General features: G+C 41.1%; 3 protein-coding genes and 1 pseudogene across 3 annotated transcripts; 2 read left to right on the forward strand and 2 right to left on the reverse strand.

The window, feature by feature from the left end:
* Positions 1-70850: 70850 nt before the first annotated feature.
* DPYD (dihydropyrimidine dehydrogenase) lies at positions 70851-635448 on the reverse strand. The gene is made up of 23 exons (XM_065409369.1): positions 635347-635448; positions 634898-635008; positions 590318-590400; positions 472265-472352; positions 455625-455786; positions 432042-432238; positions 427260-427341; positions 421426-421513; positions 352034-352141; positions 346825-346994; positions 342739-342949; positions 318449-318633; positions 306713-306928; positions 255890-256054; positions 215459-215527; positions 209089-209172; positions 186639-186759; positions 182056-182175; positions 145158-145300; positions 129594-129773; positions 86200-86343; positions 75505-75645; positions 70851-71021 (listed from the first exon to the last, which is right to left on the reverse strand). Exons 1-23 carry the CDS (start codon positions 635446-635448, stop codon positions 70851-70853), a joined length of 3141 nt encoding a protein of 1046 aa, XP_065265441.1.
* LOC135882355 (rabankyrin-5-like) lies at positions 583944-586308 on the forward strand (annotated as a pseudogene).
* A 301306-nt stretch (positions 635449-936754) lies between the features above and the next one.
* Positions 936755-1001607, forward strand: SNX7 (sorting nexin 7). Its single transcript, XM_065409825.1, has 9 exons — positions 936755-936940; positions 953432-953614; positions 957827-957937; positions 958347-958511; positions 960368-960572; positions 963311-963510; positions 967440-967526; positions 994025-994177; positions 1001527-1001607. Exons 1-9 carry the CDS (start codon positions 936755-936757, stop codon positions 1001605-1001607), a joined length of 1371 nt encoding a protein of 456 aa, XP_065265897.1.
* A 67455-nt stretch (positions 1001608-1069062) lies between these two features.
* On the reverse strand, positions 1069063-1120180 carry PLPPR5 (phospholipid phosphatase related 5). Its single transcript, XM_065409788.1, is given in 7 exon segments — positions 1069063-1069197; positions 1073631-1073750; positions 1076419-1076595; positions 1088955-1089205; positions 1092245-1092377; positions 1119975-1120139; positions 1120142-1120180. Coding segments are annotated over 7 exon segments (1020 nt in total).
* Between the last annotated feature and the right edge of the window lie 33253 nt (positions 1120181-1153433).

The raw sequence follows: 1153433 nt of genomic DNA on the forward strand, positions 1-1153433 counted from the left end.
AGCCTTATAGAAGTCTAGGACTGGAAGGGATGTCAATAGGCGATCTAGTCCAGTCCCCTGCACTCAAGGCTGAACTATGTAATAACTAATCTGTTCTTAAAAACCTCTAGTGACAGAGATTCCACAGGCTTCATAAGCTATTTGTTTCAGTGCTTATCCACCCTGACAGTTAGGGAGTTTTTCCTAAGGCCTAACCTAAACCTCCCTGCTCACATTGCTTCTTGTCCTATCCTCAGAGGTAAAGTAGATCAATTTTTCACCTTCTTTCTTGTAACCGGGGAGGGATAGCTCAGTGGTTTGAGCATTGGCCTGCTAAACTCAGGGTTATGAGTTCAATCCTTGAGGGGGCCACTTAGGGATCTGGGGCAAAATCAGTACTTGATCCTGCTAGTGAAGGCAGGGGGGTGGACTTGATTACCTTTCAGGGTCCCTTCCAGTTCTATGAGATAGGTATATCTCCATATATTTATTTAACAACCGTTTGTGTACTTGAAAACTGTTATGTCCCCTCTGTCTCCTCTTCTCCATACTTAACCCAATTTTTTAATCTTCCCTCATAGGTCATGTTTTCTAGACCTTTAATCATTTTTGTTGCTCTCCTCTGGACTTTCTGCAGTTTGTCCACATCTTTCTTGAAATGTGGCACCTAGAACTGGAAACAATGCGTCAGCTGAGGCCTTATTAGTGCAGAGTAGAGTGGAAAAATTACTTCTCCCCTGTCTTGCTCACAACACTCCTGCTGATGTTTGCTTTTTCTTACAACAGTGTTTCACAGTTCACTTATATTTAGCTTGTGATCCACTATGACCCCAGATACTATTTCACAGTACTCCTTCCTAGGCAGTCATTTCCCATTCTGTATGTGCCCCAATGATCCTTTCTAAGTGGAGTACTTTGCATTTGTCCTTATTGAATTTCATCCTGTTTACATCAGACCATCTCTCCAGTTTGTCCAGATCATTTTGAATATTAATCCTATCCTCCAAAGTACTTGCAACCCCTCCCAGCTTGGTATCATCTGCAAACTTTATAAATGTACTTTCTAGGACATTATCTAAATCATTTATGAAGATATTGAACAGAACAGAACCCAGAAATGATCCCTGTGGGACCCCACTTGATATTCCCTTCCAGCTTGACTGTGAACCACTGATGATTACTCTCTGGGAATGGTTTTCCAACTGGTTGTGCACCCACCTTATAGTAGCACCATCTCGGTTATATTTCCTTAGTTTGTTGGAGAAGATCATGAGAGATGGTATCAAAAGTCTTACTAAAGTCAAGATATACCACATCTACTGCTTCCCCCTATCCGCAAGGCTTGTTACTCTGTTAAAGAAAGCTATTAGGTTGGTTTGACATGATTTGTGCTTGACAAATCCATTTAACTTATTTTATCTACTAGGTGTTTGAAAATTGATTGCTTGATTATTTACTCCATTATCTTTCTGGATACTGAAGTTAAGATGACTAGTCTGTAATTCCCTGGGTTCTCCTTATTCCCCCTTTTATAGATTGGCACTACATTTGCCCTCTTCCAGTCCTCTGGAATCTCACCATCTTCCATGAGTTTTTGATGGTCCTCGCCAAAAGATTTCCTCAGTCAGTTCCTTGAGTATCAGAGAATGTATTTCATCAGGCCCTTTTGACTTGAAGACCTCTAACTTGTCTAAGTAATTTTAAACTTGTTCTTTCCCTATTTTAGGCTCAGATGCTACTTCATGAACTGGTGTTCATTGTGTTAGATGTCTAATTGCTATCGACCTTTTGGTGAAAACTGAACCAAAGAAGTCATTTAGCACTTCTGCCATTTCCACGTTTTCTGTTAGTCTCTCCCCACTCCCCCCACTTCGTTGAGTAATGGTCCTACCCTGTCCTTGGTTTTCCTCTTGCTTCTAATGTATTTGTAGTATGTTTTCTTGTTACCTTCTGTCTCTAGCTAGTTCAATCTCATTTTGTGCCTTTGCCTTTCAAATTTTGTCCCTACATGCTTGAGTTGTTTGTTTATATTCATTCTTCGTAATTTGTCCTAGTTTCTGCTTTTTGTAGGATTCTCTTTTGAGTTTCAAATAATTGAATATCTTCTGGTTAAGACAGGGTTATCTATAATTCCCGCAGTCCTTTTTTTGGTCCTCTTTTTAAAGATAGGTACAACGTTTGCCCTTCTCCAGTCCTCTAGAACCTCACCTGTCCTCTGAAGATACTTAAAGAACTATTGAAGCTATCTTAGGATGAATTTCATCAGGCCCTACCAACTTGAATAATCTAACTTATCTACATATTCTTTAACCTCTTCTTTCCCTCTAGTTGTTAACCTTTTTAGTTCAGACTGAACCAAAATAGGCATGAAACATATCAGCCTTTTTGATGTCATCAGTTATTTGCTCTCCTGTCCCACTAAGTAGAAGACCTACACTTTCCTTTGTCTTTCTCTTGCTCCTGATGTACTTAAAGAACCTCTTCTTATTGCCTTATGTCCCTTACTAGGTGTAATTCATTTTGTGCCTTAGCCTTTCTGATTTTCCCTACTTGTTGATCAATTTGTCCATATTTTCACTTCTTGTAGGATTCATTTTTTATTTTCAGGTTGTTAAAGAGCTCCTGATGGAGCCATATTGGCCTCTTACTATTCTTCCTGTCTTTCCTTCACATTGGAATAGTTTGCAGTTGTCTTTTAATATTGTCTCCTGGAGAAACTGCCAGCTCTCTTGAAATCCTTTTATCCCTTACATTTTCTTCCCATGGATCCATACCTATCAGCTCTCTGAGTTTGTTAAAGTCTGTTTCTTTGAAGTCCATTGTTCTTATTCTTCGTTTGCTTAGAATCATGAAATCAATCAGTTCATGATCATTTTCACCTAAATTGCCTTCCACCTGGAGATTTGCAACCAATTCCTCTCTGTTGGTCAGAATTGAATTTAAAATGGCTGTCTCCCTGGTTACTGTCTCCCTGGTTACTTTCTCCACCTTCTGAAACAAAAAGTTGCCCCAATACATTACAAGAAATTTTGTGTTTTTCCTTATTTTCCAAGAGATATCTGAGTAGTTAAAGTCCCCCATTACTACCAGGTCTTGTGTCTTTGGATATTTCTGTTGTTTGTTGTAGAAGTACCTCACCCATCTCCTTTTCCTTATTTAGTGGTCTATAGTAGACCCCTATCATGACATCATTCCTATTTTCCCTCTTATCTCTGCCCAGAGATTTTCAACTGATCTGTCTCTCACCTCCTCCTGGACCTCCAAACAAGTGATTAAATTCTTGATTGTATAATGCAACACCTCCTGTTTTGCAACTTATTTCTTCCAGTCTTTAAAAAGCACTTCATTGAGCTAAACAGTGTACAGCTCAAAAAGATCCACTAGGACTAATATTTAAAATCAATGTCAACTACTTGTCAAACTTCTTAAAGTTTCCATTTTCTTCTTACCCCTTCATGCTCTCGATAATAACACTATATTCTGCAGTAAGTAAAATGGACTACTTCACTATCCCATCATATACTGTACTTGTGCTAAGCTTTCATATATACTTTTCATAACTTGCTGCTTAAAAATCTCTCAAACTCTTTACCTTAGTGCAAATTATATGAAAGGTTTTTATTGTCTCAAGTTTTTATTGCATCTTGGATTGAATGCAAAGGATACTTCTGCTTGTTGACAGTATAGCTAGATCTAGTGTAAAAGTCACAGATTCAAAGGTAGCTTTCTGAATTTTTTGGCATGTGAAATTTTGATGATGTTCATCACTGCTGCCACCCACCTGTAATATTGCACATCACTTTCTTTGTGTTCTCACAATTATTTCACAAGGCAATACTAAAACCACTTCCCTACTCTTTGAAATGTCATAGAAATATAGCCAGTAAAACAGAAAGAAGCTTTGTTTAAAATAACCTGAGCAATCTTGAGACAACTAATGTTGTATTATTTTTTAATGAACTAACCCTAAAGCAAATCATACAGGAAGAGAGTAAGTTTTGAAGGCCCTTGAGCACAGTGACTACTTTTCAAATGTATCCCACCTACAGAAACATGTCTCTGAAAAATAAATGTCTGATCTTCACAGTGAAAATGTATATGTTCATTATCTGTCAAAAAGTCTCATTACTTGCTTCACCTGTGAGTCTACAAACTCCACTGTGTTTGAACCTGAGTGAATGTTGCATAGACGGTCTTCTGCTGTTTTGACTTCCAATCTCAGTTGACATTTAGGCCACATTTTCAAAAATGCTTTTCAAAAACATGTGTGTGTTTGCATGGCATGACAGCCACCCCCAACTGTACATGTTCAACCTGCATGTGCATATGCAAAATGAGACATTTTAGCATGTGCATGCATCCTAGATGCAAGTTTATAGGCCAAACTGAGGACCAATTGACAAACTCCATAGCTCAAATCCAATAATTTAAAGCAATCTGTTTCTTTAATTATTAATAGAGCTAGGGGTAACTTTTGGGCTGAGATTTTTTTGGCAAAAAGTTCAGACTAGGCAGTACTGAAACATTTTCATGAATTTGTTGGTTTTGCCAAATTTTCAGTTAAAACAAACAAAAACCCTTCCATAAAAATCAATGTTTTGTTTCAACATTTTTGAAACAAAACATTTTTGGTTCAAAATTACTTTGATTAAAATGTCCATTTTAATAACCTATATCAAATGTTTTAAAATGATCAGGATCAAAACAAAACATTTCAGCTTGTAAAAATGAAGCACTTTGACCCAAAACAATTTTTTAACTTCCTGATTTGCTGAAAATGTTGTTTATGCTTTGACCAAAACCAACTTTCCCTCCGTATTTTTGTTAATTGCCAGCAAAATGAAAAATCCACTATTTGCCCAGTTCTAATACTATTAACTGGCTGGTCTGTTCATAGTCCACTCCACTCTTTCTCCAAAAGTAAAAAACCAATATAAGAGAGAATAAAATACTCTGACAGGTAAAATGAAAACCAAGGTTACCAAAATATATTTTAGATTTAATTTAAAGCCATGGGTGGACATGTCTGCATATGTGTATACTGTATATGAATTGTTATATATGTGTGTGTGTGTGTGTATATATATATATAGTGCTACTATTAGAGTTTTCATTCTGTGTTTTTTGTAGTTATTTTTTCCATGGCTGTATCTTTACATGGTGATGAGTTCTCCTCTCGGGAAGTTAGCAGGGTTGACAAAATAGCTAATAAATCTGAGGTCAACAGGGCTGTAGACAGCAAAGTACATAAGCACTGGAAGGATCACCAGTCACAGAATGTTGCAGATCTAGGAACTGTCAATACAGAGTGTGAAAAATGCAAACAAAATAAAACTAGGAGAAGTTCCAGATCATTTTTCAACTTGTTGAAGCAATTTTTCAAATCAACATATTTCTGGCCTAGTGTGGAAGACATGTTATATTTAGGGCTTGATCCTGCTACCATTCATCTCAATGAGAGATAATCTCTTATCGACCTGAATGGTGCAGGATTCAAGTCCTCAATGAATATATTACCAAATATAAAACAAACTGCATGGCTGTGTGCACAGTACATATCTGTATTTCTTGTGTCAAAAATTCACGTGTAAGCCTTACCACATATTAGAGTTAGGTACAGATGGTTAGTGGCTGACTATATATGAGTTGTCTAAAGCCTGCTTAGTTCCTAATCCTCCTAGTCCTTTTAATTAGTAAAGTTCAGTTTGTTCACCATCCACTCAGGACCTAGTTACAAGAAAAAATATCCTTCCAAAGAATTTTTTCTGGCACTAAACTGAGTTATGTGAAGAAATTTGGGGGCAGATCTTCAATCTATATAAATTACTATGATTCAACGTCAATGGAACCATACTGATTTATATGAGGTGGAGGATCTTGCTGCATTATATAATATGGTTCTTTTAATACTGGGGAAAGAGTTGAAGGAGAAAAGGTACTTAGAAGGTCAAGTATGGTAGAAAGCTGACTTGCTGAAGGTATAAATCTCCCATAGGACATAGTCTTCACTTGTCTGATGCTGTTGGAAACACACAACTCCTCAAATTATAATGAGGGAGAGCTATAGAGCTAAAAGCTGGGACTGCTGCACTAGGTGGGGAGGGGGTAAAATGAGCTGGGACCACCTTTTCCCCTTTGCATCCAGATCTGGGCAGGGGAGCCCTCCCACGCTCTGCAGATACTGGGATTCAGGTGGTGTCTCCCTCCCTCCCATACACGTGGCCTTTGGGGGAAACTAGAGAGGAGCCAGCCAGAGACTCCAGCAAATGGGAACAGAAACAGCCAAAGCAGGGACGTCTAGACATTCCAGTAAAAACTGTAGAAAGTTCTGACTTCCTTTGTCCTGGGCTGATTGGCTGTTTGGTCCAACCCTCCCCCTTCTCCCTCAGTCGCTTCACTCTACATCAACTCCTGTCCTGTCTCCTCTTATCTCCTTTCCCCTTTCTGTCCATTTAGCTGATGCCACTTCAAATCATGGAACTTGACATTTGCAGCCATCACACTATTCCCTCTGCTTCGTTATTCTACCCCCACCCTGTGCCTTGTCTATGTAGATAGTCACTGCCCCAGAGAGCTTACAATCTGTCTCTATACAGTGCTTAGCTCAGTGGGGCCCCACCCTTGACTGGTCCTTAGGCACTACCATGTAAATGTGATTAATAATAATGGATACATCAAGAAGACTACTAAAGAAACGATCCCTTTTTGGAAAAGGCCTATGCTACAAGGCTACTGTGAAGAATCTGTGTTCTGTAGGCACTGCACACACAAGGTCCTACCTCTCCCTTAAGGATGTTTTGAAGACCCTTTCTGAGCATTAGCAGCCCAAGTTGGGAGTTAAGAGGATGGTTGGTGTGATGGGAGTTATGTACACTACCCAGGGAATGAAAGGGTTAACGTGGGCCTGAGAGGCCAGTCAACCCCCCTGGTTGCTCCTGGCGAGTTGGCCACGTCCAATTAAAGAATAATCCTAGAGGGGAGGGAGTGTGTGGCTTATATAAAGAAAGGAACCCTGAAGCAGAAAGAAGGTGCCGAAAGTGAGTAAGTGAAGAATTCTGCAGTCACTCTCTGGGTACTAGGGAATAAATACACTGGAGGAAGTTGGCCCTGGAATCCTTTTCTTGTGAGAAGAGAAGGCTGGTAAGAAGCTGAGAGATATGGAGCAGGGTCTGCTGGTCAGCTCTGGTACAAGAGCAGGATCTTAACTTCCTGAGAGACCCTTGGGCAGTGTTCAGCTGAGGAACTATGTAAGGGAGACTTAGAGGGATGAACTGTTAAGTCTGAGGGTTATGCAGTATGGTTGTAGCCATGCTGGTCCCAGAATACTAGAGAGACAAGGTGGGTGAGATAATATCTTTTATTTGGCCAGCTTCTGTTGGTGTAAGAGACAAGCTTTCACAGCGCTCTTCTTCAGGCCTGAGGAGGGTAGAATCAGGGTTACTTTGTACTCTCGTTTTGGAATTTTTTGTTGTGGGAATTCCAAGAGAAAGCCTTGCAAGTCCTGATACTGAAAGAAGGGAGAATTTAGAGGCTGCTGACAGGTTTGATAGGAAGTCCAGGGAAGGGGAAGCAAGCGGTTGGTGAAATAAAACTTGCATGTCCTAGGGCCCCTGGACTAGAATCTAGTATAGACAGTGGCTCTGGGTTCTCTTACCAGCATGAAGCTCCCACAGAGGGGGATATGGATTTCTGGAATCACTGAGAAAATGGTGTAGGGCCACTGGACACAGAATCTTAATCAGCAACCTGGACCGAAGGCTAAGACACTTCTTTTTGTTGGATTTTAGTCCCACCTCTTCCGAGGCACCAAAGTGTGACCTGGCTGAGTTGTGACAAGAGACCACTGTGGGATCAGAGTAGCTGTTGGCAGGGGCTGCTAGAGCGGAAGGAGCTGCTCCATCACACCAGTCATGAGGGGCATGCCAATGACGAATCCACTTTCTACAGTTGGATCGTAGTTCAGAGATTTTCAGTTCCTCATTACGGGATCCGTTTCTAGGTGGTTTGCCTGGGTAGATATAGGTCTTAACCCAGCAAAGCAAGTGATAGTGATAGTCCCACTGACTACAAATAAATTATGAATGTAGTTAAGTGCTTTGCCGGATTAGGGCCTTCTTTTGAAACCCAGGATGTGACTGCTTCTTTTAAATTGAACTGCCTTTTCTACAACAGTGTCAGGTTAATTCCTTCTTGCCTTAAACTGAGGTACGCTGTCAGATGAATGTTACATTATGTGCTTAACAGGTTTCTATTACAAAGTCTGTAACGCAGGTGAACACAGAAAACCAGTACCCTGCTTACAGTGATGCATTCATATCCTTAAAGCTGGAAAGGATCAGAAGGAATGAGGGGTGAGGAGGAATTAGGATAATGGAGATGAGTAAACTTGAGGAGAAAAGATAGTCTTTAACTTAACCTTTTCATACCCCTGAAGGCTTGAGTTTAGTGAAAGGTTCCAAATGGTTCTCATTTTAACCAGTCTGATGTGTACCTTGAATTTAGAGTATCAGTACATTTTCAGCACCTCAGATAATGATCCCTTTCCCAGAATCATTCTCCTAACTCAGTTGCCTGGGTGTGTCTGGACCTCCCCTTTTCCCAGCAATTCAAAGCCTCCTTAATGGTGCCTATGCCATCTCATGCTCAGACTTCGGAATTTCAAACAGATTCATATCTGTTCAGGAGCTATTCACACAACAGAATTCAAACAAGCTTTTGTATACAGTCAATACGAAATAGACACACACACACTAATGTTCCTTCAAAAGAATTTATTCTGCTTGAAAATAAATTGTATCAGTTTTAAGAGAATCAGAGACTGATTACTATGACTGATAATACTAATGACTGGTGGTCATGATTAGACAAGACCATTTCCTGTTGTGATTATTTGGGCACTGAATATGCAAATATTACTACTATTCTAAAATGAAGTTAACGTCAGAAAAAAAAATCTTGAGGGGCTTCTCCCAGGAGCAAAACATATACACTTTGAGAGATTCCTATTAATTTCAATGGGTTTTGGATCAGGTGGGAGGATAGGTGGTATTTAAATCTTCATGTCTATTCATAATATGCGTTTCTCTTCATATCATGCTCTTAAAGGCTCAATCCACAATCTGGGCTTTAGGTGCCTAAATCCCTTTTAGGCACTACTGTGACCCACTAAACCTGTGTGTGATGCTTTTTCGGGTCATCCAGAACTGTAAGTCATCTTGTTACTCCTCTGCCTCAGTGCGTGAGAAATTTGCTGCTACTAAACTGTGTCGCAGCTTCCTGATGCTCCAATTTGTTAGCCAGGCCAACCAACTCCTCAGGCGTCTACCAGTCTTTTCCTTGCTTTGCAGGTCATTCTTGGTGCCCCTGGTTCCCAAACTCTCCAGAGTATCTGCTTGCAGCATCCAGCCCTTGTCACTGGATGCCCACAGAAATACCAAGCCTGCTGTCTCCAAAGAGACTGAGTGTGCACCAGCTTACTGAGCTGAGGATGCCCAGCTAAGTTTAGTATAACAGCACTGAGCAGAATCGTTAGTAAAACAAGAACAGATATTGAAGTGATACTAAGCAGAGATAATAGAAACAGAAAATGGTTACAAACAAACAAGTATAACATGCCTCCAAGCTTTGCCTAAAGTAGTTTTCTCTCCTTAGTGTTGCCAACCCACATGGTTGGGGATCCACCATTCAAAGAGTACTGACCTTTTCTTCCTCAGTGATGGATAAGAAACCCTTTTGCTTCTCCTTATATTTCCCAAAGTTAATTGTCTTTATCTCAAGAGTCAGGATGGCCCTTGGCGTTCAGACTGTGTGGTGTCCATCAGTGTATTGACACCAAGCTGTTTCCTCATCCTCAATACTAGTGTTTACATCAGATGCAAATAAATTGCCCATTGTTTCTGGCATCACCATGCTCAATTTACCCTACAGACACTGGCAAACAGGCAAATCAACATTCCTTTGTCTAGGACAAAATGTTTTATCAACTTTTCCCCCAAAACATATTTTAGGAACATATTTCCAGCACATGTCATTACTGTGTGATGAATGTACTGGTGTCACCAGCTTTCATTTGATACTTCACATGATACTATTTACAATTAAGTACTATGAGAGCAATGAGTTGGGTGTAGTAAGTGCATCAGGCCTGATGAGTTGCTGACTGAGCAGTGAACCACCAAAGGACCTCTGTGTCTCACTCTGCTCAGCTTCTGTCTAGCTGTGTAAATACATACATCCGTGCTGTAAAATTTCACTACATGCCTAATTTTCTGTCTCTGGGCGTGCTCGCTGTTGCCTCAGGAAGGTGTCCAGACACTTATTTGATGCTTAAGCCCCAGTGTCATCTTCGAACCAGGTCAAGATAGGCATTGCCTCACCTATCTTGCTTGAAGGGCCCAATCTGGAAGGTGTCTCCACACAAAACAGCCAGGTGGGAGGAGCTATCCCCTATAATCTTTGGCCCAGGGGTTAGCACACTCACCTGCATTGTGGGAGACCCCAGTTCAGTTCCTGCCTTTGCCTAATGAGAAGAAATTTGAATGTGGATTTCCCGCCTCTTTCGTGAGTGCCCTAACGGTTAGACTATGTGATATTCTGATGCGAGGGTCTCAGTCTCTCCAATTAAAGTTGTTTCACTTTGTATTAAATATTAATTGGGCCAGAGAATGACTGAGAATTGCTCCCTAGCTCACTGGTTAGGGCACTCACTCACCTAAGAAATGGGGAACACTGTTCAAATCTCTCCTCTTAATCAGAAATGGGAATTGACCTGGGGTCTCCCACATCCTGGGTGAGTATGTAACCCCTGGGGTGAAGGTGATAAGGGAGGCTCCTTCCCCCTCAACAACGTGTTGTGTGGAGTTAGGTGTGCACTGAGGTCATTCTTGCAAAAAACAGCTTGGGTGCCTGACTCCAGGAGAGGCGTCCCAGCTGTCGATTGCGAGCAGAGATAGGTGCTTTCTTCTAGTTGGGATTAAGGTGTGCCTAACTCCCTGAGAGGTGTGGGGTTTAGGACACATGCCTCTCACCAGTATCTCCTGTTGGCTAACATAGGCAGCTCCCTGCCTACCATGCTAGTTCTTGTGAATCCTATTCTTAGGTGTCTCTGGCCCCGTGCATTGTATAGGGAGCCTAGGAACCTAACTCAGGGTTCGTGGATTCTACTGGGTGGTTAGGCACCTAACAGTTAGGCAGTGCAATACTCTGAATTGCAATGCCTATGTCACTTTGTGCATCAGGGCCAAAGAACGATGCCTGACTAACCTAATTGCCTTCTATGAGGAGATAACTGGCTCTGTGGATGAGGGGAAAGCAGTGGATGTGTTATTCCTTGACTTTAGCAAAGCTTTTGATACGGTCTCCCACAGTATTCTTGCCAGCAAGTTAAAGAAGTATGGGCTTGATGAATGGACTATAAGGTGGATAGAAAGCTGGCTAGATCGTCGGGCTCAACGGGTAGTGATCAATGACTCCATGTCTAGTTGGCAGCCGGTTTCAAGCAGAGTGCCCAAGGGTCGGTCCTGGGGCTGGTTTTGTTCAATATTTTCATTAATGATCTGGAGGATGGCGTGGACTGCACTCTCAGCAAGTTTGCAGATGACACTAAACTGGGAGGAGTGGTAGATACACTGGAGGGTAGGGATAAGATACAGAGGACCTAGACAAATTAGAGGATTGGGCCAAAAGAAACCTGATGAGGTTCAACAAGGACAAGTGCAGAGTCCTGCACTTAGGACGGAAGAATCCCATTCATTGTTACAGACTATGGACCGAATGGCTAGGAAGCAGTTCTGCAGAAAAGGACGTAGGGGTTACAGTGGACGAGAAGCTGGATATGAGTCAACAGTGTGCCCTTGTTGCCAAGAAGGCTAACGGCATTTTGGGCTGTATAAGTAGGGGCATTACCAGCAGATCGAGGGACGTGATCGTTCCCCTCTATTCAACATTGATGAGGCCTCATCTGGAGTACTGTGTCCAGTTTTGGGCCCCACACTACAAGAAGGATGTGGAAAAATTGGAAAGAGTCCAGCGGAAGGCAACAAAAATGATTAGGGGGCTGGAGCACATGACTTATGAGGAGAGGCTGAGGGAACTGGGATTGTTTAGTCTGCAGAAGAGAAGAATGAAGGGGGATTTGATAGCTGCTTTCAACTCCCTGAAAGGGGGTTCCAAAGAGGATGGATCCTAGACTGTTCTCAGTGGTACCAGATGACAGAACAAGGAGTAATGGTCTCAAGTTGCAGTGGGGGAGGTTTAGGTTGGATATTAGGAAAAACTTTTTCACTAGGAGGGTGGTGAAGCACTGGAATGGGTTACCTAGGGAGGTGGTGGAATCTCCTTCCTTAGAGGTTTTTAAGGTCAGGCTTGACAAAGCCCTGGCTGGGATGATTTAGTTGGGAATTGGTCCTGCTTTGAGCAGGGGGGTTGACTAGATGACCTCCTGATGTCCCTTCCAACCCTGATATTCTATGATTCTAACCCAATATTGTAGGGTCCTGACTGCTTGCTTCGAAGTAACCTCAACTTCAAATAAAATCAATGGGAGTATAAGGCACTTCTCAGAAGCATGCAGGGCTGGATTTGCAAAGGTAGTTAGGTACCTACAGATGCATTCAGGCATCTAATGAGATTTCTCAAAGGCACAAGGGAGATGGGACTCAGCAACATGCAGAATCTGACACAAACTAGCATTTAAGTTTGAAAATGAAAAATATGTTCTGGTTCCAAAATATCAATTAAAGGTTGACGATAATTTTAAGCTTAGCTTCATTTTCAGAATGAATGAGATTGAGGAAGATGCTCACCTATTTTCAAGTTAACATTTAGTGGTTCTGATCTTCTAAATTAGGGCATAAAAGACTTCATAAGAAGCCTTTCTATCTGACCTACTGAGAAAAGTGTTAATAAGCAGCAATCAATCCATCAGCCAACAAATGGTTTTATTTTCACTGAGTGCAGATCTGATGCTTAAAGGGGAAATGGATAATTAAGACTTCATGTTTCAAAATATTAAATATTGATTTGTAGACATTTAGCAGCAGGCATACAGCTCTCTTGAGGGATGGCAGCAACTATCTAAAAGATTATAAAAGGTTTTAGCTCTCCTTGTAGAATTTAGCATTTATTTTTTATTTAAAATTTATGAAATGAGAGTAAAATAGCTCAGGAAGTAACATCTATCTCCGAGCGGGTGTCGTCATTGCCCTGTGCAGCTATTCAGAGTCAAAATGGATGTGTCTTTTTAGGTTTGTATTGGCTTCTAGTTTATTGAAGTGTCAGAAGGTTTATAAGCTCTTCAACTCCAGTTTTGATTGTTTTATCCAACTACTGTCACTCCTTATCAGTATTAAAGGCAGAAATCAAATAGAGGGACCCACGGGAGGTGGAGTTTGAAACATAACTCTCTTCTGTCACTGTTATAAGCCATGCCACCTCTGTTCATGGCAAAATATCCACAACAAGGTAATGAAGTGAGTTTTATATTGGCCCAATTTGTTTGTGTTAAACAAAGGCATTTTCTCATTTTAGTAGTATGTGATTTTTACCTGCCCCGTCCTTTCTTCATGGCTAAGAAAATTGCTGAAAGTTGTGCTTGACAGCCTCAGTTAATTCAGAAGATTTTCAGCTTCCAAAGAATTTCCAATATTAAAACACGCTTTGTGTATTTCTGTAGTACTGCGATAGAGCCCAATAAGGGAGTCATTTGGAAGTACTGTCGATGTTGACATTAAAGGAAAAAGAATCGACGTCCAGGAAAAAAGATGAACTTTAAAAATGGCTCAGCATTTAGTGGAAGAGCTAGGATAGGTACCGTGAATCCATTCATCTGGATCCTCTTTCAGGGTTGACTTGTCTGCCAAAATGGCAACACAATACTGAGTAAAATTGGGAGATTTGCTAACTGTACATTGATGGCTCCATTGACAAATCTTTGGAAGAATGAACAGCTGATGCATTTTTGTTCAAGGTAAAACTTAGTTCTTTAGCGAGTATTTTTTGGAAGGTTTGTTTGCTAGAAACTGACACATTTTCAGTCCATTTTGTTTTAACAGGTATATTCAATTTACAGCCTAAATGACACATCTTCTGTCCTTCACAAATAGCTGTTTTTAAGTTTACCAGAATGCAGAATCACTAAGTGTAAGCAAAATGTGTTTTACCATTGGATCAGTTTATTAGCATTTTAAAAATGCATTTTACTGTACCAACAACAGCAGTACGTCGGGGAGAGGAAACAACAGGAAAAAAATTGACTGTGTGTGTGTGTATAGTTGTGTAGAGCTTATTCTAGGTTCTGCATCATTTTCATGTCAAAGTTTCTCATCATAAGTTTTTTGTGTACTGTGGTGTACAGCTTTTTGTAAAGCTGTGGTGTTTTGTATTTTTTTTTATTTGTGCTTATTTGACCTTTAGCTAACAGCTTGTTGGATGGGCACATTTTATAAACAAAAATAAAAGGGCTTGGTCCTGCTGAGGAGGTTGCAAGCTACTCGGTGTTGATGGTGCTTAGTGCCTCTCAGAGGTTACACCTACAACTCATACAACCAGCCCTTATGAATTTATCTGTTTCTCTTGTACACAGAATCTAAGAAAACCTCCAAAATATGTGACCGAGTTTATATTCCTTTCAGCTCTCTAAAGGAAATGTTAGTTTCCCTCTAAGACCTGCCAGATGATCATGTGATTAAATATGAATCTGCATTCCTTTCTGACACTTCTGAAATGCTAAGTGTTGTATTCAGAAGATAATGCCCCCTAAAGAGGGGAAATATGGCACATTGAATAATGTATACTTCATTTACAGTTTGGAGTCTTATCCAACTACTGAGGATGATACTTCTTCCAGTCATAATACTGATTATATACAGAGTTTTAACTACATTTTAAAATAGAACAACTAAATGATACATTCAAAATAATTCATGGAGAGGAAATAGATGTATTTCAGCATGGGAGAATATTTATGCATTATTTAATAGCAATAAAGTTTGAATTTATACATTATGCAAATGTCATAATCAGGAAAATGAAAACTTGGACTGCTGCAACATCTTTAAATTTACCATTAGGTACTTATTTGTGCATAACATTTAATACTGAACAATGTTTCAGTATGTCTCTTGAAAAGTTATTTGAGATTAATAGGGTATTAAAAAAAAAAAAAAAGTGGCAAATTCCTGATTGCTGCCTTGATGCTGTTTGATAAATGTATAGACAAGTGTAAGGACTCCAATGATGACTTAAATAAAATCCACTTTTGAAGATGAGTCATGACGTCTTTACAAATTGTTCACACTTCACATTCTGATTTCTGCTCCCTCCCTTCCCCCCCCCCCAGGCCCCACACACAGGCAAAAGAAAAAGACCTAAACTATAGCTTTCCACAGCCGTAGTTTGTTAAAATGTCAACAAACATGTGCCAAAGCCATCAAAACTAGCAGGCCCTACCATATAAAACTAAAGCAGGTTCTCCCCTCTTATCTGTAAGAATATTGGGCTCCTGCTTGTGTGGTTTTTGTTCTGTTTCAGGAGAGGAAGGATAGTCCAGGGGTTAAGACAGTGGTGGGCAAGCTGCTGGCAGGCCGCCAGACCGTTTGTTTACATTTGCACAGCGGCCCGCAGCTTCCAGTGGCTGCAGTTCCTGCAGCTCCCATTGGCCGGGAATGGCGAACCGTGGCCACTGGGAGACCGGGCCGGCTCCAGCCTTTTTGCCACCCCAAGCGGTGAAGCGGAAAAAAAAAAAGATAAAGCCGCGATCGGCAGCAGCTCTGTCCGCCACTTCATTCTTCGGCGGCAATTCGGCGGCAGGTCCTTCACTCTGAGAGGGACTGAGGGACCCGCCGTCGAAGACCTGGATGTGCCGTCCCTTTCCATTGGCCGCCCCAAGCACCTGCTTCCTTGGCTGGTGCCTGCAGCCGGCCCTGCTGGGAGCTGCAGGCGGCCATGCAAATGTAAACAAATGGTCTGGCGGCCCGCCAGTGGCTTGGTCTGGTGTCCCGCGGGCCACAGTTTGCCCACAACTGGGTTAAGGCACTAGCCTAGGGCTTTCTAGACATTCCTTTCTCCACCATAGGCTTCCCATGTAAACTTTGGCAACTCACCTAGCCTCTATGCCTCAGTTTCCCCGTCTGTGTAATAGCCCTGCTCTACAGAATAGGGGAGTTGTGAGGATAAATACATTAAAGATTGTGATGCACTCAGATACTACAGTGATACCAGGGCTAGATAAGTACCTTAGGGTACAGCTCCCACCTCAAGCCATCCTGCTTTGGAATCCTATCTGCTCAGATCTATATTTAAATTTAATTGCATTTCACTGGAATATTTTGGCACCACATTTTCTATGTAACAACTTAGTGTGTGGTTTTTTTAGAGCTAGTGTAATGCAGTTACTGTGCTGGTTGGGTCTGAGTTTCTGTCATCCACAGACAGCCCCAGAGGGGGAAGACCCCTGACCCAGAAGGTAACACTTGTCATTATTCCAGGGACTCTTCTTGTAGGCTAGCACAGCAGGAAAGACTGCAGGGTCATGCAACAGTACTGTTTCTTGTTCTGGCTCTTCCATTCCTTCTCACTTTCACTTTCTGTGTTCCTCTATGACTGACTTTGTTTTAACGACTCCTGCACCCTATCTATTCTAGCTGTGCACTGACTTGTAAGTCCCTTATAACCACAGTGTCTGAGTGTCTCGCAGACAATGAATTCCTCCTCACATCACCACCTCTGAAGTAGAGCATTGTTGTTCTCAGCTTATAGATGGGGAACTGAATCACAGAGATTCAGCGACTTGCCCAAGGTAATGTAGTAAAACTGTGGTACAGTTGGGTATTGAACACACATCTCTAAAGCCTCAGTCCAATCCCTTAACCACACAAGCATCCTTCTCCAGTCACCCTGATGTGGCACCACCTTTGACCTTTTTACCTCTTAATTCCCATCCCGCTAAGGAGTGCCAGGAGAGGAGGGGGAATTGACAGAGCTTGTGAAGTGAAAGGAAAAGCTGGAGTGTATAGGGTGCCCCCTCTATTCTCCCATTTGCCTCTTAGACAAAGTTCTCTTACCCCACACCCAGCCACCCAGGAGCATACCTGTCTAACCTCAGGGTGTAGGCCAAGAACCAGGTATTTGTGGGATATCTTGGACCTTTGAGCCATCCTCTAAGATCTGTGTTCTGCAGCTGCAAAAGTGATATTGCATAGAATACAGGAAGAATGTATAGTAGGACCCACCTCTCTAAACAGTTCTCAAGCTTTCAAGTCTGGAGGGGATTGTGTTTTTTCCTGATTAAAAAACCCTTCATTTGTCTTTGGTCCATTTCTTCTTTGTCCATATTGCAACTATAAATTTTGGGGATAGGAGTGTGGGAAGGAGACAAGTTTAAAATCTCAGGCTTTCCAATTTCCTATTGCAGGCAAATATACTCTGGAGGGAATGGAAGTTGGTGAGGGGATGATCTTGTTGTAATAGAGGCAGATAGGCCACACCTCATCATCTCCTCTCCCCAGGTATAGCTCCTGCTTCACCTACTAGCAGGAAGGCTGAGAGCCCAAGAAACTCCCTCACTGAGAAATCATCTCTGTCTGCTTCTCCCATTTCAAATTGCCTTGTCTAAGGCCTGGTCTACACTAACCCCCAAATTCGAACTAAGGTACGCAACTTCAGCTACGTGAATAACGTAGCTGAAGTCGACATACCTTAGTTCGAACTTACCGCGGTTCAGACGCGGTCCACACGCAGCAGGCAGGCTCCCCGTCGACTCCGCGGTACTCCTCTCGCCGAGCTGGAGTACCGCAGTCGACGGCGAGCGCTTCCGGGATCGATTTATCGCGTCCAGACCAGACGCGATAAATTGAACACGGAAGTTCGATTGCCAGCTGTCGAACTACCGCGGTAGTGTAGACCTGGCCTGAGTCCTCAATTCACCAATTGAGAAACAGAGATAACAGAGAGTTGTATGTGTGTTCTTTGCAGGAGAGGAGGAGTTAGACTTCCCTCTTACTGTAATCCCTGCAATCAGCACAGCTCTCTTCAGTCTGCTTTCAGTGTGCATATCTATGGCATAAAACCCATAAGTGGCACTAATTAAAATCCCTGTTGGGCATCTCAGCGAGAACAAGAAGTGAATAAGCAGAGACCGAGCTACCTTCTTACTTTCTAGAGGTGGCCCATTAATGTCAGAATGGAGGCACATAAATGGGGCAGTGTAGGAAAACCTGCACTCTGATTCCCTGTTGTACCAGTTGTGTGACTAAAAGAATAATCATAGTCAGGTGTCATCAATCCAGCACTTCTCATAATCACATAATTCACATAACTGCTGAGAAACTCAGGATAGCTCTTACTGTGATGCTGGCACTTGAACAAATTTTGGGCACACACCAATTTGAAATCAGTCCCCAGCCTGGAATTTCCACTCTGCAAGAGTGTTCCAGAAATGATTACCTTTTATGGTAGAGTGGATGTAACACTGCTTTTTTTCTTCTGTCAGGAAGACACTGCCAGTTCTTCCTCTATAACAAGAAGGTGTAATTCAACCACTACAATATGTGCCAGGCTAAAAACTGGAATGCAAGAGCTCATCCTAAAACACATCTGCAAAGAATACTGCTAATTTTCAGAGTACAAAATAATGCTTAAACTCATGTTTGAATATTAACTATTCTTTACAGCATTTTAAGCCCTGGTTGTGGCATAGCTGTGGTAAGGCAGATGTGGAGGGGAGAGACAGCAGAATGCCTCCGGGGTTACTGAGTGTACAATAGCATCTGCATCATGTGCCAGCCATGGCCCATCTGATGTAAATGTGGGCAGCAGGACTGTAAAGACAGGTGTCATGTTACTGGAATGGAAGCTTTATGCAAATGAGATGTAGTGTTCTTATGGCAGTGGTATTACTAATGCCTGTTGATGCAAAAGCCATTCTGTTACATGCCTATGAGAGTCCTATGTTAATGCCTGTGTATGCACTGCTACAGACTAGGGACCAAATGGCTAGGCAGCAGTTCTGCAGAAAAGGACATAGGGGTTACAGTGGATGAGAAGCTGGATATGAGTCAACAGTGTGCCCTTGTTGCCAAGAAGGCAAACGGCATTTTGGGCTGTATAAGTAGCAGCATTGCCAGCAGGGACGTGATCATTCCCCTCTATTCGACATTGGTGAGGCCTCATCTGGAGTACTGTGTCCAGTTTTGGGCCCCACACTACAAGAAGGATGTGGAAAAATTGGAGAGAGTCCAGTGAAGGGCAACAAAAATGCTTAGGGGGCTGGAGCACATGATTTATGAGGAGAGGCTGAGGGAACTGGGATTGTTTAGTCTGCAGAAGAGAAGAATGAAGGGGGATTTGATAGCTGCTTTCAACTCCCTGAAAGGGGGTTCCAAAGAGGATGGATCTAGACTGTTCTCAGTGGTACCAGATGACAGAACAAGGAGTAATGGTCTCAAGTTGCAGCAGGGGAGGTTTAGGTTGGATATTAGGAAAAACTTTTTCACTAGGAGGGTGGTGAAGCAATGGAATGGGTTACCTAGGGAGGTGGTGGAATCTCCTTCCTTAGAGGTTTTTAAGGTCAGGCTTGACAAAGCCCTGGCTGGGATGATTTAGTTGGGGATTGGTCCTGCTTTGAGCAGGGGTCTGGACTAGATGACCTCCTGAGGTCCCTTCCAACCCTGATATTCTATGATTCCATGAAGAATGTGGAAGATATCTAATATTTTTTTTACTTATATGACCCTCTCTGATGGTTATTGTGTTGCTTGCTAAAGGATAACTAAGGTAAGTTGATCTTTAGGTGGGTTTGCGTGTCTGCAGAAACCAGTTAGTAGCTTTAAATAGCTCAGTCACTGGTGCCTAACTGACAAGACTGGCTTCAATTCTTGGAGGTTTTGTCTCTCTCCAAGTTGGGCACAACCCCCTTGTTGGGACAGGACCAGGGCCCTTCAGACAGGAACCTTAAACAAAACTTGGAAACTGTTAAAAGGACAGCCCTGATGGGGAGATGCAGGGTCTGCAGGAGCAGAGATGTGAGTCTACAGGAGCAGGAGAATCTGGGATAAGTTGAACTTGCCTAAGTCTTCAAGGAAATGCTAAGCTTTAATACAATATGAATGTAGGCCTATGTGATGTTTTTAACTTGCTCTCTGACTGCTATGTTCCTATGGATAAACAAATAACACTTCCTTTTGAAGAAGCTATCACTGAATTTTCCCACTGACTGCTGTTCCCTAAGGGAAGTCTCTGGCAGATGCCAAACCCAGTTGACTGCTAAGAAAATACAGTTCATAAACAAGGGTGCTGTAGCCTGGAGACTCAGTCTAAATATGGGGTGAATAGTGGGATTCCACTTTGAGAAGTGCAGGCACTGGGCACCTATGAAGGGGTGCCCACAAAGATAGATGTCAGAAGTAGAGCTAACCCTGAACTGTGACACCATGTTAAACCATTGATCATGCCCAGTGTTAACCAGATGTTTTTGAAGCCTGGGCAAACTCGGAATTAGTTTGTGTGCTTGTGCAGATAATAAAGTAATGTCCCTTTCTGAGAAGTCATATTGCACAGGGATGAAAGCAATAGCTTTCTATAGAAACAGGGTTCAATAGAAATTGCCCCCAACAACCTCCAGGATTTAAGACAATTATATCATTTCTATTGGATTTTTTTTTTTGCACAACCATATAGAATTCCTCAATGTTTAAACAAATGCCATATCACCATCTTGAGGTTTTTCAGTGCCCCTGGCAAGCCCAATACTTTCCAGTGTCACTCAGGGCTTATTCCAAAACCCACTGAATTCCATGGAAAGGCTCCCAACAGAGAGGTGCCCAGAAAGCACAAGCACAAGAAATAAGGTTCTGGCTGTCCTTTCACTGGTGGCAAAGCTCCCACCTTTGCAAAAGCAGCCAGTGTCTGTCCCCAGGAGGGCATTAACAATCTATAATACTTGCATTTTGGAAAATATGACCTCTAATATGAAAACTTGTATTGACTTCAGAAGGCAACCTCCTTCTGTCAACCATGTCAACCATGTTATGGACATTATAACTACGCTTGCTTACAGCACATGGTTCCAGCATATACTAGTTTTATTCTGACACTTTTGCATACTATTATAATGCATTTTTTAAACAAATTTTATTATACGGTGATGAAATGATATCTTGCAGTCTCTTAGAAACATGACAATGTTTCTACTGGGAATGTATAATGTGTAAGTTCTCCTGATTGTGATGAAAGTGATATTTCAATTATTTTAATGTATCAACTTCAACTAGGCAAGTTGGTGTATCTGTAACAAGTTTTCTTATTAACTGTTTTGTTATATGGTTACTGTAAACTTGCTGCCAATTCCATTGGGTTTTAATTAGAAACACTTCCCTATAACATGCAAATGCCTGGGCTCCCAAGAACTGCATTATAGAGTTGGTTTGTTAATTGATCATTTCTTAAGAACAATCTGTTTCTCTTCCAGTCGTGGAAAGCACTGGCATTTGCCATTCCCTCCCTCCCACCCCACCCCCCGCCACTAGCTGGCGTTTGCTGCTTTAATAAATGCACATATTAGATAGGTGTATGGTGTTAGGCAGAAGGTCACAATGATGTTAAATTTGCTGCTGAGCAAAGGATCAGAGTGTAATGAAATCTCAAAAGCTGGGAAATGGGAATGTGCAAGTGTAAATAATGTATTAATTATTGAAAGCTGAGGGAATGAAAATTCCTATTTAGTCCTGACATCTTCATTTTCATGCTGACTGACAGTATTTCAGGTATTTTTATTTTAATGAAAGGTTCCCCCCAAGATAGTACTTCAATTTTCAGTAAAACTGTCAATAGTTATTTTTCATCTTCATTCTTTCTTTTTTTCCCTGCATATATTGTAGGTGTTCAGTTTGGGAAGGGAACTTGGAGGAAAGAATCCACTTATTTTGTAAAAATAGAGTAGTAGAGGCAGATTATGCTAGAAAAAGGGTTGTTTTTTTCTCCTTCTCCAACAAACAGATACAATACAGAAGTGCACACAAAAAAATTTGCTTCCTTAAATAACCAGTGAGCCTAAGATATAATCCAATGAGACTCTTATTAGCCCAGAGTCCACTTCTGCCATCCTTAGGGTATGTCTACACATTCAGCTGGAGGCATAATTTCCATCTTGAGGAGGTATTCCTAGCAACTCAGATGGTATGTACTTGGGGCAGTTAACTTTCCAGCCCCTCATGCCACTGTGGTAACACTTCTATTTTAAGCATGCTAGCTCCAGCAGAGTTAGTGTGAGTATGTCTCCTCCAGCTGGAAATTACACCTTCCCGCTCCAGTGTAGACTTACCCTTAGTCCTGTTGAGTAGTACTTAATATATGCAAGTAGCCAATTCATTTCAAGGTGGCTACTTTTGAGTGAAATGCTACTCAAAGTGAGTAAGGGTGACCAGAATTTGGCCCCCAGTCAACAGACTCAATTGTCCATGCTTTGCAAACATTGTGCAAAATCTAAGAATAGCAAGCAGGTCCTTAATATTTATAAACTAGGGCAGGGAAAATGTTGTAGTATAAAACTATGTTGCTGAATCTTCCCTGAAGATTAGACCTAATCAATAGCAATGAACAAAAGTTTATTGAGGGTAAATGGGGCTTGGACTCACCAAAACTTCAGGAGCTTCCCAAAAAACTCCCACACCCCTCATTCCCAGGCAGCCACTCCCTTCCAGTATTTTTTACCCTTAGAGGGACACAGTTCTTTCCTTCCTGGGTCCTTGAACCTCCTTCATAATGAGGTAGCACAGTGGACACCAGCCAGTGGTCAGCAGCAGTCAAGACCGCTCATGTATGTACTTATATGGCCCTCATCACTGTGGTATCAGTCTCTTCCTATATAAATCAACAAAAATTCTGTCCCACTTCTCTGCCTAAAAACAACTTTTTTCCTTCTCTTTGCTCCTCTATTCTTTCTCCCCACCCCACTCCCCCAAAAGTGTGTAGAAACATGAAGAGCTTATTGAGAGAAAGCCAAGTCAAAGGGGTGAACTAGTGCTGGGTATGCTTAGTGTATGAGACACATGAGAGGGCAGCCTGATAGCTGCCCTGGGAGACCAGTGGGTTGTGGGGGAAGCACTGAGGGAAGAGAGCTAAAGACGGACGGTAAAGAGAGAATTTCAGCTATCACAACATAGCCCAATGACATAACCCAGTTCAGAAGTTGCCTTTTGAAGATGCCAAAATTTGATCTCGGGTTACTATAAATCCATTGTGTACAGAACATGTACCTGAAACATTAAAAATGCCATATGTGCTGCTTCATGGCTATGTCCCATTATTCTTCCCAAGAATAAAACTTTATCAGAATACTTCCTGCTCACTCAAGCCAGTCTCCGTAGCAACAGGACTGTATACCTGTAATCTACAGACACAAGCTGCTGGAACCTCATCCTCTCATGTAACGGACAGTTATTTCGTATATATCAATAGCAAGTCATATTTTTATGTATGTTTGCCTGTAGCTTAGAGACATTTTCTTATTAGTTCATATATACATTTAATATCAAGTTCAAAATGTAAACAAAATGCCACTTTATAGCTTTAAGATATTTATATAAATAACATTTTTTTCTCCACAGGGAAGAATGTGCAATGCAAACTCGAATGTTCAAGAAAATATTCTTAATGAAACAAATGTACACTTTAAATCTTTATTTTAACCCCCTCGCCCTCCCACTACTTTACCCAAAAGAAAAGATTCCTGTTGAACTGGCAGCCTGCAAATGGTGCATCATTAAAAAAAAAAGAATATTACAACTGCATATTGAATCACTTAAATATTATTTTTAATGGTAAACTAGAAGTAATGATACACCCTTTGGCCACACAATACTGCAAATGGCACTGCTGCTCACACCATAACTTTTAATGAAATTGAACTCGCCAATAAGAAACAAATGGATACGTTTTGAAGAAACCTGAAATTATTTCCTCAGGTCATTCATAAGACAGATTGTTACAGGGAAACATCTCCCTGTGCTAGGGAAGAGAAAACATAATAGCTCACTAATGCATGGGATATTATATTGTAAGCTTTCTACATTTATTAGCTTGTTTAAAAGAAAGCAAACTTCAACATAGAACTTTACTTGAAATAGATGTAGTATACAACCTACATAGTTAAGGCTACTTAGCTATATCACACAGCAGCAAAGCATATAAATGAATCAGTTGTTCCCATGCTGTAGTACTTGTAAGTTCTCGTCTCTGCTTTTATAAGTGTCCTATCGCACCCTCTTACCCTGATATTTCCAATTACTGAATGCAGGGCAAGGTAAAGGCAGAAAGTCAAATATGATAGAAAGACTTATGCTTATTTTTCAAAGCTGATGGCTGCAGATTGTCAGAATCTTTAATACCTTGACACAGTGTGCTTGGGGTTTTGGGGGGTTTGTTTCTTTTTATTCTAATCTTCATTTCTGGTGTGTCTGCTTTCAAAGCAAAATTTCCCATCCACGTTCAGCAAGTGGACAAAGTGGTTTAAAAAAAGCAGCCAGGGTCTGGTGACTCATCCTAATGCTAACTGCAGTCATCAAGGTACTTCAACAGCAACTGATAACTGGCTGAAAAGAGAAGGGAAATATCAACTTATTGGTGATTTAAGAGCAAGAGACAAGCATTAGTCATGTTTTTTCTTTTCTTCAAATCAAGCTGTTTCCAGGTTTTTGTCTAACAAAAATCTGCCCTATAGCAGAATGTAGTACTGGGAGCTTATGCAATATTATTGGTTGTCATTGCACTTATTAGAATCACTGTAACATGCACTTTTTCTATGCTAGATTGCATTTGGTTTTCATTATGATTTCTCATTACACTACAGAGAAATGGAAACAAGTTATGTTAGTAAAAGATTTGGCAGAATACTTTAGAGAAGTTGCTGTACATCTGTAAAAATACACTTTGGATACATCATTCAAAGACTGAATACTGTTGTGAAATTCTGCTCTCATGCTAGTGAAAATCCAGAGTAATTTCACTGGAGTCAGTGGAGTTATTCCAGTTGTACACTACTGTAATTGAGAGCAGAATTTGGTCTTGTCTTTTTACTTATAGTCACACTTTCAGCATAAGAACTGATTCTTTACCAGGAATTAAAAGTATCAGTCGTTGGTCTATTAGCAGCCCTGATGGAACATGGTATAACACAAAGTGTGTGAGAGATAATGTATTGATTCCAGATGCGCTTAAGGAAATAATACACTATATTGATCAAGACATGCAGGAATGAAAAAACAGATACAGGGATAGATTGAAGCAGCAGACCCCAACTTTATTATTGTTGGGGATGGGGATTGATATATGCCCACCTCCTCTCACATACCAAGCATTTAAATGGGACCAATGCAGTGTTACAGGGTGCTCACTGTTTAACCAATAACTTGGGTAGACCCTCTTCAGCTGACCCCAAGGCCTCAGCTCAATTCTGAATGCTTTCCGTGAGAGAGTAAAGAGTACTACGTGGGATAATGGTCTGTGAAGGTTTTGGGTCTCCCCTTCTCTGTACAGGCACAAGGTCCACCAGCAAAATCCTGGGTCTCCTGTACCTGTGGGAGCTCTCACTTTTTAGCTTTTTATCTGCATTGGGTACTTGTCACTGGGGACACCAGCACTTAGCTTGGTTGCACCTCCAAACCCAAACTACATGGTTGCTATTTCCTGCCAAATCTAACCTCTGTGGTCCCTTAGCCATGGTCAGCTCCTGTATCTGAAAAGTGCTATCTCCCAAAGTTCCCTAAGGAGGAACCTACTGGTTACCCCTACGTGTCATTGACTTCAGCCCTGGGAAAAGTCCCTAAAACTCCCCCACTTCTCCTTCTGTGCTGTTTTCAGCTCTGAAGGAAGAGCAGGGAAGGGGACTTGGCAGGTTATCCAACTACCATTCCCCTTCAGGGCCCATTCTAACATATTGAAGGGGGATCCTATGGATATCCCAGTTCAGAGCATCCTCACAAGGTCCCAGTGTATAGACTTTTCTGGCTCTCCCAGGTCAAAGTTTTGAGTCCTTAGGAAAGTCCCTATCTCTTCCCCACTTTTCTTTTCTGCCCCTTGCAGTTCTCGGGTGAAGTAGGAAGGAGAACTTGACCAGAGTATCAACCGCCCTGTGGAACCCCTCTCCCCCCCCCCCCCCGCCCCACAAACACACACACTTCACCCCGGGCCCAGTCACCCATGCCTGGCCAAGGAGAGACCTCGGCCAAAGGGAACGCTATTTCTGCCTGGGCTGCTAGCCATCAGCTGTCTGTGCCATTACTCCGCCTCTGGGGGTGACTTCCAGCCAGTTCTTAAGTGGAGCCTTTGCTAATCAGCCAGATATCCCTGGGCATCCCCAACACCACGTACAGGTGTCAGCCATAGCCATGTGTAACCTCATTGCAATCATAAAGCTTCTGAATGCCTGGGCAGGTTTAAATGGGGGAGAGGGGAGCATGATAACCAACTGATTCCTTGATTTCCCCTCTCCCCTGCCTGCTAGCTGGTCAATGGGAGGTGGAGAAAACCCCCTCCTCCATGCGCAGATATAGGGGAAGGGGCCCTGCTCATGTTTTCCTCAACCTCCCCCCGCCCCCCCCCCCCCCGCCACACAGCAGTTTGGGTGTCATTCCTTTAGTCTGACTAAACATCTCCCTTGCTGATGTTGGGGGAGCTCATTTTTTATGGACAAGAAACACTAAAACTAATGAGTAACTGCTAATTGTGAAAAACATAGCAAATGCCACTGTTACCAATATTTGTAGTGGTTGGTTGGTTTTGTTTTTGTGTGTTTTCTAATTACAAGTCAGAAGATATTTAGTGAGGGTTTTTTCCCCCCTTAAAGTCCCAGTTGTTAAAATCAAATTATATGAAAATCTCCGGTCTCATTCTAGCCCTTTTTCTTGTACAGAAGCTTCAAAACATGAACCCTCTCAAATGTCTCAAAAACCAGAAGGCAATGAACCTCAAATGTACTATATTTAAATCTCATGATTTTAAAGCCAAATTCATGATTTTTTGGTGGACCTGTCTCCCGATTTTTGAATGTTGCCAATCTCGTGAGCTGCTTTATCTATACTTACTATATAGGAACCTCGATCTTTCCTAAGCTATTTGAATTTCTTTGACACATTTCTTTTATGGTATGGTGTAGCATTATGCTTTTTTTTTTAATGGAGAAGGCAATTTATAGTGTATCCTGGATGTTCTGTATTTGCTCTACGCAACAAGCTTCTGGACTAAAGAACTAAGAAAAGTGCATTGAGAAGTCTGAACAATTTTAGGGATTTCCTGTTGTCCTAGCCTATAAACTTAATATATCTAAAACTTTGAATCATCTATGTTGTACAAAAATTAGCAGAAGGCACTCAATTAAGAAAAAAGTTCAATTACCTTGTTCTGTTACCTTCTGGAACAGCCTTCCAAGGGAGTAGTGGGGGCAAAAGACATATCTGGCTTCAAGACTAAGCTTGATAAGTTTATGGAGGGGATGGTACCTTGTATTGAGACAATTACAGTATAAATATAAGGTACAATTCCTGATCATGAAATTTAACCTCTGTATCATTTTCAAATGACTTAATTAATATCCATGGTCATTGGTAGTGCTGTGCAACATGTAGTTTTTCAGGAGCGCTGCTTCATACAAACACCGCTAGTTCCTACACTCCCTGCTTTGTGATCGATCATATGTACTATATGAAACAATAGGCAATGTAGCTAACTCTCATAATTTAATCCATAAATCTTTCCAGTATTTGGTTTTCTTAAAGGCCCAGTTCTTGGAGTGGTGTGATATCAGGAGTACCTCGACTTTTCATTTTAAAAAAAGGAAGCACTTGTCTAAACATGAAAGTTACTCTGGAATAAGATGGTGTGATTTTAAAGCGGATTAACTATTCCTGATTAACTCCTTGTGTGGATACTCTTATTAGGGCTGGTCTACACTAGGGTGGGGGATCGATCTAAGATACACAACTTCAGCTACATGAATAGCGTAGCTGAAGTCGAAGTACCTTAGATCGATTTACCTTGGGTCCTCACGGCGCGGGATCGACGGCCGCGGCTCCCCCGTCGACTCCGCTACCGCCGCTCGCTCTGGTGGAGTTCCGGAGTCGACGGGGAGCGTGTTCGGGGATCGATATATCGCATCTTAACAAGACGCGATATATCAATCCCGATAAATCAACCGCTACCCGCCGATACAGCGGGTAGTCTGGACGTACCCTTATTCTGGAATGAGTGCCTTTCTCTGAATATTAGTTTAATCTACTTCCAAAGTCTGTTTAAACTAATCAGAAACAAGGCCCCCTTATTCTAGAATAAGAGCATCCACACAGGGAGTTAGCTCTGATTTACTATTCCTGATTATTTCAAAATAAACTGACCTCAGTTTCTTGCCTTCAAAGTTGTGGAGAAAAGCTTGAAAACATGACCGCTAAATCACGCAGAAACCTGAAGGCAAATAAAGACCCAAAATGTATTTAGTTTAAAAATCGTGGTTTTTTTTTTAAATCTCCTAATATTTGGGGGCCTGAGTCATATTTTGAATGCTTTAGAGTTGCAATATTGTCATATATAAAATTACATACATGCATATAGACACAACGGGACTCTTTTTTCTGTTGTGCTTGCTACAGGCTAACCCTTGCTGATGTCTCCCTGGGATCTCCATTTATGCAGACTGCAGGACTGGATGAACCAGGTGGCAAACAATAGAGGAGTCAGATGGCTTTCCCGTTCCTAATAATGTACAAGGTCAGTGTAACTTACTTTTACAGATGGTTTTGGATTCCTTTTTCTTTGTTCAACTATGCTGAATTTGATTCCAAAGTGCCCTATTTTTGATTTATGTGTAAATTTAGCTACTTTGCAAGGTGCTGGATTGACAGTGTTGGATACAGAAGAACCCTTCCAGCACAGGCAGAGGCGGGGGGATCTTTCCCCCTGCCATCCCAATGATGGTCCTGAGCCCTGACTTGCAGGGATCATTCTTGAGTGAAATGATAGTCTAGTCTCCTCCCTCATTCAATCCTTGGTATTCCTGCTGTGAGGCTGACAGGGTGCCCAATATGGTGCTGTGTTTTATGATGTGGATGTTTTCTCACTATGAACTGGACCGAGCCCACTAACTTATTTCACAGATCCATGTTTGAAAAAGCATTTCTGAGGGACACGCCCCAGAAACCTTTTACACTAATATTAAAATTGCGTCTCAAAGCTTTCAAATCCCAGAATGTTTTAGGGTTCTATATTGTTTCCTTACAGCTCATTTCAAGAGTGGGTGTATAATGTGGGGAGGAGGGAGAGAACTCTTTTCTGGCTACACTGCTGTTCTAGAAGGAACAAATTGGTGCCTCCTAGGAAAATCTTTCACGTCTCCAAAAAACTAGTAAGACCAACTGGGTAATGTTTAGATTCTTTGTTATAATTCTTGTTTATTTCTGTAAATGGCACTTCAACACAATCCTATTCCTAGAAGCACATTTAAAAAAAAAACCCTATAAAGTAGTAGTATAAAGAAGTGACACTCTTCACTTTGTTTTACAATGGGTCTGACTTTTAACAGTGTGGTAGATTAATCAAAAGCACCTAGTCAAAGTGATAACAATTTCCTGTCAGGCTTTGCTGACCAAGTGAACACAATTAGCAAGACAAATCAAGTAGAGAATTTACTGCAAATGCTGATATTCATTGACTTTCAATTAAAAATATAAGAACTACACATCAAATGAAAGGAGGGCTGTGCCCTGGTGATCCTCAGCCAGATTTGTGACTAATGTACTGCAGGAGAGATTTTTCTCTAAGTGCAGGTGAGTTTTTCATTCAGAATGCAGCTTTAGAATTAAGTTAATTGAGTGATGAAGGAATCTTCTTTCTGACCTCTTGCCAAACAAAACAAACACAAAAAGCTCCCTTAAATGGGCTTAGCTAATCAAGGCAGTATTAACAGGTGCTGTGGGTTGTTGGGTTTTTGTTTAATAACAGTCTGAAATAATTTAAATGGCAACATAATAACCTTATTCTGTCTTATTTTGATTTTAAAATCAGAACATTTCCCCCTTAGTACAGTTAATAGGGTCAAGTCTATGAGTCTGTGCTGGTTACCATGCCTTCAGTCATGTGGAATCCAAACAGCCATTATAATTTGTTTCTAAACAGATCAAGAGCTATTTACCATCTCAATGTTTTGTGCACAGCTGGGTGTCTGGCAAATGTCCAATATCCATTAACATTTAAAAATTAGTCCCATAATGCATCTTTTCCATGGCTTGAGGAGTATACACACTGACACATGTTGGGAACCAATTATACTTGCACCACCATTAGTCTAGCTGCATTCAACTTCCTAGTAAATGAGGGCTAATTTAGTTTCCAGAATGGTGTATCTTAAATTCTTACAATGACCTTAGAGGCAGCCTAAGATTTAAAGTGAAAGGAAATGCTCAGAAAGAATAATGCTGTTTTCCCCCTGAAACATAACAGGACGTTATTATGACTGTTCCCAGCCCCTGTGCCTGTCTCTCAAAAACAGATTCCTCTAATTCAGTACTTCTAAAATTCATGAGCAGAGTTTGTTTGGGAACAAATCAGATTAATAGAGTAAACTAACCACCCCACTTCCTTTGATCAGGGCAGCTAATGGAAATTTTTACATTAGCAAAAAAATTAAGGCTTGTCTCTAGCTATTCTAACTCCTTGGGTTACCATGTTCTATTTGTCCTATAAGCTGAAAAGGAATAAATACTGACTTTTCCAATAAGTGTTAGTACTCTTCCTAGGCAACATAACACTCTACAAGTAAAAACCAAGTTGCCAATTATAGCTCTTAAGTGGTTGAATGAAAATGGAGAAATACAAAAGTACTTCCTGAGAAGTGTTATCCTGAAACCTCTGCTGCCTTGAAAAATTCCTTTGATAATATCATAGGTGCAACGGGCAGTCTAGCTTAGCTGCTAAGATAGTGAGGACAGAAGGGTGGCTCTCTTTTGTTTTTGTTTTTCTTCTTTCCCTTGCTACCTGTCAGCTCAGCTTTCAGCAATCAGGATCTAGACTGACTGCCAGCTGCTGCTGTTGCCTCTGCTGCAACGTACTGTACAAAGCTTATCTTAGCTCACTTAGTCTATGTCATGCTGTTTAATAAAGCTAAATTACTCATGCAGAATGCTACTATGCCACATGCTTTTAGAATTCAGAGATGGTTTTAACATTTTGCATTAATATTCAACAAAAAATGTTTAGAAAGAGCTTACGCAAACTTCAGGAAAGAAGTAATTTTCAAAATATCCACAAAGCAATACAGCAAAGCGTGCATTAGGCACTAGAGTGCTAGATTCTGCTCCTGGAACACCAGTGAATGTCTAGAATTAATTATCCACCTTGTTTAGTCATTTAAACTGAGTTGTCAGAGGTGCTCTGTTTTATGCCAAGTTGAAGGTTTCATATGTGGTATTTACAGGTATTGGACAAGTCACCCTGCTATACACATACAAGTCAGAACTTCCCTTTGTGAAGTGTTCCTTTAAAGCATCATAGCTCCTTTCTTTTATGCATATTTTGTGCAAAATAGGTTTTAATTGAACTGTCTTATTCTTTGAAGGCTGCCCTTTTGGAAGAGTTCGTTGTATAGTCTGATATTTACAGATATATTTTGAGAGAAATACAGTAGAAAAAATATGGCTTTGTTCAGATCACAGCATGTAGAAAAAACCCTTCTTGTAGTCTGTCCAACAATAATACATTTTCATGCATCGTTGGCACTACAATGCTTCATTGAGTGTATTGATTAACATTCCTGTTGTATTAGGACTCGTTGGTTTCTCATACCTTTTTATTGTTTGGGGAGTTCAAACATTGTCCTCTAAGTTTACAGTAAATAGGAGATTAGACAGTAATAGACTAAATTAATAAAGATGATGCCAAGCAGTTTTGTGGGCGTCATAAACCTATCACTTTCTGACAATGACCATTTTTGTATTTATGTAGTATACAGCCACTACTACAGTCTGTGGGCCACACCCTACCATCAATCCCATTGGAGTCCGAATAACATTTGTGAGACAGATACCACCTCGCTTGTTTGTTTGGGTTTTTTTTTAACAGTGTAAATGGGAGGAGGGAGAAGATACATTCCTTCCCTCTTCTATGTCTTGACAGTCTGTCTTGATTTTCATCTAGTGGATTTAACAAAATAAAATTGGAGCCAATTTTAATTTTTTAATTAAAGTCCATAGTTTATGTTCAGACTAATATATGGTGTTAATTAAAGAAAATATAGTGACAATCTTGAAAGATAAATGCATTTCTTCAGTTTAATTAGTTAGTTTCCTACTAAGGAACAGCTCTACAGAGGTCAATGATCTTTCAGGATATCCTGGAAGAAGTGAACAATTAGCTTGATTTTTTTTTCTACTGAATATGGAACTTGTGACACAATATGCAATCTATTAAAAAAACCCTCTTAAAGCATATCCTGATCTGCATGAAAGTCTCTTATTTAGGCAAAAGTCAGTGGAGTAATCCAATCCACCTCATGGAACCCAGATAGTCAGTCTGTCTCTTGATACACAACAATCATGACTTCAAAACATGAAAAGAAAAGTCTCTCGTGGTAAGAAATGCAGAATAACTGAACTCGGTTTGAACCTTAAGAAAAACTCCATTCGATTTTTTTTTTTTTTTTAAGAAACTAAACCAAATTACTCAGATTTGACTACAGTAGACTGGTGACAAACATGGTAATTGTAGCTAATTGAGGAAGAGTATATAGTATTACTGCTAGCTGAAAAAGCAAGTGTAACATTCAAACTATAAATTAAGTTAACCTAGGGATTCTGGCATACACCTACAGCTCGGGGGAGAATCTGTCTCCTAGATGTTGAACCTAAAGTAGGGACAAAATTGAGTTAAAATGCATACTACTCAGAGATTTGTTACAAAAACCTGGGTATAGTTAAAGAGGGAAAAGACCAGAAAACAACCTTCCATTTCTATATAAAAGCAGTAAATGTATTATCTCCAGTTGCCCAATTCTTCACAAAAGATGGTGATGGGAAAGGTAGTGGTGCTAGAAACCACACAGAAACAGGGAGTTACATGTCTGAAAGACGCCCTGTGCTGAGGCAGGAATAGGCGTGATTTGCTTGGTTTATCACCTACATAAGGCCTGGCAATAGCTTTCTCAAAACCATTGCCATCTTGAACCATCACTATGATAGTCTGTGACCAATCCAGAAAGTGAACCCTCGGACCACACTGGGAGGCAGTAGTAGGAACCAACGATGGATCTCAAAGGGAAGTGCAGGAGGCATACTGAAAACAGCTGTTAGCCACATCTTCATATCACTACTGGTTTAGCAGCACTATTTTGTTCAAAAACTGACCAAAACCAGATTGCATATCCTTCAGCAAATTCTTGTTCATTGTTAATGAATTGCAAATATTCAAAATTTGTTCCAGATGGGTTACTTTCATAAGTCAGGTGGCAGTGCTGCTGGTCCCTGGTTGAAATATTTATGTAACTTGCCAACAGAGTGAATTTCAAATGGCATATTAGAATGTAACATTTTAAATTTACACTTTGTTCTCTTATTATAGAATTCAAAATTTAGCATTAGAGCTAAAAATGTGGTTTTCATAAGAAACTTGCTCTCCTATGGGATGAGTGCTCAAATGTGTGAAGGCAAACGGAAAAACACTCAATCAAATTGAAATTTGCTTTCAAATTGGAACAAATTTTCAATAACATTTGTTTTGCACTGTTCTCCCAACTATAAAATGAATTGATTTATCTTCTATTTTTGAAGGATGAGAGTAGGAAAGTAGGTGTAGCTGAGTAGAAGGGTAAGTGTAGGCAGCTTTAAGGGCTGTAGAAAGACAAAGTAAGAAGGAAAGAAATCCTATGGAATAAAAAAGGCAGAGCAGAGAAGCAGATGGTCCCATAAGAATCAGAAAAACATTTGCAAGGACAATAAAATACAGCAGAAGCCATTTTAATATTCTTTATTCATAAGAGGCCAAACAAACTCCTATTGACTTCAATGGAAGGTGGATTGGGCTCTTCAATGCAAAAGTGCTTGCAGCATGCTTTTAGCACATTTTGTGAATATAATTGTAGCGTTTGGGGAGAGAACTGAATATTACTTTCTTGGGGCTTGTCTCCCCTGAGAAAGTAATAAACGTATTGCATGTGTTGTGTGTGGAATAATTGCCACCTTGCATTGTTTTAACAAATTCTCAGCCTTTATGTCAAGGAAGAAGATTCTCTGGAGTTTAGCACTCAACAGAACAGTCTAACCAGTCTAGAAGATAGCAGGCTTTTCAACACAGCTCCCTCTTCTGCCTTAGACACAGGTGCAAGCTGGAACATTAGTTTAATAACCCAGGCACTTGGTATTCTAATTATCCACATGGAATAGAAACAAATAACTAATCCTTTAGATGCTGGATTACAATATAAATCTGCAAATTACATGTGCCAATAGTCTGCCTTCAAGAATGGACAATTCACATTTATTACTGGGGTAATGCTTAGAGGCTGCTGCCCCATTGTACTAGGCACAGTGCACACGCATAACAAAGACAGTCCCTCCACCAAAACCCTACAAGCTGAGTGAATAAACAATTTTTTTGTATTTGAGGTCCATACATTCTTTACCAAATATAATGGTAGGGGGAAACATTGCATGCACACAGCATGCTGCCAGTTCTGACTCGAGATTTGAATCAGAAACAGGATACTGGATTCCATACTCTGAGCTCAGAACAAGATCCAAATTTTGTAGTTTTAGTGCAAGCAATGAGGGCCTGAACCAAACTTCTAAGCTGAACGTGGTTAAATGCACTCCCTACTATGATATCACAATCATTTTGTGAGCTCATCAGGCAATGGCAACTGTCTACTTGGACTGGTGAATGCAAATTACATTAATTTCAACCAAGTTCTGACTCTTCTGTACTATGAGGATCAATACAGGGGAAAGTTTGATATGAACTTTGGGGTTTCCACATCTCTTCTTTTTACATTCCCTTACACCAGTCATACCTTGTGAAAACTGCAGATGCAAAACAACCTGCCTCTTTCTCAAACAGTAGGTACAGTATTAGCCAGGTAGAATGTTGTTCCTCTAGTCATCTCTGATTCTGGATACAAAGATGTGATTAAGTGACACTGCAGGACTATAGGTGCTTACCTGGTTCAGCAGAGACTTGGGGAAGTCTGTGTGCGATCATGAAACTCCTTTTTAAAGTTGTCTATAGAAGTGGTGTGCAAAGTGAATGAGATCATCCCTTGCCTTTGCTTCATGCAGGGATACTTTAAAGTAGCTGATGTAGCTACAAGGCCTTTAGTGGACATCGTGTTGGTCACAATGAAAGATGACCCCTGCATAAAGTACAAAAAAGAATCAGAGTACAACGCTATTTTTTTTTTTTTAGATCCCACATTCAAAGACACCGTATCTGCTCTTCTCACAGGGTGAGGCTGACCTAGAATGCTACAGACAGATTCTCAAGGGTAAGGCTGTTAACTGCATGTTAGATGATTAGCAACAAAGAGAAAGAACCTCTTCCTTTGGCGCGAAAGGTCCAGTAGTGAGGAATGTGGCCACAGCTGAAAAACGGTCCTGAAAATAAGAGAAGTTGATCCCCCATCAGGGTAATTAACTCCCTTCTTTTTAGCACAATGTTTTTCCACAAGCTTCATGGTCTCCCTTCGGTCAAGTGACTCACCGTGGGATTGGTTCCCAGATTCTGGCCTGGGGAAGAACACACTACAGGCCCAAAGGGGCTTGACCTGCATCTCATTTGTAATTGTTTTCTTTTACAAAGTGAACTTAGTGCCCGTGGGAGGTACTGGTTGGTTATGCTGGGGGCTGAAGCCTTTTATTTATTAATAGCACAAGTACACAAAGGCAGCAGTGGCCCAAGCTTCTTCACACTATACTGCCAGTAGGCCTAAAATCTGATGAAGAGGAACCACCCTTCAAACCGTTCCCTCTCTGCTTAGCTTGCTAAAAGGAATGCCAGTGGCCCGGGTGGATTTTTGTAATGTGGTCTCCTCACTTCAAATGGCGAAGGACACCTTGCACAGTGATGAATGCTACAATGCCTGGGTCAGAGAAGGGCATGTCCACCACTGAGCTCTGATTGTTTTAGCTGCCCACACCAAAATATTATTTATTCTGATCAGTTTTCCACTGAGGCTGAAGCCACTGTCAGAGACCCAAATGAGTTATCTCCACACCTCTAATTCCAAGAGACTACTATTTCAAAAAATGGACACCTTTGCCCTGAGCCTGATTTTACTCACTGTGGCTACTCACTTCAGTGACTCAATTAACTGTAATAGTTCATTTGTGACTATTGTAGAAGTTATGTGGTGTTTTAGTCTACCAGATAACATCACAGCTTGGTGCACTCAAAGCTGAAGTTTGATTTAGTGTTGGGTGCTGTCTATAGCTGACATTACACATCACCTATGCTGCCAGTTTGCTTAGCCATTTGTTTTACAGCTAAAGCTAATGTGCGGGAAAGGCCCAGACTTGATTTCTTTTGTTTGTTACTGAATAGCTTTGCTTATGAGAAAATATGTCTTGGTGGTGGCTGCAACATCATTCCTCCCTAGGGGTCCATGTGCTCGAGTGTTATCCATAGCAGTTTGTTTCTAGCAATGATTGGTCTCTTATTAAATCTTAGCAGTATAGTAGCATGTAGAGGCCTCAGCCAGGTTGGGGGCTGTGGTAGGGTTCCTGCCCCACACTGGGCTCTAAGGGGTTAATACAGCCCTAGGGTAGCTGTGTGGGAGGCAGCCAATTAGAGAAGGGCTTCAAGGAGCAGCCAGTCAGGGCTGGGCAGGCCCGTATAAAAAGGGCTGCAGAGCAGAGCAGCTTCAGTCACTCCCTGGAGCTTGAGGAGGGAGGAGGACTGGCTACCTTGCAGGCTGAAGGCAACGAGCACCCTAGACAGAGCACTGCTGCAGGCAGAGACCTGGGGAGCTAAAGGCTGCTCCTGGCAGGCCACAGGTTGAGACCCTGAGGCAAGGGCAAAGAGAGTGCTAGGGCCATGGGGAAGTGGCCTGGGGAAATCTACTGAGAAGTTGGAGGGAGCACTGCAGAGGTAAAAGTAAGCCGGTATGGTCCGGTACGGCGTACAGGCAAGAGCCAGTACGCCGTGCCGGACCTCACCGGCTTCCGCGGTGGGGATTTAAAGGGTTCTGGGCTCCCTGCCGGGGAGCCCCAGCCCTTTAAATCCCGCCCGCAGCTCGGCGCCCGGGCTGGGGCCGGGATTTAAAGGGCTCGGAGCTCCCGCAGCTGCGGGGAGCCCAGAGCCCTTTAAATCCCCCCTGCAGCTCCGGCAGCCGGGCTGGGGCCAGGATTTAAAAGGCTCAGAGCTCCCCGCCGCAGCGGGGAGCCCACAGCCCTTTGAATCCCGCCTGCAGCTCCAGCGGCTGGGCTGGGGCCGGGATTTAAAGGGCCTGAAGCTCCCCGCAGTGGCGGGAGCTCCGGGCCCTTTAGATCCCGGCCCCAGCCTGGCAAGGCTCGGGGCTCCCCGCAGCCGCGGGAGCTCCAGGCCCTTTAAATCAACGCCCGAGCCCGGCTGCCGGGCTGGGGCTGGGATTTAAAGGGCCTGGAGCTCCACGGCGGCCGGAGCCCTGGGCCCTTTAATTTGCCCCTGTGCCCCGGGGCCTCCCAGCCACCTCTGCAGCTGGGAGCCCCGGGTTGATTTAAAGGCCCTGGGGCTCCCAGCCACAGCCGGTGCCCCATGGCCTTTAAATCTTGAGAGGCCCCGCCTGTTCCGGTTGAGGCCACGCCCCCTCAGGACTCCGACAGTACCGGTAAGTCCTGTAAGTTACTTTCACCCCTGGAGCACTGCAAGAAGTGATCTTCTACAGAGTCCCTGGGCTGGGACCTGGAGTAGTGGGTGGGCCCAGGTCCCCCCCAACTTGCCACTGGGGAAGTGGCTAGACAGTAGACTGTGGTTTCCACTGAGAGAAGTCGCTGGATGGGGACTGTGGAGACGTCCCCTGGAAGGGGGAGCACAGAGCGTGGCACAGCCAGAGGGCACCGCAGTCCTTGGAGGGACATGAGTCCAGGAGAAGAAGAGGTGGTGCATAGAGCACATCCAGAGCAAGGCACACTGGCTACCAGAGCTAGTTCCTGTATCGGCCATGAGGAGGCATCGCAGTGCTGTGTTGCACCCCCTCACAGGGTCCCATGGTGGTAGGCACAACGGACAGACCTGTATATAGACAGTGCCTGTCCCAAAGAGCTTACAGTATAAAAAGACCAGCTATAACAGGTGGGTGAAACAAACAAGTGGGTGGGGGAGGGAAAGGAAGCGGAGGCAACAAGGCTAACACCATGTTTCAGGTCTCCCTTTTTACTCTCCCTACTACTTCTGTATTTAGTAGGGGGAGATTTCAAAGGCATAAAGGGCAGTGAGGCCCCTGATGCTCACTGAAGGTCCGTGAGAGAGAGCTGGGGCCCTAAATGTCCTTTGTGCCTTTGAACATCTAACGTTGGGATTAAATCAAGCAAGTAGCTGGTGGTGCTCAGGTTCCTGGGAGGAAGTAGTTATTTTTGGTGGTGTTAGCATTCCTCTTGTTTCTTTCATTTATTTTCCTCACTGCATGCTACAGAGTGTTTTCTGATTTTTCCCATTACCCACCCTACTACTTTCTTTCCCATGAATTTACGTAAGTACAATTCATTGGCGTTTTAGTAAATGTCCCCAAATGTAACAAATCATATGATTTTTTCCCCCATATCTTGATTTTGGTCTGACTCTCCCTTCCCTCCCCCCCACCCCCCCGTGAAAATTATCCATTTCACAACAAACATCATGACAAGCAAAACTCGGTGTTTTATACCACCGATAATGACAAAAGTGTTTTGAAGCCATGAAAAAGATGGGAGAAAATACATGTTGAGATGAAAGAACAAAGATGTAGGGCTAGTTATGTACCTGGGAATCTCTCACACTACACTGGGTTACCAGCAAGCCAAAGCTAAATATCCTGTGACCTGCTGACAATATACTGGGGAGAGTGGGTGATGGCTTTGTTCATAAATCATTCATCTCAGTTGGGGAAGGTATCTACAGTCTATCTAAGAAAGCATGAAAGGGAAACATTAACAAGAACCCTGAAGTGGCAAGTAGATGCAGTGAGATGAGCTTCACCATATGAGAGAAGGAGGAGGAGCCTGCTAAAAGGTTAACTCTCACTCTTAGGTCGTAAATGAATGTGTGAATCATAGATTAAAATGTGAGCCACTTACAAGCATTTGCTCTGTTATTTGGAGACACAGAGCTGAAACTTTTCTTCACTAGAACACTCTTTATTGTCTTTAACAAGGGACTGTTCACAAGGAAAACACATCTGCTGCCTGTTTCCTGTCATATTTGAGCGGCAACTCGTATAGTACCTTACAAGTCCAAGAGGAGAATCATTAGTAAGCAACAGGAGCCATGTCAAGTTCAATGTGAGTCAAGTTTACCAAAGGAAAGACAGCTGAATTTTCACTACAAGTGACTTTATTATCAGCCACTGCTATTTATGACATGTCAGAATGGCAGAAATTATTAAAAAAAAAAATTCAGTGCATCAGAAAATATTGTTGCAATTTATTATTTGGTCATTGGAAGACTTTTGCAAGGGAATTACTTTATCCCCATAGTGGGCAAAATTCTCTAGGAAATAATATGAAGAGCTACATTGTTGTCAACTGTACAAATGCATTAAGGAATGAAAATAATACAAGATTGATTTTTATACTGACACATCCCCTTTTATTTGAATGAAAGTTCACGGGGCCTAAAGTTGTATCCAAACAGAAAAATAACCCGGGAGTTTTAATTTAGCATTGACTGAACCTGTCAGGTTTTACCTTAATGAGGCTCAGATCTGAGGACAGGGAAGGGAAAAAAATGGGCAGTGTGATAATGTACACAGTACAATAATTGGATCAAGCTGAGGCAGCGTTGGTACTTAATGTCAGCAGAAGGTACAGATGAAAGAGCTGTCACTTGCAAATTGTTTGCAGTATTTCAGTTTTCTTTATATAACTTTTATCTTTGTATATTTTTTAATAAAAGAAAATATGCATATTTCTTCAGAAATTATAACAGTACAAAGGTGCTATAGTATTCAGTAAATATTACTACCACTAAATTAGACAATAATATAAAGAGGAAAGAGAACAAGGAAGAGCAAGCCAAAACGAAATTAATTAATACAAGAACAGGAGCGGCAAGAATAACAGTAACATTTTATATATAGATTTCAGTCCTATAGTCTGTACTCAGTCCTTACTCACTTATTTCAATGGGAGTTTTTCTCTGATCAAGCCCAGTATTTATTTCCAAAAGAAATCCTTATACACATAATAATTTATATATTGCTCTCTTGTACCAAGACATTTCAGTTAATGTGATCCTTCTTTCATGTTAGGTTTTTTGATTTTGTATGAGTGGTAGTCAGTTTTCACTGCTGTAAATTCCATATATACGTTACAGTGATGCCTCCACAAGCAAAACATTATGTATTAGTCTCTCCACTCGGGTATGAGCATGACCCACACAATCCTGAATCTCAGACAAGTGTACAAATTGTAGAGGGCACCTACTGTAGTGTATGTAATGGTCATGACTGTGGCAGTTTGTATCAAATTGGAATCATGACAAAAATAGGATCCACGTATGTTTTTTAGGAATCCCCGACCCTCCCAACTCACCTATGCAGAGGGATCAGAGTCCTTATGCATCCCTACAAGTGGACGAGCGGCCCCTGCATCTCCCCTTCCCCACCCAAAGAGATTAGAAACCTTTAACCCTCCATGCAAATGGCTGGAGAGACCCTGCATCGTCATGCAAAGGGGATGGGAAGCCCCCATTCTCTACCATCCTCAGGCTCAGGCAGTGAGAGCCCCCATTACCACCCTTCTGAGCTGCTGCTGGTGGCGGTAGTGTTGCCTTCAGAGCTGGGTGGCCACAGAGCAGCAGCTGGTGGCTGGACGGTTCATATTGTTGTCTGTGATGCAGGAGGACTAGATTTTTTTTTAATCCTGCCCTGCAATTCCCAGTCCCACCCGCTCCTGCATTGTTTCTTGAATTTTTATCCCGCTCCTGCTATTATGGCAGCAGGTCCTGCAGGATCCCAGTCCCCACGGCAGGGCTCTATTGTCAGTTTCCATTGGGATGAGCTAGCATGGTCCTTTGCACATTTACAGAGTTTTGTTGACCTTAATGGGCCTCTGTGGGTGCCTCAGATTCCATGTTAATAGATTCTGGTGCAAGATCTGTGGCCCAAGTTTGTACTACAGTACAGCTGGCCCTGTTTTGGAGGAAAGCCCAGCAGGCAACTGCTGGGAATCATCTGACCGAGCTGAAAAGCATATAGCAGTTGGGTCTGATTTCCAGCCAGAGGATGTAAATAAAGGCCCTGGAGTCACAAGGCTGGTGGAGAGCAGGAGAGGGCTAGGAATGCTCACTCTTGCGGGTGATGCAGAAGGTTGTGAGAGGACAGGAAAGCCCTGAAAACGTTGCCTAGGCTGGAGGAAAGTCCAGTACATTAAGCTACTGGAATCTAGAGGGCTCCACAAACTTAGCTGAAAAACAAGATAGTTGCTATTGTTGTCCCAGTCCCCTTCCCCGCCCCCAATATACATTCAGACTTTTTGTATGTTTGTGTGTTAAAGAACAAACCAAGCTTTGAGGAGAGGGCTACAGACTGAATTGGGCATGGTCAACTGTTTGTCCCAGCAGGCTGGCAATCAGATCCACCAGGCTACATCTGGATTCTGTATTGTCTATAGTGGTCATCTACTTTTGTAAGGCCTGGTCTACACAGCGTTTTTGTACCACTATAACTATTTCAGTTAGGGGTGTGACTTTTGTAATGATATACTGGCACAGCCCCTAGTGTGGATGCAGTTATGTCGATATAAAGGCAATTTATACTGGTATAGCTTATTCTTCTTCCTATATGGGAATAGCTTAACTGCTATAAAGCACTTTTATACTGATATAACTGTGTCCAAACTGGGGGGAGAGAGAGCGGGGGTGTTCTACTACTCTAGATATACTGGTATAGTTAAAGTAGTACAACTTTTTAGTATAGACAAAGCCTAGGAGCATTTGCTTTGCTTTTCTTGCATGTGAAACTTTCCAAACAGTATCTTGCATGTTTTGCACTCTTCAGAATTTCTTGGTTAAAGAACAATCCAGTTGAGGTTTGTCCATAAATTACATAACACATTTGCTGGGTGATTTTTTCCCCAAGAGCCCCTTACTCCTTGTAAGAAACACCCCGAATTAAGGACACATGCACCCCCTTATGCATTACATAATTTATTGACAGCCCTGTGCATACCTTCAAGATCCATTACATCACATTGTTTCAGAGATATCCACTATTCTACTGATAAGTCTTTCATTCATACTTGGAAACAAGGAAGATCTCTCTATTTAAAAGAAAAATACAAAGCAGGTGGCCATTTTTAAAGTACACAATGTTCTCCTGGCCTCTAGCCTCACTGACACACAAACACTCTATTTCTCATACCCATTAATATCAATGGAAGGAGGAATGATAACATTTTGACCCTCTAGTGCTCTTCATGTTGCTCCTGCTTCTCTTTCATCTAGAAAAATGTCTCTGAAATGTGGGTAAGACTATCATGCCATCTGTTGGAAACATTAGCATCCCTGAGCCATTTCCATGCTTTATTACTAGAAAACATATGAAATGTATAACCAGAATGCTGCTATTTCTGTTTGCACTTCATGCATTACCCTTGCTTCACATATTTATCTTCCAGACATGCCAAAGGAAGTAAATGCTCTATTTCATGTCAGTGTGGAGGGATGTCATCCCTAGAAGTATATGCATTTGAAGCAATATGTTCTGCATCACTGACAACAGATAAGACTTTGTTAAGGCACAGGCTGGTGTGTTGTCATACTCAGTGCTTAAAGGGAAGAGGGGAACCCAGAAACAACCATAACTTCCTTGAAATTAAAAGAAAAACTTTTCTCATGTTTGAACAAGAAAGAAATGGTGCGGGGAAGGATAAGGATAGAAAGATAGCTGGTCTGACTAAGCCTGTTCTGCATTTGTCAATCTAACCCTAATCATTCTTAATTTATCATATTTGTGCCCTCAGCTCCTCAGCTTAGACTTGCTGCTCAACTTTACGCAAATCCCCTTACATTTTTCTTCTAGTTTACAGCTTTGATTGTACATGCTGAGCATAAGTGAGCAACCCATGCCCAGAAGTTTACAAACTGGGGGTGGGGGCTGCACTATAATAAAATGTAGGACGCTATTCAAGATAATATCTTGTTCTTTATTTTTTCTTTTTAGTTCTGACCCCAATCGACATTGTATTCTCTTGATATATACCAGATATTCCACAGATACACCAAGAGGCAGAGTGCTAGTACTCCAAGAATGTTGCAAGCGTCTGTCATAACAAAACCTTGTAGTTTCTGTGTCACCATTAAAAAAAGTTTATATTCCCCTCTGGTTTCTCTTCCTACTTGGGGATGCAAACTAATGTGTACTTGTGTTTCATGCACATTCACTCACTTAGCTACAACAGCTAATACGTAGAGACTGAGTAAAGTTGCCAGCATTTACACAGAAAGTCATAGCAAACCATCCTGCACCTTCATTAAATTATCATATATTACAGTTTGATTTTTCTTTAAATCTGTCTAGTGTACTAACATGAAAACAAAACTGTAGCTGAAGGCCAGATAGGGAAAACAAAAATGTTTTCTCCCAGCTATAACTCTATCTTCCTTAATTCAATGGAAATCCCTTACTTCCCCTGCTCAATTTGCGGAGAAGAGATGGCCAAAACCAAACAACTGCATTTTAGAGTAGAAATTAAATTTCTTAGCAAAGTAAATATTTATCCACAGTGATTGCTAAATCGCTTGCTTCTACTAATTTTTTTTTTTTTTTTTTAGAACTGCAGATTCTAGCTAGATTCGCAGATGCTAAGAGATACCTCAGATTTTTTTGAATCTGGTCTTGCATACACTGAACAGATCATTTAGAACAGTAAATGATGGTGGCTTACATATGTCCTTATTTGTATAAAAACAACCTTTTAAGTCAATTATCTAATGCTTTTACATTGATACTCATTAGCTCTAGCATCTCCCCTAAATACATCACCGACATGATGGGCTCTTTACAAATGCACAAAATAGGATCCTTAGTATATTCACACTCACTCACATTCACAGGGCCCAGAACAAAACACCTGATATACACATGATATGACTACCCAACTCTGAACAATAAAACCTTAGGTGACTTGAGAACAATGACCAAGTCCATGATAACATAGGATGGCAAGAACTTGTCATCTACCTTGCATGCTGGAAAAGTACAATTTAAAGCCATGTGGGGAAGAGTATATTCCCATGTGTGGGAGAGGAATCAATGAACTTCTGGTTCTGATTCATCAGACGCCACACCCAAGATGTCAGAGCAAAGTGGGAAGACACTTTTTTTGGGAGGGGAGGGGAAGAGGCACTGAGGTTTCAGGGCTTCCAGACACATGGAATGTGGAAGTATTTCCAAATAGGAATATAGGTGAAGTCATTTCCAGGTGAGGGACAATCTATAAACTATGTAACACATTTTTGATGGTTTTCAAGACCTACCCCCTAATGTTACATAATTTATGGAAAGCTCCCGACAAAGCCAACCATCTATGTCCAGGACCTGCCTGAGGAGTGTTGGGCAGGCTGAGGTCCATGTTGGAATTGAGGCCATGTATGGAGTAATCATTTTCTAATGTATGCAAAAGACATCGGGGACTTGATGGTGAGATTCAAGAGTCCAAGGTCTTAAAGTGTAGTTCTATCATAAAAAAGTGTCATATTCAGTGATATTACTGATTTGCATTCCAGAGTTCATCATTTTACAACAGAAATATATATCTGCCCCCCTTATACTCAGTATACATCTGACTAGCAAACTGATTTATTTCCGTCTTTCACAGCATCACCAGTAATAAAGGCTCTGCTAGTCATATGAGGTCCTCAGTGACAGCTGTGCCTCCACATCAATTGTCTTCAGATTATCAACTACAAGTGTGCACAGCCACTTACAGTGCATAACACTGTCATGGGATTACACTGGGGAGCAGTCATAAGGGTGAAGTTTTCCCTTCTAAAAAGAGAACAAAGCAGTAACTTGCCCCAGAATAGAGCATAGAAGGAATGTTGTCTCCCTTCTGCAGCTGTTCTTCCTGTAGCTAGGATCCTGGATAGCGCAGGCATGGAAAGAATGGGGACCCACTTAATGCTGCTTGGGTCTCCTTTGTTTTTCTTCTCTCAGCTTTCACTCTGGTTTTCTATAAGGGAAAAGAAAGAGGAAGATAGGATTAGCAGGGAGCGAGGTGGCTGCTGCTTTGTGATTCAAGCATGGAGAAGGCAAAGAACTAAGATGAAGTTCTATGTCCTATGTACCATCTCTGCTTCACAAATCTTTGCTTCCTGCTTCCTGACTGGTAGAACCATAATTCTATCTGTAACGGCTGTTGCCAGGTAGGATGGGAGACGAGGGCCATATGGCAAAATGAAAATGTTCTATGCTGTAAAAAGAGATATGTGACAAAGGAGTTTGTCTGGAATTATTATTATTATTTGAGGAGACAACTGAAAAGTACAATTTTCCCACAGGGCCTGCAGTGAGGAATTTTTCAGGCTGCATAATCCTGCAGAGAACCAAGGAGCCCTCTATTACAAAGCATTCCCTCCTGCTGAGCATGTCCTATATCCTGTAGGAATGCTTTGCCCTTTCCAGCTGTCTTCAGCTGTGAGCGTATTTTCTAAATTACTGCTGTCTGATTCATCTGAAGTTTAGTTCAGTCAAACTATGTTTGTGATGAAATCCTCTGAACTGGATTTCTGTTTTAACCAGATTCAACTTAATTGTGTTAGGGAGCATGTAGTTTCAAGAGTAAACCAACAAAGGTATTTTAAGAGGGCCCTATAGGTAGTAAAGGACAATACGCCGCATAATCCTGTTTTTCCGTATGCTAGACCCTAGCACAGTTCTACCTTTTAGAACATGGGTGCAACTCCAAATTGAAGTTGGTACTCCTATTGGAGCTGCCTCTATATGCCTGAGAGCAGAATTGAGCCCACCAAGTATAATATCCTATCTCCTTTTTTCATCACAGGGGGGAGTGGCTTATGAAAAACATTATTCACTTCTCAATTACAGGCACACCAATTTAGAAGGAGGGGGTTGTTAAATCTATGTTGGGAAATCTGTAGCAATGAGTTTGTTACTGGTTTCATAGACCCTTTGTGATAATCTGAACATGAATGTTCAACTGTGCTTGACTTTACACTATAGCTGAGCTGTTCATTTCACAGCACAATCTGAAAGGAACAAAGAAGGAATAAGAGATAAGAATGAAAATTCCAACAGGTTGTAGATTGCTGGCAGAATTTGGTGTGAAAGGGTTGTACAGTTAATTTTGTTTTTGATGGGCGATATGAGGAAAACTATCATTAGAAAGTACTGCAAGAGATTTGTAATAATGATGGATAATGTGTACTAATATTTAATCTAATGTGCTATTAACATGAATTGTCACACAGATTTAAAAAATTGAGAACTAACACAAGCACTTCTTATTTCTCAGTGACAAAAAAGGAGGTGGTGGTCACTATTGTGTGGGTTTATTCTATTATTTATTTGCATTGTAGGAGTGACAAGAGGCTCCAATGCAGTTGGAAACCCATAGTATTAGGTGCTGTAGAAACACATCAAAAGATGGTCCCTGCTCCAAAGGTTTAAAGTCTCAGGCCCTGACTCTGCACTGAGCTTTGTAATGCGAGATTCCTGAGCCCATACAGAATCCCATTTCACTCTTTAGTGCTCCACACAGGTAGAGGGTCTGTTCACATGAAGCTTATTGCAGGATTGGGGCCATAGTTTTAAAACAAGATGTCATAGGTGGAAGAAATTAGCAAACAGGGATTATGTGATAGTAGGGAAAATCATAACTAACTTTAAATAACTGTTCATGGATGACGCTGTATGTTATAAATTAGTATTTATTAATATGATTTACTTTAGGCTTTCTGAAAATCTTTTCCTAATAAATCATGCTCAGTAAGTCTTAGCACAGTTACTGCTTTCAAGAGATTACCCTCATAGCAAGGGAGCTTTAGAGTTAATATTTACAATTTAAGTCATGAAACTTATTCCTTTAAAAATCTATGTAGGAGCCAGGTGCTTGGGGTTGTAGGTAGTGTAGCCAAGTGGAAAAGCCTTGGGGTTCCAGGCCGGGGAGGCAAGAGTTAAAGGACACAGTTCATAAACTGCCGGGGCTTGTTAATCCCCCTGAAACCCAGCCTGTAATATTTACAAGGACAAAGTTGTAACAGTCCCCACTGTTAGGGGAGTGGGAAGCAGTCCAGGGTGGCCAGATTGGGGAAAGCTTTAGTTCTCAGGGCAAATACTATTAACAGACTTTGTATGCAGTTTGTTGTAGCCGTGTTGGTCCCAGGTTATCAGAGAGATGAGGTGAGTGAAGTAATATTTTTTATCGGACCAACTTCTGTTGGTGGGACAGATAAGTTGATCCAATAAAAGATATTACCTCATCCACCTTGTTTGTTTTTCCTGTGTTTGATTATAGCTTGTCTAGAAAGGCTTTATCCTAAGCAAGTAAAGGAAACCTGAAGAGTCTGAGGAGGAAGTGAGCAGGTCAGGAATCCTGGGGGCTGATGGCCAGAGTGAATGTGTGTAAAAGATCAGTAGTTAAGGCACTCACCTGAGATGTGGGAGGTCTGGGTTCAAGTTGCTGCTGAAAATCAGGCAGAGCAGGGATTTGAACTCGATGTTTCGCATCCTGGGTGAGGGGCCTAACCACTGGGCTGTAACAGGGGGAGGTGTGTCTGTCTCTTTGCAAAAAAAGTTGGCCTGGTGTAGAGGCTTAACTCCAGGCATGGGTTCATAGCTGAGAATCCCCACCTTAGATAAGTACCTCAGACTCCCTGTGGATCTGGGCCCTGAGCTCCACTCCTTTCCTCTGCATATCACTCCTGGTTAGTTGAGGCAGCTCCTGGGTCAAATTGCCGGCTTCTGTGAATCCCTTTCTTAGGTGACCAACTCTCCCCATGCAATGCTTGGGGATTCCGGGCTCCTAACTAGGGGCTGTGACTTCCACAAGGCAGCAGGGCACCTAGGAGTTAGGCATTGAAATTCCCTTTGTGAAACTAGCACATGGTATGTAACAGGAATTCAGTTATATGATGGGTCCTAGGTGGCAAACCTTCAAAGGGTTGGAATGTGTGGGGAGGAGGGAAGAGTGAGTTAATAGCATTGTCCTATGAACAGTATGTCTGGTAAACAAGATTATCTATAATGAGATTATCTTTGGACAGGATAAACAATTGATGAACTCATGAGAGTCTGAGGCAATCGTGAAACAATTGTCTTAACAGGTGGGAAACTGAAGTAATGTGAAGCAGTTTTGGCATCAGCTGAAGAGGACTGCCAGTAAACAAGGGCCTCTTCTTACATTAAAGGACAGCTACTGTAGACAAAAGGGAGAACGTTAGTAATGCATTTGGTTAGAGGCACTTGATGTGAATAGACATAACATGCATCAAAGAATTGTCTCTGCTGAGAGTTAAGTATTACATTACAGATGGACGTATTTGTGAGAAATGTCTGTGATATTCCTAACAGTGGTAGATTATTTTCTGGCCTCTACCATAGCTGCTCACTGGTGTTTATTAATGGAAAACACAAGAGTAGGTTGGGTTTTGCCAACATAGTTATCCAGCTGTGAACAGTGTGAATGCAGGGCAGTGTGGTGCCCCCTCCTGTGAGTAATTTAAAATCATATACTGACCAGCTACTGTGGACTGATGACAGCTGCTATGCCTGGCAGCCAGTGTCTCATAAAACATCTCTCTGATTAACAGCAGGTCTAGGAACGTGCAAAATAGATGGAAAAAAATACATAATGTGGCATTAAACAACCACAGACAGAATACAATGGGCCATAGTCTGGGTTTGTGCTGTTCCGAGGATAGCTGAGATTCTTGTCCAATATAGATTAAGGGGAAACATACTGATGTAATTAATCGGTCTTAAAAACAGACGAGTAAGGCCAGTCAGTAAATGGGTGCAAGGAGGAATGATAGTTTTGTGTTTAAAACATGGGAATGGTTTCTACCCTTGGCTCTGCTACAGACTTCCTTAGACAAGTCACTTGGCCTTAATTTCTCTACCCTGCAAAATGAAAATGAAATGCTTCTACTCTACCTTTTGGGGTTGTGTGATGCCTAATTCATTAATGTTTGGAGAAAGCATTCCGACGTCATTGGGGCAGAGATATGGAAATGAAAATTATGGTTACCTCACTATGTTGTGTTCAGGCACAACTGAAATTCTTGCAATTCTTAGGCCAAACCATAGCAGTTAAAGACACGGGCCTGATCTTCCACATATAAGATATGAGTAACTCCCATTGAAGTCAGTAGATATCCATTGTGCATGGGAGAACTGGACAATCAGTTTGCAGTCTTAGCTCTTATATTTGTAGATTTAAGTCATGACACATGGGTTAATTCTGCATCTCCCATGAGCCTGTTGTCCCTGCTACAGAATGCGGGCCACTCCTAGAAGCCAGAATCACTTACTTTTTAGCAAACAGCATTTACATTCCTGCCAGTGCAGCTCTGATTTTTTTTTCTCTTAATTTTCTGGGACAAATATCAGTATAGTTCATGGTCTTTCAGATATTCAAAATCAAAAGCCACATTAGTGTGTTTTTAAATTAAATATTAAGATTATTCTACTTTCAGTAAACTTTTAGTCTTCTTCACACGATGAACCCATTTAAATTCTGGTTTTAACACAAGGAAAAGTGTAACCTGAAAATGGTTTCACCCAACCTATATCCTTTTTTCTATTGCTTTTTACTAGTCACAAGTGCTAGAATTTAGCATCAGACTGGAACTATGTTGCCTGATTAAATTTGATAAAGCTCTGCATTAAGAGGAAAACGCCTGTACTATGCTAGAAATACTTTTCTTTTCTATTCCATTTCATAGTTTGTGATGCATTTTAATATATATATATTGTAATATATATATATACATATATATATATTACAAACTGACTCAGCATGAAAGACTTTAAGGCAGATGTAAAGAGATATATTAGAGGGTTCACATTATTAAGAGCCTCATGCCACATAAAAATTTACAGTATATTGCAGACTTCAGAATTAAGCAAAACACATCAAACTCCATGTGTGCAAAGAATGAAGAAATTCATTTAGAGTTTAAGGCCAGATGGGACCAGTATGATCACTTAGTCTGACTTTATGAATAACATAGGCTACACAATTGTATCCAGTAAATCCTGCATCAAGCCCAATAACTTGTGGAAATTGTTTGCTTGAATTGCATCTAAAATACAAAGTTAGGTAAAGACCAGGTGGAATAGTTCTTGAATTAACCTGTTACAGTGTAAATTGAGAGTTGGAGTAAGACCAGGAATATTAGTATTTGCTGTATTTCTCTTTCTCAGAAATCCCTATCACTGGTCTCTCAGTTCAGCACTTCACTTGTTGGTTAGTTCTCATTCTCCAAATGCTATTATGTCACATAGGGAACATTAGCCCAGAAATAATTAGTGTGGCAATTTGGCACTCACTCTGCACATTACATCTAGCAATTGCACACACCGTTGTCCATAGAAATCAGCTGGCTCATACTAAGAATTACTTTAATAATGGAACCTGATTTCTTGCTGAGTCTATTAGCCTAGACTCCATAGTTGAGATTCCTTTCTTTTGGTGATGGAAACACCTACTAGAAAAGGAAAGGTAAATGAAGCCTTTTCCTAGCAACAAAAGGCTGTGGACTTTCCCAAGGATTATGGATTTAACATCTATTCAGAGTCTATATAGTACACGTGCTGGTTGATATTTACAGTTCAAGAAGAATGATAGCATCAAATTGATATATTTCACAAAAATACAAAAGTGTCAGACAATAGTGAAGCCACAGTACAGTACATCATACTCAATGAGTATCTAAATATTAGATTTAAATCAATGGACATATTATTTTAGTTTAAAATACAGTAATGAGGTAGAGTCATGCAGGTTCATTAACCAGTTAGTAAATACCCATTGTGCTATAAGGAGCTGTGTGGCATCACAATTGGAAGCACTCTGACTCAAGGATGCCCCCCGGTGCATAGAGTGCCTGCTACTACACCCCTTTAGAGTAGACAAATTTTAAAGTAATGGGGGGGGGGGGGGGGAAGAGATAGGAGCATAGTTTGACTTCCTTTCCCTGGCTTGGGTAAGCAGCATGCCCACACACTTTCCACTCCTCCTTGCCTGATGTGGTGAGAGGTCTACCTCCTGTTTCATGCTGCTTTAACCAGTGCCTTTATGGGGTATGCCCTCTTCCCTCTGTTTGCCAGTCTCATTCTATGGGCCTATGCATGGAAAAGCCTTCACTGCTTAGGAAACTCCAACTAGTATAGATTGCTGTAGCAAGTTTCCTCAACAACACAGACTATTGTGAGCTCATTAAACCTGTTCTCTGCTCTCTGCACTGGCTTCCTATAGAATTTCAAATCAATTTCAAGGTCTCGGTCCTTATCTTCAAAGCACTCAATGGTCTGGGCCAAGGGTATCTAAAAGACCACCTAAAGCTCAGGGATAAAGATTTGAGTCAATAACGCCACTGCTCTGGCACAAGAGCACTTGCTATAATAAGGGTAAAGCTTGTCTGTATGGGAGACAGAGCTTTCTCAGGGGTCAGTCTGAGACTATGGAGTGAACTTCCTCAGGACCGAAGTACGATCACAAATCTCACCACCTTCTACTCTAAGGGTAGGTCTACACTTACAGATGTGTGTAGAGTACAGACAGTGCACACCAGCTAGCATGGGTATAAATAACAGTGTAGACAGTGAGGCACTGCTTAGGTGAGTAGAGTACACATGCACCAGAATGCTAGAGTTTATACCCTACACGGATAGCTCATGCCCAAGCACTGCATCCCACATCTATTTTTAGCAGTGTAGTGTCCTGCTACTTCCCCCCCCCCCCCGCCAAAGCCTTTCACTGCCACATGTAGCTACACACTGCAGCGTGGATGCAGCCTGCCTTTCACTGCCACATGTAGCTTAAAACGTGCTCTACACACAGCCACCAGTGTAGACAAGGTCTACGTGCAAGGTGCATTGCTTTGACTTTGTTAGAAAGGCAAACACATAGCAGCATGTATATGTACAAAAAAACAACAACAAACCAACCAAAACAAGACAGTCCACTGCACACACCTCTCTCCTAGGGAGAGAATTGGAGAATAAACAACAACGAGAGAGGTGCTAGTCATGTTGCTTGATGCACTATGGAAGGTACTCACATATTATACAGTGATGAGTGTGGTATAAGAACCTGGAAAGAATAGAATAGGTAGGGCTCTACTGCCTCACTGCCCACTCCAGCATCCAGTGGGCTGCTGCACATGAGGATTAGACAGGATCTGTCCCTAACTGAATTTATTGGAGCAGATTCCAAGTTTCACTCTAGCCCCTTTTGAGCAACTTCAGTGTCACAAAGGGGCCAGAAAACAGCCAGGTATCCCTCTGCATTGGGTAGTGCCCAGCTAGTGCACTCCCACTCCCCTGCAACTTCTGGTGTAGGAGCTGTGACCATGCTCCTCCAAGCTCTAGCTGGTGACCAACCTGTTACCAGCCAGTATATTTTAGAGCACCATCGAGACTGCTCTAAAGTGGACTGGGGCTGAGGCCAGTAGAGACCTCACTCCAGAATCAGAGCTGCAAATGGTCCCCTTCTGTCCCACCCCCAGCTCCTTTAGCCACAGCTAGTAGAAGCTCAGAATCTAGCTGATTTACCAGCATTATTCCAATGAATTAATAACAGGTCACATAAAATTTTTGCCAGTTACGAAGTTTATGCATAATGCATAAGCTAGTTTTTTAAATAATTGTTAGAATTTGTTTTGAAAAAATGGGATAAACAAATATTTCTAGAGTGTGTCATTTAGCTGGGGCCATCTATGATGTAGATCCTTGGATTTTGAAAGCATAATTTAAGTCCTGGTAATGCTAGAATGTCATTGCCACGGTAGCCTTTGTCATTAGCAATAACTTGTAGATCTTAAGATGTGACAGCCCCATCTTTTGCTTTCAGTATGATGTTATCCCATACCTAGCTGTTGTAAGGTGTAGCACTAGGCCACTTTTTTGTGGGTTTAACTCATAATGTGCTATCATCACTAGGACTAGGCCTTACTTGCAATGCTTGCTATATCATTTGGATGTTTTATAGGTTCATGGTCAAGTTTCCTTTACATTAATTTTTTAACTGATCATTTAAAAAAAAGTCTTTCATTGGGTTAAAGAAGAAAAGCCACCGAGCTGGATAAACCATCACCATGCCATCAGTTTTTGATGATGTAAAGATGGGAAGAATGCATTAGTTTGTCATAGTTACCCCTTTTTCCCCAGAAATAGTTCCCGTAAATATAATTAGCAAGTAATTTACAAGTGTGAAGGTTCTCCCATTGGTAGAAATGGAAACTGTGTGCGTTATCTACAGTAGATGCTCCTGCACAGTGGAACTTAAATGTACCTGTTTCCCCTAAAAAATCAAGCTACTATCTTTGTTATTTCAGCAGGTGGAACTCTGATTGGTGGTCCAGGTAGTTTGCAAAACTGTTCAACACATCCTTCATGGAGATTTTCACAACACTATCAAATCATTTGTGGGTCTGAGAAAATAAATGTTAAATGTAATGGGGCATGTAACAGTGGCATAATTCTGCCCATCATGGAGGTGTAGCTGCTGTCTCAGTTTCCATTCACTGGAGAGCAAATATTCCTCTGACTAGACAGGAGATTTGAAGAGGCTTTTTTCTTTGGCCCCTCCAGAGAGTCCTCTTCTTTCCAGGGGAAATTAGAAAATCCAAACCCACAGAAATCTTCAGCCCTTCCTCCAGCGGTCCTTTAATCAGCTCTTCCTTAGTGGAAGAGGATTCTGCCCAACTCCCTCTCCCCCACCAGGAGGCACCGTAGGAAAGTAGGCGAGGCCTGGTATTTCTACCTTAGCTCCTGCCCTAAGGGTCTCATAAGTAAGGCAGCTGCCTGTTTGCCTCACTTGTCCTTGTAAATGCTCCCTACAGTGGCTGATTTGCCTTTTACCCCTCTTTCTGACCCCCTCAGCAGCAGACTTCTAGTATACCTTTCTAGGCTTGTTCAGGCTCGGTGGCACCTGATCTTAAAGGGGGCCAGCACATTTTGTCAAGTGGCATGTTTGAACAGGCAGGGCTTTTTGCTGCTGTTTCTACACTGCTTCTTCCCGTCACACTATCTGAATTTACCATAAAAGCATCAAGAGCAGAGAAGCTGATATTATCTGTGTCACACAAATGGGGGTTTCTGCAGATAACAGTGATTAAAGGAGACTTGCAATGGAAGATCCAATGTATTTGTGCTATCTGGGGCTCTTTCGTGATGTATGAGTATTTATAAAGACGGCCTGAAAGGGTTTGGTTTGGAGAACTAGTGAGTTTGGTGTAATCACAGAAGACAAGAGTCCAAAACCAGAGCAACTGAAACGGAAGGAAGCTTTAGTCAGATTATTGAAAGCTTAGTGGGCCAGAATCTCCTTAGTGCTGTGATTACTTTACAGCACACACTGGAGCAAACTGGTCCTAAAGCTAGGCTAGCCAGGAGGTCCCCCCAGTGTAGTTGGATTCTCTGGTAGTAATGTGGACCAGTGTAGTGGTTCCCCCTACACCTTCTGGTTGCTGAGCCAAGTGTGTCCCTGCCTCTTGAGCCCATAGGTACCTGGTACATGAACAGTAACCAGCAATGGTACATAGGTAGCTGGTACTACGAATGGTAACCAGCAAAAGAATATGTATAGCTGGAGGTCACAACTGAAAGAGATCAAACATCTGTCACACTTAACACAGCTGTCGTGCTTTTGAATATATTCAACAAGTGAGGAACTTCGTAATCTACAGACCGGACTATATCCTAATGTATCTGTTCTTTTCCTTGCTCACTGTTTAGTCACTGCTGATCTGTTTACGTGCCACTCTCCTCAGGCTTTAGGCCCACAAATAAATTGTATTACACATACAGTAATTCCAACTCTCTGCATGGGGGAAGGGAGGAAGTCTAGCTGTCAATCTTCAATGATGATGCTTGCTTGAACTGCAGTGTGATTAACATACACCTGATGCTGGTGCAGGAGGGCACCGTATGGAGTTTGTAGTGGTACTAAGTGATAAACATTCATTGAGTGGTAGTTTATCCTAATTGTAATACTTCAGTATTGGCAGCCTTTAACTCCCACCAGTTTTCTAAATCCCTTAATGTTTATGGCTGCCAAATTAGGCCATCTGTAAACACTAACACTTGAGACTCTCACCAATTCATAGTGCTAATATTTTTAAAAATAAGTTTGATCATCTGCAGCTATATGAGGAAGGAAATCATCACATAATCATCATACGCCTCTTCCTTGTACATGCCCTCTTCCATTCCGCCATACTTGCCCATGGCTTAATAACCCTCAACTACCTTGCCACATCAAGTTAAACTTGTGCCTGTGTCTTTTTGAAAGCATGTTTTGGCAAATGGTGTAAAGAAGTCCAACACAGCCTTTTGTATTCCAAAAGGATAAAGGGGAATTGGCAGAGTAGCATCAGCTCACTAGTACTTCTGAATTATTCTGTTTATTCCATATAGTTCTACGGAACTAACATGATATTTAAATGAATAATAAAAGTCAGGGAGGAAACACACATGGATTGTTGCAGTGAACTCTTACAAAAGTCAACGCAATTAAAAAAGGAAATGATACAGCATTCGAATGTGTAGAATTGCAAGATGAGGTTTGCAAAAGACCTCGGTACTGTTTTGCATTTCAACATTCTGGCTGTGCCTAGCTTCATCACACACAAAAACACAGATTAAAAAAAAAAGTCTGCTGTGTGGGCTCCACATTTTACTTTAAAGAGCTACGGTGACTCGCACTGCATTATTCACGACTTGCGACTGAGTCATCAGTAAGTTACAGCAGTGACTGTAATGAGTGCAAATAAATTGTAGACACCACCCTTGCGGCACATGGATGTTACTGATTCCAAAGAAAAGAAGAGTCTTGTACTTTGAAAGCAGCCCTTATTTTGTAATGAAAACTAAAACTTGTACTGATGCTCTAGGTGTCATTCATCGTTTGTGTTGATCCTTTCACTTCCAGTGCAACAGTTCTAGAGGATATGGGATGTAAATTTTGGGTGCCTCAAAGCAGCATTTCCAGACAAATACTACTGTTGTAACTGCAGCGTCAAAAGATGCCCTATGTATAACACAAAACTAATATTCCACAAACACCATACTAAAAACTAAATAAAATATCATCTCTTGTGGGTGAAGTATGTTTACTTTCACTTGGCTTTGTCTTCCACTTACAAATAATGCAGCCACTGACTCATAGTGCTGGCTCTAGATTGCAGCCTGAAAAGTCCCACCCCTGTTCTGGTCTAGAGATGCTAGTGGATCTGAGTGGAACTGACTGGAAAAATGAGGGGGGAAATTCCCATTAATGTTTTTGTGGGAAAATTTCCTCCGTTTTTCCTAGAAAAAATTCAGAAATTGAAAACGTTCAATTAGCTTTAATTATGGACTGCTCTATGGGGAAGCAAGGGCATAGAGGGAATATGCATTTGAACCTGGAAATTGTGCGGTTTATGGTCATTGTTAATTCTTATGGAAATGAAATCCAAGGTCTTAGGCCTGCAGCTGAGAAAGCTCTGTAGCCCGTGTCCATGAGGCTGACCGTTGAGGTGGATAGTTCCATTGTTCCTTAGCAGTGGAGCACTCAAAGATGGTTAAGGTATCATCAGAGAAGAATCAGTGGCACTGATGGATGCTCGCCTGTGATCAACAGAGAAAGGACAAACACCTGTAGCCAAAATATTTTCCCGCCGTCCACATGGATGTGCTCGCTGAGACCCATGTTTCTGAATAGGTGTGCTGCTGATTGCAATATATTCAGGGTGGCTGTTTTCAAGCCAAAGTATTTTGCACTGCAATAATCTAGCCTGGAGGTAATGAAAGTACATATGACAAGGCCACCCAGACAGGCTAGGGTGTAGTTTACTAGTTGGTCACAGGAGGCAGAATGCGTATGTTATGACCAATGCTATGTGAGAATCTAATGCCAGTGAGAAGTTTAGAGAACCACTAGGCTGCAGACTTTGAGGACTTCAAAAGATGCCCCATGAGGACATTCTTTCCTGATGAAGATATCATAATGTCAGTAAGCTCTTGAAAGCATTCCCTTTTGCTGTGAGCAATAACCCTGTTTCATTTGGAGTTAATTTCAGGCTACACATCCTCGTGTATTTGCTGCTCTAGGCCACACAGTGGGATAGATGGATAATGGCAGTGTTCCCATATGCATAAAGAATTAACAATGTTGAGTATCTTTTCCATGTTGGTGCTATTTGAACCCACAGAGAGAGAGAATTTCACTCAGTGGCAGCATGTAAATATTGACTAGGACTTGAGAGAGCACTGGGCTTTGTGATACTCCACAAATGAAGGCTCTTCTGCCAAGAAGGCAGGTGCTCAGCCTCATCCAGTGGGTGTGGTCCAGTAGAAAGTATTCAGCCCACCCCCCAAAACCACACTGCTGCAGGAGGACAGCAATATCCAGTGAGTTTCCATAGTGAACTGCAATGGCCCATTTTAAGGGTATGGGTACAGATGTGTCCTTTTTATCCAGGGATCACAGGAGAAGGTACATTAGTACTACTGACACTGTTTCTCCTTCACAACCTGGCTCGAAGCCTAATAGGGAAATCTCTATGATATTTGCTGTGGACAAATGTACTTGGTGATGGCTCTTCACGAGTTGCTCAATGAACTTGCTTAGAAATAGGGGCTTGAAATGTGTAACTCTATAAGGAATGTATAACAGATGAATACATGTAAGCCTGTTTGTTTGCTGAAGATTCCTTTCAGAAATGTTTCACCACTGTTTAAATGATAAGGCCCTGATTCTTTTCCTATTGAAATTCTATAATATAATCACTTTATTTCTGTTTGTACTCAAATCTGGCTAATTGAGTGCATATATAAAAACAATAACAGTTTTCCCCCTCCTTTATGAAGATGTCACCAATTTTATTTTGTTAACTGAATAATTGAAATTTTAATTGTCTCTCTAGAAATTATTTTTTTTCCACATACAGTGATGGCCTCTAGAAAGTTGAAATAGGAAATAATAACTGCTATAGCTCTGATACAAGCGTGTGCTAATGGCTGGTAAATTTTGAGTACTAAATAGAGAAATGCTATAGTATCACTGATATTGTAATGTGGTAAGTATTGGTAAATGCTGACATTTTAATGCCACCCACTTTCCTTGTATGGCCTCAAATCCGTATTATAGAATGATAATCAGGATAAAGCCAGACATCTGAGCATAGAAACACATCTCTTCAAGTTTAGTGATTCAGCAGCATGTACGCTATCATAACCTGAAGGTTACACTTTTCATTCATTATAAAAAGACAGCTGTAACCCACAATGGAATAAGGTATTCAAATATTTATGTAACATTGGCGATAAAATGGCAGTAGTACTATAAACATTTGGATTGCAGTGTACCACTCAAATCTTAGGGCTGACAGGAAAATAGTTAACAAGCTTTGGAATTCCTGACACATTAGGGATACATACTTTCTTTAGATAGCTAGTTAATAGCTGTAAACTAGGCAATAGCTTACATCATGCATTAAATTACTTGTGACTGAAACAATTAGAAAATCCAAACAATTAGTGAGATATTGCATGTGGTAGCCTTACTGCAAACTGACAAAAGCTCTTCCTGAGCTCCTTGTTCCTTGGATTTAGTGAAACGCTGCCCTCTTGTGCAGAAAAGGGAAGCAACTCCAAGAATATCATATCCCGGCAGAATGATACAATTTGTCAGCTACTGCAATTTTGGGGCCTGATCCTGCACAGTCCCATGGACTTTGATGAGGCTACTTTACCTCTAATGTCCCTGTTTACTATTTTTAATGGGAAATATTATTTACTTAGCTATATTATAAACAGCCTCACACACAAGGATCAAACCCAATACCTCAGTGGCTGGCTTTGCATTATGTGTGTAAAGTGCCTAGCACAAGGCATGCTCAATCCTTGACTGGGATATATAGTTACTGTCTCAGTGCAAATAAGTACATAAATAATTAATAGCTGTAAAGGCATTTGGAAGCAACATGCCAGAATGAATAGGCAAATCCTTTCTTTCTGCATATAGTTAAAAGTACATTAAAATACAACTATGACATCATTCTTACATATCCATTTTGTTAAATGAATTAGGTTTAGAAACCATTGATATCAAGCAAGAAATAAGTACAAAAGATTTGCAACAAACGGTGAAAAGAAATCATACAATTTCCTGGTGCAAGTGCTGGAGGAACCAACTAGGGGCAGAGCTTTTCTTGACCTGCTGCTCACAAACAGGGAAGAATTAGTAGGGGAAGCAAAAGTGGATGGGAACCTGGGAGGCAGTGACCATGAGATGGTCGAGTTCAGGATCCTGACACAAGGAAGAAAGGAGAGCAGCAGAATACGGACCCTGGACTTCAGAAAAGCAGACTTTGACTCCCTCAGGGAACAGATGGGCAGGATCCCCTGGGAGAATAACATGAAGGGCAAAGGGGTCCAGGAGAGCTGGCTGTATTTTAAAGAATCCTTATTGCAGTTGCAGGAACAAACCATCCCGATGTGTAGAAAGAATAGTAAATATGGCAGGCGACCAGCTTGGCTAAACAGTGAAATCCTTGCTGATCTTAAACGCAAAAAAGAAGCTTACAAGAAGTGGAAGATTGGACAAATGACCAGGGAGGAGGTGACCGAGGATGTGGAAAAAGCTAATGTACTCAATGATTTTTTTGCCTCTGTCTTCACAAACAAGGTCAGCTCCCAGACTGCTGCACTGGGCAGCACAATATGGGGAGAAGGTGACCAGCCCTCTGTGGAGAAAGAAGTGGTTCGGGACTATTTAGAAAAACTGGACGTGCACAAGTCCATGGGGCCGGATGCGCTGCATCCGAGGGTGCTAAAGGAGTTGGCGGATGAGATTGCAGAGCCATTAGCCATTATTTTTGAAAACTCATGGCGATCGGGGGCGGTCCCGGATGACTGGAAAAAGGCTAATGTAGTGCCCATCTTTAAAAAAGGGAAGAAGGAGGATCCGGGGAACTACAGGCCAGTCAGCCTCACCTCAGTCCCTGGAAAAATCATGGAGCAGGTCCTCAAGGAATCAATTATGAAACACTTAGAGGAGAGGAAAGTGATCAGGAACAGTCAGCATGGATTCACCAAGGGGAAGTCGTGCCTGACTAACCTAATTGCCTTCTATGATGAGATAACTGGCTCTGTGGATGAGGGGAAAGCAGTGGATGTGTTATTCCTTGACTTTAGCAAAGCTTTTGATACGGTCTCCCACAGTATTCTTGCTGCCAAGTTAAAGAAGTATGGGCTGGATGAATGGACTGTAAGGTGGATAGAAAGCTGGCTAGATCGTCGGGCTCAATGGGTAGTGATCAATGGCTCCATGTCTAGTTGGCAGCCAGTTTCAAGCGGAGTGCCCCAAGGGTCGGTCCTGGGGCCGGTTTTGTTTAATATCTTTATTAATGATCTGGAGGATGGTGTGGACTGCACTCTCAGCAAGTTTGCCGATGACACTAAACTAGGAGGCGTGGTAGAGGGTAGGGATCGGATACAGAGGGACCAAGACAAATTAGAGGATTGGGCCAAAAGAAACCTGATGAGGTTCAACAAGGACAAGTGCAGAGTCCTGCACTTAGGACGGAAGAATCCCATGCACAGCTACAGACTAGGGACCGAATGGCTAGGTAGCAGTTCTGCAGAAAAGAACCTAGGGGTCACAGTGGACGAGAAGCTGGATATGAGTCAACAGTGTGCTCTTGTTGCCAAGAAGGCTAACGGCATTTTGGGCTGTATAAGTAGGGGCATTGCCAGCAGATCGAGGGACGTGATCGTTCCCCTTTATTCGACATTGGTGAGGCCTCATCTGGAGTACTGTGTCCAGTTTTGGGCCCCACACTACAAGAAGGATGTGGAAAAATTGGAAAGAGTCCAGCGGAGGGCAACAAAAATGATTAGGGGTCTGGAGCGCATGACTTATGAGGAGAGGCTGAGGGAACTGGGATTGTTTAGTCTCCAGAAGAGAAGAATGAGGGGGGATTTGATAGCAGCCTTCAACTACCTGAAGGGGGGTTCCAAAGAGGATGGAACTCGGCTGTTCTCAATGGTGGCAGATGACAGAACAAGGAGCAATGGTCTCAAGTTGCAGTGGGGGAGGTCTAGGTTGGATATTAGGAAACACTATTTCACTAGGAGGGTGGTGAAGCACTGGAATGCGTTACCTAGGGAGGTGGTGGAGTCTCCTTCCTTGGAGGTTTTTAAGGCCCGGCTTGACAAAGCCCTGGCTGGGATGATTTAGTTGGGAATTGGTCCTGCTTTGAGCAGGGGGTTGGACTAGATGAACTCCTGAGGTCCCTTCCAACCCTGATATTCTATGATTCTATACCTCATACATATTCAAAGTGCTGGATGCAGTATTCTACCTCCATTTTACAGACTGGCAAAAGGAGACATTGAAATTAAGAGTCTGATTTTTAGAACTTCAACAAATTTGTTTAATTCCCCCTTCCGCCAATGAAAATGACTTGCTCTTATTTGTTGAATGTATCTAAAGTGAATGATTACTATTTAATTATTATTTTTTACAATGCTGAGTAGTTCGATAGCTAGGACAAAAGATAGAACAGACTAGGTATGTCACCCAGTATAGTGATTACAACTCTGGGAGGAAAAAGTAACATTTAGGTTTAGATCACATTTGGGGATTTATGAGTTCTTTATTAATCACTACAGAACAGATTCTCAGCTGGTGTTAATTGTCATAGTTCCAATGGATCTGTCCCTGAATTCACAAGCCTACCATTGCCCGACTAGAAAGTACAGTTTACTGTTTCAAAAGGTCAGAAAATAGCATTTTGCAATATTAAAAGTAAATTAGTCCTGTTTTACTAAGTGGCTGGCAGGATGCCTTCACTATATATTGAACAACACAAGGCAGTGAGAGCATTCAGCACTGGTGCTTTTCCTATACATGACGAGCGTTTGTGTTGAGGTTCTTGTACCACTGGTTGAAATGCGATCCTTCACCCTTCCAGCTTCATTATTATGAACATTCACCCGCTGAGTCTCTGGACATTTCTTACACAATGCAGTGCCTGGGAGGAATCTGTTAAAATGTAATTCAAGTAGAGACCCCAGCATAAGTGAATGATATAGATTTGACCAGTGCTTGTAGATTATATAATTTATACAGTCACTCAAACAGAAATGAACAAACAGTCCTATAGCAGCCAATACCCTAGTGTGCTGTTACTTATAAGATTTGCCATTTTAATGAAAAGACCTATACCTTTGAAGTTAATTAACTCATTTTGCAAATATACATCTGCCCTGTTTCCAGTAAAACTTCAGTTTCATATTACTAACTTTAGTGCTAGATTAGCAAAAATAAATTCTAATGCATTTATAATGGCCATGGGCATGACATTGGCAATAAAGAGAAATTTCAGATAAAATTCTTCCTATGTATCTTGCACTGAAAGATGTTTTGGAAGAACAACAAAACAATGGCTCAGCTCCTGCACTGCACCAGGTGTCTGCTACCTGCAAAGCAGCCGGAAAGTCAGCATATCCAGTTTCAGAAGGATCCCCCCCTCTGTTCTGGGAGGGATCTGCTGGTGGCATAGAGCTTGCAGGTTCATGTGCCACCACTTTGTTGTTGTTGTGTTGTGTATTTGGGGAGGACTGGGATGTGATTAGAAGGGTCTCTTATTTCTGGCTGATCCTTAGCTCCCATAGCAATCCCTTGGGCCCATTCAGAGCTGGTGTAACTTAGAACAGTCTTTAAGTTGCTCAGACTTACACTGAAGGTACTGCAAAGGAGAGACTGAAGTCACGTTTGCATTTCTCTTCTGAGGTGTGCTGTGCGCACGCCCATCAGAACTAAGGATCAATTTCCCCCCACCCCCAAGTGTACCAGTATAAATGGAACTTTGTGAGGAGAGAGGATAAATGTGCAATGAACGCCCACCATAGTGCTGCAGTGGTGGTTCCTTTCTGCTGACCAGTGGACTTTTTGAAATTAACATTTCCTTGCAATGGGACATTTTCTCTCATTCACCATCACAAACTGTGGGCACAACTGGGAGCACATTAATATAGTGTGTATCACTGCACCTGCTTTTAAAACTATGGCTTAGCAACATTTTGGGTAACATACATTGATGAGGGAACCATTAACATTTACAATAGAACACATCTTGTCAATCTTAGCACAAAGGGCTGATCAGAAACAAGTGCTTTTCATTATTATATGAGGTTAAATGACTGTTTTCCTGCTTTCAGAGGTTGCTGGTTCTGAAGTCTGTTTCTCTACTCAGGGGACACTTAACAGAAGCCAGCCAATGAAACCAAGGTAAATTTAATTATAAAATATATAGCTTTTTTTTTTTTAAACCCCACAACCTTTTGAAGCACTGAGATATTTGGGGCTAGGGAGAGAAAGGACACAAACGTGTTGACGCCTGAATGTGGATTATCCAGGAGTGTAGAAATGAATAAATATGTTTTATTCTATTATATTAATGAAATGGTTAATTCGGTTGCCATAGCAACAAAGAACAGCCATGATAAAAAGCTAAAGGTCTATACATAATGCCTGATACAAGGTCTCTCTAATTCTAAAGCTGATTTTCTTAGCTACAATAGAAGTGATATGTGTTTTCAATATCATCTTAAGCTTGCACATCAAATCCTCTAGCTAATCCAATAAATAGACCAGTAGTATAAAATGGCATATATGTTTGTACATAGTAAACCTTATGAAAGAGGTTTACCTGTGCACAATCTTAAGAAAGGATCTGGAGAGTAGAAAGAGGGGCTCTTTAAAAAGGGGGAAAATAAAAGAAAGGAAAAAAGAGACTTTTGAATGTGAAGGTAAATCAGGAAATATACAACAATAGGAATGTGCTGCAATTATCAAATGCACTATTGCATATCAAATCACTGGAAAGATAGTTGAGATATTTACTAAGAAATAATTGAACTTAAAACCTTATAAGGTGGCTCACATTGACAAAGGTAAGACTTTATTTTCTTTTCACTTATATTTTGCAAACACCAGGTCGTAGACACAATTATTAAGAAAACTGCCACATGCTAAAAAATGGGAGTACCATATTTTATGATAAAAACTGGAAGAAAATGTTTTCAGAAAATCATTTTTGTTTTCATTTGTCTCTAGACACAAAAAGAAACCCCCCTGTTCAGCAATATTTATGTGTGGTGGTGGAAGGGAGTTGCTACTAATTCTTGTTTGAGATCCATTAAGGGAAAATAGTGATTTCTAGTTCTCTCTATTTATTTGGACTGCCTAGGCTAGGTTCCGTGGGGTGCTTAGGAAGGAAGTAAATGGGATTTGAGGGTGGTCAGCACTGAGCCCTCTGCTCACAATGCAACTGTAGATCAAAATGGAATACCAGTTATATTCTTGGCACTTATCCCTTCTTCAGCTATAATAAGATTTGTCAAACTTGGAATCAGCCTAAATTTTCATAAAACAAAAGAGAATATTACTCTCCTTTGAAAGAAGCTGCAGCTGTTGACTCCAATCACAGAAATCAGACATATAAAATTGTGTACCTAGCACCCTCATAATCAAAGTGGATGATTTTATCTTCAGGCCATCTAATTTGCATGATAATGTCAGCTCATTTCCTGTGAAACATTAACTTTCAGCGATTGGATATTATGTCTTCAGTTACCGGGCCTAAACCTGTCTCCAATAAGTGCAAGTAAAAGCTGTGATTACAAGTAGTCTCAAGAATAGAAGGGTGAGGAAAATGTTCTTTAGGCTGATGATGAGTTCTAGTTGTTCATGTGTAAATCTGATAGGCAATTACAGGTGTGGGTCATCCAAAGGAGAAATTTGTCATTGCCTGCTTATTTCTAGAGTGAAATGTAACAATAGATCTCTCAGGTTTTAAGGAGGAATTCTGAGGACTAGTTTTAACAATATCAACTTTAATGTCATTGAAAACAAAAATACTTCGTTTAAACATATTACAAAACAATGGCTGCTGCTGTCTGTTATAAACATGCATTTGAAACGCATGAAATTACATTGCTTATGGCCCCAATCCCAGGCTGTGATTGAGGATTACATGGTACCTCACAAGTAGGGTATGGCACACTGGTGGATATTTGCTTCCCTCATACTGGTGTTGCTGTGTGCCAGTCTAATCCCCTGGCACAAGTAAAGCAGCCGAAGGGGAGTTCTAACATATCTCAGCTTCCTGTGGCCCCAAGGGACCATTATAGCAGCCACAATACATGGGAACCCCATCCATGGTCCTTTGCCTCCAGCCATGGGGTTGAGCTAGAAGAAGCTGTTATGCTGAATCTACCCTATGTTGTGAATCTACCCTATGTTGGAGCTCGCAGTGCTGTGCTGACTAGAGCTATTTTTTCAGTTCCGCAATGACACACACAACCCCAGTGAAGCCAAAGGTTTGTTAGTGTTTTTGAGAGATCCATCTTACAGAAATTAGGTTTTCCAACTGCAATGCTAGAGGATCTCCTCTTCACATCCAGGGGTAAGTCTAAATTGTTTGATTCCTATTTACCAGCTAGGGTATATAGAATCCTTTTGCAAATAATTAGTAACTTTACAATGAAAAGAAGACAGTATTTTGACGCAATACCTTTATTTTGCTTAACTAGATTTAACTAGAATCCTCTGTATTCATAATTTTTATTTTCTTTAGGGACCATATCCCTAAGGAAGTAATCTGCTTTCACTTGCTGAGGAAAAACTGCAACTTCATTGCACTGCAAAAACTGTAAATTTTACTCCAGTGTCACAAAAAAAAAAAAAAGTTAACCCAGCAGAATTAGGACTCCAAATGATGTTTCTATGATCAAGCAAAGATAGCATGGAAATTTGAGAGAACTTGCATACAAACCAGGGGATAGATTTATTAATAACTTTTCTCAAAGGTCTAATGTACAGTACACAAATTCTTCAGAAAAAAGAGAAAATGGTAACAGTGAAGACAAAGCAACCCAGATGGCCCATAAGCTGACTAATTATATGAAAGACCCAGAAGCAACTCTAAAGTTACCAATCCAGCTGCCTAGAGAGTGTGCCAGGTTGCCAGATGTGAAAATCTTCCACAGTTCATCAATGAAACAGAGCAGCATGGTGAAGAAAACTGTTGTCAATAAAATAAATATTTTATCTAAAAAGACTATTTTATATGTGGAAAAATATAAAATATTAACAAATTATCCAGCCCCCATGTTACAGTACATAAAAATGAAGCAGAAAGATTTAACATATAGAATAGTTTGTCATTCTAATTAGCTATGTTTGTCACTATATTTATATATCCTGCTACACACTGTAGGCGTAATCTTGGGCTGCATTAGGCCAGATCTTTTTTGCTGCAACCACAGGGATGTACAGATGGGAAAAGTGGTGTGTGGCTGGATTGACCATGAATCTGGCAAGCCCTAGCTGCCACAGAAACGCATAGACAGGCACCACAAGTAAGACAGGCATCTTTAGGCTGCTCTGGCACCAGCTTCCCAGGATCAGGAAAGCGCAGACATGATTTAGTTCTAGCAGATCCTTGGATGATCTGAGAAGTGGTGTCAAGCCTACTACCTGGTTACAGCGTGTAACCAGTCCTATTCTCTGGAATAAATGATGTAGTGCAGCAGTAATTCCAAAAAGGTCACGCTGTTTGTTCCCCTTCCACACAGCTTTATGGAGGAAAGGGAACATAAACAAGACTTCATCTGATAAGTCTTTACAGCTACACAGTACATAGCAATATACATGTACATTAATCTCATCAATATAGTCCAAACATGATCTCCATGCTCAAAAGTCTGTTTTTAATTTTGTTGACAGATCAAACAAACAATTTTTTCTCTAAATGCCATTTAATTCTTCAGAAATATGTTTTGTCAAGCCTATACCTTGAAAATATTGTACTTGCTCATCTTAGTGAGTCCAAAACCAAACTGCCCATATAGTTTGTTAGCAGGGCAAAGCTTTTTCCGATGAACATGCATGAGTGAATTGGGATTCACACAGGCAGATTTGGCAGCTATTCTACGCAGTTCTTGGACTGCAATGCATACATTAAACTTGGAGCTCTCTCTCTATTCAGGAATATGATGTGACTAAGAATGTGTTAGTAGAGCAAACTGGGATGAACTATGGTATTTCTAGTATAATTTACTTTGTCACATATGGGTTACACTATTTTATAAGGATTACTTGTCTTGGTGTTAGTCAAGAATCTGACTCATCCATATTTCCTTAAACATGCAAATAAATCATTGAACTATAAGAGCTCACTTTGCACCCTAACACTGTTGAAAATTCACATGCCTGACTAGAGTATTTGCAATGTAAGTCAGAGCCTTTGTTTTGTTTCTCTGGCTCATTAAACAAGGCCAAATGTCTCTAAGACAGATGCAAAGGCCCGTAAGGTGAAGGACTTTGTCCTTTGGCATGACTTTGTTAAACAGGTTGCCAAATCTCACCTCATCCTGATGACTCAAAGGACAGTCAGCAAGAAACTTAGGAGCTCCATGTGGAGCCCTCTCTGTGGAGTCCTACAATGTGATTTACCATTGTTTGTCAAAGTTAGAAAGTATTAGTTAATAAATGCAGTTGGAAACAAAAATATTACCTCAGATTGTGGATATAACAAGAGGGGGAAAAAACCCTCTGAACTGCATGACTGTTCTTACCCTCCCCAGTAAATGAATTCTATTTTTGACTGTTAGATGCATCATTTCTTCATGAGGTATGGGTTTTACCCCTCCAAAGTTTACTTGATAGCTCCTCAGGCACACAGGTATATCAATTAGCCTACACTGCCTAATGATGTATTGTAGCAAAAGTCTGGATTTTGGCTGCTACATAAAATAATGTTTTTGCTAGTATGCCATCTACTGCTGTATATGCTTATTATACTTTTGGCAGGTCTCTTGTGGTGCTATATATTGAGGACAAGCCATATTTACCAAGTGTGACAGTCTCCAGTAGAGTAGTGAAGTCAGGAATGGCAAAGAAATGGATGTATAGTATGTGGCATGGTACAGTGAGCAAGTGTAGCACCCCAGAACAGAATTACATAACATGACAAAGATGGCTGTGTGCTTTCTGACATCCCATAGAAAAGTTAAAGCGCATCAATATGGCCTGGAATAACATGTCCACCATTTCATACATCTACTAACCATGGTCATAAGATGATAGCTGCAGAGGTTCTGAATACAGCCAGTCCTCGGATTTATGGCACAATTGGTTCCTGAATATTGCGTTGTAAGTCGAAACGTCATAACTCGGAACCACGATACACTCCATTGCAGGACTGAGTGTCGTAAAGTCGAAACCAATTGTCATAAGTCAAATCAGGAGGGCAACTCAGAAACGTCATAAGTGCCATTCGTCATTACGTGGAACGCCGTAAAGTCGAGGACTGCTTGTACCATTTTTATGCAACTCTCACTCAAGCACACACTGCTTCTCAACCAGCTTCTTGATTGTATACATACAGCCTCTGAATCTCTTTCAATCTCAAGACCTAGCTCCTCCTATAATGTTCCTAACACATGGAGTTAGCTGAAGGGCTTTCGCCATGAGAACAGAGGTATGGATAAGATATTATTATAGGATATAGAGGCCCAAGGCCTCCAACAAAATCCCATGGAAATATTTGCTAAGCAACACAAACATTTGTTACCATCTCAGTATGCAAACAGTGAAAGGAGAGAGCAAAAGAAAGCTTTTAGTTGAGTCACTAAAGTCCATAACTGCCAAAGGGTCACATCAAGTAAGAGTGAGCTGTCAAATAGACCATGCTAGAGTAGAGGAGATACTTTCTACAGGGTAAATGACCCATTAAAAAAAGCTAGACAGGCAAAATGTGTGTGTGGAGAAGGCGGAGTCAGAGGGTGGAAAAGAAAGATGAGAATAAAGGAGGACAGAGATTTTTGAGAGGGATGAGGATCATGTAACATGGCACCCTAAACAATTAATGACCATGCATATGTAACTTAACTCATTAATCATCTTGGAGTGAATTTTAGGATCATGAAAGACCATCTGACAGCAAACTTAAAATGCCACATACAAGAAAACCTATTTAGTAAATGAATATACACAAAAAACCCAAGTTGATTAATGCTATTTATTTATAATTAGGCATACATATGTAAACAGAAGAACAGAAAATTCTGAAATGTGTATAATCAAAGGTTATGAATTTTCCTGATCACATAATTAACTGAACAGACACATTATTATTATGAAACAAATGGCTTTATATTCAGATATGGGTAAAGAAAATAGCAATACATTTGTATGAGACAGCTCCTAGTAAGAATGAAAAATAGCTAAGGCTCTTTAGCAATCCTGGCAAATCTATATTTTGTTTGGGCTGTAACATGACTGTAGCCAAACATAACCACTTGGGATGAATGGGGGGAGGAGGGGGAAGGAGAGAGACTAACCCAGTACATGTACCATAGAAGCTACGTCTACACTATGAGCTAGGGGTGCGATTCCCAGCTCGCATACACATACTCGCGCTAGCGTGAGTATAAATAGCCGTGTAGCCACCGTAGCACAGACAGTGGAGGCACAGCTCATGCTAGCTTGATGGGAACTAGCACAAATGTGTTTACTTGAGCTGGAAATCACACCCCTAGCTCATAGTGTAGACGTAGCCATAGAGAGACACAGAGAGGTAACATATTCCATTCTCACGTAATGAAACTATAGTTGCTGAAGCATTAATTGGCATAATTAAAAAGTTACTTATTTAGAATATGTCTATGCAGAAAGAAAAGGTGCTAATAATCAAAACCTGACGTAACACCTGGATTTTGTAATAACACAGTTTAAAGCACTTTAAGAAGTGTGCTGTGATTGTTCAATAGAGGAAATCTAAATCTAGACACCAATTCAAGTCACAAATGTGAAGAGTGCAATATAGGTCAATGGTTAGCAAATGTATTTTTAAAAGAGTCTAATGTAAGGTTGAATTGAGGAAGCATTAAGAAAATACTATATTGTACACTGTAGCAGTTGAAAGAGATTAATACAGATTGGAAATGCTATTTTAAAGCTCCTTTCACTTCTTTTCATAGACAAATAGCACCCCGCATTGCTTTGTTTGCATAGTATGTAGCTAATTACAATTTCAAAGAAACTTTTTAGAAATTAAATGTAATGTTTAATTACAAAATGTCTCCTTGGAAACAGTTTCCTTGTATGTTGAATTGTAGTCAGTTAAAAAATGCTCACTTAATTATGTTTAAAATTAGAAACTCTATAAAGATTAAACATCAAATACAGAAATTTGCAAAAGAAAAAGTTGTGCTTTACATAATGGACAACTGACAGCTAATAACTGACTAACTGTTGCTGCTCTGAAATCTAAGAAAATAGTTTGCCTTAAAATAATCACTGGAGAAAATAGCCATAATTATGAGGGCTATCAACATTACATATTTTAATACAGTTAAAATTTCAAGTACTAATTGGAAAGCAAATTTACCACATCATGGAAATGTAAAGTTCACATTAACTGCTGGACTGATCACCTCAACACATTGGGTTCACAGCTAAGGGCAGGCCTCTCTTTGGTTCATAAGGTGTTGTCCTGGAAACCATTCTGATGCAGTCAATAATAGGGCAGACACTGAGACAGAGATTGCATCCTGTACAACTGTCAGTAACAGTGGGCAGGTGGGTTTCTGGATCAAACTGTATAGCCTGCAACGAGAAATAAATAGTATTGATGTCACTTATGGAAAAGGTCAAAAATAGCCCCATTTTAGTATCTGCATTTTATGTCTTACAGTACTCTGTACTTCACGGCGTGTGTGTGTGATACTGCACTGCAGCTATAGCAACAGTTTAAATTCTAGGGGGGAAAAAACATTTTAAAATTAGAACTATAGGGCCAATTTACTCCCTGCTGAAAGCCCTGCATCGTAAATTGAGTTACCCAAAGGATGAATATGGCCCACAAAGTTTAAAGTTCCATTAAGATATTTTTCCTTCACGGGAGGAAAATCTTTCATGACACAGCAATTCACCAGGTTTACTGGTACAGAAGAGATATCCAAACCAGTCCTGTATGGATTCTACGTGAGACACTGCAAATACCATCATGTTTTTTTTTTTTTACTTTTATTCTCTGCAAGATGCAAACAAGCTAATTTAAGAAAATCTAGCGAGGAATGGCACATACTTTGCCACTTATGATTCATTTTATTTGCAAGCCTTAGAAAGCTAAAAGGGACATCTGGGGTGAGAGCGGATAGGACTGCTTAATTTCTGACATTTCCAAGGACTGTGCCCTCATTAATGATTAGCATGAAAAAGATTTTTAATATGTTGTCATAATTGTAGCTTCAATAAGCCACCTATAAAATACCAGTTTAAAAAACAAAATCAGACTAACTTCAAACTCTTCATTGATTAAGGAAAAAACAGAGTAAAAAAGAAACAAACAAAATGTTGGCTATGTAAATTAGAGCAGGAAGCTTTGTACAGGCAGAGAGCTAAAGTGGAAAATTCAAGGAATTCTGTGTTAAGTTTCCCCTACAACTTTCATTCTTCCCTTGCAATGTATTAATAGTAAGATCTTCCGATGTATGATCATTGTGGCTTTTGATGTGGCCTTTTCCTACCCTACTGTAACAGTATTACTCATAGGAGACTTATGGGGCATAAGACTTATACAGGCACCCATCTTCACGCCCTGGGAGTAGGTACATTGACTTCAATGAAATTATTGACACTGTGTAAAGTGAAATGGATGCAGGTATTTCCAATATTGGGAACTTGGTGAGATTCTTCTCAACTACTTTCAAGCAGGCTTTGGGGGAAAGGGAGTATTTGTTTCCTTCTGGAATCACACACAGTGTTTTTAGGAGAGGTTCTACAGTCTGCTCCAGCAGCAGCACTGACTGCTTTAAATATGGCCTTCTCTGGGCTTCCCATGCTCTGAAACTCAAGAACATAAGAGATCTGAGGTTTCCCAATGTGTATTTTTGTGTTCCACTAGTAAAGAGGCTCATGAATAGTAGTAGCAGTAGGCTGACATCTCACTCTCCAAAGTATTAACTGAACCAGTCTGAACCTCCAAGTTCTGGTCTGGTTTGAGAGACAAATAAAGGTTTTGTATGTTAGCAGGACTGGTTCATCTATCTCTAAAGACAATGCATTTCTTGAAGGGGATAGTACATGGTGATGTGGCAATGATTAACTCAGAAGTTCTGATTCATTTGTGCTCAACTTCACATTAATTACACTTTTTTTGCTGTAGTCATACAAAGTGAGGTCTCTGCAGAGACTAAAGAATGGGTGTGTCCAGCAAGCTGAATATGTTGGAAACACAAAAATCTGCATTCAGCAGAAGACAAATTGTGTTTTTTTTTAATGTTTGATCCCTTTGCAAGTAAGAGATGGAAAAAAACATTCTTCACATCATGAAAAGCTTCAGGGGTCTGTCTTTTTTTTTATTGCTGATTTTTTTAAAGTTATATCAAAGCAAGTTGCATTAAATGTGAAATCAACTCTTACCTCCCTAAGGGCTACATCCTCCCCTAAGGTGGGAAATCTTATCGAAGGGAAAACACTACTGCAAAACTTTTATGCACGTCAGAGTAGAAAGGACAGTTTCTTGTGGATGCTAGAGACAGTGCTGCTTTCTCCTTTTTGTGGGCCACCTCTTTAACCACAAAGAGAGGAAGGAGCCACAAGTAGATATAGGGCCAGATCTCCTGCTGACATAAATCAGTTTAACTTCACTAATGTGAAGATTCATATCAGCTGATGATCTGAGCCATGTCTCTATCTTAAATCAGAGTGTCTTCTCCTATGCATGGCTCACTGTGTAGAAAGGTCTTTATATTATATATTTTGGATTAGTTTGGCACATGGAACCTGTAATTTAGACAGGTGTTTTAAGTAAATTTTTTCAGTTTAGTCCATGGAAGATTGTTTGGCGTATCTTAGCCTTCCTATAAATATGGTACTATTCTACAGTAAAATCCCCCAACCCTGCAGTATTGCCATTGTAAGGGCCAGTATATTAGACTGTTACTGTAGAATATTGTAGAACTTAATTATGGTGATGCCCTTAAAAAAAATCTTTTGTAACAGAGATACAGTTATTGTGCGTCTGTCTTGTCTTCTGTGTCCCACAGAATCCTATCATATTGTGCACTGCTTGTTTTTTTGCTTTCTGTGCATTAGCGCTCCCTCTCCTTCCCCCCCCCTTTTTTTTTTTGGAAATGCCTCTATGGAATCAGATGCACTGTTTCCTCTGAGTGCTTCATTTTCTGGGAACCTGTGGTATCTAAATGAACTTTACAAACTGCTTGCTTGGTGCCTGCAGGCACTTACAATATCCTGCATATTGCCAGCTAACCTTTACCAGACTTGCAGTCCGATCTGCCTGCCCCACCTCAGCGAAAACTCACACCCCTCCAGCCTGCAAACTGCCAGTGGACATGCTGACAATGATGGCTGTGTAAGAGGAAAACAAGCGCTGCCCTTGTGTGTGTTTAGTAATCTGGAACTTGTTGTCCAGTGTGTATCCATGTTTCTCTGTTTGTGTAAGGACCCAGAGGACTTCTAATGTCCTTACACAGAGTGCTTAAAAGACTTATCATGGTTTAACTGCTTTATTTACCAAACAAATTTTGATTTAAAATGACAAAAATGGCTTTTTGAATTTGAATTTTGAAACTGCATTTGCATTTACAACATTAAAACCATTTCCTATTGGGATAATTTTTGCTAATAAAATAGCTTAGGGTAGTTGGGTGAAAGATTAGGTCTCATGACATTACAGTGACTCTCCCATTACTATGACATGGTTTGGTGGACTGAGTGGAGATTTGAATCAAGGAACTCTGCTCTATAGGGCTTGACCCTGCAGTGGAAGCATGGGGAGCTTTGCTGCTTATGATCCAGCGAAGGGGAGAGGGCCCTGCAGGCTGCTAGGCCAGGAGGGACACTCAGCATTATTGCTAGAAAAATTAGGCTACTGTCAGATCACAGTCTGGGTTTAGATTAAACATTTATTTTCTCTTATCAGTTTTTGTAAGTGCTTGGCTTTTCTCTAGATTAATTGTTGTGGTAAGTGATTTTTACAAAGAAAGGTTATTTCTCTCACTATATTTAGTTAAAAATCAGTTTAACTACCAAACACACTGAATTCAAAATAAAGTAAAAGTCTCTGAAAAATATAACATTGTTGCCTAGTTAAAATACAGCCTTCTATACTGGGTGTGTAGGAGTCATGAAAATTAATGCTGCCAGGAGTATTGACTTCCATAGGGATTCTAGTGGATCCTACTTTGGTTTGAGAAGAGAACAGGTCACCTAAAATGGCTAATCCTGTCTCTACTATCTTCTTATTGGATGGGGTAAGTCCCTCAAAATCCTGCAGATGTGCAATAGTAGGGCAAGGAATAGTTCACAGAATTAACAGTGAATTTCACAGAACTATATGTTACTGTACATGGTAGAATTCAAGGAATAAATAGCTTGCTTTCAACAGTTCTCCCAACTCAAAACAATGACATATGCCAGGTGCAGTGATTTCTGGACCTATCAACCTACCAGGCCCTCTCTTCTTCCCTGTGGAAGTTAATTCATCATATTGGAGGGTTGATTCACACAGAAATGGAAATCTCTCCCAAATCAGGGCTGATTCCAGCTTAGTTAGTTTGACAAACCTCAGGCAAGGTTTCAATTTTTGAACAGGTATCTGGCAGGTGGGCGTATTTTCTTTCTTCCCACTGCCCTGTGGGCTTGACAGGGGCGAATCCTACCCCCTCTCCCTTAGTTACTTAAGGACCTTTGAAGAATTGAATTTGCAGCAGTCCATACTGGGTCTTCCTTTATTTACTTCCCATCAAAACCAAAAAAACAAAACAAAAAACTCCTGATGATGTAGATGTCATAGAGATAACTTCTGAGGGACTAAAAGAGGTTGTGAAGAGGAGTTTCTGTTCTATTCAACACAAATCTCCAACAAAGTCCATAATGGACAACCCCTACAACCGGATCGGTTAGGGTTCTCTCAGTATAGCTTAGGAGCATGCTGGTGTTAAAAGTCGATATTTTATACAGCTATTTTTGTCACATGCTCGTTAACAGAAGGTGGATTGTTTCTGTCTCAGCAACAGAAAGATAACTCACTGTGCCTTTTTGCTAATTACAGCCATGTTCTTACCTGGTAGCCAGAATCATTACAGGTCATGTAGCATTTGCCACAGTTGATGCACATTTCCTTGTCAATCAGAGCCACAACTTGCTCTGTGTTGCTAAGATCACCATATGTTCCAATGTACTGCAGTGCTTTTCCAATTACATCCTAGGGAGAAAAAAACGGAATCACTTAGAAGGTACCCAACTTTTGTATTTTTATGTTTTTGTTGTTTTTTTTATAGCCATATAAGAGCACTCTACAGTATTTTAACATGGGAGTTTCTTGCAGACACTACGGCAATGTTTACAGTTTTTGAAATAAATGTTAAAATTTGTCAAATTTCACACTTCCTATATCGTAAAATGTAGATAAAGGGTATTGAATGTCTATAAAATTAAACTGCAGGCAGATCTACAAGTGTCTGTCTGTCCACATTTAGCATTTAGCACTTGATTTTAAATGCGCTATTTAATTAACTTATGCTTAGCCACCATTATGTAGCACTACAGGGAACAAAATGGGGCACAAAAGAGAAGTGACATGGCACATGCAATCTGGTTGTCCTTGGTCACTTTTCATTAGCACAGATTTAAGAACTCACTGCAGGAAAAGAAAGGGGCATCATTAAAGAACAAGGGACAAAGAGAACAACAATTGCTTTTCTCTCCTTAGAAAGACAAGCAAATGGCTTGAGAATCAGCTCTTTATTGCAAACTTACAATACCGGGGCCTCATTCCACAAATCCTTATTCAAGGGAACAACACTTTTGCTTTCAAGGGGACTACCTGTGTGAATGGAAGTTTGCAGATCCCTAAACACTTGCTGAATAAAATGCATGCAATTATACTTAGAGAAGGCTAAATGTGACACATCAGATGCAAACAAGTTCATCTCTCTTAATAAACAAAAAGTAGAAAACAACAATGTAAACCACTTTGTGCTTCCTGTGTGTTGTCCTTGTTAGCTGTCGATCTCTTAGCACTTTAGTAGGGTGGGTAAGCATTATGTTCCCATTTTACATGTGGAATAACAGATGCACATAGAAGTTCAATGACATGTCCAAGATTACAGAGTGAGTTGATAGCAGAGAGGGGAATAGGACCCAAGTTTCTAGGGATTAATTTAACTGTCCACAGCTATCCCCCAAAGAAAACACTCTAATAGTTTGTTACAGTGATTGTCTTTGGTTTTTCTCACATGATGAAGAACATTCCCATGCCATTGTTCTTTTTGTTTGTTTGTTTGTTCATCAGATTAAGTGGACCATTGCTTGACACATGAAGTACGTAAGACATTTCAGCAACAGTGAAAAACAGTTGTCATTGTTTTATAAAGCATAGCAGAACTCAGTGTTTAGTGGTACTCAGGCTTGCTACCTCAGTGTCCCTTCCTTGCAGTAACCATACAGGTAACCCACACAGTGAGGGGCAGGGAGACTCCTTACTCTGTCTTTGATTTGGGGACATGGTCACTGGGTCAATAACTACGACATTTCACTGCCCAAAACCCTCTCCTGCGGGAGTTGTAGCAGCTGCAGGCTGCACCATCAGTAGCTGATGGGCTGCAGTAGCATCCGAGGAGCTGCTGCAAAGGTTGCTCCATAACATTCCTGGTGGAAACATTCTAGCACAAAGCTCATTGCAGAGGGTGACCTGATTTCACCCTTTACAAGCAAATGGGGTGATTCACTATCTTGCCCTGAATCAATATACACAATCAATTGTGCCCAAAGCAAATGGAAAGTATTCTCTTTCTCAAATCCTGTCTGGACAAAAAGAAGAATGTGTACTTATATATATATTAATAGTAGTATTCTACAGTGCTTGTATTAAAAAGCTGCCATAGTTACTCAATATTCCAAGCACAGGGAAACCGGGTATCTCAGATACTGCTGTGTGCTAACTGTTAGCATATGCTGAATTTTTAATGCCCTATATTTTTAATGTGTGTATTGGCATTGGCAGTAAAAGAATGTTACTGTGATACTAGCCTCATGGACAGTGATCTTGGGGGAAAATATAACTGAATTCAATCAAATCATGAAAGCAACAAAACTCTCAATTTTCCCCATCAGACGAGGCAACCTCCTGTACATATCTCTGACTTAATATGCCTTGCTGCATTGTCTGATTTGCTAAAAACCATTGACAGAAAGTTGTTAATTATGGCAATTCACTTTGTGTGGAACACAGTGAATTTCAGGATTGGGATTTATGCTGTTGTAGCCTATTTAACTTCCTGCTTTCTAAATGTGGTGGGATTGAACACCAACACATTTTCAAAGATTCATAGTGCTGTAAGTTGCCTAGATATTATGCAAAGGTGCTATCTAAATTGACTTTTAACAAAGGACCAGAGGTTGCAAAATCTGTTAAAATAATTTTAAAGATTCTACATAATTAAGATAAATTTGGACTAAACAATGAAAGCAGTGACACGAAGGTAAATTTTATCTTTTGCTTCAAAAATATGCATAACTCAAAGTACTAGCTAGATCTCTGTACGTTATAGGAGCTGCAGTACTGAATTTCTACTAATTTTCCATACTAGATGAGGTAATAATTGTGATTATCATTATGGATTTGATCCAAGTCAATTGAAATCCCCGCAGGTCAAGCTCCATATGAGAAACAGACAACCTCTGTCTAGAACTGCATGCTTCAAACAGTTTAGGTATCATCTGCATGATCAAAATATCTGATGCAAAATTCCTCACTTTTTCCTCTTGTACTCTTCAGTGGAACATACAAAAATATTTATTCTCCAGGAATACAAGGTATTTGATCAATGTACCTTGCATCAAGTTTTTGAATAACCAATTTCCTGTTCCATCCTATTGTAATCTCTCAAAAATGGGATCCATTGTGAAATATGTACATGTATATTATTTATATTTGTATTACTTATTAAATTAACCATATCCAAAGCCTTATTTTCTAAAATTTCAGACACCACAAATTGCTGCAGGATGGGATTCAGAAACTAAGGGGTTTTATTATTATTTGGAATGACCTCATTTTCAGAGATGCTAAGCACTCCCAGATCATCCTGATGCTACCTTTCAAAACAAGATAAATATAATCTTAGCTGTTATGACTGCAAAGGAAAGCTTCAAAATGTGAATTAAATGTAAACTGATGCTGCCTGGTCTTCCTGAGCCTGCATAGAGCTTGAGGGGTGTGAATGGCTCCCATTCATCTCCAGAAGCTTGCCTGAACTCTGAGACTTAACAATGATAATTTAAATGACAGTATTATTATATAGTATGAGGTGACATTTTCAGCTAATGCACCTAGCCATCACTATGTAATGCAGTAGCAGAATTTGTGTGAAGGCATGGGGGAGGGAAGTTTCTGTCAATGGTTGCTAAGTCAACCACCATATCTGCACACAGAAGGAAAAGGAAAGTGCAGATGCATCTCTTTCCCAGTGCCAAATTACTCAACTGCCTTGTCTGTAACAACACCTCAACGCCTGCTTAAGTGCTTCAACTGTTCTTTGCCAACAGTTGAGACCTTCAGCTCCCACTTGACAACAATTACAGGGTATTAGTGCCTTTTCAGCATAAAAATATGGCACACTGAATATTTGAAGATAGCATAAATATGAATATAAATTAATTTTCATATGTATTTTCATATTTAACATAGAAAAAAGAATGTGGGTGTGCATTTATCAGGTTGCTACTGAATTCAGTTTTGGAATCTTGCAGAGACCAAGGAATCTGATTGCAAAATTCAGATCCATGCTTGCTAAAGAGTACATATGCACTTGTTTGTATTATACCTGTCACAGTTTAAAATATGTGTCTTAGTGTCATCAATTGGTCTATCGCAATATTAGATACTATGTGATCTCTTCATTGACTAATAGATGCAAAATCCTCCATTGTGTGTCATGAATCCACATGGTGTCTCTGTATACTAAAGTTTACATCTTCATTTTAGAGTTTGCTGAAATTGTATAAAACCAGTGTATCATATAAGTGATGCAGCTTTCCATTGACTGCTCATGGTCTTTAAGTATCTGCATAGGGAGATTTCTGCTAGGAGAAGGCTCTAGCAGACAAAGGTATAGCAAGATTCAGTGGCTGGAAGCTGAAGCTAGACAAATTCAAACTAGAAATAGGGTGCACATTTTTTACAGTGTGCATAATTAACCTGGACCAATTTACCTAGGGATGTGGTGGATTCTTCTAACACGGGAAGTCTTTAAATCAAGATTGGATATCTATCTGAAAGCTATGCTCTAGTTCAAGAATCATTTATGGACTTGATGCAAGAACTACTTTGTGTAATTTTATGGGCTGTGTTATGCAGCAGGTCAGATTAGATGATCATAATGGTCCCTTCTGGCCTTAAACTCTATGAATGGAGAGTCTTAGGAACACTAGGCATTCCCATAAGTATATGGAATAAATTAAGCTTAAGGAATCTTCCCCAGAGATGACAATTAAAAAATGGGGTGTGTTGTGCAAAGTTTTTGAACTTTTAGCAAACTCCCATGCTGCTTCTTACAGCACACATGAATACACCTGTGTGGGAATTTAGCATCTCAAATATGGAAGGGGGAAATGTTTACCACAATACGCTGTGTCAAACATATACACATTACAAACTGTAAAGAGTCATTGCTGTGGCTCCAAAATATTGTGAAAATGATTTTTTATACTGTTGAACGGTTCTTTTTTTATTAGTGCCATCTTTAAAGCAAGATCTTTGTCTCTATTTAATGGTAAAGTGTCATGTATATTTAGATGAGTAAAGAAACACTGATAGTACTTACATGATGTTTTACAGGTGCAATGTCTCAAAATACCTCAGAGCTTCTTGCTTGGATCAAAAAGTAAATGTTTGGAAAAAAACAGTACAGCAAAAAATAGCTGGCTTTTTTGTTTAAAGTGCAGTTACACACCAAAAAAATTATTCTCTAAAATGGCATCAAGGGGTTCCATGTTTATTGTCTCTCAATGGCCTCCAGATTAAATTTTCACAGTTTACAGTATGATGATGTTTTTGCTAATTACCAGCCCTGAAAACACAAGGCAGGTTCTGAAAGTCAAGCTGTGTTCTTTCTTGCTTGTGCATTACCACCAGCAATAAAATCCTGCAAACTAAATTCTGTCCTTAATTATACCTATATGCAATCCCATTGGTTTTGAATTCTTTCCTCAGTTTTACCTGTGCAGCTCTGCTCTCATCAATAGGGATGCACAGGTATAACTGAGAGCAGAATTTGGTCCGGCAACTGCAATTAATTAGCAATTCTGTTGCTTAGAAGTGAATCAGAGTAGAATCCATTAACTATTGACTTACTGGTGCTAACAAGAGTAAAAAAAAGTTAAAACTCATTTTGTCATGAAAGTAAATAGATATGATTTTGAATACACACAAGGAGCAGTTCTGTTGAGTAAGATGGCGTTGGTTTTACACAGTGACTTTTATTACTATAACTGCATTTTCAATGGTAACTTGTAAAGTATTTTATGGTATTAGCTTTTCATTAACCATATTAGCAAAGCTGTATTTTAAAATAAAATTCACAGTTCATGCTTGGTTTACTGTTAGGTTTGCTGTCTCTTTTTGTAGCTTGTTTCACACTGATAACATTGTAAAACACAATGTGTCCAAGAGATGAGGGACATACATTAAAAGGAATCCTTTTATTACAGGACAGTGCACAATACTAGTATTATGTCTCCTAGATGAAATCCAAAGAGAGCACGTACGTCTGTGGTCTTATTGTTTATTTTCAGATCTAAATAGCCATTTTGGCATATTACACAATGAATGAAAGGTTCATCAGCTAGATTCTTTGAGCACTCACAAGTCAACAGCAACAGAGAGTAGGGGGACACAGAGTAAAAGTCTGGAGTATATAATGTGGAAGACTGGTGGGCGCTAAATTAGTATCAGCGAAAAATAAAGCCTATTCTATGAAAAGGCTGAACAGGTTCTCAAATCTGTGAGAGCATGATGGTGATGATAAAGTAAACACTGAAGAAAATGATTCAACATCAAGCAATAACTATATTCATAATGCATTCTTATGTTTATATAGCAATGTTTATCCTGAGGGATCCCAAATAAGTTATTTATTTCTGTATAGACATTTGTATAGTTCTCATGATCATAGCATTTGAGTGCTTTACAACCTATACAACCATAGATTGTAAAAAGAATCAGTGACTCCAGGGGAGTCCCGCTATTAGGGAGTAATTAAAGAGAATAAGTACATTGCTGAGAAGCTAAATGATTTGCATTGGTCTTCTCCACAGAAGATGCTGGGGAGATACCTACTCTTTCTGATAATGAAAGTGAATTGTCGTCAGAGACAGAGGTATAAAAAGAGAAGCTGGAACAAACTGATAAATGAAAGAGGAACTGGACACCAGGACCTCAAGGCTATACCTGAGAGTTCTGATGGGTGAGCTTGAGAAGTGGCTGAGCTGCTAACAAAAATATGCAATCTCATGAAAATCAGCCAATAGACTGAAAGATAGCAAATGTTGCACCTGTCTTTTCAAAAAGGACTGCTCTGTGATTTACAAACCTGTAAGTTTTACTTTGGTAAAGCAAGTCAACTGATTGATATGTTAACTAGATATAGAATTAAAACAAACAAACAAAAAAGCCAACAACTTAGAATGATATGATGGACACAAGACAATATGGTTTGCTAAAGGAAAATTGTGCTTCTTGAATCTATTAGAATTCCTTGAGCATGTCAACAAAAGTAGTGAATAAAGGAGAAGCAGTCGGCAACTTTTATTTGGACTTTCAGAAAGTCTGTTTTAGATACTATTATGGAAAATACAGAGTCCTGGCTTAGAATCTTGCTAAAAGGCAGAAAATAAAGAGTGGGAATAAAATGATCAATTTTCAAAATGATAAAAGGACTGGTGGTGTTTAATATGTTTAGCAGTGCTCTGGAAAAGAGGATGAACACTGAGTTGGCAAAATTTGCATTGCTTTTAGATTAGACAATATTACAGAAGCCCTGAAAGACTTCAGATTTACTTTACAAAACTAGGTGAATGGGCATCATGATGGCAGGTGACATTCAATGTTGGCAAAAGCTAATAATGCACATCAGAATGAATACTCTGAACTTCTTATGCCATTTGAGATGATATAACTTAACTAAAGCCACTCAGGAAAATGAGTTGGGCATCAATGTAGACAGCTTAATGAAAACCTCTGTTCAGTATGTCATGGTGCTCAAAAAAAGAGCAAAATGTTAGGATACATAGAGAATAGAAAAGAAGAAAACATAACCAATATTACAATTATACCACTGTAGAAATCAATAGTATACAAAGCCCTAGAACAACCTGTTTAGTTCCAGTAATCCTATCTTTAAAAAGTTATGTTAAAAACAGAGTAGATTCAGAAACAGAAAATGAAAGGCATTATGGCCATGGAAAAAGGAGGAGCAGTGAAAGAGATGTACAAAATAATGAAATGTATAAATCAGCCAAACTGTGTACATGGACGATCAATGACATTGAAAGAGAACAAAATAGAAAATCGATCAAATACGTTTTAAATACACAATTTACCTCTGGAACTCATTGCAACAAGATATTATTGAAATCAGTGCCTTTGTAGGATTCAGAAAAGGATTAGACATAAGATGGATAATGAGAACATCCAGAGTTACATTTGTTTAAGAAGGGAGATAAATCATCATGCTTTAGGGCATAGATCTGATAAGGAAAGGTTAGAAAGAAACTTCACTTGGCAGTTTGTTCCATAATAGTCCATTATGTTTTTTCTTGCATCTTCCTTTGAAGCATCTGGACCAGTCACTGTTGAAGACAGGATACTGGACTAGATGAACCACTGGTCTGATCCAGTATGCCTATTTTTTTGGCCCTCATTTTCTCTCTCTGTGTAGGTATGTAGGAATCACTTCATCCACTAATATAACACAGCCATCTCTGGGTGCTGTTAAGCACACAACCACACTGCACAATGTTTTGAGTCAGGAGATGAATATCACATCAAATTTAAACTAGGGGGATAGCTCAGTGGTTTGAGCATTGGCTTGCTAAACACAGGATTGTGAATTCAATCCTTGAGGGGGGCCATTTAGGGATCTGGGGCAAAAATCTGTCTGGGGATTGGTCCTGCTTTGAGCAGGGGGTTGGACTAGATGACTTCCTGAGGTCCCTTCCAACCCTGATATTCTATGTGGGTGCAAAAAGGGGAATTTGGCAAATTGTAAATATTCCATATTAGAATTTTGGCCAAGAAATGAGAAAATAACACCAGTACTTTTACACGGGATCTTTTAATGACCACATTCGTTTTTTAGTCACAGCAGCACAGTGTCTGAACACCATTCTGGAGCACTGGTTCAATACCAGAAGAAAGGAAAGAATATCATTACTGAATCATATATGGCTGCCTGCAGCACCCTGGGTGCAGATAGTGGGCCTCCTATCCACTTATTGATCTAACTCAAACTTGCTTAGATTGTGAGATGAACGGAGATGCCTTTTTCAGGTGTTATAGTAGGGATGGGGGTCATCATGGACAACAGCATGAGAGGAGATGCAGAGAAGTCACTGCTTTGATCTTTGTTGGAACAAATATGTGGAGATATAGACTCAAAGTCCTGTAAACCATGTTTGAAGAATCAGAAATCACTATGAAGCAAAAATCATAACATCATGTATAGTTTCCCCTGAAATACTAATAGTTGTGTGCTCATGATGAGGTAGAGATGGCAGATGAAGAAATTGAACGTATGGTTGAAAACTAGTTCAAACAAGAATGATGTAGGTTTGTGGGGCATAATGGTCTGTGCTAGTTGAGAGAATAAATAAATCTGTGTCAGAGAATTTAAATTAGTGGACAGGGTAATCTATATGGAGAGGCTAGTAGCAGAAAGAAGGGACATGCTAAATAAACAGATAGGTGGCTGGAGAGGAAACATGTATGTGAGCACGTAGAAACAATTAATCTTGTTAGGGCTGGCCAGTATAAACATAGTTTTTAAAGGAGGACAGACTCTAAGTCTTAGCTTCAGTGGGAGTTTTACCTAACTAAGAACAGTAGCTCTGGACCTTTTCTGCAGTACAATCCTTTCAACCTACTTCCTGGTCCTACAGTTATCTTCCATTTTTTATTGCTAATTACTGAGTTTGTCTTTCTATTTCTTCCTCAGATTTTTGTTCACACATCCAAACGTATCCCTCTTTGTTCTTTTCCCTGTCTCTTTTTATGTCTGTCCTTTCTCTCCTACTAAACTTCCTTTTATCCCATGTGGTTTATTTACTTCTGGTGAGTTTTAGGTTTATCTGTAGTAGAAGTTGTCTCATTGAAAATGCAGGGTTTTTTTCTTTTCTTCATTGCATCAGTACTTTCCCTACAAACAGAATTAAACTGTAAAACCTCTGAGGGTCAAACAGGCTTTAACCTTTTTTTTTTTTTTTTTTTTAAAGTTCTCTCTATTCTTTGGGACTTTTCATATACATAAGGGAAAGAAGATCAGCCCCTTAGAATAAAAATTGATTGCACTATCAGCATGATGTACACCAAAAAAATGAAACCAAAAAAGAAGTGGAGGTCAATAGAGCAGTGCAACCTGTTTGACACAAGCTGCAGAAATGCTCAAAATTATCCTAGTTTTGACTTCTATCTGTGTTGGCAAACTCTGAACATTATGTGTATTTGTAAACTTTCTGCAAAAGCTTTTCCCTCTCTCTGCATAGCTATAAATTTTATTAAATCACCGTTTGTGTTGTATTTCAAGTTCAAGCGTCATTTGTTGGGTTAGTTCACAGAGACGAGGTCACATGATGAAAGTCACATGGTATTTCGCCTTTGTCCTTGATTGACTGACATTCTTCTATGTGATCAGGAGGGTTAGCAGAAGTCATTTTCATTTTGTATCATAGAAGGAGGATGCACTTATTTGAACTGATCGAGATAGATATTTTTTTCTTTTTAGCCCTTGGGTCTGTCTGAGTGTAATATGAAGTGGCCTTAGAACACTTATCTTCTATAATTTCCCTACTGGAATTATTGGCTACTGTGTCATTATTATGGTGGGGAAGGAGCAGGGAGAGCTTGGGTATATAGGAATGAACATTAGGTTGTGATATATGAGACCTGAGAGTTGAGGCTTTATTTTGACTCTATCACTGAGTCACTCTGTGACTTAGGAGAAATCAGAGAAATCACTTGGGCCAAAATTTTCAAGTTTTAGGTATCCAACTTGAAAACCTAGGTCCTGATTTTCACACATGCTGAGCACCTGCTATTTCTATTGAAATCAGTGAGAGATGTGAGCACTTAGCACCTCTAAATATCAAGATCTAGGTGCCTCAAATTGAGCAGCCAAAAATGGATGCATCGAGAATTAATGGAGACTTTTGAACATTTTTACCTTACATTTATTATTCAAAATTCCATCTTCTCCCCACATGCACCTTTATTGTTTTGCCCAGATGCCTGTTGAATTTGACAAGTGTCATTAGGGAGAAGAACACACACTTCTACAGGTAAAACACAAATCTTTTCCCACCCACTTTGTTTAAAAGCTCTGAGAGCCTGCATAGAAAATTGGTTGCCTTTTTCTTGACACTCTATTTAACGTTGTATAACAAGCTTACAAACACAATAACCAACTCAACAGCCAATAATAATTGTTTGCATCAGCAGTGTGGTGGCTGTTCACTATTAAATATGTTTATTTAATTCTTTTACCTTGACTGCTGGAATGGGCTTCTTGGGAATAAAATGCTTTTTCTCAGGCAGTACAACAGTTGTGGTATGCTGCTTCAGTTTAATCTTGTTCTCGGCTATTATCTTTTTGCGCTGCTCAAGGTAAGGTCCAAAACTAGGCAGTTTCTAAATTGAAAACCAGAAAATATACTATTTAGCAAGTATATAAAACACATAAATGAATATTAACAAAGGGCCAAGGCCTTGCTGAGCATTGATTCATTTCTTATTCAGGAAGGCTCCCATTGAAGTTGATGGGATTCTTACTAAGAAACGAATAAAACTGAGACATAACTTCAAGATCTGACCTCAAAACAATAACAGAGTTTGAATATTAAAATCATAATACACGGTAACAAAAATGGCTGCATTGCAGACAGCATTCAACAAACTCCTATCCTCCCATGGTGTATTTGTATTGTACATAATAAATATTGATCACCTTGTATAAATAATTCAAACTCAACTTTATTCTTACAGTACATGGAAAGATATGTATTATATATTATGTAATCATAAAAGTAAATAAAGATCAGCTTAAGAAACTCCACCATTGTTCAATAATACACCCACTATGATATCTATTATACCAACTGTAGTTTTAAAGCTACATGGATGTGCCCATTGACTTTATAAAGCACGCACATCCTTGTGATATGATGCCTCAAAGTTATCTGGGCCTGTTGAAGTACTGCTAACAAGTGCCACGTGAACACTAAGATGATTTAATTTTATTCATTTCATAATTCTACCTCTATTCAAAGTCCTCACTCTCTTTTAGATCTTTTAATGTCTGGGCTTGCTTAGACAAATATTGCTGCTTGGAAGACATCTTTAAATGCCAAAATGTTCTGTCTCAGCTAACAACATAGAACTGCTGGTTCAAGTTTCAAAAGATTACTAGAGACTCTCTCACCCACAGCCATTTGTCTAGATGGTGGAGATTTGGAAAACTACTGCTTACTAAATCCTCATGACCTAGTAAGTTGCTGTGAATTAAAAGTGACTGAAAAACCTGGTTCCTACTTATGAAATAGAATGAGCCCTGGGAAAACTAGTTTTTTTTTTTATTATCTGAGAGCATTTAAATGGAGTGAATAAACTAAGCTCAGAGTCTAGTCTAAGTGCAATTATATTACTGTAATTAGTAGCAGGAGATAAATATCCTAGATTGTTATCGTGAGCATTAATTCATTGTAATAATTTTAGCACGTCAAGCATGTCCAACTGGAAACAATGTCATCACAATAAATTTAAAGGGACAATGTCAACATGACTTTTTAAAATAAATTCTTAAAAAACATTCCAGGCTCTGATGCAGTACCTTTCTGGAAGTATCCGCTGAATAGTTTTAAAATACTTTAATTAAAAATAATATTAATAGTTATTCTATTCCTCTGCTGATATTTACATGGAAAAGTTCCTCACCAGTAATTATTTCCACACAGGAGTCCCACTTTTGGGGTGTCAGCTTCCTCGCGTGACAAAGGGTGGATCTCCCTCAGTTGTTTGTTTTTTGGCACTCTGAGTCTACTAACTGGCAGTCTGGCATAAGTGTATTTTCTGTTCTCCTGGAACCTTCTCATTTCTCAAGTGTGCTGGAAGCAACAGTCCTCTTAAAGATCCCAGTTATGTAAATGACATGTATGCAATCTCCAGAATTCAGGAGATGGAGATCATCTCAAGAATGGAAATAAACTTAGGCTTGACAGCCCCCACAAAACAGAAACTCTAACTTTGAGGGGAGATGGGTGAAGGAGTGGAAAACATGTGTGGTAGCTTCAAAGAAGCAGAATTATAGTTAAGTAATTTCCCTTTCTTTACAGATGCCAAAAACACAGGAGTCCCATTTATGGAGAGTAAAAAGATTGAGGAATGTCTCACAATTAACTTGTAAAAACTTCTGCAAGCAGAAGTAAGAACAGAACTAGTATTTACTCCTGGGGGAATTCTGCGCCAAAAATTAAAAATTCTGAAAATTCTATTAGTCAAAATAACACTATATAATCACCCCAGTTTCAATTATTTTGGTAATTTATTTCAAAATACCCGTCAGCAAGTATGATAACAATACAGACACACACAAAAATCCCCCCAGGAGTTGAGGGTTAAAGAAACAACAACCCAGTTCCTGTTTCTCTGCCCCCTCCACCACAGGGCCCAGTCATGCCTCTCTCCCCCACCCCCACCCCAGACACTCACACCCCTGCCTCCGCCACAATCCAGCCGCTGCTCCCCCCAAGCCCAGACACTCACACTTCCTACCCGCCTAAGCCCAGTGTGGGGCCCTCCCTGGCCCAGACACTCACACCCCCCTACTCCCCAGAGCCCAGGGATCCAGAGGGAGAAACAGCCTGATGCTGGGTCCTGGGCTTGCACGGAATTTTCTGCATGCCGCCCTCTCCTTCCTTCAGGGAATGCTGGGAACTGCAGCTGCCAGGAACCTTCCAGCTCCTCCTCCCCGTTCCCCCCAGTAGTGTGTCCTACTTGTGAGCTGGGCTCTGCCGGGTCCAGTGGGCCCTAGTAGCAGCCAGCAGCTCTGCAGCCCATTTCTGTGGGGAAAAAAGGGAAATTCTGCATGCACAACATTAATTACTGCAAAATTCTAAATACCAAAGTAAAATAAGGCCTGTTCAGAAAAGAGACAATAGATAATGTTGGGGAAGGGAGAGTTTACATCCTTCCCATCTAAACAATTGACTCCAAAGCTCACGGAAAGATCCCCTATTCTTAGCAATGAACATGTGGCTGTTTTTAAATTGAAAAGACCCAAGGCTGATACCATAGCCTCAGTACTGCAAATGATGACAGAATTTTTTCTTGCAGGATTGTCAAGGTGTATCAGCTAGAAAAGTACATCTCTGGCCTTCAAATATTTTTGAAACAGTCTTGTGCTGGCTTCTGATTAGTTTCCAGAAGGAATTTAAGGCATTGGTTTTGACCTCTATAAATGATGTAATACCTGTGTAACTGAGAACCTGCCTCTCCCCTGTATACTACTGATGCAATGGTGGTGCTGAAGCTAAAACCTCATGAATTAAAAGGGAAGGGGACTAATGAGACGGCATTTTTGGGAAGAGCTCTTGATTCTTCCTTTGTATAGTTAGGGAATGAATTTGCCGACTTTTAGGGCATGTTGTAAGTCTAATTTATTTTGTCAGGTTTTTAGTGAAGTGGCAGGCTTGGGGATGGATATTTTTGTTCTGATGATGGAGGGCTGCTAAAATCGGATAATCTTTGGGGAATTGGGGGCGGGGGAGATGATGAGCAAATCTTTGTGTTGTGGAGCCTGAACTTTTACTTTTGCATATTTTTTAGAGTGGAAAAGCTCCAAAGGCTTACAGACAGGACCTGTGAGAATAAATTTTAAAATATGAAGTATAAATATATAAAATATAAATTTTGTTAAAAAGTGGAAAGTCCATAGTTTGTGTGATGAATTAAGGGTGCAAATTAGAGAAGTGTGAATTATTGAGGCAAAAGCCTTTCTTGATCAAAGAAACGCACAAATCAGTTTTGCCATGGAAAGTTTCAAACATTTCAATTTACATAGTTGCTGGGTAGAATGGATAGAGGCCATTTTGAAATGGGTCTAATTTCACTCGTGCCATGAGGATGTATCTGCTGGTGTGTTAAATATTAAAAGGAAAAACTGATCATTTCAGTTTAGGGCCTATGGTAACTCACAACAGACAAACCAAATTTTATCAAACTTGATTTTTTTTTCCAGTCAGCCAGAGACAATTTCCATCTGAAAAGATTACTTTTGCTAATATTCTGAGAGAGTAAAATTAGTATTTCTTTAACTATACATAACACCTGACTGCGTAGCTCAGGAAGGGGTTTATAGAGGGCTTCTCTTGCAAATAGTGTACAGACAGTCAGAAAGGTGATAAGACTGCTGATCTTTCAGTGCTTTCATTTCAGACAGCTTGGCTTGGAATGCTATGTGAGGCAGTATGCAATTTTTTACTGAACTGAAGTATCAGATATGCTAAAAATGGAGCTGTTGAATTAGCTACTGGAAAGCTGGATATTTAAGATGGTGGTTTCATTAAATGCTGTCACTTCACTTAGAGGGGAGATTTTGAAAAGCACACAAGGTGTTTAGGAACACAAGTCTCATTGAAAGCACATTTACTTGGTCTTGTGCTCCTAAATCCCTTGGGTGCTTTTGAAATCTCTCCCAAGATTTCTTGAATATATGTTTTGAGATATTTTTTAAATTTCCAAAGTTAAAATGTAACTAAACTCCCTACAGATCAGGATATTTTTTACATTAATACCTGCACAGAAAAAAAGATTCAGTGTGAATATTTGAATTGTTTCATGGATGTGCAATCACTAGACTTAACAGATCAGTTAGAACATATTGCTGCCTCTGTAGATAGTTTACTTCTGCTGTAGCAGGTATCAGCAGTGGGGGAAAGGGGGTGACAAAAAAGGACAGTAGAAGGTATTCAAAATCTCAGTTCATTATTTTCATACCGTAAGACTGCAACTGCCATACAAAATAAGGCGCTGGAAGTATCATGCTGTATATTTTTAAAGAAAGGAAAAACTTCTGGCTAAAAACTTCCAAAAGCTGCATTGTAACTGATGAACTGTACAAGTCTCTAGCAGCATTGTGATTTTTGTTTCAGTAGTTTCTGTAGGGATTCATCATTGAGGAATTTGTTCTCACCAGAGAAGCGAAATCCTGCTCATTTAAAGATAACCGTATCTCCCACTAAAACTGTCTCTATCCAGATATAAAAAGCATTACACTGCCAATAGAGAACTGACAACATAATGAATCAAAATGAAACCTTAAGCCAGCAAAGCTTTAAGGCGAATAAGTTTGTTTTGATTATAATGTATTCATGGCTCAATCTAAAGGTAATCGAGCATATTATGAACTAGAAAAAGTGCCAGTTCCCTAATAATAAAAGGCAGTGAGTAGCTTACATTTTAAATGGCCATAATGTTGACAGGAGAAGTAGCAAGTAGCCTAAATGGAGAGGAGGCACCATGATCTAGTGGACAGCGCACTGGACCGAGAGTCAGAAGATCCATTTTTTATTCCCAACTCTGCCAGTGACCCACTGCGTAACCTTGGGCCAGAGCCGGCTCCAGGCACCAGCGAAGGAAGCAGGTGCCTGGGGCGGCCAATAGAAAGGGGCGGCATGTCCGGGTCTTTGGCAGCAGCTCAAGTGCTCTGTTTTAGTCTTCGGCGGCAATTTGGCGGTGGGTCCCTTCACTCCGTCTCTTCCTTTTCGGTGGCAGCTCAATCGGGTTTTTCTTTTTTTTTGTTTTTTTTCTTTGCCGCTTGGGGCGGCAAAAAAGCTGTAGCCGGCCCTGCCTTGGGCAAATCATTTCACCTCTCTGTGCTTCTATCTCATGTCTTGTCTGTTTAGATTATAAACTCATGAAGGCTGGAACTGTCTCTTGCTATGTGCATGTACAATACCTAGTACAAGTGTGCCTTGAGTTCAGCTGGGACCTCTAGGTGCCATTATGATACAAATAAAAATAACCACATTTTAAAGAACTGTGCAGTATCTGGTATATTTGTATCTTACTCATATTTTCTTAATATAAAAAGAACACTGAAAAATAATTATTTTCATAAATAGGATTCTAATAGGGAACAATAGAGGAAAGACCTCAAATTTATATAAGCAGTCTGTAAACATCTGGTGATTTAGGGGGAGGAGGGGTCAGTAACAGCTCTTTACAAAACCTTTTTCCATCATGACTGAAGACATTTTCCATGTCAGACATAACTTCATTTATCCAATTTCCATTACATGTGGGTCTTGCTCTTAGATATGCAGGCACATAGCCATTCATTTTGTAAATTCACCCTGTGCACTCATAAGTTCTAAATGATTTTACATGATACCTGGTAATGCATCTCCATGTATCTGGAAGCAGAATTGAACTCAAATTGTCTTATTTAGTATATTTTATATTTTTTTCAAGTGTACACATTACTGCTGCATATAGAAAAACTGGTGAGAGAGAGAGCATGACAACCAAAGAAATAAAAGCATGACATCTGCTGAAATGCTAGAATAGCAGAAACAGTCCACATGGTTTTAAAGAGAAAAATGTATGGGAGTGGTAGTGACAAGTACAGGAACACGGTCGCCCATACTTTGCAATTACATTGCTATGCAAATGGCTATATAAATCTTCTCTCTGTAAAGTCACCACATAAATCACTGGCAGCGCTCTATAAATCAACCAAAATGCTGCCTTCTCTGGTTCTTGAGTTTCTCTCCCTGCCAATTTGCTTTTCTGCCTGCCTGTTGCTTTGTTGAGTGCTTTCCCTCCCTCTGCAACTGCTCCCACAATGCAGTCCTTGAAAGGACAGAATGGGAAGCAGAGAAGGGAAATTCTGCTTCCTCCATGAGAGCTGCAAGGAAAACACAGATGGCCAGCACACCTGGCCACCTTCTTACAGGTAGGGGTTCAACTGATCTTGACTGCACTGGCTCCACAAACACCTATCTTACCTGTGGACCTGTAAAAGAGCAGGGTTTCCCCCCTGTGATTTTTAGCAGGTCTGCAACTGTGAAGCTTCCGCCTGGCTTTGGGAGCTTAGCGAGATAGGCAGCTGGGGGAGAGAAAGTTAAGCAAGTTGGTAGGGTGACCAGATGTCCCGATTTTATAGGGACAGTCCCGATTTTTGGGTCTTTTTCTTATATAGGCTCTTATTACCCCCCACCCCCGTCCCAATTTTTCACATTTGCTGTCTGGTCACCCTACAAGTTGGAGATATGGAGATTCTTGACCAGATAGGGCAGCTTTGGAGAGAGGGTTACTGGAGGCCCAGGAGTTAGGAAAGGCTGTGGGCAAATAAACTTGGAGCAGAAGGGCAGGCAGCCATGGGAGCCATTAAAATTTTAACTAGATAGGCAGCTGCCCCCTCCCGGGGATTCATTAAAATGTAAATCAGGTTTGCGTGGATCACAGCACAAAGATTTTAAGATTGTCTGTCTCCCACTTGATCGTGTGGAAAACTTTGTATGCTAGAGGCACAAATTGTTCCCAGTGAACCTGGTTTCGGTTTTATTGTTTCCTCCAGCTGCTTTTGAAAACCTCCTAGGCTGTTTTCTTCAAGGCAATGCACATTTAAGATGGCTGCATAAATCTAGAGTCCTTACCACATGATTTAAGTCTAACGTGTTGTATAGTACTCTGGACCTTGACGATAATTAAGGCTGCATAATATTTTCCAGTCTAACCCCATTTCCAGACTCTCCTAACTTTCAAAAACATTTGCCCTTCATGGTAAAATTTTTCCTGGCTTGATGTCTGCCTTAAGATGATTTCCCTCCCTCCTCCCCGGAAAATGTGAGAAAAGTGGTTGCATTATTTCCAAGAAGGAAGAACATGAAAACAGACACGTTTCCCAGTATAAAAACAGCTTTATGATGTTTTTGGAAAAAGCTGTTAAGCCAAAAGAGCTATGGGTAGAAAGTTGTAATTTGTCACAGGAAAAGTCGTCATTGAGGCAAAGTGTCTTTGAGAGTTCTAGTGAAAAGTGGTTTTGTTGGGTCTGAGTTCTGAGCCTTTGAAAATGACATATTGTGCACACACAGAACATTTTGCAGGGACTTTTCTTGCTAAGCTCATAAATTGCACAACTAATGAACACCAAATATCAATGACAATGGAAGAAATGAAACTGATTAATACTAATTCTTATTCTTTTGGATTAGATTCTCTTAAAAGCCGTGGCCCTTTTGTCTGGCAGTGGAGAAGGACCATCAACTGGCTGAATTACCCCAGCTGGGGACTCCCACAGAATAGAGGTGTCATCCACCTGGTATAAGAGTTTGTGTAGGGTCAGCAGAGCCAGCTCACACAAGCCATCCCTGGCCTCAAATAAGCATAGGAAATGTGCAGCAGGCAAGTCAAGGAGGCATGGCAGGAGCATCTTCAGCAATCTCCAACTGATAGACAGCTCCTTGGAGCAACCGTCAGGTGCTTTAGACTAGATCCCCAAAGCTGCTCTAAGCAATGTCCAGACCAGGACCAGCATAGTGCTGCAAACAGCTCCTTTGTAAGCTCCTTACCCCTATGTTGCCAAGCAGTATTGGGCAGAGCAGAAAATGTGTCCCTTTGAATTCAGCAATTCACACACTCTCATTGTTCTATTTCTCTCCGCTGAATCTTCATTTAGAGTACTCTCCTCATGGAGGAAGAAATTACTTTCAAAATAAAAGACAGAAGAAAAGGCATTCTGAAATTCTGTACAGAGTATTTTGCCTTTTAGTTATTTTGTTATTCTTTGAGTTTTCTCTTTGTATTTTGTTTTATCTGCTTTGTCATCATTCCTTTCCAAATACTATACAACTGCTCCTCAAATGCTTGTTTCTTGTAACTCTATTCTCTAAACTTTGTGTGGATACCATTTTGTCTGTTCTCTAAGCCATGTTTATCACAAGCAGGTGAGCTCACCCCCTATCCGCTACAATTCTGAAACCTGGATACAAGACTAAATGCCACTTTAGTATTTATTTTAGGAAAGCACATTACCATGGTCTCATGATGATGTATATAGCACCACTTTTGTGCATGGATGCTAAAACTGCTATTTTAAATAACTGCATACGATTCTTCTCTTTTATTCCATTTTTCAATCACTGCCAGCATTTTCTCCATGAGTTAGGCTTGGTCTACACTAACCCCCCAAATCGAACTAAGGTACGCAACTTCAGCTACGTGAATAACGTAGCTGAAGTTCGAAGTACCTTAGTTCGAACATACCTCGGTCCAGACGCGGCAGGCAGGCTCCCCCGTTGACTCCGCGGTACTCCTCTCGCCGAGCAGGAGTACCGCAGTCGACGGCGAGCACTTCCGGGTTCGACTTATCGCGTCCAGACAAGACGCGATAAGTCGAACTCAGAAGTTCGATTGCCAGCCGCCGAACTAGCGGCTGGGTATAGACGTACCCTTAGACATCACTAGCAAGTTATTCTCACTGTTGTGACTCAGCTATTTTGTTTTTACACCACTTTATATTGAGAAAAGTGAAAGATTTTAGGATTCCTGGTTGCTGTAGTGCAGCAAAATCTTTATGTTCCACAGCATAAAGTTTCTCTAGCATGAAATATTCATTAGACAAAAAAAGGAGTTAACATAGCAAACTTCTGTGCTTACAATCAAAAGCTTTAATAACATGGATGCAAAAGTATTACCTTCAAGGGGGGTGGGGGGTAGGAGGAGGAGAAGATAAAGATTTGAGCACATTACTGTGCTACTTCATGAACATCTGGCAGTCTGTCATTTAATAGACAACAACATCTTCTCTAAACAGAAGAGACTTGAATTCATCAGGGATTCCTGTAGTACAGTATGTGCTTAACTTAAGTACCTGCTTTCTGTGATTTCCATAGATTATCATATTCATGACGCTGTGGAGTGAAAGCATTCTTCTCACTCTCTAACCAGAACATGAAAAAGAAATTAAAATATTGGCAGGCACTTTGTCTCTAGTTTGTTGGACATGTAAGAAAAGGACTCTCCACCCATTTATGCTAATGAAATTCTGTCAGTTAAGCAGCATTGTAACAAAGATGACAGCAGAATGTCTATTAATAAATACCTGACAGGCTAGCAAACACAACTGTATTCAAGTGGTTTCTTTCAATAAACACAGATCAATTGTGCTTTAGAATTGGGAAAGCTTTGTGTAAATACCAGTTTATCATTTATTTGTACCTAAAAAAAAAAAAACCATTAACCCAGTGTTCAAATTTTTTTTCGATGGGATACATACTACACCTATGCAAACATGGCTTGTGTGCTGGCGATATTGATGTGATAAACTGCACTGCCAAATGAAAAACAATAATTACTATACACTTTTGACTGCCCTACCTGCCACCCTGGCCATTAATCCTGATGTTCAGATACCACAGTGATGGACGCCCTTATAAAACCAACCACTGCCATGGCTTTAACCTTCCCTTTCTGAGGCAAATTTACTGAGAAGATGGTAGTTTACTAACTCCAGCAGCACCTAATATCTGAGAGTATTCTGGGCCCTTTCCAAACAGGCTTCAGACCAATTACAGTATGGAAGTGGTAAATCAGAGTAAAAGTATCTTTATGTCTATTGGCAAGACACACATCCATGCTGATACTGCCAGATCTATTTGGAGCACTGTCAATCATGAAATTTCCTTGTCTGGGCCCACAATAACTGGGATCCAGTAGATTTGGTTAGCTGGTAGGAGTTTTAGTTTCCCCTGAAGGGTGAGCGCGAGAACATATTACTATAGAGATTCCAGAAGAATGGACTCCTGTAAGGCTCAATGCTGGCACTAACTTTATTTAATGTGTTCACCAATGACCTACTGAACATTATCTCTTTGGCAGTTCATGTACGCCAATGATAGTTAATATAGAGCTCTGTAATCTGACCCAAATCCAGCGGGACATGATTATGTGTCACAATTGGATCGGATCGGAAAATAACCCTACCCTCTTGGGCTCAGGTTGGGCCGCCTCTGGTGACCTTTTCCTGCCCTTGAGTTGATGCGGCAGCAGCCTAGCCCCAAATCTTTCCCAAGATCTGCATATGGGGAGGGGTTAGGAAGTCATCCATATGTGCAATCTCACTGTGGCTGCACAAAGTGGGGGCGAGTTGACTTTGATACATCATAATGCCCTGTCCCTGGATCCATGAAGCGCACACTGTACAATCATGAAGCTCTGTGAAAGCAGGACTGGGGGGGACCAGTCTCTTCCCCCAGAAATCTAAGAATCCATACAAAAGTTAATGCAATTTCAAAATGTATTAACTTTTGCATGGAGCTCCTCCTACAGCAGAAACCTTGTCAGTACAGATCCACCAGAACCATTCTGTCAAGGGAGCAAGAGGACTGAGGCAGTGGAGAGCATCTATATAGATGTCCCTGGGCCTCTGGCAGCCCCCGTGAAATCCCCAGGTTCTGAGGGCCATTCCATATGGCTTTGACTACACTAGGCAAAGAATCCATGGCTGGCTGGGGTGTCAGGAACAGTTGGACTATTGCTGAACATAGTATAGCTACAAATATAGCTAGTGACAATCTATGTTCAGTGACAGATATGTTCCCTGGTGTAGATAAGACTTGTATGTGGTTGAGGGGGAGTGTACCATTTCAATTTAAAGAACAATCGGGGGGAAACTCCACAAGGGGACCATGGCATCGTTTCCTCCTCCCTGAATGTGTATGGCTTTTTTTATTTTTATTTATTTATTTTTTTGCATAGGGGAATGATTTGGCCCAGATTATTATGGATCTGGAGACATTGTAATCACCAAACCACCACAGCACATCTAGAATTAAACTCCATTTTTTCCTGGTAGATTATATAACTCTCTCTAAATATATATATAATATAATACTAATAGACTATTTAAATGCAAACCATTGCTAATAATTCCTAAGTAAACCTTCTTCCACTTCAGAATCATTGTAATCCATCTCTTATGCTAGATAAACTGCCGTACTTATCCTGCTTACTGCACAGGCTATAATGCTTCTCCTTATTCATCTCTCATACACAGTAATCCTTCTACCTCTACTTTACAGATTTCTAATTTAAATGTAAAATATTCACTGCAGACAAAAGAGTCCTAGTGTAAACAACAACTCTTATGGTTAAGGCTGAGGCACTTACCATTGTCTTTTAAAGTCTTTAAAGTACAAACTAGACAATATGGTGATTTTAATAATCAGTTGATTATCTGACCTCATCTACATTTTATGCTAACAGTCGTGCAGAAATAAACCCTGAGAATGACATTTAGCGGCGAGTCCAATAGTCTGTATTCAGTCAGAAATCCCACTGAAGTCAGTGGGAGCAGAATTGAGAGAAGACAGTGAACATTTTCCCATGATTTTTGTTGTTGTTGTTTCACGTGGGCAATTTTATGCCCCTCAAAAATTGGTTTCCTGGGAAAATTGACATAATTGGCTATTTTGATAGTTTATATAAAATATGAACTGTTGAAGCAATCATTTGCTTGATTTCTGCAATTTTTTTGCTAGGAAATATCTTTATTTGAACTAAAATGACCAATTTTTTAGCAAAACAAAAAAAAATAAGAAGAATAAACCGTTTAGTGAAATAAGCACATTTTCAAGTTCATTACAAATTTTGAAAAAAACCCTCAGATTTTGAAGTTTTGCCTTTCATTGAACATTTATTTCATACATCTCCAAATGGGAGTTTACGTGAAGAGAGTACTGGGTCGGGACAGCAGGATTTGGCCTTCTGTTTTTTATTATTTATATTGCATTAGCACCTAGGACCCCCAGTCATGGACCTTGACCCCACTCTAACAGACACTCTACACACACAGAACAAAAAGGCTGACTATTCCTTCATTCTATTGCACAGATTAAAGCTGTGACTTTCTTCCCAGCTGACGTGTGAATCATTGGATACCAACAGTAATGCTTCCAACATCTTCAATTTTGTCTAAATAAAAGTTATTGGGCTAAAGGCTGCACTGACTGATACCCTATACAAGCATAATAAAGTCACTGAGCCTGATTCTGATCACAATTATATCCCATTTATCCTGGTCTAAAATAGTTGAGTTCAGTAAAACATCCTTGATTTACACCAAGAGGAGAATCAGGCCCCTTTACTTCACTGGGGTTGCACACAATGTCTGTTATTGCAAAGTCTGGCAATTATCTTCAGACCATCTGACCGTATTCTGGAATACAATAAAATACCCTGATATAAGACAATTGTGTGTCAGTTTAGGTCTTGTATGTCATTCTACACTTTTTCTAAAAAAAAGTACATGGTGGTACTAATCACAGTTCAGAATGGCCTGCCCCCTCCAGCAATTTATGGGGAAAGAAGCAGCTTAACCCAACCCTGGGTTCAAAGAACAAATGGATAGTGTTTTTATAATAAAGCTGACTTATTGTGGAATTCAAACTTCCAAATGTGGTTGAACATGAATAAATACAGTGGTCAGTCAGGACAAATTATTCAGTTTAATTATTTTGCATTATTAATTACGAATACCAGAAAAAATATTCTTTTCAGTATTTTGTAATTGTCGAAGGTGCTTAGATCCATTTTAAAATAGTATATATTATAAACAAACCTAGTTAATGCATGATTTTACTTTCTTTTTTTAAGTACTTTAGAATATCGTATGTGCAATTTCAGCTAAATGTTGAGGAGATTTATTCATTGTTAAACATTCATTTTTGTTTGGTGTATAAGGGGAAAGGGTCATTCATTTAACAGATTTATTCATATAAGGATTCCCTAATAAATCCTGCATGAGAGTCAAATGCATTGGTGCAACAGCACATTAATTTTGTTAACAGATAAATTATTGCTTATTCATTTTAAAACTGAGTGTGGTTTATTTGTACATTAGTAGCTATTGCAACACCAAATACATGCTTTTTAGGCTTATTCTAAATAAACCAGATAGTCATTTTTATTGACAATCCAATTTAGGTTATGTATCAGTCTTTTATTATAAATCCCTAGTTTTTGAGGGATTATACATTTGCGGGGGGGGGGGGGGGGAGAAGCCAATTCCAGGATAAAGTTTAAAGAACTGCTTTGCCTCATATGGAACTTTCACTACTCGCACACTGTGGGATGAATGTGGGTCATGAAAGACAATGAAGAGATTTAATTTGTTTTCACTGTATTCTGCCATGGGGGGCATATTCCATACCTCCTTAATGGATTTAGAGGGGAAATGAAGGCTAGGAAGGGATCTCGAGAAGTTAATCAAATTCAGCTCCCTGCTGTGGCAGGACCAAGTAAACCTAGACCATCTGACAGCTGTTTGTCCAACCTAATCTTAAAAACCTCCAGTGATGGGAATTCCACAACTTCCCTTGGAAGCCTTTTCCAGAGTTTAACTACCCTTATAGTTAGAAAGTTTTTTCCTAATATCTAACCTGAATTTCCCTTGCTGCAGATGAAGCCCATTAAATCTTGTCCTACCTTCAGTGGCCATGGAGAATAATAGATCACAATTCTCTTTATAACAGCTCTTAAAATGTGTGAAGACTGTTAGCAGATGCCTCCTCAGTCTTCTTTTCTCAGTCGTTTTAACATTTCCTCATAGGTCAGGTTTTCTAAAACTTTTATTATTTTTGTTGCTCTCTCCAATTTGTCCACACAGTACTCCAGCTGAGGCCTCGTTTGTCCTTCTCTGGACAAGAGAGTCTTAGTCTGGATAAAAGAAGACTAAGGGGGGACATGCGAACAGTTTTCAAGTACATAAAAGGTCATTACAAGGAGGAAGGAGAAAAATTGTTCTCTTTAACCTCTGAGGATAGGACAAGCAATGGGCTTAAATTGCAGCAAGGGCAGTTTAGGTTGGCCATTAGGAAAAACTTCCTAACTGACAGGGTGGTTAAGCACTGGAATAAATTGCCTAGGAAGTTTGTAGAATCTCCATCAATGGAGATTTTTAAGAGTAAGTTACACTAACACTTGTCAGGGATGATCTAGATAATACCTAGTCCTGCCTTGAGTGCCAGAGACTGGACTACAAGACTTCTCAAGGTCCCTTCCAGTCCTACGATTCTATTATTCTCTGCTTGTAGGAGAAACCATTTGATTAGCTTGGTGTGCATCTGCAGAACGTAATGAGGGAATAGCTGAGGAAAGTAGTTTTGCATTTAGTTCTGACAGTAGGGTATGTATAACCATTTTTATCTCTTGTGGGCATGAATTCTATAATCTGGGTCCAACTCCTGAGAACCTTGTATACCCTCTGAATGCAAATATAAAGGGATAACCAGCTGGTGCTTGTGACTCGCTGCAAACAGTTCTCTTTTAGGTCATACTGCATTTTGTTTGCTATAAAACTGCACACAAAATGCCATCTTGATTCATTTACATTTCTTAAAACTTCTAAACAGATCTGAAGAGAAATAATCTACAAACCATTTAAAATAATTATATAAAACTTCTCCTGACTAAAATAACCATAACTCATTACAAAAGTTATAGATTCACTAAACCAATGCAAACTTTTTCTGCATCACCATCTAGTAACATTGAGATGCCAATGCTTAGATACCAAAGTGATAGATACTATATAAAATCCAAAAGTAGATGGAGAAGTGTATATTAGAATCAAGTTTTCAGATCTTCCACAAAACCTCTCCTGAATATCCGGCTATCTCTATAGTAATCAAAGAGTTATCTTCTAGAAGTGACATTACAACACCCGTATTTCTAAAATCCTTATTTGATTAGATTTTCACTGAAAACAGTCAGCCGAAGAACTAGATTTTAAAAAATTTAACAAGCAAATCATCTGAGTCAGAAAATATGTATAACATGCATACATTTGTGCGCATTCCAAAAAAGTTACATTTTCAATTACTATAAGAGCTGTGAGATGAGCTTTGAATATTTCATTAGTTGACTTCGCAGATTTGTGTACACAGTTATGCAGGCATGTAAACAGGCTCAGTTTCTTCATTTTTAGAATGCTATGATATTTGGCCATTCTCTTAGCTATTGGACATGCACTCCTTAAGTATAAATAATTAACATATTATGATACAGCAGGGCCAGGGAGCAGTGGGAGGGGGGTAAACCCTGGGTTGATCATCGCCTGGTTCCCTGTAGACTAGGGAAAGGTTACTACAGGTCAATTGGAGCACCTGTAGCCAATTAAGGCCCTGTCAGAGAGCTAATAAAAATCCCCTGCTTCAGTCAGACAGGGGCAGAAAGAGAGATGACTAGAGTTTGGAGGAGTATTGCTGTGAACTGGAAAACCAGAGGACTAGAGAAAAGGAGACCCTGCCCAAGCAGAACAGGGAGACTCCCCCAGCATCAAGGTCCGAGGGTAACCCTACCCAAAGGGGAAGAGGGGAAGAAGCCTGTGGAGCTGAAGAGGCTGGGACTCAGAGTAGGGAGCGGACCCTGACCCCTTCCCTGCTTCCCTCCTCTCCCGCCTTCCTGGGGCACTAGCGGAGCCCTTGGCACCCAAGAACAGGGACATGGGGTGCTGCTCCTACCCACCCCACCAAGGAAAAGCATGGGACCCACCCAGTAGCATCAGTTGTTTGCCACAATAGATAAACATTTGCTTTCTACTTTGCTTTGTGATGTGTGCTCATTGAAGTATTTCATGCAATAAATAGCCATATGCATGAAGCAGAAAACAATATATATGTATAAGAAAAATAATTTCTGCACTGATCCTGCAAACACTGACACACAGGCTGAAATTTAAATGAATAATCCCATTGATTTCAACGGGACTACTCATGTGCTTAAGGTCCAGCACCTGTGTAAGAGTCTAGCGGATCAGGGCCATAGGTCTCGATGGTAGAATACTAAGTTTAGCCCTAAGGTGTGCATGCATGGCTCCAGCAGACTGCATTACAGGAGTTATAGTTACACACTGAAAAGCAGAATTTAGCCCAGAGTGTACATTTTTTTGTTTAAAAGAACAAGACATGTCTTCAGCTTGTCAGCATTCAAATAGCGCCTAAATAATACACTTTATTTTGGATGAGTGATCATAGGAGTCCTGTAGTGCTTGTATATTCAAAAACATAGTATTTTAAAACACATCTTCATTTAAATTGTAAAAATGAAATGGATTTTTATTTCTTTAGGTAATTTGTGTTTTTGAGGTTGTGCCAGATATTTATAGTGATTCAATCTACAGCTTCTGTAAAAATCATCTATGGCTACTGCAGCTGTAAGACGAACAGGAAAACAAATTTGCTACTTCTCCCTGAGAACAGCATCTCTAAGTTAATGCTATGTACAATAAAACTACTTCTACAAAGATCACAGCTGATGTAATTTATCTCTCTACAGGTGATACATGTCTTCTGTGTGTCTGACTTTTTTTTTTTTTTTTTTTAACGTCTTACAGAGATCCTACAGAGTCTGGTACATTTACCTATAGCCACTATGGGTATCAGGACTTGCTTGAATTTGTGCCCAGCCGCAAATGGTTCCAAAGGGCAATTTCAGGAGCTAGGGGTAGGGAGGGCCCAAACGTCAAAGCTGGATTAAGCCAATCCATGGCTCTAACCCCCACATCATGATCTCCTCCCCACCCCTCTTGAGGAGGTAGTGGCAGGAGCCATTCGCACAAGAGCTGTCTGGTGGAGGCCATGCCACCACTCCCGTCTGAGCAGGCTGGGGCCTTCTACCTTTCTCAATCACCATCTTTTGTCTTCAGGTGAGCAGAGGTGCATCCTGGAGGAAGGATAAGTCCGCTACCACCCACCCAAGCAGAGACTATGTATGTGTATGTGCGGGAGCCCTGCTGACACCATTCCATCAGAGCCACAATGAGGTGGCAGCAGAAAGTCACACACTAAATAATCACCTCTGAGTTGAGGGCCTCCAGAGTAGTAGGTTTCAGCATTAACAACCCACTAAATTAAGTGGGACGGTTGGCAACTCTGCTTTATCATTTCAGGTTGTCTGTAGACTCAGGCAGACATTGTTCAGTGTTCAAGTGTAAAAAGAGAGACAGCCAACACAGTGCAACATTAAGGCTTTATTCTTTCCTCCACAGATGCTGTTCTCTCACATAAAATACTTCCTGAAACAGAATTCTTTAAGTTCTTATACTATAGAACTCCTATTGGGAAACTTTATCATCACATCACTTTAGTCACATTTAGCTGAGATAGCAAAATTTAACACAAATCCCATAACGTTCTTTACTACTTAACATTCTATTAGACCCCCTGCCAAGTCTGTGTGTGTGTGTGTGTGTGTGTGTGTGTATAAACAAACTTAATATTAACTCTTTTTTAATTGATTAACTCAGAAGTTGCTTGGCAACTAAGGATTTTCCCTGGGGTTTGGGTGGGTTCTTCTTTCACACCTTATTATTGGGCAAAGGCTTATGGATACCTTGGAAGCACTTTGATGTTGGAGTGAGTGAGAAACTTTCTTGTGACAACAAGAGACTGCCTGGTTCTTGGCTTTTCTGGTGGTGTGGTGTTTTGAGAGTCTGTTTAGATATCAATTGGTTTGCTCATTGGCCTGTGTTCCTTTCATGTCCTGCTGCTCAAGTCTCAGAGGAGCGCATATTTCACCATCCTCCATGTCCATGTTTATGTCTTAGAGAGCACATGTATTGGCAAAATATATGCCCACTCACTGCTACAGTATATGAATGAGGATTTATCTGTTCAATACATGTAGTCTGCTTCCAGGTGCATGATTATCCTGAAGAAATAGTTTGCTTCTGACAGGGTCTCCAGGTTGTAGTTCTGGCAGGTCTTTAGCCTGTTGGTCATAGTAAAGTTTGGCCTTTGCATATCTCTCTTTCTTTTTGTGTGCTATTCCTTCTACCACTGCTGGTTGTAATGATGCTGGAACTATAGGGTTGGGTATCTTGACATCAAGTGTTGTACTGAGCTACTATTAATGACTTCTGTGGAGCATCTCTCCATGCAAGGATGGCTTACTTTATATTTTCTTTGCTTTTTGCACCTCTCTTTAATAGGGGTCTCAGTAATTTTAACTGCTGATTCAGCTTTGCCATTTAATTAGTTGTTGATGATGCGATATGACTGAATTCCCATTCCCAGGAAAATTGCACAAACTCACTGCAAGTAAACAGGGGTCTGTTGTCTGAAACTACAGACTTTGGGATACCATGCCTGCTGAAATGTTTCATTGCTTTGTCTACAATGGTCACTGCAGTACGGTTCTGACAGTTCATCTAGTTCCTAGAAGTCTGAATAGAAGTTTACGATAATGAGGTAGTTTATGTGGTTTGCAGTGAAAAGGTCCATGGCCACTCTGCTCCAAGATCTGTTGGGGATTCTGTGTATTCTCATTATTTCTTTTTGCTACTTGGCCTGCATTTCCCCATGTATATTACAACTGCTCATCAGGTCTCAAATATCCTTGATCACGTTTGGTCAGCATACAGTGTCTCTGGCTTTCAGATATATGCTTCTAATGCCAGAATGGCTGCAACGTATCCTTGAGAAAATTTCCGTCTCAATGATCTGGGTATTATGATTCAACTGTCTTCATATATGATATAATCTTGGATGCTCAACTCATCTTGATAATTCCAGTATTCTTGGGAAGCAAGATAGGACTTCTTCTCTAATGTCTGGCCATCTAGACAGAATGATGGATGGGAACGCTTGTAGATCTTTGTTTTGTATTGTAATCTCAGATTATTTCTAGTACTTGGCTTGAAAATGGCACATACGCAACTTGTTGATGCTTTTATGTCTTTCTGTGTTTTCTGTATTTCTGCCAAGTTCAGGATCTCATATTCTTGTTCAGTTACTGTATTTTCATGCTGCAAGGCTAATCTGGATAAGAAATCAATATGTACATCTCAGTAGTGAGCATCTTTCTTGTAGTGAGCATCTAAATTGCAGTTTCAGTAGCATGCACGGAATGCATTTTGGGATCACTAGCTGTGGCTCCCTTAGCCCATGCCGCTTCCAGCAGCTCCCATTGGCCTGGAGCCGAACCTGCGGATGTGGCAGGTAAACAAACCGGCCCGGCCCGCCAGGGGACTTACCCTGGCAGGCCGCGGGCCAAAGGTTGCCAATCTCTGTTCTATTCTCTGCAAGTAAGTGCTAGGGTTGTACAAGGACTTTGACTACAAAATCAGTTGCATTTCCTCAGATGAATCTCAGTGAGGTCAAACAAATGTTACCCAGGATTTATAAGAAGGTGGGTCCTTTTGAAGGTTGCAGTATATGACGTTCAGGTAGACCAGATAACTGCAGGGTCAAGCGCAATGTGCAAATAAACCTTGGGAGCTGAAGTAGAACACTCACATCAATGAGCTTAGATCATCATAAAGAGGCTTGGCAGAATTAGATTTTTATTGTTTTCTGTTTTTGTCGGATAATATTGATGCTTATTTTTAATCTTTTTGTTTTTATCAGTTTAAAATGTCACAGTTGTGGGGAATTATGGGGGGTCAGAAAATTAATGACAGTTGACATTGAGATTCAAAAAATTAAGGCTTTATGATAACTGTTAAAACACAAAGTGTCAACATCACATGAAAGTACATATCCTAAAATCAAACTGTAATAAGTTCTCAAGCAGCATTTTTCTTACTTTGTCTATCTGTAAACTTAGATTATCAATTAAAATATTTTTAATTGGTTTGTGTGTGTCTGGTGAAATGGACATTTAATGATATTGACCAATACACACCTAATTCTTCTGAATCTACTCCATAAATATGGGCAGTGGGCATCCCCAACAGCAGCACTCTCATAGCCATCATCTTGGGATGGAGGTGAATGTGCATGTTTGCCAAACGAAACGCAAAACAGCTGCAGAGGGAAGCTCCTTTGCTTTTTACTAATATGATTATTTGTTTTCCTAAAGAATCCCTTATAAAGGTCCTTCTGAAAACATAAACTGTATCACTAGGGTTGATGAATTTACCTATTTTATTAACTGCACTAATATATTAGAGAGGAATTGTTTTCCAAATGACAACTGTGGGGACAGTTTATCCACAGAATAATACCCACTTTTGGTCACTACATCTTTGTCCTAATCTGAACTGATGACTCACGTCACATCCAGTCCTGCTAGTCTGGTTGTATCTCCGGTATTTTAAATTGAGTTAGTTATTTTTATACTATTTTTGATGAGGAAAACATGGTTATATGAACTATGTTTCCTAGAATAAGTAAAACATTGCAAAAAGCTAAATATCAGAAAGCAGTTTCATATTTATTTTCACATAGATAAAACTAGGTAATTTCTTCAATACACACCAACAAATATGTAAGCTTCCTTTAAACAACTATTTACTGGGATAGTTAAAAACTAAACTCAAATATTTTCATTTTCTTTATACTAAACAAGATTTCTAGCTCTTCATGACTACATTCAAAAAGAAACCAAATGCAAAAAAAGTAGTTGTGCCTAACATTTTAATTCATTGTTCAATAATTCCCATTTCTTTGCATTATTTTTGCTTTATTATACTTATAGTACTCTGAAATATATCTATAAAACTTTACAACCCTTTTCCAATGGCATATGGTGTGTGTTGTGAAGGGAAACATGTTTATGAGCTGAAAGATGTTAAGAAAATTTAAAGGAGGATAGGGACAGTTGACTGTGGTTATGTGCTGAGGAGATAGTGCATCAGTTACTACCTACCTAAATACTGTCTCTTCCATTTCATTATGAAATGGGAATGTAGAAATATGCCATATCATACCAGATAATATCACTTTTTGGTGTTTCAGGTGTCTTGATAAGTCACCCTGTATATTTAATCATGTATTTAAAAAAAATAATGAACTGAGTGAATACTCCTTTCACCGGAGATATGGAGGTAAATATTCAACCTGCCTAGCTATAAAGGTCTTCTTTGTCACAACGCAGTCCAGCCCCACTGTCTGGATGGATATCAGTCTGTTGTGAGAAGAATCAACTGCTGAATCCCATGTACATTTAAGCTTCCTGTGTTTGGGTAGTTACTGGTGACTGCTCCTGGCTCTGGGTCTCTCAAGTATACTTGCAGTTGCAGAACCCCTGTCTGACACCCTTTTTGCCAGTGAGACCCCCACAATCTGGTCACTGAAACCCTGGAACAAGTGTCTTAGACTCCTGAATTCCTTACTTGCTTCGGCATGTTCCCCCAACTCCCCTGAGTTCACCTGGCTGTGGGAGCTCTGGTTCCAGTTACATCCTTCAGGGACAACGTAACAGTAAAACAAGAAAACACAGGCGTTGCAAAGGAATTTCTTACACACACACACACACACACACGTGTTACAAATCTATGGAAAACAAAAAACTCCTGAACACAAGCCCCCCTCAGTCTGACTCAACTCCCCTGGCCCCCCGTGAGTCCTCAATTTGCTCTGATTTTTTTTAAGACCAGGCAGCCCTTCTGCTCTTCTTTGCCTTCCTGTCTTCTATCATCAGTGAAATGGCCTGCTTTGCATAGAGAGCATTCCTCTTTTTAAAAGAGCCTCTGCCACCTTTCTAGTCCCTGTGCTTTCACCAGTGAATTTCCAGATTCCAACAGCCACGCCTGGTGGGCTTCTGTCCTGAAAGGCATTCAAGTCAGATTCTATGCTACGAGCACAGTGATAAGTGCCATATATTAGACAGTAACCAGAGTCCAGATATTGTACATTGAAATCAAAGGCCTCAATTCTAAGGATCTGAAAAAAATGTATAGTTGATTGCAGTGGCGCACTTCTGGGTTTCTCATGAATCCAGGTGTCATGTGTGTTGATTTTTAAGAAAAAAAAATTATTGATTTTGTGTATAATAAATCAGCAACTTGGAAAAAACAGATTAACACAGTAATAGAAAAATGCATTAATTATTCAAAGCAGTCAAAAAGGCATGAAACAAAATGATAAATGGGAGAATGAAGACACATGGTATGACATACCCTGGCCAATTATGTATGGGTTATACAATGAATTACATGAAGATCTCCAACATGAAGATTGAAATAAAAGATGATATATACAAAAAAAATAAAGGGAGCTACTTCATTAAAACTTGTCTGCAGAGCTGAATTGAAGGGCAAACAAGGTCTCAGCTATGTGTAGTATTACAGCCACCATCTTAATAATAGCTAAATTAGTGTCTTTAAACATCAACCCTCTGACTATCCAAGTGCAATCAGCGTGAATGAGATTCCAGGAAATCAATAAAGTCTTGCCAGACCCTTTCAAACTGTTACAGAGCCCTGATGGGTCCCCGAGTAGCAGATTATAGGTTGATGGTAATTACTCCCTGGAACAGCCTAAACTAGGTTCCACAGCCTTAATGAATTCTGTATGGTATGAATAGGTCAGTAGGGTGCAGAAACCTTTTCTCTCAACTCCCTCATATAGAAATGGAATCCCAACATTTTATGTTATTAACTTTCAGAGATTCGGGGCATTGGCCCTTGGGTAATATTTGAATAATATGTGGTGGGAGGGATAGAACATTTTTAGTAAATTTGTCCATCACAACTCAAAGTATTGCTCAAGAACTGAAACTAGTGGCTGGCTCAGCAATAGAGGAAAATATACAAAACTTTAAATTTGTTTGTTATGGAAGAGAAAGTAAGTGGTCAATGGGGGTGCTGGAACAATTTTATAGCTGAGAGCATTGAACCAACTATAATCCCTATATATGATGGAAACTATTTCAATCCAGGGGGTGTAGCAGCACTCCCAACATCCCTAGTTCCAGCACCTGGTGGTTGGGGGAAGAGAAGCTTAAAGATCCTGCATTATTATAGACTACTATTACAAAGTGTGGCAGAATAAAGCAGATTTAAAAGGATGGGAAAGGCCAACAGTAGTAGAAGTCATAGAAGCAACCATTTTTATGAGGCAGTGGCACTGCATGTTGGCAGGCTTGAATTCAGCTATCAACCCTTCTGATCATATCATAATACAGTATATGGTCTTCAAAATATTTCAGTGGTACATGATAACTATATAATGTTAGCACAGTATAGGAAGTACAACTTATAGTGAGTATTTTTTTATATATATAGGGAATACTATAAATACTGAGGTGGTAATATCTAGGGCAAAATTGTAAGTTCTGGAAGGGTAGCCACTGTAGGCCATGAAAATCAGGAAAAAAAAAATCTTGCTAACAGACTAATACATCTTCCTGCCAATGTAGGATTGGCCCCTGCAGTACATTTGCCAGTGTTTATCCAATTTAGTTTTAAAGGAATCCATAAATGAGACTTCCATCACTCTCATGAAGAGGACAGTACATAATTTAATCCATTTTCCCATCAGGAAGCTTTTCCACATATTCACCTTAATTTTATTCTTTCTTAATTTTAACTCATTACTGCTAATTATATCCCATAACCCTACACCAAATGACTCCTCTTTCCCTTGGGTGTTTAGTACCTTCAAAAACGTGTGGACTGTTGTGCTCCCCATCCCTCAAACACACACACGTACATAGTTATCTTTTATACAACATGTATATCATGTTTTACACACATTTATAGTTATCCTATATATACAGTATAAAGGATAACCCTGTGTGTGTATGAATGAGTATGTGTGTGTGTGTATATATCTATATATGAAATGTATTTTAGCTCTTTTAACCTTTCCCCATAAATCAATCCCTCCAGCCCCCTGGTGCAGCTTCCACCACCCACATTTGGGACTGTGCCTACAGGCTCAAACTACTCCTAAAAGAGCAAAATATACGTTATAGTCAAGATAATTAATTTTAAAAACACATTTATAATTGTTTCTATGACAGTCAAAGCATAATGGACTATTAAGAGAACACTAAACAGAAATTAACAAAAAAAAAAGATAAGTAATACCTAGAACAACACATTTTTAGGTTTAAAATTCATCTCTCTTCTGGTGTCTATGATCAATAGCACAAGAATAGTTATACAGTTATCTTATACTGAACACAGTTGTCTGAAATGTTTCACCACACCAAAAGTTTAGTGTGATAATGCTCTTTCCAGTTCTGCAAATACACACGAGTAATTATATGCCTGTGCCTAGTCCCATTCAACTCAGTGGGAACACTCTCATGTCTGAAGACAGCTTTACCAACAGTACCTACCTGTAAACAAAGAGGATGAACCATTTCTTATTATTTATTTTTTATTATTATTATTATAATAAATATTTCTATGCCGTCTAGATATTTTTAAGACATAGAATTTATTCATATAAGGCTATGTCTTATATAATATCAGGCATCATATAAGCGCATAACAAATACTAAGATGGTGATGGGCATCTTAGAAATACAAATCATTAAAAATTTAGTCTTATCACTAAGGGGTAGCTACTGTAGGTAGACTTCTATATACAACATCAGTTTCTCATGCTAGTCATTATAGTTTAAATATTTAAAAGCACTATCTCCCTTTTGGGGGTTCAATTTGCATTATCAAAATCTGCACTTACAAAGGAATAGTTTTCCATTAGTTGCTGGCACAAATTCTAGCACTTGAACTTGAGACAATTAGTTATCAATCATTACAGATCTGGGTTCTATTCAAATGTGTTACCCAAAGGAGAAAGGTTCTATAGCTATTAAAAAATCCCTTGCGTGATTCAGTCTTCTAAAAACTACTTTTTGGTGTAAATCAAATTCCCAACATGGCACTAGCCAAAATATATAATTTTTACCCCTGAACTTTTTGCAAAACAGATGAAGATCTAAAAATTTTGTGAGTTTCACCTGGCAAGGAAAATATTTGTGCATAGCTGTTGTAGCACTAAAGGTCACTAGAGAACAGAAGATTTGAAAGGGGAGAGAGAGACTTGCTCTCAATGAATATGAAAAATGTGCCCTCCTCTGCCATTGAGGAAAATTCTTCCACCAGTAACTGCTGACTGATTGCTATGAAGAATGCTTTATCACCAAGATCCAGACACCCTTTAATAAGGTGATTATTATTCCTGTCATGACCCTCTGGTCATCAAACCACAGTGTCTTTTGTCACGAAACAACTATCCAATAAGGAATAATCTAGGAATAAGCCTGTAGCATAATATCTTCTACCTGCTTGTGCTCACAGTAGGAGTAGGAAAATCTTACCCTTTCTATGAGGCATTAGCTGTTCTAACCCACTTTGGAAAATAGTAACATTTCTTTAATTTTGCAACACAACAACCTGTTTTTTCACCTTGCGCCACAACTTGAAAAGAGCAGCACTTATTTCAAAAGAAATTAAAAGCACTAACAGGTAGTAACAATCATTAAGTGACATAACAGAACCCATAACTGTATAGTAACTATCCATTGATTCTCCTGCATATTTCCAGAGTAAATTTGATAGGAACACACAGTATAAGAGGTGAAACAATTTTACTTCCATTTGAGTTTTGTATTGTCTTCAGTACAACCAAGGACAGGCCCTAAATTCTGGTGTTATTCTTGTTTTAGCAACCATGGCAAACAAGCCTCAATTGTACAAAGCCCCACAAATGGCATATGCTTAAATAATGCTGAATTCCTCATGATCCAACCATTTTGTAATTTAAAATGTCCTAATTCTATCAGTGTCCATATAAACATTATTCAACTATGAAATTACATAGAACAAATTAAAGGTTAAGCGTACTGTTTACTTTTTACTTTTCAAAATCATATTTCTGGTTTAGAAAGGAACAAGATTATGCACTCACATATGGGAAATGTTGCACCAAAAGTACCCAGGAAAAATAAAGTCATTGGAAATATTTTGCAGATTTGAAAATATATGTCTGAAATACTAGCGATGCAGTCCATTTTTTTCTTGTCATTTTCATATCTATATCTATATCTATATCATTTAGGTTGCCTTCTTTATGTAGACAGCCTAAACTAAAGGTTATTTTGAATTGTTTTATCCCAACTAACCCTAAGTAACTAAGAATTTAATAGTGTTAAGGAATGATGATACATACAAAGATGTTATGTGTGGCACTGGGGAGGTAAAGGGGTAAGTGTGCATGGTTAATAGGAAAAGATGTCAAAAAAATGAAGCATAATAATAGTGCAATTTATCCTTGCTAAACGTACTGCAGTGTGCTATAATTAAATATGAAAACCTAAATTTATCTCTATGTTCGGCTGTCATTAATTTAACAGGGAGTGCACATGTTCTAATCTAATGGCTGATTTTTTTTCTCCATGTGCAGCATATTAAAATGTATATTAGCCTCAAGGTGCATAAACACAAAATAATAGACCAAAGGTTTTGGCCTGTGGAGAAAAAAATCCATGCTCAAATGCCGTCAAGTAGCTGGTGATGCAGGGGAGACACTCACTTAGCCTCATTAAGCCAAAGCTCTCTTTTGCTTGTCTTTTGTTCTGCATGACAGCAGCCTCTTTGTTGTATAATAATTCATTCCAAGTTCGTTCCAAGCTACTGAAACTGGTGAACTGTGGCCATTTTAATGAGAAGTATTGGTGGTATGCATAATCTGGAAGCCACGTGGACCAGGCAATCACAGAGCACTACAGCCAGCAAAATGAGATACTGTCGAAATCACAAATTTGTCAAGTTGTTTTTGGACAGGGTATTATAATAAGCATTAAAATATGCATCCTATTACTCCACATCTGCCAGTCAAAGATCACTGTAATGAATGCATGCTGCAGGGTATGACCAGGCCGTTTTCCTAAGTAAAACAAACTGTAGAATACAAAAAAAATTATGTATTTTTGGCAGTGTCTGACTTCTTTTTAAAAATCTTTTGCATCAGGAGTTGGATTATCCTAGCATGATGTCCATTGCCAGCAGTGAATGCTGTAAAACCACCATAGTCAAAAAGCTAACATGGATACATTGGTTTTTAGTGGCCACATTTAGTGACTGAGAATACAAACCCCTACACTCAGTGCTTATAGCAAATTTAGCATAAAATATATATAAAACCCACAAAGATTAAACCATTTTAAATCCACTTTAGTAATCCTAGCTTTTGTTTTATGCATTTCTCCTGCAAATGGCTTAGCTGTTAGGGATGCTATATTTTTATATAACAACCTGCGGTTTCATAGAATCATAGAATATCAGGATTGGAAGGGACCTCAGGAGGTCATCTAGTCCAACCCCCTGCTCAAAGCAGGACCAATCCCCAGACAGATTTTTACCCCAGTTCCCTAAGTGGCCCCCTCAAGGATTGAACTCACAATGCTGGGTTTAGCAGGCCAATGCTCAAACCACTGAGCTATCCCTCCCCCCCAGTAAGAAGTGACACTGTAGAGAATCACAACATGAACTTCCATAATAGTCTAGATAGGGAAAAAAAGTTAATGTTACAGAAGTAACAGTTACAGAAGTAATGTTACAGAAGTAAACTGTTCTTACTAATTTTTTGAGCCTGGGATTGCTCAAAATTGTTTTTGGTTTGGCAAATGCTGGGAAAGAACACCCAGGGCAATAAACCTGCTAAGCTCTACTTGCTGAAAGGTGTCCATCAGCAACTTTAGGTCCTGATTGCCAGGGGGAGTGCCTTACAGCAGTTCCATCAGATTGTTAAGCTACATGACTGTGGAAGTTTCTCCCTATTTCAAGGAAGGAGTGTGAAGAGGAGGAGTAGGGGGAAGCAGTATCTTTCGCTATTGATCATGAATATCCCATTAAACATTTCTGTAGCACCTCTTTGGCTCTCTCCAGCCCAATAACCATATTTGAAAATAACCATTAGAAATTACAATGGGAAGTTGCCATAATACCTTAACACAAGAGTCAGTTTTTCCTTGATTAGTGATGAGCCTGCATTTATGCAGATCTAGCGGGCTGACAGAGCCCTATTTCAGAGGTAAAGGCTTGGTAATATAAAGAAAGGAGTTATGCAGCTCGAACTTCGATCTTTCTTTTCTCACCTCCCAGAAGCAGTGATAGGGTACAGGGAGACATTTCTCCACCAACACTCACAGATACATAGAATCATAGAATATCAGGGTTGGAGGGGACCTCTGGGGTGAAAGTAAGTTAAAGGACTTACTGGTACGCCGGAGTCCTGAGCAGGATCGTGGCCTCAACCGGAAGAGGCGTGGCCTCAACCGGAAGAGGAGGGACCTTTAAATCAAGATTTAAAGGCCCCGGGGCTCCGGCTGCAACTGGGAGCCCCAGGGCCTTTAAATCACCACCCGAACCCGGCTGCCGGAGCCCCAGGGTAGTGGCGGCAGGGCTCCCATGGGAATTTAAAGGGCCAGGGGCTCCAGCCGCTGCAGGGATCCCAGGGCCCTTTAAAGTGCCGCCCGAGCCCCACTGCCAGAGCCACGGGGTAGCGGCGGCAGGGCTCCCATAGGGATTTAAAGGGCCAGGGGCTCCAGCCGCTGCAGGGATCCCCAGGCCCCTTAAACTGCTGCCCGAGACCCCCTGCCAGAGCCCCAGGGTAGCGGCGGCAGGGCTCAGGCAGCGCTTTAAAGGGCTGGGGCTCCCCGCAGCGGCAGGAGCCTTGGTCCTTTAAAGCGCCGCAGCCCTGTCGCCGCTACTCCGGGGCTCCGGCAGCAGGGCTTGGGCAGCGCTTTAAAGGGCCTGGGGCTCCAGCTGCTGTGGGAAGCCCCGGGCCCTTTAAATCGCCAGCCTGGGGAAGCTGGTCTGGCCCTGCACAGCGTACTGTACCGGCTTACTTTCACCTCTGGGGGACCTCAAGAGGTCATCTAGTCTGACAGCAGGATCAATCCCCAACTAAATCATCTCAGCCAGGGCTTTGTCAAGCCTGACCTTAAAAACCTCTAAGGAAGGAGATTCCACCACCTCCCTAGGTAACCCATTCCAGTGCTTCACCATCCCCCTAGTGAAAAAGTTTTTCCTAATATCCAACCTAAACCTCCCCCACTGCAACTTGAGACCATTACTCCTTGTTCTATCATCTTGTTTAGTTTTGCCTTTGATCAGCCAGGCCATGAGCCAGCTTGTCTTCTCATTCCTGGCTAGGAATGTTAGTCCTGCCTTCATTGGGCTGCATGTTCCTTGTGAAGTACAGAAAACAAGGAGCTAATGCGCATGGGTTCTTTTCTCCATGGGGAGTTCAGAAATTTATCACTGCACTTTGGTGTTGTTTGATCTGAGGCTTCCATATCAGGCTGACCTTTCCTTCTCTTATAAAACAAATAGTGCAGTATTTTATAGTAATGTTCCCAAACATTAGGGTGAAATCCTAGCCTAGTGAACTCAGTGGAAATTTTGCTCCCATTAAGACTTAAATGGGACAAAGATTTTGCCTATATCATATAATACTGCAGGCTGGGGAGTGATTGTTGTATTTCATGTACTTTTTTTAAATAAGGGAACATTTTGTGTTTTGGATCTTTTCTATACAATGCTGTAGTATTTTAATATAAGGGCTTTTTAGATGATCCTGCCATGAGGCTAGAATTCACCAGGCTTCTGCAGATCAGAAGACAGACCCTTTAGGTTCTATGCTGTATTTGGAAGGCACAGAGATGTTAACTTTAATGGGAGGTCCATGTATGCAAAGAACAGACTAGACACTTAATATTTTTACTTTAGGGCGCTAAGAATTTTCTCTGATTACACACCAGATGGAGTCTTCAATATCCTGGAACATTATTATCTCTCATGTACTTGCAGATGGAGACCACCTACTATTGACATGCTTTTATAATAAACTTTTTTCAAATCTCCTTTTTAGCACTGTCCTAATTAATGATGAGACTTTAAAATAAAAATCAATCTGTTCTGCCTTTCAAATACTTATTAAATCAGATGTATTTATCATTCTCATTTCTTTACAGAGTCTTCTAGAACTCTCACCTTTGGATGATATTTACTTAAACAAACTTCGATTTTTGCAAAGTTTCGAAATGCTGGGTCAAAGCTAGTGTCATTTCCTTTTGCGTTTAATATCTTTTACAAAGTCCCTACTAGCCAATTTAATATGCAGGCTTATTTTTACTATTTAACTTATTAGCATATATGCAGGTCACTAAGTGAAGTATGATTTTTGCATTTTATGTTGATGTTAGTGAAACCACTCTAAAGACACATGCTATAACACTTTTCATGCCACCAGCTGACACCAATGTATTTCTTGGACATAATTACTTCAGGTCTCTGGAGTAAGATCAGTATGCAACTAATGACAGTTTTCTGGGAGCAGCAGACAGGATGAGACAGTGACTACACATATGAGATCAAATTACGCCCATGGGGAATACGGTACCCTGCCTAGATACCCCATGACAACACACTTATCTTAATCACTCTTATTCCTACACCTTCTGGAAAAACGCAGGAACATGTATTTTAAAACACAATTCTGTTAATTTTGGATGATAGAGACATATAATTATATATAGACATATATGTTATAGATCTGTTTTACAGCCATAGTAATATCTTTGGCTCATGAAAGAACATTGTTCATCTTGTTCATCAATCTGAATGGGTTGTATACCTGATAAAAATGCCTAAAGACATCTGCAAGTGTAGCCAAGCCCTGAGATAAGTATGCTTTTACAAAGGTTTATTTTTTTTCCTAGAGGGAGTCAGTAGGAAAGATCTGATGTCATCACCACCACCCCTTCCTCTCACTTTAGTGTCTGTTATTTGCACGATGAGATTATATCTGAGACAAACCCAAATCAATTTATCTCTTGCATTTAAACAATAGATTGGTAGTAATGAAAAGCTGACTCCTGGGTGATCTTAACAACAGTTGTTTGTGCCAAGGCCTCAAGTATCTGCATCTTAAACAACCCATCAGAAAAAGAAAAAGTGGTTCTGAAAAGCACAGAGGTAAAAGATAAGCTTTGTCTTCCTCTTCTAGTCTGACAGAAGGTCTAAGCTGTCACTTCCTCTGCAGTGGTCATGGTTAAAAGTATATCTACCATAAAGATGAAGGGTTTAAATTATTGGGGCTATATTTAATGGTATCAGAAACCTATAGAACACTGAATGAAAAATACCATTAAAAGTTAAAATTTACCAAAGATTACTATTTTGTGATATCCTAAATAGTGATGTTATTCCTGATATTTAGAACAGGAACTAACTACAGTATCTCATATACAGCACTATGGATACTATTGTTACATGGTGACTTCTTAATGATGAATGTAAAGGGATAAGGGATACCATTCCTCCAGGGTCAGAGGCCTGCAGTTAGCTGGCTGGCTGATTAGATCCACCCTCTGCACCTGGAAAAAGAGCTGGAACTTAACTGGCTGATGCTCATAGAAGAGGGCAGCAGGAGATGGAGGGGAAGATCGCAAAACCCTCCAGAAAGCTGAGGGGCAGGGGCTGTGTGCCAATAGACTGCTACTGGAGTTACTGCTGAGAGAGGAATTGCTCCAGAAACCAAATGGACAGAAGGGAAACTGTGTGAAATCCTTTTATTACTGAGGCTCTGAGGTAAGAGACAAATTTTGGACTGCTGAACTTACTGGTGTGAAGGAGTGACTTGGTGAAGGAACTACTCAGCCTGTACAGACTTTGAGGGAAGAATTTGTGAGGTTTTGATTATTTTTTTTGTTAAGAAGGTTTGGAATAAAAACAACTATCCCAGTTGGAAACTGCTTCCCTGGCTTCTGTGAGAAAGCTTCAGATAGAATTACCTCAGGGAACAAGCTGGCTCAGCAAGATTAAAACCTGGTAAAAGGAGGGCGCTATAAGATAGATCCAGTCCTTCCAGTGACCACACCAGCCCCAACCATACCCCAGCCAGGGGACCTCTACAGGCCTCAAACCTAAACCTAGCCTGGGGAGACCCTACTGGCCCCAGCTTTGGGAGACTTACCGGGTACAACAAAAACACTACCCCAGGGACCTCTACAGGGCACAACCCTAACCCTTGCCATAGAGCATTGCAGAGTCCACCCTAACTCTAGCTCAGGGAGCCTTACTATCCTGAATCCTAATCCTAGGACCTCTACAAACCTTGACACAAACTTTAAACCTTGGAAGACTTACCAGCCCCATTCCTAACTCTAGACCAGGGGTGGGCAAACTTTTTGGGCCGAGGGCCACATCTGGGTAGGGAAATTGTATGCAGGGCTGGGGCAGGGGGTTGGGGTGCGGGAGGGAGTGCGGGATGTGGGAGGGGGTGCGGTGTGCAGGAAGGGGCTCAGGGCAAAGGATTGGGGCAGAGGAGGGGTGCGGGGTATATGAGGGGGCTCAGGGCAAGGGATTGGGGCAGAGGAGGGGTGCGGGGTATATGAGGGGGCTCAGGGAAGGGGGTTGGGGTGCACAAGGGGTGCAGGCTGCAGGAGGGGGCTTAGGGCAGGGGGTGGGGTGCAGGAGGGGTGCGGGGTGTGGCAGGGGGCTCAGGGGGTTGGGGTGCACAGAGGTGCAGGAAGCTCAGGGCAGGGGGATGGGATGCAGGGTGTACGAGGGGGCTCAGGGCAGGGAGTTGGGGTGCAGGAGGGGTACGCGGTGCAGGCAGGGGGCTTAGGGCAGGGAGTTGGGGGGCGGGGGGCAGGAGGGGTTCGGGCTCCGGCCTGGCGCTGCTTACCTAAAGTGGCTCCAGGGTGGCAGCAGCGCGCACTAGGCTAGGGCAGGCTCCCTGCATGCCTGCCCTGTCCCCGGCTCCCCGCCGCTCCAGGAAGCGCTGCGGCCCCTGGGGGGAGGGGGGGTGGAGGGCTCTGCGTGCTCTGCCCTTGCCGTGCCTCCAGGTACCTCCCCCGAAGCTCCCATTGGCCGCGGTTCCCTGTTCCTGGCCAATGGGAGCTGCGGAGGGCGGTGCCTGGAGGCATGGGCAATACATGCAGCCCTCTGCCCCCGCCGCACCCCCCCCCCCCCGCCTGGGGGCCGCAGAGACATGGTGCCAGCCACTTCTGAGAGCGGCGCGGGGCCCACGGTGTCACGGGGGGCAATCCCGCAGGCTGGTTCCAAAGCCCTGAGGGGCCGGATCCGGCCCGCAGGCCGTAGTTTGCCCACCCCTGCTCTAGACTGTGGAGCCTTACCAGCCCAAACTGTAATCCTAGCTCAGGGAGCCTTACTGGTTCCAAGTCTTAACACTGCTCGGGGGCCTCTACAGCCCCATTAAAATATATTTACATTTCAAATATAAGAACGGCCATACTGGGTTAGACCAGTGGTCCATCTAGCCCAGTGTCCTGTCTTCAGACAGTGGCCAATGCCAGGTGCTTCAGAGGGAATGAACAGAACAGGTAATCATCAACTAATCCATCCCCTGTCGCCCATTCACAGCTTCTAGCAAACAGAGGGTGGGGACATTTCACCGCATGGTTTTGCATCCCTGCCCATCCTGGATAATAGCTATTGATGAACCTATTCTCCATGAATGTATCTAGTTCCTTTTCGAACCCTGTTATAGTCTTGGCCTTCACAACATCCTCTAGTAAAAAGTTCCACAAGTTGACTGTGTGTTGTGTGAAGAAATGCTTCCTTTTGTTTGTTTTAAACCTGCTGCCTATTAATTTCATTTGGTGACCCTTAGTTCTTGTGTTATGGGAAGAAGTAAATAACACTTCCTTATTTACTTTCTCCACACCAGTCATGATTTTGTAGATCTCTATCATAATACATTCCACCCCCCATTAGTCATCTATTTTACAAGCTGAAAAGTCCCCATCTTATTAATCTCTCCTCATATAGAAGACATTCCATACCCCAATTATTTTTATTGCCCTTTCCTGAACCTTTTCCAATTTCAATATATCTTTTTTTGAGATGGGGCAACCAGATCTGCACGCAGCATTCAAGATGTGGGCGTACCATGGATTTATATAGAGGCAATATGATATTTTCTGTCTTATTTACTATCCCTTTCCTAATGACTCCCAACATTCTGTTTGCTTTTTTGACTGCCGCTGCACATTGAGAGGATATTTTCAGAAAACTATCCACAATGATGTCAAAATCTTTTTCTTGATTGATACCAGCTAATTTAGACCCGTCATTTTATATGTATAGTTGGGATTGTTTTCCAATGTGCGTTACTTTGCATTTATTAACATTGAATTTCATCTGCCATTGTGTTGCCCAGTCACCCAGTTTTGTGAGATTCCTTTGTAACTCTTCAGTCTGCTTTAAATTTAAATATCTTGAGTATTTTTGTATTATCTGCAAATTTTGCCACCTCACTGTTTACCCCTTTTTCCAGATCATTTATGAATATGTTGAACAGCACTGGTCCCAGTACAGACTCCTGGGGGCCATCACTATTTACCTCTCTCCATTCTGAAAATTGACCATTTAGTCCTACCCTTTGTTTCCTGTCTTTTAACCAGTTACTGATCCATTAGAGGACCTTCCCTCATATCCCATGACAGCTTACTTTGCTTAAGAGCCTTTAACAAAGTATTTGTGGTTTTCTCTATATTTGGAAACGACAGTTACCTGTTCCGTAACTGGCGTTCTTCGAGATGTGTTGCTCATGTCTATTCCACAGTAGGTGTGCGTGCTCGCCATGTGCACCGGTGCCGGAAGTTTTCCCTTAGCAGTATCCGTACTGGGGGAGCACTGCGGCAACCCCTGGAGTGGCGCCTGTACATCACGCTATAAGGGGAGCCACAGGCTCCCCCCACCCTTGGTTCTTTCTTGCCAGACAACTCTGACAGAGGGGAAGGAGGGCGGGGTGTGGAATAGACATGAGCAACACATCTCGAAGAACACCAGTTACGGAACAGGTAACTGTCCTTTCTTCTTCAAGTGATTGCTCATGTGTATTCCACAGTAGGTGATTCCAAGTAATATCTGTTGGAGGTGGGTAGGAGTTCACGATAGTTTGGGACGAAGTACTGCCCTGCCGAACCCGGCGTCATCCCTAGACTGGGAGACAATCACGTAATGCGAAGTAAATGTGTGAACTGAGGCCCAAGTGGCCTCCCTACAAATGTTCTGGATAGGGAAATGGGCTACGTAGGCAGCTGATGAGGCCTGAGCCCTCGTTGAATGCGCCCTAATGATTGGTGGCAGGGGGACCCCTGCCAGATCATAGCACATGCGTATGCACGAAATGATCCTGCGGGAAAGCCATTGGGTGGAGATAGGCTGCCCCTTTGCCCGCTTGGCCGAGGCAATAAAGAGTTGCGAGGATTTCCGGAATGGCTTGGTCCCATCCAGATAAAAAGCCAGAGCCCTACACACATCGAGCGTGTGGAGGCGGCGTTTCTCGTTAGAAGAATGGGGCTTAGGACAGAGCACGGGAAGAAAGATGCTCTGTTCCATATGGAAGGCGGAGACGACCTTCAGGAGGAACGCCGGGAGTGGGTGCAGGTGGACTTTATCCCTGTGGAAGACCGTATAGGGGGGTTCCGAGGTTAAGGCCCTAAGTTCCGAGACACATCGGGCTGACGTGATCGCTACAAGGAAGGCCACCTTCTATGAGAGGTGAGACCAGGAACATGTGGCCAGGGGTTCAAAAGGGGGCCCCGTGAGTTGGGACAAGACCAGGTTGAGGTCCCATTGCGGCACGGGGGCGGGGGGGGGGAGGGGGCCTAGCGTATGGGAATGAACGGTTGAGGCCCTTTAGGAAACGGGAGGTCATCGAGTGGGAGAAGACCGAGTACCGTTGCACCGGTGGGTGGAAGGCCGATATGGCCGCCAGGTGCACCCTGACTGAGGCAGGTGCCAGTCCTTGGGCCCTAAGGGATAAAAGGTAGTCCAGGATAAGCTTTAGAGGTGCAGTGGAGGGGGAGACTCCCTGCTCACTCGCCCACCTGGCGAACCTGGACCACTTTGCCACGTATGTCCGACGCGTGGACGGCTTCCTGCTTTCCAGGTGGTCTCGCCTTACCTGCTCCGAACACCTGTTCTCCTCCTCGTTTAGCCACGGAACAGCCACGCTGTGAGGTGGAGTGCGGCCAGATTGGGATGGAGGAGGCACCCCCTGTCCTGGGAGAGGAGGTCCGGGCAGAGCGGCAGCGCCCTCGGGGGGCCCACCAAGAGGCGTAGGAGGGGCCCGTACCAGTGTTGACGGGCCCACGCCAGGGCTATGAGAATGACTCTCGCCTTGTCCACTTTCACCTTCTGAAGGACCTTGGTGATGAGGGGGAGCGGGGGAAAGGCATAGAGGAGCTGGCCCAACCACCGTAGGAGGAACGCATCGGAGATTGCGCCCATCCGCACCCCTCCCCTGGAGCAGAACCGGGGACAATGCTGGTTCTGGTGGGTTGCAAACAGGTCGATCTGGGGAACTCCCCACTCTTGGAAGAGCCGGTGAGCAACCTCTGAATGGAGCGACCACTCATACTGAGGGGAGAAGACCCTGCTGAGGCAGTCCGCTTGCGTATTGTGGACGCCCGGGAAGTGGGACGCCCTCAGGGAGATATTGTGGGCTATACAGAACTCCCATAGGTTCAGGGCTTACTGGCAGAGGGCTAGAGAGCGAGTCCTGCCTTGCCTGTTGATGTACTACATGGCAGCGGTGTTGTCCGTGAGGACCCTGACCACCCTGCCACGGAGGTGCGTGAGGAAAGCCACGCACGCCAACTGCACCGTCTTGAGCTCTTTGACATTTATGTGAAGGGACAAGTCCGGGGTCGACCACGTTCCCTGGGTCTGCACATTCCCTGTGTAGGCTCCCCAGCCGAGGTCCGAAGCATCGGACACCAGGTCTATGGACGGGCTGGCATCCCAGAAGGGAACTCCTTGCAGCATATTGCTCGGGCAAGACCACCATTGAAGGGAACCCAGTATCGGGGATGGAACCATGAGCACCCTGTCTAGGCCGTCCCGAGCTTGGGAGAATTGGGAGGATAGCCAGATCTGAGGCTATCCTCATTCGGAGTCTGGCATGGCAGACCACGTATGTACACGCCGCCATGTGCCCCAGAATTCGAAGGCACGCCCTCGCCGTGGTCACCGGGAAAGCCGTGACTGAGGCGATCAGATCCCTTAGGGTCTCGAACCTGTCCAGGGGGAGAGAGGCTGTGGCCCTCGAGGAGTCCAGCAGGGCCCCAATGAACTCTATGCGCTGAACGGGAACTAATGTTGATTTGGTCTCGTTCACCACTAGACCGAGACCAGCACATGTCGATAGGAACAGCTCCACGTGGGTCTTTACCTCGGAGCGGGACTCCCCCTTGAGGAGCCAGTCGTCCACGTAAGGAAAGATCTGTACCCCCTCCTGCCTAAGGTAGGCCACTACCACAGCCATACATTTCGTAAAAACCCTGGGTGCCGTGGATAGGCCAAATGGGAGGACCGCAAACTGGTAGTGGTCCATCCCCACCAGAAAGCGGTGGAAGCGCCTGTGCCTCTCGAAAATATGGATATAAAAATACGCGTCCTGAAGGTCCAGGGCCGCGTACCAGTCCCCCGGGTCCAGGGAGGGGATAATAGAGGCCAGGGACACCAAGAGGAACTTGGAACAGACTAGAAACTGGTTTAGGTCCCACAGGTCGAGGATGGGCCTGAGGCCCCCTTTGGCCTTCGGGATCAGGAAGTATCGGGAGTAGAACCCTTTGCCCTGGAATTCCACGGGTACCCTTTCCACTGCCCCCAGGTGCAGTAGCCGGTCCACCTCCTGCCCCAGGAGGCGGACATGCTCCAGGTCCCCCGGGGCCATCAAGGAGGGCGGGTGATTTGGTGGGGGTGAGGTGAACTGCAACATGTAGCCCTTGGAAATGGTACTGAGGACCCACTGATCTGATGTTATGTGGGACCACGCCCTGTGGAAGGCAGACAATCGGTTGCAGAACACAAACTTTATTAAACGTGGGGTCTCCCTGGCAACAGGCCCGGTGCCTCCCCTGCAAATAGTCAAAACCACCTCTTTCCCTGCCTCTTGCCCTTGGAGGGCCCAGGCTGCGGGGCAGAGCGGGACTGCCGCTGAATCCGGCGTTTCTGGTCTCTGGGTCTTTTATACGGGGGCTCGTATCCGCTCCTCGCAGGTTGAGCCGCCGGAAGCGATTTGGCCTCGTCCTTAGCCGTAGGGATGTAGAGGCCCAAGGTCTGCAAGGTAGTGCGGGAATCTTTCATCCCATGAAGCCTGACGTCCATCTGGTCCACAAAGAGTGCCTTCCCATCGAACGGGAGGTCCTGCATCAGGGATTGGGCCTTCGTCGACCATCCCGACAACAGGAGCCACGACGCCCTGCGCATGGAAATCGCGGAAGCCATTGAGCGGGCTGCAGTGTCAGCTGCATCTGATGCCACTTGCAGGGCCGCTTTAGCAGCCGCCACTCTGTCTTCCACCAGCGCCTTGAAGTCCTTCCTATCCCGATCCGGGAGGAGGGGCTCGAACTTAGGCAGAGACTCCCAAAGGTTAAAGTCATACCTGCTCAGTAGGGCCTGGTGGTTGGCTACCCTAAGCTGGAAACTCGCAGAGGAATAAAGCTTTCTCCCAAAGGAGTCCAGCATCTGGCGTCCTTATTTTTGGGGGTGGGCATGGGCTAGCCCTGTCGCTCCCTGTGGTTTACCGATTCCACCATGGGCGAGTTGGGTGCCGGGTGGGAATAGAGGTATTCGTGGTCCTTGGCCAGCACGAAGTATTTCCTCTCCGCCTTCTTGGAGATAGGGGCCAAGGAGGCAGGGGTTTGCCAGAGGGTGTTGGAGATGTTGGCAATACCCTGGTGCAGGGACAGGGCCACGCGGCCCAGTGCCGAGGGAGACAGGACGTTGAAGAGGGAATCGGACGGACCCTCCATCTCCTTGGCCTGCAGCTGGAGGCTGGATGCCACCCGCTTTAGCAGGTCCTGGTGCGCCTTGAAGTCCTCCAGTGGGACTGAGGGCGGAGGCGCCGTTATGGTGTCGTCTGGTGCCGGGGAGAGGGCCCGCACGGAGCCGAGAGCCTCGGTTGGTGCCGGGGCGTCGAGCCCCAGATCAGAGTCTGGGCGCGGATCCGCCGACTCGTGATCCGCCGACTTGTCCCGTATCTGGCTGGATGAGGCCGATAGAGTCTGAGATGCTCCGGCGACCGAACGAGCCCCCGTCTGGGCTGGCATCGGTGGCCACGGTGCCCACTGGCACCACTGTCCTTGCCACGGGGCCCCTTGCCATTGACCTGGCTGAGAGCCCGATGGCACTATCTGTTCCGGCTGAACAGCGCGGACCGAGGGTGGCTGTCTGGGTGCCGAAGCCGAGGTCACCGACGAACGCTCAGTGCCCCGGGATCGGTGCCTGTGACGTCATCTCCCTCGGGACCTGGACCTCGACGTCGAGGAACGGTACCTGCCCGAAGAACTACTTCGGTACCCGTGATGGCGACGTGAGGTCCGGTGCCCCGGTGCCGAGGCACCCCATGGGCTGTCCCGAGTGCGACTGCCCAACGCGGGACCAGCCTCCCCCTTTTCCTTGTTGCGGCACCGCTGTGAGGCCGGGTCCTTCCCTTGCTTTTTGGAGGGAGAGCGGTGCCGACTGGTCGAAGGGGCCTCGCTACGCACCGACGATGCGGTGGCCGGCGCCGAGTCCGATCGGCGTGCTGGCGTTGGGGCCAGTGCCAACTCCATCAGGAGAGCTCGAAGTCTAATGTCTCTCTCCTTCTTGGTCCTTGGCTTGAACGACCTGCAGATCTTGCAACGGTCGCTAATGTGAGTCTCACCCAGGCAGCGGAGACACTCAGCGTGCGAGTCACTCCTAGGCATAGAACGGCGACAGGAGTCGCACGACTTGAAGCCTGGGGCACGGAGCATGCCCCGAGCCCACTCTAACAACTGAAGAAACAATCTACGAATGGTACCACTAAGGTCGAGAAGAAAAGGCTGCAGCAGAGCTGGAGCACAAGGTTCCGACTACCTTCACTGGCGGCAAGAAGGAACTGAGGGTGGGGGGAGCCCGTGGCTCCCCTTATAGCGCGATATACAGGCGCCACTCCAGGGGTCGCCATGGTGCTCCCCCAGTACGGATACTGCTAAGGGAAAAACTTCCGGCACCGGTGCACATGGTGAGCACGCACACCTACTGTGGAATACACATGAGCAATCACTCGAAGAAAAACAGGAAAATCAGTTAACTAATATGGTGACCATTGTGGACACTATTACAACATGGACATTGCAAAGCAGCTCAAGTGCAGTGTCACGAGTATCTCTTACAAGGAGCTTTGCATCCATCATTTTACTCATGTCAGCTAGCACTGGAAGATCCTAGAGCAATAATCTGCTAGTAGACCATCTGCTTTTACCTGAACCTGATGGAAGCAATGGATTACCAATAGCATAGGGAATTACTGTGGATGGCAACATTCAAAATCAGACTGTTTACTGAAATAGATACCACCACAAACAGATCTAGCTATGGTCAGGGCTGATGTCTATACAAGCATAAATGTACTTCTGTCAGATGTAGACATGTCCTAACTCTAAAAGGTCTACCCCCTCTGTGATCTTGTTGAAAACTATACCTATTTCTAGCTGTTTCTCACCGGTCTCCACTTCTGTCCAGGGGACAGATCCCCTGTTCCCACTGAAGGCAATAGGAATTCTGTCACTGACTAAATGGTGGAGTATCTGCCCCTTACATTTTTACATTGACTGTTCAATAAATCTAACAGTTTTTATTACTAGTAGCATATATTAGCCACATAGCTTTAGTATGCAAAATACTGTCACTGTTTCTTGTTTATCTTTCTTATAGGTCCTACTGAATGAATTAGCTTTCAAGTCACATTAAAACCAAGACACATTTGAAAAACTCTTTATAAAATATTTGTAAACCAGAATGTAGGATTTTGGCTGTCAAATTTTTATTACATGATATCCTTACATAGCTTTTGTACTAGTAAGAATTTTTACAGTACCTCGGTTTGTCACCTTCTCCTTGGTTCTGGATTTGATTTAGAGAAGGAATCAGATGAACATGTTATATCAGCTACTTAACATTCTAAGTATGGAGCTATTTGGATTTGAATATATATGAACCTATAGTGCTTAGCTGAATTTGTAGGTACAGTACATGGAATCCAATACTGATGATAATTTATGAAGGTAAGAACACTGATTCCTATAATATTGCAAACTTAGTTTATGATAACGTAATTAGTTACACTAATAACACTGCTTAGGCACGGTCTTGCTAATTATGATTTTATAAATATTAATGATATCTAGGCTGTGTGTTTGATTCCCTCTAGCAGAGTCATTCATCATGGTATTTCCCTTATATCCAGGCTGCATTATTTTTCTTCCTTTTCCTCTTATTTGTTCGTTACTGGACATGCAGTTACCCTGAATTTGGGACTGAAATATAATATACTATTATCTCTTCAATGGTTCAGCCTGGATAAACTTTACATTTTGTCATCTGGTAGCAATGGTCCAATGATATAATTTTGTATTAAAGGCAATCAAATACAAAGTCAGTTATAATCTGTATCTCTTGCTCTTTTTAAATGTCTAACATAGCCAGAAAACTAGATTACATAGGACTTCGTTTTTATTCTTTTTCATGTGACCTGTTTCAAGTTAAAATTCCTTTGAATTATTAAATGCTTCCTTAAAGCATCTTTTCATACTACCTTTTTAAAGTTAATTATTGATGTAGTGACAAGCTGAAAAGACTAAAAATTGTAATTTTTTTCCTTTTCATTCAGAAGGACGTGAAAAATATCTTCTGACAATGGCTGTCTATTTAGTATAATAAAAAGGTAATACTAAGATAGAATACTGAATGTTGTTTTAAGGGAAGAATTGTTAACATCACTGTATTATACAAAGTGTAAATGCAGTGTGTATTTCTCTGACGATATCTGTTAAAGAGAAAGTTGGGACATAACCTTTTGAGCTGGGGTTTAACCACATAAACTTAAGCAGCTGAAAGGAAACAGATTAGATTTTTTTTAAACACTAGTATTCAGAGCTTTAGGAATAAGATTGTCTTTTCCACAGAAAGATAACATTATAATTTTCAGACCACCACAGAGAACCAAAAAAAAAAAAAAATCACTAACCTCCTACTGAAAAGAACTCCAGTCAACAGCAACGATAAGCAGAGATTTGGAAGCATTTGACACTGCAAATCCTATTCTTTTGTAATTCTTTACTTTTTACAACATTTTCAACAGGGTTATATTAGACTTTTAGAAGGATAATCAATAGCCATGATGCCATAACTGAAACCACTCTTCAAAGTGATCCCCTCTAGTAACTTGAAACAAAGACACAGACTCACTGCTGTAGTGAGATTTTGATTGGTGCAGGGGGCAGGAGCGTGCCATTAGGGAGCCAGTTATATCTCCCTGATTCTGAACATGAATCTGCAGGATGCCTAGTGTAAGGAAGAACAGTATTGGGTCTGCTGCAATCCACACCAACTGGCCAGAGTCCCCAACAGGACTGCTGGAGCAAAGAAGAAGAATGATCTAGTGGTTAGGATGCTAGTCTAGAAGATCAGGGACCTGAGTTCAAGTTCCTGCTTTACCACAGACTTCTTGTGGTAGATCCTCAGGCAAGTTACTTAGTCTCTCTATGCTTCAGTTTCTGCCCTGTAAAATGGGGATAATAGCACTTTCCCACCTCAGATGTTCTAAGAATAAATCTGTTAGAGATTGTGAAGTGCTCAGATACTATAGTAATGGGGCTGATGGAACACAGCAGGTAAACTGGCTCTGTGCCAACTAAGAGCTCTCTCATGCTTGGAGATCTCTCAGATGGCCGAGCTATTTGCATTTGGCATCCTTTGTGCGACCAGAGTGTTGCAAAAGGGTCGAAACATACTATGGATTCTGACCCAAAATCAGCCATGCAAATCTGAATTAAAAAGTACAATGAAGAGAGAATTTCTAATACTTTTTGTCTTTACATTCTATATTTAAAAAATAAGCCATGCTACTGTCAATGAAGTGGTGACATCATGTCAATGGTAACAGTAGTAATATGACATCACAAATTGCCTGGTGACTATTCAGAAGGGGACAAAAGACCTCATACCAACTAATTTTGATGGCAATGGTGACAAAATATGGCCACTGGGATAAAAAGCATAACCCAACATATGAAACTATGTTTGAAGCCAAAAGCTGATATCATTAGCCAGGAATCTCAGTGTAACAGCATACCTTTCCAATCAGATCAGCAATTTTGGGTACTGGTTTTCCTTTCTGATGGCACATGGTTGCAGGACTCTGTCCATCCCAGTCTTGAAGCTCCTCAATGCTTTTCAGATAAAGTAGGGCTCTCAGTCCTGTGCAGTAGTCCTCAATCACAGTGAAATCTTGATTCTGTACTGCACTGCACACCTATAAAACACACACCCAGCAATCAACAACAAATTTCCAATGGCATATGAGATTACTTGTGCTGTTTGAACTTACTGATGTTCAGGGGCCTTAAATGCAACTGTATTATGAACATCAGAATAAATGGAACTCAGGAATTTAAGCTGATAACCACCAAAGAGCCTAGTGGATATAGCCTGGGCAGCTAAAAGCCCAAATTCAGCTATGAAAAATCTCCCAAAGACATCAAATATGGCAGTAAGTATCATCTGATACCAATTTCAGAAATCCCAACCAGAGCACTAAAATGAACTGGAGACACCACCAACAGGCTCCATGAACCAAATTAAATACACACACACAATTCCTGCCCAAAGTGTTGGTCCCTAGTATTGCCAAGCACAAGTGGCCAAAGCATGAGTCAGGATCCCACCCCAAGACCATGAATTTTTTTTTTAATGGGATTGTTTTCATTTATCTTCTCATTTTTAGCCTTTAGGATTCACATTTAAAGGTCTTTTCTGTGACCATGAGAGCTAGAAATGTACTTGAACCCATCCCCCCCCCCAAAAAAAACCCCCCAAAAACCAAAACCTGAGATCCTCACATAGTCACCGGATTTCAGGAACTTGGGCTTCAAAAACAAACAAGCAAAAAAACAAAAACAAAACAAACCAAACATTGTGAGGCTGACAATACAATTGAAAAGATTTACAATTCTGGGGTCTACACTGCAAAAAAATAAATGTCTCAGAACCCAGGTCTACAGACTCAGGCTCGTGCTACGGTGCTATAAATAACCATGTGGACATTCCAGATTGGGCTATAGCTCAGGCTCTGAAGCCCAGAGAGGGGATAGGCTTCAGAGCCTGAACTCCAGCCTGAGTCAGACCATCCAAATGGCTATTTTTAGTGCTGTAGTGTGAGCCCAAGTCTGTTTTGTGTAGATATAGCTAAGTCTCCGTCTCCAAAGATCTGCAACCACTTGGTATGAGTACTCTATATTGCTAGGCCTTACTGGTTGGCTCCCTTCCAATTCATATGAGGAGTATGAGGGGGAGGGGTCAGCTGAAGTATCCAATGAAGGTGAAAGAAGCACCCTGAAGGGGGAAGAAGCCCAATTAATACTGTATCCTCTTAAAGAGGAACCACCAATTTTCCTGCCGTACAAACTGCAGACATATTAGACTATCAGGCACCAGGCCAAGTCAGTGTTTTCAGTGACTGATATAAGCTTTTATTCATATGAGAACATCAGAAAAGCATGTAATGAATAAAACAATGAAATGGTCTCCTACTTCAAGACAATATAAACAAACACACACACACACACACCCCCCCTCTAAAACTAAATCATAAGATTCACTAGATACTTGATTTCACCACTTAAGGGGAAAAAAGACCTAGGTAACATATCAACATTTTACACATGGTTTCACAAACTAATACAAGCTGCAGTTCAGAAGAAGAAAGGTACATTTTAAAATATTGTAAACCACTGCTTTGCAGGAAAAAAGGGGAATAACTATAAAATATGCACAAGAACATTTCCTATGCAGCCCATTTACATTACACAAAATCTGTTTCTCTGGAGAAACAGGGTGAGCATTAATTAGATCTGTTATGCCTTCCATAGACTTAGAGATTTTCTTTTCAGAGCAATTATAGAGAACATCATAATAATTTCCTCCACAGGTTATTTAACTGAAAACCCAACTGATGCTTTATTTAAACCTCTTTGTTCGCTAAAGGATTCCATTTTTTTTAGCATATGGGTAACACTTTTATTAGCTATTTTAAAAAAAATATTTAAAATGTAAGAAAATACAGTTAAAAGCCATGCTATGTCATGTCACTTAAAACAAGTTCAGATTCTGTTGTCAAATTTCTGAAATATTTTGACAGGATGCATACACATGAGATACAGTAGAGGATACCTGTTATAACCTTATAAATAGAGAGGCTTTTACTTTTTTTCCATATTATAATGCAACATTATGAATTGAAATAACCTAAGAATGTGCAGAAGACGATAGCAAACTAAAAATCAGAAGGGTTGTTGTGATAATTTAAATTTACTCTAATTGTGAGCTCAAATGTAAAAATATATGAAAGTTCATAAGATATCACAATAAGTTATAATAAAAATGTTGATGGGAAAAGCTGAATTAGTCTAAACAAAAAGACTACATATACAACTCAAGGACTGTGTTGCGATCATGTCTGGCAAACAACAGAATGTGGTCTGGAAACTAATGAACCAAAACCGGTGTGTTGGAAACGAGGCCTCACTGGTAGACAAACTAATGAAGGGAGGGGCTATTCCACTCATCATTCCTTTTATGGATCCTTCAAGAGATTTTTGGGGGAAAAGAACAGCCAGAGGCCACTGAAGCAAGCTTCACCATCATGGCTGCCACCCCCACTATCTCGTGGGATCCTGGACCTTCGTCATCCTAATCCTGAAAGAGGTCCTGACCAGCCTGTGCGAGACATAGGGACCTAGATAACATTGCCACTGCTACTGGCTAGAGCTGAATCCCAAACACGAACTGAGATGAAATGGGATCCGACTTTAACAAAAACAGCAGCAGCAACAAGAAGCTACAGCTCATTTCAACCAACTTCTTCTCTTTTACACACAAGAATAATTATTACCATCGTTGATATCATTTAAAAGACTGTGAAACAAGGGGTTTTTCCCCTTCTCAAACTCTCTCCAGTTAAAGGAAAAGGGAACAAGGTATATTGTTAAAATGAAAGCCTTACTTAACACTTAACATTTCAAATGCTTTAACTGTTTTTCTTTCTTTTCTGTATCTTTAATAAAAAGTTAAAAGGATCTTTAAAGATGTATTTGTCATGGTACTAAGCAGGCTGAATTCTCTGTATACCGAACCTTGTTTAATACTATTTAATGTTGGATAGTGACAGGCACAACACCACTGGGAGGATGGAGGATGGGGAATGGAGGAACAGTGCTTCCAATCCTTTACACACACAAATAAATATATTGAGCAATTTTATCTCATATAACCTAAGAATAAATTCTAAGGGCTTGGTCCTCCTGAGCTGCATAATTCAAGGGTAACTCATTAAGTGAAATCCACTTTATAGGATTTCACTGGGGAATGCACCTCTGGAATGCATCACAGGATCAAGCTCTGTGAAACTGCAAGCGTGAGAGACACACATACATTGCAGGATCCCTACTTATGTACAGTATAAGAGAATACCGCCCTAATATATTGATAAATAACCATGGATACATCTATATAACTTTGTCAATGGGATCTTGAAAAAGCTCAGCAGCGAGCTAGAGTGAATGTGTCAGCAGAGTTCTTTTTACTACTTGTTATATATTTGTTTTTAATAATTTGCTTCTATTTGAAACATTTTTATTCACATTCCATATTTTTAAAAAATGATATTATCAATAATGTGCATCAGTGATAATGACACTTTACAAATGGCCTGCTGGGTTTTTATAATCATCATTACAAAACACAGTAGGGCCAAATCCTGAAGACTTTACCGAGGCACATTTCCCACTGGGTGCACTGGATTTTGCCAAGAGCGACTGCTTTTGAGGGAAATACCCACACATCAGCGTGTCATGTTTTGTTTTGTTCTCTGCAGAAAAAGCTTTAGGGCTGCCCCAAACTCAGCAGATTCCACAGGATCTTGGGAGTCTAGGGTCATCCATACAAAGCCAGGACCCTGGAATAGCCCCTACCAACTCACTAGCTGTGCAGTTCCATTTAAAGGCTTCCCCAGATGATGAACACCTTCTTGGGAGAAGTGGCAGGGGAGGAGAGGATTATTTGGAAAATATATTTCAGGTAGGAGGTGTATTATCTTTTTCATATAATTTCTGTGGGGTTGGATGGGGGAAGATGTGTACCTCTCTCTAGTCCCAATCCTGTTCCCCTCTCTCCTCACCCTGGAGCTTCAGTCTTCATCTTCCCCACCAGGATGGACTCTGGAGTTGATGGAGAAGCTTCTGCAGAATCCAGGGTGGTTGTGGAAGAGATGGTGCCACAGAGGCAGCAGTGAACGTTAGCCCCACACTCCTTCAGTTCCATCCCTGCCCTGTATCTCCTCACACAATTCCCAGCTAAGGAGATGCAGAAAGTTTACTGTCCCTTTACAGCACGCATGGAGCAAAGAACTGGAGAAAGCCAGATAATCTGGCCCTATATGTTTTATTACACTGTTAATTTTCAAGTGGTGTAAATATTCGTGCAATAATTAGATTGTGATAACAAAAATGCCTCAGTGCTGAGTATTATCAAGGCAATGTTTCTAATTCTCCATCACCATCATCAGTCCTGGTTAGCAGTAGCACTCCTACTCTAACCTGTCTCAAATCACTATTGTAGCTCTCTATCATTACTGAATTCACATCATTCATAGCTTAGAAGTAGTGGGGAGACAATTTTATTTTTCCTTCCATCAAAAATATATGTTTTGCTCTCTGTTGGAAAATGGGCACAAAATAATAGTAATTGTAAAGAAAAGAGGTACACTAGGTAGGCAGACTGGTAGTGGAGATACACAGTCAGATAAGGAGATTGATGGGTATATATTTGTATATACACATGCAAATCACAAAGGTTGACTGTTCTACCATATTAGTTTCCATTTGTTGTAGCTGTACAACATCAAAGCACTGATGTCCCTATCTATTGCATTTAGCGGTAATGTAAAGGACTACCAAAAGAAATCAAAGTGAGAGTTTCTAAGTAGTTTCCTGGCAATTGAGACAGCAGGCTCTTTCATCTGCACTGTAACTGTGGCAGTGCATTGATTTAAACTCCTTCTGAGATCTCAAATGCTTTTATATTCTTAGGCCTCTCTGGCAGCTTTCCCCCCCCCCCCCCAAGTGATAAAATTTTAGCATTTAGCAGAATGCCATCTTACTTCCCCCAAAAGGAAGAGACTTATTTCAGCGTTGCTACTAAACTGCACAAGATCTCTAAATAAAATAGCTCTCGAAATGCCATCCTATTAGAAAATCTGCCTTTGACTTCACACATTTCTAATATTCGGACTCTAGCAATGGGATAAACAACAAAATTTCCTCTCAGGTACCTTCGAAAGGTTCTGCAATGGATAAGCAGTTTTGCTTTTATATTAATTTGGATGAGTTTGCTTTGAAATGTTCCTCACTGATATGCCCAGAAGGTAAGGAAAAGAGTTACTCAGCCTCTTGTATTATACTATGTATCTAATTTTAAACGTATTTGTCATCGTTTAATGCAATTTTTTTCATTATAAATTCTTCCTGAGAACTGTTAAATACATAAATCTACCTTTTTGTCTGAGAAGTATTTATGAATCTGTTTAGGCTATTTTTTTCAATGTACAGTTAAGAACACTGTCTTTTTGTTTAGTTTCTATTGGCTTAGGTTATATTGAAGACAGATTGTACTACATAAAAGCAATACAAGGTGCTTCATGAAGGGACCTACCCGAGCCTTGCCAGCTAATGGGTGTAATCTAATATTCCTAAAAAAACTAGGACATTCATGATGGGTAAATGTGCGATTTAAATCTCGGTAATGCTTACATATGATTTTTAAAACTGTATCTTCTGTAGCTAGTAGTAGACTACTCAAGTCTGTGAAGAACGTTCTCTGCCACATAGTGAAAAATGCTGCATAACTATTGCACATGAAGATAATAAATCTATTTTGCAGTTTCTAAGCAATGATTTAGATTAACACAGAGTATTCAAAGAATCAGGAAATCAAAAAGAGCACATTCAGCATCCCCAGACTATTTCAGCACCTACTTATAATGCGGGAGGGGTGTAATAAGAATGTAAGCATCCAAATATAATGTTCTAGGGCAAAGGTTCTCCAACTGTCATCTTTAGACCGCTAGTAGTCTGCAGACAGTGGTCCATGGAGAGCTGTCTGGTCACATAATTCTGGCTCCCCCTTTATAGCTGTAAATTACATTACAACAGCTAAAAATACATTGTATACTTTCCTAAAATTACTTCTCTAAATAAGCAATTGCTGTAATTGCCTGGAAGATATTACATGATTGTGAAAATGAGGGGATTGTGAAAATGAGGAGACAATGTGGTTCACACTCTAAAAAAGTTTGAGAACCTCTCTTCTAAAAGGACAAGTTCATGACTAAGAAAAATCTTCTTAAGTATTGATAAAATATAGATGAAATTATTTGATTTATTCACATTAGCTTCTAAATGACTCTAGAGTTATAGGATAGCAGATGGGATGCTATTTAACAAGGCTTGGGAATGCAGTATCAAGATGCAAGGCTGAGTTGGATGAGAGTTTTTTATCCTTCTTTTGAACATTACAACTGAACAAAGGTACATACATGTTTGTTCATTTAGATTCTGAGTAAGCAGCTTGGAGGGATCAAATTCTGTGAGAGTTGTGCTGATCTGCAGATTAAAAAGGCATGCTCTGCATTACTTTCATATGAGACTATAGTATTCTGTTAGTTCTAGGAGCTACAGAGCTAACCCCTATACAGTACATGGGCACATGCAGGATTTTACAATCACGACCATCTATTTAGGAAAACAAATATGATTTCACATGCCTTGAACATTACAGCTATGAGCAATAATCTCATGATCAGTCACCCATAATGAACTGTACCATTGTATTGTAGGTGCTATGCAACGTGAAGGAGATACTTGTAGGCAGACACGCTAAAAAGCAGTATGTAAACAGGCCAGGCACATGTTTAGATTCTACACCTGTCTTTAACTTCATCATGTACTTGTGGAATATCAAAGGCACAAAGCTCTATCCTGTGCCAAGGAGTAGGAAAATATTGTGGAGGGAAATGCATTTCAGCAGCTAGTGCAGCATCAGATTAGTTGCTATGTCATGCAGTTACAGGGCCATTGGCACTATTCTCCTGCCCTGCCTTCTCAAGTCCTCCAAATATAGATCTCCTCTTCATCAAGCTCCCTAAACCTGGCAGCTTAATCTTGAAAGGCAGAGGCAGGTTATTCTGAAAGAGTCAGTAACCCTTCTAAAATCCAGTTCACTTTCTACCTCAAAAATCATATTCACACATAGGGAGAAATTATTATTATTGGTGCAATGAAACAAAAAATAATGCTAGAAAGTCAGGAATTCCATCACTTCTTGACTTCTCTCTGGATGGACTTTCCTTGGCCCTAAGAGTCAGCACCATAAAAGGACACATGTCGGTAATGAACAGCATCATTAACTCATGGACAGACAGGTTCAAGTAGCTCCTCTGCCTGACTCAGAAAAAAGGTTTTCATCCCAGACCATTCTGAACAGTCAATGAAAGAATCAGAACCTACATCCCAGGCCAGTGCTCTAACCACAGGGCTACAGAGAAAATCTCTCTCACACACACACACACACAAACAACCCGAGAACCTGATGAAATATTCATTGACATCGATAAGTTTCCGTGAAACGTTTTGGTTTCAACAAACTGGCATTTTTCTATGGAAAAAAGTTTCATCTAAACATTTCCAACCAGCTCTAATGAGCATCTTCTTTTGATGCACATCCTGATTTTTGAAAGCTGCACGTCTATCAAAACCAACCAGCAAACCAATTTTCCCATCTTCGGACCTCAATTTAGTCTGGCAATGATTAACCTCTCATTCCTGTGAGTCTCTCCCTTCAGTACTGTTTTATTTTATTTCAGCTACAATTGCTTTCATCCTTTATCAGCTTGGCTGTAGGAATTTGTGAACTAGCTACTATTCCCGTTGAAGAATGACATTCATGTGAATAAAACAGTTCTGACCCTCTGAGGCCTATGATAAAAACTCACTTTCACACTTCCCAAGAGATTTTTCTTTCCCCTTTCGCTGCTCAAATAGTGAATATCAGAAGGAAAAGAAATGGCATAACCTGGATGTTGAGAGAAGTTAAAACCTTTCCTAAATGTACTGTGAGTTTCAGATAATCTGTTTCTCTGTTTCCTTCTCATTCCAATTCCTTCATTCTAATTGCATGGATAAAAGAACCTCTCTCAACATGGATCAAGTGCTGTATTAGGGAGGACTATGATGTTACAAGAAAATTAAGGCATCAAGGATCGTTCTTCCAGATTATTTACTTCTTTGTGAGAAGAAGATTTTACTAAAACTGAGAAAATTTGCAGACCAGCCACTTGATCATGTAGTCAAACTGATCAACACTATACAGAGTTATCACTCAACTAGAAGGTGCTCTTCAGAGTGGTCCCCAATGTAAGTCTATGTATGGCACAGGTGCTATGCTTCATGATTATACACACGCTTCTGTGCCTTACTCTCCTTTTCTTCTTTTCATTGCTTGCTACTTCCCAGCAGCAAAGGATCAGTGGAGCTGCCATGATGCAGAATGGAAAGTTTTTTTACATGCACATTTCCTTTCCATGATTGGCATCTCCATGAATCTTCCATTCCCTGGTCTCTCTAGAGTCTCTCAGAGAGGTGCAGATTTCTGCATTCTCACGTCTCTGGGTAGTTATTTGTTTTATGACTTACTGTTGTGAATACAAGTCCAAAAATTGCAAACAGTTGAAACCCCTCTATTTTGCAGTGCAAAAGCTTGTTTATTCACACATAAAGAACTGTCCTGCTGTTATAAAAATCCCTCAGTTAAATGCCTCAGTAATACACTTCCTGGGGAAAAAAATCCTGTCAATCTGAGTCCTAGAGCCGAACAGCCTCTGGTTACCAGTTACCAGAGGAAGTAAGTGCGCAGGAACAGGCCCTTACCGGAAAGCCAACTGTTCCTTATTTGAGAGAGTTTATCTCAGGAACCAACAGCAGAAGTGTCCTTGATGGTCTTCAGTGTCAAGACAGAATATACGGGAGGAGGCAGCTTTTTTCACTAATCAAGTCCCTGACCATTTGGGGCTTTATACATTGAATCAGCACCTTGAATTTGACATAAGTAGGCAGTGCAGAATGTGGGGAAGTTAGATGGTCACTGTGGCCAGCCTCACTTACCAGCAGATTGCTTTTTTCATTGTATATTTCTGCATATAGCAGGAAGGGAGTTCAAGGGTATTGTTTTCCCATGTGTGGGCTAACCATATCATGGGTCACAGTGTGAGGACAGAAGCCTCTCAGGGAGGGGATAACCCCCCCTCTGGGACAGATGGGTGAGGAGTTGACAAGCAAGGTAGGGGAGCGAGTAGAATCTTGAGTCAGTCCCAACAGTGTGCTGATGAGTGCATCTGAGCTGGTACAGAAGGGAAAGCAACAAGTCAGGTATGGGTCTGACACAGTTTACTTCCTTCCTGGAGCAAGAGAGGAGCCAGGGACTAGATTGTGACTTTCTGAGTCACAATCTAGCCTATGGTCTGTTTCAAGAGCAGAACAGTTATGTGGTGCCTCTTAGCCAGGGCTTTGTGGCAAAGCCACAATCTAATTCTTAGGAGGTAGGCAACAGAAGCAGTAGCATTCCAGGTGGCTTACACCCCTAGAGTATATTTCAGAAATCCAGCCTGGAGGTGATGGAGACATGCATGACCATGACCTACACATTTTATAACAGTCTAAAAAGTTGTTTGAAAAGACCTATTGTTCTTTTCAAGTTTAGCAACTAAATAGTAAAGATTTACTAAAAATATGCCATGCCAGGGTATAAATTCAGGAGCCTTTACCATGAAAAATGCATACTGCAGAAAGCAACCTCTTTGTTCTATCCCTTTTTGTTACATCCGCTAGAAATAATGACTGCAGAATCTCTTTCAATAAAAGGTCATTTATGTCAATGGACGAAACACAGAGGATCAGATCGCCTGCGGTAATTGCAAATTAATGCTCTACTGCTAATGCATTAACTACATAATATTGATCTACAATTGAATCATACAGGCTACTGTGAAGTGAGTTTTACTTTAGTATTTTTGTGCTTTTATTACTTTTCCAACAATACATTTACTCTTTCCACTGGAATTTTCTATAACTGTCTCCATTTTTAGTTTCCTACAGTGTAATGACTTCTGCAAATTCATGTCTGTTCCTCAAAGGCCTTTCAAACAATCTACCAAACCATCGATGTGACATGGTAAAGTACACGTGATGCAAGTGACACATAAAAACAGATGGAAAATCTTATTTTTATAAATCAAAACTCCAGGAAAAAGCTCACTTAAAAAGAAAAAGAAGTTACTTCAATGACACTGCACTCTCTAACAAACCTACAGTAAGAGACCAAACCTCAAAATGATGCAGTCAAAAATCAGTGAGAGCTTTGGGTATGCATGAAATGCAGGATTGGGCACATGTGGATAACATGGTTACTTACGTTTATTTCATTTTATGTTGAAAAGAAATACGTAGACTGAGATATGCTATGACAAAGCACAGTACTAAGAGGTCAGTGGTGGAAGCATTTAAATGCATCCAAGATCTGATTGAAAAGATAAAAAATGAATGCTCTTTCATACCATTCCTGAAACTACACAAATTGGAAGAGCTATCTGTTTGTTTTAAATATTTTCACTTCCAGATAATGTGTAACCCCCTTGGGGTTTAGAGATCATGGCCCCTTTGAAACCTTTTCCTGAGGAGGAGGAAATGTTGGTTGTTCCAGGGGCGTGGAGAGAGGGAGAGTGGAAGGGGGTGTGTGTCTGTAGCTTGAGACGAAAGGGCTACAGCAAGTATAACCCACACACCTCCTGGGTGTGGTGTTTGGTCCCATCTAGTGGCACTGAGACCACTTAGAGAGAGAGAGACAGAGAGATAAAATGAGTCTGCTCTTCAGCCCTAGCTAACAGCCAGTTGGCTTTTAGCTCATGCTATAGAGGCTCATGCACTAAGCTCCAGAGGTCCCCGGTTCAATCCCGTCCACCGGGGTCTGTCCGCGTTACACAAGCAGGCCCTCACCCAGTGAAGTAGCCGAGAATCTGCCGGAAGCCTGGGAGGGACAGAGCGGCCGACCGGGGACACCCCAGGACAGGAACCAGGAGGAGCATTGTGCTAGGGAGGAATCACCCGAGAAGGAGAAACCGGAGCTGGACACAGTGTCACTGTTGCCCAGAGATGTATGGGGCCGTGAGTACTGGAGCTTGTGATCTTGAATTGGGAATAAGGAGGGAGGCTGTAGCTAGGTAAGTGGGGAGGTTGTCGCTCTGTGTGGGTTTGCAGAGAGTGACAGAATCGGGCACCGGAGGGGTTTGTTGTTGAAAGTTTACTGGGGTGCTGAAGATGACCAGGAGCACCCAAGTCTCACTGCCAGACTGGAACTCTGCCCGGGACTCCTGAATACTGAAGTTATGTCTACACTACCGCAGTAAGTCGACCTACGCTACGCAACTCCAGCTATGTGAATAACGTAGCTGGAGTCGACGTATCTTAGGTCAAGTTACCGTGGGGGGTTGATGGGAGAAACTCTTCTCGTCAGGGTTAGAGTACAGGGGTTGACTGGAGAGCGATCTGCTGTCGATTTGGTGGGTCTTCACTAGACATACTAAATCAACCGCCAGTGGATCGATCTCAGAGCGTCGATCCCAGTGTAGACATAGCCTGAGTGGAGATGCACTGCTCAGAGTCTGCCCTTTCATACGCTGGTACCACTGGGCCTGGGGGCCTCATGTTGAGTGTGATCCCGTTTTACCATTCCCCCACTCTGCCACCTTGTTGTTTTTTCTCCATTCATCTTCTGTAAATAAATATTTCCCTTCCCTGTATTCATTGTACTGTCCTGGTGTGCATGTGTGATCACTCCAGGGGGCTTGGAACAGGTTTTTCCCTGCTGCATTACTGAGCACCCCTTTTCTTGGCCAGAGCTGCCTGAAGAGTAAACTCCATCTTGGCCACATGGGTGCTAAAGTTACAAATAGTTAAATTGATCTGCATCTATTATAAACTTCCTTTATTGTATAAGCAATCTTGAAATTATACATTTGAAAATGTTGTGGTCCTCCTCCCAAAAGAGAGGCTAGATCAAATGCACTTCTAAACACTGAAAGGGCATCCATGATGAAGAGATGACTGGGCCAAATTTCAATGAGTGCCATTGGAACTGGCCACGCAGGGGTGCCATTTTCAGCTAGGCTGTTCTCCATGTTGGTGGGGAGCAGAGGCACATAGGTCTGACTGCAGAGAGGCTGGTCCCTGCTGCAGGTGCCAGCATCCAAGGGCTGACCATGCTGAGATGAGCTCCTGACAGCCCACCTTACAGGGAGTTGCGGCGCAGGGGAAGCTTATGCCACTGCCATTGGAGCAGAGGTGCCTGGTCCGCGTGTTCCTGCCAATTCTGGACTGTGCTGGCAATTCCCTTCTGGGGACCTTGGGTGTGGGGGAAGCAGGGCTGGATGCGGGGTGGAGTTGCAGTTTTGGTTATATCTCATTCCATCTAGATATCAAATATGAGCGTCACTGTTGTTCTGATCAGATATTTTCTGCACCATCCTCTGCTGAAGATTTTACGTTTTTCCCACCCTCTTCTACTTCTTCCCTTAGACAAGGGAAATATCTACGGTCAATATCATTTTGGTTTAAGAACAGATTATATCCATTTATCTTATTCCTCACTGACTTCAGCTGGGCTGAAATAAGCCACTCTTAAACCAAAATAAGTGTCTACACAGGGTTTTGCACCCATTTATCTAAATCAGTTTTAAAAATGATTTAAGTTAAACCAACACAACTTGCTGGTATAAAGAAACCCTAAGAGGGGAAAACAGGGCTTGTCATTGTCTCTGTTGAGGAAATGATGCTGGAAATAGATGAGCCTTGCAATGTTCTCTAAAGGAGGTGTCCAGCCCAGTGTTCCATGCACAGAGCTCCACACTGAACATGAATCACTTTAATCAGCCAATACTTAATTAGTATTCAAAAATTATTCTGAGTTTTCTAGGTTCAGCAAGTGATTCTTCAATTAGCCACTCCAGAAACAATACCCATTCCACTCTCTCTGTATTTAGTTACATTTTAGAATTCACCATTATCTTCAGGGACATGTCTACACACAAGAACCCCCCCCCCCCCACACACACACACATACACAATCTGTATTAAGGAAAAGAAGTGCATAGCTCTACATTTTGGTTTAGGTTCAGTTCTAATTAGCGGCCATATATTAAATGAATGTGTTGTTCTGAAAACACTCCCTTGTTGATCATACTTTTGTTGTAGACAAATATTGTACTAGAAGTAGCATCATACGATTGGTGTGTGTGTGTGTAAGTGTAAGAGATACAGAACTGAAGTAGCACTGAGACTGTTACCCAGACAAAGTAGCTCCATGATCCCTTTACCATAAAAGGAGAGTTTGAAATAACCTAATAGAAGTTTTAAAAATTAATAAGCACTATTAGTAAAGCAGATAAACAAAACAACTTACAGGATAACCTCATGTACTCTTCTGCCTGTTTGATGCTAATACAGAGAGTTCAGGACTGGCTGTCAGGGCATGTGAACCTCCTATTGCTGCTTCTTCTTCCCCCAAAAGGTTACAGGTTTCACCACTATCTCCCCTTAAATCCAGAACGTTTCACTGCACTTACTTGCTTCTGGGGTTAGCAGACAAACAGTAGTTTGGGATCCCAGGGGTATTCAATTTGCCAACTACCCTGATAGCTTTCAATAGTAACTGTAGTGTCAGACCTGCTATTAGAGATCCCACAAACTCCTAGTACTGCGTGACTCTTCAGGGCTTATGCAAATAACCTCACCAATAAATTTGCCCAGGATTTTTTCTTCACCACAGCAAACCTGGGACTGGCCTTTGCCATCATTGCAGCTATCCAGTAAGGCCAGCCACACACTGGATCTAATTTTCAGTGCCAAAGGAGATATTGGGAATGAAGGCACCATTGTCATGTTGTAGACCGGGGTGGGCAAACTACGGCCTGCAAGCTGCACCATGCGGCTCGGCCCTGCTGCAGTGCTCCGGCCAGGGTGCTGGGTTGCGGGGCAGACCATGCGGCTCGGCCACGCTCTAGGGCACTGGGTCGGGGACTGCACCACGCGGCTCGGCCCTGCTCCGGTGCTCCAGCACTCCGTCCGAGGCTCTGGGTCAGGGGCTGCACCAAGTGGCTCCCAGAAGCTGCGGCATGGCCCCGCTCCGGCTCCTCCCTGCTCTAATGGGAGCTGCAGGGGCGGTGCCTGCGGATGGGACAGTGTGCAGAGCCGCCTGGCTGCGCCTCCACATAGGAGCCGGAGAAGGGACTTGCCCCTGCTTCTGGGAGCCGCTTGAGGTAAGCACTGCTCAGAGCCTGCATCCCCTGAGCCTCTCCCCACACCCCTGCCCCATCCCTGATCCCCCTCCCGCTCTCCAAACCCCTCGATCCCAGCCCGGAGCACCCTCCTGCACCCCAAACCTCTTATCCACAGTCCCACCCCAGAGCCCAAACCCCATCCTGCACCCCAACCTCAATTTTGTGAGCATTCATGGCCCGCCATACAATTTCTATTCCCCGATGTGGCCCTCGGGCCAAAAGGTGGCCCACCCCTGCTCTAGACTGACTATCACCTCCTCCAAACATAAGTTTCCCCCTTCATTTAGATGCAACGTACATTATGTGTTCCTTCCCTGATTACTTATCGATCCTGCAGGCTTCCAAAGATACACAGCATAGAAGATTAGTCTCCACCCTAACACCATGGGGTTTATGTCCTGGTGAAAGAAACGCTATGATCACCTACTATCCACAGACAGCTGCTCAGTGCAGGCAAAAGGCTGAAGTGTCAATGGACCTTCTAGGACCCATACTACCAACACCTCCTGTTAATGAAAAAATCTATCACTCATACTAAAGTCTGCCTAGTGCTTAAGAAAACATCAGCCAATGCAACCAACTACTGCAAACTATCTAACATCCCATTCCTTAGCCATGACTGTGATGCCAACAACATGTAAAGGATGCACAGCTCTGCATTTTTCATCACTCAAAACAAGTGCTTGAGGGAGATTGGTGCCTGGATGAAGAACAGCTATTTCAAACTGAATGCAGGTGGGACCAAAAATAAAGCCATTTGGAATTCCCTTCAGTGCTCAATAAGACACAGGATGAAAACTCCCTGTTCCAAAGAGCTTACGCTGCGCAAGACAGAAACTGAAAACACAGGATGTATTGGGAGGCACAAATGTATTAACTTCATTTGCTTAACAAGGGAAAGTGATTTAATTTGGAAACTTTCTAGGTTAGAGGAAAAGGTACTACTTCACTCTTAAAAAGCTAGCCTTTTCCCGGGTCAGCACAATAGGTTATGGGGCATCCACTACATCACTGAACATCTTAAGTGAATGGCTCCTAGCAACGAGCATGGAGATAACAATATAAACATTTGTCCCAATGGATCAATTATGTTAATGTGTCCTTTTTCCTACTTTGAGGTGAAATCTTTAGTTTTAAGATAAATTACAGTTCTGTGATAAATTACTAATTATAATTTTTAAAGGAAAAAAAAACAAATACCTGTAGAACAGAAGCACCACTGTGGAGAAATTGCAACCCACTCTCAGCTGAATCAATTCCTCCAGTTGCTAAGATGGGAAATCCTGGAAGAGCATGAGCTATAGCAGATACTGCTCGCAGGGCTATGGGCCTAATAGCACTTCCTAAAGAAAATCAAAATACAGTGTTAGCATGTTGGAATACTCAGCACTTAGATATGATGTGTGCATGCCCATCATGGGATGGCAGTGTTGTACTAGACAAACCATTAATATCAAGAACTAATATCTAATTATAATATCTAAAAATATATTAATTTGTAAATCGACATGTATCAGGTTTTGAATAGTATTATTACATGTAAAAGTGTTAGGAACGTGGGTGTAATAACCCTAAAATTGCAGACAGAAACACTTGCATATTTAACTGGATAAAACATAAAACTTGGCTCAAACATTTAAGCATCTGTTTTAAAAGAACAAGGAACAATATAATTAGAAACAGAAAACAATTCCATACAGTAAATTATAGATACAGCTCTAAATTTCCACATAAGAGATAAGGCTGCTGGTGTGAACACAGATATTGTGCAAATAAAGGGAAGATTTTGAATTTGTTTTACGTAATCTGAATCAAACATTTTGTTTAAAACTACCATTCCAAATGCACTTTGACATTCCGGATATTATTTAATACATGTACCCTGTGGATACATTCAAGGATGTTGGTACCTCTTTAAGAAGCCCAGCTTTGATCAGATTAGCCCCTAAAATTGCATGGTACTATTCACATGAGCAAAGTTACTCACATGCATACATGTTTGTAGGATTGGGGCCTAAATTTTCAAAGTGGTACATGGGGATTTGGCCTCTCAATTTCTTGAGCCATTTATGGGAATCATGATAAAACCCTAGTGCACTGCTTAGAGAATTTACTCCATTTTGTTTAAAGTATATTAATGTTACATGAGTATTAGCAAAAACATAAGAATACAGCATATACTAGACAGTAAATGATCCTGGTTGCTGGCATATATTCAGCTATCTATATTTTTAGACTATTTGGGATGTATTTAAACTACTAAAAGCTTTTTATATTAAAATATCCAGTTAATTTAGAATAAAAATACAGTGTGTTACAGTGGTGTCTTGCAGTAGTGCAGGGACTGTATATTGCACTGGCAAGCAGTATAGGGAAGAGTACTTCACTAATAAGGAGCAGGGCCGGCTCTAGCGTTTTTGCCGCCCCAAGCAGAGAGAAAAAAAAAAAAAAAGCCGCAATCGCAAGCGGCGGCAGCTCTACCGCCGCTTCATTCGCAGGTCCTTCGCTCCGAGACGGAGTGACAGCCCCGCCGCCGAACGGCCGGACGTGCCGCCCCCGTCTTCATTGGCCGCCCCAGGCACCTGCTTGCTAAGCTGGTGCCAGGAGCCGGCCCTGACAAGGAGATTGACTAGGGGTCTGTCTAGATTAGAGGAAAAAAGGTGGTTTTTATATTGAGTAGGTAACTTGAGGTAAGTAACATGATATGAAACACCCCAAACACTTTGTGCAGACACAATGTAACACTTTTACCACTGTATTAGCTGGTCACGGTGAACCCCAGAGTCTCCATTTGATCTGCTCTTGGGGCAAAGGACCAATGGAGGCAGTCAGTAATAAAGACCAGTGAGGAAAGAAGGGGGAGGAAGGACCAAGGAATTGTATGAGGATGAAGAAAAACAAGGAGGGAAAGAGGCATGAGAAGAGCAGGATGTTTCCAATTCCTCCTTATGCCCTCCTCTGTTTACAACATTGTCCTCATTTCAGAAAGGAACTGCTTTCTCTTTCACCAGAGAGGTTTGATTATTGTTGTCTTTTACCCTTCTGTGTGATTATGTTTCTAAAAGAGAAACTTTGTAGTCTGCTAGCTGGATTTTTAATCTGCTAAAGGAACAGTCTTTGACAACTTTTAATTTTCAACAGATAACATATTTATTTGTGTTACCAGGGGAAAAGCAGAGGCCCTATAACACTGAACGCAATATACACACTCTCCTCTCCCTCTACTATCCCATCTGAAAGTAAAAATCATAACACATGCATACTACAGCCATTGGTAGCTGCCCTGCTGGGGATCTCCAAAGGACCTAAAGTCAATCTAGCAGTCTGCTATCTAGAGAGTTGTCCACCCTTTTTCATGCATCACACTTTTTTATTTTTTTAAACAATTGTCAGCTCTAGTGTGGGAACTACCACCCAGTGTGTTGGTATCTGTTCACTGCTATCACAGCACACCGGCTATGGAAGACAGAGTGAATGAGCAGTACAGCTCTGCATATCAGCACAGGGTCTAGGGCCTGTCAGCTTGTTTTAAACAGGGAAGCTGTAGTTTTCCAGCAGAATTTTTCATTTTCAAAAGGACATTGTTTGCCAATGTAATTTTTCCAACAGAAAACTGAAAATTTGGTTTGCTTTAACCATTTCAAAACCCCTCTTTCTTCAGCTCAGGTTGCCTCCAGCGAAATGTCACCTCTTCCTAACAAACCACTGATACAGGCAACACTGGGCTTCACAAACAGGCTGTCTGACAAGTCTGTTCCGTCAACACACGTTACAAAATCAGCATCCAAATGCCTAGATACGTTGTCTCTACTGACATCTGCTCCTGACTCAGCACATGAATTATCTTCTTGAGTTATGCCATCTCCAGCTGCTTCAGCACTGATCCCACCTCATTATTTACCAACCTGACATCTCCCCCCCCTTCCAACAACTGAACTCTGTTTTTTACATCACATCCACACCTGGGTGAAAGAAGCCTTCACACTGCCTGATAAGTCTGCCTCATTAATGTGTGTCTTCAAGGTATGCTGGATGTTCTTGAATATCTGGATTACTGATCGAGAATATGAGGTGTTCTGCTCCATGCATAGGTACCATTTTTTGCACTGAAGTTATGCCTTGCTCGATCAACAACGTTAGAGAGGTTACAAATGATATCTTCACCATGAACATTTTTAGAAATATGAATGGACAACTTAGCTCAATGTGCAGAAGAGATTTTTCTGCCAGTACTGATGTGCTTTGGGGGCAGCTGAATGATTGTTCACAAAAGTTGGGAATTTTAATGAAAATCCATAATAGAACCTAAGTAAAGATCACAGAAAAACAGAATCACAAAGAGAGCAGACAGCTGGCACCGAACTTTCTAGTGGGCACTAATGGTGTGCTATTGGCAGTCCATTTAGCCAATCATAATGAGATTGAAAGATTATCTGTAAAAGATACAATGGGTACTTGCTCTTAGGCATTGCACAGCACCATTGCAGAGATGATGGTCAAGTCTTACAGAATGACTAAGCTCAGAATGATGGCATCACGCAAGAAATTTTTCATGCATTTGTTTATTAAGTCATCTAAAAAGTGGACCAAAAATATACATTACACAAGCAAAACCATTCAGAAGTGAGCTGATCAAGAAATAAGCACACAAAATGCTTCAACATCTTTGTGAGCAAGACTGAAAATGAACATAAGAAATGCCATACCAGTTTTAAATATTGATCCATATAGTCCTAAATCCAGTCTCTGACAGTTTCCAGAAACAGATGCTTCGGAGTGGGGTACAAATAACCCAGAAATAAGCTATTATATATATATATATTTGACCATGGGGGAAATTTTTTCTAATCCACATCAGTTAAAGGCTGGTGTATGCCTCAAGGCATGAAGGTTTATTCCCCTTCCATTTTTTAAAATATTGATGCGACTCTGAATGTTCTCATTTTTCATATAAATATCCCATCCCTTTTAAAATCATGTCAAACACTTGACATCAATGATATCCTGTGGCAATGAGTTCCACAGAAGAATTCTACTTTATGTGAAGAAATGTCCTTTTCATGTGTTTTAATTTGCTGCCTATTTAAATGACTGTCCCCTTGAACAATGGATACCGGGGAGAAAGGAACAAGTGACCATTTGTTAAGTGCTTGCACAATAAAGTAATCGGAAAGGACTTCCTTCAGCTTAACAAAATCAGTGGTGTGACTGCAGCAGCACAGCAGAGAAGATAGTGACTGAGTTGCAAGCTGTGTGGATTTATAGGCTGAGGCTTTGATGGAGCTAGTGTAATGAATGGATATTTTTCTGGAGCTCAGACACTCATTTCCAGTGAGTTACCAGTTGTCTCTATATCCACTGTGCAAGTCGTTGTTTAAATTTGGCAATCAGTAAATCTAGTGATAAATGTTTGGGTACAATTTCAAAGGAACAATATTAATCAATAACTCAGCTAAAAGAATAACAAAATCATCTCAACACTGCTTCTAATGACAGTAAATAAATGGCTCTTATGACATTCAAAGGGTTGATTGACATGTGTGTCATTGTTATTTCAACAATTTTTTCTTAGTATTCTGGAGGGCACAAAAGGAACATACAAGGAGCTGTAAACATTTTCCTTCACACTTTATCATCTTACTCAAAACACATGGAAGCCTTCTTGTGTTGCAGAAAAAGTGTCTGGTCTAGAACACAGTGCACCATAATTGACAAAGTGATTTGATGTATTGGGATTTATAATTCCAGTAGGTCAGTGTCAGTAGCTAAGAGAGCTGCTAGCACAATACTCCTTTGATAGCAACATGGCAGTGGTTATCAAGGGCTGGATGGGGTATGCCATATAGCTTACTGTAAAATAAAGAACTACTAGGTCTGATATGCAAAGCCCATTTATCCAGGCCTCAAGCACAGGACCAGGATTTGAATGTAAGAAACAGAAATAGATGTATGTAGTGGAGATGACATTCTACTTCATGTTGAAAACCCCTCTTTTTTAGTATCTAATTAAAATGCAATACACCTGCTATTATTTAAAGCTAAACAATGAAAAAAAATCCTAAAATTAAAAAAACTATTAATTTTTCTGCTGTATAATTAGGGCTTATGCTTTGTTTTTTATTTTAAAGAACAGTCAGTGTTCATGATTAAAATGGAGAGAAGTCACAGAAATGCAGCATAATAAAATATATCAAGTGTCACAGGTGTTATTTTGTACATCAAATAATCTCCTCGGCCTATTTAGTGCAAATAACTAGAACTGTGCTTCTGCTGTGATAACAGTGAACAGATACTAACATAGTAGTAGTAGTTGCTACACCAGAGATTATATTTGTTTAAAAAAAAATGCTGTTCTCTCCTGGGAGGAGGGAGACTTCACCTCTATTGGAGGAATTAAGGTGCTTGCCAAGAATTTACTGGTTTTGTTCTTGGTGTCAATGGGGCTCCTTTTCACTGTTAGTGTTCAGTCTTGCAAAGTGTTGAGCTCCTTCAGCTCTGAAGTTATGGGGAGCTGAAGGCACTTGGAACAGCCAAAAATTGCTATGCACCTTGCAGAATCAAGCGTGCAAGGCCAGACCCAATGCACTTTGAGTTCAATAAAAAGACTCCCATTGATGTCAAAGACTTCCCAAGCGATCTAGTTTCACCTGGAAGCTCTGATAGCTCTCGGTCAAATTGGTCCAGCTGTTCACCATCACATCTACCCACCAATGTGAAAACATATCCCTCTATCTCAGAAGTAATGGAAATTAGGCTTGATACACATTTACACTAAGGCCACTTTTCACAACTCTGGCGGCCTAAAAGGGCCTTAAACTACATCCACATTAAGGGCACTTTACACTGCCAGAGCAGATGTAAAGGGGCCTTAGGATAAACAAGAATCAAGCCCTCCCTCCTTTAAAAAAAACAGGTCAATGTGGAAATTCCTAACTCATGTGACAATAATGGCAAAGTTATACACAAATACTATATAATTATTTGTATTTTTCCATACATTTATTTTTTCTACCACATTGTTTGAATCTTGAATTTGTATATTTGGCCTTTTAAATTCAGCTATATGCACTAACCAAAGAAACAGACAAACAAGAAAACTCCTAATATCTATCAAACAGTAGCTGGCATAATACTGAAATTAGGTCATAATTCTTAGTAGTGTTCTTTCTATAGCAATGTAAAATTTAGTTTTAATTTATTTATGTTACAGTAATTACACTGTGGATCTTCTTTACAAATGTAAATTCAGATTTGTACTACAGTAGACTAAACTTTACAAAGAAAAAAGAAGCTGATACTAAGTATTCAAATTATTTGTAATGAATAACAAATATTTTTGACGATTGTACTGCTATGAAAAGAAAAACAAAAATCTACCCACCACCTTCCTCTCTCTGCATAGATACATATATATTCTAGCAAGGTAGTTGACACTATCTTCCCAGAAGCTAAGTTCATAAAACCAGGGAAGGGAAAAAAAAGAATGAGATAGAGAACGCATGCGAGAGAGCAAATATCAGAGTTAGGGAAAAAAGGTAGAATGGGAATAGATCTGGGAAAGTTCACCATTCAGTTACTGTAAATAATCAGTTCCTGTAAATAGTAACAGAATGAGAAAGTTTGAAGATTAGACAAAAACAAATAAAGGCAATCTAATCTGATCTAAAAGGAACATTCTGCACATGCTTGTATTGTATAATCCTGATATTTAAAAGAAACTTCATATAGATAATCCATATTTTAAATAACTCAGACAAATGTACAAGACAAGACATTTGCATCTAATTCATTATTTGTCATAATTATTCTATATATTCTTTCTCTCTCCCTCCTGTAGGTGGCCACCATAAACTACACTTATCAAATAACTCATTAGCAGGGTTTTCAATACTGTCATATCCAGATAATTAGCAATTTATTTGAATAACCAATTTTTGTGGAAATAATTGCCATGGAATGCCCTGAACCTACTTTTTATGAACTATAATAAAAGTGTTAAAATAATCCCTGACATTTGCAAATGCCATTAGTTCACCTTTCCTTTTGATAGTGCTATGGCATTATGTTTAAACAATTACCCGATAATGCAGCAGTTTAATGAAATAGTGCAGCAAGCACATCCTTCAAAATGGCCAGTGAATGCATTTATATGCAGAAGAAAATTCAGTGAACAGACATGTCTGGAGAGAAATATGATATACAGCTAGTATAAAACCCCAGAATGAAAGCTATTAGTACCACATAATGCTCAAAGTACTAGTAAACAGATGATGCACCAAAATGTCATGTTCAAGATGGATGCGGCCTATAGTTTAGGCGTACAATTCAGAATCTGATTTATCAAGGAACCTTTATAACTCTTCTATTAGTGGAACCTATCTCTTCCAGAATCAGTTTGGTTCATCACTAATTTATATAATAATAGCTATTGCCAAATTTATTAATAAATTAGTTACTGATTCTAGATCTTGATAACAAATAACAAAGTTTTTGATTTTTCAGTATAGTCCAGCATATGGCATTTTAGTAAACCCCGGGGTTCTCCAAAATAAAGAAGGGCTCTGGAGTATTTGCATTCAAAACTTTTAATTACATGTTTATTTCTCAAAAAGAATCTTTAAGGGAATATTTGCTTTATAGGCCACATCAGATTGGCGCCTACAATATCTTAGATAATTAGCCATCATCTTTAAAGCAAGGACTGACTCTGACTGGTATTTGGTTTTAATTATATTTCAATGGTGAAATCCCAGCTCCATGAAGTTAATGGCAAAATTCCCATTGACTTCAATGGGGGCAGGATTTTACCCCAAGACTTCAGAACTAGGTCTACAACCCTGCCACATTTAGGACAGTGTCTGGGTCACTGCAGTCTGCCACTCATTTTTATTCTCAGCTAATGATATTCTCAGCCAGTTATGTCCTCCAGAGGAGATGGAAATGAAGGAGAGTCTACATTTTCTTTGCTAATGGTTTGTCTTTTCCTTTGCCTTGTGTCAAAAGGCTGTCCTTCAGGATTTTAATGTTTTTGAGTCCATTCTGTGTATATCTGTGAACACCAATAATTATTTTGCCCCACTTTCTCCCTCAAAACAAAAAAATGAAAATGTGGGAAATGATGGCATCAATTATAATCAAAAACAGAAAGAAAAAGTGGCCTTTTCAGTTTCCCCCCCCCTTCTTGAATTACTAGTGATGATTATTTATGAACCTTCCATTGTAAAGTTCATAAAATCACCAGAGTTCTTATTCAATAAATGTTTAGTTGTCATAGGAGATTTCTTTAAATTAATAAATGTTAGATTTGGGGCGCAGAGAGAAAAGGAAAATTTTTCTTACCTGTAATTGTTATTTCCCCAGTGGACAAGATCAGTTTCTAACTTGATAGATTTTCACTTACATCACACTTGAAAAGAGAGGAGGAAACAACAGGGCTGCAGGATTTTGGGGTGCTCATACAAGGACTTTGGAGGGTGCTCGTAATGTACCCAGCCAAGAAAGTTACAGTATTTACTATCACGCATACTTACAATCTGGGAAATGTGATGATCCAGTGAGAATAAAACTGATTAGAGCAGGGCCGGCTCTAGCGTTTTTGCCGCCGCAAGCAGGGAGGAAAAAAAAAAAAGCCGCATTCGGCGGCAATTCAGCGGCAGCTCTAGCGCCGCTTCATTCTATGGCGGCAATTCAGCGGGAGGTCCTTTGCTCCCAGAGGGAGTGATGGCCCCGCTGCCGAATTGCCACCGAACTGCTGGACGTGCTGCCCCCCTCTTCATTGGCCGCCCCAGGCACCTGCTTGCTATGCTGGTGCCTGGAGCCGGCCCTGGATTAGAGAAGTCAAGCTCAGGTAAAGGGAAAAATTTTTATCCAGAAAGGCAGGCAAGTCTTTGGGGGTAGGGACCTTCTTTTACTCTGTCTTTTGCAGCACCTACCAGAATGAGGCCCTGATCCTGATTGTAAAATAATACAAATAAAAATGGCAGTCATCACTGAGATAAACTACCAAAATAGCACTAAGGGAGGGAACATCTGAGGAATACTTTGTTCATTAGAGAAACATCATTCACAGCTGCCTTACAAGATAGTCTCCCAGTGGATAGGTCGGTTTCTAATTAGATAGGTTCTGTGCCTCATTCACTCAACCAAAGCGTGCAATTACTTCTTTAGAACACAAAGTACACAGACACTACTCATTCTGAAGCCTGAAGCTGCATCTGCAGATAGGTACCGACGCCCAGCGCGCACCGGTGACTTCATCAGGGGCCTCGGCGGAGCGACCCCGGAGGGCACAACGGTGCAACGCGCTCGGATAGTGGAGAAGCAGTTGCGGGCGACGGTGAGGAACCGGTCCCTTGGATAAGGTAGGAACAGTCCAGTGTTGTGGACTTTTGCCTGTTAGGTCCTGGGGGCGCCCAGTGTCACCCTAGGCCATGGGGCAGGGACAGAGTACGACAGGCAGGGCACGGTGTACGCCCTTAGAATGCATTCTAGCAAATTGGAAAGTGTTTGACGCAAATCCAATAACTAAAAGTAGATTAAAAAGGTTCTGTACAGTAGACTGGCCTCAATATCAGCTAGAGGACCAGGAAAGGTGGCCACCGGAAGGATCACTTAATTATAACACGATCCTTCAATTACTCCTGTTTTGTCAGCAAACGGGTAAATGGAACGAACATATGCATGCACAATTGTTTATGGCTTTATGAAATAGAACAGATATTTTGCAAAAGTGTAATTTGACTCTGACAGGTTCGGTAGTAGCTACAGTTAGTCCCCAGAACCCCCCCACAGCTGTAATGACAGGTCCGGTGTCCCCTTTGGCTATCACACCCCCACCATATAAAGAAAGGGTGTCTCGGGTTCCAGAAATCATCCCCTCAGTGGGATTTTATCCATTGATCACCGAGACCGTGGTGTCCAGACATGGCTCGGATAGGAATCAAGCCACTACTATGGAGGTTTACACCCATGTGCCTTTTAACCCAGTCGACCTAGCAGCCTTTAAGGCACAGGCAGGGGAATTCTCCACGAAACCAAGCAAGTTTATCTCAGTTTTTGAAGGGTGTCTGGCCAGCCACAAGCCTGACTGGGATGACTATAATATCCTCATGAGGACCATGTTGCTGAGGAGGAGGAAGAGGAGAAAAAGCCAAAAACTAAAAAGGTTAAAAAAACTGTCTGGGATTGGGAGCTTATGAACGATATCAAGCCAATTTGGCAGAGACCATCTAAGGAGGTCAAAGAAGATGAAGTAACCCTTACTTTACCCCCCGAGAATGCCTGGATAATGACCCTTGCAATTGAGCCCTCAGCCATGCAAGCCCCAGAGTGGAGCCAGTGGAAGGACAAAAGGAGGGTTAAAAAGCAGCTTTGCTGGACAGTGTTGGCCCAGGGATTTAAAAATTCCCCCACCCTTTTTGGCCAGGCCCTGGCCAGAGATTTGGAGGAGTGGAACAATGAGGACAAGGTCCTCCTCCTGCAATATGTAGATGACTTGTTAATTGCCGCTGTGGGTCTAACCCCTTGCCTTAAAGCCACTGTGAGCCTCCTGAACTTTGTTGGACTCCGAGGATATTGAGTAGCACGGAGTAAGGCTCAAATTGCCCTCCCAGAAGTACAATACTTAGGGTTTCACATAAGGCAGGGGGAGCGTCAGCTTTCAAACGAAAGGAAGGAAGCTATCTGCCAAGTTCCTATCCCAAGCAATCGTAAACGGCTTAGGGCGTTTCTGGGTATGGCAGGCTTCTGCAAAATATGGATCCCAGAGTTTGGACTGTGGGCTAAACCCTTGTACGAATGCGTTAAGGGAGCGGATCACGACCCCTTTCACTGGTCCTCAGAAGCCGACAAGGCATTTAAGGTTTTAAAAAGGAAAGCTATTGGACACCAGAGGTTGTACCGTGTGGAATCCTCAAAAGTGGGTGTGCTCATCCTGGTTGGTTGCTCCAAAGCTCTGTATAGAAGTTATTTTACTGGAAGGGTGTATAATGGCAATGTGTATGTGTTCATTGTTGGGAAAAGGTGTATGAGTGAAGAGTGGAAGTTTCCTTTGTAGGTTAAAAGAAGCCAAGAAGGGGAGAAGGAAAAAGAACAGAACGAGTTAACTGGAAAATATAGCTAGCAAGCTCAGTCCAAAGATAAGATGCTGGCCCCATCCAAGGACATTGTTCACAGCTAAGACTTGGCTGACAACCAAGAAAAGGGGGGCCTGAATGTGCCCAAGCAACTATGAGATCTGCAAAGCACTGCCAGGCATTAATGAAATGTGTTAGGTTTCTTTTCTCACAGATAAAAGAAGTGCTAACCAAAGACCCTAGCAGCCCTGCCATTCATTGAAACAAGGAGACTAAGGCCAGGTCTACACTACCGCGGTAGTTCGACGGCTGGCAATCGAATTCCGGGTTTGATTTATCGCGTCTGGTCTGGACGCGATAAATCGATCCCGGAAGCGCTCGCCGTCGACTGCGGTACTCCAGCTCGGCGAGAGGAGTACCGCGGAGTCGACGGGGAGCCTGCCTGCCGCGTGTGGACCGCGTCTGAACCGCGGTAAGTTCGAACTAAGGTATGTCGACTTCAGCTACGTTATTCACGTAGCTGAAGTTGCGTACCTTAGTTCGAATTTGGGGGGTAGTGTAGACCAGGCCTGAGTCTACGTAAAGTCCATCAACGAAAGACTGCTTTGGCTCCACACTGGAAAGGCCCTTTCTAAGTCCTGTTAACCACCATCACCGCTGTGAAGTGCCAAGGACTGCCTACCTGGACCCATGCTTCTCACTGTAAAAAGACCCCTCCACCTCGGGAGAACTGTCCGACTGATGATAAGCCTATTTCTCCTTCTAGCTCTGCTGTGCCTTCTGGACAGCAGGGGGAAAAAAAAAAAAGGACAAGGTGAAGTGCTAGTAACCTCTCCCTTGTCGACTGACAGACCTACTGTGCTTTGGATTTTTCTAAAAGAAGCAAAACTATTACAGGGTGATGTGCTAGTAACCTCTCCCTTGTATGATGCTGAACCACACTGTTTCAGGAAAAGAAAAGAAGGAACACTTGCTTCATTGAAACCACAAAGTCCAGGAATTCCTGACTACAAAAGACATTAAGAACTGACCCTGGTGAAGAAACAAAGAATTATACGCTGGCAGGGAGGCTCTTACCCAGCTTATGAGTAAATATTTTCTAACCTCTGGACTTAGACTCATAGCATCCCAGGTACAGGCTGAATGTCTGCTCTGCCCAAAGAATAACCCTCGACTGGGAGTGTCAGTGCCACCAGCCACTCTGAAACCTACCCCAGGCCCAGAATTGGTTTGGCAAATAGATTTTACTGAGTTCCCCCGAACCCAAGGGTTCAGATACCTCCTCGTCTTGGTGGATCGATTCAGCGGATGGCCCGAAGCCTTCCCATGCCGTAACAACACTGCCAAAACGGTGGCCCTCAAATTTGTCAAGGAGATCATTCCCCGCTTCAGGCTCCTCCAGTGGATGAAATCTGACAACGGAACACATTTCACGTCACAAGTCATTCAAAAGATATCGGATGCCCTACAGATCCCCTGGAAGCTCCACACGCCATGGCAACCGCAGGCCAGTGGGGTAGTGGAGTGTACAAATCAGACTCTTAAGCGATACCTCTCAAAGGTCTGTCAGGAGGCTTCTCTTCGATGGCCTGATGCTTTGCCCCTCGTTTTGCTCCGCGTCCGCGCTCTCCCTAAGGGCAGGTTAGGGCTCAGTCCCTTCGAGATTATGTTTGGAAGGACATGGCCTCTGAACGGTACACCAGTTCTGGCAGGGGAGTGGGAAATGGGGTACGGTTTCTTATCTCAGTACATGTGCTCTCTGTCTGCTGTTCTTTCTTCTCTCCACAGGTACACCAAAAATTCACAGCCTCTTCCGCTGGATGCCCCAATCCACTCCTTGCAGCCAGGCGATTCCGTACTCGTTCGGACCTGGAAGGACGAGCCTCTCCAAGAGCGGTGGAAGGGATCCCACACCATCCTGTTGGTTTCCCATACAGCAGCAAAGGTCGAAGGACACAAAAACTGGATCCATCACTCCCGTCTGAAAGCAGTGCCCGCTCCTGAACAGTGGACCGTCCAGCCTGCTGAAAAAACTTCCAGCGACGATCTGGGACTTAAACTGTTATTTAAGCGACAATAAGGTTTAATGGGAATGCCTTGTGCTCCCTTTGGACAGTCGCAGCGCACTCTCCGCGAGAACTCTGAGCATTGGTTGTGTTTATTTTTACAGGGCCGGCCTAACCTGGTGGCCTGGTCCCTTTTGTTTTAATCTGCCTGCTATTGGTAATTGTTATTTTGTGGGTATTTGGGGAATTGTAATTGTTAGACCCCAGGGTCACCTGCCCAAAATGGAATCAGGTCCAGCGTCTGCCACTGTGTTACTCTTTGCCATAGGGACACTCCTCTCATTGACTCCCGTTTCCCCCCAGGCACATGCGGGATGGAGAGGAATCCCTATCAACTTAGAAACAAATACGTATGAGGCCCTGAAGGTTTGCTTTGCCCAAGAGTTTAACCTCTCTAACTACTGGGTTTGTGCCCAGATCCCACATCACACCGCTGGGTTGCCCTGGAGAGTTGTTCCCCAAAATTGGTCAGACTTCTGTCAAAGGTGGATGGTAACCAAATACAGCACCTCTGACAATAAAAGTTTACGATCTAATTGCACCACGGAGGCCCCTTATGGCCTGCACAATGGCTCTTGGAATCCCCACTATAATAGCACTCTTAAGCCCCGGCCTATTAGTTTACACTCTCCACCCGCTGGCCTCATATGCTTCTAGCAAACCAGTACAAGTAACCATACCTGGTTTGCAGGCAATAGTACATGTAGATTTTACGTTGGTCCTGGTATAAATTTCACCGTCCCTGTACTAAATGCCACCGGTTGGCAGACCGGCAATGCGTCTTTTACTCTTTCCACACATGCTACCCTACGGGACCGAAGAGGTGACAATGGAAAGGTTAGTTATGGCGAATCATTCTGGGTCTGTGGTAATAGTGCCTACAAATGGCTTCCTCATGGCTGGCATGGAAGCTGTTATTTAGGCTATCTTGCTCCTCCCCTCCGCGTCCTAGCTCAAGCCCCCTCAGGTCGCCCCAGATACCATCGGTCCTTGTATGCCACCCCAGAGCCCATTAAAGAAGGAGACAGGTTTGGTATGACCCTCCTTCCATCCTATGGGGTGGGACGGCTGACTCAATTTTATCGTAGGCTCTCTGTGTTTCTCACCAAGTTTGCCAATGAGACCCTGGCCATAGAAAAAAGCCTTAACTCAGAGCTTTACCAGCTCCGGTTGCTGTCCCTGCAAAACAGACAGGCCCTAGATTATGTTTTAGCCTCTCAGGGCGGGGTGTGTGCCCTTATTGGGAGTGAATGTTGTACTTATGTCCCGGAAAACTCACAGGACATTAACAAGCACGTCCTGTCGGCCGAACAGGCTTTCGAGCAGTGGAAGGCCCAGGAAAGGGAACCCACGGTTTTCGATTCCCTTTGGAATTGGTTGCCCAACCTGGGAGGACTGGGGGGTGGCCTTGTGCGTCTCCTCCTCACAGGTGTGGTACTGTGCCTGGTCACTCTCCTCCTGATTGCTTGTTTTAAAATGCTCCTCCGTAAGCTTTGTGCCCCCCGTTCCCCAAAAATCCCGACATACCCTCTCATTGATAACCCCAGCTCCATGGCACTCAATCGTATCTTGTCCACAGAATATGAGAAAACTCAGCCAAAGGCTTGTTGAGTATTCTCAAAGGAGGGAGTTGTTGGTGTCACTAGGCATCACCCTAGGTAACTCGGGGGGTTGGAAGACCACGAGAGTCGATGAAGCCCCCCCGCACTAGGCCAAAGTGAACCAAAGCCCCTCCATGTTAAACTTTACTAACCTCACAGGCCAGCAGCTGGGAAGTGGTAGTAATAAGGCCTGCATGCTTCTGGCTGAAAGGCAAGATAACAGATCAAAGGGAAAAGGACAAGATAACGGTTCAAAGAAGAGTTACTAACGAGCTAGACTTATAGCCGCCAAGATGACTTAACTGCTTAAATGTAACTGCTGTAGGAGGAGGGAAGGGGAAAGGGGGAAGGGGGGGGAAAGGGAAGAGCTTAGCTAAAGTAAAGTATAAAAAGAGAAAAACTGCTTATGTTGGCGTGCTTGATTTGAGACATGCTGGTCTCCTAGTGCCTATTCAGAGCTCTTGAATAAACTTTGCTTCTCCACCCTGGTGTGTTTATTGGCGCGAAGCACACTGGGCAACGAACCCCGTTGTTGCCCCCTCGGGCCCTCTGTGCCGGCAACAACCTTGTCTCAGGTTCTGAGACAAACCTGAAATTCAGACCAGATTAACAAACCTTTCAATGATAAATCAAGTGTTGCAGGAATCTGGGCTCATTTATGGTTTAGGATGTGGAAAGATGATGGCTTCTGCCATGGCATGGATTCAAAATCAGGAAAAACATGGCAGCTTTTGACTTTCACTTTGAGATTTCTGAGTAGAAACACAAAATGAAAAAGCAGGTGTTGATTCACATGAACCAGAACCAAAACAAATCTTGTGGGGACCCTGGAGACAAAAATTGGCAGTTTACTGAAGTTATAATCCAGGATTTGAATTGTGCAATGGTGGGGAAACAGCTGGATTTTTTGGTGTTCTGGCCTAGCCCCAGCTTCCAAGACTGGTCTCTTTTTTACTTTTTAATCCAGGGCCCAAAACTGTCTCTGGTTTGGAGGTAGCAGCTCTCAAACCACAGGCCTATTCAGAACTTAGAGTGCTGATTTGGCTTCTCTCTCTCTCTGTCTGCTTTCAGGAGGGGAGAGCAAAATGCTGAAAGAACCAGTGCTCTTTTCTTTGGCCTTGTGGCTGCTCAGCATTATTGGACCATCTTTGTTCCAAATGGAGAGAGAAGAGAAGCCACTGACTTGTTTCTGACCTCATGGCACAAGTCTTTCTCCTTTACATGTGCTAAAGAACCATCACAGTGTATTACTCGTCTCCTTTACAGAGGAGTCACTACAGATGCTGTCTGGACTAGAAATGCTGTCCCATAGCTCTCACTTTCTAGCAATACAAATAACAAGCAATACAAATAGTGATTTGCACTCTCAAGATCTACAGAGATGGTTTCCAGAATACCTGGGGACACCATTATCACAGGCTTTCAGGAGAAATAAACCACCAGTGATATGATCAAATGGATTTTTTCTTCTAGATTCCCTCACTGTTCCTCCAAGCCAGCAAGAGAGTCTGGAAGTCCCCTCCACTCTCAGATCTACATCAGGTTTCCAAAAGAAAAATACAAGGATTTTTTAAATCACAGCATGTACTAAAAGCTGTGCATTTTAATTAGAAATGCACACACATGCACACAAACTGAAATAAGAGGGCCCAAAATGCCCTCCTTATGTGTGTGTCTCTCTCTGTCACATGCACACACCCTGCATGAACACAAACAAACAAACATGCCTTCCAAGCACACTCCCTAACCTCTCCTTCTGGGGAAAGCCTCTCCCCTGAGATGCAGAAAACAGTTCCTGGTAGTTTCAATCCAAACAGCCTGAAACAAAGACTTCTCCGCACATTAAGTGGTGAGGGCCGTGGTCTGGATTGTAGGAAAAGGCATATGGCCCCTTTAAGGGTTAGAACGCCAGAGTGGCTGGCTGCAGCAGCTTCACCCTGGGTCAGCATGGGGACACTGGCCTATTTCCCCCCACCTCACCCCAAGCGACCGGAGGAGATGTGAGACTAGTTGCGTCCAAGCTGGCGCAGGAAAAGCACTCTTTTACCCGGACCAGTTGGAGCAGTACCCACCCTTCCATCCATGGAAGTGGTAAATACCAGGTTTTCTCTTTACCTGCTGTGGGCACTACTCTAGCCACTCCTTTCTTGGGGAGATGGGAAGGAATTTTTTCCTGCAGCACCAGATTAGCCAAGGTGAGGTGGGTTTTTAGCTGTCCTCACAGCAGGTTGGGAGCTTAGTTGGGGTAAACATGAAGTGGGAATTAGGCTATGATGTCACAACTCATTATGTAAGCGAGAGGCAGATGTCCAGTGCAGGTACGCTGCAGGGAAGGGATACGGTGATCAGATAAAATGGACTGCTAAAGGAATTAAGGGAGGTATTCTTTAAAGGAGTGGAAATGGGGGAGGGGATGCTTTGGGGTTCCTATGACTAGTATGGCAGTGGGGTTGGCTCTGTATCCCTTCCCTTTACAGCCCCCCTTAACCCTCATTTGGAGGGTGGGGATGGCAGAGTCCCAGGAGTGGATTGGCTGGTGACCAGGATAGGTAAAGGGGGAAGGCTGACAGCAGCCCCTCCTACCGCTGGTATATGTAAATGATTATGGAATTACCTGCACCATATGCTTTTATCTGCAGGGTACTCCCAAGCATTTAGGAACCTGTTGTGGCCTAATTAAACCACATCCCTTGTCTCCTGTTCTTCTTCTACCACAGCCGGACAATGGGAGTGCAGCAAGCCCCCACTTTTGCGTAGTGTCTTTTGAGAACAATCTGTGTCAACAGCACAGGCAAGATACAGCAACTAGATAGCAAGAAAATATTCAAAAACCTCAGGGCCATCCCAGGATAATATTTATTGATAGCTTGTAAACCTGTACAACTGGCAAAAGGACAGGCCTTTGGAAACCTCTAACAATCAAGGGGAGAAGGCTGCACAGATTCTAGCAAGAGGGATGTGGCCCTAGGAGGGCAAATAACTCATTTTGAGGACTGTTTATTTTGTTGGACTTTTGTTTACCTGGGAGGGAAGAGCTGTTTATTGGTGTGGCTGGAGGGCTAACCTAAATTAAGCTACAGAAAGCAAGGAGAGACTCTGGCAGCAACAATGAGGAGGAGGACTGGTGTTGATCAGTGGCTGCCCCTGAGGAATGACAGATGAGACCCTGCCTCAGCAACCTACAAACAAATTCACTATCTCAAACCAAGCCACTGTACAGTTACAGACTCTATACATACATCTCTCTCTCAGTACATATAGTATAAAGTTATCTTCCACCAGTGTCACCTTTGGCAGATAAAATACTATAATCATTTTATAGCTGAATGGTGTACAATGCAATGAAAGTTCTTCAGTGGAAAAAATACTATGTTTTCACCCTTTTACTTTCTTCAGCAGTGATTAGTTCCAGAAAGATGAGGTATCATCATTCCTCTGAAGGCATTGTAGGATATAAGATTGGTCCTCAGAAGTTGGCAACATATAATAAATGTGCTTTATTCCTAAACATCAATCAGTTTCAAGAATGGCAGTTGCTTGCAGAATAGTAATAATAGAAATATTCAGCTAATAACTACCACAGGCATTAAAACACTGGATGACAGATGTGAAGTGTTCTTGTATAATTATGGTTTTATAACTAGATACATCAGTTCCTAAATATTTAGTTCCTTACATTTCTGTATTTTTGTAATGAAATTTACATGACAGCATTAAGGTTGTTGTTTTTTTTAAACTAAACCAAGAGACAGCAGGTACCTCTGCCTTTAATTAAACTTGGGTATTATATGTAAGGATGGCAATTTCCCAGAATGACTTGTTTCTCTAAAGTGATAAGAGTACAACATATAGCCTAAATCAATAAAAAAAGAAACATGTTGAAAGACTTGTGCCATTATTTTAGCTGAGAGTGTTTAGTTAGCAGAAGGGTATTGGGTAATACCCTAATGGAAAATGGAATAGTAGCATGTCTGAGCTACATAATCTATTAGAGAGTCAAGGTGGGTGAGGTAATATCTTTTATTGGTCAGTAGTGTAAAAGAACCTTAGTCTTCATTTTTTCTGAACTATAAAATCTCTGGATATGTAATAGACGATAATAAATAATGTAAGTTTATATCAGTCCCACTTATGACCAGCCTTCATAACAATGGTGAACATGACACTACTGACTTCAAGATGGAACCTTATACTGTATTTTGATTCTGGCTTTTGCATTAATGACAGTTATAACAGGATTAATAGACCTAAGGACTCAATTGTTCAATTTATTAAGAAGCAACACTAAGGGATACAGGGAAATACCAGTGCACTGCTCCAGCTGATTTTAATCGTTATCCAATGAAGACATCTCAAAGGATGAGCAAGGAACTTAATTTTCGTATATATTCAGTCTCCCGGCCTCCATTAAAAAAATACCTGACAAAATACAAAACAGCCCCTAAGAGTGCTGAGTGGATGTTTTCTTTGAAACACTGTTCACTGATGAAAACTGAGCTGAATTAACTTAAATCCATGGGTCCACCAAGAAAACAGCCATTTGATCTGAAAATAGACTTTAGAACATTTCTCACTGCTACTGTAATAAGACCAGCAATATTTGCTGTTTACATAACACCTTTTGATATCAGACAATATCAAAACATTTTACAAAGGTACTAGAATCTCATATTACAGAAGAGGAGACTGAGGTGCAGAGGGGAAGAGTCGGGTGCATAGAGCCCAGATCTCCCTTGCTCTTGCCAAGAAATCACACTGCCATCTCCCCCCAAAGGGGCCAGTATTTAATTAATAGTGAAATAAATAATGCTTGTTACTGTGGAAAGCAGTAAATCCATGCAAGATGGTAAACTGCTGCCAAAGCAGTGCAGTTAACACCCACCAGATACCAGCCATATAATTTTTATTTCCATTTCTTTAGGTGACTTCATTTATCTCCTTAATATTCCCAGCACTAGAGATGGACTGAGCTATAAAAGCTGGGTGTAGATTTTGAGCCCCCAAAAGCTCAGTTATGCTTGGATCTAGGATTTTGATTCAGCCCATTATAAAGATACATAGAAAAACCAGATCCTGATCTGAACCTGGATTTGGATTGCAACCTTTCTGCTCCCAAATTTGTGAGTGTTCTCTGATCTGATGGTTCAGTTCAGGAGTCAAGTCCAACTCTACTTTGTGGCACTTACAGCTATTTTGTATTCAATGTGCTTTAAGAGCACAACGATCCGCTTCACATGCCAGCAGGACACTCCTGGTGAGCTAGCTCAGGTGGCTACTGCTACCAAGTAAATTACACACTAAGGGGCCGATCCTGTAAACTGATCCTCATGAAGGGATGCTTATGTCCACTCGCAGCCCACTGAAGTCAGTAGGCTCCACACAAATATAGGAGTCTTCCTGGGCACAACAAATTGAAGAATCGGAGCAGTACTGTGCTCACTCATGGACACTTTCCGTTTCTTTCTGTCTGTCAGTCTAAGAGGAAAGACCTTCATACTGAAAGCACTTCTTTGTTTTAGCCTAAGGAAAATATCTTTGGACAAAAGCAAAAGTTGCTTCCTTTTTCTGGTTGGACATACAGTATTGAGAAGGAATTTTGATTATTATTACTAAAGAAACTTTTATAACAGGCAACATTTGTATGAACTATCATTGACATATTTTGTATGGAATGTTCAATGAGGAAAACTCACAAAAATATAAATCTTTAATGCAAAATTCTAACACATCTGTCCAGCATAGTAAAGTCAGCATTTAAATCCAATACACCACAGAGCCTAGACAAATGCATTTTTGGAATCAAAACAAATACTGGTAATTTAAGAAAATACTATGAAACACGCACAAAGGCTGTACAATACCATATGTTGCACAATACATCTGGTAATCAATTAAGTTTATCCGCCAAATTTCTTAGGAGCCCAAAGAGGCTTAAATTCTTTACTCAGAAATGTAACAAGTAAACAGTAAGCTTTATAAACAGGATGCATTTACAATTAGAAAAAAATAACCATTTGTGGTATTTTTAGCTACATAATACAAATTAATCTTCTTAATTATATCCTGTAATGAATTTATGTCTAAGCTTAGCTTTTGACCCCTGCCTTTCAGGGATTGATAGTTTGGGATGTGGTTGTTATAATTGTACAAAAGATGAATAATATCTATAAGCCCTTTTACTTTTAATAGTTACTTTTTATGTTGGGAAGTTTGAAATCATGCGTGTTTTATGGCACCATTTGCAATTTCACATACTGTATGGATACTAAAGATGTTATCTACCCTCAGTATACAAGCAGCCTTGAAAGTATTTTATTCTCAAATCAAATTAATTCATGGTTACAGCATTTAAGATACATTGGAAATCCCTAATTCAAGTGGCAGTATCACCTATAAAACCAAAATAAATGGAGTAGGATAATAGTTTTCAGACTTGGGTTACAGTGTCAACGTAGAGACTTGAGCTCTGTTAATTCAGCAAGCTTGATCTTGCTTGCCAGAGCATGCCTGTCAATATTTAGCTCCCAGGGAGCATGTCACGAGTCTTTACGAAAACTAGCTTAAATACAAAATACTACAGCAGCTGCTGTGATCCTTTTTCTAACACTGAGATTAAACTGCTGAAATTTGTTTTGAGCTTTTAAAACCAGGAAACGTGTTTTCCATACACCTACTGTAACAAGAATATGAGAAATAGCATTAAGGGATTGCAAATGCTCATATTAGAGTTTACTAAAATATAGAAAAATATCAGCTATTTTACATGAACCTATTGCAAGATATTTTTACATCAGGCATGTAAATTCCACTTTGACTTTTTTCTCTCTGACATGAGATTAGAAAACAGGTAAAGTTAGAATCGGCTGCTTTGATGCCTTCAGAAAAAGTTTGTAATGCAGATGAGTCAAATAAGCCCCCCAAATTTTCTAAAATGATCAAGTTTCATGCCTATCAGCCTATGAGGAGACCTGCATGCCAAAGCTCTGTTTGCCAATACATCAGATTTTCAGCATGTCACTTTTTCCTTTAGGACTCCTGCATGTAAGGCTCCCCAAACACCAAGAAAATGTCACCAATCTCTGTTGGGGCAGCTGGGAGCAGACTTGGAGGATCTGCCAAGAGCAAAGGTGTCCTGGTGGGGAGGGTGGCACCCAGGAGCAGCTCAGCAATGCAGAAGGTGAAAGCTATGGGAAAGCACTACTGCTTCCATGCCTTCCCCACCTGACAGACCTCTTGTGATTTGTCAGAGAGGAGTCACACTGATGTGACCCACTGAGGACTTCCAGAGGTTTTCACAAGCTTCTCAGGGAGATGGGGGAGAAGAAAAGGGGGAAGACACCCTCCCTGATGACTTTCTTAGACACATAAAACTACTAGGCAAATCAATAAGCATGCTGCTGCACAGCATACTCTCAGAAGTGCAAAGCAGCAGCCTAGAATAACCACCAGTGAACATGGTCTCTTCGTATTCCCACTTTCAAAATCACCTCTTTGGTAGGATTTGAGGAAGCCATTTAGTTTAATAGAGAAAGCAACTATGCAGATTCCACAATATCTTTCCCCAAGAATGTACACTCCTGACACACAAAGTTTCTCAAAGGCTGCAAAAGGAGTACCCCTTGTTAAAATACAGGCAGCATAGCACTGGGCAACTGTCCACAAATCAGTGGACATATTGCCAGGGCTGGCAGAATCAACAGTCATGAATCTGATGTGGCAGCTATAGCTAAGGGTGGCAGTCAATATTTAGGCATGAGAGTTGCTGGGATGAGCTCACCTAGGGTGATCAGACAGCAAGTGTGAAAAATCGGGATGGGGTAATAGGCACCTATAAAAGACAAAGCCCCAAATATCAGGACTGTCCCTATAAAATCGGTCACCCTAAGCTCACCACAAACAGATCATGGACTGATAATCAGCCATTTTTTCCCCAGTCCAGTCAGTGATGTCTACAGGACCTTGAAGCACGTAGGCATGGCTGTTCACAACTGAACATCATGTTGTGTTTTCACCAATGCATATGATTGTCAAATGTAAGTTAAGGCTGCCTCTCCTTTTGGTAATCTCCCTTTTGGGTTTGTTAGGTGGCAAAAAGCTCCACTGCATCCGTAGAATGTCTTAACTTTGCTGAGATTGGTATGGTACTGTAGAAACCAAGTAATTGTATTTCCTGGTCTCTTGACACTAAACACACCTTTTTCAGACACCTTTCCACATTTGCCTTCTGTACATACCACAGTCACTTAGGAGCATGACTCAAACTCTGAAGTATCTAGTTACAACAGGGCACCAACCTTAATGTTGTTCATCAGCTCCCTCTGTGACTCAATAATGGTGGTTTAATCCTTAACTGTCAGCTCCCTTGTGGATTTAAAGCCAGGTCTTTTAACAATGAGCTTTATACAGTGTATGTTAATCGGAAAGACTCCGGCAATTATCTGGGAATATAGATATTGCAAATGGGTGATTAACTGGCAAACAGAATTACTACAGTAGTTTTCCTGTAGGATTTTTGGATGTATTTATTGCTTTTAAGAGGATGCTTATGCAGCTCATTTTGTACAATACTGTTTCTTGCAAGAATATACACATATTAAAATGCAGATGCCTTGGTTGACTATTATATATTGGTTGCATTTATTTGAAAACTTGCAAGGCCAAAAAAAAAGTCCCTGTGGTTGTGAAATACTGTAGTAAACACATTTGGTGATAACTCATCGGAGATGAGGTAACGTGCAATGAAATACAAATCCAAGATCTAACTCTCATAGAACAAATCTGCCTATCTTTCCCCTTCTCTATTTTATGCTTGCAGTGTTAGGATTTGCTCACTATTCAAGTAGGATATTAAAAAACACAGAATGCTCACAGGATTTAGCCAAATAAAAATGTGATCACTAGGGTAAAATCACAACAAATCAGAGCTAACTAAGGCTCGGGAAATTACAAAGGTAATTCACAAGAGTGCTGGGATGGAGGGTGATAACAGAAACACTTCCCCCCGAGTAGTTAACTTTATAACCCTCCAAAAATCTCAACACACTCTTTCTTTTTTTACTAAGCCTCTGTAGAACTCGCTCACATGCTGGTGCACCCTCATGTTGGTGGGTGTTGGGTAGCAGGCTCCTTTTCTTTGACGCCCCTTGCTGACAGCTGTTCTGGCCCTGGCTCCTTCTTCGAACTCAGCTCTCCAGCCAGGGCACATTCAGTCTCACCCTTTCCAAAGTCCCATACAACTCTAGTCATCAACACAATGTCTTCTACCCATCCTAGGCTCTTCTGCAGTCCCACTCTCCTCTCAGTTTCCCAGGCTTCGCCTCCAGAATCTCCCAATAGAATGTAGAAAACCCCAAACAAACCAAACCTAGCTCCAACAACCATTGCCCATACGAGGCTGAGTTTTCAATCCTGCTTGGTTTCCCCAGCTCCCTATTCCTGTTGGAGACACAAACACACAGGGGTATTTCCTTGGAGTCTTGCCCCTTGCTCAGGGCCTACCATCGCGGCTAGCTCCTCTCCTACCGCCTCCCTACAGTTTCTGTCTGGGAGTGAGGGAACTCTCACTCTTTTTTTCCTGGGTGTCTCTATTCTGGGGCCCTGTCCTAGACCTTCCCCTGTACCTTTCCCTTCCTTCCTTAATGAAGAAGACCCAACTGTTCCCCAGCTGTGTCTTATAACAAATTAAGTCTGACACAAGGTGGACTAACTGAGCTCTCAGATTCCTGTGAATCTTTTGTTCACCTGTATGGAGTTTACACATCCCATTAGAGCCTCTCACCCTTTTCAGTGAAAAGATGTAAAATGAAGCCTCACTTTGAAAGTAGAGTTTAGCAAAAAATTTTCACAAAAACATTTACTGAAGTGAAAAATGCAGATTTAGCAACACTGGTGTTGGTGTTGATTTAATCAAATGTTTTCAGGTGACAACAAAACAACTTTTAAAAAAAAAGAAATATTTCAATTTATATTTCATTTTGACTTTTTGAAATGAGACTTCAGTCTTTTGATTCAAAATTACTTTTTGTCTCAAAATTTCCTGTAATACTGGTTAAAAGTTACAAAATTCTTAAAATAAAAAAGAACATTTTATTCTGGGTCAAACAAAACGTTTTATTCAACCCAAAAATGACCTTTTTAAAAAAACTTTTCACTTAGCCAACCTTTTTTACATTTGTTTTCAGTTGTTTTTTCAACCCGAAGAGAGATTTTTCTCTCAATTTTTTAGAATTGCCAGTGAACTGAAAAATCCATAATCTGCCAAGCTACAGTCAAAAGTTTGTCCAGATGGTTTTTCCTAGAATACATACATGATTCACAATCCCCATCATAAATCCCCAATGCTGGGTTTGTTGGAGGATTTTTTTTTTAACTGTGAAATTCCTGGGCCCTGGTTTGCATGCAGGAACCCAAGGAAGGGAGCACAAGCTGACTCAGTGCCTAAACTGCTAGAGCTAGCACAGCTGTCTAGCTGCCTGCAGATGAGCCGGTTTCACCACTGTGTTGTTAATTCATCCTCAGTCAGTGAAGAGGCTAGCTCAGTGGAGGAGTCAGCTGAGCAGCTGACATTGGTTACAGAAGACGATGGGATACATTCTCAACAGTGACAATGGAGAGAAAAGACAGTATTTGGTGGCCCAGCTTCCCACATCTCTCAGAAGTGCAGCTGCTGTCTGTGAGTCAGTGTGGATGGGAAAGAAGGAGAAGAGGCACCTCTGAATTATAAAATGCCTAATTCTTTATCCTTAACTCTGACTTTCCTGGATCTTCTTCATTTTTCAGTTCTTCACTTACTGAACGTATGTGGTGCATGTGTTGTTCTTCTTTTTTCGCCAAAGTAACAGATACAACTTTACAGTCTTAACTCTATCCTAAAGTATCTCTATCAGAGAATGTCCTTTAAATGGTTTTCTTTGAAGAAATGTAAGCACTTGCTGTAGATCTTTCTGATGAAAAGAGATTATTACTCTGAATACAAAGGTGATCAAAACAAACATATGATATTCAATGAAATACTAAAAATCAGTATTAAAAATTAAGTAATTCCCTGGAAAAGACTGGGACCTAATTGACCCGCAGCAGGTCAGCACTCAGAGTTTTTAAATCTGCTAGCACAGCTGTACACCAGAGTTGTTTACAAACTCTGCCACATCCTTGACCTTGTTGGAGCTAAAGTTAGAAAACATTTGTGCTGTGAACAACAAGTAAAGTGTATAAGCTCTATGGGAGACAATAAACCATTCTCATTAATTCTACCACAAGGTTTCATGTGGAACTCAAAGTCAGCAGCAAGGTCACCTGCAGGTCTGATAAAGTCAGCAGCAAAGGATCTTGTAATATCTACATCTGAATTCAACCACACCTAGACCTATCTCCTGGGTCAGCTCCTCCCTCTCCTTCTTACATCAAGGCTCAGTGAATTCTCAAACCCTGTCTCCTAGCATGGTTTCATCATCACCTGACAAAGGCTTGCAACAGTGCATGGACAGCGAATACTTGCTGGCCACCTGATTAAGCTGAAACGACCACCCAAAATGCTCATCTGGGTCACCACATCATAGCACTGACACACCAGTCCCAGCCACTTACACATACTGATTCATAAGCAGTCCCTGCTCTTGTACCAAAAGCTTGGATCCTCCTGCATTGAAATATCTGCATGGCTGGGGTTTGCTGTTTTTTTTGAATCTGCAAGAGTGACTCCTCCTTACTTCCAAATGCAATGTACCTCACTTCCAACTGCCTACACATACTGTGCATCTGTTTAACTGCTCCCTGTCCCCAAAGCTTAGGCCCACTTCCCAGTAGTGAAAATCCACCCCATAGAGGCTAACCCCCCGATTCTCCAATCGTACAGCAGTCCTTCACGCCTTCTCCTTTATTTTTCTCCCTCACTGTTGCCCCAGGCAATCTGACCAGTCTGTATTCAATCTAAATCCTCCAGTCCTCACTCTGTATTTCGACACAATTCCCATTGACTTAAGTGGGATACCAGGGGGAGTAAGGTGTGAAAGATTTGGCCTGAAGACTGGCATATACATACTATGTATCTTATGAGGTGCTGAGACTTGGTGCAAAACAAAAACTTTGCAACAGGCTTTACCAAAGCTTTTTACTATTTGAAATTTTTTATATTTTACGTTCACTGCCATATTAGAGTGAATGGAAAAATACTTACTGGTAAATATCAAGTGATTTTCCAAAAATAATAATTGTGCATAAGACACTTAAAACAGCTATGACATGTGAACTGCAATAGAAGTTTTATTTGATTTGTAACCTTCCTGCCAGGTGGAGTCGGCAGCAACAAGGGCTGGGTTCAATAACTAGGGGTTCCTTTTGACAGTGCAACACTGAACTGGCTTGAGCTCCCAACCAGTAATCTGGAAAAATTACACATGACCCTTGGGTGCCACTAAGAGGCAATACTTCCCTTCTCACAAGCACAGAGTCTGTGTATGGAAAAGCAAACTTTTAATAAAAGAGGAAAGGAACCTGGCATTAAATGGGGAAAACACCACAAGCATGGCTTGAAAACACATGACCATTAGCAACCCCCGCCCCCGAGTATATTGGGCAGTGTTCTTTTGCTCAGTCTCTCACCTTGTGGTGTGAAAGTCCAACAACAAATGACCTTTTAACATGCTAGTCCCACTCCCTTCACTGCACGTGACTCACAGTTGTCCTTCGTCAGCATCGACCCAGAGTTCAGAGGTGCGTTTGCATGAGTTCACCTCCCACCATGGGCAGGCGGCATCAAGCAACCCTTCAGCTGCTGCTGCTGTGTCGTTTACTCTGCATCACTACCCACTGCCACCACTCCATGGTCACTCATTCTCACTCTGGCCACTTCGCCAGAAGCTCAGTGGTCGTTCACTTCATCACCGGCTGCTCCACCATCATTCACTACACCACCGGCCATTCCGCCACTGGCCACTCAACCATCATTCACTCTGCCATTGGCTGCTCTGTCGTTAGCCGCTCCGCCTTCATTCATTCCACTGCCGGCTGCTCCATCATCATTCACTCCGCCATTGCCATCTCTACAGGGATGTCTTGAGGTCCCATCGCTTAACACAGCTCTCAGTGATTTCAGCTGTTAGTGGGGGAGCCTCACTGCTAATGCAGGTTGGGCAGTCTCTTTTACCAGAGACACTATTCCATAGAAGGCCTAATGCTTAGACCTGGTTATTAATGATTTCAGCTCTAGTGAGCCACAACAAAAGACTCTCAATTAAGTCTTAATCAGCTCTGTCATTACACAGTGGAGAAGGGGAGAGTCAAATGGTTTAGGGCTCTGAGGCAGAGCCCACACCACCAGATAGAAACACCTGTCCCCACCCTCCCTCATCTCCACTGGGCTTTGGCACCCATACACCCTGCTTTGCAAGCACAGTTCAGTTGAGGGTGAACCCCTCAATCAGGGCATGCCAAGCATAGTTCTGCTCCCCTTGATTTACACAACACTTTATTACCCCTGCACCCAATAACAAAGTGATTTGCAATCCAACACCAACCAAAAGCGATCATTTGGGCAAAGCAGCTCCATCATGCTGCACACCTAGGCAGAGTGGGTGTGTCTATGCAAACAAGGTCAGTTCCTGAAGTCTTCTCCCCCAGCTCATCAATAGAGAGCTCATTCAGACCCTACTTACAGATAGCTTTCAGCATTTTTACTAGTAAAATAATTGATCCAAAATATTTTGAAGGATTTTTTGCATGTGCTTGTTTAAAATTAAAAGTGCCTCATAATCAAAAATGTAAGAGAGAGGTTAATTCTCCACTGGATCTGTCGTGCTTTCTCAGAATGTTAACCCTGCTGCCATAACCAATAGCAATAGTCCCAATCCTGTTCCTGGTACTGGGAGTAGAATTAGTTTCATACATAGCTGACAACAAAGTTCACATATCTTGTACGTTCATGTCTATTAACCACTATAAGCAGTTTTGAAAAAATAATAATAAACCCAATCATATTTTCTTTATCCATTCATTTTCCCCTCCCTTTACTTCAACAGACGAAACGGGCAAATATTTGGAAAGATAAGGAGATTCACGCAAGAACCAGGATAAAGTTATACAATGTCATTGGGATGCCCACATTGTTCTCTGCTTCTGAAACTTGGCAAATGCTATTACAAAAGACTGGCCAACAGACTATAGAAAAAGAAAGCTGATGTGCTTTGGGCATGTGGTATAGATGTAAAAAAATTATATTTTCCTAGACAAGCCCTCTATATTGGATACTACTTTGTGGAAGACTGAAAAGAGGAGGACAACAGATGATATATCAGAAAACCATTAAGAAAGATGTCGCTCTCATGGAAGCAGACTTCAATGGAGCAAGAAATGTGGCACTAGACAGATGGAGGTGGAAACACTGGGTTGCCTCATGGTTCACAAGGCATGAAAACATCTAATAATAATAAAATGATAATAATTTTCTTCAATAGACTAGTTATATCCATAAATTGTTCTTGCTAACTGCAGAGTGTAAAATGTTATAACTGTCTATGCTAATCACATCAAATGCTACGTTCTGTTTTATGAGGAAACCTGGTGCAACGTATTCCACTATTTTAACTGCATGCATTAACTCCCATTTCATTGATGCCATTTTGACCCAGATTAAAACTAAATGCATTATTGCACTGCATTGCTGGATAGAGTAGTTCATAGTCATTCTCGTTTCATACCATATATGAAAGTGTCTGAATAAAATGTATCATTTCAGCCAAATGACTCTTTAACGCTAGTCTTCACCTCTAGTAGGGGATACTACCATAATCAGTATAACGTGGTACCTCAATGGATAACCGTTCATTTAAAAAAATCATTTGAAAATGAAATATTTTCACTGGAGACATAAATTTTGATGTAAACAATGAAAACTACATGGTGTTCAACAACAGTAACATACTGTTAATCTAATCATGTGTTATTAAAACAGCAGTGTATGACCAACTACTGTTGTTTGCTGCAACTTTAAAAAACTATCCTGAAAAGAATAGCAATAGTTAATGCTGATTGGATAGTTTTCTAGGGGTTTGGAACAAATACATTGCTTTTAATCTGAAAACAACACTGGACGTTTCTGTGTGATAGTTGGGGGATTCAAACCAACTAACAGATAAATTTGGTGAAGAATCTCATTCTAGTCATGCCCTCCTCTCCTAATTTCCCTTTTCACTGTTTTGTCTTCTTTGCCTGTTCCTCAGGGAACTGAGTGATTGATAGCCTAATCCAATGACTGTATTACAGCTGCCTCAACTTGGACTCTTTTCCTTATCATTAGCAGTTAGCCTATGGTTAAATTCACAGCTCACTGCTTGGTACAGCCCCTGAGATTTAAGGGTATGGCCTTTAGAAAATATTTAACATAAAACTGAAATCTTGACATACTGAGAAATCAGTTCTCTGTAAGGCTTCTTTAATTAATCCAGTGTACTGTACCATTGTTCTATATGAGACTGTGACATGGTGAACTGCTGCTGAAACTCACTGCATTTTTTCCAATGATATAAGCCAAACTAACTTTGCTTTTAGAGTAAAGATTTTTTTATTAATTTCAAGTTTGGCATGAACTCTTTGAAACCAACAGAAGGAAGAAATATTGCCATATTTAAATGCTTTATCCAAAGACCTGTGCTTCACTCTTAATAGATGATTAGTTTAGTTCTTCAATGGATAAATTTAATTAGTTTAAAAAAAACGTGTTATATTTATTAAATGTTTCAGTTTCTGTAAGTATACTAGAAAATATTAAAAGTAGAAAGAAAAAGATGCTCAGTTATGTGACCTTATCTGCAGAATAATACTTATTTTTAAAATGGCTATGGAAAGGATGTAGACCTTGATCTACGTTGTAAACCTTTGCCCTAGTTCCAGTCAGTCGATGAGCTGCAAGCTTCTATGAAAATGGCAGCTGAGTCCCAGATGAAAAATTATGCATCTCATAAACTGCTATTCTGCTGAAATGTCAAGCTACGGCAGGTCTGTACCTCAAACTCAGCACTTGGCATTTTCCTTCTGTCTGCTTTGTTGCCATGAAGCAAACATGAACAGTGAGGATTTGTGTAGGGCAGGTAGCAGGCGAGCTCACTGTCAAAAATCTATTATTAGGGCTCTGATCTCTTTTGCAACAGACCAGTGACGGCAGTACACTGAGAGAAATCAGGCTGCAGCAAAGACATAACAGAAAAAGAGCATTCTTTGTGAATCTGTACATAATATATGTAAATGAGTCTTTAATGGCTGAGCTACACTTAACAGAAATAATAACCCCAAATTAAAGCTCTAATATATATTTATTCTGTACTCCTGTTCTACACTGTTCTCTAAATACATTTTAATATATACTCTTTAACATGTTTCTCAATGTATATTTATGCTAACATAAGTGTATATACATATATTATTTATTTCCAATGATAGAGAGATTTCCATTAATGTCTATTGATCAAAATCAGCACCATGCAGTCACTGAGAAAGATGTGATTATGAAAGTGAAAGCTCTTATTTTTTTCAGATTTTCTTTTAATGGTGTGTCATTGACTTAAAATAAAAAACAGCACTTATTATACATATAACTTTCTCCCCTTCAATTGAAGTTATACATTTAAATAGATTAAAATATATGTTCCTATTAATAATGCCAATTATTTCATAGAATATGTAACACCCTGTTAAAAGACACAATTGGTGTATCACAGTGATTTTCATAAAAAGAGACAGCTCCACTAAATTACTTGAAAGGTAACTAAAATTAAGTATCAATACTGAATTGTAACAATTATATGTTCTCATATCTGCTAACTGAACCTACTATAGATATGTTCCTTCCAAGATTTCCTGATGGTCAGCCACAGTTCTTATGAGAAAAAATGTACTGTAAAGGTTCAACAAAGCTATAACTTTGTCATTCTCCCTTATACTGACACACACACACAAACATACATTTTAGTACATTATATTATAGTTACATAAAACAACATTACAGTAACCTTATAAAAATACTATAGTGTTCTATAGTAATGGCAATATCACTATTGTAAAATGGGTTCACGGCATTACTGTAGAACACTGCCAGAATGTTTATCACAGTAACATTAAGGGGAACATATTTAGCACATTGTGTAGGGATTTAGCTTTTTAACTACTTTTAACAGAAGTATTTTGCTGAAGTCCAGCACATGGTGTTACAAATTTATTGTTAAGGGATCTGGGTTGGGGGTTGGGGGAGGGGAAGAGACAGGAAGCCGGAGAACTCAAAAGTTAATTCTTAACCCACTCCATTTTGCCTATAACAAGTACTCTGTATTTTTATAAAAATAAAACACATCTGGAATATGTAAATACCATGTGAAAACTTATGGCAAAATTTCAGATTTTTTTTCTGTTTAAAGTTAAGTTTAAAAGGAAAAACACCTAACACCTCTAGTACCTATAAAACACACAATTTTCAAATTATTTACTATTTACATAGTAGACTGTAACATCTCTCTCAGAGCCAGCCATAACTATTTCTTGTGCAAATACATGTAATGAGAATTAACTTTAAAAAAATATTTAATATTGCACATATACAGGAAGTACTAATAGTAAAATGCTTATGGAATGTCTTATAAAAGCAAACTATAGTCCTGCAAGCACACATGATCAGCTTAATGCATGTGAGTAGTTCCAGATCTCAGTATTGTTCCCTTAACAGTTAGGAGAAACTAAATGGGAGGCTCTGACCCATACAGTTGCACTGTGTGAGGGAGTGGACAGCTACTGGGATCTCATTTAAGGAAGTGTATGAATTAGGGTTGCCAACTTTCCAATTGCAGAAAACCGAACATCCCTGCCCCGCCCCTACGCTGCCTTTTCCCAAGTCCCCACCCCAAGTCCCCGCTGAACATCCATGCCCCACCCCTACTCCGAGGCACACACCTCCGCTCACTCCATCCCCCGTCCCTCAGTCGCTCACTCTCCCCCATCCTTGCTCATTTCCCCCAGGCTAGGCAGTGGGTTGGGGTACAGGAGGGGGTGAGGGCTCTGGGGTGGGGCCAGAAATGAGGGATTCATTTCTGCAGGGGGCTCTGGTCTGGGAAAGGGAGTTAGAGTGCGGGTTCTGGCTGGGGGTGCAGGCTCTGGTGTGGGGATGGGGCTGAGGAGTTCGGAGTGTGTGGGGTTGCAGGTTCTGGGAGGGAGTTTGGGTGCGGGAGGGGGCTCAAGGCTGGGGCAGGGGGTTGGGGTGTGGGAAGGGGTGAGGGGTGCAGGCCTTGGGAGGGAGTTTGGGTGCAAGAGGGAGTTCCAACCTGGGGCAGGGAGTTAGGGTGCAGGGTCCGGGTGGCGCTTACCTTAGGCAGCTCCCAGAAGCGGCCGGAAGGTCCAGCTCCTAGGTGGAGGCGCAGCCAAGTGGCTCTGCGCACTGCCCTCACCCACAGGTGCTGCCCCCACAGCTCTCATTGGCCGCGGCTCCCAGCCAATGGGAGCTGCGCAGCTGGCGCTTGGGGCGGGGGCTGCGCACGGAGCCCCTGTGGCCGCGCCTCTGCCTAGGAGCCAGAGAGAAATGCCGGCTGCTTCCAGGAGCCCCGTGAAGCCAGAGTAGGCAGGGAGCCTGCCTTAGCCCCACTGCGCCACCAACTGGACTTTTAACGACCTGGTCAGTGGTGCTGACCGGAGTCGCCCGGATCCCTTTTCAACCGGGCGCTTCCAGTCGAAAACCAGATGCCTGGCAACCCTAGGATGAATATAATATTATTCCCTCCCTAAAGAGGTGGCACAGGAGACTATGGGTATACTGTGGCCTTAGAGCTGTGTTGTGGGTGCATAGCAGCAATGGTGCTTCACTGCAACCTGTGGGGGAAGGATTCTTTCCTCTTGAACTCCACAGACCTCTCCAGCATACAGCCCAGTTACTCTATTTCATCTGTGAGCTGGGTTTAGGATTTGACCGCCAAGGAGTAGTTTCCAGTGTCAAAGTAATCACATCAACAATACAGTACAATGAGAGAAACAACAATGCTTATTGATGTTCAGCAATTTAAAACAGGTTAAATAACACTTAAAACAGGAATCTATTTTCCCATTCAGCACCTGGGAAGTTAACACTGAATATAACAACTCCAATTTGAATTGTACTTTCAGAAGAACATTAATAAACTGCGGACTCTGGAAAGAGATTTAAAAAGATGACAGAAGCACATCTCTGAGACTACCCTGTAATTCCAGGCAGTGAATTCTCTAAACAGCTGTTTTGATTGGCCTTTTTATTCCTTTTAAATAAATCAAAGGAAAATATTTTCCACACCCTAATTCTTTAATAGGAATTTAAAAATATAACTTCTTTCAAATGAGATCTTTCCCATGAAAGGGTGGGTAATTACAGCCCTTCCAGATGCAGTCACTTCTGTACAAAGCAGAGAAAGGGAGAGATAGCCAAATGGGAACAGTTCATAAAAGAAGTTTCTGTAGTTTATACCATGGTGAGGGCACATCCATAATCCTCTATATAGGAAGTCCATTTCTTGGGAAAGGCGTGAAGTGGAAAAGTCAGGCCACATCTGGATAAGGGCATTGACAGACTTTACCATTCACTCTGTAATGTAGGTTTTTATTAAACTTGTAAATGTATAATTTGGAGCTAATTCTATTAGAATAATGTATTTCATTCAGTAATACAAGAATAGTAAAATAGCAGAGAATGGCATGCTGCCCACCCTTAGGACAACTTCAGTGCTAGCATAGAAAACACAGCAACTGGACATATTACCTTACACTGTACATCCCTCCTGAGGGGAAACCCCTGATAAGAAGTACCACAAGTCCATTTCAAACTAGATGAAACAAAGCACCACATAATCTATTGCAGGGAACAAGCATGTATTGGCAGGGAGATGATCTAGATGACCACAAGGTAGGACCTTTCCATCTCTAATATCTATGATCCAGACAGCTTCTCCACAACTAGTGTGTACATTCCAGTACAATGGGGATCTTTTAAAAAGACAGTAGCCACTCAAGTATTTTGCTTTTGTAAATCTTGTAAAGAAAATGGGCCATATTCACCACTACCTTTGACTTACATCAAAGATAAATTTTAGCCCAAAAAGATGATCTGATGTTTTTTTCTACTTTTGAAAGCAACAAAAATCTATACGGCTGCACAGAATGTAAAAGAAAATAATATAAAGCAAGCCTATAGGCATGTAAATGGTCTTATCTCCATTTAACAGACAGGGAAACTAAAGCATGGAAAGGTCAAGTGTCTGGTTTAGGGACACACACAACAGGGCCTTGGTGAAGCTGCTAGGAATAGAATCCAAGACTTCTGCCTCCTAGTTTCTTGATCTAACAACTAGACATACTCCCTCTGTTCTTTATGTTCCGATTAAGACAGTTGGCTAGCTCTCTTCTGAATTATTTTGGCATTTTTATACATTTGTACATTATTAGGCCATGGTCCTGCAATTCACAGATGTATCACTATGTCTGTACATAGCACGCTTGACTTTATTGGAGCTCTATGGCATTCCTGCATACAGTGAGTTGGAGGATTGGGACCTTAGTGATGTTATTTATAGTCCAATTTATTTAATTGTCTACAGAAATGCACTCTCAAAATATACCCAAACTCAATGGGCTGAGGGCTCTTTTCCCCTTTCCTTTTTTTAAATTTTTTTTTAAAGACACTCAGGTTGGTGTTATGAGTGTAAGATTGCATCCCAAACCACCATCTTCTATTTCTTTTGATATATGTATAGCTTGAGAAATGAAAAAAACCCTTTTTATATGTATGTTTTTAAACTAAAAACCCAAACCTCTCCCAGGCTGGGATCTGTTATGATACCAAAAGTGAATTTTTATAGCAGAATTATAAATCAAGAAAATATAGAAATGCTGAGAAACTCTTAGGTACAGCTGAGCATTCAGCTGCTGCTACAATTTACACAATATACATGTTTTAAATTTGTGACACAAAGGACACACTTTTCATAATGCTGTAATTTTATGGTTTTATTAGATTGACTTATGGTAGGAAGGAATATTCAGAAATTGCAGCTTAAATGAGAAAATGGGAATAGGGTTAGTTATATAAAATACTACTGTAATAGTTATTTTATTAATTTTTAATGCACAGCACCCACTGTGACCTCCTTTTTTCTTTTGCTGTCAACATGGCAGTCTGGAAAAATTGAAATGGGCTGACAGAAAGCCTAGTGAGTACTACAACCCTAACACTGTGTAACTGCTCTCTCTCTCTCTGCATCCTCCATTCTGCATATCAATAATATTTTAATGCCTTGTTTGACAGTCACTATGAAATAATCATTATACAATAAGCAGATTTTTTTTATCCTTGCACTGTAGTATAGAGGTGCCCTTAAAAACTTCTGGATGTTATTTAGTTATCCAAGGCAACAGGCAATTTACCACTGTATATGATTTGTACACATTAAAGTCAATTAAAAAACCCCAACCCATTGTATTTGCCCCTCTATGTTCTCGAAGTATAACATAACTACATTAAATAAAGCATTTTTTGTCTGTCCAATTTCCTCCAAATAATTTTTTTGGACCAATTCAGCAGTGCTTTACTTGAACAGTGGGATGCTATTATGTTATGTATATTTACCACTTTCTCTATCACCATGGAGACTAATCTTCATACCAGTACAGTCAAGAAGCTCACAGCATTGTCTTTGCAGGACTTTGTCACAGTGACAGCGTGCACAGGGTCAACAGATTAATACATTAGTGAGGATAGGCAATGAATTAGAGTATAAAACTTTTTGTTGCTGGTTTTAAAATCATATCCTGAATCATCACACTGAAATACCATATATACAAGTATAAATATTACAAAGGAAAAGAATATATAATATGCATATATTTACTAAAGGTGATACATTGTTTTTATCATGGTGGAAAGAAAATAAAAGGATTTATCGTACGTGGATTTCAGTGTGGTAGGAGAAAGGTTCAGCCTACAATACACATACTGCACTTGGAATGTTTATATTTTCCCCTTACAATGCCCTTTCATTAGCCTCTGTCTAACATGTGGCCTGACAATTGTGACAGAATGAAAAATTCTAGGAAAACTGTGGGTCACAAGAGAAGAGATTTTCCTCCTTCTCTAGTGACCCTATCACAGTGTTCTGTTGTAGTGTTTTACCATTAAGGAAAGGGCAACACAAGAGTCTTCACACTCAATCTGTTCCATCTGTCATGACTATTAGAAACACTGACCATCAGTGAGCTTTAAGAACTCAGCACTACTGCAGACATGATATTCTAGCCCACTACAAGGACCTCCCGATGTTTTGTCAGCCTCCAAGGAAGCATTATGGATCAAAAAGACATCACTTACCAGACACGCCACCATACGTGGTCTTCTTTTCTCCACCAACTGCAGGCCAAGGTGTGCAGTCTGCGTTTAGTCCCATCAGTCCTGACACAGTGTTCATGGCTGTAACACCATCTGCACCACCTGTGAAAGAAATAACATTCACTTTTTGTTAAACATCCTGTACAAGTACAACAGAGGAAAATAAATATAGAAACAGTAAAGTTGTTAGATATTTAGACCCAGAGACTCTGAGGCCAAAGAGCACAGTGCAAATCAGGAGGAGGTGTGAAAGGGGGCTTTAAAAAACCAATCCTGGATTGGCTAGCTAGTCCCCTAGAAAAAGTAAGACCAGCCTGAAGGAAACTTGCATCAGTTGCAAGGGCCCTAAGGGGCTGATATGGCAGCTGAGCATAGGGGCTCCTAAGACAGATGTCTCTTGTCCTTGGCCATGCTCTTTTCGCTGGGTGAGACATAGGATTTGCCACACTAGCTCTACAGCTTTGGAGATCCCCCTGCATTCTCATGATTGGTTATACTGGCTAATGGACCATATTGTGCTAGTGGATCTGGACCTTACTCTTATTACACATTGTGAATATGGAGGTTACTCATCTGTAACTGGATTTTCTTAGAGATATGTGGTCCATGTGCCCGAGTCTGGAACTTCTAACAAGCAGTGTCTGTTGGCCCAGACATGCGTAGTAATTCATCTCATGCTCTAGATTAAGGGCATAAGAAGAAACATGGGCCAGTGCCCCTATAGTTTCTCCTCTTACCGCAAATCCAGAAGGATTTGAAGCAGAGGGGATGGAGGGCAGGTAGTGGAATACAGATATGGACCACACAACTTGAAGAACTTCTAGTTACAGGTAAGTAAGCTCCATTTCTTCTTTGGGTGCTGGTCCCTATCTGTATTCCACATATGAGCGATAGACAAGCAGTATTCAGATTTGAGGGGGGTGCGAGGATGCTGGCGAGAAAGATGCTTGAAATACTGCAGTTCCCACAGCTGCATCCATGGTGGAAGCTTGAACTAGCACCTAATGTTTAGTGAAAGTCTGAATGAAACTCCAGGTAGCCGCCCTGCATATGTCCAGCAATGGTAATTCCTGCAGTGATGCTATAGAGGCAGATTATGCTCTGGTGGAATGTGCCTTTACTCTGCCAGGTGGAGGGATCTGAGCTAATTGTAGCACATGATGATGCACCCAGAAATCCATTTGGAGATCCTCTGTGAGGATACAGCTTGTCCTCACAAGAACATAAGAAAGGCCGTACCGGGTCAGACCAAAGGTCCATCTAGCCCAGTATCCTGTCTACCGACAGTGGCCAATGCCAGGTGCCCCAGAGGGAGTGAACCTAACAGGCAATGATCAAGTGATCTCTCTCCTGCCATCCATCTCCACCCTCTGACAGACAGAGGCTAAGGACACCATTCCTTACCCGTCCTGGCTAATAGCCATTAATGGACTTAACCACCATGAATTTATCCAGTTCTCTTTTAAACTCTGTTATAGTCCTAGCCTTCACAACCTCCTCAGGTAAGGAGTTCCACAAGTTGACTGTGCGCTGCATTTAGAAGAACTTCCTTTTATTTGTTTTAAACCTGCTGCCTATTAATTTCATTTGATGACCCCTAGTTCTTGTATTATGGGAATAAGTAAATAACTTTTCCTTATCCACTTTCTCCACATCACTCATGATTTTATATACCTCTATCATATCCCCCCTTAGTCTCCTCTTTTCCAAGCTGAAGAGTCCTAGCCTCTTTAATCTCTCCTCATATGGGACCCGTTCCAAACCCTTAATAATTTTAGTTGCCCTTTTCTGAACCTTTTCTAGTGCCAGTATATCTTTTTTGAGATGAGGAGACCACATCTGTACGCAGTATTCGAGATGAGGGCGTACCATCGATTTATATAAGGGCAATAATATATTCTCAGTCTTATTCTCTATCCCCTTTTTAATGATTCCTAACATCCTGTTTGCTTTTTTGACCGTCTCTGCACACTGCATGGACATTTTCAGAGAACTATCCACGATGACTCCAAGATCTTTTTCCTGACTTGTTGTAGCTAAATTAGCTCCCATCATATTGTATGTATAGTTGGGGTTATTTTTTCCAATGTGCATTACTTTACATTTATCCACATTAAATTTCATTTGCCATTTTGTTGCCCAATCACTTAGTTTTGTGAGATCTTTTTGAAGTTCTTCACAGTCTGCTTTGGACTTAACTATCTTTAGCAGTTTAGTATCATCTGCAAACTTTGCCACCTCACTGTTTACCCCTTTCTCCAGATCATTTATGAATAAGTTGAATAGGATCGGTCCGAGGACTGACCCTTGGGGAACACTACTAGTTACCCCTCTCCATTCTGAGAATTTACCATTAATTCCTACCCTTTGTTCCCTGTCTTTTAACCAGTTCTCAATCTATGAAAGGACCTTCCCTTTTATCCCATGGCAGCTTAATTTACATAAGAGCCTTTGGTGAGGGACCTTGTCAAAGGCTTTCTGGAAATCTAAGTACACTATGTCCACTGGATCCCCCTTGTCCACATGTTTGTTGACCCCTTCAAAGAATTCTAATAGATTAGTAAGACACGATTTCCCTTTACAGAAACCACGTTGACTATTGCTCAACAGTTTATGTTTTTCTATGTGTCGGACAATTTTATTCTTAACTATTGTTTCGACTAATTTGCCCGGTACAGACGTTAGACTTACCAGTCTGTAACTGCTGTATTTACAACCTCTCTGCTATGGCGAGAAATAGACTAGAAAACTTTCTGAGAGATTTGGTCTTCTGCAGATAAATTAATAAGGTGTGTCTGATGCGGAGAGAATGGAGCTTCTTCCCCTTAACAACGGCATGGGGTTTCAGAAGAAAATGGGTAAGTGAACAGCTTAGTTGACATGAAATCCTGAAATAACATTGAGTAGGAATTTAGGATGCAATCGAAGAAAGACTTTTTTCTTGTGAAAAACAGTATATGGGTTTACCATGAGATGGCCCTACAGTGAGCTAATGGAAAGACCTGAGATCTTTGAAAACTGAAGGTTATTCTAAATGAGTGGGATACCTGAAGACTTTTGAGACGGCTGCCTGGCTGCCTACTATGAGTCCATGTTTCCTTGTAGTTAGGTAGCAGGTTCTAGTTGAGATGTTCCTACAAGACTTGATAGTCAGTGATATGGAACTGTAAGCTCATAAAAGAAAAGATCTTTCTCCCTAAAAGGCCCCACCTCTTTAAGGCCTTATCAGCTGGAGTTGTCTTTGGATCCTGTAACTTTGCTCTCCGCTGGCTGCATGTACCACCAGGGAGTTGGGTGCTAGGTGGGAGAAGAGAAATTCAGCATCTTTGATGGAGATGAAATAGTGCCTGTTGGCCCTCTTAGGCATATTGGCACATGAGGCTGAGGTGTGCCAGACCTTACAATAGCCTTGTTAAACAGGAGCACCACCTTGCTCTTACTTATAGACTGCAGAATATCTAAGAGCCAATGCTGGACGTCCTGAACCTCCTCCAATGGTATCTGGAGGTATCTGGAAATGTGGATGTACAGGGGGATCTCCCTGGCTCGAAACACAGTGAGGCCTCAGAGCCTTCTCCATAAGGTATTTTCTTAATCTACGCTCATGAGTTTACAATGGAAAAGAGTGACATATGCTGCACTTTGCAGCAATATTCATCTCCCCAGACAGTAGAGACAATGTTGGTGCTTGTCGTTCACAGAAAAGGAGCAGAGGGAGGAGACACAGTTCTTGAACCTTGGGACTCCAGGCACATCCCAGACTCTTAGAACAAACACTATCTATACTAATTATACTAAGAACTCTAACTAAGCTAATATGAACTATAAGCTACTTACAAATTTAATTGCAGAGTAATAATAGTAAAAGCTGGAGAAACCCATGGACGCAGGGATTCTGACTCAGACCACGTGGCAGTAAGAAGGAACTAGAGAGGTATTGGTTTGCACTGCCTGTTATGACGTCGATTTGAAGCATGAGGTGAACTACAGCGTAAATGCAGGCCAAAGGACACCACTTGCTAGAAATTCTGGACTTGGGTGCATGGCATGCATGCACACACCCATGTGTGGAATACACATAGGGACCAGCACTCAATGAAGAAATTACGGTTACATAAAGAGAAATGCAGTGAAACTATTAAGTGAGCCTAACTGACTGAGTCTGTTATCTGTTTGGACAAATAGTATTTACCAGGATGTAGCATTCTGAAAACTGAAAAAATGGATATAAAACCCCCATAAAATTTGGTCTTACTCCAAAATGCTACATCATGGTAAATAAATTTTGGCCATATTATACATATAAAATCAAGATTTTATATCTCTATATCTATATCACCCACTGCTCTTTCTAGATAGATAGATGTTTGCAGTATTCACTTTATATGTTAATAAACATAATAGAGCAAAATTGTATAGACAACCTTTAATAGCAAGCACTATGCTTACTCTAAATATTTTAAACAATCTGTTTCATACTAGCTTTTATTAATATTTGTTACTGCTTTGAGCAATAAAGCTGCAAATCAATATAATTGTATAGTACATGCATTTGAGTTTGTTACCTTCCTGGGCAGCCACTGCAATATTCACAATATCAGTGACATTTGGGGTCAGCTTTGCAAAGAAAGGAATCTGAACAGCTTGTCTAACCCAGCGACAGATGTTTCGGACTAGCTCTGGATTCTGTTCAAATAGGGAAGATAAATATAGGACATATTTAATAAAAGTAGTATGATTTAAATGTATAGATATGCAATAGCAAAACTTTCTGACAATCTGCTGTACTGTGGTTTTCTGAAATTACACTTCACAATTGCATCTTGTCTCATTAGTTAACTTAGGTTAACACAGTAGAAGTGAACTGAAAATCCATTACAAAGGAGTTAGATCACATAAAACAAAGAAAAAGAAATCTTTACCAAGAGACAAAGATACCATAGAATGTTCACTTGCCAATGGGATAAAATAAAACTTCAGGCAACAAGGAATTTATTTAACCCATTATTATAAAAATTATCTTTTTGCTATATTGTGTCTCATTCCATGTAAATAATCACTGTTCTATGAAATAACACCATCCTGAACCTTCCTGCCCTTATGCATTTCAGATTTCTACACACTCCATTAACTCAGAATATAGATCAGGATGGCAAAAATTTTAATGAAAAATCAGAATCTTTTCTTTTAAAGCTAGAAATAGAAATCTTCATGCTTTGGCTTCTTATGCTTGCCAGGCTCACTTCAGTGGCACTAGTGTTCTTTGATTCTGGCCTATGCAATAAGTGCAGGTGGGTGTTTCATTTTTAAAGATAACATTTAGTACAAGCTTTTCCCCCTGACACTTACTGATAATGCTTTTTAATAAGTTACCCTAAAATTTGGAACTCATTATTGACTTTGCTAATCTGATTCAGGTGTGTTAAAATGTTTTCAGAAAAACTAAAAGGTGCTATTACAAGATGCAGTATAAACTTGTTACCTGTGGATAGTTTAATTGCAACCCTGGCTATTGTTTACATATACTAATTCTTTATCTTCGGCACAGATCCTGAAATCTGCCATATATAAAAAGATGCTTCTCATTTGGATATTAATTGCAACAGATATCCAACATTGTCATTGCTATGAAAATATGATGTGCTTAAGACGAGGCTACATTATAAAGTTCAGTTGATTTTGAAGATGCCAGTTTAACAAATCTTGGCCTCCTGCATAGGAAAAATTTGCCATTGCTTTTTTCATTTGACCTTGAACAATTAAATATATACATTAAAACAATATATACAGCGCATCTACACAGCATACAATGACTTTTCATGAACAGAAAAATCATGAGACTTAGCTCTGCAAATTCCAACTAATAAAAATGGTGATTTACCCTGCACATGCAACTTTCATGCAATATTTATAACAGCTGCATTGGATTATGAAAGCAGTTGCATCTTTGTGAGTTTCATTTCTCAGTTATAAATTTCCTTGGGCCCAGTGAAGAAAGAGAAGGATGATGTTAATTCTTTCCCATGGACATTCTGACAATAATGTAAAAGATGTTTGCACTATATAACTCATAATCATGGCCTATTAGCGCTTGCCATGCTACCATAAAAGTACTGTCTCACTCCAACACACTTAAGCTTTTAAATGTATATCAGTCCTTTTAATTCACCTTGAACAGATCGTTACATCCATGTTTACCTCATCCTCATCCTAGCCATTAAAATTTGCTAGTGTGTTTTTTGTAATAAATATTCATGTCACCTTCTTTTAGTTAACCCGGGCTTTTCATAAGGTGCAAAATAAGAATAGTTACATGCTACCCCAATGTCTAGATTTAGAGGTTGGAATTTGAATTATTACTATTAGACCTGCAGCATCAAACATCCACCTTACATGGCCTGATTAATAAATGCCACTAAAATGCATCAAATACTCAGATTCCAGAATCTAAATTTTCATTAAAAAAAAAACCAACACAGATTTTTGCCTGTTGTTGTAGCCTTCCAAATGAACTGTGCGTAAATTGATACCCTCTTGTCTTTCTGAGTCTGCTGATAGCTTGAAACATTAGTTCTGTATACTCCCCATCCCTTGGTATGGCGTGAGGATGTTGAACCTAAATTCCAGTAATGACACTTTGGTGTTAGCATTAATAATTTTATTAATGGAAAATGGAAGGGGGTAGCAGCAAAGCCCATGAAGACCAGGAACTGGGAGTTACTTCAGGGAAGGAAATACAGATGGGAGAAAAGAGGAGTCATAAAAAACAGAGAAGAGGAAGAAATAAGAGAAAAAAGATGGGCAAATAAGAGGAACAAAGTGGAGATATAGTGGTAGTTCTCACAGTAAGGATGTTTAATCAAGGGAGTGGAGGAGATGTGGCTTGAGTAACAGGAATAGGATCAAAAGAAAAAATATTTTATGACCACAGGTTCTTCTTACAGCCAGACAAATGCATTTTGGGAACATCTGGAAGACAATTCATATACATTTGCCATTTTAAAATGAGACGATATTTGTCAGAAAACTAGAAGCCACAACAGAAAATTTCCCAGGAATTTCAGAAAGAAACTGTACTGTTCAATACAGTACATTAGCTAATCTTGCCTAATTACAATTACATAAAATGGACCAAACTACAGTCTTCACTCAGTCCTTAATTACTTTAATGGAAGCAGTTTTGCCTGTATAAAGACAGGGTAAGGACTGAAGGATTTGGGCCACTGCAGTTACAGAAAGTGCAGAGTATGACTCTTCTGCCAGCCAAAATCCTGAATGTGGTTACTCAGAAATGCATACTTATTTAGAAATACAGAAACTGCCACACTGGATCATGCCAGTGATTCATCTAAATGCATAATCCTGCCTTTGATAACGGGCAATTGCAGATGCTTCAGAGAAAGATTCAAGACACCATGTAGGAGATCTGCTTCCGAGGACCTTTCTTCCCAACTCTTATCAATTACAAGCTGTCTTATGCCCTGTAGTGCAAGGTGTTAGTTACATTAGGTAAGATAAAAACATTTTAAAGTCTGTCAATATCATCTATATTAATCTCTAATTCTTTTTTGAATACCACAAAGCTCTTCCATTAAGGATATATTATGGCAATGAGTTTTACAGGTTAATCCTGCAGTTTGAAAAAAAAAATAAAAGTCCTTTTAACAGTTTTACATTTTGTCTTTCAAATTCATTGTGTCCCTTCTCCTTATATTATTCTTATTACGGACAAGTTAAGCTGGTTTTGGAATTAGCATTTATCATGGTTACAGGGCGAGCTGCGTATTACACAGGTTTTGCTATCTTCAACCTTCTCAGTTTGAACCACACAGTCCTACCACTCCAGGACTGGGTCTCTGGGCCGCAGCCCCCACTTACCAACCCTGATGCACAAGAGGACCAACTGTGCTTGGCACCTGTTAACACTTCTCCTCCAGGAAGACTTGGTGACAGAGGCTGATTAAAGTGACTGAAAACCAGCTCCTTCAAAAACCACAGCATTATCTATTCACCCCAAAAGTCAATAGCACTCAGAGCATAGGGTAAAAACAATAAAGGTTTGTATGCATATTTCCCTTCATCTAAATCTTAATCTTTCCTTGCGGGCTTTGTAAATTCCATTCAGCCCCGTTATCTCCATCTCTAGGTTGAGAGAAACAGACTTGCACTCTGAATTCTTTCCCTCCTCATTGTTTCCCTTCAGGGAAGCTGCTGACAGCCCACCCAACCCTCTCTTCTTCCCTAGGCTTAGCATATTTAAGATTTGGCATCTCCTATATTCCTTCGTTTGGCCAAGGAAGAGTAAACTTTGCCAGCCTAGTTGTTGAAAATAACAGAACACCACTAGCTGTCACCTTCAGCCCCCAACTAAAACCTCTCCAGCGCATCATCAGAGATCTACAACCTATCCTGAAAGATGATCCTTTACTCTCACAGATCTTGGGAGACAGACCTGTCCTCGCTTACAGACAACCCCCCAACCTAAAGCAAATACTCACCAGCAACCACACATCACTGAACAAAAACACTGACCCAGGAACCTATCCTTGTAACAAAGCCCGATGCCAACTCTGTCCACATATCTATTCAAGTGACACAATCATAGGGCCTAATCACATCAGCCATACCATCAGGGGCTCGTTCACCTGCACATCTACCAATGTGATATATGCCATCATGTGCCAGCAATGCCCCTCTGCCATGTACATTGGCCAAACCGGACAGTCTCTACGCAAAAGAATTAATGGACACAAATCTGACATCAGGAATCATAATACTCAAAAACCAGTGGGAGAACACTTTAACCTGTCTGGCCATTCAATGACAGACCTGCGGGTGGCTATCTTACAACAGAAAAACTTCAAAAACAGACTCCTACGAGAGACTGCTGAGCTGGAATTGATATGCATACTAGACACAATCAACTCAGGATTGAATAAGGACTGGGAATGGCTGAGCCATTACAAACATTGAATCTATTTCCCCTTGTAAGTATTCTCACACTTCTTATCAAACTGTCTGTACTGAGCTATCTTGATTATTACTTCAAAAGTTTTTTTCTCTTACTTAATTGGCCTCTCAGAGTTGGTAAGACAACTCCCACCTGTTCATGCTCTCTGTATGTGTGTATATATATCTCCTCAATATATGTTTCACTCTATATGCATCCGAAGAAGTGGGTTGTAGCCCACGAAAGCTTATGCTCTAATAAATTTGTTAGTCTCTAAGGTGCCACAAGTACTCCTGTTCGTTTCTATAATAGTACTTATCTTTGCCATTTCTTCATTTCTATCACTTGCTGCCTCCTTTGATTTAACTTTATGCAGCAAGGCGGGATAATATCACACAGGTAAACTAAGGCGCATGTGATATTTATAAAAAATAATGCATATAACTCCCTCAATCTGGATAGTAAATAAGTTTCACTAAGTAGTGTGGGTACCTTTAGGACAAGGAAGAATGGCTTGTATAGTGCAACATAGGGAAACAGCAAGATGGAGCTAGCGAAAGTGAGACTTAATATAACCAGGACCCCTCTCCCCCCTCCAGAGCTCCACAGATGGAGTGCTTGCAAGACTGGGCCATTACATTTTAATTTTAGAAATTTATTCACCTAACTCTACAAAACTCAACAATCTACCATGGAGAGTGTCAGCAAGGAAGCTCAGAGTGGGCCCATCACATCTAAGACACTCCCTCTCTTCTAGTGACTTCCACTAAGCACCACACAATAAAGAGGCTCTGTTTTTGGCCTTGCTTTGTTGTGCCTGTTAGAGGTGAATAGGGGGTACTGCAGTAACTCCCATACCTTTGTTGGGTGGGGGGAGACAGGATTAGGATCCATATAGGGAAGCTTGGGAGATGGAGGCATACTCATTTCCCTAGACTCCCCCCCTTCATTCAAGCAGCTCCAAGACAGCTGCTCACGGAGAAGATCTGGGTTTTCTTTGATCCCTCTTCCACTGTGCACCAAGCCGACAGGATTTGTTGGTCCAGTGTGTAGCCAGTTCACATAATGTATGTGGCTACCACACTTCTTCCCTTCAAATAAACCAGGGTTAGGATCTAGCCTTTAGAAGACTGGGATTTTAAGAATTACCATTTTAAAGTTTCATGGTATCTGTGCTTGATCATTCACTCTCTTGCCCTTGCTTCCAACATTTCATAAGAAAAGCAAAGGGGTTCACTTTAAAGCTTTGCAAATTGATGTCTTCAGGGTCTCTTTCCAGTATCCAAGTTCTGCTTTTCAGATTACTATTCCTCTGTTCCATGTGATATACAAAAAAGTAATCTCTTCTCCTCCCACCTCTGGGATGTCCAAAATTACCTTCATAAAACTGAATCTGCCTAAATTTCATAGTACCTAATTACAGAGTTGCAATTAATCACTACAGAAAAAGAGACATCATTTGTGAATTTCACAGCTAATCTTATTGTATCCTCTTATCCTAGCAAGGGGCTTTTTAGTTTATGCACTTGTCCCATTTCAAACTTAATTAAAACAAACAATTTATTTAAAGCCTGTCAAATTAGGGGGAAAATTTCCCAGGGTGGGAGACAAATAACCCTCTCCTTATAGTCTGAGTAAAATATTTCCTCATTTCTCAGGAAATTTGACAGAGAGAATTCAGTCAACATCTCCACCAGCCACAGCTGTCAAAAGAGACAGCAAAGGGGGAGCTTAACCGAATGCAGGAGTGATGGTACTCACAGTTATACATGTAGTTATTTATGAATGTTGGGTAAAATTTTCTGAAGTGCCTAAGGCCTAGCTCCTAAAAAGGCAGTTAGGTGCCTAAAACCCAGGGAAATCAATAGGAGTTAGGTGACAAAATACCTTTCTGCATGCAGAAAATTACAGCCTCAAATTTAGAAGGAGATTTTGAAAATGTGCACTTTATATTTGAAGACTTATATCCCCTCTCAGCCTTCTCTTCTTTAGACTAAACAGGCCTTATTCTTTCAATCTTTCCTCACAGGTCATGTTTCCTAGAATTCTTATCATATTTGCTGCTCTCCTCTGAACTCTCTCCAATTTGTTCACATCTTTCTTAAAGTATGGTGCCCAAAACTGGATACAATACTCCAACTGGGGCCTCACCAGCACAGGGGAGAGCAGAACAATTACCTCAGGTGTCTTACATGTGACACTCCTGTTAATACAACCTCCTGTATAACATGGCTATTCTCAATTTAAAAAAAAATCACCTTTCTTACTCACACAAAGACAATACCATTTAAAGATCATGCTCATATAAACTCACATTAAAACAACAGAGGCTTGCCTGAGTAAGGAAAGAGTAAAAACTGAAGAAGAGCATCAGGATTTAGCCCTATAATTCTTATTCTCTTAATTACCCTATAAAAACCAAGGAAAAGACCAGATTCTAGCTTTGTTCTCAGTCTTAAAAGAAATAAAGCCCCAACATATAGGTAAACTGTAAGCAAGGTGTCATGACTTGAGCAGGTGTTGTTCAGATCAGTCACTTTAAAGTTCCACTCTGTGGAGCCTAATGGAGATAGATTCTCTCCTTTTCCCAATCATACCAACTGTCGTTGGACAGAATCAAGTCACTTTGGATTAGGGCCATGCTTTTTGTCATGGCTGAGTTGAGACATAAAAGCTCTGAGTCCCATTCTATCATTAGAAGTAACAACAGCAGCTTCTAAGACGTTGCCAGAACTGGACAGGGACCCTACTGGTGTTCAGAAACAAATCCTGCATACATGTAGCTAATTTAGAGACTTTATAACAATACTCAGCTCCAGTACAAAGCCTCGGCTCAAAATCCAGTGGAGCATTAAAAAATACAGTTCTCTAAATTCATAAAAGATTATGACTGAAAACAGGATTTCTGAATAAGCTTCAGTTCAAAAACAACCCCATCTTCTATCCTCTTAATTTTATTCAATCTTGTAACTCCGTCTAGTTTGCCCTCTCTCCTGAACAACTAATTTAATTTTGGGGAGGTGCCAGAAATAAAGACTGTTTCACTACAATGTTTCATCTTACAATTAACAATTTTGATATAGGTCATCTTGAAAAACATTATTTTGATCTCCTCCCTTCTCTAGGTTTTCAAACAGCTTTTTTGTAGGGTTTCATAAATATGTGATAAATACTTTGTTTACCATCTTTCCCCATTACAATTTGAACAATTTAAACTAGAGAAAAAATACTACAGCATTTTTTACTTGCGCACAATATTGCAGCTGCACAATAGAACACTGTTAGCAGTTAAAAAAAAACACATCAGACTATGCTTCACATTTTAACGTATCTCATCTAATAGCTGCCAATATTAACACAGGTCAGTATCCAAACTCAAGAATAGATTTATCAAAGTGATGCATGGGAGCTCCACTTTGAATTCCTTGTTAGCAGGATTTGTGCACAAAACTCCTACACATTGCTTTGAAAATGTATGATATACAGACTGGAAATTAACGAACTTGAAGACAAGGTCAAAAATCAGCACAAAAGTTTTGACTGACCAAATACACAAAAGTCTAAAATATAGATTAGTGTTGAGAGTTGAAGCAATGATAAGAGGATTGTCAGTAGCAAAAACAGGGGTAGCTCAAAATGTTTTAAGTTGTCTTTATTTAGTAGCCTTTGCAATTATTCCCCTTTTCAGCACACGTAAAGGCTTTCTTGTTTTGGTTTTTTTTTCTTCCCCACCATGAAGAAAAAGACAATTCCATTTATTTTGATGACAGAGCCTTGCTTCTACATAGATAGTGGAACCATGCTGCATTTCATTAGCCCAGATTTGGCTAATTAAATTTAAAAATGTGAAAAACCCCAAACATACCAATGTTTATAAAACAAACTAATTTAAAATGCACTGCATTCCCTTAATCTTAAATAGAGTTTTTTAATTTCCACAGCCATCTTCCATGCATTCAGAAAGGCTTCCTTTTGTTTGACTGTGATAGATCAGGTAAGACTGGTAACTACCATTTACAGCTATTGATTTCACTCAACATTAAAGGACCAAAATTCAACCATTATTCCCGTCAGTTGTCACAACAAAGGTTAATAATAGTTGAATTTTGGACTGTAAGAGTGAAGCAAGGATTGACAGCTGAAATTAGCAAACTGTTTCATTCAGAGATTAAGTCAATACTCAGATCTAAATATTCCAAGTTCAAAAATTGAAATAGTGCATTAAAATGTTTATAAACTATGAGATGTAAGTGGAAAGAATTATTCATCGACAATATCAGAACATTTAAGGTGATGGCTAATAAAAAAGGCATTTCTCCCCTTACAGAACAACATATTTTATCTTGGTTGTTTCTATATGACCAAAATAATGCTTCTCATATCACTGTAAAAAAAGTGGTATACAGCATGATTAAACAATATTTCAACTCTTTAGTTCATGCAGAGGTTACCTGCTAGAGGGCATAAAGGTTTGATTAGGTTTATGTCGTACATGAGAAATCTTAAAGGAAAGAATACAACACTCCTTTAAATATATGAGCACTGTAGCTACAAATAGCTTTTTCTTGTAGTCAGGTAGGCAATCTCTTAGTCCCTTTACTATAAATAAATAGGTAGAATATAACAGGTACTTCAGGAAATCATAAATCTTTCATGCTCCAGTGGCAAATTAAAGAATTTAAAGTCTATGTATTGGCTAGAATTTCCCACCACTTTTAAAAATAGTCGCCATTTGCATCTTTATTCAGTTTGGATACACTATAAATGGTCTGTTTTCAAATTAATTTCACTAACCATAGCATGAGTTAAGGCAAAATGCAAAGATAAAGCTGGAGCCTATTCTAGAAAATTCAGACATGGGCAGTGAAGAGACTAGTGAGTACACTGTTAATTCATACTTACAGTACCTAGTGTTGGCATACGAATAAAATCTGTAGTAAGTAACTGATATTAAGATGATGTGTACTGAGTGTAACCTTTGTTAGATAACTTCTACCATGAGTCAGGATGAAAGATTTTAAATTGTTGAACTTTTCATACCCTCCTGCTTGTTGTTGATCACATACTTTCTAAGAAATCTTGTCTATAGGATACCATAGGTATTAACAACTCCAATGTTTTGCACAAAGCTAGGAGCAAGGCATGTGTAATTAGTATGTTGTGATCATTAAAAACCATTGTAATTATGTAGTCTACTTAAATGTCTCCTGAATTTTCTACATTTCATTATTATTATGACTTTCAGAGTATTAGAGGGTGACTACAAGAGTAAGAGCAAATTGTCAGAAGCTTTTAAGAAAACTGTGCTTTCCCTTCTACTTTGTGAAGCACTCACTTCCTGTACCCTCTGTGATGGTTCCTAAGACAACAACATTCTCATTAAAAAAAACGCCCAAACTCTTCTCATGTCCTTTCCAAGTGGGCTAGTATGACTGATGTTTTGGCCAGACTGACCTTCACTATACCTTTTATGATTCATATGCGCAATTCCTGCTGAAATGTCTGTAATCATGATACAAATAAAAAGGAAAATAAAGGGCTCTCTATCACCAGCGTTCTTTCACATATGCATGAACTTGAAGACAGGGTCACAATTAAGGTTTCTAAGAAAATCCATTCATAGGGAATGTTTTCCATAGACAAACAAAATGTTACTACACAGACAACCGGTAAATGCCTTATTACCAAATATAACATAATTTTAAAATTTTCAACATACTGGTAATACTGTTAATGTTAGTATGCTATCTATACTCCACTTCTATGTTCTGTTTTGTGTTTTGAATAATTCAATTAAAAATCCTACAAACCAATAACAATGACAATGTTGTCAAACTTCAATTTAAAATTACACAATAATGCTTTGATAATGAATTTATTAAGCTTCACATTTCTTCTAGTGTGTGTGAAATTCTTAAGACAAATTAACAACTAACTGCCTTAACTCGTTATTAAGTATTGTCTCCTCCTACATGATATGAAATGTATACTTTATGATCACTCTGTTTCATACAAATGACATTTCTATTCAGGGGAGGGGGGGAAATGATACACTTTTAAAAACAACATCTCACTACTCCCAAATCCTACAAGAATAATTGTAGCACTATAATAATCCAAGCATTACAGTTGGTGGTCAAGGTCTGTCTAGTAGTGAAAATACAGTGAGTTTGCTTGATCTCATGGGATTTTCAGTGAAATATATCAGGAATCAGTTGTTATGGGTATTATTTTAAAAGCAGCTTAAAAACGGGATTCAAAAGAGGAGGGAAGGGAATCATAATGAGAACAGACATTAAAGGAACACAAGGAGGAGGAGAAACTAGCAAAGAGAAAACAAACAGGTGAAGAGAAAAGACATAGTAATAGCGGAAAATGGAATATATCTGGTAAGAATCCACAACCAGATCAAGACATTGGATTAAATGGACCACTGGTATATTGTAGCTACTGTAGTAATTCTTGTGTTCCTAGAAAGAAAGAGAGATCAGAGAAAGCAACAGAAAAAAAATCAGAGTAAATGGAAATTGAGGCATAGCAGGCAAAAAAGACCAAGATGACATAGATGCACAAAAGCATGGAAAGTAGAGAAGGCAAAGTAGTAAAAATAGAAACTGAGAAAACAGAGTAAGAGAAGTAGATAAGGAAATAATGGAATAGGAGAAAAAGTAAGATACATACAGAATATAAGAAGAAAATTAAGATCAAGAATGAGGTTTTTGAAGGTGCACAGGAGATTTTTTGCATGCCCAATTACATTGATACACATAAAATTTATGGGAATTGGGTGTCCAAATCCCCTAGACAGCTCTGAAAATCTCAGCCCACATTGTGCCCCCACAAGGGGGTGGACAGGAATGCAACTTGCTCTAAAGTACACAGTTTCAGAGCACATACACTTCTAAACACTATGCCAAAGCAGAAAAGCAGCCCAGGGCTGGCTGGGCTCACCCAGATATGATACTAAAATGCTTCATAGGTTTTACAGGGAAGAGGTGAATGATGAGGGTATGAGGGTGGAGTGGTATTCTATTAGAGAAAAGTGGGAAAAGGAGCGCGGAAGTTGTTGGGAACTGTCAGAGAAGGAGGAATGTTGGGAGAGGTCAGATAAGAGAGAGTGGAATCATTTGTTTAGCAAAACAAACTGAATTTTTGGCTTTAGTGAAAATACTTGCACTGCAAAAACCCTGTTATTTCAGAAATTGGATTTTGTACCAGTTGCCCTATTGTTTGGACAGCCTTTGGCATTAGTCTATACGGAGTCTAAAACTGTTGTCTTGATGAAGATGAATGTCTTCTGAATGGCTGTGCTGGCTTACCAGGAGATTTTTTTGCTTTATTTGACCAAGTAAACTGAGTAGCAATACAACAGCTGCTTTACAGGGGGAAGTAAATCCATGAGTCAGCATTCAGCAGCTGCAATCTAGATGATTGTGCCAAAAGCAAATTGCACATCCATGGTTGCTGCTCCTCTCATGCAGTAGAACTGACATGATCAATCTAGAGTACCTACTTGTTGGCTAGTCATTTTAGGTGCCAATCTAACTTTTGCCTACACTTTGGAGCAGTCACATAGAAAGGCATGTGGCACAAATACAGCACTAAGATCATCACTGGTGGACGCAGTGATGAACGCAGATTCCTATTGCACATAGTAACAAAATGTAACGGAGATTCTCAGACAGTACCTGAAATGGGGGAACTTGCAGAATAAACATTCACTTTTCATTGCTAAGACACTTCAGTTGAGAATACTAGTGTTTTAACAAGGAACCATCAGTTCTAATCCTTTATACAGTGCCTAATATTTAAGAAATTACTTCTCTCTAAGTACTTATACAATCTCCATTGCTGGAGTGCTTGGGTACCTCCCAAGACCATACAGTTGAAAACAACAATAATCTCTCTCTCTCTCTCTCTCTCTTGTCCTTCCTTCTGTAAGAGAAATGACTTTGATGAGTTTACTTTTTAGATTCGTTTGTGTGAGAGAGGTGTTTTGAACATGATATGGTTAGCAGCCATTCTCCTCATGTATTCTAAATACTGACCACAAAACACTGCTACATTGAGTATACAAATTCTCTGCTGGTGTAAACTGGCACTGCTCCACTGACTTGGGTGGAGGTGCACTGATTTTCCTCAGGAGAATATTTGGCCTGGTGCGTTTCTTCCTTTAATTCACTGATTAAAGAAAATCAAATGGGGTAAGGGAGAAAGAGAGCACACAAAACCCTGCCTGCCTCCTCCCCTACACTAAACAAAGATAAAATGGGTAATACAAGCGAAAAATGAGACACAGAACTTCTGAAACAATAAGAGAAAATATTCCCACTACTGCTGTGGTGCACTCCTATTGTTCTTTGAGTAATTTGTTGCAGTAACTGATACAAAAGTGAAGAGAGAGAACTAATGCTGCATGGAGGACTGAATGAACTATGCTAAACCAACATATCATTGTAGGGTGAAAGAGTGCTACATAAGCAGACATATAATCACATTTTGTTTGGGGGATCAACTATTTAAAATAGTCACAACTCCTTGCTGGCATAGCAGCAGTAAATTATGTTGTGATGCTGTGCACCTCAATTAAGAAGCAGACTCATCATTTCTATTTCCAAGGGAGGGTGGTGTAAATCTAAGGGTGTCACATGGCTAGTTTTCATCTCTGTAGAGTAACCAGTGGCTTTCTTGTTGAAGATTTCTGCACTTTTGCATAAGGCAATGCAGGCTTTAAGCTGCTAACTGCCCTCCTAATTGTAGGCAATATACCATAAACACAGCCAAATGGAGTTTACATAAAATGAAAATAAATATAAGAAAAGTTTTACAAAAACAAGCTTCTTTTAGATATGAACTGAATAGTTAAATTACCATTTAAATTGTTGTGATCTGGATTTTGGTGCTCACAATACAAATGTACGTTTATGCCAATGGAAATTAACTCCCTTCCCCCCAAAATAAAACCCTATAGCTGAATTTGCAAGATATGCATGTCATATATTGGCAGATAGTAAGGATTAGTTGCTAGGAAATATTCATAAACAAGAGTGTCATTAACTTTAAAATGTCTGTTTATAGCACACTAGTTTTGCTCCTGCATACAATAAATGAATCTTCTCTTTAAAAAGAAAATTTAGAGGCATAATGAATACTCACAGAGCTTGACCAAATGTATCTGTTTTCTCTGAACTCTTGAAAAAGCGCACTTAGATCTCCTCACCATAATGACTACCTCTTCCCGAGTTACAAGGAAAATATTTGTGCTTCTTTTTGTCTCCTAGTCCTTCCATATCTCTAGTATGAACATTGCAAAAAATCTTGGCTAGAAATTTAGTAAAGCAAACTCTTCTGCTCTTTCCCCCCTCCTCATTAGGCTAGTGAGAAACATCAAAACTTTTGAAGACTTTGGATGTGAATTGTCACAGACCATCTTGTTGTTAAGTTTCTTAGTAGATGTGACATTAAACATGTTGGATCTGAGGTTCCATCTGAACAACAAAACCTTCTAAGGGAGAGAACATCAAACCTAGCTTATCAGATCAATCACCTAATGTAACGGTTTGCTTCTCCATCTGAGAATAACTGAAGATAATGCAAGACTTTTCTGGAATAAACATGTAGAGCTCAAAGCCGTGAAATATATGTTTTTTCAATCACAATAATGGTAGCACACCTGTAATGTTCTTTTTGGGAAGATGATTTAACAAAGAATCTGAAAGAATTTTGGCATAGCTCCCAATATAAAGACTTTTTTTTATGAAGAGAAAAAATCTGTAGTGAAATCTTATCAGCAATCAGTGATAATATGGGGAAAACAATAACTTTAACAAGGTCTTCTGGATTGAAATGTGAGCACTATCACTTTCAGTGCTGAGGTGGGTTTATCATTGGTATTAACTGTTGTCAAACTATAATTACTACAGGACTAAGCTAAGATGAATGATGAACATGGGAAAAATACTGTAGTTTTAAAAATGACACACTGTACCTGGTGGTCTATATATTTACTATTATATAAACATTGAAGGGCTACATTCCTACTGTTCTGAGGAAGTCAGCACAGTAGCACTACATAATGAATGATGAAGTTTCTGTTGACATTCTTAACAGTATCAATAGGCCTTACCAAATTCACAGCCATGAAAAATACATCATGGACTGTGAAATCTGGTCTTTTCTGTGCTTTTATCCTATGCTATACAGATTTCATGGGGGAGACCAGAGTTTCTCAAATTAGGGGTCCTGACGCAAAAGAGAGTTGCAGGGGGTTGCATGGTTATTTTAGGGGGGTCGCAGTATTACCATTCTTACTTCTGCACTGACTTCGGAGCTGTGGGTGGCCAGAGAGCGGCAGCTGTTGGCCGGATGCCCAGCTCTGAAGACGGTGCCCTGACAGAAGCAGAGCAGAAGTAAATGTGGCAATACCATGCCATGCCACCCTTACTTCTGTGCTGCTGCCTTCAGAGCTGGGTGGCTGGAGAGTCGTGGCAGCTGACTGAGGGCCCAGCTCTTCAGGCAGCAGTGCAGAATTAAGGGTGGCAATACCATACCATGCCATCCTTACTTCTGCACTGCTGCTGGTGGCGGCACTGCCTTCAGAGCTGGGCTCCTGGCCAGCAGCCACCACTCTGCAGCTGCCCAATTCTGAAGGCAGTGCTGCTGCCAGCAGCAGTGCAAAAGTAAGGGTAGCAGTACTGCAACCCTCCCTACAATAGCTTTGTGACCACCCCACAATTCCATTTGGGGTCTGAACCCCTACAATTACAACACGGTGACATTTCAGATTTAAATAGCTGAAATCATGAAATTTACGATTTTTAAAATCCTATAACCATAAAATTGACCAAAATGGACTGTGAATTTGGTAGGGCCTTAAGTATAAACAGACTCCGATATATTTGTAAATTGTTATAAAAGAAATACAAACTAAAACTTTATTACCATTAACCAGTGTTAATAAATGAAATTGAAATTTAATACATGCTTTAAGTAACATATTGGCAGCAATACAGATGCCTCTTAAAATTACTCTCTGGCAAAGTAAACTATTAAGGTGTCAGAATGTCTTCATTAATGGCTTGGAATTAACATCACATAAAAAGCTGAGTGTCATAATGCAGTATAAACAAATGGCCATTTTTAGGCCAAACTCGCCTCCTTGTTCTCTAAATAAACCTGGAAATATTTCTTAAAATTTACTGAGGTGTAAAACAATAGAGGTGGCAGAGGGTGGGCAATAAATAGGGCAGAGAAAAATGGAACCAGTTTCCAGATTTCTAGACTTGGCCCAATTCCCACAAATTGTACAGACTGAAACGAGGAGCAAATGTAGACAGTGTGATTAACATTTAAGAAGAAAAACACACCAACTATATCACATTTAAGACAGATAAAATACATATATACTTTCCTAGCATTATCTTTCCATGTAAGCAAGCAACTGCTGTAGTTATCCCAAGGATATTATGCAATCATGAATGAGAAGGGAGGAAGCCCATAGGACAATCTCTCTGTTAAGATGTGGCCTGTGCTATGAAGAAAGTTTAAGAACTTCTGATTGACGGAATGAATAGGATAGCTCTACGGTCTCAAGCTCCACCTCGTTGTTTTCCCTGAGAGCATCCCAGCTCCTTTTTAAGATTCATAGTCTCACTTGGCTCAACTGCATCTACTTACTTCCCACCTGGGAGTGCCTCTGAAAACACCTATTGGGATTTAACTCAGAATACTCCATGGCACTGTCTGGCTTAATAAGGTGTCCCCCATGGAGTACCACATGGGAATGTTACATTTTGGATAAGGGGCCCCTTTGGTGTACCACTGAAAGACCTGTGAGTCTTATCACAATAGTACCCCGTTAGTCAGTCCTTACTTCAGCAAACCTCATCGGAAGTCAATACAAATTTGCCTGAACTAGGTCCAAAACACTGAGGAAGAACTTCAAAATTTTGCTTTGTGTATATATATATTTTGTCTAAAGAACTTAAATTGTGTTCTGGTCTCTCACAGCTGCTACTCTGAGGCAGTTAAATAAAGCCAAATATCTATTTAAATGAAAGTAGTAAGATTAAACATTTTAAAAAATCCATATTGTATGGAGAACAGAGAAATGCTATTAATATGCAAACATATATGTATATGTAATGTAATCTTATTGGTTTACAGAGCCAAACTCCTCTGAGGAGTGTCACAAATCCACATGATAGCCATGTGTGCTCAAATTTTGCATTTGGTTCTCTGATTTTACACTAGTTGAAAGATATGTAAAAACTCATGTAGGCAGACAGCTCCCTACTGACTACACTTCTAAGCAGCTTCACATGCATACATTATTCCAGCCAGCTAAGGTTGGAAGTAATTTATGCTCAAAAATGAGCTTGAAATCTGTCTATTTCTGTTTCCATGGGAAGCCCTTCAGGGTTCTCTCTGACCAAATGACACCCCTTATGAGACTGTGGAATGACACATTAAGATAATCCACAAATATATAACTTGTTCCCATAATGAGATATGCAGTGCAGATTTTCAGACAGAATTTGGCTAATCAACAAGTCAGATATGGTTATTGCAGATGTTTGTTGTTGCTTTTGACCAAATACACATTGTAAAAAAACCTATAACAGCTGTTACTGTTTTGCTGTGATAGACTTGGAACCTTTTATAAATTTAAATCTCTCTTTTTTTAATCATAACTTTGAGAACTGACCACTGTACATACTTTTAATAACAAGTATGGTGTGTAATATAGGCAATGAAGGATATTGATACCATGTTCCAAGAAATAATATTTTGTATATACTATATCTGGTGGAACTGTAATCCTGAGAATCAACTGAAGTGTGTAAATAGTCCCATTGAAATTGTTATGACTCCTTTTGTATACCAGGTCAAGGGTTTAAAAATAAAACTTTATAGTTAACTTGCCTCATTGTACTTAGATTCTGGATTATTTTAGGTTCATCTGAAGATGCAGGAGTAATCTATTGGGCATCTATTGGATTTGCACCCCCCCCCCCGAAAATAGATAGATAGATAGATAGATAGATAGATAGATAGATAGATAGATAGATAGATAGATAGATAGATAGATAAAAACTACATTGAAGTGGCAAAGTCAAGCACTCACAAAAGTTAGGAAATGCTAGAGTTAAAGGTGGCAGTGCCAAGCTTTGTTCAGACCCCTTGTGCATATACACTGTGATAGTCTTTAACGACATGATCCTATACTGTTTTTCTCACAGGATTCCTGCCTGCATTCAAGTCAGGCAGCTTCCTTCTCCACACTGCCTGAGAATCACCACCCTGCACTTTAAGCAAGGGTGGGGTTTGTCTGGCTGGCCGAGAGAAGAGGGCAATGCTTTCTGGCTTGGGGGGAGGAGGGGAGACGTAAAACTGCTGGAAAAGCAGTCAGCGTGGTAGATGACTCACCACCTAGGACTGAGGGGTTTAAAAAGGTCAGCCTGGGCCTGGACCCGCCCCTCATCACTCGAAGCAGGCCAGGCAGCACCCACCCTCCCTCCCTCTTTAGGTCAGAAATATGCCTGCTGTTTAGCTATATCTGCTGTGGGCATTACGCTAGCCACCCCGCTAAGGGGAGCTGGGAAGGAATTTTTCTGTTATCACCATATTGGCCAGCTGCAGTTGGGGTTTTTTCACCTTCCTCGCAGCAGGTTCAGGTGGGCTCTGTTCATGCATAGACTGACGGGTGGTATAGTGGATGTTCGGTGCAGGTACTCCATAAATTAAGGCACAAAAGAACGGATACATGGCTTGGAAAGGAAATTAAGGAGAGGTGTTTGGTAATTGCGCGAGCTGGGGCAGTTGGGGACTCCTCTGATTGCTACAGCAGGGAGCCAACCCCGCATCATTATAGTCCACGTTAACCCCTCCTACAAGTGGGGGTGGTTGGTAAGGTCCTGGCAAGGGAATTGCTGGAGGGACCTGGTGGAAGCCCCGCCCTGGAATTGGCGGATCCCGGCAGTGGATCTACTGGAAGGACAGAAAGGTGTGTATAGGAGGCGGGGGGGCTGGAAAAAGCACTCCCCCCCCCGGTGAATTGTGGGGGTTTTCACCTGCACTGCACATTTTATCCGCCGGGTTAGTCCCAGACATCTAATAATAAAGTACAGTTCTGCGGTGACCTAGAATCCTACTTTCGACGTCTCCGACTCAAAGAATATTTCCAACATACCTCTGAACAGCATACTAACCCACAGAATCCCCCCTACCAGCACTACAAACAAAAGGATTCTGCGTGGACTCCTCCGGACGGTCGAAACAACAGACTGGATTTCTACATAGATTGCTTCTGTCAACGTGCAAAGGCTGAAATTGTGGATAAGCAACATCACTTGCCCCATAACCTCAGCCATGCTGAACACAACGCCATCTACAGCCTCAGAAACAACCCTGACATCATTATCAAAAAGGCTGACAAAGGAGGTGCTGTCGTCATCATGAATAAATTGGAATATGACCAAGAGGCTGCTAGACAGCTCTCTAACACCACATTCTACAGGCCATTATCCTCTGATCCCACTGAGGATTACCTAAAGAAACTACACCATCTGCTAAAAAAACTCCCTGACAAAGCACAGGAACAAATCTGTACAGACACATGCCTAGAACCCCAACCAGGGACATTCTATTTGCTACCCAAGATCCATAAACCTGGAAATCCTGGACGCCCCATCATCTCAGGCATTGGCACCCTAACATCAGGCTTGTCTGGTTATGTGGACTCTCTCCTCAGACCCTACGCTACCAGCACTCCTAGCTATCTTCGAGATACTACTGACTTCCTGAGGAAACTAGAATCCATCGGTGATCTTCCAGAAAACACCATCCTGGCCACTATGGACGTAGAAGCCCTCTACACCAATATTCCACACACAGATGGACTACAAGCTATCAGGAACAGTATCCCCGATAATGTCACAGCTAACCTGGTGGCTGAACTCTGTGACTTTGTCCTCACCCACAACTATTTCACATTTGGGGACAATATATACCTTCAAGTCAGCGGCACTGCTATGGGTACCCGCATGGCCCCACAGTATGCCAACATTTTTATGGCTGACTTAGAACAACGCTTCCTTAGCTCTCGTCCCCTAACGCCCCTACTCTACTTGCGCTACATTGATGACATCTTCATCATCTGGACCCATGGAAAAGAAGCCCTTGAGGAATTCCACCATGATTTCAATAATTTCCATCCCACCATCAACCTCAGCCTAGATCAATCCACACAAGCGGTCCATTTCCTGGACACTACTGTGCTAATAAGCGATGGTCACATAAATACCACCCTGTACCGGAAACCTACTGACCGCTACACTTACCTACATGCCTCCAGCTTCCATCCAGGACACACCACACGATCCATTGTCTACAGCCAAGCTCTAAGATATAACCGCATTTGCTCCAATCCCTCAGATAGAGACAAGCACCTACAAGATCTCTATCAAGCATTCTTAAAACTACAATACCCACCTGCTGAAGTGAAAAAACAGATTGACAGAGCCAGACGAGTACCCAGAAGTCACCTCCTACAAGACAGGGCCAACAAAGAAAATAGCAGAACACCACTAGCTGTCACCTTCAGCCCCCAACTAAAACCTCTCCAGCGCATCATCAGAGATCTACAACCTATCCTGAAAGATGATCCTTTACTCTCACAGATCTTGGGAGACAGACCTGTCCTCGCTTACAGACAACCCCCCAACCTAAAGCAAATACTCACCAGCAACCACGCATCACTGAACAAAAACACTGACCCAGGAACCTATCCTTGTAACAAAGCCCGATGCCAACTCTGTCCACATATCTATTCAAGTGACACCATCATAGGGCCTAATCACATCAGCCATACCATCTGTGGCTCGTTCACCTGCACATCTACCAATGTGATATATGCCATCATGTGCCAGCAATGCCCCTCTGCCATGTACATAGGCCAAACCGGACAGTCTCTACGCAAAAGAATTAATGGACACAAATCTGACATCAGGAATCATAATACTCAAAAACCAGTGGGAGAACACTTTAACCTGTCTGGCCATTCTTTGACAGACCTGCGGGTGGCTATCTTAAAACAGAAAAACTTCAAAAACAGACTCCAACGAGAGACTGCTGAGCTGGAATTGATATGCAAACTAGACACAATCAACTCAGGGCTAAATAGGGATTGGGAATGGCTGAGCCATTACAAACATTGAATCTATCTCCCCTTGTAAGTATTTTCACACTTGCTTCTTATCAAACTGTCTGTACTGAGCCATCTTGATTATCACTTCAAAAGTTTTTTTCCTCTTACTTAATTGGCCTCTCAGAGTTGGTAAGACAACTCCCACCTGTTCATGCTCTCTGTATGTGTGTGTATATATATCTCCTCAATATATGGTTCACTCTATATGCATCCGAAGAAGTGGGTTGTAGCCCACGAAAGCTTATGCTCTAATAAATTTGTTAGTCTCTAAGGTGCCACAAGTACTCCTGTTATTTTTGCGGATACAGACTAACACGGCTGCTACTCTGAAAATAATAAAGTTGCGGCCTGATTAAACCCATATCTAATGTCTCCTGTCAGCATATCCAGACAACCAGCAGGGGAAGAACTGAGAGCATAGAAGAGACTGTTTCTCTGCTCTTAGTTCTGGTGGCCAGTGCCACAGCAGCCTGCACCAATGATTGCAGGTAAAGTCTGGCTCAGCATCTGTAGTCCTTGGCTGGAGCGCACTCTGTTCAGAGGGAATCTTTGGAGAATTTATGTGCGAAACTCTAAAAAGTCCCTACTGCGCATGTGCAAACTGAGATTTTTCAAAGGCTTATAACTTGGCCAAATTTGAGCAGTTTCCCCAGAAAACAGCATAGGCACATTTCTAACACAAAACAATCCTTCTTCCCCCACCTCCACTACATTTCAGGCCCTTACTCCAATGCATGGAGGTGGTAGAGCTTCTCAATGAAATGGATATAAGAATTTTTTTAAACAAGGGCAAAACAACATTGTCCCTTAATCTCACTTTCAACAACTACTGAATCATTTTTGCTGAACATTTCTAAAATAATTCAGCCTGACACAAACTCCTGACAAGGAAAATTTCAGCCCAAATGGTTAAATTTTTGCAAAGTTATAAGTAGCCCTGGCAGATTTTTTTAAAATAATTTTGATGGATAATATCAATGTTTTTTTGTATTATTTTTATCCATTTAAATGTTCAGTTGCAATAAATTATGCAGAAATCAGACAATAGTTATTTAATAACAGATGTTGAGATTCAAAAAGTTAAAGCTTTATAACTATTAAGACACAAATTGTTAACATCACGTGTCAAAATATACCAAGTAAATATCCTTAAATCAAACTCTAATAAGTTCTCAAGCAGCATTTTTCTTATTTTGCCTATCTGTACATTTCAATTATTGATGGAAACATTTTTTTATGTGTATGGTGACACTTACCAACATTTTGACATTTACCAACATTTACTGATAAAAATGTAATCCTTCCAAACCTAATTAAGTTCTGAAAGAGGGTTTTATAATGAAAAGTGTTGGACAACCTTAGCTCTAGGTGGTACCACCAACCCCACCAATAATAAATATAGTTCAAATTCTTTTGCAATTTCCAAAACACAATTAAGGAATTAGGATCATATGCTAAAAATTGTATAATACTATTTGGGTTATGTTCCCTGTACCATAAAACCACTATGAATTTAAACCGTTTGCACTAAGTAGTTCCAGAAGATATGGATCAACATTAATTAATAAGTAAAGACATTGCACTGAAAAATCAGCAAATTCTCTGACTTCTACAAACTATTTGTTTTAATATTGTTTTCTTTCAAACACAAACATATTTTTGTCCTCAATAAAACTAAACACTCTGTGTAATCTCAGCTTCTGTCACTTTCTCCTTTTTAAGCACTCTAAATATTTAAACAAGGTAGACCTGAAAATCTCAAGTCAGTAATCTTCTCCGTATGTCTTTGCCCCTGAGGTATAACTATTAATGCACTAGCACAGCATTGACATGAAAGAGATAGCTATTAAAGTCCTACCTGCCCACAGGCCAGGCCCATGCCTCTCTCCCCCATGCCATGAGGACATGATAAATTTAACTCCAGGGCATCTGCACCGGAAGCCTGTAAGACATGCACATACACATACACAAGTTAATCATAAATATTATACTCTTACATTCAGGTACTTTTGGAACTTGACACAGATCACTCATGTTAAATGTAAGATTTTTTTTTCTGTCAACCTTTTTTCTTTTGGTGTTTAATAATAAATAAATATAAGCTAGAGTTGAGCTAGAGTTGTTTGGAAATATCTATCAGTCACTTAAGGGGAGAGACCATTATGAGAGGGTACTGTCGTTTTCTGAGGAAAAATCAGAAATTCAAAGTAAAGACTAAATTTATAAAGGAAAAATAAAGCAAATATTTTACTTAAATATAAATATTTAAGGACACTTCAAAACCCATTTTTTTAGATTGTTTACTCATGTTGAAATGTGATTTTTATATTTTAAATTTTCAGGTTGCTGGGCTTAGAAAAATGGGTGGGATATTAGAATTTTTCTTTATGAGGGTGGGACAAAAATCAGGAGTAGCTCTGGTATTATGAAAACCACAACAGCTGTAAGAAATAAGACTCAATAAACCAGATTTTTACATTTGAATTGGACTGAAGATGCATATATACAAAGATGATAGCTAATAGAGTACTTTATAGGGTGGCCTTTTAAATCAAGTTCAAAGAAATTTTTACTTCTACAAGTGTATCAGCATAGAAAGCTTACACCTCAAAGGGTTTGGCTTGGCTCAGATAACAAACACTCTAACATTTGGATGCTTGTCTGAATTCTACTGAAGCCTCTTGGGTCTGCAAAATTAGTTGGGAAACTGTATGATAACAGGTTTCCTTGTGGCATTTCAATACTTCTGCTGCTGTTCCCAGCTGGAACCTGGACATGAAGTGGAATGAGAGGATGCATAATAATGAAAGTAAAGTTAACCAAACTTCAAATGTTAAAAAACACTGTGTTTAAGTTTGAGATATGCTGAAATTCAGGACGGAGCTCTTATTTTATCGTAACCAGTTTGCCCATCTGTATAACTTACTAAAACTGAAGAGGGACTAAAGGATCCATCATGATTAAATGAGCCATGCCCAGAAGAACTTTATTCAAAATTCAGCAAGAGTGTAGGGAAGTCACAATTCTGAAAAATGAAATCCATTATTTTCAGCTGAAGAAACTATTTATGCAGTTCTCAGTCTCAGCAACTCAGAACCTCTGCTCAGGTGCTGATAACTGCAGGAAAACCATCAGGAAAACTTCATTTTCTCTTGTTCAATTCCACTACCGTACAGCCTCTTTGCAGAAGAGTTTTGAACTTTTGTCCACAGGCAGAACATCATTGCTAAATTGGTTCTTCGTATTTGCCACCATGTGTCTGTTTGAGATTAACAGGGAGATTAATAGCTTTTAACTCTGATTTTATGTCACAGGGATACTTTAGCCCTGGAGCAGCATCTGGCAAATCAAAACAAAAACATACCATTAAATTACTGTGCTTCACTTCCTACTGTGTGGTTGTTAGGGAATCCCCCACAACAACCATACTGAGCCCTATTGTGCACTACTTATACATTGCTATTGTGAGAGATGCAGTGTATCTTTTCCACTGTCATGTATGCGCCTGTATATGTGACATACATTCAGCTTCCTGGCTTGCATCTCCGACACAGAAGCCCCTTAAATTTTGGGAGGAGCAGTTCTGAATACCTGTTTCCTCCTCAAGGTAAAAGTATATGGTGAGAGGCCATGCAGAACCAACCAAAATCCCAAGGGAATGAACCTATTCAGATAGCAGTATAAGATTTAAAGTGGTCATCCCAACCCTTTAAAAATAAAAATTTAGGTGTTGGGGCCTTGTGACAGCTGAAGAATAGGTAGGGACTCTGGGAGGGATAGGAGATGGAGGATAGTCCCTTGGTCTTTTGGATTTGTTGAAAGAGAACCTACAATTAGTGTAGAAAAACCTTAAATAAGCCTCTTAGCCTGAGCTATTTGAAGTTATATGTGCAACAAACAAATTGTGAATAACATCACTATGACCTTAGGCAACCCGGTGTTCACACGCTACACACAACTGCAATGAGTTTTGCACAAAATATGTGTTGTGAGGTATCACTTGAAAATTAACACTACACTGGTCAATAATATCATTGTAAAGTATGTGTAACAATGTTGCATATGAAATTATGTATACTCACTAATATTATGGTTTAAAGTCTATGACTAAAAGGTGTTTAAACCAGGCACATCATGGGGAGTTGATAAACAGGGTTTCTGCAGACAAAGGAAAGAGGCCAATTTGTATTGGAGGAAGAGAGAGTTTTCATAGTAGCATCTACCAATGGGGGAGGAACCAGCATGGAGCTCATGGCTCCTTTACTTAGCATGAGCTAATGAACTTTATCTGTGGCTACCCTTCAGAAGAATACATTTCAAAGGTTCACTGAACTATAAACAGAGGGGAGTGAACCCCTAGGTTATCCATCACTTTAAGGAGACAAAGAAACAAAGACATTTGATCTCTGTGATGGGTCCTGGCCAGACCAGCCAGTAAAAAGCTGGAAAGAAACTTTGATTGAGAGAAAAACCATCTTGATCTTGCTAGATTACATTTTATACTTCTAGATGCTTTTTTCACTTTTATTTGCTCTTCCTTTATTTCTTTTACTTGGTATCTCTTAATCCATGATCTGTTGTTAACAAACTTGTTTTGCTTCCATTGTAAGTCATCAGTGCTGGCTAAACTCAGTAAAGTGTGTGATTTTAGTAAGCTGATAGGTTGGAATATTATACAGCAGGGATAGGCAAACAACAGCCCACGGGCTGGATCCGGCCCATCAGCCATTTTAATCCGGCCCTTGAGCTCCTGCTGGGGAGTGGGGTCTGGGGCTTGCCCCGCTCTGGCGCTCCAGCCGGGGAGCAGGGTCGGGGTCTGCTCCATGCAGCTCCCGGAAGCAGCGGCATGGCCCCCCTCTGGCTTTTACACGCTCCAATGGCCCCGCTCCAATGGTCTCCTCTGGTGCTCCAATGGGAGCTGCAGGGCTGGCATCTGTGGATGGGGCAGAGTGCAGAGCCGCCTGGCCACACCTCTGCGTAGGAGCCGGAGAAGGGACATTCCGATGCTTCCGGGAGCCGCTTGAGGTAAGCGCTGCCTGTACCCCTAAGCCTCTCCCCATTCCCCAACCTCCTGCCCCAGCCCTGATCCCCCTCCCACCCTCTGAACTCCTCAATCCCAGCCCAGAGCACCCTCCTGTACCCTGAACTCCTCATTTCTGGCCCCAGCCTGGAGCCCGCACCCCCAACTAGAGCCCTCACCCCCACCGCAATTTTGTGAGCTTCATGTCCCGCCATACAATTTCTTTTCCCAGATGTGGTCCTCGGGCCAAAAAGTTTGCCCACCCCTGTTATACAGTCTCTGTAGAGGTAGTGAACCTATACTTTTTCTGTAAGAGTCCAGTGAGAGGGTCTGGACCCTGCAGGAAGATGATGTGGGGCAAGTTTGGGGCTCGAAAGGTACTAAGGTCAGCCTGCAAGAAGTATCCAAGTGGACAAAGCCAGGGTGAAACTTGTGGGCTGCTGGCTGGCTGTTTGGGTCACATTTCTGAACCAAAGTTGTACAGTCACAAGACACCCAGGATTACAAAGCAGACATTGACCGAACCCCTTAGTAGCCTGGATCAACCCCAAAATGTCTCAATCACTAAAATGATCTATTTATAAAGATTATACCCGGCTCATGTTTTGTGTTGGCATGGAGAGGTGTTTAGTAGTTCAGTTTGCAACCTCTTCTCTATGCCTCAGACCTGGTAATTTTGAAAACTTTGTTGGAATCAACCCTCTATAAACATTGAAATGGCGGTTAAACTAACTTTATGCATAATCTGTTCATCAGAAAAAGCAGATGTCTGCTTCCATTGATTAGTAGGAAGAAGGGAAGATACTTAAAGATTTTTAGAAGAAATATATAATAGAAAGATGAAAACGTGAAAAATCACGAAGTGATATTTATACTAAGCTACAAGGAAATTAAAAGGTCAGACACTATTTAAAAAATGTTCTTCTTCAAAATAAATCAACCAAATTCCCTCTTTGAGTTGATACTCTGAAATGCTCCAAAAGGAGACACTAGCCACTGCACATTTAGACAAGAAGTCAGAAAGAAGTTCAGTAGTTGCTGGTACACACAGATAACTCCTGTGCTTCGAAGACTAATCACGAAAGTTAGTGGTAAACATTTCCCAACTGCAGAAGTGGATTCCATAACTGTATACTCTGTACAATTGCTTGCATCAGGGCATAGCGTTTGTTGTTGACCTCAGAAATAAAAATAATTAAAGAGTAGAGAACAAGAAAAAGCCTATGGAAGACCCAATTAAGAATAAATAATATTTCCCAAAATACCTTATCTCTAAGGTAATTAGCAGAAATTAAAAATAAAAAAAATACTGACAGATCCAATGACAGCAAATGAAAAGATTTCATCTTCTCCTCACCAAGTTACTCTGGCAGAGAGCTCAAGACACAGTATCCATTCCCTTTGTCTTGTACTTGCCCCAAAACTAGAATTCTGTTCTGTATTTACATTTTTTCTTATTGAACTGGAGTAACTTTTGCCTGCTGTGCGACAAGTTTCAGCAGCTTTGAATGAATGTGATCATGAGAAAAGCTATCCATCATTTTCATGAGCCTTCCACTTCCTAGTCAGCTCTGCAACTTGTGACTATGAAGCTGTTGTTACTTTTGTTATTGGCTTCCATGACAAGCTGACCTTTAACATGAATAGGTCGGTCTCCTGTGGAGACAGAATTCACAACCTTCTGGGGTTTATGCACTCTGGAAGGCCACATTTATTATCTTCTGGATAGGGCCTTAAATATGGTACAGAAATATTACTGCATTTTATTATTAATTATGCTAGGTGCTTTCCAAGCTGCGGACATTAAGAATTACTTTGAGTATGTAAGTTACATCACACTTTACAAAATATATTTATCCAACAACTCCATCGTTTCCAAAGTGCTACTGCTAATACAACTGCAGATTCAAAATGTGTCTTTTTTTTTCAAATTGATAGCAATTACAGATAAAAGAACACTAAGCATTTTTGCCTTATAGAAAAGAAAGAAGAGGAGTAAGCGGCATGATAAAGCCATTCATCATAGTCAGTTTAAAAGTGGTAAAGCTCATGTCAAGCATGGATTCCGCAAAAGATTTCATGGTCAATTAAGTAAATACAGGTATAAAATGGACCTAGTGTTGAAGATCACAAAGCCAATTACTGATAATGTTTAATTTCACTTCCCTAAATCCCCAAAGTGATTTTTTTTTCCTCATAGGTTTAAAATGACCAAAGGAAATAGAGAAGCATCATTCCAGATCACTCTAAGAGGCTTTAGAAGGCTTTGTGAAGAAAAATCAATTATATACATAGATATATACATATATGCACACACACACATATATATACACTCATAAATATATGCACTCCCCCAATTATTTATGTGTGTGGTATTTATAATGTAATGAATTCTGAACTAAAGCTAAGAATAAGGACTAGCTAATTGTTTTTTCTTCACAAAGGGCATTAAAGCTTCTAACATTGATTTGGAAATACACCTCTCTATTTCCTGTGGACATTGTAAACCTTTGAGGAACAAAATATGTTTCATATTTAAAAAATATGCTGTCTTAATCAAGTATTTCTTATGATATTCACCATGGACATAAATATTTTTAATAGCTTTTTTTCCTTCAAATTGAAATACAAATTTCAGGCGTATGGTTGGTTGTTTGCATTTATGCAAGATTGGATTTATATTACAGAAAACCTGCTGACTGCTATTATATAAAATGGCTTTCTTTGCTATCATTTTTGCAAGTCTGTATTAAAACTAGAATAGCATTAAATGAGCCTTTTATACTTTAAATATTCAAGAGTTTTATATTCAAAATTTCTTCTGGTGCTGTCAAACTAGTGTGCCTGTAGGCAAGGTAAGATCAAGTTAGGCTCTCAAAGGTAGAATTAAATTTTATCAGGGCATTCATCATAATATACAGTTTGCTTAAAATGCAAATAAAAAGTATGTGGATTCAGAGACTAAAGGCTTTTCAGGTAGTGTGTAAAAATCCAAGGGACAGGCTTTTATGGAATAGATGTTCTTTACATTTACATTTCCTTCATTTTAATGAAAACACAGAATAAACAAATTATGATGGACATGCTTTAAATGTTCATTTTTTACTTTGAATTTATTTCTTCTGTAGAGTTTCTTATTGCAGCTCTTTATTTAAGAAAAATAAAAACAAGACATAAGAGATGAGGAAACATATTAAGGAACAATTACCTCAGCCATTTTTGAAAGTTCAGTCCAGTCATCCTTGTTGTAGCTGCACATGATACTGGCAATTACAATCTGAAAAGAAAAAAACATCCAATAATTTGTAAGCTGCTGTACACGTGAATTATACCTACTATGTATAGTGACACAGAATCCTGTTGTACTTCCAACCAGTAACTATTATAGCACCGTATCTGCACATTGAAGGCAAAAAAGATCCACAGATTATCAATGTTTTCAGTATTAAAAAACAATTATTCAGCAAAGCTGGCAATACTACACAACCTTAATTTTACAGTAGTTTACATTGTCATCAATATATAGAGCCCAATTCTGCTCCCAAACAGTCGATGAGAACAGAAGCAAGCCTAGGCACTGTATCTAACAGGTGCATTACTGAACCTAGCTGTTTACTGGGGACAAAACTGTAATTTTAATAGTTTATTACTACTTACTATATCAACAGTATTCTAGGCACTTTACAGATAGGTAAGAAGACATGTCTCTGCTCCAAAGAGTTAACAATCTAGATTGGCAGCACAGAAAAACAAAACTCCCATTGATGTTAATGACGCTAGGATTTGACCTGGGGGGGTGGGAGGGATGTAACACTGACATTCACTATATGTCTGAGTAGCTCCACCAAATATCTAATGTCTTCTAATCTCTAGTTTAATGCCCCCATTAGGGGAAGAGATGGGATAGCAGGCCATTCGGAGTAAGTTTGTTTTAATGAGGGAATGGCAGTAGGGAAGAGTGTTACTCATGCATAAAGTTACAAAAAGGGTTAAATCTTTGCAAGATTGGGGTCTAATTTATTGTTCACGTGCACCTCCTGGCAATTTTCAGTGCTATTGTTTCCAGGTTTCTCCCGCTAAGATTATTCACATTCTTTTCCCTGAAGATGATTTAGCTTTCATTTTTCCAAGGTGAATTTCATTTATTATTTTCTGGCCATTGTTGCAGTCTCTCAAGGTCTTTGTCTGTTATTTCTCTTACCTGCCTGTTGTTCTCTACACCTCTCAGTTTTTGTATCTGTGAATGTAATTAAGTGCTGATTATCTCAGCTTCCAGATCATTAAAGGTTTTAAATAAAACTGGATCTAATATGTCATCTCTGATACTCCGTCTAGATACCTCTCTCCAACTCAATACATTGTTGATATGGGCCTTCGGCCAATTTCCAATTTATGTGACAGTACCCAGTGAACTGAGACTAGAAGACAGCATCTGCCCTGGACTGCCAGACCTTAGGAGACTCCATCATATACTTTGAGGGACATCAGAAGAATGAGGGTGTCATATTTTCTGCTGGCATAAATCACTGAAGTCAATGGACATTCTGTCTCTCTCCAGTAGCCTCTCTTATAGCCCTTACACCAGCAGAGAATTTAGCCCAAGAGATCCTACAGAGGGCAGAAATAAAGGAAGAGGTTAGAAGGAAAAAAAAACAGAATTGAAGGGATGTCCCTAGCCTTCTGGCAAACAGAGGCTAGGGACACCATCCCTGCCCATCCTGGCTAATAGTCATTGATGGATCTATCCTCCATGAATTTATCTAGTTCCCTCTGTGCAAATTTTATGGTTGGAAAATATGTGGAAGATGAGATATTTAAACTCTCCAGGGAAGTGGGTGAAAGGGGCAGGAGAAATGATGAGCATGGTTCCAGGGAAAATAAAAGGAGTTGCCCAAAGAACAATTTAACTGCCAAAAGCAGTTTCATGCTTTTATAAAAAGAAATGTGAAATATAAATCTCTCTTTTTCTTCAATAAAAATGAAAAATTGCATTGTTCTAAAGAGTTGTTTTTGTTTTTTTCTTGGCAAAATAAAAGATTTTGAAGTACTATATTTCTCCTATTAATATATTAAATGTATATATCTTTAGTTGTATACCTACTAGCATAAATATAAAAACAAACAAATTATTGATTAAACATGTGCAGTCACTGTTGGTGTGTTTTATTGCACCCCTTAAAGTATATGAGAGGAATAATATGTCAATTCTGTTAATGACATTCCTTTATAACACATTTAAAAAAAATAATCTTTTTTTAGTTACAGGACAGGAAGTTCTATGGCCTGTATTATTCCGGAGATTAGACTAGATGATCACAATTGTCCTTTCTGGTACTGAAATCTATGAACTCTATTTCATAAGCATTTAAGTTATCTTGGAATACTCAAGATGACTTAAGTGCTTATAAAACAAACATCAACAATAATAAATACTTTTTAACAAGGCAGTTTTTTGTATTAAATATCCAAGAGCATCAAAAGTTGAAGCTCATTGTGTTTCATACTTCATTATCAAAACTAAGTTTAGGAAAGTATGTATATATTCAGAAATTGAAGGGTAAAGAACTATATAAAATGCTGCACTGGCTGGATGCTGCCCAAGAACCCATGACTAAGACAGAAAGATACCCTGACAACATTCTGGAGTCACAATCTGAAGTACATTGGAAATCTAGGAAACAATTCAAGTTCAACTTAAACCATTATTTTTTTTAAGCAGGAAAAAGCTATAGAGCAACAAAGGTGAATAAGTATAATTATAAGTAGATGAGTTAGATTTCCTCAAGTGTTATTAATGAAGTTTGAAAATTCTACTGGGAGTATACGAAGGAGGAGGAACAAGATATGTGGTGTTTCAAGGAGCTGTTAATTAAGAAAACATAGAATCATAGAAGACTAGGGTTGAAAGAGACCTCTGGAGGTCACCTAGTCCAACCCCCTGCTCAAAGCAGGACCAACCCCAACTAAATCATCCCAGCCAGGGCTTTGTCAAGCTGGGCCTTAAAAACCTCTAAGGATGGAGATTCCACCACCTCCCTAGGTAACCCATTTCAGTGCTTCACCACCCTCCTAGTGAAATAGTTTTTCTTAATATCCAAGCTAGACCTCCCCCACTTCAACTTGAGACCATTGCTCCTTGTTCTGTCATCTGACACCACTGAGAACAGCCTAGCTCCATCCTCTTTGGAACCCCCCTTCAGGTAGTTGAAGGCTGCTATCAAATACCCCCTCACTCTTCTCTTCTGCAGACTAAATAAACCCAGTTCCCTCAGCCTCTCCTCGTAAGTCATGTGCCCCAGCCCCCTAATCATTTTCGTTGCCCTCCGCTGGACTCTCTCCAATTTGTCCACATCCTTTCTTTAGTGGGGGAGGGCTCAAAACTGGACGCAGTATTCCAGATGTGGCCTCACCAGTGCCGAATAGAGGGAACATGTTTATTAAATATTGATTAATGTTAGTATTCACATTTAAAATTATGTATGTACCTGTGTCTAACGTAGTGGATCATGGTAACAATAATATAGTTGAAAGCAGAAATTGCATTTCCACTGTAAATGTTCATGTGAAAAATATGATGAGAAAGTTTGAAAAATAATATTTTTGTTTTATTCTCTCTCTTTCCTAATGTTCTCTTACAACTTGAAATTAAAACTGATTTTCCTATTTCAAACCCAATCCTCCACTTTTGTAAACAGTCCTTACTCAAGGGACTACTCCCTCAGATGAGACTGGGACAAATAATATGAGAGCTACTCTTGTAGGTAATGATTTATCCTTTTTCATTTGATAAATATTGCTTTTTCTGCATTTCTAATAGAGCTCAGTTTTGTTTACATCTTTCTTTCATTCAACAGCATCAATTATACTAGTGCAGCTCTGGGAACAGGGTTCATTACTTAATTTGTGTTCCTTCTACTAGCTTTTTCACAAAAAAGCCTGTGTAGTTAGGCTAATTTCACTTGATATCAATAACAAAATCATGTTTTAATAGCCAGGTAGGGCACTTTGGTGATGTCAGAGGCATGTATTAATGCCTAACAACACAGGGCTGAGAATTTATCAAGAAAATGCAGAGTAAAACCCATACACTTATTATATACAATGGATGGAAAATAAGGGAAGCAAAAAGGACAAAGGGTAAAAATCATTCCCTTCATTTTTTAGCGTAAAATAATATACCCATTAATTGCAAATTTCTGGATCCTCTCCCCCGTTATAGCACTCTATAGACTACTGGCCTCTAAAATGCCAGTTTGAAAAAGTATATGAACCTACAGAGCAATTTCCCACAAACATATCCTTAGAATTTAAGCATCCAATGACAATTTTCAAAAAATTTGTAAAGGTAGAGTGATGTGCAGCCTAGACCTTGTCTCCCAAGGACCAATTCAGAATGAATTTTTATATTTGACTCCTGTCAGGAGTCCAGAAAAGATAATTTATAATAGAAATACAGAGAAAACTTTAATTCTGATTATTTGAACAATGGTTTTGAGATAAATCTTAGGCCAAATCTTGCTCACTTTACTTACATAAGTAGTCTATTGACTGACCAATAGAGCATGCAATAAAGCTACTGCTAAAATGTAACATCTTGTAAATGAATGTGGGCTAAATTGTGGCTTTACCATAAACCCTGAATAAGGAGCAGCATGTGGTTGTGCTGACTTAGAAGCAGTCTAGAGAACCAGTCATGACTGTATCACAATCTGATGCCCAGTTCACCCCTTGGTCCAGAACAGAAGTGCCAGCCCTGTATTGGGCACAGATTACTTTCCTCTTTGCACCAGCTAACTACATTGGCCAGCATGTTTATGTGCGTGTGTGGGAGGTGAGGTGTAGCATAGCCTACTCCCCTCCCACCCATGCTGGAGGCGGGAGGAGTGGCCCCATAGAAACTGCTTTCCCCCACACTACTCCCCGTGATATGAGTAGTCCAGGCAGAGGAGTAAATGTATTCCTTACTCCCTGAGCGGGCACACGGGCGAGTGACAATCTCTCCCTGTGCTTACAAGGATGAACAATTTTACTAAGAAAAAGTTTGTGAACTTAAGTCAGACTGCACGTTTAGAACAGGCTGCATTAGGGACGGGATTTTCTTGATTATTCATGCAGCAAAAGGCCCGGAAAGAAAACTTTTTTTTTTTGCACTATAATCTGCCATTCGGATCAGGAATTGTAAGATGAATACTAGGTTCTTTAACTACAGTACAAAAACCTCCATTTTGCACAGTTCTGTAACTAATGCATTAGTAGTTGTTTTACTTAAAAGGATACTGTCAAGGTACTTCTCCTAACCTTTAACATATTTTTCCTTACTGTTTATAATAACCCTCTAAAAGCTTGATACAGAAACCTCTTTCCTTCATAAATATTTCTTCCCTTCCCTATGCGTATGTGATTGCATCATGAATTTTGTGATTTTGGTTTTTAATTTTTAAGTAAAAGGAACATGGAAATATTTGTGGCCTTTTACCCCCTAACACACAGAATTCATTATAAAGACTTTCTAAACAAAAAGAAAAAAGATTGGACCTATTTTGGGTCTACCCATCTTGACCATTTCTAATTAAAAATAGGCCATTTTAAAGCTTTATCTGGAGTATTCAAGAGGTATAGATTAGTTCACACAATTTCTCCAGTTACTGCTCTGGAAGGAAGAGGGGAAGCCTCAGTAGATTCAAAGGTTCTGACAGGTCTCTAGATAGTTGGATTTTAAGATGAACATTCCTATATTCAATACAGTAGCTATCTCAGACAGATCCCAGTCCTATCTATCTTCAATAATCATACTTATGATTCTCCCTCCGCTAGCCCTATCCCTTTTCTCTTCTTAGAATATTCTCCCAATCCTATAGACATTCTCCCCATACTCAAGAAACAACAGCCACCCTACCCATAATTGATTTTTCTTCATTCCCATCCCTCTTTATCCCTAGGATTATCCTCGATTAACCCGAGTGTTATGAAAGTTCTGCACCAAGTTCCATTTAAAAACTGCTGCTGGCTTTAACCTGTGCTATTACTCCATACTCTGCACCAAACAATGCATTCTGAAGTACTTTTGAAAATCTCCATGAACAGAAAGAAACTGTGGGTATTTTCACTTTGAGAAATTTCTACTGAAGGCTGTAAAACTAGGAAGAAGCTGCAGGGAGGTAGAAGAATTAGGTTTGTAATAGTTGCCTATTTGAAAAGGAGAGTTCACTAACTTGACTAAGATATGGAAGAGGAAGAATGGCTCGATGGGCAGGGAGAACAGAGATTGGTAGATAGAAAAAGTATGTAATGTATATATGAGGTTATTCTGAGTTTATCTAAACTTCAGAAATGAATTGCATTTGGTTTGGATAAACAGGAAGAGCACAATCCTGGAAAGTCGCGATTAGTTCCAAACCATTTTGCCCATCCTAAACCAATAAAACATAGCTTAGGCCCTAGACTGATTTGGTCTGGAGAAATTGAGCCCAACTGCTCCCAAAGAGAACTCCTTCATTTCAAAGAATTTACCCTGTAAGAAGAGGAACAGACAAACTGCAGGAATAGGCTTTGTAAATTATTAACAAAAATCACAGGTTGGGGTGATCTTTCAGAAAGCAGTGAGAAAATGGGGTGGTGTTCATCACCCATGAAGGCTTGGTAAGACAGGGCAAACTGTTATCAACTGGATCTTAATCTCAGAGCGAAATTCACCACTATACAGAGGCCAGAACAAGGGCTACGTGGCACTCAAATCTAACCTTCGTCCTGTTTCACCCAGACACAGTAAGCATTCCCATTCCCATCTAGCACATTTCATGAAAGCACTTACAAATGCAGCAGGATGATGGCTGTTCAACGAAAATAGTTTACCACATGCTATATTTTTCAGTTATTATAAGCAAATGCCTCAGTCCTTACTTAAAAACAAAAAAGGCCAACCAAAGTTTATTGTAACTTTGTATCAGATAAAAGAATGAATGCACACTGCAGGCCGTAGGCCATATTCCGCCCTATTTTGTGGCACTCCAGTGGCATAAAGTGGTAGCAAAGGGGGCAGGTTCCTTTGGTTGTATAGAACTGATGTAATGACTTTATGCTAGCCTACCTCTGTACCCTCAAGTCTAGGAAGCATGTCAGGAGCCATTCTTTGCCAGAGTAATGACTCATGGAGGGCCACTGCAAGCTAGTGCAACTCAGAACATTCCGTAGTTGCTCTAAGTTTCACCAAGTACCAGTGTCAGAATTGTGGCAGTGAAAAGGTGCTGTAGAGATGTGGCTAGAGCAGCGCCCCCTTGTGGACCTTCCAGATGCCCTGATGAGATCATGGGGGGAAGAGGGGAGAGAAGAAGTCTCTATCTCCAGTGTCCATTGCGGTGGGCCCTGGTCCACCAGCTAATTGTCCCTTCAGTCCTATTCTCTTCTGCAGGGCTGGAGGGGCTTAGCCCTGAAATGCTCTAAAACAAAAAGCAAACCCAACTCAATACTGGGCCTCCCACCAGTCTTCCTGTGAGGCATCCCTGCCCTTTCCTTTGGGCTCAGGTCCCAAACAGTCTCTTACTTGTGTGTCACTTGCTCCTTGGGGTCTAACTGCTCCTCCCCAGTGGATGCTCCAGCTAGCAGGCCCATATCTCCACAATTTGGCGAGCAAAGCTCCCTTTAGGCAAAGATGCAGAGCTCTAGCTTCCTTCCTGGATAGTCAGCCCTGAACTTAGCCAGGCTCTCTCCTTTTATTCCCCACTCCAGGCTTGGCACTGGCTGCAGGTATACCAGTGGTGGGGCTAGCTGGGCCAATAGGCCCTCCTTAACACCTTCTCTGCTGGTGTGGGGCCTCTCTGCCCCATTATAGGTGCCTTAAAACCATTTTTCCCTTATGAATTTGGCCCATTAAACTCAAGGTTTTTTCCCCCAAGCTGCTGTGAACTCTTCAGGTATAGCTCATCACTATCAGATGTTAGCAATTTGGCAAAGATTTGTCAGACTATTATGCTGCTTCCTATTATGATGTCTTATTTGCTCTGCGGAAGCATCTAAGAACACCACTCATAGACCAGAATCCCATTGTGCTACGTGCTGTACAAACATAGAAGAAAAAGACAGTCCCTGCCCTAAGGTGCTTACTATCAAAGCATATGGCAAGAGACAACAAGTAAATACAGACAGACAAGTGGGAGCACAAAATGAAACAATGAGACAGTAAATAAATAATTGCAGTTTCCTACTCCCAAATCATTGATTTGGATAATTTTTTTTACTCTCCACCTTGCCTCTTCATCAGGCTCTTGGAATCCCACCTGTTTCCATCTGGTGTACACAATTCTTTTGTGCACAGCTGCATGGAATCTTACACTCTGAATTGCTAGTTTATACAATGAAAAAGTTTCTAAAATACATCTCACCAGAAAGAATATTCTGTTTATAATAAATATTACACACACACACACACACTTAAATGTACAGTAGTGAAAAATAATCAGCACACAAAAGATGTGTTCTTGTTAAAAACTTTTAGGAGCCAGTTAAAATGTGTTGCCTTGTAGACCTGCCCAGGTTTTTATTTTACTTTGCTTTTTCATTGCAGTTTTTGATTGGTTGCAGAACTGAAATAAAAATAAGCTTCTTATTAAAAACTACCTAGAATAGCAAATCCCATGCAATAAGAGAGTTAACAATTGTAAACCCTGTCATGTCTCTGAGAAGCAGAGGAATTATCTTGTTATCAATTTAATAATGGAACATTGAAGTAAATGATGCCATCCACTGACACCAGTAACACTCTCTCTCCTGGGAAATTCATGTCTGTAGGAACTGTCAATCTAGATGGATATGGACATATTAAACATTGTACCTTCAGTCCATAAATCTATTCTTTCTATGCTGCCTTAATAAAAAGATTCTGCATGGTGATAAAGACAAGCAATGCAGAATGTCTTGACATTACTGACCTACACTCCTCCTATTTAAAAAAAATCTTCCAGAGAGTGGATATTAAATAATTTAACAATCTCTAACTTTCCCTTGTTTTTCCTCATATCTTGTATTTAAAATATCTTCAAGAGATTTTATGTCAATAAAGACTGAATAATTACATGAAGATGCAAATAGCGACTAATGCTGTATTTATTATCCAGCTTTCTTTGTTTAGAAAGCTAGCTGCCTACATTCCTATCTTTGCTTTATATCTTCTCCACTGGTTTTTCAAACTAAAGTGGAAATAATATACAGTATATCTAAAAAAACAAAAACAAAAACTCACACACGGAGCGGGGAGGGGGATATTTCAAAGAACAAAAAGGGCCACATCTGAGGCTAAACTGAAATGTTTATTTTCAAAGCAGGAAAAAATTGATCCTGTGACAATGTTCAGTTATGATGACTCCAGTTCTATTACATCAAATGACAGATGTAGATTTAATCAGATTACTGATGGATGTCGGTGAGGTAGACTGGGATATAACTCCAAATTAAGGCACATAGTCGCTAAGATCCAATGTAAGTCCTCAGGCAAATGAAAACCAGGAGTTGGAGACAAGCCAATTTCTCAAGAAAATAATAAAATGTTGTTGCTTTCGCTGCAACAGGAAGCTAAACAGACCACATCTGATGAGCTGTCACCTGATATAATAGACCAGTAGCTTGATTTCTAGAGATGTTCTCCACCCACAATTCCCCTTGAAATCAGTCAGAGTTGTGGGAGCACTACACAAATGAGGAAGGCCCAAAACACAGGTTCCATGTAGTGCTTATTGTAGACACGATAGTGATAGGTGCAAGTGACAAAACAATATCAGTGAATAAATCTGGCAGCCACAGCAACACAGGAATCCAGTGAATTTACATGGAGAGCTGGCTGGAAAATTATACTTTTTTCCTGTGGCAAATGTTGTTGGCCGAAACACTGGAAAAAATAGTTTAAAACCCATAACATTTTCAATGAAAAAATGAAAAAAAAATTGACCATAGACTGAAAAATTGTAAGTGTTGAGCCAAAAAATTTCAGGTTTTTGATTAAAAATATCAAATATTTTAGAGGAAAGAAGACACTGTCCGTGAAAGATGTCCAACGAAGGCAAAATCAGTACCTGGAGAGCACACTTTAGGGAGACAGGAAAGCTGTAGGTGATCAGAAAACCCAGGGTCATTATATGGGGGAGGATCAAGAGGTTCATCAGTTCAGATAAACTCCTCAAAGTCTAGAAGCTCATATAAATCTTCTCAAAAATTATCTGATGGCTGCAAACTGGCCTGGAAATTCATAAAGATCTTTGGTATTTTATATTTAGGGTAAGGATGAAAATGACAAAGGAATAACTTTTCCCTCAGTCTATCAGCCTTTTTGGTACGCAACAAAAACAAAATACATATGTGTAATTACATGAATATTAATGAAGGGGAAAATACACAATCTAAACAAGATTGAATCTGGGAGAGGCGTGAAGGTTTGGGTCCGACTCCATTCTTAGATAACTAGTGAATCACTGCTTGGAATTTACAGTTCCTGCAGGATGCCGCAAAGTTTGTAACACCCATGCAGGAGTACCTTTTGGGCAGCGACACTATCAAGAGGAAGCAAGGGAGGCCAGTGTATGATCAAAAGAGCTAATGGAAAGAGATTATATCTGGTTTTACAATATTTCAGACACAAACTATAACCTGCAGCTAAAAGTTACCAACAGGATGCTGACACTTCATTGATTCTTAAGACACATATGGAAAGACAAAGCAGGGAAGAGGCAGCACAAATTAGTTGAGTTTTTCCCCAGTACGGATTTTTTAACATCTATCAATCAATTGATCTATGGTACTTATACAGCTCCCATTAGTATCTGAGTGCCTCACCGCCTTAACTCTCTCCATTTTAAGCTAATCTTCATTTTACAGATGGGGAACTGCGGTGCAGAAAGCCACAATGACATGCCAAGGTTGCACAGGAAATTTACACAAGTCATTTTGAAATGAGAGAGGTGTTTTCAGTGGTAGGACCCAGAGGCATGGGCACTTGGAGACAGAATTAATTAATTCACTTATTTTGCCATTTAAATATAGTGCGTAGCTAATGGTGCAACAGTGATTTACCCCACAAAGGATCTGGCACTATGCTGCCTGCTAGCCATAGCCATGGAAGGAGCAACACAGTGGCCAAACTCTTTTACATGGAGTGCACTAAATATATTTCTTTATACCACTGTATCTCTTACTCATTCTGTCCCCCTTGCCACAGGACCTGAGCACTGATCTCTCCATTGCTCTCTCTCCCTCTTCATATGTTCTTTTTTCCTTCTTTTCTCTCTACCATTTCTCTCTCTTTCCCTCATCCCCTTCCCAGGTTCCCATCTCTCTCTCTCATTCTTTGTCTGTGTTTATCTTGCCCCAGTGTTCCTTTTGCTGCCTCCTCCACACACAAAGGTCTCATCTACTTTCCCCACTGCCCTTGAGCACAGCTGGTCAAATCTCTTTTTGGCAATCAAATTTTGCAAATGAATAATCCTTTTTTCACTGAATAATCCTTTGGGGATTCTCCTCCTAACCCGGTTATTGAGTCAGCTCTACACATGCTGTTCCCCAGTGTATTCCCTCTCTTCTTCCTCTTTCCATCCCAAAGAAGTCTATCCTACTCTACCCTTCTCTCTTTTATCCTCTGCTTGTCTTCACCGCCCCTTAAGCCACATAGCAGACAGAGGTTAAAGAGGTATTTTAGAGGAAAGGGAGAAAGGAGAAACATGTCTTTATGCCCTACTTATCTTTTATTCTTCATCTTCTCCCATTACACATCACTGGAATGTTACAGCAGGGATTGGGAGGGATGCGTGAGTTAGTGAATGCAGGGTTGCTTCCTCCTCTACCCAGCCACTCTCTCTGTCTCCATGCCCTGCTCCCTGCACCGCTCTCCTCCCTGTGATGCAATGAAGGGAAGGGAAGCACCATTGGGTGAGGAATGAAGTCAGAGACAGGAGGAAAGGCTGTTCTGCCTGCCTGAAGAAAATACACCTTAACACACTTAAAACCGCCTTCACCAAATAAGGACACTCCACCAGAGAAGTAGATCACATCATGTAATCAGCCACCCAAATACCCCAAGAGAACCTGCTTCAATATAGAAATAAATCCCCTCTTATTGCACACCTCTAGTTATCACCTACTATCCCACACTGGAACCCATAGGGGGTATCAAACAACTACAACATATACTAAATGGGGAACCCATCCTGAAAGAAATCTTTCCTGAAACCCCACTTCTGGCTTTCAAACAGTCCCCCAACCTCATCAGGCAGTGTGGGGACCCCTAGATCACAATTTTGTCACAGATATTTTTAGTAAAAGTCACAGACAGGTCACGGCTTCCATGAATTTTTCTTTATTGCCCGTGACCTGTCTGTGACTTTTACTAAAAATATCTGAGACAAAATCTTAGCCTTACTTAAAATGTGTGCTAATTACTTATGCTGAACGCCTTGCACCTTATGTTCCACCCTGCATTTTGCTGTGATGCTGGGAGCACCTTTCCCGGTCCTGAAGAAGAGCTCTGTGTGGCTTGAAAGCTTGTCTCTCTCACCAGCTAAAGTTGGTCCAATAAATATATTACCTCTTCCACCTTGTCTGCCTGACGATAAGGCGGAACAGCTGGTTCTACTGATCTGTGGCCCAAACTGCAGAGGGTGAAGAGAACTTTTAGTCTTTAACCTAGCACACAAGACAGACTTCTGCAAACAGTCCCGAGAACCTTAAATGACCATCTGATAGGCATGTTCGTTTTAAAGCTCTGTGTGGCTCGAAAGCTTGTCTCTTTCACAACAGAAGCTGGTCCAATAAAAGTACTACCTCACCCACCTTGTCTCTTTAAAGAAACTATTATTCAATGAAATCCATCCTGCAAAATAGGAAATCCACTGCAGGTCACATGGAATTTTAAGGCTCTGGGATGGCTTTATTCAATTTAAAAACTACAATTCTTTACCTCCCAATGCCACACATTTCCCTACCTTCAACATCTGTGCTTTTAAGTCACAATTCAGGAAAGCATGCACTGTGATGGGAGTAATCATGTACTTAAAGCTAAGCACGGGCTAAATTGCTTTGCTGAATTGAGATATAAAAGCACAAGTGAAAGTAAGCAATATGAGTCAAGACAGAACATACATAGAGCAGGTATGGCCATAGCTAATTGAATGCTAACTGTATGTACAGAAATAATAGCAGCTAAAATGGACACACTTACTTTTGATATGATCATCATTCTGTGAAGTCAGTATGTTCTTATCCTTTCACAAAAGGGTCTGATATTACAAACTCTACCGCTTTGACTTCACTGAATGACAGTCCAGTGATAATATGGGAGAGTGGTCACTTTAGCTATACTAATACCATGCCATAAGCTATACTGCAATCTCCCACTGCCCTACCTCACAAACAAAATGATTCATACTATGATTCCCCACAACTTTTAAGTAATGAGAATTACAGGGAATTACAGATCCAATCATTTGTGGACAGGAGAATTAATACCCAGCCCTAAAAAAGAAGTTCAAATTCAAATTTTCTCTGTTGTTGCAACTACTAGCTATGTCCCACTGCCTCAAGGTATCTAATGTGCCATTACCAGAAGGACATCGCTGTACGAAGATGATGATGAATTTTCTCAAGTCTGAAGCAGGCAGGCCTGCTTTAGATCCTGGCATACACTGGTATTTGTGACTTTTTTAGTGTCTAGTAATTGACTGCCTGCCTGTATCAGGCATCAGTTTTTTGCTCTCAAGAAATCATTTTTGTAATGTTCTTTTTAAATAATTTTAGCACTTAATACTTAATGGTTTCCTCTAAGTCTTGATCAAATGGCCACACAGCAATATCAGACCCATTTTATTAGGTTTCAAAAGTGGAGACAATACTGAAGAAAATTAAACATGAAAGAGGATATAAACTATTGATGGGTCAATGTGGTGGTGTCTAAGGTTCTGTAAACCTTGCAAGCTTTTTTGGATTCATAGCGTTCAAAAACAAAACCAAACCAAACCCAAGCTCAAGTTTTGCAAAAGCTTTTCTTCCTGTAACTCAGGATTTTCTTCAAGAGCCATTAAATTAAAAATAGTTTCCAAATTAAAGAGAACCCTGTGCTTTCTACTAGGGAGAGAAGAACTACATCCTCAAAAAGATAGGCTGGCTCAAATGGGTGAACTGCATAAGATACACACTGGTTCTCTATTTCATCATTGAACTTTTTCTCTCTGAATTTCCTCTTCCACAGTCTCTCCTAAGTGGGACGAAAACCCAGTGAGTCATGTAGCATCATGTTCAAATCCCAAGATGGTAGGACTTCAACAGTCCCTTCTGAGACATACGATCTGAAAATCTCGTGAGTGGGTAGTTTTATCTTTGCAAACAGACATTTTAATTTACTTAAGTAGCTAGCTGTTATGTTTGATGACCCAAGCAGTCTTTTGGCTGCACTCCAGAAGCAAATAAGACACAAAATTAAGGGCAAGGAGCTGGCAATTCTCTTCAGACAAATCTCTTCTCCTTGACTGCCAGTTCTACCCACTTCTTGTTAAACTTTTAAGGAAGCAAACCAGTGAATGCTGAGAAACTGATAACAATTTTCACTAAATAGAGATCCATTTAACTGTAATCTAACTTGTTCAGAACTACTGATGTGTTATCAGACATTTTCCTAAGTGAAAATTTAATAGTTTATGGGGCTATATTTTAGTTATAATGAAAAAATGTGAGCCTAATCACCATCCAGTATAGGAGAGGTTTTAGCACGAACCTAGTTATTGACAGACATTCAGCCAAAAAGGTAAGTAAGCTGAGAATATACACAAGATCAGATCCTGGGCTACTTTAGAGCAACTTTGAGCCCTTCCTTCCAAGACCAAAGCTGTCCAAAAGATGGTGTAACCAGGCACAGAAGGATTCCATCAGAGCATATGGGGAACATCCAGTGCTCCACTGTCTGCTTCTCCCATACCACTCCCTTCCATGAGGCTAACACAGAGGCTGCGGCTGGGATGTCCCTATGGTCCAGTGATCTCCAGCAACAATAGTAGCCCTGTGAACTTGTTGGCAACTGACAAAACTTATAATAGTCATTAGGCTGCTCTAAATTCTGCCAGGGGACCAGAACAGTGAAAATCACCCTAGCACTGGTGGTGGCTTTAAGCCACCTTTGCAATCTCCTTCTGCGCTGCACCATCTGCTACTTGGCCACAGATTGGGATCTGGGCCATTCTGGTAGACCAGGACTTCCCACATATTGTTCAACTGTCTCATGCACTTTCTAGGAGTCCAGGACTTGCAGGTGTATTCAGCCTTTAATATGGTGCTGTGACCCATGGAGAAGACAAGATTTGGCTCAGAGTAAAGCTCTTATACCCTTGCGCACCTAGAAAAAAGTGGTCTGATTTTCAGAGGTGTTGAGCAATCCAGCTCTCACTGAAATCAACTGTAGATACTCACCCCCTTGCAAATGAGTCTACTCCTATTTAGGTGCTTAAATATGGATTTAGGAACTGAACTTTAGGCACCCAGATTTCAAAACTGTGACCCTACTTAACCGCTATTGTACAAATTAACACAAATCAATGTAAAGTGCTAGTTTTACCACAATCACTAAGAATACAGAGAATACTTTAAAATGAGACATAGGGATAAAAATGTGAAATAGTTGGGTGTAAAACACAAATCTCTGAAGCAATTTCCCTGTAGGGAACAATGTAAGTGGCAGAGGACAAGGCAAAAGAGAACTTGCTAATGTTATCAACAACACAGTTTTAAATTAAACAAAGAATGAATAAATGTCTACTTGCAGCTGATGTGAAAAGGAGCCTTTCAAGTAATCTCTTGAATGTAAGCCTCCAGGAAATAAAAGTGAGATTTTTCTTTTAAACATTAAAACAGACACTCCTCCTTCCCTCTGGATATACCTACTGTACCAGAATAGCAGACACCAAGACCCTGTGTAGAAATGAGGGGCTCCTCTATTGGGTCAAGCTGATATTGGGCACTTGAATCCGGCATGAGGGTGCTTGGTAATTAATGCTGAAAAGGTATATATTTTTAACTCCAGTCTGAATATACAAAGACTTAGAGTAACTATGTAAAATGCTAACTAAAATCTGGGAACACCTTAGGTACAGCCAAAGTTGGAGAAAAAGGCTAGGCAGAGTTTTATGGTGGCAATTGTTAAATCTGATTTACTAATAAAGCCAAATTATGGTGTATTAGTAATATATACAGTAGGGGTATGATCTATTCAGAGCACAGTGGGAATTGTACCTGTTTATACATACTCTGCTCAGTGGAAAAGGTAGAAATATATTTTAAAAAGTAATTGTCTCAGAACCTCCCACTCCTGGATCACAGACTGAAGTGCTTTTCAAAATGATGGATTAAAATATGAGTTTAAGGCCTTGTCTACACTAGAAAGGGTTTTCCAGCAAACACTCCTAATGTAAACACATCTAATAGAGTTCTTTTGCCAGTACATCTTATACTCGTTCCCTGAATGAAATAAACTATGCCAGTAAAAGGATACTTTTGCTGGAATAAATAACTATGTCTACACTAGGGCTTTTGCTGGCACAGCTATGTCAAACTGAGTGTGATTTTTTTCACATTCCTAACCAACATAGCTATGACAGCAAAATGTAAGTCTAGATTAGGCCTAAGTATTTTTCTTAATGAGGGGCACATAATATCACTACTGAAATTAAGTACAGAATATGGACTATGGGAGTAACATATACTTTTTGCCATTTGAGTGTAAATTTGCTTTTTTATTATGATAATATGAATTCTGCTTAGAGAAAAAATGAATTATGTAAATCTCATGCACTCAGTGTCTTCTAAAAGATTAGCAGTCAGTTCTGATACACTATTTTAAAGCTATTGTACATTTTAAAAGGTCTAATTTTGAAATTTACTTAATTGACTGTAACAAACACAGAATGGAAATGGGGAAGAAATATTTGGTGGATAAATGCTTTGCACAGGTAATAAGGCTGGCAGAATGTCATCATTTTTAAGAACGGTTCAATGGGTTGTTTTAAGACTTTAGTTTTTGATGGATCGTTGGCTATTAATGGTTTTAAAAACCATAAAATTTAACCACTTTGTTTTTTTACTTCTTAACATTGCCACAAGGTCATTTTTACCTCATATGGCAATATCCACAACCTAACATTAAAACAATAATGATCCAGGAGCAGGGCATTTCTTAGAGATTAATGACTGACTGGGAGGAGGTGATGGCCTGAGGCATTGCTGAGAGCCGTTGACCCCAGCCGGTTTATACAGGGCATTTCTAGAAAGAATGAATGCTCTGTTTGTTAGCCAATCAGATTGCTGGAATTATTTCTCAACATTCCATTGGACATATAACAACTTACAAAATTCAGAAGATGGCTATATTTTAAAAAGTGCCTATGTGTTCTTGCTAAGACATACAGCCTCTAAAGAAAAATGACCTTAAAAGGAGAGCTCTACCTTAATAACATGAATAAAAATATGCAATTCATCATGTGATCATCAATAATTGATCATCAGATTCAGGAACAATATTTTTAGTACATTAGTGTGTATATTTTTAGAGCATTTCCCTTATCAGCACTCATTCTAAAAGGCTGTTCATTTGTTTCTTCAAAAAGGAATTTTTAGCACTGGCACTAGCTAAAAGTAATGCGAGCATTAAACCAGCTTCAGCTGACTCTGGCCATTAAGGGGTTTGTCTTTTCCAATAATCAAGTACAGCTCTCTGCACATTTTCCAGGAGGTGTCTGGTGGAGTATTCCAGAAACTGCTTAAATTTTTTCCTAGCTCTCACCCTGAGGCAAAAGTTTTAAAGACCCTCTTGTAGTCTTCATAAAACTGTGAAAATTGTCCTTTTCTAACAGGATCAATAACTTACACTCTAAACCAAAAGAATTCTTCTTTGTGTAAGTACAAATTTCCCATCTGCCTTACTGCACCATGTCAAACATGGCTGTAAAAGTAAAACAAACAAAATAAGCCATGCCTGAAAATGCATGAAAATAATATAAAATGCATGAAAATAATCTAACTTGGCACTAACACAGTTTGACTGGTTGTTCAACAAAGCAATAGTTTTCAAACCCAAATCATGAAACATCTCATCACATTTCTCCTCAAGGTCCTTATTTGTCACCAGAAACACTGTACACTTGATGCACAGATTTACTCCTAGAACCTTCATTGTATTTACTGTTGGGATAACAGTCTCAGTTACAAATTGCAACTTCAGTTAGAAGACGTGTGTTCTCTTGAAATTCAATTTCCTCCCACAACCATTTGAACTTAGTAGCATTAGAGTCTCTGCTGTTCTATCAGATTAGTTACAAAATACTTTAAAAAAATAAAAAAAAATATCATGACAATGACCAGCTGCAAAGCATGTTCTTTTGGGGCCAAATTTTCAGCAGGGTTCCTTAACTTTGCAAATATTGTAGAAATGCTTACAGAGACCTATTGAAAATGTGGTCTTTCAGATATTAGCAGACTTGAAGAGAACATTTTCATTAACAATATGAAACCTCACTTGCATATATCACTTTCCAGACTCATAGACTTTAACATCAGAAGGGACCATCGTGATCATCTAGTCTGACCTCCTGCACATAGCAGGCCACAGAACCTCACCCACCCAGGGGCGGCTCTAGCTTTTTTGCCACCCCAAGCACAGCAGGCAGGCTGCCTTCAGCGGCATGCCTGTGGGAGGTCCCCAGTCCTGCAGATTCGGCGGCATGCCTGTGGGAGGTCCGCCGGTCCCGCAGCTTTGGCGTACCCACTGCCGAATTGCCGCCAAATCCACGGGACCGGCGGACCTCCCGCAGGCATGCCGCCGAAGGCAGCCTGACTGCCGCCCTTGCAGGGACCGGCAAGGCGCCCCCCGCGGCTTGCCGCCCCAGGCATGCGCTTGGAGCGCTGGTGCCTGGAGCCGCCGCTGCACCCACCCACTCCTAAAATAGACCCCTAATCTCTGGCTGAGTTACTGAAATCCTCAAATCATGGTTTAAAGACTTCAAGTTACAGGGAATTCACCATTTACATTAGTTTAAACTTGCAAGAGATCCGTGCCCCATGCTGCAAAGGAAGGCAAAAAAAACCCAGGGTCTCAGCCCATCTGACCCAGGGGAAAATTCCTTCCTGACCCCAAATAGGGTGATCAGTTAGATCCTGAGCATATGGGCAAACTGCTGGCAAGGATCCCATGACTGATTCAATTTTAATTTAATGCTGATGTCCTAATACAGTAAAGGCAGTGTGGTCCAATGGCTAAGGCACCTGACCAGGAGTTAGGAAAATTGGGTTCTATTGCTGTGTCTAACACTAAGGGCTTGTCTACACAGAGAAATTTACCCGCAAAATTATACCGGTATAGTTCTGCTATGTGATCTGAGGTAAATCACTTCATCTTGCTGTACCACTTTTCCCCTCCAACCATTTGACTGTCGCACATATTTAGACAGTAAGCTCTTTGGAGCAGAGATTGTATCTTATGATATGTTTGTACTGTGCCTAAAACAATGGGTCCTTGATCTCAGTTGGGGCCCACTTAAGTGCAACTGTAATGCAAAAACTAACAGCAGCAACAACTGTGAGGCTGAAGGGGAGGGGAGGAAGGATGATTTTCTTGCTTGGCTAAATGTTTTCATTTACAAAACAGCTACAACAAAAGTGAATTGTGTGTACTGGCTATTCTAAAAATAGTTCTGTGTTTGCTGGATGCTTAAAATGAAAATGTCAGTTCAACAACAAAATCGACAGACCACTCCCTGTTCAAAGTAATACTATCAACATGAAATGTTAAAATAAAATACATTCAAAGACATTTCCGTGGGTCCCAACTGAAGCTTCAACTCTAAATATCTAAACTTCAACTAGTTTAAAATCTAAACCCAAATTTTGTATCTCCCAATCCCATCTCTATTAATATTTAGATCACAAGAGGCCTGAATACTTATTTTTTTGTGCCTCAAGGACAGGGGCGGCTCTAGGCACCAGCAAAGCAAGCAGTGTATGGGGCAGCCCATTTGCAGGGGCGGCAGGGATCCAGCATGGGAGCTGAGAACCAACAGGGGGCCCTGGGAGCTGTAGTTCCTTGGTTAGCTCCCTGCCTATAGAGCCAGGCCTGGAGCAGGGAAAGAACTACATTTCCCAGCATTCCCTTGGCCACTACCAACAGGAAAGAGGGGGAGGGACGGAGGTAGCTGAGGCCTCAGGCTGCAGCTTGCTATGAATGGAGAGCTGTACTCTGAAGGGTAGGGATACCATATGTTAACATTCAAAAAACAGGACACTCCACAGGGAGGGAGGGTAGCCCCACCCTGCCACCATCCACCCCCTCCGATTGCCCCCCACAGAAACCCCAACCCATCCAACCCCCCCTGCACCCTGTCCCCTGATCACTCCCTCCCGGGACCCCTGCCCCTAACTGCCTCCCAGGACCCCACCCCCTATCTAAGCCTCCCTTCTCCTTGTCCCCAACTGCCCCCTCCTGAGACTGCCCCAACTTCCCCCCTAGGACCGCACCCCCTACCTGTCCCCTGACAAATCCCCGGGACTCCCATGCCTATCCAACTGCTGCCTGTCCCCTGACTGCCCCCCCGAACCTCCGCCCCATCCAACCCCCCAGCCCCCTTACCGTGCCACTCAGACCAGCATGTCTGGCTCCACGCAGCGCCAGACACACTGCTGCATACATGCTGCCGTGCTCCCCCGCGGAGCCACAGCCCCCTCCCCCCCCCCCCAGCACCTGCCTTCTAGATTTGAACACCTCAAAATTCAGGAGTGCTCAAGCTCAGTTTGGGCAGCTGTTACTTCATTTCTCCCAAATCAAATATACTGATCCACCGCCGTAACTTGCTGTAGAAAAAGTAGGATAAAATTGAGCAAGAAATGCTTCCCAGTGGTTATTAGGACTGGAATTGCTATTTTCAACAGCCATTGCCTTTTTGTTTGTTTGTTTGTTTGTTTAAAAGGAAGACAGTGATATTGCATTGGCAAATTCCCCATAGAAAGAAAGAGTGGAAGAAAAGAATAATAAAGGCACCTCAACTTTTCCTCATTTATGTAGGACAGTCTTCTAATATGCATCCAGATATCCTCCAATCACACAACCTGAAAATGGTTCCACTTTACTGCAGTTCTGTAACCATATGGGAACCAATCCTGTCTGTGTTCTGTGCACATCTAAAATTCATGCTGAATGACCTGCCGTGGGAGCGAGTTACCAGTGACCCAGGGCTGCGGCGGAAGGAGGGTGCAGGTGGGGGAGGGGAGGAGAGAGCTCAGGGCTGGGGCGGCAGAAGGTGTGTGTGGGGTGCAATGGTGGGGGGGAATGAGGGAGCCCAGAGCTGGGGCGGCAGGGTGTGTGTGTGGGGGTGGGGGTGGGGGGTGGGGAGAGCCCAGGGCTGGGGTAGCGGGGGGTGCGGCGAGGAGCCCAGGGCTGGGACGGGGGGCAGCCAAAATTTTTTTTGCTTGGGGCGGCAAAAAACCTAGAGCCGGCCCTGCTCAAGGAAGAAAAGATGAGACACAGAGCTTCTCTCCTTAGGCAGAAGAATGATAACTCAAATGCATAATATGGTACCTTTCTGCCAATCTTAAACCAGCCTCTGTTGTTATGCATCCATTTTTGAACATACTAGTTATGCCTGCAAAAGTGTACAGGCACCACCTGCAGATGTTTGTGTAAATCAGATTTCTAGTTGTACAGCTCCTTAGGGTATGTCTACACTACGAGAGTACTTCGATTTAAGTTAATTCGAATATGTGGAATCGATATTACAAAGTCGAACGTGTGTGTCCACACTAAGGACAGTAATTCGACTTTGTGAGACTTTGTGAGTCCACACTAACGGGGCAAGCGTCGACATTGGAAGCGGTGCACTGTGGGCAGCTATCCCACAGTTCCCGCAGTCCCCGCTGCCCATTGGAATTCTGGGTCGAGCCGCCAATGCCTTCTGGGTAAAAAAAAAGGGTAGAGGGTGCTTTTGGGTAATTGTCGTCATCCGTCCGTCACTACCGCCCTCCCTCCCTCCCTGAAAGCGCCGGCGGGAAATCAGTTCGCGCACTTTTCTGATTACTGACAGCGCGGACGCCACAGCAGTGCGAGCATGGATCCCGCTGCGACCATCGCTGCAGTTGTGGCAGTTCTCAACGCCTCGCAGCTTCTCATCCACCTTTACCAGAGGCAGCTGCAGAGAAATCAGGAGAGGAGGCTACGGCACCACCGTGAGGGCATGAAGTCGGAGAGCAGCTCCGACCTCTCAGAAAACAGGAGACCCAGCGCCCAGGACATCTCGGTGTCACTGGGTCTTGTGGATACTGTGGAACGGCGATTCTGGGCCCTGGAAACAAGCACGGACTGGTGGGACCGCATAGTGCTGCAGGTCTGGGATGAATCCCAGTGGCTGCGAAACTTTCGCATGCGGAAGGGGACTTTCCTAGAACTGTGTGAGTTGCTGTCCCCTGCCCTGAAGCGAAAGGACACCCGGATGCGAGCAGCCCTGACTGTCCAGAAGCGAGTGGCCATAGCCCTCTGGAAGCTTGCAACGCCAGACAGCTACCGGTCAGTCGCGAACCACTTTGGTGTGGGCAAGTCTACCGTGGGGGTTGCTGTCATGCAAGTAGCCAAGGCAATCGTCAAGGTACTGCTATCAAAGGTAGTGACCCTGGGAAACGTGGAGCTCATCATAGATGGCTTTGCCGAGATGGGATTCCCAAACTGCGGTGGGGCTATAGATGGGACTCACATCCCTATCCTGGGACCGGACCACCAGGCCAGCCAGTACATAAACAGAAAGGGATTCTTTTCTATGGTGCTGCAAGCACTGGTGGACCACAGGGGACGTTTTACAAATATCAATGTTGGATGGCCTGGCAAGGTTCATGACGCTCGTGTTTTCAGGAACTCTGGTCTGTTTAGACGGCTGCAGGAAGGTCTTTACTTCCCGGACCACAAAATAAGTCTTGGGGATGTGGAGATGCCTACTGTGATCCTCGGGGACCCTGCATACCCGCTAATGCCCTGGCTCATGAAGCCCTACACTGGCGCACTGGACTCAGGGAAAGAACTCTTCAACTACCGGGTGAGCAAGTGCAGAATGGTGGTGGAGTGTGCTTTTGGCCGTCTCAAGGGGAGATGGAGAAGCTTACTCACTCGCTGTGATCTCAGCGAAACCAATATCCCCATTGTGATAGCTGCTTGCTGTGTGCTCCACAATCTGTGTGAGAGCAAGGGGGAGACCTTTATGGCGGGGTGGGAGGTTGAGGCAAATAGCCTGGCTTCTGATTACGCCCTGCCAGACAGCCGGGCGATTAGAAGATCCCAGCGGGATGCGCTGTGCATCAGGGAGGCTTTGAAAGCCAGCTTCCTGACTGAGCAGGGTCTCCAGTGACTGTTTAGTTTGTGGACACAGATGCTGAACCTGCCCCCGTTTCTTTACCCAGTTACTGTTGACTATCCTTCCAAGTTACATACCCCCTTCACCACCTTCCCAACAAATAAAATCTGTTCCGTTTTGTTAATGAACAAGGTTCTCTTTCTTACTGTTTTCGCGGGAATGTTTTAAACCGGGGACGCAGACTGTGGCGGGGGGCGGGTTTAGTGTTTTGATGCAAATGATGCTTCTAAACTCCGGGAATGACAGGCTCCGCAGTGCTGGATTGGTTGTTTCAACGGAGCCTGCCAGCAGTCCTGGGCGGGACTGCGTGTATGTGTCGGCCAAGTGACTTTCTGGCAGGGGGCGGAGGGTTACAGACCCCCTGCTGCGTGGCTCTGTGATCCAGGATAAGGACCGCGGCATAAGATCTCTAACTGCCCTCCCCCGCCACAAAGTCACAGATCAACCCCCCCGCCCCCCAGAACATGAAAACCACCTCCCAGACTGACCAGGGTAACTGGTGACTGCACTGTGTATGTGTCCTGATGCTGGACCTGCCCCCGCCTCTGTAGCCTGCTAAAGGTGACTGTCCTGTCTAAGTAACAAACCCCTTCCCCCCCTTCAGACAGAATCCCCTCTAAAAGACACTCTCGGAAACAGTACTTAACAGAAACAGATGTTTTATTATGAACCGCACATGAAAAGGGGGGGGAGGAAACTTGGACGGGGGCTTGTGTGAGATGGGTAGGAAAGGACTTTTCAAACTTTGTGGAACGAGAGCCTTCTATTGCTGCAGCAGTCTGCAGGGGCTGACTGAAAGTTTTAACGGCCCTTGCTGCCCCTCCTTCTTTGGACTTTTGGTGAGGGGGGTGTGGGACTTGGTGGCGGGGGAGGGCGGTTAGAGATAGACAGCAGCAGGGCTCTATCCTCCTGCCTCCGGTCTTGCAGAACATCCACTAGGCGCCGGAGCGTCTCCGTTTGCTCCCTCATTAGTCCAAGCAGGGTTTGAGTAGCCTGCTGGTCTTCCTGGCGCCACCTCTCCTCCCGTTCCATGACTGCTCGGTGCATTTGTGACAAGTTCTCCCTCCACTGTGTCGTCTGGGCTGCCTGCTCTCGTGAGCAGTCCATAAGTTCATAGAACATGTCCTCACGCGTCTTCTTCTTCCTCCTCCTAATCTGCGCTAGCCTCTGGGAGTGTGATGCCAGGCTGGGTTGGGAGACAGTCGCAGATGTGTCTGTGGGAATGGGAAAAAGGGAGTGAATTCCTGAGACAGATAAATGAAGTTGCTAACAAAGAACATAGTCTTTCTCTGTGAACAACACCATGCACTGCACCTTTCACATGCGCACTCAGGACAAGGTCGAATTTTCGGCCCTCGCCTTCAGTGCCTGGGGTCTTGCAGTTGCGATCAGAGAAGCGTGGCAGGACACCTCTACTTTTGTTGCAGGAAAACATGGTAAGCCGTAGACTTGTGGCAGCTTAAAAATTTAATAGTAGCACTGGGCTCCTTTCGCACTGAAAGCAAGGCCACTCTCTGCTGGCAGCAATCAGGGAAGCATGAGCTCTGCCCCTGTCCCACCACCTCGCGGCTGTCCCAGGGAAAGATCCCTGTATGCTGCCCCTCTGCCGCCTCCACCGCGTGGCTGTAAAGCAGTCCCAATACTAACATTCCCCTCCCTAATTTAAAGCAGGGCGTCATGTGCGACATAACGCTGATGAGGATCTCGGAGAGCGAGAGGGGACGGATGCTTCGGGAGAGCATGCAGAAGCCAGGGCCGTATGCCGCCATGCTCTGCCGTGCTATGATACCGGACTACTTAATAGAGTCATGGCGTGGGAACGTGTCTTACCACGGTGGACCGAACCTGATGCGCATGCTTGAGCGGTACCTCCAGGAGAGCTATGCTGAGCTCTCCCAGGAGGACTCTCTGTCAATTCCCGGACATATTGACCATCTTTTCGTGTAACTGTACTGGAAGGGACTACAGAGTGGAGCGTCCTGTGGTTGCCTAATCATGAAAATCCGGACATTATTTGATTTTTTATACATAGTTGGGACTAAATAGTTGCCCAAGGCAAAGAAATCATGAACACCCAATTGCTGATATAGTTAATATTCCTGTTGTGTTATAAATAAAAGTTTCTATGTTTAAATGAGTGAATGAAAACCCCATTTTTAACAATATAAATATTCCAGTTATGTTAAACTTAAATGTTTAGATGTTTAAAGCACTCACTGCTTGATCCTTCCCCTGATTCGGTGTCCGGGGTAACGGATGGGGACGTTTGGTAGGGGATCTCGGTAAGGGTGATGAAGAGCTCCTGGCTGTCGGGGAAATCAGCGGTGCAAGCGCTGTCGACTGCCTCGTCCTCCTCATCTCCTTCCTCATCTTCCCCGTCCGCTAACATTTCCGACAAGGAACCGGCCGTGGACAATATCCCATCCTCAGAGTCCACGGTCAATGGTGGGGTAGTGGTGGCGGCCGCACCTAGGATGGAATGCAGTGCCTCGTAGAAACGGGATGTGTGGGGCTGGGATCCGGAGCGTCCGTTTGCCTCTTTGGTTTTTTGGTAGCCTTGTCTCAGCTCCTTGATTTTCACGCGGCACTGCGTTGCATCCCGGCTGTATCCTCTCTCTGCCATGGCTTTAGAGATCTTCTCGTAGATCTTTGCATTCCTTCTTTTGGAGCGCAGCTCTGAAAGCACGGACTCATCGCCCCACACAGCGATGAGATCCAAGACTTCCCGATCAGTCCATGCTGGGGCCCTCTTTCTATTAGATTGCACGGCCATCTCTGCTGGAGAGCTCTGCATCGTTGCCAGTGCTGCTGAGCTCGCCACGCTGTCCAAACAGAAAATGAGATTCAAACTGCCCAGACAGGAAAAGGAATTCAAATTTTCCCGGGGCTTTTCCTGTGTGGCTGGTCAGAGCATCCGAGCTCGAACTGCTGTCCAGAGCGTCAACAGAGTGGTGCACTGTGGGATAGCTCCCGGAGCTATTACCGTCGATTTCCATCCACACCTAGCCTAATTCGATATTGCCATTTCGAATTTAGCGCTACTCCTCTCGTTTTCGAGGAGTACAGAAGTCGAATTTAAGAGAGCTCTATGTCGAACTAAATAGCTTCGTGGTGTGGACGGGTGCAGGGTTAATTCGATGTAACGGCGCTAAATTCGACATAAACTCCTAGTGTAGACCAGGCCTTAGTCACCCCACTAGTTTGGCTAGGGCTTTGGTGTGTCCAGGAGTAATTGAGTGGGAGGAGGGTGAAATCTCAGCTCCCATTTGGTGGGTAATAAAGTTTTCTGCCCCTAAGGGGTAGCCATTCTTGTTTCAGTCCTACCCTTCCCACTCTTAAACTAATATATGCTGGATCTCATATGATACTAGGGGCTAGGCCTGGAAGGGATTGCTCCCGTATGACGAAACTGAAAAACTACTGGGGTCATCTACCATCAACTACCATCCTGGGGTCTGGTTTTGGAGAGTTTATATTAAAATTGTCACAATATTGGTACTGTTTCTGGGCAGGTGTGTTATTTGCTATGGGGCAGTTGCATCCCGAGCTTGGTTCCCCACACACAACTTTTAGACAACTGCAAAGTAGCAGATTTGTTCTGGCCGCTCTCCATCATTACAGAGGGGCAGCCAGGTCAAATTTAAGTGGTGTTGTGACCCCAGGCACCAGGTCACAATGCCACTTACTCAAATTTGGCCCAGGGCCCCTCTATCATGATGGCAGGGCAGCTGGGCCAAATCTGCCACCTTAGGCCTATAAGGAGGAGGCAACAGACAATCATGAGTGGCTTCTGGCACTGACCCTTCCTCTTCCTGCCGGCTGGACACAAAGCAGCAGCAATAGCCTGGACCAGTCATCAGTGAGACACCAGCCTCCCCTGCCGCTCCCCCAACTTCTCTGGATAGGACTGGCCCGCCATCTCCCTGTCCCTCTCCAGGATGGGACTGGCCCATTAACCTCCCACAAGCAGCCATGGCCTCAGTGGGGATGGTGATACAATTTTCCCCCATCCCTGAATTTTTCTAAAATGACTCCTGTTCGTTGGTCTGGAAGGATACAACTGAGAACCCTAAAATCCACTGTGCTGCTTGGTCTTGGGCACTCACAAGACATGAATAGGTGTGCCTCTGACTGGTGCAGGTTGTGGCTCCCCTCATCTAATCTCTCCTAGTTGAGTTAGGAAGGGGGGGTGCGGGTCAGGATTCTTGGTTGCTGTCAGGATCCGTTGGAAGGCCTGAGTGTCGAGGGAGCCTGACCTCACTCAAGCTCAGAGACATTGGTGCTGCTACAGATCTGAACTGGAAAAACCATCTCATGTAGTTTGAGGTGATAACGTCAGTTTGGTATAAGTTTGTGGTCTCTTCATTTAACCATATTATGGTTTCTGTGTCTCTTTGTTTCTGTGTCCATATCAACAGGTGTTTTGGAGTACAAAACACAAGTGCCCACTCCTGAAAGTGCAATCCGTTGCATATGCAAACAGAGAGCCGACATAAATAGAGGGAAGCTGGGGCTGAGCTGATAGTTTGGCTTTCATTTTCTATGCATGTGCACCCAGCAAAAAGGAAGGTGCTGTAAATTTGGCCGTTGAGCTAAATGTGTTCCAAATAGTTTCAAATCAACCCAACAAGGGAAAATGAACTTCTTATCTCTCCAGTACCACCTGACCAACCGTGGTGATCACCTGGCTACTATATTTATTGGTATCAGGATATAATATATAAGCAACCCGTAAACTGCGTGGCTCCCATCAAGGGCAAAAGCCTTTGTGATGCCTTCAAAATACAACCTACTTCTGTCTTTATGGCTCCTAAAAGGCTAGATTGAACCATGGCTGCCACAAATGTTCCCTCATCTTCTGTAATCATAGAGGCAGTATCTACATATTTTAAAGTCTCTTAATAAAAAAGCAAAGTCTTACCTCACAGAATAAAACTCAAACATAGCTAACACTTTTTGTGGCTATCTCAATGTTTACAACCCTAAACCACAACAATCTGTATATCATACAAGGCTAATGTCACTATTCCAAAATACCTAGACCAATCCACACAAGCTGTCCATTTCCTGGACACTACTGTGCTAATAAGTGATGGTCACATAAATATCACCCTATACTGGAAACCTACTGACCACTATACTTACCTACATGCCTCCAGCTTCCATCCAGGACACACCACACGATCCATTGTCTACAGCCAAGCTCTAAGAGACAACTGCATTTGCTCTAATCCCTCAGACAGAGACAAGCACCTACAGGATCTCTATCAAGCATTCTTAAAACTACAATACCCACCTGCTGAAGTGAAAAAACAGATTGACAAACCAGAAGAGTACCCAGAAGTCACCTACTATAGGACAGGCCCAACAAAGAAAATAACAGAACGCCACTAGCCATCACCTACAACCTATCCTGAAAGATGATCCCTCACTCTCACAGATCTTGGGAGACAGACCTGTCCTCTCTTACAGACAGCCCCCCAACCTGAAGCAAATACTCACCAGCAACCACACACCAAAGAACAAAAACACTAACCCAGGAACCTATCCTTGCAACAAAGCCAGATGCCAACTCTGTCCACATATCTATACAAGTGACATCATCATAGGACCTAATCACATCAGCCATGCCATCAGGGGCTCGTTCACCTGCACATCTACCAATGTGATATATGCCATCATGTGCCAGCAATGCCCCTCTGCCATGTACATTGGCCAAACCGAACAGTCGCTACGCAAAAGAATAAATGGACACAAATCTGACATCAGGAATCATAACATTAAAAAACCAGTAGGAGAACACTTCAACCTCTCTGGTCACTCAGTAATAGACTTAAAGGTGGCAATCTTGCAACAGAAAAGCTTCAAAAACAGACTCCAAGGAGAAACTGCCGAACTTGAATTAATATGCAAACTAGATATCATCAATTTAGGCTTGAATAGAGACTGGGAATGGCCGAGCCATTACACACATTGAATCTATTTCCCCATGTTAAGTATCCTCACACCTTCTTGTCAAACTGTCTGAAATGGGCCATCTTGATTATCACTACAAAAGTTTTTTTTCCCTCCTGCTGATAATTGCTCATCTTAATTAATTAGCCTCTTAGAGTTGGTAGGGCAACTCCCACCTTTTCATGTTCTCTGTATGTGTATATATACACGTTACTATATGTTCCTTTCGATGCATCCGATGAAGTGGACTGTAGCCCACGAAAGCTTATGCTTGTCGTGGAAAGAATCACCCACGCAGTGATTTTAGTTCACAGACTCAGAGCCTGAGGCCTTTATTGCAATACATACCAACGCGTTGGGGTGCAGTTTTTCAAACTGGCACCCCTAGCAACAGCTCACAGGCTTCTTTTATTCCATTTAACCACAAGCAGGGTACAAACAATACGTCATGAATTAAATCATTGGGGGCAAATCACAAGCTGAGCAGGGGTTGCACATGAGCTGATCACGAGCTAGGAAGCAGGGGTTGGGGTCAATCTTTTCACCCCCCTCCCTACCCTCTGACTTAATTTCCGAGGAGTGGGTGTTTGTTTGGGTAGAAGGGCGCTTGGTGGTTTCCGCAGGGGTGGTGCTCGGCCCTAGCTTGGGTACATTTCTCAAGACTCGGACTATGTCATTTTCCGGGGGATTTCAGTAAAGGCTTAAGGGGGGGGGCTAGTTTGCAGATAGCTGGACTATGGAAAATATTGCAAATAGTTATAGCAGCAAGGATGATTAACTCTCTGCAAAACAATTTCTTAATATCGAGCACCTTACGTTATTTCCGTAGCTTCTTACGTTATTTCCGTAGCTTGCGGTTATCATATTTCTTCAGTTATGAACATATTTTATTAGTACTGCTGCAGGGGGGGGGGTTATTCTCCCATTCCCTCCTCTGGACATGACCCTTGACCGAGTTTGGCAGAAAACTGTGCAGTTTAGTCTAGTTTAAGCTTTAGGCCTGCCCTACTCTGTGCAAAGGCCATCAGCATAACAGATCTCTGTTGGAGGGTTTATTTTGGGGCCTTCAGATTCAAAGCTCTGGCTATCAAAAAGAAGGCCCCCCTCCTCTATTTCCCCACAATTTCCCTCCTCTGATGCCCTATAGGCATCACTACTATTATTAAACAAAGGGGCCATAGGACAGTATTTGGATTTAGAAATGACACTAAGGTGGTCGATTTCCGGATTTGAGGGACAATACAGTGTGGGGTGGAAAATAAAGGGCTTTCGGTGGTGGTCGGGGCTGAACCGGGAGCTGGGGCAAATGACAAAATTTACATAGACAACAAGCAACAGCCAACATTAATTCGCAACAAATTGCTAGAACAATCCAAAATAGAATGTGAAGAGTAGAAAAGGTTAGCCAACTGGGTGTAACTTGGGCGATTTCCTTAGAGGCAAAGCATGCAATATCGTAGGAGGAGCATAAGGTGTATATACTTGATAAGCAGTTTGGAAGGCTTTGGCCTCTTTGTTGTTTTCTATTTCTATTACATGCATTTGGGTTTTGCAGGTGAGATAAGTTGGAGAGCAGAGGGAGTAGAGAAGTGAGGTTTAGGAAGCGGTTAGGGATAGGGGAAGTCCAATCAAATGTAAAAGGAACACTTGGATGGAGGGTTACATAAACCTGAGGATTAGCAGGCCATACAATAAAGCGGCTTCCTTGTGCAGCAGTTAAGTTAAGGTGAAAGGGGATAGGGATGTGGGGGTCCGATGGCAGGGCACATTTTTGGCTCTTACTAAATAGTAATTTTCCTTTTGGATTTTTACCTATCGCTTCCCCTTCCCAACATGCCAAATCAAAACGTTAACCACTTCTCCAGGATGCAATTTGCGGGGGCAAAATAGCTGTGGGGGTTCCAAGGGCCATAATGACCACAAGGTTCCGATACCCACCCAGATATGTTGAGCAGCGAAATCATAGGGAGTGGTGATGAAATGGCTAGGTTCATGGGGTGGTTTAACTTCCCATACCTGCCGGTGGATAACCCAGTCCCATAGACAATTCGCCCAGGGTTTTGGCACAAGTAAGTGCACTGGAGCCCAGGTGCCATTTACTGGTTCCGAAGCTTGGAAGGTACATGCAACAGAGTCACAGCTTTATTTTGACAATGTTCATGTATTTCTCCACTTCCACAGCTTGGGTGGCACTCCCACAGTAGTGGTAAGGGTTTCAGGCCACCGCTGATTTAAAACATTGGTTTGCATTTTTTCTAAGGGACCGTTAAAGAAATCCTCCATTTGACTACAAGCTGAATCCCAGACAGTGTCCTTTCCTGCTAAGGCAAGGGTGTTTATTAATTTTGATAGAAGGGTTTGGGTTGTGGTTCGCAGTCCTGACAAGGCATGGAGGGCTTTTATATTGGTATAGGTGTTAGTTAACCCTGCCTCAGTAAGGAGGCCTGATGCCCTTTCCAAATTTCCCAGACGTTCTTTGTGATCCCGGGTTTTATCTATTGTCCAAATAGCGGCAGCCCCAGTTAGGCCATGCAAAGCTCCTTCCACCAAACCTCTCCTTCCTTGATAAAAACTTTCCCACTGCACAAGCTGGGCCAGTTGAATGGCCGCTCTCTGAAAACAATCAGGGTACTAGGTAGTTATTTGGAAAGCAGAGAGGGAAATGAGAAAGTGGTGGTTCTCATAGTAGCATTTAGCACAATTCACCACTGTAAACAACAATTCCATCGGTAGGATGTGCTATACCACATTTGTTGTTCCGAGACTTGAATTTCCCTGAGGCTACGGCCAGATAGATTTGTATGGGAATTGGAGAAGATACGAGGGGGAGTAGCTGGGGAGCGGGGACTACAACAATGGGCAACCATATAGAGCCGGAATACACTGCAATACGACACAGGCCAAACCGGAGGCTACTGATTGGCCAAGATTACTTTTTCCCTCCCCACCCCAAGTTCGTTAAGGAGGAGAGGCTGAGAAATATTAAAAGTTTCATCTTCAGGTAGTTTTGGCTAGCTTCCGCAAGCTATTCCTCAAGATTTCGTAGTCTTAGTTCACTTAGCTGTCCGGCAATGAGGCTGCAAGGGAGGGGTTACCAGCACAATCACCTTGCTTGGTTGGAGGCTTTATTATGGCCTCAGGTGGAGAAGCTGTTTTCTTAGCAAGGTCCGAAGGCTTAATGGATTTGTCAGCGGACAAGAGTCCCTTAGCATGGGACCAGGGCAGTTCTTTGCTGATGGACCCTTATGCAGACCCAGTCTCTGGTTTCAGCGAGTGGCAGGACTGCTGTATATAAAAAGACCTAACACATTCCGTTAGTGCCTGACTAGACTATTGTGTAATTTATTAAATGACTGTTTATTTGAGCTAGGCCAGCAGGGCACTGTTGGTAGTTGCATTGGGTGCCCTGGTAAAAATTTTTATGAGGGCTGAATTTGGTCCTTTGATTGGGAGTGGCCTTTAAAGGGCATTTGGCCATACTGGATCTGTGAAGCTGCACACGTACTGGATCTGTGAAGCTGCACATAGCTTTTTTATAATTAGCTCAGATATGCCAGGTTGTGATACAAAATTCTTAAGCAAAAGCCCCACAACAGCCCTCGCATGACATATTTTACCAATGCAAAACTGTTGTAAAACCTTCATCCAAGATCCTGCATTTGCCCTTCTTGCAAACTTACAATTATATTATCCAAACATTTGATATTAAATTAATTCAAATATTTAGAAAGAGTTTCCAAAGAGGGAAAAGTGCTGCCTGCCCAATCGTCACGTTGCTGGCAGTAGTGCTGGGCCACAGAGGAAAAGTTTTACTTAACTGCAGCAATCAACGGTGCACAGTCATCCGGTGATGCACGTGAGCAAATAGGGCCAGAGCACCTGAGGCGCAACCATCCAGAGAGTGCCAAAGGTGTACAGGGTACAAGGTGTACCCAGCAACACTTCCAGATTTCTATTTGTGGCTTTTTAGTTGATATTAGCCTTTACTTGCTATTTGTTACCAAAACAGATTTAAAATTTTTCCAAATAAAGTTTATTTATTTAACTAAATAAATTTGTTAGTCTCTAAGGTGCCACAAGTACTCCTGTTCTTTTTGCGGATACAGACTAACACGGCTGCTACTCTGAAACCAAAATACAATGCGATTTTTAAAAAATCCATGCTACAAAGAAGTCAATCATCTGTCTGAAATCCAGTGATTTGCTGACCTCTCTTTCTATTGATAGCATGTCTAGTTCTGACAAGTGTTCCTGGGACATACTATAGTTGAACAAAAATATTTCTTTATATGCTTCAGTTTTGAAAAGCTGCTTTTTGATGAGGCAACTGTCACAGGGACTGTCAGCAATATTCTGAGGGCAGTACACACATTAGAAGCAGCATTGGGAAGACCAGATTATTAAATTTACTTCTGGGGTCCAAGAGCATGATATGAGCAAGGAAGAGTTTTCTCAACTCACTAACATCCTTGACATCTATATCAGAGTTACTTAATCCATGCCTCAGCTGACCATCTGGTACTTTTGTACTTAGACCAATACAAGAACCTAAAATGTATTTGTATTCTCCTAGGACCCCAAAAAGTTCCCCATAAACTTTCAATACTCAACCTGCTGTAATATTGCAAATATTTAATCCTGAATTCTCCTTCTGCAACTATTCTAGGCTTACGCTCACATCCATAATTTTCCAGACATTTTGCTCATTTCACATGGATTTCTGTCAGTGCTGCAGTGACTGACAAATTTTTCTGCAAGCTCTTTTCCATCATTTAGGGCCCTTTCAAAGTCCTCTTCTGCACTGCAGTAGCCTCTATTGTGTATTCTGGACCAAACTGTTTGCTACATCAGTTCACACATTGAGATTTTGCATAACTTTGCTTACTGTTCTTTGATCTCCAGGAGATGCCATTTAGAGCTGTAAAAGAGTGGAGGAAATTATTTCATCCACTAGACAAAAGTGTGTCTTGTACTTTCTAATAGAGCCAGCAATGCGTGTTGTACATCATTGTAACACCACCCCAAAGCATTTACGCTTTCAATCTTACACTCCCACACTGTGTCAGAGAGGTTGATTTTAATGAGAGACTCTAAAAACTCCCATCAGCTACGGGATGATGTAAACACATACACATGCTGGAAGAGTCCAAAAAATAATTTAATGTAAGCTGATGATTTAGCAACATAAATCAGAAGGTTTAAGCTATGGCAACTAAGAGCTACATTAAATGTTTTGATGATGAGAATAAGCTGTCCATACACCTTCACTGATGTCCATTCATGTTAACACCATCAGATCCTGGCTCTCTGCAGTCACTGAAGGCAATCTCACAATTGCATTCTTGCAGAAGGACTGTGAAGAGATTTACCTGTTTTACTGGCACATGAGCAGCACACCAAAGATGCACTGCTGCCATAAAAGTTCAGCAATCTCAAGCAAAACTGATGGGCCCATGCAGCTAACCTCCGGAATGTGAGCATAACATTTTTGCACAAAACTCTCTTGCATGGTTTATAATCTTTTTCGACATTCCTCAACAAGTCAGTCATTCTACTGATATATTAAATTCTGAATACTTGTGCTGAGGCAATGGAGCCATAATTCTCAGTACGGATGGGACTCATTTTAATCCTCAAAATCCCAATATTGTCCATCAAATGCCTCATGTTTTATCAGATAAGTGATTTATTCAACTTTCAGGGGGTCGGTTCTTTCAGTTCTTCATTACAATGCTGGGATTCCATGTAGTGTTGGAACAGAGACTTTATTTGGCCTCTGTCCTAATGGTCACTTCACATGGAGCCTCTTTTTCTTCACTTTCATTTATTTACATTATTAATACTCTCATTTCCTCTCAAACGTATTTATTTGAAGCTCCCCTCTGATAATTTTGGTTTTCATTTCTCTCTTCCTTCACTTTTCTCTGACCAATGCCATGATTTATACAGTCTCTGTCTGGTCATCATTTTGTCCCTGAGACCCATGCATTGATAAGGTTTCCGAATTGTATTAATTCAGACTCACTCCTTTGGTACTCAATACTGTTTGAAAAACAAAAACAAATTGTTCCATCTTTGCCAACTGTTAAGTGGTCTCTCCTTAGTACTAAGGAATAGCGTTTATCTGTTTAGAGTGTACTCTCCCCATTAATAAGTGTGCATTGTGATAAATCCTTAAGTGCTAGATGCCACATATGGACAAAAATGAAAAACAATATTAAAAACCTGAACAGGTTCATGACCAAAATCCGTAGCCAACACTGCAGTGAAGACATTTTGATGTCAGAAAGCCTCTTAATCTTTCAATTCAAGTAATGTGACAAGACAGGCAGGTGGCCCATTCAAACCAGTGAAAAAAGTGACATCTTATGAAATGAGAGGGAGGCCATAAATACAGATAGGCCTAATGCACTGTCACACATAGAACCCCAGTGATTGAAGTGACACTGTCTTGGGTGTCTTGGGCCCTGTGTTTTTAAAAGCTACCTCAGATGAGGTTCTAATGCTACATAATATTTTCTTAGAATGGCCACAACTAAGTTTTCAATTAACACCTCACTGATACGAATGAGGTGCCAGTGGGACAGCATTTACAGAATTGTTCCTGTTGACTGACTGGCAACAGTATTCTGCAATGCTTCAGGCTTCAGTTAATTTTATCCTAAGTAACCTTTCACAATGTAAATCAGTGCTTTGGTCCTCTGTTAACATAGGGTACGTCTACAGAACAGTTAAACACTCATGGCTGGCCCATGTCAGCTGACTCGGGCTCGTGACACTCATGCTGCCAGGCTGTAAAATTTCAGTGTAGATGTTTGGGCTCAGGCTAGAGACCGGGGTCTGGGACCCTCCCCCCTCACAGGATCCCAGACCGCGGCTCAAGACTGAGCCCGAATGTCTACACTGTAGTTTTGCAGCCCCACAGCCAGAGTCCCACGAGCCCAAGTCAAATAACACAGGCCAGCCACAGGTGTTTAACTGTTCTGTGGACATACCCTATGTTAACAGAGGACCAAAGCACTGATTTACATTTTGAAAGGTTACTTAGGATAAAATTAACTGAAGCCTGAAGTTCGTATGAAATCAAATGTCTTGGTAAATGTGCCCATTCTTTCATTTCTGCCTTTCAAAGAACAAACAGTATGGATATTGAACAAATTCAGGAGAAAACAAACCCCACATAGCCACAGTTTTGCTGGTGCTGCATTGAGAACCTCTGCGTTATGACACAAACCCCTTCTGCTAAATCAAAACAATCCATTCTTGTGTTATCCCACCATGCGACTGACTCTGAATGTTTGATAACAATCTTCTCAGATATTAAAACCCACTGGATGTAGTTCAGAGAGAGGAAGCCCCTCAGAGTGTTCCTCCTCCATTATTCCAGCAGAGTGATTGGGTTTGCCTCCCCCAGAAATAAGCTGTGGGGCCTTCCCCAAATGCCTGCAGATCAGCCAAAGACCAGTGTTATCTACCATAACAATTGATGCATTTGCAGCAGCACCTTAAAGGAGGCTCCCAATAGTGCAGCGGGCTCTGCTGAATTCAGGGGCAAGAGAAGCAGCCACCTGGAATGGGGGACAGAGGAAGTGCCTAGAGATCACGTATCTAAGACAGTGGGAAGCAAGTGTGAGAGAGCCAAGGGCAATGGCACTCCTTCCTTCCCTTCAAATGGCCCTTCCCCTCCTGGAGTGAGAGAGAAGTGCCTGTACAAGGGATCTGCAAACTCCGCCTAGAGTCAAATATATTATTAGCTGTGACTTCATCGCTAAGCTGTGCCCAGAGGTCTTATTTTGTACAAGGCCCTGGGAAATCTAGTACTAGCCCGAGCCAAAGCTGGGATAATTTTCAGAATTTCCTTTGCACTATAGATGACTATCACCCTAATGGCAACTGAAAGGATGCTAATGAGGGTTTACTTTCTAGAGAGTTAATGCTTAACCCTGTGTGCAAGCAGTTTAGTTCATATTCTCTTTGTCTAAAAAGAGGTTTTGCCTAAAACTATCTGTATTACAAAGCAAAAGTAATTAAATATCAATTCTGGTTTGATTTTACTATTTACTATAGCAAGATAATTTTCTTTATTGTAAACCACTTTTGTGTCCTCATCTCTGCTTTGCTTTCATTTGAGCGGATAATGTCATTTTTTGCTTGTTAATTAAGTTCACTCACGCAATGCTCAAAAAGTGTTTTTTTCCCCTTTTTAAAAACCTAACAAAACAATAAATGTCTGGTTTAAAACGCTTTTCTAGAGGAATGAACAGGATTGTAGAAAAACAATTTCTGCAAGTTGTAATTATACAGAGCATTTCATAATAAGCATCAAGAGATTTCTACTCAGTGAACAAAAATCTGTTCTCAGTTAGCAATGAATTTACCATTATAATGATTATGGTTCTTAGTTTAATTCATGGACAAATTTGAAAAAAATGCCTGTGAGCAAAGCAGAATTATGCTGCTAGAAGCTACTTTTTGCATATCCATATGTAATGTAAACAACCTCTAAGATTCTATAAAAGTCAGGCAGGGTTAGAATGCTAAAGCAAAATTCATATTCTAAAAGTAATAACTCATACAGTAGGGATTGGATCAGGAAAAGTTAATCCTCAGAACGGTGACTACTTGGACTCATTTTAATATAGCTCCTGGCTCTCAGAAACTCTACAATTTTCTTAAACTAAACAGTTGCATTTACTACTAATTCTGAATTGGTCTCATCCACAAAATGCTGTAATATATATTCCGTGAAAGCTGCAGAACAATGTCTTTCCCAGAGGTAGAGTCATAAATTCTGCTTGGACAAACCATTGTGTACAGTACTCAGAATGGTCAAGTACTCAAATTAAGGATGTTCATTAAAATCAAAATGATAAAATTAAGAAAATTATTTTCATATTCACACTCCCACCTTTTATTCACCCCACTGGGCCTTGGTAATGCAAGAATTACAACACAGTAGCAAATCTTCCACATGCAGCAATATCTAGGTCAAATGGGACATTTGCTCTGCATTTAACTACAACTACTTGATTCATGACATTCCCACACTTTTTTCCTGACAGTTACCTGTATTCACACTTCAGGAATGAGAACTGAAAATGGGAAGAAAGCATAATAAAAGCAAGGAATGGGGGCCAGATGACAGGAAAACTATATATTGTTTGCTTTGAAGAAACAGAAGAAACATAAAAATACAGTAAACGGGAGGTAGTACAAACAAGAAAAAAGTGTTAGCCTGTTTAAAAAGTATATTTAAATATGTAAAAACATGTTATTATAGTTCTGGTTTCATGGAAGATTAAATATATTTGTAGACAAATATTTCTTCTCTCTCTGTTCTTGTACACTCTAGATAGAGGAAATCGAGTATATTATACTTTATTCTCCCACTTGCTGGTGTTCTCTCTCTTGCAATTCCTTAATTCCACACATAACAATGAAGTTTCATCTGAGGCAAACAACTAGTACTCAATGGACAAGGCATTTGTTTCTGCCAGCACATGGATTGATTAATCCTGGCTTCAATGACTCCTTTCCTGGTAGCAGCTGGCAGAGGAGATGGATAAACAAGAGAAAAGAGAGTGCATCCTAAAAATGGTTCCAATGCATTGAATGCCATTACCTGAAATTCTGAAGTTCTTCTCATAAGTTAAATGTGTTCCTGCTCTGAACCAGGCAGAGCAGGGCCTTGACCCTGAGTCTCTGACATCCCAGGGGAGTGCCCTACACACTACAGAGTCAATCTTTCACTGGTGGTTTCTCCCTGCCCCTGGTTGGAACTGTTCCAGTATCTATAAATAATAAAATATTCACTAGGCCAGAGGAAGCCTGACTGACTCTATAGCCCTGTGGTTGGGTGCTCACCTAGGATATGGGAGACCCAGTTTGAAGTCCCTGCTCTGCCGGAATCTGAGCAAGGACTGGAACCTAAGTCTCACACATCCCAAGTGAGTGCCTTAGCTCCCAGACTATTGGCTATTCTGAGGTCTCTCTCTCTTTAACGAAAAATTCTGAAAGGTCTCTGAAGTCCTAGCAAAATGGAAATTTTGTTTACTTGGGAAGCCCTAGCGGTATAGCTTATTTGGAGTATAACTGTGTACCCACTAGGGGTTAATAATAATAATAATAATAATAATTGTACTGATATAACTATTTTGCTAAAAATTTGCTAAAAAAAAATCTCACCCCTAACAGAAAATGTTATTCTGGTACATTATCTGTGCGTAGACCAGGCCTACATTTATGGGACCTAAATCACCTGCTCAGTCTTGATTAAAGGGTCTAGGCATTTCACAGGTCATTCTGATTATGTATCTGGCCTATCATGATGATTGGTTATTCTCAGGGATGAGTAGTTCTGTCTGGTTGAACGGAGTTTTCTTAACCCAAACTCAACTCCCTTACCTCTGTTGGTCACGTAATATTGATTTATTGACAATCCATAGTCAGTATGTCACAGATTACGTACTCTCTGCTGATACTTAAAACTCATTCTTGACTGGACTGAATACTTGTAAGGATTTGTACCAAGTGATGAGTGAATGACAATGAAAATAAGATGAAGTACTGTTAGTATGGGAGTCACTGTGTTGTTAATTGTTTTAAGCCTCTAATCACGCTTAATTGGAATTAGAAGTACCCAGAAGACTGAGCAGAATAAGACTAAGCTAAATGCTTGTGAAGGGAGAAATCCATTCCAGCCATGTAAATCTTGAGTTTTCAAGCTCTGTAAAGTTTGGGGGCAGATTGCTCGGGGAAGTGATTTCCACTCTGAACCTAGCACAAGGGTGCTTGGCTGATGCACAGCCATCTCAAAAATACTATTCTAATGGGCTAGAATAGTGGCTGTACCCCATCTATGCCAGCTGCATGGGGTATTGGGGCCACTGGATCTGTCCTTGTCTGCCCCCAAAATGGCATTCTGGGCAGGGTTGGTGTTGGAGACACTTTAGTGCACAGACACCCAACACCATCACCCAGTTGGGAGACTTTCCACATGAGTGCAAAATCAGCCCAACAAAACAAGTATTAATGCATCTCTTTTTTCATCTGTTTGTGTGGTGTCAGTGTAGCATCCTTTTACCCAAGCTTGCGATCATGGAGATTGTTCTGATGAGTTCTTAAGTGGGTGTTTTTTATTTTTTTTGTTTTTTGTAGTCTGTTTTTACAACAGCAAAGCGATTGGCAGATTCTTTAATAAAATATATTACATACATCAATATTTATGAATCTATAAACTGAATGCTTTCAATATACATACAGCATTCTTATGTTTGAGTTGTACTTACTCGGTTGGGAAAGTCAGCCTTCAGTTCAGTGACACTTTTACACCAATATTCTGCAGTTTTCTCGCTGATAAGCTCAATATTTAGGAAAGAGCCTTGACCTGGGCCATATATGGGGCCTGATGTAACTCCACGTATAATTCTTGGAGAAACATTGGTTACAATGTCCTGTTAAAACACAGTAAAAAACTTTCAGATTGATTTACAAAGTAAAAAAACAAAAATCACATTCCTATAGAGTCTATAAATGGTATATATACTACAATGTATTAATGAAAGGGAAACACCATCCATTTAAAACACACTTCCATCCAAAATTCTATATGCACTTTTGTTGCAAGTAACATCTAAGATTAGAGACTGAAGTCAAAAAATGTTGTTTCCCCCCCCCCCCCCCGTTTGATTGCTTTATGCATTCCAGAGCACTGTGTGCCAATGTAATCCACTGGTGAGTTGCAGGTCCCCTCCTGCCCATGTTGATCACAGAAGATATGAGTTGTTACAGATCCCAGCTACCAAGCTTTGGCTCCTTAGCTCAAGCTGTAGCAGCTCATGCTTTTAGCTTTGGAAGTCCCTGATTCAATCCCTGGTGTGTCAGTCAAGATGGTGGCTGTCACATAAATCCTAGATAAGCCCACACTTACACGCAGGACCGGCTCTGGCTTTTTTGCCGCCCCAGGCAAAAAAGCCTCCGGCCGCCCCCCCCCAGCGCGGGGGGGAGGGTGGCCGGAGTCCCGGGGGGGGCCGGGGGGGAGGGCGCCGGGGGGGAGGGCGGCTGGAGCCCTGGGAGGAGGGCGGAGTGCCCGGCCGGGGCTCTGCTCTCCCCGGCGGCCAGAGCGCCGGGGGGAGGGCGGCGAGCCCCGGCGCTCGGGGCTCCACTTTCCCCGGCGGCCGGAGCCGGAGCCGGAGCGCTGCGCCGCCCCCCTCCAGGTGCCGCCCCAAGCACAAGCTTGGTGGGCTGGTGCCTGGAGCCGGCCCTGCTTACACGATGGCTCTTATCTTGCCTAACACACTGGGGACTAAACAGGGGATTTCCAGAGCTAAAAGCATGAGTTGCCTGAGCTAACGGCCAAGGTTCTGTAGCTAGGGGCTGTCAACTCACCCTCTCCAAACTGGCAGAGACGGGGACCAGTAACACACATTCATTAGTGGGTTTCACTGTTTCCTCTGTATTAGCTGGTTGCCCCTGTTATCTGGGAGTTACTTACATGCACAAAATTGCAGAATCTGGTCCTAAGGATGAAACTGACTAAACTATTATTGAGAGTGCCAGTTGTGGGAGTGGGAATGGAATCCATTCCCCAAACACAGGTGCAGTGTAAACACTATTCTAGCGCAGTGCTTCTCAAAGCCGGTCCGCCGCTTGTTCAGGGAAAGCCCCTGGCGGTCTGGGCCGGTTTGTTTACCTGCCACGTCCGCAAGTTCGGCTGATCGCGGCTCCCACTGGCCGCGGTTCGCCGCTCCAGGCCAATGGGGGCTGCGGGAAGTGGCACGGGCCAAGGGATGTGCTGGCTGCGGCTTCCCGCTGCCCCCATTGGCCTGGAGCGGCGAACCACAGCCAGTGGGAGCCACGATCGGCCGAACCTGTGGATGCAGCAGGTAAACAAACAGGCCCGGACCGCCAGGGGCTTTCTCTGAACAAGCGGCGGACCGGCTTTGAGAAGCACTGTCTAGTGAACAGACTGCTATAGTGATTGGTTACTTTCTAACCCCCTTATCTAGGTGTAGTGGGTTATTGCATCTCTTATGGATCAAGGGCCTTACCACTTTACTGCTCACAAGAGCCCTTCTGTATCCCAGCTATGTCCCCTCTGCAGCATGCAGGGGGTGCAGCCACCCTGGTATGCAGAGGGGCCTACATAGGTTTTTGTGAGCCAATGAATTTTGTAGAAAATGTACGTTCATTATATTTATGCCAGTTCATTGTGGTATATGCAGATATGAGACTGTAATGCCTTTTGTTTTCTATGTCTTATATCTTTAAATTTCTGTGTCGCAAGTTCAGCAGCCATTTTGTTCTCAGAGTTACTACAGCCTGTGAAAGAGGATAGGCACACACAAACACAGAGCTCTCTCGCTCTCTCTCTCATGACAACTTTATTTATGTTCTCTATTGTTGTTTTTCCTTAGTTTAGACTGGAAGTACATATTTTGCTCTTTAAATGTAAACATACCACTACAAGCTATTTAAGGTATATAAGAAAATCCACATACAAAGTATAATTTAAACAATTTGTTTTTGTTTTAAAGTAGATTCTATGTATGATTGTACAAAAAAACTTTCATGTAGGTCCCAATTCTTCAACTGCATATACCCAGGCACAGCCCTGCATCCCAGTAAAGGCAAACCCTGAGTTTTATACTACACTAAAGTCAAAGGGGGGGTCTATATGAGAAAAAGTGGTCCAGGCATGTAATAGCAGTATTGGAGCTTCAGCTGTCAAAAGAAAAGGCCCTGGGTATTAGCAGTACCAGTACATCAGACTTCAACATCATAATGATGGAGTAAGAAAGATAGATACATAAATAAATACATACATAAATAAATAAATAGTAGCTACAAATTCAAATCCAGTGTTGTAAAACATAATTTCCCCCCTCAGATTAATCTAAGATCATCACATCATTTCATAACAAACAGTAAACAAATACAAAATTAACTTGTTTGTTAGGAATAATTAAGCTACAATTCACAAATGCCTTATATCTATATTAAAGATCTGTAATATTCTGACATTATTTAAATTTAAAGAGAAACATAGATGGAAAAATGCTTCTTTTGCCAATTTCTAATTAAAAATAATTTTGAATAAAGGTCAGTTAGTTAAGGATTTATCAGAATTATTTGTTTAAGTACCCCTCCTCACCATCTTGTCACTTTTAGTGAGATAACATGAACCCCCATTAGTATATAGCAATTAAGGTCAATTTACATATTTTAATTAAGAACCATCCCCTATAAAACAATTAGGGTAATAGGCATACTAACTGGATTTCATAACATTTGGACATTTTTCCAACTAGATAGACAGGAAACCTTAATTAGCATTAATTAGCACTTATCTGCATATGTTTGATAAGGTATACCCTTGCCACAAAAGATTATTTATTCCTGAATCTGCCAAATGCTAGAGTTGCAGAGGATAAAAGGACTTTTCCTCACATTGTATGTAAATTTCTGGTAATTTTCATTTGTTTTCACATTTGAATCGTTTTCTCTTTTTCTTTCTCTCTCTCTGTGTACATTGAAATATTTTGGGTAAATATGTACATTCACATACACAGAAATCATACCAAGTAATTTGCATGAGTTAATCTATTACCATTCCCATAATCATTCTGTAATCTCAGAAGAAAACCCATTCGGTCTTCCTACTATTATAATATTCTCTTTTATATTGCAAACATATATTTCACTCAACACCTCAGCTTCACTTTCACTAAAATTGTCCAGTCAATCCTCTGAACACGACTGAGAGAAAAACAGGATTGCAAATATTGTGGTTAATGCAGATATCATGATAGTTTAGAGCGGGCATGCATTATATTTTCCTCTCCCTTCCACCATCCCTTGAGCATTAGTAAATAATTTCCATCGTCTTCCTATTAAATTACTTCACAAATGCCTGTGCTTTGATCTCAGCCCAGATGCTACTCATAACAGAAATGCCACCCACCTGCTTCAGTGGCTGGGGAAACTTGATGGGACCAGCGATGAAAAGGGGACAGCCCCAGTGGCAAGGGTATGAGACACTTGCTGAGGGACATACAATAGCTCCTCCTTCCCCTTTGGAGTCTGTGGCAGCCATTGGCCAGTTGGGGGTGGGGGAGGAGTGTGGATGACTGGGGAGTTTTTTGCCTGCCTTGCAGCACCTTGAAGTCACAGCAGGTTAGGCAGGAATGTGCTTGGTACTCAACTGAGATATCTGGTTGAGTTGTTAATTTGTTGCAACTGGTGGACAGTTTCCAGTGCAATGAAAAGGATAAAATGAATGGTTCCAAGAGATAAAAGACCTGGAATGTTGGTGATGGGTTTTGGGCTCATGAGATAGGGAGAGACCTTGTAGCCCTTGCAGGCCGAGGTCATGACCCTTCTGCAACCTCTGTCCCCCTTGAGGAAGATGGGGGAGGGGGGAGTAGGTTGAGCTGAGTCTGGGGTAGGCTGAGGAGAATCTACCCCAAGTTATGGATTATATGATAGGAGCCCTGTAACTCCTGCACTGGAACCAATTAAATACCTGGTATAGGAGGGTATGGGTGCTGGTCAGGTGACACCCCTCCCCTGTGTTTACATTTAATAAAAGTTGTGGCTTGCTGATTAAAATCCATTCATGTGTCTGTCCTCTTTTCACCGCTGTGCCCACATCAAGCCTGTGTTTCACATCATCCAGATGGAAAAAGGTGCCAGCCCAGCAAGCCAAAGGTGTTAGTCAGTAACCTCAGGGTATTTCTACACTGCAATAAAAGACCCACGGCCTGACCGTGGCTAGCCCGGGTCAGATGGCTTGACCTTGTGGGGCTCAAGCTGCGGGACTATAAAATTGCAGTGTAGCCATTGAGGCTCAGGCTGGAGCCCGGGCTCTGAGACTCAGTGCTGCGGGGTTTTTACTGCAGTACAGACATACCCACACAGGCTTAGGCCATGATAACAGCTCCTGCAGTCTACCACCTTATATGAATATTTTTGTTCTCTCTTTCTTCCAGGATCCTTTTCATTTTCACCAATAGACAGAGTTGCAAGAATGGCATGTAAAATAAAATCAAACAACCAAAAGAAAACAAAATCTTCCCAGTAGAATTAGCATGGAGTATCTATCCAGAACCTCCTTTGCCATCACCTTCCTCCTCCCAATCTCTCATCACAACTAAAAAAGCACAGTAGGGAATCCATTAGACAGATGATCTAGAGATCACTGGTTCAGAGCTGGGTTTCAGTCAACCTCTTCTCTTTTTCAATGACAGAAATGTGTTTCTAACAACAGCACAGCTTCTCACCAACACTTGCTAAGGCCCTAATTACATGGAAAATTATGTTATCAGAGCTTTTTAAATAGTCTCTTCCAAAACTAGAAGTTCAGATCAGGATAGCTCAGGTATCCTCACTGCTACATCCCCAAGAAAGTGTTAAAGGAGGTTTTTTTGCCACTTTGTTTCAACCTGTGGTTTTCTTCTTATGACTATGGTGTGGACAAATAACACTACCTGTGATTACTGCTCATCTCTTAATCTTCAAGGAGAGAATTTATCATCATATAAATCTCTGTTTGCTGCTACTGTATTTAAAGAAGTACACGAAAATGGAATCTAAACAGAGAAGCTTGAAAGGTGGCACGTCGTGCCCTGATCCTGATTCTAAAAAGGCTTGTTATGATAAATGGGTAACCTAGATGAATGGAGTTTCCCTGGTCCTTGGATGCAGCTGTAATTTTAGATGACTATGGGGAAGTGAGGAGTTGGAAGGGTGCTGAATACTCATCCCAAAAACCACAGAAACATTACCCAAGGTGACACCAGTTCCTCTTATCTCCACATGCTATGGAAATAATAACCAGCCAAACTACAGTTAAACAGCATGAAACCTTCATAGCCCTTAAAAAGCAAAGACAGAAGACTCTTAATTAAGAGCCACCCAGACAGTTCAATGCTTGTTTTTGCCCCAAGCTTAATTAAAGACAAAGCCATGGAAAAAAACATGGCTGGGAAATCAGAGCGACAAAGGCAAATAAATACAATGGCCCACAGGACATTTGTTTGTTTCCAGTGGAAGTCTTTCAAACGACTACAGATTTCAGGCTTAGAAAAAACTATCTTCCTCAGTGGACTCCAACCAGACACACATTATGCAGGGGAGCTAAAACAAGCCAAGAGAAAGACAGACAAGGGACTGGCTGCAAATGGGATCAGCCTGTGTGGCAGCAATTTCTCAGCCACTGAACCACCAGGGCTACACAAAGGGGGGGGGGGCTCTTTACCTCTCAGAAAGGACACCAAACAGACCCCACATCTCCTCAAATGAAGTTCATCATATTGCCAAAGAAAGCAGCATTTCATAGATGAAAACACCATCATTGCTTAACATCTTTCCTCACCCTCTAGCTGCTTGTGAGCACAGGGTGCATGCTGGGAATGTGACACCATGCTACATTTGGGGATTCCTATTTGTACCTATTCATTTTCATTTTTTAATGAGAACAGTAAATGGAGCTGATTCCAGAGCCTTGACCGAGCTCCATGTGCTCCAGGCCACACTGGAGGAAACATTTTCCACCTAGGTTCCTGAATTCTGAAGTACTATGATGTAGCTGTCCATGAGTTCTGAGACAAATTCATGAAACTAAAAAACCTGGAAGTTTTCAACAAATTAAATAACAAAGCATACAACCAGTATATCAGCACATGTCTTATTTTATTATATGAATAACTTATTCTACACTGTTCCACATTTTCAGTTAATGATTGTGCTAGATTTTTGTATTATAATCAAATCATAACTGCATTATGTAGTAGTTGTTTTAGGCTTTCTGTGGACTCAGGAAGACAACACTTCATCTACAGAGTTCACAGTTTTATCTTCACAACGATGTGTCCTAAAAACTTTTTTTAAATAAAAGCTGGAGCAAAATTTTGTGGCAAGAGGCTAGTTGGAGTGAATTATGTAGCTGCAGAATACATGGGTACATAGCCAAATGTCATGCCTCTTCAGTGCATGTAATTATATTGTGCAAACATATTAGAAAAGAAACCTATATGAATTTTGCTTATTTGGCAAGTTTAAATCAGACCTCTGATACCTTTGTATTAATTTGCTGAAGGTACTGACCGTGACACACTTTGCTTTTAGGCACTATTTTGTAAACGGATATCTTAGCTAAAGAGTTTTAATAAACAGCTAAAAGAATTTTTAAAAACGCTTAAGGGAACCAATAATAAACAAATATATTCAGGATCTGGAAGTAAAAAGGTAAGAATTCACTGTACCCTTTTACAAATAAATTAACTTCAGCTTGTTATGCATGTATTTGTCACTGAAAAACAGATGTTTTGCTTTACAAATGTTCAGAGGTCTTAGATAAGAATCTTGGTTTTGCTAAAGAAATTGAATCAGTGCTATAATATATTCTTTTCTCACTCTGGGTTGCTTTTGAAAGGTGCTGAGAACTCAAAGCTCTCACTGGTTACAAGGGATGTTGAAGGAATTCAGTACATTGCAGCATTGGGCCCCCAAGCCAAGGGAAGTATTTAAGTGCTCAGAACTAAGCTTTTCTCAAGTTTAGAACATGAAACAAACAAAATTGTGTTCAGTGAACTATGTGACCTTTGCCAGTTTCTTTTCATTGGTAAGAGAAAAAGATTTAACCAAATGATCATATTACTACCTTTTAAAAAGTTAATTTATTTGACCTTTCTTTCATCCAGGGAGCTATGATTTTATGTTCACTAAGTGGATAGGTTTCAGAACGTTACTGTGGTTCCTACTTACTAAATGTCAATGCAGGAACTAAGATAGCCACAATGGCGTCATTGTGAACAGGAGGATAAATCTACATGAATATCTTGTTAAGCTACCGTATGTAAAACTATTGAAGTACAATGTACTTGTAGGCAAAGTTAGTACAGAAAATCAATTGTGGTATAAAAGAACAGACTTCCTATTCCCAGAATATTACATTGACTACAGTGCCATCCTTATTATTTAAATATCAGGAGTAGGGTCTCAGAACATCGACATGAATTTAGGCAAATTATGCTGAATTCCCCTTCCCCGGGTTTTATAAAGTCTATAGGAAAACAAATTCTATGAGGAAAGCATTTCATTTGCTTAAAGCAGGAGGGTCTTGATCTTTCCAATAGCATTGGGCAGTTTTTTTAAAGTTATAAAACCAGCCTTAGTTGCAATGACCCTATACTTTTTCCATTATTATAACTATGCACTTTTGCCATTATTAAAAAAAATAGTATTTTTCAGACTTTCAGTTACAGGGCAAGGAAGTTTGGAACACAGATATTTTTGTCAAATATTTGGAAAACTTGAAACTTATTCACTTCTAAAAGTGGATGATTATATAAATAGTGAACTCTCGACCATTTCATATGGATTGGGAGTGCCAAAGTGATCCCTGTTATAGCTGAATGATAAAAAGCTCGAAACAACTCTAACATTCACGCTTCACTTGAAGCGGAATCAAGTATGTGCATAATGAAACAATATTTTGATGTCTTTTGATGCCAGCCTCCATCGCCCACTTGTTAGATTTTCAAACAAGCATCTTTGTGCTTTCTCCCATGCTGCCCCTCACGCTAGAAGATGCTCCCAAAAAAACCAAGGTGCTCCCATCTGCAAGGCTACCTCATGATCCACCTTCAAAATCTTTCTAAAAAAACTATCCTTTGCTTACACAAAACTTAACAATTAAGCTGCCAGAGTGCTGAGTCCACAGACCATCATGCCAAGCAATATTGACTCATTCTTTCCTTGTACTCCCCCATCTGTGTATATCTGTTGTCTCTTGCCTTAGACTACAACTATTTTGGAGTAGGGAAGGTCTTTTTTTGGTTGTTGTTCTGTGTTTGCACAATGCCTAGCACCATGGGGTCCTGGTCCATGACCAGTGATCCTTGGTGCTACGATAATACATACATACAAACACACAAAAATAAAAAATAAAGTGTCTCTAGGCATCTGCTTGATACATGCATTTTTCACATTTTCTAACTTGACAGAATATAGTAAATTTGAGCATCTCTAAATAATCAGAATGTCTGAATTCAGTATGAGCAGTGCTTGTGTCAGGGTTCCCTCCCCACTCTGAACTCTGGGGTACAGATTGACCCGCATGAAAGACCTCCTAAGCTTATATTCTACCAGCTTAGGTTAAAACTTTCCCAAGGTACAATTCCTTTCCTTGTCCTTGGATGGTATTGCTGCCACCACCAAGTGATTTACACAAAAATTCAGGAAAAGGGTCACTTGGAGTCCCTGTTCCCCCAAAATATCCCCCCAAACCCCTTCACCCCCTTTCCTGGGGAGGCTTGAGAATAATGTGAGTACCGACCAGACCCTTTGTCTCTAGGACACTGAAAATCAAACAGGTTTTTAAAGGAAGAACTTTATTTAAAGGAAAAGTAAAAGAATCACACGTACAAAATCAGGATGGAAGGTAACTTTACAGGGTAATAAAAAGATTTAAACACAGAGGATTCCCCTCTAGGCTCAATTTCAAAGTTACAAAAAACAGGAATAAAACTCCCTCTTAGCATAGGGAAAATTCACCACCCAAAACAAAAGATAATCTAACGCATTTCTTTGCCCTTACTTACAATTTCTGTTATCTTAGATGTATCATTTCAGGTATGTATTCAGGAGATGTTTTACCTGTCTGGTCTCTCTTTCTGTCCAGAGAGGGAACAAACAAAGAGAGCACAAACAAAACCTGCCCCCCGACCAGATTTGAAAGTATCTTCTTTCCTTATTGGTCCTTTTGGTCAGGTGCCAACCAGGTTATTTGAGCTTCTTAACCCCCTCAGTACTTCTGGCCAGGAGGGATTTTATGCTACTGTATACATAAAGGTTGTTACCCTTCCCTTTATATTTATGACAGCTTGCATGTCTTGCAGAGCAACCCCCCAAGCTGTTCCTAGCAGCACTCAGTAACTATTACAATTTAAAAAATCCAAAACATTATTTTTTCAATATATGTAGAGGATTAGTCTATCTTGTTCGTTATCATTTAACCAAGATATATCTCCGATAAGAAAGATCAAGCTTTCCAAATCAATAGGTAGTGTGGGAGGCTGAAGCTCAGGGTATGTGTGTGTGTGGGAGGGGGTGGGTGTAAGCGGGGATGTATCTGGATCTTGGAGAAAAAGTGCTGAAGCATTCATATTGTTGGAAACAGGATTGATTATGATAAAGGTGAGAGGTCTCAGCCTATATTTGGAAAATTTTCTTCAAAGTGTCATTATTCTTTGAAGATTTAACCAGGACAAGAGAGAGAAAAAATGCAATATTTATTCTGCGGACATCTAGCTTAATTCCCAGGAAAGCACCTATCATTGTTACTTGCTTAGAATACCACTTCAATGTCTACTGTAATTTTTAGATAACAGGAAATCACAACTGGCAACTTATGATTAAGATAGCACAAGGTCAAAATCATTAGAGAATCATGTGAGATTAGAGTATGGGAAAAGTGTTTTGAACTGTACTCATATTAGACATGCTCCTGGGACAATTGCATCCCCATTCAAATGCCACTGACTTGGGATGAAGTCAATGCAGTTTGGCCCATAGGACAGCAACAAAATGATAAAAGGTTTAGAAAACCTGATCTATGAGGAAAGGTTAAAAAATGTGATTGTTAGGTTTTCAGAAAAGAAGACTGAGGGGAACCTCATAATTTTCAAATATATTAAAGGCTTTTATAAAGAGGATGGTGATCAATTGTTTTCCATGCCAATGGAAGGTAGGGCAAAAAGCAATGGGTTTAATCTGCAGCAAGGAGATTTAGGTTAGATATTAGGAAAAAATTTCTAACTGCAAGTATAGTTTAGTACTGAAACAGGTTACCAAGGGAGGTTGTGGAATCCCAGTCATTACTGGCTTTTAAGAAAAGATTAGACAAACTCCTATCAGGGATGGTCTAGGTACAATTGGTCCTGCCTCAGCATGCAGGGATGAAATAGATAATTTATCAAGGTCCCTTCCAGACCTAGATTTCTAGGATTCATAATAGATTTCAACTTCCCTTTCCAGGGGTTCCTTCTCTAGTCATCTAGCTCCCTCCAGACTCCTTCCAAGGCCCCAAATGGACAGAATGCCAACAACTCTTGCTCCTTCCTAATATCTTACTGTTATGAGAGAAGAAAGCTATTTATATACCTTGGCTCCCTCTCCCAGCATGCCTTGCTATGGTAGCCTACAATTCTTAGCAGCTCTGGGACTACAGTTCCAAACACATGCCTTGGCACTGGGCAGAGAGTTTGAACAGGGCAGTGCTGGATCCGGAGGCTATCTACAATTTGTATCTCCTGGTGAGGATACAAGACAATCACCTAATTCCACTGACTTCTGTTTGGTTTGTATTATTTTGTATGTTAAAAAAAGATTCCCCATGGGGAGGTCACCAAGTTGATTTAAAAAAAATCTATTAAATGGACTTATATGCTACTAAATAGTATGTGACATGACCATAAGTGAAATTGTAGTTGTTTTTTAAAAAAATTTCAGCTGCTCCCAGGCATCGAAGTGGTAGGTGCCATTAATGTGTCTTTAAATAAATTAATAAAATAATGTTTAACTAAGGAGGTATTTAAATTGTATTTCGTAACCCAAACAAATTTGTAGGGAAATGTAACAATTACTCGCCACAGGCTATTACAGATGCTTGAATTCAGAACTTCTACTGAAAGAGTAACCCTTCAGCAGGTTGCAGCACTAGGCTCTTATCCAGGCCAGCCACTACAGGGGGACATGTAATACAAGCTGGTAGAGTGGACTACCGAACATTAAATATTTTGTTGTGTTTTGTATTTTTTCTTGGTTCTTCATAACCTCATGTTCTTCAGGGCAGAACCTTTGTGTTATTACACCACCTAGCACAATGCAGAGGTGTGCCAATGTAGAAAAAAAAATCAAAGCCAGTAAAGAAAAGAGATTAAAAAAACTGAATCACTGCTGGCCATTAGGGACTTGGTAAACAAGAAAACAAACTTCTTTAAAATGTGCGGTGAAGAATGTGTGTTCTGTAGAAAGAAAGTTCAAAATAAAATAAAATCATACAAAAACCAGAAAAATCCATATCCTTGGCTTCCTTGATTTGTAAAAGAAAATACTCTAGTGCCTGTGCTAAAAAATAAACAATAAAACCAAAACTGAACAAAACCCTTGCGAAACTTAAACCCATTAAGTAGAGGAGGAACTGTACAATCTGATTACCTAAAAGTCTTTAATGGCCCTAAATTGGGAGATTTTTTTTTTAAATCAACAATAAAAGTAAGATAAATCAAGAAGGAGAAAAATGTGTGTGCATTTTAATTTTTTTTTAGTTTCTAGCTAAGTGGTATACTTAAAAGAAAAAGTTACATTGAATCTGGAGGATTCTTTTTTCATTGTCATACAAAATTACATTCCCTTGAGCAGATGTAGGGAAAAAACTAAAGAAAAACTAAAAAATGAAAGTTAAATAGTAGCAAAATTTAAAAACTAAAACACAAATTTATAATATTTTCTCTATGTCTGATATGCTTATTCAGTTATATTCTTCTAGACATTAGGATGTAAAGATGCTTGTACTGTAATTACTAAACATCATTTTTAAAATGTATTATGTCCTATAGCACTTAACCTTGACAAACAATTACTAGATATCACATTCAACAGAATACAAAAAGCAATCCATCACAAGGTTAAAATTAGTCTTAGAAAAATAGATGCTTTCAAAGCAATTCCGAGCTCTAAACTGCTTTATATCAGTTTCTTCTGTTGGGGCGGGGGGGAGAAGAAAGAGATAAAAGGAAAAAAACAACAACGGATATTTGAAAAACTTATTGTCTATTTTCTATATAGTCATATATTTTATAAAATCTGTGACAGAACTTTACTTTTGCTATTAAACTGCAGTTTAGTCCAAAATTTCACGCATGGAAGAAAAGAGGAACAGACCTATAATTCTTAAACTTAAAAGGTAATAAGTTTATTATGGCACTCACTTTTGTGTCTGGTCCTGCATTGCATTATAGACAGAATTCCTATAGCTTAAAGTTCTGAGTTGATAAACCACATGACCATCAATCAGTTGGTTAAACCACCGATGAGATATAATGGTCAGTAATTGTTTCAAATAATCATTTTTTGAGTAAAAAGACAGAAGAACAAAAAAAAACCAAGAAAAAAAAAACACAATAAAACATCCCAAAATCTACAAGGAAAGTGTGTGGTTAATTGACAATCTATTGTTATGCATTTTATAAACAAAGCTTACAGATTGATTCTTTACTCCAAATGTAAGTCCTGTTATGATGGATTCCCATACTTGGGGACTAGTATCTTTGAAATGGTTTCCAAAAATGTCCCAGTGAGATCTCCAATGATCAATGAAATAAAAAAAATAGTACTGTATTATCATTCAAGAGCAACTGGCATATAATATGACACACAAGACAAACATTCACTATAGAGCTGGTTGGGAATTGTCTGTCAAAATGTTTTTAATGGAAAATGCAATTTTTGCAAAATTTAAATTTTCCATGAGAAATGTTTTTGATTTTTCACTTTGTTTCAGGTTGGTTGAATGATAATTTCACCAAGCTGCTGTAATGCCCCATTCTCCCCTTTAGGCTGGGTTCTTCATCTCCCAGGATATACCACAGTAATAGGACTCATGAGGGCACTGTGGCACATCATGGAAAATACAGTTTGGCCAGGAAGCCTGGCCCACAGGAGAGAATGTAGTGCAAGCGTATCATGTCCCCAACTCCCATGAGGCACTGTGGTGGTTCAGGTGGACGTAGATGAACACTGACCTAACCCAAAACATTTTGTTTACCTTTGGGTCAACAAACTGAAATGAAACATTTAGATTCTGAAATGAAGAAACATTTCATTTCAACATTTCCTAATTGCATTTTTTGGAAATTTTATTTCCTCAAAATATTTCAATATCTTGCCTTTTTGGGGTCCTGATTCATGCCAAAAACAAACGTTAGAATATAGGTATTTCCTACAAGATGGAAATGCCGTTGTTTGATCAGGTCTAATTTAATGCAAAGTGGAATAAGATCTCTCTCAACAACTTATCAGAAAAAAACTAGAGAGATTTAAATCTCCTAAATGGCTCCTTAATCACGAGGATAAAACAATGCATCTATGCAGCCAAAATGACAAGATAGCCAGTGCTGAGAAAGATGACTAAGGATATGATCAGCAGTGCCATACCTATTTATGCCATGCCACAAAGTCAATTGGCTCCAACATGTACAATAAATCCAAGGTACATGGGACTTCAAGTGATCTCAGTAGCATGCTCTAACCTATTGATACACATGGCACACATCATGTCAACATGGACACAGCTTTACAATTGAATGAACTGATTGGATTCAATAATTTTTCAACATTTGCTCTGAACCTAGACATCTAATATAGGGACACACCTGAGAAGCATGGGTGAGCAAATAATTTCAGGATTCTATTTCAAGTATCAATGTGATCAGAGATTAGAGCCTATTTGAGCACTTCTGCTTGCCTTCATCAGTTGTTTGTAAAGGGACAGATTCCACCTCAGCCTCTGATTTAGAGTTTAGCCTGAGAGAGATTTCTGTTGACACCTTAACAGTACAGCAGCTTTGGCTTGGTTCTTGAGCTCTGAAAAATGAGCTAGCAGATTGCTTCAAAAATATCAAAGTGCTGCTTAGGTCTTCTAAGTGAGATTTGTGCTAAAGTGGATAATGAACAATGCAGTTTTGACTGGGTAAGGGGAACATCACTCATTTCTGAAACTTTTGAAGACTTCAACCTCCAGATTTCCCATGCTGACTCTGAACAGGACTTCTGAGCTGTTTTAGTATAGACTAGCCTGGTGTATTTTCACTTTGAGCTGATTGCTTGAGGCATTTTCTGGCAGATCTTGCTTCCAGAGAAGTCTCGGTACCCCTGAGACTCCACAAATATTGAATGTAACTATCAGTGGGAGATGTCATCTGATCATGCTCTGGGCAGTGCTTGCATCTCCCCAGTTACTTCCCCTATAGTCTGTAAAAAGATGACCCAGAAACAATACCAGAAAAGAAAAATCAGATACATAAAAAGAAATGGAGACTAAGAAAAAAACCCCAAGCCTGTGAGATATATAGCCTTGATGTGCATCAAACAAAGTGGGATATAAGTGTAGGGATTTATTTCACTTTTACCTTTGGGAAATTTATTGAAATATAAATTGTTCTGACTTCTTAAGATGACTTCTTAACTTATTATCATAACCATTATTAACAATTATCCAAAAATCATGACATAACAAAAAGCTGAAAAGTTAATTGTTTTAATATTTTTGGCAGCTACTGAAATTCAGTATTCAATTTCACTGAAAATCAAAGATAGCCAGCTAATTGTTCTTACTGACACTGTCAGCCACAGAAAATACAGAACTCTGAAAATCAGTCATCAGCAAGCTTGTGTCTACAATAAATCTAAATCCTATACTACAATAAAACAAACAGTGACTGTTGTAGTATTTTCTGATGTCTTGAAACTAAGTAACAACTCAGACTTAATCAATTACAAGTTGTGGCTTTGGTATTACCCCTAAAAATATATTTGTATAGCTTGTATTAAAGTACTTGATTAGCTTTCTAAAAAAAACCCATACCTGTAACTCATTACCTAAAATATGGATAAGCAATAGAAGAAAAGTGAATATTTCATGATAATAACAATGAGCAGATGCTCAAACGGGGACATCAATATGAGATTGGATTCTACTATCTTGATGCACGGAAAGAGGTTGCAGTGTTAGTATTTAGTGTATTGGAGAAACGTGATGAAAGAGGACCATAAATATTGATATTAATTGCATATTTTGATCTATATCCCAAAATATGATTTCTGCGCTTGAATTCTAAAATATCTTCTGTTATACCCTTGGGGGCAACAGTTTTAGGAAGAAATCACTGGAGACACAGAGAGCTGTAAACCTTAAAAGCAGCCATTTATTGCCACACACTGAACTAACCAAAACCCAGCCAAAACTGGCTGGGCTATCCCCTAAGAATCTAACTCAGTTGCCATAGCAACAACAAGATTCTATTACTACGACAACCAAATACACAACATATTCCTCCCCCCTTAATAAGAACATCCCCTAAATAAAACAAACACTAAACTAGAGAAGGATAGACTGCCTCCGTTCCCGGCTAAACCCCAGGGATTATTTTTCCCCATAACCGTGGGTTTGCCTTAGCTAAAGATCCAGCCATTGAGGAGGCCTTCCATCTCTAGGTGGATTACGGCGGACTTCTGGTGTTGTTGCACCTGAAAGTGTCTTGGGAGAGGGCCTGACAATGGGCTCAGGGTTCGTAGGGCGAATGGGTGAGGATGTGGTATCAGCTTGTTCCGGGCAGAGGGGTATCTCTGCCGCCGGCAGTAATGGAGGGGAAAAGTCAGGAACAGGTGACTCTTGATTCGGTGTCTTGCCGGAAGTGGTGAAGTCAGGCAACTCAACTGAAGATGTGTCCTGAGGACTTGTATGACCTGTCAGCAGCTGATCTACATGTCGCTGCCAGGTGAGATCCTCTGCAGTCTGGACTATGTAGGAAACAGGCCCTGTTTGAGCGATGACAGTGGCAGGGACCCATTTAGCTCCAGAAGTATAATTCTGAGCCAAAACCAGCTGTCCCGGTCTTTTGCTCTGGGTGCACGCCTGATGACTTGATCTTGCTGCTGACGTTGCACAATTTGTCAGGGTTCAGAAGATTTCAGCAGATCAAAGCAAGTGCGCAGCTGTCGTCCCATCATTAGAAAGGCCGGGGATGCCTTGGTCGTAGCATGAGGTGTGTTTCTGTAGGATAGTAAGAAGGTGTCCAGACGCTTTTGAATGGATAATTGTCCCCTTGCTGATTTCAAAGCTTGTTTCATTATCTGCACAAATCTTTCAGTTAATCCATTGGTGGATGGATGATATGGTGCTGAAGTGATGTGGTGTATCCCATTTGCCTTCATAAAATTTTGAAACTCCTGAGAGACGAACTGCGGTCTATTGTCGCTCACAAGTTGTTCTGGCAGACTAAAACGACTAAAGAGTCCTCGTAGTTTTTGGATAGTACTCTCTGCAGCAGTGGACTGCATTATAGAGACTTATGGCCATTTAAAATGGGCATCTACCACAACCAAGAACATGCTTCCTTCAAGGGGGCTAGCGAAGTCAACGTGAATACATTGCCATGGGTTTTCAGGCCAGTCCCATGGGTGTAGGGGTACCCACTGGAGTGCATTCCTCACACCCTGACATGACATACCAGCTCTTGCCTTCTCTTCAATAGCACTACCCAATCCAGGCCACCAAAAATAGCTTTGTGCATCTCAGTGGTGGTGGGATATTGGCATGTCTCCCCCACAACAAACAACTAGATTGGATCGATAACTCTGTCCTCCTGGACATGTAGGTAAGGTTGGGTGAGACCAGAGAGATTCGTCGAGATGTTCCATGCATCACCAGGTCCATAACTTGGGACAATACTGGGTCAACTCGAGTTGCCTTCTTTACCTGAGTAGCGGTGATGGGTGTATTCTCTACCTGTTCAAAGTAAAAGATTTCCTTCTGGGCAATATTTTGACGTTTGACTGGCAAAGGCAGCCTTGAGAGACCATCCGCACTGCCATGCAGAGTGGATTTCCGATATTTGATTTCATATGTGTGCGCAGAAAGCAACAATTCCCAACGTTGCATACGACTAGCAGCTAATGGGGGAATGCCTGTGTGGGGTCCAAAAATTGAAGTCAGGGGTCGATGGTCTGTGAGAAGAGTAAACTTCCGTCCAAACAGGTACTGATGAAACTTCCAAATTCCGAAAACGATTCCCAATGCCTCATGTTCGATTTGGGCATAGTTAGTTTCTGCTTTGCTTAGAGTGCGTGACGCAAAAGCAATAGGTCTCTCTTCTCCCAAAGGCATAATGTGTGACACGACTGTTCCCACTCCATAAGGGGATGCATCGCAGGCCAACTGTAGGGGTAAGGATGGATCAAAGTGCGTCAGAACTTCAGAATTTAGCAATGCATCCTTAGCTTTGTTAAATGCAACATCACAGGCTTCAGTCCACTTCCAGATCTTGTTCTGCCCAAGGAGTTTGTGAAGTGGTTTTAGCAGTGTGGCTAACTGTGAGATGAACTTTCCATAATAGTTCAATAATCCTAGAAACGAGTGAAGCTGGCTAACATTTTGAGGAGGGGGAGCCTCCACAATAGCCTTAACTTTTGCAGGGGTCTTACGAAGACCTGTAGCATCAATGATGTGTCCCAAATATTCAACAGAGGGCTGGAAGAATTCACACTTGTCTTTGCGGACACATAGGCCATACTCTTCCAGTCTTTGTAGGGTAGCCTCTAAATTCTTTAGGTGATCCTCCACATTCCTTCCAGTGACCAGGATGTCGTCCAGATAGCACTGGACTCCTGGAAAGCCACACAAGATCTGGTCCATAGCCCTCTGGAACAGGGCGGGAGCAGACATTATTCCGAAGGGTAGGAGACAGTATCGATAAAGCCTCTTATGCGTCACAATAGTCAACAGCTCTTGGGACTTTTCATCAACGTGCATCTGTAAATACTCTTGACTCAGATCAATCTTACTGAACTTTTGTCACCCAGCCAGGCCTGCGAAGAGGTCATCGATGTGGGGAAGTGGGTATTGCTCTGCACACAACACTGGGTTGACAGTGACTTTAAAATCACCGCAGATCCAGAGGGAGCCATCTTTCTTCACTATTGGAACAATAGGAGGTGCCCACGGGCTATGGGTAACTGGTATTAGGACTCCATTTGTGACCAGGCGCTCCAAGTCCGCTTCAACCTTCGGCCTGATGGCATATGGCACAGTTCTGGCTTTCAGATATTTTGGTTGACTGTCAGGTTTAATGTTCAATGTCACAGTGATTCCCTTCATACTTCCCAGATCCTCTCCAAAAACAGCAGCATGTTTTCTTAGTATAGCGGGCAGACTGGTTTCTTCTTTAGTCATTCGGTGCACTTCTGCCCAGTTCAGCTGGATCTTCCTAAGCCAAGACCTACCCATTAAGGCTGGGTAATTACCTTACACCACAAACAGTGGCAATTTAGCAGCCTGTCCATTGAGCTCCACCTTAACATCAGTAATGCCCAACATGGGCACAGCTTCTCCCGTATATGTCTTCAGCACTGTTTTTGTTGCTTTAAGCGGAAGATGCTGTAGCTTTTCTTTATACACCGTCTCAGAGGCCAGCGAGACGGCTGCACCGGTGTCCAGTTTCATGCGTATATGTTTGCTGTCCAACAACGGGGTTACCCAGTATTCATGTGAGCCCACTGCCAAAGACAAAACGTGGAGTGGCACTTCTTCTTGTGATGAGGTGTCTCCTTGGTCATCCTGGGTCTGCTCTAGGGTACGCAGATTTCCCTTTTTGGTCGGCCAGACCACAAGCCTCTTTTTGTTTTGTTTACAGGCACACTCAATGTTTCCCTTTTGGCCACAGTGTTGACACACTAGGTCCTTACACCAGCATTCTGATGCATGGTGACCCGGCTTACCACAGTGGTAACATTCCTGACTCCCCACAGTTTTGTGGGTAGGTTCTTATGACACCTTATGCACCCTAGGGGATGCACCGATGAATTGCGCCTCCTTTGTTGCCAGTTCCATAGAGACCGCAATGTCAACAGCCTTCTGTAAGGTAAGCTGAGACTCTGTCAACAGGCGCTTCCATATAGCTTCACTGTGCAGGCCACATTTAGTATCTCCTTAAATTCACAGTGTTCTGCAAGCTTTCTCAAAGTTGTTACAAATTGTACAACTGTTTCATCTTCTTTCTGGTCTCTTTTGTGGAACCTATGTCTTTCAGCAATTACCAATGGTTTTGGAGAAAAATGGGACCCCAGGATTTCCACAATATCACTGTAAGATTTGGTCTCTGGCTTAACAGGGTGTAGTAAGCTTCATAGCAGGGAGTAGGTCTTAGCCCCTACAACACTTAAGAATATTGGCACCTTCTCTTCTGTAATGTCATTTGCAATAAAAAAAAGCTCAAAACGCTCAGTATATACATGCCATTGCACTATAGTCTCCTCAAAAGGTTTCAGTGGCCCTGTAAGTGTAGTCATGGTTTTAGTTTCAGTTTACACAGTCAGTGCAAACAAGCCAGTTCTCACCCTCTTCCAGCAGCAAAAACTTAGGTTTTTTTGTACCTGAACTTCTACTTCCTTCTGTTGCTGGGGCAGCACAGACATCCCATCCTCGTCACCATGTTGTTATATCCTTGGGGGCAACAGTTTTAGGAAGAAATCACTGGAGACACAGAGAACTGTAAACCTTAAAAGCAGCCATTTATTGCCACACACTGAACTAACCAAAAACCAGCCAAAATTGGTTGGGCTATCCCCTAATAATCTAACTCAGTTGCCATAGCAACAACAATATTCTATTACCACGACAACCAAATACACAACACCTTCTTATTGCCTTTAGCGGGGAAGACTTTCGACTGGACAGCAAGGAATGAGAGAAGCCCAAAAGCATATGTGGCAGGATGGGAGGCTAGCTCCCAGCCCCCTTCAGTCCTCTGCTTAGCCATTGGCTGGCTAAAGGGGGATGGGGCCAGCTGACTGGCTATTGTGTGCCCCCCTTGCCTATCTGAGCTAAGCCTGGGCTTTTTGTAAATGCTGCCTTCCCTCCCCTTATAGCTGTAGATTAGGAGCCGTGCCACTTGAGATGATGCAGGTCTGACTGATGGCCTGTTTTTAGGGGTCAGGAAGGAATTTTTCCTATTGGGCCATACCGGCATGTAGCCTGGTGGGTTTTTTCACCCTTCCCACAGCCTTTCAATAGCAGAAGTGGGTTAGAAGCAATAGAATTTGAGGTTTATATCATGCTGTTACAATTTCTGATTTGTCGAAACTTGTGGCTGGGGTCCAATTTAATGCCCCTCCCCAAAGTAAGAACATAAGAATGGCCCTATTGGGTCAGACCAAAGGTCCATCTAGCCCAGTGTCCTGTCTTCCAACAGTGGCCAGAGGGAATGAACAGAACAGGTAATCATCAAGTGATCCATCCCCTGTGGCTCATTCCCAGCTTCTGGCAAACAGAGGCTAGTATCTTGAATAAACTTGCGGCCTGCATTCAAACCCATGCACATCTGTCAATTGTTCACCTGCTTGTCCTGGTCAATGGGGTCTGTCAGTTTCAACCTCTGCCCCTACAGTGGGGAGACTCATCAGACCAGTGATCACAACTCATTGAGACTGAATGGGTCTAACCACCCAACAATAAAACAGCCATCATGGGAGCATTCTCCTAGATAGATCCTGATGGATACTCCTGCTGACTGGAAAAATACAGTGTGAATAATGTGGGTTGAAGAGAACCAGACTTTGGGCATCCTAAAGTTCTGGTGCCACTGCGGGTCATCTCAGGTCTCCAGCACTCTCCTGTCCCACAAGTCACTGCTAGTTGTCAGAAACCAAAAGCGCTGAATGGGGCTGTTCTAGGAAAAGATCTATGCAGTGGGCCTGCTCAATGTCAGCCACCTCTTTATATGGTGCGCTTATAGCCCTTGTTCTGTACCCCCCTTTACACAGACACAGTTGCAACATCCTGTTTATATTCATCACCATGGGGATCGCAGCATTAGCCAAACTACTTCATGCTGCCTGCCTGACAGCACTTGCTTTGAAAACAGCGCTGGCTTGCAGACATGAGAAGGCTGATAGGATGAAGAGGAATCATGGGAATTATTAGTTTGTCCCCAAATCCCACAATCCCATCACATTCCCATCAAACTCCCACAATGCACAGCATGCAAAATCCCAGAATTCATTCAGAAAACACACCATGGGATATCTGACCAGAATGCTAAGCATTAATTGCAAAACAGTGCTGTGGTGTGTGGCAGCTAAAATATGAGGCAACATTTACTTGATCACAGAATAACAAAGAGGTGTGTACACTGGTTTGTGCAACAGTTGTTGCGAATCACTTAATACGGATAAACAAAACTCACACAGGCAAGCAGGGTTGTGGAAAATGGCACCCTGGACGAACTTGCATTTTGGTGCCCCTGACCCCTGTGAGCGTGGCACTCCCCCATTGCCCCTGGCTCCATGGGCTCCCCACCCTCCCTTCCCCACTAACTCCTGCACTGTGCCCCCTTCATCCCGCCTGCTCCCGCTCCTGCACCCCTAATCCCTACACTGCTACCTTCACCCTTAATCCCTGCACCTCCCTCCTGTGCCCCTAACTCCTGCACTGTGTATGCCCCCCACCTCAACCCCTGCCCTCCTCCTGCACCCCAACACCTGGCCCCTCCTCTGCTCCTAACTCCTGCACTGTGCCCTTCACCCCAACCCCTGCACTCTCCTCCTGTGCCCCAATCCCTGCACCCCTTCACTCCTGCCCCCTGCACCTCCCTCCTGAGCCCCTAACCCCTGCAGTGCCCCCTTCATCCCAACCCTTCCCCCTCCTGCCCCATAATCCTGCACTGTGAATACCCCTTTCACCCCAACCCCTGCTCCCCACATCCTAACCCCTGCACTGTGCCCCCTTTGCCCCAATCTTTGCATCCCCCTGCTGCACCCACATGGGGAACTTGACCTGAATGCACAAAGCAGCTGGCATTGCTGCTGTGACAAATGAAGGGGAGGGGGTAGCTCCCTTTTATGGACACCTAGCCAGTCACTTAGCTATAAAGTCCCTCTTGGTGGATGTTCCAGGGCCCCCCAGAGGATTCAGGGGGCCTGGGGCAAACCAATTTCGGGGGCCCCTTCCATAAAAAAAAGTTGCAATACTATAGAATACTATATTCTCATGGGGGCAAATTGTCCCACTTGCCCCCCCCCCCCCCGGCGGCCCTGGGATGTTCTCTGCTTGCTTTACCTGTAAAGGGTTAACAAAGTTCCCCAAATAAAGGAAAAGGAGTGGGCACTTGACCAAAAAAGCCAATGGGAGAGCTAGAACTTTTTAAAATGGGAAAGAAACTTCTCTTTGTCTGTGTGTTGTGGTTCTCTGGGAAAGAGCAGACACACAGAGCAGCAATGCTGTAAACAGCTTTAAAACCAAGCATGAAAAAACATCAAATCATACCTTAACCCTATTTATCTGAAACTCCAAATGTGTAAGTAGATCAGAAATGTTTAGAAAGACGCGATTAGAGTTATTTCTTTTATTTATTATTGGCTTGTGGGCTCCTCCGTGCTAACCCCAGATACTTTTGTTCGCTTGTAACCTTTAAACTGAACCCCCAAAAAAGCTATTTTGGGTGCTTAATTTTTGGAGTTGCTCTTTTAAAATCTAGCAAAAGCCTTAAGTTCCAGATGTATTTTCTTTCTTTTTGTTTTTAATAAAATTTACCTTTTTGAAGAACAGCATTGGATTTTTGGTGTCCTAAGCGCTTTGTGCATGTTGTTTAATTAGCTGGTAGCAACAGCTGATTTCCTTTGTTTTCTTTCTCAGCGCTTCCCCGGAGGGGGGTGGAAGGGCTTGAGGGTACCCCACAGGGAGGAATTCCCAAGTGCTCCTTCCTGGGTTCAATGGGTTTTTTGCATTTGGGTGGTGGCAATGTTTACCAAGCCAAGGTCAGAGAAAAGCTGAAACCTTGGGAGTGTAATACAAGCCTGGAGTGGCAAGTATTAATTTTTAAAATCCTTGCTGGCCCCCACTTTTTGCACTTGAAGTGCCAGAGTGGGGAATCAGCCTTGAAAGCTGCTCACTCCCTCACTGGACTGCTGCTCCTCCGCCCTACAGGGGGCTGTAAGGTGGGAGCAAAGAGCGATGTCAGGGCTTCCTGCATTCCCTGCTGGCCGTGTAAGGGGAGGGCAGAAGAGCAGCAGCTCCTGATGCCTCAACACAGCCCTGGTGGGGAAGTGACCTGGATGCAGGGAGCCCTGGTGTGTGTGTTGGGGGGATTGTGTGAAGGAGTGTGTGTGTGTGTGTTTGTGTGTGTTGAGGGGAGTGTGTGTGCCTGAGAGAGTGTATGAGTGCGCTGTCTCTTTAAGAAAGAACTCAGGGCCAGAAGCCTGAACTAGGCTTGTCCAGACACAAGCAGCTGCCAGCAGCTTAGGACCCAGAGAGGCAGCAGCACCAGGGGTGAAAGTGAGCCGGTAAGAACTCGCACTGGCCCATACCCAGCCCACATTAAAGCGCTGCTGTGACAGTGCTTTAATGTCCCTGCCAGTAGGGTCCGTACCGGCTAGGGTTACCATATTTTAATTTAAAAAAAGGAGGACACTCCACGCCCCTTCCCCTTCCCCGCCCCTTCCCCAAAGTCCCCGCCCCAACTCTGCCCCCTCCCCTGAACACTCCGCCCCCTGCTCCTCCCCCTCCCCTGCTTCCCGCGAATCAAATGTTCGCGGGAAGCCTGAAACAAGGAGGCAGCAGGTAAGCTGGGGCGGGGTGCGGCGTGGCCCAGTCCGGTCCCCCCGTCCGAGCGGGCTCCCTCTGGTGGCCGGCCGGCCCAGGCCAAGAGGCTCTGGTCCCGGCGTCTCCCGCCCTGTTCGGGCCCTGGGGCGCCGGCCCTGGTTCCGGCCAAGCGGCTCCGGCCCGCCCTGGCCCCGGCGGCCCCGGCCGAGCACTGCCGGCCCCTTCGGCTCCGGCCCCTGGCCGAGCACTGCCGGCCCCAGCGGCTCCGACCCCCGGCCGAGCACCGCTGGCCCCAGTGGCTCCGGCCCGGACCCAAGCCCCATGACCCCTCCCTCCCTATTTTCCTGGACATGTCCGGCTTTTTGGGATTTCCTCCCAGACAGGGATTTGAGGCCCAAAAAGCCGGACATGTCCGGGAAAATCCGGACGTATGGTAACCCTAGTACCGGCAGGGCCGCCGACGGGGGAGGGCGGGGGCGGGATGGGCAGCGCTTTAAGGATGATCCTTTGCCACGGCAGTGCTTTAACGTTCCTGCCCCCCCCCCGGTTGGCGGGGGGAGCAGCAACGTTTAAGCGCTGCCGCGACAAAGGGCCCTGCAGCGTTTAATGTCCCTTCCCCATTGTCCTCCCTCCCCCGCAGCCTCCGACAGGCGGGGAGGGGGGGCAAAGGTAGCAATTGCCCTTGGGCCGGCGATTTAAAAGGGCCTGGGACTTTGGACGCTGCTGACGCTAGCCCTGGGCCCCTTAAATCAACACGGGAGCCCCGGACAGCGTGGGCCAGGTGGCTTGAAAGGGCTGGTTGGGGGATGCTGACCCCCAGCCATGCCCCTTCCGCCCGAGGCCCCGCCCCTTCCGGGGGCCAGAGCCCACCTCCCCCGGCTTAACTTACTTTCACCCCTGAGCAGCACACACAGATTCCCCCTGTCCCGTCACCCCAACTTAGTGGAAATCGGGTACACGGGGAGGGGGACACCCCGCCATCCTTCCCCCTCCCACTTCCCGCAGAGCAGACAGGACGACGCTCCCAGTCCGAGTGACCAGGGGCGACTCCAGGGACGAACAGGTGGTGGGGGGGAGGGGCACGTCAGGAACAGAGGCGGCTGCACACATGGAGCAGGGTGGAGGGGGGCACCCCTGCTCCGGAGGAATCACCTGGCTCGGACGGCTGGTCATCCAACTGCCCCCTGCAGCTCGGGTCTCTCCCCCTCCCTCACGCTGCTGCTCACCTGCCTGCCTGCCGTACCGCCTCTGTCAGCCCAGCTGGCTCTCGGCAGCAGGTCAGGTGGGAATCCAAACCCTGAGCATGGCACCCCCTTGGCCGGTTCTCCCTGGGCTGGGGTCCGTACGCCCCCCCCCAAAGGCTGGCCCTGCAGGCAAGTGGGGAAGAACAATAGAACATGCTGTGATGACCAAGGGGTTGGGGAGGGAGTCAGAGGAGGATATGGGCTTGCTAGGCAGAATGTAATGCAGTATAGTTGTAGCCATGTCGATCCTGAAGAAGAGCTCTATGTGACTCAAAAGCTTCTCTCTCTCTCACCAACAGAAGTTGGTCCAATAAAAAATATTACCTCACCCATCTTGTCTCAATCAGAATGTAAGTTGGTTCTGTTCCTTTCCTATAATTTAAAAGGAAACCCTATCTAATGTAGCTTATAGTTAAGAGTAAGATTAGATGAGACTCACTGTGAGTGGAGGATGTTTGTTATTTTAAAAACTTTTTTCTCTAATATTCTATTCCAATTGCTTTGTTTTAATAAGGCTGCTGGTGAATAGCACTGGCCATAGGTTGTTGGAGGGATGAAACACAGGTGTCCGAAACCCAGCTGGATCTGAGGGAGATAAACAATTGCTACACACAGGGCAGAGTAGGACTCTGGTCTAAGTTAGGATAGTCATGAGATTCCACCTGGAGACAGTTAAAGATAAGACTAACTCTTGATAGACCAGAAAGAGGACAGAGAAGCAGCTAGCTCTCTAACCGTGACAAGCAGATAATTGGAATGGTAACTGATTAGCAATGAGAAATGGCGTTCTTTAAAGGATAAGTTCCGAGCATCCAAAATTTAATGGTTAACATATAGATGTGGAAATTAGGGGGAACAAACAAACCAAAGAGCTATAATATCAGAAAATTAAACATCAAAATTCATACTTAAAAAAAAAAAATACAGAGGCAACTATTTATTTAAGAAAATACTTCAGGTATTAGCAAAGCTCCTGTCATCAACTCTGGACACCTGTACCAGGCTCATTTATTGCCTAATTAAATATTAACACATCTTGATCCAATCTGTGGCATAATTTTAATTACTGTTTTCTCTTAGGAAAGCCATATAATCAATGTTTTTATAGCTGTTCCTAGAGGCTGTTTTGTAAAACCCCATTAGTAAATTGTGATCCATCACTAAAATATTTTCCTCCAGATTGCTATTAGTAAATCAAGTCCATTCCATTACTCTGGGAGTGGGGGAGGGGAGAAAGAGAGACTTTCTATTTTAAGAGAAGGAAAACTTTGTTTCTTTAATAATCTAAATTAGAAATCTTGAAAAAAAAGCACAACTCTTGTTAAAATCATAGCACATAAAGAATCAATGTTGGGGATTTACAGACACTAAAACATGACCAATTATTTTTTTTAAATATGTGAATAATCCAAAATATTTTTATTGCTGGATGAAGCAATTAAACAGAGAATCAGCATTACCTTCTGAGCATATATTTATTTACATTTTCTGCAGGGGATGACTTGCAAATATCAAAGCATATTTCATAGGTACCTGCAGCATTTTCTCTTTCCACCAAGGATTAAGAATGTTTACATTCTATAAACATAGATTAGCATCATTACATATTTAGGGTGAGAAACCTGAGTAAAATATATAAATTCAGTTGGGAATGACTTAAATTGGCATGTGTTTAATTTCAGTACTTAACCAGATCCAGTTACAGAGAACAAGGCCTTGATTTGACTTTTGGAAAGGTAGGAGGGCCTGGTGTAGTAGAAGAAATATATTTCCATGTTCCCATGATAAGTTTGTATAAGTGCTATTCACTAAACTTCCAATTTGATATCACAACATTTTCAATTATCTTTATTTGTTTTAAACACATTTCTTCTCTCCTTAGGCAAAATTCCTATTGAAGCCAAAGGGAGTTTTGCCTGGGAAAGGACTGCAAGACTGGGCCATTTACCAGTACTGTTCTTTGAATCTGATTACCTACAGTGCTGCATATTTAACATAATTGTGGAAAATATAAACCATGAAAATGTCAATCCCAGCTAATTTGATTCTTGATCCTAATCCAGCACCTTCTACATTCTGTAAGAGATTCAAACCATTTTAATTCAATACTTGCTGTTACAGAGGATCTTTATTACAGATTTTGATCTTGGCTAGAGGCCTCATCTACTTAAAAGTCCATTAAATAAAGCAATGTTTTCCCTTATGTATTGGCTATTGCAATATGCACAGTCAAAAACCAGTACTGCCCACAAAATGGCCTGTTTTTATTTTGTTTTAATAATGATGTAAAGATGAAAACAGTTGACATAACAATCACAGTAGATCTAATCTAACATAATAAATCAATAATTAGTTACCAGAAGAGATAAAATTAAGACACAGTTTATATGAGTGAAAGATAAAGACTCTTTTGTAGTTATTTTTCTATGAAGCAATTTGTAAAAGCTTTTAAATCATATTTCACACACTTTGAAATAAATGAATGTTCTAACTGTAATCATTGTTAATAACCATAACATGGACTCTTAATCACTCATCGGCTTGAAAACAGGATTATGGGGGCAAAAATCAGCCCTCACCTTTATGGCTAGAGGGACACAAGGCAGTGGAACCAGTGCAGCGCTGCTGCACAAAGCAGGGGCAGGGTGTGTGGTGGCTGCACAGGATGTGTGTACCACCGGCAGTGCTTAGAGTCCAGCTCTGTGGAAGATGGCTAGGGGTGGATGGGTTCACCAGGGAAGGGCGGCGCCTGGCTAGCCGGCTCCCCTCCCCTCCTCTCTTCCGGTGCCTAAGGAACGTTAGGACTCAGGAAGGCTCTGCAGTCTGGGGTGCAGGATTCCTTTTCTCAGTCTCAGTGCAGATATATCCTGCATGCTGGGCTGAAACTGGATCCCCAGATTTGGCTATTAATACATAAATCAATCTTGTTTGCACATTTTTAATGCAAGTATAAGATGGGGATCTATATACATAGGTGTTGAAAGATACTGGAATATATACACACAGGAATTTCCATGCTAAATGTGAGCCCAGATTCTCAGCTTCATCTAACATCCACTGGTCACAAAGGAGGTGCTAGGGTTCCCTGATCCTAATCCCAGACGGTTTTCTTCTAACTCAGCCCACAGGGTATTTTAGGGTATTCTTAAGACTTTTGTAGACTATGCCAACTGGCTGTTGCCCTGAGCTGCTGGTAACCCATCAAGGGCCACTCAGGTCACACCCTCAATTCACTCCCCTATACCAATGGTACAGGAAACAGCTACATCAGCAGAGAATTCCTCAGATGAAATCTTACCTCTATTGTAGTCAATGGTAAAACTCCTATTGATTTTAATGAGGCCAAGATTTCACTAACCTCATTCCTGCAGAATCTCCAGATCAGCCAGGTTTACAGCTCTTTTGTTTCAGTCCAGCACAAAGGGCTTTAAATGTGCAGGGAATCTGGACCATTACGTATTTGGTGAAAAAAGATGATGCCCAGCTCAATATTTAGTTCTTTATAAAGAAACATTTGCAATGTGCTCTTGCTAAGGTTTTCCACATATCATTATCATTTTAGTGAACATTTCTTTAGTTGCTTTACTGCATATATGGCTTATATTCCATGAGACTGATTTTAAAAGCTTAGATGAGAGTTATACAAACAAAACATGTCTTTTACTCCTATTTACTCTTTTAAAATATCTACCTATATAAATTTACTGAAAATTGAATTATTCTAAGACTATGATGTCACCACGATTTCGAAAACAATGAGGCCAATTTTGATCCTCATGCATGCATATTAGAACAGGATATAAGCAAGAGAGCGGGATTCCAAGCATAGGTCTCCATACAGCACTGGTCAAGGAAGTGGATACCTACCTTGGTCTGCTACCTTGGGAGCAAGGTCTGGCTCCTGTCCCATCTACATTTATTGTGGTCAAGAGCACACAAGAGAAGTTGCATTCTTCTCCTTTTTTGAAGGAGCAATAAACTTAGCTGCCAGAGGCAGCCAATCTCTACCTGCCTAAGCCGTATTTCCCTGAGCCACACGAGGGCTTATGCTGCCATTTGAGTCATAGTTTACTTTAAACTAAAAATGATTTTTGTAGACTGTTGTGCAAAGTAGTGAAGTATATTTTCCCCAAGAACAACACTTGGCAAATTCTTTAGCCAGCAATCTGGAGTTATCACTGGGTCTGTAAGCCAGTCAGGTGTTCAATGGGCAGCTTTAGGTCACATCCTTCTGTGAATCATCTTTGTGTATTCAAAGTACATATATGCTGAAAATGAGATTCCTAATTTCAGAACTTGTTTGGAAATTCCTTTACTATAATAACCACTTTTTGTACTGCACTTATACAACCCACTACCACCTTTGAGAAGGAAAAGAACCCATACTTTTTATTTTAAATGTGTGTCGTCCTGTTACTTTGTGATAATTTGTATCACAAAGATGGTGCCACATGTACCTAATTGGGCCCAATCCTGCAATCAATCCATATTGAAAACTCCCCTTAACTTCCATATGCATTTCATACATGGAATGATTGCAAGATCAGACCCCTTGTGAAGTAATATACTTTTTTTAAAGTAGCTTTTTTCCCCAGAAGTAGAAGCATGCTGAGAATAGCAAACTACCTTCACAGTACACACACTGCTATCAGTAATCTTACTCCTTGTCAAAATATTTCCTATACAAATGCATGTGCTGACTGTCTGAGACACTTAAAAAAAGGACTTTTATATCTCTCTGCTGCCATTCTACTCCATGTTAATATAACATAAATTGTTTGAGAGTACACATGCACATCTGCATTAAAAAAAAACAAAAAAAACCACCACCACCAGAATCTATTCCATAAACTCATCTTCTCCTTGTTAGATATCACTTTGAATATTTAACCAACTATATGGATAACAGAGCATTTTTCTGTTCTAAATCATCAATCCTAGCATATCAAGACTTGCTTTCTTTTTTAAGCGAAGATAAGTTACCACATTAAAAATAAATGAGCTATTTTTTGTCAGTTGATTGGACATTGAGTACACATAATAAATCACCAGGAGTTTTATATGCGAGTCAATGTGCTAACCTCAAGCAGCACTTGTATCTATTGCTTGTGTGATTCAGAAGACAATAAAATATTTTATCATCTGATCATCTGAAGAAACTCAAAAGACTGAAATGTCTTTGAAATACACAGGCATTTGTATATCAAATTACCTCTGAAACCCCCCAACCAGAGTAACTCTTGCACAATCCATTTGAAATACAGCTTCAATATTCAAAAAAATCAATAATTTAAACCACAGGTTGAACATTTTTACTGCTTCCACTGCAGACTGTCATTTTTCGAAATGAAAATGCTAATGGCACCAAAGGGGAAAGCTCCAGTCAGAAGAGATGCATGAATGCAAGCATGGATTGGCTAAAAATGCTGGTTTGGTCTCTTCCCATCCCCCCAATCACCCATCTAGGACAAAACATCTTAAAATCAACAACTTTCATTTTAGCACTTCTAAGAAATGTGCTTCTTTGTTGTACTTGATATTTTTGTCTATGACCAGTTAAATATATAAAGACATTTCACAGTAAACATGAATACTGAATGTGAGTAATACATTTGAAGTCATATTATTAAGTTGCATTATCTATGCATGATCTCTAATGTTAACATCTGAAAACACTGGCTAGACCACTTGTGAACACTTTTCCCATGTATAGTAAAGTCTCCATATGTTATGCACATGAAGCAGTTGAAAGTATGCATTATAAATATACAGCAATCCAATATATGCTGCATAAATACACATGACCTATGATGGTTGCTTTGCAAAGTGTGTGTGACCCAATACACATTATATGAAATCTGCATGACCAAGATGAGTATGGCCACTATGGAAGAAATTACAAGCAAAAATCAGATTGAGTGGGTAAATTAATCAGGTATGTTCAGACCAGGAAGAACTGAAAGAGAGAGCCATATTGGGGATAAGGGGTCTAGAATAGGAGGGAGCAAAGCCACTTGTAGAGATTGTCTGATAATAAAGGAGGTCCATCCCATGTATGGATTCCAAGGGCAGATATAGTCTGCACATAGCCTGAAAAGTGACTGCTGCTATCGGGCAATTCTTCAACATTATTAGACACCTAAGGAAATTCCAAGGGACGAACTTTGTTTGTTGGATTAGAGAAATAATCTATTACTTTCTCAACCAAAAACATCTCCAAGAGAAAGCTATGTTATTAATATATTCAAAGGTTAGTCTGGAAATTCCAAAGTTCATTTTGGAGAACTCATGACACATTTAACAGCATACAGATAACCAGCTACAGTCAGGTAAACAACGTAACTTTTTCCTTTAGCGCTGCCATCTTGAACGTTCATAAACTCCATTCATAACCTTACACACAAATTAATCTACCCTGTGACCATAACCAATAATTAATTTAAATCTCAGAACGATAAACTGCTTCAAACTAGAAAAAAACCCAGAACTTTTCATTTAGAAAATTTCAGAACAACTATTTTGAAATTTTCTTTGAAAAAATACTGAAATGGGAAATTGATCAAAACTACTCCTTTCCCACCAACACTTTTGGTTTTGACAAATCAGCATTTCCAAGTGAAAAAAATGTTCTGCCAAAAGATTCCTAACCAGCTCTATTGAATATCGTATTCTTAAATCAGAGTGGTTGCGTAGACTCCAGCCTTCATCATAGCCAGACATAGCCCAAGAAAAAGATGTATTTTTACAAACAAAAAACATATTGAGGGCAGTCATTACCTCTGGTCCCAAAGTCTCCATGTACAAGTCATAAGACTCAGAGCTGGAGTATATACACAAATCTCCTTGGCAGAGATCACGACACCTCTATAGAAAGAACAAATTTTACCATGATGACAGAGCATCACTTTGAGTATTGAAAACTTGTGACTAGGAAAACAGTTATAAAATTGAATGAAAAGTTATTGATGTTACAAGGGCAGAGTTAAGGGTGCTTGTGTAAACATATCTTTGTATTTGCATGACTGTAATTGTTTAGGGATTTTTAAAGTTAAGCTTTACTTGGAATTTGCAGGTTATAGTTGCTTTATAGTTTCATAGAATTTATGGCCAGAAGGGACCAGGAGACAATCTAGATCACCTAGTGTGACCTCCATTAAATTCCACTCAGTTACCTCTATGTTCAGACCGATAACTTGGGTTAGACTAAATTATTTCAGTCCTTGTTTTTCCTGAGAAATCAATAAAATTCTAAAAGATATTTTGGTTGAAATAATTGATAGATTTGTTTAATCTTAGCTCCGGGTACATGCATTTCCCCCCTGGGAATAAGTAATGTAATATTTATATCCTTTATGAAATATGAAATGCATGTAGAAAATTCAGATGTGGACTCCAATATTCTGCTCTCCCTGATGTCCAGAACTCCTGTGGACATCAGTGAGAGATCTATGAATGTAGAACAGTTCATCACAGTTAAAATATGCCATGAGAATCAGAGAAAAGAATTTTTTTTATTGAGATTTGTATTAACTGCATACAAGAATGCCCATTTCAGATTCTGGGCACCAATGACACTCTTAAAAGTACAATTCATACATAATAGAGTCATCAATTGACTACCAAAAGCACTACCCCTTGCAGCAACTAAATATAATAATAAATCCTATCAGCAAAACCCCCACCAGAATCCCAACTTCACCTTTTTCCAAACCCCATGAGAAATAAGGACAAAAGATGAACCTTGCAGCATGTTCTGAAGGTTAACATACTCAGGTCGTTATGGACCAAAGTGAAGGTATAAGAGCTCTAAAGATCTGGGGCCATCTGGTAAATTCCCCCCAGCATCTCCCTTCTCTTTTGCACCAGTGGAACTTTAGCACTGTGCATCCACTGACCACAACTGTGGTAGAAAGGAGAAAGATGATCTCTTAGATAAGCAGGCTATTTAGGGCTTTCTAGGTACAACTAGAATAAAACCACAAAATCAACCTGGAAACCAGTAGGAGGCCAATGCAGATCAGAGAACACTGCTTCAATATGCTCACAAACTGACACACTACTTAATAAGTAGGCCACCAGATTCTGCACCAGCTGCAGTTCCTGGATAGATTTAAGAAGTCACCCCCATTAGTAGTCTAATCTTGAAATAACAAATGTATAGAGGACTGTTGTCAGGTCTGCATCCAAACGAAATAGATGCAGTCTTCTGGCTGTGAGAAGCTGAAAAATCCATCCTAGCTGAGGCTGCTGCCTGATCTTCTAACAGCAGCGGGGAGTCTAATCACATCCCTAGATTGTGAACCTCATTCACAACTGGTTGACACACACCCTCAGTCAAAGGGGCTGATATTTCTCCTGATATATCCTCTAGATGTTTCTCTCAACTAACCAGCATCACCTCTGTCATGTTGGGATTGGCATTTCACCCAGCTTGCTGTCTTCTATGCCTGTGTCTTCCCCAAACACTGAATAATGCAAGGACTGTTCCAGCTGAATCAGCTGAGAGGTATGAAGATGAGTTTTGGCACACTGAACACATTTCAACCCATGTCTCTTTACTTATTCCTTCTAATACCCACATACATTCCTTAAGAGGGGTGACAAGATGGAACCCTACAGAACCCCACAACAGGGCACACCCAAAGAGAAGAAGCAGTTACCCAATACACATCTGAGAACGCCAGTTTGCTGACATGAATTTCTCTATGATATTTTAAGATGAGGTATAGTTAAGAAAGGGGACAGGTGAAGCGCTTTGCACTGAGGGAAAATTTGTTAATTGGTACTTGGGAAATGTTTTTGCTTTCAATCTAAACAACTTAAGTGCATAGACAATATAATTATGAGCACTTTATAACTGCTTGTAAAAATATGAATAATTTTAGCAATGGTTTCTAGAGAAATTAGGAGTTACTTCTCACTTTGTAGGAGCAGCAATTCAGCTACAAAATAACTTTTTGTTGTTATTCCAAGACACTGATGTTGCAGTTGGGTTTTGTATTTTAGAATGAAAAATAATACATTAACTATATTACATGAATTACCAGCTTCATCTTTCTCAGTCTTCCCATGAATTATTAAACCATGGTTCATTTTAGAATATGCCAAAAGTTCCTTTTGAAAGATGCAAAAAAGGAACAATTATCCTCTGAACACTTATTCTGGCTTCAGAAAGTGAAATGCATGAGCAACACCTCCATTTGGTGCCACACTAGAGAAAAAGAAAGTAAATATGATGATTGCAATGTGTGCTTTCAGTTTCTGTAGTCTGATGGCAAACTGGCAGAGTGAGCTCCGGCATTCTACTATCAAAGATTTAAAAACCAGTTTCTTATACACATGAAGGAACACTTCCCGTGACAAAATAAGGAAAAATGCATTTGAAACTGGGGATGGGATAAAATTTGACTTACCACTATTAACAGACCTTCCAAGGTGAAGGGCTTCTCAAACAGTAAAGAAACCAGTAGAAATGAGTGAAGATTTTGGGCAGAGAGGGGATTCATATTCAAATACACTGAAAAATGTTATGAATTCATGTTGATTTTGCTTAATTGTTTTGGTTGTGGGGGAAAAAAAAACTTACAAAAAATCCCCCCAAAATGAAAGTGTTTGTTTTGACATTTTCAAAACAAAACATTTTGATTTTTCAATTTGAAACAACTTTTTGTTTGGAAATTTCCTTTTATTTTTTAAAAAAATATAAAAATAATTGCTCAAAGTTTAAATGAAACATTTTGTTTGTTTGGCTCAAATGAAATGTTTCGTTCAATCCAAAATAATAATTTGACAAACATTCAAAAATATAATTTTCAGTTCAACCCAGAATTAAATTTATATTTTGGATTTGCCAATGAACCATGTCTTGAAACCAGTCCTCAACATGCACTACACTAAGTATTGTTTAAAATATACAGTTCACAATTTTGAGAAGAAATAAAATATATAATATTTTAAAGGCTTTTTGTTTTAAAGGAGTCATCAACTTTTATTGCCTACTGGTGTGCCCTTATCAGGACCCTTCGGATTTATCAAAGAATTGATCCTCTCTTTGATTTTATGCAAAGAATCAGAATCTAATTCAACTGTCATCCTCTATTGTGCAAATATTGACAAAAGAGGAAAACTACATGTGTCATCTCCTCAAAGGAAATGAGTTGCTGACCTCATGAAATAGCTGTGTAGAGCCCTGAGGATGGATGGATGGCTTTATGGGAATTCTGCCATTATTCTATGAGTTTGCTCAAATATTTTTCCAAGGAAAAAAGTATACAGTATTCCACAGTTTTGCAAGGGAAGCTTGCAATACAGAGCCACAGCACTAGCTGTGCATATTCAGGGAGAGAGAAGTAACAGTCACAGAATGGAAGGAGTTCCAGTGACACAATCCCTTACAATAAAAATGTTAGGGTCTTCTCCAGCCTGATTATTACACTTTATTACCTGGTTACCACCTGTTTTGCCAGGTGATAGGTAACATATAACTCATAGTTTTGACTGAAGAAAATTCAATAGTCTCACCAGCCATGTTAATTTCTGAATTTATTCTATTACTCTATGATACGTAGTGAAGATAAACTACTCCACTCCTCCAGAAAGGGGAATTATTCGTATGAATTATTATATACTGTGTATATGCAAAAATGAATAGATGAGGACCCTCAAGATCATATTGCATAGCTGTGACTATGAAGCAATTACCAGGCATGCTAAATTTTACTAAATACAAATAATTATTCTGAAGAAATTATATATCTTTTTTAAATTTAATTTAGAATGTTTGGGTTTTCTGCATTCAGTCCCATGATGCTTTTGAAGGGTTTTGTTTGTTTATTTTTTGCTAATACATAAGACTAAATTAAATCGGTGCACTGCATTAGGGCTCAATCTTGCATGATGCCAAAGCCCTGATTTAGCAAAGCACTTAAGCATGTGCTTAACTTTAAGTATGTCAGTACGCCCATTTATTTTATTGGGACTCACAGGCTTAAAATAAAACATGGGCTTAAATGATTTTCTGAATTGGGGGCCTCAACTCAGCATGTATGTTTCAGCCCTGAAGAAGTTTCCTATTAATTTCCATGGGCTTTGGATCAGCCCTAATAAAGCACTGTATAAGCAAAATCAGGCAGGTTTGCCATAGCACTTTAACTAGAATTTTGAAAACGAGTTTTTTCTAAAATAAAGAATATTGTGTATCCATAATACTAAAATCTCAACAGAAGGCTGTTAGGATGGAATCTGGACTGTTTCAGTAACCATACTATATTTATGCATAGCTCATACACATGAACGATAAGCTTGAGAATCACATCATTTTGTAAAAAACAGTAGTAAGACATATTCATATTATAACAGTGCAATAACAATGTTCAAATGTCTATTTAAATTATTTAGCTTTACTCTAGTGGTTGACCCCCCACAACATTTTATTATAATACATTTCACACAATGTGAATACACTTGTGTAACAGTGTAATTGCGGTATATTTTTGCATCTATTTTGATTCTTAAACATTGTTTTAAGGAAAGTCCAATAAAAGTGCACACTGGACATTTTTATATATAAACTCGTATGCCGGATAAAACATGAAAACAGCAAAACACTAACATTTCTTAAAATTAAAAACTTAAGCCTTATTTTATTCAGAGCTTCCAGAGCTTTTAGATACATTTCTTAATTTGTCCACTGCCATAAAGCTGTAGAAGGCTAACAAAATCCTCAGTGTTCACATGACAACTCTTGTTGACAACCCTTGTTCAAATGCATCCTTATTCTGTCATCTACTGGCAGTGTGCTTTCTAGTCATGTTCTCTGCCAGTCCTTACCAGTTTGCCAATTACACAAGCTGCTTCCCAGACATCAGACAAAAATTCCACAAGACTGCTGTGCAAGCGTACCCTAATTAACCATCAGCTTAATTAGACAATTTACTGTGTAATTAGCAGGCAATTAGTCAACACCTCTCAGATCTTATTGACTGCTGTGACAGCCTTCCCTACTCTGCACATTCCAATACACAACCACCACCATGTTTCTAGCACTCTCAAACCCCTGTACAACAGAGTTCTGGACAAAAAGAAGTGAATAATATTACATAACTAGAGAAAAAATCAATATGTAGCTTGTCCATTTATTGAACTGTTTACCAGCTTGAATTTTTTAGTACTAGAAGGCTACCTGCTGAAATAAGAAACTAGGGAAACATTATTATGTCTTTTTTACTTATAGCATGTTTTAGTGTGACAATTTCATGTAAAACCCTTTATAGTGCATTAAATTATAACAGACGCCAGACAAACAGAGGCATTGGCAGTAATTTATAGAAAAAATACAGAGTAAAATGTATTTACTACATATTAAGTATACAATATAGAGTTACAGTGAAAATTTCCTGGTAGATGGTATCTAAATATATAGCTAAGTTAGTTTTGTGGCTACTGTTTTATGTTTATGTTTACTTATGTTTATATTTATACTCTGAATTTCAAGTCTGTACTTTGTAGTTAGATTACCTTTGTGATATAAAAAGTGAGACAATAGATATATACTGGGGCATAACACAATGATATCAGTATAAGTAAAATGGATGTAAATGGAACAAAAATGACAAGGTGTGTCTAAGGTTGTATGTCCTTATATTGTATCATTTGAGAAATTTTACGTGATAGTGTAATTAAACACAATTAAAATGCACATGCTAAGGCAACATTAAGATTGTTTTTTTCCTTCTTCTATGGATTATAAATTGTATTTTGCTATGACTGTAGTATTTTGGATGAGTGCTCTGAACCTGGTGTAAGGGATGTACATATTTATCTCCTGTTACCATTAACAGTGGGATTTACACACGCAAATCCCACACACATTGACTGTGTGACAGACTCCAGAATCCATGACCACATTATATTAATATTTTGATAAAAAATAATGAAAGTTGCAAATCAGAAGTGAAAATTGGTGGGAAGTGTTGTTTAGAATGAACTAACACAATACATTACTTTAGCTATAGTTATTTTAACATATGCAGTGCTTCAGGTCTTTAAAAAAATATGGGACTTCATTTTGCTCTCCCACTAATGACAACCTCCGGAGTAAAACCACCAATGTCAGTATCAGGTGTGCCAGCAAAGAATGTAGAAGAGCAAGGGCTTAATTTTCCTATGTCTTACACTGCTTTTACACTGATATGATTTCACTGACTTGAACTAAATCAGTTTTCACACTGATGTTATTGAAGTCAGTGCAAGCTTGTCTCCATGAGGACATTCAGGAAAATTAATCCAAATTAGCTAAAGATATGAATTAAAAGTGAATTAGTTAAACAGCATTAAACCCCTACATGGACACACTCATTCAGAATTAAAGTGGCCTTAATTTGGTTTAGCCTAATTTATTTGGGAAATTACTCAAGAGTTAAGAGGATGACATAAATTTGCAGAAAAGCATCTAGTCTACACACAGAAACTGCACTGACTTCAATAAAATCGGTGTGAAAACTGATTTAGTTAAATCACTGCAAACCACTGTGTGGATACACATATCATTTTAAAACTAGTTACATCAGTTTAGCTTATGCCTGTAAATTTACCAGTGCAAACTGAATCAATTTACACCAGGTTTACTTTGAGTTAAGTGTACCTACACAGGGTTTTGAACCACTGTGAATAAATCAGTTTAAAATCACAGTTTAAACTGGCACAATATTTCAACAGACATGATCTGCTCCATTGTGTGGAATGTATTGTGCATTCAATTAGGGGGCACATGTTTTCTCTCCATAACACACCTGATGGGATGGGCAAGGAAGTTCTCAGACTGCCCATGGGTATGGTAGTCTGAAAGTGGCTGGATGAAACAAGGAAAACTTGGGTAGTTGAGTTTGCAGAAGAGACTATGGCTAACAGCAACATCTAGGCCATCTCCTTTGTCACATGAGTCACTTAATTATTTTTCCTTCTTTTCTGTGGTCAGCAGAGAGAGTAAAGATGTAGGGGGTTAAACATTGTTAACAAACAGAAGCAACAGACAAGACCAGAAGAGAAGGGAAGCAACAGACCAGAAAAGAGGGAAGAAAAAAATATGGCTGGAAAGAAAAATAATTCAACCAAAAGGATACCAATACTTTTTACATTACAAATCATTTTAAAATTAAGTTTAGTGCTAAAATGATACAAAGTAAAAATAAAATGTTAGTCCCTAGCCATGCAAACACTTATACAATTGCTTAACTTTAAGTCAATGGAACTACTCATTTGTCTAAAAATTTCTAATTTCTAATTTCTTGTCTAAAGTTAAGCAAGTGCATAAGCATTTGCAGGATAGATGACTTGATATGGACATGAAAATGTGGATGTGTAAAAATGATGGAAAAAGTACCCTAAACTGGTGAAAAAGTTTGTTTAGGGTACTTGATTTAAAAAAAGTTTGGGGAAAACTTCCATATCTTGTAATCGGCCATATAAATCCTGGCTAAAACTACAGACCTCAAGGGTTCTGATAAAAGGCAGAATGGTTACTCCAAAAGCAAAAGCTTAAATGAGTTGTGATATGAAAAACTCTACATGTCAATATAGACAAACAAAAAATAGTTCAACAAAATGTTGAACTAAGAAAATTTAAATAAAAAAAAATCTAAATTTCAGAAATAAGCCCTGTTAATTTCTACCATATGTAGATCCCGTATTTTTAACTGAAATCCCTTGTTATAGAATATTATTTCAGGTTTTGTCAAGATTGCTGTAAGTCTCCCTATAGGATATGAATTTACTGTAGCTGATCAACTGTGATCTGCAAAATTTAATAAGTTAGACATTTGTGTTTTTCAAGATACTGGGCTTAGGGTGACCAGACATCCTGATATTAGGGGCTTTGTCTTATATAGGCAACTATACCTGCCGCTCCTCCCCCCACCCCATTCCCCCTTCCCCTGAAAAAAAAGTGTCCTTATTTTTCCCACTTGCTATCTGATCACCTTAACTGGTCCTAATATTCAGAAGCACTGAGCACTCCAAATTAAGTCAACAGGAGCTGCAGGTGCTCAGGACTTCAGTAAATCAGACCCACTGTAACCATTTTAGAAAAAAAAACTTGGCATACACTTTAGGAAGAATCAGTTATTTTCTACATAGGTAATCCAAGAATATCCAGCTTGTTTAGTTTGAGATGATTTGTAAAAAAGGAAGTTGTGGGGAAATGCTTGGGACTTTTAACCAAGATTTAGCTAATTGTAAAGATTTACTTGTGTTGCTAATGCTACTAACTTATTAAATTGCATCTTTATTGAACATTTTCCATTTCGGGCATGTCATATATTATGTAGGACAGATTGCAGCATTGTTACTCACATGAAACTCCTACTGAAGTCATTGGGAGTATTTAGTGTAGGTATCTGGCAGGATTGGACCCTATGCATTGATGATGTGTTTAGCAGAACATTCAATACTAGATTCTCATAACAATGGTTTTACAGAGATGTACTTCCATGGACTTCACTAGAATAGCTCTTGATTTACACCAGTGTAAGTGAGAGCAGAATCAGTCTCATTCAAATGTATGAACTCTTCTATTAGAATGTAGTATGATTTATAAGCTGCCAAAGGCTTTCAAGATTAAAGTTTAAGGGCCAAATTTAGACTTTGTGTGAGTGAATAAAAGTCTGTCTGTTGAATTTGGCCCATTGGCCTTAACCACTGATTAAATGAAAGAAAATACATAACCTAAAAAGCATTATTCAAAACTAAATAATCCAGGAAACTGTTCACTACTTTTAAAAATATACACAACTTGCCACTGATAGTCAGTTTTGCTTGCAGCCTTGAGGAGGTCCTCTTCATGCCAGGCATTTGGGCTTTTTGAGTCAAAACTTGGGAAAAAGAAAAATGTGCTCAAAATGCACAGGGCTGAGGGACTGAATCTTCAGTCCCAATTTACAGTAACCAGCATACTGGCTTAGGCTGCTACTTCAGGTTCAGTGGGTTGGGGGGGGGAGAGAGAAGGTAAATAGGGTACGCAGCCTGGCATCCCACTCCTTGTAGGAATCTGACCTTGTGGAGCTATGATGTGTGCAGATTCACTGACCTCAACCCTGACATGCCACATCCCACTTTGTGTTTCATTGCAGAGTTGTCATGGAGTTGTGCATCTTCCTATGGGAATAGCAGAGTTCCTCTCTGTGGGTTTTGTGCTGTGTGCATCCCATTGTCCAGCAGTTGCAAAATATTTCAAAATCACCAGGATGTGGCTATTTGGGTTCATAAAACTGTAAATGCCACCATGAGAAATCCATTCTACAAATGGGGATTTTTCTTTTCTTTAAAGGACTTCTGAATTCTGATTTTTTACAAACATATTCTACTATCTTCATCGCTTCAAAATGGTAGACAATATAATCTGACTCATTAATGGTAAAAATTATCCTTAAAAACATGGGGCTCTAGTCACCCCCCTTCCATTGACTTCAAGGAGTAGGATCAATACTTACACCTCAGTAGGAGGAAGACTTCAGTGGAGTTACACCAGGGATGAATTTAGGTCCTCCTCCTTTTTAAATACCCAATACACTAAATATTCACAGATAGATTCCCTGGTCCCTCTACTTCCATTGTGCTGCTACAGGTATGCAAGAGATAGGCTACATCCTCTTACATCCCAATGGGCCTAGAAGTGACATAGCTGGCCTTTATGCCATGCCCCAGCAACCCCTGGTGTAAGAGGGGTAGGGGGGAGAGGGTGTGGCACTAGCCAGAATGCAGAGCACTCTGGCATTCCTCAGCTGGCACTATGATCTTTGGGGCAGTTAAAGTTGTCAGAGTTGAGAACAGCATCTAACATGCCTTAAAAAGCAAGCCTCTATGTTACTGTAAACTCTGCCAGGCACAGCAGCGAATTTGGCCCTTAAACTGATCCTACCAGGGAAATGAGCTACTGAAAGATTATGCGAAAGACATTTTTTCCTGCCTTTTGCTCAGATTTTCAGCATGAACGTCTTCTCTTTGTAACTGAGTAACATTTCTCTATTTAAATATACAAGTTAAATAGAATCTTTTAGACACAGTGAGTTGTTTAATAATAATTGCATATTATTTTATGTCCCCAGGATAATTTTTACTTCATTTGTTAATCTTTGCTATACTTTAAAAATCTAAATCTAAAAATCAGTCAGTCGGCCATAGAATGCAATATTCCTCATTGCAACTCTTCTCAAATTCACAGTTTATATTTTCAGAATCATTTGAGCATTTGTAAAACAATAAATAATTCAAGTCAGAGGCAAGCTATGTGTGCTAAGAAATCCAGTAAAATGCTGGGGGTTTTTTGTTCAAGAATGTAGTTAATAAAAGTTGTCCTTGATGTTATTTAGTAGAAAGCCAAACCATCTTTTTTATATTTGACATTAACAATCTGATCATTTGTCTCCCCAAAGAAAGCCCATACAGGCCACACAATAAAGAATAGTAATATTTCTGTTTACTGAGATATCAACTGGCATTTCGCAGCAAGTCAATGGTCTATCTTCGCTACAGCATACTAGACCTCAATCTGGCATCTACAAATGTCAAGAGCATATAAAAAAATTATAGGATGAAAATCAAAAGCATGTTCTAAATTCCTAAAAAAGGAAACATAGTTCACCTAAACATATTTGCTGTAGAAATCAATGCAATATTCAGCTGTCAATCTAGAAAAACAATGAGGGAGGGATGCTGTCAGTAGGACAGGATAATAAAATTTCAAGCAGATGTTCAGGCAGGGCTCTAATTCTCGCTGAACTCCCTTGGTAAGCATTTAATTTCTTTATCATATGCAAGCTAGGTAAATTGTACTTCATCAAAACTGTATTGTGAAATATTAATATTTCATATTATAGCAAAACTCCACAGAATAACCTTTGTCATATTAAGAACATCAGAATTTCAAATGTCAAGGTTCTGCATTTTAATACATCTTAAATAGTTTTTTGGCTTGGCACCATACATATAACTACTTTAATCTAAATTACTGTGTTGTAATATCATTCAAAAATATATATATGTTTTTAACACAGGTTCACTTCAGTGAAATACTAATGTTATGGAAAACAATATGTCACTCTAATACAATTTTACCACCTATAATTATAAAGAGAGGTACATGGAGTACAAATGTACACATACTCAGCTAGCTGAAGCATGAATCAGTGTGTGTAATAACAGCATGCAGAAATATAGTACTTTTGGGTCAAATTAATGCACAATATACAACATCCTTAATTTAGATATGGTTTGTGAAAATATATTGTAGAATCTATTACTATGTATTCTACAGATATAAATTGATGAGTAAAAATTTTCTTGCAATATAATGTTTTAGTTGAAATTTAATTCACTTTTAATCATTAGTCTGTTTTTAAAACTGGCAATGCAACCTGCAGCATACAAAGTGAAAAAATATTGGAGGTTTAGAATGAAGTTAGTCTACACATTTATTTCTGCTGGTACTCCTAATAAAGGCAACTGCTTCTAGGTTATTGAAAGTGACAGCATCACAAATCAATGCATGTCACAACAGAGTAAAGACAGATGTCTCTGATTAATCAGAATTAAATTTTTACAAGTGAAGGAAGCATCTAAAAATCAAAGCGAACATTCTGCCATTCCACTTCTGTTTTTTAATCTTGCTCCTTTAGTTATACAGTGAAGTGAGGAAACCACCCCAACAATTGAATCCATAGTTTAAAAAAATTACAAATTTTGATACAAACTCTTCAATAGAATATATTAAAAATGAACTCTAATTTAGATAGAACAGTAGATGTCTCAACTTTTCATTTTTAAAAAAAAATTAAAGAATAGTCTTCTATAAATTTTCTGACTATAGATTTTGATTTAAGAGAAATTCCATTTCTATGTATGGTGCAATATCCAGATAGAAAAAAAAGCCCTCCAATATATCAAGACTTATTAAGAATTATCACCAGATGATACTCTTTTTAATTAAGCTAAGAGATTTCTCCCATTGCAGGTAGCTATCTGCTTTTCAGAAATGGTTCTGAAAGTAGTAATGATTGGTATATGAATATAGGTAAATGTATTTTAAATAGGTTTATTAGTAACTGAATTCTTTATGTGGACTTTATTTTATCTTCTTCCCTCCACCTTTTTCCTCTAACTTTTTACCAACAGAATTTATACATAGTAACTTTGAAGCACTGAAGCTCTGAATAAGACAAAAATAGTATTTCAGCCAGACCTTAGGGAGGGAAGGAAATTTGGAGGAAGAGAAGAGAATGACCACCCTATACTGAAAGCAGGAGGGGGCGTTGTGCAGGCTTCCCGGAGGAAGACAGTAGTGCAGTCAAGGCAGCACTCACCCTCCCTCCCCTTGAGGTGTGATTATCAGGTGAGTTTGAACCAGCAGTACAAATAGGCCAGAAAGAAACAGCAACAGCCCGGCCAGAGGAGAGGGCTGGGGGTTCTGCTCCTTTCCCCATTGGGAGGGGCAGCAGGGAAAGGAGCAGAATGCTGGCAGATCCTCTGGCAGCTGTACTGCCCCTTCCCCCACTGTCTCACCCCCCCCAGCCCTGTCTTCAGTGCAGCAGGAGGAGGACAGAGTCCCTCACCCCCGCCCTGGGTAACATGGGATGGATGCAGAGAGGGGACGGGAAGAGCGTGGGGGCCCCCGGCTGGGGGCGGGGCGGTGAAGAGTCACATGGAGGGTCATGTACACCCCTTAGTTGGTGCCCTCCTTCTCCCCCTGTGCCGGTAAGACATGGGTTTTACTTGCACTACTGGTTTGAACCTGCTGTGGGCACTGTGCTAGTCGCTCCTTTTTAGGGGGGCTGGGAAGGAATTTTTCCCTCACCACCATATTGGCTTTGGTGGAGTGGGGGTTTTTCGCCTTCCCCACAGGGGGTGTTAGGGAACACCTATTATGGTGAGCACAAAAGGTGGTAGGCTATATGTCGCAACTTATTTGGTAAGTGTGGGGCGGATGTCCAGTGCAGGTACTCCATAGGGAAGGCATCCAGTGACCAGATAAATAGCCAGGTAAAGGACTTAAAAAGGAGGTGCTAGTTAAAGGAACGGAATGGTGTGGGGTTTGGAGCTCCTATGGTTGAACTCCCCCGTTTCTTATAGCCCACCTTACCCCTCCTATGAGGGGGGATGGATGGTAAGGTCCCGGCAATGGATTAGCTGGAGGGACCTGGATGGAAAAAAGAGGGGGAGCTGGTGGAAGCCCCCCCCCCAGGGTAATTACAAGATAAACAGGGTTTACCTGCACTGTACACTTTTATCTGCTAAGCAGTCCCAGACATGTAATAATAAAGTTGAGGCCTGATTAAATCCATATCAAGTGTCTCCTGTCCTTCTTTCAGTATAGCTGGACAAGGAAGAGTGTGATTGATGGGGCATATTTGTTCTCTGTTGTTTTCCTTGCCCAGTGAGAATCTGCTTTAGAATTAGTGATCCCTGTTTCTTTAAAAGATCAGAGATACTTGATATTAATTAGTACAGATATTCACAGATATACTGTACTTTGATTTTGTAAACATCAATGAATTTCACATTTATATACATATATGTATATATCACAATCCAATAGTTTATAATTAACACCTGTTTTACACTGTAATAACATGTACCTTCTAAAATATTTACCGTAGCATCTATTTAAGCACATAAATGTTTTGAGAGAATTTCAGATATGACTTACATTAGATCGTCTGTATGTTACAATTATAATGCAATACTGCACAAGAACACATGTCATGATGCACATAGGACTGAATCCTATACACCACAAACAGAAGGCCCTAGGCACAGTGGAACTACTATGGCTCTGCTGTACGGGGGGTGGGGCAATGTTTGGGGAGAGACCTAATACTACATGACACGGAGTAGTGCTGCTGCTTTCTGTGGCACATGGGGTACTGCAGGGGAGAGGCAAGAGCAGCTCTGGGTTTGGAGGAACAGACGCATCATGTGGAGAAAGTAGATAAGGAAAAGTTATTTACTTATTCCCATAATACAAGAACTAGGGGGTCACCAAATGAAATTCATAGGCAGCAGGTTTAAAACAAATAAAAGGAAGTTCTTCTTCACACAGCACACAGTCAACTTGTGGAACTCTTTACCTGAGGAGGTTGTGAAGGCTAGGACTATAACAGCGTTTAAAAGAGAACTGGATAAATTCATGGAGGTTAAGTCCATTAATGGCTATTAGCCACGATGGGTAAGGAATGGTGTCCCTAGACTCTATTTGTCAGAGGGTGGAGATGGATGGCAGGAGAGAGATCACTTGATCATTACCTGTTAGGTTCACTCCCTCTGGGGCACCTGGCATTGGCCACTGTTGGTAGACAGGATACTGGGCTAGATGGACCTTTGGTCTGACCCAGTACGGCCGTTCTTATGTTCTTATGTTATCTGTGGCACCATGTCTGCAGATCTGCTGTCCAAAAATCCTTGGGTAAGAGGGGATACAGAAACCTTGGATGGCTCCCACTGGTTGTAGGAGTGGCTGCCCTGGTGTTCTAGAATGGAATTCTGGCCAAAAAAAATTTACACCCATTCTTCTGGGCTGCCCAAGGCTTGGAGGGCCACATTTATTGGTGAACCTGTCTAGAGACATACTGGCCTTCTGCACAACGTCAAACCAAAAGGAAAAAAGGAAGCAGCACTCCATGCTGGTGAGTTGATGAGCTGCTTGCAGAGGAAGTAAAGCTTACGTAAATTGAGGCCCTTGCCTTCCAAGTGCCACAAATCTTCATCTTGGCTCCTGCCTTTTCCCTCCTTCTGGGGCTAAGGCTTCAGATGCAACTGTACTCTTTTTCCATCTCTCTCACTGTCACCCTGCTCTTCTCTCTGATTGCACTCCATGACAGTTGTCAACTTGGGAATCTGCCTCACCTCACCCATTTTTAATAAAGTACCAAAGGACACCATTGTCATTCCCAGGTGCTGGCACACAGACTATATCTCTGATACAGGGGAAGTCACTGGCAGCCACATGATGCTGGAATTGCATTATATAGTCACTACTAAGAGGTACATAGATTTTGCAAGAGGGAACCATTTCTGCTGCTGCAGAACTCTCCATAGCCCCAGAAGCTATTTTATGCTTGGCTCTTGAACACCCATGGCTGGCCTGGGTCAGCTGACTCAGGCTCATGAGGCTCCAGCTGTGGGGCTGTAAAATTGCGGCGTAATTTTACAGGCTGGAGCCCAAGCCGTGGAACTGTGCAAGACGGGAGGGTCCCAGAGTCTGTGCTCCAGCCTGAACCTGAATGTCTAAATGTGATGCCTTGCAGCCTGAGCCCCTCAAGCCTGAGTCAATTGAGCAGGGCCGGCTGTGGCTGTGCCACGGATTTTTTATTCCAGTGTTGACTTACCTTTACTGTATATAAAAATGAACATTAGAGGGTTGAGCTTGCATAGGGCAGGTGCAGAGCATTGTATGTAAATGCCAGGTAAAGCTGATTTCATTTGCTTTCTGAAGATAATGCTTAAGCTCATGTCTTCTTGGACATGCCAACACTCTCCCACCAGCAAACCCCCTATTACCCAACATGTATGAGCGTAAGTAAATTGGTGCACAAAGCCAAGTCTGAATCTTCTACTCCATGCAGAGTAGAAGACTGACACACAGTTTTACTTGTGCCCACACATAACCTCCACTTACACTTGTTCTACAGGCCAAGAGTCTCCAGCTCCCTTCTGAACATTGCACAGGATTTATATCAGTGTAATCAGAAGCTAACTAAACAAACAGATCAAAGACAATTGTACATTATACTGACCTATATTAGACCAGACTAAACTCTGATTATTTGTTCAAGTGTTAAACAGACTGAGTCTCTGTGTACTACTCATTGTTGAAATAAGAACTGTTGAACTTGTCTTCCTATTTGAAATATTTTAGTAGTTTAACAGCATTAACATTTTGTTGTTTACATAAATAGAAACAATTGCATTTCTTTTTGCACCTAACATCTCTGTATCTCAAAGCACATCACAAACATTAAGGCTCAACACCTCTGGGAGGTATTGTAAAAAATATAATGGTATAAAAATCACTTCAGCCAGCTCTTGGGTGGGACATGACAATTGTTCTATAGCACACAGCAATGCTACTCCAGAGCTTAGGGCCAGAAATGAATAATACTATATCAAACTAAGACTTCCAGGGAAATTTACCTAGGCAGATTCTAATAATCCAAGTTTGAATGAGTCAAGGGCACTTTGCTCAACCTCCTTTTCTCTTATATTAAAATAATATCATGGGATCTTCAATGACTACTTCAGAACCTTGGTTTTACTGAACATCTGATCTGAAAGACATCAAGCAAAAGCCTCACCTCTAGCAGCACAACGACTACAGGAGCCCCATGATAAGTCACTGGTTCAGTACTGAATCTGACAAAAGTGCCAGTGAAAGGCCAACACTACTTCCTGTAACGTGTGTTCCTCCAAAGAAGCCTACCCAAATACTAACCTAGCTCACACCTGCTTAACTTATGAGATCTGATATAGTCTCAGTGCAAGGTAACATGGCTGTAGGCGTATCTGATTAATAAACAATTCTCAGTATTGGCTGGATCCTGCCATCAACTTAGGCACTGAATTAACTGAAATTAACAGGGAGTTCTGTGCAAACACTGATGACAGGGTATGCTTCAATTAAACCTCTTCCCTTAAAATGTTTCAATAAGAAAAAATTCTACATGTGCTGTACTCTATGGGCCAGTTCTGGATTTCCATTACTTAGGTATAAATCCAAAGTAGCAATGACTTCTATGGAGTTACTTCATACTGGTTGTATGACTGAGATCAAATTTTGGCCACACATATTTTGTACTGAAGCATGGTAGGACACTCTCACTGCTCCCTTTCTCTTCTCCCTTTACACTCTCTCTGGATAAACTCATTCACTCATATGACTTCAACTACCATCTCTACAGAGATGCCTCACAAATTTGACTCTTTCCTCTTGATATGTCCCCATCCATCCAATTCTGCATCTCAGCTGCCTCACTGACATCTTCTCACTGCCACAGGAAACTTAACATGGCCAAAGCTGAGCTCCTTATCTTTCCTCCAAGCTCTTTTCAAGTCCATCCTATTCTCTGTTGCTTTTCAACACCACAACCATGCTCCATACTATTCAGACCTGCAACTTGGGGTTCATATTTGACTCCTCCCTCTTCCTTTCCCCACACAGTCAAGCCATGTCCAAAATGTGTTGCCTCTTCCTCCAAAACATTTGTAAGATTTGTATTTTTCTTTCAGTGTTTACAGTTAAAATTCTTGCTCAGTCCCTCAGTTTCCCATCTTGATTGCTACGACCTCCTCCTTCTCTTGGCCTAACACACATGGTAACCACTCCTAATATGTACAAAATACTGCCATTAAGATCATTTCCTTGGCCATTACTCTGACCTTGTCTTACACTAGCTTCTGCTCTCCTACTGCTTCGTATTCAAGCTTCTTGTCCTTGCATTCCAGGCCTTCAGTAAAGCCCTGCTTGTCCCTATATTTCTGTCTTATCTTATATTGCTACCATTCCTAAACTCCCCTAGTGATTCCAACAGCTACATAGATACATAAATCCATTGCTCACACAATCATTTCTTTGACTTCATCCTGATAGCCCTTACATGTGGAAAGGTCTTTGTGAGCTGTTCAATTCAAATCCTGCCTGAAGACCCATTTCCATTATGATTCCTAAAAGAAACTAGCTGATTAGTAATAGTAAGTAATGGTAGTAATGGTAAGGGTTAAATGGGGATAGTCTATGTATTATCAGCAAAATGGAAACAAATCGTTATCAAACATTGTTTTATCAAAAGGAGGCCAACCTCCCCCTTTATTAAGCAATCAGAACCCTCTCTTGCTATACTTGGTCTATCTGTTCATTTTGTCTCTTATAGACTGGGAATGCTTTGGAATGAAGGCTGTACCTTGTTTGGATTCTACAGCAGTGCTTCTCAAAGCCGGTCCACCGCTTGTTCAGGGAAAGCCCCTGCCGGTCCGGGCCGGTTTGTTTACCTGCCCCGTCCACAGGTTCGGCCGATCGCAGCTCCCACTGGCCGTGGTTCGCTGCTCCAGGCCAATGGGAGCTGCGGGAAGCGGCGCGGGCCAAGGGATGTGCTGGCCGGCCTTCCTGCAGCCCTCATTGGCCTGGAGCGGCGAACCACGGCCAGTGGGAGCCACGATCAGCCGAACCTGCGGACAGGGCAGGTAAACAAACCGGCCCGGACCGCCAGGGGCTTTCCCTGAACAAGCGGCGAACCGGTTTTGAGAAGCACTGCTCTACAGCACCTAGCTCTCAATGGGTACTACCAGAAGCAAATAACTGAGTAGTAATAGTGGAAAAGTAGGTAGAATATTAATAGAACCCTAAAAGCTTTTTAGCTGACTGGATCTAATACTTATTTATATTCTCAAAACATTTAGATCATGACTAGAACATACCATGAAATTACATACGCCTTAAAATATTTCCTTACCTTATCGAGGGAGAATGTTTTGGTCAGAGCAAATCCCCATCCTGCTTCAAATGCTCTTCGAATCATTGGGGAACTAGTAGTTGGAGTTGCACTGGCAAGACCAAAGGGATTTGGAAACTTCAGTCCAGCCACTTCTACACTGATGTCTACCAAATCAATAGGAGTATAGAAGAGAGGTAATTCTGGAGTAGTAGAAACTGCAGCACCGTATAAAGACTGTAAAAACAAATATACAAATATTTTTGTCATCTGAATTTTATATAATTTCTTGTTAGCATGAGGGAAAAAATCACTCATACACTTAAAATATTCTAATATTTTATGCTTGCAGTGATGAAAACTGACTAAAACATTTAGCTGGCCATGGACAAAATGTCATACATCAAACATCTTCATTTTAAAAGGGAACATGGTGTTGATGCTGAAATATTATTTCTGTGTATTACTCTGAAATACAACCAATTAAATAAAATAACTTTGTTAAAACAACAGTTACAATGAAACAAGCATACGTACAGTTTTATCAAAGACACTCTGAGTTAATGTTCCAAGGCCATGGTTAACTAAGCCTTGTGAAGCCTAGACATTGTAGTATTGACTAAAGGAACTCCAAAGGTACGCAATGGGACTGAGCAAGTGAGTATTCTACTATAGATCACAATGCTGCAAAGATTTATGCCCCTTAAAGTTTAATTGAAGTCAGTGTAACAATTCACAGTCTGTGAATTACATGTGAGCAAGTCTTTGCAGAATTGAGGCCTCAGTCTTACACCTACATTTATTTTCTTTCATAAGTAAAATCTTTGCTTCCCAGCAATTTTAAAATATCATATACTCAATCATAAGCTGGTTCGTTTATAAGCCGACCCCCCCAAGATGGATAAGTAAAAATGGAAAATTTTTATAACCCATTCATAAGCTGACCCTATAATTCAGGGGTCAGCAAACTTCAGCACCCGGGCCATCAGGATAAGCTGCTGGCGGGCCGAGATGGTTTGTTTACCTCGAGCGTCCGCAGGCACGGAGGTAAACCTAAGTAAACAAAGTGTCCCGGCGCGCCAGCTGCTTACCCTGATGGGCCGGGACAGCAACTGGTGGGGAAATTTTTTTTGGTGGGGGAGAAGCTGGGAGTCAGGGGAGTAACCACTGTGACCACCCCCCACATGACCCCATCCCAGCCCAGGACCCCCACACTCTCCCCATCCCATCCCTTTCCACCTTAGCTGGGGAGGGCCAGGGGAGGATGTCTCTGACCTGGCTGGAGCTGCTCTGGCAGGCTGGGCAGGATGGCCGCAGCCTGCTCCGGGGGCCAGACCGGGTGGCGCGGCCGCAGCATGTTCCAGCGGGTTGGGCTGGGTGGCACGGCCGCAGCATGCTCCGGTGGCGTGGCCACAGCCTGCTCTGGGGGGCTGGGCCGAGTGGCGTGGCTGCAGCCTGCCAGCCCCAGAGCTGCAGCTGCTTCGGAGGCTGGGGGAGAGCAGCGTGGCCAGAAGCGGAGAGACTCTGGCCCCGCCTCTTCCCTTCTGGCTGTGCTGCCTCTCCTTGCTCTCTCTGTTGGGGGGAGGGGCTGTGTCCCACCTCTCCCTCTCTATATCCATTCATAAGCCGACCCCCTTCTCTGGTGCTTCCCTTTTTTACTAAAACAATTCGGCTTATGAACAAGTATATACGGTAGATCTCTATTTAAAAAAAACTGGTGTAAATCTTGTTTCTAGCAGCTACACATTATTTGCATTTTAATTATTAATGTTCTCATATTTTTAAACACCCTGGGGTAGAAGAGTTAATATACCATTTCCAAAATGACAACCAACATCAGTTGATACCCCATCAACCTCTGGGGTGGTTAGGGTACCTGGGACTCAATGCTGCAACCTATACTCATTGAAAGAGGTCTTCTTTAGAACCACTAGGACTATTCACATGAACAAGCGCTTCAATATTGGGATTAACTGTATCATAAGATACAACGGTTGCTTAGATACACTAAAGAGGGAAGACTCCAGTAATCATAGAGTGAAAGTGTTCCACGTGCAGTATCACTTAGCAACCTGCCATCACTGGCTCAGTGTTCATCCAAGCTCCTACACATTCTTTTTAATGGTGTGTATCAGGCATATCTGACAGGAGTACTGTAGTAAAGTACTACTCAATGTGAGTATTGTAAGGGTGTCAGAATAAGGCCCTAATTCTGGATTGGTAGCTAGGAACTGGACCAAAGAAGAGCAAACAATATAAATGTTGTAGTTATGTTTCCTAACAGTTTTAAAGATATCTCAGCCACTTGATTTTTTTTTTAAAAAGAGGAAATATACATATGAATGCATGCGTCAATAAAAAATTATAAGGCATTTTTGCACATGGATTCATTGCACATTTGATTCCCCAGAACTGATTCAATCAACCCTAACATAGCTGGCTTTTGACTATCAAGTAAATAATGTTCATTTACAAATAATGGAAATATTTGATTATCCATAATCACTTTGAAGGTGTTGTTACAGTACAGCAATCATTAAGAACTGACCAGATCAGTGGCTTTGCTTCACAATGCCTAGATCATTACAGGTGTGTTCTCTTGCTCTTAAGCATGGCAAATGTACTGAGCAGGCAGTGGCCTCTGCCTTTGGAGAAGAAACACCCTAAATAACTGGCAAGTGAAGGAGTTGCATGAATGGACACTGAGCAGAATCCTATCTAGTTCATGATGGATGGAATTAAGATCTGTGTCACTGAGGGTATATCTACACTGCAATGAAAAACCGGTGACTGGCTTATGTCAGCTAACTTGGGCTCATGAGGCTGAGGCTAAGGGGTTGTTTAATTGTGGTGTAGATGTTTGGGCTCAGGCTGCAGCCCAGGCTCTAGGATCTGAGGTGGGAGGGTCCCAGAACTCAGGCTGCAGCCTGAGACTGAATGTCTACACTGCAATTAAACAGCCCCTTATCCTGAGTCCTGAAAGCCTGAGTCAGCTGGCATGGGGCAGCTGCAGGTGTCTAATTGCAGTGCAGACATACCCTAAAAACCTTGAACTTGAGTCAGTAAAGCCGGGGGGGGGGGGGGAATGTGGAGGGGTTTTCAACTCCTGAGAAGCACACAAAAAACCAACCAAACAAAAAAACAACAACACCTCTCTTATGTAAGGATGGAGATGATACTCTAAATACTCTTTAAAATCTTCCAACCCTTGTGTTGCTGCCCTTTGTTTTGTTTTTAAAGAGCTTATTTGCTCCATTTTTCTCTTATGCATGTTATTAAAGGGCTGGGGAGGGCATGAGAACTACTATAGGTTTTTCAGGGGCTTTAATTAAAGAAAGTCTTGATGCAGAATCTCAAAATCTACTCCCTTCCTCCCAAATTTAAGAAGCTGGAATCAAATCACCTGACTCTTTGTATTTTCATCCGAGGTAGGGTCCAAATCCAGAAATGGCATGTTGGGCCAGACTCCTGGCTGGTGTAACACAACGGAAGTTAATGGAGCTATGCCAACAGAAAATTTGGAGCTGTGGATATTATCCAAAATGGCAAAATTCGCTTGAGAAAAGCTGATTTCATCAGATTCCAGCCATTTGGGACCAAATTTCCCTGATGCAATGACCGTTTTCTGGGTAGTGACCTTTACATTGCTAGCCATACCAAAGACAGCAAGACTATGGAGGAAAATGTAATTATTGAACCATTCCCTTCCATACAAGCCACTTAGTGCATTCTAGATATAATGCTCCCCAGAGCTCTGGGATATGTCTACACCGCAATAAGAAGCCTGTGGCTGGCCTGTCCCAGCTGACTTGGTCTTGCAGGGCTCAGGATAAGGGGCTGTTTAATTGCAGTGAAGGCTTTCAAGCTTGGGCTGCAGCTCAATCTCTGGGACCCTCCCACCCTACATAAGAACATAAGAACGGCCGAACTGGGTCAGGCCAAAGGTCTATCTAGCCCAGTATCCTGTCTTCTGACAATGGCCAATGCCAGGTGCCTCAGAGGGAATGAACAGAACAGGTAATCATCAAGTGATCCATCCCTGTCCATTTCCAGCTTCTAGCGAACAGAGGCTAGGGACACCATTCCCTATAGAGTCCTAGAGCCCGGGTGCCGAACAGAGCCCAAACATCTATACTGCAATTAAACATCCCCATAGCCCGAGCCGCACACAGCTGATTCAGCTGGCATGGGCTAGCCATGGGTTTTTAATTGCAGTGTAGACATACCCTGAGAGGCAACATGCCTACCTGAGTCACAGTGCTTAGCAGAGCACCTGCTGGGAAACTCCAGAGTTCCACTGCCCCAAACTCAGGGCCATGACTTCAAGGTACTATTGTGACCTAATATTTCAATATCTGAGTAACCAGCTGCTATTTTTCCTTTCTGTTATTAATTTAAAAAAATAATGGACAGCTCAGAAATTTGGTATTAGGATACAAAACCTTTCACCCCAAAGTCACAGGCTGAAATCTGGTGTAGGTCAGGAGTGACAGAAATTTATTACCGTTGTCTAGATGTTAGGTGGCCTGTGTTCTCAGTGTAGTTTTTACTGGACAAGATGTTCATTCTCAACTGGCACCATTTCTGGTGCAAAGTGAAGGACAGGAGCTTAGAATATAAACCATACATAGTACAGTGTGGAAAGAAAACAAAGGAGTTAATGGGAAGTGGTGGTATTGGAAGAGTCGGGCAAACAGTTGAAAACAAGCAATGTATTCAAGCCTAGACTATGATGTAACTATCTGCTCTGAGTAAAGGGTGGTGCATAGTAAACTTATGCCTCTTTTCCTTTCTGCAAGCAGACTGCAGTTATTTATTAATTTTTTGATTATTCAAAATTGTTCAAATGTGGTATGTAAATACATTTCAGCCTGTGGACTGCTCACAAACTGCTCAATCCTGGTATGCCTGAAAATATTCGGTATTCAAAATTCAGTATTTGATTAGTTGCTTAAGCCATGTCATCCTGTTTCTGTTTCCTGGCTCGATGACCTAATCTTCAAAAGCTACTTCCACTGCCACATGAAATGAATTTTGTTTCAAATGAATCTTAGCTAAAGGCGGCAAATGTGCTTTCTGTGATTTTGTATAAATAAAACTTGGCTTGTGCAAGATAAAAAAACCTCCTCTAATGAAAGGAATTTGGGACACGCAGATTGAATGTGCCCATGTAAGAACATGAAAGCTTTGCTGCATGCTGGCCTGCAAACTAGTTGATCACCAGGGTTTCCAGACATCCACTGAAACACCTCCAGGCATAGACCTTTTCCCCTGACATTAGGAGTCTGCACTCTCTCTACACCCTTGGTAAACTGCCTTGAGAGAGAAAAAAGATGTGACTCCACCTAGATGCAAAAATGCATTGACTCCACCAGAAGCTGCCTACTCCTGGTGCCCCACTCCCTGTTAATGGGGGTCACTGCTGCCTATTTTGTCATAGTGGTTTGGAAACCACTTTTATAGCCTGAATATCTCCAACAGCCTGATACTACACTTCCACATCTCTGATGATCGCTGGCCCAACGAGGTGTCCAAAATGGGTCTTTCATCCCAAGAGGCTGGCATAGGTGGTGACAAGAATTAGGGAATCCAGGGGAGTAAATCAAAATGACAAAATATGCACTGCTGTAAGATGAGGCCGAGGGTTCAACAGTCAGTAGCAATGCTTCCTTGCAGATTTATCTTCCCCTCCTGTTGTCACACTTCCTTTTGCTCTTTTTTTATGTTTGTTTTGGTTTTCACAACCTCTCTGTTCAGCACAATGCTCATAAAGGAACTAAATTTACTAAATCAAATTAAAATGCTATATAGGTTCCTAATAGGAAAAAATAAGCTTTATAATGAAGATTGACCTGACACTGCACACACAGTAAAAGAAAACCTGTAGGCACAAGTTTATTTATAATCATTCTTTCCCTGATTTTAGAAAAAGATGATAAAAAATTCTTGCCAGATTCTTCTCTAATTTGTTGTCAACCAGTTGAGTCTACAATTGTGGGAATTCAGATGCCTGGTTACCATGTCTCCATAGTTCTTTGAAAAGCATGCCAAAATCCACAAACATTTTGCATGCAGTGGTCTTCTTTCTTCTGATCTGGATACTCCTGCAGAGACAGTGTGCTCTGTAGTGAAGAGCACAGGACTGGGAGACAGGGAGATCCTGCATTTTAAAACTTGCACACTGATTCGCTGTGTGGCCTTGAGCAAGTAATTTCACCTGTCTCTGTCTGTTTCCCTAACTGTGGATAACTACTTGACCACCTACCTCATGGCATTATTGTATATAGTCAATGTCTACGCAGTGCCTTCAACACACAGAGCACTAAAAAAATGCTAAGTTTCATCAACATCATTCTTTTACTGAGAGCCTTCTCCTCTGCAGCCTCGAATGATTTTCCTGCATCTTTCCACTTCATTGACTCGCTCATTTAAAATCTCATCTGAAAACCTGTCTATTCTTCCTTGTCCGTACTCACTCTCTTTTCTATTATTTAGCTGTGTAATTCTATTATTTACAATCAGTCACCAAAGCATTTTGTATGAAAGGCACTATTCAAATTAAAAAATTGTACTGAATTGCAGTGTATTATCCCCTGCCTGTGGATCCTTTAAGGAACTTGAATAGGCTTTGTAAATATGCACTTATTCATTCTAAAATTACATATTTGTCGAAGCACAATAGGAGAAGTTCTATATCTCAGAGATATGAATTAACACCATACTGTTACCCCTTTTGACTCAACCGGTTACCCAATATTTGAGGTCTTGGGGATTGTTTCCTTTAGAACAGGGGTTCTCAAACTTTTGTACTGGTGACCCCTTTCACATAGGAAGCCTCTGAGTGTGACCCCCCTTATAAATTAAAAACACATTTTTATATATTTAACACCATTATAAATGCTGGAGGAAAAGTGTGGTTTGAGGGTGGAAGCTGACAGCTCGCGACCCCCCATGTAATAACTTTGCAACCCTCTGATGGGTCGCGACCCTCAGTTTGAGAACCCCTGGTTTAGAAGGAGAAATTGATGATGGAGTCAGGTATTTCTTCATTGCAATCTTATTTATTTACAAAGTATGTACAAAGTCTTATTTTCCTAAACACCCCAGGAATTAATAACAGGAAGTTTTTCGCTCACAGTGCAAGCCTCTTTTGAGCCAGCAGCACTGAAAAAGCTCTCTCTCAGGGCCACACTTCCAGTGCTTTTCTAATTTCTCCTTGCCTTTCTGCTTTTTTCTACCTGCTTCCTGGTTGTTTCTGACTCTCACATACATGCAGCTAAAATCAAATAACTCACCGGCTACCTTCTGTTTGCATACCGTCTAGTCTTTGGGAGGTGACATTTTAGTCCCTAGGGCAGTGTTTTCCAATGTTTCGGCTAACATTAAACAAAGGGGGCATTTAATTGTTCCCTCATTTAGCCTGAATAGAAGGCAGCCAGCATGGCCAACAGCTTCAAAGACAAGCCTGAGGAAATGGCCAGTCTTCATAAAAGAAATACAGTCCAGGCTCACTAGATATAAAATTCACATTATTTATTTATCGCATGGGAAAGTGTGTGTGTGTGTGGGGGGGGCATCTGCTTTAAGTAATACAATATCAGTGCCCTTAAAATGATATTGGGCCAGATCCTCAAGGAACTGCAATTTACATCAGCTGAAGATCTGGCCCACTATTATTTATTAAGTGCACAAAATAGCTTACAGTCTGCTCTAACAGGTAGACACAGGACACACTGAGTGGCTCAGAGGAAGGAAAACAGAATTTAAAAATACTTATTAGTAACTACAGACTCATTGTAAACAACGCCAGAAGAGTGAATCTTTAGGGGGAATTTGAATAAGGAGAGGATGGTGACTTGGCAAACAGATGTAGGAAAGGCATTCCACGTGTAAGGGGTGGCGTGGAAAGAGACAGAGAAATGGGAGTGTGAGCAGATGACAAATGCAGCTTCAAGGCTGGTGCAATTGGGCAAGCAAAGGGGGAGGGGAGAACACCGTAAGAATTGAGACCTGCACAGGGCACTGAGGGCAAGACTGAGACATTAAAATACTGAGGCACTAGGTAATGCAAAACAACAAACCACTCCTACTCCATATGCCTTGCAGAGAGACCACTTCTTCTGCCTCAAGGATAGGAACAGAGGTTATATAGGGAATAGCACCCAATGCTGCTAGGCTTTAAGTTGGGCAAAGGGCTGAACTATTACATTACCCTGGTCTACACTACAAACTACAGACTAAGCCCTGGTCTACACTACAAACTTATATCAGTATAACGACATCACTCAGGGATGTGGAAAATCCACCCCCCTGAACAACGCAGTCATACCAACCTAGTTCCTAGACAGCGCTATGTTGACGTGAGGGCTTCTTCCATTGACAGAGCTACCGCCTCCTGGGAGGTGGAGTACCTATGCTGACAGGAGCCGCTCTCCTGTCGGTAGAGGTAGCGTCTTCAGTAACCCGCTGCAGTGCTTTAAGTATAGACAAGCCTAAATAAATTAGCAAAATTAAGCACGGAAACCATTACATGTTCACGGCATAACAAACAAAATGTAGACCTCAGAAAATAGTCTGAGTAGTGGGTAGCCTGGTGAATTGGGTTGCTTCTACATGGATCTTTATCTTCCTCTATCTTTGAATTACATTGATTCTATTTAGAATGTATAGGAAAGTTCTAATGGAACAGTCAGACCAGAAAGGGACAAAAGTACTTCCATCTTCAGTTGGGTTTTGGCTGGTCTTGTTTACAGAGGCCATAAAGATACAGAATTCAGCCAAGCCTGTGCTTTTCAAGCTGGTGGAAGAATGCTGAGAAGCAAGGAATGTTTGGTCTGTTACTGATGGAGAACGTCCAGTGTGAGATCAGCCAAAATGCTTCTGTAAATAATTCCTAGTTTTGAACATAAGGCATTCCTTTTGGAAAGCCCTTGACTCTGGAACTCACACTTCTCTTGAATGCATGCCAGAGTTTGAATGATTTGAGCTTCAGGGCACATGTAAAGCCCATCTGTTTGCTCAGCCTTTTGCCTGAACTAGGCTGAGATGTGAGGAGTGTGCTGTTTAAAGGAAACGACAAGCAATTAACTAGGATGCTGTTTTTTAATTTCACTTTTTATTGTGGTCTAGAATTGTTTGGATTGGTCTTTTGATGCTGCCAAGAGTGGACTGCATGCTAGTTATATTTTTACTGGTGATAGTACAGTCAGTGGCTTGGGAAACGGGCAATTATTTTTTATAAATACAAATAGATACACAGAACAGCTGAAACCTAAAATGAGCCTTTTTATTAAATCAAACACTAAGACTGTGAAGAAATTGTCAGCTTTACAATCCTGTAGGTGAGAGAAAGTCAATCTATTTCATGAGGGTATTTTTATCTAAAGCAGGGGAGGATTCAACAGTTAGTTAAAAATTGAGGAACACTTTACATATGTATGTATGTGTACCCACACACAGAGCCATGTATTAGGCGTATAAATGCTAGAGCATTGTGATCTGGCTCTAAATCACAACTCCCCTAAAAATGAAGTCCCTCATCCTGTTACTAAGATTGCAACTGATGCAAATATTGGTAAAGTAACTGCCAAATTATAGTCTTTCCCACCACAGCAGCCAGATTTTACAGGGACCGTACATCCAAATAAATGCCTCTTGGCTACCCATTCATCTAGCAGCTGGAAAGATGACACTTGACATTTGGAAACTTTCCTGTGAAGATTGCTGCAAGGCTTTCCCATTAGCTTCCTGGTGAGACTGTAAGGTCGAATAAGCTGCCTCAAAACCTGCAAAGGGTAACCGAAGCCCTCTAATATCAAGTCTGTTTGATTTAAAATTCTAAATTCTCAGACCACAACTTTTCAGACTCCCTTTAAAATGCTCAGTATATTCCAATATACTGAATGTTTTAGAGGAAGAAAAAATGTCCTTTGACGGGAATGCAATTATAAGAGATGCTTTGAGTGATGCATGTTTTCATGAGAAGTTGGAGAGGGAATTTGGAGAGAGAGAGAGAGAGAGAGAGAGAGAGAGAGAGAGAGAGAGAGAGAGGAGATACCCCCACTAGGGTCACAGAGATGCCAAAACAAATGTACTCACACATCAAAGCTTAGAATGTTTAACACTAAGTATTTGGATGGGGTCTAAAAATACAGATTACAAACACTGCTTCAGAATAAGTGAGAAAAATATGTACTGATAGTGAAAACAAGTTTTGAGCCACACAGTATTTTTATGAAGCCACATCAGACTGAAACAATATGATGCTGCGCGCACACAGTGTCTCATAAGGGGTGGGGGACAAAGGAATTGCACTGCTACTACCTCAGTTGTTCAAATCCATTTTTCTTGGGAAACATTTTCTTCTCTGTTTGTTCCAAAGAATTCTTCATACTACAAACATGTTTTTATCAGCTGCCTTTCCACACAAGGGCCAAGGACTCTGGTCTGCTATGGTCCCTCTGCACCTGATCTAAGATGATAGCTTGCTCACTATGCCTGTTTTTACATTAAACCAGGGGGAGAGAAGAGCAGATCACAGCTCTCACTCTGTATCATCTCTACAGCACGCAAAGGGGAAATGCTTAGTCACCTGGTTGCTCAAGTTTAAACCCATTAAACCCCACTTCTTTGCACTGTTTTTCTCTGTGAATTAGGTTTTGTATTTGCCTTGCTCGTGTGGCCCCATTATCAGATTTGTCGGAGCTGGACTGCAATCCCTTGTTTGTGTGTGTGCGTGTGCGCATGTTTTGTCAAACATTAGTACACTTGCACTCTATAAATAATAGTATCTTCCCCAGGTAACAACAGAGACCATATTTAATTTATATTTTCTATGCTGTTCAGAGGTTCTATTTAATATTGATGGGCTTCCCGCCCCCCATTACCTAAATGATATTTCTGCATATACTGAATATTGTGGAAGAAGCCATAGCAGACCAGAGACCTTGGTGGAACTCTGAGTTGGAGAGAAGAATGTTGTTAAGATTTACACATTTAAAAAAAAAATCTAGTTTCAATCTACCAAAGCCATTTTTGTTATTATACATCTATAGTTTTAATTATCTAATCCAGAGGCTCTCAAACTGGGAAGCAGGCCCCCCTGGGGGGGCGCACAATGCATTCTGGGGGGGGGGAGGGGAAGGATGAGATGCTTTAGGGGGGGGAAATTACTGCGTACATTTTACCCACAGCAATGAATTATTATCAAACCTGACTCCTCCAGACATGTCAGGTCCTCAGATGGCGCTGTGGATTTTGACAGATTTCTGTTAAGCTTGCATAGCATTATACAAAGTCGTTGCCATCTGTACATTAATCCATTTGCTACGACATGGTGTGCACATTTAATTGTAAGAATTGACCATGATCGCAGTTTTGCATTTGCTCTTATTACAATGGATCACTGGCTCTGTTTGAATCAATGCTTTACTGTTTTTAATATTTAGTGAGTGTTGAATATTGATTCTTTTTTTTGTCAGTATATTTACTTGTGTGGCGGGAAGGGAAGGTGTAAACTAGTACAGCCACAAAGAAGGGGGGCACGATCAAATAAGTTTGAGAATCACTGATCTAACAGATTTGTAATGCACCAATCCCCAGAGTATCTAGATGCCCGTTACTCAAAACCTACATATTTAATTCTAGAAATCCATGGCAATTATTTCAATAACCATAAAAAAAGCAAGCCAATAAATGTGTGTGTGAAAACTGATATCAAGTTGCAGCTGGAAAGGAAAACTACTTTTAAAGACCCACCTGTATGTATCTGTGCATATACCAGGAAGCTTGTTTTCCATCGTTCACTGATTCCACTGTAGTGTTAGCTAAACCTCCAATGTCACCACCGGCAAAAACCCACGGTTCACTGGTTTGCATGGTCTCTGGATCCACTTCAGGAAGACCCCATCTATTAAACTGGATAGGATTCATGGCTTCTTTTACTGTATTTAAGTGAAAGATAAAAAGATACTAAGTAGATGATCTGGAGATAGTTTAACAGATTTACTAAGCAATTGTTGCTACAATCCACTTTATATAGACAATGATAAAAGTAAGAAATAAAACATTGTTTTAAAATGTTGGCCACTTATGCCAGAAATGGGAACCATTGTTACAGTCTGCATCACTGTGTTTCTACTTTGACTTCCAGTAAAGTTAATCCAGAAGTGTATTTACTATGGGGATTCACATGCAAAGGTCCAATGTCTAGCATATGGAATGAATATGCAACAAGTGTCACAATAGAAACCATTTCTCATGTGTCTGCTAAGCTAGGTATATGCAAGAGGTAATTATACAGGAGTATCATGAAGTGAAGAAAGAGGTGGTGTCGACTGTGCCCAAACCAGAAGGAACAAACTGACTCTGATACGCTATTGATCACTTCCTGAGCACGAATTACAAATCCTGCACAGACTTTATATTGAGATTTACAAGAATACTCAGCACTGGCTTTCCTCACCTACCACTGACATCATTGGGAGTTTTACCATTAATATCAATGGGTGCAAAGTTAGGCTAATGTTCTGCACTTTTGAAAATCCTGCCCTAGTCACCATTGGTGAACAAGGGGCATTCTTACCTTCTTTTATCCTAGCATCATCCATTCATCCCATTCTCATTTGTCTACCCCTCATCCACATCATATCCAAAATACTTTTCTACTTCCCAGGACAACAAACATATACACTTGGTAGTTTTCAAAGTTGTTGCCCTCCCAGCCTCTGAGTCATGTCTCCTTGATCCAGACACGCAATGAAATGATGACAGACATATGGATGAATTTTAAGTGGCAGGCTGCAACTTTTATTAAGCTTAAACACAGGGGAGGGGCACTACTCGCCCATTACCCAGAGCTTCCTATATCAGGCATTTAATTGGTTCCAGTGTGGGGGTTACAGGGCTCTTACCATATAACCCATAACTTGGGGTAGACTCTCCTCAGCCTACCCTCCAGGACTCAGCTTGCTCTGAGTCCTACCATCCTCTCCCCCCCTCTCGCCTCCCATGAGAGACAGAGGGTGCAGAAGGGTGGGGACTTCAGCCCATGAGGGCCAAAAGGTCTGACCTGACCTTGGCCCACAAGCTCTCATGAGCCCAAAGCCCATCACCAATATCCCAGTATTTTACTTCTGGGAACCATTCATTTTATCCTTTTAACCGGCCTCAAGTTGCAAAACATTAACAACTCAACCAAGTACCTCAGTTAGGTACTAAGTGCATTCCTGCTTAACCCACCATGTCTTGAAGGTGCTTCAAGGAAGGTGAAAAAACACCCTGGTTCTCTGCCAATTGGCCCGTAGGGAAAAAAAATAGTTCCTGACCCCCAAACGGGTGATCACGGCATTTGTCAGGATGTGAGTAGTGTGGGGCTGCAGAAATGAAGCTGAAAGAGGATCCACAGGGCTCTCACCCCAGGTTAAATTCTGGGAGCTAGGGAATGCTGGAGAATCAGCACCCCTCTCCCCTACTGTCGGATGAATGCCAGAGACTCCAAGGGGTGGGGAGGAGCTACCTGGTATCTTTCAGCAAGTGTCTCCCTTCCTTGCTGCTGAGGCTGTCCCCTTTCACCATCAGGCCCCTCATGTTCCCCCACCTGTTGAGGCAGATGGGTGGCATTTTTGAAGTTTAGAACTGAAAAAGAATGATTTTCCACATCTGTCCTTGTAACAGTTTCTTCAGATCTTCAATATTTATACACACCAAAGATCAAGAGAGTCTTCCCTCACAACAGAAATGACCCTCTGCCTCTTTTAGAAAGTTAATTATTAGGCAACTATTGTAGAAAATTTTGAGACAAAATGTTTTTCCATCTGAAAAAGCTGTTTCATTTAAACTGAAACTTCCCTAGGGAATATGATGATTTTGACAAAATTTTGCTTCTGTATTTTTTTTTAAATAAAAAAAGCAATTCAATATGATTAAGAAACCCTCACTCAACATTTTCAGAATAAAATGTTTCAATTTTTCATTTCAGAATGAGTTTTTGGATTGGATTTTTTTATTTTTATAAATATAAAAAATTTTAAAATAGCAAGTCAAAATCAAAATGAAATGTTTCATTGACTCCAAACAATTTTTTTCAGGAATTTTGTTGTGTGGGAACTTTTGAAATTCTTTGTTTTCATTTCTGTTCCAAGCAAACTAGATTTCAAAACTGCAGAATTTCCCACATTACTCTAGGAATTTTTAGCATGCTGTTCTGTTTAATCTGTCTATTTTAGACACCTACATGGCCCCCATTATCAAAGTGTCACCTGAAACCTCCCAATCTTTTTTCCATAATCTTTAATGTATTTATTCTCACAATACCCTTTGAGGTACAATTATACCCATTTTACAAATGGGGAATGAGGAACAAAGAGAGTTGGCCTAGGTCACACTGGAAGTTCGTGGTGGAGGAGCAAATTGAACCCTGGTCTCCAAGATCCTGGCTAGAACTCTCGCCACTGCACTATCCTTCCTTCTCAGACTATAAATCTCCATCCGCTCCTCTTTTTAGTTTAGAAAAAGCAGGAATACTATCACAAAAAACTCCATAAAACACCCACAAAATGGTATCAATGACTGACCACCTGCTTTGGGAGAAGAGGTCAGGAAATATTGTGTGTGTGTGTGTGTGGAATTATATGCCTGGAGATGACTGAAAAATAAAAATTTAAAATAGGAGTGTTACAATGTTAACTACAGAATGGGAAGCCCAAGTGCCTGATTCACCACTATGTTAGTCCAGTTTTATGCCATAGCAATTTCAGTGGAGTTACACTGATGGATATCTGGAGTAATGCAAGGGTGAATCAGACACCCCCCCCCCCTCCTGAAATGTAAATTACATGGGAAAAATATATGCTGTTAAAACACAAAGCAACTATTTTCTCCTCTTATCTTATGGAACATTATTGCAGAAAAGAGATCGTCAGTTCTCTTATTTGTTACAAAATAGAATATAAACATACACACACACACACACACACACAGCAGATGGACAGATTGTACATAAAACAGGAGCTGAAATGCACAGAACAACACACTACTTTTTGTACTGCATGGAACAGTACAAATGGGATATGAATACAAATAACAAAACCTAAGATCATCTCACCGCCATCTATTAAAAGTCATCTTTCTCAATACAAAACATTTTAAACTGTGTATTATTTTCCTACTTTAACTTTTGAATTAGCTTCTTTATAAATACAAAGACATTTTAATGTAGATTTATAATGAAGAAATATTTTCAGATAAATACTTGTAGCAAATCTTGAAGCCATGTATCAAAATGAGTTATTTTTATATAGCTTTAACTATATTGTGACACCCAAGTTTCTGCAATAAAATGCAGTTTAAAACTGCAGTGTTCCTCAGGGACATATCACTGGCAGATGCAGATTGCCAAGGTCAATTAAACTGATGTAGCTGTGCTGTCATATATGTAAAAGAGAAACCTGCTAGCATATGACAAGAATATTTCTCAGTATTTATAGAAAAATGTCAAATATGTGTTGTGTTTTTACTTGAGATGGGCCTAAGTGGGTGTATTTTGGGTTGGCAAAACCTCAGTCAGGTTTTATCTTTCCAAAGTCAAAAACAAAACCACCTGTAGTTTTAGGTTTGGATTTAGAGATTTAGCAATATGTTGGATTCTACATTTTGCTCTGCTCAATTGCAATATTGCCAATTTACATAATCCCCTTCCTCACTTAAAAAATTCTTACCCTCCACCTAGAACTATAATGGGGTAAAATAAAAAAGCATGCAACCTCACAGGCTGAACATTATGAATCTACCTAGTATAGAGGAGCAGTTGGACCACATACTGTATGCTGTTAATTGCCTGCATTGCCAAAACATGCATAGGTCCATGCAGTAAACCAAACCCAGACATTACCAAAGTACATGTAGAAGCATGCTGTTAGCCATCTTCTAACACTGCTAAGACATAGACATATGGGAGTCTGCCACCAGCACTCTCTTAGTATTGCCCAAATATATGTTCAAGCACACAGCAAGCCTACAGCCCTTCTTGCATAACCCCTCCCAACTTCCTTTCCAGGTCCCATACCATGCCCTCCCCTTCAGAATCAAACACTCTCTGGGGATGTGGAGGTAATTGGGAGCAGGTGGGATTTCTGATGGATGGGAAAACAGGTGGAGAGTATCTCTTTGTGTGAGAGTTGAGTACATTCAGAGGCAAAATACTATACTGGGAAAGAAAGATATAAGCACAATATACTCTGTCACATATTTCTTTTCACGCTTCACACACCTAGGACTCAGATCCAAAGTGCTTTATGCAACAAAGTTAGATCCAAAATCACAGGCAGCAGTTTGGATTCGGAATCCCACACTGTAACACACTCTCAAAACTAAATGAAAATGGTACAGGTTTGGGCCTCTATCTAGGTAAAAAACATTAAAATAGAATAACTGCTTCTGGTGCTGAAACTTGAAACAGTATTTCACTTTGAAAAATAGCTGTTAAACATGCAAAATAATTGCTTTTCATAGTATTCTTTGTAAACATCAATGTCCTAGCTTATCATTCAAAGTTTAAAGACTTACTGATTGCAAAAAATACATCTGAGGTTGAATTTGGCAAAAAAACAAAACAAAAACTAAACTAAAGCCTGGACACTCCTACTAGCTGAATACAAAAATATCTGAGAAGGTTTTATTTAAAAATATTTAAACAATCACAATATCACACCAAACATAACCTTCAGACTGAGGCATTTTCTTCAACTCTGAAAAGGAAATAGATCCTTAACTATAGTGGTGTTACTGGGATTACTTCAGTAATATTTATACAGCAATACATTAGCTTTAATTTAATATCTCAAACTGACTGTAGTTCAGGGAAGCATTTGATCATTAGGCCTGTGACCAGAGCTGTTCTGGAGAACAGAAGGGTGTATTGTGTACCGGGAGCTAAGATATGGGATGTGGCCCTGGGACTGAAGATCCTAATGGGAGCAGGAAAGAATCCACTAATTGTCCTTTATGTGGGAACAAATAATACTATTAGAGTCTCACTGGGACACACTAAGAAAGACTACATCAGGCTGGGGAATATACTTAAAGAAATGGAGGCTCAGGTGATCTTCAGTGGGATTCTACACGTCTCTAGAAGAGGAGATTGAAGGCAAGACAAGATTATGATGATCAACAGATGGCTGAGGCAATGGTGCTATAAGGAGGCTTTGGGATGTTCAACCACTGGGAGGCATTCACAGACAAAGGACTGTTTTTATGGGATGGGCTCCATCTGAGTAGGGAGGGTAATAGGCTTCTGGGATGGAGGTTGGCACAACTACTTAAAAGAATTTTAAACTTGGAATTTGGGGGAGACAGTTGGGAGATGCTCATGCAATCTCCATGCCTGATTCCGATATTGAGTGGGAGGAAAGTCAAGTAGAAGAGAATACAGGAAAGGCAAAAAGAACAACAGAGGGTAGGAGAATGGACAACAGGAGGAAATATAGTGCCAAAACTAATTACAGTAACAGTCAAGTAGGCAATACTGGCAGTAAAATTACTAATCTGGTGAGGAATTAAAGTCATTGGTAAATGGTAATTGGGATAAAATACAAGAGACAATGGGTCATACTGAAAGATGAACTGTTAGGCTAGAGAGAAGTTACTAGTGGAGCTCCTCAGGGATCAGTCTTGAGTCCAGTCTTATTTAACATTTTCATTAATGATATTGGCACAAAAAGTGGGAGTGTGCTGATTAAATTTGTGGATGACACAAAGTTGGGAGGTATTGCCTATATGGTGGAGCACTGGAATATCATACGAGAATATTTGGATGATCTTGAAAACTGGAATAGTGGAAATGGGATGAAGTTTACAACAAGAATTTTTGCTATAGGCTAGGGATTTATCAGTTGGAAACAACAGAGGAGGAGAAAGACCTGGGTGCATTGGTTGATCACAGTATGATCTGAGCTGCCAACATGATGCGGCCATGAAAAAGGCTAACACAATCAGAGGATGCATCAGGCAAAGTATTTCCAGTACAGACAGAGAAGTATTATTACCATTGTACAAGGTACTGGTGAGACCCCCCATCTAGAATACTGTGTGCAGTTCTGGTCTCTTGTAACAGGGTCGGCACACACCTCTCACAAGCGCCCTCCCTTGGCTAATTGCATCTTTGCAATCTCTCAGTTTGGAATAGGGTCGCACCCGCTTCTCACAAGCACCCCCTTCTGTTCAGGTGTGAGCCTGCTGTTTCTTAGTTCTTGGTTGGAACGGGGTGGCACTCACCTCTCACAAGTGCCCTCCACCCCCACCCCCAGCCGATGATTTCTTCAGCAGGTCTTCAGTGACTCAGTCCTCTGGCTGAGTCACACTGTCTGTGGGCGGAACAAATAAACAAAACCCTTCTGGGGTATACAGTCTTTACTTTCAGCAAAGGTTTTCTCCCTGGAGACACTGCCCTCCTGTAACAATCCATCGCAGTTCCCTCAGTTGGTATGTCCTTTTCGGCAGCTCTCCCTGGGCTCAGTCTTTAACTGGACCAGCGGGGCCCATCACAGAACCCTCGCCTGGTCTGGCTAGGTTCTGGGCTCTTACGTTGCTCAGTTCCTTCAGCCAGCCAGGAGCTCCTTTTTAACTCCCCCCATCTTCGGCAGCCCTCCCTGGGCTCAGTCTTGCCCACACTGAGCTGTCAGTGGTCCTGCTGCTCTTACAGCCAGCCAGGCACCCAATCCTCCCTCTTCCAGCTCCTGGCAACAACTGACTGACTGTCTCTGATTCTCCTTTTTTATATGGCCCAATTGGCTGTTCCAGCAGCTCCTCTGATTAGCTGCTTCCCCTGCAGCCACTCTAGGCCACGTGGAGGACTTCTCCTCTGCTCTTTTCTGGGGCAGGGTGAGGCAGGGCCATGAGGCATCCATCAGGGGCCTCTGGACCTAGTCCACCCCATAACAACTCTCATGTTTAAGAAAGATGAATTCAAACTGGAACAGGTGCAGAGAAGGGCTAGTAGAATGATAAGAGGAATGGAGAACCTACCTCATGAGGGGAAACTTTAGGAGCTTGGCTTGTTTAGCTTAACAAAACAAAGGCTGAGGGGAGATATTATTGCTCTCTATAAATACATCAGAGGGATAACCACCAGGGATGGAGAAGAATTACTTAAATTAAAGGTCATTGCTGGCCCAAGAACAAAATAACATAAACTGGTCATCAACAAGTTTAGGCTTGAAATTAGACATTTCTAACTATCAGAGGAATGAAGTTCTGGAACAGCTTTCCAAGGGGAGTAGTGAGGGGAAAATTCTAACTTGTTTCAAGACTGACCTTGATAAATGTATGGGCATGAGGATATGATGCGGTTGCCTATAATGGCATATGTCCTGGCTGTGACTCTTATTCACAACTATCTCCAACACCCAGAGATGTGACACTAGATGGGAAGGGCTCTGAGTCACTACAGAGAATTCTTTCCCAGGGGTTTGGCTGATAGGTCTCACCCACATGCTCAGGGTCTAACTGCTTGTCATAGTTAGGGTTGGGAAGGAATTCCCCCCTGCCCCCGGTCAGATTGGCAGAGATCCTTGGGGGTTTCACCCTCCTCTGCTGTGTGAGGCACAGGTCAACTGCCAGTTTAAGCTAGAGTATATGGTGGATTTTCTGCAACTTGAAGTCTTAAATCAAGATTTGAGGACTTCAGTAATTCAGCAAAAGCTTATAGGCCTAGTACAGGAGTGAGTGGGTGAGGTTCAGAGGCCTGCAGACTAAATGATCATAATGTTCCCTTCTGGCCTTACAGTCAGGGCCGGCTCCAGGGTTTTGGCCGCCCCAAGCAGCCAAAAAAAAAAAAAAAAAAAAAGCCGCGATCGCAATCTGCGGCGTCAATTCGGCAGAAGGTCCTTCGCTTCGAGCGGGAGTGAGGGACCATCTGCCGAATTGCCACCGAATAGCTGGACGTGCCGCCCCTCTCTGGAGCGGCCGCCCCAAGCACCTGCTTGCCAGGCTGGTGCCTGGAGACGGCCCTGCTTACAGTACATAAGGTATTGCCCGAAGCCAGACCATCTCAGCATATAAGGGCCTGTGTGCTTATTTTAAGTAATTCTATCCTGCCTATCTAAATTCTGCTCCCTGGGTTCATCTGGATGTTATCAATGTTCTTTCCCTGTCCTACATCTTTGCATATTTTGACATGTGATATTGACAATTTGTGTTTTAATGGTTAAAAAGCTGTAATCTTTTGAATCCCAACATCTAATTATCATCTGTCCCTCTTTTTACTGAAGAAAAAAACCTGCTAACCCTTTCAAAATGGATGAGATTTGAAGTGGAATCCATTCAGAAACTGAGGACCAGCAGCCCAGTGGGAATCTGGCTATGAAATGTTGGATCCCACCTATAGTTAGTGGGTACACTTAGAATTTGTTCAGACAACAGGTGACCTGTTATTGGACAAGGAGTTTTATCTAATATAGAAGTGTAAAGCCCGAGGTTGCATCTTTATGTTTGTTTTCTGTGTAACTTGTATCTGTTGGCTCTCTCTTACTTTTTCATCTTTGAATCTGTGGTTTTTCTATTAAATAAACCTTTTTTTCATTTTTATCCCAAGCAGGTCTCCAGTGTGCAAACTGTGTGGAGTGTGTGCACCAAAGTAAGCTGGTGTCTAGGGGAATGGTTTCACCTTTTGGAGGGTGATGAACCAGAGGTCTAGTACTTGAGAATTCAGGGAGGACATTTTTGGGGAAACTTGGGACTGGAAAGGCTGGTGGTGTCATTCTGAAAGGAGTAATTAGGCTGGTGGAAGCCAGTAAGTCTTTGTGCTTGTGGACAGGCTACTGTGTGTCAGGGATCTGAGCCATAGCAACACAATATTAAGGCATCCCAAGGTTACAGGGCAGGGGGTGACAGAACACCCTGATCTGTGTGATCCCCAAAACATCACAAAGAACTCAAGTCTTCACAGACTGAGGCATCCTTCATGAGGACCCTCATTCCCCCTCAGAGAGTGAGGGTGAGCGGATTCAGAGGCAGGCTGAATACTTGGAGGCAGGCTGAATTACCCAATCCAGGCTATTTGCCATAGAGGCCACTTAACACTGAACTGGACCCAAATTAAATGCTTCGGTTTTTGTTTGTGGTTTACGCTCTCCCATTAAAGTTTAAGAAGTTTGGCCTTTTACTTTAAAATCCATCCTTGTGTCTGTGTTTCATTCTTCTGCATATTCTGATCAAATATATGTATATAATTTAAAGGGATCCTTCTGGATGAAAGACAGCATACAACTGAATTATTCTATTGTCATCAAGTGACACTATCACAAATACCACAAAGGGAAAGCATCTAATGTGTATTCCACATTTGCTGTATACATAAATGGAAAGGCAGCAGCAAACTATATCACTTGCAAAACAATATTATTAAAAAAAGAATACTGAAAAAATATTTTAATTAACAAAACAAATCGAATGGAAAAGATTCCTCAAATAAAGCTTTAAAAGTGAGTCTGTGTGTGTTTGACTGCCATGACTAATTATGTTGCCATGTAATGTGTGTTCAATTTGAGCTTATTTAAATAGCAGAAATGCTCATTAGCTGCAGTATATCTGTGAAGCTTCAGTAAACAGTTTAATGGTTTTTATGTTTAACCATTTTCATAAGTTCCTGTAATTTTGGCTTTAGAAGCTCATTAATGTTATTTTTGATATCCATCTTACAGACTTCTTTACTGTGAAAGGGCATCAAGTACTTCAGTACAATCTGAAAATACAGTAACTCACTTAATCATGTGTGTAAAAATATAGCTACCTTACATGTAAAAAGTCTGATTCACTGCCAATACAATCCACACATTGTAGGCTGCAGAAGCAATAAATCTGCCAGAAGCAATGGTACAAGCACATTCCACCTACCATCCCTAGCCAATTGTGGGCTGCACTGACCTGCATCAGCTTCCCAAAGCAGGCAAGGCCGGTGAGGATAGGTCCACACATGCTGGGAAATGTGCCTATTTGTTCTCTAAGCAGCCCCCACCAGCAAAGCTCCTATGGAAGCCTGGCTGCAAAATTAATGACAGCAATTCTGCTATTATCCCTCCACCAGTGCAGATGTTCTGCAGGTGAAAGGGTGTACAACTTGCCATTACACAAACAATATCAATAGCCGAACTCTTACTGATTTAAATGGAACTAGGATTTGAACCCTTTGTAAATTGTGATTTTACTCTGCCCACGGTGTACTTTTCTATAGACAGAGGACTTCACTCTCCAAGACTGCAACTCTGACATCTTTCCTGAGCCCTGAATTATTTAAAAAAAATACACTCCAAAAACGGGCAACTTTTCTGCCTCTGAAATATAAAACATCAGTTAGGAACCAGGACAAAGGCCTCGCAATACCAATCATTTAGAAATTGTAAAACTATAAATATGGGGATATCACAAATCAATATGTGAACTGTATTTTGCAAATGTTCTATCCCATGCTATTATATCACATGCTGTTCTGTCTGTCACCCTCATTGCTTAATGCACCCTTTTAAAATGGCATGGAATTGAAGATAAACCATTTCTTTTCCCTTTTAAAAATAATTTGTATGCTACATCCCCACCCATACAAGTTATCACTTTATAAAAACAAAAAAACCCCAAAACAACCAAAATCAGGTGCAGACCCTATATCCTGCCAATAAAGTTTATGGAATTTATGTTTGTTTAGGAAAAAATGAAAAACAAAATTGGATACTTTTGCATTTCTAAAATAAAAAACAAAAACAAGAGGGAAATATCATTTCCCACATGTCGTCCTATATTCTATATAAATGAAGAACATAATATGTGCAATCTTAGGGACTGATGTCAAACTTAAGGTTTATAACATTATCCCAGAGTAAGAACATATGTGATACCAACTACTAGTGAAAGCTGGCATATACAGCTGGACACAGTAGAACAGTCCCACCCCCGGTCTGACAGCCTCTGTGCTGTTGAGGAGGATAGAAGTCCCAGGGAAGGAGAGCATCAAACTGGAGCAGGGGGAAACAATCCCATAGTTGGGACCCGCCTTCCAGATGATGTTGTGGTATCCTCTCGCACAGAGGATACCTCTCCGGGGGAGGGAATTCCAGCTATTAGGAAGAGACAGGTAATGGGCGATTCGATCATTAGAAACATAGATAGCTGGGTTTGCGATGACTGGGAAAACCGCATGGTGATTTGCCTGCCTGGTGCGAAGGTTGGGGATCCCTTGAGACATCTAGATAGACTTGTGTGTATTGCTGGGGAGGATCCAGTGGTCATGGTACATGTAGGTAACAATAACATAAGGAAGGATACGAGAGAGGTCCTGGAGGCCAAATGTAGGCTGCTAGGTAAGAGATTGAAGTCCAGGACCTCCATGGTAGCATTCTCTGAGATGCTCCCAGTTCCACGCGCAGGGCCAGTTAGACAGGCAGAACTGCAGAGTCTCAATGCGTGGATGAGACGATGATGTAGGGAGGAGGGGTTTAGATTTATTAGGAACTGGGGAAACTTTTGGGAAAGGGGGAGCCTATACAGGAAGGATGGGCTCCACCCAAACCAAAATGGAAACAGATTGTTGGTACTTAACATTAAAAGGTCGTAGAACAGTTTTAAAATTAAGGGCTGGGGGAAAGCCGACAGGTGCGGAGGAGCACATGGTTCAGACATCCCTTAGGGGAGTATCTATTAATAGAGCATCTCTATGTCCTAGTGAGGACGAGAGGATGGAAAATGATAAAATAAACGCAGGGTCTGATCAAGACAGTCAAATAAAAAAGAGTCCCATTCAATTAAAATGTGTAATGGTAGACAGCTAAAAGGAGACAAGTTTTTAAAGTGTTTATATACCAATGTTAGAAGTCTAAATAATAAAATGTGTGAACTAGAGTGCCTCATATTAAATTAGGATATTGATATAATAGGCATCACAGAAACTTGGTGGAATGAGGATAATCAATGGGATACAGTAATACCAGGGTACAAAATATATCGGAAGGATAGAACAGGTCATGCTGGTGGGGGAGTGGCATTATATGTGAAAGAAAGTGTAGAAACAAAAGAAGTAAAACTCGTAAATGAATCAAACAGTGCCATAGAATCTCTATGGATAGAAATTCCATGCTCTAATAAGAAGAATTTAGTGGTAGGGATATATTACCGACCACCCGACCAGGATGGTGATAGTGACTGTGAAATGCTCAGGGAGATTAGAGAGGCTAGTAAAATAAAAAAAAACTCAATAATAATAATGGGGAATTTCAACTATCCCCATATTGACTGGGTACATGTCACCTCAGGAAGGGATGCTGAGATAAAGTTTCTTGACACCTTAAATGACTGCTTCTTGGAGCAGCTGGTCTTGGAACCCACCAGAGGAGAGACAATTCTTGATTTAGTCCTAGGTGGAACAGGATCTGGTCCAAGAAGTGAATATAGCTGGACCGCTTGGTAATAGTGACCATAATATAATTAAATTTAATATCCCTGTGGCAGGAAAAACACCACAGTGGCCCAACACTGTAGCATTTAATTTCAGAAAGGGAAACTACACAAAAATTAGGAGGTTAGTTAAACAGAAATTAAAGGGCACAGTGCCAAATGTGAAATCTCTGCAAGCTGCGTGGAAACTTTTTAAAGACACCATAATAGAGGCTCAACTTAAATGTAAACCCCAAATTAAAAAACATAGTAAGAGAACCAAGAAAGAGCCACTGTGGCTAAACAACAAAGTAAAAGAAGCAGTGAGAACAAAAAGGCATCCTTTAAAAAGTGGAAGTTAAATCCTAGTGAGGAAAATAGAAAGGAGCATAAACACTGGCAAATGAAGTGTAAAAATATAATTAGAAAGTCCAAAAAAGAATTTGAGGAACAGTTAGCCAAAGATTAAAAGTAACAGCAAAAAATGTTTTAAGTGCATCAGAAGCAGGAAGCCTGCTAAACAACCAGTGGGGCCACTGGACGATCGAGGTGCTAAAGGAGCACTCAAGGACGATAAGGCCATTGCAGAGAAACTAAATGGATTCTTTGCATCGGTCTTCACGGCTGAGGAAGTGAGGAAGATTCCCAAACCTGAGCCATTCTTTTTAGATGACAGATCTGAGTAACTGTCCCAGATCGAGGTATCATTAGAGGAGGTTTTGGAACAAATTGATAAATTAAACAGCAATAAGTCACCAGGACCAGATGGTATTCACCCAAGAGTTGTGAAGGAACTCAAATGTGAAATTGCAGAACAACTAACTGTAGTCTGTAACCTATCATTTAAATCACCTTCCATACCAGATGAATGGAGGATAGCTAATGTGACGGCAATTTTTAAAAAGGGCTCCAGAGGTGATCCTGGCAACTACAGGCCAGTAAGCCTGACTTCAGTACCAGGCAAACTGGTTGAAACTATAATAAAAACAATATTGTCTGACATGTGGATGAACATAATTTGTTGGGAAATAGTCAACATGGTTTTTGTAAAGGGAAATCTACTAGAATTCTTTGAGGGGGTCAACAAGCATGCGGACAAAGTATAAATGGTCAGTTTTCAGAATGGAGAGAGGTAAATAGTGGTGTCCCCCAGGGGTCTGTTCTGGGACCAGTCCTATTCAACATGTTCATAAATGATCTGGAAAAAGGGGTAAACAGTTAGGTGGCAAAATTTGCAGATGATACAAAATTACTAAAGATAGTTAAAACCCAGGCAGACTGCAAAGAGCTACAAAAGGATCTCTCAAAACTGGGTAATTGGGCAACAAAATGGCAGATGAAGTTTAATGTTGATAAATGCTAAATGCAAAGTAATGCACATTGGAAAGCATAATCCCAACTATACATATAAAATGATGGGGTGTAAATTAGCTGTTAGCACTCAAGAAAGAGACCTTGGAGTCATTGTAGATAGTTCTCTGAAAATGTCCACTCAATGTGCAGCGGCAGTCAAAAAAGTGAACAAAATGCTGGGAATAATTAAGAAAGGGATAGATAATAGGACAGAAAATATCATGTTGCCTCTATATAAATCCATGGTACACCCACATCTTGAATACTATGTGCAGAAGTGTTATTTACTCCTCATAATACAAAAACAAAGGGCCACCAAATGAAATTAATAGGTAGCAGGTTTAAAACAAACACAAGAAAGTATTTTTTCACGCAAGTACCGTCAACCTCTGGAACTCATTTCCAGAGGATGTTGTGAAGACCAAGACCATAACAGGGTTCAAAAAAGAACTAGATAAATTCATGGAGGATAGGTCCATCAATGACTATTAGCCAGGATGGGCAGGGATGGTGTCCCTAGCCTCTGGTTGCCAGAAGCTGGGAATGAGTGACAGGGGATGGATCACTTGCTGATTACCTGTTTTGTTCATTCCCTCTGGGGCACCTGGCATTGGCCACTGTTGGAAGACAGGATACTGGGATAGATGGACCTTTGGTCTGACCCAGTAGGGCCATTCTTATGTTCTTATAATAATAAGTAAAAGCTCAGAACAGTTACTCATAAGGGAGAAAAACTTGTTCTTGGGTCAGTTTTTGGGGAAAAGAAAAAACAATTATAGAACAAACATGTTGCGCTTTATAGACATTGTCTGTAGCAACCTTTAGTAATGCTATGCTGGACTCAAAATAGTTTAGTAACTGCTATTTGTCCTACCCTCTTTTAAACAATCCCGAAGAAACAGGAGGCAAAATCTGTATGAAAATTCTCCATGTCCCTCATCATTGTTTCACTGGAAAGAAAAGCAATGTGCCTGTAGGGGAAATACAAATCCACTGCATAAAATTGAGGCAAATGTATACCGTTGAAGTCAGTGGAGTGATGCCGGGGTTATTTTGGCTCACTGTACTTAGGTAAACACACTTTGTCTACTGAAGTTCTGAAACACGATGCTTACACAAAAATAAATAGTAAAAGCAAGACAACTGAAAGTTATGATTATCTCCTAATTTGCATCATTGTACCAAGGTATACAATTCCAGGAAATATGCAACACAAGATTTTGATAGCTAATAACTAATTATAACAAAGGATTTTTTTTGGTGTGTGCTATTGTCAAGGCTGATTCCCCACTCTGGCACTCCGAGTGCAGAAGGTGGGGGCCCACAAGGATTCTAAAAATTAATACTGGCCACTCCAGGCTTGTATTAAACTCCCAAGGTTACAGTTTCTCTCTGACCTGGGATGGGTAGATGCTGCCACCACCCAAGTGCAACCCTTTTGACCCAGGAAGGAGCACTTGGGAATTCCTCCCTGTGGGGTACCCTCAAGCCCTTTCACCCCCACCTCTGGGGAAGAGCTGAGAAAGAAAACAAAGGAAATCAGCTGTTGCCACCAGATAATTAAACAACATGCACAAACCTTTTAGAACACAAAAATCCAATCCTGTTCTTAAAAAAGGAAATTTTTATTAAAAAGAAAAAGAAAGGAAATACATCTGGAATTTAGGCTGTTTGCTAGATTAAAAAAAAATACAAAATTAAGCATCAAGATAGCTTTCTTGAGGTCCAGCTTAAAGGTTACAAGCAAAACAAAAGTACCTGGGGTTAGCCCAGAGGAGTCCACAAGCCATAAAGAAATAAAAGAGATAAACCTAATCACGTCTTCCTAGATATTTCCTGATCTACTTACATATCTGGGGGGTTTCAAATAAGTAGTTTCTAGGTATGATCTGATGGTTTTTCATACCTGGCTTAAAGCTTCTTACAGCACAGTCCCAGCCCTGTCCCTGCTCTCCAGAAGAACCACAGACAGACAAAAGGGGAGTCTTGTTTCAATTTTAAAAAGTTCTAGCCTTTCCATTGGCTCTTTTGGCCAGGTGCCCACTCAATTTCTTTTACCTGTGCATAGCAGTCAGACTTTTTAACCTTTTACAGGTAAAGCAAGTAGAGAACAGCTACCAAGAGGGATTTTATAGCTAACTGGCTGTCCCCTCCCCCCCCCTTCATTTATCACAGCTGTATATACTAGAATACTTGCTTTTCTGCATTTATGTTTGGACCTTTGTAGTATTTCTTTTATTTTGTTAAAGAAGATAAAGAACATACATTTCTTACCGAGAAATTGTGGGAGTGGCTCCTTTCTACTCCGGCCTGCTAAACAGAATTTTGAATGAAACTAGCATTGTCGATGGCATCTCCTGCATTAGCTCTGGACTACTACTTTGTGGCAAAAGTACTATTTTTCTCTTCACAATTTTTTCATGGAAAAAACATCCTGTTTCCCCCCCTAACCTCCCCGAAATGAGGGGGAAATTTGTAGCCCCAAACTGGTGCTGTCCCTTCTCTTTCAAGAAAAAAAATGGTTGTGTAAGGCCTGGGCCTTAAAATCAACTGGTCTTCTGTTTAGTAGCATAGGGAGAATTATATGCAGCACCAGAAACTGTTAAGAGATACAGTTTAATACAAGGGATTATGTTCTTATTTATTGGGTAAACTGCAATTTGGAATGGTTCCAGGGGATACTCCTGTAACTCACTCGCACATTTTAGGCTCCAAAATGGCAAAACAGGAAAGCAGGAAGAGTCAGTGAAAGTGCAAAGCTCCCTGAGGCTGTTTATTTTATTCAGGCCCAATCATAAAATTGTTTCCTGGCCCCAATGTGCTGCTAAGTGGAAATGCAGGCTGTGCCTGCAAAAAACTTCCTTTCACCAAAACAAACAAGCAAGAAAACATCACATGCCAATATTTCTCCTCTTCAAGAATCTAGTATAAATAACAACCTGATTTTTAACTGTTTTCACCAGTGGTGCTTAGTTTTTTTAATACAGATCTATATGGCAACTGACCAGCTATCTCAGTTCCCAAGCATATAATGGACTTTGCAGTTCTCCTAAGGTTTTGTGAAAAAAATTAAAAATATATTTCTCTGAGCCCAAAGGGCAAATAAAGTACATACCAGAATGCTTGAAAATGTAATAGCATTGTATTTTAACAAAACTTCAAACAGCAAATACCTCCCTATGAGCATGAGGAAACTGAGCTGTAAAATTACTAGTTCCTCTGCAAGAGCAAGAAACATCATGACGACAATAATAGACTGACAGAGCCTTTCCATCCTAAGTTCCATTCCTATTCACGGGAGCAGATAACCATATGCTTAAGTCCCAGTGAGCTAAACTTTAAGCATGTGCTTCAGTCCTGTCTTGAGAGAATGACTTTCCGAATCAGGGCTTAAATCCTGTTTTCATTTATTTTTAAACTTCTGATGTGCCAAACATTTAAGTCCTCAATGATTGGGAGAACCGCATGGTGATTTGCCTGCCTGGTGCGAAGGTTGCAGATCTCTCGAGGCATCTAGATAGGCTTATGTGTAGTGCTGGGGAGGAGCCGGTGGTCGTGGTACATGTAGGTACCAACGATATGGGGAAGGATAGGAGAGAGGTCCTGGAGGCCAAATGTAGCTGCTAGGTAGGAGATTGAAGTCCAGGACCTCCATGGTAGCATTCTCTGAAATGCTTCCAGTTCCACGCGCAGGGCCAGTTAGGCAGAACTGCAGGGTCTCAATGCGTGGATGAGATGATGGTGCAGGGAGGAGGGGTTTAGATTTATTAGGAACTGGGGAAGCTTTTGGGAAAGCTTCCTGTAAAGGCCCTTCCTTCCTGTAAAGGCTCCCCCCAAATCAAAATGGAACCAGATTGTTGGTGCTTAAAATTAAAAAGGTCGTAGAACAGTTTTTAAACTAAGGGCTGCGGGAAATCCGACAGGTGTGAAGGAGCACGTGGTTCGGACATCCCTTAGGGGAGGATCTATAAATGGAGATTCCCTATGTCCCAATCAGGAGGAGAGGATGGAAAATGATAAAATACAGGGAGGATCTGATGAGAAACAGTCAAATGAAAAAAGTCCCATTCAATTACATCATGCAATAGGGGACAGCAAAAAATGACAAGTTTTTAAAATGCTTATATACCAATGCTAGAAGTCTAAATAATAAGAAGGGTGAACTAGAGTGCCTAGTATTAAATGATTATGTTGATATAATAGGCATCACAGAAACCTGGTGGAATGAGGATAGTCAATGGGACACATTAATACCAGGGTACAAAATATATTGGAAGGACAGAACAGGTCGTGCTGGTGGGGGAGTGGCACTATATGTGAAAGAAAGCATAGAATCAAATGAAGTAAAAATCTTAAATAAACTAAATTGTACTATAGAATCTCTAGGGATAGTAATTCCATGCTTGAAAAATAAGAATATAGCAGTAGGGCTATATTACAGACCACCTGACTAGGATGGTGTTAGTTGCTCAGAAATGCTCAGGGAGATTAGAGAGGCTATTAAAATAAAAAAAAAACCTCAATAATAATAATGGGGGATTTCACCTATCCCCATATAACCTCAGGAAGGGATGATGAGATAAAGTTTCTTGACACCTTAAATGACTGCTTCTTGGAGCAGCTAGTCCTGGAACCCACCAGAGGAGAGGCAATTCTTGATTTAGTCCTAAGTGGAGCACAGGATCTGGTCCAAGAGGTGAATATAGCTGGACCGCTTGGTAATAGTGACCATAATATAATTAAATTTAACATCCCTGTGGTGGGAAAAACTCCACAGTGGCCCAATACTGTAGCATTTAATTTCAGAAAGGGGAACTACACAAAAATGAGGAAGTTAGTGAAACAGAAATTAAAAGGTACAGTACCAAAAGGAAAATCCCTACAAGCTGTGTGGAAACTTTTTAAAGACACCATAATACAGGCTCAATTTAAATGTATATCCAATTTAAAAAACATAGTAAGAGAACCAAGAAGGAGCCACCGTCATTAAACAACAAAGTAAAAGAAACAGTGAGAGGCAAAAAGGCATCCTTTAGAAAGTGGAAGATAAATCCAAATGAGGAAAATATAAAAGAGCATAAACTCTGGTAAATGAAGTGTAAAAATATGATTAGAAAGACCAAAAAAGAATTTGAAGAACAGCTAGCCAAAGACTCCAAAAGTAATAGCAAAAAAATATTTTTTTTAAATACATCAGAAGCAGAAAGCCTGTTAAACAACCAGTGGGGCCACTGGACAATCGAGATGCTAATGGAGCACTCAAAGACGATAAGGCCATTGTGGAGAAACTAAAGGAATTCTTTGCATCAGTCTTCACTGTTGAGGATGTGAGGGAGATTCCCAAACCTGAGCCATTATTTTTGGGTGAAAGATCTGAGGAACTGCCCCAAATCGAGGTGTCATTAGAGGAGGTTTTGGAACAAATTGATAAACTAAACAGTAATAAGTCTCCAGGACTGATGGTATTCACCCAAGAGTTCTGAAGGAACTCAAAGGTGAAATTGCAGGACTACTAACTGTCATCTGTAACCTATCATTTAAATCAGCTTCTGTACCAAATGACTGGAGGATAGCTAACGTGATGCCAATTTTTAAAAAGGTCTCCAGAGGTGACCCTGGCAACTACAGACCAGTAAGCCTCACTTCAGTATCGGGCAAATTGGTTGAACATAATTTGTTGGGAAATAGTCAACATGGTTTTTGTAAAGGGAAATCATGCCTCACCAATCTACTAGAATTCTTTGAGGGGGTCAACAAGCATGCGGACAAAGGAGATCCAGTGGATATAGTGTATTTAGATTTTCAGAAAGCCTTTGGCAAGGTCCCTCACCAAAGGCTCGTAAGCAAAATAGGCAGTCATGGGATAAGAGGGAAGGTTCTCTCATGGATTGGTAACTGGTTAAAAGATAGGAAACAAAGGATAGGAATAAATGGTCAGTTTTCAGAATGGAGAGAGGTAAATAGTGGTGTCCCCCAGGGATCTGTACTGGGCCCAGTCCTATTTAACATATTCATAAACGATCTGGAAAGAGGGGTAAACAGTGAGGTGGCAAAATTTGCAGCTGATACAAAACTACTCAAGATAGTTAAGTCCCAGGCAGACTGCGAAGAGCTACAAAACGATCTCACAAAACTGGGTGCCTGGGCAACAAAATGGCAGATGAAATTTAATGTTGATAAATGCAAAGTAATGCACATTGGAAAACATAATCGTAACTGTACATATAAAATGATGGGGTCTAAATTAGCTGTTACCACTCAAGAAAGAGATCTTGGAGTCATTGTGGATAGTTCTCTGAAATCATCCATTAAATGTGCAGCGGCAGTCAAAAAAACGAACAGAATGTTGGGATCATCAAGAAAGGGATAGATAATAAGACAGAAAATATCATATTGCCTCTATACTGATCCAATGTAAGCCCACATCTGCATGCAGATGTGGTCGCCCCATCTCAAAAAAGATATATTGGAATTGGAAAAGGTTCAGAAAAGAGCAACCAGAATGATTAGGGGTATAGAACGGCTTCCTTGTGAGGAGAGATTAATAAGACTGGGACTTTTCAGCTTGGAAAAGAGGTGACTAAGGGGGATATGACAGAGGTCTATAAAATCATAAGTGGTATAGAGAAAGTAAATAATATCCCTTCTCATAATACAAGAAGAAGGGGTCACCAAATGAAATTAATAGGCAGCAGGTTTAAAACAAACACAAGAAAGTATTTTTTCATGCAACACACTGTCAACCTCTGGAACTCATTGCCAGAGGGTTTTGTGAAGGCCAATACCATAACGGGGTTCAAAAGGGAGCTAGATAGATTCATGGAAGATAGGTCCATCAATGGTTATTAGCCAGGATGGGCAGGAATGGTTGTCCCTAGCCTCTGTTTGCCAGAAACTGGGATTGGGTGACAGGGCATGAATTACTTGATGATAACCTGTCTGTTCATTCCCTTTGGGGCACCTGCCATTGGCCACTGTCAGAGGACAGGATAATGGACTTGATGGACCTTTGGTCTGACCCAGAATGGACGTTCTTATGTTATGAGTGTATTTGATTTGCTTCAAGACTGCTGGTTAATGAAGAGGTGTAAAGAACTGAAAATGACATAGCCACAAAAAACAGTAATTTATTTTCATAGTTTTTTTTTATTTATTTTTAACTTTTCTGGTATGTGAGAGAAATTTCTGCACTCAGCTTGCTATACCAGTAGCAGTATCCACAGACACAACATGTGAAAGTGAGGTATGTTGCCCATCCCAAGGAAAAGGACTCACTCCATGATCTGCCTGAATTATGACTTTGTTCCTCTCAGACTACAGCATGTTGCTACACAGAACTCATACATGGATAATTTAACAGGCAAATGGGCATTAGGTTCCCCATCTTTAGAAAGGGTTATAGTTAGTGGTAGTTTATTTCACTGATAAGCATGTGTTATTGGTCCCCCTCTGTGCAAATCCACAAAGGATATGATTTGTTATAGCCATCAGGTATAGAATTTTGGTTCAAGCTGTAGCAGCTTCTTCTTTTAGTTTTGGATGTCCCGTGTTCAAAATGTCAACTGTCACATTAGGCTCCATCAGCCCATCAAGTTAAAGCTGAAGCAAGATTGAGTGTGGGAATACCTATACACAAGGTAGAGTAACCTTTTAGCCTGGAACCCAAGAACCAACACAATTTGCCACTGATACAGGCAATATGTTTTATTAACCCAAGAGCTTTGAGAAAACCTTCCCAAAGACCTTCTAAATGGCAAGAATTGATGAGGGATTTGAAATGGCTTTTTGAAAATATTCTCTAATTAAAGTTAACTCCATGAAGACACTGGCTCATGACTCCATTAAAAATTCGAACCCTAGCTTTCCTTTGTACTTCCTTGGTGAGATTGATCACTAGACCATAAGCAACACAGATATTAAATTCTTTATATGACAACATATCACCAAGTGGAAGGGTTGTCCCCACTCACAAAGAGTCATCAGAGTCCCACCTGCTTCTTATTTACTCCATTAGATAACTGCACAACAGGAGGTTGCACAGAATGAGTATCACTGTGAGTACTATGGATGCAATTTCCTTGTAGAGAACAGCACAGCTTGAATTAAATTATCAAAAATCATTTGTTACTACCCAATAAGCGAATACCTGTAAATTAAATTTACAGATACCTCAAAGGAATGGCTTTGCCCCCTTGCTTTTATTGTAGTAGAGAATCTAAAATCTCCCTGTGATAATATGCTGGATTAAAAATTGTAAACATTGTTCCTTAGTATCACTCTTATTGAATGGGAAGGACTGGATATCTGATTTGTGTTACAGACAGCTCTATTGACATCTGTCAGCAACATTCTGGAATTCTTAAAATGTTCATATAGCTCCTCTCCCTTACTTAATGTTTTGTCTTCCTTGTGAAGGTCAGTAAAATCTTCTTCTTCCATCAATTGTTCCAGAAAACTCAAAAGCATGTCTTTATTTGTCTTCCAAAGAATGTCCATGTAGAATATTTACAGAAAAAGCAGAGGTAAAAATGTCCTTGTATGAAGCTGCAAGACAACCACATATATTGCTAGACTTGGATGGTTTTGGATTTACTACTTGTCTGTGATTAAGAAGGTACAGAAGTCTTTGCCCTGTTATGAGGTTTTGAGCTGTATTTTGCACTAAGAGAACCAAAGTGTCTGTGGCCAGTGTAATGCTACTAGGATTTCCAAAACTTTTTGTGGCCTTATCCTCTGAAGCACTTTAAAATAGCAAATGGGAAGGAGTACATAGTATGAGTCTGGTCCATTTCTGAATCAGAGCATCCATGCCCAAAATTTCAGGATGACATGTCATAGAGTAATTTCCTGGTACTACTATACATGGAGGAGGTGTACTGGTCCATCTCTGGGACTCCCAACATCTCAATCACCTTTATGAATACCTCCCAGTTCAGGCTCAATTAACTGTGGTCCATCTCTCTTCTACTCAGTCAGCTGGCTTTGTTATTTAATATGCCTTTGATGTACGATGCTTTTAAGGAGCTTAGAATCCAATCTGTTCAAAGAGAAGCCAAGCTTCTCCATCAGTTTTTAGCTCCTGATTTTTCAGCCTCCAGTCCATGAGGCGTGCATGTGTGAGACAGCCTGGATCCCTGCCCAGTCCTGAGCAATACAGAGGGCATCCACCCATCCATCCCATCACAGCAGCCCCTAGTTCTTCTTATGATTACGGTCAGAAAAAGAGAAAATGGCACCATACTACTGCAAATGTCTTCCAATTATAGATGGGTATGCACTGCAACGTTTACATCTACATCTCATTTGTGAGGGGTGTTTGGATCTTGAGTTTTGGGTCAGACCCATCTTTAGAGTTATATCTGCTTAGTTTGCTAATGTCAAGATGAAGACTATAGAGCCTATACAGTTGTGGATAGGCAAGCTGTATTAATTTATTCTTGCATTAAGAACAGAATTGCCCATTTACGTTCTGCATCCACATTCCTTCTTTTTCAGTGATATATGAAGCAGTCAGAACGCAGCTTGATTTTCAGACAACCCCTTGAATTTGCAATTATGGCAACTAGTGTACTTTAAATATTCTCTTGCAGACTGAATTAATTTGACAAAGAAGTTACTTATATGGAATAAGTACCTAAATCTGTAAAATGTTGGGGGGGGGGGGAGGAAAGGCGGAGTTGCAATGGCTAAGAACCATTTAAGATTAAGCCTTAAAATGGAATGCTGTAATGTCATTCACTAAAGGATCACTTTTCCAAAATTTGCATTTGGAAAGGTTGATGATCTGCAAATATCTCATGGTTAGATACCACACTGAGTGGTGCCTTAGAAATACCAAAGACTGGATTTGGGATCAATCTCTTTTACTCTGTTATAATTTAGGGACTAAGTTGCACAGTAATATTCTCACACATTCTAACACACCACTCCATAACTTACACACAAAGGTGCCTTCGAGTGATTAGTTATTTTGAGTATTCAACTTGAGATATCATAAAAAGGGGCAGATCACAAGGCAGGTGCTCAACACTTTCTAAAAACTGGGTCTCTTTAAAATGTCGCAAGTTGCACAAACAAAAGCAGGGGCATCCAGCCCAAATTACTTCTCAGTTTTGAACATTTAGACTTAAGAGCCCAATTCCCCCCTCCAACAACCCGTTTATCCAGTTGTAATTGAGGACAAAATTTAGGAGAAGAAAGCCAAAGTTCCCAAACTGTAAATAGTAATAATATTAAAATAATAACAGGCTTTAATATAGCATATTACAGCTGAGCATTACCTTTAGAGTCACCTAAAACTGAACCAAAGGCACTGATCACCACATCTGTCTTCAAACGGACAATCTGATCCTCATCTTCAATCCAGTGTCCAGCTTCAGCTTGCTCAGTTCGAACAAATTCCATAGCAACAATTCGTCCACCTTTCACTACAACCTTCCGAGGTGAGAGGAAAGGCAGAAATTCACACTTTTCTTCTTTTGCAAGTTCCATCTGTGGAAAAAGGAAAGTCATACAAAGATTATGATGTCTTCATAGAAAGATTTTGATTCATGAAGTTTGCATATATTCCATATCTAGCAAAAAATATTGCTGTGTAGGGCTACAGTCTACTTACTCCAAAGTCTCCAATGATATTGAGTGGATCAGCACATCCACTTATGGAGAAGAGTATTAATTTTTCATATTTTCTCCTCTGTTACTCTGGATTTAGACTGGCATGGTCCCTTTGATGTCAGTGGAATTACCCTATGTAACAAGGTATGTTGGTCTTTTAAGGACAGGTCTAGGTGAGCACAGACTCAGTACTGACTGCAGCCTAGATGGGGGGTAGGCCTGCACTGAATGCTAGGTAGAAGTGGTAGTAAATTGGGGGCGGGAGTACGGTTTTATCAAAAATAAACTAAATTTTCCTCTGAAAAAATAATTTGACAAAATTTGCCAATGTTCCAACATATTTTTGAAACAAAGAATTATGGGGAAACACCTCCATTTCTTATAAACAAAAGATTTTGGTTAAAGAAAAATCATTCTGAAATTTTCCCCACTTTCTTACTTTTTCCAAAAATTTTTGGATTATTATCAGAAGGTGCTCAACACTTTCTAAAAATCTGGCCCCTTCAAAGTGTCTCAAAGTGCACAACCAAGTAATGTCAGATGCTGAAACATTGTTTTCCTTCTGAAAGTAGGAAAAGTTGAGAAAGAGTAAGAAAATGTGGGAAAACCTACTTTTTATACCACCTTTATACTGTTTAAAATAGTAAACACCTATTTTAAACAGTAAAAGGCATGAAAAATAAGGTCTCTTCCAACTTCCTTAGTTTCTCCTCCCTGAAATTTTTAAAAAATAATTTGTTGTTTTAAAATACCACAGGAATGAAGACTCATAGATCCATATACTTTAAGACCAGAAGGGACCATCCTGATACGACCTCCTGCACATTGCAGGCCTCAGAACCTCACCTACCCACTCCTGCAATAGGCTCATCCTCTGTCTGAATTACTGAAGTCCTCAAATCTTGATTTAAAGATTTCAAGTTACAGAGAATCCACCATTTACTCTAGCTCAAGCCAGAAATGACCTACGCCCCACTATACTGCAGAGAAAGGGTGAAAAAAATCCCAAAACAGGGTCTTTGCCAATTTGACTTGGGGAATGTTCCTTCCCAACCACAAATATGACAAGCAGTTAGACCCTGAGCATGTGGGCAAGACCCATCAACCAGATCCTGGCAAAGAATTCTCTGTAGTAACTCAGAGCCCTCCCTATCTAGTGCCCCATCTATCTGGCTGCTGAAGATATTTGCTAATAGCAGTTGCAGATGGGCCATATGCCTTTATAGACAATCTCATAATACCATGTCCCTCCTAAATTTATCAATCTCAGTCTTGAAACAAGTTAGATTGTGTGCCCCCACTACTCCCCTTGAAAGACTGTTCCAAAACTATACTCCTCTGATGGTTAGACACCTTTCTCTAATTTCAAGCCTAAGCTTTTTGATGGCCAGTTTATATCCATTTGTTCTTGTGCCAACACTGACCCTTAGGTAATTCATTTCCCTCCCTGGTATTTATCCCTCTGATGTATTAATGGACAGCAATTTTATCTCCCCTTAGCCTTCCTTTTGTAAGGCTAAACAAGCCAAGCTCCATAAATCTCCATTAGGTAGTTTTTCCATTCCTCTGATCATCCTAGTATCCCTTTTCTGTACCTGTTCCAGTTTGAATGAATCTTTCTTAAACATGGGAGACCAGAACTGCACACAGTACTCCAGATGAGGTCTCACCAGTGCCTTGTACAATGGTAATAACACTTCTCTATCTCTACTGAAAATACCTTGCTAGATGCATCCTTGGATTGTATTAGCCTTTTTTATGGCTGCATCACATTGGCATCTTACAGTCATCCTGTGATCCACCAATATACCCAGGTCTTTCTCCTCCTCTATCACTTCCACATGATAAGTCCCCAGCTTATAGATATCATCAACAGGAATTTTTGCTAAGTGTATGACGCTGCACTTTGCACAATTAACTTCATCCCCTTTCTATTATTCCAGTTTTCAAGGTCATCCAAATCTTCTTGTATGCTATTCCAGTGCTTTGTATCATCAGCGAATTGTATTAGCACACTCCCACTTTTTGTGCCAAGATCATAAACAAAAATATTAAATAAGATTGGTCCCAAGACTGATCCCTACGGAACTCTGCTGGAACCTCCCTCCAGTCTGATAATCCTTTCAGGTTTACCAGCAGTAGTCTCCCCTTTAACCAGTTCCTTACCCATCATCTTTGGATTCTCATATTAATCACCAACTTCTCTAATTTAACTAATAATTTCCCATGAGGAACTGTAGCAAATGCTTTCCTGAAATCCAGGTAGTTTAGAACTACTGCATTTGCTATGTCTAGAAAATTGATTAGGTTGGTCTGGCACAATCTACCTTTTGTAAAACCTTGTTGTATGTTATACCAATTACCATTTACCTTTGTCTTTAATTACTCTCTCTTTCAAAATTTGTTCTAAGAACTTGCATACAATTGAGGTCAATTAATGAGCCTGTAGTTTCCCGCATCACTTCCTCCCCCCCACCCCCTTCTTAAATATAGGTACTATATTTGAAATTCTCCAGCCAGGATTTGGCCCTACATGATTATATGACAAATAATCTCTTCCATACCTGTGATATTCTACAGCATTTCAGCATCTGGCAGTGTTTGAAACGTCAATAATGGCTATGCTTGATTAGGGGCAATTTTTACTTTATTAATTTCTAATCTGTAGTATGATTTAGTTAATAGGTATAATTACAGACTTTATGAATGACAACTTTAAAAAATACAAAGATTTGCACATACACTCACAAAGAGATCATGGGAGTCTGAATACTGATGAATTGAAAAACAGATCAGTACATGAATTACATTTTATCTCAATAAGCTTTCCTTTTTCTTTTCTTTTTTTTAAAGAATGCCCCACCCCAATTTGAGTGTTTGCTTTATGGCAAGGAAAACAGAAGTAAATTATGCACATTGAGAAATTACATTGCTTATTGTGTACCGTCATCCCATTTGTGTAACGATTAGGTCTCCAAAGATGTACACTTTCTCTTGAAAAGACAGGACCATTTTCACATAAATTCCATGACTGAGGTACATTACATGTCTCATTAGTATAAATTATGCAGCAATCCAAAGTATGTGCCACATAAATTATAACCAAATAAGACCACCAAAATCTAATAATTAAAGACAAATAAAAAAGGTTTCATAATAAAAAATGTTTATCAAAATCTAGTTAAGCATAGAAATATATGCTGGATGCCATCACTCACCAGCCTTTGATAGGCATAAAAAACACAAAGAATTTTACATGTCTTTATACCTTCCTTTGATTGGATCACTGAGATACATTAAGTATGTCCCAGAATTGCACCTTTTTTGGGAAATCAGATTCCTGAAAAGTCACCAGTAATACTAGAATGGCCCATAATGATTCAGGTATGCCTCATCATTTGATATCTGGTGTGCATATGTGTGTTTAAACATTTCTAAATATTTTAGAGTTTATAAACAAAGGACCAAAATTTGCCCTCAGATACGCAAGCGCAACTTTTATTGACTTCACGGAGAATTGCACAAGCATAACTGAGGGCATAATTTGACACAGGCACAACATAAAATGAGCCTCAGACTTTGAATAAACATTTACAAATTTCAATTTCATTTTGATGAATTAAACCTTATGTAACAGTGTTTTAAGTGCTTTACACAAGTTGGGCCTGTATAAATAAAATGATAATCAGTGTTCCATCTCATAAAATCAGTCTTGTTACTACTACAAAAACATTCTGATTGTTCAGTTTTACCTCCTCAGGGACAGCCCTGATATTAGTGAATCCCTTTCTGAAGACCACAAATACACGGCGAGCTCCACAGCGTAAAGCAGATGTTGCACAATCAAAAGCAGTGTCTCCTGCTCCAAGTACAATTACAGTTCCCTGTATCAATGGCAATGGAGAGTGACAGGCACACATTCCTGAATGATGAAAAGAAAACCCCATTTTCAAGTAGAGAACCATTTCTGCATGACATCTCAAAAGATACTTGTACTCAAAGCAGTGTAAAATTGCATCTTGCAGTTTCCAAGCATGGAGTGTCACTATCAAATTATTCTGCTTCTTTGAAAGACAGTTTTATTCCCACTTTTAAGATATGCTCATATACGTAATTTCATAGCCAGTACCCTTAGCAGCAGTGCCTGCCCATCATGGAGGGTTATAAACTACAATACATTTTTAAGAATGTAGGCTCTGTCATACTGGATTCAATCAATTTGAGGTAATCATCAAAAATTAAATTTTGACTACTTTCATCAGATTCATTATTCTCCTAAGTAAAAACCATTTTTATAGTTTATAAAGAGTGGCACTCTGTATTTTTCTAACAGCTTTTTATTTGTTTATTGCCCCATCTGATAATTTAATAATATTGGTCTCAGCCATATAAATTAAGTAACTTTTATAAAAGACTCTGAATATATCATGATTATGGCATGGTTTTCATAAGCCATTCCCTATGGCAGCTGAACATGATGCAGTAAGATTATTATTCTTACAATAATTTCTAGGGGACCTTGTTCTGAACTAAGTGCTTAATCTATATTGGTTTTCTACAGACTTTATTTGCAAAAAGAAACAGAGAGAATTAGGACTTTCTAAGTGTTCATTATCCAGGGCGCTCTATTTGATAATTCGCTTATAAGAGATTCTTAAGTAAAACTAAAATGCATGTACTCCATATATTGGATTGCACTTTAGCATCAATTTAAATGTAACTAACTGCTGATTAGACAAATTACAGTAATTTTAAAAATTACAGCATAAATAATATAAAGCTATAATCTCAATGAGTTGGTGATAGTTTCATTCAGAAGAGTTTGTGTTGACCATATAATCAGTGTTCTGTAAGTCTTAACTTTGTGCTATAACAGTTGTGAATTTTCACAGCAAGGGTTCAGAAGCACAAATATCAATTTCTTTCAAGAAAATAATACTTTAAATTTAAATTCACAAAAGAAGAACAAAGATATCCTGATCCCCAAAACCCTCTCCACTTGGAAAAGGTACCATAGACTGCACGACTCGGTCATTTTTCCATGTGCCTATGGCATGGGGCTTTGATTACTTTACTATATCTATTTCTGTCTAGAATAATTTATCTCCAAAGTGAATTCAATCCAATGAAAGGTGGTAGATTGACAGCAATGGAAAATGAACTCCTTTATTTTATCAAAGAACAAGCACAATATGGGAGATGACAGTGCAAGGCATGCCTATGACACCATTCCAACATGCCTAGAAATACCACTTCAGATGAGCAAGAAGTTTAGTCACAATGCCATTCAGATCTTGGTTTCTCTCCCAGATAAGGCCCCAATCCTGCAAATGACTCCACATGGGTGCAGAGATCTGCCCACACATAATGACTTGTAGGATTGGGGCCTAAAAGTTAATGGGGATACTCACATGTATAAATCTTTGCAGGATTGGAGGCTTAAATGGGGGGCATGTATAGATATTTGTATTTCACACACATTTATTTTAATGTGGAGGCCTATTTCTTGGAACCAATTTGAGGGAATATAAATTCATAAGCAATGGAGCTGAAAATTGAAAGAGTTTAGGTGGAGTGTTGCAAATAGGGAGAAAATATATATATCGTGGGGGAGTCTAATCACTGGAGAATTGTCATCTTGGAAATAAGAAGAAAAATATTGTGTTAGGTGACTAAATATTATTTTCAAATTCTGTGTTTTAAATAGCATGAAGTGCTTAGAGCCTTGGACAGGCACCAGAAAAAGCAATGTATGTAAAACAGATACATTTATTAATGTGGGATTCCAAATACCTACAGAGTATTGATGAAATTATTTTATAGTGATTTAAGAAATTGGTCTGTTTCCTCAAAATTTATACTTAGTCTTTTTAGAATAAATCAAATAAAATTCATTTTATCTTCTAGCAAATACAATATGCTCCCTCAGTGAGAGATAGCATTTTTAATGAACATGATCCCGATCTTGCAAACACGTATGTATGTGAGTAACTAAGTATACATGTCATCCCACTGAGTTCTGTATTGTATTTTAGAATATAAATCTGAGTATTTTATAACTGTTTCAAGGTAGTGGTTTTTATTTTATATGGTTTTATTTTTATTAAATCAACAAATGTTTTATAGCTTTATAGTTCTTCATCACATCTATTTTAACCAAGTCTTTCTCAACTATTTCCTTCCTCCCCCCCCCATTTTTGTTTCTACATTTATTTTCAGCTTATGAAAATGGACAAAAGTAACCTATTTAACATAGAAGATGAGGGATGGAATAGAGAAGGGATAAATCTTTCTTTCTGCAACACTTCCACTTTGTACTAAAAAGGGTTAACATAAAATTTCACTTTTATAAGCAGAAAATAAAGTTCCTGCAACAGACCATTTGTGCAAGCTGTTGTTTGTGGGAAACTGTGTTAAGAACATAAGAACAGCCATACTGGGTCCGACCAAAGGTCCATCTAGCCCAGTATCCTGTCCTCTGACAGTGGCCAATGGCAGGTGCCCCAAAGGGAATGAACAGACAGGTTATCATCAAGTGATCCATGCCCTGTCACCCAATCCCAGTTTCTGGCAAACAGAGGCTAGGGACACCATTCCTGCCCATCCTGGCTAATAACCATTGATGAACCTATCTTCCATGAATCTATCTAGCTCCCTTTTGAACCCCATTATTGTACTGGCCTTCACAACCCCTCTGGCAAGGAGTTCCAGCGGTTGACTGTGCGTTGTGTGAGAAAAATACTTTTTTGTGTTTGTTTTAAACCTGCTACCAATTAATTTCATTTGTTCTTGTATTATGAGGAGGAGTAAATAACACTTCCTTATTTACTTTCTCTGTACACCACATGATTTTATAGACCTCTATCATATTCCCCCTTGGTCACCTCTTTTCCAAGCTGAAAAGTCCCAGTCTTATTAATCTCTCCTCATATGGAAGCCGTTCTATACCCCTACTCATTTTTGTTGCCCTTTTCTGAACCTTTTCCAATTCCAATCTATGTTTTTTGAGATGGGGTGACCACATCTGCATGCAGTATTCAAGGTGTGGGCGAACCATGGATTTATATACAGGCAATATGATATTTTCTGTCTTATTATCTATCCCTTTCTTGATGAGTTAAGGGAAAGTGGGTGGGTCAGCTTTTGTGGCCTGCATCATGCGGGAGGTCAGACTAGATGACCATAATTGTCCCTTCTGACCTTAAAGTCTATGAGTCTATGAGTCCCAACATTCTGTTTGCTTTTTTGACTGCAGCTGCACATTGAGTGAATGATTTCAGAGAACTATCCACAATGACTCCAAGATCTCTTTCTTGAGTGGTAACAGCTAATTTAGACCCCATCATTTTATATGTACAGTTACGATTACGTTTTCCAATGTGCATTACTTTGCATTTATCAACATTAAATTTCATGTGCCATTTTGTTGCCCAGGCACCCAGTTTTGTGAGATTCTTTTGTAGCTCTTCGCAGTCTGCCTGGGACTTAACTATCTTGAGTAGTTTTGTATCAGCTGCAAATTTTGCCACCTCAGTGTTTACCCCTTTTTCCAGATCGTTTATGAATATGTTAAATAGGACTGGGCCCAGTACAGATCCCTGGGGGACACCACTACACCACTATTTACCTCTCTCCATTCTGAAAACTGACCATTTATTCCTACCCTTTGTTTTCTATCTTTTAACCAGTTACCAATCCATAAGAGAATCTTCCCTCTTATCCCATGACTGCCTATTTTGCTTACGAGCCTTTGGTGAGGGACCTTGCCAAAGGCTTTCTGAAAATCTAAATACACTATATCCACTTGATCTCCTTTGTCCGCATGCTTGTTGATCCCCTCAAAGAATTCTAGTAGAGTGGTGAGGCATGATTTCCCTTTACAACACCATGTTGACTATTTCCCAACGAATTATGTTCATCTATGTGTCTGACAATTTTGTTCTTTATGATAGTTTCAACCAATCTGCCCGGTACTGAAGTGAGGCTTACTGGCCCGTAGTTGCCAGGGTCACCCCTGGAGCCCTTTTTAAAAATTGCCGTCACATTAGCTATCCTCCAGTCATTTGGTACAGAAGCTGATTTAAATGATAGGTGACAGTTAGTAGTCCTGCAATTTCACCTTTGAGTTCCTTCAAAACTCTTGGGTGAAATACCATCAGGTCCTGGAGACTTATTACTGTTTAATTTATCAATTTGTTAAGTAAACAGGCAGCCACATTCAACACCATGTGAACTTTCTGAATGGTCTTCAGGTGCAGTTCCATGGAGAGCACATTGAACTGATCCGTTCTGTAGGTGATAATGGCATAACTATTGTATACAGATTGTACTGTATATAAGCCTGGATAACTGAATATAGAAATAATCATTTGACTAACACATGGTCATATCCTGTAATGCCCAGTCAGGCAGTGTGTGATTTTATTTTTTAAGAGGACAATTTTTAATGTTTAAAAAGGCATAATACAACCCATAACCTATATAGACTACTGTTCTCAAGTTTTCAAGCTGGCAACCCCTTTTTTAACCCCAAAAGTTTTCATGACCACCTTACATTTACTAGAAAAGTGCATAAAATGTATCAGTGATAACCATGATAAGCCTATGTAATTTATCCAAATATAATTTGATGTTAATATTTATAATTTAGTATATAATTATTTATAGTAATTTATAATATCTCTCTCTCTCGCTCGCTCTCTAAATTTATTTCATTTTCTTTGTTGTAGAATTGTAATCAAATTTTCAATGACTTGCAGCCTCCCTGATTGTCTTTTATCATCCCTAAGAGGGCTGCGACACAACGATCTGAACCATACATACTTCTGCATCTACACATGCGCCTTTATTGGATGTACCACTGTACAAGTTTCTGTGTACTGTGGAACTCCACTAAGTACTAATATAATTGCTAACCCTCTATTGAACATGTTTTAAACGATCTATTATATATACACACACCTGGTTTACTTGCCATTGCTACCAGTGGTAGAAAATCTTTAGATGTGTAGAAACCTTGGTCCATTCTCAGTCCTTGGAATATACCATCTTTGTTTGGTTCTGGTAAACCTAATACATATAATTTTAAGCAGATCATTTAGAAAACTTCAAAGATTAAAAAACAAGAGGTAAGCAGGACAAACAGTCTTAAAAACCTCCAACATACCAACAGTTTTACCAAACCAGGGGCCTTACCAAACCACCTTGCATCCGAAAATAACACCACGATGCTAACAAGTCAGTTTAATCAATTAGGAAGGGGCATAAGTACCAGAGCACATTTGTATGTCATCATCAGTGGCTGTTCTTGATTTATTTTCAGGAACCTGCAAGTTCTTATTGGTCTTTATATATTTATGGTTATTAATAACATAGTTGTACAGCAACAGTATGCGATAAGGTAGAGAGACTTCACAATTAAACCAAAACATTGCAAAGGATGTCTTTCCATTTCTGTGCAGCTGGGTAGCAGAGAAAATGGATTAGATGGCATGGGAGTTAGGAAGTTATTTTTCATCTTTTTCATAATTGAATGAAATAACATGACATTTTCAACAAAAGTCTGGACTTTTATATCTAAACAGGAAACAAGTTAACAAAATACTCCCTAATACGTTAACTTTTAAAATCATTAGATAACTGAGGTATGTAATTGTAAAATAATTAGTAATTATATAGTATAAAAAAACTGAACAAAACATTTTTTCATTGGAAAGTACTGACTCATAAAAACTGAAACTTCATGGGAAAAAGTTGATTTTGATCAATTTCCCAATTTGAAAAAAGAACTGGGGGGTGAGCGGGGGTGGGGGGGGGGGAAGAACGGGAGTTGCCTCTTCACTGTTCATGCCTTTTTCCAAATCATTTATGAATATGATGAATAGCACTGGTCCCAGTACAGATTCTTGGGGGACCCTGCTATTTACCTCTCTCCACTAAGAAAACTGACCATTTAGTCGTATCCTTTGTTTCCTATCTTTTAACCAGTTACTGATCCATGAGAGGACCTCCCAGGACTGCTTATTATCCCATGACTGCTTACTTTGCTTAAGAGCCTTTGGTGAGGGGCCTTGTCAAATGTTTACTCAAAGTCCAAGTTGCAACATTACCCAGGGTACAATCTGGACTGGTGAACAGCTGTTAGTACCTTGTATAATGGTACTAACACTTCCTCGTCTCTACTGGGAATACCTTGTCTGATGCATCCTAGGACTGCATTAGCCCTTTTCATGGCCACATCACATTGATGGCTCATAGTCATTCTGTGATCAAACAATACATCCAGGTCTTTCTCCTCCTCTGTCGCTTCCAACTGACAAGTCCCCAGCTTATAGCTTGTTGTTAGTCCCAAAATGCATGACTTTGCACTTTGCACTATTACATTTCATCCCATTTCTATTACTCCAGTTTACAATGTCAGCCAGATCTTCTTGTATGATATTCCAGTCCTCCTCTGTATTGGTTATACCTCCCTTCTTTGTGTCATCCGCAAATTTTATTAGCACACACTCACTTTTTGTGAGAAGGTCAATAATAAAAATGTTAAATAAGATTGGTCCCAAGACATCGATTCCTCATTTTTTTTTATTACTTTTCCTCCTCTTTGAGGATCCTCTCCACCTGGGGTTCAGGTGACAGCCAGTCTGTTCCTTTGCCAAGATGTAAATTATTCACTCACACCCTTCTTTCTGCCAAAGAATGGCCACTTAATCAAGTGATAGTCCATTTGATTTTGTTGACACTTGGCTGAGTCATCAGTTTGCCTTTTGTCTCTGAGGAACTGATTTGTGCTGCTTCCCCAGATTTGGAATATGCCTTAATAATATCATACAATAGAATCTTATAACTTTACAAACAAGGTTGCCACACATATTTTACCAGGACAATAATCATCAGCAAACTATGAATTTTCAAACAATACCTCACAAGGCATACTTTGTACATACTTTATCATAGTCTTGTAAAAGTGGTCAACATAGGAGTACAGTCTGTCACACAAGTACATTATATCCACTATATCACCCTTGTCCACATGTTTCTTGACACCCTCAGAGAACTCTAACAGATTGGTGAGGCATGATTTCCCTTTACAAAAGCAGTGTTGACTCTTCCCCAAGATATCGTGATCATTTGTGTTTCTATTCATTCTGTTCTTAACTATAGTTTCAACCAATTTGCCTGGTACTGGAGTTAGGGTTTAATGGCCTGTAATTACCAGGATCACCTCTGAATCCTTTTTTAAAAATAGGCGTTAAAATAGCTATCCTCCAGTCATCTGGTACAGAGGATGATTTAAGTGATAGGTAACACACCATAGTTTGTAGTTCTGTAATTTCGTATCTGAGTTCCTTCAGATTTAGTCCTGGTGACTTATTACTGTTTAATTCATCAATTTGTTCCAAAACCTCCTTTACTCACACCTCAATCTGGGACAGTTCATCAGATGTCACCTAAAAAGAATGGCTGATGTGTGGAAACCTCCCTCACATCCTCTGCAGTGAAGACCGATGCAAAGAATTAATTTAGTTTCTCTGCAACAGCCTTGTCTTTCTTTAGTGCTCCTTTAGCACCTCAATCATCCAGCGGGCCCCACTGATTGTTTGGCAGGCTTCTTGCTTCCAATGTACTTACTCTTCAATTTCTTTTTTGGCATGATTCATGATTTTTGAACACTTGTGGCTGGAAATACTACATGTCTATAGCTAGATGTTGAGAAAAATCAGGTAAGGAAATACTTTTGCAAATTCAGTGTATAGCAGATTAGAACCCCTGAACATCATACTTCCTCTGAAAGTAAGAACATTCGCTAATGAACAATGAATAAGGGATAGGCGGAGGTGCTGCCAGTTAATTGGTGTGTATTTATTAAGAGTACGTAAAATATGTTTATGAAATGGTCCAAAAATTGTACAGATCATGATTGCTCTTTCTCCCCTGCTATTCATATGTTGTTTTATCATTCTAAAATGGGTACCACAATAAGCAGCCCTACAGCACTGTGCTTTCCTCTCTCTAACTCTCAGTGCTTAAGCCTCTGCCCAAAAGACTGAGGATAGAGTTGAGAGAGAGAGTTGACCCACTGCTGCTACTGGGTTTTACACTACCAGAGGTGACATTCCATCCTCAATCTGTGTGCAAAACTCATTGACATTAGCATGCGTTCCAGTGTGAATTAAATTAATATGTGGCCCTAATCTCCCCCTCACCCAGCACCTTCAAAAATGAAAACAATACTCACCCCAAACCAAAAGTACTCTCATCCCTTTTTACCAGTGCAGTCTCTCTCTCTAACTGAGCTTGATTCTACTCCTATTAAAGTCAGTGACATAACTCCCACTAATCTTAAGAGGATCAGAATCAGGCCAAGAGTCTAATGCTAATGGGCCAGATTCACTGCTGGTCCAATACCACTGAAACCAATGGAACTGAATCAAGGATGAATTTGGTCCAAGATCTTTTATGCTGACTACTGTGATAACAAAATAGAATACTAGGGATCTACTGCTTAGTATCAATTTTATTGTTATTTGCATGAGATGCATTTTCTTTTCACAGAAAAATCTAAGAAAACCACATTTATAATATTTACATTTGAAGGAAATGCTAAGGGATTTCCCCTCACATGCTCATATATGTCTGGCACAGTTACAAGCCCTTTCCTATGCTTTCACACGGGCTGTACTGGATTCTAATATATAAACTTTCTCATTGGTGTTTGCCATGGTAACGATTGCAGATACTTCAATTAAACAAGGAGATCAAGTACCATCAAGTACTTCACACAGCCAGTAGCCACCCATGAGAGAGACTTTATATGGAGACAGAGAGAGAAATACAAGAACCAATACCCACCCTGCAGAGATACCCTTCAGTAATAAACTGCCACCTAACAGAAATACACTTTAGAGAGAGATCAAATATTGATAAATAGCCAGTAGCCACTCAGGAGAGACAATTTGGAGAAACACAGTTACATGGAAGAAATATAGTTTAGAGCAAAAGAGTCACATAGGAAAGATACAATTTGGGGGAAAAACAGTCACCAATGATAGATACAATTCAGGGTAAAGAACTATCCAGGAGAGAGAGGATTTGGAGACACTATCCACCCAAGAGAAATACCCTTTGAAGATGCATTAAGAGATCCTTTAGAGCAGTGCTTCTCAAAGCCGGTCCGCCGCTTGTTCAGGGAAAGCCCCAGGCAGTCCAGGCCGGTTTGTTTACCTGCCGCGTCCGCAGGTTTGGCTGATCGCAGCTCCCCCTGGCCGCGGTTCGCCGCTCCAGGCTAATGAGGGCTGCAGGAAGAGCGGCCAGCACCTCCCTTGGCCCGCACCGCTTCCTGCAGCCAGGGCCGTAGTAACAGAACGTGGCCCCCTCCGAACGGTGGCCCCCTCCGAACGTATGTCCGGGCAGGGCCCCTTACAATGCAGAAACTGGAACGCGGTATTTATTTTGCCACTATTAGGGGCCCCCTTCCTTGCGGGGGCCCCTCCGGTCGGAGGGTACGGAGGGCACTCGCTACGCCTCTGCCTGCAGCCCCCATTGGCCTGGAGCGGCGAACCGCGGCCAGTGGGAGCTGCAATCGGCCAAACCTGCGGACGCGGCAGGTAAACAAACCGGCCTGGACTGCCTGGGGCTTTCCCTGAACAAGCGGCGGACCAGCTTTGAGAACCACTGCTTTAGAGCAATGATACTCAGACCTTAATGGTTCAGAAGCCAAATTAACAATCAACATTAACCAAAAGAGCCAGAGTAGTGTGAATTCATTGGCTATATATTATTCTCACAGCAAAATGACTGATGAAGTATTATTTTATCAACTACAATTGGTTAATAACATAGTAAAATCATCCTGATTGGTTAATAATTTAGACTGACATACTTAAATCACACAGTGTTTTAATATCATGTGCTGCAGGAGACACATTAAAGAGACACTTGTGGCTCCCAAGCCTCAGTCTGACTATCACTCATATTTTACTGATACTGATGCACAATAGCCAGCAGCCACCCAAGAAGTATACACTACAGAACTACATAAACAACAGAGGCTCTAGTGAGTATATTCTCGCCTCTCAAAATCCACCGAGTAAGCCATCAAAGAGACCCTTTTGTTCAGTATTTGATATTCCCTGATCATAAACAATCATTCATCTCCAAATCTCCTGCCTGTAACATACACCAAAGCTAACAATAACTTAGCCATTTCCCATTGCTGTACTGAGGAACACTCCTTCAAGGGGAGTTTCTGGAGGGAACTGCTGTGTACTCTCATGGTTGCCAGTGGTAAAGTTGGGTGGAGATGGGAGATTAGGGGGCACAAAAGCACTGTTCAGTGTCAGATATCTTGAATATTATTTTACTTTTATTTCCTTTGAATTGTCACATAAATTGTTAAAGACATTTCAGTTAAATTCTTCTCTGTTTTTCATTGTGGAGCTTTGGACAGCAACAGTTTACTTAATTGTCAAGAACCTTTTTAAATTAAAAATTAGCAAATTCATGGAGGGGAGGCTTTTGGTAGGAATGAAATGGTTTGCATTTTGGATTAACGCTGCAAGCCAGTTGCCTCTCCATGGCTAAGGGACAAGGCATTGTGTTTGCAGAACTGGCGGAGTGGATGCTTCACCCATCCCCGCTTCTCCTGGCTTCTGCAGAGTGGCTCAGCACAGGGAAGAGGACAGCCACCAAGGACTGGGAATGATACGAAACATTTGAAATGGTCACAGGGTGAATGGACCACTCTGACTTTTCATGGACAAACGGTTCCCTTTCCCTTACTAGAAGTAGGTGAGCCTGCACACCAACCACACCCACTGCCTTTCCATGTAGTTCCCATTCATAAGGGGAAGGGTTGGGGCTTTGCACAACCATAAATGTCATTAAACAGTTCTTCCTCTACCTGGGCCCTTTAAAAGCCTACCCCCCAGTCTCTCCCTCCCTCTCGCCCATTTTGTGTGGCCCAGGGACTGCCACAGTTAGAATGGGCTGAGAAAAGCACAGATACAGGGGCACAGTGACTAATCGTTAATACTCTGTTATAGCTTCCACTAAATGTTTTATAATGGTTCATGGGATTTCAACAAAATCATTGATTTGCAGCCATATCTTGCTCAGGGACCAAGTTGAGGTGGAGTGTGGGTGGATGTGGTGAGGGGGCCGGCTTCAGGCATGTATTACTAGAGCCAGACGGGAGTGTGGGGGTGCACTGTAACTTACCAACCTCGGATTCCGGTTCCTGCCACGGCTTAGGGTCCTTCTAAAATGACTCCTCGGGGGGGATTCCTGAACCGGGTCTGCCAGGTAGAGCTATTGAGTAACATGCTCCTCTTCCTCCGGGTCTCCCTGGCTTCCTCTAAAGTCCCTGTTGCCTCCCTGCCCCTCAGCTGTGTCCTGTCATATGATGAGGCTGGTGGGGTGGAGGAGGGGGTTGTGTCTGAATTCAGGTTCAGTACTCGTGGCCATCGAGAGCACCCAGTCCAGGTCATTGGAGTAAGGGCATATGCTAGATCCCCACCGGGAGTGACTGAGTCCTTCACTCTCTGGTACAGGTGCCTGGGGTGCTTCATGTGCTCCCAGCACTAGGATGGAGTCTGGTGAATGTCTGTCTCCTACAGCCCTCTGTGAAATCTCCGGGTACAGGAGACTGTTTCTGCTGGTACAGACAAAGTCGGAAGAACAGCGTATTCTGACCATGCACTGATTAGCACCCAGATGTGCTCCGGAGACCAGGCAGCAGTTCTTTAAGCATAGTCCATGATTGCTGGGGTTGATCAATACAGTTCAAGGGAGAACTGAAAGTGCTCAGCACTGGTTGCCAGTACTGCTGGGAATGGAGGATCAGAGATCTTTGGGTAAAGGACAGGCAACAAAGGGATCAATGCATTGTGGAACTGATGCCGGAAGACTATTGATACGCGTGACCTGGTACATGCCCCTTGCTGCCATCCACACTGCACTGGGTTCAGGGCAGAGGCATGTACGTACCCACGCCCCTCATGCATGCTAGCTTTCACACACTAGGCTGTCCTTCTGGAACTTGCTCTAGGAATTTAGATGCGGAAAATAGGGGGATTATGGCACAACAACGCACATGTAACCTTGTACACTCACAAGTATAGACACACCCTCAGCCAGGTCTTTAAAAAAAGAAAGTGCTGCTGTTACTGCTGCAATTACTGCCCAGGCCTGTGAGGAAAACTAAAAGGGAGAGGAGGCTGGGGCGAAGAGGTACAGCATACATCTCTCTCCCACTCGGATTAAATTCCCTCTCCCCTTCTAAGCCTGCATTCATTGTTTGGGTTACTTAAATCTGCCCCCTCTCTCCTTCTAAGCCTGCATTCGTTGTTTGGGTTACTTAAATCTGCCCCCTCTCTCCTTCTAAGCCTGCATTCGTTGTTTGGGTTACTTAAATCTGGTACGTTCGGCCAGATTTACATGTGTGAATGAACTTCTCAACCAGTTCTAATAACTGACACACAAAATAAGCCTTATCCCATGGTAAGGGTCAAATATAAAAAAAAACTGGAGTTAAAGTTTTAAATATATATCAGTAGCCTAAGGGGAGGTGTTTTTTTTAAATCCAAACATGGAAAAGTCAGAAAATTCAGAGTTAAGGTTATATGTTAAAAAAATTTAAACACTGGTAAGTAAGTAAATGTAGAGTTAAAAAGCCTCAGACAAGCTGAACTATGCCCTTGCATTTCTGCTTCCTCACTTCAGATAGAGTTGTTGCTGTCAAAAGGTAGGGATAAAGAGCTATTATCACATAGAAGCCTCAAACTAAAGGCTACTTTTTTTAATTAAAAAGTTGAATCAATTATTTAAGAACAAAATGGAACTCAGCTATGGACCAGCACCGCCATAATTATAGACAGGGTTGGTAATACTGCTATTAGTGAGGTTGCCCAATACCTTCTATTATAAGTCCGTTTTCCGTTGCTTATAACTCTGTCAAACATTGACCTTTTGGGCTAAAATTTTCCATGGTGGGTGTTTGCCTCAGAATGAATTACTTTTGGAAAATGTCAGTCAAAATTTAGCCATTTCTGAGAATGAGGCTAGGAAAAAACACATTGTTTTGCCCATGTTAAAAAATTCTGACCACCTTTTTGTTGAAATGTGTTAGCACCTCATTCCCTGGAGCAAGACTTGAAATCTGGCAGGGTGCGGCCTTTGTGTCAGGAAAATCAACCCAGATTTGGCCACATTATAAACCTCTGAAAAATTGCAGCTTGTATATAGTCAGTAGAGAAATCTTTGATTTTAGCAGTTAAGTCTCCAAAGATTCCATCCTCACTATCACTGTTCTTCCCTTCTTAAAATGATTTATTAGGCTAGATGAATAAATGACATACCTCCCATAGGAAGCATCCATATACCTATTTTTTCTGCTGCAAAGAGCCTTTTTGAATTAATCGAAGACACCTATGTTTCCACTCTGTCCCTAACTTTTTATGCACTCAGCTTTCTCATTGGCCTTTCATACTTCTATATCAAATATTTCAGATATACACCTCTGCTTAGGGTGACCAGATGTCCCAATTTTATATGGACAGTCCTGATATTTGGGGCTTTTTCTTATATAGGCTCCTATTACCCCCCACCCCCGTCCCGATTTTTCACACTTGCGGTCTGGTCTGGTCACCCTACCTCTGCTTGATAAAGTTCTCAGTTTGCCAGGAAATTAACAGACACTGGTACTGTATGATCACTAAACAGCAAAGATGCATGACAGAGAAGAATACATGTATTTAAAAATTTGTTCCTATAAGTATCCTTTATTATTTTTGAATGCTCTATTCCTCTTCAACATGTCTGGGTTCTGATCAGGGGGAAAGGAGATCAAAAATCTATGCACAAAAATCTGTTTTATTCTATGTCGCTGTGCAAACTGTATTACACGTTTTAAGTACATTAAAGTACTACCTTAAAAGATAATATTAAAACAGTAGCTTTTCATAACTGTCCAAAACTTAGTTTTCCCTAGACATAAGATCCATATCTGTATTCAGTTTTACGTGCTCAACGTATTTGTTTACATCAGTTTATGATGAACAGGATTAAGTACTGATAATTTTGCTGTCAATCCATCAATGTTAAACAATGATTTAGGTTTGAACTGTTCTAAAATGCAACATTATGCTACTGCTTACTCCAACTGTAGAACACTACTTATTATACTAATGCTCTATTAAAATTCATTCTAACACAACCACTGGAATAATATTAAACAGAAAGTCATTGGTATCTAAAGAGTTACTCACTATATTTTTAAAGGCTTAATCCTAAGAGATGCAATTCCCAATAAAGTTGCGGGTGCTCTGCAGGTGCTCCACATCTCTCAAGGTCAGGCCATTAGTGATTAGCACATTAGTAAATACTTTTGAGGCTTATATTTTTAAAGGATCTTTCTCTTTTCTCCTGGAGAAGGCTTTTTTATGGTGGCAGCTTTGTTACTTCCTGTTGTGCAGTTCAATAGAGTATGTTTTTAGGTGCCTGATTTTGTTTGTTTGTTATGTATGTTGATGGAGATAAGTGTTTTAATTACTTTTTTAATGTCTATGCTTTTGTATTTTTCTCCTCTCCCACTTCTATTTCCTGCTGTTGAGATTACTGCCTCATCTCCACAGCAGGTGGCTCTTTCAAATTTGTTTTCTTTGTAAGCCTGGTAGATTTATTTTGTAATATAACTGCTTCTTTTTACTGTTTTTTATTAATGATTTCTTTACTCTGGGATAGGGTATACTTGCCCAGTCCTAAAGAGTAATTCCCTAATGATAGCTGAGGGCTTTGTTAATTTAAAAAAAAAATAGAAAAGTGGGGGGAGGGGAAGGAAATCACTACAAGGCACCTGGGTTACAGAGGAACTACTTAGATAGGGTTGCGGTGGGGAGTTCTTCCCTCCCCTCTCCCCCGCTTCATTCCAGGTGGGAGAGCAGTGCAGGAGGAGCCTGAGAGAAGTCCCTCATGCCAAGTGAAGCTGAGCACCTCACAGTGTGTGGGGGAATGGGACCCTACCTCATAATCTGCCTCCCGGGCTCGTCACATTAATGCACAAGCGCTGAACTGTAGCACTGAAGCCTGCTGTGTGGCAGCTGCTGCCTGAGCCCAACAAACTCAGGGGGGAATGCGCAGATAGATGGAGGCCCAGTGGAGGAGGTCGATGCAAATGTAGAGAGCAATGGGGCCTCTTAGGAGTGTGTACACAGGCAGAGGGAGATGCCCTGAGATGTGTGTATGCACCGACACATGCGTACAGATGTGTGTGCACAAGGATGGTGCTATGTGTGCACAGGGACGGTGCCCCCCAGGCTGTGGGGTGTATAGAGAGAATTTGTTTTTTGATTCCTAATTAGTTTTGGCCATCACATTGCTATCATCAACCATGGACCTCACTTCCAAACAGATGACGATGCACTCTGTCAACTTATTGTTCTCCCTTTACCTGCCTGTCTTGACTAAACAAACTGGCTGGTGAAAAAAGAGCTTCCTGCTATTTAGTGCATCAGAGTCAAGTCCTTCTGGGAAAAATAGTCTTTGTTTTATATCCTTGATTATCATTCTCCTTAACCTCACAGCAAAAGGCAGATAGCTTAGAGGCATCTTGACCCCCAAACTTTCTTTTCCCACTCTGCTGCCATTCACAAACAGCAGTCCTAAATTTTCCCCTGACCTGTTTAAAAAAAAAAAAAAAAAGCAGAGACAGTATTTGTGCAGGTGAATGTCATTTAAAATTTTGATTGTGAAGCATCCCCCTCCTTCTTAAGCACTGGAGAGCAGAGGAAAAGTCACTGACCTCTGCTTTGTCCCTCTTCCGATTGTGGATGCTCTCCATCCCTATTTAGGAAGGGTGCTTAGGCACATGCTCAAACCCCAGTCAATTCAACAGGACCCAAGCACATGTGTAAAGTCAAGCATATTCTTAGGTGCTTTCTTAAATCAGTTCCCTTCTCAGCATGGTCATGAGGGATTGGCATATATAAACTATAATTGTGAGGATGACTATATCAGGCAACTATGCAGGATGGGAGTGTTCTGTACCTTGGTCAATTTTCATCAGAAAGGTTGCGGAAGTACAGAACTAGAACTTTAAATATTTTTTCTAAATGGAAATTAAGTTGTTACAGGTTTCCCTGAATAACCAAGCGCGTTCCTCCATCAACAGTTGCCTGTTTGGCAATTTTGTTGTAGTAAACCCATATGAATTGTTATTAAAATATACAAGATAATCACAAAAAATGCTCCTGAAATAGACTAATTTTTACATTTTATCCTTCAAAAATTGAAGAGCATCCAGAGTCTACATGGCCCCTTCTGAAAGTGCTCCCCTCCCAAACGCCCATTGAAATCTGAAACAGCACCACTGTTGGGTTAGCATTTTCTTACACTCAAATCAGAATGCATGTGAAGTAGAGTATGTGAAGGAAGATGTCATATGTTTATTAATCAGAATTAGTGTAGACTTAGTGTTAAAGCAAACACTAAGTAGCAAGTTGAACAACAATATATGGGTTGAGGGCTCTCTCAAAGTCTGCATAAGTACTGTAATCTAATTTTAAAATTGTCCAATTTACAGGCCTCATACAGAAACTATTATTCACCTTGAACCAGAAACTTGCATCTGGACCCCTTTGAATTTCACTGCAAGAGCAGGACAGAAGTGGCAACAGATCTGAATCCCCAAACCATGGACTGGATCAAAATCCCAAAGGAGCTTCTTGTTCAGTTTCAGTTCAGATGTGGCCAAAAGTTCACAGGAGCAGACTCATCAGAAACTAGAGATGAGTAGAGCAGGCAACGTTTAGATGTAAACTAGGTTTCTGTTACAGTTTGGAGTTAAAACAAATCAGGGCACAAGTTTAGGTTTGGATTAAACAACACTGAATTCTCATAAGCTGTCATGGAAATGTGGCACACAATGTTGGAAATCTTCTAAGAAAACCTTGCTGTCACAAGACTTCCTCAGTTGTGGGCTGAAATGTCACAAGGACAGCTCAAAACATTTCAGCAACATGAAATCTAAAACTACCCCCACCCCAGTCCTAATTTGTCTTCAAATATATCCTTACATAAATCTAACATGGCCTCCACAGCCCATCTCTAGTTTTGGAAAATTCTTTTTTTTTTGGGGGGGGGGGGGGGGGCTGTTAATGCCACTGCTGTCAACATATTGGACTTGGTCCTGCAGTCGAAACTTCACCTGAATAACAACAGTGTGTGAATTAAGGAAACTTTATGGAACCTTTTAAAATAACATTGTAGGGCAACAGGATCAGCCAAAATTTTCAAAAGTGACTAGATGATTTTGAATACTTTCATTTTTGGGTGCTGGCACTTTAAAAAGGCCCTGATTTTCAGGAAGTGCTGAGCATATGCCCTCTAAAAATCAGGTCCCTTTCAAGGTGTCTTAAACTTGACCTTCCAAAAAAATGAAGCACTCAAAATCACTAGACATTTTGAAAATATTGTTCTTCAATCTTTAAAAGAACCATCTGAAGAAAGGATATCAAGCCTGAGATAGTCACAGACGCAGTCTCCCTAAAATAAGTGCTTCTTCTTAAGTGAAATGCTGATGTTTAATATTACATGTGTCACAGGGTCCACTCACTGCAAGTAGTGCCTCCTTCTGGCCATCCTGGGGATTAGGTCTGCCAGCATGTGCTCTCCCTCTGGTGTGTCTTCTCTTGCTCTGCTGCCCCACTCACTCCTGAGTCTGCAGCTTCCTCTCTGTGGCTTGACCCTCTGGCCAGGTCACTAAAGTCCTCCCCTTCTGGGTAATTCACAGTCTTTCCAGACCTACTGTCTGGTTAGTGCCTCCAATGCTCTTGCCACTTCCCCAGTTGTGAGTAGGGGAAGCTAGGCCCCCCTCTACTCCGGATTCCAGCCCAGGGACCCTTAGCTAAGCAATTCTGGGCTTTCCTCTCTTAGCCTTCACTGCGCCTTCCCTGGACTGGGGGGGTTCATACCACACCTGGTTCCCCTTCTTGCTCTGGATGTATCAGCTCCAATCCCTCCTCCCAGCAAGTGACTGCTACCTGCTTTCCTGCAGCCTTCCGCAGGAGCCCCCAAATACTCCTCCCTTTTCCCGGAGAGTAACTACCCTTTTTCAGTAGGGACATCCAGCTACTTGGCTTTATATAGGCCCTGCCTGTACCTGCACAGGGGAGCCTGTCCTTAATTAGTTGACCCCTTCTTGCAGCCTAATTAGCTGATTGGGCCCACCTGACCTAATTCAGCTCTTGCAGGGCTAGTGTGGGGAGTACACCCCATCACACATGTATTTGAAGTAAGGATCAAGCCAAGGATGCTAGTAAATTAAACAGTAGGCTCTGAAAATGGGCTTGCTGGAACAGAAAGGCTTCTATGAAATAAGCCTCATTCACACTGAATGATGTATGTGGGAATTCTGCCTAGTATTGTTTATGGCAGGACTAAAAGAGCTGAAACAATTTGCTCTGTTTCTTGATTTGCTGAATCTGAGACTTCTACAAGTTGTAATACAGAGTAACTGAAGAAACATCTGCTCTAAAAAATAAAGTGGAAGATTGCTGCAAACCTTTCTTATGTCATCTTAACAAAGTTTGTTATACTGCAGGGTTACTCAAACTGGGGGTCGGGACCCCTCTGGGGTTATTATATGGGGGGTCCCGAGCTGTCAGCCTCCACCCCAAACTCCGCTTTGCCTCCAGCATTTATAATGATGTTAAATATATTAAAAAGTATTTTTAATTTATTCGGGGGGGTCGCACTCAGAGGCTTGCTGTGTGAAAGGGGTCACCAATACAAAAGTTTGAGAACCACTGTTATACTGGGTACAAATCTGAAAAGGTCACAAAGGAAAATGAGTTCAGTGATCTCAGCTTGGGGCCAAGGTCAGCCCTAGTGTAAGCACATGCATCTCGACTGAAGGAAACAGCGCTAGCTCCACACTGATTATTCTAGGGTTTAATTTGACTTTTAGTCCCTATTGGATAGTTGGTCACTTCACACAAGCAGTCACCACTGATGAGCGTGTTGGCATAGCATGAGTGCTTCAATTAAAGATCTGAGACACCAAAGCTGTCAGGTCCCTTTCTCTCTCCCCACTAAGTACACCAAAGGAAAGACATTGGGGCGGGGGGCCTGCATTTCCTAGAGACACCTGCCAGATGTTATTTATCTGTGGGATGTGCTACACCACACTGGAGGAGCCTCTACTGGCCACAGTTCCTCCTGTTATTTAGTAAATTGTGCATAGGTGAAGTAAGCACAAAGGCAGTAAAATCAGTCCCCTGGCGACTGTCTTTCAGCAGTCTAGAGAGACACCCCAAGACCATGCACCAAATGCTCTGGAGAAATCACATCCAGGTCCCTTTGGCAGGAAGGACATTTGATGTGATATGGCAAGTCTGAACATGTATGGGTGAAATTAAAGTACACCGCTACCTCGATATAATGCGACCCGATATAACACGAATTCGGATATAACGCGGTAAAGCAGTGCTCCGGGGGTGCGGGGCTGCACACTCCGTCGGATCAAAGCAAGTTCAATATAACGCGGTTTCACCTATAACGCGGTAAGATTTTTTGGCTCCCGAGGACAGCGTTATATCGAGGTAGAGGTGTATATAAAATGAGGGTGGGGACGGGGATTCAGGAGTAGCATTCCATCCAAAAGCAGTGGAGTGGAAATCAGGAAGGGGAAATACTGGAAAAAAATCCAACTTCTTTTTATTGCTGGCTGATCTACTTCAAAAACAGCATATCAATGCACCTTTCCCAATTTATAGGGATCCATACTGGCACATGGAAGTGATCTAAGTGAATGGGAATCTGCATTGGGAACAATCAAATGTGGGAATAGAAATATACCCTTCATGTGAAGTATTGATATGGCAACATTTGAACAAAATCTTTAAAAGCTGGATCAATATAATCCACATACAGTAAATGTACTAGGAAGTGAGTAAAATCAATGCAAGCCTCTGGAAAACACATTCACACGGAAAGAAGTTTTAAACAAAAAGTCACATGTATTCAGTTGGCATCAGAAAGAAAAGCTATTAACATCAATGTTCTTCATTGTACTGAGAAGCAAAGGTTGAAAGTCAATAGTGGCAACTCTATATTGGTGACATTTATTATGAATGGTAGTATTTTGGAATAATATTATGGGTCAGGTCCTCAGCAGGTGTAAATTGACAAAGCTCCCCTGAAGTAAATGGAACGACACCAATTTATACAGCTGAAGGTCTGACCTTATACATGTAATACAGTATTGATATACCACCTGATTAATATTTAAAGCATACCAAGTATAAAATCTATTGATATTTAGAATGTTCTTTAATTCTATATTTCTTTTCTTAAAGTCACTGAGTAGAATAACTGAGAATTGCAAAAAAAATCTAAATGTTTTAATATTCAATTTAGCTCCACTTGGATTATGATTTGTTATTCGGTATAATTTACGTAGTGTCCTAAAAACTATATACATAGGAAGACCATATAAGCAGTGGGCCAGATTATCTATGGCTTTGCACCTTGTACGGTCAATTACATTTGTGTAAAATATTTGTAAAATGCTAACAACCTGATAAGAGAATCAGGCCTTCTAAATATTAATTGTAGATGGTATGGCCTCTTGCTTCACTCCCAGCTTATTCCTATTTTTACGTTTGAATAGGCATTCATCTTACTGAAATATGGGGCATGTTCTGGGCCTAATTTCTCAAATGGGACAGCAATATCCAAATGTATGTTGACCTTGAGCTATAAAAGTGCAATTTTTTTAAAGTGCTACCACATAGCACTAGAATCTTATATCTGAAATTTAAATACAGGAAGCAAATAGTTTTTTTCCCCTAATTCTTTGGAAACTTAGTAAAACATACAATACTGCTGTTTAACTTAAATCTTGAGTATATTAATATAGCCATTTTGTCCACATGAAAGAACAAAAAGCATACTCTAAAGACTGGAAGGTAATATTCACATATTGTTCCACCTATGCTGTATTTCCAAATTTAGGTAAACCATCTCTACATATACTAAAAATGATGCCTTGTAAAAAGATTTCTAAGCACTATTAATTTGTCTACAGCTCAGATCTAGGACTGAAAACCTATCATCAGTGCATTCTGATGAAAGGATAATAATTAAAGTTTCCCCCTCCCCCGCTTCTTCTACAGCACAGCATTTGACCTATGATAAAACAACCTATCAATTTTCGATTCATTATTTCTACCTGAAGGGCTTTGCCAGCTCACACAAAAATATATCTCCTTTTGTCAGGTTTAAACTATACCTGTCCCAACTGCTATGAGGGCTCATAGCTCTCATCCCTCAAAAATTGCCAAATAGCATCAAGCAACATAACCTCTCCAGCCTCCAATGACCTCTGCAATCAATAATATTTGTAACCTGTAAGAGCAGTTAAGTAGAACAGAAGCCAAGCACTATGCTCGTTAACCACATTGAGCTGTGATACTACAGCCTGCTCCCTTGTGTCTCTTGTGATCAATTTTAATCTTTGGACCAAGAATAAAAGAATGCAGACCCCTGTTTCTAAATTCATCTCAAAAGGATGTTATAGATTGTATGTCTACAGAGAGAACGAAAGATTTAATTCAACCTGCAGTTCAAGGAAAGAATATATCTAAACTATCATTCCTTCTCATTACCCTTAGTGCTGTTTGAGTCTTCAGTTGACAATACTAAACACAGAAAAATACACTCGCAATGGGTTAAAAAAAAAGCTCTTTGTTAAAATACGATCAGGGAGCAGTTATTCATGAGAGTGGTATCCATCGATGCCACTATAGGTAAGTTTGTGTCAGTATTTCTATTATAGTCACTTTGTTTACAGGTTTATAAATTGACTGCTAGCATTCATTTCGTGTGGAAAATTGGAATATACAGTAAATAAATAAACCAACCCCACAAATTATAAAAGTTAGTATGTCATTTTTAAATTAAACAATTATTGTGAAAAAATCTGGTTTCAGATGTTGTTGGCACTCATAACCCTAAAATGGTTTTGTTTAAAAGAAAATAAATTTGTCAACCAATTAGTCCAAAACATGGACAACTGTGTCTGAATGCAGGACATCAGACAAGTGACTTTGGAAAATGACTATTACACTGAAGGCCCCGTTTGGATCTGTCAAGGAAATACTTTACACATTATCAGTATATATAGAACTATATATTTATAGGATGTGCTCTAATGGCTCCTTAACAGTTACAAACCCTTGCATCACCAATCAAAACTTTGCATGTGAATTTACTTTGTTGTTCACCTTTTTAAAGTAACATTACAAGGACACTTTCATCATGTTTAGTCTCTAACATCTTCTACCAATTTAGAGAAATTGCATACAGAATCTATATATATGGCTGTGGAGTAATAAGCCTGCATTAGCACAGGTTTTATTTTCCCACATGCCATGTATCAGTATGGGTAACACTATCACAAAAATGAAATTCTTGTAACAATCTGGTGGGGGTCAGTGAGGCCCCAGTTCAAGAAAGCATCCTTACTCAGAAAAGCATCCTTAGAACATGTTTACATGCTTTTTTTGAATTGGGGCCTGAGGAAGGAGTATTATGTCAGTATTCTCTCTACACGACATACTACACAGAGTGAGAAGTTGTCAAACACAGAACAGATATCTAACAGAGGTAGCATATATATCTATGTACTTTCATATATATGACATGAGAGTGCATCATCATACCTTGTAGCTAATCCTCTTCTGACTGAAGTCAATCACAAAACCCCCAGTTATGGAGTTTTTCTTAAGTCTTTCCTTTTTCCATTGTTTGAAGGTGAACACTAAGTCCTTATTCCCTGTCTCAACTAGGGTTGTCAACTTTCTAATTGCACAAAACCAAACACCCTATCCCTGCCCCGTCCTCGAGGTCCCGTCCCTTGCCCCGAGGCCCTGCCCTTCGTTCACTGCATTCCCCCTCCCTTGGTGGCTCGCTCTCCCACACCCTCACTCACTTTCACTGGGCTGGGGCAGGGGGTTGGGAGGGGGTGAGGGCTCTAACTTGGGGTGTGGGCTCCAGGGTGGGGCCAGAAATGAGGGGCTCAAGGTATGGGACGGGGCTCCAGGCTAGGGCAGGGAATTGGGGTGCAGGAGGGGGTGAGGGCTCTGGCGTGCGGCTGGGGATGAGGGGTTTGGGGTGCAGGAGGGGGCTCCAGGATGAGGGGTGGGGCCAAAGGATTTGGAACGTGGTAGGGGGCTGCGAGTTGAGGCAGGGGGTTGGGTGCAGGATGGGGTACAGGCTCTGAACTGGGGATGAGAGGTTCAGGGTGTGGGAAGGGGCTCTGGCTGGGGGTGCAAGCTCTGGGGTGGGGCCTCAGGGCTGGGGCAGGGGGTTGGGGTGCGGGCTTACCTCAGGCAGCTCCCGGTTGGCAGTGCTGTGGGTCTAAGGCAGACTCCCTGCCTGTCCTGGCTCCGCGCTGCGTCCCGGAAGCAGCCAGTAGGAGGTCCAGCTCCTAGGCAGGGGGCCAGGAGGCTCCGCACACTGCTCTCGCCCACAGGCACCGCTCCCCCAGCTCCCACTGGCCACGGTTCCCGGACACCGGCAACCCTAGTCTTAACACTAGTGTGCCTTGTGTTTATTGCAACATATTGTGCATAATGAAGAAAATGTTATTTTCTCTTAAAGAATAAATGTTCTAGGATTGTTTGTTGATTACAATATTGTTGTATGGCATCTGTCTCCTGTATTATCCCTCTGGTGCTTCATACAATGTTGGCCTCAGACAGGGATCTAGAACACCGCACTCCAAACCAAATGAATCTCCAACATGGGCATAACTACTGGTTGAACACTAACCAGGTGTAAGAGGATGCAGATCTTCCAAATTCCCCCTCAGCCAAATATTCAGCACCCATAATTTAGGGGAACATTGAACATTTAAAACTGGCACTTGCAGGTATGTAGAAATCTTCTGGGAGATCCACAGACCGATCTCCTTAAGAGTCCATTCTTTTTGTTGGCTAAGTCAAATATCAGAGTATTTATTCTTCCCTTGATGCACATGTGTAACCCACATTAATGTTAATGGAAGTTACATGCAACCATCCAGGGGAGAACAGACCCCTTGATGTTATCTTAATGCATATTTTTGTATTCAGTATTGTACAGCAATAAGATTCACATAACAAAAACAAGAAGCATCTAATCAATAAATAGAAAATCAAGTTACAAGGTCCCAATAGGTCCCTCTAACAAGGATTTCTCTCTGAAATGTTCACGCTTGTCTAATGCTGATGCTTTTAATCCTTTCACACCAGTGGGTCTAACGTCCTTGCCATTAGCACTAATGTAAAACAAATGAACGTTTTACACCAGGATATCCACTCCCCCCAAAGTAAGCTTTAGGAATATAAATTATTTTCCCCAGGTGGCTGAAAAACTACACCAGTTATTCATTTAAAAATTATTAGCATATAAAATCATTATTATTGCTGCAGTTAATGTACAGTTCTCTGACAACCTTTTGGACCATTACAATTAAGAAAGGCAGCATCCTTAATGAAGTTACAAAACGTATTGTTTATTAAATAGCAAATTATATCTTTAATTAACTTTAAATGTTATATCCAATGAAAAATGTCATAAATCTCAGGACAAATATGTCAGATATAGAGTATACATTTTGCTCCTCTATGGATCCTATACAGCACTTTTAATTTGCTTACAGGTTTCTATTGTATGTAAATGTGCTCCTCAAATTACTTTCTAGTATTCAAGTCAAAAGCCTTTAGAATAAATTTAAAAAACAGCTTCTCGTTTTTCTTCTTTTCTTTTCTTTGTTTCTTTTTTAAACAAATTTAGCTTTCATGAAATGCAAGTAATTGGTAGTTCTAGCAAATGCAGCCTTTTTATTAATCCACGGGGGGTAAGAATTCAGTTTTCCATTGGTGTCTAAAAATCAGTTTTATTAGAATGAAGAAGAGATTTTGGGTTAACTGTAATTTTTTATAGCCTTGTCTTCTTTTCAGCTGAAGGATAAAATTGCTCAGAATTATCAAGGGCTTTTATGATATAGTTTAAAGTCTATAAAAATGTATTGAGCTAATCCTAAAGATTCTGTGGTGGATAAACAAGGTACACCAAAAACAAAAATCTCTGTGTACTGTTAATATACTCTGTGATAATCCAAATTGCTCAATATTGGGACTCAAACCTTTGAGGTGCTGAAAGAGTTTAACGCACAGTGAACTTAGTGCAGTGGTAAGCATGCTGAGCAATTCACAGGATCAGGTCCTGCACGAAAGAATGCATATTCAGGGTCAAATCCAGGTGCTACTGAAGTCAATGGTAAAACTCTCATTGACTTCAGCAAGACAAGGATTTAGTCATAAGGGTTTTATTTATACATTATTATTATTATTATTATTATTATTTATTTTTTGCATTACCACAGCACCTAGGAGCCCCAGTCATAGACCAAGACTGCCCCCCTTGTGGTAGGCATTAAACAAACACAAATACAGTCAAATTTGCTAATGCCAACATCAATTTGCCACTGCATATTTTGACATTATCTGCAATCTTCAATTAGCTATCAGACCTTCCTGCTAACCAAAAACTCAGTAAAGCAGAGGAATTATTTCCGATTTGTTTTAGCTTTGTTAAAGTCTATCAGTACTCTTGTTTAACATAACTATCATCCATACAAGCCATAAAACGAGGCTGAGCAGAGACAATTATTCAATGTAGATATTGTAATTGAAAAAGTAAAAAATTGCTTGCGCCACCTCAGCAGTGTTCAATAATTGATAAAATGGTGTTTATAGCAGGAAATCAGTGATTTTCACCTGACATAAAACAGGAAATCATTTCATGTCGATAGAGCTTACACAGCCATTGTTATTCCGAATTTGTACAAAATGTTTTAATGCATGGAAAAATCTTTCCATGGAGAGCCATATCCTGCTCCCTATTCTCCCTTCATTGGGAATACTTGTGCATAAGTCAAGTAGAACTTGGCTCTAACTGAGATGGTATCATTAGGGAAGTTGATACATCTAGTGGGGATCAGGTACATCTGCAAAAGCAATTCCAAACCAACCAAATAAAAAAGCTTTCTTGTAGAAATCAAGAGTAAGGGTAACATTTTCAAAACTATCTAAGTGAATTAGGAGACTAAGTCCCATTTTAAAGGGCCGAAATGACTTCTTGAGTTTAAGCTCCATTGACTTTCAAGTGTCTAAGTGCTATGCCACGTTTGAAAAGGGGACTTAGGTTCCTAATTCACCTAGATACTTTTGAAAAAAAATTCCCTAGGGCTTGAAAAACAAACAAACCACTGACCACTTACCAGTAGTAAATGGAAAGGTTTTCTTTAATCTCTCATTTTTTTAAAAATCTAGCCCTTACAAACAGCTTATAGTCTGCAAGAAAGACCAGCGAATGCACATCCCCCCACAAACACACGCACACACACACACACTTGCAATTCCAGCACAGTCCTCAATACACCACACATAGCAGCCAGAAGGTTTTGGACAGTTTACCCTAATTAAGACTTCCCTACGTAGCAGCCATAAGGCTATATACGGGGAGAAGAGAGAGCCAGAAGATGGTAAAGATTCAAATGCATCAGACACCTATTGACCAGAAGTTCATATAAAAGCTCCCTCCAGTCAGAATCTAGAGGCAGCAACCTAGCAGAAGCCAAATCATCAGCCCTCTTTCCAGTAGCTAGAGGTACAAGGGAGTTCAGATTTTCTCTCACCAGGGCACTGCACCTGGCCCTGACACCATAGTCTTTGATTAACATGTCTGCCTGATAGGTTTTCCAGCTAATGGGTATTTGGTAATTTTTTTAAACTCTCATAAGATAACATTCCTGGAAAGTCCTGGAAGTGAGGCTTAACTTTAAACCAATGAATAGTTCCTCATATGTATGATCTTGCAAGATGCAGAATGCGCTCAAGTCCCAGTGAAGCCAATGACAGCTGAGGACACTAAGCACCTTACAAGTATTCTATGCCGCCAATTAACAATGCCCACATTCACTTGCCACCTCACGGCCCCTTTGTATATGACAGGCTGAGTTCTATTTGCCTTATTCATTCACATAACTCTTGCTGAGTTACCAGCCACATAAGGAGACAGAATTGAGCTAAAGACTTTGAAGATGCAAAATGAAATCTTCATACATTTGTCTTTCCTTCTCAGATGATTTAAACTATTAGACAATATTTCAAAAGTGTCTTTCCCAAATATTATCATTTATAGTCATGGGTGTTGTAATATAATTACCATTGCTATGAAAAAAATTCTTTTCATCAGCATATTAAGTACCATTCCTCATATCTGATTGTGGATAGTTCTCCCCTATTTTTCTACTATGAAACTCTGACGTGCTTTATGCCTATGTTCTATGCAAATATCCCATGATGCAGATGGGAAAGCACACTTTGCATACCCACTGCCACATTTATAAAACTGTCCTTCAGGAATTTAGCATCACTGAACAACTTATAGTGACCCTCCACAACAGTAATTCTAAGCAGGAAAAAGCAAACGGATTTGACTTTGCATGTGAAGTTCCAGACTGTGCCCACTTTGAATGTCTGCTTTGCAGGGAAAAGAGGCATCAACAATCAAAAAATTGACACAAGAGGCCTTTAGTTAACAGTCATCAGTAGTTCGAGAATGACTAGATTGGGATAAAGTGGTTCTCCTGTTCTGTACTAAGAAAACGTATTCCTGCCTACTGCATTCTGGAGACTGTTTCTTTATTAGTAATTATAGTACATATGTACATAGAGTTGTGTTATTCATTTATATATTCAAATGCAAAAATCACACCAGGCCCAAACATTGATAGAATGTGTGTGACAAGTATAATACAAAGAAATACACCAATCAGATAGTACCATATAGAAAATGAACATCAAGAGCCATATGCCAACATACAGTAGCTACCTTTAAATATCATGATACCAAGATACCACAGTTTCCCCCCTCATATTTATTTTATGGAAAAAACATGCAGCACCCTCACAAAGCTGTAGGCAAATGGTGGAATTAGTAGTGACCTGTATAATGTGCAAATTAAAATATCAAATGTTGACTTGTGTTAATGGTAACCAATGTGATAAATTCAAAAACAAAAATAAAGTCATTTGCAGAGGTTGACAGCTGAGAGCAATGTCATGAAATAAGTCAAATTGTAGTATATTGGAATGCACAACTGTTCAAAGGCATGAAATGAATGAATGCATTTCTAAATGCAATCCTTCCAAGATAAAACAAGATTAGTATTGAGGCACATAGGGATAGTTTTGGGACCCTGCCTATTTATTATTTATTCATTCAATCATTTGCACAAACAGCCGAGATTATTGTGCTGAAACCCAGATTCCCCAGTATGCAGATGTTACAAAATCGAGAGGCACATTAACTAATAATGAAACATGCAATCATACATCAAACTCAGATTACCTAAATACCTGGATTAACAGATCACGGAGGCAGATAAATAGAGAATGAGGTCTGCAGCAAACAAGGGCATTGCGACAGGGTAATCTGCCTGCTTTCAGATTTTGAAAAGATCCTATGTATATATACACACAAGGACTTGGAGACACTGACAGAGAGGAAGTGATCATGGAAATAAGTGGTTCTTGGTAGGCTATCCTGTCACTCAGAGTGGTAGCTGTGTTAGTCTGTGCCACAAGTACTCCTCATTCTTTATCCTGTCACTGTGTCTTTAAAGACCTGGGGGCAAGAGACTTGCACAGAGAGCAGGGTGAGGCTCCTTGCTCACCCAAACAATTGGGGATGAGCTGCAGGAAGGGAGCCAGCATAAAGGCTGCGTCCTCCCTCAGGACAGGGCAGAAACAGCTGGAGGAGGCTGGCCTGCTGAGTGCTCCGGGCCTGAGGATTAATTGGAGAAAAGGCTTCAGTGAGAGAGAAGCTGGCTACAGGCCTACATCTGGACAATTTATAGCCCAGCTCCAAGAGTTGAGGACACCCATGGAAGGAGGGGCAGAGGGACTGGTTAAAATACAGACCAGCTCCATGGAGGAAAGCTGGGGACTCTGCTTTTCAGAGAGCAGACCAAGACTCTTATTTTGACCTGGAGTGGGGTGATCTGGGGCAACTAACCAAAGTGGGCTACACTTGGCAGAAAGATTTAATAAATCAGACCCCATGAAGGGGTACATAGAATCATAGGACTGGAAGGGACCTCGAGAGGTCATCTAGTCCAGTCCCCTGCACTCATGGCAGGACTAAGTATTATCTCAATCATTCCTGACCCGTATTTGTCTAACCTGCTCTGAAAAATCTACAATGATGGAGATTCCACAACTTCCCTAGGCAATTTATTCCAGTGCTTAACCACCCTGACAGTTAGGAAGTTTTTTTTCCCCAACCTAACCTCCCTTGCTGCAATTTAAGCCCATTGCTTCTTGTCCTATCTGCAGAGGTTAAAAAGAACAATTCTTCTCCCTCTTCCTTGTAACAACCTTTTATGTACTTGAAAACTGTTATCATGTGTCCTCTCAGTCTTCTCTTTTCCCAAACAAACCCAATTTTTTCAATCTTCCCTCATAGTTCATGTTTTCTAGACCTTTAATCATTTTTGTTGCTCTTCTCTGGACTTTCTCCAGTTTGTCCACATCTTTCCTGAAATGTGGCACCCAGAATTGGACACAATACTCCAGTTGAGGCCTAATCAGCGCAAAGTAGAGCCGAAGAATTACTTCTCGTGTCTTGCTTACAACACTCCTGCTAATACATCCCAGAATGATGTTTGCTTTTTTTGCAACAGTGTTACACTGTTGACTCATATTTAGCTTGTGGTCCACTATGACCCCCAGATCCCTTTCCACAGTACTCCTTCCTAGGCAGTCATTTCCCATTTTGTATGTGTGCAACTGATTGGTCCTTTCTAAGTGGAATACTTTGCATTTGTCCTTATTGACTTTCATCCTATTTACGTCAGACCATTTCTCCAGTTTGTCCAGATGATTTTGAATTTTAATCTTATCCTCCAAAGCACTTGCAACCCCTCCCAGCTTGGTATCATCCGCAAACTTTATAAATGTACTCTCTAGGCCATTATCTAAATAATTGATGAAGATATTGAACAGAACTGGACCCAGAACTGATCCCTGTGGGACCCCACTCATTATGCCCTTCCAGCATGACTGTGAACCCCTGATAACTACTCTCTGGGAATGGTTTTCCAACCAGTTTTGCACCCACCTTACAGTAGCTCCATCTAGGTTGCATTTCCCTAGTTTGTTTATGAGACAGTCATGTGAGACACTATCAAAAGCTTTACTAAAGTCAAGATATACCACATCTACTGCTTCCCTCCATCCACAAGGCTTGTTACCCTGTCAAAGAAAGCTATCAGGCTGGTTTGACATGATTTGTTCTTGACAAATCCATGCTGTTACTTATCACCTTATTATCTTCTAGATGTTTGCAAATTGCTTAATTATTTGCTCTATTATCTTTCTGGGTACAGAAGTTAAGCTGACTGGTCTGTAATTCCCCAGGTTGTCCTTATTTCCCTTTTTATAGATTGGCACTATAAGAGGTAAGAAATGGAGGACACTATCTCTGACAAAGATAAGCAAGATTGGAGGAAAAATGCAAATGAATAGTACCTTTCTGAATATACTAGGTCTATGAACTCTGAAAGAAGCTTTCATAAAAAATCAGATTATTTCACCAGTACCAGAAAACAAACAAACAAACAAACAAACAAAAACAGTGCAATAGTTTTCCACAGTAGTTCTTCATGCCAAGTAATCTATAACCTTGATCTTGCAAAAGGATCCACTCATGCAAACACTCTCTTACAGAGTTCTATTGATTTCATTAGGGACATCACAGGGGTTTAGGGCTCCATGTGCTCGAACTTTTTAAAAGTGTAGGGAACTATGAATTCAATCTAGAATAAGTACCTCACTGATATCTGAAATATTCATTTCTGATGATATAAAAATATATCAACATACAATTGTACTGACTTTAATATGAAAACTCATTCCAAATTAATCCTCACTAATTAATATGGAAACAAATACCTACTGGATATAGAGAGGGATGATTTCATTTTTTAAGGACAAAAAATAAACAAATCATAGCAAGTAAACCACAGTAAGTACTATATTGACTGGTAAATGGCACCAGCAGCTCAATGAAAATAAATATTCAATACTACACTTAGGAGAAAAGAATCAAAACAATGACTCTATGCAAGTAGAGCTGGTAGGAATTTTTACAAAAAAATAAAAATTGACCAATTTTGCACAGATTTTTGTTTCCATTTTTCAACCAGCTGTAATAATAGCATATTGGCCAGGAGAGAGATTCAGGAGATACTTAAACTTTATTAAAACAATTATTTTACCTATGTTATAAATATTATACACCTATTTTATACACCAAATTAAGTAGATAGGTTTACTTTCAGTATTAAAAGATCTGCACACATTTTATTCATATAACATGTTTTACTCACTTTCCAGGGAAGAAAATCTTGAAAAATGTAGCCAAAATAGTTATATGAGCTTTCTGCATTACATTTTCATTACTTCCATTTTTGTTTGTTTCTAAGTATTACTTATGTTTTTCAGTGTTAATTTTCTGCATGCACATAATTCTGTTTTTTCTCTTGCTGCATTCTGCTGTATCCAACTTTTCTTTCTTTTTACTTCGATTTCTTGAGCTTCATTTCCTTGTGGTCCTGATTTTTTTCATCTACCTCCTTTGTGTATCCCGCTTATTTATCTCTTTTCTCGCTTTCCAATTCTCTCTCTCTCTCCACGTCTTCCCTTTCTGTCTCTCTTCTCTTTCTGTGCACATACTACCAACATTGTTTCAGCAGCAGCTTGAAACTAACAAGACTCTCAACGGCTGCTTGTCTTGGGGCTTAGAGCTCAGAGTTTTGTCTGCTTCAAGCTGCTTTGGAGAAAGTACAAAATTTATCGGAAGGACAGAACAGGTCGTGCGGGGGGGGGGGGCGGGGGAGTGGCACTATATGTGAAAGAAAATGTACAATCAAATGAAGTAAAAATCTTAAGCAAATTCGCATGTTCCATAGAATCTCTATGGATAGAAATTTCATGCTCTAATAAGAATATAACATTAGGGATCTATTATCGACCACCTGACCAGGACGGTGATAGTGATGATGAAATGCTAAGGGAAATTAGAGAGGCTATCAAAATTAAGAACTCAATAATAGTGGGGGATTTCAATTATCCCCATATTGACTGGGAACATTTCACTTCAGGACGAAATGCAGAGATAAAATTTCTTGATACTTTAAATGACTGCTTCATGGAGCAGCTGGTACGGGAACCCACAAGGGGAGTGGCAACTCTAGATTTAGTCCTGAGTGGAGCGCAAGAGCTGGTCCAAGAGGTAACTATAGCAGGACCTCTTGGAAATAGTGACCATAATACAATAGCATTCAACGTCCCTGTGGTGGGAAGAACATCTCAACAGCCCAACACTGTGGCATTTAATTTCAAAAGGGGGAACTATGCAAAAATGGGGGGGTTAGTTAAACAGAAGTTAAAAAGTACAGTGACTAGAGTGAAATCCCTGCAAGCTGCGTGGGCACTTTTTAAAGACACCATAATAGAGGCCCAACTTCAATGTATACCCCAAATTAAGAAACAAAGTAAAAGAACTAAAAAAGAGCCACCGTGGCTTAACAACCATGTAAAAGAAGCAGTGAGAGATAAAAAGACTTCCTTTAAAAAGTGGAAGTCAAATCCTAGTGAGGCAAATAGAAAGGAGCATAAACACTGCCAAATTAAGTGCAAGAATGTAATAAGAAAAGCCAAAGAGGAGTTTGAAGAACGGCTAGCCAAAAACTCCAAAGGTAATAACAAGTTTTTTAAGTACATCAGAAGCAGGAAGCCTGCTAAACAACCAGCGGGGCCCCTTGATGATCGAGATACAAAAGGAGCGCTTAAAGACGATAAAGTCACTGCGGAGAAACTAAATGGATTCTTTGCTTCAGTCTTCACGGCTGAGGATGTTAGGGAGATTCCCAAACCTGAGCTGGCTTTTGTAGGTGACAAATCTGAGGAACTGTCACGGATTGAAGTGTCACGAGAGGAGGTTTTGGAATTAATTGATAAACTTAACATTAACAAGTCACCGGGACCAGATGGCATTCACCCAAGAGTTCTGAAAGAACTCAAATGTGAAGTTGCGGAACTGTTAATTAAGGTTTGTAACCTGTCCTTTAAATCAGCTTCTGTACCCAATGACTGGAAGTTAGCTAATGTAACGCCAATATTTAAAAAGGGCTCTAGAGGTGATCCCGGCAATTACAGACCAGTAAGTCTAACGTCTGTACCAGGCAAATTAGTCGAAACAATAGTTAAGAATAAAATTGTCCGACACATAGAAAAACATAAACTGTTGAGCAATAGTCAACATGGTTTCTGTAAAGGGAAATCGTGTCTTACTAATCTATTAGAATTCTTTGAAGGGGTCAACAAACATGTGGACAAGGGGGATCCAGTGGACATAGTGTACTTAGATTTCCAGAAAGCCTTTGACAAGGTCCCTCACCAAAGGCTCTTATGTAAATTAAGCTGCCATGGGATAAAAGGGAAGGTCCTTTCATGGATTGAGAACTGGTTAAAAGATAGGGAACAAAGGGTAGGAATTAATGGTAAATTCTCAGAATGGAGAGGGGTAACTAGTGGTGTTCCCCAAGGGTCAGTCCTCGGACCGATCCTATTCAACTTATTCATAAATGATCTGGAGAAAGGGGTAAACAGTGAGGTGGCAAAGTTTGCAGATGATACTAAACTGCTAAAGATAGTTAAGACCAAAGCAGACTGTGAAGAGCTTCAAAAAGATCTCACAAAACTAAGTGATTGGGCAACAAAATGGCAAATGAAATTTAATGTGGAAAAATGTAAAGTAATGCACATTGGAAAAAATAACCCCAACTATACATACAATATGATGGGGGCTAATTTAGCTACAAGTAGTCAGGAAAAAGATCTTGGAGTCGTCGTGGATAGTTCTCTGAAAATGTCCACGCAGTGTGCAGAGGCGGTCAAAAAAGCAAACAGGATGTTAGGAATCATTAAAAAGGGGATAGAGAATAAGACTGAGAATATATTATTGCCCTTATATAAATCGATGGTACGCCCTCATCTCGAATACCGCGTACAGATGTGGTCTCCTCATCTCAAAAAAGATATACTGGCACTAGAAAAGGTTCAGAAAAGGGCAACTAAAATGATTAAGGGTTTGGAACGGGTCCCATATGAGGAGAGATTAAAGAGGCTAGGACTCTTCAGCTTGGAAAAGGGGAGACTAAGAGGGGATATGATAGAGGTATATAAAATCATGAGTGATGTGGAGAAAGTGGATAAGGAAAAGTTATTTACTTATTCCCATAATACAAGAACTAGGGGTCATCAAATGAAATTAATAGGCAGCAGGTTTAAAACAAATAAAAGGAAGTTCTTCTTCACACAGCACACAGTCAACTTGTGGAACTCCTTACCTGAGGAGGTTGTGAAGGCTAGGACTATAACAGAGTTTAAAAGAGAACTGGATAAATTCATGGTGGTTAAGTCCATTAATGGCTATTAGCCAGGACGGGTAAGGAATGGTGTCCCTAGCCTCTGTCTGTCAGAGGGTGGAGATGGATGGCAGGAGAGAGATCACTTGATCATTGCCTGTTAGGTTCACTCCCTCTGGGGCACCTGGCATTGGCCACTGTCGGTAGACAGGATACTGGGCTAGATGGACCTTTGGTCTGACCCGGTACGGCCTTTCTTATGTTCTTATGTATTTTCTTATTTCTCAGCTTTATCATTGCCCTAGTAAAACTTAAATAAAGCACTACAGGTTAAGTCTGTTTTCAGACTTATCAAAACTTTGCTAGCGAAGTAAACTGTAAGTTTATTCTCCAGTAAGAAAACAAAGCATGCTGGCAAAATTGGTAGACAATTTATTAATAAAAGTTAAGCTTCAGATTGGATGGGAATAAGCTTTGTATTTTGATATAGGTCTAATTTTTGAAACTAGCCACAATATATTAGAAAACACCACAACCTCATGACCTTCTCAAGGCCTGGAAACTAGCTGCAGTACTAAAAGCCAGAGTGGATGAGGCAAACTTCAGTGGGAAAGAGCAGTGTTGATATTATAGTTTGGTTCAACCTTCATGCACCAAGTCTCAAAGATGTAACATTATAGGATGGATGTTGATATATTCTCACTGGGGATCAAAGATTCTCATTTTCTGGGAACAGTCATAGTACCCCCACATGTTAGAGAGCAGCCACTAATTACCACTGGAGTTGGAAAGTGCTTTGTTTATTCCCTTGTGTTGTAACACCACTGTAGGAAGTTGACATCACACTCGCACAAACGGAAGAAAAACAGACTTTTCATTTGTTGGCCACCAAAAGTCCAACCACTCACACTGTATTAAAGATGGGACTAATGCTTACCAGCTTCCCTTTGTAGTAAAAATGTGTGAAATGGGCAAAGATCTCCAAAAAAGTTTATTATAAAGATAAAAATGAGCTACAGAATTTTGTATCATGCCATCCATTCATGAAAAAAAAATCTCTGTAGTAAATGGCTATGGAAATGGCTAAATGTAAAAATGCTCTACACCACCACATGGCAATGTCTGCAATGGGTTGCCAAATAGTAGGGAAGTGTGCAGTGAGCTTTTTCAAGCCTGATGCCATCAGAGAAGATCTCACGCATTGTTTGCAGTTGCCTCTGCTTGCCACATAGGGGTCCTCTGGGCATAGGAAGTGAAGATTCTAAGCAGTGTTAACTATCGATCACTTTTCTATAATAAAATAGGAACTGACCCCACAAAAATTTATGCTCATGTTTAACTTTATGCACTATAAGTCCCATTAAAATCAATGGCACTACTCACAGTGTATAAAGTTAAGCATGTGCATAAAAGTTTTTGTGTGATTGGGGCCTAAGGTGGTGGGGGTTGGTTTGGGTTGGCTTGTTTTTACATGCATAGGTCTCAGTTCCTACAACTCCTCACACATTTCTTAAGTCTTCATCCCTAATTATGGAGTGTGGAGATCTACTATGAGAAGCTGATTTTGTCCTGTATGTTGGTATGGCAGCAAACCAAGGAGGAGGCTTTGCCTTTCACACAGAATTTTGAGGCAGATTTTGAAGGAAATAGGTATGCTTTTCAGTGTACAAGCTAAGCTAGAACAGCACATGGTCATTAGCACCTTCCCCACACCATATCCCTCAATGTCATTGGTTTTTCAGGGGTAGAGTAAACAAAAAAATCAAAAAGACATAGTGCACTCCTGTCACTGGTCAGTGGGCAACAAAAGAAAGCCATCTCAATTAGTAGCATTTTAGAACCATAAACATCTGATTAACTGAATCAACAAAGTGTTCATAAGCAAATAAGTGTTTGATTTAAATATGAGGGGACAAATCCTGCAGTTCTCACTCAGACAACACGTCTGGCCTGAGGACGCTACAAGCACAAAATGAGAGTTTGTGAACAATTATTTCACATGAGCTGCAGGAGGTATTTAGCTATAAAGATTTATTAATTTACTGGCACTTAATGTGTGCTACATGGGCACTTTACAGACAAACAGGAGGACAACATTCCTGGAGGAGCTTACCATGTAGGCACATATATATTCAAAGAGGCTGAGTATGAGATGAAGAATGAAAGATGATTATCACAGACATGCAGAAAGAGAGAAAAAGATACAAGGGATGTAGCTTAATTAGGTTGCAACTTCATTGGTAGATCTCATCTGGGACCTACACAATAGTGGCAGCCCTCCACTGTAAGAGCTATCAGTTCCCCACTCCCAGTCCATTGCTGGGATCCCACTGCCCTCCCCCCGTACGAGGGTAAATGGGCTGGGGAGAAGAGGTTGTCTCCTCACTGTACCTGACATTAGCAACTAACCCTATTCCTCAGCTTCTTTAGAGGATGCCTTCCACTAAGTCAACTTCCAATTTTAGTTTATCAGGGATCCAGACCCCCTATGGATCAAGTACCTGCACTGGACACCTGCCACCTAGAGATGCCAGCAATTAGCTTGTCTGCCTCCACCAATTTATTTAGATAGGGCTTTGGAATTTATATATCTGCACTGGGGTGAAGTGAAGATCTGACACCCTCTCAGTGTCCAAAATTTTAAAAAAACCACAACTAAGGGCTGGAAAGGCGAGTCATAGTACTACAAGAGTGGGGGAAGGCTGGAATTTGGTCCAATCAAAGAACTACAGACAATGTGGGGACTGCTGGTGCCAGGCCACTGTATCCTCACTGGGAGGGAAATTACCTCAGAATAGGAAATTTCAGTTCATGGCACTGTCAAAGAGCACGTATTGCTGAGGTTCCTTTGATGAAGTGGGATCCAATTTGCTGAGAATTTGATTGTTTGCATATACAGCACAGCTTGGAAGAAAAACCCAACAAGTTATGCCTATCAATTCCAGCATCCAAAGGGTATGGAGGTCTCTGTCAGGAAGTATATATGTGCTAACTTTTCCTGTTTATCCCCTCCTTAGGACACAGGAGCTAGTGACTGGATGTGCTGTGTAACAGGAAGCCTTGGGCCAGCCAGGCCTGGTTAAATAGCCCTGCCTGTTCCATAATTAGGTGCCTCCCAGATTGAGGTGGCGAGACTAATGGGGTCAGGAATTAGACTGATTAAAGGCCCTCATGGAAAGGGCTGAGAGGACTCAGTGAGACGAACTAGAGGGAGTAGGTTGGGCTCCTTTGGAAGGCTTTGGGGGTAAGGTCTGCAGGAAGAGGGAACACCAATGAGTGGTAGACTGTGAAAAGGACTCCAGGGAAAGCAGCCTGGGGGGGGTCTACATTCTATAACAGAGCAGGAAAAGCCTTAAATGTAGTCTAGAACAGTGTTTCTCAAAGCCGGTCCTCCGCTTGTTCAGGGAAAGCCCCTGGCGGACCGGGCCGGTTTGTTTACCTGCCTCGTCCGCAGGTTCGGCCGATCGCGGCTCCCACTGGCCGTGGTTCGCCGCTCCAGGACAATGGGGGCTGCGGGAAGGGCGGCCAGCACATCCCTCGGCCCGCACCGCTTCCCGCAGCCCCCATTGGCCTGGAGTGGCGAACCGCGGCCAGTGAGAGCCGCGATCGGCCGAACCTGCAAACGGGGCAGGTAAACAAACCGGCCCGGACCGCCAGGGGCTTTCCCTGAACAAGCAGCGGACTGGCTTTGAGAAGCACTGGTCTAGAATGGGCTGAGTACTGAGTCTAGCAGGTGGGCTGAAGGGTAGCCCAAGAGGAACAGAGGAATCATATGTCTGGACATTTATTTGGACTTTTGTTACCCCAAAAGAGGTTAAATTTGTTTAGTGACTTAGCTTTGTTTATCCTGATCAAGACCACCTCTCCAGCAGCCTTACTAAAACCTGATACCAAGGTTCTGTTAATCCAGTATCCTCCTGTAAAGTGTACAGCTCAGTAAACAACCCAAATTAACCTATATCAATGTACCCATGACACCAAGGACCATAGTGTCAAATTCAGAGAAGGCTCACTCATGTCCTCAAGTGGAGTTGAAGTGAATTCCTTTCAAAGTGCTTTTAGCATTGCATTAAGACAGAACTTGTCAAGAAGTGAGGTTCCAGAGGTCTAAGCCACACCTAAAAAGTCTCCTTGCTGGTTTCCTGCACCAACTCTCAAATTCTTCCCACTTCACACTCTGAGTGACTTGAAAAACAGACAATTACCAACATGGACCATTTCAGCTTTCAGGCCCAACTCTCATCCAATCCTCCTTTAAAGAAAAGCTATTGCACTGCTTCAGATATGGTCCAAAACTCAATAAATCCTCCATCTCTTAGTATGTCCTTAATAATACATTTGCTCTGGCCATGACTGAGGAGACAGTCAATTGCCAAGAGTAAGGATACCACCCAGGGTGTGAAAATTAAGATGGTCATGCTTGTATTCATGCAAATTAATCTTTTTGGATGTCTCAGCCCTCCTAGCCAAATTCCACAAGCCTGCCAGTTTACAAACAGTGAGTAGAGATACCAAATTCACACCCATGTAACTGCAGCAGGCTGCTCTGTTGCCTTCTCACAGCTTTTTTTTTTTCCCTCCTGCTACTCCAGGCATGGGGGGGTGGGGAGGCTCCAGCCAGAAGGACAGGGTTTATATAACCTCCTCCAGGTGTACAGATGCCAATGGCCTACCTGAGCCCCACCCGCTGAATAAGTACCATGAAAAGCTATTAAAAAGAAACATCAAGAGGACTAAAGGAAAATAAAGAACAGACTTTCTTTCAGGTTTGTTTGTTTGTGAGCTGTTTTACAACGTTTGGACCGAATTTCTCACGTTATATTAAAAAGAAAAGCAATGTTTTGAAATGGCACAGATGGAGAATCATAGAACTTGTAAAATTCAGAAGGGAGGTAATAAGAATATTATAATGTATTTTATAGGTAACATAATTGCTGATATTTTGGATAATAAAAACCCTTGAAATTAAGATCTGAATTACACATAAATATAGTCATAGGGCTGTGCTTCAAAAATCTCACACTCATGCTCAATTTTCATCCAACAGTGAAGCCAAGAGTGAATAACCACAAGCCCATGTAACTCTTCTACAGTAAGAATAACTAATATATGAGGGAGTGAAATGAAAAGAGCTGGCAATGCATTTCCCCCCCAGCATATCAAGCAGGTTTTCATAAGGAAGCAATGGTCATCAATCACTACCTCATTACCAACCTGTCATCTGGGCTTAGGCTAAATGTATTCTGGCTTGCTGCCATACTAAATGTTCAATGAAACATCCTTAAGGCTCTCTACAAGTTCAGCTGAAGTCGCACATGCTATACATCAAAGAGGAACATTAGTGTTATCATAGCTTAATAAATAGTGCCATTCTGGCAATGTAATCCTGTGTTCTAGAGGTATCTACCATTCCCAATATTATACTGCTTAAGTAAACAATCTTGCTGTCTTGTGTTAAGTTTATTTAGTGAAAATGCATGTATAGATAATTACTCATACTGTTATAGATATGCTTTCATCCCTGCTGAAGAAAAAAATGTGAACAAAACTAGCACAGTATTTTAAAGCACACAACATAATAAAGTTTATCCTGAAATGTTTGTTCGTAATGCATGCATATTATAATTTATTACCCAGGATTTATGTTTTTGCTTTGCCAGAAAATTGTGATGATAGTAAAGTAGCACCAAATATCATCAGTCTTTCAAAAATATTGGCCTATTGTACAGTTGTGGGAATGTAACACAGTAACTGAGGCTGTGTCAGCATTTCTGATACAAGGTGAAAAGACTTGCAATTACTTACTGCTGGCATAGTCCTTACTTTTGTGAGTAATTCCATTGACTTCAATGAGAATACTCACAGAAGTGAGGTTACTTAAGTGCATATATGCTTGTAGGATTAAGTCCTACATCTGTTTTATTGTCAGGTTAAAAATGCATCCAGATTGAAACATGACAAAAGTTTCAGAAAAAAATGTGTTCACCCCCGTCCTACCCCAATGTAGAAAGAGTAAATCATTTTGGCTATTGTAAAAATATTCTAAAGTGAAAAGCAGTTCAGGAAGCTTTTTTGCACTCTTATAATTTAAAACAGCCACAACTTTGATTTAAAATGTTCTATTTGGCATGTGATTAGGCCATAATGTTGTATAATTAAAATGTGAAAAGTGGCTCCAACACGTGTTCAGTCAGAGTTTTTCCAAATTATTTTAAACATACAGCAGACAGACTGAGTTGAATGCTGATCAGTAGGCTCAGCTTTTTCTGCTAAAGACACATTGGCTTGAGCTACTGCTCAGAATCCTATCCACCCCTGCCATCAGCTCCCTTCCTTTGCCTGTGGGGATGAATACTGCACCAGCTGCAGTCTCCCCTGAAGGGGGTGGGGTGGAGGAAGAAATCTGATCCTGTCAGACTCCTCCCCTGATTTATGGGGAAGGAGGAGGAAAACACACACACACCAGAGAAGATCTCCCTGGCTTATGGGGAGGGAGAGAGAAGAATCTGCACAATATTTGCAAGGATCACAGGATAAGAATCTGATGGCATCAGAACTGTCTCATTCTATAGAAATGAAAATGAAAGGGATTCCTGCTGGGGCATATCTTCCACATTCCCAGGATGAATTTTGCTGCTGGCTGGCTGGATCTCTCCCACACCTAGAGCAAGGTATGGGTGAAGAGAGGAAATAAAGAAGCATAACTGTAATTATGATAAACTAAAGGGAAAAAATGGTGAAGAGTTTTGTGGTTTTACAGAGGTTATGGTCCATGCTGTTTGCATCCTCCAGTCCACCCCTGCCGACTATTCTGCCTTTTATCCACTACAACTCGAGTTGAGCCTTGGGCTAAATTTGGATGCAGGTGCAACATTCAAGGCTCGGAGCTCTGCACACACATGTGAAGGCTGAATTTGGCCTTTTAACTTTGAATTACCTGTTTTCTGCTAGACTGTATCACAATCTTCAGGCTTCACAATGCCTTTAAGGCACAGTCTACATGGGGGTGATGAGGTAGCACATGGATCCATCAAGAGTTCCATGAGACACTGAGCTCAAAGCAGCCACAAACCCTTGGAGGTCTGGGAAGCACAGCTGCTACCCCACTCTTCAGGAATGTACAGGACCCATTCCCCTCTGCACCCAGTCAACACCTCTGGTGCTGTGTCAGCTTGACCCCTGTATATGAGTGCAAGTATGAGAGAGACTCCTTGTTCCCTCCTATTTCTGCTTACATACGATAGGCACAATCTTGCTCCTAACAGTGTTATAATAATATAGATTTTAAACTCTGTATAGCTTTAATTTAGATTCTTTATAGTGATTTGAAATGTGATGGCACTGCATAGATTTCTTTCAAAAAGGTGCTCAAAGACAAGCCTGTTAAAAAAATCAATGCCATATTTGCAAGTCTCATTAGATCCTCACAAAACCAAGATCTTCTTTTCATAGGGCCACAGCATTCAACATTTCTATGCCTAACCTGATCCTAGCATAAGTAGTTGTTGCAAAAAGTTAACAAGCCTGAGTTCAGTGGGAAGGTATAATAATTAAGACCAATAAAAACAGACATTTAAGGCCCTGCCAATTGAATAAAATAGGTCTAGAGTTTTTTCTTAAGTGTTTGAAATTGAAACATTATTGAATTGATGGTAGAAAGACTGTCAGTGTTTTATTAAGCCCCCAAGATTATTTACTATAAAGATGTTTTTGCTCCATTGAATGAATAAACGTCATAATTGTCTCATGAAAGGTGATTTCTTTCAGCTATCCAGTGCAACAAGGTGGTTTTCTTTTTTGTTAAAGAAAAACAAAATTGCTACCTCATGTGTACCATGTGCATGCAGGTTGTGCTGAGCTGTGCCTATCACAGAGATAAAGCAGAGATTACTTTGCCTCACAAGAGGCCCACTTAAAATAATCGTAACATCTCCTCTTCTCCATTTAGGCCCTAAACCTGTCACTAAACCACATGAGGTGACCCTTAAATTCCATGGAGCCCCACTGACTTTAATGGGGCCCACCCATGCACTTCTCTTCTTCTCCTGCACATTGACTCCCAGTCTGAAGGTGAAGGATTTGGACTCTGGAGATCTAGCAGTAGAAGCAAGATTGAAAGTCAAGGACCCCTTACTGAAGAACCATGCCTTCAGACCCTTTATATTTAAACCAAGGCCCTATTAGCACAAGCACATCTGCTAATGACAGCTGATGCAGAATCACAAAAGTCAAGAGGTGGTCTTGCAGGTATAGAAACCCCAGTCTGTTAGGCCTTTATAGGTTACATCTAGAATTTTAAATTGCATTGGGAAAACAAACTGGAAGCCAGTCAGTTCTTGAATGCAAGGAACGCAAAGTATTTTAAACACATTACTTATAAAGAGGACTGTGATCAATTGTTCTTCATGTCCACTGGAGGTAGGAAAAGAAGTAACAGGCTCAATCTGCAGCAAGGAAGATTTAGGCTAGATATTAGAAAAAAAAATACTTTGCTAACTATAAGGATAGTTAAGCACTGGAATAGGCTTCCAAGGTCCTTCTGTGCTGAACCATGACCTCCCCTGCCCTTTTCCTAGTCTTTGCTTCTGATGTCTTCAACTTGGTTCTTAAATTAAATTATAGGAACAACTGCACGGCACTGCTGTAAACTATGACTACCTAATTCATCTCTTTCCAAAATTTACAAGGGTTAGGACACTGCTAGAATTCAGAAGACATTAGTGTAAAGCAGTTATTCCATATGTTCTGTGGGCGAACACCTGCTGCAGAAATACTCCCAAAACCTCATAGTTGGCATAATACTATAATTGCACTCAACTTGTAGGTTGAATGGTCACTACTTCAGCATACTCAGGTTGCGGCTTCCATTTTAAATGAAAGGTATTGTTATCACTGATGGAGTGCTACTTTATCAAAACCTGGGACAGTAAAACCAGATGTCCACTGCTCTCATAATTGCTTAAACTACAGAGAACATCTTAGAAAAATGACTTCTAATGCCCAGGGAGAAGAGAAACCAACTTTGATATGAACTTATGTTTATACCTCAAAGCTGAGAGGTATAACTCATGAATCCAAAGAACTGGCTGAAGGCATGGACTGAGGAAAGATGAAGTTCCTCTTTTATTTTTATATCTATAAATATGCAGTATACTACAGATGTCACAGCAGGAGAATCGAAGATGAAAAGGCCTTTTTTTCCCTACCCTATTTGGCTCCCACTGTAGAGGAACCTGTAAGATTAGAACAACGTGAAGAGAAAAGCAGCTACAAGTCTGTTTGGAGAAAATAAGGACTTGGAATTATAAATCTAACAGGATCACAAACAAAATTTTCCTAAACAGAATTCTCCCTAAATACCCAAACATACTGCAATCAATATTCACTGGTAGGTCATTCTGCTAACAAAACTCTAAATCCTATGGCCCTTCAACAGGTCAATATAGAGAGGGTATGTGTGACATTACAATCCATATTCTTTATGGAAATATGGTTATACTATGGATATGACATAACTGAGATATACTTTATGCAAGATGAGTCTTGTAAGGTATCATTGGAAAGGTTATGATTTACTGAATGTGATTATCTAATTTGTAAGCATGTATCATTTCTGTATCTAAAGTTAGGAATATGGACTATGTCACAAATACAACTGGGTGTGTATTGGGAAGACACCCACCGGACGACAGGCCATTAGATTTGATGGGCCATCAGGAAGGAACAACAAGACCATGAAGGTACTACTGTCTCTCCCTCCTGGGAGGAGTCCGGGGATGTAACTGTGACACTACTAGGTCAGGTGGTCTTGTCACCTGATACTAAACATTATCTGGGAATTCTTGTAACTTTCCACTGAAAGGGAAGGGAGTCAAGTTTGGGAAACAAAGGATTCCTGCCTTATGTAAATCTTATTTAAGGGTGGCGAGGAAGGCAAACAGGACTCCTCCTCTCCATGGCTTTCTGCCCAAGAAGAAAAACTGCTAAAGACACCTGAAGGGAAGGCAAGGGGGGAGTCCAGACTGAAACAGGGGTCCAGTCTGAAAAGAAATATAACTGGAACCCTAAATCACAGAAACTTTGCAATCTGCCTAAAATAACTTTTAGGGTAAGAAACTATATTTTGTCACCTGTTTCTTAAGTATATTGAGTTTAGCTTGTATATTTCATTTTATTTGCTCAGTAATCTGCTTTGTTCTGTTATCGCTTATATTCACTTAATATTCACCTTTTGAAGTCGTTAAACTTATTTCTTGTTTATAATACAACCCTGTGAGTACAATTCATAATTGGGTGGGGGGGGAGGGGGCAAGAGTCTGTGAATATCTTCCTTCACATTGAGGGAGGAGGTGGATTTCATAATGTATCTTTGGATCTGCACTCCAAGGGAGGTGGACACCTGAGTGCTGCGGCAAGTCCCTTAAGCTAAGCCTTCCCAGAGCTGATCTCAGTGTCTCTATCGTTCTGCAGTTGGGAGTGGCCCTGCCTGTGTGTGTGCTGGAGGAGGTTTAATAGCCTGGTTCAGCAAGACAGGTGCCCAGGCTGGCATAACAGGCAGGCTCAGCGGTATCTCAGCACACCAGGTGGTGTCCTCTGGGGGGCAACCCATTACAGTATGTAATATTAATAAACGGACACATTCTTTGTAAACGTAATCAGATTTTTCACCCAACCATTTTGTCCTTTTTCCAGGAAGATCTGTCTCTGCAACTGGTCAGCCCACTGTCCAGCTACCAATTCATCCCAATGTAAGAGGTCAGCACCCTGCCCTCAGAAAAAATATTTAAAACACTCACTTTTGACATAGAGTTAGATGACGCCCTTGTTTTATTTGTCTGAGCAGAAGAGCAAGGGGGATTAAAGTCCACTGCTCAACTGAGTGAGACCTATCCAAATACTGGGTCTGGGTTTGCTGTGGAGTGCAGACCATGGTCTCTGAATACTTCCTGTTCTGAGCAAGAAGGCAGAGCCTTGGTCTACTCCCAGTCACTAGCCAGGCACGAGGAGCAGAAGTACACTCCTCAAGGACTGGAGTAACTTTCCTCCCAGGGGAAAGGAAGAAGTATTTGTGCCTTGGCAGGAGCATCTCTGAAGCATATTGCCTTCCAAACAACTTGTGAGATGGTATGGTTTATCCACCATCCCTTGCCCAGTGCTCAGTCTAGGCATGGTCTACCCCTTAAGGGCTGACTGAACTAGATAATAAAAACATAGCTTTGGACACCTCCGCCCCCAAGAGAAACATATTAAAAGTTACTGTATGGGCAAAATAAACTCGTATATAGCAATGAGACACATCAGGGTTTGCATTAGTGGGTAAAAATGCACACATTGGCTGAATGATGAAGCACAAGGCTGAGAAAGCCTACCCCACTGTTGAACCTAAATGTTTGTTCTAAATCTGGCCTCTTTGGTCACGAAACTGAATGAGGAGCATTAATATAGTTCCTGCTTCACCTTACAAAAAAAACTTTGGGTGTAATTTAAAGTGGTTCACTCAGTTCTATAGCGCTGCTGAGCACTGTGGTTGGGCTACAGGAAGATGTTTCTTTTCATCACTGCCAAAATCTCTCCCCCAAACAAAGGCTGAATGACTAAAATAACTAAACCCAAAGGATGAAGTTCATCCCCGTGCAGCTGCCCAGTGCATTGCCATTTTTGGAGGTGCAGACCAGCCTCGTGGAGGTGGCAGATCTGAACCATCCTGTGCTTTATGGAAGAAGGCTCCATGACAGCTCTTAATAGGCCAATGTGGAAGAAGCCCAGTAGGGACAGGGCAAGGAAGGGACACTGCATCTGTGCTTGCACAACAGGGAGAGTGTGGAAAGGATCAGGCCACTATTCCAGCCCATAGCCTGAAACAGCATCAGTGGAAGAGACTAGTTCTAGTGTTAAGGGAAGTGAAACCCACATCTCCCAGCCCCTGCTCAATTCCACACATGCAGTCCATTTAGTATAGCTTTGTGCAGGGAGAGCAGAATTTCACCCTTATTGAAACACACAGTATTTTTTCCAATTTTTAATTACTTGTTTTCTTAAAATAAATTGAGAATAAGCAACTACATTAATGAAACAGTAGGAGTTAAATTACACAAAAGTCAGGACAACTGGAGTTAAGGTTCCTTTAATCTCTTCTCTTGTATGCATACACTGCAGTAGGAAATCTCATTAGTTGATCTCCCAACTTATCCACAGGAAAGCACTGTAGACATTTAAAGTTAAAGCAAAAGGTGCCACATAAATATAAATCAGTACAAAATTAAACCTATTAGCATAGTCTTCCTGGAGGAACAGGTGTATCACTTGAATTATACCATAGTACAGTATATTATTTTGTCATGAAATAAGGTAGCATGCACAACGCAATAATGGGTCTGATTCTCCCTTCGGACTTGCACCAATTTAACATCAGTGTAACTTTATTGCCTTCAGTGAACCTTTGATTTATCTGAGTCTTAGAGGACACTCAGGCCCCATCATGTGGCAAGCATAGTGTGCTGTAACACATAGCCACAAAAGCATAGAACAAAGGTTCTGTGGAACCCTAAGTCTGAGTTTTCCTGACTTCAACCTTAACATTACATCAGTGCAGTTTCTCACTTCTAATATATTTTTAAAAGAGAAGCTTTTTTGACCATATGTGTAATTTCAATAGTTGTATATAATGCAAAATCTGAACATTTAAGGGAAGTTACACCACATTAAGTTTAACCCTCATTTCTGTCTTGGATGATAGATGCAAGAATTCCAACTGAGTTGATTTTATGAACCAGTTAAATGATTTGTATTCAGAACAACATTAAAAATCCCCATGACAAAGTGTACTTGAACAAAAATATTCTGCTTGTGACACATCCTTTACAAGTAATGTGTTTTCATTTTTCACATGTTGCATCTCATTTATTTTATTCAGGCACACATAGTTAAATCTGCAAGATATGGCAAGCTTCCAATACCTGTGAAATAATAAATCATTTCTTACAGATGTTTTCACCCGCTGCAAGGCTGCCGCTCATTAATCAAACATTATCAGTTTCTATAAGTGGCCAGTGCTAAACAGGAAAGGCACTTCGGTTTAAGTTTTGACTTTTATTCACTGGTTAGTCCCTGACCCTTACTACTACTGGATGCTTGTTAGAAATATGGAAACCCCTACTGTGCAGCAGATTTTACTACAAGGAATTCTGAAGTGTGTTATAAAAGGAGAAAAATATTTTTTCTCCTAGAATTAAAGGGAAGAAAATCAGACTTGTCTTCTAAAATACAGTAAGATCCATTTCAAAACTCTCTTCTCCATCCCATAAGTAATATATAAACATGTAAGCAAAGATATATTCTGTCATATTTGAAATGCTGTAATAATTTTATATTAGCCACTATGGAAGATATATCTTTTTCCATTTTAAATTATTAAAACTTCATTTCTGAAAACAGAAACCCTATACCCTTATGAACATAACTCTTTGACAATACAAAGAAAATGGAACAATGGAAGCAACAAGATATCAGATTTATTATCATCATTATGATTGCTAACAGTTAGAAATTATTAGATTACTGGCAATTGTTCCCCTTTATAAAATCCCATTTTGCATGATTTTCCTGTCAATTTGTTATTTTGACCTTAGCACATAATTTTGCAAATTTGGGGTTAAAAGTTAAGTTTGGGTGGACACCATAATTTGGTTGAAGTGAAGGATGAAGGATTATACACAATCAAGAAACAGGCTGATCCCTAATAATAATACCACTTAGCGCTTCCATAGTGCTTTATCAATATATGGTAAGTACTACTGTTCCTGTTTTACACATGGGGAAACTGGGGCACAGAAAAGTGAAATGACTTTCTCAAAGTCACACAGCAGGCCAGTGGCAGAACTGGGACTAGAATCCACATCTCCAAAGTCCCAGTCTACTGCTCTGTCCACTAGAACAATGGCTCTCAACATTTTCAGACTACTGTACTCCCTTCAGGAGTCTTATGTCTCTTGCATACCCGAAGTTTCACTTCACTTAAAAACTACTTGCTTACAAAATCAGACAAAGATACAAAAGTGTCACAGCACACTATTGCTGAAAAATTGCTTACTTTCTCATTTTTACCATATTATTACAAAAAATATGAATTGGAATATAAATATTATAGTTACATTTCAGTGTATAGTATATAGAGCAGTATAAACAAGTCATGGTCTGTATGAAATTTTAGCTTGCACTGACTTCAATAGTGCTTTTTATGTAGTGCTTTATGCCTGTTGTAAAACTAGGCAAATATCTAGATGAGTTGATGTACCCCCTGGAAGACCTCTGCATATCCCCAGGGGTATACATACCCTTTGTTGAGAACCACTGCATTAGGACACACAGCTTCACCTTAATGGCAATTTTCAGATATACTAATATTTTATATTTCTTTAAACAAATGAATTTTTTTAAACTAAGTAATATGATTTCTGAACTACAAAGCAGCAAACTTCTTTCCTTACTTCTTTTTAAACTAAGAGTTCCGTTTGCATATTTCCCAGTTTTTGGAATGAGCACCAAAAGTTTTAAATGTGGTTAGAGACCTCTGTCCATACAGATCTTACAAGGCCCATCAAACGGGGCCTCATTCCTGCAGACTGTAGAAAGTATCCAGAAGTGGCTGGGGTGAGGAGTGTCTCTGTACTTTAGTAGGATTAGGGACAACGTCAATGCATGGAAAGACTTTTATTTACATTGAAAACTAAGGGTCCAATCCTTCAATGCATTGGATATGGGCAGACTCTTGCACCTGTGTGGAGCCCTTTTAGGTAAATTTTCAGAACACTGTGGGTGAAATCCTGGCTCTACTGAATCTTGTGACTTCACTGGAGTCATGATTTCATCTGATAATTATAAAAAAAAAATGTGTTAAAGTTTTTATCAGACCTCCCAGAAAAAAATCTATTTTAAGAATATTTGGCATATGGAATTTTGGGATGATTTTTCTGGAGTTTTTAGAAGTAGAGGCTTAAAAAAATCAGATTTGTTCTGTGAGGCCAACTTCAACCTTAACTGTAGAGCAGTGGTTCTCAGACTTATTTGATCATGCCCCTCTTCTTTGTGTCTGTAGTCACTTGCGCCATCCTCAACATAAGTAAATATACTGCTGCCCTGCTCTGAAGGCAGAGCGGATAGCAGCGGCTGCTGGCCAGGTGCCCAGCTCTGAGGGCAGTGCCGCGCAAGCTGCAGTTCAGAAGTCAGGGTGGTAATGTGAAAAGTGATATTTGTCAATATCACTTTTCACTGCAGACTTAGTGCCCCATTGCCACCCTGACTTCTGTGATGCTGCTGCCACCCCGGGGCTGACAGGTGGAGCCCTGCTGCCACTTCCCGGTGAGGGATTTGGGGGATGGAAGGGGGGGGGGGAAGAAGGGAGCCTGGGCAGTGGGGCTCTGGCTGACAGCCCCGGGGCAGTGGCGCTCCAGCTGTCCCCTTTATCCCATCCCCCCACCTCCTGGGTGTGCACAGCCCTTATGCATGAACCCCAGCCACCCAGGGCTGACAGCAGGAGCTCTTTTAAGAAAAAATGCACACAGCTCATCCCTCCCTTGGGAGGCCCACCCCATAGTTTCAGAACTGCTTCTATAGAGCAACCCCTACTTTAGAACAATGCACCCAACAGGAGCTTTTCTGAACACCCGCAGAATGTATACATTAAATTCTACATTTGACTGTCTCATACTCCCTGGCACATAAAAGTTGCCAGTTAAGGTCCCAATCTTCCATACTTACACAAAACTCCCACTGCCATAAATAAGTGAGAACTCACAGACTAGGGGAATAAGGCTAAGGTGGCTTTAAAATACCTTTGAGCCCTCATGATTTTTGGCTACTCCAGGGGTTGGAGTAGCCCTGTGTTTAATTTAGACAGCACTACCTCTCTCCTATCTAGGGTGACCAGATGTGCCGATTTTATATGGACAGTCCCAATATTTGGGGCTTTTTCTTATATAGGTGCCAATTACCCCCCACCCCCTGTCCCGATTTGTCACACTTGCTATCGGGTCACCCTACTCCTATCCCAGCACACCTCTCCCACACCCTATAAGGCTGTAGAAGGGGTCCTCAGAAATCAGCATGTGGCTGTCTTCCTCAGTTTCTGCACCAGGGGAATTCTATGCCCCCTTTTATAGCCCCTCTGCTCAGCATAAAGGGCCTGGTATGTGGAGAATCTCACCCAATGGGGGCATAACATGATTACTGGATTCAGTCCTAATTTAGTATGTTGAAACACTTAGAAAGAAAACTAATCCAGATCATGCTCTCACAATGCACTTTTGCCTTAAATATGTTTTGCCAGCTCATCCAGTACAAAATTTATCTATTTTCCCTTAGAAAAACCGAGTTAATGCATATCACACCGATAAGCCTCAAACAACATGAAACATGTATACAATAGCTGTTTTGGGTCTAGTAGACAACCGAATGTGGAAACCTTTTGCAAGAAACTCTGTTTTGCTTTCTCAAACCTCCTTTCCTTGTTTTTTTGGAGATTCAGATAATCTCCTCTCAGAGGTCTACTTTTATTTTTCCTCACCAAAAATGATATTTGCTCTCAGCCATGATCACAATATAAATCCTCTGCTTCTTAATAAAGGTACAAAATAGTCATGCTTGAGTCAATTGTACATTCAAATAATGGATGGGATTGTGGCACATTTTTCAATACACAAGTGCTAAATGCTATACTAATTATGATTTTTATGTATTTATTTATTTTACACAGTATATGTTCTTCACCCACAAAACCCCCAAGTTACTGGAGAAAAAAGCTATACATTTTGAATTACTGAGACATGATCTGTGACAAAGGCTAAAGATGTCCTTTCCAAAATAATGACAAGGTACTTCAATTCCAGTACTCACTAAACTGTTAGAATCTATTTAAAAATAGACACCATATGTAAATAAACAACCATCTGTCTTCATTATATTCACAGATACAACAATAAATTATTTCTTTCTAAGAAACCACAAATGTACATTAATAATCACTTATACTGGTTTTTCTTACATGATTGAGACATGAGTGAACAAAAAAGCAACTTTTTTACTACATTTGAAAAAAATCAAACATTTATTATCTAAGTTACTTAGAAAGTAGGAGGCTTTTTGTAACTAATAAGCTTCAGCACAATTATAAAAGCAGCATTAAAGACTAATCTACTGAATCTTGTTGACCCTTACATACTTATCACTGAATTTTGTTCTTTGAAACTCTAATCACCAAAGACCATTAATTAGAGGGAATTTTGAACAACTGTCATACTGAACTGCTGATACCTATTTGCGCTTTCCATAATGGTACATGTTTAAGAGGCCACATTTGTAGCACAAATCTATTGCATAAAAATCATTGTACATAAAGAAATAAGCAGTATGTGTAAAAATTTGAACAGTGAAAATGGACTTATTTATCAACTAGACTTTGTTCATTTCTATTCTGCATAATAAATAAACAATAGCCAAAGGATTTCCTGTAAAAGAAAACATTGCCAAAGACAAAAGGTTTGGGAAATATTTGTTAGATAACCATGTAATTTGTTCATGATTATTTGAACACTTTGATTATTTAGTATTCTTATTTTTGTCTAACAATCTTTTTCAATAAAAAGAACAGGAGTACTTGTGGCACCTTAGAGACTAACAAATTTGTAGGTTGTAGCCCACGAAAGCTTATGCTCTAATAAATTTGTTAGTCTCTAAGGTGCCACAAGTACTCCTGTTCTTTTTGCGGATACAGACTAACACGGCTGCTACTCTGAAATCTTTTTCAGTGTTTTTAAAAATAAAATTTAAAATAATATTTTTTAATTTTAGATCTAACACCATGAAAACACTTACATCACTTCGTAGATTCAGAAAAATGTAGACAACACTGTGTACACTGGTCTATAGTTACTATACACACATCAGCCAAGACACCCCAACTCTCACTTGCAACATCCCTGCTATTCCAGGAATGGGCCACTGATCAGCAAAAGTAAATTGTGCTAAATTATGAGATGGGTTTGTAATTTGGTAAGATGTGCATGGAGGATAACCAAAATGACTTTATTTATGAGGAATGCCAAACTTGGTCCAAAGCCAATAGGTTAATACAGCAAATTGCTGTGCCACCCATGACCATAGAAATATTTGTGTGCGCATGTAAAATTTTCTCCTGAAGAATTTACCATGCAGTATTTTTCCCTTTATACATATTTTTAAAAATTGATATATAGCAGTTTGATTAATATGTGTATTTACCAGATGCCCATTACCTTCACAGTGTTTTAGAAAAACACACACACCAAAAAACCCAACCATGGTAGAAAGAGACAGTCAATCATGCTAACATGTAAAGAAAGACATTAAAGTAAGATCTAATGTGACAAAGTGACAACTGACTCAGAGGCTTGAATAGTCTCTATTAAACTAAAGTGCCAGCTATAGCAGCCAACATATTTACATAGCTTAATAAGAACATTTACCATATTGTTTTAGTACATGAATGTTTCTTCGCACGTATTCGTTGCCAATCTCATTAAAACTACAATAGATTGTTGACGCACTGTGCCCTGGCTACACTGGCATGTGTTTCCCATAGTGTTTTGTTGATTAAAAAAAAAAACCTGTTGCACTGTATCAACACTGAAAAAGTATCTGATATGAAAATTAGAAATACTAATGGACTTGAAAAGCTTTGTAATTGACTTGTGCCTGAACCATGCAGCAGGGATTTCCTCTGGTGTAGGAAACATGCTGTAGGTAGGAGAAGGTGTAAGTCAGTGCATGTTGTGCTCAGGCCATCCCAGAGGCTGCTCCAAGTTACATAAAGGGCCAAAGCTACTCCCCTCCCCAGCATTTCCAGGGATCAGGAGATTCCCCTTCTCCTGCAAAATAACTTGTCAGAAGGAGCAGAAAACTTAGTAAGAAAACTCATCAAAGTTCACCTGAGAAGCTTCTCTTCGAGAGAGGAGCTTGGGGGCCCATGGAGTCTGAAGACTCTCAACCTCACAGACCTTAGAGTTTGCAGGGAAGCAGCCATCTTGCAGGGACAGCTAGTGCTGCACATCGTTCTGCTGATGCCCCTGTGACGGGTTGGATCACAGAACCCCCCTCCCCCCCCCCCCCCCGAGAGCTGCCAACTGATGTGCCAAGACTATTTCTATCCCTGTTTTCCCTACCAGCTCAGGACTCCAGCACCCTGTCTTGCTGAGCCAGACACTCCCGTCTGCTCTAACACAGACCCAGGGTCTGAATTACCTGCCCCAAAGCTGCAGGTTTACCTGAAAACAGCTCACAGAAGTGTGCTTGTCTTTAGCACTCAAATGCCCAACTCCCAATGGGGTCTAAACCCAAATAAATCCGTTTTACCCTGTATAAAGCTTATGCAGGGTAAACTCATAAATTGTTCGCCCTCTATAACACTGATAGAGAGACATGCACAGTTGTTTGCTCCCCCAGGTATTACTACAAACTCTGAGTTAATTACTAAGTAAAAAGTGATTTTATTAAATACAGAAAGTAGGATTTAAGTGGTTCCAAGTAGTAACAGACAGAACAAAGTAAGTCACCAAGCAAAATAAAATAAAATGCCCAAATCTATGTTTAATCAAACTAAATACAGATAAGATTCTCACCAGTTCCAGAATGCTGCCCTTTACAGACTAATCTCCTTCTAGCCTAAGTCCAGCAATCACTCACACCCCCTGTAGTTACTGTCCTTTGTTCCACTTTCCTTCAAGTATCCTGGGGGGATGGAGAAGCTCCTTCTTTAGTCAGCTGAAGACAAAATGGAGGGGTCTCCCAGGGGGGTTAAATAGACTTTCTCCTGTGGGTGGAGACCCCCTCCTCACCCTGTGTAGAATCCAGTCACAAAATGGAGATTTGGAATCACATGGGCAGGTCACATGCCCATGCATGACTCAGGACTTGCAGGTAGCAGCCATTACCCACATGCTACCTTGAACCTCCTGAGGTAGACTTCTTATGTGGATTGGAGTCTTCCAAGCTCTTTTGTCTGTTAAGTGCTTCCCGAGTGAGCACTTAATTTGCACATTCCTTTCCCAAGAAGTGACCAAATGTTCTAACTAAGGCTACTTAGAAATCAAGCAATTATACAGCCAATGATTGTAACTTTGAACACACAAATGGTGCCTGCATACAACTAGGATGAACCACTGATCATAACCTTTACATAGATATGTTACATGGCATATGTAGCAAAACCCTATTCCAGTTATATCATACATACATTTATAAGCACCCTCTCATAAAGCCTTATGGGGTACACTGTCACAGCCCCTTACCCTAGCCCTGGCTACACTGGCCACAGGAGCCTTGCTGCTTCAAATGATATAACAAAGCAAGGGGAAAAGACAGCCAAAATAGGTTTCCTACAGCAATTCCTAAAAGTCCTTGGAGATCTGCGAAACATCCATCTCACAAATCTGAGTTTTGTCTAACCTGTCAATTCAGCCCAAGAAGTGGCTACTCCCTTATTGAGTGGGCAGTGAAAGGAATCTGAAGTCTGAATGATTACATTTATAAGACACAAATTTATACAGGAAGACTTCTTGGAACTTTATTCATTAACATGAAAAAGACCTGCCATTTTCTCACCAATAATTGGCACTAAATGTCAAGTGAGATTTTGGTACATTTTCCATTTCTGTACAGTCTCAAAAAATCCAACAAACCTAGTTTTCTAACTAGCCTCAGGGTTAAAGTAAAATGAAGGGGAGAAAAGAATAGGCATTTCTGGATCCATTGTTTAAACTTTGTATTGTGTCAGTCCTCATATGGTATAAGGTGGCACAACATTTCAAAAAGTATGTGGATGCATTAAACCTATACTGGTCCAAATGCAGCACTGCTTTAAGAAAGTAAAACTCAGTGAAAGTCAATGGAGTTGCACCAACTTGTATCAGCGTTGACTTTTGTCCACTTTATGGATGTTTATTAATTCTGTATCTGATTCTTAACAGGGAAGTTAAAAAATGACATTATAACTAATGCCCAATTTATTTAAAAAAACTGGTATGTAGCTTTATGACCCATGGGGAAGAAACATTTGAAAGCATCACGCAAGCACACAGAGCCATGTTTTCTCTGTATGACAATCAGATGGTCACAGCTAAACTTAGTTAAATAATGGACACAAAGCACGCTTCTCCACATGCACAGTAGAGCTTTAAAAAAAAGTGTCACAGACACACAATTACCTTACATCTAACACTTCTACCTTACTCAATATTTATCTTTTCTTTACATAATTTTTCAAATGTAAAAATATTGTAATAAATTTCTTGATTAAATTCTAAACAATATGGTTAAAATGTATTAAACAAAATGAATTTTCTAATGTTGTAACCATTTTGCTCCCAAGATATGAGAGAGTCATGGTGGGTGAGGTAATATCTTAGATTGGACCAACTTCTGTCACCCATCTTGCCACTATGAATTTTCTAAGGTATTCATACATTTAACTGCTTCAAACAATATGAACCAAATGTAAACACAAAATTGATTTTCACATTTCATTTAGATGGGCATGTTCTTTCAGAAAGCAGTCCAGCATCTTAGAAACAGATAGGAGAGAGTTTTGTGAAACATCTGCAATAGAGATTGTTATGCTAAGTAGTTTCTTGGTAGGAAAGATAAGTAAATAAGAGAATGAAAATCTGTGTAATTTGCAAGTGAATAGGTTAAGGATGCCCAAGGGCAGATTTTTAGTATTTTCTGAAAGTGTCTTAAGATTATTAATAATAAATAAGCTGTTTTGTGCATCTGAGCCCAAAAAGCTTCCACTGTCTAGCATTGCTGATATGTATTAAGGAGGTTCCACTAATATCTAGAGGAGCAGTGTAGAATCAGAAGAGCAGATTACAATGAATGCCATTAACAGAAAGATTCCTTGAAAATAAGAAAATCCTTTTTTCTGTGAAAGGGGACAAAAATTGCTGTTCTCTACAAATAAACTCACGTTGCATAGATAAAGAAGTGAAAGCACCCAATATAAACAGGTTTTTGTACAGAGCTCTTCTTCTAATGCAATTTTGTTTCCTTTGTTTTGAGGAGACTTTAAAAATGTTTTGATTCAAGTAATGTACAAGGACAGAATATCAAGTATGTCGAAGTTGTACAGTTTATTGTATTAGAACTGATTTATGGTCAGTTTTGTTTACAGATGCACAACCATAATATTGCAATGCCCTTCACATCATAGTAGTGAAAATAAACATTAACTCAATATGGAAGGAATTTGATAATAGACTATGACTTAGATCACACTAAGGTGAAATTCTACTCACTTCCACAGGTGATCTGTGCATTCCTTGAGCTGTTAGTATGGGGCTGAGTGGTGCACAAAGGATTGTTTGAACTTCTGCATTGGTCCTTCTAGATTTAAGTACACAATCTACTGCAGGGGAATTCCTCCATTAATGCGTAGATGCAACTGCAGCTCTTTTTTGACACAGCCCACGATGGAGAGATTACTTTAAATTTAAATAGTATTTAATACATAGATCACTCTGCTTCCATGTGTACTGATGGGAATGTTAATGGTCAGTGTGTTTCTAGCTGCTCTCTGATAACAATCTAGTAGTATATTCTCCATTCACATCCAGGCTATGTCTAAATTCTGCCATTGTTTCCTTCACAACATCCGTCTTTATTCAGACAGCTAAAACTCATCTATACCTTCAGGTTCAGTCTTGATTATTTCAGCAGCAGCATCTTTGGCCTCCCGAAGCCTCCTAAATCCTCCACAACTAAAATGATCTTCCTGGATTTTAAACTCTCATTGGCTCCTCATTCTGCATCCCATAACATTGAAACTCCAAGCTTGATTCTCCATGGCTCTGCAACTTGTGTTGTCATTTACACCACTGCATAGTGGGGAAAACGGCCTTTCCTGTCCTTTCTTTCCATGCACTGCACATTTCAGGCCTCTTTACTTGTCTGGTCTTGTCTCCCAGTCGATTGCCCCATGCCCCTTCTGCTGCACCAGCGATGCCACCCTTAATACCCAATTGATCTGCTTCTGCCACAGATATCTCTTTTTTCATGTTGCCTCCTATATGCAGATCTGAGCTGGCCCATGAGCTGGCCCATTTCTCTGTCACTCACTGTGTCATATCTGAAATGTAGACTGTAAGTTCTTTGGGGGGCAGTCCGTCTTCTGTGAATACTGTTGGGTGCTATAAGATAACACTGCACAACACCAAAATAAAGACATAGAAACAAGAACATTTCTTTAGCCAGCAGAGTCTAATGGCTTAATCCTGCAAGGTACCCAGTATTTTTGTCCTTGAATCCAGCAAAGCACCTAAGTGTGTGTTTAACTTCAAGCACATCTATTATGCACTTTACTGGATCAGCACCAGAGTGCTCAGAGAGCAGAACCCTAAGTGATGATACACTGAGGCTCCAAATAGCAGCATCTATCACTTTTGAAATACAGCAACCAATGGGAAAAGTCTGGAAGCAATTTCAAATGAAACTGGCTTCCCCACTCTTCTCTTTGGAGGTGACAAGTTTAGTAGCAAGTGAAGGGAAAAGGAAAAATTGCAAATAGCAAAGGAAAAGGAAAAAAACTGAATTAAGTGAGACAGAAAAACTGTCTGCAGTTAAATCTGTGCGCTGGCCATGGGCCTATGCACTTCATATGCAGATATCATGTCCTCCAAATTTAGTTTATGGATCAGGAGTAAGACGCACAATTTCTTTCTGTAGCACCAGCAAAATGAACATCTGTTCACTTTTTGCCACGTAGGTTTGTAGCTGTGTGGGTGTGTGTGAACAGAGCTCTTGATGTGTAATATTCTTCCCATCTGCACACCAGGTGGCACTGCATAGTTAATCAGAAGATAATAACAGGCATGAGGAGATTACTTACTTTTTGGGGATAAGATAGTAAATCAATCTCACAACTTTTAAAAAATGAGGTGCATCAGTGCTTGGATTTTTAATTTATTTTTGGTGTGTAATTTTGTTACAATCAATGAGATTATTTGAAGACAACATTGTTTTAATGCTATGTTAATTAACAATGAATGACTGCAATTATTGAAGAGGTTCTGTACATGAGGTCTTTGATTTATTCCCTTTGATATATTGATTTAGCCCTTGCAAGTAGGACAAACTATACAGTATACAGGACTCTCTCTTGGATTTATTTTGTGCTCATGTAAAACTAACTAAATTTGCATTAAATGATATAGCCTCTGGGGAATCTAGAATGGTATAACAGGTGCTATAGCAATCCAATATCACACTATAGATGAAGAAATAGTGCTTTTTTACAAACCAAATGTTAAGTGTTTCCAAGTGAAACACAATATCATACAGTATGTAAAACTAACAAAACTAATATGAAATTAGAGAGGGAAAATACCCCGTTAGATAATGAATTACCCTGCAACTACAGGAGTGATTGTTTGCTACTGCATATTTTATAATGTTTTCTCCAGTCAAATTGTAAAAGACTCAAGCAATGGAACTTACACCACTTCCTTTGGCAGATTTAATTCCTGAAATTTGAGCAACATTTTCATCTGCTCATTTTGATCTCACTGTTTTTGCTTTATACCCCATCTCCTTGGACCACCATAAACAATGATGTTCCTCCTTAGTGTTCACATTCTTCTGAAATTTTTGCTAAGTTTTTTTGGCCCAAGCTATAAATATTTAGTGCCAACTGCGTAACCCACACTCATATGGGTGCATCCTTAATCAATGAAGTAGTCCAACTGAAGTCAATGTGACTGTTCATCTGAGCAAAGGTTCACTCATGTTAGTAAGGATTGCACAAATGAGGTCTATATACGAATGAATGCCCTATTGAAATTCATGCGGTGGCTTTTTTATATACTAATGTTTCAAACATGCAACATTTTTATAGAAATGTTTTCCTATCAGACTAGATGTTCTAAGGAAACCAAGTCACCCATTAGTTGACAAATAAATGCTATTAGCTAAAAGGATTCACCAACCAAATTTTTGCTGTTTGCTGATAGAGCCAACATGTTTGCATATGGACTGAAAGACATATGAATGTTCATTCTAGTTCTGCTTTGTCAGTTGAAGAAGCATGTTACCTTTTAGGTAATGATATAGAATAAGGGTAAAATTTTCAAAAGCACCTAACAAGCTTAAATGCCATTATCAAAAGTTACTTAGGGATTTAGGACTCTAAAGGTACGTCTACACTGAATGCTCCTTTCGTCAGCGTGTAAAAGTCTGCATAGGAAGGATATGCTCGTATCTTTACTGTTTGCATGTTTTAAAAGTTATTTAACAGTATTTTAACTGCTGTTAAAATATTTATGCCCTTTTTCATTTTTATTCAAATAAACATTTGTATACGAAGTAACTGTGTTGTATTCTCTCTTCAAAAGTGACTGTTTAATGCTTTCTGAGGTCTTGAAAGCAGGGCTTTGGAGCGGAGCCCGGAGCTGGAGCGCAGAGCAGTTCCGGAGCAGTGGAGCTGCAGGTTTTTGCCTGGAGCTGGAGCGGAGCTGGAGCGCAGCTCCAAAGCCCTGCTTGAAAGAGTCCTGGCCTGCAAATAATTTAGCTGACCTTCAAGAGAAAACGTAATTAAAAAAGAAGTATTCAGTCCTAAAATTCAACCAAAAGATACAGTAACACCGAGTACTCAAGCTGTTCTGTCTCCTTAGGACCTACTGTGATATTTCCCAAGAGTACCCAGGGTTGTGAAGCACCTTGCTACCATCTGCCCTTAGCAGGAAGCCTTGTCTGTGCTTGCCAGGGGTCAGCTCCCTGAGAACCCCAGCCACAGGCAACACAAGCACTTCCCTCTCTGCCCAGAAAGACCCTGCTGTCCCTCATGCAGGTTAGCTATAGGCACACTCCAACCTCCGAGTCCTCCAACCATTCCCCTGGAATGTCCAGCCCCTGATCCTCTGAACACTCATGGAATCCACAGGTTCACTACTCACAAAGGAATAGTACATACCAGCTTATCAATTTCACCTCAGGATCACTGCTGTGCTTAAACTCACAGCACTTAGATATGTTTATAGTGAAAACAAGAATAAGTTTATTTAGCAAAGAATAGTGAGTCAATAAGAAGCGAGTAGGATTAAGGAAACAAAGGGTTACATATAAAATAAAATCATAAACACACATTCTAGAGCTTAAACTTAAGTACCAAGATGCTCTCTTATTTAATAATCTACTGCTTATCCAAAGTCCTTTTCACAGCATTTTGCAACGAGGATGGCTGAGACCCTCCTTTCATAAAATCAAGCTGCTGGCAGTTTGTCTCTCTAGATGAAGGATGTCAGGGTGTATCTCTGCGTCCCTAGATATATCAGACCAGTCCTTTGTTCCTAACTTGTAAATAGGGTCCCCTCCACCCATTCACTTTTTCCTGTTAATTTCTTTTTCTGAAGTGCCCACAATCTCTTCATTAGCACTTGACTCAGTATGTAAATAGACTTTCATTATAAAAGATCCACAATATACAATAGTCAACCTGGGACATAAGTGTCTTTCACAAAGCTTATGATGACCAGTATGACACAGGCTTTCAGTAGAAATCTTATGTGACACACTTTGGTGAACTAGAATGTAAATACCAGGTCCAAGGATCCCTGTAAACCTTATGCACCCTGTGACCTCTGCCAGTTAGTGCTGAGAGGTCCCTGGGTCACACCTACCTCTTGCTGCCCTATACTGCAGCCTTCAAGGGCTACATACTCTGTCTAATTAATCACCCCATGATCTCTCTCACACAAATGCCAATTCTCTGCTGACCATGGGTCTACACAATACTTACACCTGGCAGCTACTGATTTGAAATTTTTCTTGTAAAGGCCAAGTTTTCAAATTGATTTGTAAACTTGGTCACACAAATTCCACTTGTGCATCTCTCTGCATAAGCAGAGCCTGCACTATGCAGGTAACTGAGTCTTACTATCACATTCTGATGGGTAAAATAAGAGTTTTCGGTCCATAAATTCAGAGGCCCACTTGCAAACTTAGCCGTAAAAGTTTAACTGAAAGATTTAATTCATCTTGGTTAGGTTTTAAAAACAGTAGAGGAACAGTGACAAGTTAAAACCCATGGCTAGCAGACAGTTTGAGTCTCAAAATGACATTTTAAAGCATTCACTACCACCCATGTGTTTCTATGCTTAATTGCCATTTTTTAAAAACACTTATTAAACTACAATGCCAAAAGCTTTAGAAATTGAGCATTTAGCTAAATGGAAGTGAAAAGCAACAACCATTGAGGGTGAGTAAGCGCGATGGAAACCTGCCATATTGATTTAAATTGCTCCTCCTCTCCTCCCCCTTCTGCAGCATTCCAGTCCTGTGTAGAAATTGTCAATTGTACTAATTTCTATGATCATTTTTTTGTTCTACACAAACGGGAAATCTGATGTGACCCCAAAATTAACTTTTATTATTGACTTGAGGAGTGATGTGAATTCAGGTGTCCAAGGGTAAAACGCTGTAATTCACTATCACTTTGCCCTTCTGAATTATAACTTTCAGTAAAACACATGAGGTGATGTGTGCCACAAGACTCTGCTAAGCAGAGATCTCTGTGGAAAGAAAACTGAAAGTGGGCTTACAGGACCACATAAGGGGCAGGGACGAAGCAAGCAACTCACTGAATCCTACAGAAACAACAGGAACATGGTGTTAACTCAGTCCACATAATGTGATAATGGTAGGTTGAAGGAAGCAACTGGAATACACAGGAAGGCTAATATCATCCCCTTTGATTGATAGTGCGTGCTTGCCATGTGTTACTTGGGTATGCAGTCTGGAGGTTGTGTTGGATCCCCATCTGCTGTTGGACGATCACATTGCTGCAATGTCCAGGCATGCTTTTGGCTAATTTGCTTTCTCTTGGATACAGACCATGCTATGGTAATGCATGCATTTGTCGCCTCACGCTCCCTATGAATTATTACACTGCACTCTATGTGGGCTACATCTTATCTGGAAAATTAAGCAGGTGCAGAATGCAGCAGCTCGTACATTAAGTGATAACTCTTGGAGACAGCATATATTATCAGTGCTCCATGACATATATTGGCTGTCAATTTGTTTCTAGGTAGAGTTTATGGTGTTTGTTTTACCCTATAAACATCTAAATGCTATAGGATCTGCCTACTTGAGAGACTACCTCTTCTTATGGCAGTATGTCACAGCTGCGATCCACAGAGGACTTCAAGCTTGATTTGTTTCATTATAAAAAGAAAGGGAGCTGCTGATAAAACATTCTCTGCAAGGGTTCCTTTCCCAAGATCTGAAATCGCTCAAATTTCTTGCCAGGGCACACTGCAAAGCGTGTCTGTTTGAGTGTCAATTGGTGAAGGGCTGACACAGATGAGGACAAGATTTGTTTGATTGAAAAACATGGTGCAGGTTTTAATGTGTACTGGCCACATAGTTAATGATCAGATGATGCGTGACAGGATTCAGAGGAAGAAGTGCTTCCTGATCTGGTCGAATTCTACTTTGTGGCTCCAATGTTCTTTTGCTTTTAAATCTATGCAAAGGGTTCCCAGAGCTTTTGGTTGGGTTCCCTTTTGCATGGAGTTAGCACAAGACCCAATTCTAAAGTTATTAAAGAAATAAATGGAGAGGTGTGATCTCTGCCCCCATACAGAAGCCTCACCACATGCTTTTCTTCCATATGCTTGCTAATATTAGGGAGAGAACCTTAAATATGCCTCCTATGATGCCTACTTTCCACATGTGCTCTCTCCTCCTCACTTAGACCCATTTCACCCCCTATTCCATGACACATTCCTCTTCCTGATGCAAAATTCCAGCCATGTGATGTTCAGGGTTCTCCAGGCAATTTCAGCCTCCACCTGCTTCCAAGACATTTGTCTCCACGTGGATGCTCACACACCCCATAAAACTTCTGGACACTTGTTCACCCCCATATCTCCAAGTACTTCCTCACTTCCAAGAGGCATCCCTTCAAAGGTCCCACTACTCTGTGAAAAACTTAGTCTCATGAACTCCTCTTCCTACCTAGACACCCATCTTCTTTCAATCATCCATGCCCTTTTACTTCCACTTCCTTTGGTAGAGAAAATTGAGAACAGCCTGGTCTTATTCTACTAAGTAATTGATCTTTTGAATTGAATTACTACAAGCTTACAAAACTATATTTGATGCAAGCAACGTTTTTTAAAATTTTTGCTTCCAACATTCAAGTTAATAGAATTATAGAATCATAGAATATCAGGGTTGGAAGGGACCTCAGGAGGTCATTTAGTCCAACCCCCTGCTCAAAGCAGAACCAATCCCCAACTAAATCATCCCAGCCAGTACTTTGTCAAGCCTGACCTTAAAAACCTCTAAGGAAGGAGATCCCACCACCTCCCTAGGTAACCCATTCCAGTGCTTCACCTAGTGAAAAAGTTTTTCCTAATATCCAAACTAAACCTCCCTCACTGCAACTTGAGACCATTACTCCTTGTTCTGTCATCTGCTACCACTGAGAACAGTCTAGATCCATCCTCTTTGGAACCCCCTTTTAGGTAGTTGAAATCAGCTATCAAATCCCCCTCATTCTTCTCTTCTGCAGACTAAACAATCCCAGTTCCCTCAGCCTCTCCTGATAAGTCATGTGCTCCAGCCCCCTAATCATTTTTGTTGCCCTCCTCTCTTTCCAATTTTTCCACATCCTTCTTGTAGTGTGGGGCCCAAAACTGGACACAGTACTCCAGATGAGGCCTCACCAATGTCGAATAGAGGGGAATGATCACATCCCTCAATCTGCTGGCAATGCCCCTACTTATGCAGCCCAAAATGCCATTAGCCTTCTTGGCAACAAGGGCACACTGTTGACTCATATCCAGCTTCTCGTCCACTGTAACCCCTACGTCCTTCTCTGCAGAACTGCTGCCTAGCCATTCGGTCCCTAGTCTGTAACAGTGAATGGGATTCTTCTGTCCTAAGTGCAGGACTCTGCACTTGTCTGTGTTGAACCTCATCAGGTTTCTTTTGGTCCAATCCTCTAATCTGTCTAGGTCCCTCTGTATCCTATCCCTACCCTCCAGCGTATCTACCACTCCTCCCAGTTTAGTGTCACCTGAAAACTTACTGAGAGTGCAGTCCATGCTATCCTCCAGATCATTAATGAAGATATTAAACAAAACCGGCTCCAGGACTGACCCTTGGGGCACTCCGCTTGAAACCGGCTGCCAACTAGACATTGATCACTACCCGTTGAGCCCGACGATCTAGCCAGCTTTCTATCCACCTTATAGTCCATTCATCCAGCCCATACTTCTTTAACTTACTGGCAAGAATACTGTGGGAGACAATTAGGTTAGTCAGGCATGACTTGCCCTTGGTGAATCCATGCTGACTGTTCCTGATCACTTTCCTCTCCTCTAAGTGATTCAGAATTGATTCCTTGAGGACCTGCTCCATGATTTTTCCAGGGACTGAGGTGATGCTGACTGGCCTGTAGTTCACCAGATCCTCCTTCTTCCCTTTTTTAAAGATGGGCACTACCTTAGCCTTTTTCCAGTCATCCAGGACCTCCCCCCGATTGCCATGAGTTTTCAAAGATAATGGCCAATGGCTCTGCAATCACATCCGCTAACTCCTTTAGCAGCCATGGACTTGTGGTCATCCATCTTTTCTAAATAGTCCTGAACCACTTCTTTCTCCACAGAGGGCTGGTCACCTCCTCCCCATGCTGTGCTGCCCAGGGCAGTAGTCTGGGAGCTGACCTTGTTCGTGAAGACAGGCAAAAAAAGCATTGAGTACATTAGCTTTTTCCACATCCTCTGTCACTAGGTTGCCTCCCTCATTCAGTAAGGGGCCCACACTTTCCTTGTTGCTAACATACCTGAAGAAACACTTCTTGTTACTCTTAACATCTCTTGCTAACTGCAACTCCAAGTGTGATTTGGCCTTCCTGATTTCACTCCTGCATGCCTGAGCAATATTTTTATACTCCTTCCTGGTCATTTGTCCAATCTTCCACTTCTTGTAAGCTTCTTTTTTGTGTTTAAGGTCAGCAAGGATTTCACTGTTAAGACAAGCTGGTCGCCTGCCATATTTACTGTTCTTTCTACACATCGGGATGGTTTGTTTCTGCAACATCAATAAGGATTCTTTAAAATACAGCCAGCTCTCCTGGATTCCTTTCCCCCTCATGTTATTCTCCCAGGGGATCCTGCCCATCAGTTCCCTGAGGGAGTCAAAGTCTGCTTTTCTGAAGTCCAGGGTCCGTATTCTGCTGCTCTCCTTTCTTCCTTGTGTCAGGATCCTGAACTCGACCATCTCATGGTCACTGCCTCCCAGGTTCCCAGCCACTTTTGCTTCCCCTACTAATTCTTCCCTGTTTGTGAGCAGCAGGTCAAGAAGAGCTCTACCCCTAGTTGGTTCCTCCAGCACTTGCACCAGGAAATTGTCCCCTACACTTTCCAAAAACTTCCTGGATTGTCTGTGCACCGCTGTATTGCTCTCCCAGCAGATATCGGGGTGATTGAAGTCCCCCATGAGAACCAGGGCCTGCAATCTAGTAACTTCTGTTAGTTGCCGGAAGAAAGCCTCATCCACCTCATCCCCCTGGTCTGGTGGTCTATAGCAGACTCCCACCACGACATCACCCTCATTGCTCACACTTCTAAACTTAATCCAGAGACTCTCCGGTTTTTCTGCAGTTTCATACTGGAGCTCTGAGCAGTCATACTGCTCTCTTACATACAATGCAACTTCTCCACCTTTTCTGCCCTGCCTATCCTTCCTGAACAGTTTATATCCATCCATGACAGTACTCCAGTCAGGTGATTTATCCCACCAGGTCTCTGTTATTCCAATCACATCATGATTCCTTGACTGTGCCAGGACTTCCAGTTCCCGCTGCTTGTTTCCCAGGCTTCTTGCATTTGTGTATAGGCACTTAAGATAATTCGCTGATCATCCTGCTTTCTCAGTATGAGGCAGGAGTCCTCCCCTCTTGCGCTATCCTGCTTGTGCTTCCCCACTTACCTCAGGGCTTTGGTCTCCTTCCCCTGGTGAACCTAGTTTAAAGCCCTCCTCATTAGGTTATGTCCAACCTGTGCCCCCCCGCCCAACAAAAGTTTAGTAGACTAAGAACACAAACAGAGAAACCAGTGCTCAGAATCAACATATATAAAGGTCTTTAGTAGAGCGCATAATAAATATTCTGTTGTGCTATACAGACAGCAGATCCAGACACACTGTGGGCTCAGTTTGCACTTGCCCCTCCATCTTCCTCCACCCATGCTCAGGATCTAAGTGAAATGAAGACACTAGTGATCACTGTCCACAAAAAGAAAGTGCTGGCTAGAGCTCCAGGCAGCACTCCACAAGGGAGCATAACAAGTTGGCTTGGGGGCATAGTCAAGGGCTCAATCTTTCTTGCACATCTGCCAGCCTCTGGCAGCAAGGGTTGTTGCGAGTTCACAGTACCTTTCACCAGCCCACGTATGGAGTGTTATACACTCTGTTCCCCTTCTGTTTCCTAATACATTCTGTTTACATGTGGTCAAAGCAAGTGGTGCACAGCACCTCTGCTTGTCTACTAGAACTCTGCGCCTGCTCACTTACCCAGCACTTCTCACAAAATTAAAACCACTATTTGGCTCCATATATTTATTTGTGAGACACAATAATGTCTATATTTACATAAAATTAAATGCCTTTATTTAAAACATGTTGTATGCCAGGTTAACCTTATTGAGTGTAAGCAAGGAAACAGACAGTCTCTCTCTATATAAGATCCAACCATTCTACAGGTACACCTCTACCTCGATATAACGCTGTCCTTGGGAGCCAAAAAATCTTAACGCGTTATAGGTGAAACCGCGTTATATTGAACTTGCTTTGATCCACCGGAGTGCGCAGCCCTGCCCCCCCGGAGCGCTGCTTTACCGCGTTATATCCGAATTCGTGTTATATCAGGTCGCGTTATATCGAGGTAGAGGTGTAAAATACACAGTGGTAAATTGACAATTAATCAGTAATAACAAAGAAGTTTTCAAATGTTTGAATAAATCTATGTTGTAATAGCTAACAATGCTGATGCTGTAAGGATGACTGTTCTAGCTATTAGATGTTGAGAAAACAAATGCTCATTTATGCATTTCCCTCCTAACTTCCACGATTTTATAAAGCAAAAGAGTTAGAAGAGGGATAGTCAGGTTGATTAAAACAGGAAAGAAGATAACCTGGCATATTGTCCTGTGTACAATTATACAGAAATATGACCTCATGGAAATTCCTACCCGTGAATGTCTCTAACAATGAGAGGATTTAGGATTATATAAATCACAATGGTTGGTAGTATAATCACATGAGAGAATGAACCTGCAAAGCTTATTATACTGAATACCCAGATGGTAAACAACAGTTGTCGCTGTACTAAGAATTACATCTCTCTAATCAATAATAGGAAGGAACAGTTGGACAACTTATTTCCTATTATGTTCACTTAGGCAATGTCTAGATCAATAAAGAGCATTAAGCCTCATGCCAACTGTAGACAGTATATGTTCAACATGGCTATCATATGTTAGGGATGGGTACTGCTGTACTCCAAAATACTTTTAACACATAACCTAATCTAATTAAGCTAGCAGTAATGCTTTAAATATCAGATGGGTATTTTTATAATGGGAGTGGAGATTACATTATTATTTTAGTTTAAGTAGAATTCAAAGCCAACTTATTTTGTTAAAGCCAACCCCCACCATAAGTCAATTTAGCTCTGGAATCTACCTCTGAAGGATGGTCGATTCTTCTTATAGGGGAAAGAAAAAGCAATAAAGCACAGTGTCACTGGCTTACATATTCACTAGTTAATTATGTGGGTATAGTAAGCTGTTCACAAAAATTGAAAATTGTGCTTGCATATCCCTCAGGCCAGAATGGCAATTATTGCTAGTAACTTTCAGTACATCCACTTTTGAAACTTTTCACTAAACAATAAGTAAAGCCAATCAAACTACGTTTCTGAAGGGCTTGCTGAACTATTATATGATTCATTTAAGTTTATGTTTGAACAAATTTCAGTTAAAACAAATAACCCCTCCCCACCCAAAAAAATTAAACAAAAAAAAACACTGCAATGGTACGCTGACTCTCTTTCCAACTTTCAGAGTGAAAGAATAAAGGTAAATGCAAAGTTCCTCCTCCCTTAGTAAGGAAAATGGAAGTGACAGTGGAAAGCATTGCTTCTGGTTATTTAACTTTGTGGTTTGAAAGCCATCTCATGGGAAGCAACTGAATTCTCTTAGTAACCTCTCATAAAGTATATCTATTTTTCAAAAGAGTACATGACATCAAACTGAGAAAACCTGTAAGCTGTTTTGTTCCTAGTTTTATAATTTATTACACACATATATACAGTAAGCTGCATAGAGTGTTCAGATAAGTAATTGGAAAAGAATTTCAGTACTTTCAAAGTTCATGAAAAGTGTTGGAAATTGGATCTGTTAGCCACAGATATAGTACGAGCTGCAGCAGTGCAAGCTTCTTGATTCTATCATGCCTATGTCTTTCAACCCTGATCTACAGGGAGCCCAAGGTGCAATAGGTTAGGTCTGTGCATAACACAATTTAATCTTTGGTCTCTGTTGAGACTTCCAGACACAGTGCCATTTAGTGCCAATTGTTATGGAGTTTTTTTATTATATGCTCACCTGTCCACTAAGAACTGTCCAAATTATTTCACATTAACCACTGAATTGCCATCAGGCAGGAACAGCTTGCAGTAACTGCCAGGGAAAGCCAGATTCAAACCAGTCAAACAGACAAGAGAATTTTTTTCTTACCACATCATTTGGTTTACACTGAAGATGTTTAAACTTGTCTTACTAAGGCCTGGTCTACACTAGGAGTTTATGTCGAATTTAGCACCGTTACATAGAATTAACTCTGCACCCGTCCACACCACGAAGCTATTTAGTTCGACATAGAGGTCTCTTAAATTCGACTTCTGTACTCCTCCCCAACGAGGGGAGTAGCGCTAAATTCGACATGGCCATGTCGAATTAGGCTAGGTGTGGATGGAAATCGACGGTAATAGCTCCGGGAGCTATCCCACAGTGCACCACTCTGATGACGCTCTGGACAGCAGTCCGAGCTCGGATGCTCTGACCAGCCACACAGGAAAAGCCCCGGGAAAATTTGAATTCCTTTTCCTGTCTGGGCAGTTTGAATCTCATTTCCTGTTTGGACATCGTGGCGAGCTCAGCAGCACTGGCAACGATGCAGAGCTCTCCAGCAGAGATGGCCGTGCAATCTCAGAATAGAAAGAGGGCCCCAGCATGGACTGATCGGGAAGTCTTGGATCTGATCGCTGTGTGGGGCGATGAGTCCGTGCTTTCCGAGCTGCGATCGAAAAGACGGAATGCAAAGATCTAATAGAAGATCTCTAAAGCCATGGCAGATAGAGGATACAGCCGGGATGCAACGCAGTGCCGTGTGAAAATCAAGGAGCTGAGACAAGGCTACCAGAAGACCAAAGAGGCAAACGGACGCTCCGGATCCCAGCCCCAGACATCCCGTTTCTACGAGGCACTGCATTCCATCCTAGGTGCGGCCGCCACCACTACCCCACCACTGACCGTGGACTCTGAGGATGGGATATTGTCGACGGCCGCTTCCTCGGACATGTTAGCGGACAGGGAAGATGAGGAAGGAGATGAGGAGGACGAGGCAGTCGACAGCGCTTACAACGCTGATTTCCCCGACAGCCAGGATCTCTTCATCACCCTTACAGAGATCCCCTACCAACCGTCCCCAGGCGTTAACCCGGACACAGAATCAGGGGAAGGATCAGTCAGTAAGTGTTTTAAACATGTAAACACTTATTTTTAACAGAACAGGAATATTAACAATATTAACAATGGGTTTTTCATGATTAGTTTGCCCTAGACGCTTCACGTTTCAGTCCTTGGCAGTGCAACTACTGAAAAAAAATCTAACAATGTCCAGTTTAGCATGATTGTTTTGCCCTAGGCGCTCTACTGTTTAGTCCCTGCCAGTGCAGCTACAGTAAAATCCGGTCTATATGTCCGGGGATAGAGCAGAAATCCTCCTGGGACATCTCCACGAAGCTCTCCTGGAGGTAATTGGAAAGCCTTTGCATCAGGTTCCTGGGGAGAGCGGCCTTATTGGGTCCTCCGTGGTATGAAACGTTTCCGCGCCAGGAGACAAGCAAGTACTCCGGGATCATTGCCTTGCAGAGCATGGCGGCATACGGCCCTGGTCTTTGCATGCTTTCCCGAAGCATCCTTTCTTTCTCCGTCTCTGAAATCCTCATCAGAGTGATGTCGCTCATGGTGACCTGCTTTGAATTAGGTAGGGGAATGTTAGTATTGGGACTGCTTGCCTGTTCCTTTACAGAACTGTAACCGGCGGTTTACAGCCACGCGGTGGAGGTGAGAGAGGGGCAGCATACAGGGATCTTTCCCTGGGACAGCCGCGAGGGGGTGGGACAGGGGCAGAGTTCATGCTTGCCGGATTGCTGGCAGCAGGGACTGGCATTGCTTTGAACATGAAAGGAGGCCAGTGCTATTATTAAAGTTTTAAGCAGCCACAAGTCTACGGCTTACCATGTCGGCCTGCTACACAAATTCCGCTGTCCTGCCCCGCTTCTCTGATCTGCACTGCAAGACCCCAGGCACTGAATGCGAAGGCCGAAAATTCGACCTTGTCCTGAGTGCGCATGTGATAGGTGCTGTGCATGGTCTTGTTCACAGAGAAAGACAATGTTCTTTGTTCACAACTAAATTTATCTTTCTGAGGAATTCACTCCCTTTTTCCCACCCCACAGCTGCGACTGTCTCCCGACCTAGCCTGGCATCACACTCCCAGAGGCTAGCGCAGATTAGGCGTAGGAAGAAGAGGACACGGGAGGACATGTTCTCGGAACTTATGGGCTGCTCCCAAGCCCAGGCAGCACAGCAGACCCAGTGGAGGGAGAACTTGTCCCAAATGCACCGATCACACATAGATCGGGAGGAGAGGTGGCGGCAGGAAGACCAGCAGGCGACTCAAACGCTGCTTGGACTAATGAGGGAGCAAACGGACACGCTCCGGCGCCTTGTGGATGTTCTGCAGGACCGGAGGCAGGAGGACAGAGCCCCGCTGCAGTCTATCTCTAACCGCCCTCCCCCACCACAAAGTCCCATACCCCCCTCACCCAAAGTCCCAAGAAGGAGGGGCGGCAGAGTCCGTGAAAACTCTCACTCCACCCCTGCAGACTGCTCAAGTACCAGAAGGCTCTCATTCCCCAAAATTTGATAAGTCCTTTCCTTCCCGCCTCACCCAAGCCCCCGTCCCAGTTTCATCCCCCAGTTTCATGTGTAGTTGCTAATAAAAAATATGTTTCTGTTAATTACTGTTTCCATCATGTTCTTTTAGAGGAGAGTCTGTCTGAAGGGGGGCAAGGGGGTTGGTAATTGGACAGGACAGTCACCTTTACCAGGGTACCAGAGGCGGGGGCAGGTTCAGCAGCAGGGCACACACACATTGCAGTCACTAGTTACCCTGGTCAGTCTGGGAGGTGGTTTTCATGTTCTGTGTGTGTGTGGGGGGGGCTATGTGACTTTGTGGCGTGGGAGGGCGGTTAGAGATCTTATGCAGCGGTCCTTATCCTGGATCACAGAACCACGCAGCAGGGGATCTGTAACCGTCCTCCCCCTGCCACAAAGTCACATAGCCCCCACACACAGAGTCCCGAACAGGAGGGGTGGCAGGCTCCGTTGAAACAACCAGTCCACCACTGCGGAGCCTGTCATTCCTGGAGTTTAGAAGCGTCCTTTGCATCACAACACTACACCCGCTCCCCACCACAGTCTGCGTCCCAGGTTCAACACTTTACCGAGAAAACAGTAATAAAGAAAACGGTGTTCATTAACAAAATTCAAGTGATTTTATTTTTAAACGTGTGTTGGAAGGGGGAGAACGGGGTGAACAGGGTATGTAACTGGAGAGGATAGTGAACATTTACTGGGTAAAGAAACGGGGGCAGGTTCAGCTTCTCTGTAAACAAACTTAATAGTCACAGGTTACCCTGCTCACTCAGGAACCTAGCTTTCAAAGCCTCCCGGATGCACAGCGCGTCCCGCTGGGCTCTTCTAATCGCACGGCTGTCTGGCTGGGCGTAATCAGCAGCCAGGCTATTTGCCTCAACCTCCCACCCCGCCATAAAGGTCTCCCCCTTGCTCTCACACAGATTGTGGAGCACACAGCAAGCTGCAATAACAATGGGGATATTGGTTTCGCTGAGATCAGAGCGAGTCAGTAAGCTTCTCCATCTCCCCTTGAGACGTCCAAAAGCACACTCCACCACCATTCTGCACTTGCTCAGCCGGTAGTTGAAGAGTTCTTTTTCAGTGTCCAGGGCGCCAGTATAGGGCTTCATGAGCCAGGTCATTAGCGGGTAGGCTGGGTCCCCGAGGATCACTATAGGCATCTCCACATCCCCAAGAGTTATTTTGTGGTCCGGGAAGTAAATACCTTCCTGCAGCCGTCTAAACAGACCAGAGTTCCTGAAAACACGAGCGTCATGAACCTTGCCCGGCCATCCGACGTTGATGTTTGTAAAACGTCCCCTATGGTCCACCAGTGCTTGCAGCACCATTGAAAAGTAGCCCTTTCGGTTAATGTACTGGCTGGCCTGGTGGTCCGGTCCCAGGATAGGAATGTGAGTTCCATCTATAGCCCCACCGCAGTTTGGGAATCCCATCGCGGCAAAGCCATCTATGATGACATCCACGTTTCCCAGGGTCACTACCTTTGAGAGCAGTAGCTCAACGATTGCGTTGGCTACTTGCATGACAACAACCCCCACGGTAGATTTGCCCACGCCAAAGTGGTTCGCGACTGACCGGTAGCTGTCCGGCGTTGCAAGCTTCCAGAGGGCTATGGCCACTCGCTTCTGGACACTCAAGGCTGCTCGCATCCGGGTGTCATTGCGCTTCAGGGCAGGGGACAGCAACTCACAAAGTTCCAGGAAAGTCCCCTTCCGCATGCGAAAGTTTCGCAGCCACTGTGATTCATCCCAGACCTGCAGCACTATGCGGTCCCACCAGTCCGTGCTTGTTTCCCGGGCCCAGAATCGCCATTCCACAACATCAACATGACCCATTGCCACCATGATGTCCTCGGCGCGGGGTCCCGTGCTTTGTGACAGGTCTGTGCCACTCTCAGACTTCAGGTCCTCACCGCGCTGCCGTAGCCTCCTCGCCCGATTTCTCAGCATCTGCCTCTGGGAAAGGTGGATGATAAGGTGCGAGGTGTTGACAACGGCCATAACTGCAGCGATGGTCGCAGCGGGCTCCATGCTTGCAGTGCTGTGGCGTCCGCGCTGTCACTGACCAGAAAAGTGCGCGAACTGATTTCCTGCCGGCGCTTTCAGGGAGGGAGGGCGGGAGTGACGGTTGGATGACGACAGTTACCAAAAGCACCCTCGACACATTTTTTTCCCCAGAAGGCATTGGGGGCTCGACCCAGAATTCCAATGGGCAGCGGGAACTGTGGGATAGCTGCCCACAGTGCACCACTTCCAATGTCGACGCTTGCCCCGTTAGTGTGGACTCACAAAGTCGAATTACTGTCCTTAGTGTGGACACACACGTTCGACTTTGTAATATCGATTCCACATATTCGATTTAAGTAAAATTGAACTACTCTCGTAGTGTAGACATACCCTAAGATACTGAAATACAGCCCATTTATTGGCAGAAAATCATTCTCATTTTCAACAAAACAAAATAAAATGAAATAAAGGAGAATAAGACATTCCTACCTATTCCAATAAAGACTGCTTTGTAGCCATCTTCCTTCAAGGTGTTGATTGTCATTCCTTCTATTCCAAGGCCTTTACTACAAACTATCTAAAATAAAACATTATAAAGATGTATTAAGTAATTTGAAATTGATAATTAAAAATTGGGTTAATTTCTGTCATGTTCCTCTTACTGGCATCTCAAAAAGTTTCATAATGATCAATTAATCAAATAAATACAATATTTTTTCGAGCTAGACTTACAGGGCCAGATCTTCAGGTCTGATCAAAGTCGGGTAGGGGGCATAAAATGGCTTAAAGCCACCTTTGTATTCCCCTGATAGTGGGGGACAGCCGAGGTTCTATTTTGTTCCTGGCATAACAGCAGCCAGCAACAAGCAAACAAACAGAAAAAGATAGAAAAAACCTGTGCATGGAACACAACAGCACAGCAAAACAGCAGTTTTAAATGGTTGTATTTGATACTGGTTTGGTAATGAAATATCCCCACATGAAACTCAGGATTTAAGAAACCTAATTTGGGAGCAAGGCACCAGTCTAGGGAATGTGTGGTAAATGGAACAATCATCTAGCACATTAATCAGGAAAAAGTCTTGGGGGTTACTATGAAAAAAATCATTGATGCCACCAGTCTATTGCATAGAAGTAAAGAAAGAAGAGGCAAACAAGATACTAGATACGATTAACAGCATGTCAGAGCAACAAACAAATAAGGTGATCCTACGTGCAATACTAGTCACTGCACCAAAGGAAGGGTAATATAGCCTCACTGAGGATGCAGCAAAAATTAAACTAATTTAAGATTCTGCAACTGGACCTCTTACACCAAGGAGCCCCACTCAAATCAATGGTGCTCTTTGTGGGCATAAGGGCCCACCTATGCAGATTCAACCACAGGATCGGGGCTTAAAACAAAATTAGGTTTGACGAATCTTTATTCTGTGGAAAGATTAAGGGGACTGGTACTTACTCTCAAGGAAAAAGATAACAATTCAAGGGAACCTAATACAGATTTTCAAAATTATTTAACATAAGAATGGCCATACTGAGTCAGACCAAAGGTCCAGCTAGCCCAGTATCCTGTCTTCCAACAGTGGCCAATGCCAAGTGCTTCAGAGGGAATGAACATAACAGTCAATCATCATGTGATTCATCCCCTGTTGCCTATTCCCAGCTTCTGGCAAACAGAGGCTGGGGTCACCATTCCTGCTCATCCTGGCTAATAGCCATTGATGGACCTATCCTCCATGAATTTATCTAGCTCTTTTTTTGAACGCTGTTATAGTCTTGGGGTATGTCTACACTACCCACCGGATTGGCGGGTAGCGATCAATCTATCGGGGATCAATTTATTGCGTGTAGTGTAGATGCGATAAATCGATCCCCGATCGCTCTCCCGTTGACTGCTGAACTCCAGCTCGGCAAGAGGCGGAAGCAAAGTCAACGGGAGAGCCGTGGCCATCGATCCTGCGCTGCGAGGACGCGAAGTAAATAATTCTAAGTCGATCTAAGATACGTCGACTTCAGCTACGCTATTCTCGTAGCTGAATTTGCTTATCTTAGATTGATCTCCCCCCCCTAGTGTTGACCAGGCTTTGGCCTTCACAACATCCTCTGGCAAAGAGTTCCACAGGTTGACTGTGTGTTGTGTGAAAAAATACTTCCTTTTGTTTTAAACCTGCTGCCTGTTAATTTCATTTGGTGACCCCTAGTTCTTGTGTTATGAGAAGGAGTAAATAACACTTCCTTATTTATTTTCTTTACACCAGTCATGATTTTATAGGCCTCTATCATATCCCCCCTTAGTCATCTCTTTTCCAAGTTGGAAAGTCCCAGTCTTATTAATATCTTCTCATACGGAAGCTGTTCCATACCCCTAGTCATTTTTGTTGCCCTTTTCTGAACCTTTTCCAAGTCCAGTATATCTTTTTTGAGATGGGGTGACCATATCTGCACGCAGTATTCAAGATGTGGGCGTACCATGGATTTATATAGAGGCAATATGATATTTTCTGTCTTATTATCTATCCCTTTCTTAATGGTTCCCAACATTCTGTTCGTTTTTTTGACTGCCGCTGCACATTGAGAGGATGTTTTCAGAGAACTAACCACAATGACTCCAAGATCTCTCTCGAGTGGTAACGGCTAATTTAGACCCCATCATTTTATATGTATAGTTGGGATTATGTTTTCCAATGTGCATTACTTTGCATTTATCAACACTGAACTTCATCTGCCATTTTGTTCCCCAGTCACCCAGTTTTGTGAGATCCCTTTGTAGCTCTTCGCAGTCTGCTTTGTACTTAACTATCTTGAATAGTTTTGTATGATCTGCAAATTCTGAATAGGACTGGTCCCAGTACAGACCTCTGGGGGACACCACTATTTACTTCTCTCCATTCCTACCCTTTGTTTCGTATCTTTTAACCAGTTAAGAATGGAATTAATAATTTGGGTTTGTAATTGCATTTATTTAATTGTATTTCTTCTACATGATCAATGGTGCTCAGAGCCACTCATTTCATTGGCTGGAATTAATCAAAATATGTAAAAAATAGGAATAAATGCAGATGAATTTATTTCACTGGTAAATTCACAAAGAGTAATAAATAAAAACAACAAGCACTTACAAAGCACTGCTCATTGTTAGATCTCAAAGAACTTTACAAAAGGATAAGAATCATGTTTCCCATTTTCCAGCTGAGGAAACTGAGGCTCAAAATGGGGAAGTCATTTGTTCAAGGTCACACACCACGTCTTTAGCAAAACCATGATTAGCAACCAAGCCTCCTTATTCCTGTTCCTGTGCTCTGTACAATCGACCATGCTGCCTGAGGAGCATGATCTAAAACTTACCTTAAAACAAAACAAAAGGGTTTTGAAGCAAAGAGAATAAATGAGCTCAAGAGAATCCTAGGCTTGTTTCTGGAGAAGACAGTGGACTGAGGGATTGATTTGTCAGTTATACTGGTATAAATCCATTGAAATCAGCAGAATTACTTTGGCTTTATACCAGCAGAAATAAGGGCAAAATGTGGCCCTTTTGTTATTAAAAAAATGCTAGAGTGTTTAGGTCTCCATCTTAAATGGCATAATAGGGCTCGTGCGGCCTTCATTGTGCTGTGCTAGTGAGCACTTCAGTAGAGAACCTCTGAGGGGGACTGCATCTCCATGTATGCTGTGGAAGATAACTGTGTGTCAGAGCTCACAAGGAAATGCATACAACACAGGTCAAAAATGGGCATATCAGGGCAGCAGCCAGAGGATCTGCACAGAGCATGAACACGCAAAGGAAAATCAGATCTAAGAGGAGAGCAGCAGGCTCAAATGAGCGGCTGCCCTAGACCTTACTTCCTTTTGGTAGTTAGTATTTTTTATTCTAGCTCGCTCAAATTTTCACAGTCCTTCATTCAGGACAATCCATAATTTTAGTTTGTTGTGTGTCAAACTGTATTTCCCTATTCTCATGTTTTTGCCCACTTTTCATGGCCTTCATCAGTGCAACAAAACTTACATTGAATCTAATGGCTAGAGTCTCTAGTGTCTGTCTATTATATTGTCTTCATTTAAGATTTAAATATTTCCATGTGACCTTTCAGGTTAAAACAGTAAGCTTGGCCCTCCAAGGTGAATTTAGCTTAAAAAGGAAAGGAACAATTGTAAATACATGCATGATTGTTTCTGGTTTTTGTTTGTTCATTTTCATTGTTAATCCTATACTTGTGATGCTCCACTGTATAAATGCTTCTTATAATGCTGCCTCTCTCACTCTTATTGAATTTATCTGTATTCCCTTTTAGAAATGTATGAAGATGTGTTTTCCCCATCCCTGAAAAAATGGAGGATGGAAAATGTAATATATTTTATTTAAGGACTGGCCCTTTCTTATTTTCTCCTTTTATAGATTATATTATCAAATGCTAAAGCTGTGTGTAGTTGTGATCCTTTTGACTATAGACTGCACATTCAATGGGTACAAAATACCACCTATGAATTATTATACATTTTTATTCTAATATGTACATATATTATGAAAACTTAATAATGCAATTTAAACGTCACTACTAATTTTATGTGAGGATTTACCATCCCTTAAGGCCCAGTCCTGTAACCTTTATCTATCTGAGTAATTCCTACTGAAGTCAACAGAATTACTAACATAAATCAATAATACTTAGCATTTATACATTATAGCACTTTTCATCAAAGATCTCAAAATAGCTTACACAAAGGTAGGTAAGATACTCCCATTTTACAGAGGCACAAAGCTGAGGTACTTAGTTAAGTGGTTTGCCAAATGTCACATAGCTAATCAATGGCCTAGTTGAGAATAGACTCTAGGGTAAAATTCTGTGCTGCAAATCTAAGTGGCACAGCACAGAACTCACACCTCAGGAGAAGGGAGTGGCCATGTTAGTTTTAAGCTCTCAATTTTGTACTGCTCCAAAACTTCTGGAGTAGCAGACAGCCTTGGGGGCTGGTCTAAATTTTGCAGCCTGTCGTCAGCTGCTTATGAGCCACAGAACTGTCTGAAATCTCTGTAATGCTACATTCCGTGACCCCTCCCTCACATGCCTGATGCCTTCAGATTTGCCTGTAGCATGCCCTCTACGTCACAGCTTGTGAGGGAATGCTCAGAAGGCAGCCTTATGGCTATCTTCCACAGTCCTGAACCAGGGTAATCTTCGCTTGACAAGATCTGGGGCTTTTATGCTATGTCTACACTGCAGCTGGAGGCATGCCTCATAACCCAGATAGACAGATGTGCTAGCTCTCCTTGACCTAACACACTAAAAATAGCAGCATGAACATTGCTGCAAGGATAACAGCATGGACTAGCCACCTGAGTATAATCCATCTGACCCCCACTGTGCTACTCTAAATGGAGCTAGCATGGGTCTGTCTACACAAGCTGGGAGGCATGCTCCCAGCCATAGTGTAGATTAACCTTACAGTCCCTTTATACTGCTCCAGGCCTTTTACTGAGCATAGAGTGTTGAAGGGGGGTGAGGATCTCACCCTAGGTCTCATGATTCCCAGTCTGCTGCTCTATCCACTGGACCAAGATAAAAGACTGTGAGTAAGGATTACTTATATGATTCTTATATGACCTTAATCATTTAAAAAGTTATTATCTAGTCTTCTGTGTAAGGGTTTGATCCTGAGATATGTTCCACACACATAACTTCTATTAAAATGAGCGGGAGTTATACACACTAAATACATCTCTTCAGCAAGCACTGAATGAACAATAAAACAACATTCCCATTATCTAAAAATAATCAAGAAGTGTTTGTTTAATAAAATACAGCCAATGCAAAACTATTGCTTTCCAAGAAGTTGAATTACTGTTATTGTTTATAACAGATCATGTCACTACTTTGTTAATTTAATGCATGTAATAAGTAAAATAAACATCAATGTGGGATTGCATTACAAGCTATTAAAAGAAAACTGGGGTGGAGGGAGAAGTGTCAAATACGAATGTATTAAGTAGTACCAAACATGCATGAAAACAACTTGATTAAAGAAATCAAATCATTCCAATAGCTACATTGAACCCCTAAAGCAATTTAGGAATTTGTTTCTTACAGACAATTAATCACATGCAGGCATGCCAGATGAGAACTATTGATTGCCCTTTTCCAAACTAGTGGCATTCAGACAGCAGACAGACAAATGCCCTAAGCAAGAGGAAGCATCTTCCTGCCTCTGCCTAGTATAAGTTTTAATTGTTCTCCACTAATGTGCATGACATTTTGCTGTTAATCTTTGACAGAGCTCCTGCTCCTTTTTCTTTGAGCTATACATAGGCAGATTATAGTTTTCATTACCTTCACTCCAAGGTTCTTCATAAGCTCAGCTTCAAAATTCACAACATCATATGGCAACCGGAATTGAGGGATTTCAGACGTACTAGAAAAAACAAAAGAGACTGTGAAACAATTGACAGCTATTAAAGCGCCAGCACTTTTCAGTTACTAAACATTAAACACATATAGTGCAAATCTTGTGAATTTTGTGTCTGTACAAAGATGATTTTCAAGTATTTAACTTGAAGGAACATGACTCATTTAATTAAAGAGATTTAGTATTGACAAACCAAAATCATCCACCTCAAAATAGGAAACAAAAAAATATTTTATTTTGTATCCTTTTTTACATAAGCCCTTTTACTTGTTACAAGGATTCTAAATACTGTTTAACTTTGTCCAGTGCAGTTTATTGCATATCTCTGTTAACCAGGAACTACAACCAGTTTGATAAAGAAACTAAGAGGTTGATCAGTTTCTCAGAGAATCACAACTACATTCCTACATCTTCTACAGTAACAATATCTAAAAAGAACTACTTTTGCTTTTTATAAAGGTAAAAACATCAATGTCACAACAGGTTGTAACCATCAATGTCTAATCCTTCTCTATATTTATAAACACGTTCTATACTGAATGTGCCCACCTAACAGAGAGAGATTCTAGCCACAAATGATGAAGTTACCCAATAATTAATAGTCAAACGTCCATTTTTTTTAAGTTGGATGTCTAAATTATTTTCTAGTCAATGCTGGGCACATTTCACCCTCCAGTTATATTCTAGAAGTTCCCTTACATTCTACTACAATATACGAAGTCAGTAATTTGAAATATGGTCTTATTCCGGACTCACGATTACTGTTTAAATTAATGTATGTTCTTACTTTGTTCTTTTTTTTCTTGGGGGTGGGGGGCAATGAGGGTGTTGAAGTCTTCTTCAATGTCCCAATACCACAGATTTACTGCTCCAGGGGTATTAATATATAGGGCCAGATCCTCAGCTAGTATAAATCAGCGCTGACTTTGATGGGACTATCCCAATTTATAATCAGAACAGTGTGGCCCATTAAGTCTAGTGAAGGCCATTTTAAATGTCCTCATTCAATAAAGATAAAATGATACAACATCCAGAAGGTGAAAGACACTCCTAAAGCTTCTGGAAACCTAATCTCTTGCCAAAATTAATATAGTTATAATTTCTGTAACAAAGCCCTGGGACAGAGAGATTTGTAGTAGCTCCATGTTACATGTTATTATTGACCACTCCAACCCCTTTACATCTAACTCTGACACATTGGCAGGTTTCATTTATTTTAAGGCTTGTCAACCATAAATACATAGCAAAAAAATTGACTTTACTACTTTCTTTTATACGTAGTTTCAAATACTGACCATCTTGGTGCTCTTCTGCTCAGCATGTAACTAAAAGCATTCTATATTTCAAACATAATGTATGTGTCATGACAATGCAACTTTCATGTCACAATAAGAAAAGAGTGAGCCAAGACAAAGGATAATGAAATAGAGATTCAATAAAGAAATCCATTATTTCTCAACCCATAAATATATTTGTTGAAGGCCTTTCATTTTCTCAAATATGAGATGGGCCCAGTAAACCACTGGTAGTATTCAGTAGCTGTCCCTATTCCCAAGAATATTTTCCTTAATTTTTTAATTCCTTTAAAAAGGAGCATGCGTGTGTGTGAGAGCGTGTGTGAGAAAGAGAGAGAGATCAATACTGATGCACTTTGATGTTACAGAAATTGGAATAATCTGCTGTCTTTCTCCATGGTAAATATACTTCAAACTAGGTATAATCCTGATATACATGGGAAGAACAACATGCTCAGAAAAAAAGAGCCTAAAAAAGCACCAACACTGCATCTATAAGGCAATTGATTCCAAATACAAAACTAATTTGGCCTTTTTAGCCATTTTGAATTATTTACAAAGTCACTTAAAAAAGAATCAGGGGCAGCTGAACTTGTTAAAAAAATATTAGCAAAGTACTAGCAAAAACAACGAGGAGTCCTTGTGGCACATTAGAGACTAACAAATGTATTTGGACATAAGCTTTCGTGGGATAAAAATCACTTCATCAGATGCATGGAGTGAAAAATACAGTAAGCAGTATATATATATATATATATATTACAGCACATGAAAAGATGGGAGTTGCCTTACCAAGTGGGGGGTTAGTACTAATGAGGCCAATTCAATTAAGATGGAAGTGGCCTATTCTCAACAGTTGACAAGAAGGGGTGAATGTTAACAGAGGGGAAATTACCTTTGTAGTGCTAACGAGGCCAATGCAATCAAGGTGGACATCGCCCATTCCCAACAGTTGACAAGAAGGTGTGAGTATCAGCAGAGGGAAAATTACTTTTTGACCCATCAACTCCTAATCTTTATTCAGGCCTAATTTGAGCAAGTTACTGTGGCCGCAGTTACGGATGACAGCTCTCAGATTAACTTCCCTTCTAAACCAATGTCAAAGTGAGAGCAAAAGTAGTTAAGGCCATGTTCTGTCTTTATTCCAGATGTTGAACTCCCATTAAATGTCAATGGGTGTTTTGCACAAAGAATGAGAGTAAAGCATTGCCATTATTTAGGGCTGCTACTAACCTTGTGATCTTCTAGAATGGAAAATAGGAAAGAAGATCACAGACCGCATGGGAATGGGTGACTCCTGAAGTAAGGCCTTTTGGAAGGGGGCAAGGTTACTGAATGAAATTTAAATTTAATTCAGTTAGAAATTTAATGAACGGGCACAGAGTAAAGTTCACACTGCTCAGATTACATATGCATTGATATATATTTCATGTAACTGAAGAAAGTGTTCCTTTAAATTAATAACAAAGTTGCAACATTGAGCACAAAGTAGGTAGAATTGTCAACAGGATAAAATGATAGTGTAAGAAACAGCATTTTTTTAAAAGTGACTAAATTGACTTTCAATAAAATATTTTTAAAAACCAATACATGCTTCTTCATTAAGTGGGCAGATACGTCTTGCACAAAATCTGCAATCCCCTATGGCAGTCGATGTTAGTAAAATGGGTCTGTGTGGTGAAGTGTCTATAACACAATCAGCTAAATTAACACTTTTGATAATTAGGCAGAACAGTTTTGAACCTAAATGGAAGGCATCAGCTCTACTTTTCTAGCATTACTTAACTCTCTGTCACCTCCAGGGATTAAGTATTTGACATTGAGGATCAAATTCATTACTGGTGTCAACTCCATTAACTTCAGTGGTGTTGCACCAGGGACAGACTTGGCCCTCCTTTTTTACACTTCACTGTGATTTTTTTAAATGTGTGATATTTTATTTGTGTGTTGACATTACATTTACCCAGTATTCAAATTCTAAAATATATTAACACACATTTAGAGGTGCCACCAGTCTTGGAAGACATAATCACAATTACAGTCATAGTGGGAGAAATTCATCCCTCAATGCAGAGGACCTGTTACCATACTTTCTGTGTGGTGATGGTGTAAGTGATGTTCTAGTGGTTCAGAAAGATTGCAGTGCTGCCCTGCACCCTGACTGAAAAAATGGATTCTATTCTTCTATTGTATAGTTACCTGCAAAAATCCCATTTACTCAGGCTTTGTAAATGGCTGTGGAAATCAGGTGTGAATTTCACCCTTACAGAATGATTTATCGAAGTTGTAAACACAGGTTTCACTCCAACTGTATGTGATGATTGCTTTGTGTTTATTTTCAGATATACTTGCATAGGGAACTTCATAAAACCATTCTAAATTTAGACATTTCCACCACATTAAAAATGCTTTTAAATTATGTTAAACGAATCTATTCATTATTGCACATGGTAGAGCTAGAATCACAGCAATTCATGATCCTTTAAATATAACTTTTGGATTTAGGGGAAGGTATTCATTACTAAATTTTCTAAAGGATTCATCTGGTAATACCTGTGAGTACTGCAGCTTTGTATTTTATAGAGCAAACTAAAAGTGGGTAGAGAACACCCATTCCGTATTTCTCAGAATCACCACACAGAAGGGGCTACTCATGGCTGTCAGAAGTAAACAAAAGATAATTTGTGTCCTGGATTACCACTTAAATGAAAAGAGATGTGACATTAGTCTTTTTAAAATATGTAGACATAGTGGGTCTGATTCTTTGCTCTTTCAACTGGTGTAATGGAGTGAAGAATCAGCCCATTTAGCATGTGACATTCCAATGTATGAAAAGTCTGAAACACTGTACATTGTTGTTTATTAATGCAATAAATGAGCCATTAAAATAGTTAACGTTCGGTCATTTAGAACCAAAATTCAAAAAAAATGTATAGACACTTTTGGGGAAAGGTTCTCTAGAACCTGAGCAAAGCCTCATATAAATGTACAGCTCAAGGACTTGCATACACAGATACTGATGTGATTGTTCAACCTGAACTGGCAAAAGCGTGTATGCCCTTTTGAGAAGGCAGATCTCAGTTCCAATTCTTTTCATATCTCCATGGCTAAATGAAAAAGCTGCAGATGTGAAAACTATGTTTCCCTTCATAGCAGTCATATATTAGTCTACTTTTTAACATAATTTGGTTCTTTACAGTCACTGAACTTGAATGGGAATTTTCAAACATATGTGCAACTAAGGACAATATTTAACATGGATGAGGAACGTTGGTTGTTGTTGTTTTTTTTAAGTGAATCTTTAAAATTAGTCATTATCTCCCCTGAGTTTCTGGTTTGACCAGAGTTGAACAAACTGTATTTCATATGCGTCCCACAACCACAGGAAACACCCATTTTCCCAATTTTTACCTTAAGCCGCCAATGTATTCCTGTTTTTCAAATATGGTGATGTCTGAGTAACCTAATCGAGCCAAAAAAGAAGCACAACTTATACTTGCAGGCCCAGCACCAAAGAGAGCTATCTTTGCATGGTAGGCTTCAGGTATCTCTGCTGGGGGAGGTAAGGAAGGGCTTCTAATCTGAGGAATATTCATAGCTTTGAACACCTGAAAAGAAATACATTTAAGAAGTTAAATACTGTACAATGACAATCCCAGTATTCAAACTTTACTACAAATGGCTTTAAAATACTGATCACAATGTAATTTTCTGCTAGTATTATTACAATTTTTTTTATTTCAGTCCATTAAAATAGACTACCATTATATAAATGCATACAAATATTCATTTGGGTCCAGGGAAAGGGATTTCTTATGGAAAATCTTCGCTTGCACAGCAAATAGACTCCTCCTCCCATTCCCAATTTGCCAGTCAATCCTGCCTGGCTGAAAAGTTACTCCCCTAGCTCCCTTCACCCTTTGTGCACTAGTACAGCTCAGAGCAGGATTTAGTTATCAAAGACTATATCAATATGGCAAACACAATTGCAGAATGTTTTATAATAATCTCCCATGACTCCCCATCCCATGTATCCTTTCATGTTACAGCAGCATTGTGTTCTCAGTTTTAGTTTCTTTACGGGTTCTTTTTGGTCTTTACAAAGCTACTAATCTGGGGTGAGATTCTCAGATGGTAATAGCTCCATTGGCACCTTAAAAGGACCAAAGCACATGACCATAAAAGGAGACATTATTGGAGAAATTAGCAATATGTCAAACATGCTCAAGTATCACCACTTATTTTTCCCTTCATAATATCAAACTTATAATAGTAATAAGTAGTGATCCTAGAAACCATTTGCCATGGAAGAAATGCGGAATTTGCAATTTTACAGAAAATCTTTTTTTATTTTTTCACAAAATGTAAAAATGAAACATACAGTAGAACCCCATGCCACTGGTGCACACACAGGAATATGGGGATGCTTCAGCCCTGGGCAGAGGGGCTCTCACGATCAGATTTCATTTTATAGCAGAAAAACATGGATTTTTATGGTTTTTAGTGGAGAATTTTGTTTTTTTGATCATGGAAAACTAGGATTCCTGGTAATAAGATACCATGCATGGAATATTTCTTTATTTCATTTCTCAGGGGATCAAATCACTTGACCTTCAACTTGATGCTTTATACTTCCACCAAAGTCATACAACAATAGAAACTAAAACACTTGGAATTACTCTGCTTGCACAAGTAAATAGAAAGTGGGGGAACCCAAAGTAGTAATATAATGTGCACAATTAAATACAGCCTGCATTACTTTAGGATTGAGATTTATGGGAAACAAAGTTCAGGGATGGAGAAAACCCCCATCTGAGAAGGAGAACACTGCAAAAAAAAAAAAAAAAAAAGATGTGGAGCCCCTTACTGGGTGCCTCCATCAAAATAGGGTCCAGATTAGCCTTATTGTTAAAGAAAAATGTTTTTGTGATAATGCAATAGTCTCTTGGGCAAGTCACATAGGCCCACATTTCAAAGGTATTTAGATATCTAAAGAAGTAGACAGGCATCTAGTGGTGTTTTCAAAAGCTCCTAAGCACTTGACTTCTATTGATTTTAATGGGAATAAGGTGCTTTTGAAAATCCCATATGGTTCTTATCTGCTTCTTTAGGTACCTAAAGAATTCTGAAAATGTAGCCTTCAGAGCCAGATTTTCAAAGATGTTTAGTGATTTTGGGTGCCCCAATTTGGGGTCTCTAATTTGGGACAATTTAAATGGGCCTGATTTTCAGAGGTCAGGTGAGAATTTTCTCTAATATTTGTATTAATCCTATGTCTACTTCAGTTTCCCTCCGTACTTTGTATTGCTACCCAGGGGGGGGGGGGGGGGGGGGGACATTAAGTCTGCTGTTGGGGCAGCACAGGAGACAAGAGGGTGTATGTTGCCTTGCTGTCTGGGGAGCAACAAATGGTTGTTAAGGAACTGTCTGGAACTTGCTGAAAGAGACCCATATCAATGCAGAATCCGAAAGAGACAATGGGAAGCACCAATGACTAGATCATTCACACCTAGCAATCAATGACCAAGAGGAAGGAGGTTATTCGCCCCCCCCCCCCACACACACACACACCTCTCAACAGGGAAGCAGAGCAGAAATCAGGTTGAGAACAAAGGGTGGAGAGATGATTGGCAATGGGAAAGGAGTGGACTTCTGGAAGAGGCTCGCTGCTTTCACCTGGGACTGACAAAAGAGTCAGAGAGAGACTGAAGTGGTAATGGAGCCCATTACAAGTCGAGAGAGACAGAAACGATATTAGAACAGGAGTACTTGTGGCACCTTAGAGACTAACAAATTTATTTGAGCATAAGCTTTTGTGGGCTACAGCCCACTTCATCAGATGCATAGAATGGAACGTATAGTAAGAAGATGTATATACATACAGAGAACATGTTTCATAGAATGCATAGAATGCATAGAATGGAACATATGGTAAGAAGATATATATGTTCTCTGTATGTATATATAACTTCTTACTATATGTTCCATTCTATGCATCTGATGAAGTGGGCTGTAGCCCACGAAAGCTTATGCTCAAATAAATGTGTTAGTCTCTACGGTGCCACAAGTACTCCTGTTCTTTTTGCGGATACAGACTAATACGGCTGCTACTCAGAAAGGATATTGGAGTCCATTACAGCTCAGTTGGTGGATGGCTCTGGCTTGGCCAGACGGACTATGCCTTAACCTTCATTTCCGTATGCTAATCTAAGGACTTTCCAATGCTGTGTTCCATTTGACTAATAAACCCTATTGTTTTGAAAACACTGCCTGGTGTCACTGCAAATATGCTAAGGTGCATTAGTCCCTGAAGAGTGTACAAGCCTCTGAGGAGGAGCCTATCTCACTTGGACTCACTGGGCAGAGCTCAGTGTGAAGCAGGAGTGCTTGAGCCCAGAGCCTCTGTCTCTGAGGTCAGGAGGCAGTGTGGCCTATCCTGAAGGAAGATTGGAGTCCCTTGGGGGTCTGGCAGACTGATGGGGTTCCTGTTTAAAAGCTGGGGCATAGCTCTGATTCTGGGGTCTATGACAAAGCCACTAGCTGTTATAACTGAAAATATAACTTAGGCAGTTATTTCTTTACAATGAAAAACATCACAAAGTTTGTTCACGCTTTGCATTTTTAAACAACAGTTTAAATCAGATACAATGACAGATTCCAGATTCATTGGACCAGATTCTGCCTGGCCCTTGCATGACCACAAAGTGTAACAGCAGGAAGAAGGACCCTCTCTGCCTTCTATGGACTGTGAAAGGACAGGACAGAACTGCAGCCTCTAAGGCTATGTCTACACTACAAAATTAGGTCGAATTTATAGAAGCCGGTTTTATAGAAACCGGTTGTATGCAGCCGATTGTGTGTGTCCCCACATAAAATGCTCTAAATGCATGAAGTCAGCGGACCGCGTCCACAGTACCGAGGCTAGCGTCGACTTCCGGCGCATTGCACTATGGGTACCTATCCCACAGTTCCCGCAGTCTCCGGCGCCCATTGGAATTATGGGTTGAGATCGCAATGCCCGAATGATGCAAAACAGTGCCGCGGGGGGTTCTGGGTACATTGCGTCAGGCCCCTCCCCCTCCGTCACAGCAACGGCAGACAATAGATTCGCGCCTTTTTACCTGGGTTACCTGTGCAGACAACATACCACGCCAAGCATGGAGCCCGCTCAGCTCAGCTCACCGTCACCATATGTCTTCCGGGTGCCGGCAGACGTGGGACTGCATTGCTACACAGCAGCAGCAGCAGCTAACTGCCTTTTGGCGGTAGACGGTGCAGCATGAGTGGTAGCCTTCATCGGCGATCGGGATGCTGGTAGCTGTGGGGCTGGCAGCCGTAGGGCTGCATTGCACCAGCCCCTTGCCTTTTGGCAGTAGATGGTTTATTACGACTGGTAACCGTCCTTGTCGGACAATCATGGATATCAGTCATAGTATATTATTTTCTGCCAAGTATTGTCTGCTGAGCACCCAGAAAAGGCCGAGGGTGATCTGGGTGCTGGCAGACATGTGGCTGGCACACGTAGGGCTACATTGCTACACAGCAGCAACCCCTTGCCTTTTGGCAATAAATAGTATATTATGATTGGTATCCATCATCGTCATACTGGTAAGCACCCAGTATTTGCTGCCAAGCACCCTGAAAATGCCGAGGGCTATCAGTCATGCTGCACTGTCGTCTTAAGATGTAAAAAATAGATTTGTTCTGTATTCATTTCCTTCCCCCCTCCCTCCGTCAAATCAACGGCCCGCTAAACCCAGGCTTATGAGTTCAATCTCTGGGGGAGGGGTGGGTTCTGTGTGACAGTTGTTTGTATTTCTCCCTGATGCACAGCCATCTTTCTTGATTTTAATTCCCTGTACCTGTGCGCCATGTCGTCACTCGCCCCACCCTCCGTCCCTCCCTCCCTCCTTCCCCTGGTCTTTAGATACTAGTTTCGCGCCTTTTTTCAGACCAGACGCCATAGCTATCACTGGGATCATGGATCCAGCTCAGATCACCGCGGCAATTATGAGCACTATGAACACCACGCGCATTGTCCTGGAGCATATGCAGAGCCTGGACATGCCAAAGCAAAACCGGGACCAGCCGAGGAGGAGGCGATTGCAGCGCGGCGACGACAGTGATGAGGAAATTGACATGGACATAGACCTCTCACAAGGCACAGGCCCCAGCAATGTGGAAATCATGGTGTTACTGGGGCAGGTTCATGCCGTGGAACGCCGATTCTGGGCCCGGGAAACAAGCACAGACTGGTGGGACCGCATCGTGTTGCAGGTCTGGGATGATGCCCAGTGGCTGCGAAACTTTCGCATGCGTAAGGGCACTTTCATGGAACTTTGTGACTTGCTTTCCCCTGCCCTGCAGCGCCAGAATACCAGGATGAGAGCAGCCCTCACAGTTGAGAAGCGAGTGGCGATAGCCCTGTGGAAGCTTGCAACGCCAGACAGCTACCGGTCAGTCGGGAATCAATTTGGAGTGGGCAAATCTACTGTGGGGGCTGCTGTGATCCAAGTTGCCAGGGCAATGAGAGACCTGGTGATATCAAGGGTAGTGACTCTGGGAAACGTGCAGGACATAGTGGATGGCTTTGCTGCAATGGGATTCCCAAACTGTGGTGGGGCGATAGACGGAACCCATATCCCTATCTTGGCACCGGCGCACCAAGCCACCGAGTACATAAACCGCAAGGGGTATTTTTCAATGCTGCTGCAAGCCCTGGTGGATCACAAGGGACGTTTCACCGACATCAACGTGGGCTGGCCGGGAAGGGTACATGATGCTCGCGTCTTCAGGCACTCTGTTCTGTTTCGAAAGCTGGAGGAAGGGACTTTCTTCCCGGACCAGAAAATAACCGTTGGGGATGTTGAAATGCCTATCGTGATCCTTGGGGACCCAGCCTACCCCTTAATGCCATGGCTCATGAAGCCGTACACAGGCAGCCTGGACAGGAGTCAGGACCTGTTCAACTACAGGCTGAGCAAGTGCCGAATGGTGGTGGAATGTGCATTTGGGTGTTTAAAAGCGCGCTGGCGCAGCTTACTGACTCGCTCAGACCTTAGCGAAAAGAATATCCCCATTGTTATTGCTGCTTGCTGTGCGCTCCATAATATCTGTGAGAGTAAGGGGGAGACATTTATGGCGGGGTGGGAGGTAGAGGCAAATCGCCTGGCCGCTGATTACGCGCAGCCAGACACCAGGTCGGTTAGAGCAGCACAGCAGGGCGCGGTGCGCATCAGAGAAGCTTTGAAAACGAGTTTTGTGACTGGCCAGGCTACGGTGTGAAACTTCTGTTTGTTTCTCCTTGATGAAATCGCCAACCCCCCACCCACCCGGTTAACTCTACTTCCCTGTAAACCAAGCACCCCACCCTCCCCTACCCTCCCCTCTTCAAGCACCACTTGCAGAGGCAATAAAGTCATTGTTACTTCACATTCATGCATTCTTTATTAATTCAGCACACAACTAGGGGGATAATTGCTAAGGTAGCCCGGGATGGGTGGGGGAGGAGGGAAGGAAAAGGACACACTGCACTTTAAAACTTATTGCTCTGGAAATCATCTAGGCTGGAGTGACTGGGTGGCCGGAGGCCCCCCCCACCGTGTTCTTGGGCGTCTGGGTGAGGAGGCAATGGGACTTGGGGAGGAGGGCTGTTGGTTACAGAGGGGCTGTAGCGGCGGTCTCTGCTCCTGCTGCCTTTCCTGCAGCTCAACCATACGCAGGAGCATATCAGTTTGATGCTCCAGCAGCCGGAGCATCGACTCTTGCTTTCTGTTTACAAGCTGACGCCACTTCTCCTCTTCAGCCCGCGTTTCAGCACGCAACCTCTGCTCTTCAGCCCGCCACCTCTCCTCTCGCTCATATTGGGCTTTTCTAAAATCAGTCATTGACTGCCTCCACGCATTCTGCTGTGCTCTGTCAGCGTGGGAGGCAGTCTGTAGTTCAGTGAACATTTCGTCACACGTCCTTCGCTTCCGTTTTCGAATATTCACTAGCCTCTGTGAAGGTGAAACATTTGCAGCTGGTGGAGGAGAAGGGAGAGGTGGTTAAAAAAGATACATTTTAGAGAACAATGGGTACAGTCTTTCACGTTAGATTTTGCTGTTCACATCACAGAGCACATGTGCTTTCGTTACAAGGTCGCATTTTTCCTCTTATATTGAGAGCCTGCAGGTTTGGTGTGAGAGATCACTCACGCAGTGCCAGGCCACAGATTTCAGCTTGCAGGCAGCCATGGTAAGACACAGTCTTTTGGCTTTTTTAACCTTGTTAACAAGTGGGGATGGTTTAAAACAGTACTGCTCTCATTAACCATACCAAGCACCCGTTGGGTTGGCCATTTAAAATGGGTTTGCAATGTAAAAGGAGGGGCTGCGGTTTCAGGTTTAACATGCAGCACAAACCCAACTAACTCCCCTCCCCCACACACCCAATTCTCTGGGGTGGTCACTTCACCCCTCCCCCCCACCGCGTGGTTAACAGCGGGGAATATTTCTGTTCAGCAGAGCAGGAAGGGGCACCTCTGAATGTCCCCTTAATAAAATCGCCCCATTTCAACCAGGTGACCGTGAATGATATCACTCTCCTGAGGATAACAAAGAGCGATAAGGAATGGATGTTGTCTGCATGCCAGCAAACACCGGGACCATACGCTGCCATGCTTTGTTATGCAATGATTCCAGACTACGTGCTACTGGCCTGGCGTGGTAAAGTGTCCTACCATGGCGGACGGGATAAGGCAGCCCTCCCCAGAAACCTTTTGCAAAGGCTTTGGGAGTACATGAAGGAGAGCTTTCTGGAGATGTCCCTGGAGGATTTCAGCTCCATCCCCATACACGTTAACAGACTTTTCCAGTAGCTGTACTGGCCGCGATTGCCAGGGCAAATTAATCATTAATCATTAAACACGCTTGCTTTTAAACCATGTGTAATATTTACAAAGGTACACTCACCAGAGGTTCCCTGTGTGCCCACAGGGTCTTGGGTGAGTTCGGGAGTTACTGGTTCCAGGTCCAGGGTGATAAACATATCCTGGCTGTTGGGGAAACCGGTTTCTCCGCTTCCTTGCTGCTGTGAGCTATCTATGTTCTCTCCATCCTCATCTTCCTCGTCCGCCGAACCCGCTTCCCTGTGTCTTTCTCCAGTGAGGGACTCATAGCACACGGTTGGGGTAGTGGTGGCTGCACCCCCTAGAATGGCATGCAGCTCCGTGTAGAAGCGGCATGTTTGCGGCTCAGCCCCGGACCTTCCGTTTGCTTCTCTGGATTTGTGGTAGGCTTGCCTTAGCTCCTTAATTTTCACGCGGCACTGCTGTGCGTCCCTGTTATGGCCTCTGTCCTTCATGGCCTTGGAGACCTTTTCTAATATTTTGCCATTTCTTTTACTGCTTCGGAGTTCGGCCAGCACTGATTCATCTCCCCAGATGGCGAGCAGATCCCGTACCTCCCGTTCGGTCCAGGCTGGAGCTCTTTTGCGATCCTGGGACTGGGACTCCATCCCGGTTACCTGTGCTGATGAGCTCTGCATGGTCACCTGTGCTCTCCACGCTGAGCAAACAGGAAATGAAATTCAAACGTTCGCGGGGCTTTTCCTGTCTACCTGGCCAGTGCATCTGAGTTGAGAGTGCTGTCCAGAGCGGTCACAATGAAGCACTGTGGGATAGCTCCCGGAGGCCAATAACGTCGAATTCCGTCCACACTAACCCAATTCCGACCCCCTAAGGCAGATTTTATCGCTAATCCCCTCGTCGGAGGTGGTGTAAAGAAACCGGTTTAAAGGGCCCTTTAAGTCGAAAGAAAGGGCTTCGTCGTGTAAACGTGTCCAGGCTTAATTCGATTTAACGCGGCTAAAGTCGACCTAAACTCGTAGTGTAGACCAGGCCTAAGCATTTTCCATGTAGAATCCTGCCCTTGCTAGCTAGTGCATATGGGGAAGGGAGTTATGGCTCCATTTAATCTCTGGCACTTTTGGGACATTGTAGATCCCAGTAGTGTATCTTGGTAACAGCACTGCAGTCTCGTACATTTAAAAGGGGTGCAACAGTTTGTGCTGCCAATGAAAAATCTCAGTGAGAGAGAGAGCCCTGGGAATCACTCTGCCTCTCTAAGGGAGAGCACCTTTCAGTATTTCCCAGGGGCAGTACAGCGCTATGTAACTCCCAATGCAAGGCTGCGCCCTACAGGCACCATCTAGCCCTTTATAAATGTATACTGTTAATAAACACATTACCATAATTGTGGGTGACATCTAGCACACTCTCCTCAGAAATGGGAAGTGCATATTCTTTTCAAGTTAAACTTTGGCACAACAAACTTATGAACTGAAATTTTCATTTATGGCTTGAACAAATGTTCATTTTCTTCACACTGACTTGAAAACTCTCAGCTAGGTAAACCAATGATTAAAAAAAATAAATATTTACCAGCCTTTGTAAATTGGCATTGCATTTTAACTAACTGCACGAAGCAAAAGATAGATAATTGTTTTTAAAAGAATCATTTATATCTGACAACTCATACAATATGGGAGGGTTTAATGTGGTTATTAATGGATTTCACAGGCTGAAAAGCTTACATTGTACTGTGAAACTAGACTGTGATAACTAAAATGGAATAGGATTTTTTTTAAAATGTGTCCTTTGTTAAATTCATATAGAAGGAGGTAGCAGCTTTTCCATTTTTTACATTTCCATTAGTTTTTATATATTAAAGGCATGTGCACATGTATTAGAATGCTAGTCATTAATATAAATTATGTACCTAGCATATTTTAATGCATAAATTATGCAGTACGTATATACAAATATTATTCAAGTACATTTTCTTTATTTTTAAATGCATTGTTCAGCAAATAGGAGCCCTAACTGAAATGGTATAGACCTACGTCAGACTCATAATCTAACCAATTGTTATAATAAATGGTGTGTGTGGGGGGGGGAAATCAGGTATTACTGCAATGTTAAGGTTGAGAAATCAAGCAATCGTGCAGGAAATTCTAAAAGTTAAGTCTGAATGCTCAACCTTAATTCTGTCTTCTTGTGCATAGGCTAAAACTGTCTTGATACAGTGGAGCCTGCTATATCTTGCCATCTGGAGTTCAATGGGAGTTTTGCATTTTAAGGCTGTCAAGGCCCATAGTGTGAAAATTGCAAATTGCTTCAGTGCATTTCAAAAGACTTTCACTCATTTTACAGTGAAGTTTCACTACATTATAATTCAAGAGATTAAATTTCACTGGGTTCCACTGTACAAATCCTATTGGAAGGTAATTATTTCCGCATACCAAGTAAGTGTAAAATACCACCTTACATGTGAATACCATCTCCCCTTCTTCCTCCGCCCTGACTGTGGGCAAGTTATACAGAAATTTTATGACTACCTTGGTGAAGAGAGGTAAAGTGCAATCCTTAGTAGGACTTTTACCAGTCAGGGATTTTCTCTTTCCCTTGTAACCTCTAACAAATGCCATCCTGCTCTCCACACTCCTTATGCATGTTTGTATTTGCATGAAGAATTAAAACACTTCCCCCACCCCCTTCTTTAATGCATTTCAGCCACAGGTCTTGGTCTTCTGTTCCTACAGCAAACTCTGATCCTCCACTGCCCCAAATGAGAAAAACCACCTACCCAAGGTTACACAGTAGGTCTGTTGCAAGGCCAGGGTAAGAATTCTGGTCTTGATTCCCAGTCCAACATCCTAACCACTAGACCATATTGCCTCCTTATCCATATATTTTAAAAGGGACACACTTCTGTCCCTGCCAGCAGGTATAGCAGGTATATGGGATCTTGGGGAGCAATTACCACACAGGTGGGGTGCCAATTAATTTCTTTATTAAGAAAATGCAAAAACAGGGAAAATTCAATAGTGAGGGGTATGGGGTTTGTTAAAGTAGACAATTGGGGAGGGGTTTCTTTTAGTAAATGGGATAGGGGGTTTCAATAGTGGGGTACAATACAGTGGGGTACAATACAGTTGGTAACCAATTAACACTGAAGTATAAATGTAACAGGTAGCTAACAATTTCTATGTAAAGAGTGTGTCACAGCAGCATATAACCAACTAACAGTATGGGTAAAATGGGTTAAATAACCAACAACTTTAGGTAAAAATGTGTCACAGTGGTGTAAATGTAAAATGTGAGGTGTGTTAGAGAGAAAAGGGGTGACCAATGGGGTTTTATGCTAGAAAGAGAGAGAGCAGACAGGCTGCAAGTTTAAACAGCAGAGAGAAAGAGAGAGAGAGAGAAAGAAAGTGGTAGAGAAGTGAGGTTGGGGGATGGGGGAAGAGGAGCACGTGGTGGAGCAGAGGCCAAAGGCAGAGGGAGATTTAAACTCAGGGAGACACAGAGAGCAGACAGGCTGCAAGTTTAAACAGCAGAGAGACAATTATACAAAACACAGCAAAATCTTATCTATGATTTAACTTAACCAAAACTACACAAATTAGCAAGTAACAAAACACAATGCAACAGTTCTTTAAGCCTAACTTACAGGGTACAATGCAAGCAATTTTCTAAACCTAACTTAACTACAGCTATGCAAAATGAAATTACAACTTATCTAGACTAAAGGACAAAATCTAACCTAATGGGTGCACCTTATACTAGGGGTAGTTCCAGAGGGCAGAGTGGTGTGTGCCCAGGATACAGCTCCAAGGGGGGAGGGGGATTTAACTAGTGGTGGCTGCAAGCTGGCAGCCCAGGATACAGTCCAGGAAGGCACAGGCTTATTTCTAGCAGCAAAGGCGCTGCAAAGCAAGAAACAGATTACAGATACAGACCAAGGAGTTTAAGAGAGGTTTTAAGACACAGACCAAGGTTTAGCTTGAGTCTGTGTGCTGGGGAAACAGAGCCAGCAGCTAAAGTAATAAAAGTATAGAAAGTTTCACAGAGGGATTCTTACCAGTCCCCAAGGCAGCAGCAAAGGCAGAAGCAGCAACAACATCAGAAGAAGCAAGGAGGGCTCGGTACGGTCTTGATAATCAGGAGGTCTCTCAGGCAGCAATTCGTTCTTCGTGGGGGGGGGGGTTTAAAAACAGGGGTACGCTCAAAAATAAAACGAGAGCGGAGAAAGGACCCCCCAGAACCCCTGGCTGATCAGACCAGGTAGCAATGCAGGAACCTTTCTGATGTTTGTTTCAAAAATGCCTGCTCTTAAAGGCAATCTCAGGCAGTTTCCCCACCAGTAATCCTGATAGGCTCCTTCTGTCACAGGGGAGGAGATACAGGGAAAAACTGCAGGTGAGCATAGAGACATGCCTGGGCAGAGTCCTGGACCATAGGCGTGAGTTCCCACCTCAGGACTCAAAAGCACATGAGGCCTATGACTCATGCCCAGGATCTTAAAAACACATTAGGTCTTGCAGCTCTGGACATTGCCTACCCTACACCGAGCCCAGGTTTAACAAGGTGATAACAGGACCAACCCTTTGAACAGGGCAGTAGTCCCACTTAGCACGTAGCACAAGTGGCCATCCCTTTGAGAAGGGCAATGGCTCTTGGTAAACAACTTAAGGGGCCCTCCCTTTGAGAAGGGCAGTGGCCCTGGTAAACAACTTAACAGCCAGGGAGGGGCGGCCACAGGAGGAGAACAAAAACAAAATGGAGTAAGGGGACAGCTGTAAGAAACAAAATGGAATAGGGGGAAAGCTGTAACAGACAACTTCAACACCAGGTTCTCTTCATGCATTACTTTTGTGTATATACAAAAGGTTGTGAACCAATTCTCCAATGTGCTTTTCAGTTTGAGTTTTCTGAGTCCAACTGTCCTGTTCTTTTTTCTCCTTTTCACCATTTTCTCCCCCGCCCTCGAGAAAGGGTGAAATCATCCACATATTTTCCCTTTCAAAATCTCCATTACAGCCTCACCTCAAGGGCTCTATCCATTCCTGCCCATGATCTTGTCATATCTAGTGCCACCATGCTTTGGAGGTGGGACTTTAAATTTGCCAGAGAGGTGGCCTTGGTGTAAGGGATGTAGCTTTTGCTATCCATTTGCACATGCTCAGTAGCGATTTACTAGACTTTCCACAAAGTTTCCATCTTCACTGGGCATTTTCCAGCCCAAGGCTGCAGGAGGGCTGAGCAGGATTTTCCCTGCAATCGCAATTTCTGACTTCTCCATGCCATGCCGGGTCTGGGCCTAGGCCCTGAATTGAGAACAAGAAGCCTTTTCCTGTGCTCTCACTGTACTGTTTTACCCTGTTCCATCTTGAGAGCAGAGTTTGAATAGTGTGCAGCGTGGGGCCACAGACTGAACACTGAGGATAAAACAAAACACTGAATAAAACTCACTAAGTGAGCACTGTCATACTGGTCTCTGAATGAGGCACAGTTTCTGGGGGGAAAATAGTGTGTAATCATGTAAGTAAAGATTATATTATAACGCGTACATACAAGGGGGCTGAATTAAGGTTGCATAGCCAACTTAAATTTTGGCATTTCTTAACTTTTGAGTACTTGACTTTGCAACCTTAATAAAAATTTTAATGTAGGTTTGTGTGTGTGCTATAATATAAACTGAATATTCTTCATATACAGCAGTCCTAATAGCGCACATACATTATACAACTGTAGACTCTAATGTACAATTCAGTGTTAATTTATACCTCAAACTGTTTATTTTATGCAAACTATGATAATTTTCTAGTTGTCTATTACATTTTATCAGTTTAAAAATTTAATTAATTTCTAATTGTATTTTAGTACCAATTTTTCCTTTGGTCACTATTTTCAATTCACAGAATGCTCTTTGTATTAACAACAGCAATGTTGCAAATTGCAAATCTGGATTCGGCAGCTCATTTCATCTCTAGATTTACTATTTAGCTTCTTAGCAGCACATCTGAGACATAAACCAACATAAAATTTTGGGGAAAATCACACCAACAATGCTTCCCATAAACTATTATAATTCCAGAATAGCTAAAATTAATTTATTTAAAAAATGAACAAAACTGAATTAAAGTGAAAAATTGTTTTGGGTAGTTTTATTGTTTGTAGTTAAAAATCTAAAATGAGAAAACATATTCCAAACTGTAGTTAATTCGTAAGAATCATAAGAACATGAGAATGGCCACACTGGGCCAGACCAATGGTACATCTAGCCCAATATCCTGTCTTCCAACAGGGGCGGGTGCCAGATGATTCAGAGGGAATGAACACAACAGGGCAATTTATCACATCCCATGTCGTCCAGTCCCAGATTCTGGCAGTCAGAAGTTTAGGGACACACAGATCATGGGGTTACATCCCTGACCATCTTGGCTAATAGTCATTGATGGACCTATCCCCCATGAATGTATCTAATTCTTTTTTTGAACCCAGTTATACTTTTGGCCTTCACAACATCCCCTGGCAATGCACTGTGTAAAGAAGTACTTCCTTGTGATTGTTTTATACCTACTGCCTATCAATGTCATTGAGTGACCCTTGGTTCTTGTGTTATGTGAAGGGGTAAATAACACTTCTATATTCACTTTTTGCCACACCATTCATGATTTTACAGACCTCTATCATACCCCCCCCCCCTTAGTTGCCTCTTTTCTAGGCTGAACACTTCCAGTCTTTTTAATCTCTCCTCATATGGAAGCTGTTACATACACAATCATTTTTGTTGCCCTTCTCTGTACTTTTTCCAATTCTAATATATCTTTTTTTGGAATGGGGTGACCAGAATGACACACAGCATGCAAGATGTGGGTGTACCATGGATTTATTTAGTGGCATTATGATATTTTCTGTCTTATTACCTATCCCTTTCCTAATGGCTCCTAACATTCAGTTAGCTTTTTTGACTGCCACTGCACACTGAACAAATGTTTCCAGAGAACAATCCACAATGACTCCAATATCTTTTTCTTGAGTGGTAACAGCCCATTTAGACCCTTTCATTTTGTCTGTATATGTGGAATTATGTTTTCCATGTGCGTTAGTTTGCATTTATCAACACTGAATTTCTTCCCCAGTGACTCAGTTTTGTGAGATTTATTTATAACTCTTTGCAGTCAGCTTTGGACTTAACTATCTTGAGTAATTTTGTATCATTTGCAAATTTTGCCACCTCACTGTTCACCCCTTTTTCCAGATCATTTAGGAATATGTTGAACAGCACTAGTTTCAGTATAGATCTTTGGGGAACCCTGCTATTTACCTCACTCCACTGGGAAACCTGACCATTTAGTCCTATGCTTTGTTTCTTATCTTTTAACCAGTTACTGATCCATGAGAGGACCTTCCTTTTCATCCCATGACCGCCTACTTTGCTTAAAAGTCATTGGTGAGGAACCTTGTCAAAGGCTTTCTGAAAGTCCAAGTACACTATATCCACTGGATCCCCATGTCCAAGTTTGCTGATGACCACAAAGAATTCTAATAGATTGGTGAGGCATGATTCCCCTTTAAAAAAAGCTGTGTTGACTCTTCCCCAAGGTATCCTGTTTGTGTGTGTGTGTGTGTGTGTGTGACAATTCTGTTCTTTACTATAGCTTCATCTAATTTGCCTGGTACTGAAGTTAAATGGTCTGTCATTACTAGTATCACATTTGAAGTCTTTTTTTTTTTTAAATTGTCATCACTTTAGCTAATTTCTAGTCATCTGGTACAGAAGCTGATTTAAGCAACAGGTCACATACCACAGTTAGCAGTTCTGCAGTTTCATATTTGTGCTCCTTCAGAACTCTTGGGTGAATACCATCTGGCCCTAGTGACTTACTACTGTTTAATTCATCATTTTGTTCCAAAGTCTCCTCTACAGACATTTCAATCTGTGAGAGTTCCTCAAATTTGTCACCTGAAAGGAATGGCTGAGATGTGAGAATCTTCCTCACATCCTCTCCAGTGAAGATTGATGCAAAGAATTAATTTAGCTTCTCCAATTAATTAATTTAGCTTCTCTAATTTAGCTTTTTGAATGCTCCTTTAGCACTTTGATTGTCCAGTGGCCCCTCAACTTGTTAGGCAGACTTCCTACTTCTGATGTACTTAAGAAAATTGTTGCTGTTAGTTTTTGTGCCTTCTGCTAGTTGCTCTTCAAATTTCTTTTTTGCCTGCCTAATTATACTTTTACACTTGACATGCCAGAGTTTATGTTCCTTTCTGTTTTCCTCAGCAGAATTTGACTTCCAATTTTTAAAAGATGTCTTGTTGTCTTTAACCGCCTCTTTTACTTTACTTAGCCATGGTATTTCTTTTTCTGGTCCTCGTCCTGTTTTTGCTGATGTTTTTTAATTTGGGGTATAACATATAGTTTAAGCCTCCATGATGGTGTTTTTTTTTAAAGTTTCCATGTTGCTTGCAGGCATGTCACTCACTACTGTTCCTTTTAATTTCCATTTAAATAGCTTCCACATTTTTGTAGTTACCCTTTTTGAAATTAAATGCCCCCAAGGATGTTAAATTTAATTACATTATGGTCACTATTACCAGGCAGTTCAGCTACATCTATCTCTTGGACAAGATCCTGTGTGGCACTTAATACTAAATCAAGAATTGCCTCCCCCCTTGTGGGTTCCAGGACTAGCTGCTCTTAGAAGCAATCATTAATGGTGTCTAGACATTTTATCTCTGCATCCCATCATGAGGTGACATGTTCCCAGTCAATAGGGGATAATTGAAATCCCCCATTATTTTTGTTTTTTTCTGTTTTTGTAGCCTCTCTAATCTCCCTGAGCATTTCACAGTTACCATCACCATCTTGGTCAAATGGTTGGTAGTATACTCCTACTGCTATACTCTTATTATTCAAGAATGGAATTTCTAACCATAAAGATTCTATGGTACTGTTTGATTCATTTAATGTTTTAACTTTATTTGACTCTATGTTTTCTTTCACATATAGTGCCACTCCACCACCAGAACAACCTACTCTGTCATCCTATATATTTTGTATGCAGGTGTTACCGTGGCCCATTGATTATCATCATTCCACCAGGCACTCAAATTCACCCATCTTAATATTCAGACTTCTTGCAAGTACTTATAAAATTCATCAATATTTAGTTGGCTGCCTTCATGTGACTATTCATCTTTCATTTGGCTGTTCCTCTTCAGCTTCTACCTGTACTTTACCAACTTCTATCCTTTCTTCTTTACTAGGATATATGGCATCCCCTTTAATAAATCCTCCCGAGGGATGTCTCTGTCCAAATCATGTGCTCATTTCCACCTGTCAGTTTTCCCCAACCCTTACTTTAAAAACTCCTCTACAATTTTTTTAGTTTTATATGCCAGCAATCTGGTTCCCTTTTGGTTTAGGTGGAGCTAGGGTGCCCAGATGTCCTGATTTTATAGGGACAGTCCCGATATTTGGGGCTTTTTTATATATGGACTCCTATTACCCCTCACCCCCATCTCGATTTTTCACATTTGCTATCTGGTCACCCTAGGTGGAGCCCACCCGTCCTGTACAGGCTATTCCTTTTCTAAAAAGTTCCCCAGTTCCTAATAAAGCTAAATTCCTCCTCTGAACACCATCATATTATCCACACATTGAGACCCTGCAGTTCTGCCTAACTGGCCCTGCATGTGGAACTGGAAGCATCTGAGAGAATGTTACCATAAAGGCCCTGGACTTTAATCTTTTACCTAGCAGCCTAAATTTGGCTTCCAGGACCTCTATCCTATCTTTCCCTATGTCACTGGTACCATCATGTACCACAACCACTGGCTCCTCCCCAGCATTGCACATAAATAAAATACCCAGCTAGCTTTTTTAAAAAAATGGAACCCATACATTCTAACAAAGATTTTACACTCTATTGTATTACAAAAGAAAACAAGATATGTACAATTCATTTTCTTGAATTTGAAAGCTGGTAAACTTTCTTAAGGCACCTTAAGAATGACAATATCCTTCAACAACAAAATCTATACAAGTGTGGAATGGGGAAATTAAAGTCAGACCATTCAGTTTTCAGAGTTTATAAATTCTATTGGCTTTACCAAGCCAAGCTTGTAAGTCTCTTGTTCTGGAGTTAATTAGCTTGATACCTCCTGAAACCAGCTGTTTTCCTTATGTGAGGCCTCCTGAATGACGTGTTGTCCTTAACTGAATCTCTAGGAGCTGAATAAACTGTTTATATCACACTAAGTTCTCAGTGTGATTTAAAAAGCTAAAGCTACTATAAGCCCTTAGAGCAGTTTAGGGGACCCTATGGTTCAAGTCTTAATGAAATCTACAGAATAAGTCAAATTTACCAATTCTCATTTCAACCACTTCTGAGTTGTCTGAACAACATATTCCTTAGTGGAAAGTATAGAAGATTTTCTTTCTCCCCGTGTGTGCATAATTCAAAGATGGCTAGACAATTTTGCTCTAATTTATCTTTGGACTGAGACCAATAATTTGTTTGGGAAAGTTATGGAAAAGTGGGAATAGAATGGAAGATGGATCTCAACATTAAACTACAACTGCGGCTCTGATAACCCCTGATATAAACTGAAGTATATAATAGATTGGATTCAGAATTGGGAGTCCCAGTACACCTACACAGCAATACACCTCTGGGATGTTTAGCAGTCCTATTTAATGACCCACCCTCAATGTCATGACCACCTCTTTAGAAACAAAATAACTGATTCCAAAAATCTGTGAAAAGTAAGGAGGCACTTGAAAGGATTCAGTTGTCTAAGCTTCAACTTCACCATTGTGTAGTGCACATTTCTGGAGCCCCATACTTAACAAGAGGTGAAGATACCTTGATTAAAAAGTTTTTAAAACTGTGCTTTTTTAACACTTCATTAAGAATAATGTGATGCCAAGCAGCTATTAGAGCAGACTTCAACTAATTTAGCTTGAAACATTTTTGCACATTTCATATTATTGAATTATTCTAATATTGTTTTGTTAGTAGCTCACCAACTGAAAATAAATATATTTTCCAGGTAATAAAGCCAGTAAATTTTAAGAGCTGATTGTACTATCCTCATACATTCCAATAAATTCCCAATGGAGCTTGTCTGAATGAATGCTGTAGGCAGGAATGCATTATTAAGGTACATTTGAACATATTATTAAAGTATAAATAAGCATGTGGATTAATTTTAATTAAATAAAATATTAAGCAAAGTACAGGTATCTGTAGCCTTCCTGAAGTTGTAAAATTTTATTTTCACTCAAGTAGTTTTATTTACTAGCAATGTATGGTCCAGGAAATAAAGGCTTTTCCATAGACCATATCTATGAGCAGGTACTTAAAACTGACCATTTCTTTTCACCAGCAGAAATTAAATCACTAATTCTGCACACATTTGTGAGCATCAGTAAGTGCCGACAAAATTGAGGCCCAAGTCCTCACACAAAGACTACTCAAATTCTGTAAGCCTAAATAATATTTAGAAAATATATACTGCTTATCTTCAAAGAACAATCCTTAGCTCTGTCAAGCAGTTAAGTGAATATTGTTATACTCTCTTTTACAAGCTGGTTAACTGAGACAGAAGGTGAAATCCTGGCCCTGTCAATATCACAACTCCCATTGACTTCAATAGAGCCAGAATTTCATCCAGATAGTTCAAGTGACTTGTCCAAGAACTCAGAGAGAGTCTGTGTCAATACCAGATTGAGAAATCTGAAGTCCCTGGATCCACATCCTGTGCCGGGGCACTAATTCCTGCCTATCACCTCAAACAAGCTGCACAATTTTATATTTTACTCAGTCTTTTTAGACTTCAACTTGATTTCAAATTAAGAATGAAAGCAATCCTTAAGACAAATGGTTTCATCAAGACAAATACAAAAAATTAACAGAGAGTAATGCTCAGTTCTCATTTTGATGGGTAACCTCAGGAGGTGACGTAAGTATCAGAATAGCAATCCAGTTTCCCTGTGAACACTTAAAGTCAGAGAAGCCACTATCAAATTTATCTAATAGCAACTACCCGCAAATAACTTGCCTCTAGGAAAATGTTCTATTAAATCTCCTTTCCCAATTGCTTCCTGCTGTAACAACAACCAGAAGATATCCTTAAAGAGAGACAAAGCCTCCATGGGGTAAGGAGAGGAGAGTCAGGGAAGAACATGGTCCAGACCATATTTAAGTATTGAAATAATCCAGTTTTTATTTAGCTTCTGCTGTTCCACTCAGAATAATTCATTGGAAACAGTGAAAAATTAATGTTAAACTCAATAATATTAATCAGAAATATATTATTTGTTAGACTTCTTACTAATACATCAATAAATAACAGTCAAATAAATTGCACTTCACTTTTGCTCCAAGCCTACAAAATGTAACTAAACATTGAGAAAGAAGTAAATGTTAGTACATTCTGTGGATTTCATATTCATACAGCTCTACCTATATTTATTGTCACTATACTCTACAGCAGTGCTTCTCAAAGCCGGTCCACCGCTTGTTCAGGGAAAGCCCCTAGCGGTCCGGGCCGGTTTGTTTACCTGACCTGTCCGCAGGTTCGGCCGATCGCAGCTCCTACTGGCCGCGGTTCGCCGCTCCAGGCCAATGGGGGCTGCGGGAAGTGACGCGGGCCAAGGGATGTGCTGGCAGCCCTTCCCGCAGCCCCCATTGGCCTAGAGCGGCGAACCGCGGCCAGTGGGAGCCGCGATCGGCCGAACCTGCGGACGGGGCAGGTAAACAAACCGGCCCGGACCGCCAGGGGCTTTCCCTGAACAAGCGGCGGACCGGCTTTGAGAAGCACTGCTCTACAGTGCAGAGTTCCACATAACTTGCATTCCAAGAAATAGAAATATTTCATGATTTTAAAAGCAACTAGGTAATGGGGAGGAGGAGGGGGGGAATGAAGGGAAAGAAAGATATTAATATAATTTTGACCTGTGCAGCAGAAGGTCTACCCTGAGCTCTTGACACTCCCTTAATTTATCACAGTGAGTTTTTACTCCACAATATTCTCTAGCTGCAACTGTTACCTTGGTAACGGCACACAATATACACATTCTATATCACAAACATAGAGTGTATAACATAAAATGTTGTCCAGTTTCACATTTAACTGTCAGGATCTAGATTCCTTTTATTTAAATGCATTTCTCTTTTTTTATTTGATTACAATATCTTTTTTAAGATGAGGCAAATAGTTACAAAAATTGGGAGGGGAATAAGAAAAGTGTAATAGGTGGAAGGTTCCATATTTTGTGTTTTAAAATATGCAAGACAAATATTTTACAGTTAGTGAGTTTTATCTGCCATATGAACAGATTAGGCACTGTACAGAAAAGGGACATACAAAAGGGACATACGTCATACCCATGTATTTTCCCATTTTAATTTGCATTCCTGCTATACTACAAATTTGTCTTCATCTCAGCAAACTGAATAGTGTGCCTTTTATTATTACTTTATCTTGCAATGAATCACATATATTATCCTCAGATTAATTCTATGCAAAAAATTGTTAAATTTGGTTTTAAGCACAATGTAGTTTTTAGTAAATAAGACACTAGGGAGAAAGATAACTTTTACACAGTGCATGAGAAGCACCATTGATGTGCAGCTCATATTAATATCCTCACATGTTGCTTGTCTAAAATACACAATTTGTAAGTATTCATGGAAATAAATCTATGCACACACTTAAATGTTTGCAGAATCAGGGCCCATTTGTGTTACTGGTAATGACTTACGATTCCTTCAGTACTTGTGCTGTTGCATGTACTGATTTTTTTTTTAATTTCAGTTACACAGAATTGTTAGTACTGATATTTCTTTCTGTTGAATAAGCTGAATATCTTCCAAGATTTCTACAACTCAAATACTAAAGAGATCTTCTGTCTTACCTGGTAGAAATTAAACTGTCAGTGCTAAAGTCAATATTTATTACAAATATGACTGCATACTATTGCTAGTTATGATTACTATAGCGTATACAAAGTCATCAAAAACAACAAACTGCGATAAATCTAAAATCTTATTAAGTTGTAAAATATCAACAATATATATAGTTTCAGATTACTAAAAATAAAGAAATTGTATGTAGAAAAGACAATACAAAAAAGTGCATTTCAGTAAATTTTAAAATTACTATGCAGAATTGCACAGCATCACTTTATTGTGTTAGGACTTTAGATACTAATACATCACTTTAAACAAAACTTAAAACACTGTGGTGAAAGCCATTCTGAGCTATTCATTCTGTCCTGCAGTTTTAGCATCAATCATTGTGCCAGCACTGAGCTTTTTTTAATAGATTTCTAAAGATTTTTGAAGAAGAATGGCAGATATTTAGCAAAATCTATCAAGCCATAATTCCCTCCTATTAATCATGGCATTAAGACTAAAGGGAAAGACAAATCAATTTTTAACAGATATACTTGCATTTGGTTTCTAAACAGTAATATTTCACTATTATATCTATCATATACCTGACAACTGTTTAATCTATTTCTTTTATGTAAGCCTTATGTCTTGCAGCAAATGTTATAGTTTTATGCATCTGGGCCAGGGTCATTAAAGAGCTGATTATATTGTCCCTTGACTGTGATGATCCAGTCATTCAATATAAAGGTAAGACAAAAAGTTACAGACTGTCACTGGCTGTCATTCCTCTAGTCCCCTGGCCTAGATTAGCATTCTGATCCAAGTGCTCCTGATACCACTCTAGCAGGCCCAAACTTTGACTGGATCAAAGTGTGTCTGTTGCTTTGGGAGCAGAGGAGAAAAGACAGAACACAGAGGGGTCACAGAGGGATTCCAGAAACTCCATGACATATCTTAGCAGGAGCATGAAAGGAGATGTGCAGATAGATCCTTTGGCCATAAACAGTGCAAAGGGGACATGAAGCCTATGAGCTGTACTAAAGGCAAAGCCTGTCCATGCAGATACACAATCAGATGCTCCCAGGGAGGGGGAATAAAGATTCTATCCTTTGACCTGTGGGTCAGCCTTTTTCCCAGGCTTTGTGGAGGGAACCAAAATTTCACCCTCTATTTATAAATATGGTCCATTAAATGGGTAATCGCATATAAAAGATCGACTGATTCTGTAATCATGGGGTTAATTATAAAATATACAGGGTGTAAACATTATATAAGCACACATTTTATTCACATAGAGCCACACTCTTCTTTTTGCAGAGCCCAGGTATGCAGGTCTTGTACAAATGATCAGAAGAGATGGAATCCTCCATATCACCTGAGACCATGAATTTGACACAGCTTCTCCATGGCCGCTACAGCAGCTCATAAGTTAGAGTAGCATCTGCCACCCTTTTCCTCCCTTTCAAGGGAAAATTTGGATAGTGGATCCATGCAATCACAAATCCACTAGCTGTGCCCCTCCCCTGGGTCCCTTATGGAGGCTCTCTGAAACTAAACACCTCTCCCCACTGCAAAGTAGAAGTGCACTACTTTTGCTGCCTTTTGGGCTCTATATGCCCCATGTGAAAGAGTTAGGGAGTGGCATAAGGAAATAGGATTTGGCCCTTAATAAGTTCATGTATATGCAATGTAAAGTCATTCCAATACATAAATAAAACAAATAAACAAATGTACATACATACATATAGGATACTGAACTTAAAAACATATATAAATAAAAAATGTCTTTACCTAGCTTCTAACAGCACTTTAAATAATTTAAAAATGAAAATTTTGTTAAATCCAATTTCCTCTCTCTATTAAAAATCTAAGAGTGTGGTGGTGTAATGAGTCAAACCACACTCCAGGACCTTCACTGTGCTATAGCAGTGTCCACATGGGATGTTACAGGGTGGCAAGCTGGTTTGCCGCACAGTAACCTGCTGCGTAGACAAGCTCTAATTTTAAATTGTCTTCTTGATTACAACTAGTTCTCTATATGTTCTTATGAAATAATTTATTGTGAAAAGCTATTTTCAATAGCTAAATTACTGAATGTGCTTCAAGGAAAGTACTAGTTATTTTAATCCATTATATTTTTACTTCAGCAATACAGCATATTCCAACATGTTTGATTTAATGAGATCACCAATAAGAAATTTAATCATTAAAAAATTCTTTGGTTCATATGTACAATACCAGCCATCTGTATGTCTTACATACCTCAGTAGCAAACTGCTGCAATCCACCAATATTAATTGGTCCCTCCTCTGTAGCATATAAATTGCATCCACCTACACAAAGATCTGAGGTTGGACAAACCATTCCGCATGTCAGGCCCAGTGGGTTGTCAGAAAGAATCATTTTGGCAGCTCCGTAATAGTTCTGCATGAAGAAAACAAAATCAACAATAATGCCACATAACAGGGAAGCAGAGATTCAAGAGAAGAAATCCAAAATGTTGTTCCTTTTATGTGGCTAGTAGAATAACACTGCACCTTTGATAAAATTTAAAGACACAAATTTGTCACATATGTGTATTACCAAGCATGGCTGAAAAGGCATTGGGGACAAATTCAGAATGTATCTCACTGTATGGCAGGCCAAGAATATTTCAATTATTTCTTTTTTTATTATCAAAATATTCTAATTTTTTTATGTTGATTTTCAGTTATTTTTGTAGGGTTGTGTAATGGATTTACAGTTTTATTTTAAACATAACATGTTGTGTGTATTACACTCCAGGAAGTGCTCTCTCCATTCCTAAGTCAATTATGCAGCTGGTGAACAGACACTATGTAACTGTAGCCCCAAGTTCTCTCTCCATTCACTCACTTCCTAATAAATAACAACAACAACAACAACTATCAAGAAGAGTCCAGGAAACATTTGGGTGCCAGAGGTTTCCCTAAAGACCACCACTGATCATGGGAAGATAAAAGTCACACCTATGCAGGGGACCAGCATCAGGCTCATGCACTAATTAAGAGGCCTGGAGGGCTTGTGCTAGCAAATGCAGATGGGAGTGAGTGCCATTCCAACCCTCTCCCAAACTATGAACAACTGCAAGAAGAAAGAAAGGTCTTGTTTTCCATTCCCTCTAGCCACCTCTTCCACATCTCATTCTCCAGTAACTTTTTTATGAACATTGTTTTCAGAGCTGGTCTATCACTACACTGGTCTGTGCCAGGGAGTCATTCTCCCAACCAGGACGATAGCTGGCTCAGAAGAATCAGAAGCTGTAGAGCCAGTGGGAGGTGAAGAGCCCATTGACAGGTGCCCCTTCCCAGTGCAGAGCTGGAGAGTTTTATTTCCAACCTTCACGTTTAGCAGGGTAATACACGTGCATTGTGCATCTTCAAAGGGAACAATATCCCACACAGTGTGAGACTCAAGTAGTGAATATGCAGAACATTTTCAAGATTTGATTATGTAACAAAATATGGGTTAAAAGTCATATATGATTTGAAATGTTCTAATTGACCAAGAGGCACATTAAAGGACTGGGCATAATGTTCAGAGGCTCAACCAGATGATGCAGTCAGGGACAGTGAGTTCCCCTAGGGCTCCAATGTTTAAGAAACAATTTTGTAGAAGTAGCTGGGCCTTTCTTCTACATATTACAGTGCCTATTCCACTGGCCATTCCATGATTACATAGATCACAAAGCCATGCATACATTTTCAGGGGGTTTGCTCCTAAATTACTACATCAATTGGAAGCTCTAGTCTTGGGCAAACAGGAAAAAATTGGTTAATTAAGCAAGTCATTTGTGAAGGGACTTCCTTCAGCGGTTTTGTCTGTGGTGACAGGTAAGTGAGATATTGGGCCTGACTCCCATTTATGTTGTCCACTTTTCACTGCCCTGGCAATGTAAAGGGGCCTAGAAGTGGCTGTTAATTAACCTGATTAAAAATGTAATTTACACCCACTTTATGGCTCCTTTATTCTGCCAGAGCAGTGTAACAGATCTTCAATGTAAGTGAGAATCCAGCACATTAAGTTCAATATTCAATATTGGCTAAAGGGACTGTTTCCTTGTTTCTCTGAAAAAGGACCACCCAGAGCTAAATTGTTGGGCATTTGTCTTCAGAATTCAAACAAGCTAGTTTTCATTACTTTCACATTTTGGTTTTGCTTCACATTCTGCTGGGTTTCTTCATATTTGGGGGGGGGGGGGAGGAGGCTGTTGTGCCCAGGACAGTTATCTTCGTTGATTTCAACTTTGGTACAAGAGAAAGAATTACAATAACCAAATGTAATTTCATCTAAGAAAAATAATTAAGGATTCATAAATCTTTGAAGCTTCATAATTAAAATTGGTGCATACAGATAATTAACATCCTTAGTTTATCATATTAACTAACTATTCCTCTTTAAGAATCATTTTTATCATAGGCTGGTACAATTTTCACAATATTTTCTTTTAAGACAGAATATATATATAAAATATATGAAATAGTTAAAACATTTTCACATTGTTTCAGTGGCACCCTCCTTAGAAATCTCCATTATGTAATTTCAATCATGTTGATTGTTTGCTGTGTTATTGAATTATGATCTTGATTAAATTTAAGCTGAGGAACACTACTTATTGATTTGATATGCAGCCATTACATACCTTTATATATAGACTTTTACAATACAAGTACTGTGAGATATGCAGCACACATCACAATGCCAAGTAGTAAAACAATATGCACGGAATGTATAAAATGTTTTGTAGTGTTAACATTTTTAAGTGAATGTAGTGATCAATAAAAAGGCACCAAACTGACAAAGCTAGAGCTCAAAGTGTGCTACTTATTCAGAGAACAAGCATATCAAAAGCAGCAGCATTGCAAGCTTTCCACACAGATTCAACAATATGCCTCAACCTGGTGCTAAAGGGATTACCTCTAGAAGTGAAAGGGGAATTTAGGTTCAATGCTCACTCAGCCTCTCTACTTAGGCTGCCAAAAAGAAGCCAATTAGTGTCAATTCTACTGGTGGCAATTCTGTAATGTGGACATATGTCTATTCAGAAACAACATAGTATCAACATCATGGGCAGTGCAGCCTAGTGGATATAGCCCTAGACCCGTATGCTATTCCCAGCTCTGCAACTAGCTACTGGGTGACCATGGGCAAACCACTTCTCTATGCCTCAGGTTTCCTCATGTTTGAAACGGGGATGATAAGGGCCTCCACTATAATGGAAGCTAACTATTCTTTTATTAATATAAGTCATTTTACAGGGTCTACTTAACAGGTATCAGACGGTAACTTTCAAGATGAAATCCTTGTCACCTTCCCAAATGAGTTGTCCAAGCAACTTCAAACTTGTGATTTGCCCTCAGTCTGTTCTGAGCTGTACTTGATTTGAACTGGTAATCTTAGTGAAAAGCTCTCATGTTCTATTACCCCAGTTTTGTAGTACAATAACATATTTAGATGTTTTCTGTGTTGTATTTAAGTATAATATGGAACAATATTTCTTTTAACAATATTTTCTAAAATAATTACTATGTTTCAGATAAGCTAACATAGTTTTCAATCAGCCACTGAACCAAATCCTCAATTTCTGATCCTGTCCAAATTCACCCATCATGAGCAGCTAACTAGCCCATTTGGGAGAAGTTTATTGCGATGTTATACAGATCCAGAACACAGATAAGCTATGTGTTCAGGAGACTTATGACGTTTCTCATAATTGTGCATAACTGTCATTTGCTGAAACAGCAACTTTATTCCAGAAAGGAAATTTTAGGACAACACAAGGCAGGTTGTCCTAAGGAACATATAGTATTAGTAAAATACCTTTTAGAAATATGAAGAATTTAGAATTATAGATCGGAGGTAGGTAATTTGGAATTTTCCACACACCTTTGCACTTGACTAACTAGTCATATTACTGCTTGCTTGTTGAAGACCAACTATGCTACTTTATAGGCACTCAAGTTACTAATTATCAACTACAAGCACTTACTGCGGAAAAGAGGGGGAAGTCCTTACTACAACAGCTAAAATACTTTGCAACTCTGTGATGGTTTGTTTCTGTGTATTTATCCCTTATTTACTATACTGATTTCTCATGTAACACATGCCAGACATCATTAGAAAGAATGCATTTTTCTAAACTTTTACAAAAACTAATAAGGACAGGAAGTATAATCTAGTTTTAATATGCCGCTGAAAATTACAGTAATGTTGTACTACAACAATAAGTCATTTTGCATATGGAAGAGACAAATTAACAAATAATAAATAAGAATACTTTGCACTTATATGACACCATCCATCCTTGGGGACCCTTAAAAACTTGCCAGTTTTAACTGAGATAGTTACCTCAGTATCTTAGTCTTCTCTGATACTTCTTATGTAAGGAAAGTACTTCTAATATTGAAAATACTGACATTATATAATTGCAAACACTTATTTAGCACTTATTCCAATTCTCAATTAAGTTAATGGGCTTCTTAATCATATTCATATAACACAACCATAACAGTTATTTTACAGAGCCCAAGGATGTGCTAGATCCCTCACAGAAGAGGTACGGTGATCTGACCCCTACCCGGAGGAGTTTATGAACTAATATCACACATGATGCACTAAGGGGTAGCTAGACAGTGCAACTGGAGGGAGGATGACTCAGCAAAGGCTATTGCACAACCTAAAACAACAATAATTTAGAATTAAAATAGTTTGGGATATTTTTAAATACATACAAATAAATAAGCAGATGACTCAGTTGGCTAATTCTTGTAGACGTCAAGGAGGAAGCAGATCGAGAACTAGAATGCTTTAGAGATTGTTTTATTTAAATGGAATAAATGCACCCTCATGCCTGGATGCATAAAATATCTTTTTTTCCTAGGCACTTCCACAGAAAGAAATTAATCTAACTGGACAGGATGTTTTTTGGTTTCCTTCATCAAAATGCCAATAAATACACATTGGTAAGGGAGAGAACAGAAACAAGTCTTACACAGACATCAATAATCAGTGGAAAGCAGGCAGAGGAGGATCTCCACATGTATCACTTGGAAGTATTACATAATTTGCATGCAAATGAGACCTTTTTTTTTTACTTGAGAAAACCTATTAAAACATGTAGGATCAATACTGTGAGATGAAAAGAAATTACATTTATTATCAGGAAATTCTTACAGCATCTATTCATTTATCTAATTTAAGCACACTTCATATAAACTTCACATAGATTATGACTTTCTGATATTGTAGTTTTCTCAAATACAACAAAGTGACTGCAGGACTGTGTTCTGTATAAAAAGAATGAAAGCGCTGGCTTAGCCAGGATGTGGAGATGGGATGGAGTGAAAGCAGAAAGGTAGGAAGAGGAGTGGGAGGGGAAGGCAGAGAATAAAACAGTGTTCACTTCTTTTTTTGTCTCTTGGTGAAATGTTTAAAAATGGACACAATTACAAAACAAATTTTCCAAGAAAATTACTTTCACCTCCCGTCCACTGTTATCTATGTTTTCTTAAGTTTTTACAAAAATCAAAATGTGTTGGGTCAAATTTGTTGTTTAAAATGACATAAGGAACAACAACTGAAAAACGTATATTGATACAGAAAATAGGTATCAACAACCCAACGTATTTATATCTATGCACATCAGTTCAAATTTAAATAAACTCACCCCCCTATTATTTCAAAGCATAATGAACAAAACAGAAGAGTGAGTTATCAAATATCACATATATTCTATATTACAATGCTGCTGATATTTAATCAATCCAGAAAATTTTCACATCATTTGACTTATGTCATCATAACAGGACTGTAATTTCACACAGTGTCACTATCTTTTTATAAAAAAGAGGGAAAGGAATATCTTGTACTGTCATTTTGTTCTTTGTAGTCTAGAATGTGAGAGATTCCTTAATTGACATAGTGTCATTGCAACAAGTCTATTCCACATAATTATACTATGGCAACTGAAACCAGCTGTCAGCCATTCCATTACACTAACTACAAATAGACATCTCAAGAAAAGTCACTGTTTCAAGTACATCAATTTAACACCATTACTATTTTTCTTTTAAATGTTTTTTGTACTTAGTGACTTGAAATATGTAGAGATTAAGAAAGAAAACTGAATAAAATTGTACTTTCAAAAACATGGAGCCTCATGAATGTTTTTTAAAAACTGTAATGCATATTTGTTTGCAATTCTTACCAATCTTACAGCCTTTTACAATCTAGTAATTGTAATAACAGTATCACAATTATACTATTTTACATCTGAATTCTGATTCATGATTTTATAAGACATTCCCAATGAGATGTAGATGTCCCTTATTGTGTTATCCAAAGTACCTCTGGAGTGGGGGAAGAATTATTCTATTCTCTCCCTTCCTTTCACTTCTCACAATCCTGTTTCTTTCTCTTCCCAATCTCCATTCCAACCTCACATAGCCTCTCTCCCATTTACATTCTCTCTCCTTGTTCCCCCACTGTTTCCTGTCTCCCATTTGCCATTATAATTGCACACTTATTTTCCCTCACTTTCCATTTATAAGATCCTATCCCTAATATTTCCCCTCTCTTTTAACCCCCATCAGCCTCCTTCCGTATACATTCCCCCATAACCCTCAGTCTTCCTCCCTACACCCCATATTACCCAATCTCTCTGTCTCTCCTATGCAATCTACATTTCCATCATGCCCTCTAGTCTCTTCTTACCCCATACATTTCCCTGAACCTCTCACTTGCACACTACTTCCTTCTACACCCTCTCTGGCTCCTCCAGCACTTCATCAGGCACCCTCATGCTCACCACATTCCCTTACCTCTTCATAGTTTCCTGTCCAGCCTCTTATCCACAGAATACATCATTCCTGAGGGAAGCCAGGCTTCAGTTTTGCTAAAAATAATGGGAGTTGATAACCATCTTTGCTAAGGGAAGACTTACTTCTACATGTAAACACTGTTGGGAAATTAATGGAAGATGGAGGCTCTTTTGAATAAGGGGAAAATTACAAGTTTGACGGCAGGAATCACAAAATCCTGGGAAACTAATAAAAACTACCAAATATTGTTAGACTTGAGATAAAATAATGAGAGTTAGCCAAACTGGGTGTTGTAGTGACAGACAAGTGTGACTTCAAGCAATTGTGCCCATTCAAGGGACTTTTTATAACATTAACAATTATATTTCTGCATCACTGATCTATAATGCCTGACTCAGTCACTTATGTAAGTATCACTGAGAAAGGGATACCACCCTCTACTCCAGGTATATGTTAACATAGCAACAGTTATGTGGAGCCCATACCTGCTCCCTGGCTCAGACTTTTATACTGCTTGCTTTCTTCTAAGAGCTACCTAGCTGGTAAGCTAATTATCTCATTAGCACATCAGGCTCCCTACAGGTGCAAGTAATCCCTTGTACCTTCCCAAAATACAAACTACCTAAGTCCCTCCTACTCTAACTACACCCAGTGTCCTTCTACTGGGTTCTCACTCACCAGGGTGCTGGCTTCCAAAGGGCTCCATTGATAGCATCCAGTCAAGTCAGTATCCACTGACTCCTATAGCTAATGCTGCTCACAGAAATCTATAGCACCAGCACAGTCTTGTCAGAACAACTGGTAGATACTGAAGATGCCAGACAATGAGACACACAGAGACTGTCTCACTGCACAGGCAGGTAGACTACGCAATTGTGGGACAGGATGGAAAGCAGGGTTGGGACACATCAAGGAGTTGATTGTGACTCTCTGATTCCTGAGGCCCCAACAATGCCTAAAGTTGATTCTGGGCAGCAACAAGATCCACCACTGCTATAAGGTCCTTTAATGAACCCTACCCCGTGGGGGACTGCTGATGTGGAGCTCCATTTTGCCATGCCCTCTTCCCTGTCTCCACAAACTGGGATAGGGGCGATGGGGCAGAGACTCAGGGCACAAGCCTGCTGGCGGGCTCTAAAATCCTAACACCACTCTTGCAAGTGGGTAAGACACAAGAAAATAAAATCCTTCTCCTATAGCTTGTAAGTACTTGTATCTTTGCAGATTTAATTTTAAATGAAAAGATTAATAAAACATGACACTCTTAAGCTTCAGAACAAGTTGTTTTTTTTTAATTGCAACAGCTACATTTTAAACACCAGAGTTAAATATAAATGGCCTCCAAAAAGCAGCTTAGAAAGAATACTTATCTTTTTTTTTTAAAATTAAAGTTTAAAAAAATAAACTAATATTCACAGTACGGTGAATCTAAAGTTGCATCTCACCTATTGAGAGATTCAATTGCAAACAACAGTCTGTAGGAAGGCTACTGAGTAATGCTGACTGGGAAGACACAATAGAATAGATTGTACCTTTGGAAAGTAGAGCTGTAATCCAGTTTGTATGAAAAGGAAGAATGGACGTTTTGGTATAAACGCTACTGAATCACAGAGGCCTGACACAATACAGCACAAGTGACATCCTTTTCTCAAAGAGGCCCAAGGCTCATTGAGTCTAGCAATTCAATTACCCTCTCAACCCAGAAAGAACCCCCCCTCCTGAGTTGAGGTCTACTGGCAGAGCAACTTGGAACAGCCTACATTGTACGTGGCCTGTAAATATCTAAAAAGCCTCAGGCTTTAGAGAACAAGAATCCCTGACCTTTTATGATTGCTACAATAGTTTTTTTCCAACAAAACATACTACATAGAATGGAGTCCTTAAATAGCTGACAAAAGAATACATTTTCAGTAAGCCACTGTTTAAACAGTGTATGTTTATAATAAAACCAGTTTAAATTAATACCTGAGTGTCATACTACCAACTACTTAGTGAAAGAATATGAACACAATGAAGGATTGGCAAACCGGTTTGTATAGTATGATTTAGGGCATGTCTACACTACAGCTACTACAGCAGCAGAGCTACAGTGCTCCAGCTGTGCCGCTGTAGTGTGGATGCTGCCTGTATCAATGAAAGAGGTTTTCCCATCAATGCCATTAGTCCACCTCTCTGAGAGGTGGTAGCTAGGTCAATACAAGAATCCTTCCATCAACCTAGCTGTGTCTAAACTGGGGGTTAGGACAGGTTGGCCTAACTTCAGTGCTCAGGGCATGACATTTTTCACAGCCCTGAGTGACATAACTAGGTGAATCTAATTTTTAAGTGTAGACCAGGCCTTAATGTTAAAATGTTACATTAAAATGTTACATTTTAACTTAACAAAAAGATGGTTAAGTATCTACATGGGGAACAAATATTTAAAAATGGGCACTTCGATCTAGCAGAGAAAGGTATTACAAGATCCAATGGCTGAAAGTTGAAGCTAGACAAATTCAGTCTGAAAATAAGGCATACATTTTTAGCAGGGAGGGTAACACTCGTCTACAATTTTTGAGAAGTCACCTGCTTCAGAGATAAAATGTGCTATTTATTATGTATTTTGATGTGCTGAATTCAAATATGACAATTAAAACAACTGACTGGCTACTGTTTCTAAGATATTTAAGTTTTTACATTTTATGTCTATGTATATTGTGTAGATAGTAGAGTTTTAATCATAAATTGTAAACCTAGGTCTTTTCATGTGTTTATGGTTGCTTTACATGATAATATTTCACCTGTCCTGTTTATGTAACCCTTTAAAAATCAGCAAAAGGGTTATATAAATAAAATTTATTATGAAACAAAAGGCAAAAAACTATTATGTACATAGTTTAGTCCTATTCAGTGTCTACTCGGCGCTTCTTGGCTTGTCTCTTGTATTCATTAAATGGAGCGTCTCTTGTCACTGTCCAGCAATAGTCTGCAAGCATTGATGGGCTCCATTTGCCCTGATAGCGCTTCTCCATTGTTGCAATGTCCTGGTGAAATCGCTCGCCATGCTCGTCGCTCACTGCTCCGCAGTTCGGTGGAAAAAAATCTAGATGAGAGTGCAAAAAATGTATCTTTAGTGACATGTTGCAACCAAAGCTTTTGTATGCCTTGAGGAGGTTTTCCACCAACAACCTGTAGTTGTCTGCCTTGTTGTTTCCGAGAAAATTTATTGCCACTAACTGGAAGGCTTTCCATGCCGTCTTTTCCTTGCCACGCAGTGCATGGTCAAATGCATCATCTTGAAGAAGTTCACGAATCTGAGGACCAACAAAGACACCTTACTTTATCTTAGCTTCACTTAACCTTGGAAATTTTCCACGGAGGTACTTGAAAGCTGCTTGTGTTTTGTCAATGGCCTTGACAAAGTTCTTCATCAGACCCAGCTTGATGTGTAAGGGTGGTAACAAAATCTTCCTTGATTCAACAAGTGGTGAATGCTGAACACTTTTCCTCCCAGGCTCCAATGACTGTCGGAGTGGCCAATCTTTCTTGATGTAGTGGGAATCTCTTGCACGACTATCCCATTTGCAGAGAAAACAGCAGTACTTTGTCTTGGTCTGCAGACCAAGCAAGAGAGCAACAACCTTCAATTCGCCACAAAGCTGCCACTGATGTTGGTCATAGTTTATGCATCTCAAAAGTTGTTTCATGTTGTCATAGGTTTCCTTCATATGGACTGCACGACCAACTGGAATTGATGGCAAAACATTGCCATTATGCAGTAAAACAGCTTTAAGACTCGTCTTCGATGAATCAATGAACAGTCTCCACTCATCTGGATCGTGAACGATGTTGAGGGCTGCCATCACACCATCGATGTTGTTGCAGGCTACAAGATCTCCTTCCATGAAGAAGAATGGGACAAGATACTTTTGACGGTCATAAAACATGGAAACCCTAACATCACCTGCCAGGAGATTTCACTGCTGTAGTCTGGAGCCCAACAGCTCTGCCTTACTCTTGGGTAGTTCCAAATCCCTGACAAGGTCATTCAGTTCACCTTGTGTTATGAGGTGTGGTTCAGAGGAGGAGGATGGGAGAAAATGTGGGTCCTGTGACATTGATGGTTCAGGACCAGAAGTTTCATCTTCTTCCTCTTCCTCATCTGACTCAAGTGAGAATGATTCTGGTGCATCAGGAACCGGCAGTCCTTCTCCGTGGGGTACTGGGCGTATAGCTGATGGAATGTTTGGATAATGCACAGTCCACTTTTTCTTCTTTGACACGCCTTTCCCAACTGGAGGCACCATGCAGAAGTAACAATTGCTGGTATGATCTGTTGGCTCTCTCCAAATCATTGGCACTGCAAAAGGCATAAATTTCCTTTTCCTGTTCAACCACTGGCGAAGATTTGTTGCACAAGTGTTGCAGCATATGTGTGGGGCCCACCTCTTGTCCTGATCTCCAATTTTGCAGCCAAAATAAAGGTGATAGGCTTTCTTAACCATAGTGGTTATACTGCGCTTTTGTGATGCAAAAGTCACTTCACCACAAACATAGCAGAAGTTATCTGCACTGTTCACACAAGTACAAGGCATCTCTGCTCACTTTGGCTAAACAAAAATGTGTCCCTTTGCAAAATCAAACACTGACAAATAAGAGAGCACGACACTGTATGATTTCTAGAGCTGATATAGGGCAATTTGTTCAGCAGAGTGATGTAAGCTTCGTTATGATTGCATCATCCATGACTTCTAGGAATAACATGATGCAATTCATATCATGTATGACGCAATACCAGCTTCAGATTGCATCATTCATTGTTTTGCCTAAAAAGCAAGTACTGTCCAAACCCAGTCATAGATTTATTCATAGATCCAGTCAAAGATGTATTTTAGTCATTTCTGGTTTAAATTGAGATCCCTTCCCTTTATAACTCACTTATCCTCCGCCATTCCCAAGTCAAGAGTCGTATATACTGACCCAATAGCATATCTTGAAAACTAGAGCCAATCAACAATTTTAAGCATCATTTTCGTTCTCAGTGACCCAGAATTAGTAAAGTTTGACTACATTTATTTCAGAAGCATTTTGGCTGTAGAGCAGTGTAATTAATCACTGGAACAATTTACCAAGAGTCATGGTGGATTCTCCATCAGTAACAATTTTTAAATTGCGGTTGGATGTTTTTCTAAAATATGTGCTCTAGAAATTATTTTGAGGAAGTTCTGTGGCCTGCGCTACAGAGGATGTCAAACTAGATGATTACAACAGTCCCTTCTGGTCTTGGAATCCATGAAACCTTCCTTCTCCCTGCACATCATCATTTTGATATTTAAGCCAGTCTGGAAATTCTCTTAGTTACAGTATTGTCTGCAAATATAACCTGCTCTGGAGCTTCCCCCAGGTGAGGGAGGAAGACTGTCCATTGGGTGAGGGCGAGGAAGTTGCTGGGCTAGAACTGCTTAAGGGCCTTAGAAAGGTGAGATGGTGCAGGAACCTATTGGGGGAGAACAGGAGTTTGTTGAGGGGTGATTTGATAAGGACAGGAGTAGATTGAGAAGGAGAAGGGGGACCTCAACAGGTCCAGCTAAGCATCCAGATTCTGGATTTCTTACTAAACACCTGAATCTTCCAAGCTTCAAACTTTCACTGGTCAAGAGAATATTTTGTCTAGCCACCAACAGGAGTCTTCATAGGCAATCAGCTTAAAATTATTAACAGTTGTTTATTTACAAGATGCAAATGACAGAAGATATTTCAAAGTAAAATATTTTTAATCAAAATGGTCTCTTTAGAAAATGATTTTTTAACAAAGCACTTATATTGTCAATTCACGTTTGTCAAAATGTGTTTTTCTTTAAAATCTTGTATCAATTTTTTTCAGTCAACAAAAAGTTTTGCTGGCACTTTCAATGATGATTTTAATCAAAGAAAAAAATCAATTGAAAATTCTGCAAAACAATTTGAGAAACCAAAAATTTAGTCTATTTCAAATTTTTCAAAATGAAAACAAATTTCAAATGTATTCACTAAAACTAGATTTTCTGCTTTTTGATCAGTTCTAAAAATGTCATATACATACTTGTAATTATGCACAAATCCACATAGACGGCAGTGACTTATAGCAGGGGTTGGCAACTTTCGGCACGCGGCCCGTCAGGGCAATCCACTGGCGGGCCGTGAGACATTTTGTTTACGTTGACCGTCCACAGACACAGCCGCCCGCAGCTCGCAGTGGCCATGGTTCGCCATTCCCGGCCAATGGGAGCTGTGGGAAGTGGCGGCCAGCACATCCTTGCGGCCCACACCACTTGCCGCAGCTCCCATTGGCCAGGAATGGTGAACCGCGGCCACTGGGACCTACGGGGGGCCGTGCCTGCGGACAGTCAACGTAAACAAACTGGCGGCCTGCCAGTGGATTACCCTGATGGGTCGCATGCCGAACGTTATTGACCCCTGACCTAGAGGAAATGGCCTAGGACTAGAAGGGTGGAGAGATGGATTCTAATCTCAGCTGTACCTCTGTCCTTCTATGTGATCTTGAGCAAGTCATTTCACCTTTGTGTACCTCTGTTTATCTCCCACCCTTTGCCTATCTTGTCTACTTAAGCTGTAAACTCTTCGAGGCAGGGACAATGTCTCTCTGTGTGTTTGTACAGTTCCTAGCACACTGGGGTCCTGATCTAAATTGGGGCCTGTTAGTAATGTAATAGGGGCTAGAAAATGATAGGAGATGTGGAGAATTGCATCTAAAGGTTCTTGAGGAGTAGAGATTGTAGAGTATTGTGTGTCCTTAGGAAGCTGGTAGGAGCATGGACGGGGGGAGGTATAGGCATTGGTGGTGATTTGGGAGCAGGACGGAGAAGGGAGAATCTCTCTGGTCTCTTCTGCACAGCAACCATCGCCTAGACTGGTTCCTGAGCATATCAGTTTGTTTCATTTTGGGGGCTTTTTTTTAAAAAAAACAACCTAATGTTCATTTTAATTTACAGTACACCTGTAACACTGAGATAACTCATGCAGCTGGGCAACTTTAGATTTCCTCCACAGGGGCTAGGGTAAGAGAGTACAACATAAGGCTGCATGTAACTTATTCTGGGAATTGAGAACACTGAGGTGGAGAGCTGATTTTACAGACGCAGTAAATGACTATATATCTTTAGTCCTAACATTTTGGCCAGCACAATGAGGAAAGTGTAACCACTTGATATTTTTTTTAAGCCATCATTGTGCTGTGTTCAACAATACTGTCAGTCTTGTCACATTTTTCAGGCACCAGCACCAGGCAAAAAATATTGTTGAGCCCTTCTCTGCAAAAGTTACTGCTTCTGAAAAGAGACTGTAGTTATAGGCATGGAGGGTCCCTAAGAGCCAGGCAAGTCAGGCTATGACTGCAGGTTAGTAATTGCTGAGTAATTTGAGGTTTTAGATTTTCCCCTAAAAAACACTGAAGCTCTTTAGAGAATGGCTGTGATATGCATTTTTTTTTTCTAAAGCAGAACTTCCTGATGAAGTAGCAACTGGTCAAGTTATTCACACTGGGCCAACCACTGACTGACTGAGTGCCTACAGGTCACATGACAGCTTTGGGAGATGTGACATAAAACAATCACACAGAACTAAGTGTTAAGGAAAGTACCCTATCTATATAGCCCATACACAACTGGTGTAATCCTGGCCCTATTTAGATCAATAGGAGTCTTCCCACTGATTTCAACTGGGTCAGGATTTTACCCAAAACCATTAAAATCAGACCCATAATATTATCTCCACATACCTGTAGCAGGATGCAATCCCAGAACATATCCCCTCCTCATGGCACTGCAGTCACCCTGCCTCAGTTTTCCCTCAGCGGTGATGGTTCTCTGGGACTTCAGCATAGTTCAGTTGCTGAAGTGACCGAGATAATGAAAGTCCAAAGAAAAACACCACTCGCTCTAACCTCAGGCCCATGCTGGGCAAAGCCCTTCTTCTGAGGGGTTGTCCTGTAGCACACCACAGCCTTCAACTTTTCATCTTCCAGCCCTTCAGGGTTCTAATCAATCACTTCTTCCTCCCCTTAACAGCAGGGGTCTCTGTACATTCTCCCAGGGTAATAGCATAGGGGGGACCCACCCCCACCCTTTACTATGGGATCCCTGCCATTGGAACCCTAGACAACTGGGCTATCTGCCCTGTATCTCAAACCCTTATTCACTCTCTTTCCCTCCCAGCACCTCTTCTTATGTGCCTATGTACTCTCTCTGGAGAGTCTTTTCTCTCAGGTCTTTCCTAGTCCCAATCCTGGGCTTAAACATCCTCTCCCTTGGGACAGAGTGACCACAGCCCTCCTTCCTTGGGCTGTACTGTAATCCTAGCAGGCTTCTCTCAGCCCCCAGCTTCCCCTTGGAACAGGATAACCGAGCCCTCATTCCTGAAGCTGTGCTTCACTTCAGACAGACTTCCTCAAGCCTAGGATATCCATTTTACCTCACAGCCCTTCCCTGCATGTCTCTCATAGCTCTCCCTTTGACGGAGCTCAGAGCAGGTCTCTGACTCACACCTGGTCCCCATTCCCTGTTAGGTTCTGCTAATTTTCCTGAACACCAATTCTTAAAAGGGCCATTGCCCTTGAAAGGGAGAAACCACCATACTACAATGCTTCCATATTGAAATTTGCTCTAGGGTTTTAGGGTACTATAATGTAGTGGAAAGGGGAAGACCAGCAGATTCATTACTGCTTTGTATCTTCTCTGTTGAGGGCTTCTCTGTTTCACTATATTTCAAGGATCCATTAAGAAGTGATATGCCTCAAAGTAGTACAGTACCAGTGGAAACAGATGCCTGGCATTCATAAAAATAAATGCAGCATTGACATAACAGATTATATAACAGAGCAGTCTATATGCAGATGCTGGACACAATGCCACAATAATTGTTAACCATGTTAACATGTAATTATATTATAAACGACATATGTCTTAATAACTCCTTTTGTCCCAATGTTTATTGTCAATATATAGAATTTACTGTGAGGATTTCAGCTCATATAATATGCAACGTGTAATAAAAACAACTTGGCTGTTAACTCACCCACAATGTGGCTGCTACCTTACCCTCAATGTGTAAACAAGACCCACTTTTCTCTCATTTTAATTATGTGGACTCCAGCACCGGCAGGATGTGTGTGAGAAACAGGTGGCAGGAGATGAGGCCAGCTGCTTCTGTAAACCTCTCACCCAAAACAGACTCAAGCCCTCCCAGTAGTCCCCAAACTTGGATGGAGTAACAGCAAATCAAGCTTCACCAAAAGACTTAAATGAATTTTTAAAAGGTAAGTGGTAACTAATATCTTTTCAGGATTAGAATGTCCCTCACAGCCTGATTAATACAGACAGATATTTTCATATTAGCTGTGCAGTCAGCTTCAACATTTGTATTTTTGACTGTTAAAAGGTACTTACAGATCTGAAGGCAACAGAAAGTATTTTTCTCTATTAACAGGATAGCATCTGGAAACACTCCACCTTATTAAAGTTGATTATATTTATTGTTGTAATAATTTATTAATATTATTGGGTTTTGTGAATAAAAAATGATAAAGCTTATTTACTTGAACCATAGTAATGAAAAACATTCATCCCTGAGATGAGCACCTGCATGCCAAGTGTCAGTCCAAAGCAAATTTTATTAAGAAAATTATAATCATTTCCTGAAAATATTTATTCTCTAATGGAAAAAAAATAATGTCTTGTAACTATAATGGCTCAGTCAGGTAACAATACAATGAATTTGTTACACTGAAGTGTTTTGCTTGGTCAATACTATTAATTGATTAAATCCATTCAAAACAAATACCTGAAAGAAAAATAAATCTGCTGAAGAAACAGATTTACCATACAGTCTGTGCATTTACAATATTGCCAAAGAACAATATCAGTAAGAATAATTAAAAATTAAGAAGAATCTGTTAAATTTGATCATACCTGTTCTAAACATTATTTTATTAGAGTCTACAAAGATAAGGAGTGTAATTCAATTACACAAAGAGAAATGCAAGCAACTGCTGTTCTTGCTTTTCATTTACTACTGTGAGCCTGCTTTTACCTTGTTTGCAATACTTGTGATAAATGACTTGATGTCTAGATTAGTTGGGCAGCTCTTCTGACAGGGGGCATCTGCACACTTTAAGCACCTAGGGGGAAAAAAATAATGAGTTAAGGAGACATACAGTACAAATACTGCCAATAGCATACGTTTTTTTCATGTACAAATTGATACGTCTATAAAATAATAATGCTTTACATTTCTATAGAGACTTCCATATAAGTATTTCAAAGTGCTTTGTAAACATTATTGAATTAACTCTCACAATAATATAGTGAGGTAAGTTTTATCATCCCCATTTTAAAGATGGGGATATTGAAGCACAGATATGTTAAACAAATAGCCTAAAGCCACACAAGAAGGCTGCGGTGAGCTAAAAAGAGAACTCTGATCTCTTTGGTTGGGTATTTTAGCCAGAAGAGCAACCTTCTTCTATAACAAGCAGATCCATAAAATCCACTATTCTGAATGTGCAATCTATCGCTATATTACATATACAAATATGTTAAAAGAATGTTAAGACTGAAAAGTTAAGCACTCAAAAGATAGAAAATGCCACCATTTTTATTATCCATTGAACATTATTTGGGAGCCCTTGTGCCATACACAGACTTATTATATAATCATACTATTTTTTCCATTGGACCTCTGCCTTGTTCAGTGCACAGGATGGATGATGCTCACTGAATGAGTAGCTATTTGATTTTTCTCTTTATTTGTATTCCTTATTATTTTATTCTTCCTTATTCAATGCATGGGCACAGGCCTTATTTCCTAAATACCATTCAAACCCTGCTCTGAAGAGAATTATTAATTTCATCATAGGCCCTTGTCATAACTATAAAGGGAAGGGTAACAGCTCTCCTGTGTACAGTACTATAAAATCCCTCCTGGCCAGAGACTCCAAAATCCTTTTACCTGTAAAGGGTTAAGAAGCTCGGGTAACCTGGCTGACACCTGACCCAAAGGACCAATAAGGGGACAAGATACTTTCAAATCTTGGGGGGGGGGAGGAAGGCTTTTGTTTGTGCTCTTTGTTTAAGGGTTCGTTCGCTCTTGGGACTGAGAGGGACCAGACATCAATCCAGGTTCTCCCCATCTTTCTAAACAAGTCTCTCATATTTCAAACTTGTAAGTAAAAAGCCAGGCAAGGCGTCTTAGTATTACTTTGTTTTCTCAACTTGTAAATGTACCTTTTACTAGAGTGTTTATCTTTGTTTGCTGTACTTTGAACCTGAGACTAGAGGGGGGTCCTCTGAGCTCTTTAAGTTTGATTACCCTGTAAAGTTATTTTCCATACTGATTTTACAGAGATGATTTTTACCTTTTTCTTTAATTAAAAGCCTTCTTTTTAAGAACCTGATTGATTTTTCCTTGTTTTTAGATCCAAGGGGGTTGGATCTGTATTCACCAGGAGTTGGTGAAAGGAAGGAGGGGGGAAGGGTCAATTTCTCCTTGTTTTAAGATCCAAGGGGTTTGGATCTGTATTCACCAGGAGTTGGTGAAAGGTTTCTCAAAGCTTCCCAGAGAAGGGAATTAGCTTGTGGGAATGGTGGCAGCGGACCAGATCTAAGCTGGTAGTTAAGCTTAGAAGTCCTCATGCAGGCCCCCACACTTGTACCCTAAAGTTCAAAGTGGGGATACAGCCTTGACAGCCTTTCAATGGTATTCATCACTGTAGTATCTGCTTCACAAACAGTTAATATATCTTCACAATCTAAAAATTTTTTTTTTCTAGACCTGGCTCTATAACAAATTCTTCTGTGATCTTAGGCAAGGTCTGTGTGCCTTAGTTTTTCCAACTGTAAAACAGATGAAATTCATTAATGAAGTTCTATAGGTGTAATTCAGAGTATAATTTTGACAACTGAATAATCAGATATGTAGAGTTTTATGATACTTTTATAGGAAAGATGATAAAAAAATTCATGATTTATATGGTTCACCCTGTTTCGGTCCCAAGGAAGAATGGCTGCTAAATATTGGGTCTCTTATTTTGTGCAATACAATTACTTTATTGAGTTAGTTTACTGTGGGTTTACAATCTGTGACTTCGGGAGTACAAATCAGCACTCCTATGGCAACTTGCACTGAAGTTGACTGGAGTTTTGAATGCATATCTGAGGGCAGAATGGGAACTTTTTTCCCCCATGACAAATTATATTGTATAATAAAATACACAGACTTAAGTAGCAGTGATTAATGACCCATTCTTCCAAAGGCATCCATGTGGGCATAGAGGTCTAAGTTCACCTCCACAAGTCCTTTTACAGCATTGGACCCTAAAGAATAATCTAATTGATGCATGATTTTTAAAAAAGCAAGCATCAGCTAAAGAGTTAAAATGATACCCTGTTAAAAGATTTTTATGAGGGTTTTTTTTTTTTTTGGCTTTACACTTTAGTGAAATATCATAGACCAAATGCCACACTACTCATAATCTCAGAATTCATTTAATTATTCTGGATACTTTTCAGCATAGTTATAAAAGATGTCTATGTCAACTTACAGAAAATAGCAAAAAATAAACATTTTTCAGGTCTAACATGGCTACTTGTACAGCATTCCCAAATCTCCCATTATTATTTAGTAATATATATTACCATTATAGTACAGCCATAAGGATTAGGGTCCCATTATGTTGGGTGCTGTACAAACATAGAAAGAGATCATCCTAGTCGTAAGGGGCTTACAGTCTAAAAACAAAATGAGTTGCAGAGTCCAGGATAGGGATAAAACATATAAGCAAATGCATATAATGAATAATTGGTAAAGATTTGTTTGTTAATGTATTGTGGGTGTTTATGCGTTTTTTTGTTTGTTTTTTCGTTCGTTCATTGGTTTGTTCCAATTGGTCGTAAAGCAAGTGAGTAAGAAAAGGAAACAGTCACAGCTTGTCACCTACCTCACCATGATTAGCAGTCAGTATTTTGTGGACATCATTTCAGAGACGAGTTAACTGGGAATTTGGAGAAGGATATGGTAATAGTTGTTTGGATTTTATAACAGAGTTTTTTTCCCATGCATTTGAGGAAGCACGGAAGAACAAGTGATCTTAGTACTCTAAGCAAACTTGATGGGAGCAAGGCTGCAGTATACAAGACCAGAAAAGAAGAGGTTGTAGAATCAAGATGTGATATGATGAGGGCTTGTCTGACAGTTTTGGCTGTGTAGACAGAGAGGTGAGAACAGACTTCAGAATCATATGTAAGAAAAAAGCAGCCGTTCTTTTATGTCTTTTCTCCACCACTGCTCCAACTCAAGACAGTTTTTAAAATGCAATAGCTCTTTAGGCAGGTCTGCGTGGACTACCCTTAAGACAAAGTATATTTATATTAAAAATGAATAGAAAGGCCCCATGACAGGATAGATTAATGGTTGTGTTTATTAAGTATCTTTACCAAATAATTTCTTGTATTATTATTATTGAGATGGTTCACAAACAACAGCTGTTGAAAACATCAGGTGTTAATGAGGCAGGGCAAAGCAAACCTGAATTATAGCTTTTGGGGAGGGGGGCAGGGGGTGCCATGAATATGCCAGTAGGCTCACTCTGATAATAATACCATCTTCCAGTTCTCTGAGTGCTCTGCAGACTAAAGTGCATCAGGCTGCCATTAATCCCACTTATCACACTGACAGCTCAGTAATTACACTACTGCTATAGTCAGGTACTGTAGTCCTAATAAAATATCAGCCACTGCACGGAATGCATGCTGGTGAGATGTTTTATTAAACTTGGGGGGTTGATCATCAAGTGACATTAGTGTTGACCTATTTTTCTATTTGACAATAAATTATCCTTTGACCATGCCATAATAGATATTATAGAGTGCTTTTACTGTACCAAACAGCAACGGTACTGCATTCCAATGAGCTAGGCAAATGGCATAAATAAAATAGTAGAAATGCATGCCAGAATATCATTACCTAAATTGCTTTAAGTGACTGATTCTGTGAAAAATCAGAGACAGTACTGTACTTAGGGGACTATGCCAACATTTGCTGTAAACCTCAATACTACATATATTTTCCCTTATAAATTAATGGCAAAGATTACACTTTTGTTTTACCTTGCCCCTTTTGAAATTCCCCTTTACTTTGTGAAAGCCCCTTTTACTTTTCAAAGGTACTCTGTTATTATGTATTTGGTTTAAAATGGACTATAAGCAACAAAATCAGTAAATAAAAATTCTCCAATCCACTTGTCACAACTAATGCATTTAAATGTATAACAATACATTCACATTTTAAAATAAAGCAAAATGGGCTTTATTTATTTATTGGTCAGTGGTAATATCTGTCCTAGAGAAAACAAAAATTTAAACCCATATACATATTTATATTTAGGCATATCTTATCACACATGTAAATTAACATACTTACATCTTTGTAACAATGAAATACAACATACTCTTCCAGTTATCAATACATGTTAAACACTTTCTCCCCCCATCTGTCCTTGGAATGACAATTAAATCATTGAGAAAGACATAAAAGTTCTATGATATTGTATAGTTTTAAAAGATGGGGGCTATTCACTATTCTGAGAGCCAGCTCAAGACCTATGCACTGCTTAAGCACCACTAAAACCTTATTTTGAAACCTTATGTGGCGTTCCACACTGGAGTGAGTTTTATCCATGGTAACCTATATTTAAAACATTTCATAAGAAGGGACAAGGCAAGGAGCGGATTTACCATGAAACAAACTGTGCGGTGGCATGGAGCCTCCAATGACAGGGGTCCCCCAAAATGCAGGACAAATCTCATCTGACAACCTGCCCCTGAGTCCCGGCCGGCGGCACAGCAGGGCTCAGGCAGGCACGCTGCCTGCATACCGTGGCCGATGGCCCCACGCCGCTCCTGGAAGCGGCCGGCTGCTGGCACATTTCTGCGCACTCCTGGCGGGGGGGGGGGGGGGGAAGGTGGCACCGTGCGCTGCCCCCGCCCTGGGCAGTGCATGGAGACCCGCTGCCCCTCTCCCTCCCAAGGGGCATGCAGAGATGTGCCAGCAGCACTAAGGTGGCTCCCTACATGCTCTGCCTCCCTCCCTCCACGCCATGCCGCTCCCGGAAGTGGCTGGCATGTCCCTGCAACCCCTGGGGGTGCGTCTCCGCGTGCTGCCCCCACTCCAAGTGCCGACTCTGCAGCTCCCATTGGCCGGAAACTGCGGCCAATAGGAGCTGTGGGGATGGTGCCTGCAGGCAGCGGCAGGCGGAGACCCCTTAACCCCCCCCCACCTAGAAGCCGCTGCCGGAGGAGGTGTGTGTGACGGCTGCTTTGGAGCCACACTGCCCGAGGTAAGCGCCGACCCCTTGCCCCTCTCCCGCACCTCATCCCCCTGCCCCAGCCCAGAGCCCCAACTTCCTCCCAGAGCTCGCACTCCTCACCCCCCCACACCCCAACCCCCTACCCCAGCCCAGAGCCCACACCCAGCACTCAAACTCCTCCCAGAGCCCAAATCCCGCACCCCCTCCTGCACCCCAACCCCCTGCCCTAATCAAGGTACCTCACTTTATTTTCACTTACTTCCCATTACTTATAATATAGGAGGAGGATGAAGAAAAAAATAATGAAAAACGGGAGGGGAGATAAGAGAGAATGTTCTTTTTCTTGGCTGGGTCCCGAGGGAGGGCCCCGAAAATGAAGCTGCACACAGGGCCCCACTAACTCTAAATCCGCCACTGGCCAAGGCAGAAGACATGAAAATAGTCATTTGAAAGTTGCAGTCCAAAAGAAAGTGAAGCAACTAACTCAGAGAGAAGAGAATGTATTGTGTTGATACCACAGATATTATATATAGAGAAAATTACACATTTGAAACATAAATGTACTCCAAAACCCCAATCATTAATCCCACCTTAGATAAGATTCCATTTGCATTCTCACTTTTGAAGTAGGCACAGGTATACTAATTGCCCTGTGTGAATAAAGCTAGGTATAAAACATCTATACCAATTAACCATTTTTGCGAAGTATTTACTCAAGAGAATGCTCTGTTGTGTAGCTTTATTTAATGTTATAGGGTCATAGAAATGTAGGACTAGAAAGGACATTGAGAAGACATCAAGTCCAGCCCCCTGAGATAAGTCAGGATCAAGTAAACCTAGACTATCCCTGACAGGTGTTCATCCAACCTGTTCTTAAAAACCTTTGAGGATGGGGATTTAACTACTTCCCTTGGAAGCCTATTTCAGAGAATAACTGCCCTTACAGTTAGAAAGTTTTTCCTAATATCTAACCTACATTTCCCTTGCAAGATTAAATCCATAACTCCTTGTCCTACCTTCAGTGTATATGGAGATCAATCAATCACCGTCCTATTTATAACAGCCCTTGACATTTGTGAAGACTTATCAGGTGCCCCTTTAGTCTTCATTTCTCAAGACTAAACGTGCCCAGTTTTTAATGTTTCCTTATAGGCAGGTTTTCTAAACCTTTTATCATTTTTGTTGCTCTCATCCGGACTCTCTCAAATTTGTGCACATCTTTCCTAAAGTGTTGTGCCCAGCATTTGATTTTTCCTTCCCAAGTGAAGTATTTTGCACTTGGAACTTCATCTTGTTCAATTCAGACCAATTCTCCAGTTAGTCAAGGATCTTTTGAACTCTACTTCTGTCCTCCAAAATGCTTGGAACTCCTCCCAACTCGGTGTCATCTGCAAATTTTATAAGCATATTCTTCATCCCATTATCCCAGTCATTAATGAAAATATTGAATAATACCAGCCCAGAACTGATCCCCGTGGGACCAAACTAGTTATGCATTCTCAGTTTGTCAGCAAACCATTGTTAACTACTATTTGAGTAAGGTCTTTCAACCAGTTGTGCACTCACCCCACAGTAAATTCATCTAGACCATATTCCTTAGTTTGCCAATGAGATGTCAAAAGCTTTACTAAAATCAAGATATATCATGTGTACTGCTTCCTTCCATCTACTAATCCAGTAACCCTGCCAAAAAATAAAAAATTAGGTTGGTTTGGCATGATTTATTCTTGACAAATCCATGCTGGTTATTTCTTATATCCTATTATCTTCTAGGTTCTTACAAACTGATTGTTTAATAATTTGTTCCAGTATCTTTCCAGGTATCAACATTAGGCTGACTGGTCGATAGTTCCCAGATTTTCCTTTGTTCTTCTTTTTACAGACAGGTACTATGTTTGCCCTTCTCCAGTCCTCTGGGATTTCACCCATCCTCCATGAGTTCTCCAGGATAATTGCTAATGGTTCTGAAATTCCTTCAGCTAGTTCCTTAAATTCCCTAGAATGAATTTCATCAGGCCCTGCCTACTTGAATACCTCTAACTTATCCAAATATTCTTTAATCTGTTCTATCCCTATTTTGGCTTGCGTTCCTTCTTCATTTTGTTAATATTAATTGTGATGAGTATCTGGTCACTATTAACCTTTTTAGTGAAGAGTGAAGCAAAATAGGCATTAAACACCTCCGCTCTCTTGATGTCATAAGTTATTAGCTCTCCTCCTCTGCTAAGTAGAAGACCTATGCTTTCCTTTGTCTTTCTCTTGCTCCTAATTTCTTTAAAGAACCTCTTCTTATTGCCTTGTTGCGTATAACTCATTTTGTGTCTTAGCATTTCTGATTTTCTCTCTACACATTTGTGCTATTCTTTTGTACTCCTCCTTAGCAATTAGTCCAACTAGTCCTTCCACTTTTTTGTAGGTTTCCTTTTTGATGATCAGGTCATTAAAGAGCTCTTGATGGAGCCATATTGGCCTCTTACAATTCTTCCTATCTTTCCTTCACACTGGGATAGTTTGCAATTGTGCCTTTAATATTATCTGCTTGGGAATCTGCCAGCCTTCCTGAACTATTGTTTCCCTGAGATTTTCTTCCCATGGTACTTTACTTATCAGTTCTGAGTTTGTTAAGTCTGCTTTTTTAAAGTCCATCATCCTTATTCTCCTGCTCTCACATGTTCCTTTCCTTAGAATCATTAAATCTATCAGTTCATGATCACTTTCACCAAAATCGCCTTCCACCTTCACATTCACAACCATTTCCTCCCTGGTGGTCAGAATCAAGTCTAAAATGGCTGTCCCTCTGGTTACTTCCTCCAATTTCTGAAATAAAAAGTTGTTCCCAATACATTCCAAGAACTTATTGGAAATTTTGTGTTTTGCAGTATTACTTTTCCAACAGATATCTGGGTAATTAAAGTCTCCCATTACCACCAGGTCTTGTGTTTTGGAGATTTGTGTTATTTGTTCTAGAAATGCCTCATCCCTTTTGTTGCTTCTATAACCCTATAGTAATTTTCCATGTTCCCAACAACATCTAACCCTCTGTTAAGGGAACATGTTTTATACTTTCCTGTGGACTTTTGTCACCTGCCCCGGAGACCTTCTTCTGGTAACAACATCCCATGGTCAAGGAAGCCTAAGCCCTCCCATCAACACCATCTGCACAACCATGCACTCATCTCCCTCAACCGATACAATAAACAAGAACACAACTTACACTCCCAATCCCTTCACCCTTGCTCCTAGAGCTCTGCAGTCACTGATGATCTGCTCAGAGCCATACCTGGCACTGTCATTAGTGCCCACATGGATGAGCAGCATGGGGTAGTGGTCAGAGGGACTTTCTGTAACATCTTGGGCATGGGCTCCAGACAGACAGCCCACCTCAAGGGGACCACATCATATAATTGTGTAATGACAGATGCCCACATGTTCCAACATAATACACATGCAAAAACGTGGACTTTAAATTTCTTATTTAGAAGGGTCACGTATTTGTGTGTACACACACACATGTACGTTCACATTGATCAATGTAGCTATTCTGAATTTGCACCAGCTCAGGATCTGGTCCACTAGCTTTAAGAGAAGTGTAAGCTACTCATTCATCTCAAAAGAATGTTCACTTTGAAGCCTAATCATGACAACTTTATATGTCAGCATTCTTCCTAAGAACTCTGAGTGTCGGGGACCACTTTCTGAATGAGTTCCCTGAACTTTGAACAGGAGAGGAGTAACATGGTGAAAAATATGAGATACCTCTTTCAAAGGGACAGTCTTAGTGAGGAGAGAGAGCTTCACTGCCCTCTTTCCTAAGAGAAACAGGCCACCACGGAGCTTCCTAACTCATGTCTTCCCTCTGCAGTTTTATCCTTTGGCTTTTAAGAGCTCTCTTGTGGCTTTTGGAGGTCAGCTGTCTTCCTCCCCTCTTACTGTTCCTCCAATAGCAACTGGGGTGATCGTAATCAGGTACCTGTGGAGGGAGAAGAGGATCTGCTGTTGCAATCCTTTCCCACACATCCATACACACAGAGGCCTAAATGTAGAGATAGCAAGATACACTGCTGAAACCTTGAAAAGGGATAAGACAGGGATCTACTGCTGCAACTCCCAAGCCCGACTCATGGAGAAGATCCGCTGCTTTTGCTTATGGCAGAAGATTACGTTGGGACCTGTAATGAAATAAAGATGGGACTGAGACAGAGTGTGTGTATAGTAGGGAATGAGGTTCAGGGGTTGACTCCACAAACAATCAGATCATGGAAAGCTGGGGTATGACTGTAGCTAGCAATAGTCTGCTGTGGGCTAACTGTTCACGCACAACCTGCTGCTGCATATTAAGAGTTCATTAGAGCACTCTGGCCAAGTCCTCTTTGAAACAAACTGTTAATGCGCATCAGCAGGGTGCACTCAAACAGTTAGACCAAGCAGTCTAATGCAGACTAGATACACACCCCGAATTAAATGTTCGTGTAGACAAGCCCTTTCTACAGGGAAATTGAGAATTATTGGGTCAGGGGAAACCAGGCATTAAACCCTCTCAATGTTTTCAATTCAATTCCATTTTAAATCCTGAGCTAAAACTTCTATTCAATTATGATTACTGTCATCAAGAGGTTATGTCCACAGCCTTACCACCTTGAACTGTCATCCTGTCAGGTTTCACAAGCTTAGCCTCAGTGAGGAGGAAGCTATACATCTGCAAAAAATTGTGCTGAGTGTTTAGCACTCTTCCCTATGAGCTAGTACAAAACCAATATACATCTCTAGCAATATTAGGAGCCTTTGATTCTGGAGGTGCCACCTTATCTTTTGGACAAAACATAACTGAGGTTCCAACTATTTCAAGGTCATTAAATGAAAGGTTCCATGTTACTTTTTTGCAGTGCCCAAGTGTGGTTCTGTTATTTAAACTTTTAGAATAGACTCGGGATACATTTCCAAGATTTCCTCTGCAGCCATGAGGGCTAGAAAGGTCTCTCATTTTAAAAACAAAAATCTGAGATTCTCATTGTAGCAAGCTTCATGGAATGTGAAGGGAGCAGTACAATTTGAAACAGTGAAGAGTTTGGAGGAACACCAGGAAGTGTACAAGGCTGGAATATCAGCTGCAGTTGCAGCATCTCTGTAAATAGCTCTGTTAATAAAGTTTAGTTTTAGAAACATGAGTCCTCATGTTATTACCCAGCATGTGGTATACGAAACACTCATGAAATAACATGACTCCAGGAGGCGAGGGTTGAAGAAAAACATCAATAATGAAAGTTGGCAAGACTGTTTCTGCTTTCCCCAAAAACAGGACTCCCTGAACAGCACTCACATCTCTTCCCCCACCCAGAACTCCACAGCCCTTCTACGCTCCCCAAAACCTCCAGCTCTCCTGAACACTATTAACTATCCATTCAGTCCCCCTTACCCCCTGTAGATGTGTGTCTGCCTCCTCCCGTCTCACACATGCCGGAAGATCCAGTCATGGTGGGGAAGAGGAGGAGTGTGCCCCTTTGTTCTCCCTTCTCACTTATCTGAGACAAGGTGGTCAGAGGGAGGCTGAATTTCTCTGCTGCCAGGAGATAAAAAATGCAAGGATTACGAGGAAGGGGGGAAAAGCCCTCCTCGGAACTGGGAGACTGTGAAAATGAATATGCCTACATGAGCCATATAGAAATAGAACCTAAATCTCTCCCTCCACCCATGCCACTTCTTTCCTCCTTTCTCTCTACTGACTCCAGTACTCCCTGCCTGACCACTTTTTTTATGCTTCCTCCCTCCACTTCTCAATTTCATCTCTGTGTCCCTCTTGAGACCTAGGAACCTTCCCCTCCCTTCTGTATCCCCTTGGCTCTCTCCCCACTTCCTGCAGTCTCTGTTATCAACTCATCTGGGCTCCCTCCCCTTCTTTCTTTCACAGAGTATCTCCTCCACCTTTCTTACAATGTCTCCTTTATTCCACTGTGGCCCCCATTCTCTTTGTCTCGCTTGAACTTCTTCCCTCCTCATCTGTGGTTACCCTCTTTGCAACCCTGAGGTTCCATCCTTTGGTCTTTGGCCTTTCTTGTCTCTGTCGCCCATTAGGGGTCTCTTTCCTTCTTTCACCTTTCTCTACTCTACTTCCCTAGGGTTTCTCTCCATGTCTCAAGCCAGTCTAACCCATTGAGTCTCCCTCACTCACTCATTCTACCTCCATCCTCTTCCTTCCTGCCACCAGGAATCCCTTAATATCCTGCTTCCAGACCTAACTACACTATCCTTCTGCCTCAGCACACCACAGTCCCTACAGTTCCCTTTGCACCAGCTCCTCCTAACCATCATCATTCCTTCCACACCTGTGCCCTAGTTCTTCCTGCCCTCATGTCCTCCCAAGGCTCTGACTCCGGTAAACTCCCCAGAAACATCTCCTATAGCTGCCTGGCTCTGTCTTCTCTGTGTCTGTGCTCAGACTAGGGGATGAGGCAGAGAGCTAGCTGCCTCACTGCAGCTACTGCTGGCAGGAGAAGAGAAGTAAAGTGCTAAGAATTTCTCTCAAAACCCTACTCAGTGATGGAAATTCAGCCTGGGGAAGTTGCAAGGAGTACGTTGGGAGACAGTACTCCTAACACCTAGCCATGGTGATAGGTCTGGACCTAGCCAAATTCCATAATGGGTAATTATATTCTGCCTCTTTGAATTTCTTCTGCCATTTCATTCAGATGCAGTATTATTTTTATCTTATCTCACACTGTAATGTACTGTTGCAGTACAGTCTCAAAGACTACCAGGTTTCAGAGTGGTAGCCGTGTTAGTCCGTATCAGCAAAAACAACAAGGAGTCCTTGTGGTACCTTAGAGACTAACAAATTTATTTGGGCATAAGCTTTTGTGGGCTAGAACCCACTTCATCAGATGCATGCAGTGAAAAATACAGGAGCAGGTATAAAGGATGGGGGTTGCTTTACCAAGAGTGAGGTCAGTCTAAGGAGATAAATCAATTAACAGCAGGATATCCAGGGAGGAAAAATAACTTTTGAAGTGGTAAGAGAGTGGCCCATTACAGACAGTTGACAAGAAGGTGTGAGTAACATGTTTCACCCTCTTCACTTTATATTTCATGTATATCAATTCTTTCCTTTTACTTCTGTAAAGTAGTTTGCAATGCTTCAGAATGAGGAATATTCTATAAATGAATTAATTAAAGAAAATCAGAATGGATTAAGGCATTTTGTAGCAAGCAGCATGGATATCATGCCAATTCAGAAGAGAACCAGTATCCTTCAGATGTATCAGAAATCACTGCAACTACTTTTCTCAAATATAATGCAAGTCATATCCATTGTGTTATGGTTTCTCACAGATAGTGCTTGTAAACAGTTAAGTTACATAAACAGTTTAAATTTCTATTAGCATATATGTTATGTGTGGCCTAATAAGCAAATCAATAATATTGTTATAATAGTGTTTTTAGTATGACCACAGCTGAAATCCATGTTTAGTACCTTTCTCTCTCTCCTCTTCCCCTGCATCTGATTCCCTCTTTTGAAGTTTTAGGAGGGTGATTTTATTAGTGTTGTTTTTAATCTAGATTTTGTTTTTGTAATCTATTTATTATATATTGCTCTACAGCACCCTGAGCTCCTTGGCTTTATAAATAAAATTATTATGATAATATGTCTCACAAATAAAAATGCTACCTATGTGAAGGAATATAATCCACTCAGTTTATGTATCTGTGTCTTCCAGTGAATGTCACAAACCTACATGCTACTCCCCTTGAGTGTTAGATTTTGCATTTGAATAGCTGAGGTATACAGTTCCTGACAAGTATGTACAAACTCATGTACTCACAAACCTTTTGCCAACCTGTCTATGCCCTCTTATGTGCAGTGATGATTCCACCTCAGGGCTCTATAACTTCAAGTCAAAAAGTGAGTTTGAGATCTACTACTTCAGGTGGTACATTTTTCTATTGCTGAGGGCATGCTCAAATGACAACACAGATTCACTACCAGATTGATATGCTACAAGTTTAACTGAATTGCAATGCAGTTTGCTTAGAATAGCTGAAAATGCCATAACTGCATTGAATTACAATTACAGAAAAACTCATGTATATCCAAGGGCTGGAAATCAAAGATGCTCTGAAAAAGATAGTGCTTTGTTTGCCAGTCTCACATTTTCTTTATTGTTAAAACTGCTGGAAAGATCTATTGTTCTCTCCAGCACTGTTGACTGGGAATTTTTCAACTAAATCTTTTTTAGTCAGAAATGCAGATTCAGTGAAACAAAAACTTTTATGGAAAAATACTAGTTTCAACGAAACTCTTGTTGGGAAAGGGAGGGAATTTCTGGAGGGGGGGAGGAGAAGAGAGCGGCACCCATCCCAGAATAGACTGGTGGTTTGGGTGGTCATCTAGGATAGGGGAGATCCAGTTTCAAGTACTTGCTCTGCCTACTTCAGACCAAGTATTGAACCTGTGTCCCAAGCCTAGGTTACTGCCCCTAACCACTACCTATAGGGTCTGGGTCTCTCTCTCTCTGGTTCAATGAGCATTTATTTATTTATACAAAGTGAAACTGCTCCAACAGAAGAGACTAAGAGTCAGATTCTATAGACCAGTGTAGGAGACCCACATGGGATGTGGATATGAATCAGGCAGAGCAAGGACTTGAATCTGGGTCTCCCAGATCTCAGATGACTACCCTAACCACCATGCTGTTAGCTATTGTGGGTTTGTTTGTTCGCTTGCTCTCTCGTCCTCCCTCCCGCCCTCGCACCAACAAAGACCAGGGGACCAATTCTGATCTTATACTAATTTTACATCAAGGAACTTACATAATTGTTTTCAGTGGAGTTATACCTGATTTACATGTCAAGACAAATTTTTTTACAATATTAAAAATGATTTAAGAGGGGAAAACAATTGAATTTAACAGAGTAAAAAAAATATGGGGTAAATTTTCAGAAAAATGACCTACCTTTCTCAAGCTTTATTCACGTTTTCCTTTTTACACCCTAAGTCCTGGCTAGTTGCATCCCCAGCTGTGTATTACATGAGTAGTAAAAGATGCAGATATTGATGTTTGTGCCTGTAGCTCATTTTGAGGGTGCCAATTACATTCATAAACAGGGACTCCAGGCCTAAACTTGGCTGATATTATACCAGTTATAGTCTATTCTGACTGAATGGACCTGCACTTTATGGGAGGAAGATAAATTAGCTAGATGACTTCTTGCCATTAGTCTAAAAACAGAAAGAACTCTTCCATTATTTGTAACATGAAAGGTTGTAAAAGAGATGAGAACCAGAATGTCTGTGAAAGTCTAAATGCTTTAAATTATACCACAACATTGTTAATTTTAAACATTACTATTTTTCCTGTTTAATATTAAGAATGTAATTGTACTTTTCTAGGAAGATAGATCATACCCTAATTTTTATTAAACTGTATGTTAATACTTCTATACACATTTCCAGAGCATAGCATCACATGTAGTAAAACACTTAAATGAATCAAACTATACCACAGAATCTCTATGGATAGAAATTCCATGCTTGAATAATGAGGAGTATATCAGTAGAAATATACTACCAACCAGCTGACCAGGATGGTGATGCTGGTTGTGAAATGCTCAGGCAGATTAGGGAGGCTATAAAAACAGAAAACCCCAAAATAATGGAGGATTTCAACTATCCCTATATTGACTGGATACATGTCACCTCAGGATTGGGAAGGGATTCGGAGATAAAATTTCTACATACCACTAGTGACTGCTTCTTGGAGCAGCTAGTCCTGAAACTCACAAGAGGGGAGGTAATTCTTGATTTAGTCCTAAGTGGAGTACAGGATATGGTCCAAGAGGTGCATATAGCTGAATCACTCAGTAATAACGACCATAATGTAATTACATTGAACATTCTTGGGGGGGGGGGGGGATACCAAAGAAATGCACCACAGTAGTACTTAACATCAAAAGGGGAACTACACAAAAATGAGGATGCTAGATAAAAGAAACTGAAAGGAGCAGTAAGAAGAGTAAATGCCTGCAAGCTGCATAGAAACTTTTTAAAAACACCATAATAGAGGCTCAAACTAAAAGTATACCCCCCAATTAAAAAAAAAAGAGGAACAAAAAAAAATGCCACCATGGTTAAACATAATAAAACAGGCAACTAGAAAGGGGAAATAAATCCTTTAAAAATTGGAAGTAAAAACCCTACTGAGGAAAATAGAAAGTACCAACAAACATAAACTTTGGCAAGTCACATGTAAAAGTATAATTAGGCAGGCCAAAAAAAGAGTTTGAAGAATGACTAGCAAAAGGCATAAAAACTAACAGAAACATTTTTTAAGTACACCAGAAGTAGGAAGCCTGTCAAACAATTAGTGGTGCTACGAAAGCACTCAAGAAAGAAAAGGCCACTGCCAAGAATCTAAATGAATTCTTTGAAAAGAAGGCTGAGGGGAGATATGATTGCTCTCTATAAATATATCAGAGGAATAAATACCAGGGAGGGAGAGGAATTATTTAAGTTCAGTACCAATGTGGACACAAGAACAAATGGATATAAACTGGCCATCAGGAAGTTTAGGCTTGAAATTAGATGAAGGTTTCTAACTATCAGAGGAGTGAAGTTCTGGAACAGCCTTCCTAGGGGAGCAGTGGGGGCAAAAGACATATCTGGCTTCAAGTCTAAGCTTGATAAGTTTATGGAGGGGATGGCATGATGGGATAGCCTAATTTTGGCAATGAATTGGTCTTTGACTATTAGCGGTAAATATGCCCAGTGGCTTGTGATGGGATGTTAGATGGGGTGGGATCTGAGTTACTACAGAGAATTCTTTCCTGGGTGTCTGGCTGGTGAGTCTTGCCCACATGCTCAGGATTTAGCTGATCGCCATATTTGGGGTCGGGAAGGAATTTTCCTCCAGGGCAGATTGGCAGAGGCCCTGGGGGTTTTCGCCTTCCTCTGTAGCGTGGGGCACGGGTCACTTGCTGGAAGATTCTCTGCACCCTGAAGTCTTTAAACCATGATTTGAGGACTTCAATGGCTCAGACATAGGTTTGATACAGGAGTGGATGGGTGAGATTCTGTGGCCTGCGTTGTGCAGGAGGTCAGCCTAGATGATCATAATGGTCCCTTCTGACTTTACAGTCTATGATTCTATGAATCAGTCTTCACTGCAGGGGATATGAGGGAAATCACCACACTGAAGGCACTGTTTTTATGTGACAGATCTGAGGAACTGTCACAAACTGAGGTGTCAATAGAGGAGGTTTTGAAACAAATTGATAAATTAAACAGTAATAAGTCACCAGGACCAGATGGCATTCACCCAAGAGCTCTGAAGGAATTCAAATACGAAACCATAGAATTACAAACTGTGGTATGTAGGCCATTGCTTATATCAGTTTCTGTACCAGGAGAGATCTGGAGTGCAGGAAAGTTAATATTATGTAGATTTTTTAAAAAGGCATTAAAGACAATCCTCGCAGTTGAAGGCCAGAAGCTTAGCTCTGTACCAGGCAAACTGGTTGAAACTATAGCAAAGAACAGAATTATCAGACACATAGATGATCATGATATCTTGAGGAAGAATCAAAACTGCTTTTGTAAAAGGAAACCATGCCTCACCAACCTATTAGAATTCTTTGACGGAGTCAACAAGAATATAGATAAGTGTGATCAATTGATATAGTGGACTTGGTCTTTCAGAACGTCTTTTACAGGGTCCCACAACAAAGGCTCTTCAGCAAAGTAAGTCATGAGATAAGAAAGACGTAAGGGAATAAAACACTGGAAACAAAGACTAGGACTAAATGGTCAGTTTTCAGAGTGGAGAGAGGTAAACAGTGGGGTCCCCCTGGGATCTATACTGTAACTAGTGCTGCTCAACATATTCCTAAATAGTCTGGAAAAAGGGTGAACAGTGAGGTGGCAAAGTTTGCAAATGATACAAAATTACTCAAGATAGTTAAATCCAAAGCTGACTGTGAAGAGCTACAAAGGGGTCTCACAAAACTAGGTGCCTGGGCAACAAAAAGAGAAATGAAATTCAATGTTGATGAATGCAAAGTGATGCATATTAAAAAACATAATTCAACCTATACATACAAAATGACAGGGTCTAAATGGGCTATTGCAATTCAAGGAAGAGATCTTTGAGTCATTGTGGATCGTTCTCTGAAAACATTTGCTTAATGTGCAGCTGCAGTTGAAAAAAGCTAACAATGTTGGGAATCATTAGGAAAGGGATAAATAAGACAGAAAATATCATAATGCCACCATATACACCCACACCTTCGCAAAATCCATGCTACACTACACCCCTTCGCAAAAAAAGATTAGAATTGGAAAAAAGTACAGAGAAGGGCAACAAAGATGATTAAAGGTGTGGAACAGCTTCCACATGAGGAGAGATGAAAAAGACTGGGACTGTTCAGCTTAGACAAGAGACAACTCAGGGGGGAAGTGATAGAGGTCTATAAAATCCTGAATAGTGTGTCGAAAGTGAATAAGGAAGTGTTAGTTACGCCTTCACCTAGCCCAAGAACCGGGGTCACCCAATGAAATTAAAAGGCAGTACGATTAAAACAAACATAAGGAAGTACTTCTTCATATAATGCATAGTCAACCTGTGGAACTTGTCCAGAGGATATTGTGAAGGCCAAACGTATAACTGGATTCAAAAAAAGAATTAGGTAAATTCATAGAGGGTAGGTCCACCAATGACTAATAGCCAAGATGGTCAGGGATGCAACCGCATGCTTTTTGTGTCCCTAAACCTTTGATTGCCAGAAGCTGGGCCTGGACAACAGGGAACGGATGATACAATAATTGCCCTGTTCTGCTCTTTCTCTTTGAAGCATCTGTGACTAGCCCCTGCCAAAAGAGAAGGTACTGGGCAAGACAGACCATTGTTTTGTCCAAATATGGCCATTCTTATGTTCGTAATATAAACTTTTAAAAAATATACTAACAACAATACAACTCATCTCATTTTGATTTAGACATGATTAACCTTCAAAAGTTGTTAACATATTTTAATCTGTTACTGAGCTGGAAATAGTAATTAAGTCTAAACTCTGTAAAACACTAATATTTCTAGCCACTCTGAGAACACTTTCTATTAATATTTTATTGAGTGTTATACCTAACTTGTATGTATACTTATAATACATACATACATACATACACACACACACACACACACTCTCTCTCTCTCTCTCTCACACACACACACTATATAACCTATTGGTAACTAAAAAGTGTTATTTAGTTAGAAATCAAGATCTAGTCTTCTAAATTCCTTGACATACAGCACTTTCCATCTCCCATACCAAGCATTTGTGGTTCAACCACACCAAGCTTTACAGAGTTTTTAAACCAGTATACTGGTGATCACCATAATAGCGGTCCCCTTCACATAGGAGACAACTGTTACATGATGTTCAAATTCCTTTTTAATTCTCTACAGACAGACAGAATAAATTGACAGAAATGACAGTTTTTATTATACCTTTGCTAATACACAATAATCTTTTTTCACCTGGACTATTCTCCCAGCAGTCTTATAGACTTCTTGACTTACATCAAGGATCATTTCTAGTATTCTTAGGAAATAAGAATTATGTGGCATTAGCCATATGTTGCATAAATTATATTTTCAAATTTTGAAACACCTGTTGTCTATCTCAATGACAGTGGAACTCCTTAAGGACTCAGTTCAGAAAAAAAAAAGAATTACTCTTCTGCAAGTTAAGTCATAAACATTTTTCTGTATTGGAGAACCTGCATCTTGTATGCCCCACTTGCAAAGTCTTTCAGCAACTGATTCAGGTGTGGCCCAATCTTCTATAGGAGATTATGCTAATCCAGAATATAACCATTTTCACGAAATACTACAAACCCCTCTTCTTTGCTAAAGCATTCCTATCACTACCAGCATGATGATGGCATTAGAGAGAAAAAAGGCAGGTAAAACAGAAGGACAGGAATCTTTTCTGAATATCACTAGAGACCTCAGCATGTCAATTCAATTTTTTGGGAAAGCACATAGACACTACCATGATGGGCACTATAGAAAACACACAGATGATGCATGTTCACTACTTGTCCGGGGTCTTAGAAGGGATAAGAGAGTGATTGGCTTACAAAACTTCAAGGTTTCTGGCCAAGATTCTATGTGGAGAGGCAAAGGTTAGCCAGCAGAACCATAAAACAGCTGGAGTCCATTAGCCTCTCAGGAAGCCAATCTGGAGCACATAAAAGAAAATGCAAGCTAACAGCGGGGGTTTAGAATAAAGAAGGTGTGCTTCTCACAGAAGTACACTCCTAACCTTCAACATATACCTGCTTTGTTTGCAATCTATGTAAAGCCTTTCCCCTTCAGAGCAAAAAGTAAAAGACTGTTTGCAATATGGTTAAAAGGTTTGAATTTTGCCTTCTGTTGTGATTATTGGGTCTAAACATTTCTTAATTATAAGCTCGACTGTAAAACATATATGAAAATTCATAAGATGTCACAATAACCTGTAACTTTTTGCCTGCTTGGGAATTACCCATGGAAAATAGGTCAAGTTGTTTTCAGTAATGAATGTTATGAACAAGTGCAAGAAAAGAGAGAGACTGAATTAGCCCACACAAACAAACAAAAGCAAAAAGCCTACTGATATGATTCAAAGACCAGGTTGAGATTGGATTTAATAAAGAAGAAATGGGTCCAGAAATTAATGGACCAAAATTAATTTGATGAATATTAGGCCTAAAATAATGGACAAAATAACAGGGGGATGTACTATGCTGCCCACTTTCCCCCTTTTGGAGTTCTTAAAAAGAGACTTAGAAAAAAATCTCATCGCAACGCATCTCATCACTTTCATCTCAGTTTCCCAGCTTGTCTCATCCCAGCTCATCTTGATTCATCTAATTCTCCCCGACCTCAAGGGAGAGGGAGCACAGCAGATCAAAGGATTTTCTTCCCATGAGGAATGCCAACAGGCCTTGCTCTTGTTTAAACAACTTTGGTTTTCACCTAGGAATCCTGAAAGTCACCATATTATCATGACATCCAGTCCTTAGTCCAACAATGGGGAAACCTAACTGCCAGCACCGCAGTGGCATGTAAGATCTTATTCTGTCTTCCTTCCCTTTTGTGTTACTTTCTGCCCTGCTTCTTTCCTCCTATCCCATTGCTCACTCTCTTTTCATGGGAATCCTGAAATCAACTGCACTGAATCAGCATAGCGAGATGAAATGGCCTGCCCTGTCTAAGGAGAAAGGACCCAAACTGACGACATCCCTGACTGGAATGTGAGCCTGGCTCCAAGCAACAGGTGTCCTGCCTGACCTGCCCGCCTAAAGCATCCATTCGTAACTGACCAGCTGCCAGTGTTTCAAGAGCATCAACCAAAGCCGTATTTCCTTCACCTTTTCTATCCTGTCTCTCCTCCACCTTGTGTCTGCTTGTTTGTTGAAAACAGGAGAAGTGAATATGCTTCACACATCAGAACAAAGTAAAATTAAACTTTTCCTTTTCATCTAACAAAGAGTGTCAATGAAAATAAGAGACTATGATATTTTGCCTCCAAATGGAAGACTTTAATAGATTTTGATTACAATGGTTTTGCATAATTACTCCATTTCAGTTTCAATATAAATGCTTGTCTTAACTTCTTGGATTTTTATGTGTATTTTTAATCAGTATACTTTCAACTTTAGAATGAATGCTTTTGAGTGTTTGTCAAGAAATCGAGTAAACCAGAACCTATGTAGAACCTCCCCGCCCCAAAGCTAGGTATCTATGTTTTAACATTGCACAGAAAAAGCGTTTATAACATCTTTAACTCTTTTGGCCCTTGAGATCAACACAAAACACTCCCTAGGCAGCGCCGTATTATTGCCTAGGCCGACAAATTTGCAGGGCCGGAAGCTCCCCTCAGCGCCCTGCCCCCCTGCTCCAGCTCACCTCCACCTCCTCTGCAAGCGCGCCGCCGCGTCCTGTTTCTCTCCCCTCCCAGCACTTGCGCCACGAAACAGCTGTTTCGCGGGGCAGGGAGGGAGGGAGGAGGGGAACGGCGTGTGCTGGGGGAAGAGGCGGGGCCAGGGGCGGGGATTTGGGGAAGGGATCCAATAGGGGAAGAGAGGGGGCGGAGACTTTGGGGAGGGGGTTGGAATGGGGGCAGGAAAAGGGCGGAGTCGGGGCGGGGCCAGGGCGGAGTCGGGGCGGGGCTAGGGCGGCAATTATTTCCCGGCCTAGGGGCGGCAAAATTATTAATCCGCCACTGTCCCTAGGAAGAGGAAAGACGTTTAAAAACATTTTAAATCCTATTTGAAGATTTTGCTCTTGCTGTTCTCCAAAGACGGTTAGAGAAGTAGAGGATTTGCTTTACCAGAGAGAGAGGAAGGAGTACGGGGAAGGAAGGAGCAAACCCCGACTGTTGCCTCAAGTCATGGAATCATAGAACTGTAGGACTGGGAGGGACCTCAACAGGTCATCTAGTTCAGTCCCCTGAACTCAATGCAGGGCTATGTAATAACTAGATCATTCCTGACCGGTGTTCGTCTAACCTGTTCTTAAAAACCTCCAGGGACAGAGATTCCACTATTTGTTCCATTGCTTAACCACTCTGACAATTAGGAAGTTTTTCCTAATATCCAACTTAAGCCTTCCTTTAAGCCCATTGCTTCTTGTCCTCTCTTCAGAGGTTAACAAGACTATTTTTTGTCATCCTCCTTGTAATAACCTTTTTATTACTGTTATCATGTCCCCTCTCAGCAGGGGCGGTGGGTATAATAGGCCGAGCTTCCCCCAGCGCTGCCGCAGCCACTGGACTCCCGATTGTGGGGTTTTGCGGGGAAGTTTTTGTTTTATTATGCCCCATGCAGGTTCCGTGGTGACTGAGGAGGTGGTATGTGCTATTCAGCTTCTTGGGTTCATCAGTTATCTCCCTGGACTCCAGAGAAATTACTGATGAACCCAAGAAGCTGAGTAGCAAATACCGCCTCCTCAGCTGCCCGGGAACCTGCATGGGGCATAGCAAAAGCTTCTTTCAGAGGAGAGTACGAGATGATTTTCCTCATGTCAGCTTTGGGTCTGGGGAGGCACAGTGCGGCTGACTTGGGGCTCCTCTGGGGAAGGGGAGTTGGGGCACCTCCAGGCAGGTGGGGAGTGGGAGGCGGGCGCTCGGGCCTCTGACCAGTCCAGGGTTCCTCAGGCTGTGGGGGGGCTGTGGGTAGAAGGGGCAGAGCCAGGAGCTAGCCTCCCCAAAGGGGGGCTCCACCCGCTGCACATGCTTCTCAATCTTCTCATCTCCAGACTAAACAAACCCATTTTTTTCAACCTTTCCTCATACGTCATGTTTTCTAGACCTTAAATCATTTTTGTTGCTCTCCTCTGGACTTTCTCCAATTTTTCCACATTTTTCCATGAAATGTGGCACCCAGAACTGGACTGTAACAGGGCAGGACTCACCACCGCGGCACCACCTGCTGGCTGTCCTGGGAGTTAGCTCTCATTTCAACAGAGTGCTCTCATCTAGTAGCATCCTGCCCATCAATCGCTCTCGCCTCCACCTCTAGGACCCATGTCCCTCTCCAGACCACAGCATCCTCTTCTGGACACAGCCTTCCAGCTGTGCCCCCCTCGGTTCTCTTCCCCCTTCCAGGGGACCCGACAGTCCTCAGTCCAGCCATTTGTCTCGGAGGCAAATTGCGGTCTCTGGTCTAGCCACTCGCCTCAGTGGCAAACGGTAGTCCATGAACTGGCCACTCCCCTCAGTGGCAAGTAGTAGGCAAAAGGTGTGGGGGGGGTCCAGGCCTGCCTGCTACTCTGGGTCCCAGCCCAGCGACCCTATAGCCAGCAGCCATGTACTGCCCCTCCTCCTACTCTGCTGTCTGTTTCCCTGGCCACTTCCCCGCTGTCCTGGCACCTTCTCTGCCCTTGGATCAGGACCTCAGTCTGGCAGATGTCAGGCTGGAGCTTTCTCTTGGACTTTGTCTTCACTACCCGCCGATCCGGCGGGTAGCAATCGGTTTTTCGGGGATCGACTTACCGCGTCTAGTGAAGACGCGGTAAAATCGATCCCTGATCGCTCTGCCGTCGACTCCGGAAATCCACCTCGGCAGGAGGCGGCAGCGGAGTCGGCGGCAGCGCGGCAGCGGTCGACTTTCCCGCGTCCTCACCGCTAGGTAAGCCGACCTAAAATACGCAACTTCAGCTACGGTATTCACGTAGCTGAAGTTGCGTATCTTAGGTCGGAACCCCGCTGCAGTGTAGACCTAGCCTTGCTCTCCTGACCCTGCCCAGCACTGCTCTGTCCATGGTGCTGTCTCTCTGAACCCTCCTACAGGGCAGCCAGTCCTCCTCCCTTGGCTTCCAGGGAGAGACCTCCGTTCTGCTCAGAAGCTCTTCTTATATGGGCCAGCCTGGCCCTGATTGGCTGCTCCACTAAGCCTTCTCCCTGTTGGCTGGCTCAATAAGCCCTCTTCTAATTGGCTGGGTTCTGCACAGCTTCCACAAGGCTGCTTTAATCCTTCTTCTGCCTGTGTGAGGCAGCCGCCCCAACACATGGACACAATATTCCAGTTGAGACCTTATCAGCATGGAATAGAGCAGAATAATTACTTTTTGTGTCTTGCTTACAACACTCCTGCTAATTCATCCAAGAATGATGGGTTGTTGTTGTTTTTTGCAACATTGTTGACTCATATTTAGCTTGTGATGTACTATAACCCCCACATCTCTTTCCGCAGTACTCCTTCCTAGGCAGTCATTTCTCATTTTGTACATGTGCAACTGATTGGTCCTTCCAAAATGGAGTACTTTGCATTGTCCTTATTGAATTTCATCCTATTTACTTCAGACCTTTTCTCCAGGTTGTCCAGGTCATTTTGAATTTTAATCCTATCTTCCAAAGCACTTGCAACTTCTCCCAGCTTGGCATCATCCGCAAACTTTATAAGTGTACTCTCTATGCCATTATCTAACTCATTTATGAAGATATTGAACAGAACCATAACCAGGACCGATCCCTGTGGGACCCCACTCAATATCCCCAGCCAGCTTGACTGTGAACCACTGATAAATACTCATTGGGACTGGTTTTCTGACCAGTTATGAACCCACCTTATAGTAGCCCCATCTAGGTTGTATTTCCCTAGTTTGTTTAGGAGAAGGTCATGCAAGACAGTATCAAACACCTTACTAAAGTCAAGATATACCACATCTACCACTTCCCCCCATCCATGAGGCTTGTTATCCTGTCAAAGAAAGCAATTAGGTTGGGTTGACACAATTTGTTCTTGACAAATCCATGGTGACTGTTACTTATCTCCTTATTATCTTCTGGGGGTTTACAAATTGATTGCTTAATTATGTGCTCCATTATCTTTCTGAGTACTGAAGATAAGCTGACTGGTCTGTAATTCCCTGGGTTGTTCTTATTTCCCTTTTTATAGACTAGCATTATAATTGCCATTTTCCAGTCCTCTGGAAAACTCCCATCTTCAATGACTTTTTAAAGATAATCGCTAATGGCTCAGATATCTCCTCAGTCAGCTCCGTAAGTATTCTAAGATGTATTTCATCAAGCCCTGGTGACTTGAAGACATCTAACATGTATAAGTAATTTTTAGTTGTTTTTTCCCTATTTTAGCCTCAGATGCTACTTCATTTTCACTGGAGTTCACTATATTAGATGTCTAATCGCTACAAGCCTTTTTGGTGAAAACAAACAAAAAAGTCATTTAGCACTTCTGCCATTTCCACATTTTATGTTATTATTTCCCCCCTCCCCCCATACTTAGTAACAAGCTACCCTGTCCTTGGTCTTCCTCTTGCTTCTAATGTATTTGTAGAATGTTTTGTTCATCTTCTAATTTTGTCCCTACGTTCTTAGATTCCAAGTCCTAGATTCCAAAGTGCAAGGTGGGTTGAGTTCTCTTCTCTCAGTACCAAGAGACTGCTCTATGACAGTGCACAATGTCTACAGTATTTAACGTGTATGCACACCTGTTCACATTTTCTGTTTGTTCCGCTGAATGTTTTGAATGGTTCTGTGTACATTAGGATGTATGCCATGAAGACAAGGCAAATGGTCCTTCTCCTATGGGGAAATGGGGTTGTACAGTTAGGATGGCCTCAGTAGAAGGGAATCCAGTCTTTTAGGGGACAGGCAGGTAAGACTAGTCAGGAGAGTGTTTAACAACAAAAGAAGGGGCATGAACAAGCATTTAACACAAAAATTAAGATGTTGAGAAAAATTAATGGACTGGAAGAGATCTATTAATTGCTATATACCAATGTTTGGAGCCTGAGTAATAAAAGAAAGGCATCAGACTTGCTCATATGTGCATAAATTTGATCTTGTTGGTATTACTGAAACCTGGTGGGGTGATTTGCATGATTGGAATGTTGAAATAACTAGTTAATCTTTTTAGGAAGCATGAGGCCGGAAAAACTGTAAGGAAAGTGGCACTGAATGTTAAAAATGGAATTATCTGTTTCTGAGTCACTGACAACCTGAAAGCAAATGATCTCAAATACTTATCTACTACCCAAGATCCACAAACCTGGAAATCCTGGACGCCCCATCATCTCGGGCATTGGCACTCTCACTGAAGGACTGTCTGGATATGTGGACTCCCTACTCAGACCCTACGCCACCAGCACTCCCAGCTATTTCCGTGACACCACAGATTTCCTGAGAAAACTACAGTGCATTGGTGACCTCCCAGAAAACACCATCCTAGCCACCATGGATGTAGAGGCTCTCTACACAAACATCCCACACACAGATGGAATACAAGCTGTCAGGAACAGTATCCCTGATGATGACACAGCACAACTTATTGCTGAGCTCTGTGACTTTATCCTCACGCACAATTATTTCAAATTTGGTGACAATATATACCTCCAGACCAGTGGCACCGCTATGGGCACCCGCATGGCCCCACAATATGCCAACATTTTTATGGCCGACCTGGAACAACGCTTCCTCAGCTCTCGTCCACTCACGCCCCTTCTCTACCTACGCTACATTGATGACATCTTCATCATCTGGACCCATGGGAAGGAGACCCTGGAAGAATTCCACCATGATTTCAACAGCTTCCACCCCACCATCAACCTCAGCCTGGACCAATCTACACGGGAGGTCCACTTCCTAGACACCACCGTACAAATAAGCGATGGCCACGTTAACACCACCCTATACCGAAAACCCACCGACCGCTACGCCTACCTTCATGCCTGCAGCTTCCACCCCGGACACACCACACAATCCATTGTCTACAGCCAAGCACTGAGGTACAATCGCATCTGCTCCAACCCCTCAGACAGAGACCAACACCTACAAGATCTTCACCAAGCATTCTCAAAACTACAATACCCACACAAGGAAATAAAGAAACAAATCAACAGAGCCAGACGTGTACCCAGAAGCCTCCTGCTACAAGACAGGCCCAAAAAAGAAACCAACAGAACTCCACTGGCCATCACCTACAGTCCTCAGCTTAAACCTCTCCAACGCATCATCAGTGATCTACAACCCATCCTGGACAATGATCCCTCACTTTCACAGACCTTGGGAGGCAGGCCAGTCCTCGCCCACAGACAACCCGCCAACCTTAAGCATATTCTCACCAGCAACCACGCACCGCACCATAACAACTCTAACTCAGGAACCAACCCATGCAACAAACCTCGATGCCAACTCTGCCCACATATCTACACCAGCAACACCATCACAGGACCTAACCAGATCAGCTACAACATCACCGGCTCATTCACCTGCACGTCCACCAATGTTATATATGCCATCATGTGCCAGCAATGCCCCTCTGCTATGTACATTGGCCAAACTGGACAGTCACTACGCAAGAGGATAAATGGACACAAGTCAGACATCAGGAATGGCAATATACAAAAACCTGTAGGAGAACACTTCAACCTCCCTGGACACACAATAGCAGATGTAAAGGTAGCCATCTTACAGCAAAAAAACTTCAGGACCAGACTCCAAAGAGAAACTGCTGAGCTCCAGTTCATTTGCAAATTTGACACCATCAGATCAGGATTAAACAAAGACTGTGAATGGCTATCCAACTACAGAAGCAGTTTCTCCTCCCTTGGTGTTCACACCTCAACTGCTAGCAGAGCACCTCACCCTCCCTGATTGAACTAACCTCGTTATCTCCATACTGATTTATACCTGCCTCTGGAGATTTCCATTACTTGCATCTGAAGAAGTGAGGTTCTTACCCACGAAAGCTTATGCTCCCAATACTTCTGTTAGTCTTAAAGGTGCCACAGGACCCTCTGTTGCTTTTTTCAAATACTTATGTATCAATATCTTAAGAAATAAAGCAAAACATGGCTTACCAGCTGGTGTCTGCTACAGACCACCAAATCGCACTAGAGAACAAGATGACTGGCTTCTTAAGTGCCTCTCTATTACATGTAAGAAAAAAGCTGCATCATTATGGAAGATTTCAATCTGAGTGATGTGTGCTGGAGGTCTCAGTACTAAAACTTCCTTGGAATTTCTAAAACCTATGACAATGCCACAATTCAAAAAAATGTTCCACTGAATAGGTGGAATGCTATATTAGACCACCATATGATAATTATGATATAGTTTCCATTCCAACAGTAACTCAGGAGGATGTTAAACAGCAGCTACTAAAGTCAGACATTTTAAAATCAGTAGGTCTGGAAAATGTGCATCCAAGAGTTTTAAAAGAACTGGTGAAACAGTTCTCTGGATGGTTAATGTTGATTTTCAAAAAGTCTTGCGCTCTGGGGGAGTTCCAGAGGAACCAGAAGTAAAGTAACATTGTACCAATATTTTAAAAGAGTAGACAGGACAACCCAGCTAATTATCAGTCTGACATCAATCCCAGGTAAAAACAATGAAATGTTTGACACAGTACTTCCTTAATACAAATTTAAAGGAGAGTAAGATAATTAATGTCAATCAGCATGGGTTTATGGAAAAAACTTGTCAAACTAACTTGATATCATTTTTGAGACACTCAAGGAACTCACGCTATTTAACTAATCAAAAGGAAGAGATTAAGGGGTGACTCACAGTCTATAAGTACCTACACATGGGGAACAGAAATTTGATAATATAAGACTCTTCATTCTAGCAAACAAAGGTATAACAAGATCCAGTGGCTAGAAGTTGAAGCTAGACAAATGCACACTAAACGTAAGGCATACAATTTTACGTTAAGGTAATCACCTATTGGAACAATTTAACAAGGGTTGTGGGTTCATTTTCCATCACTAGACATTTTAAAATAGAGATTTGGATGTTTTTCTAAAAAATATGCTGTAGTTCAGCCACCACTATTGGAATATCCTGTGTTATGCAGGAGGTCAGAGTAGATCACAACAGTCCCTTCTGGCCTTAAAATCCATGTATCTATTAAATGCCCTGCTATGCTCTCATACTATCAGTGCAGATGCTCTCCTTAACCACTGCCACATTGATTATATGCCTCAACTCAAACAGCTAAAGGGCTAGAGCGAGAGGAAATATGTACAGCAATTACCCCCCTAGACAAAGTTAACCTTTTTCAGTACATGAAATTGGAGGGATTTTGTGAAACTTGAGGAATGATAGGAATAATTGGATAAAAATATTTATCACCTGGAGTGAAAAGGACTCATTCAAATTCACAGTTGTAAATTGAGGTGATGGCAATAATGTTCCTAAAAACACATTATCTAGTAGGCTAGGCAGAGGGCTGGGAGTCAGGCAATCTTGAGTCCTAATCCCACCCTTCTCACTTGCTGTCCTGAACAGTACTTTGCATTTATATGGTATTTTTCAAACATCTGAGGAACCTTTAGTGAAAATGCCCAGCTGCCTTTTGACTAGAACAAGGTTGGCTAGTTTGAGCTCCTCACCTTGTTTTATCTGTTGTGATGTGATATATGGTGAGGGAAAGGCCTCTGAAGAACCCAGAATGTAAGCCATTTGGGCCTTTACAAGTTAAAAACAAAATCTTAAAATTGGACACAAAATCAAGCTGGAAGCCAATACAGACCATGGAGTACTTCTCCATCGTGAGTGGCACTAAGCAATCCAGAGGATGAATTCATGTGCTTTAAAGGTGTAGCCCTATGTAGAGTGTACTGCAGTAACACATTTTGGAGGGGACAAAAGCACAAATTATTACAGTGAGATCTGAAAGGAAAGGTCACAATCTCCTGGTCAGATCTGGAGGAAGAAAAGCATTTGTGGCTGCCACCTGAGTCTCCAAAAGGATCCAGGGGTCCAATCAGACTTTCAGATCATGAACCTGAGTAATAACAGCCAGGTTCATATCCTTCCAATCAAGAGAGTACATAACTTTGCCTCTTCTTCTGATTGTTATTCCCAATCAACCAGCATTATCTGGGTGTTAGTTGTGCTATGTCTCAGCCAGTGTCAACTCATCCAATGATAAATCCTGCAAGGTTCCGAGCACTCTGGACCACACTGGGAAATCACTTAACCATGCTTTAACACGTATGTTGTCCCATTGACTTCAACTGGACTGTGCGCATGTTTGAAGCTAAGCCTATGCTTGAGAGAATTGCTGGACCAACCCAAACTGCTGAACACCTTGCAGGACTGAGTTCCAAGGACCCAAATTAATAGTACAGATTCTGAAGTCCATTACACCTCCCCATTTTAAATTAAGGCCATTAAATATTTTAGGATGATATGCTAATCTTGAGCATCTTCCACCGGAGAAGATCCAAAAATGGCCTTGTTATAATAAAATGGCATATATTCCATTTCTAAATTAATTTCCTCTAGATAATAAGATGTGTAACAGCAACTTGTTCCATTTTCTTTTGCAAAGAAAGGATGTTGCCTATGTCATTAATGCACAGTAAGACACTAAGGTAACATTTCATTTATAGAGCTAGAAAGATCTAGACATAAAAGAAAATGTGAGTGCTATATTTTTTTCTAAATTTCTAACTCTGTAAATTGCACACAACTTACACATTCTTTTTAATCATAGCAAAGGAATACATCTCCCCTTACAATAGATGAGAGTCAGAAATAGATGGCATTTCCATGTATGCTTCAATATTTGTGCTAGTGTTAAAGTGGCCTTGCTTTTCTGCCCTGAATGTATTCAAAAGCCACAATTCAAAATAGGTATCCCCGGTACAAATAAAAAATGCATTATGATACAGCAATAGAAATAACACAGGCAAACTGCAGAGGTCAGCACACAGAATCAGGAACCTCCTATGAATTCCATAATAAATCAATTTTGCCTGATAATACATGAAAGTTTTAGTTACCTGTTTACAAACCTCAGTAAAGTTAATAATCTCCATGCAGCGCCCCCCCCCCCCCAAAAAAAGCTGAATGATCACTATACATTCTCATGATCAAAATTTTGCTACAAACATCTTCAGTGAAATATATCTCCCCAGGGAGCTACCCAGATATGGGGTATTTAAATGAAACCAATACATAATTTAAACTTCATTTTAAAATCAAAAAGCAAAACATGCAGTTAATATGGAGGATATCAAGGCTCACTCTACAAATTTGAATCATTCTGATCTGTGACCAATCAGAATTAGAACCTGGGGCTTTTGAGAATATGGCTAGTAGAATGAAGCAAGTGCACCTATTCCTTCTTTACCATTGTTTAAATTATCCAAAGTAGAAATAAACTTCATACTTGAAAAACATTTAATAGTCAAAATAACTAGAAATTATTTTGAAGTTTCACTGACAGGAGGATGGTCTAAATGACCCAATAGATATATTTGACCTCTAATTTCCACTATTCTGCTCAATCATGACCTTCAAGAATGGCAAATGTATGTCTGCTTATCCATCTTCAGTTGAGGTTTACCACAGAGATGAGCAAACTCTACAGAGTTTAAGTATTTATAGAATTACAGAACTAGTTAAGTACTGTTTTCCCTGTAATATAAACCCATTCTTTTTCCCCAATGAAGATTCCATTAAGAGAAAAAAAAGCTAATGTAAAGAGACACCTCTGACATATATTATAGATTAAAGAACACCACCTAATAACTAGTACAATTGGTTACCGTATGAGAGAAAACTAGATTTTCAAATATGGTTGCCTAAAGTTACACTGCTAAATCCATATTCAGGTACCTAAATAAAGGATCTGATGTCCCAAAGTGCTGACCACTTAGCACTTCCCATGGACTTAAAAATGGATGAAGATTCAAGAGAAGAGAATAATTTTATCTGAACAAATGAGGGCGGGAAATGTCTGGCAGACAGGGACTGTCAATGTCCAGTGGGTATACAGTTGGTAACCGGAACATGTTGAGCTGAACTATGATTAGTGATAGTAAATATTTGCTGTAAGGAAGTCTAAAAAACGCAAATATTTTTGGTCTTCAGTCCTACAGCTCAAGCAGAAGGGAAAGGATTTTTAAATGGTTTTTAAAAAATCAATATAAAAAGCAATGTATCTGACTCACTACTTTACCCATTGAAGATTCTGGTATAACAAAGACAAAACATTTTCTGAGATGTCTCAACTGTCAAGTATTGTCTTGAAAATGTTAAAAGGGACAGTTTTTCAAAACAATGCAGCTCAGAGGAATTTTAGGACTGAGTAATAAAAACATTAATCTTTTCCATCTTCCATGGTTTGTTGATAAATCACTCTATTGAATATGTGGCATTATACTACTTTTTATATACTCATATTGTTAGACTCATGCTGCATATAGCAATCCAACAACTGTAAATTTAGTGCAGCTCAAAATTATACTGTTCCTATTTCCCAAAGGCATGGCATTTTTAAAATCATGTTGGGAGGATTTAAATGTTTCTTTTCAGTAGTTCAGTCACTTTTGCTACAAATGAGCAGATGTCTGCCTTTTGGCTATTCTTTCTTTTATGTAGTTATTTGAAAACAATTAAAGAAAAAAGTTATAGTTGATTATATAGCATGTACAATATTACAGGCCAGATTCTGTACTCCCAGCTCAGGCAGAATTCCCAGAGACATCAATGGAAGTTGGAGAACGGCATGAGAGACAAGGTCATCAGTATATAATCCTCTCCACTACTTCTGTTTACCATTGATGGTTGATAATATCACAATGCTCCCTGTTTCCCAGGCCTATAACCTGGGGTTATCTTTGCTCTTTTCTAGACAGGAGGCACTAGAGTTTGATCAATGTGCCTTGATGACTTCTAGCAGTTTCAAGCCTTAGGCTTTGTAGGCTGCTGTGAAGCAGCTTGTGATCCACCTGAGATAGTGTCCTTAGCCCCCTTTATTCCTTAATAGTGCAGGTGATAGGCTATGAAACAGGTTTGAGACTTGTGGTACAACATTATTCTCTCTAGATACTATTTCAGTGCCCTTTAGGGATGTCTATAGAGTGCCAATGCTGATATACCGCCTGCATGCCAAAAGGAGAAGATGATTGCTTGCAACTTATGCAATACAAAGGATGATTTGGAGTGAAAGGATTTTTGTAGTTTTAGGAAGACTCTGTCCACACATACAATTCAGCATTGTTTTTCAGTGGACAAGATGCTTAGTTCCCAGATGATTCTTGCTATTAGGAATATTCTCTTAAATCTCAGGAAATTAGGAAACCTAACCCATTGGCTCATTTGGGGGTCTTTAAGATGAGACTCAGGTTCCAGGTTGGGTTATAGTAAGTGGGATGTTGATTGGCAACCATCAACATATGTAGAAACCTAGAGAGGCAAAGGTGTTTGGAGATTTTTCTTTTGAAGTCATACTCTGCAATACAGTATATCACTTGTACCTTTGTGCAGTGTTTGGACATGGCATTTGGCAGAAACTGCAGAATTTGAGCAATTGGTGTTTCCTTGAGGTTTACCTTTTACTCTAAACCCCAATGTTTAAATCTCAAAATATATTCTGGCGAATACCATGGCTGTAGACATCATTCTAGAGGGATGGAGCTGTACTTTTTCCTGATAGGCATTACTCTTGACCCTTATTTCTCTCTCAGCAGCCAGACTGCTAAGTTCCGTTTTGATAGATCTGGGTGTATGTTTGAGCCTTGTTTGAGAATGTCTGATCACGGTAAGAGTTTGATCAGTTAGTGTGTCTTCCTCTTTACTATTTCTGTAAAGATAAGCCTTCTCGTGAAGTCAGCTACAATCAGAATCACAGATGCCTTTTGCGATTTGATCTTTTGTACCCCCTTAGAGAGAAGAGTTATGGCCAGTCATAGAGGACTGTGTTCATAGCAGTGGTTTTGTGGCACTTTATTTTAGACTGGTACATCTGTATCTTGGGGTTATTTCAGGAAGTGAACAGGCCAGTTGTGCATGCCCTACATCTCCAGCTGTCTTGATGCATCCTTTACCTGCTGCTAAACCATTCCGCTCTTTCACTGAGCGATTCCCTTATGTGGGCTGCTTTTAATGAGGATAGGCACATAGTTACATAACTATTTGAACAGGAAAAGACAGTTACCTCTTCCATAACTGGTGTTCTTCGAGATGTGTTGCTCATGTCTGTTCCACAATAGGTGTTCATGCTTGCCACGTGCACCGGTGCTGGAAGTTTTTCCCCTAGCAGTACCCGTAGGAGAGCGCCTTTAGTGACCCCTGGAGTGGCGCCTCCATGGTGCGGTATAAGGGGCATTGAGCGCTTCCCCCACCCTCAGTTCCTTCTTGCCAGACAACTCCGACAGAGGGGAAGGAGGGCGGGATGTGGAATGGACATGAGCAACACATCTCGAAGAACACCAGTTACGGAAAAGGTAACTGTCTTTTCTTCTTTGAGTGATTGCTCATGTGTATTCCACAGTAGGTGATTCCAAGCTATAGCTGTTGGAGGTGGGTAGGAGTTCACAAACTTTCGGGACGGAGCACAACCCTGCCGAACCCGGTGTCTTCCCTGGTCTGGAAGACGATCGGATAATGCGAGGTGAACGTGTGAACTGAAGACCATCTGGCAGCCCTACAAATGTCCTGAATGGGGACATGGGCTAAAAAGGCAGCCGACAAGGCCTGCGCCCTAGTCGAATGTGCCCTCACAATTGACGGCGGGGGGATACCCGCCAAGTCGTAACAGGTACGAATGCACGAGGTGATCCAGTTGGAGAGCCACTGAGTGGAGATCGGCCGACCCCTGATGCATTCAGCCGAGGCAATGAACAGCTGCGAAGACTTCCTGACCGGCTTAGTCCACTCCAGGTAAAAGGCCAGAGCCTGTCTAACATCTAGTGTGTGGAAGCGGCGTTCCTCACTGGATGCATGGGGCTTGGGGCATAGGACCGGCAGGAAAATGTCCTGACCCATGTGATAGGCAGAGACCACCTTTGGGAGGAACGAAGGATGTGGGCAGAGCTGGACCTTATCCTTATGGAACACCATGTACGGGGACTCGGAGGTCAGGGCCCTGAGTTCCGAGACCCGTCTAGCTGACATGATCGCCACCAGGAAGGCTACCTTCCATGAGAGGTGCGGCCAGGAGCATGTACCTAACAGCTCAAAGAGGGGACCTGTCAAACGGGCCAACACCAAGTTCAGGTCCCACTGTGGGACTGGGGGCCTAACGTACGGGAAGAGACAATCCAATCCCTTAAGGAATCGGCCAGTCATAGCATGGGAGAATACCGTGTGCCCCTGCACGGCAGGTAGAAGGCCGATATGGCACCTTGATGGACGAGGGCGCCAGGTTTTGGGCTCTAAGGTGAAGGAGATAGTCTAAAATGAGTTGGATCGGGGCAGCCACAGGGGAAATGCCCCGCTCAGCCGCCCATTAGGAAAACCGAGACCACTTTGCCAAGTAGGCTCGACATGTGGAGGGTCGCTTGCTTTCCAAGAGGACACGCTGAACCCCCTCTGAGCACGTTCTTTCCTCCCGGCCTAACCATTGAGCAGCCACGCCGTGAAGTGGAGCACCGCTAGGTTGGGTTGAGGGGAAGGCATAGAGAAACTGGCCTGACCGGGATAGGAGGCAGGCATCAGAGACTGCGCCCATTCCCAGCCCCCACCCCAGAGCAGAACCGGGGACACCGGCGGTTCTGCCGAGTTGCGAACAGGTCCACCTGGGGAGTTTCCCACTCTTGGAAAAGTCTGTGCTCCACCTCTGGGTGTAGAGACCACTCATGCTGAGAGAAGACGTCTCGGCTGAGGCGATCCGCCCATGAATTCCAGGTGCCCGGTAGGTGGTAGGCCTATAGGCAAATGTCGTGGGCTATACAGAAGTCCCACAGCCTGAGGGCTTCCTGGCAGAGGGCAGAGGAGCAGGCCCTGCCTTGCCTGTTGATGTAGAACATCGAGGCCGTATTGTCCGTGAGAACCCTGACCACTCTGCCCTCCAGGTGTGAGCAGAAGGCCACACATGACAGCCGGACCGCCCTGAGCTCCTTGACGTTTATATGCAGGGCAAGGTCCTGCGCAGACCACAGATCTTGGGTCTGAACATCTCCCCTACATGGGCTCCCCACCCCAGGTTCAAAGCGTCGGTAACCAGCTCCTCCGATGGGGACCTGCCCCTGAACGGGACCCCGTGGAGCATGTTCCCCAGGGAGGACCACCATTGTAGGGAGGCTATCACCGGTTCGGGCACAGTGAGGACCTTGTCCCTCCTGCCTGGGAGAACACTGAGGCCAACCAGAGCTGGAGGGGCCTCATCCTATCTGGCGAACCACATATGTGCACGCTGATATGTGACCCAGGAGCTGGAGACATGCTCTGGCTGTCGTCATGGGAAAGCTTGTGATTGTGTTGATGAGCCCTTTCAGGGTCTCGAATCTGTCCAGTGGAGGGAGGCTCTGGCCGACATGGAGTCCAGGACTGCCCCTATAAACTCTATGCGCTGTATCGGGACTAACGTGGACTTGGTCTTGTTCACCAACAGGCCCAGAGTGGCACACGTGGACAGGAGGAGCACCATGTGATCCCGCACCTGCGACCGGGAAATACCCTTGACCAGCCAGTCATCCAGATAGGGGAAGATCTGGACCCCACGACGTCTGAGGTAGGCTGCCACCACAGACATGCAATTTGTGAATACCCTGGGAGCAGTGGACAGGCCAAATGGGAGGACTGTAAATTGGTAGTGTTCCTGCCCAACCGTGAAACGGAGGAAGCACCTTTGCCCCTCGAATATATGGATGTGGAAGTACGTGTCCTACAGATCGAGGGTGGCGTACCAGTCCCCCGGATCCAGGGAGGGGATGATGGAAGCCAAAGAGACCATGCGGAACTTGAGCTTTACCATGTACTGGTTCAGGCCTTGCACGTCCAGGATGGGTCTGAGCCCCCCTTTGGCCTTCAGGATAAGGAAATAGTGGGAGTAGTAGCCCTGGCATTTGAACTCCACTGGCACCACTTCCACCGCTCCTAAGCCCCACCTCCTGCTCGAGCAGGGCCTCGTGAGAGGGGTCCCCCAGGAGGGACGGGGGAGGAGGGTGGTTGGGCAGCATAGATGTAAATTGGAGGGTGTAGCCCTGGGAGATGGCGTTGAGGACCCATCAGTCCGAGGGAGTCCAAGGGCTCCTCCACCTCCTTGGCCTGAAGCTTGAAGCCACCCTTTTCAATAGTTCCTGGTGCTGTGGCGGTGTCCTGGAGCGAGATGACGAATGGGAACAGCGTCGACGTTCATGTTGCGACCAGCTACGGTAGCCCCTCAGAGACAAAGACCTTCAGTGTTGTCTGTCTCGGTCTCAACGGGACCCGCTCCTGTCAGTCGGAACCCAGCCAGACAACGTGGTGGAGGTCGACGGTGACCGGCATGGACTACGCATGGGACGGTCACTAAGCAGCGAACAGCGTCAGGAACATTCCTCGACCGCGAATGGTACCGAGCCGGGGGCGACTGCAGAGATCCCAGCGGTGGCTTGCCTCTGGACTGTGGAGCCAGCGTTGGCGGTGCCCCTGGTACCGGCATGGACGTAACGTCCCGGGCCTCTTCCAGGGCCTCCGGTGTGGAGGGCATCCGGGGAAGCCTGCTCTGAATGGGCTGGGCTACTCCGCTCAACCTGAATCGGAGGCCTGGAGGCCGACGGGGACCAAGGACTGCCCAACATGGGTCTAGCCTCTCCCCCGGTCTTGCTCTGGTGTCACGGCGGAGAAGGCCTCTTCTTAACCTTCTTTGCATGCCCCGCGGATGGGGAGCGGTGTCGACTGGTAGATGACACTGAGGGGTTGCCACGCACCAACACCGTGGTACCCGGTGCTGACTCGGGGCAGTGCACCGGAGTCAGGGTCAATGCCGACTCCATCAAGATAGCCTGGACCCGAATGTCTCTTTCTCGCTTGGTCCGAGGCTTAAATGACCTGCAAATCTGGCAGCGATTGCCGAGATAGGTTTCCCCCAGACAGCGTAAACAGTCCATGTGCGGATCACTCACTGCCATCGGTCGCCTACAAGTGTCACACGACTTAAAACCCAGGGCACGGGGCATGCCCTGGCCCGAGCACACTAAGCTAAACTAAGTTACACTAACTACTTCAACTACAGGTACTACTACACTGAATGAACAAGAGTTCTGGAGGAAAGCTGCAGACAAGCTGGAGCAGAGCAGTTCCGAAGCACCTTCACTGGCGGCAAGAAGGAACTGAGGGTGGGGGGGAGTGCGCAGCGCCTCTTATACTGCGCCATGGAGGTGCCACTCTGGGGGGGGGCTTCCCTACATGTACTGCAGGGGAAAAACTTCCGGCACCGGTGCACATGGTGAGCACGCACACCTATTGTGGAATACACATGAGCAATCACTCGAAGAAGAACTAATAATCCTTTCATGAAAGATCTGCTTCTGGCACCTATGCCACTTGCCTGCTCACCTTAGGGACAGCTGTGTTGTTGTGACATCAGACAATATGTGCCTTTCCACCAATGTTCTGTAGGGAGCTAGGCTTAGAAAGGCTGGTCCCACGCAGTTAGCCTTGCATATGAGGTGATTGTTTCTCTAAATGGTATTGAGAGATGCGCCCTTGTTATCACAGGGGGGAGGGAAAGGGATTGGTTGCTCGACATATGCCTCTGTGTTGAGTCCCAATTTTCTCTCATGCATCTGCCCCCATCTTCTGGAACTACCATCTCCAGATAATGAAGATTCATGTTGCTTATTGAAGTTTAGACATGATGGATTAGATCACACTATTGATACAGACATTTTCAAGTTTATATTCCCTTTTATAGTTATTTGCTGTAGGAACTCAGGATCCCAAAATGTACAGCTAACATCATGAATAAAGGTGGGTAGGAAATGGTAAAAATTTTCAAGATTTTGACAATTTTTCCTGTGTTGTACCAAAATGTCGAAATCTCTCTCTCTCTCTCTCTCTCTCAAAAAAAAGGGGGAATTAAAAAAAATCAGTTTGGCTCAATTGAAACATTTTGACCCATTTTATTTTTGAACATGTTTAATTATATATATATATATATATATATATATACACACACATACATACACACACACAGTATAAGTTTTAAACAATCAATTTAATACTGTACACAGCAATGATGATTGCGAAGCTTGGTTGAGGTGGTGAAGTTAGAGGGTGGAAGAGGGTGGGATATTTCCCAGGGAATGCCTTACTGCTAAATGATGAACTAGCATTCAGCTGAGCCCTCAAGGGTTAACACATTGTTGTTTATGTAGCCTCACACTCTACAAGGCAGCATGAATGGAGGAAGGGGAGACAGCATGGCAGACAGAGACAGAGACACACACCCTGTGTGCGGGAGAGAGAAAGAGATGCGCATTGCCCCACTCTAAGTACACTGCCTTTAAAAAACTCAGGAAGTTGAGACAGCAGCTGCGGCCAGCAAGCTCTCTCCGTCCTGAGCCCTGTCCTGTCCTCACCCTGTTCTATATGGAGAAGGGGTAAGAGGGGGGCAGGAGTAGGGGGGAGGGGAACACCCTGACATTAGCTCCCTTCTTCCCCCCTCCCCTGCACAGCAAGCAGGAGGCTCCCAGGAGCAGCTCCAAGGCAGAGGGCAGGAGCAGCACATGGCAGTGCGGGGAGGGACAGCTGACCTGCCCGGCAATTGATAGCCTGCTCGGTGGCTGCTGCACAGGGAATTTAGGGGAGCGGGGAGCTGATAGGGGGGCTGCCGGTCCACCCTGGTTCCAAGCCCCCACCAGCTAGCTGCAATGGGCTGCTCTTCCTGCAAGCAGTGAACAAAGCAGGCGGCTGCCAAACAACGTTATAAGGGAGCATTGCACAACTTTAAATGAGCATGTTCCCTAATTGATCAGCAATGTAACAACGAAACAACATTAACCAGGACGACTTTAAGTGAGGAGTTACTGTAAAAAAATTTTGTCCAAACTGATGCTTACCCCTAAGAAGTTTTGGTGAATCAGCATTTCTCAATGAAAAAAAACACCATTTTATTGAAAAATTCCCAACCAACTTTTGCCACAAATGTCTTGATGCAGAAAAATATTGTTTTATTTTGGAGTCCAACTGTGGCAAAATCGCCACTATTTTCTGTGACCATGGTTCCTGGCATGTTTCAAAATGCTTGTGGCAGGTTGAATGATATTAAGAATTCCCCAAACAAGATGACCAATATAGAAGCTACCAGAAAATACAGGGTTTCCATCCTGAGTCTTAGGGTACATCTGCTCTGCAATTAAACACTGCCCCATGCCAGCTGACTTGGGCTCATGGGGCTCAGACTATTGGGTTTTTTAACGACAATGTAGATGCTTGGGCTTGGGCCAGAGCCTGAGCCTGGGCTCTGCGACCCTCCCCCAATACAGGGTCCCAGAGCCCGGGCTCCAGCCAAAGCATCTGTACTGCAATTAAACAGCCAGTTAGCCTGAGTCCCATGAGCCCAAGTCAGCTGGCACGGGCAAGAGTTGAATTGCAGAGCAGACATACTCTACGGAAAAAAAATTAAAGTATATCCAAAGAAACACTTCACTTTACAGTAGTGGTTCCACTGCTCCAAGTGGAAAATACAGTTGGATGGTTTGAAATATACTGTGTTCACATATAGATCTTTTGCCAGAATTCCAGGAAACAGACTCTGCTCACAATTTTTAATAACCACTTGACTGAAATAGCGAGTTCTCACTCAATCTAGAAAATTGAGTGAGTGACTATTCTGCCAATAGTCACAAAGTTCTCTCTCTTTCTACAGCAGTCATTAGTGGAGGTTGGGTGGTAAAATCTCCTCTGTCTTCCTCTCCTTCAGTTTCTTGTCCATGGCTTAACCCTTGTAAGCTCAGGGGGAAATTTTCAAAGGCACAAGTGGGAATCAGGCACCCAACTCCCATTGGAAAAAAGAAATCAACATAATTTGGGAGTCTAATTCCCATTTGTGCCTTTGAAATTCTCTCCCCAAGCCCCTCCTGGTGTGCTTAGCCTGCTGAAACCCAAGAGACGTGTTCAGTAGTTTTTACAGAGAACACAAATACGTAAGTGGTTTGCTAATGTTAAAAAGTTGCACACTATATAAAATATGTGGTGGTCTTTTTCTGCTTCCCAGCAAAGAGGTGGGGATACGGTTGTAGTGAGTTGTCCTATTATTAACACTTCATTATCCTTACAAAATACACTTGAGTACATTTACTAATACAGTGCATTATGAAGTTATTAGCGTAAATAGTTAACATTGAACCACCATTGTCCAAATAGATTAAGTACATTATGTGATGCATTATTCTCGGAGTTTTATTGTGTTTGTTCGCTTACTTGCTAATTTGCACAATTCAGCACTTCATAACAGGGTCTCCTTGTCATTAGTGCAAATTAGGAATCTTCTACTGCATAATTAAAATGTGGATTAAATTTGTATATTTATATTGAATGTTTGCTTTTGTGTGAAGAAGAAAAAAAGATTTTTGCATGGTAAAATGAGATTGGGATTCTCACTTGGAATCTGGAAATAATTCTAGATTAGCTCATATCCATTTTTCTCTGGGTCAGACTGATGACTTCACTATTCCCGTCACCTGTATTTCTAATGCAAAAGATTTGGGAATTATGGTTTCCATGAATTAGTGCTGTTGGTACCATCTAAATAGTTTCCTTTCCAAATATTACTTAAATTGAGATCATTTTTATGAAATGCCTTCATTAGATGACTCATATTACCCTTATTTCAGCATTGCTATACATCTTTTAATCCTTCACTAGCCTTTACATCTGTTACATACTATAGTCCTCGTAAGTCACTACTTGCAGGTAAACCTCTAAATGGAGCTGTTTTAAAGATTTCTAACTGGATTAAAGAAAAAAAAACTTTCCTCAATCAAATCATTGTCCCAGACTAGTCTGCAATACTAGTTTGTAGTAGTGACGCTGCTAATTCTCTGTAAGCTTTTTGAGGGAGTGACTGTTCCCCCCGCCCCCAGTTTTGTACAGTGCATAGCACAATGGGGTCCTGGTCCATGACTGGGACTTCTAGGTGCTACCACAATGCCTTTATTGTGATTGATTATTTGTAAAGTGCAAGGTCCAATGTATTTGTCCTGTTATATCACTAAAGTCATTTAAACGACTATCAATTATTATATTATTTAACTCTAACTTACCATTATAAAACTAAAATAAAGTTCACATAAGGTTCTAGAATTTTCAGTGTTCATCCTATTACACAGCATGGAGTTTCTCTCTGTATGAACCAAAAGATATGGAATCAGTTTAGCCGACATCAATCAACTATATGTGACAAATGCCCTCAAGTACTCCACCTTTTTGCATAGTCAGTTCATAATAGCTCATGCTAATATCTACTAAATATTTTATTAATTTACCATGAATATAAAGTATGACATTATCATCATACTCATGGAGAAATAAGAGATTAAATTACTGACACTGTGTGTCTGAAGGGGGAAGAAAGATGAGGAGAAGGAGAAAGAAATGTTGAGCAGGGGAGATACAGAGAGAAAAAGAAACAGGAAGAGATCAGAGCATCAGCCAGTCTAGGAACGTAGGCCCCACAGCCTACTTGCAGGGCACTCTGAGGGACAATGGACTCAAATTCTGCAGCAGAGGGCCCTGAATGCCACAGCAATGTTAATTAGGTTAATTTGCTGATTCCCCTCCCCACCCCCCAATTGCTAAGTCTTATCCAGAGTTGCAACAATATATTTTATGGAACCCCTAGGTAATCCCTGGAGTGATATTTCCAAAAGCATAATATTTCACATTATGTTTTATGAAAGTATATGAATAGCATTGCTCTGTGTTCTGCATAGTAACTGCATAGTGTGTGGGTTTTCTTCAAACTGCTATGTCTTCAGCAACTTCAGAACTAGAACCTCTGTAATAATGCTCTACCTAATTTTTCTTGATGACTTGGAAATTTCCATTCCTTTTCTGGAGACCAAAATCATTTATTGTGAAGGATCTTTACATATGGTAGGACTAAGCAAAATGTAGTTATACTATAATCTATTAAAAATATATATCAGATTTAAACCATTTTCCCCCTCCCACCGAGACTCATAACTAGACGTGGTAGAATACTGTACCACAGACTTGACATCACCACAATATTGCCTATATTTAGGATTCATACCATAGCAAGGTATTTATACCCAGGGCTCAAGTGTAGACAAATAGAATAATCTCTAATCTGAAACAAAGGCTCCAAAAGAGGTACCCGCCATGGAATGCAAAATTCTGCAATACATGTTGCTTCTAAATGTTCAGTTTTTAATGTAAAATGACTTGAGATCAACTGAAATACTGTATATATTTATCTTAGGTACTTATACGGCTTCCCCATTACCATATTATCACAGTGCCTTACAATCTTTTAATGAATATATCTTCACATCATCCCCCGTGATGTAGGGGAATGGAGGCAGAGAGAGGCTAAGTGAGTTTGCCAAGTCAAACAGTGAGTTTGTGGCAGAGCAGGGAACTGACCCAAGGTCTCCTGGCTAGCTATCTGGCTAGCTATGACCCATCCTTCGTCTCTGAACCATCCTGTTATCTTATCTATTTTCATATTTAATTCAATAAAAACTTTCTGAAAAACTATTTTAAAAAATAAATAATTTGCCTGAATCTGATGCAGAATATCAAGTTTGCTGCAGAAACCAGGGGTGAAATCCTGGCCCCACTGAAGTCAGTGGGATGTCTGACATTGACTTCAGAGAAGCCAGGATTTCATCCAAGGGTACATTTTTCTTAGTTTTTACTAGGGCTGTAAAGCGATTAAAAAAATTAATCGTGATTAATCAAACGATTAATCACACTTTTAAACAATAATAGAATACCATTTATTTAAAGATTTTGGATGTTTTTCACTTTTTCAAATATATTGATTTCATTTACAACACAGAATACAAAGTGTACAGTGCTCACTTTATATTATTATTTTTGATTGCAAGTATTTGCACTGTAAAAATCAAAAGTAATAGTATTTTTCAATTCACCTAATACAAGTACTGTAGTGCATTATCTTTATCATGAAAGTTGAACTTACAAATGTAGAATTATGTACAAAAAATAACTGCATTCAAAAATAGAACAATGTAAAACTTTAGAGCCTACAAGTCCACTCAGTTCTACTTCTTGTTAGCCAATTGCTCAAACAAGTTTGTTTACATTTGCAGGAGATAATGCTGCCCGCTTCTTCTTTACATGGTCACTTGAAAGTGAGAACAGACGTTCGCATGGCACTGTTGTAGCCAGCGTCACAAGATATTTATGTGCCAGATGCACTAAAGATTCATATGTCCCTTCATGCTTCAACCACCATTCTAGAGGACATGCATCCATGCCGATGATGGGTTCTGCTCGATAACGATCCAAAGCAGTGCAGACCGACACACGTTCATTTTCATTATCTGAGTCAGATGCCACCAGCAGAAGGTTGATTTTCTTTTTCTGAAGTTTCCGCATCAGAGTGTTGCCCTTTTAACTCTTTTGAAAGCATGTTCCACACCTCTTCCCTCTCAGATTTTGGAAGGCACTTCAGATTCTTAAATCTTGGGTCGAGTGATATAGCTATCTTTAGAAATCTCACATTGCTGCCTTCCTTGTGTTTTGTCAGATCTGCAGTGAAAGTGTTCTTAAAACGAACAACATGTGCTGGGTCATCATCTGAGACTGCTATAACATGAAATATATGGCAGAATGAGGGTAAAACAGAGCAGGGGACATGCAATTCTCCCCCAAGGAGTTCAATCACAAATTTAATTAACACTTTTTTTTAACGAGCATCATCAGCATGGAAGCATGTCCTCTGAAATGGTGGCCGAAGCATGAAGGACCATATGAATGTTTAGCACATCTGGCACATAAATACCTTGCAATGCCGGCTACAAAAGTGCTATGTGAACGCCTGTTCTGACTTTCAGGTGACATTGTAAACAAGAAGCCAGCAGCATTATCTCCTGCAAATGTAAACAAACTTGTTTTTCTTAGCGATTGGCTGAAGAAGTAGGAGGACTGAGTGGACTTGTAGGTTCTAAAGTTTTACATAATTGTACTCAAAAACAAAACAATGTAACAAAAATATCGACATTTGTAAGTTGCACTTTCATGATAAAGATATTGCACTACAGTACTTGGATTTTTCAATTCACCTCATACTATTCCTTTTGTTTATCAATTTTAGAATATAAAGTGAGCACTGTACACTTTGTATTCTGTGTTGTAATTGAAATCAATATATTTGAAAATGTAGAAAAACATCCAAAAATATTTAATACATTTCAATTGGTATTCTATTGTTTAACAGTGCGATTGAAAGTGTGATTAATATTAATTTTTTTGAGTTAATTGCATGAGTTAACTGCAATTAATTGACAGTCCTAGTTTTTACTTAAGTTAGAGCTTCAAAATACATACAACTCTGAGAGAGCTGGATTCTATTCTGACACACATCATCATCAACAAAGTTATTACCATTCAACTAAAGATACAAAAGCAAGAAAAAAGTACAACTTGTCTTTCAGACCCCTAGTGAAGTTTAGAAAGCTACCTTTTAGTAGACTTTTTTTAGAAAAGGAAAACCAACTTATAAAGGGAACAAAATAAATATGGAAGCCAGTGAGACAAATATGGAATCCCATGATGCAATTTTTAAAATGATTGTCATCTGTAAGGTGATGTTTTAATAATTTGAAGTAACATCAATTTTTACATTTGTGATATTGTGCATTGTTGTGAATGAACATTGACTAGAATACCATAGTAATTGTATTGACTTTAACACCTTCATGAGAACAAATTGCATAAAGCAGCTAGAAAATCAGCTATATTTATGTGCATGTCAAAAAAGTTGTTTTCTAGAACTGGAGCTTACAATATGGAACCAATACACCATGTTTCAAGCTCTACTAGAGACAGATGTCGTCCAAACTGTACAGTTATAGTGATATTAGGTAATCAAATAATTTTCCTATTTAAAATAATGCTGGTACAATTTATTAGAGTGCTTCAAATAATCTCTATGTATATTACATTCTCTAACACTTGGTGGCAAATTTATATTGGACACTAGTGCTAAGATTCTCTTCTAAATCTTCTACAGAACATATCTTGGATAATTCCTAGTGTTCAAGGAGGCTAACAATCTTGGTATTCAGCATTTTTTTAAAAAATACGTATTTGTCTGATCCTCTAGCCCCAGTGAGAGCAGACTACATTCCAGGAAAAACAGCTCATGTTTGAAATTATTCGTTACAAAGAGAAAAGTTCATAGTTTGGCTTTTTTTTTTTAAAAAAAAATCAGTTCACAGGACATCCTACTCCACTGCATCTAAGTGATACACCAATTTTTTTCAGTAAACATGAGTCATCTTTTAAACTGATGACAGATCCTACAGTTGTGTTTTAAAGGTATCTTTTCCTTAATGATTTTCCTTATCAATTTGATAGGCAGTCCCATTAGATCTAAGTACCCAATTCACGATCTCCCTGGTCTTCGTATCTAATAGATGCCCTGTCAAATTGATAAGGAAAGCATTAAGGTGCAATATGGTAGGCATACATGTTTGTTCATAGCATTACATAGCCATTATCTTTTACAGCTGCTTCCTTTATCGTTCTAAAGATTCCAAAGGACTAGACAGAACTAAAGAAGATTAAACTATTATTAATCTACTGCCTTCAGAATATCCTGAGTAAAATGTGGTGCTTTGTATACTGTGATTAGTACACGATGATAAATTTTAATTGTAAATATTTTATCAAAATGAATCAGATGAGAGAATACTAGAATGCATTTTAATGGGTTTTTTTAGATAGAAGTCTAAACAGGGAATTCACTGGGCATTTAAATGAATCCATCAGCAATAGAGTAAAACAACATTCCAATTTTCCAATTGTACACAATATTACTCAGAGGTATAATCTCACTTCCAGTTTGATTTAAAGTTAGGTAACTTCTTTACCTGATTTACAATCCTGATTAATAAAGCTGCAAATATTCTCATTATAAATAAACTGAATTGTTTAATGTCAACACTTTATTACAAATTACTACAGTGATTTCTTTGGTATTCATTGTGTGCTGCAAAAAAATTAAAAGGATATTTTGTGTTGACAAAATGTTATGATAGAAGTTAGCAAGCATGTACACATTTGTATACAGTAAGATACACAAATCAAATGTTTTATTTTTATTGGGGCTGGCACAATGAGTTTTAATAGAAGTAGCAATGCTATCTTGGAGCTATGGCCTGCAAATAAACAACTCTGAAAAAGCACTATGCAGAAAGAAACTTTACAATTCCACTTGTCCTCCCAGGTATCCATCTGTTTTGTGTATCCCTATAGCACACAACAGAGAAAGGCTTGACCATGGTATCTAATAATTCCATTGAATACTTCTGGATGCCCTCCAAATGGGGGTAGAGGGGCAATATTCTTTCTGAAGTACAAGTGTAATTTAAATTCTTCTAAAGCACTTTAAGGCTAATTATGTTCATAATATTCTTTTAAGAAAATCCTAAATATAACATGAATAAACAAAAGTGGGCTACTTATACTGGGAGGGGTACCGGACTGGTGGAGCTAATAAAAATTCCTGTTCTCTGAAAGTATGTTAGTAAACAGATCTTCATACCTGGGTCCATACTCTCAGAGAGGGACTGGAAGGCACTGTATTCCTTGCACAGCGGACCCTCATGCCTCCAGCCATCAGTCCCATTTCTGAGTAGCAGTTCAAGTATTTCCAGTAAAAGTATTTCCAGATTTGTGGAGAAAGTAGGTGGGTGAGGGGAAATTTTATAACATACTGTGCCAATTGAAAACACAAATTACAGGTAAGCACTTTAATCAATTCCTACACCTCAAAGGGGGGCAGGGGGACTGGGGAACCCAAAACAAAATCTCTAAGAATTTCTCTATAAAAGACTAAGTAGTAGCAAGAGATTTCCACAAAATGAAAGTGGAAGGTACAGAGTAATATACATGCAATCCACTACCTATATGAATAGATATATTAAAAATAAAAGTACAATATATGTGAGGAAAAAATCCATGGTGATGAAGTAAGAAAGATTTTTATTGGCATGAGTTTTGAATGGCTGCATTACCCATGAATGCCAACAAAATTTGTATCCCACAACCATATAACGTATTCTATATCTGTCACACATTAAAGAAAGCTATTTTCAAAATTCTTGAAAGTTTTTAAACATTTTTTTAGGGCTGTATGCCTGCTGCTGCAATCTTAGATGGCTTAGTTACCATGGTCTACAGCAGGGCGGCCCGCGGGGTTGTTTTCTGTGGCCCGCAAGCTCCTTTTGGCCCCCCCGCCCCTCCCAGCGTTTACCTAGAGCGGCTCCAGCCCGACGTGCACTGGGGGCAGAGCAGTCTCCCTGCCTGCCCTGCCCCCGCGCCGCTCCGGGAAGCGGCCGGAACGTGGGGAAGGGGGGCACAGGGGTCTGTGTGTTGCTCTTGCTTCAGGCAGCGCCCCCAGCAGCTCCCATTGGCCGCAGTTCCCCATGGGCGAGGGCCCCCGTGGGGGCGGGGCCGAGGGCAGTGGGGGGGAGGTGTCAGTAATGCGGCCCTCGGGCCAATGTACTGGTCCTCATGTGGCCCTTGTGGTCATTTGAGTTTGAGACCCCTGGTCTACAGCCTCAACTGGTGCAAATGGGCATTGCTCCACTGAAGTCATTGGAGCTGGAAACAAACTGTCAGTTCCTCTATCCCATCTCCTTCAGTTCGGATTGCTTCCTACATTTTCTAGTTTTTAATCCAGTAAAGTTGGTAAAGGATGATCTTGAGGTAGGCACAAAACTGGGAATCAAGAAGTCTGGGTTCCAATTTCTGGTTCTGCCACCTACTGCCTGTTTGACCTTGATCTAGTTATTCCCTCCAATTTGTCAATATCTGCCTTGATAAGACCCACTCAAAATTAACACAGTATTCCAGATGTCACACAAAAATTTCATTGTTTTTTTCCCCCATCAAATTTCATAGATTCTTGACTAATTGTCTATTCACTATAATCCCTAAAATATTACTACTTTCCAGGTTTCTCCCCCACTGAATATTCATATTTCATAGTACTGTTTCTCCAGATATATTAGTAGGCAATTTTCCAGGTTGAATCACATTTTAGGTTCTACCCGTTTCCATTCTCTGTAGGTTCCTTTCTATTTCTTTGTCCTCAACACTGTTCACAACTCCTTCAATTTAAGATCAACTGCAAATATCCTAAACATGCTTTTTCCCTGTCTTCTCCAAGTCATCTGTGTAGATATCAAATGAGATCAGACCTAACACACTACTAAACATCTTTCCCACAATTAAACATTGCCCATTTTATTTACATTTATATTTAAAGGACAACAAATTATAAGGACCTCACTTTTATATTTCATCTGAAAAATCTGTTTCCAAAAGTATCACTAAAGCACCAGTGAAAAATACTGTCGAGGTCATGTCTGTGATACATTTATTAATTATACCATTACCACCTTATGGTTCCACTAATAAAGGATTATTTTGCTTTTCTGCAATCCATTATAGTTTCTTTTATAAATTATGCAATTATAAAATAGTTTAGCTATCATTACTCTTTCTTAAATATATCATTCAGTTTTATTAATGTAACTGAGGTAAAGACATTAACATTCATGCAAGAATGTTACATATGGTCAAATGCATATTTAAATTTGAGACTAAAAATGTTTCTACGTCCTTAAAAGTGAACTGAAAAACACGTTATTTGCTTAGACCAAGACATACCAAAGTTCAGAATTCTGAGTCTAAAAGCAGCACAGAGGGCTGAATTGATAGTACTTTTAGGTTTCCATAACTTCACATGTTGCCAGAGAAACACAGAACTCTAAATTTAAAGCCCTGGTTGGTAAGTAAACAACAAATTAAATTCAGCCATTTTGCTTTATAATATATTTGAAATTTAAGTGATTCTGAATTGAGATCATAGATAAAAACTAAACTAAGTTTTCCATTCATCTTTAGGAAAATTTACAAAATAGATAATTTAGTTTCCCAAATTCTTTTAATAATGAGACTAACTTTGCAGATGATTTATAAAAATCTTTTAAAATCAGAATAATTGTCTTTATATTACTAATAGGCTATCATCTTAGTTCCTTGCACAAATGTGTTCAACTAATTGCTGAATTAAATCAATATGTAATTATGAATTTCAGAGTTGGTGAACCTGTTCATTTAAGATCCAAAATAATAGTATATTTTCTCAGGATTGAATGGTCTCATTTTTTCTGTGGCTAAATAGCTCATTTATCCTAAACACTACACAACAGAAAGTCAACAAGCACATATAGCTTATTTTTGTATTGTGTATTCTAATTTCGTTGATGCTGATGAAATCTCTAAGCACATGTAGGAAATTCTATTAGGAGAGAGCAAAAAACAAAGGCTTTTCCCTAGAACAAGCCTAGGAAAACAGAGGGTGTTTTCAGCATGCCCTGAAGGTAATCAGACCCAGATGTTGGCTTACCAAGGTGCAATATGAGCACGGCCCCCTTCCACTTAAAGCAAGGTCTATGGCATTAGTGCCTAAAATGATGACAGTTGGTGCATCATCAGCTCCTGTATCACACAAGGAAAGAAGTGGTTTTGAAAAGTAGCCCCCAACTATTTGGTGATTTGCAAGTAAAACACCTCACATAGAAGTAGAAGTAGTAGGCATCCTTCAGTCTTGAGAGACCATGGGTATGTACCCCTGAGAGGTAAAGAATTTACTCGATTTTATGGCAGCCATGAACGTGGCTGAAGAAACCCACTCAAGAAAGACAATCTCTGCCACATCTGTCATATTTAAAGGTGATGTTTTGACCCTTTGGGCTCTGCCTTCTGCGATCTCTTTTCTCCTCCGCTAAGCTGGACTGCTTCCGCTCGTAACTCCGGAGACCTTTGTTAAGCTCTTGTTTTCAAAGGCTGTGGTTTTGAGTGTGATCTTCCCTTCTGTCCACATCCATGTCCATTTCTTTGAGGTCTTGCTTGCACACATCCTTGAAACACAATTTTGGGTGTCCTTTGGGTCTTTTTCCAGATGCCGATTCTCCGTAGAGGATGTCCTTTGGAATTCGCCCATCATTCATTTGGCACACATGTCTATTTGAGGAGTGTTTGCATGCTGGGTATGCTGACCCATTTGAGCACCTCAGTGTTGGTGACTCTGTCCCTCCAGGAGATTCCAAAGATTCGATGAAGGCAATGCATATGAAAGCTGTTGAGCCTCTTTTCCTGATGAGAGCATAAGGTACATGTCTTGCTCCCATACAAAAGTGTGCTGATAACACATGCATGATACACACAGATCTGTTTGTTGTTTTTCCATACCCTCTTGTTCAGTCTAGACATTGTTGTGGCGGCTTTTCCAATGCGGATGTTGAGTTCCATTTCAAGTGAAAGGTTGCCTGCGATAGGGGACCCCAGGTATATGAACTCATTCACCACTTCAAGTTCATAGTTGTTGATCTTGATGGAAGGTGCTTCCTCAACTCCTTGGCACATTATGTTAGTCTTGTTAGGCTTATAGTAAGCCCGAAGTCTTGGCAGGCTTTGGAAAAACTGTCCATTAGGCTTTGAAGATAAACTTCTGTGTGGGCTGTCACTGCTGCGTCATTAGCAAAGAGAAGGTGTTGGATAAGGGCTTCCCGAGTCTTGGTTTTAGATCTAAGTCTTGCAAGATTGAACAGCTTTCCATCAGCACTTGTGTGCAAGTAAATTCCCTCAGTTGAGGAACCAAAAGCTTGTTTCAGTAGCAGGGAGAAGAAGATCCCAAACAAAGTTGGGGCAAGTACACAGGCTTGCTTAGCTCCGCTACGAATCTGGAAAGCCTCAGACACTGAGCCGTCATATTGGACTATGTCGTACATGTTTTCATGGAAGGATGAAAACACCTTACATACCACCCAGAAATCAACAGACAGCCTATTCAGATCACAGAGCACAGGCGTAGTGTGCAAGGACAACTGATTAATAAGCATTCAATCATATTCTACACAAGCTTCAGTTTCCAAGTGGTCTTAAAGCAGAATCCCATGCAGTAACCCTATCTAAAGCTGTCAAAGGAGAAGAATACACCTCATCACAGTTCCATAAATGCAATATAAAATCAAATCTGTAAATGCTGCTAACAGACAAAAATAAACTGGTCATAAGGTTAGAACTGAATGATTATTGCCAGTGAATAAAATGTATTTTGCTCTCCGACACTTCACTGAGTAGTTTTATCAATGCATTTAGTATGAGCCAAAGTCTATCATTTACATCTCTGTATATGTACAGAGGGGAGTAATGGGGTGATGGCATTTTATCCCAGTTTTGTTTCTAACAAAATCTGTGGCCAGGCTGCTCTGCAGGTGGTCTGCAAATGGACCCCCTGAGAAAGATTGTGTGGCAGAGCCCTGGGGGGCTAGGCAGCCAGTTAGCCACTGCCCCACATACACTTGCCCAAGCATAACACTTCTTGCACTGAGCAGGAATTGTCTGCATGAAAGAAGGAATGTGGGGTTGCAGTTGGCCAAAATGCAGGTTCACGTTAGTTCTCCTTTTGCAGCATTAATTCCACACCTTTTTTGATAAACATAAATTGACTTTATCTGGAAGAGTAAGCAATAATGAAGCAAAATAGAATGAGAATCAGAGCGAACTGTGCACAAAATAAAACTGTCATGTGTCAGCCAGGCAATACAGAATAGCAAAGAAACACAGAATCTTTAACTTTTTTTTCATTAAAGAAAATTGACAAAAGGAAAATGTGCTTCTGCTGTTTACCTAGTTTTTAGCCAACGAATTCAAGCATATATGGACTAGATCCTCAGCTTGCGTAAATCAGCTTATCAATGGAACTATGCTGATTTATACCAGATGAGGAACTGGCCCATCTACATGTAGTACAAAATGCAGGGGATGACAATTATTTTACTGTCATATAAAAAGAAAAAAATAGGTTTGGCTCTGTTGAATTCAACAGCAAACAGTTTCTCTTCTTCTCCTGACCCCCTCCAGCTGTTTTCTGAGTTAATTCATACCAAAATATCTTAAATGTTTTTAGGAACAGATAGTTTGAAATACTGAATATTCCAAGAAAAAATATTTGTACTTTTTGCATGGTGAAGCTAAGTGGGACAAATGCTTTTTCCCTTCAGCTGTGTGTGCCAATAAAAAAAATGACAGCCTCCCTCCACACCCTCAGATAGTTTGTTTATGCCACTGAGGCGGATAATATTTGAAGCATCTAAGTGGAGTCCTTTGGCATTTCTGGAGCAGCTCATGCGAGCTCATCCAGCTGGATCCCACAGCCCTTATCTGTGTCCCTCTAATTAGTCCTTGCCACTTTCATGCTCTAATCATCCTATGTCAGTTCCACGGAAACAGTTTTTGGACTTGCAATTCCACTGACCACCCTTTCCAGCAGTAGTGTTGTGCTACACAAAAGGAGCTTATGAACTTTCATTACAACAGGTATAAAAATAGACCTAGCTCAGAATGATGAGGAAGAAGACAGAGGGTAAGACTTTTCAAAAGCACCAAAGGGAGGTTCTTAATTCTCATTGAAAGTCAGGCACCTTTTGAAAATCCCACCCACTATCGAACAATTTCAGATATACTGGTTGGATAGTAAAATGACTTTACATGAGAATTTTCTTATTCAACTATGTGTTAATTTAATATGTTTTATCTGTTTAGCCACAATATGTTTATATTTATAAGTAACAGTAGAAGTCAACAATTCCTTGGAATTTGAGCATGACTGTCTTCCAGAAAATGATAGCCAGTTATAGCTGGGGAATCTGCAGGTGGCTAATTAAACAAATTTGGGATCCATAGATCTTGTCACAATTGGAAATATTTCCCAATGAAAGGGGCAGATCTCGATTGTTGAGTCGAGCTTCAGCACGTTCTTTCCTCCTTTCCTGTTTCTCCATTTCCTGTTGTCTCCATTGGGTCTTGAAATACTGGGACCCTTGCCACAAGGTCCTTTTCCATTTTGATTGGTTGAGGGTTTGGGTTTCAAATGAATTAATGTCACTATTAGACTTCTTCATGTTGGCTTTGAAGATGTCTTTGAAATGCTTTTTTTGCCCACTCCTCGTCCGTTGGCCAGGGCTCAGTTGTGAGAACATGACCTGCTTTGAGAATCAATTTTCTGGCATTCAAAGAACATGACTAGCCCAACTAAGTTGGCAGTGGATGATCATAGTTTCAATGCTGGAGGTTTAGGCTGGGGACAGAACACTGGGCTGGTGTGTCAGTCATCCCACTTGATTCAGAAGATCTTGCAGAGGCACCGTTGATGGTATCGCTCAAGAACCTTGACGTGTCTACTGTACATGACCCAAGTTTTAGCACCGTACAAGAGAGCAAGGCTAACAGTGGCCTGGTACACAAGAAGCTTGGTTTGATTCTTGATGTCATGATCTTCAAAGATACATTTTCTCAAGTGTCCGAAAGCTGCACTGGTGCATTGAAGGTGGTGTTGAATTTTCTTGTCAATGTCATCTTTCTGCAACAGTTAGCCGTTGAGGTAAAGGAAGTGCACAACATTCTCCAGGGTCTCTCTATTTTTATACGTAACACCAAGTTCAAAAACCAGGCTGGTATTAAAAGTTAATATAATTAGGAAAGTGAGCAAATGCTACAAAAATAACCATGGAAATATTTCACTTTAGAGCTTTTGGGCTCCTACAGGCTACTCACTAGAAAAATCAAACAAACAGTTTCTATTTTTTTTAAAACTCAAGAGGGAAAAAATATCCACACAAAAACAAAACATCACGTGTGCCTCAGTACATGCAGTTAGGATTAATTACTGTTTTGTTGTTAGACTACTCAGGTTTTAAATCAACAGAATTCTACTCCTCTACAGATTACAATGGTGACATCTGTAAAAGTTAGTGCTGTTTTTAACTCCTCCAGGCACTGCAGCACCTGGAGAAGCCACAGGGAAGGAATCATGGATCCTTCTTAAAATTACTGCTGCAGCTGTCAACTCAGAACGAAGTATATACTGACTTATACCAGCAACCAGCATTCTACAGACTTTCGTTCTGTCCTCTCAAGTAAATTCTACCAAAAGCACTAGGAAATCTGTGACAACCATACAACTTGTCACATGGTAAAATAATATCATCATGCATTGGACTGACACAGCTCAAAGCTTCTAAGACAGGGGCAGTCTATTTTTTGTCAAGGTCCAAAATTCTTGGTCAAGATATAGTCAAGATCCAGACTTCAGAGAAAATAATAAAAAACCCCAACAACAACAACAATAATAATAATAAAGATTTCGGGGTCCGTTCAAAAGCATCTGGCAGTCTGCATTTAACCCACAATCCACCTATTAACTACCCTTGTTCTAAGGCTTACCAAATGATCAGCTGTAAAGAGGGAGGACCTGAAAAAAATGTATTTGCCTAAGTTAACACATTGTGGGTAGTCCATTGACTTCAACAGGACCACTCAGCAGTTAAGTGTATGCATAATCTTTGCAGGATTGGTGCCTTAGTTTTCTCATTTTTAGCTTTTTTAGTCTCTTCTCCTTCCCACTCCCACTCTCACTGATTTTAAATATTTGGACAGCATTTCTCTGTTAATGAAACATAGACTAATGTAATACCTGAGGCCATAAAAACTTAGTCTTTGTGCTTATTACATTCATTGTTTTTGATATTCCTGTGTCAGCTTAACTATCTGGACTTTGATAGCACCTCTGATATGTTAGCATAAATCATATCTGGAAAAAGATCAAAAATAATTTTTGTATAACAGTTTGTTTTTCTTTTCCCTGGAAGTACAACTACTTAGTGATCAAAATAGTTTATTATTTTTCACTTCTTGCGCAAAAGTTTTCTAAGACACTCAATGTGCAGTAAAAGCCATTTTCCCTTCTCCAACCCCACATTGCAGACAGGGGTGCTGGAATAATTTGCATAGTGGGGTGCTGAGAGCCATTGAACCAAACTGTAAACCCTGTATATGATGGAAACCACTTCAAGACAGGGTATGTGGCAGCACCTCCAGCACATATGCTTGAAAACACTGTCAGCTTTAACAATCTGGCTAACTCACTTTGCTTTGTAGTTTGTGAGTGTTCTCTCTCTCTGTATCCTGCCCATCAGATATGTGTCTGTTTTCTAGATATAGACTCCAGGGTCTGATTTTCCTCCCATTGAAGGCAATAGCAACACTTCCATTAACTTTAATGGTACAGGATCAAGCCCCTATACAGCAGTCCACCTATATTCCATGTGCCTAAAGCTAAGTATGCACTTATGTGCCATTGACTTCCATGAGACCTATTCAAATGCTTAAAGTTAAGCATGTGCCTAACGACTTTACTGAATAGGGATGGACTCAAGCATAGGCTTAAGTGGTTTGCTGTAACTACACTGGCGCAAGCCCTGGTGAAGATATGCTGATGTAAAAAGTGGCTTGTACTGGTGCAGCTTATCCCAGTTTGAACCCAAAGTAAACCACACCAGTGCAACCCACAGTTTACATGAATGTAGAGCATGTCCACACAAGGTGTTTGTGCGTCTGCAGCTATTTCTGTGTAGCTAGACTAGTGCAAAAATCCCCACATAGACAAGCCTTTGGCTCCGTTGCCAACCTACAGAGCATATCATGAACAGTACAAGAAACCAGAATAGTGCAATTACTCAGACTGTTCCTAAGTAGTACATAATTTTGTGAGAATGTCATTAAACAGCTTAATGACAGGCATAGCTGAGACAGCCAACCTACTTCCTCCAGGTCAGGATCCTGCCAGATTTTTTAGCAAGTAAATATAGCCCCAAATGACTGAAATAAGTCTTGAAATGAAATGGCAGAGAAGTGCAGGTGCAAGGAGCTGTCTTACTGTTGTTGGTGTTTTCTTTTTTAAATTATAGTTACTCAGACCCTTTTTAAGGCCCCAATCCAGCAATGAGCTACATACAAGATATGAGAGTCAGTCCTGTGCCTGAGAATATTTTAATGTAAAATAATACTGGAATGCTACAAAATAAATCACATACTGCAACACTGAAAGCTTCGCAGATGCATCTCAAATCCACTCCAATTCCAATATAAGCTATCATATCCTATAAGAGTTAATGATGCAATCTGGTTGGAACATACTACCACAAGAAGAGAGAGAACTGGCTCTGTTTTTCATAATATACTGTTGTAGCCCTATTTATTACTACTGCAAACACTGTGTCAGCATTTCCCTTATTTCCCTTGTGTTACTGCAAATGCTCCAAGAACTATGGATAAGAGAGCAATATAAACATTAAGAGTATTAGCATTAGTAAACATGATATTTTTTGCCAATTACATTTTTTTTTTATGTTCTTAACTCAACCTTGGGTTGTTGCAATGAAAAAGAAAAAAAAAGGAGGAAAAAGAAAATTCCAAACTGCTGTTTTGCAGCAAATAGTTCCAATGGGCATCAGAGTTTCAGGGATAGTTTTATCCTAGGGAGAGAAACTTTCACATGTAAGGCACAGGTGTCACACTCATTCTATGGAGAGGTTCAAATGTCGATTTTAACACTAGTCGGAAGGTTTAAATTTATGACAACTTACTACCTTCAATCCACAGTGGATCCCGGCTGATGTCAATGGGAAGTTTGCACAAAAATTAGGAATAGAATATGGTTTATGTATTCATGACATTAGTTATCATTGTTCATTATTTGTTCAGTGTCTTATTGTTGCACTCAGCATAACTCAATGGGGAAATATGCTCCCCTAGGAACATATTTCTTCACTTTGTTTCTCCCGCCCTGTCATTCGGCTTTGTATATGACCTATGTTCTTTTTTTCCGCATTTCCTTTCTGGAAGCAGCTCCCAGTCCCTGCCCCTCTGTAGATTTCACCTCTGGTCCCATAATATCTGCTGGAATGATTAGCAATTAAATAGATAATCATGCTTACATGAAAGTGTCATCATCAAACTTTAAAGTTAAAATCCAAATGAGATTAATGGGGGCAGGGGGGTTCATACCTCTCAGAGACATTGTTTCAGGATGTCTGAAGAAATGGGAAAACAACATTGGTTCCTATTTTAAATGTTACCATGCCAGCCATGAAGGCTGAACAAATCCCCCCCCCCCCCGTTTTTTTTTAATGAAAGATTAGAATCTTCAGAATCTGGATGTGTCACATGGGTCACATAAATATATCACACAGGCTGGTTCTAGCTTGTGGGCCAGATAACTGACATTCCTAGTGTAAGGTGACCCTTTACAGCTCTCCAAACTACAGACCAGAAATGATTAACTTTGCTGTGGTCAGTGGCTTTTTTTTTCTTACTTAAAAGAGGCTGTCACAGATCCACAGGAACGGTGCTATGCCGCCGCTATCAAACAGTCACTTGGAGGAACCCCTTCAGTCTGCCAGACCTCCCAAGGGGTCCCAGTCTTCCCTTGCGGAAGGCCACATTGCCTCTGAGATTGAGCCTCCAGGCTCCAGCACTCCTGCTTCAAACTGTGAGCTCCGCTCAGTGAATTCAATTGAGACAGACTCCTAGTTAGAGATTTGTACACTCTGCAGAGACTAATGCACCTCAGCAAGTATTTGCAGGACCCCAAGCTGCATTTTAAATCCTACTCTGCTTTGATTAGTCAACTGGAATGCAGCATCAGAAGTCCTTAGGTTGGCAAAGAGAAATGAAGGCTAAAGCTTAGCCCATTCTGGTCAAGCCAGCATCATCCACCAGCCAAGTTATAGTGGATTCCATTTTAGACTCTGTCTCTCTGACCCCTTAGAAAGTCCAAGCCTCTTCCAGAAGCCCACACTTCATCCCATGCCTGTCATGTCTCAATCCTTTGTCAACAGGCAAGGTCATGCTGAGTTTACAACCCCATCTGCTGGACCTTCCTACTGTGAATATCAATTGTTCAATTCTTGTCCCACTGTTGATCTAGGTCAGTTTCCACCAGTTGCTTAATGACCCTATTCATTGAGGCCCACTCAGCAATGCGACATCCACTCTATGTCCTGTGCTGCCCTATCTCAAAATCTTCTCTCTCTGGTAGTTCAGCATAGACATGTCTTTATCTAGAACAAACTTTTTTAAAGCACAAAGAGTTAGTAGGGTTACAGTCTACAAGGCAGACCAAAACTGAAATTGTTAAATGAACAATTAATTGGGACATGGGTGTATGTCTCAAAGATAGAGAGTACACAATAACAAGACTTCAGTCTGATTTAGTATTATTAGAGAGAATAAGACTCCATCTTGAAATGTTAAGTCAGTGAGGTAAGTGCTAATTTGGATTCTTTGGGCCAAATTCAGAAGTGAGATTGAATCAACGCTGGTCTAATTTATAGGCTAAGGAAGCTGCAAGTTAGAACACCTCTTAGACTGTTAGACTCTGGAGTGGGGCAGCTGCCCCACTCCGATAGGCAGGGGTTAAAAGCAGCCAAGCTAGGCTGAATGGGGAAGCAGCCACAGCTGTGGCCAGCTCAATAAGGGCCCAGCTGGCCCTGATAAGAGGGCCATGGGCAAAGAGCTGGAGGAGTCTCTCTCCAGCCCTGGAGGGAGAAGAGCTAGCTGCCTGAGAGGAAGGTACCTGAACTGGAGCAGTGCTGGGGAATAGGGCAAGGAAGCTGGGGAGCTCCAGCCTCGTAAAACCTCAGGCTGCAGGCCTTGGTGAGGGCCTAAGAAGGTACTGGGGCTGCAGGGGTACAGCTTGGGGATAGGCAGAGGCAGCTGGTCCTAACCTCTTGCCAATGATGAGTGGCCATTACGGACTGCAGTCTGCCCCAGTGAGCGGGGGCTAGATGATGACTGGCAGTAGCCACTGAGGTAAGGTGGATTTAGAGGGTTGGGGGTTCCCCTGGAGGGGAGAGCCAGAGAGTGGCGGTTACTGCTGGGGCAGAACCCCAAGGTAAAGGGCACCAGGGTCCAGGAGGGACACAGGACCAGTGGCAGGCGAGACACCGGCCTGCAGAGGGCGCTCCATATGCTGGAGAGCTAATTCCCAAGATGCCAGCAGGAGGCGCCGCACCAATGTGTCATCGCTTCGCTACAGACTCTCACCCACTTTTTGAAAAAAGAAGCTAGCACCCTCCTCGTAATTGCTTTGCCTTCTGCACTCCTCTCTTGAGGACGTTCAGTATTTAAGGAACTATGCAAGGAAATGCAAGTTGCATGTGGCTAGGAGTCTAATGGAGTCTGAGTACAAGGGAATCTAGCAATCCAGACCAGAATGATTTACGTCTTCTTCCAGCCTGCCTGTACCATTTAGACCCACTGATCTTGAGAATTTCAGAACAGCTGGACTGTATGAAAAGGTTTAACAGTGGTGGTACCACCAGTATCAGAATTGCTGTTCCTTAGTTAAGCAGAGTGGGAAACTTCTCTACAGAGTTCACAATTCCCACACTTACTTATCAGGACAGACTAGTCCAACTCTGCTAATTGATTTGAAGGACCCTTAGGGTATGTCTACACCCAGCCGCTAGTTCGGCGGCTGGGAATCAAAGTTCTGGGTTCGACTTATCGCGTCTTGTCTGGACGCGATAAGTCGAACCAGGAAGTGATCGCCGTCGACTGCGGTACTCCAGCTAGACGAGAGGAGTACCGCGGCGTCGACGGGGGAACCGCGGCGTCGACGGGGGAGCCTGCCTGCCGCGTGTGGACCGAGGTAAGTTCGAACTAAGGTACTTCGAACTTCAGCTACGTTATTCACGTAGCTGAAGTTGCGTACCTTAGTTCGAATTGGGGGGTAAGTGTAGACCAAGCCTAAGAGGATCTTACCTCTAAATCTAACATTTAATTCCATAACATTTTCCTTGATCAGATCTTCATTATCTCATTATCACTGCTGTAACCTCATTTTTGTTGACCATCCTGACATCCACATCTTCCCCTTACAATCCATTCAAAATGCAGCAACTAAGATTGTCTTTCTGATTATGTTATTACCATTCCCTTTGAATCCCTCCATTGGCTCCTCGTTTTCCAATGTGTGAAATTCAAGTATCTGGTCCTCACCTTCAAAGGCCCTTCACAATTTTGTACCTATTTACTTATCTGCTATTGTCTGTTGTGCCACCCTCTGCCCCCTCCAATGATGCCAGCCACAAATGCCCACTTGTGGGCATAGCTATTATACTGTTACTACATATTACTTACGAACTGTAACTGATCTTATTTTATATTATCCTTCCCTTCTCTGCATTCTATTCCTTTTGTGTCAGATTGTGAACCCCTTACTCACACTGAGTTACTCAGGAGTAACTACTCACCCATGTAGCCACACTGAAGTCAATGGGACTCCTCATACAATTAACTGCCCACCAGTGTGTGTAAACAATCCACAATCTTACCCATGATTTGTTATACTCGTTGCATTGTGTTTCAAATTAGACTGGAAGCTTTTGGGGGGTAGAGACTTAAAATGGAGCTCTAATACTGATTTGGGCTTTACACCAATGCAAATATATAATAGAAATTGATAACAAAAATATCATCTAATTAATGGTTAATTGTGTAAATATATTTCACTTTGATCTTATAATATGTGGGAACACATTATTTTAAGATTAACCATCTTTCTGTAATTTGCTCAACTTCTTTTAAGTTTTTCTTTAAAAAAATACCCTCTGCTTTTCAAGTAGCCTTCACACAGCAAAAATCTTTCATTTTTCAAATCTATTGATTTGAACAATACCTATATTCTGTTCAACAGATTGATAGTATTTAAAAAGCACTTTTGGAGAAAAAGGTCAAAATGGACATTTCCAAGGATGCAATCTAGATGCTGCAGACATATCTATATCTATTTAGTATGATATGAAGCACTTTTACCCATTGTTTTGATGCTATGTGTGGTACATGATTCATTCTGGGGAATCACTTAGAATGGTATTTTACAAAATGGAAAGAAATAACTACTTGCAGATACAGCTGTGATTCAAAACCTTCATTTAAGCAATGACACCCATCCATCACCAATATCCCTTGCTGCACGCTTTTTTATAGCAGTTCTTTAGATATAATGAGAGAACCTAAATATGCAATGTGTTTACAGCACATCAGACATACACTAGTATTCATTAATAGATTTCTGCAACTACCAAAGAAAGAGAGATGACCTTTCCTTGGAGGCCAATGCAGCCTGAGTACAATGATGGGTACCCAGTGTGCCCTTTAAATCTTAGGTTATCATGCCCTCAGTAAAAAAAGTATCTGCTTCCATAAGAAGCATTTTTCTAGGCACTTTTAAAGATTTTTTTAATTGTATGTTTATAATAAATTAATAATAATACATTTACAGCAAAAGCATTTTTCCAGATACTTGCAATGTTTTAAATTATTTATTGCTAATATTTCTGTTAAGTTCCTGCCCAACTTCATTTTTTCCTCTCAATTGGCAACCTTTGATTACACTCACTTGACAGTTAATGGAAGGTCATAATCATGTGAAATTTGATGTTAAAACAACAACAAAAATCTCACATGATCTCTGAATATCAGGGGTTCCACAATCTATAATTAGAAGTTACAATGCACAAAATCTGTGCAAATTTACATCCCATCCATGTAAGTGTCTTTTTATTTCAATGAGGCATAGAGATAAAACATGCTTAGTCTGATCTGAATTACTGTACTGTTCTTGTTAAAAACCACCATCTGTCAGAGATTATCCTATTTTACACAGAGGGAACATGCATTAATTATTAATCCTATTCCTCATAGAAATGTACTCACACAAGATCAGGACCATCCTCGGCATGACAGAAGTATTAGTGTTCTTAGCAGGTAGCCTCTGGATGGAACTTGGAATGGATCCCTGGAGTGCTCTCAACAAATGAGCTGTTTCAGGGCCAGCTTGCTGGCCGTATGGTAGGGCTCTGTACTGTCACACAGGAAACAAAGGTTGAATCCCCAGGAGCAGAGTCTGATTCTGTGAGACATCACAAATAAGGTGTACTGTAGAAGCTGTAAACGTAGGGGCTTGCCCCTGCAAGGGGCTGAGCACTGGCCCGATCCAGCAGAGTGCTTACACGTGTGCTTATGTCGCTATGTTGACTTCAGTGGGACTTTTCAGATTAAAATTTAAATTAAATTTGTGATTGTTTTCTTGGATTGGGGCAAAATGCAGGATCACAACCTTCATGGCTGGTGTTAGAGGAAACACATTGCTATACACTCAGACTTGGTGTGGCAGATCTGTCCTTTGTAATGAGACCTTGAGAACGGATGTGTTAAGTAGAGATAAATAACGGGGCCTTCAGTGCTCTACAATGGGCTATGTAAAAGGGGCCATTTTTCAAAGAATGTTTCTTAGTCACAATTCATTTTCCACATAACATTAGTATCATGCAGTTCCTGATTCTTGCTTTGTTCTCATGTTCCTTGAGTTTACATTGCATGACTCTGCCTTTCACCTTCCAGGGTGGATTGATTTAAACCAATGCGATTTAAATCACCAATTTTAATCATGCACTTCAGTTATTTTCCTAAAGAAAGGTTGATTCTCATTGGCTGGTAGCTATTAAAGCATGTTGATTTGCAACTAAGGCTATGTCTATACAGCACACCTCTTTCAGCAGCATGTAGCATATGTACTTGGGTAGCCCCCCAGCAGGAGTTTAAGGAGAAGTGCAATTGGTGAGGCATGGCACACAGACACGCCTGAAGTGTATGGGTATGTACCTGAATACATACCCTACACACAGCTCTCTACTTGCCCATGCCAGGCCTTCCCGTCTACACTGCTATTTTTAGCGATGTGGTGTCCCGCTGCCTCCCAGCTGCTGGAGTCTTTCCCTGCTTCAGAAAAAGACTTTGGCAGCAGGGAAAGGCTCTGGAGCCTGGAAAGGGTCTACCAGCTCCCCATTGCTGGAGCCTTTCCTGCTGCAGATAAGGACTCCAGAAGTGGGGAGGCAATGGGGAAAGGTTTTACTAGCTTGCTGCTGCTAGAGCCCTTCCCTGCTGCAGGGAAAAACTGTGGTAGAAGGAAAAGGTTCAAGCAGGGGGGAGGCAGTGGGGAAAAGCTGAGTCTTCCCCCTCTAGAGCCTTTCACTGACACGATAGGCAACACACAGCAGGATGGATGCAGCCTGCTTTTCACTGCAGCATCTAGCTACATGTGTAGTACAGACATAGGGCAGGTCTGCACTGGTACAGCTGTGCGCATTAGGATGTCAGTGGTGACACTACTACGCTGATGGGAGGGCTTCTCCCATCAGTGTAGTTAATCCACCTCTCCGAGAGGCGGGAGCTATGTCAACGGGAGAAGCCCTCTGATCGACACAGCGCTGTCTACCCCGGGGACTAGGTTGATATAATGCATCGCTCAGGAGTGTGGATTTTTTACATCCCTGACTGACGTAGTTATACCGATGTAAGTTTGTAGTGTAGATCTGGCATTAGACTAAATCTTACTTTTGCATTACATTTTGTGCTTCTTTTTGCTAACCAAAACAATACAGTATAGTTATACATATTTATTTAAGCAATTATATAGCTTAATTTAAACATATTTAGATTCTTAATTTTCATAATTTATAATGTTAGAAAATGGTGAATCATGCATTTCTTATTTACTAGATGATAATTTTTTAAGATTCTTAATTTTTCATAATTTATTATGTTAGAAAATGGTGAATCATGCATTTCTTATTTACTAGATGATATTTTTTTTATTGCAATTTGTATCAAGCTCTATTTGGATGGAAATTCAAATTCAATTAAAAATTTACGAAAAACAGAACTGCATTTTATTTTTTATTAAGTAAAACTACATTAAATGTTCTGGATATATAAAAAGTTTCTTTTTTCTTTAATCAAAGCATGCTTTGTATTTAAAACTCACTGATTTATTAAACAAAAGTAGTATTATCTGCAGGGCCGTAGCAACAAAGAACGTGGCCCCCTCCGAACAGTGGCCCCCTCCGAACATATGTCCGGGCGGGGCCCCTTACAATGCAGAAACTGGAATGCGGTATTTATTTTGCCACTTTTAGGGGCCCCCCTTCCTTGAGGGGCCCCCTCCGGTCGGAGGGTACGGAGGGCGCTCGCTACGCCTCTGATTATCTGTGGTTAGTGAATCGAATTATTTGTTTTGGTTACCATGTCCTTCAAGATTTTAGAACTAAATTAATAGATTCATAGATTTCCAAAGCTGGAAGGAACCATTGTGATCATGCAGGCTAACTTGCTGTATAGAGCCCATAGAACTTCCCCAAAATAATTACTAAAGCATATATTTTATAAAACATCCAATATTGATTTAAAAGTTGCCAGCAATGGAGAATCCATCACAATCATATGTAAATTGTTCCAGTAGTTAATTACCTTCACTGTAAAAAAAAAAATCATCACTCCTGATTTCTAGTCTGAATTTGTTTAGCTTCAACTTCCAGCCATTGAATCATGTTATACCTTTCTCTGCTAGGTTGAAGAGCCCATTATCAATGTAGGTACTAAGTGCAATTAAGGTACTTAATAGGTACTTAGTGCAATTAAGTCACCCCATAGCCTTCTCTTTGTTAAACTAATTAGATTGTGCTCCTTGAGTCTCACAATAAGGCATGTTTTTAACCCTTTAATCATTCTTGTGGCTCTTCTCTGAACCCTCTTCAATTTATAAACATCTTGAATTGTAGACACCTGAATTATACTCCAGCTGTGGTCACACCAGTGCCAAAACCAGAAATAAAATAACATCTCTACTCCTTCTTGAGATTCCCCTGTTTATGCATCCAACTATTACATTAGCCCTTTTGGCCACAGCATCAACCTGGGAACTCATGTTCACATGATTAACCACCATGCCTCCCAAATCTTTTTCAGACTCATTGCTTCACAGGATAGATTCCCCCATCCTCACAATATGGGGTACATTCTGTTTTCAATTATGTGTACATTTAGATTTAGCCATATTAAAAACACATATTGTTTGCTTGCACTCTGCTTACTAAACAATTCACATCACTGTCAGTGACCTGTTCTCTTCATTATTTACCACTCCCCCAACTATTGTCACCTGCAAACTTTATCAGTGACATTTTATGTTTTCTTCCTAAAGAGCTCATCCCTAAATCTAGTTTTTATTCACAGACTGGAAGAAGAAAACACGCTTTCCTGTTTTTTTCAACTCCCAATTGATTTCTTAACTTTGAATAAACTAGTCATTGAACAGAACTAGTTGAATAAACATAAACAAGGAAAAAATATTCCTCCTGAACCTGCACAAGAGGCTACTACTGTCCAAAGCTAGTTTAGCTCTTCTCTGGTTCCAAGTACTTAGCCAGTAACTTACACTACTTCAGTCGTTTGACTTTCTTTATAATTTGCAGCAAACATTTACTGTTTAATATTAGTTTTTTGCATTTAATATAAATTATTATAATAGCTTATAAATGTAAGCCTTAACAGTTTGTCAATTTCAAATTTAATTTAAAGAGATTTATTTTAAGAAAATTAACCTGAATTTAAATTTTTAAAAAAATCAGATTTTAAAAAAAATCTTCCATTTTTATCTGCCCTGCTGCCTTTGGTTCAACACAATTAGCTCTAAGCTTGTCATCATGGGCTAAAGTTAAATTTCCTTGCTGTATTCCACTGTTTAACACCTCTGTGGGAAAAATTGTAGAGAAAGACTATTGAGCAAATGCCTCACAAAAAAGTCCTATGTCTTAGGGACTGGTAATTTAAGACTGCAGCACAGATTCCTAGACTGAATTTGGCACAATGACATCCATCTGTGGAAAAAGCTCCTGTCTTGCACTTTGTGAAGAGCAAAAACAAAATTTTACAGGATTCCCAAGGAAAAGTAAAGTAACAGCGGCCAACACTCCATGAAACCATCCTTGAAAAATGCAAGGACTAGTCAGGTACAGAGATCCCAGAACTATGTTCTATCCACTGCTTTCGCATATGTTTCCCTGTGATAGGGTGTATGTACCCAACATCTAACAGGGCACGGAAGGGGTTAAAATCCTTCACTGAGAAAAGTAGAGAATGTCTGCCCTGCCAACCCTAGAAAATCTCTCTGAGCTGCCAAGCATGGAGGGATGGCACGCGGTTGGAACTCATTAAGGAAACATATACAGAAGGGGATCCAGCTAGTAATTTACTGTGGGGGCAGAAGTGACATGAACATCTTTCTACACTGACCTGTAAAAATATATTAGCTCTGAAGCCAACTCTGCCAGAAAGGAGATGTTTGTTTTAATTTATATTTATATAAATTTAATTTGTTTTAATTGATATTTGTTTGTTTTAATTTAATCTGATTTGGTACCAACCCTATACACTTTCCGCTGGATAAGAGGAACTATTTATATTCTTTGGAGCAAAGAAACATATTTATTTATTTTCAGTGCTTTGCATAAAGAGACCATAGGTTTACTGTCTAGAAGCTAGAGGGCCATGGTTTCTAATATGGTAAATAGAGATAGTTGTGCATAAAGCCCTAAAGTCTTTTGTGACTCTTTTCCCATGGGTAGAACATTAAAGAATACTATTTTTCCATTTGCCCGATATCCATTTGTTTCCGGGGAATGTGGATTGTGATATATTGGAGGACGCATGTCAGACTCCGATGTTAAAAATTTGTCATCAGTCAGCATGAAGGGTTGTTGTAATGATTTCCCTAATTCTCATGCAGCTCGCCCTCTCTCTGGATACAGCTAAACCTTCCCTGACAGAGATAACTTTATCCACAGACTCAGGAAATATTTCTGAATAGCAACATTTGGTCTGTATTAAGCACCAGATTGCACCAAGAGCCAAATATATTTAAAAAATCCTAAAAGAAGAAATTCTATGATCTCTCAACACTCCTAAAAAAATTTTTTTACCTACTCTAACACAATTATATTATCAATATACTCAACATTTAGACTTCTAGCATTTCTGTATAAGCACTTGTACATATACTCAGGTACCAATTGCACACATTTGCAGCAAGTGCATGTAACATGGGTTTGCTTGCCAAGTGAGGTTGCCTCCCTCCTTGGCTACAGTTATGGAAAAGTGCTTTTGTTCAAATGGGAAAACAAATTAATATATTCCCCAGCCCTCCTTGTCAGCAAGTGCATGCACCCTGGGGGCCCAGCATTTATTGTAGGAAAAGAAGGAACAGCAGCCTATGCGCCTCCTTTTTAAATATTGGCACAAGAGCACAGGATGCAGAGCCATCCCAATCCCTATTTCTCCTGTGGCCCTATCCATAATCCCCAATTCAGGGTTTTAAATTGATTGTGCAGTAGTTGAATCACTTAGCCTTGAACCAGTTTCCGCATACTGGGCTACTTGTAGACAGGAAGATCACATTCTGCATCCACTGGAAGGAATCAGAGCTGTGTCAGCTGTGCTAAGCACTATGACCATTAACTAGCCAGATGTAAATTATGGGAGGGAGCAGCAAATCTGCCTTGTCTATCACTGCACAACTTTTCCAGCAGTTTCTCTACAGCAAGGGAAGGAAAGAAACTGAATACTCTGGACACATCACCTCCACGCTCTCTCAGCCTCTGGATTCAAGGAAAGAAGTAGTCATAGTGGCAAACGCTCATCAGCAGCTTCTTCAGTAACACACTGACAGAGAAAATGTGAAGACAAGCGACTGACTGATGATAAAACATACAAGTGCTTCTACAGAAATGCTAGTTCTCATATTGACTGGGTACATGTCGTAGATGCCGACTCCATGGGTGCTCCAGGGCTGGAGCACCCATGGAAAAAAATTAGTGGGTGCTCAGCACCCATCCGCAGCCAGCTCCCTCTGCCCCCTCCCAGCGCCTCCCGCCCACCAGCGGCCCTGCCGATCAACTCCTCCCCCCTCCCTCCCAGCGCCTCCTACCCACCGTGATCAGCTGCTTTGCGGTATGCAGGATGTGCTGGGGGAAGGGGGGAGGAGCGGGGAGAAGGCGTGCTCAGAGGAAGGGGTGGAACTGGGGGGAAGAGGCAGGGCATGAGCAGAGTGAGGGCAGGAAGTGGCGGAGTGGGGGTGGCAGCAGGGCTTGGGCAGAGTGGGTGCAGGAAGAGGCGGGTGGGGGCTTGGGGAAGGGGGCAGGTGGGATTGGGACCAGGGATGGAGCGGGGTGATTGAGCACCCTTGGGGCCTTAGAGGAAGCCGGCGCCTGTGGTACATGTCACCTCAGGATGGGATGCAGAGATAAAATGTCTAGACACCATTAATGACTGCTTCTTGGAGCAGCTTGTCCTGGAACGCACAAAGCGAGATGCAATTCTTGATTTAGTTCTAACTGCAGCACAGGATCTTGTCCAAGAGGTAAATTCTGCTGAACCACGCAATAATAGCAACCATAATGTAATTAAATTTAACACCCTTGTAGGGGAGGAGAATGTCAAAGAAACCCAACAGAGTAGAATTTAACTTCAAAAAGTGAACTACACAAGCATAAGGAAGCTAGTTAAACAGAAATTAAAGGGAACAGTCACAAGCTGTGTTCCCTCTAAGTTGCATGGTCAGGCGGCTGCCCAGGAGTAATTCAAGTGCCACACACTTGATTAGCAGAGCCGTGCACAAACAGCAGCATGTATCAGGTGCCCCTCCCCCCGCTGCTTTGCAGCCATATTGCTCCTGTAGCTACTCCTGGGACCCTCCTGCTGGCTGTGCAGAGCAGGGGTGGAGGAGGGTGCTGATGTCAGGGTGTTCCCATCCCCCAGCCCCTGCACCCCATCTTCACAGAGCAGGGGAGAAGGGACAGGGAGCTCAGGACTCGAGCAGGAGAGCTGCTGTGGTCTGACCTCTCAATCAGCCTTTCAGGTGAGTGAGTGAGTGAGTGCCTTAAAGAGACAGCACACCGTTTCTCAGAAACTTCCCCATCAGCCAGCACACACACTTTCTCTCTGTCAGACACAAACAGTCTTTCACGCTCACCTCCCAACACATACTTGTATTATTGTTATTGTTACTTCTTGGTACTTCCTGCAGTGCACATATATTCTCTGTAATTTTATTCTTTCAAAGTGTGTTATTTTAAGTTTTTTGACTGGTCTATGCATTTCATAATTTTTATTTCTCTCTTACACTTACATTTAATTCTTTGAGTAGTGAGTTCTAAAATGCCTAACTTGTCCTGGCTGGAGTAATTATCCCTATGGTAGCTTTAATATATATATATATAAAATATCTAGGTTTTTGTTTCTACTGGTGGCGCACATCCGCACATACCTCGGTGCACATAACAAAATTTATTCCGCACATGGATGGAAAAAATTAGAGGGAACATTGGTCACAAGGGTGAAAGGCATACAAAGTGAATGGAGACTATTTAAAAACTCCATAATACAGTAACTCCTCACTTAAAGTCGTCCCGGTTAACGTTGTTTTGTTGTTACGTTGCTGATCAATTAGGGAACATGCTTGTTTAAAGTTGTGCAATGCTCCCTTCTAACGTCGTTTGGCAGCCGCCTGCTTTGTCCACTGCTTGCAGGAAGAGCAGCCCGGTGGAGCTAGCTGGTGGATGGTTGGAACCAGGGTGGACTGACAGCCCCCCTATCAGCTCTCCCTATCAGCTCCCCACTCCCCTAAGTTTCCTGTGCTGCAGTTGCCCAGCAGGCTAGCTATTGCAGCTGTCCCTCCCCCCACTGCCATGTGCTGCTCCTGCCCTCTGCCTTGGAGCTGCTCCCCGAGATTCCTGCTTGCTGTGTGGGGGGGAAGGGAGGAAGAGGGGGGCTAATGTCAGGGTGTCCCCCTCCCCCCTGCTCCTGCACCCCGCTTACCCCATCTTCCATAGAGCAGGGGGGGACACACAACAGAGGGAGCTTCCAGGCAGCAGCAGCTGCAGTCCGGTCTCATCTTGCTGATCTAATTAACAAGGCAGTGTACTTCTGACCCCACTCTTCATAATTAAAGGGGAAATGCGCATCTCTCTCTCTCTCTCACACACACACACACACACACACACACACACACACACACACACACACACACACACACTTCTTTCCTGCTGCCTTGTAGAGTGTGAGAGTTAACCCTTGAGGGCTCAGCCAATTGCTAGTTCATCATTTAGCAGTAAGGCATTCCCTGGGAAATATCCCACCCTCTGACTCCTCCACCTCAACCAAGCTTCACAATCATCATCACTGTGTACCAGTATTAAATTGTTTGTTTAAAACTTATACTGTGTGTTTGTATATATATATGTTAGGTTCCAGGGAAAATTTTTTCACCAGACAAAACACTATATAAATTCCCTGGAACCTAACCCCCCTCATTTACATTAATTCTTATGGGGAAATTGGATTCGCTTAACATCATTTCGCTTAAAGTCGCATTTTTCAGGAACATAACTACAACGTTAAGTGAGGAGTTTCTGTACTGGCTCAGACTAAATGTATACCTCAAATCCAAAAAACAGGACAAGAACCAAAAAAGTGCCCCAAGGACAAAAAGCAGAGAAAAAGAAGCAAAGAAAGGCAAAAAGGCATCCTTTAAAAATTGGGAGTCAGCTCCTACTGAGGAAAATAGAAATAAACTCTGGCAAGTCAACTGTAAAAGTATAATATGGCTGGCCAAAAAAGAATTTGCGGAGCAACTAGCTAAAGATGAAAAATATGCTGTTACTTTTTGTAAGTACATCAGAAGCGAGAAGCCTGCCAAACAATCAATGGGGCCACTGGACCAGTGAGGTGATAAAGGAGCACTTAAGAAAGACAACACCATTGAAAAGAAGCTGAATGAATTCTTTGCATCAGACTTCACTGCAAAGGCTATGGGGGAGATTCCCACACCCAAGGAATTGTTTTTATGTGACAAATCAGAGGAACTGAGGTATCATTAGAGATAGGTTTGGAACAAACTGAATAGTAATAAGTCACCAGGGCCAGATGGTATTCACCCAAGAGTTCTGAAGGAATTCAGATATGGAACCACTGCTAATGTTATGTGGATTTTTTAAAAAGACACTAAAGACAATCCTGGCAGTTGGAAGCCAGAAGTTTAACTTCAGTACCAGGCAATCTAGCTGAAATTATACCAAAGAACAGAATTATTAGACACATAGATGACCATGATATCTTGGGGAAGAGTCAACATTGCTATTGTAAAGGGAAATCATGCCTCACCAGTCTATAAGAATTCTTTGATGGATTCAACAAGCATGTGGATAAGAGTGATCCAATTGATATAGTGGACTTGATCTTTCAGAAAGCCTTTGATAAGGTCCCACATGAAAGGCTCTTCAGCAAAGACATAAGACAAGAAAAAAGGTCCTCTCGTGGGTCAATAAGTGAATAAAAGACAGGAAACAAAGACAAGGACTAAATGTATAGGTGTAGTTTGATTTCTATATAGGGCGGGATGACTCCAGTTAGGCCAACAGGGCCACACGTGGGGGGTAGGGGGGAAGGGGAACAGAAAATTCTGTACCTGCCCACAGGAGTGCCATTTCAGATTTATTTATTTTATTTATTTTTTTTTTTTTTTAAAGGAGAGGCAACTTTAACCATGATTCCAGGGGGCTACTTGGTCCCAAGACTGATCCCTGGGGAATTCCACTAGTAACCTCCCTCCAGCCTGACAGCTCACCTTTCAGTATGACCTGTTGCAGTCTCCCCTTTAATGAGTTCCTTATCCACCTTTTAGTTCTCATATTAATCCCCATCTTCTCCAGTTTAACTAATAATTTCTCATGTGGAACTGTATCAGATGCCTTGCTGACATCCAGGTATATTAGGTCTACTGCATTTCTTTTGTCTAAAAAAATCAGTTATCTTCTCAAAGAAAGATATCAGTAACTTTGTCACTCTTGAATAGGACAATTGAAACAATTGTAGAAAAATCTACAATTACTTTCTACCATTTAGGCTACTTACTTTTTGCAGTTCACCAAGCTTGGAACAGACCATTTAACTTTAGGAAATATCTTAACAGTCCTTTCTTATATTAATCACCAGTTAATCACTCTTTTTATAAAAAGCAACAAAGAGTCCTGTGGCACCTTATAGACTAACAGAATTCTCACTCCATGCCTCAGGGGCCCAAGCTGGGAGCACTCTCCTGTCTCCTCTGCAGAACTGATTATATTGCACACTAAAGCTGCCTGCTTGAGGCTTGCAGTTTGGAGGGGGAAGGGAGGGAGACGGAGGTAACGCCCCCCCCCCCCATGTCCCACCCCAAATCCTCCCATGACTAAATGGTCAGTTTTCACAGCGGAGAGAGGTAAATAGCAGGGTCCCCCAAGGATCTGTACTGCAACCATAGGTGCTGGCTTCCTCTGGGCCCAAGGGGGTGTGCTCAACCCCCCGCTCTGCCCCAGGCTGCGCCCCACCCGCCCCCTTCCTCCAAGCCCCCCCCTTCACCCCGCCTCTTCCCACCCTGCCCCAGACTCTGTCTCAATGCCACCCCTTCTTCTAAGTCCCCACCCTCGCCCTACCTCTTCCCGCCCCGCCTCTTCCCACCCAATTCTGCCACATTCCCCTGAGTGTGTCCTGTCCCTGCTCCTCCCACTTCCTCCCAAAGCCTCCTGAATGCCACGAAACAGCTGACTGTGGCGGGCGAGAGGTGCTGGGAGGGAGGGGGAGGAGTTGATTGGTGGGGGGAGGCGCTGCGGAGAAGGGCGGAGCTGGCTGCCAGTGGGTGCTAAGCTGCAGTCCTGGAACACCCACAGAGTCGGTGCCTATGACTGGAACTAGTACTGAAAAACATATTCCTAAATTAACAGGAAAAAGGATGAACAGTGAGGTGGCAAAGTTTGCAGATGATACAAAATTACTCAAGATAGTCAGCTTTGGATTTAACTGTGAAGAGTTACAAAGGGATCTCACAATACTGGGTGACTGGGCAACAGAAAGGCAGATGAAATTCAATGTTGATAAATGCGAAGTGCACATTGGTAAACATAATCCTTCCTACACATACAAAATGATGGGGTCTAAATGGGCTGTTACCACTCAAGAAAAAGATTTGAAAGTCATCATGGACAGTTCACTGAAAACATCTGCTCAATGTGCAGCAGCAATCAAAAAGCTAACAATGTTAGGATGCATTGGGAAAGGGATCAACAATAAGATAGAAAATATCATAATGCCACTATATAAATCCATGATACGCCCTCACCTTGAACACTGTGCAGTTCTGGTTGCCCCATCTCAAAAAAGATATATTAAAATTGGAAAAAGTACAGAGAAAGACAATAAAAGGGGTGTAGAACAGCTTCTATATGAGGAGAGATTAAAAAGAGTGGGACTGCTCAGTTTAGGAAAGAGATGACAAAAGGGGGATATGATAGAGGTCTATAAAATCATGAATGGTGTGGAGAAAGTGAATAAGGAGGTGTCCTAGAATCATAGATGCTAAGCTGACTGGTCTGTAATTCCCCAGGTTGTCCTTATTTCCCTTTTTATAGATTGGCATTATATTTGCCCTTTTCCAGTCATCTGGAATCTCTCCTCCATCTTCCATTACTTTTCGAAGATAATCGCTAATAGCTCAGATATCTCCTCAGTCAGCTGCTTGAGTTATTTACCTCTTCATGTAACACAAGAACCAGAGGTCACCCAATGAAATTAATAGGTGGTAGGTTTAAAAGAATCAAAAGGAAGTACTTCTTCACACAACACACAGTCAACCTGTGAAACTTACTGCCAGGGGATTTGTAACCGTCAAAAGTATTATTGGGGGTACAAAAAAAAAGAGGTAAGTTCAGGGTGGATAGGACCATCAACATGCTCTGGGTGTCCATAAATCTCTGACTGCCAGAAGGCAGGACTGGACGACAGAGGATGGATCACTGTTTAAATTGCCTTGTTAAATTCAATCCCTCTGAAGCATATGGCACCTGCCACTATCAGAAGAGAGGATAGTGGGCTAGATGGACTATTGGTCTGACTCTATATGGCCTACAACTCCAGCCTACTCAAAAGAGGCCTCATCTCTTCCTCAGCTAAACCTCATTTAGTAAGGCCAGAGAGAGGGAGCAGTTTCAGAGACCACATCTTACACAGCACTGCTACAGCAAAGCTGATTTAGCAGCTGAGTGAAGCAAAGGAAAGCAGAAATATGGAGTGCAGGCACAGGAAAAGGCAGAAAGGCATACTGGAGGGGGAAGCAGAGTGTGCAGGAATAGTAGGCAGCAGAAGGAAGAGAGAAGGGGAAAAAAGACAGGGGAGGAAGATGAAAGGAAAAGAAAACCCCAAGGAATTAGAAGAGAAGTTATAGGAGGAGGTAAGCGTGGGATAAGCAACTTGGGGAGTGGAATCCGGGGGGGGGGAGGGGAGAAATGTTGCAAAATGCTTCATTTTAAGACTAGAACTGTAGGGATTGTGTCTGAGTTTCTTTACACTTCAGAATCCAGTAGCTAGCACTGTTAATTGGTGTTATAGCTAAAAAATACAGAAATGCAACTTCCCATCCCATTCTCCCGTCCACAAACAAACAAACAAACAAAAAAACCCCAAAAACAGAAAAAACTTAAATATTCCCCATTTTAAAAGGTAGGGAGAGATTCCCCTACTTTCACCCTCACTCAGATTAAAATGAAATTAAAGCCGTGCCATTTTAAAACAGTCCATCACACATCACGAGCAATGCACAACCAACACAACAATAGTACCAACTTTGGTAAATGCTAACAAACTTTTAAAGTAATATTCATACAACATAGATATAGTAATTCAACCAAAACCTTTATTTTTAAAGATATTTTCTTCAACTTAAATGTTGCTCCACAGCAAACCACCAATTATTTAGGCAATCAATTTTTGGCCTAATAAGCTAGTTTTATATTAATAAAACACAATCCATAAAACATTTCAACTTCAACTCCTTAAGAAACCCTTCTTGTAGCTATTCATATATAAGAGGGTCATCAAATAAAACACACATCCTTACTCTGAAGCCTCTCCGAGTAAAACCACTTTGCTGGGACCTAAAAAGGGACCATTCAGGCTTGTGTTAGCATCAAACAAAATGTAGGCCTATGCACCACTTGAGAGCCTTGCCGGACATGGAAAGCAGAAAAGGTCCTAGGAGTACTGCAATGACTCATTCAAGCCCCCTCTTTTCTACCAGTTGCAAAATGATCAGCAATTCCAGCAGCTCCCAACCTTAAGGACCTGCCTGTCACAAGGCTGATTGATTAGCACTTGTTTGAATATCCTCCATATCACCCAATGACTGCAGCTGGTATTCCAGAACTTGCTAATCAGTTAAAGAAATTTCTCACAAATGAGACCTGATACTGGGTTAAACATACAGTATCAGGGCAATAAATCTTGCCTCAGATTTCCAACATCTAGTAGGTAGGTAAAAAAAAAAAAAAAAAAAAAAATTGGCAGATTTTTGAAGCTGTGCTCCACAAAGTTTTTATTAACAGCCATACATATTAATTATCAGGGGGTAGCCGTGTTAGTCTGTATCCACAAAAACAACAAGGAGTCCAGTGACACCTTAAATGCCCAAATAAATCTGTTATTCTTTAAGGTGCCAGCGGACTCCTCGTTGCTTTTAGAGAGAGAGAGAGAGAGAGAGAGAGAGAGCTCCTCTCACATTGGAACTACTATACTTGTAGCAAAACCAGTAAAAAATGGCAAATATATGGCCAACAGGCCCCATTCTACAAAGCTCTCCTATCAGATTGTCCAACTGTTTTAAAATAATTTATTATTTATGATCTGGACACCGAGTGAGCCAATATTTTTATTACTATTATTTGCACTATATGTTGCCACTGAGTTTCAGAATCCAGATACATGTGGTATTGATACACTTCTTCAGCCCAAACTGTGGAAGGATCTACTCACCCAAAACATAAGATACAAGGCTGGGAGGGAACCATAATGTCTCTCTGCTAGAGACAATCTCACAGGTAGACTGCTCAAAAATGCAAAGACAGCTACTGCTTTTAATCATTTCTCTTTAAATGTAGCACACAAGTCCAAAAGACAATCTGAGGAGACATCTTCATGGAGGAGAAGTGATTATTTTCTTCTGGATTTATGCACTAAACTGCAGTATTTCCACTGAGGACACAAAACATCACTCTGTAACAATGTGATTATATGGGGACTTCCTTTTTTGACATTTGTTTTGGAGAAATTGCCCGAATAAATTCTATTAGGCTGAAAAACATGAATAATAACATGTGTTGGAACAGTACGCCAGCATGGTTATTTTCTCTATGTTCACCCATCATTAGGATGTTATTTCCACTCTTTCAATGGTTCTACCACATTCTTAGTAATCTCAAGTAGACAATAGTCATGCAATTTATTCATGCTAGAAAAAATACAATTATTATATTTTCAGACATGACAATAAATCTGTGAAGCTCAAATCCAGGTGATGCTACAATGATAGGCACTTTTAGAAATGCTCAGTGTGCGTGCACTTCAAAATGCTGTTTGCATTTATTCCTCCACAAATCAATTCTCACAGAAACAAACTTATTTAGCTTTCTATTTATGTCTAAGCAACATAAATAAACCGAGCCAGTCAGGAAGGGATTTTCCATTTCATGGGAAATTCTGAAATTTCAAAAATGTTTTCATTCTGAAACTGAACCAAAATTTTTGAAGTTTCCTATTCCAGAAAAGATATTGTTTGGGATTGATGAAAATGTTTAGTTTCAATAGAACTGAAATGTTTTGTTTGGATTTCATTGTTTTTATTTTAGATTATGTTACATAATACAAACATTTAAAATGGAAATGAAATGTCATTTTGAAATGGAAAAAAAAATCAAAATCTTCTGTACCAGAAAGGTTGAAACTCCGATATAGGTGGCAATCGCGTATCCTCTGCTTTCTCCATGTATCCCCTGACAGAGATGAGCTGTCCAGCACATACGTGCTTATGCCTGGGTTGTTAATCAACCAATTATTTAATCAGAGGTCACAGTCATCATTGCCCATTCTTTTCATACTGTTGTATCCGTGTGATTTTGTAATGCAGTTATACAATGCCTCATGCACAGGGCCAGGAGCAACAACTCAATCCAGCTCTAGTAATATGTCTTCCTATCTCTATGTAAAAAAGTTTAAAGTTGTTGAATTTCTCATTCTTTGTTGCTAGAAGGCTGTGGCACAAACAGTAGCCTCAATGCAATGGCATTGAACAAGCTCGAAAGAGTCCTTTAATAAGAACAACTTTTTCAAGGCTTTCCTTTCTGCTGCTATTTGAGTGTTGGTTTTTTTGCAGGAAATAGCAGAAGGATTCCTTTCGTTTCTACCAGCATGTTCACACTGGAAATAACTGAAAAACAGCAGATACTTGTTTTTTCTGATAATTTAGCCTCTGATTTGCTTCATATTCAGATCCAGATATGATTCAGGCCAGACATTTGTTTCACAAAAAAATTGTGGAAGTAGGTTTTTTAAAGGTGTGTTCATCTTTAGACTCAAATTCATTCAGAGATTTCTCTGAAGAACGAAGTACTAAGCTAGAAAAGAGAAAGCACATCCCATCCTAAAGGGATGGTATGAGTTATTTGCATAGTTGTCACAAAAGTAATAATTACACTGATACACCATGGGAACAATGGTAATTTCACAGTAGCTCATGTTGCTGTTATCACCCTATATCCTGATAACTGTGAAATTAATTTGTGGCACCACTGTATGTGTCAGCCATAAGCTGTTCCCTAGGTAACATTATGCTACTATTGAGAAGGAATGTTTGGCAGTAAAATGGGCAGCAGCAAACTGATTATACAAGAAGAAAGCTTCTCTCTATATACAAATAACCTGGCAATCAGTGAAGATGAGGAAAAGGACTCTATTGCTTTCTAAGAAGGGAGTTTATGCTATTAACTGACCATTATCCATTGACTGGAATAATTCAAATGTAAAACAAAGTGAGCAAATTACCATATTGTATTTAGTGTCAAAGCCCCATTGTTTTAAAATGCAGCCAGGAAACAGTACAAAAAATCTTTTTTTCCCATCTAGTCATTTTCCAATTTAACTGTTAAATGACTATTTTGAGTATAAAAGCAAATTCTGATATTTAGTAGAATAAAAGTCACATTTTAAAGTGATAAAAATACAGGTGTCACAGATCTGGTAGAGCCTGCCTCCCCCCCGCCCCACTTGCTGGACACTCACCACACAGCTGCATGCGGGATCCAAACACTGAACCCCATTTGCCTTTAGCTTGCTTGGGCCGGGCAGAGTTTAGGCCCTCTCTGGCTTTGGGCCTGATATCTGACACCCCTCTTCGCAGTGAGGACCCCACACAGCCCAATTTCCCTAGCCTTCAAACTAGTGCTGTCTCTCCCAAGCCCCCACCCCCATCCCAGCAGCTCCTACACCTGCAGTGGGATTCTGGGAAATGTGAGAGCCTTCTGGTTTACTATTTGTCTCCTCAGGTGCACGTGACGGTGAAAGCCAACAGACACACAGACATTAGGATTCTAAAACACCCTTGCTCTTTACTTAGGTAGCACGAGATATACACTGACCTACACAAAATACTGAACACACCTACATGCATTCCCCTGCCTCAGGTTCCTCACTACTCTGGAAAGTCCTTTGAGCTTAGAAAGAGCTATCTGAGGTGTCCAGGATACTTCCCCTGCACCTCATGGTTTCTCTTCAGAATCATGGTCAGGTCACTTTCTTTGTCCTTGGCTGGTCCCACAATTGAACTGGATCCCACCTGCTGCCATCTTATTGTTTATATTCAACTATATATATGCAGAATGGGTTATTGACATAAAAGACGACATCCCTGACTTTAGGAATACCGAATCAAAATAAACTTTTCTATCATTCTGTTGGGTATCATACAGCTGTATTTGTGAGGCAGTGTGATAAAGAGAAGGTAGGTACAGGAGCGCCGCCAGCTTTTTTGCTGCCCTAGGCAGCGGAAGGTCCCGCTCCCGAAATGCCGCCCCCGACAGAGGCGGCGGAAGGTCCTGCCCCCGAAATACCGCCAACGACCAGGGCAGCCGAAGATCCGGCCACTGCGGTCGCCGCCCCCCCAAATGTTAGCGCCCTAGGCGACCCCCTAGGTCGCCTAATGGGTTGCGCCAGCCCTGGGTAGGTACTATTATTCATGTCAAGTTAGGACACATTTTATTCTTCTTTAACCTAAAGCTTGCCTTTCTGAAGCCCATGTAGCTAAGACTATGTTTGTATCTGTCCGTGAGAAAGCTGTTGAAACAACAGCAGCACTTCTTATACACAGAGATTCAGTGGGATTTTGTTCCTGAGAAAAAGCAACATCTCAATGTCAGTGCTAGTCATCAAAGCAAAGCAAGGTGGTGAGCAGACACTCTGATCCACTATATTCAGGGATGAGCATGTTTTGTCACTCTGCGGTTTTGATCTTTATCTCTGACTGATATTCCTTTTGTGATTGTTAACACAAGATATTGCCCCAAGAACCCCGACAGACAATGTTCAAATATGCTTTTTCAATCCAAAACAAAGCTTTCAGAGCTTTAAAAGCAGCCCTGGTGATCTTAAGTCAGCTTTCAGAGTCCCCAAAGGGGATAATCTAGTATTCTTCATTAAACACAGGCACATGCCATACTAAAATTATATCATTGCTCAGAGGAAAACTTTGACCACGCCATAATGAATTATATATCCACAAGGCAATAAGATCATTGTCTCCTACACCCAGGAACTGCAATTGCACCCCCCTGCCAAATCTACACCTGTCCCCATTCTCCCAACATTCACAAGCATTTCTTCTTTACCCATTTGCAATCATGTGACCTATATTTTTGCAAAGCTCCTCAGGTTCCTTAAATCCACATATGAACTCTACATAACATCTGTAGCAAACTTTTCATTAACTAGATGGGCTACCTGAGCCTATCTGGTTAGATGGCTGTTGGTCTCAGTGCTGTTAAGTTTTCCCCATGGGAATTATCACCCATTAATATTTTGTCTGCAAGTTTCCTGCTGTGCTAGTCTCTTATACACTCTTTATTCTCAGTTTGCAATCAGTGGTTATTTTCTTCTACCTACATGACATTGCTTTTGGCTCAGAGAGTATGGGCCAAGCTTATTTAGCTGGCATCTTAACCCCTGTATATGCATCAGACTCTTCTTTATTTTCTTTTGTATGCTCTTCAAGTATCAGTGCTGAAACAACGCATAAATCAGCTAGAACTTACTTCTCAGAAACATGAGTGCTGCAGGTGACAAGCAACCTTTCCTGCATTGGATCAATGATGTTAAAGGCATCTAGAAATGTTTTCTTTAAAAAAAGATATGTGTATTACTTTAGATCCATGGAAGGCTATGAAAACTCGTAGCAATTGCTACTCCTACTGTAAGCCCAAACTTGCATTCACTGGTAACATTTTTGTGGCTATGGGGCATTACATATTTTTAATAGGTTAATTCACCCAGACCACGTTAAGCATGACTGGATACTTAACATATGATGGTGGTTTAGTGAACTACTTGAAACTGATGGTGTCAGTACTATTTGAGTAGATAAATGTTTGCATAAAAAGATCCACCATAGATATTAGCATTAATAGATATCCTCATGGCAATCTCAGTAAAGAGGTGAAGGATTAATTTCATATAGACCCTGAATTATTCTTAATATTCCCTAGGGTGTGGGTCTTCCAAGTCAAATGTGAAGCACACAGGCAGACAGTGTGCAAAGTTTATAAAGCCACTCCTTATACTTTATTTCTTTTGTTGAGAGATGATTTTACTTTCTGGCCAGCGCAAAATCGAACAGAAAAAGAATAAATTAAAAAAGGAGGAGGAGATGTGCCTATTTTAATTTTAAAACTTTTCAGGGAAAGGCTCTGTATCTATAGGCAAATCAGTTAAAAATGAAGAGTGGACTAAGATTCTCCAGTTTGACCCAGCAGGGTAATTCTGGAAGGCAAGTTAGTCACAAGTGAAAAAGCTGCTTCATTACCCTGTCTCCCCTGGACCTGTGCTACCTGGCCAATGACTGATTATGCTGCTAAAGTGCTGGGATCAAGCATCTTCACAATCCTCAGAACCCAAGGAAAAAGCATTATATCCTCTTCATATTTTAATTCCTCTTTTATTTCTAGTATCTGCAGGATCTTCTTTCAAAAATTGATGAATACCTGTATCGCCCCATAAGCTTATTGCTTCCAGACTGGACCAGTTTCACAAAAATAAGGTGTAGGGGGGAAAGAAAGCATACACTGAAGTTCTATCCAGCTAGAAATAGTACTTAATAACCAAATCTTTTGTGATGCTGTAGCATATCATTCACATGCAGGTTTGTTAAAGTTTCTACAGAAAACCATTACTTACTTAAAATTAAGGTATGAAATCCTTGCCATAAAATGAAATCAAGCATATTACATAAGATATAATTATCTCATTTATGCAACTGAGGTTATTAGCTTATATATGAAGTCTTTAAAATAACTTCCATTTGCACTTAAATTCTAACTGCAGATTTGATGCATTATCTAGAAAGAAGGCCACATTTCCTGCTGTGCTAAACTTACTGAAACATATAGAAAAACAGCATTGCTGTGTGATTTCCCTGCTTTACTACTTTGTAATTGGACCACACTACAGGAATGATGCTTCTTTGTAACATAACATTGAGTTACCATGATAATCTTATGGTTTCATGCTCTCAGCATAAAGGCATCTGGAATTACTGTTTTATATCAAGGATAAAAAGAGTATGACAGAATGAAAAGCATTGATCGGAAGTCTGATTTTAAAGCTTTCTTCATGATTATAGTTGTTTTTTTTAATAAAAAGGAAAATTCACATTTCTTTACACTGTTGCATTTATGATAGGTGAAGTATGTAGCAGCACTTCCCATAGAGATTGCCTATGCCTTTTCATTCTAACAGCAAAATTCTCACTTGCCCTATGGTGCCCCGGCAGAAGAATAAGAGGACATAAGGTGGTTAGCAGGTTAGAGGAGAGAATAGCCTCAGTAAGGCAACTACTCTCCCTTCTGCACATCTGGGCAGGGACTGGACAGGAAGAAACAGGGAACAGGTAGAAACATAGCTGTTCCCCCACCCCATATGCATGAACCAGCACAACACTGTTGTCATAGAAGGCAAAATCTATGCCAGGTAAAGAGCTGGCAACGTTTACTTGTTTCCTGAAGCAAAGAAAGGGAAAATAGGGACCAGATTGTAACTGATAGTCTACACTGAAAAATAAGAGACATTCTTAACTCAGGTGAGCTAACCCAAATTAAGCTAACTCAGGTTAAAATTGCAATGAAGATATGGCGACTTGGCTTTTAACTTGGGTTAGCAGCTTAAGTTAAAACCTATATGGGTATGTCTGTACTGCAGCTGGAAGCGAGCCTCACTGCAGGGCTCATGCTAGAGCACTAAAAATAGCTGTGTGGACATTGCAGCGCTGACAGTGCTGGCCATCCAAGGGGCAGGGTAGGTCTGAGCTTGGGTAGCTAGCCCAGGCCTCAGCCAGTGCAGCAACATCCACACAGCTATTTTTAGTGCACTAGCGCGAGGCCCACTAGCAGAAGTCATCTACCCAAGCTAGAAGGCTCGCTCCCAGCTGCACTGTCAACATACCCTTAAGGGCAGCCGGGGGGCTGAAACTGAGCTGCTAACCAGAGTTAAAAGCCAAGTTGTAGTGTCTTTACAGGATATTTCAACCTGAGTTAACTAACACAGGTTAGCTAAATTGACCTCCCCTCTCCTGTGCCTGCCTCATACATTTACACAACATATATGTTTGTGCACTGAGTGATGCAGTGGGTTCTGGATCCCAAACCAATTCATTACACAACCCTGCCTCATTCATTGTGTAACATGCACACGAACTGAGGGACGGGTCCTGCAGAAAAATTAGTATATGATCATGTGATAAAGGACTATTATAATGCATACTCACAAGGGGGCAGAGTTAAGAATGCCCTGATAGTTTGTAATGTATGTTTTGGGATGGAATAAGAACAACTGCAGACAATGTAAACAAAATAAAAATAACGGAACATACCATTTGAGTAGAGGATAAAGTCTTCTTGTGGAGTTCCCTCAGAGGTGAAAGTAAGCCGGTGCGCCATACCGGGGTGGCCCGGCTTCCCCAGGCGGAAATTTAAAGGGCCTGGGGCTCCCAGCAGTGGCTGGAGCCCCAGGCCCTTTAAATTGCTGCCAGAGCCCTGCCACTGGAGGTCTGGGGTAGCGGCAGTGGGGCTCCGGGGGTTATTTAAAGGGCCGGGTTGGTAGAAGCAAGGGAGTCCTGGGCCCTTTAAATAGCCCCCGGAGCCCTGCTGCCGGAGCCCTGGGGTAGCAGCGGAAGCCGGGAACTCCAGCAGCGGTTTAAAGGGCCCGGGGCGGTAGCGGCAGCCGAGCCCTGGGCCCTTTAAACTGCTGCCGGAGTCCCCGGCTGCTGCTGCTATCCCGGCGGCCGCTGCTACCCCGGCAGGGGAGGGAGAGGGCACTTACCTGTACAGGGCGGGCCGGGGCTGGCTCTGACCCCCCATCCCCGCCCCTTCCGCCCGAGGCCCCACCCCTTCCGGGGGCCAGAGCCAGCCCCAACCCAGCCCCGTACCAGTAAGTGCCTATTTCTACTTTCACCCCTGAGTTCCCTACACATTTTGCTCTCCCTCTCCTTCCTGCACCACAACTGTTCCCACTCTGGGATAGCACTAGGACAGGAAGAGTGTATATTGCACCCAGTTAAAATGTGTTTGCCTGTGTTCTGGCATGTGCTTCCCCAACAGCCCTTGAGGAATGTTTGCAGAGTCAGTGAGAATGCCTTCAAGAACAGCCACTGGTACAGGAGCTCTCTGTACAATTCTCCCGGAAGCAGGCTGTGACTTAATAGCCACAATATAGTCTTCAGTAAGAGATAATATCCCATAGGGACCAGACTGAGTGCAATATCTTTTAAAATTATATATATATATATATATATATATATATATATATATATATATATATATATATATATATATAATTGTTTAATTTTTAATGTTTCCCTGCTAATTCCCTAATCCTAGGAAAGAGGGCAATTCCCATCTCAATTAATTATGTCAGAGGGGAGGCCACAGGAGGCAGCACTTATTTAAAGATGGAAGAGAGGCTAAAAAACAGCAGCAGCTGCTACCTAAGAAGATTTGCAGCTGGAGGGGTCAGGTGGGGTTCCCCCCACAATAACTCAGAGATCAAAGCCAACCACCAGTGAAGTAATGAGTCATGTGTTTCTGGGGAGATCAGTGCATTGGATATACGCTGTTAAACCTGCTTGCTCTTCACGAGAAAAATCAGATTACTTCATGGCTTTATATGCTCAATAGGGAAGAAATAAACCCATTTTTTTTCTGAGTGGTCCTAGATAACTGCGAAATATTATTTTATAAATTGTAATGCTTCTAAAATAAAACTCATTCATATAAATATTTGCAGGCTTTTTACTTGGTGTTAATAGTGTTATATTGAAAACTCTTTGGGACAAGGACCACCTCTCAACTTTTTATGCACTGCCACGCACTCCTCAGCACTCTGTTACTAGCTATAAACATTTTTAGGTCCTATAGCAGGTCTCAAAAAAAGAGAGAACAAAATAACTGTCATTCCATATTATTAAAACAACAAGACCCATAATAACTTTAAACCCATGAAATCAGTGATTTTCAGTATTGTAAATCCTATCAGAGTTCTATCCATAAAATAGGTTGATCTGCATTATATTTCAATTGAATTATATTTGATCTATGCAAATATCTTACTACATTTTACTTGATTAGGTCAGAATTCATTAGCTACAATGCACCTTTTTTTAAAAAAAAAGCAGAGGCCAAAATGTTTTTTAAACCCACTGTTTAAAGTTAGGCTCCTAAATTTAGGCACAGAAATAAAAGTGTCCTAATTTTCTAAGTTGCTGAACAGCTGCATCTGTTCCTGCCATTGATTGAAATGGCATTCGTGTGTGTACAATGCCGAGAGAGTACTCTAGGTCTACAGATGTAAATAGTTAGTATAGCTGGCCAGGAATTTTTCGGCAAAATGTTTTTTGATGGAAAATGCAGCTACTGAAAACTTTCAGTTTTGCCAAAATTTTTGGATTTTCTGTTCATAAAGTCTAAACAAAATACACAGTTTCAGATTGGGTGGTCCTGAATTGCAACATTTCAATTTTCAAACCAAATCTAAACATTTAGGTTCAAGTCAAGTCAACATTAATCTGTGTCCATATGAACTGCCACAGTGTCTCAGAGGAATTGTAGGTTGGGTGCCTCATGCTCCTATTTTTCTCAATGGGTCAGGCTCCCTGACTGGACATCTCCCATGATGCACTGCATCTTATGGGTACCCCATAAGAGTCCCATCACTGCAATGCATCATGGAAACTGTAGTCCAGTTGGGGACCCCATCTCAGAGGAGAGTAGGAGCATGAAGCACCCAAACTACAACTCCCTTTAGGCGGCACCATGACAGGTCAAGCAGACAATTCAATTTTGAACTGAGCCAAAATTAAACATTTCATTTTGGTTTGATAAATTACTGTAAATGTTTTGACATTTCCAAATAGAATTTTTTTCAGAACTTTCTATTCCATAAAAATAATAAGTTGATACATTGTCCTGATTTGGGATGAAAACGTATCAGAATGATAGAAATTCTGTTTTTCAACCAGCTCTGTTAGTTAATGGTTAAGGTGCCAGTGAGTAGACAGTGCTCAAGAACACGTAACATAGTTCCTAGGTTTTGCAGGACCAGTAAAATTTGTTGTACATTGCAATGGCTTCCTTTGTACAACTCTCTACACTAGCACTTATACTTAACATTTCCAAAAATAGGGCTACATTTATTTAAGCGCCAAAATATGGATTTAGGAGCCTACTCTTAGACACCAACATTAAAAATCTTTGGGTTGGATTTTCAAAGGCACCTAAAGAAGTTGGGAGCCTAAATCTCATTGTTTGCCCTTAGTTTTTGCAGTCCAACCATGGTATTTCAAAAAGGTACTCACCAGCCGTCAAAACACTTGTAATAAGTTTTCAATGGCTTTGAAAAGAGTCAGGCTGAGCCCTGTTATTCAAGCAATGAGTGGTTTCCTGACAGAAATCACTGACTTTTAAAGCAGATTAGATCCCAAAGTCCATAGTCAGGCAATGGTAAAAACACTTTCAAGACAGGAAATCTTTATTTTTCTCTCTTCAGACAACTAAAAGGCTAGGATTTTCACAGCCACTTGGGGGATTTAGCCAGCCAGCTCCGAGTAATTTCAATAGCAGTTCTGCATCTGAACTGAATAGATAGATTTGAAAATCTCTGCTAAAATTACAGCTATGCAGGAATCAGAATTTCTGTTTAGCAGAAAGTTTCCATGGCATGAAAATTTTGTAAAGATTCCTTTTCAGGAGAACTAAAAATAGAATTTTTTGAAACATTCCTCCGGGGGAAGAGGAGGTTACTCACCCTGTGCAGTAACTGACGTTCTTCAAGATGAGTGTCCCCGTGGGTGCTCCACTTCAGGTCAAGGTGCGTCACAGTGCTTGCGATCGGAGATTTCTACAGCAGTACTCCTACAGGCTGCACACGCGCTTGTGACAGGGTTGGGACTCACCACCCAGTGCCACCTGTTGGTTGTCTCCGGGAATTAGCTCAGTCTGGTGGAGTGCCCTCTCCTGGTGGTGTCCCACCCGTTGTCTCGCCCTTGGTTGGCGTCTGAGCCCGCGTCGCTCACCAGCTCGCAGCGTCCTCTTCCGGACCACTGCCCTCCGGCAGTGCCCCTCAGTCCATCCACACCCCCTTCCGGGGGGTGGGTGATTAGCAGTCTCTCTGCACCCCAGCCACCATGTCCAACCACACACCCTAAAGTCTAATCCCTTTTGTCAGGGATCTGGCGTACTCTATGACTGCCGCTCCCTACGGCCGAGGGAGGAAGGGGGGGACCCAGGCCCGCCCTCTACTCTGGGTCCCGACCCAGGAACCCTCTGGCGGCAGCCTCGCTGTCCTCCTTCTCTCCCCTCGTCTGTCCACTTCCCTGGGCCGCTTCCCCTACGGCCCCTTGCACCTGCTAGGCCCTTCTCTTCCGGGCCTGCAGCCTGGCAGGCTACAGGCTAGAGCTCCCTTCTCCTCCCCGAGCCTGGCCAGCACTGCGCTGTCCAGGTGCTAGTCTCCCAGCTCTGGAGACAGACCTTCCCCTCTCGAAGGCCTGGGACAGACTCCCTCTCCTCTCCCTGAGCAGCCTTTTTATAGGGCTGAGCCTGGCCCTGATTGGCTGTCTCCAATCTGGGCCCTGATTGGCTCCCAACAAGCCCTTCTTTAATTGGCTGCCTGTCTGCACAGGCGCACTAGCCTGCTGCAGTCCCCCCCCCCCTCAAGGAGTGGGGCAGCCACCGCACTATAGGGCTGTGCCTGCCTCTCGAGCTGTCAGTGTTTGAATTGCGCATGCACAGCCCGGGCTCCTCAGTTCCTTCTCTACAATGGAGTGCATTACGAATTCCGAAGTACGAGGGGAAGAGGGTGGGTAGTGGAGCACCCACAGGGACACTCATCTCGAAGAACGTCAGTTACTGCACAGGGTGAGTAACCTCCTCTTCTTCTTCGAGAAATGTCCCTGTGGGTGCTCCACTCCAGGTGACTGAAAAGCAGTATCCCTTTGGATGGTTGGGATTTCGGATGAGGTAAGAAGGCTGTTGACAAGACAGCTCTACCCAATTTTCTGTCAACACTGCAGTGTGGATGAGAGCGTACTGATTAGCGAAGGTAAGGTTTGATGCCCAGGTAGCTGCCTTGCATATCTCAGACAGTGGGACATTACGGAGAAAGGCTGTGGAGGTGGAGACAGATAGAGTGTGTCCTAATTGATGTAGGAGGTTGTATTTGCCTGAGTTGGTAACAAAGGTGTATACAATCAGCAATCCATTTGGAAAGTCTCTGTGTAGAGATAGCATTCCCCTGTGAGCGCTGAGTAGTAGAGACAAAAAGTCTGGGGGGGTTGCTAAACCGTTTTGTTCTATTCAGGTAAAAGATGATGCTCTGTGAGCATCAAGAGTGTGCAATGTTGTTTCAAAGGCGTTAGCATGAGGTTTTGGGAAAAATATTGGGAGGTATATAGGTTCATTGAGGTGAAAGGAAGAGTGTATCTTAGGTAAGAACTTTGGATGCGTGCGGAGTGTGACCTTATTGAGGAAGAACGTGGTATACAGAGGGTCCGCCATAAGTGCCCCCATTTCTTCTACTCATCTGGCAGACGTGATTGCTATGAGGAAGGCGGTCTTCATGGATAGGTGGAGAAGGGAGCAGGCAGCCATCGCTTCAAAGGGTTTATCCATCAGGGCTTTGAGGACTAGGTGTAAATCCCAAGGTGCAGCAGGCGGTTTCACGTCTGGGTATAATGTCTGGATACCCTTCAGGAACTGATTGGATGGGCAAAGACCGTAACGTAGTCCATCTTATGGTGGAAGGCAGTGATTGCTGCGAGGTGGACCTTGTGTGAGCTCATAGAGAGGCCAGATGTTTTAAGGTGTAACAGGTAATCCAGTATCAGTGGGAGTGAAGCAGAAACTGGAGAGGTCTGTTTGTCAGAGCACCAAGATGTGAACCATTTCCATTTATGCAGGTAGGTAGTGCGCATGTTGTGTGTTTTGCTGTGTAGCAAGACAATGCGCACTTGGTCCGAACATGTTAACTCTGCATTAGAGAACCATTGATCAGCCAAGCCCTCAGGTGGAGATGTTGTATGTCAGGGTGAAATAGTTGTCCCTGGTGTTGTAATAGGAGGTTGCTGAGTGGGGGAAGGGGAATGGGTGGCTTGACCGACATGCGCAGGAAGAAGGGGTACCACGGTTGTCTGGGCCATTCTGGGGCTATGAGAATGTTGTTGGCTCTGTCTGTTCGTATCTTCTGAAATTACTCTGTGCAATAGAGGCATTGGTGGGAACGAATACATGAGGGTTTCGGTCCATAGGAGCATAAAGGCATCTCCCCGTGAGTGTTTCCCCAGGCCTGCTCTGGAGCAGAATGTCAGGCATTTTTTGTTTGTTGCTGTGGCAAATAGATCCAGTTGGGGAAAACTCCAGGTCTGGAAAATGTTAGAAAGAATGGTGTCGTTGAGTTCCCACTCGTGCTCTATGGGGAGCGATCGGCTGAGCTTGTCTGCGGTGGTATTCTGAGAACCTGGCAGGTATGAGGTGGAGTTATGGATATTGTGTTGAAGGCACCAGTTCCAAAGTGTTACCGCTTCTGTGCAGAGGGAGTGTGACCGGGCTCCCCCCGTCTGTTGACATAAAATATGTACGTGATGTTGTCAGTCATGATTCAAATTTGACGGTTTTGGATGATGGGAAGGAAATGGAGGCAGGCATTGTGTACGGCCCGGTGCTCTAGCAAATGTATGAAGCTTGGTTTCTAAAGCAGCCCAGAGACCCTGAGTGGTGAGGTGGCCGATGTGTGCTCCCCATCCTGTGAGGGATGCATCTGTGGTGATGGTAATTGAAGGATCTTTTCGGAAGAAAATCCTGGTGCAGAGGTTGATGGGAGAGGTCCACCACAGAAGTGAGTCCTTGACTTTCTGGGGCATAGTTAGTAACTTGTTTAGCCTGTGCTTATTTGGTTTGTATACTGTGGCTAGCCAACCCTGAAGGCATCGCATGTACAGGCGAGCATTTGTGACCACAAATGTGCAAGCGGCCATATGTCCTAAGATCTCTAGGGAGTTTCGGACTGTAGTCTGTGGGCTGGCATGTATATGGGTAATAAGGTTGCTCATTGTGTGGAATCTGTCCTGGGGGAGAGATGCAAGACTGGTGGTGGAATCGAGGTGGGCGCCGATGAAGTCGATTTGTTGGGTAGGTTGTAAGATAAATTTGGATTTGTTTATTTGCAGGCCCAACGTGTGGAAGCAGTGAAGGGTTGCAAGAGTTGTGTGGTTCGCTTCTAACTGAGTGGGAGACTTGAGGAGACAATCGTCCAGGTAAGGAAATATGAGGATTCCTTTGTTCCTGAGATGTGCTATTACAATTGCTAGCATCTTGGAGAAGACACGTGGTGCGGTAGAGAGACCAAATGAGAGGACTCTGTATTGGTAGTGTTGCGCTCCCACAACAAACCTGAGGAAATGTCGATGGGCAAGGTAGATAGAGACATGGAAATATGCGTCTTGGAGGTCGAGGGTTGAAAACCAATCTTCTTGCTCCAGCGTCGGAATTATCATTGGGAGAGTAACCACCCGGAATTTCTGTTTCTTGACGAACTTGTTCAAACGTCGAAGATCGGTGATAGGGTGCCAACGGCCATTTTTCTTTTCCATCAAGAAGTAGTGGGAGTAAAACCTTTTCCCTCTGTGTTGAGGGGGTACCTCCTCTATTGCGTCGAGATGTATGACGTGTTGTACCTCCTGACAGAGCAATTGTTCGTGAGAGGGGTCCCTGAAGAGGGACAGGGTGGGAGGGTGGGTGAGAGGTAAGGAGAGGAAGGGGATGGCATAACCCAATCAGATAATTTCCAGGACCCATCTGTCCATAGAGATGGTTTTCCAGGAACGGACGCAAACGGTGTCCAAAGAAATGGTTGGTTGGAGTTGGCGCTGGAGAGGTTTTCTATAGCTTCAACCAAGACTTCAAATTTGTTTATTTGGGTTAGGAGGGTGGGTCGCCGTTGTTTGCAGAGGGCGACGTCGTTGGTTCCTGGGCCTATGTCATTGTTGTTGTTGCATATCATATTGTCTTAAAGGTGGATGTTGAGCAAAGGTATGGTAAAGCAGTCGTTGGTATGGCTGATATCTATATTGTCTCTTCTTTGAGGCAGGTGTTTGGATGCGTAAGGATCGGAGTGTGGCACGTGAGTCCTTCATGGAGTGAAGGACCTCATTGGTCGTAGAGGCGACGAGCTTATCTCCATCGAAGGGGGCCGTATTCTGTATCTCCTTCGGAAAGGAGAAAGAAGCAAACCATGAGGCCTGCTGCATGATGACAGCCGTGGCTATGGATCTGGCCGCTGCGTCTGCAGTATCGAGGGTGGCTTGAAGAGCTGTGCGGGAGATCGATTGGCCCTCGAACATCACTGCTTTAAATTGTTGTCGTTTATCCTCTGACACATCATCAATAAATTGCATTACCTTAGCATAATTTTTGTGGTCATATTTTGCTAAGAGCGCCGCATAGTTCGCTACTCTAAATTGCAAAGTGGAAGAAGAATACACTTTGCAGCTGAAGGAGTCCAGTATCTTTTTATCTTTGTCTGAAGGAGTGGATCGGAAGTGTTGGTATTTGTTTTTCTGATGGACCGCGTCGACCACTAGTGAATTAGGTGAGGGGTGCGTAAATAGAAACTCAGAACCCTTAGATGGGACAAAATATTTGCGGTCCAGTCTCTTGACAGTGGGTGTTATTGTGGCTGGGGTCTGCCAAATAGTTTTAGCAGGTTCCACAATGGCCCCATTAATTGGTAGGGCTATTTTAGAGGCGGTCGTAGCTTGCAGGATGTCAGTAAGCTCATGGTGTGTTTCAGGTACCTCCTCCAGGGTAATCTTGAACTCTTCTGCTACTCTCTGAAACAACTCTTGAAAGTGAGAGAGCTCATCAGTATTGGGAGGTGGTGGGGGTACCATGGCGTCTTGTGGTGTTATCACTGTAGAGAAGGTGTGTGGGGCAGTGTCCTCTGTAGGGGTGGCGGCCACTTCAGGTCTTATCTGGGTTTCAGTGTAAACCGGCAGTGGGGAGGGTCTGACAGCTTTCCTCTGGGCAGCCCACGGAACACCTGAGTGTGGTGTGGTGTAGGTCCATGGACCCCAGTGTGACCACTGCCCCAGGGGGGCATAGGTGGTCCCATTCAGGGATTGCCATACCAGTGTGGATAGCCTTGAGGATACGGACATCGTACTGTAATGCGTCTCCCAGTTGTAGGTAACTGAATCTGGGGAGAGTATTGAGAGGAAAACATCTGGTCATCGTATTCCTCTTCCTCCTCTCACACTTCATTGGAGGGGCTGGAAGTGGTAGGGGAGTACTGAAGTTAGGGTGCTAAAGGTCTTGGTGATAGACTGGTTCCGAGAAGAGGAGACTCAGGAGCATGGGACACACTTAATTCCTCTGGCTGTAAAAACTGCGGTGGAGCTGACTGACCAGGAGTTGGTGCTGGTGTAGCTGGTGGAGGCAAAGTCTGCTGGGGCATCTGCTGATGCACCGAAGGGTGTCCTGGGGGTGCAAGCTGGCTCCACAGAGTAGGTGCCCCTGAGGTAGGCACTGCACGGGAGGCTGGAGACCTCAGGAGGCTCTGTGCCGAGAGCGGCTGCTGCAAAAGCGGCGCCGCAAGATGAAAGGACAGTGCTGCAGCTGCCGCTTGTATTCTCGGCACCGTAGCAGCTCTTGGCACCATACTGACAGAGGTGGCCAAGGGAGAGCTGAAAGAGGCGGGCAACTGAAAGCCCTGAGCCTCAGCACCGTGTAGTGGAGCAGCCGACTCACGGTCGGTGCCTGAGGTGCCTGCCGTGTGAAAGGTGCTATGACGTGAAGCAGGAGTTACCGGAGACAGGAGAGCCGGTTTTAACTTTTTCCCAAGGAATGGCTCCTGAGGGGGGAGGAAGCTGGCCATTTTTTTGCATTTGCTTTGCCTCTGGAGGGTGTCACAGAGATTTGCTGGCCAGGGTCAGACGCAGGTCTGAGATAGTTTTCCAGGAGCTGCATTTTAAGTCTGAGCTCCCTGTCCTTGTGGGACCACGCTTTCAATTTGGTACAGAGGACACATTTTTGGGGTACACGATACTCCCCCAAACAGCATACACACTGTGAATGCCTGTCCGAGATGGGGATGGCATCATTACAGGAGGCGCATCGCTTGAAGCCTGGGGAGCCAGGCATGTCCATAACTGCAGAGGTTGTTTTTTTTTAAGAAATAAATGTAACAGTTAATGTAACTTATCTAAATAGTAACTCACCTCACCTGGATCACCTGGATCGATCGATCTTCAACTGTCGTTAAGACTGCGCCAATCACAACACGTCCGCCATTCTTCTTGCATTCTTGCCTTTCTTCTCCACGTTCATCCGAAATGTTTAACAATGTCATCTTCCCATCTTCTTGGAGGCCGACCAGGTGGTCTTTTTTGTTCTCGCAGGTACCACTCAGTAATGATTGAGGTCCACCTATTGTCCGTGAACCGTGCTCTGTGGCCCGCCCATCGTATCTTATTATATCTGCTTTCCACGACAATATCTTTCACACTGCTGCGTTCTCTAATCATTTCATTTGGTATACGATCCAGAAGGGAAATTCCCAACATAGCTCGTTCCATTGCCCTTTCAGCTACCGACAGCTGCTGTTCTTCTCTCTTCGTCAGTGCCCACGTTTCACTGCCATACAGAATGGCTGGCAGCACTGTTGAATTGAAGATATTTGTACGTGTGGTCTTGTTGATTTTTCCTTTGAGGACGTCCTTCGTGGAATTAAACACACACCATTCTGCCCGAATCCTTTGTGAGAGTTCTCCGTTCATGTCTTGGTGCATATAAACTTCTTGGCCCAAATATATGTACTGTTCCACTTCTTCAATTTCTTCTCCTGTTACCATTATTCGGGCTTTTCGTAAGACGTCTGATTGCATGTATTTCATTTTGCAATGGTTCATTTTCAGACCTACCTGACTGCTTTTCTTGTCGAGTCTTTGTAGCATACTCTGCAGTTGGTTGGTGCTTTCAGCAATTAGTACGATGTCGTCCGCGAATCTGAGATGAGATAATCGTTCTCCATTTATATTAACACCATTCCTCCAATTGATCTTGTTCATAACCATTTCAAGGCAGGCAGTAAATAGTTTCGGTGAAATCGTATCTCCTTGCTTTACACCTTTCTCGATTGGGATGCGGAGGGGAGTTTCGAGGAGAGTAATGTCTGTTGTACATCCAGTATTCACTTCCTTCAACAAACTGATGTACTGCGTGTTAATTCCCTGCTCTGCAAGTTCCTTTAATATTGCGTTGAACTCGACGCTATCGAAGGCCTTTTCATAGTCGACGAAAGTAATGCACAGCGGGAATTTGTATTCCCTCGCTCTTTCTAGGAGCTGGCTAAGGGTAAATATATGGTCGATCATGCTGAAATTTCTTCCAAACCCTGCCTGCTCTCTCAGCTGTTGTTCATCCAGACTCTCCGAGAGTCAGTTCGTTATCACCTTTGTAAAGAGTTTATAGATATGAGAGAGCAGGCATATAGGGTGATAGTTCTTAAGATTTTCTCAATCCCCCTTCTTGTACAGCAAGATGGTATTCGACTCCTTCCAGCTTGATGGTATTTTTCCTGCTTCGAGATATCAACTGAATCTTAAAGCGAGGGCCTTCCAAAGTTTTTCGCCTCCTGAGGAAATCATTTCTGATGTTATTCCATCATCTTTGCCTGGAGCTTTTCCCTTCTTCATCTAGTGTAGTGCGCTTCAGACTTCACTGACTATTATTGGGGGGACGCGTTCTTCTGACTCTTGGAGCCTTGGGAGAGGGACGTTGATTCTTGATTTGAACCATTCTGTATAGAAGTCCTTGCAGACCTCCTCCATCCCTGCTCTGTCAATTACTGTCTCTCCATCCTTGTTCTTCAATGCTGTTACGCTCAGTCTATACTGCGCCAATTTCTGCTTGCATGTCCTGAGGCTCTTGTGTGATTCAGCTGTTTTAAGGAGCTTTTCTTTCCAGAAGTTCTCAAAGTCGTCCTTCAGTTTTTGCCGTATAAGCTTGCACAGAATGGAGTACTCGAGGTTGTTATCCAAGCTCCTTTTCATATTTCTCAACTTCTTTAACAAGCTTTTCATTTCGTTCGAGATTATTCCCTTTGCCTTCTTCATCTTTTCAATTTCAGCTGCTTTTATGCAATGTCTCAGCTTGTCAGCAAAGATACTATAGTCCTCATCACACTTTTCCATCTGGCTCCAGTCAAACCCAGAAATCGCTTTCTTCAGCTTTGCTTCATCAAATGTCTTCGGGCGCTGTTTCCTGTTTGCCATCTGTAAAGGTTTCTTTTCCACTACTTTGTCGAAAATCAACTTCGCTCTAAGCAGGCGATGGTCACTGCCAGTGTTGAAGGGCTGCACCACAGAGATGTCTTGAACGATGCGCCTTTTATTGACTAAAATATAGTCGATTTCATTCTTACTCTTCGCTTTTGGTGTGATCCACGTCCACCTTTTTGCAATCATCTTTTTGTACCAGGTGTTTGCCACATACAGTTCTTTCATTTCTGCCATCATTACCAGCCTTTCTCCTCTTTCATTTCTTTCGCTGCTGCCGTATCTCCCTATGAACTTTTCGCCAGCTTTCCCTTGCCCGACCTTAGCGCTGAAATCTCCCATCGTGACAGTGTAAGTGGACTTTTGCATGAGGGCTCTTTCGAGCTCTTGGTAGAATTCTTCCACTTCTTCGTCCTCACTTGCACTTGTGGGAGCGTAGGCCTGGATGACCCTGAGGATAGCTTTTGATTCCATCTCAAGATGCAGCATATCAATACGTGATGATATTAGCTGGCATGATATGACTTTCGAAACCCAATCCTTACTGACGATAAATCTGACTCCTTGAACGTTTCTAGCACCATCTCCCTTTCCGAGTCTCACAGCGCTTCCATCCTTCCAGTTGACTTCCAACTCCTTCTTTTGTCGGGTTTCACAGATACCAAGGATATCGCATCTTATCCTTTTCTTCTCCTCCATCAGATGGTTTAATGTTTCCTCCCTTGCCAGCGACCTACAATTGTAAGTACACACAGCGAGGGTTGTCCTTTTCCATGCTGGCCTAGCACTTGACATTTTTAACAACCTTTCATCGCTCAATTTCCACTCCACCACCGAAGAACGGTTTGATGACACGCAGGGAACTAAGACCCATTTACTCGTGTTGTTTTAGCCATTAACTTGAAGCCATCCCACTAGCTAGGCAGGCAGACATACGTACCTCCTCAAGCTTAGCTAGCCTTCAACCTCTAAGGAGAAGGAAAAACATTCTTTCCTCTGAGAGATCACTCCCCCTCCTTGGATTGGATAGTCCAACACCTTTGTAGCATGGTAACTCTAATGACTAAAAACTATCTAACTAAACTGAGACACAAACTAACTATCTAATCTCAAAGAGCACTGCTGAACTCTGTCACTAGCCGGGGATGATAGAAAAGGAACTAAGGCACCCGGGCTGTGCACGCGCTATTCAAACACTGACAGCTCGAGAGGCAGGGACAGTGCGTGCGCAGCCCGTAGGGGTACTGCTGTAGAAATCTCCGTTCAAAGACGTTGGGATGCACCTTGACCTGAAGTGAAGCACCCACAGGGACATCTCTCGAAGAAGAACTGGGCCACCCAAGAAGCTAAGCAACCTGGCAGTTCATGAGGGAAGCAGCCAGGGAGCTGGGCAGTTTGCTGGCCCCACCATTCATCTCGCCAGAGGAAGAGCTGACAGAAAACATGCCTGCTAGCCTAGTTTCCAACTAAAGTTTGAAAAGAATCAACATCTTCTGCAAGAAAATTGTTCTATTGGATAATTTTCAACCAGCTCCAGCTAAGATGTATATTTTAATGTCAAATTTGCTTCCCATTCAATTACTTTCTTGTGAAAAAGACTGACAATAAAAACTTGTTTTCAATGAAATGGTGTTGATTTAAATGGCACATTTCATTTCAATAATCCTTTTTGACTTTCCCAAATACCTTCAAGACAAATAAACAGGATATAAATTCAGAAGTCTTCTGGGGAGTGGCTGATTAATATTGATGAAAGTTAAATATCCCAGGGCATAATTGGACCCAGGTTCACAATCTGAACAATCAGAATATGGTGACATAATACAGCAAACCAAAAAAAAAAGAGCAAATTCAGTAAAATCTTCTCAGCTTATTCACAAGCCAATAGGCAACATCTATGACCACACCACATTTGACCTATAAACAAATTACTTCTAAATTGTGGATATGACAACATAAGTAACTATGCCATGCAGCATACTAAGTAGTAAAGACTCTCTCTCTCGAGGAATGGAGAAAACTACCACTGCTTAAACCATATGCATAAATATATCTACCAACAGACTCTAGAGCAGGGGTGGGCAAACATTTTGGCCTGAGGGCCACATCGGGTTTCTGAAATTGTATGGAGGGCCCATTAGGGGAGGCTGTGCCTCCCCAAACAGCCAGGCGTGGCCCGGTCCTCATCCCCATCTGACCCCCCCGCTTCTCGCCCCCCAAAGACCTCCCTGGGACTCCTGCCCCATCCAACCCACCGTGTTCCCTGTCCCCTGACGGCCTCTGCCCCATCCACCCCTCCCTGTACCCGACCACCTCCAGACCTCCCGCCCCTGACTGCCTCCCGCCGTCCCATCCAACCCCTCCTCTCATTCCTGACTGCCCCCCCAGGACTCCTGCCCCCATTCAACCCCCCGTTACCCGCCCTCTGACCGCCCCAACCCCTATCCACACCCCCACCCCCTGACCACCACCCTGAACTCCCCTGCCCTCTATCCAACCCCCCCGGCTCCCTGCCCCCTTACCGCGCGGCCTGAAGCACCGGAGGCTGGCGGCACTACAGCCGTGCCGCCCAGAGCACCAGGACAGGAAGCCGCGCCGCCTGGCTGAGCCAGCCATGACACTGCGCAGCACAGAGCAGCGGGACAGGCCGCAGCTCTGCAGCTGTGCTGCCCAGCAAGAGCTCACAGCCCCGCCGCCCAGAGCATTGCACGGACAGCGCAGTGAGCTGAGGCTGCGGGGGAGGGGAAACAGCAGGGGAGGGGCCGGGGGCTAGCCTCCCGGGCCAGGAGCCCAGGGGCCAGGCAGGAGGGTCCCGCGGGCTGGATGTGGCCCGCAGGCCGTAGTTTGCCCACCTCTGCGCTAGAGTATTAGTAGTAGCAGTTATATGCATAGTGCCAATAGGGTGCCAAGCACTTTACAAACAGATATGGAGACAACATACCTGCCTGCCTCAAAGAGCTTTCATGAATTTAAACAGAAGTGGGATGTAATGAAGCAGTTTGTATAATTTTTCTGAACTTTTCCACTTCTTTCAGTACCTTGGCTTTTATTCAGATTTCTTCCCCAGAGCTATCTATGCCCTGATCCTGCAAAATGAACTACATATGTAGATAACGGAACCCACTGCAACACTGGCTCACAGAAACAAGAGAGTGGGAGAAAGACAAAAAGTGGATGGATGGTTTATTGTGTGGCTTGGATAAAATAAAGGACTGAAGAGGGTCAAGAGCAGGCAGAACTAGCAGCTGGGAAATTTATTACAAAAATAGTACAGTAACTCCTCGCTTAACGTTGTGATTATGTTCCTGAAAAATGCGACTTTAAGCGAAACAATGTTAAGCGAATCCAATTTCCCCATAATAATTAATGTAAATAGGGGAAGTTGGGTTCCAGGGAAATTTTTTTCACCAGAGAAAAAACTTTATTATATATATTGTGACAGACCCAGACCAGTGGGGTACAGGAGTCTGGTAGAGGGCAAATATACTGGTCACTGGATGAGTAGTTTTCTGTTCCCTGAGTGACCAGAGCAGGGGCTGCACTAGAGTAATCAGGAACCTGCTAGAACCAGTTAAGGCAGGCAGGCTAATTAGGACACCTGCAGCCAATTAAGAAGAAGCTGCTAGAATCAATTAAGACAGGCTAATCAGGGCACCTGGGTTTTAAAAGGAGCTCACTTCAGTTTGTGGTGTGAGTGTGAGGAGCTGGGAGCAAGAGGCACAAGGAGCTGAGAGTGAGAGGGTGTGCTGCTGGAGGACTTTGGAGCACAAGCGTTACACTGGTCTACAATTTTTGAGAAGTCGTCTGCTTCAGAGATAAAATGTGCTATTTATTATGTATTTTAATGTGCTGTCCTGGTGAAATCGCTCGCCGTGCTCGTCGCTCACTGCTCCGCAGTTCGGTGGAAAAAAATCTAGATGAGAGTGCAAAAAATGTATCTTTAGTGACATGTTGCAACCAAAGCTTTTGTATGCCTTGAGGAGGTTTTCCACCAACAACCTGTAGTTGTCTGCCTTGTTGTTTCCGAGAAAATTTATTGCCACTAACTGGAAGGCTTTCCATGCCGTCTTTTCCTTGCCACGCAGTGCATGGTCAAATGCATCATCTCGAAGAAGTTCACGAATCTGAGGACCCACAAAGACACCTTCCTTTATCTTAGCTTCACTTAACCTTGGAAATTTTCCACGGAGGTACTTGAAAGCTGCTTGTGTTTTGTCAATGGCCTTGACAAAGTTCTTCATCAGACCCAGCTTGATGTGTAAGGGTGGTAACAAAATCTTCCTTGATTCAACAAGTGGTGGATGCTGAACACTTTTCCTCCCAGGCTCCAATGACTGTCGGAGTGGCCAATCTTTCTTGATGTAGTGGGAATCTCTTGCACGACTATCCCATTCGCAGAGAAAACAGCAGTACTTTGTATATCCAATCTGCAGACCAAGCAAGAGAGCAACAACCTTCAATTCGCCACAAAGCTGCCACTGATGTTGGTCATAGTTTATGCACCTCAAAAGTTGTTTCATGTTGTCATAGGTTTCCTTCATATGGACTGCATGACCAACTGGAATTGATGGCAAAACATCGCCATTATGCAGTAAAACAGCTTTAAGACTCGTCTTCGATGAATCAATGAACAGTCTCCACTCATCTGGATCGTGAACGATGTTGAGGGCTGCCATCACACCATCGATGTTGTTGCAGGCTACAAGATCACCTTCCATGAAGAAGAATGGGACAAGATCCTTTTGACGGTCACAGAACATGGAAACCCTAACATCACCTGCCAGGAGATTCCACTGCTGTAGTCTGGAGCCCAACAGCTCTGCCTTACTCTTGGGTAGTTCCAAATCCCTGACAAGGTTATTCAGTTCACCTTGTGTTATGAGGTGTGGTTCAGAGGAGGAGGATGGGAGAAAATATGGGTCCTGTGACATTGATGGTTCAGGACCAGAAGTTTCATCCTCTTCCTCGTCTGACTCAAGTGAGAATGATTCTGGTGCATCAGGAACTGGCAGTCCTTCTCCGTGGGGTACTGGGCGTATAGCTGATGGAATGTTTGGATAATGCACAGTCCACTTTTCCTTCTTTGACACACCTTTCCAACTGGAGGCACCATGCAGAAGTGACAATTGCTGGTATGATCTGTTGGCTCTCTCCAAATCATTGGCACTGCAAAAGGCATAGATTTCCTTTTCCTGTTCAACCACTGGCGAAGATTTGTTGCACAAGTGTTGCAGCGTATGTGTGGGGCCCACCTCTTGTCCTGATCTCCAATTTTGCAGCCAAAATAAAGGTGATAGGCTTTCTTAACCATAGTGGTTATACTGCGCTTTTGTGATGCAAAAGTCACTTCACCACAAACATAGCAGAAGTTATCTGCACTGTTCACACAAGTATGAGGCATCTCTGCTCACTTTGGCTAAACAGAAATGTGTCCCTTTGCAAAATCAAACACTGACAAATAAGAGAGCACGACACTGTATGATTTCTAGAGCTGATATAGGGCAATTTGTTCAGCAGAGTGATGTAAGCTTCGTTATGATTGCATCATCCATGACTTCTAGGAATAACATGATGCAATTCATATCATGTATGACGCAATACCAGCTTCAGATTGCATCATTCATTGTTTTGCCTAAAAAGCAAGTACTGTCCAAACCCAGTCATAGATTTATTCATAGATCCAGTCAAAGATGTATTTTAGTCATTTCTGGTTTAAATTGAGATCCCTTCCCTTTATAACTCACTTATCCTCCGCCATTGCCAAGTCAAGTGTCGTATATACTGACCTAATAGCATATCTTGAAAACTAGAGCCAATCAACAAATTTAAGCACCATTTTCGTTCTCAGTGACCCAGAATTAGTAAAGTTTGACTACATTTATTTCAGAAGCATTTTGGCTGTAGAGCAGTGTTATCAGACACCAGGAGGAAGGTCCTGTGGTGAGAATAAGGAAGGTGTTTGGAGGAGGCCATGGGGAAGTAGCCCAGGGAGTTGTAGCTGTCATGCAGCTGTTACAGGAGGCACTATAGACAGCTGCAGTCCACAGGGCCCTGGGCTGGAACCCGGAGTAGAGGGCGGGCCCGGGTTCCCCCCAAACCTCCCAATTGACCTGGACTGTGGGTTCTTCCAGAGGGGAGGGTCTCTGGGCTGTTCCCCAACCCACATGGTGAATCTCTGAGGCAAGAAAATCCGCCAATAAGCGCAGGACCCACCAAGATAGAGGAGGAACTTTGTCACAATACACACACACACACACACACACACACAGAGAGAGAGAGAGAGAGAGAGAGAGTATAAGTTTTAAACAAACAATTTAATACTGTACACAGCAATGATGATCGTGAAGCTTGGTTGAGGTGGTGAAGTTAGAGGGTGGAAGAGGGAGGGATATTTCCCAGGGAATGCCTTACTGATAAATGATGAACTAGCACTCGGCTGAGCCCTCAAGGGTTAACATGTTGTTAATGTAGCCTCACACTCTACAAGGCAGCACAAATGGAGGGTGGGGCGACAGCATAGCAGACAGAGACACACACCCTATGTGTGGGAGAGAGAGAGAGAGATGTGCATTTCCTCTTTAAGAACGCTTACCCCACTCTACATACATTGCCTTTAAACAAATCAGGAAGTTGAAACAGCAGCTGCGGCCAGCAAGCTCTCTCCGTCCTGAGCCCTGTCCTGTCCCTACCCTGTTCTATATGGAGAAGGGGTAAGCGGGGGGCAGGAGTAGGGGGGAGGGAGAAACCCTGACACTAGCCCCATTCTTCCCCCTTCCCCTGCACAGCAAGCAGGAGGCTCCCGGGAGCAGCTCCAAGGCAGAGGGCAGGAGCAGCACATGGCAGTGCGGGGAGGGACAGCTGAACTTCTGGCAATTGGTAGCCTGCTGGGTGGCTGCTGCACAGGGAACTTAGGGGAGCAGGGAACTGATAGGGGGGCTGCCGGTCCACCCTGGTTCCAAGCCCCCACCAGCTAGCTGCAATGGGCTGCTCTTCCTGCAAGCAGTGGACAAAGCAGGCGGCTGCAAAACAACGTTATAAGGAAGCATTGCACAACTTTAAACGAGCATGTTCCCTAATTGATCAGAAACGTAACAACGAAACAACGTTAACCAGGAGGACTTTAAGTGAGGAGTTACTGTAGTTATAAAGAACTGGTCTCTAACCACACACAGAGGAGATGTTGAAAGAAGAAGAGGGCTGTAAGTAATGAGCTTTATGAAATATAACATCACACCGCAGGTGGGTTGGTGGTAGCGGAGGCTGAACCCAGGACCTGTGTGTAAAAGCATGAGCCTCTAACTGCGGAACTAAAATGCCCAGCTGTGTTAGCCAAAGCTGTAGCAGGCTCATCAACCTCTGTATATGACTCACCACCATTAGAGTACAGAACACTGTGTGGGGGGGGGGGAAGTGGGGGGTTATGTATACGGTAGATTCATTGTCAAACTATCTGTGACAGTGTGAACTGTTACAGGGTGGGGCAGGAGGAACCACTTGATTCCAATTTAACAATTCTTTCAGAGGATGCTGGGAGTGGGAGAGGTCAGGAGTCTATATAAGCCAGACACAGAAATCTGTCATCTCAGAAAAAGAGGAGCAGCAGCAGAGGCAACACGCAAGAAGACTGCAGGCTGAAGGAGTGCCAATGGAAAAAACAGATCCAAAGAGGGGCATGAGAAGCGGCAATCACCCTGAGAAAAAGAAACGGAGTTCGGGAAGAGTTGGGCATGGGCTGGAGCCTGCCCCCCTAGTGAACTGTGGACTTGCCCTAGAGGTAAAGGAACTTATGGGGAAAAGACTTTGTGTGTAGATGATGATAAGCAAAATACTGATACATCCTTTTAATAAGTTCTCCTACAGTCTTCTGGCATCCTTTACCTCCCCTGGCCCACCAGGCAATGGCTGGGTCACATTTGGAGCTGTGGGATTTGGGACTTTGTCAGAGAAGCAAGTCACCTTCGTGATTGTCTGCCAAACTCCCTGGGGATGGTGAGAATCTATTGGTTCACACTGTTCACACCTCCAAAACATAAAATCAGATTGTAAAACCTAAAAAGCCACGAGTAGGTAGTGTGGGGAAGGAAATACACATTTGAAAAGCAACTGTGAACTCTACAAATGTAGCACAAATGTTTTCAAAAGAAATGGGCTGTGTAACTAAGGGAGCTAAAATGCTGCAAGTCCATATTGCATGGAATTGCTTGAGTTTTCTAGATCACTGATCCCTGGCCATTAATTCTATCTGAAAATAAATCTAAAGAAATACTTAAAGTGCCTAACTTCATTTTAGAAAATAATAAAGGGAGATAGATGGAGGGCTCTCAACTTGCTTTACTGTGTTTTTTTCTACTCTAACAATTTGCATATCTAACAATCCTGCTACTGAAAGTATGACACTGCACCAATGTATGTCTTCTTTGGAGTCTTTGTGATAAGCCATCTGCCACAGTGGTTTTCAAAACTTTCTTTTGCTACCAGTGTCAGACATGGTCTCCTGTGGTATACTAAAAAGCAAAAAATTTGACTCTTATCCAATATGGTTTTTCACTTAAATCAACACTAATGGGCTCAAAAAGCAAAAAAAGATTCTCTCCCTCACCCTCACAAATTGCAAGACAAGTTCTTCTCTCTCCACTCCAAGATATTGTTATTAATGACACATGCACACACAAGTCAATGATGTGCTTACAATACATGGACAAGATCCTGAAGATTTTACTCTGTCATTATAATAGGCACAACCACAGGAAATGAGAGGAACACATCCCCCCATCAGCTTTTGACCATCCTGTTTTTGCCATCTTCAGCTTGAGTGCAGGTATTATACATATTTACTCCTAGTCACCATGCCTCATTTTTTAAAAAGTATATATGTGATACAAGCTCCACTGAAGACTTAAAAAAATAAGATTTGGATCATGCCCCTAAGAGCCATGAATGGAAATTAATAAAGCATTTAATAGATTTCCATGATACAGCTTCTCAGACCTAAAGAAACTTACTTAATACAGGCTGAAAACTGCAGTTCTGTTCTTGCTAAACTTCTGTTTTCAGTTCCTTCAACATAATACAGAGTTTAAATAGAAATATGGTGTTAATTGTGCTTGCAGCAAAAATAAAAGCATTGGTGCTTCTAATATTCATAGAAAATTCTAATAACCTACATAGGCCCATATCCTGGATTCCACCCTAAAACACACAGTATTAATTACATTCACATATACACCGCTACCTCGATATAACACCACCCGATATAACACAAATTTGGATATAACGCAGTAAAGCAGTGCTCTGGGGGGGGCGGGGCTGCGCACTCCGGTGGATCAAAGCAAGTTCAATATAACGCAGTTTCACCTATAACGCGGTAAGATTTTTTGGCTCCCGAGGACAGAGTTATATCGAGGTAGAGGTGTATATAAAATGCCATCACAAGCTGGCATTTACAGGAATTTGTCAGGTCCTGAAAGATGTCTAGTGAGCTAAGCTGATTTTTTCTTAAGAACTTTGAAGAGACCTTAGTAAACATTTCTACAATTTGCCAAAGCTGTCACATTTCCACCTGTCAACAGCACAAGTATTACATTTCATTACTGATTACAATAATATCAATATGCAGTGTTGTTGTAGCTGTATCAGTCCCAGGATATCAGGACAAGGCGGCTGAGGTAATATATTTTATTGGAGAAACTTCTGCTGGTGAGAGAGACAAGCTTTCGAACTACACAGCTTGTCTTTTTCACCAAGAGAAGTTGGTCCAATAAATGATATTACCTCGCCCATCTTGTCTCAATAATATCAATAACACAATAGACAAAATATAATCTAGTTTTTCCTGTAAATCACAACAGTGATGAAGAAATTGCTTTTCTTATTAGAAATCTTACTAGGTCTTCCTGACATCGTTTATATGAAACATCTTTTAAACAAGCAAAATGTTACTGTACATAACCACATGATTTGTAATGGTAATATGGGATTTAAATGTACATTTTTAAACAATTGAATATTTTTAAATTAAATCTTAGTATTTAGATTATGTTTTCCTCCTAGGTGCTTTTATTCCTTAGTTACCCTATAAGGGCAGCTCAGTTCTTTGATACAAAGCAATTATAAGTTTGGATTGCAAAGCAAGATGCACTTCACTGTGATTTTCTACAGAAGTCAATAGAAATTTATAACCACGAGTCCTGATCGTGTACTGTACATCACCTTAGGTCAGTTAAAATTACAGAACTTCAGTTTATTCTAGACAGGTGATTGAAGGAATGTTCAAGGGAAATCACAATCTCTCTAAACTCCCCTGATCCCCCTCACTATGGTATTCCCTAAGGAGTCAGGCTTATTCTCCGATTTACCTCACCAGCTCAAAGTAAATTAAAATTCCCAAATGAAAAATCAGAAATTATATACTATATCTCAGACAACATGGGCGCAACAGCATATAAACCTATATAAGCTTCTAAGACCATATAAACTTGGAAAAACAATTCAACATCAAAATTTCCTGTCAAGGTATTATAAAGTAGACTACTTTGTTGAAGATCAATCTCACAATCAAGCTCAAAACAAGACAGTTTATGGTTTCTTGATTTATATTTTAATTATATATAAGGCAGTGCAATCACTTTCTAAAGCACTGGAGATAAACACTGTGGGAATACAATGACAAGAAACTCACTGTGAGTTATAATACAACTAGAACCATGTGCTCCCCATATTTCAAAACGGTGCTGATTGTTTTTTGAAATTGCAAATCAAATATTAAGTACTCTAATTTATTCTTATAACAACTAGCAGTTTAAGCGGTATATAAAGATGCAACACAAGGTCTAATATCTATTGAAGACTGCAGATTATTAGAAGTCAAACAATGTAATGCTATAGGTCCACTCTATGTTCTAGGATGCTTTTAGCAAATGTACAGTGTCATAACCTGACCCAGCTCTGCTTTCTGGACAGAGAGACACCATTGTGTTGTGATATGCTCCAACCTCTGAATTGCATGTGCTTGTAAGACCCCTGCGTTTGGATAGTGACTGGTCACTGTTCCTAGCTGTGGGTCTCTCAGGTGCACTCCCAGGTGCAGACCCCCATGTCTGACACCCTTCTTGGGCAGTGGTATCCTGCAGTCTAGCCACCTAGACCCTGGAACCAGTGCCTCAGCCCTTCCGAACCACTAGTATCTTAGACATGTTCTCCTAGAGTCCATTTGGCTGTGGGAGACCTGGTTTTATAGTTAAACATGGGAGTAAAGGAACGAACACAGGATCAGCAAAGAAATTTCATAGCCACCAAGACTTTACTATTAAAGCACATGAAAGTTTAAAAAGCACATGAAAGTTATAGATCTGTGGAAAACAACCCACAGTCCTGAACACAATTCCCTGGTCTGATCTCATCCTGGGTGTCCTGGTCAGTATCCTTAGGCAAGGCAGTCTCTCCTGTCTTTACTCTCTAGCAAGTTCTGCTTTCCAGGAATGATGGAATGGCCTCCTTGCTTAAAAATGCGGCCACATTTTACAACAGTCTGTCCCATTTCTGACCCAGCCCCTTACCCCATTGATTTGTGTTGGTGGTCCAAGGGTTTGCACTGGCTATTGACAGTCATTCAAAGTTTCAGAGTGGTAGCTGTGTTAGTCTGTATCAGCAAAAACAACGAGGAGTCCTTTTGACACCTTAGAGACTAACAAATGTATTTGGGCATAAAAATATGGAACGCTTCACAAATTTGCATGTCATTCAAAGTTGGGCCTCATGGTATAAAACCTATTGTTCCAGTAGGGAAGAGTCATTCAACGTTGATGGCTGTCTCATTGTTAGCCCCCTTTGAGGCGTCCCACAATCTAGCAAGAATACACAATGTCTAGAATAGACTGACCTTGTAAAGATTAGACTGATTTTCAGCACCAGATGTCTCAACCCAACATCAAGGTTCCACCTCACAGAGAAGGTTACAATCACAAAATGGTGTTCTCAAAACAATATGGAGTTCACAATTTGACCCAGACAACTTAACCCCTATCTGTCAGACACAGTATAGATCTTCCTCCTTATTTTGTAATACACTTAGGTATAGTACTACCAAAAGTTGCAAAGTGCTTCAAATGTTCTCTAGCTATTTCTATACTGGGCATATAAAAAACCATACAAAATATAATTGGCTACACAGGCATGTTCAGCACCATCCATACATTGCCACATTATTAATTACTATGAGTAAAAGTTACGTAAAATGATCCTCATCACGTGATGTCTATAAACATTGGAAATTCTAAGGAAAGTATGACCTCTTATTTTAAGTATATTCTGTTTCTTCCTGGAAATTAACTATCAGAAATGTACAGTGAGTAACATTTAGAACTTGAGAACATTTCAATACAGCTGAAAACAAAAACACAGCATGATCTCCAAATTGAAAGTAGTGTCCAAATGATCGATTTCCTTTATCAAGGCCAAGATTTTAAAAAGTCACCAGTGATTTTTGGGTCCCAATGTTTTTTGGGTGCTTAACTTGAAACATTTTAAAGGACCCTGATTTTTTTCTTCTTGAGTTGCTATAATCATATAGGGGGGTAAAGCATAGTTACACTTAGAAGGAAAGAGGAAACTAAGCAACTTTCAGTAAATCCATAGGTAGTACCACTTATCTCTCTCAAGTCAAGAAATGTCCCAAGCAGATAAAATTATAAACAATGTGCATGGATAAAAATGGATGAATTAAGGTGGATGAAAACAATGATAAATATCATGTTAGCAAGTAATTGCTCATTGTCATATACCATTCCTGTTGGGGAAATTAAGACTAAACACTGGCAAGATATCAGGGCAGGATGGGAATGTTTGTCTCTGGGGAATTTTTATTGATTCAGACCTTGTAGAAACACCTAAAAGGAAAACCATCATCTGCTGGAGAAGGCAAGACCAAGACCCTTTAGAGTAACATCACTTTTCAAATGTATCTCAGATTTTAGACTACATTAAGAGGAAATTAATTATTACTAGCCCCTGGACAAACAGGTGTCAAGACAACAGCAAGAACAGAATCAGTCCCTGTTGATTATGGTCCTAGCAAAGTGAGGTAGTAGAGAGGTGTAGTCTCATATCCACGCTCTTCTTATAAGAGAATAAGGGACACATTTGTCAAAAATGCATTACATAATTAATTCCATTCCGTCCTGTCCAATTTTCCTCCTCTAGCTCTTACAGATGGGGGTAAAAATATATCTGTCCTCTCTTGCTAAGGAATGTATATAATTCAAATTTGAATATCTTTGTACGGAACTGCAGAAAGGTCTAAACTAGTTAATAAGGAGGGATTTAGTGACATCTACAACAGGTATCCAAAAATTAATGTTTTTATTCTCTACTCATGAACTTGTAATCATACTCAGCCAATCTCCCCAAGAAACAACCTACCCATATAAGGATACCATTCACAAAAGTAGGAGATAGAGTCATCTAGAATTAGGATACATAAATGTATGTCCACTTAGCCACTCTTGATACCACACTGCTTGCTGACATAAACCATTTTGTCCTTGTTGGTAAGGTAAACGAACACATGCAGACCATCAGAGAGATCTCATGGGATACTGACAGAGGCACTGTTTGTCTAATGTTCTCTACTTTTGGACAGAGAAAATTTACATGAGATGTAATGCCCAACTGAATACTACTTATGTAGTGCCCAAAAATTTGTTACAACCTTTTAAGATATATAATAATTCAGGCTTCTGCCATTAAGTGCTTATATTAAAAATAGTAACATACGCTTAGAGGGAATGAAAGGAAGTAACACAGGACCTTCTGTCATTTCCCATTCCCCTGCCAAAAAAAAAATTCCTTCTGAATTTTATCTTTGACTTTATTATAGATTCTTGCCCCCAAGCCTCTGTTTACTATTTTTCTTCTAACCTTAGCCTGATTGAGAAGGAAAACTAAAATTATTTCTCATAAAACCAATTTACATTTCTAATAATAATCACCCTCAGGACTGTACACCTGAAGACACACCAGCACTCCCCGCCTTCCCCGGCTCATGCCCCTCCACATGCCACCTGTGACAAGGCTGCAGGGGACAGCATAAAGTAAACAGGAATTTTGATGCAGCACTTTAGTTTCTTGCACGCATCTTTTGCTCTTCCAGAATAGCAGAAAGAAGCTTTACAGAGGACCAGGATTTGTCTCTTCTATAGTGGATCTATGTTAAGATCAAATTGAGCCCTATTTACAATAAGTTTAATATTCTTATACATAGACATTATACATAGACTTCGATGCTATTGTTTCTGACAAGTTACTGTATAAAATGCCAAACAAGATGAGAGTAATACATATTCAAAATATCTAAACCACCAGTTTTTCCACTTGTAAAACATGGATTCAAAAATTAATTTCCTTTTATGGTTTACTTAAGCTTTGCAATTACATTAAAATATGATAGTATATCCACAGTGGTGTATTTATTAACAATATTAACAAAACATTATAATCATACCAGCACTTCAATTATGTGTACTTAAAATTAAACCAAATTCTCACAATACCAATCATTATACCCTGAATAATGTTAACTATTTGCAGCTTGTTATCTACTTCATGATCTAGGTGTAAAATAATATGCAAATTAGAACTAGGAGCATTCCCTAGGCTTTAGTATGATAGATATTCTCTGATTTTAAAAATATTTTACACGTTTAAAATTACATATAATATCTTATATAATTGTACGTACACACACACAATCCTAAGAAATGTGGTTTTCATTTCATTCTTAATTTAAATATTTAAATTCAGAATTTAAATATACTTAAAATTTAAGTCGATTTTCTGTAGGGTTGCAGAAGCTAAACTAAACTAAAGCATACCAGCTCAGTCATCACCCAGACAAACAAGTGACACGCTCGCTGCTTGGAAACCGAGGGTGGGCAAGAAGTATGAAATCAGAACAAATACACACTATAATGCACAGAACAGGGAATTATATGATGAATTGGAAGGATAAGACATTTATTGGAACATGGACTATAAGAGCGCTATACCAGGCTGGTGCACTTGCAGTAATGATGCGTGAATAGAAAAGATACGAGTGCAATATAATCTGTCTATGTGAAATGAGATGGGAAGGCACAGGAGAATTCTACCATTATGAACACAAGCTACTGACCCTGGGAAAAGAAGACAGTGGATGCCAGGACAGAGTGACATTAGTGCTAAATCCAAAGGCAAACCAGGCTCTGATGGCTTTTAACTCACTATCTCCTCGTACATTGAAGATGGGATTTAGACTCACGCCCGTTGCAGTCACAATAGTACAAGTATATGCTTTGACCTCAGCAGCTCCCAAGAAATTTCATAACCATCTACAGAAAGCAATACAAGCAAGACTAAAAACATTAGTGGCGATGGGAAATTTTACTGCAAAAGTGTGATCGAACTGGAATTCTTGGGCTGCAGCAAAAGGTACATTTGGACTCAGTGAACAAAACAAAGAGGAAAAGGGCTACTAACAACCTCAGTAACAACCTGGTGCTAATGAAGATGGTATTGCAACAAAGAAAGCTGTGGAGGAAGTGGACTTGGATATCACTTGATCAGCAAACGAAGAACACGACAGACTTCATACTTGTGAATCACAGATGGAAATTAAGTATGTTATTGTGCAGATCATTTACAGCCAATAGTGGATCTTAAATTAGTCCTAGCATCAATGAGGTTGAGCATGAGAGCAATCAAAAAGTGTCAAGAATTAATATCTATGACATGGACAAAAACACCACATCTCTGGTGAAAGAAAAAAATGAATGTTGACGAGACATGGAGCAGTGTAAAAAACAGGATTACGACGACAGCAGTTGAACTAGTGCTCGTCTACAAGGACAAAAAGAAGAAACCAGGCTGACTCTAGGAAGAGATGCAGAGTCCCAGCCAGCAGGGCCGCCCGGGGGGGGGGGGGGAAGTGGGGCAATTTGCTCCAGGCCCCGGGCCCCGCAGGGGTCTCCACAAGAATATAGTATTCTATAGTATTGCAACTTTTTTTTATGGAAGGGGCCCCCAAAATTGCTTTGCCCCAGGCCCCCTGAATCCTCTGGGCAGCCCTGCCGGCCAGGGCTGGAAGGGGTGGACTCAGGTCTTCTGATCTTGTGAGAGCACTTGACCAAGAGGGTCCTGGAGATGGGGGGTGATTCTTGTGAGAGGAACAGGTGATTGGACCCAAGATGGTGGAAGAGGAGGTGGCGAAGGTGGAGGAGTACCTAATGCTTCTCTGCCAGGAATAAATAAAGCTGCAGAAGGAACTAGCTGATACAGAGAAGAGATGTACTCTGTTGGCTGCAGAATGTAACAAAAAGAATGCCAGTGACTCCTTCATCAGTTGACTTCTCACCATTGTAGCTGAACTCTATGAGCAGAAGCAATATATAGTGATCTGAAGATAAAGGTTGGGGACAAACGTATCAGTGCCCACAGTAAGACTTAGAGTCTAGCCAACCTAGTGTCATCTGAAGAGTTGGATCTGTCAGACGCTGACCCCGAGGTGACCACAGCAATGTTGTACTGGATCTACATAGATGAGCTAGAGCTGAGAGAAGATGACGTATTCTTGACAAAACTGATGAAATTAGCTAATCTGTTTCAACTACAGCTCCTTAGGGAAAGGTGTGAAAAAGGAGTCACATCAGCAGTAAACATCAGGAACTGCATTTGTTTCTATCAGATTGCAGAGGTACTGAATACTAGCATTTTAATGAAATACTGTGCTGAAATAATTGCTAGTTACTGGGATGACTTGTGGAAAGAAGACTTCAGCTGTATGAGTGCTCAGCAGTTGTACAAAATGTTCAAATCCAAGACTGAATATCCTTTGCAAAAAGCTATTAAAGTGAAGAAGAAGAAGACACAGTTTTTCTGTATCTTCCTGAAGTAAATTCACAGCTGTTTGGGAAGCTCAATGAACTGGATCACACTGGAGATCTAAATCTTCCTTTAGATCTATCCCTCTCTCTCAAAGATTGGAAAGCATTGCAACCACACTGGTCAATTACAAAGCTGATGCGGATATGGTGAACAAGAAAGGTTGGAGTCTGTTACACAAAGCCATCCAAAGAGGAGATAAGTTTGCTGCCAATTTTCTCATTAAAAATAGTGCCCATGTGAATGTTGCTACACTGGGAAAACAGGAGATTGCTCTGCACCTTGTGGCATCATGCAGTTCCAAGAAGCACTTGCCATCTGTGATGTCAGAGATGACACAGATTACAGAGTCCCTCTTACAGGCTGGAGCCAATCGAAACATGCAAGACTGCAAAGGAAGGACCCCATACATGCATCAACTGTTGTTAGGAATGATCCTCTATTCAGTCAGCTTCTCCAGTGCAAACAATTAGACTTAGAACTGAAGAAGGCTTGTAAGTCAGTATGTCACAATGTCTGTCCTGTCTCAGTGTAGGGACCAGAGAGATCAAATCAAAAGTGAAGAGTGACAGAAACAACTGAACAAGCAAACAATGTAAAAGAAGAGGAAGAATATGTGAAGAAAAATGCAACACAGGGGTTTTATCGCAAGATAAGAGAACTAAGTGGAGCATATGAGTTGAAGATGTTGGCAGTGAAAAACAGGGGCAAATAATTGAGGATGAACAACCAAAGAATAAGTGATCAAAAAACATTTTGAAGAGCAGTACAATGTGCAGAACACACTAAATAAACAGTTCTAGAAAAGCTTCCCAGTACAAATGTGGGAGAACAGATACTAGAATTCTAAGTAGTAAAGATCTCAACAGAAAGTTTTAAAAAGAAAAAGGGAAGTGACAACATAACTGCAGAGCTGCCAGAAACACACAGTAAAGGTGATCCACAAGCTATTTAACAAGATTTACAAACAAGAGCAAGTGCTGAGCGAATGGGGGAAAGCAATAATAGTACCGATCTACAAAAAAGGAGATAAGAAAAACTACAGATGAATCAGCTTATTGAGCATGCCAGGAAAAGCATTCACTAAGATGTTCCAGAGGAGAATGATGAGGTACATGGAAGTGGTGCTTGCAGAGGAACAGGCTTGAATCAGGATGAAATACAATACATCAATTATTTATGATAAGACAGATATTGGAGAAGTACATGGAACACAACTAAACCTGTTACTACTTCACAGATTTCAAACAGACTTTTAATAGCATTTGACAGAAAAGGGTTTTGGCAAGCCTCGAGAAAGTATGGCAACCTGGAGAAATTGACCAAGCTGTTAGAAAACATCTATAGCAAGTTGATGAGGGTGGTGAGAGTACTCAAGAAGCTAAAAGAATGGTTCACAATGACCATTGAAGAAAAGGATGCATGTTATTGCCAGATTTGTTCAACTTGGTATTGGAAGCCATAATGGCTGTAGCACTGATAGATGAAACAGGAAGAGTCATGTTATGTGGGCAGAGAGTGGATAAACTTAGATTCACAGATGATACTGAGCTCACAGCATTGACCAAGGAGGATTTACAGAGAATAACTGACAAAGTAGATCAGGAAAGTGGAAAATTTGGAATGAAGATCACTACAGAGAAGACAATAATTATTGCAACTGCAAGATAAGAGGAAGACGTAAAGATCCAACTGGGAGACAAAGAACTAGAACAAGTGGAAACATTTGCGTACATTGGAGGACTAGTACAGAAGAATGGGAATTGTGAAGATGACATAAAAGAACTACCGGACTTGCTGGTATTGCATTTGGAAAACTATGCAAGGTCTGGAAGGCTCAAGACATTTCAATAAAAATGAAAATCAGCATATCTGAGACAATTGTCATACTGCTGCTCAGACAGGTCGGCATGTTGGACTATGAAGAAAGCTAATGAACGAACTATATTGACTGCAAAATGAAGTGGCTGAGGGAAATACTGAGTTTCAAGCAAGCAAAACATAAAAAAGGAAATGAGAAGATAGCTGTTACAGGTTTCAGAGTAGCAGCCGTGTTAGTCTGTGTCCGCAAAAAGAACAGGAGTACTTGTGGCACCTTAGAGACTAACAAATTTATGCTCTAATAAATTTGTTAGTCTCTAAGGTGCCACAAGTACTCCTGTTCTTATAGCTGTTACAGACGATCCAAAACAAATGATTGTGATAGCTTGGATTTGTGTCAAGAATGGACCTGGAAAAGATACCATACCTGACAATACATACCAAAGTGCAAGGACCTAGAAAACAGGAAGACCAATGATGCATTGGATTGACATGGTGGAGAATGACATAGAATAAAAAGGTTTAAGGATTAACTAAGCCACAAAGCTGGTACAAGACAGAAAGAGGGGAAACACTTCATTCAGTCCCATCGTCTCTTCTGAGCTGACGGACAGGAATCAAAGAGAAGAAGACAGAAGACCCTTTTAATACAAAGTACAGTGATATTCATATTCTAGGAGCATGTTTAAACCTATGTTAAATTGAGTGTTTTTTTTCCCCACAAAAGAAAGATAAAATGGGAGGTCTTGTTCCAAACTAGGTTACTGGAGAGAAACGTTCATTTGTGGCTCTTATCTGGTAGAGCAGCAGTGACACTCTGGCAAATCAGAATAAATTTGAGCAGACTTCCCACTAAACTTAGGGCTCATCTGAGATCTACCTAACTATCTGACTAGGTTTATCGATTGGTTGGTTTTAACGTGACTACACAATTTGAGTCTCTCTGTGTAACCCCTCTCTACACACTTTTCCCAAACATGCAATCACACATGTATTTGAGGATCTGAGTTGTATCGTCCACTCAGCGTCCACTCAGAAATATACAATAGCTTTGCCAGAATATATCTTTGTTCTCTCAGGGCCTGATTTTAAGTCCTTAGACATCAATAGGAGTCTTTCCACTGATCTGACCCTCAAAGATGTATTAGCATAGAATCATAGGACTGGAAGGGACCTCGAGAGGTTATCTAGTCCAGTCCCCTGCACTCATGGCAGGGCTAAGTATTATCTAGACCATTCCTGATAGGTGTTTGTCTAACCTGCTCTTAAAAATCTCCAATGATGGAGATTCCCAACCTCCCTAGGCAATTTATTCCAGTGCTTAACCACCCTGACAGTTAGGAATGTCCAACCTAAACCACCCTTGCTGCAACTTAAGCCATTTGCTTCTTGTCCTATCCTCAGGGGTTAAGAAGAACAATTTTTCTCCCTCCTCCTTGTAACGACCTTTTATGTACTTGGAAGCATAATTATACATGACTAATTTGCTCATGGAGTTTGATCCTGTACCACTGAAGTCAATAGAAGCTTTGCCATTGGCTTCACTTGGTGTGTGATCAGGCAAGATACTCAATTACCCCAAAACAGGGGTGTTTCTCAAAACCATGAGAAGTTTTAGCCCTATGGAGCAAGTTATTTGGATACTCCCATCAAAAACAACGTGCTGCTGTGCCACATTTCCAGGCACAAGATTTTTTCCTCCAAAGTACTTGATGGAATAAACGGTGTGCAAGAGGATTGTCAATATAGAACTCTCTACTTGTCATTTTACACACTTCTCAGGTTTATCGGAGATCCAAAAAAGAAAATTAAGCATTCAGGGACATGTGTGGCTTTGTGGCACTTCTGAAAACTGTGATGCCCTAGAACAATGAATGTTCATCCATATATACAGTTTATTCACTTGTGCAAACAGATATGAGGACTTACCTCTGCGTTATATGAAGTTATTAAAGTATAATCAAGTGAAACTTGCTAATACAAGTTAGAACTGTTTTATTTAATTCATTAACAACACAAGAAAATTCAGCTGAATGAAAGCTGCTTATCAGATGAAAAAGAGGATTGCAATATTATATGATGTGTGTCACACCTCTCTCAGTGGAACAAAAGGCATTTGTCCACTAAGAGATGAGATAGCTGAAAAGGAAGTTTGTGAAAAGTCTTAAACCACTTTGGTGCTTCTAAGCGAACCTAGCATATAGAACAACATACACCTCCAAAACAGCCCCTTGTATCAGGTATACAGCCTTTGAAATTCTGTCATTCCATTGGCCATAGAATTTTGACCACCAGAGAAAGCATGTAGCAAAATCTAACAGTAAACTTCGGTGAGCCACATGGCACAAAATGCTGCCACTGTAACTGTGAAATGTTGTAACACGGACTGTTAGAAACAGACCATCTTCTTGAAATCTAGTCTGTTTAAAAGAAAGTGTTTAAAAGTAGTTTCACATGCCACATCTGCCCCCAAATCACTTTTCTATGTTTACTATTGTTTTCTCTCTCCTGTTGCAGTGTGGAAGACTCACACAAACAGAGGAAACAGACTGGATATACAGAAGCAAGACCAAACATTACTACACACAGACTGCTCTCAAATGCATGAAGTAAAGAAAATGAAAAACCAAAAATAATTTATCTAATCTTTCAACTTCAGTTGTTATGTGAACAATAGTAAGTGAAAATATTCAGATAGAAGTGGATTTGTTGTTCAAGTAATAAGAGCTTTCAAAACAGCCAAGATTGCATTTCATGTGTGAACACTCTTGTGAACAGTTATTTACACTGTTGTTCATGGGAAGCAAGAGCACTGTGAACAAGCCTGTAGATAAAAACTTGCTCATCTGAATATCTGTAAATTTAAAGGGATTATGAATACTAACCAAATGAATTGGTGGCATATGTTTGCAAGCAGACTCAGACTTGTTGTTGTTGTCCAATCTTAAAATTACACTGTTTGATACCAAAGAGAAGTTAAATAAAGTGGGGTCTGCACTGCTACACATTTTTACCCCTGTTAAGATTTTCCTTTTACTGCCCCTGCTTTCAGGGTCACTTACTGGCACATAACTTCCATTATCATTTACATCACCTCTGAAATTGGCCAAATTAGTTTTCAAAGAATAAAAGATACTTCAGAAACCATGGACCCAAATCTGCCACCTTTAGTCACATTGAGCAGTACCTTGCTTTGGGCCAAGTACAAATGGCTTTAATTGGACTACTCCTGGAGCAAGGCACTACCCAACCGTGAGTAAGGATGGCAGAATTAGATCCATTCATTGAGCAATTCTAATTTATTTTTAAAAGTTTTAAGCATAATGCTAGATACTGAATGTATAAAACAAAGGGAGCTACAGTATAAAGTATTGTGTTAAAAATATTATTCTCAATTTGCAAGATGGAAACCATTGATTTTTTTTATAAAATACAGTAATGTAATCCTGTTAAAGTCTAATAGAAAAAGGAAGTACATGGGCCACTATATATAGAAAGTTAAATACAAATTAGGAGCAAATACTGGCTCAGTCAAAGCACCACCAATTTCTTTAACACTTACACAATTTAGATGAACAATATTTTCATTCATTCACACAGTTCAGTATAAATATAAAACAAGGTACCCCTTAAGCATTTTAAGTAACAAATTAAACATTTACGTTTTTTACTGTGCAGCGAGGCTTAACATTTATGCAGCTTCAAAACCAAAGCCTCAAGGGACGCCTCTCCACTGACAAATTAATACCTTAGAGAATAGAGCTGAATGGTGGCAATGAACTCATTTGTTCCCCCAATAATAAAGAATGACTCTTTCTTTACCACATCTGTGACTGTTGCTATGGTGACCCAGACTTACCTCATTGCTTCTCGAAGTGCCCCACGTTCACTAAGAGTCGTATGCTTGATGTCATCAAAATTATTTTCCAGCGTCTCACAGTTCTGCAATAAATGGAAAAATCCACATTAGATTCTTAAGCAGCATTCTAGCATCATAAATTATATTCACTGTAGAGCAAACATAACTGATTTATATTGTTTATATATTCACGCAAATTATGCATTCTGTTTTAATTGCATAGAAGTCATTAAAAGCGACACTGTGAATTCAGTAACAAAGTAAGAACAAAAGCTTATGATATGGTTGTCATGGAAATCCTTTTATCAGTGTTCTATAGTGTGGTATATAGAATTTTCTTCTATATCAATTTTTTTGAAGGAATAACAGATGTGTTCTTTTGCAGTAAAAAATGCTACAAAACTACTGTTATATCTAACAGGCAAACTTACAAATGTGGCAAAGTAGAAATACAATATGCTGAATTTAGACATCATAATCTATACATTAAATTCTGTACAAATGAAACATTCCATATTACATGAAAAGACTAATCAACCTAAATACTATGAGTTTCAAAATGTTGTAGCAAACTTTAAGAGAATCTGTTTATAAAGATATCACAACAGCTGATTAAGTTTTTTTTTCCAAACTGAAGAAGCGAAGGCTCTAGTATTTCCAAATGAAAAGACTGTAGTATTTCCATTTCATTAAAATGAAATTAGCAATTTTGCGAGAATATTTTTTTTTTTAATTATACCAAAATAGGCTTCTCCTTATGTAATCTGTTAATTCTTAGCAAACATATAGCAAGCTCCACTATTCAGAGTGCTGCCCCTTTTTTCCTCTACAAATTCCTATTGAAACAACAGGCCTGATTCTCTATTGCTATGTACCTTCTGAAGTCATTTTTAACTTTGCAAAGTGAGTACCTTTTGGGAGGCATAATATTGAGTTTTAGAGAAATACAACACAAATATTATTACTATTATTCAATTACTATTTTCATTCCACACTTATAATTGCTAAAGTAACAATGTTTATCAGAATCAAAATTCAGCTTATACAAAACAATTCAGATTTTGAATTTAATTATTTACATTTTATTCTTATTTTACATGTAGTTTATCATTATTTATAATATATAGATGAATTTTACAGTGCACATCTTAAAAGATAAAAAAGGACAAATGGAACATATGAATGTAATATACCCTTCTCTTCTGTCAACACATTTTACATTTTCATAATTATATCCAATCTATGGCTATCACAATTATTATATATATCTTGCATGAAAGAAAAAATACTATTCAGGCTTCTGTATGTAACTTTATTAAAAGGTCTTATCAGCTTGTCCAGCTAATATCAAAATTAGTCTTTTACTTTGAACTAATGCTACAGAAATTAATACATACTATTAAACAGCTTACTGTACATGCAATAAAAAAATTCAAATCAGTAAAAATAATTCGAAATAAACTTACATGAGTAAGGAACTTTCTCCATGTCATCTCTTTTTTTAAATGCCATTTAAAAACCACTGCATGCTACCATACTACCAAGATGGTGATTGGATTAAGTTTTTTCCTCACATGCAGTACAATCAGTACTCCTTTGTATGGTAAAATCCTTCTCACCACACTCACTTGGTCAACGAGAGTACTCAAGTCAGTACTCTCAGTTTAAGTCAGTAAGGCAAGCAGAATTTAGCCTTACAAGAAAATATTTCTTTATTTAGATTTGTGTGAATTGTTCTTTGGGCTGTAAACTCATATACGTTCAGGTCAATTCTATAAAATACATCTGAGAAATTCAATTTGGCAATGCCAGTATTTCATAGAAATGTAAGGCTGAAGGAACCTCAAGAGGTCTTCTAGTCTATCCCCCAGGGCTGTGGCAAGATTAAGAATCCCAGACTATCCCTGTCAGATGTTCGTGCAACCTGTACTTAAAAACCTCCAATGATGGTGATTCCATATAAGCGCTCCTGATCCACCATAACCCCCAAACAAAACTGTGTGAATAACTGATTTATTTATTTTTTTTGGTTTGCTGGCAATTCTGAAACACACATACACACACACACACACAAATACACTTTTCAGAAAACCAAGTAGTAAAAGCAATTTATTTTGGGTCAAATAAAACATTTATTTTGACCTGAACCAAAATGTTTTGTTCTGATTTTGACATTTATATTTATTTTTAAAAAACCTAAAGAAAATTCCAACACAAAAAGCTATTTCAAATCAAAGAATCTAAATGCTATTTCAAAAATGACAAAACACGATCTTTTCATTTTTTAAATTTTTTTTAAACTTTTGTTTGTTTGTTTTTAATTAAACATTTTTGCTATATGTACACAAATTCATGACATTTTTCATGTGACCCAAATCTGCATTATTTGCCAACCAAAGTTTTGGGCAACACATTTTCTCCAGGTCTACTCAACACTAAATGCTTCTTCACAACCAAATGAAATCAGACCTTCTACTCCTCCAAAAAAACTGGGGTAAGAGACAGGATTTGGGGTATGCCAAACTCAACAGCCAAAGCTCTGTTGCTCAAAAGTGAAGGAGGAAGATAAGTTCAAGAGCATAGGGCCCTTCATTGAGAACACCTTACTTCCAGCCATAGTTGGACACCATCTAGGAACCATGAGCTGGAATGTCCCAGCTGTCCCCTACTGTGGGTATAAAATATGAGGAGAGAGACACAGGAAAATCATACAGGATTTTACAGAGCAAAATCAGCCCCCTTTCAATTGCACATGTAAACAAACTGGAATACATTACCAGCAGTGCTCCAGAGATTCCAGGTGGAAAGCACTGCTAAGTACCACCAGAGTCTGCTCTAGCCAACTTTTCCTCATGGTCTATGTAGAGCACATTACGTTTATTTAGTTGGAGAGTAACAAAGGTGGTAAATCCACATTCAAAGAAAAGTCTGCAATCTTCTAGCCTAGCAACGGGCTAAAGAATAATCCCCTTGACTACAAATATCTGGACATCCAAGAGTAGCCAAGGAATCAACAAGGCACCCAATTTACAAACCTAGACCAATAAATGCAATCTCCTTTTTTTGAGACAGAAGATCTTACTCCTGTCATTTCCATCAACTGCTTTCAACCAACATTACCTTTGTCTTTCCCAGTTTGAACTGCAGCCAACTAGCTCTCATCCAAGGCTCAATCTTGGCTAGGCACTGGAAGAGCCATCAACTTCACCATGCAGAGCAGATGAACTAGAGACACGTATGTGAACTAGGACAAGCATCCCATACAACTTAATTATCCTCCCCCCTGTGGTTTTTCATACATGTGAGTGGACACAGCAGTACACCTCAGGAGTGAGCCCTAGGGTCAGCAGAGCAATCATCCAATCCTCTGAGAGAAAACAGAATGGAGCCACTTCATCCACACCTATCAAGGTATTCAGGTGCACCTTTATGGTGTATACAAGAATCAGCATGGACACTTGATTTCTTTAACCATTTCTGAAAGGATATCACTGTCCCACAAGACAAGTACAGTCTTTTATTGTGATCATACATAAAGCCTTTCAGCACCCCTTGCAAACACATAAAAGCATAAGACCTTGTTGATCAGTCAAGCTCAGATATGACTTTCACCCCCAGCTCTCACAGCTATTTAAAAATACCTTTTCAGGGGAGAATGGCAATTGTGTATGGTTTGCAACTATCATTCCTAATTAGTGGGATTCAATAATCAAAGTAACTTTGTTCAAGGCCTTGAATTTTCTGGATATCCGTGGAGTACTCGGAAAAGGACACTCAACCCAAGGAATCTTATCCACTTGTATGTGGGGATCAGAAACAGAATCCTCGGTCTGCAATAGCTGGGGTGAAACTGCTGCAAGGCCACTACTGCAATATATGGGCAGAAGTAGCAGCAGCAGGCTGTTGCTCCCCCACAAAAATGGAAAACAAACACCTGCCCACTGGTCACTCGTTACCAATGATTCCAAAGATATAAGTAAATAAAAATTAAAGTCAGCTTTTGGCTGAGACCAAGTGTAAAAAATTTCAGCCAACAAAAAAGGGTTTTTCAAAAAGTTATGAACATATGAAAACAGGAAGTTCTAACACAAGTCTAATCATGCTCTTAACTACAGCACTGACAAATGCCACACGACAACCATGATCAGGATGAATTGTACATTCAGAAGCCTAAAAGGGGAAAAAAGGATAAAACTCACTGTACTGTATATATCAATAAACGCTAGATTAATATCATAAATATATTGCATAGGACAGTTGTATTTTTTTGGTCCACGACACTGCAAAGACTTAACTATAATGAGCAATTAAACTCCCAGGTGTTCAGGTTTCAGCAGCAATTATAGTAGAAAATGTAACCACAAGCAATGAAAAAAATTGTCTTTGGTGGCTTTCTGCCAAGTTTTTCCCCATGGGTCTAGATAAGGTCTAAAAGTTTCATGTGCGATGGAATAATTATATAGTATTTTATATCTTCGTTCTGTTAACATTCATATAGTGCTATATGATACCAAATCAAACAACACCCCAAAGAGGTTTATGATAGCAAAGCAAATACAAGGAGAAATGATTAAAGTCAAAACTAAATGAAACAAGGTCATTAAACGTTGTGCTATTGTTCATAAAACCAAAAGGAAATGAAAGCCTAAAGTCTATTTAAAAAAAATTCTAACATAAATCACTTCAAATAAAAGGTCAGGTTTCAGGTTCTGAAATGAACTGGAAGCGAGAGGGATTGGAAAGAAGTTCAGATACATAAATAAGTGGTTTATTTAATAGATATTAGACCTGAACTAAAGCGTACTACTGTATCAAAATGGAAAAAAATTCCCGGAGACTCAAGGCTCCATTTCCACAGGGAATAAATTGAACCTATTAAATTTCATCCTGTCTCTCTACAAAATAATAATAATTACCACATTTAAATAAACCCATTATCACATATGAAAAAATACAAACATTCACCATTTTATACTAGTTCTTTATGACTATACAGGTTACTACAGAAAGACTAAATATAAGAACATTGAATACAAAGAGAATATTACAATAATACCACTGAAAAAAATGTAACAGTCCTTCTCACCCTCCCCCAGTCCCCACCCAAGAGCTGCCAGTGACTGCAGGAGGTGGGTAATTGTCCTGGTCTCAACCCAGAAAATCCCCATCCTTCAGATTCACTGTACATTGGCATCATCTGATGGCTTCCCTAGCCCACTAATAGAGCTTGAATCTCTGCCACAGGGAACACAGGAAGGAAGGCACGTTATGGGAGCAAAGCAGAGAAAATTGATGGGGCACCTGTACAGTGAGGGATGAAGCGGAAGGATGGATCTGGGGAAAGAAGGGAGATGAATTAAAAAACCCAAACACTAACATGACCTGCACCTAACATAACCAGGAACATTTTGCTATCATTTGTCTATTGCAATTTGTCTGCCTTATCTATATAGATTGTAAGATCTTTTGGGCAGTGACTGTGTCTCCCTGAACTATGTTTGCACCACACCTAGCACATTTTTAACTAACAAATAACAATAGCAACTTGAGATCTGGACACAAACTTCACAATGTGGGACTCTGCCTCTAACAGGCTGAGCAAGGCCAAGGACTCCAAAACACCTTCTAACATGGAGGAAATTCAGAATTTCCCAAATCAGGCCCTTGACTGTTAATAAGGGTTGAACTAATGAGAAGGCTTACACCAGGTGTAAGAATTACCTGTGTGTTAGGGTTGTGAGAGAAGTGAAGTCTTACTTTCAAAAACATCCTTCTAACTCTTCAACAGCCTCATGCTTTTGTAAAGTGGTCTGTACTTCCTGGCTGTGCCTTGCCTTTTCTTCGGTTACTGTTACAAAAGTGATTCTTTATTCAAGCTCCTAGCTCAAAGCCAGATCCTGAAGTACCTTCTGGCTCTGAAACTCACAGAGTATCTAAAACACACTCATGCTGCCTAGTGTCATCACACAGAGTCTCCCTAAGTCACAGCAGGCACTGTTACTACACTACATCATGGAGGGCTTAGGAGTCTGAGTTTTGACAAGATCATTATCCCATAACCCAAGCTAAACCATCCTGTGAGCTACTACTGATCAAGGAACTGATCCCACTCCCACTGAAATCAATTGCAAATCTCTCATTGACTCAGATGAGGGCAGGATCATGCTCTAAGCCATTTTCTGGTAGTTTAACTGTATCTTGAAATACTTTACATAAGAATTTCAAAGATATCAGTATTACAGATAAGGTCTTACACACATTTCTAGGTAGTTGGGGGAAAAAATCTTTTGATCTGACAATAGCTGTAAGACCTATTCTAAAGCTGCCTGTATCACTGAAGTTGAGTAGATATCTTATCCTACTTGACATGCTGCAAATCAAAAGGTTTTTTTTTTTAAATACCCTCTACCTTTTTGTGGAGAGTGTCTTTAGGTGGAAATACTGTTGTCCTGTGGGACTACTGAATTCTTGAAGTTAAGAGGTACAACATTATTTTAAGAAATATTAACCACTTTGCTGAGGAAGATCAAGCTTCCTCCAAATATTTATGGAGATAAATTCTACAATGTTTACTGAGGAAAACCTCCCATAATATCAATATGAATGTTGCTTTAGTAAAGACTGCAAGAAATGTACAATGATTCCTGTCTCTAAAAAATTAGCAGCTCTAACCTCTGGGGCTTGAATTTTCTGTTGCTGCTGAATCTAGAGCATGATGCTTTAAAGGGTGAACTTTCATGCCCCAACTCCTACCTTAAAAAAAGAAGTACATAAACATGGTTTCAGTTACAAATATAATATTCTTCAGATATTTGACATATGAGGATATCTAATTTTTTTCATTAATGGCCAGATCTCAAGACCACTGAAGTGAATGGGAATCTTTCCATTCACTTCGACTGGCATTACATCTGACAAATGACATCGGTGTAAAGCCTCAAACAAGACCTATACATAAACTATTGCTTATTTTAAAATCCAAAAGCCTGCTTCAGTAGCAAATGGTGAATAATTTTCAATATTCTGAGTTTAGAAGTACTGAGTATATGGGGTCATTTGTTTTCAAAAGTTGCCTTGCTTCCTAGGGAAGCGATATGAGATTTGTTCCAAGTGTAGGTATTGCTTTAGCAGTGAAATCCTCATTGCATAAGTGGGGTTAATTGCTGTGCTCTGGAGGTTTATTTCTTTGCAATGATAATAAAAATGTTCCAAGTGTTCATGCTGTTTTATTAATTTTTTTCTTTGCCCACTTTACTCCAACAGGCACATCTCAAAGAACATTTCTGTGGGGGGGGGAAATCTATCATTAAACAACAAGTTTGGATCCAATAGTGACTGTTTTCATTTTTGCCTTTTTTTATCTTCCGCCAATTCACAGGATGATAATCAAACATTTCCTTTTCTTAAATCAGAAGAAACCTCAGCAGCAAAGTCTAACTGTGCCTGTCTGTTCCACAACAGAGGAAGAGCATAAACAATTTTGCCACTTGAGAACCCCCTTTAAAGCAAAGAACTCTGGATGCTAAGTTACAAATCAGCACTTGCATCTCTCTTCTGCTCTGTTTGTTATCATAGGGAACACCGAGTTTTCTATTCCTGTGTCATATCAGACAGAACCAATAACAGAAAAGGGACCAAGAGACTGAACTGCAATTTAGATTTCAACCACTGGATCTCAACATCCTACCCTTACTTTCAAAGATTAGGAGCCTTAGTTTGAGGTTCACCTGCTTATGTCAGTTTTGAATAGGACACGGTTTCAGGATCCCAGAAACACTGATTTAGACTTCTACATAAAAACTATTAAGCACTTTCAGAAACTTTCTGGCCAAAATTTTTAGAAGGAAATCACTTAAGGCCAGATTTTCAAAATGACTCAGATCCCATGTAGGCAACAAAATAAGTGACCAGATTTTCAGACAAACTGAGTAGGTTAGGCACTGAGTAGGTTCAGTACCCATTGATGTTCCAATGACGGCCGCTGGGTGCTGATCACTTTTAAAAACCTGGCCCTTATTTAAGTGGCTAAATGGAACCTGAGCTCTTTGGGAAATCAGCCCTACTTGTGGGTGTTGAGCACTTGGAAATTTGGCCTTGAACTTGTTTCAAAATCTGTCTTTACATTGCCAAACCCCTTGTTTCAAGAAGTTACTGACTGAGTCACCTAATTACGATTAGTATAATACCCACACTTGATAGGCTTAGCAAGGCACTCTGAATTTTAGTCACTTTAGAAGTGTTTTCATTTTTTGCCTTGTAATATATTTGGCTCTCAAACCTCAAAATCGCAGTACAAACATTAACTAATTAATCCTCACATCACCCTTGAAGTAGATAAGTATCATCCCAATTATATAGTGAGGGAAACTAAAGCAGAGAGAGAGAGACTACATGACTTGCCCAAGGCTACCCAGCATGACAGTGGCAGAGCCAAGGTTAGAACTCAGGAGGAGTTTTCCAATTCCCAGTCCTATGCTTATCTCAGAATGATCACTGCCACAAGAAGCTGACAGCTGAAATTGCACACCGTTAAAGCAGAATAGATATGATTACAATTCCACTGAGGAAACTGGTGCCAAAATTCCTCTCTCCTGGAGGGCCGATCTGCCCAGAGATGCCAGAGAATACTCAGTATTTAGGATTACTACTTCTAAAATGTTAGTATTGGTAGAAAGCAACAGAGAGTCCTGTGGCACCTTTAAGACTAACAGATGTATTGGAGCATAAGCTTTCGTGAGTGAATGCCCACTTCGTCGGATGCATGTCCGACGAAGTGAGCATTCACCCACGAAAGCTTATGCTCCAATACATCTGTTAGTCTTAAAGGTGCCACAGGACTCTCTGTAGCTTTTTACAGATCCAGACTAACACGGCTACCCCTCTGATACTTGACAGTATTGGTAGAGCAACTTTACATTTTCTGAGCCACATGCCCACTTCTCTAGCAATGTGTGTGGAAAGACAGGAGTGGCATGAAAAGATCTGCTGCACAAAATGAGAGAACCTTGCTCAACAACATGGTTCTGAGTCCGCATGCCAGGCCTGACATTACAAAGTGAATCAGGCGTGTCAATAAAGTGATAAACAGCATTGGAAAACCAACATGCGTCCCCTCCACCCCCATCACACCCTTGGTGCTATTCTGCAGTTTCCTCCAGAATTTTCACAATCTTGAGTCTGTTACCCATGCTGTCAATGGTTGTGTAATGGCATGCTGAGCTCCATCCATATTGGTATTTAGGCCACCCATCATAAGTAACTTGCTAACATTGTTTTCTGCATAAGTTACTGAAGTTTACTGGTTGGGGGGGGGGATCCCATTTGACCCCTCCCACTTGATCACAGGCCACATCCCCTTTTCCTCTATGTAAGGAAACATCACAGATAATATGGCACATGGGGCACCTTCTTGTAATTCAATGTGGTGTCTCACCATACTTCTTAGCTACCTTTATCCAGGGCAGTGATTTTTTAGAGCTCTTTCCAACAAAAGCTGCTATTTTCATTTCCCCTCTACCACTTGCAGATCATAGGAATATATGGATTTCTGTGTTTAGGTTCTAGTCTTGTCTAAATGCAAATTATTGATATTAGTCAGAGAATGGTGTTTCTCATTATACAAAATAGACATGATCCAAAGCCCACGGAAGTCAAGGGGACTTTTTCTATTAACTTCAATGGAATTTGGATCAGGCCCTATTAGAGTTTCTTTTCAGACACACTCTAGTATAACAAGCAAGAACATAAAGACATGTGGTATGTTTGCTCTTAATTTTCTAAAGTGACACGCAGCTGAGTATTCAGTAGTGCACACTGAATGCATATGCACCTAGATTTTTGGATGCTGAATTTGAGACAGCTTATGCCTGATTTTCAAGACCTGCAGCTTCCACTGTAGATTTATTAACATCTTTGCAAATCAGGCAAAAGATGTCTCAACTTGGGCTCCAAAAAAAAAAAAAAAAAAGGGCGAAAAAAACCAACCCATGTGCACATGAAAATTTGGGACATACTGTATTATCAGCTGCCTTAAAAACATTTATTACACTCAGACAGTGGGCTTCTAAGGATGGTTTTATAATGAATATGGAGTGTATATTTCCCTATTGATCTGCTTACTGATATATAAAATGTTAGCACTGATAATCACTTGTTATTCTGGAAAATCTCTGAATTATTTAATCAGTAGAAAACTTTAGAAATAACTGCCTTGTGTTTTATAAACCCGAAGCAAATTTATAAAAGGAATTTAAACTGTAATATATTGCTACAAGGATAATTATTAAGGGAAAACACAGCTGACATTTTCTGATTTATGCACACAATCAGAGATGGAGTCCAAGGACTGTGACATAATTATCTTCATGCTAACAATTTTTGTAAATCTCTTGACAGAATTTTAGCTAATTTTAAAATGCCTTCTGAAGATTAGCACTTAAAATTGTTGGGGAAAATAGCACAATTTATTAGCAAGGGTATAATTGTAAACCTTCCAAATACTCATTGTGAATATCATTTAGACAGTAACTCCTGCTTTAGCAGCTGGTATATAAGACTCCAGTTTATGGAATCTTGAAACAACAGAGAGTGGAATCTAATTAAACAGGATTACATGCCAAACAAAAATTATTAAAAACAGACTAATAGACAATTGTTATGAATTTAGACATCTATGCCAACTTCTTTCAATATGAACTTATGTAACTGTTAAAGCAAAAGCTTTGTTCCTATAAAACCTAGACACTCTGAGCTTACTTTTTCTTTTTTTTCTTTTTTTGACTTGGAACAGATTGCCTTTCTACACTGAAACACCACAAAAAGCTAAATGGTGCCATTGATCTCCTTTCACAGATTAAGCACCCATCTGCTATTGGATAAAATGATTAAAACATACATTTTTCATTTATTGTAGTGTTGCTGCTATGATTCATTACAATTATACAGTTGTTATATTCCTATATAGGAAAACCCCTAGAAACTTTGCTATAGTAACATAAATTAGATCACATAGATGCCATTTGCTAAAGGGTAACCTAGCATCCATTTGATTCATCCATGGAATATGCTCTTTTTTTAAAAAAATGTGTTTGATACATATTGTAAAACTGTACGTTCTGCATAATAAAGACCTACTAAATTCCTCCCTATTTGCTATGACTCCTTCTGGTATGTTCTCAAGGGGTTCTTATTCCAAAGCAGGGAGTAGAGGCAGCTTAAAACGATACATGACCAGCTGTTCACTAAGAAAAGAAATCTAATTTTTATTTTTTTAAATGTACATATTCCTATTATCTTGAGAAAGACTATCTTGAGCCCTAGGGTGTTTACATAACATTTGACACTACATCATTCATAATTTATGAACATTTGTTATAAAGCAATCTTTACATTACTTTATACATTCACTCTGGCCAATAGGGTTCTTTAAATGATTTTGAACATTCGACAAGAGCCATCTATATAAAACTATGTTTATCAATACCTCAACAATAGCAGATACTCTTCCAATAGTAAAGGGGCCTTAAGTTTTGTAATCAATATAAGCAATACAAGAAAATGTGTTAACTAGGATCCTGGGTGGTAATCAATGCCTCATTAGCCTAACAGCATTAGTTTGTTCACTCAGTATTCCAGAAAAATATTCTCTTTGATGTACTGTGGCATTGTACATATATGAAAATGTGCCATATAACTCACCCTTAATGTCTTCCACATAAATATGTGGTTCCCAAAAGCGAGAGTATTTGTGTAAGAGTGGTATTGATATGAGAATGCTTTACTGAGAAAGCTGTTTTGAAACGCTACAGAAATTTTAGAAATGTTTTTAATAATATGTTAACTGTCATCAGTGCTACCAATGTAACTGGAAATTTCTAACTGGTGGAAAAGCACTTCAGATTTTACTTTCTCAATTAAAAAAAAAAGAATTCCTTAAACCTAAAAGGCAAGTAATTAAATCACAAGGTAAATCAATTACAAATTTAAAAAAAATAAAGCACCACACTATAATTTACAGTGTAACTAAAGCTGCGAAAACCCTTCCAATTTCAGTTGAGACAGCATTCTGCTAACTTTTCGGTGAGTGTAGTCCATGTGCAAATTTCAAATGGTAAATTCATAAAACTGTTCACATTCACACAAATGCAGAGTATTGTGCTTCCATTCAAACTGTTGCCAGGGCAAATGCAGACACCATGTGCTTCAGCTGGGGAACAACATATCTGATAATATTGATACAGTGAAGAGGAGAAAGACATGTCTGAAAGAAGCATTGGAACAAAGCTCACAGCATAACAAACACAGAGTAGTAAACCAAAGAACCCAAGAGGGAAGAACAAAAACCTGTAGAAAATGTGGCAAGACAGCAAAGCCATTGCTGAAAACAATATCCAGCAAAAGAAGCAGACAAGACAAGAGATGCCACTAAATAGAATGCCTACTGGCCTGCAGCCTCTGAGGTGGAGAAGCTTTGTCTGAGCAAACGGGGGAAAGAAAACCTGTTAGCCCCCCTCAAGGATTGAATCCCCCTGATTTTCCTCCTTTCCTCGTGGCATTCAACTTCTTTCTGGGCTTGGGGAGGGGAGTCCTTGGACAGTTCACCAGATAGAAGGATGCAGCATTAGTACAATATCTCCTGTGCTAGTGAAGGGAAGTTTTAATCCCTTTCCCCTGTCCAAAGTGCCAATTTACAACTGGGAACAAAAGCTCAACCCTCCTTCTTTGGGGATTAAAATACAACCAGATTTTTAGGCCTTGCTGTGAGCATTTTACGAGTCATTGACTTTTGCTAATCAATGCTTTTATTCTACAATTTTATCCTCACTGTAAGATTGGCCTGGGCATGGAGAGGGTTTTCACCTCCTTCTCAGCAGCCAGAGACCCAGTGGGTAGATTAGGTTGTAAAATGCATAATGTTGCAATTTGGCAGGTGCCCAGTTGAATTAATTATTCAGCAACGGTCCAGTTCTCAGATGAACCAGAATCGGAAGTGAATTAGGAGGCGGCATCTCCTAAACAAGGTGGTGAACGAGGTTGGGGCTCCCAAATGTCTGCTGCAGCAGGATGGCCAAACCCTTTTCCCCATACTCCCCAAACTCTCAAATGAGGGGAGGACAGTGGGTCCCAGCAACAGTGCTAGAACCAGTTTAAGGGTTTATAATGGGTAGGGCTGAGAACAGCCCTCTCCCAGATGGTACAAATTACTGGTGGAAGACTTACCCCCACCAGATGAGTTTTTGCCAGATAGTTTACCAGATCTATTAAGTTAATGTTGTTGCCTAGTTAAACCATTTTCCTGGTGTCTTGTCTTTCTTCCTGTGGTGTCTGGGACAGTAACATGCAGGTCACCAAGCACAGTGGAAGCAATGCAGCTGGGGAGCACTTCTGATGATGCCATACCCTTAGGGGATATTATCCTCAACAGAACCGACAGTTACAAGCTTCAACCGAGAGCAAGAGCAAGATCTCCCTTCAAGAAGTCCCTTGATTTATTAAATCCTCCATACAAAACATCCAAGCACCCATTAGGTACTGAAAGCCTCAGAACTCTAGGAGTTTAACTCCACTCATTTGAGTGCAAACTCCTAACCACTGCATGTGAATGAAGGATCCCACCGTTGTTGATGTGCAGCCAAAGCCCCTTTACCCCAATGGAACAATTAAGGGAGAACTCTGCAACAACCACTCCCCTCCCTGGAATATATGATGCAGTAATTGGTAAAGAAGGCAGGGTGCCCCTCCTGTGGGAACAGGGCACTACACACTATGAATCCACCTCGCATGTCCTCTCGTCTTTCTATCTACTCTTTTATCTAACCATTTCCCGCCTTTTTTCGGCTACCGTGAACCGAGCAGCACAGCTTCCGCCATAAACTCTGCTCTCCCGCTCTTGCATTGCTAGCTAATTTTCCATGTTGTCTGTCCTGGGCTCGCGTGCAAGCTACAGAAGGCAACAATTCCCCACCGTTTTTCGGCTATCGTGAACTGAGCCACACAGCTTCCGCCACTTTTCCATGTTGTCGGTCCTGGGCTCCCGTGGAAGCTACAGAAGGCAACAATTCCCTGCTGTTTTTCGGCCATCGTGAACTGAGCCGCACAGCTTCTGCCACAAACTCTGCTCACGCTTTCGCCGCAAACTTTGCTCTTCCGCTCTTGCAGCTCTAGCAAGCTTCCCGACCCCGAATGTTGGAGCGGTGCATTGTGGGAAGCTATCCCACAGTTCCCGCAGTCCCCGCCGCCCATTGGAATTGTGGGTTAAGCTCCCAATGCATGATGGGGCAAAAACATTCTCGTGGGTGTTTCTGGGTGTGTGCCGTCACTCGCGCCTCCCTCCGTGAAAGCTACGGTAGACGCCATACTGCCAGCAGACGGTGCAGTACGGTGCACCGCCTGTCTCCTGGTACTATGAATCCACCTCGCATGTCCTCTCGTCTTTCTATCTACTCTTTTATCTAACCATTTCCCGCCTTTTTTCGGCTACCGTGAACCGAGTAGCACAGCTTCCGCCATAAACTCTGCTCTCCCGCTCTTGCATTGCTAGCTAATTTTCCATGTTGTCTGTCCTGGGCTCGCGTGCAAGCTACAGAAGGCAACAATTCCCCGCCGTTTTTCGGCTATTGTGAACTGAGCCACACAGCTTCCGCCGCTTTTCCATGTTGTCGGTCCTGGGCTCCCATGGAAGCTACAGAAGGCAACAATTCCCCGCTGTTTTTCGGCCATCGTGAACTGAGCCGCACAGCTTCTGCCACAAACTCTGCTCATGCTTTCGCCGCAAACTTTGCTCTCTCACTCTTGCAGCTCTAGCAAGCTTCCCGACCCCGTGAAAGCTACAGAAGACAACCATTTACCACCTTTTATCGGCCATCTTGAACCAAACAGCTCTCGTACGTTTCGAGCCCTTTTTCCAGGATTACCTGTGCAGGCGCCATAGCGCGGCAATCATGGAGCCCGCTCAGATCTCCGCTGCAGTTTTGACCACTGTAAATATCTCGCGCATTATCCAGCAGTATGTGCAGTACCTGCAAAACCGGGCGAAGAAGTGATGACAATGCGATTACTATACTGATGAGGACATGGACACAGATGTTCCTAGAAGCACGGCATGTGGCGATTGGGAGATCATGGTGGCATTGGGCCAGGTTCATGCCATGGAACGCTGATTCTGGGCCCGGGAAACAAGCACAGATTGGTGAGACCGCATAGTATTGCAGGTCTGGGATGATTCCCAGTGGCTGCAAAACTTTCATATGCATAGGGCCACTTTCATGGAACTTTGTGACTTGCTGTCCCCTGCCCTGAAGCGCAAAGACACCAAAATGAGAGCAGCCCTCACAGTTGAGAAGCGAGTGGCCATAGCACTCTGGAAGCTTGCAACATCAGTCGGGAATCAGCTTGGAGTGGGCAAATCTACTGTAGGGGCTGCTGTGCTGCAAGTAGCCAATGCAATCATTGACCAGCTGCTATCAAGGGTAGTGACTTTGGGAAATGTGCAGACCATTGTGGATGGCTTTAATGCGCTGGGGTTCCCTAACTGCGGCGGGGCGATAGACGGCATGCATATCCCTATCTTGGCCCTGGCACACCGGGGTGGCCAGTACATAAACCGCAAGGGGTACTTTTCCATGGTGCTGCAAGCACTGGTGGATCACAAGGGACGTTTCACCGACATCAATGTGGGATGGCCGGGAAAGGTGCATGACGTTCGCATCTTTAGGAACTCTGGTCTGTTTGAACAGCTGCAGGAAGGGACTTACTTCCCAGACCAGAAAATTACTGTTGGGGATGTTGAAATATCTATAGTTATCCTCGGGGACCCAGCCTACCCCTTAATGCCATGGCTCATGAAGCCGTACACAGGCACCTGGACAGTAGTAAGGAGCAGTTCAACTATAGGCTGAGCAAGTGCAGAATGGTGGTAGAATGTGCTTTTGGACATTTGAAAGCGCACTGGTGCAGTTTACTGACTCGGTTAGATCTCAGCACAACCAATATTCCAATTGTAATTGCTGCTTGTTGTGTGCTCCACAATATCTGTGAGAGTAAAGGGGAGACGTTTATGGCGGAGTGGGAGGTTGAGGCAACTCGCCTGGCGGCCAATTTCGCACAGCCACACAACAGGGCGATTAGAAGAGCACAGCAGGGCGCGCTGTGCATCAGAGAAGCTTTGAAAGCCAGTTGCATGACTGGCCAGGGTACGGTGTGACAATTGTGTTTGTTTCTCTTGAAGTTATCCGCCCCCTATATATATATGGGTATGTCTACACTACGAAATTAGGTCGAATTTATAGAAGCCGGTTTTATAGAAATCGGTTGTATATAGCCGATTGTGTGTGTCCCCACATAAAATGCTCTAAGTGCTCTAGTCGGCGGACCGCGTCCACAGTACCGAGGCTAGCGTCGACTTCCGGAGCATTGCACTATGGGTAGCTATCCCACAGTTCCCGCAGTCTCCACCGCCCATTGGAATTCTGGGTTGAGATCCCAATGCCTGAATGATGCAAAACAGTGTTGCGGGGGGTTCTGGGTACATGTCGTCAGGCCACTCCCCCTCCGTCAGAGCAACGGCAGACAACAGATTCGCGCCTTTTTACCTGGGTTACCTGTGCAGACAACATACCACGGCAAGCATGGAGCCCGCTCAGCTCAGCTCACCGTCACCATATGTCATCTGGGTGCCGCCAGCAGACGTGGTACTGCAGTGCTACACAGCAGCAGCAGCTAACTGCCTTTTGGCGGTAGACGGTGCAGCATGACTGGTAGCCTTCATCGGTAATCTGGGTGCTGGCAGCCGTAGGGCTGCATTGCACCAGCCCCTTGCCTTTTGGTAGAAGATGGTATATTAAGACTGGTATCCGTCGTCATCGTACTGCAGTGGCTGTCAATCATGGGCACCTGGGCAGACATGCTCAGTCCTATCGAACTGTCTTGATGATGATGGCTATCAGTCGTAGTATGCTATTTTCTGCCAATCGCCCAGTATTTTCTGCTAAGCACCCAGAAGAGGCCGAGGGCGATCTGGGTGCTGGCAGACGTGGGGCTGGCAGACGTGGGGCTGCATTGCACACAGCAGCAGCCCCTTGCCTTTTGATAGAAGATGGTATATTACGACTGGTATCCATCATCGTCATATTGCAGTGGCTGTCAATCATGGGCACCTGGGCAGACATGCTCAGTCCTAGCAAACTGTCTTGATGATGATGGCTATCAATCGTAGTATGCCATTTTCTGCCAATCGCCCAGTATTTTCTGCTAAGCACCCAGAAGAGGTCGAGGGCGATCTGGGTGCTGGCAGACGTGGGGCTGGCAGACGTGGGGCTGCATTGCACACAGCAGCAGCCCCTTGCCTTTTGGTAGAAGATGGTATATTACAACTGGTATCCATCATCGTCATATTGCAGTGGCTGTCAATCATGGGCACCTGGGCAGACATGCTCAGTCCTAGCAAACTGTCTTGATGATGATGGCTATCAATCGTAGTATGCCATTTTCTGCCAAGCGCCCAGTATTTTCTGCTAAGCACCCAAAAGAGGCCGAGGGCGATCTGGGTGCTGGCAGACGTGGGGCTGGCAGACGTGGGGCTGCATTGCTACACAGCAGCAGCCCCTTGCCTTTTGGCAGTAGATGGTGTATTAAGATTGATATCCGTCGTCGTCATATTGCGGTTCGACCAGAGGCACCTGGGCAGACATGCTCAGTCCTATTGAACTGTCTTGACGATGATGGCTATCAATCTTAGTACACTAACTGCCAAGCGCCCAGTATTTTCTGCCAAGCACCCAGAAGATGCCGAGGGCTATCAGTCATGCTGCACCATCGTCTGCCAGCTTAAGATGTAAAAAATAGATTTGTTCTGTATTCATTTGCTTCCCCCTCCCTCCGTGAAATCAACGGCCTGCTAAACCCAGGCTTTTGAGTTCAATCTTGGGGGGGGGGGGCATTCTGTGTGACAGTTGTTTGTGTTTCTCCCTGATGCACAGCCACCTTTGTTGATTTTAATTCCCTGTACCTGTACGCCATGTCGTCACTCGCCCCTCTCTCCCTCCCTCCTTCCCCTGGTCCGTCAGATACTAGTTTCGCGCCTTTTTTCAGACCAGACGCCATAGCTAGCACTGGAATCATGGAGCCCGCTCAGATCACCGCGGCAATTATGAGCACTATGAACACCACGCGTATTGTCCTGGAGTATATGCAGAGCCAGGACATGCCAAAGCAAAACCAGGACCAGCCGAGAAGGCGATTGCAGCGCGGCGACAACAGTGATGAGGAAATTGACATGGACATAGACCTCTCACAAGGCACAGGCCCCAGCAATGTGCAAATCATGGTGTTACTGGGGCAGGTTCATGCCGTGGAACGCCGATTCTGGGCCCGGGAAACAAGCACAGACTGGTGGGACTGCATCGTGCTGCAGGTGTGGGACGATTCCCAGTGGCTGCGAAACTTTTGCATGCGTAAAGGCACTTTCATGGAACTTTGTGACTTGCTTTCCCCTGCCCTGAAGCGCCAGAATACCAGGATGAGAGCAGCCCTCACAGTTGAGAAGCGAGTGGCGATAGCCCTGTGGAAGCTTGCAACGCCAGACAGCTACCGGTCGGGAATCAATTTGGAGTGGGCAAATCTACTGTGGGGGCTGCTGTGATCCAAGTTGCCAGGGCAATCAAAGACCTGGTGATATCAAGGGTAGTGACTCTGGGAAACGTGCAGGCCATAGTGGATGGCTTTGCTGCAATGGGATTCCCAAACTGTGGTGGGGCCATAGACGGAACCCATATCCCTATCTTGGCACCGGAGCACCAAGCCACCGAGTACATAAACCGCAAGGGGTACTTTTCAATGCTGCTGCAAGCCCTGGTGGATCACAAGGGACGTTTCACCAACATCAACGTGGGATGGCCGGGAAAGGTACATGATGCTCGCGTCTTCAGGCACTCTGCTCTGATTCGAAAGCTGGAGGAAGGGACTTTCTTCCCGGACCAGAAAGTAACTGTTGGGGATGTTAAAATGCCTATCGTGATCCTTGGGGACCCAGCCTACCCCTTAATGCCATGGCTCATGAAGCCGTACACAGGCAGCCTGGACAGTAGTCAGGACCTGTTCAACTACAGGCTGAGCAAGTGCCGAATGGTGGTGGAATGTGCATTTGGACATTTAAAAGCGCGCTGGCGCAGCTTACTGACTTGCTCAGACCTCAGCGAAAAGAATATCCCCATTGTTATTGCTGCTTGCTGTACGCTCCACAATATCTGTAAGAGTAAGGGGGAGACATTTATGGCGGGGTGGGAGGTTGAGGCAAATCGCCTGGCCGCTGATTACGCACAGCCAGACACCACGGCGGTTAGAGGAGCACAGCAGGGCGCGGTGCGCATCAGAGAAGCTTTGAAAACGAGTTTTGTGACTGGCCAGGCTAAGGTGTGAAACTTCTGTTTGTTTCTCCTTGATGAACCCTCCGCCCCCACCCACCCGGTTCAGTCTACTTCCCTGTAAACCAACCACTCCCCCCTCCAGTCCCCCCTTCGAGCACCGCTTGCAGAGGTAATAAAGTCATTGTTACTTCACATTCATGCATTCTTTATTAATTCATCACACAACTAGGGGGATAATTGCCAAGGTAGCCCGGGATGGGTGGGGGAGGAGGGAAGGAAAAGGACACACTGCAGTTTAAAACTTTAACTCTTATTGAAGGCCAGCCTTCTGATGCTCGGGCAATCATCTGGGGTGGAGTGACTGGGTGGCCGGAGGCCCCCCCACCGTGTTCTTGGGCGTCTGGGTGAGGAGGCTATGGAACTTGGGGAGGAGGGCTGTTGGTTACACAGGGGCTGTAGCGGCGGTCTCTGCTCCTGCTGCCTTTCCTGCAGCTCAACCATACGCTGGAGCATATCAGTTTGATGCTCCAGCAGCCGGAGCATCGACTCTTGCCTTCTGTCTGCAAGCTGACACCACCTATCATCTTCAGCCCGCCACTTGCTCTGTTCAGCCCACGATTCAGCCCGCCATCTCTCCTCTCGTTCATATTGTGCTTTCCTGTAGTCTGACATTGACTGCCTCCACGCATTCTGCTGTGCTCTGTCAGCGTGGGAGGACATCTGGAGCTCCGTGAACATATCGTCCCGCGTCCTCCGTTTTCTCCTTCTAATCTTCACTAGCCTCTGTGAAGGAGAAACATTTGCAGCTGGTGGAGGAGAAGGGAGAGGTGGTTAAAAAAAGACATTTTAGAGAACAATGGGAACACTCTTTCATGTTAAATTTTGCTGTTCACATTACACAGCACATGTGCTTTCGTTACAAGGTCGCATTTTTCCTCTTATATTGAGGGCCTGCCGGTTTGGTGTGAGAGATCACTCATGCAGTGCCAGGAAACAGATTTTGGCTTGCAGGCAGGCACGGTAAGACACAGTCTTTTGGCTTTTTTAACCTTCTTAACATGTAGCGCTCTCATTTCCCATACCAAGCACCCATTGGGTTGGCCATTTAAAATGGGTTTGCAATGTAAAAGGAGGGGCTGCGGTTTCCGGGTTAACATGCAGCACAAACCCAACTAACTCCCCTCCCCCCCCACACCCAATTCTCTGGGATGATCACTTCACCCCTCCCCCCCACCGTGTGGCTAACAGCGGGGAATATTTCTGTTCAGCAGAGCAGGAAGGGGCACCTCTGAATGTCCCCTTAATAAAATCGCCCCATTTCAACCAGGTGACCGTGAATGATATCACTCGCCTGAGGATAACAAAGAGCGATAAGGAATGGATGTTGTCTGCATGCCAGCAAACACTGGGACCATACGCTGCCATGCTTTGTTATGCAATGATTCCAGACTACGTGCTACTGGCCTGGCGTGGTAAAGTGTCCTACCATGGCGGACGGGATAAGGCAGCCCTCCCCAGAAACCTTTTGCAAAGGCTTTGGGAGTACATGAAGGAGAGTTTTCTGGAGATGTCCCTGGAGGATTTCCGCTCCATCCCCATACACGTTAACAGACTTTTCCAGTAGCTGTACTGGCCGCGATTGCCAGGGCAAATTAATCATTAAACACGCTTGCTTTTAAACCATGTGTAATATTTACAAAGGTACACTCACCAGAGGTCCCCTGTGTGCCCTCAGGGTCTGGGAGCACGCCTTGGGTGAGTTCGGGGGTTACTGGTTCCAGGTCCAGGGTGATAAACATATCCTGGCTGTTGGGGAAACCGGTTTCTCCACTTCCTTGCTGCTGTGAGCTATCTACATTATCTCCATCCTCATCTTCCTCGTACCCCGAACCCGCTTCCCTGTTGCGTGTTTCTGCATTGACGGAGTCATAGCACACGGTTGGGGTAGTGGTGGCTGCACCCCCTAGCATGGCATGCAGCTCTGCGTAGAAGCGGCATGTTTGCGGCTCTGCCCCGGACCTTCCGTTTGCTTCTCTGGCTTTGTGGTAGGCTTGCTGTAGCTCCTTAATTTTCACGCGGCACTGCTGTGCGTCCCTGTTATGGCCTCTGTCCTTCATGGCCTTGGAGACCTTTTCTAATATTTTGCCATTTCATTTACTGCTTCGGAGTTCAGCTAGCACTGATTCATCTCCCCATATGGCGAGCAGATCCCGTACCTCCCGTTCTGTCCATGCTGGAGCTCTTTTGCGATCCTGGGACTCCATCACGGTTACCTGTGCTGATGAGCTCTGCGTGGTCACCTGTGCTCTCCACGCTGAGCAAACAGGAAATGAAATTCAAATGTTCGCGGGCCTTTTCCTGTCTACCTGGTCAGTGCATCTGAGTTGAGAGTGCTGTCCAGAGCGGTCACAATGAAGCACTGTGGGATAGCTCCCGGAGGCCAATAACGTCGAATTCCGTCCACACTACCCCAATTCCGACCCGCTAAGGCCGATTTTATCACTAATCCCCTCGTCGGAGGTGGAGTAAAGAAACCGGTTTAAAGAGCCCTTTAAGTCGAAAGAAAGGGCTTCGTCGTGTGAACGTGTCCAGGCTTAATTCGATTTAACGCTGCTAAAGTCGACCTAAACTCGTAGTGTAGACCAGGCCTATGAAAGGAAATAAAGTCAAAATTGTTTGAAAACTGTTCTTTATTATTTGTTGCACAACACATTGAGAGAAATCAGAAGGTAGACCGGAGGAGGCGGGGTATTAGGTTAGGGAAGGAGGAGGGAAGGACAAATCCAGAAACCAAATCAAAAGTTTGCATATGCCAGCTTTCTGCTGCTTGGGCGATCCTCTGGGGTTGAGTGTGTGCGTCCCCATAGCCTCCCCCCTCGTGTTCTTGGGCGTCTGGGTGAGGAGGCTATGGAACTTGGGGAGGAGGGAGGGCGGTTATACAGGGGCTGCAGCAGCAGTCTGTGGTCTTGCTGCCTTTCCCTCATTAGATCCACCATACAGTGGAGCATGTCAGTTTGCTTCCCCATGAGCTTGACCATAGTGTCCTGCCTGCTCTCATCGCGCGTCCCTCCTCTCTTCTAGTTCCTGTAATGCTTTACGGGACTCTGCAATTGTTTTCCTCCATGCATTCAGCTGGGCCCTATCAGTGCGGGAGGACTGCATGAGCTCGGCGAACATGTCGACCTGAGTTCGTTTTTTCCGCCTTCTAATCTGGACAAGTCTCTGGGATGGAGTAGATAGGGGCCGCATTGAAACATTTGCACCTGCAGGAGGAGAAAAAGGGAGGGTAGTATTTTAAAAGATACATTTCAGAGAACAAAGGGGACATTTTGGTGTGAGTAAGCCATCACACACGGCCGGGCAATAGAATTCAGCTTGCAGGCAGACTAGTGTCACGCGGGGTTCTGCTTCTTCTACATTCATTTCAACACACACCCCGCACCCATCACGTGGCTCCGATGAGGCTCTGAGCAGGGATGAGCCCTTTAAACTAAACGTGAACAGCCCAGCTCTCACTCACCAGAAGTACCTTCTCCAGGGTCATGGTCCGGGAGCCCGCCTTGGGAGTGGGGGGAGGCTATTGGCTCCAGCGTTAAGAATAGTTCCTGGCTGGGGGGGAAACAGATTCCCCATTTGCCGCCTATGCACTGTCCTCCTCCTCCTCCTCCTCTTCGTCCTCCAATGACTCTTCCTCCTCGCTCCGTGCAACTTCCCCCCTTGCAGGTGTCCACGGACAGTGGTGGGGTAGTGGTGGCATCACCCCCCATAATTGCATGCAGCTCACGGTAGAAGCGGAATGTATGGGGCTGTGACCCAGAGCGCCCGTTCGCCTCCCTGGCTTTTTGGTACGCTTGCCTGAGCTCCTTGATTTTTGTACGACACTGCTCTGTGTCCCTGGAGTAGCCTCTTTCCGTCATGGCCCTGAAGACTTTAGCATACGTATTTGCGTTCCTTTTTTTGGAACGTAGTTCTACCATAACAGACTCGTCTCCCCAACATGCGATGAGATACAGTACCTCCCGTTCGGACCATGCTGGAGCTTGTCTGCGAATCCAGGACTGCGTGATCTCTTTTGATGGTGGACTCTGCATGGTCGCCTGTGATGGTGGACTGTGCTGATGGTCACCTGTGCTGATGGTGACCAAACGGGAAATGAAATTCAAAAGTTCCCGGGACTTTTCGTGCCCACCTGGCTAGTGCATCGGAGTTGAGAGTGTTGTCCAGAGCAGTCACAAGGGAGCATTCTGGGATAGCTCCCGGAGGCCAATAACATCGAATTGCGTCCACAATACCTTTAACCTGGGATTGTGATCTCGATTTAAGCGCTACTCCACTTGCCGAGGTGGAGTACAGAAATTGGATTAAAGAGCCCTTTAAAATAAAAAAAACGGTTTGGTCATGTGGACGGGATCATTTTTTTTCCAAATTAACTTGGCTAATTCCGAAATAACAGACTAGTGTAGACCAGGCCTCAGATATGAGGCCTGGTGTAAGGCCTTAGGCCTGAACTAAAGTCAGGCCATGCTGATATAAAGCAAAGTTATCAAGAGTCAAGCTATGAGTAAAAGTCAGGCCCTTTTACAAAACATACCTACTTGCAAGTTCACAGAATTTGGCAAGAACAGGGCTGGTGCTGTACAAACACAAGCACTCCTAGGGACTAAGTATTCACATAAACACATTCCAGAAGAGTAGTGCCAGAAGACCCAATACAGAGTTATTGTGTAAACGCACTCCTCAAAGATGATACAAAGACACACTGACCCCTCTTAAAGATAAGGTCAGAATGACAGGGTGATGAATAGAGAGGTTTTGATCAAACCAACAGGTACAAGGTAAAGGGTGGTAACTAACCATGTCATAGGAGCAATACGTAACTTGTTTTTAATCAGTGTATAAAAGAGGGGCTTCAGAGGGGGTGTCTTTGTCCAGCTGGGGGGAATGGAAAGTCCCGCCATTCACTAAGCTGAGTCCATTGCAATGGACATACATGTCTTAGTATCCTCAGAGTCTGCCAGGGTGCTATTACCATGCTTCATTGACAATAAACCTGACAGAATGCCTTTGCTACAGAAACTGAGTCGGTGGTCTTTGGGGCAGTTTGACTGGAGCCTGCTGTACGGGCTATCTGGCCAGAGCCACTGCAGCACACAGAGAGAACACACATGCCGCCAACAACTAATGACACTTACCACAGGTCAGGACAAATATAAAATAAAAATAAGACTGTTCTCAAAGGAATTACTTAAAAGTAATAAGTGAACTTGGAAACTGCCTGCCAGAGTCAAAGGCACAAGCACTACGACTATGAGAAAATATTTTTCTCCAGATTTTTCCAGTGCAACTGAAATGCAGCTTCTCTACCCCCAAAATCAGATGAAGTCAGCTTTTGCTCAATGACAGTGACCCTCTATTACACAGGATAGACTCAAACAGACAAAAAACCAAAACTTCCATGCAACTTGCCCCTACTGGCTGTAAGAGTAACTTGGACCAACTGAAAAAGACTGCAGTCAATGAAGGCCACTCCCTATGTGAGGATGCTGTGGGCTCTGGTAAACTACCACTTGCATTTTATACCAGATTTTGCCACCACTGCCATTCCTCCCAGGAAACAGAAGGAGGAAGATTGTGATTGTCAGTGCTCTGAAGCGTGTGAAAAAGCTATAGGCTCCATAAATACACATCAGCAAAATGCTACCCAGCTCTCATATTTTGATTCATATTATAGAATCATAGAAATAAGGTCCCTTCCGGCTCTACAAGTGCCCGCAGCACTTAGGGCAGGATCAAGTAAACCTAGACCATCCCTGACAGGTGTTTGTCCAACCTCCAATGATGGGGATTCCACAACCTCCCTTGGAAGTCTATTCCAGAGCTTAAATGTCCTTATAGTTAGAAAGTTTTTCCTAATATCTAACCTAAATCTCCCTTGCTGAAGATTAATCCCATTACTTCTTATCCTACCTTCAGTGGACATAGAGAACAACTGACCACCATCCTCTTTATAACAGACCTTAACACATATAAGAAGACTTATCAGGTCCCCCCACTCAGTCTGCATTTCTCAAAACTAAACATGCCCAGATTTTTTAATCTTTCCTCATATGTTGGATTTTCTAAACCTATCATCATTTTTGTTGCTCTCCTCTGGACTCTCTCCAATTTATCCACATCTTTCATAAAGTGTGTTGCCCAGAACTGGACACAGTACTCCAGTGCAGAGGCCTCACCAGTGCCAACTAGAGCAGGATAATTACCTCCCAGGTCTCATATACGATACTCCTGTTAATACACTAATGATATTAGCCTTTTTTGGCAACTGTGTCTCATTGCTGACTCATTCAATTTGTGATCCACTATAATCCCCAGATCTTTCTGAGCTATACCACCACGTAGCCAGTTATTCCCTCTTTTGTAGTTGAGCATTTGCACCTGTCTTTGTTGAATTTCTTCTTGTTGATTTTAGACCAGTTCTCTCATTTTTCAAGGTTATTTTGAATTTTAATCCTGTCCTCCAAAGTGCCTGCAACTTTTCCCAGTTTGGTGTCATCTGCAAATTTTATAAGCAAACTCTCCATTCTATTATCCAAGTTATTAATGAAAATATAGAATAGTACCTGATCAGGACAGACCCCTGCGCAACACAACTAAATATGCTCACCCAGTTTATCAGCAAACCACTGATAACTATTTTTAAAGTACAGTCTTTCAACCAGCTGTGTACTCCCTAATAGTAATTTCATCTAGACCACATTTCCCTAGTTTGCTTATGAGAACGTCATGTGGGACTGTGTCAAAAGCCTTATTAAAACCAAGATATATCATGTCTACTGCTTCCTCCTTACCCACTAAGTCAGTAACCTCATCCAAAAAGGAAATTAGGTTAGCCTGGCATGATGTGTTCTCAACAAATCCATGCTGGCTATTCCTTATAACCCTATCATTCTCAAGGTGCTTACAAATTGATTTTTTAAATAATTTGTTCCAGTATTTTTCCACATTTGAACTGATGTAATTTTGGATTACAAACTACTGTACTATCTGGGAAGAGAATCCAGCAGATTGCATCTCCCAGGATCTACTCAAATAGACAGACTTAAAAATAAATATGACAAGATCATCATACAAATAATATAATTTATTTCTGTGTACTGCACCTCTCATACTTGAGGAAGATGAAAAAGACATTTACATTAGAACCCATATTTTTTGCTGTAATGAAGTGTTTACATATTACTGAATGACAGAAGACTTCATTGTCTCATTCAATAACACCAGATGAGACAGAAGAGTGTCACAGATGTAAAACACAAATGGTGTTTTTCAGTGTCACCATGCCTCAATCCTTTTATGTAGTTTAGGCTTTCCCTGTGCTCACTCTGACATCAGCCAGAAACATTACAACATATGTTGGAGTGAGTCCACAATTCACATACTTTGGATAAGAATCTAGACTCCTATTTCCCCTTCCATGAGATGAGGAAACAGTCTCTTTGGGATTTTCAAAGCATTCTAGGGGATTTAGATAGCTCTTCCATTAATTTCTCTCCAAAACAGCTAGTCTAGGAACAAGTTGCTGCCATTTTTGCAGAAGCACCTTGAAAATAAACTGCACATATCAATGTAAGAGGACTATAGCTATATACGTTCTTATACCATGTTCGTAGTATCTGAGATCTTGTTGTAGCACACCACAGCAAATGTCAGTAAATTAAGAACCTCATTGTCCCTATGGTATCAGGAAAAGACCAGAAAGAACATGAAATTAGAATGCAGCTACAAGAAGTAATAAGAAAAGCTGGCAAAGGGAGAAAAGAAAATCACATGCTCAGTACAACATCCATGATATACAATATACTTTTTTCTCTTACTAAATATATTTTGCTCCTGTGAATCTTTTTTCAGAAGATCAGAGACATAGGTTATTTTTATGGCTGTGCTACTTATACAATCTTCACCATCTGATCTGTCACCTAATTATAAATAATAAAGAATGTATTTCAGACAAAATTAAATGAGAAAAAAAGAACATCGTTTTCAATAAGCATAATGTTCTTTGTATAAGATACTATGGCTCTCTAATAAACCTTAGGATTTTTCCAGCACAAATCCAGAGAAAAAGAATCTCACTTATTTCTCTTTTTTTCATGAGAAGCAAGTTAAAAATAAGAATTTTACTATGTAGCACAAAGAACAGAGAGGAAAGGTGGTGGGGCATTGGCCTGGGATGTGGGAGACCCAGGTTCAATTCCCTGCATCCCATGGACTTCCCACATGATCTTGGGCAAGTCATTTAGCCTCTTTGTGCCTCAGTTCCCCTTTTGTAAAACAGGGATGATAATGCATGGTGATAATACCTCACAAAAGTCCAAAAGGAGACTTGGTATCACTGGGATAAAATGAAAGTCACTAAAACGTCATGAAATGATGCTCCTCCGACCAAAATGGGCACGGGATACACACACAGCAAAACACAACATTTTATATAGTGACTATCGTAATCAAGGTATCCAAAGCTCTTAACACATTACATCGGGGTGGGCAAACTACGGCCCGGGGGACACATCCGGCCCTCCAGACATTTTAATCCAGTCCTCAAGCTCCAGGCAGGAAGCATGCAGCTCCTGGAAGCAGCAGCATGTCCCCCCTCCAGCACCTAAGCAGAGGGGCAGCCAAAGGGGTCTGCACCCTGCCCCAAGTGCTGCCCCCATAGCTCCCATTGGCCTGGAACCACGTCCAATGGGAGCTGTGGGACGGCGCCTGCGGACAGGGCAGCGTGCAGAGCCTCCTTGCCGTGCCTCCACGTAGGACCCAGAGGGGGGACATGTTGCTGCTTCTGGGAGCTGTTTGAGGTAAGCGCCACCCGAAGCCTGCACCCCCAACCCCTCATCCCCAGCCCCATCCCAGAGCCCTCACCCCCCATCAGAGTCCTCATCTCCCACACACACTGCAACCCCCTGCCCCAGTCTGGAGCCCCCTCACGCACCCTGAACTCATTTATAGCCCCACCCCAGAGCCTGCACCCCCAGCCAAAGCCCTCACCCCCTCCGCACCCCAATCCCCAATTTTGTGAGCATTCATGGCCCGCCATACAATTTCCATACCCAGATGTGGCCTTTGGGCCAAAAAGTTTGCCCATCCCTGCGTTACATGATACTGCCAGTAATAGTAGTAGGTGAACACAGATGTGACAATGCTTTCTCCTTACACAGCCTTGAGCATTAGAAATCACCACAAAAGACCTCAGTTTAGTGTGACAGCTGATGGACAAGGACATCTAACGATGTAATACCTTGATTTTGACAATCATGATTGCTTGCTAGCTTTGTTTTCCTATTTACTGCCTTACTGGCATGGTCTCCACTCCCACTGGGAGCATCCATGGTCTTGTCCTGAAGATCTTTCCTCTCCAACACAATCATGCTTTGGAGCCCCAGGAATATTGCCTTCCCCATGAATGCACTGCCTTTGACACCTTTTAAAACTGCTGTATAAAAGACCAGAAGGGGGTGCTATTGAGCAATAGGAGGCACTCCAGCTACTCCCAGGGCAGTGACTCATAGCAATTGCCAGGCAAGCAAGGAAATCTAAGGTTCATATTTTCAAAAAGAGAAGCCTGAAGTGTGGCTCCTAAATATGAATTTAGGCATCTAAATAAGTGGCCAGTGTGCTGTAGAGCAAGTCCTCCAGGAAGTGTACAGATGCCATATTGCCTGTACACTCTCCATGCAGACTTGGTTTCCTGTGACACTTTCTGCAGGGGAACAGAAAGAAAGAAGCCCAGGACAGGGTAGCAGCAGGGTGCAGCTACAGGGAGCAGTAGGAACTTTTGTTTACCTCATTTCTGTATATAGCTTCTGTTCGTAACAAATGGTCTATCTTGAAACCAGCCTGCTAGTCAGTAAGATCTTACAGCCAGATCTTCAGAAGTGCTGAGAACCCAGCCGTTCCGATGGACCCCAAAGGGAGCCACTGGGTGCTCAGCATTTTGAAATCCAGACCAGTCTCTAATCTGTTTTTTTCTGTCAAATTTCCTGTTTAACAAAATGCTGAATGTGATGTGCCTCTGAAGTTCCAAAATAGATTTGTATGGTATCGGAATGTATTATCTGAGAAATAGGATATGATCTTGTAATTAAAGGACCCCAATGGATATGCACAAGGATCTGAGTTAAGGTCGCATATTAAATCTTAACTTGTAACATTTTCCCAAACTGAAGAGTTGAAAGATCTGATCTTGCAAACACTTACATATGTGCTTAACTGTAAGTAGAAGAGCAGTCCCATTCTCTTCAATCGGATCATTAGTGTGTTTGTAGTATCTGTGCCTAAATTTGTACCCTTAACTTAATACATTCATGTACTTTTTGTACTTAAATCCAATATTATTTAAATAGTACAATGCATATTAATGTTTAGATTTGTGTCCCATTGACTTAGGTGCCCTCGTCCCATAGTCTTATGCTCCTAAATCACTCCTGTAGTTTTGAATTTTATCCTCAAATCTCTAACACTGAATAGTTCTGAACAAACCTGAAACTCTTATCCTATCCTTTTGTAGCAAACATTGGACCCATTAGCCATTCCCCAACTCCCAAAAGGTGTTACCACTGTTGCCAAGGCCTAAGCAGAGAAGGAGGAAAAAGTGGAGCAATTAGAGATAGCAATCATTCACTTAAGACAATTTCTGCTTTTTCCTCTTCAAGCCCTTTTCATCTGTAAGTTTCTAATTCCTTTTCTTGTATAACAGTGTCCCCCATTTCCCTTGTGTTTACTTCGTTTGTGTTTTCCATTTCAAATTTTTTTTCAGTAGTGCCCTATCTTTTCTTTTTTCATTTTATTGCTTGGGGTTTTTTCTCTTGTTCTCTTTCCCCTTGTTTGTTTTTCTTTCTCTCTTTCTCCCTTATTCTTCACTAATTATTTCATGTCTCCTGGTTCTTTCCATTTTATAAATGTGTCGTGACTTTTTAGTTAGTTAGTTATTGCATTCCTTTATTCTGCTTCTGCAGTTTTCTGCTTTCTGTGTGCTTGCCTAACTATTACCCAAATGGCTCCAAGCAGGACATTCTCAAATTGAAGAATAAATAAATTAAAAGAAAAATACTATCTGTGGTAGTGTTGTGTTGCCTAGCAACAGTGTGAGCCTCTCCACATCTTTTCTAGAGCCCTGGTGGTAAGGATGCTTTTCAGACTTATTGCTACAAACGTATGCAAGATTTTATTCGCATTGTTTGGCTGTTCACTGACAAATGCACAGGAAGATATAAATGACAAAATGGTAAACTCTACAAAGTAAGCATCAGGAACTAGGCTTCCCTACTAGCATAATAGATCATAATAAGCTCTTTGGCGCAGGATCCCCTGCCTTGTCACATGGTCTATAAAGCACAAGGTAACTAAGTTATTTAAATAAAATTAAAATATTTTTTCTTTTACAATTCAAGCACTTATGAGTTACTAAAAAAATCTCCACAGACAACTGGGTTTACATATGTAGATATAAATAGTCAATTAAACATTCAAAATAAGCTTTCCTTTTCTTCCAAACTTTCTAAAAAGCTTTAATCTACATAAAGGCAAAAAGCACTCTCCAATTTCTATAAAATGGAAAAAAGTACAAAGCAACTTTGTGAAGCCTTGAAAGCATAATGGGATTATCAAAGAAATTGTGTTTGTTCCTAAAGCATTTGAACGAAATCCTGAGAGATGCTTATCATCTGCAATTCCCACTGATGTAATAGAAGTAGAAGATTCAGTAAACCCCCAATTTAAAAAATAGACCAGTTTGCTTACGTTATGTTTACACTACAGCCTATGTCAGTATAATTTATGTCACTCAGGGGTGTGAATGACCCCGAGTGACATAAATTACACCAACACAAGCACTTGTGTGCGCAGCACTACATCGACAAGAGAGCTTCTCCCACCAACATAGCTTCTGCCATTCATGGAGGTGGTGATATTATCACCGGACGCACTGCATCAGCACAGCTGTGCCGCTGAAGCGCTGTACATGTAGACATGCCCTTAGAAAAGTTCATTGGTACCAACAGCACTTATACAGCTCTGCAATGGACAAATATCTGATTTTAGAAGTTGATTTATCATGATCCGCTAGAGAGTTAGAAATTTATGCTTGACCTCATATTTTTCAAACAATATAAAGCATTTGATTCTAGCTCAAGAGAACAGATGCTAAACTCACATCAGACTTGCTCCCCTCTCTGGCAGCAATGATGGAATCCTTGAAGAAGACAATGGCAGCCTTTGGAATTTTCATGCTCTTTGGATGGGAATGGATGTGCCTGTAGGGCCATAGGAGGCAAATGCTTTTAAGAAATCAGGAATTAAGGAAAATAATATAACAAGGGTAAGGCCTGGCCTACACTAGAAAATTATGTCAGTTTAATTACGTCACCCAGGGTGTGAAAAATCCCCTGCACAGACAGCGCTGGGTTGACAGAAGAATTCTTCCATCAATCTAGCTACTGCCGCTTGGGGAGGTGGATTACCTATGCCGATGGGACTGCCTCTCACATCGGCATAGGTAGCATCGACACTGAAGCGCTACAACGGTGCAGCCGTGTCGCTGTAGCATTTCAAGCATAGACTAGCTGTAAGAATCACTGAAAGAAAGGAGAACTATATAATTCATCTAGAGAAAACTTTTGTAAGGAACTCCTGCAGAGAGGGAAAGGTGCTCACCTATATGCACCAATCTCAAGTACCCTGAAAATAGCATTATTGCTTTGGATATTTTTATTTGAGGGTGGGGGGTGCAGGGCTAAGTCAGCAGCAAAGGAATGCGATGTTTCTGTCACACTGGAAGGAGAAAAGTATGTGCAACATAATCTTTAAGAAACCACTTGACAAGAGTAACATATTACTAAACGAGGAATATCTTTTACCGGACCAAATTCTGTTGGTGAAATAGACAAGATTTTGAGCTGCACTGAGCTCTTCTTCAGGTCTGGGAAACAGGGCCAGCTCCAGGCACCAGCCAAGCAAGTTTGTGCTTGGGGCGGCAGATTCTAAGGGGCGGCATTCCGTCCAATCTGAGGACGGCACGGCTGCCCTATTTTTTTAATTTTTTTTACTTTTTTTTGCTTTGCCTCCGGGTCCGGCCGCCCTGCGCCCTGGGGTTTATTTTTATTTATTTATTTATTTATTTATTTTTGCTTTGCCTCCGGGTCCAGCCGCCCTGCACCCAGGTTTTTTGTTGTTGTTTTTTTTGCTTTGCCTCCGGGTCCAGCCGCCCTGCGCCCTGGGGTTTATTTTTATTTATTTATTTATTTATTTATTTTTGCTTTGCCTCCGGGTCCAGCCGCCCTGCACCCAGGTTTTTTGTTGTTGTTTTTTTGCTTTGCCTCCGGGTCTGGCCACCCTGCGCCCTGGGGTTTAGTTTTTTGGGGTTTTTTTTGCTTTGCCTCCGGGTCCAGCCGCCCTGCACCCAGGGTTTTGTTGGTTTTTTTTGCTTTGCCTCTGGGTCCAGCCGCCCTGCACCCTGGGTTTTTTGTTTTTTTTTTCCGCTTGGGGCGGCAAAAAAGTCAGAGCCGGCCCTGCTGGGAAAGGTACTCAGGAATGTCACAACTAAACACAAGGTGCAACAGACTGTTTAGTATAAGTCATTAACACATATTCTGCAACCATTCTAGGTGAAGTGGCCAATTAACACTGCTCCAGTCATAGGACAAAAAAAGGGAGGTTAGTGGGTTACTGATTGTTGTAATAATAAAGGCACTGAATTTATGGTTAAAAACAGGGGTTCTCAGACTTTTGTACTGGTGACCCCTTTCACACAGCAAGCCTCTGATAGCGACCCCCACTTATACATTAAAACACTTTTTTATATATTTAACACCATTATAAATGCTGGAGGCAAAGCGGGGTTTGGGGTGGAGGCTGACAGCTCTTGACCCCCCATGTAATAACCTCCTGACCCCCTGAGGGGTCCCGACCCCCAGTTTGAGAACCCCCAGTTTAAGACCACAATTTTTAGTGTCTTGCAAAGCTATAAATTTAAGATCCCAAGCTCATCTTTTGAAGGAGTTGTGCAGGCTTCCTTGAGGATGAGGATTGAGAAGTCAGATATGGAGTGATTGTTTCGTGAAAAGCATTTGCCCATGGGTGATAGGGTGTTTTTGTCTTTTATCATTTTTCTATATGAGTTCATTTTAGAGCATAGTGATTGTCTAGTTTCACCAACATAGTTGTTTTTGGGGCATTTACTGCGTTGAATGAGGCAAATCACATGCGATAGGCATGTGTAGAACCCATGGATCTTGAAAGGCATTTTGTGGGGGAACTGATCATCATAGCACTGGAGATATGTCTGCAGATTTTGCATCTGTTATTGTTGGTGCTGCTTTGAGTTGGTGGATCATGGTTTGTGGAGAGCTTACTCCTGCTGAGTTTGGTGAGGTTGGGGGGTTGTTTGAAAGCCAGAAGAGGGGATTTCAAGAAAGATTTCTTTCAGGAATTATACACTGAAGCAGAGGTAGATGCTGCTGATAGTAGAGCACACTGGGATATTGTTTATTAGATGGCACAACACAATAAAGAAGTAACATTCAGGTTGTAAAGCCAAGCACTCAAAATTTAGGAAATGCCAGAATTAAGATTGCCTTTGCAACCATATTCTGGCCTTCTTGTGCACATGCATTATAATATAGTCTCTAATTACGTGATTACATGGCTGCATCACTAGTGCCAATACTGCTCCCGTCTCCTCCATCTGCATCTGTATCCAGACAGAGAACCTGACCATGGATGCCTCTACCCAGATCCTGGTGTGGATTTGAAAAGACTCTGTTCTGCATTTCCGACTCTCAGAAAGACAGGTTAGTGTGAAAGGTGTCTGCTGGTGGAAACTCTTAGGGAGCAGGAGAGAAAGCAGCAGGAGGAGGTGGCTATGCTGAGGAGCATCCATGCACATGAGGAATTCATTGCGAGTATTCATATGGAGATGTCCAAGGCTGAGGAAGCTATCTGGAGGAAGATGATATGGCTCTGTCACAGGGAGGACCCACCATAGTGATGAAGAACTGTTATGCTGCCCTGGGAAAAAGCCAGGAGGAATTGCCCCCAAAGGTGGAGAAGGAGAAGCCATTTACCCTTAAGGCTGGGAGTATCACAACCATCTCTTCCAGGAGGAAACATATGGTAGTGGTGATTGGTGACTCTCTTCTGAGGAGGACAGAGGCACCCATCTGTCAGCCTGACATGGTATCCTAGAAGGTATGCTGCCTGCCAAGGGCCTGTATCCAAGACATTACAGAGGGATTGTTGAGGATTATCCGGCCCTCTGACTACTACCCCATGCTACTCATCCATGGGAGCACTAATGATTCTATGAGGTATGACCCTGAGCAGATCAGAACTTACTACAGGGCTCTGGGAGTAAGGATGAAGGTGTTGGGGGCACAGGTGGTATTCTCTTTGAGCCTTCCAGTCAAGGGTAGGAGCCTAGGTAGAGACAGATGCATCCTGGAGGTGAATGCCTGGCTGTGAGGATGGTGTGCACAGGCAACCTTAATTCTATCATTTCCTAACTTTTCAGTGTTTGACTTTGTAACTTTCATAATGTTCTCTTAAGTCAGTTTGTGTGTGTGTAATTTTCTAGTCTTTTAAAAAAGCAAACTGAAAAAAATGGAAAATTCCTCATGTGGCATCACATTGCCACATGTATTATCAGCAGGATCGGAACCTTTAGATCCACCACCTCTGCTACTTAACTGAACGGAGTAACCAATAGCAATAGCAGGTGATCATCCTCTACGTCGACCAACATGAGAGAAATGGGACACTTTGCCATCAAGCATCACAGATATTTGCTGATAGCAAAGGAACGGTGAAACTCAGGAATCTTGGGTTCCATTCCAGGCTCTGAAGGAGAGCATGCTCTAGTAGACTCAGAACCTTCTGCCCCTGCAGAAGGAAGGGTTTGGGTGGCTGCCCAGATAGAAGGACAGAGAAGGACTGACCAAGAGTCTGGGTGTGGTGGAAAATGCTGAAAAGTGGTAGGTGTTATGTAAGTGGCCAAGAAGTTTGACCCATTCTGCTTCATCCCTACCAAGCTGTCTCTTCCCTGCCTCCTTGTCCCACTCCCATTCTCCCCACCTAGCCAGCCCCAGTCCCCATTCCACAGACTTCTCACCTTAGCCCCAGTCTCCTTACCCCACCAGTTTCAGTTCCCACCCTCCTGGCTTCTCATCCAATATTTCCTTCTCCTCCTCCTCAACCCCAGCCTCCAGTTGCCACTCCTGCCAAACTGACAACTGGGTCTTATAATGGGAAATGTTGGGCAACCTTAATAATAGGCAATGCCACTTGCGCAAGAAGCAGTCACCATTTCTTACCTCCAGCCAGTGACCACAAGCAAGCACTACTGTACACACACACTTCTGAAGAGTATTAAGACTTCAGCAGATACACTGAGGCAGCTACATGTTAGGTGTGAAGAATGGTTTAACCTCTGGTTCTCTCTGTACTCTGATCTGATCAACTCTAATAAAGGGATAAATATTAATCATGCTTTTTAAAGATATGGGATTTGTTCATATGGTCAGATGTACATTGTCTTCATTTGATTTTTCATTATTTCTTTTGTGAATAGACACATGGGAACATTTGACCCAAAACAAAATCCCAGATTGGGATGACACCAACTTTGGTAGAAAGTAGGAAATACAGGCCTGCCTCTGAATTTTGTGGCTCACCCCACACTCTAAAATAGGAGAAACCCAATGTCAGATCTGAAGACTCCTGAATATTTTCATAGGAGGTTGGAGATAGTTTCAAAATCCAGGTCAGGGTCATAGTGGGCCATAAATTACCTTTGATTATTTAAAATATAAACAAGCCAAACACCTATCCAAGATAACTTTGTATTTCATCCTGTGCCAACAGTCAGCAAAAAAGTATCCAAAGTCTCAGACTGTTTCAGACTCCCTTGGGAGGTATTCATCACTGAATCAATATGAAGCAAAGTACTGGAAAACTAAAAAGATAAAGCAAGGGGGGTTTATTCACCTGGATCTTTCAGAAGATGCTGGCAGACCTGCCTCAGTCTCTCAGAGTCTCTCTCTGTCTTGTGGGGAAAGGGGAATATATAATCTATGCCCTATTTCCCAGCATGGCTTGCCAGAAACTAGGACTATTAATATGGCACTCATGGCAGATTACATTCCCCAGCCTATGCAGCTCTCCTAATTCTCAGGGAGACTGGTTGGAACTGCCAGTAGCCAGCCTTACTAATCCCTCACTATTGCTTAGGGTAGGGCAGACACTGCCACTATTCCAGTGCAACTGTGTGTGTGCTCTGCATGAAGAGGGGCTCACAAGGGAAGGAAAAAGCTCTTTACACCCTCACACCCTTAGCACATTCATTAAAAGAACCAGACACAATGTCACCATTAGGACATAATGTACTTAAGACTCTATAACAGAAGAGTTAGATTAGGGAAAGGGCTAATCTGTAGCAGGCAGGCAGATTTCATAACAGCTGACAAATTTTGATGATTATGTCTTAAGGACAAATTCCAACTAAGATAAACAGAAGACAAGTGCTGTAACATGTATCTTATAGAAACAGCTGGGGTAAATCATTTTCATGTACAGATATAATATAAGCCACAGTCACACTTGAATAAAATGTCTAGAAAACACAGTGTATGGTACCTATACAAAGAAATGCAAAGTAATTAGTGTGTCTGAAAAATGCATGAGTTGGAATTTGCTAAATGATTAAACTGGTACATTTTAAAGTCCTTATAAATACTTAATTATTGATACTATGAGTAAAAGATACGATCTCTTGATGTTACTTTTCAACTCTTACTGATACTCAAAGTAATCCATCTTTTATTCATGTAAATAGTTTGTACATACAGTCAATCACTAGTAGAAAAAAACATTCTCAAATTCCCTAATCATGTCAACAGATCCTAATGTAACATTTTCCACATTTGGGAATCAGAGTGTTTTATTTAAGGAAATCAGTCTGGCCATGATACCACAAAGCACAGCCTGAGCAGACATCAGTTCCAAGAATCAGATGTCAAAGTGCTCCCTCTAATGTCCCTTAATCATCACACCGATTAGTGGCTGAATAGTGATGTGATTAAAAACACTATTGCCATCGTATACCTATTCATACTACTAGCATTCTACGTATGTTCCACCGATTAGTATTTGAATAGGGTAGCGATTAGACAAACATCTGCTATTGTGTACCTTTTCAGAAAAGAGCTAAACTTGCATATGTACACACACACACACACACACACACACACACGAACAAATAAATATTTAGCAAAGGTAAACAATAGGTTTAAGTTATAAAGATAATTGAACTTATTTCCTTTAATAAGTGCTCTCTATTTTGCAATATTTAGGAATATTTTTATAAATATACTAAATGTTTCATTAATACAGCTTTGGAGCTGGTCAAATTATTCAATGCAAATAATTTATTCAATAAGTTTCCTGTTCACAAGTTATGGGTAAACTGACTGATATTTATTTATTTGTAATTTGAACAATTTATCTTTCAGGCCACCAGTTATCTGTGAACAGTTTATTTAGATTATTCTCTAACTTTGGTGTACAACTGGTCACCAAAGTAGCATATTTTTCCAGCTCCCTTACTGGACAACAAATATTTAAAAGAGGAGAGAAACAGCATATAGCTGCAAATGGATAGTCTTTTCTACCCTTACTTCCATGTGTATATGGAAATTTGTACCAACAGCAGTCATTCCTCAAACATTTGTATTAATAAAAACTCATTTGTGCAAATTTTCACAAACAATTACAGAGAGACAAAGTGAAAAGCTGTTTGTCATTTGAACAAGTATTTATTAGTACTTAAATAGACATCACCAGCTATATCATGTAACATATTGCATGTCTTGGCCTACAACACACTGTACAAACAGACTTAGTTTGTACTTTAACATGTCACAGAATAAGAAACAATCAATCTGTTTATATTTCCGATACTTGGGAGGAGCTACAGAAAAATTAAATCAAATTGCTTTGACCCAAAGTGATACCCTGGCAATAAACAGCTGCACTTAAAAACGGTTTGGCTATTGGAAGATGTTGATCAGGTTTAGTAAATGCAAGCACAAAGAACAGTGCTACTACTGCCAGAAGTTCAATACAGGCAAAGGCTATGGCAATTAACAACAATCCAATTTCCCCCTTCTTGCCTTTTTCTTTTGTTGAATTACGTCCAACTTTTCCATCTGAAGCAATTCCTAATATTGTTCTATAGGTACAGCAATAAAATGTATAAGCAGTTTCAAGCAGTGTTTGAGAATAAATGCTGAATTGATGGTTTTGATTATATCCTCTTCCTCATCAAAACCTCTCCTCAATATTCACAAGCCTCCTTCAGCGTGGGGCACAGAATGTCCTGTCCCACTGAACTCAGATTTCTCCAGTGAGTAATAAATCATAAAAAAAATTTGTAGAGTCAAAAAAAGTTTTTGTTTACACCTGTGCACCTCTCTCAACCCAATGGGGTCCAACAGGTCTAAATGAGGACAAAATTTGGTTCATAGATATTGAAATGTCTCCTAATATACACCCAACAGAATAAAGTATGCACGTCTGGTGCAGTGTTTACTCTGATAAGAAGCCTTTGGCAGGAAAATATGAGATACCCAGAGCAATCCTGTGAACAGAAATAGTCCCTCAATAGGGCCCACAGATCTCGAATTAGTGTCATAACTCATCTCCTTCCTAGGTTTTTGTCTACTGGTAATTCAAAGACAGTAACACAACCAAAACCTCATCCTAAATTTCTTCCTCAAGCATGGCTTTTTTTAGGATAACTACCAGGACTGCCTCTGTCCTCCCTCTGGCTCAAAGAAACACTTCCCTTGTACATCCTGGTTGGAAATTATCGGTTCCACCTGCCAGCAAGACTCAGTGTAACTACCTGAATCTTTAATACAGGTGTTTATCACCTAAATCTCAGGTGACTAAGCAAAAGAGCCCTGCATTCCTATACAAGATCTTAAGAGTCTGAAAGCTGTTTTATAAATACCAATGAATTATTTCCCCTATAGTTTCTAGGGGACGTTGACTGGCTTCCATCTACTCATAGAAACCGATTTTAAACAACAGCCTGGTTGTCTGACATAATAAACAAGTCACAATATTCACTTAAAGCACAAGGAACCTTTTTTAAGGAGAATACATTTTAGCTTTTTCGGTGCTTGGAAGGATATTAATATTTAGTTTCTACTTTCAGGGCAACCAAAAATGTCTCAGAGCAGACTAGGAGTTAAAATTTTGTTTGTGTGATTATTCTGAGAAAATATGTAAGTCTGCCATCTGGAAGCATTTTAGACATTACAAAGTCACTGTGTGCATGCCTCAGCAGATGCAGCTTTTGTTCACAGAGTTTTGAGGGCTGTTAATTTAATTAGTTCTGTATTTTCATACACCCATCCTTCCCCCAGTGGTAATTCTACCCAATCCGCATCAGTATAGCTTGATGAAAAACTGATGCTAAGGGCCAAATTCTGACCTAATGTAAATACAAACAGAAGCAATTACCAATGGTCTTCAAATAGAGTTAAATCTGCTTATAAACAGGTCAGAATTGGATCAATCACAGGATGACTATGAGCTACCAATGTGATGTTGCTATGAAAAAGACAAATCAGATCCTACGATGTATTAGGTGAGGCATTTCCTGTAGAGATAGAGAAGTATTAATGCTGTTGTACAAGGCACTGGGAAGACCTCATCTGGAATGCTGTGTAAAATTTTGGTCACCCATGCTCACAAAAGATTAATTTAAACTGGAACAGGTGCAGAGAAGAGCTATTAGGATGATCAGAGCAATGGAAGGCCTATCTTCAGAGAGGAAAGTGAAAGAGCTTGGCTTGATTAGTCCAGCAAAAAAAGAAGGCTGAAAGGAGATACGATTGCTATCTATAAATACATCAGGGGCTAAATACCAAGGAGGATGAAGAGCTATTTACACTAAAGGATAATGTTACCACATGAACAAATGGATATAAACTTGCCACAAACAAATTCAGGCTGGAAACTAGAAGAGGGTCTCTAACCATCAGAGGGGTTCTGGAACAGTCTCCCAAAAGGTGTAGTAGGTGCAAACAATTTAATTAGTTTTAAGAGTAAGCTAGACAATTTTATGAGTGCAATTGTACAATGGGGTTGCTTGTGGTAGTGGGGGGCAGCGTTCAACAGCCCTAAGGCTCACTCTCAGTTTCTGTCATATATGCCTAAAACTCATACTTCAGGTTGTCAGCGAGCCGCTGGCTGGGGTGAGGAAGGGATTTTTTATTCTTTCCCATTGTATCCTGGGATGGTTTGGGTTTTTTTTTAAATCTCCTTCCTCTGAAGGGTCAGGGATGGCCCTGGCTAGAGATGCGGCATTGGGCAGTGTGGGCCTGGTCTGAGATGGCACCAAACATTCTCTCTTTCAGGTGCTTGGCTGCCAGATTCTTACTCACATGCTCAGGGTCTAACTGATGGCCACCATATGTGGGGTTGGGATGGCATTTTTCCCCAGGTCAGATTGGCAGTGACCTTGGAGTTTTATTACCTTCCTCTGCATAAGAAAATAAGAACAACCCTACTGGGTCAGACCAGGCCTATCCTCCATTAATTTATCTAGTTCTTTTTTGATCCCTGTTATAGTCTTGGCCTTTATAACATCCTCTGGCAAGGAGTTCCACAGGTTGACTGTGCATCGTGTGAAAAAATACTTCCTTTTGTTTGTTTTAAACCTACTGCCTATTAATTTCATTTGGTGGCCACTAGTTCTTGTGTTATGAGAAGGAGTAAATAACACTTCCTTATTTACTTTCTCCACACTAGTCATGATTTTATAGACCTCTATCATATCCCCCCTTAGTCATCTCTTTCCCAAGCTGAAACGTTCCAGTCTTATTAATCTCTCCACAAACGGCAGCCATTCCATACCCCTAATAAATTTTGTTGCCCTTTTCTAAACCTTTTCCAATTCCAATATATCTTTTTTGAGATGGCGCGACCACATCTGCAGGCAGCATTCAAGAAGTGGGCATACCATGGATTTATATAGAGGTAATATGATATTTTCTGTCTTATTATCTATCCCTTTCTTAATGATTCCCAACATTCTGTTTGCTTTTTTGACTGTCGCTGCACATTGAGTGGATGTTTTCAGAAAACTGTCCACAATGACTCCAAGATCTCTTTCTTGAGTGGTAATAGCTAATTTAGACCCCATCATTTTATATGTATAGTTGGGATTATATTTTCCAATGTGCATTACTTTGCATTTATCAACATTAAATTTCATCTGCCATTTTGTTGCCTAGTCATCCAGTTTTGAGAGATCCTTTTGTAGCTCTTCGCAGTCTGCCTGGGACTTAACTATCTTGAGTAGTTTTGTATCATCTGCAAATCTTGCCACCTCACTGTTTACCCCTCTTTCCAGATCATTTATGAATACGTTGAATAGGACTGGTCCCAGTACAGACCCCTGGGGGACATCACTATTTACCTCTTTCCATTCTGAAAACTGACCATTTATTCTTACCCTTTGTTTCCTATCTTTTAACCAGTTACCAATCCATGAGGAACCTTCCCTCTTATCCCATAACTGCTTACTTTGCTTAAGAGCCTTTGGTGAGGGATCTTGTCAAAGGCTTCTGAAAATCTAAATACACTATATCCATTGGATCCCCCTTGTCCACATGCTTGTTGACCCCCTCAAAGAATTGTAATAGATTGGTGAGGCATGATTTCCCTTTACAAAAACCATGTTGACTCTTCCCCAACAAATTATGTTCATCTATGTGTCTGACAATTTTGTTCTTGACTATAGTTTCAACCAGTTTTCCCAGTACTGAAGTCAGGCTTACCAGCCTATAATTGCCGGGGTCACCTCTAGAGCCCTTTTTAAAAATTGGCGTCACATTAGCTATCCTCCAGTCATTTGGTACAGAAGCTGATTTAAATGATAGGTTACAGATAACAGTTAGTAGTCCTGTAATTTCACATTTGAGTTCCTTGGGTGAATACTATCTGGTCCTGGTGACTTATTACTGTTTAGTTTATCAATTTGTTCCAACACATTCTCTAATGACACCTCAATCTGGGACAGTTCCTCAGATCTGTCACCTAAAAAGAATGGCTCATGTTTGGGAATCTCCCTCACATCCTCAACCATGAAGACCAATGCAAAGAATTTATTTAGTTTCTCCGCAATGGCCTTATCATCCTTGAGTGCTCCTTTAGCATCTTGATCTTCCAGTGGCCCCACTGGTTGTTTAGCAGGCTTCCTGCTTCTGATGTACTTAAAAAAATGTTGCTATTACTTTTTGAGTCTTTGGCTAGCTGATCTTCAAATTCTTTTTTGGCCTTCCTAATTGTATTTTTACACGTTTGGGTCACTTGCCTGGATTATCTGGGTAATCTCACTTAATCATTTCCCTGTCACTGGGGCACTTTGGTCCCTCCTATTCTTTGCCTGTGGCACATAATAGTCTAGTTTCCTGTGGGTTCTATTACATTTTGATTGTTGGGTTTAGCATGTGAGTGCCGGGCAGTGTTGGTGGCCTGTAATACACAGGAGTTCAGACTAGATGATCTAGTGGTTCCTTCTGGCCTTAAACTCTTTGATTGAGAAATTTACCTGCAAACAGCTTCCTATGCAATCAATTCCCATCCCTCCCAATGTTTGTTTACAATAGCTTCCTTACATTAAGAAGGCTAAAGGAGGGTTAAACAATTCTCTACTCTTTGATTTATATTAACCAGAGCTATAGATGGTGATCTGGAGAGTCCAGAAAGGCAGAGACATTTCCATTGAGTTTTTGCATCTTACTAACTCCACCCATTTAACTGGACACCAGATAAAGTTTTGTTTGCTTGCTTGTGTGGGGGACTTTTTGAAGCAAGAGGGAATGTATGGGGGGGTTGTTTGTTTTTTAATATAGTTACACAAGGCTGTGACAGGGGAAAATGTTTAACAAAGTTTTAAAATAGGGACTATTTTCTGGATAGAAATGCAAAACTCCCTTCAAATTTTGTACTGGCATTTTAAAATTTTGCCCAATTTATGAACTAAAAATAGGAATTTTTAGCCGATAGCCACACAGTATAATTACTGCATATTACCATGCAAATCCATTTTTAAAATATGAGTTATAACTGTTTATAACTAAGGCTTTGATCACACAATGAGCAACTTGTGGGCAGACGTTTGTACCTGTACAGAGTCCTATTGAACACAAAGGATCTTCACACAGGAGCAGCACTTTCCCCAACCCCAGAATTCAGGGATTACGTAAATGGTTCAGCTAGAACCCTGAAAAAATGAAAAGTTACATGATGTCTAAGATTCTGTTTCAACTTCAATCACCTACCAAGGTCCACAAATGCATCCTGGGGTTGAAAATGTTTACACATCCCTATAAGTTTAAGAGCATCAGGAACTTTGAGTGCGTACTAGAGGTCCACTTGCCAAGGGGAGGAGGCAGAAGCAGGAAAGTGGGGCATTTGCTTTAGATATTTCACTCCTATCAATGAAAGAGGACATAAATATAGCAGGTATTTCTAAAACATGGTGAAATGCGGAAAAAAACCCATACAATTGGATATCATAATAGAGACTACACTCAACAGAATATATAGCAAGGATAAATATTAGTTCATAGGGGTGGAAGTGTAATACTCTACCTAAAAAATTCCATAAAACCTAATGAGATAAGTCATCGGAGTTGAGAGGACTATCCTGCACAATCTGGACGGAGACAGTACAAATACATGACAGGCATCCTTGATCAGGTGGGAAATCAAAGAGGCAACCATTAATAAAATAAAATGGAAGACTTAACAACTACTATCATATAAAACCGGTCAAATATCATATTGGAACAAAGAACATACCTAGATCAATAAAGGCAGTGTCTAAAATAGCAGGGACGTCCAAGAATTCAGAAAGTTTATAATGAAAAATTCTATTTCATGCAAAGAGAAAAAGGCGCATAATTTAAAATCTGGGGCGAGATTCTGATCTCATTTACACTGGAGTAAATCACTGAAGTCAGTGCAGTTACCCCCAATTTCCAGAGGCGTAATCATATGGCTGCTTAACTATGTGGGAAATGCAACTCTGAATTTTTTCCAACCTTAACAATCTATTAGCATTTTCCAGATCTACCATAAGTACAGTACTTACTGAACCGCTCTTATCAGCATTCCTTTTCCACTGTTTCTTGTCTTGTTTCTTTACTGCACTTGAACATAGAGTTGCATGAGTTTGCATACGGGGATTTAAACCCAGAAGGTTCTGTAGAAAGAGAAAAGAATATTTTAAAATTCAGATAAAAAGCTCAAAAAGCTAATAAAATTAAAAAAAAAATAAACAGTGCTCAACTGATCCCACCTCACCAAAGCACAAATGAATGTTTTACAATGTTAAAAAACAGACAATAAAAAACAGGACTCAACAATAGATCAACTTCAAATGAATCTTTCCTGTTCCAGTTTATATGTTCTAGATTTTGAGTATTTGAGGTACTGCTACATTTAAAAAAAGTAAAACAGTATGACATCTAGTGGCAGCTCCAATCTGAATTTGTAATAAATTCTATTGTTGTATGCTTCTTACCTACCGTATATACATACAACATGTAATTCTTTTTCATTATATTGCTCTAGGCAAAACCCTACAATTTGAGAATAAAGACCACACCGTGTTGCTTCATCGTTTCTAATCCCTAGGAACATGATTGTATGTCCCAGTGAGAAGCTATACAATGTAAATTAATTCCTTCTCTCTCAATAGGTTTTCCTGTGGTATAGCACAAATAAATGTTTGGAACATAGAAATAAAAGTCTTCATTGATCACTTCAAGACTGCGCTCAAAATCAGACAAAGACAGACAATTAATTTAGTCCCAGTTCTTCCAGTGACAAGGGTTAATATTAGGGCTCTCAAGTGATTAAAAAAATTAATCGCGATTAATCGTACTGTTAAACAAAAATAGAATTCCATTTATTTAAATATTTTTGGATGTTTTCTACATTTTCAAATATATTGGTTTCAGTTACAACACAGAACACTAAGTGTACAGTGCTCACTTTATATTTATTTTTTATTACAAATATTTGTGCTATAAAAACAAAAGAAATAGTATTTTTCAGTTCACCTCATACAAGTATGTAGTTCAATCTCTTTATCATGAAAGTTGAATTTACAATGTAGAATTATGTACAAAACATAACTGCATGCACAAATAAAACAATGTAAAATGTTAAAGCCCGCAAGTCCACTCAGTCCTACTTCTTGTTCAGTTAGTCACTCAGACAAACAAGTCTGTTTACATTTGCAGGAAATAATGCTTCCTGCTTCTTGTTTACAATGTCACCTGAAAGTGAGAACAGGTGTTCACATGGCACCGTTGTAGCCAGCGTTGCAAGATATTTATGTGCCAGAAGCGTTAAAGATTCATATGTCCCTTCATGCTTCAACCACCATTCCAAAGGACATGCATCCATGCTAATAATGAGTTCTGCTCAATAATGATCCAAAGCAGTGCCGACTGACACATGTTCACTTTCATCATCTGAGTCAGTTGCCACCAACACAAGGTTGATTTTCTTTTTTGGTGGTTTGGGTTCTGTAGTTTCCACATCAGAGAGTTGCTCTTTTAAGATTTCTGAAAGCGTGCTCCACACCTCATCCCTCTCAGATTTTGGAAGGCACTTCAGATTCTTAAACCTTAGGTTGAGTGCTGTAGCTATCTTTAGAAATCTCACACTGGTACCTTATTTGCGCTTTGTCAAATTTGCAGTGAAAGTGTTCTTAAAACAAACAACATGCTGGATCATCATCCGAGACTGTTATAACAAGAACTACATAGCCGAATGCGGGTAAACAGAGCAGAAGATATACTATTCTCCCCCAAGGAGTTCAGTCACAAATTTAATTAACGCATTTTTTTTTAACGAGCGTCATCAGCATGGAAGCATGTCCTCTGGAATGGTGGCCGAAGCATGAAGGTGCATACGAATGTTTAGCATATCTGGCACATAAATACCTTGCAATGCTGGCTACAAAAGTGCCATGCAAATTCCTATTCTCACTTTCAGGTGACATTGTAAATAAGAAGCTGGCAGCATTATCTTCCATAAAATGTAAAAAAACTTGGTTATCTTACTGATTGGCTGAACAAGAAGTAGGACTGAGTGGACTTGTAGGCTCTACAGTTGTACATTGTTTTGGTTTTGAGTGCAGTTAGGTAGCAAGAATAACTACATTTATAAGTTGCACTTTCACAATACAGAGATTGCATTACGGAATTGTATGAGGTGAATTGAAAAATACTATTTATTTTGTTTATCATTTTTACAGTGCCGATCGTGGCTTTTTTTTTTTTTCTCCGCCGCTTTCTGTGCCCCGAAGAATGAATGACATGATGGCAGTAGAGCCTGTGATTTTGGGGGGTCTAACTCATGATTTTTGACTGCTTGGGCTGGTAATGTTGCTTCGAAGATGGTCTTTGGTTTCAGTCCAGTTCCAATCCAGAGAGGGACTCACAAGTTAAGAGACGAGGGAGGTGCTGGATATCAGCAGTGGCCACTAGGGACCAGCATGTGTCCTGAGAATGCTGGGAGTTCAGGTTTGCAGGGCAGGATTACTCTCCTTCTGGTGAATGGGGCAGAGATGTGCTGACCATGGAACCCTAACTTCCTTCTGACCATGAGAGGTCTAGCCCCTGCCCTATCTCCTCCCCCCCAATCTGAAGAGATCCCAGAGGGACCCACAAGGTGAAGGTAGCCACGGGATCGCTCAGGCAAGGCAAGCCCTAGGCCCCGTTCTGCACCAGCTGCTGCACAGCCCTGACCCTGGAGGTGAGGGAGATTCACTTCCCATTCGGGCCCAGGTTCCCCCTTCCATCTGGAGTTCAGCCAAGCAGTGACTCCACCTTTCTCCACCCCTTCCCTCCCCTCTGACTGGGATACCAGAGCTCTTATTCTGAAGTGATCTCACTGAAACCGACTCCACAGACAGACCTCCCTCACTTCCCCACCCCCATGACCTCCCTCCTTCTTTCCCTTCTCATACTGATTGGGACCCCCCCCCCATCCCCACAGACTGCCCCAGCCATCAGAAATTCCCCCTCTCTTTTATTGTCCCCTCCCCTCACTGCAGACGGATCTGGGGCTCCTCCCGCTGTGGAATTCTCCGCCGCTTTCTGCGCCCCGAAGAATGAATGAAGCGGCGGCGGTAGGGCTGCCACCGAAGCACCACCAATCGTGGCTTTTTTTTTCTCCGCCGCTTTCTATGCCCCTCAGCTTTGTGCGCCCAAGGCAAGTGCCTCACTCACCTCACTCTTGTTACGGCACTGCCAATCGGTTGTCCAGTGCCACTGACAGCCTGGCCAGCAAGTGGCTGAAGGACTGGCTGGAACACCACAAATGATGTGTTGTGATTGGCACTCAGTGAGGGCTGATGGACTGATCAATCAAGGTGTTCTTAATATGAAAATCTCATATACTAATAAAATGAATGTTGTATGTTTAATCTAGAATCTGACTACTAATTTACTCAATAAAATGTAAGATTGTTACCTAATTCAAAAGCCTTGCTGCAAACAGATATACACAAGCAATTATAGTAATTTCTTTTTTTTTTTTTTTTTTAATTACAGAGAGGTAAAGTATCTAAGCGACCTGGGAGCCTAAACCCAATTTTCAAATGTGACACCGAAACCTAAATCCCATTGACTTTCAATAAGTCACTCTAAGAGCCTAAATCACTCAGATACTTTTAAAAATGTTACCTCATATCTTTTACAGTTGTGTAACACAGTATTCTTAGCTACGAATATTACAATTATCTCAGCAGGCTCTGAAATGAGTTACACATTTCTAGTAATATACTGTAACACATGTACTCCTTTGGGTATGGATCCATTTGGTTCAAAACTTGGAACAAATGGTGGGGTAAACCAACAAAGGAAGAATACGCATATGTACATGATTTTCATTGCCCGCCAAATGCAGGAAAACTCTCAGAAGCAAAATCAGGACCTATACATCGCCTTCATCGATTTGACAAAGACCTTTGACTCTGTCAATTGTGAAGCCCTGTAAAAGGTGCTGGCCAGATTTGGCTGCCCTCCAAAATTTATTAAGTTCCAAAGGCTTCTTCATGATCAGATGACTGTCACCGTTCTCTGTAATGGCCTGCAGATGGACCCCTTTTGGGGTTAAGCAAGGATGCGTTATTGCCCCAACCCTCTTCTCCATCTATTTAGCAGTCATTTTGGTCCTCGTTAAAGACCAATGGAGTTGACATCCAATTCAGAAAGGGTGGGAAGCTTTTTAATCTTCGACGTCTCTGCTCGAAGTCCTTAGGGCGTCCATTACTGATCTTCAGTATGTTGTTGACTGTGCCATCCTCGCGCACACTGAGAATGACCTTCAGTCCACACTGGATTTTTTTGCACAAACTTAATGAAGTCTAGGACTCTCACTCAGTATTGAGAAGACTAAAGTGCTCCATCAGCCTGCTTCAGGCATTCCACATGACCCACAACAAATCACCATCAAGGGACAGACTATGGAGACAATCGAGCACTTCGGCTACCTCAGTAGCCAACTCTCTCAAAACGCAAAAATTGACAGTGAGATCCAGCACAGGATCCAGTGCACAAGTGCTTCCTTTGGAAAATTGCTTTCCCAGATGTTTTCACAGACTATGACCTACAGCAGGACACCAAATCCAGGTCTATGAAACAAATGTTATTCCTACACTCCTTTATGGATGCAAAATCTGGGTGACCTATCAACAGCACTTCAAGAGTCTGGAGACGTTCCACCAACGATGCCTCCAGAAGATCCTTTGCATCAAGTGGGAAGATCGCTGCACTAACACCAGCATCCTCACTGAAGCCAATGTCACCAGCATTGAAGCAATGATCATCATGCACCAACTCCCCTGGGCTGGACATTGTGTGCAGATGCCAGACTCTTGCCTTCCAAAACAAGTCTTCTACTCTCAGCTCACCCATGGTCAGAGATCCCGTGGTGCTCAAAGGAAACGCTACAAAGACACACTGAAAACTTATCTCAAGAAAACCGATGTGGACATTACAAGCTGGAAAGAACAAGCTACCAACCAACCTCAATGGCGCCGCATCCTCCATCAGGCAGTGATCCACTTCGAGGAGAAGCTGTGCCCTGCCCTCGAAGCCGAAAAGAGAGAGAGAAGGAAGGAAAAAGAAAGAACTTTCTCCCAGCAGGCAGCTGACCTGCCAGGAAATGTCTGTACCTACTGTGGGCGGATTTGCGGTTCCAGGATTGGACTCCTGAGTCATCTCAGAACCCATATGTAAATCTGTGGTAGAGATTATCCTCGAATTGAGGGGCTGCCGATGATGGTGGCGGATTAATGAGCAGAACAGCTCCATGGTACCATTTCTGACTTCCTTTAAAATTCACTTATGGGGGGGATGGCAGGAGGAGAGGCAACCACTAACAATAATCCATGTCAGTGACTTGCTTGTTAGTGTCTTGCTTGTGCAAGATCAGTGCTTTACAAAGGCTAGATTATTATACTATGTGAAGGATATTGGTTGGGTTCCCTGAGATCTTTTCTACTTGGTTCCCCAAGAACTCAGTTCAGCTCCAGTCTTATCACTTTGATTTTTTTAATCTGGCATACAGCAAAGCTATGCTGAGTTGAGGAGACTCAAGAGTATGGGGGGTGGGTATAGGGCATATCACACATTTAAAGTTACAAAGCAAACCTAAAAAAAAAAGTTAAACTTTGTTAAAAGTATTGAGACACCAGAAGGGTTAACTAACAAAGTTAAGACTGAAAGGAGACATTGCCTGAAAGAGTGCCTGTCTTAGCTTTGCAATTTTGAATGAAAGATTTGGATGGATTTTTAGTAGAATTTAAAAAAAAAAAAACATTTATTTTACATATACTGTACATTTTACATTTTAAAAAAATGTTTGTTTTTAATTTTGACGGTTTTTGCTATGTTGTAAACAGTTTATACAAGACACCAAATAAATATTTTAAACTTGCTTGGCTTAGCCTTGCCAGCGGAGCCTTTGATTTTTTGAATCTGGTTTTATATTTCTGACATTTTCCTTTTGTAAATTGCAAGTTTGAGCAGATGACACATCTGAGACACTTACATTTTTAAATTGCAATTTTTTATTTTTTATTTACATTTTAAGTAAGTTTTGGTTTTGTGTGTGTTCCTTTTTTATACAGGCAAGATAACGTTTTTTGCCTGGGCTCTAAGAATTGCTGTATTTTCACAATGTTTTGGTCTACTGCTGTTTTTATTTTATTTTATTTTTGTATTTTAGTTATTTGAGATTTTAGTAAACTTACTGTTACACACAACTTTTTTTGACAGGCAGTTTTAACTGCTGTGTTATTTATTTATTTTTAAACTTAGCACTATAATTTATTTATTAATGTTTGTGTACACACGTGCGCCTAGGTTATATCCCTTCTAGTACATATGGAAGCAGTTAAGCCATGTAGAAATCTCTAATTTTTAAAGAGATTTTAACTAAACTGTTCATAGTTAAACAATGTAAATTAGATTGCTCCAAATATGAAAACAGCCAACACAATTGATTATAGACACATTATTTGGGAAGGGCCCATTTTTCTGAATGGCTGTGAATGCTTTCAGAGGAAAAAGATAGTGGTGGTATTTGTCACCATTTGACCTCCCCCTTGCATAATTTGTTTGATTACTAAGGATCTCATGGGCATGGCTACACTGAATTTTACTACCATAACTAGGTTTTATTCTTCAACTCAGCATTTTTTTAAACCTTTCACTGTTCTTTTTAACACTTTATTACTTTTACTACCGCTATTTAGTCCTCCAAGCTCTATCGTGTTAATTTATAAGCTTCTTTTAATTGTACATTAATTTTTAAAAATTACTTTAATTTTTTAATGTTTAATAAAAGACTTTTCAAGACCTTGCTAGCTACTAAATTTTCGGACTGTAACTCTAATTTGTTAGAGCATCACATTTTTAACTGACTTTTTCTTTGTAGCTTTAAGCTTATCTTTTATGTCTTTTGCATTTTTTAACTTAGTACCTAAATCAATATACGTGATTCATAACGAGTATATTTCCATCTAGAAAGCAATGCATGATAAAATGAAAGTGTGTTTTAATAGTGTAGGTCTGGCTTGACATGAATAATTGGACATAGGTGACACCTCATTTCTTGGGTGACAGGATTAGGGAGGTAACTGGATCAGCAGGCTGGAAATAGAATGTCCATACTAGTTAAGCTGTACATACTAAATTCAGTTCTTAAAGGACGGCTACTTTTTACTTTGGCTATATGGAAATAGGCAACGGACATTATGTTTTCCCTGACTTTTTAGATATTTAGGTATTTTATTTTGGTTTTTTTTGTTTGTTTTTTACAACGTTGATTTGCTTTTTATGCTTTTTGCATTCATTTCCTAACATGGTACATGGTAAAGTTTTAGCCACCAGAAATAATCCTTGTAAGACTGCTGCTTTGATTTGCTTTCTTTACTGTAGAATAAACAAACAAACAAACAAAAAACTTGATATTTTTTCCATGACTACTGATTGGCTCTATTTTTTTGAAAGTTTCAGTGGTATTCAACTGATTTTTGCTGTACTCTGACAATTTTTAAGAGGAGACCTCCAACATGCTCTGTCAAGATTTTTTTTTAAAATAAATTCTTTAAAAATTTTAAATACATTCTTGGAGTTCCTTTTTCACCCAGTCCCAATCTCCCTCTAGCACTTCTCTGGGGAGTCTGTACGGTCCGCCCTTAGATTTAAACCACTTCTTCAGCATGGTACTAATTTTCTCATATTTAAATCCTTTTAAACCTTTCCAATGCCATTTCCCTTAATGCTAGGTTGCGACCCTTATACTAAGGGATGTATATGTTTCCTGCCCCAGACAAGTGGATCAAAGTCATGGCACCACTACGTTGGGGTTCCCCCAAGACCTCTTCCATATGGTTCCCCAAGAACTCAGTTCAACTCCAGTCTCATCACTCAGGTTCCTTTATTTGGCATACAGCAAAACTACACTGAATTGAAAAGACTCAAACATAGGGGGTGGGTATAGGGCACACCACATAGCCAAAGTTGCATAGCAAACCTCTTCCTTTATATACATTAACATATTACATTGCATTTACTATACATTGCATTACATGTTTTAGGACTGGCTTGGTTAGTTTGTAGGAACCAATTCTTGTACAGCATGCTCTGTCCACGTACTGTCCATGTATGACTTACTCTTTACCTCCGCTTTATGTTCTGACTTATCTTGTCCATAGTAAATCATTCCCCCTTATCTTAGCTCATATGGATATTCTATTCCCAGTCTGCTGATCCAGTTACCACCCTAATCCTGTCACCCAAGAAATGAGGTCTCACCTATGTCCAATTATGCATGTCAAGCCAGGCCTACACTATTAAAACACACTTTCATTTTATCATGCATTGCTTTCTAGATGGGAATATACTCATTATGAATCACGTATATTGATTTAGGTTGCAAAGTTCTAAAATGTTATAAACTGCTCATGTACAAGAGAATGAGTGACATATAATGATGACTGATTTTTAAAATTTTTTTGACAACTGTGATAAATGGTTATGCTGATCTATGTAGGGACAGTAACATTACTTCTGAGAATAAATAAGCTGTAAGCTATTCATTAAATGTTTATTGCTACACACATTCTACTTTAAAACTGTAATTAAAAGTACACACAGTGTAAAGTGTTGAACTAATCTTCTATACGATTTAATGAAAATGTGAGTATAATGAAATAACAAGATACATTATGGTGAACAATATGTCAGTAATTTGATATAATAACCCAAAATTTAAAATTATTTAAATGTAGTCATTCTGGACAGGAATTCCTGGCTCCCAGTCTCCTATTCAACCATACTCAGAGATGCAGGATTTTCAAGTAAATTGAACAGAAGACTTGATAAACCAGGAATTGCAGGTATCAGAGGGGTAGCCGTGTTAGTCTGGATCTGTAAAAAGCAACAGAGAGTCCTGTGGCACCTTTAAGACTAACAGACGTATTGGAGCATAAGCTTTCGTGGGTGAATGCCCACTTCGTCGGATGCATTCACCCATGAAAGCTTATGCTCCAATACATCTGTTAGTCTTAAAGGTGCCACAGGACTCTCAGGAATTGCAGAGCTCCAATACAGGCTTTTGATCTTAGGTAAGTCACTTAGTCATTCTGTATCTCAATTTCCCCCATCTGTGAAATGGGTATTACATGAAACTGCAACTAACTCCAGTCTCATCAACCAGTCACCATCCAACAAGGTCACAGGGTGCTGTGGCAATTAATTGTCTACTTAAATGTCTATTCAGCACTGTAAAATGTAAAGCTGCTGAAGTAATAAGGGTTATCATATATGTTCTAATAGCAATATGATGACCAGTGTGAGTATTTGATGGGACTGAGAGGAGAGACACACTCTTGAGCTCCTTCTTTGCTGGCAGTGTTTGAATGTCCTGGGTGTCTTTTCACCTCTATCTGGACAGCAGTGGGAGACCTCAAGCCATAGGATGGGGGAAATGGAGGCTCGACCCTGCCTCAATTTCATGGACAAAGGCAGGTGCCCCTTTACTGAAATATCAATTCCTCAACCAAAGGAGAGGACATCGCAGCAGATTCTGGCATGGCCAAGTCCTTTGTGTATGGCTAGACTGAGGCTAAGGGTAGCCTACCCCCTTTGTATTGGGCTTTGAAGAATGCCATATACCACACTGGGCCAGTTACTGCTGTGATTTTTGTTGGTTTCAGATTGTGTTTATATTAAGTTGCAGAGATTTTTCGACCATGTCACTGTGTATCTGTAGCACAGTAACTGTTGCATCTAACATCATTGATACACCAATGTTCTTCTATGATCTCTTCTAAAACCCATATGCTTTTCTTTCTCTGTGGACCAAATGTCAACCATAGTGTAAACAGGCACAATCCCATCAACTCTACTCAGCTTCCAGTTTTAGTTTTTATGATTTCTAGACTTAGAATTAGGCCTGTTTGTTGATCAGTATCTGTTCTGGTTCAGTGTGTCCCATCTTTCTGCCATGGCTGATGCAATTCTCTCCTAAAAACCTATCTCTCCTTTTGACTATAAGCTTTTGACTGATTCTCTTTATATTTTAAGATGTTTTGATATGCAGCATCTTCTATACATGGCACCACAAATAGTACTGTACTACAGAATATCATTAGCAAGGTAATCTTAGAAAACCCATCCTGACAGTCAAGCTTGGTCTATGAAAACTAGCAGCAAGTATCCCCAATTAAAATTTGAAAAAAATCAAACAAAACCTAGAGGGATTTGCTCATTACAGAATGAAAGCCCTTTTAGAATGACAGCAATGTCCAGACATTGTAATCAGCAGGAAAAAGTTAATCCTTTGGTTCCTCTGCCTAGTTCTCTGTGTTACACACACAGATACAAAAAAACCACAACTCCCACTGAAATCAGTGAGAGTTACACTGGGCTAACAGTAGAAATTGTGCCTTAATATTCAGTAACTCCTCTTACTATAAGTAGATTAAAGACTAAAGATAGATTGAGTACTCAGAGTGTAAAAAATTGCTGTCAAACACAGTAATGTTTCTATCACGTGGTGCAATACTGAAGCAGTATAAGTGGAGCACATAAAACAATTTATTCACATTATGGATTCTTCTTAGTATCCTCTCTAGTTCAGACCCTATAGACAACTAGAATGTCACTGGACAAATTCATCATAGGCCTAAGAAGGTACAATTCCACTGAATTCACTGGAGACACAACGATTTATATAAGCAGTAAACTCGGTTCCATGGGTTATTTTGTTTATTTATAAATATAAAAACATACTTAACTAGATTAGTCCCTACAAATATGGTACACTGCATCTTACTCTTATTGCCTGACCGAACATCCTTAGCTAAACTGCTTTAAATGTATCAAATAAGATTTGCTAGTAGGGTAGGGAATGCATGTGAAGAGCAATTTAACCCAGCCCATTCCATTAATCTAACCAATATCCTTAAAAAAAAGAGTTATAATATCTCTCACAACAAGAAACATAAATGTATTACCAGGTATATATCTTTACCAATTAGCATAATTGGAATAATTTTACTGTTTCCCTAAAACTAGTGAGCATTCTGAACAATTAATTTCAGTACTGTATGAGTATACACTCTGAGAAACGAGTACCTGAGGTTCCCCCCCAAAATGACATTTTCTACTTCATTTGAACTTGAAGTTAATTTCATAATCAAGTACTAGTCACCCAAAGGAAAAAAATAAGAACTCAGATTAGGAATATTTGTTTTGGGGAGATCAGAAGACACACAATACTGGGTACGAATTACCCAAATTTCCCAAAAACCCTGCAGGAAAAGAGCTCTTCAACAGCTTAGCCCTTCCACCATCCTTCCATCCCCCCACAGAGAAAAAAAGAAGTTACAATGCCTGTAGGAGAGAGAGGAAAGAGAAACCGTCTTCATTAGTCAACGTCAAATTTAAAAAATTGCAAGATTTAAAATAGCATTTTACCATACACATCCGCTAAACCACTCAACTGATTTACAGATCTAGAATAAAGCATACATAGAAACCATGGGCCACATACAACCCTCAGTCCCCATGCATGATTCTCATGGATATAAAAATGAAAGTTTCAATATGAGATGAATGAGGAAACTGTCTGATCCCATGAGAAGTCATAATCCAGGAAGAAAAGTTAGGATTTCAAAAATACAACCTGTGAAACCATGCAAATATCAGTATGCTCTGCTCTGCCAGTGACTGTTTCATAATTCAAGGAATGTGGGTAAGTCCATGTAGTGGCTTTGCACATTTCTATACTAAGAAACAGATTTTCTGCCCAGGAAAAAAATATTCCTCTAATGGAATATCTGATGGATTACTTTTTGGAGGATCACTCCTTACTTCGAATATATATTTAGCTAATTAAGGCCAAACATAGGAAGAGATGACATCTTTTCAATTTTTTGTTTTTATCTGCAGCTACCTAAATTTGGACTGTGGTGTTTTAAAACCCAAAAAAAGAACAAGGAACGCCATTGTTGATAGGGTATCTTGTGGTAAGTACATTATAGCAGTGCTCCAGTGTGTGTACTGCCTGCCTGTTGGTATTAAAAAGGCATTGAGGTATTATATTTTTTCCCTGAAAGCCCTAATGCTTTGGAATTTGCCCATCTGACAGGCCACCTCTCCCACGTATGAGGATGCTCCGGTTGTGATCACTTGATTGAAACCAAATCTTGGCCACTTGTGGCCATTAAAAAGCCTATGATATTTTTCACAAGAGTAGGTAGTGTTAGCCCTACGATATTCGGGCACAATTCCAGGTATGTAATTGCATTCTGCTTACCTACAGTTTAATTCATATATGGTAATCTTCACTTCCTATGCATTCCTTAAGAGCTGGCACTTTTTATCCGAGAAGTGATGGTTGAGGCCACTCCTTCACCCAGCAAATAATGATTTAGAATACTTGAGCGAAAGACACTATACACATTTCAGTCATTAAGTCCTCTATAGTTTATCACAGTATAGAGCCAATCCCTTGACATGCTAAAAGGTTTATTCCTATGAATAGTACCAGACGTTTAGAAAGTAACTGGATTTCTTCTGCATGGCAATACTACTGTCTTATAACAATACAGAGGTTTTTATTCTGAAGGATCCCCAAATACTCCGCAAATACGTCTTAATGTCAGACTTCTGAAATCAAGCCCTCAAAACTCAGAAAATTCCAGAAATTATGAATGTCCCAACAACATTAACTAAAGATGTTGTGTAACATAAGATGTAGATTAAAAGTTAATACATTGGTGTGTTTCTGTGCGTGTGCGTGTATATATATATATATATATATATTCACAAAGAAAATAAGGTTACATGATACTATAGTACCAGCATATATACATATGGTAGCAAGACCTGGATCACTTACAGCAAGCATAAGAAAAAGCTAAACACCTTCTACACCCACTGTCTTTGCCATGTTCTAAATATCAAGTGGGAAAGCAAAGTTCCTGATACCAATGTACTTGCAAAATTGCCAAGCCTAATCACTATTTTCAAACAGACGTCTCTGTTGGCTTGTCATCTGCATTGAATGGACAATGGCACATTGCAAAGGATCTCCTGTATGGAGAACTTGAGGATGGCTACTGGGCCAATCTAGGCTCAGATTCCAGGAGTTTGCAGGAGGGACTTGAAAACTTTCAACAATTGACATTGGAAGCTCAGAAGATGCAGCTAGCAAGGCTATAATGGAGGGCTGCACTACGCCGCACCAGTGAGTGAAAGAGAGTCTATGGCCTGGTCTACACTACGAGTTTAAGTCGACTTTAGCAGCGTTAAATCGAATTAAGCCTGGACACATTCACACGATGAAGCCCTTTCTTTCGACTTAAAGGGCCCTTTAAACCAATTTCTTTACTCCACCTCCGATGAGGGGATTAGCGATAAAATCGGCCTTAGCGGGTCGGAATTGGGGTAGTGTGGACGAAATTCGACGTTATTGGCCTCCAGGAGCTATCCCACAGTGCTTCATTGTGACCGCTCTGGACAGCACTCTCAACTCAGATGCACTGACCAGGTAGACAGGAAAAGCCCCGCGAACGTTTGAATTTCATTTCCTGTTTGCCCAGCGTGGAGAGCACAGGTGACCACGCAGAGCTCATCAGCACAGGTAACCGTGATGGAGTCCCAGGATCGCAAAAGAGCTCCAGCATGGACCGAACGGGAGGTACGGGATCTGCTCGCCATATGGGGAGATGAATCAGTGCTAGCTGAACTCCGTAGCAGTAAACGAAATGGCAAAATATTAGAAAAGGTCTCCCAGGCCATGAAGGACAGAGGCCATAACAGGGACGCACAGCAGTGCCGCGTGAAAATTAAGGAGCTAAGGCAAGCCTACCACAAAGCCAGAGAGGCAAACGGAAGGTCCGGGGCAGAGCTGCAAACATGCCGCTTCTACGCGGAGCTGCATGCCATGCTAGGGGGTGCAGCCACCACTACCCCAACCGTGTGCTATGACTCCGTCAATGCAGAAACACGCAACAGGGAAGCGGGTTCGGGGTACGAGGAAGATGAGGATGAAGATAATGTAGATAGCTCACAGCAGCAAGGAAGCGGAGAAACCGGTTTCCCCAACAGCCAGGATATGTTTATCACCCTGGACTTGGAACCAGTAACCCCCGAACTCACCCAAGGCGTGCTCCCAGACCCTGAGGGCACACAGGGGACCTCTGGTGAGTGTACCTTTGTAAATATTACACATGGTTTAAAAGCAAGCGTGTTTAATGATTAATGATTAATTTGCCCTGGCAATCGCGGCCAGTACAGCTACTGGAAAAGTCTGTTAACGTGTATGGGGATGGAGCGGAAATCCTCCAGGGACATCTCCAGAAAGCTCTCCTTCATGTACTCCCAAAGCCTTTGCAAAAGGTTTCTGGGGAGGGCTGCCTTATCCCGTCCACCATGGTAGGACACTTTACCAGCCAGGCCAGTAGCACGTAGTCTGGAAGCATTGCATAACAAAGCATGGCAGCGTATGGTCCCGGTGTTTGCTGGCATGCAGACAACATCCATTCCTTATCGCTCTTTGTTATCCTCAGGAGAGTGATATCATTCACGGTCACCTGGTTGAAATGGGGTGATTTTATTAAGGGGACATTCAGAGGTGCGCCTTCCTGCTCTGCTGAACAGAAATGTTCCCCGCTGTTAGCCACACAGTGGGGGGGAGGGGTGAAGTGATCATCCCCAATAATTGGGTGTGGGGGTGGAGGGGGGTTAGTTGGGTTTGTGCTGCATGTTAACCCGGAAACCGCAGCCCCTCCTTTTACATTGCAAACCCATTTTAAATGGCCAACCCAACGGGTGCTTGGTATGGGAAATGAGGGCGCTACTGTTTGAAACCATTCCCACATGTTAAGAAGGTTAAAAAAGCCAAAAGACTGTGGCTTACCATGGCTGCCTGCAAGCCGAAATCTGTTGCCTGGCACTGCGTGAGTGATCTCTCACACCAAACCGGCAGGCCCCCAATATAAGAGGAAAAATGCGACCTTGTAACGAAAGCACATGTGCAGTGTAATGTGAACAGCAAAATTTAACGTGAAAGAGTGTACCCATTGTTCTCTAAAATGTGTCTTTTTTAACCACCTCTCCCTTCTCCTCCACCAGCTGCAAATGTTTCTCCTTCACAGAGGCTAGTGAAGATTAGAAGGAGAAAATGGCGGACTCGGGATGATATGTTCACGGAGCTCCAGATGTCCTCCCACGCTGACAAAGCACAGCAGAATGCGTGGAGGCAGTCAATGTCAGACTACAGAAAAGCACAATATCAACGAGAGGATAGGTGGCGGGCTGAATCGCAGGATGAACAGAGCAAGTGGCGGGCTGAAGATGATAGGTGGCGTCAGCTTGCAGACAGAAGGCAAGAGTCGATGCTCCGGCTGCTGGAGCATCAAACTGATATGCTCTAGCGTATGGTTGAGCTGCAGGAAAGGCAGCAGGAGCAGAGACCACCGCTACAGCCCCTTTGTAACCAACAGCCCTCCTCCCCAAGTTCCATAGCCTCCTCACCCAGACGCCCAAGAACACAGTAGGGGGGCCTCCGGCCACCCAGTCACTCCACCCCAGATGATTGCCCGAGCATCAGAAGGCTGGCCTTCAATAAGAGTTAAAGTTTTAAACTGCAGTGTGTCCTTTTCCTTCCCTCCTTCCCCACCCATCCCGGGCTACCTTGGCAATTATCCCCCTAGTTGTGTGATGAATTAATAAAGAATGCATGAATGTGAAGTAACAATGACTTTATTGCCTCTGCAAGCTGTCCTCGAAGGGGGGAGGGTCGGGTGGGGTGGTTGGTTTACAGGGAAGTAGAGTGAACCGGGTGGGGGGGGGCGGAGGGTTCATCAAGGAGAAACAAACAGAAGTTTCACACCGTAGCCTGGCCAGTCACAAAACTCGTTTTCAAAGCTTCTCTGATGCGCACCGCGCCCTGCTGTGCTCTTCTAACCGCCCTGGCGTCTGGCTGCGCGTAATCAGCGGCCAGGCAATTTGCCTCAACCTCCCACCCCGCCATAAATGTCTCCCCCTTACTCTCACAGATATTGTGGAGCGCACAGCAAGCAGCAATAACAATGGGGATATTCTTTTCGCTGAGGTCTGAGCGAGTCAGTAAGCTGCGCCAGCGCGCTTTTAAATGTCCAAATGCACATTCCACCACCATTCGGCACTTGCTCAGCCTATAGTTGAACAGGTCCTGACTACTGTCCAGGCTGCCTGTGTACGGCTTCATGAGCCATGGCACTAAGGGGTAGGCTGGGTCCCCAAGGATAACGATAGGCATTTCAACATCCCCAACGGTTATCACCAGGGCTTGCAGCAGCATTGAAAAGTACCCCTTGCGGTTTATGTACTCGGTGGCTTGGTGCTCCGGTGACAAGATAAGGATATGGGTTCCGTCTATCGCCCCACCACAGTTTGGGAATTCCATTGCAGCAAAGCCATCCACTATGGCCTGCACGTTTCCCAGAGTCACTACCCTTGATATCACCAGGTCTTTGATTGCCCTGGCAACTTGGATCACAGCAGCCCCCACAGTAGATTTGCCCACTCCAAATTGATTCCCGACTGACCGGTAGCTGTCTGGCATTGCAAGCTTCCACAGGGCTATCGCCACTCGCTTCTCAACTGTGAGGGCTGCTCTCATCCTGGTATTCTGGCACTTCAGGGCAGGGGAAAGCAAGTCACAAAGTTCCATGAAAGTGCCCTTACGCATGCGAAAGTTTTGCAGCCACTGGGAATCGTCCCACACCTGCAGCACGATGCGGTCCCACCAGTCTGTGCTTGTTTCCCGGGCCCAGAATCGGCATTCCACGGCATGAACCTGCCCCAGTAACACCATGATTTGCACATTGCTGGGGCCTGTGCCTTGTGAGAGGTCTATGTCCATGTCAATTTCCTCATCACTGTTGTCGCCGCGCTGCAATCGCCTCCTCGGCTAGTCCTGGTTTTGCTTTGGCATGTCCTGGCTCTGCATATACTCCAGGACAATGCGCGTGGTGTTCATAGTGCTCATAATTGCCGCGGTGATCTGAGCGGGCTCCATGATCCCAGTGCTATGGCGTCTGGTCTGATAAAAGGCACGAAACTAGTATCTGACGGACGGAGGGAGGGAGGGGCGAGTGACGACATGGCGTACAGGTACAGGGAATTAAAATCAACAAAGGTGGCTGTGCATCAGGGAGAAACACAAACAACTGTCACACAGAATGCCCCCCCCCCAAAGATTGAACTCAAAACCCTGGGTTTAGCAGGCCGTTGATTTCACGGCGGGAGGGGGAAGCAAATGAATACAGAACATCTTAAGCTGGCAGACGACGGTGCAGCATGACTGATAGCCCTCGGCATCTTCTGGGTGCTTGGCAGAAAATACTGGGCGATTGGCAGAAAATAGCATACTACGACTGATAGCCATCATCGTCAAGACAGTTCGATAGGACTGAGCATGTCTGCCCAGGTGCCCATATTTGACAGCCACTGCAGTACGATGACGACGGATACCAGTCGTAATATACCATCTTCTACCAAAAGGCAAGGGGCTGCTGCTGTGTGTAATGCAGCCCCACATCTGCCAGCACCCAGATCGCCGATGAAGGCTACCAGTCATACTGCACCGTCTACTGCCAAAAGGCAATTAGCTGCTGCTGTGTAGCAATGCAGTACCACGTCTGCCGGCACCCAGAGGACATATGGTGACGGTGAGCTGAGCTGAGCTGAGCGAGCTCCATGCTTGGCGTGGTATGTTGTCTGCACAGGTAACCCAGGTAAAAAGGCGCGAATCGATTGTCTGCCGTTGCTCTGACGGAGGGGGAGGTGCCTGACCCAGAACCCGCCGCGACACTGTTTTGCATCATTCAGGCATTGGGATCTCAACCCAGAATTCCAATGGGCGGCGGAGACTGCGGGAACTGTGGGATAGCTACCCACAGTGCAACACTCCGGAAGTCGACGCTAGCCTCGGTACTGTGGACGCGGTCCGCCGATTTAATGCACTTAGAGCATTTTATGTGGGGACACACACAATCGGCTGTATACAACCGATTTCTATAAAACCAGCTTCTATAAATTCGACCTAATTTCGTAGTGTAGACATACCCTAAGAGAGGTGGTTTAGAGAGAACAAAGCGCAGCAGTCCTGAAGCACTAATAGTGCGTCAGCTTCATCTTCTGGCCCTGCGTTATCTGTGATAAGGACCGTTGCTCAAGAATTGGACTTTTCAGCAACTTGCAATGCTGTTGCATAACACATAGTAACTGAACTGCTTTGCCACTTACAGCATATTTAAGATGGATGGTTACTATTCAAGCATATGTGCAACATGGCCTGATTAGTGTTGTTAGCCTAACCTTAAACTTTTGGAATCTCTTAACTGAGTGCTTGATTTCTCAAACTTAACATTGCATTAATGCTGGGGGTTTTGCATTTAAATTCTCTCAGATTTATAAATGCAAAGTGAAGAGAAGAGAGTTGAAAAACAACAAAATATGATATTTGTCTTGCAGCTATTACACAGACTACTGGCAAAGACAATGGAGTGTGTACTGATAAATTCCTTGAAACAGACGTATTTAGCAGGACATCACCTAAAAAGGTAGCTGATCCTAGCAAAGGCTTCTTTGACCTGAGCCTATGCAAAATAAGGCCTGTATCAAGCAAACACTTACACATGCTTTATTTTGAATATGCAAGTTCTCCCTTTGAATTCAATGGGACTATTCACATGTTAACATTAAGCACATGCATGTTTGCAGGACAGGAGTCTAAACTGCTTAAACAAATTCAATCCCATTCGACCTCAGAGCGGAGTTCCAAAGTCTGACCCTCCTCTGAGGACACCATGCCCTGCCACCAGACCACATTTTGAATAACTGCTTTTACATGGTATATGTCAGCTTTCACTGTACATTCAAAATCACAGGGAAATTCAATTCAGGTTAATATACCAAATTCAGCCAAGGAATAAGCAACCAAAATTCTCATAGACCAGAGATGATTCTGGTATTACGTATTCATTCTATTTGCCAAAAATTCAATTTAACTTATCTATTAAAAATAGAAGAAATGTTTAAATTTCAGTGCATTCATACTACTACAAATACATTTACAATTTAACACACATTTCTAAAGAACTGACAACTATACATTTAAAAAACACAGTAATTTTAACATTTAAATATATTTAATCTTCCCTTCACACTATGCACCCTTGTTACCAAAAAACTATTGACAACTGTTCTCTGATCATGAAAAAGATCATGATGCACAAAAAGAATAAAAGAGGTGGCAGCCTTAACTCCAAATTCCTTGACTGTTGTGAAACATTGTAATCTTAATTTTTAATCAAAGAACCAATTTAAACCCTCAGAAACTATGTTGACAGCATATACTTGTGTAATGGGACTTAAACTTCTTGTCTCCACTCCATCACATTTTTCTATACAAGAATCCCTTGTCATCGAGTTGTATGACTTCTCTTTTGCACAAGGAACTCACTAGAGCTTTGTAACTGCTCGCTAACTCGTAGGTAAAGTTATTTAATTGAATGGTTCACTGCCAGTAAAAAAGGATTTTCTTGTGTGTGCATTTACAACTTATAATATACTGCTGAAAAATAAAAGTATTTCAAGAGGAAATACAGATCTAAACAGAAACCAAATGCTGTTGTTTTGGCAATTAAATTTTTCAACCAATACCATCAGTGTGCACTGCTTTTCTTTACACTGGGAGTAAGTCCTGGACCCCCACCTCCCCAACAGCCAAACTGCACTAATTGAAGTGCCCATTCTATAAAAAAGTACAGGTGCTTGCTTAACACAAAAGCAAACTTGCCTTGGAGATGAGTCAGTTAACAAAAAGTGAATGTTCTATTGACTTTGTTCATGAGAGGAATTAGCATTGACGTTATTGCTGTATTAAGTTTAATCATCAGCAAAATTAGTGGAACTTTGGCCAAGCAAAGCAACATTCTGAAAACTTGTTAAAGGTGATTTCCAGCGTCTAATAAATAAACCTCATCCACAAACCATCCACAGTGACAAAATGCATACTGTGGGTCTAGAACATGAAGTACTCGAAAAATAGATTGCATAATCATTTGGACTCTGTTCCAAGAACATGTCAAATGTCCATCAGCATAGAATTTCTAACTCCCTGATGTTCCATGAAAAAGTCCCACACTAAACTGGGGAAAAAACTTTCTTATGTTATGATTGAAGTGCAAACATAAAAATGACAATAGTATCTATTTAATATGATGCAAACCAAACAAATAATTCATTATCAATTATGTCTTGTAGAAGATATACTGCATTCAGCAGACCCTGATCATAAAAGAAATAAGAGTCCACAGGTAGGAGGGGAAAGGAAAACAAATACGGAGAGAGAGATTGGTTAATCATAACACATTATAAGAAGTAAGGGTTTGAACTTTGTAATTATGTATCAAAATATTCTCAACTAGTTGAGTATTAAAAAAAAGAAGAACAGGCCAGCTTTAAAGAGCTAAATGTGACAACCGAACTATACAGAGTTACAGGGGACTGCAGCAAACAGTCTTCTGAGTCTTATTTTCTTCTCTTCAACAGTAAGCTTCACCTTTTTCTTCTTGCTCTGCAATTCTAGGCTTAACCTTTTTCTTTATGACTGAGATTAGACCAGTCCCTTTTCTCCTTTGGATTTTAAGATTGGTCTCAACAACCTTTTTCATCTTGGAAGAGGTTGCCTGTCCTTTTTCTTCTCTTTCGAATTATTTTGCTGGTCAGAATTTCTAGAACAAAGTCACCACTTACCAGTTTCAGTGGCAGTTTAAAAGCTGTTGTTATAGACTTGTCCACATCGTGTGTAAACTCTGGGACTGTAGAAAGGAAGCACATTCTTCCTGATTTAAGCAATAGCAGTGTTAAAGCTCTCCAGTAAATCTTTGCTGGGAGCCCGCCATTTGTGCCTAAATTAAGGCTAGCAGATTACCTTCCTCCCTCCCTCCAAAATACTGAAGATTTAGGTACTTGTACCATAGCCATTAATAAAAAGATTTGTTAAGGCTGAAATTAGACCTTGAGGTTACCTACAGCTATATATGCAAATAACAGTACCTATGATCCTCTGCCAAGATCCTCATATCAGTTAGTGGTAACATATTTTAAGAGTTAATACTTAGGCTCAAAATGGTGAGTTAGGATAGAGCAGCAAACCTGAGATCCATTTCCTCTGTGCTAAATCAAACATTTAATGCCAACTTTTGTACTCTTCCCTCTTCTCACCAAACCAATAGCTGCAGGTGAGTTGCTTTGACACAGATATTGGTTGCCTCTAAGGAGGGTTTTCCTTTAACCTTAAACAATAAATGGGACTGCTTCACCCCATCACACAAAGCCGTAACACCCTCCTTTTGGCATTTCATTTGATATTACATTAGAAGTGCTGACACTGTCTGTTTTATTATAAATAATACTGCTTAAAATGACAAAAATGCTTCATAAATTCAGCAATTCAAGATTAGTTTATGGATTAAAGCAAAGGCTTGTTTTATTTCCAAGCCAACATTCCATGAGCTCAGTATTTAAAGTCATGCATTTCCCAATTTTACTGTCATTGAAATATCTTTCATTTCAAAAGATATCAGGAAATTATCACTATTCATTTTCGATACAAAGCCTCTTACATTTCAGCTGTCATTTTAAAAAAATCATACTGAAAATGGTGTTTCTAAGCAGAGTTCAGTTGCAGTGTAATAAGTAATAATTTCATCAATTAGCAGCATTCAGCATCCACTGAGAGTTCTCTCACTATTATTTTATTCACAGAACCCTTTGAGGAAGGAGCATGCTATAAAGATCCATTTATCCTTCAAGGTTTTTCATAAATGCGGCATACATCTTAGAAAACAATTGGTTATTATTCTTTCTCAATTTAAATAATGATAATAACTTCCAGGTGTAAAACCTCTTTTTGTACTTTCCTTTTACTCATATTACAGATCTACACTTTTAATAATCTAGTCTAATGTTTCCACCTACTTTTCAACATGAATTCTGGAGTTTTCCATGGATGCTATGCACGACTGGCTAGGGCATATTTGGCTTCTATTGTTAGAACAGAATAGAATCTGGTTTTGGATAATACCCTTCATAATCAAGGCAATGCCAAGCAGTTTATAATGAGCTAGATGCTAATATAGACACTAGAATTGCAGTGACTATACAGGAAAATGTCTAATATATTCCCCCTTCCCTCCAGAGTCCTCCATGTCTTTATCAGTCCATTTCCCCTCATCCTCAAGGTCATGTTCTGGCTTTCATCCTTTTATTTGGAGACTGGAAAGGCTTCCCCCTCAGAGCACAACATAACCGTTCCTTAAACAGACAAAGGGATTGCTGTTGAGCAACATGGTCCTTAATGCTGCAGTAAGCTGAGCCCTCTATGAATTTTTTTTCTGAATGAATTGTGGCAGAACCTGTCTGTCCTTCCTGGGTACATGGTGGGAAGTGTGAGAAGGCATTTGAGGACTAGCAGCAGTCAAGTGGTTAGTAGCTGATGAGTCGTACTTGCTTGAGTTCTAGCGTATAACCCTTCTTGGGCTAGCCAATTCCAGTCAGAAACACCACCACACTTGACTGAGTTTTGTGTATGGACGAGACTCAAAAGGGCAACAGAAATTAAAATTCAGTTCAAGTTTGCAGTATAAAAGCCCCTGATTAACTGCCAGTTAATTCTGGTAACCTAACACCTTTGTAAATGATAATCTAGACCAGTGGTCTCCAAAGTGGGGTGTGTGCACCCCAGGGGGTGCGCAAGAGGATCCTTGGGGGTGCAGGGTGCAGCAGGAGGAGGTTTTTTTTTTTTCTTCTTCGCCCAAGCAGCTTTTTTTTTTTTTTTGCTTTGGCAAAAATGGTAGAGCCAGCGTAGCAGGGGGTGCGTACTCATAATTTTTTTACTGATAGGGGTGCGCAATCAAAAAAGTTTGGAGACCACTGATCTAGACACTCCATCAATGTTTTTAGCTGCTCCTAAGCCAAAGAAACCATTGACAGACCAAAAGCTACTGACTGATTTCCCTGCTGTGCGTTATCTACAAGTTGATGGAAAAACTGAAAAGGAAAGAGCAACAGAGGGTCCTGTGGCACCTTTAAGACTAACAGAAGTATTGGGAGCATAAGCTTTCGTGGGTAAGAACCTCATCCCATTCCTGTGGATCAGGAGTGTGACACTATGGCTGATCTCTCAACACCCTTTTGCTATGACAGCTCACGCATTCTTGGACAAGAGCAATACTGGCCTTTTACTATGCCAGGGAACTGAAAACTCTTTCCTTTCAGAGTAGAAGCATTGGTGGGAAAGAGTCTAACAGAATAAGTAAATTCAGGAGTCTGTTGCTACACCTGCCTCCTTGTCCAGTGGATTGTAGATCCTGATCAGGACCTACCATCTACTCTCTGGCTTGTCCAAGTTTCCGCAACTATGTGCCAGCTTGGTGTGGTTTCCTTCCATGCTATGACAGTGGGGCAGTGTTGCAACCAATAACTCATGTGGTGGAAGAGTGCCCAACCTGACATCTGAAACGTCATTTACAATGCCTTACCTCCCTTGATACACAGGCTATCCTCTAGTTATGGACAGGGCCGGCTCTGGCTTTCTGGCCGCCCCAAGCAAAAAAAAAAAAAAAAAACGCGGTGGCCAGTGGGGGAGGGAGCGGGGGGAGAGAGAGTAGGGGGGCGGCCAGGGCTTCAGCGGGGCGCTGCCATGCGGCCCCTCCCAACGTGCCCCCTGCCGGGAGGGCTCCGCACCACTCCGGTCGGCTGGGACGGAAGGACGCGGGCTGCCCTGCCGGGCTTGCTGCAGGGCGCTCCCGTCCTCCACGCCGCTGCCCCCTACAGGGCGGCCGGAGCGGAACAACAACAACAAAAACAACAAAAGCGGCCGTGCCACCCTAGGATTGGGTGGAATGCCACCTCCTACAAGCTGCCACCCCAAGCACTAGCTTGCTCGGCTGGTGCCTGGAGCCGGCCCTGGTTATGGAACCTGGACAGAAGAGAGCTGAATGTTTGTAGTTTATCCTAGGCTAAACCCTAAGGTAAACCAAATACATCTATGAATTATCTGTAGCCTATCAATTAACTCAAATTATAGTAGGTTTATTTAGACAGGATTAGAATAGGGCTGGAACAGCTAACACATTAGAATACAATTTGCCCTATCAACACATTTTTAACTAATATGTTTTAAAAGACATTAAGTAACAAGTTTTCAAAACACTTTCTACCCTAGTGCAGAGAGGCCCCAAGTTACTTGCTTTGATATTTAACCCCAGTTTGCTTATCTAGAATTGTTTATATATCTCCGTGGAGAGAATTTCCTACGTGATTCACTATTTTAAGTCAACAACAACAACAAAAAGGTTTAAGGCCATGTTTTTAGTTATGACACAAACTGACAAAAAAGAAAAGAATTAAAGGTTAAAATTGCCACTCAGGCCTGAAATTGCCTCTTATGCCAGGTTATAATATACATCTGTCTATTCTGAAGGCAAAAGTGACTATTTTTTGTTTCCACTGCCAATTACTTTGTAGAAAGAGCCAGAGGGTCTTATTTATTTCACCACTACCGCCTATGGATGCTATATATTTGTGGATATGGGTAGTTTCTTGGTTTTCCCCTACTGAGTCAGAACATCATGTTTGTCCTGGATATAAGTATGTGTGGCAAAAATCTCCTCACAGATCTGCACAGCAGATTTCCACAGATATTTCATAAGTGGAAGTTCTGCATATGTAATGACAGGAGAGTACCAGCAGAGAGCTGTGCCTTGCAGATGGGAAGAGAATTGTGCCCTTGGTTTACAAATGATCTCAACTGAAAATGAAATGACTTTGAATAACATATCCACACAAAGTCCACCTGCTGAGCTTATGACAAGACATTCATGGCCAAAGGTTTCCTAGTCCTACATGTTTGATTTCTTCACCAAAGCACATACTCCCCTAAACCTCATACAAAGGGCCAAATCCTGCATTTCTTATAGGGAGCAGTGCTGGGTTGGCAACAAAGCCTATAACACTGCAGTGATGTAATAAAAAGGAATAGAAATTGTATGCTAATAAGGGGAGGGAGGTTGCTAGGCAACCAGGGAGGAAGAGAAAGCAGTTTTTGATTTGAACTCTGTGCTGTCAAAGGGTTAGTATAGTCAGCACAAACAGGGCACATTTAATCCAGCTTGTCTGCAGTCATCATTAATTCAGCTCTGACTTCATGAACATTTTAAGCAGAGGTACGTTACAAGCAGAGAAGTGTCAGCTGTGTCTGAGTGCCCCATGTCACAGGGCAAGATGGCACAGGACAGGTGGGTGGAGAATAAAAAATGCTGCCTGTTTGAAGAGCAGCATGTGCCTCTGGCGAGCACATACTGCACACTGCACCATGCATGTAAACTAGTTTGTGGGGGAGGAGGGAGATGGCCATGCACCCTTGGGTCCAGGCAGACCATAGTCCCCTTTCTTTATGCTTTATTGAAGGCTGTGCAGATGGTCTGCCTAGATGCTACCAGGGTGCAAATTTTCACCATTCTTATGGATCTCTACCAGCTATATAAATATGGTACTTTATGATTTAAGGCCCTGTCTATACTGCTTATACGTACATCTGTGTTGAGGAATCTGGTTATAAAGTTAAAACACAGTTGTCCCTTAACTAGATTCCCTGTTGTCAGTTGCCAGGCCTTGTGATGTTTTCACAAGTCTCATGATAGTCTCAGTTTTTCATAAAGCCCCAGCTCCTGAAGGCATGCAATTGGGTGAGAATTATTTTGTTTTAAGTAGTAAGTAGTTTCTAGACCTCACTGGTTGCAGAGAAAAGCTTGAAAATGTGACAAGTGTATTTTAAAGGCTCAGAAACCAGAAGGAAAGTGAAAAGCACCCAAAAGGTATTTTTTTAAAAATCTCGTGATTTTGTGGTGCCTAACTCAATTTTTGAATATTTGGGTTAGCAATACTATATTTGCAGTGCAGATAAAATCCTAAAGTGCATACAACTCTCTGGGGATACATCTACACTGAGATAAAAGACGTACAGCATGGCCGCTGCTGGCCCAGGCTCACAGGCTGTGGGGCCATAAAAGTGGAGTGTAGACCTCGGACTCTGAGACCCTGCGAGTGTGGTGGGATCTCAGACCCAGGCTCAGGGACTTGGTGCTACAGGCTGTCAACAGAAGTTGCATACACAAAATAATATGAGAGAGAGAGAACAGAATATGCCCCAAATGAAGGACTTTCCCATCATGCCAATCATTCAAGGCTTCAGCCTAGGGTCTGAGACACCATTTTGATGACATGTTTCTGGGAAATAAAGGACCTGATCCTGAAAATACTCACATACATGCTTAATTTTAAACATGGGCATGTTTGCAGGATCAGGGCCATATTCTGGAATAGTTAATAAAATGAGTTATTTGCTCAACATGGTGATTGTCTTTTATTTTAAGGTAAAAACAAATTTGGTATAAGATCTAGAGGATGTACAGTAGAATCAGTTGTTCAAAAATGTGAGACCTCAATATCAATTCAAAAAATTATATTAATAAAATATTAACTTTTTTAATGATAGGTCATTACAAACTTCTCTGCATCTTTACTGAATATTTTGATACAGCTACAAATATGTTATAGCCAGGATGCTTAAAAATATAATAGAATAATATATTTAGCTAGTTAGTTATATTACAAATGTTCAAATTAAAGAAATCCCAGTAGGTATTTGCTTTTTAATGCCCAAGGACATATAAATGTCAGGAAGATAACCTCTCCTTGGCCATAAAATCATGTCTATTACCCCTAATAATGCTATACAAATTCAGAAAAGCTGCATTTTAAACTTTATTTTGCTTTAACTTTCTATGCCAATTTATTTTATACTATGTTTTGAAAAATGGATTTAAACTTAGTTGTTGTGACTGTTGCTTTGTAAAGAATATTTTATAGGAGTTTTAACTGTAAAGACTGCAACTGGTAAACAGTTTGGTCAAGAGGACTTCAAAGAGATGGAATACTGAAGATCTTTATCAAACCATAAAACTTGGGGTAAAGAGGGCCTGTATCAACCTCATCTTCTTTTCCAATAAAAGCCTTTGCATCTGTCTTAGAACCCCTGAGAAAAACCATGTAGTTGGAAATGTTTTAAGCCTCTTTTTTATTTCCAAAGTTTTGAAATGGTAAACACCTTTGTGAAAAGCACTCGCAAATGTTAGATAAATACAAAGCTCCTAATATCATTGCTATGTAAATGGTAAAATGCTTTATGTATCAAAATAGAATCTAATGACCTTGATAAACTAATTACTAATGTAAGATGTAATTTAAAGATAGAATATTTATAATAATGGGGAATTGATTAATTAATTACTAGCAGTGCTCAAAGCAACCCCTTACCCAAACTCAGGAAGACAACACTCATCCCTCCAAAAACTGTTAAAAAGAATCCACAACTTCTTTAACTTAAATAGTTAAAAAAACTTTAAAAATAACTGCTTTGAGAACTGTTTATATAAAAAAACAGAATCACTGGATTTTTCAAAAACAGAATTTCAATTCCAGTTTAACTCTAACCAAAAAAAAATCAAAGAAATCTCTGAAAATGGACTAAACTTAAAGAGTCTCCCACTACAAAGACAGAGGAATATAACTGTCAAGAAAGAATTAGAATCCCAATGCATATATGCATTACCAAACTACATATTCATAAGATGAAGATGCTCCTAATGACAATCCAGGAGGGTTCTGAGCCAATGAAAGGGCGGCAGCAACCAACTTTAAATGTAAAGCCTGAAAAAGCTGTGTTTTCCCCTTATAATTTCAAGAAAATAGGACATAGGAGGATATAAAATCTCTGAGAGTAAGCACCCCTCACACATATACTCTGTGCTGCCCTTGTAATGCAGCAAGTACTCACCAACTTATTCTGTCCATCTCTACAAGCACGCTGCCATGACAGCTCAGAGAAACAGAAAAAGACTCAAGAAGAAACCAACCCAAAGAAAACCTTCCCAAGATTTCAAGATGGATTAGTGAGAGAAAGTTAACAAAACACTGTCAAGGGATTAGATTTCAAAACTCTTGTAATTATTTTATTGGACTATTGAAATACAATTGTAACTTAAACTATTAATAGTTTCTTCTGTTAATCACCAAATGGTTAAACCATGCATTCCCAGAAAGGAAACAAGGGCTAACCTTTGGTGAACAGAGAAATAGTGGGATTTAATTGGATTTAAGATTCTTGATATTCATAATTTGTCTGTCTAATACAGCTCATGGCTTTTTCTAAGCAGCTGATTTAATTTTTTTATTTCATAGGATTTAGTGAAGATTGCTTACTTTGCACAATTACAAACTGGCTGATTACTAACAATAACCAACGAACAAATAAAACTCTCCTTTCATTAAACAAAACTCTCTTGCCCATTTATAAGCCTTCTTAGCTATGTAAGGATATACTAAGACTGAGTCATCCAGACACCCTGTCACCCTACACACTACTACAATAATAGTGGCACAAAATTAGCCTTGTGAGGTATCATTTGAAAACTAACACCACACTGGTTATTAATCTCATTGTAAAATGCATGTGTCAAGCTTATATGTGAAGTTATGAATCCCCTATATATGACATTACTAGAACATGTTTAAGACCAGACAGCCCAGTCTAGGTCAAGGTGATGACCAGGCCTGTTCTAGACAAAGGAATGTGAGTTTATCTCAGTTTACATATTAACAATAAACAAAGCCATCTAGCTAAACCAGCAGGGTTTATTCTAATCCTGAACACATGAAACAGAAAATTAACATTGTTCCTGCACCCCAGAGAGACACAGGAGACTGAATCACCAGGAGGCCTTCCTGACTTGTAAGACAAAGACAACCCCTTGTGGATATAAGAAAGAAAGAGACTCCATCTCAGCTGAGAGCTTCTTAATGATCCCTAAGCCCTTTAGCACCCATCAACCCTTAACCAGGGGGCAGGGCTACTCAGGAAGACCAGGGCTTTAAAAAGCCCGCTCCTAAATGACCAGAGGAGCTAGCAAACAGGAGCGGCTAACGGGGGAGTTTTGCGAGGGAGTTTACAGGGTGAGCGTGAGGGGGGGCTACATACATTTAACATTCCTTAAACTTAAGCCCAAAACCACCCCCTGATAAAAATAAAACAACAACAAAGGAATAAGCTGCAAGAGTAAAAAGAGAATGCAGGCAGAAGACCAGCAACAGAGTAGGGGCTACCCAGTTTATTGCACCCAATGCAGCATGTATGGTTACCTGCCCTATGGGCAGGTGGCATATGTGTGCATTCGATGCAAGGAGCTCCTGATCCTCAGAGACTGTGGAGACCTTTGGAGATCAGGGTGGCTGAGCTGGAGGAGCTAAGGGAAACAGAGAGGTACATAGATGAGAATTTCCAGGACACAGTAGATCGGTCCCACCCCCAGTCTAACAGCCTTTGTGCTGTTGAGGAGAACATCCAGCTGGATCAGAGGGAAACTATCCCATAGTTGGGACCCTCCTTCCAGATGATGATGTGGTATCCTCTCACACTCAGGATACATTTCCAGGGGAGGGAAATCCAGTTATTAGGGAGAGACAGGTATTAGTAATGGGCAATTCGATCTTTAGAAACATAGATAGCTGAGTTGGCGACGACCGGGAGAACCGCATGATGACTTGCCTGCCTGGTGTAAAGGTTGCGGATCTCTCGAGACATCTAGAGAGACTTATGTGTAGTGCTGGGGAGGAGTCGGTGGTCATGGTACATGTAGGTACCAATGACATAGGGAAGGATAGGAAAGAGGTCCTGGAGGCCAAATGTAGGCTGCTAGGTAAGAGATTGAAGTCCAGGACCTCCATGGTAGCATTCTCTGAAATGCTTCCAGTTCCACATGCAGGTCCAGTTAGACAGGCAGAACTGCAGGGTCTCAATGCGAGGATGAGACGATGGTGTAGGGAGGGGTTTAGATTTATTAGGAACTGGGGAAACTTTTGGGAAAGGGGGAGCCTATATAGGAAGGATGGGCTCCAACTAAACCAAAATGGAACCACATTGCTGGCACTTAAAATTAAAAAGGTCGTAGAGCATTTTTTAAGCTAAGAGCTGGGGGAAAGCCGACAGGTGAGGAGGAGCACGTCGTTCGGTCAGACACATCCCTTAGGGGAGGATCTACTAATGGAGATTTTCTATGTCCTAGTAAGGAGGAAAGTATGGAAGATAAATTACAGGTAGGATCTGATGAGAAACAGTCAAATGAAAAAAGTCTCATTCAATTACATCATGTAATGGGAGACAGCTAAAAAGTGACAAGTTTTTGAAGTGCTTATATACCAATGCTAGAAGTCTAAATAATAAGATGGGTGAACTAGAGTGCCTCATATTAAATGAGGATATTGATATAATAGGGCATTACAGAAACTTGGTGGAATGAGGATAATCAATGGGACATAGTAATACCAGGGTACAAAATATATCGGAAGGACAGAACAGGTCATGCTGGTGGGAGAGTGGCACTATATGTGAAAGAAAGCGTAGAATCAAATGAAGTAAAAATCTTACGTATAGTAATGCCATGCTCAAATAATAAGAATATAGCAGTAGGGATATATTACTGACCACTTGACCAGGATGGTGATAGTGACTGTGAAATGCTCAGGGAGATTAGAAAGGCTATTAAAATAAAAAACTCAATAACAATGGGGAATTTCAACTATCCCCATATTGACTGGGTACATGTCACCTCAGGATGGGATGCAAAGATAAAGTTTCTTGACACCGTAAATGACTGCTTCTTGGAGCAGCTAGTCCTGGAACCCACCAGAGGAGAGGCAATTCTTGATTTAGTCCTAAGTGGAGCACAGGATCAGGTCCAAGAGGTGAATATAGCTGGACCACTTGGTAATAGTGACCATAATATAATTAAATTTAACATCCCTGTGGCGGGGAAAACACCACAGTGGCCCAACACTGTAGCATTTAATTTCAGAAAGGGGAACTACACAAAAACAAGGAGGTTAGTTAAACAGAAATTAAAAGGTACAGCAGCAAAATTAAAATCCCTGCAAGCTGCATAAAGATACCATAATAGAGGCTCAACTTAAATTAGGCTCAACCCAAATTAAAAAACATAGTAAGAGAACAAAAAAAGAGTCACTGTGGCTAAACAACAAAGTAAGAGAAGCAGTGAGAGGCAAGAAAGCATCCTTTAAAAAGTGGAAGTTAAATCCTAGTGAGGAAAATAGAAAGGAGCATAAACTCTGGCAAATAAAGTGTAAAAATATAATTAGGAAGGCCAAAAAAAAATTTGAAGAACAGCTAGCCAAAGACTGAAAAAGTAATAGCAATTTTTTTTTAAGTACACCAGAAGCAGGAAGCCTGCTAAACAACCGGTGGGGCCACTGGACGATTGAGTTGCTAAAGGAGCACTCAAGGATGATAAGGCCATTGCGGAGAAACTAAATGAATTCTTTGCATCTGTCTTCACAGTTGAGGATGTGAGGGAGATTCCCAAACATGAGCCATTCTTTTTAGGTGACAAATCTGAGGAACTGGTCCCAGAATGAGGTTTCACTAGAGGAGGTTTGGAACAAACTGATAAACTAAACAGTAATAAGTCACCAGGACCAGATGGTATTCACGCAAGAGTTTTGAAGGAGCTCAGATGTGAAATTACAGGACTACTAACTGTCGTCTGTAACCTATCATTTAAATCAGCTTCTGTACCAAATGACTGGAGGATAGCTAATGTGACACCAATTTTTAAAAAGGGCTCCAGAGATGACCCCGGCAATTTCAGGCCGGTAAGCCTGACTTCAGTACCAGGCAAACTGGTTGAAACTATAGTCAAGAACAAAATTGTCAGACACATAGATGAACATAATTTGTTGGGGAAGAATCAACATCGTTTTTGTAGAGGGAAATCATGCCTCACCAATCTACTACAATTCTTTGAGGGGGTCAACAAGCATGTGGACAAGGGGGATCCAATGGATATAGTGTATTTAGATTTTCAGAAGCCTTTGACAAGGTCCCTCACCAAAGACTCTTAAGCAAAGTAAGCAGTCATGAGATAAGAGGGAAGGTTCTCTCATTGATTGGTAACTGGTTAAAAGATAGGAAACAAAGGGTAGGAATAAATGGTCAGTTTTCAGAATGGAAAGAGGTAAATAGTGGTGTCCCACAGGAGTCTGTACTGGGACCAGTCCTATTCAACATATTCATAAATGATCTGGAAAAAGGGGGAAACAGTAAGGTGGCAAAATTTGCAGATGATAGAAAACTACTCAAGATAGTTAAGTCCCAGGCAGATTGAGAAGAGTTACAAAAGGATCTCTCAAAATTGGGTGACGGCAACAAAATGGCAGATGAAATTTAATGTTCATAAATGCAAAGTAATGCACATTGGAAAACATAATCCCAACTATACATATAAAATGATGGGGTCTAAATTACCTGTTACCACTCAAGAAAGAGATTCTGGAGTCATTGAAAACATCCACTTAATGTGCAGCGGCAGTCAAAAAAGCAAACAGAATTTTGGGAATCATTAAGAAAGGGATAGATAATAAGATAGAAAATATCATATTGCTTCTATATAAACCCATGGTACGCCCAGATCTTGAATACTGCATGCAGATGTGGTCAACCCCATTTTGGAGTTGGAAAAGGTTCAGAAAAGCCAGAAGCTGGGAATGGGCGACAGGGCATGGATCACTTGATGATTACCTGTTCTGTTCATTCCCTCTGGGGCACCTGGCATTGGCCACTGTTGGAAGACAGGATACTGGGCTAGATGGACCTTTGGTCTGACCCAGTATGGCCATTCTTATGTTCTTATCCTTCAGCTTAGGAGACAAAGGAATCAAATGATTTGATCTTTGTGATGGGTCCCAGCCAGACTAGACAGTAAAAGCTGGAAAGGGGACGATAAGCGAGAGAAAACCATCTTGAACAGAAACTGTATCTTGATAGATTAAGTTTTACTTTTTTCGATGTGTTTCACTTTTATTTGATCCTAACCATTTCTACTTTGATCACTGATACTTGGTGTCACTTAACCTATGTCCTCTTGTTAATAAACTTGTTTTATTTTTACTATAAATCAACTCAGTACTGTGCTTCAAGGGCAAGGTGTATTTACCTCTGTTCATAGGCGCCAACTTTCTCCGGTGCCAGTGGGTGCCCGTCCCCTCACCCCTTTCCCCGCCCCGACTCCACCCCATCCCCACCCCCATTCCAACCCCATCCCCAAAGTCCCTGCCCTAACTCCACACCCTCCCTGCTCCTATTGGATCCCTTCCCCAAATCCCCACCCCGGCCCTGCCTCTTCCCCCAGCACGCGGTGTTCCCCCTCTTCCCCCCTCCCTCCCTGCCCCGCGAATCAGCTGTTTCACAGCGCAAGCGCTGGGAGGGAGAGGGGAGAAGCAGGATGCGGCAGTGCGCTCACGGAGGAGGCGGAGGCGAGCTGGAGCAGGGGGGCGGGGTGGGGCCATAGGGAGCTGCCAGTGGGTGCTGAGCACCCACCAATTTTTTTCCATGGGTGCTCCAGCCCTGGAGCACGCACAGAGTCGGCGCCTATGCCTCTGTTATGGTGATAAGCTGATGTAACTCTTTAGAAGAGCAGCAAACTTAGTATCTTCTATGAATGATCAGTGATGGGGCCGTGAATTGCAGAGAAACATATCTGGGGAGCTCCAGGGCTGGAGTTCACAGATTGTTACCTGCTAAGTGAGGTTTTGGCCAGCAGAGCCTGTTTGCTGGTGAGAAAGACTCATAGACTTTAAGGTCAGAAGGGACCAATATGATCGTCTAGTCTGACCTCCTGCACAACGCAGGCCACAGAATCTCACCCACCCACTCCCGCAACAAACCCCTAACCTATGTCTGAGCCATTGAAGTCCTCAAATCATGGTTTAAAGCCTTCAAGGCGCAGAAAATCCTTCAGCAAGTGACCCATGCCCCACGCTACAGAGGAAGGTGAAAAACAACCAGGGCCTCCGCCCTGGAGGAAAATTCCTTCCCGACCCCAAATATGGCGATCAGCTAAACCCTGAGCATGTGGGCAAGACTCACCAGCCAGACACCCAGGAAAGAATTCTCTGTAGTAACTCAGATCCCACCCCATCTAACATCCCATCACAGGCCATTGGGCATATTTACCGCTAATAGTCAAAGATCAATTAATTGCCAAAATTAGGTTATCCCATCATACCATCCCCTCCATAAACTTATCAAGCTTAGTCTTGAAGCCAGATATGTCTTTTGCCCCCACTGCTCCCCTTGGAAGACTGTTCCAGAACTTCACTCCTCTGATGGTTAGAAACCTTCGTCTAATTTCAAGTCTAAACTTCCTGATGGCCAATTTATATCCATTTGTTTTTGTGTCCACATTGGTACTGAGCTTAAATAATTCCTCTCCCTCCCTGGTATTTATCCCTCTGATATATTTATAGAGAGCAATCATATCTCCCCTCAGCCTTCTTTTGGTTAGGCTAAACAAGCCAAGCTCTTTGAGTCTCCTTTCATAAGACAGGTTTTCCATTCCTCGGATCATCCTAGTAGCCCTTTTCTGTACCTGTTCCAGTTTGAATTCATCCTTCTTAAACACGGGAGACCAGACCTGCACACAGTATTCCAGATGAGGTCTCACCAGTGACTTGTATAACGGTACTAACACCTCCTTATCTCTACTGTAAATACCTCGCCTAATGCATCCCAAGATCACATTAGCTTTTTTCACAGCCATATCACATTGGCAGCTCATAGTCATCCTGTGATCAACCAATACTCCGAGGTCCTTCTCCTCCTCTGTTACTTCTGATGAGTCCCCAGCTTATAACAAAAATTCTTGTTATTAATCCCTAAATGCATGACCTTGCACTTTTCACTATTAAATTTCATCTATTGCTATTACTCCAGTGTACAAGGTCATCCAGAGCTTCCTGTATGATATCCCGGTCCTTCTCTGTATTGGCAATACCTCCCAGCTTTGTGTCATCCGCAAACTTTATTAACACATTCCCACTTTTTGTGCCAAGGTCAGTAATAAAAAGATTAAATAAGATTGGTCCCAAAACTGATCCCTGAGGAACACCACTAGTAACCTCCCTCCAGCCTGACAGTTTACCTTTCAGTATGACCCGTTGTAGTCTCCCCTTTAACCAGTTCCTTATCCACCTTTCAGTTTTCATATCGATCCCCATCTTTTCCAATTTAACTAATAATTCCCCATGTGGAACCGTATCAAATGCCTTACTGAAATTGAGGTAAATTAGATCCATTGCGTTTCCTTTATCTAAAAAAATCTGTTACCTTCTCAAAGAAGGAGATCAGGTTGGTTTGGCATGATCTACCTTTTGTAATACCATGTTGTATTTTGTCCCAATTACCATTGACCTCAATGTCCTTAACTACTTTCTCCTTCAAAAATTTTTCCAAGACCTTGCATACTACAGATGTCAAACTGAGAGGCCTGTAGTTACCCGGATCACCTTTTTTTCCTTTCTGAAAAATAGGAACTATGTTAGCAATTCTCCAGTCATACAGTACAACCCCTGAGTTTACAGATTCATTAAAAATTCTTGCTAATGGGCTTGCAATTTCATGTGCCAATTTCTTTAATATTCTTGGATGAAGATTATCTGGGCCCCCCGATTTAGTCCCATTAAGACGTTCGAGTTTGGCTTCTACCTTGGATGTAGTAATATCTACCTCCATATCCTCATTCCCATTTGTCATCCTGCCATTATCCCTAAGCTCCTCATTAGCCTCAATAAATACTGAGGGAAAATATTTGTTTAGATATTGGGTCATGACTAGATTATCCTTAACCTCCACTCCATCCTCAGTGATTAGCAGTCCCACTTCTTTCTTTCTTTCTCTCTTTCTTTCTTTCTTTTCTTCTCATTTATATGGTTATGGAACCTTTTGCTATTGGTTTTGGCACCCAGCAGACAGCACACCCTTCTGTTCTCTGGATCAGCTCTGGTTACAGTCCTGTCTATTCTTCTCAGCAAGGAGTCCCCAATCATGTTGACCTGCCTTTTCCTGGTGATGGTGCGATTCTCTGGTCTATCCCCTGTTCCCTCTGGCTACAACTCCTCTCGATTCCTATTCTCCCTTGTAATCCTCTGCAACCCATCCTGTATCCTCCTGGGACTCATATTTGGTGTTGTTATCTCCATTGACTCCTCCCCTCTTTCTATAGAACTAGCTGCTCTTCTCTTCTTCCTTGCCCTCTCTCCTTCAGTGACCACCTGCTGTGCCCCTTCTTCATTTTCCAACTCCGCAAACCTGTTCCTGAGCTATATTTCTCCTTCACTAGCCCGTCTTTTCCTCTGCCTGGTTCTCTTAGTCACATGCTTCCACTGTCCACTTTCCTCACCCAGCAGTCTCCCCTCAGAGTTCTTTGGTCCTGCTTCCATCTGCAAGTCTGAGCTTTTCCCTTCAGCCTCCTCATGTCTTTGCTCCATCATCTGCTTGAACCCCCTTCTAAACTCAACCAGAGTTTCCACCTGCATCTCCAATCCTCAGGTCTTTTCTTCCATCAGCTCTATCAGGCGACACTTCATGCAAACGAAACTCTTTTCAGGTACCCCCTCCAGGATAATGTACATACCGCAGCTTCCAGTCATCTTCATTGTGTCTTCCACTGCTTGGGTCACTACCACTGCTGCCTCTGTATCTGTCATAGCCTTCCCACCTCAGTCCTGTTAGTCCGGGAAACACAAACCAAAACAAAATACCACCACCCACAGCAAAACAAACCCCCAACGAGCACCACAACACTGCCAGAACACCACACACACCCTTCACTAGCCTGTCTGTTCCTCTGCCTGGTTCTCCTAGTCTTCCCCGCAAACTCCCCTTGCAAACTCCCAAACTCCTCTGTTTACAGCTCTGTTTGCTGGCTCCTGTGCCGCTGCACCTGTCTGTGACAGACTGGTGTGGTGTGGCACTCACACACACACACACACTAATCTCTAGCAAGGCTCACTTGTTAAGGCACAGAGGTAACAATGGCTCACAGTTCTGGGCACCCCCAACAGTGTTACAGCTGCATTCACAATCATTTGGGGAAAGAAGACCTTGGTCTGAACTGACCAAGAGAAAAGTGCTCCCCCCCCCAAAAGGCAGTTCTACTCTCAAGTGTGTAATCACTGTTAAAAGCTCCTCACAGAGACATATAGCAGCAATTGTAACAGAAGTCACAGTTTATCATTGTGTTCTGTCATTAGTGTTGTTTTGTTTAATGTTTTCTTTTCCTTTCTTTAATAATAAAATACCCATGGTTAATAATTTGTGATTATTTTGCTGGATCTAGGGTTACCATTCGTCCAGATTCCCCCCGGACATGTCCGGCTTTTTGAGCTAAAAATAGCGCCCGGGGGGAATTTGTAAATGTCCGGACTCTCCCCCCCCCCATGCAGAGCGCGCGCGGCTAACAGGGCAGCCGGCCGGATGGTGCCACTTACATGGGGCTCCGACAGCCAGAGAGAGCCCCTCCTCCTCTCCACTGCAGCAGAGATCACTCCCTCCCTCCCTCCCTGCATTCGCAGATCGCCTCCGGCAGTCTGGAGCTCCTCCCCCGCTGCCCAGCGTGCCGGGATGAACGGCTCAGGCCGTTCCTGAGCAAGCTCACAGAGACATTAGGCGAAGGCCAACAACAAGGGGGCCAGGGGGTCGGAGAAGGGGCAGAGAGGTTTTGGAGGGGGCAGTCAAGAGACGGGGGGGGTCGGGAGTTCGGGGGGGGGGCTTTCTGGGGTGGGTGGATAAGGTTTGTGGCAGTCAGGGTACAGGTAGGGGGTAGGGTCCTGGGGGGCAGTTAGGGTGGGGGTGTCTTAGGAGGGGGCAGTTAGGGGACAAGGAACAGGGAGGCTTAGGTAGGGGCTGGGGTTCTGGAGGGCAGTTAGGAGCAGGGGTCCCAGGAAAGGGCAGTCAGGGGACAAGGAGGGGGGGGGGTTTGGGAGTTCTGGGGGCGGGGCTGTTGGGGCAGGAGTGGGGAAGAGGGATCGGAGCAGTCAGGGGACAGGGAGCAGAGGGGTTGGGAGGTCGGGGGGGGGGGCTGTCAGGGGGTGGGGAGTGGTTGGATGGGGCCTGGGAGTCCCAGGGGTCTGTCTGAGGGTGGGGGTGTGGATAAGGGTTGGAGCAGTCAGGGTACAGGTAGGGGGTGGGGCCTAGGGGGCCAGTTAGGATGGGGGGGAGGGTCTCAGGAGGGGGCAGTCAGGGGTCAAGAGGCAGGGAGGCTTAGGTAGGGGGTGGAGTCCTGGGGGGCAGTTAGGGGCAGGGGTCCCAGGAGGGGGCAGTCAGGGGACAAGGAGCGGGGGGGGAGGGTTGGGGGTTCTGAGGAGGGGGGAAGTGGGAGGGGCAGGGGCGGGGCTAGGGCAGGATGGGGCTAGGGCAGGGCTCCTCCCGTCCTCTTTTTTGCTTGCTGAAATATGGTAACCCTAGCTGGATCTCAACCAAGGGTGTCCCCCAAGGTATGTAAAAGAACCCCTGTGACTAAAATAGTGGGAGTCACGCTCCTGAATTGGCAATAAGAGAAACAATTAGCAAGAGTTGGCCTCCCATTTCTTGTTTCTCTGGACTAAATATTTTTAGTCATTTTTTAAATAAAATTCCTTGGCATCCAACAATTTTAAATTACCCCTTTCAGTCCCCCAATAAGTTTTTTAAAGAACTCTTTCAAAATAGGAATGACAAATGTGGACTATAATCTTGCCTGATCTTTTACTAATCACACTATGATTATTGTTCTGTTCAGCTAAGAATTTACTACACTAAAAAACAAAACAAAACACCTCTAAATGGGAACCCATAAAGCAAAATAGGTAAACAGGAAATTTCATTTCCTTACTCATCATTCATCACATGATCTTAGATAGATATGGTTAATTATATGGGAACAGTGTTCCCTGTCTGTTCACTGCTCAGAACTACAAGTAATTTGAAGCCATAACTTCGAAACAATACTACAAATTAAAGTGGTATTTTACCACTTCAAGCAAATAGCAGGTATTTCAATCATTCACAGACATCGCAACAATAGAAGCTTTTTGGAATTAAGAAAAAATTAATCAATCTGAATCAAAGGTAGCCAATTGCATAAATTTATTTACATAATCTTTGCCATGTTTTTAAGAGCAAGAAAAGGACATTCAGGACAACAGGGCTCCCTTTTTGTATTATCTTAATCCACTTTTCCTATGTTTTCACACTATGCCTCCATCTCCCAACATTTGGCCTACTTCTCCCTTAAAGGATGCTGTATTACAGTGCTTTGTTTTTTAGCAACCCCTTTTCTTTAATGCCCCTTCTCACTGCTCCAGTCCATTGTGCTCTAGGAGCTATGGACCTACAAAGTGAAATTTGCTGCACTCTTTCATAAACTGCACTTTGCAGTGCCCAATACACACACAGCACCAGAGAAGAGCACAACTTCTGCCAGCTCAGCTGCTCTGCTGCTTTGTAATGCAAACACCAGGCTGTAAAATGCAACTAAGCGGTGAGGGGCACAGGGCACTCTGTACTGTGCACACACAACCAGGAGCATGGCACAAGAAGCACCCCTCCTTCCCTCTATACTGGAGCTAGCCACAACTGTAGTCGTTGAGTTCTGAGTGCATTAATTGTTCCCTGTGCTGATCCAGGCCCCATCCTCCCTTCACACCAGCCTTCAAAAAAACAGCGTAGGCTGCAGCCCTGAATGAGCACAGCTCCAGAAGGAACATGTCTGCTGTGAACCAAGTAGCTCTGGGAAACTCCACATTGCCCTTACTACTGGCCAGTGCATATTAGGCAAAAGCTGGCCCTTTGCAAGTTGCACTTTGCACATGTACTACATACACACAGTACTGCTGGCCAAAATGGATTGCATTACTATGGATGAGAAGGCTCTCCACAGGTCAGCCTGGATCAAGGACTTAATTAAATGTGTCAACATGGAGGAAGGCAAACTATCTGTGACAAGAGGAAAAATGCCAAAAAATTTGACAGTCTGGGGCATCTTTCAAAAGTACCTTGGAACTGACAGGTTATTCATTTTATCATATATATGGGCTAAACCAGAGACAGGGACATAAATCAAAAAATCAAAGTGCAGCAAGAAATACAACATGATGATGTAATAAACACAGACATCTTATTAGTATTAACAGTAAGACAAATGAGGCCAAGGATGGGTTACATGTATACTGAATGAAAAAAAGAGTTATGAGGGAAAGAAATGCATCACATACTTACCATCTCTGGCTGATGAAACTAAATAAAAGGAAAGTTTAAAACAGATAGTTTCAGTGCTATTAATGCACAGTACATTATATATGCAAATACCAAAAGTTTACACGCTTACATGAGCAGATAATTCCCAGGTAGCCACTTTAAAGCATGATCAAATCAGAGTTTTAGTCCTTCAGACCTTTCAGCTCATTTCCAGAAGTAAGACATCAGCATGGATATTAGGAAATAGCTATGAGAGTATTCTAGGCATTCATCTCATCCTCCAGCCAGGAATCACCACTGCAAAGCCTGGCTCCAACATGTAGACAGCAGACTACCCACTAGGAAGGAAAGCCCTGTGAAATGCCCTTATTTCACTCACTCACTCACACACACACACACACACACACACACACACACACACACACACACACACACACACACACTTACTTGATTCTGAGGAGCAAGTTGTGTTTTAAGAACATAAGAACAGCCATGCTGGGTCAGATCAAAGGTCCATCTAGCCCCGTATCCTGTCTTCCAACAGTGGCCAATGCCAGGTGCCCAAGACGGATCCATTCCCTGTCGCTCATTCCTAGCTTCTGGCAAACGGAGGCTAGAGACACCATCCCTGCCCATCTTGGCTAATAGCCATTGATGGACCTATCCTCCATGAATTTATCTAGGTCTTTTTTGAACCCTGTTATAGTCTTGGCCTTCACCACATCCTCTGGCAAAGAGTTCCACAGGTTCCACGGTGCACTGTGTGAAGAAATACTTTCTTTTGTTTGTTTTAAACCTGCTGCCTATTAATTTCATTTGGTGGCCCCTAGTTCTTATGAGAAGGAGTAAATAACACTTCCTTATTTACTTTCTCCACAGCAGTCATGATTTTATAGACCTCAATCATATCCCCCCCACATCATCTCTTTGCCAAGCTGAAAAGTCACAGTCTTATTAATCTCTCCTTATATGGAAACCATTCCATACCCCTAATCATTTTTGTTGCCCTTTTCTGAACCTTTTCCAATTCCAATATATCTTTTTTCAGATGAGGCGACCACATCTGCACGCACTATTCAATATGTGGGTATACCATGGATTTATATAGAGGCAATATGATATTTTCTGTCTTATTATCTATCCCTTTCTTAATAATTCCCAAAATTCTGTTTGCTTTTTTGAATGCTGCTGCACATTGAGTGGATATTTTCAGAGAACTGTCCACAATGACTCCAAGATCTCTTTCTTGAGTGGTAACAGCTAATTTAAACCCCATCATTTTATATGTATAGTTGGGATTATATTTTCCAATGTGCATTACTTTGCATTTATCAGCATTGAATTTCATCTGCCATTTTGTTGCCCAGTCACCCAGCTTTGAGAGATCCTTTTGTAGCTCTTCGCAGTCTGCCTGGGATGTAACTATCTTGAGTAGTTTTGTATCATCTGCAAATCTTGCCACCTCACTGTTTACCCCTCTTTCCAGATCATTTATGAATATGTTGACTAGGACTGGTCCCAGTACAAGTCCCTGGGGGTCTCATCACATCTCATGGGGAGTACCACTATTTACCTCTCGCCATTCTGAAAAGTGACCATTTATTCCTACCCTTTGTTTCCTATCTTTGAACCGGTTACCAATCCAGAGGACCTTCCCTCTTATCCCATTACTGATTACTTTGCTTAAGAGCCTTTGGTGAGGGACCTTGTCAAAGGCTTTCTGAAAAACTAAGTACACTATATCCACTGGATCCCTCTTGTCCACGTGCTTGTTGAACCCCTCAAAGAATTCTAGCAGATTGGTGAGGCATGTTTTCCCTTTACAAAAACCATGTTGACTCTTCCCCAACAAATTATGTTCATCTATGTGTCTGACAATTTTGTTCTTGACTATAGTTTCAACCAGTTTGCCTGGTACTGAAGTCAGGCTTACCGGCTTGTAATTGCCGGGATCACCGCTGGAGCTCTTCTTAAAAATTGGCGTCACATTAGCTATCCTCCAGTCATTTGGTACAGAAGCTGGTTAAAATGATAGGTTACAGACTACAGTTAGTAGTTCTGCAATTTAACATTTGAGTTCCTTCAGAACTCTTGTGGGTGGGCTTTTTATTGTGTGTGTCGTGGGGGCGGGTGCTGTTATGATTTAGCATTGTGTTATTAACTTGGGTAAACATGTCTGCTTTGACAGAGGGCAGTGTTTATCCCCTGTATTATAAACATAGTTTTCCATATACACACCCACACACACCTCTACAAACACTAGTCCCAATGTCAGGGACTGAAATGAGGGAGATGGCAGTCTCACAATTCTGTGGCAGTAATATGCCTCTGGGGATCACTGGTTGGTCAGAGGAAGACTGGAACGTTAATTACATAATTTTGTGAAGGTGGGAGACCCACTGAAATTGAGTTAGACATGCAAAGATAGCATGGGCATTGGGCAGGAGAGGAATGGGATTCTTTCAGCAGGGATTCAACCAATTTATCCTTGAAGAATCTCTAACCTTGAGCTCAAAGAACCTATAGAGAAGGGCTCCTACACATTTCAGCCTATCATTTCATTTTGACTGTATTGTTCCTAGTACGACTCACAAAATTGTAATATAATAGACAGGGTTGGATTTAGAGCAGTGTTTTTCAACCACTGTTCCGCGGCACACTAGTGTGCCGCGAGATGTTGCCTGGTGTGCCGTGGGAAAAAAATATTAAACCATGCTTGAATGTCGGAACTGATTACTAAAATTTTTGAATCCCACCACTGATGTTAAGGACTATAAATAGCTCCGGTGTCACTGTTACACTAACAGGAGGAGGACAGGAGGAGACATCGCAGTAGATCGCCGATGAGCAGAAGAGCGCCAATGGATCTGGATTTGGAGGAAACATGAGCAGAAGAGCGCTGACTGATGGATCTGGATGGAGACATGCGCAGAAGAGTGCTGAGTGTGACGGACAGCGGCTATCTGGAGGAGACAAGCGCAGTAAGTACTGAGTGACAGTGAGATACTGCAGTGATGGACAAGTTTTTGAAAAGGAAAGAACTGGACTCTGAACAAAATTTGGAGCCAGATGAGAGCCCAAGTATGAGTGGGGATCAAAAGAAAGCAAAGATGGTTAAGCTCAAGCAAATTCTCTGGCACAAGGCAATATAGCGAAAGCTATATTTCATTTGGATTTACTTTCACCGGAGATGCAAACAAACCAACTCCACTGTGCGTGGTGTGTGGTGAAAAGCTAGCTAACAGTGCTATGGTCCCAAGCAAACTTAAACGCCATCTCCAAACGAAACACCCTTCGCTTCAAAACAAGAATGCGGACTATTTTGTTCGCCTGCGTGAAAACACGGAGAAACAGGCAACTTTCATGAGAAAAACCACAAAGGTAAATGAAAGAGCTCTTAAAGCTAGCTATCAAGTTGCTGAACTTATAGCCAAGTCAAAAAAGTCGCACACTGTGGCAGAGACATTAATACTTCCCGCCTGCAAAGCTATTGTAGAGGAGATGCTCGGACCTGAAGCAGCTAAGGAAATAGCCAAAGTCCCTCTCTCAGACAACACAATTTCCAGACGTATTAATGACATGTCTGCAGACATCAAAAGTGTGGTTTTGGAAAAGATCCGTATCAGTGAGAAATTTGCATTGCAACTTGACGAGTCTACTGATATCAGTGGACATGCTCAACTCTTGGCCAATGTGCGTTTTGTTGATGGTGATGCAATTAGAGAAAACTTCTTTTTTTGCAAGGCATTGCCAGAAAAAACAACAGGAGAAGAAATTTTTCGGGTCACATCAGAATACCTTGAACAAGGAGGACTTAAGTGGGAAAACTGCACAAGTGTCTGCACCGATGGAGCTGCAGCCATGGTCGGGCGCACCAAAGGCTTTGTAAGCAGAGTGAAGGAAAGAAATCCAGATGTGATTGTTACGCATTGTTTTTTACACCGTGAGGCCCTCGTAGCCAAGACTTTACCAGCAGACCTAGTTCATGTGTTGGATGATGTTGTGCGCATGGTAAACTTTGTAAAGTCACGACCCGTGAAAAGTCGCATATTTGCAGCTTTGTGTGAGGAGATGGGAGCGAAGCATAAAACCTTGCTGTTTCATACGGAGGTCCGGTGGTTGTCGCGTGGCAAGGTCTTGGTTCGTGTGTATGAGCTGCGGGAGGAACTTAAAGTATTTCTGACAAATGAGAGGTCAGATTACGCAAAGCTGCTTGCAAGTGATGAGTGGTGTGCAAGGCTGGCATACCTGGCAGATATATTTCATCATCTGAATGAACTGAACACACGAATGCAAGGCCGAAATGAAAACCTGCTTACAAGTACAGATAAAATAAATGGATTCCGTTCAAAGGTGCAACTCTGGCATCAACACGTGGAAAGTGGCAATCTTGAAATGTTCACACTCACCAAGCAATGGCAAGGTGTTCACACTGCTGCACTGTGTGAGATAATAGTTAAACATTTAAAAACTCTCGAGGAGAAGTTGTCATTTTATTTCTCTTCAGTCTCCACTGAATGCCTTGACTGGGTTAGGGACCCTTATAGCTCAGCATCAGTTGGTGGAAAGGACATGACTTTACAGGAGCAGGAGGAACTAACTGAACTGAGACAAAATCGTGGTTTCAAGCTAAGATTTGCTGATCTACCTTTGGACAGTTTTTGGTTGGATACTGCCAAGGAGTTCCCCCTTCTGGCAAACAAAGCTATTTTGACATTGCTCCCATTTTCCACTACATCTGTGTGAGATGAGCTTTTCAAGCATGATTGCTATAAAAACTAAATACAGAGAGAGACTGAGAGCTGTTGACGAAGAGCTACGTGTGTGTCTTTCTTCGATACCAGCCAGAATATCAGCTTTGTGTTCAGCCAAACAGGCCCAGGTTGCGCACTGAATAAAGTATTTTATAATTTTTCATATTTCTGTTTACTTACTATTTCATAATAAAGTAATTATAAAATACTTTCTTTGTGTTTATTTGATTCCTATTCAAGAGAATTACTTTATATATAGTCAATATAGGCACAGAGTTAAATTTTTTAACATTTTCTAATGGTGGTGTGCCTCGTGATTTTTTTCATGAAACAAGTGTGCCTTTGCCCCAAAAAAGGTTGAAAAACACTGATTTAGAGGCAGGTGACCCAGGCAACTGCCTGAGGTGCTAGACTTGGGGGGTGCCAGGTTCGGGGTGCTGTTTTTGTTGTCAGCAACAAAAGGGAAAATAGAATGGTTGAAGTAACATGTTTCAGGTATTCCGTATGTGGATTCATTTTTCACAAACCTCCTAGAATGTTCTGGACCTTTGTAGAATGTTGTGGAACCTTCCAGACTTCTGAGAACTACATTTTCCTTAAACCTCCTAGAATGTTGTCAGCCAGGCCCTCGCGGTTGTATAAGGAGCAGGGCGTACCAGTCAGTCAGTGAGATATAAGAACGAACTACTGTGAAGTAAGAGCCCATCTGCGAACCTTGCTTCATTGTGTAACTGTGAAAGCGTACTTGTGTTTTAAAACCTGAAGAGTGTAAGTAGCAACTAATAAAGTACATATTTAATGAGACGCCAGAGATATCTATCGAACAATAAGAAAGAAATACTGTTACACCTCTACCCCGATATAACGCGACCCGATATAACACGAATTCGGATATAACGCGGTAAAGCAGTGCTCTGGGGGGGGGGCTGCGCACTCCAGTGGATCAAAGCAAGTTCGATATAACGCGGTTTCACCTATAACGCAGTAAGATTTTTTGGCTCCCGAGGACAGCGTTATATCGAGGTAGAGGTGTACTTCTTTTGCCATACTTAACAAATAATGTTGGAGGACAGTTCAATATCTTGATATGAGTACATTTCAGTTATTTTTAAAATTAAAGTTTCTATAACCTTAGAGGAAACAAATTATTTTTATTTGCTTATATATGGCATGAATAAAATACAGATTTACAGATCATAGCATGCAAATTTATTGTCTTATATGACAGGGATAAATCATGCATGCAAATTATGCATCAAAGTTGTGAAATGAGCTACAAATGCAACAGAAAACAAGTTATTCAAAGTTTAACAAATGGGAGGTCACCTAAGATGCTCCTTGCCTGGGGCACCATTTGGTCTCGGGTCGGCCCTGATAATAGACTCTTTTAATGAGGTTACTGACCATAAATTTCTTTGTTTCTGTTGAGTCTGAAACCTAAAATTTGGTACATGCATCTTTTATGGACCACTTAATACAGGGAAAGGGGTGAGGAGAGGCCACATTTGACCTGTGACATCAAGGTCTTATAGGATTTCAACCACTCAAGCAGGGCCGGCTCCAGGGTTTTTGCCGCCCCAAGCGGCGCAAAAAAAAAAAAAAAGCCGCGATTGTGATCGCGATCTGCGGCAGCAATTCGGCGGGAGGTCCTTCGCTCCGAGCGGGAGTGAGGGACCGTCCGCCGAATTGCTGCCGAATAGCTGGACCTGCCGCCCCTCTCCAGAGCGGCCGCCCCAGGCACCTGCTTGGCAAGCTGGTGCCTGGAGCCGGCCCTGTACTCAAGACACTCAAAGAACAATTCATTTTGTTAAAGAGATTATCTTTCTTGCTTGACTGATCTGAATGAATACTTAAAAAAACAAAACAAAACAAAAAACTAAAGTTTATACTTTCTACTTGAAAGTGAGATAGATATAAGTCTCTTTCAAAGTAGCTTCCCAAATGCACCAGCACAATTATTGAGTATGGTGTTGAATTATCAACACATGACCATTCAATGACCTCGAAGTTGACTTCTGTGTCACATTTCTCAAAACAATGTGAAACAAAATGCAAGATGTGGGAAGTTTTTGGATCAGGAGAGTGATTAAAGAAAGAGTACTGCAGCGCCTATACTGCTACAATGTCCAACTTTTTCTTTTTTGTTGTTATAATATAAAAACAAACGTTGGTGCTTTTGAAGAACAGTGTATTGACTGCTCTGGCATGGGTAGTTCTAATTTCATGATAATATGCTTCCATGATATTCTAGAAGGACTGCTTCTAACAGTTCATTCTCCAACCCAGCTGAGTGTTTCACCTCTACTGAGACTGTTGACAGCCCTTGTGGACGGTGGTAGGGACTATGATCCAAATACCAATTGAGCTAGGAAACGGGTTGAACATAAAAGCCGCACTCCAAAAAGGTCTGTGAATTGCTGTTTGAGAACATCTAGTCACTATTGATCTGACAGCGGATCTCCACCAATGACCTGGAGGTGGAGATCTCTATATTATTGATCCCTTGATGAGCCATGAAGTCATTCCTTCTATAACCAATATTTTCAATCCTAAAATATGATCCTGTGAATCAGCATGTCAAGCTGGAAAAGGTGAGATTTTAAAACCTGAAGATGGAATGGGATCAACTGAATACTTTAGTAAATCCTCCAAGCAGTTGAAGCAGTTCTGGTGTCCACAATTCAAGAATAATATTGATAAATTGGAGAGAGAAGAGCCATAAGAATAATTAAAGGATAAGAAAACATGCCTTATAGTGATTGAGCTCCTTGAGTCTATCTATTTAGCTTAACAAAGAGAAGGTTAAGGAGCTATTTGATCATAGTCCGTAAGTACCTACACAGGGAACAAATATTTAACGGGTGGTCTCTTCATAGATTCAAGGACTGGAAGGAACCTCGAGAGGTCATCGAGTCCAGTCCCCTGCCCTCATGCCTAGCAGAGAAGCTTGTAACAAGATGCAATGGTTGGAAGCTGAAGTTAGACAAATTCAGACTGGAAATAAGGACTTAACAAAAACAGTGAAGGCAATTAACCATGGGAACAATTCACCAAGGGTTGTGGTGGATTCTCCATCACTGACAATTTTTAAATCAAGATTGGATGTTTTTATAAGAATTATTTGGGGAAGGTTCTATAGTCAGTGTTAATATAGAAGGCCAGACTAGATGATCACAAGGGTTCTTCTGGCCTTGGAATCTACAAATAATGCGTTTCAATGTGCATTGGACCAAAAAAAAAATGCCTTTGGTTGCAACCAGGCAACCCCTGCTAACTAAAGACAGATCATGCTCCACTATACTCGATTTACCTCAGAATCAAGGTTTATGAGTTGAGGGAGAGGGTCAACCTCAGGGCCAGATCAAAAGCTCCCAGACCAATCCATAGCACAGCAAATCATATTGAACTTTGAGCAACAGTTAAAGAGAGCCCTTTTTGCTTGGGAGTAGGTCCTGGAAGCAGATTTACAGAATGGGAGCCACACTTATAGCCCCACTCAGTACCTCATGAAATATTTCTACTAACTGGACTGCCAGTGAGATCTATGGATCAGTTCAGTCTTCTAAAGGGAGGGAGGGAGGAAGAAAGAGAAGCTTGAGAGTCCATGTCTCCCTGCCAAGCTCTCACAGCTTCATGAGTATTTTGGGTCCATTGGGATGCCCAGATGCAGCATAGCAGGACCTTCTGGAGAGTGCAGCGAGTGAGCCAAAATAATCCAGTCCTACTGAAGAGCTTCCTACAGACCCTCAGACCCTGGGCTCCTGTACATAAAGACAGAAAGGAAAGATTGGGAACTTCTTTAAAGTCTTCAGTGCAAAAGAGGAGACTGGGAAGGAAAGGGGAAGTGTTCCTGCAGTTCTAGTCTCCAAAGGAGAGAATTGAAATGGGGCTAGGATGGGGGAGGGGAGTGGAGAAAAGGGAGAGAAGAAAGGAAGGGGGGGAGGTAGGATCTGTGAAAATGTCCTTCTGAATTTCCAACTTCTTCCCCCAAATGTCTTGCTTCATTCACCATGAGCCACAGCTGAGATGCCCAGCTCTGTCACCCCTCACATCTGGCAAGAGAGGAGGTGGACAGATGTCCCGATTTTATAGGGACAATCCGGATATTTGGGGTTTTGTCTTATATAGGGGCCTATTACCCCTCCACTCCCACACACGATTTTTCACACTTGCTGTCTGGTCACCCTACAAGAGACTCACTCACTAGGGAAGCGGGCTGAGGTGTTCACTGCACCAATCACTGGCCACTGCCAGGCAGGCTTCGCCAGGAGGAGTTGACATTCCCACACTCCACTTTTGCGAGTGTTACTCATGTGAACTCTCCACAGCTTGAGAGCTGCCGGGCCAGCCGCACCACCCTAGACCAGCCCTTCCCCAGAGTGAGGGGGAGGGCGGGACCCTGAATTACTAGACAGCAGCGGCTCAAGCTCCGGGAACGGGTCTATTTCCATCGCTTGGGCCCAGTGACGACACGTATAGAAACCCTCCCGTTTTGCAATTGGGTGCGGTTTCCGCCAGCAACAAACGGGGCTCGCCCCTTGTCAGCGCTGATTACCCCCACCCCCGGCTCCACTATCCCCGGGCGAGCGGGGTGTGTAATGTACCGAAATGGCCGCCGAGAGCCATGCGCTGAGCGGGGGCCCCGGACTTTGCGCTACCCCTTCAGTGCAGCAGGAGCCGCCGGCTTCCTCGATCAAACTTTGGGGGGCGGCCCCGCCTGCGCACAGCCCCACCCCACGCGGGTACCTCAATGTCCACCGGGTCCCGGCTGAGCACGCGAGCCATGGTGTTACCCTCGGCCGCAGAGCTCCCGACTGGGCAGAGCAGAGCGGGGGAGGACTAGCGGCGGGCGAGCCCAGCACCGCCCCGGGGGTGGGCACCCGCCTCCGCTGGCTGCAGCCGCTGCCTCTCCCTCGCCCCAGCGGCGGGCTCCTGGGCGGGTTTCCCAGCCGGGTCGCGGGCTAATGGGGCGAGCCGGAGGGGTGAGCCCGTAGCTGCGGGAGAGCATGGGGGAAGCAGCCCCTCTTCCGTATTGAACAGTCAGCTCTTTAATGGAAACGAAGAGCGCCGCACAAGCAGCCCAAGCCAGGGCAGGGGACGTGGGGCACAGAATCCCCTTCCTGCAAGCGCGGAGGTGTCCGCTCCCGCAGGGTCCTACACCTGCCTCTAATGAGCTAGGTTTGCTCGCTAGGAGCCTCTAGTCCCGCAGCTACACGTGGGTTTATGTAAACAACCTTCGCCCGGGCTTATTCAGGCCGAATGAGGGCAGTTTTCCCTGCGAAAGAGCAAGAGAAACTTGCGGATAGGTGCTGTGTCTTGAATTGAGCGCACAAGGTGGGCGAGGTAGTGGCCCATCGTCAGTGGTATTACCTCACTCACCCTCTCTCACTATCCTGGAGACCCACAGGGCCACACCACCGTTGCATAGAAACATGGAAGTGAGCACCCATTAGAAAGTTCCCTAGCAGCCAAAGGAGAGCCAATCCTGGCACCAGCCTTTAAGCAAACCTTCCCAATAAGCACAAAATGACCCACTAATATTGTCAGATTTTTTTTCTGCATTTCGTGAGAGCAGAGAGATGGGCAGCGTGACCAGTCTTTGCATTGGGCATGCAGTGGGGTGGAGGCTCCTTGCAACTCTGTGATTGGTGTTTGAGTGAAGCAATCTGCCCCTTGGTATATGAGCAAGTTTTATATCCATGCTGATAACTAGGCACCCTGTATTCATCAGAACTGCTCTTGATTTTATCTTTGGCTCTTTCAGGACAAAAGTTAAAGAGGATGAACTTTTCTCCCTTTGTAAAAAGCAGGTAAAAACAGCTTCTGGACATTGATAGCACCTCTGGGTCACTTATTTACCCCCTTCTCCCCATTTCTCTCCCTTGAAGGGCTGAGGGTTTGCCTTTTAGAGGGCAAAAAGTATTTCTCACTACACTGTTACTTTATTTCCTCCAACCCTTGCATATGAAGAGTTTGAGATTTCCCATGTAGATTTAGTTTCTTGCCTGCCAGCTGCAGCAATAAGCTTCTGTTGCTTTTTAGTTCCTCTGTGTAGCTTACAGGTATATGCTAGATAAGGCACAGGCAGGGCCGGCTCCAGGCACCAGCTTGGTAAGCAGGTGCTTGGGGCGGCCACTCTGGAGAGGGGCGGCAGATCCAGCTATTCGGCGGCAATTCAGCGGACGGTCCCTCACTCCCGCTCGGAGCGAAGGACCTTCCGCTGAATTGCCACCGCAGATCGCGATCGCGGCTTTTTTTTTTTTTTTTGGCTGCTTGGGGCGGCCAAAACCCTGGAGCTGGCCCTGGGCACAGGCATAAGTTAAGGCACTAAAGCAATGTGCCTACAGGCCAATAGCTTAGCTCAATAGTTCTCAAACTGTAGCAACCCAAGAACCCCCATTTTGATTTAAACATTTTCAGGGACCCCCACCCTCACTCATCCCTTGCCCTGCCCCTTCCTCACTCCATCCCCCCTCCCTCTGTCACTTGCTCTCCCCCACCCTCACTCACTTTCACCACGCTGGGGCAGGGAGTTGGAGTGCAGGAGGGGGTGCAGGCTCTGGGAGGGAGCAGGGGATTGGAGTGTGGGGTGCGGGCTCCAGCCAGGCAGCACTTAGTTCGTGCGGCTTCCGAAAGCAGCCAGCGGCTCCTAGGCGAGCACTGCCTATGCCTGCAGGCACCACCCCCGCCGCTCCCATTGGCTGCAGTTCCCAGGCAATGGAAGCTGCGGGGGCAGCACACAGAGACCCCTTGCTTCCCACCTGCAGGGGCCACAGGGATGTGCCAGCCGCTTCCGGGAGCAGCACGGAGCTGGAGCAGGTAGGGAGCCTGACTTAGCCCTGCTGCACTGTTGGACTTTTAGCATGTAGGAGGCACTGAAGGGGAGGGGGAGGAGTTGATTAGCAGGGCTCTTGGACCCCCTGGGGAACCTTTGGGGACCCCCCATAGGTCCATAGACCCCAGTTTGAGAAACACGGGCTCAGCTAAACAAGACTTAAGGCCCAAAAGCCTTCACATACAGCTGATTAAGTGTATCACCCCAGTTCATAAGAGAACGCTGTAGTAACTAAACTCCTAACACAAGATTTTCGTTTGTAGCAGTTTGGGATGTTTTAAGTGAGGAACATCTGCCGATGTCTGACTACAAGAGTGCCATAGTAACAGACGTTGTAATACGCTTGAGGTAAAAGGCCTAGTAATGGCTGAGAGAAGAGCACCACACCCTTAGTAGGGTGGGGAAATACAAATAAGGAAAAAGGGAAGAAACCCCTACTGAATATGCATTAGACATAGCAGCATCAGCATAACACATTATAAAAGTTGTATCCCAGCCTGTGTGCTTAGGAGCAGGGAGAGATGTAGCTCTTGCATGATGAGGAAGATAATGGCTAACATTTCAGGTTGTTCTGCAAGGAATGGAGAGAGTATATGGATGCTCAGATGTACATTCAGTACTACCTCTACCTACCTTGCTGCGTTGGAGTGTTTGTGACTCTAACGATTATTAATAAAACTACTACAAATACAGAAGGTTGTTCTTAAAAGTGTGAGGGTTGTAATTGGACACATTGCAACTGAATAGTAATTCTAATACTGGGCCTGATCTTGGGACAAGAAGCTATCAAACCTCAGTGTTAACTTAGAATTCTTAAGTAACTAATGCACAATCTATGGATCAGGCAACAGGTATCATGTCTGAACTGGGACCCCGAAGGGGTGAACCCCCCAACCTGTGGCTTAAGCCCAGGAAAGATTTAGCTTACCTTTGGTAAAAATCTAAGTTAAAATCCACATCTCTCTCTACAGTTTGGTGATTGTCACAAATACTAATTCTCCAGAGTATGGGACTTCTTTTTCTCTTCTGCTGTTCCCCGTTTCTCTTTCCTTTGCTTCTAGTATATTACTTCTGGGTTTTTTAAAAGAAAAACAAAAAAAACAAACCACACAGCCCACCTTTGTAATAGATGGAGGGTTATAGTCTCCTGGAAGGAATAGTCTGTGGTCACACACTCTTCCCTCCCTCCCCCCGTGGAGGAGCGCTCAAGATCTTCAGCTTTGGACTTGCTTATCATGCCAGAGACAGGATAGGACCCTTGTGGCTCACCACCTGTCTTCCCACCTCTAGGTCTCAATAGGAATTGTTAATGTGAGAGCGTGCACATGAGATGATATGGGACATCAGCCTCTCTGCACTCTAGTTACATTCTCATTTGTTGTTACTGACTAGTCATTTGACTTCAGCATCTCACAAGAAGGGGATTCCATGCAGTTTGGGGCTATATACACACAGGTAAAGGGGGGGCCTAATAAATTGAACTGATTGAGAATAAGTAAACGGTACCTAAAATTGCATAACCAGTAGCATCAGGGCCCAGTAACCCAAAGTTTGCAGTGGTGGGAAGCCAATTTTATTTTAGGCTCTAGTAGGCCCCAATAATTTAGAATCTGTCCAGATCTGTGAGTAGACTGGCACAGTTTAGCAAAAGTCCCAGAGCTCTTCCAGATTGTAACCCTGAGCCATCCATCATGAAGAAACCATGCAAAGTGTCACAACACCTGGTAGGTCCCAACAAGGTAAATAGCCCCTGTGCTACTAGACCGCATGCTAGCTGACAAGGGAAGAGAGGAAGCAATCCCCAAACCCTCTGCCATTTAACTCAGGATATATGCCCCCGTCTAATAGAGACGGAGCCAGCTTAGCCTTTGGTAGTATTCAGAGTTGAGAAATTATTGAAGCCAGTTAACTAGGCAAGGGGGTTACCATTTGGGGAGGGACTAATACAAAGTAAGGATTATGGAAGAGGTTTCATATGAATGGAACATAGCCAAGCTATTTTTAATCACCCTCATCCAGAGGGTTTCATGTGTTGCGGCCCAGGAAGCTGTGTCACATTGCTTTGGAAGTGCATTAGCTGCCTGTGGCAAATTCCAGGAGACTAAATCAAAGATGGTAAGTATTGGAAGACCAAAGAAAAAGAAATCTCCAATTACCAGAAAAAATAGAAAGCTTAGTTCCCTGTAGGTCTTAGAGACCTTGTAACTGTGTATTTTGTAATCCATGGAAAATTTCCTGTTGTCAGGCAGGCCAACAGACTCTGTGCTTTTAATTTGTAATTCCTAAGTAATCTTCAGCAACAAAAGCTAACAGGAAAAAGGTCAAAGGCTCTTTGGTCAGTAGCCAACATGTTGCCAAAGAGAAAGTGCTTCTTATTTGAGGGTGGGAGGGAGAAGGGGGGGGAGCAAGTGAAGCAAATTGCTTCTAACCTACATTTAGCTGAATGAAGTTAGAATTGGTGACCCATAAAATATCTAATTAAATATATTTTTAAAAATTAAAAATATTAACATATAAGATTCAGCATCCTTTTAGACAAGGCTATACCTGATATAAAATCTAAAAAAGTAACTTCATAAATAGAAGTAGGGTAAAAGTAAACCCTGCTCACTACCCCTGTAACCTTAAGGTACGGCCTGGGGAGAAACAGGAAAAGAAGAAAAAAGATAAAACCCTTAGGTACAATTTATATTGTTCTGATGCCTGCATGGGCCAAATTGCAGCCACAAAACTTACTGGGTTCAATTTTTCAGTTAATTAACTTATTCTTGATTTAACTAATCAGTTGTTGTGCATCGTTAACCCAAAAGTGAAGTATCAGGCTAAGTATGTTTAGAATTGCAACTAACATGGCCATGATAAAAGCCATGCAGCATATAACCTGGTTTTTTACACAGGAATTATTCTTTTAATGAATTACTCAAGCCTCTAAAACTGCTACCCAAAGCTTAAGTCATGGTTATTACTCTAGGTCCTGATTCAAAGTAAAATGTTCAACTTATTTCTTGGTCATTTTTCTAAATAAGCCATGTGTCAATATCTTACAACCCACATGTGTTTTAATATAGGATGTGATGACAAGAAAACACACCTCTACTTCCTAACTAGACTATTTAACGTATTTTTAATAGGCAAACTAGGGACAAATAATGATTTTAAACCTTAGGTTTGCCAGACCTGCTCTAAACAGCAATATTTAATCCATTGGTTATGGTTTGTTTTGGATATTTACCAGTAATTCCTTGTTTTCTAATATTTTTATTTTACATGTTGATACAACGTTGGCATCATCACATACTTGGTTATATGTTTTATGTCATGACTTTAATTTTGTTGCAGCACTGTGTACATAAAGGTATAAAAATATTAGAAAGCAATGTGTGGTACCACACTATTTCAATATTATAGGCTATGACCACCATTGTTGTATTTTTATAATGCAGTAATAAGTATAATTTTGGGCAAATGTCAGTCAAATATAGGTATATTTGCCTCAATGAATAATTTAATTATCTATACAAAAATTGTAAAGAGTTTTGATTTAGGTTTTGTCAACAAGTGTGACCAATTTGGCAGGACCCAGACTAAAATTCAGAAGTAAGCACAACACTGCAATATTGTTGTAGGTGTGACCATATTAAAGACACAATGTTTTATAATATAACAGTGTATATTGTTTAGTTATCTGTGTAAAAAATTGTTAAACAATCAATGCTGATATAAATAGGAAAAAAATCTGGTTCCAGCCATGGTGGTGGGGTAATCATCAAAGATTATCACCCCTCCAAGGAAGGCAGGGGTCTGGGTATGGTCTGTACAATAGACAGGAATAGAATTGTTCATTTTTGTTAATGTTTTGTTTGGGCATGCAATGCCCTTATAATATTTGTGTCACTCTGATATTTGAGGGTTCACCACGCAGACGGCTTACCCCTCCAGTATGTAAACACGCTTAGCAGCCCTTTGCCTTAGTGAACCCCTTTATGTTTGCAAGGTAAACGATAATTGTAAATGTACAATGAACCCTTTAAGCAAAGTTGTTTGCCAAAAGGAGATCTACAGGCCATGATGTAAACAGGCTTTCATACATTTATGAGCCAGCTTGTCACACCTATTCAATTTCTTTGATTCAGGGAAGGGAAAAATGACTTAATTCCCAATTTAAAATCCTATATTTTTCAAAGTGGGTAATAGCATTTCCCTTAAAGGTTAACACACCAGAAGCTTAACAGAGACAAGTTAACACAGATGTTTTCTAGCTGAGGGCTTTGATTAAAAAAAAAAGACACCAAATTGTTTATAATATAATTTAAGGAAAGTTCCACTTTCCTTATCACCCACCATTTTGGGGAGGTAGTGAAAAGAATCAAATTAAAAGCTGGTAAATGCCCATAATATCATTTCCCCAAGGGTTGTACCAGGAAAGGGACATGTCTTTGCAGGTATCCAACAACAATTCAAGATCCTCAGAGGAGACAAGCCAAAACTGGCTCACAGCACAATGTAACTGGCAGCATTTTTCCTCCACTGCAGCAGCCTTAATATCCTGACAGTTGGTTTGGTGAGGCACCTGGCCACTCCAAACTAAATACAGACTCTCTACTTCCAGTATTTGACTGTCATGCAGAGGAAACAAATGGACTTTTACAGAACTCCAAACGGCACCAGTCTGCTATAAGAACATGTTTTTGTGCACTGATATTGTCCCCGGATCAGTATGATCTCATTCTCAGAGGGCAGTATACCAAATTTGGGGAAGACTAATAAACTTGATACCGTCCCATGTTTTGGTTATCACCTAGACTAGTGGTGTCAGTTTATATATTTGAAAAAGATATGTACTTAAAAGGAATCCCAATGGTTAAATCAGTTCCCCTGCTCCAGTAGTGTAATCAAGGGAACCAACCCCTAATAAGCCCTATCAAGTTATAAAGAACATAATAGGCAGAAGTGACCCTTGGCTATGAGCTAGTGAATGTAACCATGTCACCTTTGGTAAACTGGGAAAAGGTCTTTCCACTAATCAACAACTCTGGGATGGGAGGTGGCTAAACCTATACCCGGAGTGTTAACATAACAGGAATGTGCATAAATTGAATGTAATTGATTAAGTTGGCATATTGGATTAATTCAATTCTTGTAAATACACCGTGGTGGCTTCTTTTCCTCTCACTTATCCTACCTTGTGGATAGGATTACTGCTCGTCAGCAACGAGTACAGTATGGCATGAATCCTTTGTTCTGCATATGGTAAATGTGTTAGCACCATCACTAATATCCTCTAATTTTTAAAATCAAGAAGGGTCCCATTAAGGATTTGCAGTTGCTAATTTGTATTGTTGACACAGTTTTCAAGAACATGGAACAGGAAAAGACACCTGTTTAAATGCCTGTCAAAAATCATCATTAGGAGCAATTGGAGACATGTGGTTTGACACCGCACCCTAATCAAGACTCATTTAATTAAAGTTGTATTGTGGAAAAATCCTTGTCTTATCCAGCGACTCTTTGCCTGCAATTGATCCAGATAAGGATATGTTCAACCAGTTGGCAGCTGCCCACATAGTAGGTCACCTTGAAGACAATATCTACAAGGAATGCATCAACGTTCTGCCTCTGGTAGTTGATCACCAAATGACCCAAACATGGAAAATTCCACCAGTGTCGTATTGCTCTGAAAAGGGGCATCAGTACATTTTCAGGTACAATAGGTTTGAGATGGACACCATTGTGTGACCAAAAGGGTACCAACAGAACCAGCTGTCATGTTCTATCAGGCTAAGTAAGAGGCTCTTATGGAAAGGGTGATCTACAGGGAGACTACCAATATTGCGCAGTGACCTACCATCATAGGTACTTTATGGTCAATTTGAGTGTAAGGTTGCAAACTCAAAATTGTTATACCCCAAAAGCACATATTGATTGAGCATGTGGCAATTCCCCCTGTATCTGTTATCTGCATTGTGTTGTGTTATGTGAAAATCAGGAGTTTAAACAAAGGGTAAGGCCCTAAATTTATGTGAGAAGGTTTATTAAGAATCACCTTATCAAGCAGAAGAGAGAAGGGGAAGACTTGTAGCGTATAGGTATTTGCTAGGTAAGGCATAGGCATAAGTTAAGGCAGCAAAGCAATGTGCCTACAGGCTGAGGCCTGTAAGACAATAGTTTAGCTAAGCTAGGCATAAGGCCCAATAGCCTTCATATACACACTTAACCAGGAGTAACCCCAGATCAGAAAATGCTGTAGCGACAACTGCTAATAGGCAACCACAACATTTTAGTTTATAGCAGATTGGGATATTTTAAGTTGGGGACAACCACAGATGTCTGACCATAAGAGTGCCATAGTAACAGACATATATTCTAATATGCTGAGGTAAAGAGGCCTAGTAACTTATGGGAGAAGGGCACCCCAGCATTAGTAGGGTAAGGCAATACAAATAAGAAAAAAGGGCAGACACCCCTATTGAAGTATGCATTGGTATAGTGGCATCAGCACACCACATTATAAAGTTGTATTCCAGCCTGTGTGCTTAGGAGAGGGGAAGGGATGTAGCTCCTGAGTGGTGCCAGGATGAGGAAGATAATGGCTAACATTTCATGAGGGTGAGAGTATATGGCTATTCAGATGTACATTCAATACTATTTCTACCGACCCTGCTGCACTGCAGTATTTGTGACTGCTGACTATATTAATCAAACTATTACAAATACAAAAGGTTTTTTCCCTAAGTCTGGGTGATAGGAACCCTGACATGCACGGTTGCAACTGAGCAGTAATTCCAATACTGGATCTGATCTTGCAACAAGAACCTATCAAACCTCATAGTGGTAACTGGGAATTCTTAGGAAATCAATATAATTAATACAGAATCCATAGGTCAGGCAACATGTGCAAGCTCCATTGCTTGGATTCTTTATTCCCTGTTTCAGAAGTATCACATGAAAATACTTGCTGATTACGATCATCCAAACCAATTACAGCAAAGCAGGTACTGTGTTGGCACAAAAATCAGCAGTTAATGAAATACTTCTGAATGTTGGAGATAACTAATACTGACATATAACTGGCTGAGTTGTCTCTTGTTCCACCTATTGCAATGTTTTCCAGTTTTGTTTATGCCTGATCTACAAGAGGTTGGACAGCATCAGTATTTTGGCTGTGGACATACATCCTCGCTGCAACTAATTTTTCTAGGGAATCTTCTCATGCCTATGAAGTTATGAATTGAGTAGCTAGTCTGTGCACAAGTTTTACAATTGTTTGATTCATACACTTCTGAGGGAGCTGGTAGCAACCTCTATATTTAAGTTGCCTAACTTAAAAAAAAATTAAGTACTAACACCTCTGTTATTTGCAGCGGGGCTTTGAAGCAGGGATAAAACCTTGGGACTAGAAATGCCTTTCACTTGTCCCATAAGTCAGGCTTAGTTGAGTTATGAACTTTTAAAAAATTGCTATTCCCCTTCTATTGCTTATGCTAATCAGGTAATATTTGGCAGCATGCAATTACTAACTTGACATATGAACATTCTAAAGAACCAGGCTCATACTGCCAATGCAGCAGCACCACCACACTACTGGGAATGCCTGGGAGCTGTTGGAGCAGCTGTAGCTGAGGGGAAGGCAGGGCTGCACCTGGCTTCCCCCAATCCAGCAAGTAGGCCCTAGCAACCCATCCCCAACCCTCTGTTAACAGGCTTTTCCTGTTGCCAAGCCAATGTAGTTAGTTCAAATCGTAGAAGTGCTACAATTTCAGTATTCAAATCCTGCTGATCGTAAGGTTTTTACTGTTACACAAAGGAAAAAGATGAACACAAATTCTATTAAAAAGACTGAAGAAATTTCAACCTGAATGTTGTGTTTTTGTATGTGGAGTAAAGTACTCAAAAGATTAAGAAATGCCAGATTTAAGGATGCCAGTACCATCTTAATTCATCTCCCTTGTGCTTATTCAAAATGCTATAGCCTTTAACCATATGCTGCCTGGTTTTTTTGGGGCATAGATCCCCTGCCTGCTTCATTGCTCAGGATGGACACAAAAGGAGTGGAATTAAAGTTACATGTACAGCCTTAAATTTGGCATTTTGTAATTTTAGACTGCTGAGTCGTGCACTCAAATAACATTTTAATGTAGGTTTTCTTCTGTTTGTTTTTTAAGGTGGTGGCTTAACAGTGAATTGGCCAAATTCAGTGGTGGGTCCCAGAGGAGTCTGGAGGGATTCCAAGTTGGTAAAATTTACACATTCTTCTGAATGCCTCAATATTTGTTCTCCCCCAGATTTACTTGTTCCTCCTACTCCTTATCTCTAAATTTGGCCCATTGAGTGCCACGTCAATGAGTCCAAGGAAGTGTGACTGATCTACTGAGGGGCCAAAAGAGGAGAGTAGCAAGAAAAGCAGCTAACTGAAGGATAAAAGAATGTGTTGTCTACCCTACTCTTTAATTTACACATTCTTCTGGTTCTTGAGCATCTCAGCATTTGTCTAGACAAAGTTACTGCACAGCAAACTGGGGTGTAAAGCTACGCTGCAACGTTTGCTGGCTGCCTTCATACTCACTGCTACAAATGGCATGTGCAGATCGATGTAAATTCTAAATCTGCCCAAAATTGGACGTCACGTACAAATGGAATTATTGTTGAAAATAGCAACAAGAACTGAGACTTGCTCTGAAATGTCTACTGGAATGGTTATCGGTTCTGAAAGCTCCTTGGAACTAATCATGTGTTAATGGGATTTCTTTGTTCACATAAGAGCATGGACCATAAAGTCTAAATTGCCACTATGTAGGACAAATCTCCTCCACAGCAAAGTGGAGGCTGCAGCTCCACTGTCTGCCACCACACCAACTCTGTTGTTTCCTGTGCTAGAATCCCTCCCTCTGCTGGTGTCAACATGGGGGACATGGTGGGATTGTGCTGGGGGAAGTCTCAATATTGATGCAAAATTAACATTGTTTTAATTTACTCTTTATAGCATTAGGTGTTCAGATTTAATAACAGTGGAGACAAGTTTAAGAACTATTTCTCTGTACTTGTAGATAGACCGTGCTTGGAGAATAGCAGCTTATATTTGTTTTCAGTTGGTCTTATTTAATAACATTCAGCATAATTAAAGAAATGTAGAAAAATTTCCACCTTTTCCTAATGTGACAAGCCCAAGAAGCTTCAAGGAGATTACCTCCTCCTTGTCCAGATATCTTTATTTATAACCCCCAAGTCCAATTGCAGACTCAAATGCAGTTTTATAACTTCCATATTGTTCCACATAGCTTATTGCATGTAATGTTAGTTATTGTATCGAGTGTTTGGGACGAGTTTTTACTTGGGAGTAAAGCTACTTTTGATTGTAATCATACAAACCATTTGATAAAAAGGCAAACATCCAAACAAGAGAGAGTCCCTCAAAAGAGGCAGCCTCCTCCCCATTGTTAAGGACTATGGGACTATTGTTTTTCCTAGGATTTCAAACAGAAGTGTTAGAAGGCATATCTAGCATATGTGGTTGAGACAGTATCTGAAGACTATCTAAGCTAAAGACAAATAAAAAAAAAGACTTTATATAAAGTAAGGATAGTTGGATTTAAAAACAGAATTTCAACTCCTATTGAACCCTAATAAAAAAAAATGAATCTCTCAAATGATGGGCTAAATAAGAGTTCAGAATTGTAAGGGATGTTGAGACAGTTCTACCCACAAGAAGACTGTCAAATACCACTGTTGCATGTGCAAAGAGATTACATTTTCATGAGCTGATATTACCAGGACTATTCCATGACAGTTTTAAACCAATGAAAGCATGACAGCAACAAATATTTAAATCCAGCCAAGCCTGAAGGAGTGTGTCTTTCACTGCCCTCCAGTCAAGCTATGGAAGGAGTAGAGTATAAATCTCTGAATTAAGCAAGCAGCACACTACTCCCATCTCTTCACTTCCAGCTGCATTCCCCTTTCACTTTTATCTCAGCCTATTCATCTAATCTCTTTCAAGCAAGCAAACAGTGACAAGACAAAGAAGCCACAATAAAGCATTAAGCAGCAGCCACAAATTAGGTTGCCATCACCCTTTAGAATGGGCTGCACCAGGTGTGTGTAGCCCATTCATTGACCTCCACAGATGAAGTTATGCCCTGCTTTTGCAGTGTTACTTTTCCACAGGCTTTCAGAGCACATGGCACAGGTCTAGCCTTTGGGAATGGCCTTGCCCAACACAACCAGCCTCAATATTATGCCCATTACCAAACTCATGTCTGTACTAAATACAGATTTGCATTTTTCTTTCTATTTCCCCCCACTGTCAGTCATGTGGTGTACCACACTCCAATCCAATTTAAGCTCATATAGCCAGTTTCTGCCCATCAGTGGGGGGCCATTTCCTTCAATTACAAATTAAATTAACAATTAACAGATACATTTATAAGTTACAGCGACAGGGAATCTTTATATAATTCTATAAAAAGAATCACCATAGGAAGCATTTTTTGCACACCCCTTCAGAAACCGCAGACTTGGCCGCTCCTGTATCTATTTCCATTTTCAATATTACATCATTTACATTAAGATAATATGGGGGAAGGGGACAAGAGGACAAGATGTCTGTTCATTTTCCATCACGTACTATCTCACACATCCTTTCATCCAGAGCTCTGAAGCAGGTTGTCCCAACTCCTCCAGTCATGTAACTTGTTCAGTGGCTCTACTTATAGGCACTGAGAGCTTCCTCTTGGCATATCCTTTGGTGTACTATAGTGCACTGTGGCAAGCCTGGCATGGCATCTCCTCTTACTGCACTTTTACTCCCGTATATTAAAGCAATACTGCTCCTGATAATGTGATGTCCCTAAACAGCAGAAACACAGCTCCCTTCATAATCCAAAGAGACATACTGATCTGTGTAACCATCCTTTTCACCTGCCTGCTGATGCCTTTTTTCCCCAGACACACCACAGTGAGAGAGGTCAGTTTATTTTCAAATTTTGGCACCTCTCTGTGGATTTAAAGAGCAGTGTGAACAGTTCCCTCTAGTGGCACTTCCTTGTTGTATGTAACATTCAGTCACCACTTAATTCAGGGCAATTTACTCCAAAAGACAAATTGGTTTAGTTTACTACACAAGACAACCAGGTTCTTGGGGTAAAGAAGTTTATTTTTTTTAAAAGCACAGTACATGTGGTTTTAGCCATCAGGGTTAGGAAGACAACCCTTTATTTATTAGTCTCTAACATCTTTATGAAAGCACCGCTTAAATCTAAGTATGTTGCAAAACCCTCCCTCTTCCATTAAATTGGAGAGAGTCCATATTGCCACGTGTAGCCATTTTATATATGTACTCTTAAAATAGCCCATTCTTCTCACTAGTTGTTACATTCACAGCATATAAACAGATGTTAGATAAACATAAAATACCATTTCTGGAAGGTTACAATATAAAGGTTATTTCTTAAGAACTAGAGCCTTAACATACATGAATCAAAGAGAGAGAAAGCAGGCTGCTCCTAAGGCAGAGGCACATAACTCACTACATCTTGCTTCAGGGTGGCTCTTCCTGTGCCAGGAAACTCCTTTACAAACTTAAATTGTTACCTTATAAAATTTAAGAATGGTCAGTACACTACAGAATTAGATTTAAAGTTTCAATATCCCACTCAAATTATCACAAGGAAACGTAAGTGAAGTACAGTTTTAAAATAAGTAACAGCTTCTCCTGTTAAACAGGAAAATGGTTTAGATTATGTATTCCTGGAAAGGACACATACGCTAACCTTGATAAAGAAAGATTTAATTTGAATTTAAAAATATTCATTAGAGCTCCTTGAATGGCTTCTTTCAAGAAACTGAATTTAAATATTTTCTTTGGTTTCATAAGGATTAGTTAAGATCACTCTCCTTTGCCTATTTATAAACTGTTTCAGTTATCCATGTTAACTGAAACAGGACTTTCCAACCATTAAACAAGATTCCTTTACCCATCCATAACCTTTTGCATTCTCTAGAATACAATAAACTAGGACTTACTACTAATTTTGAAAATAAAATACCTTTGACCTTGACACATTTAGAAAGGAGTGCCCCCATCACAGGTAGGCCCAATCAAAAGGGTAATCTATGTTAAAAACTCTCTACAGAGAGACATACAGGAGATTGTAACAGAAGTAACCAGGTTTTATTACATGTGTTTTGTTAAATTTCTTTCTTTAAGAAGATAGTCCTATTTAGTTGTGATGATTTTACCTGTGGCATCTAAGGCATGGCAAAGATCTCCAAGTAACTAAGTAGGAGTCAAATCCCTCAAAGGGCATTGAGAGACAGTTAAGATTAGGGAAACAAATGTTAGGCCACGTTTATACATTTTCAGTGATTTTTGGAATAAAATTTGGCATTCAACAGCCTTTCTACCCTACAGGGCATGATGGGAAGTGGAATGTGCGGGGGCTCTGTTATACCTGATTTCTAGTGGAATGAGGTCCTTGAAGGGTTGAAGAAAAAAAAAATATATCAAGGAGCTGTGCATGGTCCCTTCACAGATCTCCCCCATGAGTTTAAAGTGAAAGCTATCAAAGTAGTCCAGGCAATAGTGACTCTTGGAAAAACAAACAAAAAAACAAAATCTAGGAGTCAGTATTGCCTCACAGTGGCGTACGAGTAGTTGTTGGAATTAGTGGGAGATAGGAGTCACACAAGTAACTAAATCAGTGGTTCCCAAACTGGGGTTCGTGAACCCCTGGGGGTTCACGAAATGTTACAGGGGTTTCTCGGGAAAAAAATTCCTTAATGGTGGACAGAGCTTTCCCTAGGGACCCCGGACAGCACGGGGCCAGCAGCCTGGAGCCCCTGGACTTCCAAGAGCTAAGCAGATCAAAGCAAGCGTATCTATCATACCGAGGAGATTTAAACTTCAAGACTCCTTATAAGAAATGGAAAGGGAGGTGGATATTTTTTGCTGTTTTTAAAATTAAATAGGCAGGTAGTATTGTTTTTAAAATTATTATGAAGAACAAGTTTAAGCTTTGTTGTAACGTGTGTTGTTTGCCTGGACTACTCAAGACCTGAATGCATATGTAGGAGGAACTCTTTGAGTTGGCTTCTTAAATACCTTCATGCTGTTTCAAATCTGATACTCCTTGATGAAACATAGGAGTCTTGTCTTATAACAGGCTTATTCAAAGTGATACAAGCTACGGAAGTGAGATCTTGGAAGAGTGTTGCCATTTTCATAATGTAATAAAAATAATGTAATTATAAATAATAGTGTGTAATAAGCATGTCATAAAAACAAATTTTATATTTCCAAGATCACTGCTTTTATAATTTATACTCAGGTAAAGGAGAAAATCCCTGGAAATATTCATTTTTAGGAGCGGGTACGTGAGACTTGACATTTTAGTGAAAGGGGTTCACAGGTTGTTAAAGTTTGGGAACCACTGAACTAAATCCTTGTGCATCTCTTCATAAATTTAGGAGTAAGTGTGTGATTTAAATTGCCATTAGCAAAGAAATTAAATGTTCAGCCTAAATCTGCATTGCAAATCTGCCCCTTTACAGTGGGATTTTGCAGTGGTCTCCGGAGAAGGTAGCTATGCAGAATAACCCATTACATCCTGCAGTACATAAGCACAATAGGGTGTGTTGTGGATGGAACTATAAATTCCCTTTTTTGGGGAGGAGGCAAGATGGTAAATTCAAACCCTTACCGTTCCTTTGACATGGCTTTTGTGCTTTACAATTCCATATCCAAATAAAAAAAGTAAAGTCACATAAAATGGCCACCCTGTGAGCTTTGATAAGTATCCAAATTAATTTTAAACTAAAATGAACTGCTGTTTAGTGAGTCCACTAATTTATTCCAGCCATCTGTAGCAGTGTAAACAAAAGCTTTTCTCCAAAAATGCTTCATACTTTTTAGATGTAGCATGGACTAAAAATTTCAATATGATCATCATGAACAAAAAACACGAGGGAAGAGAACCCACATATTTTCACACCACAAACGTCTTTGACAGTGGTCATCACACAACTCAGAGGTATTAAAAAGTAAAGCATTCTTCTGGCATAGTGTAATATTTTCTATTTAAATGCCACCAAATGTTTCTTCTAAGATATTGTGGTAGGTGGAAAGATTTGGCACTCAATTCTTTCTGTCCATGGTAATGACACATTTTAGGCAAATCTTGTTGCTGAGTTTGAGAGTTTAAGGGTACGTCTTCACTACCCGCCGTATCGGCAGGTAGTAATCGATTTATACGGGATCGATATATCGCGTCTCGTTAAGACGCGATATATCGATCCCCGAACGCGCTCACCGTCGACTCCAGATCTCCACCAGAGCGAGCAGCGGTAGCACAGTCGATGAGGGAGCCGCGGCCATCGATCCCGCGCCGTCTGGACCCCAGGTAATTCGATCCAAGATATTTCAACTTCAGCTACGCTATTCGCGTAGCTGAAGTTGCGTATCTTGGATCGATTCCCCCCCCCCAGTGTAGACCAGCCCTAAGTCTAAGTACCGGGTCATACTGCTTGTATTGACTAACTAGGAGACTGTCCTCCATGCACACTTCTGTCAAATTGTCCATCTGCAATTAGACACTTTCCTTCTCCCTCATAAGGCCTGATTATTCAAAGGTACTGAGCACCTGCAGATCCTTTCTATGTACATGGGAGTTGAGGATGCTGAGCATCCTCGCAAGTCAGCCCCAAAGTACTGTATATGTATGAAAAATACATTGGGCCTCATTTTAGAGATGCTAAGGAATAACCCAGTTAGTTGGGCCAAATCCCTTCTGTGGATTTTTCTCCATGGAAGGGCCATTTCCAGTCACTGAGTTTCCACAGAGTTACCCCATCAGGGGTGAAGTAGTTTGCCCTCTTCTCTCAACACCTTGTGGAGCAAGAAGGCGTGACCTTCCAAACTGACCAATTTCTGATCTCCATAGGAAAGGTCTCATGGATTTTGGAAGAGTCATGAAGGGCTGTTCCATTCACACAAAGACTGAGTGCATCTGTGCTACTTCTACAGCCCCTGTGGCAACATGCCTCCCCCCCACCAAGAGCTTGCATGAGCTCCACTTTGGAAGCTGGTTTCAGTGTGTGTGTGGGGGGGGGATTCAAAATAAGAGTATGTTAGAGAATGGGGACCTTATCAGATATGTAAAGGGGCTTTCAGGTTTCAAGTGACATGCAGCTGTGAAGACTAGCCATCCACTCCCATAACTCTGGTGCCCCAGCCATGCAGAACAGGCTTCCATTAAGTTATGCTCTAGTCTTATTAGAGAAGCAGATGCAACACATCTTTGATTAGGTAACAACTGAAACATTTATTCAGGTAAATATTCAGAGGTGATGCCTTGCCTAGCTCATGGCTGCCCAGAATACGCTACCTGTCTCTTCCAATCCAGAGGGAAGCACACAGGGAAGTCACAAAGAGGTCAGGCTCTGAAAGAGGCAGACACCTCATATACCGTCTACAACAGATCACTATATGTACACCCTGGGACAAAGCTTTTTGGGTGGAAATTTTGTAGTTTTACGGTGCTCCACAGACTAATAAAAAAACCCAGGATCTGAACTGGTTGTTTATGTCATATAGAAAATAGTGCTGGTACTCTCAGCAATCAGAGTTCTATTGAACAGGACTTTGACAGCCTTGCAAATAGTTCACAAGATATGAGCTTTTGACGACGACAACAACAACAACAAATACAGTATTTACAGTAGGCTACTACACCTTTACCCCGATATAACGCTGTCCTCGGGAGCCAAAAAAGCTTACCGCGTTATAGGTGAAACTGCGTTATATTGAACTTGCTTTGATCTGCCAGAGCGCGCTGCCCCCCTGCCCCCCCGGAGCGCTGCATTACCGCATTATATCCGAATTTGTGTTATATCGGGTTGCGTTATATCGGGGTAGAGGTGTATTTCGGATTACCAGACAGCCATCACTTAACTAACAAGTCCTTAGCTTTCAAAGAGTTTTCCTCCCTTTTTTCAATTTCTAGATCTGAGAGATAACAGAAATGCAATTGTTCCTAAATTTACAATATTCCTTTTTAGTTGCAGTTCACCCTTTGTCTTTTCATTACATCCAGAAGCCACTATATGGTTTTCCATGAATTGAGACCTCAGCCTTACACTTAGATAATGACCAGGTCAGTTTTAGCTTCAGAAAGGAGGCAAGGGTAAAGTTTTTCCACCACCACTAAAAGTTTTCAAATAAATTAACTATTGCTTGGGATTCTTATATTAATATGTTAATAAGTACATTACAAAAGAAAACATATGTAAGCATGTAATATCCACTAATATGGCAAAGTAGTTTTGTAGACAGGATTTACTAAAAAAAAAAACAAAAAGAAAGACACCCCACCTTAGTTTTAATCATAAAGACAAAGTTACCTCATCTGATCTTGTAAGAAGAGCATTTTCCTTCACTCTCCCTGGCATTAGCATGTGTGATATATTAATCCCCACAGGACTGTGTTTGCACTGACCTTGCTTAAAATATATACCTATTCCCTTGGATTAGAGGTGACATGATTTAAATGTTATCTTAGTTCTTTAGTTGTGTCTGAGCACATTAGCTATATATTAAAATACATTTTCCAATTTGGAGTTATTGCAGTACACAACAGCTAGTTTTACTTTTCTTGGAAGCCAAATATGTACTGTTTTTTCATTAAAATGATATCTATGCAATATCTGCCTTTACCATTGCTCCTTGAAAATGGGATAAACAGGATTTTGAGAGGGTTTTTTGGCAATGAAATCTTTGTACTATAAAAAGAGTCTATGAATTACTGTCATATGCAGACTTCCATTAACTTGCAATTATGTTTACGTTGGGCTGTGAATGTGGCATTTCCAGCCCTATACACAATGCAAAGTGCTGCTTCTAATTTAACAGTTAATACATAGTTTAAAAGTGTGAAATTAAATCTCTCTTCAGGCCTGGGAACATGCCTTTCTGTGAGTCTGTACAGTACTCGGCACAATAGGACCCTGATCCTGAATGTGGTGCTGGATGCTATCAAAACAAGTAGATACAAATAAGTACAATAAAAATATTTAGTAGGTCATGCAATGAGACACTGTTGGAAAAAGCCTTTAGGACAAGAAAGTGCTCAAAGGTCCTTAATTTAGGACTACATAAATTATTGCTGGCTGCAAAACCAGTGACTGGTGAGAGGAACATGTTGGAGGGAAATTGAAGAAGCCAGCCTTCCCCTATGTGTGAGCAAGGGAAAGCAAAGCAAGTTCAACACAGGTGGAAGTGGTAAAAATAGAGGTATTTAGGCACCTAAAGATGCAGAGAAGCACTTCAGGTTAGGTGCCCAACTCCTATTGCTTGGTAGGCACTTTGGAGAGCACCTAGTGGAATTTATCTGCATCTTTAGGAATCTAATTACCTTTGAAAATCTGATCCATCATGTTTCTACTGCAGGCCTGCCTCCTCCCCAGAGTCGATGTCTACCTCTGCATATGAATTCCATTTGGAAACCTGTAAGAATTTTGGAGAAAGATAGGGTGGGGATAGGAAGGGTTGAGGAATAGCCACTCTCCATGGAATGCTTCCCTAGGAAATTTACTGTTGCTAGAATCAACTTAGCTCTCCATTCCTGCTGGTGGCAATGGGAGGAATATTAGAGCGGGTCTCCTTCAGAGTCCCCTGGCATTCAGAGCCTCTAAGATCATAACATGCACACCTGAAGTGGACATTAAAAATGAAGTTACATATACATAGGTACATATGTATGATGGGTGGAATGCCTATTTTCATTAGTATAAAACCACAAAACCGATTGTGTAGTAGAAACCAGCATGCATACAAAGCATTTAAAATGCTTATATTTGTGCTAATAAAAACAGAATTAGAAGTATCTGGAAAAGGCCCATTGGGCTCTCAGCCTTATCCACAGGCTATCCTAGGGACTTTACCTATAATAAAGGAGGGCAGCATTTGACTAGCGATCTCAGGTACACAATTCCTGCTGACGACAATAGGAGCTAAGAGCAGAATTTAATGCTGAGCCTCTTAAAAAAAGTTTTTCATTTGTTTTTCTATATCAAAAAGAAAAGAAGTTTCTCTTCTCCCCAGCTGTCAGGAAATATTTTCTTCTTAGGACAAAAGAGTTAATATTATAACAGTGGAAACTTATTCCTCTGTGCTTTCCTCTGTGCTGTCTGTATGCTGGAAATTCACATTTTGCTTAGTAATCAGAGTTTAATTACTGTTCAAGAAAATCTGTGTGACCAGACCCACTGACAAATGTTAAGATGTGCAAGAAGAATAAAGCTATGCTCTGATGTGAACATGTAACTCCTATTAATACTAACAGACAGTTGCCATGAAGGGCAGAATATATCTTATACCTTAAACTACATCTTTTTAATACCTTACAGAAATTCACATTTTGAAACAATTCTCTTTTTCACTGCAATTGTCAACCAAGTAACAGCAATTCTAATACATTCATCTGAATCCAGCATTTGAGGAATCAAAACAGCAGCCTCTTTTTGACAGGACCAGCTGGAGTTCTATTTCTAATTTGCTGAGAAGAATTAAGTGATTGAATCCCCAGACCCTAGAGTATTTGACACAGAAGTCAACTGACTCTTGCAAGTCCCATCACTTGAAAAGCTGCCCCCTAATTTACTCAGTTTATCATTAGTTTCTACTCCTGAGAAGACTAAATAGTACGTGTCTCAATGAAAAACTTCATGCTTCTACAATGCCACAATTATGACTGATTTTAAAGACATAGGAAGAGGAGCATTGTAGGAATACCGGATCACTCCAAGGGCTGGCAATGGGACATGTAGCTTTTCATTTCTGGCTCACCAGTTCAAATCTAGTCCTGTGGAGATGACCAGCCATCAAATAGGTAAATACCCTAGTTGGTATTTCACTCCAGTCCCTAGTGGGTAAGTATCCGCACCAGATAGGAACCTGCCCTTTCACTGAATAGGGGAAAGCAGCAATAAGTAACAAGCTATTCCTATGTTATTTCACCCTTTCCCAATAATTAACAGTTGGAATTTACCTGTGAAGATAGATAGTGAAGCACCTCCACAGCAGATAGGCCCTTAACGGTTTGGTGGCCAGAAAGCAAATGGGAAAAGTAGGAAGACCAAACCTAAATGAGATTTTCCATAGAATAGCAGCTTTAGGAAAGGAGTTGTTTTCGGATTAGCTTGCTGTTGGCCAGGTGACTCTTACCTGCCCAGGAGGGAGCTGCTCTCTAGTAGGCTGCCTGGAAGCCAGCTGACCTCTTTTCACCCAAGTTCTACAAGAGCTGCTCAGGAAGAACATGCAGGAAGTGAAGGAAAGCTGTTAGAAGATATACCTACAAATTACCTTCAGCTCCATCCAAGGACTAGGGGATATAGGTGGAAAAATGACAATGAGGTGCTTTCCCAATAGAAGATTGGATAACTGATGCTCATATATATAATAGCAATACTTGAGTGTCCTTGGTGTACTAACAGTCTAAAATCAGATGATCTAGTCTATTGGATTGTTTTGACAAAGTTCAATGAGCACATTGCACCACATCATGACTACCATTACAATTGGCAATAATTACCACCTCATTGGCAGTCTCAGCAGAGAGACACTAAGGGTATGTCTACACTACGAAATTAGGTCGAATTTATAGAAGCCGGTTTTATAGATATCGGTTTTATACAGTCGATTGTGTGTGTCCCCACATAAAATGCTCTAAGTGCATTAAGTCGGCGGACCACGTCCACAGTACCGAGGCTAGCGTCAACTTCCGGAGCGTTGCACTGTGGGTAGCTATCCCACAGTTCCCGCAGTCTCCGCCGCCCATTGGAATTCTGGGTTGAGATCCCAATGCCTGATGATGCAAAAACAGTGTCGCGTGGGGTTCTGGGTACATGTCAGCCCCCTCCCCCACCGTCAGAGCAATGGCAGACAATCGATTCGCACCTTTTTACCTGGGTTACCTGTGCAGACAACATACCACGGCAAGCATGGAGCCCGCTCAGCTCAGCTCACCGTCACCATATGTCATCTGGGTGCCGGCAGACGTGGTACTGCATTGCTACACAGCAGCAGCTCCTTGCCTTTTGGCAGTGGATGGTGTATTACGATTGATATCCGTCATCGTCATATTCCTCAGTGAGTTCAATCAGAGGCACCTGGGAAACTTCTTCAGCAGATTCCTCTAAGAAATACTGAACCAAACTTTCCACTCTAGGCATCTGATTCTTCATTTTGTCTCCTGGAGACCCGGCAGTCCTATTGAACCGTCTTGACGATGATGGCTATCAGTCGTAGTACATCATTTTCTGCCAAGCACCCAGAAGATGCTGATGGCTATCAGTCATGCTGCACCATCTGCTGCCAGCTTAAGCTGTAAAAAAAAGATGGACCAGATTTGTTCTGTATTCATTTGCTTCCCCCTCCCTCCGTGAAATCAACGGCCTGCTAAACCCAGGGTTTTGAGTTCAATCTTTGGGGGGGGGCCATTCTGTGTGACAGCTGTTTGTGTTTCTCCCTGATGCACAGCCACCTTTGTTGATTTTAATTCCCTGTACCTGTACGCCATGTCGTCACTTGCCCCCCCCTCCATCAGACACTGGTTTCGCGCCTTTTTTCAGACCAGGCGCCATAGCTAGCACTGGGATCATGGAGCCCGCTCAGATCACCGCGGCAATTATGAGCACTATGAATACCACGCGCATTGTCCTGGAGTATATGCAGAGCCAGGACATGCCAAAGCAAAACCAGGACTAGCCGATGAGGCGATTGCAGCGCGGCGACAACAGTGATGAGGAAATTGACATGGACATAGACCTCTCACAAGGTACAGGCCCCAGCAATGTGCAAATCATGGTGTTACTGGGGCAGGTTCATGCCGTGGAACGCCGATTCTGGGCCCGGGAAACAAGCACAGACTGGTGGGACCGCATTGTGCTGCAGGTGTGGGACGATTCCCAGTGGCTGAGAAACTTTCGCATGCGTAAGGGCACTTTCATGGAACTTTGTGACTTGCTTTCCCCTGCCCTGAAGCGCCAGAATACCAGGATGAGAGCAGCCCTCACAGTTGAGAAGCGAGTGGCGATAGCCCTGTGGAAGCTTGCAACGCCAGACAGCTACCGGTCAGTCGGAAATCAATTTGGAGTGGGCAAATCTACTGTGGGGGCTGCTGTGATCCAAGTTGCCAGGGCAATCAAAGACCTGGTGATATCAAGGGTAGTGACTCTGGGAAACGGGCAGGCCATAGTGGATGGCTTTGCTGCAATGGAATTCCCAAACTGTGGTGGGGCGATAGACGGAACCCATATCCTTATCTTGTCACCGGAGCACTAAGCCACTGAGTACATAAACCACAAGGGGTACTTTTCAATGCTGCTGCAAGCCCTGGTGGATCACAAGGGACGTTTCACCAACATCAACGTGGGATGGCAGGGAAAGGTACATGATGCTCACGTCTTCAGGAACTCTGGTCTGTTTCAAAAGCTGGAGGAAGGGACTTTCTTCCCGGACCAGAAGATAACCGTTGGGGATGTTGAAATGCCTATCGTTATCCTTGGGGACCCAGCCTACCCCTTAATGCCATGGCTCATGAAGCCGTACACAGGCAGCCTGGACAGTAGTCAGGACCTGTTCAACTATAGGCTGAGCAAGTGCCGAATGGTGGTGGAATGTGCATTTGGACGTTTAGAAGCGCGCTGGCGCAGCTTACTGACTCGGATAGACCTCAGCGAAACCAATATCCCCATTGTTATTGCTGCTTGCTGTGCGCTCCACAATATCGGTGAGAGTAAGGGGAAGACATTTATGGCGGGGTGGGAGGTTGAGGCAAATCACCTTGCCGCTGATTACGCGCAGCCAGACACCAGGGCGGTTAGAAGAGTACAGCAGGGCACGGTGCGCATCAGAGAAGCTTTGAAAACGAGTTTTGTGACTGGCCAGGCTACGGTGTGAAACTTCTGTTTGTTTCTCCTTGATGAACCCCCCCCCCCCCCCCGGTTCACTCTACTTCCCTGTAAACCAACCACCCCACCCTCCCCTCCCCCCTTCGAGCACCGCCTGCAGAGGCAATAAAGTCATTGTTACTTCTCATTCATGCATTCTTTATTAATTCATCACACAACTAGGGAGATAATTGCCAAGGTAGCCCGTGATGGGTGGGGGAGGAGGGAAGGAAAAGGCACACTGCAGTTTAAAACTTTAAAACTTTAACACTTATTGAAGGCCAGCCTTCCGATGCTCGGGCAATCATCTGGGGTGGAGTGACTGGGTGGCCGGAGGCCCTCCCACCGTGTTCTTGGGCGTCTGGATGAGGAGGCAATGGGACTTGGGGAGGAGGGCTGTTGGTTACACAAGGGCTGTAGTGGCGATCTCTGCTCCTGCTGCCTTTCCTGCAGCTCAACCATACGCTGGAGCATCGACTCTTGCCTTCTGTCTGCAAGCTGACGCCAACTATCATCTTCAGCCCGCCACTTGCTCTGTTCAGCCCGCGATTCAGCCCACCACCTCTCCTCTTGTTCATATTGTGCTTTTTTGCACTCGGACATTGACTGCCTCCACACATTCTGCTGTGCTCTTTCAGCATGGGAGGACATCTGGAGCTCCGAGAACATATCATCCCGAGTCTGCCGTTTTCTCCTTCTAATCTTCGCTAGCCTCTGCGAAGGAGAAACATTTGCAGCTGGTGGTGGAGAAGGGAGAGGTGGTTAAAAAAAAGACACATTTTAGAGAACAACACTCTTTCACATTAAATTTTCCTGTTCACATTACACAGCACATGTGCTTTTGTTACAAGGTTTCATTTTTCTCTTATATTGAGGGCCTGCCGGTTTGGTGTGAGAGATCACCCATGCAGTGCCAGGCAACAGAATTCGGCTTGCAGGCAGCCATGGTAAGCCACAGTCTTTTGGCTTTTTTAACCTTCATAACATGTGGGAATGGTTTCAAACAGCAGCGCCCTCATTTCCCATACCAAGGACCCATTGGGTTGGCCATTTAAAATGGGTTTGCAATGTAAAAGGAGGGGCTGTGGTTTCCGGGTTAACATGCAGCACAAACCCAACTACACCCCCCCACACACACACACCCAATTCTCTGGGATGATCACTTCACCCCTCCCCCCCACCGCGTGGCTAACAGCGGGGAACATTTCTGTTCAGCCGAGCAGGAATGGGCACCTCTGAATGTCCCCTTAATAAAATCACCCCATTTCAACCAGGTGACCGTGAATGATATCACTCTCCTGAGGATAACAAAGAGAGATAAGGAATGGATGTTGTCTGCATGCCAGCAAACACCGGGATCATACGCTGCCAGGCTTTGTTATGCAATGATTCCAGACTACGTGCTACTGGCCTGGCGTGGTAAAGTGTCCTACCATGGCGGACGGGATAAGGCAGCCCTCCCCAGAAACCTTTTGCAAAGGCTTTGGGAGTACATGAAGGAGAGCTTTCTGGAGATGTCCCTGGAGGATTTCCGCTCCATCCCCATACACGTTAACGGACTTTTCCAGTAGCTGTACTGGCCGCGATTGCCAGGGCAAATTAATCATTAATCATTAAACACGCTTGCTTTTAAACCATGTGTAATATTTACAAAGGTACACTCACCAGAGGTCCCTTGTGTGCCCTCAGGGTCTGGGAGCACGCCTTGGGTGAGTTCGGGGGTTACTGGTTCCAGGTCCTGGCTGTTGGGGAAACCGGTTTCTCCGCTTCCTTGCTGCTGTGAGCTATCTTCATTGTCTTCATCATCATCTTCCGCGTACCCCGAACCCGCTTCCCTGTTGCGTGATTTTCCATTGATGGAGTCAAAGCACACGGTTGGGGTAGTGGTGGCTGCACCCCCTAGAATGGCATGCAGCTCCGCGTAGAAGTGGCATGTTGGCGGCTCTGCCCCAGACCTTCCGTTTGCCTCTCTGGCTTTGTGGTAGGCTTGCCTTAGCTCCTTAATTTTCATGCGGCATTGCTGTGCATCCCTGTTATGGCCTCTGTCCTTCATGGCCTTTGAGACTTTTTCTAATATTTTGCCATTTCGTTTACTGCTACGGAGTTCAGCTAGCACTGATTCGTCTCCCCATATGGCGAGCAGATCCCGTACCTCCCGTTCGGTCCATGCTGGAGCTCTTTTGCGATCCTGGGACTCCATCATGGTTACCTGTGCTGATGAGCTCTGCGTGGTCACCTGTGCTCTCCATGCTGGGCAAACAGGAAATGAAATTCAAAAGTTCGCGGGGCTTTTCCTGTCTACCTGGTCAGTGCATCTGAGTTGAGAGTGCTGTCCAGAGCGGTCACAATGAAGCACTGTGGGATAGCTCCTGGAGGCCAATAACGTTGAATTGAGGCCAATAACGTCGAATTCCGTCCACACTACCCCAAATCCGACCCGCAAAGGCCGATTTTAGCGCTAATCCCCTCGTCGGAGGTGGAGTAAAGAAACCGGTTTAAAGGGCCCTTTAAGTCGATAGAAAGGGCTTCTTCGTGTGGACGTGTCCAGGCTTAATTCGATTTAACGTTGCTAAAGTCGACCTAAACTCGTAGTGTAGACTAGGACTAAGCATGGAGTAAGTAGGAGGAATGAACTCCTGCAGGAGATGCCTGCAACACATGAATGGGGGAAATTTTCACTACTGCTTCCAGAGCGAACAGCTTTCATTCCAGCTTTTCCTAGTGAAAGTCATTAGGATCAGCCAGCCTGTATCATCACTTCTCCTTTAATTTAATTAATTGAACAAGAGATCACTATATCAAGCCAAGCTGAGTCAATGTGATTAGAAAATTCTCCTTATCCAAGCTCATTTGCACTATAGCAAGTAACCCATTATCACAAGTACTGCCAATCAACCCTTACTTTGCTGAGGTTGCTTTTCCCCCATAACATACTTAATGGTATGAGCCTGCTGTCAGGCGGATAAACCACCTTGACACCTTCCCTTCTCCTCCCCGCCCCCTCCAAGAAAGCACTCATGCTTCAGTTCTATGCCTCCAATCTTTTTATTCTCACTATTCCACCATTTCCTCAAATTCCCCTGTACTGTCTCATCTTCCATTAAACCCTATGCAGAATATCAGTCCAGCCAACCACAACATTTGCAAATAGAACTTTTACACAGAGCAAGTCCCTCTCTTTTACACAATTGTTGTTTCAGCCAGATATTATCTAAAAGGGGCTGTCACAAGAAGATCCCAACTTGCATGAACAAAATCAGAATCTACTATTGCCACACCATTCCTTTTTGCACCATGCACTGTCTCTCAGGCAGTGCTGGATCTAAGCCAAGCAGCAACTGCATGGTGTTGCTGAAGCTGTCTGTTAAGCTTATTTCACAAAGAAGTGCCAGCAAAATAATGTGATTTTTGCGCTTACATTCCATGTCCAATATATCCAAAAGCTCCCTTTCCCAGATCTGTAGGAATGATCACCTCTCACAATGACAGCTCCTAAACCTCCCAGATTTTAACCTGCCAAACTGCATAATAATCTCCTGTTATGACAGCTGAAACCTTGTTGGTGGAATGACTGCCCCAGTCCTGCATAAATATACTTAAAAAAATCACTAGAATATCTTCCATATTCCTTGACATGTTTTAAGCACCCATGTACTGCCAAAACAATTTAATTAAAAAAAAAAAATTCAGCAACTGACATGATCAAAAACATGTGATGTGATATTACACTCACTGCAAATTAGAGTCTGTATCATTGCTGCTGGGCATATTTAATATAATCAAAGAAAAAGAGCACAGTATGAAAATCTTTCCATAGTCATAGAAGGAATCAATAATGGTCACATAACTGAAGCTATTATAAACAAATGAAGCAATGCACCATTGGGCAGATTCTTAGCTAGTGTAAATTGTCAGAGTTCCATTGAAGTCAATGGAGCTATGACAACTTATACCAACTGAGAATATAGTCTCATTTCTGCGGTTGAACCATGTTATAAGAGTGACTGTCAGATCTGTTTGTTGCATTTATCGGTTATCTCATCTTATTCTTATATTGTAAACTCTGTGTTAACACATAACAGAAAGGGCCTTGATATATGACTGGGGCCCCTTGGTGATTCCATAATAAATAATATAATTTGCTTTAGGCCTGATTCTGCAACCCTTGCTTGTGTTGAATATATTAATGGGCCACCTAATATGTGCTACTCATTAGGAATGCACACTGTGATCATGCAATATATAGCTGAGTACCCTCAGTGGGAGTTGAAACTGCCCAGGGTCAGTGGGATTTGAGGATTCTCAATATTTTGCGAGGCTGAGTCCTAACTGGTTTTGCTTTCTCTACAACACAGTTTCATTTAAATCTGCATCTCCAGTTCATGCTGCTTCCACAACAAAATGAAGTAGTAATATTTGAGAATGTAATTCTAGACTGGAGCTGTATGCAGAAGAGAAATTGGATATATGAATATGAATACTGTAGGATCTACATATACTGATGACTTGTTATACATCTTTTAAAAAGGTGGAAACAGGAGATTTGAACAAGATGACTATGTCTAGAATGCCTTTGTCTAATGTGTTAGAGGAAAATATGGTTTGCAATTAGAAGATTTCATAGCTTTTATTGAATTTAAAATATTTTATAAATAGGGTAGTATCTATGGATTATGATTTTTAATTTTGAAATGTTAATTTAGTAGTTACTTATACTATTAACCAACTGATAAAGTTTATATTTGATCACTAAGGTAACAGTGAACCATTAAATTTAAAAATTGAAAAACTTGTATACTGATGAATTTGTAATTCCCTCATGCACATTGCTGAAGGGATCTTTTCAAAGCATATCTAATATTGCAGAAGATCTGTCTAGGTGTTTGATGATAACTTGCTATAAAATTAGCCAGTGAGAAATGTTATTCATCAAGACTCCACTGAGTTCTGGAAAGACTGAGAAACTCTACAATGGAGTGTTTGCAAACATGGACAACTTGGTTGCCTGAGGTTTAAATGACAAAGTATTGATTAAAGTCTCTCTCTCAGTTAAGTTTTTAAAATAGGGGAATCAGAACTGTTTATGTTTCTATTACAAGAGACTATCAAAGGACAGAATTTCTTCTCCATTAGGGTTGCTTCACGCTACCCCATTGTAACTGCCCACTGGTAGGGTTGCTAGGTGTCTGGTTTTTGACCAGAACACCCAGTCAAAAAGGGACCCTGGCAGTTCCGGTCAGCACTGCTGACCAGGCCATTAAAAGTCTGCTCGGTGGAGCAGCAGGGCTAAGGCAGGATCGCTGCATGACTTGGCTCCGCGCAGCTCCCAGAAGCAGTGGTATATCCCCCTCTGGCTCCTATGACTAGGGGCAGCCAGAGGGCTCTGCATGCTGCCCCTGCCCCAAGCGCCGGCTCTGCAGCTCCAACTGGGAACCCAGCCACTGGGAGCGATGCCTGTGGATGGGGCAGCACGCAGAGTCACCTGGCTGTGCCTCCACATAGGAGCCAGAGTGGGGACATGCCACTGCTTCCGGGAGCTGCCTGAGGTAAGCGCAGCCTGGAGCCTGCACCTCTGATCCACTCCTGTGCCCCAACCCCCCACCCCAGCCCTGATCTCCCTCCCATCCTCTGAACCCCTCAGCCCAGAGCCCCCTCCTGTACCCCAAATCCCTCATCTCTGGTCCTACCGCAGAGCCCGCACCCCCAGCCAGAGCCCTCACTCCAATTCCCTGCCCAGTGAAAATGAGCATGTGAGGGAGGGTGGGGTGAGCGAACAACAGAGGGAGGGGGATGGCAGGGCAAGGGTGCTCAGTTTTGTGTAAGTAGAAAGTTGGAAACCCTACCCACAGGAAGATCACAATGATTTATTAGCTACTCTGCCAACCTATCCTTGCTGCCATGCACCTTACACTGGGGTATGTGAGCGGGCTTCCTGCTGGTGCCAGAGATTCCCCTATGACTATGACCACCCAGTGGGGTCCATCAGCAACTGGCATTAGAGCAGCCTGAGTTACACTGTGGGACTGGACTGACTCACAGCCAGGTCAGAATCAGAAACCGATGTGGTGGGTGAAAGCTTCCGTTGCAACCTCACACTCCTGAGTGCTCCTCAGCCACAGATCAAGACCTGGGTTTTCTGTACACTGTAAGATATCCCATTTAAAGCATAGCTGATTTATGTGCACTGTGAAATTCTAGAGATATGTTAGCATCATTCAGTTTTCTGTTAACAGAAGAACAATACAGAGGGATTGTGGATTTACTTTTAGTTAACTTTTTCATGACTGAAGGGTGCTGGAAGTCCTCAATGCACAGAAAGAGGTGAAATGCAGGCCCAATTGAAGTGAATGGAGTTTTGCCATTGACTTCAGTGGGGCCAAGATATCACCCAACATGTACAGCACAGACAGTAGACCTGCGGAGTTTCCAATGCTACTTAAGTCCAGAACTGGGGTCTGGTTCATGTCCATTTGATCTTCCTCACAAGGCTGCCAACAGTGATTCCTATTGTGAGGTAGATGGATGTCCACTAATAGCTGGACTGAGACTACCAACATTGTTTATAGGACATCAGATGCTTAAGAGTGAACTTCTAACCTTGTGTAAGAGCTAAACAATATCAGCAACAGAATATGGGCTTGAGTCTACGCCTGCTAACTTCACTAGAGGCCCAATCAAACCTTACGTAGAGAACTGAATGTATTTTAAAATATTTCAGATTCCATCCACCCCAATGCTTATTGGCCATATTAAGAAGTTCAAAGCTTTGTGCTTCCTCTGCAACTGATGATGACATTATTAAACACAGAAGTGCAGTACAGTGTTCAGAATTCAAATGTATCTGAGCCAGATTTTGTACACAGTAACCTAACATTAGGCACCTCAATTAATGTGTAGGCCTCTAAGTAATTAGCATCATTTTCACAGGCACTAAGCAGCTGCAGCTCCCATTGAAGTCACTTTCACTTCTGTTACTGATTTAGGATTTTAAGAACTTTTTATTTTAGGTTTTTTTTAAACAAGAGGCTTGCATCCTGGCTTTCAGACTGATGTCCAAAGCAGATAAAATAGTCTCAAGATTCAGCAGCAGCATTAAGCCATAACCCTCTACCTGTTCTCTGCCCACCTCAAATGAACAAAGCTGTGGGAGGTTTCTCCGAAATACAGATAAATGCCTATGTGTGTTTGTCTCTTAAACTTTTTTCTTTTCCAAGAAAGATCTTGGTATGTTCTGACATGTCTTTCTTCATCCTGCCCCAGTCTCTTGCTTTTTGTGTTTAGGTTTCCTACTTCTTCTCCACCCCAATGCTTTTAAATGCCAGGAGTAGCACCCCCTTACTGCCTGTGCCCTTCTCCCCAGTCTCCCCTTTACACCCCCCCCCCCATATTCTGTTGTTTCTTCCCTGCCTCTATTCTTATCTTTTGTGATTCTCTCTTGCAGCTTGTTCTGACTTTGAGCTCTTTCCCTGATACACCCTACCCTGGTATTCAGCATCATTACTTTCTCTCCTATTAGTCTCAGATTCATTCTTCTCAGTCCAAGAGAGAATGAGTGAGCTCAGTGCCAGATTAGATAAGCAAGTCCTTTTTTTTTTTTTTAAGGGATACCTTGCTGAAGTAGTGCCTAAGATGAACTGGGTGTTTTTATATAAAAGTTTCATCTAGTTGTGTGATTCTTTTGGAATTATTATTTATGCTCTTGCTGTATTTATTCTAGTAATTAACAGGTCCACAGGGCATAAAGGAAGACTACTGTATTTAAAGAAGAGAACCATTACCTTCTGTCTGATGGGTCCTGTCTCTCTTGGGATGCACAACATCTGTGATGAGTCGTAGTCAGGCTTCTGTTTGGAGATAGCCCAGGGCACCAAAGTGGGCCTTGAAAAAATATCTTTCTGAAAGAGGAGGTTTGGAAATAATGGAATTAATCCAGCCACAATGCAGGATGGATTAGTGGTTCCTTCCAGTCAGGATGATTTTACATACTAGTTAGCTTCTCAATTTTCAGCTATTTAGAAGAAGAAACATGCCAGTGGGGGATAATATAGCTTTTCCTTTCTTTGTGTCTGCCACAACAGAAAAACATTAAGAAATATTTCATGCATATCAAATTACTTTTATTTATATTGTATTTCACAATGTATGTCACCTCCCATTACCAAATGTGCTGCAACAAGGTGTGAAGTTAACATAACATCACACTGAACACAACATCTTTGCACCATGGGGAGATATAGCTGTAAGTGCTAAACTGCTGATAAAACATACATGCTCTAAAAACTAGGAGGATATGGAGATGTCTAATCTACAGTTTAACATGTTTCTCATTACTGCATGCACAGAGACCCAGTGAAATAGTCCTCCATGCATTAAAATGATTAGTAAACAAAGGAGAAAAAAGTTAACAGGCCAGATTCTTAACTGTGGTAAATGAGTGTAGCTCAGTTGCAATCAATACTAGTTGAGGATTTAGCTCATTTTGCAACAGGCATAATTAGAACATGAAGCAGAGGAAGTCCACTACTAGAAACTGTCATTTACAACCTTCATCAAAACACCAAAACCTTCCGGAGCCTAGCAACTCTTCTTCAATCCTCCTACAGGCTAGTCATATAGAGAATCTCTCTAATGCACAGCATACTACAGAAACCACCCCATTTCCTGTAGCTCTATACTTCAACTGAGCCTTTATGGGAATCAGGTGCTCATCAGGAAATCACCTGATTCCTTCCCAGCTGGGTGTGCTAATCCCCTATACCAGGCCCAAACACCTGTTTCTAAAGGGGTCCACTTCAGAACAAGTCTATCTGGCTCCAGGGTCACTGGCCCTTAAAGAGACAGACTATCCTCTTACAGCATACTTACATATTTTTCTGAAACAGGGTCTAAACACAGTGACCAGCAGCATCCCTGCTAATTTGACACTAGTCTTTTGTCAGCAGAGACTATAAATTGTGCCAAATATGTGATTTTTTAGGTGGCCTGAAGATTATGATGAAGTCCACAAACTCATTGTCACTCAGATTTGAGTCAAGATCTCCCAAACCAATACTTAGCCTCCAAATTGTAGCTTTCCTCTGCATCCCTGGTGGAGATCTGACTCTCCCAGGGTTTTTGCTGTGTGGTCCCTTTAAGTGAAAGTTTATTTTGACTTTGTATACAAAACAGAGCAGAAAGTCATCCTAACCAATACAGAAGATTATGGATTTGACAGAGCACAATGTAGATCAAAACAGTTTTAATCATTACCCCCTGTTTTAATTACTACTTGACACATTATCTCTATTGTCCTTCTACAAGTATCCTTTTTGAATTAAATATTAAAGACGAGTCACAGCTGAAAATATATGCAGTCTACAAAGAAAATGGCTTTGAACTATTTAAAATGATTTATTGTCCACATTTCTTTATGAATATTTATTTGCCATAACAAAAGCAATTTATTGAAGAGAAAACATGAGGCCCGGTTAACTGATCATTTGCATACCCTATTGGTTAAAAAGGGAAGGAGAAAATGTAATGCTAAAATCATGCTAATTCTATATTTTTTCTGTTTACAGTAGTTAATTCAAAATATTGCATGTGGGCAGAATGCACATGTTGGGTCTCTTAGGAATTCAGAGACTGAAAAGGAGAGCTAAATAGCCTACAAATAAGTGTTCCAATCTCTTATATGTTTTCATTCAGAAAAACATAGATGGTCTAACACATGTCATGTGTATTGTTAAGCTCTGGATAGAGCCTATCCATTTGCTTCCAAAATACTCCAGCTTCCCATTTTCAACAAAAATATGTGCTATAGGTCCTGATCCTGCAAGGTGCTGAGGGTTCGCAGCGATCTGGCAGGCACCCCTGATTCCCATTGAAATCAAAGGGAGGTGAAGGTGCTCAGCATCTTCCAGGATAGCGCCCTTTGTCTGTACGTATGAACACATAACACCAAATGAAAGCTCACACAAAATGAGCAGGGACACTGCCCTCTCCTGTTCATCAGCAGAGGAACAAAGTGATTTGCAGGATTTGATCAGCTGCCCAAAATTTAAGATTTCACCATAATGAATACAGAATTAATTCTCATATAAGAAAAGCAATCACACACTGAAATTAAAGTGAACATGCACCTTGTAACATCTTTGCAGCATTTTGATAGACAGGTACAAAATAGTCCTGGACAAAGCTGATATTGATTTTCATGTTTTCCTTTCTTTTAGATTTTTTTAAAGCTGTTTCTTTTAAGTACTAGAATGCAAATGGAGAAGTTGGATTAGTATCAACAATTCAATAAAGAATTTCAACAGTTTTTTTACAATAAAACTTTATTTGTAACAGTACAGTACATATTGTATTTGAAAAGGATGAATTTAAAATGTAATAATACCAGATTAAAGATGGTTATGTGGTTAAAACATAGACCTTGGACTTGTCACTTAACCTCTCTGAGCCTCAATTTCCTCCTCTGTGAAGCTGGAATAATAATAATCCCCTACCTGAAAGCAGGTTGTGAGACTAATTCATTAACATTTGCAAATTACTTTTTGATTCTCAGATGGAATGTACTCTAGAAGTGCAAAGTATTATTATAATTTACTCTCTGTGACTATTTAGTTTTGCAACAGAGAACGCAATGCATTGCTCTCTCTGATTTGTCTGAATACCACAGTCTAAAATTCTAGCTGTTGAGTTTTTCTAGTAGTCAGTAACAAGCAAACTGCGTTATTTGTAGTTTATGTTCAGGTTAACTTCCAGGTCTTCTTTAAACTTCTGCTTTTACAGTGTTTTACAAATAATTAGGTCTCAGGTGGCTGAGTGGTGTAATGGAGAGTGCCTTGGCCTTCTAGAGGGTGAAAGGATTCAGAAGTACTGGCTTTGCAGCCTGGCAGAGTTGCAGTTCTTTTAACAGTGAGGGTAATTAACCATAAGAACAATTAACCCAGGATTGTGGTGGATTCTTTATCCACAGCAATTTTGAAATCAAGATTAGAAGTTTTAGTAAGAGATATGCTGTAGTTCAAATGGGAATTAATTCAGGGAAGTTCTATGGCCTGTGTTATGTAGGAAGTCAGACTAGATGATCATAGTGGTCCCTTCTGGCCTTATATTCTGTGAATCAAGATAATCCTGTGAACTAGCTGAGTAGAATTACACTTACTGTGCCTATGCATACACTAAATCACAGACAGTGTTTACATTGTCCAAGGTCACAGTTGGTATTAGAGCCAGGAATAGACCCCAGGAATTGTGACTCCAAGTCCCATCCTCTAAAATTGGCTACATAGTTTTGAAACACATCATCATATATTCTGAAGTATTCTTTAGTTATACATAATTGGAAATCTACTGCAGACAAAATGTCTGCTTATGTTCCCGGGTAACACAAAACTTTCTACTTCCGGTAGTCTACCAGATCCTCAATTTACTTGCAAAAGCAAAACTGTTATTCACAAGTGAAGCTATCCAGATACATTTCCCCTGGTTATTATCTGCTGGATAGCTAGAATCTAATGGCTAAAATCTATATCTACTCAACATAAAAACTACTGGATATGATACTGGTATCTTGTGGTTCCAATCAGCCTCCTGGTATTATAGTAGTACTTTTATTTAACTGTATTTCTACTGTGCTCAGTCTGCTAGAGTTATGCTGGTTATTTTACATGGCATCTGCGTTGTATATTGTGATAATTGAAAAGTCAACACAGCCCTGAGGCAGCATCACAATGGGATGGGAGTAGTCAGTGGCATAACTCAGAAGAACGAGACAGGCAGGCAACAACAGAGGGGAGCCACTGGCAACAACTGAATGCAGTCAGGTTGAATCAGTATTGTAGAAGGCCTAGTAGCCCATGGAGCAAGACATGCCAAGGCATGCAGTACTGGCAACAACCAAATAAAGCAGTGAAGCAGTCAGAGAGAATCTGGACTCAGGATGTGATAACACCATATGATGTCATGTTGCAGGATAAGTGAAGTGTCACTATCTGTGAATATCTTTGTCACATACAATCAACCCTTTATAGGGTAATTCCGATCCATTTGCTGGATAGTTTCTGTTGCCATGAGGGTTATTAAATACAAAGCTAATAGCAAGTTGCTCCGTTCATCTGTTTTTTAAAGAGTATTTTAGAAACACACCATATATAAGTAACTGGCAGTTATTTGAATATTCCTAATCAGAGTCAAATGCAATTACTCAAATTAAATGGCCAGAGTGGGGCTAAGTATCTTTTCCTATTAGCTACTGTGGAAAGACAAATGACCATAGATGTGGTAAAATGGGAGTGGTGTGAAGCAATGAAATATTTCTTAACTGCACTGTCAACTTTTTTTCTATGAGTTCCTTTTCACAACCCCAACCAAACTTAATTAGCATGTGACATCTGTTCATGTGGCCAGGGTATGATCCTTGTGACCTGAAATGCTGTCACAGGGGCAGGTGATTTTCTCCATGAAGCAGGCAAATAGGTCTTTAAAGTGGGAGGTGCTAGGTTCTGTGGAAGTATTTGGCCCTACGTACTGCAGCAATGCTACTGGAACCTGGACCCTCACTACAGAATACCAGAGGGAGGGACAACATAAGAATGGCCATACTGAGTCAGACCAAAGGTCCATCTAACCCAGTATCCTGTCTTCCCACAGTGGGCAAGGCCAGGTACTTCAGAGGGAATGATCAGAACAAGTAATCATCAAGTGATCCATTCCCTGTCACCCATTCCCAGCTTCTGGCAAATATCGGCTAGGACACCATCCCTGCCCATCCTGGCTAATAGCCATTGATGGTCCTATCCTCCATGAATTTATCTAGTTCTTTTTTGAACCCTGTTATAGTCTTGGCTTTCACAACATCCATTGGCAAAGAGTTCCACAGGCTGACTGTGCATTGTGTGAAAAAAGACTTCCTTTTGTTTATTTTTAAACCTGCTGACTATTAATTGTCTAGTTCGGGGCATCTTAATTTGTGGGAGCATGACCCTGAAATGGATTCCCAGAGATCAATTGCTGAGTCATACCCCACTGGTTGGGAATCTCCGCCCTTCAAAAAAAAAAATCAGTAATATCACACTGGACTTAGCCCAGTAGAAGCCAAGTCAGGAAAGCAAGGAGCAACTCATTTCCTTTCTTCTTTCTGCCTCACCCCTTTGCTTCCCCTTATTGTTCCCTAGCTAACCCGGTAGCAGCTCCTCAGACCTCCCTCTCTTCCTCCTGTGTGAGTGCACACTATTTGTAGCACTGGGACTCCTATGCGAGTTTACTATTTGTAGTGCTGGGGCAGGCAGGTCTAGGCCAGCCCATAAATAAAGGCCCACTCCATCAATTAAGGGGGGAGGAACCACTGTGTGAGTACAGGGGATAAGTGAGAAGCCTTTTATAGCTGTCCATCCCACTAGATCCACCCTGCACACTGAGTGCATGCCCCCATCCACACTTCTACACCCATTCTGCCCACAGGAATCCTCGCCTGGCGGCTAAAGTAACCCGCGTTTCTTGCTGTGACCCAATGTCTCAGTCTTCAGAAGGACTGTATGATTTGAATATATCACAGTAAAAGAAACCTGCAGGTGGTTTTTGTGTCCTGGGTGGAAAGAAGCTGAATATCAGTGGTCTAAATGGCAAATGCCTGGGACTGAGAGCTAGGGTTCCTGTCTTGCGTCCCTCGTTCTTGCAACTTTTTGCAAGTAAGGAAACCATTTTCTGCCTCAGTTTAGCCATCTGTAATATGGATCCAATAATGCATATTTCCTGCTCCAGCTACTGTCTTAATTAATTATTGTTTGTACAGTTCCTGGAAATTCTCAGAAAATAAGAGTTATTTTGTGTGCAAATGTTTGTCACTATTAATGATAAAATAATACAGCTATATGCTTACTTCTTTTCCCCTCTTTCATTTTATCTCTTAATTTCTGTTATTCTTCCTTTTCTATCTTCTCTGCAACATATGGGGAGACATCAGTATTCATATTATTGCAGGAAACTTATTTACATAGTCAGTTCAGTGGCAGGACATATTACTTAGATTATCCAAGATAAATACTTTTAATTAAGTAAATTTCCTATACAATTCACTATGGACAATCCCATCATAATGGGCATTACTTCTGCACACTAAATCTTAATCTTCACCAACTCCGAATTAAATTGTTACAATAAACATACATTTTATATAGGACTTGTACAATTCCCATTGTAAAGTTGCCAGCCTTTATATTCAGCAATGCGACAACAGATGTATTGCTAACAAGTTTTACTGCCGGTCAAAATTTGTATCAGATATGTAAATGAAATCAAATCCATGCTGGCATATTATTTTCAGTTTTTATTAAAAAGTTAAATTGGGATTATCATAAACTCTCTCTTCAGGTTCCTTAATAAAAAAATATTACAGTTAAAATCTGATGAGATTTCCTGGAAGCATTTTTTTAAGGTTGTAACAACAGTAAAGCCAGCAGGCCCAGTGCAGCAAAAGTAAGTATTTACTGAGCAAGAGATGAATGCTTCTTTCCAGTTATTTTAATCATTTTATAGTATATGGATTTTCTAAATCTATATCTTAAAAAAACACCAGTAGAACCAATGCCTTCTCCACCAATTTCTGAGTACATCACAGTTTGCAAGTATTTTTTTCTTGTGACTCCACAGTCCTTATTGGCTATTCTGTTATTCTGTTTATACCATATTTAGGGCCAAATTCTGCTGCTTATACTCATACTGGGTAGCCTCATACTCAAATCAGTGTAGTAAGGTATGACTAAGTGTGAATACGTGTAGCAGAATATGGCTCTGAGAATTCAATGGAATATTAAATTTTGTCGCCTGGGGAGGCACCAAGGTCCAATGGAAAGGGCACTGGACAGGGAATCAAGAGATCTGGGTGCTGTTTCTAGTTCTGCCATTGACCTATTGTGGGATCTTGGGCAAATCACTTAATCTCTCTGTGCCTCCATTTTCCCTCTTTCCTTTTGTCTGTCTTGTATCTATTAAAATTATAAGATTCTCAGGGCAGAGATTGGCTCTCACTGTATGTTTGTGCAGTTCCTTGCACAGTATGGCCTCAGTCTCAGTTAGGGCCTCTAGTTGCTATCATAATGAAAACAAATGAATTAATAATACTAATAATGGTTCAGTTTCTATAGTAGGGTCTTAATAGAGGAAAGGCCTTTCCTTTCAGGACTCTTCATCCTTTAGCAAAGTTCTCTCTTTGCTTTCTCAGCTGGAGTTGAGAGGCTGGCTTTGTAAATCAGAAAAAATTTATCATATAAATAGGAACACACATCTTTGATTATACTGAGTACTGCCTTGTCTACAATTTACCCTCTCTGCAGTAACGGACCCAACATGATTAAGCAAAGAAATGATAGATTGTATAGTATGTGTCAGGATAGTAAAAAGATATTTTGCATCTAACTAGAAGATGATCATCAACAAAACAATGAAAATCCAGAAGAAAAATATCTGAATATACAATAAACAAGCTACCCTGTTGCTGCCTTATATGACATTGTTGCTCCTCTTGTTCATACTACTGTAACAAATGCCATTGTAACCAGCAATATCGTAATTTTAGAAAGCTGTCATACTTCTTTTAATTATATGAATATTTTAAAGATATGTTCACATGTTCTATTACCAGACAACCTGGTCAGTAATGCCAGCAGCCTTTTTGATTTTGGTGGGAAACGCCACATTCCACCACTGTAGTCTCCCAAATTGTAGAGCTGTATGGGATATTTCTCAGAGATGTTAAAAACACTGCTGTTTTGCTGAATAACAATACTTAGCTCCTACATAGCACTTGAAATCTCAAAGTACTTCACAAAGATGGACCGGTGTCGTTATCCTCATTATACAGACAGGGAAACTCAGGCATAGAGAAATTTAGTGAGTTGCCCAAGGTCACACAAGAAGTCCATTTCAGTGCAGAAATACAGCTGAGATTTTTCAACTCCACATTCCGTGCTTTACCTACTGCTGCTGCTTTTTGCCTTTGACATTATCACACACAGTACTGTGCTACTGCAACAGAATTACATACAATGGTCACAATACGGGAATGTGCTTTGATGATGGCAAATGTAGATACCACAACTAACAGTGCAGCTAAGTATCCCAATTTTTGAGTTAGATCATGTATGATATTTACCAACTTGTCATGTCTCTGGTCATTTCTGGGTCTGGTCTCACTAACTAGACATTCTTTGCATCGCATGATGAAATTCTGTGCTAAAATTCAGATGATAGGGAGTCCTGGCAGTTTTCCTATAGATGTGTCTTTGATGGAAAGAGCAATTCTATAATAAGCCCATGATGAAAAACCCATCAATTGACTTAGTACCACATTGCCATGGCAACAATGTAATGTTAATGAAATTGTGACAGTTTATGGAACTTTATAAAATGGGCTGCCTAAAAGAAGGAATCTTACTGGTCACCAAATATTTCAAACCATGATAATAATATTATAACCACATGCATTGTGACTCGTTAGAGTAATTTTAAATACATTTATTTTTGCAAGAGCAACATCACCCTATAAGAAGTAAGATTATACAGGAAAACCTGCTCTTTTAAGTGCTTGATGGCACCTAGACTTCAGCCTTGTACTGTGTCACTATAACAGAATTACATACAATGGTCACAATATAGGAATGTGCTTTGATGATGGCAAATGTAGATACCACAACAAACAGTGCAGCTAAGTGTCCCAATTTTTGAGTTAGATCTTGACATGTATGATATTTACTAACTTCTGTCATGTTTCTGGTCATTGCTGGGTCTGGTCTCACTAACTAGACATTCTTTGCATCGTATGATGAAATTCTGTGCTAAAATTCAGATGATAGGAAGGGACTGACTGCCCATCCATGTCCCACTGCCAGAAGAAGTATGAATGTTTCTGAAAAGTCAGAGGAAATCTTCAAATTTGTCTGTGGTCACGCTTTTCCAAAATGTTACCCACTCGTTAGCTGCCAGGTCAGCTGAGTCGCTGTGCCAGGCTTTTATCCCTGGAGGCCGTCTGCTCTTCCATCTAAAGTAATATGAGTCATTTGGCTACAAGTACTGCTCTAGAGAACCACGCTTTCTGTGAGTTGATTAATTCCTACCAGATGGAAGCTGAGATGTTGCTCTCCTTTCCCCTCCCTGTTCCCTTCCTTCCTTTCCTTTTTTGTTTCTCTCTTATTTTTGGTGTGGGGGGGGGGAGATTGGAGGGGAAATCAATTATAGATAGATTAGATAAAGAATTAAGATCTTCTGGCAATCACAAATCTTGTCATATGTTGTAATTGCTTGTTTAATCAATTACAGAAATCTATAAAATAGACTAATCTGGCATTTTATCACTTTATGTATAATGATAACCATTGGGTAGAGTTGGTTGAAACTTTTTGTACAGAAGCTTTTGCATCAAAAAAGTCATTTTGTCAAAATCCAGACATTTTGCCGAAATGTGCCAATTCTGACAAATTTTTTGACTGAAAAAGGTTTTGTTGGTGGCAGCAGCAGTGATCCCTATTTCTCTCTCCTCTCACCCCCTATCTTCATGCACATTCTACCTGTCATCAGAGTGTGACACAGGACAAAGTAGCAGCGAGAAGCTGTGAGGGACCCAGAAAAAGTGGTGGTGGTAACGGGAATAGTCCCTCCTGCAGGAAATTCCAAGGTCAATGTTTCATTTTGATTTGGAATGGAACAAACTGTGGAACACTCGGAATTTCCCAGGGGATAGAAATTTCCTTTTCAGGCCATCGTTACCGCTTGTCAATTTTTGTTCTATTTTTTTTCTCACAGCAAAACTTTCATTTTTTTATGTACATGCTGCAACCTTTCCTCATTGTTTTCACCTTGGAAATAAAGGGTAAAATTCATAATTCCCCACAGAGCCAATATTATGGGACTTAAGCCAGAGCCAGCAGGTGAAGCCATAAGCAGTGAAGTCCATGAGGGCTGGGGATGTGAAGTCCAACCCCCTTCAAACTGGGGCCAGAGCATGGCACTGTAGCACAGCCCTCCACAGCAATCACTGCTCCATCCCATGGGTTTGAATAATGGCTGCAATCTTTCATGTTACTCATGCTGAGGCCACTGTATTTACACAATCATGAAACTTGGGACCCTCCTTATTCCTATCCCTGACCTGCTGTCCACACTGTTATTTGAGAGGTTGGTGCAGTGCCAAATCCACAACATAAAGGGCCCTGTGTCTGGGGTGAATTGCACCCAAAATATATAGGGATAGGGATAATAATACCTAGCTTTTATATAGTGCTTTTCATCCATAGACCTTAAAGCTCTTTCCAAAGGAGGTCAATGTTATTATCCCCATTTTACATATGGGTAAACTGAGGCACAGGGAGGGAGGTGACTTGCCCAAGGTCACCCAGCAAAGCAGGGACAGAACCAGAAATTGAACCCAGGTCTTCTGAATCCCAGTCCAATGCTCTATCCCCTAAGTGCTCCATCTTCAGTCTATAAAACTTGCTCCTGATTTTGAATCTATACTAGACCATTAGTAAAGATAAATGTTGAAAATGTCCACAGCAGTAAACTGTGAAATAATGTGAAAAACAGAATCTTGTAGTGAATACACCTTCCACCCCAAAATCAAATATTCAACTTGGATATGTGTACTCTACATATGACAGTGAATTCCGCTCCAGAAGTCTGAGACCACAAATACATATTTAACAATAATAATATTGGGATATTAAGTAATACATAATGTATTTCAATATTGCTCCATTTGGTAACAGCCGGCTCCAAAACCTATTAAAGTCAATGTGAGTCTTTCCATTAACTTTAATGGGCTTGGATCAGTCCTTACTATGGGTTCTTTTAAAAAGCTGAAATATTTTGGAGGAGTTGGAAAAGGAAGAAGTTAATAAAGCTTTGTTGTCTCTAAGGCTTGTGGGAAAGCTCTGCATTGAATTTATGAGTTGATAAAAATAATTTAACTTAATATCTATTTTGCATTGGATGGCAGTTTTATTAAGCAGAACCAACAGCCAGCATTATTCAGGGTTGTAACTAGCTCATTAAAAATGATCTAATTTTCCTTAATTTTAATTTAACTCTTAGACTAAGTCTTGCTGGAATTGCTAAAATGGTTACAGTTAGGCTTTTAAAGAATTTAAACACTATGGAAGCATAAGTCTTCAGAAAGGTAAGTGCAATATTGCTGTATGCTTGCTGTTAAAATACTCCTAATGTCAGAGCTTCTGCAAGACATTTAGGTGAAGTTCCAGATAGTCCAATTTAGGAATTACAGCATCACCTTTAATTGCTTATTGTCTTTGATGTAACATTTCTGTGCCCTTGTTTCATAAAATGTAAATGATGATGAATCGTTGCTTTACTTCCAAGTCTGCATATATACCCCTTAAAAAAGTACATGGCAAAGCATCTTGCCAAGGGCACTGATGAAGAAATCTGACAAGAAGAAATATTTCTCAGACATCCGGTGATGGAGATGAAGACACCAATCATGTTAAATTATCCTCTAATGAAAATACGATGCAAACTGTGGCATCTAAACAGATGTTAGCAGGATATTATAGATGCTAAACCTCACCTAATAGGCTTAATCTATGGGTTATTCTCAATGACCAAAGCAATGAAACTAGCATGAATTCTTTAAATGTATGGTATTTAACATTAAGGAAGTAAGGAGTGTATATTTACCAATGCATGCTGGGGATAGGTCTAGCTAAGCTGCTGTTTATTGCCCTTTGATGTATCTTGAACAATCCTAAGGGCACCTTGGGTTGTGTTTCATATATTCCACTGAGATCATAACAGCAATGTAGAATAATTCCTTGGCCCAAAATTTCAAAGGTGCCTCAATGTTCCCTTTAAATAAATGCCTGTAATTTTTTTAATGCACAAACAGCACTAGTTGCTTAGTTACTTGATTTGCTCATGCTAGTGCTGCTTACATTTGCAGATTTTGGGGGTTGCAAATTTAGATGCTATATTTGAATGCATGACCCATAGGAAAAGAAAGGAAGAACCCCACATGAACAATTTAATATTGACAAACACATTCTTTTCAGGTTAATATGTAATAAATGAATGTTCTAAAGGCTTTGTTTACCATAGGATGTCACTGTGTGTAGTTGTGAGCCACAAAAAATAACTAATTTTTTATTTTTCATTATTTAATATTCCCCAGAACTTCTCCAGAACAGTACAAAAAGTCAGATTCTCTTATGAAAGCATCCTGTTTATGAAATCTTTTCTCTGAAATTCTGATCCTTTTTTATTCAGTCACAATATTATTTATTCAGCTATCAGGATGTACAGTGCAGTGCTGAAAAGCATTAATTATGCTGTTATCCAAAGATAATTTGATAGTCTGTAAGTATATTTTACTATCACAATGGTTTCAGCCATTATGGTCCCACTTGAACTTATGACTTGAAATATCTTATGTTATTCCTGTTATCCCTATATTGGTTTCACAATATATGTTTACATACATGTTAAAAACATAGTGTGGTGTGCAGCTGTGTTACTTTGTCCTGTGAGCTCATCAGATTCTACAAGGTAGGATAGGTCAGTAATTGGATGGGACATCTCTGATGAACGCCTAGGTTCTGTCGGAAGTAATGCTGGTGGTGACTCAGTAGGTGACACTCCCCTGTCTGAGTCAGTACTACTGGGCCAGTGCATCAGCATTGTACTATAGTGAGCTAATCTGCTGGAAGTGCTGATCTTCAGATAAGACATAAAGCTGAGGTTCTGATCTAATGAGGTCATTAAAAATTCCATGTCACTTTTCACAAATGTTAACCCCTCGGGTTCTCTTTACATTCTGATGGGGACAATTACATTCTAGCTGCTTGAATACCCTAGGCAATCTCAGTTGTACATGGCACTGTTTTCTTCACTCCCTAAAATGCTGCCTGGTGTTGCTGCCCACTGTTAAACAGCTACTCTCTTCCATCCAGATGTGTCTGCATTTCACTGGTGGATGATGTGATTCCTGTGCAGAGTTTCGAAAGTGCTTTGGGATCCTTCAGGATGAAAAGCATTACATAATACAACACGTTGGACTAGATTTTATTCAGGACTTAACCCAGCATAGCCTTTGGTGGAGGTCTCAGGTGAAGGGGCGGGGGACAGTCCACCAGAGGAAAAGGATGAAGTGGTGGAAAGTCTCATTTATACCTTGGAGGTAATAAAGGGCCAGTGGAATCCAAAAAGTGGGTGGCTCTCACTGGAAAAAGGGTCTAGTTAGGTAGCCACAGGGCACCCTTATTCAGAGCTTCTCCTTAGTGACTCCCACTGATTAAACTTCAGTGGAAGCCTGATGGAAATTAAAGCTGCCACATCTCTGGTAGGGATAGTGATGTGTGAGGGCAGAATTAATATCACTTATCCTGTGTGGAGGTGAATCACTCCAGGAGCACAAAGGGCTTAACTGGCTCCGGAAGGTGTAATTTACACCTTCCCATACCACTGTGCTAGATTCATTGTTATTCATTATTTGATGCAGAGAAAATTAATGTCGAGTGAGTGGCTTATAAAATTGATATAAGGGCTCAGTCCTCATTTGGGGTAGCTGAAGTATGGGAGAAAGTGGCTTTAAACCTCGTTTCTGATCCCCTGATCCTGAGCCAGCCAGAGGCTGAAACAACTCCCAGTGCAACATAGAGAAGCTTCAGGGTGACAGGGATATTAATATGTAAAAGCATGACGGTTAACAGAGAACAAAGGAGAGCTGGCCCTACTGTGGGTGATGTGGAGATGCTAATTTGGGGTGATAAAACACAAAGATGGACAGGGAATACAATTATGTGGATATGCCTTGGTAAATTCTAAAAATGGAAGAGGAAAAAGCAGGAAGTGGAGCTGTCTAAAACATAGAATAGAACCCTGAATGGTTTGGGATACAGGCAATAAATATGGCATGTACAATACTGGGAACATCACTTGTGGGTGAGATAAGAAGCCAGGCATGTCAAATAAACCTGTGAATCAGGTTTAGTGGGACATGATCCAGCCCACATGATTCCTAAGCCTGTGTGTCTTTGCAAGGCCAATCTTCGGAAAGGTAAGAAGTCAATCTCTAAAACTGTATTATATTTGTCATTCTCTTTAGATAAACTTTGGGCCAGATCTTTGGGTGCTAAAGCTCCACTGAGGCTAATAGAACTATGCAGATTTATACCAGCTGAGGAGCTCACCTGTCCCACAGACATATGGGAAATCACCTGGGCCCACTGATGAGAACTGAGTTTTAGAGGCATAAGGTAACACAGCTTTAGTGAACTGGGCTTATTCTTAATACTCTTACAACATGTCTATGTCACAATTTTAAAGTGTGATAAATTTTGCCCTTGAAGAAACAACTGTATTACAATTAAAATACTCAAAGAGCTATAATGTCAGGCTCTGTGGTTTAGCTTCTCTTTGTATAACACTCCTGCACAAACCAACACCATTTGCCTCTATGAGAGAAAGGGCTTAGCTACAAAGAGAATTATAGATGGGCTGCAGTGATATATTCAGAAATAATTCTACTGATGGTTTCTCCTTCCTCTTCTGATGTATGGAGTCACTGGACTCCAAGATTATTTTTCTCCTCTGTGTCACTTCAGCTAATTGTTTTTGTAGTTTTAAGACTATGAATCCAAGAACAAAATTATATTATATTGAAAATGTTGAAATTATCCCCCCTCATAACAACAAAGCAATTATTTTGTTTTCTGAGAGAAAACTGATATGAAATTGTCTTTCTGTTATTGAGGCAGATTAAGAATTGCAGTTTTTTCTAATGCTCAAAAATATATATATCAAGCTTCTTTAAAGAAGCCACAATGAACCATCCTGATGTCAGTTAATGCCTTTAAACAACTACGACCTTTTGTTGTGTGTCTGACTAACAATTGTTAATATATTACACATGCTACATAACACCCTTGTCCTTCCATGATAATCACTTCAGTTTCCAAGACTGTCTCATCACAACATGTACTCAAAGTGGTTGATCTCATCCAGAGGTGAGTGGCTCCAGAAGATCCTTTTGAGCTTTTTGTCAATTAAAATCCAGAGTGAAACTGAAACCCAATTTCAGGAAAATATCCAGGTTCTAACTGGATCCCTCAGACTGCTTAAGGGGTTGCTTTTATGACTTTAAATAATTTCCTGAATCCTGTCAGAATTGTGTGTCCTTTTATATGGAAGATATTGAAGTTCAGAAACTTCATTCTTCTCTTAAAAAATCTGAGAAATGTTGGGAAAATCTGTGATTGCTGGTTTCATTATAGTGACCTTGATTTTGTTTTTACTCTTTAATTTCAGACTGGACAGAATCAGATACATTTTCTTCAGCATTTGGGATAAAAATCTTTTGCACAATTTGTTTTTATTTCCAATATGCACTTTCACAATGACTCAGTAGTGATAAACAGGTTTTGGTCAGTAGCTTCATGCATTGAAGATGAAACCAAGAGTTTAGCAATCTCACAGTCAACATACATTCTAATCCCAGAAACTGAACAATTAGCACAGAGTATTGGTGTTTTGTGCATTAAAAAAATTAACATCCCTATTACTATGTAGTGACATTGTGGCATTTGAAGGAGCATAACAGGCCCAGTAGCACAATAGACATTTGGGACCAGATTTATTAACTGGAATGAGTGGCCAAATCTGTGGGCTCTGTCATCTCACTAAGGAAATTTATGTGTCGATTACTCAGGAGTCAGCAAGTCACTGTACAACCACAGCTGCAGAAGTTATTTTGAATCCTTTTCAGCCGCTGTGTAGCCCTGGCTTTTGTACACTAGGCTGTGGGAAGACGTTCTATATCTGTACTATCCCCAGAACATGCTCAGTGTTCAGCAAATAGCTTACCCTATACACAGGGCTATATTCACAGCTATTGTGGCTGCTAGCTGGCAAACCTCTCACTACCGCCTAAGTGTACAAAAGTTACCATCCTGTCTGGCACAAGCAGACTCCATAGTGCTGGTGTGTGGGGGAGGAGGAGGGGTTAAATATCAAGCTTGAAAATAATAATGATAGTGGATCATGTCATTAATTGGAAGGTCCAGCCTAAGCATGTGCGCCAAAGAGGCAAATATCATAGGGCAGGGCTGGTGGATAGAACATCACATGCCGACTCAAAAAAGCCTGGGTTCTAGTCTCAGCTCTACTACCATTTTGCTGGGTGACATTGGGAAAGTCAATTCACCGCTCTGTGCCTCAGTTTCCCCATCTGTAAAATTGGGATAAGATATTGCCCTCGTTTGTAAGGCACTTTGAGATCTAGTGATAAAAAGTGCTATGTGTGAGCTAGGTGTTATTATTATCAAATGCAGATCATTGGTACTGGTAGTTTATGTGCAATGCTAGAAAACAGTGCACACCGTAACAATGCAATCAGTCAGCTTTATTAGAACAAAAGTGGAAATCGCAAGATTAGGGCAAAGCCTATTATACCTCTCATGAGCCAAGTAACACTGTATTTATACACAGTAGCACAGGAACACATCTCACTCCATACACATCACATAAAACAAACAATAGGAATATTTGCATGACAGTGTACAAGTCTTTTACTGAGCTTCCTCATGAACACACAGAAGAATGAGCTTCACAGTAAACACATTCGGAGTCACTGTTACAAATAAATATTATATAGTCATTTGCGCCACACCATTGGTTAGAGTCACTCCAAATGCCTCTGGAAATCAATCATTAATAGAAATGCATATAGAAAAGTGATTGTCCACACCTGAAAAAGATTACTTAAATATAACGAGTCTCTTTAAAATGAGACCCAGAAGGTTGAATATCTCCCAGCTTCCTGTAATCCTTCTATAGTGCATTTCCCACATGGAAATTTGATTAGGATTACAAGGCCTCACAACAATGATGCACCTGTAGTCCAGCAAGACAATGGATGGTACCTGTATTTCTTGATAAGAATGTGAAGTGGGCATGTAACATGCATGTTATCGATTGAAAATATATTGACACATCTGATAGTTGTTTGTGATATTTCTGCCAGAATATTATATGCCAACTGTTAGCTGTGACCTGGCAAAGGTAACAAGATGGGATGGAACAACTGCATTCCAGGTGTGCTGTGTTCTTTTCTCTTCACTGGTATCAATGCCACATACTCCAAATGCAGCACAAAAAATGTCATAATGATAATAATTTTGTCTTACTTTGTACACGGTGTATAAAACAGGTTCACAGGCCACAGTGGCAGGTTAGCCTCTCATTATGAGTACTGATGCACCATCAGTTTAATCTCTGTTTCTGAGAGACTAATGTATACAGCTAAAGGGTAAGTGGCTGGACATTTTTTGAGTGCTGCTGTGAAGCATATGGGCATATTTTCTTGTTCTGTCAAAAGGGACATATGGGACCTGGACTCTATCTTTTACTAGCATGGGATCTTGGAGAACATGTCCCCTGGAGACAATCAGTATGATGTTCTTGATCACTAATTGTTTGCTTCCAGACTTTAATAGTTATGGATTTAGCAAGGATGGTGTGATCGGAGTTGGAGGTTGCAGGGGCTCCTGCCCCGTGGCTACAGTTGAGGCAGCAAGAGGGTAGGGAAACCTGGGCCCTCCCACTCCACTGGGTTCCAATCCAGGCCCAACCTGGTTCAGCTGCTTACCTGTCTCTGTATGGTGTCAGCTTCCCTGGGCCACTTCCTACCATAATCCCTATCCCATCCAGTCACCATCCTTCTCTGGGGAAGGTCACCTTCTGGACTTTCAGTCCTTGTCCCAGTTGTTGGGTGCTGTGGCTCCCCTGCTCAATGCAGGGTCAGCTCCAGTCCTCCTCCAGGAGCTCTCAGGGCACATCCTCCTCCCTGGTTTGCCCACCCTAAACTGAGCTGCCTGGCTGGCTTTTAAACACCACCTCCAACCCAAACATGCTCAGCAAGAGCAGAGGGAAGGGGCTTCCTTGGTCCACAGCTGTTCCTTAACCCCTTCCGGTCCAACAAGGGGTTTATACACCCTGTCACAGATGGTCAAGTGGCGAGAGTGCTAATTTGGGAGTTGGCAGATTTGGGTTAAATTCTCTACCCTGTGACAGACACTCTCTGTGCCCTTGGACCAGTCACTTAGTTTCTCTGAGCCTCAGCTCTCTGTCTGAAAAATTGGGATAATAGTACTTTTCCATATTACAGGATATAAACATTAAAGATTGTGAGCTACCACAGTAATGGGACCCATGAAGTGTCATTAAAACCCTCCTCCTTCCTTTCTCTGAGGTGCAGGATCTTTTCTGCAAGACATTTTCCTGATTCATATATATGTTGAGGCAAAAGAATTTGTATTGGAAGTGTAGTCAGCTAAATAAATCCCTTTTTGTTCACAAGTCCTCCTTTTGAAATCTGTTGAGCCAATGTCTGCCGGCTGCATAAACCCTTGTTTGTAGAAAGAAAACCTGTGAAAAAGGTACATTTCTTTATTTTATGGAAGATAAGTCATTTTTTCTCAAGGTCATATATGATCCCTTGGTCTGGATCTTCCACGTTGGATCACCTCCAGATTACGTCCTTGATGTGCAAATTTTATGCTAAACAGCAATAGAGATTAAATACTCACTTTTAACCTCTGAGTCCAACCTGCAGCTATAAACTAGTATTTTCGCTTTAGTTCGGTTACATCAACTATAATGTAAGCAGCTAGTAGTGTTTGGATGAAAAGATATATTAGTTAGGATTACAAAAAATCTCATGCTTACCTCTAAGGGAGGTTCTGACATATAAAATGTGTATACAATTCTGTAGTGAATGGAAAATCTGCTGTGAGTAGGCCAGCAGCTTGGAAGAATGCTGCTCTATAGTGTACACTAAACACACAGATAGGGCTAAATTGTCAAAGGGTGGAGGTCCATTTGTGTGTACCAAAAATATTAGTGCAATGGTACACACATTAGAGAATGCAATTAACACTGTTGTGTGTGCAAATCAAGTACCTGGGCATGTGTTTGATCACTTAAGCAGCCATTACCTATGCAATTTGAACTCACAAAAGCAGTTGCATGTTTGCACAAAGCTATTTGCACATAGTCTCCCTCCATTTGAAAAATTGGTCCAAAATGTTTATTTAGGCAGTCTGTGCACTAAGTAATATATTATTAGACACCTTTTAAAAGCGTTTAAAAAAATCTAGCAGAACAATAATACAAAAGTAAAACAAAACATGGTTACAATGTTTGATTTTTCTTTACAACTATTTATGCTTGATTTAAAACAACAAAATGGAGATGAGGAAAATGTAGAAGGGATTAAAGTTGTCTCATTCAGGGAAGGCATACTAGGGCTTGTCTACTACAGATCAGACTATGGGGGAATGAATAGCCGTGTGCACCAAAGTGCTGGGTGTAACTCCCTTGTGTGGTCCCTGCAGGAGTGAACTAAAAGATTCCTAGTTTATATTCATGTAGACCTCTTCAAACAAGACCACACTGATGAGAACTAGGAATCTTTTGGTTTGTGCCTGCAGCATCCATATTGGGGCTCTGCCCCTGCCCTGTAGTCTGACTTGCAGTGCAATGTAGACAAGGGGTTAGTGCAGTGGTTCCCAAACTTTAACAACCTGTGAACCCCTAAGTTGACTTAAAATGTCAAGTCTCGTGAACCCCCTCCTAAAAATGAATATTTCCAGGGATTTTCCCCCGAGAACCCCCTGTAACATTTTGTGAACCCCCGGGGGTTAACAAACCCCAGTTTGGGAACCACTGGGTTAGTATGATGTACAGTAGTAGAGTTTAGACAGTAAACACTTGGGGCAGGGACCTTGTCTTCATACATGCCTGAAAAACACCTAGCACATGGTTGGTACTATATAACAGTAATAATAGAATAGGAATTGATGAATAATTAATAGTTAATCAAAAATAACTAAGATATCAATCTGACTCTCCATGCTGTCCCTAATTGTACATACTTTTTAAACTCATTACGTCTCCAAACTTTTTCATTTCACTGACCACTCCAGTATGTAGGGATCTGCTTATGGACTATCTCTACACTCCATACCCAATCCCCCACTGCTTGGTTCTCAAAATGTTTCATCCTACAGACCACCAAGGAGGATTCTGTGGACCACAGTTTAACAGCCACTATTCTTACTTACTAATAAAGTAGGTTAAAATACCATTAAAATTCTGACTTGAACTTTAAAATGCCACTCCTTGCATCCTCGGTTCATACAGTTCTACCTCAGTACTGCCAGAAGAATAGTAAGTAAGATCACAGACCGACCTTAACAACTGAAATATGCAGACACTTTGACATGATAAAATTAGAGAGCCTATTCCTGCAGGACTGACTCAGGCCAAACTCAAATTGGCTTCACTGGGAGTCTGACCACCATCAAGACTACAGGATGAGGCACTGTCTGAGAAACCTTAGCTCTGAATTTCTCTAATGGCTTTAAGTCAATCTCTTACAAACTATTGGGTCTGATATTATAGCTGCTCCATACAGAATTGTTATTGAGTTGTGTGTGGAATGGATGCAGCCCGTTAAAATTTATTTTGTAAGTTTATATCTAGGAACCACAACATTAAGGCTGAAAATTTCAGAGATCTTTCAGGAAGCCATTATCTAGTGATATGGATCAGTACTTCAGTGTCCACTTTTACTGTATCTAGAAGGACCGCATCAGGTTTTTTAGGCCCTGAATTGGATACAACTTTTGATTGTTATCAGCTGATGAAGACAAAGTAAAAAAAAAGATAAAATCATGACATTTTCAAATTTCAAGTAAGGTATTTATTAAAAATTTGATAGTTTACAAAAAAAGGAACGTTTATACATAAAACAATGGTTGAGACTATTCTTTTGAACCTTTGATCACTGATATTAGAGAAATTGATGTCTATGTATCATGTCAATATACGGGCAGCAGGGATCCCTAACCCCTGGATTGTTGGCATGATACATCGCTAAGGTCTACTGTGGCAAATGTTTGCACTTTTCAGTTAACATTGAGTACTATATTTTCAAGGAAAATTGCATATGATAAATCCTTATTATTAAATATTGAAAGACATTACTCTACATTATAGACTGGCAGTTATAAATGTTTTATTTTATAGGCAAGCTCTTCCACATTCTAACACCACCTAAAGTCTCCAAAACCACAAAACCTCTTTGGTTCTCTTGCCTAGATTTTTTAAAAAGGCCAAATGTAAATAAAAGATTTGGAGGGGAAACGGTTTGGGGGCTGAGCAACTGGCTAAGAAATAACCACCATAAGAAATGAGACTTAAAAACTTATAATGGAATTGCTTACAGAGACCACAGCCACCCTAGGGGGAGCTGCTCTCATGATGAATGTCCATGCATGACGTAAACCTCAATTCTAGTGATGGTGGTTTAGTGACTTCTATCAGAGGTGAATATTGCATTTTTAACTGATTTCTAGCAGCACAATCTGTATCCTTCATTGACACCCATCCATTTCATGAGGTTATTGGCTTTCAACATATCTCGTTAGATGTTATAATGACACAGAATTTTGGCACTGATTGATGTGAATCGATGTTACATCAGTTTATCAAGATTGCAAATCATGTTGCAGTGCACAGCATTTCACTTTTGCTGCATCATGACATGAGGCTTAAAATATTCACTCTGGGGCCTATATAGTGCCTGGTATCCATCTCTTGGATAAATAATTTAAGACATTGTTGAGAAATCATATCTAATTATGAGGATCTGTGCTCAATAAGTGCCCTCTGATTTGAATTGTATTTGTATTTTGATGGGTATTGATTTTAGGAGTTGGAGAGATGAATAATGCATTTTACTTTTCTCCACTGTTCCTAGCAATATGCTGAGAGAAGTAATGAAGGAACAGTTTTTCGATGGGAACAATGTCATTGGAGACCACAGCAAGAAAAAACCCATAGAAAAACCCATGGAGAAGTTACAGGAACTCCTAAATCAGAGGCAGTGTGGTCTAGTCAATACAGCATTTGTCTGAAAGTCAGGAGACGTGAGTTCTATCTCTTGCTCTGAAGCTGACTTGCTGTGTCAACCCTGGGTAAGTCATTTAACCTCCGAGTACCTCTGTTTTCCCAACAGTAAAATGGGGATTAAAATGCCCACTTTTGGAAAGGACTTTGAGATCTATGGATGAAAAGGGGTGTATATATATAAATGTTAGTTAATATTATAAATATTCTGCACATATCTTTTCATGAAGTTTCCAAGCAATGATCAGTGAGATTGTGGCATGAAGTGAGATTTGCCTTTCTGTGGAATAGATACAGGGAGTGTGGTCTCCAACCTCACAAGTGTCCCAAGATCCATGGTGAAATCTCATAGTTCAGGGCATAAACACTGGGCTGGGGCATTCACACAGAGGACTAAACCTCTGTGCTGCTCCCTGAAGCCTCCCATCCTCCCTGGCAGGATGAGTCCTCTATTTACTATTTGCTATTCATGGTGTGTGAGTGGTCTCCTAAATCACATGATTTTGCTTCTGCTGCCTGAATGGATGACAAACTTTTTAAGCCAGGGAATAATGATTAATGCAGAGTGAATAGTGATGAGTACTCTTGATTGAGCAGGTATCCCCATGTTCACTTATGAATGCTGGTATCCATACAAAGAACAGCCACTCCACTAACATTCGTGTGAATATTTGTGAATAAGGAAGAACAAAGGGGCAAAACCACAGTGGAAATGAACAACAGTTTGGAATTCAAATAGATGTTTATGAATGCTGTTTTTCAGCATCCAACCAGCCGTAACAAATACAAAGCACATGAGATAGTGATCATTAAAGAAAGGCATAAAAAGCTTTATTTTTCACCCAACATGCCATCTCTGATTAGAAAGGAAAACAGTAGGCTCCATTGTGCAATACAATAAATCATGGCATCAAAGTAAGCCTCAAAGTGCCCTCTCAGTTGCAGGCAAGCTGTACCAGTCACAAGGAGAGAGACAATGAAAATACAATAAATTGAAATAGTAATTTTTCAGCACTGTGTAAATACTATAGACATTTTTAATTCAAAGATAAGCAGGATCAGCAGCAGTGAAAGCTGTAGATTTGCTGAATATCAATGGGAAAACTGTAAAACGTATTCTCCCTAAACGAAGCTGAAAGACCAAATGAGCAAAGACATTCTGCTCAAAACTGAGAGATTTCTTTTAATATATCTCAAAGAGTCAGCGGGCTTAATTTTTTGTTCTTTTATCATCTCTGTCTCACTGTAACTGAAATATCTGGTTTAGTAGGTGCTGTACCATGCATATAAAAGTCACTTTATGGTCTTGTAAAAATAGAAATGATATTTAAGCAATTCTAATTATTATTTGAATATGCATCCCTAAAAAAAAATCCCAGAGTGCATGGTTGGGAGTCAAGACCTTAAGCCCTGCAATGGAAGGATCCATTTCATGCTGAAGAAGAGAGGATTCAGTATGCATTCTAGTCTTCAGTCTCTCACAGGGGAAGATTTAAATAATGGATGGTGGGTTTCTTTGTGATGTGTTTCATTTTTTGGTTAGTATTTTACATTTTTTAAAGAAGTGTTACCTGTATTTTTAAGGGCCACATTCATATTTTAAAAATCATGAATGTTATGTAATTCATCTGCCTATCCAGTCAGATGTCGCTATCAACAAATTCAGAAAAATCGAGGATGGCTAACGTGTTGATGAAGTGTTTTAGAACACATAGCTGCATGCATAAGAATGGACCTGTTTGAAAATCTTTTTTTTTTTTTCTCATTAAACATTCATCTGAGGAATTTTTCTGGGAGCCTTATTCAGTAAAGTAGCACTAGTCACTTTTTCATTCCCAAAGTAGCAATAAAATGGAAGCGCAGAGGGGAAACCACATCAGAGAGACTCATTCTTTCTTCCTTCAGCCAGATGTAACAAATTACCTGCTGTGTTATCATTTTACAATGGACAACAGGAGAAATATTAATTATGCAGAATATATTTTACAAAGGAATAAACATGTATGATGTGCTCGCTTGATACAAAACAAAATAAAATGTGAATTTAATGAGTTTTGTTTTAAGAAGATGCCAGATATCTCATGGGTATCCTATATAGCAGTGGTTCTCAACCAGGGATTCAGGGACCCTTGGGAGGCTGCGAGTGGGTTTCAGGAGTCCGCTAAGCAGGGCCAGCATTAGGGTCCAGGGCAGAGAGCTGATGCCTCACCGCTTGGGTCTGAAGCCCAGGGCCCTGAGCCCCGCCACCTAGGGCTGAAGCTGAAACCTGAGCAATGGAGCTTTGCAGGGGGTGTGTGGCATGGGACCCCAGGGAATTGCCCTGCTTGCTACCTCCTAATGCTAGCCCTGCCTTTTATATGCAGAAAACCAGTTGTTATGGCATAGGTAGACCATGGAGTTTTTATAGAATGTTGTGGGGGCCTCAGAAAGAACAAGGTTGAGAACCCCTGCTATATAGCAAGGTCTTGCTCCCATTCAAGTCAATGAGAGGACCATATACATTACCACAATAACTATACTGAATGCTGAAATGCTCCATGATTCCCAGATATTTTCAATGAGCTTTGGCCAGCCTGATCCTCTGCAACTCCTGCCTTATAAATGTTTTATGTGATTTTCTTCAATAAATATATATATATTTTGCCTTTTGAATCTCTGAGTCTCTCAGGCCATTTGTGAGCTGCACGTCTTTTAGAATCTTAATGGAGAAGTAGCAACATGCAACTGAAAAATAAATGTTTTTAATGACTAGGGAAAGTATATATTTCACCAAGAAAAATATGTTTTAAAGTAAAACACAAGCTCCTGAAGCATCAAAATCCTCCACATTTTCTGCAGTGCTTGCTATAGCTATTGACATACTGTTGGTTTTCTATGTCCCAAGTTGCATGAATTATTACTGTCATTCAACATTTTATATTCCTAGTTCCATAGCCTACAGCAACACTTACTGTTAGCTGTTGCAGACTATATCAGACCTCTGGCAATGCCTGTTATTGATCAAGCACTGTTCAATGTTTGCCTGCTATGTAATGCAAGGATGTGCTAATTTTCTAAAACATAAAATCCACAAGTTACTGTGTTTCTGATTTCCAGTCCTTTTAGAGACATCAAGCTTTAAACCAGAGCTCGCAGAATGCCTGAACCTGCACTTCCCCATCTGAAACAAAATTGATGGTTGAATTATGAGTTTTAGTTTCTATAAAATAAAATATATTGTGCACTACTGAATAAAATGAAAACAGACTTTGCATCACGAATTAACATTATTCATAGGAAAGTTATTAGTAAATAGACGTTGGATGTGAACCAAACATGGTAGTGAAATGTGTCAGTCATGCTATCCAACTGTTTGTGGTCATCTTACAGTCAGATTTATTATTCTTTTTTTAAAAAATTACCCAGCTACATAGAATAATATAGGGATTCTAGTATCAAGAAAAAGAGACAAAGGGATTTGTAGTTATAGGTTTCCAGGAAATGAAAATATATTGATTCTGATTTGGATTAAGTTCCTAGAAGATGGCAGGAACATGGGTTTGTCTGAGTGATAACAGAGGTGAGGTAAATCACAAAGCACCAGAGGAATGCGACTAGTGAATGCCTAAGGGCTCAGTCCTCCTGAAAGCACTTACTGCTGGCGTAGTGCTTCGGGGTCTGATCCAAAGAGAGACTACAGGATCAGGCCCTTGAGCACTATGCCCAGTAAATGATTGCTGGTTTTGGCCCTAATCTTGGAGGAATAGTTTCATCCTCTACTTCCCCTTTTTCTCCTTTCATTGCTTCTCTTTTATTCTCTACCCCTCCTCTCTTTCTCTGTCTTCCTTCTAGCACTGTCTCCTTCTGCTTTCATTCCCCCACCACATTCTCCCATTAGCAGCAGCATCCTCAGCGGGCTTCAAAGACGCAGCAGCTCCTGCTGCTCAGCTGAGGGGAGCAGGACCTGTGGCGGCTTCTCTGCTGAAAACTGTTCCTGCTCATGCCATTGCCATGGTGGAAGGAAAGTAGAACGAAGCAAAGGGGAGAGTGTAAGGAGAAGAGACAAAGGGAAGAGATGGATGGAAAGGAGTTTTAATGTGGAAATATAGACACTCTAGACAAAAGCAGATTTTTTTTCTTGTGTCTCCACTTTCTAAAAATCCCCTGCAATAGCCACAGACAATGGAACTTGTTCTCAATATTTTTATCTTTATTACTTCTTTAGTTTGCACTTCATTTTGTTATTGTACAACAATATTGTTCACCCTGTTTAGTTTTGGAACCTCTTTTAGGCAGATTCATATTTTCTAAATGGAGGGGGCCAAATCCTCAGCTGGAGTCAATTAATTGGCATGCAGCCACTGATGCCAATGGAGCAATGTCGATTTGCACAAGCTGAGGATCTGGCATGTTATATTTAAATGTGTCAAGTTTATTTATTTTGTTCAATAAGCCATTCTGGGCTAGACTGTGATCTGACAATCTGCTCTGAGTAAGAGGTAGCAGCAGGTAGCTGTGCTGCCCCTACAACAGACCAGGGAAGGAATTGTGACTCAGAATAACAATTCAGGTAACGGTTCCCCACTTGCTCCAGTACCAGAATCAAATTGCTTCCCCTCTGTGCCAACTGAATTGCACAGGCTGGGGTGCTGAGGGTGGGTCGAGTGAAGGCTTCACTACTCCATGCCTTTGACTGCCCACTCTTCATCCGCTTGCGCAGCCTAAACAGTCTGCTGTCCCGCCCCCCCATACTGTTAGCCATGGGGCACCTTTGCCCCCTGTAGGACAAATTATGATCCTGAGAAGAGTTCACTTACACACTCAAGAATGAGTTTTCATCAGCCAATGCATGTGCACTTTGGGTGTGTTGACCTGTGACTTGTGCATTAGCACATCCAGGTTGTGTTTATACTGGTGAATGCACACGTCCTGTTGTGCCCTATTGCTTACACATATCCTCCTATATGCATGGACTATCACAAGTACAGTATACTGAGGATATGAAATGTATCTTAATGAGTCTGAGGCAATTTCATCACTAGTGAGAGGCATAGCTTGGAGTGTGCAGTGGCTGAATTACTATCTAGTAGAGAGGGTCCCAGTCCTGCACTCATTCAACACATGAGCAATTGCTGTTAATTGGAAATTTCTCTTAGAATGGAGAAGTGACTCAAACTCTACAGCCAGATCTTCAGTGTGTTGTAAAAGGAAAAGTCTGTGGATCAACTTCTGCCCTCAGATTGACCAAAGATCAAAGGGAGCCGTCTGTATGAAACTTAGGGAGAATTTGAACCAGTGAGTCTTCGTTTAATTAGAGAGGCAAATGGCAAACCACACAGTTTATGTCTGATTTGCAGTCCCTCCCGAAAAGGACTGACTTACTCCCGTCACAGCTCCTGCTAGACCTGGAAAAGAGCAACTCTAGGCCCGATTATCTCCTGCACTGAGATTGTCTCGGCACAGGGGAAAAGTGTGTGCTGGCCATCAGGGAGCCAGTTATGATTTTCAAGCCACAGCTGCTTGTGGCCCCAGCTCTAATATACATTTGAACAGCCTAGGGGATGCTTTAATTTATACCAGCTGGTTATGAGTCCTAAGAGATCATATATCAGCTGAGAAATGGTGGAGCACAGCTGCACTCCTCTCCCAACATGTCCGCTCTTTCTCTTTGCTGGCATGCTCCTATACCAGACTTGGGGAGGTGACTGGTTTAGGATCCAGTTTTACATCAGCTGAACCCCTGATCCACACCAGTGGAATTCTCAGCAGAGCAGCTGCAGCCAGATTCTGACCCTGTTGTGCTGTCTATGCCAGTGGTTTTCCACCTGTGGTCTGCAGACCCCTGGGGGTCCGCAGACAATATCTAAGGAGTCCACAAAAGGTTGTCATTACCATAGAACAGTGGTTTTCAACCTGTGGTCTGCAGACCAAGATTTCCAAAGAGGTCTGCACCTCCATTTGAAATTTTTTAGGGATATGCAAATGGAAAAAGGTTGATAACCACTGGTGTAAGCAATGTAACAGGACCAGAACAGGTGGGGAATATGGTTTTCTATGTTCGGAAATGAACTTGGATTTCTATATGGCAATTCAGAGAGCATTACGATGAGTGTGCCAGTAGTCACATATTCTGATAATTTATTGGTTTTAGAGTAAAATAAATGGTTAAAAACATTATTTTTTCTCATGACATTTGCTTTGATTATCTCGTGTCTCTGGAGTTATGTGTGGCATCCCAGGGGGGAAGATACCTTGATGGTTTAAATATTTCTATGCCTATTAGTGAACCATGATTCACTGATTTACTTACAAAACCTCTGTTGTGGTTTGAACTGGGGAATTCTCTAGGGTTTGTGGACTGTCAAGCCTTTTGGGCTCTAATTCTTGAGACAATACAGAGCTTCAGACCTGACATCTTCAGAAAGTGTCAAGCAGCTATGAGCATGATTATTGTTACTTTGATCCTTGCTTTCCACTTCAGAGACAGAAAGCTATCACTCTCTCCTGAAGAGCTTTTAAGTGCTCCAGTGGTCTCTGTTAAGGGGATCTTCCTGTGGATGCTATTCTATGCCCAATTGCTCTAAAGTATATCACAAGGGCTAGATTAAAGTAAATGAATAAACTGCTACACAGTATCTCCCTCTAGCATTCCCATCTCTCCTTACCCCTTTTCTCACTGTCTTCTTCTCCTGCTTCCCTTCTCCCTCCTTCCCCATTGTTATTGGCATTGAGTCCCAAGCAGCTCTGTATTTCCTTGACACCTCCCATTGGAAGCACTGAATCAGGTACACTAACTGGGTGGGATGCAGTTGTTGTTACAATAATGAAGTTGCTAGTACTGTCACTATCTATTGTAACAGAGCACCACACCTCTTTAACTTGTTTGCCTATTCTTCAGAACTGATTGATGTACACTGCCACACCTTTGCACTGATAACATTCCTGGGAGCCACCAGATGATGCTATTACAGATTGTTATAGATTCTGTTTATCTGAATGTATAAGCAGTTAGTTCTTGGGGGAATGCTTATCATCATTTCTGTTAAGATGTTAAGTGTATCACTAATAAAAATTCTGTTTTTGCCTATGTGTCTCTCTCTCTTTAACTGGAATCACCTCTCTAGGGATAAAGCTGCTACCTGCAAAAAACAAACAAACAAATTACATGGCACCAAAATGTTACCTTGATGACTCTGTCATGACTTGTTGAGGGATAGGCTTGTCACCTGTCCCGCTTATCCTAGGATTGTCCCATTTTTTAGGTAGCTGTTCCCAGAAATCTCTAAGTTTCCCTGGACAATAAAAGCCCTGGGTTTTGTCAGTGACACCCCTGCTGATGTCCGCACTGGCTCTCCCAGCCCCTGGTGGCTGTAGTGGGGGGAGCCATGGGGTGGAGGCATTTGTGCAGGGGGTGCGCTGGCTCTGGAATGTCTGGGAGACATTAAGATGAGGTGGCTTATGGATAGCAAGTGCGACAGTGGGAGCTTGGAGTCACCACCGTGGCAGCCACCACCAGGGGAGAGGGGGTGGATCCAGCCAGTGCTGCATCCTGCTCAGTGAGGTTGCTGCCGTGAGCAGCATGGTAAGCAGAAGCCTGTGGGGGCTGGTGCCCTCTCCTGGGAGTGGGATGAGGAGACAGTACCCTGGTTGGGGGGGCAGGTAGATGTCCTATTTTTTTGCCCTTCAGAGGTGACAACCCTATTGTGGGACAGAATTTACTCAACAGTAGAAGTGTTTAGCTTCTGGGTCAGCTTAAGGAAGCGGGTTGAGGGCAAAGTCCATTGGTGTTAAAGTGGTCAGGCTAGTGTACCAAATCAGTTACAGCCTCTTAGGCGACCTTCTCTCAGCAAGGAATCAATTTCCTGCCTAAAAAAAATATCTCAGGTAAGTTGACTTTTATGAAAGCAGTCTTGGCTTGTCTCCACAGCCCTGCAGTGAGGACTATGGAGGTGTGAATTGCAGAGTGAACTGAAGGGTTGTGCTGTAATTGCCCCATGTAGACCCTGCTAGCATGAACTATAAGGTGCCTAGTTCCCATTAACATACTCCCATTTCAAACAGGACTACAGTAATGCAAACTAGTTTTAGTTTTCCCTAGCAGGGGACAGCTACATGGGACAGTTACAGCATAACATGTTAGTGGGTGCTGCAGTTCACACCCCTGTAGTCTGCACTGCCAGACTGTTTAGACAAACCTTCAACTACTTCTTGGGCTGTGGCATTCTGGAAGAAGGGGTGATTCTCTGCAGACTCTCTTGCATTCCCTTGACCTGAGAGCTATGACAATTGGATGTCACTGGTTCTCTGTTTGATAACCTCCTATTTCAGATATACCTTTGATGAAGCTTTCAACAGGGTGAGCTTAAATTTTGTATAGCCCCATATGAAATAAGACAAGTGAGGCCACATCTAGTTCCCTTTTCAGGAACTGCTTGACTGTCTGATGTGAGTTGAATTAATTGACATGGGCAGTACAGTACTCATCACTGACACCACTGGGGCACAACAAGTACTCTTTGGGCTGCAGGTGGCTTGTTCTGTTCCGTGAAGCAGATGCACTGCCTCTTCATATGCTTGCAAGACCTAGCAGCCTTTGTGTTCATGCCTGTCTTTCATGTGCAATATATAAAGGCTGCTGGAGTGTGCAAACCAGGCATCAAGCAAGGAAATGAAATCAAAATAAAAGTTAACAAGCTGGGAGTAGAGAAAGGCACTAGAGAAGCAAAGGAATGTAATCACTGCTGCAGCTTATTGTTGGCAGAGACTGGGAACGAGGGTGGTCTGTGTGTGTGGCATGAGGCCTCTGGAACACTGCAGCCCTTAGCAGCTGCATAGGTTGCACAGGCCTAATGTCTTGGCTTTGGATGAGCCAGTCACAATATTACTGAGAGGGTTGATAGTCCCAAATCTCCAGTTATAAAGTAGGATGTAGTTTCTGTGTCTTTGCAGTTTACTCAAACTCTAGGCTGGTGGGTCATCAGATTAAATCTGATCTGTGTAGTGCTCCAAAACCCTAATGTTGTGTCTTTTGGAAACTTCTGTGCTTTGGAAGCAAAGGACCTAATTCTGCTCTAGTTCTATTGACCTCAGTGGAGTTACTGATGATTTACACCAGTATCAGTGAGAAGAAAATCAGGCCCACAGTACTTTTCAGTGAATTCTAATGTTCAATACAATGAAATTAAAATACACACTAGTACAGCAGACACTGGAGCCCAGCAAATATTTCTTATAATTTTATATATTTATTTATTTTTAATTCTATCATGGAAGATTAAAAATATCTATGATCTGTCCATCTATCTGTGACTCAGTAATCAATTTTAATGAGCTATTAATTTTATTATGCATATAGATTATATAAAAGCAATCCAAACTGCTAAAAATATTGCTAAAACGCCTGTATATAGGAATCATTTTTAAAAGCCAATTTCCCCCCCCCCCCCCCCCCCCAGTTAGGTAAAAGAGAATTAGCCTGGGTCTGAGATCTTGTATACAAAATTTTAGCCTGAAGTAAATGTTTTGTAGCTCAGATTAAAAATCCTTGAAAATAGGTGGCTATGATGGAAACACTTAAAAGGCCCTTCAACTAAATATAGCATGAAGTATACTGCTGTCATTCCACACATACATGTTAGTTGTAAAATAAAATGCTATAAATGCATCAGAGATTTGTTTGTCGGTGTTTGAGTATGGGCTATTCATGTGATACCATAACAAGCCATAAAAACAAAAATCAAAGGGCTTCTGATGACACATGAACACGATCCTCAGATGTGTTGTTATCATTCAGGATCCTTCCTTTTTTTTAATGTGAACCATTATCCTACCCAGATTAAAATGGAAAAGAGAAATATTCCTTTGTCCTCATCCAACTGGTATTTGTTCTTCTCTTTGTTTCCATCTCCGTCTGTCCAACTCCTTCATTTCTCATCATAGCTGCCTTAGCTTCCTGTTATTTCTGCTTTCAATCAATTTGTGTTAAACTATCACTGTTGTAGATGACACTCTACTTTATTTCTCTGTTCCTACTGCTCAGGCAGAAGCAGACTCAGCGGTGCCATCCTAACTAATGAAGGTTATTTAAGAATGGCTCAAACCCTTTTAAAAACTAATGGCTCAATCCTTGCTCCGGGCAAACTCCCAGGACTGGTCACGATAATATATTGCTAACATAGAAATGCTATTGCTGTGCCTGTACTGTTGGCTGACGACGTCTTCACACTTGGTATTTGTTATTAAAATATTATTACTTAAATGAGCTTTCCTTGGCCTCAGCATATGCTAAAAATGCAAGCGATACCTTGGATTCTGCCTTGTGTTTTGAACATCTATAGATCTCACTTCCTTTTATAATCTACAGATTATTGCCCAAATTCAGACACTGATTTCACAACCTCACACTGCAGCTCATGCTTTTTGCTGCTGCTGCTGCTTTTTTTCAACATCTCCACCTTTGGTTATTGCAATATCTTCTTTTATGGCCTTCCCAGAAAATTATTTATAGGTTCAAGCTTGTGCAAAAAGCGGCTTCTAAAATGTTAACGCTCACAAAGTGGACCTTGGTATGTTACTCGAGTCCTTAGAGAATTACGCTGGTTCCCTGTTAAACATAAAATTGATTTTAAGATTGCTTTGATGACTTGGAAAGCGATGCACAAATTGGGATCAGTGTGTTTATCAGAGCTACTGTCTTTGTGTGAGCTTAGTTGATGTTTGAGATGATCAGAAGACAGCCTCTTGGTTATTTCAAAAGACAAGTTAAAGATTGATGGAACACATGCTTTTAGTTCTTGTTCACCTGAAATCTGGAATTCACTCCTGCCAGGTTAGGAAATGCTGAGTCAATATATTCATTCAAATCTGATCTTAAATCTTGTCTTTTTAACTCAGGCTTATTTTTATTGATTGAGCTCTCCTTGCACTTTCTGGTTTTATGGTAAAGCTCTTTGGGTTGCTTTTTCACAAAGACACTTTATTAGCTTATTCTGTATTGAGCTTTGTTTAATCTTCAGCTTTTATAAAGTGGTAAGGTGTGGTATAGAAACATTAGTTTCCATCATTTATAGCTGCTGTTCTAAGGCGGCACAATGAAAGCAAAGATATTCTATAAACACTGTAAAAAAAAAAATCCAGAAACTGCAGGCTTTTGTAGAGATGTATTGATTTTAGTCAGCCATATCCCGCTGGCAGTTTGTATTAAAGCACTGGACACATATTGTACCTTTAAAAGCTCATTCCTCTAAATCACAATAACCTGTAAATTTCATGACTGTAAGTCTCAGATAGTTCAGTATAACTGACTGGTGTATACTGATGAACATCCATTTATAAAAACCAACAGAACATGTCAGAAAGTGGTCAGGTAACACATTTGCTTCATCTTCTGTGATGGTTTTGTAAACTATAAAAATGTTGAAATTTAACAAGGAAATGGGGCTTACTCATGTAGCTAACAGCACTTGAGTTTGGGCGAATGTGCATGAACAGATATGATCATGCAAAACCCCAGTGCCTTATAGTATCAGCCTGAGAGGTATTTCTACCATAGATCAAGGAATTTTGCAAGCCCTTCCTCCACACCCAAATCAAAAGCAGGGTAGGGAGAAGGATTGTAAATCCTTCTTTCTACAAATTCTCCAAGTCACTTCCTTGCTACTTACCCCTAACGTCCAGGCTGACGTGTAGAGCCAAGAATTAAATAAAAATACAGTTTACTAATCTCAATATTCTGTTTGTCTATTCTTGCCTTTCCTTTGCTTTTTTCAATTTCTCTAGTAACTTCTCTTTCTCATCTCCTATTTCACACTTTCATTTATCTCACTTTTTTTCTTTTGCCTCTTTTCTACTGTTTTCTCTTCACCCTTTGTTATTTCCTGTTCTCTTCAACTGTGCTTCTCCCCTTCCTCTACCTCATTTTTCTTTCCTCAAGTCCCCTATCCCTTTCCCTAATGTTGCATCTCACTCTCTCTCTCCCTCCATGGCAAGGGAGGCAGGCGATGGTGTAATTTATTTCACCACTCTGTAATGTACCTGGAGCTGGGCAAATAACAAAAAATAGTGATTTGTCAAATATTTTATTTAAAAATGTCACAGGATGCTTTAGGCACCTGATCCAAAGCCCTCTGAAATCAGTGGGAGTCTTTCCATTGATTTAATGTACTTTGGATCAGGCCTCAAATGTATTACTCAAGTAATATATAAATGAATGATTCAGCTGGCTCTACAAGCTGGTGAAATGCTGGGAACAATATTTCTTTGAAGACATCTGCAAAATTAATGACATTATTTTATGAATATTATTTGTCTAGCTCTGTATCACATGGATCTATCGATCTATCTAGTCACATGTGCAAACACACTCTATTGGCACCGAAATAGATCAGTTCATCTATTTATTAGGGTGCATCTTTGTGTACATTTTGTGATGCAATAAGGTCTCAGATTTCTGCTTTTAAATCACAGTCCAGCAAAGTGCAAAGCTCCACAGCTGTAGTGAGAACTCCCACAAAAATATTCACTCTAGCCATTCCCATTATATCACCTCTTTAATACGATGTAGTAATTTATATCTCAGACTTAATGCAAGAAGCCCAGTCCCAACTACAATAATGTCTGGAGAACAACATTCAGAAGCAGGAAATTACAAGCACACTGACAGGTTTTTAAGTGTTGTTTAAAGCCTAGAAGATTATGCTCTTTGTTACCCAATGCCTTTGTTTGGGAAGCAGCGTGGTGCTAATAAATCTAAAGTTTATTTTGAAGATTAATATCCAGGACTGCAAAATACAGATGGAATTTATAAACCTTTGTATTTTATAATTGTTTCCACACAGGACTGGAATGTTGAATCACACTGAAATCATTTTTTTTTCCTGTGAGGAGCATCTGAATTTTAAGTAGCTTAATTTCCTCTATCAGTGCCTGATATATAATCTCCAATGATCACTATTCTGGTTAGATTTGAAGGGACTGATTCTCCTCTCACTTACACCCGCGGAAATGAGAAGTAAAGGCACTTAAGTAAGTAGAATTAAACCATTGTGAAACCAGTATAAATGAGACCAGAATCAGACCTGAGGTACCTAGTTCTCATTCAGCTGTCTACAAGGTATTTGGGGACACTATTATTGTAAGTATTTCTTGATATTTCATTTAAGGAGGTAATAGTCTTGGTTTAAAAATCTTGCATCACCCAAATTTATCAGTATTCAAATCTGCTATGCAATTAAGATTTGTTTTTTATTGATTTACATTATTGCACAAAATACTTTGCTCGGAGCTGTCAGTCAGATAGTTTCATGAATCTAATCATTAACAAAACATTAGGGAGTTGCCTTTACAATGGACAGCAATCCATTTTAATCCAAAAAAACAAAGCTTGCTGCAGTGTACATTTTCCCCCTATTCTGTTTCCATGGAATTTGGAAGAAATGCTTAAACAATTATGTTGCCTGAATCCTGCTTGTGAGCCTGGTGCTAAATGGAGAAGGGGGAGTGGGTTATCAAAAAGAAATCAAGATAGAGGACAAATATGAATTCCTTGGCTCAACAAGCAAATGACACCTATCCTCCGCCACCCACATGTCAATCTGGTTGCTCAGATTTTTCTTATGGGTTGAATTGAAGGAGGGATGGGAGTGGATCAGGGAGACTTTTGGGCAGAATGGGCTTGTGAATATTGAGCCAATGTAAGAGTAGGGCTGTTTTTCTTTTTCAGATAATGTTCAGCTTGTATATAGCTTTTAATGCAGTTGGGAAAATAAATAACAGGACCACAACCGGATGCATAAAAAGAAAGATGCTGATTTGCTGATGCTTTGACTTGGTGCCTTCTCTTTTATACCTTTCAATTACTTTCAGCTCTTCCCCTTTAAACCAAGACACATGTTTTTTGTAAACACCACCAAATCCTTAGATTTGGAGTGTTAACATTTATTATTGAAAATAATTTATTGAGTCTCTCATCTATGTTACGTTAAAATGCTATTTGACTACACAGGATGTTTTACACATATGCAAGAGAAATCCTGGGGCCAAATGCACTACGGGCCAGTTTGTGCTATTAGGACATAGACCTGTGTATGGGAAAGGGTCAGCCTCACTGCCCCTATAAGACATTGTTCCAAAGCTCCTGGGAACCAGAGGTGCTTTTTTCAGAGCACAATTGGCACTCTCTTCTATGGCTGGCCACCAGTGTGAATGGGAAGGTGTGGGTATGGCAACGCTGTCTCCTTGCCCCTTTTGGAGAGTATAGATCCCATGGGGGCACCAGCCTTGATCAAGGCCTGCAAGGCCATCCCTGTGCATTTCTTGTACCCTCCCCTGGGCACACCTACTCAGGGCCATCACAGACTGACCCTAGGAGATGATAATATTAACATTCCATACCAAAAAGTATGTTAACTACATTATTCAGGTTGCAAAGCATAGTGCTCAGAAGTTACGAGACATGAGAATAAAAGCAACCCTTAGCTCTGCCCCACTTGTGCGTATCCTTATGAGGTTGTCTTTAATCACATGATTACATATTGTTGTTTTCATGAAAGGATGGGGTTTTGTTGGTTGAGCTGCATAGTCCACTGATCCTGTCCATCTCAACACCAAAATTCTACATATGCTCTCATACAAAGATTCCCCACCTATAGCTGCATTCTATGTGGCACATCAGTACAGGTTCCTTGTATTTGACATACAATATATGCAGTATAGGACTGCACCATTTTATCTGGAGTCAAGATACTATATCGCTCTGGTTGGGGAAGCCAGAATCCCTACCACCCACCCACCCACAGACATAAACTGGTAAGAGTGGGATTATGAAGTGCAAACTCAAGGGAATTTAATTAAGAAAACAAAAGAATAAATTCTATTTTAGAATTTGTCATAGTGTTTTCCATTCTGTCATACAGATACTATAGCCTAATCCTATATATGTAGTTCATACTGCTAGTGTGATTAAATAACTAGCCCCTTCAAATTACTGGCCTGCTGCAATGTGTATATGTGTTTGTGTGTATTTCAATCTCTTGTGAAACAGAAGCGCTTAATTTTAAAATGTTAACTTGTCATAATAAATAAATGCCTTTTCTGCTTGAGAAAAATTTTCACTCATTTCATATCGTTTGTCAATCATGATATCTAAATTTGGAGAGCATGAATTGTTTAATAAATGTGATTTTCAGTCAGTTCTACATTTAAGTAGAATCTTCCTAATGCTGACAGTGAAAGGAAAACAATTAGGGTCATAGTTCAAACTAACGCCATGTTAAAAACTGGAATAATTATTACTGTAATGTGTTTTCCAGTGGTCAGTAGCTCGTTTACATGAGGAGATCTAGTAGTTCTTACTCAGGCAAAACTCCCATTGAAATGAATGAGAGTTTTGCTTGAGTAAAGACTACAGGATTAGGCATTTGATGACATTTGTGGCCACAAGGGCAGTATTTGATGTTTTCATTTTATACAGAGAGGAAATAAATGGCTGCATTACTAATCACCCCCAAAAGATGTCCAGGAGAAACAATATCAAATAAGAAAGACTAGTATATGACTTGGTTTTCTATGTGACCTTGTGGTGAAATATTTAATACTGTAAATAACATATATTCTCTCTTTGGTTCTGATCATTGTTAGTTAGGGTATTTAACATTAGACTTACACACACTTATATTCCAATACAAGTGATCATTTACATTCAATCACTGAATAATATTTTATAAAGCAGCAGGCCCCTGAGTCTAATCAGACTGGCCCCAATCCTGGAGTCCTTCTTCAGGCAAGTCTGCCATTAGTTTTGCACCAGTTTAACACCACTGTCTTAAGTGAAGTTACTCTTAATTTACACTGGTTTACCTAAAATCAAGATCAAGCCTCTAAAAGTTTTTCTTTCCTCTTACTTTTTTTCCATCCTCAATGTAACTCCCACTTGGAGTTTGCCAGCTCCTGGCACTTTGGATTGAGCTGTTAGAGTGTCCTACCCTTTGGATTACAACAATAATAGTTACCAGAGCCCTTGGACACCATTTCCCACCATGCTTGGGTGGGGACAGAATGGACTAGAAACTCCTGCTGAGACCAATTGGGAGGCTTCTGCATGGGTTGATACACAAGGAGTTTGCTGGGCCAATGATGAGCCAGGGCTACTCGGCCCCCTCAGTGCAAGGGAAGACGCTGACTCAGAGGCACTAGGTTTTGTTTCAGTTTTGGCTGCTTGAGTTTGGGAGCTGAGAGGGAAGCAGAGTGGCTCAGAGACCCTTCACCACAAAGGGAGTCTTTGAACTGCTGTGAGATCTAGTGCAGGGGCCAGGCGGTTCCAGCCCTGCAGAAACCAGCCTCCAGAGTGGCAGAGAGCTGTTTCAGTGCTGGGTACTAAAAGCCAGCTTAGACCCCTCACAGAACTCCAGACCACAGATCCAGGAGAGAGCCCTGTCCCACCAACTGGCGGGCGAAGGCAGAGTAAAGGACACCCTTTTTTAAAGTCAGCCAATGTTCACAGCCCTGCAGCACTTATCTCCATCTGCCTGGGAAGGTGCCAGGGAAGGAGCTGGGGGTTGGGAAGAGTTGTGAGTGATGGAAGTGGGAAACTTGTTCATTTGTTTATATTCTAGTACTCATTATTTATCCCTAACTCTTTCCTTCCTCAGATCCTATTTTTCTGCTCTGAATAAAGTCCATGATTTGTTATACTGTTATATTTTGGGTGTCCTAAATCTTTGCAAGGGTTATGTTCATGTATTGTATTTTATACACCTTGCCAGCAGTAGTAGCATTATTCATTTCCCCAAGGGATAGCACCCCATGTCTCAGGAACAGTAAGGAGTCACCTTGGTTAGAGGCACGAGGTGTCACAAAAAAGAGCCTAGGACCCAACCCATGTTAGGAGAGGGGAGAAGCCACTCCAGGTTGCAAGCATCAGAGACGAGGCATGAACCAAAGCATGTATTTAACGTCTTTCCTGTAAGTCTGAGGGAACAGATACAGAATGGCAAATATCAATGCAACTCCTTGTTTGTTCACCGAGGCACTTGGTGAAGATGCTAAAGCCAGAAGCTCAGGCTTTGCCAGGAGAAGGGGTGATAGAAAATTTGCCGATGGAGACAGGGATTTTTACTCTAAAATTTGTATTTTACCTGGCGAGACTCCTCGAATGCTGACAATGATTTGGGCCAAATTAGATTTGTGGACCTTGATGGTGCAAGGCAAGAGAAGATGCAATTTGGTATGATATAGAGCTACATTTTTATAATTATTTTCACCCCCTGTATCACCACTATAGCTGTAGTGGCTTGGCCAAAAACCTCCATACGAGAGATTGAAGAGGATGCTGTCCAATGTAATGATATCCAAACAAGCACAATCATCAAGCATATACAGCCTCTTCACCTATCAGATCACTCTACGCATGCTGAGCCAGATTCTGAGCTCACTTACATCATTGTTAATCCAGAGGCGCGCCACTCAAGTCAGTGGAGTTACTCCTGAGTTACGGCAGCACACCTGAGATCAGAACCTGGCTTGATAAATATATCTAGTACAATAATAACATTCATAAGATACATTTAATCTATTCTAACTAACAATATTTTTCAAAGATAAAAATCCTTGTTTCAGCTGCTTGACTGCCTGCCTGCTCTTTCTATGCTGCTTTGCTTTGGATGCTGCCACTCTCTCTTTGGCTAAATCTAGTATTTAAGGACTGTGTGCTCCTTTCCTTAGTATGTGCAAGGAGAGAGATGACGTAAACATGTTAATGGTTTCGCTTGGACATTCTGCCATATGCTCCCTTTGGTAGAGCCATAGCATGCCCTCCTGTGGTAAAATCTGAAGGAGAGGCAGGGCCTGGGAGAGGATACCCTTGCACTGGCTATGGGACCTCCCCCTGGAAAAAGACTGCCCCCAGCCCTGGTGAATCCCCAGAGGTCCATGGGACGCCAGTCTATCTGTGTGGAGGTCCTGTAGTTCCACACTGGCTTTGACTCCTGGCAGCACTCCACACTCCAGCATGGCCTCATTAGGATTCCCCCTTGATGTGGCTGCCAGGAGTGTGTGGAAAAGACTCTACAGGCCCAGTCTGCATTGTCGTCCCTGGGGATCTCCATGGGAGCAAAGTGGGGATGATGCAGCCTGGCTAGGGTGACCAGATGTCCCGATTTTATAGGGACAGTCCCGATATTTGGGGTGTTTTTTATATGGGCTCCTCTTACCCCCCACCCCCGTCCTGATTTTTCACACTTGCTATCTGTCACACTAAGCCTGGCCCCACTACCAGTCTCCATCACCTCTACAGAGTAGACCACAGAGCTAAAGAATCTAGTGAAGAAAGGCTGGTGTTGCAGAGACAGCCTCCCACTTCCACAGACACACTGTATAGGAGGAGGGAGTTCTACTTCCCCTCCATATGTGGATCTTAGGAACGATCCCACTGGAACGGGATCAGTAGCTGCTTAGAAATGCCAAGAAATATGTGGGGCCAAAGACACACACAGAGGCCAAGGAATCTGTGGGAGAAGCAGGTTCAAATATGATGGATCGCTAGGGCTTTGTGCTGCTCTCGTGGACTCCCTGGCTCTGTGTTTTTTCTGGCCACCTTCCTCTTCCCAGATGGCACAGCTACCTCCGCACCATGCTGCCATTTTACTCTGCCGTAGCAGCTTGCTCTTATGAGCCCCCTCCGATGGGGTTCATGGAGTGCATGCGTAAGGCAATGTATTGCCCAATGCAGTGTCTTGTTTATTCCAATCCTGAGCCAGGATTTTATCTTTGCCATGAAAATATACAGCTATTACATCATGGGCACCTCTGTTCTTACAGATTTTATTTTCAGTGGTTAAAACACTGGTCTGCGAAGGTGGATTTTGATGTCAAAGTCTGTAAGGTAGGGATAATCCTGCCAACAAAATGTATGGACCCTCTTTCCCTGTCTGCCCCAGGTAGGGGGCAATTTTTTTCCAACAGTCTTTCCCCACAGTTGAGTTGCCCACAGTGCTCCACTGTGATTAACTGCAGCGCTTGGTATTTGTTAGTTTATTTAGTTTCAGTTATTCTGACAATTCTGAACAGTTACCCCATTTTTTCCAGCTGTTTTTTGATGCCAGCCATGCAGCTATTCATAGTATATACCATCAAAGGAAACCTTTGTTCCTGCCCCAGTGGAGAGCAAAGTAGCCTGAATCTTTGTTTGTGTTTTACCTGGCGAGACTCCTCGAATGCTGACAATAATTTGGGCCAAATTAGATTTGTGGACCTTGATGGTGCAAGGCAATAATGGCATCAGTTCTATTGAGTAAGAAATAAACGTACACTGACTAAACAAATCACTCTTCTCATTCTTGTGCACAGCCTTGGGCATTTCAAAAGGTTTCCAAAAGAGCCACAATAGCTCATGTCAAGGTCTGAGCCCTGTAGAACCAGAAACATAATTAGTTCCAAAAGTAGATGGTCCCTTCAGTAGCTATAAAGAAGTGCTGCCATTATTCACCCTCTCAGGATCTCTGTCTGCCTTTCAGCTTCCCCTAATACCTGATGTGAAAGCCACAACAGCAGGAAAATGTCGTGGGGATGAAGGTGCCTTATGAACCCTTCTGCACCAAGCAGACTATGTAAACTGCCCTGCAAAATCCCACTTTCATACTACGAGTTCACCCCCCCAGCTTAGATTCAACATGAAGGTTTAAAGGGTCTATGCCTGCCCCCTTCCTTACCCCTACTGCAGGTGGTGTGTTAAGGACAGCTTGGAGATGAAGATGGGGTGAGAGGCGCCAATGCTTTGGCTATTTAGCAGCATCATAATAGGCCACAGAGGAGGAATGCTGGAGCTGCTAAGTTGTACCAGGAAGTAAGCAGGCTCCTGGCCTAAGCCTGAATTAGGCACAAAGGTGGCTTTTCTAGTGCAGGAAAATGACTAAGGGAGAATCCAGCCCCCTGTGGATCCTAACTGCACACATACTGCAGTTACTATAATGTCATTCAAACAGATATGCCATTGTTGCTATTTCTTTTGCTGCTGCAATTTACGGTTTTATTGAGATATTGTCCAGAAAATGGATATACCTGGAAAATAGCATTATATCAATATTGGAAACTGGTGATATCCCCAAGGAACCCCAGGGGCCTGCTGCTTATTCCTGTGTCATGGGATGAACTGTTAGAAACCCAAATAAGCTAGAGATAAAGAATTTGCAATGGCTGTATGCGACAATGATAGCAGCAGCAGTCCTAGTGACAGTCCAGATGCAGAGGGCCAAATTCTCTGCTGGCACAGCTGTTGCCGCTGGCATAAATTGGCATCTCTCCAGCTTTTGGCAATTTTCACCAGCACAGAATCTGGCCCAGTGTCCTCAGATCAGCAACCCTGAGCTGAGCTCTCATATAAAGTTGAGGAAATAAAAGAAGAAATTCTTGAAAGGAGGTAGAAGAAGAATTTGTTCCTACTCTTCTACTGGAAAACTTCCTCTCATTCTACTGTAGAGGTGTTATTTCCAAGTTGGCACATAGCAGATACCTATTTACAATGGGCATTATTCTGCCACCCTTAGTCAGGTGGCATAATACCTTACTCTGCAAATAGTCCCACGGAAATCATTACTATTCTCCTGCAGCACCTTCTTCCCTCTGAAGAGTTCTCTACCTGGGTTCAGGTAGCACCTGAAAAGTTAGTGCCTCCATGCATGACACCTGCAGTGAGATTTTCAGTGATGTAATCTCTACAACGGTTGGACAATGGAGAGAAGAATGGAGAAGGAAGATGGGAAGGTAGCCCTTTGATGCTCAGTATTATCTGTGTCCCCCGACTAGCAAAAAGAGAGTAATCCAGTGGCTGCACTGCCCATAGTACCTGTGCATAAAGAGTGCCAAGACTGGTTCCAGGCTTATCACAGCTCACACATTTCTTTCAAATGTAGGCTCAATGTGCCACTGTTACTATACTATGAATAGTATCTTAATCTGGGTATAATCCCATTAATTTCTGAATGAGGCCCCGTATTTTTTTTTTCTGTTTTCTTTGTGGGGGTGGAATGTGCTATATGAGAATGGTTCTGGCTTCTTCAAGCACTTAGCCCGTTGTGAAGAAGGCATATCAGTGCAAGATTACTACTCTGTCTCCACAAGAAATGTGAGTCGTTCTTGCCCCCAAAATCCAACAGATATAATAACAAATACCTTATACATCACACAATTTTTATGCCTCTGCTAAGTCAGCTGCTGAACATACCACAAGGTGGCTGCTTCACTTAACACAAATGGTGAGGGGTGTGCAAAGGAGTCCATTAATAAAAAACAAAGGGACAGATCCTCACCTGATGTAAATTGGCACAGCTCCATTGGCGCCAGTAGAACTATGCCAATTTACACCAGCTCAGGATCTGCCTCAAAGTTTTCTGAATGATTAATAACCATATATTTTTTCTTTCTGCTGCTCTCTTTTTATCACTTTGTTATCTCTTTTGCTGTTTGGCACTGAGAATGCTTCTGGGGCAATACTTTGATCTAAACTCAAGCACTCATTTCGGGGAAATTAATACTTTGCGCTTTAGCAACACTTAACAGGTCTGATTCCCACTGGAAGATGACAACTAACTTTCTTCCATGTAGGTACAATAAAATTGCTCACTGTAATCTATTCCCCGTTCCTACCCTGTTGTGTTGTTGCGCTATTAGCTGGTGGCAAGCAGAACCTCCACTCATTTCATGGTGGCACATTGTTGTGCATGTCCTTGACTTATTCAACCCCTTAGTTTATAGCTGACCAGAAGTTGATTCCTCTGGCTTCCTTGGGCTTGCTTTCGACATTTAGGGCCAGATCATCAGCTGGTGTCAATTGGCATAGCTGCATTGACTGAAGAACTGGCCCCAAGTAAAGTACTCTTAAAATATCTCCTATCCACTTTCTCCCTCATTATTATTTTTTTGAATTCTCCATTGTCTATGATTAAACTTTCCATAGACATTACAAGCCTGGTAAGCATTTTTTTAATTTTAAACAAAAAAAATAAGCTCTTTCTCTCTCCAGCTGGAATTTCCCAAGATCAACCAGGTTCAGTATTTTCATAAAATGTATTTGGATGGAGTAAGCTGTGTTTAAATTATCATTTAGTGATGTGAAGATTTAATTTCATGGTGGAATTAAGGTTGACATTTCCTTTTTATTTACACAACACCAAAGGTTAATAAGGTTACCATAAACTTAATCTTTGGTAGCTCAACAACAGAGTATTTCAGGATTACTGCAAAGCTGGATTTTAACTCTTTTAATCCCATTATTGCTGATAACCTTATCAACACAGGACTCCACAATAGAGTATGTGGAGACACCCTAGAACTGTACATTTCATTTATGCTTGCCGAAGGAAGAGCTAGACAGTTGCTTGGTTGGTGTCTGCAGCGAGTTTCACAGTTTGTGGTGAGGCTGCAATTTTGCTTTTAAATTCTTTATCAGAGATCTTTGCCAAGAAAAACATTGATCCATGGCATACATTGGTGGGGCAATGCAAGGTTGCGCTAATTCCCTCCTCCCTTGGGGCAACTGCTCCAAGAATCAGACCACTAGTCTGGCAAGTTAAGATACAGAAACTTACTGCTAATTGCAGTGTTTACAATTCCCAACCTGTTTGCAGGCACCAACAGTCTCACTGCATCCTCTTGAGTGCACCAAGAGATACTTGCTGGCAGTTTGCAAAGGTTCCAGTCTGGCTACATTAATTACTGTTAACTTAATTTTTGTGTATTGGGTAGAAGCTTTAGTTAGCTATTTTAAGGATTTAAATGATCCTTCTATGACATTAAAGACATAGCATCCTTAGTTATATGCTGTCACAAATCTCTATAATATACTTAGTTTGGAAACACAAACTGTAGGACGTTTATTTGTGAGCTGCCAAATATAATAAGGATAGATTTCATAAAATTCACACCAGAAAATGAAGGGCTATGTCTTGCCATTGAAATAAAATAAACCACCTAACAAGATGGTAATGCTCATTTTTAGCACTTTTCACTGAACACTTGATTAGACAGAAAGAATAAACAAAACTTCTTGCAATGTATCATTATATCAACCTGTTCAGGCTTTATATAATACATCTTTGTTTTACAATACGGCTTTGAAAAAATGGCATTTATTCAGAAAATACATAAAAGATTGTATGACACCAAACAACTATGCTCCAGACCTTCAGTGGAGATGCCCCAGTTTACATCAGTGAGGGATTTGGTCCTATATTTCTAATGGCTATGCATCAACCTGCTTAAGTGAATGTACTTCAGGACATCACTTTAAGCCCCACTTCATCAGAATGTTGCAACATGCTCTTAACTTTAAGCATGCACTTAAGTCTCATTGAAGTCAATTGGACTTAAGCACTTGCCTAAGTTAAGCATGTGTTTAAGTGCTTTGCTGAGTAGGGATGAATTACTGATTCTGGGCCCCCAAAACCATCATATTTGTATATTTTATTAGACTGTCACAATTTATAATGTCACATTTTGGGTATTTTCTGCTTTTTCTATTTCTGCAGAGCTGGTACCATGACACCAAAATTGGGCCATAGACTGACAGTTTTTAAGCAGAATTCTTCTCTGAAATCACAATGTTGGCATCTTCATTGACAATCTTAAAAAGATGCGTAGGATTAGGATTTGCATGGATGTGGAATCTGAAATACCCTGTCACCCTAAGCTTGTTCTTTCCAGCCAGAGGGGAAGTGCATTCATGGGGTAGTGTGGAGAAGTTTCTTGTTCTGGACCTATTCTGTGTATAAACAGAGGCTACCAAATTCCAGAGATGTTAGTGTTCCCTTTCATAAGAAATAAATTACCTTAAAACAAAAAGGAAAAAAAGTCATAGAGATTGCTGGAGCTGTATTCAAATTCGATTTAAAATAAGGAAAATGCATTTTGTAGGCTAGGCTAATTCCCAATGGATGTTTGTTCACTTTACAACACTACCATACAATTTGGCTCCATATGCTATAAATGGCAGACTCTGTTTATGTGAAATTGCCAGAACTGACACAGCAGAGTTTCTTTAAATCAAGATTTCAGGTTGTTTGGCAGAACGGAGTGAGAAGCTGGCATGGTGCATACCTATACTATGCCTTGTTCCCCCAGAGTTCGTTGTCAGTCTCCCATTCTTATGAGAAAGTCAATTAATCATATTCATTTTAAAATAAGGGGAGGGGACTCACAGGAATCTGTTTTGCTTTTTCCTTAACCCCTTTTTACCCTTCATTTAGCAACAATCATATTGGAAAAAATAAGCTATGTTGTTTTCTTTATAGGACCCAAAACTTATGCACAGACGCTTGCAGCAGGACTACAGGAATACAACTATAGTCTCTGAGTCACTGACCTGTAGCTTCAGGTGATATGCAACTAAAGCAGTGGGAAGTATCCAAGATGAATCACAAACAATACTGGCATTGTGTCCCTTCATCTGCAAACATTTCCTTTATCTTCATGTGACAATTTTGTTTGCATATGACATATTATACTGGGCTTGATTCTAAACTCAGATATGCATCAGCACATAACCCCTTTCTTAAATACCCACTAGTGAGCCTATTTCCATAAAATCTATAATGACTTTTCCAAGGTACACCTTGATGCACATCTCTATGTCTGAGATTAAAATCCAATTTTTAAATATGGGGTCATAAAGTCAGGATCATAATTCAGATCATCTTTTAGGTGCCTATATGTGTTATTTGGTATGTTTTATAAACACCCAAGCACCCTGCAGCTCTCAAAAGTCAGGGTACTTTTAGATGCCTAGATATGAATTTAGGAGCTGAACTTCAGGCCCCAGTTTATTAAAATCTTGACCTAAATGACTAATATCAGATCAAATCTGACACCTTTTCTGTCATGTAGAGACTCCTCCCTCTACTCATGGAGTCCTAAAAATACCTACCGATTTACTTGCCCTTCAACATTTCCTTAGCATGACCATGAACCTGCAGCTCAGGAGGGCTGCACCTTTGGAGCACATTCTTAACTGGCTCTATAGGTTACTGTGAAGCAAAGTGTACTGTTCAGAAGAAAATATTATGGGAGGAAATTTAAGTGTATGAAAATTTGAGGGGTACAGGAAAGGTGGATGCAGAGAAACTCCAAGAAGGTAATGGACTGAAAACAGGAGAACACAAACGGTAAAGCCAAATTATTCTCTCACATACAGTGGAGAAAAAATCCAGAATTAATCCATTTTCACCAATGGAGCTAGTTTGGATTTACTCTGATGTGAGAGCAGATTTTGTCCCTAAAATAAGAAAACACAAAAAAGCATTAAAAGCAGTTCCTTTACGCAAAGGATAATGAATGTGTGGAACTAACTACCAAAGCCAATGAAGACTACATCTCTGAACATATTCCAAAAGGAATTGGACCAACACTCTAGAGGAAAGAAATACTAAAGGATACAAACCCTAGCTAAAGTAAACAGGTAGAAGGAAGGATGGATTGATTCATACAGGTCATATGTCCTAAATTACTGCTATAATGCTCCTGCCCCCATGCCTTTGTCTAAGCATACTAGGTTTGATTTCTCACTTTTTGTATTATATATGGTTATATTCTAAAGAGATTTGGCCAATTTCCATGCAATTTATAATATAACACGTGGAGGATCCTGATTCTTCTTATTTACATAAGATTTATATTGTCCATACTGGATTGGGGAAGAAAAAAGCTTTAGAGCATATGGACAAGTCCCACTGAAGGAAAAAGAAAATAGCACAAAAGTGCCTTTTAGGTTGAACTGGTTTTTAGGATTATTTTTGAATGCCAAATTTATGACAAACTTCTCATAGGTGAGTGACTATTCGTTGCCACACCAGTGTGCATGTTAAAGCTGCAGCTGATTGCAATCATTTCAGTGTCCATGACGGAGACTTATGCAGCCACTAAAACGCTGGACTTGGCTTTATTACATCAGCAATCTTTATCGTAGGTAAAAATGAAATGTTACTGATCAAAGTCTCCAGTGTATTAGACAATAGATTTTGGTGAACATCAGACTGTTTTTGTCCTCTTATTCCATGGTCCTTCTTGAACACATTTTTCTTTTGGCAAATGCAATGAAAATTTCACCGTCTATTTAGGTTCAGCAGGTCACTTATTGAGTACTAGTATTTTTTCCTGCAAACCCATATTTATTTGGTTGGATTCCCCCTTCAGAATATCAGTGTCCTAATAGGTAGCATGTATTGATGTTCTTCATCATAGATCCGTCTTTTGAGCACTGTAGCTGATTTTCCTTGGCATGTTAAGCTTTATAGTGTGTCCCTTTTCCCCATTGCCGTTCTAAGAATAGAAGATATGGATGCAGGTACAGGTAGGGTTCCCTAACATAGCTATGTATGAACTCAATCATTTCCAGTGTTCAGTATGTAGATAGATGTTGTCTCACATTATTGATGCATAATACATTGGGTTGGATGGGAGTCTTGCCTGCTTTCCTTTTATGGTTGAAAGGATGCATCCAGGCCTGTATTTGAAATCTGTGCACATTTCTGTCAAACCACATGGGGAATGAATGTTTTGCACTCTAATTTCTTGTTAAATGGTATGCAGCCATTGCAGCTACATTGAAATGTCAAGGATCTATGGGAGTAAAAAGCACATATAATTTTTTTTAAATAAATTATAATAGAAATCCAATGCTTTTGCTCTAATTTTGCAATGCCTTTTAAAGTCTCTAGGCCAGATCCTAGCCTGGTATAAACGGCATAGCTCCTTTGACTTCAGGAGATCTGCACGGATTTACACTAACGGATAGTCTGGCCACTTATTTAAAAATAAAAATTCCTAGAGGACGGAATATGGTTCTAACCTCTTGGCCCCTCACTGCTGTTGCTGTAGTACATTGATACTTGCAAGTTAAGTTCTATTTGGTCAGCTACAAGTTTGATACTGAATTGTGTAATACAAAGCCAGCCATCAATATTTTAGAAAGCCATTCCTCACACTTCTGAGCAGCAAACGGCCCATCACTAAGAAGGCCAAGCCTTGTCAGCATGAGCTGCTGACTTCTATGAAAGAAAATTCTGACCTAATCGCTAGCTCTGGAATTAATCTCAGAAGAGAGGTTTTAATAGGAAAAAAGCAGAGCTATTATGCTGAGCCAATATTTATGTTTTGCAATAAATAAATATGTGAAATATTCTAAATATGATTAAATGTGGTAATAGTTAAAGTCCAAAAGCTCAAGCAAATTTTTTTGTTTATTTTTTACAGGTCTCCTTGAAAGTAGCAATTTAATCTTCATGTCTATCTGAACATTTAGCCACTCATGCTGCTCACTTTACTCATGCTTATAGTCTTCTTGATTCAATGTGTGTTTAACGGAAATATAAAGGAAGCAGGATCTAATTTGATCTGGAATAGCCCGGGAGGCAAAAAAACAAAGTTTTGTTTGTGGCCTTTTGCCCATACTCTTTGTGATGCACAAAGGAGACCTGAATATTGTTTTTCTCTTGTGTCAACCTTAGAAATACCAGGGTTTGTATATCCAGGTTTTACAGCGGAACTGTATGAATGACTGAAGACCTAGTGTTTTATGACATCACGAGAGACAAGAAATTGAAACATGAGCAGTTGAGAGGGGAAATGATTTTTAGTCAATCTATGTAAAAAAACTTTTGTTTTTCATTTGTTTTATTAATCCCTATTTAACTCAGATTTTGACAAATGTGGGAGAAAAGCTCTTGTTCTTAATGATTAAAAAAAATCTCTGCTTCTTCAATTGATGTCTGACAAAGCTCTCACTACATTTCCCTAGTATTTCCCCTAGTCCTCTAGGAAAAACAGGGAATTTAATGCTCCTGACATTTCTAAAGCAAAATACAAATTGATAATCGGCCTTTTGTATACATCACAAAAGAGGGGAGAAAAGGCACATGCACATTTTTTTCCTTTGCAGGTCACCTTTAACTACTATAGCAGGGAGACAAAACAGTTATCTCAATAAAATGGCAGCTGCTGAACTGTATAATTATAGATTTTAAGGAAAGGTTGTTCTACATCATGGCTGAAGAGGTCATGGGCTTAGAACAACCGTATGAATTACCTTTTAAAGTATAATTATTAAAATTTTTGTTTCCAAAGGGTGTAACGTATTAATGAATCAAGTCTCATGGCTCATATCTGTTGCCATTTGTCTTTTCAAAAAAACCTATACTGAATAATGACAGTGATGCACTTTTAAAATATGAATTTTCCATCAACCAGTAACTTCTTGGTAAGATAATGTGAATCCTTACAAAGACATTGCCATTTGATAATGTGATATGAGTCAGATGAGATCTACATTTGCTATGTAAATGTTCATATAAGATGCAACGAGATGCTTCTTTTTGGTTACAGACTGTACAATTAAATAATGTTCAGTTCTAGTTCAGGATATTACTGTATCTCCCATTAAAGAAGACCAATCCCACAGCCATCATTTTGCCATTGATTTTCAGTTATTTAAAAGACTGGTTTGAACTCCAGAGATGAATGAATTTTGTGGTATTTTCCTATCTTATCAAGAGAACTGTTAATATTACAAACAAAGGTTATGAATCAGCATTTTTTAATATTTAAGGAAATTCAGCTAGAGTATTTCAACATTGATTTCATACCTAATGTTTAACCATTTGAAAGGGGTATACATTACATATAAATTCAAATAAACTAATACAGAACAATATTATGGTGACAACTGACTTTGAAACAGATAAGAGATTAAGGTGGACACGAGTTTCTACAGTGCATCTGAAATATATTCACTTCGAGAGAGTTACTTGGAAACTTTAAAAAGACAGTAATGGCCCTACTTCTTTCTAATGGCACAAAATATCAGAGAAATACCAGGGTCATTTCAATTTCATAGAATCATATCACAGAACTTAGAGATGGGAAAGACCTCCAAAATTCAATCTCCCTGACAATGCAGGATGATTGTTCCCTGCAGTACCTTTTCTAGTAGTTTGGCCAATCTAGTTTTAAATTTCCCAAGTCAAGAGGCTTCCCCTTGGAGGCTATTTCACTGCTTTCTATAGTCTCCAATTGGCTAAAATCGGAGCAGTATTGGGCCCACTTAAAGGAAGTTTTTTCTTGAAATCCAGCTGGAATTTTACCTTTCTTAATTTCATCCCATGTGTTCCAGACATGCCCTCATACACCACCGTACAAAGGCTCTCTCCCTTCTAGAATTGAAATCTTGGTTATTTATTACTTCCATGTATACCTTTGGCTCTCTTACTTTTTACTAATAAATCAATCCGTCCACCCCTTGGATTATTTTTTTCTGTTCTCTCATCTGCCACCAACTGGTCACTATATTTTTGGAAATATAATCCCCAGACTGAATGTAATAATCCAAGTGAGATCACACACACAGCTGTTGCATGATTTTTCCTCTCTGTTTTATGACACAATATCTCTGCACATTCAGCCCCAAATGCCATTAGTGGTTTTTCCTGCCATATCATTTTGCAAAGTAATGTCTAATTTACTCTCCACTATCACCTCTAGGCCTCTTACAACTTTACACTTCTCCAGGATTCTTGCTCCCTTTGAATACGTGTGTTTCAGGCTATTTCTCTAGCGTTGGTATGAGCTCTGATTTTTTTCCAATCTGAGTCCTTTTGTTATTTTCCACCTATTACCCTAATTTCTCTAGGGCCCGCTGTTTCCTATTGTTTCATTTCATATCTATGGATGCTAGTTATATGATAAAATGCATAATAGACCGATGAGACATTTGAGTTTTGAATAACTTTGGTTTCTAAATCATAAATATTAAAGGAATGTAAGGTTCCGGGGAGATTCTCTAATAAATGTTTCCATATTTAAATGTTTCAGGGGATAAAGGTTGAATCCTGTAACATTTTGTGATGATTTGTAATCGGTGTTATGGTTATGGTTTCAACAAAATGTTAGCGGATAATATAATAGCTAAATGTAATAAATCTCTTCTTTTTGCTTTATAATAAAATGTTACATTTTAAAAAAGTGATACAAAAGCCCATTTTATAATTGTATACAATGCTTATAAAACATAAAATTCCAACTGTATAGCTATACAATAATGTGAGATTTAAATCTAAAGGAAAAGGCCAGTTTGTTTAGTCCTCATGAAGCACAATTAAAGGTGCAGAGGGATAGATGACAGATTATGTGTGTTTCTTGAAGAAAATTCTCTGAATCTTGGCAGTCACCTAGGCGGGTGAAGTGCAATTAATTATTATATAAATAACTTGAGCATAAAATCTGAATGGTTAGTGCCCGTTCCTACATGTTATGTGAACCCCAAATGTCCTTTGAAATCAGTGAGGCTCTTGGATGCATCAGAAAGCAGGATTGGTCAGAAAGGAATAAAACCTACCTAACCTTATGCAATCCAGCTATTGTGCTGTACCTTGTGGTATGACCCTTGTTTTTGACAAATTTGCATGTGGGAGGAGGCTATTGAACATAGATCACAGTCTAATCTTGCAGTCCTTGCGGAGGTCAGTGGGACTTTAGCCTATGTCGGGACTGCAAGAGTTAGACTTTTTTTTGTTTGTATCAGACTCATAGCAGCAAGATCCATTTTTCATGTATTTGCCCTTCTGCAAATTGTATTTACCTGTATCAGAGAGGTGTTTGTTATGGGAAAGAGTACATGAAATCAGATTGAAGTGCACACCAATTAATTTAGGACCTGAGCCTGCAAACACTTACTACCAAGGGCAGTGCTAGCTACTGTGAGTAGACCTATGCAGGGTGTTTCTTTGACTGCAGTGGAAAATAGAAATGAATTCTCTTATATTTAATAAAGCAAATCTTCTCTTGGGACATCTTCTGCTTTCATTTGCACCCAGGCAATTCCAATGGGGTTACACAGACTTAATGGCCCATTCCTACAAAGGGTTGAGCGGTCTCACTTCCTGTTGAAATCAGGGGGAGCTGAAAGCATTCAGCATCTCTCAAGAACGGCTCAGCACTTTGCAGGATCAGACTTCTAAATCAGGGTAGCATTTGATTGTTTTTATGGACTTACTCCTAAAGCCAGTTATGTTTACAAAAGAAGCCCTGATCCTTCAAAGAATTACACACCAGTAACTTTAGACACACAATAGCCCTATTGACTACTCATATGTGTAAAGTTACTCATAGGCAAGTCTTTACAGGATTAAGACATTTACAGAACAGATTAAACTTTCAGTGGTCAGGATTCACATGTAAAACTAGTGAAATAAATGCTGTAAATCTTGTTAAAAACCTTTGGAACTAGGACCCTCTCCTGCCCAAATGAAGTCAGTTGGTGTTATGCCATTGACTTGAATGGGAGAATTGGGCCCTGAATGCTTTAGCTGTATACATGAGTAACCATGTTCCCACAAGAAGTCCTACTGAAGCCAAATGTTCACAGAATCAGGCCCTTTGTATGCACAGCTTATTCTTATTGATGTGTTGCTTGGAAGTCAAGCCTAGCTGATTTTTATAAGTTTGGATGTAAATGTGTGTGTCAAATCCCAAGAATTACTACTGAAACTCAAAGGTTGTTTCTTTAAGAAGGCTGTTGGGAAATGTAATTCTAGCAGCCTTTATGCTATTGAGCATTTAAACAACATTTTCCAACTAATTTTGATGACCACACCTAATATTTCTCTGATCAGACCTTATATTTCGGCTGTTAGTAAGCACATAACATAGCAATCCCCTAAAGATTTTAGAGGGGAAAAAATCTACAATCATCAAAATGTTAATTTAGACAATGACAAAGAGTACATGCATTAAAAATGCATCAGCCCTATCATTAAGGTATTATTCAGCAGAAACAGCTAATCGTATTAAAGAGAAAGTAGCTATAAGAAACAAAGTACAACAAGATGTTTTGCAAAGCTTATATTTATGGATAAAACTAAGTCCAATCTTTACTGCACAAGATACTCAACAAAAACAAAAAAGCAAACAAAACGACATCCTTTGTGTGATGAAAGGGGAACTCATGATAATACTCTAAGTCATGACTCAAGGGAAAATGTCAACTAAAAGCTTAGATCAGAGGAAGGTTTATAATACAAACCTGGCGTTTCAATTGCTGTTCTTGCAGCAATTATGAACATAGGTGTGTGACGGTGCTAAAACTGACTATCATTTAGCAACTGATCTTCTTAGCTTTCTGCGTGACTTTTTAAAGTGCAATTTCACGTTATTTCTGCAGCCGCTGAACACAGGAAACTACAAATAGAAACTCTGCTTTCAAGTGGTATTAGAGAACCAAGATGATCACAGTGCTGTTATCAAAAGAAATGTCTAAAGAATAACAGATCTACATATGTCTGTGTCTCAATGAGAGCTACACTCTCTATTGAAGGGTAAGAGTCCTTTAGCAGTTTGAAATAATTAAGCAGAACATAGATGGTCTTTCAACTGCTATGCAAGAGAGAGAAATTTTCGAGGAGCCCCACCTTATATGCGCAAATTCATCACCACTAAAATCTTGACTATCAATATTAAAAATAATCATATTAATAACTGAGTATATGTAAGGCTCCATCCTAAAATATTCTATTTCGTCACCACACTTCTGTGTTTGCCTTAAAATGGCTTCTAATCTAATTCACTGCGCTCACATTTATACATGGGTAGCATAAAAAAAAAGTGGCATTATCTATGTGTTTGAAGTGGGAAGGGAAAAAGTCTGCGTGGATTATGCCAGGCTCCCCACTATTACCAGTTTAAAAAGAAAAAGAAAGAAAAAAAAGCCTGTGGATGAGTGCGCCTGCGTGCCTATCTAATATCTCTGTGTCTACTGTATGTGGGGCGGGGCGGAGAGAGAGTGAGCTGGAAGGTGATGGGCATGAATGCCATGGCTTTGATTTCCAATCTGAGCTCCGCAGTTTAAAGGCTAACCCAACTTCCAGCCAGAACTCTAGCTGTGCTGCTAAACTATGCTGGGGAATAAGTGGGCCGAGTGTTTTGTCCAAACTATGCCCCACCTTTGTTACCTTATAAAAGTGGGAAGTTTAGCCCTGCAGCCTATTTTTTTCACATCAGCCTGCCAGCCCCTAGCATTTCAGGCTATTGTATTCCATACACTTCCTGGGATAAGGCCCCTACATGAACCTTCCCCTTCTGTGTAGCCGACAGGGATTTCTTTGCCTACATTTGATTTTACAGGAAGAGATCAAACTGGCAACCCCAGCTCTGTGGCTGTGATACACTCGGGAGAACGTCAGGGCCACAAACTATAAACCACAAAGTTAGGGGCTGGGATTCTTGACTGACAAAAGAAGGAAAACGTGAGCTTAAGCAGCCAGGCCATCTGTTTTACTGTCACCTAAAGCATAAATGGTATTGGGAGACGAGGACTTCAGGATTTAGTTCGGCGCTAGTAGTAAAGAAAGCGCATTTTAGCACCCGGCTGCAGCTGAGTAAAGACTGCTTATTGTTACACGGTAACACACGACAGGACATTCAGGCTCAGCCAGTGTCAGCACCTGTATCCAGCTGAATAGCACATACAACGTAGTTACTCTACAGATTTAAATCCTGAGCAGGACTGACCAGTGGGGAATGGCAGCCTATGCAAAGAGGTTATTTCTTGAAGCAAAATAGTTAATCCCCAAGATAAATCAGCCAATTGTGATTTAAGATTTTAATTTCCTCCCTCTCTTTCTAAAGCTATTCGCTTTTTGCTGTTACATATTATTGTTAAAAAAAGAAAAGCTCCTAAACTGGCAAATACATCTGCACAGTTCTAGTGCTGCATCCTGTTGGGAATTTATGTGTGAGTATGGAGAAAGGCTATTGATGTTGATTAATCATTCTAGATCAATCACTACTACAGGGTCCAGCATATTGTGCGGTTCAGTTAAATAGGGTTTGCTGTGATTTCCTTTAGATTTAGGTCTCCCGCCTAGGAATTTTCTGACATCCCCCAAGAATCCCTTCTAATGAGCCCTTGCTGCAGGTTTTAGCCTGGCCACAGTGCCCGGGTGCGATGGACAATGGACTTCCCTCAGCACCGATCGCAGAAGTATCAAGATGGACAGAACACCTTTCTTTCCTTTCGTGTGTTCTCTCTGAAAAGGGGAGGCAGCTTTCTATTAAAAAAAAGGCAAAGCTAGGCAGTGCCTACTGTGCTGTCGCCATAAAAGGCTCCTTCCAAAAGGTACCTGCCTCCGTTTCCCTACACTGGGCGACATGCAACAAACTCTCGGTTTAGTTCAGAGAAGGTGCTGTGAACAGCTCGAACGCTGCCGACTGGGCTAGAGGCACCATGGCAAGAACAGTGACAGGCTAGCAAGAAAGTTGGGATCCCTGAAGCGTGTCGGCGGGACAAAATCTACTGTCGCCTTTTGAGCTCAACAAAATTCAAACTGTGTAATAACACCCTCCCCCCTCCCCCCAAAACCCTGGAAGGAAAAAATTGTTTTGCCTTCTTGCGTCTGCGTATTATTTCTTAATATTACATTGCCCCCAAAGGGCTCTTGTTCTGGCTGTGGGCGGCGGTTGCAGAAGGCCACAGACCATACCAGCAGTTTGCAGTGTTAAAAAGGGGACCATGGGGATATACTTTGACTTGGAGGCGGATTTGCTAAAAAAAAAAAGTTTGCCCTGTTCTTGTCAGGAAAGAGTTCTGAGCGAAAGCTGGCAATTTAGGGTGGAGGTTCATTTGCTTAATTAAGGGAAAAGATGAAGTGAGGGAATGAGCAGAAATCAGAAAATACTCTGAGATGGGGAAGTTTTAACTCAACAGCAAATTCCCGGTCCATCGCTGTCTAGCTGTACCTATATGAATGCTCCAGCAGGTGTAACGTCTTTGGGTAGCTGCCCTTTAGATTAACTCCTGTCACTTGAGTTCCCCAGGAATTCATGCGACCTGTAGCGTTCTACTGGAGGCCAGTAGATCTCTTGGGAGTGTTTAGTTGCTCCTCTGCACCCCTTGCATTGAGCACAGCGAAGCGATTAGCATTGACAGAAAAAAAGAAACTGGGGCTCTAGGGCACTCGCTGGGGTGCTAGTTCTGGCCCCATGTTGCTTCTTGCCAAGTCCAGGACTTGACAGCGTTTCCCATGTCTCTGTCTTTAGCAGGCAAGGTGGGGTTTGTCTTCTCTTTGCCCAGCTACTGAGCTGAGCTTCCCTGAATCCCCGGGAGAGTGCAGCATGGGGGGAAGCTGGGTGAGCTCTATTGTGGGGTCTCTTACACCAGGGGCCAATCCCACGGAGGAGTGAGCCCCCTCGACTGCCAGCATCAGGCCCTATGAAGGAGAATAAAAAACCTGCTTCGGACCCATGTTTGAAATGTTACAATGCACTGGCAGCGTGGGCGGGCGGACTGTGTGTTCTGGATACTGATGCCCTGCGAACTGAATGTGCACAGGCCAAATAGTGCCTAGGCTGCTTGCTTAGCCCGTGGCTAGTGCCAGACCCACACTGGGAATAAAGGTACCTACGTGTAACCGATCATCAGCAAACAACTGCTTGTGCCCGTCCTGGCGCAGCTTTGTCACGCTCTCCCTGTGCCGGGCCCTGCACTGCACCAGGGATCGTGTTTCCCTGCTCGCCTTCTCGAAGGGAATCAGCGCGAGAGGGTTCCAGGGGTAGAGGACAAGGTAAGTCTCCATCCTGCGTCCCCTGCGCACCCAAACCTCCCACGGAAACCAATGTAATCTCCAGTGGAAGCCAATGGGCAGGATGCCTGCGCAAGAGTCGCGGGATAGGGTCCCCCTCTGAGCGCGTCTAACCGCGTTCAGCCCCGTTCCCAGGCCTCGACACCTGCCCGCCATCATCAGGAGACCAGCCAGGCAGCTCCCTACAGACCCCTTGGCAACAATGCAGCTCAAGCAACGGATTCAAAGCCGATCTCAGGCGATTCCCCTTTTCTCCCCCGGGGTTAAGTCGCGGCAGGTTTTCTCTCCTCTCTGCCTATTCCAGAGCCATCGCCTGGCGCTCTACTAAGTGCCAAAACCAGAAAGGTCGCTCAGTATTTCACAGCATTGATGGGGAGGGGGTGGGGGACACATGAGGACAAAGGTCATAGTCACATCCCCCTTCCCCCCCGGCTCGGCACTGTCCCAGCCGGACACGGTTTTGGCTCTGCAGCCCCTCACGCGCACACGCTTTGGGGAAAGAGAAGCCGTGGGGAACTAGCCTAGGATGCAGAAGACTAGACTCATCACCAGAGTCTCCTACCCCTGTCGTGTACATAGCAACCCCTGGGATCACCTAATCACAGACATAGAGAGAGACATAGCAAAGTGCAGGAAAAGATCAAAAAGGGGCTACCTTGGCAACTATAGTAGATTAGGAGCCAGCTGCTGGGCTGGGGGCGGCCGCTGCCTGCCTGCCGCGGGTACTCTCCTCGACTACGCGTATTCTTAAGCAATAACAACGTAATCCGTATTATCCACCCAAGAATACCCGTCACCGAAGAGAGTCAGAAATCTGCTGAGGCTGTTGCTGCTGCTGCTGCTGCTGGAACTGCTGCACCGGGGCAATAAATCCATAACTATATTTCCCCTACAGAGGAAGGAGAAGGAGAATCCACAGAGTTGCCGAGTGATCCCGTCCCATTATCCAATGGTTGCTGTACTTCCAGTTCTGTAAAGGCAAAAGGGAGAAGCAAGCATTTAATACACACGCCTGCATCCCCTCTGCGGTACTGCTGCCTTATTGGGGCAGGCAGACTCTGGTAGACAAGGTGAGAAGGAATTAAATAAATAAAAGTAAGGTTGAATTTACCTGGTGATTTCCTGATTTCTTCCTCTGTGCTTGCCTGGCATCCTATTCCCATCTGTGTGCTCCATCAGTTCTCTCTGGGTGCTTGGAATAGATGTCACTCACAGCAACAGATCCCTGTGAAGGAGATGCACAGTTCAGCAAACAAATATTACAAATCTGTTTGCTTAGGTGGCTTTGGGGGAACTCAGATAAAGAAGCAGCTGCCTGAGAGAATTTCATCTGTGCATTTGGAAATTCATCTTACAAGTCCTGACTTACACTTCCCCACTGCATCATCCAATAAATAAACAAATAAATAAATAAATAAACAAACAAACTAGCTAACTAAATAAAAGCATTAGAGCTCGCTACGATTAGGCACTTCCTTTCAGGCCTGTCTGATGAGCTAACATCTAAGGCGAAAAATACTTCGCAGTATGAAATCATTAAACTTCCTTTCACCCATGTGCCTGGAAAGAGGAGAATATCTGGCACCCATTGAATCGACAAGCTGGTTCCGTTTGAATGGGTTAGGCATCATTTTGTAGTATCCTAATGTGTGATAACACAGTCGCCGTTCTAATATACACTTTACATGCATTACTGTGCAACTGGCGAGAACACCTCCATAGTGACACCTTATCACCTCTACATTCCTGCAAACATTTTCAAAGGAGAATCGCAAAAAAGTTATTCCCAAATTGTGCCTGAGATTTTGACGGTCAGAGACAGTAGTTCTGTTAATGTTCTCTTATCAACATGACTCTTACCAGGGGGTGGGGGTGGGGGCTTTGTTTCATGATCCTGCTGCGGATACTGTGATAATAAAGGTTTATTGTTCACCTACTAAATAGAAAGGATATCTGAAACGTCATTGCACAATATACTTTGCATTTCAATTAGGAAGTTCCCGATTTTGTTTCATCCAAGCTGTTAATATTAAGAACAGCGTCCTTCTAGAAAAGGTGGGGGATCTGAAACATGGCAATACAGTTAAATTCTGCAAATTGTGTGGGTACTATACACTTCAGTCATGAGTAATTATGCAGCATGCATGGCTCTTACTAGCCCGTGTGTTCTCTAACTGACCAGCTTGTTGATCCGATTGCAAATGAAATTAATATAAAATGTTTCCAATTATTCCAGATTCCTTCTTTAACATTACTTCTTGGCTTTCCTGACAGATGCTTCCTACAAACACATGCAAGAGGCTAGCATTTTTTGTGTATTGTTACACAGACCGTTTCCTGAATGAATAAATAAATAAATAAATAATAAAAATGAACATGACTTTGGTAGCTACATGAAAACACAATTTCCATTCACTCGTCTATATTTTAATCTCATTTCGGTGGACTTTCTAATATACCTTGAACACAGGAGGCTCTGAGGTTGCATTTTAAATGGCAGATAGAAAATAAATAATAAACAAATGATCATTTCCCCTACTGTAACATTTAAGGCTACCTGACAGATTGTTCTGGCATTCGAGATAAAATAACTGATGTAGCGGGTTTCCTTCAACTTGAACAAAAGCCGTTTGAGAAAGTCAAATGCACCGGTTCATGAAGAAAACATTTCATAGAGTTAAACCTGGACCAATACTCTTTGAAATTCGAATAAAGACACAACTCCACAAAAAAGACCCTCGAATAAAGACCCTCGCCTCCACAAATGCATCAATAAATAGACAGACGTCCAAACTTTTTTCGTATATAATTCTTGCACAAGAGAAGACCTGTACAATGCGAATAATGTTATAGTTTCCCTTATGAGATTGCCCCCCTCTCTTTCCGATGCCTTAGCACCCCTCTCCACGAATAAAGGTCTCTCCTAAACTTGATCATGCAGCCCCCCGGTTTAACACTCCAGAGCAGTGATTGCCTTGTTCTGCGCCCCCCTCCCCCCCCCCCTATACAGCACCTACCAAAATGGTTGAACGCATTCAGCACCCGGAGCGAGTGGACAGTTCAGTCCTTGGAGGCTCCCGGCAGCGCCAGAAACGCAAGTGAAAGCTCTGAGCACTAAGCAAAGCTTGTGGCTGCTTCACTGGGGCAGCCTGACTTACGAGAACACCATTTCCTACGAGACCACTGCCTCTGGGTGCATATTCAATTCAAACCTCCCTAAACTGTCGGATCTCTCCCACCCCACCCGTACCCCCCCCCCCCACAAGCCAGTACACACACATACACACACACACACATACCCACTCAACACACCAGGAATAAAAATCCCCTGCCATCACTGGCGTTTTGCTGATCAACTCACACCTTTGCCTCTGCAGATTGTGGATGCCCTTAGCGAAGCTCGCGTCGCTATTAAGTACCTTTGTTCCTGGATTCTTGAAAGCCATGTTTATTCGAACCTCCCTCCCTGCTTCCCCGCCGTAATAACGGGAGGTGTCGGAGCCCCCCAGCCAATGCCCCTTGAAATATACCAGGAAGGCACCGCTTCAAATATCATTGCGATGACTGGGGGGGAGGGGGCGGAATGGGGGATTTAACAATTAGGCAATCGGGAATAGAGGTTTAAACCGAGCTAGAGAGCTGCCCCGTTTTGCCAAACAGAGCGAAATTCAGGGGAGGGGGGATATCAATCAATAGGGAGACGCGATGTCTCTCTGTGTGGAATATTATTGTGAATTAGGGGGTCCTCAGGCAGCGGGGAGGGGGAGAAAGGAAAGGTTTCTCCTGGTTAAAAATGCTGCCTCCGTTAAAAATCTCTGAAATTTCGCTCCTCGCCACATACCCAAGTAACTGCCACAAATCCACCTCTATTGAGACGCGCTTACCCTTTAAATCCAGGTTTCAAGCAGAACTCCAACTGTGTGTAAAACCAGGGAGTCATCTGATATGTGGCGGGGAATAGGCTCTGGGCAGCAGAACGCGGCTTTCTCTCCTGGTGCCGGATTACTGTGCCCTGGGAACGAAGCCCGGCGCCTCTGGCTGGCCGTGCCCAGTTGCCTTCACACATCGGCGGCTGCTGGTGCTTTCCGAGTCCCCGGCGATTGCCTTTCAGATGATGTGGGCTTCCAGAAAAGGAGTCGGAGGGAGAGGAGGAAAAAAATCGCCTAATGCAATCAAATCGATCTGATCTACACCATCTGTCGCCTGCCACTACATACAAACGTTAAAATAGGAAAACGGGAGACACTGACAGCTCAAGAAGGTTGGTCTGCAGAGTTCATTTTTAGCAGAGCATAATTGGGTATGGACAGCATACAGTTACCAAAGCTGCTGTTAACCATCCAGTAGTGGATCCCAAACATGCTAATGGTGGATTAATTGAGGAAGACCTGACGTGCAAGCTTCATAGTCTCTTATTCATGACTTCCCAATGGGAAAGGACCAATGCCGTGTGGGACTATGGTAACATACAGTCAAAAAGCTGCTAAGAAAATGGCTCTGTGTTCATAGCACCTCTCTCTGATAACAAACATATGTCGACCAGAGCCGTTTAGCAGGATGGGGGAAATGAAATTTTCTTGACCAGGGTTAGCAATTCCCATCGCTTGCACTTAAAGAAAAGTAAAACACAGCCTGTAAATCTAAAAGGCTTTAACATGTTTGTCTCCGGATTCTCATCTAGAAAAGCAGAACACTCCTGTTCAACTGGGGGATAAAAAAATCTATTACTTCTTCTTACTGTGATCAAAGTACATCCACAGCAAGTATCTAAAAATGCAGCGATGCTAATTTCATCAGGATTGACGCAAGGTCGTTTTAATGCCAGGAACCCTTTTGACTTTTTCCTATGGGAAAGGCTTTTGGGCAAGACATTTCCGATCCTTGAAATTTGACATAATCTTAGTTAAATATGATTTTTGAGGGAGGGCGGAGAGATGGTGTGTGTGAATGTGTTCAGATCTGCAGACACTCTTGCTGCCAAAACTCCGATTTGCTTGCAGTTTCTCGTCTTTCCCGACTATTTTATTTAAATATATAGATAGAGCGAGCTGAAGAGAATATACACCCCACCGTTATTTTCTATTCTTGTCTCTAATAAATGCATCACTAACAATAAAAAATGTCCCCACTGACCAGAAAAAAACAGATTTTTTTTATTATTTTAAACATAAAGCAAATACAGTCTGGCATGCATTTCTCTGAGGAAGAATTTAGAGGGGGAAATAAAAAATAATGCAAATAAGATTATTGCTGTCCACATGCTTAGTGCTGAAATGGCCACATGTGCCTAGACTTATTAGCACTGAGGCACTTAGTGATTTTATTCTCATTGTATAGAGTCTACACGTTTCTCCTGTCATCGCTGGATCATCAGGAAGCTCCTGTTCATTTCCACCTTTACCATATAATCAGCAGATAATAAATAAATATGTAAATAAATAATCATCCGAATGTCTGAATGTAAATGTTCCAGTAAACAATTAGTGTTTAGGGTAATTCTGGAGTTAACTGCATGTGTCTTCTGGAAGTTTGTGTTAATCTCTTTAGAATAAACCTAACAGTTATGAATTAGATTAGCCTTGAAAATGTAGCCTAAAGACAAATCAAACAATTTACCCGATCTTTTGTTTCAGTATACGTTAATTAAGCACTACTGCCTAGCTACACAGCGTTCTTGGGTCAGAGCCACAGATCCGAGCCTAAAATGCCTTTATTATCATTTGCGTCCAACTATTGCCCTCTGCAGGTCATGCTCCAAGTCCTAGGCAAAGCTATTGCACATCAGAAAGAAACGTATGGCAATCACGTTATTTTAGACGTTGTCCCCATATTTAAAGAGTCAACTTTTTCGCATTACATTTGTTTCCATTTGGACTTTTATAGATTGTAAATCAGGGAACCCATGTTTTAGAAGCAGGTGCTCTTTGTGGATTGCGTTAGATGAGAGATTTGTTAATATATAGCATATGTGTGCCTTCAATGTTATGCCCTCCTTTCACTTCTGGCCAGGGAACCAGAAAAAGCCAAGGTGCCAGTTTTGAACCTTGTTTTCTTAGTATAGGACAAGAAAGCTCCCTGGGCAAATTCCCACTGGGTATCTCAGGAAAAGGTATATCTTCTCTGGGTATCTCAAGAAAAGGTGGACATTACACACAAACACTGGGAAATTCCTCCTCGCGCCAAGGAGCTCTTCCGACTTTCCGAGTGTAACTGGGAACTTTCTCCCTATTAAAACTAACGTTTGTCAGACTCACTCCCAGAGAATTCGCTTGGCAGACGAGGCAAGTCACTAAATTAGCCATTCTGTCTTTAGACTGGACAGCTTAGAACTGCCTATGGAGAAAAAACAGAGCTCGCCTCCCAGCCACCCAAAGAAGAACGTTCATTGCCTCTTGATAAGAGATCATTTCATATTTCTGTAGGGAAATTTCAGTAAATTTTGATTCTCTGTCAGGTATGATTTCCGCAGTGACAGTTCGCTGTACTTCAGACCTGTATTCCCCATCACAACAGAACACTCAATCAATAGCATGCAAAATACCTTGCCAGAGTCATAGGAAATGCTAAAGCAGTCTAATTATTAATTGCGAGGCTAAAGATAATTTAATAGCATCTCTTCTCTATAAAGATCAGTGATACGATAACAAGCCTTTCCCCGCTTTGTTGTCACGTTTGAACAAATGGCTATAATAAAATTCTGAAATAACAAAAATATTGACACTCAGTGTGAATTTTTTTTTTAAAGAAAGTACCACTGCCCCATAAACTGAGTGACAACATTCAGTGAGAAACAGAGCATAATGATGTCACCACAGCGCAGCAGGCCACTTGCTGGAAAGAGTCCAACTGTGCCCCTCAACCCTAAAAACAAATTGCATCTTATCTTTTATATTCCGATCTCTTTAGAAGCATCAACTTATATGTCACAAAGGAGCTGGGAAATTATGCTATGACTACAATAATATAATCGTGGCCAATTCGCAGATCGTCCAGGGGAAGAATTCCCCCATGTTAGGGAGTTTTTAATGTTACCTTGCCTCTTGTTTTGGATAAATCTTTATTTACCTTACACAGGAAGGAAGATGTCTCCTATGGCTTCCTATCTTAAGTACTGGAAAGATGCATTGCTACTGGGCGGACCGCTCTTCCTCTGACTTTAATTAAATGCAAATATTATTCCCGGCTTTCCCGCCATACAATCCGCGCTCTGTGATGTAAAGATCTGGTGAAGTTAGTTCCTATGTTCGCACAGGCAATCTTCCCTAGCCTCCTAGCAATTTAAGTCTAATGAACTCCAAGAAAATGCTCGCACATGCTGCTTCCTTCTCATTTGGTACTTTTACAAGGAGAGCAGAATATGTAAGGGGAATAAAATGCTGCCTTGTTAGGAACTTTCTACAGTCACCAAGTTAAACAGCCCTTTGGCCTGCGGAGAAGTACATTGCAGTTTTGCCTCCATGTCCATTTGGTAACGTTTAACATTCAAAACGGATCGTTTTGTTTAATGAACTTTCTGCCCTTACGGGTGTTTTTCTGTGTGCGCGCACTTTAATCACCAGCTTTTCAGCTCAGAGTTCTATTTTCAAACGCAAGGGAAAGAAGCTGCTTTATAAAAATGCACCATCTCCACAGATGTTTCAGACAAACCGGCGGAGAGACGCTCATTAAAGCGCTATAAATGCCTTCGTTTGTGCTGCTGTGAGAAGTTGTGTGGCACAATACCAGCTAATGATCTTAAAACGGGGAGCGCTTCTTGAGAGGGGCTATCGCCCTAGTGCATCTCCCTAGGAAGGCCACTTGTTCCGAGATGCAAACTGTGCACGGCCAATTAGCCCAGCGCGTCCCCAGAGGGGGGAAAGACCACCAAGCTCTGTGATCCCCCCTCTCCTCCAAGTACCCTTCAGATCCAGGACTGAGAGACAGATCAGAGTGATGGAGGGTGCAGGAACTGGCTCATTGAGATGCAGCTCACGGAGCAGATAAAGGGCAATGCTTAAGACCGATCATATATTTGGAACAGGCCGTCCGGGTGGCGCTAAGGGGCCCCTGCATCTCCCAGTGGAGGGGAAATGTACGCCTGGAACGTTGTGTGGGTAACATCGAGTTCTGCCGGCGGCAGCAGCAGCAAAGTGCAAGTCGAGGATCAGCGCTGCCTAGCTGTGCCCCACCATTGTGTGGCTGCAGCTGCAGCTCCAGAGACGCGCCTACGCCTGTGCACACCCCCCCCCCCCCCACGCACACGTCCTTCTGTTCCTTGCACACACACCTCAGCGGGGCGCGCTTTGTAAAGGGCTCTCCCATGCGGAGGACTCTGCCTTAGGGGCACCTGCCATGACCAGGCTGCCAACCTGGGGGCCGAGCAGGGATTATTAGCAGGGCGCCAGAGCAAAGCTTTGGTAAGGAGGAGGGAAAGTGGCAGCGGCACGCGCGGGGCAGCCTGCCCTGCAGAGCTGAGTCCTGCGAGTGCGGCTCCGATCACGGCTGGCAATGACGCCTGCTCATTGTCGATCGTTAGCGCTTACATTTGGCCTTCCTCCCTTCCCTTCCCTTCCCCTCCCCCAACCCCAGCCTGGTCGGAGCCAAAGCCGGAATGCTTTAGGCAGAGCGAAGGAGCCCCCTGCTGGCCGGACGGGAGGAAGCGCAGAGACGAACCTTCCTGTGCCGAGCAGGTTTGCGGGACTCGGGGCTCCCCGCTCTCTCGTGTGTGTGTGTGTGTATATATATATATATATATATATATATATATATATATATATATACTCGAAAACAGTCTTTCCCCTCCGCTTTGTGCGGAGCTGGGCTGGGCGAGTCTGCTCTGGCGGTCGAATCAATGGCCCACCGCCACTAGCATGATGCTCCTGTTTCTGGAAGCTCTAATCATTGCAATGGGGAAAGTTTACCGCGCTGACTGGGATACATTTCATACTCGCTGCCCTAGATGGAGGGAGGCTGGATTCAGACAAACTATCAGTGGGCTGGAGTTTAATCCAGTCATCTAGCAGCTGCCCAAGGTCTCAGACCTCTCGCTGTCCTGCTGCCCCCTTATGTTTCCAGGATTAGCCCAAAGGGGCTATTATACCGCAGCAAACCAGTTCAGTGTCTTGGGAAGCAGAGTGGATTGCATTTGAAAGCTGGCGTAACCCCGAGCTAGGCGACTTGCTTCGAATGGCAGGTTGCATTCATTGTTCAGCAAAGGTTCTTAGAAGCCCCGTTCCTTACTTTTCACTCAAACCTTGACATGTGGTTATGCATTAATGTGCGTTTATGTCTATTGCCTGTAGTTGTTTACTGAAAGAGACGCTCTCTTATGCACAGCCTGGGAAACGAGAATGCAGAGAGAACACGGATCAGCTCCACCTGGTTGAAAGAGGCAGACCAAACAACAGTGATCAGTTGTAGTTGAGTACCAGGACAGGGGTCTATGAGATCGATTCTATACATTATGGCTCCTGACACTGGGATGTGCACTGTTTTCATCTACATTTCACTGCCTTTTGGGACAAAAAAAAAAAGATACGATCTAGATTTATTATAAAACAGCATCAGCCAAAGAAATAATCATTATACTGAGGAGATCCACAGAAAACAAAGCTTCACTGAAGGACATGATGTCTGTAAGCCACGTATGCCACACACATCATTGGAGCAAGTGTCTTCCGTGGTGGGAGTGGCCGGCCTGTCTGCTGGCATCGAGAAGCTCTGCCCAGTGCCTTTTCTCTTTGGTGAATTAAAGACATACAAACCCTGACAAAAGACTGAAATGATATCAGCAGTTTTAGCTAAAAACAGGTACAGGGATGGCTAAAATACACTGCCTCAGCAGAACCTCTCTGATGCCTCCTGCCATCAACAGCAGTCACTTCTCTGTGGGATCTTGGTCATAAAGGATTCCAGAATCAAGCCTAGTTTGACAAGTTTAATCTTGATTCATATCTTGCCATGTGGTAGCAGTGAAAAAAAGGTCAAAACAGGGATCCTTGCATGGCAAAAATATATGATATATTAATTGATGAAAGGTTTTGACTGTCTAATTATCCTTCCAGTATCTTTACCCATACTGCCGAATTCACAGCGATGTCTAAGCTTGGTCATGTTCAGTGTGTAACTTATAAAACCTCAGTTCAGATCTTCACTCTGAAAACAGGGTGTCCAAAAAGATCATGAATTGTGCTTCCTTTTCAGGCATATGACTGATGCATAAGGTCACATGGGCCACAGTTTTCCAAACTTTGAGTCCTTTGCAATCAGCTGGACAGATGGGCCTGTGATGTTTGAGGTTTGTAACTTTGCAAAATATTGAGGTGGATCTTGTGTTTAAGGCACTGGACTGGCCCAAGAAGAGATCTAGGTTTGAATCCCCCCTATGCCAAGTCATAGAATCTCTCTGTTCCTCCTTTCCCCATATTCCAAATATGGATAATAATACTCCTTTCTCTGCCTTGCTTGTTCATGTTATATGCTTTCAGGCTAAAGAGTGTCTCTTATTAAGTATTGATATAGCACCCAGAACAAAGAAGCATCAAACTCATTTATGATTTTTAGGCACTACAGTTAAGATATAACAGCTAGTCATATAAAACTCTGTTAAGATGATGTCTGTCTTAAAAACCATTAGTCAGTAAACACAGTTGGAACTGAAATTCCACCCTTCACTCACCTTGGAGGATTTGAGGTTCCAGCAGTATGTAAAAAAAATGTTCTGAGGTCATTGGCATAGAAACATATAATCTCTGCAGTCATTGGTAGAATCAAATATATTTAAAGACAAAGTTTCAGTCTTATCTCTGATTTTCCAGCTTTTGGTTGGTTGAAGCCAGCTTCTCTGCTGAGTTATTTTGCATATATTAAAAAAAATCACTTTCACTCTGAGATTTTCTTTGCCAAGTTTCATTCCAAATGACAGTCTTTTGACCAACTAATAAAATTACTGTAACTAGACTAAAAAGGGAAATGCTGACAGATCCTTAGCTACAGCCAGCACTGGTAGGTGCTATTATTCTAATAAATGCTATCATTGTCTTTTGCCATACAAGTTTGGGGGTTTGAGAATAAAAACACAAATAGAGAGCACAGAATGGAGTTGAGGCAAAGTGACAATATTTATGGGAGTAATTATTACAGAGAAAAACTGGAAAAATATGAGTACAGCAAATTGTAACTCTCTCAGATATGTTTTCATTAGAACTAGCTCAGCTGAGACTGAGCCTAAATGAACACTAGACTGGGAGTGTCAGACAGTGATTCTCAAGAGGCGAGGCTGATATAAGCAGATCCTTTGAGCAGATCAGGCTCCAGCTCTAGCATATTAGATATCTGGGCGTTCAACATCCTACCCTTCCTTGTTGGCAGCTTTCTGAAGTGGCACTAACAAAATGAGAGCGTGTCTATTCTCCCATCGGAAAATGTGGAAGATGACCATAGGGGCTAAGGTGTTACCCCTAAAGCTTCTGTGATAGAAAAAAATCATCCCTCAGAGCAGCGGTGGTTCACTTTCCAAAATTAGAGAGACACTTCCTTATCAGTTGTGGACAGACAGGCCACTGAACAGCCTCTAAATGACACTCAGACAGTATAGCATTACCATGTAAACAGGGTAATGTGACCTCACAATTTGATATGACACAACAATGAAAATATCATAGCAGAATGTTAATACATTTGTTGTTTTTTTTCTGCCAATCCACTTGTTACAACTGCTACCCTCCAGACTTCTTGGTCTTCTTGACCATCATTTGCTTTCTGGCCTCTTGATGGCTGTGGTCCATTTGGTCACTTTGCCTCACATGTGGCATGCCACCTTAGGGAGTGTTCCTATAATCAGCACAGATTCATAGAGTCATGCTTTGTGTGAGATCAGGTATAAAGATGAGCTCTCTGATCAGACCCTGGTGTCTAGTAGAAAAATATACTGCACCCTAAAGAACTGCATGTAGCTCTACTGCAAAACTGAATATTACAAGTTGAGTGTGAGTGCCTTAAATTATATGAAAGGGAGGTGCTATCCTCTGGAATTGCTTAGAAGGAGATAACTCCATCTAGGGAAAGCAATGGGATGAAAATCCTCTCTCTCAAAAAAGGGTGAATTGTTTCAAGGAGCCTAGGCAACATCAAATCCCACCGTTAGGTATAGAGGAGGTAAGAACATGCTTTAGGCAGACAGTTGTGAGTAAGCCTAAGAACTAAGCCTGCTGCAGGCTCTCTGCCCCAAGGTGAATGTTACCCCTTATGAGTAAATTAAGTTTTATGAAATAATTTTTCAGCACTGGTATCCATGATCTATTATCTTACATGCTTTGTGCAACTAATATTTTGCAACTGACATTCATCTGTCTATAGAACCTATAGCCAATATGGTTTGGAAACAAATGAATCACCAACTAAAGTAATGCATTATTATTATTTTTTAAATGTGCCCTCCTTTGGATGGATTAGATGCATCCAAGAAATTCTGCAGGCAGCTTGAGAACTCTGTAGGTGTTGTTGCTGCTCTAAATCTGTCTGTGAGAAGAATTATAAATGGTATTTACCTTTTAATTAAACAAAGCATCTTGCAAATTAAACACATGCTCTTGCACATCAAAATTTAGTTAGCATCTCTTTTTATTGTGCATCCTATGGCACCCTAGCAGTATACTGAGTCTACAGCCAATACATGAATACACACTGTTAGTTCCCCCCTCCTCTGCACTTTGTGCACTATATATTAGATTTTTTCACATTGAAGGAAAACATTCTGTAATTTACCTTTAATAATTAAGCAGCTCTCCTGCTTACTGTTCTTTTCTGCTTAAAATGTGGAAGTATATTGGTGTGTCCTAAAAGGGCAAAGAAGCAGTTTTGGACATTTGTCTGACATGTGTCTTATTATCTTATGTAGGAAATTTGACAGTGAATAATAGAACACCTTAGAGGGTTTTAAGAGGATGATAAAGACAGCGAGGTTTCACATGAATGTAGAGTCTAGTTCCTAATAGCTACATACATTTTTACATGCATCGTAGTAATTTGACATTTATAATTCACTGTAGTACTGAGTCTCTGTCATTTTCTTACTGTCAAGATCTCCACTTTTGGAAATAAATGTCCTTTCTAATTACTATATGTATTTGAACTCCAGCATTCAGTTCTCCCCTCCTTCCTTATAAGGTAGTAATACATTTTGTCTGGTCCACATGAACCGTGCCTTTGGTGAAATGTATGTAATTCAAGCATATCTGTCCAAAGCATGTTCTTCTCTCTTCTCTCCCTTAGCTGTGAATCTACTTATTTAAACTCCATCCATAAATTCTATTTGAAAATACAGGGAAAAAAATAATTTATGACAGAACAAAACTAAAACAATTAAGAAACTATCCCGGTGCAATATCAGACAGAAAGCAACTTTTATCAATAAATAATAACACTGTATACAGTGCAATGCAAGGCATATAGTGCCTTTCACACAAAGAACTAAAATACTTGACAGACATTTTTGCTTCATAACACCTTGATAAACTGAGTAAGTATTATTATAGCTATTTCACAGTTGGAATAACTGAGCATAGATAAAATAAGAGACTTGCTTAGGTTACATAGTGAATCAGTCAGATAGCTACAACTGGAATGCAGGAGTCCTGGGCCTGATCTGAAGCTCATTGGAACCAATGAAAAGATTTCATGGTTTGGATTAGCCCCTCTCAATTCCAATTCTCACCTCTAGCCACTTTATCACAGTTGCACTTGAGCAACTGACATGCTAGTGCACTATTGCCTGATATTCTATTTTGTTGTTGAATGTATTTGAGATTTAATATAGTTGAAATGAAACCCTTCAAGTGGAATGTTGTCACAGGGTAAATGCCTCCTGCTTTGAAAAGATGCACCTTAAAACAATGGTCTCATGATGCTAAATGAAAGCTGAGATGAGATAAGTTGTTTACTGGAGCTGTTGGAAACATTATGGCCCCATTGTTTTACTTATTTTTGAAGTTGGAAACATTGAAATGGTTTTATTTCTATTGAATCACTGTATTCAGTAAATAAAGGGCAAATCAATTGTTGCTGATGCAGCAGAGTGATAGTTGTCCACTGCACCTTTATTAAAAAAGGTACTTTCAGAATTACTTCAAAAGAGGGCAAGAGGCTATTCCTGATTTTCAGCTGATCAGAAACAAGTCATTTAATAAGGGTACCTGCAACCATTTTCAATGTTTCCTAAGTTTTTGATTGAGACCATCAAGTTACTTGGAGAAGAAAGCATAGACCAATACGCTAAAAGAAACATGAGGCAAACAGAAAATAAGAGCATATTTAATATTTAATAACTATTTCTAAAAGAACAAAAAAATATGAACCTGGGTGTCTACCCAACTGCTCATGATGGTAGATACAAGCACTGAAAGTGTTGTGACAACTAACCCTATCTTCACAGTTCTGGAGGTGGGTTCTGGAAGCCAGGATTGCTGTGCTGTGACTGGTAATGGAGCTTTTTGCTTCCTCTTTATCTCATTTAGAAAACCATATCTCACGTTGTCTTGTTTAAACGTTTCACAGTTTAACTGGATAGGATTTTCAATTGTGAAGAAAATCTGTATTAGCCAACAAATATTGATCATTACTTCCGCTGATGTGTAAAATGTATCTGGGCTGCAGAGGTGAATTTCTCTTCAGTTTTTTTTCTTTTATAGTCTTTCTATTGATCCTCAAGGTTCCACTTGGTTTACTCAAGAGTAATGCAAGAAATGAAGACACTTAACTCTTTCTCAGAACTGCCTAGTCTATGCAACATTTTTGTGCCACACATTGGTTTAGTTTTTCTCATTGCTTCATAATTTATTCTAGAAATATTTGGGGCAGTAGGTATTACAAAAAAAAAGGTGTTCTGAAAATATAAGTAAAATCAAATAGCATGTAAGTCTTTTTATGTATAGCAGAGAGGCCAAGTGACTCAACTAATTACTCATTTTAAAATCAAAATAACGTATGGGAACATATTTTGTATTTTATGGTTAATATATTTTGTTTATGTTCTTTAATGCATAAGAGCCATAGTCAGAAATCCTTATTTTCTATTAATCTCTTACTCAGGCAAAATTCCTGTTGATGTCAATGAGAGTTTTAAGTGAGTAAAAACTGAATAAGAATTTCTGAATTTCCCCCCTGGTGAGGGGCATCTCTGTAAACAGAATAACTAAGGGAATTTCCAAGACTTTTTCCACGGTGCCTGAATTTTTTAGTTGGAATTCTTCCAAAACATGAGAAGAACTGTATATTGCCATGGTTACACATAAAGGAAAACATGACACAATGTTAAGGAAATGGCTAAATGACTACAACTTTATCGTAAGAGTTCAGATAATACAACAATGAATGTGAACAATCTTTACAGCCATAGGAACATGCTGTTTTTCTATCAACTGAAAACGTTCTTGAAGCAAATTAAAATCAGGTGACCTCCTAGGTACTCTGCATTGTCCCACTCCGTTAAACCTTTGATATCCTAGACCTGGCCATGTGACCCAGAACATGTGCCAAAACCACTACCTGCCCCTCACCCCCTGTCTCCCCACCACTCTCCACTGGTGGTTACCTCAAGCATTCATAGAATCATAGAATCACAGAATATTAGGGTTGGAAGAGACCTCAGGAGGTCATTTAGTCCAATCCCCTGCTCAAAGCAGGACCAATACCAACTAAACCATCCCAGCCGGGTTTGTCAAGCCGGGCCTTAAAAACCTCTAAGGATGGAGATTCCATCACCTCCCTAGGTAACCCATTTCAGTGCTTCACCACCCTCCTAGTGAAATTGTGTTTCCTAATATCCAACCTAGACCTCCCGCACTGCAACTTGAGACCATTGCTTATTGTTCTGCCATTCCGCGGATTGGAATAAGCCCCCTTACCCAACCAATCAGATGGGGAGTCACAGGCCAGCCACCAATTGCAGTCTAAATCAGCTCCACAATTTACTCTCCTGTAAGATCTACCTGCTTGTACACAGTCAGAAACAGGACATGACATGGGTACACAATGGCCAAGTTTTTTTTCAAACTTGGGTGCCTAAAGATTGTCCTGCATAGTGGTGAATTTCACTTTTATTGTACTCGCTAATATTTACAATACTGCAAGAGAGAGTTCACTACTATGCATCCATTTATCTCCACATATGATTTATATCTTCTATTTTCTGATCCTATTACTTCCAAATCAGCTATGAGAATGTATATTTCAAGAATAGAAGACAAATATGAGACAAGCACACCTCATTAAGCATTCTATATGCATGCAGAATTGGGAAGCCAGGGATTCCTTAGTGTCTCATTCTCAGCAGGTTTGCAAAAAATAAAACCCAGAATCATTTCAATGTATTCAGAAGCAGTGCAAACAAAATTATATAAATCTCAAGTGTTTCCTATTACCTTCCCTCCTTACTCAGCTTCCAGCAACAACTTCTGACATTTATTAGAAGATGTAGTAACTAGAAAGTAGATGGGGGTATGTGCGTGTTGGGAATTTTGCTTGCACAAGAACTGTGGGTTTAGGCATCTTCTCTCTTCCTTAGAAAATAATTGCTAAATAGGAGTTGTGGTTCTAGGGTAGGATTCTTTCCTTAGGATCAAGAGGTCCCAAGTCCATATCCTGGACAAGCCCTCACAGCTATTATAAAAATTATGGTTCATTTATAAAAGAAGGATGGTCTTGTGGTTAAAGCACTAGCCCGGGAGTTAGGGCTTGTCTACACAAACAGTTAGTTTGTGGCAAGATGGAATGTGAAGCTACCCCACACTAGACTGCTGTGGTCTAACTGTTCACGTGCTGAGGACATTACCAGTTTGTTAGAGCTCTCTGAGCTAGTCCCATTTCCAAGAGGACTAGATCAAAGCACTCTAATGAACTGTTAATGTGTGTCAGCAGGGTCTACATAGACAGTTAATCCATACCCCAGCTTTCTGCCAGCTAAATGTAAATGTCCACAAGCCCTTAGATTGTTTTAGTTCAGTTCCCTGCTCTGCTACCCACTCACCATGACTTTGTGTCATTCACTTAATTTGTCTGTGCTTCAGTTCCACATTTGTAAAATGGAAGGTAATTATACTCCCTTTCTACCATCCTTTGTCTATCAGACTAGACAGTCTTTGGAGTGGGGACTAGAGGTTTGTACAGCATTTAGCATAACAGGGTCCCATTCTAAACAATGCTGTAATTCAAATACTAATAAAGGTGTTATAACACAGCTGAAAGCTGAAGTGTTGGTCTTATTTCTAACATTTTGTCCAAAGGGAAGGTGTACATTTCCAGGCTGGATTAAGGCTTCTAGAAAAGGAAAGGCAGTGAAAGTGATTCATTTAATTCCTAAGGAAAGGGGCTCCTTTGTATTTTATCATTTGGCAGGCCTCTTCCAGTTCCTCTTCTTTTCTTCTTTCCCCCTCCAAATGGAAGGTGGAATGGAAGGTGGGAACCAGGAACCTCTTGGTACCAACTGGCAGAAGGCACAGAGTTGCATGAGGGTGACAAGGATTCTCTGGGGCTGGTAGCTACATGACCAGAGTGCCATGTAAGGTCTCTACTGAAAGCCTGTGTCAAACTGATCTTCATAATCATTGTGAACCTTGTATAGAGATAATATGTAAAGAGTTGTGTGTGTGTGTGTGTGTGTGTATACACACACCTACATACATATACTGAAAATTGTGTTCTTAAGGTATGTAAGACAAGTCGTCAGAAGGTGATGAACAGGTTCTGTTCAGACAAGGGATAGGAGACACTTATCTCTCTGGCTGACCATTGTGTATTGTGTGTCTTGCAATGGAAATCTATTTGCATATGACATCACCAGCTAATCATAATTACCAGGTCAACAAGAGATCACAAAATCTATAGGGAGGAACACACACATAGACCAGTTTATGACTAAGATCAAAGAATTAGTCTGGTATATCAGGAGAATGCAAGGAGACACCCAATATTCTGCCTAGGAAGTAAACTGACAATGGGCTTGCTTCATGAACAGAAAATCACAGCCAAGCCTGGCAGTAATCGACTGGAAGATTTTGGGTGAGTTTTTGCTTTTATGACATAATCTCCTATTACTTAAGTTTAGACTCTAGTGTGATTTTATTGTACATGACCCTTTGTTTCCAATATTTCTGCTTGATATGATCTGAATCTCCATTCTCTGTTAATACATTTATACTTGCTTTCTCTAGCTCTGTGTAGCTTGAAAGTTTGTCTCTTTCCCCAAAGGAAGTGGGTCCAATGAAAGATATTACCTCAACCACCGTGTCTCGTGTCTCTCTAATATCCTGGACCAACATGGCTCCATTTGGGTCTGTTAATTCAGCGGAGAAGAGGCTGGACACTGCAGGAGGATGCTTAGATACACACCAACCTTCGAGTCCTCTATTGCTCACCTGCAGGCAGCCAGCGGAGCCTGTGTAGCCTGAGAGGGAAATAATTGTGCTGCCTCTGGCTGTGGATGTCAGGAGCTGACCTCTGGCAGGTACAGACAAGGCTTCCTCATGCTAACAGCAGGTGGTAGCGAGGTGCCTCACAACCCTTGGTATCCCCAGCAAGCATCACAGGAGGATCCCTTTTCACAGCAAGGATCAAGAGGGGGAAATAAAAAGGATATTGTACAACTTCCACTTTTTGCCTCTAATGGGTTAATGTTAGTTTCAGACTTCAGGACCTCGTGGATGCACGTGTATTCAGCTGAAATAAGGATGCAGTTGCCTTGTGAGAACTTTTCCCAATAATTTTCTTAAGAAAGGAATGAAATTGAAAGGCAAGAGAAGACTTTGTACTGGCCTTCAGTGAGTAAGGAATATTGGAGCAGCATCTCCCAGGCACCAGCCATACTAACTACTGAGCAAAACAAGTGATAGTCAGAGGTGTTGTCTTACAGCTGTAAAAGACATCATGACAGTTTAGAATGTGAAACAGTGAAGCACACAAGTCCCAATCAATAGACAATTCAGAGTTTGGAGAGAAGACAGCAGTGACAGGAAGCATCTGTGCTCTGGTAGCCTCAACAATGAACACAAACATTAAAAATATGAAGCACTATTGATCAGTGGCGTTGGAACAATTTGTATAGTGGGGGTGCTGAAAGCCATTGAACCAAACTGTAAACCCTGTATATGATGAAACCACTTCAAGCCAGGGGGGTGCTGCCATAGCCCCATCACACCTAGTTCCAGCAGCATTGCTATCAATGCCTCTAAAGCAGACACTACAGGCAAAATCTTGCAGTTATTACTCCGGTAAACTCCCATTGCCTGAATGAGAATTGAAAAATTTGGCCCTAGGCTATTAAGAATACTGCTAATAATTTGAAATAAAATTTCTCATTAGCTTTTACTCTTTGCAGTCATATCAGATGCATGTTGAATATGTAGTTGGCTGTAGCAGTAGTCTGGGTTTGCCAATGTTGAGACATATTCAATTTCCCTGTAATGTGTAGACACAGTCCCAAATTCTCTCCATTACTGTTACAGTCTGTTTACCTCTACAACGGCCTTCCAGGCTCCATTGTATTAAGCAGGCTAGTGATACAGAATCAGTATATATCAAAAGTCAAGCCCCCTTGTCAATAACAATACTACTAATAATACTGGAAGTAGTATAACTTGATATAACCTTTTACTGTTCAAGACAAGTCTTTATCCAAATCACTCGGCCATATGAATAAAAGCAAATGATGCAGATGAAAACTAATAAACTGGGGAGGTGGGCAGCTGTGCAGAGTAAGGATAAATCTCAGCAAGTGACCACAGAGCTCAGTTATTTAAAGCCCTCTCTTACTCAGAGTAAGATGAGTTTAAGAAAATAAACACAAAGTTCGGTTCTTTCCAGTGTTTCTTTGTATGTAACTCTAGCTATGGATTCTCCAGTTGAATCATAAAGAACAAGTGTATCTGGAAGCATGTAGGCGCCTGAAGCCAAGTGTAAGTGAAGGTGTAGGTTTGTGCAGAAATTAGGGGTCTGATCCAGGGTCTGTTAAAGTCTATGGGAAAACGCCCATTGATATCAGTGGGAGTTGGATTGGGCCCAGATTGAAGACACTGAAGAATCTGTTTTCACTTGCTCTGAACACTAAGAGTTGCACAATCAATGTGCTAGCTCTTCAGAAAAAAACAATAACAAAAAGCTACCATTGTGTTTGTATTTTCCCAGAGCATAAAAAAAAAGAAACGTGCTCACATCATACGTCCTTCACTTTCTGCTTTCTCTTTTGTCCCCACCTAAATGTGCTTTCTATCTTTTTCAAAAACAAAAAAGGATACATCAGGTTTAAAAAAATGTTCATAGGCAATGCAAGACAAAGCAGTATATTCTATGTTAAATCAACATTGTGATGAGAGATGAATACAATTCATTGTACTAGATTTTTTCTTGAAAATTATTAAAATTCATAGCTCAGAGGTATGAGTGCTTCTTTAAGAAAGGTACTTATGTTATCCCCAAAATAGCACCAGTGCCATGTGATGTTTCAGTTGCCATGGTTACCACAAATTTGTTATTTAACAGCAAAGAAAATAGATGCACAAAACATGCTAATTATAACTGGTACAAATCTTTCTAAATGTTTTATATGAATATGCATGTGTGTTTGATGCATAAGGAATTAGGAATGCCCTTTCTCAAATAATTCTGCAAGTTTTTAGAGTATTTTTGTACCTGACTGCCAAGTACAGTGTGTGGCTATTACAGCACAGAGAAAAAGGAGATTGAAAAATTGCAGTCGGGGTAATTTATATAAAACAGTGCAGTTTTCTATTCAAAAAGCTTGAGATTCCTGCAGACCAAAGATGTTTTTAAATCTAGTGAATCTTTGTACTTTTAAAGGACTTTTGATGCATTTGGTTTGTTTCTTCTTTTCTCCTCTCTTTCCCTGTGTGAAAAAGGCTTCATTTCTGGATTGAAATGTCTGAGAAACAATTCTAAGAATGTTTTAAGTGAAGCTGCATATTACTAAATTGATATGTTAATATGAATGGAATAACTGGCTTCCCTACAGAGTACTGTACACCAATTATCACTGCAAAAAGAGCTACTGCTAAAGATAGATACATACCCATGTACCTTGTACACTGTAATAGTACGATCACAACATCAAGGGCTAGCTTGTGCTTTTGGCATAGCATCCAAGGTAAGGGGTAGTTCATAGACAAAGTTTTTCCCAGGGCTCTCCAGTTGTGCAGTGAGGGAAGATGGTGCTGTTATGGTGGGTGCCCAGAGTCATGTCTCTGCCTTTTCCGTGCCCATTCTCTGCCCAGTTACTCCCAGAGACAAGCATCTGGGGCACAGTCTCTACTCTTCCTTGAGTGTTGGAGCTGTAATACTTGACAGTCCTAATGTGGTCTGCCCAAGAGGGCAGGGAGGAATCCTTACTTTCTTCATAGCTATGTTGGAAAGGGTCTTGATTGACTTCTATATTAAACAAGACCATGACTGTGAGTTCTTGTGAAAGAACAACTAACACAAGGCAGATATTGGACAGCTGCAGGATGCTTGCATTGGCAGAGCAAGCACTGACTGAGCAATTCTCATTTCATATTTCAGAGTAGCAGCCGTGTTAGTCTGTATCCGCAAAAATAACAGGAGTACTTGTGGCACCTTAGCAGATGGGTCAGCGCTTCACATCCCCAACAGCCCAATGTTGGCTAGAATTGGATACCCGTGGCTGCAGACTTGGCTTCCTATACCTTCCTGATGAAAGGAAGATGATCTATGAGCCTCTGGGGCAGTATTATCATAAGGTAGTCTTCGCCACACTCTTTTATTGCTGCTAAAATGCCATCACTCTTGCTGAGACATGGTGGGTGAGGTAACATCTTTTATTGGACTGGTGAGAGAGACAAGCTTTTGAGCTTACACAGAGCTCTTCTTCAGGTCAACACGGCTACCACAACACTGCATCACTCTTGCTGTTATTTGAACTCAAGCCCTATTTCTTTTAAAGGCATTTATTTCTTCTTTTATGACGATACACTGGCAGAGCTAAGGTCACATGCATGGGTTGTGCTCCCAAGTGATCACATTAAGCAATATGGATCATGCAGTCATTTATTTATAGCACATTTTTTTCACTTTCACACCCAAAGCACATGGTAGTTGGCTGCTGTATTTCAGACATTGCCATGTGTCAGGGATATTGACTGGAAAACCTTCTATGCAGCTTGCTGTCACACAGCTATTGATATCAGCTGTAACAAGAAAAGATGTTATAGCATCATCATTCTGTTTGATGCAAGGTAGTCTTTGATATTTTACCATTATATATATATATTATATAAATAATATCCTTTTACCAGTGTCATGGCAAGTGCAAGTTAAATTGGTGATGGTGGAACAACTAGCATCATAACTGGAAAAATTTAAAGTTTTCCTCTTGTCTGGAGGGACTGTGGTGGGTTCCCAGCAATGAGTTGGGAACCAGCTGTGGTGGTGGGGGACTGACAGCAACTCTCCATCAGGTGGAAACAATTAAGGAAGGAACAATGATGTGCACTGTATGAGTTATTGCTGGATAGTCCCCAGATGAGTTAATAAAATTACAGCCTAATTAAACCAGATCCCTTGTATCTTGTCAGCCTTCCTGAATGTCCAGGATAACAGCTCAATTCATCCACAGGCTTTTGTAGGTCCTATGCATAAGTGTGCACTTTTTCACCCTTGGTGACTGTGAAGGAAGCCATATTAACAACACTGGAAAATTAACTCCTCTAACAACAAAGAGGTGAGGTGCAGAACGGACAATGAGAATGGAAGATTCCCAATACTGACCCATACACGTGCCTTACATCTCTTAGGGCCAGCTCTTGTGGTGAGAGCGCAATTCAGTTTTGGGGTACTCTCTTGAGGCTGCCTCAAGAGTCAGTTGGTCAATTAGAGTCAATATTTTGTAAAAATTAACTTTTTTGAAGAAATGACAAAATTGACCAGAGATCAGCACCACACACACCTGCTACGGCAAGTGACTACTGTTTCATTCATATAATAATTCATAAAATATTTTAAATCAGATGGAAAAATATGTGTTATCAGAAAATGAGGTACATAAAGTCAGGAACCCAATAGTACACTTAGTGAAGTTTTCTTTACCAATCAGATGCTACTATCCACAGTGGGATCAGCCTGCAACATCATAATACTTCTCCACTTTGCACTGGTGTTAAATGCTTGAGCAGACTACCAGTACTAATTACTAATATCCCTTCCAGCTCAGCAGGCAGTGCTGTTGTACTCCATTGTGCAAAGTTTGATTACACTTCTGGCTAACCTTTCTGAAAAACTTATTTCCACACAACAATAAAAATATCTTGATTTTAAATTAACCAAAACATTGTATGATCTGATTTTCAATCATATATATGAGAGTCACTTACAAACAGAGGAGTAGAAATGGGAAATGTCAGAAGGGTAGGCCAGTCAGTGCAATAGACAGCTAGCCATCTCCTTCTGCTTCATATTCAGGGCTGAGTACTCATGCACCAAACCTGTCTTTTCATTTAGCATTATTTACTTGCCTCCTGCTGGCTTTCTACTTCCCTGTTCTCTCATGATCAATCTTTTATGCTAGATGTATTTCATCTAGTGGAATTATGATAGTCTGGCTTTCTATTCTCAGGTACAGCTAATTTATCGTATTACATACCATGGGTTTATCAATGCCATCTTAGAGTGACTGCTGTATTGGCATCAGTTTTTAGTTTCACTGAAGTGAAGAGGGTAATCTGCCAATTCCGTACAAAGATTTTCTGCGGCAAGAATGGGGGGCAACTTGAAGGCCATGATTGTTTTCCATGTAAATGGCTGTTTTGGTTTGTGTTTACATGATTATCTGTAATTGATTTGTATGCCTAACTACAACTGCCTCAAGCTGTTTTTAATTATTTTGTTCTCAATACAATACTGGGGATTATCCATACACAGCAGCACAAACCACTTTAGAAAGAGTCAGCCATAAACTGCAGTGAATAGGAAGGTTCTTAATGGGCGATTTAAAGGGAAGAAGTGACCCCCCCCAATCAGAGAATGTGAGGCTACATCCACAGGTGGATCTGTGGGTGCTATTCCCAGCTTGAGTAGACATACTCATACTAGCTCTCATTGAGCCAGTTATGCAAGCAGCATAGCTTAAAGCTGCTCCCCTGCAGCTACTATGGAAGTTACCATAGGGCTGGACAGAGTATAATCAGGGAGTTGTGATTGGATCCCTATCAGAAGAGCTCTGGCACAGTGGAAACACAATTTGCTGCTACATAACTGACTCATATGGTGCAATTAAATTTCCAGACAAAACTGAATGTATTGTCTAGTGATTGAAGCAGACAGGCCTCTCATCTTCAATTTTCAGCCCTGCCACTACTTGCTTTATCAATTAGGATAAGTCACTTAACCTCTTTGTGCCTCAGTTGAACCTTCTGTAAGATGGATATACTACCTCTACACAGGTGTCATCAAAACTGATGGGCAATCACTGGTCAAGTGGCCATTCATTGGCAATGAAGGAGGGCAGGATTGATCTGTATTTTAGCAAACAACAACATGGAAGCTCTTTCATCACGAGACTCCATATCTCCATCCTCACAGCTGGAAGGAATTTCATCTAGAGGTAACTTTCAGGAAAATGCTTTTCAGATGGTGACTGGGCTATACAAGTGAGGGGACAAAAACACCCCAGGTTATCTCTTTTTCTCTCTCCCTTTCTCCCTTCCAATCTCACTCTCTTTCCTCTAAGAAGACAAAGGAACCAGACTTTTGACTTTGGGAGGGATCCTGACATGAAAATTTTAACAATGTTGCTGGGAACATGTGGCAAGGATTTTACCTTGAACCAAGTCTAATTTGGTAAGTTTTAGCTACTAGAAAGCTTTTTATCTTTATTTTCCTTGTAAACTTTTCTGACTTTAATATCTTATACTTGTACTCATTTAAAACCTCTCTCTTTGTAGTTAAATAAACTGGTTTCACTTTTTAATCTAAATTAATCCACTGTTGTGTTTAAACTGAACTGCTGAATAACTACTTAAAGTAGCAGGCCGGTGGATATTGACCCCTTATAGGGACAACAGACCTCGAATATCTGAACTGTCCAGGAGAGGGCTGGACAGTGCAGAACACATATTTTGGGGGAAATTCAGGCCTGAGAGTGTACTGGGGTCACTCTGCAAGTAGTAACCAGGACTGCTGGATGCCAGAGGGTGACTGGTGTGTTGCTAACAGGCTGCTAGGGTCAGAGCTGCTGGACTAGGACTGCAGTTATACAGACAGTCAGGGTCTGACCTGCATGATGTTTATGAGTGGCCCAGTTTGGATTCAAGAACAGCAAAGCACTGTGAGGCACCCAGGTTTTCAGGGCAGGTGATGACACAAACCCTTACTGGTGTGGATTGCACCCCAGAATGTGATAGGGGTGTAGTCAAAACAGGATTTATACATAGCATACTATTTTAACTGAGATTTATTGTTTAAGCACTAGTGTAACAGTGTTAAGGGAGTTTCAAGTGTGGTGGCGGGGAACAGTCAAAGAAAGATTACAGCTCGTTTTCTGTTTGCTTATTTCGGGTAAGGAAAATAGAAATAGCAAAGCATAATATGAGTGCCAGTGAAGCAACAATAAAGCTAGATCTGGCCAGGTTGGAGAAAGAACAAAGAGCATGAATACCAAAAGTGGCAAGCAGACCTGAGAACCAAGGCTTCAGGGCAGGTGGTGACACAACTCCTCACTGGTCTGAACTGCACCATGGAATGTGACAATAGTATCATGCAAAAATGTATGGAACACTATGGGAAATGTAACTATTTCTGAACTCCTAATACATAACTTTCATTAAAAGTCCAAATTTTGACCAGTTTAAATATTTGCACTTTTTGATCATGGAGCTGAGATGAATAACTTTTGAGAGGCATATTCTGATGGATGAAATAGTCTATGGATGTTATCAATACAGAGAGCACAGATGGAGATATTTGTCTGACCTTTATATAGCTCTGAGTCCTTCCTGTGCCATCAGATGTTGTTGAGGACATGAACAAGGTTCTGCCATCCATGGGCCATCCTTTGCCTCGCCTCCATGTTGTTAAATTCCATAAATTTTCCCTTTATACCAGATAAAATCAAATATGTTATCACCATCTGTGCTCTTCTATACATGTTAACAACATTATGAGTGGAAAGGTACATAGACAGTACTGGTTTACAAGAAACAATTATTAGTTTCCACATAGCTATGTGTTTTCATGGGCTTTTTAACCTTTTAAATAATAATTAAAATAACAGCTACGACACTATTTTTATGCCCTTGAAGGAATCACATTTTTAAATTAACTATTAAAAAGGAAATAAATGGTGCTGTATTAAGGGTCACATAAAGGGGAAGTAAAAGGGGAAATAAAGGAATTTGTAATGTCAGCAGAAGTTTGTGGGCCTGATTCACCACGTCATTACTCCAATGGCGTGCTGGTAAAACTCTATTGATTGCACTGGAGTAATGCAGTAGTGAATCAGGCTCATTGACTGCACAGTGGCTGTTGTAATTTTGTAGCTTTCCTAACTGGTTACAGTTAGGCTGGTAATTGTGTAGACACATTGAAAAAATAGTTCCACTATGTTTCTCACTGGCAACTGGGACTTTGGGATAGCTGATCCTCTCTTAGTGAGACTTTTTTCTGGAAGAAGTGGTCCTTTTCACCTGCTGATGGTCTGGCAGCCGCATTCTTGCTAATCTTAGCTTCTGGGCATCAGGGAACCTCATGATGATAATTCCCTTCCCTCCTTCTGGAGACAGTTGTCTCACCGGTATGAGAAATCCTTTTTTTAACCAATGCTCAGAAACCTCTCAGATCAGTTTCATTTGTAGAGTAAAGTAAGCAAATTCCTTAAAGCAAAGCTAAACTCTACACACTGTAGTACAGAATCCATAGGATCAATAAACACTAGTGATATTGGAGAGCGATTTTTGCAAGACATAAAAAAGTTGGGTCTCAGCCAAATATTGTCTTCTCTTTTATGTAGTCAGGCTAGTACCAGGGTAGACAGCATCTTTACAATCATATTTCAATCAGTACTCTAACTTACAACAATAATAAGCTGATATGAGGCTCATTCAAATGAAAGGAACTGAGGGTCTTCATAGCGCATGGTTAGAAAACACAATATTAAACAGGATTTAAAATCTCACCGTTGCTATCCTATTACCAGTGTTTGATTCTAAGGGCTGGGAATCTGTCTGTAAGCATTTCAGTCAGACAAAAGAGAGTCAACTAATATTTTCTGAAATGAAAACAGCCCTGGATGTATTTTAACTATCCAACTTAGATTCAAAATACTGCTTGGTTGTATAAAAAGAAAAAGTTTGCATTATAGGAAAAAAAGATATTAGTTAAAAGGATACTCCCAAATAGCTTAGGCAAATATTGGAACTACATTCTCCTAAACATTTAACAATGTCTTGAGCAATGTTCTCTGAATTTCCAATAAATATTCTTCATATTTTTTATTTCTTAATCCATCACTCTCCCACTGATAATTTAAAAGTAACAATATTTTTTATGTAGGACCTATAATGTTTTGTGCTTGCTGAAGCAGAATTTCCAGAGGGAGCATATGTAATTCACAATCCCTATTCTCATAGTTGTGTTGACATCACCGAGAAGGCTGATGCACATATAACAAAGTAAATAAAATAGAGGTATGTTCGTTTGTTTCATAATAAGCAAATGAAAGCTAAAAGGAAAAGCACAAACTCAGTAGAGTCTTAAGCAGGCATTAAAAAAAGAAAGTAGAAGAAAATTAGAAATGTATAACTATGGAGACTAAATAAAAATATTATTTAAAAAGAACTAGTCATAAGCATCTCTTTAACATGATGATAAGCACGTGAAAAGGAGGGAGAACTAACTCTGGACAACCCAGTTTAAGTTTGTGTTGGAACAAAGATGACGAGATTAAATAGTTATACACTGAAAAAGATGATACACAATATGACTAAAATGATGAGATAACATGAGATAAATGGTAGTTTTGTGTGTGGAATAAGGACACACTATGGTTCTATGAGAATGATGATTTATTTATACAGCTACACAGATGCACATGCCATCGATAAATAAAGTGATAGGCCTCTGCCCCAAGGAGTTCACAATCTACATGAACACAACCTGGAAGAGATGATCAAGAGAATGGGGGTGCTAAGATAATATCACATGGAAGAGAGTAAGCACTTCTGCACTCTGCAGGCAGTATTCTGAGCATTAAAAAATATAAAAAACGTATGACTTACATGTTTCAAAAATGTGGGATTAGCCACACTGAGTAGATCCAGGCTCTAGTCACTGCTTATGGCCTCTGAATAAGTTTCCCTACACAACAAATGTCACAACACTATTAATCTGAGCAGTGAACATTCCTGTAGTTCAAATTTTGGTTCCCCCAGAATAACAACACCGTAGAATGGTTTAAATTACTATGAAAAGATCAGTAACAATAATTATTGCTTAATTACTTATACAGTGTGAAAATTTCAGGAGTGCTTATAGAATTACCATTTATTTAGTTTTGTTTCACTAAATAAACAGCTTCCAAAGTTATAAATGATATTTTTATGTATTATTAATTATTATCTACATGGCAGGAGTGCCTCGGACCCCCAGTCATAGATCAGGACTCCGTTGTGCTAGGCACTGTACAAACATAGAACCATCTCTGCCCCAACAAGCTTACAATCTAAGTATAAGACAAGAGGCAACAGATGGCTTCAGACACAGTTTTGTGGAACATAGTAACAATGCCTGACTATTGAGAACAACAAATACACTTTATTTTTTACTTTTTTTCCTTTGTCTTCAGATTCACATCTAGAAAGATGGTTATCTTTTCCCTTTGAAAGTCAATGTCTTATTATTCCAAATGCATATAGAATCCTCTCCTTATCTCAGAGCTTCTTTCATGTTGCAGCCATAGGATTGTTACATATGGATTCCTTGGTTTATTTTGAGTGAGTCAGCATGAATGGTGTCATTTTTTTCTGCAAATCCAAAAGAGCACGTCCAATTTCTCATATAACACTGCTCTACAGCCAAAATGCTTCTGAAATAAATGTAGTCAAACTTTACTAATTCTGGGTCACTGAGAACGAAAATGATGCTTAAAATTGTGGATTGGCTCTAGTTTTCAAGATATGCTATTGGGTCAGTATATACGACCCTTGACTTGGGAATGGCGGAGGATAAGTGAGTTATAAAGGGAAGGGATCTCAATTTAAACCAGAAATGACTAAAATACATCTTTGACTGGATCTATGAATAAATCTATGACTGGGTTTGGACAGTACTTGCTTTTTAGGCAAAACAATGAATGATGCAATCTGAAGCTGGTATTGCGTCATACATGATATGAATTGCATCATGTTATTCCTAGAAGTCATGGATGATGCAATCATAACGAAGCTTACATCACTCTGCTGAACAAATTGCCCTATATCAGCTCTAGAAATCATACAGTGTCATGCTCTCTTATTTGTCAGTGTTTGCTTTTGCAAAGGGACACATTTCTGTTTAGCCAAAGTGAGCAGAGATGCCTCGTACTTGTGTGAACAGTGCAGATAACTTCTGCTATGTTTGTGGTGAAGTGACTTTTGCATCACAAAAGCACAGTATAACCACTATGGTTAAGAAAGCCTATCACCTTTATTTTGGCTGCAAAATTGGAGATCAGGACAAGAGGTGGGCCCCACACATATGCTGCAACACTTGTGCAACAAATCTTCACCAGTGGTTGAACAGGAAAAGGAAATCTATGCCTTTTGCAGTGCCAATGATTTGGAGAGAGCCAACAGATCATACCAGCAATTGTTACTTCTGCATGGTGCCTCCAGTTGGGAAAGGTGTGTCAAAGAAGAAAAAGTGGACTGTGCATTATCCAAACATTCCATCAGCTATACGCCCAGTACCCCACGGAGAAGGACTGCCGGTTCCTGATGCACCAGAATCATTCTCACTTGAGTCAGACGAGGAAAATGAAGAGGATGAAACTTCTGGTCCTGAACCATCAATGTCACAGGACCCACATTTTCTCCCATCCTCCTCCTCTGAACCACACCTCATAACACAAGGTGGACTGAATGACCTTGTCAGGGATTTGGAACTACCCAAGAGTAAGGCAGAGCTGTTGGGCTCCAGACTACAGCAGTGGAATCTCCTGGCAGGTGATGTTAGGGTTTCCATGTTCCGTGACTGTCAAAAGGATCTTGTCCCATTCTTCTTCATGGAAGGTGATCTTGTAGCCTGCAACAACATTGATGGTGTGATGGCAGCCCTCAACATCGTTCACGATCCAGATGAGTGGAGACTGTTCATTGATTCATCGAAGACGAGTCTTAAAGCTGTTTTACTGCATAATGGCAATGTTTTGCCATCAATTCCAGTTGGTCATGCAGTTCATATGAAGGAAACCTATGACAACATGAAACAACTTTTGAGGTGCATAAACTATGACCAACATCAGTGGCAGCTTTGTGGCGATTTGAAGGTTGTTGCTCTCTTGCTTGGTCTGCAGACTGGATACACAAAGTACTGCTGTTTTCTCTGCGAATGGGATAGTCGTGCAAGAGATTCCCACTACATCAAGAAAGATTGGCCACTCCGACAGTCATTGGAGCCTGGGAGGAAAAGTGTTCAGCATCCACCACTTGTTGAATCAAGGAAGATTTTGTTACCACCCTTACACATCAAGCTGGGTCTGATGAAGAACTTTGTCAAAGCCATTGACAAAACACAAGCAGCTTTCAAGTACCTCCGTGGAAAATTTCCAAGGTTAAGTGAAGCTAAGATAAAGGAAGGTGTCTTTGTGGGTCCTCAGATTCGTGAACTTCTTCGAGATGATGCATTTGACCATGCACTGCGTGGCAAGGAAAAGACGGCATGGAAAGCCTTCCAGTTAGTGGCAATAAATTTTCTCGGAAACAACAAGGCAGACAACTACAGGTTGTTGGTGGAAAACCTCCTCAAGGCATACAAAAGCTTTGGTTGCAACATGTCACTAAAGATACATTTTTTGCACTCTCATCTAGATTTTTTTCCACCGAACTGCGGAGCAGTGAGCGACGAGCACGGCGAGCGATTTCACCAGGACATTGCAACAATGGAGAAACGCTATCAGGGCAAATGGAGCCCATCAATGCTTGCAGACTATTGCTGGACAGTGACAAGAGATGCTCCATTTAATGAATACAAGAGACAAGCCAAGAAGCGCCGAGTAGACATTGTATAGGACTAAACTATGTACATAATAGTTTTTTGCCTTTTGTTTCATAATAAATTTTATTTAAAGTGTTACATAAACAGGACAGGTGAAATATTATCATGTAAAGCAACCATAAACACATGAAAAGACCTAGGTTTACAATTTATGATTAAAACTCTACTATCTACACAATATACATAGACATAAAATGTAAAAACTTAAATATCTTAGAAACAGTAGCCAATCAGTTGTTTTAATTGTCATATTTGAATTCAGCACATCAAAATACATAATAAATAGCACATTTTATCTCTGAAGCAGACGACTTCTCAAAAATTGTAGACCAGTGTAATCTATGGACTTTTTTTTTCTTTCAGAGCCCCACTGTTAGTCCAAAAATCCTTAACAAGTCTTGGCTTTCACTTGATCTTCTAAAGTATCAAATCTTTAGCTTTGAAATTAATTCAATTTCAATAACTTTCTTTAAATAATTGTCCCAACTTGTTTGTGCTCCCAGGGTCTGATTCTGATCTCACTTAGACTAGTTTTCTACTGATGTAAGGCCACTAACTGATGTGGAGTTCCTTTTGATTTACACCAGTGTAAACGTGATCAGAATGGGGGGACACAGTGGACTTTTTTCAGCCTATTAACATCTCTCTCTCTCTCTCTCTGTAGACCATCCACTGATTCAGACTGCTGCTATGTGTTTTCCTTTCCATCACTGTAAATTCAGACTATGCTGGGTCAGCTTTGCTCTCTAAGAAGCTTATTATGAAGTTTATTAATTCATCATTCACAGATTCCAGTAAGGATCTAATGGCCCTAACTTGCAAGGTGCTCAGCATCCCAGTGAAGTCAATGGGAATTGAGAATGACAATACAGTACTCCATTGGACTGGGCCCTTAAAGAGCTAGCTGTCTTTGCCTAGGTTGGTGGAGAGAAGGTCTGGGTCAGGATATCTCTGGTATATGTGTGCCTTGAAGAAATCTTCCATGGTAATTTTATTTTTCCCCTTCTGGCAATTTTTTAAAAGTTTCCCTTGCTGCTTGCAAGTCCCACTGCAAAAATCCACCACTAATGCATTTTTTATAAAATAAGAGACCTAACTAAATGATGTGTTCCAAGTGGAAATCTTTAAATTATCTCCTTGAAAGTTTGAGTGTAGGATTTACGACTGTCAGGTTACATATGTCATTATCTCCTTTATGTCTGGAATCTCTTTCAAAAAGAATATAGAGGTTGTGTTGGCATTATCATAATCAATTCTGTCAGTGATATTATTGGATTTACTTGAATTTCTGAACAGCATAATTTCTTATTGTTGTTTTAAATCTTCTTGGATATTGTGCAGCCTACATAGTATCTTTTATGATTTTCTCATCCATTTACCTAACCTGAACAAATGAGATTACTAAATGATGGTAAAACTACCCATGAACTTTTCCTGAACTAGAATAAAATACAGTGCAAATTATTTAGCATATTGTAATGACTAGGAGGTCTATACAGGTGCAAGTTAATTTGAAAACCAGAAGAAAGCATGCTCACATCTAGTTAGCATCCTTTTGTATATAAACCAGATTAAACATATATCAAACTAAAGGCATGAAATCAGGTCAGGGCCAAATGGCATTGTGAATGAAACTGGACAATGCTACCACACAATACAGTTCTACATGTGGTTTAGCCATCCGAGTCCTTTATAAAATTGCTCAGTTGACACACAGGTATGTTTAAATCATGGACACATCTTATAGGCTGCAGTGCAGTATGGACAGTAAAAAGGAATAAGATGCTAAATGGTGTGAGATACTTACTACAAACTATAGTCTCTCTTTCTCTTTCTTTCTCTCACTCTTTGTGATATAACTGTAGTTCTTCTTTTTCCCCACTTGCCTGACTTCTCTCTTACTAACCCAAGGGGCTCTGCTCTCCCCACTGGAAAATATGATTAACGCCAATGTCGGATCTGCTCAAATCCAAGATGATCATCTCATCCTCCAGCGTCTATATCCTGAAGAGAGTATAAACCCCAATACTAGTACACAGATGTAATTGTTCCAGGGGATGCCACTAGTATTAAAGCAATGCACCTCCAAAACACGTACATTACGCTGTAATTCCTTTTAATAATTACACTATGTGCTGGTGAGATAAACAACATACTCCAAGTTCACTCTTGTGGTTTATGTCCCTGGAATTCCTTGATGGAATTATCACTTCAGATACAGTGGGAGCTTCCTGATTCGTGATATATAATATCATGTAATGTGTGTCATTAATAAAATGACAAAATAAAACTTGAATTACCACTCTAGAATGTGGTTTACTGGACCATCAATACATTTCTTGGGCTATTGGAGTCATTCAGCCTTTGAAGTCATGGCTCACAACACACCCAATGTATTATTAATGTCCCAGTAAAGCACACCCTGTTGTGTCTTAATGCTATAGCATAAGATGCCTGAAAAAGTAAACAGCTATGTAAGGAATACCGTGACTGGTGACTGTTACAGAGATGAATGAAGGGACAGTACATTGTATCTGTGGATCAGCCAATTTGGATGATCCATCAGTAACATTTTTTCTTTTTAAATTCTGCAGATGCATTTTTTAACATTTCTAAACATTTATTATTTATAAAACACCATTGTTCTGCATGGTGTTTTACGTGAAAATAAACAAACCATTCCTGCCTTGAGAAGCTTACTGTTAATGAGCGCCAGAAATGCACATGGTGCTTTACAGCCCACTAGATGACACTATCTAGTCCCAGAGAGTTTACAATCTAAAGTCCATATCCTGTAGAACTGCGTCTTAAACAGATATTTGGTGGTGGTTAAGGACAGTGACTTTATGAATTTTTTGGTCTGTTTGTGCCCTGTATAAGGAGAAAAATGGGAGGAAGAGTGGAGCTGCTTGTGAGGGGCATGGATTAATGGGCTATGATGGATGAGAATATTGGTAAATTGAAGGCAGCTCTGATAGGCAAGGTGAGTAAGTCATTAAATCTCCTAAAGAAGAGGATAAGAAGCTTACATCTGATGTGGTGGAGAAAGGGGAGCCAGCTGAGGGACATATTATAATGACAAGCCAGGGAGACGATTTTTTTGGCAGTAATGCTCTGAATTGATTTGAGGGGGAAAACGTTGCAGTAGTCCAGACTGGAGAAGAAGAGGTTACAATTGCTGAGACATTAAATGCTAAGAGTCTGGGTAAGAGCTTTGGCTGTCTGGAAGGAGAGAAAAGCCTGGAACTTGGAGATGTTATAAAGGAAGAGGTAATCCAGGTTTAAACTGTTCAAAGAATAAAACGTATAGCAAGTAGACAGTCTATATTCCAAACTATAAAGAATTGTAATAAGTCTTTTGTAAAGGAACTGTTGAAAGAATAAAATATTAAACCAATATTTTTCCTCTTTACAAAGCTTATGCATTCTGTAGTTTTCCAATACAGTCACATACATTCTGTAATAAATTACAATATGATTAACATAAAAATTCACAACTGTTGTCAGTATATTTATTTAAAGGACATCTCAGCACATCTGCATACATGAAACAGTTGTTCAAAATATTGCAGCTAAAACAGATAAGGACTTGAATGATTTTCTTTTCTTTCATGAGGAATAGTTAAGGCTATGTCCTTCAGGAGCAGGGAAACAAATAGGCTGCTCATGAGAAGGCATGTAACAGATTGTCAGGTGCCAGGACCCTGGATACAGATATAGAGCTATTCCTGTTGAGTCACAAGACCAGACAAGTCCTATTAGTTCCAACCCAAGAGTTTGAATATTAGTCTGAGTTTGGAGGAACTAGGGCAGCAGCAGAGGGTCTTTCAGGGAGAAACTGTGGGAATAAGTTGAGCACAGGGGGCAGTTTCATCTGAGGTTTATCTTTTGTCATTATTTCAGTTAACAGTAGCAATCCCCTGGAAAGGTCTGTGTTTGGACACTAACCCAGTAAGTGTTTGTGCTGTGTTAAGTGTCGGGTGGGGTCTCTGTTTACAGTCTCCTCCAGGGTGGACTATTACAATACATTTTATGTAGGACTAACCCTAAAGACCACACAGTAACTTCAGCTAGTACACAATGCAGCGGATCATCTTCTAAAGGAGAAAAGCCTACGGGGCTGAGACTCTCATTTACTGCATGTTAGTACAGCACCGAGCACAATAGGGCAACCTCGCTGAGGTGTTTAAGGTGCTATAACAATAGACGTGTTCATCATCATCATCAAGATATTTCATGCTGTTTGCATGCTCCCCATCCAGTTATGGACTGACTTAAAGATCTTGGTTCTCATCTTCAAAGTCCTGACTGAATCAGGATCAAGCAACTGTACCTCAACTCTTTGCTTTAGCAACAGGGATGTTGCATCTGAAATGCCCAAAGGCCCTCAGCTGTTGAGCATCATGCTGCTAGAGATCAAGCTGATTTCAGGTCTTTCCACCTTCACAGTGTGATGACTGCCATCGTGGCTGACACAGGCAATTGGAGATCTCCTGAGCTAAATGCATGTCTGCACAGCCTGAGCTAAAGAGCCAGGTGCTGCAGCTGTGGCCGGTAACAGATTCTGCAGCTGCGGGCTGTAACAGACTCACATCCTCTATGGATCAGGCACAGGGGGCAGGAGAGAAGATAAGCAGCACACACTGACCAGTGGGTTGCCAAAGCACAGTGTAAAGACTTGCTTCTTTGAGCAGGACTTCCACAATAAACATAAGAATAAGAATGGCCATAATGGGTCAGACCAGTGGTCCATCTAGTCCAATATCCTATCTTCAAATAGTGGTTGGTGCTAAATGCTTCAGAGGGAATGAACAGAACAGGCACTTCATTGAGTGTTCCAGCCCCTGTCAGCTAGTCTCAGCTTCTGACAGTCAGAATTTTAGAGACACCCAGGGCATGGGGTGTCATTCCTGATCACCTTGGCTAATAGCCATTGATGGACTTGCCCTCCATGAGTATATCTAATTCTTTTTTGAACCCAGTTATACTTTTGGCCTTCACAACGTCCCCTGGCAATGAATTCCAGAGGTTGACTGAGTGAAGAAGTATTTTCTTATGTTTGTTTTAAACCTGCTACCTGTTAATTTCATTGGGTGACCCCTGGTTCTTGTGCTATAGGAAGGGGTAAACAACACTTCCTTATTCATTTTCTCCACACCATTCATAATATAGACCTCTATTCTATCGCCCCTCAGTTGTCTCTTTTCCAAGATGAGCAGTCCTAGTTTTTTCAATCTCTCCTCATATGGAAGTTGTTCCATATCCTTAATCATTTTTGGTGCTCTTCTCTGTACTTTTTCCATTTCTAATATATCTTTTCTGAGATGGGATGACCAGAACTGCACACAGTATTTAAGGTGCAGGTGTACCATGGATTTATATAGTGGTATGATGATATTTTCTGTTTTATCTATCCCTTTACTAATGGTTCCTAACATTCTGTTAGCTTTACTGAATGCCACTGCACAATGAGTGGATGTTTTCAAAGAACTATCCACCATAACGCCAAGATTTCTTTCTTGAGTGGTAACAGCTAATTTAGATGCCATTATTTTGTATGTATAGTTGGGATTATGTTTTCAATATGCATTACTTCGTGAGATCCCTTTGTAACTCTTCACAGTCTACTTTGGAGTTAATTATCTTGAATAATTTTGTATCATCTGCAAACTTTGCCAGCTCACTGAATACCCCTTTTTCCAGATCATTTATGAATATGTTAAACAGCACTTGTCCCAGTACAGATCCTTGGGGGACCCCATTATTTACCTCTCTCCACAATGAAAACTGATAATTTATTCCTGTCCTTTGTTTCCTATCCTTTAACCTGTTACTGATCCATGAAAGGACCTTACATCTTATCCCATGAGTGCCTACTGTGCTTAAGAGTCTTTGGTGAGGAACCTTGGCTAAGGCTTTTTGAAAATCCAAGTATACTATGTCCACTGGATCACCCTGGTCCACAGATATGTTGACCCTCTCAAAGACCTCCAATAGATTAGCGAGGCATGATTTCCTTTTACAAAAGCCGTGTGGATTGTTCGCCAACATATTGTGTTCATCTATGTGTCTGATAATTCTGTTCTTTACTATAATTTCATCCAGTTTGTCTGGTACTGAAGTTAAGCTTACTGGCCTGTAATTGCCAGGTTTGCCTCTGGAAACTTTTTTTTTAAAATCAGCTTTACTTTAGTTATCCTCCAATCATCTGGTACAGAGGCTGCCAAAGGAAGCTGCCAAAACTATTCCCTTCATAATCAACACCCAAGAATGAGCTGTAACATATCAAAGGTGAGGCAGAAAATGTTGTCCTAGTTGAACAGTAATATCTTCCTGTCACACCTGGATGCCACAATGATGGATGCATTAGAAATTCACTGATAGATTGCTTCAATTCATTGTTCTAGGCATATTTGTTCTTTGGTGGAATGGACTGCAGTACAGAGTTAAAATAAGAGCCAAGAGTCAATTATATATTGCTAATTTATAGCTGTTTGCTAAAGAAAAGCAGACAAATTTTTCACTGTGAAAAGTATCATTCAGTAGAGCTTGATTCTGCGACCCTTACTCTCTTTAGTTAGCACCTAACTCATGGGTCAGAGGGTGATATCCTTACTCATATTGAGGAGTACACCTTACTCCTCAATAGTTCCATTGATTTCAGTGGCATTAATTGAGGAGTAAAATACTACTCAGTGTGAACAAAGGTATCAGAGTCTGGCCCCGTGTGAGCAGCCCAACTGATTTAGGAATCATCAGCTTGCGATCTAGCACATTGCAAGGACAGCATGTTGTTGCTCTGTGCTTGGAGCCACCTGGGAGGGAGACCATGACTTAGGAAGTCAAAATCTCCTTCTCAGCATGCCTACAGCTCTGGGGAAGGTCTATATCCCGTCACACTCCATCTATAACTACACTGCTGGGTGCATTGGAGGGGTGTGTGGAGTCAAAAGCTCTGCCCACTTTGTACTACCTCCTCCTTCTAGCACAGCTGGATGGGAAAGAAAGGGGATGTAGCAGCTCTGCAGAGCCTCTTTCCCCTTGCACACAGGAAATGGTGGTATGGCACATTGGTGTAAGGGGGCACCTTACATCCCCTCTATGCCATTGGTTAGGCCACAATCTGTCCCTTTAATAGTAAATTGCTACTTAAGAGTAGGCCCTTAGCAGGTGAAATTCTTTGCTCTTTGCAGCGTGTTTATGTACCATTATGTCCTGTTCTCTGTGAAAATCAGAACTTTCCATTTTGCAGTACAACTTTAGTAGTATCTTGTCTTTCATTTAACTTCCTTACCTGTGTAGGGTTAGATTTTCAGCGCCATCTAGGAAATCTCTGCCATACAGTATTACTAATAATAGGAAGCTGCCCATAACTTTTAAGTTACTAGGACACATTGCAAAGTTCACTAAACTCAGAGAATGACAGGTGATCGATATGTTAAGCAATTAGTATCAAATATACAGCAAATGATGCATAATATCATTGATGAAAAATGTGATATTTAGGCAGAATGTAGATTGATGCCAGAAAATGCTCTCTCCTGTGTGAAATAATCAAGTAAAATACTTGATGGATGTATTATATAGTCTATTTACATAAGTTGGATTCAATACACTTACAAGATATTTGCATCAGAGACATATCTATAGTCAGCCAATGGAAAAGAATACATGATTTTACCAACATGCTTATACATTAATAATATTACTTGGCAATCTGATGTTTCAAGACCTAGGGTGAATTACTTATTAAAAACCCATATACTGCTATCTGTCTTTATCTTTCTTTCTGTGTGCGCCATAATGGCTCTGATTGTTTTCAAAATTACATTTGGACAGGATATGACTGTTACATGAAACCTCTCAAACCAATATCATTTCCCTCACTCATAAAATACATTATACTGGTGGGTGCATTGAGCCAAATCATTAATGAAAGCTTAACCTAACCTTTGTGCTTCTGAACTAGCAGTTACAGCAAATTGCTATAAGAATTTGCTTAAAAAGTGAAATTGACATGATTACAAATATTTATATTAAGTTCACTTATTTTCTTGGAGATTCTCTCGACATCCCCGTTTTTAATGGTTAGTAATTTACAGGAGGCTTAGTTACTGTGTAGGAAAAAAGAAATGTTCTCAGTTTAACATTGTTTATAAATGCAGACTGATGATAAATTAGCTGCATGAGGTCAAATTAAACAATGTTTGTTTTAAAACTTGAATCCAGAATACATAATAAAATATGTGCTTGTTTTGAATTTGGAAAAAGGAGAACTGATGGCAAATGTTAGTAAAGTCTAAAGACAGATACTTCATAGAGAGTGATAATTGTAGCCCCATTTCAGGAAGAGACCTAAGCATATGCTTAACTTTAAGCACAGCCACCCAATAACAGACAAATAAAACCCACCAATCACTTCCTCCCCTAAAAAGCCAAGACCTCCTAGGATTCCCACTGAAAAAACAAACAGTATGATATGGGTGAAAAACACTGCCTTGTAAAGGGTGTTAATAATCTCATCTCCAAGGCATGTAGGATGAGTTTAACAGGCAGTACCTCTGCATAGCAGACAGTTGCACCCATAAGGGATAGTTTGTTTGCAGCTGGTCCTGCGGCTCACTCAATTCTCACTAGTGGCTCCAAGTAGCTGCATATGCTGCATATGCACAGCTGGCAAGGTCAGGATATGCTGGTGAGGGTAGCTAACAGCCGCAGCAACTGTTAGTGAAGGGCATGTCTGGCCCTCCAAGTGCATGCTAAGGAGTCGTGGTCAAAAACTTGGTGAATACTAGACCGTAGAAACCAAACAAAGAATAGAAAAGACTTAATTTGTCCCCATCATAGTTGCTAAGCTGAGAGATGGGAATCAAAGAAGAAGAAGAATCTCATCTCCTCCAAGTTTATGAATAGGGTGCTTACAAATGAACCACACTCCAATCTCTCCCTGCCCTTCTTTTGAGTCTCTTATTACAGGGCAAGAATTTCTCCCCCTCTCCAAAAAGGTAACACCATCCTCACACTCATGATTGGCAAGATCAGGCACTGAGCAAAAGCTCAGAGAAGAGATATCTAGTTCCCAAGGATCAGAAGGTAGTAGGAACAATTTTTCTGGAAGAAAAACGTGTCATTAATTGTAGGTACAAACTGGCAAGTGCAACTCAATAATGTTAGCCTTGCCATAAATACTTCCATCTCCTCTGCTCCCAAACATTTTGAGGAAGGTAAACACAGGAGCAGGTTTTCTTTTCTTCCTCTTCCACTCCTACTAGGCACCTACTCTCCTCTACCTCTGTCACTTGATATTCCTGAAAATATTGAAACACAAGGCATATTATAGATTTGTGCACACAAGAAATCAGGTGATGCCATCTGATCACATAATACACAAGGTAGATTAGGGTATTGTAGAGGGTCCATGTTCTACATAAATTGCAAAAAATTTAGAGTGTAGAACTGCAAATCTACCATCATAGATACACAGTTTATAGTGGATAAGCCATGGGAGTTTTGGCACAATATTTCATCTCCTACATCATCAAACAGAGAAAGTGTGCCATAGAAGCTTTGGGATGAAATATCATCCAGGAAAGCCCTGGCTTGGAGTGCCTGGATAAAGATGCTGTCTCACAGAACATGCTGAAGTGCTGCTGAGTGTTTGAGTGGCATTACATATTTACATTTCCTGTGGGATTAGATGCCTAACATCTAATTACAAAATAAAATAATAATAATAATTAATAATAAATCAATAAAATAAAATTAGGGAACTAAATCCTTATTGAGGAATTGAAAAGGTATAAGAGGGATATTCCAACAGAAAAGATCTACTCCATAAAAATATAATTGACTCAGTATTATACAACCATACCTACTGACTTGGAAAGTCTCTGTGTAAAATGCACTTCACACTCATGGGGAGTGAGGCTATGGTGCCTTTCAGCTATCTCTGCACCCTCCTGATCTGAGTGCTACAGAGACTGGAGAGAAGTAACTTAAACAATCCTGAGGACCTGTTTTAGTTACAGCAGCCTCCCAGGGCTCCTCGCTAGACTGCTGCGTTGGCCAGAATCTCTGCTGCACTGTGTGCTATTGCCCAGCCTCCAACCACCTCATCCTCTCCCAGCACCACCTTGGCCTGGCCCCTACTCCATGACTTATGAGGGGGCCCTTGGAAGGAGCCTTATGACTGTCTTCTGCAGTGACTGCACCACAGGATTTTGTCCCCTGACAGATTCAGCACTTAGACCCCCCTTATGTCAGTCCAGATTTTTTTACCAGGCATGAAGTGGCTAAAGTGGCAGTGAGGAGCTCAACTTCTGTCCATACAAAATTACAGAACAGTCCTATTGTTATGCCGCTGTTTTGGAAAAAAAAGAAGCAGAAGAATCTAAAAATTATATTATGAAAAGGTTCCTTAATTTGAAGGCAAAATCCATAGCTGATGCCAACCTAAAATGATCTGAAATACATCTAAAGAAAGAACTTCTGGAATTCCCTCCCCCCTTTTAATTGCAGACTTGATGGGATGAAAATTCCCTACTTGCTGGGTAGGAGACTTTTGAAATTAATTTAAGATCTGTTTCTGCAACGTACACTAACAGCATTAGCTAACCCTGGATAGGTTGATTTCAATGTGGACTGCACATGGAACATCTGGTTTTAAAAACATCAGTCTCCTTAGCGCAACGGCTGTAGCTGAATCATAAAGCAGCATGATACATGCACCTGCATCAGTATCTTTCCTTCAGTGCCCCCAGAAATAGTTTAAATGGTATTTCTGAATACAAAATGGCCCTTGTGGGGTTACTTTATTACAAAAAAGAGCCCTGTGTATGTAAACTAATCCTAACAGACAAGACCCAACACTGAGTCCCACAACCATAGTCTAGGCAGCACATCAGGTAGAACCCTGGCATCCCTCACTGAGCCACGCCTGTCCGGTATGGCTCCGGCATCCCTCACCACACCTTATTTCCAGCCTACAGCCCTCTCTGGCTCTTTGACTGCAGCTCTCCTGCTCTGAAAACCAGCAGACATCTGCCTCAGCCTTCAGCCCTCTGGCCATGGCTGTCTGGATGAGGAAGATCAGCAGGCTAGCCCTTCCACTGGCTTTCTAGCTCTCAGCCCTTTTCTGCTCTGGCTCAAGAAGGTCCATAGGCTTCTACCTCTCCATCCTTTTCAGCTGCTCAGCATGGACTCAGGATATCAAGCAAAGAAGCCTCTCAACCAGCCCCCCAGCCAATTCCTCCCACTTCCCAGGGAGGACCTGCAGGGCTTTTCACTTCCCACAGACTCTCTCTGTCCCAAGCAGCTCTCAGCTGCTCCTTTGTTGTGCCTGTCTGTGCTCACAAGACTCTCTCGCACCAGATCTCTCTCCTTTCATATTCTCCCTGATCCTTTAGAGCCCCAGGTGCTGCTCCAACTTCGTAACTGGCCACACTGGAAGCAAGGGGAGCTTGTTGTGGCAAGGGGAGCTTGACCTGCTTCATTTACAGGTGCTAGCTCCCCTGTGACAGTGGCCTGGCCACTAGAGGGGGACAAAGAGCGCCACTGTGTCAGCATGGTTACACATTCATTAAATGCAGGGTCATGACTTTATAGACTGCTATGAAAAATTAAAACAGAGCTGGGGAGATTGGGAAGATGGGGGAACAGAAGTCAGATCAAAATGAGTAGATGCTCAACACTATAAAGGGATCCCCACATGTAGATCATTGTGTCCATGTTTGAAGCTCTGGGGCCTTACTGCATCACCCAGTGACATTATTGTTGAAATTCTTCCCTCTTGTAAAGCCCTTACTTCTTATGTTATGGTGACGTTGATTGTTCACTCTTCTGGGTTGGGCCCATGGCTGTGCTACTTTTATGAGTTGCATAGCATATTTTTGGATGCACAATAAATAAACAAATAATAATACACGATGGTATCATATTTCTTCTAAGAGCCCCCTCTGTTATTACCTCTAGCAATGGGAGCTATCCATGCTGCTAAGAGAAAGATACTAGAAGTAATACAGCAAATATTTTCTTTGTTAAACAGGGCCCAACTCAAAATTTATAATACAATGCTGTAGTTAGTGCTGTCAGGCAGCTTGGAATGGAAGCTGGCAGTTGTCCTTCCAAATGGTTATTGCTATATGTGCAAGCCAGAAGTGGTAAGCTAAGAAATCTTTTTTTAATTTGAACTCTTTCCAATTTCATTCAGCAGGATACTACTGGCAGACCACTTTCGTGTGTTAATTATTTCTGCCCTGATCGCCTGGCAACACATAGCACTGGAGCGACAGTATCACACTTCACCATTTGTTAATGCTTCCAGCTGAACACAGAAAGAAATTGGAATAAAGAAGGTTCACTTGGAGAAGAAACTCATGAAGATGGGGGTAGAGAAAGAAAGTGGTAGTAAGGATTCAAGTGGAATAACTGCATTCATTAAACTGCATTTTTAGGAAGTCTTAAGAACTTAGAATGATACAGTACATTACTCATTGGAAAACATTTGTTGGGCCCGATTCTGAACTAAGTTGCATTGGCGTAAATCTGGAGTATTTTCAATGAGGTCAGAAGTTAATCAAGGAGAATACTAAATGCCTGATTATGGAAGATAGCCTCTACATTCCTGGCAAGCACAAAGGATAGGATTAACGTATCTAATTACCACATTGCCCCCTTGAATCAGAAAGTTGATTGGCTAAATCCTAACATTTTGCACCAGCAGTCAATTACAGCCAGGTGCCAAAATGTGGAACCAATTAAATATGGGTGCAAAACTGTGGCTGGAAGTCTGAGGGCATTTGGAGGCCAATCAATAAATATAGAAAGTGATATGATTCAGCCTACAGTAAAGAGAGAAGACTGAAAAAAATGTGAAAGGCAATATTGTGCATAAGAGTCAGCTCAAAGAGCTGGACTTGGGGAACAGCTCAGTAGGGTTTATAAAGGGCTGTTTCTTTGACATGAGATGCTAGCTTGATAAAAAGAAAATTGGCACAGTTAGATAATCAAATGGATTATGAAAATTTTCTGCATGAAGAAGCATCTATATGAGCAGAGGGATGTTTCCATTTGGGTAGCATTCACAAATATTAGGATCTGAATTTAGCTGTAGTCCCTTGGAGATTCTGCTTTGGTAACATACGTACTCTGGAGCAATGCCATAATTGTATAGGTTATACTATTGGAAACTGAGGGGTCAGGTCTGTGGGAACTCAGCTGAAGTCAATGTAGCTGTGCCCATTTATGCCAGCAATGAATTTGGGCCTGAGTCGTCTTAGATCAAATTAACCGGAGACTATTGGACAGATCCTGCAAAGTGTTCTGCACTTATTAAGTTATGCTGAAGCACTCTAATCTTGCACTGAAGTAAACAGAATGACTTCACATGGGTCTTGAACTTAATGGGCACCATTCTGGATCTGCTCAGGAAATGACCAGGTCCTCTCTGAACAAATATAAACCTCTGAGGGGTTACATCATAATCCTGTTTGAAGTAGTGGTTACTTGTAAATCATAGAAAGAAGGGGAAAAGATTGATAAGAACATGAAAAATTACAAGCCTGCCTTAGTTTGATAGCACTAGAACTCCTAGTTCTGATAATATGTGATATATAATGGTAGTGAACTGTCAGTTAATGAATAACTACTACTTAAGAGTCAAATTTTGTCTTCAGCTACATCTCATTGGTGTTACAAAGGCAGAAGTGGTCCTTAAAAGAGACATTGTCACCTATAACAATGATCATGTGCTATATAGTAAAAAAAAAAAAAATCCAGATGAACCTAACATTTCTCACTTTTTGAAAATCTGAAGAAAATGTTATTTTTGCTCCGTGCGTTAACCGTGCAGACTTTTCCCCAGACAACTATGTGGCTGATGACACTGTAGTGAAAGTGCTCCAAAAGTTAATTGGGAATGTTAAAAAATAGCTTGACAATCCAGCGAGAGAGCATCACAGTGTTGTTTCCTCACTTTAGATATTTACATCACAAAAACTCCCCTGCCTGCTTGGAAACAATATTTTCCAAGCTGGTGTCTACAGCAGAACTAGAAACAGAACTAGAAACTAGATACCTCCTGTCCTTCCTCTCTTCATATAATTATTTAGTGTAGGTAATCAGTGTATGATAACTAATCTTGAATTCATGTGAAGCTGATAGTAAGGAATAGAGGTCAACAAATTATGTGAAAGTATTGAAATTAATAGAGGTGTGCAGGAATAAAGGTGTGTGTGTGTGCAGGGGTCCATGTGAACAAGGCCATGAAGGTACAAGGTTGAATGGAATATATTTCACCCATAGACGTGGCCCTGAAATGTTTTCATTGTGTAGGCCACATCTTAGTACAAATTGTCTCATGAGCAATCTCTTCCCCATTTGCAGTCCTGCAGACCACCTGCCCTCCCTTTGGTGATCCTTGGTGCAAGCACAATTATTGTTTCTATGGAAAAGTAGTATTAAGAGAGTATTGAAGGTATTTTCAGCTGTCTTTTCGTATAATGAGCAGCTGGAAACAAGGACAGTTAGCATTATAAGACCAACCAACTCTTCACAGACCACCAGTAGGTGCCCCATGGACCAGTTTGAGAACCACAGATTTTTAGTATTATGAAAGAACAGAGAGCGTTTTATTCATTGGAAAAAACAAAACAACATATACAAGTATGTCAGGGTAAGCCCAGCATGGAAGAAGTGTTGTCAGGAGTTACATCAGAGGACTGGGAGTTCAGAGATCTGGGTTCAGTTTATGGCTCCATTGAAACCTTGCTGTGTGAATAAGCCACTTACCTTATTTCCCAGCATGTGGATGTGTTTGTGCAGCAGTGACCCAAGAAGCTCCAGCTCTGAGGGAGGAGGACCATTCTGCAGCCTGGGGTGAAGATACCTGTCCTCCTTGTCTTCACTGTAATTCCTGGTGCACAGTGGTGTAAGCAGGCTGTACACTGGCCCCAGGGTTTGCCCCATTGTGGGAATTAGTTATTGTTTGTAAATTGCTAACACAGGGAAGTGAAAAGTGGGATTAGTTATTAGAATTCAGACTAATTATACAAAACATGTCTCTAGAACCTCCCTCTGTGGATCTGAAGTTGGTGCTGTTCTCCTTTCTGTTTGTGAGGTTTCACGTTATTGATTTATTTCACATGCTGAATGATCTGTTTTCTTTATATTTAGTAGTGTAGATAATCTACATCCTTGGAAACATTTTCAAAGATGTTCTAAATTTGCACCCCAAATTTTCCATGTGGAGCCATTTCCCACATGCACAAAGCCCACATTTATAATGAGGTAACACCTAACCCGTGTTATACATGAGCTAACTATGTAGACAGAAAGTGTCCCCGCCCTGAAGAATTTTACTTAGATGACAACGTATCTCCTTAAACAATTTATGCTTTCAAATGTCATTTTTAGGCACATTAAGTACCTGCTTTTCAGAAGAGATGAGCAACCACAACTCAGCTGAAGTCAATGGTATCTGCTGATGCCCAGGCCCAAGATTTGCCTGCACAATTTTAGAAGGCCATAAGAAGATAGGGGACTGAAAACTATTCCTCATCTTGCTGACCAAGCTGGGTGATATGTGTTGCCTAAGAAAAAAGTTCATGTTCTAAAAAGAATATTCCACAATCCTGGAATGTTCTTAAATCCTGGGTGAAATTAATCTACGTTCATTTGGGAAAATACAAAGCGTATTTAATGCCTACCTCCCTAGGTACTTAAACAGCTCCTATCACCATAGCATCTGAACATCTCACAATCATTAATAGACTTCTCCTTCTACACAACCCTTGTGAGGTACACAAGTATTAGGCACAGGGAAATTAAGTTCCTTGGTCGAAGTCACAGATGAAATCTGTGGCAGAGACAGGAATTGGACTCAGATCAACCAAGTACCAGTCCAATACATTAGCTTTTAGATTAACCTTCCTCCACCTTTCAGGATCAGAAGACGTGAAAACCCAAATATGTAAATATTTATATATTGATACAGACCTATTTTGTGAACATTTTATTGTTCAGTGCACTCTCTTCTTTCTTTCTCCTGGACACTTTTTGGAAACAAAACAAACCAATTCCCCCCCCCCCCCCCCCAATACCTAAATCCCTTCTGAGGGCTGTTTAAGAACACAACTCACACCCCTCTCTGTTTCTCTGCTGCACTGAGCTGGCTTTTAGGTGGCCTAATGCTTAGCAAATAAAATAATGTGTTCATAACAGGACCATAAAGCAGAGAATCCTGAGATTTTGCAGCTCATGTGTGCTTGGAAAAATCTGGAATTTCTATAAATTTGTTTGGGCATCATTCACATTTATTATTAATTATTATTATTACTATTATTGCACTGATAGGGTCCTGAGTGCTGTATAGAGCACAAAGGAGACAGTCCCTGCTTTGACAGTCTTATAATCTAATAATGGAAGGGGGAAAAAACAATACATGAGACAGAAAACTCTGGGTGATCAGGAAGTGGAAACATCACATAAGTGTGGGCACTGGAGTAACCATGACAGCCTTACTGGAAAAAGGAGAGATGTGACAGTCACTCTTGGACACTTGTATTACTTTTTTTAGTCATAGTTCTCCCTACTACTAAGAGTTAAGCAGGAACATCCAGTAGGAGCTATTGGACAGGCAGCCAAAAATGCAAGTCTGATCAGTGAGGTAGAGATTAATCTGTTAAATCTTTTAGGCTCCATTGATGTCAATAGATCAACTTACCCCTGCTGAGGACCAGGCCTGATATCAGCAGTTTGAAATTAATATTTCTAGATATTCATTTTATATCAGCTATTTATTTTCTGCTGACTGTTTCTGTGCATAATTGAACATATACATGGCCAAATCCTAAATATGGGATACCTAGAATATCCTGTAATCCAAGATACGAGCCAAAACTTGATGACTTTGAGTCAATGACAATATTCTCATTCGCTTCAGTGAAACCAGGATTTAGGCCTATACACATTACAGGTTGAGTTAAATGTAAAATTCTAATCTTAAAGACGAACTGTAGATCAGTCAGTTTTGTACAAACAATTGAAGGATTTTATGGAATCACAAACAGCCAGTAATATAGTCTTTATCTAATGCACCACAATTCAAAAATATAATAAAAATTAAAGCAAATGAACAGTCTTTAAAATGAGTGAATATAGCCATACCGTGCAAAATATGCATTGTGTTTAGACATACAGTAGGTATTCTGAGAGTTCTATTTTGATTCCCCCCCGACCTTCCCCCGGATAGTCTTTTAATCAGATTGCCGAGACACAATGCATTTAACACTTAAACAACAGTGTGTGGTTTTGAGCAATCATTAAATATCTGCAGGAGTTAATACAAAGGAACAGACTTTGAATGAAGATAAAAATTAGGAAATTGTACTTCTGGTCTTGACTTCATTCTCACACATCACTGAACACATTTTAGCTCTGTTCATCTTTTTTGTATATAAACTAGGGATGTCAAGCAATTAAAAAAATTAATCGCGATTAATCGCACGATTTAAAAAATTTATCGCGATTAATCGCACTGTTAAACAATAATAGAATACCATTTAAATATTTTGAATGTTTTCTACATTTTCAAATATATTGATTTCAATTACAACACAGAATACAAAGTGTATAGTGCTCACTTTATATTTATTTTTGATTACAAGTATTTGCACTGTCAAAAAACCAAAAGAAATAGTATTTTTCAATTCACCTAATATAAGTATTTTAGTGCAATCTCTTCATAATGAAAGTTGAACTTACAAATGTAGACTTATGCCCAAAAATACCTGCATTCAAAAATAAAACAATGTAAAAGTTTAGAGCCTGCAAGTCCACTCAGTCCTACTTCTTGTTCAGCCAATCGCTCAGACAAACAAGTTTGTTTACATTTTCAGGAGATAATGTTGCCCGCATCTTGTTTACAATGTCACTTGAAAGTGAGAACTGGCGTTCTCATGGCACTATTGTAGCCGGCGTCACAAGATATTTACGTGCCAGATGCGCTAAAGATTCATATGTCCCTTTATGCTTCAACCACCATTCCAGAGGTCATGCCTCCATGCTGATGATGGGTTCTGCTCAATAACAATCCAAAGCAGTGCAGACTGACGCATGTTCATTTTCATTATCTGAGTCAGATGCCACCAGCAGAAGGTTGATTTTCTTTTTTGGTGCTTCGGGTTCTGTAGTTTCTGCATCAGAGTGTTGCTCTTTTAAGACTTCTGATCGACACCTCGTCCCTCTCAAATTTTGGAAGGCACATCAGATTCTTAAACCTTGGGTCAAGTGCTGTAGCTATATTTAGAAATCTCACATTGGTACCTTCTTTGCATTTTGTGAAATCTGCAGTGAAAGTGTTCTTAAAATGAACAACATGTGTTGGGTCATTATCTGAGACTGCTATAACATGAAATATATGACAGAATGTGGGTAAAATAGAGCAGGGGACATACAATTCTCCCCCAAGGAGTTCAATCACAAATTTAATTAACTTTTTTTTAATGAGCATCATCAGCATGGAAGCATGTTCTCCGGAATGGTGGCCAAAGCATGAGGGGGCATACAAATGTTTAGCATATCTGGCACGTAAATACCTTGCAATGCTGGCTACAAGAGTGCCATGCAAATACCTGTTTTCACTGTCTGGTGACATTGTAAATAAGAAGCTGGCAACATTATCTCCTGTAAATGTAAACAAACTTGTTAGTCTTAGCAATTGCTGAACAAGAAGTAGGACTGAATGGACTTGTAGGCTCTGAAGTTTTACACTCTTTTGGTATTGAGCGCACTTATGTAACAAAAAAAAATCTACATTTGTAAGTTGCACTTTCACGACAAAGAGATTGCACTACAGTACTTGTATGAGGCAAATTGAAAAATACTATTTCTTTTGTTTATCATTTTTACAGTGCAAATATTTGTAATAAAAATAATATACAGTTTGATTTCAATTACAACACAGAATACAATATATATGAAAATGTAGAAAAACATCCAAAATATTTAATACATTTCAATTGGTATTCTATTGTTTAACAGTGCAATTAAAACTGCGATTAATTGCAATTAATTTTTTAAATGACAATTAATTTTTTTAGTTAATCACGTGTGTTAACTGCGATTAATCGACAGCCCTGATATAAACCAAACACTGAAAACAACAATCCTCAGCTAACTGTCATCTATCATTACTAATGGCAGGGTCGCTTCTGTTCTAAAGTCACATGTAAAAAAGACTATTTCATTGTAATGTTCCAATTCTCTGTGCTTCCCCTTAAAATAGGATATTCTACAAATGATCACTACTGACAGCGACATACATTTGTAATAGAATTCCAGTTTGATTCTCTAGCTTTTATAATTGACTCGTCTTTTGTTTTTCCTCTACAGGTCATGTAGCTCTGCTAGCTGAGTATTTGTCCCAAAGCACATTCAAAATACATGACTGCATAGTACAGAGATGGGAGATCTAGTGGCAGCAAACAGTCTATTTGACAAAGTTAGCCCTTTTCCTGTTTTCAGATTATCCATGAACACAGGCTTTCACATTTTACAATGTTCTTGTTCTCAGAAATTATTCAGTGAATGCTTTATGCAAACCTACTCCAGCATAGAGATTGCTTGCAAATTATTCACAACTACTGCTCAGAACATTCACTATATGTAATTAGCTGCTGGCTAGAGCTGGTCAGAAAATATGAGGTTTTTTTCCCCTATGAAAAATGTTGACTTTTCAGGGAAAATTTCATCTCCCAAGATGCATCACAATCTCCCTTCCAATAATGGGTTGTTACCCCCACCTCCCATAACACTATTAATTTCTTTTCCCTAAGCTTTTGTAATTTCTTTTCCCCTTTATTCCATTGCTGTGCTCACTGGCTCACAGGCTGTCTGAGAAAGCTCAATAACATGTCAGCTTGCTCCAGCCAAGGCCCAAACCTACCCCCACCTGCTTTCTGCACTCCCATCTCTCCCTAAGAAATTCTGATTTTTCCACAGAAACGTCATATTTAATGTTTTCCATGAAATGCCAGACAAACATGAAAATTATGCAGCCTTTATTATGACATTTGAACTCCTCCCAAAACAACAATTTGGGATCCCTCAAGTGGTCCTTTCTGGGTTCTATTGCAGAAGCTACCTGATCCCAATAGAGCAACAAAAGCATATATGTAGCTAAGCCTTGCATGTTTGCACAGTTAATAAACATGGTTATTTGGAACCCAACTCTATCCTTGTGGTTCCCTCATATTATTAATGTGGTGCAAAGAGAAAAGACACAGCTTGACTACTCACAGAAGTAAAATTAAGCACATGTGTAAGTGGTTGCAGGATTGCGCATTAGAGCTTTCTTTATCATGGATAAAACTAATATGTGCTCTTCGGTGAAGAAAAAGAGAAAACAGAAAATCATTTTTCTGCTCTGACATTGGGAAAAGCATCCAAGAATATTTAATGTGTGAAAATAGGGCTCCAGTGCTGCTGTTAAAAATAATGAAATCTAGGGTGCTAAGTACTGTGTGTGTTGTTGTACAAGTTAGAACTGCCAGAGGCAGTTTTAATTTATCCATCCAATTTTTCTTTTTTAAAGTTTTTAGTGATACAAAAAATAACATCGGTAGCTGTGAAGGAGGGGCTGGATATTGCTCTAAGTATAATTGGTTGGGCTGACTCCCTGACTATTGCACAGCATGCCTACTTGGATTCGAGCAGCACAGGAGACCGGATGATGTGATCATGTGCGTGTTGTGCCTTATTTGCATACTTGGAGACCCTGATCCTGCGACTGGATCTGTTTCGATAGTTTAGTTCTGCTGAAGTCAAAGCAACTCTGTGTGAGTGCAAAGCTTCACCCACGTTGATCTGAGTTCAGGATCAGACCTTTGTTCTCCAACACCAGGGTAGTTACCTGCAGTTTTGAGACCTGAGTAGGAGCCTAGCTCCGTGTGACTAGAAGAGCTTTTTTAAAAATTAAAGGTGCTCGTTTGCACACTTGTGTTAGCAGACCTGGACTGGGGAGAAATCCAAGTCACACCCACTTTTCTCCTCATATATACAGCAGCACAGGATTGGCACCTATTTGATATATTATAAAAATAAAAACACCCTTTTCCATGATTTTTTGAAGATGGGACATCCAGAAAGATCAGGGAGCACAGGAGGTGTGAGTAGATTGTGACAAACGTGTGCATGGTACAGAGTGGGTAAGCCACTCTGTGCAGCTGGATTGCAATTGCCTTACTCCTGCTGCTTAACCCTTTACTGCACTGGCCCATCCTTATTTTAATATTAAATAATGAAGATTAGTTTATATGAATATCAGCATCTATGCAAATCATTTTCCAAAATGCTTTTTCTATTGTATTTCAGGTCTATGATGGAACCACCTAGAATATTCACAATTTTCTGCCCTAGAGGTGAATCTTTAACATTTTTATTTTGCCCTTATAAATTCCCTTTGGGCAGGTCAAAATGCTCAAATGTGCCAGGCTGCAAACTGTCTGATTCAGGTTCCTCAGTCCTTTTAATCAAGCAGATGTGATGCTCTTTTTCTCTGGGTAAACAATATAGTGTGTTATATTAACATTTTCCATACTCTGTAAACTTTAGTTGCTTGCTATTCAATACTGTTATTGCCCTGGCTGAGCATCTCACTTCTCCTTTACCTCTAAGTACACTGAACTTGTCAAGAAAGGAGTGAAATTAAAATAGCCACAATTATTAAAATTGGAGAGGCAAACGTAATGCACACTTGAATAAACACAAAGAAGTGGCAGCAACATGAGCACATTCTCTGGGTGGCTCTAGTGGGCTAATTTACACATTTGCCTTCCACAGATAGTTATCTGCCCGGACCAGCAGAGGTCAAGCTGTGCCTTGAGAGAAGGGTGTTCTTGGGGCTATGGAAATGGACTAGGAGACAGGCGACTGGGTTCAGTTCCAGACACTACCATAGGCTTCCTGTCTGATGTTGGGTAAATCCCTTAATCACTCTGAGTCTCAGCTCCACATCTATAAAATGGGGGTAATGATACTTTCTCTTTCCTACCTTTGGTCCATCCTGTCTATTTAGCTTGTGAGCTCTTTGGGGCAGGGTTTGTATCTTGCTATCTGCTATCACGGGGCAGGAGAAGGGTACAGAAGCCTTCCCCCTTCCCACCTCCCTTCTCCTGCCCCTCTGGGCATCTGCATGGATACAGAAAACAATCTTCCCTTTTATTAGGGAACGTCTATGCATAATTTTTATTCTGAATCACTCAGAAAATGCAGAGAGGTTGGATGAAAAAAAGAGGTATGGTGTTCCTTTTTCATGTGCTTAGTCAATTTTTAATGAACCAGCCCATAAATATTTGTCTTGCCCTTAGATTCCCAGAAAATATTATTTTAGATTTGCATAATCTTCACTATTTGTGATCTACTGCACTGAACTGCCACTGGTTGTGCTTGATTTAGTACACAGATTAAAGTGAAATAGCTGGGGGGGAGAAGCGAGAGCCTATCCTGGAAGAGAATCAACAAATATACCACTGAAAACTGAGCGAGGACTACTGGCAACTCCCCATTGCAAATGGAACAGGACGCCTCTGTGCTGAGCTCCCCGGCATTCTGACAGTGAAAAAAGCAAACTGATAAATCATGTTTTTAAACATTTAATTAACTGAGGCTATTCTATGCCTTCTAAGGGAAAGGAAATGTAAACTACGGAGGCATCATCACCATATGATTGTGCAGAGGTAAAAAAAAAAGAAGTGCTTGAAAAACTTACCCAATGTTAATTTTATATTACAATAATAAAAATAATAACCGGACCATAACATTGATAAGCTATCAATTTTTTTTTTTTCTTGTAAGCCCATGTTGACACACTGCTATGCTATCAATGGGCCTCTAATTGATAGAATCCAATTAATAAATACACACAACTTAATCATACTAAAGTATACTTAAGCTAATATCATTTGGGGGAAACAAGTGATTCCATTTTAGCAAAACCCTCCCTGTTTCACAATTAGAAGTCAGCTAAATATTTGCAGAGCAATTGAAAACCCACTACAGTTGCCCTCACTATGTTCAGGTTTCTTGCAATATATTTCAATGTATGGACATTCTGACAAAGCTGGGCATGACAATTTTTTCCACTGAATGTCTGAAATTTCAATGCCACTTTCCACAGTGCATTTTGTTTCAGGCTGGATTGGTAGGGGATTTGCGGAGCGTACCCCAGGTGGTCTGCAGATTAAGCAGCAGCCAATTTTTCTCTCTCTCTGATGGAAGGGCTGTAGTTAGGCTGCTCTCTCTCTGCTATAAAATAACCATTATTTGTTGTCCTGATTTTAATTAACAGTCTAAGACCTGAGGAAGAGCTCTGTGTGGCTCGAAAACTTGTCTCTCTCACCAACAGAAGTTGGTCCAATTAAAGATATTACCTCACCCAGTTGGTCTCTCACAGGGCTGTGTTGTCAGTTTGGAGTCTAGCCTATACAGAAAGGGCAGCATTTTGTTTGCACTGCCTCTGGAGCAGCCCAAAAGGGAGATTATGACTCTCATCTGCTCTGGGGAGGAAGTAAAGTGCATCAGGTCTACACATGTTACAGTGGACACTCCTTGACATGTGGCATAATTATGCCACCAGACATGCTACCTGGAGAGGAGTCTAGGCTCCAGCCACTCTCCACCCCCTGCTGACCCTTCCCGCCCACTGGCATGAATGGGAAACACAGCTGCTCTGCAGGGCCTACTTCCCCCTCAGCACACAGGAAGCAGTGGTGCCATTTACTAACACAGGGACAGAAGGTGGTACACTTACTCCCTCACTGTCCCTTGTGCCAGTGCTCGGCCAGGCAGGGATCTGGACCTCGACAACTGGGAAATGCCTATTTCACATTTGTTCATCCCCTCACAGAGTGTCATGTTCTAAACTGAATAGCCGTCCTCTGAAATTTTGTTTTGTTATTAATACAGGCCTACTATCCCTGGGCTCATTTGTGCACCTATGCAGATCAACCCACTTTTCCACACATGGAGAGGTGTCATTATCACTGTGGCAACACCCCAAAGGGCGTTGTTTTGCAGGTCCAGTGATCCAGAAGTTGGGAGGGAGTGGGGACATGGGAGGAGACGGCAGGCCAAGGGAACATGGATTATTCTTCCATCAGCTGTATGGAGGCCAGGTCCTGTTCCTGCAACTGATCCACAAGGGTGAATCAGTCAGTTGCACCTGCAGGGATCTGTTCCTGCATGCCTGTTGCAGAATCAGGGCCCTTGTCAGTATTATCTTTCTGCTGCCCTCCCCTTCACAGTTGGAGTCCTTGTTTCAGGGGGCATCTCAGGGGCAGCCTCTGGTTGAAGGAGCCATGCTATCAGGGAAAGGAGAGGGTGCGAGCCCAAGGGCACACAGCTGGCAAGAAGGATCTTACTGAGAGATCTTTGAGGCTTCTGTTTAGTTCACCTGATTTACAGCCAGGGAAATTATTGCATCTTTCTGTTTCTGAGGGCTGACTGCAGCCTTCTTAAAGCAACCTTGCTGACCATTGCCAGGTCACCCTGGTCACCTTTTCACTGATGGTGTCTGCATTGACTGATGGACCGAGCAGTATCAGAATTAACTGGTTCCCTCTTCCAGTGTTTAAGAGTCTCAGGGTACGTCTATACCCAGCCGCTAGTTCGGCGGCTGGCAATCGAACTTCTGGGTTCGACTTATCGCGTCTTGTCTGGACGTGATAAGTCGAACCCGGAAGTGCTCGCCGTCGACTGCGGTACTCCTGCTCGGCGAGAGGAGTACCGCGGAGTCGACGGGGGAGCCTGCCTGCCGCGTCTGGACCGAGGTAAGTTCGAACTAAGGTACTTCGAACTTCAGCTACGTTATTCACGTAGCTGAAGTTGCGTACCTTAGTTCGATTTGGGGGGTTAGTGTAGACCAAGCCTTAGTAAGACTCACATTAACTATTAGCATATTGTTCTATAGAGCACATGAAAGATGAGCAAAGTCTCTGCAGCTGTGGGATCATGGGCATTCCTCATTAAATGAAGAGTATCAGGAGTAGTAGCAGTGGCAGATGGAGTTCTACACTCCTGAAAGAAAAAGGCATTTCTCCATAAAAACATCATTAACAAGGAGCCATAGCCAGGCCCAAGGAGTCAAGTCTAAGTGTGCAATATAGCTACCTTGGCAGCCATAATTGGCTTACTAGGGTCATGTGGACTTGTTGTCAGGTCACTAGGACTAAATCTGTTAATGCCCACTTGGTCAGCCTTGACCAGAAGAAGGTTGTCAATGTTACAGCAGCATCCAGTAGGATTTCACATGAGTATGCACAGGTTCCAGAAATCACATAGTGCATGCAATCGCTTGCACAAGATGAAATCTATAGATGAATGGGTGGCCCATGCCTTTCTTTCTATCAGCTCTATGACTGTGACCAGTCGGTGTGTGATTATGGTAACTTTATCCATGTATCCTGCATTGTACATCTCATTAACTTCCATTTTTTCCCAGGAATAACATTAAAAGAAACCCAGAAAAGGGACCAATTCCATGTCCACTTGACATTTCCTGGGGGGGAAAAACTCTGAGAGGAATGAGTTTTGCATGTTTTTGTGTGATTCAATGAAAAAACAAAATAAGAAACCAAACCCCTCAGAAAAGCCCAATCCACCCCAAGCAGTCCCAAAACTTCACAAAAAAGCAAAAAATGGGAGGGCATGAAATGGAATTTTTGGTACAGTCGAAGTTTTGAACTCTATTGCTCCCTCTCTATTTCAATTCAGAATCTAATTTGTCCAAGATTTCTACAGTTCTGAACTTTCCCAAAACAGAAGCAGCAAGCTGCTTCACACCAACATATACTTGGCCTGTATCCCATCTATCCATAGGCAGCAGATGTAGAATTAATCTATTGGCACAAGAAGCTTTCTGCTCATGGCTTCTGTCTAAGTCTTCTTTAGCATCCATGTGCAGGAATAAATGTGTGTATTGATGAACTGGAAGGATCCAATAACCCTTAACTATAACCCATAAATGAAGGTTTTCCTCAATATCCCTTGATCAACAATTCATTTAATTCCTGTATCTCAGAACCTGTCTCTAAGTTAACTGTCTAAACAAAACTTTAATGATTCCTTCCAAATTATATAAATCCTGAAAGATCCAATCATTTTACACCCATTTTTAACCATTTTTATAACATAGACCTGCAGATATATGGATTTTATGCCGACACCAATTGGATCAAGGATTAATTAATTTAGAATACATTTTCTTGCAGGCATGCAGAACTTTTACTTTTAAATCTTGGCCATACTACCAGCATGCTACAGACATTCTGGGATGGCCTGGAGAGCAGATGGGAGCAAGCAGAAAAAATTGTTTCCACAGTTTCTTTTCTGTTGAAAATGATTGGTTAACGAGATTGTGTTTTAATCAGTGAAATAAAAGATCATTAATGAAGTAGTTAGAATGCAATATTTTTGATGAAAAAGGCACTGAGTCTAATGGTTAGGGTAGAGTACTGGAGATCAGCACACATTCGTCACTTTGTTCACTGTATGTTATTCACAGGCAACTCTAGGTATCAGTTTCTTACCCTGTAAAATGGGGATATTTCCACTTATGTAAAGCACTTTGAGATCATTTCATACAAGCACTATTTTGCATAAAGTACTATTATTATGCCACAATTCCACTGAGCTTTTCACTCACTCTTTTGAGTGGTATTTAAAAATCCCTACACATATGGAGCAGAGCAAGTTCTGCATACTGTGAAAAATATGATTGTAGGGGACTGATAATGGTATTTAGATTTTTTGTTTCAAATCCAGTAAAGTCTGGCAATTAAATTAGTGTCATCTGGTGGCTTTTGTGAAACAAGTTGGCTGTGCCATTCCATTTTTTGGGTGTCCTCATCACAAAAAAACATCACTGCAATTGACATCCTTGCTGACAGTCTCAACAAAGCCAAAGATTGGATGAGCATGTATGCTGAACTAGTCTGTTTCCAGAGCTCAGACACCAACACTATTATTGGCAGTGTTGTTTTATCTATTGGCACACAAATGAGCAAAGAGCTGAACTTTGCACACAGACTTGGGAGCAGAGACAGAAAATCTTGTACTTTAAATTCTCCTCAGTGAGCTTGTTATGCAGCATTGATTTTCATTTCACTGCTTTTTCATGGCAGATGAAGAGTTTGATTCTCAAAGTCTTGGTGTTTTACTCCATAAAACTGGTGTGATTTCTGGCTTTTATTCAACTGAAATTCTAAACCTCAACTATTATGGTCATTATGAAATTCTAAACCTCAACTAGATGTTGTCTAATGGACCAAGCATGGGAGTAGTTGCTAAGAAACTAGAATGATACAAAACCAACATGGCACCCATTCAATGGATTAAAAACAGATTAACTGATAGGTCTCACAATGTAATTGTAAATACGAAATCACCCTTAACTGGGTATGTTTCTAGTGGGGTCCTGCAGGAATCAGTTCTTGGCCCTATGTGATTTAACATTTTTATCAATGACATGGAGCAAAACATAAAATCTCTATTGAAAAAAGTTTGCAGGGGACACGAAGACTGGGGAAATGATAAATGATGAAGAGGATAGGTTACTGGTACAGAGCAATCTGGATCACTTGGTAAATTGGGCTCAAGCAAACTATGTGTTTTAATATGGCCAAATGTAAAGTTATATATCTAGAAACAAAGAATGTAAGCCATACTTACAGAATAGGAGACTCTATCCTGGGAAGCAGTGACTCTGAAAAAGATTTGGGAGTCATGGGTGAATATTCAGCTGAACATGTGCTTTCCAGTGCAATGCTGGGAAACAAGCCATATAGTGATAGAATCAAGGAGCTGAATCTGCTTAATTTAACAAAAAGTTGGTTAAGGTGTGACATAATTACAGTCTATAAGTATGTACACTGGGAACAGAAATATGATAGTAGAGGGCTCTTTGATCTGAAAGACAAAGATATAATAAGATCTAATGTCTGGACGTTGAAACCAGACCATTTTCTAAAAGTGAGAGTAATTAAATATTGAAACTATTTACCAAGAGTTGTGGTGTATTGTCCATCACTAGAAAATTTTAAATCAAGACTGGATGTTTTTCTAAAAGATCTGCTCTCGTTCAAATGGGAATTAGTTCAGGGAAGTTTAATGGCCTGTGGTATACAATAGGTCAGACTAGATGATCACAGTGGTCCAGTGAAACTTCCAGTTTTGTAATTGATTCACTGGATCCAATCTTGCTACCATTGAAGTCAATGGCAAAAATTCCGTTGACTTCAATGGGACTAGTACTGATACTACATTGGGAAAATCACTTAACAACTCTGCCTCAACTTCTACATCTGTAAAACTGGAGCAATAATTGAACTTCCTCACAAGTGTGTTTGTGAAGACTGATTCATATTTATGCCAAGGCTGGAGACACATAGTGCTACATGAAAGCTAAATATTCATATTAAAGTACAATCAAAGGTTTTATTAGCTCCAGAAGATTGCAATGTATTTAAATGCTGTAATTTTCTGTGTGCTTGTATCTGTTTCCATACTATGTGAACTTGAAATGAGTATGTAGTTGAACCAAAATAATATCCACCTATTACATTGTCAAAAGAAAGTCAATTGATATTTTAATTATTGTATGTATCACATAGAGAGCACAATGATTTGTTTTTGTAGTGAAAATAAGTGTAGTAAAGGTTAATGGACTTCTAGTAGTAGAGGCATGAACTCCTCTATTTAAATACAGGCTAGGTGAATGTGGTAGCTCCATTGAGTGCTTCTTCATATAATTGTACTGATGCACTTTCACCTAGATCCATCTCTGTTCAAAGGCCAAAGAACACATAATGTATAGAGTGGCACTATTTATGCAGTAATAATTTAGTACAAATGGGCAAAATTAAATTTATAATCCCTTTTGGTCAATGAGCACGTTAGGATTTTGGTGCATCCTAATCAAGAACTAATTGCTTTTAGCAACTCTTTTATGGAAAATACATTATCACTGCAAATGCAATGAACTTGTGTGAGAAGCCAGGCATAAAACAAAGTAATGGTTATTGGTAGCATATGATACATGATACTAGAAATCTGTTACTGCAACAGCAAAGTACAGACATCGGCATTAGCCCTCCATTTGTAAACAGAGCTAACAAATAATTCACAATGAATAATTTATTTGATTAGTTTAGTCTCTCTCTGCTCAGGGAATATCCATAAGTATATCATGTTCATCTTGAATGTATTTATTATTCAAATATATTCAGCAAATTTCTTTTAATATTTTTTACTCTAATTAATCAAGAATATTTTAAATTCAAGGTGGGCTGCTTAGTTGTGATTGGCTGGATATGTCATGTGGCATTGATTTTGATTGGCTGATTGGTTGAACCCACACACACTTTTGGGTTAAATACTTACACATGCAAATCTAAAATTCAGTTTTCACAAATATTCGAATATGCATTTTTGCAATCAACTTGCTGCCAAGAAAACTGTCCGTGAAAATCAGGTACTCTCATGTTTGTAAAAAGCTAAAATTAAAACATGTGGTTTAATATTTGCATAATTTTTGCATAGTTTACTCAGCTCTCTTTAAAGGACAGATTTTCCTTTAAGGGAGCAACACTGCTTTCCACCAAAACCAGAAAGTCATGTGTTTGAGGCACTGGTGCCAATCTCCAGCTGGAACATTTGTTTGCCACTGTCCTAAAAAATGCATGGATGTCCAGACAGGTATGTCCTTGATGTATGGAATGGAAGCTTCCCAAAAAGGAAGCATTCATTCATCATTCCTATTTTGTTGATTGTAAAAAGAGGACCTGAACGCAATTTAATGAATGTGGAAGAACTGATGTTAGAACAGCAGAACAGAAATAATGATGCAAAATGTGAAGCAGAAAGTGAAGAAAATCTCCTTCTAAGGATTTGGATTTATTTGCAGCCTGGGTTGGTTCATATTAACAAGTTCAAAACCAGAGTCTGCAGTCACAAGATATAGTGTGCCACATATGTAGAAGAGGCCTAAATAGTATGAGATGAAACAACCCCCTTGCAATTATTCAGTACAGGGATAGGCAACCTTTCAGAAGTGGTGTGCCGAGTCTTCATTTATTCACTTTAATTTAAGGTTTCGCGTGCCGGTAATACATGTTAAGGTTTTTTAGAAGGTCTCTCTCTATAAGTCTATATTATATAACTAAACTATTGTTGTATGTAAAGTAAACAAGGTTTTCAAAATGTTTAAGAAGCTTCATTTAAAATTAAATTAAAATGCTGATCTTACGCCGCCAGCCTGCTCAGCCCGCTTCCAGCCTGGGGTTCTGTTCACCTAGGCCTGCAGCGGGCTGAGCGGGGCCTGTGGCCGGGACACTGGCTGGCAAGGGGCCGGCAGCCGGGACCCCAGACCTGGGGGGGGGTTCAGGGGTCAGGGCAGAGGGTGCAGGGCAGAAGGCTGGGTGTGGGGGGGGGTTCAGAGGTCAGGGCAGAGGGCAGTGGGGATGTGGGGGGTTCAGGGCAGAAGGCCGGGGGTGTGGGGGGATTCAGGGGTCAGGGCAGAAGGCTGGCGGGTGTGGGGGTGCAGGGCAGAAGGCTGGGGGTGTGGGGGGTTCAGGGGTAAGGGCAGAGGGCTGGGGGGGTGTGGGGGTACAGGACAGAAGGCTGGGTGTTGGGGGGACTCGAGGTCAGGGCAGAGGGCTGGGGGGGATGTGGGGGTGCAGGGCAGAAGGCTGGGTGCGGGGGGGAGGGCAGGGCAGAGGGCTGGGGGGGATGTGGGGGTGCAGGGCAGAAGGCTGGGTGTTGGGGGGAGGTCAGGGCAGAGGGCTGGGATGTGTGTGGAGGTGCAGGGCAGAAGGCTGGGTGTGTGGGGGGTTCAGGGCAGAGGGTTGGGGTGTGTGTGGAGGTGCAGGACAGAAGTCTGGGTGTTAGGGGGGACTTGAGGTCAGGGCAGAGGGCTGGGGTGTGTGTGTGGGGGTGCAGGGCAGAGGGCTGGGGTGCTCGGCTCGTGGGGGTGCTCCCAGCCCCCTGCCCTGAGCGGCTCATGGCAGGGGGCTGGGAGGGATATGCCCTGTTCCACCCCCTTCCCCAAGGCCCGTCCCTACCTCTCTCTGCCTGCTCTACGGAGCAGCGAGCATGCTGCCGCTCGGCTCAGTTCGGCTCCGCTCCGCTCCGCTCCCCCTCCCCCTCGCAAGGGCCATCGCCGGCAGGGAGAGGGAGGGGGAGGAGGAGGGGCCAGAACGCACCATGCTGTGGGAAGAAGCGGGGGAGGAGGGAAGCTTGGCTGCCTCCTGCCTCCGCAGGGGAAAGCGGTGGGCGGGGGGGCTGAGTGGGGCGGGGGGCGGGGGGCCGGGACCCTCCCCCCACTGCTCTCCCCTGCGGAGGCAGGAGGCAGAAGCTTGGTCCTGCGGCAGCCAAGCTTCCCCCCTCCCTCACTTCTTCCCCCCGCGTGGCACTTTCCGGCCCCTCCTCCTCCTCCTCTCAACGGGCAGGCAGCGTGCCACTCAAAATCGGCTCGCGTGCCGTGTTTGGCATGCGTGCCCTAGGTTGCCGACCCTTGATTCAGTATATTATCCTGGTTTTAAATAGCAATCTTTTTGGGCAAAGATCACTAAATTCAGTCACTCTCACTGTCACTCACAGGAGCACTCTAAGAGTCCCCATAAGTATTTTCATATGCTGGGGCTCCTTTGATAACAAAGCTCAAAAACTTTCATTTGCAAACACAACTAAGCACTTAAGCATACAATTACCCAGTCTATGTCTATAGACACCCATTTGTGTGCAAATATAAGTTCTTGTGGGGGAAATATGTATCTGTATATGGGATATTTTTGGTGTGTCCCTATAGCAACCTCCTGTGAAAATGTAACCCTAACATTCATGTGTTTAGATCTCTATATGTTCAAACACTATAAGGGCCAATCTTGGTGATTCCTGGGTTGGAATGAGGCAGAATTTGTCCTTAGCTAGGCCCGGTAGAAATGTAAATATGGAAGCCATAACCAGGTAATCATTAGTGTATTTGTGGAAATGAAGAGCAGAATTTGGTGAGATTGCTTCTTCCCCGGTTGCATACACATCTCTACCACAAGGCCATATTCTGTGCTGCAAGTGTGAACAGAAGATTGAGTATTTGGCCACAAACTGGTAAGTTAAGCATGTGGATCTTCAACGCAGAAGGATTTAGTACTGAAGAAGGAAAGACTGGGAGCTCCTGGGAAAAATACTTTGTTAAAATGTTATGTGGAATTAGCTAGTTAGCTCCATTTACAACCTGTCTCAAGGCAGGGACTGCCCCTTACTATGCATTTGTATGGTGCCTAGCGCAACAGGGCTCCCACCTCGTGTGGGGCCTCTAGTCACTACTATAATAGCAACATTTATTACCTGTACTGTGAGGCACCTAGCACACTTTTTGCTCACAGTAAAATAATAATAACACAAACACATTGACTTTGGGGCAGGTTAGCTATTTCTAAAGACAAGCACCGAGGCCTGCCAGTTAAAGTCTTTTGGGCCAATGTGGACTCAATTATAAACTTAAATGATGGAATTTAATAGGACATAAACTAACTCATTTACTACATTTAGCTACATTTAGCCTAGAATGATTTCAATGGCTTAATTTACACACAGTAGTAAGAATTTCCTCTGCAAACCAATGGGTTAGCACTGGTTCTTAAAATCACTGGTGAAATGTTCTTGCATATTTTAAATAGATGGAAAATCCAATTATGACTCCAGGTATTCACTCATTTGCTAGTTTACATGAAGGTATTAAAAGATGGAGCTAACCAGCAACTATTGTAATTAGAATGACTTCCTCAGGAAGCTGGAATAACCAAGAACATCATGGCTCTCAGGTCAAAATGTAAAAATCCACCTATTCAGCCTTGCTTTGCCACACCACAACACAGGATATTACTAAGCATTCATGGCGGGGTAGGGGAAGAAGGAGGAACAGAAATGAACTAAAGTAGATATATTATCCTATTTGTATGTTTCTACTCAGAAAAGCTCTCTGGTACTATAGTGATGAGTATAAGAGAAAATCTGAGATAGAAGAGAATAAACAGGAAGGACCAAGCTGCTTCAGATAGAAAAGAATCAACTTGACTCTTCACCTGAAACTCAAACCAACCCTAAGGTGAGTCCTTGGGAAGTTTCACTTCTTTCACATCAGTTTTGATTTTCTTGTGCCTATGCTCTCCCCTGGCTCTGGCTGAAGTCAGAAGTGGAAGCTTCAATATGCCATTTTTATAAACTCTCCTGGGAGCAGATATCCATGAGTTCATGATTGGGAATAGGGAGTACAAAAATCTCACAAGAAAGCTTGTCCTCATGAAGTTACCAGTTCAGCATGGCTGACTGAAGGAGTACTGAGAGGTTGTATAAGCTTTGGGTAAATATCCCAGTTCTTGTGTTCTCAGTTGGGCTAGACTGGACCTCCGAGCATTTTGAGCTTTTCCCATCATTAGCAAGTATATCTTTAGGCCAGAGTTGTGTAGGGATGTGTGCTTCTGGTTCCCATGAATTTCAGTGGAGTCCCAAGTCTGGATTCAAGGATAGAATTTAGTCCTTGGGGTGAGTACCACTGACTTCAGTGTGACTTCGGGGGCTTATGGATACATGTGGATCAGGCCCTAAGATTCCCAAAGATGCTTATTTTTAGGGCCTCTACTTGTATTTTTATGCATCCCAACATCCCACTGACAATCTGCATTTTTGGATGCGCAAGGTATGCATTTCTGACATGTTGTAGAGAATAAGATAATTTCCTAACAAGCAAAGCATGCCCTACAGTGTGCCCAAATGCACACACTACCTAGTTCAAACCATGGGTGCCCAACTATTCACAGAAATTAGTATCAAGCTTTAAAAATATATAATTTAAGGAGAAAGGTTTTGTGGTTGTAACTGCACAATGATCAATGGCATCAGAATTAATTCTTGTGTATAGTGCCTAAGTAGTGCTTTTTCCTCCATTCCAATAAATAATAGGTTTTATAAACAAAAGTTAAACAAAGAGAAGCAGGCAAAATGCTATTTTGACTAATGCTGCAACCAAAATAGGGGCCAGTTTGTTTTCTCCAAATTCTTTTGTAACACAAAATAGACGTGTCTGATCTGGGTTATACCAGTGCAAACCCTGAGCTATTCCATTTATTTTATATCTGTGTGAGCAAGGTCAGAATTTGTCCCATCATCTGCAGTCCTCGCGCAAGCAAAACTCCTGTCGACTAACAACAGTTGAGGGCGCTTGGCATTGGAAACTCTGAAAACCAGGCCACTAATTAAGGAGTCTAAATGTGCCTCTGGTGCCTAATTTTAGGAAGACAAGTTTGAATGCTATTTGGACCGAAGGATTCAGTGCAGCAAGTTGCTGAGCACTTGCTATGAAGAGGTAGTTTTGAACACTTAACCTGTTTAACACAAGTTGTGCCTGGCAGCAGGAGAGCTCTTATATTAGTGTTATAAGGACATGAAGAACTCATAGGAAAAGGGCTAGAGCTCATACAAAGGAGTTATCAGACATTGATTTCAATCAGAGTACAGGTCACTCAGCACCTCACAGGGCTGGACCTTAACCCGTGCTTTTAAGCACTAATAAAAGTTTAAAAGTGCTGTCTCTCTTCTCTCTCATTTTCCCCAGTATGTGTGATGACAACTTAGGAGATCATTAGGGGTTTCAGAGATAGATTTGGGAGTGTTTTTGTATTTATTTGAAGTGCAAGGTATAATCTGAATGTTGGGTTCTCTCTCTGGGAGAAATTCACTCCACCTGCATAAAGTACAAGTATATTTGGGCTCTGTCGGGTGGATAATCTATGAGACAGGGATGTGAGAACAACCCTCCTCTATTGCCAGGGTATGAGGTTTCCACACAGTTCTCACTCCTCCCAACCTTTGTGGCAATTACTTCAGCTTACGGTCAGAAATAGCAGCCACAGTTTCTCTCAGGCCATTTATCTGCAGTTTGTTCTGGGCCACACCCAGTGTGGCCTTTCTTGCCAGTCTATGCAAGACCAGCATGGAGATCGTTTATGTGGCATATGGGCGGGTGGCTGTACCTCTGGCTAGCAGCTCAGGCCTCAGCCCCCTCTTCCCACCTTAGATATATGTCTCTATACAGAGCTTGATTAGTATAGAGGGTCTTAGCCCCACCCTCTGAGCGTGGGTGAAGGTCACCCTTTAAAAAACTCTGAATAATTCTGCATTAATAGATCAGCCATGGAGAAGGTACATTTATTATGACCATGGTTAGTGGGCATGACAGTGTTCTTTATGGTCTTACATTCTTTTGTATTTCTTATAATGTTATACATATTTTTGTTTGTTTTCTTATGTCATGTCACAGATGGCTGGGTTTTTGGTGCTGGTATATTAAATTTGGCAAAGCCTTCATGGAAGGGAACTAAAAAACAAAATGTCTTGAAAAATCACACTTACCCCTCAGTAATTTAATTTTGCAGGAAAAGGAAATCAAAGAATTGTAAATTGATGACTATGAAATAAATGACAATTATTTACAAACATCCAAATAAATTTACTCATTTTAGGTGTCCAATGAATATGCAAATATACTCTTTAAAAACATGGTCATGTCTCTAGAGCTGCCCACTTATTTCTGTGCTCAATAGTTTTTCGATTGTTATGGAGACATGCAGTAAATTTTATGATCTTAACCACAGCCTGCTGAAAATACTAAAGAGCATGCCCAATTAGGCACACAATTGACAGTTTTAGGAATGCAACACTGACTCATCTTTTTAAAAATTTAGCCTCTAAAATCTAACAACTATTATGCTTTCAAAATCTGCTTCCAATTAAGTAACTCTGTAACACCAACCATTAACTAAGGCCCTCTGCCCTGTTTTGCCTTTTTTGAGAAGAGAACTGCAATGAAACATCCCTGTTGATCACACATCCATCCTGTGTGTTTTACAAAGTGTACTTGTTCAGCTGTCACGTTGTTTTGCAAAAGAAAAGTCACTTGATATTGTTACTGACATACTAGTCTACTGTGGCATTTAATATTAGGCTCTATATAACTCACCAGGATGTCAGAACAATCTCTAGTAATCAAAATAAATGGAGAGCCTGAATAATGCATTTGTTAAATCTAAGTAACATGCAGTGGACATCTTTAAAGTGTTTTCCAAGCGAATGTGACTCAGGTGCAGTATTGACTGAGAAGAGAAAGACAGGTGGTTTTGATTCTGGTATTATAGCAACAAAGAAGGCTTTGATAATGCAACAATCATCTTTTGTTAATTTGCTGCAGTGCAATACAACTAGAATCAATTTTGAATTGCACTACTTTACTGGAAAAGGGGATAATGGCAAGGACAACACAGCTCTAATACAAAGAATAAGCCATGATCTGCTTCAGATATTGTACTACACATACTGGTAAAAAGATATATACATATATACTAACACAATATGCAGGAATCTGCTTTAGAATAAGAGTCATAGCTCTGCATTTCTATTTATTGGGAGATGCAAGAAAATGATACAGCATTCTGCAGACAGCAATAAGCAGCAAGAAACCTTTAAAGTGGACAACTATCACTGAAGGATTATGAGGGAATTCACAGATAAAATAAAGAATAAACAGGCAAGTTTATGTCTTCATTAATATTTGTATGTGAATAAAAATGACAAGCAGGTGAGAGAGGCTAAATTCACAATCAGTTTAATCCCTTTCTGAAAAATTCTAGATATTTCACAAAATTTTCAGAGCTTTATTGAAAAATTTTGTCTTCATGGAAAGTTACTCAGAATGATGATAAAATAATGATTTTTTTCTGGAAAAATCTATTGCTTCATGACTTATTGAATGAAACACAAATCTAAGAGTGACAGCAGCTGGAGCTGGATTGGTCTCCTGTGGTTGCATCCAGTATATAAAATTTCATGGCTTTTCTAAGCAGTTCAATAATTTTCTTTTTTGTGGCTAGGTACTGCTGAATGACCCTTTACAGAATGCAATCTAAATGGAACAGAAAAGTTACTGCCAAAAAATATTGGGGAATTAATTTAGCTCAAATACAATGGTGAATCACACTGCACAGCCAAATTGATGCTCATTAGGTCAGTTAAACCTGGGTCTGACTAACCCTGACTTTTCAGAAAGCTTTCACATTGGGATCCAAATTTTATAACTGTCTTCTGTCTCTGTAACAGAGGTGTGGCAAGGCCTGGGCCTATACAGCTGGAGAGAAACTTCCCAGAAAGCTCAGATTAAGGGGGGGAAATTCCTCTCTATAATTTCAGGTTTATTCCAAGAAATTCCTTGTGAAATAAAAACACAAACTAACCCTAAACTTCCAACACTCTGATACATTCCATTGATGTGCTTAAATCTTTAAATACTAGCAAATAGACCAGTCTAGCTCTGCCTCCACTATTTAGACAGCAGCCTCCTCTCCCTACCCTGACTATAGCCCATCCTTTTTATAAATTGCTGAGCCCAATTAGGCTCAGCTGCTGCTCCTGATTACATCAACTCAGAGAGGCACTTTCAGCTTCGGAAAATCTCTGCTGGGATTTAACTCCTACCAGTGTCTAGTTCAACAAGGCCTCTGCAGAAGGCACCATTAGGTTACCTTGGGCAAGTCACTTCATTGCTCTATGCCTCAGTTTCCCCACTTGCAAATTGGAGAGAATGATACTGACCTTTTCTGTAAAGCACTTGGAGACTTTCTGAAGAAAAGGACTACCGGTATATCATAGCTAGGTATTAATATTGTTATTGTGTAGGATTCATTGTAGAAGTGTGTGCCTGGCTTCTGGGCAAATCTTTCACACAGCAGTAGTCATAAGCAGCCTAGTAAAGAATCCTGGGGCTCCAGAGAACTAGATGGGTCCCATTTAGATAAGGGGGTACCTCAGCAATACCAGAGGAAGAATGGGGGTTAATGAATTAGTAAACTGTTCACTATCTGGTTCTGTACCTTCAGTGGATGTATTCTTTGAGCTGAAGCAGGTTAGCATGCACACCTCTAAACCTGAAAGTATCAAAAGCTGACTTTTTTACATACATAGGTACTTCAGTGTCCTGGCGAGAAAATAAAACTGATACTAAGCACACAAAGGACCCCAATATCAGTTGGAATGTCACTATTAGTGCAATGCATTAAGGAAGATCATTGTAACAAATCAAGTTCCTGAGTGTGACTTTCCCTTTCATGCAGAGAATGGACTGATTCGTTCCCCAAACAATGGAAAATTTCTTGTGGGCTCTGGAACAGATTGCTCTGTTTGCTCCATTACTCACAGATCAGCGTGCCACATTCAGAAACGAAGGCAGGGGCTAAACTCATCTTATCTGTTGTCCACAATTTATGAAAAGATAATCTAGCTCGTAGGAAATAAGATGCTTGAATCATTTGCTGGTGAAAGTATTTCTCTGTCAGCATGGATTCAGCTTCAAATATGTCTCATACTGATCTGTGGACTGCTATTTTTATGCTATGTTGAGCCGTCTAGGAATAATTGTAGAGAAGTTACTGGATTTCTTTTGCTACCAGAAAAATATACTTAACCTACACTGTCTAACTGTAACTTGAGTTGCATTAAAGATCCCTCTCTGGGCATGTCCAGCAATTTACCAGGGCATGAGCCAGTCTCTTCTTTGACAGATGACACCATTTGTCCAGGAGGGAAACTGAATTCTAGGTCTTGAAAGGGGAAGATCATCAGTATGCTTTGTGCACATGACATTACTACACAGTGTTGTGAAGCTGATTCTTTATACATTTTTTGGCCATCATACTCTCATCGCTAGTGGATCATTAGCTCTAGTTTAAAACTGAATAAAACTTTTTAATACTTAATCTGTTTAATGAAAGCTGCATCTAATACAAGAACTCTCCCTCTTTGACTATTGTGAAAAACTTTAAGAACTCAAAAGCAAAACGTCTAAGAGGTCAAAAAGGAGTTATCTGAAACTATAAGCAGAATATTCACAGAAGGTGGAACGCCTGGGGACCACAGTGCTCCATGTTAGACTGCTTCCTGCAGCATGGTGATCTAATGTTTCAAAGCTGTGTCTGTTACTGTTTAAAGAATGAATGTCAATCTCAAACAGCCATGTGCAGTTGCTGAAGTTACTAGACAATATCTTTTCAGGATACCATCTGAAAACTGGAGATAAAGTCATTTGGCCACATCACTTCCAGTATGGATGAGTGGTGGAACTCTCCCAACATAGTGGAGATATGACTGATTACAGGAGAATTGGACTTGCTCTATTGTCCTACTCAAACATTTACAGTGAGATTTGGAGACTAAAGAAAATTATACGTAAGTATTGCCAGGAATCATTCTTCAAAGAATTTGGGAAACGTGCATAAAAAAGCTGAATGTTGATTTTGTCAGAAAAGTGAATCTCCACAAGCCAAATTCTGAATCTCTTACTCAGGTTAAACACTGCATTACTCTGTGCGGAGTCCCATTGCAATAAGTGCTGCTACTCACAGAGTAAGGTACTAGTCACTGGGAATAAGAACATCAGCATCTGCCTCTATATGATCTATTCTTATGCTCGATTTCAATAACATGGACATATTATCTGTGTACAATAATAAAAGAGGAGTGGGTGTTGTGGTATACATGTCTGTGTGTGGGAGGGGGAGTGGGTGTTTGTATTGGTTTGCATTTTTTAGAAAAAACTTGAAATATAATTGCTTTAAAAAATTCAGATGCATTTTGTTTTGTTCTCATATAACTAAAAATGACTCAAACGATTTGCAACATGGAATTTGAAATGGGTGACAAATGAAAGCTAGAAAATCAGCTTTGATAATGGAATGAATGAGAGAACCTTAACTTAGTGGAGACGTGACCTGATCATTATTAGTGCAGTATGACATGCATAAAAATGTGCCATGAACACCAACAAAAAAATAGAAAAAAGAAGCTCTCTGTAACTGGGAGCCATTATATCAACTGGAAATAATGGCAACCAGAGGTAAAACTTCCACCTCAACTTGTTAAATCTCTTAAACTGCTCTACCGTAATTTTCTACTAATCCAGGAATCATTGTGTGTCAGCACTGTGTGGCATTTTGGGCCTTCCATTATAATAAATTAAACATGAATTATACTGCATGGTTGTACAAAGTAATGTATTTTTGTGGTACTTAATGTCATGTGGTACCAACAGGACCTGAAGCTTTTCTTTCTTTGTCACTTTTTCACAGGGTTTATGTTATTTGGCCATAATCTGCTTTGTCAGATAAGTAGCAGTATTCCTTAATCTTCAGACTGAGGTTTGGCCTTCTATAGAAATATGTTCTCAGTAGTAGGCACTTTGCTATACCACAAAATGTACTTAGCTCAGCAGCTGCAGCATTATATGGTACCTATTGGAGTTATGCCAGACTAACCACTTAAGGTTTGGGGACTGATAGCTATTAGGAACCCGATGAATGGCAGGTAGATTGCAGTGCTGGTACCACATCCAGGACCTGGGATGGGAGACTCTTACAAGGGTATGAGTTTCAAATTCATTTAGACTGTGAGCAACAGTTCTTGCTATTTTGTTTATTCGTTACATGTGTAGTTCACTGCAATACAAAGGGCCCACATATCACCTGATGAGTGCTCACTGAAGTCAGTAGTATTTCCATTGACTTTGTTGTGTGTTGGATCAGGCCCATTTGCTGGGATTTTCAAAAGAAACCATTGGAATTAGGTACCCAAATCTCTCAGAAATCCAGTGGGTACTGGGCACTCAATTACCTTAAGCTCTTTTGAAAATCCTAGCCATAATGTCCTATGAAGCCCCTTAAAGTTAAATTTCACGGCAAAGTGACTAAGTTTAAAAACATCACCTTTTGCTCCCTGTGTGTAGAGTATTCAGAGCCCTATCTGCTGACTAGATGTTACTGTTTTTACTCCTGTTAGCCCTGCAGGGCACAACACTGCTAAGAGAAAGGGAGCTGGATTCTATTCCACCTTTTGTATCTTTGGCAGAATTGTTTACCAAGCTCCTATGAGTTAAACTTGTGTAAACCCATTGAAAGCTGAATTTGTTTGTGGTGGGCACAAGTAACATTAAGTAACTTGAATTAGTCTTCTGTACTGAGCATAAGTAAGTCTCAAGCCCCGTGAGCTGCAAGTAGGTGTGTGGCTGAAGAGTCATGGGCTGAAGTGCAATCCTGGCATAGTTACATGCTTTCCTCTTTGACCTTACGTCTGTTACAAGGGTGCAGTAAGTTAGCTATCATGCAGCAGCTCTCATTAATGCAGGATCAGATTTTCCTCTATTACCCATCTAGCTTGTCACTTTTTACCTTGTGCTTATCTGTAAACAGTAGTTATAGGCTTAAACTATACCCAGGGGTCCAGACATGATTTCACAATGGAAACCTATCTCCACAGTGGGCCTAATCCAAACTCTCCAAAATTTGAGGAAGTTGAGGTTCACATCCAGACTTTGAACCCCACACCAATTTTTGGGAGCATTCACGTTTAGGTCTTTGGTGTGGGCCATTAAAGATATGAAGCATTAATCCTAATTTAGGCTTGATCCTGCAAAGACTTACAAGTGTGCTTAAAGTTAAACATGTATGTGAGGTTTTACACTCTTAGGTCTGGATCTTTGCTCAGGCATAACTCTAATAAATAAAAAAAACCAACATAAAATAAATATAAATAAAATAAAATTTAATATAAAAGAAAAGGTAAATTGGGGCACAATGTAGAATCAGAATCACCACGTAAAGTCCCAATATCTCTTGAATGTTCTTATGAAAGAACGTCGGCACTATTTCATTAGAAGTGCAGCCCAAGAAAAGCTGTGTGACTTTGCTGGTATTAGCTTGTGCTTTGCTTTCCTAATCTTTTTGTTTTCATTGTTGTCAAATAACAGAGAGAAGTGAATTCTAGCCTAAAAGCCAGTTTCCTCTGCTAAAGCAAGTGTTATCCCTAAGGTCGAGGATTGTCTGAATCAATAACACACCAATCTCACTAGTCCCATTTAAATGGTGAGTCAGTTCACATAATCCAACTGTGTCAACTGAAGAAGAATGGTTTATATAACACTTTGCTGTCGTCTACTTTTTAGAACTTATTAGTTGTAAATTATTGGCTATCAGTCTATCATTGCATCTATAGATCTTTATGCACTAGCAATTTTTTTATGTTGTCAAGTATTTTTTGACACACATTTATTTTCAAGCACCATTTAGAAAATATTAACTAGAATTGCTGCATCTACAGAAATTATAAGCCACTTATTCCATTTCCAATTAACAATTGTATTCCAAAGGCAGTGAAAGCCAACCCCCCCAAAATCTACAAGACAGCTCCTTCATAACATAAAATAATTTATCTCAGATGGAATCCTAAATTTTAAAATGAACTCTGTATACCAAGCAGATAGCATTTTTTAAATTTGATCATATACTTTGGTAAAATATACCAAAGTTATACAGGAAAAAATATTACTATATAGTTGCACATGCCCAAGTGCCACAATAGACAAAATCCCATTCTCTACTATGATGGCACACAAGAGTTTATTCTGCAACACAAATAGAAAGGCAGGCTCACGTCATAGTACTCAAGAGAGCACCATGAGTTCAGTACAGCTAACACTCTGGCCTGACTGCCACAAGATGAAGGGAATGGAATCTTCAAATTAGGGCACTTTCAGAAGCCCAGCCAGTAAGAGGATATGCTGCTCTGGGCAGGATGCACTGACTGGTAACAATAGGCATGGACAAAGATTCTACTCAGAGGAGCAGTAGCCAGCATTGCATTGCAACTAGCAGCCAGCACTAAGTCCTAACAGCAGGATGGCTTTTGTATCAGACTTGTAGCTGCCTACCCACAGCTGTCCTTTTTATGCAGCTGCCTCAGGAATCAGGATAGGACAGTATTTTGCCCAAGAGCAGGTATGCTACAAGCGGATGTTCTAAATCCCCATCAGCTAAATGGCACTTTAAAATTAATAATGAGGGTGGTGGAGGAGAATTTAAAAGAAAAAAGAATGTAAATGATATTCTGTGTACAATACATTGATCCTGTATTCTTGCCATGTGCTAGTTTGCATTCGAGTACATTTCTGTATTTCTTGATTAATTTATTATTGGACTTAATAGACAAGCCTGTGGAACTTGGTGTGTAGACAAGGCCTCAGTATATCCAGTTGTCTAGAGTCTTCCAGGAAAAATAAGTTAATGTAAAAATAAGCAGAAAATGAAAATAAAGAAAACAAAGGAAAACCAATAACCTCTCAGCATTTGTACATCATTCGTAAAGAAGTACAAAAGGCACAAAGCCACTTTTATTTTTATTTTTCAAGTCATCTTTAAGAATTGCACAAAAATGATGGTTTCAAAGTTTCATTTATTTACATATTGTTTATCTGAAAGCAGGACAGCTGTTAGCAAATAGTAATGATACTCTACAACACACTTTACTGCCGGTGACTCCTCCCACTTACATTGACATTTTCTAGTAGCTTACTACTGTGTCTTGTTATTTATATACACATTTGCTCTACAATTGCTTTGAAACACAAATGTGAATTGAAATAACATTATATTATATCTAGACTTGATGATCAAATGCAGAAGATTATACCCTAGTAGAAGCGTGACTTGGTGAATCAATGGTCTTTCCAAACACATTTCAAGTTTGGCCTTTAGCTGACTATGTGTTGCATCCACGTTATCAACAGAAACAATGTATGGTGAAGTAAACTATGATAGGGAAAAAACTACCCAACTGGTTTGCATTGTTTTCAGGATTGTTGCGATTTTGAGACAAAACTTGGTTAAACAACTCTAGCGAGTGAAAGGCTGAGGGGGACTGTGAGCTGTTTTGTTTCAGGAGTTTATAGTGAGGGAAGACCTTTGAACAGATAGCACTTAAAATGGCAACACAGTTTTCACCTGTTGATACTAACAGGAGTTAAATGTGTATATTAAAAGGATATAAACCTAGCTAGAATTTAGGTGTGACATTATCAAAATGACTAGTTGTAGCCGTTCTCCTTCACGCAAAGTACTACACACTTAGGAAGGAATCATCAATTGCACAGATACAAAATGGGAAATGACTACCTAGGAAGGAGTACTGCAGAAAAGGATCTGGGGGTTACAGTGGATCACAAACTAAATATGGGTCAGCAATGTAATACTGTTGCAAAAAAACAAACATCATTCTGGAATGTATTAGCAGACATGTTGTAAGCAGGACACAAGAAGTAATTCTTCCAATCTACTCAGGCAAGCATACTAATAGGTTTTAAGTCAGGATAGGTTTAATAGAGTTAGAGCTGGATCTCTGAAGGGGTTTTGCATTAAAAGCTTTTAGAGGAAAACCACCTGTTGCTGCTTTGTGTCTTCTGTCTGGGACTTCTAATGAAAGCTGTTAGAAAGGAGTTTTAATGTAGCTCTACAATATTAGTGGTTGAACAGTGAAACTCAGAAGGTGGCCTGGTTGCCTTACGATACAATTTCATAAAAAAATCATATGGGCAAATAACATATAAACTGAATTTCAGAATTACATGAAAATGTAAGCAAAGATATAATAATAATAACTTTGGATGTATCTTTAGAACACCTTACAAACATTAACAAATTAATCCTTACAGTACCCCTGTGAGATAGGTAAGTAAAACAGGCATTATTTTAGGAGCAAGACTCTGAAGCAGAGGTTAACTGTCTTCTCCTGGATGAAAGAGGTAGGACAGGAACTGAGGAGTTCCTGGCACTAAATCTTGTGCTCATTTGACTAGACCATCCATTTATCTACTCAATGACCTAATCTCTATGTCCAATGAAAATCAGTGCTTATAGTGAAAAGCCACAACATTCTTAACTGTTTGCCCACAGGTGAGGCTCCTTCCCCAAAGCAGCCAGTTACATCTCAGCATGCAAGGGGCAAAACAGGAGTTTCTAACCCACTCCTGATTCCCCACCAGATTCAGAAGGACCCACCAGTATTACCTGGCACCAACCTCAGCAGGCTCCCTTTCCCCACTTGACACTGGGAGCTGCAGCTGGCAGGGGCCTTTGCAACCTCTGGACATCATTGTTCATACAGCTCTGAAACTTGGACTCTATCTTTTGAAAATCATTCGCTGTATTGCCATTGCGTGATGAACTACCTTCTTCTCACCCCTTTCCTACTGATGCAACAATTCACCTGCCCAACCTCTCAGCTGTGCTGGCAGGAGGGTGAAATAGGGACTTTTAAACAGAGAGCACTCAGAATAAATACTGTTGCTAAATTAGGCATGCTGGCCTTCCCTACCAGTGTAAGATAGTGGGGCAGGGTCTGGAATGAGATCCACATCCTCTAGGCCAGGGGTAGGCAAACTATGGCACGCGTGCCAAAGCCGGCACGTGAGCTGATTTTCAGTGGCACTCACACTGCCCGGGTCCTGGACACCAGTCCGGGGGGCTCTGCATTTTAATTTAATTTTAAATGAAGCTTCTTAAACATTTTAAAAACCTTATTTACTTTACATACAACAATAGTTTAGTTCTATATTATAGACTTATAGAAAGAGACCTTCTAAAAATGTTAAAATGTATTACTGGCGTGCGAAACCTTAAATTAGAGTGAATAAATGAAGACTCAGCACACCACTTCTGAAAGGTTGCCGACCCCTGCTCTAGGCTGTTGTACTGCAACAGTCAGCCAGTGGGATAGTTCCTTTCAGAGGCAGGCACTCAATAGGTGGTCCTGGTCCCTGCTACAGGCTCCTGGGTTGGCTGGCAGTTGATAATAGTAAGCAAGGCAAAAGAAGGCCTCGTCATTGATATTTATTATTCAGATCACATTTAGTTAGAAAAAATATATTTGTAACATATTCAGCTTAGTTTCTATTCCTACCTTAGACTATTTTAGGACTGTTTATGTTTTGTGAAATAATTTTTTAAAGAAGTGCTGAGTTCTTTCGAACCTAGAACATTTGATGTTTTCCTCCCTCTATAACCCCCCCAAAAGGTAAACAAGAATGGAAGAATTAAGATGTTTTGGGCATAACAAGCCTCAGTACCAGTCTACTAATATACCATATGAACACTTTAGCCACCATTTGTCTGGTTTGTGAAGCCTACAGAAGCACTAAAATTGGGAATTTAATTTAAAAATAAAACAATTATGAGATTATTTTGTCTCAGGCTTTACTAATAAATTGAGTTATTACTAGATTTTTGTCAACAGCAGATTTGCCCCAGTGTAAGAATGAAAATGACATTAAAAAGCCCTTTAATCTATTGAGAAATCAACACGCTATGGACTGTTTAATAAAGTCTTGCCAGTTTATCATAATAAGAACCATTATTGGGAGCAGTATGGGGAAGAGCATAAAATCTTCTTGATTTGCAGCCTGCATGAAATCATGATGGCTTTGATGGCTGATTAGCTCACAAAAACCACAAATATCACTTGATCCAGATGCCATCTTGAGGAACAGAAGGCTAAAAACCATATGTTTACTATTGATATATCTTGAGGTGTTGTCTATTGTCCAATTAGACAAAAACTAGGATAAGCACATTTTCATGAGTGAGCTTCATACCATATAAGGAATGAAAGGTCAAAGTTAGCAGGGAAAAGCTATTTGCCATTCAGCCCTAATTTACCTTATACATTATTAAATAATCCCCTATGCATTTCTATCTTTGATAGTCTTGTGGTATGAAGTGTAAGTCAATGGATAAGATAATTGCAATAAGCAGAAATGGTATTTAATGCACTGGACACTTTCAATAGCAAAGTAGTTCTAATTAGTGTTGGTAACTGATGTGACAGCAGTTTACAGAGCACCAGAATAGTTCCTCATTTGTCAAGTGGGTCTGAAGCTTATGGCAGCTTTCTGATCCTCTCCCTTGCTGCAGGACCTGAAAGCACCTTCAAAAAGCTTTCTCTCATTGATCTTTAGTCAGATGCTGACTGAAAGGCAGACGGCTTTGCCAGAAAGAAGATAGATAGATGCTGCACCCACATGAAAATGTCACTTGCTTAATGAAAAAGGCACTTGTTCATAACCTCTGCACACACACACACATGTGCGCACACACATACAGGGGCATAACAATCACCAACCCAGAGAGGTTATGTAAAAGGGTACTTTTTATTAAGCAAGTACAAGTATGTACATGTGTGTTCACTGTAGACTACATATCAAATCATCTAATTGTGTGTGATATGTGTGTCATAGACATGTGTATGTATCTATACATAATTACATACACACATGCACATATGTAACACACATTACACACAATCTGATAATATGCCACGGAAACTGGAGCTGCATTAATTTCTCCCTTCCAGACTTTTCATTGAATATTAGACATGCCAAGCAACAGATAAAGCAAACCATTGTTTCTGAAATGTCATAATTTGCTTTCCTTGTCTCTGATTTTTCTTTTAACATATTGATAGTTCACTTACCTCACCATCCTCTGAGGGCGGATTGAGTAAATGATAGTGTGTCAGATAAAGAGCAAGTATCTGAAGAGTATACCGTGTCAAGAAAGTTCATAGCAGTTTTCATTGTGTTACACATATTTTATAGCCATAATTAAATAATTCAATATTGTGGTCGGCTATGGGCTAAACTATGACAATTTACAATGTACCTCAGCTATAGCACAGGGCATTAAAAGCATTTATGAGCTGGGGGTAATGTATTTCTCCTGAAAACTTTAATGTCATTTGTAACTCCTCAGCCAAGTGCCAAGAACAGCACCTCCACACAGGAAGTGTCTGGTCTGGGTATCAGAGCCTGTACTGCAGTGGTACAACTGGAATTTATGAGATGTGCATTATGTGAATCCCAAACTTGCTGATTTTGAAGCTCTCCAGGTGGCAACGGACCAGGCAATACATCCTCATGTAATATGTTTAGAACTCCCTGGTACTGGTGAAAATCAAAGGGAAATGGGAAACAGGTCAAGAACCGCAACAAAAGGAATGGTCTCATATATGGAACACAGGCTGTCATTCTCATTCTGGGGCCACAGGTGCAGGTCTGTTCCCTGCACAACACAGGGCAAGCTAAATGCTGCTCTTAGGGCAGCTGCCAACGCCCATGAGGCTGTTCTGGCAGCCAGGGATCAGCTGTACACAGGGGCATATTTGACACACCCTCTTTTTCCTGGTCATGCCCCTCCCCCCCATTGGTAGCCTTCTAGGGTTTCATAGAAGCTACTACAGTGGCCCTAAGACACCAGAGGTTTCTTGGGAGAATCCTCCACTAGCCACTTAGGGCAAGTTTTGGTCTGCTTTGCATCACTGAATTAGCACATTTGAGATTTAATACATTCCTTAGGCTCACTATTTGTACTACCTTTGCTGATTCCTTAATTTGAAATAAAAACAAGCAGAAGTGAAAAATGACATTGTTTGGTCTTTATATATGGTCAAAAATAAAGAAATCGGGAACTGTACAACAACCAACAAAGAAAAATTAATGATCAAGTGTCTGTTAGGGAGAGAAAACAAGACATTCCTGTAGCACTTTGCATCCAAAATAAAACACAAGATGGCAGTTACCTTGCAGCAGGCAGGCAGCATCTCTACATTTAAATGTACAGTACACTGAATAACAACATTTCCTTTCAGTTAGAGAGCTACATATAGTATCTCACCAATCATTTAGAATACACAGGCCTGATCCTGATCTTGCTTACAACCTGAAATTACACTGCTGTAAGACTTATGTGAATTCCGAATTAGGTCCTAACTAACAAAAGAATAATCTAAACAACCATCTAACAGAAAAGATGGTGATGATCTTTGCAAGGGTTGGTTTAGGGAGAAGATTCAATGACTTACATATGACATGAATACTCAGCAGTTCGCAGGATTACTTATAGACTCATAGACTCATAGACTTTAAGGTCAGAAGGGACCATTGTGGTCATCTAGTCTGACCTCCCGCATGATGCAGGCCACAAAAGCTGACCCACCCACTTTCCCTTAACTCAGCTGTTGAAGTCTCCAGATCGTGATTTAAAGACTTCAAGTCGCAGAGAATCCTCCAGCTTGCGACCCCTGCCCTATGCTGCGGAGGAAGGCGAAAAACCTCCAGGGCCTCTGCCAATCTACCCTGGAGGAAAATTCCTTCCCGACCCCAAATATGGCGATCAGTAGAACCCCGAGCATACAGGCAAGAATCTCCAGCCGGACCCTCATTTTACCAGCGATGGCACGTTATTGCCTAATTGACTAAAATCATGTTATCCCATCAAACCATTCCCTCCATGAACTTATCTAGCCTAATCTTGAAGCCAGGGAGGTCTTTCGCCCCCACCGTTTCCCTCGGAAGGCTGTTCCAAAATTTCACCCCTCTGACGGTTAGAAACCTTCGTCTAATTTCAAGCCTAAACTTCCCCACGGCCAGTTTATATCCATTTGTTCTCGTGTCCACATTAGTACTGAGCTGAAATAATTCCTCTCCCTCCCTGGTATTTATCCCTCTGATATATTTAAAGAGAGCAATCATATCCCCCCTCAGCCTTCTTTTGGTTAGGCTAAACAAACCGAGCTCCTCGAGTCTCCTTTCATAGGAAAGGTTTTCCATTCCTCGGATCATCCTAGTGGCCCTTCTCTGTACCCGTTCCAGTTTGAGTTCGTCCTTTTTAAACATAGGAGACCAGAACTGCACACAGTACTCCAAATGAGGTCTCACCAGCGCCTTGTATAACGGAAGCAGCACCTCCTTGTCCCTACTAGAAATACCTCGCCTAACGCATCCCAAGATCGCATTAGCTTTTTTCACAGCCACGTCACATTGCCGACTCATAGTCATCCTGCGATCAACCAGGACTCCGAGGTCCTTCTCCTCCTCCGTCACTTCCAACTTATGCGTCCCCAGCTTATGACTAACAAGAATTTTATAACTAAAATTCTTGTTAGTCATCCCTAAATGCATCACCTTACACTTCTCACTATTAAATCTCATCCTATTATTATTACTCCAATTTACAAGGTCATCCAAGTCTCCCTGCAAAATATCCCGATCCTTCTCCGAATTGGCAATACCTCCCAACTTTGTGTCATCCGCAAACTTTATTAGCCCACTCCTACATTCAGTTCCGAGGTCAGTAATAAATAGATTAAATAAAATCGGACCCAAAACCGAACCTTGAGGAACCCCACTGGTGACCTCCCTCCAACCTGACAGTTCACCTTTCAGTACCACCCGCTGCAGTCTACCCTTTAACCAGTTCTTTATCCACCTCTGGATTTTCATATCGATCCCCATTTTTTCCAATTTAACCAATAATTCCTCATGCGGTACAGTATCCAACGCTTTACTAAAATCGAGGTATATTAGATCCACCGCATTTCCTTTATCTAGAAGGTCTGTTACTTTCTCAAAGAAGGAGATCAGGTTGGTTTGGCATGATCTGCCTTTCGTAAACCCATGTTGTAATTTGTCCCAATTGCCATTCGCCTCAAGGTCCTTAACTACTTTCTCCTTCAAATTTTTTTCCAAGACCTTGCATACTACAGATGTTAAACTAACAGGCCTGTAGTTACCCGGGTCACTTTTTTTCCCCTTCTTGAAAATAGGAACCACATTAGCTATTTTCCAGTCCAACGGTACCACCCCCGAGTTTACAGATTCATTAAAAATTATCGTTAAGGGGCTTGCAATTTCTCGTGCCAGTTCCTTCAATATTCTAGGATGAAGATCATCCGGTCCGCCCGATTTAGTCCCGTTTAGCTGGTCAAGTTTGGCTTCCACCTCTGATGCTGTAATGTCAATCCCCCCTCCTTTATTCCCCTCTGTCATGCTCACTCTATTTCTAAGCCCTTCATTAGCCTTATTAAAGACCGATGCAAAATATTCATTTAGATATTGTGCCATGCCTAGATTGTCCTTAATCTCCACTCCATCTACATCCTTCAGCGGTCCCACTTCCTCTTTCTTTGTTTTCTTCCTATTTATATGGCTATAAAACCTCTTACTATTGGATTTAATTCCCCTCGCAAGGTCCAACTCTACACGGCTTTTGGCCTTTCTCACTGCATCCCTACATGCTCTGACCTCAATAAGGTAGGTTTCCTTACTGATCCCTCCCCTCTTCCATTCTTTGTACGCTTTCTGTTTTTTCTTAATCGCCCCTTTGAGACGCCCGCTCATCCAGCTAGGTCTAAATCTTCTGCCTACTAACCGTTTTCCCTTTCTCGGGATACAGGCCTCGGACAGCTCGTGCAACTTCAACTTGAAATAATCCCAGGCGACATCTGCCTTTAGATCCCTAAGTATGTTAGCCCAATGCACTTCCCTAAGTAGTTGCCTTAATTTATTAAAGTTGGCCTTTTTGAAATCGTAAACCTTAGTCACAGTTTTATTTCTGTTAATCCTTCCATTTAGTTTAAACCGAATTAGCTCATGGTCACTCGAGCCAAGGTTGTCCCCTACAACCATTTCCTCAACGAGGTCCTCACTACTCACAAGCACCAAATCTAAAATTGCATCCCCCCCTCGTCGGTTCAGTTACTACTTGATGAAGGAATTCATCTGCTAGCACGTGTAGGAACATCTGAGCCCTATTATTGTTACTAGCATTTGTTCCCCAGTCTATATCTGGGAAGTTAAAGTCCCCCATGATTACACAGTTTTTATTAGTTTTTACTTCCCTAAAAACATTAAATAGTTCTCTGTCCACATCCAGGCTAGATCCCGGCGGTCTATAGCACACCCCAAGCACTTTCTCAGGGGAGGCTCTAGTAGTTCTTTTACCCAGTGTAATTATTGCCCAGACAGACTCCGTCTTATCCATTCCATCACTTATTATTTCTTTACATTTAACCTCATTATTGACATACAATGCCACTCCCCCACCTTTACCTTTTTTCCGGTCATTCCTAAACAGCACATACCCTTCCATACCTGTACTCCAGTCATGACTACCGTTCCACCACGTTTCGGTTATTCCTACGATATCAGGTTTCATTTTTTGGACCAGGAGCTCCAATTCCTCCATTTTGTTACCTAGGCTTCTCGCATTGGTGTATAAACATCTTACCATATGCTGTCTATCCTTTCTCCCATTAGTTATGCAATTTGGTACGGACCCCGTACTGTCCAACCGCCCCCTCCTTCTCATGTCCAATCCCCTACCCCTACCTATATCTGTGCTTATCTCTTCACCCTCCTTTTCAGTGTTGGAATCTGGCGTGGAGATTAACTGGACATCTCCCAACCGTCTCCCCCAATTTCCTAGTTTAAAGCCCTTTTGATGAGATGAGCCAGCCTCCCTCCCAGAAGTCTATTTCCTTCCCTACTCAGGTGAAGTCCATCCCGTGAGAACAGCTGTTTGTCCCCAAAAGCCTCCCAGTGGCCATACATCCCAAAGCCCTCCTTATAGCACCACTCCCTTAGCCAGCTATTTATCCTCACAATTCTGTCTGCCCTTTGCTGTCCTTCTCTAGGAACAGGCAGAATCCCACTGAAGATAATCTGAGCCTCAACTTCCTTAAGCGCCTTCCTTAGGGCCATCATGCATAATTAGGAGCACTCATGCCCTCCAGATTTCTATAGGTATAACCTTATACCTTGTAGGTTTTGAAGCCACAACCAAGAATAGACATGCCCTCTTGCCCTCCCCCCCATTCCCCTCTTTTCCCCCAAACACACAATGTGCAATTAGGTGGACATAATCTGGTAGACTTTTAAGCACTTTGTCTGAGCACGGAGGATCATAATGACAGTTCATTTTCACATCTCAGTTACACTTGGGTAAATGTATAGTAACTCCATGAAGCCAATGGATGTGCAGCAATGCAATTCTGATCAAAATCTGTTACTCTGTGTACAAAAGTAGCAGAGTGAGAAAACAATTGGTTAAGCTCCTAGTCAATTCATTTCCCTCCTCCTATGGTGTATATACACAGATATGGGAACTTTGGGGTTGAGGAGAAGGGCAATATTGTCTTAATTATTGATGCACTTTACTTTTGTTGAAATCATAGGTCTGATTCTTAGCTACTATTATGGCACTATAAAAGAGCTCTAACATAGGTGCAACTAATTTATGCTTACCTTAAGTCCCATTTACACTGGCATAGTGGATAAAGCGGTCCTAATATAAATGAGAATCAGGCCCCACATATCTATAAAGGTGACAATTCCCTCTGTCTATGTGAATGTTTTTGTAAATATTAAATAAGATTTGACCAGCTAAAATAATACAATAATTTCAGTTCAATAGACTAGGTTAAACTGACAAGTTCCCACCATCTTTTCAAAAAAAATAGAGATCATAAAAAACACGTGGAGGGGATTTTAATCAGTACAATATAGATCACAGGGAATATGGACAAGATTGAGTCAGAACGTGAGTCAGAAATAATGTAGAGTAAGCACTAATAGGATAAGCAAGTATGAGCTTTTTATCTGATTAGTGCTTACATGTCAAATTAGTAAAATGGTTTAGGCTCCTCTTGCAGGGTGGAATTAAAGTGTGCATGCTGTGTGCCTGCCCCAGCTGAATCTCTCATGTGGCTTCAAGTGAGGACTCTTCCTTTTCATCTATTTGCTTCCTGGACTCAGGAAAACCTTGGTTTGGACACAGCCATCTTTGTTTTTTTCCTGGCAGCCTTAGAGTTCAAGTGATCTATGCTTAATTCACTTGGTGGGCGGCAATGATGAGAAACTATTGAAGTCAGTGTTATTAAAGGCCCTTGTGATCGGCGTCAGTCCACCTACCCGCTAGGGGGCGGTGGGGAGCTACGACGTCACTGGCCAGCCTGGGTCACGCCTCCGCCAGCGGGGAATTAGCGGCGGGAAGGCCGCCAGCCAGAGTCTGTAGCGCGCCCCCCAGGCAGGGGAGCACCGGCACAGGTCAATAGCGCGCCCCTCAGGCAGGGGAGCGCCGGCACAGGTCCCGGCGTGGCTCGGCCGGGTAGGGGAACGCAGGCCCACCCTACACCACTGCGTTCCAGCTCAGGGCCCTGACAGTGGCAGGACGAGGGTCCCGCCACTGGATCAGCGGGGTCCTTCCGCAATACAGACTCACCACTGTGCAGCTCTGTCCCTGGGCTACTTCCTACCCGATTGCTCGTCCAAATCCCTCTGGTCCCGTCAGTGCGTCGGGGTAGTCCGCTGTTGGCAGCTCCAGCTCCCCCTCAGGCTCCTCCAGTTCCTCTGGGTACTCGGCAATGGGCAGTCCTGGTAGCCCCAGTCCGTCCTCCAGGTGAGGTTTCCACTGGTCCAGGGCCTCCCCTGGCGTGGCAGCAGGGTCTGAAGGGAGCAGCCCGCGGTCTGCGTCTGCCTCCCTCCCTGGTGCTGCCCTAACTGAGCTAAGGGCCCTGCCCTTTATACTTCCTGTTCCACCCCTCCCCTTCCGGGGGGTGGAGCGAGCTTGGGCTGGCCCCGCCCACTCAGGCTGAGAGAAAGGCCCTTTTCCCTCAGGTTCGGAGGGCAGCCACCCTGGCTCCCTACAGCCCTTAAACCGTAGTGCTCAATTACTATGCAGGCACTCAGACACCATGGTGATGGGCATGGTATAAGAACCTGAACAGAACAGCATAAGTGCTCACCAATATGAGTATGGTCCATGCAATGAGGGCCTGAGCAGAGAAGCAGTGGAAATGCATGTGGAGTTGAGGTCCACAACACACAGGAATAAAGACTTCCTTGCTCCAACAATTCTGCAACACTACTGCTTCTGCTCCCCTGGTGCTCTCAGTGCCTTCAGAGGAAGGGCCAGGATTTTGCCCATTTTAAGGAGTTTCCATTCTGGGTACTCAAGGACAGTATATAGTATATTGACTTCAATATCGCTTGCAATAATGGGGGATCAAAGTTAAATTATTGTTTTCCTCTTGAAATTTACACTTTATTTTCCTAAATCTGATCCTGAATATTGTATGGCTCTGTATTATGAATTTACCAAATAACTTCCATGCATAATTCAGAAATGCTATTTTCTTCTGATGTTCAAGGCTTTCAGAAGTAGAAGGCACCATGGAAAAAGAAGCTATGCATCAGGGGAAAGATCGTATAATGGACTTCACTGTTCTTGCATTTCATTTTTCAAGAATCATTGCAGAATATTAAATAGGACAAAAGAACCAAGCCTACTGAGAAAGCTAAAAAAGTGCACCATTATTTTAACAAATTTTTAGGATGCCCTTTTAAAGATGAAATCAAAGGTAATGTGCGTGAAATGAGGCTTGTCCCCCGGTCTCTTTTATCCATGTTATATTTTAGTTCTATTTTCCATACCTTTTTCATTTGACCCTCTTATTTACTTTTTATATCCCTTTTCCTCAGACTGCTGCCTTCTTACTCCCATTCCTGCTCTACCTCTCAATTATTACTCCTTTACCTTAGCACTTGTCCTTTTGTCATTTGATCCTTTATTGACTTTTGCTCTCAAATCCTTTTTATGTGTCTTCCCTATGAGCCTCTCTATCCTTTTATCAACTAATGCCCATACTTTCATAATAATTTTTCTCTAAACAATGGCTCTCCAGTTTCTTTGTCGCTATAGAGCTGTTATGAATATTAATGGCCTCCTGCAAGGGCTATTATTTGTGGTAAAGAATGCTGATCTTTGATCTGTGGCTTTTGCTTGCATATGCTAGTATGTCTGCAGTTAGGGTTTGGGTCCCTTTTATCTTTTTTCCACAAGATTCCTTTCCTCATGTCCATCGCTGCCTTTTTTTTTTTTTATAGAGTTGGAAACTGTGGAGGACCTTTAAGTATTTTTCTTTACTAGGTAATCGTTCTCGGACTGGCACAGTATATGGTGATTTCTACCCTGATTCTGTACATTCCCTAAAGGCAGCAAGCAATTCAGGTGGTAGTGTGTAATTTGTTTTGTACTGAGGAATTCCTGCCATGCCTATATGTATTTAGACCACAGGCAAACCAATAAAGTTGTCATAGAAACAAAGCATTTCATGAATAAATCAATTCATAACAAACTTGTAAACTTCAAAGAACCCACCGTGCTTTAAGAATACATCCATTACACATACAAACTAACCATGTTTGTAATGAACAACGTACACATATTATATATGTCCATTTTTTTGTCCTGTTGGGCATCTTATAAATATTCTTTAATGCTTTCTTGAACAGTATGTGTCTCTGCAGAGTGTAGGGATGGTTTCAGAAGCTGGCATGATAATGTAGCAGCAGGAATTTTTTGTTTCTTTTTTGATGTTCAAGTTGAAGGATTTGGGATTCCAAACAGTAAACACGGACTGCCTGTTCTGCAAGACAGCATGGACTGGAAGAATCAGTGTGGTAAAATGTTGATCATTTTCAACACGGGAGGACTTTACCCACTGTCCATGCAACTAGGAAAAAATACAGAGTTCATGGAAGTATGATAATAGAAGTGTGCAAAAATATAGAGGAGAGTTATCAAGCCAGGTTACAGAGAAGAGATGGGGGAAATTCTGTCTTAATTTATGCCAATACAATCTCACTGAAGTAAATGCAGCCCTCTGGGTATAGCTGATGACAGAATCTAGCATTATATGATCCTGATATTTCATTGTTTTCCACCTTATGTATTCACTTACATCTGTGCAAAGCGGGTGCAAAATGCTACCAGATCAGAATGGCAGTGTTTTACATTCAATTAGCAGAAACTTACACAAAAAACTACACAAGCTATAGGGCAGTGAAAAATCCAGTCCTATGGTTTCTGGATTGTGTCAGTTCTCTGAAGTCTCAGAGAAATTCTAAAAATATGTTTAGTAGGTACAATTTAAAGCTTTTTATTTGAATTAGTTTGACCAGTAAATTCTAAACGTATAGAGCATAATCCACAATCCATTGAAGTCAGTGGAAAGGCTGTCATTGACTTCAGTGGGCTTTGGATCAGGTTCATAATGGGGTTTAGCTCTAGAACCAATTGCATCTTAGGCCCAATTGTTTCACCCTTATTTACAATGAACAGCATTTTAGTACATGTATAGTCTCATTGACTTCTATGGGGAAACTTATGTTGTAAGTTGTTCCTCACTGTGACTTAGTGTAGCACAAATGGCCCATTAACTATCAATAAAAAGGCAAAAGATTACTTTTTAACTATACTCATTATACATTTACCCATTAGTGAGGGGAAGAAGAACCGTGCATGTCCTATAAAACAGTAGAAGTGTAAACAAAGACAAGATAAATAATATTCACTACTGAAAAAAGTTCAAATGCTCTATGAATGTCATTATCTGCCATAGAATCAATACTGAATGATTTGATTTTTAGCTTAAAACACTCTGAATATCCACCTTTAAGGACCACAGAGAAAAATTAGCCATTACACACTTGATTATCCACTATAACTGCTATACACCATATTTCTGTTGAAATTGCATATTATGACATTATATACTAGGTACACTGTATATCCAGCAGCTATGGTGTGGTGTTCCATTGAGATTTTTTTAAAGGCTGCACTGCTTTCACACATCATTTTAAAGGGGAATGGCAGAGCAAAAAGGAAAACTGAGCTAATCACAGGAATAAGTTTTAAAACTACACATTTTAAAACTCTCTTTCCTTTCAAGAAATCCTGCAGGTGCTGTTCAATGAAGATATCCCATCACAACTACCGTTGTTTGCATGGGTCATAATAAGACTTCTAGTACATATGATGTTATATATTGGGATATTTTCAATTGACCAGAAAATCCCAAGAGGAATTCACACAGTGAAAAAAGATCTTAAAACAATTAGTTGATGTATTTCTCTGTATCCCTCCACAACCTTTATGTTTAAGTAGGCAATACAGAAATCAATGTACATTTTTGTATGTTTGCAGTGTTGTTGTAGCCATGGTGGTCCCAGAATATGAGAAAGACAAGGTGAGTAAGGTAATATCTTTCAATGGGCTAACTTCTGTTGGTGGAAGAGACAAGCTTTTGAGCTGCACAGAGGTCTTCTTCAAGTCTACATTTTTGTATTGTAGTTTAAATTATTTTTAAATGGTCACCATGTATAAGCAAGAAATCTATGTCCGCAAATATGGATTAAATGTATATGTAGAATGCAGCAAAACTCTGAAGCATAAACCATCTTCTCTTATATTTACCAGTACTTATTTTATCTATGTGCATTACAGGTATGTTGTTTCCATATAATAATGCATTATCCAGTAATTAGTTTCATTTATGGAATCAAATCAAGATCCTTTAAATTTCTGCTCGGTAACATTCTTCTCAAACAATTGTATCTCCTGGCTCCTCTGATTATTTTATGACTCCTCTTGCTTCTTGTCAATACAGATTAAAAGTAACATATACTGCTGGGAACAAACACAATTTTCCAGCAGCAGCATTTTGTTTTCCTTAATAATTAACAATTGCTGCTGACTAACCTTCCTGTATAAAATGTGCCCCTTCTTGAAAAGGAGCGGACGCAGGTTAGAACATCTCACTTGGGATATCAAAATAAGAAGTGTGATTAAAGCATTAAAGATTTAGAGGTTGACATTAAGGGATGAAAGGTGGAATTACAGTAAATATAAAACTGTTCAACATTAAATGGAATGTGTTGCATTTGAAAGTCTTTCAAAGTGCTAACATTTCAACATTAATTATTAATAGAATCTGACAGCCCATTTTTAATTTGAGTCTAATGACAAGGTTCCTTAAGAGATAAATACAACACAGAATATCACAGGGTCTGTGCATCTTTTTTAAGGCCATTTACATTTCTGAGGCCTAAACCTGGGAAGACATTATAAAAAATAGTACCTATTTTAAGAACGTAACATAATTATTGGGAAAACCAATCTACCAATGTGCTGGAGAGGTTTTGTAATGTTTTATTGTATTCCTTATCAGAATTCTGTTTAGTAGGGCTCCTTCTTTGCCCCTGAGCTTTTCCCATTTTGCCTTTTATTTAATGGGGTGTATATGATAGTCCTCTACCCCATTCTGCATATGAAAGCAGACAGAGTCCAAGTTTGGTGGAACTCTGCTGGGCAGCCCTGGAGGAAGGCAAGTCCCTCCAGAGAGCCATAATAGAGATAGGCCTATTGTGAGCTGTTTGCTGCAGAATAATCCCTGTGGACATCTGAGCAAGTATCTCATTGGGAGTTCATGAAGCAGCAGGGATTCCTATGGAGCTGTCTCTACAGCTGCTAGTGCCTGACTCAAATCCCTTGAAGTCAGGGGGAATGTTTCTATTGACTATGTTGGACTTTGGATGAGAACCTAATGGGCAGGTGTAGAGACTCTACCAATGGCAGAATGGCTCCTGCTGGAGCCTTCTTGCCAGATGGATTGGGGATGGAACAGGTGCATCTCTCCCTCTGTCTCCATGCATCCACGGATTCCCTTTCCTCCAGATCCTGTTGACCTGTGAGTCTGGGAGCCTGAGCACCTGCCCAATCTATAACTTCAAAATCCATCTCACTTGAGGGATCATTTCTCAGCTTCTTTGTTCCCTCCCCCGCTTCTTGTGACTTTCTCCATAGGAAAGGGATGATCTAGCTTCAAAGTTTCTCAGTAGTGAACTTTGAGTTCGGAAATTCTACTCTTGCGTGACAGTACATCTTTCTCTTACTCACTTTCCCCAACCCCAGCCCCACCCAGTCTCTCTCTCTCTCTCTCCTGCACTCCAGGTATTCCACACCCATACATCACTTCTTAACCTACCTGCTAGCATTTGTTTGGATGACTTGAGGCTAAGTAAATTGTCTCTTATGATCCCTCACACCTACTGGATCTAAAAGGAACAGCATTGTAAATAGAGCTCAACCCTCCATCTGTCTGGACATTTCAAACTCAAAAAGTTTGAGCAGATTTCAGATGCCCTTAGAAAGATTCCATAGTTTTATTACAAATATTTCCATTAGCATTCCCCTATTACCTCTTTTTTTGAAGATGTTTATGAGAGAGTCAATGATAAAAAACAAAATGGACATTTAAAAGCACAAGACCTTTCTCTTACTGATTGATTGGTCCCATTGCCTCTTGGGATACTGTGCCCAATGGAGGAGATGATTCAATAACAACTAATGATAGAGGCATTTTACACAGAACGTAAACTTGATGGGACTGATTCTCCTTTCACTTACACTGGTTACATCATGATTGATGCTGGAGTATGTGGGAACAGAATCAGGCCCTATAACTAAGTGATGACAGATGGGAAAAGGAGATAGAAATTCTCTGGTTATTAGTGATGAGTGAACTGAAAGGATTGGAAATTGTGGTCTGTTAGAGGAAAAACATTCAGAAGTTTGGGTGTTTAGTTTTCAAACCTCTTAGCTTCTGCAGAGTGGGGCTAAAAATCTCAGGAGAAGAGACATTCTCATGGCTTTTCCACACTTTGGGGTCTGGAGTCAGCTGGAGATGTGCAGATATTAATATAAAGAGGAGAGAGGCAATTTAAGTGAACATTTTCAAATCTCAAAAAATGTTCAGTACAGGTTTCCTTGGAGTTTTGGGCAAAGGTTTCAAGGGCACCTTGGGGTAGAGGGAGAGAAAGTGTGTCTTAATCTTATAAAAAACAGCCATCCGTCTGAGTGATAGGACAGATTATACAATGACCCAATATTATCTTTTTAAAAAAATCATGTTGGCAGATGAAAACTATCTATATAGCTTCCCCACACCACTCTCTGATCAGTGAGGACTTAATTTACACATCTGTGAACTCACTGGAACAATTTCCCCAGGACCATACAGTACAGAATCTGATTCTAAGTCATCATGATAGGGTAACTGCACTACAATATTAAATAAACCAGAAAGAGTCAAAAGAACCTATAAGGTGTCATCAGCAAGATTTTTAAATATAATCTTGTCTTAGGCCTCTAAGGCACACACCTGTGTGCAGAATCCTTGTCTGTCCCCCCCTTCTTTAGTGTGTGGGCCTCCACAGTCCAAATGCCGTAGGCTCTGAGACAGTGCTGAACCTCATAAATCTCCCCAGTCACCTATGCATGCTTCCCCCAGAGCCCCACCCCCAGATGAACTATAGTTCAGCTCTTCAGGGACAAGACAGTTACAGTTCTAGGTAAAACAACAAATACCTGAATGTCAGTTCTCCCGGCAAGAGTAAAATTTCCAAACTCAAAGCTCATTATGGAGACACTTAGAAGCTAGATCATCCCTTTCCTACAGCCAAATTCACAGGAATGGGGGAGGGAAACAAAAGTGCTGGGAAATGACCCCTCAAGTGAGAAGAATTTTGAGGTCATAAATTGGGCAGGGGTCAGCCTCCAAGGTCAACAAGATGGGCCCCAGGAAAATATGACATGATTTTACTTAATAACCTACTGGGGTGAACCTTTATAGGCTTGGTTTGACTGTCTCATTTACTTAATTGTGTAATTCTGTATCACAGGAATCCTTTGCTAGAAGTACACATAGAGAACATGAAAGTTAGAATGTGGCTTTGAGGAAGTCAGTTAATTCAAATATTGCACTTTTTGTGTAGTTTTGGACTTGGAGTTCCCTTCAGTTCCTCTTCTAAATATGAGCTTTTCTAATGTGACTCATTTGAAATCTGTATGTTAGAGCTCACCTTTCTCCAAAATTGTAGGAACATCAGATTATACCCATGCTTGTAAGAATACATAAATTTGGTGTCTCTGGATTCATTAATATATTTCGGTAAGAAAATATTTCTACTTCTTTGTTGAAATGTCTTGTAGAGGATATTGCTATATATGACCTTACTTAATAAGTGAACACCTGTACTCTGTCAAATTGAACACTAGGACTGTGAAAAACTATACAAAACGAAATTACTAAATTCATTTAAATGAACATTTAGAGTCTTTTATTCTTCCAATATTAATCAGGATTGTTTGGCATTCAGTAATTACTATAGGTGTATGAAGTATTCCAAATGAAATGCTAAACTATTCAAAAATCAAGTTTTTCGACATTCCATTTTAAACACAAAATTAGGCCCCCATTTTTATGGGGGGGGAAAATCAGCAGCTTATATAATATTTCTAGTAGCTTATTAAGAAAATGTACCATCAGAGGAATGACTATTCTATCTGCTACTTGTTTTGGTGACAAGTCTCTGTCCTACTTTTGTAAGTCATGAATTTACACCTTGATCCCAACACTATCACAAGACTGTTATATGACAAGATCCAGCTGCAGTAGGGGCGAAAAGTATGTACTTACCTTGAGTTAGCTGATTCTGGTGAAGACGAGGCAGCTTGTAGTTTTCACATGAGTCACCTAGTCGAGATAAAGGCTATGGGGGAGTCTTTTGAAAATGTGGACCTTAATAACTTATACAAATTTGAATTATTAAATTAATGTAAACAAATATTGGAATGTTGCTTAGAACAATTAAAGTAAGGGAAGCAAGGGTTGATTAAGAGTTCATCAAGAGCCCTGGAGCATGGACATGTTACTAGAGCCCACGTTAGAGCCCTGGAGCACCCTCCTAAGGGCTTTTAAACTAGTGATACATACCACCAAAAGAGTTGCTTGAGTGTGGACCAGCAAACATTGCACATTTGTGACCTTTTCTCCCTTGTTCCTGCCCTCGCAACATGGATAAATATACTGTCGGTACATAGAAAAAGTGGTGGTCATGCACAGCAAAAAGGAATGGCAAACTTTCCTTCCATGGGATGTCTGTCTCGGAAGCTGTAACAATCCTAAAGGCAGAAACTTGAGCATGTTCCCTGCTTTTTTACTTTGCAGAATGCAAGCAGCCCAGTCAATCCTTTGTACTAACACGTTTCTCCCTATCTGAGGGTTCAGTAAATAGCGGGAGCACATAAGCCCATGGGAAGCAATGTTTTTTTTCATGAAGATTTATTTATTAATAATACATTAAGAAGTAGAAATACAAACAATATGAAGCAGAAGAATTGTGTCTAGATTTTTATTTTCTTTCTTTCCTTTTTTTTTTTTTTGGAGGCCTCAAACTCCATTCTCTAATGCTTCCATGAACAATTCAGGCCAAGTTCAATGAAGTTATACCATCAATAGAGTTACACCAGGGATGAAGTGGGCTAATTAGCTACTTCCTTGGGTACATATATATTAAAAATATAGGGCCAGGGCCATCGCCTACATAAATTAGGGGCAGCTCTATTGAAGTCTTACTTACATTGAGGATCCCCTACAGTTTTGATATACACAGTATTACTTTTAACCATATGGTACATATAGGCAGGATTATTGGATTCACTGAGCACTTAAGGTCCTCTGTGCTTTATGAGGAGGATATAGCTCCAGCAATCTGTGTCATTGTTAGTCATATATATGAAGGTCCGTTCCTGAAATGGTGCTTTAAAAAAATATCTTGGGTGGATTATCACTGAAAGCCTTTGCAGAAGATGTATGTTTTAGGATGGGCTATCAAGGGGATTAGGGAGGGAGTTTCAAACATAAAGGGTGGCATCGAAGACAGTACCAAGTAGAAGGAAGGAGGATACAAATTAGATGTCCGGGGCAGTTGGCAATCGATTAAACAATGGAATAGGAAATAGGAAGAAATTAAAGAAGATATGGAGAAAAGGAAAGAAAGAAATCAAATACAACACTTAAGTTTGTGAGCTTGGGTGACAAGGAAAGGAGTAGAGTTGTCCTCAGTGATGGAGAAGGGAGGGAGTGGCAAGAGTTTAGGATGAAAGACAGGAAGCTCAGTTTTCACCATGAAGAGCTGCTGAGAGTGGTGCGACATCAAGGCGGAGATGTTAGGGAGGCAGCCAAAGATGTGAAACTGGAGAAGTGGACTGAGGTATGGAGTAAATAGGTAGACTTGGGAATCATCAATATAGCAATGGTACTGGAAGGCATGGCAGCAGGTTTGGTCACATAGGGGGAACGTGTAGATAGAATCAGGCTGTAAAGAGACAACACCATAGAGTGTGAAAGGGGAGGAGGAGCTCTCCAGGGAGAAGCTGAATAAGAGAAAGAATGAAATGAGGAGAACCAAGAAAGTACAAAGTGAATACTAATATTTACATATTACATGAATCTATTGTGCACATCACTGGAGGCTAAGTACAGTTTCACTACATGTTATGGACCAGATACTCAGCTGGTGTAAATCAATGTAGCTCCACTGGAGTCTTGCCCCACTTTCTAATATAACTAATTCCCAGTGACATCTCCCAAATGTGGATGTGACCCTTTAGTCCTGTCCCATGTTCTGCTACCTCCAGCCTCAAATATTAAATCTTGTGCCCAGGTGCACATAGCCTAGGCCCTGTCTCCAGTGTCTGAGAAGCATACATACAAAAGCATAAGTTGTGTGCAAGGTGGTGGTGGCTGAGAGGGAAGGGGGGTGGGTGGAAGAGAGAAACGAAAGGAGCTTAGTTTGTTACTGTTGTTCAGCACAATTATTTACTGTCTAATATAGAACAGCTTACCATGTAACTTCATTGTGAAACTCCCTGATTTACAGTGCAACACAGCTGAGCTTATCACCATGTAACTATTATCTGGGAAAGTCTTGGCACAAGCTTGGGATAGGGTTTCACAGACCATTAATGATGACTGACAGGTTCACTTCAAATGAGCCATGGAAGAGAGAGTTCACTGTACAAAACTGTCATGCTCTGCATGTGATATTCAAATATTTTGAAGGCTGCACAAATGCTTCATATAGTCAAAGAATTACAACACAAGCACAGATATTATATATAGCCACAATGGACTAGATTACTATATATTCTTCTTGGGATTTATATTTTGTTCATAGGGACAACTCACATATTTTCCATGGCCTAGTTTAATTAGACTATTTGAAGGAAAACTACATTTTTTCCTTTCAGACTGACCTAGAAGAGATAAGTGGAATTATGAGATATTACATTTTATTTAAAAAGCCCATTAGTTTAGAGAAAATATTGTTATGCAGTCATGAATTTGTAATTTTGAAGGCTGTTGACATGCAGATGTAAAATGTACACTGGGTGTCTGATGAACATGTAGTCTCAAACTTGATACTGAAATATATGTAAATAGTATTTGGCTAACTGTGCATTTCATTTCCTCCCCAAGGCTTTAACTGTGTTGGGCTAACTGTATTAAACATGCAACTTTGATAACTGTGATGAGATGCTGATCCTTATAAAACCCAGACTCTTAAAGGACACTGTCAATAAAATGTGAATTATGTGCAGTTTCCAATTAGCACAGCAGCCAATGACACCTGAACCTCTAGAAAGGGCGATGCATGTATGTGCTGTATGTGTGATGTGTCAGAGGGTTTGGATGAGCCTCATGCTAGTGTCCAGATTTATTTAAACTCTGTAGGAATCAAGGTAACACATGCTCTTTTATAGGAAGTTCCAAAAAGGGGCTGGACAAAAATGTCACCCAGAAGATGAGGACTATTTGCAGGATATTAGAAGAGCAAAGCTAACGCAAGACAGAGCATCCAGCAGCTAGACGGCTCAATACAAGCTCAGCCATTTTAGAATACTAAATACAGCATAAGTGAATAACTGTATGCATGCTTAAATATTCTGTAGAAAAAAACAGCTACTTATAAATGTTAAAATATATTATTGATTTTCCCTTTGTAAACAGAAGCACAGGGCTTGTTCTCTGCTGGCTTTGCCCGCTCTTTAGACTGCACATCTTAATGCAGATGGAACATTTTACAACACAAGTGTAACCCCCACTTGGAATTTGCCAGCTCCTGGCACTCTGGATTGAGCCTCCAGGGGCTCCTATCGTATGGACTACAACAATAATGGCTACCACCGCCCTTGGACACTATTTCTCAGCATGTTTGGAGTGAGGGGTGGGGACAGAATGGACTGGAAACTCCTGCTAGGGCCAAGAGGGAGGCTTCTCCATGGGCTGATATGGTGAAGCCATTTGCAGGACACTGATGAGCCAGGGCTGCTCAGCCCCTCATTGGGTGGGAACAACCTGACTCATGCCTTGTCTACACGTATAGGGTGTGTAGTGGTGTGTAGAGTACAGGTACTACATATGTAGGAACACACCACAGTGAAAGCAGGCTGCATCCACACTTGTCACTGTGGTGTGTACCTACATACTGCAGTGAAAGCTCTGGCGGGGGGGAGTTGCTGGTGCCTTTCTCTGTTGCCTCCTCCCTGCCAGAGCCTTTCACTGTGGCGGAGAAAGGCTCTGGCAGCGGGGAGGCAGCAGGACACTACACTACTAAAAATAGTAATGTAGATGAGGGAGGCATGGCTTGGGCGTGCAGAGAGATGTGTAAGGAATGTACCCTAGTGTTCAGGCATGTAGGGCAGTCTACTCTACTCACCTAAACTGTGCCTCACCATCAACACTGCTATTTCTACCCATGCGAGCTGCGCATACACTGTCTGTATTCTACACGGCACTGCAAGTGGTAGATGTACCGTCAGAGACAAAGAGATTAGTAGTTTTAGTTTCAGGCTTGAGCTTGGAACTCTTGACAGAGATCTTCTGAGAGAGAAGCAGAACAGCTCAGGAAGTCTCTGATTAATTCCCACTCTCCACAAAGGGAGTCTTTGAACTGCTGTGGCAAAGTCGCACAGATCAGGCAGTTCCAGCCCTGTGGAGATAAGTGTCCAGAATGACAGAGATCTGACCCAGCACTGGGCACATAGTGCCAGCCAAGACCTCCACAGGATTCCAGACCAGAGAGCCAGAAAAGGATCCTGCCCCATCAAGGTGGGAAGACATTGTAAGAGGACCATTTTTATTTTTAGTTTAAGCCGGCTAACATTCACAGCACTGCAGCACGTGTCTCCAGCCTCAGCCTCAGTGTACCATCCCAGGGAAGGTGCCAGGGAAGAAGTTGGGGGTTGGGAAGAGTGGGGAGTGTTGGGATGGGGGGAATTTGTTGATATTTTAGTACTTATTATTTAACCCTAACCCCAGAGCCTGTTTGAGGGGTTAAGGAGCTCGACTGCAATCCTGAAGATCATAGGTTTGAGTCTTGGTCAATCTCACACATTTAAGGCTACCTCTAGTTTACCCTGCTTGCAAAATAGGTACCTGATCCATCAGGTTAGGGCAGTCAAAGGTGGTTGGATGTGATACTGGACATATCACTCCCTTGTTGTCTGTTAAACTTAACTGCACCAGCCTGATAAGCCATTCACTCAGGGGAACATTGAATTTTACTGTTATTTTGGGGTGCATTGTGTCTTTGATGGGGTTAATGTTGATATAATTTATTGTTTTGTGTGTCCTGGATTTTACACTCCTTGCCAGCAGTAGTAGCATTATTCATTTCCCCAAGGAATAGCACCCCTTATGTCCCAAGCACAGGGAGGCATCACTTTGGGTGGAGGCACCAAGCATCACAAAAAAAAAAGCCAGGACCCCTCCCATGCTAGAAGAGGGAAGAAGCCACTTCAAGTAGCAACCATCAGGAAGTTGGTTGACACCACAGCACAGAGGAGGGTCTATGTAAGTCTGCTGTTGTGATTAAGGGGAATTGGAAAACTAGCATGTAAGACATGTTTCACTTAAAAAATGCCAGTCCACAACCTATAATTGCATAGTGCAGGCTTCTGAGCTTCCTTCTTTCCTACTGCTACTGAGACAGATAAAGGCTAAAATCCTGCCTTCCTCTCCCAGGGGGAAACTGGTATGGATAGTAAGCTTCCGTTTGTCAGCTTGCACTACTCAGGGATTCCCCTATGCCTAGAGATTCCCATATAGCTGGGTTAGCTTAACGGAGACCAGGATCTGGCCCACAGAGTATAACTTAAACATCCCTAGAACTAGCTTTGAACCAAAACTCTGGATCTAAATCCCCCTGAATGGTGTGAGATAGTAAAATGCAAACACCAAACAGGATTTTGCAGCTGATCCCTTGGAGGTAGTAGTAAAATGGATGTAATCAAAACCCCCGATCTGAGCACCTCTGGATCTGGAAAAGGGTAAGTGTTATGAAATCTACATCAGAAAATGGCAGCTTGTGCCCATCTCTAATAATGACTGCGTTCAGTTTTGTGCAAAAGATCAGTTCAGGCTTTTGCCACCATTTGTTAGAGAGTTTTTGGAAGATATTTAAGTGGGTGAGAACCTATAACTAAAACACTGTGAAACAACAGCAGTTATCAAGAGACTGAGAAGTGGTGCCATAAACACCACATGGATGATAAGACTGAATGATGGGGAGCATTGGCAATAGTAATGCTCTTAGAAAGGAAGCCTTTCAGGATGAAAAGGACCCATTGCACCAAAGAAAATAGAATAAAAGGATGTCTGTTCAAATATACAGCCCAAAAGGAGTATTAAGGTGTTTCTTTGGGCAGAGGTTATTACTTGTTGAGTGCCAACAACGTGCAGCACTGCACAACACACAAGAGAAGAGCTTCCCGCCAGTCTCCTTTTAAAATGTTTGTTTTACAGAAAGAATTTTCTTGTTTCCATTGTAGACAGGCATGCTGTATTAACAGCTGAGAATCCTTGCTTTGTAGTAAGAGAATAGCAGTTAATCAACACAGCAACCAAGCATCAATATACAAGGCTCTTTTTTTTCCAGAAGGGCAGATTAGCAACTTTATTTGATTTGCCTTTCTCCCTGTAAATAAATATAAGAGAGTTTCAAATGACCTGTCATTTTCATGGTTAAATATAAGGCCAAGCCCTGATTCAACCAGGCAGTTAAGCACGTTTAACTTGAAGCACATGCTGAAGTTCCAGTGGGACTTAAGCACAGGTGTAAGTCCCAAAAATGTCAGGAGCTATGTCTGTAGCAGGTACCTGCACAGTGTTATCAGCTTCTGAGCAAATTTATCTTATGGTCGGACAATTCACTGCTGTTGTGCCACTGGATTGGCTGAGACTTTCAAAATGTATATGGTCTTATAGCTGTATTTTGTTTGACATATAGTCAATACAGTTCCGTAAGAGTAATTTAGGGAAAAGAGGAATATGCACATCTAAAAAGGTAAGAAACACTCATGGGGGAGGAAAAGAAACAGCTGGCAAGACTTAGAGACAAAAGAGGATGCTCTCTTTAAGCACTTTTTCCTTGTATAATTTATGCTGTAGACATTTTGTGCTGTCTAATTGCCCCATTTCAAACTAATGTCAGTTAATCAATGACTCCTGAATAGCATGGAGGTGAACCCTGGATACAGAACAAATGCATAAATTTGGCCTGTCTTCTAGCAGGCTTAGCTTCTATAGCTACAGTTTTTGCATTTTCTCTCTGGAGTTGATTTCTTTTTGAGTCATCTCCCCCACACATACACACTCCCCCCTCTCCACCAATCACAGAGTTTTATATTGTGAAATCATGATTTTACTTCTCTAAGCTGTACATTTTGAAATATCTTGCTAGTGCTTTTGCTGTTATTGTTTAATATCCTTCTATTTCTATTTTGCAGGGCTGTCTCTCAAGCCTACCCAGGTGGTGAGATCCCAGATGTATCATGAAATGAATGTTGTGACTTTTGCCTTGCTACCAAAGCCTTGTTTTCCTGCCTTCTATTCCCTTACCCAAAATATATAGGGCAGAAAAATTTGCAGTGCTATTTTAATGGGAATCTAGGCACCCCAAATGCTAGGAGGGACCCATAATTTTCTGAATCTGTTTGGATAATCTACATAAAGCAAGAGTGAAAAATAATTTACAGACGATGCCAAATAACCCTATCAGTAGAGGCTAGATTCGGCAGCTGCTTCAGGCAAGAACTTTATGGAACGAGGCCCATTTTTTTTCAATTTCCTTTCAATGCTACATTCAGGCAGATCGCACCCTGTTTCACACTTAGTTACCCTGGAGATGGGCACATTATAAATTCCATAGAAAGACAGGTAGGTAGACAGATAAACATTCTTCAGTTTCAAGACCAATTTTAATAAATCAGGACTTCTTGGAAGAATCATGTTTTGAAAAACCTGCTAGGGCTGTGGTGTAAAGCCAGATTTTCAAAGGCACATAGGAGTTGCTGTGCTCAGCATCACAATGTCTAACTGATTTAGGAGCCTAAATATAATTTACAAAAGGGATGTAGGCACTTAGGATGGAGAAAGGAGATGCCTTTGAATGCCTGAGAGATGATAGGTTATGTTTTGTTGCCCATGTCTCTTCCAAGTGGTGGTGAATACTGACATGTTTTACTGCTGTTACTGAGAGTACTGGTATTTTTTAAAATGTTCATTTCAGACATGAGAAATTCCAATTAGCCACATCAAGTGACAACATTTCTTCAAAGTAGCACTTTAGGAAAGAGGGGTGCTGCATTTGTTACAATTTTGGCCTGACCCAACTCCTTTGAATTCAATAGACGATTCCCCATCAAATTCAATGGGATTTGGATGAAGTTGTAGATCATTGTGCTGTTATTCATCATCCCCATGGATACAATCTGCAAGTTTCTTGTGGTGTTATTTATTTAATTTCTTTAGAGTTATACGGTAATAAAGAGGGGGCGGGCATATCCCAGGCTCATGCCAACTCTGACACAAGTTACGATAACAGAAATGAAATAGAACAGCTATTCACTCCCCAACAGTCTAAAGAACTCAAAACTCTCTTCTAACCCTCACCCTCTGCAGCAGCCCATGCAAACAGATGCACCTTGTAGGATACTCTGAAGGACAACAGAACAAGGGGAAAGTTTTCAAAAGTGCCTAACTGACATAGGAACCCAAGTCCCATTTACTCCATGGCTATTTTCAGGAGTGGTAGCCTGTTGCAGTGCTCAGGCACCCTCATGGAAACCCAATGTTCTACCACCAACCTCTAGTAATAGGAATCTGATCAGTACCTATAAATTCCGAATAACATTATTAAACTTGTAATTGCTGTGCTCCATAGTGTCAAGTTAGGGCCAAATTGTAACTAACCCTTATGTGGATGCATGGGGGAGAGGGAGCAGAGAGAGTATGAGGAGCCTTCCCCCCTTCTTGCATAGATTGCAGAAAAACCAGTCACAAGTCAAGTTCCTGCACTTTGAAGACTGCAAATATTACTCCCTCCATATGCCCCATAGAGGACAGGGAGAGTCATGGAGGAGGAGGGTGCACTGTTCTGTCTCCCTACCCTATCAACCCCCAGACCAGGCTGGGAGCACAGTTGGAGCAGTGCTTGCTGGGCATTCAACTGCTTAGGAGTGCTCCCGGAAGTGGTGGAGCTCTGAACCACCCTTTATGTCACCCTAAATGTCACTGTTTCTATGGCTGCCTTTTATTTGTGACTCTCAAAGGAGCCATGGAGTTCATGAGCTTCATGGCTTGTTTTTTAAAATCCCTGACCCTTATTACTTTGGGTTCTGTGCACAGGGGTAGGTGGATATGAGAGTAAACACTTGAACCAATTTAAACGAATATACTGAGAATTGCCACATAACATCCTGGGCTGCACAGGAGAGCAGGAATTCAGTAGCAGCACTGCAATGACATAGGATCAGACTGGTGACTTCTCTGTGAAAATTACTATTCCAACCTCAAAGACTTCAAAACTAAATGTAGAGAATTAGGCTAGGTTTACAAAGGCTGACTCTGGTCTAGCCATTACTCTAGTATATTCAAATCTGTCTGCTGTTATCATCACACAAACAGAGTTCTAATTGTTTGAGCTAATATAGGGAGTGAGAGGTGGGGAAGGAGGGAGAAGCCAGGAAAGGTTATCTAGGGTAAAAAAACAAAACCCATTACTATTAATATTTTTCCTATAATGGCATGATTGTTGCCCCCTTTCACCTTGAGCAACCTATGTCTATTTGTAAAAGAATGACTTGATAAAATAATGGCCCTTCTTGTATCATTTTGGCAAAACAAGAGTTTAGAGGTATATCATGCATTGATTTCTAAGCTGAAATTCCCAATAAAATCACTAGAGGAGCCCTTTTTTAAAAAAAAAAATCAAAGTTATAATATGGAACCTGAGGACTTATTCAGCATTTGCTGGCACAATTCAGAATTTTGTTGTAGGAATTTACAAACATTACATTATCATAAACCCACTACAGCATAATAATATTTTCCTGCATTTCCATTTGAAACATTCAATATCTTTCTTGTAGCTGATAATAATTGCATTACAATTGTTCAAAGCATTGCATTTCAATTTGCTTTGCCTAGTTTATATCATATTGTTAGGTATATTGTTCCAAGCTGGATAGCTACCATGTAGAATTATCCATAAAAAGCCAGACCATGATCCCATTGAATCAAAGTGAATTTTCCCATTTACTTCAAAGTGAGCAGAATGAGGCTGCAAAAGGGATGTTTTTTTCCATTGCCAGAAAATAGAACCAGATTGATGGTAACCTAGCACATCAGGAAGATGAATAATGTACTTTATCTTTAGTTTTGAGAAAACCCTGTGTTAGAAACATGTGTTGTAGGTGGAATAAATTGGCCACTGTATAAAATTAGAAAGCATGCCAAAACTGCATGTAAAACAAACAGTCAATCAAAAATGTAGTGGTTTTAGAAGCCACTGAATTTGTTGATAATTCTTGTGCTTGAATGGAATATCTTTAAAAATTTTGCTTCCATAAAAGTTCAGAGAACTGGTAATCCAAATGTTTCTTATTGTGTTTTCTTCAGAATCTGAGAAAAAAATCTATTGTGCTGCTTAAATGACCAATTGAAGGTCTGTGGAGCATTTCTGCTTTATAGACAACTCAATAGCCATGGAAAAGAAAAAAAACACAATGTCAATCATTGAGGAAATTAACACATTTTAAAGCTTACCAGGGCAAAAATGATGAATTCACAGGTCATCAGCACTGAAGAAAAAGGAATAAAACACCAGAGAAGTCATTTAATTTGTAAGTACAGTGGGCCAGAGCCTCAGGTGGGCTGTGGTTGCTTTGGCATGCACTTTTGGTGAATGTTTCCCTCAAACCAGGAACAGAAAATCAGTTACGGGGGGATCACCACTCTGCAATGCTCTAACTAAACCCTAGGAATTGGCCTTGCTGATGTCCACCCCAGGATCAGCAAAGTGTAAAGGTGAACTTTAAGCCACCTTTGCAAGCATGCACACACACCCTTGACTTGCACTGAAAAGGAGTGACATATTAGAAGTGCACTAAGAGCAAATTCAGTCAAGCTACACTACATACCAAGGGTGAAATCCTTACCCCATTGAAATCAATGGGGGGTTTGTCTTTGACTTCAGTGGGGCCAGGATTTCAACACAAATGATTATGCAATAAGTAATTATGAAGGTGAAAGGCATGTATGTACTGGCAAATTACATGTTAACACTAACCTTTCTGGAGTGAATAGGAGATATATGCTTCTGTGAGCATAATAGATTTTCTTGGCACAGTTTAAGGGTATGTTGTTTTCAGAGCTATCTAAAAAACACCTTGATATAAGAAACATTTGGAAGTCTGATTGTGTTTTGTTTCCAACTCTCTATGATCCACATATTACAGTCATCTGTCAGCTATGGAGAAAGCCATTTGCTTATAGCATTTTCATACACTGGACACTGAGCTCTTGGCTGTCCTCTCACACTGGTGTTAATCTGGAATAATTCCACTGAAGTTAATGGAGTTATAGCCTCTAAAGCTGGTGGAAAGGAGGTCATGTACTTGTAGTATCCTCTTTGCTTTCCTTTCTAGGTTGCTGGATAGTTCTTCATAGTTTGTTTTGGAGGGATCTCCAATTCAGGAGTCTCAGTACAGTACATGTTTTCCTTAGCCAGTTTCAGTGTGACAGCTTTGGAGAAGCATGGGCTTGACTGTTTAGGTCAGCTCTCATTGCTTGAACTGTCTGATCAACACAAATATGCTGACTTGGTCAGAGGGTATCTTGTGGGTTAGCTCCTCAAATAGCTTGAGAACTAGAATTACATTCTACGACTCCACTGGGATGGACTCACCTAGTTAGTGAGAGCATGATATCTTGTAGTAGCTGAGTAACCGAGAAGTCTAATTCCCTTTGTATACTTTGTAACTTGAAGACAGTTGCAGAGGAGATCTTGAAATGCTTTCCTCTAACTTTGGGCACATTGCAATCAAATTCCCCATTGATTATTGATGTAATAATGCACCCTTGCTACAGAGATACAAGGGGTATACAAAATACCCCAAACTTTTACAGTTACAGGAGGGATCACCACTCCGCAATGCTCTAACTAAACCCTAGGAATTGACCTTGCTGGTATCCACCCCAGGATCAGCAAACTTTTAAGTATTATAGTCATTGCAACCTTTCATTATATCAGTTCTGTTGTCTTGGGCCATCTTATGGATGGGTTCTCTGGCAATCTGCCATTTTTAAGTATGCTTAGAAATGCCTCCAAACTTACAGTTCCTTTGTTATCACATTATTATTGTTGTTGTTATTCATATTAATGAAATCTGTTTAGCACTGACAGTGTGCTCATTGCTACTGTTAACAGAATTAAAGATAATCGTTTCCAGGGCCGGCTCTGGCTTTTTGGCCGCCCCAAGCAAAAAAAAAAAAAAAAAAAAAAGGGGCGGCCAGAACGGGAAAGCAACAAAAAAAAAAAAACCTGCGGCGCAGCCGGAGCGCAGGTGCAGGGGGACCGGCTGGGGGGGGGAGGGGGAAGGAGCGGGCGGGAGAGAGAGAGAAGGGGGTGGCCAGGGCTACAGCAGGGGCGCTGCGACGCGGCCCCTCCTGCTGCGCCGCCTCCTGCCGCCTGCCGCGAGGGCTCCGCTCCGGTCGACGGGGAGGGAAGGAAGTGGACTGCCCTGCAGGGCGCTCTGGTTCTCTGCGCCGCCGCCCCCTACAGGGCGGCTGGAGCGGAACAAGAACAAAAAAAACCCAACAACAACAACAAAAAAGCGGCCGTGCCACCCTCGGATTGGGCAGAATGCCGCCTCCAACAATCTGCCGCCCCAAGCACCAGCTTGCTCAGCTGGTGCCTGGAGCCGGCCCTGATCGTTTCCCTCAAGGAGATTAGAATATTTAACAAACAGTGTATAAAAGACGGATCGCCCTGTGTGTTTGCTGTCAAAAATCTAATTGCTGGTCAATTGCTCTTCCTATGAAATCCTTGGCTATCCAGTGTGCTGTTAGTCCTCAAAAACACTGTGTAATGTTGCTCTGTGCCTTCAAATCTGCAAAAAAATTATAGCATTTTGCAGATTTATCAGAATTTTCTTTGCTCTTGCGTGTTTCTGTTTGTACCTGTGATAACAAGGTTTCAATAGTTTTACAACTGGCTCAAAACACAAATCATCCCATCAGGTCACCTAATGCAGTGCAAAAGTCTCTTTGCCTCTGGAGAACTATTTTCTATAGCCTCTTCTGGAATGTCCATTCCTCTTTAGAACTCTGAGAAGCTTGACTGTAGTTTGCCTGGCTATTGTAAACACATGATGCTCCAAGGTCTTTTGCATTCTATCTTCCTAAATCTTAAAATGCCCAATTTCTACAGGCTTATCTCTGGATAATTTGGGTTAGTCCAACAGTGTGTTGCCTTCATTTTTAAGCACATGTTATTCTGAGCCTGGATTACTGCAATGCTTCATTCTCTAAAGTGGTACTCCATTCATTATAGGATGTCTTTCAAGGTCCTGGTGTTGAATTCCAAAGCCCCTAATGGAGTAAATAAATACTATTTAAAAGTATTCTTCTGTGCAATGAGTAGCATACTGCAATCAACAGTTATAATGCAGCTCTAGGATGAAACCTGCAAATAAGGCATTCTTGGAGTCCCCACTTATGGAGATTTGTGACACAGGAGAACAGGAAGATGTCATGTTTGCCTCCTGCATAGCACAGCACAAGCCTCATCTGCTTATACCAGTCGTTCTTCAGTGGAGATATCACTCTGACCTGCAAGCCCCAGAAGCAAACAAAACCGCCAACAGTGGAGCAAATCATCTGATCTTTCCAAAACCCTGGTGAATCTTAAAATTCTTGTATATGGGTACTAGATAATCTGTGTTTTGATGCAATGTAATTAAACAAATGAAATTAGATGAGAATGCATTAGACAGAGCGAGAGCAAGAGGGATGTTACATTCTCGTCGGTCCAGCCTCTGAGAAGCTGGGCACAGATTCTTTCCTCATGCATATTCCCTTCATAATACATTTGCCACAAGGATTCTTCCTACTCCCATCTGGCATATAGATATTGTTTCCAAATTTGTCATTCTTTATGTTCCAAAACCTATTTTACTTCAGATGCTTTCATGATGAAACAGCAAAAGCCTGCCATAACTTGATATATGGAGCAGAAATCACATCTGTGCCATGCTGTTTTCTAATCAGACAAAGCACTGCATACCTGCAGTGCTTGTTCTTCTGGCCTTCTGACTAGGTGTACCTGAGTGACTTATGATGTTACCATTTTAGCTCTTGTAACACAATTGTACTATTAGAATACAAAGGATTGTACTGCATTTTACCTTTTGGCTAATTTCATAGATTTTCAGGCCAGGAGGATTAGAATCATCTAGTCTGACCTCCTGCAAAATGCAGGTTAACATAACACTCAGTGATTCCTGTATGGAGCCCAACAACTTGTGGTTGAACTAGAGCATATCTTTGAGAAAGGCATCTAATCTTAATCAATTTTCTTTGTAGGCTTCATGTTTGCAGCATATAATGTGTCATGCTACCAGGGCCACCCAGAGGATTCAGGGGGCCTGGGGCAAAGCAATTTTGGGGGCCCCTTCCATAAAAAAAAGTTGCAATACTATAGAATACTATATTCTCGTGGGGGCGCCTGCGGGGCCTGGGGTCTGGGGCAAATTGCCCCACTTGCCCCCCCCCCTCCCCGGGCGGCCCTGCATGCTACTAAGGCTAATGAGCTAAGTCATTTACTATGGGGGAACCTACTGAAGGGAGAGACAGAGATGGGAAATTCCATAAGTTTGCCCTTGTGAAGTTTCCATAAAATCATCCTACTAGGAGGGTGGAGTTCGGGGCGTGGACACAGAACAGGGAGGAGACATGAAATCCAGATCTCAGGAATCCTAGAAATCTATGGGAGAGGAACCTCATTTGATAACAGTCAAATGGAGGAGCTTCCTCTTTGCACTGCTCCTTCACTTACACCCTGGGAGCATTAGTATTGTCACAGGAACCATGTTACCATTGGCTGAGTCCTCTGCAGCTGCACTGCAGTAGCTCTAGGTGGAATTCCACAGGAGTTAATGTTGCTTGAGGCCACACCAGTTCCCAAAAGGCGGTGCCCAGTCCTTGTGGTGGGATTGCTTTGGGATCCCAGAGACAGGGATGAGGGACCCAATGTGGCACTCTCCCATTCTGAATGTCCAGGCCTAATATGAATTTCCTCTGCTCAAAATAAACAGAAGGGATAATCTGGGGCATTGATATTAAAAAAAAAAAGTTTGCTGTGATTTTGAGCCATCCACTGAAGAAATCATTTCCAACGTTTAGAACGTAAGCTTATTTATTATGTATTTATTTATATTCCAGAGCAAGTGGTAGAGTGTAACCATTGCCTCCTTCAAAGACACCAAAAAGTCACTGAAAGAACAACAATACTTTCATAACCCTGGTATCTAGTGCTATGCTGATAAATTTTGGCTCTGTATTTGAATACAAAGGCATCAGCAGTTGGGATCATGCAGTTCTGGAAATCACTAAAGAAAACGCCTCTGAAACATAATATTTCGTAGTATCTAATTGCTGACAATAGTAAGCACTTAATGAACAGAACCTATCTGTATACTGGGTGTGACTCAGAAATAAGAGGTGTACAGTGCTTGCTGTCTCTTATCCCTGGAGCCCACCTTGTAATATTGCTGGTATCCGTGTGTAACAGATAGTGTTGTGCACTGGGCTGGAAGATAATAAATAGATCGGAGATGATGATTTACAGAAGGGTGCTTGGAACTCCTTGAGCCACTAGGGAAAGAAAACGGTGCTGGTACAAGGCTGTGCTGTCAACCTCGCAATAGTTTTTCCTCTCTCCTGAGGGCAATTTCTCCAAGATGTAACTTGCTTCCTGTTGTATCATCTGGAAATTCACAAATCGGACGAACTGTGGTTCATTACTAAAATGGCTGATCCATAGTTTCTTAGCTGTCAGAGGCTTTTTTTTATTGTTTTTCTCTAAAAGGATTTTTCTTAAGTGATGAAATAACTCACACTAATGCAGATTGCAAACAGAAGACTTTTATGATTATTTCCAGTTGTTTTAAAGAATTGCTTATTTAAAATGCATTAGTTTCTTAATGTGAAGGGGGTTATATTTCTCCAAACAGAGTGAATGAATTTAGACCTAACATGTTCATAACTAAGGATCAATGCATATTCAAGCTAACAATGTAAGTGATCTCTGATCATACAGTAGTTAAGTTATAAAATGGTAGTGATTTATGTTACTAACAGTTTGAAGCCTCGTATCTGCTGGGGTGTATGGGGGTGTGGCATTCTCATCAATCAGAGATTAGATTTTTTCAGCATTGGGATGATTTAAGTGGTCACTAAAAAAAAGCATGAAATAATATAATTAACAATGGAAGCAGAATTGCTATTTGCACAGTGTCATAATGCAGTATTGAACCACATATAAACTATATTACCATTTCTGAAACTGCACACTCAGAAATCCACTTGTCTTAAAGCGTTTAGTATGTATGTGCTTGATCTTCATATGAAGAGTATTTGCACAATAGATATATAATACAGGTACTACATTAGTCTTTTAAATATGAAATAAACTATTAAAATCATGCTGCCTCTCCAGTTTATTCCAATATTAATAAAAAAGAGACAAATAGAAAAAATATCATAAGTAGTTTTAAAGGGTAAGTTTCTGAGACCTCACTAGTATTATTAATAGTGCATTTGTTGTGATTTAACAACATATGGCAGACATAGACAAGCATAATAGGGGGCTAGTACAGTTGAACTGTATTAATCAAACAAAATAAAAAAAGTTTACTTAATTGCATATTTTATAAAAGCCACATTTCATTACTGTTTGTTTGGTAGATGGAGGCATGCACTGGAAACACTAATTCTAATTATTGCTTCAAGTGGGAGTTTTTGGCTCAAGGTCAAGGAATGATAGAAGAATGTGTGAATCTGCACTACACAGCAGCAGTAAGACTAATCATTCGAATAAAGCCAGTTGTTTTTTTTCTTGGACTGTCTGTGTGCTGTTCAATGTTCTGGATGAATCTAACACAATCAGTCTGTTCTCTGGTGTATAGCCACTTCCTGCTGACTCAGGGCAACCTGCTTCTTCTGTCATTTATTAAAATGAAACATTCATATTAAAATTCAGTTTTTCAGAGAAATGACCAAATAGACATTAGTAATGACATTATGAAAACTATTTTATTTAAAATGAGCTGCCACACTTGCATGTTGCAAAGCAGCACAGACAAATCTCTCTCATTTGCTTTGAGGCTGTTTTAAAGAGTTGGATTTTTCCCCTCCTCTATCTGGCGGGATTGCAGAGGGTGATTTCATGTGTGTCTCAGGAAAGAGACAGCTTTTATGGCCACTAAAAATATATATATTTCTACTGCTCTACATAGCAAATAATGTGCAATTAATTGCTTTTCATTAACATGGAAATGTGAGCCACTCTCTTCTAGGCTTGCATCTACTAATCTATTATTTTTTAAAGTAAAGAATAATAACTATTTTGTCTGTGTAACATTTACACAGATTTTGCCATGTTTTCTCTGACTGCATACTGTATGTGTACATAGAACTAAGAAACTGTACTGAAATTATTGAGTAACCTATGTTTACAAAATAAATATTTGCTGAATACTAGGTCTCATTGCTCAATACTTTGTGATTCTGTAATGAAAGGCCCTATTATAATTAGATATCACTGAACAGCTTCCAGCTTTGGAAATGTTTGGGTCCAGATTTAAACTCTGTGGATAGCTTCTAAGCTTTATTTTAATAGAATGAACCAAACTCCTGATTCAAACCCCAACGGAACTTTTTAAAAAATCAGATTTCAATATGAACGTTGCTGATTAGACCCATCTCTGAATTTCATGGATATGACAAGGAGTTGAATTAAGTTTGCTTTGTGCTCCTTAATACAGAATTTCAAAGTGAGTTAGGTGCATAGGCACTTTTAAAATCCCAGTAGGTGTCCATCTTTTTTAGACACTTACATACCTTTTGAAATTTAGCCCAAAGTGATTTACACATGACTAGGTGGCACAATCTGAGATTAGAGATTAATGTTCTTTGCTGATGCTGCTAATTTTGTTCTTGCTCAGCACATCATTATTGATGATGGAACCTACCTACAAAGGCTGGTCAAATAGTGGCCTAGAAACCCCCTCTACTCCAGTGGTCTAGTGGTGTAAGGCTCTTTATCTCAGGCTGAATCCCAAATTTCTGAATTTAAATCATGTGCAAGTATGCACATACATTCAGGCATGCCTAATTTACCTATGCAATTATCAGATGCAATAGATTAATTTAGAGTACTCAGACTTCTTCAGTTTTCTGTATATGACTAGAGGGTGATGTAAGATTTTATTTCTAACCCAATATTGTCTGGCATTTTAGGATCAGATATGGTACACTTACATTATTTTAGCTGAAGCCTTACAATGGACAGTTTAGAAAAATCAAAACCTGATATTTCAATCTATTGTTAGAGTAACTTTTATAACAACATTGACAGTCAGATAGCGGTGGGTTTTGTGGTTTTATACTAAAAGTATTAACTGCTCATATGTTTACTTACTTACATTTTCTCTTATTCTCCCCTTTACTATCTTCCCTTTGCACAAGCCTCCTTGCTTACCCATTCTGTTTGTATTCTTCTCCCATTCTCATCTTTGTGCCTTTTTCTGTGTGGCTCCCTATGCCTGGAACTCTCTTCCCATTCCTGTGTGCCAGTCGCTCACCCTTCCCCTGCTTCAATCTCACTTCTTCTCTGAAACTTTTCCAAGATGATCCACCAATTATTTACATTTTATATTTATCAACAAGCATGCAAATAGAAACAAACAATGGGCATAAGCTGCTCTTTGGGAAAACAACGGTGTTATGTGACTAATAAATCATTATAATCAACTAGTGGAAGGAATCTCCTGCAAATGACAGCTTTGGTGATTTTGATATCACCCAATAATCCATGGACACTACTGAAGAACAGAGACAAGGCTCTTCTAGCCAGTGCTTCAGAGAAATAGCTTCCATTCTTTCACTAACCTCACTCATAAAGAATGTGAAGACTGAGCCTATGACTGGAGCAGAAATGGACATGAAGTAGTTATCCTAACATAGCTACATAATGATGTGTGCCATGAATCTCAGATCTGAACCTGACCCTTTGAAGAATTTTGAAGAGATGGAGTCACCCTGTGCATGAGATCCCCCTGCAATAAATTCAAGTGATGATCTTCTTAAATGTATTCTCCCAAGTCAGGAAGGCTGATAGTTAAAGAAAGAACAAAGAAAAGGTTGTGTCCGCATAAAGAGCTGATTATAGATACAAAAATAAAACATTTAGCAATTTCAGTAGCCACGTTAAACCACTGACAAACAAATTCTGATTGTCCCCATGCTTCTGTGTGTGACTTTATGAACATGAGCCAAGTTGCACTATGTACTACTGGAAGACTTTCAGATACTACAGTGATGAGGGTGGAATAAGCTATATAGACTAGACTAGAATAGGCCAAGTTACTCTTAAATTCTACATTTTTAAATTTCATTCTGGTAAAAGTTTTCATTTTAATGTAGAAGGAATATTTGCATGAATTCAGAAAATAGGTACAATTATGTAGGTCAAAACCATCAGGTGCTATATAAGGAGATGGTCCATTCAGCCCAAGAGCTCTGCTAGACATGTTGTGTTTCACGTGGAGTCAAATAATTTTCCTTAATAACAAAGAAAATATGAAAAAGTGCTTGTGATAATACAGGAATAAGCAGAAACGTAAAGTCTGTGCTTGAAGTGAATGATAATGTGGATGTTCGTGAATTCAGGAAAAGATTTTACATATAGAATCTTTACTGAAATTTTGATTATTAAGGAATGAGACAACCTTAAAACATTGTTTCATAGTGAGCATATTCCTTCATGTCCCCACACTTTATCCCTTCTAGTTACTGCAGGCTGACATGTATTAATTATTAATTATTATTATTAATTATTTGTGTTGTGATAGACTTAGGAGCCCCAGTCATGGACCAGGTCCTTGTTGTGCAAGGTGCTGTACAAACAGAGAATAACGCTCTATTTCATACAAAATTACATGTCTTGTATTGCCTTCTCTCAGCCTTGTTGCCTTTTTGCTCTATGGTCTCTTCTCCCTATCTTTTAGATTTCTCTTTGCCCCGGTTCTTGAGGGTATTATCCTCATTTAGTGCTGCACACATTATTTACAGCAAATATTTTAGACTAGTTTAGCCCCATTCCTGTCTGAAACTTTGATTTTATTATTTAGAATTAGTCAATGAATAGTTTATGTTAACATGATGCAATCTCTGCTTGATTTACCATGGTTACAGGTTTGATTATTTGCTACCTCTGCTGTTTGATTGGCCACCTAAGTCACATGGTGTTGTTTATGCTCCCTGCTTTCAAGATGGCTGCTAAAAATTCTGAGACGAACACATGAGCATTTGCAATTTCAACACTTTTTCTCTTCATGAAAATCTTTTCAGAAAAATATTTGGTTCTATAAATGTTTGCAGCAAGTAAACAAAAGAAATCACAGATACTAATGAAATGAATTCATGTTTTTTATTGTAAAATATACATATATAATTTTGGCAATTTTCACTCAACTCTAAAATCTCCTTCCGAGGGTCTTTCTATATACTCTTGGTCATCTCCAAATGCTAATTAGTCCCTAGTTATTGATACTGCTAAAGCCACTTGCTCTGCTTCTTCCAGATGTTTTCCAGGTGTCTGTGGTAAATCCCATCAATTACTGTTAGTATAGCATTTGATGGTACTTATGCCTCTATGTAGTTATTGCTTCAACTTAGAGGGCTGCCATCATCAAAAAAGGAAGGGGAAAAAGAAATATATAAACAGAATTTTTCTATTGGTTCTATTCTATCAGGCCTACGATGCTAGTGTGGGTCCAATGTGTACATGAAAATATCCTCTCATCAATTAGAGTTAAAAACAGTATATTGGCATATGACAACAATGCATGGATCTAAAATGTTTCTCATATAAAAGGATGCTTAATAGGCAAATGATTCGATTCAAGGTTACCTAGTCTATGTCCCTCTTTTCCCATACATAAGACCCTGTGCTAAATTATACCATGTTGCCCATTCAGTGCCACGGAGATCAGTTGTTCCTCCTCATCTGCAGAACCTGCTGTCCCCAGAAGGGCTTCGTTGGGATTGGGGGATAGGCAAACATGTTCTGGAGTTCCCTTCCACCCCTTTAATTTGCACCTTTGTGCTCCTCTCTATAATATTGGAATCAGTGGATACTGACCTGTGTCATGTGACGGCAATATTAACATTTTGTTACCCAGGCCTATTTCAGGGAACTGGGGCCAGAAAATAAGGTAATACTTTTATCCACACTCTTGTATGTCACTCCTTTATTACATCCTTTCACTCTTCAAAATGGAGGGGAACATTTGTCTTCACTTATTTGTAATCTGTTTCAGAAGTGAGAGCTGTTCTGAGCCTAAAAAAAACCTCCAGGAAAGCTGCATCTGTATAAATTTAGAGAGCTATACAGTGTGTCCATCAGGAGGTAGGAGAATCCAAAAATAATTTTAAGTTAGACACATTGACTCATAAAATTATAAGATCATATATTAATTTTTTTGGAAGAGGTGGCCTGACATAAATAAACAAAACAAAACCATGATGAAAGTGTGACTTTTTCACAACAAAAAGCTTTTTGGTATGAAATCATGCCTGAGAGTTTGCAACAGATTTCTTTAATTAGATGAATGTAACAAGTTGATTAGACTTCATAAGCTTTGAGAAAAGTCTGATCCACTTACACTGAAAAGTTGGACTCAGAATGTAAATTATTCACAGTTGATTAGACCAAGACAAGCGTTTCTCAAACATTTCTCAATGCTTGAGAAAAAGCAACATATTGAATTCTATTTTACTGTGAGGCTCAAAATGGCAACTAACAGTATTAAGCTGCATATAAAACCCAATGTGAACCACATTTATGAGAACATTGCATGTGAATCAAATTACGTTAGCTTTGGTTTGAAGAATGTAAAAATAATTGCCAATTGTATAGGACCAATTTTCTGAAACAAGTTATTTTAATTACTACTAGTATCAGGAGTAAGTGTGGCTGATTTTATTAGATTGAATGTGTTTAGTGAAGCTCCCTGAACTGTAGCTAATGAAGTATTTAGTAAGTATTTTTATTTTTAAGTGAAAGTCCAACTTTCAATACTTTTTTTTATTAGTGGAGATTGGTATGAAGTAATGATGTGATAGTGTATTATGATTTAAAGACACATGGACCTGTTTCTTATTTATATTACAGCCCCATTATAACACTCTGACATTGCAAAGGGGTCTTAATGTGGACACAATGTAAAGGGCTGTAATTAGATTTATACTCACTTTAAGATCCCTTTACTCTGCCAGTGTGGTGTGAAGGGCCCTTAATGTAAAGGTGAACGAAGCCCATATATAGAGAGTAAAGGTATCTTAAAGTGAGTACATATATATATATGTATATGAGAGCAGGGCCGGCTCTACTGTTTTTGCTGCCCCAAGCAGCGCGCCGAATTGCTGCCGCGGACGGCGGGGGCAGTCCGTGTGCTGTTAGGGCGGCACGCACATTTCCGCGGTGGCGGCAATTCGGCGGCAGCTTCTGTCTTAGAATATCAGGGTTGGAAGGGACCTCAGGAGGTCATCTAGTCCAACCCCCTGCTCAAAGCAGGACCCATCCCCAGACAGATTTTTGACCCAGTTCCATAAATGGCCCCCTCAAGGATTGAACTCACGACCCTGGGTTTAGCAGGCCAATGCTCAAACCACTGAGCTATCCCTCCCCCCTTGAGCCGGAAGATAGAAGCCGCTGAATTGCCGCCACGGGCAGCTGAACATAGAAGCTGCCGCCGAATTGCCGCCGCCGCAGAAACGTGCGTGCCGCCCTAATGGCACACGGACTGCCCCCACCGTCCGCAGCGGCAATTCGGCGCGCTGCTTGGGGCGGCAAAAACACACGGACTGTAGCCCCTTGCAGATTGCTGCCCCAAGCACCTGCTTGGAATGTTGGTGCCTGGAGCCGGCCCTGTATGAGAGAGAGATGCACACAATTGCGGTGAATGTCTTAGTTCTACTAGATGATATAGCCATGCTGTTTTTAGATCACTTAATTAAACCACATCTCTATTTCTATTTTGCTCCCAGTTGAATTATAATAACCAATCAGAAATGCCAAAGTCTGGAACTCAGCCCTCTCAAAATCCTTAGTATTCTGGCAGTTATAAAACAAACAGCAACAGAAATATCACTGAATGCCCCTAACAAAGAAGGGTATTTGGAGTTGTCCATGTACACAAGTCAAATCGTAATAAATATGTCAAGCCACCCTTAAAGTCATACAACTTTATTGATTTGTCTCATTAATTTTTGTAATCACCAATCCATGCTCTGGGTGCATTTATGCAGTTTTAAAATTTAAAACATTAAAACAATATTCAAAATCCATATAATAGACTGTAAATCCCAATATGTACAAATATACTGTGTTGTGTTTTGAAAACAAAAGAGGTGCGCTGTACAGGTTTTAGATATCTAGCAAAAGATTTAGTTCATTATAACTGTTAGGTTCTTCCTCACTCAGGGCTAGAATGAGCCTTAACTCAACAGGACTACTCAAGAAGCAATTTGGCACTCGGTAATAATAAATGTTTTATCTCAGCCCAACCCCTTAGGTAATCTAATTTGTTAATATACAATATCTTGAAAATGTCAAAACATAAGAAGATTTTACCGATATCTGTAAACATTTGTATTTCCGGGAACATGATGAGAAGAGAATATATTTATACTTAGGTATTTTCCTGATCTGCTATAAATTAAGTTAGCTAGTTTTCACTTCCACAGCAATTCCACACTCAAAGAGCTCTTGGTGTGTACAACAACATCAGTGTTCTTGAAATAGAAAAAGTGAATTGCAATTATAAAAATAAATCTCTAAAAAGAGAAGAGAAAAGAGACGAATGTTCTAATCTTACCTTCATCATAATCTTATTAGCATTTCTCAGTGAGTAGTTCAAGTATCAGTCTATACTCTTATGAATCTGTCTCATAAATATGTCATGTGCAAAGTACAGTTATTTTAATAGTCTGTGTTGGTGGGACATCATGGATTTAATTAAGAGACAACTAGTATATGAAATATGACACAAAAAGCACCAGACTAAATGGAGAAATGTTTTACTGCAGATTTAAATCAGGTCTACAGAATTAATGGTGATCTGGTCTCAGAAATCCTACTTAAATTTAATTAATACAAACTAGTGCAAACCTGTTCATATATGAACAAAAATAGAGACATAAAATAATTAATGATATAAGCTACACTGTGTTCTTTATAAAGATATCTACATTAATTCCAACTGTATTGTATTGTATTATTTATAAAGATATCTTGGCTTGTGTTAGTTTTGACTTATCTTTTTAATTTATTATATAACATTTGAAATGTGAGCTCAATAAAAATCTTTAAAATGTTACTTGCAGCTGTCTTTCCTCTGCTGAACCGGTCACAAAATAATTAAGTAATTTTGATCTAAAATTAAATGCATCCTTGTAAGGATGGGACTGAAAAACCTTGCATTCCTTTTTGTCTGATTCTCCTCCTTCTTCATCTCTCCCTCTCTATCTCTTGCTATTATTTGGAAAGGAAGAGTTAGTTCCATAGTCGTTATTCAGGCAAAACTCCCATTGACTTTAATGTCTAGACTTCATGGGAGCTTTGGCTGAGCAACGACTGCTGGTTTTCTGATTGTGTTGGATTCATATTTTTCAGAAGTGATAAAAATGCACAACTCTTGGAATTTTCCTTATGGCTTATACACTTTCTAGTATAAATTAAATAATCCTGCAATCATTTGGGACTACTCCATCAGCCTAATCCAATGCCCACTGAAGTCACTGGAAAGACTCCCATTGACCTCACTTGTGTTGAAGGTGGCACCCAGGACCTGCTTTACCATTGGCATCCACAGGAGCAGGAGCAGATTTCCAGTGTGCAAAGTCAACCAGGTGCATCAATATTTGCAGGGCTGATGCCTAAATCTATAGTAGAATCTGGCTTCCTAAATGATTTTCATGTCTGAGGCCTTACAATAACTAATGTCTATTGGGGCCGATTAATAATATGTATGTCAACTTTCTCAATTTGAGTGGCTTACAACAATTTAGATTGGATAACCTTTAATGGGGTTGGTTGCTCTAGAAAGCAGTTAAACAAAGTATTAATACATTTAATTAAGCTTTTATTAACAAAAGGAAGAAAAAAAAAAGCAGTGGCAGCAGAATCTCAGCAGCCAGAAAACCATCGTCATGGTCTGAAAACCCAGAACCGTGGACTCTAGTTGTTCTCAAAAATACAATAATTTGGGCTGCCAGAAAGGAAATAAAAATGGCAAATTGATACAAAAATAAAAGTGCTTTAGAGAAATAAATTCATAACTACTTTTATTTTTTGGTGAAAAAGACATCAAAGGGTTGCAACTCAGGCTGTAAGGCAAAAAAGGATAAAAGGATAGAGCCTATAGTTTCAAAATATTTCCCCTTTAATGAACACAGTTGAAAATGTCCATAAATCGCTTCCAAAATAGTTATGTTTAAAAAGCAGTCAGGTCTTTTGTGCCTGACATGTTTCCAGTACATCCAGTAGTGTAATCAAGGGCAGACATGGGTAAACATAGTTTACCATTTTTCATTTGGGGAATATGGAGTTTAATTTACCCACTTCTTTTTTTTACTGCTACACCACTGACTAAATCTATTATCTGCCATGTTTGCATAAATTGTCTGAAAGTTCATTGTGTCTTGACTGGCTTTCAGCATTTATTTCAGCATTTCACTTTTTTGCAGTAAATGAAGGGGAAAAGTGCCCAGAAATTCAGATAATTCACTGAAATAACCAGACTTTTGGTGACTAACAAGAGCAAACATAGCCTTATTTAGCTAAATTTACACAACTTTGTTTAATGTTGCATGAGATAATCTTAACAAAATGAATTATAGCAGTGTACTTAATGTATAAATTTAGGCAGTAACGACAAAGTTACAAATAATATACGATAAAATATCAGGCATGATCACATGGTCACAAACAAGTATTTATAAGGATACCTACCTCATCAAATACTATTGCTAGTGGTGCTACATGAATTATTATTACCTGGATTTATTATACCTTTGCCACATTCCTATAATAGTAAAAATTATAGTGCAGAAGCACAATGTCAAACCTAATCTTTCACCTCCTTTCTCAATTAAAGAGTAATATATTATAAAAACAAAGAAAAGACTATGGAAAAAGTACTACGGTGTCGATAGAACCTGAAATGGACTGATTTACATTCCTTCTGAGGCAGAGGTGCCGTGAGGAGAGAGGAGAGTTGCCGTGTAAGAATGTATTATTTGTTTCTATTGTCTAATGCAGGGGTTCTCAAGCCTTTTCTTTCTGAGGCCCCCCCAACTCCATAAAACTCCATAGCCCACTTGTGCCACAATACCTGGTTTTCTGCATATAAAAACTGGGGCTGGCATTAGGGGGTAGCAAGCAGGGCAATTGCCTGGGACCCCAGGCCACAGGGGCCCCCGTGAAGCTACATTGCTCAGGGCCCCAGGCTTCAGCCCCATGCAGTGGGTCTTCAGCTTTCTGCCCTGGACCCTAGCGAGTCTAACACTGGCCCTGCTTGGCGGACCCCCTGAAACCTGCTCGCAGCCCCCCAGGTGGCCCTGGACCCCTGGTTGAGAGCCACTGGTCTAATGGATGCAGGGGAGCACAGTGAACTACGAGATCTGCTGCACCTTTAAAGAGGTGCAGCTTTCGCCTCTCCCTCAAGTATTCTGCCAGCACACTGGTGTACAAAGTTGGTGAGCAATGACCTTCTCTGCTTCCTCTGGGGCTGTGAGTACTAGCTGTCATATACCTTATTGTGCTCCCCAGCACCTGCAGCCAAATAATGGCTACCCCGTGCATGCATTTTCCAAATGGAAAGCTCCTTTCACTTTCTCCCCCTCATAATGCACCTGCACAGACCCAGACATAATTTGGCTCTGTGTGTGTTTATATAAAACTGCACTAGCAACTGAAGGTGCTCAGCATGTTGCAGGAGGTGCTCAGGACTTGACTAGTTCAGGTCCAGGATGGGAACACTGAGCTTTGATCTTTCTCAACAAATACTCTCCAGTTCAAAAGCCTTCTTTCAGGGATCATTAGAGCCACTTCGTGCAGTATTATAATTGGAGCCTAGTCTAAACACGGAAACGTAGCTCACTTTATCTTATTTTGATTGTACAATATGCATTAGATAAGAGGAGGGCCTGAAGATCTGCCCCTGTTTTTGCAGAATAACTAAAGTAATCAAGTGTCACACGGATAAGAACTAGTCACCTCTCAGTACCACAACTAAGGAAGTGGGAAGGACTGTGGTTCTTCAACCCATACTGTTGTGGAAATCAAACTTGAACATAAGTAGATGGAAACTTACACCCACACATTTTGGAGAATGAACATTTATTTGATTTACAGCACACCACATCCCTTGTCTGCTAGCATATCTTCCATGATAGTAATGTCCCTGGCAGCTAAAGTTCTCATGGTTCTATATGAAGTTCAATAATGCTAATATAAAATGGTCTTCCAAGAACTTTTATCACATAATTTTACATTGAGTGGGATGGCTCAGTATCAAAAGCAATCTGTGGGTATTAACATTTTCCATACAGTTTTTTATAGTAAAAAACAAGTTGGAGATCTGCATTAATTCAATTAGTGAGCTAGTTAGCATTTAGTACAATATTTAAATTAAATACTGTTTGAAAATTCTGTTTTAGCTTCATTTCATTCATGTTCGAATTAACCGCTAAGGTGCCACCACATTTCTAGAGATGGTATATTATATAGCAATAATAGACAAATATGCTGAAGTGTCTGTACGCACTGTTCTTAGAAAACTTTGCAACTTACTTGAACTCCTGCAGCTTTAAATTTCTCCTGCCCTCAGGGGATTTTCTGCCCTATAGGGTGAATGTCATTGAATACTGCTGAAATCTTGTATCCATGACACTCCTTCCCTATAGAACAGGTGTGATTTTAAGGCTCCAAGACTGTAGACAGACCTTTACTATTAATAAAGGAATAAAGGGATATGTAACTCAGTCCACACATGATGCAACTTGCATTAACAATACTGTTGACTGAAGGTAGCCTAGCTGAATGTCCCTACCTGAAATATCCTCTGACCGGTGTAAATGAAGTTATTCAACATCTACCCTAATGTAACTGAGAGCAAAATTTGTTGCAATTATCAGCATATACATAATAAAGAATTTTCAGACTTTTAGAAGTAATTCAAATACTTTAGCAAGTTTTAAAGAACTATTCAGGAATTCTCCCAACAGTGACAATGATACATTCCATTCCTATGCCATTACACAAGGTTACGTCTCTTTTCACAAAAGTAGTACTGAGAATGTTCAACCTGAATGACTGGCTGGTGCTTCTAATAGAGAACTCACACAGCAACATACACATTTCATAATGCTCATCCAGCCATGTATTCAGTAATGAAGTCAAAATTGTTACATATAGTTTTCACTTTAAAAGCTGAGTGTGTTTTGCCTAGCAACCTTGTGTGTCTACAAGAAATGGCCTAAATTAAAACCCAGAACCAAACACTCTAAACTCTGAGATGAAGATTAGAGTCTAAACCCAGATCTGTATCTGAATTAACTACTTGTCCCAATCTCTGCAATGGACCTTACACCCAAACACCACCAGCCCACCAAATTTGGGATGGTCAGCATCTCAGTCTGAACTTGGCAGCTTGTACATATTTCTATTATTACAACCATCCAAGCAAATTGCACTTTTTTCCCCTCTGGAAAATACAATGTATGTTACTCAGTAAAAAACTCTAGATTACTATTTTAGCACTGTGCAATGTAGTACCAGCTAAAAGTTCAGTAGACCATGTATCACTCTGCCATGTGGAAGAGCCAGTTTCATTTCATGCTAAATTTGGGACTCTCACAAATTGGCAGACAGCGGCTAGAAGCTTGCAATACTCGTGCTCTCATCTTTGGGTAAGCGTATGTGCTTCACTGCTAATGAACACTCCCTAGCAGTTACCTGAGAGCAGCATTACATTTTTTGAGGAGTGTGTCAGTCCTCTGAGCTGTCAATTCAGATGCCATAAGGTAGGGTAGCGGTGGTATGTATACACTGAGGAGAGACACAGAAGACCAAAATGGCAGTTCTGAATGAAACGGACAGAGAAGAGAGGACCCTGCACGGCAAGGTGAGAGCTCAAATGGCACTCTCCAGGACAAACCAGCCCAGGCTGGCTCTGTATGATGTAGGAATTCCCCTATGCCAATATAGTCTCTTTGCATTGCCAGTGTGACACAAACAAGTGGCAAAAGGACTAGAATCTGCCCCCTTTGCCCCAAAAGAATATGCATCATGCTATTTTCAATAATGTAAACAAATGCATTTTTATTATATTTCAGTGATTATTATTATTGACTTACAGTGAAAGGATATATTCTCACTGTTAATTTTCATCTTTTTTTCTTTCCATATACTAGCTTTGGGCTTGATCCTGCAATACATACTCACATGAAGAACCCCATTGATTTCAGTGAAACTACTCCAGAGAGGAAATGTTACACAATCAGGTCCAATTTGTATATCTCCTTGTTTCAATTTGACACACAGTAATAAAGCTTTAATTGGAAAAGGAAAACAGAATAATCGCTTTCAAAGTCAAAAGGAAGCAATGACTGTAAGGGACAGCTGGATAAAGTATTTTATGTCAAATTTTCTCCTGCTGCCATTTTGCTGAACAAAAGGTTAGCTCTTGAAACCTTATCACTATGTATAAAAATGTATTTATATGTACTGTTATGACTATAAAAATCAATCTTTTGAGATATAAGGGCAGCATTTTAACTAGAACTAGTCAAAACATCTGGTTTCCTGGTTGTGCAATATTTCCAGTAAAAAAAGGAAAAATTTTAGACTAGTTTGAAAAATGGAAAAAGTGGTTTCTGAATGTTTTTATAGTGTTTAGTTTGACTTGGTTTTGTTTCCTTTTATTGCCAAGCCATCACTTTCCATTTGTTCAGTCATGTTGCCATAATGTTGCAAAAGATTCACTTTTTGCCAACAGCCACTGGACTTCACTAATAAGAAAACACACCAAAAAAAGGGGCACCAATCAAAATAATTGTGTTTTTCAAATATTAAAAGTCAGAATTTTGCCATTTTCACTTTCCACATGAAATACTTCAGCTAGTTTAGTTCCTTATTTCCTTATTGGTTTTTCATGCTCCAACAATAACAAAAATATATATGTCCAATCCCATGCAAATATTGGTATAGACTGATTTTATTTCTATTTTATCTTGATGGCAAACACAATGACACAGATTTTTAATACTCCATTCTCAGAATTTGCACCAGCAGTCAAAGTAACTGATTTTTGAATGGCAGTCAGATACCCAACCAGTCACACTTTGCACAATTACCATGATCACACATTTAATCATGGTAATTGTGCTTGCAAATTATGCATGTACAATTCTAAAATTCTGGCCCTGTATTATTGAAATCAACGAGAGGTTTGCCATGGACTTCAACAGATGCAGGATCAACCCCCCTAAATCTTCAGGGCCATTCTTCAAATATCCAGACACAAATGTGTGTCAAGGATCCTAGATTTCAAGCATTTTGTGAAACCTTATGAAAATGGACTGGAGAAATAGCTCCTAGGAATATTTAGGAATATTGCCACTAATTAGTAGGTTCTCCCTTTTAGGAGACGTTTATGGGGAAATGTTCTGTGTAGGTCTGATTCAAAGTCCATTAAGAACAATTGAAAGACTGAGCTCGTTTCCTTTATGCTCACCATTTACTTGAGGTGTATAGAGCATGTGTATATTTATTTCAATCTTAGTCAAATCCCTAGCTTTGGACTATCATCACTTTCAAGCATAAAAATGAGACTTGTTAGTGTCTGTTCTGTTTCTATGATATGGTAAGTATGATATCTTTAAAGGCCATGCAGTATTTCATGTCTAGTCTTTGTCCATGTTCTAACAATGTGCATTGAATGTCTTACTATTGTCTCTTTTTCAGATTAGTTTACAGCCTTGTGGTTCCAGCTGTTTTATTCTGAAACTCTAAAACCCTATCACTAGGGAGTTCTGTGTAATTGCCCATAATATGCACCACATTATCCATTTCAGGAACTGCGCTGAAAGACAGCAGCAATAAGGGGTATTCTAACGGCAGTCTGGTTTACACTAATGGACCTAACAGGAAGGAAATGCAATTTGAAAGAAGCTGATGCATATGTTCTATTGTTGAATATAATGTTTGATTTAATTATTAACTGTCAGTGATGGAAAGGCAGATCCCGCTCAGTTCTGCTTAGAATTTGGTGCTCTGCTACCAGTAAAAATAGACAAATCTCATCCTTAGAATTCTGGAGTTCCTCATAGAATGTTTTTAAAACATTTTCAGTTGAATAACCTCTAGTGCATGTTTCTTTCACTTGAGTCTTTAAAGGTTTTCCTTCCTTTACCAAATCCAAATATAAACAGGTAGATACTTCTTCTCCTCTCTCTTTCACTGGTGTAAATCAGGAGAAATGCCATTAAAGTCAATGAACTCACATTAAAGTGTAATAAGTAATATCTGATTTAAATTCATATTCCATATTCTTAATAAAATATTAGAGTTTTTTTTGCCCTTCATGTCATACACATGGCTTTGCATTCTGCCTACACACCACCAGGAAAGTACACAACATGCAGAAATGAAGTTTTAGTGAAGGAGCTAAAATGTACAGGCATGCTTTTGTCTCTCTCTCTTTTACTGGGGATAGATGATTTGGCAGCCAATTTCAGTCCAATTCTATAATTGGTGTTTTGTGATTTCTTGTAAATTGCTGCATTGTGTTTCAAAGGTCCATAATTCCGTGTGTGGGTGTCAACAAGATGTAAGAAATGAATTCATTATGAAGAACTCTTACCTGAAATTCCATTATTCTTTCCTCACCATGGTGATTTCTATCAAACTCACTGGTACAACATAATTTGGAAAGAAATAGGTATTGATACTAAACTACTGCATTTCAGAGGAATTTAAAGGGTAAAAACCATAGCTCTCTTGAATCATTCAGATAGAAAACAGTGGTTTAACTCCACTAGTAAACAGAATAATTGAGCTGTGTAATTTTAGTTGTGTATTTTGTATCTGGCTGGTGAAATTATTATCTTTGACACTAGCCTAGGCAGATGCAGGACTGGAGTTGAAATTAAACCATAGTAATGATATTTGGAGTTCATCCAAAACATTCTTCATTGTTTATGAAAGTGGCTTCAACATCATTATTTGATCCATAATTTCTCATCTTTCTTTACTCATATGTTTCTGCATATAACACACACAGCATCAGCTCAGTGGGTTGCATTTTCCTTTACAATTTCAAAAGGGTATGGTTATTTTTGTCATGTGGATAATAGAAAGCAATGAAGCTTCCTGGAAATACACTACCACAACTCAAATGCCTAATTGATTTAGACAGATTAAGGAAAAATAGAGGGCCTATCTGCAGTGCATTTCTGTTCTTGGTGTTAGAGTCAGAAATGTCTCGTACAGCAGTTTTCAATCAAACCGCAGGCTCTATTTACTGCAGTGTGATCCATCTTAGATCTCGGATTAAACTGGAGATGTTTATTGTAATCTGTTCTCAGTTTTCATAAATTGTGAAGATATGAAGCTTTTTTTCCTCTAGAAAATATTTGAGTTTTTTTGAAAAGTACCAATGGGCAAAGCTCAAATATTTAGGAGGTTTTATTTCAGAGGAGCATTCAAAAATCCAGGTGCATATCAAAATATATCCAGACTCTTTTAGTCTCTATGTCTCACAAGATCAGGTTTATGCTGGGTATTTGCTGGGCCAGGAATATCGTAGAAACAGTCTTTTTGTTGTAGTATTTCAGGACTCATGCCATCAGCCTTGCCAGAAATCAAGAAATGCAGAGGTGTGCAATTTTTTTTAGGTTAACTGAACTTCCAAACATGTTTACGTTTGAGTTCAGCTGGGTGCTAGTATTGGCCATAGATTCAGGGGTTTCACTTATTTTAGTTGTACCATTTCTCCTACTCATAATTAGAATTCAGTGGAGCACTTTGCAAACTCCAGACATGCAACATATTGAAGAAGCCATAGCTTGAGCGGAAAAAAACCCTCTCAATTTTGAAAATTGAAAACTCAGACTATGCATGTGCCCTGTGCAGAACAGCAAAGCATCTAGAAAACCATGGCTCACACTGTGAATTACATCAGGCACCCACACATATGTAGGTAATCGACCTGAATCACATGTTATAAAACATATGATTGAAACCAAACCTTACTCTATGCAATGGGGGTCTGCTGGGGTGGGGTAGAGAGGGAAAGAGCAAAGGAAGGCTCTTCCCCTGTCCATGAAGGATCTCTCTGTAGCATGCAAGGGAGCACAAAGATGAGGATCCAGACATCGCTGGTAGCCAACTCACTGCAGCCTCAAGGGGAGATGGTCCCCTGACGTGGTGTTCATAGCTAAGCTCCAAGCTGTCCAGCATGTACACTGCAGCAAGTCAGAGTGCACACTTTTCACACTGGTCCTGGCAGTGCATCCTCCTACCCCCCAACACAAAAGCACTTTTACCATAAGACCACTCCATATTCCCTCCCCACTCTTCCCTACTTTGCACACTTCTGGTAAGATTTCACCCTTAGCATGTATGAAGTATACTAAAAATATAGATGTGTGTTTATAAGGCCATGCAAGTCAGCGAAATAGGGCTGAAACGATATCAGTGGATATTTGTATAGCCTTGGTATCATAAAGAGAAAAAAATGGCTCATGCAGGTGTTTCTTCATTTCTAATGTGATTCCTCTAGGCAGCAAACCAGGTGTGTTTGCTGCATGCTAATCAGTAAAAGGAACATATGAAATATGCATCTGCACAGCAGCATCTGTGCAGAGACTGTCCAGACCAATTCTTGAGTGCATTTTCTTCCTGTGTGGGCCTCTTTTGCACTTCTTAGTGCCAAGAGGCTTATTTTGCATAGGTGGAAAGACCCATATCCCCTACCCATCCGGGATTGCTATCATGCACAGCATCTTGAATGCATGAGCTGAATGACAAGCTGGCTGAATCTGAGACTATGTGGTCCAAGTTTATGTCTCTCAGGTAAAAGCCAACAAGCTCCTTACCAAACTCCCTGCCAAATTTTGCATGAGGTAGGGAAAGGGAGAATATGTAACCCATTCTCTTGTGCTTCTATCTTTTGTATTTCTTATTCATTTTCAGTCCTGCTCTTCCTCTAGTTACAGGGCTAGTTACTGAAGATGATCACTGAAGATATGTATGGCATGCTGTTTAACTGCTGAGGTACACCCTCACAGATGGGTCCATATAAAAGTACATGCTCTACTTCCTTTAGCTATATAAGGTCACTGCACAAGAGCTAATGTAGAGCTAGACTGTTAACTTAAACTACTGCCAGAGCAGGTGAGTGAGAATACCATTCCACCCCTGCATGGGCTACCTAGATCTTGTTCCAGGCAAGCAAGAGTAAGTGGGTGCTGCTTACTCCTCAGAGCAGGGGAGTGGAGAATGGGCATAGTGCTAGCACTTCTCCACCCCAAAACATGCTGATCCAGTGTGGGTGTGGGTGTCCTATTTGCTGCTGGTATAGGCCAGCAACATATTACTAACCCCTAGAAGCAGGGAGGGAACTGTGCTCAGAGTGATGTCATTGGAGTACAATAACCCACAGGGCCACTCTTGGGGTAGAGCAGTTCACACACCACTCTTTGCTTTAAGGCACAGTGTAACATGTAGAATGTACATGGTAGGTCTCATTAACATGCGATGGAAGAATACAGTAACCTACTCATGTAACTGATAGCTCAGAATATCCTGTCTGCCTCCTATCTATCAGAGAAACAGACACTTAAAAGGTACTGCAGTGCATCAGTGTCTGCTGATAGAATAAAAGAGACAGAGGAACTCTAGCCAGCTCCAGCCCACAGCTGGCCTCACAGAGTGGGCACTTTAAATAACCTCTACCACCATGATCCTCCCCCGGATAGCAACAAAATCTAACAGGCACAGACAACTGAAAGAAAACTACACACCTCAAAAGGGTCCCTTGATGGGATCCTTTCCAATCTGTCCTGCTGGGGGAGGGGTTTACCTCCAAACTGCAGAGGAGATTTGGAAAACAATGTCCATACTGTCTGCTCTCCTTCTCATTCCCCCTGTCCACGGGAGAGCTAGTAGCCCGTCATCTCCCTTGCATTAAAGGAAGAAGCAGATCATATACTGCCCTCCTTCCTAAAGCCTGGTCTGGTTGGCTCGGAGAGAGAGAAGCCCATCTCTCTACACTACCAGGTCCTGGTCCCAGGCCCCAAATAGAAAAGTGACCTGTTTTTGTTTGTTTTAATTCAGACACCGATTGGTACCCTGGGATCACTTCCAATATCTGCCTTTGTCATTTCCTATGTCTCTGTCTGAAGTTGAACTCCTGGAATGGGTTACATTGGTCCCTGAGACTTTCTGCTTTGCCTTAAAGAGCTAGTATACTCTAGTATACTAGTTACACACTCAGACATATAGTAGCCTTTACAGAAATTTCATTTTTTCTATATTGGCCCCAAAACCAATGTTTTTATAATTTAAAAAGTAGATGGAACAATAAAACATGTTTGCATGATATTTGTGCCTAATACACCTGAGATCATGCTCATGAAGAGATCATCCTTAACCGTAAAAATTAACCTTTATATTGATAGCATAGTTAGTGCCTGTTGCAGAAAATGTTAATGTTTGATAATCTTTTGCAGAGAAAACTTCTGTGCAAAACTAAAGGCAACTTCAGGCAGATTAATTTGCTAACTTGACTTTTAAAAAATCTTTTTGCATTCTTCATTCATAAATTTGCACACTTTCTTCTTGCGGTAGGCTGCACTTGATATTCTTTTCATTTTCTGACCCCTTTTTGAATTACTTCAACTGCCACCTTTGACAGTTTCTAGCCACGGGTCCTAATGTTCACTGAATAATCCATGTAAATGTACTGTATGTTGTGTTTTTTTCCCAATCATATGGGAGCTGTATCTTGTCATACTTTTTTCCTTTGTCTGAGATCAAGTCCTAGCCTTTGTGGTATAGATGACGTAGTTTCATACTTAAGCAAAACTCCCTCTGAGTCAGGGGAGTATAGCCTGTGTAAAAGCTGTAAGGTCAGCCCCAATAAAGGAACATCAGGTACCCTTAAGGTGCCAAAACTGTGACCAAATATGCTGCATTTACTTTCAGAAGAAAACAATTTGCTACAGTTTGGGGACTGAGTTGGGACAAACATAACCTTAGATTATTTTATTTTTATGATCTTAAAGAGAAATCAAACATAAAGATACCAATTTTTATTATGCCATTTAAATTATGTCTTTCTGTGCTTAAAACTCTGACATGTGACTATGGTAACATTTACAAGAGATATAAAAATGCTCATAAAATGGATAATCTGTTAAGAGGATTTTCTCTGCTCATACAGTAAGTGCTAGCAGCAAACTCTTATTTGTGTTTTACAAATGGGAAATGTTGATTCTTTATCAGCTTGCCCCACACAGATACCAAAGAGATTTGCTAGGGCAGTAAGAATCATCTGGTTGATTTAAATGCTCAGGTCGACATTCCCCCTTGTTTGGTGCATACAACTCTCACTGAAGTCAATGGGAATTTTGTGTACAGACTGATGCAGGATTGTGACCCTAACCTGAAAAGAAAACCAGGGCTTTGAATCATACAGCAAGGGATTTCTCACAGAAAGAGAAAAGAAATCATTGTATATCAATTATTTTGTGGGCTTCATTGAGATGATTCAGGATTTTAGGACACAGGGACTGCCATATTGGATCAGACCCAAGGCCCATGTAGTCCAGTATCCTTTCTCCCAGATACTTCAGAGGAAGATGGATGAACCTCAAAGCAGGCAGATGTGGGATAATCTGTCTCCCACAGGAGTCTTATCCTGATCTCTAGAGATTAGCTTAAACCATAAAGCATGAGGTTTAATATCTGTTCTAAAATCTTTGCTGCCATTAATTATTGCAACTTGGGATATTCTTGAAATCCATATAAATGTGCAGTCCCTTTTTAAAGCTTGTTGAACTTTGATGGCTTTACAGCAGTAGATTGAAATGGCAAGGAGGACACATTTTTATCTCCTCATTCAGTTAAAACATGCCAACCCTAGCCTTCTGCTTGGTTTTCCCCTCATACAGAACTGTTTGAATGCCATATACATATGTCCAGGTTAATGGCAGTAGATAGACTCCAGTTAGCCTACTTAGGGAGTCCTCTGATGTCATTACAAGGGGGAATGATTTTTCCCAGTGATGTCTCTCAGCAAGACAGCTGCAGATTTCCTTAAAGTAATAGATGTCTGAAAATAGAAGAGTATTGATTGAGACTATCTTCCCTATGACAGAAAACAAAATGACCCAGCAGGTACTGTACAAGGTTCGTTTGTAGCAAAACATGTCTTTGTTTCTGGGTATCAGAGGGTGCAGGCATTCTTGACTTTCATCTGAGACTAATGTATGGGGATAAAAGTTTTGCAAGATACAAACTGTCATGACCCATAGGCCTTGAACCCAGGTCCATAGGAGCAGCTATGCTTCAACCCTCCACTTGGCAGCCTGCTGACAATTGCTGACCTAGGACCCATGAAGCCCAGCCCAAGTTGAGGCTCCACCCCTGATGTCCTACTGACAGAATCCCTGAGCAGCCCGTTGACCTGCTAGCCCTACTTAAGCCAAAAGGAACAGGAAGCTTTCTGAACAACTGGGATCCCCCTTGCTCTGGATGGGGTACCTTTTGCCTTTGACGCCTACAGTTTGACTGCCCAGCATCTCGATCTGGCTTGACTCCTGACCTCTGAATCCCTGGTATCCTGACCCTGCCTGACTCTTGATTCCTGACTGTGGACTCTGGTTCTGACAGCTCCCTACAACCTGGCCTTGACACAATGACAGTAAGAGCAGATTCACTGGAGTTTTCCATCCCCATATGCATTTTGGGGGAGGCATCCATAAAACCAATATAAATTGGTTCCACAGCCAAACTTAGCATCTACTATGAAAACAAGAGTAACTGGCACTAGACAAATACTGAGCTGTTTAGCTAAGGAGTTTTACTGAGTGCAGAGGCCCCATCTGGGACCTTTTGCAGGTTTAATTAGGCCTGGCTGAGCAATCCTTATTTATGTTGGTGAGCACTTACATGTTGGTAAGCACTTAGGGCCTGATCCACAGCCTATTGAAGACAATGAAAAGAGAAGACCTTATCAGAGGTGCTGGAACAATTTGTATAGTGGGGGTGCTGCTGAAAGCCATTACACCAAACTGTAAATGCTATATGGAATGGAAACCACTTCCAGCCAGGGAGTGCGGCAGCCCTAGTTCCGGCACCTTTGAGCCTTATGGCTTTGAATCTCTAGTGATACCAACTCTATAGCCTTCCATGCTATCAGTCTAATTGTGCAATCCTTACTCACTTGGGGATCAGTTCTGCCACTCAAATTCATGTAGAGTAGTACCTTACTCTGCAAGTAGTCCCATTGAAATGAATAGAGCTACTTGTGGAACTTGTAGCCCATGAAAGCTTATGCTCAAATACATTTGTTCGTCTCTAAGGTGCCACAAGTACTCCTGTTCTTTTTGTGGAACAAAGTAATACATGTCGAGCATAAGAGTGACAGAACAGGGCCCTAAGAGAATAAAGTTTGCACAGTTGGGTCCACAGTATGTAAGGAGACAGAGCTTGTGTGTCTGATGGAGCTTGAAGCAATTAAAAAAAAATTAAGACTCACAGAAAAAGAGTCCTTTAATAGCCCTATACAGTTCTTGCCATGAGTTGTGTTTACTGAACAAGTGACCTTTACAAGATTATTGTTTATGATCTTTCAGTGTGTGCCAGAATAGGAGAAAAGAATATTCCAATTTATTTCAAAGGTTACATATCAAAACTGAATATGCAGTACAACTGCATTATCATATTGTCTAGCTTTAACATAGATCAGAGCCCTAGCATTATATGCCTTCAAGGCATTTTTTTTATTCCTATAGTATAGAGACTAGAGGTGAGTGAATAATTTGTAACAAATAACGCATTTAATACATTTCACCATTTTTCCTTGATTGTAAATTGTCCACAAACAGATTGGGAAATTCTCAAATCTATTCGATATTTTTAATTATTCACCAATTTCTTCAGTGAAATAATTTTTGGTTTGCAGATTGTTTGAAAACAGTTGGGAATATTCACCATGTGCATGCTCTGTTGGTTAGTTGCACTCGTATCACTATGAGCTGAAAATGCTCAGCACCTCTGAAAACTGGACTACTTCAATTATATGTTAAAAATTGCTTAACTTAAGGAAACTCAGTTTGAATATTTTGACCTTGTGTTTTGAGATGGTTTAAAAACATAAATATTTTCCTAATATTTTCCGCATGAGCAATTGTTGTGCTTGCCAGAGGTGATTGCATGACCAAGAATGGGAGGGGGGGTTGGTCCAGGAGACATACTCTGTGTTAAGATGTGTTCCACAGTATAAAAGACTTTGGAAACCCCTGGGGTAGAAAGTTGAAATTTACAATCTGTTGCTTAGTTACAGGAGTCTTGTGGTATTGTTTCTGTTCTCAGATTGGAGGACAACTGTTCAACATTAATGGACCCATATTGAAGTCAGTGGGGCTCCACACAGGTGCAGCAATCTGCCCATATGGAATAGCTTGCACAATCAGGACTTTGAAGTTCACTATCAACATATATCTCAATGCTCAAACTTAAAATGTGCTTCTCACAAATATTCATGCTAGTAATTCTCCAGTGTTTGGATGTTCACAGAAAATGAACACAAAGGGTTATAAACATGACCAAATTGGAATTCATTTCTGAATTAATAGGAATATTCATAGACAAATTTTTGCACTATTCCTTCATCTAGGATACAGATACACCAGTGTAAATCAGAGGAGAATGTAAGTGAAGAGTAAATCTACTGAAGTCAATAGTTACACTGGTCTAAAAATTGTGTAAGTGAGAGGAAGTCCATCATTTCTTATCTTCAAAATGGAATAACTCTAACATTTCCTGTTTATTATTAAAACTGAGGAATAATTTATTAGCTAAAAAGAAATTGGGGTTTTTTTAGGTTTCTTGAACTTATTGCAAAAAAACTTTATGAACCGCTAGTGAAAAAGGTCCATTGCAGAGGGAAGCTGGAGCTGGTTCCAAACAGTTAGGAAGTTGACCATTAGCAAGTCAGTCACATGACAAAAAATGGATGCTAACAAGAGAAAAAGTACAGATAGGCTATGTCTACACCAGTGGTTCCCAAACTTGTTCCGCCACTTGTTCCAGTGGCGTCATTGGCCTGGAGCAGTGAATCGCGGCCACTAGGAGCCGTGATTGGCCGAACCTGCGGACACGGCAGGTAAACAAACCGGCCCGGCCCGCCAGGGGATTTCCCTGCACAAACGGCAGAACAAGTTTGGGAACCACTGGTCTACACTATACAGCTTTTAGCGACACGGCTGTGCTGCTACAGCTGTGCCGCTAAAAGGTGTGCAGTGTAGCTGCTGTTTGTCAGCAGGAGAGAGGTCTCCTGCCAACAAAAAACTTCCACTCCAACAAGTGGCATTAGCTTTGTTGACAGGAAAGCGCTACTGCTGACAAAGCGCTGTTCGCACCAATGCTTGTCGTCGGCAAAACTTTTGTTTTTCAGGGGGGTGCTTTTTTAACACCTCTGAACGACAAAAGTTTTGTCTTTCACTTGCCAGTGTAGACAAAGCCATAGTTTGGAGACCACAGATTCCTAAGGTTGTGATTTAGCAAAGTGGTATCAACTTTAAACACATAAGTAGTCCTGTTGACTTTAATGAGATTACTCATATGCTTAAAGTTAGTCACCATCTTAAATACCTTGCTGGATTTCAGCCATAACACAGTAAAACCCATTTTTAACCTGAAAATCCCTTTTATCCAAATCTAGATTGTCCCCTTTTCCCAATATGAATTAGTTGCCCCAGGGCTCCGTCAGCAATTTAAAGGGCCTGGGGCTCTGCTGCGGTAGTAGCAGCTAGAGCCTCGGGCCCTTTAAATCGCCCCCTTTAAATTGCCCCCGAACCCCAGGGCTCCCAGACACCTCTGCAGCTGGGAGCTCAGGGGGTGATTTAAAGGGATTGAGGCTCCCAGCTGCTGCTGCCACAGCCCTAGCCCCGGGCCCTTTAAATCCTGATTTAAAGGGCCTGGGGATTTAAAGGCCCCACCTCTTCCGGTGGAGGCCACGCCCCTCCTCAGGACTCCGGAGTACCGGCAAGTCCATTAATTTACTTTCACCTCTGGAAAAATCCCTTCCATTGCTGTAGTAAATTCAGGAGGTAGTTAATCAATGGACGAGTTATTCTGTTGATATTGCAGTGCCTATATGGGGGCTTAAGTTGACCTACCGATGTCTCTCAGGGGAGTGAATTTTTCATAACTAGGTTACCCTCACTTTGTAGTGCAGGCCAGCCCATAGATACCTAAATCTCTTGAACGTTTTACCCTAGGTCCCAGTTTACTAGTTTGCCAGAGCAATGTACAAAGTCATACTGTGAGTTACCTCATCAGAGCCAACAAACTTGCTTATGTTAGAGTCATTGACGGCTAGTTGACAGTTTTAGGAAAAGCCAATGGTTGCCAACCTGGCTGCTTATCGTTTTTTGAAGACTGACCCAAACTGTTTTTAATCTACCTTCCTAGCTAATCCATGGAGTAGCAGGTAGTATTCACTCTTAAGTTTATCTCTTTCTTGTCCCTTAGCTATACATCAATGAAGTCCAACAGTTATAGATGGATTTAATCTTGGCTACCCTACTTATTTATATAGCGCCAATCATTTTACCACATAAGTGTCCTGTTTTGATTGATATGGGTGACAGAGCCAAAAAGCTATGTAAAACATATGAAGAAAAGAAAGGCTTTGGAATGTTTTTTAGGAAAGCATTTTCTCAGGTTATCCTTATATCTAAAGTAAGTAATCTTTTCCAGCTTGTTTTCTTCAGCACCCAGCTTCTGTTTATGATTTATACAGGGCAAAATGAAGGTTTGGCTTTGAAGTTCCAGAAAACTCATTGTCCAGGTGCATCAGCAATTCACAGAAGTACACATGAATGAACACAACAGAGAATTGGTACAGATCAGAGGAAACTACACAAGCCGCTGTATCAATTCAGCTTCATTTATTAAAAGGAATTGCCAAGACACTCTGTACTGGACTCTCCGTTATCACTTACAGAACAGCAGGTCAAACTCTACAAGAAATCTCTGCTCTTGTCTTTTGTGGATGCAGAAGTCTTAATCAGAGGCTGAACACCAATCCCTTTTCAGATCAGAGAATCTGATCCCATCTGGCCTGACTGTCATGTATGTCCCATTTGTCACTATTTCTCATATTATATTCACCATTGTTGCAATAATCTCTAATGAAATAAATCTCAGAAAATACTATTGTAACCTGACATATGTATTCAGAAAATTTCCATTTAGGGTTGGAGCATTTTCTGACATGAAGCACACCTCTCAACTAGCTGATTAGCTAAAGCATGTCTCAGCTAAAGAAAACAGTGTGACACATCTTTCAATTCATGCAACAAAATTCTGCAACATTCTCTCACATTCTGTATGAGTTATTTCCATTGTGATTATCTCTACTTCTTCATTCTATCCATATCTGCTCTCTCAAACATAGTGTTCTGAAAGTTCCATCAGGTGATAGCATACATGAAGAAGCTATTACATTCACACAAATATTCCATGTAAATCATCTGTCTCTATAGGTTAATTTGTATTTTAATGATTTAGGTGATAGGGAATTTCTTATATCAAGGCATTAACACTCAATAGTAGATCTTTTTGAATTTTTTGCCAAAATTTTGAATTCTCAAAACAATATCAACCAACTTTGCTCAATGATGAGCTATGTTTTGCAGAATATGCCTACTCTCCATAATTAAGATTGTGATTTTATCCTACTATATCCTCAAGAAGGGTAATTTCCACATCATATTTTGCATGTGAACAGCACAGAAAATGTTGCACAAATGTGAAATAATTTAGACAAGCCGCATTTGAGATATTGGGTAGCTGTAAATCATGTTTTGAAAATTCTCCTGACACTGTTTTGCCATGTACTTTTGCAAAAATGTCTTGTTCTAGGAACTTAAATCTGTATTTGAATGATCATGGCAAGATTTAGTACTCAGGGCCAATTCTGAGGTGGGAAAATCATATCTGGGAAGTTTAATTATGAATGGTTCAAGTTTAAGATATCTGCAGCAATGGACCAATGGAAATACTCACAAAAGTAAAATTGGAAGTTTGCAGAATCAAGGCTTAAATGAGGACTATCTTCCATATTAATCTGTCACAAATGTAAAAACAATGCAAAGGGGTAACTATAATCCTTTAATTGGCTTATGGAGACAAAATTCTCTATGCTCTGTCACGAATTCCTATGATGAACTGAATTCAGGCATGAATTAAATGCCTGTGGAAGGCAATGTGAGCTTTGCCCATTTAGGCCAGTACTGAATTTAATCTGATATCTGTACATTTTGGTTTTTCCATTAGAATCTGAGTTAGGGGAAATATGTGTAAAAAAAATAACATAAATCAATTGTTTCTCAATTGTGGCTTTCAGCACTGGTGCATTAATCAGGGATCACTGACTATTGGAAAGACTGCAGTGTCATCGCAGAGCTATAGTCCTGTGCAGAGGCTGTTGCTGGCCCTTTAAATAGATTACTTCAGGTTTTGATGCTAAGAATGTGTAGATCTAAGATCAGAATCACTCGGATAAGGGAGAGACAGGGAGAGATTAAGCAAGAGATATTACTGCCAAAGCTAGCACAGTACAAACAATGGCCGTAAAACCACAGTGACAACACAATCGTTTATGTGCTTCCAATTTGAAAGAACATCAATTTAAAATTTGTAATCATATCAATTCATTGTAAGAACTAAAAAATGAAAACTATGAGAGCAGACATAACTATAACTTTTGCCATATTTTAAACTGGTAGCATCACTCTACCCAATTAAGCCCAGCTTATCATATGTAACCAGTTGGATATGTTAAACTTACTTTATTTTAAAAGAAAAGATATTGCCAATATCTAATTATATACATACATGTTCCCAAGGTAAATTGTTCAAGCCATTATCCTGAACATGCCCTTATACAACAGTGTCATCTAGTGGACACTGCTCAAACTGGTTGCTTAACAGGAAGATGGAGGCCGGGGAAAATGCCCTTTTACAATAAAAAAAAGAAATGTGCTTTATTGAATTTCATAAACAAACAATTTAAAGTAATAACTTCTAATGTTATACATCATTGTAACATCAGATCTCTTGTCATAGTAGCCGAAAAAGTAAAATAGTTAATAGTGACACCAAAATGACACTTAACGAACTGTGGACTTTGGGAGAAATAAAGTAAAGCTGAAGTCATGTATAACAGTTATTAAGCGCTCAATCTTTGAACCCTTCTCCTCCCATATGTATGCACGAGGAACTGGCTAGAATCTGGCCATGTGTATGTTAGTTTTGAAGTCTCTAGGAATGTAAAGAGGCAATCAATTAATAGTTAGTAGGTTTCCTTATCATAGTCATATAAAGTCCTGGTCTTTGCTATGGTATCTCAGGGATTTCATTAGTCTACATTCACATGTATTCCAAAGAGCTGTAGCCATCTCCAGTGTGAGAAAGTTCATCACAGGCCAATATAAAATATATCTCAACCTTTGCTTACATTTCTCAACGCTTAGATGACTGCAGCTGGTAAGTATTTTCTTCTTATTACTTTATAGTGCCTGAAAGTGTTCGAGGTGCTCTACAGAACAAATGAAAATACATTGTCAGTGAGCATTTCTTTTCTAAGTGATTCTGAAGCAGTCAGTTTCTCTACTTTAGAAAAACATTGAGCTCCTTGCTGATTTTTTCCCTAAATGACCAATATGGTTTCAGTTTAGATTCTAGGGCTGCAGGTATGTATATCTACTGGTCAAGATATATAGATATTTATTTAAAATATAAGAACTTTGTTTTCTATCACCAACTGAAACATCTGGCTGGTGACATTAGTGGTACATGGCCTGAATAGATTTGAGATCAGGACTTAGCCACAACATTTGGTAAACATCATCATATTGTGATGCCTGTCCAACGATGGACGTGACCCAGGGACAAAGTAATAACAAAAGGAAAGGGTCAAATATCTATGAAAGCAGCCAACAGTGAACAGCCTTGAGATGTTGATCCCAAGACTTGGTCAATCACAAGACTGGCAAAATTTGAACCCATGAGATTCAAATTCAGTTCAGATGTTCAATTCCTGTGAAATCAGTAGGTTTGTAAAACCTTTTGCCAAACTTATCACCTATTCCTAGCCCTAAACAACCTTTTGTTAACCCTTAGCCCTCATCATCTTCTTGATACCTGGGTATCATGATGATCAGTGCCTTAGAAAGACCTAAAATAGATTGGATTAAATTTGATAGATCTTTTCAAATACCTTCCACAGGAACTTCACAAAACACAATCACATGCCTTTTCAGCATCCAGTGTAGCTATACCTAATGTTTTCTTATTAAAAGCACCCTTAGTCTAAGATATTTCAAGAGAAAGTGAAAATTCTTGTAGACACCATTAGAAATATTTAATCAGACCCCATTGGTTTCTATTGGTCTCTTATCATTTTCTGCTGGAGGAACAGTAGCCTCAGGAAACCAATAGGCCAGTTATTGAGTCCTGAAATGCAGGCCCTCAGTTATTATGGTTTATCTAGTACCCAATAATTTGCTATGCACTTTACAGAGCAAAGATACAAGGTCTCTGCCCAGAAGAGTTTGTAATCTAATTTTGGGTGTGATGTAACATGTGAGAGTAACAAGCAATAGCAGGAGTTTGTGTTAAAGAAAAATAAAGGTTACAATTATTATAAGATTATATGGTCACTCTATTTTGGGATGTGCACATCTTGATAAGATTTGCTTTTTTAATGTTATACACTAAATCTTGTTGGTCACATGGAAATCATCAGATCCCTCATCCAATCAGGAAGCAGAAACAGCACTGAAGAGACCAGTTAAACAGCATAAAGAGGATTATGAATAACAAATATTCTAAGCATTAGCCACAGCAGGTAGTTCGCTAGGAAATTATAGTGAATTATGCCAGCAAATTGAAGCCTGTCTCCCTTCGTTGTATATGGCCCATATTCATTGACCTTCAGAGCACATTGCAAAGCTTATCTCCCAAGCTATTGAGAAGGAAAAGCATAAATTGACGGCTGAGATTTATGCATCAAGGACTGATCTCTGATTAGAGAGAGGCTTTTTTCCTCCCTTTCTTGAATTTGTGAAGGCTGCTGTATTTTACCAGACTTTGGAGAATCCAGCATTTCCAGGAAGGGCCTCACTGAGTCAGCAACTTTCTGTAGTGGCCAGTAAAGAAACAATGTGGATTTATTTATAGAGCAGCAATGTAGCACTGCAAGAGTTAGTCCTATGCTGGAAATGATCCACAATCCCTATGTGAAAGAATGTACATGAACAATCTAGTGGGCAAAACAGCCTTACACTAACTATCTGGCTTTGGTCTTCCCCAAAAGGGAAAGTACTTGTGCTCAGTGTGAACGCTCAGTGATTAATTGCTCATGTGAAAACAGGACCTTGCTTACTTCCCTACTTATCAGGTTGCCAACCCAGCTTCCACACCAGATTCTTCCACTGTGTTGCTCTGTGACTTTGGGCTGGATTGATGCTATTTCCCCTCTCCTGGTTTTATGGAGGCTGCTACATGTACAGTATTCCTCTTTTTTTTGTTTCTATTAGTTTGGCTGTAGTTTTGCTAGACCTAGATCCCTGGTGTCGTGTATGCTGTATATGAATCTGAGTACCTAAATAAAGAATCAGAGGGGTAGCCGTGTTAGTCTGGATCTGTAAAAAGCAACAGAGAGTCCTGTGGCACCTTTAAGACTAACAGAAGTATTGGAGCATAAGCTTTCGTGGGTGAATGCCCACTTGCATCCGACGAAGTGGGCATTCACCCACGAAAGCTTATGCTCCAATACATCTGTTAGTCTTAAAGGTGCCACAGGTCTCTCTGTTGCTTAAATAAAGAATTAACTTTTGAATAATTTCAAATAATGAATAAATCCATAGAAATTGTAGGCTGTTCCTGGACAGTTTGTGAACAGAAAAAAGTAAAGTCCTGAAGAACATTTTTTCAATATTAATCATTTACTTGGCTCTAATCATGTTGTTGGCAAACTGAATCCCCCAGTTCCATTTGTGAGGGGATGGCAGTGAACTGTCCCCTGCAGTCTTAAACCTCCAGCAACACATCTCACTCCCCCCTCTCCCCCAGCAGGAACATCTACCTACACTTCATGACCACTCACCAGTAAACTACAGAGCCCCCACTGTTCTCTTTAAGGGAGTATAACAGGCCTTTCCCCTTGCTAATAATGCCTGAACCTAGTGGCAGTCTTCTGGTGTCTTTGTTAACTGTCCTAGGGATGGAGCCTCATAATGTAAAATGATGGCTTTAATGAATATCTACACTATGCAAATGTCCTTCCACAAAGTCTACAGCTCAAATTCAGCGGATTCAAGGTTTGCTGTGAATATTTCACACAGCTTTTTATGTGCACTACCACCCAGTACTGCATGTCAGATGTACTCAGATGTTTATCAGCTTGTAATTATCTTATCTTTTAATAACTGGCCTGGCTAATGAAGATTTTCTTTTAGATCAAATTTGATAGGTCTATAGTTTTCTGAACATAGGAGGCAACATTTTACTGGATAGGGCACCAGACTGGAAGTAAGAGAACCTGGTTTCCATTCCAGATTCTTCCACTGTACTGCTCTTTGACTTTGGGCAAGTCACATAACTTATCTGTGCCTCAGTTTCCCCATCTTTAAAATGTGAATAATAATGTTTCCCTACCAGTGTCAAGCATCTAGAGGTCCTTGGATGAAAAGTGCTCTGTAAGTGCATGATTGTGGTTGTTGTTGTTAATAATTTTGAAGAAGATTGTGATTTCTCTTCCCCACGATGCATGTGTGTGATTTTTCAGCAGATGACCAATGTGCGTGTCCTTAAGCCCTAAACACTAAAATTCTTCATCATTCACCCCATCTAATTCACAGTACTACACAAACCTTAGCTCTACCCTTTCCATTTTTCTCTGTTGGACATATAAAGTCCACATTTTATATTGTGTATTAAATATTTAGCAAGGAATATCTCAGCTCTCTTTGAATTTTCTGATAGTGTGATTTGTTGGTAGAATAGAAAGATAACTATAACTAGAAATGGAATGATTGTTCGACTTAGTGTTATGAAATATGTTGACTGTATGGTGGATATGTAAATAAATATAATGCTGGCAAATTTGTATTTTAACTACAATATATTGCCCCTCACATATGTAGTTTTATTGAAGTAAGTAATATAGATGTCTGTGTTAGCATTATAGTATAGTATATTGGAAATGAATCCCTTTAATAGGAAATGGGTTTTATCATCTGAGCTGTTTATTATTTGGACTATAGCTATATTTTTAAAAAATGGGAGAAACACTCCAGAATATGACAACAAGCTGAAAAATAAAAATGCGCACGAAGGCAACAAAGAACAGGAGCACACAAGAACCTGTTTGCACATGCAGCATTTCATAAAAATCAGATTTAGTGTAAAGTGTGACTTGCTTCTTCCTCTTTTGGATTGTGTATTTCTTCATAACCATCACTTCACAATGTAATGTCAGAATGAAACACAAAAGGGAAATTTTTCCAACAATTGGAATTGCCATGGTAACACCCAGATAAAATTTGGTCCTGTATAGATAGTCACATTAGCACTTGTTTTTCAGCTGGGTGCAGTACTGCATGTGAAAAGCACTTCAGTCTATCCAGTTAAATATAGAAGGCATAATTCAGATTATTTCACAAACATCTAGAATTTCAACATCTCCACAAAAGGATTTAACCTTTAAAACCAGGGTATTTTCCAGACAGCCATGAATCATCAGGAGGAGCGAGGTATAGGTATCAATATTAATGCAGTTGTTCATGTCACTAATATGGACAAAGTGAATAACATTCTATAATTCCTTTCTCAGTTGCTCAGACATTTCTCAAGCAAATTCCTTTAGACTGAGTTGTCCATACTTTGTTTCAAGTACAAAAGGTTTTATTTTTGGGGAAGTTAGAATGAAATTAATTGATACATTTGAGTTACTGGAGAGTGAAAACAATATACTTTTCCTATGTGTTCTGGTCAGGATTTTTTCTTTCAAATAACTCAAAAGAATGGTTGAAGCGAGTAGATTCAAACCTTGCTCATTTCATGAATTTCACTGAGAATTATTAATCCAGCCAAGTTTTAGGAAAACTAATTAGGTTCTTTTGAAGTATGAATGTTCTACATATGTGTATTAGAACTATTAGACTGCAAAAGTATTTAGAGCCTGATATTGTAGTTCTTACTCAGGCAAAACTCCCTGTAAACAGGTGAAATGACTTAGCTGAAACAAAATGCAAGTTATGTGCCCTTTCTGAATATGTGATTATTCCTACTTGATACCTGACTCTCATCTAGTCAGGGAACGAAAACATGGCATATGATGTGTGTTTAAGCAAAGCAGTATACATTTCAAAATTCAAATACTCCGGTGAACTGCTCTCAAACTAGCTACAGACCAAGACCTAGTTACAAAAAAAGTCAGCAAATAACTTTGATATAATCATGATTATTTCTGAATCAACTCAACAACAAATAAATGAGTGTAAAATTATTCATTATGAATTATTTGTTCAGTTCTGTAAGTAGTATAGACGAGGCTGAATTATTGTTCTAGGAAAAACCATAAACTGGGTATGTCTTGATTTTTGAGTATTTGAAAATTGCAATGAAATCTAGCAACAAGACAAATTTGAAGGCAGGTACTTGATCTGCATGCGGATGTATCGCATTTTCAAGAAAAAGGAGAAACATAATGGGAATACTTGGCAGATGGAGTGAGATGCATCAAGCATCAGCCAGCTGCCAAAGGTCCATTTTAAAGCTGCAAATATGTTTGTCTGCCAGAATGTAAAGGGCCAGCTATCACAAAAACATGGGGAGAAGAATTCCCGTAGAAAGTCTATTGTACATTAGGGAGTTTCACTGTTGATGGGGCAGTGTTAAAGAAAGGCGCTTATTGGGAAGAGCCTGAATTCCCACCTTTTTGAGGGCATAGAATCTGCTTGAAAGATTTCCCCAGGATCCCGGTGTTTAAAATAGCTACGCCTTTTTGTTGACATTAGGGGCAAAACTCCCATTGACTTCAATGGGGCCAGGATTTCAACCTGTTTCTAAAATAAAAACTGAAATGCAAATTTGACATCAAATGCTTCCTGTGTTTAAAGGTATCTGACAATCTACACCCCAAAAAAAGTATCCCTGCAATCTCCACCCCATTAAAAAAAATCAGATTCTGCTAATTATGTGTCGTCAACCCCTGTTGAAGTTAATTTGATTGAGGGCTCTGAGCACTTAGCAGAAGCTGTTTAGCATGTTACAGATCAGGCCCTGAGTAGCCAAGATACTTGGGGGGAGGGATAACTCAGTGGTTTGAGCATTGGCCTGCTAAACCCAGGGTTGTGAGTTCAATCCTTGAGGGGGCCACGTAGGGATCTGGGGCAAAATCAATACTTGGTCCTGCTAGTGAAGGCAGGGGGCTGGACATGATGACTTTTCAAGGTCCCTTCCAGTTCTAGGAGATATCATATCTTCATTTATTTATTTAAGATATATGTTTGATTAGGATATGCTACCTACATTTGGTTAATTCTGTCAGTGTTAATGCAGTGGTACATACTGGAATAGAGATGGGGAATTCCTGTCCAGAGTTCTTTATTGCAATTACTTTAGCTGTGTCCTTTATCATATTGATTTTAATTATATAATGAAATTCCTTTGGCTTTATTATAAAATAGTCAATTTTTGTGAAAGACCTTTCTTTTCTTATTTAATTACTGTTTAATGGATACATTTTTCAAAAAAAGATTAATGGAGTCTTAGAGCATGGTATCTTGCCCCTCTCCATCCCCTGCTATATTTTATCAAGAAAAAAAGGTGTCCTTGAAGACCCAGATTGGTTTTGGAATGTACTTTCCCTGCTGTCCAGACAGCAGATTTCATGATAACACATGTTGCCTCTGCCAGGAATTACCATCCTATGTGATATGAGACAACATATTGTGTTGAATTGTGGAAGCTTAATTCTGAGAGATAGTGGCCCAAAATAGATAAATGGGAATAGTGGTGGGCAGGGGAGAGACAAGGGATAGGCCATACCACTGTGTATCTTTTTTGCCCCTTTTCTTTGCTGCACTGGGATTTTTTCTGTATTGTAGCAGCATCCCCTTGAAGGGAATAGCAATTTAGGATCCTGTGTCTTCAGGAGCTATTTCTGCATGGTGCAGTTGTGATTTTATTATGCAGTTGTTGTGTTTTAATAGTCATTTGAAATTATTCTTAAAATATTTCCTTGCACATTACAATGATTCTTGTACCAGTAACTAAAGATGTGGTCTCCAGGAAGCGCCATTTACTTCAGGGGAGCACAGCTGCAACAGAGCAAAATGCCTGGGGCAGCAACAGCCATAGGGAACCAGCATCTCCTGTCTATTTGAAGAAGGAAAAAAATCATTCTTTTAAAGTGTGTAGCTCACACAGCTACAGCCACAGTTAAAACTGGGTCTGTGTCCCTCTTGTTTTATTTTTAAATTGTCTAGGGTTTTTTCCTATTCTGTGTTATATTTTTTTATTTATTTATGCTCCCAAGTACTTGTTTCACAAGCAAAATAAGTCATGTGACAGGCTCCATTTTTAGAATTATTAGCTATTTGATGATGTCTCCCTAGGTAGCTGAGTGAAAAAGCGACAAGAAAAGAGACAGAACATATCTGGGGGTAAAGAACCTCTGTGGGTATTGATGAAAGAATGTGGAAAAACAGCAAGAACTGTGGATAATGGAAGATTGCTAGTGCAGGTAGTGGGCTTATCTATATGACAAATTGATGAAGAGTGACTAGGAAAACAATGTTGATTTAATGCTGGCAATTTGAAACATAGACTGCACAGCTGTTTCAGGCAGAAATACTAAGATAAATTCAGAAGCAACTTCTGCTCTGACAGATTAATAAAATACCAGAAATTCTTTGAGCTTCTTAGAGGAAGAGGTCACTAAAGAACCCTTAGAATACGAGATGCTATACATAAGAATAAAGGAAAAGCTCAGAGCTGCCTGTTATCGAGTAAATTCTTTAAAAAGATAGCTTGACTTTTTTAGCAGACAAGACAAAGTAAGTATTAGAAGAAACAGTAAAGTGTCAAATATCTCCTGTTGACACAAAACAAAAAGCATTAGAAAATCTGCCAGTGGTAGAAAATATGCGATACTTTCAAAATGGCCAAATTAAAAAAGAATGAGCTAAAATAAGAAAAATACAAGTTGGTCTAATGCTGAAATTTAGAATTCATAAACTCATTAGAGTTTACAGGGATGTTAGCCAGATACATGGAAAATACAGATTTTTCACACTGGAAGACCTGCAGAAGTTAGACAGGTAGGGAACACTTGAAATCAGCCAGACTGATTGGGTGTCACCATGTTGGTCATCGATTTAAATGTCCCCTCTTTAATGTATGACTGAATAAGGAGATCCACGGTCTCCAGAATAAGGAAGTCCATAGATCAGGGGTGGCCAAACCATGGCTCGTGAGCCACACGAGGCTCTTTTACAGTTAAAGTGCAGCTCGCAGAGACTCCTACACCCCTCACCCATTCTCCACCTACCAGACTTGGGGGAGGAGGGAAGAGCTCAGAACCTCTGCCTTGCAGTGGGGTGGTGGAGTAGGAGCTTCTTCCCACTGGGGAGGGGGGTCTTGGAGGCTTCAGCCCCACAGGGCACCCCTGTGGGGGCTTGGGGTTTCAGCAGGAGCAGGGCTGAAGCCCCAAGCCTTGGCAGGCACCTCCCATGGGGCTGAAGCCCCGAGCTCCAGCAGGTGTGCCCCAGCTCTTGAGCTTCTGAAGATTGTTGTATGCGGCTGGAAGGGTCAGTAAGTTTGGCCACCCCGGCTGTAGTCCTAACAGTGTTTTATCTACATCTGCCAGCTGTTTATCATGCAGTCCCTGTGGTCACTGGCAATAAAACAATGGGTCTACCCTGCCATTAACAGATATTTTTGCACATTTTACAAATCAGAAAAATTCTGCATCATAGCTGGGTTTCTGAGAAGGAGTCCATTTACCAGACATTGCTCCAACTCCAGACAGTCCAGTATTCTCAGAAGGGCCTCAATGAGTCAGCATCTTTCCACTGGGCTGTCCCAGAACCCAGTGAAAAATAATGAGGATTAATTTATAGACTAGCCACGCAGGAGTTAACTCTTTGCTGAAAGTCCCTCCCTGTGCACTCCCTAAATGGAAGAATGATAAAAGTGATAGACAAGACAATAGTAGAATTGACTGCAGGGATTTGATTTCTTCCCCCCCCCCCCGAAAAAAAGGGAAACACTCTTAGTCAATGTGAAGTCCCAGTGATTAATTATTCATGCCAAGGCAGGTCTTGTTTACTTTCCCAGGGGTTATAGCAATGTCAAGTGAAAACATGTCAGCCTGCCAAGAGACGCCGATGATGTGGAATAATTCTTCTGGAGATGATACACTCACCCCCTCAGTTGATAACGCTGATGAAACCACTCCTTTGAGGAGTACATTTGAAACTCTTACTACATTTATTTACAGACTGCCATAAAAACTGCATGTTTAATTTCAGGAAAACTGAAAAATTAAACCAGCTTTTATGAACAAATTCTAAATTGTTTTTTTATTTTTAATTTATTAAAATTATGTTATATATTATATAAACTTGTCACCAATTGCAAAGATTAGGAGATTATTCTAGAGTCCATTTATGAGCACTGTTTCAACAGTATAGAGGGAGCAGAGATCTTTAACTTTCCTAGCTCTGGGGCTTACATCAGGAATATAAGAACTGCCATACTGGGGCAGCCCAGAGGTCTGTCTAGTCCAGTATCCCTCTTTGTTAGTTTACTTGGAGGTAGTGGATCAGATTAAGAATCTCACTGTCACATTAAGCCTTTTCAAGACAAGCTCCCATATGCTGAATATGGTATGAAAGTCTCTTTTCCAGTTGTACAATTTGCTCTTATCGTCTGACAACGTCAGAAAGTCACTTTATGACCACAAAGCTTGGTTATTATAATTCTGTCTTCACAGAGCTCTCAGTTCCTCATTTTCAGCTTGTTCAGGATGCAACCACACATTTTCTTACTCACTGATTTGATCAACTGTGAGTATAAAGTGCCCACATTCCATCCTTTACATTGGTTGCCTATAAAGTGACAGATTGATTGTAAGCTGGCATAGTGGGTTTTAAGAGTGCAGGCCCTACCTATATTTCAGACCTATTCCTTCAGCATCTTCTTTGAAGTCACAAATATATTATCTGCTTTTTGTACTATAAAATTAATAAAGAGAAAATATTTTCTATTAGCTACAAAGTCTGTATCTTTTTCAGTGTGCCAAATAATAGTCATTTTTCTCCCAAAGCATTTTGGTTCATGGCTGACATGTTTGCTTTCCTTGTCTGTTGTTTTGCATTCAACCCAAGTAAGTAGAACAATGTTTGATATTATCAGACTTGAGGGTTTAAGGGACAGCCATTGCAGTGGTACACTCCTGTGAAAACCATAAGCCCAGTTCGTTGCTGACCCATTCTCCAAAGTATCTGACCACCTCACAATTTGTAATGTATTTATCCTCACATGGTCCCTGTGAAGTAGGGTACAGTTTACAGATGCGAAACTGAGGCAGGGTGATTTGCCCACAATTATACCAGATGTTCATGCTAAGTGGGAGTTGAATTTGGGTCTCCCAGAGCGCAAACTAGCATTCTAACCACTGGACAATCCTTGCTGGTTGCTAGACAGGCTCCTTGGGGCATAGACAACTGGGCTCAAATTAAGGCAGTGCTGAGGCTGTTCTAAAACGTACCACAGGCTGAAGTGACTCCCAGCTGACTGCAAGATAGGGGAGGGTACAAAGGTGGTATTAAAGCTACCTTTGCCCCATCTCCTTGGGCCCTGCATCCAGCAGAGTTGGCCTGCCACCAAAAATCAGGCCCCCTAAACCTAAGAAACTTTAGGAAATATAAATTAGACTGTCTTGTTAGGCAAACCAGAAGTTGTTCTCAAAGATGTTGCATTTGAAAATGAACACTTTACACCAGCTGCTCTCTGTTCATTGTTGTGTTTAATAAATGGCTGTTTTCCTCAGGTATTGTATACAGAACATTGAGCTAACATTCTAGCCTATTTCTCCAGTTTCATATAAAACTTTTAAAAAAGTGAATAATTCTCCAGTATAGATTGTTGAATCCACTTAAAGAGGATTCCTGCCCAACTTAAAATCAACTACTGTAGCAAAGATGACCACAGGCTGAAGAAAATGCAACATGGTAGATAGTCATTTGCTGTCTGAAGTTATATGACATGGAAGAAATGTACTGCTAGGTTTCGGGAGATCAGTAAAGCAGAAAAGTGTGTGGCTCTTCTTTACAGATAAGGAAGGCAGAATTATAAGTTAAAAATGGAAGGAACTGACCTGTCTGCTTCCCAATCATTTCACAGTGTGGAACACTATACACTGTAGTATAGGTTCTGCTTTTCTGGAAACATTCAGGTTCCCTTGGATCCCCTTCCACATTCACAATGGTGTAACATCCCTGTGGCCACCACAGCAATTGCTTACTAGAAAAAGTAATAAAGGGAAAGAAAGTATTTATGTATTTGTATCTGTCTGTAATACAAGTAAGTGTTTTGTACTTTTGGGAAAAATACTTTTTACATTACCCACCTTTGCTTTTCATTTCATTCCCCTCCCAGCTGAAAACAAGGAGAGACAGTACTATGGGACTGTCCACCACAAGGAAGTGCTTCATAGACCAAGATTGGTCTATGGACTTCTCATTAGGAGTCAATTCTCCAGCAATTACATTGTGTGAAAGGCCTCATAGGTGCTTCTCTACTACATCATCCCTCAGAGACATGCATGGCATCCTCACAGGGGTAGAGCCTAAAAAAATCTCATAGGGTGGGGATTAAAGAAAAAAACTGGGCCTAGCTACATGGGCTCCCAGTCAGCTGGATCTCTGTGGTCTTTCCAGTTTCCACTTATCCCTGGCAGCAGAATTGCTGGTACTTGTTCTGGGGTTGGGTTCGAGTGATTTCACCTTTAAAATAAATTAGACCCACCTCTTGGAACACACCCTTTCCAATCTGACCTAGAGCTCTTGCAGCTGGAGACTCATAGGCCTGTCAAAACCTGCACTGTGGCCTGGGTTCTGTCTTAGCATAAAGCCCTTAAATATAATAAGTTTTGGCAACTTTTCTTTCCTGGGATTTGGTAATACTTGTTCCTGACGTTAGACTGAAAACATCCCAGATTTTTAAAACCTGATGTATTGAAGTGTAATATTAAGAGTAAAAATTTGTTAATACGAGACTTTTAGTGGGAATTTTGCCTACAGATTGCAGGATCAGACCCTTAGAGATACAATGTTGTTAATTTCTCAACATATTGATTACTCACTGTACTTACTATGCAGTTTGAATCTTGTATATGCTACACTGTTTCTTAGTGCAGGTTTTGAGAATGGACTTAAAATCACCAAACTCACTTAACTTTAGTAAGTGGAACAACAAATGTTCCGTTTTTAATCTACTCAGATAAAATATTTTGTATTTAAAAATACCTGCACCTGATGACTTGTGTCTGTTTAGACAATCTCAGGAGAATTCTTACCAAAATGTCAGCTGGTTTACTAAGGTACTGATCTCTTGCATTTCAGAAATGAAATAGAGAGCAATGCCATAAGACCACACTGTATCTTGCTATTACATGGCTACATAGCAAATAGAATCAAATAAGAATTATTTGTGTCCACATAATCCATATTACTATGGTCACTGAAATTTGATGAGTCAATATTAACAGTCAGAGTAGAACTGTGGTCCAAAGAAATTGCATTCAGCATGACCCACAAGAAACAGGGAACAGTTTGGTTCTGCATTAGATACAAATACATTTCATTTGTTCAAATAATCTGGAAAGCATTATTGGCTGGAATGCACTCCATTGCCAGCGGAGAGGAGAAAAATGCAGTCAGGAGCAACTGCCATTTTTATAGTCTGAAGCTGTTTTGCTGGGTTAGAACAGGAAAAGAGTTGGAAAACTAGCTGCCCACAAACACTTTCTGTTTTACACATATATTGATCCACAGAGAGGAGAACTAGAAGCAGTTGGAAACTTCATGATACTTTTGCCCAAGTAAGGAATGTAAGATCAGGCCTAAAGCTAAAAAGCTTCCCATTAACATGTCAACATGGCAGCATTTCTTTAAATTGTATTGGTATTATTTTGTACAATTTTAGCAAATCTCATAATAAAACAGCAGAATTCAATCACATTTTAGAAATTTGATTTAAATACAGTTAATTTACTAAAAAAAAAATGCCTTTCTGCAAAATGTGGACCATATGAAATCCAGAAATATTTGTAGACAAAACTATAATTTCAAAAATACCTTAAATGTTTTAGTTTAGTTTAGATCATATAACATTCTGTTTTGCTGAAGTGGTATTTTTACAGTGTAGGAGTTTGTAATTTTCTCATGTAATACATTACATGAGAAACATTTTTAATGCTTTATATATTAATTAAGGTACTACATACTGAAACATTGCAAACACCACTGATTTGCCTTTACAGCTAGGGTTACCTGTGGTATGTTGTGTATTTTGTAATATTTATAAGCAGCTCCTTTAGATCACTTCTGAACCTTGGGACTTTTCCCTTCATGTGAACATTGTTCCACAGCTTCCAGTGTTTCCAAGATGCACAACTTATTTGGAAGGACTGGATATTGTCTCAGCATAAACTTATATGAGACATTGCCTGGAAGATGTGAAAATGAGAGTTATTTGTTGCAAATGGCCTCAGAGGAGTCCATAAGGTATATTCAGAATTTATATCTCAAGAAATTTTACTTCTGTCAGACTATGTGGATCTTGTTCTAACTGTGGGAGACTGCAATTGTTTACTTAAACTGGGTATTGATTATAGCTCAACTGCTGGCTCACTTCCTTCAACTGCAATTTTCATTTTGTCAGTTTCATTTATACTACATTGAAATTCCATTCATCAGTTGAAGAGTTCACAACATATTATCTAAAACTGACTTTCAAAAAATCTGGTCTTATAGAACAAAAGGTTACATTTTTAGCAAGTGTGACCTCTAACTACTTTCATTTACAATTAATACTGTTTATATTTGGGTGGGAAGAGGAAATTTTACTGAGGCTGGGGCTAAAAATGAGAGATTTCAGGGCAGTGTGGTCTTGTGAGATATGCTCTTTACACATTTTATAGGAGATAAAGCATCTATTATTTGATACCAATATCTCCACTCATATTTTCCACTATTATAAGTGATGCTTAAAGTATTAATTAGGTCACTCGTAGTACCCTAATTTTATGTTGACTGTTAAGGTAGAAAGTTGGAATTTGAGTGCAAAAAAGTTATTTCATGGTTTCTAAAGAGCTAATCTCCAGGAATCAAGAGCCTGGAGAGGGGCATATGGTGATTCTATCTAAAAAACTGTTTTTTAAAATATCATAACTTCTGGGGTTTTAATTTGGACCATTATTGTGGCTCTCAGATTGATTTGCAAAGCTTATCGACCAACACCTACAGCTCTTTGGTAAAATCGGTTTGGACCATTGAATATGGGTGTGGACAGTAATATGGCAAACTGTTAAATCTTTGTAAGAGAATTTTGTAAAGGCAGCTTGCCAGTGACCCTTAAACAACCAGTGGTAACCCTCTGTTCTAATGATCACTCCGTGCAAATTATCACTCTGTCCCTAACCTACCATAATAAGGTACTGTTGGAATACCTGGTTACATCTTGATCCCATGGGTGTCCTTGAATCCCACCACTCTGTTTTCAGCCATAAATTTAGCATGTAGATGATGTAATATGTGGCTGCAAGTTGCTTTGCAGGAAATAGTCTCTTTGCAGTAATAATTATGTAAGATGTATGAGCAGAGTCCTGGATGGAGGCACCTGTAAGCAGGTTTTTTACTTCCTGACTGAGATGTACCCAAAGATGGTAATGGGTAAGTAACTCCTTGTAGGGTTTCTCCGAGTTCCATTTTATCCACCGTTTGTTCTCTATGTATATATAGGTTGCAATGGCCAAATACACAAATGATGCTCAGATTTATATCTCCTTTTTGTTGAACCTGCATACTACACTTGCTGTGCTTTTTCAGTAGATGACAATTGTACTGAGTGGAATAATGTGGCCAAGATAAGAGAAAAGTGGTACAGCCAAGTAGGGGGATGTGTCTAGATAAGTAAGCCAGGGTTCTGAGTTTGCCTCTTATGGGAGTGGGGATGTATGTACAACATTTGCCATTTCAATCTTTATTCTCAGGATCATATTGGACCCAGTTCTGGATTATCAGGTTGCAGCTGTAGCACATAATGCCCTTTTTATGTATTTCTGGCAGAAGCTGTGTCCATTTCCATGTACTACAGACCTTACCATAGTGATCCAGATCTTTGTAACTTCAAAGCTACTTTACTGCAATACTGCAATCAGAGCTGGATGAATAATGTAAAATCATGTCTGTCAATTGTTCATGAGAGAAACTAGATTTCAATTGAGCCTATTCTTTCTTCTTTATTTGCTGTTTGTGAGTGGTCTTGTATGACTAATATTTTATTTGTACAAATATTCCTACAGCATATTTCTGGTCGGTAGGCAATTTATTTTAACCAAGAGAAATTTGTTCTGAGTAAATGAAATTCCGTTTATGGGTAAAAGTAGGTTAGGTCATCCAGTCATGGAATAGAAACTATACGAATTGGCCAGTCAAAGAGTTTGATTAAGGATTTTTGAGCACTGAATAAGCAACTGTCATACAGGCCTAATAAGTAGCTGAAATATGTTAATTAAAACTGTATGTTGATCAACTTCAAATAAACAAATTTGCATAAACCATAAGATTACAAAAACCTTACAAACAGAAGAAGAACTAAATTCTAGTATAAAAGAGGGTGTTGGGTTTTTTTGGCTCAGCTTATATTGATTGGGAAAGGGGTTTAAACTAAATTGAAAAAAAGCCACTCATACTGGAATAAGAATGTCCACAAAGGAGTTATACTGGTATAATTACACCATTTAAACTGGTAAAACTTTCTTGTGTAGTCAAGCCCTAAGTGATTTGTGCAAGGTCATACAGGGAGTCTGTAGCAGAGATAGGAACGGAATGCAGCCCCACTCCAAGGCCTTACCCACAGGCCATCCTTTCTCTCTAGTGTTCCAAACCAACTGCATCTGCAATGCATGTCTAAAAATTCCTGAAAGCTTCAGCTAGTAGAATACAGCAGCCTCACTTTTGTGTGAGGGGTGAGACACTGTAAGCACATAACACCTGTTCTCCACTCTCATACTCTGCCTACATTTTCATTTCAGAGTGCAATTCAAGGTGGTGGTTATGCTCTGAAAAGCACTAAATGGCCTGGAAACCGGTTATCTCAGAAACTGCCTATTTTCTTATTGTAGGAACAGCAGGTTGCTCTCACTGTCAGTATCTCTTGTCAAACTCCCCTTAGCTGATGGCAGAGCATTCTTGGTGGAGGGCCTACACCTCCAGAACCTGTTTTCTCCAGTGTTTCCCTAGAACTAAGGGCCCAGTATAAGACTTAATTTGTAATCTGTTCACAATTTTTAGTTTGGCTGGAGGATTTTGTTATGGAATGAATGTGGCTGCAAGGTGTGGGGTGCTTTACTGGAACTGCGGTACAAAGTCTTGTATTTTGCTGTTTCATACTTTCATTACAGATGCAAGACACTCACCTGCTTGGGGATTAATACCAATAAACAGGTCTAAATAAATAATAATAATATCTTTTGGGGTCTTCTTTTTCATGCTGTAGCAAACTGGACTAACTAGAGCCTAGTTAGATGTGTTAAATTGAGCTACAGTATTCAAAGCTCTTTTATTTTACTTAAATGGGTGAGCTACATTGTGTGCAGACTAAAAATGCCCTGACACCTACTACAGTTGTACTGTAAGAACATAGTGCTTAAACTCATGAATCAGGTGTTTGAAATTACTCAAATATTAGATTGTAGGATGCTATCATGGGACATATCTACATCCCACTACAACAGTTTATAACATAAACAGTGATGTCTCTAGCATGTAAAAAAGCAAGAAGGAACTCTTTCATGTGTGTCTGTATACATATTGTAATCTGAATCAAGAAAATTGTATAAACCATATAAGAATTAATATTGTTATCTGATATCTTTGTACCTTCTGGACTGGAGGACAACATTATATTTCATGATCGAATGTATAGATTACGAAACATAGTATTCATCAAAAAATGAGGAGAATTGCAATTATGTGGAAACAAGAAACTGTTCCTTCAGCAGCAGAGCAGATGTTGGATTTAAATGGATGAACTCCATTTGACAAAAGTGTAAACCATTGCAAAAATCAATGTTTTCAGTTCCAGTGAGCTTGGAAACTGGTTTTAGATCTTGTTAAAATTATAGAACCCAATAACGTTTTAACGGGAATACTTTCATGTCTAAAATTTGGCAGCGTCACATAACTTAAAAGGATGGCAAGCTTCAAGATATTGATTCAACAAAGGCTTTAAACATCTACAATGTCATAAAAATGATCTGCAGCTATAAAACAGATAACATGATTATGCTACAATGCATTATAATTTCCCTCAGGCAGTAAGAAAAATGCAGGCTGTCTGTTAATGTTTTTTCTTGTATAAATTGAAAAATGAAAAATAAAATATGAAAAACAAACAAACCTTGAAGTTACCCATTGCCTGACAGGTTAGCTGTTTTATAGTGACCCGGTTAAGGAACCTTCCGATCTTAAACCAATTTTAATAATAATAAAGAGTTGAATGGTTATCCTTCTACTCAAACATAATTGGTAGTTCAAAATCTGAGCATACTGACAACTTGCTAGAGAGCTTCAACTATCCCATTCCAGTTTTAGTTTGAGGACTGAGCCCAAATAACTTTGTTTTGAAACCTCAGATGGAATTGGCCATAATAAATGTCACGATATAAAGGTCAGGTCTTAATCCCCTGCAATAGCTGTTGGTGAAAACATAATGACTTCTGTTTGAACTATATAGATCCCTGACAAGAATTCCACTTCTGAATGTATTTCAAATCTAGGGACATTTTCTCATCTGAAAGGTGCTGAATGTCAACAGATTTACTAATATGCTTATTATTTGCACTTCAGCAGTGGAAGAGAGTGAAACAATTTGATCCCTCTATAGCCCCCTATTCCTGGTTAGAAAGCAGATAAAATAAAACAAGATTTAACCCTGCCCGTATACCTGAACAGTCAGTGAAACCTGACAAGTCAACATTAAGTATTCAAAGTGGTATTGTGGCCTAAAGGGATCACATGCAGCCTGCACATGAGAAAGAAGGAATAGTTTGGTTCTGCTTGGATGTTTGTAAATTTAATTTGTTCAAAAACTCTGGAAGGGATTACTAGCTGGCATGAACTCCATTTCAGCTGGGAGGAAAAATGCAAGTAGGAGTGATATTGACAATATTGCTATACAAAATAGTTTTGCTGGTGAACAAATAAAAGGGGTAGGCACTGCTGGTTCAGTAATCACATATGCATTCTACTGTGTTCAGGGACAGGAGGACCTGAAGATATTGGACATTTCACAGTGCCATTACAGCAATTAAGAAACCTATATATATTACAAAATATTAACATTGATTTTAAAAATACTGTCGAGTATCTTTTCTCAAAGCATAAATATATATTTCTAAATACACAGAAATAATACTATTCATGACATGAAAATAAGTCTGATTTATTGTCCTTTTGTTGGATGAACATCTTTTAGGTCTTCTATTAATATTCTTTGGTGATTCCCCTCTACATAGCCATCTCTTATTGCTTCCTAAGACTCTATCTCTTTTTTACTATCTCTAGGCCTAGGAAGGGGGCTGTGATTCCCTCCCCCCACAAAGGGAGAACATTTTTTAATTTTCAAGCAATTGAGGGGGAATGTCTGAGGCATTTATTAATCACCTAAGGTAGGATGCATACTTAATAGGAGAAAAACAAGACTCCAGGTTGACAAAGAAAAACTATACAGAAACTACACAGATATAGATTTAGACAATTGAATATAGAATCAATGATGTTATTATTTATGGTTTACTATTTATATAAGGTTGGCCCTTTCAGCAGCACATCTAAAACCACTTTGGTGATATAAGGGAAAACACATTTAAATTGCAAAATGCTGGATACAAAATTTGCATTGAACAAAGTACATATTTAACACAAATTATTCAGAACTTTAATTTAAAATATAAGTGTGATAGGTTGGACCCCCGTTCCGGGGTGCCACCTAATGTATTGGGGTCCCCCTGAGCCTGCCTGTTCCACTAGCCTGGGCTCCCTGACCCTGTCCTGCTGTGCACACACACACACAGGTAGGGACACACCCAGCTGTAGAATCACACACAGTCTGCAATCAGCTCAGTGTGTGAAGACTCAGCTCGGGGAATTGCCCAGCACTCTGGTGCACACACTGTCTGGAGTGTAAACCCAAAATTATATTGTCTTGCACTATATAGAGATCTACATAGCGTAAGCTCATGAAATTCGCTCCCTTCCTCAACGTGAATATGAACAGCTTCCCCACTCCCAGTTAAGATTTCCACAAACTGGGTTTTAGAATAAACAAAAGAAAGTTTATTAACTACAAAAGGTAAATTTTAAGTAATTATAAGGGATAGCAAACAGAGCAAAGCAGATCACTGAGCAAATAAAACAAAACATGCATACTAAGCTTAATAAACTACAGAAAACTGGCTACAAATAATAATGTCACCCTAAATGTTGTTTTAAGCAGGTTGCAGAATTTCTTTGTGGACAGACAGTTCTTGCTTGCACCTTAAAACTCCAGGCACATTCTTCGCGGGCCAGACATCATTCCCAGCCTGGGCTCAGCCCTGCCCCACCCCAGCTTAGTTCCTTTGTTTCTTCAGGTGTTTTCAGCAGGCTTCCTTCTTGGGAGGGGAGGCAGTGGAGAAGAACCAAGATTAACTCATTCCCCAGCCTTATACAGGATTTACATATGGCGGGAATCCTTTGTTTCCTAGTTTGACCCCCACCCTCTTCCAATGGAAAAATACCAGCATTTCAAGATGGTATCCAGTACCATTTGACATGATAACATGATCCTGCAGTGTCAAAGCAGCAGCCCAGGAAACGTCTCAGGAAGGAGGGAGATTAGTATAATCAAAGTCCTATTGTCCTTCCTAATGGCCCATCCAAGCTGTTTGCATACTGTCTGGTGGGCATTCCCCAGGTGAAAACACAGTTGTAATTATTACATAGTCAATATTTCTGACTTCAGATACAGAAATGATACATGCATACAAATTGGGTAATAACATTCAATAAATCATAATATTTCCAATGATACCTCACATGACCCATCTTGCATAAAACATATCTTAGTTAAGCCATATTCATATCATAAGCATATCTCTATGAAGAATATGGGGCGTAGGGTCACAACAAGTAATTCTGGCATTCTGAATTCTTCCTGGCAACTATGATACCATCTTGCTGAAAATGTTTCCAAAAGCTGATTCCACGATGATCACAGCGGGAATTTGTCGTCTTAAATTAAACATGAAGGTCCCAGGTACTTGAGGAACACAAGGAGCCTATTGAAAATGAGTCTTTGCAAATGCACTGAATAGTTTGGACTGATGAAGAGTAAAGATCCACAGCTATGTGTTTTAAACTCATAAATCCTTTCCGCTGAATGCAGTTCTCTGTTTATGCTATCTACAGTATATCTGAATAACACAATCAGTCAGCCTACAAAGTTAGAAGGATAGCAAACTTGCAGCATACTCCTCCCTCCTCTGGAGTCTGTAGAAGCTCTTCCCACAAACCCTGGCTGGGCCTGCCTGGGTTGTGACGGAGCCAGGGAACTGCTGCTCTATGTAACCGGCTCCCATCTGAATCCAGAGGAAATACCAGTGGTAACATCAGCAAGATCTGTGAAGTTGATACTGCTCTAAATTCACTTTTACTCCTTATTCTGTGACCCCCTTTTTGAGGAATCACAGCAGGCCTGGAGCCAGCAATGGTAGCATGGCTTCTGGATTTTTATCAGTGATTAAAATGACGATTAAAATTCAAACAACTGTTTTAAGTACAGGGAGAGTACAATTTCCTCAAGTGAAGTAAAATGAATACCTTTTCCTCACAGAATGTACTTCAAATATAGATAAAATCTAGAAAGATAAACACTACCAGTCAGGAATTTTAAAATATAATGTCTTGCTAAACTTGATTAATGAGATAATAAAAAAGCTATAATACAAAAAAATCCAATTAAAATATCTTGTGAAATTTCTGTCAAACAGAAATAAAGAACCAAGGAGACCGGTAAAACTTTGAAAAATTGGAATGATACACATGATAGCTTTAGTATTTGAGACTACTTTATATCAGTTTTATACTCTCACTGATTGACTGTCCCCTAGTTTATTAGGCTTCTCAACTGCTGATGTGTTGTGCCTGGAATTCTTTATTTTTATTGTTTTTTTGATATTGTCTTACAGCATAATCTCTGAATATAAACAAATTAGAAATTATAGCACTACACTGCATGTAGGTACTTTCTCTGTACAGAAGACATACAGGATGTGGCACAGTATAATGTATTCTACACCAATGAAAAGAAAACTGAAGAAGAAAGAAAACTCACCTACCACTCATATTAAAGAGAAATGAACAGATGATAGACTAGCTATAACTTGTCTTATCATTGATGCAGGAAGAATAAGGTTGAGAAGAATAAGATGGAATGTTCCAACATCTTGCTCACATTAGCTAGCTTTAATCAGTAGCTGGGTTGGGGGATGTTGGATAATAATATAAGGGAAGGAGCTCTTGGGGTCTGGGTAGGAGCAGAGGGGCAAGAGCCACAAGATGGGGAGCAGACTGGAAGGGGAGCAGACCTGGGGCAACTATACTCCCCTTCAGAACCTGGAACTGAACCCACGAGTCCTGACACTCTACATTTCTCTGCTGTCAGCAAACAGTTGTGAAACCCCCTGAAAAAAATGTGTCTCATCCCCTTCTAGTGGTTGTTCCACGGAGGACAACCACCTACTACTACTACCAGTTCTTTCTCTGTCTAGCTCAAGGGGTCTATGCTGTGGGTATAAAAGTTTGAATTTTGTTCATGACCCAAGTTGAGGGTCAATATGTTTCCACGTGGTAGAATTTATGTGGGTTTTTTGTCCATTCATTTATTTTAAATAGGAAATTACATTAAAAACTACATTAAAACAACATGGTTAAGACTGCAATGTCAAGCAATCAAAAATCAGGAAATGCCAGAATTAAGGGTGAGTCTGCATTATGATAGTCTCCAATTACATGATGTCATACTATTTTTCCACAGACCCCTACCTCACTGAGTGAATGAGTATTATTCAATGTTTATTTTTATTCTTTTCATTCACTGTGTGGATCAAGATAATATTTAATACACAGTACTGAATATGGAATTATTAATTTCCTCATGGTCTTTCCTATGGTACTCTCCCCATAATATCTGAGTGCATCACATATGAATAAATTATCTTCACAACACCCATCAGATCAGGTGGTATTATTATTCCCATTTTATAGCTGAGGCACAAGAGTGTTAAGGCAAAAACGGTTAAAATTGTCTACTAATTTGGGGTGCACAACTTGAGATATCTAGGGCCCAATTTTTTAGAGTACTTCACCTTTTTATAGCACTTCATGTGTTCAAAACACAGCTCCAATCCATTCCACTTTTCAGTTGCAGTTGTTAGTGCTCAGGACTTCTACAAATCTGGCCCAAATGTCTCAAACCTGGCCCAAGTGTCTGGGCATCCAGAAAATGAGTCACATACAATTAGTGGCTTGTGGCCAGCAGTGAAATTTGGTTTAAGTGCCTTTCCTTATAGCATCATATAGGAACCCTGTGGCAAAGATAGAGATAATCCAATTCTACAGTGCAGCATTCAACTTCCTTAACTTTGAGACCATCCTTTCTTTTCCTGTGGTCCTCTGTCTTATTTATTTCAGACCTTCTAACAAGTGCAACACGAGGCAGGGGTTCTATAGGCAATGGTCTCCTTCTCAGTACAACCCTGATTCATTCCCAAAGCACTAGCCAACCTGTGCATTGAAAGACACAAGGGACCTGTGGAAAAGCTGTATGTAATTAAAGACTATATCATAATGCATGCACAAAAGGTCCCTGAATTAAGGTTGCATAAGTAACCTTAATACTGGCATTTTCTAATTTTTGGAGGGCTGGACTTTGTAACCTTCCTGATAAAATCCTTCTTTGGGTGTAAATATGGAGTTATACCTATCTCATAGAACTAGAAGGGACCTTGAAAGGTCATCATTGAGTCCAGTCCCCTGCCTTTACAGCAGGACTAAGTACTGTCCCTGACAGATTTTTGCCTTGATCTCTAAATGGCCCCCTCAAGGATTAAACTCACAACTGTAAATTTAGCAGGCCAGTGCTCAAACCACTGAGCTATCCCTCACCCCACCATACATAATAATATAATACATGTATATAATAATGTAATACATTGTTATGTTGAAAGGTGGTGATGGCTGGCTGCTATCAAGTGAGTCTTTGATCCAAAGAACTCCTGACCTAAAGTCAGTGATTGTGCCAAGTACTCTCTTTCAGGCTCATTGGGAAGAGCAATTAAGTCCCTTCACATACAGCTTCAAACAACAGAGGGATTGCCCAAGGCACATGGCAGGTTATAGCTAAACCATGTGGGATAAGGGTATTTTTTAAAATGGCAAACACAGGGACAAGAATATTGGCAATGATTTTCCAACCTGTTTGAGTTAGTAGTGGCAGAAAGCCAGAGAAGCAGATGTGAGTGTGATGCTGAGATGAAAAAGAACTAGGGCTTCGTAGACACAGAGCTCCCTGAGAAGCACACTTGGGGTTTGCTGAGCAAAGAAGATGCCTGCTTTTGTTTGTTTCTACTGGTGATTTGGGAAACATGTGTGTTCGCATTTTTTGTAAATAAACAAAATCAAACCAACCCCCCCGTTCCCCCGACTTGCAGCATCAATTTTTCCTCCTAATGGAAACAGCCCTAACAAGACCCCAAATATTAGCTAACTGCTTGGACCAAACATGCAACATTAGCTCTATTTATCAATAAACTACAGAACGAACGTGGTGTTTTCAGCCTGTTTGCACATAAAAGCACGTGAGAAATGGCTGGCGCTAGTGAAGGGGAGGCAGTTCTACATGCTTGTCTGCAAGGCTTTACTAGCGAAACAAGGTGGGGGAAGGTAACATCTTTTATTCATTGGACCAACTTCTGACGGTGAGACGAGCTTTCAAGTTTACACTGCGCTCTTCTTCAGTGACGCTTTATAGCAGCTTTTGGGCTGCACTTTTCCCTGCTCTCCGGTTGGCTTGGTGCCAGCCCTTGCAGAGATGCTTCAGGCTCATGACTCCTGGTGCGCCCAGACGCCAGAGGCTGGGAGCGGCCTAGCCCGCTGCTAGGGCGGCGGTCTGCTCCTCACCCACCCCTCGGGGAGCCCTGCCGCCTGCGGGCTCCCGGATTGCAGCCCAGCCCGGGCGGGGAAGCTACTTCGCTCCGCCTCCCACAGGCAGCTGCAGCGTGGGGAGCCGCCAGAGTGCAAAGCGCGCACGCGGCAGGTTCGCCAGTCCCTGGGGCGGGTCTTCTCCCCCCACCCCCCCTTTCCGCGGAACGTCTCTTCCTCCCGTCCCCGGCTCCGCTCCCTGCCTCCAGCCGCTTCCAGTCCTGCGCACTGGGCGTGCGGCTGGCGGGGCGGGCAGGCAGGCTCCGGCAGCCAATCGCAGGGGCCGCCGGCCGGGCTGCCACAGAGGGATGGAGGCTGAGAGCAGGGTACCGGGGCCGCCGCTCTCCGGCTCCCCGCCTGGCGGCGGGGGAGGAGCCGCTGCTGCTGAGCCCCGGCCGGGCCCCCCCGGCGCAGCGCGGGCCCCGCCGCCCCCCGCCTCCCCGGAGGAGCTGGCCTTTGACGACGACGAGGAAGACCTGGAGGTGTTCAGCAAGGTACGGCCCGGGGCCCCTCTCCCCGCCGGGCAGCCCCGCGCCCTCCTTCCCCCGCTGCACTTTGCCCCGGGCGCTGCCCCATCTGTGGTGCCGCCAGGGCTTGTCTCCAGAGCGGCGGCGATGTGACGGGCAAGCGGGGCTCCCCCGCCCAGTGCCCTGGAGCTGCCGCTGGCCGGGAGCTGCCCCCGGCTCGTCTCATCGCCCCCTGCACTTCGGGATGGGGCAGCCTGCCCAGTGCAGACACCCCGCAGCGGGGTCGGCCCTCCCCTGCCCTCCCGTGACCCCCCCCTCCCGTGACCCCCCCCCCCCATCACCCTGGTGCGGGGCGGGGAGTCAGTGGCCCGGGAACCCCAATCTTGCACTTGTCTGCAGGTTCCTGTGGACGTGCAGTCGGAGCAACAATCCAGGTACAGTGACCTCTGCTACCTGGGCACGGTCCTGCAGGTTGTTCATTGCTCTAGGCAATGGCAATGAAGCTTGGCAGAGAAATAGCACTCTTCCTCTTCAAAGCGTTGCACACACATTAACCTGAGACGTCACCATCTGCTTTGTTTTAAAGAGCAGAAAATAGGGATTGTAACTGAGTAGAAAAAGGAAAGACAAGCAGTTGAAGTGCAAGTAGTGTTCTAATTCTTGTAGGCAACTGTTGTTTTCCACTCATGTTTCAAACAACCATTTAAAAACAAGGAGTTAGGTGCCCCCTCCCCAGGAATTTGCATTTAATGGTTCTCTGGCATGCATAGAGGTGTTTGGTTTTTTCCCAATGGGGATTCACAATCCATTAAGTACTGTAATAGTTTTAGGATGCGTTTTTAAAGAAAAGTTGCTAACTTTTAAGTTTCTATTCAGTTTGTGCCAGTAATAGAGGTTGGACAGCTTTAGGATCAAAGTATCCCCAGCTGTTACACTTTTTGTAATAGGGGAACTATTATGGTCATTTTGGATATTGGACATGTGGGTTCTGACTCTCTCAGCAGTTTTTCCTCAGTAAACAATTATTGGCATTTGTCATTATTAAGCACCTAGGTAAAATTGTTTGGTAAATTTGTGGGTGCAAGCACAATTCTATTATTGTACAGGCAACTGACCTAGAACCCCAATCTTGCAGTGTGATGTGCACGAGTCAGTGCGAGTTTCCCTACACAGTCCTAAAGTGGGGGCAGAGGCCTGTCTGTATAGATCTTATTGCATTATCAAAGCCCTAGTTATTATCTTTAATTAAGTACAGCCCTTGAAATTTACAGTCATGTGTACCAATAAAATACATAACAAATATAATATCTAAATATTTAATCTACAGGCATGGTTTATATACAGTGTATATTGAAATATACTCACCAGTACACAAGTTTCAAACTTGAGTTTATTCAAAACCGTTTGAGTGTGTGTACCAGTGTTGTGTATGTAAATCAAATTGAGAATAGGTATCATTTAAATTTACGTGTACTTTGATAGAGGAGGAGACAAAATGATTAGTGTCTGAAACTTGGTATAGACCCAGATTGTGCAAACATTCACACATATGATTAACTACATTCATGGAAGTAGTCTCTGAACTATCATGAATCTTGTGATTGTTTGTTTGTTTTCTTAACACCACAGCTCCTGAAGTCCAGAATCTCACTGTTTATTTAAAACCAGTTTCTAGCCCTCATGGTTGCAGGAAAAAAATGTGGAATCATGACTTGACAAAGTCCTGGCTGGGATGATTTAATTGGGATTGGTCCTGCTTTGAGCAGGGGGTTGGACTAGATCAGTGGTTTTCAAACAGCAGGTTTTCAAACAACAGTACTGGGTCGCGGCGGCTTTGGTCAGCGCTGCCGACTGGACCGTTAAAAGTCTCATCGACCGTGCTAGCTGTTCTGACACCGTGCTATGCCCCAGAAGCCAGACCTGCTGCTGGCTGTTGCACCCCAGAAGCCTCGGAGCTGAACCTGCTGCTGGCCGCTTTTGGGGCGCAGCATGGTCCGTGGTGCCAGGACAGGCATGAAGCCTGCCTTAGCACCCCCGCTGCGCCACTGACCGGGAGCCGCCCAAGGTAAGCCCGTGCCCCAACCCTGCACCCAAACCCCTTGTCCCAGCCCAGAGCCCCCTCTCTCACCCTAAACCCCTCGTCCCCAGCTGTGTTGGATCATGGACATCAACAATTTTCTTCAACTGGTTCGCCAGAAAAAAAGTTTGAAAACCACTGGATTGATGTGGATAGATGACCTCTTGAGGTCTCTTCCAACCCTAATCTTCTATGATTCTGTGGTGGAAGCTTAGAAGCCAGAAAATAAAATGAACTCAGTTAAAAACAAACAAAAACTTTTAACCCATTCTGATAATTTTTTGAGGTCTGACTCATAATATTTGAACTCTTGATGTTGGCAAGTGCACATTTAAGTGTTTGTAGACTCAGGGCCTAATTCCTTGGCTTTTGGGCCCTGATTTTGAATTTGGATTCATATGAGTTACACTCATAGACTAATCATTCTATTAATTCGACCTAATTTCGTAGTGTAGACATACCCTAAGACCAGAGGGGACTTTCATGATCATCTAGTCTCACCCACTCCTATAATAGACCCATAGCCTTTGGGTAAGTTATTGAAGTCCTCAAATCATAATTTAAAAACTTCAAGTTACAGAGAATCCACCATTTACAGTAGTTTAAACTTGCAAGTGACCCATGCCCCATGCTGAAGAGGAAGGCAAGCACCACCCCCTCCCCCCCGTCTCTGCTAATATCTGAGGGGAAATTCCTTCCTGACGCCAAATATGGCGATCAGTTAGTTGACCTTTGTATCCGCTTGGTGCTCAATCACATGGCTCCAGTTATAAGACTAGGTAGGGCCTTGCAAAATTCTTTGATGCCTTACATTGGGTACATAACTTTTTTTCTTTTTAAAACAGATGACTAAAATAAGAAGCGATGATTCTTTTTTTTTTAATTAAAAATTGGATTGTTTTTATTTAAATTAGACTTTTTGGATTAAATTACAGTTTTCTTTTTTAAAATAAACCTGTTTAAAATAAAATCTGAATTTAATACAAAATATGTTAAGGCCTACATAAAAAGTATATATGCTGAATCCATGAGCCTCTGTCAAAAACTTAGATGTTTACCCCTGATTCTAACTTTTGAGGTCAAGCTTTATAAATATGGCACAATAAGTCAGTCTGAGTAATTTAGGAGGTTGTGTCATTTTCAAGATTTAGGCAAGACCAGGAACTTAAGCTCTTGTCACTTTTACTTAGACATTTTTGAAAACTTTCCCAGACTGACCTGAAATAATCAGTGTACTTCACTGACTACAGTTAATCCCTCTGTTTAATAAATCATTTAATTGTAAGTGAAACATGTTTTGATACATAAACTTCTCTTAAACAAAACAACCTTAAACGTTTTATTAATACAAAGAAATTTTATATGCTGTTTTATGTGTTTCCTTAAATCCCAGTTACCATCTTTATGCAGTTTGATCCAAATATGAGCAAAAAGTAAATTATCTAGTAAATAAGCAATATATCATGCACTGTTTCCTAACATACTAAAATGTACAATTAATAAGAATCTGAAGATATTAGGCCATATAATTCCTTAAATAAATGTATACAATTATAGTGTACCCTCCTAGGTAGCAAAAAGATTTACCAAATCTAGTTTAAAGGCTCTCTCTTGTTGTAAATCAACATATTAGAATGGTTATATCAATCAATGAGAATGCACCTTTCTTTAGAAAATAACTGAAATACAAAAGGAAAAGTTGATTTAAAATCAGTGATTTTCAATTGAGGCTTTCCACTTGGTGATTTAAATCACCTCAATCCATTCTGAATATCACGATAAAGAATGGATTAATTCATTTTTGCCTTGACTGATAAATTTTATTGTAGTTTTTCAAAGCTATCCCGTGCATGTTCTAAAGTGTAGAATAATATATAAATCTAGAGGAAATAATCAGTGTGTGCGCAGACACGTGTTGGGAAGTACAAATAGGCTACCCCTCCATCTCATTAAGTGATTTTTCTTTAACCTGGTATTCTTTAATTCTTCCAAGATTGCAACTGCTATATGAAGATCTGTAAGTTGGTGCATTAAATATGACTCAGTTATGGTAATAATTTGTTTTATGTCTGATTTGATAAAAGCAAGATCTGTCATTATTACCTTCTCTTTTCAAGCAAACCCTCAAACTTGGTAAAGAATAGAGCATGCACTGAGCCAGTCCTGATAAGGCAAACAGGCTCCAAAAATAGCATATGGGGTGATAACCACCTACCCTTTGAGGCTTCTTAAGTAAACCCAATAGATTGCTAACTCTCTGAAATGACACAGTAGAATATCTAATAGTACAGTGGTAGGAGCAGCAAATATTTCATCCTGAAGAAGAGTTCGGTGTGGCTCGAAAGCTTGTCTCTTTCAGAAGTTGGTCCAATAAAAGAGATTACCTAACCCACCTTGTCTCTCTAATTAAGTGCAAACTCATTTGGCATTGATGTTGCATGTACTTTTATAGCACTTGGACTGTAATTCAACATTTATTTTCTTGAGCACACATTTCCAGTGTTTCTGTAAACACAGTTAGGCACTGGGCACAGAGGACTGGGAAGAAATTGATATATTAGAAGGGTAACTGTAGAGACTTCACATTTACTATGAAAGTTATGTGTTTGATAGTACTGAAGGAAAAATCTTGATATTAATAAAGTAAGGCCAGAAGGGACCATTAAATCATCTAGTCTCATCTCCTGTATGCCACACAATACTGTGTACCTCTGTAGTGAGCCCAATAGTTTATACTACAGCATATCTTCTAGAAAGATGTCCAATCCTGATTTGAGGACATCAAGAAATGGAGAATCCATTTGAACAATTTAGTGCAAAAGAGTGTCAAAACATAACTTAAAGAGTTATTTGACTTTTATTTGTGTGATCTTGGCTTTTGGCTTTACTGGTCTAAGCTAGGAAATTTATTCAGGAAGTAATACTCATTTGCCTCTGAGTATGTCTACTCAGGGATAAAAAAAACCATGGCTGGCCCAGGTCAGCTGACTCAGGCTGGTGGCATTTGGGCTCTGGAGCTGAAAAATTGCTGTGTAGATGTCCGAGTTCTAAGACCCTGTGAGGGTGAGGAGTCCCAGAGCTCAGGCTCCAGCCCAAGCCCGAATGTTGCAATTTTTAGCTCTGCAGCCTGAGCCCTGCGAGCCCAAGTCAGCTGGCCCTGTCCAGCCACAGCCATGCCATAGGGCTTTTATCCCTGGGTAGATATACCCTATACCTGCTGGTCCATTGCAATTAGTTCAGTTATGCTGCTGCTTGCTTATCAAAGGGATAAGGTACCTTATATCAAAAACTTGTTATAAAACATGGATTGCAATCAATATTTAAGGATAGCTATAAAAGCTTTATAATTATTAAGAATCCAAGTGGCAGAAATGTATTCCCTAATTATATCAAAGAAAAAATGTAACAGGTGTTAAAAGGTATGCAAAGTGGTAAATTATTTCTATAAACAAAACAAACATTTCACACTGTGTTTGGACGCATAGCATCCCTTTTCTGTCTTGAACATTTGCACTTACTGCTTTTGTTTATAGGCGAGGAAGACAGTTTACTTAAGATGCAGATTTGGGATCCGATTTTCTATGGTAGTGAAAGTCTCCTGGAAGGTTTTTAATACTCTCAACTTCTTCTGTAGCCAGTGGGTGTTGTGCACACACAGTTCTTTGCAGGATCAGGCCCTTTTACTTGATTCCCAAATCAACTTGCTTTCTTGTTTCCAGTCTCTCAGACTACCTACGTTGTTAACTGGCTGGTCCCTTGTAGTTGTTATATACCTACTGTTAAAGGGGTAGGTATGAGGCAAATTTTGGTTTCAGATTTAATGTATGGAAAACTTACTGTTCCAAAATCTATAAAATGTTCCCAATAAAAATAACTAGATGCAAAGTAGCTGTGATTTTTTTGCTTTACATATAGTCTTCTGTGGAATTTGTAGCTTAAACAATGTTGTATTGTGCTGGTACATGAGTATCTAAAAGTGAAATTGACTTCATTTTTCATTTAATTCAGTTTAGGCAATGAAAATAGGCCAAATAGCTAAATGGTGAAAAATAAGATTCTTAATTGTCAACTTTAATCTAAAGGTATTACTCAGAATATAAACACAAAGCATTTATTTTGTAAAAAACCACATGGATGTTTAGCCTGACACTGTCCATGTCACAGGAAGTCTCTGTCACTACCCAGTGTTTGACTGCTTGACCAGTTCATGTGGTCTCACACACACCAGGTTGTTACCTTTTCACCACTTGTGTATTTATTCTTTCCTTGCAAAATATCACACTATAATGCAGGCTTAGAGCAAGATGGGGCTTCCCCACAGTCCTCACTCCTCAGCCCGGGCTCACCCTCTGAGCTTTCCTTCTGAGCTTCCCCTTGCTTCCACTTACATCCTTTCAATTACATCATTAGCCCAGTAACTACCACCCAGGTGCTCATAATTCCCAACAGAAAGTATTTAATTGCTCATAGCTGAGCCTGTGGCCTTCTTCATGCTGAAGAGCATCAGCGAACAGGGTGCTACTAATCATGCCATGACTCAGTCCCTTTAATATAGAAACCTTGACCAGTATCTGGAGGGAAAATATCAAAGGCCAGCACCCAGTGTTGTCAGCCTGATTGGGCATTGTGTAATATTCAAGGTGCAGGACCTGTTCCTTTTTATGTTAACCTCTGTTACAATGGTTAAAAGAATGCTGAACCTTGTTCCATCTTGTAAGGTAAAGTCAAATCAAAGTGTTGTCTTCAGTTTCCCTTCATCCTCTGCTTTCTTGAATTTCGTGATACACATGATACCCCATACTATCAGTTGTGTCCCATGTTATAATGGGATGACATAGTTTTGACCAGAGCTGCCAGGACTTTGGTTATTGACCAACTCAAATTCTTGACCATGTTCTCCTCTCAAAACTTCACTATGCCTAGCCAGGTCTACCCCTTTGGAGAAATCCTCTCTCAGTCAGCCACAGTATCTGTGAGAGCTTGGAAAATCTATTCGGTCTGACTGTCTGTTCTGGGGAGTGATCTATTTTATCAAATAGTCTGAAATTTACATTAAGACAGGAATACTGTTATGTATTGAAACTTGCACTACACCTCACCAGTTGTTGGAACAGTCATCTGTAAACTGAACCCAACAGGTTAATTTTCCACTGAGTTCTTGGCAGATCCTCAACTGGCGTAAGCTGCCAGAAAGCTGCTGAAGTCAATCGAGCTTTCATGACAATTTAAACCTGTTGAAGGTCTATCCCTACGTATATGTTCAAGATTTTTCTGTAGGAGTTTGATACTCTTCATGTAAATACACAATGTGGAACTGAGTAACCTTGTCTATTTTAGGTGATTTTGTGAAAGGTATATGTTGGAAATGCAAAGAAATTAAGGATTCTTACTTGGAATTCAGAAAAACATCTACCTCTGAAAATTTTCGCAGAACTTTTTATCTGTGACAACTATCAAGTTAAATGGCTGTAATAAGAAGCATCAATGAGTTTTTAGAATTGGATGTCCTGGTAAAATATTATTTACAAAAAATATAGTTTTTCAAATGTTACACACTCAGTTTGTAATCTAAGGAAATAATAAAGCAAGACATCTCTGAGCAGTTAACTCGCATAGACATTGAATTTGTCAATAGGCATATATTTGGCTGTGATGTTAATCAGTTTTATGAATGCATAAAACTTCTCCTTACTGACATTCAATTCTTTCTTAACATAAATTGCTTGTTAATTTGGTGGCTTTTTAAAGGGATCGACTTGAAACAGTATTCTTCTAAGTGTCCCCTCCTGCAGGAAGCTGTGAACAAATAAAATCTTGATGGAATGCCACATAGAAACCACCATGTCTATAACCTACAAACATTTATATTCTTGAAAAAATACCAATTGTGCTACTTTAACAATCTAAATAGTGAGATAAGCCTTGAGAAAAAGTGGCAAAGAAATGACAGGGCTTTTGGAGAGAAAATGCATCTTTAAGTTAGATATAGGTTAACTTTACAAATAAAAAGAATATCACGCCTCACATCATCAGTTAACCTGAATAATCAGTGAAACTAACAAGTCATGATGTGACCAGTATTTTACATAGCATTTATGTCATTTAGGCCCCACTTGTACAAACGGATCCACTGGTGCAAACCCTATTTATTGGGACATATGGGTCTTCACTGGTACATATATTTGTCAGATCTGGGCCTTTTAATCAGTATTCTTCTGTTTGTACAGCAACAAAGAAGAAAACATTAAAAAGAGAAAGTATTGCAAAGTCACAAATTGGCAACATTCAGCTCAGTTTCTGAAGTTGACTAAGCTTCAAACTGACATACAAAGTAAATTCATTTTCTGTCTATGCAACTTGCTTCTCCAGTTTGTCTTTGATTACTTGGGGTGGATCAAATGCAAAATGTGGTATGATCACTAATTCACATGCAGCTTGAAAAACCTGTATGCACTCACTTACTCCTCTACAAAGAACAGTATTTCATTTGTAGTTATATCTTCATCGATGTGGGTATTAAAATGCTCTTTTCTCTCACGTTCTATTTTTATATACTTAGTGCACAGGAACTGATTTTCCCCTCCATTTCATGCTCAGCAACTGCTTCTTTCTTCACCCCTAAAGGCCAGAAGCACCAGCCCCTTACCCATACGTCATGAAAAAAACTAGTGTTCGTTGCTTCTTACCAAAAATTATGGCTTCAGTAATTGCCCATTGTAACCATGCCTCAGTGGGTCACAACTGAGGATGCCAAATTCAGGACAAACTGCTGAGAAGAAGGGCAGATACACCCCAAGACTGGTGGCTAATCCCCCATAGGATATACCAAATCATCAACAAAAGTAAACTTCTGTTTCCCCACACTGGCTAACAAGAAGTCATAAAGGCAGTTTCCTTTCATTCCAGTCCTTGTATTACCACCAAAAACACTAGACTTAGAGATGAGTGGTTCTTTAAAACCAATCTCTTCAAATAAAAGGTTCTTCTGATCCCAAATGACCAGGCATACATCCGGGTCAATATATAACTTAGATCTTACCCCAAAATCATGCTGATGCCAATCCTAAAATCTAAAGGTTTATTTATAAAAAGAAAGAAAGGTGAGAGTTAAAATTGTTTAAAGGAATCAAATACATACAATAATTGCAGTTCTTGGTTCAGGCTTGTAGCAATGATGGAATAAACTGTTGGCTTAAGTCAAGTCTATGGCTGCTTCCAAATCATTGGAAGGGCCTCAATTCCTTGGTTAGAATGCTCCCATTAGTATAAGTTCATAGTCCAGAGGCTGGAGCAGAAAAGAGGCAAAATGGAGGGGTTTCCAGGGCTTTTTATATCTTCTGCCATGTGGAAGGAAACCCATTGTTTCGAATAAAGCCCTCAGCACAACTAGTGGAAAATTACAGATGACAAGATGGGAGTTTGGAGTCACATGGGCAAGTCACCTGTGCATGCCTGATTTCGCTTAATCATTGCAGGAAGCCATTACCTATATTTCAAATGCAACGTCCACTCAGTGTAGATGGGCGTCTCCCATGGTCCATTGTGAGTTACGTGTCCTTTTGATGGGTTACTCAATTTGAATAGTCCCTCCAAAATGTGCTGGCTAACTGCCTTGTGGGCGTTACCCCAGGAGCAAACATTTGAAATACAGGTATATAGCTAATTCTCATAACTTCAAATACAAAAATGATACATGTATACAAATAGGATAATTATATTCAGCAAATCATAACCTTTCCACAGATATCTTACATGCCACATTTTGTACAAGATTTGTTGCAAATATAGAACAGTGGTTGCAATAATGATCTATATGGTCCTATTTTAATCAGATAACATCACACCCTTAAAACCATAAAGGCCCAGGCCAATGTTTACTTTTCCTTGTGAATCCTGCCCCCAACCTCCCTAGTACTACTTTACCTACATTTTTCTCCTTATTGACAATATCTTCCTGAACTTGTTTCCCATATGCTCTATATAAATCCTATACCTGGCTACTGAAAACTTCCAAATCTCCAAAACATCTGCTATGGACAAAGCCAGGTATTTGAGTAGCCCGTCACTAGCACTCCTTTTTAGTATAACAGTTGGTCAGGCCACTGACAATGGTTTCTTTCTTGCTGCTCTAGTCCCAAGCACTTAATCTGCAGAGGCGTCTAACAGCAGCTTCTTTTTCCTCCACATCTGCAAGCATGTAGCGTGAGGCAGACTGCAAGCTCAGGATGCTTGGCTCTGATTGCAGCTCCTGTTGGAAGCACATCTGCTGTGTGTCCGACATGTTGTAATATTTGGGTGATGGCAGAACGTGACTTTAAAGAGACTTTAGAGAGTCAACTGAAACAAAAACCATTAGGAGGACGAAATAAGAAGACTACAAATTTTGAAGGAGGATATGTTTGCCTACCAAAATTGACAATGCCTTTAACATTAAAACTACCCTACAATAATAAATCTAAGATACTGTTTGTTTCATATTCGTGGATAACTTTGTCTTCCCTTCACCCTTCTTATTTTCCTGTGAGTCAGAGTTTTCACATGTGTAATATTCCTTCTAGATTCCTACAGCAGAATTGTTGCATGCTTGAGTAGTCTGCCTGTGTTCTTTTATAAGTAGGCTGAGTGATGACAATGTAACTTGCCAACCAAAACACAGCTGGCTGGTCTAATTTTAGGACCACAAACTGAACATCCCTCTCAACTACATGGTTACTCAAATCCTTTCTGTGGTGATGTGCTCTTCTCCCCTCCCCAGAAGGCTTGTACACCTCTACCTTGATATAACGCTGTCCTCGGGAGCCAAAAAATCTTAACGCATTATAGGTGAAACCGTGTTATATCGAACTTGCTTTGATCCACCGGAGTGCGCAGCCCTGCCCCCCCGAAGCACTGCTTTACCGCGTTATATCCGAATTCGTGTTATATTGGGTCGCGTTATATCAGGGTAGAGGCTGTTTTGTGTTAGTGTCCTGATCTAGCATATTTTGAAATGGCTTTCATTCTGCATGTAAGTTACCATACTTAGCCAAATGGAGTTATGCAACTATAAAAGCACAACTCTTACTTCTTCCCCCACACTTCCAACCAATGCTGATTAGGTGCCAGAGTAAATGAATGCTTTTGAAGGCAGTATGCTCTTCAATGGAGTAGAAATGTCTGGAGAGAGACTAGGTGAAGTCAGTAAAATCACTCTACTGGACACACACTTAAACTCATACTCAGTAATTAATAGCTACTGAAGGTCTTAAGGTAACTTTATTCTTCTGTAATCTTCCGTCTCACTATTATTTACTTATTAAAAAAACTGCTTCTAAAAGGAGGGAGGAATCTTGGCACATTAGCTATAGAAGTGAGTAATTCTTGGAATAATACAGGGGATGCTAGTATAGTGGCTGGCCAACAATATTTTTATGCTTGCTACTTCAGCAATTTCTTCTCAACAACCCCCCCCCCCCTTTTTTTTTTAATTGATGGACTCTGAGGAGGGCTGTTCTCCTGACTTGCTATAGGTAAGCAGCATGTTTGAAAGGGAATAGTCACTATGGGGCTGCTCATTCCATAGCACTGTTGGCTGAACAAACAACTGGGATTTCATATACACCTCTACCTCGATATAATGCTGTCCTCCGGAGCCAAAAAATCTTACTGCGTTATAGGTGAAACCGTGTTATATCGAACTTGATTTGATCCGCCCCCCCTGGAGCGCTGCTTTACCGCATTGTATCCAAATTCGTGTTCTATCGGGTGGCGTTATAATGGGGTAGAGATGTACTGTTTTGGAATTGGCCATGCCTACAGGAAAAAGGCTGTAAAACATTTACTATGTAAAGAAGTGGTTGTGCACTCTTGAGCAGTAGTTTGCTTTTTCTGTGTCATTTTAAACATCTAATTATAAGTAAAGGGATATGTTATTTATTTATGTTGTGGTGATGTCGGATGGCCCAATCAGTAGAGCTCTGCGCGGATACAAAATTTGTATCTGCATCCAATTCGCAAACATGGTCTGCGATATCCGCATCCGTGGATGTGGATATAAAGCGGATATCCACAGATTTGCGGGGCTCTAACAATCAGGTTTAGAGCCCTGTTTTGCTAATAGAGAGTGTTGCAGACTTGGCTGAGTCCCTCTAGTGGACTATCACCAGTCTGTTGTAATTGGACCCAACCTTTGGATCCCATGTGCTTCCAAGCCAGCTGGGTCTGGGCAGACTCCAGGCACTGTTTCTAAGGCTGGTTGTACTGTCACTGTCTGTCATCCTTCCTTGGGATGTGGGACTCCATAGTCCAACTGCCCTGGGCCCCGAATCCAGTGCCGGGACTTCCCATCCCTGCCCAGTCACTTATGCATGCTCAACTAGCTGTGGGTGCTCTGGCTTACAGTTTAACCCTTCAGGAACCATGTGGCAGTTAAAGCAAGAAACATGGGCTTTGCAACAGGAGTTTCTTAACCAAAGTAACATTTACTCCTAAAGCATACAAGAGTTACAGATTTTTAGGAAAAAACAAAAATGTATATGTTATCTTCCCCCACCTCTGTGTTCACCCCTTCTGGTGAGGCCTAGGCCACTCATTGTGTCATGAAGTAGGTATCTCTGCCTTCTGCAGGCCTTTTGCTGCCTGGGGATGGTTGGCTTGAGGAGAGAGGGAGCTGAGAGCAGATCCTGATCTTAAACAAGGTTTCTGTGCTCTCTGTCAGGTGATGTACTGATCAACAGCAGAATTCCCATTGGGTGGTTAGTAAGTCCCAGCCACTCTGGAGTTCAAACTGGGAAAACCTGGCTCATCTCTATAGCAGAACCGTTGTGGGGCTGGACCCTTTACTTGGAAGACTATCACAGTTGATGACTCTTGTGTTAGCTTTTCAGGGAGTTGTCCAGTGTTGCAATAAGCTGCCATTGGTCTGTCCTTGATGGCTCTAGGCAGTTATGGTTATATACTCAAAATGAGAATTTGAAAGTCCCAGTTTGATACAGACATACACCAATCCATCAAATATGGTTTCTGTCCTGAAGAGTGAGAGGTTCCTAAGAAGGGGAAAATACTGACCCGCTGAGTTGGATTGAGCTGATATCTATCAAGAACAAGTTTATGATTTGTGCTGGATTGTCCCAAGAGAATGTGAATAAAGCTGCCAGCTGCCTAAAGCTGGGGGAGGAAGAATCTAGCTTTGTAGTGAGACCCTTGTAGGACTATGATTGGCCAACTTATTTGATTTTTATTTATCTGGTTCTGATATTATGCCTGTAAAATCAAAGCCTGGCAACTTTAAAATGCTGCAACTCGTTAAATCTATCAACTGTGACTTAGCCATTGTGTGAAATTTGTTCTTCCCCCTGATGGTGATGGAACAAATGACTTCACTGCACATTAAGTGGTGGGGGCCGTTGTCTGGCTTTTAGGAAAAGGTGTGTGGCCCCTTTAAGGTCTGGATGGCCAGAATGACTTGCTGCAGCAAGAGGATGGGGTCCACCTGTCAGACTTGGGAGCTGATGCATTTTTGGCTGATATCAAAGAGGGTATTATTGATACATGGGGGGAGGCTGCCAAGCTAATTGCTGGTGCTTCCTTGTGGTGGATGTCCAGTGCATGTTTTCCATAGGGAAGGGATAAAGTGATCAGATAGAATGAACTGGGAAAGAATTTAAGGGAGGTATTATTTAAAGGAATGGAAATGGGGGGGGGGGGGGTGTTCAGGGCTCCTATGACTGGTACAGCAGGGAACTAATCCCCCTCTTTTTAGCCCCCCTTAACCGTCATTTGAGGGGTGGGAGTGGCGAGGTCCCAGTAGCAGGTAGGCTGGGGACTAGGATGAATAAAGGAGGGGGGGCTGGCACCACCCCCGCCCCCTCCCCCAGTATATATAAATGATTCTAGAACAGTGGTTCCCAAACTTTAACAACCTGTGAACCCCTTTCACTAAAATGTCAAGTCTCGCGAAGCCCCTCCTAAAAATATTTCCAGGGATTTTCTCCTTTACCTGAGTATAAATTATAAAAGCAGTGATCTTGGAAATATAAAATTTGTTTTTATGACATGCTTATTACACACTGTTTATTATTAATTATTATTTATCATTACAGTATTTTTATTACATTATGAAAACAGCAACACTCTTCCAAGATCTCACTTTCGTAGCTTGTATCACTTTGAATAAGCCTGTTATAAGACAAGGCTCCTATGTTTCATCAAGGAGTATCAGATGTGAAACAAGCATGAAGGTATTTAAGAAGCCAACTTAAAGATTTCCTCCTACACAAGCATTTAGGTCTTGAGCAATCCAGGCAAACAACACACGTTACAGCAAAGCTTAAACTTGTTCTTCATAATAATTTTAAAAACAATACTAGCTGCCTATTTAATTTTAAAAACAGCAAAAAATATCCACCTCACTTTCCATTTCTTATAAGGAGTCTTGAAGTTTAAATCTCAGTGTGATAGATATGCTTGCTTTGATCTGCTTAGCTCTTGGAAGTCCAGGGGCTCCGGGCTGCTGGCCCCATGGTGACTGGGGTTCCTAGGGACAGCTCTGTGCCATTAGGAATTTTTTCCCGAGAACCCCCTGTAACATTTCACGAACCCCAGTTTGGGAACCACTGTTCTAGAATTACCTGCACTGTATGCTGCTATCTGCTGGTTATTTCCTGACATTTAAGAATAAAGTTGTGGCCTAATTAATCCACATCTTGTTGTCTCCTGTTCGTCTTCCAGCATAGCCGGACAATGGAAGTGGTAAATGTGATTTTTATACCCTTCTCACTTACTGAAGAAAGCTGCTCAGTGTACATCTAACTTCAAAAATATGGACTAGATGCTTTCCTTTTGCTATAAGAGCCTCATAAACCTTAATGGTTTGCTTGAGCATTGAATGAGGGTGAGGTTTGTTGTATCAGTCTTGTCTGATCTCTTAACATAAGCGTGGTCTCATGTGTGGCTCGTACTTCGATGGAAGGGATATTTAGTAGGTGTGCTCCTTTCTCTGAATCGTTATTAAACTGATGCCCCAGTATTATATTGGAGGTCATTTTGTGACTGGAGGTGCTGTCTTTCAGATGAGGATTAAAACTAAGGTCCTAGCTGACAGCCTGTGACCTCGTAAACACCCATGGCACTTTTTTTTTTCCTTTGGCAAGGGTAAGAAAAAGAGGTCCTGACTTTCTGCCTTAAATCTTTCTGAATAATAAAACTTTCTAACTAAAGTTGGAGAGAAATTTTTTTAGGGCATAGTGTCCTTCCATCTTTGTCCTAAACTGTTATATACCATAGCATAGCTACATGCTTGTTTTTAATAGCTACTATCGTCATACCAGAGAGATCTGTTTTTCTGTCCCGGTGGTATATATAATTGTAATTCATAAATCTTAGTACTACTGGATTTAAAAAACAACAACACCACACTTAGTTTTTATACTGCTGATCCTTCATCGTCAAGGATTCTTCAGTTAAAAACTGTACTGAAGGTCTTTAATAATAAACATCTTTAAATAAATTACAAGGGGATATAATCATTTCATAAAACATCTGAAAGGAAAAGAGGGTAGCTATCTTGGTAAGGTTGCAAGAGAGAATTTAGATTTCAAGTCCTGGGTAACTGGCCTCTAGCAACTTTAATAAGGTTGGTAAGTGTGCTGTACAGCAGTAGTTCTCAAAGCTGGTAAGCCGCTTGTTCAGGGAAAGCCCCTGGCGGGCCGGGCTGGTTTGTTTACCTGCTGCGTCCGCAGGTTCGGCCGATCGTGGCTCCCACTGGCCGTGGTTCCCCGCTCCAGGAAGCAGCAGCCAGTACGTCCCTTGGCCCGTGCCGCTTCCCACAGCCCCTATTGGCCTGGAGCGGGGAACCACGGCCAGTGGGAGCCGCGATCGGCCGAACCTGCGGACGCAGCAGGTAAACAAACCGGCCCGGCCCGCCAGGGGCTTTCCCTGAACAAGCGGCGGCCCAACTTTGAGAACCACTGTTGTACAGTACAGTGAGTGCTTGGTTTAATTAGTTTGGGCATTTGTAGGTGACTTCTGTTTTCAGCTATCCATAACGTTGTCATCAAATGTAGTGTTCTGCTTTTCTCTCATCAGTTCTGTTCTTGTTTTTTTTAAACCACTTATTGAATTGAGCACTGAAAAGGATAAGAGGATGACAAGGCTGTTTGTGGTATATTTTTGCAGTTTTATCTGCTCTCTTTTTTACCATCTTAACCGTTCACTTCAGAGCAGTGGTGGGCAACCACATTGGCCGGGAACGGCGAACCACGGCCACTGGGAGCTGCGAGTGGCGGTTTCTGCGAACGGGCAATGTAAACAAACTGTCTTGCGGCCCGCCAGCGGATTACCCTGACGGGCCTTGTGCGGGCCGCCAGTTGCCCACCACTGCTTCAGAGCTATTGTTTTGATGTCTGAATCCTCCACCCTTATATGTTAATAAGAATTTTTTCAAATGTCTTATTTATCTATAGGATACATCACTGACTGAGGCAAATTCATTCAGTCCTTTGATACCAACATCCCCCTCTTCTATGATAAACCAGTACAAGTTTGAAGATGAGCCAGAATTAAGGGATCTCTTCATTACTGTTGATGATCCTGAAAGTCACATTACTGCCATTGAGACTTTCATTACCTATAGAGTTGTTACAAAGGTAAGTGTTGTTTAATAGTCATGATAGTTTAAGTGTAAAGTAAAACTTTACAGGTGTTAGTGTTTTAAAGGATTTCAAATAATCTTTCTAACATTTCAAAATTATATTCTGATTTTGCAGTGAGTTAACAGCTTGTCAAATTATTTCAAACTAGTAGCTAGATTCTAAAAACACTTTTAAGGTGAGTAAGGTTACTCATGTGAATATTTGCATGACTGAGTGCTGTAGAGATCATTAAAGGACTAGCTGAAGTTATTTTAATGATTGCAAAAGCAGGCTTTTGTGTGAAATTGGCATTTGCTATTGTGTCCCTTGACAAGAACATGAAACAAGAGGAAGGCTGATGCAGTTGGAAAGTACTATATTGGCATAAGTATTTGTGGAGCATGGGTAGGCCATAGAGAAGTGGTCGTTATGCTTGGCTGTTAATATGTGATAACTTGCTCACCACACCCCCTTTCAATTCTGCTTTCCTGTAATTGGATTGTTTGCTAGCACAAAGAAAAGTTTTCCTCCGATTCACATTTAATAACATTTTGGTTACAACTACAGCAATTTTTTAAATGAAAAGGTAATATTAGGAAAGTATTTAATGTGTTTTCAGCTGTCTTTGAATTCAGTTTCTCAGCTGGAGAGGAGGAAAGCCAGTATTATGAGACCAGCCAGTTCTCTGGGGATTATCAGCAAGTACTGCACATAGGGTTGCCGGCTTTCCGATTTGCAGAAAGCCGAACGCCATTGCCCCACTCCCTGCCCCGCCCCTTCTCAGAGGCCCCGCCCCTTCTCACTCAATCCCCTCTCCCTCCGTCACTCGCTGTTCCCCACCCTCGTTCATTTTCACCGGGCTGCGCAGAGGGTTGGGGTGCGACCAGAAATGAGGGTTTCGGAGTGTTGGATGGGGCTCTGGGCTAGGGGAGGGGGTACTGGCTCTGGGTGGGAGGTGTGGGCTCTGGCATGGGGCCAGAAATGAGAGTTCAGGGTGCAGGGGGGCCTCTGGGCTGGGGCACGGGGTTGGGGTGCGGTGGGGTGAGGGCTCCAGCTGGGGATGAAGGGTTTGGATTGCAGGAGGGGTGTGGGCTCTGGGAGGGAGTTTGGATGCAGGAGGGGGCTCAGGGCTGGGGCGGGAGGTTGGGGTGTGGGAGAGGGTTCAGGGTGCGGACTCCGGGCGGCACTTACCTCAGGTGGCTCCCGAAAGTAGCCATAATTTCTCTTTGACTCCTAGGCGGAGGTGCGGCTAGGCGGCTCTGCGCGCTTCCCCTGTCTGCAGGCACCGCTCCCAGCACCCACTGGCCGCGGTTCCTGGACAGTGGGAGCTGCAGAGCTGGCAGTCGGGGTGTGGGTAGAGTGCAGAGCCCCTGTGGCTACACCTCTGCCTGGGAGCTGGAGGGAAATGCCGGCCACTTCCAGGAGTTGCACAGAGCCAGGGCAGGCAGGGAGCCTGTCTAAACCGTGCTGCGCCGCCGATCGGACTTCAAACAGCCCGGTCAGCGGTGCTGACTGGAGCTGCCGAGATCCCTTTCCGACCAGGCGTTCCAGTCGAAAACCAGATGCCTGGCAACCCTAACTTCACAGCCTACATTTTGAGACCTACTATATTCATTTATTTTACTCTGACTTCTTTTTTGCTGAAGGTTCTCTTACAACAAATTTTCAAATGAAGAATGTTCCCTTTGTTTATGCAGGAGGGATAGGGTTTTTGTAGGAAGAGGGAAGAATGGTGGGGAGGGACGTTTTCTGCCTTCTCTTCTATGCATGATTAATTTGAAGAATAAATTCATGATGATATAACAGCTCTCTTGTCAACCCTAAGCATTCCAAAATCATGAGTCAGGTCTCAGTTAATCAGAAGTTTGCTCAAAAATTACTAGATTAAATAAAATTGGGTGGGGAGGTTCTTTTTATTTGCATTCTAGTTTCTGAGCCTATAAAATTCACTTGAAGCATGTTCTAAAGCTTTTCTTTTCAACCACAATGGCTAGGAACTTTGTTTTTAATGAAAACTGATATACGCTTGTAATTACTTGGCTCCAGGAGCTGGGGCTTGTTTTAGTCTCCTCCCATTAAAAACCCAAGCAAACAAAAACCACAGCAATATCACGAGACTTGATAAAATCATTAGAGTTGGCAGCACTGTAATAGGCATGCAGTTTTGCTAAAGTTTAAGGTTCTACTGGTGGGTACAAAACTAAAGTTGGTGACTGGTAGTGCAAACCATTAAATCCTGATGTATCTGTAGTTTCAGTGGTGCCCAAACTTATTACACAGGAGAGACACAAATCTAAGAACAACCTTGTGTGGACCAAACAGATTCTACATATTTTAATAAGATTTAAAGTCACCTGTATTGATTTATATTTTAAGTTCAGCTTGTTTTGTATGTATTCAGATAGGTTGTTTCTATGTACAGTATTGTCTATTTACACACCTGTGTAAACTAAAATGGTGTAAACATGATGATAAAACACTAATGAATCGGCCGTTAGTATATTGTGGTGAAGCAGGCTGTGGGCTGTGTACGGACTGTGGGCTGTAGTCTATATGAAATGGCAGGGCACCCATGGCCTATATGAAATGGTAGGGTTTTTATGGCTGAAACATGTGGCTAGGTGGCTGATAGCAACTGATATCTGGGACATGCTTCAGTTATTTTCAGTTTATTCAAGTGCTACAACATGGGTGTTCCTTAAACTCGGATTTGTCATCACTTTAAAGAGACCAACCCAAATTCAGAACACATCCATCTTAACTGGAAGGAAAATCTCACATCAAAATAATGATTAGAACCCTTGGAAAAAATTGTACTAGGTCGATTCTTATAAGACACTTCTTATGCACAGTTTGACACTTGCTTTTTTCTCACAGTAAAAGTTCACATTGTTTCATCTCTTACTAGGTTAGATTACTAAAAAAAATTGTAATTGGTAAGTGCTGAATGACATTAACTTTTTTCCCTCAGGGATCTCATTTTTATTCCAAAATGGTCAATCTACACTATTAAATATTTTTAGTACACCTCTACCCCAATATAACGCGGTCCTCCGGAACCAAAAAATCTTACCGCGCTATAGGTGAGACCACTTTATATCGAACTTGCTTTGGCCCCCCTGCTCCTTGTCCCCTGACCGCCCACTCCAGAGACCCCCATCCCTAATCACCCCCAGGACCCCACCCCCTACCCAACCCCTCTGCTCTCTGTCCCCTGACTGCTCTGACCCCTATCCACACACCCCCCGCCCCCTGACAGGCACTCACTGGCAGCGGTGGGAAGCGGAGCAGCCCGGCCCCAGCCCGCTCCACTCTGCCAGCTCCCAGCTGCGGCGCTCCACTTCCCGCCGCCGGTGAGTGCGGGGAGGTTGGGGAAAGGACGCCCCCCGTACTTACCTGTGGCGGGAAGCGGAGTGCCGTGGCTGGGAGCTGGCAGAGTGGAGCGGGCTGGGGCTGAGCTGCTCCGCTTCCGCTGCTGCCAGCGAGTGCGGGGAGGTTGGGGAAAGGGCGCCCCCCCCCCCCGTACTCACCTGCGGCAGGAAGCGGAGCGCCGCGGCCCCAGCCCGCTCCGCTTTCCTTGCCCCGGCCGTGTCGCTGGGGGAGGGGTTGGGGAAAGGTCCCGCACTCCCCGGCAGCGGCGGAAGCAGAGCAGCCCGGCCCAAGCCCGCTCCACTCTGGCAGCTCCCAGCCGCAGCGCTCCGCTTCCCGCCGCCAGTGAGTACGGGGGGGCGTCCTTTCCCCAACCTCCCTGCATTCACCGGCGGCAGGAAGCGGAGCGCCGCAGCTGGGAGCTGACGCGCTGATCCGCCGGAGCGCTGCTTTACCGCGTTGTATGCGAACCCGTGTTATATCGGGTCGCGTTATATCGGGGTAGAGGTGTACTCCTCTTAGGGTATATGTCTACACTCCAGCTGGGAGGTGTGATTCCCAGCTCAGGTAGCCAGTCATGCGCTAGTGCTGCTCGAGCAAATGTGCTAAAAATAGCTAGGGTAGCACAAGCGGTGGCTCAGGCTAGCTCCCAAGGTATGTATCCAGGGAGCCTGGGTGGGTTGGTACTCAAGCTAGCCCCAGCTCCTGTGCTATCCCAGCTACGTCGCTGTTTTTGGTTTGCTAGCTCGAGCAGAGCTACTGTATATCTGTCTACCCAAGCTGGGAATCACATCTCCCAGCTGCAGTGCAGACATACTTTTAGATTTTCCATCTTCATTTTGTGGTTATGATTTTCAGACATCTCGTGGTGAGTTTGACTCCAGTGAATATGAAGTTCGAAGACGATATCAAGATTTCCTTTGGCTGAAGAGCAGACTTGAAGAAGCACATCCAACACTGATTATTCCTGTAGGTTCGCTAGATTTTGTGTTACATTTGTTCTTTTGTTTTAAATTTATCTGTAATGAGCTTTGGAGAAATCTCTTTCAGGATTCTGGGGTCTAACAACCATTAAGAAGCTAATGTAGTTTAATTAATCTTTTATGTGTATGTGCAAAATTCAGAGAAAAATAAGGGCATTTCTCTTTTCCTTAACCTACTCTGCCTTTCCTTTCTCTTTATTTTATATCTATTCTGATGCATTATCTATTGCTAGAATCAGATTGAAACACTGTTTACTGTGTTAATTTTATAGTTTGTTTTTTGTGTGTGTAGTGAATTGTACAAGAATGTCTACCGTCTCATGGGTATTTGCATATTACATATATTACAATAGTTCTAAGTTATACAATGTTTTATTTATTTATTTTCCCCTCAGCCATTGCCTGAAAAATTTATAATGAAAGGAATGGTGGAACGATTCAGTGATGAATTCATTGAGACTCGAAGGAAAGCATTGCATAAATTTTTGAACCGAATTGCTGAGCATCCAACTTTGACTTTTAATGAAAACTTCAAAATATTTCTTACAGCACAAACCTGGGTAAAAAAAAAAAAAAATCTGATTTATAGTTATAAGAAATTATGAACTGCCTTACTAGGGGCCTGCATAGTTCAATATCTTCTTACCAACCATGGCTAGTGATAGAAGTGTCATAGGAAGGTGCAAGGAATCCTGCAGTAGGCAGCTATTGATTAACTTGGCAATAAGAAAAAATTCTGATACCCATCAGAGTTTGTCTTATGCTCTGAAGCATGAGGGTTGGTCTCCCTTCCAAAACTCTTATTCTCACTCTTCTAATTCTAATGCATGTGATTTTAAATTATTTTTTGTTTTGATATTTCTCTCCCTTTTTGCCTATTGTAAGAAGGTCGGACTCACCCCTGCGGCGCCTCCTGCTGGTCGTCCAGGGAATTAGCTCTCCAGCCTCTGGAGCGCCCTCTGCAGGCCGGTGATCCACCTGTCCTCTCCTTCTCGGCTCCCGTGTCCCTCCCAGGACCCCGGTGCCCCTTGCTCTGGGTGCTGCCCCCTGGCAGTACCCGCACGCTAGGTCTCCCCTCCCAGGGGAACCCCCACCCACTATCCCCACCTTGCCTCAGCACTAGGCCACTGCCAGTCACCAACTAGCCCCCGCTCCCTGGGGCAGACTGCAGTATAGGCCACTCATCACTGGCAAGGAGGGTTTGGACCTGCTGCCTTAGCCTAGCCCTGGGCTGCCCTCTGCAACCCCCAGTACCCCTTGGCCTTCCGCTAGGCCGCAGCCTCGGGCTATCCAGGCTGGAGCTCCCCAGCCTGTCCCCAGCCCTGCTCCACTCAGGTACGCTGTCTCTAGCCCCTGCAGCCAGGCCCTTCTCCCTCTGCACTCAGAGAGAGACTGCTGAACTTCTGGCTGCCCTGGCCTATATAGGGCCAGCTGAGTCTGTTTGGGGCATGGCCCCAGCTGCAACCACTTCCCCCAATCAGCTCAGCCTAAAAGCTGCTTTCTCCAGCCACAGCCCCCTCTGGACCGGAGCGGGGTTACCACCCCGCTACACCCATATTCTTTAAAAACAGTAGTAATAATCTGTTCATTGACAATGCAGCCAATAGACCACCATTTAATTTCCCACTGTAAGCTGTGCAGAATGTATCCACTGGAAAAGAAAGCAAGAATTTTGTCCTCCAAAGAGCATAGCTCTGAACTTAACCAAATGTTCCATTAGCAGTTTATAGAAGTGGAGGGAAAGTAAAAAGGAAAGAAAGAGGGGCTGCTTTCCACTGTAAGAACATAATTTTCCCCAATGGATGACTTTTCTCTGCACATTCTTCCCTCTGTTGTCTTGCCCAAAAGTCTGCATACTGGCTGACTCTGCTTTAAGACTGAAAGGGGAAGAGGTTTGTATTGTCTTAATCCTTCCCTTCCTAATCCCCCTGCATGCTCCCTGCTTCAGTAGAGCATGGCTAACCTATGACACAGAATGGTTATCCTTGACCATACAGCCTTCAATCACAATATAAAAAGGGAAATTAGTAAAGGGGTGGGGGGGGGGGGGGGAAGAGAGTCTAATTGCTACATATTTAATAACTTTACAATAAGATCTAGACATCAAATGAAAACCTAAAGTAGTTTGTTTCAGGGCCGCCCAGAGGATTCAGGGGGCCTGGGGCAAAGCAATTTTGGGGGCCCCTTCCATAAAAAAAAGTTGCAATACTATAGAATACTATATTGTCATGGGGGCTCCTGCGGGCCCGGGGCAAATTGCCCCACTTCCCCCTCCCCCCCCCCCCCCCCCCCCCCGGCGGCCCTGGTTTGTTTTATACATTCCTGTGTAGTTTTATTGTTTTAATTTGTTTTGCTTTAATTGTAAACCATGGGTAGACAACATTAAAATATTCACAAGGGTATGTTCTTCTTGTAGGAACTTTCATCTCACAAGAAGCAGGGTCCTGGCTTGTTTAGCAGGATGGGACAAACTGTAAGAGCTGTAGCATCCTCAGTAAGAGGAGGAGGAGTTAAAAATCGTCCTGATATGTTTACAGATATAAATGACTATATGGAAACATTTAATCAGAAAATAAACTTGCTAGACAAAATATCCCAAAGAATTTACAAGGAAGAAAGGGGTAAGTAGAAATAATGAACACACGCTTGTTTTTATTGACTTCAGAAAGTAATATATTGAACAAGTGAATTTACTGTGAAAAGTTAGTTCGCTTTCACTGTTCCATACAAAATGCTGCTTTCTAGCAAGAGAAATGGAGAACAAGAAACTGTTTTACTTTTTTCATTCAATGGCTAATCCTCGGCCTATTGGCAGATCAGTGTGCAACTGTGTGGGGATCCACATCTGGCAGCCTTCCTCATTGGTTTGAAGTTGTTAGGATGCCTGCAGAGGTAGCATGCTCATCTCTCAAGAGAGGAGAAGGAAAATAACTTGTCGATAACCTCACCTTTCTCTTGCTTGTTACTGAGTCACACCTGGAACTTCCTTGGACAGAATCAGCATAAATAATGTATTAATAGGGAGGGTAGTTTAACTATGCTGACAAGAAACTGAAAATTAAGAAAACCTAGAAGTTTGGCTGGCTTTTTACCATACTAATTGGAAGAACAGTATGAACGCTTTTTGTTGTGTACAGATGACTACTTCTTAAAGTGAAATATAAACACTTATTTCCTACTGGCATAATGACAATCACATTCTGAATCCCTGTTGTTTGTAGATATTCAAACCCCTACAAATTCTTATATGTTAACCAGAATCCCTTTCGTATATGAAGTTTTTTGTTTCTACAAATATAGTGTTCTGTACCTGTCAAACTGAGAAGTTCTTTGTACTTATTTTGAACCTTAGTCTGTGTGTATATCCAAATACTGGAGTGTATAGAATCAACAAAGAAATGTTGAGATGTTCAGGAAGGGATCCCTGATTACTATCAAAGGATGTCTGTTACTATAGATATGTGTTATAATGAACAATATGGTGTAATTGATGAAGGGTGCTTACAATCTAAATATGTTCTGTGATTGATAAGGAATATTTGTTACTGCAGATTTTTATGTGATTTATGAAATAATGATCCATTGAAAGATATTTGTAACTCATTAGGAATTGCTTGTTGCCACAGATGTTGTTAGTAATATGATTGGGTTAGAAATTTCTTTACCTTATCAGTCATGTAACCTGACATATCATAAAAAATTCCATAAGTAATTAGGCAAATAAAAATATCAAAAACTGAACACAGTGGAATATGTTGTGGGAAACTTACTTTTCCTTCCCCCCACAACGGAATTGTATTTGTCCTAAGCCTTGTTAAATCTGAACATGTAACACTGTCACATCCATTCTTTTGGTTGATTCTGCATCTTTATTTGGTGCCACATGAAAGAGAATTTTAAAAAATATTACCTTTCTTGTTGGTCATAACATCTGTCAGATGGGTTTGTTTGAACTTCATGCTCTTGTTAAAATTTTCCTTGATTTTCAAGAAAAAAAGTTTGTTCTGAATGGAACAGCAGCTTGCATGCTTACTTGAATCTTTAAATTATATACTTTCTGAGCTTGAATCTGATCTCACGCTGAACTATGTTTTAAAAATCCCACTGGTCAATACTTTAGGGTTTTCTCTTGCATGTAAAAATACTTTGAAATGCTTCACTGTGTTCCATAATAACTAAGGCTTTGTTTCCTTTAGCTTATTCTGTCATTCCAGATCTCTGCATGTCCTGACTAGATTGCGTGTTCCTTGCACAAAGGAAATACATATTGATTTTTTTTGTCTTAGCAGTTCATTCCACTAGGTGTAGTTGGCATATAGTGAGGAGAAGTTCGTGGGTATACATTTAAAGCACCAGCACCAAAATACTGGTGATAAAGCCTCATGGAGTTTTATTCACTCTCAAGTGCTGCCAGATGTTGCTTACGTCTAGCCTTTCCCAACAGTAATCTGCAGAACACTTGTCATGTGCAAAGCTGATTTTGTCTCAGCAGTGAACCATTTGTCAAGCAGTGAGTGATGCTTCCTACTAGTTGTAGCCCAATCTGGGATTTTCCATTAAGTTTCCAGCGCTTTTTTGACCAACTAAACTCAAAACATCCCTCTCTACACACACTGCTTCACGTGTCTCTTTGTTGGATGTTTCTTTGGTATAAAGTCAGCTGTGACCAAGTTGTAGAGGGCAAAAAAAGTGGAGGGACTGTGAAAACCTCAGCAGTCAGAATCAAATTAGAAAGTGACATTAGAGCAGTGTGGACTTGATCCAAAGTCATAGCCACTTCAATTTACCTTGGCCCATAACACATGAACATTGGTAATGTGAACACACAGTATAGGGCCATGTTCTGCTTTGCTCATCTTTAGTAGTTTATTGAAATGAATGAGACTACTCCAGAGTAAAGTTCTATAAAAGTGGCAGTATCTGGCCCTACTTTTTCTGAGCGAATACTGTGGCCACACTTACAAAGTTTTATTGCGCTATAGAGCTAATGATTGTTTTCTGAAGATATTTCTTATACTTAAAAAGAGAAATACTTCTAGAGTGGTAGTAATAAAGCGGTACTCCAGAACTGGAATGAACTTAAGCGCACCCACTGAATCTATTGTGCATGTACAGCTCTTTCAAAAAGGTAATTTTTCACTGATTGATTTTTTTAGCAATATGTTGGCAATAGCTTAATGAGTAAAAGTATGAGATGTTTCTGTTGACCAAAAATAACAAAAGAAGAAGAAAGCTTTGTTATTGTAATATCTCCTTCTTTTTGAGGATCATTTGGCCAGATTTTGAAACTAGCCTCAGTTTCTGTGGTTTGCATCTATCATTGACTTGAGTACTAATATGCAGTAATCTTCTTATTAAGGGTACTATTGTGAAATGAAGGAATATGGTCCAATCCATACTCTTTGGTGTGCATCAGAAGAAGATCTAGTAGATTCGCTGAAAGGTGTTGCCAGCTGCATTGACAAGTGCTGCAAAGCTACTGAGAATCGAATGGCAGGACTATCAGAAAATCTGCTGCCTGTTCTACATGAATATGTTCTCTACAGTGAAATATTAACGGTAAGACCATAAGGGTTGCTTATACCGGTGTATTGAGTGACCTTTGAAGAGAGAATCTGCTTTGTATGTAATTGATTTTGCAGTCACTGCATTAACTCCTTTGAGGGCTACAATTTGTCTTTCTGCTGCTAATTGTGAACATAACAAATGAGTTGCAGAGTGAAAAAAGCTTATTTAAAAAAAATAAAAGCAAGAATAATTTTCCGTAGGATGGCTGCCCTCTTGCACAGAATCTTCTTCTTCTTCTTCTTCTTCCCTGGCTCCCCTATTAATCAGACAAGATGCGTCCAGTCTCGAAGAGAAGATTTCTTTCACTGTGGGGAGTCCTCTCCAGTTTCCTCCTACAGCTAGCTCCCCGTAACAGCAACATTAAGGGTTGAGGGGTTGTGTGTCCTTTCCCTGGAAATTGTTGCACCTTAGGAAAGGCTTACATGCTAGTGGAGAGAATAGTTGTCCTTACGTAGAAGGGTTCAAGGAACTACAACTCATGATGAATACAGAAGAACTATCTTCTCTCTGTCAAAATATTGACTCATCTAGGAATGGAGACAGATACACAAAGTAAGGCAAGGTTTTTCCCGCCTTGGAGATGTTTCTAAACCTTAAAATCCTGACTGCTATTCTGGAAAAGGGCAATGAACTTCTTTAATAGATACGCATCTGCCACATGGACATGCAGATGTCATGCCAGGGCCTGGTACCGTGCATTCTGTTCCATTCAAGGCCCTTCTAACAGTTTCTCTGACAGAGTCTCCCATTGGTGGGAGACAACTAGGAAAATCTTTACTCTGTCTTAGTGAATAAGAACACAATACAGTGTGGGTCAATTAAGGGACATTGGTTGAGCAAAGATCAGAGCCTCTACATCTACATCCTAGTATTAAGGTCTGTCTGCCTGGCAGTACTGTCCCCGCAGAAGTCCTGACTAGACATTTTTGTCCTCATTGGAATAAACAACATTGTGATAGCAGCATTTGAGAATAGCCAGGGTGCTGTAAATGCAGCTCCCTTATGGGAGAATCCTCTCCTGAGAGTGTTTATATCCCAGAGTGCACATATCTGTAAGCAGATCATCCCAGGAGAATGACCAATCCACAATGGGGTGTTCCAGAAGATGGTTAATTGGACAGTTTGACCAACAATCTCTCACTCTACATCCATTGCAAACCACCAGCTAAGACAAGCATTACAGCCTGTATAGAGATCCCAAAGCCTTAATATTAGGGAGAGTACACAGTCATCTTGGCCAGGGCTGATTTCTTTGCATTGCCCACTTCTTTCCTGATAGCATTAAAGACGGCAGAGAGAGACTATGGCCTACTGAAGTTAATTACGTCAGTGTGGCAGCCTCTGCACTGGGTATCCACATCATAATGAATCGTAACCTTCAACTTGGGACAGTGCTACTATCCTGTGCTCCTTCAAGCCTTTAGATTTCATTTCCATCCTTTTGCTTGTCCTGGGAGGCAGCTCTTACTCTGCCTGAAGGTTGGAAAGATTGCAGCCATAGCAGGTGACACCCCCGATTCCTTAGTCTTATTTTTCAGTATGAAAAGACAGTTACCCATACCTGCCCCAGACTTTCTCCTCAGTCATGATATTTGTTACTTCTTCTTTGCAGTTTGGCCTGTCCCTTTGCCAGTTTTCTCTGCCCATCTCATCAGAACAGTTGCTGTGTGTGTGCTGACGAGAGATTCTATGGACAAACTGCAGAGTGACTATGTGGCCTTTCATTTGCATCTCTGAAATGAATGTTGCTTGGGTGTGTCTACATTAGCTCTCATACCTTTTGGGATACTGAGTTCTTGGTGCAACCCTTACAATGCAACATTAGGCAGGCTTGAGCAGTTCATCCATTGGCTCCTTCCTCCTCTATTCCATGCCAGTCTTTCTCCCTTCTTTCACCCTGGATATTTTGTTCTAATGCTCACTTCTGCCCTGCACCCTGGTTAGGGTACTCCTAGGCAGACTAAGAATGCACTGATCGTAGCCACACTTTGGAAAAACCTGTTTTCTGAGGTATGGCAGTGCTAGCACCTCCCAAATTGTCCCCATAAGAGTGTATGCCTAAGCAAAGGTTTTGTCACTAAGGCAGGATAATCCTCATATTTTTTGGCTTTGGAAGTGCTGAATGAGAAAGCAGATGCATTTGGATCCTAAGGAGGAGGTTCCAGAGCCAAAAATCTTTGCATCTGGATTGGATCCCTCCTACTGGGGAGACGGGACAAACCTGGGGAAAGTAGGCCTATACTACCACTATGCCTCAGAAACCAGTTAACAGGCAAGACATTTGTTTTAGGTCAGAGTACTGTTGTTTGGAGGATTTGTGAATGTGCTACTGATTAGAGCAGCAGAGGAACTGTGGAAGCATAATATATTTATTTGTTTAACTTACTAAATTAATAAAAATGTGAAAATAATTAGAGAACTAATGAACATTCCCTTGGTTCCTCATTTACGAAAAAAAGCATTTGCCAATAGCTGGCACATATTAGTACTGAAATTATTAGTTTTACCTTGGAATTAGAATAGATATTTGTTATAATGGCTGACAAACAGAGAAATTCTAATAGTTTCTCCTGTAGTTGTATATAGGATAAAAGAGGAAGTAAAAGGAAAAAAAATACACAAAAGAATATTAACCCCTTTCTACTTGTTTCGATTTTACTCTTATAACCATATATTTTACGTTTGTAATCGGACAGGAGATACTTTAAGGTATTGAATGGTAAGTTTTGTTATAAGTATGTGCTATAGTTGTATTACTTATAATTGACCAAAAACTGTTACTAAAAATTCTGGGTAATGTCTATTTGAAAAGATAGTCTTTAAAAAGGTATCTTATTGAAGATGATTTATCAATGTGTACTAGTCAGGGTGGCAGTGTATTTCCTCTTCAACGTTAACGTTTTGGCAACTAGCATAATGTGAAATAAACTTCTAACTAGGACTGGTTATGCCCTACACTGTTTAACATATACTGTACTACATATGAACACAGTAAATCTCTAAGCATATCTAAATTAAAGAGTAGAAGTTGTTGGGACAAGATAACATACAGGATTATCAGAGAGTTTTTGAATTTATACATACATACTATCTTTCTTCTGAGTCCTCTTAAAAAGACATAAGCTTCATAATAGTACTGTGAGGGAAGTTTAATTTCAGTTTTACAGATGGGGAAACTGAGGCACAGACCTTTTCACTGACTTCTTTGATGTCACACTGCAAATCCGGAGCAGTTTGGAATGTAACCTGTCATAATTACTGGTCCTGTAGTCTGACAAGATTCCCTCCCTTTTTATATTAGTTTTTGCCATTCCACTAAGAATCAAATCTATTGAATTAGCCTTAACTTTAAATAAAAGTGGGCTTGCTAACATTGATAGATTTAGTTGATTATTTTCAGATAAAGAATTTTGATAATTTTCCTCTTCCTTTGCCACCAAACTGTGGTACATACATACATACATAACATAGTGGACTTACATTGATATTTCCTATAGTATCTGGTATATCATTTTAGTTGAGTCCTATCTCTTGTGCTATTGCTTTTATTCAAATAAAATACTTCCAGTATTGGGACTTCTCTAAATCATGTTTCTTGTAAAGGATTAAAATAATATGACTATTTCATAGACTGACTCACTACATAATTCTTTATAATTTGTAGCTACATAGATTCTCGTAGCGTTGGGTTTGGTAGGATTCCTAACAATTTTTCAGTTAAAAAAAAAAAATGGGGGTAATAAAAACAAATCTACAATAGATGCTTTGAAGTTATCTAAGTAAAATCTTTAAATCTGAGAATTCTATTGAAGGGATAATCTATAAATTCTCTAAAGTGGTAAGTACTCTTGATTGCAAGATGTCTTTGTAAACAGATTAAGTTGAAATAGATTGTATTTAATTGTAATAATGTTTTAAAGGGTGTTCTGAAAAGAAGAGACCAAATTCAGGCAGAGCTTGATTCCAAAGTTGATGCTTTATCCAATAAAAAGGCAGAAAAGGATCTGGTAAGTTTGTAAATCTTTCTGAATGTTAAGTTGTATGACTAAGGACCCTATTCTGACTAAAAATTAAGAGTTCTCCTGACAAAAATAAGCCCTGAAAAGCCATGTTTTGGGGCTGCACACTTCCTGACCTATTCTAAAAAAGTTTGTTTATGCACTGCACAGGAAATAAGAATTGATACAGTGGTGTATTAACAGCTGCTGAAATGCCCTAGAAGAGGTAGATAGGATGATCAAACCTGTTCCTTGTTTATGCGTTTTTTTTTCTTTTTTAACAAAAATGTGCATTGTTTTTGTTTTGGAGGGATTCTGCCCTTCTGGTAGAGCTAATTGAGCTCTTGTCACCAGAACTGGTGAGGCATCTCCATGCTTGTTGCTTCTCCCTAACAAGGAGCCAGAATTTGACATTTTGGCAATAAAGCTGTAAGTTAATTACTTTATCATTGTAAGACTGCCATTTATTCCTTTAGACTTCCACATTTTAGTGTCCATCTGTTTACCTTATGAGCCTGGCCAAGTGTCACCCAGCAACTTTTAGCTACCTTTGTCTGCAGTAGCATCAGTGTTGCAATAGTTCGTGTTTATCACTTTTGGTCTTATTTCCTTGATAGGTTTTCATTTTGTTTTAGACAATATTTGTGGGCATTTCAAAAGCACTTGTTATTAACCTAACTGCTCCCATTGAAATAATTTGGTAAGAGTCCCGTTGACTTCAGTGGGAGCAGAGTTAGGCCAGTACTGAGTGCTTTTGAAAAGCCCATGGCTTTAATGGGAAAATGTCTTAAATAGTTTCTAACAAAATGACTGTAATATCTCCTCTTTTGACACTGGATACGATTTTGAAAGCTTGATCAGCTTTCTTATGTTTGCAGTTGGTAATAAATTTGAGGGTGCAATTGATGTTACTTGGAAATCTTAAGTACCTGATTTGGAGACACAGTCAAATACGTGTAAATAACAGCTTGTGCAAAATTGTAGGTGCAAACCAGAGGCCTGCTTAAGGTCAGGCTGTTGTCATATACTAAACAGATGCAGTGCCATTTCGCATATTGCAAACAAGAACAATGCTATTATGTAAAAATCAACTGATATAGTTTTATGCTTTGAGAGAGGATTGTGATTGAAAACTTAATTACTTTCAATTCAAGAATCATTTGCCAACCCAGATAGCTATTTAATTGTAGTGCAAAAAGGAAAAGTTAGTGCAGAAATCTTATTTTCAAGCCACTCTCATATTCTACATAAAAAAGCATAAAATCCTAATACTTGGTTTCAGAACAGTCAGTCAGATGACATGAGCAAAGCAGGCATTTCTTCTCTGAATATCAAGACTGAATGATTGGGTTGCTCCTCCTGCCGGGTAGTGACAATGGGTAGTAGAGAGCTGTCAAACAAGGGGAAGAACAAAGTGTCCAAGCTCCTGCTACTGTTTGCCACATCTCAGGCTTGTTCTTTAATATCAATAACTTAATTTTAGTTCCAGCAATGAACCTCAGGTTTTATATTTTTAATTTAATTTCTGGCGTACTTTGAGATCATGCTCCTTTTACTGCACTGCCTCAGAATATGTGAGCAGCTGCGCTGCAGGGTAGACAAGATGGCTGACCCAAATTTAGCTTATTTCTTCACTGAGGACATGTCTAGCAATCTGTCTCCATGGGTTTTCTAGATGGCTCTGTTTATTTTGGTAGTTGCTTTTCTAGTAGACTCTTTGCAGCTATGGAAACCTTCCTTAAGCTACCTGCAGTCAAGAAGATGGGGGAGTAAGTGTTAAATTGCTTATTGACTGACAGTTCTGCTCCGCCTTCCTCTACATAACCCAGGATTTTAGAATTGCCAGGAAATTAGCAGGCAAGCCAAACTATTTTTAATGTCCAAATGATCAATCAGTGATCCTGAGAGAAATTACTATTGTGTAAAGGATATGAGTGTTACTAATTTATATGAGCAAAATAGTAGGTAGAAAAGGCTGAAGGAATGTAATAAAAGGATAGCACAGTTTGTTCTTTGCAATGAAGGGTGACTAGCAAGAACAAGTTAGTACAGAAGGGGGACATACTGGAGCTTATTATGTCTTACTAAAAGGAAGAATGATGATAAACAGAAGCCTATCTGAAGTACTTGTATGGTGCCCTTTCCAGTTTGACATATAGGGAACTAAGGCACAGTGAGACTGTGACTCGCTGGAGCCCGGGACTGAAGCTGAAGCCTGAGCCCCGCTGCCCAAGGCTGAAGCCAAAGCTCAAGCAACATAGCTTCACAGGGCCTCCTGTGGTGTGGGGCCTGGGTAATTACCCTGCTAGCCAGCCCTGCCTGGGTCCCCAACAGGAGCCCCCCACTCCTGAGCAATCTCACTGTTCCCAGCTGTTCAGCTAACTCACTGGGTCGCTTTTGAGGTCAATTCCCTCTAGTGTAGTCCCTGGTGGTGCTCCCCAGGTCCTGCCACAGGTGGCCTCTTGCCTATGAGGCTTCCAATGTCTATTTGCCCCCCAAACATGTCAGAAGGAAAAGGGGAAACTAGCCACAATCCCAGGCAGGGCTCCCCTTGCTACTGGATTGCATTAGCAGTCCCTAGCAGCCTCTCCTGCTCCTGGGCAAACTTCTCCCTCCATCTTTTTAAGCTCCCCTTCTCCAAGGGGAGCTTGTTCTGCAAGTGCACCTAAGTGGAGCATCAGCAGACATGGCACTGGGAAGACTTGACTTGGGAGCTGTCAGAGCACCTGAAGCGGGTGGAGGAAGAGAGCTGAACTAGGTTCCTTACCTAGGACCCATATCAGACTGCTACTAGTTGAGCTACATGGCTAAGTGCAGTAGCTGGCAGAGGACAAGGCTGTTTTTCCAAATTGGGGGACTGGGTGTTGGATGTGGGGATGGTTGCTGGAAAAGAAAAAGAGCCTAGTCCCGGTACTGTCTCTCTCACCCACCCCTTATGTGAGACAATGCAGGGGAGTTGGGCTTCTGGATCCAGAAGCTTTGTTGGGGGGGGCAGCCCCTACCCCTTGTGGTGCCCCCAGAGGGGACATGGGCCACTGGGGACATGTGAAAGCACTTGAAAGTTAGGAGATGCCAGATTTATAGTTACCAGTGCAACTTTAATTCTGCCCCAATGTGTGGATGCATTATGATAGTGTTCGCTTACATGATTTTTCCGACAGGACCCATGCCTCAATCAGTGCACAGGATGGACATGCAAGGGGGCAAAATTAAGGTTGCGGTGGAAACTATAATTCTGGCATTTCCTAACCTTTGAGTGCTTGAGTTTGCAACCTAAATAATGTTTTCATGTAGTTTCTTTGCATGAAATACCATACAGTATAAACAGTATATAAAAATACTTAAGTTACAACATTTGTGTCTACACAGCAAAGATTTGACACAAATGGTTTCTGTTAAAAGTCTCATAATCTGTTTAATGTAAAGACAAGCTGGGAGAAGTCTCATGTTCAAACTATTCTGACATTTGTAATGTGTATTTTTTTTATTCCCCATTTGATTTCTTGACAGTGAACTAAACATATTGAAATATTACTATCTGGTGTCATTTGATACCTACAGGATCATATTCTGGAATGATGTACATGTGTGTTTTATTATGTAGTTTGTAACTGAACTCTAGTCTCTTTAGTGGCTTTTGAGACAACACATACATTTGGTTTTCAAGAAGTACGAATTTATTTTACTTCTATCTTTTACTGTCCTCGTTTTGCTGCCACTGTGTCTATTCATCTGTCTTCGATCCGCTCTGTACTTCCTTTCTCTTGTCTTCCCTCTTTAGTATACATAGCAAGTTTACTTTGCTGTGTCCAAGTAATTGCAGTAAGCTGAAGATGATGCAACTACTCCAGTCACTGAGCTTGCTAGGACCTTTTTGGTTTACATTCCTCTATATTTTTAAATGGCATATAAACTAATTATAGAGGAATGTAAACCAAAAAGGTCCTAGCACGCTCAGTGACTGGAGTAGTTGCATGATCTTCAGCTTACTGCAATTACTTGGACACAGCAAAGTCTACAATTGCTAGACTGTTACATGATCTTTACTATATTTGAATGAACAAACCTGGATGAAAACTACGTTGAAACTAGAGGCGCTGCTGATTAAGAGCCTGGTCCAAGATCATTAAAGTAAATGGAAAGACTTGCTGGTTTAGTGAACTTTGGATCAGGTCTTCAGGCCTAAGTTTAGGAAGGTGTTTATTAGAGCTGTATGGCGAAAGCTAAGTTCATTTTGTGGAAGACTTCACTATTTTTGAAATTTGGTTTCATTCTGATTTGCAGCTCCCCCCCCCCCCTTAGAAATTCTTTGTGAAAGTGAATGGTGGGAAGCCCTGGGTGCCCAGACTAACCAGTCCACCTAACAGGTGGCTTCAGAGCTATGGATCTTGGAAGCCCTGTGAGCCTGGGCTGCAGAGGAAATAGGAACTTGGGAGCCAGGGCTTCCAGGTTCTTGGTTACCTATTAGTCTGAGGTGGTGGGAGCCTGAAAGCCCAGGCTGCTGAGGAGCTGGGCAGGTGATCTAACAGAAACCTGCTTGAGATACATTGGATCTTAGTCAAAATTGAACTAACACTGCAAAATGTTTAGATTTTGATGCATTGTCAATTAAATCTTTGGCACGTTTCCAACCAGTTCTGGTACTTATGTATTTAAAGCTATTCATATATATGAATTGTGCCTTTGAAGTCAATACACATCTTGAAATCAGTGAGACAGTCAAAGTCCTGAATTGGGGCCTAAATACTTATATCCTTCTTGCACAGAAATATTGTCTGCCTCTTTGTAAGATGTTTGAATTTTCAATTCCTTACTAAATTGCTCTGTGCTATAGTAGAACTGCCAGTAGGAAGTATCGAGATTACCAGTAGGAAGTACAGAGGAAAAACAGTATGCAAAAGGGAAGAGTGAGCAAAGAACCATATTCAAAAGTGGAAAAAAAGTAAAACTGCACCTTCCCCCCCCTCCAACCCTGTTGTAGGAGCTTATATAATTAGCTGTCATGCAAATACATTCCCAGATGTAATTTTAAAAAAAAGTTTAATTAAAATTGTATTTCTGAACAAATGCCCAATTTTCAGCCAAATGGATGCCATTTGTAATGTTGGCAATGTGTATGCCCATTCAAAGGATCACAAGCCAATCACTAACTTGCTCTAGCAGTCAGGAGAAACAGCTGATATTTAAAATTTGATGGACAGCTGTGCAAAATCCTAAAATAGAATATTTAAAATGTAAATAATGTTTAAATGCCACTTTTTTTGCAGTAATGAGTAATTAAAGCTGGTTAGAAACTGGTTTCTCACTTAGTTTCACAAATGTCATACTACTCAGCGTTGTGCTCAAATGCTTATTGTATTTTCTGTGTTTAAGAACAACTCCTGGTATATCCATACATAAATTCATGCTGCTTTGGCTAACCACACATGCAATGTTTTCTTTCAAGATTGTATTTTTCTTAAAGCCTGATGCAGTGTTCTAACATACTAAAATGGTACTTGTAGCCCAAGAAACTCAATTTTGTTGAATTTGTGAGCATTAGAGCTATTTATAAATAAAAAGGAAAGATTTTCCTTGTCACAATATTGATTATACTGGGGTAATTTTTTGTAGTTAATATGTTGCATCATAGTGGTGATCATTTCTATTCTGTTTAAAATAAATCTTTCAAAATAATCCTGTGTACAGCCTATTCTTTTCCTCTATTTGTTTCCTAATTTTAAATGCAGATAAATGCCTCAAGAGCAGTGTGATTAATCAACGTTCAGGCCTCTGATTCTTTCTTTGAATCTTCTTATTTCTCACATATTTCAGAAGATCATGTTGCTGAGATCTTATTTCTGCTTTGCAATTTTATTATAGCTTTAGCACAGATGTTTGTCAGATCTAATCTGATCTTGAAATTCCATGTTATCTAATTGAGTGGCAATTGTATTTTCAAGAACTTTCCTTAATTAGAGCTTAAACGCCTTTTTCTTGTTGTCAAGGTAGTCTTGGCTACAAAAATTGGTGCACTGTTGTTTTGTTGACCCTACAGTCAAACTAAAATAGCACTAACATGCCATTAGCAGAGGTATTAATAGAACATTGTTGAATTTCTGTGTACAAATAAAAATATTCAATATTCTGATTCTTGAAACAATCATAACTAGGTCCTTTTCCTTAGCTAAGATCATGTGCAATAACTTACATTATGGCTTATGCTATTTAATTTAGGACATATACAGTAGAACCTCAGAGTTCTGAACTGACCAGTCAACCACACACCTCATTTGGAACCGGAAGTACACAATCAGGCAGCAGCAGAGACAAAAAAAACAAACAAAAAACCCCCCGCAAGTACAGTTCTGTGTTAAATGTAAACTACTAAAAAAAAAAAAGCTGCATTTTTTTTCTGCATAGTAAAGTTTCAAAGCTGTATTAAGTCAATGTTCAGCTGTAAACTTTTGAAACAGCAACCATAAAGTTTTGTTCAGAGTTTCAAACAACCACCATTCCTGAGCCATTCGTAACTCCGAGGTTCTACTGTAATATACATGCAACTTCACCAAGTAATGAGTACTGTGAGAACCAAAACTTTGTACTTCCTGATAAGGTGTATATATGTTTTGTGCCCAACCATTCTGTAATAAATAAGCATAGTAATAAAATGAACAAGATGTGTGCTAATCTTCACTACTCAGCCAGTTTTGCTTTTTAGTAGCATCGCTTTTCTCCCATCCTTTTTCTATTTAAAGTGAATCTTCTTGGGTCAGGGATCCAATATTTATCTGTTGAGCACTTATCACATTTCAGGATTTATATAAATGTTTTTTCCACTGAATTTCCTTTCACAGAAAAATTACACACACAGGGCTTGATTTTGTTCTCAGTAAAGTCAACAGTAATATTCCCACTGACTACAATGGTACGGTATGGGTATGTCTACATTGCAATAAAACACCCGCTCTGGCCTGTTTCAGCTGACTCGGGCTCACAGGGCTTGAGCTGTAAAATTGTGATGTAGGCATTTGGGCTTGGGCTGGACCCTTATAAATAAAACTGCGATTCTGTCACAGAGGTCGTGGAAGTCACAGATTCCGTAATTTTCCGTGGCCTCCATGACTTTCACAGCTGCAAGGGCCGGTGCAGCTGATCCCGGGGCCAGCTGTTCGGGCGCCCCACGACAGCCACCCTGACCGCTGCTCGGGCAGCCTGGGGCAGCTGGCCCCAGGGAGGGCCCGAGCAACGGACCCAGGGGCAGCCGCACCAGCCGCTGCTCAGGCGGCTGGCATGGGAGAAGCACCTGAGCAGCGGTCCCCAGGGCCTCGGAGCAGGGGTGGCTGGAGGCAGTCAGACCCCAGCAGCGGTGTCCTAGGGCCCCCCAGAGCAGCAGCACCCCAGGCCCTAGGAGCTGCTAAGTTTTAGTCAGGCGTATTTATATAGTAAAAGTCATGGACAGGTCACGGGCTGTGAATTTTTGTTTCTTGCCCGTGACCTGTCCATGACTTTTACTAAAAATACCCATGACTAAATCTTAGCCTGTAACGGGGTTGGGACTCCCCACCTGGCGCCTCCTGCTGGTGATTTACGGGAATTAGTTCGGTCCAGTGGAGCGCCCTCTCTCGGTGGTGTCCCGCCCGTTGTCTCGCCCTTGGTTGGCGTTTGAGCCCACGTTGCTCCCAACTTGCGGCGTCTTCTTCAAGCCACTGCCCTCCGGCAGTGGCCTTAGTCCATCCTCACCCCCTTCCGGGGCGGGGTGGTTGATCAACAGTCTCTCTACACCCCAGCCACCATGTCCAACCACGCACCCCAAAGTCTAATCCCTCGTCAGGGATCTGGCATAGTCTATGATGGCCGCTCCCTACGGCCGATGGCTGGGTGTACTGCAAGGGGGGGACCCAGGCCCGCCCTCTACTCTGGGTCCCGGCCCAGAGACCATCTGGCGGCAGCCTCGCTGTCCTTCTCTCCCCTCGTCTGTCCGCTTCCCTGGGCCGCTTCCCCCTACGGCCCCTTGCACCCACTAGGCCCTTCCCTTCAGGGCCTGCAGCCTGGCAGGCTAGAGCTCCTTTCTGCTCCCCGAGCCTGGCCAGCACTGCGCTGTCCACGGTGAATGTCTCCCTGCTCTGGAGACAGACCTTCCCCTGTCAAAGGCCTGGGACAGACTGACTGCTCCCTTCCTGAGCAGCCTTTTTATAGGGCTGATCCGGGCCCTGATTGGCTGTCTCCAATCTGGGCCCCGATTGGCTCCCACTAAGCCCTTCTCTGATTGGCTGCCCATCTGTGCAGGCGCACTGGCCTGCTGCAGCCCACACTCTCAGGGAGTGGGGCAGTCTGCCCCACTACACAGCCTTACTTATAAACAAAACAAACCATTCAGCCTGTCTTAGGAAGTGTGTTCTCAATGAAAACTAAGTCAATGACAAGTTTGAAGTTTTAAAATTAAACTGATTTAGCATACTTGAAGCATAGCACTTTTTTGAACGGTTTTCTTTTTGTAAAATATATGAAACATTTTTCATATTCAGATAAATTTTAAATGGTTAAGACTTTTACTATGTTTAAAAAATATGCTGAAGTTTTTAACAGTGACTTCAGCATAAAAGAATTTTTATTTATTTTTTTTTATTTTTTTTTTTGGTTAAAAAGAAGTGCCTGAAAGCAGAAGCTTATGATTGAGAAGGCACCTTACTCTGGTGCTTTCATTATAATTAATATCCACCACTGAGCTTGGCTCTATTTTGTATGGTTTTTAAAATTCATTTTTAAGCAGATCTTGTATAGCTTTTGATGATCTCCACTTAGATGTCAGATTGAACTTGTCAGTGCAATCTAGTGGTCAAAAATTCTGCTGACAATGAGTGGCATGAACTCTAATCCAATTTGAAAAGCATTTCTGCCATAGATGTCGAATCACAAACTGCCATTAGTGCTGATAAAAGGCTAGTGCAAAATCTTTAGATGAGTTGTTAAATTGTTCTTTGTCACTGAATGGTTTAAGAAATGGGAGATTATAAAGGGTACAAAATATTTTGAGGTCAATACAGCTGTTACTGCTGAGGCTTTCTGATTTCATTCAAATAGGTTTGAGTCACAAAGTGAACTTCATGACATTAAGGTTTTCTGTTTGAGTAAATCAAGAACACAAGGTCATTGTATTTACCCTGTCTCTCTGCATAACAATATGTGATTCGACATATAGCTGAAGAAAGCCAATAGTGTAGAATATTGCTGCCCTGGCTGTGTTTTCATACAAGAGAGAACTGAATTCAGTTTAAGTGTGGGATTTAACACAAGGTTTATTGTGAGATAACTGTTTAAAAAAATCTGGAAAATAAATCTAAAATAAATCAGTTATAAATCTTGTTGGAACAAATGAATTAGCTCTTGCTGCCAGTATTCTGTGGTTTATATCCCACTGATGGGCTGATGCCAAAAAGACATGGCCTGAAATCTAAAGAGGCTAGAAAGCATCAAGTCAGATGACAGACCTCTCAGTGATGTTGCGAAGCCAGCTGAGGAAGTGCATCAGATGTTTTTGACCAGTTCCACTGAAATAATCATAACTTCTTAATTTTATCACTTATGTTATGGAGTCTTATACTATTTGATTTTAGTGTGTTATGTAAACATGTTTATTAAAAGTACTACAGGTAAAGTATTGTATTTATTGCATTTTTTTAATTAGCCAGTAAATGTTCTAGATTCCTAAGGCCTAATTTTCAAGCATCTATATTTCGTTCAATACACAGAATAAAGATCTCTTTATCTGTTGCTAAACATATTAAACTTCCATAAATGAATACATTTTAAAGCTAAGAATGCATGTAATCCTTAAGGTAACTCATTTAAAAGACAATGCTTTTAAAGCAGAAATATTCTGGCGGCTACTTCTGTTCATTTTCTGTGTTCCTTAGCTTAGAATTCAGAGTTACCATAGAATGTTTTGTTTCCCATTTATGGTAATATACTAAAGGTAGCTGGGCCCTACAGGATTTCTAGGCTCAACTTTTTATATCTTTCAACAGTAGCCATTTGGATTTTGTTGCCAATTTCTTTTCCTCTGTAATGTGTGAGATTCAGATTTTTGCATTCCAGCTCCCCCCTTTTATTTGTTTATTGGTTCTGTGGTATCTTCATGATAATCAGTAACTGGTTTAGACCAGCTTCATCTTGTCCTCATCCCTTTTGCTTTAGCAACTGCTTCAGCATCTTCAAAATATCTTTTAAACCAGAAACATTGCATTATTTATTTATTTTTGAGGGATAGTCCCATCTCTTGCAATGCTTTTGTCAAGTGGATTATTCCTCCTTCACAAACTAGATTTTAGTGCCACACGTTGCCAAACATGGTACAATATATTGAAATCAGTTTCATAAGGTAGAAAAAAGGTATTGCTCTGGTATACTTCCTTATATGTCAGTTCGTGATTAATGAATTGTAGGTTGTAGAGAACATAGCAATTCATCACCTATCCCAAGTTTAAGTTATTTAGTAGTTAACTCTGCATGCTTGGTTTTGAGGTGGGAAATAAGGGGGAAATCAGAGCTCCTTCAGTATTGGGCCTCTTCTAACTTTTGCTGTATTTTACAATATTTTGCAGATTCTAAGCTTTCATTTTAAAAGTATTAATTTTCTGCCATTCTGCTACAGAGATTCAGGTATCACAACGTGATCCTGTGCTGCTGTTTTCCAAACATAGCTTTACAAAATATTGTCTTCAGCCAAATAGCAGTGGCAAAGGCATGAACATACCTCTACCTTATTCAGCTCCACTGAGGTAATTATTTGGGACAATTTAAATGCTAATGTTAGCCACAGGCAATATTGTGGGAGGTTTCCTTTTTTTTTTTTTTTTTTTTTTTAAATAAGGAAGTTGACTCAAAACTATGAATGCAACATTTAAGGACGTACAGTTCAAATTAAGTCATGGGTTCAGGATTTCACCCATGACATGTGAAAGCTAAGGTTCATACAGTGTTCCCTAAAATGCATGATATGTCTGTCTTATTTTGTGGCCATATAGTTAAATATACAAACAATAATATAATAAATCATGTGCATATGAAAAGGGGGAGAAAATTGTTTCATATGTGTAGTGTGCCTGTGAACCTTGCTGTAGGAACGCTAATTTTAGCAGTTTTAGCACTGATAATTTGGGTTTGTTTAGTTTTTGTAAATCTATTGTGCTGTCTTTGTATTTGCATTAGGTTTTGTTTTTAATTTGATAAATTATGAATTTCATCTTATACTCTCACACCTCTTTCTAATCTTGCAATATGACAAATAGTACTCTCCTCTCACCCTCCACCTCACCCCCAGAAATCTCTTGCAGTAGTCACTGAGGGGAAAAAGTGAGTGTCATAGCTATACATTATGTCTGTTATTTAAAGTCCTGATTTTTATGGATGTGTTTAAGCAATCTCATTCTGAGTCTCATTGATGGCTTCTGTGAGTAAAGTTAAGCATGTGTGTAAGTGTTTTCAGGATCAGGTCCTTGAGTACATGAGTACCCCTGTTAGGTTTACTACTTCAGTGCATAAATATTGGTAGGCTTGGGGTCTTATATGTATGTTTAGAGAACTCTTGAAATGCCTGTTCTTCTCTTTTCATTTTTTTATAGATATACCAGTAATTTTTACATTTTTAATTCAACTTTGCAGAAAATCATTTTTAGGAAGTACATTAGTCTTTTTTATAATTAAATTTAATTGTGGTAAGTGAATTGTTTTAAGTGTTCCATCATTCTCTCACTTCAGTTTTTTACTTTGTTGTATAATGTCTGTATTTGCTTCAGTTTATTACTGTGTATTTGATTCAGCTATACAAATGCTTTCGTGTAATTTAAAGGGCTTGACTAATTCAAACTGAACTCTAACCATTTTAATCTTTCATTCCTTAATGTATGGCTTTCTGGTAAAACTCTGATTTGTTCTGAAGTATTTCATTTAGTTATGTAGTTGGCTTCTGTGTTCCACTGGCAAATAGGCAGTTACCAGCCACAACAGTTTTAGTTCCATCTTTCAGTAAGAGGTGGAATTGAGGCATTAGATGAGGAAGTCACCTTGATCACCTGGTCCATCAGCCCTCACAGAGAGAGCGCCGATCACAACACATCATTTGTGTTGTTCTAGCCAGTCCTTCAGCCATCCGCTGGCCAGAATGTCAGTGGCACCGGACACCCGATCAGCATAGGGTACTGCAGCCCAGAACCCCTAAGTGATCCACCAGCCTGAGCCTCCCCAATAGCTTGGATTACAGGCGCGTGCCACCACGCTTGACCGGATGAGGAAGTAGGGATAGAAAAATGTTAAACCTGTTGGGACAAGATTGAGCAGAGGGAACGAGGAACCCTACAGGAATAGCATAATATGGCTGTGTCCCATCCTGTGCTCAGTTGCACTACATGTACCTATGCTGGTGTTTTGAATTTTTTCATTGCATGATGAAAAAACACATTGATGCAACATTGCATTGCAACAAAATACAGGATTCAGTGGGTGTTCTGTTCTGGTAGGAGAACAGAGCTTTAGGAACAGTCTGAAAAATATGTTTAGCTTCCAGGGCCTAAAATCTTAAGACTTGCATTATTTTAAAAAACCTCTAATTCACAAGAGAGAGCATGTAACCCCGCTGTCGGTTGGGAACTTGGTGTCCTCCAGAATCCTAGTTTTATTTGTAGAATTTACAGATGTTGGCAGTTGTCCCTATCATGCCCTCTAATGTAACACAGCCTTGTTCTGGAGAGATGACCTCAGTCTTCGTACCGATGTAATTCCTGGCCTCTTTCCTGGAATTGCTAACAAATGTGCTAATTAGTATACCTTGTTACTTGGTGAGGTGTTAGTTTGGCCTGAACTGACACCAGAAATTTACTTAGCCTAGACCATCAGATAACCATTAAATGATAGCTTTGTGGTTCTACTGTTCAGGTCTGGATTTGAACTAGTACCACAGGCTTTATAACTCCCTGACATTCCCTTTATTGTATTTGGGCTGTATATTTTACTTTAATACTAGGCTGGAAGGGTTTAATATTAGTATGCAACATAAACCATTTTCTCTAATTCACATGCTACCCTTAAAGCTAAATAGAAATTCATGCAACTCTTGAATGAAATAAATGATTTTTTTGTTGAGAAATGTTGGGTCAGAAGAAAGCTATATTGTGTGTTTATAATTGGGTTAGCTGAGTGTGTATTATGTATTCTTCAGTGTGTTGAGTGGTTTTGCTGTGGAAACTTGTAGTTCAAATAAAGGCTTTGTTGTTGGGAGTAACCATTGCTTTGTACAGTGAACTAACTTTCTCCCCTGGCCATAGTCTGGAATATGAGTTCTTGGTGAATAATGCAATGTCTGTTTAACTCTATGGTTTTCTGCTGGGATCACTCTGTAAGAGACTTAAGCTATCAAACTACTTGCTTCAGTAAGGCTGGCAAAACAAAATATGTGCATAGCCAAGTTTTATTGTGAGGATAAATTATAACAGGAAGAAAGTATCTTGTAGATCGGTACCATACTATGTGCATGTTACTGTTTAGAGACCAGGCCTTTATTCCCTGGTTTCTACTGTCATGGCTGGCTTGTTTGGCTTCAGAATTTGTCTGCTAAAGTGAGTGGTGGTTCTTGGTTTATTTTCTGGTATGTTTCAAATAGATTCTAAGCTTCGTAGTCAAAATGATCAAATGGAACATACTGCCTTAAGGTCTAAATTCTGGCCTTGACACACTTGCAGCTCCGACTCTCCCATGGACTTCACTGGAAGATGTGTATGCTGCATATCTGGAGGCCGAATATAGCCCTAAGGGTAGGTCCTCACTGCAAAAAAAGAGTGTGTTCTTAGCCAGTGTTTAGCTGGCTCGGGTTAAAATACCAGTGAAGATATGGCAACTCTGCTTTTAACTTGGGTTAGCAGCTCAAGTTAAAGCCTAGTAGTGGCCTGGGGTTGAACTTGAGCTACTAACCCGAGTTAAAAGTTGAATTTCTGTGTCTTCACTGCTGTTAAGTTAATGCAAGTTAGCAAACTTGATTTAAGAACACGCCTTTTATTTGAAGTGAAGACTGCATATGCATTACTGCAAGAATATTCAACATGCATTCCTAGAAAGTGCCACACAAGTAAAGGTATATCATCAGCCACAGATAGCCAGGACAGCCTAAGCTGCTGCACCTAAAACTAGTAGTTTTGGAAGGATTTTATTTAAATTGTTAGTTGTCAGTAAACCATGTTTTCAACTGACACACACAAATTGATGGAAAAAAATGCTCATTAATAGAGTTGGCGAGTGCAGTTCCCCCCCCACACACACACACCTAGTGCCTGCAGGGATGTGGTATCCTGGGGCCTCGGCTGGGCAGGAAGCCCCTTGCAACGCTACTGTCACGGCCCCATTCACTCACTCACCAGCTGGGAGTTGCAGGGGCCATCCACCACCCCTGGGCTGGAACCATTCAGCAGTGGATTAGCCTCCCTGTGGCTGGGGGTCTCTGCTCTGCCCAGCCAGGACTACTGCAGCCTCCCACAGGGATGTGGTACCTCAGGCCCCTTGGCCACACAAGGATCCTCATGCTGCCCTGCGGTCGCAGCCACACTCATTCACTGGCTTGGGAGTGCAGGGGGCCATCTGCCATCCCTGGGCCAGAGCCACTCAGTAGTGGGGTGGCCTCTCAGCACCCTATTTTGTATCCTACAGTAACATCCCCCAGCACACTCTTATTACCAATCCTGATTGTAAAGACTAAAGATTTGCTGATTTGTGCCACCAATCCCGGTGCAGCCTCAGTGAAACCAGGATGTCTCAGAACAATGTGTGATAAACAGCCTCTATCTTCCACCAACAAAACTCCAGCTGATGTCTGTGGGACAATGGGTTTGGACAATGGGTCTGTTCTGTGATGCCTATGTAAGCGGGGGAATGGTCCCGCTATTGTGGGGAACTTTCCTGGCTTCTGCACTACCCCGGTGAAGTGGGCTAACGAAAGGATCCGAGTCCTCGCTCCCACTTCCTTTACCCAGAGGCCTCCCTGCCCTTGAGGACTCCCCTTCCACTCTCCTGTCTGGCAGAGTCCTCGTAAACCCCGACAAGGCTGGGCCCAGGATTCCTGGGGGGCTTGACCCCCAACCCTGCTGTGGTCACCTAGGACAGGGGCTAGGGTGTCCCCACTCCGGGGTACTCTCTTTGCACTGGGCACCTCCCTGACCCACTGATCATTTTATACAATTTAAAGCAAATACAAGTTATTTAATTAACAATTACTTTTAAAAAAAGAATAAAGAAAAATGGAAAAGGTTAAAGGAAACACATCACCCTGCTCTGAGGCAGGGAATATCACAAGCAGTGTCTCTGGAACGTCAGGGCAGTTCACAGTCTGTTCCTTGTAGGTCCCGGGCCTCCTTCTCAGGCCCTGGCTGTGCTGCAGAGACGCTGTGGGTTGGACACTTGCTCTGGCGGTGGCCACACGATCTCAGGCTCTAGGTGGCAGGACCCTTCTTCCCAGCGTCGCCCCCGCCCTGTCAGGGTTACGATCCCCCTCCAAGTCTGGCCTGCAAGGCCTCTTGGCTGAGGTATCTCCCTGCGCTGGGCCCACTGCCAGGGTCCCCCTCACTCTCCCCAGCTGCTCACCGCACCCAGCTCCGGACTGCTCCAGCCCCAGCTCCAGCTCCACTCTGCCTCAGCACGGCTGCTGCTGCTGCTCTGCCTCCAGCTCCCTGGGCTGCTTCTCTGGCCTCTCTGGCTCTGGTTGCTGCAGCTCTCCTCCCAGGGCAGGTCTGCTCTGCAGGCTGCTTTTGTGACTCTGCTTTGGGGCTGCAGCTCTGCTCCCAGCAACTTAGCTCAGGTCCCTGCTCTCTCCTGGCTGTGCTCTGGCTTTGGGGCTGCAGCTCTGCTCCCAGCAACTTAGCTCAGGCCCCTGCTCTCTCCTGGCTGTGCTCTGGCTTTGGGGCTGCAGCTCTGCTCCCAGCAACTTAGCTCAGGCCCCTGCTCTCTCCTGGCTGTGCTCTGGCTTTGTGGCTGCGCCTCTGGCCCCTCTGGATCTGGCACGGTTCTGCTCTCCAGCACAGCTTGGGCCCCTGCTTTCTCCTTAGCTCGGCCCCACTCAGTCTGACCCAGGCAATTCCAGCTCACACGGAGGACGGGGCCTCCCTCGCCTCCTGACCCTCTGATTAGCCTGTCAATCAGGCTGATCTGGAGCATTGGCCTCTCCCCATTGTTCCTGGGGACTGTCAGTCTCAGGCTCCTGATTTGCCATCGACCCTTCCCCTTTTAGTACTGGGAGCAAGCCAATCAAAACACCCCCACTGAATGTTAGTAAGGGGGCAACAGTCCCCTTACATTCCCCCTTGCTAAAATACTGCCACATCCACAATATTCACACCGGTACATCCGGGCCCCATAGTAACAACATATACCCACATCATTTTATATCAACAACCCATTAACAATTATCAAAAGAACATTTAACATATTTAACATTCCACATCTACTTCTTAATACCATACATAACAATATTCATTAAAACACTACATAGAACCAATAACATAATTATCTCTAAGTCTAACAGGAAGTACACCCTTATTAGCCCTCTGCGACCTTCTTAAGACTGGTGGTTCGTTACCCATATTTTCTATTTCCCTATCCTCAGGTAATACTGGGTCAGTTTGAAGGATCTGGCCATTCTCGTTAGGGTTTGGGTTTGCCCCACTTTGTCCCCCTCTGTATTCGGTTTGTGGGACTAGAACCATGTCCCAATTGGTTTCAGCCTCCTCGGGGTGTACTGATCTACCCCTCCTATGGTCCCTATCTGGACTAAGAGTGCAATGTTTCAACTGGTCCCTATGTACTACTCTCTCAGGACCCCCTCGTTCAGGCCGGATGGTGTAAACTGGTAGCTCGGGATTGTTGTGAGCGACTACAATGTGGGGATTTGACTCCCATTTGTCCTGTATTTTATTACGCCCCCGGTGTCTATGGTTACGAACTAGTACACGGTCACCAGGCCTGATGAGAGCCCCACTGGACTTGCGATCATAAGTCCTTTTCCTACTTCGGGCTGTGTCTTTAGTTGTATTGAAAGCAACGTCACAGGCTATCTTCAGCCTGTCATGGTGACCTTTGACCCAGTCATCCAAATTGGTCACCTCATCCTCCTCAGGGCCCTCTCTGTCCAGAATATCCAATGGCAACCTGGGATCCCTCCCAAACATGAGATAAAAAGGAGCGTAACCTGTCGACGAATGGACATGGCTGTTATAGGCCAACACCAGCTCAGGGAGATGTTCCTGCCAGGCTCGCTTCTTTTCTGGCGGGAGCGTTCTTAGCATGTCATGCATTGTCCGGTTAAATCTCTCGCACTGAGCGTTTCCTTGCGGGTGATAGGGTGTTGTTCGGCTTTTGGCTATGCCATACAGTTTACACAATTCAGATATCACCTCTGATTCAAAATTCCTCCCCTGATCCGAGTGTAACCGTGCCGGACAACCATAGTACACAAACCAGTGTTTTATGAGGGCTTCAGCCGTTGTCCGCGCTGTCTGGTTTCTAGTTGGAACTGCAACAGTGAATCGGGTGAACATGTCCGTGAGAACCAGTATGTTCTCATACCCCTCTGAAGATCTCTCTAGCCGTGTGTAATCCATCGCTAGGACCTCCATTGGGGCAGTCACATTAGTACAGGTCAAAGGGGCTCGGTTGGGAGGAAACACATCCTTGGCTAAGGCACACCGTTTGCACTGACGGATCCACACTTGCACGTCGCTACCCATCGTGGGCCAGTAATAGTTTCTCCTCATTACCTCCAGAGTGCTCCTGTCTCCAAAATGCCCCCCATGATCATGCCTGGCTTCATAAACTTGACGGCGGAGTGACACAGGCACCACTAACTGCCACACTTCTTCACCATCTCGGGGATGATATGTTACCCGGAACAGCACTCCACGATGTAATCTAAGTCGTTCCCACTGTCTGGCTAGCTTCTTAGACTGGGGGTATCTGGCCCCAAATCTCCGGTCTGGCCTCGTTCGGCTCATGACTGCCACTAAGACAGGTCCAACATCACCTTCTCGTTGCAGAGTTTGAATCTCCTCCCATGAGTACCCCGAGATTATTGCGCTCTCCCCTTTTACCAGGTTTTGTACTGCATCCTTTACCGTCACTTCGTCTTCGGGCTTTGGATTCTCTAGCCACAAACACGTACGCACGACATCTGCAGGAATGACTAGGAAGTCTTTCTCCAGATCCTCGCCCTCTTCTGATTCCTCCTCCAGAGGCAATCTAGACAGGGTGTCAGCATTGATGTTCTGCCTTCCAGGTTTATACTGTACTTCAAAAGTGAACTCAGCGAGTTGGGCCACCCAGCGGTGTTCAATTGCACCTAAATTAGCCGTTGCGAGGTATCGGAGTGGATTGTGGTCTGAGATTACCGTGAATTTAGAGTACACTAAATAATCCTTAAATTTTTCAGTGATAGCCCACTTCAAGGCCAACAGTTCTAGTTTAAAAGCACTGTAGTTTTTGTCATTTCTTTCTGACCTCCTCAGCCCTCGGCTCGCATATGCGATCACACGCTCGGCCCCCTCTTGCTTCTGGCTGAGCACCGCACCTAGGCCGTGCAGGCTCCCGTCCGTTGTCACTATAAATGGCAGGCTAAAGTCAGGATATGCAAGCACAGGTGGTGACATCAGCCGATGTCTTAGTTTGTCAAAAGCTGTCTGACAGGCATCATCCCACACAAAACATTGGTCCCTTCCCTTCCTTTGGGCAGGTTGGCCCACTAGTCCATATAGCGGTGCAGCAATGTGCGCGAACTTTGGAACAAATCGTCTGTAATAGCTCATGAAACCTAGAGCCTGCCGCACTTGCTTGGCATTCTTGGGGACCGGCCAATTTTCCAGCGCCCTGGTCTTCTCTTCATCTACCTGGATTCCATCCTTTGAAATCACATGGCCCAAGAATTTGACTTTTTCACGTAGGAGGCAGCACTTACTCGGCTTCAGCTTCAATCCATGTTCCTTCAATCGTGTGAAAACCAAGTCCAATTTTTCCATATGACTCTCAAAATCCTTGGAAAACACAATAACATCGTCCAGGTATATCAGCAAAATGTCTAAGATATAGTCTCCTAACACCCCCTCCATTAGTCTCTGGAACGTAGCGGGTGCATTACACAAGCCGAATGGCATACGTGTCCATTCAAACAGCCCAAACGGAGTCGTCACTGCTGTCTTTTCCCGGTCTCGTTCTTCCACTGCAACCTGGAAATAACCAGAAGTTAAATCGAGGGTTGAAAACACTCTTGCACTTCCTAATGCATCCAGTGACTCTTCCACCCGGGGTAGTGGGTAGGCATCCTTGTGCGTTACCTCATTCAGTTTCCTGTAGTCACAGCAAAATCGCACCCCACCATCTTTTTTTATTACAATCACTGCGGGTGATGCCCACGGACTGTGGCTTTCTTTAAGGACACCTTGAGTCACTAGGTCCAGAATGTGTTTTTTTACCTCCTGGAACACTCGTGGTGAGATCCGCCGGTGTCTCTGTTTTATCGGGACAGCATCTCCAGTGGCTATTTGGTGTGTCACTGTGGTGGTGTAACCAAAGTCCCGCTCATCCCTGGAAAAGACCTCTTGATGTCTCTCCAGTAGCGCCCGCAAACGGCCAACCTGTATAGGGGTTAGCTGTTGGAGGTCCACTTGGACTGGAATGGGTAGCTCTCCATCAGGTGCCGCTTGCGATGTGATAACCTGTTTGCCTTTTTTTACTTCTGTCACCCGCAGCTCATCCCCATCTTCTTCCAAGGCCACCCCCATTGGGGGTACCACTCCTTCAGGACGGTGTACCTCTGCCACCCTGGTTCGGGGGCACAACTTTATGGCCTTGTTACTTGAGTTTAACAGCCTGACTGGCACTTTTCCTTTGCTGGCATTAGCAAGTACATTTGCAACCAGGAGCCCATTAGGGAGACTGGCCCCAGGTGTTGGCTCAACAAGCACTCTGTATCCGTCAAAGTCGCTTGGCACCCGGCAGCGCCCATCAATAATCTTCTCACTCCAGGGAGGTATAACCACCTTCTGTCTCCCTGCCACCTTAACATAGCCAATTTGTCCCGTTGGACCCGGGAAACGTCCATGTCTCTCCACTTGGGCTAGTACCCGCTTCAGTGTAGCGTCCTTCCTAGGCTGCCCGTGACGGTTCATCTCCTGGGTTCCTTCTCCTACCAACAGTAATTCTTTCAGCTCTCTTATAATATTCATCCCGAGAATTCCCGGTACTCTGTTCTCCATTAAAGTCTTTCCTGAAGCTGTGTCCTTTAGGATAAAGATGCATTTCCCAGGGATTGTTCGACCCATGTACCCTACATCAGCTTCAAGACACCCCACCACAGGGATGGCAAGTCCATTAGCTGCCGTTAGCTGTACAAATCGGGTATTATGCATGGTCAGATCTCTCTCTTTTAAGCAGTTTCGGAAATATGATTCAGAAATAGTGGTGACTTCTGAGCCAGTGTCTATCAAACAGCGGGTTCTCACCCCTGCTATGGTTATATCCACTGTCAAGCAGTCCCCGAAAGCTCGGCCACAGAAGTCACTGAATATACTAACATCATCAGGGTCCTTTTTCTCGCTGCTGACACACTGCCCTTTTCCTAGGGACAGCCGAAGAAACCCTTCAGTCCCCACTTGGCCTTCTGATGGTTGGCTGCTTGCTCCCGGTGCCTCTTGAATTTCAGGCGCCTGGGACTCCAGTCTCCTTCTCAGTGTACAATCTCGGCTAGTATGTCCTGGCCTTTCGCAAGTATAACAAATGTATCTTCCCAGCTCGTCCTTCAGTGGGGCTCTTCGGGATCCCGGTGCCCTTGGATACTTTGGCATACTAATGGGATTTTTCTCTTTCATCAACTCGGTCATCACTTTCAACATCTCCCCCTGTTGGACCGCCAGTTTTTGGACAGCTTCACTTAAGCTTTCCAATGTTAGCTCTGTTTGGGGCAGGGCCTTTTTCCCAGCAGCTGCATTCACTAGGCCCCCACTTCGTGTATGGGGGTTAGGCTTGGCCGCCTCTGCCACAGGAACTTCCTCTTCTTCTGACCACATAATGGCAGCCTGCATGAGTTCATGGAACTTCTTACTGGGCTCTTCTTTAAACCTCCTTTTCATTTCACGTCGTAGGGAGTCGTCACGGAGCCCCAGCACCAACTGCTCTTTCAGAACCGTATCTGGGTCTGGAACTCGCTGAGGGTCTCGCCGCTCCACTTTGCTCATTCTCTCCAGGAGGTCATATGCGTATGCCCGGACAGTTTCACCAGGCTCCTGCTTTCTCTCAAAGAACTCCTTTAGTCGGGTTCCAATAGGTACCTTGTCTCCATACACTTCTAGGAGGAGTTCAAATACCTTTTCCACATCTTTCTTGTCTGCCACTGCCATGAACTTTACTGTGGCCTTGGCCTGGCCCTTGAGGTGCTCCTCTATGAAGTCCACATGATCTTCTTCAGGTACTCTTAGCACACGCAGAGCCGCCTTCACAGACTTGACCCACTCCTCTACTGTAATGTCTCCTGGTCTAGTCGGGAAGCCACCAAACTCCGTGACCTTCCGCTCCCGTGGGACATAAATAGTAGGGGGTTTCTTAGCTTCTGCTGTCTGTTGGTCTATTACTGCCTTGGCCAGCGATAAGGCTTCTCTCTGTTCAGTTCTAGCTTGCTGTAATGCCTCCGCTTGGTCTGATAATCTGCGCTGAAGTTCAGCAAACTGGGTTCGTAGTTCTTCAATTCCAGCCATGGTAGGGTGCTCAACCAGGCCCGGACCGTGCTACTAGAACTTAACCAGAAAACCAATGGGATGGACCCTGTGGATAGGATCCTGTTCGTGACGCCAATTATGTAAGCGGGGGAATGGTCCCGCTATTGTGGGGAACTTTCCTGGCTTCTGCACTACCCCGGTGAAGTGGGCTAACGAAAGGATCCGAGTCCTCGCTCCCACTTCCTTTACCCAGAGGCCTCCCTGCCCTTGAGGACTCCCCTTCCACTCTCCTGTCTGGCAGAGTCCTCGTAAACCCCGACAAGGCTGGGCCCAGGATTCCTGGGGGGCTTGACCCCCAACCCTGCTGTGGTCACCTAGGACAGGGGCTAGGGTGTCCCCACTCCGGGGTACTCTCTTTGCACTGGGCACCTCCCTGACCCACTGATCATTTTATACAATTTAAAGCAAATACAAGTTATTTAATTAACAATTACTTTTAAAAAAAGAATAAAGAAAAATGGAAAAGGTTAAAGGAAACACATCACCCTGCTCTGAGGCAGGGAATATCACAAGCAGTGTCTCTGGAACGTCAGGGCAGTTCACAGTCTGTTCCTTGTAGGTCCCGGGCCTCCTTCTCAGGCCCTGGCTGTGCTGCAGAGACGCTGTGGGTTGGACACTTGCTCTGGCGGTGGCCACACGATCTCAGGCTCTAGGTGGCAGGACCCTTCTTCCCAGCGTCGCCCCCGCCCTGTCAGGGTTACGATCCCCCTCCAAGTCTGGCCTGCAAGGCCTCTTGGCTGAGGTATCTCCCTGCGCTGGGCCCACTGCCAGGGTCCCCCTCACTCTCCCCAGCTGCTCACCGCACCCAGCTCCGGACTGCTCCAGCCCCAGCTCCAGCTCCACTCTGCCTCAGCACGGCTGCTGCTGCTGCTCTGCCTCCAGCTCCCTGGGCTGCTTCTCTGGCCTCTCTGGCTCTGGTTGCTGCAGCTCTCCTCCCAGGGCAGGTCTGCTCTGCAGGCTGCTTTTGTGACTCTGCTTTGGGGCTGCAGCTCTGCTCCCAGCAACTTAGCTCAGGTCCCTGCTCTCTCCTGGCTGTGCTCTGGCTTTGGGGCTGCAGCTCTGCTCCCAGCAACTTAGCTCAGGCCCCTGCTCTCTCCTGGCTGTGCTCTGGCTTTGGGGCTGCAGCTCTGCTCCCAGCAACTTAGCTCAGGCCCCTGCTCTCTCCTGGCTGTGCTCTGGCTTTGTGGCTGCGCCTCTGGCCCCTCTGGATCTGGCACGGTTCTGCTCTCCAGCACAGCTTGGGCCCCTGCTTTCTCCTTAGCTCGGCCCCACTCAGTCTGACCCAGGCAATTCCAGCTCACACGGAGGACGGGGCCTCCCTCGCCTCCTGACCCTCTGATTAGCCTGTCAATCAGGCTGATCTGGAGCATTGGCCTCTCCCCATTGTTCCTGGGGACTGTCAGTCTCAGGCTCCTGATTTGCCATCGACCCTTCCCCTTTTAGTACTGGGAGCAAGCCAATCAAAACACCCCCACTGAATGTTAGTAAGGGGGCAACAGTCCCCTTACACCTAGGACTGGAGATGAAGCCGCAGCTCTGCATTCCCTGCTTTGTGGCTTTACGTTTTGAGATCACTACATACAGCTTCTGCTGTCATTAAACAGTTACTATCTGACATCTCTTTCAACTGTGAAAATTCAGACTGATAAAAATAAAAAAAAAGCTTAAAACCCATAATTTCATATAACTGAGAAAATTAAAATAGATACAAATAAAAAATGCTTAAAAATAAAAATAGATATCTCTTGAAATTACAAACAAATAAAAAATTAACTGAGTTCTGCCCAGCCTATTTATGAGATAGAAAATTCATTTTTCATGTATGGTGCCCAGTTCATTCAACTGTCTTCCCGTAATGCAACCACCAATTAAAAATATGTGGTATTTTGAAGAGAGAAAAAAAAGGGGTGTAGGGGGTTTGGCATTCTACCTACATTTTAATTTCTAAGGAAGTCTGCTTTAGTGTTTTTGAAAAACACAATTAGATCATACAGGGTGTGGCCAAGAGAGTAATTTTGGTTCCTTGAGCTTCACCACATATTGAAGTTTTGGAAGCAAGGCTATTAACTGACTGTGGTCTTGTGTTTTATGTCATGCTGCTGATGGTGTATAGAATTACTGCTGTTCATTATTTGAACAGGGTGGATGTTCAGTCCTATAGAACTATTATTTATGTATTGGTGTTGGCTGGGTATTTAGTGAGTCATGAACCAAGAGGAGCCTGGGGAGGAGGATCCAATCTCCAGCATAGGAGACTGGATCTAATTAAGTACATTTATCTCAAGTATAAATATTGGAATGGGGAAAGGAAGTGATTAAAGGTGCTGTGCAAGGGGAAATGGCTGGTAAGGCTTAGTGATGTCAATATCCTTTCAGAAGATGTTCCTTCCAGGAGTTTATGGCTGCTATGAGTGGCGATATGGTTCTACTCCTATAGCTTGCCCCACTGTAGATCTACTCTTGAGTTGAGATTGGAGGTCAGAAAGGTGAGGATTATACTTGTATACACATACCAACCTTTATGTTCTACAGTTTGGTCCTGGGGGGCTCCTATCCATCAGGAAGAAGGACCTGTTTTGATGGTCTGGTCTCCGAGACAGAACTTGATAGATTCCAGATAATGATAGGGAGTGTGCTGTATTCCCAGCAAAATGATGGATTGATTGGTCTGTAGAATCATGTCCATGACTATTGATACAATAGCTCTAGATGTTCTCTTTATGGCATTGCCTCACAGATCATCTTGTTTTTACTGATTATTTGAGATGGTTGAAGCAAGAGGCGAAATCATGAGAGCATTGATGGTAGCAGCCTCATAATGTGCCCAACCATTTGTATCATAAAGAACTGGTGAAGTGCATGCTGAAAATATATGGGAAGCAAAGAGAAATTTCCACATAGTCTTGTATAATGGAAATGTTCCAGGTAGTGGGCTGCTTGACTAATTCAGGTTGTCTCCGCTTGGTTACAGAGGCAGTATTTTTCTTACAGCAAGGGGTTTTCATGTGCTACTTGCACCCACAGACATAGCACAGAGTCTTAGGATGGCAGATGCAGTCTCTTGGTCTGTGAGGGTTTCAAACAGGGTCACTTGCTGAGGTTCTACAGTGTCCTTCATGGCTTGTTTAGAGTAGTGGGTGCACACCTCAAGCTCTCCATACTCTGTGGTGTGGTCTGAATTTTGATTCATACACATGCTGTGCATGTTAAATTACAGTTGAACCCTAATTATCTAAAGGCCTCAATGGTTATTGCAAACTTTTGGAGGTTCAGATTAACAAGAGCTTTTGCCCTTTGAGCTTCTTAGCTTCAGGGGAATTATTCAACTTTACACCAATGGAGCTCTTGACCTGAGAACAGGGCAGAATGTTTGAGACGCAGGATGTCTGATAAATGGGGTCTGCCTCATGAAGGGAACAGAAGGAGGTGGAGTTTCCCCCAGTACTGGCTGAAACTACCAGCTGCATTATTGGCAATATTTCTGCCTGACTTTCCCTGGTCCTTAGAGCACAGCTGAGTTTCAATCTTGCAGAATTGCAGCTAAGCCACTATAGAGCTGATCTTCATCTGTGCTCCTGCTAAATATAGAACATTGGCTTATTGGGGTCTACTGGGATAACTTGTATATTTGTTTTTCTTCAGTAAGTTCCTGTTACTGTGTTCAGTTTTCTCATTCTTGGCACTTCACTCATTGAAGAATCAGCAGAAAAAAATTCTATCAAGATAAGAACTTGCACCTAATCTCTTAAACAAAACAAACCACCACCAACAAAAAATCCTTACTTCAGAAAAGAGTGTATATTACCAATGGTCATTGTGCAATCCCAGAATAGTAATTTGCTCCATGACTGTAGAAGATTTATCTGTTACCATATTTGCTGCCAGCCAGATTCATCATGCTTGATTCAGAAATTGCAATAGGTACAAAGGTAAGAGCAGTTATTGGAAGGGCTAGATGGCTCATTAGGTAGAGGACCTTATCCCATTAAATGTCTCATATTTCACCAGGCTCAACACTCAGTTTTGGCATCTATAGTAGTAATTAGAAGAAACTATCTGCTCACCAGCCTGAAGGCTGCAGATCCAGGCTCCCTGAGAAGGCTTCTGCAGAAATGAAAAGTTAGCCTGCAGCAAAGACCTTTGTTTTAATTTTTTTTTCTCCCGCACTTATTAGTTCCTCAGTCAGATTGTAAGGTGCAATACATGAAAGTGGAAAGTTCCTGCATAAAAGTTACATTGCCTTCCCTCTGAATTGCCTTCCAGAGAAAATAGAGATCACAACTGTGCGATAACATTAAAGACCCCAGCACAATTTTCTCAGATGGCCTGGCCAAATTCCAGTTTGGATAATTGCATTCAGCATCCCGCAGAGGTGTAGTGGTGGGTGTGGTTTTGTATTTTTTGGCAGGGAGGAAATCCATTTCTGTTCTTAAGTGCAAATAATGTGGTACCAAAGACTAACTTTGCAATTGACAAGATTATTTTTGGTAACACTTTAATTCTTGTCTTGATTTTTTGTGTCATAGTAGTAGTTTAGAAATTGTATTGAGGTACTTGGTTTGTATAAAATCCAAGATTAACAACGAAGCACAGGACTTTCTTCACCCTGATTTTAATATTATGCTATGGTCTTGTATTCTGTTCAGCTTACTATACTATGACCACCAGGTTTCAAGCACATTTTAAATAATGACTGTCTCTAAATAACTTTAACTATTTAATATTTTTATTTAGCTTACAGAAGAGATTGGAAATCTTGAAGATAAAGTGGAATGTGCCAATAATGCTCTGAAAGCTGACTGGGATAGATGGAAACAAAACATGCAACATGATATGAAAACAGCATTTCTTAATGTGGCCGAAAATAATATCCACTATTATGAACAGGTAAAACACACCTTTTTTGTTTTATTTTTATAACTTTTTATTTATTTCAATTCCTCTTGGAAGTCAGTGCATTGTTTTTAAAAATAATTGTCTGTATCCTCATTTGAACATGTTAAGTTCAAATTCAATATTTTTGTCAAATTGGTGTTTAATTGGCCAGTATACACGGTATGGATTTTACTTGAGCCCAAGCATGCTGATCCTAAGTTCATCATCAACAGAGGGCAGTCTTGTTTTACTAAGCACAAAAATTTGAACATATATTTTTTTTCTGTTCAGTGTGAGCTATAGTGTTTCAGTTGGGAAAACCTTTTACTGGGGCTGCATGAGGATGCTTCCCTGAAAACTCTCACTCATGTAAATGATTTTGTATAAAAGAAAACTAATTTTTTTTCTTTCATCTTTACAAATTAACTGTATTCCCAGTACTTTATGAACTAGGAAAGATCTCTTATATCCTTCAAATTGCAAACAAGCAACAAAATCAACACAAAATAGCAATGATAAAATTTTGGGGAAATTACTGGGAGAATACATTATATACTTTAAAAAAAAATTAAGTCTACTAAAGCTGTGTTCTTTATATAATGATGTACTACATTGGTACTTTACATAACTGAAGTCTCCCTTAATCTAGAAAGAAAGCAAACAGTGTCATTCCAAGACTTTTATCAGCAAATATGGTTTCTAATCGTCTTTGTTATGACCCCCTTTGACAAGTATATACACTTTCTGATTAAAGAGAGTGTATATAATTATTTATAAGGAGAACTAGAAAACATTTGACAAGGTTTGCGGAGTGTTCTGTGAAGCTTCTTCATGATCAAAAATGGTATTGTTCTCAGTGCACATTTTGTAAGAATCCTGGTAGGCTAGATATTTAAGTGTGCTTTTTTCATCTTTTTTTGGTTTGTTTTTTGTTTGAAAGCTTCTCTTTACTTTGAAAAATGTACTGCAGCCCAATAAACTATTTGTTAATTGGGAAAGAAAGAATTTTTCCTTTATTAATACAATTTTGATACTTTGCAATCTCCTTTTTCTGAGCTTTTTGTGGCTTACTCTGAATGGATGACTGTGTCCTGATTTTACAAATCATTGCAATGGAATGTAATTGAAAAGACAGAACTCATGATAATCAGGTCCACGTAATTAACATATTGTCCGTGGGAGGCATGGACATTGACGATCTGCTGTTATATATTAAGATCAAAGTATTTGCTGAAATCAGACATTAAAGTTTTTTGGTATCCTCTTCTTTTTCAGTCACCTAGTGACTTCTGACTACATCAAGAATATGTACAAATGTTAACCATGAAGGAATATCTTGTTAACTTATAGATAAATTGAGACACAGATACAGTCCCTGGATTCTCTCTACATGAAAAGAAATGGTCTTAGTTTAGTTAGGACTTTAATTTAAATATCAGAGGCCTTTACAAAACTGTCTGTATCAAGTACTATCAAACTGATACAGCTGAACAATTAGGGCGTTTTTAGGTAATTTCTTACAACGCTTTTTTTATACAGAAATTTTTTGATTTGTTTGAGAAGTTTGGGTGCAGTGAGGAGCATGTGGATATCTCGGGCATACAGGAATCTGTAAGCCACTTTTCCTCTCCTGTGAAGATGTCCTAGGAATGCACCACTGTTGGTGACCTGCAAATTTTTTTTTGAAATGGTTTGTGTACCCTTTTCTACCTCATTATAATGCCTGAAAGAATATATTTAGAGAGACGGATGGGGGTGCGGGTGGGGATTATATACAACATTTATAGCAAGTCCAAATCCAATCAGCATCCAGGTCCTCAAAACATTGAACCTAGTTCTTTCATCAAAAACAGGAAAGTCAGAACCGGGTATTTCTAATGCCAGAAACCAACAAAGAACTTAACAATAAAATTACCCTTACAGGCGTCTAGTATATGATTGAAGTGAAGAGTGCAAAACTTGCTTTTCTTTTAATCTTTAAGCATGTTGATAGTTGCAAAGCAGAAGTGCCTGAGCTTAATCTTTTGACATTTGGCACTTTTTTGATGTTACTAGTTGTGGAGTGTCGGTTTGTCCTGGCTAAAGAAAAAGTGTGGTGCAATGAAATACTCAGATCATTATATGTAATTACAAAATGTAAACTACTTAAAAATTTTCATCACTAAAATGGCTGGTCTAATGTAGAGAGATTTTTCTCCATTTGATGGAGATATTGAAACTATAACAGATATTTAAAAAATCTTTTATTACAGTAGTTTTATTCCTGAATTGTAACAAATCACTGTTTTTCTTTTAAGGAATTATATAGGTGGGATCAGTGGACAGAGCCCTGATCCTGCATTTGGAGTGATGCAGGCAGATTTCTCGCACCCATATGTATCTCCATTGACTTGAGCACAGGAGCCAACTAGGTATCATGTATTAGATTGCAGACCAGTTGCAAAATACTGGAAACATAAAGTTGTTTTTGTGTCCAAAAGGTGGAGTTTACAGCTGGGCAAGTCACCTATAGCTTAGAACTGATTATGGCTGATTGAAGAGTCAGTTAAATATTTTCTCATTCTGTACAAAAGTTCTTCACAGCCATACTGGAAAAAAATATATTTAGTAAAATAAAACAAGATACAAAAAAAGTCACTACACAACATTTTATTTTATGTTATTAATACATCTAAAATTCAAAGATCACATGATACAATTTAGTGAAAGCAAAGCAGATAACTGGAAGTACTGAATTCTGGCTTCAAAGAACTACTGCGATTACTCCTATTTGTTTTCCTCACATGCTTTTTCTCACAATCTCTTCTAGTACCAACAAAATTAAAAACACATTAACAAAACTGCCACTCTCTTCTGCCATCAAAAGAAAAAGAGCCTTGGTAACCCATTTCTTCTGGAAAAGCCTGAGTAAAATGGCTGGGCTTTGCAACAAAATCTGAAGGCCAGAAAAATTTAGGCTTTGTGGAACCAAATGACTGTACGTCCCAGAGCTTGTGTTTTCCAGTGTGTGTTGGACACTCCATTGAGTGGAGGTAGAATTCTTTTCATAATGTACAATGACAAGTGATATTTAATTAATTTTGGCACTGAGAGAAATATTTTTCCTTCTGCACGAATGAGCCTTTCTTTTAAAAGATAGCTTCTAATTTTACTTTTTTCATGTGTCAAACTACTGTAATCCTGTTCAGCCTTTGCAGATTAGTCAGAAGCAGAGCTAGTTTATCTTTGATAGGATAGTGAGAGCCTTACCAGTACTAACACTGCTTGCTGTTCTCGGAGAATTTAAGTAATTTTCTGTGCTAATCTCTTATTTATTGATTCAAATTTATAAAAAAGTTTCTATCCACAACCCAGTGTGCTGTACAGTCAAACACATACAAAAATGGGCCAAAAAAGCCACATACCTAACAAAGTAACTTCTCTCCAACTCCAAAACTTTATTCAACCTTCTCTTCCTAGGAAAAACCTTTGCAAAATGATTTGTAGTGCACCCTGAATGTCTTCATATTGACACATTTGGCTGGTCATATCCTTGCATAGCTATGTTAGCTGCACATGCACATGTTTCACCTCCTACCTTAGGCGCTCCACTTTATAAGCTTAACAAATGCTTTGTGTGTGATTTTTTTTTTTTTTTTTTACTTTCCAAACTTAGTTAAATCAAAATCTGTTTTCCTCCAGAAGACAGGATACTCTCCTGTAAGAGGGCAATTTGGATGCCAGATTTCACCTTCCAACCTCCAGTCATTTCAGCTATAGGAATTAAAAGCAAAGCTCTTTTGTTTATAATAGGAAGTGGCTTTTTCCTACCCCTCTGTCTCCCTCACTCTTTTTTGTGCTCAGGAACTGCTGAACTGTACATGCTCAATCCTCTATAAAAAGAAATAGAAACTCAGCCTAGAAAACATCACCCCCCAAAAATGATTTTTTTAAGAATGTCATTAGCCACTGAAAATAGGGGGAATGGGAATGAAAACAATTATGCATCTTTAAATACTTCATGCTACTCCTGCCATTATTATTGTGCATTCTGTTTTTATATTTTATCGTGAATTAGACATGCAACTGTGCAGTATGGAGACCTTTTCAGTGTTGTTGCTAAAAATAATTCAATATAAATATATAACTCAGCAGTGCTCTAATGAAATACACATTAATTTTAGCTTTAAATAAAGTAGCGTTACTTAAGATCTTGTTGCTTCATTTTTGCATATTTAGCTTTTTGCTGTGATCTACAGTAGTTTTATGACTAATTGCATTCAAAATGACAAGCCTTATAAGTACAAATTAAATTTCCTATTAACATTCCTAATTCTTCCTGGTTGAAACCTGTTGATGATCCTTTATTTAGAATCTCCTTTTTCTCTCTACCAGAAGAACTAAATAAAATAAGTCTAGAAGAATGGTTAAAGTACATATTTTTAAAGTAATGTGATTTTATGTAGTTCATGTTTCACAGTATAAAAAGCATGAGCCTACGGCATAGAGACCTAGTTTTGTGTTAGTTAATTATAAATCTTGTCAACTGTAGCACCACAGTTATGTCTGACAACAAAATGAGCCACAGTAATTCCTATATTTTGGGAAATGATTTTTTGTTACATAAATGAGAATAAATTAAAAATTGAACAACATACATAACTAAAAGATCTTTACATTTTTGCTTGAAAAGACTTCAGTGGACTGGTTCTGTAAAAAAAATGAGCAAATGTCGTGTGAATTAGTTTAAAAATCTGTTTTGTCTCAGTTTGCAGTGGTAATATGATGTCACTTTTATCTTCCAACCAACGCTGCTATTTTTTATTGAAGTTACTCAAATGTATGTACTGTGAAGTCTTTAGTCACATGGACAAAATCTAAAACAATTCAAAAAGCAGTGATCTAGTATCAAAAAAGACTTCAGTAAATAGCATTCAGCACACATCCTGACTGAGCACCCCTCTCAATCCCCAGAAAAAGTTTAGGAAAATAGATGTGCCTTGCAACATTCCATGAAGATAAGCCAGTCTTGGCACTGGTGAACCACGGTGGGGAAACAAATCCCAGAATCTAGGATCATCATTGGAAAGCACCTGGCAAGTAGCCACCCCCTGGTCATTTTACACCAAGAGGAAGCCTCCAACTCAAGTATCTCAGATATTCTCAGCTGCTGTGATATTGTACATGAGAGAGAGAGAATCTATAACAACTCCATTTATTAGGGACTTTACACAGAATGTCAAAACCAAACTTAATTTCCACCCATAAATCAACTGGCACCAACTGCTCCCCTTTAGCACTGTTTCTGCTGCTTCTCTCCTCGTATTCAGCACTCTTTCGCCATCTCAAAGTAACCTTTCCCCAATCTAGTCATTCAAAGAAATGCAGCTCTTCACATGAATCCTATCTAACGGTTTCATTCCCCTCCCTCCTTTGAAATTGAGGTGCCTATCTCCAGAATGGAAATACAGGGTTACTGCTTGCCGCAGAGAAAGTGGGAATCAGTAAGGGACTTTGTCAGCAGGGAATGATCAAAAAAGGGTCAGAGGGACTCTGTACACTGGGGGTCTCTAGCACAAGGAATGATCTAAGCCACCTTGTGAATAAATACAAACCATAGAGTCACTGACATGTTCTGTAGTAACCAAGGATCCATACAGAATAAGACTTCTAAATATTTTCTTTTGTTGCTCTCTTGGGCATTTCGATACTAACCCTTTATATCTTACAATGTCATTCTTTTGGGACCAGGTTTCCTTCATTTTTCATGAATCCATGATCCTGGTCCTTTGTGTTGTCATTCATCCATCTCCCTGCTTTGTCCTCCTGTGCTTCCCTGTGTCCCGGCCTTTGGGATTTTCTGTCGAGATTCCTTGTGACCTTTTCATCATCCCACCTACTTGCTTGCAGGTATCCAGGAATACCAAGACTTGGTCACTTTAGAAGAAAAAAAACAACCCTGAAAATCATGGAATCCAGGGCTTTTGTGACAATGACACATCTATCACTATTAATAAATAGAGATTTCTTGGCTAAATTTTGAAGGTTTTTCCTATAAATATGTCAGATAAGACAAAAGCTGTAACTTCACCTATCGACCTTTTCACTTCTGCTAAGCAATGATGAATGCTGTGTATTTTATTTTATTCAGGTATAGTAAACTACTGTAGCTTAAATAGCTTAGTTTTTCACACAAGGAACAATGCCATTTTCAGAGCAATTGGAATTAATATTAAGCTTGAATAGATGGAGCATGCTGTTCGGTATTTAATATGATAAATGCTTTTCCCTATAGATGTTCAGAAGACTTATTTAATATCAGTTTTGCAGATTCTTCTTGAAAAGATTGTGTACAGGAAGTAGTAATTAAGGTGTGTTACACTTCTGTATTAACAGATATTTGGGTAAGAAAACTAAATTTCATGAAAGCATGCACAATTTCATGTTTTCCTGTAGCATCAAAAGTGATAAAGCTACCACAACATAGCGGCAGCACTGAATGTTTTCACCTTTGTAATGGCTCACTCTAGGTGACAGAAACTTGGAAAGTTTGAAAGCTTTGGGTGGTTGACTGACGGTGCACACAACAATCATTAATCATAGGTTTTCTCTGTGAACTGACATCTTAACATTCACCTGTAATTTCAAATGGTTTGCCAAGCAACTTTGTGTTCTGAGCTACAGACATTCATACAAATCAACTTGAGCCAAAAAGGATTTATCAAAGTAGTTTGATGCTAATATATATAATATTGGTTCCTAAAATGAAAAACTGTTCGCAAAATTAAAAATATGTTTTGCCATCAGGAGAGGTATATGTTTGTCCTAGAAAAGCTACATTTTTCCCTCCTCCCTTTGATTCTATTCCTTAGTACACAGAAAAATCTGTGACTTTGAGTGTTTAGAAACAAATGGATTTGATTTAATTTAACTGAGAAAGGATATTAGATCTCCAAGTATGAATCCTTAGAGATTGCTAAGGAACTATAACCGACAGTTGATGTTGCATTCCTTTTAATTTGATGCAGTCTATTTGGAAGATATCTTTGCCTGTATGTGAAGGGAGAGATTAAAGAAGAGCATAATTAATGGAAGACTTCTTACCGTGTCATCCCTTATGCTAATATGTACACTTGTGATGCTTGCAGTGTGCGCTTGTCATTATCCAAGAGTGATATTTATTTGTAGCTCAGCATGTTGGCTAACAGTATATCATTGATCTGTCTAGGAAACCATATTTATTACTCACTGTAACTCCTCACAGAAGCAGTTTGTGGTAGATATAGATGTAGATAGATATAGGTCTTTTCCTGTTTTCTCCTTAGCTACCAGTTTTACCAAAAATCCATATTCCTTATTCATAAGTATCTGTTTTCTTTAAGTGCCTTGCTACCTGGGAGTCCTTCCTGACATCTCAAACAGTGGATCTTCACTTGGGAGAAGATTCTGAAGATAAGCCTTGAATATATTTCCAATTGATCTTCCTCTTCAGTGCAGTTTCTGCCAACCAAAGAAGTGCTCTTTATATGAGATCAGATACATTATGAAATAAAACTGTAAGAATCAGTGACATCTGGAAAACCAGCCTATTGAAAACTCAGGTATTCTAGTGTCCTGACCTACATTTTTGGATCATGGTATATATTGCTATATATTACTCAGTAATGATTTTACACATTTTATGCAAGTGCTTGCTTATAATTGTTTTCTTAAATATTGTGTAATTTGGATAAAAATATTTTAAATATGTAAAAAAAAGCTCAATTTTAATAAAAAGTTTAATACAAAATTGGCTTTAATCCTCTTTCCTAGTCATTAAGAATTAAATTTTCCATTTTAGCTTGCTTTGTTGAATTTTATTTGTAAGATAAATTTCCCACATTTCGTAAAACTACATAACAATTTTCAGGTAGTTGATCATTATTTTTTTTTAATTGATTATGCTGGTGTCCGTCCATGGTGAAGTGGTAGCTAACTTTTATCACAAGTCTGGTTTTGACCATCCCTAATTCTCTACGAAATGTAGATCAGTCTCCCTGAAATTTTCCATTATGATCTTATGTAGAATTTTTATGGAAGTTTTGAGCCAAGTTGACAGTACATCAAAAACTACTTGATTTAGAAATACTTTTATTTTTATATATTATAGATAGATAGATAAATAGATGGGGGGGGCGTGATTTCTGGTGGCCTCAGAAAACTGGTGACTGACTTTCTAGAGGTGAAAGTAGTGAATTTAGTTATTAAGAGCGGTTTAGGCATACGTTGGGGATTTTGGTGTATATAGAATTTAATCCATACCAGCTAGATGTGAACTTCAAGTGTATTTCGGAGCTGTCTTGACACTAAAATCTGTGTAGACCTTGCAGTAACTAGCGAGGTGTGAATGGCTTGTCAAAAGATATTTGACACTCCAAATTAATTTGAGACATATTGTCTGATGTCCACCAAAAATAAGATCTTAGGGCAATGAAATAGTACTTGACACAACGCAATTGCATTCCACAATGCTTTATGTGGGACAGAGGAGCAATTCACATCAACATGTAATGTGAAAAGTTAAACAGATGCTCTATTAAATTAATACAACATTTAAAGAATTCAGATCCACTTGAAACTTACTAAGTAGTGAACTTGATGAGTTTATAAACCTGCATAACAACTTTACTTACTACGTATCTGTCATTCTCAGTATTTACGTGTCTATTAAGCACTTCTCTGTGGCCCTAGGTGCTTTTACAATATTAAAAAATATAATACAAAATGAAAAACTCACTGTATATGTAATGAACTAGCCATACAATAGTATAGCACTTGCTCACCTTGTTACCCAATCCTGCAGACACAATGAACTTGGTGAGACTTCTCACACATGGGTTGCAAGATCAGGGCCCATCATGATGTATATTTATCATCTCATATTTGCCCATCCTGTGGTTCTTAACCCACTCCCTCCAAGAATACCTGAGGGGAAACATTAGCTTTATGGAAGATTAACAAATGCCAGGCTCTGGTGATCAAGAGGTAGACAGTGAGTACTATAAATGAGGGCTCTTAATGGAGAATAAGCTGCCAGCAGACTGTCTTCCTCTCCTCTTTCCTCCCCCCACTCCTCCTCCCAGCCCCAACTAAGAAATTTCTAGGGCAAACACCTCTCTGATTACCACTGTCAGGATGCCTGTTCTTAAGTCCTTTGAGTTCAGCTGAAAACTTGCAGACAAGCAGTGAGTTTCCAGAAATCTAAGGAGCACTAGTATTATGTGCTGTCCATATGGAGCACTAATAAAAGGTCAGCTGCATTCTGCATCAGCTTCAGTTTCTGGGTTAGCTCAAGGTATGCCTCATGGAGCAGCACACGTTAGATTAATTATTGCTAGTCAAACGCTTAAGCTGTTGATTGAAGTGCTTTATAAAATATTATGAAGACCAACAATGGTGTCATTTTTAGGCATCTTTTGGGAAAGGCATGAGCTTTGTCTGACCTCAGACACACACAATAGTGGGATTCCTAAAAGCTAAACTGCATCAGTGCTCAATATGCCAGTCAGAGCACAGCTCATGAAAGAGGTCTTTAACACAGCTTGGCCGTGTATAACACTGATGAAAGATTCAAAGCAAAAAATTAAATAGAATGTCAGTAATTTAAGCTCGAAAGAGAGGTAAGATGTGTGATCTCTGATTAACAGAAATGGATGAAGGCACAGAACCTTTTATGTGTTTTCAGTAATTAATTCTGCAAGTTCTGTTAGAATAACATTCAGGACGTTTCTTTATTGGGCATCACACAGCCACAAACCTAGATGAATCATAAAATTTCAGGGTTGGAAGGGACCTCAGGAGGTCATCTAGTCCAACCCCCTGCTCCAAGCAGGGCCAATCCCCAGACAGATTTTTGCCCTAGATCCCTAAATGGCCCCCTGAAGGATTGAACTCACAACCCTGGGTTTAGCAGGCCAATGCTCAAACCACTGAGTTATCCCTTCCTTCACTACATCTGAAACTTGAAGATCTGTGGCTATTATTGTCTCTGACCTCCATAATACAGAGAGGACATTGACAGCTGTACATCAAGAAAGACATCAGAGACACTTAGTATGTTAACAAATTTTGGCTTTGGTATATTTTCATAATTTACTTTTCACTTTATTATTGATATTTAACAAAGCTGTGAATTGTGATGGAAAAGTCATCAGTTACATGGTGCTCTTTCCATACCAATATATTGCTTATTCTATGGGGTGTTTTTAACAGTTGAATAATTTATAGCAGATTTGGTTTTTATGATTTGTTAATAGCATTATTGTAAAGTAGAGACAAGATCTATTCATTATTAAAATATCATTACCATTTTTGTAGGATGTAACACTATTTTGAATACAATTTGAAATTCTTCTCAAGTGATTTTTCAGACAACTTATTGGGTGTTTGGCCCTATTTCTAGACATTTAGCTTTCTTTTGTGTTGTCTTTGTTTTCCTTAGTCTATAACTTACAATATGTTTCAACTACTCTATTAACACCCTGGCTTATTCCCTTACATTTTCAGATTTTCCTTGCTGTCTGCTAGTTTTGCACAGAGTCCAACAATTTAGCGTGGGGTCATCTTTCTAAGGTACACAGGGTGTGCTTGAGCAAACCCCCAAACTTTTAGATGCTTATAGCCTGCACCCTCTATTTTGGGGGATTCTGCACGCCTTGCCACAGAATTGTACTGCAGAATCTAAGTAGTCACTTTAAAAAAAAATTTGTTTATAGCCTTATGGTAATGAAAATAACCCTGAAAATCTGAACAGTCATAAGAACATAAGAATGGCTGTACTGGGTCAGACCAAAGGTCCATCCAGCCCAGTATCCTGTCTGCCGACAGTAACCAATGCCAGGTGCCCCAGAGGGAGTGAACCTAACAGGTAATGATCAAGTGATCTCCTGCCGTCCATAACCACCCTCTGACAAACAGAGGCTAGGGACACCATTCCTTACCCATCCTGGCTAATAGCCATTAATGGACTTAACCTCCATGAATTTATCCAGTTCTCTTTTAAGCCCTCTTATAGTCCTAGCCTTCACAACCTCCTCAGGCAAGGAGTTCCACAAGCTGACTGTGCACTGTGTGAAGAACTTCCTTTTATTTGTTTTAAACCTGCTGCCCATTAATTTCGTTTGGTGGCCCCTAGTTCTTATATTATGGGAACAAGTAAATAACTTTTCCTTATTCACTTTCTCCACATCACTCATGATTTTATATACCTCTATCATATCCCCCCTTAGTCTCCTCTTTTCCAAGCTGAAAAGTCCTAGCCTCTTTAATCTCTCCTCATATGGGACCCATTCCAAACCCCTAATGATTTTAGTTGCCCTTTTCTGAACTTTTTCTAGTGCCAGTATATCTTTTTTGAGATGAGGAGACCACATCTGTACGCAGTATTCAAGATGTGGGCGTACCATGGATTTATATAAGGGCAATAATATATTCTCCATCTTATTCTCTATCCCTTTTTTAATGATTCCTAACATCCTGTTTGCTTTTTTCACTGCCGCTGCACACTGCGTGGATGTCTTCAGAGAACTATCCATGATGACTCCAAGATCTTTTTCCTGATTAGTTGAAGCTAAATTAGCCCCCATCATATTGTATGTATAGTTGGGGTTATTTTTCCCAATGTGCATTACTTTACATTTATCCACAGTAAATTTCATTTGCCATTTTGTGGCCCAATCACTTGGTTTTGTGAGATCTTTTTGAAGTTCTTCACAGTCTGATTTGGTCTTAACTGTCTTGAGCAGTTTAGTATCATCTGCAAACTTTGCCACCTCACTTTTTACCCCTTTCTCCAGATCATTTATGAATAAGTTGAATATGATTGGTCCTAGGACTGACCTTTGGGGAACACCACTAGTTACCCCTCTCCATTCTGAACATTTACCATTTATTCCTACCCTTTGTTCCCTGTCTTAACCAGTTCTCAATCCATGAAAGGATCTTCCCTCTTATCCCATGACAAGATCCTAGAGAGACAAGGTGGGTGAGGTGATAGCTTTTATTGGACCAACTTCTGTTGGTAAGTCTCTGTCTGTCTCTCACCAACAGAAGTTGGTCCAATAAAAGATATTACCTCACCTTCCTTGTCTCTCTAATATCCTCAGACCGACACGGCTACAACTACACTGCATGAACAGAGACAGACAGATGCAATGTTGTATAACTGAGTCTGAGGAGGACCTTAAATGATAGCTCTGAGTGGTATAAAGCTCTCATCTCTGAGAGTTCAACTCTGAAACTTAAATGAGAATTTTATATCAATATTAACTATTTTATTGCTAATTTTTAACATAAATAACCAGCTAATGTGTTTGTAGCACAATCTTCCTGGTACCAAATCTCAGCTATCCCCTACCTCACTTCCACAATCTTGAGCTTCCCCTGACATCTGACTATAGTGCCAGTGATATTTCTGACAACTATGTTAAAAACTTCCAGTTTCATAATTTGTCATCATAGTGTCTTCTGTCATCTACCTAAATTGATGGTTTTGGTATGGATCAAGACTAATTGTTCCTATTCACTTTTGCCTGGATCATTTTGGCTTTTGTGATTTTCTTTTCTCTATGTTGGCACGTGAAAGAGAGTATACTATGTAAAATGCAGGTCATCTATCCAAAATGTGCCAGCTACATTTTTAGGATTGGCTCCTCTCAGCACAGGTGTTGCTTTCCTCACAGCAATGCCATTTCCAGACAACCTAAGAATGGGTTAGGGTTAGGGCAGCCTGCTAGAATGCTTTTCCAAACAGAGCATCACACTCCCTTGGCTGAACCTTGCTGTCTGCTGGAGGGAACAAAGGTATGGCGGCAGTGCTTTTACATCACCAGAAGTTATAGATGTACCACACATCACCTGAACCTGAAAGAGAGATGGCCGCAAACTTTCAGTGAGTCAATTTCGGGAAGTATTTCTTCATACAACACCCAGTCAACCTGTGGACCTCATTGCCAGGGGATGTTGTGAAGGCCAAATGTATACCTGGGTTCAGAAAAGAATTAGAGAAGTTCATGGAGGATAGTTCCATCGATAGCTATTAGCCAAGATGGTCAGGGACGGAACCCCATGCTCCAGGTGTCCCTAATCTCCAATTGTCAGATGCTGAGACTGGACAACAGGATGGATCATGCAAAATTGTCCTGTTCTATTTATTCTCTCTGAAGCATCTGGTCAGAGGACAGGATACTGGGCTAGATGGACCTGTCCCAGTATCGCCGTTCTTATTTTATTTTTCCTTCAATTCACTAGTCAGGAAGTACCAAAATCTTAGAGGACTGGAAAGCTGCAACTGTATTCTGTTTCAAATGCAGGGTGATAGAATATGTACAGCTAAGGAAATGCACAATTGAAAAACCACCTTTATTTAAAAATGAATGGAAATAACTTTCTCCAAAAACCTTTTTTCTGTTAAAAATATTTATATTTTGTGCGCAGGCCAAAAAATATGATTCTATTTTAAAAGTTTTGAGTTCGTCCACAGTGTGTTAAACTCAAGTATTAAATCTTTGACCGGAATCATTTTCTTTAATAATTCTATCACTTCTAGTAGATTGTTTAGGAATTAAGCTTTACTATGTTTGCATTAATATTTAACCAAGAGTGTCAAGTAAACTACCAAGTGTCAAATTCCAGGCTCAGAACCTTGAATCCATTGTTTGCATTCAACTAAAACAGTCTTGTAATTCTGATTATGCAATATGACATAATATTCGCTGTTCAACCAGCAAACCATTTTTAGGCAGATATAATTGTTTTGTAGGGAATATAAGTAAGCTTGTTGAATTAAAAGTTAGAAAACATGGCAGTTTCAATATGTTTCAGTGTAATGTATGTTTGAATCCTAAGGTCAATTTTAATATCAGTAAAGCAATGTGCATATTACTTTTGTAATTGTAAAGAAATAAGTTGATTACTTCTCAATTATTTTTCAGTCTCTGGAAGCATGTTTATTTAAATTGTAAATTAAGATTTTTTAATAGTGAGAATAACCATCTATACCTGAGCAGGAGCTCCATATGCACTGAGCTACCACAGAGCATGTGACTCTTGCACAGAACATTTTTTATTCAATTAATTTTTAACATTATTTGGAGGCTGGGTCAGAAAGTTGAAATCCAGCCAAATCCTGACAAGTGCTGAGCATCTGATCTTGAACAAAAGCCCACAGAAGTTGCATGCACCCTGCACAGCTTTGGATATGACCCTTAAAAAGGACAAGGGACATTTGTTAGAGACACTCCCAGGATTTTCCATTTTGAAAGCAAATTACACTCTTAATATTCACCGATACAATTTTTTTCAGCTCCTTTTATTTCTTGATTTTCCCCCCCCAGTAATACGCTGTTCTTCCAACTCAATTAACTAAAGGAGCCATTGCAGTAGAAATTATAAGTCTGTAAGCTTCAGTAAGTCTATTTTTCAAAGTGTTAAGAAAAGTGAAGGAAGAAATTTATAAATCAGGACCTAAACAGAAAATCCACTTTGTGTAGTGCTTTCTTTCTTAGTAAGAAAAATTATGCACCCAGACTCTGTAGGTTGGGTCTCAGCATCTCTGAAAGCAGCCTTGATATACATTATTCTGTTAGAGAAACAAAGAACAAATCTTAAATCAACATCAAAAATAACTGAATGCTTTATCTGATGTAAACCGGGACCATATCTCTTTATCACGGTCTCTTTCTCTGGCAGCCCCTATAAAAATGACAAGGGCAGGCAATTATAGGAATGCAAAGTAAAAGTAAATTGGAACCAGCTTGTTTAGAAGGGTGCTCTGCCTCTGAAAATCAGGCCCCTACTAAGTGTCTAAAGTTGGGTACCTAAAATTGGAAACTACTTTTGATTAATTTGGGCCTACATCTTCCAGTTCAGTTTCTCTAGTTGCAAAATGGAACAATACAAATCTCAGGGGTGAGCTGAGGGCTAATTAGTTAATCTTTGAAGATGAAAAGTTTTATATAAACTTGCTGTGTTTCGCCACCTATCCCTCTCCAAGTTTTGTCCATTGGTCATAGAATAATAGGCCTGGAAGGGACCTCGAGAGGTCATCTAGTCCAGTCTCCTGCACTCATGGCAGGACTAAGTATTATCTAGACCATTCCTGATAGGTGTTTGTCTAACCTGGTCTTAAATCTCTGATGAATGTCATACCTTTTGCATGGCTGATAGAATTCTCATTTGCATAAAAGGAAAAACATCATCAGTGTATTTGAAATAGATATTCTATTTGAGAGCATAAGGAAATCTGGTTTTTTCCTTTATTTTATTTTATTTTATTTTGAGGGGAAAGGAAGATTAAAAAGGGGTTAACGTGTAAAGTTATAGCAAACTGGGGCTGAAAGGAAATAGTTAATTGGGAATAGCTCTTAACAGACTATGGGTTAGGTTCAGTGACAGCTCACTGGGAGAAAACTCAACTTTATAAGCCAAATTAATTGTGGCAGCTTGTCCTATTAAAGTAAGTTCTTCAATGTGCATTCGTGACTCCCAGAATGTTAGTGTATTGCCTTGAGCTGCAGATGTTTTGTTACCATCTCATGGAGTGGAAGGATAAAAAAAAAAGTCAGAAAAGAAATATAATGGGGCAGATACAGAAAGGCTCATGTTTATTAGATTAACATTGAAGCTTGAGGTATTTTTTGGTTCCTATTCTCTTTACTATTTCATTGTAGAGTTTTCTTTGCTGCTGATGTTGTCTGCTACCCTTTCCTGATGTTTTAAATTCACAGTATCCACCTTTGTCCCCTGTTTCTGTGGAGAATGAGACCTCTACGTTGCTTGGTAGGTATGTGTTCTTCATGATTGTCATAGAGGATCAAAAGGCTTTAACTGGCATCTCAGTCCGGGATTTTACTAGGCAACCACTTTACTACTTCCAGTGCACAGGGACTTTTTTCAAACCCATATGTTGCAAATAGATATGTTTAATATCATAATACAGTACCTTTTAATAGACTACAGTGTGACTCACTAATGTTAAATTGTACAATATCCCAAAGGTTTTTATGTAAATTCCTATACATCTTTTCTGCTGCTCTAGGCATTCTGGGGCAGACTCATTATCTGTTAGGAAGATGCGTAGGCCTCATTTCTGCAGTCATATTTTGTGTTGGTGAGATTTGTCTTGTAAAGGTTATTTTTACTTTTTTCCTCTTCCTTTCATCTTTCTATTTCACCTTTTTTCTCTTCTCCTTGTCTCACCTTCTCTTCCTATTCTTCTCCTCCAACTATATTTGTTAGTATATTTGCTATTTTTCTAGGCACCAAGAAAGCTCTTGTTTTTATTCCCAAAGGCTTGCTCCTGCACCATTGTAGTCTGAGTGTTTTGCCATTGACTTCAATGAGAACAGGATAAAATCTGTAATGGACATGTGGGCTGGTATACTGATTTCCCAGCCCCACAATAACCAGTCAGATAGCTGTCAGTTGTGATCCCCTTTTTTCCAGGGATGCCTTTATGAGAACTTATAAAGTCTGTCATAAACAGATAGTTAAGGGTTAATGCCTCTTTTACCTGTAAAGGGTTAAGAAGTTCACCTAGCCTAGCTGACACCTGACCAGAGGAACCAATGGGGGGACAAAATGTTTCAAAAGGAAGGAGGGAAGTTCCCTTTGTCTGGGTCAGTTTCAGTTTTGGCCGGAGTGGAAAAGATCAAGGAATCAGCCTCTTATCAGAGTAGTGAGTATTAGAAAAGGAATAAATAGGTTTATGTTTATTTTCTTTTTGTAACTTGTCTTGGGCATTAGGGAATAATCAAATTGGGTATTTTTTGTGTAACTAAGTTTTTGCCCAGGGGAACATCCTCTGTGTTTTGAATCTGTTGTCTGTGAGATCATCTTGTATGCTATCTCGCAGAGGGTTTTCTTTTACCTTTCTTTTCTTTAATTAAAGCCTTTTTTTAAGAACCTGATTGATTTTTCCTTGTTTTTAGATCCAAGGGGATTGGATCTGGACTCACCAGGGATTGGTGGAGGGGGGGGGGGATGCGTAATTCTTCCTTGTTTTAAGATCCAAGGGGTTTGGATCGGTGTTCACCAGGGAATTGGTGGAGGAGTCTCTGAAGACTACCCAGGGAGGGAAAGGTTTTGGTGGGGAAGACAGAGTTTCCCAAATGACTCAAACTATTTGGGTGGTGGCAGCCAGACCAGATCTAAGCTGGTAATTCAGCTTAGGGGTTCACATGCAGGTCCCCACATCTGTACTCTAAAGTCCAGAGTGGGGGTGAAACCTATGACAGAGTCCAAACAGAACAAAAACATCAGTAGCAAAACAGACAGCAACCGCAGTCAGTAACCATCATCATACAGGCCTGTGGGCAGGGTTCCAGTTTACACCTAGCTGTTTCCTCTCTCCCCGTCTCCCAAGCAGCCTTTTATATTTCCGCTGCTCCCTCTGGTAGGTGAGGGTAATTGGCTGCTGCATTAAGCCTTTAGTGTCTGGGCTAGGGAATGCCCTTGTACCTTGTCAAAGGCACTTCGATGATTCCAAAGGTGGGAGTTGAGCCTGAAGGGCATTAGTGTTTGAAGTATGTGCTAAATATGTGCTCCACAGGATTCACCATCTGGCCAGTCATGGAAGAAAAACGCTTTCCTAGGAGTTGTTGCTATTTGGGCTTGTATCATCAGCAAGGAGTCCAGCCTGCTCATGAGTCTTTTTTTCCCCTGTGTTTGCAGTCCGAGGGCAAATGCCATCAATAGATGCTGTGGTGTTTACCACCACTTATAGTGTATGTGGACTCTAGGTAGGACAGGTACATGGCTGATTCCTTCTTGAACCAGGAGGCTATTATTGCAGAACGTGTATACGTGATGCTGTTTACATATTTTAATTGCCTATTTTCATAGCAGAAAGCATTCACCGTGAGTCCTTAGTTAACAGTAACTACATTAAAACTGAATGAGATGAGAACAAAGAAACTTCTGAGGCACTTCTTGAGAAGGAAGGCAGAGAGCCCAGTGAAAGATTAAATGAATAAAAATTGATGAGCGTTTCTAAGTTGTCCCTCACACAGATATATGGGAAATTTTGTATTACTACAGTGTTTAACTTAAGGTTATTCACTGGCAATCTCCCTTGTTTTCTTCCCTTATAGAAAATGAGGGTTCCCTCTCCCACGTCAAAAAATTCACTGTATAATCCAACCAGGATATTAATAGCAATCAGATAGTGGCATACACATTATTATAAATTTGGTATAATAAATATGTTCCTTTTTAGCATCCTAAATCTTTAATAAAAATAGGTGAAGCAACCAACGTACAATCTTATGTGTGGGTGGGTGTGCTCAAAGATATCTGACAACGCAGTTGCTAGAAGATTTTAAAAAATACAATACAAAAACCTATCCGTAATAATGTATTTTGTTACATAAGAGCACAATAAGATTCAGAATTACACTTATACCAAAGGTCACCACTAAGCCTTCTCTTCACTAGCATTTTTCTCCACTGTTGCACTACCCTTGGTGCAGCAACTGGTGTTTTAAATACCTCTGTTGTCTATCCCTGCCCAGACTAGGCAACTATGGATAACAAAAGAATGTGTTGGGTGGGCCTTATATTACTACAAAAGGGACCCAGATTTAGTAATGACTTTAAGCCAGCAGGTTCTGGAGAGGTAGATGCAAGGAGTGTGCACTGTATTAGCAGAAGTTCCTAGCAGCTTTAGGAGGGTGCTGCACACAGGTGCAGCTACAGTGTGAGAGTTATGATCAAAAGTGCTATAGCATTGTGAAAAGTGGCAAGTATAATCCTAAAATTAAATTGGAAAGTCCAGCCATCCTGAATCTCTGCATTATGGCAGTGCATATATCTTTGTATGGGCTGAGGGGGCAAGGGATGTCTTAACTTGATGCAGAGATGGAAATAGTATATTACCACAGGAAAATATATGCATATGTATGAAATATATCAGCATATATGACTGTAGGTATTACTAGATATCTGGGAGTATATGATATCTGATCGACTTCTGAGAAGAACAAGGAAGAATCAGTGAAATACAGCTGACCCTTAATGTTCTCTAAAACCTCATCGTCCAGAATATGTCTACACACAGATCAGTACACATTCAGATGATGATCTCTGAGGAATTTTTTTCTGGTATATAATTTAACATTTAATGTTTGTATTCTTCTTTGGATTTTTGAGATAATTTTTAAGTTGATAAAAGAAATATTTTAAACTTGTAGTTGTATTTATAATGTTTAAACTTTAATTTACTTTTTAAACTATTTTAAAGAAATAATTCCCATCTAGTTGATAAACAATAGAACACCAAATGTTATGAAAATAACAGAGTTGTTTTAGAAGCTACACCACCCACCAAAAGGCACACCATAATTTTTCAGGATTAACTGCATATATATCATATAATTCAAAATGGAGAAACTGAACATTAACAGTGATTGGCAAATTGAATAATTTGACTAAATAGCATGAATAGAATCAATATTTGTGTAAAGAAATACTGCTGAATATCAGTCTTCCAATCCTCAACTTCCAGATTCTTGACTAGCAGCACTTATTGTATTTGGGGATTATATACACCGGTGATGATTTGCAGGATTGGATCTTATGTTAAGGCACAATTTTGGAAGAGATAAATGCTGGGCAGGAACAAAGGAGGACTAGAGTTACAACAAGTTCACACAGTTGTTTTGGTTAGTAATACTTGATCTCAAAGACCTCAGTTCAGCAAAGCACTCAGTATGTATTTGCTTAAGTCCCATTGAAGTAATGTACTTAATGTTAAGCATGTACTTAATGACTCATGGACAAAGGTTCTGATTTTCAAGATACGGAAGGCTGAGGTTCAAAGTGTAACCTTAGATTAATGGGTTTCCAATTAGTAATTTAAAAATAAGGAATAGAATCAAACTAATACTTTAAGGTTTGAGCCTCCAGGGCGGTTCAGATAATTTAATTTAGTGGTGGACTGTGAATGATACAATAAGTGATAAATTTAAAGACTTTGCTTAACTATTTTATATTAAATAAACAGGCATTACTATTCCCATCTGGGCATTAACCACACACTATATTGCTACTCAAATTCTAAGATGAAATGATGCATCTGTAGTGATCAGACCCATTCTCCTCATTTAGGGAATCTCTCTCTAACGACACCTTGATGGTGGCTGGGTATATGTAATCTAAAATTAGCATGCTACCCTTCTTATAATCAACTATCAGAACACCCCTTAACTAATTAACATTAAATCCACCTTTTACCATATCTATATATTTACTACCATCATTAAACATTTTCTACTTTCTCATTGGCTATCTAACGTTAAACATCAGCTTAGCATCTACATAAATACCATACTAATAACATTAACATTTTATCTAAAACAACTGTAAAAACCAGTATGGACCAAAACGTTTACATTTTGACTGAGGGTTATTTCCAACTTGCTTCTGAGTTTTCTCACTTCGCTTTACTCCTATTTTTCCAGGCCTCTCCTGACTATCGCCAAGTCTATTTTTAGGAAATAGATTTTGGGCCTACTGACATTTCCTCACATTTCTATGTAAACATAAGCAAGCATCAGCTCTCTGGACTATAAAAGGCCTTATGGATTAAATAGGAACCTTGTAGGCTGGTAGGCAAACTCACCAGCTGGAGAAAGTGGAATAAAGCTCCTAACAGTTTAATCCAAGGCCCTTTCCTCATGACTGCTTTTATTTTCAAACAAGAATAAATAAATCCAAATACCTGGTATTAGCCATTCAAAGCTCTCCCACTTCTACCAGGAGGGACAGGTAAGGACACACTCTGCCTGGCTACTGTGGAGAGACCCACACTAGAGCTTCCCTGACCCTGGATTTCTCCTGTCTGTTGCTATTGTCTAGGAGGAAGGAAGCCTTATATCTGGCCTCTTGTAGGTCACCTAATCATGTGTCCTGTGACCACAGTTCCGAGTTTTAAAGGGTCATAACAGGTACATGGGAACACACGCATGCTCCCTGTACAACCAACCTGTTGGAGAAGATGCAGACATGGTGAAGGGGAGAGGAGGATTCCAGGCATAGGTGAGGTTACCAGAGATGAGAGAGAAGGGAAAAGGAAACATCAATTAGCTGATAAGAGGTGCTGATCAAGTGCTATGAATGAGACCCATAGAAGAGTTTAACTTTTAACTGTAAGAGTTCTTGTTCCTAATTTATATGAATTGCTTCACGAGTTTGTATCTCAGAGGTTGCATTTGGGTCATATGATGTAAGGGTTGCTATGGGGATTCTTCTTTCCATTACTCAGAGAGCCATATTTTGCAAGTTGGCAAAGATGATCAAAATGATTGCTGTATATACATTCATTTGCCCTTAGTAGCATTTATCTACTTTTTGGAAAACAAGGGCACAGAAATCAGAAGAAATGCTTTCCTTATTTTATACGTCAAGCCCTTGAAATATGTATTTGCATTTTGATTTAGCTATACGGTTTATTTAGAATGTGTACACTGCAAGATTGTGTATATTTTCCTTGGAAATCTCTCTGCAGCAAAATAGAACAAAATAATATAAATAATTAGCACTGCAAAGTTGTATTGTTTCAGGAAAAACTAGTGTTGGATAGCAAGCAACTCCAGTAGGAGAAGTAAAACAAAGATTCCCTCTAGCTAAGCTATGACGAGATGTGCTAGCTTGTTTTAGTGGGAACTTTTATCCAGTGTGTTTCATTTGCATTTTCTCTATGTACAAACTCTACCTATGTTTCAGGGAGCAGCGAGTATTTAATATTTAAATTAAGTTCTGGCTACTTCAGAGATTGACAGTCTCCCAGTGTGTGACTGTAGTGCTTGAGAGCAGGCAAAATATTTGTTCTAACCATCCCCAGGTTTAGTAGGGAGAGGAAAGGTTTTCAGAGAAGAGCCCTCAACTGTGGATCTTATTTTACCTTGTAGGTTTTCCAGAGCCTGAATATAAGTCATATTACAAAGCTCATCTTTTCTCTCAAGCTATTTTTGAGAACGTGAGCTGAATTGGCTGTATGTTGTTATGAGAGAGTTCTAAGATAGGCTTGTTTGGGAGGATATTGTATTTGGATGTTGGTATCAATGTGTATATTATATCATTTATTGGGTGCCCAGAGCTTCAGATGGGTGCCCAGAGCTTCAGATGGATGCAGTTTTAAATAAATAATATAGTTTTGTGTATACAGGTAGGTGTGGGAAAGTAAAAGAACGTGCACTCTCCTCTCATGTTGTGTATGAATAAATATGATGTGGTTTAGAATAAAGTCTTTATAGACACTTCTCTGAGATGGCTGCCTCAGTCATCAGTGGCAAAATCATGAATGAGTTTTGTAGGTCATCACAAATGAGTATCAATAAAGATTTTAAAATCACACTATAATGTATTCTATATATAGCACATATAGTACATAAACAATCTCCAAGCATTTTCATAAATGTTTGAAAATAGGATTTGGATCCCTCCACATATAAACAAGTATCCCATATCTATCTTAACACCTACTTCGAGAACTCAAGAGGAGAGGGAAAATTATAACTAAACAGTGGAAAAAACATTAACATTTATAGAGGGCTAGAAACAAATGTTGTGTAACCCACTGGAAAACTGGGATTTTCCCCTTTTCATTGGTCCCATTTCTACCTGCATGTGTCTTGACAACAGCTAGTTCTGATGGAGTGCTGAGACCACTGCCGATCAATATTTTCTCGTTGTTTCTTTGTATTACTTCCCCATCTGTCTGTATCCATCTGTTGTCTCTTGTCGTATACTTAGATTGTAAGCTCCTTGGGACAGGGACCATCTTTTTTGTTCATATTTGTGCCGCACCTAGCGCAATGGGTGCTGCTCCATGACTGGGGCTCGTAGGTCCTACAGTAATACAAATAAAATCAATAATCTAGATAGCCAAGCTGAAGCCAATCACTGGCCTAAGAGTCAATTGTACTGCTCTGGGAATTTTTTTCCGGGGAAATACCACATTTGTTGAGGGGGGAAAAGAAAACATTTATGGCTCACATTTATCTTAGAATTGTTAAATGGTTGTTTGAAACTGCTTAGGGGTTTGAAATGTTAGAATAAGTCCTGTGGAGGTGGATTAGTGGTCAGAGTGCAGGTGAGATGGTCAAAAGTGTTTTTATAAATGCAGTTCACCACATGACTCTGCTATTTATCACATGGATTTCCAACTCCGCATGTATGGTACATATATTTGTGGCATGTATATGTGTAACATTGGCACCCAAATATTTCATTTCTGTGTTCCCATTGATCTAACTCTTGACATTTAATACCCCCATCCATTTTGAGCTGCTCAGAGCATGAAACATTCCAGATTTGAACTTTGACCTTTCAATCAGCAATCACCTACAAGTCAGAGTTTCTTATGGGATATTAACTGTTGAAATATCTTTTTAATCTATAATTTTAATATTCATTTTCACACCCATTCATTTTGGGAATTTTCAACTTTTCATCAAAGGCCATCAAAAGATAGCCATAAAATATGTATTTCTTTGGATCTGGCTCTAAAAGTCCCTTGACTTTAGTTGGCTTTGTATCATATCACTTAATAAGCAGTATTTTAAACAGGTCGTGCATTCTAATTAATAAATTTGTGTAGGGAAAATGGTTCATTAAAGGAGTCAAGACAATTCAGTATTGGTCAGAATATTTCTGGGGTTAATTTCTAAAAGTTTGGGTAGGTGATTTCTGTGTAGCATTTTCCATTGTATCTCAGCTGTTTTCCATCAGAAGCAATGAAGTTTCAATTATAGGGCAGTTCAGCAGCTACAAATGCATGTTCTGCTGCTCGATGTTCTCCAGAAGGATGTAATCAATTCACCCTCCTTTTGAATGATGTTTCAGATTGTGATCTTGTAAACAGATCTTTAAATATCTATTTTATAAAGAAAGCTAAATTCCTATAATTAGGAGGATTTTTTTTTCCAAATTAACCCTAAAAAGGAAAAGGGGGAGGGTGAAGATACAGCAGCTTTGATTATGAACCCATAGTGAAAGAACAGAATGTTAATAATTTTAAAAAAAATTTTGAAAAGAAGAATACAGTTATTAAACAACACCAACAACTAAATGCAATGTGTCAGAGATTAAATGAAAATGGTGTTTCTTTAATACTGAATCCCCCTGTAATTAGTTTGGATAGTGAGCACTGGCACTTATTGTTTTGGAATTCAATGAGGAAACAGGAAAACAAAACCCAGGAAGTTCATATTCAACATTTGCAGAATTCACTTTGGACAGCGCACTTCTTAAAAGTGTTGAATGGCCACAGTACTTCCACTCAGTCCACACAATGTTATGCTTCTGTTGTTATGCTGGTACATGGTGTGGACATGGCTGTAAATGTCTGATGTCTGCCATGTCTTCAAACAAATTCAGTCACTAGCTTTTGCTTTGCACTGTCCATGTCTGAACATTTGACTGCATAGCACCAGAGGCTGAGGTTGGGAAAGAATTCCCCTGGTAAATCCAGTTTTAGCTGTCCCTTCTTCACTTGCTAGTTTTCTGCTAGCTTTCCAATTGAAAGTTGTTCCAAATTCCTGCCCCTTGCTGAGAACATACTACAACCTTTGGGGAAGTTGGAATTCTTCCAGGAATCACTCCAGTTCATAGACCTATTCCAACACCTTTATCACAGAACTACAATGTCACTAACAGGAACAGGTAATGTGAGTATAATGAAAATAAATCCCAGATGCTTAATGGGACTCTAACTCTATTGGAAAGCCAATCTCAGTCCTTTAGTCCCAGATTCCCTTCCCAGAGTCTTTCTCTGTGGACAGTGATGGATTCTTACTGCATGATGTTCTTGTTCCCAGGCCACTTTCTAGGCATGTCTCCTAGCCTTTCTTTGCTGTATCCCTGCAGCAGCAGTAGATCCCCCAATCTGTGCAGTCTTTTCTAAAGTGGCATTCCCATCCTCCATTGAGAGGAGAGGTGGCAGCAGGAAACTAGGGGTGAGGTTTCCTGCCTGCTCTCTAGTGTTGAGTGGGAGGGAGTTGGTGGAGATGATGATGGCTCCACCTCTCTGCTCATGCCCTAACCAATCAGGGCTTGAGGGGCAGGGCTGGCCTTTGTAGCACTGGTCCTGGTATGTGAAGTGGCAGCTCCACCGCTTGACATTTCTCAAGTTTACTCTTAGGTCAGAAGAGAAATTATTGGATAGTTTGAGGAAATTGGGCAAGCCAGTCTGACTTACAGGATTTTGAAATACAGACTTCTTTCTCTCTTTGTAAAATAATAACTTTTAAATGACTGGGTCTAAATTCTTAGAGTCAGATTTTTACTTTTGATAATGCTTCCTTACCACACTTTAGCAACACAAAGCAGCATTAAAAGTCAGCTTAACTGAGCATACCCCCAGTGTAGGGAAATATCCAGGTACTGTATAATCAGAATAACTAGCCGATGCCAGGCCCTTCCTGGTCCTGGTGTAGGGTCATGCCCAGTGGGAAGGGTGCACACCAATAATCGCTGGTTGAAGAACAGCCCCTTGGAGGCCATCAAACCAAGATGTAATTTAGAGCAGATGTGGACGATGAGAAAGTACACACTCCCATATTGTGTGGCTCCTACAAAATGTGCAAGAGGGGAAAGGGGCAAATTTGTTGAGCCTAATAGTCTCTTCTGGTTCTTAAGATGTAGCATGTGCTTTTGTAACATAGGGGTATAATTAATTGCTTTTCTGAGCAGACGTGCAAAAGAAGAATTTGCATGCCAACACTGGGAACTGTCCAGTGAAGAGGAGATGGGTAAGTCTATGACAGTTTTTGTAAATGAGACATTTATTGAGCTAACAAACATCATAAACTTATTTAACTGTTTTTTATCTATTATTTTTCAGGTTAGAGGAACTATTTCGAAACTATAAAGTAGCTCTTTTAATAAATATTCCATTGCACCAAATTCAGAGATAATACGGGAGTCTGTTACACTTTCTTCTGACTGGCCATCTATTGAACGACACTGACTTAGACTCATTCGTACATAGAGCAGATTGACAAATGGGGGGAAATTTTTCATAAAATGTTGAAGTAATTTTGTACTTAATCTTGCCCCAGTGTGTTGAGGGAGGGAGGGCTGGACTAGGTAACTTTTTGCCAGCCCTTGCAGCTCTATATGTCTGTGATTCTACAGGTTTTGAAAAAAATGTTTTCTGTCTATTCTTCTAGTTATTCAGTGATTTTGCTTTGACGGTTGCATTTCATGTGGCCACTTTCCACATGATCTTACTTGCTGGAATATTCTCAAAAACTGTGCATTTTAAGTGACCCTTGCAGAATATTTGCAGGAAGTGAATTTCTAAATGGTAATTATTAGTATTTGCCCAGGAAACTTGATTACAAGAGTTACCTACATCCATTCAGGGAACAGAAACATACCAGATGACATAAATGTCAAATCAACACTGCTTGGATTTTTAATTCTAGTTGCAAACAACGCATAGACCAAGAATTATTTAAAAAATTCAGAAGTTCATTTCAAATAATAAATATTTCAGGAATATCATTATGGACCATTCATGAGTAGAAAAAGAGGCAATACATTACTCAGTATGAATTATTCACCCAGCTCTAGTGCTGATGTCAGAAATATTACATGGTGTCAAAAGGAAAATGAAGGGAAAGAACTTCCAAATTGGAGCAGGTGAATACAAATATTTTAGAATACATGAATGCTAATGGAATAACTCCTCATAAAAAACCAAAATGGTTAGTACTAACAAAAGATGACAAGAACATGGGGTAGGGGACTATCTTTTAGATTTGTGTTTATACAGCTCCTAGCACAGTGGAGTCCTGGAAGTCTGGGGATCCTAAGTGCTACTGCAATAAAAACAACAAGATTAGTCTCTGCAATGAACTGTACTTGCACAAAAAATGCAGGTTCATTGTATCAGGTGCAGACTGGTTTCACAAATGCAAGGCTGGCCCACTGGAATTTTAATCTATATATTTTTTAAAAACTGCTTGCAAAACACTGTCTGATGTAGGCTTAGTTCTCAGTAACATTTATCCCATACATCTGATGGTTGCTTTTAATTTAGTTGCTTATTTAAAGCTCAATCATATAGTGCTTAGGGTTCCCAATTTAGCTCTTATTGAATGTTACGTGGCATGATTGCTATTGAAACCCCTGACGGAGTGAAAAGGGGTGGGGGAGCCAATTTTCTAAGTGAAACTACTGGCTTGGCAGCAGCCTGCAGTGCTTGTGCTGGGGTCAACTTTTCACCTTCTCTTTGTTACAGATGGTAAACTGGAAAGTATTAGCCTTTAGATTTAGCTTTTCCTTAATAAAAATGAAAGTTAAATACAGTGCAGTTATATGTGAAGGAATCTGAATGTTGGCGACCAAACCAATCCTGAGGAAAGCAATTCATAGAATCATAGAAGAGTAGGGTTGGAAGAGACCTCAGGAGGTCATCTAGTCCAACCCCCTGCTCAAAGCAGAACCATCCCCAACTAAATCATCCCAGCTAGAGATTTGTCAAGCAGGGCCTTAAAAACCTCTAAGGATGGAGATTCCACCACCTCCCTAGGTAACCCATTCCAGTGCTTCACCACCCTCCTAGTGAAATAGTTTTTCCTAATATCCAACCTAGACCTCCCCCACTGCAACTTGAGACCATTGCTCCTTGTTATGTCATCTGCCACCACTGAGAACAGATGAGCTCCATCCTCTTTGGAACCGCCCTGAAGGCTGCTATCAAATCCCCCATTACTCTTCTGTTCTGCAGACTAAATAATCCCAGTTCCCTCAGTCTCTCCTCGTAAATCATGTGCCCTAGCCCACTAATCATTTTCATTGCCCTCCGCTGGACTCTCTCCAATTTGTCAACATCCTTTCTGTAGTGGGGGGCCCAAAACTGGACACAATACTCCAGATGTGGCCTCACCAGTGTTGAATAGAGGGAAATAATCACTTCCCTCAGTCTGCTGGCAGTGCTCCTACTAATGCAGCCCAATATGCCGTTAGTCTTCTTGGCAATGAGGGCACACTGTTGACTCATATCCAGCTTCTCGTCCACTGTAATCTCCAGGTTCTTTTCTGCAGAACTGCCGCTTAGCCAGTTGGTCCCCAGCCTGTAGCAGTGCATGGGATTCTTCCGTCCTAAGTGCAGGACTCTGCACTTGTCCTTGTTGAACCTTATCAGATTTCTTTTGGCCCAATCCTCCAATTTGTCTAGGTCATTCTGGACCCTATCCCTCTCCTCCAGCGCATCTACCTCTTCCCCCAGCTTAGTGTCATCCCCGAATTTACTGAGGGTGCAATCATTAATGAAGATGTTGAACAAAACCGGCCCCAGGATAGACCCCTGGGGCACTCCGCTTGATACCGGCTGCCAACTAGACATTGAGCCATTGATCACTACCTGTTGAGCCCGATGATCTAGCCAGCTTTCTATCCACCATTATAGTCCATTCATCCAATCCATATTTTTTAATTTGCTGGCAAGAATACTGTGGGAGACTGTATCAAAAGCTTTACTAAAGTCAAGATATATCACATCCACCGCTTTCCCCATGTCCACAGAGCCAGTTATCTCATCATAGAAGGCAATGAGATTGGTCAGGCATGACTTGCCCTTGGTGAATCCATGTTGACTGTTCCTGATCTTGGAGGAGAGGACCTTCCTCTCCTCCAAGTGCTACAAAATGGATTCCTTGAGGACCTGCTCCATGATTTTTCCAGGGACTGAGGTTAGTCTGACTGGTCTATAGTTCCCCAGATTCTTCTTCTTTCCTTTTTTAAAGATGGGCACTATATTTGCCTTTTTCCAATCATCCGGGACCTCCCCCAATCACCACGAGTTTTCAAAGATAATGGCCAATGGCTCTGCAATCACATCAGCCAACTCGGATGCATTAAATCCATACCCATGGACTTGTGCATGTCCAGCTTTTCTAAATAGTCCTTAACCTGTTCTTTCATCACTGAGGGCTGCTCACCTCCTCCCTATACTGTGCTGCCCAGTGCAGCAGTCTAGGAGCTGACCTTGTCTGTGAAGACCGAGGCAAAAAAAGTGTAGAGTACTTCAGCCTTTTCCACATCATCTGTCACTAGGTTGCCTCCCTCCTTCTTCTTGTTGCTAACATACCTGTAGAAATCCTTCTTGTTACCTTTCACATCTTTTGCTAGCTGCAACTCCAATTGTGCTTTGGCCTTCCTGATTACACCCCTGCATGCTTGAGCAATATTTTTATATTTCTCCCTAGTCATCTGTCCAAGTTTCCACTTGTAAGCTTCCCTTTTGTGTTTAAGTTTAATTCTGTAGCTGTTCCAGAGATCTTTCAGGCATTCTCTGATGGAGCAGAGCATTGAGAAGGAGGGACAGCATATTAAAAATGGCATTGTATTTTGTAGAGGAACGCTGTCACTCTGTTAAATACTGAAGGCAGACAAGTTGGAGACAACAGAGAAAAATCTTCCTTTTTCTTGTATTTTCATATGAATTTATGTCAAATTAAATACAAGAAAAAAATATGAGCCAGAAGATAAATACTGAGAGATCTTGGTGGTCTCAAACGAACAGTAATTAAGAGCTGTGATCTTTTGTTGTACCATTTTAGTTTTACTGTTGTTGGGGTAACCTCTGAGATCTTTTCCACTTAGGAGTATGTTGGGATGGCTTCTGAGACCTTATCTACTCAGTAGCTTTCAACACCTTAACCACTCAGTTTCCAAGAATTCAGCTTGACTCCAAACTTGTTCCTGAAGCTTCTTTTATTCGCATACAATCAAACAACACTTGAGTTGATCAGGGTCAAGAGTTAGGGGGTGGGGACATAGCACACCACACATCTAAAGTTACCCAGAAACCTCCTTTCTTTATGTATATTTACATATCACAATACATTTACTATATATTGCATCATGTTTTGGGATTGGCTTGGTTACTTTGCAGGAACCATTCCCTGTACAGCATGCTCTGTCCACATACTGTCCATGTTAGACTTTACTCTTTACCTCAGCTTTAAGCTCCTGACTTCTCTGGTCTGTTGTTATCTTGTTCTTAGTAAATGGTTCCTTGGGTGTTCTCCCTCTTATCTTAGCTAGCTCAGACAGCACAAACAGTTTTCAATCTGCTGGCCTAGTTCCCTCCCTTTCAAGAAATGAGGCCTCCCCCATGTTTAACGACATGTCAAGCCAGGCCTACATTAATAAACGATGCTGTCACAAGCCCATTGGTGACATTAGCATATATGTGTGTAATTAATAATTACCTATTTTTTTCTGTTTGACCCAGGGAAACAATATCAGATTTATATTAAATGCAACTATCAGATTCTGATTCTCCTTCAGTACTGATGACAATGGGAATGATCATAAGATTTCACTTAACAAATATAGATGATAAAATGAAATGTCAGATTTTATTACATACTTTTGTTCCATCTGTCTGAGCGATTTTAAATGCCAGGTTTAAAAACAGAAGTGCCAGCAGGCCATGTCTTTCAGTGGATGCTGCACACGGCTCCTCGGGCTTTTAGTATTTGCTTTTCATTAAAAAGATAATTCAGTAGCACTATAAACTCCTGGAAGGGGGTGGGGGCAGTTGGGTTTGCAGTATGGCACTAATCCATTCTCCATCTGTGTTCCTTTTCCTGCTAAGGATAGTGTCAGTTGCTGCCTGTCATCCTCTGACTTGCTGGCTCAGATATGGTGCTTTCTGTTGATATATCCTCCTAATAGGCCAATAAGGGAAGCTGCGTCCTTGTCTTGGAGCTGCTGAAGACCATCCTTGCTTTCCCTTGTCATGATTGTTGGTGTGTCAGTGATAAGCACTTATATATTACGCTTTTTTACTGGCGGCAGTAGTTCTTTTGCTCATTATAAAACAATGGTGCTGCTGCATGGGAATAACTCCAGAGAATCCTTGGAGGATGTTTTTTTAGTGTTCCCACCCAATCAGACAGGCATGGGGTCTCTTATGTGGTCTTTTGGGACCACTGATGACATTAGTTTGAAAAAGTTGCATTATCTTCACAATCTCAAATGAGCAGTCTGGAATATTAGTCCTTTCTACCAGACTGCTGCTGTTACTACCAATAGATGTTCTTGGGATTGTTATATAGCACCACCTTTGTCTGCTGCTTAACACTTCTCTTCCAGTCACCCACATACATGTTCACCTTTCTGCTGTCAGAAATCACCAGACCTATCTTTCTCCTTTTCTCAAACAGGAGGAAGGAGCTGTGCTTAGGGATGGTTAAACTTTTCTCACCTAGATGCTGAACGCCCCTCAGAGAATCATAGGCTATAGTAGGGCTGGAAGGGACCTCAAGAAGTCATGAAGTCCAGCCCTCTGTGCTGAGGCAAGACCAGGTAAACCGAGACGATCCCTGACCGGTGTTTGTCCAACCCATTTTTAAAAACTTCCAATGATGGGGAATCTACAACCTCTGTTAGAAGCCTATTCCAGAGCTTAACTACCTTTATCATTAGAAAGTTTTTCCTAATACCTAACCTATATCTCCCTTGCTGACATACTCCTTGTCCTAACTTCAGTGAACAGGGAGAACAATTGATCACTATCTTCTTTATAACAGCCCTTAACACATTTGAAGACTATTACCAGGTCCCACTCAGTCTTCTTTTCTCAAGACTACATATGGGCAATTGTAATAACCTTTCTTCATAGATCAGGTTTTATAAACCATTTATCATTTTTGTTGCGCTCCTGTAAGAGCATAAGAACATACAAACAGCCATACTGGGTCAGACCATGATCCATCTAGCCCATTATGCCATCTCCAGCAGTGGCCAGTAGCAGAGTTTCAGGAGGAGTGAAGAGAACAGGGCAATTTTGGAGAGATCGAACTCTATATTCCCCTCCCACCTTCTGGCAGTCAGAGGTTAAGGGTTGCACCTCACATGGGGTTACCTCCCTGACCATAGTGACCAACAGGCATTGGTGGATTTATCCTCCATGAACTTATCTAGTTCTTTATTGAATCCAGTTATATTTTGTCCATAACAACATCCATGGCAATGAGTTCTGCAGGTTAATTGTGCATTTTGTGAAAAAGTATTTCCTCCTTTTTGTATTTAACCTGCTGCCTATTAATTTCATTGGGTAATCCATGCTCTTGTATTGTATGAAAGAGTAAATAACACTTTTCTATTCATTTTTTCAACACATTCATGATTTTATAAACTCATTCATATCCTCCCTTAGTTGTGTCTTTTCTAAGCTTAAAATCCTAATCTTTTTCTTCTTCACCCCCTTTTCCAGATCATTAATGAATATTTTCAACAGCACAGGTCCCAGTACCAATCCTAAGGGGACCCTGCTGTTTACATCTCTCCATTGTGAAAACTGATCATTTATTCCTAACCTTTGTTTCCTATCTTTTAACCAGCTACTGATCCATGAGAGGACCTTCCTTCATATCCCATGACTATTTAGTGCCCTTAAGAGCCTTTGGTGAGGGTCGTTGTCAAGGCTGTCTGAAAATCCATGTACACTATATCGACTGGATCACCCTCATTCACATGTTGATACCCTCAGTGAATTCTAATAGATTGTAAGCTTTCGTGGGCTACAGCCCAAGTGGGCTGTAGCCCACGAAAGCTTATGCTCTAATAAATTTGTTAGTCTCTAAGGTGCCACAAGTACTCCTGTTCTTTTTGCGGATACAGACTAACACGGCTGCTACTCTGAAACCTCTAATAGATTGGTGACTTCTCTTTACAAAGGCTGTGTTGACTCTTCCCCAACAAATCATGTTCATCTATGAGTCTGATAATTCTGTTCTTTACTATAGTTTCTACCAATTTGCCCAGTACTGAAGTTAGGCTCACTGGCCTGTAATTGCCAGGACCGCCTCTGTAGTCCTTTTTAAAAATCAATGTTACATTATTACCTTCCAGTCAACTTGTACAGAGCCTGATTTAAATGATATAGGTTACATACTATAGTTAGTAATTCTGAAATTTCATATCTGAGTTCCTTCAGAACTCCTGGGTGAATCCATCTGATCCTGGTGACTTATTCCTGTTTAATTTATTAATTTATTCTAAAACCTTTTCTATTGACTCTGGACTTTCCCCCGTTTGTCCACTTCTTTCCTAAAGTGTGGCTCCCAGAACTGGACACAGTACTCCAGCTGAGGCCTCACCGGTGTCCAGTAGAGCTGAATAATTACCTTCCATGTCTTGTGTATTACACTTCTGTAACCCCCCCCCCTTAACCTTTTTTGAAACTGTATCACATTGTTGACGCCTTTTCAATTTGTGATCCACTATAACCTCCAGAACCTTTTCAACAATACTACCACTTAGCCAGTTATTCCCATTATTCTAGTTGGGCATTTGTATTTTCCTTCCTAAGTGTAGTGCTTTGCACTTGTCTTTAGTGAATTTCATCTGGTTGATTTCAGACCAATTTTCCAATTAGTCAAAGTCATTTTGAATTCTAATCCTGTCCTCCAAAGTGCTTGTAACCCCCCTTCCCCATCTTGGGCTTGGTCCACACTGGGGCGGGGGATTGATCTAGGAAACGCAACTTCAGCTACGAGAATAGCGTAGCTGAAGTCGATGTTTCCTAGATCGAACTAAGTTTACTTACTGCGGGTCCACGCGGTGCAGGCAAGCTCCCCCGTCGACAGCGCTTCCTCCTCTCGGTGAGCAGGAGTTCCGCAGTCGACGGGGGAGCGCTTCTGGGATCGATTTATCACGTCCAGATGAGACGCGATAAATCGATCCCAGAAGATCGATCTCTACCCGCCGAATCAGGCGGGTAGTGTGGACCTAGCCTTGGTGTCATCCGCATACTCTCCACACCATTATCCAAGTCATTAATGAAAATATGGAATAGTACCAGACCCAGGACTGACCCCTGTGGGCCCCAACTAGATACGTCTTTGCAGTTTCACAGTGAACCATTGATAACTATTCTTTGTGTATGGTCTTTCAACCAATTGTACACCCAACTTATAGTAATTTCATCTAGACCACAGTTCTCTAGTTTGCTTATGAGAATGTCATATGGGACTGTGTCAAAAGTCTTACTAAAATCAAGATATAGCACGTCTACTGCTCTCCTCCCATCCAGTAGGCCAGTAAACCTGTCAAAGAGGGAAATTAGGTTGGAATGATTAGTTCTTGACAAATTCAGGCTGATCTTATAACCCTATTTGCCTCTAGGTGCTAACAAATTGATTGTTTAATAGCACTGTGGGGTTGAAAGTTCAGCTCAGGCTTGAGGCTTCTTTGGTGAGTGTTCTGCTTGGAAATACTGTGGAAAAGGGAGCAGAGAAAGGGCCAGGAGGAAACTATCCAATGAGGAAAAATAGGGAAAGGAGAATGGAGCAAAACGGGCAGAATGAAAAATGTAGAGAGACTGTGATTATTATATGCTTGCTTTGTATTTCATGTCCGGGGCACCCATCTGTGCCAGCTAGGAGGTGTTCTTCTAATACTAATGCATCACACAAACTTCCCTCTAGCTAAGAAACATGTTTGTTTTCTTAAATAAAATTGAACTGGCTGTGGAGGGAAAAAATGGGTTTATAAATGTCAAGATAGAGACAAAGTGGGTAAGGTAATATCTTTTATAGGACCAACTTCTGCAGTGAAAGAGACAAGCTTTCAAGCTTACACAGTTCATCTTCTCACCTGAAGAAGAGCTCTGTGTAAGTTCAAAAGCTTAAGAACATGGGAACATAAAAATGGCCATACTGGGTCAGACCAATTTTTATCTAGCCAGTATCCTGTCTTCCGACATTGGCTGGTGACAGATGCTTCAGAGAGAATGGACAGAACAGGGCAATTATTGAGTGATCGATGCCCTGTCATCCGGTCCCAGCTTCTGGCAGTCACTTGTTTAGGGACACCCAGAGCATGGGGTTCCATCCCTGACAATCTTGGCTAATAGCCATTGATGGACCTATTTTCCATGAATTTATTTAATTTTTTTGAACCCAGTTATACTTTTGGCTTTCACAACATTCACTCACAATGAGTTTCACAGGTTGACTGTGTGTTGCATGAAGAAATACTTGTTTGTTTTAAACTTGATGCCTATTCATTTCATTGGGTGATCCTTGGTTCTTGAGTTATGTGAAGGGGTAAATAACACATCCTTATTCTCTTTCTCCACACCAGTCATGATTCTATAGAACGCTGGCATATTCCCCTTGTAGTTGTGTCTTTTGTAAGCTGAACATTCCCAGTCTTTTTACCCTCTCCTCCTATGGAAGCTGCTCCACACCCTTAATCACATTTGTTGCCCTTCTCTGTACCTTTTCCATTTCTAATATACCTCTACCTCGATATAATGCTATCCTCGGGAGCCAAAAAATCTTACTGCGTTATAGGTGAAACCGCGTTATATCGAACTTGCTTTGATCCGCCGGAGTGCGCAGCCCCGCCCTCCCGGAGCACTGCTTTACCGCGTTATATCAGAATTCGTGTTATATCGGGTCGCGTTATATCGGGGTAGAGGTGTATATCTCTTTTGAGATGGGGTGACCAGAACTGCACACAGTATTCAAGGTGTGGGTTTACCATGGATTTATATAGTGGCATTGTGAAATTTTTTGTCTTATGTTCTATGCCTTTCCTAATGGTTCCTTACATTGTTAGCTTTTTTGAATGCCAGTGTACCTTGATCAGATGTTTTCAGAGAACCATCCACAGTGACTCCAAGATCTCTTTCTTGAGTGATAACAGCTAATTTAGATCCCATCATTTTATAGGTTTAGTTGGGATTATGTTTTCCAATGTGTATAACTTTGCATTTATTGATGTTGAATTTCATCTGCCATTTTGTTGCCCAGCCACCCAGTTTAGTGAGATTCCTTTGTACCTCTTCACAGTCAAATTTTGACTTAACTTTCTTGAGTTATTTTGTATCATCTTCAAATTTTGCCACCTCACTTCCCCCCCTTTTTCACACATCATTTATGAATATATTGAACAGCACAGGTCTCAATACAGATCCTTGGGGGACGCCACTGTTTACCTCTCTCTATGGTGAAAATAAAGTTGGTAAAGCTTGTCTCTTCCATCAACAGAAGTTGATCCAATAAAAGATGTTATCTCACCCTCCCTGTCTCTCTAATATCCTGGGGCCAACTCAGCTAAAACACTGCAAACAAGAAAGAAGATGTTATCTGACTCACCAGTAGTGTGTGAGATTTGTAAAATTAGTTCCAAGAAGTTTGTTCACCCCTATTTCTCCCCAAGAAAATGTCCTTGTATGCAGGGCTGGATCCCTGTTTGAATTTTTCACTGGTGGCTGCCATCCCATTTCTTCACCCTCTAAACAGTCAGGACTGGATCTTTAACCTTGAAGAATTGCCATCTTTCCTAAGATTTAAAAATTAATAAGCTGTAAGGGGGTGAGATGCAGAGACAAGACAGCGTTTAGTTGAACAATAATTGGTATCTCTCCCTCTCTCACACACACACTCATGCTACATTGACACATCTTAATGGTGTCAGTGTGTTCAGAGTAGAGATGCCCAGGACTTTCTGAAAATCAGGCCCTTTTATGGTATCTCAAGTTGGGTGGCCAGAATCACTACTTTCTTTTGAAAACCTTGGCTTTAGATTTTTATATAGCTTTTCATGGAAATTCTGGTTGCATTAGATGGCTAAGCTTTGAAATGACTTTTGAATGCATATGGTATGTTTTCTCAAAACAAGAGAAAATTTTCTTCATTTCAATTAGTTTTCCTGTGTGTGGGTATAAAGCACCTAAATGTCCAACCTAAGGTAGTTCCTCCTCTCTTATCTTCACGCTTACTCACCAGATGCAGAAACTTGCATTATTTATTCATTTTTGTTCACAGTAATTTAGCAAAGACATTGGTGTTTGGTGACTAGCACTAACCACTAACGTTTCCAAAGGTTGCTAATTTAGAAGAAAGAGCTGTGAGTGTAGGCACTGCTGACAATTATGGAAAATTAAGGTAGAAGAAGCACTGAAAAAGCTGACAAAGATGAGCCAACTGTTGATATGATCAAGGCTGTTGGAGATACTGGAGTAAAGTGGCTTCACAGATTACAATATGTTTTCTTGGACAAGCTAGGGTACCAGATGACTGGAGAACTGGACTGATTGTGCCTCTTTGGAAGGATAAGGGTGATACAAATGATCCAAACACCTGTCAGGCATCACCCTCTTAAGTAAGCTTCTCAAAGTGCTTGAGAGAGTTCTGAAGGCAAGGTTGAAGTCCAAAGTAGAGGAAAATATAAGAGGAGCAGTATGGCTTCAGTAAGGGAAGGAGTACTGTAGAAGCAATATTTGCAATGAGACAGAAGTTTGAAAGAATGATAAATGTAAGGAATAACTGCTATGTACCATTTATTGATCTTGAGAAAGCATACAAATTGCTCCCACAGGAGTTGGTGTATGTGGTTTTGAAATGGGAGGGAGGAGGACTTCAAAAAGTGGAGATGATAGAGAAGCTGTACCCTTCTGAAAACTAAGGTGATAACAATACATGGAATTTTGAGTGCTGATTCCACTTATCTTCATCCTGATTATAAAGTTAATTAGTAGAAGAACCAAGCCACTGGAGCCACAGAGAAACATCATGTAAGCTGATGGTCTGGCCCTTTTGGCTGCTAGCAAAGAGGAATTGGTAAATATGGTATCAGAGAGGGCATCTGTGTTTGAAGACCATAGTTTTAAGGTAAATATAAAGAAAATTGAAGTTATGCAAGTAGGGAAGGTGGAAGAGGAGTTATTGATTGAAGTTTCAGGAGAGAAGCTGAATTAGAAGAAAGAATTTGTATACTTGGGAAGTACACTTAGTGCCATCAGACAGAAATCTGGAGAATGAAAAGAAGAACCCAGCATGCATGGTCAGCAGTTAAAAAGATGGCAGGAGTACTGCGAGACCAGCAATTAAGTAACAAATTGAAAAGAAAAGTGTATGCTGCCTGCTGTATGGTTTGGAAATGGTGGGTCTTATGGAGATGGAAGAAAAGAAGATCCAGATAGTTGAAAATTATATACTAAGGAGAATGGCAGGCAGGCAAAGGGTACACAGAGTGTGCATGGAAGAAAATAGGAGGAAGATGTACTTGGGACTCAGTGACAGATCGTCTGGAGAATACACATTTGAGGTGACAGGACATGTGATAAGAATGGGAGAAAAACGACCAGCAAAGAAAGCATGGGAGAAGGAGGGCAGCAAAAAAAGGACATGGAAGACCAAGGATACGATGGAAAGAGACCGTCAAGAGAAGTTTAAAGAGAAAAGGACTGGAAGTCCAAGACCTGCAAACCCATACCATGGACCAAAAGGAGATGCAGAGAACTGTGGACACCACCCACCCCAGGTAAATGGGGAAAGAAGTCAATAAATGAAATGGAATTGAGCAAAGACAAACATTCCAATGGTTAGGAAGTGCCCCTATTAAAAAATGTCATGCCTTTACCACCTCTGTGAACTAGAAAGCTAGCAGCTGAATCTCATCGACAGAGCCAATCCTGCAACCCTACATGGTTAGTCCCAATATGCAGCCATTACACACGTAGTCCTATTGAGTCCAGTGGAACTTGGCACATGAGCAAGAGCTGCAAAATCAGGCCCAAAATGTTTACTTGAACTACTACTGTAAACGGTAGTTGTCATAGGACAAAACTGCGAGGTTAGGTTAGTTTCTGGTAGAATTTCACCAGTTAAGATAATTCTAAAGGCACAACAGGAAATAGCAAGGAGTCTGGTGGCACCTTAAAGACTAACAGATTTATTTGGGCATAAGCTTTCGTGAGTAAAAACCTCCCTGCTCTCCATGTGTCAGTATATAATGCCTGCATCTGTAACTTTCACTCTATGCATCCGAAGAAGTGAGGTTTTTACTCACGAAAGCTTATGCCCAAATAAATCTGTTAGTCTTTAAGGTGCCACCAGATTCCTTGTTGTTTTTGTAGATACAGACTAACACGGCTACCCCCTGATACTTAACAGGAAATAGTTATGCCATGATCAAGTATGAAACATGTTCAAAGGGCTTGTGAACACAGTTTGATTGTGGTATAAGAAGCTGAACATAATATATATGTTCAGGGCAATGTTTTATTGAGAGCACCACTGGTTATTAAATATAGACCCTTTTATTGTTCTTGATGGGATTTATGGACTTACTTCTCAGAATACCATACTGATAATATATCTTTTTCTTGAAAGATTAGCTTGTACTTCTATCCCATTCCAGAGTCGTTGACTGTAAGATTTATTGCCATGTAGCAAACCCAACAAAAGGACTTTTGTTATGCATTCCTGAATGCTGTCCACTATATATAGCCTTTGTACATCACATGTGTTCAAGAATATGTCGAATCCATGAGCCGGATTATAATCTCATTTCCATTGACTTCAGTCAAATTACACTTGATTTACACGAGTGAAAATGAGACCAAACTCTGACGCTTTGTTCTGGAAATAAAACAGGATACAGGAAGAGGTTAACTGCATTTTAGAACTGTACTAGTAGGCATTTAAAGATGAAAACTTAGAGCCAGGGTGCAAAACTAATCGTAGCCTAGAGTTTCCAAAATACGGATTAGACTAACAGAAGTACCCCCAACTGTGCACTTGCTTCAGGGAGGATTTAGATCAGACTGATTGTTCTGTGAAGCTCCCAATCTGGTGAGAAGTCACACTAGTAATTTGCATCCTTATAAAAGAATTAACTGAGCTTTTGCTTTGAAGTTCAATTATCCATGTGCATGTTTAAAACAGAATGTCTTAAATGTATTGTTCTGTTTGCACAGCTGCTAAGGAATTTTGAAGTTTGTACATTTGCTATGGTACATTGGACGCTCAGCCAATAAGAATACAGTGTTACAGTGCAGGTCACAGAAGGCCTTACATGTGGGCACAAGGTTTGAAAATCTGAAGAAAGTTTATGGCTCCCACCTTCACTTGTGGAGTGTGAGGATAAATACAGTAACTCACTTAAATATTTATATATTATGGCAGTGCTGGCTTCAGCTCCATACTTAAGATTGAGTTGAGATTAGAACTTAAAGCAAGGATTCACCTTTATTATTTATGAAGAATACATTGTATTCTCCCAAACTTTACAGTACAGAATAGATTTTCTGATAATTTACAAGTAAATGGGTTAGCTTTAAAATTTAATTTTAAAACAGGTCCTTGAAAAAAATGCAGCACTCAGATATTGTTGTCCTGAAAGATCTTGAGAGAAAAATACAGATTCTTCAAACTTTGCATTACAGTTCAAATTCATTGAAATGTCATGCGTAGACTGTGTTTCAGGAAATTGTTATCATTAAGCTAAAATAATTAATGATTGTTATGATTAACAGCTCATTTATTCTTATTTGAATAAGTAAGTGGGGCTATTATAACATCAGAGGTACCTCAACCAATCCTCATCCTCCCTCTACAGCTAATTTGCATGCTACAATTTTATTGGCTGTAATGAATCAGTGGTATGAAGGAGACTGGACACATGTCCAAAACTGGACCCAGAGGACGGTCCTGGGTCCGGTTCTATTCAATATCTTCATCAATGATTTAGATAATGTCATAGAGAGTACATTTATAAAGTTTGCAGATGATACTAAGCTGGGAGGGGTTGCAAGAGGTTTGGACCATAGGATTAACATTCAAAATGATCTGGACAAACTGGAGAAATGGTGTGATTCCACTTGTATTCAGTAAGGACAAATGCAAAGTACTCCACTTAGGAAGGAACAATCAATTTCACATGTATAAAATGGGAAATGACTGTCTAGAAAGGAGTACTGAAGAATGGGATCTGGGGGTTATAGTGGATCACAAGCTAAACGTGAATCAAAAGTGTCACACTGTTGCAAAAAAAAAAAAAAGCAATCATCATTTTTATGTATTAGCATGAGTGTTGTAAGTAAGATATTAGAAGTAATTCTTCCACTCTACTCTGCGCTGATAAAGCCTCAACTGGAGTATTGTGTCCAGTTCTGGATGCCACATTTCAGGAAAGATGTGGACAAATTGGAGAAAGTCCAGAGGAGAGCAACAAAAATGATTAAAGGTCTAGAAAACGTGATCTGTGAGGAAAGATTGAAAAAATTGAGTTTAGTCTGGAGAAGAGAAGACTGAGAGGGGACATGATAACAGTTTTCAAGCACATAAAAGGTTGTTACAAGGAGGAAGGAGAAAAATTGTTCTCTTTAACCTCTGAGGATAGGACAAGAAGCAATGGGCTTAAATTGCAGCAAGGGTAGTTTAGATTGGACATCAGGAAAAACTTCCTAACTGTCAGGGTAGTTAAGCACTGGAATAAATTGCCTAGGGAGGTTGTGTAATCTGCATCATTGGAGGTTTTTAAGACCAGGTTAGACAAACACCTGTCAGGCAAGGTCTAGATCAGGGGTCGGCAACGTTCGGCACGCGGCTCGCCAGGGTAAGCACCCTAGCGGGCCGGGCCAGTTTATTTAGCTGCTGACGCGGCAGGTTCGGCCGATCGCGGCCCCCACTCGCTGCGGTTCGTCATCCCAGGCCAATGGGGGCGTCGGGAAGCGGCGCGGGCCGAGGGATGTGCTGGCCGCGGCTTCCCGCCGCCCCCATTGGCCCGGGACTGCGAACCGCGGCGAGTGGGGGCCGCGATCGGCCGAACCTGCCGCGTCAACAGGTAAATAAATTGGCCCGGCCCGCTAGGGTGCTCACCCTGGCGAGCCGCGTGCCGAACGTTGCCGACCCCTGGTCCAGATAATACTTAGTCCTGCCTAGTTCGATCCTGCCTGCCGATGACTGGGGTCTGTTGGTGTTACAAGTGGGGGCTTGTCCAGGATTTCAACTGCCCTAGCTTAGAGCCAGTTGGCTTTTAGCTCGTGCACTAAGCTCCAGAGGTCCCTGGTTCGATTCCACCCGCTGACGATCAGGGTCTGTTGGCGTTACACCAGGACAGCTGAGGAAGGAGCACAGAAGTGCTGAAAGCACAGAAACATCAGTGTTCAACTGGTCTCCTTCCCCCTCCCACTCATCTTTCACTAAGCACCAGTCATCCTAACATAACAACTTTTATCACACATAGCCCTCATGCACATCTCTGTTTTCCCCTCCTTCTCCATCAGCCTCCGCATTGCTCACTCATTTCCTCCAACTACCATAAAGCAGTACATCGTAGAGCAAATGGAGTGAGGGGGGAGTGGTCATCTCTGAGGAAGGCATGGGATGAGTGGTGTGTGAGGGTGCCAGGTGGGTGGCGAGCAGAAGAAAGGGTGGATGTACATGGGCCTGGGGGAGAAAATGGGCTGTGTTTGAGGTAGGGGGCTATGTTAGAGAGATGAGCACTATGCTATGTGGCACTGGCGCAATGAGGCGAGCCAAGAACCCTAGTCCCAGTGTTTCTGTGCTTTGAGGGCTCCCCCGGCTGTGATGTGTTAAAGCTCAGTACACCTCAGGCACCATGCTATCAGGCGCCTGATACCTTGGCACGGAGGAACTGGGCTCCTCAGCCACACACATACTCAGACCAACCATGTGTGAAGGTGATGTCCATGTGAGCAGTTACATTTATCTCATATACCCTCATATTAACTGTAACTGATTAGCAGGGATCCTAGACATCCATTTCCGATTGAAAAACACGGAATTTGCATTTTTTCCAGAGAATCTTTAGTTTTTTGCATTTTGTGAAAAAATTAAAACATATTAACTACATTTTACTGCCAGTACCAGTGTCACATATTCAATGCGTGCAACCTCCCCCCCTTGTGGTTGATTTTTGAATGCGCTTTAAATTTACCTAGCTAAATTTATGCCAATAAACTGCTTCTGGCATATAGAGATTACTCAATGGCATAGAGGGCGTTCATGTTTTAATTCTTCTCAAATTTCACTTCAGCCTCCAGATCTGAGTAATTAAAGTCATGAAAAGATGCTGAAAACTTTAAAAACCACCCCAGAGACCATATCACTGAATTTGGCAAGGACAGATTTCACATTGATGATAACATGCTGTTCTGTACTGTTTACAGCAAAGCTATAGATTATGTTCGAAAGCAGACAATTGTAGAACACATGGAAAGCGCTATATATAAACTGAATGAAAACAAATGAAAACAAGAGGCTGAAACAGCAGGGTCATCAACAACAATAAAGACACAATGCACTGTGATTGGATGATTCCAGCATTTTTGTGTGTTTAAACCCCCCACTCCCAATTTTATGAAATTATAGATTACAGACAATGAAGTATTTGGTATATGTAAGAAATACAAATTGCAAATCTATTAACTTTATTTTATTATAATGATTGATGGCACTGGTAGGCTTTGAACTTGCTTAAAAATTGTAAACATATCAATAAAACCTTGTGTTCAACTGATACCTATATAAATTGTGGGCAGCGACACTAAAGTTCAGTGTTTCATTTTAATCATGGAAAAACATGGGTTTTTAATGTTTTTTATCAGAGTGTTTTGTGTTTTATTATCATGGAAAACTAGGATCCCTGCTGATTAGCTAGTATACCCCGCTGGACCATACATTAAAAGATCTGAGTAGAGCTTTAAAAATTTAATATCGCATAAGATTGTACATTAAAAATAGTGCAGACTGTTAGAAATGAAATATATTAAACATTGGTGTGCCATGGCTAATGTTATAGATTCAGGGCATTTTAATTAATTTTTTTTTTTAATCCTTACATAATTTGCATAATGTTTCATGGAAAACTGTTTATTGCTTTCTGCCACTGGACCATATTTTGGTTGCTAGTCATTGTTACACAGAACAGCAGGGATTACAGCAAAAGAGCTAGGCATGAAATATAATATTTATCTATGTGTGTGGGGGGATATTTTGATGTGACATTTATAGTTATTGCTACTGATTAATCAAAGTTTCAGCTTAGCATCTAAGGCTCAGCATTTCCAATTTGCTGCCTAACTCTTAATCATATCAGCATCGTAACAGCAACGATTTTGTAGCCTCTGGCATTTGTTACATGAATGCACTTGGTAAAACATAAGAAAAACTGACAGACGAAACCTTAAGAAAACAAAAATACTGCAGCTCTAATTATATTAATGTGAACTAAGAGTCTTTGAAAACATGGCATCGTTCATGTAGCAAAGGCAGTTGGAAAGTGGAAAGTAGGCAAGGAGCATTTTGGAGATACAGTGAGTAATTAAGGAGATTCGTTGTAAGATAACCAAGTGAGCATTTTACAGTTTCAGGCAGTGAGGAATCTCGCCGAAGGGAAAACACTTTCTAATGCTCACCACTGTACGTGTTGTAATTAACTAAATAACAAATGTAATTTATGGGTATTCAGTAACTTAGCTGTAAAATATTATCCCCTGTTTTACTTTATGGCAAACTATTCTGGGATGATTTATTTGAGAAATTAGTGACCAATCAGCTCTGTCTAATTCATATTCAATTTACTCAGATTTCCAGGATACCCCAAACAATCTCAAAAGACAAACTCTTGATGAAGAGATTATGGTTTAATTGTTTTTAATGAATTAATTTTAATCTCAGTAAAACCAAGTTTTTCATTAACCACATTGAATACATTTTATTACTCTTTTCTGTTTTATTCAGTTAATGATGTATTAGAAAAGCATTATATCAACATGTGATCATAACACCAAAATAGACTCTAGTTCCCTAAAATGATTGGTCCAATCCAGGAATCCTTCCTCATAAAGCACTTACTTACTTCGGTGGAAGTGAGAGTATTATACAAGTGGAATCACACCATTTGCAAACAAAATCAACATTTTCTGATTTCTAGTAATATCTTAAAAACTTGCAACCTGAAATTATCTAGGTTTTGTTCATTGTACCACAGTCTTAATCCATTCTTTTTTTCAAACTATTAAAGCAATTCCTATGAATACAATGTTAATTGTATAATGTATTGTTTTACTGTGGTACTGTTGCAATAAATAATATATTGTTATGTAAATGAGAAAAATCCAGCTGATGCAGTATATCTGTTATGTTCAATATTGGTGACTAATCAGGTTTCATCTGAAAATAAGTGCATTCTGATCAGCTTCAGTGAGATCTGTGAAAACTTATTACCCTGCTGGAAGGCTAATAAAACAGCTTTTTCCTGACATCTCTCCTTTAGAATATTGGTTTTAAAGGAAAAACTGTTACACTTTTGACATTTATGGCCTGAAAGAGAGATTTCCAGGTGTTTCTATATAGGTAAGAATACAATCATTGTATACTAAAGTAATGCTGGTTGCCTGGGGAAACAACCAGAAGAAATAGCAGAGATAAAGATAAATTAAAAATTTGTCCCCTGCACAGCAAGCATCTCAATAAACCTCCAACCTACCCCTCAACCCCAATTGCCCCCAAATAACAGAGAGAAAAAGATGGGCTTTGCAGAATATCCAGAGTCAACAGAACACGCTGGATACCAGATTTCAGAATCATTCAGAATGAGGACCTCTCCCAGTTGCAGTGGTGGCAGTAGAGCAAAGAGAGCTGGATGAATACTACATAAATGTTTGCAAGCATTAGCTAGAATTTTAAAATAAATGTCCTTTGACTTTGCTCAACCCCTTTTGTGTTGGCTTTCTGCGACATTGAGATTGTTGCAATCAGTTTTTATTGGCATGACTATTTGCAGAAAGTGAATTTCAAAGTCACTTGCACAAGTATTCATGGAAACTGAATTTGAAACATTCATGCACCTGTGTGTACTCTGAAGTGTTCGTGCACATATCCAGTCATAGAACAGAAACAATACCAGGTCACTGATCTGACCAGTTGCAACTAACCAGCACAGCTTTAGTTGTGAATATTGCATACTTGCAGTTCACAATCAATTCAGAGAAGTAAAACATTTACATTGGAAAACAGAAATGGTCAAACCCGGATCAGGCCAGTGGTCCATTTAGTCCAGTATCCTCTCTCAAAGCAGTCAGTACCATATTCTACACAATAAGGCGGATAGTAGACAATGATGGAATAAACTTCCCATAAGGGAAATCTCTTCCTCATCCTGTCAGATAGTGGGTGGATTATGCCTTGAAGTATCTTTAAAAAGCCATATCTAGTATAATTGTGGATGTTTGCATACAAGTATCTAATCCTTTTTTGAATCCTACTAATCTCTTAGCCTCACTGATACCTTATGGCAATGGGTGCCATAGTTTAATTAGAAAAGTAATCTCTTTAAAATTTACCTTCCAGAACAGTTCCACTGTTCTTGTATCACAAATATATAGGAGTGAATTATCTACTTTTTCAAATGCAATGTATTATTTTCTCTACCCGTATCAAGTCCTCCCTTAATTTGTCTCCTCTCTAAACTACACTGCTTCAATCTTTACAGTTTTTTCTCATAAGGAAATTTCCCCAGGCCTCTATTTGCAAAATAATTAATTGAATAATGAATACATCAAGTAAATACATAAATAAGCCTGAATTCACTGGACAAATTATTCATTTCAAATTGTACACTCAGCTTGATGATGATATAATGCATTTGTTATGCTAGTGAATATAAATTGCTGATACATAACTTTATTTAATCTTTTCACTATGAAATGTTTATTGGTACTATTACTGAGAAGCATTGCTGTAGGGTTTTCTGTATTAGTACAGTGTCACTGTTTATTTTCCACAGTCATTTTTCCTTTTCTTTATAAAGGTGTGTTTGATTTTCCAGAAGAAATATTCAGTTTCCCTTTACTCAAAGCAAAATGCAAACATCTTAATGAAAGTGATATTTTCATATCATCTCATTTGGTGAGCAAGGCACATTCATTGAAAAACAAGGCAATATCACAGTCATGAAACAGATGACAGCTGTGTTAAATGTTTTCCTTTATCACTGAGGTTGACAAAAAACGCTGAAAGACAAGGTGAGTGAGGTAATATCTTTTACAAGACTAACTTCTGTTGAAGAAGAAGAACTTCTCTGAAGAAGAGCACTGTGTAAACTCAAAAGCTTGTCTCTCTCACCAACAGAAGTTGGTCCAATAAGAGCTATTACCTCACCCTCTTGTCTCTCTAATATCCTGGGACCAACATGGCTAAAACACACTGCATACAAAGAATCCTGTGGGACTGCTCATCTCTCAGAAATCAGGAACTCAGAAGATGTGCTGCTCACGAGGAAAAATCTGGTTAAATTGGATCACACAATCTGTCCAAAGGAAATGTTGCTATTGTAAAATACACAGTAGTGCCAAGCCGCCTGTTGTGTGCTAAGCATCAAAATACAATTCTGGTGATAAAAGCCATAGAAAGAAAAGACACTTGCCCTGGCATGTGCAGCAAGGTAAAGGACCTAGTTCTGAATTCAGAGATAAAAAAGAAAAGAAAAACAGACTTTGCAGTTCCATCAAGAAACTGAAGCCTCCTCTTCATGACAGAATTCAGCAATGTACTTTAGATCTTCCTAACAGAAAGTCTAATGAGCCCTGTGGAAGCCACAAAGCTGCCAAGAAAATATTTCATCCAAAAGCACCAATGACAAGACTCCTCCAAGTTCAGAGAAGTTGCCAGTTGGCTGTCATTCTCGGCACTAGCTACAACTCTTCCTTGAAGTTCTAGGAAAGCATCTAAAGGGTGAAAATTTGAGTCATAGCTCAGAATCGCTTCCAAATATAGGACAGAAAATTAGCTATCAGTTGTCAAAAATGGCCATCCTGGAACACTGGACAAAGGCTGCTGTAATACCTTTGAGCAAAGAAAATGCACCACAGCCACAACTATAAATAGTTCTGAATGACATATTGTATCTAGTTGTTTTCTAAATAAACATTAAAATAATTACTAAGAAATCTGTTGCAAAGAATTGTGAATCTCATGTGAGATGAAGTGAGGATAATTTCCCTCCTTTCCCCTGCCCGCACATAAAGCCTTCCCTCCGCCCTGGGGGAGGACAGAGTGGACTGTGTTTTCTAACTCCTCTAAAATGATTAATTCTTCATTTGGCAGCAGTTTGGTACAAGAGGGAAATTGACAATGAATCAATAAAAACAAAAAGTTCCACATGGTCTAATTGGCTCACCACCCACCCTGCTGTTTCAAGGAGGTAGTGTGTGGAACAAAACTACATAGTTGAATTTGGTATTATCTATAAACTACTAGGCAGGCCCAGAAGTGATCTGAATACCTCTAAAGGGAAAAGCATCAGCAGTAAAGACCAGGATGAATATCATTCTTTGCTTATTTACTGCTTAGAAGTATTTGAAATCTGTTTTTTATTTCCAAGTGATATCTTAGCTTGTAAACACACAATGCACTGTTAGAAATGCTGCAGATCATAGATTATCCTATTAAGAGAACTGAACTACAAGTACACTTTGGAATACTGCCCTGAATTATTTATAGTGTTGGGACATTGCATTAAAATACTGCCAGAACACACCTATTGCCAATACAATAAGAATACACTACTAGTATCAGTATTAAACTTCTATACAGCAGGTACATCTGATGGAAGCTGGAGTTGCATGCTGTGGAAAAAATGCTATAAGCTTTTATCAAAGTTAATTTGTTACATGAAAATGATCTAGAGGCTACATAGATTCAGGGCTAATTCCTGATTTTAATGAGAGCTGGGGTTCTTAATTGCATCCAAGAAGGATGTTCTGTATCTTCCAGAATCAGGGCCTTTATAGGTCATTTTAATTATGCTGGTGTAGTTTAAAATAAGATTAAGTGTAAAACTCAGATGTACTGAACAGTGAGGCATAGTTTATGGTAAGTATGTTAAATAAGTCAACATTAATAAGACACATCAATAGGATTTACAAATGAATGGTTGTGGAATATAAAATAATTGTCTTAAAAATTAATTTAGGCCCTGATCCTGAACACAAAGGGAATATTCATGTTCTTAAATTAAGTACATGCCTCAGTCTTTGCAGGAGTGAAGCCTTATTCTGGGATGGTGATGGTATAATATGTCACAATAGCATTAAGAAAATTTATCCATGAGGAGAATGCTTATAGGCACACAGATACAATTGTTACAATTTGTACAACTACAGTTAACTGATAGAATTTCCATTTAAAATCCAGTTTTTCATTGGTTTAAAATAGTCATGCAAACTTGCTCTGCGCTGAATTATGGTATCCAAGAACTCAGAGCAAGGACATAATTTAACCAAATTTGTTTTAAATGGAATTGTTTTGAAATTATAGTAAAACAGATTATTAGTGACTGAATGCTACTATGTGACAGCTGTTCAGAATGCACATGAAACATTATAAAGCTGGCCTAAGTCCAGTTCCTGAAGGACAGGTAGCTCTTTTTGGACTGTTTCAAAAGAGAGGCCAAGGATTGACTGGGCTTGGAAATTGTCCTTTCATGTCTAGCAATAATTGTTCCTTTTCACTGCTGAAACAAATTGGTGAAAGCTTGAATACCTGTTCTGTGCATATATAAAGAACTTAAAACTGCAGGGCTGTCAGTTTTTCACATCCGCCACTGAACAGCCATCAGATGGCTGTAACTTTAACTTCCTGCTGACCTTGGCTGACCTACCTGCTCCATTCCCATTTCTAATCCCCTGAGCTATCCAGATCACCGAAAAACTTTTTTTTTTGTCGAGCAAATTGTTCATATAGCTCTAAGACTATAGTAATCAATAATACTTTTCACTTCTATAATAACTTCCATCTCATGATCTCAAAGTACATCACAGGTATTAACAAAATAAAAATCACAGCACCTCTGTATGAGCTAAGTATTAAGCTCATTTTATAGACAGGGAAACAGACAGAGAAATTAAGTGACTTGCTCAATGTCTCACATGAAGTCTGCAGCAGAGAGGGGAATAGAACTCGGGTCTCCTGGCTTTAGCTTTCTATAGTGGAATGTTGCGTGAGCTACTGCTTCTCCTATAAGAGAGAAATAGCTCTGTTGTTTGTTGGTAGAAGAAAGTTTTTGGTTTGGGGAGCTCCTGACTCCAAAGTAAACAATTTAAGGGGGCGTCCTAGAATCCTAGACAGCTATTATATATAAGGGGACATGAGAGTTTTAAGCTAATAATATAGACTGGGCTTTTCAAAGGAGCCTAAGGGAGTTAGCTACCCCACTCCCATTGCATTTCAATGGGATTTGGGCACTTAACTCCCTTAGTCTCTTTGACAAATCCAAACCATGGTATATAATTTTGTTTATTATATTGTCATTTGTTTGCCTAGGGAAAATATCTCCTGCAGAACTGGCTTCCACAGCCTAGTATGAGACTGCAAATAGTACTGCCACCAAGACAGTAAGGCTGGAGACCCCACCCCGCCAATAGAGTTGGTACATGTAGTGCTTCCAAGATTCTGGGTAAGGACTGGGATTATGTCAGCTCCTGGCAGAGGGTGCAGGGGGGTCAGAAAACTTCTTGTGCCCTTCTTTTCCACTCTTGCACACCCATCTTCGAATGAGGCATCGTTTAGCTCTTTATTTGCCTCACACTTAGGAATGTTTCCAAGATAGTCTGTTCTGCACGTGTTTAAAGGGCCATTCCTGCTCTCATTGGGAGTTTTGCTTTCTGTACATTCTGGAGCTGCACAGTGTGTTAACCAAGAGTTTGATTTGAATCCCAACTATAGACTGGTAGAGCAACACATATGGTATCTCAAAATCCTCCTGGTATGTCTGAGCCACACACACAGTAATGGATTACAGTAGGTCAACACTTTGTGATTACATTTCTCAGGTTAGAGGTAAATAATGGAGACTAAAGGAAATGTCTCTTTTAGGGCTAACACCTGTAGAAGGAACATTACAGCAACAGTTTATAATTCTGCCAGTCCCTAAATCACAAATCCAAAATTTCAGTTCTTAAACCTCTGTCTTCATATCTAATGTGGATGTAGGGGCCTATCTTTAGGCATCTACTTTTGAAAATATTGGCCTAAATTTGCAGACAGAAAGTAAGGGTGCTACTTGTAAAGATTTTAGGTTGCATCTCTTTGGCTACATCTACACTATTAGCTAGGGGTGTGATTCCTAGCTCGAACAGACATACGCAACTAGCATGCTAATAGTAATAGAGCTGTGGTAGAACGGGCAGTGGTGAGTGGTGGCACAGGCTAGCTACCCTAAGTACAAACCTGTCCAGACCCCTGAGTGTGTATGCAGCATAGCTAGTCCATGCCATTGCTTGCTACTGCCCATGCTACCACAGCCACACTACTATTTTTAGCAAGCTAGTGCAAGGATGTCTACTCATACCCCCGTCTCCAAGTGTAAACATAACCTCTCACACTTTCATCCCAAAGCACCTTTGTAGACATGTGGAGCAGTACTATGTTGCCATTCCTTCCTGTCCATGGCTTGTTTCTCCATTAAGTGGAGCCTGGTCATGTACCTGTGTACTACATCCCTCCATGTAATCATTGGTTGGCCTCTAGGTAGGAGTGACCTTAGTTGTGTTTGCACTATTTTCTTTGGCATCCTATCATCTGTTTGGCTTCTGCAGTGGGCCCACCATCGTAAGCTTTTCGATCATAGCCAGTCCCACACCGTGATTTCACATCCTCCTCTCCTAACTTCATTTGTCTAAATCATTCCACTTTACCCCTGCCCTTTTTCAAATGATGCATATACTAAGTAGGCAAAACGAGGATGCATATATTAAGTAACAACTTACCCTCATGTACAAACACAAGATTACAGTCAGAAGTGGCCCTAGCCATTTTGCCAGCCAGGGAAGAAAGTATTTTGATTGCCCTGCCCCCACCCCACGACCAAGCTTTAAAAAAAAGCCCAGCAGCTCAGTGTTGTGGTGTGGCCCCCCAGAAATTGGCATCCATGGTAACTGCCCTGCTCACCCATCTCTAGAACAGGCTCTGATTATAGTAATCAAAGACAGTTTTATACAGTCAATATAAAAATATCAAAATTATACAAATTTAGAAGTATAAAAACTTAAAATAAGCACCCAGAGGAACTATTATCATTACAAAATAATAAAGCACCACTACATAACAAAATAGTTTTAAAAGTACATTTCTACTATGAAGACTAACTCTTTAGAACTGTGGGTTCTATACCTTTTATCTCCCAATGATTTCTAGATCAAATGTGCTGTTTACATGTTAAAAGGTACTTTTGTAACTGCCAGCCCATCAAAATCAGCTTGGGTTCTGAGAATCAAACTGAGTTATTTGCTTCTTGCACATCATCACGAGTAAGAACGTTCAGATAAAATTATCAGGTCATTAGCTGATCAGGTCAGGTACCTGTGCAATCCCCATTAACTTCAATAGATTTGCACAGGTATAGCTCATTGGACCCTGGTAAGCAATTATGCTGTTGATGCACAAAAAAGAATAAAATTCAGGTTCACTGATCCATAATTGTGTTGGCTCTATCTACTGTACAGGAGAAAAGAATAATAAAAACTGAGCAATTGCTGAATACACACAGGGAGTTGTTCTGTGAAGTAAGAAAGTGCCATTTTTACTTAGTCACTTTTCATCTCTCCTTTTATATGGATTCTTCCTTCCTGTCTTCATTCCATTTGCACTGGCAGTGTTCTGTGTCAAGGGAATGCTTTGAAAAAACTTCACAACACTTGTCCACATGTTTCAAAAGAAGGTGTGCATCACTTGCATAACAATAAGGGCACCCAAGATGAATGCTTCAAAGAGTTCTGCTGGCGGAGATTGAACTGAACAACTACTGTGTAGACTGAAGAGGAAGCCCTTTAAGGGTATGTCTACAGTGCAAAAAAACCACCCCCAAAACCTGTGAGAGTGAGTCTCAGAGCCTGGGTCAACTGAGTTGGGCTTGTGGGGCTCACACTATGAGGCTAAAAATAGCAGTGTAGACGTTCCTGCTCTGGCTGGAGCTTGGGCTCTGAAACCTGGCCAGGGGCTGGGCCTCAGAGCGCAAGTGGGAACATCTATGCTGCTATTTTTAGCCCTGTAGTGTGAGCACAAGTCAGTTGAACGGGACTCTGAGACTTCCTACCACATTTTGTGTTTTTGCGGAGTCCTTAAGAGCCATCTCTAGTATCTGTGTAATGCCACTTTTTCAGTTCACTGGTCTGTAGTTTCTTACTCTGACATGTAGACATTAACGTTGAGATTTTTTGACTATCCTTCAATTAATCCTATTTTCCCCCTATTTAAATTGAAATCTGGGTCTGGAAAATCTTAAATGTTACTGAGGATTTTCATAGACTCCTGATAGGTACAGTTAAGCCGACTGCAGGATTTGCAAGAATCATGTTATGTTTGTCGCAGCCCTACGCTCTGTCATGGCGTCTGGATGGCCAATTGCCGGTCAGAAGGTCACATCGGTGTTGTGTGCAGCACCTTGGTGCTGAGTGCAGTGCCTTGGTGTCGTGTGCAACACATTGGGGCCGTGTGACCATTCTCGAACCTTCCGCCTGGTCAATTGTAGGTCACATTGGTACCGTGTGCTACAATTCCAGCGGGCCGTGTGCCTAAGTCTAGTGTGCCGTGTGCAGTGCCTGTTACGTAGAGGGCACCAGCTCGGAGCCTGGTTGGTGTAGGGGCGGAGAACCAATTAGATGCTAGCACGTGCAAGGGTCTTCGAACAAAACTATGTCTCTGGTCTAAATCAGCAGGAGTGTCCGCGTGTTAGCTGGAAGGCCTGATCACCCTTTCAGCCAGGATCTCCTCCGGATTTAGCTAGCTCGTGTCGTGTTCTTTTGGATTACATCTCGTCATGTCCCTGGTGTCTGTACTGCTGGTCAGCTGCGCCTGGAGTGTGGTATGCATGTATTGATTTTTGTAGACATTTTGTTGGTTAGGCCCTTTTTCTGTATTACTTGGTACCAAGTCTCTTGTACAGTGTATAGAGGGCAAATGGTTACAGTTTACTCAGTTTTATATACTTGTTCTGGTTTTTGGTAAATAGTTGGTTGTAAATTATCTGATTCCTTGTTGTTAACTGTATATAGCTTGTTTTATACTACTGCTTCCTTGTTGTAAGTGTAAATAGACTGTTTTATAGTGCTGCTCTGGTGACAGTTTTGGTTGGTTACTTGTTCCTTTTTCAATTGAGTTTGTATTGTCAGTTGATAAAAGTGCTCCTCCCCAGCCCAAGTTGTGATTTGTTCCCCATCAATAAACGGCCACCTGTTTTTGAATTACAATCTGCCTCCGTTTTCAGTTTCCCTCCTCCACTCGAGTATTCGAACCTGTATTGATTTCGGACAATGTTATTACTGATATTTGTAAGAACTGGCTTGGTAACATTTACTTGGGACTTCCTTATTGTGGTTTGTGAAGCTGTAGTTTATAGGCTATTCCGTCTGTCAGTCTGAACTCCATTATAAACTAGTTCTCCTCATTAATTTCTGAGGCATATTTACTGCCATAGAGAAGTGGGCTGATTTTTTCAGACTTTTCTTCTCTGGCACTTTTCTAAGTGCCAGTTTGTTTTGTAGATTCTGCTTTTTATAATAATAATATAATCATTGTGAACAGATAAGCCAGTTTGGCCACTGTATGTTTATAAATATAATTAATTTCATCCCCAAGGATCCCAGAGCACTTCATCAACTATCTGCCAAATTCTATGCAGAGCCCAAGCGGGCTGCATAGAAATTGAGGGGAGTTCTCAGGCCACCAATCTGTCCCTGACAACCAAATATGGTAGCTGCAGCACTGTGGAACTGACAGCAGGAGATGGAGTGTCTCAGAGGAGAGGCATCCTCCTGAGCTGAGTGGCAGCAGGCAAGAAATGACTGGACCGAGTTGCCTGAAGACCTTAGTGACCTCTCAGAAAAGGAACCCTCCACTTCCTTTCTGCCTGACCACCAGTCTGTATTATATGGAACAGGCATATGTAAAAGTAAGGAGCTGGTGTACTGCCTACCCCTGTGTACCTGGCCCCAATTCATACATCAGTTCATCCAGCACTCAACTGTAGCTGTCTCTGGGGCAGAACATGTTGGTTATTTCACAGTGTACAGCAATACTATTCCTCAGAGAGGCCAGGAAGAACAATAATATACCTTTAAGCATTTTAGAGACAAGGGGCCATTGCTTTTGATTTTTGCAGCGGAATTGTGAATATTTTCCTAGAGCATTCCTAAGAACAACTTTTGTTTTAAAGACTAACATTTGTTTAGGTTCTGACAGCTCAACAGGCCCCACCCAGTTCCTTCTTTGCAAGCTTGTTTTTTGATTGGATAGATCCAATGGCTTTCAACCTACATCCATATTAAACAACAGGTCCATTAGACTTGGGCCCAGAGTTCATTGATTAGAGGGGCCACTATTCAAGGAGAGGTTGTAGGAATTCATGAGAATGGGACTGTAGCAGTGAGGGGAATCAAGTGGGCAAGCAGATGGCCAGCCAGGATATGTTTAGCAATTGGAAATACACTGATCAGCCTATGGGAGGAGCTGTACCTGAGCAACACTTTGCATAGGGGAAGAGTGGCATGCCAGCTGGAGTGGAGAGGCTGGGAGCTGCAGAGATGGTCAAGGAGAACTAATTTGGTGACATTATGTTGTTTCAACACAGTGAGCAATCCGGCTGCTGCATGATTTCCATTGAACCACTGTAGTGATGTGACTGAACTAAAGGAGGTAAGATATTGAGGGTGGGGACATACACTAAAGATCTGTTGGCAGGTCTCCTCTGCTCATCAGTGTCTTCAGGCAGTAGACAGTTGGCCATTGCCTTCCATCCCAGGTCTAGCCAGAGTATTTTGGAGGCATACTGTCTGCTTCCATTCCCCTGGCCTTTGAGCAACAGCAGAAGTGGGAAATGCTTCTCTGGCCCAGCAGCTTTAACCTCCTTTTAGCCCTTTCCTTACTGTGGTGCTGATACACTTCGGAGTGCCCCACATGCTACTAGGGAAGCTCCCAAAGAAGAAAGCACCACAGCTATTACTGTGTTTTGTTAGAGGTGTGTGTGGGGAAATAAAACAAAGAATAGGTTAAGACTCTCTCATCCCTCCAATTAACCTTTTCCTTTGTAGAAAGTTTCTTTAGTAACTTCCACGGGCTGTATGGATTCAGCAGCAAGAAAAGCGCTGTTTCTCCAGGGTCAAAAGCAAGTCACTTACTATGTTTTCCCCTTTACACACCAGACGAACTTGTTCTTTGAATAGATCGACTCATTGTGAGCACTCAGAGTCTTCTCGTATTTAAGAGTCCCAGAAGATTGCGTAACATGCATGCCTAATAAAGCCACAGAACTTCTCTTGAAGGTTAGTGTTAGCAAGCTGCAGTTATTGTCCTTCTAAAGCCCCTTTACCTTGCACCTGAAAATACCTCCCCCGTGTTTCTCTAAAAGTAACTTATCAATTATGATACTTTCTAGTATGAACCCTAAAATACTATTAATAAATCTGGGATCTAATTATCCCATTTGTTTTATCCAGAAGATCCTCAACTACTACAATTAGAAAACTTAAATTCCATCAAAGGAGAACAAAAAAAATATTGAAGTCAGTAACGTGTTGCTGTTGCTATTGTAAATCAAGCTGCCTGGTTGTAATCTGTATCTACTGTAGTGTGTTTGTTTACTAAGGGTTTCCTTCACTTGTTATTCTCCTCCCTGCACTCCCTACCCCCAAATTCTTTCTTTTAAATAAAACCAGGACTTCCTGATTTTGGTCCGTATCAAATGAAAATTCCATTTGACTGTGCTTTGCATTCATTAAGGGTTCAGTCCAGGAAAGAGTCACTGAGAAAACAAATCCATGTTATGTAAATATATTCTGGCAATTCATTCTTTTGTTCAGTTTACGTAAATTGGAAATTTCTCAATAGAGAAAAACTGAGTCACAGAAAAATGAGAGAAATCCATTTGCCCTTCTGGAAACTAACATGGTGTCTTTAATAAAAAGATTCAAAGAGTTACAAAGAAGAATTTGAATTTGGTTGGAATAAATATGAATTTGTGTTATCCTTAGTTGGTGCAGTTTCTGTTTAATAGCTTTAATAAGCAACTGTTCTTAAAAGAAATTAATATCAGTGGTTTAGTATTTTCCTAACCTTTTTCTTGTTTTTTTCATATTTCTTCCCCCACTCAAACTAAGTTCCCTCCAAAGCCATAAACAATATTGTTGATTAGCTTTTAAAAAATGCGTATGCATCCAATCTTATTGCTTTCATATTTATAGACTGTGTGCTGCAGCTCAAGGAATGCTAGCATCAGCTCCTGAATTGTGGCCAAATATATTGCACAGGGGTGGGATACCAAATTTGGCTTAGCTAGATAAAGGTACATTATTATATTATTATGGTATCCAAAAGGTCTCAAGTAGGATGAGAGCTCCAATGTGTTAGACATTGTACAAACATAGCTATAGCCAGTCCCTGCCCCGCAGAGCTTACAATTTAAAAGATACAAACAGAAGAAGAGTTGCAGACAGGAATATAGCATGCAAGCAAATAAATATGGTTATGAATTGACGCCGTTTTGTTACTTACTTTTTTCATTAGGATGGAAGGAGGGTGAGAGAATGGCATAGCAGGAGCGGAATAAGGAATGGGAACAGGCAAGGGAAAGAAGCAGAAGAAAGACTGTCACATCTTGTCACCTGTCTAGCCATGATCAGCAGGCTGGATTTTACCTGTTTTAAGGAAGAATTTGAAGGAAAATAAAGGTGATAGCTATATGGATTTTGCTGTGTAACAGAAAGTGCAAAAGTGTTGGAAAGTTGAGGTATTTTCAGTATTACCTAAATTTCCCTATAGGGAATACATAGAAATGTGCTGAAAAAGTTAGGTAATTGTTTATGATATATTCTAAGACAAATGACAAGTTGTTAAGGAAAAGGGGAGAAGACAATACATGTAAGTAATGCTAACTGAAGTAGAATGTAAAGTGTAAACTGAGTGGAATGAAGCAATGGAGAGGAATGGCACCGAAAGGAAATGGAATTTTTTTTTAATCTAGATTAATGTACGCTCCAAGGCTCTTTGTGCCATCTGGCAATAAGAGCAATAAAAGGCCAATATGGAAGAATGAGTAAGTTCGAAAAGTAATCAAGAATAAGGACTAGACATATGAAAGAAAAAAGCATCTGTTGCAGAGAGTGAATGGAAATTGCATCCATCTACTGCTCCAAGATTCAGAAATGACAGGCACAAAAGCATACTCTTACTGTACTGTAAACGGACTATACCAGGATGTCTTGAAGTTTCTAGAAAGCATAATTTCTGTGTTTGCATGATAATTCTACTGTCCACTTCCTAAGTGAAAGAACATTCCTATGCTGTAGCAATAACCACTGATTGCACTGACATATTGTATCAATATGTCTCTAGCCTCTTGTCACAATAAGGTCTATCAGAAGAGACAATACTATCATAGCAACATGAATATAAAAATTATCTCCAAGGCCTAGGACCATAAACAATGGTCTGCAACACCCTGGAAGGGCATATTTAAAACGTCTGGCATCATTTTATTTAACTAAAAGGGAAAGATGTGGGACAGTTGTCACATCATCCAGCACTGGATCATAGGCTGTCTCATGGCAGTGTATATCTCAACTGTCTCATTACTTCCCAAATGGGCTACAGCTAATGCATCTGTGAAGCAGTACTAACAGCCACTGCGAATGCAGGCGTGTGCTTGTATAAAACAGACTCTGATTAGAGCTGGGGTATAGCTAAGGAATCGTAAGTTTGAGGCTTAGCTAAAATCCCCAGGTTTGGTCAATGTGGGGGTGGCACACTGTAGCAAAAAGTGGATTTCTCAAAGCAAGAGTGCACAAGCTGTTTTAAGTTTAATTCTACCCTGTTTCTGACAGTCTAGTAAATCTGTAGTTACACTCTCAAGTGGGAATTCTGCTTATGTAATGGCTGTTTGATATGGTCTTCTTCTTTCTTGGCACTCCTCTATTCTGGGTCAGTGACTTTTATAGCCATTGTATGCATGGCTGTCATGCAAAGAGGGCTCTCTAAGGTCTGCTGATATCTGGTTGATATACCGAGTCTTTGGCCTCCCCCTTGGTTGTTCCACCCATGATGATTGCAAAACCACCCTACAAATATAACTCTTGGCTGTTTGATATGGTATGCGCTGCAAATATCACATGTAGGTGAAGAGGTCTGTAACATAGTCCAGACCTGAATCACTAAAGAAACCTCCCATGTAAACCTGGAATGAATCCATTGAAGTGAATGGAGTTACAGCAGCGTAAAACCTGGGTGAAATCAAAATCAAGCCATAAAATCCACTCTGAACTATTGTCTTGACCAGTTTCCTTTTTTGCCATACTCCATAAAGGTAAAAGCCCACAGCCTTACACAACTTTGACTTCCTCTTCTTTGTCACTGTCTTTTGCACAAACCCAGTCCATATTTGTGCCTGTAACACAAATGTCAGATCCAAAAATCTAGAATCTGCTTAGGGTACTTTGATGATATTTTAACCTTATCAGTTGTATAGAAAATTCTTCCCTATTGACTGGTATATACGATATTCTCTAAAACTTCATTTATATTAGGCTTTCTGCCTTGATTATCCAATTGGAATTTATTATAAAAATGTGCTTAACTTCTTATTGCTTCTTTCGAGTGCCACCATCTTCTTTTGTTTTACCCCTCTAAAAAAATGAAAAGAAATTTCTTCATAATTTTCTGCTTCCATATTTGTTTAGAGCATGAATATTTTGAAAATGCATTTTGTTGTTGGCAAAGATCTGAGCCCCAAGTACATTTGCTGATTATTACATAATGTGACACAGCAATATGTAATAGCTGCATGCCTTTCTCATCAGATATCAGAAACAAAGGGTGAAGGTGGGGAACCATGAACCCAAAGCACACTTCAAAGGTGTTGATATATTAAAAGGGAAGTGAGGAAGATGAACTTTCTGTTAGTGTTTCCTTTTTTATTGGTATGTATATTCCTCTAAAATGTTGAGTATACGAAACTACAGCATTGGTAGGGTGAACATATTAGGTGAAATTCACCCCAGTTCAGATGGCCAGCATAGAGCCTTATGGACCACTGAAACCTTGTCTTACGTAACCCCATATGAACATAAGAACGACCATACTGGGTCCATCTAGCCCAGTATCCCATCTTCCAACACTGGTCGGTGCTAGATGCTTGAAAGGGAACGAAGACAACAGGGCAATTTATCAAGTGATCCATCCCCCGTCGTCCAGTCCCAGCATCTGGCAATCACTGGTTAAGAGACAACCAGAGCATGAGGTTGCATCCCTGACCATCTTCTCCAATAGCCATTGATGGACCTATCCTCCATGAATGTATGTAATTCTTTTTTGAACCCAGTTATGCTTTTGGCCTTTACAACATTCCCAGGCAATGAGTTCCACAGGTTGACTGTGCATTGTGTGAAGAAGTATTTCCTTATGTTTGTTTTAAATCTGCTGCCTATTATTTTCATTGGGTGACCCGTGGTTCTTGTGTTCCGTGAAGGGGTAAACAACACTTCCCAATCTTTGTTTCCTTGTAGTGGCTTGTCCAGAGAGGTTTTTGAGTATTGAAGCTCATGGAGATTAAGTTGTTGAGGCTCATGATTTTTTATCCTGAGGTCCATGGTTCAATCCTTGCAAACAATCTGGCCAGCTGCATTATTACAAGTACATAACAGTTCACATCCCCACATAGAGCACCCCTTGTAATGAAGTCCATGGTTGGAATTGAACTTTGGCTCTAAAAGCATGAGCATCTGCTGCTTGGAGACAGTAGCAGATTCTTCAGCTTCTCTCCATGGCCTGGTCACTAGAAGGGACAAAGAACCACACTGGGTTAGAGTGGGTACACTTTACATTAAAGTTTAAGTGTAGCTTTTGGGACTTGTTCAGGTCCTGTGCACGGGGCTCAATTTCACCCATTGACTATAACAAGTGAGTTCGTTCAACTTGAGTTCCCCTGGTGATCATACTGCTTTCCTTTCTAGTGGGTCATGTAGAGAGAGCATTCTAGTAGGATTTCAGCTGTGCTTGACTATAGCAGCACATATGGAGTCTGCATCCGGCCCAGGCCCAAACATGAGACACAATGAGTGACATAGACCTAAAATGGAGGAAATACAAAAAAAATCCTCATTGAGGAGACTTAAAATGCTGTGGGATTCCTCCTTCTTTATTTAAATAGTGTACAGTGAAAGAAAGAGGTCCCCAAATTTTGTGGGAATGTAGGTAACTCGGAGTAAAATGAGAGACATCCCTCAAAATGAGCTTTACTTAAGAGAATGTTTTTCATCTCTTCATATGAAGAGCCCATGGTCTTCATGAACAGACTGTAGTAATAATTAATAGTAAAATTATGCAGATTTTAGCTTTCAGCACTGCTTCAGAAGTTATAAAATTAAAATGTTGGGTATTTACCTGTTATTTCAATGTGCATAGCTGACAGCAATCTTACTAATGCCAGATTCCTGGATAGGAAACTTACCTCCGGTTTTGGAGAACATAAATAAATAATGCTAGTAGTCTACAGTGTCCAGTCCCAATGGCATATCTATCTGACAGGCTGACAAGGAATTATAGATCAAACACATTGTTTGTCTTTTTTTCCCCCAAGTAAAATGTGAAATACCTGAAATGTATTTATTGAAAGTAAAACAACCTGTCATCCCCAGGTTTGCTGTGGGAGTGTTGTCAGAAAGATGGTTACATAACCTTCTAATACGAAGTACTTGTACTGATTGCCAATACAAGACCTACAATCCTTGCCCTTTTCTCTAAAACAGTGTGAAATGGGAAAGCTGTTACATAATTCTCACCACTGGCAGAGTACGAGTAGTCTAGGGTCTTAAAATTCTCTCTCTTCTGTATGATGACAGGTTTCAGAGTAGCAGCTGTGTTAGTCTGTATCCGCAAAAAGAACAGGAGTACTTGTGGCACCTTAGAGACTAACAAATTTATTTGAGCATAAGCTTTCGTGGGCTACAGCCCACTTCATCGGATGCAACATATAGTGAGGCTATATATATATATACATACAGAGAACTCCCACCTTTTCATGTTCTCTGTATGTATATATATCTCCTCACTATATGTTCCATTCTATGCATCCGATGAAGTGGGCTGTAGCCCACGAAAGCTTATGCTCAAATAAATTTGTTAGTCTCTAAGGTGCCACAAGTACTCCTGTTCTCTCCTGCATGAGATCCCTGTGTGAATAAAACTGTACATCTGTTTAAAAAGAAATCCAAAAGGACACACTCTCACTGCAAGAGGAGAAGAATAGCATATCTCCAAGCCTGTATACTTCTGTTTTTGCTAATTGCCCAGAAAAAAATTGGCGAGTCGCCAACACGATCTGTAAAGATCCATCACATCCTACTTACAGCAGTACAGCGTATTGACAAATTGCAAAGTCTTGTTTTATACGTAGTGTTTCCCAGCAGAATTATATTCAAGCCTTCTGTCTCGAACAAGAGCAAAAGGCATTTGTGGTTTTGTTCTGCTAAAATGAGCTTGTTGCTCTCATCGCACCAGGCCTATTTTTAGAATGTTTGAGCCTGAAATCTTTAAGTTGTCATCTGGCACTGTGCAAATAGACAGTGCTAAGAAAGCAATAGTCACTGCTTCTTTAAGCAACAGTAGTGGCATACGCTGTAACAGCAGACAATTTAGCAGCAGAACAGCTGGCTAATAGAAGCAATTCTCTTCTTCTGATGCAATTTCAAGACTAAAAAATGTTTTCTGCCAAACTACTGGCTTTCTATGCTGTATTAGATAAAGTACAGCAAGTCTCTCTGAAGTTAGTTCATTTACTTCTCGCAGTTCCTATGGCTTTGTGAACTTTGTAAATTTCTCCTCATCTCTCACTCTCATTTTGATAATGTCTCTTCATGGCTTCAGTTTTTCTTTTATAATAAAATCACAGAAATGCCTGCTTTCATTTTCAGGATATCTGTTTACCTGAGTCACTTCTAAGGTGCCTGGCATCTGGGTATCTCAGTGGAAATGCAGTTATGTTAAAAGTAGCCAACAATACACTAGGTGTTCCTCTTCCTTCTCCATAATTGTTATTTGGGGAGGCTTTATCAAAGAACAAGGTTATCTATTTAGAGCTGAACACTGTCAGGTTTGGGCTCAATCTGAATCTCCTCTTACAAAGAGTTCCAGCATCAGGATGATGCCACTGGAGAGCTCTCTGACCCCGGACTCAAAAGTTTTAACTTGGTCTCCTCTGCTGCCTCATCTATCTCAGTGAATCATAGATGGTGAAGGCAGTTGGAGGTAATCAGCTCCCTGCCATTTGAGAGCAGTCGTGTAGATTAAGACCAGTTCTTTGAATTCAGTCCAGTTGGAGTCATTGGAGTTTGCAGAACTTGGGTGTGATTATTTTGTTGACTTAGTTGCTTAGGAGGCAGGCTACTAGGTGCTGCCCTGGTGTAGCCAGTAAGAAGTGACTATGTGCAACAAGTATTTTGCAGTTGTCCAGCTCCATTCAGGGGGTGATGAAAGCATGGATCGATTAATAGTTTCTCATTTGGGAGTACCCATGGGCAACCCTAAATCGTATCTGCACAAATCATGGCAGATGCGGATACTTGCTGCACAAATGGAAAATTAAAGACTCTCCATTGTGCGACTGTGGTCACCCAGAACAGACCATGGAACTAGGGCTGTCGATTAATCGTAGTTAACTCATGCGATTAACTCAAAAAAATTAATCACGATTAAAAAAATGAATCGTGATTAATCGCACTGTTAAACAATCGAATACCAATTGCAATTTATTAAATATTTTTGGATGTTTTTCTACATTTTCAAATATATTGATTTCTATTACAACACAGAATACAAAATGTACAGTGCTCACTTTATATTATTATTTTTATTACAAATATTTGCACTGTAAAAATGATAAACAAAAAAAATAGTATTTTTCAATTCACCTCATACAAGTACCGTAGTGCAATCTCTTTACCATGAAAGTGTCTCTTACAAATGTAGATTTTTTTTGTTTCATAACTGCACTCAAAACCAAAACAATGTAAAACTTTAGAGGCTATAAGTCCACTCAGTCCTACTTCAGCCAATCGCTAAGACAAACAAGTTTGTTTACATTTATGGGAGATACTGCTGCCTGCTTCTTATTTACGTCACCTGAAAGTGAGAACAAGCATTCAAATGGCACTTTTGTAGCTGGCGTTGCAAGGTATTTACATGCCAGATATGCTAAACATTCATATGCCCCTTCATGCTTCGGCCACCATTCCAGAGGACATGCTTCCATGCTGATGATGCTCGTTAAAAAAATATTGCGTTAATTAGATTTGTGACTGAACTCCTTGGGGGAGAAATGTATTTCTCCTGTTCTGTTTTATCCACATTCTGCCATATATTTCATGTTATAGCAGTCTCTGATAATGACCCAGCAAATGTTCGTTTTAAGAACATTTTTACTGCAGATTTGACAAAATGCAAAGAAGGTACCAATGCGAGATTTCTAAAAATAGCTACAGCACTCAACCCAAGGTTTAAGAATCTGAAGTGCCTTCCAAAATCTCAGAGGGATGAGGTGTGAAGCATGCTTTCAGAAGTCTTAAAAGAGTAAAACTACAGAACCCAAACCACCAAAAAAGAAAATCAACCTTCTGTTGGTGGCATCTGACTCAGATGATGAAAATGAACATGCATCGGTCCATTCTGCTTTTGATCGTTATCGAGCAGAACCTCTCATCAGCAAGGACGCATGTTCTATGGAATGGTGGTTGAAGATGAAGGGACATACGAATCTTTAGCATATCTGGCACATAAATATCTTGTGACGCCAGCTACAACAGTGCCATGCGAACGCCTGTTCTCACTTTCAGGTGACATTGTAAACAAGACTTGGGCAGCATTATCTCTTGCAAATTGTAACTTGTTTGTCTGAGTGATTGGCAGAAGTAGGACTGAGTGGACTTGTAGGCTCTAAAATTGTACATTGTTTTATTTTTGAATGCAGGTTTTTTTGTACAAAATTCTACGTTTGTAAGTTCAACTTTCATGATAAAAAGATTGCACTACAGAACTTGTATGAGGTGAATTGAAATACTATTTCTTTTGTTTTTTACAGTGCAAATATTTGTAATAAAAATAAATATAAAGTGAGCACTGTACATTTTGTATTCTGTGTTGTAATTGAAAGCAATATATTTGAAAATGTAGAAAAATCCAAAAATATTTAAATAAATGGTATTATACTATTGTTTAACAGTGCGATTAATCGCGATTAAATTTTGTAATCACTTGACAGCCCTACATGGAACATATAACAACTCAATGCCCGATTCACAAATAAAAAGGCGGCATCACAGAAATACAGTCTTCTACTCCAGATGCAATTATCTGGCTTAACCATTCAAATGTAAAATTATAGTTATTGCACTACAGTTACATCAGCCATATGAAAAAGAAAATGATTTGAGAGTAGAGGGCTTAGCTTCTGGCCAGCCAAAGACAGAAAGAAGCATTCTTTGTTACTGATATAATGTGTGTCTACGAGTAATGGGACATGATGCCAGATGCTTTGCTCTGCTTTCACTATCCATGGTCCAACACCTTCAATCAATGGAGGTGATAGATTATTGGCAATGCCCTTAAAATATTTTTTCTCTTCCCAAAAGCATCACTTCTGCTTTTTCTGGAGCATGTTTTAGCTGGCTGCTGTTCTGCATCTACTTAGCTATTTCAGGCTGTGGAACATTTTAGTGATAGTGACGGTTTCACTGGATGAGTAAGACTTACACTTGAGCTTCATCCACATACTGATGGCAATGGAGTCTCAAGCTGCTCACTATTTGTCCCAGCAGGTCGCTGATAGACTATTGAAGTGGAGGATTGACTGTAATAACCTCAGGAGTCTCCACATGTTTAGGGCCTGGGTAAGGATGTTCAGGTGTCATCATGAACCTCTGGTGACCTTTCTGACAGAAAGAGTGGCTCTATGTGGTGTCATCAGCATCACATGGCCAACAGTGTCAAAGGCTGCTGAGTGATCTAACAGTATGGCCCTGGAGGTTGTCTCTGTGCCATGTCTTGTTCTGAAAACTGAATGGCAGAGATCCAGGGCACTGGAATATGATGGTTGTTACTGGAGTTTAGATATCACATCACTACTATCTCAGTGACCTGGCTGAGAAAAAAGAAGTTGGAAACTGAGCACTAGTTGACAACTTTGTTAGCACCTAGTGTGGTCTCCTTCAAATCTGTCTGGACTATTGCATTCTTTAAGATGTCTGGGAGCTCTCTTTCTTTGAAGGCATTGATGATTTCAGCTACCGTTGAGGCCAGGTAGTCGGGACTAGTCAACGCTAGCCAACACCAGCTAAGAGACTGGTTTCAAAAGTGGTATGCTGGACATACTGGAGTGCTTCTTGGGCTTCCACGCAGGTGCTTGGCCCAAGCTCTGATAAGGCAATAGTGTGTAGGGATCTATGCATTGAATCCTGTGTACTGGAACCTGGATGTTGCTATATATGAGAGATTAATGATGAGGGGATCATGAGAAGTTTGGTGCTAAAGGCAAAAGAAAAGGAGTCACTGGCTTGAAAAAAAATCATGATAAATTATTTTATTTCCTAAAAAATACAGTACACAGTAGCGTGTCTCTTTTTGTTGTTTTTCCACTGAAGAGAGCCAGGGAATGAAGCAGACTGCAGCTGTAATGGTGGGCCAACTTGGGCTCCTCCCACCAGGCTCGGGTGCTGTTGTAAGTGTTTATCATGTGCCTAAATAAATCCATCATCTGCATCTTTAAGAAGTAAGTCTGATTTTCCATTTCCTCCATCTTCACTGTTGCCTCCCACGTCATATAGGTCAGCCCTCTCTCATTCCTCTTTATTATGCTAATGGCGGTGGGCATTATCTGTCCATAAAATGTATTGCCCCGACTTTCTGCTGACAGGCCACAGAAATACCAAAATTACATACTTGCTAGACTGCAGAAAGCTTCCTGCTAGCAGAATGTGACAATAGACGGACAAGCACACTGCTGCACTTGCAAGGATCCCGGAAAGCCGTAGAATTAGGAAAAAGCAACAAATAGCAACGCAAATTGCAGCTGAAAAATTGTAACATTATTCCCTTTTAATATATATTGTTAAAAATGAACATTTTTACAAGCTGAATAGATGAGAGTCCAGATGCTGTCTGCGTATGTCTTATGCATTTCATGATTACAAACAAACTGCAGAATACATATCAAGCCATCTAAAATGGTATGGATATGAGCCCAGCTGGTGTCCCCATATGCCTTATGAATTTCACCATGTAGGGATACAGCAGAGCATATATAAACTTGGCAGAATTTGATTTTTTTAAATATAATTTTGATGGATGTTTATTTTTAAGCATTTTTTACATTTTAATTTATATAAGTTTTCACATTTGGGGAAAATTATGGGGGGAGGGACACCAGACAATTATTTAATGATGGATGTTGAGATTCAAAAAGTTAAGGTTTATAACTGCTAAAGCACAAAATTGTCAACATCACATATCAAAACATATAAATAATGATCCTTAAATCAAACGCTAAGTTCTCAAGCAGTGTCGTTCTTCCTTTGCATAGCTGTAAATGTTGATTCTGGATCGAGATATTTTTCCATTGGTTTGTATGTGTTTGGTGAAATCAATGTTTGCCGACATTTTCTGATAAAAATCTAATCATCTAAGTATAGCATCAGAGCTGGTTTCTGCATTTTAGGCATCTCTTCTTTAAAACGTACAAGTAGGGTTGCTGCACTGGAGTGTTCTGCACCATAATCAAAACAGGCCCATCAAGAGTTCATGAAAATAGTTGCATTTTATAGTCATCCAATATATTTTACTGGGAACAGCACTGGCCTAGCTAATATATTTTCCAGGAGGAAATATAGCTACTCAATGTGGAATCCTCAGTGCTGCATAGTACCATGTACTTCTAAAATTCTAAAAAAAAAAGCCCTCGGGGTAAAGAAACAGATCAATGACATGGTAAGTGGTGGGCAAGTTTACTAACTGCTACCTAAAGTGCAATAAGACCAGCCCCTCTGCTGTACACAGTAGATGAAGACTAGTTAAATACTGTGGAGATACATCATGGAATTCTAGTGCATCCTATAATAATGAAGACTGTCAGTCAACATCAACTTTTAAATTACTCTGCTCATCTTATTTACTTGTAGACTATCAACTGCCTACTGTCCCAGATCATTTGTCTAAAAAACACTGTGCCTACAAATGAAAAATAAAAATAAAAATACAGTACACAGGAGAGTGTTGCTTTTTGCTTATCCACTGTCAGTTCACAACAAAAACATCTGATCAATTTAACCCAAATACTGGACTGGCATAGATCCCTGAGAGGGGGAGAGAGACCCAGTTACAAGTTGAATATACACAATATGCTGAAAAAAATCTCAACATAAAAGAGCCTCTTGGTAATATTAGATAAAAGCTGCAGGATCAATACCATGCAAAAAAAAAAAGTGAAGATTTCACTTAAAGCTGCACATAGAGCAATTTTTAGTGGGTTGGCTCCTAAAGAGCTAGAGGAAGAAAGGTAAATGTATTTAGCAGGGTGGTACACACATTTGAAAAATACTACAATTTTTTAAACAATTGATATTTTAATGAACACTGTTGTCAATAGTGTAAGTAGCATTGTGGTGCTTGAGGGCTCTATTCTTGCTTTTTTCACTTCCATGCATCTTTATTCTGGATTTTCAGTTTAGCTGGATAAATATATGTTCTGTTCTCTGGTCTTCTCAAATAATATTCACACTATGTGATCCTGCTCTGTCCTCCAGGCAGTGTTTAGGTTATTAAAGTAGAGATTAAATGGACATTCCCTTTAAACCTATACTTTCCCTTCATTTGGTCAATAAACATATAATTTACACTTGACATCACTTTTTTTTTAATAGGTTGGGCAGCCTCCACCACTGGTTAGTGCATAGGCACTAAATGTGTGGAAAATGTGAGGCTTGGCATGCTCTGCTTGTTTCAACAGATCTACCAACACTGCTATTCTTGATGTGTGAATAACTGTAGCATTATATCTGCAGTTGCCAAAGCTAAGTCTTCAGAGATAGGTCAAGCATACACTCTATCAAACAGTTGCAAACCCTTTTGGGCTCTCCACCTATATAAAATTACTCTATATGGGCCAACTTCAGCATTAATGGAGAGCTGGATTGCCTTTCCAATGGGTAGGTTTGATATGATCGTGAACACTAATAAGTGGAAAAAGAAGATATGAATGCATGAAGTTAAAGACAAGTCAGGTTCTCGATTACACACTACAGCAATTGTTGGAAAATTTGAAATATGTCCCCTGTTATGCTCCCAAGGTCAATCAGACCCCCTTGTGCTTGATTATATCAGTTCTGGTCATGTTAGCTAAAGGGACCAGATGTTTACAGGTATTTAGGTGCTGCACTCAGCATTGTAACACCTAACTGATTTAGGAACCCAAATCTCATTTTCAAAAGGGATTTAGGCACATAGGAGCCAAAAGATCATTGACAATCCTGAACTCAGCAGTACCTAAATATCTTGAGCAATTTGGGCCAAGATGTCTATGATTACATTTACGCAGCCACTTTTCCCACAAATTCCCTGAAACAAAAACATAGGGTACAGAAATATGTAAATTGCTTGTTAAGCTAGTTTCCCCTTCTCCTTTCCCCCCATTCACCTTGACACATACACTTCCAGCATGCCAGCTGGGTGCCCTGAGATGCATAACACATACTCAGAGGGAGAATATAGACTCCATGTAGTTTCAGTGATCTGCAATAGCTGTACTTCTCATGTTAGTTACAGAAAGAATTAAGATATCCTGGGACTAAGAATGGAGCCCTTAACTCAGAATGAGAAATCATTACTAAAAAAGGATATATACCAATGGCCAGAATTTCTATATTTTGTCATGTCCTTTATCCTAGCTACAATGTACATCATCCAAGACATTCAGGAACTACATATCAACCACTGGACAACACTTAAGTCAGGAAAATATCCAAATAAACTTTTAATTATGATACAATACTTATTACAGTAAAAATTGGCATTTTTTCTCTTCAAAAGCAGAAGCACCAGTCTTACATGTAACATATGGTATGAATGATATCTTAAGTGAAATACAGCATAATATAATGAGGAAACAGCATTTTAGTACAGAACATAATTTAAAAAAAAAATTCATACACTGAAATCTGCTCAAATGGAAACAATGTCATGCTGAATTAAAAACTCAGATTTTAAAAATCCAAATCAATCAGAAAATGATGTACTGCTGAATAGATATATGAATAATTAAAATGATAAATAGCCAAAAAAGGCTAGAGAGGGCATTGTCATACAAACATGACTAGTGTTCAGATTCCTTCCCTCCCCCCACCTCCATAAATAAATACATAAATAATGGTGCAATGCTTTTGTTGGAAAGTAAATTGAACGTTTAATATTTAAGAAGCAGTTTTCAAATGTTGATGTAGTTTTAATGTTGTAAAAATCAAGTTATAAATCAGACAATTTTTACTCTCTTATTTTCAATACACTTCAGTTATTATGAGTGGACTGTGAAAAGAGATGATGTCCAGTGTAGTGAATACACAGCAGCTTCATCATCATGTGACTTCTGCAAAGGCCGTGATGTGGTTCTGTAAGTTAAAAAAAAAAAAAAAAAAAAAAAGTCAACTCAAACAAACGCACACAGTTAGCGATGTATAGTCATCATAACAAAAATTATTCCTATTTTTGGCTTTTGAAACATTCTTATGCTTGGAGAGTTTTGTAGTACAATGTAAATAAAAATGTTTCTAATTGCAATGCTGTCCATCCCTTCCCATAGCAAATCTTTTTTTAAATATTGCAAAAATTGTATACGTAAGTACAGTGAACAAAGTAACTCAGTGGTATAGTTCTACAACATTTTAGCTTTTAATGCATTTTTCATTTAATAACAATTTAAATAATTAAATTAGTTGTCGTTTTATTGCTGTCTTATTTATAATTAAAAGCTAAATTTCTGGGAATGCAAACTGCTGCCTGACAGCTGATAGTATTCTGTTTTAGTGTTAATACAATTTTAATGTTGCATTTCTTTTTAAGTTTAATTGCTCCCTGTGAGCCAGATGGCATGGAATGAAGTAGTGAAATGCTAGAATTCACTAGTTTATAGAACATATTAAAAATTACTTCTTCAGACCCATTGCAGCATCATTTGCAATGTTCTTCTGTTGCTTCCTTCAACAAGTGTATTCTTTAAGAATGTGTGTGTATATGTAACAGGTTTTACTTCACTTTTTACTTAAAACACTACACAGTAAAAAAACCTGTAGTGTCCAGAATAATTATGCTGTCCATTGTCATGCTCCAGTCTGAGCCTGCTCATGCAAACACTTATGCAGGTGGGTAACTTGACTCACGTGAGTCTCATTCACACACCTGCTGAAGTGTTTGCATTTGGTTCCTAGTGATGGGATTCTGCAAGGCACTGAAAGCCTACTCTGTGGTACCAACTGTTCTCAACTCCTATTGTCTTCAACATACAATCTCTTTTCTAAGGAATTGTTTAAGCCACCATGGGGAAACATGTTTTAAACAGACAAAATGAAACACAGTCCTATTGCTATAGGGCCCTATGCATCTTCTCCCATGTGAAAATGCATGGAGGAAAATTTAAGCCGGAAGTACTGCAGATTTTGGTGTATTGCTGTAGGATCACATCTTTTCTCTTGCCACCTTCTCATATCCCCCAGCAGTAGGACCACAAGTAACGTGGAGACAGTGCAAGGCAAGAAAAATGGGTAAAGGATATGAAAGACTGTACACGCCTTACCCTACTGTCACTTAGTCTGACTCTCCTCAGTGCCCCTTCCAGCATCATCTCCCTTTGCCAGTAACATTCCTAACTGTGTTCTCAATTGCTCTCAGGCTGTGGGCTGGTTTTCTGATTCATGTGACGGGGTTCAGAGCTCACATAAGGGTCATTCATATTGCACCATCCTTACTTTTTAGAAGGAATTTAATCTGTGCAAGAAAGGAAAGGTGCTGCTTAAAGTGCAGATTCCTTAGCTCTTCCTCTAGACCAGTCTCCTATGGGGATAGGGGCATTTTATGGAAGGGAATGTAGTAGTTACCCATTGGAAGTGGAGAGATGGAACATCCTACCATTACACCCTATGTCCCTCTATCTCTAACCCCAGTCATTCTGGTGACTTTGTTCCTGGCCTCACAGCACAGCAAAGGGACATAACTATGTTTTATTTGGTGGGGGGAGGGGAAATAACCCATGTTTTCTATTATGATTTTTAAAAAAAATACTGGAATAAAAAAGAAAAGCTTTTGTATTAGTGGAACTTTGGATTTCTGTAATGTCTCTATTTTAATTTTACTCAAAAACATAACAAAAATGCTTTAAACAAATGACAATTGATTAAACGTCTGCTAGCAAATTACTTTTTCTAATGATCATTTTGATTACTACAGAACTTGATGTGAAGAAGTTTCCAGAGTTTAACAGTGTTAATACTTGGCAAAGATTTCTGGACTGTCGTTCTCTTTATTTAAGAGAAATAAAATTAGATTTCTTAAATGGAAAACAACATATTCAGATGAAGCTCAGGGAACTATTTACTTACTGGGCCAAATTCTGATCTCAGTTATGCTTGTGCCACCCCACTGAACCCAAAGCAGTTGCAAGGGATTACAAAATTTGGCCCACTGTATTTATATTGACACCTATTTAGACCTGAAAAATGATACTGTCAACTTAATCTGATTGCTGTCTAAAAATTGTTTATCTATTGTTATAACAAACGCCTAATTGAAAGAGATTAGCGAAATAAATATTTACTCTGTTTTTTCTTTAGGTAACGTTTTCAGAAAACGGGACTTAGGTAATTTTGAACATTTTACCCTTTGCATACTTGATGATTCTTTACACTAATATTCAGTTTCTACTGTTGTTTATGTGGATTTTTCACATAGCAACAGAGAAAAGGAAACATTTTAAAGAACATACGCTGGCAGGGGCACTCTGGTGCCCCTGGTGTAGAAGGTGTAGAACCTGAAACTGCTTAGCTCATTGTTTTGAAATTGGCTAGATTTTCACTCTAGAGATACAGTGCTCTTCCACAAAAGTATCCAATGGAGGGATTAGTGGAACCCAGACTGGCGGTCAATATTGAGTTTCATGGACATCTTTTTCCTTGGGAGTGTGGAGGAAGCAGGCGTTATGGCCTTCCAAAACCATAGATCCTGTGCATAATCCCCCTTTCTGAGGTAGGGGTGTGTGTGTGTGTGTGTGTGTGTGTGAGAGAGAGAGAGAATGCACAGAGTCCAAGTTTAATGCTCTTTCAAGTGGCATTACTTTAGGAGTGGATACCTACTGCTTAAGGAGAAGAGAATGCCAATGCCAATAGTTTCATCCTCCTACCTCTAAAAACCAGCTGGTCACCAAACCCCTAGATCACACACACGGGTGCATCTGTGTGGTCTCAGGGCAAAGGGTATCCTACTGCAAAGGAATTCCTGCACAAGATCCTCAGCAAGATCTGCTAACTTAGGATCGCCTCCGGTTATGGAGAGGTTGATCTTGTGAACATCCTTAAAACTTGCCCAGTTATTTTCAATGGATTTTGCAAGATGCCATTTTAAATGGATCAAAAAGTAATGACTTACTTGTGCCAGGACTGACTGGTATTGATGCGTGCAAGTGTGGCACTCTTCGTGCTTTCATATATAGTGTTCTCAGACATAGATTCTGAGGAAGGATGGTATTTAGAGAAAAAATAGACTCCCTCTAGAATAAGTGACTCTTCAGTTGCTTTACCATGCCCTTTTACTTCAGTTTAGCTTTATTATGACAGAGAATTCGATGTATGAAATTTGCAACAATGCCAGCAAAGGCACACACAGATGCAACAGACAAGCAAAAATGCATGCATGAGAGCTCAAATCCTCAAACTCCATGGGAAATAGTTATACCACTTAGTGCTCAAAAGAATTAAGATACAGTTGGGTTCTGTTAAACTTTAGTAGTTTTACACATTGGTACACTGTTTTGTGTTATTTTAAATTGACAGTGTGACGTCTGTGGAAGCAGGAAGAGAAGATTTTAAAGACTTCATGCTTTGTAATTATTCCTTCAAACCAATACAAATTAGAAAAGTGAAATGCTAAAAGTTAAACCTTGAGTGCAGGTTTCTGGGGGGAAAATCCCATGTAGCATGTTTTTATGTATTTAATTTTGATTTATAACCTGCTACAGACTGATCAAGTGCATGTTGTACATGAAAAATTGCACATCCTCTTACTTATCTTTTGTATTTTCCTTTACACAGGGTACGTCTATACCCAGCCGCTAGTTTGGCGGCTGGCAATCGAAGTTCTGGGTTCGACTTATCGCGTCTTGTCTGGACGCGATAAGTCGAACCCGGAAGTGCTCGCCGTTGACTGCGGTACTCCAGCTAGACGAGAGGAGTACCGCGGAGTCGACGGGGGAGCCTGCCTGCCGCGTGTGGACCGAGGTAAGATCGAACTAAGGTACTTCGAACTTCAGCTACGTTATTTACGTAGCTGAAGTTGCGTACCTTAGTTCGATTTGGGGGGTTAGTGTAGACCAAGCCACAGATTTCACATTTTAGAGTAGGACATACTCTTTTCTATTCCATAAAAACAGTCTTTACTAGAGTTGTGAATACTTAAAAATAGCCATTTATGCAACAAAATTTCTCTTTTCAAGACACTTTAAAAAAAAGTTCCTACACTGCCTAGAATGGTGGAGTTTAAATTAAAGTTAATAGAAAAATTAAAAAGGAGCAATTCAGAAAAATTCTGTAGTTGCAGAAAGTTAGCTCTCCCATATTTAAGTCCCAACACAAAAGAATATCTCCTGGTTCTACAGGAAAGAGAGGCATTTGTAGAGAACACAGCAAGTAATCCCTCAGTGAAATGCTACTTCTTGCAAAGTTCTAAACCTGCACAGAAGGCTGACATACATTATATCTGCCTTTGCTTTAAAGCCACACTCCAACACACTAGTGCGCTTCTGCGCACATACGTTTATTGCCTTATGTGAAGATGTTCGAAACGGTTCATTCGTGTTATCCAGGAGAAGAACCTAACGAGGTGTGCTTTGAAGGAGTTTTGTTGTAAAGGGTCTTCTTGATTGTTATCAATATCTGGATTCTGTAATACCTACAATATGTATTTTTACAGAAATCACATTAAACATATTTTCACATTTCTTTTGTTCAACTGCTATTTCATTGTACTACTTACTGAAACTCAGATGTGTGATCATGTCATTTGCATTTGAAATAAATAAACATCTACTTCCAGGCAACTGTAGTGTAACAGTGGGAAAGGTCTGATGGGAACATATATTCAGATGCTTGATTTCAGTAAAATTTGGAGCTAAATTGCTTTCTATCCTTTTTTGAATGCGCTCTCTCCTGTGTTTATTGTACATATTGTTGACATACTGAGTGATCAAGATATAGCCATATGGTCACAAAAGGTCAGCAAAATTTCTCATAAGAAATTTAAACCCAGGCATTCTGGTTAGATGGCATGCTAGTGAGAACAGATCTGTCCACATGTTCAAATATGCATTGCATGTATGGCTACCTCAATACTTACACCTCCCAATTAAATCATAATAAAAACACTTCATCTTAGCATTCTAAGGATAAATGTACTCAGCCCTAAGGTTAAAACAGCAGTTTTGCATTGCTGAGCCAGCACTGGCAATGATCCTTCGAGGGGAGACACCGCACCCACAGCTTCTGAGCACCACAAAGACCGGATATCTTTCTTTCAGCACTGCTTAATCACCTCCAAGCATCCCAATTAAACAGACTTGGCAGCTAATTAATAACCATTCCTTGCCATTAGGTGGCATTAGGCTCAATTCAGCTTGCTAAGAAAAATTCTAAGTAAGTGAATAATGTCTCCAATAGGCACAGGCACAAGGAAGGTTGCTCATTATTAAGTCATACAAGGGAGCAATATAAGCTCCCCTGTGCAGCTGGCCATCTCTGCCAGCTGGCATGGAGCTGTGGGGAGTGGCAGAGATATGGCTCTCCTTTCTCCCATTCCCCTTTTGGTGCCCATGGTGATGCCAACAGAGAGCATTCACTGGGGTCACGAGAGTGCATGGGCTGGAACCGTATTGGTCCTAGCACAAGTGGTTGCAGTGGAGAAGGATCTGTGCGCTCACCTCCATTGGCCACCCAGGAATGTGCTGGGTGCCATCTAGCCTTATGTGAAGAGTATTGCATCACAGATATAGGTAGCAGAACCACAGAGCCTGGTAGCAGAACATCGGGGAGTTTCCAGGCATAGGAAGTGACAGTATATTTTCTTCGTTTATGGGAAGAGATGAATATATTATTTTAGGATGGATGAGCAAACACCCCTTCCGCTGGGGCAACAAATGAAGTCAGTTTTAAGCAAGAGAATGGCTCCATTTTAGTTCTTTTTCTTTATTAAAGAGAAACAGAATCATTGAAATGTTTCTCCCCAGCACTGCCTTGGGCCATGGCAACATAATCCTGTCAGAGTTCTAGTCATGCACAGCAGTGATTTGCTGTCATTAAGTTATCCTGACTACTGCTACAGCAGCATGTAAACTGATAATAAGGAAAAGAGAGACTCCAATATTCCAATACACACAAAGTCAGGATTGAAATTTAGGATAGTCTAATTTGGTATATGCTTATCAACAGGAGAAAGGAAGGAAAAAGCATCGTGCATGCCAGCTTTCAAGCTTGCCTTTGTCTCCAGAGAAGACCATATTACAAGAGGTTAGCTAGAAAACAAAAAATGAGTCGATAATAAAAGCATCTAGCAAGAGATTGGGGTTTGAACTAATCTAGCCATAAATTAGATTAATTTTACACATCTCTCTACTATTTATTATTAATTATGAATTACTATTTGACTGTTTCTCTGGAACCTATCCAGAACTGTAGTTTGCTCCAAAAATTTAAATCACACCACTGAAAATTTAAAAAATTTCAATAAAAGACTTTATTTTCCAATTATAAATCTTCCAGTTAACTTATTTTCTGAAAAAAGAAAGATGCTTTTCCCACTGCCTAAATCATTCTTCAGTTTTCACCTCTCTACCTCGGGACACCTAACATGCCTAAGAGTCTGAAAGACAAGGTGGGCTTTGCAGCAAACCCTGGGCTTGGGCTGAGCCAGGAGGGAAATGAATTACAGTGCTGAGAACTCTCATGGAAAACACCTGCTGCTATCCCCCAACCTGAGAATGCACCACTGATCTCAGCTGATGGAATATGAGTTGGAGAGAGAGAGGCAGTCTCTCATGTTGCAGGGTCCCAAACCACTCACAAATGGTGGACACATTCTCTCAGCCAGGATGAAGATATTACGCTCGCAAACTCATCCAGTGGTTTCACCCAATCCACCATCATCAAATTAATCTTGCCTGAAGTAAGCCTCAGACAGATATTATTGGATGAGATGGAAAAGGGACAACGAGGAAGAAAACACTAGCTTCCATGAAATCTTCACTCCAGAACAGGCAAGAGAGAAAGGTTTCAGTGGCCTGACTGGATTTCTGATGAATAGGTCAGCTCTGTGCAGAGTCAAAATGTGTGACCTATGATGGCTCCTTCCCTGCCTCACTGGCTTTTAGCCTAGGAGAGCACAGCACAAAAATAAGGGATGTTTTCTTTTACTAACACAGTCTGTTCCAGGCCAGCTAACATCTGGTTTTGTTTTGACACCTTATAGAGAATTTACTGAATGGATTATTTTGAAGGTATATATTCATCAATTAAATGCTTGTCAAAGCAAATGAGCCTGTGACCTCCTTATAACAAAAACTCAACACAATTGACAGACAATGTGGTTATAAAAGGCATATTAGATAATTCTGAAAAGATACCTGCTTTCTCTTCCAAGGAAATGAACCAGAAACTAGGGTCTCATGCAGCAATCCTTAGCGGGGGGGGGGGGGGGAATCCCATTCTCAAATGATGGGCATGTGATGTGAATTGATTAAAAAATGCACTTTTTATGCTTAATACAAAGAAGTACATTAATACTAATTTGTACTAAAGTGAACTCCAATGAAATCTTTGTTTTAGTGTCCTGCAGGATATGAAGTTGTTTACTGTCTTCAAATGAGAAGAGAAAAGATTTTAACAAGTAATGTCAGAAAAGCTCATTATAAAAATTAGATTTACTTTAAAATTTGCATTAGTAGTTCAAACTTTCCTTTAGGTAAAAATGTCTGAAGTATTGTCGTTCCTTAGTTATGTTATCTGTTTCAATGCCTGCTCGCTAACAAAACTGTACTGGCATAGCCATACCTAACATTTATATAACAGAACAGCATCTTTGCAAAAGCAAATTTTTTAGTACAGCAAGATAACATGAATTTTAAATAGGGTGCAATAGTTATTCATGCCAAGCATTGTGATTTACCCAAGGATCCTGTCACTAGTACGTGCTCATCTAAAATCTTATTTGTTTTGGCAAGAGACCACAGCTTTTCTCCAGTTACTGTGCCACTGGTGTATGAACCATTTTATCCTCCATTATCATCACTCTCATTCAGGAGTTAGACCTAATCCTGCAGTCCTTACTGAAGCAAATATATTATTGAACCTGCTCTGCAAAGTTAACATACCCCAAACTTTCACTTACTTGAATGGGAATTCTGTACGTGGGGTGAAAGTTGTCAGAGTACACAAGACCAGCGCTACACCCTCTGCACCTTTTCAGCCCTACACAGGGATCCACTGGTTGAACGGCTACACAGGGCAGCTGTGCACTCCTACACGTCACAGAAAAGGTCACTGCACTGACCCCACTTAAACTTGTGCTTTTATGTATATAAGTAGCCCCAGTACTCTATGCAGCTGGCTTGGAGCAGCTCCATAGCAACCCTACATGTAACCTGGGGCTTGGGTCACAGATTTCATTACTCCAACTGCTCCATGTTCCACCCACTCTCAGCCTGAATACTCGGTGTCAATTAAAGAATTCACTTTAACATGGTTAAGGAAGTCACTGAAATCTTCACCCTCAAATCTCCTCACCTCAAAGTCCTTCACTGTCAGCATCCTAACACCAGCACTCAGCCCTAAATCTGTGGGATGTTAATTCAACACCCAGTTGACCTGAACTGGTGAGATGGAACATGAGAAGTGGATTGGTTTCCAACGTAACCAAACCATAAAGGGAATAAATGGTAGATGCAAGTAGCACGTGCTCCCCCTTTTGCCCATTTACTCCGCGGTGTTTCACAGTCACATTGTACATGACCTGATGTGTCTGCGGCATCACTAGGCATGGCTGTGAGAAGGGCACATTGCCATAATCCAGTCTAGGGGTTGGCCGACTTCGCATCATTCCTGAAACACAATTGCTAGAAGGGTCTCACAGGGGAAGCCTCATGTGTCTCATAAGATGTTCTTTTCCCTGCTTCCAAAACGTAAACACTCCTTAAATGTAGCATTTCCTGCCTACCACTCTATTGAGGCAGTTTGGGATACAGGATACAAGCATCAATGTTCAGTCAATCCAGAAAAGTTAGCAAAATCACCATCACATTTCGGTATTTAAAATGAAATCATCTGGACGGACGTTACCTTTTCTAAAGGACTTTCTACTCGTGGGATGCTGATCATTGGCATCTGGGCCAGATTATCCATATGAGAATTTTCATGTTCTGGTTGTCTTCCTCTAAAATTATTTACCACACATACAACCTAAAAAGGTCAGAAGGTAGTTAGAATAATGAACAAGCATTTTACTTATTTGAGCCTGAGCCTGAACTCCTTACTCAGGCAAAACTCCTACTGACTTTAGTAAGAGATTACTGTAGGAGAACAGAAATATCAATGAAATAAAATAGAGATACCCAGTTTGTCCTACTTTATCTAACCCTCTAAATACTAATTATTTTTAAACTATCCTGAGTTCAATGACTTTTCTACTTTGGTAAAATGTTCAGCAGTGGACCCACTATCACCAGAAGCAATGGCATAGTAATTCTAGCAAAGAAAACATTATAAATGTGACTAAATTAACTAGATTGACTGAAAGAATCATGTTAGTGTGTTAGTCAAATTTATGTTGACAAAAAGTCTTTAGTATTTCAAGATGATATAATTTTAAACAATATGGTTACATGCATTATCATAGTACAAGCGATCTTCCTAAAAGAAAATCTGTTGCTGATGTGGAATAATAAATGGCCAATTATAGTTATTTTAATATCAAACTAAGTAGATGTTCAAATTAAGTTTTATCAAAAAATGCACAAAAAGTACAGCAATAACACTGAACTCCTATAAAGATTAGCAAATATTGAAGTCCATGATAGTGCTTCTAACACAGTATAATTTAAATGCTAATCATTTGGTACTATCCTGACACCAACATGAGCATTCACAAACACTTCCTCTAGAAATGGTTATAAAAATCCGTTGTTTTATTTTATTAATTGCTTGTATAGCATGTTCTCAACTTGTTCACTCACTTGGCTTTTCAAAATGGATTGCTGGACTTGTGCAGAGTGGAAATTGATTTTAGTGACAATTGACTACTTTGAAAGACATTTTTCAAAATGTTAAACAATTGTTCCTGCAGTTAGCAGAGTATAAATTAAATGTCTTGATAAAAATTTATTTATATTCTCTTTCCAATAGCTAATTAATACACTTTTTTCACGTTTATTGTAGAGTGTAATTTATTTGTTTAAATAAATACTTAATCAAATGGAGGGATTTCTACAATTAATGTCTGAATATAAAAATGATATTCACACAAGTTTGTACAGCTTGTTTTCCCTTCCCCAGAAACAGCTAATGAATAATCAAACATTTAAACACCACAATTTTTGATTGTTTCTTCTAAGACGTCATTGTAGCGCTGGGGGTTTTACCACTGAACCTTCTCCAAAATCTAATTAAATCTAATGTCTCTACCAGTTTTATAAGGACTCATGCTGAAACAAGTACATGTTCCCTTGTGGTGCTGCAGTGGTGCTAGCAGGATAGAGAGCTAGCTTAAAAGGCAGGTGAGGAATTCTCTTAGAGTATTTCCCATGTGATAGCTCAAAGCCACCTATTCCTGACTCTCTGGGGTAGGAGGTGTATGTGGCCAAGTGTCTTACACTCCCTCCCTTGATCCTGAGCCAACAGGACCACCCCTGAAAGGGTTGGTGGGGAGGGGGAGCATAATTTAGAGAAGCCCTAAAGCTGCTCTCAAATGTATCTCCAGGATCAGGAAGGTTGAAGGTGGGGTGATGGCTTTACACTCCTTGGGTTCTGAGCCCAGTGTAGCTTGGTCAGACCCAAGGATTACATCCAAAGTGTTTCTTAGGGGAAAAAATATATAAACTTTTGAGAGGGTGAATTTAGTATTAGTGAAAGGTGTCAGAGAGACAGACCTATAGGGAATTTGAGTGTAGATCAGCATCTGTGCCCTTTCACAAACTTCAATTCTCTATTGAGATTGTCAATACAAGTGTTAGAGTGGTGGTGGTTTTGTGATATGGACATTTGTCCACATGAACTGAGACTGGAGATCTGGGTACCATAATAAAGTTGCATCCAATTCCAAAAATCTCTCCAAAAGAGAAAGGGCACCTTTTTATATGGAATATACAAACCAGATACCAATTGCAGCATCACTAATGGCTAGACTTGCAATGACAGAAAATGATACATTAAATCACTCTTTATCGGCTTCTATAGGATTTAAAGCTAAATTAAGTCTTTTATTCTGGTAAACCACATAATTTTCAATTAAATATAAATGAATACAAAATAAATTTACCAGGTTGTTGTTTTGTTTCATTTTGCCATGAAGAGCAACTGATTGATAATGCTAATATGGCACTTTAATACTGTATAGTGAAAATCAAGATTGGATGTCATTCTAAAAGAAATGCCCTAGCTCAACAAGTTATGGGCTTGATGTATGAACTATGGTATGAAATTCTATGCCCTCTGTTCTAAAATCTATGCATCTATGAAAACTGGCATTTTATTAAAACTGAGGCCCGCCTCGAAATCTGGCATTTTAGTTTCCTGTAAAAGAATCTAAGGCACCAATACTGCCATTAACAGCATACATTTACACATGGAATTCTTTAATGTGATGTAGACATTTGCCCACGTGAACTGAAGCCATGGATCTGGGTGTCAGAATATAGGTCCATCCAGTCCCACAAGAAAAAGGGCATCTTTTTATATGCAATATACAAACCAGACACCTGAACTGCAACATCACTAAGGTAAGAAATCCGGGACCCAATGAAGTAGAGGAGAGTTTTGCCATTGACTTCAATGGGGCTAAGATTTTACCTTTTGTCTCTCTCTCACCCACATCCAAACACGCACACACACACACACATATATATGCACTTACCAAAAACACTGCTATTGATATTCCAATTATAAATCCTGCTATCACATCTGACCAGTGATTTCGATACTCGGCTACTCTGTTGATACCAGTAAGAAATGCCAAACATATTAAGCCTAAGCACAGAACAGGTTTTGCAAGCCTTGTTCCTCTGGCTTTTATTGTGTTGGTAATATACATCTGAAAATTAGAAAAAATGAAGCATAAGACTATAACCTCTAAGGGAAATCTTTGTAATTTGGTTGGAAAAGACAACTATGCATACTTTGATTTTTGTATAGAAAAAAAAGTAGGGCTCATTATGCAGTACATACCAGTTTCATTCTCTTTTTACCCAGAGATTAGATGGGTGCATTCTTTACACAGGATTCAGCATTACAGGCAGTAAAAATAAGAGTGGCACATGATATGGCTATTAAAAATCTTACATAGCTGTCAAATGTACATTTTCCTTATTGGTTTCCCTATGTATTTTGCTTTACATTCTCTCTCTCTCTCTCTTTTTTGTGGCTAACTCTGAAAATACAGTTAAATGGAAACATACTAATCTCCAGTTATTTTAAAAACGAACAAACAAACAAACAAAACCCTGGTCTTGCAGTGTTATAGCAAAATCTTCAGATTTCATATTGTGAAACAGGGTGGCAGCATTTTAACAATTTTCAAGGTCCCCTCCCATACCATGCAGCATATTAGATATACAATATGTAGCAAAACCTCAGGAATTATGATTCAAGGCCCAGTACAAGTGCAAAATCCTACCCACAAGACACCTGCTGTTCAGAGTTTGGCCTGGCACAGCAAAGAAATCCCCTTCCAACTACTGGCATGAACTAGCTCTAAACTCTGTGCATAGCAGTAGTGAGGAGGAAGAGAGGGTCTCCTGAGAGTCTGGCCTGGGTGTTGAGAAGACTGGCTGCAGGGTTGTTAAAGTTAAAGCTGAGCAGGTAAGAGCTCAGGGATTTCACAGGTCACTCACCTCTCCAGAGCTCCAATGCTATATGAGGAGGACCTGGCTGTCCCACCTCCAGAGCCAGCCCTAGCTTTACTCTAGTGAAGCTTCAAAAGCATGCAGAAGAGAACTATTCTCCTGTGCATCGTAGGAGTCAGCGTAGCCAAGTCATGTGATTTTATTGCAAGTCTTGTGATACTTGGTGTTCGTGGGGTTATGGGATTATGCTAGAATCTCAACCTCCATTAAAAATAATGGCATGATTGTGGAAACAATCTTGAAAACATGAATCTTTAAAGGCTCAAAAACCAGAAGTCAAATAAAAAAAAGAATCCAAAATGTATAATTTTTAAATCTCATGCTTTTTCTTGGGCAGCTGACTCATGATTTTTGAATGCTTGGTGTTGCCAATACAGGAGAAAACGCTTGTCCTGCAAAGCTCCTGACCTCTCTAGGCAATTGCCTGTCCCTCACACACCTGCATGTGAGTAGCTTTAAAGAGGGAGACTTGTCCATTTGTCTGTTGCATAATCTGACGGTACACGGGGACTTACCAATAACATCGAGAATTATACCACCACAACGACCAGGACTAAATTTCTGTAATCCTGGCTGGATGGCATACCTGCACTCCTCAGATGCACACTGAAGGCAATTAGTGACAGTAAATACCATTGGGTGATTAGACCTAGAAACTGAAGCTTTTGTATTCAACAGCAACTTTGCATGCCAAATTTTCCTAAACTATTTCCACTTCCAAGCACCTAGTTATCTCTATATAACATTATCAGTGTAAACCCCTAGTGCAGTCACCATTGCAGTAGTGTGAGCAGTGATTTCGGAGGGTGCAACATGTCTACACTACATCTGTGTAGCTACACTGCTTACAATCCTGATACATATAAGGTTTCAGGCTCCAATAGACCCACAGAAGTAAATTCCAGAGCTATAAGCTCTCCACTGAGAAGGCCCTATTTCCAGTCCTCCCCCCAGCTGTTTAATGTAGGTTCTATGACTGGTCAAAAATTTTTTATCCATGCTATTCATTGGAAAATTGGGTTTTCTACAAAACAATTTTTTTCAATAGAAGTGTTTGCTTTCTGCAGAAAATTTTGACTTTTTGTCTAAAATCTGAAAAACTCTAAACCTCAAAACTTTTTCATTTTTGACAAAAAGGTTTTTTTCCTGTGTAGAATTAAAAATAAAATAAACAACCATTTCTAGAGACCTAAGCCATATAGAGCTTCATGGATGAAAGCCCAAACCTTGATTTACACAAGGAAATAGGTAGGCAGAACTGGAGAACTGATGCTTTATATTTCCTATGAATAACAAATGGCTAGCCTCATTCTGTACCACCCGATGCTTCCAACTGATTGTCAGGTGTAGCCTATCACACAGCACTGCAATAATCCAGTCAGAAGATTTTTTATGGCTCTATCCTTATGGGAGCAATGGTGAGCCAGGACTTCTAAGCATAGGAGATAATAGTCAGACTGTGCCAAAGGCACAACCCCACTCCCATTATCTTGAATCCCAGCCTCAAACCAAGAGCTACGATGTGCTCACTAAAGACAAAAATCATCAGTCACAAAGGACATGTGTGTTTGCCACTATAGATCCATAGACAGAACATGATAAATGCCAAGTACTTTGCTTAGAACATTAGAGGGAGAAACATAACATAGAGAAAAAAAATCAACAGCCAAATTAGAAAACTTAAAATCATGGCAGTACACACACAACATACTTTACATACTGCTTAAACTTGCTCATCATTGACCTCCAGCATAAAATGTATGATGTACAGCAAGAAATCATTATATATACAATTATTATTAATGGCAATAAGCATTTTAGGCTGTATTTCCAACCCCCATTCCTCCTCTCTTTCTCATTTAGAAAACATGTTTTTCCCTTCACTTAATCTCCTTTTATCTTCACTTCTCTGTATGCTACAGTACTGAAGTCAAATATTGATGAGATAATAATGATTTAAACTTCCAGCAGTCTTTTGTCAGCTATTTTTTCAGGTACTGAACACCAAACCCACTTCAAGTACAATGTGGTCTGGGTTACCCAGTGACCCTCTATTTCAGTTCCCCAGACCTACTGGGTATTTTAGTACTGTGCAATCACTGTGATCCACCCCACGTAACACAGGTCTCCATTCACGCTTAGATCAGGGAAAATATAGCAATATCTTAAGTGCACAGCAGGATCACAAGAATTCAAACAGTTTAGATAGATTTGACAAGAAAGCTGGCAGCAGGTTACCCTGGTTCAACTCTGCACCATGGGGTATTAAGTCAAAATGACTACTTCTAAGCAAATATCATCTAAATAAATGACTTTTCCAAAGGCAAGTGACGGTGATGCATATCAATTGTCTATGATCTATTCTCATCACTCCAGAAGATAATCTTAACTCTAACTCAGGTGTCAAAAACATTACAATCTAAGGGGCCAATTCTGTTGCAGGCCAAGGCCCCTTAAATCCCTTCTTGATTCAACACTTTGTAGGAGGTGTTCAGCAGCACTTTGCATTCCTGAGCTCCTTAGTCAGGCAAAACACCCACTTGAACAAAATGGGAGTGTTGCCTGAGTCAGAAAGCGCTGCAGGATCAGGACCTATAAGTGTCCTTGTCCTCCTTGGATAACTAACGATAAGTTCCAACTACTGGGTTCACTGATAACTACAATCAAAATGGTAATGCCCCTGGCATTCTTCACAATGGTAACTTGAGAGTTTTGCCAGAATGGTCACCATTTTTACCATGTCTTTATACCACAGGCACAGCTGCTTTTACAGATAATGAATCAGGGGAAATAGGAACCTGTCTTTAGACACTCCCTTCTGCCATTGGGCATTTCAAATTTGCAATGTTCTTTGTAGACATTACAAACTAGGAATCACACCCATCCGTTTCTAACATTGATTTCCCGCAGTTTTGGAGGAATGTATTCTGATATTTAACTCAAAGATTAGCCTTGCAGTATATATATATTATATTGTGTGTATGTGTGTATATATATACACACACACACACACACACACACACACACATACACACAATATAATTAAATATGCTTTCTATTCCTTGTCCTGTATCGGGGGTAGGCGTGTTAGTCTGTATCCTTGCCCTGAAGCAAAGTGGCATTAAACAGAGTAAACAAATAATTTAAACAAAACAATAAACATGCTGAATTATTTTGCTATGGTTTATACAAATGTTAATTTTAATAAATATTAAATTCATCTCAACAAAGGAAAAACAGCTCAGTGAATTAAACCTGTGCTCTCATTAGTGAGGCTGAATGATGTTGGATGAATAAAGTTACTTACTGAAAAAGTATTTATTTCAAGGACAAAAATGTGGGGAAATTAAAAAACAAAACAAAACTTTGTAAAGTAATCAGCTTAGCAAAAGGGCCAATAAACAAATTAGATTATGCATGTAATATCAAGGATAAGTGTCCTGAGATGATACACGAGAGAACTATCACAGACCGCACTCTTCTCTCTCTCTCTTGCTGCATCAGTTCCTTGTTAAATCCTGATCAGCAGTACTCTTGCTATTGCTAATCTTGTTTTTCCCCCGAACATGGATCTAGCTGTGTCGGGGTAAGAAGTTGCTTTGCACATGGGGGCATAGGGTCAGTAAGAAAGTGACTTGTCATGGTGATTTTGTAGACAAACATTTACTAGACATTCAGTAAAACACTCATTTTGCTTTCAATCTTCAAGGTGTTGGAATTCAGGTTGCCAAAGCTGCTTCATAAACTGAAAGAACTATCTAGAGCCAAGTGTTTCCAAAAATAAATATTTGCTAGTTCATTTTCTTTTGAGTACATCGAAACAAAATGCTGGCATCATAAGCTATAGGGGAGATTGTACTTTTGATACCTATATTTTCAGAACCTGCCAATAGTGTATTATATTGGTAACCTTTCTCCAAAAAAACAAAAAAAAACCCCCAAAAAACAAAAAACCCCACTTACCTTTAAAAATCTGGTTCATAGAAAGTATGTAGGCACCTAAAGATAAGGGCCTTAGGTATCTAGGCACTTCTGAAAATCCCACTAGGCTCCTTGTTTTTAATCAAGATTCTACCAAAAAAGCTATTTTGCCTTGCATGCTTATATTTTCCAATGGTTATGTCAAAACTTATCAAGTGTTTTGTGACAACCTAAATATAGCATATTAGTTACTTTTCCCTTGGTCTCATGGGACTGTAATGGTTTTGAGACACTCTGGCAAGTTATAGAAGGAAGACCTGCCTCTTATAAATCCATAATGCCTTTCTGTAGTCAAATTGTGATTAATGTGCATCTTTCTTTAGAAATAATTTTGTATAATTTTTTTTCAAACATAATATATTACACATTTGTTATTTTCAAAAATTGGTTGTAACCATCAGTACAGCAATTCATTGCTACTGCCACTAGAGGTCAGAATGATCATCATCATCTTCATTGTTATGCCCAATACAAAGAAAACTGTTAAATGCAATCCTCTGTTTGGGCTGTGTCTTTAAAGATCTAACCAGGAGAAGAATGACCATATATATTGTACACATTAAGATTTTAACAGGAAAGCTTCCAGCCAAGAGTGTGACAACTCTGCCCAATATGAAACAAAATACAGGTTTTATATATCCTGTACACACACTTTATGGGGTAAATGAAACAATCTAGAAACATACAAATGAATTGTATAAACCATGTGTCAAATACAGGACAGATGACCTGCAGGGTTATAGTAAGAGCTCTCTCTAGACTTTTTCCTCCAATGACACTACATCCTATTCTCCTTTACCCTCCACACACACACACTGGATCAAGACATCCCATGGTTTGGAGTCTCCTCACAGTTAAGACGGTCCTAGACTGTAAGTCAAGCCCTGTGAGGGTGCACAGCCTAAGGGGGAGAAGTACACATACTCTTACATTCCTGAGTGACCTCCCCAGATCCTACGGCCAGGTGTGCCGGGGGAAGGATGCGCTGTCTGCCTGCTTACTCCCACCGCACTCCCTCCAATGCTGAAGCAGATGGTGCCGAGTAATGGTGTGCAGGGCAGGGTAGTCATTGGTAGAGACCAGTGGGAAATTACTGCCCCCATGAAGCAAGGGTGAAAAGGAAGGGAATCAATGTGCTGTCACTTACCCTGGGCAGAGTTCAAAAGCACAGTCGAGCCCATGACTGTTTAATATACTGTGTAGAAACAGGCAACTCCTGGACTGTACAGATAAAAGTGGTCATATCTGCACCATTTGTGGGACATGCAACCGCCATACAGGTTGAATTTGCAAGAAGCAGGATACTCAGATAAAAGAAAACAATAAAAAGGAATGCAAAGATTTGTAGGTAAGTAAATGAACTAATGACCACCACACTGCAGGTTCAGGGAACCCTATTCCTGTTCTGACATTCTTTTGGAAGCTGTCTCCAACTTCTTGGTCTACACGATAATCATTGGGCCAAATTCAGTCCTGGAGTAACTCCATGGCCGTGTTCTTGGGGCAAATAGAAAAGATGTCTGATTTCCAATCTTCTGAGCCTTGCTGCAAACAAAAGAGTTGCAAGACCTACAGAAAATTCCTCAGTTCCTCTGTTACCATACTCAAACCTACACTTCTTCCATAGCATTGCAAATATAAGGTGTTATTAGAAATCTTATTTGTCCACTTTAGGGATGCTCAGAGTGCAAGTATAGAGAGAGTTCTGGGAACTTTTCTGAGGAAGGCATTAAGTAAAATAATGTAAAATTTCCTAGAACTTGTGCTAATCAATTATTCAGAACCACTGGATTTAGGGTTCTGGATTTTCTGACACACATCGCACTCCTAAATGACTAATTCTCAGTTTAGTCTCCAATTTTTTAATTACTGAGTCATGAGATTTATAAAATGTGCTTTTCAGACTTCTCTAAGACGACAAGCAATACTGAAATACATTAATTAAATAAACAAACATTAACATGGACTCTAACATCACAGTTCCAAAGAACCACCTCAGCTTCATCCAGTCCTCCCTTCAGACAAAAATTTGTGCAAGGTGTGTCTTCCAATATGCCTTAAATACCCACAAAGTCAGGCTCTTGTGTCAAAGGGGAGAGCAAGTTCCAGAGTTGTGGGGCCTTCAGAGAAAATGCTCTGCTATGAGACTTGAGGCATGTAAATCTGAGGGCTGGTGTACCTCATCTGATCTCAACAGGTAGGGAATAACACAAGGAGAGAGGTGGCCTGTTATGGAGCCGGGACCACAGCCTTTATAGATCTAAACTAACATCTTGAAGTCCACCCAAAACAAACTGAAAGCTAATTCAGACAATGGAGCACAGGTGTCACCTGTTCATTGTGAGACACACCAGTAATAAATTGGCAGCCACATTGGGCATTAGAGGAAGACTCCCAGTGGTCTTCAGGTGTAGTCCTAACCACAGATAGAGTACCATTGAAATCATTCAGCCTGAAGGTGACAAAGGCATCTAATATCTGAGGCAAGATCAGTATCAGAGAGGAAAGGTTTTAATCTTCATAAATCCCATTTGTGGATACTGCTGCTACTTGTCTTCTAAGAGCAGCCAAAGATTCAAAAGGACCCTTGTGTTGTACACCTTACTAACAAAAGATGGACAGCCCCATCTCTCTCTCTCAGTGCTGTGAATACCAATACCACCATCACATCTAGATGTTTCCCATAGCCTATCACCATTGCTCCATCTTGTCTGGACTGAGCTTCAGACAGCTAGCTATTATCCAGACCCCATTAAGCAGGCACAGGGAAAGCTGAGAGACTGCACCATCTGGATCTGATAAGAGAGACAACTGAGGTGAATGTCACCATCATATTGATGGTAATGGAACCCAAACTGCCTCACTGTCTCCTCCCACAGCCTTATACATGCATTAAACAGGAAGGATGATGAAAATCTTCCAGGACAGAACATCAAGTGTCCAACATTAGAATTTCAGAGAAAAGAATGGAGCCACTTTACACCAAATTTCATCCCTGCTTAGATCACAGCCATGTCAACACTTCACAATCAATGGTATCAAATGTAATCAATGGATCAGAAAGTTTTGTCAAAGTCAAATAAAATGTCCTGAGATGATTCCTTACCATATCCAGTCTAGATCCAGTTAGAAAGGGATCTAGGAGATCTTAACACTCTAGATATTGGCAGAGTCACTGCACTGTAATCTCAAACTGCATTTGCCTAATGGCCTTCACCAATGCAATTAAAAAAAAAAAAAAAAAAAAAACAGAACAAAACCGAAGATGGTCGGAATATTTTTCAGATGTGTAAATCCCAAACATTTTAAATCTCACAAGTGGAACTAAAATCTCTCCCAAATTGCAACTTGCAAAGATCAGCCCCTGCATTTTCAAAGCAGAGTGACAGTTGTTAGTCACAAGACTCATTATAGTCTAGGAGAGATCCCAATCAACTGTTTTGAAATTTTACCCAAAAGACTCATGACTTCTTATTCATGTGTTCGGTTATGCATATATTTATGTTTTTTCATAACTGATGTACTTTAATATGCCCCCAACTTAATGAGACCAGACAAAGTTTCAGCGAATTCTACTAGGTTTTGCTATTTGTTTGCATGCCAAAATTCTGGTGATATTATTTTCTTCTGTTTAACAGACTGGCAATGGTCACCTGACACATCCCACAGTGTTAGCAGGGTTGATCCTGTTGGGAAAGGGTTCTGATGATTTACAGTAGGACCTCAGGGTTACGAACACCTCAGGAATGGAGGTTGTTCATAACTCTGAAGTGTTCATAACTCTGAACAAAATGTTATGGTTGTTCTTTCAAACGTTTACAACTGAACATTGACTTACTACAGCTTTGAAACTTCACTATGCAGAAGAAAAATGCTGCTTTCTCTTTTTTTTTTAGTAGTTTATGTTTAACACAGTACAGTGCTGTATTAGCGCTTTTTTGGTGTGTGTGTGGGGGGGAGGAGTCTCTTCTGCTGCCTGATTGTGTACTTCTGGTTCCAAATGAGGTATGTGGTTGATCGGTCAGTTCGTAACTCTGGTGTTTGTAACTCTGAGGTTCTACTGAGGCACGTGACTCATATCATAACTGGATATTAGGGATGGGGAGTAACTCTCTGGAAAAAGAGGATCTAGTCTGTGGGCTGAGCAATCTTCAAAGAGGAGGCCCGGGAGTAGCCAAGCCTGGATAGAAGGTTTGGATTGGATTTTGTGTTGTTTCATTTTGAGTTTTGTTTTGGGGTTTTGTTGTGGGGGGAAAAACCCTAGGAAAAGAGTAAGTTTTGAATCACTGCAATCGTCTGTGTTTGGAGAAGGGCGGGGAAGCCATCAGACCACATTGCTATAGTCCAACATTTCAGTTGCTAAGGCCTTCTGGAGAAGTCCCTAGTAAAAGAAAGGTTCAAATGTTAGAAATAAAATTGTTTGAGAAGGCTGTGCTTTCAGCAGGAGGGAAAGTCAGAGTTGCCATAGCAGCCGCCCACGTGCAAAAACAAAACAAAAAACAAAAAACACACACTGCAAAGGAGTTAGCCAAAAAAAGAAGCTATTGTTAACAAGCCAATCTGCTGAGATACTAGGTGACAGGGGACATAGATGTTTGTTGATAGACCAAGATAGAAGATAGCACAAGTAGGGTTCCTGAGTTTAGGTTTAAACACACTCATTGGTAAAAATCACACCGATCCTGCTTTGTTTACTCCACCTGCTCTTAGGGTGAAATCACTGAAATAGTTCCTTGCCTGTTTATATCCTAAAGTGTATTTAGTGCATAGCTGGCCGGAATGCAAAGGGAGCAACAACTGGGATTCTGCAACAATTCCCAAACAATACTTCTGGAAACAAACAGAAAGCAGAGGGAAGAGTTCAGCTCAGTACTCCAGTAATGCTAACGCTCATGTCAGCCTGGTTGAGTAGTGTACATAGCTGATTCTGTGCATCCTCTGACTACCCCTGCTAGCAAGGCTCTAATGGAGCCCCAGACACAAATTAAAACTCTTCCCCAGTGAATAACTCTATGGGAGATCAGCTGACAAGAAGTGGGTATATATAAATATCAGGAACAGCCATCCCAAATCCCAGGACATTGCACTTCTTACTCTTACATGTACTATACTGGGCTTTCTAGCTTTAACAATGCACACCACAAAGCTTTTATAAAATGAAAGATGACAGCAGGAAATATGAATTAAAAAATAATTAAAAGGGTAAGTTTCTCCCTATGTTGTGTCATGACTTAGGGTGTGAATTGCATCATGATCATTCAGTGGATACATATGATCCACCACAAGATAATTCAGAATTCAATTCATGTCACTGTTTTATAGCACTGTAGTATAATTAACTATACTGATATATACTATGCAAAGACATATGTAGTCATGAGACCCATGGACGCCATTTATTTCTGAAGCTAGAGAGAGACCTGGAAAACATGAAATAAACCCCATTTATTTAATTCTCTGACCTTGTCACCTGCACACTTGCACACCAACTGCACCAGAAATACTTCAAGCACTCCAATCTTGTTAATCAGTTTTCCCTCACAGCCACCAGTTTTTCTTCTTAATAAACCCTACAATAAAAATGTTTTCTTCTTTCTCAGATCAAATAAGAGTAGGAATTGAAAATGACACAGGTCTGAGGACCAGGACTTGCATTATTCAGGTCTGGACCAGTGGGAGTTTGCAAACTGTCAGGGCAACAACAAAATGATCTATACAATTAGAAAGTTGGAAACATTAGTGATATGTGAAATAAAGCTTTTATACTTCACTCTGACGATTCACTAGATATTGGACCTTAAAATCATGACAATTTTTTTTTAAGAAACTTAGTCTAGAATTGTTTGGCTTTTAAAAAAATGTATTAGTACTATTTTTGTTTCTTTTGCTCTGCAGTGGTTGTAACAGCTGGTTTTCTTTAGTTACTGTGATTCATGGTTACAATGGGTACAGTTTTACAGATGGATAAGACAAATAGGAGCAATTAAAATGTAAAATTACAACTATTTTGTAAAATAGCTTGAAGCAGATATAGAAGTTTAAATGCATTAAATGATGCCTCAAGTATGTCCCCAAAGCAAGAGAGATTGCTGAACATGAGTGTTGCTCTTTCCTATAGTTGAGATGGATGTTTTACTGTTTGCTTCCCTACTTATTTGCAGATAACACTCTCCTTGTTGTGATGTTGATCAATGTTCCTAGTGTACTCAAGGAACTTTTTGTAAATGCTATATTTAGTGCTGGAAACACTAATTTGTTGGCCTTAACACAATTTCTAGAAGCACAAGAAGGTACTCTAGGAACGATGTCTCAAAGTGCACTGGGGGGTCAGTGGACATAAAGAGATGCCTGCCAGTAGGAATTCGATTGACAAATATCAATTGTCAGCTCACTAAAGGTTTTCTAAATATAAATAAGCTTAAAAAATAAACATATCCAAAGCAAAGACTACCCCATTTGAAGGCAATAGTTTATCTAATGATGAAATTATCTATTCAGGCCTGTGAGGACCACAGAGCTATACATTTGCCTTGGTGCTCAGATGTCACTTTATGAGCTTAGATTAGACCAAGAGGCTCTGAAGTGAGGCCCTGTAGGTGACTATACTAAGAAGAAAAATGTGGATTTGGTGATGAATTGAAAATGTGCTCTGTGAGCTATACTCTATGATTTTTAAACTGTAATGTTTGAATCAGCCTCATTGCTACTTCCTCCTTCACTATCTCCCACCACTTCTTCTACAGCAGCTCTGGTGTGATCCAAGTCTACCCAGAGCAGCTCCTGTCCCTGCCCTGCAACAGACGCTCAGCAGTTCCCCTGCTGGCCATCAGCTATGTCACAGGAGAGGAAGGAAAGAACAGTTCTGGCTGTTTGATTCCCTGCTTCCCTGTCCAAGAGAGCAAGGTAAGGGCTCACTTGGCTTCTCCTGAACCCCAGCAGGGGATTTACAGATGCCTTCCCTTCGCACCACCATCTGAGTGGCACAAAAAGAGAAGAACGGGACAGGAAATCTGCTCCAAAGTATTGACTACGGCTGCTTTGTCTTTCTAAAAGATGTCTGGTCCTCAGGTTGGACACCACTAGATTAGATGCACATACAAAAATCCATAGTAACTCCACTGAATTTAATGGAGTTACTCACAATTTACACTAACGGGAGTGCAGAATTTTGCCCAGTGGGGCTCTCTCTTTGACCACTGTTCTATTCCATTACTTAAGGATGAACAGAACTGCCTTTTTAAAACAAACAAACATGAAATATATTTTCCTTTTCATAAAACCAATTCCTCCTCAATGTTTTCCTTATAATCTCCCTACTTCTAGAGCCTGTGAGAGTTGTATCCATGTAACTGACAGCAGAATTTGGCCTAATGGTTCAAATTTTCAAAGGAGCCTCATTACTTTCACACAATATTTCACATCTAAGTTTTAGTGGATGGAAAATCTCAGATATGTGACCTATTATTGATAATTATCTTAAATTCAAAAAGTAATAAAAATATTTCAGATTGCTAATATACAGTCTATGCTCAAAGTACAATGAAATTACATGGTATGATGTACTTACAGTCAGATACGTAGCTGCATATACACTAAGAGCTGCTTCTTTGGATGGAAATGTTTTTCTGGCTCTCATAATAAGATCTGGGTTTCCAGTACAGGCATGTGCACCACTGATGAACTGTGTGAACTGTTGACATCCAAGTGCTGTATAGTTGGGTTTACAAAGTGCAAGAAAATGTGGTGCAAGGTTCCCTGTTACTACTTGTCCAGCATTTACAAAGATATCTGTAGCAAACAGTCCAAATGCATAGATTCCTAAAGAGGAAAACAAAGTTAATTTCCTACTCCAGTACATTATATTGTAGCTCTATTATTTATTATTATATTAATAATACATAAGAACATAAGAACGGCCATATTGGGTCAGACCAATGGTCCATCTAGACCAGTATCCTGTCAGATGTTTCAAAGGGAATGAACAGAACGGGGCAATTATTGAGTGATCCATCCCATCATCCAATCCCAGCATCTGGAAGCCATAGGCTTAGGGACCCAGAGCATGGGGTTGCATCCCTGACCATCTAAGTTAATAGCCATATGTTATGTGAGGGGGAAAATAACACTTCCTTATTCACTTTCTCCACACCATTCATGATTTTATAGACCTCTATCATATCTTCCCCACCCACTCCTTTTCCAAGCTGAACATTTCCAGTCTTTTTAATCTGTCTTCACATGGAAGCTGTTCCATACATTTAATAGGTCCTGCCATACAAGACACCTCAAAGCACCTCACAGATATTAAGGGTCAGATGGTGGCATTAAGCTCCAGGCTTGTGCTGGAGATGGTCCATACCTGCACAGCCTCACAGGGGCATTGGAAGGCGCCCGAAACTCCCAGCGCCTTGGAGAAGTTCAGTCTCTCCCCACCCTCTAGAAAGGTGCAATATGTTCTTTCCTTCTGCAGGCTGCCTGCTTCACTAGCTCTTACGGTTGAGAAGAGGATGCTAGCTCTACCTTTTTCTAACTTTTTGGGGTAACTAGCGGTACTTGCACTTGGAGCATGGGAACTGCAACTTGTCTGGCCCATGGGTGGCAGTGCAAGGGACAGTGGGCAGGCTCTTTCAGCTTTCCATCCAACACACCAGCTCAAGAACCAGGAAAGTCTGGCCTGGATCAATAACTTTAAGACATACTAGGAACCACACATATTTTCGACAAGCATCTCTTTTTTCCCTCAGCTGTATAAACTAGCTAAAGTGATGAATTATTTAATATAGCTGTACACAAGCCGTCTTCAACTGTCTACCACTGGGTACCTTTCTGTGCATGGCATGTTTATCAAAACATCAGCATAGCATGGTAAAGATGTATATATGAGAAATTATTTATGCCAAAGGATTTATCATGAAACACATATCAGTGAAGTATTAGCCTTTTATATGCATTGTTTTATTAGTGTGGAAATAAATTTATCTGATTATTCAAAGGATAATTGCTACTATTTGATGTACACATCATGTTTCTTACCATTCCTGCTGGGAACAGTAGCTAGCACTAGAGGGAAGGACAATCTAGTGATTAGAACACTAGCCTAAGACTTGGCAGAATCTGGCCCAGCCACAGATTTCCTAGACAAGTCATCTAAGCCTTTCTGTGTCTCAGTTCCCCATGTACAAATGGGGATAATATTACTTCCTTATCTGGCAGAGAGTTGTGACAATAAATGTATTAACGACTGTGAGGAACCTGGATACTATGGAGGAGAGGGCTGCAGAAGTACCTGTGTGGCTAACTATCACTTTTTTTTTTTTAGACATCTCAGAAAAAACTTAGAAGAACCAGAATTATTTTTGAGGTGGCTTTGCACCTCTTAACTTCAGAGACAGTAAGTCCAGATGGTTACTGTTCCATACCAATGATCATTTATTTTGGATTGCTAGAAATCATTAAAAGGTGGATTGTGCCTGTGTGGCTCTGCACGGAAGGACTCCCTCAGTCCCCCGGGGGTACACTGCCCCCAAATGGGTAGGAAGGTGATGAAGATGCATGGCTTTGGCCTCACCCTCTCACTGGCCCTAAAGAACAGTAAAATTTACTCTTTCCTACTCTCCCTGATTGCTCTTTGCTTCTGTGCACTCGAGGGTTCATTGAATGAGCAGGAGTGCAGGCACAGATTATACATGTCCCTACATTAAGAAACCAAGTGGAGTGGGGGTAGCTCCTTTACACCATCCCTTCCCATCCCCATAGATCCATGCAAAGCCCTGGCACAGTCTGGTCCTTAATGATTTCTACAAGCCCAATATTATTGCTAGTATAAACCTACTAGCCAGCTGGAATGACAGTCTCTGACGTAAGATAGAGATGCCACAGACATTTTCAGGCTGTAAAGAATGGCACAGCTGTGCCCTCCCTTTACACACTAGGGCAATAAGGGAGGGATTGTGCATCCCTGAGGCATCACCTCCTGCTCTGGGCTGTGTCTAACAGACCCAACTGAGCCCTGCTACAGCATCTCCATATTTATTCAAAGGTTCAAAAAAGTGACATTTGGAAACTATTTTATGGATATTTTAAGTGGTATTTTTTTCCCAAATACACTGCACTAAACAGCGGCACTGAGATCCTGGACCTACTGAAGTCAATGGGAGTTTTGTTATTGACTTCAGTGGAGCCAGAGCTTCACCCTAGGTGTATATAACTGCTGAATCAAAGCCTGAATTACAAAGTACCTAAGCATGTGCTTAGCTTTAAGCACATGATTAAGTCCGACTGACTTCAAGTTGGGCACGTGTACATGCTTTGCTGGCAGCCAAGCCAAAGGCCCTAGGAGCTGAGATACCTCTATACTCCCTGTCTGCAGTGGGCCTGGTCAGCCAATCTATCCTGTTGCAAGTCTGCTGACCATGTCTCTACCCCTCACTTGGCCTGCACCCAGTGCTTAATTTGTAATGAAAGAGGCCTGGGGTTCAAGCAATTAGGTTCCAGGGCTCAAGCAATTTTTTTACATTCATAACTGATGCAGCAAGCCCAGAGATGAATTGCCAAGCCTAGAGGTGCCAGGGCTCAGCCCTGGCAAGCCCTGGCACAAATTAAGCACTGCCAGCACCCAGTTCTTGCTATCTGTGCTGCTGCTAATAATAACTGCTCACCCAAAACTCCCACTGGCTGCCTAAAAGAGCAGTGCTAGGTCTACAGAGGAGTGCATACATGGGGAAGAGACCCATTACCTGTGTTGTTAGGATTATATGTAAAGCATTTGATGTTACATAATGTTTTTCCTCATTTGAAATCTTATGATATTGACTATTTGCATTCATAAAACTATAAAAGCATTAACTTTGCCCATACCAAGGAATCGGATGGTTCTGCGCACCAGTGGATTTATATAACAACAGTCTCCAGTTAATATGGTTTTTTCTTGGTTTTCAAAATCCCTTGTAGCTAGCTGTAGACAAAACACTGCAGTTTCTCCAATGATTATCTAAGGAGGGAAACAAAAGGGGAAGACATGGTACATCAGAGTTCAGCAAGCATAAATACTAATGATGTAGAGATGATTGTTTGTTTGGTTTGGGGGAGGGTTAAGATAGGACAAGAAAAGCAAACAGAAACCCACATAAGTGAGTCAAGTCCTGCACAGTTAATCTACTTGTGAAGGAAATATGCCATATAGCTTGTTTTAATTTATTTGCATAAAAAAAGAGGATAACCTTTCATAACAGAGACTTAGCACTTACACCCACGACCCAGTTTTCAGGAAAAAAAATTCTTAAGTCAAGAGCCATGGACTACATAATATCTGAGATATGTGTAAAAGCATCAGGAGTGAAGGGCTGGTGCTGTGAGGTGCTGAACACTCAAATCCTATTGACTTCAATGGGCACTCAGCACCTCACAAGACTGGGCCCTAAATCATTTGATCACAGAGGAAATATTCACTCTAAAGCTTCTGTTCACATCAGGAATTGTTTGGCCACAGTAGGTATTTAAGGGACAATGATTGCCTATTTTGCTAAGCGAATTTGTCAAGTTCGATATTAGCTTTGTTCATCACACTTCAACAAAATGTCATTGCTGATATCTGAACACTCACTGGGCCCTGTTTCACACTTTACAATCTTTACACCAAAGTGAATTTATATTTGAAATGCTTTTAGACCACACTTTTCAGCTCTGTCAGTAAGAACTGAAACATTCAGAAACACTAAACAAATGCCAAGTTGAAATTTAAAATAACCTTCATAAAGCATACATCTTGTTACCATATGGCTATACACTGCTCTTGATTTGCATGTGTATACACAACTGAAGTTTTTTATATAGAGTACTGAAGCTTTATACCATGTACAGTATTGTGGGGGTAAGGGTGGTCTAGTGAATAAAGTGTAGGGTTGAGATACTGTATACCAGGTCTGCCAGGGTTCAGTTCACCATGTGATCTTAGGCGAACCATTTTACCTGTTTGCCCTCAGTTAACCCATCTACATAAAGGGGATATCAACACTTATACCCATTTACACAGCACTTTGAGAACTTTGGATGAAAAGCAGTATACCGAGTGCCTTGCTATTAAATTCTGGAAAGACAGCAATCCCTATTCAAATAAACAATGCTGTATTATGGCCCAAATTTTTAAAAATCTTCACATAGGAAATAATTAATCTTTTTTAAAACCACAAAATGTTTTTGAACAGCTTTATGAACTATATTATTCACAAAAGCATCACACCAGGATATAAAGAAAACTGCAGGCAAATGCAATGACGAAGTTGCAGCCAACAGACTAAATGCCACATTATCTGACTCAGTTATTATTTAGATTCCCTCGGAAAACTTTTGGCTAGATTGTGACATGGACCACTCATCCACACAGGGGAGGAAATGGCCTGTTTATAATACCGTAGTCCAAATAACAAACAACAACAACAACTCAGGAAGGCTACATGATTGGAATGGAAGGCAAAATTTGGTCAAATACACTGAACTTTGATTTTCTCTGATTGTAGAATCAGAAGCCAATCTAACGGCATACATTTTAGATTAAACACAGTAAATCCAGTACACAAGCTACCAAACTTCCTTCCTCTCCATTTTGATCTGACTCAAATGTTCTACATCTGGGAAGTACAATTCCTCTTTCTATACTCCTTTTATCAAGTTATGATTCAGAAACAGTTAAGTACATGTGTAAAGTTTAACTCAACCTTGAAATCTGAGTTCATCAAAACAATGGCAATGATAACAAGAGCTCAGCTTAACAACTCCTACAGCTTTCATGAAAAAAGCTTTAAATATGTGGATGCGACGGCTGAAACCTCTTAAGATCTGTTATGTGCTTCACAGGTTTCTCCCTACGCCCCTGGAGAACAGAAAATCTAGGATTTAATATTAGACAGTTTGAACATATTGGACCAGATTCTTCCCTCCGTTGTACCTGTGCCAATCCAAAGATCCTCAGTGGAATTACTCCAAATTTCCACATTGTAACTAAGAGCAGTATCTGGCCCTTAGTATGAATTCCTTACATGTGCATGTCATGAGATAGAATGCAGAACCTTCTGCCAGTGCTTGCAATGTCAAAGTTGCTTAGTATCTCTGAATATGCTGATCCATGGGAGGCATAAATATGGGTTCCCCTTCTTGGTTTACAGGAAAGCTGGGGCTTCTGAATGGGACAACCAGGCTTTCCAAGTATCCCATGTTTCTATGTGGGACAGGCGCCCTTGCCCATCACTTGGCAGCTTGTCTCTATTGGTTGTATCTGAACCCTGACAGGCAGCAGTGATGGTTCTCCTGTTGCACCTCCTATCTCTGTTGGTAGGCCAGGCAAAGACAAGTGCTACCCACGGCATCACCTGGATCACCTAAATGGATTGGTCATCAGCTGTCATTAAGACTGCGCCGATCACAACACATCCGCCATTCTTCTCCATATTCGTCTGAAACATTTTACAATGTCATCTTCCCATCTTCTTGGAGGCCGACCAGGTGGTCTTTTCTGTTCTCGCGGGTACCACTCAGTAATGATTGCGGTCCACCTATTGTCCATGAACCGTGCTATGTGGCCCGCCCATCGTATCTTATTATATCTGCTTTCCACAACAATATCTTTCACACCGCTGCATTCTCTAATCATTTCGTTTGGGATATGATCCAGAAAGGAAATTCTCAACATAGCTCGTTCCATTGCCCTTTCAGCTACTGACAGCCGCTGTACTTCTCTCTTTGTCAGTGCCCACGTTTCACTGCCATACAGCATGGCTGGCAGCACTGTTGAATTGAAGATATTTGTACGTGTGGTCTTGTCGATTTTTTCTTTGAGGATGTTCTTGATGGAATTAAACGCACACCATCCTGCCCGAATCCTTCACGAGAGTTCTCCGTTCATGCCTTGGCGCATATTAACTTCTTGGCCCAAATATATGTACTGTTCCACTTCTTCAATTTCTTCTCCTGTTACCGTTATTCGGGCTTTTCGTAAGATGTCTGAACGCATGTACTTCGTTTTGCAACGGTTCATTTTCAGACCGACCTGACTGCTTTTCTTGTCAAATCTTCGTAGCATATTATGCAATAGTATTCTGCCTCTGAGGTGAAATAAGTTATTCTGGTACTTGATGTGCAGTTTCGGGGGTCAGAAAGTTTAAGAACTCTGCTGTAAGCAGAGCTGTTGATGTGCCAGGCCCTGCTCTGTGCCTTCAGATATAATGTACAATGAGTGGAATAAGTCATTGTGCACAACAGGCAACCATTTGTATTCCTCCAAAGCCTGAACGCTGATGGATTTCTCCCAGAGTTTGGTGACAGAGCTGTGCTGGCAGCTCAGATAAGCTGTTCTTCCCTCCCCGCAGCCTTCTGCATGGGCACAACTCTGTCCAGAATTCAGCCTCTAGTTGCTGTTAGAAGGTAATTCTCCTCTCAGATTCTCACAGCAGATCCTGGGCCAGATTCTGTTCCCCACTCCGTCTTAGTACTGCACACATCCCTTGCCCTACCATCTCCATGTGGGTAGCATCTCTACAGGGACGGGGGCAAAGGGCCCATGACCTCACCACCTCCCTGCCCCTTTGCTGTGATTTGAACGCCCAGTATGGACTAAGAAGGAGCAATCGCTGCAATCCCCCTAGTACAGAGGCTGCTACAGTGCCCAGCTTTGCATGGGGAAAATGTGTAAAGGGAGGGTACGACAGAAGCTTATCCCAAGTATATTGAATTAAATGTGATTATCTGTGTACTTTTCCCCTCCCCCCCAATAACTCCGCAAACAAAATGATTTCCCCTGATATTGTTCAAAGCCCAAAATGAAAAATTCTGTTAAATAAATTAGTCAATAATTATCCTGCTGTCCATGGTAGCATTGATACACTTATAGGGATACAAACATGAAAAAGTGACAGAGAAGTTAGTAGCAGTATCCATTAGGTTGTTTTGTTTGAGATACACTCGCTAGCTTGGACCGCTAAAGGGAAGAGCATATTCAAGAATTCAGAGGTCAAATACGGATTCTATAATTATGAATCCTAGATTTAGAAGAGATTGTTGAGATGGAATTATAATGTATAAAGGTATCAGGAAAACAAGATGTGAATTTTCCAAACAAAATAAATTTTACACTAAATAAAATATTCACCCCATATATAGGTCTTTAAAAATCTTTAAGTTAAAATGTGGTTTACCTGATTGTCTTAGTAGGACTAGCAGGAGAAGGATGGTGCAAGTGATTAAGGGAACTAGCCTAGAATTTGGGAGACCTATGTTTAAGTCTCTTCTCTGCCTCAGTCTTCCTGTATGATCTTGGGCAAGTCGCCCAGACTCTGTGCCTGTTTCCTATCTGTAAAACTTCTTCTTCTTCTTCTTCTTCAACGCTTAGCCAGACAGTCGGCCGTAGCGATCGTTTGCCATTTGGTCTGTTACTGAGCAATTGCAAAGGCTTGACGGCCTGAGAGTCCAACATCAGAACAGACTTCATGAACCCATATACTAGGGGGTCTCCCCTGGACCGCCTCCACCCCTCAGTTGGTGGAATTTTATCCCGGATGTTACAAATCACCTGGAGAATGGCGTTCACTGGAATGTCTTGTGGCATCCTTGCAACATGTCCGAAAAGCATAAGGCGCCGCCTGTGGACAATGGCCCCAGTAATCTCTAGACCCAAACTACCATAAACATCTGCATTACAGATGAAGTCATTCCACTTTATGCCCCATATACAACATTGACATTTTGTGTGGAAAGCCTCCAGCTTTGTCCAGCCTGCGCGGCGTAGTGTCCATGTTTCGAAGCCATACAACAGTATGGAAAGGATACAGCTCGAATAAATCCTGAACTTGGTTGTCATACTAAGATGATGGTGATTCTGTATCTGTTGTAAATGGCCCATGGCAGATGCTGCGACGCCAATCAGCGTAGTCAAGGTTTGTGAGTGAGAGATCACCAATCTCAATGCCTATGGAAATGACGGAATGCTGCATTATGAAATCCATTGCCTGACAAAAGAGTGCAGGGGCCAAGACACAGCCCTGCCTGACACCAGATACTGATTTAAAAGACGCTGACATCCGGTTCCCCAGATGAACACGGGCAGTGGTTCCATTATGTAGCTCTCTAATCAAGTCCAGAAGAGTGGTAGGGACACTTTAAGGCCTTTCATAATGCGACACGGCCTATTGAATCAAATGCAGCCTTAAGATCAACATATGCTACCTGCAGGGGCTTCCTGAACTCACGGTGTATCTCTGACAACAAGCGAAGGGCCAAAATGGTGTCTAATGTGGACCTGTTCCTTGTAAAGCCTGACTGTTGGGGACGATGCTTCTGATGTAGCAAAGGCTCCAGGCATGCCAGCAAAACATGCGCAAACACCTTCCCTGGAATGGAGAGCAAGGTGATCGGCCTGTAGCTCTTACATTCACTCTGTGGTCCCTTGCCCTTATAGAGTGAGATCACAATACTGTCCTTCCAGGCGATTGGCAGAGTTCCAGTTCTCCACACCAGATGAAAGATGGCCAGAAGTGATTTTGCTATCTGTAAAACTGGGATAGTGATAATTTCCAATCTCAGAGGAATGTTGTAATTAAAGGATTGTGAGGTACTCAGATACTATCATAATGAGAGCCATAAAGCATTAAGATAGATTGCAGAGGATATGTACATTACATGTTATGTTGCAAACTTCATTATGAATACTAAGATTTCCACAAAGAGAGAGGCAGAGATATACATACTCAGGAAAAGAAGAATCATCCAGAGAAAGGGCACCAGATGCTAACCCATAGGCAAAGTTGTCTCCCCTACACTTAATCTCCATGGCAAATATCTTTCCTGTGGTACGACCCATACTACATCCAGTTCTTTAAATTGAGAGGAGGGAAGTCGAACAATATTATTTTCATTTGATATAATTTAATACCTTGTTTGTTTTCATGGCTGTTATGCACGGGTCCCACAGATTCAATAGTGTTCTACAACATAAGTCCTTTTTCTGTTCACTTTTCAGGATGATTGTAGCATTTAGCACATATTTCCTAGATTGGCTCCCATCTCCTAAACAATCCAAATCTTCTCAAGTCAGGTTGCAGTGGTGCTCTTCTGCCTTTCAGTTTTAGCATCATGTGTACATTTAGATATCTATTTTCTGTATCGCCTTACCATTCATACGGTATATTCCAAACAACGGAGGTCCTAAATTCGGAACCCTTTTCAAACTTGAAATATCACAATACACCTGGCTCACTCCAATTATTAGATCTAGAATAGCTGTGACCTCGCTGGTTCTTCAATGTATTGGATAAAGTAGTAACCTTCTGCTAACTCCATAAACACGCAACCTTCTTTACCTTCCTCTACTGTTTAAAACAGACAATATCCTTGTAGATGAATTACTCTAGCACATGGCTCCTAACATCCTAACAGACAGATTTTTCGTGAACCACCTCCCCTCTCATTCACAGTTATTTGGTTCATCTCCTTTCTCATTCACAATTGCATAACACCCCTGGTTATACTTAGCAGGATTAAAAAAAGATTGAACATTTATGCAGATAAGAATATCTAATTATAATATTAGATTAGAAGGAAATTGTTCTAGGAACAGATTCTCCTGTTACTGCCCACTTTAGGATTTACTGAACCTCCCAATAAAGCATCAGATAGTACCCACTGTATGTGACAGGACACTAGACTACACAGACCACTGTTCTGATCCACTATGTCAATTCTTATATTTATGTTCCAATTACAGCAATTGCTCACATGCAAAAATAATTCTGGGAAAATATTTATGTGACACGTTCTTTAATGTGCTAAGTGTTTTGTCCTTCTTGAAAATATTGATGATACTGTCTACTTCTGCCCCTCATTTCATTCCTCTCTCCGACCAGTTCTGTTTGTCTCAGCTGGAAACAACGGGTCTGATTCAAAACCCACTGAAGTCACTAGGAGCCTTTCCATTGACTTCAACAGGACCACACCTAATGACAGACAGACAGCACCACATAGTCCACTAAGACTATGTGGTGCCTGACCACCTGAAAGATGTCCCCATATCACCATGGTCCAGAGACCAACGCACAAGAACATCATGCCTGAGTTCACAAGTCCTGCTTTTCTTCCAGATTTGTGAGAGGAAAAAGCCCAGGCTAAAAAATCTTAGTGAAGATGGATGAGAGGAATGCTTCTCTCTAGTATGCTTTTTGTGGGAGAAATAACTTCAGCAAAATGTGGGTCTTATCTTACAGGCCCTCACATTGGTTTCAATAAGAGTTTTTCACAGAAAGGGCTGCAGGACTAAGGGGTTTGTCTTGTTGTTGCTGATCTGCCTTCAGATTTGTTTTCTTAAAATAAAACAAGATAGTGTTGCATTTCTGGCCAGCATTCACCTCCAAGTGACATCAATATTCACTTTTGAATGACATCAACATCCTATAGAACATGCAAAATCTAGCAGCACAAACTGTGGTGCTTAGTGATTTTGTAGACTAACTCTACAATCTCCTTTAAACTAAAATTGGCTTATGAGGTGACAGCCCCGGCAGGAAAAGCAGTGGCAGTATCACCAACAGTAGCAATTTCAAGTTCATTATGCAGAGCTTTCCCTTGAGGCCATTTTCTTTGTGGTTTCCTCATTCTCATTGCTTCTTGCTTGTTTAAACTGATTGAGAAAGCCATCGCTAGTTTCCTCCTAAACACATTTTCTAGTGTAAATATGACCAAAAGTTTTGAGGAAAAAAAATCCTTCTGAAAGAAATGTATCGGTTGTTAATTATATAGAGAATAATCCACCTGGCATTCAGCACGTAGAAATACAATCACATTGAGTAACCACTCAGCATGTGTTGTGAGAGGATGCAAAAAAGAATTCCACAATTTATCAGGAAATGAGCAGCAAGGAAAACTTGGAAAATATCCTTCATTTTCAATGTGGTTCCTTATCCATAATTAGGAAGGGGGTCAGTTCAATGCATTTAAAGTTACTACTGAAAAATTATTATTAGTATATAAAATTAGATTTGTAAATATTAGCAGCTTTCGCACAATTTTTATAATGTAGAAAAATGTAGGTTGCATGTCAGTCAGTAAATTAGCTAACTATTTCTAACGGTATTAAATGCTCTTTATCTCACTTTATGATATATGGTATAGTTAGTCATTATGTAAAAACAGTGAAAGTTGTTCACTTTATACAAATTTTACTTCTGCTTATAGGTGAAAAGTGCATATTAATCAGACATTTTATAACCAGAGGTCTTCAAGGGAATGCTATGAGAAAGCACTTTATAAAATATAAAGTGACCAGCTTTGTCACTCAGCCCTCAGCCTTTGAATTACAATAATTTGTTATACTGTTGTATTTCACCAGCATGAAACAGAATCTTTTGAAGTACATTGTGGCTAAAAGCTTTCTTATTCTGATCATTTATACTTATCTGTGAGTACCTTCCCGTTCCCTATGGAATGTTTATATGGCCCCAGAGATGAGTTCTCTGCATAGCAAATTATGCTTCCAACACGGGAAATGCATCATCTGAGGCCAGAGTTCAGACACATAAAAGACCGTTTTTAGATATGGTTATGAGGATTTAGATTTAGGCTATTTCTAATGCAGTTATGAGAATCTCCTTTACATGACCATTGCATAAGGGAAGAGTGTAAGTCTTGATCTGAAATGTACACATCATAGGCTAGATGTTGAGATGCTAATGCCTGATCATGCAGAAGTGGAGAGGTGAACAATAAGTCCCTTGTGCAAAGAGCAGCCTTGGAGAGATTCTGCCTGTCTGAGGAATAATCTCTCTGCTATACCTCTTCCAACAGTGTAGCTCTGCACTACTTCCCCTATTCAAGGCTCTGAGTTAAAAGGCACAGTCTAGCCCTCTGTATTGTTGTCAAAAAAGGCAGCATCCAGTGGTCTGTTATGCATGGAAACTCCTTGGATGAATAGAAAATGGATAAAACACTATGGAATCACTATGGGAATGCTCCTAGAATTGCTATATGGGGGCCCCAACAGGCTGCTCTCTTAAAATTGTCACTGGTACAGCTGCATGTTGCTGGGACAAGGAGCATATTCTGGAATGTCACATTACAAGAGGCAGAGTAGATAATCAATTCCCTCTACAAATAGAACTGGTGAGGAAGGGGAGCAGTGGCAGGGCTGGCTCTGGCTGTTTTGCCGCCCCAAGCAAAAAACAAAAACAAAAAAAACAAAAAAACATGCGGGGCGGCCAGAGCCAGGGTGCAAACTTTCGGTGCCACTTACTTGGCGGCTCGCGGCTGCCTCCCCCGGCTGCGCTAGCTAGCGGGACTCCCTGTGCTGCCCGGCTAGCGGGGGGGGGGGGAAGGGAGCGGTGGGGAGAGAGAGAAGGGGGGTAGCCAGGGCTTTCTTCAGCCGGGGCGCTCGCCAATCGGCCCCTCCCACCGCACCGCCTGCCGGGAGGGCTCCACACCGCTCCCGCCTGCAGGTGAATTGAAGGTCGGTGGGGAGAGAAGGACGTGGGCTGCCGGGCTTGCTGCACACCTGGCACCGGCTGGGGCAGAAGGAGCGTGCAGCCCGCTCGCAGCAGGGCGCTCCCCTCCTCCGCGCCGCCGCTCCCTACAGGGCGGCCGGAGCGGCAAACCAAAAAAAAAAAAAAAAAAAGGGTGGCTGTGCCACCCTAGGATTGGACGGAATGCCGCCCCTTAGAATCTGCCACCCCAAGCACCAGCTTGCTCGGCTGGTGCCTGGAGCCGGCCCTGAGCAGTGGCATGCTGATCAGTGATCATTACTACTTAGTCAATGCAAATGGGACTCAGAGAAAGGCATGAATGCTGCAAGTCATTGCTACGCCAAGTTAACGTGGGGGGACATTGGGAAACGTGGTGATTGAATGCAAAATTGGTGGGACGCAAAGATTTGTTTGTGCCTAATAAAGTGCATTGGTGACATAGGTTTGCATAGTTAAGCATGTCTAAAACAATCAGCCATGTAATATTAACAAGCTGCAGGCTAAAACACTGTTCCGCAATTGGAAAGCTGAAGGGCTAATCTTCTCCTCCAGGTTCACAGATGTCTTATAAAGTTGTCCATGTTCAATCAAGTGTGAACACATCTCATCCTAAATGTAAAATATCAGTAACTACATTAGATTAGTAGCTTTGGCTTTTAAAAAAGTTTCTGATACTTGTAAAGTGATGTCAGTCTGTTTAGGCCTCACAATTTATCTTTCTTATGAGAAGGTAAATGCCATGCAGTATTGCTGGAGCATGCCTTTGGGTCTGATCCTCAGCCCACTGAAGTCAATGGCAAAACTCTCAGTAAGGGGACTGATGCAAGATCTCCCCCTGTACCTGTTGGGCCAGATCCTTGCCTCCAAGCCAGCCCCTTTGAGCTGATTTGGCTGTGCAGAGAAACCATAAGCTTTTGTATCATATGTGGCAGTAGTTTGTCTCCTTATGTCTCTTGTACTTGGTGTAAAAGATGTATTCATCATTAAGCATAATTCCTACATTTAGGACATTTCCCCCCCAATATCTATTTCCAACAGCTATGTTCCTTTATGTTTCCTTAAACCTTACTTGATCTACACATACCTTACTTGATCTACACATCTGTAATACCCTATTTATGATTAAATTTAAATAGTAAAATTCAACATATACTATCTTCCACAGTGCCTGAGCTGTCTTAACAGGTACTGGGCATACAAACAGTATGTCTTTGAAAGTCCTGGTCACAAATTAACTTGGGAGTTTGTATCTTGCATGCTGCTGCCCTGTTCTGTATGCTCTCAAGGTTTTGTGGGAGATAGAAAGTCTGAATCTCCTGCCTCTCATCCTGTCCTCAATTCACACCATCTTCTCCCCAGTCCAACTGAAATTGAACAGAAATCATGGGGTGACAACTTTCTCTCTCCTCCTCAAAAGTACCTCCCCTCCCCATGAGTCCTGTCTCGTGTGATGCTTTGATAATGGTGGTAACTTCCTGCTTCAACAGTGCCATTGACATGCAGCATGCCAGAAACTAATTTCAGTAACTCTGCAGGATTTTGGACATTGCCTATCTTCCGCTTATTCTAATGCTCCAATTTTCTCAAGAAGAGGAAAAACAAAGCACTTCTGGGATTCCTGAATACCACTGCCCCACCATACTTTAAAATACATTATAGAAATTGAGACATGATCCTCCCCCTTTAATTTTCCCTCCCCTTCTACCTCCTATCCCCAAACATCTCCCCAGTGTCTAGAGATGTTGCTCCTATTCTGACCACTTTTCTAGTGAGCATGTGTGTCTCTGACTAGTGCAGGGATCGGCAACCTTTCAGAAGTGGTGTGCCAAGTCTTCATTTATTCACTCTAATTTAAGGTTTCATGTGCCAGTGATACATTTTAATGTTTTTAGAAGGTCTCTTTCTATAAGTCTATAATATATAGCTAAATTATTGTTGTATGTAAAGTAAATAAGGATTTTAAAATGTTTAAGAAGCTTCATTTAAAATTAAATTAAAATGCAGAGCCCCCCGGACTGGTGGCCAGGACCCGGGCAGTGTGAGTGCCACTGAAAATCAGCTCATGTGCCGCCTTCGGCACACGTGCCATAGGTTGCCTACCCCTGAACTAGTGTGTTTAAGAGGGTGGGGCTGGTGTCACTAGTGATTTACCTGGGGACTGGTAAGTATCTGGTGTGACCTTTCCTGGATGGAACTGCTGCCTGAATTTACATATATTTTGCAGATTTTGGTCTAGATCATATAGTCCTTACTCAAGCCATTGAGACTGAAGGATCAGACTCTGTACCCTGTATCATTATTAACACATTATGCTCTAATATTGGAATTAAACAAATGATGCTGCCCACCTGACTGATGTTTATCACTAGTGTTGTTTTGGCTTTTCATGACAGACAAATGCATCTGCAAAGCCTATATTTATACTTCCTCTTGGCTCCTGTCACTGTAAATTATTATTTGAGCCATGATTGCAAAGAAGCTTAAATAAAACTTATAATAAAAAAACAGTCACCATTTTGCAAAACATCTTCTTTATCTTCTGAACAACATAACTGCTTCCTTTGAAGCCACACATCTAGCATTGCTCTAATTATAAGGGCCTCTGTATAAAACTCTCTCCCTACACACGTATCTTAAGGCTACTGTCTAATTATCAACCCAATATATCTATCTTTTTCCTGTTGAAGTCACGATAAACCTCCCAATGAGTTCAATGGGAAGAGGATTGGCCCCTAAATCCTTTTGCAATTAGGGATGAAATAAACAGTTCAAATAAAATGTGGGGTTGAAACATGAACTCTAGAAACGAATGCTGTCCCAAGAACTCTAGAAACGAATGCTGTCCCAAGAACTAGCTGGAGTAATGCCAGCAAAGCATACTGATAAAGGACTAAGTATCAACTTATGGGGAAGGAGTCTAATGGTTCACAGAAATCAAACAGAAGAGATCTGACAAAAATGTGAGGTTTGCCCATGATAATTTGTAATTATCTTAAAGTATTTCCTTACGGTCCTCAAAATTCTAAGCAATTACTGCATAAGGACAAAATATAACTAGAGATGAATTAAAGACACACTAACATCCCTAATGGAGAAATACTTGATGGTATGGAATTATTAGTCTAATCTCAACTGTACTGTATTTTATCTTCTGTACTTTGAGCATATGCTCAAAGATACTATATGAGAACCATAGACTTTAAGGTCAGAAGGGACCATTATGATCATCTAGTCTGACCTCCCGCATGATTTGGGGACTTCAACAGCTGAGTCAAGGGAGAGAATTATTCCAGGAGTGGGTGGGTCAGATTTTGTGGCCTGCATCATGCGGGAGGTCAGACTAGATGATCATAATGGTCCCTTCTGACCTTAAAGTCTATGAGTCTATGAGTCTATGATGCAGGCCACAAAAGCTGACCCTCCCACTCCTGGAATAATTCTCTCCCTTGACTCAGCTGTTGAAGTCCCCAAATCATGATTTGAAGACTTCAAGTTGCAGAGAATCCTCCAGCAAGCGACCCCTGCCCCATGCTGCGGAGGAAGGCGAAAAACCTCCAGGGCCTCTGCCAATCTACCCTGGAGGAAAATTCCTTCCCGACCCCAAATATGGCGATCAGCAGAACCCCGAGCATGCGGGCAAGATTCTCCAGCCAGACCCTCATTGACCATTGTTACCAATTACCAGCGATGGCACATTATTGACCTATTGACTAAAATCACATTATCCCATCAAACCATCCCCTCCATAAACTTATCAAGCTTAATCCTAAAGCCAGAGAGGTCTTTTGCCCCCACTGTTTCCCTGGGAAGGTTGTTCCAGAACTTCATCCCTCTGATGGTTAGAAACCTTCGTCTAATTACAAGCCTAAACTTCCCGACGGCCAGTTTATATCCATTTGTTCTCGTGTCCACATTAGTACTGAGCTGAAATAGTTCCTCTCCCTCCCTGGTATTTATCCCTCTGATATATTTAAAGAGAGCAATCATATCCCCCCTCAGCCTTCTTTTGGTTAGGGTAAACAAACCGAGCTCCTTGAGCACAAAAGCAGCAGTAAAATTACGAATAACCCAACACTGACATACAGATTACATTATTATTTCTAATGTATGCAGAAGACAGAAGAAAGAACCCAGAAGAGGGAATGGGATTGCAATCTTTATTGGATGTTTGATACACATAGAAGGAGCCCAGGTGAAATCCTGGCCTCACAGAAGTCAAGAGCAGATCTCCCATTGACTTAAAGTGGGCCAGGATTTTAGAAGAGATGCTATAAGTATGTACCAATCAGCAGGGAGAGGACTAGAAAACAACAAACTGGCAGCCCCTTATCTAGGCAGCCCAAAAATAACAGGTTCAGTGATAGTGATTAATAAGTATAGATACAACAGTGTAAGATCATCCTCCTGCAGTCCTTTTTTTCCTCCACACTCGAAGAGCTATAATTTCACTGTGTCCAATTATTTCTCCTTGAGAATGTTGTTATAATAAATGAGTATACTGAAGTGATGTTTATTAGAGATAAAATTTTAATGAAGGCTCAGAAATGGGAGCAATGAGTTATTTATAACATGAGCATTAGAGGTTTTAATGATTACTTTAACTATGTAACGGTAGTTAGCTAATCCATACAATAAGTCTTTTCATAGTACAGTACATACCAGTAGCATAAATACCTTTGGTATTTACTTTAATTTAGGAGTACATGAGAAAATAACATGGCTCAACATTTTTTTTCACAGGACAAAGAAACCTAAAGGGTGTATCTACACTAGGCTTTTTTGCCAAATAAATATTCACACTATTACTACCACTGCTTCAGCTGTACTGGGTGGTAGGAATGGTGAGAAAGTTGGATTAGACAGGGCTCCAGATGGCTACTGGCGTTGTAAGCAACATGTTATCCAATCCAGTTTAGAGGTTTACATAATACAATGCTTAAAATGCTAGGGGTCCCAAGTACCTTCATTAGGGCGACTCACTGGTGGAACAGAACCAGTAATAGCAACAGTGGGAAATTTTAGCAAACATTTCTAGCATAGAAAAGGCCTCGCAAAAAGAAAATCATGCACTTTACTGCCAAGACAGTGGAGTGTAAAACAGCTTTTTCTAGGTATGTGGACTTACAGTAAATATACTGTAAAGGCTACATACTAAGGTGAGCTGAGTAAGTCTTGTTACTTTTCTTCAATGTTTGTGTATTTCTCTGTCTACTTCATAAAACAATACAAGTGGTATTTACCTTTCAAAGAACATACATTCTCTATTTAGCTGTAAAATAATGGTAACTAGATGTGGTTGGGTATATCAAATGTGTTGAGAAAAACTCAAGAGTTGAATAGAGACAAGTATTTTAATGAACACCTGTATTAGAATACTAGGGCTAGAAAAGTTGTGAAATGGATGGGCTTCAATGCAGACTTTATTGTGGCTTGAGTTATTCCTCTCTGTGAAGATAATAAACAGATATTTAGTTAAAATATGTAATTTCTATGTGTGTGTACACAGCATTTGGCCCAATCTCTCAAACTTTGGACAGCCAGAGCTCTCATTGGAAAGAGGAGTTCCAGGTGTGCTGGGAATGCAGAGTTGTGCTGCTGGGTGTTTATACACGTTCAGTGATATTATGATTTTTTCAGCTGTTTAGGTATTCAGGAGTAGCGTTACCATCTGCCTGCCACTTTGAATGGTATCAACCACAGAAGATTTACCTCTTTCTTGGTATTCCAGCCTTGTCACTCTTTTCCATCTGGGTGACTACATGGCTCTTTCATTGTCCTTGGTTTTCACTATTTCCAGAGGACAGATTCCATCAGGCTCTATAACTGTTTCTCAAGCTTTTTGCTATATTTTCTGATGTGCATTCTGAATCTTCTCCTCCTCTTAAGTCATCTTGTGCATCACATTCTAATATTATAAACTCATGTCCTACATTCAAGAGATGAGACAACTTCCCTCACCCCCTCGAAGAATTACAAACACATTTAGGTAGAATTATAAACACATTTAGCAAATTGTGGTCTAACTAGGCTGATGCACAGGGAATTGAGGAAGAGGGGGTGTGGAAGGGAAAGCCACCACAGGCCCACTTCTTTCCCTTCCGTATATGTGAGTGAGATGTAGCAGGGCAGGAAAGTGGACAGAGCCTCGACTCCCCGCTATCTTCCCACACAATGCTCTAATAAACACAGCTGAACCAATGCATCTGAGGAAGTAATCTGTGCCAGATGGTGCAGAGTACTTCCCCCATCCCAGGAAACCAGCAATCAAATTGTGACTCTCAATCTGGTTCCTGGTTAGCTCCTAGAAGAGCAAAGCTACTAGCTACCCCTTATATGGAGCTCAAGGAAAAGCCACAATTGCTCTTTTTTCCTAGGTTAGGGCTCAAACTCTGATGGACAAACAAAACTACATTTAACCTTTAGGGCTGTTTGTGAAAAATTATTCCAATTACAAAACTGTCCAGATTCCTCCCTGCTCCATCTCTACTGACTTCAGTGAAGCTACAGCAAGGATAAATGAGCCAAATGTTTCCATGATATAGCCATATAAGAGTGCTGTTTTCTGTCAGCGAAATGACACTTAATCTACATATTTATATTCAAAAATGTTGTTTTGAAAATTAGTTACAATATATACTCATTTTTCCTACTTCCTAAGACCTATCCTATGAATTTTGCAAACCATCAATTATTGGACCAACTTCTGTTGGTGAGAGACAGGTTTTTGAGTTTACACAGAGCTCTTCTTTAGGTCTTTGAGCTCTGTATAAACTCGAAAGCTTGTCCCTCTCACCAACAGAAGTTGATCCAATAAAAGATACTGCCTCACCGACTTTGTCTCGCTAATATCCTGGGACCAACACAGCTACAACACTGCATACAATCATCAATAGCATTTTATTCCATTCTATTTAATTGTAATGGTTTCACTTTCACATAAATACATTGTTGTTTTTCTCTTAGCTCCCAGATGATGATTTGAGGAGTTGGTTTCACCAGAGATAACACTCTTATTTAGAATGAGCAAGACTTCAATATCATCTAAACGATGGCACTGAAGATCAAAAATCTTTTATGGTTTTAATTTTTAATTAATGTATACAAACAAAGAAACGGCTCTCTAATTGCACATAATTAAGTAATAAGGACAGAGTAATAAGCAAATACTCAAGTGTGTTTTCCTCAACTGGGACCTTTGTTTCCATATATAGTTGTCTTGGATTGTAATAAGGATTTCTATTATACAGCTATAGCAACTATGTTCCACTTACTGATTCCAACATCATTCTTGAATAAAAAGAGACAGGCTACTAGTTGATTAAAGAAAATGTTCACAAAATTATTCGGAGTTTGAGTGACAATGAAATCATGAGTCAGATTCCTTTAGTGACTGCATGCCACCCACATGCCTAAAACCACCAAAATGGTGTTTGAGAATGTTATGTAGAGAAGGAAAAATAATCAGCAAACCACATTAATGGGCTGATATCACTTCTTGAAAAGCTGTGTATTATAATTTCGATCAAAGCTCCCAATTGCCTTATGAGAGAAGGTTTGCATTCATTCTCCCTAACCCCATAAACAAAACATATATATATGTATCCTTAGAAATGAATAAAGGTCAACTACTGTAATTTATAATGGAGGAAGATGCCCAAAATAGAAGCAATTTAAAATTATACTATACATTGCTTATGACTACAAGTGAAAAAAAAATTGCAGCTATTTCTTAGTATAAACTGAATCTGCAGTCAGTGGAAAGTTTGCTTGAGTAAGGATTACAGGATTAGGCTCAATATGATCATAGTATTGCAGGTTTATGTTCCATATGACCATGAAATCATATGAAACAGCATGCACATGTGGGATCAGGACCTTTATTTTTAAATGTACTCTATCACTGGGGGGAAGGATAGCTCAGTGGTTTGAGCATTGGCCTGCTAAACCCAGGATTGTGAGTTCAATCCTTAAGGGGGCCATTTAGGGATCTAGGGCAAAAATCTGTCTGGGGATTGGTCCTGCTTTCAGCAGGGGGTTGGACTAGATGACCTCCTGAGAATCCCTTCCAATCCTGATATTCTATGATACTTATCAGACAAGTAGACTAAATTAAAATAATCAAATCTCAGATATTTTATATAGTGATTTTCAATTGTAGATCTGAAAATACTTTTCAAAGGAAAATAAGTATTACAGTATCCCCATGTTACAGATGAGCCACAGAAAGATGAAGTGACCTTCTTAAAGTTACACAGCAGGTTAGTGATAGCCAAGAATAGAACTCTGTTCTCCTAACTCCCAATATGATGCCTTACCCACTAGACCATGTCACATCTACATAACCGAATATTAAAGGCTGGGTTACAAAAAATGTTCACAAATATTATTCATTTTTAAAATAGGACGTCACACAGAACTGTTGGGTTTTGGAGAAGTGGCCTATCGGCCTCAGCTAGACTTTTATATGCATCCCCAAAATATATTATCCATTATTTGTATTAGTATTGTTTATGATGGAAGCATATGTGAAAACTGATGGTTTCCTCTGAGAATGCACCCTGTGAGATCAGTGTGTAAATTCCAAAATTTCAAACATATAGTTTTCAATGCAGAACAAAAATAGCAAAAGTTACTTATAATTCTATTTTGGCTGTCATTTATTACACATCATACGGCCATATAAATCCTCAATCCTGTATTATGTACAATGAATAACAGTTACTTAGCATGGTAAGTAGTTTTCACTTTCCATTTTAGATTAAAAACAATGTGCCATGTGATTTGGGAATTTATACACAGGATTAGTTGAACTCACAACATTCTCCCTTAACCATAAGTGCATCATTTAAGGACAAATAGGCATTCAGCTGTTGAAAGTGGAGACTTCTGACCCATCCCATGGAATGAAACACATGGCCCAGAGTTGGCTGGCGTTCCTAAACACTGCATGCAGTGAGCACAATGGGCATTATGAATTCCATTTTTGATATACATAAGTATCTTTTGTGGTGTTATGTTGGTTTGGATTCTCAGAAAATGGTAACAGGAGGAGAAAACAAACACCATTGAATGACTCCCAACGAAGAAAGATTAAGGTCCTGATTTGTATCCTGGATTTACAGGTTACAACTTCACTGGCCTCTTTGTTTTACCCAGGGGTAAGTGAGAGCAGAATGAGATTCTAAAACAGTGTATTTGCCCTGACATCTGTGCCAACAATCCAAAGGGTATAACCCTGTCTGGTCAATAAATAAGTACTGAATTACTTTAGATCTGGTGGGATGAACCTTAAGATATCTTGAGTGTGGTAAACTAAAAATAATTTTTAAAAAAAGTTTGCAATGCAACTACTCTTTCACACAGAAACTGATGCAGTATAGATTTCCACTTTGTTTTACCATCATGTGCCAAAATGAAAAATGGAGACTTTCTAAAACTCCTTTTTCTCACAGGTAAAAACGGATAGCATGTTATACATACAATTTGTGGAAATTAGTTTCTTGTGAAGCATGAGGATGAAGGAAAAAAACTCACACAAAAGAAATTAAAGCTGAGATGGCTGGTTCAAATAGAATCTTGAAAGCACTTTGGGGAAAACCTCTGTGTGAAAATGGAAACAAGTTTTGCCCTTATAGAAGACTATAAAGGTGGAAGTACTGTAGAGACATAAGGGGTTGGAGCTGAATAACTAGTCTGGATGAGACAATTGTTAATAGAAAAGGCAATTTCAGCAAATGAAATGTAGCAGTCATTCACTGATTTGTTTAAATATTAAATTCAGCATATGGAAATTAAATTCATATCCCATGGTTGCATTTTGGATTTAAACAGGGTATAAAGATGCAGGGGCCCTTTGGGAATGATTTGATTAGCTGGTGAGGAAAGAGAGCTTTATTGGCTAGCTTTTCATGTCAAGTGTTAATAGCTGTCAAAAGTACCATCAAAGGAGTCACTTGTAAATCAGCTTTAGCTAATCAAAGATGTTTCAGAACTACTAGATAGGTCACATATCAGGAAGGAAGATTTTGCTCATTATACACGTGTAAAAAACATTTCCATTTGATGTGAAAGTGGAGACGCAGGGTTTATTTAGGAGCTGGGTATCCAACTATAATGTGAGATTGTATGACTATTTATTTGTGGAATAGCACTCAGAAGTGTTCAGATATTACAGTGATGGGTGCCAAGTATAAACTCAATCCCGACAGAACATTCGGACTGATCCAAACTTTCTTGGATGATACCTTTAAATGACTGACAGTCTGGAGGACTCTCAGTAATTAACATCTTGCCACACAAAAGATGATCTTTCCAGGACATCAGAAATTGGTGACTTATTGCCCTGCTAGAAGGAGCTGTGGGTGTGTACGCCTTCCTGCCCCAATTATCCAATTTCCTTGATTTCTTGTCAGGAGGGATCAAATGAAAGGAGTCTCTCTAGTCTCCTTGGGACTGTATAGGAATCACTAAGTGTATGTCTACTCAGCAACTAGACACCTGTGTCAGCTGACTCGGGCTTGCGGGGCTCGAGCTGCAGGGATGTTTCATTGCTGTGTAGACTTCCAGGCTTGGGCTGGCACCCAAGCTCTAGGACCCTGTGAGGTGGGAGGGTCCCAGAGCTTAAGCTCCAGCAAATGCTCGGAAGTCTACACAGCAATGACTTAGCCCTGCAGCCCAACTCAGCGGGTACGGGCCAGCTGTGGGTGTCTAGTTGCTGTGTAGACATACCCTTAGACATCTGCTTTGGAATCACCATAAATCAGAAGAATATTTCACCAGTGGTAATACAAAGATCTATGGAGGAGGACATAGCTATAGTTATATATAGGTCACATGGGCCAAGTCTAATCCTGGAAAGGGTCCAAGGAAGCAGCTCCAACTGAAGCATATAGCACTTACATAGCAGAAAGGCTCAAAGGAGGTGATAACATGGTGAATGGTGAATATGAATCCTAACAGAAGGCCCCTATGTCTGCACCAAGAGAGGACATCAAATGTGACTTCTGTATTTTTCAAGGAATGAAAAAGATCAGCCTGTCTCAGTTCTGACCAACTTATTGAATATTAAGGTGGATTTCAGGATAAGCTTTAGGAAAAGCTATGAGTTCAGTACATGTGTCATGAAACCCAATGCTGTGGCCACACTCAAATGTTAAGGGCTTTAGTGCCATACTCAAAGGCATTAAAGTATCTTAAAAGATCTCTGACATCAAGCATTCTTTTTCTTTTGCTTTGATTTTTCCCATGGTGCCAAAGCACCCAGAGAAACAAAAACAAATCCACTTGGTACCATGGATGAGCATGGAATGAATGACCATGCCAAAGTGGATGGAGGACTCAGTGTGAAGGTGCTCTGCTTTCTGATTGGGATGAGGAGTGAGTAATTAATGGAGAAAAATTTTCCTGTCCATGGCACAGTGAATTCACTGAGGCACATCTCCAGGAAATATTTTGTGGCAGAACTTGAATCCTTTAAGAAGCACCAAGAAGAAGAAAAAAAAACAAAAGAAAACAAAAATTCTGACACCCCCCACCCTTAAATGTAACACAATCCAGCAACTCTGTTTAAAATGCACTACACTAAATTACACAGGACTAAACCTATAATAAAGTGACTAGTGAACTAAAAACTACACTTTAACAAGAACAATTTGAACACTCTTAAGCGGGTGATACAAGCGCAGTCCCCAGAGCAATAGCACAAGGAATCAATCATAGGTGTAAGAAGGAGAATGTATGAGACCTGCAGCAGTTTTGAAAGAGGCATCAACAGGATGAAAACAATTTTGACAGGATGCATGTGACTCCCATATCCCTCCCCCCCCCCCACACACACACAGTAGTTGTGCCTCTGCACAGAAAATAGGAACTGAGGTGCACATATGGCTTTTTATAGAAGCAGTCTTCGCAATGTACAGCACATATGCACAGGGCCACAATTTTCAACCAGTCTTAACTAAACGTAGTAGTCCCAGGTCTGATCAACTCAGACATTGGCAACCTGTAGGGGCAAATGTGTTGAGGAAAGAGCAGAGAGCTATGAAAGCTGTGGTGATACTTAGGAGAGCCCTTCTTTCTCATTGTTCTCAATGTGGTCTCAGTTCAGGTCTTGGTAAACCATAAGTGTATATTAACTTACCCACATGGGCAAGCGTACATATGTAATTTGACACAGAAAGAAAAGTGAAAAGTGAAGTTTTATAGTGTTTTTTCCAGATCATAAGAACATAAGAATGGCCATATCGGGTCAGACCAATGGTCTGTATAAGCTGGTTATTGTGTCTTCTGACTGTGGGCAGTGCTAGATGCTTCAGACAGAATGAACAGAACAGGCAATCATCAACAGATCCAACCCCCGTCATCCACTCCAAGCTTCTGGCAGTCAGAGGCTAGAGACATCAAGAGCATGGAGTTGCATCCCTGACCATCTTGGCTAACAGCCATTGATGGACCTATCCTCCATGAACTGATCTAGTTCTTTTTTGAACCCTGTTATAGTTTTTGACTTCACAACATCCCCTGGCAAGGAATTCCACAGGTTGACTGTGCATTTTGTGTACTTGTTTTATTTTGTTTTAAATCTGCTGCCTATTAATGTCATTGAGTGACCCCAGGTTCTTGTATTATTTGAAGGAGTAAATAACACTTTCTTATTCACTTTCTCCACACCATTCATGATTTTATAGACCTCTATCATATCCCCCCCTTTGTCATCTCTTTTCCAATCTGAACAGTCCCAGTCTTTTTAATCTCTCTTCATATGGAAGCTGTTCTAGACCCTCAATCACTTTTGTTGCCCTTCTCTGTACCGTTTCCAATTCTAATATATCTTTTTTTATATTGGGTGACCAGAGCTGCATGCAGTACTCAGAGTGTGGAATATCATGGATTTATATAAGGCATTATGATATTTTCTGTCTTATTATCTTATAGGTTCCGAACATTCTGTTAGCTTTTTTGATTGCTGCTGTATATTAAGCGGATATTTTCAGAGAACTATCCACAATGACTCCAAGATCTCTTTCTTGTGTGATAACAGCTAATTTTGTAAGTATACTTGGAATTATTATTTTTCAATATGCATTACATATGATGCAGAAGTCCTTGCTCCAAAAGTGCAGTGAGAAGGGAGTTTCTGCATCTAGGTTAGCCCAAACAGTATCTGACTTTGACATTAGTTACTTCTTTAGGTTGCACCAATGAAAATGTTCATGCAGGCTACTGAAAAAACCAATACATTGTCTCTAAATGAAACTCATTTTTTCAATGATATTAAGAGGATTATGCTAAAATACAAATTACTAACGAATTGATTTACAGGGAAAATATGAATATGCTAGGAATCTGCCTAAACAAACAGAACTGTGAATGTTTTATGAATAAGTACTGTAATCATCTGCTTATTACTTGGATATAAAAACAAACAACATTAGCATGAGGTAACTCTTAGTGTTTACACAATGTATTAATGAAAATGTGTCATCTCCTCCTAGTTTATATAAAGCAGTCAGTATACATTATAGTTCCTATCATCCATTGTTTTACACTGATTATTTGCTTAAATAATGATGTCAAGATCAATCATATGCACTAATATGTGTATCCACTAAAATCATTCTTTTGTTCAGGTAATCATTTTGACCTTTGCAAAATACTACTAAGGTCTACCAGAAAGAAATGGAGCAGAACAGATCATTTTGTAGCTTTTGAAAACACATGAGCAACTAGCTGAGAATTCTACAAATCATTTCCACTGGAAGCTAAAGGATTAGACTGACGTATATTTCTCAAACTACATCTGTCATAACAAGTCTAAAAAAGCAACCAGCCTGCTGAGCAAAATCTGGCACTTTGGGAAAAGGTTTAAATAGCACTGAACACAAAACTTATCATCTCTATGCTGCTTTTTTCATATTTTTAAATAGAATCAATCAAGACCATATTTCTTTTCACCTTTACATTTGACTTCAAGTTACAAAGAAGGTTTTAATAATTTCTCAGGATACAAGTGTCATTCTGGACATTTTTTTCTTCAACCAGCAAAAATAAGGAGAGTCTCAGCTACAGCTGCTACTTCATCCACAACTCACATTAAAGATCAGGAGGAAAAGGCAAGCCTATGGATTCTACTGACAATCTATTGGATCTTCAGATCCATTGATCTTGACATCACATCACCGGAGCCATTTAAATTCTTCTACTGAGATCTCATAATTTCAACCTCTTCCACATTTTGCACTGCACTGTATTCTTAGTGTGTTCTAAAAAGATATGCCTTAATATCTCCCAGTGCAAACAGTATGCCTGTTTGCAGCTAGGCCTTCTTGTATAGGTCATGATTTTATATCTAAAGGGATAACTAAAAGTGGGAAACGTTTACAAATAATATTGCAATCTACATTGAATAGCATGGAGCCTGATCTCAATATGATACCTCACACACTTTGCTTTCTTATAGTATGTTCTGACAAGATGAAATTCATATCTTCCGGCAAGAAGACCACATAAAACAGTTATAATATGGGAGTCTTGTTGGCAATGGAATTTTCCCTAACCTGCAAGCAGCTGTTAGACTTTACCCCAGGCCTTCCACAGCTGCTGCTCCATTCAATGGGAAGCAATAGCAACTGCAGCCCCTCCCTCTACATAGGGCTTTCTAGTCACTGGATGTGTATAAGCATGGATGATGAATTGCTTATTATTGAATTGAATAGGTCTTTCGTGGAACTTCTCATTAGCAGCAACATGTTCTGTATAATATTAAAATATTATGTAAATCACAGTATATACTATGATAGTTTGTGTTGCATCCAATTCAAAACAAACATACACGTTACATGCTCCTCCATGAACTGGCTCTTCCCACTTATGCCGAGTCTGCAGGAATTAGGGAAGAGAAAAGTCACTGGGAAGCCCGCTCATTCCCCCACTTAGCACCGTTGCCCCCAAGTTTGATACACAGAGGCCTTCACTCACGCCTATTAAGAGAAGCTCCACCAGCGTAAAACATTATGGCCTAAGGCCCCTCCCTCAAAAAAGCAGCTGTCCTGCCCACCAAATCTGAGTCACAGTGGTTCCTCCCCAACGCTCCTTAAAGTGCACTTCTCCCATTTCAGTCAGAAATGTTCTCCCATAAAAAGAAAGAACAATCTTCTCCCCAGAAATATCTTAAGCTTCCCTCTGTTGGCTTCCCACAGTGTTCTCCAGCTCATCTGGTACCAAAGTGGGTCAGAGAGCTTTTCCTGATGTCCTCCCATTCAGTCCAAGCCATTTTTTCTTGATCAGCTTAAGTAGAAATAATGTGAATTTAAGGATGAAAAAATGTGCTTTTCAGAGCTGTTTGGAAAATGGGAGAGAAAACATTGCAAGAATTTGTGATCCCCCCTCCCCATTTTCATCAAAATATTGTTTTTGTCAAAAGTTTCCAGCCAGCTCCAGTGTTTAGCATGAATAGGAGTATCGTTTGGATTTTGTTTCCCATTTATAACTTTTCAGGTAGGGGGATTATTTTTTTCCCACACGCTTCCAAACATGATAATATTTATTAAACAGTTTTTCCATATCATTTTTAAAAGGTTAATATCTTTATTTGTGGAAATATATCTTCCTGTTCATCCTACATTTTCAGCTATGCATGCAGAGATTTAGCCATGTGACATGTTTTTTAGATCTTCCCTGCATTTCATTTTTAAAGACAGACTAGTTCTCTTGCACACCAGTATGTGGAAGAACTACAGAGGCAGAAAGGAGAGCTTAGTACAGTAGCAAAGACCCAAATTCATCCCTAGGAAAACTCAATCAGTGGAGTTCCACCATGGTTGACTCTGGTCAACAGCTTATAAATAGTTTTGGATTTGGAAAGAACAAACAGCTTTACTTCTTCCACAGAAAAGAAACAAGCCAAATCAACAAAGTAAAATAAAAGAGCCTCATCCATAATATGCATGATGGGGCTGGACGTGTGCACTAAAATACATCCCATGAAAATCCAAGTTCAACAGGATTACCCAGGGTGAATCATAGTAGAATTTAGCCCGTGGCCTGCCCAATATTTTTTCTTTATTAATTTCATTTAGTGTTTGTTACAGATGCCAGCTTGACATCCCCAAAGGCTGAAGTCTTCTGTTCATCCAAGGAAGAGGTACAGCATAGACAACTGCAGTGCAAGCTTCCATGCCCTGGCCTGCCAATGTATCTCAAACACTTTTCTCGAGGGGCCTCTGCTAGAGGGAGAGAGCAGTGGTGTAGTGGTAAACAAAGAAATGGGTAAACTAACCTACATTAAACTCCATAATCCCCAAACAAGAAGTGGGTAAACTCAATTTATCTGTGTTTAACCTCCACAACACTACCAATTCAATCAGCATCTTATTGTGCTGAGGCTGTCATTGACAAGGGTGCCAACTGATACCAATTGAGATGGTGGTTTTTTTGATGTAGATATATAACTATTAGAAAATGGATGGAAACCTCCAATTTATTTTACCTAGAACACCAAATGGCTGTTAGACATTAATAATTTTTGGTAACTACCATCTTGGGCTATAGTAAATCCTACTACAACCCCGGGAGCCATCAAACTGCTGCAAAAGTTAGAGTTTAAAACAAAACACAACAAAACAAAACAGACATTTGGGTATTGAAAACAGCAAAAGAATAGTCCAGATGTACTAAACATTTTTCCTACAACTTAAAAAATGACAGAATTGGTTGTTTTAGTAACACTTGTTAAAATCAAAATGAATCCTGAACTAAAAACCTACACAACACATGTTACCACAGGGTACAATTTCAATCCCTAGAAAACAAGGACCAAATCCATCATAATTACACCCATCCAACCCCAATGACTTCAATATGAGGGCAGAATTTGGCCCTAAGATTTTGTGTTGGAGGATCTGACACAATCAGAAACATCATGGTAATACAGTGGCATGATGAAATTAGATTTTAGAGATTACTGACAGAACCTGCTTGCTGAGAAAGCAATTTATTCTCAAATGTGTTTTAAAGATAACTTGCTGAAGGGGAATACATTTGTAAAATAAATAATTTCAATCTCCAGAGCTCTTTTTCTTGTCTGTCAAGCTCCGTCTGGTCTTTAGTGTGCCCCACCATTCCAAATGGTTAAATACTCCCCTGGCTGATCCTCTCTTTCCTCCACAATATGATCAGGGATTATTAAATGATGCCAATGTCCCTATCATCTGACATTACAACTTGTACGTTCATCAATTTAAAGGCAGATGTTTTTATGTTTCCATTTCCATGTTTCTAAAGGAAGAAAACCACTGAAATTAATCTTACATAAACCTTATTTACAGAAGCCCACACCAAAGTAACAAGTGCACAGGTTTATTTTCCACCTACCCAGTGCACTAAAGGGAGCATTGTCTAGTCCAGTTTGTATATCAACTTACTTTCAGAAAATAAATGCACAGAAATATAGCTTTTAATGACTAGTAACTGAAATATTGGCTTGTGGACATTAGCTGTATAGGCTCTGGGAATATAGCTCGCTGATCGGTGACTAACCCACATGCTTTGAAAAAAATAGATAAGCCCATACACTTTTTTTTTTTTAAGGAATCGATTTGTGGTTTCAAACGGAAAGGGGCAGGTTAAGACATCCATGATAAAAATGAACTTCGGAGGACTCCCCTGCAGACATTAGGAAATGGCACCGGGCGTTTGGGGGGCTTTGTTGCCCCTGATTTCCATTGCCATTGCTGGGGTAACTTGCAGCCCAAACACATTGGTATCTGGGAAAGCAGCAGGCTCCTTCCTAGAAAGGACTGAAAGGGAAAGACCCCCGCACCCCCTCCCCAAGAAATCGGCTCTTTCCTGCTCCCAGCCACGGCAAATGGTGGCTGCAGATCCATACTAACCAAGGAAATACCCCGTTATTCTGATCCTCAGCAAAGCCCTCGCCCTGCACCAAAGCCCGCAGCTGCCTCTCGGCTGGGTCCCTGGGCTCGGGGATGCCTTGCCAACAAGTTCATTCACTCGCGGGCGCTGGATGGGCAGCGCAGCCCGGGGCCGGAGCGCCGCCTGACTGGAGAAGGGGAGGGAGGGGAGAAGCGGCTCTTGCTTACCACCAGCACCGGGACCCCTGCGGCCAGCGCGTAGAGGAGCGCCGGGGGCACGGCGCTGCTGTCCTCCGGACCCGGGTAGGGCTTGCGGTAGGAGCCCTCGTAGCAAAAGAAGCCCTGCACGTTGACCGTGAAGGTGTCCGTGTACTCGAAGTAATAAGCCAGCATATCACGGTCCCTGCCATGATCACCATCTGGAAGTAAAGCATGCTGATGAGCGCAGAGGGCACTGCCAGGCACTCCGGCTCCGGCGGCCGCGGCAGCCCCCCTACCCGGCTGCGCGCTCCGCCCGCTCCCCGGCGGCATCCACCGGGGGAGGAGGCGGCTAGTCCCAGCCAGCAGCGGCGGCGGCGCCCGGGCGCAGGCTGGAGCACATGGGCAGCGCAGGAGGCTGGTTAGTTCCGGGCAGCGGCTCGGCCCATGGGCTAGCGCCGGGCAGCTGCAGCAGCACGGCCCGGGCACAAGCCCGTGCCCATGGGCTGCTCCTGTCAGGCGGCTCCGCCCGAGCACAGGCTCGTGCACTGGGGGAGCAGGCGGCGGCTAGACCCGGGCAGCAGCGCCAGCTCCGTCCGGGCACGTGCAGGGGGAGGCGGGTCCCCTCCCGGGAGCAGCCCCTGGCCGCCGGAGCGGGGAGCCCGGCTGAGAAGCGGATCCGAGGGTTCCCCGCCAGTGGCGCTGGGGCCGCAGCCTTCGAGCCAAGCCCGCCCCCGGGCAGGTGCCTGACGCCTCTGCCCAGCGCCAGCCTCCCGCGGGAGGGAGGGGGCGGGAATCCCACAGTCACTCCGAGCCCGCCAGCTCAGTCCGCACGAGCCCGGCTCCGGGCAGGCAACGCAGTCGCCGCTCCTAGGCTGCCAAATCCTTTCCTCCCTTAGGGTTTTGTTTCTTTGTCCAAACAGCTGGGGCAATAATTGCCCGTGCTGAGCAGCCTTGTGCACAGCCCCTGCGGCCGCCTCCTCCACTCTAGCTGCTTGCTAGACTTGGCGTTGCGGAGCTCTCCTCCAAGCCAGCGATGCCAGCCCGTTAGAAACACACACACGCTGTCAGACTCCTCTTGCTCATCATCTGCTTTAACCTCGCTTTCCAAAATGCTGCACGGGGATTCCAGGGAGTTTAGCAAAGGGCGGGCCCCCCAAAACCCTGCCCCAAACTTTGCCCTATTGCAGTTTGTTTGCAAGACAAGCACACTGATGCTGTCTCTTTAGTGCCAACGCTGTGGGTGCAGCTCGCGATCAGCAGGCAGTGGGCAGCTCCCTAGAGGACCCTCGAGACAGTCCCACCTGAAGCACTCCAGTGGGCAATGAGAGAGAGGGAGAGCAGGAGAATGGATCGAAAGCTCCCCAGAGCCTATTTCACCACCAGGCTTATCGAATTTTAATTTAGTTAACAAGGTTGGACTATAAGAGGCTGATCCCAAAACCACTGAAGTCAGCAGCCGTCTTTCCGTTGTCTTTAGTGAGCCTCTGATCAGACCCCAAGCACACACTTCCTATGCTCTGCTTCTTATGTGAAAACAACTTCATTCCTAGGACAAATATTTAGTGAGATGGGCATTAAGAATGTTTAAATTTCTAATAAATTCTCAGAAACTACAATATACTTTTCAATAGTACTATAATAATGCTATCCTACAGCAGTACAATGGTTAAATGCTTTTACTGTGTTCTTTAAATGCTTTATATGTATATTTTCTTCATATAAGCTGCTCCAGCACATGAATAGGATCTTACCTGAAAGAGGACAATGTATATTTAACTTGATAAAATAAAACAAATACTCCATCCTTTGAGGAAATCACACTTACAATATAAATGGAAAAATGAGTCTTCTAATTTAAAAATGCAAGACTTTTAAAGATTAAACAAAAAATGGTAAATTCTTTTACAGATGTACCAATATAGTCTTCAAAAAGTTATGCTCTGAGATCAGAACTCCAAAAAATAAATACAGATAAGTAACTTTAAGGTTGTGCCCTAAAAGGACAAAAGCCAGAGACTGTAGTCAAAAAAGCTCAAACGTTCTTTTACAAGGCCACAATGTTAATCTTAAATTCATTTTAAAACTTTACTTGGCTTTGTTACTGCAATCAATCAGTCTGATCTCAGTTGTGAACCAGATTTTCTTTCTCTATTCATGCAGTATATGAGTGTTTTCCTACTGGCTGTACTTGAGTCTTGAAAAATTGGTTTACTTCCGGGGTTCAGGAGCATTAACTTGGTATTATCCTGGTCTTGCAAGATGATGTTAGTCTACATGCACTCATTTCTAACTACTGCCTGAAAGAATATGTTCTTTATAGCTGTGGAGCAAACTAAGTCTATTTTTGTTCATTTTGAACTTATTCTCCAAAACAGGCCTTAAAGGAATTCATTTGTATTTATCAGATTTCATTAGTTTGTTAGATAAACTGTTAATATGCAGTGAGACATCTAGTGGTGAACTCTGCTCTGCCCAAATAGTTTTATTTTCCTTAGTGTAGCAGTCACTGAAAGTGACCTAAGTGTGTCAAAATAGCTCAATGTGCATTGTTAGTTAGCTAAATATATACATAACTATTGTTATAGGGCCTGATCCAATGCCCTTTGAACTCAGTGGAAAGACTCCCACTGACTGATAGGCATTGGTTCAGGCCCATAGCTTCCACTGTATTTCACTGGGAGTGCCATAGGAAAAGTGGCAACATTTGATGTTTAATGTGTGAGCATATGGTGTAGTGCCCTATAACAAGGATTTGGGGCTTTTACTAATGTAAAATGTTCCTTGTTGTGGTTACTAATGTTAAAGTAACATTGAATATTTAGGGAATGTGTATTGGAGCAGGACAAAATCACCAAGAGAATGTTATCTTTTTAATTTCTAGTTAATGCAACATCTGTGAGCATCCTACATTCTGGAATTTGTGTGGCAAATTCTCCTCCTGGATGTGCAAACAGAACTGCCATTGCACATACTCATTAAAGGGCAGGAAATGGTTTTTTTCTTGTGCTGATAAAATGAGCCTGTTTGAAGCTGATACAGCGGGTCATCAGTAGCAAAAGAGTGGTGCATGTTTGTGGAAAAACAAGCAGGCTACAGCTGCTGTGTCTTCATTGTTGATATGAGTGATAAATGTATTATCTCCTGTTTTTAAGTTCAACATAGAGCCTGTAAAGAAATTATTGAAAGCTTACAATTAAGAAACTTTACTCTTGTTTTTCTGTTGCTCTATAATGCTGTCAAATCTTAGCTGGGCACTCTAAAGTATGTGGCTTCCAGACGCATTTAAATATATTGTACAGCAAACTGGAATATATGGGATTCAGCATATTAAATCCTATACATTTTTCATTTGAATTCAGTTGTCTCAATCTAGTCCCCAGTACATCACAAAAAACACCATTACACAATTAGCACCCTGTTGGTTATCTCAGCAGAAGAGCCAAGGTCCGAATGGAAATGGAGAATGAGCTACTCACTCCAACCAAGCAAACCTGAATTTTAATGGAAATCTTATCAAGTGGATAAGTAATTTACTAATAGGTTTACAGAGCTAGAGTCTGATCCTGTACCCCTAAAGTCAAATTGGAGTTTACCATCGTCACTATGATAGCTCTTCCAGGGGCGTTGTGATTCCAAAAAGTGGAGACATTATATAGAAAAATCTAGACATTTTGTTTTTCACTGAGAATTGTGCATGATCTGAGCAAGCTTTATTATTAATTAGTTGAATCAATAGCAGTAGAAAATTGTACATGTTTAAATGGAATAGTCACAGCCACAATTGCTTGTGGTTCTTAGTATCAGAATCCTGATGCAGGATCTGACCCAATACAGAATAATATTTTGCAAAAAATGTAACAAGGCTTGTGCAACTGCTGCCCTTACTATAGATATTCTGAGGATCCATAGAGGATTTGGTTCTGTAGGACTATCAATCCTGCATCTTTGACGAGCCAAAATCAATTTTAAATGGATGCATATTTTAAATTACAAGAGGATAAGCAAGCCTCCAGAACCAAGGGGTAATTCCCCCTACCCCTTTTTATTCAAAATTTTAAAATAGCCACTGTTTAAAACATTTTTATGCAAAAAAGTATAAAACATAAAATAACTTTTAAGCTGAGATTTTGAAAGCAAAGTTTCAGACTTGAATGAATATTTATGGCTGTTATAAAATTCTGAAAACATGATTTATAATATCAATGGTGACAAACAACCTTAACTATGACAGTACAAACAATCAAAAACCCCACAGCAAGACTACAGAATTATAGATATTCATGCCTGTTGGGTGTGTTCTCCTGTTAAATCAGAAGTATCTTAAAAATGAAAAATAAATTTCTGATTCAAATTACTCAGATTACTTATTTTAAGGTCAAAATGCTTGCTTCTTGCCAGTCAGCAAGCTGGAAAAGAATACCACTCCAGCAGCAGCAGCAACCACCACTGAGTTCTGGAGGAGTACTGGAGTCCACTATCAATATACAGGGACATTCTTGTGGCTTAATAAGTACTCAACTGCCATTGGAAATCGTACTGGAGTTGAGGACTGATGTTTGTCATCCTAGGAGCACAGGGTATCGCAGAATTGGCCCCCCACAATTCCAATTTTTCAAAAGAAATCAACATGCCACTTAAAAAAAAGTAACTTGTAAAATGTATTTGCATACCATGAAATGGTTGCTTGAACAGTACAAAATATTTGGTATATTGTGAAACAAGGAGCAAAGTCCAAATATCTTTGACTGTGTTTGACTAACAAAATCCAGTGTTGTACTTAAAAGACACAAATATATAGTAACTCTCCTTTTTTTTTTAAATGTAATTGAAGAAAGTGTTGTAGAATCTTAGCACAATAAGATCTTCCATTAATCTGTCTCTTCCTCTCATTAGGCCCTTTAGGAGTTGTTATAAAATAAGGTGCAGGATCACCATAGTCAACATAGAAGAAGTTGTAGTATTGTCAATGAGATTGCCTGCATGAGCAAGGATTACTCACATGAGTAAAAGTGGCAGGTGAAGGCCCAGTGATTTAATCTAATATCTGAAATTTAACCCAAAGTTCTAGAAGAGTGTTTGCTATGGTTTACCTCTAAAACTATGAATGTTTCAGTGTAGTAGGAAACTGTTTGATATGGCAATAAAGTTTACAAAAATGCTTGGAGATTCCTTTTGGAATACAGGATCAGGCTCTGCAAGAATCCAATAATGCCAAATGTTTGGGTTTTCGTATTTATAAACACGCTCCCCATTTGTGCATACATACTGTATGGACACAAACATCTTGTACAGAATTAACTTTATTCTGTGAATACAGTGTTGGATGATCAAATAAAACCATAGCTACACATTATATTATGGATGTAATATTTATTGGCTAAGCAGTTAAATATACAAATATTTATTAAATCAAACAAATGCAAGACCGAGGACACAATCCCCAATGATTAATGCAATCTGCTAAGTATATTCTCTACTTACAGCATTTCTTTGATTTATACTAATAATATGCAGTGGCAGTTTGGCAGAGAAAGGCCAAGGACCAACAGTTTCTACAGGTGCTGCAAACAGTATAAAAAGGTGAATTGGTCAAATTGCCCATCTAATCACAGATTAAAAAGTGGGTGGCAAAACCTATGTCAAATAGTATCTTATTCAGGAATAGTCTCATTAATTTCAATGAAATATTTCCAACGAAGGGCCTTATGGATTCTTGATGTTTCCATAAATAGAGCTGAAGCTTCACTCTCTTGTAATATTTTGAAATAGTGACCTTCAGACTGAGGATACTATTCCACTCGAAGACTTAAATCCATTTACCTTCAGGTACCTAACATAGTTTCTGACAATATTTCCCAGCTGCAAAACATATTATTACTACAAAAGGTGGTAAAGAAACAAAGCCAATAACTGGTGAGTCAGAAAGGATGAACAAGCTACTGTAACTACATCCAACTCAGTATCCTTCACAGGATGTTGGGTAGGGTCCTTACTCACATATTTACTGCTATGTTGTTAAATCTATAGTCCAAATTCTTTCCCTCAGCTACACTGGTGTACATTTGAACTCACTGCACTGACATCAGTTCCACAAACATTCAGGGCAGGGTGTAGGAACCTGCTCAGGATGGGGAGGATAGTGTGGATTGATGTCAAAATATCTTGTTGTACGAGACCTTCTGTCTCCGACCCCATTCCCATTAAAAACAAAGAAATATCAGGGCCCAATTCTACCCATGGTTATTACACAAGGTGACTTTCACCCATGTACAGAGGACTTATATAAAGTCTACACACTACTTAAGCCTTGAGTTGCATAGGCCTTGTGGGATCCATGCAGAGGGGCTAATTTTGCTCACAGTTCCCCTCAACTGCAATTAGAGCTATGTATGTGTGTTTGAAAGAATAATTTCCCCCCATTTTCTAAATATATTCTCCTGTTTAGCACTTTCATTACCAGAGTGACAGAATCTGCCAACCCTATTGCTGTTCCAGTGCCACATTTCCATGCTACGTTAAGCCAGTCCATCTGTAGGGAGTATTTTTTGTTAGTATGGCACAGGAAAAAAGGCAAAGCACACACACAATCTGTGGAGGTTCCTTTGCTCTGGCAGGAGAGGGAAAAAACAACTGGTAAGAGCCCCTAATTTATCAGATGGGATTGAGTCAGGAATTCCTGCAAATAGCAGGATGAATGTTTATTTTTAGACAAATCTTCATGGGGCTTGAATCACAAAGTGATTCTGATGGGGATTACATTAGAAATTAAAGAGGAATCGTACTGACAGTCCTCTGAAAATGAAGGCTATGTCCTGTATGAATTGTGATATCTGATTACTTTAGCTGTAGTGGAATATGAAGAAAATACTGATTGTGGGTTCTGTTGTTTTCTTTTAAACATGTTGTGGTGACTTTGATGTAAATGAAGGTGAGGAAGTAATAGTTTTGACAACAGCCAGGCATAGTGCAGGTAGATAGTGTGCATGCTTCCTCCACACGGTTCTGTTAATGCACGGATACAAAACCTGCAGCCCCCTTGTAATTCCAATCTTGTCTCTCTACTCAACACACAAACAGTGTGAATTTCTTGGAATGTGACCTGCTCATTGTTTTTCACTTGTAACAAAAAGCCAGTCAAATGGCATTACTTTGTTCACTGTTGCAGGGTTATTCAGCTGGGATTTACACTCTTCAGAAGTAAAATGTACAGTTATCTCTCCTATGTTCGATAACTGAGACATCTTTAAGAGTTAACCAACAGGGTATTTTGAATTGTTCAGTGGGGGAAGTTGGCAGATCTGATCCAGGTCTAATTTAAGGCTTGAGCCAGTAAACACTTACGTAAATGAATAACTATACTCACATGAGTAGTTCCATTGACCTACAGCCTAAACCAACTCCCACTTCTGTCCAAGGCTTAAATTTTCATAGAATATTTCCAGGAAGCCACCATGCCCTCCCGCCCCATTCTCCACGGGCGGCAGCGGGGCTCAGGGCTTCAGCCCCATGAAGGGGTGCAACGGGGCTCAGGGCTTCAGTCGCAGGGCCCTGCTGACTCCCTGAAACTGGTTTATGGCTTAACCCTAACCCACAGTCCCCCCAGTTGAGAACCACAAGAGCAGGAGTGGCCAACCTGAGCCTGAGAAGGAGCCAGAATTTACCAATGTACATTGCCAAAGTGCCACAGTCATACGTCAGCAGCCCCCCAGCAGCTCCCACCACCCGCTTCCAGCATCTCCCACCCACCAGCAGCCCCGCCAATCAGCGCCTCCTCCTCCCTCCCGATCAGCTGTTTCGTGGCGTGCAGGAGGCTCTGGGGGTTGAGCAGTGAGCACCCCCCAGCACATTGGAAAGTTGGTGCCTGTAGCTCCAGCCCCGGAGTCCGTTCTTATACAAGGAGCCACATATCAACTTTTGAAGAGCCGCTTGTGGCTTCGGAGCCACAGGTTGGCCACCCCTGCACAAGAGCATCAGGCTGGAGTCAAGGTTTGAAAATATTTACCAGAGTTCCACTCCAGACAGCTCTGGCTGAATTTAAACCATGCTTATGTCCATGAAAAAAACTACTGCTGTTTTCACTGGGAACTGGATTGGGCTCTTAGTTACAAAACACCTGTACTTGAGGAATCATATCCTTTATGAGGAAGATATAAGGAAGAATATTTTCTAGGGAGTGAAACATATGACAGAAGATCAGCAGTTTGTGGTTCTGTTCCCAGCTCAATGTGTGGTCTTAGACAAGACACTAAATTTCCCACCGTTCATCTGTGAAATGGGAATAAGAGAATTTATGAATCACTTAGTGATGAGATGAATAATAATTAGTATTATTTGTATTGCAGTAGCTCATAGAGGTCCCATTATGCTAGACACAGCACATGTGAAATAACAAGACACACTCTTCCCCAAAAAAGCTTATGGGGTTTTACAATCTAAGCATATGAGGAGAGATGGCAGCTGAAAGTAAAACAAATGGGAAGGAGGACAGGGTAACAGAGAAGTGATTGGAGTTTGATATAATGAGTAGCAGTCACAGCACATCAAGTACTTAGCCATGATGCACATGGCAAAAGTGATTAACTTTTTTAAAGCGATTTGCTATCCTCAGATGAAAGTGGAAGTGAAAAGTATTATTGTGTGCAAGTTCTCAGGATGGAACAATACATTTGGAAAAGCAGAAACGGCATTATATATAGGGGCTGTACATCTTCCAAAAAAATGTACAGCCTGTACTTGCATACCCACTGTTCAACTCTTACTATAAGAAAAAGAACAGGATTTTTAGTCAATGTATAAGTCAGTGTTTTATGTCTAGTAGTTTAAACTATTTCCCAGAAATCAGAATACTCATGTAACTTGAATATTTGAGTGTCATAATGGTAATGTTGTCTGAACTATAAAAACTATAAATTAGAAAATTAATTAGAAAATTATTGCCACTGCTATAAAGTTATTGTCATCACTGGTAGATGGCATTCCATTACTATCACATAAAATGTAACTGAGTTTAAGATTGTAAATTACTCTGCATTTGGCAAACTTTAGCTCACTTTTTGGCACTACTGGTTAGATAAAAATTGCATGTGCAACCTCAGTAATTAAGAACAAGTTTCCAAGTCTCATCAGCCTAGAATATATAGTCATTGAATAGCATCTCCTTAGGGAAAGAAATAATGGCCAGGGAACATTAGTATTAGCATGGAATGTTGGGACAGCACACTGCTGAATCAATAGCTAATATAAGCAGAGTTCTGCCTTATTAATAGCGCAGCATGTAACTGAAAAATTACTCTGACCTGCACTATATACATTACATGACATATATTTAAATGCCTAGGTTTTATACACATTCCAAAATTAGTTCAAACATTTGCACAATGCATAAAGGTCTTATGTTCAAATTCGTGAAACTCCCTTTACATATTATTTAATTCATTTCACAAATTTGGATTTGGTAATGTTGCTATTTATCTAACTTCTTTTCTCCTAAAGAGTTGTATTTGCAGATCATTCACAATAAATAATGACATAGGCGCCGACTCCATGGGTGCTCCGGGGCTGGAGCACCCATGGGGAAAAATTAGTGAGTGCTCTGCACCCACTGGCAGCCAAGCTCCCTTCACCCCACCTCTTCCTCCTCCTCCCGAGCGCGCCACGTCCCTGCTCCTCCGCCTACCTCCCAGCACTTCCCGAACATCCGCCGCCAAACAGCTGTTTGGCAGCGTTAGCATGCTCCGGGAGGGAGGGGGAGAAGGGGGAACATGGCGTGCTCAAGGTAGGAGGCGGGGAAGAGGCGGAACTGGGGCAGGGATTTGGGGAAGGAGTTGGAATAGGGGCAGGGAGGGGGCAGAGACTTTGGGGAAGGGGATGGAAATGGGGGTGGGGCCTCATGGAAGGGGTGGAGTCGGGGTGGGGCTGGCGGTATGGGGGGGGGGTCGAGCACCCATGGGAAAGAGAGGAAGTCGGCACCTATGAATAATGATACTAATTAATACAATGATTATTTAAACATCTTATATTGCTATTATAAAGATGATCATAAATGCACTGTATCTGTCATCACATCAAGGTTACAAGCTTCAGGGCTGCCCAGAGGATTCAGGGGGCCTGGGGCAAAGCGGGGGAGCTGCAGCGCTTGTACTCACCTGGCGGCGGTCCGGGTCTTTGGCGGCATTTCAGGTGCGGGGGGCCCTTCAGTCACTCTGCATCTTCGGCAGCACTGAAGGGCCCCCTGCCGCCGAAATGCCGCCAAAGACCCAGACCGCCGCCGGGCCAGGACTCGCGGGGCCCGGTGCTTGGGGCAAATTGCCCCACTTGCCCCCCCCTCTGGGCAGCCCTGACAAGCTTAGCCTTTTATCTACTTGAAAATCTATGCTGATGTTAACGGAGAAAGTGCTCAGCCCATCTAGTCACCTCTGTGTGGCTATTATGTTCTTACTCAGTGGTTAGTCATTCATAGGAACTCCTTGCCAGGGGATGTTGTGAAGTCCAAAATTATAACTAGGTTCAAAAAAGAACTAGATAAGTTCATGCAAGATAGATCCATTAGCTGGGATGGGCAGGGATGCAACATCATACTCTGAGTGCCTCTGTTTGCCAGAAGCTAGGAATAGATGACAGGGGATGGATCAGTTGATGATTGCCTGTTCTGTTCATGCCCTCTGAATCATCTGGCATTGGCCACTGGCAGAAGACAGGATACTAGGCTAGATGGACCATTGGTCTGTCCCAGTATGGCCATTCTTATGTTCTTATCTGAATAGGGAATGGTTATTGTTCCTTCCTAAACACCAATATATTATGGAGATATTGCAATTTGATGATAAAAGGAACTATGGTTATTTATTTTTGATGGTCACAGCTAAAACTTCTTCACACTCCAGTGTGTCCATAAGAAGCTGGTAGAGCTTGCTTGAATGGTTTTCTATTGACTTTGGAAGGAGCATCATGCAATTTTTGCCTACACAAACCCAACAAAGAATATCATTTTTAACCCACTATCACAGAATAATTTATTTCAAAATGAACACTGTGTGGGAGACTTGTACATATAAAATACAATATTTTCAGAGGTAGAAACATTTTAAAATAATGATATTTTTATTTATTGGTCTGTCGTCTCATAAGAACTCTGTTCTTTTAACTACTTACACATTAAAATAAATGGGAGACCTGAATATCATACATAAAGACTACAGAACCATGTCCTCCTTATTAAGCCTTCATGAAATAACCTTTGGAAAATGTAATGGGCAGTTTGCTAAAGAGATATAAGTGTCTAGGGAGGCCATATATTTTCCTGGTGTTAGCCTTGTTCCATAAAGTCATTGTTGGTTTACAGCATGCTGAGGACTGTCTTTATAGTATCTAGGAAAGGAACCAAAATTGGATTTAATCAAATTATATAGCTTGTTAGACATCCTAATGTCCAGTTATTTAATTTCATTGGGAACACATTTGTTGGGAGTAAGGCACATTCAGGCCCGACAGAGCATGCTCTGATCTAATGGTTCAACAGCTTAGCATAAGCAGAATTGTGCATATGTAAGAAAATTCAGAATAATATTGTTTGCAAGAAAAACAGAAGATAAACTAATCAGAAGGCTAGAAAAGACTGGTCTGAATTAGCAGAAAATCTGTACTGACAGGAAAGGAGAATTAATAAGGAAATTAAAGACTAATACATGTGTATAAGAAAAGATAACAAAAAGTTATCTATAGCCAGTGTAACAAAAATTTGGGGAAGCCATGAACTGACTGGGATGACACCACAAGACTCTCCTACAACGTGCTTCCAACTGATCCCTGTTTATGGATGTTTTGCCTTACTAATCTGATCTGGTGAGTGGTGAATTTCTATCCAGCAACATTTAAAATTCCAGTTAGCAAAGAGTGACAGCCAGGAGGAATGGGCATGATCTCAGATTTGTCCCAACTGACCTTGCATATAGATTTACAGTGAAGCCAAACTCAGTAATAAGCTTAAGAAAATCAGGTATAGTGTATTAGCTGTGGGTCTGTAATAGATGCATATATCTGTGCATAAGATCTCATTGTGTTCATGCACCCCATACTTAATTTTGCTCTCTTGACTTTGCAGCTAGCAGCTCCAGAGACAACAGTAATGATAATGGGGACACCAGGGAATTCTTGACATCCCTTAAAGGTAGAGAGAGGGATCCTTCCCTTAAAGGTAGAGAGAGGCTTAGAATGAGAAATGTTCATCATTGTTTCTATACAGCAATTTAAATCCACTGTCAGTAGTTTCTACTTAATGCCAAATTTATATAATGTCTTGAATAGGTGCTTTCAGCTAAACCTGTCACGCGGTTTCTGTGTGTCCAGGAGAAATATCGACAACATGGTTGTTTTAAAGAAATACAAAGTAATCAGATTTATGAGCCATGTGTACTGCTACAAAGACAAAACCTTCCATCAAGAAGTTACATCAGGAGAGCATGGCTCACAGAGAGAAGAAAGTTAGAGTTCTTTTCATATCAGTGTGGTAAGGGGCTCAGATTCCACCTCCCTGAGAGAACTATCAAGTAAGGTAAACTACTACTCAGGTACACCTCACTATGAAGTACACCTCCTCACTAAGCTCCTCTCAATGCATAATGTTTGGAGAGTCATAGTGGGAGGAGGGGCTAGGGAGGGTCAAAACCTGGAAAACTAGAACTCAGGGGCGTTAAGGAGGTGTTGACCCATGGAATTCTGCTTCCCCTGGCAGTATAGCTCCTGAGGGAATGATGCTGTCATTGGTGCCTCCTTTTGTTGTGCCCAATTCCCTTGGAAAAAGGCATTGGGAGGGAGGTTCCATTGGCATTAACTACTTCAATTGTTTTCCTCTTGGAAATACACCAGTAGTTCAGGAGAAACACTGAATGGCAGTTAGCTCACTGCTGACCATCTTTGAGAGATGACTACCCCTTATGTGAGTCTCCCGTGCATCAGTTATTCACAGCTGGTTCTCTACTGTTCAGAAAATCTTTAATTTTTTAAAACAATTATTGCTTACTAGGGTTAAACTAGCTTATAAAAGCCAAACTGGAGAATTGCTTTGGACAATTGCTCTAAAAATAAAGAGCATTCATTGAATGATTTTGCTTTGTTGGTCTTTTCCATTTTCAAACAAGTGGCAATCTTCCAGTGCTTTTCTTGTCAGGAGAAGACATAAAAAAAAATGTGATTAGCACAATTACCATCCTTCATCAGCATCAGTTCTTTCCCTGTTATAGTTGCATTGCTCTCAGTGAATTATTAGTGCTGAAATCTTCTTCTTTGATATTTATCTCCATATTAGATATGCTTGGAAGCTTAAATTTTCAGTTCATTGCCAAAAATAATTTGTTGCTACTTCTAAAATTGAAATCAAACACAGTTAGATATGGCTTTGTTTTCTAATAATGTATTGCTCCTATCTAGCAATGACTAACAGAAGACTGATTGGCTTACATAACTTTTTAAATACAACTGTACCAAAATAAATTATTGAAATTAGTAGTAAATCATTCTACTTTTTTTCTCCTTTTTAACAAATAAGTCTATCCAGCAATAAGTTTAAATAATGCAGTCCACAAAGCAATCTAGGTGATTACTGCAGCTTCAGCATATGGCACTGTTGTACAACAGACTTGGGTTAAAATAAAACAGGCTATGGCTATTGCTTTCATCTCAAGAAAGGAGGAATGGTTGCCATGTAGGAGCAATGTTCAATTCCTAGGAATGTATTTGTCTCTGAGTGCTACTTATTAAATGTTCCACATACCAGATCCAAATAAGATTTTGAAGGCCCAGTGATAAAACTCCTTTGGTGCACAGTTTTGCAATTAGATCAGTCATGTGATCCACCTGAGCTGTTCATCATTTCTTCATGTGTCACAAGATCCCGTCCTCTGCATCTTTCTTCTGCCTTCTGGGCTGTGATCCCATCAGAACTCACAAGCCAAATATGGTTGGGTCGAGTTAGTATTTGGATGCAAGATGTTTACGAAAAACTCATATGCTACAGGAAGTGCTACTGGAGATTCAATAGGCGGTATGCTTCCCCTGAGTCAGAACTGAACCAGTGATCAAGCAAGGCGATAAGGGGCACTGGAGGTGTCACTGTTCATGTGAAATAAAGGCCCTACCCAGCTAAAAATCAAGAGAGAGAGAGAGAGAGAGAGAAGGATTGTCCCTAAATTCTTATATTTCCTTGTATTTTCAATTGGATAAAATAATCATTTTTTGTCTGGTCCTGTTGTTCAGCAATGATGTAAGCTGTTTAAAGGCAACCAATGCATGGCAGTGATGGGTATTTATAACAGAGCTTCATACTAATAGGCTTTTCTGTTCACTTCCTTGTTTATTTACCAATGTCACTGAAATTAGTACAGCCGCTGCTCACTTGCTGTGTAGGGACTCATTACTGTATCTTACGTAAAATTCCCCACTGGTCATATTTATGAAACAATTAATAGGTACTGGTAGCAGGGGGAAAAGGGAAAAGAGACTGGAAGGATGTGACAATTTTTGGAGCAGTAAATTTTAAATACCTTTCCTAGACAGAAAATAAATACTGAAAAGCCCAAAGGGTAAAGTGAAGAATAAGATTGACTTCATACTGTTGAGTCAGCTGTAAATTATTCAAGTCATTTTGGCGCTCATCTATGAGAAAACTTAAGATTCAATGGAAAACGATTGCATAAAGAGCTCTGCAGAGTGCAGAACCAAAGCACAGATATATATCATGTCAAGATGTCTTCAGGAACATAAAAAAACCCTAAACCATTACTCTAGGGCTACACAAAAAGTATCCACAAGATCAAAACTGAAAAAAGAGTAATTCCATCATCATGATGAAATAGAGTGTAGGGCTCTAGTCTGAGAAACTTACGTCCCAAGTGCACAGAAGCAAGATTTTAATGAAATTTAGATAGGAAGTTGCAGAATGTAGATCTACCATCTGACTTACAAATAATAATAATACCAAAAATCAGTATTCTGACACATATATATTACAGTATTTGCAAGCAGTGACTGTTAAAGTTAAGGCCAAATTCTAGCCTATATTATATAAATTAGAGAAAAATAAGTTTAGCAGCTTTTAAAGGTATATGAGTATGGGGGTGAAAAAATAGTTTTCCTGTAGAATTCAGTCAGATATTTTGCACTGACATTTCTCAAAAACAGATGAAAGCTAGAAACTTCACATTTGGCTTGTTTAGCAGTACCAGTTCAGTATTTTTAATGGCATGAACATGTAAGCCCCAAGCCTGTGACAGTGAGTATTAGGGCTTTAAATCAAGTAATTTTATGGAAGTGCTTTGGATTAGATAGAAGAATGTTTCCAGAAGGCACTTTGGACAGCTGTGCTACGAGCACCTATTTAAGGACATCTCAATTAAGGAGGGATATTTAAGGATATCTCTGATATGGACAGTTAATTTAAGGATATGTGTTGTAAGGATGTGTACTTCATTAAATGGCAACTGAGTTAAAGCAGACTCCATTGACAATGACAGATAAGCAGGCTTCAGTTACAGGTGGCTCAATTAAAGATGCATTTGTTATCTCCCAAAAGTCAAATAGGGTAAGAGCTCCATCAACTCTGCAGGCCTGATTCTGCAGAGCATCTAAGCCATCAAAATACTGTAGCTATAGGACCATTCAGGGAACTTTTGAGCTCTATTTGTAAAGCTAGTGGAGTGTGTATATTCTACAAGCCCAACAGTTCTGGGTCAAAGTATTTTTGAACTTTATTAGCAAAGCCAGAAGAGCCTGTGAGCTCCAGAAGACATACCGTTTGGGAAGTTTTTCATTTTTCCCTAAGAAAAAATGAACGCAAAAGGCCACAAGAAAATTATACTGCATAACCTAACATCAGCATAACCTTAACACTGAGAAATCAAGCACCTGAAAGTCAGAGACTTGATCCTCCTCTGACTTGCACTGGTTTGTTAGCTGTGGACCCGCACTACCTGATTTGCACCAGTTTGACTGGAGGATAATCAGGCACAGGAAGGTCCTTAAGTTACATTTTGTCACAACTTCAGCAGAGCCTTAATGCACATATTTAGAATTTCCTTTTCGTGTTTTTCTTGTGAAATGTAAACTTTAATATATTATTGCCTAGATATTAAGACATCAATATCCCTATGATGTATAAAATGATTGAGTCAGCACTGCAGGAGAAACCTTCACTTCCGGAATTGCATGACTGAGTGAGTTCTCAACTTTGCACTTGCATTAACAGCTTTTGTTCTAGAAGTATAGAGTAGAACCCAGCTTGTCTTCCAGATCAGAGGGAGTTTACAGACTAGCATTTAAAAAAACCAAACCAAAAAAACCCTCATTGTCTACAAATAAAAAATTCAACAATGTTTGGTCGAGACATGATTGGGGCTCTGAAAACACAGAACTTCGCTAAGTGTTTTTAGTGTCCCTTTTCAGAGTACTTTAAGGCTACTTTTGATTCCCCCCCCCCCCCCCAGTTTATAAATAACCAGGTATATGAAAATACTAGCAAAACAGAGCAGAGTATTACACTAGCAGAAAGTTTGGCCTGGGAGATGACTCTCAGAAAGAGAGCGCTCTTATTCCACTTTGTAGCACCCCCAGCAACTCTCTTTTGTATGCCCTAAATTTAAACCAGTATAAACACCTGCCTTTCTTTTCCTCCTGATCCTAGCTGCTTCCTATGAAAATGTCATAGGTTAGTGAAATGGTGACAAGAGTGCTCTCTCCCTTCCTTCCATGCAGCTTTACCTGGAGTCAACTTAAAAATAGAAACTAACTACAGTAGTGATTCTTTATCTCCAGAGCTCCCTGATCTAGCTTCTGACCAATCCCACATCTTTTCTTCTCTGGCTTTAGGAAGTAGATCCTTATATAAGCTCAGCTGGACTTAAACAGGCTCAGCTGCATCTACTTGAAAACAAGCTGGGAGTGACTATCTGAGCTACCTGTGTACTCTGGCTGGGAATTAACCCTGCAAACCCCAGCCACTAACTGAGTCAGTAGGATTTGCTCCTAGGGAATTCCTGGGGTGGAGTGTGGCACGGCATGAGGTTCCCCCCAGCCCCCAAGGGGCACTAAAAAACACATAACCCATCACATAAGGTGATGTGTATTTGTCTCCAGATGTATTCTAGCAGCTAAGAAATTACTGGTTTATCACCTTTCAGGGAAGGAGATTTTCTGACGGATTTACACACTGATTGGGTTTGTTGCAGAATAAACTGTTGAAATAAAACTAGATGAAGCTGCAGGCAAGTCATTTAGTTATTAGTATGTGCTCTTGGGGACAAAACTTCCCCCTAATACACAGCCCAGGCCAATGAGGTTTGCACAGGGGTTAGGACTCCAGAGTTTGGGGGAACAAGGGGCTATTTCATGGCCACAACAGAAGCCTTAGTGCTGCAGCAGCCCCCAGGATGGCTGTGCCCTCCCCCTTCACATAGGGGGTTTGGCTGGTTGTTTTTAGAATGAATGTTGAAGGCAAACCTTTTCATCAGCTCACTCCGCTCTACACTAGGAGCTCAAAGATTACATATTTCTCCTATCTGTTGCTTAAAAAAAGTTACAACTGTTCAACACGGGCATTGGCCTTTGATGATGAATAGTAATAATAATAACATAGTATTTATATGTAGAGTATAGATATTATATAATAGTGATTTTTACCCATGCATCTCAAAGCCTTTAGCAAAAACAGGTCATCCGCATTAGCCACATTTTATATATGAGGTGACAGAGGTATGGAAAGGTTAGGTGATTTTCCCCCAAATTCTCACACAGAGATTCTGGAATAAGACCTAGGTCTCCTGACCCTTTGTCTACAGCCCTAGCTGTGGGACTATGCTGACTCTATGTAGTAGATTCTATGTTGCAAACTGTACAGATAACATCAGGACACAAACAGAGTTTTTGGATCTCCAAACACTTTGAGACTTGACAGTCTGGAAGCCATGCAGCTTGATGATGTCTCAGTGCAACATAACACAACCAAGGAAAGCCAATGGATCTGCAGTGATGTATGTCACTGCAGAGCATAAACATTACCTGAAAGGAGTGAATGTAAATTGCCAAGTTACAAAACTCATTGAAATTATGTGACAGAAATAATACAAGACAATGAAATCATTTACCATACAAACAGAAATAACTTTTAAAATGTGCTGATAAAAGAGAAAAGTAATGTAGACGGGAGAAGAAAAGAGGAGATTAGAAACTTGTATAGGGAAGGTTGTTTAAGTTACAACCTTCAAATCAGAAAGACTTCTTTGTTTTGCATATTGCTACTGTCTCCCTCCCTCTATCTATCTATGGGCCTATCACTACAGTATCAGAGCACCTTGCAATCATCAATGCATTTATCCTCACAACACCACTGTGTGGTAGGGAGGTACTATTATCCCCATTTTGCAGATGGGTGCACAGAGAAACTAGGTGACTTGTCCAAGGTCATACGGGAAGTCTGTGATGGAACAGGGAACTGAACCCAAGCTGGCTAAATCCCAAGCAAGCACTCTAGCCACTGGACCTCTCTTGGCTGTAACAATGTATATATGGATATAACGATAACTATAACTATAACTATATAAATGAAATATGTATGTTAATCAGGGCAGAATTTTGTCTATATGTTTTTATGCCACTGTTTACTATTTTACTCAATCGTAGCTCTCACAGACATTATAGCATCAGAGCAGTTGAAGATTTTTTCCTATTGAAATGCTTGGCTGATGGTGATGCTTTTATCAGCAAACTTTGAGGGACACCCAAACTAGAAGCCATCTCCAGCTAATAACACAGAGATGAAATTGCAGGATGCATGAGCAGAGACAACATGTGCTATTCAAAGTATGCCAGATCATTGCTCTCTACAGGCATGGAACTACACCAGGAATGAGCAGCCCTGATTGCTGTTGATGGAGGCATAGAGAGAAATCTGGAATTTCAATAGGACAACCTGATTTTTATATAGGGAAACAGAAGAGGAAAAAGTAAAACCACATTTTCTTGCCCTGTTCTTGTTAAGGAGAGTTAGCTATGGTATGGGCTTAGAAAGACCTCAGTAAAAAATACGGGAGCAAATTCTCTGCTAGTGTAAATGGGCATAGCTCAAGTTACCTCAAAATGGCTTTACCCATTTATACTTGCAGGTAATTTGGCAAATAAAGACTTTGGGCTCTTCTAAATAGCAATTTTCTTGATTTCCATGTTATAAATAATATAACTTGGGTTATTTCACAGAGGTGAGACCAAGCCATGTTACAATACAGATGGGGCATTACTTTGTAGTAATCTGGTGCTCCAGCATTGCCTGTTTTGCTGTGAAGAGAGTCTCTGAGCATTAGAGTAAAACATATGAAGTGCCTTAAATGTTGACATGACTATTATAAATATATCAGGCACCCTCAAAATAGTCTGAAAATAGGGGCAGCCCAGCCAACTTTAGAGCTTGTCAAATTACTCATTATGAATTTATTCTGTGATGGCCCTAATTCCCATCTCTGCCACTGACCCACTGTATGATTTTGAACAAGTCACTTAACCTCGCATCACCTCAGTTTCCCCATCTTTAAAATGGGGAGGATGATATTTACCATCCTTTGTAAAGTGCTCTGAGATCAATGGATGAAAAGAACTATAGAAGTACAGTACTGAGAATTATTACATTAGCAAGCCAATGAGGGAAAGCTTCCACCACCAGTGTCTGTGCTGGTCTTATTGAGAGGTACTTTAGTCTCCAGGATGTGATCCACTTAAAATGGAAAGTGCCAATATGCAGGACCCTGTTGTTTCCCTTTCATGCTAAAAATGAAACAAAAAAATTGCAGCGATGGGACCTAAATCTTATTCATAACAGGCAAAAGTGATTGTCAGCTAATAGATGACATTCAATAATGTCAGAGTACCAAATTGTGTACCAAAATGTCAGAGTACTTTGATAAATATAAGTATGTTCCTCTGGTGAGAGGTCTTTCTTTGAAAAATATCCCTGGTAACTTTTCAAATTTATCTCAAGTGTTTTCTTACCTCAACTAATATGAAGCATGGTAAAACTGTGTAGCTTCTCCGAGCCTGATGCCTGCTGTCTGAAATCATGTTCCCCTGTGAAGGAAGTAAACAACATTGTGTACATTAATAAAGAATTATAGAATCATACAATCATAGAAATGTAGAGCTGGACAGGACCTCAAGAATCATCAAGTCCAGCCCTCTGTGCTGTGGCAGGACCAAGTAAACCTAGACCATCCCTGACAGCTGTTTGTCCAACTTGTTTTTAAAAGCTTCCAAAGGTGGGAACTCCATGACCTCCCTTGGAAGCCTATTCCAGAGCTTAGCTATCCTTAGAGTTAGAAAGATTTTCCTAATATCTAACCAAAATCTCCCTGGGTGCAGATTAATCCCATTACTTCTTGTCCTACCTTCAGTGGACATGGAGAACAACTGATCATGGTCCTCTTTATAAGAGCTCTTAACATATTGGAAGACTGTTATCAGGTCCCCTGCCCACATCAGTCTTCTTTTTTCAAGACTACACAAGCCCGGTTTTTTTAACCTTTCCTCAGAGGTCAGGTTTTCTAAACCTTTTATCATTTTTGTTGCTCTCCCCTGGACTCCTTCCAATTTGTCCACATCTTTTCTAAATTGTGGTGCCCAGAATTGGACACAGTACTCTAGCTGGGGCCTCACCAGTGCCAAGTACGGAGGGACAATTACCTCCTGTGTCTTATATACAATACTGTTTATACACGATAGAATCATATTAGCCTTTTTTTGCAGCTGCATCACGTTGATGACTCATATTCAGTTTGTGGTCTACTATAACATCCAGATCCTTTTCAGTAGTACGATCACCTAGACAGTTATTCCCCATTTTGTAGTAGTGCATTTGATTTTTCCTTCCTTCCTTTGCATTTGTTTTTATTGAATTTCATCTTGCTCAACTCAGACCAAATCTCCCGTTTGTCAAGGTCATTTTAAATTTTAAACCTGTCCTCCAAAGAGCTTGCAACACTTCCCAGTTTGGTATCACCTGCAAATTTTATCAGCATACACTCTACTCCATTATCCAATTCATTAATGAAAATATTGAATAGTACTGGACCCAGGATGCCCCCTATGGAGCCCCAGTAGATACACCCTCCCAATGTGACAGCAAACCATTGATTACTCTTTGAGGACATTCTTTCAACCAGTTGTGCACCCATCTTATAGTAATTTCATCTAGATCATATTTCCCTGGTTTGCTTATGAGAATGGCATGTGGAACTGTGTCAAAAGCCTCAGTAAAATCAAGTTATATCACATCTGCTTTCCCCCATCCACTAGGTCAATAACCTTATCAAAGAAGGAAATTAAGCTGGTTTAGCATGATTTGTTCTTGACAAATCCATGCTGACTATTTCTTATAATCCTATTAGCTTCCAGGTGCTTACAAATGGATTGTTTAATCATTTGCTCCAGTATCTTTCCAGTATTGAAGTTACACGGATTGGTCTATAATTCCCTGTCCTCCTTGTTCCTCTTTTTAAGATAGGTACTATATTTGCCCTTCTCCAGTCTTATGGGACCTTTCCTGAACTCAAGGTAATTCCTAACCTCTCCGAGATTGCTTCAGCTAGTTTCTTAAGTACACTAGGATGAACCTCATCAGGACCTGTCAACTTGAATATCTCTAACTTATCTAAATAGTTTTTAACCTGTCCTTTCCTTATTTTGGCTTGCCTTCCTTGTCACTTCATCTTTTTCTTGCTCCAAGTGTATTTAAAGGGCCTCTTATTGCCTTTTATGTTTCTTGAAAGTTGTAACTCATTTTGTGCCTAAGCTTTTCTGATTTTGTCCTTACATACTTGTGATATTCTTTTGTACTCCTCCTTATCAATCTAACCATATTTCCACTTTTTGTACGATCCCTTTTTGATTTTCAGGTCATTAAAGAGCTCCTGCTTGAGCCCTATTGGCCTCTTACTATTCTTCCTATCTTTGCTTTGCATCGGAATAGGTTGCAGTTCTGTCTTTAATATTGTTTCCTTGAGGAACTGCAGGCTCTCCTGAACTTCTTTTTCCTTTAGATTTTTTTCCCATGGGACCTTACCTGGCAGAGCTCTGAGTTCGTTAATGTGTTATTTTTTTGAAATCCATTATCCTTATTCTGCTGCTCTCATGCCTTCCTTTCCTGAGAGTCATGAAATCTATCATTTCATGATCACTGTCACCCATATTGCCTTTCACCTTCGGATTCACTAATAATTCCTCCTAGTTGGTTAGAATCAAGTAAAAAATGGGTATCCCCCTGGTTACTTCTCCACTTTCTGGAACAAAAAGTTGTTCCTGATACATTCCATGAGCTTACTAGAAATTTTGACATTGCCAAAAACTGTTTGCTCACAGCAGATGGAATAAGAACTGGTTTACACACACATTTGCACCAGAATAAGTGTGAATTACAACTGATTTAGGTTTTTTTTCAGTGCCAGTCTGTTTGTAGACACTAATTCTGGAATAACAGTGATTCAAGTTTACTTAGGTAAGGTTGACTTGTTACTGGCCTGTGCTAAGTTGAATGTGTGACGGGTTGCCATCTGGTGTGCTGGAGTCTCACTCAGCTCTCCAGCCCTGTCAGCCTGGGTTTTCTCTTGCACTGGATTGCTGTGCCAGGCTCTCAATCCCCTTTCCAGCACACACCCAGGCAAGACCACACCCAGCTGCAGACACAGACTGCAGTCAGATCTGTGTGAGAGGATTCAGCCAGCACTCACATGCACACCCACCGTGGAGAGGTAAATCCCAGATAATATTATCTTGAGCTGTATAGAAAGACCTGCACAGCACAAACTCATAAAATTCGCCCTCTCCCTCAATGTGAAGAGAGAAATGCACAGCTTCTTGCCCTCCCAGGAGCGGCGAACAGCGGAGGCTAACAGAGGGAGTTTGCCTGAGAGTTCGCCTCGGGAGAGGGCTTCTCTGAGTAGTTACTGCAACAGCTGAGGAAGCTCTTAGAAGGAAGGTAATAAGGACAGCTGTTGTTACCTGCACAGGTTGTGCCATGTTTGTCTTTCTTCCACAGGACAGAAGCCACTTTGTCCGTACAAAGTGCAAGCTGGTCTCCATATTGGAAGAGAAGGTTCGAGGACTGGAGAAACAAGTATCAACCCTGCATTACATAAGAGAAAATGAAGATTTCCTGGGCAGACATCAGGATATGCTTCTATGGGCACAACGTTCTGAAGAATTAGAGCAGGCTGCACAGCGGGACAAAGGGACGGTGAAGAAATTTGGCAGCATCTGACCTCCAGAAGAAGAAAGAGGAGCGTCCATGTACCAGCAATGGAGATACAGGTGAGCAATCGTTTTCATGTTCTTTCCACAGGTACAAATGCAGAGAGTGGATTAGATGATACATCTGAGGGAAGGGAGCAGAAGGAGACTCCACCGATTGGAAGGCATGAGATTCACTGTCCTAGGGATGGGGGATCCACGACCACTGCTCCCAAGAGATAGAGGCAGGTGGTGGTGGTCGGGGACTCCCTCCTCAGGGGGACTGAGTCATCTATCTGCTGCCCCGACCGGGAAAACCAAGAGGTCTGCTGCTTGCCAGGAGCTAGGATTCACGATGTGACGGAGAGACTGCCGAGACTCATCAAGCCCTCGGATCGCTACCCTTTCCTGCTTCTCCACATGGGCACCAATGATACTGCCAAGAATGACCTTGAGCAGATCACTGCAGACTATGTTGCTCTGGGAAGAAGGATAAAGGAGTTTGAGGTGCAAGTGGTGTTCTCATCCATCTTCCCTCTGCAAGGGAAAGGCCCGGGTAGAGACCGTTGAATCGTGGAAGTCAACGAATGGCTACACAGGTGGTGTCGGAGAGAAGGCTTTGGATTCTTTGACCATAGGATGGTATTCCAAGAAGGAGGAATGCTAGGCAGAGACGGGCTCCACCTAACGAAGAGAGGGAAGAGCATCTTAGCAAGCAGACTGGCTAACCTAGTGAGGAGGGCTTTAAACTAGATTCACCGGGGGAAGAAGACCAAAGCCCTGAGGTAAGTGGGGAAATGGGATGCTGGGAGGAAGCACGAACAGGAGAGCGCAAGAGGGGAGGACTCCTGCCTCATACTGAGAAAGCGGGACGATCAGCGAGTTATCTTAAGTGCCTATACACAAATGCAAGAAGCCTAGGAAACAAGCAGGGAGAACTGGAAGTCCTGGCACAATCAAGGAACTATGATGTGATTGGAATAACAGAGACTTGGTGGGATAACTCACATGACTGGAGTACTGTCCTGGATGGATATAAACTGTTCAGGAAGGACAGATGGGGCAGAAAAGGTGGGGAGTTGCATTGTATGTAAAAGAGCAGTATGACTGCTCAGAGCTCTGGTATGAAACTGCAGAAAAACCGGAGAGTCTCTGGATTAAGTTTAGAAGTGTGAGCAACAAGGTTGATGTCGTGGTGGGACCACCAGACCAGGGGGATGAGGTGGACGAGGCTTTCTTCCGGCAACTAACAGAAGTTACTAGATCGCAGGCCCTGGTTCTCACGGGAGACTTTAATCACCCTGATATCTGCTGGGAGAGCAATACAGCGGTGCACAGACAATCCAGGAAGTTTTTGGAAAGTGTAGGGGACAATTTCCTGGTGCAAGTGCTGGAGGAACCAACTAGGGGCAGAGCTCTTCTTGACCTGCTGTTCACAAACAGGGAAGAATTAGTAGGGAAAGCAAAAGTGGATGGGAACCTGGGAGGCAGTGACCATGAGATGGTCGAGTTCAGGATCCTGACACAAGGAAGAAAGGAGAGCAGCAGAATACGGACCCTGGACTTCAGAAAAGCAGACTTTGACTCCCTCAGGGAACTGATGGGCAGGATCCCCTGGGAGAATAACGTGAGGGGCAAAGGAGTCCAGGAGAGCTGGCTGTATTTTAAAGAATCCTTATTGAGGTTGCAGGAACAAACCATCCCGATGTGTAGAAAGAATAGTAAATATGGCAGGCGACCAGCTTGGCTTAACAGTGAAATCCTTGCTGATCTTAAACACAAAAAAGAAGCTTATAAGAAGCGGAAGATTGGACAAATGACCAGGGAGGAGTATAAAAATATTGCTCAGGCATGCAGGAGTGAAATCAGGAAGGCCAAATCACACTTGGAGCTGCAGCTAGCAAGAGATGTTAAGAGTAACAAAAAGGGTTTCTTCAGGTATGTTAGCAACAAGAAGAAAGTCAAGGAAAGTGTGGGCCCCTTACTGAATGAGGGAGGCAACCTAGTGACAGAGGATGTGGAAAAAGCTAATGTACTCAATGCTTTTTTGCCTCTGTCTTCACGAACAAGGTCAGCTCCCAGACTACTGCACTGGGCAGCACAGCATGGGGAGGAGGTGACCAGCCCTCTGTGGAGAAAGAAGTGATTCGGGACTATTTAGAAAAGCTGGATGAGCACAAATCCATGGGGCCAGATGTACTGCATCCAAGGGTGCTAAAGGAGTTGGTGGATGTGATTGCAGAGCCATTGGCCATTATCTTTGAAAACTCATGGCGATCGGGGGAGGTCCCAGATGACTGGAAAAAGGCTAATGTAGTGCCCATCTTTAAAAAAGGGAAGAAGGAGACTCTGGGGAACTACAGGCCAGTCAGCCTCACCTCAGTCCCTGGAAAAATCATGGAGCAGGTCCTCAAGGAATCAATTCTGAATCACTTAGAGGAGAGGAAAGTGATCAGGAACAGTCAGCATGGATTCACCAAGGGCAAGTCATGCCTGACTAACCTAATTGCCTTCTATGGGGAGATAACTGGGTTTGTGGATGAGGGGAAAGCAGTGGATGTGTTATTCCTTGACTTTAGCAAAGCTTTTGAGATGGTCTCCCACAGTATTCTTGCCGGCAAGTTAAAGAAGTATGGGCTGGATTAATGGACTATAAGGTGGATAGTAAGATGGCTAGATCGTTGGGCTCAACAGGTAGTGATTAATGGCTCCATGTCTAGTTGGCAGCCGGTATCAAGTGGAGTGCCTCAAGGGTTGGTCCTGGGGCCGGTTTTGTTCAATATCTTCATTAATGATCTGGAGGATGGCATGGACTGCACTCTCAGCAAGTTTGCAGATTACACTAAATTGGGAGGAGTGGTAGATACGCTGGAGGGTAGGGATAGGATATAGAGGGACCTAGACAAATGAGAGGATTGGGCCAAAAGAAACCTGATGAGGTTCAACAAGGACAAGTGCAGAGTCCTGCACTTAGGACGGAAGAATCCCATGCACTGCTACAGACTAGGGACCGAATGGTTAGGCAGCAGTTCTGCAGAAAAGGACCTAGGGGTTACAGTGGACGAGAAGCTGGATATGAGTCGACAGTGTGCCCTTGTTGCCAAGAAGGCTAATGCCATTTTGGGTTGTATAAGAAGGGGCATTGCCAGCAGATCGAGGGACGTGATCATTCCTCTCTATTTGACATTGGTGAGGCCTCATCTGGAGTACTGTGTCCAGTTTGGGGCCCCACACTACAAGAAGGATGTGGAAAAATTGGAAAGAGTCCAGCGGAGGGCAACAAAAATGATTAGGGGGCTGGAGCACATGATTTATGAGGAGAGGCTGAGGGAACTGGGATTGTTTAGTCTGCAGACGAGAAGAATGAGGGGGGATTTGATAGCTGCTTTCAGCTACCTTAAAGGGGGTTCCAAAGAGGATGAATCTAGACTGTTCTCGGTGGTACCAGGTGACAGAACAAGGAGTAATGGTCTCAAGTTGCAGTGGGGGAGGTTTAGGTTGGATATTAGGGAAAACGTTTTCACTAGGAGGGTGGTGAAGCACTGGAATGGGTTACCTAGGGAGGTGGTGGAATCTCCTTCCTTAGGGGTTTTTAAGGTCAGGCTTGACAAAGCCTTGGCAGGGATGATTTAGTTGGGAATTGGTCCTGCTTTGAGCACGGGGTTGGACTAGATGACCTCCTGAGGTCCCTTCCAACCCTGATATTCTATGATTCTATGATTCTGTGATGTGGATTGCACAAACTGGGTTATGTTATAAACAAGAAATAAGTTTATTAACTACAAAAGATGGATTTTAAGTGATTATAAGGGATAGCAAACAGAACAAAGCAGATTACTAAGCAAATAAAACAAAACACGCAAACTAAGCTTGATTCACTAAAGAAACAGGTTACAAAATGTAATTTCTCACCCTAAATGTTGAATTAGGCAGGATGCAGAGTTTCTGTAGCTCAGAGTTCCAGTTATTTCTCTTTACAGACTAGACTCCTCTGTCTCAGTCTGGACTCAGCCCTTGCCTTTCCCACTGCTCAGTTCCTTTGTCTCTTCAGGTACTTTCAGCAGTTTTTCTTCTTGGGCAGGAAGGCAAATGGAGAAGAGTCCTGTTTACCTTACTCCCCAGCCTTAAATAAGATTTACATTCACAATATCATTTTTTACTTCATTTTGTCCCCTTCTGTGTTTCTCCCTGTGCTCCTTGCTCTTCCTCTTCTCTCTCTCATTGTCTCATTCCGCATTGCTGCCTTGTTGTGTTCTTTTCTCTCCTCCCTGGCTTTCTCTGCTGTTTATCCCCCTTGCTTCTTTGTCTTGCTTCCCCCCATTACCCTGTAAATCAATTGTCTTTTGTTCTTCCCATGTCCTCTCTTTTCTTTACTCTGCTGCCCCATATAGGTCTTCCGCCACACCTCTTCTCTCCTATCTCATTCTTACATGCTTCCCAAATATCTCTTTGTATCCTCTCCCTTATTTAGAACATTAATAAGGAAGACAGAGCCAGCTGGTTCTTCTCCTTTATGATCTGCCTCCCAGTTCCCTCCATCCTGTGCTTTACTTCTGCATACTTCTTGCTGAGATAGGGACTGGAGGATGCCGAAGGCAGTGCACTGAAGAGATGAGTCACCCAGCCACTGCCAAGCAACATTAGAAAAACAAAGTCCAGTGTGTGGGTGAAACCTCCGTGGTACTGAGACCCACAGTACCTATTGGACCCTGGTGTGAGTGGGGTTAGGGAGAATCTGGTAATGTGCATATGAGCGGTTGCCCTCGTCAGTGCCATATTGCTCGGACTGGTCTGGCTGGGAGTGGGTAGCTTTCATATTGAGACCCTGTCATTCTGATCATTTTTAGGACAGCATTTAATTATATCAAATGCAGCAAGGGCTGTTTGCATTCAGCTCATGTTTACACAAAGCAATGAAGAAGAAAATGCTTCATAAAACAAGGGACATGGCACGTGTTACCTGAAATCTGCCTCTGATTGTTAAAGACTGAGCATATTTACCAACAAGCAGAAAATGACAGCTCCTTTATATATCAATTTACTTTTATTCATCCAAGGTCAAATCCTGAAGTTTGTAATTCTTCACTCCTTACTCAAACAAAACTCCCATTGACTCACTCCTCCCAAACTACATTGTTATATAATGTAAGCTATTAATCCGGCCTATAGAAACATGCATACATAGCTGCAGCATGTTAGGCCTAGGGGTCAGCTCATTAAAAAGAGAGGCCAGCATGGCTATTATTTATTATTTACTGAGTCTGGAGAGTATGCTAAAGAGAAGAAAACAGAAGAAAGTAAAATCCCAGTGCCGAGGAGCTTATAGGGCCAGCTCCTGGCTGTGGAGGTTCACTGAGGATGGAGACGGGAACACACAGAGAGCCTTTTCCCCCAGCATGCTACAGAGGACACAGCCTCAAGATTGTTGCTTGTGCTCCCTAGATACAAAGGATGATTGTCTAGCAATGTTGACAGCTCTCAGTGCCCCAAAGGGGGTGTGATGGAGTCGTTTGACTGGTGTCCAAGTGTGACTACCTCTTGGAGCACACAGGATTGTGAGTCACCTTATTATCACCTGCCCCCAGCATCAGGGGGTCTTGCCTAGACTGGCTGGGTGCTAGCTCCCTAACACAACCAGCCTGACAGCCACTCAGCCCTGCCTTTGACTTGCAGGTTGACAACAGATGTACCGCAGCACCTTCAAAGTGTCTCCTTGTGATATCCAGCCCCTGATTACCAGATACCTACAGAAATACCAGATCCTCTGTTCTCAAAAGAACAGTGTGCCTCAGTTTACCAGTCTTACTTCCAGTATTACTCACAGCACTTGAGATTGGTTATAAAATAAAAAGAAACTTATTTAAAAAAGAATAGAGATTCAAATAAAAATCCATATGAAATGTAGAAACAAATAGTTACATATAAAACCAAATCATAATCCACTTTCTAGAGACTAAACTTAACTAACAAGTTCTCCTCCTAGCTAAAGAAGCTGATCTCATCCAAAGTTCTCTCCAGCATTTTCAACCAAGACTGGTTGAAATCCCTTTTTCATGAAGCAAATTCGCTGTACGTTTACTTCCTAGATGAAGGATGCTTGGGTGTCTCTTTGCACATTTAAATATACCAGAGCAGATCTTTGATGTTCACTTCAAGATAGGGTTTCCCTCTCCCCTGCTGTTTACCTCTTCTTGATAGTTTCCTTCTCAAATCTCTGCCAGCTCTTCATTAGCATTTGACTTCGAATGCAAATAGACTCCTATTGTAGGACATGCAACACACAATGATTCCACCTGGAGAAATGTGTCTCCCACCCGCTGTCTGGAGCAGCTTGTCTCAAGACATGCTACCTTTGAATGTTTTTAACTACAGACTCAGAGAACATAATATTTAGTATATATACATAACTCCTCACATATTCACTGTACATACATCTCGCAATGATTATGATAACCAGTATGACATGGGCCTTCAGTAGAGATCTTACATGACATTCTTTTGGTGAACTAGAATGTAAATACCAGGCCGAGGGGATTCCTGTAACCCTAATGCACCCTTTATGCCCTCTTGTAGTTGGCATCAAGAGGTCCTTAGGGGTCACACCTAGGTTTCCTCCTCCCCCATAGCACTGCCTGGTACATGGAGATTGGTACAGAGGGGAACCCGGGATGCACCTGTTTTTAAAGGTGAAATAAATGCCACTTCTGAGGCGGTTCTCAGCAACCTCTATAGAGCAACCTCCATGGAACTTGGAGGCAGAAGCAGAGGTGGCACGAGGGAAGAGACACCAGGAGCCGGTCTGTGTGCCCATGGTTTGAATGCTAGCTGCCTTTGCAGCATCTGTTTAAATAGTTTCCTTCATAGAGAGCCCGTTTAGTTTTAGAAACAGAGTTCTCTCATGTTATTACCCAGCACACAGTACATGATAACGGAGGCATTCTGCCCTTCTCTGCACTATCCAGGCTGAATACTTCCGGCCACCATCCTCACACTGCTACCCACCCACACTCTGCCCAAACCTGCAGCACCACTGCAGCTGACAAGCCAGAGCTGAAGCCTAAGCATCAGTTTTCCTAGGGAACCTTTATTTTAGGAACAGGGTATGTTTCCTATATTCAGTGCACAGTGAAGTGCAGGATATGGGATATAGTTTCTTACCATCTGAAGCTGCATGATAAAGACGAGAATGAACATGAAAATCAAATTAGTTCTATTCTGCTATGGGTAAGTGGTTCCCATAAGTTGGGTTGAAATTTGTCATGAACCTATGAACATGTAAAATATGAATAGTAACAGAAAAAAAATGCCTATCATCCAAGGTACTCCTATGGCTCCCATTGCTGAGGAATTGAGCATCTTGCATTTTTAGAGAGATGAAGGCCCATGTTTTTAGAGGTATTTAGGCATCTAACTCCCATTGATTTCGTGCCTACTCCATGCATCTGTCATTTACGTGCTCACCTACTTACCCTCCCAGCATTTTCTTAAGAAAACAAAACAAAAACAAAAATGGAAGCCCTGGCAAGGCAGGCTGCTTTGGCTTGGTTCTCCATTATGATCTAGGTTCTCCTTGTATTGCCCATTACCCCAATGCAAAGTGGGTGTAAAATCATACCAAATCATCAAAAATAAGGCTTGCCTTCTGCCGTCGTTTCCCCTAAATCTGAGATTCAGTAGAGAGATACAATTAGTATATTCCATTCCACACATTCCCTATAACAAGTCTCTTAATTTCTGTGTGAGTTTCACTCAGGCCAGAGGAAAATTAGGTGTGAATAATTCACAGGATGTAAAGATTAACGTTCTGAACTAATCAAATGTACTTAAATATAAACAAAATTAATTAGGGTTATGTGTAGCTTTTATATGCCCTAGAATGATGAGAATGTAATTCTTTGCCTTAAGGTAGACATAAAACGTAACCGGGGAATAGTAAATGTACCAGGAAAATAGGAGAACAAGGTTACTGTGCTATGAAGGGGGGAAAAATCCTTATTACAGGAAAATACCTTTAAGTGCCAAACCTGGCAAGTCTTATCAGAGGCACTGGGGGATAGGGAAGTACATGGGCTTTTACTGAAGAAAAAAAGAAAAGGGATGAGGATATGTTTCCCCAAGATACAAACCCCACATATTCATAAAGGGGGAAATCCACACCGCAATCTTAATGCATGAATGATCAGACTGTATGGGCCTGACCCAAAGACTCCACTGATGTCAGGTACAGTGCAGAGTGGCTGGGGAGCTGAAACACCTCTAGCAACCCAGAGCGAGTGAGCCCACACCAATTTCAAAGGGTGTGTTGGGACAACAGGATCTGAGGAAACCTGACTCCTTACTGGTCTGCCCTGACCTCCCCCATTTTGGCCTTCTGCACCAGCCTGGCTGGCATAAAGACTTGTTCTGCAAAGTGCAGGGGTTATACAACCATCCCTGTGTGGCAGCTGTCTTTTTGAATAGTCCCTTTGCGGCCCGCCAAGCTCCCCGCGCGCCCCCCCCAGTTACTTCCTGTCGCCGCCAAACTCCCCTTCCCCCCCCCCAGTTATTTTATGTGGCAGCTAAGCTCCCTGCTCGCTGCTCCCCAATGTTTGGGGCCGGGTCTCTTCCCCGGCCCTGCCTGCCACACCCACACGCCTCCCCCAAGTGTCCCCTGGCCTCACTCGCTGCCCCCTCACTGCCCTGGAGCCTGCAGCTCATGCTAACTCTGCTCCGCTCTGCCAGCTTCCAGCATCACCTACTGCTGCAGGGTCCTAGTGCCCCCCTCCACTAGGGCCAGGGCAGGCTGCCCTTCCCCTGCCCTAGTCCTGAGCCTCTCCAATGCCCCGAGCCTCTCCAATGCCCCAAACCCCTCATCCCCAGCCCCACAGCCCTCACCGCTGCACCCCCTCCTATCCCCAAACTCCATCCCAGAGCGTGCACCCCCACCCCCTGCCCCAGCCCGGAGCCTGCACCCAGCACCCAAACTCCCTCCCAGAGCCTGCACCCCAGACACCCACCCACCCAAACTCCCTCCCAGAGCCTTAGGCAGGTGGGGGTGGAGTTTTTTTTGGGGGGGGCAGGTTCTGGACACCACCAAAATTTCTACAAACCTGCCACCCCTGGAAGAGGCAGAGCAGGGGTGGAGTGGTGGTGCAGCACAGTGCAGTGGGGGGGCTTTAACAGAAGTAAATCTAACTAAGTGTGTGTTTTGTCCTTTGAGTGAGGTGCATTACTGTTGGTGGTGCTTAGCACTTTCCAGGAGGGAGGGGGGAGGAGCAGGGAGCCGCACTCTCAGGGGAGGAGGTGGAGAAGAGACTGGGCAGGGGCAGGGCCTCATGGAAGGGGTGGAGTGGGGGCAGGGCCGGGGGCAGTGGTGTGCGGGGGGAGGTGTCAGTGATGCGGCCCTCGGGCCAATGCACTAGTCCTCATGTGGCCCTCGTGGTCATTTGAGTTTGAGACCCCTGGTTTAAATGGTGCAGAGAGTCTTGAGCTGGCCCTCTGTTCCACAGGTGAATTTCACCCCGAAAGGTCTTTGATGTCTTACTTCACACCAGTGCTTCAGGCAGAGTAAGAGATTCCCTCTATACAGGGAGACAGAGATCTAAATTAAAGAAAATTACACTGAGTGAAAAGCTGCAGATGAATAGGAGAGCACAAGGACACCTCTAGAGACAGAGAGCTGAACTCTAAGCAGCTGTGAAGCCATGTCATATCTGACAGACCAGATTATACAAAGACAAATCCACTCCCACTTTCATCCTCCTGAGAATTCAGTTCACAAAGCTTTAGGCTTTAGGGTTGCTTTAGTATTGGGCCAAACAAAATGTACTAAAGTTTTTTCCTATTTTTCTGCAATCTGCATAATCAGAGGGATCTCCTAACATGATATAAATAAACTGGTGTTCAACCTCCATTGTCAATAACTTTTCCCTAAAACAGGGAGATTATTCTATATACCTTTAACGTAGGGCCAGATTCTCAGCTGGTGTAAACCTGTGTAACATCACTGATTTGCACTAGCTGAGGCCTATTGTGTAATGTCGAACTCAAACAAAATGATGTTAAGATGATTATAGAAAAAATACAGAGTTTCACAAGTTAAAATTATTTGTTGTTATTGTGGATTTTTTTATTTATTGTTTTGCATATCACTATTAGAGTTGCCAACTTTCTAACTGCAGAAAACCAAACACTCTTGCCCCGCCCCCTGCCCGAGGCCCTGCCCATTCTTCAAGGCCCCGCCCCAACTCACTC

Source organism: Emys orbicularis, chromosome 8, assembly GCF_028017835.1.
Source record: "Emys orbicularis isolate rEmyOrb1 chromosome 8, rEmyOrb1.hap1, whole genome shotgun sequence".
Taxonomy (NCBI): Eukaryota; Metazoa; Chordata; order Testudines; family Emydidae; genus Emys; species Emys orbicularis.

What these genes read in the sequence shown, in the direction of transcription:
- DPYD (XM_065409369.1), bottom strand. Translation starts at nt 635,448, where the DNA reads ATGTTCCTAGGGATTAGAAACGATGAAGCAACACGGTGTGGTCTTTAT. An exon ending in AGCCCATTCCAGCAGTCAAG is followed by an intron (nt 75,646 to 86,199) that starts GTAAAAGAATTA and finishes TTTTCTCCCTAG; the next exon opens with GATGTAATTGGAAAAGCACT. An exon ending in GTAATGATTCTGGCTACCAG is followed by an intron (nt 71,022 to 75,504) that starts GTAAGAACATGG and finishes TTCTCGTTGCAG; the next exon opens with GCTATACAGTTTGATCCAGA.
- SNX7 (XM_065409825.1), top strand. Translation starts at nt 936,755, where the DNA reads ATGGAGGCTGAGAGCAGGGTACCGGGGCCGCCGCTCTCCGGCTCCCCG. An exon ending in AAAAGGCAGAAAAGGATCTG is followed by an intron (nt 967,527 to 994,024) that starts GTAAGTTTGTAA and finishes ATTTTTATTTAG; the next exon opens with CTTACAGAAGAGATTGGAAA. An exon ending in ATATCCACTATTATGAACAG is followed by an intron (nt 994,178 to 1,001,526) that starts GTAAAACACACC and finishes GTTTTCTTTAAG; the next exon opens with TGCCTTGCTACCTGGGAGTC.